Source organism: Homo sapiens, chromosome 5 (assembly GCF_000001405.40).
Source record: "Homo sapiens chromosome 5, GRCh38.p14 Primary Assembly".
In the NCBI taxonomy this organism is placed as follows: Eukaryota; Metazoa; Chordata; class Mammalia; order Primates; family Hominidae; genus Homo; species Homo sapiens.
The window spans coordinates 142293307-143442279 of NC_000005.10; the positions used below are offsets into that span (position 1 = coordinate 142293307).

At 42.6% G+C, this 1148973-nt stretch overlaps 5 protein-coding genes, 10 long non-coding RNA genes, 1 other non-coding gene and 2 pseudogenes across 108 annotated transcripts, besides 107 other annotated features; 7 read left to right on the forward strand and 11 right to left on the reverse strand.

Moving 5' to 3' along the window:
• Positions 17124-31715, reverse strand: SPRY4 (sprouty RTK signaling antagonist 4). Of its 6 annotated transcripts, none has more exons than NM_030964.5 (3): positions 31538-31715; positions 26438-26488; positions 17124-21849 (listed from the first exon to the last, which is right to left on the reverse strand). In NM_030964.5, exons 2-3 carry the CDS (start codon positions 26457-26459, stop codon positions 20903-20905), a joined length of 969 nt encoding a protein of 322 aa, NP_112226.2. In that variant the 5' UTR covers positions 26460-26488; positions 31538-31715; the 3' UTR covers positions 17124-20902. The 6 variants fall into 6 exon arrangements, with proteins under 6 accessions (NP_112226.2, XP_011535987.1, NP_001280218.1 ...); XM_011537685.4 differs by lacking the exon at positions 31538-31715 and adding an exon at positions 30584-30941; NM_001293289.3 differs by lacking the exon at positions 31538-31715 and adding an exon at positions 30584-30941 and having other exon boundaries at positions 26427-26488.
• Positions 17612-18113: an enhancer, noted in NCBI's record as "H3K4me1 hESC enhancer chr5:141690483-141690984 (GRCh37/hg19 assembly coordinates)". NCBI's record gives its function as "activates a minimal SCP1, AML or CMV promoter by ChIP-STARR-seq in primed H9 embryonic stem cells {active_cell/tissue: H9 hESC(primed)}" and the evidence as "EXISTENCE:reporter gene assay evidence [ECO:0000049][PMID:30033119]".
• SPRY4-IT1 (SPRY4 intronic transcript 1) lies at positions 24314-25016 on the reverse strand. The gene has a single exon (NR_131221.1). It is a non-coding gene; the product is annotated as an SPRY4 intronic transcript 1 (long non-coding RNA).
• Positions 26286-27030: an enhancer, noted in NCBI's record as "NANOG hESC enhancer chr5:141699157-141699901 (GRCh37/hg19 assembly coordinates)". NCBI's record gives its function as "activates a minimal SCP1, AML or CMV promoter by ChIP-STARR-seq in primed H9 embryonic stem cells {active_cell/tissue: H9 hESC(primed)}" and the evidence as "EXISTENCE:reporter gene assay evidence [ECO:0000049][PMID:30033119]".
• Positions 29713-30677: an enhancer, noted in NCBI's record as "H3K27ac-H3K4me1 hESC enhancer chr5:141702584-141703548 (GRCh37/hg19 assembly coordinates)". NCBI's record gives its function as "activates a minimal SCP1, AML or CMV promoter by ChIP-STARR-seq in primed H9 embryonic stem cells {active_cell/tissue: H9 hESC(primed)}" and the evidence as "EXISTENCE:reporter gene assay evidence [ECO:0000049][PMID:30033119]".
• Positions 30678-31640: an enhancer, noted in NCBI's record as "H3K27ac-H3K4me1 hESC enhancer chr5:141703549-141704511 (GRCh37/hg19 assembly coordinates)". NCBI's record gives its function as "activates a minimal SCP1, AML or CMV promoter by ChIP-STARR-seq in primed H9 embryonic stem cells {active_cell/tissue: H9 hESC(primed)}" and the evidence as "EXISTENCE:reporter gene assay evidence [ECO:0000049][PMID:30033119]".
• Positions 31122-31181: an enhancer, noted in NCBI's record as "active region_23318". NCBI's record gives its function as "activates an Ori minimal core promoter by ATAC-STARR-seq in GM12878 lymphoblastoid cells {active_cell/tissue: GM12878}" and the evidence as "EXISTENCE:reporter gene assay evidence [ECO:0000049][PMID:35858748]".
• SPRY4-AS1 (SPRY4 antisense RNA 1) lies at positions 31987-170748 on the forward strand. The gene is made up of 4 exons (NR_120664.1): positions 31987-32064; positions 52110-52179; positions 59920-60277; positions 170664-170748. It is a non-coding gene; the product is annotated as an SPRY4 antisense RNA 1 (long non-coding RNA).
• Positions 38148-38647: an enhancer, noted in NCBI's record as "H3K4me1 hESC enhancer chr5:141711019-141711518 (GRCh37/hg19 assembly coordinates)". NCBI's record gives its function as "activates a minimal SCP1, AML or CMV promoter by ChIP-STARR-seq in naive H9 embryonic stem cells {active_cell/tissue: H9 hESC(naive)}" and the evidence as "EXISTENCE:reporter gene assay evidence [ECO:0000049][PMID:30033119]".
• Positions 48973-50172: an enhancer, noted in NCBI's record as "CDK7 strongly-dependent group 2 enhancer chr5:141721844-141723043 (GRCh37/hg19 assembly coordinates)". NCBI's record gives its function as "activates an origin of replication core promoter dependent on BRD2, BRD4, P300/CBP, MED14 and CDK7 cofactors, with strong dependence on CDK7, by STARR-seq in HCT116 cells {active_cell/tissue: HCT116}" and the evidence as "EXISTENCE:reporter gene assay evidence [ECO:0000049][PMID:35650434]".
• Positions 61754-62555: an enhancer, noted in NCBI's record as "H3K27ac-H3K4me1 hESC enhancer chr5:141734625-141735426 (GRCh37/hg19 assembly coordinates)". NCBI's record gives its function as "activates a minimal SCP1, AML or CMV promoter by ChIP-STARR-seq in primed H9 embryonic stem cells {active_cell/tissue: H9 hESC(primed)}" and the evidence as "EXISTENCE:reporter gene assay evidence [ECO:0000049][PMID:30033119]".
• Positions 62556-63357: an enhancer, noted in NCBI's record as "H3K27ac-H3K4me1 hESC enhancer chr5:141735427-141736228 (GRCh37/hg19 assembly coordinates)". NCBI's record gives its function as "activates a minimal SCP1, AML or CMV promoter by ChIP-STARR-seq in naive H9 embryonic stem cells {active_cell/tissue: H9 hESC(naive)}" and the evidence as "EXISTENCE:reporter gene assay evidence [ECO:0000049][PMID:30033119]".
• Positions 63395-64044: a silencer, noted in NCBI's record as "silent region_16471". NCBI's record gives its function as "represses an Ori minimal core promoter by ATAC-STARR-seq in GM12878 lymphoblastoid cells {active_cell/tissue: GM12878}" and the evidence as "EXISTENCE:reporter gene assay evidence [ECO:0000049][PMID:35858748]".
• Positions 67538-67776: a silencer, noted in NCBI's record as "fragment chr5:141740409-141740647 (GRCh37/hg19 assembly coordinates)". NCBI's record gives its function as "represses an EF-1alpha promoter that drives an FKBP-Casp9 reporter gene in an ReSE screen in HepG2 liver carcinoma cells {active_cell/tissue: HepG2}" and the evidence as "EXISTENCE:reporter gene assay evidence [ECO:0000049][PMID:32094911]".
• Positions 69498-69792: an enhancer, noted in NCBI's record as "tiled region #738; HepG2 Activating DNase unmatched - State 5:Enh, and K562 Activating DNase unmatched - State 5:Enh". NCBI's record gives its function as "activates a minimal TATA promoter and a strong SV40 promoter by Sharpr-MPRA in HepG2 and K562 cells {active_cell/tissue: HepG2 | K562}" and the evidence as "EXISTENCE:reporter gene assay evidence [ECO:0000049][PMID:27701403]".
• Positions 69498-70301: a biological region, named in NCBI's record as "Sharpr-MPRA regulatory region 738".
• Positions 69582-70301: an enhancer, noted in NCBI's record as "OCT4-NANOG-H3K27ac hESC enhancer chr5:141742453-141743172 (GRCh37/hg19 assembly coordinates)". NCBI's record gives its function as "activates a minimal SCP1, AML or CMV promoter by ChIP-STARR-seq in primed H9 embryonic stem cells {active_cell/tissue: H9 hESC(primed)}" and the evidence as "EXISTENCE:reporter gene assay evidence [ECO:0000049][PMID:30033119]".
• Positions 70302-71023: an enhancer, noted in NCBI's record as "H3K27ac-H3K4me1 hESC enhancer chr5:141743173-141743894 (GRCh37/hg19 assembly coordinates)". NCBI's record gives its function as "activates a minimal SCP1, AML or CMV promoter by ChIP-STARR-seq in primed H9 embryonic stem cells {active_cell/tissue: H9 hESC(primed)}" and the evidence as "EXISTENCE:reporter gene assay evidence [ECO:0000049][PMID:30033119]".
• Positions 71261-71310: an enhancer, noted in NCBI's record as "active region_23319". NCBI's record gives its function as "activates an Ori minimal core promoter by ATAC-STARR-seq in GM12878 lymphoblastoid cells {active_cell/tissue: GM12878}" and the evidence as "EXISTENCE:reporter gene assay evidence [ECO:0000049][PMID:35858748]".
• Positions 95300-95801: an enhancer, noted in NCBI's record as "H3K27ac hESC enhancer chr5:141768171-141768672 (GRCh37/hg19 assembly coordinates)". NCBI's record gives its function as "activates a minimal SCP1, AML or CMV promoter by ChIP-STARR-seq in naive H9 embryonic stem cells {active_cell/tissue: H9 hESC(naive)}" and the evidence as "EXISTENCE:reporter gene assay evidence [ECO:0000049][PMID:30033119]".
• Positions 98684-99363: an enhancer, noted in NCBI's record as "H3K4me1 hESC enhancer chr5:141771555-141772234 (GRCh37/hg19 assembly coordinates)". NCBI's record gives its function as "activates a minimal SCP1, AML or CMV promoter by ChIP-STARR-seq in primed H9 embryonic stem cells {active_cell/tissue: H9 hESC(primed)}" and the evidence as "EXISTENCE:reporter gene assay evidence [ECO:0000049][PMID:30033119]".
• Positions 103938-104232: a silencer, noted in NCBI's record as "tiled region #12170; HepG2 Repressive non-DNase unmatched - State 7:EnhWF". NCBI's record gives its function as "represses a minimal TATA promoter and a strong SV40 promoter by Sharpr-MPRA in HepG2 cells {active_cell/tissue: HepG2}" and the evidence as "EXISTENCE:reporter gene assay evidence [ECO:0000049][PMID:27701403]".
• Positions 178998-179292: an enhancer, noted in NCBI's record as "tiled region #9292; HepG2 Activating DNase unmatched - State 8:EnhW". NCBI's record gives its function as "activates a minimal TATA promoter and a strong SV40 promoter by Sharpr-MPRA in HepG2 cells {active_cell/tissue: HepG2}" and the evidence as "EXISTENCE:reporter gene assay evidence [ECO:0000049][PMID:27701403]".
• Positions 181194-181762: an enhancer, noted in NCBI's record as "OCT4-NANOG-H3K27ac-H3K4me1 hESC enhancer chr5:141854065-141854633 (GRCh37/hg19 assembly coordinates)". NCBI's record gives its function as "activates a minimal SCP1, AML or CMV promoter by ChIP-STARR-seq in naive H9 embryonic stem cells {active_cell/tissue: H9 hESC(naive)}" and the evidence as "EXISTENCE:reporter gene assay evidence [ECO:0000049][PMID:30033119]".
• Positions 181763-182330: an enhancer, noted in NCBI's record as "OCT4-NANOG-H3K27ac hESC enhancer chr5:141854634-141855201 (GRCh37/hg19 assembly coordinates)". NCBI's record gives its function as "activates a minimal SCP1, AML or CMV promoter by ChIP-STARR-seq in primed H9 embryonic stem cells {active_cell/tissue: H9 hESC(primed)}" and the evidence as "EXISTENCE:reporter gene assay evidence [ECO:0000049][PMID:30033119]".
• Positions 182885-183395: an enhancer, noted in NCBI's record as "H3K27ac hESC enhancer chr5:141855756-141856266 (GRCh37/hg19 assembly coordinates)". NCBI's record gives its function as "activates a minimal SCP1, AML or CMV promoter by ChIP-STARR-seq in naive H9 embryonic stem cells {active_cell/tissue: H9 hESC(naive)}" and the evidence as "EXISTENCE:reporter gene assay evidence [ECO:0000049][PMID:30033119]".
• Positions 229804-230305: an enhancer, noted in NCBI's record as "H3K27ac hESC enhancer chr5:141902675-141903176 (GRCh37/hg19 assembly coordinates)". NCBI's record gives its function as "activates a minimal SCP1, AML or CMV promoter by ChIP-STARR-seq in primed H9 embryonic stem cells {active_cell/tissue: H9 hESC(primed)}" and the evidence as "EXISTENCE:reporter gene assay evidence [ECO:0000049][PMID:30033119]".
• Positions 257184-259405: an enhancer, noted in NCBI's record as "VISTA enhancer hs1640". NCBI's record gives its function as "enhancer in: tail[5/7]" and the evidence as "EXISTENCE:transgenic organism evidence [ECO:0001131][PMID:17130149]".
• Positions 257742-258388: an enhancer, noted in NCBI's record as "OCT4-NANOG-H3K27ac-H3K4me1 hESC enhancer chr5:141930613-141931259 (GRCh37/hg19 assembly coordinates)". NCBI's record gives its function as "activates a minimal SCP1, AML or CMV promoter by ChIP-STARR-seq in naive H9 embryonic stem cells {active_cell/tissue: H9 hESC(naive)}" and the evidence as "EXISTENCE:reporter gene assay evidence [ECO:0000049][PMID:30033119]".
• On the forward strand, positions 273394-273776 carry RPS12P10 (ribosomal protein S12 pseudogene 10; annotated as a pseudogene).
• FGF1 (fibroblast growth factor 1) lies at positions 298872-404764 on the reverse strand. Of its 27 annotated transcripts, none has more exons than NM_001354953.2 (6): positions 404607-404715; positions 404316-404406; positions 392651-392782; positions 320653-320855; positions 307396-307499; positions 298872-302178 (listed from the first exon to the last, which is right to left on the reverse strand). In NM_001354953.2, the coding sequence occupies exons 4-6, from the start codon at positions 320819-320821 to the stop codon at positions 301984-301986; spliced, it is 468 nt and encodes a 155-aa protein (NP_001341882.1). In that variant the 5' UTR covers positions 320822-320855; positions 392651-392782; positions 404316-404406; positions 404607-404715; the 3' UTR covers positions 298872-301983. The 27 variants fall into 27 exon arrangements, with proteins under 27 accessions (NP_001341882.1, NP_001341886.1, NP_001341880.1 ...); NM_001354957.2 differs by lacking the exon at positions 392651-392782 and adding an exon at positions 398194-398323 and having other exon boundaries at positions 298872-302175; NM_001354951.2 differs by having other exon boundaries at positions 404316-404409.
• Positions 327991-329015: a promoter, noted in NCBI's record as "-985 to +40 promoter". NCBI's record gives the evidence for it as "EXISTENCE:reporter gene assay evidence [ECO:0000049][PMID:10849427]".
• Positions 328030-328101: a nucleotide motif, noted in NCBI's record as "nucleotide motif; homopurine stretch". NCBI's record gives its function as "may form a structure sensitive to single-strand nuclease cleavage" and the evidence as "COORDINATES:motif similarity evidence [ECO:0000028][PMID:7533902]".
• Positions 332863-332999, reverse strand: LOC124901195 (small nucleolar RNA SNORA36 family). Its single transcript, XR_007059154.1, has one exon. It is a non-coding gene; the product is annotated as a small nucleolar RNA SNORA36 family (small nucleolar RNA).
• Positions 350830-351174: a promoter, noted in NCBI's record as "-264 to +81 promoter". NCBI's record gives the evidence for it as "EXISTENCE:reporter gene assay evidence [ECO:0000049][PMID:9719443]".
• Positions 351299-352498: an enhancer, noted in NCBI's record as "CDK7 strongly-dependent group 2 enhancer chr5:142024170-142025369 (GRCh37/hg19 assembly coordinates)". NCBI's record gives its function as "activates an origin of replication core promoter dependent on BRD2, BRD4, P300/CBP, MED14 and CDK7 cofactors, with strong dependence on CDK7, by STARR-seq in HCT116 cells {active_cell/tissue: HCT116}" and the evidence as "EXISTENCE:reporter gene assay evidence [ECO:0000049][PMID:35650434]".
• Positions 362438-362732: an enhancer, noted in NCBI's record as "tiled region #3450; HepG2 Activating DNase matched - State 12:CtcfO, and K562 Activating DNase unmatched - State 12:CtcfO". NCBI's record gives its function as "activates a minimal TATA promoter and a strong SV40 promoter by Sharpr-MPRA in HepG2 and K562 cells {active_cell/tissue: HepG2 | K562}" and the evidence as "EXISTENCE:reporter gene assay evidence [ECO:0000049][PMID:27701403]".
• Positions 362601-362650: a silencer, noted in NCBI's record as "silent region_16472". NCBI's record gives its function as "represses an Ori minimal core promoter by ATAC-STARR-seq in GM12878 lymphoblastoid cells {active_cell/tissue: GM12878}" and the evidence as "EXISTENCE:reporter gene assay evidence [ECO:0000049][PMID:35858748]".
• Positions 366637-367137: an enhancer, noted in NCBI's record as "H3K4me1 hESC enhancer chr5:142039508-142040008 (GRCh37/hg19 assembly coordinates)". NCBI's record gives its function as "activates a minimal SCP1, AML or CMV promoter by ChIP-STARR-seq in naive H9 embryonic stem cells {active_cell/tissue: H9 hESC(naive)}" and the evidence as "EXISTENCE:reporter gene assay evidence [ECO:0000049][PMID:30033119]".
• Positions 367138-367638: an enhancer, noted in NCBI's record as "H3K4me1 hESC enhancer chr5:142040009-142040509 (GRCh37/hg19 assembly coordinates)". NCBI's record gives its function as "activates a minimal SCP1, AML or CMV promoter by ChIP-STARR-seq in naive H9 embryonic stem cells {active_cell/tissue: H9 hESC(naive)}" and the evidence as "EXISTENCE:reporter gene assay evidence [ECO:0000049][PMID:30033119]".
• Positions 374132-374640: an enhancer, noted in NCBI's record as "H3K4me1 hESC enhancer chr5:142047003-142047511 (GRCh37/hg19 assembly coordinates)". NCBI's record gives its function as "activates a minimal SCP1, AML or CMV promoter by ChIP-STARR-seq in naive H9 embryonic stem cells {active_cell/tissue: H9 hESC(naive)}" and the evidence as "EXISTENCE:reporter gene assay evidence [ECO:0000049][PMID:30033119]".
• Positions 374641-375148: an enhancer, noted in NCBI's record as "H3K4me1 hESC enhancer chr5:142047512-142048019 (GRCh37/hg19 assembly coordinates)". NCBI's record gives its function as "activates a minimal SCP1, AML or CMV promoter by ChIP-STARR-seq in naive H9 embryonic stem cells {active_cell/tissue: H9 hESC(naive)}" and the evidence as "EXISTENCE:reporter gene assay evidence [ECO:0000049][PMID:30033119]".
• Positions 376376-376875: an enhancer, noted in NCBI's record as "H3K4me1 hESC enhancer chr5:142049247-142049746 (GRCh37/hg19 assembly coordinates)". NCBI's record gives its function as "activates a minimal SCP1, AML or CMV promoter by ChIP-STARR-seq in primed H9 embryonic stem cells {active_cell/tissue: H9 hESC(primed)}" and the evidence as "EXISTENCE:reporter gene assay evidence [ECO:0000049][PMID:30033119]".
• Positions 379489-380009: an enhancer, noted in NCBI's record as "NANOG hESC enhancer chr5:142052360-142052880 (GRCh37/hg19 assembly coordinates)". NCBI's record gives its function as "activates a minimal SCP1, AML or CMV promoter by ChIP-STARR-seq in naive and primed H9 embryonic stem cells {active_cell/tissue: H9 hESC(naive and primed)}" and the evidence as "EXISTENCE:reporter gene assay evidence [ECO:0000049][PMID:30033119]".
• Positions 391258-392127: an enhancer, noted in NCBI's record as "NANOG-H3K27ac hESC enhancer chr5:142064129-142064998 (GRCh37/hg19 assembly coordinates)". NCBI's record gives its function as "activates a minimal SCP1, AML or CMV promoter by ChIP-STARR-seq in naive H9 embryonic stem cells {active_cell/tissue: H9 hESC(naive)}" and the evidence as "EXISTENCE:reporter gene assay evidence [ECO:0000049][PMID:30033119]".
• Positions 392730-393300: a promoter, noted in NCBI's record as "-540 to +31 promoter". NCBI's record gives its function as "drives expression in the brain" and the evidence as "EXISTENCE:transgenic organism evidence [ECO:0001131][PMID:11175337]".
• Positions 392730-393593: a promoter, noted in NCBI's record as "-891 to +31 NcoI/DraIII promoter". NCBI's record gives the evidence for it as "EXISTENCE:reporter gene assay evidence [ECO:0000049][PMID:7713933]".
• Positions 393227-393244: a protein binding site, noted in NCBI's record as "-484 to -467". NCBI's record gives the evidence for it as "EXISTENCE:protein binding evidence [ECO:0000024][PMID:20189986, PMID:22415835]".
• Positions 393227-393252: an enhancer, noted in NCBI's record as "RR-2; -492 to -467". NCBI's record gives the evidence for it as "EXISTENCE:reporter gene assay evidence [ECO:0000049][PMID:9054460]".
• Positions 393227-393252: a protein binding site, noted in NCBI's record as "-492 to -467". NCBI's record gives the evidence for it as "EXISTENCE:protein binding evidence [ECO:0000024][PMID:9668116]".
• Positions 405887-405936: a silencer, noted in NCBI's record as "silent region_16473". NCBI's record gives its function as "represses an Ori minimal core promoter by ATAC-STARR-seq in GM12878 lymphoblastoid cells {active_cell/tissue: GM12878}" and the evidence as "EXISTENCE:reporter gene assay evidence [ECO:0000049][PMID:35858748]".
• Positions 419896-420095: a silencer, noted in NCBI's record as "silent region_16474". NCBI's record gives its function as "represses an Ori minimal core promoter by ATAC-STARR-seq in GM12878 lymphoblastoid cells {active_cell/tissue: GM12878}" and the evidence as "EXISTENCE:reporter gene assay evidence [ECO:0000049][PMID:35858748]".
• Positions 452294-467687, forward strand: LINC01844 (long intergenic non-protein coding RNA 1844). The gene is made up of 4 exons (NR_110558.1): positions 452294-452412; positions 463428-463524; positions 464521-464628; positions 465780-467687. It is a non-coding gene; the product is annotated as a long intergenic non-protein coding RNA 1844 (long non-coding RNA).
• Positions 476875-477284: a silencer, noted in NCBI's record as "silent region_16475". NCBI's record gives its function as "represses an Ori minimal core promoter by ATAC-STARR-seq in GM12878 lymphoblastoid cells {active_cell/tissue: GM12878}" and the evidence as "EXISTENCE:reporter gene assay evidence [ECO:0000049][PMID:35858748]".
• ARHGAP26 (Rho GTPase activating protein 26) lies at positions 477071-935705 on the forward strand. 41 transcript variants are annotated; one of them, XM_047416985.1, is made up of 24 exons: positions 477071-477609; positions 496124-496275; positions 580094-580189; positions 581804-581865; positions 586068-586139; positions 591992-592093; positions 600932-601042; positions 608629-608733; positions 610234-610363; positions 614398-614498; positions 619893-619987; positions 638741-638819; positions 720774-720810; positions 743890-743955; positions 748510-748584; positions 761133-761220; positions 762722-762780; positions 764336-764441; positions 827682-827841; positions 840661-840799; positions 853925-854075; positions 913892-914167; positions 920691-920782; positions 922881-923522. In XM_047416985.1, the coding sequence occupies exons 3-24, from the start codon at positions 580180-580182 to the stop codon at positions 922973-922975; spliced, it is 2211 nt and encodes a 736-aa protein (XP_047272941.1). In that variant the 5' UTR covers positions 477071-477609; positions 496124-496275; positions 580094-580179; the 3' UTR covers positions 922976-923522. The 41 variants fall into 41 exon arrangements, 38 of the variants coding, with proteins under 38 accessions (XP_047272941.1, NP_055886.1, NP_001129080.1 ...); XR_007058593.1 differs by lacking the exons at positions 477071-477609; positions 496124-496275; positions 922881-923522 and adding exons at positions 477921-478069; positions 915198-915386 and having other exon boundaries at positions 913892-914002; positions 914138-914167; positions 920691-920768; XM_017009248.3 differs by lacking the exons at positions 477071-477609; positions 496124-496275; positions 922881-923522 and adding exons at positions 477921-478069; positions 929052-935705 and having other exon boundaries at positions 913892-914002; positions 914138-914167.
• Positions 477295-477414: a silencer, noted in NCBI's record as "silent region_16476". NCBI's record gives its function as "represses an Ori minimal core promoter by ATAC-STARR-seq in GM12878 lymphoblastoid cells {active_cell/tissue: GM12878}" and the evidence as "EXISTENCE:reporter gene assay evidence [ECO:0000049][PMID:35858748]".
• Positions 477710-478545: an enhancer, noted in NCBI's record as "H3K27ac-H3K4me1 hESC enhancer chr5:142150581-142151416 (GRCh37/hg19 assembly coordinates)". NCBI's record gives its function as "activates a minimal SCP1, AML or CMV promoter by ChIP-STARR-seq in naive H9 embryonic stem cells {active_cell/tissue: H9 hESC(naive)}" and the evidence as "EXISTENCE:reporter gene assay evidence [ECO:0000049][PMID:30033119]".
• Positions 504120-504621: an enhancer, noted in NCBI's record as "NANOG hESC enhancer chr5:142176991-142177492 (GRCh37/hg19 assembly coordinates)". NCBI's record gives its function as "activates a minimal SCP1, AML or CMV promoter by ChIP-STARR-seq in primed H9 embryonic stem cells {active_cell/tissue: H9 hESC(primed)}" and the evidence as "EXISTENCE:reporter gene assay evidence [ECO:0000049][PMID:30033119]".
• Positions 514144-514193: a silencer, noted in NCBI's record as "silent region_16477". NCBI's record gives its function as "represses an Ori minimal core promoter by ATAC-STARR-seq in GM12878 lymphoblastoid cells {active_cell/tissue: GM12878}" and the evidence as "EXISTENCE:reporter gene assay evidence [ECO:0000049][PMID:35858748]".
• On the reverse strand, positions 566298-575604 carry ARHGAP26-AS1 (ARHGAP26 antisense RNA 1). The gene is made up of 6 exons (NR_046680.1): positions 575494-575604; positions 574551-574783; positions 573504-573579; positions 566999-567257; positions 566696-566855; positions 566298-566436 (listed from the first exon to the last, which is right to left on the reverse strand). It is a non-coding gene; the product is annotated as an ARHGAP26 antisense RNA 1 (long non-coding RNA).
• Positions 569493-570109: an enhancer, noted in NCBI's record as "H3K4me1 hESC enhancer chr5:142242364-142242980 (GRCh37/hg19 assembly coordinates)". NCBI's record gives its function as "activates a minimal SCP1, AML or CMV promoter by ChIP-STARR-seq in naive and primed H9 embryonic stem cells {active_cell/tissue: H9 hESC(naive and primed)}" and the evidence as "EXISTENCE:reporter gene assay evidence [ECO:0000049][PMID:30033119]".
• Positions 570110-570726: an enhancer, noted in NCBI's record as "H3K27ac-H3K4me1 hESC enhancer chr5:142242981-142243597 (GRCh37/hg19 assembly coordinates)". NCBI's record gives its function as "activates a minimal SCP1, AML or CMV promoter by ChIP-STARR-seq in primed H9 embryonic stem cells {active_cell/tissue: H9 hESC(primed)}" and the evidence as "EXISTENCE:reporter gene assay evidence [ECO:0000049][PMID:30033119]".
• Positions 570727-571343: an enhancer, noted in NCBI's record as "NANOG-H3K27ac-H3K4me1 hESC enhancer chr5:142243598-142244214 (GRCh37/hg19 assembly coordinates)". NCBI's record gives its function as "activates a minimal SCP1, AML or CMV promoter by ChIP-STARR-seq in primed H9 embryonic stem cells {active_cell/tissue: H9 hESC(primed)}" and the evidence as "EXISTENCE:reporter gene assay evidence [ECO:0000049][PMID:30033119]".
• Positions 573718-574012: a silencer, noted in NCBI's record as "tiled region #7053; HepG2 Repressive DNase unmatched - State 8:EnhW". NCBI's record gives its function as "represses a minimal TATA promoter and a strong SV40 promoter by Sharpr-MPRA in HepG2 cells {active_cell/tissue: HepG2}" and the evidence as "EXISTENCE:reporter gene assay evidence [ECO:0000049][PMID:27701403]".
• Positions 602555-603461: an enhancer, noted in NCBI's record as "OCT4-NANOG-H3K27ac-H3K4me1 hESC enhancer chr5:142275426-142276332 (GRCh37/hg19 assembly coordinates)". NCBI's record gives its function as "activates a minimal SCP1, AML or CMV promoter by ChIP-STARR-seq in primed H9 embryonic stem cells {active_cell/tissue: H9 hESC(primed)}" and the evidence as "EXISTENCE:reporter gene assay evidence [ECO:0000049][PMID:30033119]".
• Positions 622827-622876: an enhancer, noted in NCBI's record as "active region_23320". NCBI's record gives its function as "activates an Ori minimal core promoter by ATAC-STARR-seq in GM12878 lymphoblastoid cells {active_cell/tissue: GM12878}" and the evidence as "EXISTENCE:reporter gene assay evidence [ECO:0000049][PMID:35858748]".
• Positions 623317-623817: an enhancer, noted in NCBI's record as "H3K27ac hESC enhancer chr5:142296188-142296688 (GRCh37/hg19 assembly coordinates)". NCBI's record gives its function as "activates a minimal SCP1, AML or CMV promoter by ChIP-STARR-seq in primed H9 embryonic stem cells {active_cell/tissue: H9 hESC(primed)}" and the evidence as "EXISTENCE:reporter gene assay evidence [ECO:0000049][PMID:30033119]".
• Positions 623818-624318: an enhancer, noted in NCBI's record as "H3K27ac hESC enhancer chr5:142296689-142297189 (GRCh37/hg19 assembly coordinates)". NCBI's record gives its function as "activates a minimal SCP1, AML or CMV promoter by ChIP-STARR-seq in primed H9 embryonic stem cells {active_cell/tissue: H9 hESC(primed)}" and the evidence as "EXISTENCE:reporter gene assay evidence [ECO:0000049][PMID:30033119]".
• On the forward strand, positions 670156-685477 carry LOC107986457 (uncharacterized). The gene is made up of 2 exons (XR_001742909.3): positions 670156-670929; positions 672851-685477. It is a non-coding gene; the product is annotated as an uncharacterized LOC107986457 (long non-coding RNA).
• Positions 688542-689384: an enhancer, noted in NCBI's record as "OCT4-NANOG-H3K27ac-H3K4me1 hESC enhancer chr5:142361413-142362255 (GRCh37/hg19 assembly coordinates)". NCBI's record gives its function as "activates a minimal SCP1, AML or CMV promoter by ChIP-STARR-seq in naive H9 embryonic stem cells {active_cell/tissue: H9 hESC(naive)}" and the evidence as "EXISTENCE:reporter gene assay evidence [ECO:0000049][PMID:30033119]".
• Positions 689385-690226: an enhancer, noted in NCBI's record as "OCT4-NANOG-H3K27ac-H3K4me1 hESC enhancer chr5:142362256-142363097 (GRCh37/hg19 assembly coordinates)". NCBI's record gives its function as "activates a minimal SCP1, AML or CMV promoter by ChIP-STARR-seq in naive H9 embryonic stem cells {active_cell/tissue: H9 hESC(naive)}" and the evidence as "EXISTENCE:reporter gene assay evidence [ECO:0000049][PMID:30033119]".
• Positions 709072-709141: an enhancer, noted in NCBI's record as "active region_23321". NCBI's record gives its function as "activates an Ori minimal core promoter by ATAC-STARR-seq in GM12878 lymphoblastoid cells {active_cell/tissue: GM12878}" and the evidence as "EXISTENCE:reporter gene assay evidence [ECO:0000049][PMID:35858748]".
• Positions 715449-716648: an enhancer, noted in NCBI's record as "P300/CBP strongly-dependent group 1 enhancer chr5:142388320-142389519 (GRCh37/hg19 assembly coordinates)". NCBI's record gives its function as "activates an origin of replication core promoter dependent on BRD2, BRD4, P300/CBP, MED14 and CDK7 cofactors, with strong dependence on P300/CBP, by STARR-seq in HCT116 cells {active_cell/tissue: HCT116}" and the evidence as "EXISTENCE:reporter gene assay evidence [ECO:0000049][PMID:35650434]".
• Positions 726240-726289: an enhancer, noted in NCBI's record as "active region_23322". NCBI's record gives its function as "activates an Ori minimal core promoter by ATAC-STARR-seq in GM12878 lymphoblastoid cells {active_cell/tissue: GM12878}" and the evidence as "EXISTENCE:reporter gene assay evidence [ECO:0000049][PMID:35858748]".
• Positions 726710-726919: an enhancer, noted in NCBI's record as "active region_23323". NCBI's record gives its function as "activates an Ori minimal core promoter by ATAC-STARR-seq in GM12878 lymphoblastoid cells {active_cell/tissue: GM12878}" and the evidence as "EXISTENCE:reporter gene assay evidence [ECO:0000049][PMID:35858748]".
• Positions 728600-728689: an enhancer, noted in NCBI's record as "active region_23324". NCBI's record gives its function as "activates an Ori minimal core promoter by ATAC-STARR-seq in GM12878 lymphoblastoid cells {active_cell/tissue: GM12878}" and the evidence as "EXISTENCE:reporter gene assay evidence [ECO:0000049][PMID:35858748]".
• Positions 743607-744367: an enhancer, noted in NCBI's record as "OCT4-NANOG-H3K27ac hESC enhancer chr5:142416478-142417238 (GRCh37/hg19 assembly coordinates)". NCBI's record gives its function as "activates a minimal SCP1, AML or CMV promoter by ChIP-STARR-seq in naive and primed H9 embryonic stem cells {active_cell/tissue: H9 hESC(naive and primed)}" and the evidence as "EXISTENCE:reporter gene assay evidence [ECO:0000049][PMID:30033119]".
• Positions 760547-764443, reverse strand: LOC124901097 (uncharacterized). Its single transcript, XR_007058979.1, has 2 exons — positions 763746-764443; positions 760547-760807 (listed from the first exon to the last, which is right to left on the reverse strand). It is a non-coding gene; the product is annotated as an uncharacterized LOC124901097 (long non-coding RNA).
• Positions 761166-761215: an enhancer, noted in NCBI's record as "active region_23325". NCBI's record gives its function as "activates an Ori minimal core promoter by ATAC-STARR-seq in GM12878 lymphoblastoid cells {active_cell/tissue: GM12878}" and the evidence as "EXISTENCE:reporter gene assay evidence [ECO:0000049][PMID:35858748]".
• Positions 764126-764185: an enhancer, noted in NCBI's record as "active region_23326". NCBI's record gives its function as "activates an Ori minimal core promoter by ATAC-STARR-seq in GM12878 lymphoblastoid cells {active_cell/tissue: GM12878}" and the evidence as "EXISTENCE:reporter gene assay evidence [ECO:0000049][PMID:35858748]".
• Positions 796784-797375: an enhancer, noted in NCBI's record as "OCT4-NANOG hESC enhancer chr5:142469655-142470246 (GRCh37/hg19 assembly coordinates)". NCBI's record gives its function as "activates a minimal SCP1, AML or CMV promoter by ChIP-STARR-seq in naive H9 embryonic stem cells {active_cell/tissue: H9 hESC(naive)}" and the evidence as "EXISTENCE:reporter gene assay evidence [ECO:0000049][PMID:30033119]".
• Positions 800014-800775: an enhancer, noted in NCBI's record as "OCT4-NANOG-H3K27ac hESC enhancer chr5:142472885-142473646 (GRCh37/hg19 assembly coordinates)". NCBI's record gives its function as "activates a minimal SCP1, AML or CMV promoter by ChIP-STARR-seq in primed H9 embryonic stem cells {active_cell/tissue: H9 hESC(primed)}" and the evidence as "EXISTENCE:reporter gene assay evidence [ECO:0000049][PMID:30033119]".
• Positions 800776-801536: an enhancer, noted in NCBI's record as "OCT4-NANOG-H3K27ac hESC enhancer chr5:142473647-142474407 (GRCh37/hg19 assembly coordinates)". NCBI's record gives its function as "activates a minimal SCP1, AML or CMV promoter by ChIP-STARR-seq in primed H9 embryonic stem cells {active_cell/tissue: H9 hESC(primed)}" and the evidence as "EXISTENCE:reporter gene assay evidence [ECO:0000049][PMID:30033119]".
• Positions 821414-821483: an enhancer, noted in NCBI's record as "active region_23327". NCBI's record gives its function as "activates an Ori minimal core promoter by ATAC-STARR-seq in GM12878 lymphoblastoid cells {active_cell/tissue: GM12878}" and the evidence as "EXISTENCE:reporter gene assay evidence [ECO:0000049][PMID:35858748]".
• LOC124901098 (uncharacterized) lies at positions 829221-832266 on the reverse strand. Its single transcript, XR_007058980.1, has 2 exons — positions 829664-832266; positions 829221-829341 (listed from the first exon to the last, which is right to left on the reverse strand). It is a non-coding gene; the product is annotated as an uncharacterized LOC124901098 (long non-coding RNA).
• Positions 841669-841778: a silencer, noted in NCBI's record as "silent region_16478". NCBI's record gives its function as "represses an Ori minimal core promoter by ATAC-STARR-seq in GM12878 lymphoblastoid cells {active_cell/tissue: GM12878}" and the evidence as "EXISTENCE:reporter gene assay evidence [ECO:0000049][PMID:35858748]".
• Positions 890027-890186: an enhancer, noted in NCBI's record as "active region_23328". NCBI's record gives its function as "activates an Ori minimal core promoter by ATAC-STARR-seq in GM12878 lymphoblastoid cells {active_cell/tissue: GM12878}" and the evidence as "EXISTENCE:reporter gene assay evidence [ECO:0000049][PMID:35858748]".
• Positions 890507-890556: an enhancer, noted in NCBI's record as "active region_23329". NCBI's record gives its function as "activates an Ori minimal core promoter by ATAC-STARR-seq in GM12878 lymphoblastoid cells {active_cell/tissue: GM12878}" and the evidence as "EXISTENCE:reporter gene assay evidence [ECO:0000049][PMID:35858748]".
• ARHGAP26-IT1 (ARHGAP26 intronic transcript 1) lies at positions 899194-900860 on the forward strand. Its single transcript, NR_046816.1, has 2 exons — positions 899194-899326; positions 900606-900860. It is a non-coding gene; the product is annotated as an ARHGAP26 intronic transcript 1 (long non-coding RNA).
• Positions 907536-907695: an enhancer, noted in NCBI's record as "active region_23330". NCBI's record gives its function as "activates an Ori minimal core promoter by ATAC-STARR-seq in GM12878 lymphoblastoid cells {active_cell/tissue: GM12878}" and the evidence as "EXISTENCE:reporter gene assay evidence [ECO:0000049][PMID:35858748]".
• Positions 913181-913290: an enhancer, noted in NCBI's record as "active region_23331". NCBI's record gives its function as "activates an Ori minimal core promoter by ATAC-STARR-seq in GM12878 lymphoblastoid cells {active_cell/tissue: GM12878}" and the evidence as "EXISTENCE:reporter gene assay evidence [ECO:0000049][PMID:35858748]".
• Positions 913711-913820: an enhancer, noted in NCBI's record as "active region_23332". NCBI's record gives its function as "activates an Ori minimal core promoter by ATAC-STARR-seq in GM12878 lymphoblastoid cells {active_cell/tissue: GM12878}" and the evidence as "EXISTENCE:reporter gene assay evidence [ECO:0000049][PMID:35858748]".
• Positions 913930-914429: an enhancer, noted in NCBI's record as "H3K4me1 hESC enhancer chr5:142586801-142587300 (GRCh37/hg19 assembly coordinates)". NCBI's record gives its function as "activates a minimal SCP1, AML or CMV promoter by ChIP-STARR-seq in primed H9 embryonic stem cells {active_cell/tissue: H9 hESC(primed)}" and the evidence as "EXISTENCE:reporter gene assay evidence [ECO:0000049][PMID:30033119]".
• Positions 920478-920527: an enhancer, noted in NCBI's record as "active region_23333". NCBI's record gives its function as "activates an Ori minimal core promoter by ATAC-STARR-seq in GM12878 lymphoblastoid cells {active_cell/tissue: GM12878}" and the evidence as "EXISTENCE:reporter gene assay evidence [ECO:0000049][PMID:35858748]".
• Positions 921107-921655: an enhancer, noted in NCBI's record as "H3K4me1 hESC enhancer chr5:142593978-142594526 (GRCh37/hg19 assembly coordinates)". NCBI's record gives its function as "activates a minimal SCP1, AML or CMV promoter by ChIP-STARR-seq in naive H9 embryonic stem cells {active_cell/tissue: H9 hESC(naive)}" and the evidence as "EXISTENCE:reporter gene assay evidence [ECO:0000049][PMID:30033119]".
• LOC124901099 (uncharacterized) lies at positions 921131-928117 on the reverse strand. Its single transcript, XR_007058981.1, has 2 exons — positions 924458-928117; positions 921131-921293 (listed from the first exon to the last, which is right to left on the reverse strand). It is a non-coding gene; the product is annotated as an uncharacterized LOC124901099 (long non-coding RNA).
• Positions 921656-922204: an enhancer, noted in NCBI's record as "H3K4me1 hESC enhancer chr5:142594527-142595075 (GRCh37/hg19 assembly coordinates)". NCBI's record gives its function as "activates a minimal SCP1, AML or CMV promoter by ChIP-STARR-seq in naive H9 embryonic stem cells {active_cell/tissue: H9 hESC(naive)}" and the evidence as "EXISTENCE:reporter gene assay evidence [ECO:0000049][PMID:30033119]".
• Positions 923781-923880: a silencer, noted in NCBI's record as "silent region_16479". NCBI's record gives its function as "represses an Ori minimal core promoter by ATAC-STARR-seq in GM12878 lymphoblastoid cells {active_cell/tissue: GM12878}" and the evidence as "EXISTENCE:reporter gene assay evidence [ECO:0000049][PMID:35858748]".
• Positions 924421-924520: an enhancer, noted in NCBI's record as "active region_23334". NCBI's record gives its function as "activates an Ori minimal core promoter by ATAC-STARR-seq in GM12878 lymphoblastoid cells {active_cell/tissue: GM12878}" and the evidence as "EXISTENCE:reporter gene assay evidence [ECO:0000049][PMID:35858748]".
• Positions 936263-936322: an enhancer, noted in NCBI's record as "active region_23335". NCBI's record gives its function as "activates an Ori minimal core promoter by ATAC-STARR-seq in GM12878 lymphoblastoid cells {active_cell/tissue: GM12878}" and the evidence as "EXISTENCE:reporter gene assay evidence [ECO:0000049][PMID:35858748]".
• On the reverse strand, positions 948576-951776 carry LOC124901100 (uncharacterized). Its single transcript, XR_007058982.1, has 2 exons — positions 949691-951776; positions 948576-948706 (listed from the first exon to the last, which is right to left on the reverse strand). It is a non-coding gene; the product is annotated as an uncharacterized LOC124901100 (long non-coding RNA).
• On the reverse strand, positions 984625-1142206 carry NR3C1 (nuclear receptor subfamily 3 group C member 1). Of its 22 annotated transcripts, NM_001364183.2 has the most exons (10): positions 1141226-1141503; positions 1140413-1140511; positions 1106350-1107546; positions 1020693-1020862; positions 1016791-1016907; positions 1007179-1007457; positions 1005362-1005506; positions 1002154-1002284; positions 989262-989419; positions 984628-988735 (listed from the first exon to the last, which is right to left on the reverse strand). In NM_001364183.2, the coding sequence occupies exons 3-10, from the start codon at positions 1107531-1107533 to the stop codon at positions 988583-988585; spliced, it is 2337 nt and encodes a 778-aa protein (NP_001351112.1). In that variant the 5' UTR covers positions 1107534-1107546; positions 1140413-1140511; positions 1141226-1141503; the 3' UTR covers positions 984628-988582. The 22 variants fall into 15 exon arrangements, 21 of the variants coding, with proteins under 21 accessions (NP_001018085.1, NP_001018084.1, NP_001018087.1 ...); NM_000176.3 differs by lacking the exons at positions 1140413-1140511; positions 1141226-1141503 and adding an exon at positions 1109905-1110380 and having other exon boundaries at positions 1020696-1020862; NM_001018075.1 differs by lacking the exons at positions 1140413-1140511; positions 1141226-1141503 and adding an exon at positions 1141995-1142206 and having other exon boundaries at positions 984625-988735; positions 1020696-1020862.
• Positions 1026289-1040484, forward strand: RPL7P21 (ribosomal protein L7 pseudogene 21; annotated as a pseudogene).
• Positions 1041665-1041734: an enhancer, noted in NCBI's record as "active region_23336". NCBI's record gives its function as "activates an Ori minimal core promoter by ATAC-STARR-seq in GM12878 lymphoblastoid cells {active_cell/tissue: GM12878}" and the evidence as "EXISTENCE:reporter gene assay evidence [ECO:0000049][PMID:35858748]".
• Positions 1056166-1056225: an enhancer, noted in NCBI's record as "active region_23337". NCBI's record gives its function as "activates an Ori minimal core promoter by ATAC-STARR-seq in GM12878 lymphoblastoid cells {active_cell/tissue: GM12878}" and the evidence as "EXISTENCE:reporter gene assay evidence [ECO:0000049][PMID:35858748]".
• Positions 1057510-1057609: an enhancer, noted in NCBI's record as "active region_23338". NCBI's record gives its function as "activates an Ori minimal core promoter by ATAC-STARR-seq in GM12878 lymphoblastoid cells {active_cell/tissue: GM12878}" and the evidence as "EXISTENCE:reporter gene assay evidence [ECO:0000049][PMID:35858748]".
• Positions 1057680-1057739: an enhancer, noted in NCBI's record as "active region_23339". NCBI's record gives its function as "activates an Ori minimal core promoter by ATAC-STARR-seq in GM12878 lymphoblastoid cells {active_cell/tissue: GM12878}" and the evidence as "EXISTENCE:reporter gene assay evidence [ECO:0000049][PMID:35858748]".
• Positions 1059512-1059581: an enhancer, noted in NCBI's record as "active region_23340". NCBI's record gives its function as "activates an Ori minimal core promoter by ATAC-STARR-seq in GM12878 lymphoblastoid cells {active_cell/tissue: GM12878}" and the evidence as "EXISTENCE:reporter gene assay evidence [ECO:0000049][PMID:35858748]".
• Positions 1060792-1060871: an enhancer, noted in NCBI's record as "active region_23341". NCBI's record gives its function as "activates an Ori minimal core promoter by ATAC-STARR-seq in GM12878 lymphoblastoid cells {active_cell/tissue: GM12878}" and the evidence as "EXISTENCE:reporter gene assay evidence [ECO:0000049][PMID:35858748]".
• Positions 1105729-1105798: a silencer, noted in NCBI's record as "silent region_16480". NCBI's record gives its function as "represses an Ori minimal core promoter by ATAC-STARR-seq in GM12878 lymphoblastoid cells {active_cell/tissue: GM12878}" and the evidence as "EXISTENCE:reporter gene assay evidence [ECO:0000049][PMID:35858748]".
• Positions 1107237-1107356: an enhancer, noted in NCBI's record as "active region_23342". NCBI's record gives its function as "activates an Ori minimal core promoter by ATAC-STARR-seq in GM12878 lymphoblastoid cells {active_cell/tissue: GM12878}" and the evidence as "EXISTENCE:reporter gene assay evidence [ECO:0000049][PMID:35858748]".
• Positions 1109376-1109475: a silencer, noted in NCBI's record as "silent region_16481". NCBI's record gives its function as "represses an Ori minimal core promoter by ATAC-STARR-seq in GM12878 lymphoblastoid cells {active_cell/tissue: GM12878}" and the evidence as "EXISTENCE:reporter gene assay evidence [ECO:0000049][PMID:35858748]".
• Positions 1109686-1109765: a silencer, noted in NCBI's record as "silent region_16482". NCBI's record gives its function as "represses an Ori minimal core promoter by ATAC-STARR-seq in GM12878 lymphoblastoid cells {active_cell/tissue: GM12878}" and the evidence as "EXISTENCE:reporter gene assay evidence [ECO:0000049][PMID:35858748]".
• Positions 1110006-1111275: a silencer, noted in NCBI's record as "silent region_16483". NCBI's record gives its function as "represses an Ori minimal core promoter by ATAC-STARR-seq in GM12878 lymphoblastoid cells {active_cell/tissue: GM12878}" and the evidence as "EXISTENCE:reporter gene assay evidence [ECO:0000049][PMID:35858748]".
• Positions 1111281-1112048: an enhancer, noted in NCBI's record as "H3K27ac-H3K4me1 hESC enhancer chr5:142784152-142784919 (GRCh37/hg19 assembly coordinates)". NCBI's record gives its function as "activates a minimal SCP1, AML or CMV promoter by ChIP-STARR-seq in primed H9 embryonic stem cells {active_cell/tissue: H9 hESC(primed)}" and the evidence as "EXISTENCE:reporter gene assay evidence [ECO:0000049][PMID:30033119]".
• Positions 1111326-1111395: an enhancer, noted in NCBI's record as "active region_23343". NCBI's record gives its function as "activates an Ori minimal core promoter by ATAC-STARR-seq in GM12878 lymphoblastoid cells {active_cell/tissue: GM12878}" and the evidence as "EXISTENCE:reporter gene assay evidence [ECO:0000049][PMID:35858748]".
• On the reverse strand, positions 1111360-1115255 carry LOC128966704 (uncharacterized). The gene is made up of 2 exons (XM_054328421.1): positions 1112028-1115255; positions 1111360-1111610 (listed from the first exon to the last, which is right to left on the reverse strand). The coding sequence occupies exons 1-2, from the start codon at positions 1112333-1112335 to the stop codon at positions 1111580-1111582; spliced, it is 339 nt and encodes a 112-aa protein (XP_054184396.1). The 5' UTR covers positions 1112336-1115255; the 3' UTR covers positions 1111360-1111579.
• Positions 1111436-1111575: an enhancer, noted in NCBI's record as "active region_23344". NCBI's record gives its function as "activates an Ori minimal core promoter by ATAC-STARR-seq in GM12878 lymphoblastoid cells {active_cell/tissue: GM12878}" and the evidence as "EXISTENCE:reporter gene assay evidence [ECO:0000049][PMID:35858748]".
• Positions 1111976-1112215: an enhancer, noted in NCBI's record as "active region_23345". NCBI's record gives its function as "activates an Ori minimal core promoter by ATAC-STARR-seq in GM12878 lymphoblastoid cells {active_cell/tissue: GM12878}" and the evidence as "EXISTENCE:reporter gene assay evidence [ECO:0000049][PMID:35858748]".
• Positions 1111976-1112815: a biological region, named in NCBI's record as "H3K27ac-H3K4me1 hESC enhancer GRCh37_chr5:142784920-142785686".
• Positions 1112049-1112815: an enhancer, noted in NCBI's record as "H3K27ac-H3K4me1 hESC enhancer chr5:142784920-142785686 (GRCh37/hg19 assembly coordinates)". NCBI's record gives its function as "activates a minimal SCP1, AML or CMV promoter by ChIP-STARR-seq in primed H9 embryonic stem cells {active_cell/tissue: H9 hESC(primed)}" and the evidence as "EXISTENCE:reporter gene assay evidence [ECO:0000049][PMID:30033119]".
• Positions 1112536-1112585: an enhancer, noted in NCBI's record as "active region_23346". NCBI's record gives its function as "activates an Ori minimal core promoter by ATAC-STARR-seq in GM12878 lymphoblastoid cells {active_cell/tissue: GM12878}" and the evidence as "EXISTENCE:reporter gene assay evidence [ECO:0000049][PMID:35858748]".
• Positions 1133743-1133812: an enhancer, noted in NCBI's record as "active region_23347". NCBI's record gives its function as "activates an Ori minimal core promoter by ATAC-STARR-seq in GM12878 lymphoblastoid cells {active_cell/tissue: GM12878}" and the evidence as "EXISTENCE:reporter gene assay evidence [ECO:0000049][PMID:35858748]".
• Positions 1141423-1141472: a silencer, noted in NCBI's record as "silent region_16484". NCBI's record gives its function as "represses an Ori minimal core promoter by ATAC-STARR-seq in GM12878 lymphoblastoid cells {active_cell/tissue: GM12878}" and the evidence as "EXISTENCE:reporter gene assay evidence [ECO:0000049][PMID:35858748]".
• Positions 1141953-1142152: an enhancer, noted in NCBI's record as "active region_23348". NCBI's record gives its function as "activates an Ori minimal core promoter by ATAC-STARR-seq in GM12878 lymphoblastoid cells {active_cell/tissue: GM12878}" and the evidence as "EXISTENCE:reporter gene assay evidence [ECO:0000049][PMID:35858748]".

Here is a 1148973-nt window from a genome sequence, read left to right on the forward strand (position 1 = left end):
GTCTTTACTAAAAATACAAAAATTAGCCAGGCGTGGTGGTGAGTGCCTGTAATCCCAGCTACTCAGGAGGCTGAGGCAGGAGAATCGCTTGAACCTGAGAAGTGGAGGTTGCAGTGAGCCAAGATCATGCCACTGCACTCCGGCCTGGGTGACAGTGCCAGACTCTGTCTCAAAAAGGAAAAAAAAAAATAGATAAGGCCTTTCTGAGGAGGTAGCAACTAAACAAAGACCTGAATGAAGTGAAGGAGTGGCGAGCCATGCAAATATGTGGCCAAAGAGCTTTCCAGACCAAAGGATCAGCACATCCAAAGGCCGGGAGACAGAACATGCTGGTGTGATGGAAGGACCCTGAGGAAGGCCATGTGGCAGGAAGGAAGTGAGTAAGAGGTAGGGTGGGTGGAAGAGATACAGTCAGGGACAGGTCACTTGGAGCCCATGGGCCACTACGTGGACTTTAGACACTGTTTTAAAGGAAAAGAGAAGCCTGGGGATGTGGGGGAGAGGGGGTTGAGCGGAGGAGTAACTTCTGATTTTGTGCTAGGTGTTAGGTATGGCTCCAGCCTCCCAGCGCCACCCAATCTAATGAGAGATGACTGTTATGCTTTGTTTTGAGACAGAGTTTCGCTCTTGTTGCCCAGGCTGGAGTGCAATGGCACAATCTGGGCTCACTGCAAACTCCACCACCTGGGTTCAAGCGATTCTCCTGCCTCAGCCTCCTGAGTAGCTGGGATTATAAGCATGTGCCACCACCCCTGGCTAATTTTTTATTTTATTTTATTTTTTAGTAGAGATGGGGTTTCTCCATGTTGGTCAGGCTGGTCTTGAACTCCTGACCTCATGTGATCCTCCCGCCTTGGCCTCCCAAAGTGCTGGGATTACAGGCGTAAGCCACCCCGCCCAGCCAGAGGAGATGACTGTTAAACAACCAGTGTGGTAAGTGAAACAATAGACAAATCAGAATGCTAGGACTTCCTATGCCAGGCACTCTTGGAAGGCTGTGACTTCTTTTATGTCATTTTCACAAGTGTCTCATGAGGGGGGTACCATTACTCTCTCCCCTGTTCAGATGCAGAGACTGAAGAGCAGAGGGGTGAAGTAGCCCAAGGCCACCCTGCTGGTAAACGCTCCCAGCTGATTCCCTCGGGGAGGCAGGGGGAGACCTGTTTAGAGATAATCCAGAGAGAGAATGGTGGCTTGGAGGATGGTGGCAGATGTGGAGATGGTGAGAACTGATAGGATTCTGGATCTGTTTTGGCAGAGGTGGTGAGAACAGATCCAATCATTTGAATGTACACCTTTAATTTTCAATACACGGCCGGGCACGGTGGCTCATGCCTGTAATCCCAGCACTTTGGGAGGCCGAGGTGGGCAGATCACGAGGTCAGGAGATCGAGACCATCCTGGCTAACACGGTGAAACCCCATCTCTACTAAAAACACAAAAAATTAGCCGGGCGTGGCGGCGGGCCCCTGTAGTCCCAGCTACTCGGGAGGCTGAGGCAGGAGAATGGCGTGAACCCGGGAGGTGGAGCGTGCCGTGAGCCGAGATCGTGCCACCGTACTCCAGCCTGGGCAACAGAGCGAGACTCTGTCTCAAAAAAAAAAAAAAAAAAAAAATTTTCAATACGATTTTGCTGCTGGATCAGATGTACGGTAGGAAATAAAGAAAGAAGCCAAGAATGAGCCCAAGATTTTTGGCCTGAGCTACCAGGTAAATTGAATCTTAGATGAGGAAAGCTGTAGGAAAAGCAGGCTGGGAGAGAAACCGAGACTTCGGCTCGGTTAAAACGCGTAAAAATACGCGTTTACGGAATGAATGAAAGCAGCCGCCGAATGCTGGGCACCCACCCTTCTCACGCTCTTTCATCGCAGTGGAGGGACATCTGCGGTTAAAATGGTTGAAAAGTGCTTTTTAGTCAAGTCTTTCTCACACACACGCCTCACCCCCACCCCTGGGTTCCAGAGAGAGAGGCCCATAGCTGTGTGACCTTCTCACTTTGTTTTTACACCTTTAACTTTGTTTTGGCAGCTTTGACCTGAAGGCAGCAGTTCCAACCCGGTTTGTATTCCTGGGTCAAGGAGAGGCTTCCTGCCTGGAACTCTTCCCCTGGCTCCCCTTGAAACCCCCATCCCTGGGCTTTTCTTTGTATGTAGATCACGGTCCTGTAGTCCCTGGCAAAGGCAGAGGTGGGTTGGGGGCCTGCAGGGCTGGGAAGTGTGAAGTTTCTCCGCTGTTAGAGGAAGCCCGGGTGATTCAGTGAGCTGGGCGCTATCTTTAGGAAGGAAAACATCACGTAGCGGGGGATCTCTATCCGGGCCATTTGTCTGCCTGCTCCCTCCCCAGGGAGGTCTTCCCAGAGGCCTGGCAGCCCCTTCCTGCTCTTGCTTAAGCCGTGTGACAGGCGTCTTTAGTTCTGAATAACTCTAGACCTGTAGATCCAGTTCATCCCCGTCTTGTGTTATTTGAGCAATTCTTGCAGATTTTTCTTTGGTCTCTTTTTTACGGTGTGCATGTGCATGTAAGGACTAAGTCCGGGAAGCCTGCTAGGTAAAACCACAGTGGAGGCTCAGACCCCCAAATTTCAAACCAGGTTTCAGCTCAAACATCACCTTCTAAGAGAGGCCTTCCCTGACCACTACCTGCATCATTTGCTACCTTGTTACCGGACTTAATTTCCCTGCAGCATTTTTTACTCTTTAAAATTATCCTGACCATCTATTTCTTACGTACCTGCTTCTTGTCTGCCTCCTTCACTCTAGAATGTATGCACCCTCCATGATGGTCTTGCTCCTTACATAGCCTGAGCCCAGGCCTGTGCCTGGTACATACTGGGCCCTCAGTCAAGGTTAGTTGACCTGGTTGACCTTGACCTGGTTGACCAGCTGTAAGGCCCTCGGGGAAGGCCAGTTAGCAGGCACTACCTCTGCTCTTGTTTGGATCTCTGCTAACTATAAGAGGATCTGAGTTATAATTTTTCCTTTTTCAGCTGTGGAGCTTCCCTGACCCTTTATCAGCAGGCAGTGGGGACTCTGGGGAGCTTTATCAACTCTATGCAAGAGAGAAAGCCACTTTTGTCCCTCCTTTTCCCCTCGAGAGCTTCTCATATCATCTCAGCCTCTGCCTTCCTGTGTCTCTCTAGATCTGTGCTCTCAATTTGTCCCCACCCCACATATCACTGTGGTTCTCCCCGTCTGCCCTCCGTTTCTCTATTTCTGTCTCCCTCTTCTCCTCCTTCTCCCTCAGCTCTATGTTTTCTTTCCTTTATTGAGTTCTTACCTCATGGTAAATGCTATACACAGACTCTCACTGACCTCTGACAAGAGTCCGTGTGAGAGAGGTCATTATTACCCCCATTTTCCAGATGGGGAAACTGAGACGTGGGGAGGCTCCTTTAGTGTCAAAGCAGTGCTTGCAGGTTGTTGGGTTTTTTCTTATCCCAAGGTCAGAGAAACTTGGGGAAGTCAGAGCTAGAAGGTGAGAGACAGCTATAAACTGCCTCCACCAGGTCATCTGTGTCATCTGCTAACTTCAGCAGATCCTTTTTGGGGAAGAGGTGGTAAGGCAGATGGAAATAAAGCTTTCTTCTTATTCAGTCTACCAGAAATATGAGCTCTTCAAACTTTAACATGGAGGCAGAAGGGCCAGGATGAATCAGGTTAAACCATGATCTCCCAGACTGCATTTTCAAGAGACGTGTGGGGCAGCCTTGGAAATAGCTACTCCCCAGCTCGCCTGGCCTGGATAAGTTATTGTTAAAGAGTAAAGGGAAATGATCCTAATGGATTCCGCTTCCGGCCTCCCCCACGGAGTGGGCTGGTAACCGTTATTTACAAGGCTGCCTTATTCATGGCCACTGAAGCTAGGAGAGGCAGGATGGAGACAGAATCCAACAAATGGTTTATTTATATCTACATCCCAGACCTCAAAAGGAAAATTCCCATACTTAGACATTCCTAGATGGCCTGCGACACAGGATATTTAAAGTAACAATGGGCCAAATTCTTGCTTACATTTTTGGCAGGGCTCCAGTCTGAAAGTCCACAAGAGAAAGACTTGGGCTGTATAACATGGAGGGAGGGGGGACTGTTTCTAATTTGAGACCTGTTTAAGATCTGACTTCCCCCTCCTTCCTGGAGTTACAAGGAAAATATGATTTTGATTTTAGAGACAACATTCCATGTGATCCACTTTGGAAGATTTTAGAAGTTGAAGCTCTGTGCCCTCCCCCTTGCCTTTGAGAAAAAGGGGGTTGTTAAAAGAACTAATAGAACACACTTTGAAAAACCCTAGAACTCCTCTTCCATTTCTTCTACCTGTGTCAGGGGTTGGCGAGGGGAATAGCCACTACCTATGGGCAGTCTAGTAGCCAAACCCTCTGAATGCTGCAGATGACCATATAGAGCTGAATATGGTTGTCTACAAAATAGTCATTGAGCCATTTAAAACATGTCTTTGTGACATTAGTTCCAAGGAAAATCTCAGGAAGGGTTTTTAATGGTGACTTATTAGCCTGGGCAACATAGCAATGTAAAAAATCAATTAAAAAAAAATTAGGGCCAAGCATGGTGGCTCACGCCTGTAGTCCCAGCTACTCGGGAGGCTGAGACAGGTGAATCGCTTGAACCTGGGAGGCAGAGGTTCTGGTGAGCCAAGATCACGCCATTGCACTCCAGCCTGGGCAACAGAGCAAGACTCCATCTCAAAAAAAAAAAAAAAATTAGCCAGGTGTGGTGGCAGGTACCTGTAATCACAGCTACTTGGGAGGCTGAGGCAGGAGAATCGATTGAACCCAGGAGGTGGAGGTTGCAGTGAGCCAAGACTGCACCACTGCACTCCAGCCTGGGCAACAGAGCAAGACTCCATCTCAAAAAAAAAAAAAAAAAATTAGCCGGGTGTGGTGTCACACACCTGTATTCCTAGCTACTCCGGAGGCTGAGGTGAGAGGACTGTTTGAGCTCAGGAGTTTGAGGCTGCAGTGAGCTATGATTGTGCCACTGCACCCCAACCTGGTGACAGAGTGAGACCCTGTCTCTAAAAAACAACAACAAAAAATAGTGACTTATTGTACTTATAGTCAAGGTGAATTTTTTCCCAATAACTTTATTGAGGTATGATTGACATATAAAAAGCTGTGCATATTTAATATATACAATTCAATGAGTTATGACCTTCCCAACCCTATGATAATTCTAAACACCAGCCTTGTAAAGAAATAGAAAAATGTACTAGCTCTGTAAGTTAGGAAGCCTTTGGCTGCCAGTCATAAACCAGCTCACCCAGCGTGGCGGCTCATGCCTGTAATACCAGCACTTTGGGAAGCTGAGGTGGGTGGATCACCTGAGGTCGAAAGTTTGAGACCAGCCTGACTAACATGGAGAAACCCCATCTCTACTAAAAATACAAAATTAGTCGGGCGTGATCGTGTGCATCTGTAATCCCAGCTACTTGGGAGGCTGAGGCAGGAGAATTGCTTAAACCCAGGAGGCAGAGGTTGCGGTGAGCCGAGATCGCCCCATTGCACTCCAGCCTGGGGCAACAAGTGCAAAACTCCATCTCAAAAAAAAACAAAATAAAACAAAGAAACTTCCCAGAAGTCCCCCTAGATTTCCCCTCACCTCCCATCGGCCTGCACTGCATCACATGCCAACACCTGGTACAGTCACATTTGATAAGACTCCTCTGGGTTTTACAGCTGGAGACGTGAATAGGGTTATTCTTCCCTGAGTCACATGGGAAGGGGGTGAACTCCAGAACAAACGTGGGGCAGCAATAAAAAATGAAGGATAGCTATCAACCAAGGTGTCTGCCACAGTGGCTGTGATCAAAAAAATGTGGAAGCAATGTAAATGTCTATCAGTGGGGGAGGGGTTCATTCATTAAAAGAAAAGAAAAAAGTACTGATAGTCAATATAGTGATAACCAATATGGATAACTAGGTAGTGTCTAGAACCTGCAGATAGAGCAGTGAATAAAACTGCCTTTGATTCAGTGGTTCACGCCTGTAATCCCAGAATTTTGGGAGGCCGAGGTGGGCGGATCATTTGAGGTCAGGAGTTCTAAGCCAGCCTGGCCACAATGGTGAAACCCCGTCTCTACTAAAAATACAAAAATTAGCTGGGCGTGGTGGTGGGCGCCTGTAATCCTAGCTACTCAGGAGGCTGAGGCAGGAGAATCGCTTGAACCCAGGAGGCAGAGGTTGCAGTGAGCAGATGCCAGCCTGGGTGACAGAGCAAGACACCATCTCAAAAATAAATAAATAAATAAAAAATAAGCAAATAAAAATAAAACTGCCTTTGAAGGGGAAAAGACAGATAGCAAATAAAGTAATGAGCACATGTGTGATATAATTGCAAATTGAAATAAGGACAGCAAAGGAAAAGACAGCAAAGGAAATAAGGACAGCAAAGAGAATATCAGGGCAGCCCAGGAAGGCCTTCTTACCTTCCTGAGGGTAAGAAGGAGTGAGCCGTGGGTAAGGGAGTGGAGGACTATGGAGTATTCCTGGCAGCAGCAAGAGCTTCTGAAGCAGGAAGGGCTCAGAAGCAGGAAAGGGCTGCTTAGCTTCTTGAGAGAGTTATAGGAGGTGTGGGAAGGGGCACAAGATAAGGGTGGGAGAGGATGGAGGTAGCCAGGGCTAGATTAGGTAGGGTCTTACAGGCTTCAGTAAGAAGTCTGACTTTATTCCTAAAACCAATGAGAAGGAACTGAAGTTTATTGTTTATTTATTTATTATTATTATTATTTATTTGAGATGGAGTCTTGCTCTGTCGCCCAGGCTGGAGTGCAATGGTACAATCTCTGGTCACTGCAACCTCTGTCTCCTGAGTTCGAGCGATTCTCCTGCTTCAGCCTCCCGAGTAACTGAGATTACAAGTGTGCACCACCATGCCCAGCTAATTTTTGTATTTTTAGTAGAGACGGGGTTTCGCCATGTTGTCCAGGCTGGTCTCGAACTCCTGACCTCAAGCAATCCGCCAGTCTCAGCCTCCCAAAGTGTGGGGATTATAGGCGTGAGCCACCGCACTTGGCCTGTTTGTTTTTAATTATTTTTAAACCCTTTTTATTTTGGAATAATTTTTGATTTACAGAAGAGTTGCAAAGATGGTACAGAGAATTGCCCTATATTTTTCAGCCAGCTTTCCCTAATTTTAATATCTTACAAAACCATGGTACATTTATCTAAATCAGAAATTAACATTGGCACAATCCTGTCTAGATTTTATTCAGATTTTACCAGTTTTTCAACTACTGGCCTTTCTCTGTTCCAGGATCCAGTCCAGGAAAACATTTACTTATCATGTTTTTCCCAGTCTGTGACAATTTGTCCGTCTTTCCTTGTTTTTCAGGACCTGGACACTTTTGAACAGTACTGGTGAGGTATTTTGTAGACGGTCCCTCAATTTGGGTTTGTTGGATGTTTTCTCATGATTAGGTTAAAATTATGAATCTTGGGAAAGAATACCAGAGGTGAAGTGTCCCTCTCACCACATGATATCAGGGGTATCTGATAACATGACTTCTTATTTTTGAGGCAGGGTCTCGCTCCATTGCCCAGGCTGGAGTGCACTGGCACCATCATGGCTCACCGCAAGCTCCAACTCCATGGCTCAAGGGATCCTCCCACCTCAGGCTCGCAAGTAGATGGGATACAGGCGTGCGTCACCATGCCTGGTTAATTTTTTTGGCATTTTTTGTAGAGACAGAGTTTCACCATGTTGCCCAGGCTGTTTCGAACTCCTGGACTCAAGCAGTCCGTCCACCTCAGCCTCCCAAAGTGCTAGGATTACAGGCGTGAGCCACTGGGCCTGGCCAATATGACTTATTACTGGTGATGTTTAACCTTCTTCACCAGGTTAAGGTGGCATCTGTCAGGTTGTAAAGTTGCTATTTTTCCTTTTCATACTCTGTTCTTTGGAAGTGGGTTACTAAGTCCAGCCTACACTCAAGGGGAGGGAGAAACTAGAGGGTTTTAAGAAGGGGAGTGACAAGAAAGAACTGGATAAATAAATGATGGTCACTGTGTAATACTCCAAGTTGTGCAGATGTGAAGCTTACAGCCCAGTCAAAACTGTGGATTTTAAAGGCAATATCCTTTTATGTCTCCTCCTGTTTATTTTCTTGGTTATCTTTAAGGTGAATCCCACACCATCTAGGATTTTGCCCTAATTCAGAGATATAGCACTTGGCAGGTCTTCTGAGGCAAAGGGAACGTCCTGTGCCCCTCAGTGCCTCACAGCCTGCCCTGTGTCTGCCCCTTCCCCCTGACCCCACTTCATGCAGGGACCCAACAAGTCTCCTGTTTTTGCTCACTGGCCTCCTGGGCAGGGCAAGCAGAGGGTGTGGCTAGTGTGGTCCGGGTGTGGCTAGTGTGGTCCAGGTGAGGTTTGTGGCTGGGTGTGAGAGCAGAGCCTGTCACAGGAGGCGGTAGAAAGAGGAGGTGATAAGACCATAAAATGAACGACAACACAATACCAGCTATTATAAAAGACAAGGTGGAGCTAGAGGTGTGGAAGGATATCCATGTGTAATGTTACACAATACACAGAAAAAAGCATTTTGCAGAACGGCTTGGTGCAGTATGATCCCATGTATGGTTTTAAAGATAGAAGGGCAATGCCTAGCACATAGTAGACGCTCACTATTTGTTAAATGAATCAATGCATGGTATATACCAAAGTGTTACACTAAAGCTGGGAATACGGTGGGGAGAGTTTTATTTTTCCTGCTGTTTTCCTTTTTGCAATAGTCATGTTATTTTAACATGACATTACTGATCCTTAATGTATCTGTCTGGTGGCCATACATGCTTTAGAAGGGCCAGGAGAACCACATGGCATAAATTCCTACAGTGGCCTCCTTTTTATTCTTCTTAAAGGTATTCATCACAGGCAAGTGACAAAGGGAGCTAAGGGGTGGGAATCTACCAGGTTCAGTTTTGGAAACTACGGGTTTTGAAGACCTTTTACAGCCCATGAGTGATTCTACAATGCAGTCAAGGCTTCCGGCTCAGGCCTCTCCCCCTATACACCAACCGTCCCCATAATTGGTAACCACAAGACACCCTGCTGATGCCTCTTCCCAGTGTCCATGGGTGGGTGGCTGGGTAGAAAAGCAAGGGTCTAGGGTCAGGCCTACACAACCTTGGGCATATGGTTTCATCTTCTAGATCCTCAGTTTCTTCATCTGTAAAACTGGGGTTATAAAAGTACTAATGCAGCCGGGTGCAGTGGCTCATGCCTGTAATCCCAACACTTTGAGAAGCTGAGGCAGGTGGATCACTTGAGGTCAGGAGCTCAAGACCAGCCTGTGCAACATGGTGAAACCCTGTCTCTACTAAAAATTCAAAAATTGGCCGGGCACGGTGTTTCACGCCTGTAATCCCAGCACTTTGGGAGGCCAAGGTGGGCAGATCATGAGTCCAGGAGATCAAGATCATCCCGGCCAACATGGGGAAACCCTGTCTCTACTAAAAATTAGCTGGGTGTGGTGGTGCGCGCCTGTAGTCTCAGCTACTCGGGAGGCTGAGGCGGGAGAATTGCTTGAACCCGGGATGGAGAGGTTGTAGGGAGCTGAGATCACACCACTGCACTCCAGCCTGGGTGACAGAGCAAGACTCTGTCTCAAAAAAAAAAAAAAAAAAAAGGACAGAAAGCACTTTGTTGGTTCACATTGTACTCAGCACCCTGGCACATGGCAAATACTTAAATGTCAGCCATACAAGTTGGAAGCTGGTACTATATCGCTATCATTATGGCTATGCAGTGGAAACACTGCTACATAATCGTAGCAATTTTTTTTTGAGACAGGGTCTCCCTGTCACCCAGGCTGGAATGCAGTGGCACGATCTTGGCTCACTGCAGCCTCAACCTCCCCAGGCTCAAGTGATCCTCCCACTTCAGCCTCCCACAGTGCTGGGATTACAGGTGTGAAACACTGTGCCTGGTCCTAGCCATAGCTATAGGACAGAAATAAAGTTTAAGGCTACATGTCCAACTCTCTTTTGACTGTCCTCTCAGTTTATTATTCATTAATTAATACCTTTAATGAATACATTTAATGAGCATCTGCCACTCCTATGCCAGATGCTGTACTGGAAGCTTCCCAAAAGATGTGAGGTATATTGAAATTACTGGTCCCCCACTCTCACGGCAGTGGGTGAGACCTGGGGAGGACAGAGCCCCTGGATATCAGTGTCCCTGGAAGTTAACTTGTTGGTTTACCTCAGTGGACAACCCAAATATCACGTTTATGTGGATTGTGAAGAAGGCCGGGAAGCACTAGAGTCGTGGACAAAAGAGGCCAAGTTGTCTGCTCTCATCGAGCTTATCCCCCAGTGGGGAACAGACAGGCTGCGAACAAGTCAGCAAATCACCGTTCACTGTAGGAGTGGTGGCAAAGAATCAGATGCAGAACAGGGAGAATCAGGGTATGGCCAAGTGGGAGTGTTACTGATACATCATTAAGGGTGATGTCACTTTTGTAGAATTTTTTTTTTGGAGACGCTATAGATTGGTTCATAAAACCACAATTTCCTAGAGAGATAGAAAACCTGGCTGCTGTTCTTGGCTTTGCAACTAAGCTTCTGTGGGACCTTGGGCAAGCCGCTTGTCTCCTCTCAGGGTCTCACATCTCCATCCACAGAACAGAAGTAGGTGGATTAAACCAGTGATTGAACCCTCACATTTTGGGGAGGCCACTTACCTCTCTGAGAATCTGGAAAGCGTCCCTCAGAAAAAAAGCACACACAAACACACAGAACTTTATCTATAATATCAAAAGGTTCACCAACAGTCCTCCCTCTTTAACCCCCAATGCCTCAACACACAGACAAATTCTGGGCTAGGAACCACTGGCCTCTACAACCTCAGTCCTTTCTGGGATGATGACTCTGGAAACTGCATCTGAGTCACAGGCTTGCGGGGTGGGCATCCTTAGGAAGCCACCAGACGGGGGTTGGGACATTATGATGGTTTGACTTAAAGTGCCCAAGGAGGCCAGTCAGACCTGACGCCAGCCAGCATCAAGCGCGGAGAGTCCAGCGGGTAGCAGAAATGAGAAAATAGGCGAGGCGTAAGAGACATCAAGGTGCAAACACAATGATTGATGGCAACGGGCACCCAGCCCAGGGGAACTGGGCAGTGGCACTTAACTGGGAGAGCTGCTGAAGGAGACTGAAGGGCTGTGCCTGGTTTGGGAAGGGAAGCTGCCCTTCTGCTCTAGCCCATCGCTGCCTTAGGGAATGGGGGCCCAGCAGGGCAGCTCTCGGTATTTTTCAAGAAAAGTTTTCATCGTAATTTGAAACCTCTTAATTTCTGAATGATGACAACCAACAGTTTTTGAAACACTGTGGGCCAAAAGCTTGTGACTTCCTGCCTACGTGGTCCAGACTGCCAGGCTGAAGATGAAGAAACTGAGGCTAAGAGGAGAGGAGAGGCGAGTTCTTCTATTCTCTGCTCTCCAGTCTTTCAGATATTAACAACAGTTGTCAGTGCTGGGCTGAGTGCTGTGCAAAGTCACAATCTAATCTTCCAACTACTATTAGAAGGGCAGCCACTTTCCCAAGATCACAGCTAATGAGGGCGGCAGAGCAGTGGCCCACGCAGCGGGCTGTAAGGCTCTGTGCGCTCTTCCCCACCATGTTGTTCTAAGAGGAGTGGCCCGTGGAAGGAGCAGTCACTTCTCAGAGAGCACCAAGGCCCATGCCAGGCACACTCTGGGAACTGGCCCTGGCTAGATGGACACTAGTTCTTGAATCCTGTTAGAGGTGCATCTTAGAGTGCTTTAGTAATCCAGGGCTGGCCAGGGAAATGGTCAAGGCGTGGCCTGGCAGGGTTGAGTGGAGCACTATTTGTAACATGGGGTTCCCCAACTCCTACCCCCTCCACTGCACCCCAGCTGCTTTGGCTCTCTGGTCCTGCCCCATCCATCTGACTCCAAGGCTGGCACAGGAGGAATGTGTCTTTGCCCCTGGAAGAGCAGGAGTGGCCTGCACCCCTCTGTCTCTGTGTAATACATCTTTTCCACAAAGCCACCAGATGCTGACTTTTTTTTTTTTTTTTTTTGAGATAGGGTCTTACTCTGTTGCCCAGGCTGGAGTGCAGTGGTATGATCTCTGCTCACTCAGCCTCTGCCTCCCAGGTTCAAGCGATTCTCCCACCTCAGCCTCCTCAGTAGTTGGGATTACTATTGGTGCCAACTATTATTAGAAGGGCAGTCACTCTCCCAAGATCACAGCTAGTGAAGGTAGCAGAGTGGTGACTCAAGCAGCGGTCTGTACCTGCCACCATGCCCGGCTAATTTTTGTATTTTTAGTGGAAACAGAGTTTCACCATGTTGACCAGGCTGGTCTCGAACTCCTGACCTCAAGTGATCTGTCTGCCTCGGCCTCCCAAAGTGCTGGGATTACAGGTGTGAGCCACCATGCCCAGCCAGACCCTGACTTTTTGAATTATCTGAAGCAATTTACAGCCCCCTCTCTTCTCTGTAAGATTATTGCCCCTTCCCCAAATAGTCTCTGGCCATCACAGCCCAAATTATTCTTTCTGTTGTAGAAGAAATCAGGAAAGCTGGCCAAAAGCAATGTCGTGTGGTAATAGAAGATCCTTCCTGAGATCAGTTTGAGAACAGCGTTGTTGTGGTTCAGTGGTTAGACCTGGGCTCAAGTCCTATCTTGATTAGTCTATGTGTTATTTGTTGAAACAAACTACATATTCTATCAACTTCTATAGAAGCACAAGTGGGAAGGAAGCCTCTTTCTGGGGACACAGGAAAGCAACCCAGGGCAGGTGCGAATTGAATTGATCTCAAAGAGGGGGCCTTAGCGAGCAGTGCACTGACTTTGGAGGCATATCCTCGGGTTAAAATTCCAGGTCTACCACTTATCAGCTGTGTGGCCTTGGGCAAGTGACTTTATCTCTCCGACCTTTGGTTTTCTCCTCTATACAATGGGGTTGATTATATCAACCTAATTTGACTGTTTTCAAGATTGTAAATGATGGTCGGGCGGGGTGGCTCACCCTGTAATTCCAGCTACTCAGGAGGCTGAGGCAGAAGAATTGAGTCTGGGAGGCAGAGATTGCAGTGAGCTGAGATCATGCCACTCACTGTACTCCAGCCTGAGTGACAGAATGAGACTCCATCTCTCTCTCTCTCTCTCTCTCTGTCTCTCTATGTATATAAATGATAATGCATCTGTACTCAGAAGTGATAATTACTGTAATGATTATTTTATAAGGCCACTTGGCCACTGTTACCTGAGGGCTTATTAATATTATAGAAGCAATCTAACTGCTGATTCTAATTAGAACATCACCCAGGTGGGGTACAGTGTCTCACAGCTGTAATCCTAATACTCTAGGAGGCCAAAGAGGGAGGACTGCTTGAGGCCAGGAGTTCGAGAACAGCGGTTCAAGACCAGCCTGGGCAACATAAGACCCCTGTCTCTCCAAAAAAAAAAAAAAATTAGCTAGGTATGGTGGCACATGTCTGTAGTCCCAGCTACTCAGGGGCTGAGGTGAGCGGTTCCCCTGAGCCAAGGAAGTAGAGGCTGCGGTAAGCTAAGATCATGCCACTGCACTCCAGCCTGGATGACAGTGAGATCCTGCCTCAAAAAAAAAAAAAAAACAAAAAAACACCAAAAAACAAACAAACAAAAAAACACATTACCTAGAGCTCCATTGTCTTCTTCTGTAGATCATGGTGTTTTTTGTTTTTTTTTTTTTTTGGTTCAGAGTCCCAAGTCACCCCCTCCACCATGCCCAGTGGGAGGGAAGCCAATCGAGAGAAATTTACCTGAGTCTCTTCAGTTACAGGAAAGAAAAGGGCAGGCCTAAGGGAGGAGAAGGTGGGAGAGGAAGGGAACAGGAAGGGTTCCAACCTTTGCAACAGTTAAATGTTAATATAGGTGTCAGCATAGGAAGTGTCTTCTAATGATAGAAGGAACAGAGGGAGTTTTTCAATCATCTCCTGCTTAACACATACAGATGTATTCATAATTATCCCTTGCCTCAGGCCTCAAGGCCCAGGTGGGCTCCAGAAGGCCTGTGTTCCTGCCAGACAAGAGTCCTTAAAGAACATCATGTAGACAATTGGAATGCCATTTATCGTGCAAAACACAATAAAACCCCAAACTCTCTTCCTGTCTCACAGACCCATAAATTATGAAAATTATACCTGCCCTAGGCCATGGACATATTGTTTTATTAAAGTTCCGATGAATAAACTTAAGGCTCTTAAAAATGTCCTCTTGGCTTTCATCTGGCACACACCTCCAGCATGGAGCTGGCCGCCTGGGTTCATTTGATTGGTTCACAAACCTACTTTGGAAAGTGGAGCTCACTTCAAGTTGCAGGTTCAGCAAGTGGGAAAGGCTGTCTGGAGAGCTGTAGGAGGGAGCCAGGGACTCCTGGCCAGATGACGAGGCTGCCTGGGGGGTTCTCTTGTCACCAGCGGCTGCCCCTCTCTCCAGATCGTTCCTTTTTATTGGGATGAGCGTCAGGCTTGGTGCCTTCATAGGAGCTGTTTGGTTATGGGTGTGGAGAAGGCTGAATTCTGCTTCTTTCTCCTTAATTTTAAATTTGTTCACGGGGGAGCCTTTGATCTACTCCATTTTGGGCTTCTTCCTTCTTCCCCAAATGCTAAATCCTTCAGTTGATGTTTTTACCCTCTACCTCTCCATCACATACTGGGTGCGGGACAACTTCTCTGAGCCTCAGTGTCTGCATCTCTAAGAGGGAAAGAATAGCGTCTGCCATGGATGTTCAGTACCTGGAGAAAAGAAGCCATTCAATAAATGATGGCCGTTATTACTACTCCAACGCCATTTGATAACTGGGAACCAAAGGCATGGGGCCAGAGGGATAAAGATAAGAGGGGCACATGTGGAACTTTTTCTCTGGATACTGCTTGGCTCCTGTTTCCCCAAGAGCATTTGGGTGCCTGAGACGTTCAGCACTCAAACCCTTGTATAGATTTTTGTCATTGTTTTTAATCTCCAAGCACTAGAAATTGTTAAAGTAGAACCAGGGGTAGGCCTGCCCCATGTGCCCACCCATAAGGAAACCCAAGACTGAATCAAAGTGTGGTGTACACGAACTGGGACTGAGCCAATTAAAAAGACGATTATCTCTAAGTGCCAGTGACTTACCTTGTCAGTGAAGCAGGACTTGGAGCATTACCTAACCTTGGTCCACACTGCAGGAATGGGACAGGCCACATGGTCTGGCCACAGAGCGGGAGGTCAGGGCCTATCTTTATTCTAAAAGTTCTAGAGCAGACAAGCCCACATTGAAGAACATCCTTTGTGTCTTCTTGGGCAGTGTCTGGGGATCCTGGCAAGCATTTGGATGTCTCTTAAGAGGAACTCAAGGTTTGGATTTCACAAAGGATCCTGGGAGGCCATAATTGGTAACCCCTAGAAAAACCAAGAACCAGACCCACAGTTCCTGATCTGTCTCTACCACTCCCCTTTCTTCCCCCATCCCTCACTATTGGTTATTTCCCCCCAATTATTGGTAATAGAAAAAAAAAAAACTATTGATTTCTGGAAAACGAGGTACGTGCTCACATGTTCAAAATAAAGTCCAACTTTCATCCTGATTGGCATATGAATAAAAGGTCATTAAAAAGTTCCCATAGTGGGCTGGGCGCGGTGGCTCACGCCTGTAATCCCAGCACTTTGAGAGGCCGAGGCAGGCGGATCACCTGAGGTCAGGAGTTCGAGACCAGCCTGGCCAACATGGTAAACCTCGTCTCTACTAAAAACACAAAAATTAGCCAGGCATGGTGGCGTGTGCTTGTAGTCCCAGCTACTTGGGAGGTTGAGGCCAGAGAATCGCTTAGAACCTGGGCGGTGGAGGTTGCAGTGAGCTGAAATTGCGCCACTGCACTCCAGCCTGGGCAGCAAGAGTGAAACTCCATCTCACAAAAAGGCTGGGTGTGGTGGCTCATGTCTGTAATCCCAGCACTTTGGGAGGCTGAGGTGGGTGGATCACGAGATCAGGAGTTCAAGACCAGCCTAGCCGACATGGTGAAGCCCCGTCTCTACTAAAAATACAAAAATTAGCTGGGCATGCTGGCACGCACCTGTAATCTCAGCTACTCGGGAGGCACAAGAATTGCTTGAACCTGGGAGGTGGAAGGTTGCAGTGAGCCAAGATTGTGCCACCGCACTCCGGCCTGGGCAACAGAGCAAAACTCTGTCTTGGAAAAATAAAAAAGTTCCCATAGCTATGTAAATTGAGAAGTGGCTGGGTCTAAAGTTTGAGTGCCCTGGTCAGGGGTGGGGGTACGAGGGAATCAGAAGCAAGATGCTGGCCAGGCGCGGTGGCTCACACCTGTAATCCCAGCATTTTGGGAGGCAGAGGCGGGCAGATCACTTGAACTCAGGAGTTTGACACCAGCCTGGCCAACATGGTGAAACCCTGTCTCTATTAAAAATACAGAAAATTAGCCGGGCATGGTGGTGCGTGCCTATAATCCCAGCTACTCAGTAGGCCGAAACAGGAGAATCGCTTGAACACAGGAGGTGGAGGTTGCAGTGAGTGAGATCGCTCCACTGCACTCCAGCCTGGGATGCTGTCTCAAACAAAACAAAACAAAAAACAGAAGGAAGGTACATTAGAAGGTCATGAAATGGATGGAAGGCTTTCGAGGCTAAAAGGACTAGTTTTGTGCAATATGCACCAATCCTGTGAAAATACGGAAATGACCAAGGGCTTTTCTATTTAGTTCCTTGAAGCATGTATGTTGTGTGTTCATGTGTGTGAAAACCTGCTTTGGGGGCAATCGGGACATAAAGGGAGAGGAATGGACAGGTCAGATGACACTTTTCCCCCTCTACCTCTTCCCAGTTTTGGAGCTTTGCTGTCCATCTGCAGCACACTCCAGTTTAGGGGACAGCTTTCCCAGGAAGGAGGCTCTAGCAGCTCCTTGCAGTATTCCGCTTCATAATGAAGAGCAGCTTTCCTCCGATGGTTCTACGGTCGTCCTAGAGCTGGGAGAAGGGATTGCCCAGCCCAGGAAGCCCTATCTTCTCTTCCCCTTTCAGTGGCTGCTTATTCTCAAACTTGAGGCCTTGCTGGCTGAAGAGGTCAGGGAAGTAAACACACAAACACACCAGAAACGGCAGTCCCGTGTATATTTAACAATATATATTTATATATATTTTCTAAATCAGTACATTCAGTTTTTAACTTGTTTTTTTCTTCACAAACAGAAGAACTCTTACAATAGTAGACTTTCTAAAATAAATACTATTAAAATAGAGCTTCAAAATAAATATTCTATACAAAGAAAACCTGTGGCAACTTTGTGGTGGGGTGGAAATGGGCTACAGTGAGGGGGAAATGAAGTTGGGATGTGGCGGGGTGGGAGCCTCGAGCTTTTCTGTTTGTAACATGAAACCAAGCTGTGGGACAGTAAGAAGAGAAAGCAAGGCAAGACACTGCACGCAGTTACCCACAGCAGAAAATGGCAACGCAAGATTCATCATCGACTGTCACAGTAAGCAGAGGGGGCACAAAAATGCTTGTCAAAGGCATGAACCAGAAGGCTAGTGAGGCTCGCAGGATGCCCTAGTGAATCGTACAGTGTAGAGCTGTGCTGCCCACGCCCGCCAGACACTTCCTGGGACAGCACAGAAGGAGAACAGGATGCTTCAAGGTGACAGTCATCCGGGTTCTGGTGCAGATCAACTTTCCACGTGTGCCATCTTGGACAAGTCATTATCTAGCTGGGCCTCACTCGAGGTATGATGGCGACTGACAGGCTCCACAAGGCTGAAAAGAACTAGCCATGTCTTCCATCTCAGCTCTGAGGGGGTGCGTACCAAAGGACCAAAGGAAGGGATTGGTCTTCACCCCCTTCCTGCTCAGGAAAGCCTTAGTTGTGCCCAATCTTTTCTCTGGGAGGGCTTTGCTACCCAAGACCCAGTTCCCAGGGTGCTCGCGGAAGCGCTGTCCTTCATTAACACGGGCAGCCAGAGCCCCCTAGAAGCGTCCTGGATCCCAGGTGCCCCTCGAGTTAAGACAGAACCCCCACCTACCCCAGGTTTACCAGGGGCGGGAACTAACCAGCACTTTTCAAAAAAGGTCAAGCCGAGGCATCGTCCAGCCAAACAGGCCATTGGTGACAGGAAACACACTCAGCCAGAAGCAGCTACACATGTGTGTTGTGTCTCTGAGTGCTGGGTCCCTCAGTGGCTCTCGACTGGCCCCAGAGCCGGGGAGGGTCCACAGGCAAGCCAGTTTATCCTTCTGTTTGTTGTTGTTGTTGTTGTTGTTGTTGTTGTTTTAATTTTTGCCAAGAAGCTGAGAAAAACAATGCTGAGGGATTGCTACACAACCAAGCTGGGAGAACCAAGGATGGTTCCTTCGCTCCTTTCCCATGACCACTGAGCACACGAGGCACTGAGGTGGACTCTTAGAGAGCACTCTGCAGACATCCATCAAGCAGGTTGAAAGCAAACCAAGAAGAACAAGCTAGAACAGGGGCAGGGGGAAAAAAGGAAAAAGCAAACCAAAACCCAGAAAAATCCGTGTTTACAAGTATGTACACAAAAAGTCAGGGTTCAGGAGGCCGTTTGCCAGGAAATAGGGTCTTTGTCGGTAGACAGTCAGTGTGGGGTAGGGGTGTGTGTGTGTGTGTGTGTGTGTGTATACACAGCTTATGTAAATCGACTCTCCACAGAACGGGTGTGTAGACCACCAAGATCACCAAAGTGCAACTTGCCACTGGGTCAAGTTTCCCATGGAGACAATTTGAGGGAGGGGCCCTGGGAAGTTCTGAGGCCTCGCAGAAAGCGTGCAGATGTGCACTATCAATTTTGGGGCCCCCTCATCTGAGGAAAACCATCTCCAGTCCCTTCAGTACACTTCTGATACATTCAATTCATATAAGTGGTTGGCTGAATGTGTGTTTTTTTCTACCACTCCTTCTGAAATGTTCAAGAACATCCATACATCCGTCACAACTGTGGCAAGGGTAGCTACACGAATCAGCCTTGGAAAATGCAGATGCAATATTTCACATTCGCCTTTTACAAGCTAGCAAATGTTACATAAATAAAGCCGAAAATAATATGACCCTCCCTTCCTCCAATCAATAAATACCTATGGTTACAATCAACTTACTCTAAATCATAAGATGTTACTACTAGTCTTCAAGAAGGAAAAAATAAGTCCTTGAGAAGCATTAGGTGCCTATCATAGCTACCTACCTCGCTGCCTCCTTCCCGGAGGCACCTCTGTTCCTATACAGAACAAACTGGAAATGCTACGGACGCTCTGCCTCATGCACTTCCAGTTTCACCTGGGGTAGCTCTTCTGACTCAGGCCATGCCCTCTCATTAGAGGGGAAAACAAAATACCACACAAAGCAAGAACCCCACACAAAAGCTGGGGAGGAAGGACCAGATACACTACAGCTTTTGCATGCAACAAGTACCTACCCACTGGACGTGCTGCACCTTCTGAGTCCTTTAGCACCTTGAGAGAAAGAGTTGCTACGTCTTTGAGGGCTGTCGGGAGAGGGTGGTGTGGCTGTGCACAGAAGCAGGGCTCAAACCCAGTGGCCCCTGGAAAAACCTTTCCCCTACCCTCTCCCCAGCTCTTCCAAGCTCTTCCGACTCCCCTGCTGGGGCTTCCTAACACTAAAATAGACTCTTTTTTCATCATCTCTCTATTTACATTAAAGATACAGACACATCACTATACACAAAAGGCTATGACAGTGAGCAGCAGAATCAGAAGAGAAGAAACCCAAACCCAGCCTGGCTCAGCGGTCATTCTGCCAATGGGAGGTGCTGCCTCTCTTCTTTGCTGTTAAAATCCTCTTGTTGATAGGGAGGGAAATTGTGTTCCTTGAGGTTGCTCGCCCCCAGATTTTGAAATCAGCCCTTCCTGGGGGTGGCCAAAAGGAAACAAGTTGTTTTATTATTATTTTTTAAAACACCGTTAGCATCCGGTTTAATTATTCTATAAAAACATAATGACTGGATCCAGAGACCACAGCCTCAGACTCATTGGCAAAATGATATTTGGTCTCGCATTTGCCGCCCTGGCTTCCTCTACCCATATAAAGTTTCTGGAAGGGATCTGAGTAGAGAGAACCCAGGACACGTAGTGGGCAGGCGAGTCTGTGACTCAGTAAGAACCGAAGGACGGTGTGGTGAGCAGAACACCCCCGAGAGTTAGTTGATGCAGTTGGAAGGGAGAAGTGCACTGAGCAGTGGCTCCTAAATCCATCCTGTGGCTCCGGGGAGGCAGAAGGAGGAACGAGGCTTGGACTCACTGGCCGTCCTCTGTTCTCAGTGGCTCCCAAGTATATACAATAGGAACTGCTAGGGTGTTCTACACCTTCCCCAAGACATCAGGGACAAAGTGGGGTGGAGTGAGATGGGGAAGGAGAAGAAGGTATAGAAGACTCCAAGGGTCTTCTTTAAAGGTACCCTGGTACTCAGTTAACAATTCCTCCCAGGCAGCTAGCTCCTGTGAGAGCCAAAGACAATGGAAAAGAGGAAGGGGGGGGGGGCGGAGGGAGGGAGGGAGAAGGAGGGGCTGGGAAGGCATTCAAGCAGCTGCAGTTTCCGGATATGTGTCCACATCTGTGTTCTGTCTTCTGAAAAAGAAAAATTTCCCCCCAAACCACACCCTGCCCCTGCATTGTCTGTTTGACACAAAGTTTCAGGACCCTGAAAAAAAGCCCCAAAGTGCTTCTTCATCACCTTGGGGAATACAGGGTACGTGGTGGTGGTCTCTGTATTTTCCGAAGCTGGGGGTAGGGAGTGGGCAGACTAGCAAGGTCAGCCTCAGGAGGCTAAAACCTCTGACCTTGCTGCAGTCTTCTTAGATGTCAGAAGAGAACCAGGTTTCCAGGCAGAGCACTGGGGCTTCGACACAAACTGTCAGAAAGGCTTGTCGGGCCTGCTGGTCTTGGCATCCCCGCTGGCTGCTTTGCAGATGACGCTGTTCGTGTGCTTGCAGCGGCAACCAGGGCGGCGCAGACGGTCGTAGCCACGCTGGGCCAGCTTCACGCAGCCGGTGGCAGGCAGGTAGCAGAGCAGGCAGGGCAGCACCACGGAGAGAGCACCCATGAAGGACCAGCGGGCGCAGCAGTTGGAGCGGGAGCAGGAGCAGGGGTGGTCAGCGCAGGAGCCCTCATCGTCCTCATTCGTGCAGTGGTAGAAGATGCCCTGCACCAAACACATGCACGTGCCATAGTTGACCAGAGTCTGGGCTGAGCACAGGCACTCCTGGTTGCAGACCCAGCAGGAAGGCAACGTCCGGGGGGATGCACACTCCTTGCATTTACACTTCCCACAGGCCTCGCACAGCAAGAAGTGCTTGTCCAGCTCGGGTGGGACCGCCGGGCCCTTGAGGTCCAGCGGCTGGCAGTGGACCACCTTGGGCTGGATGCGCACAGCCCTTGGTGAGGCCTGGTCAGCCACGGGTGGTGGTGCCATGTGGTCTAAGAGCCGTTGGTCAGAGGATGTGCTGCTGCTGCTGCTCACAGAGCTGGGGCGCCCGCTGAAGGAGATCCAATGGTGGGTGACATCCTGGTCACAGCGGGCGGGCGTCGGGGCCAGCTCTGGGGCCCCGCCCCGGGTCCGCTTTGGGCCGGTGGTCAGGGCCAGGCTAGGGTTGTCTATGTAGTCATTCTCCACATGGCTGGTCTTCACCTGGTCAATGGGTAGGATGGTGAGTGGGTGCTGGAGCCGGCTGTGGGACATCCGGCTGTCAAGAAGGGGCTGGACCATGACTGAGTTGGGAGTCAAGGGGGCGCTCTGTGGGATCGGGGGCTCCATGGGGCTGGAGGTCCTGGACTGTACGGAGAAACAGGCTTCTAGGGGCCCTGGGGGTGGGGTGGGGAAAAGGAAGAGAGAATGGATTCCAGGCATCAGTATGTGGCCTGCCAATACCTCACCCCCCATCAGGTCCTTGGGAGCCGCCCAATTGACATAGGAACTAAAATCCCTCTGTGGACTTTCCAGTGACTCCCCAAGCTTAAGATGATTAATAATGACAAGAAGTCAGTGGTGGAAATAATACTACTGAGCACTTAAGATGGAGGTACTCTCCTAAGCACCATATGCATTAAGTCATTGACTTCATGATAAGCCTAAAACGTAACTACTATTATCCCCCTTTTCTATTTAGAGAAAAGACATGTTGAAATTAATTTGTCCAAAGTCACACAAAACTATCCAAAACTATCAGTAGCAGGACTCAAACCTGGGCAGCCTGAGTTCATTCTCTTAGTCACTGTGAAACATGCTCCTTATTTAAGACACATAGCTCAGTGGATGTAAACACAGGCTCTGGAACAACACTCAAATTTGACTCTCACTTTGGTCTAGCAATATTGCTATGAATGAGTTCTTTCATCTCTATGCCTTAGATTTTGGTTTTGTCATCTGTAAAATGGGCTCTTGCAAGGATTAAATGAGAAAATACTATCTATTACCTAGCATATTACCTGGCACGCAGCAACAATTTATCGCTACCCCAGGGAATAAGTTTAGATCTCCTGAGCACTTACAAGCACTGCCTGCCAAGCACTGTGCCAGGCACTGGGGACAATGTGGTGAACTCAACAGACAGCTCTGGGTGCTCCCATGGAGTTTATCAGCTGGATAAACAAGCCCTTTATTTCAGATATTCACAAGAGAAGGGCTGTATCTGATGCCTGCACATCCAGGATATTAACTTATTACTACCACTTCTTAAGAGCAGCAACCTGCAGTGGCTAATAATCCCTGGGTATGTGAGCTTCTGACAACTTGGATGGGAAATCCTCTCGAGGGGCACTCACATCACCCATTTCCAAGTGCTGAGCTGAACATTCAGCCTAAATGCTATTTACTAGAGTAGCTAAGCCAACCCTGGATCAGTTTCTAATTTCACCGAGAGAGTGCAATTTTAAGTTGGAATCCAGCCAGAGATTCAACTGCAGTGCCTGACACGGAACCCCAGGAAGTCACTTAAATCAAAGAGCGGAAACTGCTTGGTTCAAATTTAGAAAGTGCACATTGTTTTCTATTAGAAGTGCCATTTCCTTGCCTGCTGACCTTTACATTTGGAATTCTGCTGGAGATCAATTTAAAGAAATAGCAGCAGAAGGCCAAGACCTCTGCTCAAGGGGATACAATTTGGAATCCAAGGGAAAGATTACACTCTGGGAAGATTCCACCCCAATCTTAAGAACCCCAGGGAATGGGGAGGGAGGGTAAAAGAGAAAGATAAGTCTTTAAAACAAAACCAAAAAAAGGCCATTGCATTAATGTATTATGGGGTGGGGTTTTAGTAAATGCTTTTGCATTTACTAAATTTGCATCAAGATGCTAACGATGTTCTAATTAGGAGAGCTGATCCTGCCCCTCTGCTGTTAGGTTTATCTAGAACCTGTCTAAAATAAAAAGCTAGCTCTAGATAAAAGTTTATGAAGGGGATAAAAAGGGGGCTATCCACGGGGCTCCAGTATGTATATCACTTACACTGCTAAATCCAAAAAGCATCCAGTCTTTTCTGCGAGGTTCAATGCTCAGTCAACTGATATTTCCCATTCACGCAGGGCATCAACTATTGGCTTTGCTCCCATGGCCCTGCCTACTTAAAAGGATGCTGGTATTTCTTTACACGCCTTGTTTTTCCTGTCTTGGAGAAAGCCTACCTAGTGGCAGTGCCTGCCCCCATGTTCTCTTCGGATGAAACCATAGCATCACCTTTGAATTGGCGATTTCCTTGTGGCAGAGTTTACCTTAAGTGTCTGGCAGGTCTGCCACCAAAGAGTAGCCACTTGCCAAAGCAGCCTCCCCTGGAGATCCTGTGGTCAGGGCTGGAGAGAGGGAATGCAAGTAAGCATCTATGGAGAGGAGTTTTTCCAAGGATCAGGCTGATGACAACGTAGGAATTCCAGGGAATGCTACCTCAGCCTGCCCACTTATTCTCAATAGGTGTTCCAAAGCCTTGCTTCTAGAATAAATGAGTTTGGGGCAAGAGGCCAGGGTTAGGAGCCCAAGGTCCAGCACTGAGGACGCTGCCTGGAGGAAAGGGTGTGGCTTGGCCTAAGAATTAAAAATGCCACGGATAAGATTCTCCAGCACCAGCCAGAACCCTCACCCCCGGACAATGATAACATGAGTCCCTTGTTCCAGAAACCGATGTCAGGAATATTCAGGGTCCTGCCAACACAATGTAGGCAGCAGTTTGAAGCTTCTATTGCCCCATATAGTTGGGTTTTGTCTCTCAGGACCAGGATTGGGTCTGGTCATGCTGTGGAAGAAAGTAAAAGACTCCCTTTCCTTAAGCAGATTCACTTTTTTTTTTTTTTTTCATTTGTGAGGTTCTTTAAAAACAGCCCATGTCCTACAGATAAAGCAAAAGAAATGGGCAATGCTCAGAAATTTTAATAGGCCTTGGAATCAGAAAGCAGATTCCCCAATTCATGGAAAAGTCCCACCAGGAAGCCAGGATGGGAGCAGCCGCTGCAGGCAATGGGGATGTTGGCATTCACAGGCTCCCATAACCCTCCAGAGGCAGCTGTCAACATCTGGGCCTGCAGTTGAGGCCAGACATGGGGATGGGAGCTTGGCCCACGATGACTTGGCTCTCTGGGGACGATGCAGCATCCGATGGCTCCACTGGGCATATTCTAAAATGTATCTTCCCTATTATAACCCCGATGTAGTAGGATTCCTTTCAACCACCAGCTCAGCAAAAACCAAATCAGAGTTCCACTGCTGGCCTCACCCCTCACCAGCAGGGACCCTCCAAGAGCCTCTGCTGAATTTATGTGGCTGACAAAGGAAAACAATTTTCTGAGCTGCCTATTTAAGAACCCCTCAGCACAGCTAAATGATGTCTCAAAAAAAAAAAGAAAGAAAAAAAGAAAAGAAAGAAGGCCTGGCGCAGTGGCTCATGCCTGTAATCTCAGCCTTTTGGGAGGCCAAGGTAGGCAGATCACTTGAGGTCAGGAGTTCAAGACCAGCCTGACCAACAGGATGAAACCCCCATCTCTACTAAAAATACAAAAATTAGCCAGGCATGGTGGCAGGTGCCTGTAATCCCAGTTACTTGGGAGGCTGAGGCAGGAGAGTCACTTGAACCCAGGAGGCGGAGGTTGCTGTGAGCCAATATCGCACCACTGCACTCTAGCCTGAGTGACAGAGCAAGACTGAGTCTCAAGAAAAAAAAAAAGAAAGAAAGAAAAAGAAAAAACAACTCTCAGTTGATTTGGTAGATCAATCTCTACTCACTGAGAAACACCCACCCTCCACTCTGAGCAATGCTGACAATCTTAAGTGCAATTTAATATGTGCTCCCTGCTTCCCCTGCAAGGTAGTAAGAGATTTATAATATAAATAAGAGAGAGGAGGTTTTGCCTCATTTAAGCAGTTTGGAAGAGACTGATGGCCAATTTGGAAGACACTGGACAGAGAAACAAACCCAGCACTCCACTTAGCCAAAGAAGCACCTCTATCAAGTTTAGGTGGTACTCTTACGAACTGGCAAGAGGGAAGGGACTTTTACCTCCACTCAACCTTCTAATAATAATAAATAATAATTATGGAAGCGGCTAATATTTACGAAACATTTCTTGGTGCCAGGCTCCGTGCTAAGCCCTCAGTGATTTATTTTCTCACCATAAATCAAGTCATTTAATCCTCACCATACTTCAAGAGAGAACCCATTTTACAGAGGAGGAAATGGAAGCACAAAGGGTCATAGAGCTAGCAAGTGACCAGAGCAGGATTTGAACCAAGACAGCAGAGGCTTCAGAGGCTGAAATATTAACCTCTCAGCCCTGACTTACAAAAGCCCTCCATAACCTCTGGGAATTTATGGAAAGGCATGAAAGTGCCATCACTTTCACAACCATGGACTCCTCCAGCCCTCACGGAACATCATTAGAACATCCTGGGGCTCTGCAATGCAACCAACAGGGAAGGAAAGCCAGATGGGGCTTACATCAGCCTGAACCCCAGGGAGGGGAATTTTCAATGTGGAGAGTGAAGGCTGTGGGGGTTTGTAATCTCTCTCATTCAAGGAAGGCTCAGAGTTCAAGTGCTCTTCACTCCAGTTCAGTGTTACATGCCATCCCCCGTCTTAAAAGTGGTTTCATTTTTAGTTTTCTTATAGTTGAATGGATTTCACTTGTAGGAGTTTATTACAAACCAGTCCCCAAAAGGAAACCCTGGGGTGGAAAGGAATCTCTACTCCTCCCCACCTATCAAGTTGAACTTAAGGGTCCCTAGGGTACCTTCATTGATGGGGTCCCTGGCCCAGGTCTGTGAGGAAGGGAGGGAGCCAGGGCACAGAGAGTCCTAGAATACTGAATCAGCAGGATATCAAAATCCCCAGAACACGCGCAACACTGTATTTGCTGCTTGGCGGGTCTGGGAGCCCAGAACCAGCCAGTCTGACACTCACTGCATTTGTACCTGTGGGGAGGGGGCTGAGCATCAGGCTGCAAACCGCTCAATACAGGCTGGCTGAAAAGAATCAAGAGGCATGTTAAATGTCCGCACAATTGAGCAGGATGCCTAATCCCACCCACCCACACCCTCCCCTTGACTTACCCTAGGGAGGTGAGTTGGGAAATATTGGGAAAACCTGACAGTTGTACTTTGAAAGCTACAGGTCAGCTAATGACAAACTGGCAAGAGGCTGTGAATGAATGGGTAGTTTAAGCACTGCCCCATTCAGTCTCAGCGGGTTCTTTCAGTGAAGGCTGTTTAACCCTTTAAACAACTCAGAATAAAGGTCTCTAGGCTGCCAGAGAGCCTGCCCACCACTATTGCTTGGTTCTTTGTGACACTATTCCAGTTTAGCTAATTAAGCTACAACCAAATAATGACTTATTGCTTTAAAAGGACTTTAAAAAGAGGGGGAGGGATGCTGAGGGAAGCAGAGGACTTGCCCCTCCCTATACCCTGCAAAGAAAGACAATCTCTGCTGAGAATGGCCCCAGTGGAAGAATAAAGCATTTGGGCAGCTGGATTTGTCTATGAATCTTTCTTCCTTCCCCCACCTCCCTACCCCCAGCACCAGCACTAAGAAGCTCACCTCTGGCCACAATCTGTCAGAGATCACAAAAAAAAAACGGTTGTTTTTCATCACTTCATCCCACCACATTACCGATTCCCAACCCTCTTCTCTTCTCTCTTTCACAGCCAATCAGCTGAGCTCCAAAGCCCCAGCACACGGAAGGGTGGGAATCTTGCTGGACTTTGGGCTTTGGGCTATTTAATCAGCTTCGAGTTTCTGCTTCACTGTATTACCGCCTTAATTGTCTGCTCAGATTCCCATAAAGAAGGATTAGAAGCCAAGAGTCAGTAAAGAAGGAGTCAGAAGGAGCCTGTTAACCACTGGCATAGTTTGGGAACTACTGGCCAAGTCCAGGTCTGGGTGGGACCAGAACCCTAGACTCCTAGGGCAGGGCTTCCTCCCACAGACACTAAGATCTTATTATTTGTCTTCTTACCCTCCACCAAGAAATGAACTTACAATAATAGATTTTAGCTTACTCCTGGGACAGGAGCAGGAAATGACTTCCCCTTCCCCCAACCAAAAAAAGACTACTGACAAGGGAAACCACTCTTCTGCAAGTGGCCACCTGCCCCGAAGGGCCCCTTCCCTTCTCCGCCAGATCCAGCACATCTGTGCTCCCTCCCCTGTGCCCTTGCTTCCTTCACTGACTGGGGCCTGTCCTTGGAAAGAACAATCATGATCACAGCTGAACTGTGGAGCCTCTTAAGCCCAGCCACATGTCCCGGATACATTCCCCAGCCTTGTCAGCTGTCCGGATCTGCAGGGTGGCCCCAGACCCCGAGAGCCAAGAATACCCTCCCTCTTACATCACGCAACACCCCACACCTCCTGTGCAGGAAAGGGGCACCCTTAAAACTAGGCCCTCCTCCTAGGAGCCCAATAATAACCATGAGCATGGCCCTAGTCCTGGCCGCTCACTAGCAGCTCTGCTGGCCTCTGTCCCCTTGGGAAGAGTTTATTTTCTCTACTGTGCAGATGGGGAAGCTAAGGCCATGCTTAGCAGGTTTGCCTAGTCACACATCTGCTCTGTTCTAGCCCCTGGCTTGGTCTGGAAGGGACAATACAGCTTTCTGAAAGTTGTTCACCTACCCCTGGCTCTTTTGAAAGAGCAAAAACATATTCTAATGAGTCACTGCTTTCTCCTTTCAGGGAGATAAGGTCGGCCCTGAGATAGAACCTTCTCCACTCTAGCCATTTCCCTTCCTTAAAAACTCTGTCATGTCTACATTCAAAACCCCAAATTTTCAACTTTGTCTCCAAATTCAGAGGCCTGGGCGAGAATCCTTAGCCAGGTTGTCATCACAAGGGAACTGCCACCTAAGTAGAGGCCAGATGACAAACACTGTGGATTTAGAACCAAATGGAACACTATGATTCTCCAAGAAACACTGGACTTTTCTGAATAAAGAGGGAGGGCTCCTTCCTAGGCCTCCTTTGCACCAACACCCAGGCCCTCATCAACAGGATAGCCCAAGGACAGAAAAACACACTGTGGGGGCACAAATCTTGGAGCTAGAAGATGTCAAACAACAAGACATTCAGCCCTGTAAACTGGAATCCCCACATATGGTCCCAAAGTATTAAATCCCAGAGCAACACAGCTCAAGGGTCACTTCTGTAAGTATTAATGGGTTTTATTCCTCTCTTAACTTTTATATCACTGATTTTCAAATTTGGCACTGAAAGGCTGCTTTCATTTATTATTCACGAAAGTCAGCCAAACCTCTGGTTTACCAAAGTTGGGGCTGGGGTCATGGGTGGGTGCGAACTGGGCAGGACAGATTTCCAAAGAGCCACATCTCTCCGCCAATTCTGGGAGGATGCAGATAAAAATGACATATGAGGCCGGGCGTGGTGGCTCACGCCTGTAATCCCAGGGGAGGCAGAGGCCGGCGGATCATGAGCTTAGGAGTTCGAGACCAGCCTAGCCAACATGGTGAAACCCTGTCTCTACTAAAAATACAAAAATTAGCTGGGTGTGGTGGCACACACCTGTAATTCCAGCTACTTGGGAGGCTGAGGCAGGAGCATCATTTGAACCTGGGAGGCGGAGGTTGCAGTGAGCCAAGATCGCGCAACTGCACTCCAGCCTGGGTCACAGAGCAAGACTCGTCTCAAGAAAAAAAAAAAATATATATATATATATATAAATGAAAACGACATCCGTAAGCTCCAAATGTCCACCTGTCCACAGCCTCTGCCCTACTATGTGTTCTGTCTCCTCCCACCAGCCCCCAACTAAAGCTTCAGTGAGATGAGGCCATTTCAGAGGGTGATCTGGAAAAGGTCATGGAGCTGGGCAGGAGGGCTAAGGGCAAGAGGGCATTTACACTCCACTGAAAGGGAGTGACTCCTGATAACCAACAGATGCCTTTAAAGTCTGCTCACTGTAACTGACCAATATTTGTCCATGAAGATTTCAGAAATCTGCTACTAAAATCCCCACCCTACACCCGTACTGGCCACATGGCGTGGTTGGTAAGTGTGTGTGCTGTTCACCACATTAGGATTTGCTGGAGCCTCGCAGCACGTGAGAACCCTCCCAAGAGATGGGAAAGAGGAAATGTGATTTCACACTGGACATCTCCACTAGTTCTTTCCCACCCTTCTGGGAGACAGAGAGGGAGAGAGAAAGAGAAATCTTTAACTGCAGCCCTGCCTCTCCTAGCTCTCCTGACACCCGCCCTAAAAAAAAAAAAAAAAAGGCTGAAAATTTCAGAGATGTTTATGCTCCATTTGTGTGAAGATCTGGAGAACTCCAAACATTGTGAAATCCACCAGTGCAATATTGGGTAGGGCCTCAGGCCAGACTGAGCTCATTAAGAGATTGATAAACCCGCAGTTCCCAACTTCTCTGAGCCTTATACCTTCCAGCTTTGAATCCCGAGAGACTTGTCAGGGAGGTTAGTGCCTCGGTCAGCTACAGACACAGACGAGTGCTTGCTCCCGCCCCTCTGCAAGTTCTTTGGCCTCCAGTGTGTCTGGCCTCTCCCAAAACTGGAGAGAATCACGCCACTGATTTGGAGGCAGGAAAGAAGGGGATGCCACTAGGTTTGGGCACCCCACTGTACACTCTTCTTTCCAGCACTAACCGCGCTGGGGGGTACGGAAGCCTTGCTGCGCCAGAAGGCGGCCTCCTGCCCTCACAGAGGCCTTGGCAATATGGATGCCCCTCCAGCAGCTGGTGAAAGAGGCAGCCAGCAGCTCCCTACTCTGCCTACCATCTAGCCCCTCCAGCCCATTTCGCCTCTCTTGCCCATCCTTCAGCCCTATAAGCCACGCAACCATTTTCTGTCTCCCCTGCCTCTCCTGCCCACAACCCCCTGCCCCCAATCAAGGAGAATTGAGAAACCGTCTTCTTGCACAAGAGCAGCTACTGTCTAAATGCTTTTTGATCGTCTGCATGGAGGGGGAACTGGGCACAGCCCTGGACCCAGTGATGGAGCCAAGCTCTAGCTGCCCTGGCTAGCCAAACCCGCCCTCACCCAGCTCACTGTCCCCGGGGTCTTGGCGATTCAGAATTTGTCAGAACATACCGTCTCTATCCTCTTCTCTGTGATGTCAAGCCTGGTACCACCAAGAAGGAAGGAGGGAAAGCAGGAGCCTTATCTCTCCTACATTCGCAACCTCTTCCTCCAGCTCCCACACGCCTGGTGTTATGTAAACGCACCTTCAACCCCCACCGCAGCCCTAGCGCGGCCTGGGGGCTCCGGGGCCTGGCACAGCTCGGTGCCCGAGGATAGGGAGGTACAGGGTGGCCGAGGAGCCTCAGGCCTTACAGAGGCCAGGCAAGAAAAAGTCAACTGCAAGGCAGTTGCATAGCATAAAATGCGGCAGCGGAGCAAAGGTCAGACGGCGAGGAACCGCCTCGCCAAGGAGAGGGAGTAGGAATGCCCAGTCCTGAGCCAGCCCCTCGCTGACCATCGAGGGAGAGGCAGAAGGGGAGGGAATTCAGTCCGTCACGGCTCCGAAGAGAAAGAAAAAATCTACGTCGAGCATAGGCCGCTACGGCGGGCTGGGAGATACACGGCAAAGCTGGCACCGTGGGCACCGAGCTGGGAGGTGGGCGAGCCGCCCAGAGCGAGGGCGCCCCCCGACCCAAACGGTGGCTCCTGACCAAGCCCAGAGACGCCCGTTCCAGCGTTCGAGGCGGATGGTGGCAGGAGAAGGAAAGAGGCCAGGCCAGAGGCAAACTCCCGGGACACGCACGGGGCTTCCCGAGTCTCAGAGGGCGGGGAAGCCGGGCTTGGCAATGCCCAGGGGTCGGAAACGGCGGTGCCAGGCTGTGAACACCCCCGGCGCCGTGCCGGCCGGGCCGAGGGCGTCAGGGAGCTGCGGCGCACCGCAGCGACTCAAGGAGGCGCAGGCTGAGGGAAGGAACACTGAGGCGCGCCTAGAAATAGCGCACCATTTGCCCCAGCCCAAGGGGGGAGTCGCGTCGCGGCTCAGAGAGGGGCAGTTTCAGATCTCCAAACCAGCCATGGACTTACTTTGAGGAGCTGCAGGGTCACAAGCATCGCCCCACGTCTGTGTAAATCCTGAAGCCGGGGCAGGTTAGCCGCCGCTGTACTCGCAGACGCCGGTCGGAGGAACCGGCAAGGCTCCCTGCGCTCCACAGCGCCAGCTCCGCGCTGTCAGCTCAGCTCGCTACCTCCGCGGCGATGTTGCAACCACTGCCTGGGAAAATGGCTTTTTTATGAATGGGAGGGAAGGGAGCGCCAGTGCGCACGCGTGCCGTTCGCGATTCTATGAATGGGTGGGCACAACAGACCCTGAGCGCGCATGCGCTCCGCTCCTTTTTTTATGAATGGGGGGCGGGAAAAGATCTTAACCCGTGATTGCTGGGACTGGCTCAAGCTCCACCAGGAGCCGTCGTTCTTTTACAAAGAGGGGTGGAGGTTCCAGTGGAGGCTGTTGTTGCCTTTTTTTTTTTTTTTTTAATGAATGGAGGGCGGCGGCGACTGCTGCAGCTGGGCCAGCTGCGCGGGCTGCACCCCCTCCCAGCCTGCGAGAGGAGGTAAAGGCCACCTTCACGCCACTGCGGGCCTGGGCAGGAACCGTCAGTGTCGCTGGGGGGTGGGGGACGCTGCGGCCTCCGGATCCCGGGTTGAGAGCAGGGTGGTGGAGGGCACACCTAGATCTGGGGATCTCTGCCCCCCGCAGGCAGTCAAAAGGGGGGGCGGGAGGACCCCTACTGGGGGCCTTCTCTTGCTCTAGACCAGAGACGCCAGGCGGGAGGGGTCTTGAAGCTGCGTTTACCAAAAATTAGGAAAATGTCCATCATTCATATCAAAGGGTGGGGTGAGGATTGGTGAGTGAATCTGGTTCTTTTTCCTGAGGCTGAATCTCTCGTGAGTGCTGGCCGCCCCTCCCCCCATTTCTTGGGTGTAGACAGTGACTGGGCCCAGGCCTCTTCCGGCTCCAGTACCCCCCGGGGCGATTCTGGCAACTCAGCCAGAGGAAGCCTGGCCCTCGCCTCCCAGCGTTCCCCCCGCCCCCCGCCCCAGTGCAATGTCCGCAGTGCCCGGGCGTCTGCCCGCTCTCTGTCGCCCTAGCTAGGTGTCCTTTCTCTGTCCCAGTCGGTTTCCCAGCCCTCACAGGACGCTGGCCTGAGGAGCCTCGGTCCACCGAAGGCCCACGGCCCTTCGCTGTTGTAGGCGCCTTTCCCCAATATCCCCCACCTCTCACCGGCCTCCCCTCCGGGGAAGTGGGAGCGGCCGAGAACTGGCCAGGTGGATGGGTGGAGCCGGCTGCGCCGAGGATGCTGCCGGGGTGGCCTCAGGATTAAATAACAACGGGGCTCTTGAGCCGCAGAGGAAATGGAAATGGCTGGGGATCCTTTCTTCGCTGTTAATGATGGTGGCGTTGGGGGGCGGGGGTGAGGATCAGCTCAAGCCGGTGAAAAGAAAAGCCCCCGCCATTAGGCCTGACTCCAGGAAGGCGGGGAGCCCTCGCAGCAGGCCCTGCTCCTCCCTGGAACGGAGGAGCCTGTAGCCTCCGGGAAGTCCGGGGCGGGGGGTGGCTTTGATGCGTGGATAAGAGCAGAGTCTGGGCCAGGGCTTGGCCCTGAGTCCCTTGTAAGGTCTGTCTTGCCGCTGTTCTGGCCGCACGGGGAGATTGTGTGGCAGTCTTTTTCTTCCTACGCCACTATAGGATTGTGCTTGGCTGTTGTCAGAGGAACCAATGAAAGGCTCCCAGCCCAGGGCTGAGGTCTGGCCTAGGGCTGGGGCTGGGACTCTAGAGGCAGGCAGCCCAAGGTCACCGAGTCCTAGCCTAAAATGCCTTCTCACCATTCGGCTCACCCCTCCGTGTACTTACCCAGCTCCTGAGGGCAGAGCAGACTCTCCCCTAGGGAACCTCAGCCTTCCTTTCAGGGGCGAGACCTTTCTCTAAGACCAAGAGAACTCTTCGCCAGAAAAATGGGTACAGTTGTCCAGGACTTCCTTTTAAGGCTGTTGAAGTTCAGTATCGCCCTCTCTGTCAGCTGTAGAAACTGAGGCCAAGGGTCCTGCACCGGGTATATGGAAGAGCTGGTAAATTGTAGCACTTATTTTCTAGGTCTTTGCAACCTGGCTTTACTTTGCTACCAACCCTTCTCAGCATCACAGACCTAAAAACCTGTTTCTCGCATGTCATTTAAGCATTTTAAACAATGAAAGTTGAAGCAGTAATTTTCCAGCTGGTGCTCACCCATGGCCCTTGCTGAAACAGTCAGAAGGATGGGAATAAATAAATCTTAAATCTATGGCAGAAAAGGAGGATTGGAGGAGCCGCGGGGAGGGGGGTTGCTATCCTGTTTTCTTTATTAGAGAAACTCAGGAGACAGACAGGATTACATTTCATAGTCTTTCTCAGCTTCCCTGAAAGAGAATGCGAGGAGACCCCAGCCTGTGGTGGGGAGAAGGAGGAGCTCCCAGTCTTGAGCTGGGAGGGGCCTCTGATGCTTAAGTACAGCGAGATTCAGAGCGTCTAGAAGGGCTCTGGAGGTCATATTCTGGTTGTGCTTGGAACCTAAGCTGAGGAATGGTTTGGAGCAGCAGTTATGAAAAATTCATTCATTCATTCATTCATTCATTCACTCATTCACTCATTCATTGATCGATTCTGTAGTGGGGCCTGCCCTGACTCTGGAGACTCAGTGGTGAGGGACAGACAGCCCTCCCTGCCCTTGTGAAGCTCACAGTCTTTTGAAAAGACAGACAGACAGGCTGCAACATGAGGTTCTAAGTGCTAGGAGGGAAATGAGCTTTCTCTGGGGTATGTTGCTTGCCGGGGAGGTGGGGGATGGTGGAAGGAGCTGATTCTGATTTGGTCATCAGGGAATGTCTCTGAGAGGGCGGCTTCTAGTTGTGAGTTGAGACCCAAAGACTGAGAAGTGAATCTGAGGGAGGACTGGAGAAACATCTCAGGCAGAGGGAGCATGGGTGGAGGCCGTGTGTGGGAAAAGCCTGGCATATTAGAGGCACTGACAGAAGGCCTCTGTGGCCACAGCTTTATGAGCAAGTTTGAAGTGAGCCTGGTGAGGAATTCAGATGTCATCCCATTAAGGATTTTAAGCAAGGTCTGACACATTCTGATTTGTGTTTTAAACCTCTCCAGCAGCCCTGGGGCCACAGTTTAGGGGGTGAGGGGACAGAACGAAAGGTGGTTGGGGAATGCAGAGCATTTGCTCCATTGCAGGGTGAAGACATCATGTTCCTTCTTTAGGATTGGGTGGCCGGTAGGTCTGTGCTGGATTTGTTTTTCTGCTTCATCTGACTCTGTTCATTCCAAAGCTACTCGATGTCTTCCCCAGGTATAACTTTCCTGCTAGAGGCACATCCTAACAACCTTGCATTCCTGCCAGGGCTAATGACAATCTTTTACCCTGATTCCAATAAAAACAGCGTCACTCCCACCAGATTGTGGCCAGGGGAGTAGAGTAGGTTCAGTTTTGAGCTTTGTTCTTTTATTAATCTCCTAGGCTTGCTAGGACCTGGAGTTAGTGGGATTGAGGAGAGGCAGGAATTCCAATTCAATGACAGTCACTTCTGGAGCACTTACTGTATGCCAGTTGTATGTGCAGCATGTTTTCATATGTAAAATTGTTTCAAAAAGCTGGGTCTTTGGCTGGGTGCGGTGGCTCACGCCTGTAATCCCAGCACTTTGGGAGGCTGAGGTGGGTGGATCACAAGGTCAGGAGTTCAAGACCAGCCTGGCCAAGATGGTGAAACCCCGTCTGTACTAAAAATACAAAAAAATTAGCCGGGCGTGGCGGCATGCGCCTGTAATCCCAGCTACTCCAGAGGCTGAGACGGAGAATTGCTTAAACCTGGAGGGGCGGAGCTTGCAGTGAGCCGGGATCGCGCCACTGCACTCCAGCCTGGGTGACAGAGCGAGACTCCGTCTAAAAAAAAAAAAAAAAAATGGGTCTTGATTGTGTCACCCCTCTTTTGCAGACCAGAAGTGCAAGGCTCCATTTTAAAATTTTATTTATTCCACAAAAAATTGTTTTTTTGCGTGCTATTTTTGTGACACACTTCTTATGTTTCAGGCATAGTGCCAGCTGTTAACAGTTATAGTGAGAAAAGGGACAGACACAATTTTTGCTCTTATAGGGCTTATAGACAGTGGTGATGCCACAGGGAGGGCATGGAGAGGTGAGGATGGCATGTGTTTTCTTCCTACAATCTCCATCAGAACCCCCATTCGTTTCTGTGTTCAGTTGACATTTCTCAACCTTAGTAAGTATTATGCAATGGAAGCAAAGGCCCCCCTACCCAAACAGATTATTTCCTTCCACCTGTGTAGAAATTCTGGACTCCTACCATTTATAGTCAAGTTCGGGAGATAGACATTAAACAAATAGTTGATCAAAGAATCACTTAATTACAGTTAACATCAGCAGTGCATACAAAGTACAGAGAGCAGAGGAGGGGGGCACAGCCTGAGGCCCTCAAGAAGGTTCCCCAGAACTCAGATCTGCAGAATTCAGACTCAGCCAGGCTGAGCTCAGTGGTAGAAGGCCCAGAACCAGGAAAGAGCCTTGGGGACCCTAGTCCTTTGAGGAAGAGACGATGTGTCAGAACAAGAGGTTAGAACTCTGGCCTGGCACTACCTCCTAAGCTTTCCGGTTCAGCGTTTCAGCTGTTTCAGCTTTGGGCTGGACAGCTTGAAAGACAGATGGACAGACACTGCCTACAGATTGCTAGGGTTAAATCCTGCCCTTACATGCTCCATAGTCTCAGACAAGTTATTCAAACTTTATGTGCCTCAGTTTCCCCCTCTATAAAATGAAAACTGATAGTAGTACTTACCACAAAGGGTTGAGCGGAACTTGAATGGGGTATTGAACATAAGGCACTTAGAACAGTGCCCAAGCCAGGCTCGCCTGTAATCCCAGTGCTTTGGGAGGCAGGAGGATCACCTGAGCCAAGGAGTTCAAGACCAGTCTGGGCAGCATAAGGAGACACCCCCATCTCTACAGAAAGAAAAAAAAAAAAAAAGCTGGGTGTAGTGGTACACGTCTGTGGTCCCAGCTACTTAGGAGGCTAAGGTGGGAGGATAGCTTGAGCCAGGGAGGTTGGGGCTGCAGTAAGCCGTGATTGAGCTAATACATATTAGATAATTATTCAACATATGCAACTGTTTTGTTGCAAAGAATTAGTTAGAATTTCAACAGAAGCTCATTTATCTGGGTGCATCAAGAACTCAGAAAAACAATCTAAAAATTTTTTTAAAGTCTTTATTAATAAAAAGTTAAAACAATTATACTGCAGTTGTCATCAATGTTTTAACTAGAACAGTTTTTGCAGGACAAAAGCATTTTGAGGCCGGGCACGATGGCTCACGCCTGTAATCTCAACATTCTGGGAGGCTGAGGCTGGCAGATTGCCTGAGTCCAGGAGTTCAAAAACAGCCTGGGCAACATGGTGAACCCCTGTCTCTACTAAAAATACAAAAAATTAGTCAGGCATGGTGGCGCGTGCCTGTAGTCCCAGCTACTTGGGAAGTGGAGGTGGGAGAATCACCTGAGCTCGGGAAGTCTAGGCTGCAATGAGCCAAAATGGCACCATTGTACCCCAGCCTGGGTGACAGAGTGAGATCCTGTCTCAAAAAAAAAAAAATGTGTTTTTAATTGTGTGGTTGGCTACCTTAAATGGTTGACCAAAGGGTTGATTTTAACCAAGATCAACCCTTGTTTGAAGAGTTTCAGTGGTAACAGGTAGTGTGATATAAGGCTGAATGTGTATGCTGTTGGTTCTCTTGAATCTGTATGGCGGGGGGGGGGACATGTTAAGCACTTGGTGACTTGGCATAATTCTTAATCTCTTCAGGCCTTGACTGTAGGAAGGGAATATACATAGCATCTACTTAGAGGGTTGCTGTAAGCACTAAATGGCATGATGCTTTTCAAGTAACTTAGCCCAGAGCCAGGTGCGTAGCTATTTTTGTGGTCTTCTAGTTGTTTTGTGTAACAGGGAGATGTTAAAGATTTTAACTTGGCTATGGTAACACAGGTCACTAGTTTCCTTTTCCCTGCCCTTCTTCCAAGACCCTGGTTTTCACTCATGAATTTCTATGGCACAGTTCAAATTTGCGTTTGTTGAAATTCACATTTAAATGCAAGCACACTGTCCATTTCAGATGTGAGAGCTAAATCCAGAACAGCCATTGTGAGCAGTGAATATGAAGAATAAAAAAACAAAAAAAAACACAACCCCACCAGTGGCCAGGAGTAACCTCCTTAGTCCTTGCTTGCAAATCACAGAAATTCCCTGGTAACCTTGAACACTCAGATGTGACAGTGGTTGACAAGCTCTGGCTTTGGGAACTCCATAAACGGACTTGGCCCAGGGTACTGCCACTTAGTTTGTTTAGAGATCTTAGGCAAGTTACTGATCACTTAGAGCCTCAATCTTATTTATGTAATGGGCATGATGATTCCAACTCCATAGGGTGGTTCAGTAAACACCTCATAAGTGTCTGTGTCCTTTATATAAAAGAATGGGACCCTCAGGAGAAGCACAGGGATAAGGAATGCCCACCTGGACTCATCTGGATCAGTGACTTTTTGGAGGCCTGATCTTGGCTTTCACACTGCATGGGAGGGATGGCGGCTGGGCCTGTCTTTCTGACTTGACATTTGTGCTTTGGGCCACCTTTACTACTCTGGCCTCCATTCATGCCACTTCATTTGGTCATTCATTCATTCAACCAGTATTTAAGCCCCTTCTAGATACCAGGCAGCATGCTAGACCCCAAGGACACAACAATGAATGAGTTAGAGGAATCCCTTGCTCTCAAATAGCTTAGTCTAATGAGGGGAGCATATAAAATTTAAACATCCACTGGGCGCGGTGGCTCACGCTTGTAATCCCAGCACTTTGGGAGGCCAAGGTGGGCGGATCACCTGAGGTCGGGAGTTTGAGACCAGCCTGACCATCCCTTGAGACACGACTCATGGGATGAATCTCAGTTTGTGTAGTGATTAAGCGCACAAGTCTTGGAGTCAGCTTGGCCTGGGTTAGATTCTCTCTCATCTCCTCTACCTATCTACTACCTCTGTGACTTCAGGCAAGTCACCTAATGTCACTAAGCTTCAGGTCCTTTATCTATCAAATAGTGTAAATACGGGAGCACTCATCTCATTGGGTCTTCCACCCATTCCTTTATTTGAGAAATGTTTATGGAATGCCTACTGGGCTCTGTTTCGGGCACTGAGAATTCAGAAGTGAACAAGACAGATAAGGCTTTGCTCTCGTGGAACGTACATTCTAGTTAGGGGAGAGGGATGGTAGTTAAACAAATAATTAAGATCATTTCAGATAGTGATACATGCTCTGGAGGTATCAGGGGGCTGTGGTCAAGCAAGGAGGTGAGGGTGGTAGGGAAATCAGGCAGGTGATGCCTGAGCTGAGACTCAAATGAAGGAACAGCGCTTTACACAGAAGGGCTAGCTGGTGCAAGGGCCTGAGGCAGAAACAAGCGTGGTGTATGTGAGGAGCAGAAGGAAGGTTGATTTTGTTGGAGCTAAGTAGCCAAGGGAGAGGGCTGTTTGAGAAAGGCAGTAGAAATAGGCAGAGCCAGGTCATAGGGCCTTGAAGGCCGTGGTTAATAGTTTGCATTTTAAGATCGATGAAGAATCACTGAATGGTTTTCAGCAGGGGACCAATATGAGCTGATTTCCACAAAGATTTAAAAGAGATTTTATATATATAAAATCAATAACTTAGCACAGAGCCTGGCACAGAGTGATGTTCAGTATATGTTAGTTGCTGCTACTGTTATTATTATTGTTATTATTTTTTTTTTTTTGAGACTGAGTCTTGCTCTGTCACCCAGGCTGGAGTGCAGTCACTATAACACCTCTGCCTCCCTGGTTCAAGCAATTCTCCCACCTCAGCCTCCCGAGTAGCTGGGACTACAGGCGCGTGCCACCACACACGCCCAGCTAATTTTTTGTATTTTTAGTTGAGACGAGGGTTTCACCATGTTAGCCAGGATGGTCTCGATCTCCTGACCTCGTGATCTGCCCACCTCGGCCTCCTAAAGTGCTGGGATTACAGGTGTGAGCCACCGTGCCCGGCCTACTGTTATTATTGTTATTATCGATGCCCTTAAAGAGCCTAAAAATCTTCATCCTCCTTAAGGATAGGAAGCCAAGGCATAGTTATTACCATCCACGTGTAAAGTCAATCAAATCAGAGAACAGGATGCAGATTTTGTTAATCAAAGGAAATGCTTTTGGTCCTTTTCCCAAGTGTGAATTTTAAAGCAGAGGGTTTTCTCTATGATTAGCAATCATCTGGAACCAACTAAACTCCTTCAGCCCCACTTTGCCAAAATGTCTGGAACTCAGTCACTTAGGTGCCATTGCCTATGGCCCCAGCCACCATTTAGGACCCTTGGAAAGGCTCCTGATTGATTGTTCAATCCAGCTGCCTTCGCTCTGGGTCTGACGGGCCCAGATGGGGAGAGGCTCCCTATCCTCCACCTTGAGTGCCCACCAGGTTTGCTGGGATACCTGGCCAATCTGCCATCGCTGACTTGGAGGTTCTCCCACAATGTTCATGTCATTAAAAGCCCAGGGGCTGTTTTGATGTTTCAGAGAGGCCCTTGAAGGAAGCTGCCTTGAATTCTCTCTGACCCAGAGAAATGGAAAGTGAGTAATATGTGAATGGGCTGGGCACAGTGGCTCACACCTGCAATCCCAGAACTTTGTGAGGCCTAGGTGGGAAGATCGCTTAAGCCCAGGGGTTCAAAACCAGCCTGGACAACATAGCAAGACCTTGTTTCTACAAAATAAATTTAAATTTAAAAATATATATGTGAATGAATGATTGCAAGCTGTGTAATGAAACTGGGATAAGCTTCTTGGGGTATATAGTATTTGTTTCTGGACAAAGTGCTTTACACCTGGTGAGGATTTTTCATTCCTTCATTCATCAGTATTTACTGAGCTTCTGCTAGGTGCCAGCCACTGTATAGCAGTTAGCAAAAAGGCTGCCATTCTCACCCTCATGGAGCTTCCAATCTAGTGGGACGTACACGCATCAAATAACTGCACAAGTATGGTCAGGTGTAGTGGTTCACACCTCTAACCCTAGCACTTTGGGACCAGCCTGGGCAACATAGCAAGACCCCATCTCTACAAAAAATTAAAAAATTAGCCAGGTGTGGTGGTGTGTGCCTGTAGTCCCACCTACTTGGGAGGCTGAAGCAGGAGGATCCCTTGAGCCCAGGAGTTCATGGCTGCAGGGAACCATGATTGTACTACTGCACTCCAGCCTGGGTGACAGAGCAAGACCTTGTCTCTAAAAAAAAAGAAAAATTAATTGCATAAATATAAGTAGAAAATGACAACAGCAATAAGTCTTCTGCAGGAGAGGCAGTAATGTTCTAAAGGTATATAATGAAGACAGAGTTTGGAAAAGTTTCTCTAGTAAGCGACATTTCAGCTCAGAGCTAAAAGATCAGTGGTATTAAGTGGGGTTTGGAAGGTGGAGTGAGAAATATTGCAGGCAGAAGACAGCATATGCAAAGGTCTTGAGGCTAGAGGGATCACAGTGAATCCAAGGAAATGCAAAAAGACCAGTGTGACTACGGGGATGAAAATGAGGTGGACCCTGGTCCCACGAAGAGCTAGAAATATGGGGGACAGGGCCCATGCTGAGGACAGATCACAAAAGGCTTTGGAGGCTCTCTCAAGGATCTGCACTTTTATGCTTCTTGAGGACAATGGGTTACTATTAAAGGATTTGAAGCCATGGATATGTGTGTAAGTATTTGTGTTAGGGGGTGACAAGATCTAATTTGCATTTTGAAAAGCTCATTCTGGCCACAGAGTGAAGAATGACTTGCAAGGACCACAATGGGTTCTGGTAACTGCCCATCCCCACACTGCCCCTTCAGTTCTAGGAGTGACAGTGGAACCCTGTTGTTCCTGGTTCCAGGGTGCTGCACCATCCCTGTAGTTTCCCTACACTCTGCAAAGTATGTCTATTATGTTTGTAAATAGTTTCTTTATCAAATGACCTCTCCTCAAATGAACAAATTTGTTCTGCTTGACTTTATGGAGAAATTATATAGGCTGGAAAAAAACAGGAGGAAAGTTTAGCAGTCACTTACCCTAACTCCTTTGTTTTGCTTGTGATACACATGTATTGCTGGATTTTGTTTCCTAGCAAGTTGGACAAGCTTTGTCTTTTCTCTATTTTCGCTACAGTGGATAAGCTTCTTGGGGTATATAGTGGAGTACATTTCAGATTGCTTGCGTTAATATGAGTATTGAAAATTATTAAATTAGTCAGATTTCCTTCTATCTTATTCTCTTCTCTTTGTCCTGGTTTTATTCTTGTGTTTCTTTCTACTTTCCTGTCTTCTTATGGATTGGGCTTTTTTTTTTTTTTTAACCATCTCTTTTTTTCCCATTGATTGCCTAGTAAGTTACAGTCTCTCCATCTCTTCTTTTAGTGGATCCTCTAGATATTTAAAAAGTTAATCACAGGCCGGGCGTGGTGGTGGCTCACACCTGTAATCCCAGCACTTTAAGAGGCCGAGGTGGGTAGATCACCTGAGGTCAGGAGTTCGAGACCAGCCTGGCCAACCTGGTGAAACCCTGTTTCTACTAAAAATACAAAAATTAGCCGGGCGTGGTGGCAGGCACCTGTAGTCCCAGCTACTCGGAAGGCTGAGGCAGGAAAATCACTTGAACCTGGGAGGCGGAGGTTGCAGTGAGCCCAGATCATGCCACTGCGCTTCAGCCTGGGTGACAAGAGTAAGACCCTGTCTGAAAAAAAAAAAAAAAAAAAAAAAAAGTTAATCACAGTTTCTATCCTCCTAAAGAATACAAGGACCTGGCCAGGTGCGGTGGCTCATGCCTGTAATCCCAGCACTTTGGGAGGCCAAGGAGGGTAGATCACCTGAAGTCAGGAGTTTAAGACCAGCCTGGCCAACATGCTGAAACCCCATCTCTACTAAAAATACAAAAATTAGCTGGGTGTGGTGGCGCGTCCTGTAATCACAGCTACTTGGGAAGCTGAGGCAGGAGAATGGCTTGAGCCCAGGAAGTGGAGGTTGCAGTGAGCAGAGATCGCACCACTGCACTCCATCCTGAGTGACAGAGCGAGACTCCATCCCCCACAAAAACAAAACAAAACAAATAAAACCTGAATACAAGACTCTTAAATTGCATTAACTTCAATCTCTGCCCTCTCCCTTTACCTCAACACATATACACGTTTATATTCTGTAGTCCGGTGTTTTCATTCTTTTTTTTCTTCCCTTAGGCCAGATTAGACAGTATTATTGTTTCTTTATACAGTCAAATGTTGCTCACATTGACCCACAGAACTACCAATCTCTTTTTTCACTGTTCCTTGTTATAAGACCATATGTCTAAGATAGACTTCCTTCTGCCTGAAATTCATTCTTTAGAATTTCCTTTAGTAAGAGTCTGTTGGTAGTAAATTCTGTTAGTTTTTATTGGGTTGAAAATGACTTTATTTCATCTTCATATTTGAATTCTTGAATAGAATTCTTGGTTGCTAGTTGTTTTGCTGCAGCACAATGAGGAAAATACCATTCTGCTGAATTCCAGCTTCCGTTGTGCCTACTAAGAAGTATGCAGTGAGTCTAATTGTATCTTTTTAAAAATTGATCTGGGCTGGGCACGGTGGCTCACACCTGTAATCCCAGCACTTTGGGAGGCTGAGGTAGGAGGATTGCTTGGGTCCAGGAGTTTGAGACCAGCCTGGACGACATGGCGAAACCCCATCTCTACAAAAAATAAGAAAATTAGACTGGGCGTGGTGGCCAAGGCCTGTAATCCCAGCACTTTGGGAGGCCGAGGTGGGCAGATCACGAGGTCAGGAGATCGAGACCCTCCTGGCTAACACGGTGAAACCCCGTCTCTACTAAAAATACAAAAAAATTAGCCGGGCATGGTGGTGGGTGCCTGTAGTCCCAGCTACTTGGGAGGCTGAGGCAGGAGAATGGCGTGAACCTGGGAGGCAGAGCTTGCAGTGAGCCGAGCGCCACTGCAGTCTAGCCTGGGCAACAGAGCAAGACTCCGTCTCAACAACAACAACAACAAAAAGCCGGCTTGTGGTGGCTCTTGCCTGTAGTCTCAGGTACTCAGGAGGCTGAGGCAGAAAGGATCGCTTGAGCCCAGGAGGCGGAGGTTGCAGTAAGCTGAGATCACGCCACCACACTCTAGCCTGGGTGACAGAGTGAGACTCCATCTCAAAAAAATAAAATAAAAATTAAAATTGATCTGGGCTAGGCACAGTGGCACACGGCTGTAATTCTAGCACTTTGGGAGGTGAAGGCAGGATTGCTTGAGCCTAGGAGTTCCAGAACAGCCTGGGCAGCATAGCAAGACCCTGTTTCTACAAAAAGTAAAAATTGGCCGGGCGCAGTGGCTCACGCCTGTAATCCCAGCACTTTGGGAGGCCAAGGTGGGCAGATCACGAGGTCAGGAGATCGAGACCATCCTGGCTAACATGGTGAAACCCCGTCTCTACTAAAAATACAAAAAACAATTAGCCGGGCGCCGTTGCAGGCACCTGTAGTCCCAGGTACTCGGGAGGCTGAGGCAGGAGAATGGCTGAACCCGGGAGGCGGAGCTTGCAGTGAGCCGAGATCGCGCCACTGCACTCCAGCCTGGGCGACAGAGCGAGACTCCATTTCAAAAAATAAATTTAAAAAATAAAAAATGAATGAATAAATAAATAAATAAAATAAAAATTGACTGGGCATAGTGGGATGCATCTGTGGTCCCAACTACTCAAGAGGCTGAGGTGGGCCAGGCACGGTGGCTCACGCCTGTAATCCCAGAACATTGGCAGGCTGAGTTGGGTGGATCACCTGAGGTCAGGAGTTCGAGACCAGCCTGGCTAACATGGTGAAACCCCATCTCTACTAAAAATATAAAAATTAGCTGGGCATGGTGGTGGGTGCCTGTAATCCCAGCTACTCAGGAGGCTGAAGCAGGAGAATCACTTGAACCCGGGAGGCAGAGGTCGCAGTGAGCTGAGATCATGCCAGTGTACTCCAGCCTGGACAATAGAACCAGACTCTGTCCAAAAAAAAAAGAAAAAAGAGGCTGAGGTGGGAGGATTCCTTGAGCCCAGGAGTTTGAGGCTGCAGTGAACTGTGATCCCATCACTGCAGTCCAGCCTGAGGGACAAAGCAAGATCTTTTTTTTTTTTTTTGTATTTTTAGTAGAGACGGGGTTTCACTGTGTTCGCCAGGATGGTCTCGATCTCCTGACCTCGTGATCCTCCCGCCTCTGCCTCCCAAAGTGCTGGGATTACAGGCGTGAGCCACCGCGCCCGGCCAAAGCAAGATCTTATCTAAAAAAAAACAAAGAAAACAAAAGTGATATGTATTTGTCCCAGGCCCTCTGCTGTTTCACTGTAATATATCTAGATGTGAACTTTTTTTTCTTTATCCTGGACCCCTGGAATTTCTGGACCCAGAGTTTGGTGTTTTACAACAATTTGTAAAAATTCTCAAGGCCATAACTAGTGTGAACCTAGGGCGCAAAATTTAAGGATGTGCTCATTATGGAGCGTGTGTAAATATAAGCCTGGCCCTGAGAGTGAGTGTCTACATTAAATTTTGTAGTCTACACATATCACTTACCTCACTCTAGTCTCTGTCCTATTCTATATAAATACTTCCTCTTCCTTGTTCTTTTCTTTATTAAATACAAATATGTATTGGAACTCTCGTTTTATCTTCCAATGTCACATATGTTGCTCTTTGTATTTTTTTAATCTCTTTGTGTCTCTGGGTCACATTCTAGATTTCTGCAGATCCATCTTCCAGTAAATGAATTCGGCCTTTAACAGTGTTTAGGCTGGGCCTGGTGGCTCACCCTGTAATCCCAGCACTTTGGGAAGCTGAGGCAGAAGGATTGCTTGAACCCAGGAGTTCAAGACCAGCTTGAGCAACATAGCGAGACCCCCATCTCTACAAAAAATTAAAAAATTAACTGGTCATGGTGGCATGCACCTGTGGTTCCAGCTACTCAGGAGGCTGAGATGGGAGGATTGCTTGAGCCTGGGAGGTAAGGCTGCAGCGAGCCATGGTCACACCACTGCACTCCAGCCTGGGCAACAACAGAGTAAGACCTTGTCTCAAAAAAACAAAAACAAAAAGTGTTTAGTCTGTTAATCTGCCATTTAAACCATGCTAGGTTTTTTTGTTTTGTTTTGTTTTTTCCAAATTGGCTTAGTTATTTTACAGCCTTTTGCTCCTGGCTCATGTATTTAAGCCTCACATTTACTTCTTGAAATATAGTAAATATACCTATTTATATTCTGTGCTTGATCATTTCTATATCTCTTATTTTTGTGGGTCTGATGATGCTGTCTATTGTTTTTGTTGGTTCTCGCTCATGGTGCCTTATTTCCTGTGTGTTTTGTGATTTTAACTTTAGGCTCAAGTTTCTTGAAACTTTATGGGCATTTCTTTGAGGTATGGGCTGAAATCAGTGATCTTGACTCACCACAACCTCCACCTTCCGGGTTCACCAGATTCACGTGCCTCAGCCTCCTGAGTAGCTGTGATTACAGGGGTGTGCCACCACGCCTGACTAATTTTCTTTTTTTTTTTTTTGAGACAGATTCTTGCTCCATCACCCAGGCTAGAGGGCAATGGCATAATTTCGGCTCACTGCAACCTCTGCTTCCCAAGTTCAAGCGATTCTCCTGCCTCAGCCTAAGTAGCTGGGATTATAGGCATGTGCCATCACGCCCAGCTAATTTTTGTATTTTTAGTAAAGACGGGATTTCAACATGTTGTCCAGGCTGTCTCAAACTCCTGACCTCGTGATCCACCTGCCTCAGCCTCCCAAAGTGCTGGGATTACAGGCATGACCCATTGTAATTTTTGTATTTTTAGTAGAGACAGGGTTTCACCACGTTGGCCAGGCTGGTCTTGAACTCCTGACCTCAAGTGATCCGCCCACCTTGGCCTATATTTACTTTTAACAGCTATATTTACTGGGGTTTATTCCTATTAGGAACTCCTACTAGCCACAGTGGCTCACACCTGTAGTCCCAGCACTTTGGGAAGCCTGAGGCAGGAGGATTGCTTGAGCCCAGTACGTCACGACCAGCCTGGGCAGCAGAGCTCCTTGTGCAAGAAACTTTGTCTCCTGTCCCCCTCACCTGCTGTGTTAATCAAAATGGAAGCTTCAAGTCATCAAGTTGTAGCAGACATCCTCAATCTAAAGCTGTCTTGTGCACTCACTTATGTTTCAGAATTCCCTTTTTCATTTCTTTTGTTGGTCTCTGAATATTCCTTACTTTTCTGCCAGTTCAGCAATGCATTTTTGAAAAAAAAAAAAGAGAGAGAGATTTCATTCAATGTTTGTCTGTGTTTTTTTTTTTATTCGGAAGGCCATCTGATAGTATGGCTACCATACTATCAGAAACTGAACAAATTCCTTTACATTTTTGCAGAGAGAAAGAGGAGTAGAATGATGTAGTATAAGAGTTTTGAGGCCGGGCATGGTGGCTCACGCCTGTAATCCCAGCACTTTGGGAGGCCAAGGCAGGCAGATCACCTGAGGTCAGGAGTTCAAGACCAGCCTGCCAACAGGGAGAAACCTCGTCCTTACTAAAAATACAAAAATTAGCTGGGCGTGGTGGCACGTGCCTGTAATCCCAGCTAATTGGGAGGCTGAGGCAGGAGAATCGCTTGAACCTGGGAGGCGGAGGTTGCAGTGAGCTGAGATCATTTCACTGTACTTCAGCCTGGACGACAGAGTGAGACTTTGTCTCAAAAAAAAAAAAAAAAAAAAATTTTGAGGCTAGACCATACTGGGTTCAAATCCACATTTAATACTAGGGCTGCCATAACAAAGTACCACAGGCTGGGTGGTTTAAACAACAGAAATGTATTTTCTCTCAATTCTGGAGGCAAGAAGTCTGAGATGAAGGTGTTGACAGGATTGGTGTCTTCTGAGACTGCACTTCTTGGCCTGGGGGTGGCTGTCTTCTCCTTGTGTCTTCACGTGGACTCCCCTTGCTCTGTGTTGTAATTTTCTCTTGCTACTATTAGGACACTAATCATATTGGGTTAGGGCTCACCCTGGTGACCTCATTTTATCATAGTTACTTCTTTAAAGATCTATCTCCAAATATGGTCCTATTCTGAGTTGGTAGCGGCTAGAACTTCAACATATTAATTGGGTGGAATGCAGTTCAGCTCATAACAGGAGACAAGAAGCAGAAACTGAGAGGGGAGTGCGGAGGATGATAAAAAAGGGGATCCCGCAGTGGCTTACACCTGTAATCCCAGCACTTTGGGAGGCTGAGGTGGGCGGATCATGAGGTCAGGAGTTCAAGACCAGCCTGGCCAACATAGTGAAACCCCGTCTCTACTGAAAATACAAAAAATTACCCGGGCGTGGTGGCGGGCGCCTGTAATCCCAGCTGCTCAGGAGGCTGAGGCAGGAGAATTGCTTCAACTAGGGAGGCAGAGGTTGCGGTGAGCCGAGATCACGCCGTTGCCCTCCAGCCTGGGTGACAGTGCGAGACTCTGTCTCAAAAAAAAAAAAAAAAAAAAAAGTGGGAGTCCCCCAGAGAAACTGAAGGAGGAGAAAGGTGCTAGGAGAGGGATATCAAGTGTTTAGTGTTGTAGAGAGGTTGTGAGGGGTAAGAATGGAGGAAAGAGGGGCTTAGCAATGAGCACTCCCTGAGGATTACCTACGAGGAAGCCCTCCCAGCAGAGGCAGAGGCCAAGCCAGCGTGGTGAGGAGCACAGGGGAAGCCGAAGTCGAAGTGGGAGATACTCTGTAGAGGTTCACTGAGTGAATACAATGCACTTCTGTTCCTCACTCCTCTAATATTCCATGGCTCTGGGACTTGGTTTCTCCTTAGAAACTCTGAGGTAAAGGCTGCATTCTAGGACCCTGACCCTGAACTTACTATTCATCATATGCAACTGGGTCTTGAGGATGAGCCAGGAAGAATAGAATATGTTTTCTCCTGGGAAGCCAGAGAGAGAGAGAGAGAGGGAAAAGAAGGGGGAGAAGGAGGAGGAGGAGGAGGAGGAGGAGGGAGGCAAAGAAGAAAGAACTGAGAGAAAAACAAACCAAACCACATTGTCACTAATCTGCCACAGCCATAAAGAAAAGAATGGGGTGACATAGGAAGTTAGAGAGGCCTTGGGGGCCATTTTGCAATTTTCCTGTCTGCCCTCCAGAAAGAAAGAGGTTGTTTATTCAGTCACTTATTTTAAAAAAAAATTCTAATTAAGCACCTACTCTAAGTTGGATGCTAGGCTAGGCCAGAGGGAAACGTCAGTGAAGCAAATATCAAATATTTATTGACTGCTTATGTAACACCATGTCCTGTGCTAAGCACTTGGTGTACATCCTGCTCTCAAGGACAGTCTAAGACGGGGGCTGTTGGTGTGGCTTTTATACCAACGGGGAAATGGGCTAACTGAAGCTTAGGATGGTTCGGAAACTCACTGCAGGTCACAGAGTGATCAGTAAGCCAGTTGGACACAGCCCAGGGGCACCTTTTCCAGCTCTGTCTTCACCCAGGCCCCTAAGGCTTCTCCCAGGGCACAGTCAGTGGCTGCTTGGAGTTGTGGATGAGTCAGGACGAGCTGGGGATAAGCAGTCCCAGTTCCTGCCTGCCCATCCCGTCCTTGGCCTGAGAAAGGACAGGCACTGAGGACGGATGTGGGCCGGGACAATAGTGCCAAGTCACTGCTGATGAGAGGCCTGTGTTCACCTCCTCCCAGCCACCGCCTGAAGTCCATTTCAGCTACTGTCGTTGCTGTCACACACACCCGTCCCAGCACCACTGAAAACACCTGGGATTGTGTCTCAGGAACCAAAAATGGCGTTTCCTTCCTCCTCTGGGGTTTCCTCAAGGGTACTTGAGAGCACAACCGCTTTCTGAAATTCGATTCCCAAATGCCCAGGATTTCCCCTGTGGTTCCAGAGAAAGGGAGATATGTGGCTTCTGTGAACACCTATTGAGTGGGATCACAAGGAAGCATCCCGTGACCTTTCTTCTATTTTGAGATGAGGACGTAGGTGGCTGTGCTGCTGACCAGTGAGTGAGTCAGTGGGCCCAGGGACTGAACATTGTGTATAGGTGGAGAACTTGGGAGGCAGAACCACATTTAAAGAAATGCTTCTGGTCATTCTGGTCTAATTTGGCAATCAAATAATTTTAAAACTGAAGGAGTCCACAGAGATTTGTATACAAGAATGTTTATCGTAATGTTTTAGTAGTAACAACCTAAGTGTCCACCTGTAGGGGACGGAGGAGATCAACAATGGCTGATCTCTACAAAGGAAAGCTATGTTGTCATTAAGCAGTGTGTGGTGGATCTATTAGGTGTGGATACAAAAAGGTGTTCAAGACTGTTAAGAGAACAAAGCAAGACACAGAACAGTGCATATGTGTATATGCAGAAGTGTGTATATGCTTCTGTGTAGCCATGGGTGATTTCCGGAAATGCCCATGAGAAACTGCTAACTTGAATTGGCTTACTTTCAGAGTAGGAATGGGGGTTTGGGTGGGGAGTGAGACATTTACTCTTCACTTTACACTCTTCTGTACTTTTACATTTTTTAAAGTAATGAGCATCTATTGCTTTTATAATACAATGATAATAATAAAGTAGAAGAAAGAAAGGTTTAAGAAGGCTCACAAACCAAAGGTACCAAAACAATTCAGCATAGCATCCAGGAGTGCTGGGGGCAGGAGGAATGATGAAGTGGGGTCGGAGATGAACTTGCATGTTGGAAACTGTCCGTAGCCACTGCTTGCAGAGCTATACTTTGAACAATCAAGGTTGGTCACAGAGGCAGGGACTGGCAGGAAATCACTATTTGCAAGGCTGATCAGTGACAGAAAGAATAAAACAAAGTCAAGGCCAAAGTTCAGCTCCAAAAACAGGGATTGAATTGTCTATTAAAATAATAGCCAAGGCCGGGCACTGTGGCTCATGCCTGTAACCCCAGCACTTTGGGAGGCCAAGGTGGATGGATCGCCTGAGGTCAGGAGTTTAAAGCTGGGGAGATCTGCTGGAGGTGTGAGAATCTCCAGGTGTGTGATCTTGGCTCACTGCAACTTCCACCTCCTGGGTTCAAGTGATACTCCTGACTCAGCCTCCCAAGTAGCTGGGACTACAGGTGTGCGCCACCACGCCCAGCTAATTTTTGTATTTTTAGTAGATATGGGGTTTCACCATGTTGGCCAGGATGGTCTCGATCTCCTGACCTCGTGATATGCCCACCTCAGCCTCCCAAAGTGCTGGGATTATAGGCGTGAGCCACCACAACTGGCTGATGAATTCAATTTTCATTCCAAACCCCCTTTCTTCCCAAGATGGTAAAGACTAGAACAAGAATTCGTAAGAACTCTTTCTATGCTCCTAATATCAAAGTGACTTTTTCCCCCTAAAGCAATCCTATTCTCTGCCCTAAAGTCTGGAGCATGCACCAACTGGTAAGGGCATTTGTCAAACATTTTATTATAGATTGTATCTTTTAATAAAAAATACTATTGTGACCATTAATCTATTTATTTGTTCTATAAATATTTATTGAGTGGCACTATGGCTGTGAATTTTCAGCTGTCGTGCTCACAATTGAGTGGAGGACACAGACAAGTTAACAGGTGGTAATGATATGACAAATGAGCATATGAAGAGGATAAGCACCAGGTGTTGTGCGATCTCCTTGGAGGCATATCCACCTAGCCTTGGAAGGAGAGGTGACAGGAAGGGAAGTTTCCCTGATAAGAATAATGAAGTGTTAGCTACACCGGTATAAGGGTGAGGATGGGGATATGTGTTCAATTGCGGGGGGAAAAAAACCCTTCTAGTTTAAAGACCTGGACACTGGAGAAGCCTAGGCTTATCGAGGAACAGAGGAGGTGGTGTCAAGGAACAATTTATAATTTAGAGGCTGGGAATGGTAGGGGAGAGTGGGAAATAAAGAGTGGTTGATTAATGGGGACAAGTATATACTTGGAAGAAATAAGACTTGGTGTTCAATAGATCAGTAGGATGACTATAGCTAACATCAACCAATTGTACATTTCAAAATAGCTGGAAGAAAATAATCAAATGTTCTAAGCAAAAAGAAAATATCAGTATTTAAGATGATGGATATCCCAATTACCCTGACCTGATTATATGAATACATGAAATTATCACATGTACCCTGAAAATATGTACATTTATTAATGTAGCAACAACAAAAAAATGAAGCTAAAAAAAAAAAAATCTAGAATTTTATACCTAGCAAAACTATCCATCAGAATATGAAAACAGGCAGGGTGCAGTGGCTCACATCTGTAATCTCAGCACTTTGGGAGGCCAAGACGGGCAGATCACCTGAGGTCAGGAGTTTGAGACCAGCCTAGCCAACATGGTGAAACCCCCGTCTCCACTAAAAATACAAAAATTAGCCAGGTGTGGTGATGCGTCCTTATAATCCCAGCTACTCGGAAGGCTGAGGCAGGAGAATTGCTTGAACCCTGGGGGGTGGGGGTTGCAGTGAGCTGATACTTACTTCTGTGTATCTCTTTCCAGGAAGCTAGTAGAAGATTTGTACCAACAAAACCAAGGAGTAAACAACTTGAGAATAACTGCATGAGCTCAGGTAGGCAGGGGCTGGATCAAAAGTGTTGTATAGGCATAGTAAGGAGTTTGAACTCCATTAAATGCCAAAATTACTTAAAGTCATAATAGAATGATATTCTAGGCCAGGCGTGATGACTCACACCTGTAATCCCAGCACTTTGGGAGGCTGAGGTGGGCAGATCACCTGAGGTCAGCAGGTCGAGACTAGCCTGGCCAACATGGAGAAACCCCATCTCTACTAAAAATACAAAATTAGCCAGGCGTGGTGACGCATGCCTGTAATCCCAACTATTTGGGAGGCTGAGGCAGGAGAATTGCTTGAACCCGGGAGGCAGAGGTTGCAGTGAGCCGAGATCGTGCCACTGCACTCTTGCACTCTAGCCTGGGCAACAAGAGCGAAACTCAGTCTCAAAAAAAAAAGAATGATATTCTAAAATTGTGATTTGTTTCCTAGGACCCCTTTTGAGCAACATTGTGATTGGCTTCAACCGGAAACAATAGTTTTAATCTCGTTTTCATATTTTGCATTCCTTTAAAACGCTTCTGCTGCTTTTTTAAAAGTCTAGAAGCCACTATACTAGAAAGACCTTGAAATGTGTATAACACTAGTTAAACAGCCTTCTGCAATTTGGCAGGGCCCCCAGAAAATCCTGGGATCAAGAGGTTATAGGAATTTTAAGGTCTATGTAAGTGGTCATAGGTTTATGGAAGTTCCTGGAGCAATACACTGTGGGAGGGGTATGATAGGGAGGTGAAATTCTTACTGAATTTCAGCAAGACTCTATTGGTCATTCTTCCTTCAGGAGCAAAAGTGATCCCTAGAACATTTCTACTAGAACAGCTCTGCTTACCACTTAATTGCTAAAGCTGCTTTTGACTTTCCAGACTGCCAGCAAATACATTTTAGAAATGCAAAATGAGGTGGGGGAAAGACAATATGGCCAACGTTCTTCTTCTGCAAAATGCTGCCACAGCTGGAATAAGGCAATATCTGTATAAATGTGTGTGTGTGTGCATGTCTGTGTGTGTGTGTGTGTGTGTGTGTCTGTGTGTGTGTTCAGTGGGCTCAGAAGAAATTTATGGGTATGTTATATTCTAGCAAATCAGGGTTGAAGCCAGAGCAGGGATCCAGGTGTTCCCTAAATCTGAAGCCAAAGAAACTTTTTATTTATGGTTTCAGCAGACAGACATTTTCTTTCCAAAATCTGCGTTGTAATCTGTATCTACAAGGGTAAAAGATCTGCACACAAACCAAGCCCTATGTTATGATGTTCACTGGTTTTCCTGGCCAAAAAGAGGGCATTCTCCAGTTCCCCATCAGCTGGGAGAAATCCTTTCCCCACCCTCTCCTGAACAAGTGCTTTCCCTCCCCACTAAGCAAGTGAATTTTAAATACTACTCTAAAGTTGTTGGCTGGTGACCCGGAAAATTCCTTTTGCTTTGTTATGCTGTTAATGGTCCATCAGTTTAAACCTCATATCCCCAGAAAGTTTCCTTCTCTTAACTAGATTGGAGAAGGAGGACGAAGTTTAAAAAAAAAAAAAAAGAATTGCTGTTTCAAAAGGCTTGGGGAAGATTCAAAGGTGGTGTTGGGAAAATTGGATATCCATATGCAGAAAAATGAATGAAAAATGAAACTAGACCCCTATCTTTCACCATACACAAAAATAGATTCAAACTGGATTAAAAACTTAAATGTAAGACCTGAAATTATGAAACTACTAGAAGAAAACAGGGAAAATGCTTCAGATCTGGGCAAAGATTTTATGGGTAAGACCTCAAAAGCACAGGCAACAAAAGCAAAAAGAGGCAAATGGGATCATATCAAACTAAAAAGGTTCTGTACAGCAAGGGAAGCAGTCATGAGTAAAGAGGTAATCTGCAGAATGAGAGAAAATATCTGCAAACTATTCATCTGACAAAGGGTTAGTATCCAGAATATACGAAGTACCTAATAACGAACCAAATAATCAGATTAAAAATGGGCTCATGATCTGAATACACATTTCTCAAAAGAAGACAGACAAATGGCTCATGCCTGTAATAATCCCAGTACTTTGGGAGACTGAGGCAGGCGGATCACCTCAGGTCAGGAGTTCAAGACCAGCCTGGCCAACATGGCGAAACCCCGTCTCCACTAAAAATACAAAAATTAGCCAGCTGTGGTGGTATGTACCTGTAATCCCAGTTACTTGTGAGGCTGAGAGAGAGAATCACTTAAACCCAGGAGGTAGTGGCGCCAAGATTGCGCCATTGCCCTCCAGCCTGTGCGACAAAGCAAGCCTCCGTGTCAAAAAGGCCGGGCACGGTGGCTCACACCTGTAATCCCAGCACTTTGGGAGGCCAAGGCAGGCAGATCGCAAGGTCAGGAGATCAAGACCATCCTGGCCAAGATGGTGAAACCCCATCTCTACTAAAAAATACAAAAAATTAGCCAGGCGTGCATGGTGGCATGCACCTATAGTCCCAGCTACTCGGGAGGCTGAGGCAGGAGAATTGCCTGAACCCAGGAGTTGGTGGCTGCAGTGAGCTGAGATCATGCCACCGCAGTCTAGCCTGGCCATAGAGTGAGACTGTCTCAAGAAAAAAATAATAATAATAAAGAAAAAATGCTCAACATCACTAATCATCAGGGAAATGCAAATTAAAACCACAATGAAAGCTGGGCTTGGTGGCTCATGCCCGTAATTCCAGAACTTTGGGAAGCTGAGGTGAGTGGATCACCTGGGGTCAGGGGTTCAAGACCAGCCTGGCCAACGTGGCGAAATCCTGTCTCTATTAAAAATGCTAAAAATACAAAAATTACCAGGCATGGTGGCAGGCGCCTCTAATCCCAGCTACTTGGGAGGTTGAGGCAAGGAGAATTGCTTGAATCTGGGAGGCGGAGGTTGCAGTGGGCCAAGATCTTGCCACTGCACTCTATCCTGGGTGACAGAGCGAGACTCCGTCTCAAAAAAATAAAACCACAATGAAGTATCTTCTCTTCCAGTTCAAGTGACTATTATCAAAAAGACAAAAAACAACAAATGCTAGCGAGGGTGAGTAGAAAAGGGAATTCTTATAAACAATTGGCAGGAATGTAAACTGGTATAGCCATCATAGAGAATGATATGGAGGTTCCTTAAAAAACTACAAATAGAATTACCATGTGATCCAGCAATCTCACTGCAGTATTAATCCAAAGAAAAGGAAATCAGTACGTCAAAAAGGCATCTGTACTCCTATGTTAATTGCAGCACTATTCATAAGAGCTAAGATATGGAATCAGGCTGGGCGTGGTGGCTCACACCTGTAATCCCAGCACTTTGAGAGGCTGAGGCAGGCGGATCACAAGGTCAGGAGATCGAGACCATCCTGGCTAACAAGGTGAAACTCCGTCTCTATTAAAAACACAAAAAATTAGCCGGGCGCAGTGGCGGGCACCTATAGTCCCAGCTACTCGGGAGGCTGAGGCAGGAGAATGGCGTGAACCCGGAAGGCAGAGCTTGCAGTGAGCCCAGATGGCGCCACTGCACTCCAGCCTGGGCGCAAGAGCGAGACTCCAACTCAAAAAAAAAAAAAGATATGATATGGAATCAACCTAAGTGTCCATCAAGGAATGAATGGATAAACAAAATGTGCTATAAATAAACAATGGAATACTATTCAGCCATAAAAAAAGAATGAAATCCTGTCATTTGTGGCAACATGGATAAGCTTGTAGGACATTATGTTAAGTGAAATAAGCCAGGCACAGAAATATCAATACCACATGTTCTCATTCATATGTGGGAGGTAAAAAAGTTGACTTCATACAAGCGTTGAGTAGAAGAGTGGTTCTTAGAAGCTGGGAAGGGTAATGGGTAAAGGGAATAGAGAAAGGTTGGTTAATGGATAAAAAAATTACAGTTAGGCTGGGTGTGGTGGCTCACGCCTATAATTCCAGTACTTTGTGAGGCCGAGGTGGGTGGATCACTTGAGGTCAGGAGTTCAAGACCAACCTGACCAAAATGGTGAAACTCCTTCTCTACTAAAAATACAAAAATTAGCTGGGCACTGTGATGGACGCCTGTAATCCCACCTACTCAGGAGGCTGAGGCAGGAGAATTGCTTGAACCTGGCAGGTGGAGGTTGCAGCGAGTTGAGATTATGCCACTGCACTCCAACCTGGGTGACAGAGTGAGACTCTGTCTCAAAAAAAAAAAAAAAAAAAAATTACAGCTAGATGGGAGGAACAAGTCCTAGTGTTCTGTAGCACTGTAGGGTGAGAACAGTTAACAATTACTTATTATATATTTTCAAATAGCCAGAAGAGACAATTTTGGATGTTCCCAATACAAAGAAATGATAAATGTTTGAGGTGATGAATATGCTAATTACCCTGATTTGATTATTACACATTGTTTACATGTATCAATATATCACACTGTATCTATAAATATGTATAATTATTATGTCAATTAAAAATAAAATTGAAAAATGCAGTGAAGGAAATGGTTCTGTAACTACTGATGCAGAAATATTTATATTAAACAAAACACATTGCAAATTAAATTTATTACAAAGCACAAAATAACTTTCAAACTCTTTGATTTGCCAAGTTTTCATAAGACTAGAACTTGGAATTCTGAATTGCAGTCTCAATAAGACAACTCTATTTTGTCATAGAAAAAGTAATTGAAACAAGAATAGATAAAGAATAACAGCTTAGCTTTTTAACAGCTTAGTTCTTTCATCTTTGTTTGAATACAAAGGCCAAGGAAAAGAGTCTATGTGTTATTTTCAGGAAAATTTTCTGTATAAATTATTGTTATTGAAGCACTAATTTTCTATTTTATGGTCAGGTTGCATGCCTTGGAAAGGATGTAGTATATGATGAAATTGCCCAAATCATTTGAATGATAATAAAAGTTAAAAAAATAAAGGTGACTAGGCTCCAGATGAATGGAAGGAAAGAATTTCATCTATTTCAATCTGTACAGTGGCTAGCACTAGGGCATATGTAAGTAGGTAAAAAGGGCCTTATTAAATGATTTTAGATAAAGGTGATAATTTTTTTTTTTTTTTTTTTTTTTGAGACAGAGTCTCGCTCTGTCACCCAGGCTGGAGTGCAGTGGTGTGATCTGGGCTCACTGCAAGCTCCGCCTCCCGGATTCACGCCATTCTCCTGCCTCAGCCTCCAGCGTAGCTGGGACTACAGGTGCCCGCCATCACGCCCGTCTAATTTTTTGCATTTTTAGTAGAGATGGGGTTTCACCTTGTTAGCCAGAGTGGTCTCGATCTCCTGACCTTGTGATCCACCCACCTCGGCCTCCCAAAGTGCTGGGATTACAGGCGTGAGCCACTGCGCCCGGCCTGAAGGCGATAATTTTTTAATGAAGTAATTGATCAACCATGTAGGATTTTGGTAGACACAGGTCTTCTGGAGGACCTGTCATTCTGGAGGCCAAGATTCAGATTTCGATTTGAGATGTGTAAACTAGTAGGTATGTCAGTGTTGATGAGCCACTTAACTCAGTCACCTTCCTTATTCTTATTTGTAAGGTACAGTTTACCACCTTCTTGGATCTTGTTGTTGTTAGTTACATACCACTTACCGTGTGTGCCAGGTTCAGAGCTAAGGGCTTTTCCTGTATTAGCTAATTTAATTCTCACCAACACCTCTGTAAGGTAAGTACTATTATTATAATATATTACATATTATAATGTTATATATTATATATTATATAATCTCATTATATAATATATAATTATGTCATATTATATATTAATATATTAATTATATATTTTATATAATTATATAATTTATATAATTATATATTATATTTATATTAATTACACATTAATATAATATACAATTAATGTTATATTAATTACACATTAATATACTATACAATTAATGTTATATTAATTACACATTAATATATTATACAATTAATGTTATATTAATTACACATTAATATACTATACAATTAATGTTATATTAATTACATATTAATATACTATACAATTAATGTTATATTAATTACATATTAATATACTATACAATAATGTTATATTAATTACATATTAATATACTATACAATTAATGTTATATTAATTACATATTAATATACTATACAATTAATGTTATATTAATTACATATTAATATACTATATAATTGTTATATTAATTACATATTAATATACCATATAATTGTTATATTAATTACATATTAATATACCATATAATTAATGTTATATTAATTACATATTAATATACCATATAATTAATGTTATATTAATTACATATTAATATACCATATAATTAATGTTATATTAATTACATATTAATATACCATATAATTGTTATATTAATTACATATTAATATACTATATAATTAATGTTATATTAATTACATATAATTAATGTTATATTAATTACATATAATTAATGTTATATTAATTACATATAATTAATGTTATATTAATTACATATAATTAATGTTATATTAATTACATATAATTAATGTTATATTAATTACATATTAAAACAGTATATAATTAATGTTATATTAATTACATATTAATATACTATATAATTAATGTTATATTAATTACATATTAATATACTATATAATTAATGTTATATTAATTACATATTAATATACTATATAATTAATGTTATATTAATTACATATTAATATACTATATAATTAATGTTATATTAATTACATATTAAAACAGTATATAATTAATGTTATATTAATTACATATTGATACAGTATATAATTAATGTTATATTAATTACATATTGATACAATATATAATTAATGTTATATTAATTACATATTGATACAATATATAATTAATGTTATATTAATTACATATTGATACAATATATAATTAATGTTATATTAATTACATATTGATACAATATATGTTATATATAATTATATATTAATATAATATATAACATAATAATATAACATATATTATATAGTATATTATTATATTATATACTCTCTCTCTCTCTCTCTCTCTCTCTCTATATATATATATATACTTTTTTTTTTGAGACAGAATCTTGCTCTGTCACCCAGGCTGGAGTGCAGTGGTGTGATCTCAGCTCACTGCAACCTCTGCCTTCTGGGTTTGAGCGATTCTCCCGCCTCAGCCTCCCAAGTAGCTGGTGCCCGCCATCATGCCCGGCTATTTTTTGTATTTTTAGTAGAGACAGGGTTTCGCCACGTTGGCCAGGCTGGTCTCCAACTCCTGACCTCAGGTGATCTGCCCGCCTTGGCCTCCCAAAATGCTGGGATTACAGCCATGAGCTACTGTGCCCGGTCTGTATTATGTTTATATATAGAATATTATAATTATACATTTACATTATATAAATATTATCTATATTATATAAATATTACATATTATATAAGTAATATTATTCCCATTTCAGAGAAGAGGAAACTGAGGCTTAAAAAGTTAGTGAAGCTAGAAATCCCACGTGGGTTTTCTGTCTCCTTAGCTCATGCTCTGAACCATGCCATTATTCTGTTTATAAACAGCAAAGATCTAAAAAAACATAAATAAAAGGAAGCACAGAGTGGCCAAACAATTCCACCCTAGAGCATGACATTTCACCTTCTGCCAGTTGCTCAGGTCATATGTTTGCTGAGTTATCAGCTCCTAATTGGAGGGAACAGTTCTGCACATAATGTTGTAGGCAGACCTCCTACCCCTAGGCTTTCAGATTTTTGCAATAAGGTCTTTACCACAAAGCACTATTGTTTTTCTTCAGGGCTTGGACTGTCAGATTCCATTTCTAAGCTTCCAGAAGAGCGACACATAGACACTGGGGAAGTCAGAGCCTTTGAACTCCAATGCCATCCCCGTCACCCACCTCCACCACCAGCACCACCACCGAATGGCACTTTGGACAATTTTTCCCTCTCATGTGACTTTTGTCATTTCTTACGTCAGTTGGAGCCAGCACCTCTCAAATCCATCTTCTAAAACCCAGAAAATTGTGTGTAACACATGATGACTGAAAGGGAGTAGGCTGACCAGTTAAGAGCCTGCCACTGGAATGGAAGGCTGTGGGAAGGTGAGGGGACGGTGGACATCAACCGGGAAGAGCTGAAAGATGGCGTTACCAGGTATCTACCCTGCTACCCTGCATAGAATTCCCAAGACCCAGGGTGGGTTTTTATGCTTCCCCGTTTAATATTTATTTTTATTATTTGTCAGTAGAAGTGTCTTTATCTTAAAAAATTAATACATTATTGTTGTCACCAATTTAAATAATATGGAGATGAATAGAAAGTAAAAGTATAGATTTACACTACACACACCCCTTTACGACCCTCCCTCATGCCTCTGCCCAGCCATCACTCCTAACCCTAACCCTTTGGAGTCTATCCTTCCAGATGGTTCTGGGTGTGTGTGTGTGTGTGTGTGTGTGTGTGTGTGTGTGTGTGTGTGTGTCGTTTACAAAAATATCAGTGAGAGGACTCTATTCTGCACCTTGTATATTACAAGCATCTTTCTGGTCTATCAGCTCTCTTATTATTAACAGCAGCACAGTGCCACACTGTAGGAATGCATCATCTTCCTTTTCTTCTTATCTTTGGTTTCTCAGATCTTTTACTTTCCTGGGGAACCTGTCCCAGCTCATGCTTATACTCTCCCTGGGTCCTCCCTCAGGGAACTGCACAAATGGGAAGGTGGTCAAAGGTGAAAAGGGCATGGGGTGGGCCCTAGAAGGGAGAGTGAGGAGGGTGGGGGAGTGTATCCTATCCTGGTTATTACTGGGGTACACAGGGAGTTCCTTTTCCTCCTCACCTTGCCAAATGTTTCCTCTGTCTGGCCAAGGCATACCTTTAACAATTTATGGGAATCATCTCTGAAAACGACCGAGAGGATTAGCACCAAGAAACATAAAAGTCTGTTTTCTTTGAGTTACAATCTCTCTTTTAAGACCTGAACTCTGGGCATCTAGGCCAGTCCGCTGCCTCTGTCCAAGATGTATGAGCAACCTGGGCTTATAGCACCCCATGCTCTTCTCTGGGTAGCTACTCTGCCTTATTAACAACCCCATTAGGTAGAAATTTGTTCCTTGCCACTGGAATGGCATTTCAGCTTACAGGATACAGACAAGACCACTTAATACCTGTGTGCCCTTGACCATATTTTGTGTCATCCCTGTACCCAGTTTCCTCATCTGTAAATAGGAATAATAATAATATCTAAGTTGGTAAGGTTTTTCTTTGTAACTTAAATTAGATAAAATACATATGTAGCTTACTTAGGGTATTATATAGCAGCTGCTAAGCACTCAATGAACGTGGATGATTATGCCCTGAATTGAAATAGCTCTTCCTGCACTTTATTTTTATTTATTTTTTTGAGACAGAGTCTCCCTCTGTCGCCCAGGCTGGAGTGCAGGGGCACGATCTCGGCTCACTGCAACCTCCGCCTCCCAGGTTCAAACAATTCTCCTGCCTCAGCCTCCCAAGTAGGTGAGATTACAGGCGCCTGCCACCATGCCTGGCTAAACTTTTTTTTGTATTTTTAGTAGATACAGGGTTTCACCATGTTGGCCAGGCTGGTTGGCCAGGCTGGTTTCAAACTCCTGACCTCAGGTGATCTGCCCATCTTGGCCTCCCAAAGTGCTAGGATTACAGGTGTGAGCCAGCGCGCCTGGCCTTCTTACTGCACTTTATTTTATTTTATTTTATTTTATTTTGAGATGGAGTCTTGCTCTGTCACCAGGCTGGAGTGCAGTGGCGCGATCTCGGCTCACTGCAACCTCTGCCTCCTGGGTTCAAGGGATTCCACTGCCTCAGCCTCCCAAGTAGCTGGGACTACAGGCGGTGCCACCACGCCCGGCTAATTTTTTGTATTTTAGTAGAGACGGAGTTTCGCCATGTTGGCCAGGAGATGGTCTCCATCTCCTGACCTCATGATCTGCCTGCCTCGGCCTCCCAAAGTGCTGGGATTAACAGGCGTGAGCCACTGCGCCCAGCCACCTTACTGCATTTTAAACCCAAACTTTAAATATCATCTAGGTCAGTGGCTCTTTTTTTTTTTTTTTTGAAACAGAGTTTTGCTCTTGTTGCCCAGGCTGCAACGCAATGGCGCCATCTCAGCTCACCGCAACCTCCACCTGCCGGGTTCAAGTGATTCTCCAGCCTCAGCCTCCTGAGCAGCTGGGATTACAGGTGCACGCCACCACGCCCGGCTAATTTTGTATTTTTAGTAGAGACGGGGTTTCTCCATGTTGGTCAGGCTGGTCTCAAACTCCTGACCTCAACTGATCCGCCCGCCTCGGCCTCCCAAAGTGCTGGGATTACAGGCGTGAGCCACCGCGCCCGGCCCTAAGTCAGTGGCTCTTAACCCTGGTTGTACACTAAACTCACTTTTGAAGTCTTACAGAAATGCCAGTGCCTAGGCCCCATTACCAAAGATCCTCATTCCCTTTGTCTGAGGTGGGGTCAGGGGTGTCAGTGTTTTTGAAAGCCTCCCTGGGAATTCTCATTTGCACCTAGGTTGAGAAGTACTGTATCTAGTTCAGTGTCTCATTTTCCTTATAGGAAGCTGTGAGGCCGAGAGATGAAAGGAAAGGCTCAGGCGATATAGCAAGAGCAGAAGGACCCAAGCCCCTTATCAAGGCTTGTATTCAAGGGGAAAATGCAGCCCTGGGGCTGCCCTTCACTCGGTCTTTGGGATGAGACTTCTGAGCTCTTTCCTGATAATAATGTTTGGACCTTTCCAACCCAGTTCTTCCTAGCACCCTTGCCTTTTCATCCTTGGATGCCTCAGGTCAGACCCCTCAGAGAGGTGTCCCTACAGAAAGCCGCTGTTCTAGAATGTGACCCATTAAAAAACTCATAGCACTTGTAGATGTGAAATAATCCTGTTCATTCATTTTTGAGAATCTAAGCCCCCTGTGGGCAGGAACCGTATCTGTGTTGTTCCTGCGGTGCGGGGGCTTAGAGTAGTGACCAGCACTTAGTAAAACATACTCATTAAATGACTGAATGAACGAAATCCCAGGAGGCCAGTTGAGTAGTTTTTTTTTTTTTTTTTTTTTTTCCTGGTCCCGACCATCTGATTCTCATTACTTCTACAGCTCGGGAAGTCTCTGCTTTGGCATTTTATAAACCTCCTGTGCGTACGTCGACATTTTAACCATAAATCCAGAGTTTTGGGACTGCAAAACTCGAGGCCAGGGGATTGGGGGAGGGGGATAACTACCCGGAGGTCCGAAGCCCGGCGGAGCTGCCCTGGGGTTGGGGGGAGGGACGGGAACCCTCGGGAGGACGCCCCTCCGCCCCCTGCCCACCCCCTCGGCGGGACATGGCCCCGGGCCGGGACGTCCTTCAGATTGGTGCGCCGCCGCCGCGGCCGTCTCCTCCCGTCGGGCGGGGTGGGGGGTGGTGAGGGACGCGATCCAGGTCGTGGCCTGGCGGCGGCTCCGGCCACAGCCCCCGCATTCCGGCCGCGCGCCCCCGGAGGTGACGCCTTGAGGAAGCTGTATTTTTTTGGGGGGGAGCCGCAGGGAACCGTTGGGAGAGGGGCCCTGTGTGTGTCCCTTTAAGAGCCGGAGCGCTGCCTCCGCCTCGCAGGCGCCCGGAGCCTCACAAAAGAACAGGATGTTGTTGATTTGTCACCAAACCACAGAGAGGAAATGATTGTAAATTTCCTTTAAACATCCCCACCGCGCTCCGGCCGCCCCCGCTTCCGCCTCCTCCGCCCCCGCCCGGTTCGGCACAGCGGGGCCTCAGCGCTCCCGCGGGGCGCCTGCTCCCCGGCCGGGCCACGGGCCGAGCGGCTCCTGGGCGCCTGCGGGAGGAGCCCCCGGCCCGGCCGCTGCCCCAGCTCGCGTTCCAGTTGCTTTTTCTACAGTTGCAGCGGAGGAAGGTCCTGGGCTTTTGTGTGAGCCCGCGCGCCGCCCTTCTCTCCGGGAGCGAATGGGAACCGCGCGCGGGGAGCTCCGTGCTGTGTCTAGGGAGCGCCTTAGCGCGCCATCCCCGTTTAGCCTCGCAGCTTCCCTGTAGAGGCAACAACCGTTATCTCCTTCGTTAGGGTCTGGAGGGAAACTGAGGCCCAGGTTAGTTACGTGAGCCGAAAGTCACCAGCTCTTGGAACGCTTTGGGGGCTCTTGGAACACACCATGCAGGTTTAGGTCACCCCAGACCTTATATTTGTGAATCAGTGAGCGACCGGAACATTCTAGAATCCCCAAGTCATCAAAAGTGGCAATTTACATTGCGAAGTCCAAAGCAATGATTGCCAAGTCCAAGTTTTTTCGTGGGGGAACGTCCCTCACCACTTCCAGCCGGGCATCCACTTTTCAGAAGCTGTTTGGGTCTCAGTTTCTACTTTCACTCCATTTGCTTGTAAGATTTCAGGAAGCCTCTGGTGGAGTAAGTGTTTGCTCCCAACCTGTGGCCCATGTTGGAGTGGTGTGGTCTGTGGTCTAGGAAAGGGCTGCCTTTGCTGTACAGAGTGTTCTTTTGGAGCAAGTAATGCTTATTCCGGCATAGGCTGCACTGGGCTTCTTGAACTAAAAGCAGCAGCTAATGTCCTAGACACCGCTGAACAGAATTCTCTCATTTCATCCTTTGACCAGCCCCAGGAGGTAGAGGTTGCTTTTCTCTTTAAACAGTTGAGGAAGCAGGTTCAGAGAGGCTGAGGAACCGGACCAGCTTGCACATTGTAAGTGGAAGACAAAAGACTCATTTAGTTACCACATTCTGATTACTGGTGATGTCTCTCTTTAATACTTTGTCTTATTACTCGCTTGCGGAGACAGGTGGTGAAGAGAATACAGGATATTTTTGTTGGGTCTTGTTACCTCAACTTCCAGGGAGCTCTGGGCCGGACTCCACTTTCTGGGAATAGAGTTAGGTGGCCAGTGCTCTCAGACTGGAATCTTCCCTTTGCCAGCCTTATGAGAGGTCCTGAGTGGCTTGGGGACTGAGGTGGAGTTCTTTTCACTCTACTTGAATAGGAAAATGGGCTCCTTTAAACGATTACCTGGAGTTGGATTTCTAAGGCTGAATAGCCCCAGTCCAATGCAAGCCCTTCTATTCAGATTTCTCAGCTCTAGGGGGCAATGGTAAGAGCTGGTGAGATGTATGGAGGGTTGACTTTGAATATTAAACGTGCGGTTCCTAACAGCTAATGTTTTCGTGTGCCTGCTATGTGCCATGCACTGTGCCAGGTGCTGTGCACGTGTTTTCTCATTTGATCCTAAGCCACGAAAAGTTGGTACCCAGAGAGGTCGTGCACCTAGAAATGATGGAGCAGGGGTTGGCATTTTTCTCCACAGAATCCCCTGTGTCTGTGCAAGAGGTCATCCAGGCACCCCAGAAATGAGACCACAGTTGCTTGCCTTCAATCATTTAGAAAGCCAAGAGGGTCCTTGGTGCGGGTGGATTTTGAGAGAGAAAGACAGTGGCCTTTGGCTCCTTTGTGCTGCAGCTGTCTGCAGTTCCTCAACTCTGAGGACATTTGTTGATGGATTTCCAGAGCGGACTTCTGTGTCTCCACCTGTCCTTTTTGCTTTTATAGAATGCCAGTCACTGGGACATCCACATCCTGACACTTGGGAGGGTGAACCATCTCCTTGTTTCCATTCCTCAGATGAGGAGCACAGGGCACCAACCTGCTAAGTTGTTGTGGGCACTGAATGGGCTGACTTGAGGCAGAGCAAAGCCACTGAAGTCAGGGTCCCTAGTCCCCGCCACTCAGTTCTGGGGAAGCTGGAACCATAGGGCAGGTCATCTGATGCCACCTGGTCTGAGTTTCCTGGCCTGTGAAGAACTTTGGTCTAGGTGGTCTATGAGGGCCCTTCCAACCATTATAGAAAAAATAGCTTCTATTTACTGGTCCCGTTAATAATATTTATTAAACATCCATTACATGCCAGGCACTACTGTTACAGGCGTTGGAAATACAGTGGTCAACACAAGTTCTGCCTTCTTGGAATTTAGGTGAAGATGCCCGAATAAAATAATTTTATATATATGTAAGTGTATGTATATGTGTATATGTCTATACATATATATGTGTACAGTCGTAGGCTGCATAATGATGGTTCAGTTAATGATGGACTGCAGATAACGGCGGTGGTCCATAAGATTATAATAGAGCTGAGAAATTTCTGTTGCCTAGTGAGATCATAGCTATCCTAATGTCTTAGCTTAGTGCAGTGCATTACCTTTTCTATGTTTAGATACACAAGTGTTTATCACTGTGTTACAGTTGCCTACAGTATTCAGTACAGTACCATGCTGTACAGGTTTGTAGCCTAGTAGCAATAGGCTGTACTGTATAGCCTAGGTGTGTAGTAGGCTATACCATCTAGGTTTAAGTAAGTACACTCTAGCTCTACGATGTTCGCATAACGATGAAATCGCCTAACGAAGCATTTCTCAGAACATTTCTCAGAACTTACCCCAGTCGTTAGGCGACACGTGAATGTATGTGTATATATGTAAAATGTCAAGGAGTACTTTGTTATGGACAAAAATGAAGCATGTAAGGGGAAATGCAGTGTGTGTGATGGGAGGGCTACTATTTTATTTAGGGTGAGGAAGGCTCACTGATAAGGTAGAAGGGAAGGAGTGAACCAGGCAGCTTCCTGGGAGAAGCTTACTGTAGGTATTTGAAATGGCAGAGATAAAGACTGGAGATGGGACTGTGTTGCATAGCACTTGCTGTGTGTTGAGCACTGTGCTAAGTGCTTTGTAGTCTTATATGTTTAATCCTGCTTATCACTGTTTTGTTTTCTTTGAAGTGTGAGACTCAGGTTAAATGATTTACCCAAGGCCACACAGCTAGTATGTAGCGAAGGTGATATTCAAATGCTAGTTTTAATCATCATGCTGCTTCCCACTAGGGACTCTCCTTTTTGAGCTGGACCTGGCATTTCATTCATGACCTGGTTCTTTTGATTTCTTGGGGATTAAACAGCAACAGTGGCCAAGGTGACACCTGGCAACTGAGTTGCATGGTTGACAACAGCTTAGGGCCTGAAGTTCCTTTTTGTGAGTGGAGGAAGGTGATAAGTTTAATACTGGAAAACCCCATGTTGTGTTTATGGCAGAAGGGGGGAGAAACACCTTTGGATTATTGTAAACAAGAGAAACGGGAGAACGGGGTAGCCTGAATCCCTCTGTCTCCCCCTCCTTTGTTTTAATTTCCCTAAGATAGTCCCAGCACAGCATGTTGTATTATACAGCGATAATTAAAACACTTGGATTTGTGAACTGAGATTTATAGGGCAAACAGGAGCCAGAGGAGAAAACGACAGTCATCTCTTTTATTTGCAGGCAGATATCCAAATTGCCACTTGCTTGCTTTTTCTTCCCGACACTATCACCTACTCTGCTTAATTAGATCCTTTCTTTTCCATATCATTTCCAACTGCCCGCTCTCCCTGCTGCACTGCAGTTTGTGAAGCCACACACTGAACACTTTCCCACAGCCCAGGGAAGATGTGAGTCAGAAACGCAGCAGCAAACAAGAGCGGAGGAGGGCACCTTTGCATCGATCGATCGGGCTGTCCCGCCTGCCTGTCCATCAGCCTCAGGGAGCAGGGACGGGAGGAACCTAACCGAGGGATAAGATGAGAAAGTGCTAGACATTTTCCAGCCTTCCTAAGACAGTTTTCTACTGAGTGCCCATTTGTTGTGGGGAGTGGAGAGGAGAATGAATTCCCCAAACAGCAGGCCACCCCCAAATCACATTGCAGTATCAAATAATATTTTGCTATGTTCAAAACTGTCATTCTAAACTTGAAACAGGGAGGGATGGGGGGCAGTTATGGGGACTGAGATGAAGAAAATGCTGTCAAATTTAGAATCTAGTAGAAAGGACAGTCAAAAATAGCTAATGAGAATTTTTGGCTAAATTAATTTGTTTTGGGCAAAATATTTATTGAATACCTTGAGTATTTGCTGATACTATGTGTCAGACATTGTTTTAGGCACTGAGGGGATACAGCAGTGGCCAAACACCAAGAAATCCCTGCCCACATTGATTTACATTCTACCTGGGTAAAGGAGGGTTGTGACTGTTAATTTCTTACCAAAGAGCATAGAAACTATGCAGAAAAATGAAGTGAAGGGGCCAGGCATGGTGGGCTCCCACCTGTAATCCCAGCACTTTGGGTGGCCGAGGCGGGTGGATCACTTGGGGTCAGGAGTTCGAGACCAGCCTGACCAACATGGTGAAACCATGTCTCTAGTAAATAAAAAAAAATTATCTGGGCATGGTGGCGCATGCCTGTAATCCCAGCTACTTAGGAGGCTGAGGCAGAAGAATTGCTTGAACCCAGGAGGTGGAGGTTGCAGTGAGCCAAGATTGCACCATTGCACTCCAGCCAGGGCAACAGAGCGAAACTCCATCTCAAAAAATAAAATAAAATAAAGCAGAGAAAGTGGCTAGGGAGTAGTACCGGGATTTGTAATTTTAAAACAAAGTGAAGACAGTACAGTGTGTAGATTGACAGACCCGATCTTGAATCTGGGCTTTGACACCTGCCAGCTGTGTGTGACCTTTGAGTTTCTGTAATCAACCAGTCTGAAACTTAATTTTTCTTATTTGCAAAGTGGGTCTAGTAATAAGGGGTTACATGAGTAAAACTATATATATACATATATATATATACGTGTATATATATGTATATATATATGTATATGTGTATATATATATAAATAATTTTTTTTCTTTTTGAGACAGAGTCTCACTCTGTCACCCAAGCTGGAGTGCACTAGCGCGATCTTGGCCCACTGCAGCCTCCACCTCCCAGATTCAAGCGATTCTCCTGCCTCAGCCTCTTGAGTAGCTGGGATTACAGGCATGCGCCACCAGGCTCGGCTAGTTTTTGTATTTTTAGTAGAGACGGGGTTTCATCATGTTGGCCAGGCTGGTCTCAAACTCCTGACCTCAGGTGATCTGCCTGCCTCTGCCTCCCAAAGTGCTGGGATTACCGTCATGAGCCACTGCGCCCTGCCAGAGCAAAACAATATAAATTTACATATTCAATCAGGGTTTCATTAATGTTAGCTGATATTAACTAAGTGCTTATAATATAGGGTGATGGGGGAGCCGAAGGAGGAGTGACCCATCGCATTTGGAAAACGGGTTATTGTCCCTGTCAGCTGTCTTTTTTCCAGTAATCCTAGTTCGACCATACACCAAGAAGGCAGCAGGAGTGCAGGAGAACTCTTGCAGCCAGGATTAAGGTTGGGAAGGATTTAGATCCTGGTTTGGTGTGTGGGACATAGGCTGAAGTTAGAGTAATTGTCAGTATTTTAGATTCTGTTTCAAAAATTATTTTCTACAAGCTTTGTGTTCAGCCATATAGTTCACAACAAGCCTGGTGGGGAGGCTGGGGCTGTCCACTTGACAAACGGGAAAACAGGCACAGGATGTGAGTGCCTGGCCAAGGTCACCTCTAGTCTCCAGAGGAGATCTCCTGCCGGCCCAGTGATGAGTCATGCTGGAGTGTTGCTCCCGGGGTGAAATCACAAAGGAAGGCAGGCTTGGATTTATTGCAGGCAGCAAGGGGAAGTTTCCTGTTCTTGAGAAATCTCAGAAACAGTAACTCCTCCACCTGAAGGGCCTTACTGAGTAGCCCCCAAACCCACACAGGTACAGGGCCTGGTTTAGGGTGAGGGAGAGGCCTTTGGCCTGTGCAGAGGATAAGCAGTAAACAGTAGAAAGAAAAAAGAAGGGGCTGGGCACGGTGGCTCACACCTGTAATCTCAGCACTTTGGGAGGCTGAGGCGGGCGGATCATGAGGTCAGGAGATCAAGATCATCCTGGCTAACACGGTGAAACCCCGTCCCTACTAAAAATACAAAAAAAAAATTAGCCGGGCGTGGTGGCGGGCGCCTGTAGTCCCAGCTATTCAGGAGGCTGAGGCAGGAGAATGGCGTGAACCCGGGAGGCGGAGCTAGCAGTGAGCCGAGATCAGGCCACTGCAGTCCAGCCTGGGAGACAGCGAGACTCCGCCTCAAAAAAAAAAAAAAAAAAGAAAAGAGGAAACTTGTAGTGGAGAGCTTGGGCTGTAGGCCCAATGGACCTTGGTTTGCTGATTCTGCCCCTTACTGGCTTGGGCAAGTCCTATAACCCTTTCTGAGTCTCAATTTCTTCATTGGTTAAATGGGATCATCACAGTGCCTGACAGGTTTAATGAGAGAGTGAAATAACGTATGTTCAGGTTGCTTGATCCTAGGAGTTCAAGACCAGCCTGGACAACATAGAGAGATCCCTGTCTCTACAAAAAATACAAAAATCAGCTGGGTGTGGTTGTGTGTGCATGTAGTCCTAGCTAATCAGGAAGCCGAGGCAGGAGGATGGCTTGAGCCAGGGAGGTCATGGCTGCAGTGAACTGTGATGCCACTGTACTCCAGCCTGGGCAACAGTGCGAGACCCTGTCTTAAAAAAAAAAAAAGATATGTGCCAGGTATTCAGCACCGTGCCTTGCACGCAGCAAACCCTTATAACATTGGTTGTTATTTATGGAGAGGAAAAGGATAAAGGGGTGGGAAGGCAAGAGAAGAGGGCTTAGGGTACTCTGCCCTCTAATGCTGGACCATTCAGATGAGGTCCTGATGAAGCTCTGTCCACCTGAAGCTTTTATTTTTATTTATTTATTTTGAGACAGGGTCTCGCTCTGTCACCCAGGCTAGAGAGCAGTGGCATGATCTTGGCCCACTGCAACTTCCACCTCCCATGCTGAAGCGATTCTCCCACCTCGGCCTCCTAAGTAGCCGGGACTACGGGCACGCATCATCATGCCCAGCTAATTTTTCTATTTTTAGTAGAGACAGTGTTTCATCATGTTGCTCAGGTTGGTCTCAAACTCCTAGGCTCAAGCAATCCACCAGCCTCGGCCTCCCAAAGTGCTGGGATTATAGGCGTGAGCCAGCACACCTGCCTTGTCTGGAAGCTTTTAGAGTCACTCACACAGGAAATGCCGTCTTGGCTCTCCAGGGGTTCATGCTGGATCCAGCAGAGCAGGACCAGACAAACACCCGACATCTTCCCGTTTTCACTCACCCTCCCTGGCATCATGGTTCAGTGGTCACGGTGGGCCTGGGAGGGCCCCCCTTGGTTCCCCCTGTTTCCCTTACCTTAACCTTTGCCTCTCTGACTGAGACCCATTATGCCTCCTGTCTCTGTTGACTCCATATAATGAAAATAATTGAGCCTGTCTCCACCGATAACTGTCTCGAAACAAGCCCCGCCCCGGTCATCTGCCTCTGACTGAACACACCCCGCCCACTGCACAGGGCCTGCCGTAGCCTGCTTCCAGAACCCAAGCAGGGAGAACCCGTAGGCGAGGTGCACGTTTCACAGTGAATGAAGGAACTGGGGCTGACACCCTGGTGGACAGCCCTGTGGTTTGCTGAAGGGTGTCTAATGGTTCTGAGACTAAGGTTCAAAATCTCTGAAAGCGCCTCTAAACAAAACGTTAATTACGGTGTTTTTGCATTTCGACTTTGCCCTTCATCCTCAGCCTTCCTTCCTCGATGCTTCCTGCCCTGGTTTTGTGTGGAAGATTCCTTTTTTTTTTTTTTTTTGAGATGGAGTCTTGCTATGTCACCCAGGCTAGAGGGCAGTGGCACGATCTCGGCTCAGTGCAACCTCTGCCTCCTGGGTTAAAGCAATTTCCCTGCCTCAGCCTCTCGAGTAGCTGGGATTACAGGTGCCTGCCACCACGCCTGGCTAATTTTTGTATTTTTAGTGGAGACGGGGTTTCACCATCTTGGCCAGGCTGGTCCCGAACTCCTGACCTTGTGATCCACCTGCCTCGGCCTCCCAAAGTGCTGGGATTACAGGTGTGAGCCACCGCGCCCGGCCTTTATGGAAGATTTCCTTAAGAAAACAGGTAATAGGCAGGGCTAAAGAGTTGCATGCGCTTGGGGAGGAGAAGCTACAGAGGCTCATAATTTCTGATTTCTGTGTAAATTGTCCCAAGAGCTGACCTCATACTTGTAAGCACAGCACCTCCCAGGATGAGTGAGAAGGGCAGGGTTGTCAATTAGAGGAAACTTATTTAATTGTATAACTCTAGTTCAAAGCCCTCATTTATGTTTGTATACTTTGTTGAGATATTGTAACAACCTTAGATGAAAAAATTGAAATTCTTATAATGTTTCAGTGTCTTAAATGACCCTGCCCATTTGCCTGGGGTCTCTTCTCGTCTTTATCCCTGCTCCTACACACATCTGCACATGGTGTGAGTTCTTTCACCATGGGCCTGGGTTGTGCTAAAACCTTTTACATATTTTTCACCGAATCCTTGCAATAACTCTAGAAGGGAGGAATTATTATCCCAATTACTCTGTTGGAGAAGCGGAGGCTCTGAGGGGTCCTATAGTCACAGTTGGCAGAGCTGGGATTCAAACCCAGGTCTGATTCCATCCAAAACCTGCCAACTTTGTGGTCAGTATGATTTTGTCTGTGTTTTTCACTCAGTATTGTATTATAGATATTTTCCTTTATAGTTTTCGTACTTATTGTTTAAAATGAGAGCACAGAATTCCGTGAACCATTATTTGTGTAACCATTTTCTCCTCCTGGGCATTTGCACTGTCCTCGGTTTGTCACAGTTATGGACAATGCTCTAACGCACATTATGCTTAAGGCTTTTCTCCTCCCCTCTTGCCCCTCTCCTCAACCCACATGTTGGGTGACTTATTCACCTAAGTTTCTGATTCCCCTCCGGGGAGTTGCTTAAATATAGAAGGGAAGGCAGAGCCGCTCAGTGGTTCAGAGCACAGTCTTTACAGTCAGACAAAGCTTGGTTTGAAAATCAGTTCTGCTACTTCCTGGCAATATGAACTTATGCAAGTTACTTAACCTCTCTTTTGTCTCAGTTTCTTTTTCTGTAAAATGGGGATAATGTCTGTCTCACAGGATATGTTGTGAGGATTATATGAGATGACACATGCAAAGAACTTGGGGCCAGCGTATTAAATACATATTAGGCACTTGGTACTTAGAAATTGCTGGACTTGATCCACAGATGTGTTTAATTTGGTCTCCATAGTGTGAAGTTTTAAAAAATTAAATGGCCAGCACTTAAAAATTGGCAGTTTTGGCCAGGCACTGTGGCTCATGCCTGTAATCCCAGCACTTTGGGAGGCCAAGGCAGGCAGATCATGAGGTCAGGGGATCGAGACCATCCTGGCTAACATGGTGAAACCCTGTCTCTACTAAAAATACAAAAAATTAGCTGGGCGTGGTGGCGGGCGGCTGTAGTCCCAGCTACTCAGGAGGCTGAGGCAGGAGAATCACGTGAACCCGGGAGGCAGAGGTTGCAGTGAGCCAATATCGCGGCACTGCACTCCAGCCTGGGCGACAGAGCAAGACTCCATCTCAAAAAAAAAAAAAAAAAAAAAAAATCTCTAGACTCTCTTGAAACATCAGAATGTCTGGAAACATTGCACCTGCATCTTCACGTGGTTGGATAGGCTGGAGCTGAGCAGCAGCTGCCCCCTTTAGATGTGGCATGAACTACCAGGTCTTTTTTTTTTTTTTTTTTTTTTTTTTGAGACAGAGTCTTACTCTGTTGCCCAGGCTAGAGTACAGTGGTGTGGTCTCAGCTCACTGCAACCTCTCCCTCCGGGTTCAAGCGATTCTCCTGCCTCAGCCTCCTGAGTAGCTAGGAATACAGGCGTGTGCCACCACACCTGGCTAATTTTTGTATTTTTAGTAGAGATGGGGTTTCACCATATTGGCCAGGCTGGTCTCGAACTCCTGACCTTGTGATCCGCCTGCCTCGGCCTCCCAAAGTGCTGGGATTATAGGCATGAGTCACCACGCCCGGCCAACTCCCAGGTCTTTTATCTTAGGCTGGGTTACCCAAGGGCAGACCCTGAAACAGCAGAAGCTGACAAGGGAGTGAGGGAATTGGGACTGGAAAGGGGAAGAAACCAAGCAAAGGTGCAATTTCATGCAAAGGCCCTTGGAGGGTAGCTTCAGCCTGAGCCTACAGGGAACTCCAGAGTTGTCTTGGCCTGAGGCAAGGTCATTGGCTAAGGTCTACTGACTACCTGGTAGTGGTAGTAAAGGGACACAGCATAGGAGGTCTAAGGTTTGGGCTGTTGGAATTACACTGATGTTCAGAGGGGCTGACAACTGGCAGAGGGTTCTGGGTGAGGCACCGACAGTATCGGCTACATGTCATTCATTCATTTTTGCATCAGACACTTGAGTTTGCAACCCCTGCACTACTTGGTCATTATTATATGTGTGCAAATTGGGTCACAGCTGGGTCAGAGTGGCAGCAGTTCTCTGCTTGGCTAAAGGTGGGAGGGAAGGAACAACTCTCTTGCAGTGGACAGGAAAGGTGTTTTTATCTCTGTTTTCCAGATAAGGAAACTGAGTCTCAGGGAGGTCAAGAGACATGCCAAAGCACAGCTTGGAAGTGGTAAGGTGAAGAACAGAGTGCTGGTGTTCTGCTTCCTGGTTTGTCTCTCTCCCTCTGGTTTATGTCATCCAGCCCATTTCTCCCTGTACCTGGAGATGCTCCCTAAGCAAACTTTTCTGTGCAGATGCAGATTGAATACAGATGTTACAATAGGGTTAGTCCCACATAGCTGAACTCTTTCTAAAGAAAGACAGAATCGTTTGCAGAGAAAACCAGAGCTTGTTTCCTAAAAACTTCCCTGGTAGAGGGTGGGTTTTTGTCTTTTTGGCCCAAGACAGAGATGGTGGATGAAGCTTCTCCTTCAAATCTTCAAGATTTAAAGAAATTGCTCCGCCTCTTTGCCTGGAGGAATGCCGTGCTGCTCAAAACACACTTTTGGACACGGCACATTTTTCTGTCACAGTGGAAAGACCTGACTCCCTCAAAAGGGTGTTTGCAAAAAGCATCGCGTTCTCAGAATGACAAAACAGTTTTAAAAGAAAAAAACATTGTGTCAGCCCTGCAGCTTATCAATATAAAATGAAGACTAAGATTCATTTATGTGAATGGATCATTTTTTGGGGGAGGGAGTTGTTAAAAATTCATATATCTTGGCTAATGGAACCACTTCCATATCCACAATGAAAAAAATTAAAAAGGAGGCTTATAAAACCTTTCCTGGAACAACCAGAAAAGGAGTGAGTCCCTGAAAATACAAATTGGTGGTGTTATCTTTGCATATTTGCAAAATTCTTTGAACTTCTGAATAGTCTGTTGTGGACCTAGTCTGCTGTTACTTTGACACAGGGTCTTGCTCTGTTGCCCAGGATGCAGTGCAGTGGCGTGATCCTAGCTCACTATAGTCTCAAATTCCTGAGGTCAAGCACTGCTTCCACCTCTGCCTCCCAGGTAGGTAGAATTACAAGCATGTCACCACACCTGGCTAATTTTTTTTTTTTTTCTTTTTGAGTAAGTGTCTCACACTGTTGCCTAGGCTGGAGTGCAGTGGTGTGATCTTGGCTCACTGCAACCTCTGCCTCCTGGGTTCAAATGATTCTCGTGCCTCAGTCTCCCAGTAGCTGGGACTACAGGCGTGCACCACCATGCCTGGCTAATTTTGGTATTTTTAGTAGAGATGGGGTTTCGCATGTTGGCACAGGCTGGTCTCGAACTCCTGTGCCTGGCCCTAGTTATTTTTATATTAACAGTAATGACCAAGCTCTGAGAGGTTCCTTAATATTAGTAGCAAAGGTAGGATTCAAATGCAGGTCTGGATGACCCATAACACATATCGTTTTGCACTACTCGGTTTGCCTTAAATTAGCCCCTTCTTTGGAATAAAGCACCCTGTTAAGAAGACAAGTTGAAGGCCGGGCGTGGTGGTTCATGCCTATAATCCCAGCACTTTGGGAGGCCGAGGCAGGCAGATCACGAGGTCAGGAGTTCAAGACCAGCCTGGCCAACATAGTGAAACCCCGTCTCTACTAAAAATACAAAAATTAGCCAGGCATGGTGGCGCATGCCTGTAGTCCCAGCTACTTGGGAGGCTGAGGCAGTACAATAGCTTGAACCTGGGAGACGCAGGTTCTGGTGAGCCGAGATGGCGCCACTGCACTCCAGCCTAGGCAACAAGATCAAAACGCCATTTCAAAAAAAAAAGAAAAAAAAAGGCACCTTGAATGTCACATTTGTCCTCTTCAAGGTACTTGCTATCTAAGGTGGGGGTGGAGAATCCTTTATTTTACAGAAACAGTGATTAGTTCTTAAGCCTTACTTCATAGATAAGGAAACTGTGAATCAAAGAGGTCAAGTGGGGCAGGCGCGGTGGCTCACGCCTGTAATCCCAGCACTTTGGGAGGCCGAGGCAGGAGGATCACGAGGTCAGGAGATTGAGACCGTCCTGGCTAACACGGTGAAACCTCGTCTCTACTAAAAAATACAAAAAATTAGCTGGGTGTGGTGGTGGGCACCTGTAGTCCTAAGTAGCTTACTTGGGAGGCTGAGGCAGGAGTATGGTGTGAACCCGGGAGGCGGAGCTTGCAGTGAGCCGAGATTGTGCCACTGCACTCCAGCCTGGGTGACGGAGCGAAGACTCTGTCTCAAAAAAAAAAAAAAAAAAAGAGGTCAAGTGATGTGTTCAAGGTCACAGCTATGAAGTGACAAGACCTTTTTTTTTTTTGAGATAGGGTCTTGCTCTGTCACCCAGGCTGGAGTGCAGTAGCGTGATCCCCGTTCGCTGTAGCCAGCGTCAAGCTCCCAGGCTTAAGCAATCCTCCCATCTTAGCCTCCCCAGTAGTTGAGACTACAGGCACTTATCACTGTGCACCACTAATTAAAATTTTTTTTTTTTATTTAGAGATGGGGTCTATCAATGTTACCCAGGCTGGTCTCAAATTCTTGGCTTTGTGATCCTCCCACATCAGCCTCCCAAAGTGCTGGGATTACAGGCATGAACCACCACGCCCGGCCTTCACATATTTTACTTACTTCCCACTTCCCTCCTTACCTCCCTTCCCTCTTAATTTCTGGCTGGTCAGTGAGCCCAGTAGGGCTATCCTGCTGCAATCACATCTGCAGTGACAGCGTTTCCCTGCTTCACACTCTGGGCTCCCTGGTGACTGTCCTGCTATGTACGAAGTTCATTGGAGGTGCACACATTAAGGGTGAAAAAATGCTGGGACCTCCTAACATACAGGGGAGGTGGGCTAGTGAGGCCACTCTGTATTTGGGCTTTAGAGTCACCCAGCCTGGGTGTTAATCCTGGCCTGTGCCACATTGGCAGTGTGACCAAAGGTATGTTATTTAATATATCTGTGCCTCTGATTCTGTATTTGCAAAATGGGGATGAGACCAGTACTTACCTCGTAGAGATGCAGGAAGTTTTAGAAGCATTAGTTCATGACAGCCCTGGCACTGATAAGTGTTAGGGACTATTATCCAAAACAAACACAAAACATTAGGTCCTACCTTGTTAGTTTTAGAGTTAATTGATTTAATTAACTGACAATAAAAACAACTAATAATAACAATAGCTAACATGTGCCTGGCATAGTGCCAAGTACCTTTAATTATTAACTTGTTTAAAAATCTGAAGGTACAAGAGGGATATGTCTCCCTCCTACCCTGTATTATTTAGGGTTCTACAGAGAAACAGAACCAATAAGATATAGAGAGAGGCTGGGTTTGGTGGCTCACACCTGTAATCCCAGCACTTTGGGAGGCTGAGACGGGCAGATCACCTGAGGTCAAGAGTTCGAGATGATCCTGGCCAACATGGTGAAATCCCATCTCTACAAAAATTAGCCGGGCATGGTGGTGCACATCTGTAGTCCCAGCTACTCGGGAGGCTGAGGCAGGAGAATGGCTTGAACCCAGGAGGCAGAGGTTGTAGTGAGCCGAGATCACACCACTGTGGTTTAGCCTGGGTGACAGAGTGAGACTTTGTCTCAAAAAAAAAAATATGCATAGAAAGAAATTTATTATGAGGGATTGGTTCATGACATGGAAGCGGAGAAGTCCCACATTCTGCCATCTGTAAGCCGGAGAATCAGGAAAGCCGGTGGTGGAGTTCCTTTCCAAGACCAAAGGCTGGAGGAACACAGAGCAATGGTGTAAGTCCCAGTCTAAGTCTGAAGACCCCAAAACCAGGAGTGCAGATGTCTAAGGGCAGGAGAAGATGGATGTCACAGCTCCAGAAGAGAGAATTAACTCGTCCTCTGCGTTTTTATTCCATGCAGGTCCTCAACAGATTGGAGGATGCCAGTCCACCCTAGTGAGGGTGATCTTTACTCAGTCTACTGATTCAAATGCTGATGTTGGCCCCAGTACAGTGGCTCACACCTGTAATCCCAGCAATTTGGGAGGCTGAGGCGGGCGAATCGCTTGAGCCCAGGAGGTTGAGACCAGCCTGGGCAACATGGCGAAACCTCATTTTTACAAAAAATACAAAAATTAGCCAGGCGTGCTGGCGCATGCCTGTATTCCCAGCTACTCAGGAGGCTGAGGTGGGAGGATCAGTTGAGGCCGGGAAGTAAAGGCTGCGATGAGCTGTGATTGCACCACTGCATTCCGGCCTGGGTGACAGAGTGAGACCCTGTCTCAAAAAAAAAAAAAAAAAAAAAAAGCTAATGTTTTCTAGAAACACAGACACACCCAGAAAGTATTTTGCCAGCTATCTGGGCATCCCTTATCCCAGTCAAATTGACACATAAAATTAACCATCACGCCCCCATGGTTTCCTCCATGGAAGCAGCCATTATTACCAATACTCTGCGTATCTTTTCAGATATCTTCTGTGCAGACGATTATTTAAATATCTTTCTACCCCTTCAGCTTTAAATGTAAGGAAACGGGCTCAGAGAAGTCATATAGTGAATTGTAATAATAGCTCCTATTCTGTGTGTGAGGCTCTGCCCTGGGCACTGTGTGATTTTGAATCCTGGCTACAACCATGCAGCATGAGACTTATTGTGTAGAATAGATGCTCCAGGCCTCAGTTTGCCTCAGTGGGTTGACTGAGGATTAAATGAAATAATCCATGTAGAGGGGCTTCTCAGATCCTGGCACATCATAACTGCTGAGTAGGTGATGACTGCAGGGGAGGGGAGGATCCGAGGTTTTTTTTTTTTTTTTTTTTTTTGAGACGGAGTCTCGCTGTGTTGCCCAGGCTGATGCACTTAGATCCTCGGCCGGGTGCGGTGGCTCAAGCCTGTAATCCCAGCACTTTGGGAGGCCGAGGCGGGCTTATCATGAGGTCAGGAGATCGAGACCATCCTGGCTAACACAGTGAAACCCCATTTCTACTAAAAATATAAAAAATTAGCCGGGCTTGGTGGCGGGAGCCTGTAGTCCCAGCTACTCGAGAGGCTGAGGCAGGAGAATGGCGTGAACCCTGGAGGCAGAGGTTGCAGTGAGCCGAGATGACGCCACTGCACTGGGCGACAGAGCGAGACTCCGTCTCAAAAAAAAAAAAAATACTAGGAATGTAAGTGAATATTTATTTCAAGTGAGAAACAGAGCTCTAACAATTTACACATTTTATCTTTTTTTTTTCTTTTTAAAAGTTTTTTTTTTTTTTGGCTGGGACCGGTGGCTCATGCTTGTAATTCTAGCACTTTGGGAGGCCGAGGCAGGCAGATCAACTGAGGTCAGGAGTTCAAGATGAGCCTGGCCAACATGGTGAGACCCTGCCTCTACTAAAAATGCAAAACTTAGCCAGGTGTGGTTGTGTACACCTGTAATTCCAGCTACTTGAGAGGCTGAGGCAGGAGAATCATTTGAACCTGGGAGGCGGAGTTTGCCATGAGCAGAGATTACACCATTGCACTCTGGCCTGGGCGACAAGAGACTGTCTCAAAAAACAAAATTTTTTTTTTTTTCTTTTGTAGAAATGGAACCTTGCTATATTGCCTGGGTTGGTCTCAAACTACTGGGCTCAAGCATTCCTCCCACCTCAGCTTCCCAAAGTGTCCGGGCCAGTTTACACATTTTAAAAGCCAACAAATACCTCAAACACTACACACTCCAGAAGAATAATAGGACATTTTTTCTTAATTTACTGCCTGACACACTTCTGTAGCACTTTTTATTCCTATATTATCCAGCTTCATACTCTTTGATCACTTCTTCATATGATAATGATTTTCTAAAATAATTTTCTGTAGAGCGAATAAAAGATAATTCAGTCTTTTCTCTAGCATGGGTGATCAAAATTTGCTTTTAGTTATTGATAGTCTAGACGCAAAAAATAAAGACATTCATAGACACAAACACTGTCTGTAGTATTACTACGTGTTTGTGTCTCTCAGAGGAATTTTAGTAAATTCAGTTTTGTGTTATTCCCACCAAAAATGAAAAAAGAATCTAAGGTGGGCCAGGCGTGGTGGCTCACGCTTGTAATCCCAGCACTTTGGGAGGCTGAGGCAGGTGGATCATGAGGTCAGGAGATCGAGACCATCCTGGCTAACACGGTGAAACCCCGTCTCTACTAAAAATACAAAAAATTAGCCGGGCGTGGTGGTAGGCACCTATAGTCCCAGCTACTCAGGAGGCTGAGGCAGGAGAATGGCGTGAACCCGGGAGGCGGAGGTTGCAGTGAGCCGAGATCGTGCCACTGCACTCCAGCCTGGGCGACGGTGCGAGAGTCTGTCTCAAAAAAAAAAAAAAAAGAATATGAGGTGCATTACAATTAAATGCACGTGTTAATAGAGTGTATTTCTTTTTTATTGTTATTATTTATTGAGGCAGAGTCAGGCTGGTCTTGCACTCCTGACCCCAAGTATTCCATCCACCTCGGCTTCCCAAAGTGCTGGGATGACAGGTGTGAGCCACCAAGCCTGGCCTAGTGGAGTATATTTCTGACAGACGAGAACTTCCATTTTGATTGACTCTTCACCTATTTTTCATGTCTAATAACGGGAAGCATTTTTCACAGGCGAGCATCTAACTATATACATTTTAAACCTTCCTTCTTCCCCACCACATCCTTCAGGATTGGGCCCTGTAGGATGTGTTCATATGGTGATACAACTTCTGATGAGGTGTCAGGACCTTGGTGGGGGGTACTTGCTACTGGAGTTTTACTGGGAGCTGTTCCTACCCTGGGAGGGTTAGCAATACTCAGCTTAATGATCTGCTAAACTCAATGTACCAGCGACTCAACTCCCATGTGCGTGCATCCCTGAATGCCCGTGGCCACTCTTAACGTCACACAACAGGAAGGGAGAAGGGGCAGAAGGGAGACTGGAGTGGAGAGAGATGGAGGTCTTTCCACTTGTGGTTAAAAGACTTGATGCTGGCAAATGTTAGAGAAACCAAAGACCATCCGATGGATGCTTTTCTTTCCGGGCCCTTTGCAAGACCTTGGAAGGGGCTGATCCAAGCAGGGATCCTGAAGCTTCAGCTGTGTTAGCCTCACGGTGGACCTGGTTAGTTATCACTTATATTCATGGTTCAGGGCAGTGTCATTTGAGAGCGAGCCGTGGAGCCCACTCAGGAGCTGCAGGCCTCGCTGGCATGTTAACATGCTCCATAAACCTTGGTTCCTCAGCAGGAAGCATGACACTATTAATAGTCTCCACCTCACTGGGAATATAAAGTCCACGAGGGCAGGCACTGGTCTGCTTATTGCTGTGTCCTTGGTGTATAGAACCCATGGGCCGCACTGAACATATGGTATGCTAGGTGTTGGGTGGCTACCCCCAAACTCTCAGAGAAAAGGAAACTGAGGCACAATGAGCTTACATACCTTCACTTGAAGCCAGACGTGTCCAGCTCCAAATTCCTTTTCCTGTACAACATGCTGCCCCTAGTCAACTGGATGGAGATCCGGGGTCTCGGCCTCCTTTCCTTCCTGCATATTCTCCCATGCAAACTGAACAAGCAGGGGAAACTTAGCCCACCTCTGAGTTCCTGAGATCATCATCTGAGTTATTCTCTCCCTTATGGATCTGAGAAGGAGTCCCTGGGATTTGTTCTGATCCATGGAATACATTGTTCTAGAGACTCTTTGGACTCCAACCTGAGTCCCTGGGAATGATGTGAGGTAGGAGATGTGGAAGAACAAAAATGAATGGTTTTGAGCCATAAAATAGTGAGCCTGAAAAACGAGTTTGGAAGATGAATGGCTTTGGGGCTTCTGGAACTTAGCAGGGGCTATCCTGGGAATTACTGACATTTCTGCCTCAGACCTCTGGGAGGCCACTGGTAAACCAGAGGCCACCCCCCTCCCTTCACAGGTCCATTGGATTCGAAGGGGTCCTCACACGAAGCAGGAAGTCACCCTGTATCTCAGAACTGTGGAGATCTCAGTCCGTGGTCATCTTGTCATACATGACATGGCAGGAGCCATGGTCCAGGGAACCAGGTGGCTGCCAACTTGCAGAACAGGCGACAAAACCCCAGCCTGGACCCCCAGACCATGCACTTCTCCCTTTGCCCTGCTTCTCCTCTGCCTGGTACAGGTTTCCAGCCAAGCTCTGCACCGGCTTCTATGTCTGTTTGTTTTCCTTAGAAGCTTCCTATAGAAAGCACCAGGTAAGGCTGAAGATGCTCACTTCCCCCTGTTGTTTAACAACGCAACTGGGATTTTGCAGCCTCTGCTTCCAGCCTAATTCTCCATTGAGCCCTGGGATAATATTTACACACAAATGCTGGCTCTAATCTCCACCCAGGAAAACACTAGCTGCTATTGAAAATCTTTTCACCCGTGATAGAAAGCAGAGCGGCCAGGCCTCACGCAGGCACCCTCGAGCTTCTCTGGAGAGTGTTAGGGAACAGCAAGTGTGTTTTATTTATATTTTTTTAAAGTCATCCCAGGGCTGTGTCCAGGCAACTGAGGGCCTGTCAAAGAACCGAATGTCTAATTCCCTTTAGAAAAAACAAAGGGATTAGGTGTCCCTGGGACTTTAACAAATGCATTGTTGGTGGTTTTGATTTAGGTTTCATTTAGGGAAGGCAAGTGCAGAAACGAGGATGCCAAAGATCCAGGCTACCAGTGTTGCGAAGATGCCTGGAGACAGGCATGCATAAAATGTTGGCGGGGATGTAAATTAGTGCAGCCTTTTGGAGGGAAATTTGGCAACATCTTTCATAAAAAATGAGCGTGACCTTTGATGCAGTAATTTCATGCTTTGTAAACTACACTACGTTAATAGTTGCACGTGTATACAAAAACCTATGTTAAAAAATGCTCACTGCAGTGACAAATAGGAAATCACCATGAATCTATCAGTAGGGGCCTGGTTTGATAAATTATATTTTATCCACAGAGTGGACTACTACATGGCCAGTAAAGAAAAGAACAAGGTGGGGCCGTGTGCGGTGGCTCAAGCCTGTAATCCCAGCCCTTTGGGAGGCCGAGACGGCGGATCACGAGATCAGGAGATGGAGACCATCTTGGCTAACATGGTGAAACCCCATCTCTACTGAAAATACAAATTAGCCGGGTGTGGTGGCGGGCGCCTGTAGTCCCAGCTACTCGGGAGGCTGAGGCAGGAGAAGCGTGAACCCAGGAGGCGGAGGTTGCAGTGAGCCAAGATGACACCACTGCACTCCAGCCTGGGTGACAGAGCGAGACTCCGTCTCAAAAAAAAAAAAAAAAAGAACAAGGTAGATTATAACAATGGCCAACATACATATAGCACTTACTGTGTACACACTAGTCTGAAAGTTCTATGTATTTTAGAATATCTGCACATTTATAATATTAACTCATTTGATTTTCTCAACAATTATCTGGTTACTATTACTAGAATTTTTTTAAATCAGGAAAGAGATGTTAAGTAACTTGTCTAAAGTCACATAGCTGGCGAGTCGGGGAGCTGGGCTTCAAGTCATCTGGCCTCAGGGTCTGGGTCAATAACCACTACCCAAATGCCTGTATGTACAGGCATGGAAAGATGCTTTTGACATATGATTAAGTGGAAAATTCAAGTAGCAGAGAAGTAGGAGCTTATCTTTTTCAGGTAAAAAGAAGCTGCATGTGTGCATGCCTACGTGAATATATTTTATATATTTGTAATAGTAAAGGTTCTGGAAAAATACGTGTTCAATCAGCAATTCTCAACCAGGAAGGGAGGTGAGATGGGCTACATAAAGAGGATTTTGGCTGGGGGCAGTGGCTCATGCCTGTAATCCCAATACTTTGGTAGGCCGAGGCAGGCTTGAGCCCAGGAGTTCCAGACCAGCCTGGGCAACATATTAAGACCCCATCTATAAAAGAAAAAAATTTTTGGCTGGGCGCAGTGCCTCACACCTGTAATCCCAGCACTTTGGGAGGCCGAGGCGGGCAGATCATGAGGTCAGGAGATCGAGACCATCCTGGCTAACACGGTGAAACCCTGTCTCTACTAAAAATACAAAAAATTAGCCAGGCTTGGTGGTGGGCACTTGTAGTCCCAGCTACTCGGGAGGCTGAGGCAGGACAATGGCGTGAACCCGGGAGGCGGAGCTTGCAGTGAGCTGAGCTTGTGCCACTGCACTCCAGTCTGGGTGACAGAGCGAGACTCCATCTCAAAAAAAAAAATAATAATAATAAATAATAAATAAAATAAGTGCAGTGGCACAATCTTGGCTCGCTGCAACCTCCATCTCTGGGGCTCAAGCAATCCTCTCATCCCAGTCTCCTGAATAACTGGGACTGCAGGTGCAAGCCACCACCCCTAGCTAGTTTTCATATTTTTGGTAGAGACGGGCTTTTGCCATGTTGCTCAGGCTGGCCTCGAACTCCTGGGCTCAAAGTGATCTACCTGCCTCAGCCTACCAAAATGCTGGGATTACAGGTGTGGGCTACTGCTTCCCGCCAAATTTCTTTTTTTTTTTTTTTGAGATGGAGTCTCGCTGTGTCACCAGGCTGCAGTGGTGTGATCTTGACTCACCAAAACGTCCGCCTCCGAGGTTTAAGCGATTCTCCTGCCTCAGCCTCTCAAGTAGCTGGGATTACAGGCATGCGCCACCACACCCTGCTAATTTTGTATTTTTAGTAGGGACGGGGTTTCACCATGTTGGTCAGGCTGGTCTCGAACTTCTGACCTCATGTGATCTGCCCGCCTTGGCCTCCCAAAGTGCTGGGATTACAGGGGTGAGCAATCATGCCCAACCATTTGGTTTTCTTTTCTAAATGGTCCTTTCAAAAGAAGACTTCCTGTTAATCGTGGGCTCAGAGTGACACTTTTGATTAACACCAAAGTAAGAGATGTGGAGCCAAGCCTAATAAGTCTTGCAATAAATTGGATGAAGGTAGACCAATTAATTGTTGTTCTGATTGGCTGAAGGGATCCTGAGATAATGACTCTTGTCCTCATTACCCTCTAGTCTTGCCTTCTCCTGGAAGCTTTGGCCCAGATGTTGGAAGAGTAATGTTGATTTTCTTGACATACAGCCCCTCCACATTCCATCTTCACTCCCATGCCCCCCTGCATTTAATGTGTTCATTTAATGCATTATTGCACCTCATGTAAATACCCCTGGTACTTTACTTGGGCTGTTGTTTAAACCACTGTCCCTTCAGGGTCATCCAGTAAAAACCGGACTCAGGCTGCCTTCCATTTGCAGGCACTTTACAATCTCCTAATCTTGTTCCCATTCATTATTTTGGTTAACGGGGTGGAGCCTTGTCACTTTAATGCAGGTTGTGCAATATCTCTTTCAAAGTAAAACTAAGCAGGGTCTTAGGAGAGGGTCTGATGAGGACAATGAGGGTTATCAAAATTTTAATCCCCATTTTTAAACCCCAGTGTTTAAACCTTGCTTTGTGAAGTGTAACCTATCACAGTGAATATAGAAAAATGACATAACAGCTTCTACTTACTGTGTCAGGTCAAAAAGCACCCAAAGTTTCCATGTGTTTTCTCAGTTTTGTTCTTGCAGCAAGTTTAGGGGGTACTTTTTTTTTAAATCTCCCATTATCTCCATAAGGAAGCCGAGGCTCCAGGAGACTAGGTAATGTCCTCAACAATACACGTGTGGAAAGTGGAAAATGGATTTCTCAACCAGGTTTGTGTATCTGTCTGCAATTCCCAGTGCTGAGCCTCTCAATGGATGAAATAATTGAGAAAAGAAAAAAAGTGTAACTCAAAAACCACCCCCCTAATAGATAGTAGTACTCATATACCATCTCCCTAACATACTGTTAGCAATTTAGGTTTATTTCCTTTGTGTTATGTATCTAAACAAAATGAAATTTAAAAAAACAACTTGGTAACTAGAGGATATGTAAAATGTTTATATCCTGTTTTGATTTTTTTTTGTCCTACTAACATTGTCATCGTAACCATCTTCCTTATTGCTTCGTGTCATCATTTTAAATGGTTGCACTCTATTTAGAGAGTGGTGGCCTTGGGGGAGAGATTCCTAGATGTGGAAATTGGTAGGTCCAAGAGTATAAATGTTTTTATGGTTTTTGATACACATTGCTAAATTGCTTTCTAAAAGATCTATTTTAATTTGCACTTCAATCAACAATTTTGAGAGTGTCATTTTCATCACATTCTTGCTGGCATTAGTTATTGTTAGAAAACGAAACCAAGGCCGGGTGTGGTGGCTCACGCCCGTAATCCCAGCACTTTGGGAGGCCAAGGTAGGTGGATCACGAGGTCTCAAGATCGAGACCATCCTGGCCAACATGGTGAAACCCCGTCTGTACTAAAAATACAAAGAAAATTAGCCAGGCGTGGTGGTGTGCCTGTAGTCCCAGCTCCTCGGGAGGCTGAGGCAGGAGGATGGGTTAAACCCGGGAGGCATAAATTGCAGTGAGCTGAGATGGCGCCACCACACTCCAGCCTGGGCGACAGAGCAAGACTCCGTCTTAAAAAAAAAAGAAAAAGAAAACAAGGCCAGGCATGGTGGCTCTGGCCTGTAATCTCAGCTCTTTGGGAAGCCAAGGTGGGTAGATCACTTGAGCTCAGCAGTTCGAGACCAGCCTGGGCAACATGGTAAAACCCTGTCTCTACAAAAAAATACAAAAATTAGCCAGACATGGTGGCACGTGCTTATAGGCCCAATTACTCTGGAGGGCTGAGGTGAGAGGATCATTTGAGCCTGGGAGGTGGAGACTGCAGTGAGCCACGATCACACCACTGCACTCCAGCCTGGGCAACAGAGCAAGACCATGTCTCAAAAAGAAAATGAAAACAAGAAAAAGTCCTAATATCTACCAAATTGTTCACAGTAGTTAGTGTCGAGAGTGGGCTGGGGCTGGTGAAGTGAGGAGGTGTCTATTTTCTTTTCTTTTCTTTTTTTTTTTTTTTTTTTTTGAGACAGAGTCTTACTCTGTCACCCGGGCTGGAGTGCAGTGGCATGATCTCCGCTCACTGCACCCTCCACCTCCAAGGTTCAAGTGATTCTCCTGCCTCAGCCTCCCGAGTATGTGGGATTACAGGTGCGTGCTACCACGCCCAGCTAATTTTTGTATTTTTTTAGTAGAGACAGGGTTTCACCATGTTGGCCAGGATGGTCTGGATCTCCTGACCTCGTGATATGCCCGCCTTGGCCTCCCAAAGTGCTGGGATTATAGGTGTGAGCCACCGTGCCCAGCCAGGTGTCTATTTTCTCCTGTATCTAATGTGGTATTATTAAAAATATTTTATTATAGGCACATATTACTTTTGTGTTTTTTATATATATACGTATATATATACACTTTTTTTTTTTTTTTGAGACGGAGTCTCGCTCTGTCGCCCAGGCTGGAGTGCAGTGGCGCCATCTCGGCTCACTGCAAGCTCCGCCTCCTGGGTTCACGCCATTCTCCTGCCTCAGCCTCCTGAGTAGCTGGGACTACAGGCGCCTGCCACCACGCCCGGCTAATTTTTTGTATTTTTAGTAGAGATGGGGTTTCACCATGTTAGCCAGGATGGTCTCGATCTCCTGACCTCGTGATCCACCCGTCTCGGCCTCCCAAAGTGCTGGGATTACAGGCATGAGACACCGTGCCCGGCCTGTCATATATATTTTAAACTTTATTTTGAAATAATTTGTCTCATAGAAAAGTTGCAAAAATAATGCAAAGAATTCCCTGTATACCCTTTGTAACACATATTTTTTTGTTTTGTTTTGTTTGTTTGTTGAGATGGAGTCTTGCTCTGTCACCAGGCTGGAGTACAGCGGCGCCATCTCGGCTCACTGCAACCTCTGCCTCCTGGGTTCAAGTGATCCTCCTGCCTCACCCTCCCAAGTAGCTGGGACTACATGCCCGCGCCACCATGCCTAGCTAATTTTTTGTATTTTTAGTAGAGACGGGGTTTCACCATGTTGGCCAGGATGGTCTTGATCTCTTGACCTCGTGATCTGTCCACTTCAGCCTCCCAAAGTGCTGGGATTACAGGAGTGAGCCACCGCACCCAGGCTGTGATACATATGTTTTTTTGAGATGGAGTCTCGCTCTGTCGCCCAGGCTGGAGTGCAGTGGCGCAATCTCTGCTCACTGCAAGCTCCACCTCCCGGGTTCACGCCATTCTCGTCCCTCAGCCTCTGGAGTAGCTGGGACTACAAGTGCCCACCACCACGCCCAGCTAATTTTTTGTATTTTTAGTAGAGACAGGGTTTCACCGTGTTAGCCAGGATGGTCTCGATTTCCTGACCTCGTGATCCACCCGCCTCGCCTCCCAAAGTGCTGGGATTACAGGCGTGAGCCACCATGCCCAGCCACTTATTTTTAAATATAAAGTAATTAAAATAAATGTTTTCTAAATGTCAGTCCTTACATCAACTTGTAAGTTGAGATTTCTTCATAGGTAGGCTAGGGCTCAACAGCAACTTGGGGAAATGCTTATTAAAAATGTAAACTCTTAGGCCTGAGCAAGACATCGAATCAGAATGTTTGGGGGTGAGCTTGGAAAATCTTTCAGTAGCCCTTCTCCTGCCCTCTGAGGCCCATCAGGGGCTGAGAACCAGTGTCAGACAGGTTCCTCTTTATTTCCTCCAGCAATATTGTGGCTTCTTCACCTTGAGAGCCCTCCAGTGTGCAAGGGTTTGGAAAAGTGAGTGAAATCTGAGCATCTTTGTTGTGACTTTTCCCACTTGGTGCTGCTACTGCTCTGCTCCAGCCAAGCTGTCTGTAATTTGTTTTCACAAGAGCCTGCTCTCTCCCTCAAACTAGAAAAGACCCCTCCACAGGAGGCCAGGTCCGGAACGCAGGTTTAGGTGGTGTAGGCCCTTCTCACCCTCACCCCTTCTGTCCTGAGTGTTCCAGGTGGATGCCAAGGAGGTGGAGGAGGCTTCCCTGTCTCCTGGCTCTCCTGGAGGAGCAACTGTGAGGCCCCGAGATGGGGAGGGAGCCCAGATTCTGGCTTTTGGTCTTCCTGCTGTTTCTTTTGTCTGATGCTGGTGCATTTCCATGGACAGTTTATTTCCCTTGGACACTGTGGGCTTGGTTTTTCCATGAGTGTGTGACGCTGTGGTCATTCACCAGGCCCTGTTGGTGGTCTCGGTGGGGGCCACAAGGCTCAGATCTCACCTGCCCCTTTTCCTACCTCCTCCACTCTTTGCTCAGCCATCAACATTCCTTTCTGTCCCAGAAGTGTTCTTTCCAAAATGCAGATCTGCCCATGTCCCCTAATGACGTCACTTATTGACTTCGCTATGGAAAAGGAGCGATGGGGAATGTGGCCGGAAGGACAGCAGAGAGCCAGACTGTGGAGACCTTTGAATTCCAGAGGAACAAAAGTATTTTGGGTGGCTCACACCTGTAATCCCAGCACTTTGGGAGACCAAGGCGGGCAGATCACCTGAGGTCAGGAGCTTGAGACCAGCCTGACCAACATGGTAGAACCCCATCTCTATTAAAAATACAAAATTAGCCAGGCAGGGTGGGGGGTGCCTATAATCCCAGCTGCTTGGAGGCTGAGGCAGGAGAATCGCTTGAACCCGGGAGGCAGAGGTTGCAGTGAGCCAAGATTGCACCAGTGCACTCCAGCCTGGGCAACAGAGTGAGACTTGGTCTCAAAAAAAAAAAAAAAAAAAAAAAGACCGGGCGCAGTGGTGGCTCACGCCTGTAATCCCAGCACTTTGGGAGGCCGAGGCAGGCGGATCACGAGGTCAGGAGATCAAGACCATCCTGGCTAACACGGTGAAACCCCGGCTCTACTAAAAATACAAAAAATTAGCTGGGCGTGGTGGCGGGTGCCTGTAGTCCCAGCTACTTGGGAGGCTGAGGCAGGAGAATGGTGTGAACCCGGAAGGCAGAGGTTGCAGTGAGTCCACATCATGCCACAGCACTCCAGCCTGGGCGACAGAGCAAGACTCCGTCTCAAAAAAAAAAAGTGTCTTATATAAAAATATATACATAAAATATAAAAATAGGCGGGGCACAGTGTCTCACACCTGTAATCCTAGCACTTTGGGAGGCCAAGGCGGGCAGATTGCCTGAGCTCAGGAGTTTGAGACCAGCCTGGGCAACACAATGAAACCCCATCTCTACTAAAATACGAAAAATCATCCGGGCATGGCGGCGGGCGCCTGTAGTCCCAGCTACTCAGGAGGCTGAGGCAGGAGAATCGCTTGAACCTGGGAGGCAGAAGTTGCAGTGAGCCGAGATCGCGCTACTGCACTCCAGCTTGGGTGACAGGGCGAGACTCCGTCTCCAAAAAAAAAAATATGTATACACACACACACACACACACACACAATATACAAAAAATATACTGTTTTATGTATAAACATACATAAAATATACATATACATGAAAACATACATATCAATATACATAAGTATATTATGGACTAATACAGGCAATTTGGAAAAAAAGAAAGTAGAAAGTAGGGGGAAAAAAGTTGCTAGTCGTTCTGCTAGCCAAGTAAAGCTGCTGGCTGCATTTGGGTGTGGTCGTGTGCAGGATAAGGGCACAGGCCCTGAATCAGGTGAGTCTGGGTTCAGATGCCTTCCTTCTTCCTTATTAGCTGTAGGCAACCATCGGGCAGCTTAATTATCCTCTGGGTGCTTCAGTTTTCTCATTGGTGAAGTAAGGATAAAAAAAAGTTCCTAATGTGTAGGCTTGCCTTGAAGATGAAATGAGGTAAGTATGGAAAGCAGTTAGCTGGCTGCTTCCTAAGTGTTAGTTCTGTTTAATCTTGTTCATTTCCTTTCAGTCCTTTTACTCTAAAGAGGGGTGTGTGTGTTTGGTTTGTTTTCACATAGTTGTGATCACATTGTCTATATAATTTTATTTACTGCTTGCTTAGCATAACATCTGTAGCCAAGCATTTTCCATGTTATTTTCAACTCCTCATAAACATGCATCTTAATAGTTGCATAATAATCCGATGGATGGATATATCATAGTTTAACCATTTCCTTATTGTTGGCCATAGGAATTGTTCCAGGTTTTCATTGTTACAGAAAACTCAAGGCATGACTGGGCATGGTGGCTCACGCCTGTAGTCCCAGCGCTTTGGGAGGCCAAGGCGGGTAGATCACTTGAGTAGATCAGGAGTTTGAGACCAGCCTGGTAAACATGGCAAAACCCTGCCCCGTCTCTACTAAAAATACAAAAATTAGCCAGGCCTGGTTGCAGGTGCCTGTAATCCCAGCTACACAGGAGGCTGAGACAGGAGAATCGCTTGGACCTGGGAAGCGGAGGTTGCAGTGAACCAAGATCAAGCCACTGCACTCCAGCCTGGGCGACAGAGTGAAACTCCATCTCAAAAAAAGAAAACTATAGGCATGAACACCTTTATGTGTCAGATATCACCAGCAAAACCAGCCCCACTTTTCCCAGCCTGTTAGAACAAGTTCCTTGAGAAAAATTCTTAGAAAGGATGTTACAAAGTCAAATTATATGAATATTTATCAAGATTTGTGACTTATCCTGCCAAATTCATTCCTGTAAAGTGAGTTCCCACTTCTATTTCCAAGACAGTGGATGAGACTGTGGCTGAGGGATGTGGATTTTGTTCTGCAGTGCTGCTGGTGAGGGCATGAGACCAGGGTTTTGATGGATTCATCCAGCAGCCATTGGGTGGGTGGCTGGGCAGAGTCGGCGTTAGGAGGCTCTCAGCGGTGACTTAACTATCTGCAAACCTGGCCCCATCCCCATGATGACTAGAGCTCCCATCCGTAGGAGAGGGAGGCCCTGTGGTCACAGTGTCACATTCCTTTTCAGTCCAGCATAAGCACTTTCACATTGTTTTTTCCCTCCGTGATTCAAATGACAAGAACTCTTCATCTTTAGGGATCACAGTATAAGACAGTGAATAAGTTCATGAGCCTTGGTGTTATCCTGCCTGGATTGGGATCTCAACTCTACTATTTATTAGCTGTGTGATTCTGGACCTCAGTTTCTCAATCTGAGACATGGTACTCACCTCCTAGGATTAAATTAAACAGGTATTTTATACACAACATAATAAGTGCTGAATGCTTCTTAGATCTTCTTATCTATCTCCCTCTTTCTAAATGAAAGCGCCTGGTTGAAAGAAACTAATTGAACCTCTGTATTCACCACTTTCCTCCTCTTGAAAATGCAACAAGGGAAGCTGTATAAAGAAACAATACTGGGCCAGGCGCGGTGGCTCACGCCTGTAATCCCAGCATTTTGGGAGGCCAAGGCGGGTGGATCACCTGAGGTCAGGAGTTCAAGACCAGCCTGACCAACATGGCAAAACCTCATCTCTACTAAAAATACAAAATTAGCCAGGGGTGGTGGCACATGCCTGTAATCCCAGCTACTGGGGAAGCTGAAGCAGGAGAATTGCTTGAACCCAGGAGGCAGAAGTTGCAGTGAGCCGAGATCGCGTCATCGCATTCCAGCCTGGGCAACAAAGAGCGAAACTCCATCTCAAAAAAAAAAAAAAAAGGAAAAAGAAACAATACCAGAAAGCCCATCTCTACATTGCTAGGCAACCTTTCCAAGGTGTGTACCCACCCTGAAACCATGGGGATGAAGGGAAGGAGGTTGGGAGGCTACAGTGGTGCATGACCAATCATCTCGGGACATGGTACTGTCAGTGCTAAGACTGGGACAGTCCCTGGCAAACCAGGAGTGTTAGTCACCCTGGCATGGTGAGAGTGGGTGAAGGATCTGGTAAAGTTGTCCAAGGGTGGGAGAACAAGACTCTGGAGCATTTGAGAAGGGTTTGCTTTTCCTTTAATTATTGTTTGGCAAATCCCCTTGAAGCTCATTTCACCTGCAACTTCTGGGAATGAATTGGCTGCCAAAAATAAGACCCACGTGGGGTGGGGGCAGGGGGGTAATTAAGTGCCTCCCAGGAAGCAGGGGCAAGGATACTTCAATATCTTCCAGATTCCTAGAGTGTGAATGATGTGAGCTTGCCTTGGGGTGAAGGCTGCTGGAGTCAGCTCTTTCCGATCCTGGCTAGTTTTCTGCTCCTAATAAAGGCTTCTTTCATGGCTGGGCAAGAGGAAGACTCAGATGGCCCTCCGTGGACAAGGGTTGGTTCCCGAATCTGTCCCAGGTAACTTCTTGTTCCTCTGGGTCTCTGTGTGTAATATCCCCAGAGACAGAGGCCAAGAGAGGGGAAAGTGACTACACTTACACTGCAGGCCAGCGGAGGGGGTGGTCAATAGCTGGTACTTCCTCTTCCAGCTCTTTTAAAGCATTTTAAAATTGGATTAGTGTTTCAACAAACACTTGAAGGTTTGCTTTCCTCGGAGAGGCCCGAAGGGCTGAGGAAGAGCCTTCATCTGTTTACTTTTTCTTTATGTGGAAATCTACTTGGGCTGTTTCTACAACTAGCTTGCCCCTCTCCCTTGGTGCCCCCTCCACCAGGTAAACCTCACCCCCTAACTTCCAGGCAGGTCTGCATTCACCCTCAGGGCCCTGGCCCACCATGGCTTTCTGGGTTGGCTGAATCCTCGTGCCCTCCAGGAGCACTTTGGAGCAGCAGGGCTCAGGCAGCTCTCTCTGACCTGTGCCAGCCTTGAAAGTTTTCCTGGAATGAAGAAGTGAGCTGACAGTGGACAGTCCTGTGTACTTCATCTGCTTCTTGCAGGGAAACCAACAGAAGCGGTCTCTTTCCTCCTGTGGGTAGAGAAAGCCAGGAAGATGGGGCAAAGCCTTGGGAAAACAGGTGGCTCTCAGCCCCACCAGAGCTCTTTGTCCTCATCCTTTTTATTTAAGCCCCTGCTTGGAGCCAGGCAGTGTGTGTGTGTGAGAGAGTTGTGCAAACAGATATGTGCATGGATGTATGTACAGAGGAAAAAAAGACTGGGGCAGGGCATTGTGGAGCTCTGAAAGGGAAGGAGGGCAGGCGGTCAAAGTAGACTTCTATGTTTTATTCTGTGTATTAGTATATTATATATGAACACATTTAAAGTACATATTGAATAATAAGAGAATTATCCTCTGAGATCCATGTGATCACTGTTAACTGAAGTACAGGGTCAAGCCTTGGAAGATTCAGGAATGACTTCCCAGAGGAGGTGGCGGGCAAACAGAGATCACAGGATAAGTGGAGGTAGCTGGATTCATTTTATAGACATTTGTTGAGTGTCTGTTGTGTGTCAGATACTATTTTTTTTTTTATTTTTTTTGAGATGGAGTCTCGCTCTGTCTCCCAGGCTGGAGTGCAGTGGCATGATCTTGGCTCACTGCAACTGCCGCCTCCCGGGTTCAACTGAGGCAGGAGTGCCTCAGCCTCCCGAGTAGCTGGAACTACAGGTGTGTACCACCACGCCCAGCTAATTTTTGTATTTTTAGTAGAGACGGGGTTTCACTGTACTGGTCAGACTGGTCTTGAACTGACCTTGTGATCTGCCTGCCTCGGCCTCCCAAAGTGCTGGGATTACAGGCGTGAGCCACTATGCCCAGCCCCAGATACTATTTTAGAAGCAAAGGATCTAGCAGAGAATAAACACATAAAGATCTTGCCATTGTGGAACTTACAGTCCAGTGGAGGGAGAAAGATGAACAAAAAGATCATATGATGTCAGGTGGTATTAAAGAAGAATTAACACTTATGGTAAGGAAGACTTTATTCAAGACTATTGCAACAGGAGTTGACTTTTTTTCTTTTTTTTTTCTTTGAGATGGAGTCTCTGTCACCCAGGCTGGAGTGCAGTGGTGCGATCTCGGCTCACTGCACCCTCTGCCTCCCAGGTTCAACCGATTCTCCTGCCTCAGCCTCCTGAGTTGCTGGGATTACAGGCACATACCACCACACCTGGCTAATTTTTGTATTTTTAGTAGAGATAGGGTTTCACCATGGTGGTCAGGCTGGTCTTGAACTCCTGACTGACCTCAGGTCATCCACCCTCCTCATCCTCCCAAAGTGCTGAGATTACAGGCATGAGCCATTGCACCCGGCCTAGGAGTTAACTTTTGCAATAGAGGAAGGAGGTTGAGTTCATCACTGAATCCAGCAAAGACCTAGTTGGGCATTTATAATCAGAGTGAGGGGGTCATTGGGTGGAAAATCACTAAGAGAAGACACGAAGGGTAGGGGAACTCTTGCTAAACCAACTCAACAGGATTCTGTGGAAGGCAGGCCAAGGACTTACACATTAAAAGTGGGGGATGAGGAACTTGGTCAGATATTGAGGGTGGGGGAATGACTCAGCTGAATTATTTGCTAAAGGCAGGCCACATGAAGAAGAGGATCTAGAGGAGCCTGTCTAAAGTTTGGTCAAGGAGAGAGTCTTTGTTGGTGCTGTGAAGCAAATGAAGCAGCTGTGGGATAGTGAGGCTACAGAGTGACAGGTTAGGCCCTTTTTTTGTTTTTGAGATGGGTGTCTTCTTCTGTTGCCTGAGCTGTGGTGCAATGGCTTGATCATAGCTCACTGCAGCCTCGAACTCCTGGGCCCAAGCAATCCTCCTGCTTCAGCCTCCTTACTAGCAGGGACAACAGGCACCTGTCATTGTGTTTGGCTCATAGGGGTGCTTTTTAAATTTAATTTAGTTTTATTTTTGAGGTGAAGTGTTCACTGTGTAGCGACACGATCTCGGCCCACTGCAATCTCCGTCTCCCAGGTTCAATCAATTCTCCTGCCTCAGCATTCTGAGTAGCTGGGATTACAGCCGTCCTCCACCACGCCTCACTAATTTTTGTATTTTTAATAGAGACAGGGTTTCACTATGTTGGCCAGGCTGGTCTTGAACTCCTGACCTCAAGTGATCCACCCGCCTTGGCCTCCCAAAGTGTTGGGATTACAGGCGTGAGCCACCGCACCCGGCCTGCAGTGCTTTTTAATACTCAGTGTTAGCAAGGTCTTTAGGGCTGAAATCTGGATCATGTGTCAGAGCCAGACTTTCAAATGGCCCCCCTAGAGGGTGTGTTCTGGGTAAAGGAAACAGCCTGTACAAAGGCCCTGAGGGGTGTGTTCAGTGTGTTTGAGCAACAGTGAGGAGGAGGGGGTTTGTAGGGGAAGAGTGATAGGAAATAAGGTTGAAGAGGGTGGGGTGAGAGTAGATCATGCAGGCCTTATAGGATGTGATAAAAAAGGATGAGAAAGAAAGCTGGGAGGAAGGATAATTTGGATTTAGGGTAAGGGACAGCGTTGCTCATCTACAGGACCACAAGGGGTTCTGTGCTGCAGGGGCATAAGAAGGAGCATGTGCCATGTGGGGAATGCAGGGAAGCAGGGCAGAGGGACGTAGGAGAGGAAGATTAAGAGCCAAGGGGGAGGGGCAGGCAGGCAGGTCCTTTTCCATCTTTTCAGTCAGGGTTTCTCAATCATTTTAATGAGAGCCTCAGCCCTTGCGTAAAAATCAAGCAATAAAGGGAGGAATGCCTCTCTGTTTAACTTGAAGGAGAGCTACAGAAGATGGAAAAGAGGGTTAGTTGAAATAAAGTTGGAGCTGATCTCGCTTGGCTGGCTGCCCTTTCTATAAATATCGCCCTCCCAGTCCTGGAAATGCAGCAGTTAGGGTCCTTGTGAGCTACTGAGGAACATCCTTCCTGTTCAAATGCCCAGGACTTGGCTGCCTGTGCACTTCCATATGCAAAGTGCCTAGAAGCTGGGGAGAGGGAGAGTGCAGGGTCAAAAGTGGGGAATTCTGAGCCCACTCCTTTTACCCCCTGGGGGTGGCCTCACTTCCTCTGGGGGCTCTGACAGCTCTCTGGCCTGTCTTCAGCTTAGAAATCTGCAAAAGTCATTGGCCAGGCTCAGGAGAACTAATCCTTTGTGCCAGAGGTATGGTGGTATGGTGGGGAGCTAGCTCCTCGCTGGTGCTGAGCCCTGCTGCCCCTGGGGTTTTACTGGGAGAGAGGGAGAGGGTGGAGGGGCTAGTGTAATTCGGCAATTTGTGAGTTAAAAAGCAGATGAGAACCCACAGAGTAACGAGACATTCTTCTCTTTGCATGCAAGATTCTGCTGAATGTTGGAAGAGGAAGGAATATTTTTCTTGCTTTTCAGACATGACATCCTGTGAGGGGAAGATTTGGAACAGATGGGGGCCAGGGGAGCCTCACTGTATTTGCTTGTTTCACCACCACCTCCTCCCTCCCACAACCAGAAATGTCTTTTTCTTCCCGCCTAGGGAAGTTAATGTAAAGGCAGGTAGGGGGGATGTCCTGTAGATTAGGAAAGTAAGTTATCAGGGGTCAGGGAAAAATAATCCATTAGGTTTCCAGAAAGAATCCACTTTTCATTGCAGTCTCCTTCTAGGTCCAAAGATAGACAACTAACTCAAAATTGTATCTTCGCTTTAATCACTGCTCTGGTGATATTTGCATTAATGAAAGAGAAAAGAAAGCATCCCCAACAGATGGAAAAGGCGGCTCTCTGACTAGTGAAAGGTAAGGAATTTTTCTGAAATCTTGGGTGCACAATGTGGGAAAAACAAAATTGGTAATGTCTCATGGGATCAGCGCAGGCATCTGCACAGTTTTCACTCCGACTTCTGTCTGTCAGATTGACTGCATTAGAGAAGACCGTAAATGTGGTGATGGAAGTGGGCTGTGACACACTTGACTGGCTGTAGCAGTGTTCCTGGTAGAGCCACATTCCCAGCACAGCTGTGGGTAGCTGGGCAGCTAGTATGATGTTAGTCCCCAAATCACAGCCGATTCTTTCTGCTGTCAAATATACAGCCCCTGAGCCCCCTTCCCCTGAACCTGGAAGGGGGTTCTGCTGGTGAAGTCAGATGGCCTTGTTAGCCAGGGTGGGCCAGTCTAACTGCCTGTTGCATCTTGTCTGTTCCCCAAAGACAGCTTGGCTTGATGTGATGTGAAAAGGATGGGGCAGAAGGAGAAGGGGACAGATTCTGTGCTTTCCTTCTGTCGTTCTTTTTTGGCTGGTGGGAGCCTGTGTTGTTTTTCTCTTCCTTCGTAGGAGGGGATTTTGAGTTCTGGGGTCTGGCTGAGGAGACACGTGCCAGAGTGTCTGGCCCTTTTGGGTCAGGCTGCCTGACTCTGGCACACAGTTCTGGAAGGATGTCCTGGAGAGCTGGTTTACTGAGGCAACAGCTGCAAGCTAACTAGGGAAAGAGAAGAGGAAAGTACTAGGTTGCTGTGTGCTCAGGATCCCCGGTTGAGATATGGAGAATTATGTCTGGGGAACAAAACCTAACAGGCTGTCCTCATCACATGAGATATGTTCCCAGGCTGGAGTGCAGTGGCGTGATCTTGGCTCACTGCAGCCTCTACTTCCTGGGCTCAGGAGATCCTCCCACCTCAGCCTCCCAAGTAACTGGGACTACAGGCACGTGGCACACCCCATGCTTGGTTCTTTCTTTCCTTTCTTTTCCTTCTTTTCCTCCCTTCCCTCCCTTCCCTTTCCTTCCCTTTCTTTCCCTTTCCTTCCCTTTCCTTCTCTCCTTCCTTCCCTCCTTCCTTCCCTCCTTCCTTCCTTCCTTCCTTCCTTCCTTCCTTCCTTCCTTCCTTCCTTCCTTCCTTCCTTCCTTCCTTCCTTCCTTCCCCAGGCTGGAGGCTGGAGTGCAGTGGCACAATCTTGGCTCACCGCTGAGATCAAGCAGTTCTCCTGCCTCAGCCCCCTGAATAGCTGGGACTACAGTTGTGCACCACCGTGCTTGGCTGATTTCTTTTTGGTATTTTTAGAGATGGGGTTTCACTATGTTGGCCAGGCTGGTCTCAGAACACCTGACCTCAAGTGATCCACCCACCTTGGCCTCCCAAAGTGCTGGGATTACAGGTGTGAGCCACTACGACCGGCTGTCTGGCTTTTTTTTTTTTTCTGTATTTTTACTAAAAATGGAGGGGGCGGGGTTTGCCGTGTTGCCCAGGCAGGTCTCGAACTCCTGGGCTCAAGTGATCCACCTGCCTCAGCCTACCAAAGTGCTAGGATTGCAGGCGTGGGTCACTGCACTCGGCCAAGGAAAGACATAGTTGAAAAATCACTTGCTGGCCAAGCACGGTGGCTCATGCCTGTAATCCCTGTACTTTGGGAGGCTCAGGCAAGTGGATCACCCGAGGTTGGGAGTTTGAGACCAGCCTGACCAAAATGGTGAAACCTTTCCTCTACTAAAAATAGAAAATTAGCTGGGCATGGTGGCAGGCGCCTGTAACCCCAGCTACTTAGGAGGCTGAGGCAGGAGAATCGCTTAAACCCGGGAGGCAGAGGTTGCAGTGAGCTGAGATTGCACCATTGCACTCCAGCCTGGGCAACAAGAGTAAAACTCCATCTCAAAAAAAAAAAAAAAAAAAGGTCTCTTGCTAACAGAGTAATGTGGCCTGTGTGCCTAGCTAGGATGAGATTTCCCATCTTGATTCTTTACTCTTCTAACAACTAGACAATGTAAACTTGATACATTTAGTGGGAGCTCTAGGCTCTCCCTCTCTTCTCTGTTGTTACAGTTCCCATAGGCATGTTATCTGCCCATTGGAAAGGACGATGGAAAAACAAAAAACCTGTCCTGGACCCTGCAGTTAGGACTTCAGGGGACACATGAGTGAATATAAATAATACAGGTCCGCTCCCATAGAACCCAAATGTAAATATAAGAACATTTAACTCGTAGTGGACTTTCTAGGGTCAGGCAAGGATATAAGCAACAGACATAATTAGTTAATTCAAGAAATATTAATTGAACCCTCACTATTTGCTAGTCCCCATGGATACAGTGAAGAATGGACAGACACAGCCCCACCTTTCTGGACCTGTGGTCTTGTGCTGTGTATGCAGACTTGTAGACAGGCTTTTGCGATACACTCTGTGAGAGGTGCTGAGATACAGGACATAAGAAGAGTTGTGGGCTTTTATGGAGTGGGGGGAATCGGGAAGACCTGCCCAGAGGAAGTGATGTTGAAGTTAATCCACGAATAAGCAGAGTTGACATTGAATGTTTATGCTTAGTTGACCTGCTACAGGCCTTTGGTCCTGGTATAATTTTTATTTGCACCATCTTTTACTCTGAAAAGTGCCTGGTTTGGATGGTGAGCTCTTTGGTGCCCTAACTATGTGCCAGGCATTGCTCCAGGAGCCCCATCATAAGAATAGCCCTGGCTCATAGTGAGTGAGTAAAACTGAGCTGTTTGCCAGTCACATGATTTATGTCATTCAGTCCTGAGCTGGGCCCTATTTTATTAGTTAGGGATGCTTTGGGCTGCAAATAAGGGGAAACTCTGTGAACAGCAGCTTTAATCAGACTGGTGTTTATTTTATTTTATTTTATTTTTTGAGGCGGAGTCTCACTTTGTCCCCCAGGCTGGAGTGCAGTGGCGCGATCTTGGCTTGCTGAAACCTCCGCCTCCCAGGTTCAAGCGATTCTCCTGCCTCAGCCTCCCAAGTAGCTGGGACTACAGGTGCGTGTCACCATGCCCAGCTAATGACAGGGTTTTACTATGTTGGCCAAGATGGTCTCGATCTCTTTTTTTTTTTTTTTTTTTTTTTTTTTTGAGATGGAGTTTTGCTTTTGTTGCCCAGGCTGGAGTGCAATGGCATGATCTCAGCTCACCGCACCCTCCACCTCCACCTCCCCCTCCCCCTCCCAGGTTCAAGCGATTCTCCTGCCTCAGCCTTCCCAAATAGCTGGGATTATAGGCATGTGCCACCAAGCTCCGCTAATTTTGCATTTTTAGTAGAGATGGGGTTTCTCTGTGTGGATCAGGCTGGTCTGGAACTCCTGACCTCAGGTGATCCGCCCACCTTGGCCTCCCAAAGTGCTGGGATTACAGGTGTGAGCCACCGCGCCCGGCCAAAGGACTGCTGCCTCCTCCTCAGGGAATCGAACCCCAGTCTCCCGCGTGACAGGCGGGGATACTCACCACTATACTGATGAGGACGACAGTCTTGATCTCTTGATGTCGTGATCTTCCCGCTTCGGCCTCCCAGAGTGCTGGGATTGCAGGCATGAGCCACCGCACCCAGCCTCCAAATTACCTTTTTAAACAAGCTTTTTCTTATAAAATGTTCACTGTAATCTATTAAAAGTAAAAGGCAAAATACAAGTTAATGTTAACGTTTTGATCAAAATTATTTCAAAACTAAAGAAATAACATTTTGAAAATTTAATCTTAGTTTTACTTCAATGAGATATTTAATACCTGAAATTCCAGTGCTTAATGTCCATTTAATTTCCAAAGAAAAGAATTGGCATTGGCTGGTGCAGTGGCTCGTACCTGTGATCCTAGCATTTTGGGAGGCAGAGGCAGGCAGACTGCTTGAGCTAGGAGATCAGCCTGGGCAACGTGGTGAAACCCTGACTCTAACAAAAATACAAAACTTAATCGGGCATGGTGGTGAGCGCCTGTAGTCGCAGCTACTTGGGAGGCTGAGGTGGGAGGATCACTTGAGTCCAGCAAAAAAAAAAAAAAAAAATCGGTGTTATTGGTATTATGCATCCTTCAAGTTTTATTTTATAAATATATTTCCCATATCTATGTGAGATAATGTATCTGCATTTATGATACATATGTATGCAATGTGATATAATTTTGCAAAATATCCCTCTGCCACCATGTGCAACTGGTGCTAATTTAGTAGCACTGATTTGTGAGTCCTCTGGAACCATGAATAGGAACAGAAGCAAAAAAATGGATATTCAGTTCTCCTGAATATCCTATTCATGCTCCTATTCATTTTGCAAGAATGTATTGCATTTGTGCTGAGAGGAAGGATTTGACAAGCTAATTTGTCTTTTCTTTTCCCTAAGTGCTCTACCACTCCAATCCTTCCCACACTCCACTGCAGCATTGGTCTCTGGTGTTGGCAGTGGCATAATCCACAAACCTTCTTATTTAGACACAGTTACCTTTTGTTTTGAGGGGACAGGGGAAGAGGTGTGAAGTGTTTCTCTGGGGCCTGACTGGTGTTAGGTGTTACTTGTGCTAGGTGTTACTTGTGACAACATCATGCCGTGTGACCCTCGATGACAGAGGTGCCCACGTGTTGTTTAACTTTTACGCATGTGTTTGAAATAGGTGGGACCCTGAAGCACAGGGCCCAGGGCAGGGGCCTCTCTTGTCTGGTTCTAAGGGCAGTACTCTTGTTTTCCAGAAACCCTCAGTAGGCTTCCTTTTACATTTCATTAGATAGAATTAATCACTGCCAGAAAGAAGGTAAATTTCTGTAACTTCCTTCTGCCAATCATGAGTCATTCTCTGGGATGAGCACATGGTCTCTGGACAAAATTGGGGTTCTGTTAGTGAGGAAGAAGAAATGGCTGGACAGTCAACCAGTGATATCTCCACAATTATTATTCCCATTTTTTTGAAGGGGAAATTGAAGCTTAGAATGGTTAAGGTTGTATACCTGGAAGTGGTGGAACTGTGGTTTGAACCAAGGAAGGTTGGCTAAGGAATCTAACTTAACCACTCTACTTGCTGTTTCCCATGGCTGAGGAGCAGGAGTTAGCTGTACTGGAGTTTGAGAAAATCCCAGGCAGAGGAAATAGCATGTGCTGCAGCCCAGAGAAGCAAGGGGTGGCATGGTCTCACTGCAGATTGAGAGATGCCGAGTGACTCAAGTCTGTTGTGTGAGGGGAGTGCTGGGAGATGAGGCTGGAGAGGGTGTGCATCTGGGGCTGCTGAGTGGAGATGGGAGGGGACAAGATTGGGAATGGCATGGGCTGGAAGACTGTTGAAAGATTTTACTAGGGAAGAGATCCAGGTAACCTGAAATAGGAGAGGCAGAAGGGAAGGCATGCAATCAAGAGAGATTTAGAAAGCAGAATTGGGATTTGATGATATGAAGGTGGAGGAGAATCACCTGAGTTTATGGCTTGGAAATGGGTTACCATTCAGAAACAGAAGGCAGTGTTACCAGTGGAAGGTCTTGACCATGAGTTGTCCAGGTTCTTGGCATTTTGAACAAAGAATTGGACAACACACACAAAGCAATGAAAGAATGAAGCAATGAAAGCACAGATTTATTGAAATGCAAGTACACTCCACAGAGTGGGAGTGGGCTGGAGCAAGCCCTGGTTACAGAATTTTCTGGGGTTTAAATACTCTCTAGAGGTTTCCCATCGGTTACTTGGCTACAACCTATGTCAATGAAGACTTGGTCCATGACCAGTCTGTTTGGTTGTGGGAGGTGACCAATTAGAGGCTGAAGTGAAGTTACAGAGTTACAACCTATGCAAATGAAGACTTGGCCAGGGACCAGTCTGATTGGTTGTGGGAGGGGACCAATCAGAGGTGCTTTCCATTTTTCATTTGCAATGCAGAAAGGGGGTGGGGTTGCAAAAGGAGTAGCCTCTGATCCTTTTGTTACTTGGGCGTAGAGAGGTAAGATTTTCCTTTTGATTCAGTTCTAGGAAGTCAGCACAAATCAGCCTTAGGTTCCCTACCTTCAGACCCTATTCTCCTGCCTTAACAGTACCAGGTGAGGGCATAGGGGAGAAGGAGTCCACTTTTTATTTTTTGAGTCTCATTTTGGACATGTTGAGTTCAAGGACATAGAGTGGAGCTGTCCTGTAAACATTAGAGTCTGAAACTCAGGAGAGACATCTGGACTAGAGAGAAATGTGGGCTGCTTCAACACGTAGAACCCCTGGGTTCCATGGTGGGTGAGAGTGTGTAACACATGAAAAGAGAGTCTAGGACAGAGCCGTGTTTAAGGAAAGGAGGCCCACAGAGGAAACCGAGAAGACATGCCTCACATAGAAGAAGCCAGGAGAATTTGGTGACACTAACACTGAGGAAAGGGAGTTTTAAGCAGGAAAGAAAGATAAGGCCTGAGAAGTACCACAAAGGTCATTGATGATGACAGCAAGAGTGTGACAGCCAGATAACAGAAGGTTGATGGGAATGTAGCTCCTTCATTCAAGATATTAAATATGAAGGGAAGGGTATGTGAGGATCCAGGAAAGCTTTTTTTTTAAAAAAAACAAAACAAAACAAAACAAAAACCATGCAGGAAGATTGGAGCATGTTAAATTGCTTCTGAGAGGTAGACTTCTGGTAGAACAGAAGTTGAAGATAGAGACGAGGTGGGTAGTGGAAAGTGTGAGGACCTGAGAAGGTGGGGAAGAGTATGGGATCCTGACTCAGATAGAAAGAGGACTCCCATTGGAACAGGTAGAGTAGAGACCAGGAGAATGGGTGGGACTGGGACATTGAGGAACTTCCTTTAAGATGGTTTGTTTCCTATATAAAGTAGCTGCAAGAGAGGGAGTGGTGGGTCAGATGTTTAGGGAAGTTGAATTGCAATTGTCTCCTGTAAGGACAGGAGAGCTGAGTGGGGAGCAGGGCTGGCTTCATGAGTGGGCAGCTTGAGCAGTCGCACGGGTCCCTACACTTAAAAGGGCTTCTTGCTTTGTATAATGCTCTGGCATCACTGTCTTGAAATTGTTAATGATTTTTGAACACAGGCCGCTTCATTTTCATATTTGTTTTGAGTGTAAGTGTGTCCCATGCAATATCTGGGACATACTGAGATTAACAGTTACTCACAGCTGGGCACGGTAGCTCACGCCCGTAATCCCAGCACTTTGGGAGGCCAAGGTGGGTGGATCCCCTGAGGTCAGGAGTTTGAGACCAGCCTGGCCAACATAGCGAAACCCCATCTCTACTAAAAATACAAAAAAATAGCTGGGCGTGGTGGCGGGCGCCTGTAATCCCAGCTACTCAGGAGGCTGAGGCAGGAGAATCGCTTGAACCCAGGACACAGAGGCTGCAGTGAGCTGAAATCGTGCCATTGCACTTCAGCCTGGGCAACAAGAGCAAAACTCAGTTTCAAACAAACAAACCAATTACTCTTTATCTGGAATTCCAATTCGGTATCCTGTATTTTATCTGGCAACCCTAACTGGGCGCTACAAATTATGTAGCTGGTGCTGCTGGGAAGACAGGAGAATTGCAAAGTGGTGTCACAGGCCCTGGGGAGGTTTCCTCTGTGAAGTATCTGAGAGTGGGGAAGTGATGGGTGTAGAGATTGGACTTGTGGCTCTAAGTTGTGGGGCTGTGGAATGGTCTCCAGCAGGGCCAGCCACCTGAATGTCTAGACAGTGCAGGAAAGGCAGGTGGCTTAGAATATCTGGGTTGTCTCCAGATATCTCACTTGGGTGAGACCGAAAGCCCTTACCTTGGTTGGTGAGGCCCTGCCGTCCCTCTCACCCTTGCATATAGCAGCCCGCTGCTCTGCTGGCTCTTCTGCAAACACCCTTTGCTCCCTTAGTCTCAGGGCCTCTGCTCTGGCGGTTCTCTCTGCCTGGAATGTTCTTCCTGTAGTATCCCCAAGGCTCATGCCCCTTGTTCCCCCTGGGAACCTGAGAGGCCTTCCCTGATTACTTTATTACTTCCTGCTCCATCTTTCTTTATGTCACTTCCCACCTCCTGACATATTATATATGTGTATTTTCTGTCTCTTTCCATTAAAATGAAAGTACTGTGAGAATGAGAGGTTGGTCTTGCTCACTGTTGTTGAACTGATATGTAAAATAATGATACATGGGCCAGGCAAAGTGGCTCACACCTATAACCACCACTTTGGGAGGCCGAGTTAGGTGGATCACCTGAGGTCAGGAGTTCAAGACCAGCCTGGGCAACATGGTGAAACCCCATCTCTACTAAAAATACAAAAATTAGCCAGGGGTGGTGGTGGGTGCCTGTAATCCCAGATACTTGGGAGGCTAAAGCAGAGAATTGCTTGAACCCAGGAGACGGAGGTTGCAGTGAGCTGAGATCACGCCACTGGACTCCAGCCTGGGCAACAGAGCGAGACACCGTCTCAAAAAAAAAAATTAGTTGGGCATGGTGATGTGTGCCTGTAGAACCAGCTACTCGGGAGGATTGCTGGAGCCCAGGAGTTGGAGGCTGCAGTGAGCTACGATTGTGCCACTGCACTCCAGCCTGGGTGACAGACTGAGACTCTGCCTCTTAGAAAATTAAAAAAAAAACAAAAAACAACAACAACAAAAAAATTATTACCTAGATTTTGGTAGTAGTATTTGGGCATTTCTAGTGAATGTTAGCTAATAACTCACTTTGCCTGGGTGACAGAGTAACCCAGCCCTGTGGCATCACTCATGCTTACCACTGCCAATGAATGTCTGTGCCAAAAATCAGATTTGATCTTAAAGCAGGAGAGATTTGTTTAGGTGGAAATCCGTTTTTGGTTTCCTTTCCATTATCGCTCATTCCGTCTGGGAAGAGAACACCTTTTCTTGTGGAGTTGGATGGGGCTGACCTTTGCCCTGTGTCCTTAAGAGTAGGCAGGTGGTCTGAGTCAGTTGAGTCCTTCCTGGTACTTCTCTGCCAGAGTTGTTGGGGAAGATGGTCTATTTCTGCTGGACCTGGTAGGATGTGAATGTGAGGCTGTTGATTAATATCCTGCTCACTAAGTGGAGAAAGGGCAGGGAGAGCTGATGTTTGAGGCCTTAGATCCAGCCACTCCCTAGTGACATGAGCTAATGAATTCTTTTTTTTTTTTTTAACTTATGCCAGATTGACTTTAGTTTCTGTCACTCACAGCTGAGCAAGCTCTGACCCATACATGTTATGTTGCTCAGGCTGTAATGCAGTGGCTATTCATAGACATGATCAGATCATAGTGCACTGCAGCCTTGAACTCCGGGGCTCAAGCAATCCTCTTGTCTCAGCCTCTCAAGTAGCTGGGACTATAGGCACACGTCACTGCACCCAGCCCACACAATTTCGATTGAAAAATTAGAACAACTTGACCTGTGAGATAATAGTAGAAGATTAGACAGTTAACTGAATTAATGAGTTGTGAGAGGAGCTTCTCCTGATTTCCCTGATTCTTTTTATTATGGGAGTGGGAGCAGGGGCAGAGGGTAGAGATGGGGATGAATGAAGGAGACTAAAGTGAGCCCACAGGTGTGGCCTTTGCCAGATGGCGGTGGGGATGCTGGGGCCCCAGTTCCTTCCCAGCTGTGGCTCGCTGGCAATGGCTGAGGAGCCTGGGGTCAGCAGGCAGCTGGATTGGAGAGAGCTCTCCACTGTAAGCCAGCTCCGGGCTCCTGTCCTGTTTCTGTGTCTGCCTTGGGGCACATCTTCAATTTCCTGAGCCCTTGCTTTCCATTTCCTAAAGTGGGAGCGCTGACAGCGCCCTGCCGACCTCCGAGTTTGTGAGAGAGCCTCCCAGGAGCTGATGAGAATCTCTGAAACCATCGTGAGAACTATCAGGACTCTATAGCTGTAAGGTCGTTTGTCTCTCTCATTTGATTGAAGGCTGGGCTAGACAAGTGCTAGGAAGACCCTCAGGACTTGGGCTGGGATCTGACCTTCATGAATTGCAGACTATAGACCTTAGGTAAAAAGTGGGCAAGAAGAGGCCGGGCGCGGTGGCTCACGCCTGTAATCCCAGCACTTTGGGAGGCGAGGCGGGCGGATCACGAGGTCAGGAGATGAAGACCATCCTGGCTAACGCAGTGAAACCCCGTCTCTACTAAAAATACAAAAAATTAGCCGAGCATGGTGGCGGGCGCCTGTAGTCCCAGCTACTCCAGAGGCTGAGGCAGGAGAATGGCGTGAACCCGGGAGGCGGAGCTTGCAGTGAGCTGAGATCACACCACTGCACTCCAGCCTGGGCGACAGAGCGAGACTCTGTCTCTAAAAAAAAAAAAAAAAGTGGGCAAGAGGAAGCCTAAAATGTATGGCCCATGGCCTGAAAGTTCTCAGGGGTCATGGATGAGGATGTGAAAGAAGTTTGCTGGGCAGGGCAGTCTCTGGCCTGGGGCAGGTTTCTGGCTGGAGTAGTTAATTCAGTGCCTTTTACTTGTTAGAAAGACAGAAAGATACTTTTTCCCCTCTTTCTTTTAAAAAGTAATAGGGTTTTCTGAATACAAAAGAGTCACATATCTATTTAAGAATTTTGGGCTGGGCACCGTGGCTCACGCATATAATCCCAGCACTTTGGGAGGCAGAGGTGGGTAGATCTCCCAGGAGTTCCAGACCAGCCCAGGCAACATGGCGAAACCCCCTCTCTACAGCAAATACAGAAATTCGCTGTGCATGGTGGCACACGCCTGTAGTCCCAGCTACTCGGGAGGCTAAGACCAGAAGATGACTTGAGCCCAGGAGGTCAAGGCTGCAGTGAGCTGTGTTCACACCACTGCACTCCAGCCTGTGTGACAGAGCGAGACCCTGTCTCAAACAAAAAAAGAACTTTGAAAATAAAAAGACGTGTAAGGAAATCAAAACCACTCATGATTATCCAACTCTCATAAATAACACTGGTAATATTTTTGTCTATCTCCTGGTATTTACTTCATTGTGCCTATGTGTCATGTATATGAGAGATGGCTTACAAAATTTGATATGTACAGCTTCAGAATCTGTTTTGTACATAATGTAAACATCTTCCTGTATCTTTAGATTTTTCTTACAGCCTGATTTTTAGTTGTTATGTAACAGTTTTAACTGTTCTGCCATATATAATATATTCCTTTTATTGGATAGAAGACTTTCCAATTTTTTAGCATTATAAAATCATATTGTGGTTAAATCTTTACAGATAAATCTTTGTGCATGTGGAATTACAGGGTCGAATGGGATGTCCATGTAAGAATTTTTGTATGCTCTAATTGACCTAAAGAAATGCTAATTTGCCTTCCTATTGTTGTGTGAGGGGGCATAATGATTCTCTGAATCCTGGCCCTTGCTGGGTATTATTGGATTTTTAGGACTTCGCCAAATGCTAGATGGGAGAAGCTTTGCTTTTTTTAATTTTTTTTTTATACAGGTCTTGCTCTGTCGCCTAGGCTGGAGGGCAGTGGTACAATAATAGCTCACTGCAGCTTTGAACTCCTGGGCTCAAGCTATCCTCCTGCCTCAGCCTCCTGAGTAGCTGGGACTGCAGGCATGCCACTATGTCTGGCTAAATTTTTATTTTTGTAGAGACGGGGCCTCACTATGTTGCCCAGGCTGGTTTCGAACTTCTGGTCTTGAGCAATCCTCCCACTTCGGCTTCCCAAAGTGTCGGCATTACAGGTGTGAGGCACCATGCCTGGCCTTGTTTTTATTTTATTATGCCTTTTTTTCTGGTTCCCAGTAAGGTCATTTTTTTCCCCCATATAATTAATAGCTATTTTTATGTTTTTGTGAATTGATTTACGTATCCTTTATTCATTTTCCTATTGGGGTGCTTGTATTTTTCTTACTGATTTATGCAGACTCTGTAATAAAAATATTAACCCTTTGTGGGGATCAATACATTTTTAATAGTGTGATGAAATATTTTAATAATGGATCAAAGCAGAAGGCTTGATTCCAGGGGAAAAATTTTTTAAGCTACCCGCCTCTTTCCCTACACATAAATCCAGAGATAAGTAGTATCTTAGTACTTAAACATGTCTTAAAGCATGGACAGGCTCCCTTCCTTCCTTCCTTCCTTCCTTCCTTCCTTCCTTCCTTCCTTCCTTCCTTCCTTCCTTCCTCTCTTCTTCTCTCTCCTCCTTTCTGTCCTCATTTCTCTCCTCCTTTCTCTTTCTCTCCTTCTTCCTCTTTCTCTCCTCTCTTTCTTTCTTTCTCCCTCTCTTTCTCTCTTTCTCTCTCTTCCTCTTTTTCTCTCTTTCTGTTTCTCTCTCTCTCCCTCTCTCTTTCTCTCTCTCTCTTTCTTTATTTTTTTTATTTTTTATTTTTTTGATGGAGTCTCGCTCTGTCTCCCAGGCTGGAGTGCAGTAGCACGATCTCTGCTCACTGCAACCTCCATCTCCCAGCTTCAAGCTATTCTCCTGCCTCAGCCTCCCGAGTAGCTGGGATTACAGACGTGTGCCACCACGCCTGACTAATTTGTGTATTTTTAGTAGAGATGGGGTTTTGTCACATTAGCCAGGCTGGCCTCAAACTCCTGACCTCAGGTGATCCGCCTGCATCGGCCTCCCAAAGTGTTGGGATTACAGGCGTGAGCCACCGTGCCTGGCCATTACCTTTGTTTCATGGGTGAGTTAGTCTGGCAACTAGACTAGGGCAACCCACCCACCCCACCCCTAGAGCTGGTCACAGGCACAGCTGAGCTTGAACTTGGGCTTCACACGTGTGTTTACACGCACCACTTGTCATTGCCTGTGACTTTCCTGTCCCTGCTCCTCCTCTTTCAAACACTCCCTGGAGCCATTTAGTGCCTAGATGATGCGTGTTTTTATACCAGCCACTCTACTCGAAAGCAAAATCTGTTTGAAAGCTGTGTTACAGGTTTTTCCAGAACTTCCAGTTTTTAAGAATCTCTTCCCCTTGCTGCAGCTTCCTTTGTACCATGCAGCCACTGGCTCCAAAGGGACCTTCTACCAGGGAATTTGATTACTTGGATAGAGCCCTTCTGTCGACCACTGACCTCAGGGCTAGCTCCCCAAAACGTCGCCTTCTCTACGCTCGTTTCTGCAAAGTAGCAACAGGTCAGTTAGGATGTGGATTTTCTTGCTCTCTCAAAGGTTCTTTTATTTAAATATGTTCATACATTTTTCTCCTACCGCTCTCTTTCCTGAAAGAATGAAGTTAGAGGATTAGGTTGCTAAGTTTAGCTCTTGCTGACGCACTGGCCTCTCACTAGCAGTCTCCTCGTGTCTCAGTGTTTCTTTAAGCCTCGCTTTTTTGCTGGTAGACGCACACCATCACATCCTACATAATATTTAGCTCTGAGGCGTTTCCAGATGGGAAGTGCGTTTCTGTATTTTCATAGCCGTGTTCTCTACGTGAATGGACTGGCGTGAAGCTGGGGGCTGACGGCTGGCAGGGCAGGTAGGGAGGCTGGCAGCGGCCTGAGAGAGGTGAAGATCCCCGGGGTGGTGGCGGGGAAAGCAATGCAGTCCTTGTCAGATGTTTGCTTGCTGTGAGGAGAGGGAGATGGCTATGAGAGGAGATCTGGGGATGGTATTTGACTGGGATATGAATGGAGCATTTTCAGGCAGGGGAGGCCCTCCTACTTGAAGCAAGCCTGAGTGTTGTTAAAGAAAAAAATTATTCTGGCACTTGTAAAAATGGTAAGGAAGACTTTAGTCAGGAGTCTTGCAACAGGGTTATTGCAATAGGGGAGAGAGATGGGGCTCAACTCTAAATGCAGCAAGACAGTTGAGGATTTACAGCTAAGAAACAGAGAAGAGGGGGTCAGTGGATGGAAAGTTACTAAGAGGAGACATCAAGGGAACGGGATTCTCACTAAACAGACCTAAAAGGACTCTTGCTAAGGGCAGGCCAAGGACTTACACACCCAAGGTAGGGGATGAAGCGCTTTATCAGGCATCAAGGGTAGGGGACTCCCTAAACTGAATTTGCAGGATTCTTGCTAAGACTGGGCTCTGCAGGCCTGGCAAGGACAGGAGGGACACAGAAGGCCAACGTTCAGAAGAAGGCTCAGAAGAGCCTAACTAAAGTTTGGTCAAAGAAAGGGTTTTTGTCAGTGCTTCCTCTCGTTCAAGGAAAGAAAAATTCTTCTTTTCTCTGAGTAATATAGGTCAATTTTTTGTTCGGTCGCCTTTTGTTCATTAAGGACCAGCTTGAATGTCTGTTGGGGCCTGGCGGTAGAGGATACTTGATGGACAACCATCAGGCATTTAAACGAGGGAGATTCATGGTCTGCTGTGGTGATGGGTCCTTTGAAGTTTATGTCAAGTCACCCAGCTTGCAAGCCTAGTTTAGATCTTGGGGGGAAGATCAGCTATAAGACAGCCTAGAGTTGCAATGAGGATTTGGGCAGTCAGCCTTTAGCTCTCAGTGACATCAGGAGGGTGGGAGAAAACGTAAAAAGTAGAAAAATTGAGAAGTTGGTAAGAACTGATGAAATGTGCAGAATGGCAAATCCAGTCCAATTCACAGTAGGTAACAAAGTAAACAGTAAAATGTAATTTATCAAGAGGTGAAAAAAGCTCAAAGGCAATGAACGGGACTAGAATTCGATAATCTGCAAGGATGTGCTATAGTTTTCTATTGAAATACAAACAAGCACTGGTCCCTGGATGGGCGTGTTGAAATGTCAGCATGGAGGGTGGCCTGGTGTTAGACAGGTCTCGGTTCAAATCCCATCACCTTGCCGGAGATGCTGGGCAGATTGGTTGCTCTCCTAGTGTCTGTTTCTTTAGCTGTGAGACATAATGAAAGCTAACATTTATTATTTCTCATGTGCCAGGCACTGCCATAAGCATTTCACATGCTTTACCTCGTTTAATCCTCACAACTTAGTGAAGCAGGTTAATCATCATCTCCATTTCGCAGAAGAGTAAACTGAGGCTTTAATATATCCTATAATATGTCCACAGATGTTGCTAACCTGCAAGTAGAGATTGAAGCTCATGTACTTAAAATGAGTTTGGCACTTTTCAGGTACCTGATAAATGTAAAACATTTTTTTCCTCCAAAGTATATGTGGGAAAACTGAAGCTATAGAGTGTGCCTGAGCCCAGCCAGATTCAGTAGGCGGGGCTCTCCCCCAAAAAGGGAAAATCCTGAGACACTCATCAGTGGAGGGATGGAGCCTACTGTGAGGGTTCTGGCAGAGCCCCTGCGTTTTGTCCTCTGGGGGCAGCTCTCCTGGGAGTTGGAGAGAGGCTTTGACCCAGCCTTTGCTGGCCACTGGGCAGGACCTAGCTGGGAGCAAGTGCCAGGGCCAGCAGAGGCTTGTCCAGAGATGACTCTCGCTGGCTGTGCTGTGTTTGCTGTGTGCCTGGTAGGCACGCATCTCAGTTATTCTCACATCTCTGCAGTAGGTATCCTTCACCTTCCCATGCAGATGGAATTGAAGCTCCAAGAGGGTAACCAACCGCCCAGACACATTTGAAGTAGTGAGGCAGGGATTTGAGCCCAGGTCTGGTCCCTGAGCCCATGCTCTCTGTTCTGCTGTGCACCTTGGGTGATCAGGGAAGCAGACCCAAGCTAGGGAAGAAGTCATGTGGGCAGGGCTGAGGCACTGGAACAGAGTGGGTAACGCAGGATCTTGGGAATCTGACACACTGGGGTTCAAATCCTGGCTCTGCCACTTCGTAGCTCTGTGAGCTTGGAAGTGACTTAATTTCTCTGATCCTTGGGTCCCCATCTATAAAAGAGGAGAGCCATAACTACCCAGAGAGTGTAAGGATGACATGAGAATGTATATAGAGCCTTGGCATGGGCCCTGGGGTGTGATGAGCATTCAGTAAATGCTGGCTGCTGTGGGCACATGGGAATTGCTGGGCACTTTCTCATCCACTTGATCTCCTTGGCTCTTAGGGAAGGCAGACGCTGGACGGCAGGTCTCTCAGACACAGGAGAGACCCTTAGCTTTATTTATCCACCCTGGGATGTATCCCTGGGAGCTGTGTATCAAAATTATAGCCACTGAAGGTTGGAAGGACAAAGGGGAGGCTAGGCCTGGATATAGCATCTTTACAGTGGTCCAACTTCCCTCTTGCTGGTGATGTCCAAAGAGAAAGGCCAGCACAGCGGCTCAGATGGGCGTAGCGGGACTGCCTGGAGGAGCCTATGCAGTGGGCTTGGGCAGGGTCCAGAGTTACTGGTGGCGGGGGTGGACGCTGTCAGTGTCTCCCCCAGACTCCACTGAACCTTTTATATCAGGTGCCCTAGAGTAGCACCTGTTTACCTAGACCTGCCTTCCAGAGACACTGTCTCCCCACCTTGTGAGCTCCTGGCTGCCATGACCTCCGCACTTGCCCTGAGAGGCTGTGAGGATGAAATGCTGATGTACATGAAGCTCTTAGCCTAATACTTCACATTCAGCGAGCGCCCACCTTCTGACTGTGGCCATTAATTTGTGGATTCAAGTAATGTTTTAGGTTGAGAGGTCATAGTTATGAAGAAAACAGTCCCCACCCTCATGGAGGTCACACGCTAGTAGGGAAGATGGATGAGAAACATGTAAGCAAGTAGATTTGATTGTAATATTGGAGTGAAGAACAGTAAAGCAGGGAGAGGGAACAAAGACATCGTTGGTGTGGCTGGGAAGGAAGGCTTTTATTGGGAGATAACAAGTGAGCAGAGACCCTGGGGATATGGAGGTGCCAATCATGAGAATGTTGGGGGAGGCCAGGTGCGGTGGCTCATGCCTGTAATCCCAGCACTTTGGGAGGCCGAGGCGGGTGGATCACTTGAGGTCAGGAGTTCGAGACCAGCCTGGCCAACATGGTGAAACCCTGTTTCTACTAAAAATACAAAAATTAGCCAGGTGTGGTGGTATGCCTGTAATCCCAGCTACTGGGGAGACTGAGGCAGGAGAATCACTTGAACCCAGGAGGCAGAGGCTGCAGTGAGCGGATATCATACCACTGCACTCCAGCCTGGGCGACAGAGCAGGACTCTATCTAGACAGACAGACAGGTAGGTAGATAGAATTAATGTTGGGGAGCATCCCAGCAGAGCCTCCAGGTGGGACTGAATCTGGTACAACAAGACAGAGAGGAGGGATAACTAGGAAATGAAGCCAGGGTGGAGGCTACCAGGTCACATAGGACCTTATTGTTTTCAACAATCATTATTTCTAGATGTCGCTGGGCAGGATCAGCTGTTCCTTCTCTTGTGCTATTCTGCGTGGTATGCACACAGCCATTGTAGCAAGTCACCCTTTGTTAGGACTGTGTATTTTACCACCACACTGGGAGCTCTGGAGGCCAGGGACTATGGCTGTTTTGCATATACCCAGCACCTAGCATGGGAACTGTTTATCGAAATTATAGCCACTGAAGGTTGGAAGGACGAGGGGGCAACCAGGCCTGGGTATGGTATCCTTAGAGTGGTCCAACTTCCCTCTTCCTGGTGATGTCCAAAGAGGAAGGAGCATGGAGTCTGTGCTTCACACATTTAAAGATAATGAATCTTAGTGGCAATGGATGCTGTCTATTGGGGGTTTCTGTGTGCTATCCACAGCAGTTAGCATTTTATATTTCATTGTCTCATTGAATCAATACAATAGGCTTGGCCCCAAAGTGTCATCTCCATTTTACGGATGAAGAAATAAGCTGTAGAGGCCGTCCCATGCCCCAAGCACACACAGCTAGGAACTTGCTGAGCTGAGATTTGAAGCCAGGACTCTAAGGACCACACTTTCAACTCTGACCAAGCTGGAAGGTCGACTGCCTCCGGCAGGGGCTTGGCCCAGGCCTGCCCTTCCAAGGGCTGTGGTGTTTACTGCCGAGGGTTTTGGCATCCTTCGGCCTTCTTGGTCCCTCAGGGGTCACCTTGCACCCCAGCCTTCCCTGTAGTATCCCACGGAGCCTGAGGGGCTGTCCCTCAGACTTCCTCACAGCTTTGTAATCCACAAATGGAAAAGTGGCACTTAAAATGAATTTATTCAGGTGGGAGCTGTGTAAGACATGAAAATAAGGCTTTTGAGCTCCTCCACATAAACTTGAGTGTAAATGAAAAGCTTTTTATTTGGTTTCTGAGCCAGACTTTGAGAAGCCAGTGGTCCGTGCGGTCTGGAAGCGCATGTTATGGGCGCTGGGTCGGAACAGGGGCCACTTTGAATGGCAAGGAGGGAGAATCGCTCCAGCGAAGCTGGAACGGCCAAGAAGCTGGGATGTCAATAAACACAGGCAGGACACAGAAAGCCTTTTCCGAAGAGATGGAAGGCGGGGAAGCGAAGGAAAGGCAGTGCCTCACTCCCGGTGCATTTGAGAAGGAAAATGCTTGAGGTAACCCGTGTTGGCAGCTTTTATAGCTTCCTCTCGATAATGTGCTGGGCAGACCCTGAACAGGCTGGTGTTTTATTTTCGTGTAACGAAGCCGAGTGGACCAGGGGCAGCTCTCCAGCAATGGCTGGCCTGGGGCTGTGCTCACGGAGAGAGGCAGGGCTACCTGAGACCTGGGGCAGGGGCCAGCCTCCTGCCTGCTGGGCAAACTGTGGGGAAGGCGGGGACCAGGATTTCTGACTTCCTCTGGATGATGTTTGGTTTGTCACAATCCTTAGACGTAAGGCCCCTTTATGTCCAGTGCCAGTGAGGGAGGTGGCAGGCAGCCGTGGGAAGGCAACTGCTCTGAGAAGGAGGGCACAGGTCCACGCTGTCTAAATGTTACTGGTTGTGAACTACACAGGAACCTTAGCATGGGGAACCCACAGAAAGGTCTTTGTGCCCTTTGCTGCCTTTTGCCAAGGTACTTTCTGTGACTAGATTTACCTTGCATTTATATTCTCTTCTCTTTGGTAATATGTACATATGTGTGTGAGGTATATTTGGACCTGGGATTATGTGTGTGGTTAAAAATATACATCAGTACGTTAGTGACCTGCATAGGTGCATTAAGCAATGTATTTTGAGAGCCATGGGCTGGAAGGAAACACCCAACTAGCTACTTTGAGACACTAGCAAAGCCCAAAGTAATTCTGTTAGATGAGCGTATGAGCTACTGTTTTATATGTTTGTTACAGATTTTTTCTTCCTGTTTTCTCCTGGATATTATGTGAAAACAATGTATGTATTTAAACAAAATTTTAAATTTCAATCTTAAGAATTTCAGGGTTGGTTTGTTTGTTTGCTTTGAGATGGAGTCTCATTCTGTCACCCAGGCTGGAGTGCAGTGGTGCGATCTCGGCTCACTGAAACCTTTGCCTCCCAGGTTCAAGTGATTCTCCTGCCTCAGCCTCCCAAGTAGCTGGGACTACAGGCGCGCTCCATCACGCCCAACTAATTTTTTGTATTTTTAGTAGAGATGGGGTTCCACTGTGTTAGCCAGGCTGGTCTTGATCTCCTGACCTTGTGATCCGCCTGCCTTGGCCTCCCAAAGTGCTGGAATTACAGTCGTGAGCCACCGCACCCAGCAAATTTCAGGGTTTTTTTCAACCCATGTTTATTTTGAAAAATTGAAAATATCAGGAAAAATAAGAAGATAAAAGTCTTCTGCAATGCTATCATTCAAATAATTGCTGCTGTTCTTTAGGTATTTGTATGCTCTTCCAGACATGTTCCTAATGAGTATATATTAATGTAAAATAAAATATCAATGGCGAACATTTGAGTGTTACCATTTGCCAGCATTTTGCATGTAGGGACTCACTTCATCCTCAACAATTCAATGATTGGTTTTATTATTAAACTCATTGTACAGATGAGAAAGCCGAAGCCCAGAATGATTACCTTTCTTAAGATCACATAGGTAAGTAGCCAAGCCAGGATTTGAACACAGGCAGTCTGGTTCCAGAGCCTGTGCTCTTAAGGCACTTGCTATACTAACTTGCAAAAGAATTCGGAGAATACTATCCATACCAATTTGTAACCCGTTGTTTTTCCCACTCAAAATATTATGAACTCCCTTCCATGCCAATAACCTTATATCTAGAACATCATTTAAAATGGCTCCGTTGTGATGCATACATCCCCAAAATGCAATGCTGCAATGCTGTTTCCCTTTGTGGCTGTTTTGGGTAATAATAACAATTAAACTTAAAAATAGCAAATATTGAGGTTCTGTGTCTGGTGCTGTCCTAAGACCTGTTTACATCTCATCTAATTTAATCCTTGTGATAACTCAGGCTTCTTACAGGGGAAGAAGTTAGGGAAGAACAGGAAGAAATTTGCCATGACATCTTCCTTACATAAAACCTCAAGGTTAGATTTTTGACATCGTCTTCAAATAAAATTATATATGTAATAATGTTTTTGTGTATTTGTTAATTTTTTTAAACTTCTTATTTGGAAATAATTTGACTCACAGGAAGCTGCAAAAATAGTACAGAGAATTCCCGTGTTCCCTTCACCCAGCTTCCCCCAATGATATCTTAAATAACTAGTATGCATCAAAACCAGGAAATCGACATTAGCGTTTCCTGTTAGCTCAGGTTGTATATTTGTTACTAATTTTTTTTTTTTTTTGAGATGGAGTTTCGCTCTTGTTGCCCAGGCTGGAGTGCAATGGTGCTATCTCAGCTCACTGCAACCTCCGCCTCCCCGGTTCAAGCAATTCTCCTGCCACAGCCTCCCAAGTAGCTGGGATTATAGGCACCCATCAACACGCCTGGCTAATTTTTTGTATTTTTAGTAGAGATGGGGGTTTTCATCATGTTGGTCAGGCTGGTCTCGAACTCCTGACCTCAGGAGATCTGCCTGCCTTGGTCATCCAAAGTGCTGAGATTACAGGTGTGAGCCACCATGCCTGGCCTAAAATTTTTCTTTAAACACTTAAAATACGTCACACTATGATAATCTAACTTTTCTGTTCTTTGTTGTGAAGTATACAGGAGCCTCTAAGTGGAAGTGGCTCAGGGCTCTCTCCTGGCCTTTGAGAGGTTAACACTATTATTTGCTCCATTCAACCAGCAAGGGATTGGAGGTCTAGGGAGGCTGTCACTTGCACAAGGTCACACAGCTGTAGTAAACTTCTGAGTTTGGACTTAGCCCCTCTGCTTCTAAAATCCCCTCTCTGAACCTCATACTCTCCAGCATCTCTTCTAGTTTTTTGCTGTTCTTTGCTACTCAGGCTGAGGCCCCGAATATAAGTAGATGTGTGTTAATAAGTGTCTGTGCATGCATGTACATATACACAGACATTTCCCCTGCTCTCTAGAGTCCCTTCTCCCAGACTGGAGAATGCTGAACTGAAGAGGACCTCAGGTATTGAGCACATAATCCTGACTCCTTATTAAACGGGATGGGAGGATCAGGCCAGCTTGGGGACCATCTGCTGTGTCCTGTGTGGCCTATCCCCAAGGGCTCTGGGCCATATTCTCCTGTAAATCCTCTGCCTTATTCTCATGGTTGCCTCTCCCCAACTCTCCTCCAGTTGCCCCTTTTGCCCAACTTCCAGCCACCTGGCTCTGCATGCTGTCAGTTCCATGCTTGGGTGGCAGTGGGTTTAGCCTGAGATGCCTGGACTTCACTCTCGCATTGCTTCTGTTATCCTCCAGCCTCTGTGCCCCATGGCCAGTGACTGAGACACGAGAAAAGGAGAAAAAGCCACATGTATAGGAAAGACCTAGGAGAAGAAATTTCTCTAAAGTCCCCTCTAGAGGAAAAGATATTTTTACCTCCACCCCAGTCACTCCCTCTCTTTTGTTGCCTTCTCTTCCCCTTTTATTCATAGCTGTAGGTGCCAGCCCAATCCACTTTTGTAACCCAAAAAGCAGACAAAGGCCTCTGCCCTTGCCTTCCCAGACACAGTCATGGTCTCATGATCTGCCAACCTAAGCAGGGCTGGCATGTGGGATTTAAGTAGCTCTGTCCAAGCTTTTACAGGAGTCTGCGCTTGGAATTGTCAGAGTGCAGAGCAGTGTTGTTCTAGATCCCTACCACCCACTTCAGAAAAACCAGATGTGCCTGCCACTCTAGGTTGACCTGACAGTTGTTTGCACGTGTGTGCATGTGTATGAGAGCAACTGACAGCGTATGTGCGTACCTAGTGGCCTGTGTGGGCCTCCTGAACATAGAACTAAGCACTCGCTTGCTGAGCCCTGTGGCTGCTTTTGGTAGAAAAGTGACCCCAGGGCCAGGAGCTGCACCTGGTAGAGACCAGGGTGGGAGATTGATGAGTTTGCAGGAGTGCTGCCTGGAAGGTCTGGGAGCGCTGGTCTGTGAGCTAAGCAGGGGTTGCTAAGCAGCATCGCCACCCCTAACCTCATGGCACGCTGGCTCCTGCCCTTGCCATCCTCTGAAGCAGGTAGTAGGGCTACATTTCCTAACAGGAAGCCCGTCAGGCTGAGAGAAGGGGAAAGAGAGAGGAGTAACTTGCTTTCCCCCTTGGACCTGAACTTCCTTAGCTCCTCAAAGCTTGGTCTGCTGTTGAGATCTCTGGTGTGCAGGGGTGAACAGCTACCCTCCCTAAACATGTGGTGGGTTATAGAGAGAACATTCCAGGACTACAGGTGACAGTCAGGTGCCTGCCAGAGAGGGGCTTTCCAAAGGACAGCTAAGTAAGGGAAATCCTATCTACCTTGTGAGTATATCTGGACTCTTTGCATTTGTCACCACTTCTGTTACCACTACCTTGGCCCAAGCCACCATTATCTTTTGCCTAGATTATTGCGGTCAGTTCCTAACTGCTTCTACTGCTGACCTGCCATTCTCAACATGGCAGTCAGAATGATCCTTCTAAAGTATTATCAAGCCAGGCACTGTAGCTCATGCCTCTAATCTCAGCACTGTTGGAAGGCCAAGGTGGGAAAATAGCTTGAACACAAAAATTTAAGACCAGCCCGAACAACATAGCGAGACCCTGTCTGTAAAAAAACTTTAAAAAAATAATCTAGGTGTGGTGGCACATGCCTGTAGTCGTAGCTACTTGGGAGGCTGAGGTGGGAGGCTTGAGCCGGGGAGGTTGAGGTTGCAGTGAGCCATGATTGCACCACTGAACTCCAGCTTGGGTGACAGAGTGAGAACCTGTCTCAAAAAAAAAAAAAAAAAAAAAAAGGATCAGTAGGTCCCGTCACTCTGCTCAAAATCCTTCAATGGCTGCACATGCCACTCAGAATAAAAGCCAGAGTCTTTAAAACGGCCTTATGAAGCTCGGCCTAAACTGGCCTGTTGCTGCTTTGACCTCACGTCCTGTCACCTGCCCTTTGCTCATTCTATTTCAGTTGTACTGCCCTCCTTGTTGTTGCTACAACATTCTAGACTTGTTACCTAGAATAATTTATTTGTTGTTCCCTTTGCCTAGAATACTTTCTCCCCTGCTACCTACAAGCCTTACTTTTACCTCTATATTAGGTCTTTGTTAAAGTGTCTCCACTCCATCTAAATTTTCATTCCTTTCACTACATTCCTTATCCCGCTCCCCTTCATTGCTTTCCTCCCGACCTCTTGTTGCCATCTGACTTACTAGTATTTTGCTTTTTTATGTTGTGGTTTCTGTTTAAAATGTAAGCTCCATGGAGGCAGGGATATTTGTTTATCTTCTTTACCGCTGTATCCCTGGCATTTAGGACAGTACCCTGTGCATAGGAGAGGCTAAGACATATTTTCAAATGAATAATAAATAAGTCCATATTGGTGAATCATTTAAGATTCAATTTAGAAATAATGAACCTTCAAATCCATGAACATGGTAAACCTCTACACTTGGCTAGATCTTTATTAATCTTTTAGCCATAGTTTGTAGTTTTCAGTGTACAAGCTATGCATATTTCTGTTAAACTTATAGATAAGTATTTTAAGTTTTTAAAAATGCTATCACAAATGGTATTTTAAATTTCACATTCCAGTTGTTTATTGCTGATCTGTAGAAATGCAGTTTACTGTTGCATATTATTTTGACTTTGTATTCTGCAACTTTGCTAAATTTACTTATTAGTTCTGGTAATTTTTTGGTAGATTCCATAGGATTTTCTACATATACAATAATGTAGTCTCCAAATGAGGAGTTTGACTTTTCTTCTAATTTTTATGATTTTTATTTCCTTCTGTGGTTTTATTTCCCTGGCCTGGAATCTAGTACAATGTTGAATAGAAGTGGTGAGAGTGGACATTTTTGCCTTATTCCTATATATAGGCAAGTGCTTTCTCTCTCTCTCATCTGTCTCTATTTCTCTCTCTCTGCGTGTGTGTGTGTGTGTGTGTGTCCATTACTCTTTAGCAAATTTACAGTTGCCTGCACTTACCTAAGCCAAGCTCACAAAGGTTTTTCTCCTATGTTTTTTTTCTAAAAGTGTGATAATCTTAAGTTTTATATTTGGGTCTATGATCCATCTCCAGGAGGCATTTTGGACACTGATGAGGGCATTGTTGTTTGTCAAAGTGACAGGGGAGGGGTTTAACCAGCAATGGATTGGCAGGAATGCTAGATGTACAAGAAATACACCCACCATAACAAAAAGCCTCATGACTCATATGACCATCAAATGTCCTACCAAACATTTATATAGGCAAAATGTTTATAATTATATAGATATCTATTTAGCTTTCATTTCAAAATACCAAAAATTTTAAGGAAGATTTTGACAATATTAATAGAGTCTTTCCTTTCTTCTCTTAAATCCAAAGTTTTTCCTTAAAAGCTCCTATTTCATTATGTCTTTTAGTATATTTGTGCCTGTGAATTTACATATTGAATTAGATATTTTATTATAAACTCATTTCCTTTCACTTCTTTATAATTCAATTATGGCATTAAATTAATTTTTTATCGTGTGTAGCTGGTTATATATTAGCAACATGATGAGATTAAAAACATTGAGCTGAGTGAAAAAAGATTGGAATGACATCTATAAAATACCACTTATTAAAATATTAGCATTTTATAATTAAAAGTTTTGGAAACCTACATACATATTAACTATACACATCTTACAAGAACACGTAGGGAAAGATGCACATTACACACATTAGGATAGCTGCCTGAGGGAAGAAGAAAATGGGAGTAGGGAATGAGTTAGAACAGGAGATAATGACATCACAGGAGAGCAGCCTTGCTCAGCCCATCAAGGAGTAGACTTCATCCCCTGCCCTGGAGCTCGGTTAAAAAAGAAAATATTTTGGCTAGGCACGGTGGCTCACTCCTGTAATCCCAGCACTTTGGGAGGCTGAGGCGGGTGGATCACGAGGTCAGGAGATCGAGACCATCCTGGCTAACAGTGAAACCCCGTGTCTACTAAAAAATACAAAAAATTAGTCGGGCGTGGTGGTGGGCGCCTGTAGTCCCAGCTACTTGGGAGGCTGAGGCAGGAGAATGACGTGAACCTGGGAGGCGGAGCTTGCAGTGAGCTGAGATCGCGCCACTGCACTCCAGCCCGGGTGACAGAGCGAGACTCTGCCTCAAAAAAAAAAAAAAAAGTGTGTGTACATATATGTATTTTTAAATATTATTAAATTTAATTATATATTTTATATAAAATATAATTTTATACAATATAATATATATTTTATATAAAATATAATTTTATACAATATAATATATATTTTATATAAAATATAATTTTATACAATATAATATATATTTTATATAAAATATAATTTTATATAATATAATATATATTTTATATATATATAAAATTGCTGTAGTCCTAGCAACTTGGGAGGGTGAGGTGGGGGAAAAATGGCTTAAGCCTGGGAAGTCAAGTCTGCAATGAGTTGTGATTGTGCCACTGCACTCTAGCCCGAGTGACAGAGCGAGACCCTGTCTCAAAAAAATAATAGTAATAAATAAAGTTACATACCTAGGAAGGTGAAAGCAGCAGGCAGCCTCATAGGCAGGGCAGGAGGAGGAGGACCTAGGCATTGCTCTGCAACACTCCCAATATCACCAAGGGGCAGAGCAAGAGAAAAGCGAGCAAACAGACTTGTATATAAGTATTCATAGCAGCTTTGTCATAGCCAAGACCCATAAACAACACAAATGTCCACTTGCGGATGAATGGGTAAACAAATTGTGATATATCCAAAATGCCCCAGGGTGGTATTTCCCCTCCGAGAACCCAAAATCCAAATTTCTTTTGAAAATTATTTTATTTTTATTTTTATTTTTTTGAGATGGAGTTTCTCTCTTATTGCCCAGGCCGGAGTGCAATGGCGTGATCTTGGCTCACCGAAACCTCCACTTCCCTGGTTCAAGTGATTCTCCTTCCTCATACTCCCAAGTAGCTGAGATTACAGGCATGTGCCACCACACCCAGCTAATTTTGTTTTTTTAGTAGAGACAGGGTTTCACCATGTTGGTCAGGCTTGTCTTGAACTCTTGACCTCAGGTGATCTGCCTGCCTCGGCCTCCCAAAGTGCTGGGATTACAGGTGTGAGCCACTGTGCCCGGCCTTTTTTTTTTTTTCTTTTTTCTTTTTTTTTTTTTTCTGAGACGGAGTCTCGCTGTATTGTGGAGGCCAGAGTGCGGTGGCACGATCTTGGCTAACTACAACCACTGCCTCCTGGGTTCAAGCGATTCTCCTGCCTCAGCCTCACAAGTAGCTGGGATTACAGGTGTGCCCCACCATGCCCGGCTAATTTTTGTATTTTTAGTAGAGATTGGGTTTTGACATGTTGGCCAGGCTGGTCTTGAACTCCTGACTTCAAGTGGTCTACCTGCCTCGGCCACCCAAAGTGCTGGAATTGCACCTGTGAGCCACTGCACCTGGCCTTCTTCATAGATTTTTTTTTTTTGAGACGGAGTTTCATTCTTGTTGCCCAGGCTACAGTGCAATGGTGTAATCTGGGCTCACTGCAACCTCTGCCCCCCTGGGTTCAAGTGATTCTCCTGTCTCAGCCTCCTGAGTAGCTGGGATTACAGGCACCTGCCACTACGCCTGGCTAATTTTTGGTATTTTTAGTAGAGACAGGGTTTCACCATGTGGGCCAGGCTAGTCTCGAACTCCTGATCGTGATCCACCCACTTCCACCTCCCAAAGTGCTGGCATTACAGGCATGAACCACTGTGCCTGGCCAGATTTTTAAGTGTATGATATGGTATTGCTATCTATAGGTACAGTGTGATACAGCAGATCTCTAGGACTTAATCTTGCATAATTGAAACTTTATACTGTACCCATTGATTAGCGACTACAAATTTCCCTTTTGCCCCAGCCCCTGGTAACCCCATTCTCCTCTGATTCCATGAGTTCAGCAATTTTAGATCTCTCCTATAAATAGAATCATGCAGTATTTGTCCTTCTCTGACGGGCTTATTTCACTTGGCACAGTGTCCTTCAAGTTCATCCATGTTGTCATGTATTGCAGGGTTTTCTTCTCTTTTTAAGGCTGAATAGTATTCTGTTATATGTATATACCACATTTTAAAAATCATTCATCTTTGGATGACATTTAGGTTGTTTCCAAATCTTACCTATTGTGAATAAGTGCTGTAATGAACATGGAGTGCAGTTAGCTCTTTCACATCCTAATTTTAATTATTTTAAATAAATAACCAGAAGTGGGATTGCTGGATCATGTAGTAGTCCTATTTTTAATTTTTTAAGGAATTTCCGTACTTTTTTCCATAGTAGTTCCACCATTTTGTACTCTTACTAATAGTGTACCAAGGTTCCAATTTCTCCACATCCTCATCAATGCTTGTTGTCTTTTACAATTTATTTTTGTTTTCTTAAATAATAGCCATCCTGACAGGCTTTTAGTAGTATCTCATTGTGGTTTCATTTTGCATTTCCCTGATGATTAGTGATGTTGAGCATGTTTTCATACACCTGTTGGCCATTCATATGTTTCCTTTGGCAAAACATCTATTTGAGTCCTTTGCCCCCTTTTTTTTTTTTTTTTTGTAGAGATGGGGTCTTGCAATGTTGCACAGGCTGGTCTTGTGTATATACATTTATGTTGACCTTTTATTCCTCGTAGTAACCTTATGAAATAGATACTAATTATTATCTATTTTTAGATGAGGAAAATGGGACATGAAGAGGTTAAATAGGTTGTTAAAAATCACATGCAGGTAAATGGCAGAACTGAGGTTTATAAACCTAGATGGTCTGGTTTTGGAGTTCCTGCTCCTAACTGTTGCACCATATTGCCTCCCAACGTTTAAAAATTAGGAGCTTTCAGCTGGGCGCAGTGGCTCATGCCTGTAATCCCAGCACTTTGGGAGACTGAGGCGGGTGGATCACCTGAGGTCAGGAGTTTGAAACCAGCCTGAACAACATGGTGAAACCCTGTCTCTACTAAAAATACAAAAATTAGCTGGCTGTTGTGGCATCTGCCTGTAATCCCAGCTATAAAAGAGACTGAGGCAGGAGAATTGCTTGAACCCAGGAGGCGGAGGTTGCAGGAAGCTGAGATCGCACCATTTGCACTCCAGCCTGGGCAACAAGAGCGAAACTCCATCTCAAAAATAAATAAATAAATAAAAATTAGGAGATTTCCTGTCAAACCGTGGAGAGCTGGCTTCTCTTGAAAAATCAGAAAAAGAGAGGACACTGGGCCATATCCCCTGAGGTCACAATTGGCTCGTGCTGCATCAGGCCAGTCCCTTAGCGAGGTGGTGTTCTCTGGCTCACCCCCAGCCCCACCAGTCCCCCACTTCCCTGACTCTGAGTTCCTGTTCACTTGACCCAGTTCCTACACTCGTTTGTACCAACAGACACTTTAGTCTTCAACCCCTGGGTTAAGGTTGTATGATAATATTTATAGATATGAATATTTATACAAAGAATATTTATGCAAGCACCAGGCACTTTTGTTCTGAGAGAGGAAGTGTTTTCTTCCCCATTTTATGTGTGAGTAACTGAAGCATGGTGAGGGCCCGTACTCGCATGAGTAACAGAGACAGGGTTTGAACTGTGCAGTGCTTTCAGCTGTATTATCTCCCCTTCCTTTGTGGTCTGGGGGTTCCTGCATCCTGTTAAAGATTCTAGGCTGGGCGTGGTGGTTCACACCTGTAATCCCAGCACTTTGGGAGGCCGAGGTGGGCAGATCACCTGAGGTCAGGAGTTCAAGACCAGCCTGGCCACATAGTGAAACCCCATCTCTACTAAAAATGCGAAACTAAGCTGAGCATGGTGGTGTGCACCTGTAATCCCAGCTACTCGGGAGGCTGAGGCAGGAGAATCACTTGAAACTGGGAGCAGAGGTTGCAGTTAGCCGAGAGTGCACCACTGCACTCCAGCCTGGGGAACAGAGTGAGACTCTGTCTCAAAAAAAAAAAAAAAAAAAAAGATTCTAGGGGTAAAGTTGATCATTAGAGCAGATGAAATTTCGGTACTGAAGGAACCACATGTGAAGAAGCCGTACGAACAGCTCACTTCTGTTTTTGTCTATGCACTGAGTAGATTCTAGCCTTAGAGAGCATAGTCAGCTCTCTAGAACTATTTATTGAATGAAAAATAGACCAGGAAGAGTCACCTGTTGAGAGTCTCATAAAGAGGAGAGAAATCTGACAAAATTTCAAACAGCGAATCAGTACCTAGTAGAAATTAAAAAATTTTATTTACTGAATTTTTTTTAATAACTGGAGGAAATGCCCTGTTTGTTTTTTTTTTCTAGCTAGTATTAAGGATTTTTTGTTTTTGTAAGAAAATGATACAATTCTGGCCCATTTCTCAAGCAAGTTTATTTTAAAATTCCCACAATTCTCTTTAAGTGTTTTGGGAGTTGGAGCAAGTGATAACAAAAGCAGCTGAGAAATGAGGCTTTGGCCTGGTTATTGTCTAACCAGGTGGGTTGAGGTCCCTGAACTTTAAGAAGCTTTTGTGCTTCCAGCTGTACCAGGGGGATTAGTGGCTTAGTCCTACCTCATGGGAGCACATTTTATTGTTACTTCTCATAGAGCTGAAACCATAATGTTATGGTTTTTTATACAGCACCATCTGCTTCAGGCTCTCGACATGCTTAGAGTGTTTCCCCTCACTCCCCCTTCAAGTTTCTCCCTCCACATAAGTTCAGTATCTGGAAGAGTGAATTCACTTTGGGCATAGCAACAGATGTGCATGGTAATATGTAAAATGCAGTCGGTTAGTTACCAATCAGTCATGTGGTCATCAAATGTTTAATGCAGACAAGGCAGTGTGCTAGACTGCTGTGATGGAAACAAAGTTAAGTAAAATGTGGTTTTTGCTTTACGGGACCTAGTGGGGGCATATTATACAAAGACATACAAAAGGTTTAATAGCTGTAGGAAATAAAAAAGTTAATGAACATAAGTAGAAGAGAGTATATGCAGCTCATCATTAATTTCCAAATGAAGGCTGCAGTTGTTAAGTGCTATAGGAAGTCAGTGTTCTCTTTGATAAAGTTCCTTCTTGAGAAGCAAAGTCCAGAATGAATGTGCACAATGCAATTAGAGGGACACTTTGACAGGAACAAAGCTGCTTGTGTAAATGCAAGGTCTCTCTTCAGCATGGTCCGGAAATTCATTCTGTAACAAAGAACTGTAATTCCAAGTCAATGACACCTTCTAAATCCTCTCAGACTATGCCCAAAATTATAGAGAAGGAATGGCGAGTCAATTCCGTTCAGTCAGAACTGGATAGCTGTGTACTTTGCTCAAATGCCTGGGATCTAATGGAGATGGGACAGCAGCCAGGAGATAAAGCAAGTCAATACAGGCCTGGGAGAACTCTGATGCTGGAGCAGATAATGAGGAAGGGGCCAGGATTTGAAAGCGTGACCTCTAAGTCTTCCTGTGTAATGAACGGAATATAATGGAGGGCTGAGATCTGAGACCCTAGTGCACCTGTGTCTGTGGCTACCTGGTCAACAGCCTGGCTTTATCCCTAGATAACTTGGATGAGTGCTGTGGGAACTTGACAACCTTCAGGCTACCATTACTGCTTACTGAAAAGAGTAGAAGGCAAGAAATTTCCTCTAAAGGAAATAGGTGTGGGGCTTCGTGGTTAAGAACTTGAACTTTCATGTCAGGACCTAGCTTCCCCACTCACCAGCTGTGTGGCCTTGAGCAAGTCACTTACCCTTTCTGAGTCTCAGATTTATCACCTGAAAAATGGGAGAAAAAATGATATTACCTACCCTGTTGTGTTATTGTAAGGGTTAAGTAAGACAAGGGATTCAAAAGGCACTTAGCAGTGTATATGGCTCATGTGAGATCACAATAAATTATATGTTATTGTTATTAAAGATGATGAGGCAGGAGGATTGCTTGAGGCTAGGAGTTAGAGACCAACCTGGGCCCTCAGCTAAAAAAAAAAAAAAAAAAAAAAAAAAAATTAGCTGGGTGTGGCAGTACATACCTGTAAGTCCTAGCTAGTGGGGAGACTGAGGTGGAAGGATCCCTTGAGCCCAGGAGTTTGAGGTTACACTGAGCTAAGATTGCACTGCTGCACTCTAGCCTGGGCAACAGAGCAAGACCCTATTCCTCAAAAAAAAAAAAAAAAAAGAGTCATGAGGATAAATATTTTTAAATTACTATTTCCTTGTAGAAGTTCAGGAACTGGCTTAGAGACAAAGCAGGAATTATTCCACTCTTCCCCTAGGTTCTCCATGAGCAACCTTTGAGAAGATAGCTAACTCATGTTAGTGTTATAGTAACTCATGGTAGAGGGTGGGATGAGGTTTTATAGCAGGGCCCTCACTTCTAAAATCCAAACTTACATAAAGCTAAAAGGGCAGCTCTCTGAAGGCATAGGTGCAAGACTGCTGCTGAGGGACCAGAATATTTTTATTTCTCTCCCCTTAGAAAATCTTAGAGCAGTGCTTCTTAAGCTCTGACATGCAGATGAGTCAGAGCTTAAGAAGCACTGCTCTAAGACATGAACCTGAGATTCTGCACTTCTAACAAGCTCCCAGATGATGCCAATGCTACTGGCCCTCAGACTACATTTTAAGTAGCAAAGTCCTAAAAGGCCTTGGGTCATTTAGTCTAGTGGCATGACTGAACCCTCTCTATGACTTTCCTGAAAATGCTAATTCAGTTTTTTATTGAAAACCTGCAGTGATGACAAGCTCCCTACATGCCAGGCAGCCTTTTCTGTTTCCAGATGGCAGGCATGATAGGAAGTCTTTTTACTGAGCCGATGCTCACCTCCATATGACACCCATCCATTGGTTCTGGTTTATGACTTTGGCAAGGGGTGGGCGTTACACAGGTGATGCCTAATCCCGAGGCTCTGAACGCTGGTTTTGGTCTTCTACGGGGGTTGTCTGTGGATGGGCTTTGGCAGTGGTGGTGGAGGGGCAGCAATCCCCTAAAAATGTTTGTAGAATTTGGTTTCCATGTACAATTCCCTGCGGAGAGTTCCCATAGCTTTCAACAGTTTTTCAAGAGAGTCTGTTGGCTGTAGAAGATTAAAAAGCATTGGATTCCTCATGGAATGCCATATCCCTCACAGATCTTCTGTTTGGAAGGCTAGACCTTCTCAAGTTTTTGGATCTCTTGTTTATCTGAGTCTCTCTTTTTTTTTTTTTTTTTTGAGACGGAGTCTCGCACTGTCACCTGGGCTGGAATGCAGTGGCACGATCTCGGCTCACTGCAACCTCCGCCTCCTGGGTTCAAGCAATTCTCCTGCCTCAGCCTCCCAAGTAGCTGGGATTATAGGTGCCCACCACCATGCCCAGCTAATTTTTTGTATTTTTAGTAGAGATGGGGTTTCATTATATTGGCCAGGCTGGTCTCAAACTCCTTACCTCATGATCCACCCGCCACCTCGGCTTCCCAAAGTGCTGGGATTACAGGCGTGAGCCATCGCGCCTGGCCCTGAGTCTCTTTTATTTATTTATTTTTACATAAGTCTCCATGGAACATGGTTTCAGGGATCCTCGTAATCCTGATAGTTTTTCCTAGTATGTCTGTATCCCTCTAATTTTGGTACCCAGAATCATGTACAAGCTAAAAAGCCACCTGACCAGCAGGAAGGGTAAGCTGTCTGTCTTTCATTTGACCCGAGGCTTCTTTCAGTTCTTCCTAAAAGTGTAATATCTGCTTTGGAAACCTTGGTACACTTAATAGTGCTGTCAGTTTGGAATGTTTATGTTGCAGATTAAAAAAAAAATTTAAACAGAATTCGTTGGTGTATTTACAGGGCTGGGGGCAGCAGGGTAGCAGTGTCTTCAGGTGAGACTTAATCCAAAGGCTCAGATTCCTTTATCAAAGATCCAGCTTTCTTTTTCCTTCTTTCTTTTTGAGACAGGGTCTCACTCCATCACCCAATCACCCAGGCTGGAGTGCAGTAGCAAAATCTTGGCTCACTGCAGTCTCCATCTCCCAGGCTCAAGTGATCCTCCTGCTTCAGCCTCCCGAGTAGCTGGGACTACGGGTACATGCTACCATGCTTGGCTAATGTTCTTGATTTTTTTTTTTTTTAAGAGTTAAAGTCTCATTACATTGCCCGGGGTGGTCTAGATCTCCTGAGCTCAAGCGATCTGCCCACCTTGGCCCCCAAAATGCTGGGATTATAGGTGTGAGCCACCGCGCCTGGCTGCCAGCTTTTTGTTCTCTCTCTCTCCACAGTCACCAGAGTCCTGAGTCTTTTTCACATGTACTACATTGAGTCTTTTTCACATGTACTACATGAGTCTTTTTCACATGTACTATCTTCCACCATCCTGGATGGTTTGTGTGGTTTCTGGACTATGTATGCGGGATCTGTTCCTGTTATTTATTTCTATAAAGTATCTTGTTAGTCCATTGTCCTGATTATACCATCTCCCCTCTCAGACTCCCTGCCTAGTTTAGGGTCATCTTCAAATCTGATCAGCATGCCAGCAAATTAATGATGTTGAACCAGACAGGGTCAAAGACAGAGCCAACGACATGCCCCTCAGTTACTCCTGCCAGGGTTGGTGTCACATCTCCTTTGAACATGGATGAGCATTTCTCAAAGCATATTCCTTTTTTTTTTTTTCAATATCCTCTCTTGAGGTCACCTTTGGCAGGCTATTGATTGATTGATTGAGACATGGTCTTGCTATATTGACCAGGCTGGCCTTGATCCTCCTGCTTCAGCCTGAGTAACTGGGACTACAGGCACTGGCCACGACACCTGGTTCAAAGCATATTCTGAAGAATACCAGCCTGAAGGATACTCAATAACAGAGCCCTGTGAGCAACACTGGAGACTCAGAAGGGTGAGGAAGGAGAAAAGGGTGGATAGTGAGAAATTACTTAATGGGTACGACATCCATTATTTGGGTGATGGATACACTAAAGCTCAGACTTAACCACTACACAATATATCCATGTAACAACATTGCACTCGTACCTCTTAAATTTATACAAAACAACCCCAAACCAACCAGAGCCCTGTAATCAAATATGTTTAGATAGTGCTGTCTACCGTAATCCCTTCTGGAAGGCTCATGATGCTTATGAGCATATCACAAACTCTGAGAAGAAGTTGTTAGATGTAATTTTCCAAACGTAACTGACCATGAGGCTCTCCCCTTCCCTGCCATGATAACCTGTATATAAATGTTGTAGAGAGCACAGTCTGAGCAGTGCTCATGTGGATATTCCACCCGTTAACATTCCATTTAGTTGTGTTATCATCTGATTTCCTCTGTCATTAACCACAAGGGTGAAGTGACAGATGACATAAAGTGCCTTGCTGAAAACTGGTGTATCTTGCCAGCCTATCACCGATTCAGAAGGGAGTCTGTCTTCAGTTGGACACGATGCACCTGTTGCTGCTCTCATCCTAAGTCTGCCAGGTTGGCAGATTTAGGCACCCTGGCTGGGTACTTTTCAGGTGTTCTGTTAAGAGCAAAACCCAGACAGGCCTGGAGGCTCTCAGGAAAACCCAAAGCCAGGGAGTGGCCTATCATCAACCACAGTGGTCATAGTAACTGAAATTTAATAATAGTCCACAGTTATTGAATTTTTACTTTGTGCCAGGCCCATAATACATACTTCCTCTCCAAATCCTCACAAGAACCAGATGAGATGGGCAATACGACATCCTTACTTTATAAATGAGGAGCCTGACGCATGCAGAGCTTAGAGAGGTTACTCAAAGGGATACAGCTAACAACAAATGGAGCCAACTGTCAAACTCAAGTTTGACTCACTCTGTAGTCCATGTGTTCATCAGATTCACTCTGTTTTTTTTTTTTTTTTCACAATCGCACAATCATCAGGCATTTATTAAATGTCAGCTTTGGGTCTGGCTCAGTATTTGGTGAAATTGAAGACACGACAAAATATTAATAGACACAAGGAATTGACACTTTATTTGGAGGAACTTTTGTAGTTCAACGGAGAGAATACTTAGCAAGCAAATAGAAGTGAGTGCATGAAAACAGAGTGCCAAATGCCACATAAGTGGCACAGGATATGCTTCCGTGGCCTGCTCAGACCTCAACGGCCAGATCTCTACGGCTTGCTTTTAGAAATCCACTTGCCTATGGATGCCTCACTCCCAGTCTTCCGCTTTGTCCATTCTCACAAATTCCCCTGTTTGTCTTTGTCTTCCCCTTGTGTGACCTCCGCTTGTCCCCAGGGGAAACCACTAACCTCTTGGCTCCTCAGTTCTCGGTCTGTGGTGAACTCCCCGCTGACATCCACAGCGCTTGGAGGTGACCTAGTTTGAGTGAAACGCTGGCTTTTCAGTTATATATCCAGTAGGCTGAGCTGGCAGCTTGTCAGCAGGCTCATGTCACCTAATGACTGTGTCAATTCCCTCCTTGCCTAGCTTCCTGCGAGTAAATATCCTCAGGATGCTCTTGGAATCCAGAAGGTGTAGGAAGCCTGTGAGGTGGCCAAAGAGAAAACAGGAAAAAGAAAGGGGGAGAGAAGCAGAGAGGGCCTGCTCCTCCCTGCCAAAGTCAAAAAGAACGCACACCAGGGAAGAAAATGCTCTAAAACAGAGAGAGAAACTTGTGATGAGGTATCTCCCTATAGAACAGTTTTGCTCGAAAGGACATTTGTTTTTAAACAAAAAAATTTTTTTTGGCCTAGTCCGAGCTCTCATTTCCCCCCTCACGCCATTCCTTCCTGTTTGGCGCTTTTCAAGTGGTATTACTTCTCATCCACAATAGTGACCTGCTGGGAGTCATAGCGGAGACATTTCCTCTCCTGTGGCTCTAGTTGTATTTTTAATCATCGACCTCCCCCCTCTTTCTTTCCCCTCTGGTTTTCTTCATAAACATTTTCTTAAGGCTGGGCAGCAAAGCCTCAGGTGTACCCATCACGTCCCTCAAAGCTTAGCTGTGTTTGGGGTTGATTTTTTTTATCCCCTCTCCAGGGGCTGCGGCATCCAGCATTCTGCACCATGACCTCCCTTTTGCCCAGTGAGCTACAGCCTTGAGTTTGGATGGTGCATACTCAGCGGTTTGGCTCTTGCAGTCGAGGGGAATAGTAATTCTGTGAGCTCATTCCCAGGGGAGCTACTCTCAAGATTCTAGGCCCTTCCAGCCCCGTTGGAGTTGGGTTAAAGGTTTCAAGTGGCGGTAGAGACGCTTGCCTGTCCAGCCTTGCCTGGGGCCACACAAGGTCATCTTGGGAGACTGGTCAGCTCCATGGTCCCCTCCAAAGACTTAAGAAGGCAATGTTTAAGTTGCACAAACCACCAGGACAGATGAATTGGTTAAGAGTTCTCTGTCATTTTCTCCAAACAGGTATTAATAAAACCATGGATTCATAATCCTGAAGTTTAGCCTCAAATTTTTCCACCAGAATACTGCTACTTTTACTGAATGTATATCTCCCAGTGTTGAGAAGCAATTCTTCCCTCTCTTTAGTCCTTCCTTTGATCAGTTCATTTGTTCACTCATTCATCCATCCATCTGTATGTTCAGTCGATAAACATTTGTTGAGCAGTTCATGGCCACGCACTGGGTAAACACAACAAACAAGGCCCTGCCCTTTTGCGGTTTATGGTCCATGGGAAGAGACCGCCAAGATGTAAAACAGGAACATGTGGCCATCCACTGGGAACCCGCTATGGAGGGAATGGTGAGGATGCTGTAGTAGAGAAGCAGAATGGGGAGGCCCATCTGAACTCAGACACAAAGGATGTGAAGGAGCTGACAGGTGGGGAGCTGGTAGGTCTACTGAACATTCCCTGCAGACGGTCAGCAGGTATGCACATATATGGCGGGGGGTGGGGGCAGGCTGTTAGGTACAAAACTTTAGCAGTCTTAATCCAATAGGACCCTTGGGGGAAGAATGTCACCATATCAACTACTCAACTTTTGAATGCCAGGGCCCGCCCATGGCAGACAAGAAAAAGATCCACAGCATCTGCCCCTATTCTGCGTACCCACCTGGCCCCACCAAGTTTTATATCCTTGACTGAGTCTGTGATGAACTGTCGGCAGATGTTCATGTGCTGTCTCTTCAGTCAGGTCTGTAATCTCTTGGCAAGCCCATTCTGTCACTCTCTCAGTTCCTGCTGTTGATCCATTCAAGGGAGTGGTTTCCTGAATCCTATCACAGTTTTATGGTACTTGGAGCCCAAAGTTATAACAAATGTTTGCATGATATATAATATGTTCCTTACAATATGCTCACTTATCTATATTAAAAGGTATTAACCACCATTCATAGCAAATGGAACTATGGCTCCAAGAGGATAAATAACCTACGGAGCTCCAGGCTGGTGAAGGAGAGGAGCTGGGAATCACTCCTGCGTTTTCTGGCTGTTAAGTGACTTTCTCACCAATTTGAGTTGCAATTACTGTCATGGATACCAGTTGGGTACAGTTTCTGTTTGGAGTCTTCTTGGGAAGGGATAGAACAGTCAAGAAACTGCCCCACTATCAAACCCACGGAATCCAAAGAATTTGCATCCACAAATCTCCTGCCTCTCATGAAGCCCATTCTGCTTGTCCCACCCTGGTGAGACTTTAAAGCTGATCCCTGAGCTGAAATGACCGGATGGAGTGAGCATTATGTATTATGTTGTTATTTAATAAAGGGTGTGTTGTTCCCTACTTGGCAGTGGGGCCAAGTCGCTGTTCTAGCAGGTGGTGGGTAACTGAACCCAAGCCCCCTGATCTTCTCTCAGGAACTCCCTGGTCAAGCCTTTGATATCAGAACAAGAGGAGAAAACAGTGACATAGGACACTTCCTGTCCCAAAGGGGATGTGACACAGGACACCTGAAACAACAGGCAGAAGAAAAGTTTCACTGGAGCCGCTTCGGAGAGCTGCCTTCAGCCTGCCCGCCATGAGCCATCTCAGATTTGGGAAGAGTGGGACTGGGCCAGCTGTTTCCATGTTTAGCTCAGTGGATTAGCTTTTGTCCTCTATGGGTTAGGCACTGACATTCCAGCTCCCGCCACTTCAGAGGGTGTGACGCAGTGATGGAGATGCACAAGCAGGCAATAAAAACTAGTATAATGAGGTTCAAGTTTTAATAGAGAAAGTAGAGCCCAGGTGCCTAGACTATCCTGGAGGTCAGGGAAGGCTTCCTGGAGGAAGAGGAGTCTAGGCTGGGTCTTGAAGGATGAATAGAATTTGACCACATACAGTTAGTTGCACAGGCTCCAAAGGTCTTAAAAGAAAAATGAAAGCTTAGGCTTAAGAAATCTGACAAATTTAAGAAATTGAAACTTTAATGCCAGGTTTGTTTCCCTCTGCCCCCACCTCCACACCTTCCGCATCCGCCTATGCCCCAAGTCTCTAGCTCCTCCCTGTTGCTAGAGGCATGGCTCACATTGTGTGGGGCATGTGGAAAGGGCTGATATGTGGTTGGTTGTCTTGGGGCTAGATGTATGCAAATGAGACTTTTATCTTTAGAATCTTGGAAGCAAGAGTCCCAGATTAAAATCACCCAACATGTTTTTGATTTTTTTTTTTTTAATCTGGTTCATATCCAACCAGCAATTCACTTCAGGGCTGTGAAAGTTAACTGTTTGAGACTGTCACAAATTCCAAGTGCATTGTTTTATGCGACAGAGATGAAAAAGATATGGGAGTTTGGATATTTTGGTCATAATCTCAACTCTGCCAGAGACTTTTGTTTTTTAGAGACAAGGCCTTGCTCTGTTGCCCAGGCTGGAGTGCAGTGGTGTGATCATAGCTCACTGCAGCCTCAAACTCCTGGGTCCAAGTGACCCTCTGCCTCAGCCTCCTGAGTAGCTAGGACTACAGGTGCACAACCTTACACTTGACTAGTTTTTTTGTTTTTTGTTTTTTGTTTTGAGACAGAGTGTCACTCTGTCACCCAGGCTGGAGTGCAATGGCACTGTCTTGGCTCACTGCAACCTCTGCCTCCTGGGTTCAAGCGATTCTCCTTGCCTCAGCCTCCCAAGTAGCTGGGATTACAGGCACCCGCCACCATGCCCGGCTAATATTTGTATTTTTAGTAGAGACAGGGTTTTACTATGTTGGCCAGGCTGGTCTCCAACCCTGACTTCCGGTCATCTGCCCGCCCTGGCTTCCCAAAGTGCTGGGATTACAGGCATGAGCCACCACGCCTGGCCACTTGACTAGTTTTTTTTACTTTTTTTTTTTTCTGTGGAGATGGGGGTCTTGCGTTGTTGGCCAGGCTGGTTTTGAATTCCTAGGCTCAAGCAATCCTCCCGCCTCAGCCTCCCAAAGTGCTGAGAGTACAGGTGTGAGCCACTATGCCTGGGCAAGACTATTCTTATGATCTTGGATGACTCATGTCACTTCAACCAAAAAAGAGAACAAAATCTCTGACATTTATCCATCTATTACGTTTGTTTGTTTGTTTGTTTTTAGAGTTTGACTCTTGTTGCCCAGGTGGGAGTGCAGTGGCGTGATCTCTGCTCACTGCAACCTCTGCCATCCAGGTTCTAGTGATTCTCCTGCCTCAGCTTCGGAGTAGTTGGGATTACAGGCGTGAGCCACTACACCCGGCTAATTTTGTATTTTTCAGTAGAGATGGGGTTTCACCATATTGGTCAAACTGGTCTCGAACTCCTGACCTCAGGTAATCCACCTGCCTCAGCCTCTCAAAGTGTTGGGATTACAGGTGTGAGCTACCGTGCTATTATTTAATAATAATAATATCTATTTTATTCCCCCATTTTTTCACTTTGAAATATTAAAAACTATAGAAAAATTGTAAGAATAAAAGAATGCTATATGTGGGTGTATATATACAAGTATGTATATTTTTGCTGAGCCATTTGAAAGTAAGTTGCAGGTATCGTCACATTTCCCTCCTACAGTACTTCTGCATGCATCTCTGCGTTCTCATAACAGTGGAATTCTCAAACTTGGAAAATGTATTATGGATGTAATACTCTTCTTTAAAATTTCCCTTATTGTCTCCATCATGTTCCTTTTCTGTTGTTTGTTTTTATTTCTGACCCAGGCCAATCAAGGATACATATTGCATTAAATTGTCATGTCTCTTTGGTGTGCTTTAATCAAGAATGATTCCCCAGCCTTTTTTTCTCCCATGAGTTGACATTTTTGAGGAGTCCAGGACAGTCATTTTGCAGATGACCCGGCTGGTTTGTTCAACAGTTAGCAGCAGTTGAATACCTCCCACGTGCTGGGCACTGTGCTGGTGATAGGAGAACATCTGAATCAAGGCAGGTGGGGTTGTTTTCCTTTTGCTGCTCACAGTCTAGTGGGAGAGCCTGAGGATAAATAAGTTACAGAAAAGTGAAAAATACTGGGAGAGACTGAAGAGCATTCCCGCCTAGGCATGCATCTGCTCTAAAGATAAATAGGGCCCGAGACAGGCCAGCCTCGGTGCTCACACCTGTAATCCCAGCACTTTGGGAGGCTGAGGTGGGTGGATCACGAGGTCAAGAGATTGGGACCATCCTGGCCAACATGGTGAAACTCCATCTCTACTAAAAATACAAAAATTAGCTAGGCATGGTGGCGCACGCCTGTAGTCCCAGCTACTCGGGAGGCTGAGGCAGGAGAATCACTTGAACCCAGGAGGTGGAGGTTGCAATGAGCCAAGATGGCACTACTGCATTCCAGCCTGGCAACACAGCAAGACTCCGTCTCAAAGAAATAGGGCCCGAGACAAGAAAAGATGAAGTGGAAAATCATGGGGTGCTTTGAAGAAAGGTCTGTCTCTGAGATGGTGATATTTAAGTTGGCGTCTGGGGTGACAGTGGTGGCAGTGGCATTCCAGGCAGGGGAAACAGCATGTGCACAGGCCTGGAGGCTGGAAGTGTTTGGCCTGGTTGAGGCACTGAGCAACAGCCAGTTTGACTGCAGCATGGTGAGCAGGAGGCGGGAGGTAGGAGAGGAGGTTGATGCCGTGGGCAGGGGTTAGACCATGGTGTGGTGGCTTTTCGATCTAATTTTAGGTGCAATGAGAAGCCCTTGGAGAGTTGATAAAGTGGACCCCATGAACTGAGGCATGCTTTAAAAAGATTACCAGCCTCTGTTTGAAGCACCCCTGAAGCCATTTGCTGGGTTGGAATGAAATTTCTTCCACAAATTCAAGAGGATGGATAAATTCAAAGTGGTGTTTGTGAGAATTTAGAGCTATCAGAAAAGGTGGTTTAAAACTCCTGACTTATGTTTGTTATTTGAAATTATACCTGGGTAATTTCTGAGGCATGGACTTGGCTTGGCTTTCCAGAGAGGTGGGTGGGGACATCTCTTGTTCTCTCGTCTTGTCTGGTTTGTCCCCTTCATCAGTGACATCATCACACCCTAGAAACCACACAGTAGTCCCATTGCCTCCCCGGCAGTTTTTAATTTGGACTTCGGCTGGTGTCTCTGGGGAATCCTGCCACCCCTGGCTGAGGAGTGTGTGCCTCCCACCTGCTCTCCCCAGGCGCCCCTTCCGCAGAGCCCACCCACCTTTGCTTCATGGTCCTTCAAGCCGACCACACTGGAACTAAACCAACGCTTAAGAGGAAACAGATTAGCAGGCGCGGTGAGGCCCCTGCCTGTTCCTGGGCAGGCCCCATGCAGCTAGAGGCGTACACGGTGCCTGTGCTCGTTGGCCTCCTGCCTGGGCTCACCCGGCCAGAGTCTGGGGAGGGTGGCCGCCAGGTGTGTAAGGGCCACAAAGATGCTGGCAGTCTGCCTGAAGCTTCGGAATCAGAGACCGAGAGGAAAGACTCCCAGTTTGCAGAAGAACATCTCCAGGGTTTATTGCACTGAAGTTAGAGTTACCTTAACCTGTCTGCTGCAGCTTTATGCTGGTTGATGTGTATTTAATTCACAAACTTGTGTTAATTTCCTCTGCTTTTTTGTCCTCCACAAAGTGTGTCCTTGTCACTGTTCTTCTCATACACGCATTCATCCTGACCTTACTGAGGGCTTCCTGTGTTGAGAGCTGGGTGAGGTCACTGAAGAAAGTGTTCAACCCAGAGTCTGCAGTGGAGGGAACAGCCATGATGCCATGCTGCAGGTGTGGAGATGCTTATCAGATACTTCCTTGCCTGCGGCCTGGCCCCTGCAGCCCACACTCAGCTGCAGGAGCTCTCTCAGGTCCTGGAGCACACCATGCTCCCTGCTTCCTTAGGGTCTTGGCATTTGCTGTTCCCTCTGCTAGAATGCTCTTCCTGTGCCACCTCCTTCACCTAGCCAACTGCTACCCTTCTCTGCCCACCCTGGCAATGCCTGATAACCTTGTCATCTGCATACATAGGACCGTGTCTCTTTCCTTCAGACTACACAGCTCCATTTGGAATAATGTGTGTACGAATGTGTGTGATTATTTGATTCCTGTTTGTCTCCCCTACTTGGGTGTAAACTTTGTAAGGGATGGGAAGATGTCTGTGGTTGCTCATCACATAACCCCAGTGTACCCTAGGCCTAACTCTTTAGTGGTAGAGGGTTCTCTAGAGAACGGCTAGTTACTGATGGAATCTCAGGAAGTGTGTGCACGGTGGGTGGCTTCTGTGAAGTCGGGAAGTCAAGGCTTGCTCTCCCCTGGGCAGAATCCAGTACGATGAAATGAGAGAGAGATGGAATGCAGAGCACTCGAGAGCGTTTGGAGATACTGGGTGTTTTCTGGCATCCTAAACAGCAAGGACCCAGGATACCCACCCACTTGCCTTCAGAGCAGACTACAAGGAATCTTCCTGTTCATTTTCCTGACTGTCTCCCCATATCCCCATTCTCCATATTGAGTTTTTCTGGAAAGAAGCAAGGGGTGTGTTTCATTTTTCTGTTCTGTGCCAAACCTCAACTAGGGAGAGGAAGTTCTGTAATCAGATTTTTCCCTTCTGGGCTCCTTTGTTAGGATGTTGCCCTGAAAGAATGTCTCGTTTCACTGGAGATCTCAGCCAGCCTCAGCATGAGCCCTGTTCCACTTGGGTTGTATTTACTTCCAAATGGTGTGAGACAAATGCACTTCTGTGTCCCCACTTCCCTGGGATGTCCTGCTGTACAACCTTCTGAATTAAAACTTAGGATCTGTGTGGCAGTGGGTGAGTAACTCAGGAGCTGGGTGGGGACACGGTGGTTGCAGTGTGGAGGAAGAGACTATTCTTGTGTGGTCCCAAACTGTGACCCAGGCATTAATATTCAACTAGCCTGGCTCCTCTGCCTTCTGATAAGATCAAATAACAGCAGCATGTGGTCAGAGACTCAAATGCCTACAAAGCCTGGGAAAGTGGAGCACCCCATTAGTTGAAAAACTGTACTCTCCAGTTAACCCTAGTCCCCACCACTCCCAATTGTCCCCAAGACAAAAATGACCACTGGTTTTGAAGAGCAGACTTCTTCGCTGGCCACACGTCTTAGTTTCCATTTTGGTTGTTGGATATTTGGGGATAGGGACTATGGTGAACTAGAAAGCTTGTGCCCCTCTAAGAGGACAGCTACTTCTCAACTCCAGGTAATTGTTGCCACATGAAAATATGGGCCCAATGTCACCAGATAATCTGTTTCTTAAAGAGAAGCCAGATAGCTGGATTTGTTTTTATTTTTACAATTTTTACATTTCTTGTAGAGACAGAATCTTGGTACATTGCCTAGGCTGGTCTTGAACTCCTGGGCTCAAGCGATTCTCCCACTTTGGCCTCCTAAAGTGCTGGGATTACAGGTGTGAGCCACTGGGCCCAGCCAGATATCTGGATTTGTATGAAAAATCTTCTAATTTTTAAACGTTGGGAACAAACACATGTTTTAAGGCTGGGTGCGGTGGCTTATGCCTGTAATCCTAGCACTTTGGGAGGCCGAGGCTGGCGGATCACCTGAGGTCAGGAGTTCGAGACTAGCCTGGCCAACATGGTGAAACACTGTCTTTACTAAAAATACAAAAATTAGGCTTGGTGGTGGGCACCTGTAATGCCAGCTACTTGGGAGGCTGAGGCAGGAGAATCGCTTAAACCCAGGAGACAGAGGTTGCGGTGAGCCCAGATTGTGCCACTGCACTCTAGCTTGGGCGACAGAGTGAGACTCCGTCTCAAAACAAACAAAAACCCCAAATACATGTTTTTAAACAAATTTGTGCTGGGCATGGTGGTGCACACCTATAATTCCAGCTACCCAGGAAAGAATTCAAGGGCAAGCCAGAGGTAGAAGAAAACAGCTTTATTGAAGAGGCAGTGTTATAGCTCCAACAGTGTTACTGCCCCATGACAGCTCCTGCAGAGCAGGGCTACCTCACAGGCAAAGAGCAGCAGCTCAGAGCAGTTTTGCAATAACATTTATACTCACCTTTAATAACATGCAGATTAAAGGGCGGTTTATGCAGAAAATTCTAGGGAAGAGGTAGTAACTTTTGGGTCATCGGGTCATTTCCATAGAAAGGGGTGGTAACTCCCAGGTGTTGCCACGGCACACCAGGGGGTGTGTCTGATTGGAAAGCTGCTTCCACCCAGGCCCTGTTTTTGCTAGTTCTCAGTCTGGTCCGGTGTCTGAGCCCCACCTCTGGAGTCAAGTCCTGCCTCCTACCTCACTATGACTGTACCACTGAACTCCAGCCTAGGCCACAGAGGGAGACCCAGTCTTTAAAAAAAAAAAAAACCATACACACACACATATATATATAGCATATGTCAAATGCAACTTGCGTGTGGGTTTTGCTTTGTTCAAAAGTTGTCAGCCGTCTGTTGGCCAGTGTGGGGTGGGTCATCTGAAAGCAGCCACTTCTTTAGATGGCAGTACATGAGCAAGTGGGTGTAAATGGAGAAAAATAGAAGCCCAAAGAACAGCTGCAGGGAAGCTGCACAGGCTGGTCCAGGGAAGTAAGCCTTGGTCCAGAGAGGCCTGGATTTGTACTCCAGCTCTTCCTTGCACGAGGGTGTGAAGGGCCTGATCACTCCACTTCACCCAGCCCCAGCTTCCCACTATGTGATATAAGATGAGTGGCATTTGTTTCACGGAGCACATCAGGGTGCCCAGCGCAGGGCTCAGGAGCTGTTACTCCAGCAGGCCTCACCTTTAACAAGCTCTAATGAAACTTTTTTGCTGTTTTTTTTTTTTCTTTCGTGACAAAGTTTCGCTCTTCTTGCCCAGGTTGGAGTGCACTGGGGCGATCTCAGCTCACCGCAACCTCCACCTCCCAGGTTCAAGAGATTCTCCTGCCTCAGCCTCCCTAGTAGCTGGGATTACAGGCATGTGCCACCACGCCCGGCTAATTTTGTATTTTTTAGTAGAGACAGGGTTTCTCCATATTGGTCAGGCTGGTCTCGAACTCCCGACCTCAGGTGATCCACCCGCCTCAGCCTCCCAAAGTGCTGGGATTACAGGCGTGAGCCGCTCTGCCCCGCCATTTTGCTGGTTTTTAAATAGCTCCATGTCCCCAGTCCCCAGCTGGGACTCAGCTTTCTCCCTTGACCCCTAGGCATTCCTGGGGTTCTGACCCACCTCTCTCTGCTATCTCTCTTGAATTCCTTCTCACCTCTATTTTTCCTTGCTGCTCGCTCCTGTCATAGTCATTACCTCTACCTGGATGTGGTCATTGTTTCCACACCACCAGTGCTGCTTCCCCTCAAAGCGCTTCACATGTGTCTCCAGTCCCACCTTCCTGAAGTGCAGCTCTGCTTGTGGCAGTGTTCAGACCCCTCCAGCCTATTGGTTGAGCTTCCCTAGCCCTGCTGTTACGAGCTTCCGCTTGACCAGCCTCCATCCCTTTCTCCATTTTCTCCCTTGCCAACCTCTCCCTACCCAGCTGCTGTTACTCTCTGCCTTACTCCCCTCACCTAGCGTACCCCAGCCCTTCAGCTTTCTGTCACTTCCTCCAATTTGCCATTGTCTTTCTACAGTCTGTGCAATTGTTCCTCCTGATACTTGGCACGGTGATGTCTCCTGTGTTCCCCCAGCTAACCTTCATTTGTGTCTTGGGGGGTCTGTCTCAGATAAACTTCTTTCTTACCTGCTCTCATTACACCCTAAACTCCTTCGCTCTTATCCCTAGAATTATTTGTGTATAAACTTGTCCATCTCTGTCTTCCCTATTAGACCAAAGTTCTGGAGAGGCAGTGCCATGTCTGGTTGTTCTGTGCATCTCACATTTATGGAATGAATATAGACTCTCCTTCCACCTCTTTATATACCTCTTCCTGGAGAGAAATGGAACTGCCTGCTATTCCCTGCACACACCTCAGAGTCCTTGAATGCATGAATTCTGCCATTGTCTGCCTAGGTTTAAAGCCTCCCTCTACCCATTCCTGGCTGTACTGCATTGGATGGGTCACTTTACCTCTCTGGGTCTTAATTTCTTCAGCTGTAAAATGGGACTGATAAGAGTGCCTGTCTCATAGAATGCCTGTCCTGCCTCATGGTGGCTGTGTAATGCTGGGCCACTGAACCTCCCTGAGCTTGGTTTTCTTGTCAGTGCGATGTGGATGTTGATGATGATACTATATCATCCCCATTGTGTTGGGGATTAAAGAAGTACAGAAACGCACCGGAAGTGCATGGCCCGATGCCTGGTGCAGAGCGTAGGCTTGTTAAGTGCTTATTGCTGTTATGATTGTTATTAGTCTAGTAGTGGCTCTGGCACAAATCAGAGAGACCTGTGTTTGTGGTTATGCTTTAGGGCCATCTGTGGGGAGGTGTGTTAGATCCTCCTGGGTGCATCCTGTGCTGACCTTTACATTGCTTAGTGGTGAGGGAAGAGAAGAGACTGATTAAACAGAAAGACCCCACCCCCTCTCCAGTCTAATCCTTCTTTTGCTTGGCTCAAGTACTTCATTATTGGGTCTGTTTTTTGTTTTTTTGTAGTTTATTTATCTATTTGTTTTATTTTTTTGCCTAGGAAATAAAGAATTAGCAAGATAATCTGTTTTGTGTGACTGGTGCAGCCTCCGGTTATATATCGCTTCCTCAGGGAAGCCTTCCCTGACCACCTCAACTGAGGGTATATCCCCAGTCACTCTCCATCTCAACACCCACTTTATTTCTTTCATAGGATTTTTCCTAATTGATGACTTTATGGTCTATCCTGTCTCCTAGACTGTAAGTTCCATGAGGTCATAGACTTTGCACTGCTCGCTGGGAGGAAAACTGGAAGGGAAGGAAGGAAAGAAAACCTTTTAGGGGTCCTTGAATATGCTTTAAAAGTCTAAGATTTTAATCTGCTGTTGACTCTGACTTGGGAATTGAAACTATTAAGAGACACAGGGGCCGGGCTTGGTGGCACATGCCTGTCATCCCAGCACTTTGGGAGGCCGAGGCAGGTGGATTGCTTGAGCTCAGGAGGTCGAGATGAGCCTGCACAACCTAGCGAGACCTCATCTCTACAAAAAAAAAAAAAAAAAAAAAAAATTAGCCAGGCGTGGTGGTGTGTATCTGTAGTCCCAGCTATTTAGGAGACTAATGAGAGATGGGAGGATCGCTTGAACCCGGGAGGTAGAGGTTGCAGTGAGTTGAGATTGTGCCACTGCACTCAATCTGGGTCACAGAGCCACACCCTGTCTCAGAAAAAAAAAAAAAGAAGAAGAAGAAGAAAAAGAAACAGAGGAAGGCAGCTCTATTGGTGTCACTGTAGTTTAACTCAGTTGCTGGTGGATTCTTTTAATTTCACACAGATGTTTCTTCTGAGTGTAGCTTGTTAATCTCTAGGGAAGATGCCAAGCCTTCTCACCCCATTCCAGCTGAGGAGGCTATTCTCCTTGGTCAGCTGGTGCCCACGCGAAGCCTCCTGGCCCAGCTGCACCCAGATCCTCTCTGATCATAGGGTTGGAATAGAACAGGTAGTACAAATAATAGCAGCTAACTCTCATCTGTAGAACTTTTCCTGTGTGCTTGGTGCTTTACACAGATTATTTCATTGAATTCCCACAGTAACTCAATGAGGTAAGTACTCTTATCTGATGGAAGAGCAAGGTGAGGCTTGAGGAGCATAAGTTATTAGCCTAAAACAATAAAACTTGTAAAGATCAGGGCCAATGTTGGAACCATGTCATCTGTTTTAAAAGCTACTGCTGTGCTGCCGAGCTGCTGAAGACTTTCGATCATTGAATTTTGGCTTTGGGATGTGTTGTGGGCAGGCAGAGGAGGAGCAGGGGAAGGAAATGTTGCAGATTTATTTTCCTAATTTTGCTTGGCTTCAGCTAATATTAAAATTATTTTGAGCACTCCACTGACAAAGGCGGAAGAGAGAATCCAATTTGATATTAAATATTTGCAATGGAAAATTTGCAGAGTCTTTTTGAATAGAAGATATTTCCGAGTAATTCCCATGGGACTAATTCGGCCAGTTGTTCCCTTCTGCAGCATGCTTCCTGTGGTTGCTTCACTGTTCTCAGAAATGGACATTCCTGACTTTGAAGTCCTGGGGTTATGCTGGGCTAGATGCTGAACTGTGCCTTGGTTTCCCTGGCAATGTATGAATAAAGGGGAGAGGGTTACGAACTGCACTTGTCTGAGTTATAATTCTGTGATCTATGACAATTGCATTAAACCAGGCGTCTTTAGCCGGGTGTGGGCTTTATCATAATAGTAATATTCATAGTAGCTGATGCTGACTGAGCGTTTGCTTGTGTGCTACATAGGACACTGAGACCTTTATATGCCCCCACTGTTTTCATCCTAACAATGACTTTGTTGTGAAGGTCCCATTAACCCTATTTTATAGACTAAGAAACTGGGGATCAGAGAGGTTAAGTTCTGAGCCCAGTTGGCAAGTGTCAGCTGGGACAAGAAGCCAGGATTGTTTGACTCAAAAATCCCATGCCCTAAACTAGTGTGCTGTGTGCCAGAACCATCTTTGAAGGTGTTTTTATTTTATTTTTTCCCCTGAGATGGAGTCTCGCTCTGTCGCCCAGGCTGGAGTGCAGTGGCACAGTCTCGGCTCACTGCAACCTCCACCTCCCAGGTTCAAATAATTCTCCTGCCTCAGCTTCCTGAGTAGCTGGGACCATAGGTGCGTGCCACCATGCCAGGCTAATTTTTGTATTTTTAGTAGAGATGGGGTTTCACCATGTTAGCCAGGCCGGTCTTGAACTCTTGACCTCAGGTGATTCGCCCATCTCAGCCTCCCAAAGTGCTGGAATTACAAGCATGACCCACTGTGCCCAGCCCATCTTTGAAGCCTTAACTGCTTGATGGAAGAGCTGATCCCTTCCAGACCAGTTGCCATGGTGAGCTAGAATTCCTGGCACAGAGTGTGGATATCCTCCTTGTTGGACTTGGTTGCCCTGTCACCTACTGCATTACCACAGATGATTTCCATCTGGCATATAGCCAGACAGATAAGGGAAGAGGGTCTTTCCTCACTGTAAGTTTCAAGGCCCATGCTGTAAGGCCATCAGATGAAGACATCCTTGAGCCTCTGAAGCAGCACTGTCCATTTCCTCATTGCAGTCATGTAGTTTGAATCAATGACAGTTCTACCAAAGTCTAGTTTCTCACTAGGTGAACATCTGGAATGTAAACTCCAGGAGGATGGAGACCTTGCAAATTGTGTTCACAGCTGCATTTCCAGTGCTCAGAGTAGCACCTAGCATGTCACAGGCTCAGCACACATTTGTTGAATCTTTAATCCTGACGGGTCTGCCGCTAGCACTACCAGTTTGTCTTCCTCTGAGCTGGACCATCTCATGCTGTTCTTTGTGCATATAATGCTGTTCCCTCTGTGCAACATGCTGTTCCCTACCCTGCCTGCTTAGTACCCTCTCCCCTTCAGGTCTCAGCCTAAATGTCACCTCTTTAGATGGGCTTTCCTGATCTCCATATAGGCTGTCCCCTATGTCCAAATAGCGTGTCTGTGTTAAATGGTCTCATAACACACTGTACTTTTCCTTCAAGGCATGTGTCTCAATTTATAATTATACTTACGTGAATAGAACTGTTTTACATGTGACCTCTCCTTAAACTTTTAGTTCCATGAGGGCAGAGATCCTATTTTGCTCACTCTTATCCTCCTAGGGCTTAGTAGATGCTCACTAAACATTTGTGAGCAAATGAGTTCTCCACTTTCCCCACCAACACCAACATCCCCCAGAGTGATAGATTCTAATGCATTTAGTATTTACAACTGGATGAAGCCTTTTCTCCCCATCTCTGACCCTCACAACCACTTCCTTGGCACTAATCAGACTCCCTGCTTCACAGACGGAAGGGATTTATTTTCCCTTTGGATCTGCCATAACTCAGGTTCAGGGAAGGCTGTGATCTGCCCTCACTGCAGCTACCTAGCCCCAGGCCCAGGGAGCCAGGGCTGCTGTTTTTAGAGCACCTGAGTAACTTCAAGTTCTCGAGAGTCATCTATAAAAAGTCTTAGTCTTCAACCCTTTATTCTGTGGATAAGGTGAAAAGAGTGGTGCCTCTGCAGACTGCCTCCCTCCTTAGCACACACTCTGCCTTTTGTTCCTTCTCCCTGCTTATGATGTCTTGTTAGCACTGAAATGAATGGATCTTTCACCAGGGAAAATGGGGGAGGTTGGAAACATCAAAACCGGTAATGCTTTTTATCAGGTAGGAGCCAGAGGAGGAGGGAGGCGTGTGAGCAAAGCGTGTCTCAGGCTGTGAACTGTCGCTGGGCGCTGGCACCCTTGGCCTTTTAGAGTCGCCACTCTGTAGGATAAGACAGACGTGCAGAGAGGCCAGAGGTTTCTGCGTGGCTCCCTCTGGTCTCGCTCCTTGCTTCTTTCCCCTTTCTCCTTCTTGACATATGCAGCTCAGACTCCTCCTCACTTGGCCCTTCCTCGTCAGTATTGGCTTTCAGCTCTCCTGGCCCGACATCCTGTGGACGCTGCAGTTCAGACAAATAGCAAGATCATCAAAGAGAGGCGCATGAATGAAAAACTGCTTTATGACATGCCTTCAAAGTGTCTTTTTAGAAGTTCAAAGGATGTGGAGAGGAGGCAGGGGAATCAAAGAAGATGGGGGAGAGCAATGAACTCTCCAAGGAATCATTAGGTTTTTCATTGTATATTTTCTATGACGCTTGTGATGTAAAAATCAAAAGTATTCCCAGCCCTGAAGGGTTCTCAGTGAATAGATCTGATGCAAAGAAGGAAACAACACACCTTGCTGTGGAAGGCTCTACCCTGGCATTCTGAGTCCCCCATTTTGTATCTGCAGTTCCTGTTTGGACCTCATTCGAATACTTTGATCAGGGAAGACTGTCCAGAGATGGAGATTGAATGCTGTTTATGTGGTTCGATGCAAATGAATAATTTAGTCTGTGCAGATATTCCCCATTACCTCTTCCATTTAAAGACGAGCTAGGGTCCGGCTGTAGCGACGGATATGCAGAGCTTAGAAAAGATCTGGCATAGATCATACAATTCAGATACTTTTTTTTTTTTTTTTTTTGAGATGGAGTCTCACTCTGTCACCCGGGCTGGAGTGCAGTGCTGTGATCTTGGCTCACTGCAATCTCTGCCTCCCGGGTTCAAGTGATTCTCTCCTGCCTCAGCCTCCTGAGTAGCTGGGATTGCAGGTGTGCGCCACCACGCCCAGCTAATTTTTGTATTTTTGGTAGAGACAGGGTTTCACCATGTTGGCCAGGCTGGTCTTGAACTCCTGACCTCAGGTGATCAACCCGCCTCAGCCTCCCACAGTGCTGGGATCACAGGCATGAGCCACCACACCCAGCCTGATCCCAGAGACTTCTTTTCTGACACACAGGAGAACCAAGATTTGGCTTGTGGCTGGAGTTGGTCCTGATTGATATGCTGGTGGGAATATCATTGATATTTTCATGCAGGAATGCCTTATGCCCAATCCACCCAGAAGGTTTTGGCAGCTAACACAGTGCCTGGCACATAGAGGGTGCTTGAATGAAATGAATGAATGACCAAACAAATGAACAACTTCGTTTTTGTAACCCTAGAGTAGACTCTTTCTTGGGGATTCTCCTTGGGCCAGTCAGGCCCAGAATACAAGGATATGAGATGAGATCTGAATGACTGCATTAGTTAAATCTGCAAGGGATTTCAAGGCAAGGGACGTATACACCAACTCAAACTGGGTTGAGGCTGAAGGAATTTTGCTGGAATACTATTATTGAAAATGCCAACCTAGTATTTGATAGCATGCTAGGGTGACCATAGTCAATAATAATTTAATGGCATAATTCATTTGAAAATAACTAAAATTATACAATTGGATTGTTTGTAACAAAGGAAAATGCTTGAGGAGGTGGATACCCCATTTTCCATGATGTGATTATTGCACATTGCATGCCTGTATCAAAACATCACATGTACTCCATAAGTATATACACTTACTATGTACCCACAAAAATTTTTTGAAAAAGAAAACTCCAGGGGTAGACTTGACCTCTGCCTCGGCTGGTTTAAGGGGCTCCAGTGATTCCTGAGGGCTCTGTCTTACTCTCTGCATCTCTCCACTCTGCTTCTCTGTGCTTTAGCTCTCTGTTTTCAGGTAGACTCTCCTCTGGGGGTGCCAAGGCAAAGGAAGTATTTGATGGTTAAGAACACAGCCGGCTGGGCACAGTGGCTCACGCCTATAATCCCAGCACTTTGGGAGGCCGAGGTGGGCAGATCACAAGGTCAGGAGATTGAGACCATGCTGGCTAACATGGTGAAACCCCGTCTCTACTAAAAATACAAAAAAATTAACCGGGCGTGGTGGCAGGCGCCTGTAGTCCCAGCTACTCAGGAGGCTGAGGCAGGAGAATAGCGTGAACCCGGGAGGTGGAGCTTGCAGTGAGCCGAGATCACGCCACTGCACTCCAGCCTGGGCGACAGAGCGAGTCTCTGTCTCAAAAAAAAAAAAAAAAAAAAAAAAAGAACACAGCCTCTGGAGTCCAAAACAGCCTCAGTTTAAATTCCCAGTCTGTCACTTGCTAGCTGTACAAACTTAAGTCAACATTTCTGTGTCTCACTGTCCTGGTATGTACCTTAGAAATGATGATAGTCATAGCTAAATTTTATTGAGCATTTGCTGGGTGCCTGATGGTCTTCCAAGTGCTTTACATATAAGACCTTACTAACCTTCACAACAACCCATGGAGTAGGTACTATTATTAGCCCCATTTCATAGATGAAGTAAACTGAGGCACAAAATGTTTAAATATTGCCTGTTACACAGCTAGTACCTATGGAGCGAGAGTTTAAACCCAGGCAATCTGATTCCAGAGCCAGTACTATTGACCTCCAAACTATGCCACCTCATGTAATAGAACTTACAACTTTTGGAGTTGATGTGGGAATTAAATGAGATAATGTTGATATATATAAAGACACTTGAGGCAGTTCTTAGCACATGAGGTGTATTCAAACTCATCAAGAGAAAAAAAGCTGCCAGTAACTTCTGACCTATATTCTGTGCTCTCAGTAACATGAGCAGAGAAAAGCAATTCTTCCTAAGAGATCCTCAGAATTCTCGGAACTGGGTCTTGTTGACTCTCTTTGGGTCCCATATCTGTTGCTGAACCAGTCATTACGGCTAACAGATGTCAGTGTTCCACTGAGCCAGGCTGGTTCATGGGCCCACCCTGAAGCTGAGGGTAGTGTTGGCACCACCTGAGCCACCTCAACTAAAAAGTGAAGGAGGGTTGTTTCTTTGGAGCAAAAAAAAAAAAAAAAAAAAAAAAAAAAGGTAGCATTACTAGAGGTAGAGAAACAAGAAGTCCTCTATATCATGCATTGACACTAGCAAAAGAGGCTGTCTGGATTTCTTGGGGAAAAGACACATTGTAGCTGATGAACTGAACAGAGAGGGTGGCCAGAGGCCCTTCCACTAAGTCCTGTTGAATCCTCCAGCATAGAGTAGGGAGGAAAGAGGGTTGGAGGGGTTTGGCAAGAATCACCATCTTTTTATTTATTTTTATTTTTTTAAATTTTAAGTTCCAGGATACTTGTGCAGGACATGCAGATTTGTTATATAGGTAAATGTGTGCCATGGTAGTTTGCTGCACCTATCAACCCATCACTTAGGTATTTAGCCCCCCATGCATTACCTATTTATCCTGATACTGCCCCCTCTGCCCCTGCTCCCACCACAGGCCCCAGGGTGTGTTTTTTCCCTCCCTGTGTCCGTGTGTTCTCATTGTTCAGCTCCCACTTATAAGTGAGAACATGTGGAAGAAGCACCATCTTTAAGGCTCAACCTGCTATGTCACTAGGGGCAGCATTCAGAGAGGTCGTCAGGAAGTCCATGGTCAGTTCATTGAATCTGCAGGAGGGTAAATAGGACATAATTACCCAAATGGCATGTGGGCAGGCCCCAGGCCATCCTGCAAGAAGTGCTGGGTAAGCATCTGCAACCACTAATGATGCCCCTCAAGGCCCTGGTGCTGCTCAGAGGTGGCGCCGCCAGCCCTGAAGCCCCTATTCCCATGCTCCTGGGTGAGTCAGGCTGTGTTGAAGGAGGGCCCCACCTGATTCACCAGTCCCACTTCCTTTACTTCCTGGTGGTCCCCACCCACACAGCCACCACACCCAGAGCAGCACTGACCAGTAGGACCAAAATTAGCTTCTGAGGCATAATGGGAAAACTTGGTCCAAGATCGGGTGGGCGATGGGTAAATTACAAAGGGACCCCGGGTTAAAGATATCAGCTCACCAGTTTCCACTTAAATCCCTACCACCTTCCACTTACTGGGGCCATTTGTTGCTGGAGTAGGCATAAGGAGACATTTCCTTTCGTGCCAAGTTTAAGCAGCTAACTCCTGTCAAGCATCTAAGGGTTAGTTCAGAAATGAGAGTGTACAATGGCACCAGCACCATAAAAATAACTGGATGGTTGTATTAATCTGTTCTTGGATTGCTATAAAGAACTACCCGAGACTTAATTTATAAAGAAAACTACCTGAGACTTAATTTATAAAGAAAACTACCTGAGACTTAATTTATAAAGAAAAGAAGTTTAATTGCCTTACGGTTCCACAGGCTCTATAGGAAGCATGGCTAGGGAGGCCTCAGGAAACTTACAGTCATGGTGGAAGGCAAAGGGGAAGCAGGCATGTCTGTCCTACATGGCTGGTGCAGGAGGAAGACAAGGGAGAGGTGCTACACATTTTTAAACAACCAAATCTCATGAGAACTCACTATCACAAGAACAAGGGAAAAATCCACCCCCGTGATCCAGTCACTTCCTACCAGGCCCCTCCTCCAACACTGGGGATTACAATTTGACCTGAGATTTGGGTGGAGACACAAATCCAAACCATATCAATAGTAGAGACTCAGCTGCTGTTTCACAACTACTTGTTTACTAGTGTGTGTGTTGGGAGTGAGGGTTCTAGTCGTTCCGGATATTATTTCTCAGGCTCATTTTTCTAAAGATGACTTCTACTTTACCCTGCCTTATCACATTCCATTCACTGATGACCTTGCTTAGTAATCAGTAAAAAATGAGACCAGCAACATCACAGCTTTCTCTCTCTCAGTTCTTCACTGAGACCCCAGAACCAACTCCTCCTGCAAACTCTGGGAACTTCATCCACAATATTTCCTTCTCTCTCCCTCCTGTTTCATCAGTCTGTGTTTTCTAACTCCTTCCTCTAAATCTATACTAAAATGACCCATCCTAAAAATAATCACCTTCCCACAACTTTCCACTCTCCTTGTAACTATCCGTACCCTTCCTCTCTACCAAATGTCTTTTTTTGTTGTTGTTTTAAGCGAAAGCATGTTTATTAGGAAAGCAAAGAAATAAAGAATGGCTACTCCATATGCAGAGCAGCAACTTGGGCTGCTGGACTAATGGTGCTTATAATTATTTCTTGATTTTTATGCTAAAAAAGGGTGGATTATTCATGAGTTTTCTGGGAAAGGGGTTGGGCAATTCCTGGAACTGAGGGTTCTTCCCCTTTTAAAACCATATAGGGTAACTTCCTGACATTGCTATGGCGTTTGTAAACTGTCATGGCTCTAGTGGGAGTGTCTCTTAGCATGCTAATACATTATAATTAGCATATAATGAGCAGTGAGGACGACCAGAGGTCACTGTTTTTGCCTCCTTGGTTTTGGTGCCCGCCACCAAATATCTTGAAAGATGTTTGCCTGCTATCTCCACTGCTCAACTCCAGTTACAGTCTGGTTTCTGCTTCTACCATGGCACTGAAATTGCCCTGCCAGGCTTATAGCAAGCAACTCTGAACTCTCCAGATGTTTTGAGAGTTTCATCCCTATCAGTGAAAACAAATTGAGTATGTGCCTCAACATATGAATATTTATTTATAAATTATATACATATGCTAATGTATAGATATTGTGTCTACTATGAAATATAAACCAAAATAAATACTTTAAGAGATGATTTAATTATAGAAGTTTGAATATTTTCCCTAGTGGATTGTCTTCTGCCTGCCTCTTTGGTCTACTTACCGATTTCAGTATATTTATTTTTTTGTCAGCTTTATTGAGACATAATTTAATGTGGTAAAATCAATTTTAAGTATACAGTTCAACGAGTTTAGACAAATGTATAAAGTCTTATAACCACTACCCCAATCATAATATAGAACATTCCAACACCTCCAAAAGATCCCTCTTTTATTTTCAGTGAATTCCTTACCTCTTCCCCGACCCCTAGCAACCAGCAACCTGCTTTTTAATCACTATAATTTGCATTTTCTAGAATTTCATATAAATTAAATCACACAGTAAGTAGTTTTTTTGTATCTGGCATCTTTCACTTACCATGATGCTTTTGAGATTCATTCACGCTGCTGCATGTGTGGGTAGTTTTTTCATTTTTATGGCTCAGTAATTATCTGTTGTATGAAGATGCTATAATATGTTTACTCATTTACCTGTTGAAGGACAGGAATTTATGACTAAAGCTGCTATGAGCATTGACATATAAATATTTGTGTAGATATGCGTTTTTATTTCTCTTAGGTAAATACCTAGGAGTGGGATTTCTAAGTCATATGGTAAGTATATGTTTAACTTTATCAGAAACTGCCAAACTGTTTTGTAAAGTGCCTGAAAAATTGCATCCTCATCTGCATCTATGAAAGTTCCATTTCCTCCCATATCCTCACCAACACTTAATATTGCCAGTCTTTTACATTTTAGCCATTGAGGGGGATATGTAGTGCTATATACAAAGCTGATTACTGCAGCCTTATAAGAATTTTTGAAATAATCCTTTAATTTTTTTTAAAAATCAAAATTGTTTAGACCTCTCTCCTTTTTTTTTTTTTTTTGAGACAGAGTCTCACTCTAACACCTGGGCTGGAGTACAGTGGTATGATGTTGGCTCACTGCAACCTCTACCTCCCAGGTTCAAGTGATTCTCTTGCCTCAGCCTCCCGAGTAGCTAGGCACACACCACCACAACAAGCTAATTTTTGCGTTTTTAGTAGAGACGGGGTTTCCCCAGGTTGGCCAGGCTGGTCTCGAACTCCTGAACTCAAGTGATCCACCAGCCTCGGCCTCCCAAAGTGCTGGGATTACAGCCATGAGCCGCTGCACCCAGCCCCCTACTTTTTAATATAAATATCTAAATCTGCCATCTTGCTACTTGTTTTCTATTTGTCCCATCTGTGTTTTGTTGTTCCTTTTTTCTTTTTCTGCATTCTTTTAGATTAAGTGCTTTAATATTATTTCTTAGCAACTTTATTGAGGAATAATTTACATACCATAAAATTCTTCCATCTTAAATATACAATTTGGCCAGGTGCCGTGGCTCACACTTGTAATCCCAGCACTTTGGGAAGCTGAAGTGGGAGGATTGCTTGAGGCCAGGAGTTCAAGGCCAGCCTGGGCAACATAGTGAGACCCCTGTCTCTACAAAAAAAAAATTTTTTTAATTAGCCAGGCATGGTGATGTGTGCCTGTGGTCCTAGCTACTTGGGAGGCTGAGGTGGGAGGATCGCCTGAGCCCAGGAGGTTGAGGCTGCAGTGAGCCAAGATTGTACCACTGCACTGCAGCCTGGGAAACAGAGCGAGACCCTGTCTCTAAAATATATATATACATACACACACATTTTTTTTTCTGAAAAAACTTTTTTCACCCCTTGTTTAGCATATAATCAATAAATATAACTATCCTTAGTCCAGTAGCCCAAGTTGCTGCTCTGCATATGAAGTAGCCATTTTTTATTCCTTTGCTTTCCTGATAAACTGGCTTTCACTTAAAAATTAAAAAAAAAAAGACATTTGGTGGAGAAGAAGGGTATGGATAGCTACAGGGAGAGTGGAAAGTTGAGGGAAGGTGATTATTTTTAGGATGGGTCATTTTAGTATAGGTTTAGAGGAAGGAGTGAGAAAACACAGACTGATGAAACAGGAGGGAGAGAGAAGGAAATATTGTGGATGAAGTTCCCAGAGTTTGCAGGAGGAGTTGGTTCTGGGGTCTCAGTGAAGATTTAAAAAGTAGTGGCAAAAACCACGATTACTTTTGCACCAACCAAATATATAAATCATTATATATTTATAATGTGTGTATAAATGCAGATGTGCTGTTCATTATATATTTATAATGATTTATATATAAATAATTAAATTACACACTTCATGATTTTTAGTAAATTTACAAAATTGTGCGACGATCACAATCATCCAGTTTTAGAATATTTCTGTCACCCCAAAAAGATCCCTCATGCCCATTTGTAGTCAATATGATTATATTTTATCTCCTTTATTGGTTTAATTAGCTATACCTCGTTTTTTGTTTTAGAGGTTCTTTTGAGGTTTACAGTGTACATCCTGAACTTGGTGTAGTCTGTCTTCAAGTAATATGTCATTTAACGTTTGTCATAAGAACCTTGCAACAGTATATTTCCACCTCTTCTCCTTCCTAGCCTTTGTGCTCTTCTTGCCACTCATTTTATTTTTATTTCTACATGTGCTATAAACCCCTCAAAACATTGTTGCTATTTTCCCTTTGAACAGTCAAATCTCAAGGTTTGTTTTTGTTTTGTTTTGTTTTTTGAGACGGAGTCTCGCTATGTCACCAGGCTGGAGTGCAGTGGCGCAATCTCGGCTCACTGCAACCTGTGCCTCCCAGGTTCAAACGATTCTCCTTTCTCAGCCTTCTGAATAGCTGGGACTACAGGCACATGCCACCACACCTGGCTAATTTTTGTATTTTTAGTAGAGATGGGGTTTCACCATGTTGGTCAGGATGGTCTTGATCTCTTGACCTCATGATCCTCCCACCTTGGCCTCCTAAAGTGCTGGGATTACAGGCCACCACCCAAGATTTTTAAAAGGGAGAAGAAAAGATATTTTATATTTGCCGACCTATTTTTCATTTCTAGCACTCTTCATTCCTTTGTGTAGATCCAGATTTCCATTTGGTATCATAGCCTTCTGCCTGAAAGACTTCCTTTAACATTTCTAATAGTGGTGGTCTGTTGGTGATGAATTCTTCCTATGTTTAAAATGTCTTATTTCACTTCTGGTTTTAAAAAATACTTTTGCTGGGTCTAGGTTAACCTTTTTTTTTTTTTTTTTCCTTTCAGTACTTTAAAGATACCACTGTCTTCTGAGTTGTATTGGTTATGACAAGGAGTCTACTGTCAATCTTTATTTCTCTTTGTTTTTTTTTCTACTTTAAAAATTTTCTCTTTATCAATAGTTATAAGCAATGTGATTATCATATGCCTTGGTGTAGTCTTCTTTATGTTTCTTCTGTTTGAGATTTGTTAAGCTTATTGCACCTGTGGGTTTCTAGTTTTCCTTAAATTTGGAAGAATTTTGGCTATTACTTCTTCAGATATATTTCTTGCCCCTTATTCCTGTCCTGTTTCTCATGCTCCAATTATATTAGCCTGCTTGACGTTGTCCCACAGCTCACAGATGTGCTGTTCATTTTTTTTAGTTTTTTTTTTCTGTCAGTGTTTTTACTGACAGATGATTTCAATTCATTAACCTTTTTTTTTCTGCAGTATCTAATGTCTTAATCTCATCCAGTTTATTTTACATCTCAGACATTCTATTTTTCATCTCTGGAAGTTTGATTCATAACCTTTTTTTGCCTTCCATGTCTCTCCTTAACACGCTCATGCTTTCCTTTAATTTTCTTGAACGTACATAATTAGAATGCTGTTTTAATGTTTTCATATACTAATTGTGTCATCTGTGGCATCTCGGGGTCTATTCCTCAATAGGGGGTATGTTTTCCTACTTTTTGCATGCCTGTCAACTTTTGATTGGATGCTAAATATTGTGAAGTCTACATTGTGGAGTGCTGGGGTGCTTTGCATTTCCATAAACATTGTTGGACTTTGTTCTGGGATGCAGCGGGATACAGCTGTGTTGCTTGGAATTAATCTGATCTTTGAGTCTAGCTTTTCAGCTTTGTGAGGGTGAGTCTAGAACAGAACTTAGTCCAAGTCTGGAGCTGACAAACTATGGCCCACAGACAAGCTGCCAGTATTGGTAAATAAGATTTTATTGGAACACAGCTGCACCCATTTGTTTGCCTATTGTCTAGGGCTGCTTTTATACTTCAGCAGCAGAATTGGGTTGCTGCAGCAGCAGTGGCTGTTATGAACCATAAGCCTAAAAAAATTTGTATCTGGTCCTTTAAGAAAAAGGTTGCCTGGCCGAGCTTGGTGGCCCATGCCTGTAATCCCAGCACTTTGGGAGGCCAAGGCAGGTGGATCACTTGGGGTCAGGAGTTTGAGACCAGCCTTACCAACATGCAAAACCCTGTCTCTACTGAAAACACAAAAATTAGCCAGGCATGGTGGTGCGTACCTGTAAACCCAGCTGCTCTGGAGGCTGAGGCAGGAGAATCGCATGAACCTGGGAGGTGGAGGTTGCAGTGAGCCAAGATCCTGCCACTGCACTCCAACCTGGGGGACAGAGCGAGACTCCATCTCAAAAAAGAAAAAGGGTTACCAATTTCTCATCTAAGGTAACTTGGGCTCAATATTGAAGAAGTGTTCTCCTGAGGACTCTACTTGATGCTCCGTGTATTAGAAGGTCTTTCCCCTTTGATTGGTTGGAACATGAACTACTCTTGGCCATGTCTTAGCTTTGGGGATTATTCCACCTACTTTATTCCTCCCTGCACTATGGCCTGGAAACTCTATCCAGACAGTGAGCTGGGGCGCTCTCAGGGCTCACCTAATTTGTTTTCTTTTCTCAGGGGATCATTTGTCTTGTGCTTTGTCTAAAAACTTGTCCAATGTCTAAAAACTGTTGTTTCATAAATTGCGTGTGCTTTTCTAGTTATTTAAGGTAGGAGAATAAATCACCCTCTGTTATTCCATTATGGCTGAAAGCTAACATTCCTCACCTTTTTTTTTTTTTTTTTTAACTTTTTGTCCTCTTCTGATTACAAAAGTGGTATGTGTTCCTAACCTACTGGCTTCTCTGCCACAGTGGATCTGATTGGCCACCCCAGCTTTTTGCAGTTACTCCACATTTTTTTTTGAGACAGAGTCTGGCTCTGTCACCCAAGGCTGGAGTGCAATGGCACAATCTTAGCTCAATGCAACCTTCGCCTCCCGGGTTCAAGCGATTCTCCTGCCTCAACCTCCCAAGTAGCTGCTACAGGTGCAGGCCACCATGCACCACTGATTTTTGTATTTTTTAGTAGAGACAGGGTTTCACCACATTGGCCAGGCTGGTCTCGAAATCCTGACCTCAGGTGATCTCCCCGCCTTGGCCTCCCAAAGTGCTCGGGTTACCGGTGTGAGCCACTGCGCCCGGCTACTTTTATGATATCTCTTCCATCTGCAATCTCTTTATTTTATCTGTTCTTTGTTGGTTTTGTCCTTTTTATCTGCCTTAAATATTAGGATATCAGGTAGTAATAATCCCAGTTTCTCACCATTCCTCCATTCTCCTATAGCTTCAACCTCCATGTGGATGGGGATCCCTAGGGATTTAAAGTATACTTTTCAGTTGTTCAGTCCTAAATTGAAATCTCGGTTGTACTATTTGTTATGACATGGGCAGACTCAGGTTTTCTGGAGTTGAGAATAATCTAACATTTTTGTGCTCTTAATACATACCTGGGCTGGGCACAGTGGCTCACACCTGTAATCCTAGCAATTTGGGGGGCCGAGGCGGGGGATCACCTGAGGTCAGGAGTTCGAGACCAGCCTGGCCAACATGGTGAAACCCCGTCTCTACTAAAAATATAAAAAATCAGTGGGGTGTGGTGGCAGATGCCTGTAATCCAAGCTACTCAGGAGGCTGAGGCAGGAGAAGCATTTGAACCCGGGAGGCAGAGGTTGCAGTGAGTCAGGATGGTGCCATTGCACTCCAGCTTGGGCAACAAGAGTGAAACTCTGTCTCAAAAACAAAAAACAAACAAAAAAAGCCATACCTGATGATGGGCTCTATACATCACACATATCTCTAATCCTCCACAGCAACTCTGTGAGGGAGGTACTTTTGTTGTTCCTAGTTTATAATGGAGAAAACTGAGATTCAAATAAGTTAGGTTACGTGGCTCAGGTGGACAAGCTAGAATTTGGACCCAGGATTTTCTGATGAGACCGGGCTGACCAGCTGTCCTTTCTCCCTAAGATCTTCTTGATCTGATCTTCTGTCTTGGCACTGAAAAGTCCTGCTTGCTGGGAAACCCCTCAGTCCTGGAAAAACTGGGGTAGTTCACCAGCGCAGTAAATTGCCCTGTTCTGCCGGGATCGCTTCCCTATATCCACTTCATACTTTGTACAATTTAAACTCTAAATGCATGTTGAGCAGTTTGTATGGTGCCTGACACACAGTAAACGCTTAAAAGTGCAAGCTGTTATTACTGTTCCTGTTTCTAACCCTTCTGAATATAAGTGGTGAACATTTGTTAGTCTTTCTGATGACCCAATATCTGAACATTATTCTATGTGTTGGGAATCTTGCACCTTATGGGACTGAACGCACTTCCCACTCCAGAGTAATCCTTCCCATACTGGCAGCGAGAATGCAGGCATGTGGCTCAGGCCCCACCTGTCAGAAGCCCGTGCTCTGATCCCGATTAGAATCGGGGCCCACACAGATCTCTCCTGGTGAGGATGACAGTGGCAGGATTCTGGAAGCAGAGCCCAAGCCAGGGCTGTGAGCTAGAGTCAGTTTCCAGCGGTATCAACAAGGGGCTCCTCACTGGCTGAGGTCCGGAATGAATTCGATGTTTGCTCCTGGCTGTAAAGGGGCCAACCTTGGTTCTCTGGCTGTTCTGGAAATTACAAGAATTGCCAGATATCCTCTAGTAATTTCCTCTTGTGCTTGAATTAGCCTGAGTTGCTTTCATTTCTCTACAACCAAGTGCACTGATGGATACATATACCATCTGGATATTGTGGGCACTTCAAACTTAATGCATCCCAAATAGAATTCATTGCCTTTCCTCAGAGACTGCCATCTCTCGTATTCTTGGTCACAAGCACAGGTCCTCAGCATTTGCTGGATTTGTGAAATTAAAAACTATAGTCACCTTCAACTCCTCCTTCCTAAACCTCCAGCTCTCAGCATTTATCAAGAAAGGGTCGACCCCTTCTGGGTTTCCCTCTCTGTCTTCTCTGCTGTTGCTTTCACCCAGGCCCTCTTGCCTTGAACGTGGCACAGCCTCGGATCTGGTCATCTTTTTGCCATTCTTCTGCAGAGATGAAGAGCAGGAAACAGAGAAGGTCCAGCGTCACTTGTGAGGGCCAAAGATGAGGACAAAATAGAAAAGAAAAGGAGGTGGATGAGGGTGGATTCAAACTGGAGAAATTAATGCTTGGGATGGAAGAGAAGAAAAATCTTTTTAAAGGGGAAAGAGTGAAAAATACAGCTGATCGGCTGGGCATGGTTGCTCATGCCTGTAATCCCAGCACTTTGGGAGGCCGAGGCGGGTAGATCACCTGAGATCATGAGTTCAAGACCAGCCTGGCCAACATGGTGAAACACCATGTCTACTAAAAATACAAACAAATTAGCCAGGGGTGGTGGCGGGTGCCTGTAATCCCAGCTACTCGGGAGGCTGAGGCAGGAGAATCGTTTGAATGTGGGAGGCAGAGCTTGCAGTGAGCCAAGATTGCACCACTGCACTCCAGTCTGGGCGACAGAGCCAGACTCCATCTCAAAAAAAAAAAAAAAAAAAAAACAAAAACAGCTGATCCTCTTTATTCACAGAGGCCATATTTGCACATTCACCTACTTGTTAACATTTACCTGTAACTCCAAAAATCCATATTTGTAGCGCTTTTGTGTTCATTTGTGGACATCATGGGACCAGAACAAAATTTGAGTCACTCAGTTCACATGGTCCCAGCTGAGTTGGAACAAGACACTCTGCCTTCACTTTTCAGCCCTCATACTGTGGTCAAGTGTCCTCTTAGTATTCTGCGTGTGCTGTGTTTTTCACGTTTTTGTGCTTTTTGTTAGCGATTTTGTTGTTCATTTTTTATTTTTATTTTCAAAATTTTTTGAGACAGGGTCTTGCTTTTTTGTCCAGGCTGATGTGAAATGCAGTGGTGTGATCGTAGCTCACTGTAACCTTGAATTCCTGGCCTCAACAATCCTCCTGCCTCAGCCTCCCACAGTGCTGGGACTACAGGTGCACACCACCACTCCTGGCCTTGATTTTGCTGTTTAAATGGCCCCCAGGCATTGTGCTGTCTAGTGTTCCCAAGCTCCAGAAGGCTGTGATGTGCCTTGCAAAGAAAATACATGTGTTAGATAAGCTTTGTTCAGGCTTGAGTTTTAGTGCTGCTGGCTGAGTTCAGTGTTAATGAATAAAAATATGTATTGAGTGAGTTGTCTTTAAACAGAAACATACATAAAGCACATCGATGTATTGATCAGTTGACAAAAAATGTTGATCCGTTTGGCTAGAGGCTTTAAGAAACCTCCTTCTGTATTTCCCTTGGGAGAAATGGTTTAATATTTGCCAATGCAGTGTTTGCAGTCACTTTATGGAACATAACTACTGCGAGTTATAAGAATTGACTGTGTACTGGTGCTCATATTCAGCCCTTTGATCCTTAATATGCTTGATTTGGAAAAGGGGAAGTGGTTCATTGCACCCTCAAGTTAACACTTCTGAGAAATGTATCAGTCAGAAGTCAAGCAGAGAAGCAACACCAGTAGGAGATACATGTTTTAATAAACGTATGACAAGGAATTGGCTTACATAATTGTGGGGCTTGGCTAAGTAAGCCTGAAACCCACAGGGCATACTATCAGGAAGGAAGAATCACATGGGCATTGCTGAAGCTTGTCCACAGGCAGCCAAATAGGGAAAATCCAGTGAAGGAAAAGCAATTGTGGATCCACCTGCTGTTGGAATCTCTTTTACCAGGAAAAGCTCAATCCCTTTTAATGGCTCACCTGATTGAGTTGGGCCCATCGAATATCATCTCCCTAGATTAGAGTCAACTGATTAGGGCCTTTAATCACATCTATAAAATCCCTTCACAGCAGCACCTAGGTTAGGGTTTGATTGAATAACTAGGAGAAGGTGTGTGTCACAAAAAGGTTGATGCCCATGTATTTAGCCACATAGACACATCTAAAGATCATTGCAATGATGTATCAAATGTAGATTTTAGGCTGGATGTGGTAGCTCACAACTGTAATCCCAGCACTTTGGGAGGCCAAGGTGTGAGGATTGCTTGAGCCCAGGAGTTCAGGACAATCCTAAGCAACATAGTGAAACCCTGTCTCTCTAAAAAATACAAAAATTAGTCAAGTGTGGTGGCATGTGCCTGTAGTCCCAGCTACTTGGAAGGCTGAGGTGGGAGGATGATCAAGCCTGGGAGGTTGAGGCTGCAGTGAGCTGTGATCATGCCACTGCACTCTAGCCTTGGCAACATAGCAAGACCCTGTCTCAAAAAACAATGTAGGTTTTAATGCAAGTTATTTTGTTTCTATAACTTGGAATGATGAGTTCTGCACAAGTAAAGTCACATGATTTCACTTGGCTGTCTTCTTATCAACTGAGGTTTCCTTACTTCTCCCTTCTTTCCTAGGACCAGGCACCATTCCGAGTTTCTTCTATAAACCAGGTACTCTGACCATCCTCATTTTACAAGTGGAGACACTGGAGCATTGGAAAGTTAACTATCTCTACTAAGTTATGAAGCCAGGATTTTAATCCAGGTAGTCTAGGGCCAGAGCCTGTGTTCTTAACCTTCATGCTATGCTGAGTCTCAATATGACATGAAGCAAGTCATTTCTATCAAGACCCTTTCATGTTTTAGGTAGGCAGGTCTGTATGAGAAGCACATGAGAACTCGTGCGGTTCTTGGTTGTCTGGTAGCACAGCGGGGCATATACTCTTGTTAAAGACATTAGTCTGTCTTTCAATACTGGAATCTTGGGCTCTACTCCAAGAACCCCAGTCTGTCTGACCCTTTTCTTAGACCATATACCACCTAAAGTCCCTTGAATTATTTAAAACTTGAAGTCATACAGATTCCCCACTTGCCCCACACTCATGCCTTCTTCCACAAAGTCACACAGATTTGTGTTCTGAGGCTTTAATTAACTCTCCTGACCAGGTTAGACCTTCCCAAAGAACTTTATTATTTGGTTCTGCTCCATCCCCCATTAATTTATTCATGCATTCATGTATTCACGTATGCAAGCAACCCAATGTTTGAGCATTTACTATGTGCCAGGTACATGCTAGGTACTGGGGATATAGTCATTAATAGGATAGACAGCTCTCAGCACCTTGAAAGTGGTTATAGTCCCGTGTCCCAGAGAAAAAGTCTGGGGAGTAGGATCACCTGCTGATATGGTTTGGATTTATGTCGCTGCCCAAATCTCGTCGAATTGTAACTACCAGTGTTGGAGGAGGGGTTTGATGGGAGGTGGTTTGATCATGGGGGTAGATTTCCCCCTTGCTTTTCTCATGATAGTAAGTTCTCATGAGATCTGGCTATTTAAAAGTGTGTAGCACCTCCCCCTTCACCTTCTTCCTCCTTCTCCAACCATGTAAGACGTGCCTGCTTCCCCTCCACTTTCTGCCATGATTGTAAGTTTCCAGAGGCCTCCGTAGCCATGCTTCTCATACAGCCTATGGAACTGTGAGTCAGTTGAACCTCTTTTCTTTATAAATTACCCAGTCTCAGATACTTCTTTACAGAAATGCAAGAATGGACTAATACACCTGTCAAACAGGAAAGCAGGCCCACAATGCCTTGCATGCTGCATTTCTTCCTGATTTGGCAGATATTTGCAAAAGTGTGTGTTTTCCCCTATACAGGTGAATGTGTTAAAATAATTTTACATCAGTAAAAGCCCCTCTTCATCAGCCTCCTTGTTTTTTTCCTCCCCTCCCCTTTCCACTGTCACAGGGATCCTTGGGGGGTCTCTTCGCCAGCCAGAAACCTCTGTGGCCAGTGGTGCCATCTGCCTGAGTATTACTTGCACCCACTGGGTTCATTCTGTCTACTCGGTGTGGCAGGCAGGGCTTGGCTCACGCTAATGGGCTGGATCCACACCTGCCAAGGGTGAGCCAGGTGCAGAGCAGTGAGGGGTGTGTGGGTGAGCAAGTGCGGGGTCTGGCCACTGTGCACAGCCAGGCACATTGGCTGCTGTGGCAAGGCAGGCACCTACAGGCACCAACATAGGTGTTGGCTCTGTGCAAGGCTGTGGCTGGACCAGATGTACTGCATGCAGCTTCTGCTATGGGCACCTGTGTCTTGATGAGGGGAACGTGGTGGCACCCAGAAGCTTGTAAACACCAGGAACCACAGAACCCCAAAGAGGGCGTCACAGTCCTCGCTTGGGAAACTCTAAGTCTGGGCTCCCCTAAGGGCTGCAGCTCTTTTCTCCTCGTCATCTACAATGTGGTGAGCAGGGGGCGTGTTCCAGCCCTATTTGTGTTACAACTCTTTCAGTCCTGTCATTTGGCAGGTCCCGAGTTCTTGTCCCATGTCCAGTAAGAGTGAGGTATACATACAACTGGAGAGTGAGCATGGCAGAGAGGAGCTTCACTGAGCAGCAGAACAGTTTTCAGGAGACCTGAAATGGGAAGCTCCCATCCGCAGGCGGGTCATCTTGACAAGTGTACAGCTCTCAGTGGAGGGGAGACCTGCAGAGGGTAGCTCCTCTCTGCAGGTTGGGGGGCATCCTGACAAGTTCATTCAGCTCTCTGCTGAGAGGAGACCCACAGTGGGTAGCTCCTCTCTGCAGACAGGTCCTCCTGACTTCTGTCAAAGTCTGGTTGAGTTTGGGGTTTTTATGGGCTTCAGAAGGGAGGAAGTGCATGCTGATTGGTCCTTGGGCAGCCATGAGCAGGCCTGGAAAAAGCACTGTAAGTTCTCACTTGAGTCTGCAGAACTGGCAGCCCGGCCCCCAGGCCATCCCTGGCCTGAAGGTGGGGTTTCACTGGGGACCCACCTTTTTTTGGCTGGGAACCTGTCTGCCTCCTGCTGCTGTCCATGGTGCCCAGGCTGTTCATGCTGATGGGTGCCTGCAGGCCCTCACACCTTGCTCAGCCTCCCTCCTGTGCTTATCAGCACCCAAAGTCCAGAGGAGGCTGAGGAAACAGGAGGCTGGTGTGTCAGCACTACCCTAAGTGTCCTGGGTTGTGACAGTGCCTGGGCATGGCCTCAGCTTCACTCTGAAATTGGTGCAGGTGCTGAGAGTGAGGAGAGGCTAGGCAGTGGGAGGAGGTGCTTCTGAGCCTGCAGGGGAAAGGAGCCTTCTCAGGCCCCCAAAAGTGCAGAGATGCCCAGGTCCACAGCTGTGGCTGGGTGGCTGCAGCTGCACCTGGGAGGGTGGGGCTCCCACCCCTCCAACTCGGAAGGGTTGGAGCTTCTGCCTGTTTCTGGCTTCCACCAGCTCTGTGAAGTGCACAGCCCTGGCTGCATCTCCCCCACTGCAGCCAGTGTCATGGCAGTGGCTGCTCCAGACAGGCCACTGCTGCTCTCACCACTCTCTACTCCATCAAACTTTATTCATTTAGTGTATACCTTTCCAGATCTTTCTTCCATGCATTTATAAACAAATATGAATATATCTTGTTTGAAAAGAATTTATAATGGTATACAATATTCCATAAATGCTAATTGGTGGATGGAATCATTTTCACATGTGTTTCTCTCCAGTTTGCTTGCTTCCTTCCCTGATTTCTGTACCTTTTCCAAGTAGAGTGGCTAGGCAGATAAGGAGAGTAATGTCTCTGAATTCCTGTTGTTTCCCATCAGCCATGTTGACTAGATGTGGCCATAAGAGTTTGCTGTGTTAGTCAACTCAGGCTGCCATAACAAAACATTATAGGTTGGGTGGCTAAAAGAATAGAATTTTATTTCTCATGGTTCTGAAGCCTGGGAAGTCCAGCATGGTCAGTTTCTGGTGAGGGCTCTCTTCCTGGCTTGCAGACAGCCACCTTCTTGCTGTGTCCTCACATGGTGGAGAAAGAGAGAGTTCAATCTCTCTCTCTTTTTTTTATAAAGATCCCAGTCCTATTCAGTTAGGACCTCATCCTTATGGTTTCATTTAACTTCAGTTACCTCTTAAAGACCCTATCACCTAATAGTCATTTTGGGGGTTAGGACTTCAACATGTGGATTTTGGGGAGACACGACTCAGTCCATAGCATTGTCCATGATGTCTGTGCATGCCTCAGGGCAACCATATACATAGCTGGGCTGCTCCAGTACACCTAGCTCAGGGCTCTGCCCCCAGTGGGCACTCTTTAGGTTTGTTGACACATGCGCTTCTTAGATTAGAACTGCTCCTTGCCCTGTGTCTTGAGATAAGCTGAGGGCATCCCAATGGCCTCCATCCCTAGCATTCCATTTGAATTAGTGGAAATTTCAGCTACCACTTTGTGAATGGTTCCAGGTGTGCAGGCATGGGGAGACCAAGATAGCTGGAAAGCCAAGCTTAAATGTTAAATCAAGCTTGGGGTGGAGGGCAGTTATCATCACCTAAGGATCTAGGAATAGGGAATAGTACCATCATGGGATGACTCAGGCCTGTTAAAAACAGGGGGATAGGCCTATGTCTTGATGAATCAAGTGGCATGCCAAAGCCAGTTAATTAACCTCACACTTCAGCTCAAATCTTGGTTAGTTTTAAAGGCTCAGAAGGACAAAGAAGCATATAGAAAAGGATATGGAGTCCCCACGGAGTTACTGAGAAGAGAGAACTGTTCACTGGGAGATTTGAGGGCCAATTAAGGCGATTTCAAAGAAGAAAACTGTCAAGTGGCCACACAGGATTCTGTCGTGGGGATTCTGAGTCACTAGGATGCTGTGAGACATGTTTCTGTAGTGGTTTAGATGCTAGGATGAGAGTGTGAAGCAGGGCTTTGGGGTAGATGGAATTGGAGGATGTTTGTAGAAGTATTGGGAGGGAAATGAGCTCCTGGCTTGATATGGCATGAATACTTGCAAGACACGTCAAATATGAAGACTGCATATATTATCTAGAAATGAAATGTCATTCTGTCAAATGAAATGACAGAACCATATGGCAAGTGGGACGGCACAGGTAGATCTGCAAAAACCAGAAGGTTGGTTGAGAGTAGGCAGAGGACCAAGACTGTGAGGCTAGTAACCTGCTCTCATTGTGGGGTGACTTCTGTCAGCCATGAATGTGGACAGTTGTTCAGCTTGAGAAATTCATATTTGGTAGCTACACTGTGGAAAATCACTGTGCATCATCAGGCAGTGAGGAAAGAAGGTACCAGAATGGTTATAATCCTAGACCTTGTAATCAGACAACCTCCAGGACTTTCTGAAGGCTAGTTATAATTTCTCCAAGCCTCAGTTTCCTTATCTGTAAAGGTGGATAAAAATAGTACTGATATGGTTTGGCTGTGTCCCCACCCAAATCTCATCTTGGGCCAATACAAGTACCTACCTGTTAGGGCTTTCAAAAGGACTAAATGAGGCCAGGTGCACTGACTCACACCTATAATCCCAGCACTTTGGGAGGCTGAGACAGGAGGATGGCTTGAGCCCAGGAGTTCAAGACTAGCCTGGGCAACATAAAAGACCTTGTCTCTACAAAAAATAAAAAAATTGACCTGGCACAGTGTCATGTGCCTCTGGTCCCAGCTACTTGGGAGGCTCAGGTGGGAGAATCATCTGAGTTCAGGAGGTTGAGGCTGCAGTGAGCTATGATCACACCACTGCACTGCAGCCTGGGTGATGGTGAGGCCCTGTCTTAAAAAAAAAAAGACTAAATGAAGAAATGCCTGGAAAGGGCTTAGATCATGGTAAGTGCTTATTAAATGTTAGTTATAATTATCACAGTTAAGCAATATAATTTGTGTCCTTATAAGGAAGAACATTCAGTTTCTCATGTCAGAATAGACAGTGAAGAAGGAAATAAACAGAACACAGGTGCACTTAAATGGATTTTGACCAAAATCTTGCAGAAGAGAGCCTAGGAGAGTTTTCAAGCTATGTTAGAAGTGTTTATCAATTCAGAAGCGAGATTGAGTGACATGGGTCTGGGAAGGTTGAAAGGGAGGAAAAAAAAGAAAATGAATTTTATATCCCTGTTATCTTGACTGTCAGTAGCCTGTGTAAAGCACCCATTGTGTGCAGTGTGCCCCATTAGATATATAGGATTGCACAGATATAGATGAGCTGACCTCTCCTCACATGGAGTTGACCATACATGTTGTCATGATCAGTAAAACAAGTGTAGTAATGATATAAGAACTAAACACAGCAAATGGGCAGGATCACAAATCTAGCACAGGCCTGACTGTATCCAGCTGAAGGCACATCACCTCAGGGACTTCATACATCTCTCTGATAAGTTGCATACCCGCTTCTTGTACTGTGCTTTTCTAGATGCTCTAGGAAATTCGCAGCCTTATCCCTGATTTTAGTGTTGTTTTGGAAGGTAACTGGGGAGCCTATTTAGGAAGCTTTGATGATAGTCCAGGTAATAGGAGATAAGCCCAAATGGGGACAGTGGGATTGGAGAACAGAGAGCAGGTGCAGAAGCTGGTGATATTACATTGGTAAATATCAGTAGGACCCAGCAAGAATGAGGGATAAAGGGGCACGTGCTGCAGTTCTAGCCTGGGTGACCACAGAGTCCTATTCGCAGAGCTTGGGAGACACTGGAGGAATTTGGACCAGTGGTTCTCATGTTCTATAGTGTTTAGGAGTCAACTTTGGAGATTGTTAATGCAGATTCCTAGGATCCACCGCAGGCCTACCGAATCTGAATCTCTAAAGTAGACCTGGAAATCTGCCTTTTTAGCAGGAACCCCAGAGGATTCTGATGCAGGTGGTCTGCAGATCACGCCTTGAAAAATGCTGGTCTAGAGAAAATAAACATCTTAGCTTTGGTCCTCCAGAAAGCAGAGTCGGAGGCAAGGACCCTGGTGCTAAAACTTCATCTGGGAGGTGAAATCGCAGGGTGAGGGTGTGTGGGGCACAGGGAGAGACAACGGGATACATGAATTTCTTTCATTTTCTTTTTTTTCTGCTGGCTATCATTTCCAAATAAGCCATGAAGGATCAAGCAGGTCACTCAGCATGCAGGGCTCTTCCAGACAATTTACTGGAGGAATCCGGCCTTAGCATAGCGGGAGAAAGAAGGAAACAGGAATCCAGCTCTTTCCCACTCTGCCCCTGCTCCTGTTTCTCATTGGTAAAGCACTCTTTGGGGGCTCAGGGTTGTATCACCCATCCTCTCAGTGGCCTCTCAGGAAGCTGGACCTCAGACCATTAGGGGTAGAGGGGCAACCAGGACAGATGGGATCCTGGCCTAGAGAGAAAGGAAGAAGGAAGCAGCGGAGGGTGTCTGAGAAGGTACACAGACTTGTTTCCAAAGAGAGTAAAGAAGTGACGCTGGGAAAGGTAGATTTTTTTTTTTCAGTTCTGTAAGTAATTACAGTTTTGAAGTTGAATAAGAAAGTAGGGAACTTGTCTAAATAGAGTTATATTAACAATGGGAATAAGAAAGGAAGCCTAGAATTTGTACCCATCATACATTTTCTTTAAATTTTTCTTTATTTGTATTCCTTTCTTCAGAACAACTTCCAGTAAAAGAAGGCACTGAGGTTTAAGTGCTACGTGGGAGCAGTTGCCGATTTTTGCAATGGGAGGCTGCATAGATTCAAGGTATCACTTGTTTATTTTATATCCTGAATTAACTTTCCACCTTCCCAGTCCAAAGTTCTAACAAAAGATTTCACTTGGACTAGAGAGCAAATGATTTTGTGACTCTCATCCAAAATCCCACAGCTTTTTCTCTGAAGACCTGTAAGTTCCTAAGACACTCTAAAAGGAATATAAAAATAATAATTGTAATTCTTAAGGAGTGCCAATTACATACTGGATTCCAGAGAGTAATAACTTTGCTTAAGGTTTACGTGAAGCTTTCCCTCTGTGTGTTACCAGAACTTGGCTAACATTATATGCTGGCAAATGGCATTAATCTGTCACAGAAATAGGGGGAATTTAGTCACAGGAAGTTTAAATAACTGATCATGTCCTACAAGGCATTGCCAAGAAATGGACAATTAGATTTACTTTCCACTACCATCCTGAACCATGTAAAAATATCTTGGGTGGCTGCGAGATCTGATTCTAGGAAGAAATATCCCTTGGCTCTCGTAAAGATGTTGATAACTCAGTTGTGAGAAATTGATTTTAGCGGGTGTGTGTGTGTGTGTGTATGCATGTTTGCTTGGGGACAGGGTGTAAAAAAAAATAGCTGTTTTTAATGCAGTCGAACTATGTGTGAGGATAGGTTAGAGGATGGGTGACGACGGATAGGTGATTCAGGGTTTCAGTAGAAGTTAAAGGATGGAGAAGTGAACAACGTGTAGATTCTTTTTTTTTTTTGAGATGGAGTCTCGCTCTGTCGCCCAGGCTGGAGTGCAGTGGTGCAATCTCGGCTCACTGCAAGCTCCACCTCCCAGGTTCATGCCATTCTCCTGCCTCAGCCTCCTGAGTAGCTGGAACTACAGGCGCCCACCACCACGCTCGGCTAATTTTTTGTATTTTTAGTAGAGACGGGGTTTCACCATGTTAGTCAGGATGTTTGCGATCTCCTGACCTCGTGATCTGCCCGCCTCGGCCTCCCAAAGTGCTGGGATTATAGGCGTGAGCCACCGTGCCCGGCCAACAATGTGTAGATTCTTAAGTGCCCATAGGTAATGTGGAATCAAGAAGTAAAGAAAAGTTTTGAGCAAAAAAGGAAAGGGCAAAATAGAGAATAGAAAGAAATGAGAAGGTAGTGTCAAGCAAAGAAACGGAAGGAGAGACAAACTGCTGTAGGAGGTGAAAGTAATCCACTCAGGGAATTATTGGAAGAGATACATGCCTTGTAAAAAGAAAAGCAGGCCCGGCGTGGTGGCTCACATCTTAATCCCAGCACTTTGGGAGGCCAAGGTGGGTGGATCACCTGAGGTCAGAAGTTCGAGATCAGCCTGGCCAACATAGTGAAAACCCGTCTCTACTAAAAATACAAAAATTAGCCAGGCATGGTGGCATGCGCCTGTAATCCCAGTTACTCAGGAGGCTGAGGCATGAGAATTGCTAGAACCCAGGAGGCAGAGGTTGCAGTGAGCTGAGATCTCAGCACTGAGCTCCAGCCTGGGTGACAGAGTGAGATGCTGTAAAAAAAAAAAAAAAAAAAAAAAAATGCTGTTTACTAGCTGCATGTTTGAGAGAGAGGTTGGTTATTGGTGACTGGGTCTGTAATGTTTAGTCAAAAAGGTTTTATTGAGCAACAGCCTCATACAAGGCATTGAGGCAGCAAGGGGAAGAAGAATTTGCCTCTTGCTTACTATGTGCTGTCCTTCCTCCCTGGACCTCCAGGTACATACCCACTTAGAGAAAGAAAGTCAGCAATGGTGGTTGAACAGGATGTGTTGTCTCCAAGGTCTCTTCCACCTCTATAATTCTTTGACTCTGGCCGAGGTCTCCATGGCTCCACAGAGGCTTTAGCAAGTGTGTTCTTGGTAGGCTGGATCTCTGTTAGATTGAATAGTTGTTGTTTTAACTTCTGCCTCCTGATCTTATTGCTACCAGATAGGATGATTTTAGTTGCAAATGGACAGAAAACCTAACTGAAGCCAGCTTAAGCATAAAAGGAATTCATTGGCTTACAATACTGAAAGGTCGTGAGTGGATTCATTCAGCAATAGCTTAATCCTGGACCTCAGATGCTATTCCAGTGCTTTTTGTGTGTGCGTGTGTGTGTGTGTGTCTCTCTCTCTCTCCCCCCCCTTCCCGTGGGTTGTCTCCATTTTCAGGTCTGCTCCTTCCTATGGCAGCAAGATGACTGCCACACCTCCAGTCATCACCTTTCAATCCCCAAATTGCACAGAAAAACATAGCTACCCAAGTGTGAGCTCCCACACACGTCCTGAGCGTCATGCTGATTGTACTGGTTCAGGGCAAACACTCATCCTTGAATCAGACACTGTGGCCAGAGGGATTAAATTGATCAGTACTGGGCCACATGCTCCTCCCTGGAGCCCGAGGTATAGCCCTGCCTGAGCCTTGAGCACTGGGGAGTTTGGGATGACATAACTAGGAGACAGGGAAATGGATTCTGGGGAGCCAAAAATTAATACTGGGCTACCCCAGGCTCTGTGAAACCTGGGAAGAGACATGAGGTTCTGATCCAAAAAACAACAGGAAAAGGCCAGAGGGGCAAGAAAGAATCCTGATCCAGAGATGACCCCAGGATTGAATGACAGGTCCAGAGTGGCAGCTCACTGCCCACTCAGGCTGCCCTTTGTTCCGGGCACTGAATCAGGGATTTTGGATGACCCTGGTACATAGTTACTTCCAGGAGATTACGGAGGGGGGGAAATACTCCACTTCCTGTTTAGGATTACACTCTCAACCCTCCCCTCCCACGCAAGCCATATGTTCATTCTAAGCCGCAGCTTCCAGCCAAAAAAGCCCTTTGTGTTTTCTTGGCAAAACTGGAGCCCAGTAATTAAAGTCCATATGCAAAGCTGCTCCCTCCAGCCCACACCAAGTTCTTTTAATTAGTATGTAATTGGTCAGAGAGGTACTATCAAATAGCTCCCAGTTTGGCCGGCTGGAAATGCAGTGTTTGAAAAGTCCCAGACCAGAGAGGGATAATAAATGCTTTAAGTCCCATCTGTTGGAATGATTTGTTTAAGGTATAAATCGCTGTTCTGTTACTATTTTTAACAATTCTGCTTGTAGCATTTCTTCAAATATGGTAACAACTACCAGAGTATTTATTGGAGGTAGGAGTATGAGTAAATGAACTAGAAGAAGGCTGAGCAAATCCATGTTTTCCCTTCAAAGAAATTCATATAATGCAGTGGAGGTGGGGAGACAAAGAGGTGAGTTGGGCATTTGGTTAACTATTTGTGGTTTTCACAATGAAGAGCTCCTATCGCCCATTAACCTTGCTCCAAACACACCATGTGTGAGAGAGTCTGTGGTGATGTGAAGAAAGACTTTGAATGCACCTTGGTAGACAAGGGTCAGCAGTTGCAGAGAAGCAAAAGGAACAAGCAGGAAAGTGGACACTCCATTGCCCCTAGAAGCCATGGCAATCTAGAGTGAAGCTGGAGTAAGGTTTGAGAAGCAACGGTCTAGGGCAGGGGTCCCCAAACCCTGGGCTGCAGACCCTGTTAGGAACCGGGCAAACAGCAGAAAATGAGCAGTGGGCAGGTGAACATTACCACCTGTGCCCTGCCTCAGTCAGTTCAGTGGTGGCATTAGATTCTTGTGAGAGCGAAACCCTGTTGTGAACTGCGCATGTGAGGGATCTAGGTTTTGTGCTCCTTATGAGAATCTAATGCCTGATGATCTGTCACTGTCTCCCATCACCCCCAGGTGGAACCATCTAGTTGCAGGAAAACAAGCTCAGGGCTCCTGTTGATTCTATATTATGGTGAGTTGTATAATTATTTCATTAATATGTTACAATGTAATAATGATAGAAATAAAGTGCTCAATAAATGTAACGCACTTGAATCATCTCAAAACCATCCCCCCAACCCCCTGGACCTTGGAAAAATTGTCTTTTGCAAAACCGGCCCTTGGTGCCAAAAAGGTTGGGGACCACTGGTTTGGGGATCTTTAAAATTCCTTCCAGCTCTGACAGCGCAGGTCAATATTGATGCTATTGATGCTATTCTTTTTTTTTTTTTTTTGAGACGGAATCTCACTCTCTCACCCAGGCTGGAATGAAGTGGTGTGATCTCAGCTCACTGCAAGCTCTGCCTCCCGGGTTCATGCCATCCTCCTGCCTCAGCCTCCCGAGTAGCTGGGACTACAGGTGCCCACCACCACACCTGGCTAATTTTTTGTATTTTTAGTAGAGATGGGGTTTTGCCATGTTAGCCAGGATGGTCTCGATCTCCTGACCTTGTGATCTGCCAGCCTTGGCCTCCCAAAGTGCTGGGATTACAGGCGTGAGCCACCGCGCCTGGCCTATTATTCTTATAGTCGTAGTGATAATATAATAACAGTGCCACCATCATCATCGCGGCTGCCAGCTTTTACTGCATGCTCACTATGTGTCCGGCACTATGCTCAGTGTTTTACATGGATTGTCTCATCTGAGCTTCACAGCCAACTCTGAGGTTGCTACTATTGCTCTGCCTGTTTCATAGATGAGGACACTGACAGGTTTACTAACTTGCTCAAGGTCACCACATAGTAAGTGGCAGAGCTGGTGTGTGACCCCCCCGGCCATCTGACTCGAAGCCTGCGTTCTTACCCACCACGCTTGCCACCTTCTGCCCAGCATCGCGGAGTACCTGGGTTTTGCTTGATGAAAACGCCATGGAATCAGGAAGCTGGTGGAAGGAACGTGGCTGAGCCCCTTCCAGGTTCTTTTTGTTCAGTTAGCCCCTTGGGCAAACCTGTAGGAAAAAACTTATATTTCAGAACAAAAAATTTCAAACTCATAGAAACAGCAGAAAAGCATTTGCCAGGGGCTGGGTGGGGGGCAGAGGATATGGGGAGATGTTGGTCAAAGGGTACAAACTTTCAGTCCTAGGATGAACAGATTTGGAGGCACTGATGTACAGCCTGATATGACTATAGTTAATCATACTGTATTATATATTTGAAATGTGCTGAGAGTAAACCTTAAACCTCATAAAAAAAAAACAGGTGATGGATATGTTAATTAATTTGGGGTAATCAATTTACAATATTTACATCTATCAAATCATTACATTATACTATTTTAATATATACAATTTTTTTTTTTTGAGACAGAGGTTCACTCTTGTTGCCCAGGCTGGAGTGCAATGGCGTGATCTCGGCTCACCGCAACCTCCACCTCCCAGGTTCAAGTGATTCTCCTGCCTCAGCCTCCCTAATAGCTGGGATTACAGGCATGTGCCACCACGCCTGGCTAATTTTGTATTTTCTTTAGTAGAGACAGGGTTTCTCCATGTTGGTCAGGCTGGTCTCGAACTCCCGACCTCAGGTGATCCGCCTGCCTTGGCCTCCCAAAGTGCTGGGATTACAGGCATGAGCCACTGTGCCCAGCCTAAATATATACAATTTTAACAGTTACACCTCAATAAAGCTGAAAAAGATAAAAATAAAACCAAAAAAATGAGGTTTAGAAGCATAGACGGCTATGTGACATGGTTCTCTAGGAGAACGAGTCGGAGGTCCGTCTCAGCACCTTAACTTCCCAGCTGGCCACTTCTAGGTGTGGAATTGAGGAAGTGTTGCCACAGCCCACAGGTGCAGGTGAGAATGTGCGCCTGTGTTGAGGAGGCTGGGGGAGGTGGATGGAGCATTCGGCTCCACGGCCTTGGATGCGCAGACTTGTGGGGCCTTTCTCACTCTGCTTTTGTGTGGCCAGACCCCTAAGCACTGGACTCCTGTTCCCTCCAGGGACCTCTCTCCTGCTGTCTCCTCACTCTCTGCTTCTGAGAGTAAGAGATGGGGCCTATTTTTGCTCTGTCTGCCCTCCTTCCCAGGAGGCTGAGAAATAACTTGGACTGAGGCCTGCCCCATTGAAGAAGGCCTGACAGTTCTTTTTTTGCCCACTTGTCATGTTGTCTGTCTGTTCATTCATTCCCATTCATTCTCTCCAGGGTCCACCCTTACCCTCCTCTGGCTGGAGAGGACTGGGAGAGTGGCCTAGGTTTACTCCGTTCTAGGCATTGGGTCCGTCGCCCCATTTGTCTTGCTTGTTCTTCTTGCTGGTGTGTTGTGGTGGCTGGCTCTGGGTGGAGGCACAGATTTGGGTCTGGGGGTGGGCATTCAAGAAAACCCCTTGGGGCACTCAAGCCTCGCTAGCTCCAGTGAGGGAGCTCGCAAGCCAGCCAGTGTTGCTGGGGTTCTACTCAGAGCCAGAGGCCAACCAGCCAATAATAAGGTGTTACTTTGCCTTGCTCTGTCCTCCTTGCACCCCTTTCCCTTGGGGCCTCATGGGGAAGGGTGGCTGATTTGTGGTAGGATTTGGGTTTTCTGTGTCCTGGCCAGTCCCTTCATGATGCCCTGTTACTCTCACTCCTGCAGACTCTGTGTGCCTATGAGTGATGAGCAAACTTTGTTAGGTGAGTGGGGTCCAGATGGAAAATGATGGGAAAAACCATGCTAATGTCATGATGCATTGAACAGGAAAGCCACTGATGGAGATGAAAGCATTTGTGTAAAGTAGCCTGGAAGCCTGGAAAGGGAGGGGAACTGTGGGAATTGACGGGAAAGGGAAGTCAGAAGGCCTGGCTTCTAGATGGAAGTCCTGTTTGAAGGGAAAATTAGTGATGCTTAAAATACTATGTTTAACATAAATTAAAGGGGATTTTGACTAGAATCTGGAGTAAATCTTATTTGTCTGACACTTAAATCCTTGCTTCTAGAATGCCCTCTCCTTGCAAAATAACAGTATTTCAGGTTTTGGTTACAATGCTGTATGAATAGATCTTGGTTTAGAAGGGCAATTGATCAGCCCCATGTGAGAGTTATTTACAGTACCTTTCCTTTTAGTAACATCTGAAACAAAGGTTGGTTTTTTAAAAAGTCTTTGTAGCATTCCTGACAAAACTTAAGAGACTTGCCTGATGGCACCGCTACATGCAGTTTGGTTTGTAATCTAGGGACAGTTCCAGCATGCAGAGATTCAGAGTGGGTTTCTTTGTGGTTTGTCTGCACCTGCCGGAGATCTGGTGCACCTATTAAACTTACAAGGCAGCTATTAGCCACCAACTGACACCAAGATTATAGGTTAAACTCTGAATTGGTTTAAACGGTGTCATCTGTCCACCAGGGCAGAGAGCAAGGTGGGGGGCATGTGTTTGGCAAATGGTAGGAAGTCACTCCAGCCTGGGGAGGAAAGTCTGATTATTAGCAACGGTAACACACAAAGAGGAGCGGGGTTGGGGTGGGCTTGTTGGAAAAGCCTTGAACCTGGAGTCAGAGAGACCCAAGTGTTGAATCCTGATTGTGTAACTCTGGTAAGCCTCAGTTTGTCATCTTGAAAATGGGAATGATAGGCCGGGCACGGTGGCTCACGCCTGTAATCCCAGCACTTTGGGAGGCCAAGGAGGGCAGATCATGAGGTCCGGAGATTGAGACCATCCTGGCTAACACAGTGAGACCCCGTCTCTACTAAAAATAGAAAAAAATTAGCCGGGCGTGGTGGCGGGCGCCTGTAGTCTCAGCTACTTGGGAGGCTGAGGCAGGAGAATGGCGTGAACCCAGGAGGCAGAGCTTGCAGTGAGCTGAGATCGCGCCACTGCACTCCAGCCTGGGTGACAGAGCGAGACTCCATTTCAAAAAAAAGAAAAAAGAAAGAAAATGAGAATGATAATACCTGATTTACAAAACAGAATTCAATGAATTTGAATTCACACAATTCTTGCTGACGTTCACACAATTCTTGCTGACACATTCACACAATTCTTGTGACATTCACACAATTCTTGCTGACATTCTTGCTGAATTGTGACATTCACACAATTCTTGCTGACACAGTACCTCACACCTGTAATCCCAGCACTTTGGGAGATTGAGGCAGGTGGATCTCCTGAGGCCAGGAGTTCAAAACCAGCCTGGCCAACATGGCAAAACCTCATCTCTACTAAAAATACAAAAATCAGCTGGGCGTGGTGGTGCATGTCTGTAATCCCAGCTACTCGGGAGGCTGAGGCACAAGAATCGCTTGAACCTGGGAGGCGGAGGTTGCAATGAGCTGAGATCGTGCCACTGCATTCCAGCCTGGGTGATAGAGCAAGATTCTGTCTTAAAAAACAAAACAAAACAAAACAAAACAAAAAACAAAAAAAAAGCTACACCGAGCTGCCTTAGTAGAAAAATAGCAGCAGCAGCATTGAAAAGAGAATTTTGTACAAGTCTCCAGCCTGCTGAATAGGGTAATTGAGAGAAAAGTTAAGCGTGCAGCTCTGGAGTCACACAGACTTGGATTCAAGTCTTGGCTGTGATACTTACATATGCTCAGGGTGTGCGACCTAGGGTGACCTCTCTGAGCCACAGTGTCCTCATTAGGATCATGGTAACATACATATCTATAGAGTCATGAAGAGTAAATGACACTACAATACAGTGCTGGGCTCACAGCTCCGGAAATGCTCATAGGCTCCGGAAATGCTCAGTCACCTTCTCTGTTAGTCACCTTGTTCCATCAAGCAGCATTTTTTCCTCTTGCATCACCACTACTTACTCTAAACTGGATTTTACCCTGAGTAGGGTAAAATTTTTCCCCTCTTCCTACAAGTACCCCCAGAAGCTTCCTACAAGCATGCCCCAGACTTTACTAATTGCAGGCCACCTGCCCAATTTCTGCCACCATTGCCTGCCTCCTCCATTGTTATTTAATATTTCTTCAAATTAACTTTTTAATACTTAAATGCATTTAAAGAAAACTTCACATCACTATTATAAGCAAATAGCGAATAGATCTTTAAATAGAATGTCTATGAATCACCTAAAATCCTCATATGTGCTCTCAGACACATCCACGTTATACTTGGGGAAATACTGGTCTGGTCCTTTACTCTTTAAAGTGTGGTCTCTGGACCGCAGCCTCAGCATGCCTGAGAATTGTTAGAAATGCAGTATCTCAGACCCCATCCCATACCTCCTGAATGAGAATCTGCATTTTTAGAAGATCCCCAATGATGGACATACTTTTTTGGGGGGAATTTATTACATTTTTTATTGAAGTGACATTCATATGCACACTTTTAAAGTTTGAGAAGCAGTAGTCTAGGGGATCTTTAAAATCCCTTCCAACTCTGGTGTGTGCCTATAGCCCAGTGACTTGTAACTCTGGAGCAGAAGGATTGCTTGAACCCAGGAGTTTGAGGCCAGACTGGGCAACATAGCAAGACCCTGTCTCTGAAAAAAAAATTCTTCTAGTTCTAACAACAAAGGTCAACTATTGATATTACTCTCTCTCTTTCTGAAATCCAGATCCATATTTCCAACTGACATATTCTACTTCAGGCCTAAACCTTGCCTTTCCCCACCTCCTCATCCTTGTAACCTTAGAAGCATCCATCATTAACTCCTTCCTCCCTGTTCCCTGACATCAGTTCTTGCCAAGGATGCCCAACCCTGTCTCCATCAGCCTCTCTCTGTCCATTCCTATAGCTCCAATTGCACTTCCAGTCCCTTACATCTTAGTGCCTGGGCTGTCACCCTCTCCTTCATTCTCTTTCCTCCAACTCTTGACAGCTCTGTATTCTTTTTTTTTTTTTTTTGAGATGGCAGAGTCTCACTCTGTCTCCCAGGCTGGAGTGCAGTGGTGCGATCTCAGCTCACTGCAACCTCTGCCTCTTGGGTTCAGGCAATTCTCCTGCCTCAGCCTCCCAAGTAGCTAGGACTACAGGTGCCCGCCACCATGCCCAGCTAGTTTTTTTTTTTTTTTTTGAGATGGAGTCTCGCTCTGTTGCCCAGGCTGGAGTGCAGTGGCATGATCTTGGCTCACTGCAAGCTCCGCCTCCCAGGCTGGAGTGCAATGGCATGATCTTGGCTCACTGCAAGTCCCGCCTCCCAGGTTCACGCCATTCTCCCGCCTCAGCTTCCCGAGTAGCTGGGACTGTAGGTGCCCACCACCACGCCTGGCTAATTTTTTGGTATTTTTAGTAGAGACGGGGTTTCACCATGTTAGCCATGATGGTCTCCACCTCCTGACCTGGTGTTCTACCCGTCTCGGCCTCCCAAAGTGCTGGGATTAGAGGTGTGAGCCACCCCGCCAGGCCACATCCAGCTAATTTTTTGTATTTTTAGTAGAGACTGGGTTTCACCGTGTTAGCCAGGATGGTCTCGATCTCCTGACCTCATGATCCGCCTACCTCGGTCTCCCAAAGTGTTGGGATTACAGGCGTGAGCCACCGCGCCCGGCCCAGACAGCTCTGTATTCTTAAGGCAGCGTTGATCGTCTCAGTCCACTGCTCAGTTACCTTTAGTAATTCCCTATTATCTACCACATAGTAGCCAGGCTCCTTGGTCTGTCACTTAAGGCTCTCCACTAAGTGACTGATTGTGAGCTCTCACCTGCATATACCCTGAGCTGTAGATAAGTCAGAGGAGCTATTGCTTTATGTATGCAAAGCTTTCCTGCCCCTGCATCCTTGACTAAGGATTTCTCATTTCTGAAATGCATTTTTCTCCAACCTCCCTATTTGCTATCTCCATCTCTGAAAACTCTTAACAGCCTGAGAACCCTGCTCACATTTCACCCCCTCCCTGAAGCCTTCTGTGGCTCCCCAACTGCATAGCTGTCCTTACACGTCATAGCATGATGATGATCTCTGCCCAGAGGCAGTTACATTAGTACAAACCTTAACTCTTCAATTCTGTGTAGCAGGTGCCACTCCCAGTGCCACAGAGTCAATTTAATTTTCTTATAACTAAGTTTCTTTTCTGAGCTCCCCTTCTGCTTGTGAATATACCATCCCATTCCCCACCCTACTCCCTTTGCCTCAGGGCAGCATCTATATTCTAGAGGATTAGGGCCAAGGCAAGATGGGATCTCTTGCCTTGTGTCATCTGTCTATTTACTAGAATGCATGTCATCCTGTCCAGTCCTTAGTCACAGGGACTGGACAGTATGCTTCTTTGTCCCTTGTTTCCCTCTGCAAGACCTCGTTAGGTCCTGCAACTCTGCTCTTCCTGCATTGTCATCTCCCTTAGGCCCATGGGACCCTTCTTCTGCCCCACACCATGCTGGGGGCAAGGGAACTCTGCATGGTTGCCTAGCACCCGGATGCCTTAATGCAGCCCTGCCTCTCTGAGGTCTTGACAGTTCCCCTAGGGATGGGTCACCTCAGCTCTCAGAGCTTCCAAACCTGTCTGGAATTTTTTGCTGTTTCCCCCTCCCTTGGAGTTCATCCTGTTTGGAGGTTGGTTGGGAGACTTTAATCTCCTGTGGGGTCAGGAAGCCTTGTTCTTACATTATCATGTATTTTCCCCCAAAGTGTTAATTACCAGAGTCCATTCCATTCCCAACAGGGTGTAGTCTTTGAAGCTCAAAAGAAATTTTCTTCCTGCTTGTCATCCATTCCTTCCCTAAGGCAAGAAACACAAAATAGTCCTGCTGACTGAATAGGGCAAGGGCCATGGAAACCCGGAGAAAAATTCAGCATTAACGTTATAAAATATTCTCCTGCTCCATGATTTGTAAACCGCTTGAGGACAGGGAACTTGATTTCATTCATCTTAATATTTCCCTAGGGCAACTGACATAGTTCCTTGCACAGAAAAGGCATTAAATACACATTTTTCAGGCATAAGAATAAATGATGGAGTGTGTTTTAAATTCTGTATTATTAGCATCTAATTTATGATTTTTCATCTCACCGATATTAACAGCTGTCCATCTTTCTATAATGTGATGTTAAAATATGAATAGAAAAAAGTTAACCTAGTGATTGGACTGACTGGATAAAATCACATAAATGGGAATAAAGATATGTAACACATTCCTTTATTTACACAGCCTATATGTTAAGGACTTTCTCTTGCAGGAGGCATTGAGAGATAGCTGTGGATGAAAGATTCAAGGCCCCTGGCAGGGTTGTAGGGAGACAGATAATTAACACATGTTCAAATAAATAGGATATTTTTAGATATAGACAAGTGCTATGAAGAAATTCTTACAAGAAATGTAAAACTGCACAGAAGGAAAGGTACACAGGGCTCTGATACAGTAAAACAGAGATACCTGGGAGGAATTCTTGTGCTGAAATCTAAAAGAGGAGTAGGAATAACCAGGCGGAGGAGACAGTGAAGACGAGGGTGAGGAGGGGCAGAGCATTTCAGGCAGAGAGAATAGCCCTGTGGCAGGAAGAAGCACCTCCCGGCCCTCATGGAGCTCACAGCCAGTTGGTAGAGGGAACGTTCTCTGTGGCAGCACTACCATGGCACACTAATTGGTTTGTTTAATTTCTGCCCGTTATTTCTTTAGGAGCTTGTATCTTGCTAAATATAATTTGTGCCTTTTTTAAAAAAATGACAGCGTGTTCTTGGTGTATGCTGTTTTATGGAATAATGCACTCCTAGTGAGAATATCACTGGTCGGTGAAATAATTCATGAGAGTGAGATGGACAGGGCTAACACAGGTATAGTGTGTTGATTGCATTAGTCTGTTGATTGACTTAGACTTATAACCTCTGACATGGTCTTGGGAAAACTCAGTGTTTGCAAATGCCAGAGTGAGGCTGCATGGGGGACATGGGTAAGATTTGAGCTGTATATTAGTTAATGTAACCCTAGCTGCTACTAACGTATTTTGGTGGCTTAATACATACATGTTTATTTCTCACTGGATGTTCTAATCAGCAGGTGGTTCTCCTCTAAGCGGTGGTTCAAGCTCACAGCTTCCTTCCATCTTATGGCTCCACCATTGTCAGCGTGTCTCTTCCAAGACCATGCAGAAGGGTAAAGGGCATGGTAGATTATGCATGAGAGGTTTTAGTGGGCCAGGCCTGGAAGTGACACTCATCACTTCTGCCCATATATCTCTGGCCCGAACTCAGTCACATGGCTGCAGCTTACTGCAAGGAAGATGGGAAATACAGTCTAGTGATGGGCCCAAGAAAAAGTAGAGACTGCTTTAATGAAGCATGAACATCCCTTCTGCAGTTTAATCCTGACACCCCTTCTACTTGGGTTCATTTTCTTCTATGGCCTCTGTCTATTTCCTTAAAAAATAAAAAAAGCCACATTTGGAAAGTAAGTATGTTCATATATGGCATAAATAAATGGTACTCCCCAAAATTGCTCATACTTTTACTTTTCTTTCTTCTGTTCATTCATTCATTCTTTTTTTTTTGAGACGGAGTCTTGTTCTGTTGCCCAGGCTGGAGTGCAGTGGCACGATCTTGGCTCACTGCAAACTCCACCTCCCAGGTTCATGCCATTCTCCTGCCTCAGCCTCCCGAGTAGCTGGGACTACAGGCACCTGCCACCACACCCGGCTAAATTTTTGTATTTTTAGTAGAGACGGGGTTTCACCATGTTAGCCAGGATGGTCTCGATCTCCTGACCTCATGACCTGCCCGCCTCGGCCTCCCAAAGTGCTGGGATTACAGGTGTGAGCCACTGCGCCCGGCCAAGAGTCAGGAATTTTTATTAATTTTTTTTTCTGAGATGGAGTCTCACTCTGTCACCCAGGCTGGAGTGCAGTGGTGCGCTCTTGGCTCACTGCACCCTCTGCCTCTCAGGTTCAGGGATTCTCCTGCCTCAGCCTCCCGAGTAGCTGGGATTACAGGCACATGCTCGTACGCCTGGCTAATTTTTGTATTTTTAGTAGAGATGTGGTTTTGCCATGTTGGCCACACTGGTGTGGGACTCCTGACCTCAAGTGATCCGCCTGCTTCAGCCTCCCAAAGTGCTGGGATTATAGGCGTGAGTCATGGTGCCAGTGAATTTCTATTAATTTTGATTATTATTTTATAAGTTTGAATATAACCAACTCACCTTTCATATATTTATAAGTCTAAAAAAGTCAATGGACAATGTATAATTTGGAAATCACTTATTTCCATTTGGAGGGGGATCTCAGGGGGATATAGTTAGCTTTGGAGAACATAAGATCATTTGGTTTTAGAGGTCACCTTATCCTGATCGCATGAAAGGAAAGGATGGAATTCAAGCTTTTTATGACCTAAACCCTCAATGTCTGTCTCTATCCTTAGTAAGAAATGGGGAAGGGGAACAATAACGGGAGCATTATTGAGAGCTGTTAATTTACTGCTTGATTATACAGGGCTATGAAATATGAAAGACATTGGGGACTGTGAGCATGGTTCCCCTAAATGCCCCGTTGCCCACAGGGAACCAGCCCAGGGACTGGGTTGGCTTCAGAAGACTGGACAGGTGGCTTGGTAATTAAAACCTTTCCCTTCTAACTGCAGGCCTTGTTTTGCCAGGAATCTGAGGTGAAGAAAATGTTCTGGTTATATGCCTCTACCAGCTGCTTTGAAAGCTTCCTCACAGCTGTCTTCAAACCACAGCAGACAGCCACATCTCTACTTTCAAAATCTTGGGGGCTTAGTGTTATTTGAGATGGGATAAGCAGACATGGAGGTGAGGGAAGATTTATTCCTGAACTCAAATGTTCTGAGCCCTTTTGAAGAATCAAACAGCACAGAAGAAAGTCTGGCATGCACATGTTTCCTCCTTGTATCAGCTCTATGCGATGGAGGCTATTAGTCTTTGTTTCATGGATGAGACCACTGAGGCACAGAGGATTTAAGTAACTTGATCAAGATCATGCAGTTGAGTGTCAGAGTCAGGACTCAAATCCAGTCCGCCTTGACCCCAAGTTCAGGCTTTGGTAATCTCCACTCTTAAGAATGTTCAAAATTTAACTCTCAGTTTTTCTCCAAATACGGGCTCTACCCTCAGTTTTCCTCCATCTCAGTTTGTAGCCATTCAGCCTTCCAATTGCTCAGGCCAAAAACCCTGGCATCATCTTTGAGGTGTTTCTTTCTCTCATGCCCAAAGTAGAATTTATCAGGAAACCCAACTAATTGTATCGTCAAAATATATCAGGAATTTGACCACATCTCACCATTTCCAATGCTATCACCTTTGCCAATGCTCCTGTCTCTTGCATGGGTTTCTGTAATAGTCTTGACACTGATCTCTGCTTCTTGCCTTACAATCCTCCAGTCTCTTCTCGTCACACCAGAGAGATCCAGGTTAGTAAGCAGCTCTACTCTGCAAGATCGTTGTGGGACTGAAACTCCTTCCATCCTATTGTTCACCTTTCTTAGGTTTCTGTGCCCACCAGTATGGTCAGAGCTGGTACAGCTCCAAGTCTGCATTCAGCCCACAAAAATGGGAGCAAGAGAGGAAATCCTGGGAAGCAATTTCCTTTTAAGCAAGTGATGTAAAATTTGCATGCATCATTTCTACTCACATTTTACTGGCAAGTGTGTGGTCACATGGCCAACCTAGCTGCAAGGGAGTCTGTGGATGGAATGCTGTATTCTCAAACCCCCACAAAGAGGAGCACTGTGCCACAGAGTCCCAGAGGGCCAAGGGGGTAGACCAGTTGTAGAGCTGCTCAGGAGCCAGGGTGAGTGTTGATGATAGCTGAACCTAAAGAGGAGGCAGTGGAAGTGGGGAGAGCCAGGCAGGTTTGGGATGTATTTTGGAGGTAGAGTTGACCCAATATAAAATGGGGTGGGCATAGAGACTGAGGAGAAGCAGGAATTAAGGATGATTCCCAGCTATTTCTGCCTTGAGAGAGAGGGTGGTATCATTTTCTGAGGGAGCAGTCATACCTGTCTCTGGAGCAGCCACCGTGGACTAGTGCATGAGCCACCTCTTAGGGGGTCCATCTTGTGTCACAGTGGAGGCAACCATGGAGGTTGGAATGGCCCAGAGGTAGAGTCTGAGGGGTAGTCTGCCTGATCCATCAAATGTATTTTGTCTTAAAATGCTTCAAAGGAAGAGGGGGGCAGGTCAGCCTCTTCTTGGTGCATTGATAGACGAATGTGCTGGGCAGTGTGGAGGTTGAATAAAAAAGACCAGGCACCCTAGAAACCATACTGCATGTGGTTGAAGCCCCTGTTGGGTCTGGATAGCTGTTTGGGGGTTGAGAGAAGGGAGGGGCTGGGTAAAGTCCCCTACATTTCAACACCTGGGTCAGAGGGGTCATGTTCCCAGCACCTTGGTGCCCTTGACCTTGAGGGCTTCCAAGTGTTTTTCGGTCTCTTGTTTGTCTGGGTTGGAGCATGTAATAGGGAACTGTGTTTGCTATTAGAGTAGTTGAGAGGCTGAGGGTCTGGAAGGATGAATAATAACTCACACAGCAGGGCAGTTACAAGAGGAAGTAAGGAAAAGGGGGTTGTGGTAGGCTCAGAGGTTGGACACACCTCACTTTGAGCCTGGAATGAGCCCAGCTACTGCTGTCCCCTATGAGAACGTGCCTGGAACACTGTCAGGTTCTAAAAATGTTAGCTAGTTTAAAAATGCTGCTTAATAGTAGTTTCCAGGTCTCTCAGGATTTTGCCATGTAACTTTTTTTTTAACCTCTCTATTTTACAATGGAGAACTTAATTAAGGTTAGGGAATTAGTACAAAGCACCATGGTAAGTAAGGAGAACCAGGATTTGAACACTTGCTCATAAATACTCTGATGTTCAATTCATATCCTGGGTCTTCTAGTGTCTAGAGGGTTAAGTGTTGACAGGACCTGGGTAGCTCATAGTGTCCTTTAGGGAAAGAGCTCCAAGGCATGGGATTGCAGCATGGGTTTGATTTCAACTCCACCTTCACTGGCTTCTGGGACCCAGAGCCTCCAGTCACTTGTGTAGCCTCCTGGAGTCTGTTTCTTCTTCCTTAAAAGGGGAAGTAACCATTTTCCTGCTACCTTTGGGTATTGTTGGAAGAATTCCATGAAATGGCACCCACAAAGGCACTTGGATGTTGGTCAGCCACAGATCTCATAGAAGTGACCAAAATATGGACATGGGGACCCAAATGCCTGGGCTTAGGCTAAACCTGTGGATGCTGTTTGTGAGTAGGGAAATGTGGTTAGCTGTTGGAAAACCCAAGTTGTGTTCATGGTAAACGGGGGAAAAAAAAAAAAAAGAACTTTAGATAAGTGCCAAGATGAAAAGTGAGGAAAAGTCTTAATTTCCCTCTGAAGATTGATGTGTTATTGAGGGGTGACCAGAACTCCTAGATCAGTGGATTTGTCTATATAGCCATGATCTCTCCTGATTGTCCTCATACCTGGGACATGTAGGAATCATCATTTTCCTCATACCATAGATGAGGCAAAGGCAGAGCTGGACCTGCAAATGCTGTGGCATCCTCAGTCTAAGGCCTCCCTCGCAGGCTTCCTGGCTAAGGAACCTCTGTCTCACCAGTTCCTCCAGCACGGATCAGGCTTAGGGGACTCACCTACTGGCAGCAAGACCCTGAGCCGTGAACAGAATGCTAAATTATCAGTGGAAGGATGGAGAAACCATGATAATTGTTCTGGGAGTCTCAATTTCAAAATCCAGTAACTGAATCAGTCTTAGCAAGCCTGAAATCAAAGCAAGAAGCTAGGGAGTCTTTGTGGGATATTTTATCTAACCTGTCTGGATGAAGACCATTTGAGCTTCCACTTTGTCATTTATCTTCCAACAGACCAAAACTCTCCAGCCCATCAGATATAGGGCCTCCTGGGTAAGCTCTGACACGTTCTTCTTACCCAGTTCTCCCTTTTTGGCATCTGCCTTTGAGTCACCAAAAACTTCTATCTTTGCAACTCCTCCTCCTCACATGGTATGACAGTTTCTGAGGCCAGACCTTCCGTGCCATTAGCTGAATTGAAATCAATGTCTTCCTTTTGAGCTGAATTGAAATCAATGTCTTCCTTTCGAGTTTTTTTGAGTCTAGGAGCCTTTAGGATGTACCCTTGTCACATGAGCCATGCACTTAGGCATCAATGCTTATGTGGTAAGTTTCTGGAGGAAAATGTTCATTCAGCTAACTACATTTCTTTTACGCTGGTCCCTTTTAGCTTCCACACCAGCATAAGGCATCTTCTAATCTCCAAATTCTAGGTTATGTCCTCTTTGGGAATGCCCTCTCCTCCGCACTGAATATATTTATTTCAATCCGGTGAATATTTGTTGAGGGCCTCTCATGTATATGACACTGTGGTGGCCACTGTAGGCTTAGCAAGATTAGAATAATGTTTTGGTTAAAGGGTACAGGCTTTGGAATCCGACCTGGGTTTGCGTTCTAGCTCCATCACTTATTGGCTGAATCAAGTTACTGACTTCAGTTTCACCCTCTGTAAAATTGGGATAATAGTACTTACCTCAATAGATTTTTTTGTGAGGATTAAATAACGAAATGTATATGAAGTGCTTAGCTCAGCGGTTGTACATAAGTGCTTAGTGAAAATAAGCCAAACTTAAAAATACAGACAATGCTCTGCACATCCCCAAACACATGTGTATGGAGTTCCCTCCACAGGCCAGACTTGTTCTAGGTGCTGCAGATCCACAGTGGTGAAATCAGAGTATGTTTGTGTCCTCATCAAGCTCAAAGTCTAGTGGGGGGGTGTAAATAGTAAGCAAGTAGACTCACAAGTATAATGTCAAACAGTGAAAAGTGCTTTGAAGAAAAATAATGTGGAGTAAGAGGACAGAATGACAGGGGTAGGTGGAGTGGGGGTCTTGCTTCTCATGCTTGCCCCTTAACCTAGAGCCTTTGTATCTGCCGTGTCCTCTTCCTGGAGGTTTCCCACTTCCCCATACCCTCAGGGATTGCTTTCACTTCTTTCAGGTGTCTGCTTCTATATCACCACCTCCAATGGGCACACCTAATCTAAACAATTACACACAAACTCAAAATATGTAAAGAGATGCCATTCCTGCCTTTGAAGTTTATAGTTCAGCAAAATTGATAAATGACTCCATGCTCAGATTAAGGTAATTGACTTATTTATTTATTTATTTATTTATTTATTTAGAGATGGAGTCTCACTCTGTCTCCCAGGCTGGAATGCAGTGGCGTGATCTCGGCTCACTGCTACCTCCACTTCCCAGGTTCAAGCAATTCTCATGCCTCAGCCTCCCAAGTAGCTGGGATTACAGGCGCCTGCCACCACACCTATCTGATTTTTGTATTTTTAGTAGAGACAGGGTTTTGCCATGTTGGCCAGGCTGGTCTCGAACTCCTGACCTCAAGTGATCTGTCTGCCTCGGCCTCCCAAAGTGCTAGGATTACAGGCATGAGCCACCGTGCCCAGCCTGTAATTGCCTTATGAGAAGTACAAATAAAATTCAGTGAAGGGAATCGGGAAATGTGATATTTTAAAAATGGTACTTAAGATGTTGCTTGGTATAAAAAGACCAGGGACTTTGGAATCAGAGCAACTGGGTTCAAATCCCATCTCTGCCCTTCACTACCCTGGGGATCGTAGGAGTCACTCAGTAACACAAAGATAAGAAAGCTACCCCCAGGGGCTGCTGTGTTATGTGAGAAACACTTTAAGCCCCCAGTGCCTGTGGTAGTACCAGAGGTCGGCTCTCAATGGCACCCCTTTCCATAAATCCGTATTGTTAATTGTAGCGTTTGGTTTTGGTTTTCATCAACATTCTACTCTCACAATGTGGTATTGTCTTGGGATGGTCTATCTGGGCATCTGGCTCTGCCAGGAGAAGATGAGTTTCTTGAGGACATGGACTGCCGTGTCCCCAGCGTGGGTGGCCATGCCTGTCGTGCAGGGGACTGTTGATCAATGATAATGGGTGCATGCATCTAGCAGAGACACAACTGTTCTGTACGGGCAGGAACCCCAAGGGATGGTCTGTTCTGTTCTCCGTCTCTGCACCTCAATACCCCAAAATTGTTTCTGACAGATGGATGTTTAGCATGTTCTTGAAGGAAGAAGCGTCTGTGCCCCCTCTAGGGAAATGCACGCTGGGTTTAACCGCATAATTCAAAACAGGTGAAATGATGCCGGCATACCCACCTCTTCTAGCCTGGATTCTGTTTTAATGCCCTAGCTTTTACAGGAATAAAAGAGTATTGATTTTTCCACTGCAAGGGCTGTAGCCAGATTTGTTATTATTTTTAAATCAGAGATACTTTTTAAAACATGGAAATTTTTATGTTAGCTAAATCCTAGTTATCCCAGGAATGCCTAATGTCAAATAGTAGCCTTTCCTGGCATATTTCTCCTCCTGCATTTTTTAAAAAGAGCTTTCTGTTTGTTTGTTTCTTTTTGCCTCATAGCAGCTCTGCCATTAAATACATAAGACACAAAAGAGAGACAATCTAAATAATTATCCTTAGGAAATTTTATTAAGATACGGGTGGGAAGAGGGGGCACAGAGGCCACTGCCTCCTTGCGAGCTCAGATGCTCACCGATGTTGCTGTGTATCACCCCTCGCTTCTGCTCGCCCTGTATCAAAACATAGTTTAGGGAAAAGGTCACTGTGAATTTAGAGATGACATCTGGAATTGTATGTCAAGAAGCTTGAGTGTGTTGTGAGTGCTCTTCTGGTGGGCAGTTCCCTACTCCTCAGGGTTCCTCCCCTGGATCACAGAATGTGGACCACCAAGACACCCATGCTCTGGGGTCTCTGGCAGCCCTGTAATGCTGCAGCCACAAACCATGAGGGGCTTCTCTTCTTTTATCTTCTTTGTCATAATCAAAACCTTGACCTGTGACAGTGAGCTGCCAGGGGACTCCATTGCCTTGGAGTCTCCCTGGCTCCCCAGGATAGAAAGCTTCATCAGAAAAGAAATGCCCACTGAAAGTTGCTATGGCAGATGTCCCCCGTAAAAGAAACCTGAAGACCTTGAATAAAGGTGGCACCCAAGTGCCTACTCTGTTTAAAGAATGTGTGCAGCATCCAGCAAACAGGAATGCATGCTCATTTTCTTTATGTGGATTGGTGTTAACGGTTGGGTGACATGCTGGGGCTTTGATGACACCACTTGCATCTGTGAGTTGATGGGGCATCTGCAAGAGTGGAGTTAAGTTTAGTCCATCTTGGTTATGGTGGATGCTTCTGGAGTGAGTTAAGCACAGGAAAAGGGGCGGAACACTCACCCAAACCAGGATGTGTACCAGAGAGGGCTCCATTGTCTACAGCTCTCAAGGCTGTGTGTGATGCTGTGACTGCCTCCCCTCCCAGAGCTTCCTGCCTCCCAGGAAGAATGATCATTCCACTGTGCCTGCACATTCCTTCCCCTCTGCTGATAGGAACTTAGCCTCCAAGGGTTTGAAAACCAGCCTCCAGGGCTTGCTCTGCTCTTTACCCATTGCTGCTTATAAGTCAGGACCTGTGAGTGATAAACCTCTCCACCCCAGCCTTCACACCAAATGGAAAAAGATGGGCACCTTGGAGTATTCCTTTGAAAGATTACTGATTTCTCCACCCCACCACCACCTCCATCATGAAAGGTCCATCGATAGCCATCAGATTTCTGAACACACTCAGGTTTAGTGTCCCCTGCTATGCACCAGCCTTGGAGGCCTGGACACCCCTCCTGTTATTGGTGGATCCAGCCAGTGGTGCCTGACTCTTTTGCTCCTCACCTCCACCACCTCCTCTTGGACTTGGTTCTGTTGTTCATCCCTGTGTGGTACATGTCTATGGCCTTTCTTTCACCAGTGGCTTATTTCTCCCATTAAGATGTCCAAGTCTCACTGATCCTTAAAAGGGACCATCCCATGGCCCCATATCCTCTCTAGCCTCCACCCCAACTTTCTTTTCTCTTTCTCACCCAAGTAGTCTATGTGAACTCTGTCCACTTAACTCTCATCCTCTACCCAACTCATCGCTCTCTGGCTTCTTCCCTCACCATGCGAGGGAGCAACGCTCCCTGTGGCACCCACAGCTCATCTCCCCAGTGCTGTGTCTCCTTTGGCTCCTCCTGTCTTTGGACCTCCCTGCTGCACCTGGCCCAGGTGGGCACTGCCTCCAGCTTCAAACTCTCCTCTCTTAGCTTTTGAGACTTCAAGCTTTCTTGCTTCTGCCCCAATTTATTTGACCATTTCTTTCTCTTCTATATGAATTTCTCTTCTATTTCTAAAAACTTGATGGCCCCAGGGATACTTCCCTGACTGCTTCTCATTCTACTTCATCTCTGGGCAATGGCACCCACAGTCAGGGCTTCTGCTGCCACCTAAATGCCGGTGACTCCAAGATGTATATCTGCAGCTCAGACCTCTTCCCCATCAGAGGTGTCAGATGGAAATGTCCTCAGGGGCCAAGCAGGTAAAGAAAATGAATGAAACTGACTGTGAGTGTGGCAGACCAGAGAGCTGCTGGTTTTAGCCAAAGTGGGTGGCTGCTGCTGGGCTCCAGCCAACTCTTGATGCATAGGAATTCAGAGCCAGTGTCACCAGATTTTCCAATTTTCCCACAGAAGCTAGAAATACATAATCCTATTTGGAATCTCTCAAAGAGTAAATGTTGGTTCAATTTTTTTTTTAACATCTTTCTGAACCAAAGCCCATCCGAGAACTAGATCTGACTATGGACCACCACCCTGGGATCATGGTTTGCACTCCACTGACTGTTCAATGTCTTATTCCAGTGCCCATGGGCACTTCAAATTGAGCCTGCCCCAGACCATCTCTTCCCCAAACCCACCTCTCCTCCCCACCGTGTACCTTATCTCAGTTAGCAAACTTCCTTCTAACCTGCTCACCCAAGCTGGAAATATGGATGAGGGTGTCCTTTCCTTCCTCCTTTCCCTCCTCCTCCCACATTCACTAAACTCTACCAACATAACTTGCTAAATAAATCTTACCTATTCTTACTTCCCCATCCCTTACCACCATTATTGTAGCTTGGGCTGCTAGCATCTGTTGCCTGGCCCAGTAGCCTTTCAAGAGTTTTGACTGATGATTCATAGCAGTTGACTCTCACCATGTGTAAATTATGCTAAGCCAGACATGTAAACTTATCCCCTGACAATGATTGATTTTGGAATGGGGTGTGTGACCCAATCGGGGCCAGTGAGATGGGAGGGAGGGTTTGCTGGGAAGCTTCTGGAAAAGTTATCTTGCTAAGAAAGAGATACATAAAATAGGCCAGGCATGGTGGCTCACGCCTATAATTCCAGCACTTTGGGAAGCCGAGGTGGGTGGATCACTTGAGGTCAGGAGTTCAAGAACAGCCTGGCCAATATGGTGAAACCCCATCTCTACTAAAAATACAAAAATTAGCCAGGCATGGTGGTGTGCACTTGTAGTCCCAGTTTCTCAGGAGGCTAAGGCAGGAGTATTGCTTGAGCCCGAGAGGAGGAGGTTGTAGTGAGCCGAGAGCATGCCACTGCATTCCAGCCTGGGCAATGGGAGTGAACCCTGTCTCAAAAAAAAAAAAAAAAAAAAAAAAAAAGATACATAGAAGAGATGGCTCCCTTCTGTCTATGGTCATCACTGTGCCTGGATGCCTGGATGTCACCCTGGGAACTGCTGCAGCCATCTCTTGAAGATGAGAAAAGGCAGCCTGTAGGCAGAGCCAGCCACAGAGAGAAGTGGAGTGATGAGAAGGAGAGCGGTAGGGAAACTGGGTCCGTGGTGATGTTGTTGAGCCACTGAATAAGTCTTCCGTGTTGTTTGTCATCTCAGAGCTTCCAGCTATACCAGATAATACGTCCCTTGATAAATTCAGCCAATTTCAGTCAGAGTTTTGTGTTTAAGGAAGCCAAAGGCATCTTGGCTGGTACCCCTGTCTCCTGCCTCCAGGCCTGTGCTCCATCACTCCACGTGACATCTGACTGCCAGGGTGGTCCCTCAGGATGCTAATCTGATGGCATTGCCTCCTGCTCATGGCTCCTGTTGCCCATAGGATAAAGCCCCAGGACCTTGGCAGAATATACAAAGACCTCCATGACCAGGCCCCCTGCCTCCACAGCCAAACCAGTTCTCACTCCTTAATGCAAACCTTATGCTCACTGTAGTCTGCCCTGCTTGCAGTTCCCTACATACATCAATGACACTGTTTAACTCTTTCATTCATTTGACAAATCCACACAAGTGCAGACTCTGTGCCAGGAGCAGTTCCATGTGTGGGGATACAGAAGGGAACAATCCGGATGAAGTCCCTGCCTTCACTGATGTACCGGCTACTGCTCCAAGTCCTCTGCTGTCACCATACCCTCTCCCTAGAGTGCCTTCCCCTCTGTCTTGATCTGACAAATGCCTTCTTTTTTCAGTGCAGTGTTTAGCCCTTGAAATAGCTTTACATATAGGTTGAGTATCCTTCATCCAAAATGCTTGGGAACAGAAGATTTTCAGATTTTGGAATATTTGCATTATACTGGTTAAACATCCCAAATACAAAAATCCAAAATCCAAAATGGTCCAATGAGCATTTTCTTTGAGCATCATGTTGGCCCTCAAAAAGTTTTGGACTTTGGAGCATTTCAGATTTGGGGTGCTCAACCTGTATGTGTATTTCAAGTTGTTTACCAAATTTTTTATATTTTATTATATTTTATTTTATTTTATTTTATTTTAGGAGATGGAGTCTTGCTCTGTTGCCCAGGCTGGAGGGCAAATGGCGTGATCTCAGCTCACTGCAACCTCCGCTTCCCAGGTTCAAGTGATTCTTCCACCTTAGACTCTTGAGTAGCTGGAATTACAGGTGTGCACCACCATGTCTGGCTAATTTTTGTATTTTTAGTAGTATTTTAGTTTCGCCATGTTGGTCAGGCTGGTCTCGAAGTCCTGACCTCAGGTGATCCACCTGCCTCAGCCTCCCAAAGTGCTAGGATTACAGGGTGAGCCACCACGTCCGGCCCAAATGTTTTATTTTGAAAAACTTCAAACACAAAGAATTGTACCATGAAATATTCATGTATCTTCACGTAGATTCACTGATTAACATTTTGCCATATTCTCTCCTCACCCCTGCTGTATGTATGTGCGCGCGCGCGCACACACACACACACACACACACACACACACACACACACACAGGAAAACAAATGTTTTTCAGAACTCTTTGAAAGGAACCTATAGATATCATGACTCCTCACACATAAATAGTTCAGCACGTGTTCCCTAAGGCTAAGAATGCTCTTGGCCGGGCGCGGTGGCTCACGCCTGTAATCCCAGCACTTTGGGAGGCCGAGGCGGGTGGATCACGAGGTCAGGAGATCGCGAACATCCTAGCTAACACGGTGAAACCCTGTCTCTACTAAAAATGCAAAAAATTAGCCGGGCGTGGTGGCGGGCGCCTGTAGTCCCAGCTACTCGGGAGGCTGAGGCAGGAGAATGGCGTGAACCTGGGAGGCGGAGTTTACAGTGAGCCGAGATCGCACCACTGCACTCCAGCCTGGGCGACAGAGTGAGACTCCGTCTCAAAAAAAAGAAAAAAAAAAAAAAAAAAAAGAATGCTCTCTGGGAGCCTGAGGCAGGAGGATCTCTTGGTCCAGGAGTTTGAGGTTGTACTGCGCTGTGATCCTGTGATCGCGCCTATGAATAGCGACTGCTTTCCAGCCAGGGAAACTAAAAACAACAACGAAAATGCTCTCCTATATAACCACAATGCCATTATGCTCAAGAATTTTAAAATCAATATAATAATATTTAATATGCAGTCTGTATTCAACTTTCCTCAATTATCAGAAATATGTTTATGGATTTTTTTTTTTTTTCCCTACCAGGATCTTCTGAGCTAAGTTCTCATCTCCTTCTGGGGGCCTTCCTTAAACTCCTTCTGGCACTCACTGCTTCATGCTTCCAGAAAGCCATGTGCAGGTGGCTGTCATGGTCTCAGCCTCTCTTGTTACATGTGTCCACCCCTGTTTATATTGAGTCCCATGCTATGCTCACCTCCGTGTTCTCAGTGCCTGGTGCAGTGTGCGGCACATAGTAGGGACTCAGTACTTTTTGGTTGAGTGGATGATCAAGTAAGTGGCAGAATTAGAGACAAAACCCATGGCCTCATAGCTATTTTCTTGATTCCATATTTAACTGCTTTTTGCAGACAGTGATTGTTAATAATGTAAGAGCGGAAAGTCCTATCTGCCAAATGGTGAGAAGAGAGAGGTAATCTAGAAAGATAATTGTGAACAATGGAAAGAACCAACAATTAATGATGTTCAAGGTCATGCCCTTATAGAAGCATAACCCAGATCTCTGAGAACATCCATACAGGCAAAACCCTGCCTTCTAACAGTTGTTGCAAAGCCTCCGTCGTATTTGCAGTCATATCTTATAAACAGAATCCAGGACTCCTTCCAAGTGAAATGACTGCAAACCCCACATCTACCTAGAGCCACACTTTCTCCCAAAATGAACTTGTTAGCCCTCCAGGATGGGCTGATAAAACCAGGGAAAGTGTCTCTTAGCTTGGATGCATCATTTCTTCCCTCTTCAGTTCTAACTTTAAGTCTGGAGTTGGCTCTGATTTTTTTAAGTATATAACAGCTGAAACCATAATTAATATTTGGATCCAGGGACTCCAAATGTGAACCCAAAGAACATTTCCATTTTACTGGTGACTATTCCCTAACCAAGAAGAATGTGGAGGCAGGATCAAGGTCAGCCAAGTTATTCAGAAAGAGGCTGGCCATTTGTGGGAAGCGACCACTTGCTATGTTTTTTGGAGGACTCACTTTTTCTTTCCTAACTGGCCACAGTGTATGTTGCTTGGTCTCTTAAGACCCCTAGGTTCACTAGGAAAGTTCTTTCCAGCAACCACAGGGACCAGTCTAAAGGCCAAATAACCTGTCCATCTCACACTGTGCTGTGCACAGCTCAGACATCTATTAAGAGCCAGGCATTGTGGATACAAAGGTAAATAAGCCACAGCCTCTAGGAACTCATCATCTATGGGGGTAGGCAGACACACATAGTCCTCCACTTTATGGAAAATGCAGTGGGAGAGACAGGCGTGGACACTACAGAAAGGGTACCAGTCCAACTTGGGGAGGGCAAGTCAAGGAAGGCCTGGCTGGGGAAAGTGGGCACGGACTAGACAGGAATGAGGTAAGCAAGTTGGAGGGCTGTCTAGACAAGGGACATGGAAAGAGGCAATTATGGATATAGTCATCATCCTGATGAATGTGGGGACAAAGTGGACATTCACTATATGTTAAGATGATGCATGAAGAGTTCCATTTTTTTTTTAATCACATTATGCTGACAACAGAAGGCCAAAGACTATCTCCGAGTGGACATGGAAAGTCTTTGCCTCCCTGACACTGGGTGATCCTTTAATGTTATTCCCACTAAGGGTTAAAGGTTGAAGACAACCCCCACCCCCCACAGAAAAATTCAGTGAAGGTAATTATACCACCATCTATTTAGCTGCTAAAGAATTTACCATTCAAGGAGATGGGACCCTGCCTCACCAGAGGCGTTTAACAGGCCAGCGCTATCACATTACCCAGATTGTATAAAGAGTATGAATGATTTCCGCTCACAGACCTCTAATGGAGGTATCTCTTTACAAAGCCCCTACTTCAGGCCAGCTGAATGCCTCAGCAGTGCCTCCGAAATCCCGCGGTCCTAATCCCTTTAGCAACAAAGATCTGTTTCTTTGCTTAGCATGAAGTAGGCCTCAGAGGCCTGTGTGTGTCTTCGCCTGTAGGCCAGAAGCCTCCTGTTTACAATTTCCCTATTCCTGTTTTTAATGTTGTTCTGAGAGCAGCCACAAAGGGCTAGTTTTGTCCAGCAGGAACAAGGGAGCTATTAGAGAGAGAGGGAGGAAGGAAGGAAGGGGGATCGCAGGGAGGACTCCTCGAGGGATTAGCAGACACAGCTGTTCCCGAAGGGAGAGGAGCTTTAGGCTGTTTATAATTTCCGTCACATTTACATGTTTTAATATTTTATTTCCTTATTTTTTTTTTTCTGATCAGTTTCCTATCCACCATGTAAAGCGAGCATCTTGTGGCCATATTGACAGACTCAGAGTACCTGTTTCAAATGTTTGGGTCAGATGCTGCTTTTCCCTTCAGTGCTGTGCAGCTCTGGTGTGTCGGCCTCCAGCTTTTCCTGGGGTCACAGACCTCGCGACCACCAGGTGCCCAAGGAAATCAGTCGTTGAGGCGAACGGCTTCACTTCTTGTCCCATTTGTGTGTGTGGCTGGAATTCTCTAGCCTGAATGATTCATTTAGACTCCATAGACCACCACCTGTATTCACAGAGTCTCAGACCGACTTTTAAGATGCATTTCATTTTTGTCTCAAGGTTACATATCTAACCAGTGTGTTATAAAGGGTATTGGCCACAGGTAGAGAATGTATCATATTCCATATTTCTAAAATGGCTTATGGCAATTGCTTTAAGAGAATTATCCATGATTTCATCCTAAAGCAAACAAGTTTCCATTTGTGTCACCTTGTATTTCTTGTCTATGTACATACTCAGTGTTTGCATTTTACAATAAAACCAAAGATAGAATTTTAGTCTTAATTTTCCATAATATTATGGCATGCATATTATCCAAGAAAATTTGTTTCCAAAACAAAAAATTCCAAAAATTTCTATCCAAGAAAATTTGTTTCTCTTTTTTTAAAAACACCTCCTCCCTCCTCCTCTTACTCTCTTCCCTGTTACAAATATTCGCAGTGGGTTGTACATCCCTCCACATCTAGCTCTGTGCTCAAATAATCGTATAAAAGCTTTTTAAAATCTTGGATTGGAGGAATCATTATTTTATTAAAATGGAATTATATGTTATCTATTTCCCTGCATGTTTCCTTACTTAATATACAGAGGAAAATGCCTTTAATATAATATTTTTAAGCTGACATGGTGTATGCAGGGTCACCTTGCCTGAGAGCACCCTTTGGTTAAAGTTGCAGATGCCTATGTATATGGCAGTTTCATTTGTGCTCTGTTTTTCTTAAGTTTTACTTTTTCCTGGGGAAATTTAGTCAAGAAATAAATGACTTTCTCAAATGTCCAGTCGGCCCATTGCTGACCCTATGGGCTCTCATTGCCTTGGGGTAAGTTTCCAGACTTGAGCATCTTTTAGATCTGGCTGACATGCTACTACTGTTACAGAAAAGTTCCTCACGATAGTCTCAAAAGTTAAGTATATGCGGTTTCCTTTTGCAGGGGCCTGGGATGTGAGCTAATCTTTAAGTAAAAGAGAGAAGGGACAGTGATTAACATTCTCCAAACTCACCGAGGGACAGCTGTTCCAAACCCTTCCTTCCTGCTCAAAGTAGTTTTCAAGAGGAACCTAAGAAAAAAAAATTTTTTTTTAAAGAAGAATATGGAGTTCTTCCAAGATTGCTCAATTTTCTTTCTCTAAAGTAAAATAGTTCAAACCACGTGCCAATCCAAATGCACTTTCTGTATTCGGCCCCACTGGAAATGTGGACCATAAGATAAGATGCACAGCTTCTGGAATATTGTTTTTCAGATCTGGCCAGGAAAAAAAAAGCCACAATTTCAGCTGCTTTGATTTCCCCTCATGCTTTTTAAAGACAAATGCAAAGGATATTTCAGGGAACATGAGCTTCTGTGAGCCCCTGTCATCTCACTGCCCCATTGAATAGCTTTCTTTGGCAGGATTACAGATCTGAGGTGGTGATTATTGTTTTGGTGATAACATGCATTTTGAGGGGACCATTTTCTGATGCAAAAACTTTTTTTTTTTTTTTCACCCAGGCTGGAGTGCAGTGACATGATCTCAGCTCACTGCAACCTCCGCCTCCCGGGTTCAAGTGATTCTCCTTCCTCAGCCTCCCGAGTAGCTGGGATTACAGGCATGTGCCACCAGGCCCAGCTAATTTTTGTATTTTTGGTAGAGAAGGGGGTTTCACTAGTTGGCCAGGCTAGTCTTAAACTCCTGACCTCAGGTGATCCACCTGCCTTGGCCTCCCAATGTGTTGGGATTACAGGCGTGAGCCACTGCGCCCAGTGAGAAAAGGTTTTAAAGATGTCTTTGCATTCCAAGTATAAATTAAAGGTTCTGTGAATTTTACTAAATGCTTTTATTAAAAAATCTAGAATTACCCAATATACACATAACCTTTAGGTTTTGAATGTGATTGTTTCGTTAGCCCATGCCAAGGACATGCCCTTAACAGACGAACTATCTTCCTTCATCTGAAAATGGGGATTCTTTGATGCAAAGTGGTGCACGTATGGGGCCACGATATAGGGCAGGATCTCTGTGTAGCCATCCAAGGCAGCAAAATCAATACTGACCGTCAGTGGGTGGCAGACACCACAGTGCCAGCATCTTACATTCATCAAGACTATGTTAATGAAAATGCAGATGGGAGAATGCGTCAGACCCTTTTCTGGCTTTAGAGTGTGTATCAATTTAACTAACTCCATATACATGATCAAATTATAGGTGAAGAAAACAGAAGATGAAATTTGTCCCTTTTCCTTTTGCCCAATATACAATCTAAAAAATTAACCAAAAGGGCAAAAAGGAAACTTGGTAACATGTTAGTTTTTTTCAAAATTGATTTATTGATTTTTTTTTTTTTGAGACTGGTTCACTCTGTCGCCCAGGATGGAGGCACAATCATGGCTCACTGTGGCCCTGACCTCTTGGGCTCAAGCAGTCCTCCTGCCTCAGCCTCTCTAGCAACTGAGACCACAGGCTCATGCAACCACACCCGGCTAACTTTTAAATTTTCTGTAGAGATGGGGTCGCACTATGTTGCCCAGGATGGTCTCGAGTGATCCTCACACCTTGGCCTCCCAAAGTACTGGGATTATAGGCATAAGCTACCATGCTGAGCCAGGATTTATTTATTTTTTACAGTAAAAACTGCCTTTTCCAGGAAATAATAAAAAACATAATACAGAGTCAAGGAGAGTAAAAACGAAAGTCAAACCCCCCAGATTATATTCCCCAGTAACTACTATTTATGTGAGGTATTAAAATTAAGGAGAAGTACAAACATGCTCTCGTGGCCTAAGTAAAGACCAGCTCTAAATGATGCCAGTTCAATCAATTGAAAATAAAAAAATTCATCCTGAAACAATTTTTTTTTCATGTGATTATCCGGACAGCAGGGAACCAAGAAGAGTATTGGGATGGGGGCAGGAGGATGAAGGGAGGGCTGAGCTTCCAGGAACCCTGCTTTACAGAGCAGTTCTGGTTTTTTTATTTTTTCTTTTTTTGAGATGGAGTCTCACTCTGTTGCCCAGGCTGGAGCGCAGTGGCGCAATTTCAGCTCACTGCAACCTCCGCCTCCTGGGTTCAAGAAATTCTCCTGCCTCAGCCTCCCGAGCAGCTGGGACAACAAGCGCCTGCCACCACACCGGCTCACTGCGCCCGGCTCATTTTTGTATTTTTAGTAGAGACGTGGTTTCACCATGTCCAGGCTGGTCTTGAACTCCTGACGTCAGGTGATCCACCTGCCGCAGCCTCCCAAAGTGCTGGGACTATATGCGTGAGCCACCACACTTGACCTGCTACACTACTTTTAATGCTGCTTCGACTAATAGTATTTAGGCCTTATGTGGGCAAAGTCACAGTTATGGCTATGGATTGATTTTTTAAAAGGTGCATGCTTAGAATCGTCCAGATTTCAAATCTTCCAGGGGTTGGAAGTGATTGGAAATGTTTTCTCATGTTGAGTATTAAGAGAAAAAAAAACAACTCCAAATGCCCTACCATCTGTCTATATTACAAATTGCCCAGAGCTATGAGAATAGTTTTCTGTAGGAAAAATCGTGGTGGCTTATACACATAAAATGTGAACTTGCAGTTGCTGACAAATGCTGCTAGACCACAATCATGGTCCACCAAATTACATTTGTGGAGTGAGAGAATCAGAGGTCTTCCTTCCTATTATTGATTGTTCCCCATGTCTCATTCTGATAAAACATTCTTTCCTTGGATTTTAACCAGTGACATGGTGCAGAATTAGATCCACATGTGTTGATTTTTCCGTTCTATTTTTTCCCTTGGAGTCTGAAGAACGTCAGTCCTGGAATGCATGCATCAACCCTTTAGAGAATATTTTCTATGAACAAATACTCTAGCCTTTGTAACTACAAGTGCTGAAGTTACAGTAAAATATCATCATAATCCCTATTTTCATTTGCTTCTAACTTTCCAATAAGGTATCCTTTGGGTTGAAACTTTCCATGCTTCATTTCATCTCAAAGGTGAATTTATTTTGGAAAGTTCACACTAATTTAATTCAGGGACTTGGAAGGGATGTGAGAATAAAAATATACCTTCTTCTGCTCTGCAAACAAATGTAAGACTTCGGTCATAGATAACTCCAGAGTAGCCAAGCAGTGGAACAATAAACAGGTCTCCGAAAATCTGTTGAAGTAAAGCAGGTTGAAGTGATTAACCACAGATTTCTTGCACGCACTGAACAGCCTGTAGTGCCTTGAGGCTCTCTGGACTCTTCTGAAGGACCATGGCCAAAATGGGGAATCTGGGGGCCTGGGTGGGAGAGATGAGAGATTTAATTTGGGTCAGGGCAAACTACCGTATGGTCCACAAAGTTTTAAAACACACTGATTATTGTCAAAGGCTCTTCTTTTAAAAGAGGAGCTGATTGAAATGCCATAGAGACTAAGTTACTCAAGCCTGTGACATGATGTCTATGAATATAAGGCCAGAGTCCCTAGGACATTGAAATAGAATGGTCTAGAACAAGGTTTCTCAACTTCAGCACTACTGATATTTTGAGCCAGATAATTATTTGTTGGAGGTGGTGGCGGCGGTGGCGATTGTGTTGGTTGTGGTAATGGTGGTGGCAGTGGCGGCAGTGGTGGCAGCAGTGGCTTCAGTGTCCTGTCGGAGGTCTAGCAGCATCCTGGTCTCGACCTACTAGATGCCAGTAGCAATCCTCCCCCTCAACCCCCTAGCTCAAGTCATAACAATAAAAAATGCCACTGGGCATTATCAAATGCTTTTTTGGGGGTAGGAATAGCACCCAGCTAAAAACAGATAGTGAAACTTAAGAGTTTAAACCCATCTGAGCAAGGCATTTACAATAGAATGGAATCCGTGCAGTAGAAAACCTGACTTTTTTTTTTCTTTTTCTTTCTTTCTTTCTTTTTTTTTTTTTGAGACAGTCTAGTTCTCTCACCCACGCTGGAGTGCAGTGGCATGATCTCAGCTCACTGCAACCTCTGCCTCCCAGGCTCACCATGTTGGTCAGGCTGGTCTTGAACTCCTGACCTCCAGTGATCCACCCACCTCGGCCTCCCAAAGTGCTGGGATTACAGGCATGAGCCACTGTTCCCAGCCAAAAACCTGACATTTCTAATAAAGGCTTCTTAAAAACTAGAATCAGCATTGCAAAGAAGTGGCCCTCCCATCCAAAACCTGTCCTCCCCTGAGTTACACCTGGCACAAAGCAGATTCAAGCAGGTTTCAGACTCTAGAGCCCTGTCTCTTAGCCTCTGTGCCATTACACTCTGCCTGTACAACTGTATAAAGCCTTCCTTACCATTATTAAAAGGAAAGGTTTAAAAATACGTCTTTAGTAACCCAACAAATACTTATTAAATATGATAGGGCCCCATACTATACATTGTGTAAGACAATAATGATCACAATGTAATCCCTCCCCACAGTTGTGGCGCATAGTCAGAAGACTTAGAACATAACAGAACAGTGCAAAATGTGAAATGTACCTAAAACAAAAGTACAATCCAAGGACAACTGAAGTAAAAAGACTGTAGAGAACTTTTAACCTGGAGTAGGAGAAAATCAAACATGCAAATTCCCTGGAGAGATGAACACTGTCCTGTCTCCTATGAGACCACACTGTGTGGCAGGCACCGTCCTAGGCACAAGGGATAACAGTCTAATGAGGGTGGCAGATGTGAATCAGATGATCACACAGATTTTGGTGAGAGGTGCTAAATTTGAAAGGGACATGGTATGATGACTGTGAAAATGATTGAACTTTCTTTCCCCCTCCCCCTCCCCTCTTTCGACAGCGTCTTGCTCTATTGCCCAGGCTGGAGTGCAGTGGTGCAATCTCAGCTCACTGCACCCTCCGCCTCCCAGGTTCAAACCATTCTCCTGCCTCAGCCTCCCAAATAGCTGGGATTACAGGCGTGTACCACCACGCCTGGCTAATTTTTGTATTTTTAATAAAGAAGGGGTTCCACCATGTCGGCCAGGTTGGTCTTGAACTCCTGACCTCAAGTGATCCTCCTGCCTTGGCCTCCCAAAGTGCTGGGATTACAGGTGTGAGCCACCACGCCCGGCCTGGACTAACTTTAGATGAGTGGTCAGGGACATGATGGCTGACCTGAGTGCTGAAGGATAAGTAGGCGTTTGCCAGGTGAAGGAAGTAGGTATATACATGAATGTGTGTGTGTGTGCATTGTGGGAGTGGGAAGAATGAGGATATTTGAGGTAGTGAGATCAGCATGTGCCAAGGTCCTGAGGTTGAAGAGAACATAGGGCAGAGAGGCAACAGGAATCCAGTGAGACCAAGGCAGTGAGGGGGAGTAGAGACGAGAGCCTGCAGGGCCATATACGCTATGGTAACAATGTTAGTCTTTATTGAAATAGCAGTGGGACATCATTAAAGCATTTCAGGGAGATGAGTGACATCATCTGATTTGAGTTTTCAAAAGATCCTTCTGGCCGCAATGTGGAGAATGGATTAAAAGGGGCCAGAGTGGGCTGGGGCCTCTGTGGTTGTTCAGATGAGAAACCATGTAGCACAGAGGCCCATGCACGAGTTTGCTTTTGTTCTTTTTCATGGAAAGATCTTGCCTTTTTATAAGAAAAAAAAAAAAATGAGAAGACTCCAAAGGAGTCCTCTGTTGAGCTGGATGGTTCCATACCTCTGTCCCAGCTTCTGGCAGGTGCCAACAATGCTTGGGATTTCTTGGCTGGTGGATAACATTGCTCTGAGCTCTGCCTCTGTTTGCACACATTGTTCTCCTCTCTGTGCGTATTTGTATCTCTCTGTCTCTTTTCTTTTCTTTCTTTTTTTTTTTTTTTTGAGATAGAGTCTCGCTCTGTCTGGCCCAGGCTGGAGTGCAGTGGTGCCAATCTTGGCTTACTGCAGTTTCTGCCTCCCGGGTTCAAGTGATTCTCCTGTCTCAGCCTCCCAAGTAGCTGGAACTACAGGCATCTGCCACCACACCTGGCTAATTTTGTATTTTTGGTAGAGACGGGGTTTCACCATGTTGGCCAGGCTGGTCTCGGACTCCTGACCTCAGGTGATCCACCCGCCTCGGCCTCCCAAATTGCTGGGATTACAGGCGTGAGCCACCGTGCACAGCCTCTCTGTCTCTTTTCTTAAAGGACACAGGTCACTGGAGTTAGGGCCCACTCCAATCCAGTATAACTTCATTTTAATTTAACAAATTACATCTGCAAGACCCTATTTTCAGGTAAGGTCATATTCTGAGGTTTCTTGTGTATAAGTGGAATACAATGATTCAACTTAGTACACAGCCCATCCTGACAGTGTCAGGACATTGGGTATAGACTTATTTCAACCAGAAGAGATCTGCAAAGAACTCCATTCAAGAAAAGCATCCTGAAGTTAACATCATCAACTGGAACTGAGTGGCCTCTCTCTCTAGGCAGGCAGGGACCCTCTGGTTATCATGTAGCCTGCTTTGTTCATTTATATTATCTGGCTGGCTCCCATAGACATTTGAGTTTGTGACCCCAGGTTTGCAGTAAAAGTGAACAATATTATAATGTGGGAACAACTGGAGGCTGCCGGGGAGTGTGTGACAGGGGGACCGAATTTAGTAAAGGTTGCGGAATGGGTGAATGGCTCTATTTGAAGGCTGTAGTGCAGTTGTTCTGGCAACTTAATCTCTGGAAGACCACAGATGATGTCTATTATATCCCTATGCACCAGCTATGACCTTGGAAACAGGCCATCCTGACAGCATGTCAAGGAAGTTGTTATAGGGAATTATTTCAGCCAGAAGAGATCTCTGCAAAGCAATCTGTTCCAGCCTACTGTGTCATGGAGTAGTCCCCACGTCCCCAATTTTTTTGCTGGAAATGCAGCGGCAGCCAGCGTGAAGCCTACACCTGTCATGAGCTAATGTTTGATTCCTGCCAAAGTTTGCACTTGGGTTCCATTACCAGGGTAGAGAGTCCTTCCAGGGAAGCGTGTTAATGTTTAACCCTTTACCCACAAATTCTGTCTGTCTCCCGGAGAAACCTACCACTTGCCAAACCACTACCATGCCCTTTGGAATTTTGCTTTTGCTTTTTAACATTTTTTGGTTTTGCAAGCAGACTAGAGAAAGGAAAATTAATAGAAACTGGGCTTCACATGCAAGGTCCATAGGCCGTTTTGAAAAGTCAAGGAAGAGTGAAGCTCATCCTTGGCCAGGAGAATATGCATTGGCAGAAATGATATAAAGCCTGATATAGGAAGCAAACCTGTTAGTGTGTTAAATGTCTCCTTTCTTGCCAGCTGCAGCCTGAGCAGGACCTATGGATGCATGGTTGGGAGGTTAGCAAATCCAAGCCTCAGAATAACAATCCTATTGCTGTGTCTAGCAAGGGGCGGGAAGCCTTTTTCAGATGGAGATTTGCATTTCACTGTGTATGTCCCTACTATGAGAGTTGGGGGTGGTCTTAGTGGGGAAGACCACTCCACATTCATTCCTAGCCTTTGTAGACTTGAGAATGCTCTCATCAGGTCAGGGTTGGAGTCAATGAAGTGGAGCTAAGTGGTACAGAGGCTAATGGTTATCTTAATATTTGTCAAGGAATTGCTGAGTGCCTGGGAGAATGAGAGGGCTGGGGCTCAGGCTAAGAGTTGGGAAAGCAGAACTGGCGGTGGAAAAGCACTTGGGACTAAGACATGATTATGTGGAGTATTAGGGAATGAAGAAACTCTGGAGTAGGAGGCTCTGTGTTGAGAGAAGAGATGTTTACAGAACTGGGCCTGCACATAGTAGGCCCTCAGGAAATATTTGTTGAATGAAGAGTGAATGATGAATAGAGAAATTGTCAGCTGTCAAGTTGAGGTTCCTGGAGCCGAGAAGAGTTACTTTGTTTTATTTTGTTTCTTTTATGTATGTTGGGGGAGAAGTCCCATTGCTAGGAAAGACATATCCAATTTATTTAAACATCTTAAAATTATTTCTAATTGTATAAGTGATACATAAATACATCGTTCTTATAAACAAAATCAGAAAATGTCAAGTAAGACTGAGGTCCTTCACCACTAGTCCGAATCCCAGGGCCCTTTCCTCATACTCTCCAGAGAATCTGAGGTTTTCCATTTGTGCTTAGCCTTGAAGACCTTGATGAGCCTTTACAAGTATATTCATGGCTATTTAAACATGTTATTTTGTTTATTGGTGAGAAATGATTATGTAAATCATATGGTAAGTAGTAGTCTGCCACTTGCTTTTGTCACTCAACAGAAGTGACCTAGATCCCTCTCCATATTAGTCCCTATATGTCTTCCTCATTCTAACTGCAGCATAAATGTTCCGTGGATTGACTCTACAGGTTGAGTATCCCTTATCTGAAATGTTTGGGAACAGAAGTGTTTTGGATTTGAGATTTGTATTATTTGCATTCTACTTACCAGTTCAGCATCCTAAATCTGAAATCCAAGATGCTTCAGTGAACATTTGCTTTGAGCATCTTTTTGGTGCTCAAAAACTTTTGGATTTTAGAGCATTTTGGATTTTAGATTTTCAGATGAGAGATGCTCAACCTGCACCACAGTTTGTAGAGCCATCCCCTATGGATGGACATTTAGATTGTTTCCAGCTTTATGCCATGACAAATAATGGTATGAAGAACATCCCCATACATGCCTCCTTGTCAGGTACATGAATTTAATTTCATTAATTACTCATCGGAGGTAAGGCTGGCATCCTGAGATGCCTGGCACCCCCTAATAGTTTTAAACTTTGACATTGGATGTTACAGAGAAGGGGTAAAAGAAGAGAACTGACAAGAAAAAGATGGCTACCCCAAGGCCAGGATCTTTAGAGAAAAATAATCTGACCCTTTGCCTGCCAAGGTTCTCTAGATGACATGTGCAACATAGTTGTTTGCTTGTATGTGCTTGTATATATCTGTATTTGTATGGGGAAGTTGTGTGTGTGTGTTTGTATGCATGCTGTGGTCTGAGTGCGTCCCCCAAAATTCATGTTTAAACTTAATCCCCAATGCAACAGTATTAAGAGGTGGGGCCTTTAGGAGGTGATTAGACCAACAGACCTCATGAATGGATTAGTGCCTTATAAAAGGCTTGAGGGGATGAGTTCGCCCCTTTATCCCTTTTGCCACGTGAGCACACAGAGTTTGTGCCCTCTGGAGGATGCAGCAAGAAGGCACCATCTTGGAAGCAGAGAGCAGCCCTCTCTAGATACTAAACCTGCTGGTGCCTTGATCTTGGGCTTCCCAGCCTCCAGAACTGGGAAAAATAAATTTCTACTGTAAATTACACAGTGTGTGAGTTTTTATTTTTTACAATAGCACAAATGGAATAAGACAATATATAACCAGCAAACCCAAATCTTCTTGTTTGTTATCACTACATATGTTGTCAGGGATGTTCTGGTCATAAGCAGGGGAAGTTCCTGATGGCCTTTGACACCTTCATTTGATACGGGATTAGTTTTGCATTCCATCTAGGCAGAGGTTGGAGCTTCCCTCGATAGGATCTAACCCACTCACTCTATTGAATGAGAAAGACTGATTCTGTTTTAGATACAGAAGGAGTAAGTTCTCTTTGGTGATCTCTTGTCAGTCTAAGGCATTCTGATTTTCTATATAGTTTACCAAATTGTCTTAGCCTCTTTGGTGGCCTGTGCAGCCCAACAAGTCTGCAAATCATTTGTGGATCAGGTTAATAATCTCATCACTAACATCCTCATAATCTTTAAAGCATTCTGTAACACGTATGATCCTTGTAGATAACAAGTGGGTATATTGCCATTTCTTTTGTGTATGTGTGCTAACTGCATAGCCCTGATCTGTGGAGCTTGGTGCTAAAGAAACAGGGTAAAGAGGTTATTGGCAATGGCAATATTTTCTTTTCACTAGGTCTTTCAAAAGATTAGCATAAGTGGCCGGGTGCAGTGGCTCTCACGCCTGTAATCCCAGCACTTTGGGAGGCCAAGGCAGGTGGATCACGAGGTCAGGAGATCAAGACCATCCTGGCCAACATGGTGAAACCCTGTGTCTATTAAAAATACAAAAATTAGCCAGGCGTGGTGGTGTGCACCTGTAGTTCCAGCTACTTAGGAGGCTGAGGCAGGAGAATTGCTTGAACCTGGGAGGTGGAGGTAGCAGTGAGCCAAGATTGCGCCACTGCACTCCAGCCTGGGTGACAGAGCGAGACTCTGTCTCAAAAAAAAAAAAAAAAAAAAAAAAAAAAAAAAAAAATTTAGCACAAGTGCAGATTTGGCTGTTCTGTTATTAATGAAAATTCTTCAATGATCACTTCTAACCATACCATTTAACATCTTCAAAGATGACACCAAAGAACAGGTTATTATCAGTTTTTCCATCTTTAATCATCTTCGATGTACTTCTCTTAAGCAACAGTTTACTGCAACGAAACTTTGAGTTCCAGAGGGACCCTTTAATACCCCTCTATATTTTTACCTGCCTTTCATATTCCTGTCCAGGCCCAGGAAACTTCAATGAGAGGCCTGCTCAGCACTGTCACTAAATAAATCAATGTTTTTTTCCATTGGAATTCAGTGAATCATCTATCTATGCACTTGTAAATTTCCTACCTCGTATGCTGAAATCTCCCCAAATTATGAAAAAATATTTATGCCATGGAATCTGGCTTGGCTTAGGTATATAGGAAGGTGAAGCTTTCAAACCTTTTCACCTGTTTTCCTTTGTTGCACCTCAAGACACCCTTGGTAAATCACTCTGTGCTGGCTAATATAAGGCTCTGGAGTAATAGTCATCAGTTTGAAGTCTGGCTTCATCACTTATCAGCTGAGTTTGTCATTTAAAATTTTAAACAACAGGTTTATCACCTGTAAAATGCTAATAATGATTGTGTCTACATTGTAAGTATATTGTGAGGATTAATGAAGCAATATGTATAAAATATGCCAGGCATATTGTAAAAGCTAAAACAGGAGGATGGAAATGATGAAGAGTATTGTGGGGAAATCACCAGACAGGAAGCTGAAAGCAGAGGTTGGAGGCGGGCATAGTGTGATGGTTAATATTGAGTGTCAACTTGATTGGATTGAAGGATGCAAAGTATTGTTCCTGGGTCTGTCTATGAGGGTATTGCCAAAGGAGATTAACATTTGAGTCAATGGACTGGGAAATATAGACCCACCTTCAATCTGGGTGGGCACTATCTAATCAGTTGCCAGAGCGGCCAGAATAAAAAGCAGGCAGCAGAACATGGAAAGACTAGACTGGCTGAGTCTTCTGGCCTCCATCTTTCTCCTGTGCTGGATGCTTCCTGCCCTCGAACGTTGGACTCCAAGTTCTTCAGCTTTGAGACTCTTGAACCTTCGACCACAGACTGAAGGCTGCACTGTCCGCTTCCCTACTTTTGAGGTTTTGAGACTCGGACAGGCTTCCTTGCTCCTCAGCTTGCAGACGGCCTATTGTGGGACCTCACCTTGTGATCATGTGAGTCAATACTCCTTAATAAACTCCCCTTTATATATACATCTATCCTATTAGTTCTGTCCCTCTAGAGAGCCCTGACTAATACACATAGCATGGGTGGAAAACAATGGTTAGTTTCCCTCTTCCCCAATTTTGCATAGCTGTGTTCTTCTTACATGCCTGCAAGTGATGAGAGCCCCACTGTGTCCATCTTCTTATGCCTTTAGGGTTTTTTTTCTGTTTTTTGTTTTTGAGATAGAATCACACTCTGCCACCCATGCTGAAGTGCAGTGGCTGAATCTCGGCTCACTTCAACCTCTGCCTCCTGGGTTCAAGCAATTCTCCTGCCTCACCCTCCATAGAAGCTGGGATTACAGGTACATGCCACCACGCCTGGCTAATTTTTGTATTTTTAGTAGAAACAGGGTTTCATCATGTTGGCCAGGCTGGTCTTGAACTCCTGACCTCAGATGATCCACCTGCCTCGGCCTCCCAAAATGCTGGGATTACAGGCATGAGCCACCACGCCTGGCCCGCCTTTAGGTTGTTTTGTAGAAAGTTTCAATGCCAAGACCTACAATAGGTAAGATTTTCTGTAAACCCAAAATTCCCTTTATAAATTGGAGGGAACACATACCGAACCCCTGTCCCATCCCTTGTTTCTGCTGAAAAACTGCATGTTCTTGTTTTACGGGATCTTCCTGGGTGTGTTTCAATAGAACAGATTCAAGAGTCCACCCACTGGTCATTCACTGAAGTTAGAAAGGTTGGTATTGATGACAGATCACAGAGATGACCAACTAAGGCAGTTAAAAAATGATTGCAGAGGCTGGGCGCGGTGGCTCACACCTATAATCCCAGCACTTTGGGAGGCCGAGGTGGGCGGATCACCTGAGGTCCGGAGTTTGAGACCAGCCTGACCAACATGGAGAAACCCCATCTCTACTAAAAATACAAAATTAGCCAGGTATGGTGGCACATGCCTGTAATTCCATCTACTCCGGAGGCTGAGGCAGGAGAATGGCTTGAACCCAGGAGGCGGAGGCTGCTGTGAGCCGAGATCGCGCCATTGCACTCCAGCCTGGGCAACAAGAGCGAAATTCCATCTAAAAAAAAAAAATTGCAGAACTCAAGACCTGTGAAGTCTCTGATTTAGCCTGAGTCACTAAAAATGGCAGCCTCAGTCTTTGGAGGGTTTTCTTATTGTTTGTATCAGCTGCTGAGGATATTCCGAGAAATCACTTTACATCAATCAAGAGAATAGAAAGAGGGTGAAAATGTCTCCCTGAAAAAGGCATTTCTCCAGCCCACCCCACCCTGGCCCAAATATTTGATGACTCTCAGAGCCAAGATAATCTGTTGGTAGATTTCAAGCTAACCTGATGTGGTCCACAGTGAGCAGTATTGAGGTTGAATGATTTCCTGTCTCTTTTTCAATTTTCATCTTCAGCCTTGGCACAAGCACCTGAAAACCCATGGAAACTATTGTACAGTGCTAATGCTTTTCAAAATTTTTGAGTTTTTTGTTTGTTTGTTTTCTTGATCCAACATCCTAATCCTGTAGGCAGGGTCTGGAGGCGGGGGTACAGACACATATTGAATACCACCGTGGGACACAGTTTGAAGACCAGTGTGATAGGTTGCTGTAACCCAAATCCAAATGATCAGAAATATGATAACAGCTGACTGTAGGACCAAAGGGTTCTATCCCAAGGTGAACTTGCTGTACAGCTTGACTGATGGCATGCACAGTTTTTCACCTCATAGAAAATAAGTTGTGTCTTGCCAAGCAGTAGAATTTGTTAATGGTTATCAGACAGAGTTTCCTTCTGGTGCATTCCCCCCTTAAGGTGAGTCAGCGGAGCTGAAACCACATTGTTGGCCTCTCCCAAACCTTCCATGGTGGGGACTGTGTGCTTCCCTTTTCTTTGGAGATCTTTTCCCCTGTTCATCTGTAGAACTAAAATACATGCAAAACTTGCACAAGGAATTTGTTTCATTCTCCTTTGAAAGCTTCTGGTGGTTGAAAAGATGCAGGGAAGGAGGATGTTGAAGGGTCAAGGATGCTGTTGTGGAAAAGAGAAACAGACCATGAACCTGGGAAAGGACAGCGAAGGAATCCTGAACCATGCAATGCTGGAGGAGAGCAGGAGGAAGGGTCCTGCTCTCTTTCCTACTGGGATGTCACAGAAAGATGAAAATCAACTGGGAAACCTCAGGAAGGAGTTCCCCTTCAGAGAAGGAAATTGCTTCTCAGCTCACAGAGGCACTGATAAAATACATCAGTGTCTATTCAAAACACAGCTGAATTTCTAGTCTGCATTGCCTGAAGCCAGATATTGGGGGCAATAGGTGGTCCAGAATGTAATTCAGAGCCACTATGTTTACTTTTACATGGAATGTGTTAATGTGAAGAAAGGATGAGCAAAATCATCTCATGACCATCCAAAAGCTATTGCTGCTTCTCTCTGCCTGTGGTCCCCTTTGAGTGAATCATAATCGTGGCAGGCTCAGGAGAAACCCCTACCCATGAGGGAGAAGTCCCTGGCCGAGTGGTGCATCTCTCCTGCCAGCAGTTAACTTACAATTCAAATGGTTACACCCTTGGCACAGAGTCAAGCAGACTGCCTTCTTATTCACATTGAGTGAGGATGGCTACGCTCTATATGTCACAATCAAATAACTCAATAAGGATGATGGATGGAACAAATAATTATTGACAAACTTAATACATGTGTTTACGTATTCCTCCCAAAAGAAATAGCCTATGAGAATGATAGGTTCTGCTTGTGATCATTAGCGTATAGTTTAATTTCCTCAAATATATTTATCTTAGAAGTTCTACATTTCATAAAAGAAAACCGAACACATCTTTTTATGAACTGATGTGAGCATTTGGAGTTACAGGAACACTTTTACATATGTGAGCGTTTCTTGCTACGGCCATTTTCAGTGTGAGCTGTGTCTTGTGTATCTTTCACAAAGAACACAGTGCCTGAGGTGAAAATTGTAATGGATGGAGGGAGAGAGAAAGAAGGAAGGGAAGTTTCCATCATTAACAAGAGACAGAAGAGTGTTTTTTAGACTCTAGAGGGCATGTGAATCCCCAACAGAGCTACTTCAGAAAGGTAGATTCTCGAGCCCCACTCCCAAGAAATTTTGATTCAGCGATGGATATTGTCAACAAGTTCCCCCGGTTTTTCCGATACAGGTAGCCCGCAGGCCTCACACTGAAAAATGTTGTCATAGGAACTGTGACTATGACTAATCAGTTTTACCCTGTGGAGCATGAAGGTGGGTGTATTAGTCTCTGTCAATGTTTTCCAGAGTTATAGTCGCCTCTCTCTATAGAGAAGGAGAGTTGTTTACAGAATTATGCAGACTGCTGGTGAGGGGACAAACCGATTCACCATTTCTGCTTTCAGCCGGACTCAGAGTTGTAGTTGCTGAAATGTCAGTATCTATTATTCCTCAGGGACCTGATGACTACAGAGCTGACGACTACAGACCTGACATTTTCCTTTTCTCGAGGTTCTTAGCTTTCTTTCAGATTCAAGCCAACCACGCCACATGACTTTCTTGAGGGAACAAGAAAATCTAGTATATCATAAATATTAACTTTTCAGAAGTCTCCACTGCCAGAGCGTGTTAGGCAGCTTATTCAAGGTGCCGATGTTATTGTGCTATCTGCCCCATGCTCAGCTCTTTTCTGTAATTCATATTTCTTCCAAAGTGGACTCTGCCACTGACTGACTGGATTCCTTTCCAGACGTTTCGATCTCCTTCCTGTCTGACATTTCTTGGCTCTCAACCCCCCACATCAAGTTGTATGTGGCCGCTGTCGTACAGCTAGATTAGATGATGTTTACTTTGTTCTGCAGGAGTGTTTGTCAGGGTTTTATGTAAGATTAAAGAAATCTCCGTAAGTTAAGACACCGTGCGCCGGGCTGCCTTCCATGCACTGGCCTTTGGCAGTCGCAAAAGATCTTTTACCCTGTACCATCTTTGGCTGCTTGACCGAAGCAAATGCCTATTGCTTTTGGCTTTTTTATGTTTGTTGCTGTTAGAGAACTCAGCAGAAACCTCCAGATAAACGCTTTAGTTGTCCAGGTAGGAAACCAAAGTGGACCCTGGGCAGTTTTATTTGGAGACCTCTTCTGCTTTTGTGATTGTGTGTGTGCTGGTGGTACTGGAATACAGGTCTCTGGGTTGGAGAGCTTGTGTTCCGGATGCTGGCAATTTGATGTGAATGTGCTAGGGGAAGTCTGTATAGATTATCTTATTGGAAAGGCCAGATGGCAGCAAGCTCTAGAGTTCTAAGTCCCACTTTGCTCAAAGGTGCCTGAGGAATAGCAGCCTACTGACAGCTTGAAGTATGGTGCACTGGATAATTGGCTTCCTCATTTAGTAATTTGTCTGCTTTCTTTCCTCTTCCTCTGCTTCCTCTCTTCTTGTAAACTGATAGCCTCCTGCCTCTTCAATAGACTGATAAAGAGTCCCTGAGCAGCAGCTAAAGGGAGGGGGTGGCCAGAGCCCCAGGTGGAGAGAGTCATTTGGAAAACTGACACAGAAAATTACCATCCTTCTTTTCTGCTTTTCCTCTGCTTCGGTATCTCGATTTTAGTCTCTCCCTTTCATTTTCCTGTTATCTTCCATCACTGTCCCTTGCCACTTCATCTTATATATATATTTTTCTTTTATGGAAAAGAAAATTTCTTTGCTATTTTGTCTCTTTCTTTCTACTTTTTTCATCTTTCCCTTTTTTTTCTTTTATCCCCCTCATTCTGTTCCCTTTGCCTTCTTTGCTTTTGCAATTGTTCTAGTTAAAACTTAATTCAAAACAGGAAATTGCATCACATTTATTCAGGTTAAATTACCTTTTCCTTTTTTCATGTTTTTCTCTCCAAGGAAGAAAAAAAAATTGAAAAGCACATTTCCGGCTCCTTCTGGCACCTCCATCCCCTCAAATGTGTTTATCTTTAGGTGTTGGAAGTCTCAGGACACAACATTTCTGCTTCATTGAAAGTGCAGATGCACCCTCAGAGCTTTTACCCTTGGACCTGGAGAATGACGTCTGCTTTCACTTAATAAGTCATTTTGTTCTCCAGGTGGAATTCAGATTATTCCGTGGCAAATTTAGGAGAAGACCTGCCCCTGGTGCTGGAAGAGTTGGGTCAGATGCCTTAGCCTGTTTGCAGTCTGGAGGGTTGACATTGAAGTTCACCAGCTCCTCAAAATGCCCCCAGATGTTGAGCCATCCTGACAACAGAGGTAGAAGAAGGTCTCTGCCTCTGCCTTGTGGTAGACCAGTTGACTCCCCGGTCACCTACTGTTCCTTCTACCATCATAAGGCAGCCTGAGTGAACACCACTGACAAGGGACCTTGTTCAGAGGTAGGGGGACAGCTGCTGCATTCCACTACTCATCCCCATTTTTTTTTCTTATAGTTTACAGAGGCTGCCTGGGCCAGTGGCTCCCATTTTGTTTTAGAGAGCAGAGAATGGACCCTGGAGTCAGGATACTCCAGTTCAAATCCCACCTCTACCAACTGTGCTGTGACCTTAGGCAAATCACTCTGCCTCTCTGAACCTCAGTTCCCACCTGAGCTTCATGAGGAACTTTTGGCTGTTTTGTTCATAGCTGTATCCCCAGCATCTATCATACCTGACACATAGGAGGTGTTCAATTAAATACATTCCAGGGATGAATGTAGTGGTTAAGAACAAGGACTTCATGCCAGATTGCCTGAGTTCAAATTCCAGCTTGCCACTTACTAAGTATGTGAACGCGGGCAAGTCACTTCATCTGCTGGGCTCAATTTCTTCATCTGGGAAGACATAAACGATTGGCATTGATGTCCGAAGCCTACCGTAACAGATTACCACTGACTTGGTAGCTTAAAACAATAGGAATGTATTCTCTCAGTGGCGAAGGGCAGAAGTCCAAAATCAAGGTGTTAACAGAGCCATGCCCGCTCTGAAGGCTCTAGGGGAGAATCCCCTCTTGCCTCTTCTAGCTTCTGGTGGCACCAGGTGGTCATTGGCTGTGGCAGCATCACTCCAGCCTCTGCCTAGTTCTTCACTTGGCCTTTTCTTCTTCTCTGTGTCTTCTCCTCTTCCATCTCCTATAAAGACATTTGTCACTGGGTTTAGGACATGCCCCAATAATCCAAGTTAATTTCATCTTGAGATCTTAACTTAATTATACCCACAGATATCCTTTTTCCAAATAAAGTCCCATCTACGAGTTCTAGGGGTTAGGATGTGGTCATGTCTTTTTAGGGACCACCATTCAACCCACTACAGGGTTGCCGTGTTGATCAGTTGAGCTAATATATATCAAATGCTTAGTTAGGACAGTGCCTTGCATGCAGTAAGAGCAAATTAAGTGCTTTTTAAATTTTATCTTCAATTTTTTAATTTTTTTTTTTTTAAGAGATAGGGTTTTGCAATGTTGTCTAGGCTGGACTCAAACTTCTGGGCTCAAGGGATCCTCCTGCCTCAGTCTCCTGAGTAGCTGGGACTATAGGTGTGAGCCACTGCACCTAGATTAGTGCTTTTTCAGATCTTACAATAATCCTATAATAAAAGCTGAGACAGAAGTTGTAAATTACTACAGTGTCTGGCACATGGTAAGTGCTCAGGGGATGTTAGTTATTAATTTAACAATTTTGGACCAAAGGCCTACTGTGTGTCAGGTATTCTGTTCTAAGTGCCAGGAATGCAGTAATAATAAATAATAAGTAATTAATAATAATAAAGGACAAAGAACACCAAAAAGGCTTTCCCCTTGCCTGTGCTTACATTCCAGTGTTTTTGTGAATACAATTCTCACCAGCCCCACCATCATCATAAATGCCAGCCTTGTAATACCAAGCTACCCAAACAAGATGCTGAAGAATGAGTTTCCTATGTGGAAGGGGTCAATGAAGACAGCCCATAGTCAAACCAAATTTCTGCTTGTGGTTTCAAAAGGATGAAAGATCCATTTTAGCTTTAGTAAAACAGGGTTCAAAGGTCTGGAGTTTGGTTTACTAGGGAGTTTTTTTGTTTTGTTTTGTTTTGTTTTGTTTCCAATTTGTTGAGATTTGGTAGACAAGCAAGGGGCATCAGTCTTGTCTGAAAGTTCTGTCAGCTCATGGTCTGGAGGTGGTGCCCAGGCTGCTGGTGGGGAAGGGCCCAGTGGAGGCAGGGCTGTTGGGGATGAGGCTGAGAGGCCTATGGGCAGAGGGCCACAGGGTGCATTAACCTCAGAGAGCAGCAATGCTGGTCCCTGTTGCTGTGACAACAGCAGACCGCGCCAGGAGACCCAGAGGATGAATTAAATGGAAGGAAATTGCTGGTGCCCTCAGAAGAAAAAAGAAATTAAAGCAAGCTTCTCAGGAATCTGTGGATGTTGCTGTGACCTCCACTCGTGTTGAACATGTCAGCAAGGAACATTCTTGGCGATGGGGTTGGGAGGACCTGCCTTGCCCACAGGATGTCCTTCGGAAAAAGAAGATTGATTGCACAAATCACAGACGCTAACTTTCCCTGGCTGGCCCTGGAACAAGAAACCCCCCTCCACAGTGAGTGCCAGGCTGTGCTCAGCAATGGCAGGATGGCCCATTTTATCTTCCAGCTTATCCCACATCTGTTGAGTTTGCCCCGATGGGACATGGTGACCTGGAAACTCACACAGAGCTCAGTTTCGGGATGGATCGTATAGAAAATAAACACATGGGATAAATACAGCACAGGGCAGGAAGAAATGGTTTTAAAGTTACCAGGAGAACTGCGGGTGAGGTCAGGTTCAGAAATGGGACTGATTTCGGAGGCCCTTAGTACTGACATCACTCAAATTGCTCAACAGAGACCTCCAAGTGGAGCAGTGGCTTTTGGAGTTTGCCCAGCTCTATGTGTGCTACCAGGCAGAAGTGCTCTGACCTAGTTTTCTTTCTTTCTTTTTTTTTTTAAAGAAAATTTTACTGCTTGTTGTGAGGCCTCCAACAGGGCACTGAACTCGAGTAGATTTTTTTTTTTCTTACTATTTTACATGTCAGGTTCCACATCTCTCTCACAGAGACGTGCCGGCCTCCAAATGGGCTGCCTGGCGACAGGACCAAAGTGAGAGCCTGGGCATGGCGTCAGCCTCTGTCCTTTTGCTCCCTCAGCTCAGGCTGCATCCCAAGGCACTGGGATTCTGTGTTTAGGGCTCTGCCCTGCTGAGAAAGAGAGAAAATGGCCTTTTGAGGGATTGAACCAGAGGGCAGCCTGCAATACAACCTCCTGGTAATTGAATCGTGAGTCCTCAAGCCCTCGCTGCAAATACGCCAGCAGCTCTCCTTTGCATTTAGAATAGCATCCAGACTCTTCATCATGGTCTCTGAGGCCCTGCCTGACCTGGTTCCTGCCTACTTCCCCGCCCTCGCCCTCCAGCACTTTGCCTTCCTCCTGCCTTTCCAGCCACAGGCATGCTCTTTCTGTTCTTCAAGTTCCCCAGGCTCATTTCCTCCCCAGGATCTTTGCACGTGGTCCTGACCTCTGCTTGGACAGCTCTGACCCCAGATTCCCATGTGTTGACTCCTCATCTGATTTGCACTCAGACATCACTTTCTCAAACAAACCTAGGCCACCACCTTGTGCAAAATGGCCCTGCCGCCCATGGGTCACTACTGGTCACAGCCCTGTGCTTGCTTTCCTTCTTGGCATTTATTGCTATCTGAGGTCATCTTATTCAGTTATTTGTTTACTCCTTTGTCGTAGCCCCCCATCCTACCCCCCAGTGTAAGCTCCGTGAAAACAATGAGTCTGTAATTCTTGTTCAACATTCTTATCCCAATCTCTAAAACAGTGCCTGGCTTATGGTGGGTACTTAATAAATATTTGTTAAGTGAATGACTGCTTACCAAGAGAGTGACCTTTCCAAAATCTTGCCAGGAGAAGAAGGATTGAAAATCCTCAAGGAATGAGTTTCCCTTGGCCCAATAAGCCCGATTTTAAAGGATACAGGCTGTCTCCACAGAGATGCTCTTGCCCAAAGTCTCAGTTAATTGAATCTGATAATCACTGTTTGGGGTTGGAGTGTACCTGTTAGGACAGTTTCTGCTACAAGAAACAGAAAACCCGATTAAAACTCACTTAAATAGTTAGGACATTCACTAGATCACTTAACAGGAAATCCTAGGGTAGGGCTCTTCCAGGGTCAGTGAATTCAGTGGCTAATGATAGTATCAAGGATTCGAGTTCTTTCGATCTGTCCATTCTGCCATTCTCTATCTATAGCTGTTTCTCTTAGGTTTGTCCTCTCATGTCACAGGATGACTGCATTAACCAAGGGTATCATCTCAATAGTCAAAAAGACCAGAAGAGGGAATGAGCCTCTTTTCCTTTTTAAGAGCAAAATGAGTTTCTTAGCAGACTTTCCTTCCTGTCCCCTTGGCCAGAGTTGTAACACATACTTATTCCTAAAACACTCACTGGCAAGCGGAATCCTCCTCTATTTGGCTTTGACTAATAACAGTTCATCTCCTGGGATGAGAGAGGGGCCTAACTTCCCCCAACACACCTAGCCTCCAGATACATGCGTCAGTTGGAAGCTGTTAGGTTGACATCTACAAGCTCTACTATAAAATGAAAGGCCTTCTGACTATAGCGCTTTTTAGAGCACAGATCACCCTGTTAGCAGGTGATGGACTTGGAGAAATCCTTAGACACCCAATTAAGTAAACTTTAAGGCCACATTAACAAAAGCAGAGTGTCATAGGAAAGTGGAGAAAATGGGATAAAAATAGAAGTAAAAGGGGAAAGAGGAAGTATGAAGTATTCATGGTCCGTGATGATAGAACTTCATCTAAAAGAATTAAGTGTCGCATAGCTTCTTTGTTCATTGACCTCAGTTGTCCTCTATTTATTGGGGCTGTGTTGTTAAGTTTAAACAATGCTCACTGAACATCTACTTCATACTAGATTCTGGTCCAGAATTTTGTTTTCCCAAGCAGCGTTTCACTCAATCATGTCTGTTATTCATTCTCAAAAATTTCTAGAAAAGGAGATGCTGTCATTAACCTTATAGCCCTTAGTCTGTGACTTCAAGGAAGACTTTTTGCCTCGGAAATACCTAAGAGAAGAGTAAACCCTTTGGGTCTCTGCATACAATTTCTCTGGAGACCAATCTTTGACAGCCTATGGCCTGACCAAATGTATTTTCTCAGGATATCACAAGGGATACTTTAGTTTTCAGTATTTAACACTAATGAGATATTCTCATCTCTTTGTTTTCTTTGGTGCTATTTTCATGGCAGATTTATTAAGAAAAAGTACAACCACATTATCTCCTGGCTGCTGAAAACATTTGGTATCAATATAGCATTCTACCTTTGTTATGATCGGTATCTCCATTCCTCTATGAGTAAATACTACTACTCATATTTTGCTTTAACCAAATCCTATAGGAGTTAGTCCTCATAAAAATATTTTTATTCCTGCTTCCCACCATCTTTCTTTGAAAAGACTGGTGACCTAAACTATTCCCCCTCTTTCCATGCATCACAGTGAGAAGCAGCTCACTGTGCACTGGTATCAACTTGCCTCAGTCTGGTGAGACAGAACACCCGTACATACAATGAGTTACACAGAGTGGGTTTATTACTTTTGGATAGGCAGCAAGGGACAGCAGAAGCCTAGGATTCAGGGTGAGACAGTCCCCCAAGGCTCAGGAAAACTGTCCGGGGCAGTTGGGGTCTCAACTGCACATGCCCCACTTGGATAATAGCTGAGGGACCCCAGAAAACAGCTCACCCTGGTTTCATACACAGAGGTCACATGATTCACTGGTATAAAGCATTGAAGGACATCCTGTTTCTAAGTGGGGACTGGAACAGAGCCTGGCTGTTCTAGCCAGCTCACTCTTATCTCAGAATGTTGAATTCTCAGCCCATCCTACAGTTATTCATGAGAACTACAAGTGAGAAAAGGGAGAGAACCGGGTCAGTCCAAGGACACCTGGAAAACTGTCCTACACCCAGGACTGTAATGGACTATGTCAGTCTTACCTAATAACAACTTTGTTATTTTTTTTTATTTTTGTTCATTTTTGTTTTTATTGTTTAATTATTAAATACTTCAGCCTACACAAACAATACAACAGACATCCATTTACTCATCACTCACATTAACAACTGTGTTAACATTTTGTCATATTCACTTCAGATCTTTATTTATTTATTTATTTATTTTATTATTATTACACTTTAAGTTTTAGGGTACATGTGCACAATGTGCAGGTTTGTTACATATGTATACATGCGCCATGTTGGTGTGCTGCACCCATCAACTAGTCATTTAGCATTAGGTATATCTCCTAATGCTATCCCTCCCCCCTCCCCCTACCCCACAACAGTCCCCAGAGTGTGATGTTCCACTTCCTGTGTCCATGTGTTCTCATTGTTCAATTACCACCTATGAGTGAGAACGTGCAGTGTTTGGTTTTTTGTCCTTGCAGCACTATTCACAATAGCGAAGACTTGGAACCAATCCAAATGTCCAACAACGATAGACTGGATTAAGAAAATGTGGCACATATACACCATGGAATACTATGCAGCCATAAAAAAATGAAGAGTTCATGTCCTTTGTAGGGACATGGATGAAACTGGAAATCCTCTTTCTCAGATCTTTATTTTTTAAGGCAAGAAACATTATAGCTAAAGTCCTTTCCTCCATCCCCAGAATAAACCGTTAACTGAAAGTTGATGTGTGATATGATTTGGATCTACGTCCCCACCCAAATTTTATGTGGAACTGTAATCCCCACATGTTGAAGGTGGGACCTGGTGGGAGGTGATTGGATCATGGGGGTGGATTTCCCCCTTGCTGTTCTCGTGATAGTGAGTTCTCATGAGATCTGATGGTTTAAAAGTGTGTGGTACTTCCCCCACCTTCCTCCTCTGCCATGGAAAGATGTGCTTACTTCCCCTTCACCTTCTGCCATGAATGCAAGTTTCCTGAGGCCTCCTAACCAGGCTTTCTGTTAAGCCTACAAAACTGTGAGTCAATTAAACCTCTTTTCTTCATAAATTACCCAGTCATAGGTAGTTCTTTATAGCAGTGTGAGAACAGACCAACACAGAAAATTGGTACCGGGAAAGTGGGACATTGCTATAAAGATACCTGAAAATGTGGAAGTGACTTTGGAACTGGGTAATGGGCAGAGGTTGGAACAGTTTGGAGGGCTCAGAAGAAGACAGGAAGATGTGGGAAAGTTTGGAACTTCCTAGAGACTTGTTGAATGGTTTTGACCAAAATGCTGATAGTGATATGGACAATGATGTCCAGGCTGAGGTGGTCTCAGATGGAAATGAGGAGCTTGTTTGGAACTGCAATAAAGGTCACTCTTGCTATGCTTTAGCAAAGAGACCGGTGGCATTTTGCCCCTGCCCTAGAGATCTGTGGAACTTTGAACGTGAGAGAGATAGTTTAGGGTATCTGGCAGAAGAAATTTCTAAGCAGCAAAGCATTCCAGAAGTGTCCTGGCTGCTCCTAACAGTGTACAGTCATATGTGTTCACAAAGAGTTGATCTGAAATTGGAACTTAGATTTAAAAAAGAAACAGAGCAGAAAAGTTTGGAAAATTTGCAGCCTGGCCATGTGGTAGAAAAGCAAATCCCATTTTCTGGGGAGAAATTCAAGGCTGCCGTAGAAATTTGCATAAGTAAAGAGGACCCAAATGTTAATAGCCAAGATAATAGAGGAAATGTCTCCAGGGCATGTCAGAGACTTTCACAGCAGCCCCTCTTATCACAGGCCCAGAGGCCTAGGAGGGAAAAGTGGTTTCATGGGCCAGGCCCAGGGCCCAGCTGCTCTGTGCAGCCTTGAGACATGGCACCCTGCATCCCAGTCACTCCAGCTCCAGCTATGGCTAAAAGGGGCCAAGGTATGGCTCAGGCTAAGGCATCAGAGGCTACAGGCCCCAAGCCTTGGCAGCTTCCATGTGGTGGTGGGCCTGCCAGTGTGCAGAAGGCAAGAGTTGAGATTTGGGGACCTCCACCTAGATTTCAGAGGATGTATGGAAAGGCCTGGATGTCCAAGCAGAAGTGTGCTACAGGGCAGATCCCTCTGGAGAACCTCTACTAGAGCAATGTGGAGGAGAGGAAATGTGGGGTTAGGGTACCCACACAGAGTCCCCACTGGGGCACTGCCTATAGGAGCTGTGAGAGGAGGGCCATCGTCCTCCAGATCCCAGAGTGGTAGATCTACCCACAGATTGCTCCGTGCACCTGGAAAAGCTGCAGGCACTCAATGCCAGCCTATGAAAGCAGCTTGAGGGGCTGTACCCTGCAGAGCCACAGGTGGAGAGCTGCCCAAGGCCTTGGGAACCCATCCTTTGCATCAGTGTGGCTTGAATGTGAGACATGGAGTCAAAGGAGATCATTTTGGAGCTTTAAGAGTTAATGACTGCCCTGCTGGGTTTCAGACTTGCATGGGGCCTGTAGCCCTTTTGTTTTGGCCAATTTCTCCCTTTTGGAATAGGAGCATTTACCCCATGCCTGTACCCCTATTATATCTTGGAAGTAACTAACTAGTTTTTCATTTTACAGGCTAGTAGGGGGAAGGGAATTACTTTGTCTCAGATAGACTTTGGACTTGGACTTTTGGGTTAATGCTGGAATGAGTTAAAACTTTGGGGGACTGTTAGGAAGACATAATTGTGTTTTGAAATGTGAGAAGGGCATGAGCTAAGAGGAGCCAGGGTGGAATGATATGGTTTGGCTTCCTGTTAAGCCTTTCAAACTATGAGCCAATTAAACCTCTTTTCTTCATAAATTACCGAGTCTCAGGTATTTCTTTATAGCAGTGTGGGAACAGACTAATACAATGTGCATAATTTGCATCCATGCTTTGTACTGTTTATTACATGTGATTGTTCACATAATAATATATAATACTATTTGTATTTTAACCAATTTACTTAAATGATATTGTTCTGTATATATGCTTTTGAAACATGCTTTTCTTTGGACATTATGTTTTGTAGACTTATCCATGTTAATTCAATATACTTATTTCATTTTAACTGCTGTAAGTAATTAGCTATATGAATATAGCACAGTTTGTCTATTTACTACTCTATTGATGGATATGTTGGCCTTTTACAATTTTTTTATAATTATAAACATTGGCAAAATGAACATATTTACATACATTCCTTGTGCACATAGATGAAATTTTCTTCATTATGTATCTAGAAGTTGATGGGTCATGGAATATGTGCATTTTAAAATTAACTAGAGGTTAAGAAATGGCTCTGTAAACTCATTAAATGAATTAACAATATCATTAGCAATGTAGAAGCACTACCATTTCTTAACCTTCTTGCAAACTGTTAACATTATTAGATTTTAAATCTGATCTAATATATGTGAAGATAGTATCTAACTTTTAAAATTTGCATTTGCTGGTTTGCTGGATTGTTAGTGAGACTGAGCATCTTTTCATTTGTTTATTGGACATTTGGGTTTTCTTCTTAGTGAATTGCCAGCTTTTATATCCTTTGTCCAAGTCTGTAGTATTAGGTTATATATTTCCTGATTTGTAGGAGTTCTTTAGTAAGTATGGATGGCAATTATCTATCAGAGTTGTGTGTTTCAAATATCTTCTTCCAGTTATTTGCATTTCTTTTATATTTTGAGTCATTTATTGTAAAGACTTCTAAAATTTTCATGTAGCTGAATTAATCATTTGTTTATACTTTGTGGGGTTTTTTTGTTTTGTTTTTTGTTTTTTGAGATGGAGTCTTACTCTGTTGCCCAGGCTGGAGTGCAGTGGCACAGTCTCAGCTCACTGCAACCTCTGCCTCCCAGGTTCAAGCAATTCTCCTGCTTCAGCCTCCCGAGTAGCTGGGACTACAGGTGCATGCCACCATGCCTGGCTAATTTTTTATATTTTAGCAGAGACTGGGTTTCACCACGTTGCCCAGGCTGGTCCCAAACTTCTGAGCTCAGACAATCTGCCCGCCTCAGCCTCCCAAAGTGCGGGGATTACAGGCCCATCGTATACTATGTGTTTTTTGTAGCTTGTGGTCCTTCTCTACCACAATATGAAAAATTCTTTTTTTTTCTTCTAAAGATAAAGGATTGCTGATTTTTAACAGGCAGATTTTTCATTCATCTAGAGTTGAATTTTGTGTATGGTATGAGGTGGGAATCAAGTTTTTATTTTTCCTCATGGATAGCCAGTGGTCCTGGCCTCGTGTTTTGAACAATTTCACCTTTACTATGTATCTTTAATAGGTGTTGTGCGGTAACCTTGGCCTATCTGAAAATATGGATGAAGGAAATGTATTTGTTTTATTCCAGGAGGCTTGACACTATAGTGTTAGTGATTTTCCAACTCCCAGGCACTTAAAAATTACTAGAGGAGCATGTTGAACATGCAGATTCCCAGGACCCACCACAGGTCACTCAGTCTGAACTTACCGGGTGGGGAGTCCAAGCACCTGTATTTTTAAAAATTTCACTAGGTTTGGGGGAACAGGTGGTGTTTAGTTACATGGATAAGTACTCCCACCCTTCCCCTTGAGTGTCCAAAGTTCATTGTATCCTTCTTATGCCTTTGTGTCCTCATAGCTTAGCTCCCACTTATAAGTGAGAACATACAATGTTTGGTTTTCTATTCCTGAATTACTTCACTTAGAATAATGGTCTCCATCTCCATCCAGGTTGCTGCAAATGCCATTATTCCATTCTTTTTTATGGCTGAGTAGTATTCCATGGGGTGTGTGTGTGTGTGTGTGTGTGTGTACCACATTTTGTCCACTAGTCGATTGATGGGCATTTGGACTGGTTCCATATTTTTGCAATTGCAAATTATCAAGCATCTGTATTTTTAACATACATGAGTTTGGTGCAAATCACCTATAAATTACACTGAGAAACCTTCCTCTTAACAGCAGAAAATACTTTTCCCTTCTCCATATTTTACATCTTCCAGGAGACACAGCTTAAAATATTATGCTCTTTCTCTCTCTCTTTTTTTTTTTTTTTTTGGAGATGGAGTCTCGCTCTGTTGCCAGACTGGAGTGCAGTGGCACCATCTTGGCTTATTGCAACCTCTGGCTCCCGGGTTCAAGCAATTCTCCTGCCTCAGCCTCCTGAGTAGCTGGGACTACAGGCACATGCCACCACACCGGCTAATTTTTGTATTTTTAGTAGAGACGGGGTTTCACCATGTTGGCCAGGATGGTCTCAATCTCATGACCTCATGATCCACCTGCCTCGGACTCCCAAAGTGCTAGGATTGTATGTGTGAGCCACCACGCCTGGCCGTGCTCTCTTTTACACGCACGTTCTTATAGTCATATGCGAAAGGATAACCCCTAACTCACTCCTTTAATGAGAATAGGAAGAATCTCAATCCTAAATTTTCTGTGATTGCTGTGGACCCTTTAATTCTCCTAAGCCAGATAATATTAATTAGGCCGGTAAAAAATGAACAACAGGGAGTCCAGAGAGCCACAGTACATATGCCAGTGTTCTGCTCAATTTGACCATCCATCAGGAATATTTCATGCTGTTATCCCCTCTCTGTACAACTTTGCTGTTTCATGCCTAATCTGTGCTCTTCATTCTGGTTGGAGACCTCAAAGAAGTTTTACAACTTGGAAGAAGACCATGTAAACAATAATAATTCACCCATAAGCACTTACCCTTGGTAGTGGTTTTCATTCCAGCAGGAATGAGCCACAGGGGCCGGCCTGTGTGGCCGATGATCTAAGCCCTTTCCTGGGATACCTAAACTCCTCTTTACCATGGGGCCAGGCAGCCTTTTGTGTTTCAAAAGCAGGAAGATTGAGTTTCTCATACTTGCATGTATGTGTGTGTAAGGGGCAATGTGGATGAGTTGCTGATGGTCACAAAGGTTTGTCTGCTCATTGTGAATGTTAAAGAACCCCGAAAAGGGATGTTTCTTAATGCAAGAGCACATTTGCTCCATTTCCTGGCACAGGGTTTAAAACTAGATAAAAACTCAAAAGCCTCACCTGGAATATTTATTTTTTGACTTGTAAGAGAGGGCCTATTTTCTCTTTTTCACTTTGAAGTATATGATTAGTTTGATACTGCGATGGTTCTGACTGTCAAGAGAGCACGTCAAATATATGCAAATCATTACAAAACATCTATTCTCCTTGTTGCTTTATTTTCAGGCAAATTTCAGACCCCAAAATGAGAACAATGGAATAATGCCTCTCAGTATAATTTCTAGAAACCAAAGATTATCACTCTCAGAGCTCTTCCTTTGACTTGAGATGGGAAATCTGATCCTTTCCGTTGATGAGGATTGTCCTGTCTTTTAATAGGTTTCAGGGGAGATTAAATTTCCATTTTTTGTCTTTGTTTTGAGTATTACTAGCTCAGATAAGCAAGGCAGAGGGGCAGAGAGTGACTCGTGTGCACAAATATGACCCGTTGTTGGGAAACCGGTAGGAAATCCTAGGAAAAGGGTAATCTTTCTAACAGGTGCATTTCTCTTTGACTTATCTGAGTCTCTCTTGGGAAATGCTTTGCTGTGTGTTTGCCTGGTGTCGACAACACTGAGTCCACCTCCCTAGCCACAGATAAAATAGAGTTGTTCATTATTAACCTCTCAGACTTTGCACGGACACCTGCTTATGCAATTTAGCGATCCTTGGTGGCTGGAAACCCTTGGAGGTGCGGACTGTCTTCACATCTGCCAGGCAAACTGAGTGCCTGGCTTGGGTCACCTGTATTCATAGTTTTCCAATGCTGAGGTAGATTTTAAAGTGGTTACAGTATATATTACCTACAGTTATATGTACTGAGCAGTCATTGAGTACAAGATTGGAAAGTCAGATATGGTATTAATGAAGTCTAGAAGACAGGCAAATATTTGGCTGGGATCTGTATTTATTATCTATCGCATTAAAAAGAAGCAGAACCAAGACTTAAAACTTAGGTATGTGTGATACTAAAGTCTGTATTCTTATCATTAAACTATATTGTTCCCCTTGGGATTCTAGGAAAGTCCTGTATAATTCATAATCAAAAGGACTGACTGACCATATCACCAAGAGAAAATACCCTTATTTTTATATATGTAGCTTTTGCTACATATATAAAAGATTAAAAATATACATGGGATGTTAAATGTAGAATCACTGAAATCAGTGACCATAAGTGCCTGTTCATAATCAGATAACAGTGGGATTTTGTTCTCATTGATAACTACATAATCTGTTTTTATCTGTTTTAAAAATAGCAAAATATAATTAGCTGGGTGTGGTAGCAGGTGCCTGTAGTCCCAGCTACTCGGGAGGCTGAGGCGGGAGAATGGCGTGAATCTGGGAGGCGGAGCTTGCAGTGAGCCGAGATCGTGTCACTGCACTCCAGCCTGGGCAACAGAGTGAGACTCCGTCTCAAAAAAAAAAAAAAAAAAAGCAAAATATATCCTTTCCCCCTCTTTGGGAACATACGAAGTAAGAAAAGGAAAGCCAAGAATAGGCAGGCTGCATTTGGATACAGTTATGTTCATACAGTCAAGACATAGTGGATTTTCCTTATTAGTATATAAACATGTTCTTGTAACTCCAACATTAAGCAAAGAAAACTTTCCTTGACCTAGATCCTCCTTCAGCCACTGCCCCTTTCTTTCCCCATTCACAGTGTAACTTCCATAAATACTCTCCATGGTCACCATCTTGACTCCCCACTGCCTTTCGTTTTCTCCTCAACCCACTCCATGTGGGCTTTTGACCCTCATTCACCCCTCACACACTGCCAAATCTGTTGTTTATTTGTTTGTTTGAGATAAGGTCTGTCTGTCACCCAGGCTGCTGTGCAGTGGTGCAATCACGGCTCACTGCAACTTCTGCCTCCTGGGCTCAAATGATCCTCCCACCTCAGCTTCCCGAGAAGTTGGAACCACAGGTGTGTGCCACCACTGCTGGTGAATTTTTTTTTTTTTTTTTTTTTGAGTCTCGCTCTCGCCCAAGCTGTAGTACAGTGGCGCCATCTCCGCTCACTGCAAGCTCCACCTCCTGGGTTCACGCCATTCTCCAGCCTCAGCCTCCCGAGTAGCTGGGACTACAGGCACCCGCTACCATGCCCGGCTAATTTTTTTGTATTTTTAGTAGAGACGGGGTTTCACCATGTTAGCCAGGATGGTCTCGATCTCCCGACCTCGTGATCCGCCTGCCTCGGCCTCCCAAAATGCTGGGATTACAGGCGTGAGCCACCGCGCCCGGCCTGCTGGTGAATTTTTGTATTTTTTTGTAGCGATGGGATTTTACCATGTTGCCCACACTGGTCTCAAAGTCCTGAGCTCAAGTCATCTGCCCGCCTCGGCCTCCCAAAGTGCTGGGATTACAGGCATGAGCCACCACGCCCAACCCCACACTGCTAAATCTAAAGGTTATTCTATATCTCATTTTTCTCAAATTCACAGCAGCATTCAGTTGACTTATCATTTCTTATTAAAGCATTTTTTTTTTTTTCTTGGAGGCTTTTCTCCTATCTTACTTGAAACTTCTACATTTTCTTTTGCTTTTTTTTCTTTTATTCAACTTTCAAATTTTGGCAAGTCCAAGAGCTTGTTCCTGAGACCACTTTTTTTCATCTTCACTTCCCTCAAGTAAGCTCATCTAATCCCATTTTGTTGTATACCACATATAAGCTAAAGCTCCCAATCTATACCTTTCACTCCAACCTCTGCTTTGAACTTCAGAGTCAAATATCTGGCCACGTACTTGCCATTTCTTCTTAAATATCTAATAGGAACCCTAAACTTAATATGTCTTATTACAGCCTACTGTCAACTTGCTTCTTCCTAAATTTTCTCCATTTCATTAAAAGACACCATTATCCACCTAAGTGCTCAGGAGTCATCCTAGGAGTCATCCCTAGGAGTCATCCTAGAGTTGTTCCTTCAGTCACTACATCTAATCCTTTAGCAGATACTGTTGACTTTACCTTTACATTTGAATCTGTCCACTTCTCTTCCTTCCTCCTGTTCCTACCGTAGTACAAGCTACCACCAACTTTCTTCTGGACTATTGCAATGGCCTCATCATTGGTTTCCGTGTTTCTCCCATTGATCCCTGCTACAATACATTCTCCCACATAGCAGCCAAAATTATCTCTTTAAAAAGTAAATAGGCCGGGCATGGTGGCTCATGCCTGTAATCCCAGCACTTTGGGAGGCCAGGGCAGGTGGATCACCCGAGGTCAGGAGTTCGAGACCAGCCTGGCCAACATGGTGAAACCCTGTCTCTACTAAAAATAATAATAATAAATAGAAGATCAAGAGAGATATGACAAAATGGTTCAGTCCATTACCGAGTAATTATAAATATTCATGCTCCTGATAATAGAACTTCGAAATATATGAAGCAAAAATAGAATTAAAGGGAGAAATAGACATAGCCAGATTTATTATTAGAAAACTTAACATTACTCTCTCAGCAACTGACAGAACTAGACAAAAATAGAAATAAAACCACATAAGATATGAATAACATCATCAACCATTTTGATGTAATTGATATTTATGCAACTGCAGAATGCACATTTTTCAAGTGCATATGGTACATTCATTAAGATAAATGGTATCTAAGCCAGAAAATAAATCTCAATAAATATATGAGGACTAAAGTTATACAGACTTTATTTTCTAACTACGGTGGAATCGAATAAGAAATTGGAAACATATCTAGAAAAACTCCAAGTATTGGGCCAGACGCGGTGGCTCACGCCTGTAATCCCAGCACTTTGGGAGGCTGAGGCGGGCAGATTACGAGGTCAGGAGATTGAGACCATCCTGGTTAACACAGTGAAACCCCGTCTCTACTAAAAAATAGGAAAAATTAGCTGGGCGTGGGGGGCGGGCGCCTGTAGTCACAGCTACTCAGGAGGCTGAGGCAGGAGAATGGCGTGAACCCGGGAGGCGGAGCTTGCAGTGAGCCGAGATCCCGCCACTGCACTCCAGCCTGGGCGACAGTGAGACTCCGTCTCAAAAAAAAAAATAACAATAATAATAATAAAGAAAAACTCTAAGTATTTGAAAAACAACACGTTTCTTATTGGCTTCTTCTATTCATCTGGGGCTCAGTGAAGCTTTCCATGACCACCAAGGTAAGGGAAAGTTGCCGGTGAAGTCCCGCTGTATCACTCTGCTGTACTTTGTTGTTGTACTATTCACAGATATTTTTTCTTTAGCCATTGTTTTAATGGTTTTCCCACTAACATGTGAGTTCTGAGGGGTAGGGACCTTGCCTTTATTATTCACTGCTAAAATGGTAGCTGAAACACAGTAAATGCTCAATAGCATTTCATTGAATGAATGAAGAGTGAATATGAATCCTCCACATTCCATCATAAGCTCATCTGGATGGTGATAATGAGAATGATGATAAGATCACTACCATAAAAATAATACTCTGCTGGTGTTGTTATTGCTCAGGCACTTTAAGTGCCTTATCTCATTTAGTCCTCACAATTGCCTGTGCAGTAGATCCTTCTGTTATCCCCGTTTTACAGAGGGAGAAGCTAAGATACAAGGAGGTGAAGTAGCCGATGCCATTTGGGTAGTAAAGAGTGAGCCAGGATTCAAATTCAGGTTGTCTAATTCCAGAACACTTGTTTTGAGTAACCGGTAGTGAATTCATGATGGGAGAAAGGAGGCTGGTGGTTATATATGCGTATTTGTAAGTGAGCCAGCATAAGCTCTGTCTAGTCTTAGAATCAAGGCTCTGGTCCTCTCTCTTGAAGCCACAACTGACTTTTAACTAAAAATATGGAAGAATCTCCTCAGTGTTAAGGTCAGTATTTTGTTTCTGTGGCATCAGTCCTGATAATGGCAGCATTTTAAACCAGTGGAGAAAGGATAGATTAGTCAATAAATGGTGTTGACAAACTAATATTTGGAAAAATAAAATTAGATTTTTACTTTACGTAATAAATATAAACAAATTCTAAAAGAATTAAGGATTTAAATTTGAAACATGAAACCATACACAAATATATTAGGAAAGAATATAGGTGAATATTGGCCAGGCTCGGTGGCTTATGCCTGTAATTCCAGCACTTTGGGAAGCCAAGGCAGGCAGATCATCTGAGGTCGGGAGTTTGAGACCCACCTGGCCAACATGGTGAAATCCCGTCTCTACTAAAAATACAAAAATTAGGCCGGGCGCGGTGGCTCACGCCTGTAATCTCAGCACTTTGGAAGGCCAAGATGGGCAGATCACGAGGTCAGGAGATCGAGACCATCCTGGCTAACATGGTGAAACCCTGTCTCTACTAAAAATACAAAAAAAAAAAAAAAAAAAAAAAATACAAAAATTAGCCGGGTGCGGTGGTGCATGCCTGTAATCCCAGCTACTGGGGAGGCTGAGGCAGGAGAATCACTTGAACCTGGAGGCAGAGGTTGCAGTAAGCTGAAATCATACCACTGCACTCCAGCCTGGGCAATAGAAAATGTCTCAAAAAATATATATATTTATATATATAACATATGTATGTGAATATTTAAGCTTGGATGGGAATGGCATTTCTAAGTGTGTTAGTATGTCCTAGCTGAATCTGAATCAGGAATTTGGGTGCCTTTTGGTGATCTGGTGAGCCAGCATAGACAGTGCAAGGTAGGATCTGGAGGGTTAGGAAGTAATTCCTTCACCTGTGTTTGGTTCAGCCCTTTCTCATTGCCTTTTGCAGCTGTTCCAGCCTTCCCTGGACTCAGCAGATGATTCATCCTAATGTCCAGAAGAAAAATAGACCAGGGTTTTAAAGTATAAAATAATAAATCTCATCATTTATCCTTCTCATGGTTTTCAGAGAAAGTAGTGTTCATCTTCTTGACCTAAGCCAATCCTTCTACAAGTACTTTAACATGTATTAATTTACAGTGAGAAATATTACTATGAAATACACAGGAATGCTCACATTAGCTCTTCAATGCATTCTCTCCCTGAAAGACAGTAATATGGGAAGCCAAATGATGACCTAAAGGTTTCCTTGTGGGCAAGGACCTATCCAAGCCAAGGGTGTGAATGGGACGCTCTTAATGCCTGGGGCAGAGTGTGACAGGCTCAGGATCTAAGACTGCTACAGGGGTTGTGTCCACCAGGACCTAGAGAAACACTCTACTGACTGGTGTTAACCAGTTTAAAAGAAAAATAATGGTTTGTTTCACAAAATCAATATATGTACATTGTTGAACCATTAGATAAGGAACATGAATTAATATAAATAACATTCATAATGCTTTATTTCAAAATATGCCATGGCAAATACCTTGTATATCCTTTCTAGGCAAATGCCGTATATACCTTTTCTAGCCTTTTTCTCTGCACATCTGTTAAACTGCTTAATCCCCTTCTAATTTGTTTCCTCCCCAAAAAGATGATTACCCTTATGAAAAATCACTCTAGGTAAACTGCCCGTATTGTTTGCCTCTCTAGCAGAGTTCAGCTTCTTATTTCAGCTTCTCTAACCATAAACAGTATGAGAAGACCTCTCTAGCTATAATTGTTTCACTTTTTCACTTCCTGCTTTTCAGAATTATTTCTTTGTAAAAACCCTTTGTATTGTAAACAAACAAAAAGCCAGAAACAGAAAATCTTACAAAACAAATATACAGTTTAATGAATTATTCTAAGGCAAACCCTTCCCAGGTCCACAAACATAACTGAGCTGCCTCCTCCAGAAGGTCCACCCTGGGCTCTGTCCAATCCTACTCCTTCCTTCCCCCAGAAAGTTCCTGCTGGCCCGACTTTAATCACTTCCTCATAGTTTAGAAAATAGTTTTATCACCCAAATATGTATTCCTATATACTACAGCTTGGTCTTTCCCTCTTAAAACAATTTCTTAAAAGATTCTTTAACAGATTTCTCACCATTCTTTTCTTTTCCTTAGAATTTATCTGTTGAGGCCAGGCACAGTGGCTCACGCCTGTAATCCCAGCACTTTGAGAGGCCAAGGCAAGGGGATCACCTGAGGCCAAGAGTTAGAGACCAGCCTGGCCAACATGGTGAAACCCCGTCTCTATTAAAATTACAAAAAATTAGCTGAGCATGGTGGCGGGTACCTGTAATCCTAGCTACTTGGGAGGCTGAGGCAGGAGAATTGCTTTAACCCCGGAGGCGGAGGCTGCAGTGAGCTGAGATTGCCCCTCTGCACTCCAGCCTGGGCAACAAGAGCGAAACTGCGTCTCAAAAAAAAAGAATTTATCTGTTGAAAAATTAGAGGTACTCAACCCGTAGAGTTGCCCACGGTCTGGAATTGGTCCATTTCGATCCCATGGTGCACTTCAGCGTGTTTGCCTATGTCCTTTTTATTTCCTGCAAATTGGCAACTGATTCAGAGGCTTGATCAGACTTATGGCTGATCCCTTGGGCAAGACTATAAATGGTACTGCATTTCTTCATCAGGTGGCACATCAAGTTTGCTTGTCTCTTTTTTTTTGTAATGTTAGTAGCTGTTGGTGCACATTGCCTCAGTCTTTTTGTTTGTTTGTTTGTTTGTTTTTTTGAGACGGAGTCTCACTCTGTTGCCCAGGCTAGAGCGCAGTGGTGCGATCTCAGCTCATTGCCAGCTCCGCCTCCTGGGTTCACACTTTACTCCTGCCTCAGCCTCCTGTGTAGCTGGGACTACAGGCGCCCGCCACCACGCCCGGCTGATTTTTTGTATTTTTAGTAGAGACGGGGTTTCACTGTGTTAGCCAGGATGGTCTCGATCTCCTGACCTCTTAATCCGCCCGCCTCGGCCTCCCAAAGTGCTGGGATTACAGGTGTGAGCCACCGCACCTGGCCGCCTCAGTCTTAATTCATTGGGGTTATAGGCTGCTGATGATTCTAGTTCTTTTTTCTCATTCATTCACTGGAATACTTTTTATTATAAAGAGGTGCTGTGCCTCATCTAATATTTGCTTACACAGTGGCACAATTCATATAGGAAAGGCAGAATAAATGCTTTCTCTTTATTCATCAAGTTTTTTCTTTTTTTCTTTTTTTTTTTGGAAACAGAGTCTGGCACTGTCGCCCAGGCTGGAGTGTAATGGCATGATCTCAGCTCACTGCAACCTCTGCCTCCCAGGTTGAAGTGATTCTCCTGCCTCAGCCTCCCGAGTAGCTGGGATTACAGGCGCCTGCCACCACGCCTGGCTAATTTTTTGTATTTTTAGTAGAGATGGGGTTTCACCATGTTGGCCAGGCTGGTCTCGAACTCCTGACCTCATGATCCACCCGCCTCAACCTCTCAAAGTGCTGGGATTACAGGCATGAGCCACCATGTCTGGCCTATACATCAATTTTTAAGATAATGAATTGATTCCCTGTCATCATCAAAAACTGACTTAAAAAAAAAACAAAACAAAACTATGAACTCATGGAGGTGTCTCATCATTAGGGAGGTGAGTCAGGTTGTTCAACAAGACCAAGGCTGTGGAGTCAGCCAGTGTTACTTCCTCTACATTCCATTGTTGAAAGCAAGTCCAGACACAAAGAGTGGAAGGATAGACTCCAGCTTTTGATGTAAGGAGCTGCAGAGTATTTGCCACCATTATTTAATCTGTAATATCTAGTTTTGCTGTAAATGCTTCCATGCTTTTTTGGTTTTCTGTTTCAGTGTGAGAATTCGAAGAGATTCAAAGACTATATCACCACCATGGTCTTGCCAGAATCTGCCCTCTGAGTCATTTCTTAATCTACTGATTATCTGTAGAACCAGCCTTATATAAACAAGGAAGCATCTAGCAGGTGAGGTGGCCACAACTTCTGCTCCTGATCCTCATGCGTGGCAGGCTTTGCCTCCATACTACTTGCATTACCTTGTAGACCTCCACGAAAGCCTCGAGTCCTTGTGCTTTCAGGCCCAGAAGGCCTTCTGGGTGCTCAAATGGTCCCTTCCATGCTCATTGTGCTAGGGCCACACTATGTTCCTAACAGAACTGTCCCTACTTCATGGGCACTCAGATCTGGTCCCTGGGGCCAGAAGCCTCTTACCATAACCTGTGTCCATTTCAGTCAATATCTACCATTAACTCCTTCCTGCCACCTCACCTCCTGAAGGCCTGTTTACCTGCAGACAAATAAAATCCCAAACTATATATTTGCTCCCAACCCACACTGGCTGTACGAGCCTGCCCAGTTCCAAACAGAGCCAAACTCTGAGTCCCAGTTCAGGCTCAACTGGGACATCCTAATACACGTAGAAAAACCATCCCCATCCAAGATCATATTACTATTTCCCTATATACTTTTCTGATAGCTTCATATATTATTTCATGTCATTGATTTACATTTAAACCCTAATCCATTTGGAATTTGTCTTAGTGTATTATAAGAAGTAAGAATCTAAGTTTTCCTCTAAATGAGTTGTCAGATATATTTAGACTGCTTGTTGACTAAACTGTCTTCCCCAACTGATTTGAAATCATATCCCTATTTCATTTACTGAATGCTTAGACACACACACAGTGTACTCTCTCTCTCACACACACACACACACGCACACATACACACACTTGTGTCCACCTCTGCAGCTCTCACTGTGACGTGGGCTCTGAACTTCTGAGCCTCCCGATGGCTGCCCCCAAGCACCACGTGTCACGCCATTACCCTTGCCACAAAATGGATTATGCATGTTACTCTTGTGAAGATAAGTCTCTCTGATTAGAGAAGACTGATCATATACCTTCACTCCATCTTCAAGGAAGGCCAGGAATGTGGGGCAGCAGCTTCTCTGAGAAGTAGGACTTAATGAGGTAAGTAAGCAATGTCCCAGACTTGGAAACACCCAGAAGTTACTTACACTTAAAAGGACAGCTGTCCAGCAGATACATTTATTACATGGGCTTTAGGAAGTCAGCTGGACCTTATCATACAAGTGTGTGTCTTAAAGCTGAGAGACCTCTCTGAATCCAGACCTTGAATTAATAGTCACTAACACTCACTCCATGCCAGGCCTTGTGCTAAGCTCTTTACACACATTTTCCATTAGACCTCACAACAATCTTATGAAGTGTCTACTGTCATCTCCAGTATGTATTATTATCCCCATCTCACAACTGAGGAAACCAAGGCACAGAGAGGAAGTATCATGTTCTATATCATTCAGGTAGTAAGCAATAGGCATGGACTTGAACCCAGTGGGCTGCGCATCGTTCTGCCTTTGACAAAGCCGTTTATTGTGTTGAAGACCAAATCCTGGTGCTGGGACACCACTACACTTTCCTCAGTTCAGAACTCAGTTCTGATGCCAAAACCAAAGAGAATTTTACAGGAAAATAAGGTCAACCAGATTTGAAAGAATCATCATGCATAGTTCTCTTAATGTTTTCTGAGATGAACGGGTTTCAGTACAAGGATGTTTTATTATCTTTGTTAAAATGGAAGTGTTGTCCAGGCGCGATGGCTCATGCCTGTAATCCCGGCACTTTGGGAGGCCGAGGTGGGCGGATCACCTGAGGTCAGGAGTTGAAGACCAGCCTGGCCAACATGGTGAAACCCCGTCTCTACTAAAAATACAAAAATTAGCCAGGTGTGGTGGACATCTGTAATCCCAGCTACTCTGGAGGCTGAGGCAGGAGAATCACCTGAACCCAGGAGGCGGAGCTTGCAGTGAGCCAAGATTACGCCACTGCACTCCAGCCTGGGTGACAGAGTGAGAGCCCGTCTCAAAAAAAAAAAAAAAAAAGGAAGTGTTGAACATTCTTGTTGGTTTTGTCCTTCTTTACCCTGTTATACTGGGAATTGTGTCCCGAAGGAATAATGTCACATGAACTTAGTTCCCAGGCCCCAACTTCAGGGTCACTGTAGAGTTCTGGAAACCTTTGTAGAACAGTTCCTGTTCTCACCCCTTCATATGCATTCTTTCAGTTTTTCCAGACAGAATCAGCGGCCAATTTGGAGACACAAATACTTAAAACAATCCCACTTCCTACCTTGCCATAAATACATGAGCATAAGCTCTGGTTGTGAAATTCAATGCTTATTTGGCTCAAGGTTAAATTGTAAAGGAGCTTTAAGGGCCCCATTTAGGATGGAGATAAATGCACAAATGAAAATGCACATAACTCGGGGAACACACGCAATTAATGATGGCCACTGGAATACCCTGCCTCCTTGGGCCAGCAGCTCTCCTGTTTTGGAACTGCTTAGATAAAATTGGCGGGAGCCAGGAAGGAGGGGACGCTGTTGCTTCAGTGCAAGATGACAACTGAAACCAGGAGGGAAGTAAGTGGGAGGAGAGGCTAGAGCAGAGGGCCATAATTTCATTATGAATTCCTGCCTATTCTGAGCAATTGTCCCCAAATCTGTCATTGAAAGTGCAGTTTCCTCTATGAAAACTGTCTTTCCAAGAACCTTGGGAAAGATTATGAGAACAGGAAGTAGGGTATCCAATTCTTGTTGGTAATGAACTTTATTCTGTATTTGTTATTTATGAATTCTGTGTGCTGTTCAGTCTTGTCTGGTAATAAAGTTAGTATTACTTTTTATTCCTTCATTTGTCCAGCAGACACCTGCTGATGGCTCACTGTGTGCCAAGTGCTGTGCTGGGCACCAGGCATATTGAACGGGTCCTGGTTACTGCCCTCTGGTGCTTACGCTCCATCAAGAGAAGTAGACAGGAAGCATCTAATCACAGACAGAAGTTTCATACTTATCAGGGTGATGTGTGCTATCAAGAGTCAAAGGATGTGATGAGAGCAGGCAACAGAAGTGACATTTGAGCTGAAACTAAGGACAAATAGGAGAAAAGTCGGCAAAAAGATAAGGGAGAGAGAAATAGGGAAAAAAAGCGATCAAATGCCAGAAATGGGGCTGAAAAGATGTAGAAGTGGTTTCTAAGCATGGGTTTATCATCTCTTTTCTCATCTTTGCATCAACTACATGAGTTTTTCCAAGCGTGGTCTGTGAGTCTCTTGCATCAGAATTCCCTGGAAGTACAGTCAGTCCTCTGTGTCCACCAGTTCTGCATCTGCAGATTCAACCCACTGTGGATAGAAAATATTGGAGGCTGGGTACAGTGGCTCATGCCTATAACCCCAGCACTTTGGGAGGCCGAGGTGGGTGGATTACTTGAGGTCAGGAGTTTGAGACCAGCCTGGCCAAGATGGTGAAACCCTGTCTGTACTAAAAAATACAAAAATTAGCTGGGCATGGTGGCGCACGTCTGTAAATCCCAGCTACTCAGGAGACTGAGGCAGGAGAATCACTTGAACCTGGGAGACGAAGGTTGCTGTGAGCCAAGATCGTGCCATTGCACTCTAGCCTGGGCAACAAGAGCAAGACTCTATCTCAAAAAAAGAAAAAGAAAATATTCGGAAAAAAACCCAAAACAATAAAAGTATATATAATAATAATAAGTACAAGTAAAAAATGGTGTAACTATTTATATATCATTACCATTGTATTAAGTATTATGAGTAATCTAGAGATGATGTATATGGGAGGATGTGCCTAAGTTATATGCAAATACTAAGCCATTTTACACAAGGGACTTTGAGCATCCTCAGATTTTGGTATCTGGGGTCCTGGAACTAATCCCCCACGGATACCAAGGCACTGCTGTATGTTAAAAAATCAGGGCTGGGTGCGGTGGCTCACACCTGTAATCCCAGCATTTTGGGAGGCCGAAGCAGGTGGATCATTTGAGGTCAGGAGTTCCAGACCACCCTGACCAACATGGTGAAACCCCATCTCTACTAAAAAAATACAAAATTAGCCGGGTGTGGTGGCACACACCTGTAATCCCAGCTACTTGGGAGGCTGAGGCAGGAGAATTGCTTGAACCCAGGAGGCGGGGGTTGCAGTGAGCCGAGATCACGCCATTGCACTCCAGCCTGGGCAACAAGAGCGAAACTCCATCTCAAAAAAAAAAAAAGAAAAAATTCAGATTCCTGGGCTCCACACCAGGCCACTAAATCACAATCTCTAAGAGTAGGACCCAATAATCTGCACTTTAAACTCAGCCCACACCCCTCCGCTTAGGTAATTATTTTACATACTCAGTTTGATTTGAGAGCCACTTCTTGTATTAGAGATTTATAATTTCTGCCAAGACTACTGTTTATGTAATACCATTTGATCCCCACAGTAACCTTATATGGAATACAGGTATAGGATATATCATCATTCCACTCTTACAGATGATGTAGCTGAGGCCTGGAAAAGTGAAGGGATTTACTCATTCATGTGCCTTCTGCCCTCCTCACACCAGCAGGCTCTGCCTCTAAGTTAGATTATAAAATAATCCCACTCACTTTACAAATATGATGTCATATACCCAGGCATAGTTAGCTTGAAGGCATACTTCTATTTCCTTTACAGTGTTTGTTTTTGGCATAATATTACCTAGTAGTTCAGCAGGTTTAAAGTCAGAAAGACCTGGAATTGAGTCCCAGTTCCGCCATTTACGAGCTGTGTGACCTTGTGACCTTGAATAGGGTACTCACCTCTCTGTACTTCAGTTATTTCATTTGTCAAATAAGGATGAATAATAATGCCTACATCACTGAGTTGTTACAGAGACTAAGTACTGCATGCAAATACCATGTACAGAGTTTTTTGAGCACTTGGTAAATACTAAAAAAAATTGGCAACTATTTTACCTATAACATTTAGGACACATTGAAGATGTAGTAAGTGTTACTTACTAATTGAAACCCAGATAAGTATCACAAGAGAGGTTACACATGGAAGGCTTAAATAAATGCTATAAGTCATTCAGGCAAAGACATGTAAGAAAACCCAGTATCAAACCCAGTATCAATGAGCACATCTAGTATCCTGATTTTGGTATCTAAATACCATTTCTCACAAAGCCAAGCTAGGCCTCCTTGGAGAAATATTGATTTAAGGTCTGAAGAAGGGAAAGTACAAAGTGAGTCTGAAACATTTTGTGGCCAAGTGCTGTGTCTGACACCTGTAGTCCCAGCACTTTGGGAGGCTGAGGCAGGTGGATCACTTGATTCCAGAAGTTCGAGACCAGCCTCAGCAACATGGTGAAACCCCATCTCTATAAAAAATACAAATATCAGCCCCATGTGGTGGTGTGTGCCTATAGTCCTAGCTACTTGGGAGGTTGAGGTAGGAGGATCTCTTGAGCACGGGAGGCTGATGTTGCAGTAAGCCAAGACCACACCACTGCACTCCAGCCTGGGTGACAGAGGGAGACCCCATCTCAAACAAACAAACATCTTATTGTGCCACTGTGATATTGTGAAACAAATATATATTCAGTCATGCATTACTTAGCAAGGGGGATACATTTTGAGAAATGCATCACTAGGTGATTTTGTCATTGTGCAAACCTCATGGAATGTACTTACACAAACCTAAATGGTGTAGCCTACTGCACACTTAGGCTATATAGTATACAGATAGACTTTTACTCCTAGGCTACAAACCTGTACAGCATGTACTGTACTGAATACTGTAGGAAATTGTAACATCAGATATTTGCGTATCTAAATATATCTAAACATAGAAAAGGTACAGTAAAAATGTAAAAGACTTTTAAAAGTGGTTTGCCTGTATAGGGCAGTTCCATTACAATCTTATAAGACCATCTTTGTATATGTGGCCCATTGCTGACTAAAAGTCACTGTGTGGCACATGACTATATACATTTATGTGTATATTTTTGTTTTCATGTACAGTTCCTGACTCGTGGCTTCTAAAACCCTTGTAATTTTCTAAGTGATGAGAGCAATTGGTATACCTTTTGTTAAAATATTTCGCCCTTTGTCTTGGGCTTCTGAAACAGGTGCAAGGTGAAAGTTGTGTCTTTGGTTGTACATAACAAGCCTCTTTCGACTACAGTGAACTTATTTTAATGATGTGATTTTTGGAAAGTCCCTAGATATCCACGGCATGGGGGCTGGTTGCCAGGGGAATCAACCATGTAATTATAGGGTCCAGTTATCCAGCCTCCTCCACCTTTGGGAACGGGAGAGGGGCTGAAGGTTGGTCACCAGTGGCCAGTGGTTTGATCAATCATGCCTATGTAATGAAGCCTCCATAAAAACCCAAGTAAGACTGGGTTCCTGCAGCTTCCAGGTTGGTTAACAAGAATGCATTCAAGTGCGGGCAGGGTTGTGCACCCCAGCTCCACAGGGAGGGAAGCTGCTACACTTGGGATCCTTCCAAACCTCACCTTATGTCTCTTTTCTTCTGGCTATTCATTTATATCCTTTAAAAATACTTTGTAATAAAGAGGTAAATGGAAGTAACTTGTTTTTTTGAGTTCTGTGAGGTACTCTTGCAAATTAATTGGACCCAAGAAGGGGGTTGTGGGAACACCAATTTATAGCTGATTGCTCAGAAGTACAGGTCCCAACCTGGCGTTTGTGACTGGCATCTGAAGTAGGGGGCAGTCTTGTGGGACTGAACCCTTAACCTGTGGGATCTGGCCATCTCTTCAGGCAGAGTGTGTCAGAATTTTTTATTTTTTATTTATTTTTATTATTTATTTATTTATTTATTTTTTGAGATGGAGTCTTGCTCTGTCGCCAGGCTGGAGTGCAGTGGCACAATCCCGGCTCACTGCAACCTCTGCCTCCCGGGTTCAAGCGATTCTCCTGCCTCAGCCTCCCGAGTAGCTGGGATTACAGGCGTGCACCACTATGCCCAGCTAATTTTTGTACTTTTAATAGAGACGGGGTTTCACCATGTTGGCCAGGATGGTCTTGATCTCTTGACCTTGTGATCTGCCTGCCTCGGCCTCCCAAAGTGCTGGGATTACAGGCGTGAGCCACCGCGCCCGGCCAAGAGTGTGTCAGAATTGAATTGAGTTCAAGGATACCCAGAATATCCAGGTGTCTGCTGGAGAATTGCTTGGCGTATAGGAAAAAGCCACCTCCACACATCTGGTGTCAGAAGCGAAGTGTTTGACTGTGTAAGAGAGTAAGACACTCTCTCCTTTGTTTTTTCCCATCTTTAGACACATAAAGCAAAGAAATACTTAAAGACTGATGGGAACACATCAGAAAAGATAGATGAGCTAACTCAAAGTGGATCCCATTTCCCAAATTTGGGACAAATGATGTTGATTATAATGCATTAAGTTGAAAAAAAAAACTATGAGTTCACAGTGGAGATTAAAAAGATGGTGGCTCACGCCTGTAATCCCAGCACTTTGGGAGGCTAAGGAGGGCAGATCACGAGGCCAGGAGATCGAGACCATCCTAACATGGTGAAACCCCGTCTCTACTAAGAATACAAAAAATTAGCTGGGCATGGTGGCGGGTGCCTGTAGTCCCAGCTACTCGGGAGGCTGAGGCAGGAAAATGGCATGAACTGGGAGGTAGAGCTTGCAGTAAGCCAAGATCACGCCACTGCACTCCAGCCTGGGTGACAGAGTGAGACTCTGCCTCAAAAAAAAAAAAAAAAAAAAAAAAGATGGGATGGAGCAGGGAAAGCATTTTTTTTTTTTTTTTACAAAATGCCCATGTCTGTATATAGAAGGAATTATAGAGTCAGAAAAGCCAGAAAATTGCTATTTTGTAACACCATTATAATAAGGGATTCAGGTAACAATCATAGTTGGGTGTTAAAGCCATTGGTTAAAGGTTGTTGGGAAACAAGATATTCACGTGGTCTTAAATATTACTTAATTTCACTTATTTTAATATTATACAAAGAGAAAAGTGTATCTTTCTGATAGGGAGATCTGGTAAATACCATCTAACCAAATAACCAAATTTAGCATCACCTATCATCGGACAGACTGACATGACGTGTCTTCTGATGTGATGCAACAGGAAGTATGCAACCTCACCCATGCAGTAGTGTTGCCAAAATTGTCTAATCTGAGTCAAATAATGGAAACAATCAGACAAATCCAGAAAGACATCCTTCAAAACATCTGACTGGTACTCTTCAAAACTTTTACTGTTGTAAAATGGGAAGAATGTTCTAGGATCTAAATCTAGATTAACATTCTAGAATTAATGTTGTAGCATTTGGATTAAAGGAAACTAGTGACTGGCAACTAAATGCAGTGTATAGTCCTTGATTGGGTCCTGGCTTTTAAAAACAAGTATAGCACAATTTAAATGTCTACCCACTATCAAATAGATAAAATATAGATGAACCCTGAAAACATTATACTAAGGGAAAGAAGCCAGACACGGACACATATTCTGTGAGTCCATTTCTATGAGATTTCCATAATAGGCAAATCCACAGAGACAGATTAGTGTTTGTCAGGAGCTGCAGGGAGGTGAAGAATAGGGAATGACTGCTAATGGGTGCAGGATTTTTTTCTAGGTGGATGAAAATGTTCTAGAATTAGATAGTAGTGATAGTTGTGTAACCTGTGACTGTTCTAAAAACCTGAGTTGTACCCTTGAAAAGGGTGAATTTTATATGTGAATTATATCTCAATTTTATAAAAATATCTGAAATTTTAAAATCAGAGACAAAGTTTAAAAGGCTATAACGGGGCCGGGCGCGGTGGCTCACGCCTGTAATCCCAGCACTTTGGGAGTCCGAGATGCATGGATCACAAGGTCAAGAGATCCAGACCATCCTGGCCAACATGGTGAAATCCTGTCTCTACTAAAAATACAAACATTAGCCGGGCGTGGTGGCGTGCACCTGTAGTCCCAGCTACTCGGGAGGCTGAGGCAGGATAATCGCTTGAATCCGGGAGGCAGAGGTTGCAGTGAGCTGAAGTCGCACAACTGCACTCCAGCCTGGCGACAGAGTGAGACTCTGTCTCAAAAAAAAACAAAAACAAAAAAACCCTATAATGGACATTGGGACAATTGGGGAAATTTGAATGAGCTGTCTATTAGGTAATTTTTTTTCAATGTTAAATGTCTTGTATGTTCTACCTTTTAGGAAATATTTAGGGATCATTGTGCTTCACTTTCAAATGTATCAGAAAAAATTATTGGGAGAAAGCAAATGTGGTAATATTGTAATACAGTTGAACCTTGAATAACAGGTGTTTGAACTGCTATGGTCCAGTTATGCTTGGAATTTACTTCCACTTCTGACATCCCTGAGACAGCAAGACAACCCCTCTTTTCCCCTCCTCCCCTCCCTCCTCCCCTCCTCCCCTTCCTGCTTCCCCCCTTCCCTCCCTGCTTCGCCCTCTCCCCTCCTTGCTTCCCCCTCCCCTCCTTCCCTCCCTGCTTCCCCCTTCCATCCTCCTCCCCTCCCTGCTTTCCCCTTCCCTCCTCCCCTCCCTTCTCCCCCTCCTTCCTCCCTCCCTCCTCCTTCTCCTCTTCTTCCCTCCTCTTCTTCCTTTTCTGCCTACTAAATGTGAAGACCTTTATGATGACCTTTGTGATGATCCTTTTCCACTTAATGAATAGTAAATATATTTTCTCTTCCTTATGATTTTCTTAACATTTTCTATTTTCTAGCTTACTTTATTGTAAAAATACCACATATAATACATTTAACCTACAAAATATGTGTTAATCAACTGTTTATGTGATTGGTAAGACTTCCAGCCCACAGTAGGCTCTTAGTAGTTAAGTTCTGGGGGAGACAAAAGTTATACTCCATTTTCGGCTGTGTGGGGGTCTTAACCCCCATGTTGCTCAAAGTTGAACTGCAGTTGGTGATTTAGGTAAAATGCATATAGGAGTTCATTGTATTATTCTTTTAGTTTTTTTGTAGCTTAAGCTTTTCAAAATAAAAAGATGGGGGTTGGTGAGACCACTTACTGAGTGTCTATGGCAAACCAGATAGGAGGTTGTAGATTCCTGTGGATTGTGACAGGGATATTAGGAATATTAAGGCATATCTCTACCTCCTTTTTGAGTGAATCCTCAATGGAGAGTGAATTGTATGCTTCCGTTCAAAATTTTCTCTTGGTTCTACCAGCATCAGAGACAGAAAGTTAGGCTGTTTGTCTTTTGGAAAAGTCATTCTGTGCTTGCACTTCCTAGGTATAGTGGGTGTCCTTAATCACGTTGTCTGATTTAATAGCATTGGGGGTCTTAAAAATCTTCCAAATAACTAGTGTTAACTTTATTAATGAAATTGAAAGGGTGATGAGATGCAAGTTGGTCGGGGGTGGGGGTGGTGAAGGTCTAAGAACAACAAAGAAGAAGAGGTGGGCCATGGGCCCCTTTAGTGGGGAAAGCAAATGGTCAAGGCTAAGAACCCAAAGCTTGGCTGTTGAGTTTGGGTAATAAACGGGAAGTGAGGCAAGCCAGTGCCCCAACCCCATCTGCAGGCTCTAAGTAGTAAAATGAATCCATGGGAGCGTCTCTGTTCAGGCCCCAGGTGCTCCTGGCTAGTGGTTAGGAAGCGGGTAAATTGGTGTCTCCTATTGTCCCACCTATTCACAGTTACCCCTCTTAACCACGGAATCATTGTCATCTGTTCAGCCATTTTTCTGTTATTTGATATTTGTTCTTTTTGCCTCAAGGAGGCTAGGAGAGTGCCCTATAGAGCTGAACTAAATAGCATGTACATTTGGACAGAGACTCAGGGTCTCACTTGGGAGCGGGGGCTGGGGGTATGGAAGTGGCTGAGCAGCAGCAGCAGCGACATAAGGAAGTTTTTGTGAGGCTGACTAGGGAGGGTGGGGAAGACTGGATTTCTGGTTCACCCCGACCACTGGTGCTTTCTGTTTTTAAAACAGACGTGCTTCATCCTTCCCAGAGCAGGGGCCAAAGATGGGAACTCGAAATGCAAAGTCCCAGCCGGGGAAATTAAGCTGCAAGAGCTCAACGCCTGAAAAATATTGACTGTTTCTTTTTTTAAGCTAATATTCCAAATTTCTTATGAAAGTCAACTTAGACATCCAGGACACAGGAAACAAGGCAAGAGGCCGCAGCCAGCTGCCTCAGAGGACCCGGGACACTTTCTTAATAACATCCAGATGGTTCCACAGGAATTGCTAACATCTTGAAAAAAAAAAAATCAGCTGTGGGAGAAATCGAGATTCAAGTGGTTTAGGAAGGACAGCCTGGAGGAGACTCCCAAGGGACTGAGAGTGGGTCTGAAATAGAAACCTCTCTGGTGGGATGACTGCTTCCTACAGCAAGGCTGGAGAGGACTGGGTGTAAAAATCCAGGGCTTCTCTTGGAGACTTAGGGTTGGCAAGGAGCCTTGACAGAACTGGCCTCCTAGTCATGTTAATCCATTCACTAGCCTGGGGTTGCAATAACTTTTTACATTATTTTTTCTGTTACATTTACTTCACAATCTACTGTATCTGTTAGGTTCTGCAGGCACAGGGCTCAGGGCCAACAGGTTTTTGAGGGCCTATAGCAATATTTAGCCCTGAAAAAATGTTACATAGATAGTATATATAAAATCCTATATATGATATGCATCTATATAGACAGCAAAATATATTTATTTATTTTTTATTGATTTATTTTTTTGAGACAGAGTCTCGCTCTGTCGTCCAGGCTAGAGTGCAGTGGCACGATGTCAGTTCACTACAACCTCTGCCTCCCAGGTTCAAGCGATTCTCCTGCCTCAGCCTCCTGAGTAGCTGGGATTACAGGCACCTGCCATCACGCCCAGCTAATTTTTTTGTATTTTAGTAGAGATGGGATTTCGCCATGTTGGCCAGGCTGGTCTTGAACTCCTGACCTCAAGTGATTCAACTGCCTCGGCCTCCCAAAGTGCTGGGATTATAGGCGTGAGCCACTGGGCCCAGACTTAGACAGCAAAATATAAATATATTTTCCAACAAATGAAAGAACCCCACCCCCCAAATTTAGTGGATTAAATGCCTATAATAGCTAACCGATTGTATCAACTCCATCAGTTCTTAAGTTTAGTATTCGTTAAAAGCTTTATTTCATTTGGAAACAATCTGTATGTTAGATTTTCTCATTTCTGAGGAATTGTTTCAACATCACCTCCTTGGAGCCCAATAATTTTAAAAGCAAAATTTTTGAATCCTTCCATAGTTATGCTGCATGCTGTGGAATGAAGAGGCTGCGGCTCACCAAGGCTCACAAAGACCTTACCACGATCCCGGGTGTTCAGAAGAGGTGTGTGTTTCTTCCTTCCTCCCTCTCGTCACAGTTGCTGTCCCCCAAGGAAGAGGAAATGACTTGCTTGTGGAATCCGTTTGCAAGCAAATCACTTATTTGGAACCAAAAATGGGGGAGAAGGAAGTAGGAGCCATAGACTCAGGGCTTGATCAGGATTCCGCAAGCCTTAGAGTTTTCCACTCCCCACAACATACCTCTCACCTGGGCCATTTAGAGGCATCTCCTGCCTCCCACTCTGTCTCTGCCTGAGGTCTACACTCCGCGCCCCCCCACCACCCCCCAGCCCGACCCCCACTTTAACAGGATTCAACTCCTTTGTCTGACTGTGACCACAGGTGATGAGAGCTGGGAGGGCGAGTTGGTTGGCCTTTCTTGCAGCTCCCACATTCTAAATCAGGAAGCATGCAGGAGTGGAGAATGAACAGCAAGAATATACACAGCCTGGAACTTCCAGTCTGAAATGTCTAGGGCATTTAGTATGAAAAATCTGTTCATAACTGAAAAAAGAAAACACCTAATGCAGGAACCAGAATTTTCTGCAACAAGCAACATTACCAAAAAAAGACCAGCCAAGAGGGCTTGCCAGAATTGGCTATAGAGCGTTATACCAGGTAAACTCGTCAGATGGAACCATGTCTTTCCTTTGGGAGAACACTGACATTTAGGCTTTGGCTTCTTGAGATTCTGCTGGAGGACTTTTCAGAGGAATGCAATGACTCCTTCCTTCCTCCCTGAACTGAAATCCGGGCTATTACAATTCCAAATGGACACAGAGTCCTGCCAAGTTTATAGGAAATTGGAATGACAGCTTGGGTTCCCACCACTAGGGATAGCAGAAGCTGAATGCTCAGAGAATAAGTAACATTTCCCTGGTGATTCCCAGTGTGTCTATTTTTATTTTAAGGAGTTCTGTGTTTTCATTCAGTTTTGTGAATGGAGGAATCCATATGGAATTTTCACCAACTCTACTAAAATAAAAGCATGTAACTTTTCAGCAGTGTACTGAAATATCCACAAAGATTCAAGGTTAGGTTGGAAAGAATTCCAGACATTCACTTTTGAAGACCTGTGAAAAATCTGCTAACTTCTAATGGGTACCTTCTGGGCATATGACAAAGGACAATATCAGTTGCTAAATCCATCCATGTACAAGAGATATTGTCTTCAACAAAGCACAGCTCATCATTTAATAGAAGTTACAAAGTAGTTACTCTAAGATAAGCAGCTTGTTTTAATAAATATCAAGTATGAATATTTATATATTTTATTGAAAGTGCAGGATTTTGGGGGTGGAATGGGAAAAAGAGACTGATAAGTCCCATGCATAAAACAGGTATATTTTTACTGGTAATTTCCAGTAAGTTTTCTTGAACATGTATATTATTCACGACTATTTGAAATTATCTTGTTTGTTCATTTGTTTGTTTACTGATGGTGTGATTCCCAGCTTCTTCAGTGTCCACCTCCACCTCTTTATTTCCTCTCTAACATAAGCTGCACAAAACAGGGAGCTTATCTATCTTGACTCTCTACCTCCAGACCTAGAAGAGTGCCCGAAACATGGTTCTAAGTAAATGATTTTCTCCCCTCTTCATCCAACCGACAAAAATTTCCTCCTCCTCTTTCCTTATTTTTTTAAAAGGTTAGTAATGAAAAAAGACATTATACATATTCATACAGGTGACTGGGATTTTTGTTACAGTTGTTACTGTTTGTCTTGTCTTATGGTACACGTTAATTGGACAATGTGCCCACATTATTCATGTAAAAAATATGTGTCTTCTCTGTACCCAGCACTGTTCTCAGAAGGAAAAATCCTGTATCCATGGAACTTACATTCCAGTGGAGAGAGACAGACAGTAAAACATAAATATATATTTTGTCAAGTGGGGATAAGTGCTATGAAGAAAAGTAAAGCTGGATTTTAAAGGGGTGGTCAGGGAAGCTTTCTGATAAGGGGCCATCCTTATCAGAAATGAGAGCTTAGGAAGCTAAGCTTGCTGATAGCTGGCGGAAATGCTGCCTGGGTAGCATCATGTGCACAGCTTAAAGCCGGACACATGCTTACCTCCTTTGTGGAGTAGCAGGGAGGCTGGAGCAGAGTTAGCCACAGGAGCGGGTGTAGGAGGTGCCATGGGAGAGCTGCGGCAAGTCACAGAGGGCTTGGGGGCCTGGGCAGACTGTGGCTTCTACTCTGTATGACATGGGGAGGCCCCTCGAGGGTCTAGAACCAATGGGCACCATGACGTGGCTTAGGTTCTAAAAGGCTTCCTCTGGCTGCTGTGTGGCAAAAAGAATGGGATGGGTGGCTTGGCAAGAGGGGAGGAACGAGACCAAGTAGGAGGCTTTGTAGTAATCCAGGTGAGAGGGATGGCAACCCAGACTAGTGGAAGTGATGAGAGATGGTCAGATTTTGAATATGCTTTGAAGGCAGGGCCAGTGAGATTTGCTGATGATTTGAAAGTGGGACATGAGAGTGGGAGCCAGGGATAGTTTTGAGGCTGTCAAGCTGAGCACTTTGCAGAATGATTTCCTGGCCATTTAGCGAGATGGAAAAGCAGGCTTGAGGAGAACTCAAGGGTTGACTTTGGGTATAGGTTTTAGAAGCTTTGTTGAGCCTGTAGGGAGAGGCCAAGTAGGCAGTCTCACGTAGGAGGGTGAAGTCCTAGCTTGAGACCTTCACTGGCATGGTGACCACTGAGCCCTGACAAGCCAAGGGCCCAAGAGGATGGGGCCAAACATGGGGCCAGTGTCAGCTGACACGGATGCCAAACCTGCATGATCACAGTCCTCAAGTCTGGAACAATTCTCCTACATAGTTACCAGGGAAATCTACCAGGGTTGAAATTCCACCCCTCTGAGTAATTCAGGGGCCTTATTTAGTCTGTTGTCTTCATGCTAATGTTCTTTTCCTTTATCTCTATACCCTTATGCTATTTATTGATCAAAGAACCATAAAGTTACTTGTTTTTAACAAGACAGAATACCACAGCATGGAGGTTTCACTTTAGGATTTAAACATTTTGGCTTTTTACTGCTAACTAATGGGCCTGCAGGCTAGGAAACATAAAAGGACCCTCATTTGTATTCCTAGTGAATAACCATCCTGTGTCTGGGAAAGCCTGGCAGTAAATGACAGGTAAGGCTGGGGCAGGGAAGCTTCAGGTCCCTTCTTTGCAGAGGCCTAATGGACCACCAGTCCCTAGACTGATTGATGTCAGGCAAGAACGTCCAGGGAGTCTGCCACTGTCTGCTCCAAAACAGGATTTAGTCCTTCCTAACCTTGGGAATTTCTGAAGCCCCAATTCCTTTATGACTGTTTACTATCCTTAGTCCCCTGGGATCTAGTATAATCAGCTGGTGGATTCCTTTTTCCTTAAACCTAAGTCTGAAGCCCCATGGGCCTTTCCCATAGCATAAATAACATTCTATTCCTGTACATATTGCCTCATTCACAGGAAGTAGTCTCTAAATTACATCACAGGCCAGTTCTACTGTATTCCATTGACGTTTATTATGGAACCATTGTAGGAATGACATGGTTCCTGTCTCCAAAAGCTAGCTAGCATATCCTATCCATTATGTTCAAGATTCTGGAGCGGGTGGCAGAAATGGGAGAAACACAGGTGACTGAAATCCCAGGATGTCTCATCATCCTCTCTAGGTTGTAGCAAATCTTTTCTCCAAATATTTCCCTAAGTTCATAGGGGTGAGTGTATGACAAAGCATGATAACTTAGCTATGCCGTTGGCTGACATGATGGAATGCTAAACACATTTATCTTTGGAAAGTAGATTAGAGGGGAAAAAAGTGGGTTATATCAGTGTTGCAGAAAACCACTAGTCATCTCCCAGTATCTACCCTTCTCTTCTTCTGTGGTGATAACATTAAAGCCCCAATTTTAAGCTGGGCATATGGCCACTTGGGATTAAGACTATATTTCCCAAATTCCCTTGCAGCTAGGTAGGCCATAAGACTGAGTTCTGGCCAGTGTGAGTAGGTTAAAGTGTCTAGGGGCAGCTCTTAGAAACCCACTTAAGAGGCATTGTGTATACACACTTTCCCCTTCTTCTTCATGCCTGCCTTTGTCCTGCTGTCTGAAATGCAAATACTGCCATCTTGGTTGAGTCCATGGATGATGAAACAAGAGAGAAGGAACAGCCCGCCATGCACTGACTGTCGTCAAGGCTTCTTATATGATAGAGAATAAACTTTTATTTATTGGAGGGTTTCTGTTCCTCACAGCTGAACCTAATCTCAATTCAACTAGCTAAATATTCCTCCAATTAGAGTGCTTAGCGACAGGCTCCACAGTATCATTCTCAGCTGCTGAGAACAATGTGCCCATTCCTGCCGAGTCATGGAATCTTTACTCCAAGAGATGGTAATATATCATCAAGATCATTCTAAAAGCTTAATGCAGTGAGCATCACTTAATACCTGAATACCAAAAAGTGAAAATAATGGTTTCATGTCTAATGGGACTTGAGTTCACATGTCCCCTCAGCCACAGGGACTTGTGCTGGCAGACACCACTGTCCTCTGCTTTGGTATTTCTATCACTTGGACTCTAGATATAGGTGAATAAAGCCAACATGGTTTGTTGTTTTTTTTTTTGAGATGGAGTCTCGCTCTGTCGCCCAGGCTGGAGGGCAGTGGCGTGATCTCAGCTCACTACAAGCTCCGCCTCCCGGGTTCACGCGATTCTCCTACCTCAGCCTCCCGAGTAGCTGGGACCACAGGCGCCCGCCACCACACCGAGATAATTTTTTTGTATTTTTAGGAGAGATGGGGTTTCACCGTGTTAGCCAGGATGGTCTCGATCTCCTGACATTGTGATCCACCCATCTCGGCCTCCCAAGGTGCTGGGATTACAGGCGTGAGCCACCACGCCCGGCCAAAGCCAACATGGTTTCTAAAGACAGATGAGAGAAGTACCTACCATTTCCTGAGGCTGGCTTTACCAAGGACGTAACACGTGTAAATTATTCAAACAATACAGAAATGTATAGTAAAACGTGCCCCATATCCCATGACCCCTTATCTAAAAGTCATGATGTTAAAAGCTTTCAGGATATCCTTCTAGATATTTTCCATGTATGTAGAGCCCTTCCTTTTAAAAAGCACACATATACACACATATATATAAACATAAATGGGATTGTACTGCACACACTGTAATATACTTTGCTTTTACATTTAATCATAGTTCTAAACATCTGTCCAAAACAGCATATATATACATCGACTTCTGACTGCATAGAATTCCATTGTACAGTAGATGTACCGTAATTTATTTCACCAATTTCCTGTTAATAGACATTTGTTTCCAGAGTCTTGCTCTGGAAGTCTGGACAAAGATTGCTGCAACGGATTCCTTTGCACATCTATCTATGTACCAATACATTGGTAGACGTGATTCATAGAATTGGAGTTGCTAGGTTAAATCGTATGTTAAATATCTAAGTAGTGCTCCCTGCAGTTACGTTCCCAGCAACTGTGCCAAAGCTGCTTTTTAAACTCAGATGGAAACCACAATTGGACATTAACTTTATTTCTTATTCACTTATTACTTTTGTTATCTGGGTTTCTGTTCAGAGAAAGAATGACGTCTGACTTTTGTTCAAAAGACAAATGAGAAGCAGGTGAGTGATCTGCTTCAGTATAATGCTTTCTTTTGTTTAAAGTGCATTATGGGCAAAAGTTCTGTCTTATTGCTGAAAAGATGCTAGTGATTATTCTTATTCAAGAATTCAAGATATAGGCAAACAGGAGGTCAAGGCTGCAGTGAGCTGTGATTGCATCACTGCACTCCAGCCTGGGCAACAGAGCGTGACGCTGTCAAAAAAAAAAAAAGATAGAGGCATATTAAGCTCTCAAGAAATGATGGAACTAGCAGAAAATCATTGGAGAGGCAGAATAGGGAATGCCACCAGGAATATAAAACCTGGTCTTCTAGATCCCAGGCTACAGAGGGGTTATTTCACCACAAATACAAAATGACTTTGAAAATAGAATTATATTCTAAATAGAATATAGGTAATAGAAAGATACCTTATTTAAAGACTGGAAGAAGATCCACATTTAGGGCTCATCAATATACTGTGATCTCTGACCACCCAACCCTATACTTGACACTTCCCCTCTCTTCTCAGAATCTTTTAAAAGCAGTCTCAGAGTATATGCAGCAGTAGTAGTGGTGATGATGGAGATAATGGAGTTTTTTTGTTTGTTTGTTTTTTCTTTATCCCCAATATCCAGCGAGCTGCTTGGATAAATGCTTAAAACAAGATGAAAATCTTTGTCCTGGATCTGTACATCCGTGTACTCTTTTTGCATCTGCTCTGCTGATATTTTCATGCTCCCTTGACACCTGCCTGCTATTTTAGAAGAGGTCTTTGTATCAAAGGAGGGGTAGGGGAGTCGGGCATTTCCTCTGCACTAGCGAAAGGGCTGCGGGGGAGCCTGAGCCCCAGCCTCACTTCAGGTGGCAGAGGCCTTGCTGCTGGTCTTTCTTGGAGAGGCTGTCTTAGAAGTAGGTAGCACCCTCTCCTGGGCTAAATGCAAACGATCTCTGTGTGTCCTGAAATCATCTGGGATAATAGCAGGCATCTCCTTTTCTCTGGCAAGCTCTGCCCCATCACTGCCCCCTCCTGGCCCCTTCTATTTTTTTTTTATTTGAATGCCACACTGGACCATTTACAAGTCCAAATGAGTCAGATTGGAGATTCTAAGTAAGACTGGTTAGGGAGCAGGAACTTATTTGAGTACTCACCGTGTGCAGGGCAGGGATGTGAATATAAAATGAAATAAAAGCTTGGAGTCAGTATAGATAGAGAATATGAAGACTGAATGACTAAATGTTTATAAAATGCTATTTAAACAATTCCCAACATGCTAGAGGAACTCTGCATATGGTAGAAATCGTATAGCGGTGAGGTGATGTGTGCGACCTGGCAGTCTCTTCATGAAATGGCAGACCCTGAGAAAGGAGTTGTCCAAAGGAGGAGGGTAGAGCCTTAGCTTGCGAAGTCTCTGGAAAGAGATACACTGGAAGTTTCTTTTATTGAACAATTTAACAGAAAACTGCAAAATTCAAACTTTCAGGACTCTCCTACCACCACCTTCTACCCTCTTGTCTTTTCTTCACCAGTCATTTGTTTTTCTCAATGACATTTGCAGAAAATGAAGACATTTTAATGATACCTTCTCCTTTCTACTCAGCATTCTGGTTTCTGCTTCATCTGAACATTTACCCTAATACTTCATCGAACTCCATCTACATGCTACATACTGATGACCATGGCTATTGTTCATTTTATCCCATAAGTCAAAGATTGTGTCTGTTTTGCTTGTTCAATTGTCAGTGTAACAATAATGAAAAATAATGGTAATAACTGTCACTTAGTGAGTTTTTACCTGAAGCCAAGCACATAATCATTTACCATTCTTTCAACTGATGCTCACAGTTACCTGATGGGATAAGAGCTTTATTATCCCAGTTTTTACAGATGAGAAAATTAAGGTTCAAAGCTATTCAGTAACTTGCCCAAGTTACAGAGATGGGACCTGAGCTTGGAAGTCTAGCTCTAAAGACCTTGTTCCTGTCCACTGTGAATATTGTTCTGCTTAGTATTCACAAGTAATAGATGAACGTTCAGGAATTCAGTGACTAAGGAAATAATCATGTTTCCAGGTATAGTTCGTTGCATAAAAATTAATGTGACTTGAGACATCACAGAACTGAGCTAGGAGGGAAGTATAGCATTTCCAGTGTCTTCAGAGCAGTTTGTTAATAGAAGAGGTGTTGAGAGCTGGGTTGGCTTATTCCTAACAGAGCACAGAGCACTGACCTCCAGGGACACAGCCAAGACTTACTGAATACTTACTATGTTCCAGGCAGTGGGCTCAAAGCCCAGCGTGTTTTTCTATTTAATCCTCACAACAACCTCACCTTACAGAGGAGGCTCAGAAAGGTGAAGCAACTTGCCCAAGGTCATCCAGCTAGTGGTTGGTGGAGTCAGGACACTTCATTGCTCTGCTGGACTCCTCTCAGGTGCCCCTGGGGGAACTTCAGATTGTCTTATAGGCCCCAGCTTCCCAAAGGATGCCCTCTGAATGGAGGGAGGAAGTTAGAGGGAGGATCAGGGTCTACCAGGAGGCTGCCAAAGGTGTGCTCTGGGAAATGCTCCTGGTCTGGAGGGTTTGAGGGAGCATGTCTGCTCTAGGAAAATCCAAATGGGCTTAGAAGAATCATGTCAAGGCCCAGGATAAGACTGCAAATATGTTTGGAATCTAAGCCTGTAAAACCTGTAAAATGTGCCCTCTAGTTATCTTTGTGTTTTTTTGTTTTGTTTTGTTTTGTTTTGTTTTTTTGAGACAAGATCTCACTCTGTCGCCCAGGCTGGAGTGCGGTGGGGCAATCATGGCTCACTGAAGTCTCAACCTCCCAGGTTCAAGTGATCCTCCTGCTTAAGCCTCCCAAGTAGCTGGGACTACAGGCACTGTGTCCAGCTATTTTCGTTGTTGTTGTTATTGTTTTGTAGAGACAGGGTCTTGCTATGTTGCCCAAACTCCTGGACTCAAGTAATCCGTCCACCTTATCCTTCCAAAGTGCTGGGGTCACAGGCATGAGCCACCACTGCAGGCATAAGGCCTCTAGAAGGCCTAAGGCTTCTTAAGAAGTCAGAATGTGTCTTATAATTTTATAGTACCTAACTTTGCTGGCCACACCATAGGTACTTAATAGATACGAAGGAACAAGTGAATGAATCAATGAATGACAAGGAGAAGGCAGCCTATGTGTGGGTAGCAGTCTGCTTAGGAACCCTTTCCTCCAGATACACGTATAAAGTAATGGTTCTGGTTGCTCTTATGAAAAGTTTGTGAAATATGTTTTCAAGTTGGATTTGAGTGTGGGGCTCTGGAGACAGTGCCTGGGTTCAAATTCTTGCTCTGCCATCCCTAGTGATTGTCTGTGGCAAGTCAGTGAACCTATCCAGGCCCCTTGCTGTGAGCTGCAGGTGAAGCACCTGGCTAGAGGAAGCGCTTGGTAAATCCCAGCTATGCTAATCACAGTACCAAAGCCCAGTCCAGCTGGAGGCAGTGCATCCGCCGTGGTTTACAAAGGCACCAGGGAATTGTTTCCCTCAGCATGTGAGCGTAAAATTCTCAGTCCCAAGTTGAACCCAAATGTGCAGGAACAAACACCTGGCCCCAAATATAATTTCCTCCCGCAGCTCATTGCAGCCCCGAGGAAATCACCGGGGGAGGGCTCGGGAGTGCGGCGCGGCAGCCCCATAATTTCCAGGGCCCTTCTCCTACACTGACACGTAATTGTCAGATTGTTTTATGAGAGCAGCTTCCTGCCCGCTTCCTGCCTGGCTTCCAAATGTGCTCATTCCCGAGGAAGCCTCACTTCTCCTTCTCGCCCTTAATCGCTCCTTTCCTGCCCGCCCCAGCCCCCAGGCTGGGCGATTTCCTAAATCACTCGGAATTGGCTTCCAGCGCCGGCGCCCCGGGTGGGCTCCCGGAGCGCGCGGGCCTGTGACCCGGAGGTCAGAGATGCCTCCGTCCTGTTTGATGTCTTGCCCTGGGGGCCTTCCCTCGCCCACCCCCTTTCCCCTCCCCTCCGGAGCTGATTTGGCTCCTGAAGTCAGGGAGAGATAATTCCCTGATCTGTTGCTCTTTGCTCTCCCTCCTGGGCTGGAGAGCAGGAGCCCTGCCTGGGTCCTCAGCCCACTCCCCTTCCCCACCCAAATGGGGCAATTCCAAATATTCCACCCTGAAGGAACTCCTTTCCTTAGGACCATTTCCCTGTCTCTCCAAAAGCCAACTGTTAGGAGGAAGTGATAAGCCCTAACGCTTTTAGCTTAATTTTCCCCATTTGAAGAATTTCCGAGGAAGCATCATGGGGCTTTTTATATCTTAACTGTGTATTTTTTTATTACTAAAGAAATATGCAATCACGGTAAAAAATTTCAAACAGATCGTTTCCAGACGGAACCACAGTTAACAGTATTTTGCGTATCCTTCCAGAAGTGTTCCATACACATACAAGCATATAAAAGTATATATATGTTTTTTCTTTGCTTTACACAAATGGGAGCATATTGGACATCTTGTTCTACAACTTGCTTTTTTTTATTTAGCACATTTTGGATGTTTTCCATTTCAATAAATCTAGCTTTATTCATTAAAAAAATTGTTACATCGGGAGGCTAAGGCAGGAGAATCGCTTGAACCCGAGAGGTGGAGGTTGCAGTGAGCCAAGATCGGGCCATTGCACTCCAGCCTGGGTAACAAGAGCAAAACTCTGTCTCAAAAAAAAAAAAAAAAGTTCGTGCCAGTGAAAACTCCAGTAAAAGTGTGTGGTTGCACGTACCATCACAAACACACATACAATCAAACTTTTTAACAGTCCTAAAAGAAATTTTAGTATTATTTAACTATTTAGGGGTGGGCTTCTAACCTTATTCCCAAATAATGACTGATTATTTTCTGTGATTCTCAGCTCATGAAAATTTGACCATTTTTCTATTATTTATCTGCATCTTACTGATTTGAAGATCTCTTCATCTAAATAGGAAAATAATGCTTTTCTATCATAGATTTTATCCGTAGTTCTCAACTTTATCATTTGTCATTTAGGCTTGTTTATGATATATTTTTCACAAATATTTTAAAAATTATTTATTATAGTAGTGAATTTATCAATTCTTTCGTTTTTTGCTTCTGGACATGCTTAGAAACCCTTCCATAAGCCAAGTGTGGTAGTTCATGCACCTGTAATCCCAGCACTTTGGGAGGCTGAGGTGGGAGTACTGCATGAGTCCAGGAGTTCGAGACCAACCTGGGCAACATAGTGAGACCTCATCTCCACAAAAATAAACTTTAAAAAATTAGCCAGGCATGGTGTTATGCACCTATGATCCCAGCTACTTGGGAGGCTGAGGTGGGAGGATTGCTTGAGCCCAGGAATTTGAGGCTGTGGTGAGCTGTGATTGTGCCACTGCACTCCAGCCTGGGCAACAGACTGAGACCTCAACTTAAGAAAGGAAGGAAGAAAGAAAAAGAGAAAAGAAAGAGAAAAGAAGCCTACCTATAAACTAAGCATTTTTGAAAAATAACTCATGTTTTCCTTTGTATTTTTCACATTTAAATCTTTAAAATGTTGAGGGGAAAATAAATCATATAATACAGGTCAGACATTATTTCCCACCTCCCTTATCAGGTATTCTCATGCTATTCATTAACTAATGTGTCCTTTCTTGGCAGTTTTAAAAAATAAAATGTCTTCATATAAGGAAAACACTTATTGTTTCATAATGATAGCTTTCCCAATATGTGAAGCTCTTTAGAGAAGAAAATAATTTGATCCTTAGCAGCTTTAAAGATGATGAGACCCATCTTCCAGAAAAAACAGGTTCATTGCTTATATTTGACTAGTCTTAGTGAAATGAGTGGCCCATAAGATGGATTCTCAGTGGCTGTTTTCCCCTCATTCATTAGGCAAGCCCTCATTGCTACTGTGTAAAGTGGTCTATGGCATCACAGGAATGACCATGTCTAATTTTTGCCCTCAGGAAGTATATAATCAAACAGGAAAATGTCAGACCTTTATTTTCTGGAGGGGTCTGGCTGCACGTGCGTACGTGTGTGTGTTTGTGTGTGTTTACTGTGGGTTCCTAGGGCTTTGAAAATGTAAAGAAAGGAGATTCAGATTCGTTTAGTTGATTATTTCAGGAAATACACTGTTGAATAGTTGAAAGTTGGAATAGAACATCGGAAAGTATTGTAAGGAACATGCATTTTAGAAATGCATACTCTGTGTGAATATTCCTGTTTATTTTCATTTGTCAAAGAAGCAAAGTCCTTTTTGGGTACAGACCCCTCAGATTTAGAATTTCAGAGTCGGGAGATAGGAAGGAGACTAACTTGTTAGTTATTCCTGTATGTTGCTTATCATACCCATTTTACTGAATGAAAACTCCATGTCTTACCCACAGGTATTATTACCAAGTAGCAGAGGTACAATTGCATGCAGCTTTCTCAACTCAAGAGTTGTGGTGGACATTTTTAGTTGCCTACCCAGTAGCTACTCCCCCAACCCTTTCCTGGCTAAGAAAATTGATTTTGTATGAGGTGAGAGTGCCCAGCCTGAGGCAAGAATGCCACTGAATTCCCTTCCTAAATCACCCTTTTATAGACTCTCTTTTGCAGCTAGGGGACTGTATTAGTTTGCTAGGGCTGTTACAACAAAATCCCAGATTGAGTGGCTTAAGCAACACAAATTTATTTTCTGGGTTCTGGAGTCTAGAAGTCCAAGATCAAGGTGTCAGCAGGGTTGGTTTCTCATGAGGCTCTCTTTCTGGCTTGCAAATGGCTGTTTTCTTGCTACGTGCTCACATGGTCTTTCCTCTGTGTGTGCATGTCCCTGGTGTCTCTTTGTGTGTCCAAATTTCCTCTTTTTTTTTTTTTTTTTTAAGACAGAGTTTCACTCTTGTCACCCAGGCTGGAGAGCAGTGGCATGATCTCGGCTGACTATAACCTCCGCCTCCTGAGTTTAAGTGATTTTCCTGCCTCAGCCTCTCAAGTAGCTGGGATTATAGGTGCCTGCCACCACACCTGGCTAATTTTTGTATTTTTAGTAAAGATGGGATTTTACCATGTTGGCCAGGCTGTTTTCGAACTCCTGACCTCAAGTGATCCACCCGCTTCATCCTCTCAAAGTGCTGGGATTACAGGCATGTGCTGCCATGCCTGGCCCCAAATTTCCTCTTCTAACAAGGATGCCAGCGAGATTGGATTCGGGCCCACCCTACTGGCTCCATTTTAACCTTTTTAATGGCTCTATCTCCAAACGGATTCACATTCTGAGATACTAGAGATTAGAGTTGATAAATTTATGGGGGACACCATTCAGACCATAACAGGGACCAAATCTAGTCTGGCCATTGAGACCTAAGGAGAAATCTACTGGGTGCTACTGGGCTGGATTTCCTTCTCAGATCAGTAGGCCCTTGTGAAGAGAAGACTTTTGTCTCCCTGCCTGGCTCTCCTGCTTGGGACACTGACACCTGGAGCTGTGGCAGCTATCTTGTACTCATGAATTGAAAAGTATAAACACAAAAACCCTTTATGCCAGGTGTGGTTAAGCTGAAGAATGAATGGAAAGACCTGCAACCTTCACAAAATTGTTGAGTTGTTGAATGAATCTTCAGATCATGCATTTCCAGACTTCTTGTTAAGTAACAAATAAAAGCCTTTATAGGAGTTCTGTTCTTGTTTATTAGGTTTTCTGTTATAGCAGCTGAAAAACATGTCTAACTAATATGCAACTTCATTGTTTCTTCACTGAACTATACTGACTCCAGGGAGATCATGGCTGATCTGTCTTGTGTTAATTTTAAAACACTAGGGCCAGGTGTGGTGGCTCTTACCTGTAATCCCAGCACTTTGGGAGGCTGAGATGGGAGGATCACTTGAGGCGAGGAGTTTGAGATCAGCCTGGGCAACATAGCAAGCAAGACCTTGTCTCTACAAAATAACAAATAATTAGCTGGGTGTGGTGGCATATGCCTGTAGTCCCAGCTACTTGGGAGGCTGAGGTGGGAGGATCTCTTGAGCCCAGGAGGTCGATCGAGGCTGCAGTGAGCTATGATCATGCCACTGCACTGCAGTCTGAGTGACAAAGTGAGAACCGGTCTCAATAAATAAATAAATAGGAAAAAGAAAAACACTGGGATGCTAGTTAAACTTCTCCAGCTTCCCTCAACTGTTAAGGACCATCAGCCAAGAATTCACCCTAAACCTTCCTGAGCCCTTTTACCTTTTTATGTTCCTGCCAACTCCCCAGGTAGAGAGTTTCAGGAGCTTACTTCCTACTAAGTGTGGCTTTTGTTTCCTTCTAAAATTATTCCTATAAAGTTCTCAGAACTATCGGGGTTCTCATAGTCCAGGATTTGATGGACAAATCTACATTCTGTCTATGCACAAACTCTGATTTTTATGGACCTTAAACTTACCTCTCCATACTCTGAACATTAGAACAAGAGGCTGGGTGTACCAGAAGGGATTTGATTTTCATTCTAGAGCCTTCTCTGCAGTTTTACTTTTCCATTATTACTTTTATTATTTGTATGTACTTGTATCATTTGTACAATGAGTACAAATTGCGATAACCTGTAAGGTAGAGGAGGGAGGAAAAACAGAGCCCATCAGTCTTCCTTTTTCGAAGTAAGTGCCCTGAGAGTTTTCCTGCTTCATTCGATGTTATTTTGTCTCTTTGAGTTAACTTTCAAGAATGTATTTCCTCCATCTTGTAAAGGGAGAAATGGTAGAATGGTAGGTGCTAGGGTGGTGGCAAGTGAGAAACAATCTTTGGAGTTACTCTCTCTAGGTCTGAATTCGGCCTCAGCCTCCTTACCAGCTCTATGACCTTGGGCCCTACCCAGCCTCTCTAGGCTTCAGTTCCCTCATGTAAGACATGGAGATGTAATTAGTGCCCATGTCATAGAGTTGTTGAGAGGTCTCAATATCTAATGGTAGGCCAGTGTGTGGCTCAGAGCCTAGCCTATTATAAACACTTGCTGAGTATCTATTGCTATTAGATTTTTATGCTGTGGCATCATCATAGACTTTATTTTTTCATATTTATAATTTTTTTTTTTTTTTGAGACAGAGTCTCACTCTGTCACCAGGTGGACTGTAGTAACGCAATCTCGGCTCACTGCAACCTCTGCCTCCTGGGTTCAAACAATTCTTCTGCCCCAGCCTCCCTAGTAGCTGGGATTACAGGCACCCGCCACCACGCCTAGCTAATTTTTTTGTATTTTTAGTAGAGACAGGTTTCACCATGTTGGCCAGGATGGTCTCGATCTTTTGACCTCGTGATCCGCCCGCCTTGGCCTCCCAAAGTGCTGGGATTACAGGCGTGAGCCACCGCACTCAGCCTCATATTTGCATTTTTTGCTTTATATTTTGGCATAATTTTAGGGTCAAAGAAATAGTACGAAGAGGGTACACAGAATTTTCATATACTGCCGACTCAGTTTCCCCCATTGTTAACATTTTACATTGCCATGGTACATTTGTCAAAACTAAGAAACCAAGAGACATTGGTACATTACTATGAACTAAACTCTAGGATGCAGTCCGGGGTACATTGCACTTAGCTGTCGTGTCTCCCCAGGCTCCTCTGTTCTGAGAGTTGCCTAGTTTTCCCCTATTTTTCATGACCTTAACAGTCTTAAGAAGTGAGTCCTGGACTCTTGAGTAGAAGCCAAAAAATCCACGCTACTTCCCCCGGACCAAATCTTTTCTGTTCCAGAGACTTCTGAGCCCACAGAAAAGAGCAGAGAACATTAGTCAAAGGAAATGAACTGTGTCTTTTTTTTTTTTTTTTTTTTTTGAGACAGAGTTTCGCTCTTGTTGCCCAGGCTGGAGTGCAATGGCGCAATCTTGGCTCACTGCAACCTCCGCCTCCCGGGTTCAAGCGATTCTCCTGCCTCAGCCTCCCGAGTAGCTGGGACTACAGGCATGCATCACCATGCCCCGCTGATTTTGTATTTTTTTTTAGTAGAGACGGGGTTTCTCCACGTTGGTCAGGCTGGTCTCAAACTCGCGACTTAAGGTGATCCGCCCACTTTTGCCTCCCAAAGTGTTGGGATTACAGGCGTGAGCCACCACGCCTGTCCTGAACTGTGTTTTCTAAATAATAAACCCTCTAAACAACTCTGTGGCATGGATACTAATTTCATCCCCATGTCTTAGATGAGAGAACTAAAACTGAGAGAGGTTAAGGTAGTTTCCCCTCTGAGGGTGTACTCTGTCTTTGGAGGACACCCTTTTAGATGACTCCATTCGCAAATGGAACTTGTCCAAGGAGGATAATGTGAGGACCAAGGGAGAGTTCTCATTGGCCCTCCAAAGTCTCGCTGAAAAATCACCTTGTGAAAAGCAGGTTAATTGGAGAAAAGACATACAAATGTACTTAACACGTATATACAAGAGCCTTCAGAATGAAGATACAATGACACAGGGGAAATTGTCTATTTTTATGGTTAGGTTCAACAAATTACAGGCAGTTGGGTAGAAATATGATTGGACCAAACAGGTATGCTGTAATGCTAATAGACTAAGTGGGGAACCCCAGCCAGGCCTATCTGTCTAGATTGTTGTGGGCCTCTCTGAACTTGTATTCCTTCCTTCTGGGTGTGAAGCAGGACCTTTTCTGGAATCTGGGTCTTTTGGCCTGCAGTCAAACAAGGTAGGTCAGACCTTTTTTTTTTTTTTTTTTTTTTTTAAGAGACAGAGTCTCGCTCTGTTGCCCAGGCTGGAGTGCAGTGGCACGATCTAGGCTCACTGCAAGCTCCACCTCCTGGGTTCACGCCATTCTCCTGACTCAGCCTCCCAAGTAGCTGGGACCACAGGCGCCTGCCACCACTCCCGGCTAATTTTTTTTTTTTTTTTTTTTTTTTTTTTTTTTAGTAGAGATGGGGTTTCACTGTGTTAGCCAGGATGTTCTCGATCTCCTGACCGCATGATCCGCCCACCTTGGCCTCCCAAAGTGCTGGGATTACAGGCATGAGCCACCACGCCTGGCCTTTTTTTTTTTCTTTTTTTTTTTTTGAGATGGAATCTTACTCTGTCACACAGGCTGGAGTGCAGTGGTGCGATCTTAGCTCACTGCAACCTCTGCCTCCTGGGTTCAAACAATTGTCCTGACTCAGCCTCCAGAGTAGCTGGGATTATAGGTGTATGCCACCATGCCCAGCTAATTTTTGTATTTTCAGTAGAGACGGGGTTTCGCCATGTTGGCCAGGCTAGTCTCAAGCTCCTGACCTCAAGCCTCCACCCGCCTCAGCCTCCCAAAGTGCTGGGATTACAGGTGTGAGCCACTGCACCAGGCCAGAACATTTCTTTTTAATGGCCAGTTTTTGACACAGAAAGGCAGAGTAAAAGTTAGCCTAATATTTTTAGGTTTTATGGCTGGGTTTGGGGAAAACGGATTTTGGTTTTTACGACCCACTTTGGGGAAGAGGGATCCTAGTTTCCATGCCTTACCCCAGGGAGAATGGGACTGAGAGACAGGAAGGCAGGGAAGGTCAGAGAAATACTTTTGCTTCTGAGGCTGTTTCTTGGGTCTTCATTTTGGGATCTTGTTTTCTGAGCCCCAACAATGGAATGGGGATTTATGGGCAAAGTAGAATGTCCTGGGGAAACTTGGATGTATTTGTGGTAAGCCTGGAGACGGCTGACTCTTGCTTCTCATTTCTGTTGGGCACTGGAGGACATCAGAAGCTCTCCTGGTCAACCTTCATCAGGAACACCCCTCCTCGGACCATGTTGGATAGCCCTATGATTACCCCTTCAAGGGATATGGTCCATAGCCCTACGGTTACCCCTTCGAGTTCCAGGTGTATGCAGGGACGGGAGGAGAATGCATCACTAAATGAAGAAGAAAGTCTTCAGTTAAACTGATCCACAGTTGTACACTAATACCTTCAGGGGCTTCAGACTTGTCCATTCATGGTCAAGTTCAGACAGCCCCGAAGGACATCTGAGGCCCATTAAGTCCAGATTTACATTCTTCTCCAACAAATGGCAGTACTTCAGAAAGTTTGTTTATTTAATTTAAAGTACAATTAAAAAAAAAATGTAGCCCCTAGAGTACAGGAGTTTATGGGATTTAGTGCCCCTCTTTCTGGGGTAGAATAAACAAAACAGGGCGAGGGCAAATCCTATAGGGTTCTTCCTCTCTTCCCATGGATGCCTAGTCTTTTTTTTTGTTTATAATATTGTTTGTGAAACTTACATGTGGGAAGGAAAAAAGATTGTTTTGTTTTCTCTTGAGCAGAGTTGTTTGTGTTCATATATCGGAAGCTGATTAGTTTTGGAAAACCTAATTTCTTATCACTTTTCAACTGACTTTATTCCTCCTACTTCAAGTTGCAAATTTAATTTTACTGACCATAATATGTGAAGTTTGGGGAAAAATCTTGGATGTGGTGGAACTAAAGAATCTAAAACTGTTCTTTGTGCAAATGTCGAGGGAGGGGGCCAGAGGGCTGTTCCTGAACAGTTCTCCTCCTTAAGGCTTCGTTTAGCCTGCAGGGTTGACTGATCCTAGCAGAGCTTTTAAGCTCTTTGCCACTTTGGGGTGGAGTGGGGATCAAGATAGAGGGCATGGCCAAGGACAGCTGGGAAGACTAGTCAGAGGAGAAGAGAGATGACCTATAAATAACAAATTATGATTACAGTTTTCTAAAAAGATGCAGGTCTTAGTATTAAACTTCTTGAAATGCTGCACAACTGTCAGTCATTGATGTGAAAAATTTATAGAAAAAGTCAATGCTTGGCTGGGTACGGTGGCTCACGCCAGTAATCCCAGCACTTTGGGAGGCCGAGGCAGGCAGATCACCTGAGGTCGGGAGTTTGAGACAAGCCTGACCACCATGGTGAAACCCCGTCTCTACTAAAAATACAAAAAATTAGCCGGGTGTGGTGGCGCATGCCCGTAATCCCAGCTACTTGGGAGGCTGAGGCAGGAGAATCGCTTGAACCCGGGAGGCGGAGGTTGTGGTGAGCTGAGATATCACGCCATTGCACTCCAGCCTGGCAGCCTGGGCGACAAGAGTGAAACTCTGTCAAAAAAAAAAAAAAAAAAGTCAATGCTTGACTAAAGATCTTTTTTTTTTCTTTCAACATATTCATAGGTCAACTTCAATATGAACAATTTTTCAAGGATTATCAGACTCTGGGTTATACTAGAGTTACATGGCATTAAATATTGATAGAAATAAGTGGGCCCTGGTAGAAGTTTGGGTTTGTTTTTTGTTGCCGTTAGAGTCATGGTTATGGAATTTGGTTTTCCTGGAACCAAAAGTTCTTTGTTAAAATGCACATCCCTAACAGATACTAATTCTCATTGAAAGTTATTCTTGGGAATACATGGAGAAGTGTCTAGTTCTCATTTCAGGGGAGAGAGACCCAGATTGAGAGCCTTGTCGTGAAGTCCTATAGTTAAGGGTCCTGAAGGATGAGCCCTGGTAGCTCTTGGAATAAACAGTCTCAGGGCAGGCGAGGTGTGCAGAGTTCATGCCAGGCCCTGGTGTAAAAGTGGTCAGCATGGAGATGTCCAACACTGACTGTTACTTCTCACACAGTCTTGTTTTCATGCTGCTTCCTCTAAGGTCTTTCATCCTGATTCTAACGCCCATCATGACCACATGCTATCTCTAAGAGTCACGGAAAGGCACCACTTTTAAGAGAATGTGCCATGGGAGAGCAAGGGTGGCTCCACATCCTACCGCACTCTTGGTTTGAGTCTGTTTCCGTAATGAGCCTGTTTCATGAGTCAAGAATATTCCATTAACCAAATGGATGCAGCTGCCAACAAGAATGTTCCAAAGAAAATAAATGAAAACGTGTCTACTTTGCACTGTTTTGATGGGCAACTTCTTTTTTAAATCCTGGTGCCTGATCTGTCTCTTCTCAGGTTGTAGTTTATTAGAAAAAAAACTTATACTGAGACGCCTAGGAATGTTCTCCTGCAGTGATAACTCACAGCTCAAATTTTACAGTGCTTTACACTCCTCTCTCCTCAGTGCTCAAGGCGCTGCCTGGTAAGAAGCTAAACATTTAAGGAGGCACATTAACTCTTTGGAGCCATTGGCTTGCAAATCTAAACACTGAATGCAATCTCAAGACAATATTATTTTTATTTAAAAATATCTATTGAGATGACCTCCTATAAATGCTCTTTTATCATTGTAAGTGACAAGTCCATGTCAAGTGAATTTGAAAAGTGAAGAGAACTCTAGTAACATCGAATGACCAATGTCAGTCTTTTCCTCCACATTAGCAAATGTGGAGTTCTTTTGGTAAAAACTGAGGACTTGGCCTGTCATAAGTCTGACTTTCAGCTGGCCCGTCTGTTCTGGGCCTCACAGACCAAAATCAAGGTGTTGGTAGGACCAAGTTCCTTTTCTGGAGGCTCAGAGGAAGAATCCACTTCCAAGCTCATTCAGCCCGTTGGCAGAATTCAGTTCCTTGTGGCTGCGGGACTGAGGCCCCCATTTATTGGCTGGCTGTCTTCTGGGAGCTGTGCTTAGCTCTTCATGGCTTCTCATGAGAAAGCCTTGCCAAGAAAAACAACAGGCTGTTAGAACCTGAAGAAAGGACCTTAACCCTTGTAAGCCTTGATGCCTGAGCCCTTGGAAGCCATCTAGGGCCATCAGGCACATGGATTTTTGATGCACTGTCTCTTCTGGTTAGTTACTGGGTATTCAGGGTTCTCATAGTTTGGGTTAATTGTTTTCTGCTGTTTTCACCATTGCCCCCTTTCCCAAGACTCCTCTCTGACAACTTGCCGAGAATCCTTGGTGTAGGAAATAAGTTTCCATCTGGGTGACTAGAGCTCGTTGGGCCAACTCCACTGAATACTGTGGCCTTTTAAGGATTAGGGCCCCCATTAGACAAGCTTGGTTTCAGACTTTTTAGAAAAAAATCAATTTTGGCCAGGCGCGGTGGCTCACACCTGTAATCCCAGCACTCTGGGAGGCCGAGGTGGGTGGATCACGAGGTCAGGAGATCAAAACCATCCTGGCTAACACGGTGAAACCTTGTCTCTACTAAAAATACAAAAAATTAGCCAGGTGTTGTGGTGGGTGCCTGTAATCCCAGCTACTCAGGAGGCTGAGGCAGGAGAATCGCTTGAACCCGGGAGGCGGAGGTTGCAGTGAGCCAAGATTGTGCCACTGCACTCCAGCCTGGGTGACAGAGTGAGACTCTGTCTCAAAAAAAAAAAAAAAAAAAAAAAAAATCAATTTTATTGAGCTGTAGTTTAGTACCATAAAATGCACCCATTTAAAGTTCCATAATGATGTGATTTGAAAAAGTTATACATCCAGGCCAGGTGCGGTGGCTCACGCCTGTAATCCCAGCACTTGGGGAGGCCAAGGCAGGTTGATCACGAGGTCAGGAGCTCGAGACCAGCCTAACCAACATGATGAAACCCCATGTCTACTAAAAATACAAAAATTAGCTGGGTGTGGTGGCACACGCCTGTAATCCCAGCTACTCGGGAAGCTGAGGCAGGAAAATCGCTTGAACCCGGGAGGCAGACATTGTAGTGAGCCAAGATCTCACCACTGCACTCCAGCCTGGGTGACAACAGAGGGAGACTCCCTCTCAAAAAAAAAAAAAAAAAAAAAAAAAAAGAAAAAGTTATATATCCAGGACAACCACCATGATCAAGATGTGCATTTCCATTACCCCCAAAAGTTTCCTTGGGCCCCCTCCCTGTCAGTCCTCACTGCCCATTTCTTCCCATCGTTACCCCCCAGCAATCACTGAACTGCTGTCATTTGATTTGTCTTTTCTACATTTTGATATAAATGGAGTCATATATATCTATATGTCTATGTCTATACACACATATTTTTTTGTCTGATTTCTTTTACTCCATGTAATTTTTTTTTTTTTTTTTTTGAGAGGAGTCTCCCTCTGTTGTCACCCAGGCTGGAGTGCAGTGGTGAGATCTTGGCTCACTACAATGTCTGCCTCCCGGGTTCAAGCGATTTTCCTGCCTCAGCCTCCCGAGTAGCTGGGATTACAGGTGTGTGCCACCGCACCCAGCTAATTTTTGTATTTTTAGTAGAGATGGGGTTTCATCATGTTGGTTAGGCTGGTCTTGAGCTCCTGGCCTCAAGTGATCCACCCGCCTTGACCTCCCAAAGTGCTGGGATTACAGGTGTGAGCCACCGTGCCTGGCCAATGTAATGTTTTTGAGTTTCATCCATGTTGTTATAGGGATCAGTAGTTGGTTACTCTTTATTGCTGAGTAGTTTTCTGTTATGTGAATATATCACAACTATCCTTTTTCTTTATTTCTAGAATAAATTTGCTAATGTTTTGTTAGGGATTTTTGCATCTATGTTCATAAAGGATATTGGTTTGTAGTTTTCTTTTAATGTCTTTGTCTGGTTTTGGTATCAGGGTAATACTGGCCACATAAGTTGAGTTGGGAAGTACTTTGGGTATTTATTTCCAGGTGGTTTTTCTTGGCCATCTGTTGGGCACTACTGCCCCGAGAGGCCCAGAGATGTCCTTCAAAGAGCTTTTTGTAGGTCCACGGAGGGTGTAGAAGCCCCTGGCACTGCTCTCAATGTTTTGTGGCTTAGCAGCTGTTCGCCGTTCCTGTTCGGTGTATGGTGTGCCAATAGGGTGCAGACATCCAAACACTGTACACGGAAACTCCAAAACCCTGACCTTCTATTGCAGCCACCCTCTCAAATCTGGCTGCTTCTGCTTTTTTGGCACAAGACAGTGGCCTCCATCCTTCCCTCTGGGATGATCCAATGAAACCCCCCTAAACTAAAAAATGTAGTTTACTTTTTTTGTGTGTGTGTGATGGAGTCTTGCTCTGTCACCCAGACTGGAGTGCAGTGGTGCGATCTCAGCTCACTGCAACCTCTGTCACCCGGGTTCAAGTGATTCTCCTGCCTCAGCCTCCCGAGTAGCTGGGACTACAGGCGCATGCCACCATGCCCAGCTAAATTTTTGTGTTTTTAGTAGAGACGGGGTTTCACCATGTTAGCCAGGATGGTCTTGATTTCCTGACCTCATGATCCGCCCGCCTCTGCCTCCCAGAGTGCTGGGATTACAGGCGTGAGCCACCACTCCCCGCCAAAATGTAGTTTACTTCTAAGAGAAGGGGTGACGGAGAGGGAAGGGAAGGAGAGAGGTTGGTGAGAGGGATAGGGTGCTCAGATCTTTAAAAACGAATTCAGACCTTGCCTGAGAGTGGAATGGGGAAAGGAGACAATTTCATGTTCCCCGGTAAGTGCCCAGAAGCAGTAGTTCAAGAAAAAAAGTTAGGTTTTGCCTTAAACACCCTCTGTAAGGCAAACCCAGGAAATTTTAGATCCATATGTAAACTTCTAGAAAAGGAATCTTACACAACATATAATGTCCTCCTCAACCATTTATCTTTTACAAATGTGGAGACTGTCCCTTATCTCCACCCATTACAGATAGCCAAAGATGCTTGAAAACCACTATTTTATGAGGTTTTGGGGGCCTCAGGCAAATAAAATTCCTGCTGATCTAGGCTGATTCCCCAGGTATCCTGAGTTGGCATGCAGATCGGGCTCTAGGAGTTCTGGCTCGGAAAATCAGGACAAAGAACACATTATAATGACTTCCAGCCTGGGATGGAGTCTACTGCATCATGCACGGTAAACTCCCATGATCTTCAAGGGCCTTTATTGCTGGTGTTTTGGGCTAAACATTACAGCAAGAACAACCATCATCAACACATAGGCTCTAATTTGTATTGTGTGAGCTTGTGTCTGTGTACACACATATACAACTATTGTTATTATATGATTAAGGCATTAGTACATTGAAGGTGGACTGTTCCAACATTTGGAGAGCCCACTTCCCTATGTTGTTTGGGAGAGTCACCATAGATTTCCAAGGGGCTGGAACAAGTTACTTGAGCCACGGTCATTTACACAGACCTGAGGATGTCAGTCCCCATTACTAGATAACCTCACTGTAAACCAGGTATGTTGCTTAGATGGGAAACTGGAACTGAGTGGAAGGTTTACAAAGAAAAAGGGTCTGCGCCAGGAGCAGTGGCTCGTGCTTATAATTCCAGCACTTTGGGAGGCTGAGGCGGGTGGATCACTTGCGGTCAGGAGTTCGAGACTAACCTGGCCAACACTGTGAAACTCCGTCTCTACTAAAAATACAAAAATTAGCTGGGCATGGTGATGGGCACCTGTAATCCCAGCTACTCGGGAGGCTGAGGCAGGAGAATCGCTTGAACCCGGGAGGTGGAGGTTGCAGTGAGCCGAGATTACGCCATTGCACTCCAGCCTGGGAGACAAGAGTGAAACTCCATCTCAAAAAAACAAAAAGGGTCTGGTTTGTTAGAGGAGCTGGGGTTTGACCTTGAATACAGCAAGATATTTGGATAAATAAGGAGCCAAGGAAACAAGGCGGTGATGGGAGACTGTGTAGTAGGGAGACAAGTGGGGGTACCCCTCAGGGTGGAGGGACGCAGTCAAGACCTTGTTTGAGTGGCTGCTTGAGTGACCTTGAGAGAATGAAAAGGACCTAAGACAGGCTGTGAAGTCACCAAGTTCAGGTTCAGCCTCTGCCACAAAATAGTTTTGTGTCCTTGGGCCCATCACTTACTCTCTCGGGACCTTAGTCTCCCCGTTTATAAAAAGATAGAGGTTGGTGATTGCTTGTTCCCTGCTGCTGCTGCTGCTGAATCATGTGAAGGCTCAGGTGTGGCCTTGATTTGGCTTCAGTCGTGACCCACCGCCAAGGCCCAGGAAGCCACTGCTGCAGGAAGTGTCCTGGACGTTAACACTGCTTTACAAGAAGTGCTGACCGCCCTCATGCATGATGGCCCAGCATAAGGATTTACAAAGCTGTCAGAGCCTTAGATGAGAGCCAAGCCCATCTCTGTGAGCCTGCATGATGAGCCCACCTCTGTCAAATCAGGGGAGGCCCTTTGTGCTGAACTCCAGGTCAATAGACTTAAGGGAGGGTGATGACAGAAGAAGCCAAGGGGACAGGTAGGTGGTCCCTGTGAAATTGACAGAGAGGGAAGACCCTGTACAGCGGTCAGTTGTGTTGTGTCATAGTTAAGAACTGTGGCAAAGAATCTCAGGTGGAGGATGTTATTGAAGAGTACTTCAAATGCAGAAATGAACAAACAAGCTGGGGGTGGTGGCTCATGCCTGTAATCCCAGCACTTTGGGAGGCCGAGGCGGGTGGATCACGAAGTCAGGAGATCGAGACCATCCTGGCTAACACGGTGAAACCCCGTCTCTACTAAAAAATACAAAAAATTAGTCGGGCGTGGTGGGGGCGCCTGTAGTCCCAGCTACTCGGTAGGCTGAGGCAGGAGAATGGCGTGAACCCGGGAGGCGGAGCTGGCAGTGAGCCGAGATCACGCCACTGCACTCTAGCCTGGGCGACAGAGTGAGACTGCATCTCAAAAAAAAAAAAAAAAAAAAAAAAGAGAGAATCCATTGTTTGGTTTCTTGATTTCTTATTTTGATTGAAAAAACGGGCTCTGTAACTTCCTTCTTGTAGGGAACCAACAAAGGAAGACAGGCTGGTACTGGTGGGTCAGTGAGAGCATCACAGATTCAGGTCCAGTTTTGGGTCTTGTCCCACCACTTGGGGCTATCTCCTTCAAGTATCACCAATTTTTCACCAGGAATGAGATAGAGTAAGAGTCATGGTTGCTTGAATACAACCTAGTTTCTTCCTCTCATTTCCATGATACTGGAGTCAAAAACATAGAAATATCGGTTTCGTTGTGTGAATATTGTTGTGTTTCAGTTCACCAGTCACAGAAAATAAATGGACATGGTTGCAGTTTGAACTACATCCCTGAGGTTTACTTATGTATTTAAAACATAAGTTTAGTTTTGCAGTCGAGTAAAAAAAGGAATACTTGGGCTAAGTTCAAAATTCACAAAAAGTACTTTTGGTTCACAGTATGGGTCAAACCCCTAGCTATTTATTCTTAGCTGTCTGTTTCAGAGAGAAGTTGAGAGAACATCTTCCCCTTTACTAGAAAGGCCTATGAAAAATGAGTTACTTAATATTCCTCCTCTATTTTCCTCTGGGTAAAGGTGCATATTCCTAAATTTAGTAGAGTTTAAGTAGATCTTCCTCCCCTTTTCACATCCTTCCTGTTTTGTTCATGATCTGGGGGATTGGGGGAAGTATTTTTTTTAAGTAGTGTTGCTGTTTCTCTTTCTGCTTGAGCATTAAGGATAGATCCTATGTAGTAATTCCTGAGCATCCTGCCCTCAACAGACGACCAGTGATGAGGTTAATGAGGTGTTGGAAGATGGCAAAACCAATTCTAGTGTTAGGCTTTCCAGCTTTTTAATTAGGAGTCCTGATGAATGGCTTGCTTGTAAAATACTCTTTCACTGGGTGACACCCCCACCCAGACAGGAGAGATGAGGAAGCGCATGGTGAGATAAAACAGGGCAGTCAGTCCTCTGCTTTCTCCCAAGTTTGTCCAGCTCACATCCAGGGCCTGTAGCTGTCTGTAGCTGCCATAAATAATGTCCCAGGGCCTTCCAGAGGCTTCCAAAGGCCAGAGCTGCCAGTGCAGCGTGAATTATCACGGAAATATGAGATAGCTGGGAGCTTTCTCTCGGCATTTTTCTTCTGCAGACCGCTGGGCTGGATCCAGGGTCTCCCACAGTTTTTTGTGTGTGTTTGTTAGATGGAGCCTATATGGGCTGTTGTGGACCTGGGTACTTCCAGGTACTCACAGTCATGAAACCAGAAGGTTTTCAGGGGCTATCCTTATTAAACAACCCAGGAGGCTTGCACTTTGAGAACATGCCAGTGTTGCACCTCAGAGGAAGGGTTCCGAGCACTGCCCTCATTGTGCCGTGATTGACGTGTGTTCCAGTATTTTCCAGGACTCTGTGGACATTATCACTGGGACACAGCCACGTTTCTTTTTCTCAAGTGAAAGAAGTTTTGTCCAGGAAAGACGTCAAGGCTGAAAAGACAAACAGTGTGACTATATGTGGGTGGATGAGGTGCAGGGAAAGAATCTCTTCTAGGAATAGAAATATAAACCCTTTACTGTAATTTTACAAGTTGTATTTCCCCCCAGACTGATCTTTGGACAATTTTAAGAGATTAAGAAACCCACAGATACTATACTCAATATCTGGGTGACGGATTCATTTGTACTCCAAATGTCAGCATCATGCGATACACCTTTGTAACATGTCTGTACATGTACCCCTTGATTCTAAAATAAAAGTAGAAAAAAGAAACAGGAAATCAGAGTTGTAAGAGCAGTGATAGCAATTGGTGCCATTTCTCCTTCTACCCCACTTTTAAAAAATAACTTGGCTGGGCACAGTGGCTCACGCCTCTAATCCCAGCACTTTGGGAGGCTGAGGGGGGCAGATCACCTGAGGTCAGGAGTTCGTGACCAGCCTGGCCAACATGGTGAAACCCCGTCTCTACTAAAAATACAAAAATTAGCCTGGCGTGGTGGCATGCACCTATAATCTCAGCTACTTTGAGGCAGGAGAATTGCTCGAACCCAGGAGGTGGAGGTTGCAGTGAGCTGAGGTCGCGCCACTGCACTTCAGCCTGGGTGACAGTGCGAGACTCCATCTCAAAAAAGAAAAAAAAACTTGATTTTTAAAAAATTTGGTGACTCATTCTATGAATTTTAACATTTGTATAGATTCTTGTCACCACCACCATAATCAGGGTTCAGGACAGTTCCATCACCCACCCCCACTAAGCTCCCTTGTGCTGTCTCTTTATAAGCATACGCTTCCCTGACCCCTAACCCCTGCCAACCACTCATCAGTTCTCTATCCCTATAGTTTTGTCTTCTTGAGAATGTCATATACATGGAATCCTACAGCATGTCACCTTTTTGAGATGGGCGTCTGTGACTCACCAAAATGCCTTTGGGATCAATCCAAGTTGTTGTGTATATCAATAGTTGGTTCCATTTTATTTCAACATATGGATGTACCACCATTTGTTTATTCGTTCACTTGTTGAAGGACATTTGAGTTGTTTCCAGTGATTCAAGTCCTTTATTTTTTTTTAGATTGTGCTGAAACATATAACATATAATTTTCCCCTTTAGCTATCTTGAAACGTACAAATCAGTACCTGGTATTAATTACGTTCACACTGTTGTGCAATCATCACTACTATCTGTTTCCAAAACGTTTCCATCACCCCACATAGAAACTGTGTAACCATTAAGCAATAACTCTCCATTTGCCCCAGCTTCTGGCAATTCTGATCTACTTTTTATCTCTATGAATTTGCCTATTCTAGATATTCTCATATAAATGGAATCATACAATACTTGGCCCTTCGGGTCTGGGTTTTTTCACTTAGCATAGCGTTTTTAAGGTTCATCCATATTGTAGCACGTAACAATGCTTCATTCCTTTTTATGGCTGAGTACTAGTCCATTACATGTATATAACACATTTTCTTTCTTTTTTTTTTTTTTTGAGACGGAGTCTCGCTCTGTCACCCAGGCTGGAGTGCAGTGGCGCGATCTTGGCTCACTGCAACCTCTGCATCCCGGGTTCACACCATTCTCCTGCCTCAGCCTCCCGAGTAGCTGGGACTACAGGCGCCTGCCACCTCGCCGGGCTAATTTTTTTTGTATTTTTAGTAGAGACGGGGTTTCACCGTGTTGGCCATGATGGTCTCCATCTCCTGACCTTGTGATCCGCCCGCCTCGGCCTCCCAAAGTGCTGGGATTATAGGCGTGAGCCACCGCGCCCGGCCTAACACATTTTCTTTATCCACTCATGTTGGGGACACTTGGGTTATTTATACTGTTTGGTTATTGTGAATAATGTTGCTATTCACATTGGCATACAAGTAGTTGTTTGTGTCTGTGCTTTTAAATTTTTTTTTTTTTTTGAGATAGGATGTCACTCTGTCGCCCCAGCTAGAGTGCAGTGGCATGATCTCAGTTCACTGCAGCCTCAACCTCCCCAGCTGAAGTGATTCTTTCACCTTAGCCTCCAGAGTACAGGCACACACCACCACACTTGGCAAATTTTTTTTTTTGATATTTTTTTTTTAGAAATGGGTTTTCACCATGTTGCCTAGGCTGGTCTTGAATTCCTGGGCTCAAGTGATCCACCCGCCCCGGCTTCCCAAAATGCTGGGATTACAGGTGTAAGCCACTGTGCCTGGACTCTTTTTTTTTTTTTTTTTTTTTGAGACAGGGTCTGGCTCTGTCACCCACGCTGTAGTGCAGTAATATGATCTTGGCTCACTGCACCCTCAGCTTCCTGGGCTTACCTGCTTTTGATTCTTTTGCCACTCCTACTTTTTAATTTAAATTGGCAGGAGAAGGAAGATTTTAGTTCTAAGAATCTGATACTTTGTATGAATCTAGTAATTGTTCTTTGTATTTCGTAAGCTTAAAGGATTTTAGGAATTCTACCAGCTTTTTTGCCATTAATGTCTCTTGTGTCCTGAGAGGATGAAGATGGTAGTCAGAATTTGGTTATGGGAAAAGGGGACTCGTGGAAGTGGCCCAGGGCCCATTGGGGGAGCCAGCCTCTGTTTGCGTGCCCTGGCTCAGGTTGTGGTGTAATCGTTTGCTTGGGTCTGGAAGTAGTCTTTGATAGCATCTCATGTGATTGACTTTGTCTGGCCCTTGCTTCATTTCTCCACAGGGTTTGCGAGGCCATTAGAAGACTTAAGGAGATAGGGGCCAAAAGTACCATGTGGGAAGAAGCTTTCACACTCTGCAGGATCTGCTTTTATTTGTAAGATGTGTCTGAACCTACCCAGACTTAGAGCTCAGCTAATTCCGCACTCATTTAGATTGATTGGTAGTAGGGCCAGTCTGAACTGTAAAATGTTTGAGAAATAGATTATGATTACCTTCAAGGATGCACCTTTGTGACAAAGAACTTAATAGGCTTTCTTTAATTAAGAGATAGCTATAATTTATATTTAAGTAGCTTCATTTGTATACGGTAGGGGCTAAAGTCATTAAAAAGCAATGGTATTTTTAAGTAGTGCAGTTTCTCTTCCAATGTTGCTAGTTGGCCTATTAAATTTCCCCTGATAAACATTGTAAAGATAGGAGTTCAGTCTAGCCTTTCTTATCATGAATTGCCACCCCATAGAGACTAAAAAGTATAAGGTTATCGCTCTGTACAGCTAGGATTGCCCTCTTTGTTGACTGGATATGTAGCAGAGTTTTGTTGTTTTTTTTGCGTGCATAAGCATTCTTTTGACCCTAGAGTGTAACAAACCCTCCCCTTTACCAGTCCTCTGCTGTAGCCTTCCGCCAAGCCTAATATTCTCACCCCAAGAGATTCTTTTGGCTTAAAACCCTTCTTTCCAGGAAGTTGTTAAATCTAACAGAGAAAGAGAGAGAGAGAACCAGACTCCGTATATACATTGTTAAGTGTCAGAGAGTTCTAGGAGGGGTGTGTGTGTGGTGTGGGGGGGTGGGAGGGATGAGTGTGTATGTGTGTGTGTGTCTATGTATGTTTCTGTTTTCTTTTGAATGGATGAAAGGACTGTAAATCTATTCTGGATCACCTGGATGATCACTCGGGGACTGTTGACCACACTCTTTCAGTTCCCAAGTTTGCATGGAAGTTGATGCTCACACAGGGACCAAGGGAAGGCTAATACTACCCCATCCCAAGGTATACTGAAGAGAAGACAGAGTGGGAAAACTAAGTCATCAATGGCCCACACTAACTAAGGCATTCCACACTCAAAAAAGCCTGGTAGTTGATACCTTATTCATTGCTGGTGAAGGTGAACACAGAGCCAGCTTTGTAGGTCCTAAGTTCATTAGGATTTTTTCCTTGAATAATCTTTTGGTATTACATTTTGGGGTCTCATTAAATTGATTAACCTTTCAAAATAATGGAACAGAGGTTAACATGGGTTTACCATTAAAAAGGAGTAATTACAACAATGATAATAATAACTTATGAAGCCCTTTGTGTGTCCTGGGCACAGGGCTAAATGCTTTCCTTGTATTGTTGCATTGAATCTTCACAACTTCCCCATGAGTAAGCATTCTTACCATATCCACTTTACAGGAAAGCAGATAGAAACTAAGAGTTTCAGTCGCTTACCCGAATCACACAGTGGGATTTAAACCCAGGCAGTCTGACTCCAGACCCATCATTCTAAGCCACTGTGCTGGCCTCCCACAGTGAAACAGAAAGCATAAAACTATATTGCAGGATTCTAGATTCTAACAATCTGGTATTTTGTCTGTGGAAACAGCTCAAGTGTCCATCAACAGATAAATGGATGGTGCATTCTGTCACATTTATGTCAATGTTTTGGATTTTATTGGCACCGTAACTTTGTTTTTAATTTATAAATAAATCACATATATATTTACACATTTGTTTGGGTTTAATAGTTGTTTACTATTAAACAACTTTATAGTTTAAAGAACTATAAGCATATGAGGTTTATACCTAGTTTTATATATTTGTGCATATTTTAGTAATATTATAATAAAAGTGGCTTAGGTCAACACTGGCAGGCCACAGTAGTATGTCATTAACACCCTGAACACATTAACACTGTTTACTTTAAATAAAATCCCTTAATAGCCTAAGAGACTGAACCTATTTTGATGGCTGAGAATGAAGAGGTCATGAGAAGGTTCAAAACAGAAGTTCAGAAGTGGATCTGCAGTTGGTTACGAGGCACCAGACGGGCGGGTTGATGGTTATTTTCTCTCAGCTTTTTGAAGACCAGATTCTGCTCTCTCCTGGCCACTGTCGTCGTGTTGAGAAGTCTGCTGCCACTGTAAATGCCACTGTGGAGGACATCATTCTTTCCTCCAGCTATTTTTTTTTTTTTTTTTTTGAGACAGAGTTTCACTCTTGTTGCCCAGGCTGGAGTGCAAAGGCGTGATCTCAGCTCATCGCAACCTCCGCCTCCTAGGTTCAAGCGATTCTCCTGCCTCAGCCTCCCTGGGATTACAGGCATACTCCACCACGCCCCACTAATTTTGTATTTTTAGTAGAGACGGGGTGTCACCATGTTGGTCAGGGTGGTCTCGATCTCCCGATCTCAGGTGATCTGCCTGCCTTGGCCTCCCAAGGTGCTGGGATTACAGGTGTAAGCCACCACTCCTGGGTCTTCGAGCTATTTTTAAGATATTCTCTGTAGCATTCTTCATGCTCACAAAGGTATTCCTAAATGTGGATATGGTTTTATTTGTACTGAAGGGGACTCCATGTTTTTCCTGAACCTCAGGATTCTTGTGTTTCCTCAAAACTGGAAAATCATTGGTGATAATCTCTCCACACACCATCTCACCACATTTCCACGCTTCTGTCCTACAGGAACTCCTCCTCTCATTCTATTTTTCATGCCTCTGCCCTGCTCATTTATCTCACCACATGGCATTCTGGTTAATTTCTGCAAATCTATTTTTCTGTTTTCTGTATTCTCTTCAGATGTGTTCAATATATTTAACCCATACATTAGGATTTTTTTTTTTTTTTTTTGAGATGGAGTCTTGCTCTGTCGCCCAGGCTGGAGTGCAGTGGCTCCATCTCCGCTTACTGCAAGCTCCGCCTCCCGGGTTCACGCCATTCTCCTGCCTCAGCCTCCCAAGTAGGGGAAATAATTTTTTTGTATTTTCAGTAGAGACGGGGTTTCACCGTGTTAGCCAGGATAGTCTCGATCTCCTGATCTCGTGATCCACCTGCCTCGGCCTCCCAAAGTGCTGGGATTACAGGCGTGAGCCGCCGTGCCCGGCCACATAAGGATTTTTTTAATGGAGGGGGGACGTTTATGTCATCATTTACTTTTTAAAACAACTTTATCGAGATTGAATTTATGTACAATAATGCATACCTATTTATATTTATTAATATTTATTTTAAGTTCAAAATCATCACATTTATTGCTCCTTTAATTTCCCAAGTTTTCTTTTTTTAACTTTTATTTTAGGTTTGAGGGTACCTGTGAAGGTTTGTTACATAGGTAAACTCGTGTCATGGGGGTTTGTTGTACAGATTATTTCATCACCCAGGTATTAAGCCTCGTACCCAATAAGTATTGTTTCTGTTCCTCTCCTTCCTTCCATCCTCAAGTAAACCTCAGTGTCTGTTGTTTCTTCCTTTATAAGTTCTCATCATTTAGCTCCCACTTACAAGTGAGAATGTGGTATTTGGCTTTCTGTTCCTGTGTTAGTTTGCTGAGGATAATGGCCTCCAGCTCCATCCATGTTCCCACAAAAGACTGGTCTCATTCTTTCTTATGGCTGCATAAAAAAGTACATGTGGTACATATACACCATGGAATACATGGTGTATTCCATGGTGTATATGTACCACATGTTCTTTAGTTTGTCATTGATGGACATTTAGTTTGATTTCATGTCTTTGCTATTGTTAATAGGAGCACATCTATTTAAATTGTACAATTGGATACATTTTGATGAATGTATATACCCATGAAATCACCACCACACTCAAAATACAGAACATTTCTATCAACCCTAAAACTTTCCTTATGACCCTTTGGGAAATTTTCAATAATTATTTCTTCAGATATTTTTTCTATTCCCTCCTCTCTCCTCTTCCTCTGGAATTACAATCATATGTATACTGAACATCTGGATATTGCTCCCCCAGGTCTCTAAGGTTCTCTCCATTTTTCTTCAATCTTCATTTTTTTCTGTTGTTTGGGTGTGGCATTCTGTTGCATTATCTTCATGTTCCTTGATTCTTCCTTCTGCCATTCCCAATATTCAGTTAAGCCTATCTAGTGAACTTTTAAAATGTCAGATTTTGTACTTTTCAGCTCTAGAATTTCCCCCTTTTTTATTTTATATGTGTTTTAGTTTTAATTTCTCCACTGAGAGTTCCAAGCTGTTCATTCAATGTATACCACATTTTCCTTTGATTCTTCGAACATATTTATAATAACTTGTTTAAAGATTTTTGTCTGCTAAATGCAACATCTGGAGCCACTCAGAATCAGTTTCTATTGGCTGCCTTTTTCTCTGAGTGTAGAGTGCACTTTAATGTTTCTTTGCATGTATAGTAATTTCTGGTTGAAAGTTGGGCCTTAAGGCCAGGTGCGGTGGTTCATGCCTTTGATCCCAGCACTTTGGGAGGCCAAGATGGGCGGATCACAAGGTCAGGAGATCGAGACCACCCTGGCTAACACGGTGAAACCCTGTCTCTACTAAAAATACAAAAACAAAATTAGCCAGGCATGGTGGTGGGTGCCTGTAGTCCCAGCTACTCGGGAGGCTGAGGCAGGAGAATGGTGTGAATCCAGGAGATGGAGCTTGCAGTGAGCCGAGATCCTGCCACTGCACTCCAGCCTTGGCGACAGAGCGGCCATCTCAAAAAAAAAAAAAAGAAAGAAAGAAAGAAAGTTGGGCCTTATGGATAATACATTATGGCAACTCTAGATTCTGTTGTATTCTTCTGAGGACTACTGAGTTTTTGTTCTAGTAGGCAGCTGACTTGTTTAGTCTCCAACCACAAACTTTGTCCCCCTGTGATACACAGCAGCCAATATCTCTCTTCTCATGGCTTCCTATTGCTGCTTTTCTGCCTGCCCCTTTGGGGGTTTTCCCTGTTTCTGTGTAATTTGGTAGTTAGCCAAGGATTTCAGCAGAGATGGAAGTCACCTTCTTTGTGCACTTTCTTGCTTATAGGTGCTCCCTCTCCCTGATTTGTAGCTATTTGGCCGATTTTAGGCTGTCTCTGTCATTTCAAGGCTGCAAGATTCAATTTTCTGCCACCTGCATTGTGCATGGTTAGGAAATGTACCAAGTCTGTTTGTTTGTTTGTTTGTTTTTAAAAGGCAACACATTCACATTGCTCTGTATTCAAGGGGAGATTTCTCTCTGGTTTCTGTCTCCTTTTTCACCAGGTTCCTTAGGGTCTTTTACCACATATGTGTAGTTTAGCTTTTGGCCACAGACCTGGACAGAGTTTATACTCAGAGTTTTATACTTCTTCAGTGGTTTTTCTGCTGCCAGTACTTTTCCTGTAGACTTCTAGCTACTCTTCAGCCTTGAACTCCTATCTGTGGAACCTTTAGCTAGTAAGGCTGTGGTTTTCCATGGCTGTTTTTCACAGCCCTAGCTGTGAGGGTTGGGCATCACCCTCGGGTGAGGAAGATATAATCTTGAAATTCCTAGTCCTTCCTGTGGCAGTTTTTAAGATTAAAGTCTCCTGCTTCTATCTGCTTTTGGATTCTCTCCAGGGTCTTTAAATAGTTCTTCTTAAAAAAAGTTGTTTGTTGTTTTTTTTTTCCCCCTAAACCTGTTTTTATCATTGTTATCGGTGGGAACATTTCAAAACCACTTCAATCCTCTGCCATTTCTGGAAGTTTCTGCCTATTGGGTTTTTAATTTCAATGTCTCCATTTTTCATTTGAAGTTTTATTTAGTTACTTTCTGAATTAAATCTGCTAGTGTTTATGATAGCCTTTTTATTTCTCAATTTTAAGTCCTTTTTAAAAAATGTATTGGATCATTTTAAAGATGCTTATTTTATGGCCTGTATCCAGTCAGTGTCCTGAAGCTCTTGAATCTTCAGTATCTGAAGCTCTTGCATGTTCAGAAGTGCCTTTTGGTGTGTCTGCTGACTCTCTTTTAACTTTTTGTAAGTAATTTTTGAATTATGAGCTATTGATCGGGGTGCAGTAAACATGGAAACATCAAGCATCTTGATTTAGGGCTTTAGATCTACAGAGAGGCTTTTCTTTGCTGTCACCTGGTGTTCCAGGAATATCGCGGACCTCTTTCTTATGTTTATTTCTAAGGCTAAGGGTTCCTAGACCAAGCAGGTATAACTTTGTAACCCAAATCGTCTTGAGGACAGGCTCATGATTATAAAGTCTTGGAGAACTTTCTTCTTCATGGCACAGGGTTGAAGAGAGCCACATCCTCAGGCCAATGAATAGGCTATTTTTTTTGATCCATCCCTTCTCTGACTAGAGTGTAGTTCTTCAAAACTCCTGGTTAGGAGATGTCTCAATTGTGGTTCCTGCCTACCTTCAGCTCAAGACCTTGTTTCCTACCTGTTCCTGCTTCCTGAGGAGTGTAAAAAACTCATCTACTTGACTAATGAACCCCCAATACTGCCCACTTACTGCTATGATTTTTTAATTTTCCTTTTTGATTTGACTCTCTACTTTGGGAATTTTAAAACAGAAGTAAAAAGAATAGTGTAATAAACACTCATACGCCCACTGCTTAACAACTTACATTAGAGTTTTCCAGAGAACCAGAACCAATAGGGGGTGTGTGTATGTGTGTGTGTGTGTGTGTGTCTGTGTGTATGAGATAGTTAGATATTTATTTTAAGCAATTGGCTTGCATGATTGTGGAGGCTGGCAAGTCCATTGTACCTGCAGGGTATGATGGCACGCTGAAAACTCAAGTAAGAGCATGGTAGTACTTGCCTGTAGTCCCAGCTACTTAGGAATATGGGGTGGGTGGATCCCTTGAGGCCAGGAATTTGAGGTTGCAGTGAGCTATGATCATGCCACTGCACTCCAGCCGGGACACAAAGTGTGAGACTCTCATCTCAAAATAAATAAGGAAAAAAATACCTAAAGGAAGAGCTGATGTTGTAGTTTGAGTGTGAAAGCTGTCTGCTGGCATAATTCTTTCCTCCTCAAGGGAGGTCAGTCTTTTTCCTATTCAGGCCTTCAGCTGATTGGATGAGGCCCACCCACGTTATGGAGGAGAATCTGCTTTACTCAAAGTCTAATTAAATGTTAACCTTACATAGAAGATATCTTTACAGAAGTATCTAGAATAATACTTGACCAAATATTGGGGGACTGCAGCCTAGACACATTGACACATAAAATTAACCACTATACAAATTAATAATAATTCCCTAATATCCTTCAATAAATCCTTAATAATTTTTAAATATCATTTAATGCCCATTTCATATTCACATTCCTCCAATTTTTTCAAAATTGTCTTTCATAGTTGTATTTTGCAAATCAAGTTCCAGTCAAAGACTAAGCATTTATTTAATTATTACGTCTTTTAATTCTTCCTTAATTTAAAACAAGTAGAAGAAATCTTCCAGAGAATATGACAAAAAACACCAAAAGATGGAAAATAAGAGAGAGATAGAAAAAAAAGAACATTAAAGGATCAAATCAGGAAGTCAAGCTTCTACTAACAGTAAAGCCGGGTTGGCGGGGGATGCTTAATAAATGGATAGGAGACAATTATCTAAGAAATTTCACCAGAGAATTTCCTAGAACCAAAGGACATACGTTTCTAGATTGGAAGGGCCCACCGCAAACTCAACACAGTGAATAAAAAGATCCACACTAAGACTCATTATTAAAACATTTCAAATACTGATGCAAAGAAGATACTGAAAACTTCCAGAGGAAAAGAAGGCATGCCATGTAATTGATCAGAAATCAGAATGACATCACACTTTTTCATTTCAATACTCTTAGGGGACAAGAGAACAATGCCTTCATGTTTATGAGGGAGAATAATTTCCAACTGAAATTTCCATACCCAGCCAGACTGTCACAGAAATAAAAGGTTAGAATGAAGACATTTTCAGCACAAAGCCCCTTTAAAAAGGGACTTTCCATGTACCATTTATAAAAAAGCTACTGGAGGATATTCTAAAAGATGGGTAGGTGGGTGAAGAATAAATCAAGAAAGAAGATTCTGTGGGATCCTAGAAAAGCCAGTTTAAAACAGGAGGGAGTTATAAGGAATCCCAGGAAAATCATGGAGGGAAGCCACAGGGTGACTGCTCTGCAGAAGGCCCCAAGAACAGCCTCACGAATTGGAGAAAGAGATTGGAGGGCTTCAGAACGGATATTGCAATGAAAAATTGAAGTGATAAGCAATGTAGTTGACTGTACTGAGAGGCTTTTTAGAGTTTTACCAGAAAGTTTGGGGCTGAATTAATGACTTTTTATTTTTTTTTTTGAGAGGGAGTCTCGCTCTGTCGCCCATGCTGGAGTACAGTGGCGCGATCTCAGCTCACTGCAACCTCCACCTGCCGGGTTCAAGCAGTTCTCCTGCCTCAGCCTCCTGAGTAGCTGGGACTACAGGCGCCTGCTACCACTCCCAGCTAATTTTTTGAATTTTCAGTAGAGACAGAGTTTCACCGTGTTAGCCAGGATGGTCTCAATCTCCTGACGGTGTGATCCGCCAGCCTTGGCCTCCCAAAGTGCTGGGATTACAGGTGTGAGCCACCGCACCTGACTTGAGCTAATGATAAGTAGGTTGAAAATGGAGGAAATAAAAACCAGACACTGATGTAAGAAAAGACACGTAATCATCTGTGTGGTCTTTATGCAACTAACAGTTACATAGTTTTACTAATGTAAACATTGAATGTTGATCTAACCAACAGTGTGCTGTGGCTACATAGGGAGGGTGCAAATGGCACTGGGATGCAGTAGAGTCTATGTATACATCTGGCTGGCGGATAGGGCAAAAAGCTAAATCCTTATTTCCCATAATGAAGCAAATAGACACTGTTTAATATTGAAAAAAAGATCAGGAAATGCAATATCAACATGACGTTTAGAAATACAAAGTTATCAAAAGAAATATCTAGAGGAAATGAAAGTAGTTGCCTCTGGGGAGCAGGAAGTGGGTGCAATGGGAGGGGAAGCTGCTGTTTTTTGTTATAAACCCTATAGTATCGTATGACTTTTTAAACTATGGATCTGCAATCATTTGATAATATTTTAAAATAAAAAATTTAAAATTCATTAATTTCAGATTTTGTTTGTTTGTTTTGCGATAGGATCTCACTCTGTCGCCCAGGCTGGAGTGCAGTAGTGCGATCCCAGCCCACTGCAGCCTCAACCTCCCAGGCTCAACAGATCCTCCTACCTTAGCCTCCCAAGTAGCTGGCAATATAGGCGTGTGCCACCACACCTGGCTAATTTTTGTATTTTTTGTAGAGAGGGGATTTCGCCATATTGCCCAGGCTGGTCTCAAACTCCTGGGCTCCTGGGCTCAAGCAATCCACCTCGCAAAGTGCTGGAATTACAGGCACAAGCCACCACGCCCACCCTTATTTCAGATTTTTAAATACTCTTAGTAATTTACTGTGGCACACATCACCATGCAGTATAACATCATCATGTTGGTGAAGTTCTAAGTCACCATCACCTTCTTCAGTGCAGGATAGTCTACCTCCTAAATTTTCATTGTTCAGTACAGTAGCCACTAGCCATGCATTGCTATTTCAATTTAAATTAATTAAATTTACATAAAATTCAAATTTTAATTCTTCAGTCACACAATTCACATTTCCAAGTGCTCAAGAGTCACATGTGGCTAATGACTACCATACTGCACAGCACAGATATCATTTCCATCATTATAGAAAATTCTGTGGACAGCACTACCCTAAATTGTTCTCAGATTCATCCCTTATTCCCAGCATGCTGCCATTCTCTCTGATGCAGTATGGAGTAGTGATGGAAGATGTGGACCCCGGAGTCAGAATACATGATCTCAAGTATGGGTGTCATCACTTACTTGCTGTGTGAGTTTGGGTATATCATATATCCTCTTGGTGCTTCAGTTTCCCCATCTATAAGATGAAGATATAAACAGCATCATCACCTCCTGAGGGTTGTAAGGGTAGACTGTGATAATGCATTTATATGAAGTGCTTAGCACCATGCCTGGCCCATGGGAAACACCCAGTAAAGGTTGCCTGCTGCAATTACTCTTCCTCCTCTTCCTCCGCCTCCTCCTCCTCCTCTCCAACCCCCCATATCCTGTCAGCCACTTCTGAGCTCTCATGCAGCCCTGAAGGACAGTTCCCAATCAAACTCAAAGCTTCCCACCTCAAAGCCCACCTGTCTGTCTTTCTCTCCCCAAGGACTTCCTTGAGTGCTCCAGGAGCTTGTCATTCCAGAGACAGAGCAGCCCAGAAGTCCTGGGATTTACACCTCTAGTAGAAACCCTCAACCAGAGAAGGATGGAAGTCAATGGGTAAGTACCCCAGCTTCCCTTTTTGGGCAATTCTTAGGTGTTTCATCCATAATTCCTCAGAGTGCCCCCACTGGAATTAAGGCCAGTTTTCTACAGCAGTGACCTGCTCAGGGATATGCCTTTTGTTGGCCCTTCTCCCTTCCATGTCTGACTTTCTCCTCCCTCAACTTGTACTTCTTGGGCTTTCCTCTCAACCTGCACCCAAGTCATGGTCTCAGGGTCTGTTTTTGGGGGACCCACGCCAAGACTATTATTATCATCGTCATTGTCATCATCATCATTGTCAATTCATTTTCTTTCTTTCTTTTTTTTTTTTTTTTTTTTTTTGAGACAGAGTCTTGTTCTTTTGCCCAGGCTGGAGTGCAGTGGCGTGATCTCAGCTCACTGCAACCTCTGCCTCCTGGGTTCAAGTGATTCTCATGCCTCAGCCTCCTGAGTAGCTGGGATTACAGGCATATGCCACCACGCCCAGATAATTTTTGTATTTTTGGTAGAGATGGGGTTTCACCGTGTTGGCCAGGCTGGTCTCAAACTTCTGGCCTCAAGTGATTCTCCTGCCTCGGCCTCCCAAAGTGCTGGGATTACAGGCGTGAGTCACTGCACCCGGCCAATTTATTTTCTCCTTTTCTCAACACCAAGCTCCTGCAGGAGCCTCCTGGCTGATTTTCCCATCTTCTTTTCCATACTACAGCTAGAGCTATCTCAGTTTCATCAAAATGTCAAGTTATGACTTACCTGCTTAAAATCTCCACTGGTTCCTTCTTGCCTAAAGGCAGAGTGGAAGCTTAGTCCTGCAATAAAGAACCTTCCCAAATTCCCCAGATTTGTGAAGTAAGTTTCCTACTTTACAGGCTTCACCTCTGGCAAGTTGTGCTGCTCAACATCCTTTAAACCTGGTGTTCTTGTGCTTGTGCCCAAACCCGTGCTGTCTCCTCTGACTGGAGTCATAATAATAGCAGTAATAGTAGATACTCATGGACCACTTTCCCTGTGCCTCACAGTGTTTCTGTGCAATCTGCATGGCTTAGTTCACTGAATCCTCCTGCCAACTGTGTGAAGAAGCTTATGCTATTCTCTCTGTATTAGAGATAGGGAGACCAAGTCTTAGGGAAATCACAAATACAGTATTGGCATCAGAGGACTCCAGAGCTTGTGCCCTCTACTTGGCAGGAAAGTGACATCACACACACAGTTAACTCACAGGAAAGAAACTTACTCAGGAGAGAGAAAAGAAAAAGTCACAGTTAATAGTATGGGTGATCTGCTCATCCTTCTACTCCTTGCATTTGTGCTCCGGGCAGTGAGAGGGGAGGTGGGAGTCTGCTGTTACCCCAGTTTTCTGGGCCTCTCATACCAGGAGCACTTCTTGGCCAAGGGTGATTATGGTGCTTAATTATTCACTATATTCATAGGATGTAGCCCCCAAACACATGTCAGTGACTTCCTCTGGTGCTCAGCTGAAGAAGCAGTGATCTGTAATCTGTTTCCATGTGGGAGAAAGGAACGGCCATGTTGGATTTGCCCAAGGATGGTACATGCATTTCCCTGCAGGCTTGTCGGGGGTGACTTTGACCACTTGTGGCTCCCTTTCATGCGTGACTCTCTGGTATCTAATCCACGAGTGAGGTGAGACTCCATGGTCCTGCTTCCCTTTCCTACTTCCCCACCTGGTAGACACCTGCTGTCTTAGTCTGTCTAGGCTGCTGTAAAAAAAGAAAACCCACAGACTGAATAGCTTGTAAACAACAGAAATTTATTGTTCACGATTCTGGAAGCTGGGAAGCTCGAGATCAAGGCACCGGCAGATTTGGTGTCTGGCAAGGGCCCACTTTCTGGTTCGTAGAAAGCGGTTCATGGCTCCTTTTGGCTATGTCCTCACAGTGGAAGAGACAAGGCAGTTCCATCAGGCCTCTTTTATAAGGGCACTAATTCCATTGACCAATCACCTCCCAAAGGTCCCACCTCCCACCACTATCACTCTGGTGATTTGGTTTCAACACATGAATTTTGGGGACATGCAGACATACAAACCATAGTGCCTGCTTGTCTCTTCTGATAGAACTGAAACGTTACTCATCTGGGAAGTCTTCCCTAACTCCCCTGGGAAGAATTTTTCCTCCTACCTGTGTTCTGGTAGCATCCAGTCCATGTTCCTCTTAGTGCTCTCCTGTTACATTCTAATGATTTGTTCGTATATCACATTCTCCAGCCAAGTTGTGAGTGTGAAGCTCTCAATAGTGTCGGTTTTTTGTTCTCTGGATTCTTTGGTGTCTATTACAATCCCTTCTTCCATACCAGGAATTCAGAAACTACTTTATTGTTTGGTTGTCAGGAAGGCGGATCTCCATGCCTTTTAAACTTTTATTTATTTATTTTTTCTGAGATTTTCCGAGACAGTCTCACTCTGTCATCCAGGCTGTAGTGCAGTGGCACGATCTCAGCTCACTGCAACCTCTGCCTCCCAGGTTCAGGTGATTCTTGTGCCTCAGCCTCCCGAATAGCTGGGATTACAGGCATGCGCCACCATGTCTGGCTAATTTTTGTGTTTTCAGTAGAGATGGGGTTTCTCCATGTTAGCCAGGCTGGTCTCGAACTCCTGACCTCAAATGATCCACCTGCCTCGGCCTCCCTAAGTGCTGGGATTACAGATGTCAGCCACCGTGGCTCACATGGTGAGGCATGGCACCCAGCCCCATGCCTTTTAGAAAAAGGAATGAGATCAATTCAGAGTGGTTATTATAAAGAATCAGTCATGTTTCTTATAGAACCTGGAATACCAAAAATATTCTGTCTCTATTCACTTGATTTCCCTTTGGTTTCTTTGTTCTTTCCATGGGATCACTATTTGACCTTAGGACTCTAAGGTCACATTCTGAAAAGTAATGTGAGCTGTTGAGTTTTCCTCCTTAGATCTATAAAAACATATGTATGTTGTCTATTTTCATACCCAGATTAAGACATTGCCTCCAGCCAGCCAATTTCCCTTCTCCTGTCCCTGAATCATGAAACTGGCACCATCTCTGAAAAGTTTCCAAGCTGTCTTTCTGTTTTTGTAGCTTGTGAAAGATGTGGTTTTTGGTTGTGTGATTCTTTTTAAGCTGCCTCATTTGTTTTTGGACTGAATAGTAGCATAGCTACCCAAACTTGGACAGAAACATCAAATTCAGAATCTCTGGAAGTACAGCAATAAGAAGCTAATTACTTCATGTTTTCAGTATGAATGAGACTCAGATACAGAACAGAATCACTGCTTCCCTGTTCTAACTCGCACCTCAGCTATGCTGGCAAACCTTGTTTTTCCTTTTGGGTTTAAGGGAATATGCTGGGAATAAAAAGCATTTTCCTCTACTCCACCTGCTGAATGGAATGAATAAAAGCCTCCATGAAAGATCTAAGTATTTAGCAAATACAACTTCAGCTTCCAAAGTTTCACGTCTGAAATACATTTCAGAGTTTCATATTTGATTCTAGACCAGAAACGTGCATGCTGATACTGATTATTTGTATCCTTTGGCAGAGGGTCTAGGGAAGTGTTATAATTCAGCTGTGTGGGGAGAGAGGATGATCGCGTATATGTGGCTTCTATGTGGTTGTCTGCAGATGGTGGAGAATGAAGTCCACCAGCTTCCCTCTTCTATCACTAGCTTCTACCTCCCTGGCTGGCCTCCCTTCATACCATGCCCTGCCGCCCCTTGCTTTCTATACTTGAGCCTCGCTGGCATCATTCTTCTTCCTGCCACAGGGCCTTGGCACATGCTGCTGCTGCTATCTGGAGTGTTCTTCACAAGCCTTGCCATATCTCTTTAACTAGTCAACTCTTACTCTTCCTTCAGATATCAGCTCACTTACTGGGGGAAGCTCTTAAGTGAAATGAAGTGAAATCCCCTTCTTAAATGGTCCAAGGACACTGGATACTTCTTTGCAAGCAGCTGTGACAGTTGCAGTTTTACATTTCTCTGTGTGATTCCTTGGGTAAATTACTTGCTAAAGTGTGGTATCTGTATGATGGGAGAGATGATATGTGGATGTCCTTTTATGATGTTAAAGTTATATGTTTATTTTAATGTGTATTAGAAGAAATATCTATATAGTACTACTAGTAATGAATACTTACACTTTTATGAGTATTTTTGCATAAAGTGGGCCTTAAAGTAGATAAAACAATCCGTCTTACATAAATTATATGAATTAGAAGTACCATAATCAGACAATAGGTATATATGGCAAAAATTTTGGAAGTAGTATGCAAATGATTGAAATTTGAAAAATGAGGTGTTCATCAATATCTGTCTCCCTTTATGAGAGTGTAAGCTCCAGGAAAGAGGTTTACTGTGCACCCTTGCACCCACCAGACCGAGTGCATATTTAGGTCTTAAGAAATATTTGTTGAAAGAATGGACAAGCGATTGAATGAAAAACCTAGTGACTTAACCAGTGCCCCTCCCAAGTAACATTAGGACAGGTGATTAGAAAGAAGGTTAAGGTTTTATTGAGGATCATCCATATAGATTGCAGACAGGGGATAGGCTGGAACTTTGTAGAATGCCTATACTCATTTTGATGACTAGAGCAAGAAAAACGATATGATATGACCCTTGAACTAGCTGAAGAGAGCTATGGTATCTTTTAAATCTTCCCATAACTAAACAAGTCTCGTTTCTTTAGTTGTTTTTTGTTTGTTTGTTTTGTATATGTTTTTCTGGCCCTTTACTAGTCATCCGTTATTCTCCACATAATTTTGTTTTAAAATTTATAAAAGTTTATTTAATATGCAGCATCTAGAATGAGATACCATAGTCCATATGTGGACTGACCAGCTGAAACTACAATAGGGAAATTATCATCATCTGGGTCTTATTAAACTTGGAGTCAATTAAGATTCTCATCTTTTTCATACGCACTGCTGTGGAACAAGATCTCTCCAAATATGGATTCATGAAATTGATCATTCGGAACCTAAATGGAGGCTCTAAAAGGTTATTTTTAGTCCTATCTTATTATATAATATATAGGATATTTATTATAAAAATAATGGCACGTTTATTTAATCCTTATTATATGCTAGATATTTTGTTAAAAATACTTGCATGCCTCCCTCTCAATCTTCCCAACAACTCTGTGAGGTTGATACTATTTGTATCCTCATTTTACAGAGGAGGAAATGGAGGCACAGACAGATTAAGTAATTTGCCCAAAGTTACAAAGTCAGTAAGTGGAGGAGTCAAGATTCCAACTCTGGCTGTCTGACTTCAAAGCTATCTTCTTCTGTATCTGTATCTCACGTTGATTTGTGTTAATTTAAATTAGGGAATGACTTAACAATATGTAAAGATAGTACCTTGAACATACCTAGTGTTCTTCTGAGAATCTCAGAAGGCTTAGAAAGATAGCATTTTTTTTAAAGGAAATAAAGCCAAAAAGATTAGCACTTTCTCCACCACTATAAGCTTTTTCAGAGAAAGGACCACCTTTTTTCATCTTTGAATACTCTGTATCTAGCAGAGTATCTAAATCATGTTTATGACAGTTACCAGTTTATTGCTTTTCTGCTCCAAATCTACTCTTTGCATCGTTTTGCTACAGTGAAGCGGAACCCTGAAAACATTTCTATACGAGCTGATATGAAGTAATGTTTGTCAGTAGAGGGCGCTGGGGAGACACTATCAGAAGAAGGGGCATTTCTTTGGGGTTCTTGTGCTTTTCTTCTTGCTCCTGTGTTTCTTCTTGCTCCTATGGTGCACACCTTTTGGTGAGTTTTACTGGCACCCCAGCAAGTTGCTTCCAGAGAGTTTCACCAGCATTCTAGTGGGAATGAAGCACCTCGGTGAAATTCTTCACCATCCAGTGGGCCATGGCCACATCTCGAATGCAGCCTGAATCTCATCTTCACAGGGTGTCCTCTTTCAAGTGAGTTCCTTCCTTGAGTACTCTCCTCAGCTTTGAAGATAGTAGTTGCTCTCTACACCTGCTATTCCAATGTTCTTTAGAGATCTCCTTACCCTTCTTAGTAGTTAATCCCTTTTACTAGTTAACAATTCTTTCCATTAAAATATCCCCCCTGTTCAAATGATTTGTCTGGTTTCTGTCTCCTGACTGGACCCTGACTAATATAGACAATAAATGGTTAATGGATGGGCTGGGCATAGTGGCTCACACCTGTAATCCCAGCACTTTGGGAGGCTGAGGCGGGCAGATCACTTGAGGTCAGGAGTTCGAGACCAGCCTGGGCAACATGGCAAATCCCTGACTAAAAATACAAAAATTAGCCGGGCGTGGTGATACTCGCCTGTAGTCCCAGCTACTCAGGAGGCCGAGGCAGGAGAATCACTTGAACTCAGGAGGCGGAGGTTGCAGTGAGCCGAGATCATGCCATTGCCCTCTAGCCTGGGTGACAGAGTGAAGTTTTTTGAAGTGAAGTTTCTCAGAGTTATACATTTTCTCTCTCTCTCTCTCGTTCGTTTCTTCCTTCCTTTCCTTCTTCCTTTTCCTTCCTTCCTTTCTTTCCTTTTTTCTTTCTTTTCTTTTTTTTCTTTCTTTCATTTCTTTCTCCCTCCCCCTCCCTCTTCTCTCTTCTCTCTCTCCCTGCCCTGCCCTGCCCTACCCTGCCCTGCCCTGCCCTACCCTGCCCTTTTCTTTCTTTCTCTCTTTTTCTCTCTTTCTTTCGTCTTGCTCTGTTGCCCAGGCTGGAGTGCAGTGGCATGATCTCAGCTCACTGCAACCTCCACCTCCTGGGTTCAAGCAATTCTTATACGTTTTCAAGCAATCTATAAAACCTACCTCTTTTTGACTGGGCACTGTGGTTCACACCTGTAATCCCAGCAGTTTGGGAGGCCAAGGCGGGCGGATCATGAGGTCAGGAGATCGAGACCATCCTGGCTAACATGGTGAAACCCCGTCTCTACCACAAATACAAAAATTAGCCGGGCGTGGTGGCGGGTGCCTGTAGTCCCAGCTACTCGGGAGGCTGAGGCAGGAGAATCACTTGAACCTGGGTGGTGGAGGTTGCAGTGAGCCGAGATTGCACCACTGCACTCCAGCCTGGGTGACAGAGTGAGACTCTGTCTCAAAAAAAAAAACAACAAAAACCAAAAACCTACCTCTTTTTCACCTCAATTAAATATACAGCAGATTTCAGTAGCACCAAGGATATAGAAACATATTTCCCTCTCGTGTGCTCTCTCTGCACAACCATCTTGGATTTGCAATTTTGTCCCATATTAGTAGAAACAATCTGCCCAGTCTTAAAACTTGTACCATTTCCTGGGTCAATAGCACTGTCCCTACTGCAGGTGTTCTATTTTGAGAATGCAATAGATTTTACTATTCATTTCCACAGGAAGTTGCTAAACTCTTAATACAGTTGATATTCCCAGGCTCTGAACAGTCTTGTTTTTCTAAACCATGCAAAACAAGGTAGTATATAATACGTTCCTATAACTTATTTTGGAGAATAAGGCATGTTAGAAAATAATCCAACATCTTACTCTTATGTATCTATGGGTCAGACTAAAAAAAATTATTTCCTAAGAAAACATGAAATGTGAAAATCACAGTGAAGTGTGTCTCTGTGACAATTCGCACAAATTGACTATTTACATCTCTATCCCCAAACACTTTGGCCAAGTGAACCAAATCCTTAAATTGAACACAGTTCCAAACAGGGAATGCCCAACCTTTCATTAAGGCTGATAGAAAAGCACATCAAGGACATGTGAGGTTTTCCTTGTTTATGTAATAAAACAGACACCAATGTTTAGCTGCTGAATGTGTAAATATAGCCTGCGTGACAGTGGGGAGCTAAGAAGGAAGGAAGCAATTTGGGAAATACCTCCTTCCCACATCACAAACATTCTCAGAACCATCAGAAGACCCCAAAGCAAGGTCCTACAGTATGTGCATTTTATAAAGCAAACCCACCCTCTGGCTTCAGGCTGTGTGTGACCTGGTTTCTCTTTTTAATTTTATAACTAGGGTGGAAAGCTAACAGTGTAGTATGTCATGGTCAATATGTCAACCGCAAAGTGGGTCCAATGTTGCAGAAAGATTCCAATAGTCATTTAGTACATTTCCCTTGTTACTTGAGAGAATGGTAGTTCAATCACTAGGGTCTGGAGTCCCTAGTGTCAGATCCCCAAGCCTAAAGCTCTGAGTTCTCTGAGTGGATTTTAGTGTACATTTATATACAATGGCAAAAGGAGTTTTTTCTGGGGGGTGGAGGACAGCTTTGGGGAGTGGATTCGAAGGAGGGGGTGCCACTTTTTAATAGCCATTATTTCAATTTTAACGGTCATCAAACAAATCATCCCTAGTCATTTTGAAATGGAGAACATACAAGTCTTGCTGCTCAGTTGGGCTTAAATATTTCCACATTGTCACTACTGCTTCTAAAAATATTTTTTGTTAATTTGTGAAAGTGTAGTTGACAGCACATTTTTGTCTGATGTGCTACTACTACCATACTAGCTAATATAACAACCCAAAAGTGCTTAGGATTGGAGATTCCTCCTCTCTTCCCACCCCATGATAAATGGGACATCACTCAGATAAATATGAAAAGTGAAGACTATATTTATATTTTTCTCTTTGTGGTCAAGTTCACTGACAGGAGGTCCATTCTCAGCCACCCACACCCCACCAAATATTTAAGACATAGAATTACTTTGTTTAGTTGGTTCAGCCAAGATGGAAAATGCAGATCCCTGTATAAGCTGCATACCAGGAACAATGGTGTTTAGCTTATGACTGAGCCAGGAATGGCACACTTTTTAAAAGGTAGATAAGAGGTGAGAGAGGATCATTTCCAGAAAGTGATGGGAGCTGGGGAAGATGCATAGAGGCCCCAGGTTATAGCCTTTTCTTGGTTCAATCTGCTTTTTATGTTTTTATTAGATATGGTTAAGAACTAGGAATTGGTGAGGGGTTGGGGAGGCAACAGAGAGGAATGAAGTGAAGACTGTGGGAGTTAGGGAGGGAATGACTTCAAGACCCAACGTGATGAGAATTCCAAAGGAGGGGGAGGGGGGGTCAAAGTCTCCAGGGCTTCCAAGAGCAGAAAAATCTGCTAGACCAGCCTTGGAGGCAGCAGTGGGCGCCCATGGAATCTGTTCCATTACATTCATTTTGCATGATTAGCAGCAAACCAGGCTAAAAGAATTAACAGAGCCTTCAAAACAGATGGTTCCTGGGTAACAGGATGTCCTCTTGTCTTGTTTACTCAAGAACAAACTGCGTCTTTGAAAACACTAAAGTCATAACACAAGATCCTCATTGGGTCTCGCCATCTTTGGGAAGAACAGTTGCTTTAAGTCAGTGTTTTTCAAACTGCGGTTGTGACCCATGAATGTTGTCAACCAAGTTAAATGCTGTTTGACTAGTGTGTTTTAGTGGAATGTAACTGAAGAATCAAAGTGCCCCTCATCTAGTTTTGCGAAATTTTTGTTTCAGTGGTGTGTATGTATAACAGTATGTATGTGCCAGTTTGTAATGGAAAATTAGTTCTTATGGTGGAGCAAGATCCAAAAAGTAGAAAAATATTGCTTTAGGCAACTTTAGAAGGAAAAGAAAGGATTGACTGTGGTATACCAATATTGTGGTATGTAATTAGCAGAGTGAGCACACTCTCCCCACCTTTTTCCTTAGACGATGCGTGTGCATCTGTGTGTGTGCCTGTGTGTGTGATTCTGCATGATGTACTAGGCAGCAGCGTACTTCCTCCTAAGAATAAGATGTCATAAGATCCAGAGGTTTATTTAAGGAAACACTGCTTAAAATGATAATTTAGAAAATCTGAGAAGCAAATCTATAGCTCCACACCAGGGCTCTTAAGATGAAGAGATCCACCCTCTTGCCATTGACTTAAAATTGTAAATAAGTCCTTAAATGTTTTTTTTTTTTTTCAGGCCATATCATATCTTTGCCTAAGCACGAGCCAGTCACCTCAACAATAGTAGCATAATTTTACATGGTTTATGTTAAGAAGAAAAAGTTTCACCTGAGTTATTTATGGTGCCTGGCTCCTCAGGAGGCGAATTTCCTGTATATGTATATTACCCTAACAGAAATGTAGAAAATCACCCATACTGCCTTCTGTTTCCAAACACATTGAAAAATGTTTCTACCTTCGCATTCCCTGTTAGCCTTTAAAGTCTGACATCTGGTAACAAGGTAAGTATCGAAAACTAAGCAGCCACACCTCAGGGATGCTGGGGAGGTCCTTTGATAGAAAGATGAGGCAGCAGGATGCTCAGAAACTCAGAGACATTATCACCTATTATTGGAACATTTATTAATATTTGTAAGGTGCAGACTATGATACACAAAAAGACAGTGATGTGAAATAACAGGCATCTTCATCAGAGGTCTGCTTTGCAGCCTGTGAGTTTAGTTGTCAGCAGTACACTCAAGGCTGAGGACTTGGCGCCTTGGGTTCCTTTGCCTCTGACACAAAGCAAGGACCTTCAGTACTAGCTGATGCTCCAATCAGTTTTTTGTTCATACACACTGTTGGCCATTGTGAATCTTTCTTATCATGCCTTCCAAGGAAACCAATACCTACCTCCACCACCATCACATTGCAAACGACCAAAAGCACATATGTTCATGATGCTTTGTTCAGAGCTGGCCCGAAAATGAATCCATATGAGAGTCACGTGACAGGAGCTGGCTATGAGACTTACTTAAGACAGCAATGGGAATGTCCCCAGGTTAATAAACTAGAGCATGTTCAAAACAGAGCAGGGAACTACCAACCTCTTCCTTCTAAGAAGATCTGACAGGCTCTTTGGCTGATTTGAAAGCAGTCCCCCTGAAGCTGACCCGGTTCTAAAGTTGAAAATGCTAAGTTTACCTTGCCATGTCCTCTGACATTTTGATAGGGGTTTATTTTATGCTGGGGTTGCTGATTCTTCCAAAATCTGGGTTTCTGGGATTTGCTTTATTCAGCAGGAACCTACAAAGTCTGTGTTTATTCTTGACTGAAAGAATTGAATCCACAGCATCTTTCATCATAAATATAATGCCCTGGGAGAAGATACAGCAGCAAACCAGACAGACAAGGTCCCCAGTATCCAGTACAGTGCCTAGCACACAGTAGGCACCTTAATAGTCATTGAACAGATATATGAATGATATCTGGGCTGAGATGGTCGAGGTCACATTGGTGTTTTTACTACAATGCTTTGCATCTCCGAAATCACAGACTTCCATTTCACAAGTTAGCAATGGTATTTAATTTTCCTTGGCCAATGTTATGCTTGAGTTTGATTCATACAATAAAAAGTATGGACCATTATAATTATCTTAGATTTCCTCTCTGGGTATCTTTTTCTGGCCAAATCTTCATACTAAAGAGACGTTAAGCCACACTGCATTTTCTCTAACTTGCCTGCAAAGATTTACTAAAATAAAACAGATTGATCTTATCCAAGTAACAAAAACAAAAAAGTTATGAAATTATTTTGCTGCACAAATCTAAAATACTATTATTAACCATAATGTCAGCTTACTTAGGTCAATTCTTCAATTGCACTATTGCTTTGAACTTTCACAAACTGTCATTTTCCTTCCATTCTAAATATGACAGTTCAGTTACTAAGGAATTGTTTTTAGTTAACAATTACTTCAATTTCATATGAAACAGGAGCTAACACTCTCATCAATTTTTATTCACAATTACCATTGCTTAAGAGTTCCTACTTTCAAAAGAAAATTTGTAATAGCACAGTGGAAAACAAAAATCTCATTTTATAGGTAAATAAGTATCAGATAAGTGAGTAGCTTATACATTGTATCCTATTACTATCATTCTCAGTGCCTGAATACTAATCAGTTTAACTGCTTTCAAGCTATATATTTTTAAATGCAATTAAAACATACAGTCTCACAGTAAATTTCAATGACTTATTAAAGGCCTTTACATGGCATCAGTATCATATGTTAGAGATGAATGGTGTTTCTAATTTGCTAGCCACCTGGGTCAAGTTTAAGCAGGAAGTGTATTTATACAAGTAATGGTAATACAAATGGTCTCCTGGGAAAAGCTGTTGGTAAGGGTTTAACATTTTTGAAGTATGTTTTTGTATATCTTCGAAATGGGCATTTTATAGGCATTGGGCCAAAGCCTCTTAAAATCATGCTCCTTAGTACAGGCATAACTATTGTCAGTGCTGCCTGAATGCTCAGGTAGACTCATGAGGTGTGCATTTTTAAGGGTTAGTTGAGGTCAGGTGAGGTTCGGGGCGTCGAACCACCTTCATTTGAATAACTCTTTAGGACCAGGACCCTGCTCCTTAATGTATGGCGGGTAAGGCAGCAGTATTGTCAGCACCTGCACCTGGGGGGGACCTGATGGAACTGCAGAAACTCTGCCCCCAACCCACTGAATCAGAATCTCCATTCAAACCAGGTCCCCAGATGATCTGCAAGCACTTCAGTGTTGGAGAAGCACTGGGCTAGGACCCCAAAGCCTCTGCTTACCAGGGGCCAAGCACAATGTGTGGCATTACTTTCTTTTTCCTTCTCCTTCTGAAATCATCCTCTTTTTATGGTATCCCCTCAGCCAGTTTCCCTTTCTTTCTCTGCACTCCCACACTCAGTCCCCAGATCCACATGAATTTCCCAGCTCTGATATCCTTGCTTGTTATCAGGAAACCACTTCTAGTGCTCTCCACCTGAAGTCACCCAGGGCTCTCTGCTGCTGAGTAACCTTGGGAAGGTCAAGGCGTGGTAATGACTCCCAAGGATTTATTCTGCCTTCCTGCGGCTGGGCCTCCCTTTCTTCATTTATTCTACATGGAGATGCCATCCTTCTAAGTTACCCACCAAAATCCAATCTCTCTTTTCCATTTTAAATGCCTCTGTTCTGAAGGGGGGATTTCTTTGTCCCTGTTTCTGGTCATGGAATGCTGCCTTCCTAACCTGGCATGAAGCTTCTTTGCTAATATTTGCAGGGCACAGGAAGGACAAAAGGGAGCCATGCCAGATGTTTGGGGGAATCACAGATAGGGTTTACTCAGTAGAGGGAAATAGTGTGCAGTTACTAATGTCCCACTTAGCCGACCCCTTAACACACTTCATTTAGCCCCACTTTTGCATGGAGGGACTCAGCCTGCAAGAGGCAATTGGAGATCCAAACCCAGACCCAGACTGGCCAGCCAGTTGACTCCTAGAAGCAATTTGGTCCCTCTGTTCTAAACTGTGCAGGGGTAAAAGGCTCTGCAAAGAAGTGAACTGGGCATTTAGAAGCAAGTTGCTTACAAATTCAGGCTCTGTGGGCTGGGGGTTAGCGCAGCCAATGGTCAAGGGAACATTTTTGGGTCAACCAGGTGAGGACCCCTCGAAACTTCTCTGGAGTGGTCAACACCCAGAACAGATCTCTTTAATCAGAAGAGACTGGCAGGGGGAGAAACAAGATTGCTTTCTGGCCATAGTGAGTCCGAGGACCGCGTTTGCAGCTCCCATTCTTCTTGAGGCCAACAAACCAATTCTTCTCTGCATGCTTCTTGGATATATAGGTGTTGTAATGGTTCTCCTCCAGCCTTTCCAGGAACAAACATTCCTCATTTGGTGTCTGCTAAAAAGATAAAACCAAAAGAGAGTAGGACAATCAGTGAGTAGTTTCACATGGGGGTCCCCATTTACTAGCTGTGTGACATTGGGCAAAATACTAAAGCTCTCCATGCCTCAGTCTCCTTTTCAGGAAAATTGGGGTCATGGTGGAACTTATTTCACAGGGTAGTCATAAGGACTTAGAACAGCACCGGGCACTAAAGAGCTGTCAATATGCATTTGCTATTATTGTAAACTTCCTTTCCATTTAAAATCCATTGTAAAGTAATTAAGATGCTACTGATAAGAGCACTTCTAAGAGTCCTCAGGACTCTAGAATCTCCCACTGGGGACATTCTGCTCGACTGTAAGTACCTTGAGGGCAGGGCTGGATCTTTCATCTCTGTAGTGGCCTGGCACACAGGCCTGACCATGGAAAAACATTCCAAATAGGTAAAAACCAGACTGTGATGTAGTGGGTTGTTGTTGTTGCTGTTGTTTTAACTTGAAGGCTAGACTTAAAGAATAAACAAAAAGCTGCTAAAATGCCTTTTATCCTGGTGATTTTCACTAACGTCAGGATTTTACCTGAGTATTGTTATGAAGATATGCTTGTGCAAAATTTATCCTAAGCATGAAACATATCCTAGAATGTAGATTTTTTAAAATGAAAATAGCTTTATTTTTTGCTACTTATAAAAAGAATCTTATAAATAGATGCTACTTGTGGTCAGGCACAGTGGCTCATGCCTGTAATCACAACACTTTGGGAGGCTGAGGCAGGAGGATTGCTTGAGCCCAGGAGTTTGAGGCCAGTCTGGGCAACATAGCAAGACCCATTCTCTACAATTTTTTTTTTAATTAGCTAGGTGCCATGGTGTGTGCCTGTAATCACAACACTTTGGGAGGCTGAGGCAGGAGGATTGCTTGAGCCCAGGAATTTGAGGCCAGTCTGGGCAACATAGCAAGACCCATTCTCTACAATTTTTTTTTTTTTAATTAGCTAGGTGCCATGGTGTGTGCCTGTAATTACAACACTTTGGGAGGCTGAGGCAGGAGGATTGCTTGAGCCCAGGAATTTGAGGCCAGTCTGGGCAACATAGCAAGACCCATTCTCTACAATTTTTTTTTTTTAATTAGCTAGGTGCCATGGTGTGTGCCTGTCCTCCTAGCTACTTAGGAGGCTGAGGTAGGAGGATTGCTCGACCCCAGGAGTTTGAGGCTGTAGTGAGCTATGATTGTACCACTGCACTCTAGTCTGGGTGACAGAGCAAGAACCTGTCTCTAAAGAGTAATAAAAATGCTACTTATAAGAAGAATTGTACTTTTAAAAATATACCTTTACTTTGTAAAAAGAAAAAACTATCCCAAAACCCACCACCCAGATATAGGCAACTGTTAATCACTGATAAACATCCTGCCTTACATCTCTTTATGTACATACAGACTAGATAAGGCTATATGGATATAGACTTATGATATCATCAAAATGTCATGTTTTATTTGATGTTTTAAAAATGAACAACAAACCTATGAAAACATTCAATACTGCTAACGAGAAAAATGCAAATTAAAAATTATTTATCATATGTTAGCTATCCTATGTGCAAAGATAAAAAAAAATTTGTGCAAAGATAAAAAACCATTTGCAAGACTTAGAATGTGGGAACTAGGCACTGCCATGCACAGTTGGCGAGAAAAATTAGTGGAAACTTTCTGAAGACAATTTAGCAATATGTATCAAAATTTACAAGATGTATTACCTTTGACTCAGCAATTTCACTTCTAGGAATCTACCCCTAGGAGATGGTTGAGTAAGTGTACAACTGTATTTTTGAGGATGGTCTCTGAACCAATGGTTATAGGGGCAAGCGATTAGGAGTAACCTATATGTCCATGGAAAGGTGATTGGTTAAGTGGGTAAAAGAATATCCGTACAGTAGAACCCAGTGCAGCTGTACATTTATTAAGTTGAAAATCAGCCACAACGTATTAAAGAGTGCAGTTACTTGAAAAAAATCCAGCAACCACTATTTTGCTTACTTGTAGTCAATCTGTTGGTGGAAGGGGAACTCAGTTTTTGAACTTTCTATTCGTCAAGATCTTAGAATATATTTATTACATTTGGGTCTAAAACAGGTATATTAAAACACTTATGCTGGAACTGAGACATCTGACTTTGCTTTGCCTTTTTCAAGTCGTGTGACCCCTGCAGTCTCTCTTCACCCACAGTGGTTGGTGATTCCCTGTCTGGCGGTTTCCAATTATATTGTTCATTGTTCTCTATGTGTGAGCATGTTTGTTTCTTTAGATTATAAACCCTAGTGAGGAAGGAGATGGAATCTTGTTGGTCTTCTCTCCATCCCCCAGACACAGAGCCTTGCAAATAATAGGTGCTCACCAGCTAAGTAATGCATTTAATTTGATTCTTGAGATAATATAAAGCAGTCAGTAAAGTCAGCCTTTCTTAGTAAGGAACTGTGTAACAGGAAGTATCCTGCTTCTTATTCATTCATAATCTAGTGAAATGACAACAGGGTGAGACACTTTAGATCATATTGGAACAAGATGAGATATAAATATAATATTTTATTGGATGACTCTGCTGCCTCTAGAGGAACTTGGTGCAGACATTCGTGTTTGATGCATGTTGTTGGGGGTAGAAGGAGGTAGACAGCTTGGACCTATGTGGGTTGCCCACTCCCTTGTAGGGAGGACTCATGCCTGACACCTCATAGTGGGCATCAGGCCTGTGTTCTGTGACGAAGGTGAGGATGGCCACATTCCCCACCTGATGTCTCTATTATACTGGAGGAGTTGACACACACAAAATAGCTGAGTCACAGGCTGAGTCAGCAGGCCAGATCAGCGGTGCTCCGTCCCTCCACCAGGATTTGTTAGCACTCATTATGCACTTGGTACAATGCTGAAGACATGTGGCTTAACTATTGATTCATGTCTATTGTTTAAATTGTCTTCTTTTTTATATTTGGCATGTTTCCCCTCCCACCCTAAATTACATAGGTGACATATACTTACTGTAAAAAAAAAATTGGAAAATACAGGAAGTTATTCACATATTATAAAATCACCCATTCTCCACCCCCAGAGATAACTATATCAGTATTTTGATATATAGCCTTTCAAACTTAAAAAAAATATACATATCCTTTCCACACACACAAGTTTGAATCAGGATGGATTAGTGCCTAAATTTTATGAAGAGCATGAAGCAGAGCTTTGAGATATCTTAGAACTTCTCTTTATCAATGGGGAAAATGCAAACATTCTTAGGCGTAATATACTAAGATCATATTTCAGGTGAATTGTAGTGATGGCCACGGCTATGGTGGGAGAAGGGGGTGCCTGGAGCCTATCGGAAATTAGATTCTGGGAGTTCTCCCTCAATATTTTTATATAAGTGAAAGCAGGTTACAATAAACGTCAAAATTTATTTAAAGAGGGAAAAGCCATAAAACTGTGGCATAACCTAAGACACAGTGAGGGTGAGGGGCTTCTAAGCTGATGACTTGTCTTACAGCCACCACTGGTCTGTGACGTGCCAGCCACTCTGATGGGCGCATTCTGTGTGTTGCACCACTGAACCCATGTACGCTCTGTGTGAGGCGGTTATGATCCATGACTGTCCTCATTTTAGACAAAGCTCAGAGTGGGTAAGTGACTTGCCAGAGTGGCAGAGGCGTGAGATTCAATCATGAGTCTGAGACTAAGCGATTGACTGATGGATTGATTTTACTACCACTTGGAAGAACTACCTTAAAAAAATCCCCTACTGCCAAACCCCTTAAAGCCGTCCCAGGTGATCTGTACTGAGCACATAGCATTTTAGAGGTTACCTATTACGCTGATGATTTAATCTCCTGATCCCTAGTGGGCAGTGAGAGGAAACGAAGCTGTGTTCACATTGGGACCCTTGGCTGAGATGACAACTTCAAGAGAGGGTTTCTGTGCCCTCTGTCACTTGGCAATTCGATGTAAGTTGAAGCTCCAGACTAAAATTCCCCCTACTGACTGTCTTTTTGAAGACATCTTCATAAAAGGGAGGAAAGGGGTGTGGATTGGGCTAGGAATTACAGCCAAGCCTTAGTTTATCAACTGTTAGGATACAGAGGAGGGAACATTAAAATCTAGAAATAACTTCAAAACCCGCAGTCATTGGTTTAAGCTGTCTCTCCAGTTAACTCCTGTCACAGAGATACCAATAGGGGCAAAATCACATTGCCTCTATTTCTATTCCTTTCCCATAAAGACCTATCTATACATGGTCAAACCTGTATAAAGCACTAGCTATGATAGGGAAAGGGCAGGGAACATGGAGGATTTTAGCTACTGAAGAAACAATTAGACTATGCCTCTCCATTGCAGCTCATTCATCCTCACACCCTTTCAGTACCTAACATGGCACTTAGACACAGGAGACATTTGATAAATGTTGAATTAAGTTATTAAGCTTTCTATCCTTTTAGGTGATCCTTTCAGAATAAAAGGGGCTATTTTCAAAGTTTTGTGCATGACATATAAACTATGAAAGCCCAGGCTCTGCCATTTGTGTAAAAAGCAATAAGAGACACACCTATAGCACGTAGTACCTAGGTACTCAAGAAACATTTTTGGGCTGTGTGTGGTGGCCTATAATCCCAGCACTTTGGAAGGCTGAGGCCGCTCGAGCCCAGGAGTTTGAGACCAGCCTCAGCAACATAGTGAGACCTTGTCTCTACAAAAAATAAAAACATTAGCTGGGCATGGTGGTATTCATCTGTGGTCCCAGCTACTCAGGGGGCTGAGGGGGGAGGATTTCTTGAGCCCAGGAGTTCGAGGCTTCAGTGAGTCATGATTGTGCCACTGCACTCCAGCCTGGGCGACAGAGCCAGACCCTGTCTCAAAGTGAAAAAAAGAAAGAAAAACATTTTTGGAATGAATGAATGAATGAATGGAATGGGATTAGATATTCTAAAATGAGTGATTGAAGAGTTACCAAAACATCAATCAATCTTTACTCTGTGTTTATATGATAATACATTTGAGAGTTTTGAGAGAATACTACAAGAAACTCTTTTATGTTTGTGCCTAAAATAAAGCAGAGTGAGGGTGGGAATCCTTCTGGAAAAAATAACAAACAGAGACTAATTGTTGCTTTATAGTTTGCCTCACTCCATGTAACAAGATTTCTGGAAACCTCAAACCTTGGCCACGTCTGGAAGCATGTCAGCTTCATACTTACTGAGCCGTATAAAAGCCCGTCGGTGTCCATGGCCAAGTACTGGCCAGTCTCGGTACTCTTTATATACACCTCCCCCACGCTTTCCGCACTGAGCTGCAGCTGAACTGGAATAAAAATAACACGAGCAAAAGTAAATAAACACTACGCTTTTGCCGATAGGACCCGGCAGCCAGGACAGTTGGCCATGGAAAATTCTGCTCATTCATTTCACGGAGCCCTCAGGGATGAGCCTCAGATTAATCAAAACATAGAAATACAGTCCCTTTTTCTTTGCCTTCCAAAGAAAGCTGTCCATTGGGAATTACGTCCTTGGGAAAGGAAGGAGAGACAACGGCCGGCTCACCTACCTGTCCACCCTGTTGGTTACAAAATGACCCTGAGTGCACCTTCACGGTGCCTCGCTCCTTTCTTTCTGTCACTTGTAGGAAAATAATCACAGGAGGAAATGGCACTCACTCCCCCGGGCTCCCTCATCCCTGCAATCTTGGGATGCCATAGAGTAGGATCTGGCCAGCCTGCATGTGTTCTGCTTTCATTATCAACCTGCACAGGGGTGCCTTTTAATTGTCTGGGCCTTCTAGTCATGGGAGAGATTCCTGTCCGCAGATCGTTATTTTATAAAATCTGAGATTGCTGTTTTCCCTGAGACAGAAGAGGTTCCCAGGGAGTTAGGACTGGTTGCCACATATGAAACTCGGGGAACTCCCTCACAATGAAGTTTCCGTCAATCCCTCAGCCTCTATGGCAACCCACCTGGGGTAGAGGCAGAGGGGAGATCACCAGCTTCTGATGGGGGGAGAATGAAGCCGTTACCTGGAAATGCAGTGATGAGAACAGTGGTTCTCAACTGGGGGTGATTTTGCTCCAAAGGGGACATTTGGCAATCTCTGAAGACAGTTTCTGTTGTCACAGCTAGGGGGGGCGGGTGCTACTGGCATCTAGTGGGTAGAGGCCAGAGATGCTGCTAACATCCTACAATGCACAGGGCAGCCCCCAACAGCAAAGAATTTTCCAGCCCAAAAGTCAGCAGCGTCCAGGTTGAGAAACCTGGAGATGGAGGGAAAGGACTATGAGTTACAGAGTCACACTCTCCTCATTCACACTGATTGACACTCCCAAGGTGCTGGACACTTAATTGGAATCCAATGTCCATTTGATAATTATTAACTTGTTTATTCACCCTAGGGTGCCCTCTTGAGAAAGGTGCTTTGATAATTCACATTTGGGAATTGGAATTAATTCTAGACTCTTCGGGATAATTTATTTGGTCACTAGACCGTCACAACCATCATTACAACTAGGAGTGAAATCTAGACCAGGAACCAGTGGCTGCCCAATAGTTAGTTCCCTAGGAGGATGAGGGGGCATCTCTGAGGTTCATCTTGGCAGAGGCCAAGGGGCAGGAGAGGCTGGAACACACAGAGCTTTGGTTGGTAGATCTCGACCCCTCATTGCCTTTTCTTTGTGTTCTTTTCTTTTTTTTTTTTTCTTTTGAGACGGAGTCTTGTTCTGTTGCCCAGGCTGAAGTGCAGTGGCGCGATCTCGGCTCACTGCAAGCTCTGCCTCCCGGGTTCAAGCAATTCTCCTGCCTCATCCTCCCCAGTAGCTGGGATTACAGGCATGCACCACCATGCCCGGCTAATTTTGGTATTTTTAGTAGAGATGGGGTTTCACCATGTTGGCCAGGCTGGTCTCGAATTCCTGACCTTATGCTCTGCCTGCCTCAGCCTCCCAAAGTGCTGGGATTACAGGTGTGAGCCACTGCGCCTGGCCTGTTTTCATTTTTAATTTAATTTCTTTGAATAGGAAATATACTTCCATTTTCCCAAACAGCAGAGGAGATAGTGAAAAGCTTCGTTCTGGAGTGCACATCTCCTGGGGGGATGCAGAAACAAGGAAACCCCTCCTAGACACCTTGTGTGTGTATCCTTTCTAGAGAGCTTGTGTGCGTATATTGCAAAAGACATACTATCTCATACTAATGGTAATGTACTGAGCACACAGTTCTGCACCTTGCTTTTTTTTTTGCTTAACAACTAATTGTAGATCTTTCTACATCAGGATGGAAAGAGTAAACTTCTTTCTTCTTGCTGATTGAATTGTGTTCCATTATGTAGCTATACCATAATTGTTTAACCATTTCTCTGTTAATATGCCTGTATTTTCTTATTTCTCTTTGCCTTCCTTATCTCCTGATTCACCCCCAGGATGATTCATAGTTTCATCACCTTTACCTAAGATGCAATTCTCCCTTCCTTGGAAGTCTTTGCTATAGAGACTCAGGACTTCCTCTAGCTTCCAGTGGCAACTGGAGTTTATTTAATTCACAGGAAGGAACTGGAAGCCACTGATGCACTTTCTCACGGGTCCTCCTAGGAATGGTTAGCTCTGAGAGTGTAGCCGTGAGGGAACAGGCCTATGGGCCTCCACTGTAAGCTGGGCCCTGCTCTCTCGAGCCTTCAGTCACACCACTTGCTCGCTCTTTCTGCTCCTATTAAACTTCAAACTTTCCCTGTTTTCCTGGGATCTTTGCACATGCTATAGCCTTCTCTCTGGGACATTCTTCCTCCAGATATTCACAAGGTCCTTCTCCTCCAGGCCTCAGCCTAAATATCCTAAAAGAGGCCCTCCCCAGAGTGTGTGACACTCTGCGCACGGGGTCCTTTCATCCCCACCCCATTCTCCCTGCCAATACCACCCTCCCCCACATCCTCTTCCTCCTCTGCCCCTTGTTTCTTTCATGGCACTTAGTACAACATGCAATGATTTTATTATCTAGGGAGCTACTGATCTATTTCTGCCTCCTCAGGAAAGTGTACACTCTGAGAGGAAGGGCAGAGATCTTGTCCTGTTCCCTCTGGGGTCCTCAGCACCTCCTACAGTGCCCTGCACACAGGGGGCAGTCTACATTATTTGGTGAATGAATGGTGTTGGGCTAATATTGGCAGAGATGATTCTCCTGGCCCATTATCAATAAGCTGTGCACTTTGAATTATGTCTCCAATAACTCTCTGAGGGGGGCAGTAAGATGGGACCACGTGGAGAGTTGTAAGGCTCAAGGCTGGGCTCTGAGCTGAGTGATCTTGGCTAGGCTGCATAGCCTCTTAGACACAGTCTCTTTTTCAGTAAAATGAGGGGTATTTGCGCTCAGTCTCCATAAAGTTATTTCTCAGTCTAACAGTCTATGGAGCAAGTAGATACATGGAATGCCAATAGAATATTCTTTGGCAATAAAAAGGAACAGAGTTCTGAGGCATGCCACAACACAGATGAGTCTGGAAACAGTGCTGAGTGGGAAGAAAGCATCACAAAGGACCATGTGTTTTATGTTTCCATTTAAATGAAATGTCCAGAATAGGCAAATCCATAAAGACAGCAAGTAGATTCAGGGTATCCAGGGCCAGGGTGGGTGGAGATGGGGGAATTATGGTTAAAAGGCATGGGGCTTCTTTTGGAAAATATTCTAAAATGGATTGTGGTGTTGGTTGCACAACTCTGTTAAGTTGTAAGAAAATCCATTGCATTGTACAACTTAAATAGGTGAATTGTATGGTATGTGTGTTATCTCAATAAAGCTGGTTTTTTTTTAAATGGTTATCAGACTTTATGGTTTTCAGAGAACCTTCACATATACTTTTGTGTCAATTTCTCAGCATAATCCTATATGTTTAAGAGAGATCAAAGGAAGGGGCTAACTTTTATTGATCACCTACAATGTGCCAGGCACCATGCTAGTTTCTATCTTGATATAAACAGTATAAAATTAAAGAGTGTGGGCTCCAGAACACAACTGCATGAACTCAAGTTCTGCTTGGCTGCCTATTAGCTGTGTGATCATCGGGCAAAGTATTTGCCTCTGTTTCCTTATCTATAGTGGGAGTTGTTGTAAGGGCTAATGCATGGAAAGTGGCCAGTACTCGTATGACTGTTTCCTCTGTGCTTTTGTGGCCTTTTCTCCTCGAAGTGTTCCCTGGAGGAAGGTGGTGCTTGCTCTGTCCTTTGGTGAAGAGCTGAAGTTTGGTGAGAGTGTGTTTTATGCAATGTTATACTTCTAAGAAGGGGAAAAATCATGACCAGACCCCAGGTCGAGTACTCCAAGTATCCTACTTTTTCCTGTCTTTCACACAATCTCTTGGGCTCCAATTATGGGAATGGATTGATCCAAATCCAGCGATACTCTCCTGCTTGGACCCTCTTGTGTTCAAGATCACACATGGACAAGATGGTGGGTGGCCATCCAGGATCCCATCTGTAGCCATGGAATGGAGTGAGGTTAGTTGCCTGGGACTCTTTTCAACCTATCGCCCATATATGTAGATATTTAGTCAAACACATTATAGGTGCGACAGAAACCCCAAAGGGGAGGTCTTTTTAGGTAATCAAGGAAGTTTTTTTTGTTTGTTTGTTTCTTTTTTCTTTCTTTTGAGATGGAGTCTCACTCTGTTGCCCAGGCTGGAGTGCTGTGGTGTGATCTCAGCTCACTGCAACCTCCACCTCCCAGTTCAAGCGATTCTCCTGTCTCAGCTTCCCAGGTAGCTGGGATTACAGGCACGCACCATCATGCCTGGCTAGTTTTTTTTTTTTTTTTTTTGTATTTTTAGTAGAGACAGGGTTTCATCATGTTGGCCAGGATGGTCTTAAACTCCTGACTTCAGGCGATCCACCCCCCTCGGCCTCCCAAAATGCCGGGATTACAGGCATGAGCCACCGTGCCCAGCCAATCAAAGAAGATTTTTAAAAAGCTTTTCATTTCCTATGCATTTCTGTTTTGCTGCCTTCAATAGCACCCACTTGTCTGGCCATGGGGCTGAATAGGGTTGGCTTTGCCATCTGTGGAGTTCCATCATGGCCATGAAGAGGCCTCATAGAGGTAAACAAGAGCCAGAGGCCTGCTTAGCACATGACTTCAGCCCTCAGCCATGAGTCCCGACACCAGGTTTGTTGTGCCGGTGAGAGTTCGTCTCAAAAGTTTCCTCTGTAAATATTATTTCTCCAGGATGTCCAAGTTTCATAGCTCATTTTCACTAGATTTCTTTCTGGCTAAGTTTCCTAAACATATATCCTTCTGCAAGTAGGGCTGGCAGGAAGGAGCAACACCCAGGCTGAGCGGCTTGTGTAGCTGGCTTGGTGTCCAGCTCTCTAGTGTGACTTCATTCCAGTTTTCCAGACCTACATCCTCTTGCAGCTGCTGCTGAGGACAGGCAAGGAAGGAGAGAGCATGAGAAAGTGGGGCCTTGGGAAGAGAGGGAGGGGCTGGCCACACAGCAGCAGCTTTTTCCTCGGGTAGCAGCTCAGGGTTGGGGGACAGAAAACCATTCAGTCAACACATATTCATCTACTAGGTGCTGGGACTTACGCTCAGCGCCAGCCATGGTCCCTGCACTTGGGGCTTCTGCATGATTAGGGATACAGACAAATGAACCTGGGAGTGATACAGCAACACAATAACAAAAGCTGCAATTGTTTTTGAGCTAAAAGCAAACAAAAGCACAAAATCTGCAACATTCTTTCTCTCTCTGTGTGTGTGTGTGTGTGTGTGTGTGTATGTAGTTTTTTTTTTTAATCCCCTTTCAAAGAAAGGTAGAATATAACATACAGTGAAAAAAACTAAATTGCAATGGGAGAATATAGTAAATCCTTGATGAAAATCATATTAAAAAACACAATGCATTCAGGAGGCCGAGGCAGGTAGATCACGAGGTCAGAAGATCAAGACCAGCCTGGCCAACAGGGTGAAACCCCGTCTCTACTAAAAATACAAAAAAAAAAAAATTAGCCAGATGTGTTGGTGGGCGCCTGTAATCCCAGCTACTCGGGAGGCTGAGGCGAGAGAATTGCTTGAACCCGGGAGAAGGAGGTTGCAGTGAGCCGAGATCGTGCCACTGCACTCCAGCCTGGCGGCAGAGCGAGATTCCATCTCAAGAAAAGAAAAGAAAAAGAACACAATACGTGTGTAGCTCATGAATACATCTATAGTAAAATATAAAACTGTGCACCAGATACTGACCAGATTCATACAAGTAGCTGCTTTGGGAAGGATAAGAGGAACTAAGACTGGGAGAGGAATTGAGGAAATGTTTCCTTCATCCTAACTCTATTTCTTTATAAACAGTTCTGAGGTAAGAACAGCCAGCTGGTGACACTGGAGGACTCTGAGTGATAGGATTCCTAGTGTTTGCTGGTGTTTAGTCTATATCTAGTGCATAGTTTTCTATTTTACTACGTATGCATGAACTATGCATATTGTTTTGTGTATTTTACAAAATTTTCATCAGGGATTTGCTATGATCTCCCCTGATTCTCCTTCATACATTTTAGGATGGTAGCTGATGTGTTAAAGCTCCGTTCATAGTCAATGGGACACTTAGAGCTGGCCAAGACTCCCACTTTTTGTTCCTCGTGACCCCTGAGATGTTTTATGACCCAGCTTAGGTTTGAGTCCATGTTGCATCTAGACCAGAGCATAGGCACTTATAAAAGGTGGGTCTTCTTGGGGGCAGACAGGGACCCAGGAGAAATGGGGAGGCAGGACGGGTGGATGAGGCACCTCTAAAGCTCTAACTTCTCTGTCCACTCCCTTTTTCAATACCCCCCGACCAGGTTAGCGCACAGAGCAAATGAGGAGCAAGCACTCTTCTTTATCCCATACGGGGATCTAGGAGTTGCTATCTATGAACAGGAAGGTCAGTGTCTCTCAAGTATCCCAGGGATGAAGGGGCAAGTACTTTTTGAAAAACAAGATACGTCCATGGTCTGTAGGGTACTTCATTTTCCCCTTCTGAAATGGGGACATTAACAATTAATTTAGCTGAAGAAATGGAAAGCAACTTTTAAAAAGGTACTCTAACGATAGAAATTTCTTGGAGAAATTCAAACTCAGATAAAGCATTGTAAAAATGTACGGGAAGAGGGCTGGAAGTGTTTACTTGGTGGATTTGTGACTGTATGTGCCCGCAATAGAATCCAGAGTCCTGCTCCTTTACTAAGAATGAGTTAAGAAGTGTTGGTTTGAAAACAGCCTATTTGTCAGAACTACATGTCAATGAAACTGAAATGTGCAAACTCACCTTTGTGGGTCATGGTCTTCCTTGTCCCATGCTCATTATTTAAACTGCTTCACGAGTCCCTGCATACCTGGGAAACCTACATAAAGGGGAGCCCAGAGCTTTTGCATGGCTGTGCTAGCCCGCAACTCACTGTTCACACCTTTTGTCTGAGGAACTAAGTTTGTAGCTTTGGTTTTCTCCTCTGCTCCCCAAAGCCTTCCATTAGGTCTTAGCAGTAGTTTGTTCACAGTAAGAATAGCAATCCCTTACTTTCCAAAGGTAGAAAAAAGGAAAAAGGGTTATGATCCTGCCAGTGCCAAGAGAAGTCAACTTTGAGGTCTTGCACCCTGTTTCTGAGCCCCAAGCTATCCTAGCATCTTCCTGTCCCATCCCAGGCAAATGTAACGATAAGACCACAACTGGTGCATTCAATGAGGAAAATGCCTGGAGAGAGAGGTTCTGCTTCTGTAGCATGTCTGTCTGTGGCCTCTAAGCCTGCTTTCCGCCTCTGCTCTCCAAAGAGAGGCCAAGAGAGATTATGTGCCTGGTTTATTCTGGGTTGGAGACTTCCCGTCCTTTGCCGTGTTTACCCAAAGTGAGGTCAGCCTCATTCAGAAATTGGTGCGGTTGTTTTATGTCAGTGACATTTATAATTAAAATGTAGCCACAAGCCGGGATTGGTAAAACATTAGAGAAAGACAGAGAAGGGGAAAAATCGAATTTGGGGGAAAATAATTCCAGTGGTAAAAAATATATATATATGCATATACATATATATAAATATATATACACATCTATATATATATATATATATATATATATATATATATATATATACACACACACACACATATATGTAAATATATATGAAAAAAAAAACCTTATCTTAAAAGGTGTCTGCTTCTTTAAGGTCTGAAAAAGTTGTCTGGAAAATTTTGATACAGTCCAGAGACTGAATGACATATATATATACACACACACATATATATCATATATATATAGTATATATACACATATATATCATATATATATAGTATATGTGATATATTATGTGTGTGTGTGTGTGTGTATTTTAAAGTTTATGTATAAAAATCCTCTATGTAATCAGATGAGGGTTGTGGGGAGGAGGGCAAGGAGTCCTTCCCATCACATATGACCGAGGTGAGAGAACCCTGTCGCGGAGTACATTCCTGCCTGGAGACCTCCCCTTCTCTCTGACTTCTGGCAGTGGGGTCCAGCTCTCCCCATCGTGGTCATTTGAAAAACTGTTTTGACTTCGGGTCTATGTTGGTGGGGAATAAAGTGCCTTAACTGCTAGGTGCTGAGTGATCCCAACCAGAAAATAGAAGTCTGGACTCCCCTAAAGCAACAGGGCAGGAGGCATTTCATGAAGAGGAATCTGCCCTTTAGAAAGGGCTGCAAGGTAGGATTGTTTTGACCAGTGAACTCTGCTAGCGCCTTTAGGATGTGGCTTGATTTATAAATATTTGATTGGCACGCACTTTGCTTAAGAACATTTCCATTTGTGCAGTGAGTGGTGCCGGTAATTCTGCTCCCCACGTAGTCTCTTGCGTGCTTGGGGAGCTGAGGAGTTGTGGGTGTGGCAGGCAGCTGAAGGTTTGGAATGCTTGTGAGGAAATTATTCTCTAATTATTGTTGCAGTTATTAATCCCATTGAGGGATAAGTCATGGTCCCCCTTCACCTGAGAGGAAACTCCCCAGAAAGATCAGAGTCAATCACAGAGCAGACTTGCCCTGCCAGAGGAGTGAGATGGGGCGGGGCTTGCTGCACCTGTGTCTGGGCACATTATGCCTCTGTGTCAGGCCTCAGGGGCTTCAACCCAGATAGTCCCAGAGAAGCTGGGACAAAGAGTCACCCTCAGTTCTGCGAGCAAGCATAGCATTCACTTAATCTAACAGACTTGAAAGGTCAGCTGGTTAGGTGAGGAAGGCTCAGGAATCCCGGAAGAATGATGATCAATACCATTTTTTTTGAGCACTTATGTGCCTAGCAGTGTGCTAAACACTCTTACAAACATTATCACATTAAAACTCCTACGTTCCTATGAGTGGGTGCTGTTGTCATTCTTGTTTTTAAAACAAGGAAACTGAGGCACATTGAGAAGTAACTGTCCCAGGATGATACAACTGGTGAACAGCAGTGTTGGGACCCGACCTACACCCATCTGATCCATAACACAGATGTGTTTATTGAATCAGTTTGTGGGGCGGAACCACTGTCATGATGTTGGTGTCGGATGGTTGTGGGATACAGAAGGAGCCTTAATCCTGGAAGCAGAAGATGTGGTTGGTGCCAAGCCCTCCCAGTTAGGAGCTGGTCACGCCTGTCAACTGCAGTGTTCTTAGAGTGATAATAATTAGTAACTTCTCAAGGTTGTGGTTAGGTAGAAGTGAAGGAGTTCAGCATAATGCCTAGCACATATCAGGGCTCATAGATGTTTATTGAATATATTGTTGACTTTGAATTTAGCTGCCACCAATACAATTCAGTCACTTATCAAATTAATGTTTACTGGACATTTTACCAAGTGGCAGGCAATGTGCTAGACACAAAATTTGTAGTGTTGAGCAATGAGAGACAAAGTCCTTGTCCTCTAGGAGTCCAGTAGGAGGGAAAACCATTAAATAATCGCACAAATAAATGGAGAATTATAACCCTGAGGACAGCTGCATGGTACGTGAGACACTCCTCAATGCTTGTGTCCAAAATGGAACTGGCCATCTTCCCCTGGACCTGATCTTCTTCCAGGACCTCCCCCTCTCATGGTGACACCACTTATGTGTCCCCCTGAGCTGAAGCTTAGGGGACAACATGAACCTTCTCACAAACTGTGCCCATCAGCCCTGGAATCTATGCAGCACTCCCTGGCTGATTCTGCCTGGCCTTCCTAGCATGGCAGCGTAACCAATGTTCACAGTCCATATTGGTAATTGCCTGCAGCAGCGATCTAAGGAATGGAAATGGGACAAACCAAAACCACCTTCTCTGCAGGCTAGAAGTCCACCAGTAGAGACATTTTACTCAGGTCTCTATTAGAACAGCCCACACACAAGCATCTGCCCTAGGGTTATACCACTATAAGGAAGGTTAGGTACTTGGAAACTCATTCTCCTAGAGGTAGGAAGAAGATACATTTGCCCAGGAATGATCAATGACTTGGGGACAAAGAGAAGCCGTGAAAGGAGTTATTTCTGCCTTGTAGAGCTCAAAGGCATACGGTTCTATCTTGTGTGATTTGTTTAAATTTTTCGATTGGCTTTTAGAAACGCTCTTTCTGAAGGAAGTCTTAACGTGTGACTCTGTCACTTCAGTCTCTAATTATGCTCAAACTAGTGATCAAGGAATCAAAAATATCTCCTTGCCAGGCCGTGTGGATCACATTTAGTCAGGGAGCATCCGTCTCATGCCTGGCCGAGGCAATTCTGTTTCTGAATAACCCTTGAAACTCAGAAGGGCTCTGGCAGTACCACCACTGGGCAGAAGAGGGCAACAGAACCACATTCAGGGAGTACATCCGTGCCCAGGACTCCTCTCACCTGCAGAACCCTAGTAAATAGAAGTTTCGCCCTTGTGAGGCACACTGGGCAATGCTGCCATTCCCATTCCACAGGTGAGGAAACTGAGTCTCAGCGAGACTAAATGATTTTCCTGAAAATTATCTGGGAACACTAGAGACACTTCAATTTCTAGTCAGGAAAGGACTGGAAGCGTCCCAGGGCTGGGGGGCTTGAAGCTTCTTTCGCAGAGTTTGCAAACAGAAAGAATGCATAATGGCAAGAACGTTAATTGTCCAGGGCTGCTCCAGGTAGAAAGGGGCAGAGTAGGCTTGAACTCGAGCCTGCTGACTCTTCAGTGGAATATCCAGTTCCAGTACTGACAGGTACACGGATGGGCTTCTGGCCACCCACCCCACTTACTCTGATCTCTGTCCTCTTGGTCCTTGTTCTTAGTTCCAGAGTAAGCAAATAATAGGCCCACACAACAACTCCGAGTGTTGGCAGAGAGATGCTGAATCTAAGCCTGCATCTAGCCCCTTGACTTTCCTGGGTGGCAGTACTGTTAAAAAGAGGAGTCTGGAAGGTCCTTCAATACGACCCTGTGTTACCATATGCTAGGCTGATTATATGGAAAGCTTGATGATGATAACTGCAATATGAACCAACACGTGCTGTGCTGTTCCTCTGTGCCAGCCACTGTGCCAAGAACTCTCACTATATTATCTCATTTAACCCTCCCAAGAAACCTGTGAGGCAAGGAATATTAGTATTCTTTTTGTACAAATGAGAAAAGTGAGGGTGAAAGGTGCAGTTGCCCAAGTTCACTTGGAAAATAATCTGGCATTCCTTGAATGCAGAAATCCTCACCTGCACTCCCAGGGCTACGTTGTGCTGCTTTCTAGGGGCTCCTGACATCTTAAGTCAGGCGGCCAAATCCACTGTGGACTCCAGAAGTTGTGCCAGTGTTACACACCCAGAGTGCAGTCTGTTGTGCTAATGATGGAATGGCAACAGTTAAGCCATTTTCCATTGCTACAGAAATTCCAGTATTGGAGCCTTTTTTTACTCCAGAAGTCAAGGTTTCCAGAAGAGCTAGCTTAACCCCAAGGAACATATCATGAAGTTTGTCTTTCCTCTTGGGTTCTGAGGACCGGAGAGCATTCCCTACTTTTTCAGAAAATTGGTTAAGACGTATTAGGAACACTTAAAACCCAGAGGAATTAAAGCTTGTTCGTGTTGTGTGGGGCAGATCACGTGAGTTGTGTATCATGCCTGACACAATGGACTACAATCTAAGTTTGCTAATTTGCAGTGAATATTGCTTATGTATGCTATTTAACAAACTAGAGTCTTTTTTTTTTGCCTCATTCTGACACCTGTTTTTCACTGAGTATAAGACATTCAGCAAGCCCATTTGAAGATAAGCCATCAAAACAAAGCCCAAAAGAGCTAATTCTGCAGCTGCAAGCCCCAGCCTCAGCCTTCCTGCTCCTCATCTCCAGGGTCTGTGCAGTGGGTGGGGAGGAAGGAACAACGTCACCTCGTGTAAACGCCAGCATCCATCCCCATTACCTGTGCATCTGAGGGTACAGCGTGAGCACCAGCGAAGTGGTCATTTGTTCTTAGAGCCTGCAACCTCTGGTGCATGGTCCATGAATAATTAAGACCACCTGATGTATAAACCATCATGTCAAAGTGAGTGTTTTGCATTGCATTTTGAAGCCAGTCCTACAGAAACTTCCTTCCTGCCTGTCTTCTTCTATGTCTCCTGATTTTCCTTCTCTTGATTTGTGGCAAGTTTGACTCTTGAGATTGCTGACCCTCTAAGCAGGGACTGGATCTGACTTTAGGCTTCTTTGTAACCTCTGATGCTGCAGTGGGACTCAGGGAATCTCAGATAACATCACGATAGGACCTGGACACCTAATATCAAACATACACACCAATGCCAGAAGTACCAAAGCAGAAGGAAGAGATTTTTTTATACTTAGATAGTCAAGAAGATTCTTTTCTCTAGAGTCATACCTTCATTTGTCAACACCTCTGAGAACCGGGCTGCCAGGAAGTCCTGGAAGAGATATTCAGCATTTGGCGCTAGTCGCTCCTACTCTCCAGTTTCTATAAGGTCTGGAGAATGACTTTACCACTGCTGGTTACCACAGCCACATCTGCGTGATACGCAGAGGGAAAGCTGCATAATTTATGATGTGTAAGACTACGATTATGAACTGGGATTTCACAAATCAAGCCCAGTGGAAACATAACCAGGAGAGTCAGTTGACTTGAAACGGAGCCCACATCTCTGTGCAGGATTTACCACCATGCCTGTCTGGTTCATCCCATCATGAAGCGTGCAGGCCCCTGACTAGCCTTCGGGGCCAGATCTTTCACTAGTTACAGAAACCTGGGAAAACATACAGCAATTGAGCACCGGCAGCCCGTTCTGTTGGGTCAGCAGAGAGTGCTTTAAAAAACTTGAAATAGGACACGTTTGGGTAAGTGGTGGCCCCCACAAGTCCCTATTTTCTAAACCCAGACATTTTACGCATTTATGTGACTCCACCTCTGAATGTGTCATGCCTGAATAGAACCTTGGAGAAGCAAGTACCTGTACTTAAATGTGCACCTTCCTCCCACCTTGACTACAGAAGATGTCAGAAAGGGAAGGGGGGTGCCATAGAGATGGGCTTACTGTGCTGGTCGCTCCTGTCCCTTGTCCCATCCACTGTGCCATCCGGAAGGATCCTCAGGAAGTGGCCCCCGTTGCTACAGTAGAGGAGTTTGGGCTTCTTGTAATTCCCTGGAGGCAGATTAAACTTCTCGGTCAGGGCTGTGAAGGTGGTGATTTCCCCTTCAGCCATGGCTCAGCAGCTGCTGCTTGTGGCGCTTTCAAGACTGTAAGAAATTGAACAAACCTGTAGTCGGTTCTTCCAGCAAAGGCACAAAATGCACTTTGAAGAGAGGAAGGACAGCTCCAGGGCACAGGGTTCCCGGGTAGTGAGTAAGCACAGCCTGCCCAGGTGATGCCCGCAGTCCGCGGGCCTGTGAGGTGGCTGGTGGTTAAGGAAGGATGGTCCCAGGCCTGGGAGGGGTTTCCAGGGCATTTTTCTCTCTTCCCAATTGGACACAGCTTTGGACCAAACTGCATTTTTTAGAACTTCAAATTTAATCATCTGACCATGGGGAAAAGAATCATGTTTTGGTCCCTCCTTCTGGTCCACACACATCCTCAAATTAAACACCAAAGTTGCACTAAAATAACACCTAGGGTCTGGCTGAAACCCACAAAAGCTGAGAGGCCAGGACCAAGGTTCTGCCCTCCACCCTCACGTTGCGTTGGTGAGGTACCGCGAAGCAGATAGCACAGATGGCCTGGACGTTCGGGACCTGCAGCCAAAGGCACAGGAGGCCTTTCAGGGACACAACAGGGAAAGTAAAGGGTTAGTATGTTAAGGGAAGCTTCTGGATTTGCTGGGGGAAACAGAACTGGAACCAGGGAAAAAGGCACAGAGTGGGAGTAAGTGGGGTTTTTAAAGGGCAAATACCATATCAAAGGAAATGTTATGAGACAGATCATTATGAAGGCTATGCCTGGTTCCTGCCCATTCTGCAGCTTTCCACATAGCTTCATGTGGCACAGAGAAGGTGGGTCTGTCCCTTGCACGCAGGCTGTTTTCATCCTAGCTATTTTCTAATGTGAGATAGAACACAGAAACCACCATATTATATATAATATACCTTTAACATTATATGTAGCCACTACATACAAACTTATATTATTAATGTGAAAATGCATCACTTACACCTCAAAGGATTAAAAAACAAAACCAATGAGCATTAGAATTGGTTAAAACATATACTTGCCCCACCATTTAGGAGAAGGAAGTGCTGGTGACTCTAAAAACTGAAAAGAAAGAGGCCAAAAAGAGACCAGGAAACTAACGTGTGAACTGCACTTTTTTTTTTTTCTCCTGAGACGGAGTCTCTGTAGCCCAGGATGGAGTGCAGTAGCACGATCTCAGCTCACTGCAACCTTGGCCTCCCGGGTCCCAGTTCAAGCAATTCTCCTGCCTTAGCCTCCCAAGTAGCTGAGATTACAGGAATGCGCCACCACACCAGGCTAATTTTTATATTTTTAGTAGAGATGGGGTTTCACCATGTTGGCCAGGCTGGTCTTGAACTCATGACCTCGTGATCCGCCTGCCTCGGCCTCCCAAAGTGCTGGGATTACAGGCGTAAGCCACCGCGCCCGGCCTGGGAGCTGTACTTTGTAAGTGTGAGTAGTGAATGTGATCATCAATACATATTGATTATCAAGTGGTCTTAGAATAAAAATCATCACCCTCATCATTAACGTATTTTGGGCTACAGGTTATCTCAAGTAATCTCACCATAATCCCTTGAAGTGGACACTAATATTATCATCATTTTTAATAAAACCAAAGCTTACAGATGTTCAGTGACCTGCCCAAGGGCAACAGCTAGTAAGCGATGGAGCTGAATCGCAAAAGGAGTCTGGGAACAGAAAGCCCCAATTTGCCCTTGATCACCATGAAAAGGTTTAGTGACTTTATCCACACTAGTCTTTTTATGAGGAGTGGGGTTTTTACCCATTGCCTGACATGTACATCTGCCACCATTAACTTGTCATTCATATATTTATTTGTGACCCAAAGGTTGGCTAGTCTCCACCAACAGCCTCTCCTTTTGCCCCCATGCCATCTGTGAAACAGGACTCCATGCATCTCCACCTTCTCCAGGAGAAGCCCACCCCAGCAGCTTCGTGAGCATCATGGAAGACCAGCAGCTACCCTGCCTTCCCTGCACTAACCATCCATCAGTGCCTGTAGCAGCTGTGCGGAGCTGCTCTCATAGGAGATGGTTCCATCATAAATCAAGACACCAATTACAATAATTTGTCCTTATGACTTTAAAATGAGGGCTCATGTTGGAAGCCTCCATCTGTTTTCTCTGCTCCTGGCATTTTAATGTTTCTGGTACATTTTTCCCACTCTGCCACCACATGGGCCAGCCATTGTCCCTGGTTTCAACTAGTGTTGGAGGTGCCTCCAAGAATCCCAAAGAGAATTTCGCAAATACCATATAAACTATATTTAAAGTCAGATCATCCCAAATGTCCCCTCCATCCCATATGGTGAAACTTCGATTAATTCTTTTCACATAATACAGCAACAGACAGAAAATAAATATAATACCACATATATGTAATTTTATTTATGTCAATTTCACAGAGAGGATTGCAGAGTTTACCTTGCATAGTACAATCTCTCTCCATCCTCACTGTCTCTTCCAAACCTTACTTTCTTATCCATAAGCCTCTAAGTCCTTCTGTGTCCACCTCTGGCTCTCTTACTCTCTGTCCCTCTGTCTCTTCCTGTCTCTCCACTCACTCCTCTCTCCACCCAGCCTCTCACTCTAACTCCTCACTCCACTCCCTTCTGGATCCACTTCTAATGTAAAGCAATTTAGCTCTTCCCAGTGTGGATATCTTTATCCCTCACCTCTCTATTAGCACTCAACCATCACCAGATTCCCCTTCCTTAAAATACAACTAAGAGGTAATGATTTTTTTCTTTCATTTATTTTTTCCAAGCACTTCCTAAGTTATGTACTTCATTTGGTACAGGAGACAATAATTATATACCAGTGGTTGCCACTTAACTGCACAAATAGTCATTTGTATTGTCAATCTTAGGTGGGCCGAATTTTGTTTCTCCTTGTCTCTGGACTTCCTCCAGTGTAGGTCCCATTTGCCTCTGATTGTGGGGCAATTTCATTTTAAGAATGGCCTTTCAGGCCAGGTGTGGTGGCTCATGCCTGCAATCCTAGCACTTTGGGAGGCCGAGGTGGGTGGATCACCTGAGGTCAAGCGTTCAAGACCAGTCTGGCCAACATGGCAAAAACCCATCTCTACTAAAAATACAAAAATTAGCCAGGTCTGGTGGTGCATGCCTGTAGTCCCAGCTACTCGGGAGGCTGAGGCAGGAGAATGGCATGAACCTGGGAGACGACAGTTGCAGTGAGCCAAGATTGCGCCGTTGCACCCCAGCCTGGGCGACAGAGCGAGACTCTGTCTCAAAAAAAAAAAGAATGGCTTTTCTTCTAGATTCTAGACCATGTGTGTATGAGCCATGCAGCCCAGACTTCATCACTGTGGAGTTTTCACTGGCTAAATAACCTCAGCCAGAGCCCAGCAGGTCCTCAGGGGCCCCTCCCTCCTGACCACAGTGTACCTGCAGTCATACAAGGCCACAACTCTGCTCTCTGCCTGATCCCCTCAGTGAGAGGGAGCATCATGAGGGTGCCTATACTGATGTCAGATGGCTCCCCAAACCCTTCAGATCCACAACTGAAAACCTGAAGGAGACATGTAGGCTTCTGAAAATAAGCCTGGAGTCAACATGAAACTGACAGACCATGGTAACTGAGATTGATGACTCAGCTGAAACATATAAAAAATGAAATCCCTTTTTGTTGCTAAAGGAAACCCCAGGGGCATGAAAAGCCCTTATTTTAAACTTTATTTGTAATTTACCTATAGTTTGAGCGGTAGTTGGTCCAAAGTTCCTTGCCAATCCACTATTTGTTAAAGGGTAGAAATAAAGGAAGTATATGGCGTGATAAAACCATAAGGCAGCAACGTTAGCAGGTCCTTGGAGATTTACACAAATTGCTTTAATAAATGAATCCATTAACTAAGTGAAATCAGGCATTAAGTGTAAGGAAATTTATAAGCTCTGCTTCTTGTTACTATTTTCTTTTTAGTGGCTGTCAGAGGAGGGGATTGTCTGTGTTGTGCTGGGAAATGGAGAAGATCAAGCCCAGCGAACTCCGTGTCACCATTGTGCACGAAGCCTAGCCCTTTGAGATTTGGGGTACGGGTGAGATTTTAGGAAATCCAGATGATTTTTTTGATTTATCAGTGACACCCAGGTTAGAGGAACACCAAGCCTATTGGAACATCTGTGTTAAGGCTGACATACTTTGTCAGCTGTGGCCTCTGGAAGGGAACCTGAACTCTGACACATGAACAGGATGTGGATAGTAAGCAACCACTTTGGCTCTGGGAACCCGGGCGAGTCATTCACTCCTTCTGAGATGTTTCCTCTAATAATTCTCATCCTGCCTCTCACACAGTTGTCTAAAGGATTAAATGGGTACAATATTGATACAGCGCTTGAAAAATTGGACCTGACCTATAGGAGATAATAGTAACTGGTTATGTTGAACTCGTTGGAGCCTGGTGTGATCTAAGTCAGCTGTGATTAAATGCTTAATTTAAAATAATTTTTTAATTGGTTTGAAAATAGAAGTTTTTCATTCCCATATTTGGCAGAAATTAGCTAAGCTCCTCCCCCTGTGCTGTAAGCCACAAACATAGCAGAGAAGATGAAAGGCACAAAGGTAAGCCATGGTTATGTAAGAAAAAATCCTGGTCTGCATTTCAGACTCAGTTCTCAGCTTATCAACAGTTAATATAGTGACAGTTACTATATAGTTATTACAGTTATTTGCGAGGCCCATTATATCTAGGAGACATTTGTGCCCAGCTTGGCCCTGGAAACTAAGCTGGAAGGAAAGACTGTGATGTGTTAAGAATCAAAGGAAGGCAAACACTGACATTTATTTTTTAGTTGTTTTGTTTTTTTTTTTTTTTTTTTTTTTGAGACGGAGTCCCGCTCTTTAGCCCAGGCCGGATTGCAGTGGCACAATCTCGGCTCACTGCAAGCTCCGCCTCCCAGGTTCACGCCATTCTCCTGCCTCAGCCTCCTGAGTAGCTGGGACTACAGGCGCCTGCCACCGCGCCCGGCTAATTTTTTGTATTTTTAGTAGAGACGGGGTTTCACCGTGTTAGCCAAGATGGTCTCGATCTCCTGACCTCGTGATCCACCCGCCTCAGCCTCCCAAAGTGCTGGGATTACAGGCGTGAGCCACCACGCCCAGCCTTTAGTTTTGTTTTTAATCCCTGTCACTGTGTAAGCAATGTGGAATACCCATGAAGGAGGATATTTTGCAGAGTATATAAAGCCACTGAAGGTAGATGTGTAGACAGACACCTGCTAAGGTGATAATTGGATGTATCCTCAAACCCAGCATATACAAAACAGGCCTTGGCTTTGGTTCCAAATATGCTCTAAGTCCTTGCTGCCTGTGGCTATGAATGGCATCACCCAAAATCTTAATTCTTCCTTAGAGATATTAACTAAATTTTGTTAAGTCAAATATACATGTTAAATGTTAAAGGTAACTACTAAAAGAAAAGAAATAGAATGTATTTAGTCCAAGCGGCAACTGGTAGGCGTAAGGGGGATAAGGTGGAATAAATAAAACTGTGCTTATCTTCGTGACCAGCCTGACGAACATGGAGAAACCCCGTCTCTACTAAAAATACAAAATTAGCCGGGCATGGTGGCGCATGCCTGTAATCCCAGCTACTCAGGAGGCTGAGGCAGGAGAATCGCTTGAACCCGGGAGGCGGAGGTTGTGATGAGCTGAGATTGTGGCATTGCACTCCAGCCTGAGCAACAACAGCGAAACTCCGTCTCAAGAAAAACCAAAAAACGAAAAAAAAACAAAACCCTGTGCTATTCCAAAATAATCTAGAAAAAGAAAAAAAGAAAATAAAGTAAAAAAATTGCTCAGAATTAGGTGGCCAAAATAAATCCAAATATATGTATAATCACAATAAATGTAAATGTGCTAAATTTACTAGCTACTGTTTTTTTTTTAACTCCATCTGCACTCTGATTACAAGAGACACATTTAAAACATAATGACATAGAGAGGTTAAAAGCAAAAGAATGAAAAATAGATACCAGACAAATGTTAACAAAAAAATTGAAAACTCGGCTGGGCGCGGTGGCTCACGCCTGTAATCCCACCACTTTGGGAGGCCGAGGTGGGCGGATCACGAGGTAAGGAGATCGAGACCATCCTGGCTAACACAGTGAAACCCTGTCTCTACTAAAAATACAAAAAAATTAGCTGGGCATGGTGGTGGGCGCCTGTAGTCCCAGCTGCTGGGGAGGCTGAGGGAGGAAAATGGTGTGAACCCAGGAGGCGGAGCTTGCAGTGAGCTGAGATCGCGCCACTGCACTCCAGCCTGGGTGACAGAGCAAGACTCCGTCTCAAAAAAAAAAATTGAAAACTCGTGTGGCTATATTAATATCAGATAAAGTAGGTCTAAGGCAAAAAGAATGACTAAAGATAAAAGGGATTGCCACATAATAAGTGGATTAATTCAACAGAAAGATATACAAATTCCAAACATGTATATATCTAATGACATAGCCTCAAAATACATAAAACAAAAATTGACAAATATGTAAAGAGAAAGTGACAACTCCGCAATTATGGTGGGAGATTTTATAATACATTTCTGTCATAAATGATAGAGCAAACAGACACCAAATATTAATATGTAGAAGATTGAAATACACAACTAGTAAACTTAATTGATGAGTGTATAAAAGAACCTTGTACCCAACAATGAAGTGAACATCATTCTTATCAAAGATACATGGAGCATTTACGAAAATTGACCATGTACCAGGTCATAAGGCAAGACAACCCAAATAGAAAAATTTGTTTCATTCAGACTATTCTTTGGGCAGAATAGAAATCACTCCCACCTGTTCAGTTGGTGAAAATGCCCTTTCAGTTTTACCTTTTTAGTGTCTCCTAAAGCCATCCTCTTTTCTCCAGCCTCACTTCTGTTGCCTTAGCACAGACCCAGCACCTGTCTCACCTGGGCTGCTGCAGCAGGTCCCACCTTTCCAGCACTGCCTTCTTTCAATCCACTGTCAATTCTGCTGCTAGTGACCATTCTAACTCATCACTCCCCTGCTGTAGATCTTTGACTGGGTCATTGATTTCCCGTTGTCTTTCCAGATAAAACCCAGACTCCTGCCATGACCTGTGAGGCTCTCATCATTTGACCCCTTCTTAACCCTGTGACTTTTTCTCTTATTGGCCTCTTTTTATAGTCCCCCTACACCCTCATACTCACCCAGGTCTTAGCCCAAACATTGTGCTGCTGCCAACAGTATTTTTTCTCTCTCTCTTTTTCTCTTTCTCTTTCTCCCTCCCTCCCTTCCTCCCTCCTTCCCTCCTTTCCTCCACCCTTTCACCATGGTCTGACTAAGTCACACTCACCCTTCAAAAATTTAGCTGGATATTTCGGATATTTCCTCCTCGAGCAAGCCTTATTTGGACACATCCCCCAACCCTAACCTCCCTACTCTTTCTTAAAATTCACATATACCAGTTTAGGTGGGTTCATTCCCCTGTGCTCTCCCAACAGCAGACAGCATTTCCTTTACTTCACTGCAGCGCTGGGTGTAATTCCCATCTATATCCCCCTGCCTAAACTCTTCAGTGATTTCCCATTGCTCTGGGACAAAAACAAAAGCCTTGCTGTGGCCTGCAGGACTCTGGGAGGTTCAGCCCTTACTCCCCCTCTGCCTCATTTCCCATCACGTCTCCCTCCAAACTTGCCTTCCATTTTCTGATTCCCCCCACCCTAGGACCTTTGCCCATGCTGTTCCCTCTGGAGTGATGTTCCTCTCTTTCTCTCTACCCTACTCCCCTGGTTAACTCCTAATTTTTCTTCAAATTTTAGTTCAACTCTCAATTCCTCATGAAAGCCTTTCCTGTCTTCCCTGAACTGAGTCAGGTTCCTCCAGTTCTCATAGGACCATTTAACATTTCTTCATGGCTCTTACTACCAGTGTTTAATTACACATTCACTCTTGTGATTATTTAATGTCTCTTTTCATGACTGGACTGTCAGCTCCATGATAGTACAAACCAATTGGTCTTGCTCACAATGGTATCCCAGTGCCTAGCAAAATGCCTGACACCTGATGGGCATTTGATAAACATCTGTTGAATGGGCAAATGAATGTAATTTAACTACGTTTACTTCACTGACTCCTTCATTAGTCTCTGAGACCCTGGGACAGAAACTATGCCTTTTCTTTCTGTATCTAGCATTGAGCAAATACCTATGCATTATTAGTGTCCTGTGAATTCTTGTTGATTGAAGGGCCAGTCCTTTCTCAGGAGCCTCTTGTGGAACATCTTATCAGACTACCTAATTAGCAGGTGATGTCCTATAGGTATTGACAAAGAAGCTAAGCCAAGAGTCTAAATGTATTTTAATTGGGTTCAAATTAGGCCAGAATACCCTACCTTTGGTTAAAGGCAGGCTCAAACCCTGTCCTCATCTTGTAATAAATACTTCCTTATTTCTTTAAAGAAAATACTATGGAAACTAAGGATCTCAGAAAGGAAGTGATCAGCTCCTTTAGTCTCAAGTCTGAACTTATCTAACCAAGAAAAATATTTGTAGGGCCTGGAAAAAACATCCAGGCTTTTTTTATTTCTGCCACAGCGTGTTAGGCTGGCAGGGCCCCACCTTCCACTCCCTGGTGAAGGAAAGTTTGCCGAAGAAAGGGAGGCAGTGTGTTCTTTGCTTTCTATTTCTTTTGCTCCATGTTCCATGGTCTGTACTGGGTCTGAGGTAGGAGTGTAGCCATGGCTGATTGGCCTGGGCTAGCATCTCAGCATGCTGCCCCCAAACCAGTTCTGTTCCATGAGCTGAAATCTCATCTTCCGTGGTTGACAGTAAACTGTGGACTTGACTATGGGATGGACTTGACAATGGTGTGCAGGAGACAGCTCCCAGAAGCTCATGAAAGCCAATTATTAAATATTCAGGAATTTTACTATTATTAAACCATTAATATCTTGAAATCAACCCTGGTGAGAGTATTTATATCATAGAAATTGGCAAATGCCAGGGCTTTTAAAATTCTCCTTTTTTTTCCCCTCTGATAGCTGGTTTACCCAGCATACTGCTAAACTTGGGTTTGAATCCTGGTTGGACACTCACTAGTAAATGACTCATTCTCACAGTGCCCCAGTTTCCTCATCTGCAAAATGGGGCTGCATAACAGTAGCTACTGAACAGAGTCACTGTAATCTCAGCACTTGAGAACTTGTAAGCATTCGATAGATATTAGCTTGACTATCACCAGCTGTGTACCCTTTTGACACTTTTTTTTTTTTTTTGAGACAGAGTCTCGTTCTGTCGCCCAGGCTGAAGTGCAGTGGTGCGATCTCTGCTCACTGCAACCTCCACCTCCCGGGTTCAAGTGATTTCTCCAGCCTCAGCCTCCCAAGTAGCTGGGATTATAGGCACATACCACCACGTCCAACTAATTTTTGCATTCTTTTAGTAGAGACGGGGTTTCTACCATGTTGGCCAGGCTGGTCTCAAACTCCTGACCTCAGGTGATCCACCTGCCTCAGCCTCCCAGAGTGCTGGGATTACAGGCATGAGCCACAGTGCCTGGCCCCTTTTGTCACTTTTACAAATCATCTGGTATTGATTTAGGATTGAACAAGCTTGATTTTTCATATTTAGAAATATTTTGTGTCATTTCATTAAAAAAATTTTTTTTTTTTTTTGAGATAGGGTCTTGCTCTGTCACCCAGGCTGGAGTGCAGAGTGCAGTGTACACTCATGCTCACTGTAGCCTCAAATTCCTGGGCTCAAGCGATCCTCCCACCTCAGCCTCCCAAGTAGCTGAGACTACAGGCATAGGCCACCATGCCTGGTTAACTTTTTTTTGTTTGATTGTTTGAGACAGAGTTTCGCTCTTGTTGCCCAGGCTGGAGTGCAATGGCACAATCTTGGCTCACTGCAACCTCCGCCTCCTGGTTTCAAGCAATTCTCCTGCCTCAGCCTCCCGAGTAGCTGGGAATACAGGCACCCGCTACCATACCTGGCTAATTTTTGTATTTTTAGTAGAGACGGGGTTTCACCACGTTGGCCAGGCTGGTCTCGAACTCTGGACCTCAGGTGATCCACCTGCCTCAGCCTCCCAAAGGGCTGGGATTACAGGCGTGAGCCACCATGCCCGGCTGTCTGGCTAACTTTTAAAATTCTTTTTTGTAGAGATGGGGTCTCACTGTGTTACCCAGGCTGGTCTTAAACTTCTAGGCTCAAGCAATCCTCCCACCTTGGCTTCACAAAGTGCTGGGATTACAGGCATAAGCCATCACGCCTGGCCCATTTAGTAATATTTTAGGAGTATTCGAAAAATACCATGTTCTAAGTGATAGGTTAGAACTTTCCATTGTCATTTATAAGCACTGATGCACTGCTCTCATTTGCTTAGGTGCTCAACATGACGTGCTAGTGATGAATTTTCAGTATATTTCATGGGTCTACATGTGTTACTGTTCAGGATGACAGAGAATGTGCTTAATAGTCTTTCTCTTCTGCTCTTTAATTTAGGATACTTTTAATTCTAAAGACTCCCCAAGTCACTGAGAATAAACTGTCCCCTGGTTTCTAGAATCAAATATTATTTGAGGGAGATCAAGATGTCACATACTCTAGAAGTCAACAACTTCTACTCAGTGCCTGCCATGGGCAGAATGCTGTAGACATCCTGGAAATTTAAAAAAGAAAAGAAAGAAAAAGAAAGACCTGAGATCCCTAATCCACAATTCTGAAATTCAAAAAGCTCTGAAAGCTAGAAGTTCTTTCATAACAGACTGTGGCAAAACCTAGCCCAAACTGTCCTGAGACTTAAAGTCTATTTGTTCTGCATTGTGTTAATAATACTTATATAATCTGGTACAGTTACTAATGTGTTTGATTCTAGGGTAGTGTCCCAGACACCACTGGAGTTGTTCCATAATATACAACATATGCACCATACTACCTCGCTAAAATTACCCAAATTCTAGATTCTGAAACATATCTAGCCCAAGGCTTTTCAAATAAGGGATTATGGGTTGGTAGTAGAAATCAGTTGCTGCCTTTAAGGAGTTTACAGTCTAGCCACACCAGACTCATCAAGCCATGTTTCAGATAAGAGGGACATAGATGCTTGCATCTAGTGTAACTGGCAGGAAGTGGGGCTGTTATCTAATCCAGCTGTGTCACCAAACAGCTCAGTCCCAGCCCCAGCTTGCACACTTCATAACGAAGAGAGAGAACTACAAGCGGACACACACACACACACACACACACACACACACACACACGTGTCCTGTAGTATCCTTTATTTCTTCCCTTGATTCTGTATGTTTTTTCCCTGCAGTCTGGCTTATTCATCCACAAAACACTCCCCCTCATAGAGCATCATTCAGTTGGAGGTCAGGAATTCTTTTAAGTGCTTAGAGAAAACAGTATCCACTCCAGAAGGAAAAACAGAGTGCTCCCTGGTGCAATGGTGTGCTCTGCCGGCCCCCATTCTGTCTGAACTTTAATGGTACACCACGGTCCAAACCATCCGGCCGGCCCTGGGCCATCCTGAAGACCTGCACACATCTTAAATGGAAATATCCTTCCTGCAGACGGACACATTAAAGCCCCAGGGCTTCACGCCAAATGCAAAGTGATTCTGCAGGGGCTCTGGCAGCCCTTCGCCACCTCCTTTAGCCTTCTCTTACTGATGTGTCTCCAAAAATCTTTTGAATCTGTTGTTGTGCAAGTTACAATTTCCAGAACCAGCCTGGCAAGGACATTCCTTTCTCGAAATCAGCCAACATTCCAGCTTATAGGAAGATGGTCTGTTGGCTGCATCTTTTTTTTCTTTCCCCTTGACCTAGAAAATTTAGCTTCTCCAGATGCAGTCTTTTGAAGTATGTGTTTGTTATCTCTTTAGAAATGCTGAGGGCTTGCCCTACCATTTGTTACTCAATAGCCGACTCTGGACCTATCCGTAAATAATAAAATATGTCCACAAATAATAATATAATGACCCTTCTTGAACATTTACTGTATGCCAGATATGGTTCTAAGCACATTACATTAATTAATCCTCAAATTCTGTTAGGAAAGTATTTTTGTTTTTGTTTTTGTTTTTGGCTAGGAAGGAAATGAATAGAATAGTATTCTCTGTGCAATCACCTACCCTAGCCTGTTTTAATGCCCCAACATTCCAAAGTTTAATTAACAGAAAAGGGAAGCTGTCCTCGACTGAACTCAAGGCATTGTCTGAGTTCCCCCATTTGGCAGCTAAGGAAGTGAGGCTCAGAAAGTTTATGTCACTTTTCTAAGATCATACCACTAAATATTAAAAGTAATGGCAAAAGCGCAATTACTTTTGCACCAACCTAAAACGTGTTGGAGCTGAGATCTGAAGGTAGGGTTTGCTGACTCCAGAGTCCACTATTTTCATTGCTGAATAAATGTGGATAAGAGAATAAAATGCCCCTTGAACTGAGTGACCCTTGAGCTTCTCTATTCTTTTTACTCTACCAGCCCCCGGAACGTGTACAGCCCATTCGTTCATGTTCTAAAGGAGATATCTGTTTTTATTGAATGGAACTTTGCAAGTTCCTCCCCTGATGGCCTGTCCTCTTCACCGGGGTGCAGCGTCCCACCATCAGCACTTTCCTGATTGTCACTCCTGTGCCTCCTTTAGGTGACCCTGCAGCCTGTGAGACCATCTTGGCCCTTGTCAGGGCAGCCATTTGCCATTGCAGATGAAGGGTGGGGGAGAGGCCAGAGACTCCTTCAGACTGTGTTGGAAATGTCATGAAAATGGAAATTCTCACAACCTGAGAGTCATAGACCTGGATTTGGGTTTCTGCTGTGTCATTAAGTTCTTGCAAACCAGGCAAGTCATGTAACCTTTCTGGTCCCCAGTTGTCTTCTCTGTAAAATGAAGCTGTTAAGAGCTCTGATCTCATCACGTTGCCATGAGAAAGGAATAGGACAAGGTCCAGGAGGGAGCTTGCATATAATGAGTGCTAGGAAATGTCAGCTATCATTATCCTTGTTAATATGAACCTGTGTTTAGTGGGTTGATTTTCTGAACTTTGATAGCAGTTGGGGTTTCACGGAGCATTTGGGATGAATAAACAAGCATCTCTGGATAGCTGTTGTGTAGACACTATATGAGGTACTTCATAATCATTTTGTATTTGCTGTTCCTCTATCATATGGGCTAGATGAACACCTCTCCTTCTTCTCCAGCCAAGAGAAGTGTGATGCAGAGAGAATGGACAGCTTACCAAAGCAAATCTGTGGCTTAGTCAATAATAAAACCCTCAGTCCCGAAATACCAGTTTATAATGTCATCCCCATTTCCAAGGGGCCCAGCCTCCCTCAAAACATTAAAAAATAAAAAGGACAAAACTCACATTTCTACTAGACAGACAATATCCCGGCATCTCTGGAAGAACAGTTAGCAATCCCAGCATGCGGGTTTGTGTATTAAGGTGCTTGGATATGAAGAAGGAATGTCAACCCTGTGGAGCTCATTTCATATGTCAGACTCCATTCTGGATCTTGAAAGGGGGCCATGGAGGCCCCAGCATGCCCCAAGCACCACGCAGGAAGCAGGCAGGGGAGCAGGGCCCAGGATATGCAAAGCGACCCAGTTGGTATCACAGCCAAAGGGCAGGAAGAAAACAGTCACTTGCCCCAGTGCTAGCCTTCAAGGGCCAAGTTTTTGCAGAGCCTACACTAGGACAATGTAAAACTTGTTTCTTTTTGCATTTTTTCTTTTTAAGGATGTGGTCTATTTCTAGAGGTTCCATGTACTTGCCAGCTCCCTTTGATCCCACATAAACAGTCCAAAAGGAACCATTCTCCCATTTGCACTGTTTGCTCCCTGTTTCAGCACCACCGATGGCTCTCATGGTCCTGTGACCACATCATTAGTATTCTACACCTGGCTCCACTCACAACCCAGCTGTTGGCAGGCAAAGGAGTCCTCCTTTATGGGAAGGAGATGATGCAAGAGAACATCACCAAAGGCCCCAGGACATGACTGGTGTCTGATAAGGGAGGAAAAGGCTTGGAGGTGAGTTAAAATCTTGAATCCAAGAAGCTATACTAAGAGATAAGTCTGCCTTGGTATCTAGCATCTTCAGGAAGGTGCACATTGCAGTCAAGATGTCATTTATCAGGGCTGGGCGTGGTGGCTCACACCTGTAATCCCAGCATGTTGAGAGGCCGAGGCAGGCAGATCACGAGGTTGGGAGTTTGAGACCAGCCTGACCAACATGATGAAACCCCGTCTCTACTAAAAATACAAAAAATTAGCCGGGCGTGATGGCACATGCCTGTAATCCCAGCTACTCAGGAGGTTGAGGTAAGAGAATCACTTGAACCCAGGAGGCAGAGGTTGCAGTGAGCCGAGATCGCACCATTGTACTCCAGCCTGGGTGAAAGAGCAAGACTCCGTCTCAAAATCATGAGGCTAGAGATAGTTGCCAATAACTATGTCAGTAAACTCATCCGTCAAACATGGCCTCTCAAGGGAGTTTTCTTTAACTTTGGCAGGTAGCTCAAAACATGGTTTGCTTTTATCCCTTCAACTCCTCATGGTTTTTCTCCTTGTTTCTTTTTTTCTAACTGACCTTTCAAAGCCATTTATATCCTTCATGTCCACTGCCCCCTGTCATGTTTAGAGATTAAAGAATCACTATGTTGGGCGGGGTTGTTTGAAAAATGGAGAATTTTGAATTTATTGGCCTTTGAAAGCAGATTAGGCAACAAGAGGTAAGGAGGAACGTCAGAGTGACTTCTTGCTTCTCGGAGCTGCCATCTTTTCGCACATAATTCCTCTTCACATTCAAGATCCTGCATTCCTTGGCTCCTTCTTGGCATTGTCAGGTTCAGTGGGCTCTTATGAAGTTTGATAAATCTAGATGTTTAGATAGGCCCCTGGGGTGGGGAAGACAGAAGGCAGAACTTTTCCTAGTGTTTCACGATATTGTACTCTTGAACCCTCAGTGGTGAGAGCAACTTTTCTACAGATCTGTTCCAACCTTTCCAGTTACTAGATTGTAAAATTTTATACAATGTAGGAAGTTTGATAGGCTTGATTTGCAAAAATTATTTTTCTGTGTGTAACAGGTTCTTGCTCTGTTCCCCAGGCTTTAGTGCAGTGGCACGAATACAGCTCACTGTAGCCTCAAACTCCTGGGCTCAATCGATCCTCTTGCCTCAGCCTCCTGAGTAGCTCAGACTACAGGCACGCACCACCACGACCAGCTAATTTAAAAATATATATATTTTTAGTAGAGACAAGGTCTCGCTATGTTGCCCCGGCTGGTCTTCAACTCCTGGGCTTAAGCAGTCCTTCCACCCTGGCCTTCCAAATTTCAGGGATTATAGGCATGAGCCACTGCGCTGGGCTGCAAAAATTTTCATTAACACATAACATTTCCAGGCAGAGCATTTGCCTCCAAATCTAATTGCGTTAGGCCCAGCCTATCTAAGGAAGCCCTCCTGACTTCCTTGTCCTCTATCTCAGACTGAAACATGTTTCTTTCATGACAATTATGATAATTTAGGATTGTGTTTACTTTTTTGTTTACTTGTTATTGTCTGTCTCACTCCACACAACTGTATATGCACACTAATGTAAACCTCGTAGGGGCCCATTTCAAATTTGTTTTGCTCACATTATCACTGTTACTCATCCTGTCTTTATTATTATTATTTAATATTTTGCTATATTTAATATTTTGTTAATCACAGATATTTTTGCATTAAATTGGATTTTTGAAAAATACTGCATTAAAATATGATATTATATATACATATATATTATATATATATATATATATTTTTTTTTTTTCTTTGAGATAGAGTCTCGCTCTGTTGGCCAGGCTGGAGTGCAGTGGCATGATCTCGGCTCACTGTAAGCCCCGCCTGCCGGGTTCAAGTGATTCTCCTGCCTCAGCTTTCTGAGTAGCTGAGATTACAGGCGTCCGCCACCACTCCCAGCTAATTTTTGTATTTTTAGTAGAGACGGGGTCTCACCATGTTAGCCAGGATGGTCTCGATCTCCTGATCTCGTGATCTGCCCACCTCGGCCTCCCAAAGTGCTGGGATTACAGGCGTGAGCCACCATGCCTGGCTTAAAATATGATTTATCTTGAGTGCTTGAGTACATTTTTACCCAAAGCAAGTGCCTCCCACACCTCACCCTAGTCCCAGCTGTGTTAGCTGGCTGACTTCTCTGAGGTCTGCTAATCGAGCCCTTGGACTGCCATGAGGGGTTATCACGTTAAGTACTTATTACCAACCCCACTGTCCACAGCAGGTCCAATTCACGAGCAGCTCCTATCTTACCTTCTGAAATAGCCCCATCTTTTGCTCTTGGCCCCCTCCCATCACTTTTACACATAGAGCCAGAGAGATCTTTTAAAGTTTATATCAGATTGGCTACTCCCTAGCTTAAAACCTGTCATGGCTTTCCATTTCCATAAAGTAAAATCCAAACCCTTACCATGGCCTATGAGACCCTGTATGGTCTGGCCTCACCTACGGCTCCTCCCTCCCTTTGCCCCTCTATTCCAGCCACTGCATGTACCCTTGGGTCCTTGAGCCCACTATGATCTCCTCCATATGGCTGCCTTCCTACAAATTGGTCCCTCTGCAGCAGTGCCCTTCCCTAACAGTTTCCCATGGGCTGCCTCCCATGCCCCTTTCAGAGGGCAGCTAAAGTACCACCACCTCAGAGGTCTTCCCTGGTCTCCCCAGCTAAGGTAAGTTCCTTCTCTACCTCCATGATTCTCTTTTGCAGCCTCTTGTTCTCTTTCTTCCAACATTCACCATCATCTGTAATTAATTATATATCCATCCATGCGTTTTCTTGTTTGACATCTTTTTCCCACGCTGGACTGTAAGCTGCTGGAGGACAGAAGCCATGTTTATTCAACACCTTCTGCGCAGCCCTCAAACGATGGCCAGCACAGAGGAATTGCTCAGATATTTATTGAGTAAATGAGGGAGGGAGGGAACAAATGAACAGATAAATTTCAGCTTGTAGAATCTTGACCTAAGGACTCTGCTACGCACTAAGGGACTTCAGTGTCCCATTCTGCTCTTTGTTGTGATGAACTTTGCTCTTCTAAAGCAAGTGTTTTTCCCCTAGATTATTTTTATAGAAAAAAGTGAAGCAAATATAGAGATAATTATTGATTCTTGCTCATCAAGTCCCTGTTCCCTATCACCAACATCCTCCTGAGAGCCTGCTGCAGAATTCCTGGGAACCACAGGAAATACGTCCACTAACCACTTGAAAAACACTTATAAAAATAGACCGGACTTGACCTTCTTCCTGTGGAAGGGCCTTTTTCCTCAGGGCAAACATTGCAAAGAAATTTTGTCTCTTCTTAGGAACCTCTCTTTCCAATCACTTTCCCAGCAGGATTTATCTGGACGTTCTCAGAATCCTGTTCTGAAATTATTTCCCCACTGGCTGGGTCATCACTTGAGCAAATTGCTTATTTATTATTTCCATGCTATTGTTTTTATATTAAAGTGATAAGATAGAAATCAAGACCTGGGGGAACTATTGGGATATTTCACAGTAGGGGTAGCTTTATCCTCACCAGGGGTTAACACCCGTTGCCTCAGACTTCAATACAGGTGCACTGCCTTCCTTACTTTGATCATTATCCTCTCAACTCATTCCTTACTTTTAAATTTTATTTAAATTAGCTTTTTTTTTTTTTTTTTTTTTTGAGACGGAGTCTTGCTGTGTTGCCCAGGCTGGAGTGCAGTGGCGCAATCTCGGCTCACTGCAAGCTCCGCCTCCTGGGTTCAAGCGATTCTCCTGCCTCAGCCTCCCCATTAGCTGGGACTACAGGCGTGTGCCACCATGCCCAGCTAATTTTCTTGTATTTTTAGTAGAGATGGAGTTTCGCCATGTTGGCTGGTCTTGAACTCCTGACCTCAGGTGATCCACCCGCCTTGGCCTCCCAAAGTGCTGTGATTACAAGCACGAGCCACCACGCCCGGCCTAATTTTCTTATTTAAAGCAAGCTTTATCTCCCTGGTGTAACTGCAAAAATTTCCTATAAATAGAAGGCAGTGATAAAGATCAATACAATGAAGCACAGCAATGGCATTGACTTCTGCTTAGATGCTGCCTCCTGTCTGCTGGGCTCTTTTGGTTATAAAGAGAGAAGAGCAGTTCTTCTAGGGAAGTTGAAAACATAATTGTCCCAAGCCAAGGTTTTCTCCTTGAGTAACCAAAATGACTAAGGAGACTTAAAGATGGGGGCTTCTTTTCTCTCTGCAGTGTTGTTCAAAGATACTTCTCAGTACCACTCAGAATTTCTCTTATCAACAGGGGCACATGTACCATACTTTTGGGAAACAAAGAAATAATATTTAAGGTCTGTTGCTTTGGTGTTTTATCAATTCAACAAAGCAGGGGACATCAGTCCACTTACAAACCCTTAACCATAAGGGGATGATATAAAAATTAGAAAATACAGATAAACAATAAAAAGTTTTAAGAGATTGTCCATGATCATATCTGCCAGAGATGCCTTCTGTTAACTTTTCTGTTCATAGAGATGTAAGCATCTTACAAAGCAGAATCATATATAGTGAACTGTTTTATAACCTGCTCTTTTATGATCTGACTTTACTCAATACATTAGGAATTTCCCCCTCATTAATAAACAGAAACCTACACCTTCATTTGTAATGGTTGCATACAGATGGTTCATTTGTAATGGTTGCACCTTCACTTGTAATGGTTGTAATGGTTGTAATGGTTGCACAGGAGTCCACAATAGGAACATGCAAAACTGTGTCAACTAACCTTTTATTGTTGGACATTTAGGTTGTTTACTTTTTTTTTTTTTTTTTAGACGGAGTCTTGCTGTGTCGCCAGGCTGGAGTACAGTGGCACAATCTCGGCTCACTGCAACCTCCACCTCCCAAATTCAAGTAATTCTCCTGCCTCAGCCTCCTGAGTAGCTGGGACCACAGGCGCCCGCCACCACACCCGGCTAATTTTTTTGATTTTTAGTAGAGACGGGGTTTCACCATCTTGGCCAAGAAGGTCTCAATCTCTTGACCTCGTGATCCACCTGCTTCGGCCTCCCAAAGTACTGGGATAGGTTGTTTACTCTTTATCACTATTATAAGCAAAACTGCTGTAGTCATCTTTGCCAACTATCCCATTACTTCCTTGGGAAGAATTTATGGAAATGGAATTACTGGGGGAAAGCACATGCATTTTATTAAGGCTTTTACTCAGACATTTCCGAATGTGTGTACCTTTTACAGGCTTGAGTTCCATTTTTATTCCTTGACTTCTCTCTACTTCCTTTCTGATGTATATGTCTGCTCTTTAAGGTAGAAGAGAAATTAATGTGAAAGTTTTAGATCTGCTGACTTTGGTGTCAAAATCTCCTTGTAAAAAAGAGGCTTGCTTCCTTTGCCTAAACTTCCTCTGAAGACATACAGTAGCATTCATGGAATTTCCCTGCACCCATTTTTGTGCACGTGCCCTACCTGAGGGATGCTCTTCCAGCAGTGTGGGCCTGTGACTCTTGCCGGAGTCCAGTGTGCCCCAGGCTCACGGGGAGCAGAATGCCCACTGCAGCATTGGCTGAAAGCAGCTTTGGACTTGCCTTTTGCCTTTGACTCTTTGGGGCCCAATTTACTGCTTTGCTATACCACCATTAGAGGTGTCTCAGCTCCGACCTCTGTTCGAAGCTCATCCCCTGACTTCTGACCTCTCCTCCACTCCTGGCATCTGTTCAAAGCTCAGCTCCTCCATGAATCTCCAGGCACTAATGACTCTGTTGAATCAAGACCTCCCTCGGCTGGGCGTGGTGGCTCACGCCTGTAATCCACGTACTTTGGGAGGCCGAGACGGGCGGATCACGAGGTCAGGAGATCGAGATCATCCTGGCTAACACGGTGAAACCCTGTCTCTACTAAAAATACCAAAAAAAAAAAAAAGTAGCTGGACGTGGTGGCGGGCGCCTGTAGTCCCAGCTACTCGGGAGGCTGAGGCAGGAGAATGGCGTGAATCCGGGAGGCGGAGCTTGCAGTGAGCCGAGATCGTGCCACTGCACTCCAGCCTGGGTGACAGAGCGAGACTCCATCTCAAGAAAAAAAAAAAAAAAAAACTCCCTCTAGTGAAATCACCTCTCTAAAGTTTTATGTGTGCTCCTTTTATCCACTGTGACCACATCTCCCACTTATTAAATGCAGGGCTTTTGTGCCTGGCACAGAGCATAGTGTATTGAAGTAATACTTGCTGAAATAAGAATCCAGCCAGTCTCCCAGATTGAAGTGAGGCTTGGCACAGCCAAGTTAAAAATGGCAGACGGTTGTGAATTCTTGCTCACTTAGCATTCCAAACGGTATCCTTGTATTTAAAATAAGAGACAGCCTAGATTCAGGGTAAGAACCATGGCTGGAATTCAGACCCCTTGCCACTAAGCAGATGTGTGACTATAGGCCAGTTGCTAGCCGCTCTGAGTCTGGTTCCTCATCTGAATAGTACTTACTCATAGAGTTGCAAAGATCAAATTTGATAATAACGTGTAGAGGGAATAGTCCAGTACGCAGCATATGATAAGCTTACCACAAATAGTATTATTAATGTCTTTCATCCTTTGGGAGTTCACAAAATAATGAAGCCTCCCTCCTCAGTTTGGACTGCAGAGCTCCTGGCTCCTACACTTTTGTGGATAATGGTACTGTTTGACTTTCTCTAAAAATCTGCTGACTGTGCCTTTCCATGGAGAAGAGAAAATAGTTGCTTTGGTTATTGCTTTTTTTTTCTTTTTTTTTTTTCCACGACTCCTTGTAACAAAGTAACAAACAGTCAGGCTGAGTAATTAGCCAGAACAGGATAAGTCTCACCAGATGTCCCCAGGTCGATTGCTCGTTGTTGCACAAAGCTGTATAATTTGGAGTACTTCTTTTGATTTTCTTGTACCTTTTCCACTTAATTTAAGTATCGGAAAGGCAGGGGCTGAATGTCTTAAGGGAGACTTACACTATAATGGTTGATACTAGACTCCAGAGTCCGGGAGACCTGGCTCCCCCTGTGGCTCTGCACTAACTTGCTGGGTGACTTTGGGTAAGTCACTCCACTCCCTTGTGCCTCAATTTTCTTCAGTTTTCTTGTCCACAGAATGGGGATGATAACAGTACCTCGTAGGGTGTTGGGGAGGATTAAATGAGATAATGCATGTAAAACACCTGGCACATACTAAGGTCTCAGTAAATGTGAGTTACCGTCATCTTCATCTTGCTCAAATCCACCGCCATCATCACCTTTCTATTGTACCTGGCACAGGCCCTTCCCTATGGGAGCAGCTCAGTCAGTGTCGACTTAAGTGAATAAAATGAATAGAATATGCCCCCCCGCCCCTTCCACAGAAGGTGAAATCAACAATCTTCATTTTTCTGCATGTCCGAAGTCAAGCTTATGGTGCTTTATTTTAAATGAGGTTTGCAGCGCCTGACGCTGGAATTCCCAGTTACAGACCTGAGCTTCTTACCCAAGCTGCATCTTGTGTTACAAGGCACAGGACATACCATGGCACTCCCACCCTGAGCTTTCTTCCCCAAAGTAGGGCCCACCTGCCTGGGAATCACATAGGTTCCCCCAACAAAGGGTTCTGACTTGCTGGGCTGAGTCGGGGCTGGCACCCACATGTTCAACAAGATTCCACAGAGGATTCTGATGTGAGACTCCCTAGTCTGGGTGATATTTTTTCTACATCAAGATAGAAGAAAGCAGTGCAGCCTAGAAAGGAAGGGAAGGCTTGATTATTTTTCTCTTTTTAGCAAAGCCACTGAAATATGTCCAAATCTACTCTTGTTTTATTTAAAAGCGGTGGCCCTGGGGACACTGCCCATTTTGATATGTTTATTTTTTTCTATTTCTTTCCATTACTTGTATTTCCTTTATTGAATTACTGTTTGTTGCTGCTGGTGGGAAGAAAATAAAACAGAGGGTGAGGCAACATAAGTGAAGACTCCCCCTCCTTCTTGCTCTGTTTTGCTGTGTGAGGCTGGAGCCGGATTTTCTGCTTCTGCAGTGAGACGGGAGGCACGGGCCACTAGCAGGTACACCAATGCATCTGCACCTTATCTGATTTGCTCCACAGTTCTGCTTTGCTGACCATGATGGTGCCTGGTGGAAAGGCCCAGCTTTCTCTGAACTGAGCCAGAAACCGGATCTCAAAAACTGGGACCTAATCACAACACACAAGCCCATAATATGATGACATCAGGCCTTTAGGGTGAGGAAGGGAGGTGGCTCAGGATTACCATGAGGTCCTGTTACATTTCAGTTTGTCTCTGCCTCTTATTTTATTTGGTAAAATTGTTCCCAGCTGTTTAACAATCGGAGGACTCATTCATTCACTTGTCACATATTCAGTGAGTACCTACTATGTGCCAGACATAAGGAATATTGTGAATAACAAGGCAGGCACAGAGAGGCTCTCTTGAAGTTTGAATTCTGGTGGGGAAGACCTTTCCCCATGCAAGCGATTTTGAATGAACTGAGTATTATAGTGGCAAAGTCCAGGTTGCCCTGAGAGCCAGGTAATAAGCAATCTATAGGACCTGGGAGACTTCGGAAGACTTCTTAGAGGAAGGGGTATTTCTATTACTAGTGAGTAGAGAGAGGGAGGTTGCAGGTAAATGTGCAGAGGTCATGAGTCCAGAAAGAGCAAGTTTTACTTGGGGGAACTGAACAGAGTCCATTATGGATGAGGGGAGAAGGCTGTGGCTGGGGAAGCTGGCAGGGCCAGGCTACACAGGGTCCTGTAGGCACCTGTCTGAAGAACTGTGGGAAACTATGGAATACTCAGGCTGGGATGTGATGTTATCAGATTTGCATTTTTAAAATGTCATTCTGGCTGCTGAGTGACTAATTGGAGGAAAGGCAAGGAAATCAGCTGCAATTGCCCAAGTAAGAGGTCTTGGGACCTCAGATCAAGTGGTATATGTGGGTATGGGCTAAATGCTGTGTCCACTGCTCACAGCTTTCCAGCCAGGACACCTTGAGTATGTCAGCCCAGCGGCCCTCTCTGGGAGAGACAGTGGCATTTAGCCAGCGCACGGTACTGGCAGATGAACTAAACTCGAATTTTAAAATCCCAACACCAAAGATACAAGGAATATAATTTCCAAACAAGATGTGCTGCTTTGAGAATGTGGAGGTCATTGACCTCCAGAGGCAGATTTGGAAGTGAAGAACCACGGCGTTTTTGTTTTTTTTTTTTTGAGACAGAGTCTTGCTCTGTCGCCCAGGCTGGAGTGCAGTGGCTCGATCTCAGCTCACTGCAAGCTCCGCCTCCTGGATTCACACCATTCTCCTGCCTCAGCCTCCCGAGTAGCTGGGACTACAGGTGCCTGCCACCACACTCAGCTAATTTTTTTGTATTTTTGTAGAGACAGGGTTTCACCATGTTAGCCACGATGGTCTCAATCTCCTGACTTCGTGATCTGCCTGCCTCGGCCTCCCAGAGTGCTGGGATTACAGGTGTGAGCCACCATGCCCAGCCACCATGGCATCTTAATAGTTGACAAACAGTGCTGGGAGCCAGAGCTCCCTCATTGCCTGCCATGCAGCCTGGGCATCCAGGACTGTCGTCCCTGCTCTTCTGCACCCTGCCTTGGACTCACCAGATGACTGGACACATTGTCTCTCCCTTGGTGTGAGTATGATCTCAAGAACCCAATTGACAAGTCATGCTACTGTAGTTTATAACATCTACAAAACAGTGCCATTTGTGAGGGAGGTTTAAGGGCAGGACAGAGCCTGGAGGGGAAAGGGTGGACCAGCTGGCTCTCAAGTTGCCTTCTGGTCTTATGACTCTGTGGGGCTTGGTGATGCTAGAGGAGAAAGCTGAGACCATCTGTGGGGGCTTCATTCACCTACTCAGCAAATGGTCATTAAGAATCTACTATGTTCTGGCTGCATCCTCAGACAGCGAACAAAGCATGGCAGTGAACAAAGCCGGCAGAGCTTTCATTCCAGTCATTTCCTGAGGACAGCTGGTGACCCACTCTGCCCCCAAGCTCTCCTGGTCTTTGTACTGAGTAAAGACAGATGGCCTGAGAGTTCCCCAGCTTTGAACCATCAGTGGCCTCAAACAAGAGTGAACTCCTTTTAGTTCTCACATGTGCCATGCTTACTCTCACCTTGAGCCTTTGAACTTGCTTTTCCGTTGGCATGGACCTCTCTTTGCCAACAATGCCACCACCTCCACCTGCTACGACCCCCAGGATATTCCTTCTTCTCCCTCAGACTTCACCCCGGAGGCCTCGCACTAGTTATTTGAGTGTTTCCTCTGACTTTGCTCCATAGGGCAGAACCCCTATCTTGCTCAGCTTTTTATCCCATGTCTAGCATAAGCCTGGCACATAATATGTGCTTAATAAATATGTGTTGACTCACACAAAGTACAAAGATCAACTCAAAATGAATTGAAGTCTCACATGTAAGACCAGAGTTTGTAAATCTGCTAGAAGAAAACATAGGGGAAAGCTTCTTGATGCAGGTCTGGGTAATCATTTTTTGGATATGATTCCAAAAGCACAGACAACAAAAGCAAAAATAGTTCAATGGAATTGCATCAAACTAAAACGTTTCTGGGCAGCAAAGAAAACAGAGTGAAGAGAAAACCTATGCAATGGGAGAAAATATTTGCAAACACATCTGATAAGGTGTTAATATCCAGAATATATAAGGAACCCAAACAACTCAACAGTAAGAAAGCAATCCCATTAAAAATGGGTAAATGACCTGAACAGATAATTCTCAAAAGAAGACATACAAATGGCCAGCAGGTACAGGTAAAAATGCTCAACATTGCTAATCATTAGGGAAACACAAATTAAAACCACAATGAGATACCACCTCATGCATGTTAGAATAGCTAATATCAAAAAGACAAAAGATAACAAGTATTGGTGAGGATGTGGAGAAAGGGAAACCCTAATACACTATTGTGGAAATAAAAATTGGTACAGCCATTATGGAAAACAGTATAGAGGTTCCTCAAAAAAATAAAAATAGCACTACCACATGATCCAGCAATCCTACTATTGGGTATATATTCAAAGGAATTGCAATCAGTATCTCAAATAGATATCTGCACTCCTGTGTGCATTGCTACATTATTCACAATAGCCAAGATATGGAATCAACCTAAGTGTCCATTTACAGATGAAATGGACACTTCATTTCATCTGTATCACACATGAAATCTGTAACACATTTCTTCTAAAGAAAATGTGGTATATACAGACAATGGAATACTATTAATCCATAAAAAGAGGAAAATCCTGTCATTTATGACAACATGGATGAACCTAGAGGACATTATGCTAAGTGAAATAAACCAGACACAGAAAGACAAATACCACATGATCTCACTTATATGTGGAATCTAAAAAAAGTCAAACTCATTGAAGTAGAGAGTAGAATGGTGGTTGCCAGGAGCTGGGGAGAGGTGACTGGAAATGAGATGTTGGTTAAAGGGTACAAGGTTTCAGTTAGACGAAATGAATAGGTTCTAGAGATCTATCGTACAGCATGGTGACTATAGTCAGTAATGTGTGGTATACTTGAAGATTGCCAAGAGGGTAGATCTGACATGTTTTCACCACACACACACAAAACGATAATGTTGCGAGGTGATGGATATGTTAACCAGCTTGATCATAGTAATCATTTCACAATGGACACATAGATCAAAACATCACATCATATTCCCTAAATATGTGCAACTTTTATTTGTCAATAATACCTTAATAAAGCTGGAAAAAAATAGTTGTTGAGAGAAAGGATGGTGGGAGGGATAAATGATGATCTGTCCCATCCAGTGTTGCATATCAGTTTACCTGAAAAGATGCATGCTGGCTCAAGTCTCTTCACAAACCAAAGTCTGTTAAACTCTGCTAATTTGTCAGTTGCCATACTGAACCCAAGTATGAGTATTTTTGATTAAGTCACTTTGGAATGAATCATATGTATTTTCTAAAACCCTGGACCCCTCTTCACAAAAACAAACCAGAGAGAGGAAGAAACTCGAGAAGAAGAGACTGAATTAGACTATTATTCATTAATTCGTTCAACAAATATGTATTAAATACTGTGATTTATCAGGCACTGGGAACACAGGGGTAAACAAGAAAAGCAAAGACCCTGCTTTCCTTGTCAATTTTTATTCCTATAGGGGGAGGTATTAAATTTTTAAAAGTGAACAGCTAAGAAAATCTAAAATGGTGCTAATTCCCGTATCTCCTGGTAGAAAGGAGCCCACGGGGGCTGGAAGGGGAGAGTGCACCAGGAGGTGGAGTATGGTGGGGGGGGGGGTCTCTCTGAGAAGCGGCATTGGAGCTGAGGCCTTTGCCAGGTGGGGTCAGGGTTGTGCACAGAGCCACATGCACCTAAGCCTGTCTTGTGGGCTTGTGATGCGCATGAGCAGGGAGATGGCCTGTCTCAGAGAAGAAACAGCAGGATGCGGTACCTTCTTCCAGCTGTTATCCAAGAATAGGCAAGAGACTCGAAATAATCCACCAATTGAGGGGTAGGGCACAAGAGTTAATACAATCTTTTTAAAGTCAAATGCTTCTCAGAGAACCAATGCTGCCTCCATCTGAACCTGTCCTCATCCCCACCAAACCAAAAGTCATTTCCTCCTGTGACATCCTGTGCATATTGGCTGTGGCTGTTTGTGGCAGTCACTGTATCCTACCCTGCAATTAGAGCTATTTGCATCCTCCGTTTGGCCTCCCTTGGGAATCTTCAACTCCTCGAAGGCAGGGATTGGATCTTGTGCACTCCCTTCCCCCACAGACATAGACTCTCTCCATATACTTAGTAGATGCTCGGTGAATATCTGTTGGTGTTTATTCAGTTGAATACTAGGATTTCTGGATAACACTTTGGAGACATACATATTACAAAAGGAGAAGAGTTTTGATTGCAGGGAAGGGAAAGATAATTTGGGCGTATAGAGATCCCACACTTAGGTGGTTCTTCTAATGGAGAATGTTGAATGCTTTGAGACTTTCCAGTGGAGATTGGCCAGGATAACAAAAGAAGTTGTGAGGGCCACAAAAAGAAGATCGGGCAATGAGGACTAACTGCCTATTTTGCTGTTTTGGTCTTAGTGGTTAAAAAGCCATTGAGAATTATTTTGCGTGCTTCCTCCAACTCTTGGTCCTTGTTTGATCTGAGATTTCTGCTGTCTGGTTAGCTGGTTGATTTAGGGTTCACTTAGGGTTTCTTTTCTTCTTGTGTTTGTCATTTCCTTTTTCTGTGGGGGTTAATTTTCTATATATTCAGAATGTTTTTGTCTTGAATAATCTAAATATATACAGCTAGAATGTATTTTTTATTTAATTAGTATTTTTGAAGTATTTTCACTTTAAGCTGAAATTCATTTTAAATGGAACTTGACATCAATAATGAAAATGAAAAACCAGTATCACTTGCCACAGATGGTCATTGTAAAGGTAAATTTGTTGTAAAAACATATTGTAATGAATTGAATCTAATTTATTTGTACTATATTATTGAGTACTTTGTTATCTCATGATTTATTATAGCAGCACCACCGTATAAACAGTGTTATTTCCATTTTTACAGATGATAAAACTGAGATCTTGAGAAATTAACTCCCAGGGCTAAGAGGTATTTTAGGCATCCGAATAATTATTCAATTTCGGTTTACAAATGGAATACGTAAAGAGAATCTTATGATTCCATTTTTACAGATGATAAAACTGAGATCTTGAGAAATTAGGTCACTCCCAGGGCTAAGAGGTATTTCAGGCATCTGAATTATTATTCAGTTTCGGTTTACAAATGGAATATGTAAAGAGAATCTTATGAATTTCATGGAGCTGAAAAATGGATCTGAAGGTGGCACTGGAGATGATTAACCTCTCAAATAGACACATAAATTAACTGGTTACTTTTGTAAGTAAAAAGAAAATCAAATGAAGCATGGGAAAACAAAGCAGAAAAGCAAGAGTTAAGAGAACCCTCTTCTAGGAGGAGCACAATAGGGCATCCACCACTGTCAGAGAAGCCAGCTGACCCTTGGCTTCCTGGGTCACCAGATGGGTGCTGTCAGCAGTGACCTTACCTCCAGGACCAGGAATGGCCCAGGAAGAAAAGGTTACATGGAGACAGGAAGGGAAGAGAAGAACTAGGAGCTTTGGTTCCCTCTTGGCTGTCACTTATGAAGTACACTCAAGTTCATTTTCCTTGTCCCCTTGGCCTGGGGGTAATGTCCTGATCAAGGCCTGAGGGGATAGTTCTGTGGGGCCTTTTCAGGGTCAGAAAACTCACATGCCAGCAACTTTGTTTGCATCAGCAAACCCACCTGCATCATGCAAGCACTTGACTGGCCACTGACTCCCAACACAAAGCAGATATCAAGATATGAAGAGGGAACACACAGGGCTTCTGAACTGGTAGGGCTTTGTCTTGATGATCTGGGTAAAGGACAAGAATGGGTGGCATACGGTATGCCAAGAGTGAACAACAGCAGCCACCAAATAGATCTGGCTTTGTGCTGGCTTGAGCCACGTGGGCTCCCAGAGGAGACGCTCACTGAGGTCTGTGAAGGCCTTGCTGCACACCTGCCTGAGAGAGCCAAAGAGCTGTGTGTGTTGGACTGTGGCTTTTTGAAATATGTTTGGCTGGGAGATGGGAAGACCTGGGATCCTGTAGACCAGTGAAGGGGAGGTGGGATCAGGACAGACTCCACTTGGAGCTGAGTCCTAGAAACTGCTCTTCTGTTTTTTTTGTGTACACAACATCAATGAATGCCATGCATAGCCTAGAGTATGGAATAAATCTCTCCTAATAAATATATGGTTGCCTGATTAGGTTAGTCATTATGCTAAACATTTGTTTAGGCAATGCTTACCAGCTAGAAATATTAACAAATAAGGAAAAACCAAGTTTTTCTTAAAGAACTAGGCACTTTCACATACACTATATCCAACGCACCCCAGGAGGCTCCATGGCTTCTGCCTCCTCATTTGAAGAAACCAGCTTGTACTGCCTATCAACAGATTTGCAAAATTGAATGTTGTGATATAATTCTCCCTTGAGGAAAGGGCTAAATCAAGGTCATAACAATTATCGAAGATATAAAGAACTGTAATTTAAAAGACAGTATCACCATATATGCATCAGAAAAAGAGACTACAAATTACACACACACACACACACACATACCCCAAAATATGACAAAAGCCATTCCTGGGTGCTAACAGTAAAGATGATTTTTGTTTTCTTCTTTATGTTTTTCTATTTTTTCCTAATTTTCTACAAGGAGCATGTATTATTTGTATAATCAGAGAAATTATTATTCTGACAAAATCAATTTTAAAATGCTATATATACCTCTTGCTGCAACCTAGGAGGCAATACCCTGAGTTACTGGCTAAAGTTCCTCACTCAAGTCTCCCTCTAGGAAAATAGGGCTTTTCCATTTTGGATTCTATTTGAAAATTTCTCAGTAGGGACCAACAGCTGACCTTAAGTTTCAAAATTGTACCCATGAGAGAGGTGACCGCTAAGGAATCAGGCTTCCTTCCGATCGCTTATTATGCACAGAACATTCTTCTTCATCTGGCCCTCACTTTTTCATGTTTTCTGTCAACAGACTCTTAGTTATAGTAAAACAGATCTACATTTGCATACCAGCTCCACAATTTGCTAACCATGGGATCTTAGCCAAGTCATTTAAAATCCTTGTGCCTCAGTCTGTTCATCTAAACTGATAGGTTTATTATGAGTATGAAATGAAATAATGCATGTAAGCTCATGTTAGCGCAAGCAATAAAAGTTGGCTATTATCATTATCCTATTGGCTTCCCCCAAACATCTTTTCCAATTCTCATGCAGAGAACATTTTCCCGACTTAGCTAGGCTCTGTAATCTCAAGGCTTGTAGTGAGAACTGTGGCCTTCCAGAATGTCCCCAGGAGCCCTAAAACAAAAAAGGAAAGCCTTAAAACATGCTTACCTGCTGGCCCGTGGCTGGCTTCCCTGCAGAAGTGGCAAAGCCCTTCTTTGAGCAGTGAACTCACTCACTAAGGAATCCCCCAAGAGTCTGGCCAGCCGGCCCCACTGCCTGGTTGCCTCACTGAGTTGGTGCTCTCTTTAAGCTGTTCCTTTTGTTTTCTCTGACTCAGAATATCTTAGGTCATTTTGAGACAGCCTTCTCCTCCACACCTTCCCTAATTCTACCTGCTGTTCTGGAAATTTGTCATCATTTTTGACGGCCCGGCATCTGAATCCCCACCCCATGTATTTGAAAGTTACACCCGCCCCCTCATTCCCCACCACACACATACACACGTACATCTTGGTCTGGCTGGACCATTCCTGCAGTGTGATTTGGGGCCACCACACCTTCCCAGTGACTCTGGGAGCAACCCCAGGTTCTCTGAACTCTCCTTCTAGAGTCAATTTTGGTTGCTTACAATTAAGAAACCAAGCCAGCTCCTCCTCATCCTTCATACCTACCTTAGTATAAATCCTCTGGCTGTTGGTTTCCAAAACTCCCTGAGCATGCATGTCATATGATTTAGCATATTCTGTTATGATATTTTACTATAATTGTCTGTTTATCCCCACACCCCCAGACTGTTAGCTCCCTGAGGACAAGGACTAAAGCTGTTTAGCTTGTGATAGTCTCTCCATCATGGGCAGAGTGCATGGCACATAGTAGACCCTCAGCAAATGCCAAATGAATGAACAAGCAACAAAACCTTAGCACACATGAGAGGACCAGAAACAAGCACGGTAGCTCCACTTGGAGAACCAGTTAACTCGCCAGCTTTCTGATATTCTGGCACCACTCCTAGTCGGATTCCAGGGGAAATCAGATTTCTTTTAGGCTTTGGCAAGGAAGAAGATCTTCCAGCAGCATCCTGAGTGGGAGGGTGCATTGTGGGCAGCGTCTTGAAATGGGTGAGTAATCCCCCAGGCAGCTCTTAGCTTTAAACCCTGGCTTGTAATGCAGTCATCTCCTGAAGCTCCCAGCTTAAAATGGAAAGTGGCATTACTCATGGTGAAGGGCAGGCAATAAAAAAACATTTAGGTGGGGCCAGCACAATGGAGTGAGTATTCCCTGATGGCGGATGAGAACGTCTCCACTCTGAGCACTCACAGCCCTGGCAGACGGCTCAGTCATAGCAGGGCTTTTGAGCTACACCTCCGAGTTAGCTCATCACACGGCACCTCACTCTTTGGGGTGCTGGGAGACATCGCATTCCTCAGCCTACAGCAGGCGTGGTGGGAAGAAATGCCCCTGAGTCAATATTGGAAGGTGGTAGAAGGAGTGGATGAGAACCTGGGCTTTGGCATCCAACTGACCTGGGTTCCAATCCCAGCTCTTCTAGTTACTAGCTCTGTGACTCCAAGCAAGCCCTCTAACCTCTCTGATCCTCAAGTTCCTCATCTGTAAAATGAGTAAAATAATAGTACCTACTACAGAGGCATTGGGATAAGTAAGAAAGACTATCCCTACAAATCCTTATCACAATGCCTGGCATGTAATCAACATTCAGTAGGGTGACAGCTGCTGTCATTGACAGAGTTGTTCTTTTACCACCTTCCTCCAACGGCCTCCATTACTCCTCCATCCTTTCTGTTTTATTTCTGTGTTAATCTCACTCAGCTTCCACACCCTTACTTCCTCCAGAAGTCATCCTTTACCTCTGATATTCTCCTGAGCTCAGGCCACAGCCCAACCTCCCTCCACAGTCACTGCTCATTTCTATCTTGTCTTTCTCTCCCTTACTTTGTTTTTTTGTTTTTTTTGTTTGTTTGTTTTAGACGGAGTCTTGCTTTGTCGCCTAGGCTGAAGCGCAGTGGTGCGATCTTGGCTCATTGCAAGCTCTGCCTCCCGCGTTCAAGTCATTCTCCTGCCTCAGCTTCCCAAGTAGCTGGGACTACAGGCGCCTGCCACCACACCCGGCTAATTTTTTTGTATTTGTAGTAGAGATGGGGTTTCAGTGTGTTAGCCAGGATGGTCTCGATCTCCTGACCTCGTGATCCGCCTGCCTCGGCCTCCCAAAGTGCTGGGATTACAGGCGTGAGCCACCGCACCTGGCCTTTTTTTTTTTTTTTTTTTTTTTTTGGAGACAGAGTTTCACTCTGTCACCCAGGCTGGAGTGCAGTGGTGCAATTTCAGCTCACTGCAACCTCTGCTGCCTCAGCCTCCGAAGTAGCTGGGATTACAGGTGCCTGCCACCGTGCCCAGCTAATTTTTTTTTGAGAGGAGACTTGCTCTGTCCCCCAGACTGGAGTGCAGTGGCGCGCAATCTCGGCTCACTGCAAATTCCACCTCCTAGGTTCAAGCAATTTTCCTGCCTCAGCCTCCCGAGTAGCTGGGATTACAGGCCTGTGCCACCACGCCCGGCTACTTTTTGTGTTTTTAGTAGAGGCGGGGTTTCGCCATGTTGGTCAGGCTAGTCTCAAACGCCTGACCTCATGCTCTGCCCGCCTTGGCCTCCCAAAGTGCTGGGATTACAGGCGTGAGCCACTGCGCCTGGCCCCGGCTAATTTTTTATAGTTTTTAGTAGAGACGAGGTTTCACCATCTTGGCCTGGCTGGTCTTGAACTCCTGACCTCGTGATCTACCTGCCTTGGCCTCCCAAAGTGCTAGGATTACAGGTGTGAGCCACTGCGCCCGGCCTTTTCTCTCCTTTTCTATGTGTCTGTGAACCTGTGTGCTAAGACCTCACCACCTGATGTCTGACCCTGTCATCGTTTCTTCCCCACTTCAGAATCTGGGACCTGGCCCACTGTGAAGCAAAATGTATTAGGATAAATCAATCGGAGTTGAAGGAAGCCTCATGGACAGATTGGGCATAAGGTCATAAAACGATCAGGGCTCAACACCAGTTTTCAGCACCCAATACCAGTTTCCAGGGCCCCAGTATAATGTACACGCACCCACAGAAAGAAAAGTGGTGAAGAGAGGGAGGGGAAGGGTGGCAGAGTATGCAACCTCCAAATAAGCCAATTTGGCATATCGATTATTTTTAGTTGAAGACAATTGAGAAGAAGCAGATAAGGCTCTCTGCCATTTCTCATTTGCTTAAAAGCAGAGCATAAATTTGTGAAGTTGCCCCCTCACCACCAGGAAAGACTGAAGTTAACCACTGGAACAAACCTTACCAACTAGCCCTCCTCTCTGTTCATTTCTCCCATATGTTTACTTTCAAAATTTGCTGCTCTAGAAACTTGAAGTCCTTTTCCTTTGTCTTGTCACTTCTCTAAAAATCTTTCGCCCTTCTGTTGAGCTGCTATATAAACCCAAGTTCTCACCACCGCGTTGAGGTAGTCAGTACTGCGTGCTCCCATGTGCACACACAATGCACATGTTCATAAACTTGTAGTTCTCCTCTTAATTTGTCTTTTGTCAGTCTAATTTAAAGGGCCTCACCAATGGGCCTAAGATGGTAGACCACTCCACTCCTACCTGTTTAGATGGGACCCAAATCTAAATACTAAATTCATTTATGTTTCATATACACTTTATATACCTAGTCTGAAGGTAGTTTTATACAATACTTATAATAATTTTATGCATGAAACAAAGTTTTGACTGCATTTTGACTTTGACCTGTCACATGAGGTCAGGTGTAGAATATTCCACATGTGGCATCATGTCAGTGCTTAAAAATTTTGGATTTTGGGTTGGGCACGGTGGGTGGGATCAAGCCTGTAATCCCAGCACTTTGGGAGACTGAGGTGGGCAGATCACTTGAGGTCAGGAGTTCGAGACTAGCCTGGCCAACATGGTGAAACTCCATCTATACTAAAAGTACAAAAGATTAGCTGGGCGTGGTGGTGCGCACCTGTAATCCCAGCTACTTGCGAGGCTGAAGCAGGAGAATCACTTGAACCCAGGAGGTGGAGGTTGCAGTGAGCCTAGATCGTGCCACTGCATTCCAGTCTGGGTGACAGAGTGAGACTCTATCTCAAAACAACAACAACAACAACAAAACTTGGATTTTGGAGCATTTTGGACTTAACGATTTTTTGGATCAAAGATTCTCAGCTTGTACTGTGTTCACACCAAGAGAACAAGTGTCTTCACACACACGTATGTTTATTGCAGCACTGTTCACAATAGCAAAGACTTGGAACCAACCCAATATCCACCAGTGATAGACTGGATAAAAAAAAATGTGGCACATATACACCATGGAATACTATGCAGCCATAAAAAAGGATGAGTTCATGTCCTTTGCAGGGACATGGATGAAGCTGGAAACCATCATTCTCAGCAAACTAGCACAAGAACAGAAAACCAAACACTGCATGTTCTCACTCATAAGTGGGAGTTGAACAATGAGAACACATGGACACAGGGAGGGGATCATCACACACTGGGGCCTGTCGGGGGTTGGGGGGCTAGGGGAGGGATAGCATTAGGAGAAATACCTAATGTAGATGACAGGTTGATGGGTGCAGCAAACCACCATGGCATGTGTATACCTATGTAACAAACCTGCATGTTCTGTACATGTATCCCAGAACTTAAAGTATAATAATAAAAAAAAAGTGATTTGTCCCCCACCAACCAAAAAAAAAAAAAAAAAAAAAAAAGAACAAGTGTCTTGAGGAGGAATGGAGAGAAGCTTTTCTCAAATGAGAGACCTGAGAATGTTTGTCACTGGAGAATAAGCCTGCAGGGAAAGGGACTGAACGGTTTGAAGATGGGGAGAGAATTTAATCGATAGGACCAGGCCCTGGAAGAGGTCGGAGAGAATCAGATGAAGAATATGGATGAGATGTATGTGCTTATTAATGCATGGGCAGGCCTAGACCTAGACAGATCCAGGAAAACAATAGCAGGACGGCCGAGAGAGGAAACAAGGCGACCAGGGGCGAAGGGACTACTTTTATTTTTAATTTAAGAAAAACAAAAAGGAAAATAAGAAACACCTGTGTGCACTTTACTCTGATTTAACAAATGTTCATGTTTTCTGGAATTTACCTCAGATCTTTATTTATATAAAAGAAATAAAATGTTAGAAAGTTGTGATCGCTCTTGATTCCCTTTTTCATAACATTTCTATCCCCCTTCCTTGAGGCAACTGCTCTGATGAATTGTGTGTGTGTGACACACATCAACAGCTTGCTCCAGATGGATGGTTCTGCAATTTGCCTTCATTTGTTCAATATTATTTCTGGGATTATTCACTTTCATACATTATTTATATTTATTATCACTACTATAAGTACATTCTCATCTTGCAAATAGCCTACCTTGCATTTATGTATAATCTCTAGGGGTGGACATTGTTTTTTTTTTTTGAGACGGAGTCTCGCTTTGTCGCCCAGGCTGGAGTGCAGTGGCGCGATCTCTGCTCACTGCAAGCTCTGCCTCCCGGGTTCACGCCATTCTCCTGCCTCAGCCTCCTGAGTAGCTGGGACTACAGGTGCCTGCCACCACGCCCGGCTAATTTTTTTGTATTTTTAGTAGAGATGGGGTTTCTCCATGTTAGCCAGGATGGTCTCAATCTCCTGACCTCATGATCCGCCCACCTCAGCCTCCCAAAGTGCTGGGATTACAGGTGTGAGCCACCACGCCCGGCCGGACATTTTGTTTTTAATTTTTCACTATTACCAAAACTGCTGCCATGATCATCTTTATCCATGGGGAGAGATGCTTTTTACTGTCTACTCTTTTAAACTTTCTGACTTTTGTTTTACCGTATACACTTTTAACAGTTCTCTTAAGTAAGAAAAAAACAATTTTCTTTAAAAACCCACAGATTGGTGTTTGCCAAAGTATGACCCAAGGAACAACAAAATCAGAATTACATGAGACATTTGATCACATCTTGGCCTTTTGGCTAAGATCAAGTGTAGTCCATGGGACATTTGTTTTTAAAATGCAGATTCCTGGGCCCCACCTCAGCTCTAGTGAATCAGAATCTTCATGGGTCAGGCCTGGGAATCTACATTGCAATAAACATCCCCAGGTGATTTTTAGGCATCTTCCAGTTTGGGAGGCACTGGATAGACAGATGTTTCCTCTGAGAAGGAGAAGGGGAAAGTGGAGTAAGGGCGTGCAGGGGGAGGGATGGAGATGACATTGACTGACTGCTCTTCTATGCCAGGCACCATGCTAGGGCGTGACATTTGTGTTACTCATTCTCCTTTAAAGAAGAGAGAGGGAATCCATGACATTTATCAAGATAACATTGCAAAAGGTTCAGAAAGACAGTCAAGGTGAACATGGTAGTTTAAAACGAGGTCTGTGAATTCTGATAACCTGGCCTCACCACTCACTTAGTGGCTGTGTGCCCTTGGGAAGTTATGTAGCCTCTCTGAGCTTCAGTTTCCTCATCGGCAGAAGGGTAGTAATTACAGTACTTACCTCCTAGGAATTTTAAGAAGATCAAATGATTTAAGGCTTCAGTAACCTGCTTAACCCAGAACCTAAACTTCTTAAGTGGCCAATAAATGATGATGGCAGGGAGAATGATGCTCATGACTGTTATTGTTTGACCCCTTTATAATCAATGCATATACACTTTATATGTGTGTGTGTGTATATATACACACACACACACACTATGTATACTGTGGTCTCATTATTTGAAACTATAGCAGTAGTTAAAGTAGCTGGATATTGCTGTAGTATTAATTGATAGAAATCCGAAACATGCAGTCCCCATTACTCTATTATTCTCACAGGAAAATACGAGCAACAGTCTTAAGCAGCTGGTTCCAGAAATGCATTCAGGAGGGACATGGAGATTTCCTATGGTGGGGTGGGGAGCAAGTCAGAAGGGTGAACATTTTAAAATTTAAGTAAAAATATATAGTTTAACACTCATACTCATTCCTAGCGTGCACACAGCCCAAATCAACACCCACTGAGAGCCAAGTGTGTTAATGGGAGGGTGGTGCAAACGCAGCTTCAATGTCTCCTCCCTATTCGTGCTTTTGCTCAGAGAGAGGTGAAGGAAGGCGGCTGCGAGGGCTGGGGATCCTGCCTGAGTACCGAGAAGGGTGCAGTGATAACCCAGGGGCACCTGGTATCTTTCCTCCCTGGGTCTCCACCTCCTTCTTTTGGGTAACCTTCATCACCCACGGGAGCCTGAACCCACCACGACTTGCCTAGGAAAGTGGGCAAGACCCCTGGCTCTGAGTTCAGATTTGAATCTCATCTCTGCCTCTTAGGAGCTGGGTTGCTTAACCTTTTTACCTTTTTATTTGAAATTCATAGTCTTTATTGTTTGAGTAGTTTCAGGTTCCAGCAAAACCGAGCAGAAAGGACAGAGAATTCCTCTTCCCCAGTCCCACCCCTAAACAGCACTCCCCACCAACCACACTGGTCCATTTGTTACAATCAATGAAGCTATGTGACACATCATTATCACCCAGGGTCCATAGTTTATTTTAGGGTTCACTCTTGTGTTATACCTTCTATGGGTTTTGACAAGTGTATAGTGACGTATATCTACCATTATCGTTTCCTACAGTGTAGTTTCACTGTCTTAAAAATCCTTCATGTTCTACCAATCCATCCTTCCCTCCCTCCTAACTCCTGAAAACCACTGATATTTTTACTGCCTCCATAGTTTTGCCTTTTCCAGAATGTCTTATAGTGGACATCATGCAGAACATAGTCTTTTCAGATTGTCTTCTTTCATTTAGTAATATGCCTTTAAAATTCCTCCATATATTTTTTGTGTCTTGGTAGCTCATTTTTTTTTTTTTTTGTGCTGAATAATATTCCACCATGTGGACACTTAACCTCTTTCCAGCCTCAAATTTCTGGGCTGTAGTACAGGGGTAATAGGTGGCCTAATCTGAGAGAATTTGTAATAACGATAAACATGAACGTTTATTAAGTGCTTCGTACCATGCGCTCTATTAAATGCCTCTTTCTGCACTGCCTCACATAGTCCTTTCTGAACGCTGCAATGGAGGAATTATTAGCACTTCCATTTTCCAGACAAAGAGACTCAGACCCAGAGAAGTTAAATAATTGCTCAGGGCCACATGTCCAGGAAGGAATGGGTCTGGGATTTGAACCCAGACATTCTGAAGCCAGGTCTTATTATTTGGGCTATAACCTCCTGGGAAGGTTCTTAACAGTGTTTGCACATAGTAAAAACATGTTGCCAAATGGTGCTTCTTCTTGTTAACGTTTTTGAAGTAGAGCCATTTAAATTGTAAGGTCGTAGTTCTTCTCTAATGGCTGAGGATGAAGAAACACAAGAGGCGCTGGGACATTCAGAAGTCACCTAGTGCTATGGGGCAGGTGAGTTTTAGAACTGGACCTAGAAGCCTTGGGTGATGGAGGCTCTGCACTGCTCTGAAGAGAGCGCTGATTCATTACTTACTAGGCCCTTCCTGTGTAGGTCATCCCATTCAAGGCCCCTCACAAGGACCCTGTGAGCTAATTACCCTGAAGACCCCCTTTAGGAAACAGAAGGGCCCAGGAGCCCCATGGTGTTCTTTGCAGTCCCCTTGAATCTTCTCCCCACATTGCCTGTGCCCACCCCAGGCCACTACTCTCCATCTCAGCCCTGGGCCCACACGTGCAGCCTGGCACACATCACAGCACAGAAGCAGCCCAGTAGTGCTTGCGTCTGTCTGGGTCTGGCTGGAGGAGTGGGTGCCTCGGCGGTGGCCGCAGCCCTTCCTCATCACCTCGTCATAGTGCACACGTGTGTCCACGCCAGGCCCCGGGCGGGCAGGCTCATGCTGGGCACATCTGCTCACTCACTCCCTGTCCCCTCCACTTCCTTCTGCCCTGGATTTCCAGACAGAGTCAAAAATGGGTTCACATCAAATAAGATTTGTTTTCTTTCAGTGTCACTTTCCATTTATAGACAGCCTTCTCTTGGGAGGCTCCATCCTCCTTCCTCTGTCTCGTTTTCTTCCCTGGGTATTTGGGGATAAACTCTTGGTGGCTGTTTTGAGCCCTGTGGTCGGCAGCCCAGCCAGTCATTCATGCAGAGCGTCTCCAGAAAGCCAGCGGTTACCTTTACAGGAGTTTATGCTCATTTCTGTGGCCTCTGAGACCTCTGTGGAGCTGTGCCCACATATCGAGTGTGAATTGTTAAAAAGACACATCCGACCTGAGCCAGCAGGGTCCTCCTCCACCAGCTCAACCTGGCGAGGATGACGAGGGGGATAATTACAACAGTCACGGCAGCCGGTAGTTGCGGCACCCTCCTCTAAGTGCCTTACAAAAATGGACTCACTTATTCCTATGAGGTAGGTGCTGTTCTGATTCCTTCAGGCAGAAGAGGAAAGGAGCACATAGAAGTGAAGGCTGTGGTCCACCAGATGCTACATGGGGTCCAGCCCTGCTGACCTCTCCAGCCCGGCCTCCCAGTCTCCCCTTCTAGCTTTGTGCATTCGCCATACCAGCCTTGATTTGGCCCCTGGGATACGTCACGTGCCTTCCTGCCACAGTTCCTTTGCACACACTCTCCTCACTGCCTGGACCACTGTTCACTGCCCCCTACAGCGAATTAACCCTGACCCATCTTTCAGATCTCAGCTGTGACTTCTTCAGGGATGTCCTCCTCTACCCCTCAGCTCTCATTGTGCTGCCTGCCTGTCTTCTACGACACCGGTTGGGGCTTAAATTCTACTTTTATTTTTGTATTTTCTGATTAAGTCAGGCTCTCCCTCCAGACCATGAGGGCAGAGGCTTGAAAGTTCCACCTTGGGCCTGGTGCCGTGGCTCACGCCTGTAATCTCAGCACTTTGGGAGGCTGAGGTGGGTGGATCACAAGTTCAAAAGATCAAGACCAGCCTGGCCAACATGGTGAAACCTCATCTCTACTAAAAATACAAAAATTAGCTGGGCGTGGTGGCGTGCACCTGTAGTCCCGGCTACTCGGGAGGCTGAGGCTGGATAATTGCTTGAACCTGGGAGGCAGAGGTTGCAGTGAGCCAAGATCATGCCACTGCACTCTAGCCTGGCAACAGAGCGAGACTCTGTCTCAAAAAAGAAAAGTTCCACCTTGTATGTAATTCTAACATCTCATTTACCATGCTGGACTGACATGATCTGTTTATTCATCTATCTCATCTTTTGGTCTGTGAATTTCCTGAGGGCAGCATCCAGGTCTTTTTCTAACACAGTGCTCAGCTCAATAAATATCTGGAGAGTTAAAATGCATTTAAGTGAACAGCATAATTTGGGAAAGGGCACATGAAATTTGGGGACTTTTGATGCAGCAAGCTCACAAAATACAATCCTTTTGTACCACCTTCTTGGAACTCAATGATTTTAGAGAGAACGTTAGCTTTAAGAAGGCAAGTTCACTTATAATGAACTGCTCGATAGTTCATTGAACTTTGGATAGTAGAAAGATTCTTACTTTTCCCAAAGAAATATCAAGCTGTGGTTATAAAGCCAAGATAAGTGAGGAAGAAAGGATGTCTGCCCCTTCGAGGTTCATCTGAAGTTTTAGCAAAAGTGGGGCATAAATAACTAGTGGAATCTTGGACATTGTGTTGCGATTTGATACCTTCCAGCCCTTGGCCTTGTGTCCTTTCCTTATCTGTCTTGGATGACATTGCCTGGCTCTTCCACCAGGGCTGCCATCTGCTGTCTTCGACTCCATGAATGTTGTGGCCTCGTTGGAAGGAAACACTCCCTCTTTAGGGTTGGCTCCTTCCAGGGGCCAATCTCCCTTTGCCTGGCGAGTGGGCCCCAGGCATTCACACGGGACTGAGAGAGAGAAAGAGGGAGAAGGGGCTTCTCTTCTACCTGCAGGAGGAGCAGGCAGGGGAGAGCAGAGGGCTGCAGGCCTGTGGCTCACCCAGCAGGGTTGATGAAGATAGAGCCAGGTAACCGCAGGCTCCCACATCCAAACAGGGCCGGGCCTCAGCTCTGGCCCACCCCAGCTCCAAGGAAAACAGTCAGTTCTTTGGAAAAACTGTTTTCGTTTATGCTGCTTCCTCCTTCCTATCATAACAGATTACAAGCATGTTCCCTGGAGGACCGAATGGTGCCTTTCAAGAAGTTAGGAAGGAGCCATTGCTGAGTTGAGAGGATTAACTTGGTTCAACGTGGTAATAGCAGCACAGGATAGATTAACTGGGAATTTGAAAGAACATGATGGAGGCTTCGGTAACCCTTTATGACGCTTGTAAAATTCCAAGCATTTTGCAATATTAACACTGCCTAGGTATCACACATAATAAGTGAAGCGGCCCTTCCCTCATCTCGTCCACCATTGAGACCTGCTCCCAGCACACTCCCCACCACACCATAGGTACTCAGCAAATAGTTGTTAAATGAATACAAGAACTATGAGGCTGACCTAAGGTTCTGACAGCTTTCCAGAGTGGACAGAAAACGTCAATCTCAGCCATACTTTGCTCACAGGCATTGGGTAATGACACATAGACCTGCTTGCTGTTCTCCTTTGGCTTCTAGATCTAGTTCTTGCTTATCCAAAATTACTAATTCCCGACAGTTAACAAACGTAACTGCAATCCCAATAGCTTAACTCAGATCTAAGAAGGGTGTTTTTAAAAACTAGTCATCAAGAAATCCTTCTTACAGAGGAGGCAGAGCCCAGAGTAACTTGAAAATATTGCACAAATATTGAGAAAGAACATCTTGGGGTTTCAGTGGCCACAGCAGAAGAAGCTGAAGGATGTGCTGATATTGGAACGGGAGAGCCAGAGCAGCTTTCCAAACACTGAAAACCCGACTTATCCTGTGGGCGGGAGCCAGGCTGGTGCAGGGGAGCCCGCAGCCAGAAGAGGGCGCTCCGAGCTCAGTGTGCTGGCCGCGCTGGTGAGATCAGAGGACCCTTGCAAAGAGACTGTTTACACTTCAGCTTTGTTTTTCCTGAGTGTTTTTGCGTTCTCTGCAAGAGTGAGGGAGGGTTTTCCTCACTCTGTGCCAAAGAATGATCTGAAAATATAATTAAACTGATGACTTCACATATTAAATACCAAGTCCTAGGAATATAATTGTTTTTAAAATTTCTAATGGACTTAAGTCTTTGATCTCCCTGAAATCTGTGAACAAATTTCCCACATCATAACTCTTTTAACACATCTAAATGTGCCCTCAGGAACCAGTATCTTCTTCCAATATTGACTCTAGCCATAGAAAATGGATGGTTAAACCGAGAAGAGCAGACTGTTACCTCTCTGAGAGTTATTTCTACCTGGTCCATCTTATCAGGTTAATAAGTGTTACTATGTATAAATATAGTAACCCACAATATCTTGATTAAAAAAAAAGCTGTTATTCAGTTGGGATACTTTAAAGCCTTGTTTTCCATTTACATGCCTCCTTGGAAATCTATCTTCTTCCCCACATTTTTCATTCCCAGTCCATAAGGGAAGAGCAGACCAATCCAAGAAGCCCTTCAAGGAAAACAGCATACTTATGTGTAGACCCCGTGACTGACAACTCCAGCATTAAGAATTTGTCCTATAGAAGGACTCACACAAGTGCCCAAACATCAATGCATGAAATTCACTGCAGTGCTGTTTGTAATAGTGAAAATTTGGAAACAATGTTGCTTCAGAATGGAGTGATAAAATAAGTTATGGGTCTAAGCAAATAGCAGGCAGCCATAAGAAAAAGAGCACTAGACACACATGTACACATATGAGTGGGGAAAAGGAAGCCTCAGGACAATATATCCAGAATTATCCCATGGCTTAATTTAAAAATCATATATCTATGTGTAGACACATAGATAGAAAACTGAAAAAATGATTACCCCTGGGGAGTGGGATGGGGTGGCTGAGGAGGAACTCACATTTTATTTTGTTACTGCAGGTATTTTTTTTTATTTTTATTTTTATCTTTTTTGGGACAGAGTTTCGCTTTTGTTGCCCAGGCTGGAGTGCAATGGCGAGATCTTGGCTCACTGCAACCTCCACCTCCCAGGTTCAAGCGATTCTCCTGCCTCAGCCTCCTGAGTAGCTGGGATTATAGGCATGTGCCACCACGCCCAGCTAATTTTGTATTTTTAGTAGAGATGGGGTTTCACCATATTGGCCAGGCTGGTCTTGAACTCCTGACCTCAGGTGATCCACCTGTCTCAGCCTCCCAAAGTGTTGGGATTACAGGTGTGAGCCACCGCACCCAGGCCTACTGCAGGTATTTTCTAATGTAAAGGAAAAAACAACAACTTTTCAAGAGGGCAAGGATGCTGTCCACTGAATCTTTCCCTTCAGCCCCCAAACTTGCTAAGTTCTCTCTCCCTGGAGAATCTTGCCCATCCACCTGCTCCCGCCCCGTTCTCTGCTTCTCTGCACAGCCCAGCTTTCTGAAGGATGTCAGCACCCCCCCAACACCTCTCAGGCATCCCCAGCCCTCTGCAGTACCCCATCTAGCCCACCCCTCCACCAAAACAACCTTGGAAAAGCTTGTCCATGGTCTCCTCCCACACCTGATTGCGGTGGCCTGAGGCCGTGTGGTCAGCTGTGAATGTTGTTCTTTTTTGACTTGACTTTTACTGATTCAGAGATTCCTGCTATCTGGGTTCCCTTTAACCCCCAGGAGACCTGGTCCACCACACTCGCCATGCTGCTGGCTGCTGGCTGCGGCTGCGGCCGAGTGTCTGCCCAAGACTGGGTCTCTACCACATTCTCTGCTGGACTCTCAGCCCAGTGGGCAGCGGAACTTTCCAACCCACTCTGGACAATTCTTGCCCCTCTGGTTTCAATAATAACGCTGGTGTCTGGGTCTTCTTTCTCCTTCTCTTGCTTAGTATCTTGCCCTGGCTTCTCTGCCTTTCACCACCTTTTGGAGTGTGGTGTCCTCAGGGGCCTGTCCTAGGTGGTTCTGTCTTAAATGCATATATGCTCTCTGGGAGTGCTGGTCTGCCTCACATTCTACCCAGGACTCCCAAATCCTGCCCTGTGCCTCCACCCTGGTCTTTGCATTCAAAGCTCCCATCACCTCCAAGAAATCTTCCAGGACATTCTGCAGATAACAGCCCACGGTGGACGTCTTGCATTCTCCTTCTTCCATTGCCTTTGCTTAATTAATGACAGTGCAGTGGTTACAAAATAGCCCAAGCCACTTAATATGCCCTAGTCATATTCCCTTTCCCTCACTCCCACAGGCATCTCCAAATGATTCTACCTAAATATTTCTTAAATATTCCTTCCATCAGTGTCTCAGGTCAGGCCAGCAAATTCTCAAGCCTTATCCATGGCAATTGCTTCTAGTTTTTCTCTCTGTAGCTTATTCCCCTTACCTCATTCACAACATGGCCATCCTTGGCTTCCCATTCACAGATCTGTTCATGCCTTGCCCCTGATCACATTTCCTGTTATTTCTCACTGCCTAAAGGCCAAAGGCCAAACTTCTTAGCATGGCATTCAAGGCTCTTGACTATCTGGTTGCAACTTTTTTTCATTCAATCAACAAACTAAGCACCCAGGATGTGTCATGCCTTGGAGATACCTTTGTGAATAAGAGAGTGTGGCTCATGCCCTTATGGGACCACATTGTAGTGGGGCTTCACAGGCAGCAGACACACACACGCACACACTCACGAGTTAAAGGACAAAGAAAGAAAAATTGTCAGTTGTGTTTTGGAGGATATTTCCTTCGGTATCAAGGAACTGAGGTAGAAAAATAGAGTAAGACCGACTAGCAAGACTCCTTGAAGAGGTGACATTTAAGTTGAGATTTGAAGGAAGAGAAAGTATAGGCTGCGGAGAGTTGCCGTCCTGGTACCTGTGTGCATGGTGCTCTGGGGATGCTTCTGCCGTGATCATGAACTCTTCCAGGGGAGGAACTGCCAGGTCACTTGAGTCCCCAGTGCCTGGCATGTGGTAGGCTCAGTAATTGTGAGAAGAAAACCTGGATGGATAGGCAAGCGGAAGCATGCACTCTGAGATGAGCTGGGTATAATGTCTTTGGAGAACAATTACATAACCAACAATGCTGAAGCCTTGCATTTGCTGGTGTTGGCGTGTGTTGGGGGAAGAATGTCTGAAATGAGCTCTCATTCAGGTTCTTTATCACTTTGGTTCCATGGTCGCCATCCTTGTTATAGTGAAACAGGCATGTATTTTTTTTTTTACAAATAAAAGATAATAATTTTTTTTGTATTTTTCTTTGATAAAATGCTTCACCAGATCTTGCGTCAGTTTTTTTTTTTTTTTTGAGACAGGGTCTCGCTCTGTCGCCAGGCTGGAGTGCAGTGGCGTGATCTCAGCTCACTACAACCTCTGCCTCCCGGGTTCAAGCGATTCTCCTGCCTCAGCCTCCCGAGTAGCTGGGATTACAGGCACCCACCACCACACCCAGCTAATTTTTGTATTTTTAGTAGAGACAGGGTTTCACCATGTTGGCCAGGATGGTCTCAATCTCTTGACCTCGTATTCCACCCACTTCAGCCTCCCAAAGTATTACAGGTGTGAGCCACTGCGCCCAGCCCTTGCATCAGTTTTAAGGGGGAACTTTGAAGCAGAATGATGAAAGGCAGTGTCAGCGGTGGTTAAGTGCCCAGCACAGGCAGTTACATCACTGAATTCAAATGCTGCCTGACAGCAGATCCCAGGAAACCACTCAGGCTTCATAGCTTTATCTATAAAATGTGAATAACAAAATCTTTCAGAGAGTTGCTGGCGGGAGGATTCAGTGACACATGTGAAGAGTTAGCCCAGAGCCTGGAACACAGCTGAGGGGTGCCATTGTTGTGGGAGTGATGTTTCTCAGCCTGGCCCATCCAAATGTCTCCAAATGCTTCTGAGAGAGTCACGGCCAAAGATGACAGGGAACATGCCCTTTGGTCTGTTTCTCTAGTCGAAGGGGAGAAATTCTCTTGCTCAGATCAGAAGCTCTTTGACTCCAGAGCAGGCCTCTGAAAGTGGCCACTGCCACAGCAACACTAATGGGACTGCATCTCTGGTCTTGCAGGCCCTGCGTCAGGCGATTTCACTGCTGAGCTGACCGGTCCATAAACAGGCCATGGGCAGTGTCACACGTTTTCTCACACAACATGACTGTGGTTTCTCTTAATTTGTCTCTTCTCTGGGCTTCTTCCCGAGGCCTCAACTGTGCGGCAGCTGAAAACCATCTTCACGCTCATCCGGGGTGAGAATTAAACAGTCCTGTTAGTAAAGCTCTGTCCTTCAGCTCCTCTGTCTTTAGCCGCCCTCCCTGCGGCATGGTTTTAGGAGGAGTGGGAGCCACTCAGCCTCTGACTGGAAGGGAAGAGTTGGCCCCCGGCACAGGGTCTCCAGCATGGAGCCTTCAGCCTGCCCTGTGGCTGCCCACCCTTTGGCCTTCATGACTCAAGTTGGGGCCGCTGGTCTCTCTTGGCTGGGTCAGGGCCCAGGGCGGCTCCTTGGCTGGCCAGCTCTTGTTGGCTGTGGGTTTCTCCTTCCCTGCCCAGGAGGTCTGCCCCCGCTCTGCTGCAGGGTCACCCCACAATGGCCTCTGGCTCTCGTCTCAGCATCTATATCACGCAGGAGCAGCAGAAATCTGGAGTGTAACGCACACCCACTCGCCTTCTGATCACACCCATTCAGCCTCTCAAACTCTGCAGGCCTCCCCATGCTGCAGGGCTGCCCTGCCTTCCGTGTTCTCCTCAGCTCATCAGCAAGTTTTTAATGCCAAAGACACACACTCCATATCTTCTTTTCTAACCCCATACCCCATAGCCCAGTGACAGACAGGCATCCCCTACCATGGTAAAAGAAATCCCACAGTCTATCTGCCAGGCCTAGCCCCTGCTATGTTACAATGGAGTGAAAGCCATTTTGCAAATCTTTCCACAAATCTTGGTGGTTGAGCCAGCTGTCTTCTTTATTCTGTGTTCCTCCTTCCTTCTCTGGCTCCAGGCAACAGGACTCCTGGCCCAGGCTCTGAGAAGAGAGGCTCCAAATGGAACATGGTTTAAAGGCAGGATATGTGGTAAGAGGGGGAAAATGCATTGCTTCATATCTGCAAAATATTATCCATCATACACCATTCCTCTTGCAGGCTTGCCATAGCTAATAGAAGCCTTGTCCTTCAAGGTACTTTTCTTTGCTCCACTCTTACATTCATTCAACAAATATTATTGAGCACCTGTGACATGCAGGCATTGTGCTGGACACCAGATCAATAGCTGCCTCACAAACATGATGCAGATGTTCTCATCTCCACCTGAAAAGATGCTCAACCCCATTTGCCACCAGGGAAATGCAAATCAAAAGCGCAATATCACTTCACACCCACTAGGCTGGCTTTCATCAAAAAGGCACCCAATAACAAGTGTTGGTGAGGATATGGGGAAATTGGAACCCTCATACACTGCTGGTGGGAATGTAAAATGGTGCAGCCACTTTGGAAAACAGTCCCTCAAGTAATTAAGCATAGCGTTACCATATGACCCAACAATCCAGCACCTAAGTATGCAACTAAGAGAAATGAAAACATATTCATGCAAAAAAGAGTACATTAATTTTCATAGCAGAGTTACTCATAAAGCCAAAAATGGAAAGCAACAAATGATGAGTGGATAAGCAAAAGGTAGCATATCCATGCAAAACATTCAACCATAAAAAGGAATGCAGTACTGATACATGCTACAATGTGGATGAACCTTGAACACATTATATTAAGTTTAAAAAGCCAGTCACAAAAGACCACATATTGGCCGGGCGCGGTGGCTCACTATCCCAGCACTTTGGGAGGCCAAGGCGGGCAGATCACGAGGTCAGGAGATTGAGACCATCCTGGCTAACACGATGAAACCCCGTCTCTACTAAAAATACAAAAAATTAGCAGGGCATGGTGGCGGTTGCCTGTAGTCTCAGCTACTTGGGAGGCTGAGGCAGGAGAATGGCGTGAACCTAGGGGGTGGAGGTTGCAGTGAGCCGAGATTACACTGCACTCCAGCCTGGGCGACAGAGCAAGACTGCGTCTCAAAAAAAACAAAAAACAAAAAACACACAGACAAAAAAAAACCCACATATTGTACGATTCCATTTACATGAAATGTCTGGAATAAGCAAATATCTAGAGACAGAACGTAGATTAGTGGTGTGCCCGGGGCTGAGGGAGGGGGAAGCGGGGAATGACTGCTGATTCATATGTGTCCTGAGATTAGATAGTGGCAGTAGTTGCATGACACTGTGAATATACGAAAAGCCATTGAACTATACACTTTGAACGGACGAACTGTATAATTGTGAATTATATCTCAAGCCGTTAAAAATGTTCTCACCTCGTTCACTAATAGTGTCTCTTTTTTCCCAATTTCTTAGCTCTCTTGGAGCAAATGTGAATTCAACTTTCTGTAATTTTGAGACTTTCTCCAACATGCTTATTAGAGTTCAATATTAGGTGGACACCAATTCAATGATTTTTGAATGGTCATTTTCCATTAGAAGATAAACTTCAAGAGGGGAAGGATTTTTGTTGATGTTGTCACTATTATACCCACCATGCTTAACACAAGGCTTGACACACAGTCGGGTCTCAATAAATATTTGTTGAATGAATGGATACCTACATGAGCTTACTTTGTAAATGGACACAAAAGCCCAGTGATGACTGCTGGTCATTCATTCATTCATTCAGCACATATTTTCTGCAGCCTCCTCTGTGTATGGAGTGCGTGAATGAAACAGACATCTCTTTGCCCTGGGGGAACTTAGAACAAAGGAAACCTGTAGGTAGCACTTTTCATACTTTGATTAAATACTGAAAATAAATAAATCTAACATCCAGTAAAGGTTTAGAGTATTAAAATTGTAATTTTTTTTTTGAGACAGCATCTCACTCCCTCACCAGGCTGGAGTGCAGTGGCACAATCTCAGCTCATTATAGCCTCGACCTCCTGCACTCAAGCAACCCTCCCACCTCAGCCTCCCAAGCAGCTGGAAGCACAGGCACGTGCCACTAGGCCCAGATACATTTTTTTGTAGTTGTAGAGATGGGGTCTTGCCGTGTTGCCCAGGCTGGTCTGGAACTCCTGGGCTTAAACAATCCACCTGCCTCAGTCTCCCAAAGTGCTGGGATTACAGGCGTGCACAACTGTGCCTGGCATACAAAATGTTTTAAAGTTCTTCTCAGCAGGGCTTTGAAAGAAAGTTAGGCTGAGTTGAGACAGCCATACAAAGAAAAAGATTCCGAAGGACAGAGGATAGGTGAGAAGCAGGTTAATCAGGAAAGAAAAAAAAAAAAAAGAAAAAAGATAATGAGCTTTTCCAGCAGAACGATTTTACCAGTTAGGAAGGCTTTTCAAGTTGTGATATTAATTTCTTGTTGAAGTAGGAAGTAAAATCAGAAAAGGAGAAAGTGCCAAGTCCTAGCCCTCATCTCCAGTGACAGGGAAGTCTTTGAGAAGATGGGAAAGTATGACTCAGTGGCTTGGAGGAGAGAGAACAAGGGTGTTTTAAAGAGATGGGGAAGATCTAATTTAAGTACAACTGCCTTCTTCACTATGGAAACTTATTGGAAAGATAGCCAAGAGGTCGAGACAGAAGGCAAGAAGATACTCCGTGATGACCCGAGTTGAGAAACCAAGAGAAGCCAGCTTATACGTACACAGCCCACAGCGGAGGAGGGAGGTCTTGGGGTCAAAAATCAAAGCAAGGAAACTTGTCCAGTTGACTTTTTTTTCCACACAGACAACCTCTTCGTTCCACCTCTCTCGCCCCAGATTTCCATCTTAACATGCAGGAATTCTAGAAAACCATTAGCGATTTGATGTGAACAGAGCTAGGAAGTGGTTAAGACATGAATAAGGCTTTCGAAGAGGCAGGGTGAGGCTGAAGAGTTAAGACACTTGGAGAGATGAGAGAAGGCAAGGAAGATGTGGGAAGAATAAAGTTCAGCGTCAGGGATGATGCTTCCAAATCTGGCGCAAATCACAAGTGGAGCTCGGGAAAAGAAAGAGATGGGCCCAAGAAAGAGCCTATACCATGGAGGCTTATGAACTAGGAAATCAATGGCCAGAGCTGCTGCTAGGGTCCTGCTGAAGGGGTCACCTGGCCTCACAACCAGCACCCCTAAAGTCCAGGGGGAGTGAGCAGTTCCAAGTGAGCCCAAGCACAGATGAGCCCCAGGGGGAGGAAGGAGGCAAAGTGTTCTTTTTTCCTGCAGTTAGATGCTCCATTGTGTTTTCTGTTTGCCAAGCTGGCTGCCCACCTGAAGGAACAAATAACAAAGGCGCCCCCCACCTCCCAGGCAGCGTGCACTGATGGGTCAGGCAAGGCAGGGATTTGGGCCCAGGAAGTTGCCAAGGACAGATCTAGGCTCTGCGGCTCCCTAGCGCCGTGTCACTGGCTATGGGCACGGACGCCACTGCTCTAAGCCCTGTATTCTCTGCAAATGTAGTGGTGATACAAAAGGGCTGTCTTTGGGACGAATTAGATCGTGGAGGCAACGCTCCTAGCATGGTATGGCGCTTGTAATATTTTATCAAGCCTCAGATGCACATATTTTCAGTATTTGAACGTCTCTAAAATCAGGCCGTGCAACATTCTTTTTCTTCATGGTACATGAAGTGACGGTCTAACTTCCAATTTACTGTATCTTAGATCTGATAAAATATGGAAGTAGCCATCCAGTAAGTGGCAGTGGGGTGTTTTGTGATTGCTCTGCTTGTGTTTCATTCATGACACCGTCGATGTCCAGGGATTTCCTCTTCTAAGCTGGTTGAGTCTTTTTCCTGGTGGATGGGAGCCTGGGCTCTGGAGTCAGCCCAGCTGAGGACAAGTCTTGACTCCGCTGCTAACAGCAGTAAGATGTGGGCGAGGTGACGTCACCTCTCTGAACCTCAGTTTCCTCTTTTCTATAATGGAGATTACAGTATTACCTAAACTCATAGGGTTATTTTGAGGATAAAATGAGGTAAAGTTACGTAAGGTGCTTAACACAGTGCTGCATTGTATAAATGTTAATGAGGATGATAAAAACAAATTATTAAACAGTAACATTGAAAAACAGTAACATTGCCTTATGTAACAGTATTACATTTTATAAAAAGTGTTATTTGTGCTGCAATCTCAGCTGCTCTGAAGGCTGAAGTGGAGGATTGCTTGAGCCCAGGAGTTTGAGATCAGCCTGGGCAACATAGCAAGACTTCATCTCAAAAAATAAAAAACAAAACTCACAAACTTTACTTTAGAAAAATATTCCTGAGATACCTTGGGAACCTCAAGACAACACAAGTGCTCTATCTCACCTCACACCCCTCACCCCTGCCCCTCGTCCACCCCCTTGCCCTTCCATCCTCCGTTCTGGGTGGGGCTTTCCATCTCCCCCTGTCCCACTCCCCTCCTCAGGACTTTGGCCCCTTCTGGAAACATTACTTTAGAGCTGTTTACCTTGGAAAAAGTACTGGCTCACTCCTCCTTGGAAAAGGTCGCCACAGGTTCTGGCTGGGATTTTCTCAAGCAATGAATGACCCAGGACCTCCCCCCAACAAGGCTTCTCTGTCTCTTCATCTTCCTGTCTCCTCTCCCACCCTGGCTCACTGCATCCAGCTAGCTGCCTCTGTCCTCCCGGAATTCCCTCAACACTCAGTGACCTCAATATGTTCTCCTCAAAGCCTCTCATCTCTACCCATTGAGTCCTGTCTACCAATAAAGCTTCATGCTTTTAACGTTAATAGCTCACACACTTAGAGCCTCCCCATATCTTCAGAAACCCATGGTCCTTCCCACTGAAGGTTCTACAGTGATCCTAAGAGGATCACAGGTACGTAGCTCTCCTCTTCAAGCACAACCAATAAGCTTTTCCTTTGGGGAGGCTGGAGAGGCCCACAGGTAGTCAAGCGTTGCCTGTTCTTTTCTCGATCCCCAGTCTTTCTCATCATCTCATGAGCACTCAAGATGGAGCTAATGACTTCCCCCTAGGTTGGCTCTCTGGCAAACCCTTCTTTTTTCAAGGTGAGACCCCCTGCTCCTACAGCCTGCCTTTGATAACTGGCCTGCTCCACCACCCAGGGTCAGGAAAACCCAGACTTTTGCCTGCCACTTTGACTGCCAGTGGAATTGCATCATAACACAAGCTACTCTAGTATGGCACTTGCTGAAAAGTTCTCAGACTTGATTGAACTTTACCCAGTGCTCACCCTTAAGGTCTTGTTATATTAGGGTGAAATCTGTATCAGCATCATGGCCCTCGCGAAAAAGGACTTTTCCCTGGTTTCATAACCCCACCAGAATGACTCTAATGGTCTAAGGAGCATGTAATACACACACACACACACACACACACACACACACACACACACAATCTTAGCTTTTTAAAACTTGTTTCTGCTCCTTTAAATTTCTTAAAGACATGATACAATGTACTGGATAGGATGGGGTGTAAGATTTCATGAAATCCAGCAGCAGTGTGGTGTCGTTGAGTCAGAGTCTAGAAAGCACAGTGTGTTAGACAAGAATCCCAACATTTACTTATTCATCAGTCTGTCCATTCACCAGTCTGTGTATCCTCTGACATGTTCCCCACAAAAAAAACCGTAGCATTTCAGCCAGGATATGGAGGACAAAGTGGCATATAAAGATGTCTACATTATAACAAGAGAAGCCAAACTCAAGCCAAGTAAAGAAATGGAGCAAGAGGCCTGGTATACCAGTTCACGCCTACAATCCCAGTACTTTGGGAGGCCAAGGCAGGAGGATCACTGAAAGCCAGGATTTTGAGAGCAGCCTGGGCAACACGGCAACACTTTATCTCTACATTTTTTTTTTAATTAGGCAGGTGTGTTGGTGAGTGCTTATAGTCTCAGCTACTCAGGAGGCTGAGGTGGGAAGATCTCTTGAGCCCAGAAGTTTGAGGCTGCAGTGAGCTGTGATAGTGCCACTGCAGTGAGGCCTTGTCTCAAAAAACAAAAACAAAAACAAAAACAAAAATGAAGAAAGAAAGAGACAGAAAAAAAAAAGAAAGAAAGAAAAACAGAAAAGAAGCCGGGCACAGTGGCTCACACCTGTAATCCCAGCACTTTGGGAGGCCAAGGCAGGCGCATCACAAGTTCAGGAGTTCGAGATCAGCCTGGCCAATATGGTAAAACCCCGTCTCTACTAAAAATACAAAAATTAGCTGGGCAACGGTGGTGACGGGAGCCTTTAGTCCCAGCTACTCGGAAGGCTGAGGCAGGAGAATTGCTTGAACCTGGGAGACAGAGGTTGCAGTGAGCTGAGATCATGCCACTGTACTCCAGCCTGGGCAACAGAGCGAGACTCGGTCTCAAGAAAAAAGAGAAAGAAACAGGCCGGGCGCGGTGGCTCACGCCTGTAATCCCAGCACTTTGGGAGGCCGAGGTGGGCGGGTCATGAGGTCAGGAGATCGAGACCATCCTGGCTAACTCGGTGAAACCCCGTCTCTACTAAAAATACAAAAAATTAGCTGGGCGCGGTGGCGGGCGCCTGTAGTCCCAGCTACTTGGGAGGCTGAGGCAGGAGAAAGGTGTGAACCTGGGAGGCGGAGCTTGCAGTGAGCTGAGATCGGGCCACTGCACTCCAGCCTGGGGGACAGAGCGAGACTCCGTCTCAAAAAAAAAAAAAAAAAAAGAAAGAAATACAGCAAGGAAAAATCGCCGGCTTTTAGTCCCTCGCAGGCTGATGGGGAGAGAGAAAGGGAAGATGACAGGAGCGGCTGTCCTCCCACTACCAAATGTCCCATGCTAAATATGCTGAAGGCCTCGGCGGGCTCTGAAAATTCCGAACTCTGGACTCTGTTCCTCCAGGCTCCCTGGGGCTACTTCCAGCCTCATCCACATGCTGTCTTGTTCATGCCCTGGAAAGGAATGGAGGAAGCGCCCTGGCTAGCCTGACGGTGACTGTCTTCCCTTTCTCAACCTTCCCATCCTGACTGTCCCCTCTGGCCTCGCTCCCACTGACTTGGGATGCCACAGCGGTCTTGCAGTCCAAGAGCCTTCCTGCCCGCCAGCCCACCCCTGCTCACAAAGGCAGACCTGTCTGGAGCTGAGCAGGCAGGCCCCTGGGGGAGGGCCTGGGCTCCACGCCACTCCCTTTCTTTAAGAAAAGGGACAGGTTCAGTCCAGTGAGGGAGGGAGAAGGAATTTCCCTTGTTAAATGTCTCCTCCCAGGCTCAGGCAGAGGCCATGGTAGCTGGGTGCAAGGAAAGTTCTTTGCTTCAGGCACCTGGTCCAACAGGGCTGTGTGACTTGGCACATCACCATCCAAATTAAATCAGACTCAATCAATTTGCATTCAACATACTGTCATCTAATCCTTTGCACAGTCAAAAACGTTTAGTTTCCCTTTGAAAACTGTGACTTCCATTTCCTAGGTAAAAGGTGTAGGAGAAAATGTGGTCGCTAAAGCTCCCGCATTCGTGATGTTTATGTGACCGTGACTTGTCACATGACCTTGGGGAGGCTGCTCTTGTCTTCACTGTCCCATCCTCTTGACACCCCTCCCTGCCCCGGCCCCAGTAAGGACTTATATACAAGGAACTCACCCAGACACAGTTAGGTAATAAAGGTGAAGTCATGGTCAAGGGCATGGGTTTTGAAGTGAAGCTTCCTGAACTTAAGTCCAGAAAGTCAATTCATCTCTCTGAGCTTCCTTTATAAAAGGAGGCCAGTGATATACCTACCTCACGTGTTTGTCAAAAGGTTGCAACAAGATAGTGCAAGGGAAGCACCTAGCACATTGCCTCATATAAATAAAATATGCATTCTAACATCTCATAATTTTAGCTATTATTTTTGTTGTGATTATTCAGGATGAATGAGATAAGCTTCCTGTCCTTGAAAGAAGGTGAGAAGCTAAGTCATAAATACCATGACAAGCTATGATAAGTGCTGTGAAGGTTGTGCCAAGGGCTGGGGGGATGGATGGAGGGCTGAAGAGGAAGGGGTCAGGAGGACTTTCTGGAAGATGTGGCATCTCAGCAGGAAGGACAAACAGGTTTTACATATGTGGGCATGGAATAAAGGAATCACTTGAACAGAGGCCCAGGGGTGGGCAAGTAGAGGGCATCTTCGCCCAGCATGCATGGCTGATGCCGCTGAGCGGGGGGTTTTCAGGGACACACAGGGTTAGTGCAAGCTAGCTTGGAGTCAGATCATAGAGGACCTTGAATGATGCTGTTCCAAAGCATTTAGACTTTTTTCTGCAAGCAAATGAAAGTGGAGCCAGTGGAGACTTTGGAGAAGGGAATTTGGAAATTCTTCTGGAAAATTGTTGGTTACTGGTAGGGGGCTGGGCAGAGCAGAGGCCACGGGGCACAGTATCCTCTATTTCCATCTCTGAAAAGCTCATCAGCCCTCAAGTCTTCTTGACTAGACTACAAGCCAGTCGAGGACAGAAGCATGAGCTTCCTTCTCACGATTATGTCCCCAGCACAGCCCCTGGGGCTCAATAAATGGCTGTTGAATTGAAATAGACAAAAGATCCTAAACTTGAGCCATGAGAGTGGAAGGGAGAGATGGCTCCAAAGACACTCCAGGAGAAGAATGAAGAGGATTCTGCAAAGGAGTAATCAGAGGTGACTCGGGCATAGAGGGACCGGAAGGATGAATGGAGAGGCTATTTACTGAGAGAATGGACGCAGCCAGGAGCAGCCCATCTGGCAGGACGACTGCTGCACTCGCTGTGGGGCGTGTCGCGGCTGAGGTGAACAGAGTCATCCATCTGCTGACTGGCAGGCAGTGGACGCGAGCTCTGGAGAGAACCCAGAATATGAGGCAGGCACAGGAGAAGCAGAGCAGAGGGGAAAGATGAGATCTGCAAGGAAGAACAGCCTGGAGCCTGAAGAGCGAAGCAGACAGCGGCAGCCACCCTGGGGGTCACTCCACACTCTGAGATCCCCAGTGCAGCCGGTTACCACAGAGGAGCAACCCCAGGATCCTGGGGAGAAGAGGCACAGTCAGGAGGAGAGCCAAGAAGTACAGGATCACAGCCTTCAAGGGAGAAGTCAGCTGGTCTGCACTGCCCGAAGCTACAAAGAGGTTAACCAGAGTGGAAAGTGGGTGCCGGAGCCTCGGGATTGATCTCCTGCCCCACAGCTTTGCTGTTCCCGTCACTTCTGCACACTGGCACTGAGGTCATGCTTCTCAAGAAAGATCTGCATGTGCCAACCATTGGCTCAGAAACCTTCCCTTGTTTCCTACTTCCCAGCTAGGAAGGCCAAAGTCCTTGGCCAAGTGACCTCAAATCTGGTGTGAAAAGCCTCACCTTCCACTACGTCCTTCCACATCCCAGCAATCTGAGCTGCTCCCTCTCCCCTGTTGCACACCAAGAACTTCCATGCCTTCCTATGTTGGTTCTTGCTGTTCCCTCAGCTAGGAAGGCCATTTTGCTCAATGTTCTGCTAATTAAAACTCTCCTCATCCTTCAAGGCCTATGTCAAATGCTACCTCCACTGCAAAGCCTTCCTTGGTCTCTCCAGTCAGTAGGGTCCTTCCTTCAAGGACCCACGGTGTGGTGCTTTGCCTAGTCATTACTTCATTCTTTCTACAATTGAGTTGTTGGCCCCCATCCACTCACACATGACAGCATGAGAGCAGAGAACATGTTTTATCTTTGAATCTCCCATGGTATAGATTCTTACATGCAGAAGGCACTCAACCAACGCCAGCAAAGCATATGAAGAAATTAGGAAAAAAACCCCACAAAAACCTGACAGCAGTAGATGCTACCACTTCCAATCATTTATTTGGAAATTACGATGTGCCTCACAGTTATTTGGACTTCAGGGGTTTTGCCCTGCAATTAATGTCTCGGCCCGATGTTGGGTTGCCTTACAATCACATGTGTTATCTGTGATCTCTAGGGCCATTTCGGTTTTGAGAGCACACTATTGCACATACACTAAGATGTTTCTGAGTATTTCCCATAGTTAGACAAAAATGGAAAAACTTGGCCCAGCCTTCAGAAGCGCTTTATCACATGTGCTGCCTATGACAGTGGTTTAGGGAAATCTCTACACAATTCCACCAGGATCATAAACACATTTCCTGAGCTATGAATTAAGAGGAAAAAGTTTCTCAACATGCAACACAAACTCAAAAAGCAGCTGTTCATTTAACCATCTATCATCTTCTTTTGACCCTTTGAACAGGCTCTGACAGTATTTAGATTACATGAACATACTGTTTTATTCCTCAATAGCTTGCTGTTTGTAAGGAAAACATATATTCAAGAAATATATTCAACATGGTTCAGGAGAACCTTCTATGTATGTGTCAGTGGAGTGTCTGTGTTAACAAATGATGTCCAGTATATGAATCAGGTTAGTTCTTCTTTGGTCTGTGTTTTAGGGGTAAGACGTCTTCTGTATTGTTATATAAAACTGAGAGCAACTTAGGATTGATCTAAACAGTCCTGCTTTATTTCTTTTTCTTTTGCCTGCTTTGTTTTTGCTTTAAGACAGACAATCGTAAAACACAGCTGCTACATAGAAAGGAAGGCTACATTCCTCTTGCAGCTGTGAGCAACAGAATTATTCAAATGTTTTCTAATCCAATAAACCTGGTTCTTCGTAAGGAAGAGAAAAAGAGCTAATTGTCTTTAACACTTAAGACTTTAACACTCCCCTCCTTCAAAAAATTAGGGGAAAGGGAAATATGGTCAGAGGGTATTTTGAGTGATTTCTAAATTCATTTTTCTTGGATCCTGCAGAGTAGGATGGGAGGGAGTTTTCGAAACCACTGGACTTGTGAAGAAACGCTTCTTCTAGCTTCATAACGATAGCAATGAACACGTTCTGCACATTTGTTTCATTCCAGGCAGAGTGCTCGGGAGACCTTTACCTGTTTTACCTGATTACATCCTCTGAGGTATGTGCCATTTATACCTGGGGAAACTGAGGCTCAGAAAAATGACCTTGTCTGTGGTCACACAGCTGGTAAGGGGTAGGAATGGAATTTAAACCCAGTTGTCTAACTTCAGGGCCCACATTTCAGCCACAACTGAGGTTTTTCCTAACCTAACCCCATTGTGGTGGAATTGCACAAAAAACATACTTGAGAGGTGAGTAATGTCATCATTCCATTACATACAAGTTAAAAGACTATGCAGTATGATACCTTTTTTGCTATGCACACACATATATGTGCATAAATAGATAGGTAGATAAAGAGACAGACACAGACATAAACAGGAAAAAACTGAAAAGGCATAAATCAATGTTACCAATATTTTAACAGTGATTACCACTGGATGATGAATAAATTTTAATCTTAAAATTCCTGAAATTTTCTATTTCCTATAATGAGATCTATTACTTTAGCTATTCAAAAATAATGTTAGAGTAACATATACTCATTAACTGAACAATTTAATTAAACAAATAGATGTTGAGCATCCACTCCACCAAGTACCAGGCACTGTATATTCAAAACAATAAAAAAAACTACATGAAATACACAGCAAATTACTCACATCCCTGCTCTGCTAACGTTTTGGATGCTCTCCTTCAGGTCTTTTTCTGTACAGTTTTTTTTTTTTTTTTTTTTTTGAAACCAAGTCTCACTCTGTCGCCCAGGCTGGAATGCAATGGTGTGATCTCGGCTCACTGCAACTTCCGCTTCCCAGGTTCAAGCCATTCTCCTGCCTCAACCTCCCAAGTAGCTGGGATTACAGGCACGCACCACCATGCCTGGCTAATTTTTGTATTTTTAGTAGAGATGGGGTTTCACCCTGTTGGCCAGGCTCGTCTCGAACTCCTGATCTCAGGTGGTCTTCCTGCCTCGGCCTCCCAATGTGCTGGGATTACAGATGTGAGCCACCGCCCCCTGCCTTCTATGCAGTTTTTAAATTAACTAGCAACCAAGGCAGATAGTCAAGCCCTGGTTTATAGTTAGGAGTTTGACCAGCTTCCGGACCTGACCCTCTGCTCCTACCGTGAGACTTCACATCACTTCTCTCTAAGCTTCAGTTCCATCATCAGTGAAAAGGATTAAGAGGGGGACTTACCTCATCAGTGATTAAGTGAGTTAATGTAAGTAAAGTGCCTTGAAGCAAACAACAGATAATAGCTATTGTTATTATTATTCGATGCAGAATCTCTGCATTGTGGTACTGTTGTTTTCCATCTCCTTTCTTCTGAAGAGCAGTAACACAATAGTGTTTTTCTTGGAGAGCACGGAAAACTGTTCAGGCTATTCAGGCATCTAAAGTCACCTTTGAGTTTTGCAGGTGAGTGGCATCACTCAGTCAAGGCAAATTCTATCAGAGTTGAGAATTTGGGCCTTTTCTCATCTTTTATTCTTAGTTGATCCAAAAATTCCTCAGGAATAGTGGAGTTGGTCCATTTGGTCTCCTATCTCAGCCAATGATACAAAGAACAGAGATAGCTACCATGGTATAAAGAGAGAGGAGTATTTACACACCATTCAGAAAATCAAAGAGGCAGATGTTGGACAAAGATCTTCCTTGTGTTTGGAAACGTAATAAATATGACCAGTTACAAGCAATAGGCTATCTAAACTCTATTGCTTATACAATTCTATGACTTCAGGCCTTGGTGTTCTGTTCTGCCTGATGATTGTGGGATATGGTTCTATGAGCTCTTTAGAAGGAAGATGTTTGGTATCAAGCTAATTTCTGGAAGAACCAGCCTGACTCTTTTGTGGTCCTGCTCCACTCCAGCCTCAGCCACCATTATCTCTTTTCTACATGACTCGGTAGCCCCCTAAATCATGTCCCTGCCTTTCCTTCACCCCACTTAGGGTGATTAGGGTCAGTTCTCCACTCAGGGGTCCACCTTCTTTATAGGAGAATATCAATCTTCAGCGAGGGTCTTAAAATGTCAATCATTGCCTGACCCCTGCTACATCCAACACGCCCAGTGACTTTCCACTGCACTCAGAACAAAGCCCCAAACTTTTTGCATGGCTCCAGGGCCCTGCATGAGGTCTTTGCATGCCTCACCAGCCTCATTTTGACTACTTTCCTCCAGAACCCTGGCCTCTGTGGCATTTTAGCACACACCAAGCTCATGCCCACCACAGGCCCTCCCACCTGTTCTCCCTCCCTGAGGAACAGTCCTCACCCTGCTTCATGTGTGCCTGGTGCCCCTTGTTCTACTGGCCACCACTTCTATGTCACCTGCTCAGAGAGGCTCCCCTCCCCTCCCAATGTATAATAGCTTTCCCTGTCCTGGTGCCTTGTTTGTTCTCTTTGGAGAAGACATCTTATCACAATCCCTGTTGACTTGGTTTATTTCTTTGTTGGCCTACTTTTTCGTGTGTTATGCTCTATCTGTCACCCACTCCTCTGCCCCATCAGAATGTCAGTGGCTCAAGAGCATGGATCGTATCTGCTCTTGTGTTGTTCTACCTCTGGGGAGGGCCCACCTGGGGTAGGTGCTCCCTAAATATGAAAGGAAGGGAGGCAGGGAGGGAGAAAGTCCCTGGAGAGGGGGACACCTTTCCAAGGCAGCCCCATTTCCTGTGAATGTAGGTGGTATCCCTGCTCAACCCTAGTGTTACTGTGCAAGTTAAAAATAAAACCCTTGGGTAGAGTGAGAAGCCTTTAAAGAGGCTGGGGGAGAGATAATGAGAAACATGAGCCAGCCAACGCAGGTCCAGCAGGATGTGGGACCGGCCAGGAAGCAATGGGATCTTGGCTCCGGAAAAACACTGACTTTGGGGCTGCAATAGTCTGACCAATGCACGACTCCCGATTAGTCACCAGAAGCCTCTCTCTGGATCTGCAGTGTATGAAAAGACTTTAAAGTGGCCAATTCAGGATATGCTTCCATCCTAGAGCAAGACGTGGTTAGAGGTTTCTAAAGAGATATTCTTTATAATTCTTAGAACAAGGGACTCCACACCCCTCCTCTGCCTGCCACGGGTCAGAATAAGAGGGAGAGGCCTGGAGGGAACGAGAAGCCATAAGGCCTTCCTTGGCTCACCCTCCCTCTGACCTCCCCTAGGGCCCATCCAGCGTGGGAGCCGAACCTCCCACCACAGTAGGGCTGCAGCCAGGGATCCCAAGGTGAAGCCGCCCTCCAAAGGCTTGGCTTGGTTCAGGGGCGGCGTGAGGTGGGGAGGGTCAGGTCAATGGGTCGTTAGAAACAACCCGGCCATCGCCTTGGAAACGCTCCCCCCTGCGCCGCATGCATCTGGATCCACCCTGAACCAGCTGTGTATTAAACCCTCAGACCTCAGTGGGAGGTGGGGAAGCCTTAGGGAGGGTCATAGTGGGACAGGAAGAGGTCCACCTTCTGTACAGGAGAAAATCTTCAGGCCTTAATGAGAGGCCTAACGACCCAGGGGAGCAGCAAGTGAAAATCCATATTCTGGCCTCCCTTGGTGAAAGGATGGGCTGAGGGGAGTGTGGGGGCTGCCAGCATCCCCTCCTCCAGACTGCGACCTGGACCCCTTCCCAGAATCCATCTCTCTGTGCTGGTGCGGAAGCCAAGTGATGTGCTCATGGTCACCTGGTGCAAGGGAATATTCTCAGACCTCGAAAACATTGATCACCACTGGGTTTTTCCATATCCACAGCTATGAGGCAGTCAGGAGGACCACAAAAGAAGGGGAAGAGAATTAGCAAGAATCAAGAGAGACAGCTATGCTGAGAGCTTTACATGCCACCTTGAATTTAACCTCCACCACCGTCCGTCCGCTGAGACAGGAGCTCTTACAGATAAGGCAACTAAAATGTAAACAGGACCTGTTCCCCACCCAAGGTCACCCAACAAGGGAGGGTGGAGCATCGGGCAGCCAAAATGCAAAATGGCTGTGCAATTTACCACCTATAATAGCCTGTCCTTTTATCTCTGCAGTCACTGTCCAAATGATTTGAACTCAAAGCTCAGTGCCAGGGGACATTGAGCAGAATTTTCAAAACGTACATATATTGAGGAACTGAACACCCCCTGGCTGGTTGGGAACCCCAAAGCCTTTTTGTGCATTGAGCGAAAGGGATCTATTGAAGTCAACTCTTCTTTAATCATTTTTTGGGAACATCTACAGCTTAAAACTTCGGAACAAGTAGCCTGTGTCTGCCCTGGGCGTAACCTCTTTAAGGAGGCTATTTCTTTCTCGGCTAGTTCTAGGCTCCTGACATGAGGATTTCAAGTGCTTAAAAGGCACAGGATAATAATCTTCCCCTGGAAGAAAAAAGGCCGACAAAGGAACAGCAGGGAAACAGGTGACCTGCATGTCCTAGTACCATTTTTTGAATTCAAGTACATTCTCATGAAGACTTCCAAAAAACCTTTGCCAGAAAATTTGCCAGCCGCAACAATCATTCATATCTTATTGAGCAAATACTAGGTGCTGTGCATTGCGTGCTAAAACATTTTAGGCACTCTACGTGGATTCTCTCCCTACATTCTTACACCAATCCTATGAGATAGGAACAAGTTACACTGATGCAGTGCTGGCATGTAGTATAGACTTTAGATATATTAACTCACATCTTCCTGTCAACAACCCTAGGACAGAACCGCTGCTATTATCTCTATTTTATGGAATCAAAGAGGTTGTGTAACTTGACCAGGGTCACGCAGCTATTGAACGTCAGATCCAGAATTCACACCCAGACAGTCCCATTCCAGGGTTCATGCTTTGACCAACATGCTACCCTACCAGAGTGCCACAGGCTGTGGCTCTGAAATAGGGAAAGGTTAATGAGAGATGGGTCAGAACTGTCAGAAGTATTCCTGTCTTCTTCTGTGTGAGCTAGCTTTCCAAGGAGCTTAGGGCTCTGCTTCACATGCCTTCAGCTAAGACATCCCAGGACCAGCCTGGGAGAATGGCAGTGAGCTTTGTGTGGCCAACTGAGTGAAGATTTCATCCTTGGAAATAACTCTCAATTGAAAGAAACCATTCTGAAGTCACCCTGCATCTCTGCCATTTAGAAAGATCCCCATTTTTACTTCAAAACAAAAACAAAAAACAAAACAACAACAACAACAACAACAAATCAAGGCTCAAGGAGGAATGTTTTACTCCTATAACTTAAATACCACCTTATCACCAAAGGCAATGCAGCCAACTGCAAAAAGCCTGGACTGGCCCGGGCAGCAGCTCTCTTCTCCTCTGGGCTGCGAACTTGCTCTGCGTAGACTCCAGGGAGCGACTCTGGAGCATTCATTCTCAACTTTCCTTTAGTTGCTGTTTCTTAATTCTGATAGATATTCTGACGAAGGATAAGAAGAGTCTCATTTTCTAGAAGCTCTTTATGTCCTTAAAGGTATTGGTTCAGCACTTTGCACACATTGATTAATCAATGCAAACTGCTTCCACTATTCCCATCAGACTGATGGGGAAGGCAGAGATGAGCTACATTGTCTGTCTCCATGGGTGCAAGGGCTGGAACATGCTGGATCCATGTCTCCCTTCTGGGTGCCTGACATCACTTGTTTGTCTTTGATGCCCATCAGCCAAAAGAAGTTATTCATCTCTAAGCATGAATAATACCACTAGGGTGGATTTTTCCAGGCTTCCGAAGTGAGTTCTCTGCAGAGATGACACTAAGCCGACTAAGCCAGAGCAGCTGACACATAGCATAGGGTCCTGGGAACTGCAAGAGGCCAGCCCACCTGAGTTAGGGTGAGAGGCTCTTGATGCAAAAGTCTCAGCTTTACTTTCCAGGCCCCTTTCCAGAGCTATAAGGGACAACAGAGGGTAGAAGGTCCCATTGCTGTCCTGAGTCTTGGCTTTAACACTCCCAACATTTAGTGATTCACTCAGTCATTCATTAGACTGATATTTGAGCACCTACCCTGTGGCACGGCTCTGTCCTATTCACTGGGGATATAGCAGGGAGCAAAACAGACAAGGTCTTATTCCTGCCTTCATAAGGCTTACATTCTAAGGGAGAGAATGGGTAATAGAAAGTTTTTTTAAAAATTGACAAGAAAATTACGAATTGAGGTAAGCGGCATGAAGGAAAAATAAGTCAGAGGGGAGAAACAGGGAAAACTTTTGGAGGAACTGACAAGAGAGGCAGGGCCTGAAGGATGGAAAGAGGCCTGCTACCTGAAGAACTGGGGGGAAAGCATCCCAGGCAGATGAAACAGCAGTTGCAAAGTCTGAGAGTCAGGAAAGGGCCTAGAACAGCAGAGGAGCAGACAGGAGGCCAGGGCTGGATGGGTTGGTGTGATGTCGGATGGGTAAGAGTCAGATGGATCTTACCCCCCAAGAGGCCTCCTGTCTACTTTCTCACCTTCCTGAAAATCACCACTCTCCCTTACAGTATGCTTCAGGAACTCATCATTGCTAAGCCAAATCCAGTCCCTCTGCTCAAACTGAAGAGAAGGGAATTATTTTTGTGGCAGACGGGGTATGTGGTAAAGGCATGGCATTCGGTTTTATATGCAGACTTTTTACATACGGATCATGCCAACAACAGCTGAGAAGCTCCCCAGTGATGGATGTGTTTGCCTCGGAATGGAGTCATTCAGGCACCTGCAAGGCTGCAAACACCAACCTGGGACTCTCCCTCACCCGCAGCACCCACCTTGCTGCTTCTTGGTGACATCATGAAAAAGGCAAATTGGGCTTCGGGTACTCTGCACTCCTCCTTTCAGCGCCCTCTGCCCCTTTCCAGGCTTGTCTCCACCCATTCTCTCCCCCAGTGCTCTCATGGGCTCTGCCTGGACTAATCTCTGCCATTCGCCACAGTCCCTGATGAATAAATCACCTTCTGAATGCACGCCTGCTCCTGCAACTTCAGGCAAAGTACAGGCAGGCAAAAGAGAGGCTAGATTTATAAGACCTTTCTGTGTCCTTCAAATGATGCCAAAGAAGGGGCTGCCTAGTCCACTGCAGTCTGAGCCTGGCCCGGCTGCCTAGCTTACTAATTAGCTGTACTGACAGGAGAGTCCCTATTCAGACCCTTCCCAGTGGAGCCATTGCAAATTCCTAGAGCATACTCTGTTGAGGAAGGACTATGGCTAAAACACTTTGAGGAGTGGCCTGGAACTTCACTCCCTAATGGCCAGGCACCCAACCTTGGGTGTGTGAGCTCAGAAAGCCTGACGTCTCTCTCCAGGGCTGACCCACTGCTAAAACTTGCCATCTGCCCTTCTAGCCCATCGTTCCCTTCGTTGAAATGAGAGACTGCCCTACATAGGATCACTTTCTCCCCTGGCTTTCTAGGGCTCACAGCTTAAGGAACTAAATCCTCAGTATGGCCGCACAGTCTGACCCCGCCTGCTTCTTGGGTTCTGGCTCTCCCCTTCATCCCTGCACTCAGCCACACTGGCCTTCCTCCCGCTCCTTGGTGATGCCAGGCTTCCTCACACCAGGCAACCTTTGTGCATGCTCCTCTCCCTGCCACCTGAAATATTCTGCCCTCACCAGTTGAAATCTGCTGATCCGTCAGACCTCAACCCAAGCCTCACCTCCTCATGGAAGCTTTCCAGGACCCCCTGTTGGGGTCAAGTTCCCCTGCCATGTGGTTTTTCAGGACCACTCGGTAGAATTGCTGCTTGATTGATGTCTATACCCCCATCTAGCCTCTAACTTTCATGAAGGTGGGGGCTCTTGTCCTCAGGCACTGCTGTAGCCCAGTGTCTCACATGCCCTCTGGCACACAGGAGGCATCCATGCTGAGCTGAATGAACCTGACATGGCCCTCAGTAGGCCCATCCCAATCCCCTCTCCCTTTCCTCTTTTCCTCCAGCCTCCCTTCTCTTATTTACATTTGCTTCCTTCCTCCCTCTTCACTCTTTCTGTTCATTCCTTCTTCCCTCTTGGGCCTTGGGCCTACTTGTTGCTCCCAATTTGCCAAACCTTTGCAGCATGTGTAGGCCTTCAACCAGATCACCCCAGAGCCATGGCCTAGCGGGGGAACCTAGGAATCTGGCTTTCTACGGGGTTAGTCTGTTATGGTTGCCATAACAAGCACCATAGGCTGGGTGGCTGAAACAACAGAAACAAGAAACTTATTCTCTTACAGTGTTGAAGGCTGGAAGTCCAAGATCAAGGTGTCAGCAGGGTTGGTTCCTTCTGAGGCTATGAAAGAAGGACTTGTTCCAAGCCTCTCTCCTTGGCTAGTAGATGGCCATCTTCTTCCTATGTCCACTCACTTTGTCTTCTCTCTATGCATGACACCAGTTATAGTGGAGTAGGACCCACCCTAATGATTTCATTGTAACTTGATTATCTCTGTAAAGACCCTATCTCCAAAATAAGGTTGCATTCTCGGGCAATAGGGGATAGGGGGTGAATTTCATCTTATGAATTTGGGGGTGGACACAACTCAACCCTAACACCTACCACCACATGTCCATTGCCACAACTGTCTTCGACTCATTGAATGAAATAAAAATAAGGAAACACCAGACACGTCTTCTGAAGAAAGGACACAGGAGTCTGGGAATGGGATGGGCATGACAGGAATGGCAACTGGAGAAAGACACCCCACTGAAGAATGAGAAAGGAGCGTGGTACTGACAGGAGCTAAAACTACTCTCATTGAATGGCCTAGCAGTTAGTTACACATCTAGGCTCTGGTAAGCTGCTAGTTCTGAGTTCAAATCCCCACTCAGTCACTTACTACCAGTGAGGTTTTTCCCTTGCTCATAAAATGTGGGTAAAATAGTAATACCTCACTTATGGGATTGTTGTGAAGATTAAATGAGAGACTAGCCCAAGCATAGGGCTTCACAGTGTACCCAGCACATAATAACTCAATATGTACCAAATGTGCTGTTATTGTTATCATAATAGGGGTGGTCTCACCAGGTATTTCAGGAAGAAGTGATGACAAAGAAGAGGGTAATTGCCATGACTGAGTCCACACAACTCTGTGTTCCCTCTCATAGTCACAACGAGAAAGGAAGCCGAGCAACAGCCAGACCTGATCTTCTTTAATTGTGCTCTGTGGACCAAAGGCAACAGAATTACCTAGGCCCCACCCAGAAAATGCAGAATCCTGGGTCCCTTATGAAGCCACCGAATCAAAATTGTGGGGAGCAACCAGGAACCTGATTTTTAAACAAGTTCCCCTGTGATTCTTATGCACATTAAAATTTGAAAACCCCTGGACAAAGCCACAGTTCCTGGAGGAGCAGAGATGAGTCATGTCCATGAGTAATACCCCATGTTGACACAGCCCTGGTGCAAGGTAGGCACGCCCCTCACACCTGTTCTCATCACCAACATTCCTTGGACAAGGTCAGGAGACGGTCTTGAGCAATTTGGTATAAAACAAATCTCTGTAAGTCACATTTTAAATATAATATTTAGAGGGATTGCATTGGCAAATCAAATTGTTTTCATTATTGTAAATTGTACTGTGCTCAGATACTTACCCAATCTTGACTTCAAATTTAGCTCAACATGACCTCTGGCCTTAGGCTTGAGGATTGTAAGGCCCCCTGGCCCAGCACGCTTGCTGTGCTTGGGGCTCTGTTGTTAGCACTCTGTTTATTTTGTTCTTGGGCACCGTCCACTACCTGGTCAGAAAAACCTTAGCCCCACTGTTCCCCAGTGCCTGTGTTCATGTCTTGCCCCAAAGACCCAATCCCAGAGGCTATGGGTCCTCAAGGTTGAGATTCTACCTATGGCCCAAGCTAAGGTCCTGCCATCTCTTAGCAGAATTTCCAAATCCTGGCCTACTTTCTAGGGTCTTCCAATATCATCTGGTGCTGAATTCCTATCACCAAGCTCCATGTGCCTCTCAGGACACCTCTCATAATCCCCCCAAACCATATACAGCCTATCAGTGAGGAGCACAGGCTCGCTGGACAGCCTAGGTATGAAGCTTGGCTCTGCCACTTGGTGGCTGTGTGACCTTAGCCAAACACCCCACCCAACAAGCCTCAATTCCTGCATCTATAACAGCCCCTACTATTATATGCAGCGTTGTCATGAGTATTGAGTGAGGTGATACACTTACAGCCAAGCACAGTGCTTGGGCACAGCAAGGGCTCAATAAATGTTGGGGACCGGTCCAAAAGCTGTTCCATGTCTGAGTGCGCGTACATGTGAACAAAGCTCCATGCCAAAGCAAATGTGTCTCCAAGCTACCCTAGCAGTGGCACCAGGGGTCACTTATAGAGTGTCACTTTGGGCTTTGGAACAAATGGACTTGTAAGCAGCCTTTTCTCCTCTATTTTTTTTTTTTTTTTTGAGACAGAGTTTCACTTTTGTCACCCAGGCTGGAGCGCAATGGCGCGATCTCGGCTCGCTGCAAACTCTGCCTCCCAGGTTCAAGTGATTCTCCTGCCTCAGCCTCCCAAGTAGATGGGATTACTGGTGTGTGCCATTATGCCAGGTAATTTTGTATTTTTAGTAGACATGGGGTTTCACCGTGTTGGCCAGGCTGGTCTTGAACTCCTGACCTCAGGTGATCCACCCGCCTTGGCCTCCCAAAGTGCTGGGATTACAGGCATGAGCCATCGCACCTGGCCAAAGCAGCCTTTTTAGAATTCACCTTTGAATAATAATAATAATAATAGCAAATACATGGTACTCACTATGAGCTAGACCCTGTGCTGATAAGGGCATTACTCATTTGATTCCTTCCATAACAAGGCTGGTACTTTATTACCCCCACTTTACAGATGAGGAAACCAAGGGCCAAAGTCACAGGACTAATAAGTGGCAGAATTTGGATCCCAGGCAGCCCAGCTACAGAATCTATGTACTTAGCTAATGTGTTATGCTCCCTCTCGTAAGTAGTATAATTTAATTATTAAAAAGGAAAGGGGAAAACAACGAAAAAGTTAAAGACAGAGAAATGTTTTAAGCAGTTAGCATTGGCACCAGGATTCTTGCAAGTGAACTCAAGAAGCTCACTTCTGGCTGGGTTTAAACCATGGTGTATTTAATAATCAAAATAATTGCTATTCCTTCCCTCCCCTTTTCTCTCCCTGTAGGCCACTGGCCCAGATGCTTGTTCTTGTTCCTGTACCTTGGACTCCTTTGCTTATCTTTCCGCTGAGTTGGACACGCTAGCCCAGGCCCATTCTCTGTTACCTGCCCACCCAATCAGTCCCCTTCCTTCTCTGTGGTTGTTTGGGCTGGATCCAGTCATATCTCAAGATGGGGACGCCTTGCTGGTACTTGAACATTTGTTGATTAGTGAACCCTTTCTTCAGAAAAAGTACTCTCACCCACATGTATAGATGTTAGATTTACCTAAAGCATGGTATGCCTGTGGCACAAACAACTTCAGATTATTTTTCCAGCAACCTAAATCAAGGGATACTGCATTAGCCATGCACTGCTTATTTAATGAGGTGGAAATGGGTGTGTCCACTCTGCACAATACCTAACCCCTGGGAGCTAGCATACAGGCTGACAGTGTCAGAGGCGTTCGAACCAGAGCAACTCCATCTTGAGTGAGGGCTGGGAAAATGAGGCTGGGACCTGCTGGGCTGCATTCCCAGAAAATTAGGCATTCCTAGACTCCAGATATTTATGGTTAAGGGAATAGATTGATAATGTTTACTACACAGACTCAGACTTGGGAGTCTCCAGGTAGCCCGATATTTTGAGAACAAATGCATTCCTAATTTTGCTTTAAAGATAATATGGATTCTTGCAAAATATAGTAATTAAGAAAATTAGGCCAGGTGCAGTGGCTCACACCTGTAATCCTAGCACTTTGGGAGGCCGGTTGGATCACCTGACATTGGGAGTTAGAGACCAGCCTTAGCAACATGGAGAAACCCCGTCTCTAATAAAAATACAAAATTAGCCGGGCATGGTGCCGCACACCTGTAATCCCAGCTACTTGGGAGGCTGAGGCAGGAGAATTGCTTGAACCCGGGAGGCGGAGGTTGCAGTGAGCCGAGATTGTGCCATTGCATTCCAGCCTGAGCAACAAGAGTGAAACTCTGTCTCAAAAAAAAAAAAAAAAAAAAAAGGAAAAGAAAATTAATCCTTTATCCTTTATCACAAACCCTTGTAGCAGAGCACATCTCCCCATGATCTTTTTAAAATCCTATATATACGAGCATGGTACCTAGGATGGATGTGTTCCTCCTCTTACTTTTGGGAACACCCTACTCTGTCAGTGGAGCAGCTGTGCTTTCACCACTTTACTTTCTTAATAAAAAGAAAGTGCTTTTGCTTTGCACTGCGGACTCGCCCTGACTTCTTTCTTGCTTGAGATCCAAGAACCCTCTCTTGGGGTCTGGATCTCTTTCCTGTAACAGCAGTCCCAAGATCCTAATAGTTTATGTGTAGTTCACAGAATGCATGTCACCTAAGTGAGTGGCTGCACTGTCCCAAGATGAGATGTCCCTTCAATGTAGATACGGCATATGGATGTCCGCCCACCATCTCCACTGAATGTTATCATCATGGCTGGTGCTACTCACCTGTAAAGTCAAACCACTTAACCAGATATGGCTTCCTTGATCCTTTGCAGAACTAGTCAAGTCATATGTAAACAGCAGATTTGAGAGAGAATTTAAAAGAAACTCATTGTGTTTTCTCTTAAAGTTTTGCATACTAAGTTTGCTTTGGATTACATACTTCATTTGCAAACCCATTTATTCACACTAACAAAGGCAGGGGCAACAGAAGAAAGTCTCTCTGAGTCCCTCTGCCAACAGCAAATTGTTGATCTTGCCTTCAGATCAACATCTCAAGAGGGGACTTTCCTCGGAAGCCCTCAAAGACCAACACAAAGAAAACAAAGGAAAAGGGAATTTGCGACTGTGAATCAGAGTCTCCACCAAAATCCTCAGTCATCCACACTGACAAACAGCTCCAGTAAACTGCTGGCCACCCTTCACTAGACATCACTTCCCAAAGCGAGGCCCACTCCTTTCAGCCCTGATGCCACTGCTGCTGGCTCACTGTTACACAGAGCTGGTGGAGGGGCAGCCTGGCTCGCCCTCAGCCGGGATGCTCAAGTCCTCCCACTGGGTCGGGGAGCTAACTCGTAAACAATCGCATCCCTGTAGAGAATGAAAGGAAAAGTGCCAGTCACCAGTGCAGAAAGGAGGGAGGCAAGCGGGGGTGGTGGGGTGGTGGGTGGATGTAACATAGCTAGAGAATAATGGAGTGTTTGAATTCTGCTGAGGCAGAGTGAGCCCTTGGGCCTCCCTTGGGTCTCTGAAAAGTGCGTACTTGATTAAATGCCTGAAATTTCCATCTCAGTATCTGGAGGGCTGCATTTCTGAAGTGCTCCTCTGCAGCAGCCTTGCATACCTTTGGCATGTAATTGTGATGTGGGTGTGGATAGTGTATGTGCCAGAGACTCTGTCCATTCTGACTCCTTCTTTCCTAGTGCCCATCGGAGGGGTACTGAAACGAGGATGTGATATTCCAAGATCAGAAAGGAAGGAAAGAAGTAATCCGAGTGACCATGGGGCCATGGGAATACCACCCTACCAAAACCCTGAGCTGACACACCCAGATAATCCTAAACTTCAGCCTGACTTCTATATCAAAAGGTTAATAAAATCTAAGCTGCCCACCATGTGGACAGCTTTTCCAAGGCAGCTGAATATCCAGGCTTCCCAAGAGAGAGCTAGTGTGACACAGCACGATAATGCTAGCCACACTCACCACAGCCAGACTCACCGCAGCTTTCTGCTTCTGCCGAACCTCAAGGGCTGCATCCAGCACTTTAGTAAATGAGAAATGCCTGCCCCCTCCAGCCCTGATTCAGGGCCAGTGTCAGGCGGGCACTGGAGGAATGGAGATAATGTGGCGGCATGGTGCATTCATATTTTTGCAGTCTCTAAACTAGAAGTACTATTTTTACATGTCTGTGACATCAGCATGCCCTTCCCCCAGAGCAGTCTGCACCATGGTTTAAACCCAGCCAAAGGTGAGCTTCTTGAGATTCACTTGCAGGAGTCCTGGTTCCAGTGCTATCTGCTTGAAACATTTTCTTTCTTCTCCAAGTAGCATTACATTTGCACTTGGACACACACACAAAACACACACACACACACACACACACACACACAACCTCAGCTATAACCTGCTCTGTTTCCCAGATCAGATGCCCTGATTCTTACCTAAAGAGCTTGTAGGCCGAGGGCTGTACCTCTCTCCACACTCGCTCAGTGCTGTCCCAGGGGAAGCAGAATCCACTTGGTGTCTTCTTCTCAGAGTAGCCCGGCTCTCTGAACCTCCAGGCTACTGCAGCTCTGAGTGGGGAGAGGGACGGGCCGTGGCATGCACATCAGGTTGCTGGCCTGCCTCCAGATACCATGCCACAGAGCTGGCTACCCGTCCCTAGGGCTCTGTGGGAAATCGAGGTGGGGGGGGTGTAGGCTGGGGGAGCCAAGAATGTCAGCCTCTAGGTCTATCTCCGGTCCTTGTTTATCAGTAGAGGGGACCTGCCTTTAGACAACCGCCCACTCCCACACCACCCGCAGGGATGCACACAGCTCTAAGCAACCCCTACTCTGGACAGCCAGCAGCAGGCCCAGGAACACAGAGCCATTGGCCAGCCAGGAGGGAGGTAGAGACAGAAGACGGTGGCAGCAGCTACCCTGGGTGTTATTTTAACGTGGTTTGTCTTGGGGCAAATGTGTGAGCCGAATGGACTTCTGGCCCGTCTGAGCAGAATCCTGTTTATTTTGAGGCCTGAGTTGCCAGGGAAACAGCAGGTCGTGGCTCGGAGACTCTCCTCTGGAGTCAGAAGGCTGCTGGATGAAAGGGAGGCCTTTTCTGTTCTGTCATCTGGCATCCCTGCATGGGGTGTAGGTGTCTGTGTGTGGCAACGTGTATGTGTGCGTGTGTGTGTCTGTCTGTGCCATCCCCAGAGCCAAGCCCTACAAATGGCATTTTACGAAGTCAATCGAGGCAAAAGCCATCCAGGTTGGGACTGGCGAGGGGCTGCAGAGGTGGCAGCTCTGTCCTCCCTCTCCACTGTTCAAGCCTGTCCCCGTTGGATGAGGTGAATCCTCAGGTGAGCTCAACTTCAGGGGTGGGAAATTCTTCAATGGGCCATGGACATCCTCTTTAGACTTCTGGCCAGGACAGGGTAAGGAAGGGAGGGAGCTGTCTGGACAAATAACTCTTTGGCTAGAAGGTGGGGAATAAGGTGGACTGAAAGGATATGGATCAAGAGCTGTCTTTGAAGAAACCAAATGAAAACATGATTAATAGTTTCCAATAATTGAAGAGTCGCTCCTGCTTATGCAGGCGTTTGAGCCCAGAAGGCATGAGTGTGTGTGTGTGTGTGTGTGCACGCATGCACTCCCATGTATGTACACAAGCCTGCTCACCTGATGATTCAGGTAGAGAGGTACAGATCGACCTGTCAGAACTAGAAATATGCTCTCCAGTCTCTACCTCCTCTGGGTAGTTGCTTAGGTGTAGAGAGGATGGAGTTGCAGTTTGTTCCCCACACTCCCCACAGAGCATGGGGGTGTGGGGAAGCCATCCATGTGCCTTCTGAAGGGATGAGCCTTGGAGAAGGAGCTCGTGTCCTGTACTAAAGAGCTAGAGGCTCAATCATCACAGAACTCCAATCACGGATAAGCAGCAGCTCCCAAAAGGGACTTGAATATACAGAAAATGTTGATTTCTTGAGACCCTATTAATTGGAACCCTCATGAACTACCACTTCTACACCTGCAAAGGATACTGATAATTTGCTTTAAAACATAATAATCTTCCTGAGTATCTGCAAGTTTCCAAAGGGCCTTCTGAATCCTTAAAGAAAATATTTTGGACAATGGTTTTCCAAGTATTAAAGAATCATTATGCTAGATGTAGTATGCATGTTAACCCTTTTTAACTACGTGAAATGATAGACTTGAAAGTTAGAAAATACCCTAAAAATCCTAAGGACAGAGATGCAGACTCAGAGACTCACTCAGGTGGTACCCTTAGTTAAAGTCCTCATTGTGACTAAAACCAGGTCTCCCTGCTTTAGGTTAACCCCGTGTTAACCTGCCTGCACTGTGTGGTTGGCCATTGTTGGGCAATTCAGCCCAAGGGCTCCAGATTCCCCCCCTCCTAGTGGAAATTAATGAGACTTTCCTACTCATATCTTCCCTGCAAACTCACAGGATTATCATGACAATCAAATGTGTCCAAGTGTGTTCGAGCACCTTGAACGCAGGGAATGCAAATGCAAGTCATTATTTTATTTTATTTCTCCATTATGTCCAGTTGTGAAACCCTGTTTAAACACACACACTCACACACACATACACACACAGCTTTTAGGCAAATATAATCCCTAGCTACTGACATATGCTAATTTATCTACTGCATATTGGGTGTTTGGCAATATTACTGTCCAAATACTGGGAAATAATCCTCAGTTAAGGTATTTACTGTAATATAATTCCCGCCAATGTGGAAATTTTTTAAAATTTCATTATAATATCCTTCAATTTCTACATTTATTTGAACTTCTGTTACTATCTAGATTTACCTTTTAAATAACATATATTGAGATTTTTCCCAGTCTGGAGACATGATCATGTGAATGCTTTTCAGCCCCACTGTTATTTAGAGTAGGAAGGGACTTTGCAATGACCTAGTCGAAAAGTCTGGTCTCAGAATAGCCCTCCAGCTCTGTGCCTGGAAATAGTCAGTGGAAATAATAGCCGTCGAAGCTGCTTATTAAGCATCCACAATATGCTAGATCGTATGCAGAACATGTAACAGAAATCATGTCTTCCTCCAAAGCTCTTACACCACTTTAAAAGCCATTTCTGCCCTGATAAAACCTTGTAGGAGAGGCTGCTAGTACTGCAGAGGGGTCCCTGGAGAAAGGAAGAAAATTACAGGTTTGGAGGACCAAAAAAAATTCTAGTAGGTTTATCCACAGAGACGTGGGCTTGCCCCGGAGTCATCCACATCTAAAATGTTGTGGCTCTTGCCAGAGGTGAGATTTTTCCTTTCGCATCCTAACAGATGGACTCAATGCAGAGCACTTAGGCAGCTGCTATTACAGAAAGTGGCTCTACACCTCTCCTAAGAGCTTTAGAAGGGCAACAAAGGTAGAATGTGGTGGTTCTGTGGTTTTACTTATTTTGTGCTCAGTGTCTCTGAAAATCAGACATATAACTATCACATTTTAACTGTACCAGCATGAAAGAAGCAGAGCATTATTGAATCAACAGGGTTCAAAATGCCCCCAATATATACATTTTTTTTCTCTCCAGGCAGAACATAAGCCCTGGTGTCTTGTCCTTGATTCTTGAGAATGACATTCAATATTTGCCTTAAAAATTCCCCTTCATTCATCCTGTTTACACAAATGATACAGTTATGTGAAACACACACCAGACACATTGCATTTTCTTTCTAATCTCATTTGACCGTGTTCAGGCACAACAAATCTTAATCAGCTGACGGGAGAAATTGGATGCTGCATGCCACTCTCTCCCTCCAGCAACACATTTCCCTCTGTTTATGCCCAATGAGGCAGTTAGATGAAGGGTGTCCTGGTCTCATGGTGAAGCAAGCGCCACGATGACAGAGGGCAATGGGAAATGCAGCAGACATTCATGGGAAATTGTATTCGTTGCTCAAGGAGACCAGCCAGCCACAAACATCACCAGAACTGCAGGACAGAAGCTGAGTCCAATGACCCTCAAGAAGGAAGGTGCCTCACCCTGATCCCACTGAAATCCAATCATATGCGCTTGCCCGCCGCTGGTTAGCCTGATTCTTCAGCAACTTCAGGGGAGGATGCTTGGGAAGGGTCCTACCCATGAGAGCTGGGTTTCCTCTCCTCTAATATTGATTGTCTGTCGCCTATTCTACTGTGTTTTCCTCGATCCTAGTTTTTTTTTTTTTTTTTTTTCTGAGACAAGAGTCTCGCTCTGTCGCCCAGGCTGGAGTGGAGTGGCGCGATCTCGGCTCATGGAAGCTCCGCCTCCCGAGTTCACGCCATTCTCCTGCCTCAGCCTCCGGAGTAGCTGGGACTACAGGCGCCCGCTACCACGCCTGGCCAGTTTTTTGTATTTTGTTCAGTAGAGACAGGGTTTCACCGTGTTAGCCAGAATGGTCTCGATCTCCTGATCTCGTGATCTGCCCACCTCGGCCTCCCAAAGTGCTGGGATTACAGGCGTGAGCCACCGCGCCCGGCCCCTCAATCCTAGTTTTTTAATTTTAAAATATTTTACCTTGGCCGGGCACGGTGGCTCACGCCTGTAATCCCAGCACTTTGGGAGGCTGAGGCGGGCGGATCAAGAGGTCAGGAGATCGAGACCATCCTGGCTAACACGGTGAAACCCCGTCTCTACTAAAAATACAAAAAATTAGCCGGGCGTGGTGGCGGGCGCCTGTAGTCCCAGCTACTCGGGAGGCTGAGGCAGGAGAATGGCGTGAACCCGGTGAACCCGGCGAACCCGGGAGGCGGAGCTTGCAGTGAGCCGAGATCGCGCCACTGCGCTCCAGCCTGGGTGACAGAGTGAGACTCCGTCTGGGGAAAAAATAAAAAATAAAAAAAAATTTTACCTTTACTTAAAACGAACACTCTGTGCACATGATAACACTGCACTAAGAGGTATAAAACGACACTCATTAACCCTCTTTTCTCCAAAGATAACCACTATTCACTTTGAATGTATGGATCCTTTCAGGAAAGAAAACTGTCTTTGTACCCTGAATATGTGTATGCTAAAAACACACATTACTGTGCACAATGTCCTGCGTAATTGTTTGTTTTTCACTTAATAATAGATGTTTGCACATTGGTCTAGTTCATCCAAGCACCAAATTTCTTGCCTGGAGTATTGGGGTATCTTCCTAATTGGCCTCCCTGCTCTACCCTAACCCTCTACAGTTCATTTCAGAAGGAACCTGCTAAAAGGTAAATCAGACCATGTACGTATTTGTTCAGACCTGTCCAGGGCCTTTCCCTTGCACTAGGAACAAAAGCCAAGCTCACTACCACCACCTGCCTCTGCAAGTTCTCCCCCAACATACTCATTGCTCACCGTGCTCCAGTCACCTGCTCCTCATAACGGGCCAGGCTTGGTCCTAGCTCAGGGCCTTTGTACTTCCCATTCCCTCTGCCCAGAATTATGCATTTATTTTCTGCCTCTAGGTTATTTGCCTGGCTGGCTCTTTCCTGTTATTCTTGTCTCAGCTCAGGCCACCTGCAGCCTGACCACCCGTTCTAAATCAGCCCCTTATCACTGTCTTTTTACATCTCCCACTTTCTTTTTCCTCATACTACTTACTACTTTCTCAAAATTATTGTATTCATAAAATGTTTACTTAGGCTGGGCGTGGTGGCTCATGCCTATAATCCCAGCACTTTGGGAGGCCGACGCGGGTGGATCACCTGAGGTTAGGAGTTCGAGACTAGCCTGGCCAACATGGTGAAACCCCGTCTCTACTAAAAATTACAAAAATTAGCCAGGCATGTTGGCTGGCGTCTGTAACCCCAGCTACTCAGGAGGCTGAGGCAGGAGAATCACTTGAACCCGGGAGGTGGAGGTTGCAGTGAGCCGAGATAGTGTCACTGCACTCCAGCCTGGGTGATAGAGTGAGACTCTGTCTCAAATAAAATAAAATAAAATAAAATAAAATAAAATAAAATAAAATAAAATAAAATAAAATAAATAAAATATTTACTTACTTGTTCTGTCTCCCCTACCACATACACTGGAATACAAATTCCACAAGGAGAGCAGGACTTTGTCTTCTCACTGTTATATACTCAGTACCGAGACCAGTGGTTCTCAAGCTCGAGTGTGCACTGGAATCACCTGGAGGATTTGTTAAAACACAGATTGCTGGGCTCCAACCTCAGAGTTTCTAATTCAGTAGATCTGGGGTGGGCCTACTGAAATAGAGTTTATATTTCTAATAAGTTTCTAACTGCTGCTACTGCTCCTGGTCCAGGGACTGCATTTTGAGAGCTACCAGTCTTGACGATGCCTGGCATATAGTGGGTGTTGCATATACATTTATTACATGAATGCATGAGCCTGCACATAGGATCTGCCACCTTCTTTGTAATGGCAGTTTTGTTTTCAGTTTATCATTTATTTATATTTATGGGACTATAGGCTGTGAACCTTGCCTCCTCAAAGTCTTTGTGACAGGAAGGCCCCAAGTTTTGTCAGCTAAAATTGTGCACTATCTCCATTGATTTGTCAATTGATGATTAAAAACCTAAAGTTTAGGCCAGGTGCAGTAGCTCATGCCTGTAATCCCAGCACTTTGAGAGGCTGAAGCAGGCAGATTGCTTGAGTCCAGGAGTTCAAGACCAGCCTGGGCAACATGATGAAACCCCTTCTCTACCAAAAAAAACCCCACAAAAATTAGCTGGGTGTGGTGGCATGTGCCTGTGGTCACAGCTACTTGGGAGGCTGAGGTGAGAGGATTGCTTGAGCCCAGAAGGCGCAGGTTGCAGTGAGCTGAGATCACGCCACTGCACTCCAGCCTGGATGACAGAGAAAGACCCTGTCTCAAAAAGAATAGCAGCAACAACAAACTAAAGCTTTATAGACCCAAGAGGAACCATTGAGAGACTTCTCATTCTTTGCCTCAGCAGAACATCAAACCAAAAGATGGTGCAACTCTCACTTGACATGTGACAGAGAACAGAGTGATCTCTCAGGCCTCCCCTGTAATGATTTAACAACTATCCTGTTGGTTTAGATTGGGTCTTGGTATATTGGAGTGTATGCAACATAACCCCAAGCAGGTTATGAAATATAGAAAGCCTACTGGTTTTCCTGAGTCACAAAACCTCTTGAAAATCTTGACAAGATCTATAGCTCTATTCCCCAGGACACACACACACACACGCACACACGCACACACACACACACACGCACAGACACACACACACACACAGTTTTACATTTAATTTCAGGAAGTTACAAGATGCCCCAGGCACACTTTAACCCCAAATTAAGAACTTCTGGTTTAATAATTGTCTAGCTATTTGGCAAAAACAAACAAACAAACAAACAAACAAACAAACAAACCCAATCTGGATCCCCAGTTTCTTATTTAAATTCCTGATGAATCCGAGGTTTAAGTGTAAAGAGACAAGCCTTAGAGGAAAACATTAGTTAATAAGATTTATAATCTTAGAATGGGAAACACTTTTGGAAGCATGATTTAAAACCCAGAAGTGAAAATAAAGTAGTGAGACTGATTCTAAAAAATCTAAAATGTCTGTCCAGGAAAGAGGAAAAAAACTCTCCTGGTTTAGACTCTAAGGAGAAATTAATTGATCCTATCTTTTCCATCTATCTTCTTCTCAGTGGAATTGTGTGAGTGACCTATGGCCAGGCTCTATGGGACAAGACAAGCTTCTCAGAGCTTACAGGGTGAGATCACATCCTTTGGCAAAGCCCTGTCGCGGGGTTAATTATTTCAATAGCAGTGGTTTGGGTTTTTTAAATTATTTATTTTTATTTTTTTATTTTTTGAGACAGAGTCTCACTCTGTCGCCCAGGCTGGAGTGCAGTGGAGTGATCTTGGCTCACTGCAACCTCCACCTCCCAGGATTCAAGCTATTCTCCTGCCTCAGCCTCCCGAGTAGCTGGGATTACAGGCGTGCGCCACCACACCCGGCTAATTTTTGTATTTTTAGTAGAGACAGGGTTTCACCATATTGGCCAGGCTGGTTTGGGTTTTTAAATGACTTTATTGAGATATACTTCACATACTCTGAAGTTCACCCATTTAAAATGTACAATTAAGTGGTTTTGGTATATTTACAAAGTTGTGCGGCCATCACAACTATAATTTTAGAATATTTTTGTCACCCCCCAAAGAAACCCCATATCCATTAGCAGTTCATTCCCCATTCCTCCCTCCTGCCAGGCCTAAGCAACCACTCATCTACTTTCTGTCTCTATAGATTTTCCTGTTCTGGCCGTTTCATATAAATGGAATCAAACAACATGAGCATTTTTCCTTTAGTGTGATGTCCTCAAGGTTCTTCTGTATTGGAGAACATATCAACATTTCTTTCCTTTTTATTGCTGAATAATATTTCATTGCATGGATACACCACATTTTATTTCTCTGTTCATCAGCTGATGAACATTTGGGGTGTTTCTTCTGTTTGGCTATTATTATACTGTTGTTATTCATGGGCAAGTTTTTGTGTGAACATGTGTTCATTTCTCTTGGGTCTAGCAGTGTTTTTTTTTTCTCTTAAAGATTTACCCGAAGAATTTATCTATATCTCTATCTATCTATAATCTATCTATCTATCTATCTATCTATCTATCTATCTATCTATCTATCTATGTCTATCTGCCTCTCTGTATATATGTATTCCCCCCCACCCTGCCCACCATCATAACCTCATGGAGAACCAAGCAGATTTGGGTTCTAAAGACCTCAGATCTCTTACATTCCTGGCCTGGGACCTTCTGTGCAAAGGTCACGACTCACTCTCACTATGCCTCAGTTGTGCTATCAATGGAAGGAAGGTGAGAACACCAGCTCTTTCACACTGCCACAGGATATTGTAAAGATAAAGAAAATGACGTAAATCAATAGGATCTGCTCTTTCCAAGATATGAAGCCATATGAATAGGCCAGTGTGCATCAAAGAAACAAGATACACTTGAACCAAAAGTTTTGCCAGCACAAAGATGACTGCATCAGCCGAGTCCAGTGGCTTGATGTGGGGGCACAGATGGTACAAGAAATCACCATCTCAAGATTTTGGTGTTCTTTGAGATCAGAATTTGGTTGCCTTCCAAATCCTGCCAAACACCCTGAGGGAGGACCCCAGCTTGGTCACCCTGGTGGCGGGTAGGAGAAAGGGCAGGGCCATAATGTACTGACCGGCAGCCCAAGGGGCAAGCTTAAATTCTAAAGCCTACCCTCTAGCCAACATTTCCCGCAAAGACCACCCTACCCCCGTTTAATTAAAAAGCACCCTACTCTCTGCAGAGTCCCAGAGACACCTCTTTTTGTGAAATCCCTGACATTCCTGTAGGCTCTGGGGCAGGGGAGTGACCCCTCACCCCTGGGTAGAATCTAATAAGAACTTCCCAGTAGAGGTACTGGGCACCCAGGTGGCAGAAGAGGGGTCTAAAATACATGTACTTCTTCCTGCTCTCTGACCCATCACCTGTGCCCTTTGCTCTTTAAACTCAGGCAGCAGGAAATTCTACTGATAGGTGTGTAAATGATTAGTGGAATAGGAAATGAGAAGGTGGCATCCTGGGTTATAGTCTGCACATCACCACTTACTAGATGTATAATTTAGGATAAGTAACTCATTTCTTTGAGACTTGGTTTACCCATCTGCTAAATGGGATAATAGCAGTACTTGCCTCGTAGGGTCATTGTGAGGATTACCTGAGATGATGCCTGTAGGGACTCCAGCATACCATCTGTGTTTGCTATAGTTATTATATTACTTCTAAAGTCAGAATTAAAGACCTCAAGGCTGGGCGCAGTGGCTTATGCCTGTAATCCCAGCACTTTGGGAAGCCGAGGTGGGGGTGGATCACCTGAGGTCAGGAGGTCAGTTCGAGACCAGCCTGGCCAACATGGCAAAATCCTGTCTCTACTAAAAATACAAAAATTAGCTGGGTGTGGTGGTGGATGCCTGTAATCCCAGCTACTTAGGAGGCTGAGGCAAAAGAATCGCTTGAACCTGGGAGGCGGAGGTTGCAGTGAGCCAAGATCTCACCATTGCACTCCAACCTGGGTGACAGAGCAAGACTCTGTATCAAAAAGAAAAAAAAAAAAAGAAAGAAAAAGAAAAAAGAATTAACGACCCCAAGTAATCCATCCATTCTCCCTAATCTATTTAGGAAGACTCATTTTCTATTGGTCAATTAACTGGATGCACTTAATCAAGCACCTAGTATCTATTAGCTACCACAGAGAGGGCTTGGGAATGAAACTTAATTTTCCCGCAAGAATGGAGAATTCAAGCTGTGAGAGAAACTAAGATACATGAAGTTCTTAAAGAACATATAAACAGTAAACTGCAATCCTGACAGTCAATGCCATTCTGATTCAGAGAGGGGAGACAGCAGGAAAGTCTGGAAGGGCCAGATAAGGCCTCAGAGGGGAGACAGCACCAAGGTGGGCCCTCACAAGTCAAGATGAGTTCACAGCAGAAGAGGAGAGGGAGACAGAACTGGGCAAGGGTGGGTGAGGGAGAAGGGAGACCCATGTGAGCATGGGCAATTTGGGAGCCCAGGTGGGTCTGGGCCTGGTGCATGGTCTGGGAGCTAAGCCACAGACAAGCATCCTGCTGTCTTTCCTACTCTCAAGGATCTCTAGGAATAACATGCCATGGAGTCTTTTAGTCACCTTTTCCACTAATAATTATCCTTCCTATGAGAACTTCTGTCACTAATACATTTTTATGGCATGTAAGAGGGAGGAGCTGCTATCAGATGAGCTTTGAGTCAATCTAGACCATTGCAAAAAAGCAACATAGAGTGGCAACCATTGACTTCGGCCACCCTGCATCTAGCCCCCTTTGTCCTGGGATGAGAACTCTGATCATTTCTGGGGAAACACCCCTTCATTGCTTTCAGTCCATGCAGTTTTGGGGATGGGAATGACTCCATGCCCATGGCAAGGATGGGTACAGTACCCACATTCGTTCTATGAGATTGACCCTGAGATTCTAGCTAGAACTAGAAAGGGAAGCACCTGTTCTTGTACGGTGCTGTGCTAGTAGGATGTCAGCTGGGAGGTGCTGCAGCCATGTGGCCTTCACAATGGGCAGGTCTTCCTGGAAACAGAAGGACGCAGGGGAGGCAAAGCCAAGATATGGAAAGACAGCTTCATGATGCCATCATCTAGGCCCCTGGATCTCATGATACCAAAACCTTGCTTTTTCAGGCACATGAGTTAATAAAAAAATCCTCTTTTTGCCTAAATCTCTTCAAACTGGGTTTCAGTCCATGGTTACTAAATGAATCCTGACTTATTCAAGTAATGACCTTGTTCCTACCAGAATTTTGTTGGTTGCTTCTTAGCATGGGTATTTGTAGTCCATAGCCCAGGGGCAGACTACATCCAGGATAACAGTTTGTGTGTGGAAGTGATAGTGGCGTCTATCCATATCCCTAAATGGATATAGGTACATGTTCTATGAGGAGGCATTATAGGGGAGACCGAGGCTGCAAAATCTGTTTCTCCTCTTTGTCTCTGAAGTCTGTGTACAGAGCAATTTTCCCCAAACCCCTGATTTTATTCCTCTTGTTTTCAACCAGAGAAAGGAACTCTTGAATCTGTTAAGTATGTTTTGCAGGGCTCTAAGAAATCAGGAAGAGATGGGGAAGGGAGGTGATGGGGAAAAAGAGGCTCTGCATGTCTCATTTTTGTTTTTTCCTTTTTGCCAACGACAAAGAATCAGCTGGCATCCTTTTATTTTCTATTTCATTCAGTGCTTTTTAAAATGAAGCATTAAGTCTACTGTAATGGGATTTGTCTAATGATTTCCTGGTAAACGTCTTCTTGGATCTCAGCAAAGATAATTCACTTAGTAGGAACCATTTCCTGCTTCCCCACTAAGAACCAGACCTACCCAGTTCTTTCTGGGAGTGAATTGGCCTTTGAATGAGAGAAGGCAGTACAGGAATATTTCACTCTAGCATTCATCACATAGACTCAAGCTTGCCACAGACCCAGATCAGGGAGGAGAACAGGAAGGCGGGGGTGAGGGAGAACGTTCACGCTGAGCACAACATGAAGCCAAGCAGAAAGTCTGTAGCAATCTGAGCCCTTTGCAGAAACAGATGCACTCACCTCTTTGCCTTGGCTCTGGGGTGCTTTCTTTCTGGGGCAGTGACAGCTTCTGCAATGTCCACACTGTTCTACCAGGACAGCTGCAGGCAGGCTGCTGCAGGAGGAAGGGAGTTCCCATTCACCATCAGAAGGGAGTGTCCTCCCAGAAAAGGAGGCGATGCCCTGATTCCCCTGGAGCGAAGGCTGTTGGATCCACTTGTCCTCTCTCTCCTGCTCCCTTTCTGGTATGAATGGAGCTCAGAGAAACCCCATGAGAAGAACTGAGTGAAACCACACACCATACCCACCCACCTGTTAGTAGGTTGGCCTCCTAGCCTTGGGGATCCTGGAGAGGAAGGCTGCCGAGTGGGTCATGAGGCACTTGGGCCCCTACAAGTGCAGCTGACACTGGTATGCCCACAGAAAGGCTAAGGACAAGCACTGTATATTTATTTCTCCCCCTCTCATGTGATCTTATTTTTGGACTGGACACAAAAGCTATTTGGGGGCTGGACAGCTGCCAGGTGAAAGGACAATGATCTCATCCGAATTCTCTCCATGCCTCTCTCTGCACTAGTCCCTGTTACCTTTCCCAATATGAGGCAGAAGGGAGCGGGTTTTGCTCTGAGCCTTACTTTCAGTACATCCAAGCAATGTGTCCAACTTATCATTTTTCTTCAATTAGCTGATTGCTACCTTTTGAGGTTTCACAGAGGATCAACGTAATGAACGAAGTCCTTACTTTTATGTCTGAGGCAGGTGAGTATTTCTGAGTCTGGTGGTCGTGTCACACAGTCATCATACACACTATTTTAGATGCAAAGATCCTCTTTTCAACACCAGGATGGGAGCCCCGACCCTGAAAGGCAGATGTGGGCAACGCCACAGAGCTAGGCTCTCAATGTGTTGATTCTGCCTTCTGCCCTGGCTGTTTCTGCCTCTGGCTCCTAGGCTTGTAAAACTTACAACATTGAGACAGTTTGATTTTTCACCTCTGATCCTTCCTCTTCAGACATGAATGGAAAGTTTTGAAAATGTCATGCCTGGCAAGATGCCAATTCAATATCGTCCTCTTCACCATTATCACTGTTATTTACTGGGCTCTTTCTTGCTGAATGCCCTTCATTTGAGGAGTACTTCTGCATTCTTGTATTTAATCCTCACAACACCGCTGCCAGGAGGGTAAGATTGCTCCTATTTGATATCCAGGGAAGCTGAGGTTTGGAAAGGCTCCTCACCTAAGCTTTGGAGAGGGTAGAGTGGGATGGGAACTCCCGACTGTCTGAGCTCTTGGCCACTTTGCCCTACCGTCTCCTGAAGATGTGAATCGTTGACATTTCACTGTTGTTTTCACTTCATAAGAGGGAAAACAAAACCCTTAGGGTTGATTCAGACCCACAACTTCAATCCTTGATTTCTGTTCCAAATCCAGTTATTGAAGGGGAGAGAAAATAAGGTTTTCACCTGTTTACAGTCCCAGGCCCTGGTTCTAGGTACAGGATGGAGTCTCTGGCCACCATTCTCGTTGGAGCCATTTTCCTGTGAATAATTCGTTGTGCAAACACACACACCAGAGAGGACTGGGCTGGGCCGCCCAGGCCGGGTTCCCACTGTATCCAAGCTGGACTGCACTTTCCACTACCCTGAGAAAGAGACAGAGAGATTGAACCAACAGCTTGTCCAACACTGCCCTCTGCAGGTCACTGGGCTGCATTACCCCAGATGGGAGTCTGCAAGGCTTTCCAAAGAGGAGGGCCACACCAAGGATTATTTTTAGACAATCAGTTAGTTCTCCATTTCTGCAGCTACTCTTTCCTAAACCTGGTTTGCCTGAGCACGTGTCTGTGTTCATAACCCTTCCCCTACTGTATGAAAGGAAATCATACCTGTCAGTCTTCACAAATCTTAATAAGGTGCCATTGCCCCAAGTATAAAAATATCAAAGTCCCCAAACTAGGAACTTCCTTTAATACTTTAATTCAGTCTTTTTTAATGATTAATTAGGCATTTTTTAATTCAACAACTTTGCTTTTCCTTCCTTGAATATTGAGGGACAGAACTGTGGAAGCAAATCAAAGAGAATATTAGAAATAATAACAGATTAATAGGTACACTTGAAGAATGATGCCACAGTTTAATTTTTTTTTTTTTTTTTGAGACAGAGTCTCGCTCTGTTGCCCAGGCTGGAGTGCAATGGTGCAATGTTGGCTCACTGCAACCTCTGCCTCCTGAGTTCAAGAGATTATCTTGCCTCAGCCTCCTGGGTAGCTGGGATTACAGGCACCTGCCACCACGCCTGGCTAATTTTTGTGTTTTTAGTAGAGATGGGGTTTCATCAGTTTGAGGCTGGTCTCAAACTCCTGATCTCAGGTGATCCACACACCTTGGCTTCCCAAAGTGCTGGGATTACAGGCATGAGCCACCGCACCTGGCCCACAGTTTAATTTTTAAATTCCAGCTTTATAATATATTAGAAATTATGCTCTTGAAACCATATAAACTTAATGATGAAAATTAACATAAATGTTTAAATGTGGGTATATGTAACATTGTTTTTCAAAATTGTTTTAGAAGGTACAAGAACAATTTGTGAAGTCTGCTGTACCCTTGGGCTGGCTATTGCTGACTGATATTAGGTTGCCATCTATCCATCCATTCATCCAGCCATTCCTCAAATACCCATTGAGCACCTACTGTGTGCCAGGCCTTGTTTTAGGCACTAGATATAAAAATAGTGAGCAAAAAATGGCATGTTCCATGGCAAATTCTTAGTGATGGCCTCCTCTAGGAAGCTCAGGGAGGGAAACAGATTATGGATACACTTTTAATAATTAATTCAATAAATGTAAGAATTCAACAGTGATAAGCACTACTAAGTGTTCTGTGCGGGAAACGTGTGAGGGGAGAAGAAAAGGCACACACAATACTTTTGAATCCCATATAACTAGCAATGCAGATATAATAAGCAAATGATATAATAAGCAAATTGCAATGGGAAAGGGAGAAGAAAAAAAAATATATATATATATATTTATACCACCAGACTATGGAGGATTCATCACCAGGCCAGGAAGCAATAGCCTGGACTCCAGAGTCAGCCACTCATCTGTGCACAGACGAGGAGAGGTCTGTGAAGCTTCGGCACAGTCTGGGACTCTAGCTCTTTTGTAACGAGTTGTTTGGCATGAGGTCCAGTCACGAGGGCCCTTCGCAACTGGGCTCAAGGAACACAAAAAGGTCAACTTGTTTTTGTGATTGTCTGTTATTTTTCAATAACTAATGTATAGGAATAGATTGAAATGGAGATTTCTCCGAAACTGTGCTGGATGAATGCCTCAAGGGGTTCACACAACCTGTTCCGGGAGTTGGTGACCATTGTTTGTGTCCACGTTCAATTGAGTTCAAATTTAATATTTTTTTCCTCCACACCAAGGAGAGGTATTTGGTAATTAGAGAATGAATAATGGAGATTAACAATGTATAATGAAGATTATTATACATTATAATCCTCATGTATATATACATGAGTTGATGGGGGAGGCATCAGGGAAGGTAGCCCTGGAGAAACGAAATCCAAACCAAAAATAAGGTATCCAAGAATCTCTATGAAAAAACTGTGAAGACCCAGGAAAAAAAGGCCTCTATAACATGAGAGGATCAGGGAGAAGTAGGATCAACGTTTTTAGAGTTAGTTGGGGTTTTGTTTGTTTGTTTTGTTTGAGTTGGAGTCTCACTCTGTCGCCCAGGCTGGAGTGTGGTGGTGCGATCTTGGCTCACTGCAACCTCCACCTCCTGGGTCCAAGCAATTCTCCTGCCTCAGCCTTCCCCAGTAGCTGGGATTACAGGCCTGGCACACAGTGGGTGCTCAATAGGTATTTGAGGAATAGGTGGATAAATGGATGGATAGATGGCTGGGATTACAGGTGCCACCATGCCCAGATCATTTTTTTTGTATTTTTAATAGAGACGGGGTTTCTCTATGTTGGCCAGGTTGGTCTCGAACTCCTGACCTCAAATGATCCGCTGGCCTCAGCCTCCCAAAGTGCTGGGATTACAGGCATGAGCCACCGTGCCCAGCCTAGAGTTAGCTGTTTTCATAAAGGGCCTTTGCCCTTACGCAACTTCAACCCGTATTAAAAATCAGTGGTTCTCAATCAGGAGCGATTTTTCCCCAGGGGATATTTAGCAGTTTCTGCAGACATTGTTAGTTGTTGCATCTGGGGTTGTTCTAGTGGCATCTAGTGAGTAGAGGTCAGGGATGGTGGTAAACTTTCTACAATGCTCAGGACAGCTCCCCATAACAAAGAATTACCTGGCCCTAACAGTCCATAGTGCTGGGGTTGAAAAATCCTATCATAAATGGGGGCAGGGCAGGCCTGACAAGTGTCTATAGTGGTTGTGGATTCACTTGTTTATGCATTCATGCATTCAGCAAATACTTATTGAGTGCCCACTATGTTTTAAACACCATTCTGGGCATAGTTGAAGCCCACCTGTCACCCATTAACCAAAAATAACCATCTCAAATAGCTAGCCTGGTTGTGTTCCTTTGTTACTCAGCTTAACATTTTTACCATTAGAATGGTGACAAAGCTGGTCTTATTGCCTGAAGAAAGAAGATATTGAAATGCATGGATATTATTTGCAAGGATGGTCACTGAAGAATTGTTTGCAATTGTGGAAACAACCTAAGTGTCAACAGAATGGTTGCCTAACTGTGATACAGTGGTACTATGGCATACTAAGCTGCCAATGAAAAAGAAAGGCAAATCTCTTTGTGGTAACATGGAAAACAACCATGGAGATATTATCAGCTGGAATTTTTTTTCAGAATTGCAGGTAGAATATGATTGATGAGATGTGTGTTTTTTTAAATTGGTGTGTATGTGTGTGTGTGTTTGCATGTGCATGCAATTGCTGGAGAAATTCTCACCAAATTCTTTTTTTTTTTTTTTTTTTTTAATAAAAAGCAGAGTCTTGCTCTGTCGCCCAGGCTGGAGTGCCGTGGCGTGATCTTGGCTCACTGCAAGCTCCGCCTCCTGGGTTCATGCCATTCTCCTGCCTCAGCCTCCTGAGTAGCTGGGATTACAGGCACCCACCATCACACCTGGCTAATTTTTTGTATTTTTAGTAGAGATGGGGTTTCACTGTGTTAGCCAGGATGCTCTCGATCTCCTGACCTCGTGATCTGCCCTCCTTGGCCTCCCAAAGTGCTGGGATTACAGGCGTGAGCCACCGCACCTGGCCCTCACCAAATTCTTAATAATGGCTACCTCTAGAGAATGAGAAACAAAAACAAAAACTGTAATGTGTTCATTGGTAGTAGCTCTTTACCTAATTCCACCCTTTCATACTGATCAGCTTCTTCCTGGTTCATCTCCATTGTTATCAGTAGTCAAGTCAGTCACCAACTTCTGGAGATCCTTCAACTTGTAGGACAATATCCAATATTTACTGTTAAATCCATGTCCCTTTAAAACTTGCCCTCTAGCCAATCTTCATAAGCTCTTCTTGGGAGCTGCTTTCTCTGCCTCAGCCACAATTTCTGTGCCCATCTCCCTGGAACTTAAGCCAGTGAACTCACCAGGACTGTATCACACCATATTCTTTCAAAACAGGCTCACCTCTGTGCCTGGAAAACAGCCCATCTTTTTTTCTATGTGTATTAGTAGAAAAAAAGGTGAAATGACTGTGATCATGAATAATCCCCACCTCTCAGTGGCTTAAAATAACAAAGGCTCCTTTCTCACTCACAGTTGGGCACGTCTGTCCATTTGCAGGTGGGTTGGGAAGCTCCATTCTGTATCACCCTCGCTCAAGGACCTGGACTGAAGGATTTCTGCTTTCAAGAAGAAAAAAAAAAATAGAAGACATGTTTACTAATACACTGGTAATTATTTCTATTCATATTTTATTGGCCAAAGCGAGTCATATGGGTATACAACATAAAATGAGGTGCAGAATTTCAATCCTATCATTTGCTTGGAAGGTGGAGAGTCATATTTGGAGAACATGAGTTCTATAATTGTTGGATGTAACAGTCTATACATGTCCACTAAGTCAAGTTTGCTAATCGTGTTTAAATAATCTATATCCTTACTCATGTATCTGTTCACTTCTTGCAGTTTTGTCAATCTTAGTTTTATATTTTTGAAGCTATATTATGTGTACAAGTTTTATAATCATTGTACTTTCTCATGAGTTAAACTTTTTATCATTATGATAATGCTTTTTGCCTTAAAGTCTACTTTGTCTAATATTAATATAGATAACATTAATTTTTGTTAATATTTATATTTTTCCACTTTTTAATTTCAACATTATAATACAAATGTTTTAGGTATGTTTCTTATAAACAGTATGCAGATTGTTATCCAATTCAATCTTTGATTTTTAATTGAACTATTTAATTTATTTACATTTAATGTAATTACTGATATATTTGAATTTAAATATACCGTCTTCTTAAGTGTTTTCAATTGTCTCACATGCTCTCTGTTCTCTTTATCCTCACTTTTTGCCTGCTTTTGGAAAATATTGTTTTTGCCTCCATTGTTTTGGAAGTTACATATCTTTTTAGTAGTCTTTTAGAGTTTATCCTATAGATCACAGTATGGGTCTCTGAGTTAGCAAAGGCTAATAATGTTAATTGGCACTTTCATTTTCTTCCATAATAGTACAAGGACCTTAGAACGTTTCAATTCATTTACTTCCTCTCCTGATTTGTATGCACTTTTAATATTTTTAATTTTTTAAATCTTCAGCACTGTGTTACATTGTTTCATACGGTATAATTCATTTAGACTTCCTCAAATGGACCTTCGTGCTGGACCTCATTTCTTTCTGCATCTATATAACCTATCATCCTTAATCATCTTCCTTCTGCTTAAAGAACATCCTTTAGTATTTGATGCTGGTAAAGAATCCTGAAAATGTCTTAATTTCACTTTTATTATTGAAGGCTATTTTCACTGGACATAGAATTCTAATGTTGACAGTTATTTTATTTCAGCACTTGAAAGACATTTAAATTCCACTAATTTCTAGTTTCCATTGTTTCTATCAAGAGGTAAGCTAACAGTCTATTACATTTTTTCAAGTAATGACAGCTGCTTGTAATTTTTTTTTCCCTTTGTCTTTGGTTTTCATCTGTCTTATTGTGATGTACCTAGGTGTGGCTTTTAAAAATTTCTCCTGCTTGCAGCTCCCAGGGCTTCTGAGATTTGTGGCTTGTTGTCTTTAATCAATTTTGGGAATTTTTCAACTATTTTCTCTTCAAATATTGATGCTGCACCATTCTCTTTCTCTTCTCCTTCTGAAATTTTAATTCTCATTTTATCTCCATATCTCTTACTCTCTGTAGCATTGCTATCCTTTTGTCTCTCCATGTTTCGTCATGATGTTGTCTTCTAACCTACTTTCCAGTTCATCAATTTTCCCTACAGCTGTGTATAATTTTTTGTTAAACCAAGTAAAGAGTATCCACTGAGCTCTTTGCTTTTGTTAGTATATATTTTAAATTCTAAATTGTTCACTGGTTATTTTTTACAACTTTTTCATCCTTTTTTAAAGTTTTCAGTTCTCTGCCAAATTTGTTGATACTGTCTTTTATCTCCGTATGTGTAGTAAACATAATTAATTTAAAGTCCGTATCTGATAAATCCATTAACTGGAGTTCTGTGGTATTGTTTCTATTGTAGTTGTTTCTACTGGATCTCATGTTTTCTTATTTCTTTATGGGCCTGGTTATTCTCTTGTGTGCTAAAATTGTATATGAAAAATTGTTGGTTGAAGTAAAGTAAAACTTATTGTGTTATATTCCTCCTGAGAGTACAGTCATCCCTCAGTATCCACAGCAGGATTGGTTCCAGGACCTACTGCAGATACCAAAATCCATGCAGATTTCATTTCCACAATCAACCCTGTGGAATCCATGGATATAAAACGTCGACCCTCCATATATAAGTGAGTTTGGCATCCTGCAACTACTGTCTTTTATATTTATGTTTGGTTGCAGATGCAGAATTCACCAAAGCCTAATCCAGAGCAAGGCCCTAACTCTTCAATTCTATGAAGGCTAAGAGAGCTGAGGAAGCTGTAGAAGAAAAACTGCAAGCTAGCAGGGGTTGGTTTATGAAGTTTAAGGAAATAAACCATTCCGTAACATAAAAGTGTAAGATAAAGCAGCAAGTGCTGATGTAGAAGCTGCAGCAAATTATTCAGAAGATCTAGCTGAGATCATGGATGGCGGTGGTTACACTAAACAACAGAGTTCCAGGGTAGACAAACAGCCTTCTATTGGAATAAGATGCCATCTAGGACTTTCATAGCTAGAGAAGAGTGGGCTGACTATATTTATTTTAAAAATCCATGTATAGGCTGGGCGCAGTGGCTCACGCCTGTAATCCCAGCAGCACTTTAGGAGGCTGAGGCAGGTGGGTCACCTGAGGTCAGGAGTTTGAGACCAGCCTGGCCAACATGGTGAAACCCTGTCTCTACTAAAACTAAAAAAATTAGCTGGCATGGTGGCAGGCACCTGTAATCCCAGCTACTCAGGAGGCTGAGGCAGGAGAATTGCTTGAACCTGGGAGGCGGAGGTTGTAGTAAGCCGAGATCGCGCCATTGCACTCCAGCCTGGATGACAAGAGCGAAATTCTGTCCAAAAAAAAAAAAAAAATCCATGTATAAATGAGCCATACAGTTCAAACCCATGTTGTTCAAGGGTCAACTGTATTTATATTTGCTTTTGCAAGATACCTGGGGATGTGAGGACCTGGGATCACCTTTATCCAATTTGAAGAATTAAGCTAATTGGATCTCAGCTGAGGCCCCACAAAATCTCATCTACTTCCATCCAAGTCATCCTGTCTTTTCTCTTTTTTAAATTTTTTTGGAGGTGGGGTCTCACTGTGCTGCCCAGGCTGGACAACATAGGTCCAGTGGCACAAACATAGGTCACTGCAGCCTTGCACTCTTGGGCTGAAGGGATCTTCCCAAGTAGCTGGGGCTACAAGCACATGCCACCATGCTACCATGCTGCGCTAATTTTTTCATTCAGTCTTAAGATGAAGACTTTCAGGGTCCTAGCCTGCTATGGGGAGTTATATGTCTACCCTCTCCTTTGGTGAGCACCGGATTCCAACTTGTGTTTATGTGGCCACACAAAGCTGCCCAGGTGCTGCTTAGTCTCTTCAGTTCTTTTTTTTTTTTTGAGAGGGAGTCTCACTCTGCACTGTGTCGCCCGTGCTGGAGTGCAGTGGCATGATCTCGGCTCACTGCAACGTCTGCCTCATAGGTTCAAGCTCCTCCGCCTCCTGGGAGCCTGGGTGATTCTCCTGCCTCAGCCTCCCGAGTAGCTGAGATTATAGGCACCCGCCACCACACCCAGCTAATTTTTCTTTTGTATTTTAATAGAGATGGGGTTTCACCATGTTGGTCAGGCTGGTCTCAAACCCTAACCTCAAATGATCCACCTGCCTTGGCCTCCCAATGTGCTGGGATTACAGGTGTGAGCCACCACACCCGGCCATCTCTCCAGTTCTTTGTTGTCGTTTCCAGAAGCAGCAAATGTCCCAAGGGGAAAAGAGGCCCAGTTATTGGGCTTGCCTCCTTGAATACCCATCTTTCTCCAGCTCTTCATTGGTGATTCTTCATTATCTTTTTAAGTCTGATGTTTTCAAGCACATTTTATTTTAATTTTTTCCCACTTTTCTAATTGTTCTCAGCAGGACAGTAGGTCTGAATTTAGTCTGCTATTACCAGATGGTAGGAAATAGACAGGTATGCTTCATTTTGTCATAGTTTGCTTTACTACACTGCAGATATTATATTTTTTACAAATTGGAGGTTCGTGGTAACCCTGCATTGAAGAAGCCTTTAGGTGCCATTTTTCCAACAGCATGTGCTCACTTTTTGTTTCTGGGTCATATTTTGATAATTCTCATAATATCTCAGACTTTTTCATTATTATTATATTTGTTATGGTAATCTATGATCAGTGATCTTTGAGATTACTCTTGTAATCATTTTGGGGTGCCATAAACTGTGCTCATATAAGATGGTGAAGTTCATTGATAAATGTTGTGTGTTCTGACTTCTCCACCAATCAGCCATTTCCCATCTTTTACATTCTTTTCAGTCCTCCTTATTCCCTGAGACACAACAATATTGAAATTAGACTAATCAATAACCCTACAATGTCCTCTAAGTGTTCAAGTGAAAGCAAGGGTGGCACATCCCACACTTTAAATCGAAAGCTAAAAATGATTAAGCTCAGTGAGGAATGCATGAGGAAAAGCCAAGAGAGGCCAAAATAGAGGGCTTTTGTGCCAAACAGGTAGCCAAGTTGTGAATGGAAAGGAAAAGTTCTTGAAGGAAATTAAAAGCACTACTCCAGTGAACACACAAATGATAAGAGAGTAAAACAGCCTTATTGCTGATATGGAGAAAGTTTGAGTGGTCTGGATAGAAGATCAAACCAGCAACAACATTCCTTTAAGTTAAAGCCTAATCCAGAGCAAGGCCCTAACTCGCTTCAATTCAATGAAGGCTGAGAGAGGTAAGGAAGCTACAGAAGAAAAATTAGAAGCTAGCAGAGGTTGGTTCATGAAATTTAAGGACATAAACCATTTCCACAACATAAAGTGCAAGGTGAAGCAGCAAGCGCTCATGTAGAAGCTGCAGCAAGTTATCCAGAAAATCTAGCTAAGATTATGGATGGTGGTGGCTACACTAAACAATAGAATTTCAATGTAGACAAAACATCTATCAGAATAAGATGCCATCTAAGACTTTCATAGCTAAAGAGGAGAAAGCAATGCCTGGCTTCAACGCTTCAAGGGACAGGCTGACTGTCTTATTAGGGGCTAATGCAACTGGTGGCTTTAAGCTGAAGCCAATTGCTCATTTTCCATACAGAAAATCTTTGGACCCTTACAAATTATGCTAAACCCAGGCCAGACACAGTGGCTCATGCCTGTAATTCTAGCACTTTGGGAGGTCGAGGCAGGCAGATCACTTGAGCTCAGGAGTTCGAGACTGGCCTGGGCAACAGGGTGAAACCCCATCTCTACAAAAAAATACAAAAACTAGCCAGGTGTGGTGAAGTGTGCCTGCAGTCCCAGCTACTCAGGAGGGTGAGGCAGGAGAATTTCTTGAGCCTGGAGGCTGAGGTTGCCGTGAGTCAAGATCACGCCATTGCACTCCAGCCTGGGTGACAGGAGTGAAACCCTGTCTCAAAACAAAGAATTGTGCTAAATCTATTCTGCCTGTGCTCTATAAATGAAATAACAAAGCCTGAATGACAGCACATCTGTTTATGGCATGTTTACTGAATATTTTAAGCCTACCGTTGAGACTTACTCCTCCAGGGAAAAAAAGGGATTCCTTTCAAAATATTACTTCTTGTTGGCAAATGCATCTAGTAACTCAAAAGCTCTGACAGAGATGTACAAGGAGAGTAATATTTTCATGCTTTTAACACAACATCCATTCTGCAGTCCATGGATCAAGAAGTCATTTCAACTTTCAAGTCCTATTACTTAAGAAATGCATTTTTTAAGGCTATAGTTGTCATAGATAGTGATTTCTCTGATGGATCTGGGCAAAATCAATTGAAAACCCTCTGCAAAGAATTTACCATTTTAGATGCCCTTAAGTACATTCACGATTCATGGGAGGAGGTCAGAATATCAACATTAGCAGGAGTTTGGAAGAAGTTGATTCTAACCCTCACGGATGACTTAGAGGAGTTCAAGACTTCACTAGAGGAAGTCACTGCGGAGGTGCTGGAAACAGAAAACTAGAATTAGAAGTGGAGCCTGAAAATGTGCCTGAATTGCTTCAATCTTGTAACGGTTAATACTGAGTGTTCACTTGATTGGATTGAAGGATGCAAAGTATTGTTCCTGGGTGTGTCTGTGTGAGCTTCCCTAGTTTTGAGGTTTTGGGACTTGGACTGGTTTCCTTGCTCCTCAGGTTGCAGATGGCCTATTGTGGCACTTCGCCTTGTGATCATGTGAGTCAGTACTCCTTAATAAACTCCCGTTCATTTATACATCTATCCTATAAGTTCTGCCTCTCTAGAGAACCCTAATACAAATTTCATGATAAAACTTGAACGAAAGAGGAGCTGCTTCTTATGGATGAGCAAAGAAAGTGATTTCTTGAGATGGACTCTACTCCTAGTAGAGATGCTGTGAACATTGTTGAAATGACAATAAAGGATTTAGAATATTCCGTAAACTTAGTTAATACAGAAGCAGCAGCATTTGAGAGGACTGACTCCACTTTTGAAAGAAGTTCTACTGTTATTAAATGCTACCAAATATGGTACAGAGAAATATTTTGTGAAAGGAAGAGTCCATTGACATGGCAAGCTTCATTACTGTCATATTTTAATAACTTGCCACAGCTACCTCAAACTTCAGCAACCACCAGTCTGATCAGTCAGTAACCATCAATATCGAGGCAAGACCTTCCACCAGGAAAAAGATTATAACTCACTGAAGGCTCAGACGATCATTACTATTTTTTTAGCAGCAAAGTATTTTTAATTGAGGTATGTACATTTTTAGACATAATGCTCTTGCACACTTACTAGACTACAGCATACTGTCAACATAACTTTTATAGGCACTGGGAACCAAAAATTTGTATGATTCACTTTGTTGCAATACTTGCCTTACTGCGGCAGTCTGGAACCAAACCCACAATATCTCCAAGGTCCACCTGCAAATGCAGGCAGTGGGCCAGGTATACATGCATACATATGCCTTATGTGAGGGGTGGGCACTGAGGTTAACTAGAAAGCATGAGCCTATTTTTGCCTTGTGGTAATAAGGGCCTCATATTGCCAAATTTTTCCATTTTTTTCAAAAGAAGTAGGAAAGGAAATGCAGGCTTTTAAAATGTGAAATCCCAATTTTCAATTGTTGGTTCAAAAAAAACTTAAATCTCAACTAGCCAAATAAAATGCATCTGGGGTCCACACCCAGCTACCCTATAGGATACTAATTTAAAATATCTGGACTATAGTCTATATTGATGAGAGAAGTGGGGTGAAACTTGGCATTCCCTTGCCATTAACTTCTAGCCTCCCAGTAGTCCAGGCTGCCTTGAATAAACACCAGACCATCATACAAAACAGAGTTTTTATCTTATTTATTTATTTATGAGTTGGGTGTCTTGCTGCATTACTCAGGATGGAGTGCAGTGGCACAATCATAGTTCACTGAGGCCACGAACTGCTGTGCTCAAGTGATCCTCTCACCTCAGCCTCCTGAGTAGCTGGGACTACAGGTGTATGCCACCACATAAGGCTAATTTTAATTTGTTTTTGAGAGACAGAGTCTTGCTATGTTGCCCAGGCTGGTCTTAAACTCCTGGCCTCAAGCAATCTTTCCACCTTGGCCTCTGAAAGTACTAGGATTATAGAAGTGAGCCGCTATGCTTGACCAAAACACAGTTTTTAAATCAATTTATGTCTTTACTGAAATCTCTTAAAGATGCCAAAGGGTGGGGTTTGGGTTCCATTCATAACACCAACATTTCTGAAGAATCCTCTTCTCTTGTCTCTTTCTCAAGTCCTCCTCATGACATCTGTGTTAGTCCGTTCTCACACTGCTATGAAGGACTGCCTGAGACTGGGTAATTTATAAAAGAAAGAGGTTTTAATTGACTCACAGTTCCACAGGGGTGGGAAGGCCTCAGGCGGAAGGGGAAGCAACCACATCCTTCTTCACATAGCGGCAGGAAGGAGAAGTGCCAAGCAAAGGGGAAAAGCCTTTCATAAACCCATCAGGTCTCATGAGAACTCAAGAAGAGCATGGGGATATGTGGAGGAAAAGTTAAATCTTAAATTTGAACTCAATTGAATGTGGACACAAACAATGGTCACCAAGTCCCAGAACAGGTTGCATGAGCCCCTTGAGGCGTTCATCCAGACGGTTTTGGAGAAATCTGTTCCTGTATGTTAGTTATTGAAAAACAACAAACAATCATAAAAACAAGTTGACCTTTTTGTGTTCCTTGAGTCCAGTCATGAAGGGCCCTCGTGACTGGGCCTCATGCCAAATAAGTCGTTACAAAAAGAACTAGGGTCCCATACCACGCCAAAGCTTCATGAGACCTCTCCTCATCTGTGCATGGATGAGCGGTCAACTCTGGAGCCCAGGCTGTTGCTTCCCTGTCTGGTGATGAATCCTCTATAGTCTGGTAAGTGTAGTGGCCGACTCTGGAGCCCAGGCTGTTGCTTCTGGTCTGGTGATGAATCCTCCATCGTCTGGTGAGTGTGTGTGTATATATATATAGTCTATATTGATGGGAGAAGTGGGGTGAAAGTTGGCATGCCCTTGCCATTAACTTCTAGCCTCCCAGTAGTCCAGGCTATATATATATATCTTCTCCCTTTTCCCCTTCCCATTGCAATTTGCTTGTATCATTTGCTTATTATATCTGCATTGCCATTTACATGGGATAAAGGTTGTTTACCCTTGAAGGTATTGCATGTGTGTCTTTTCTTTTCCCTTTGTGCATCTCCCTCATAGAAAAGAGTAACCGCCCCCATGATTCAATTGCCTACCACTGGGTCCCTCCCACAACACGTGGGGATTATAGGAACTACAATTCAAGATGAGATTTGGGTGGGGACACAGCCAAACCATATCAACAGCCCAGCAGCTACTTCAGTCCTCCTTAATTTATCTCTTGAATTCTCCCAAACCCAGCTCATCCCTGGCTTGTTTCTCTTATTCTTTCTCTCGCCTTCTGATCCATTCTGCTTTCGTTAGTATGTAACTCCCTGCCTTCTCTTAGGTAGACCCATCAACCCATCCTACCCATGGTACTGCACAATTCAGAATCCTTTCCCAAATTTTCCCTTATTATGCACAAGAAATACTCCAGGGCCAGGTGCAATGGCTCACGCCTGTAATCCCAGAACTTTGGAAGGCTGAGGCAGGAGGATCGCTTGAGCCCAAGAGTTCAAGGCTGTAGTTAGTGATGTTGGTGCCACTGCACTCCAGCCTAGGCAACACAACAAGACACTATCTCAATTAAAAGAAAAAAAAAGAAAAAAGAAAAAGAAATACTCCAGAACTTGGCTAGTGAAGACTAATTCCTCCTTCACAGGAAGGAAGTGGGGGCAGGGGAAAATGATGCTGTAAATACTCTAAAATATGTATTTTTTCCTGTCCCATCAGCTATGCCATCTGGGATGGGGTGACGCCTGGATGAGATGTCATTTTAAAGGACATTTCTGGGACATGCTGGCATCAAGGCAAGTTTTCAGGTGGCTGCCATTTCCTTGTCATTTACCTTCTATGGACAGGACAGAGTCTCCACCCAAACCACCACCCTCCCACAAAAGCGGGAAGGAGAAGCCAGAAGGGAGAGAAATCAGACTTTTCCTGATTTGTCTAATAATAGAAAGTTGGCAGAGCACGTCACAGAATAGAAAGTATTTGATAAAAACAGCATCTGTTCAGCTTGGGACTCGAGCCGGAGCTGCATGGAAATTTAATTTATTCCTTCCTCGAGTATTCCCATTAGAGTATCACAATTCTGTCTTTCTCATTAATGAGAGAAGTTGAAAACGTTGCTTCCTGTGACCAAAATGGCTTTCTTTCCCACGGGCTGATGGCAGAGGAGGCGACAGCGCAGCTGAGCGAGCGGCCAGCAGGGGGCGCGGCCCTGCCGTCCTCACACCCACCCCGGACACGGAGACGCGGGGCGAGCGGGGCGCCCCTTACACAGCCTGCGAGGGGAGACCCAGGAGGTTTTCCAAACAAGAGGCTTTGCTGACTCTAGGGGCCTAAGAATAACCACTGTGTAGTATCCTGACTGCCGGCGGCCTCAGTAAAAGTGGTAGACAGAGGCTTCCCTGTCGCTCAAGGAGCTCCCAGGGCTTTCTAGGCTTCCCGTTCTCCTCCTGTTTCCCAGGACCCACCAGAGTGCCCCCTGCAGGTCAGGACGGGAACCGACACCTGGCCTTTGTCAAAACGCATTCCAGCGCCCAGTGAATTACTGTCCTCACGCCTGTCACCTCTCCATCTCCGGCTCCTCGCTGCTCTGGCTCCTTAAAGTCCTGCTCTGGGCAAAGTGGCCTTAACAGGAAATCAAAGCTGAGTCAAACTAATAATAGTTTGGCTATTGATCAGGCAGCCCCTTTAAATCACCCGGTGTTTTGTTTAATTGCAGAAAAATACACATAACATAAAATTTTCCATTTTAAATGTACAGTTAGTTTAGTGGTGTTAAGTGCATTCACATTCTTGTGCAACCATCCCCACCATCCATTTCCGGGGCTCTTTTCATCCTCCCAGGCTTAAACTCCACACTCATTAGACAAAAACTCCCCATTCCTCTTCCCCCAGACCTGGAAGCCACCATTCTGCTTTCTGCCTCTGAATTTGACTACTCTATGTACCTCTTATAAATGGGATCATATTGTATTTGTCCTTCTGTGGCTGGCTTGGTTCACTTAGCATAGTGTCCTCAAGGTTTACCCATGTTGTAGTGTGTGTCAGAATTGCCTTCCTTTTAGGGGTGAATAATATTCCACTGTATGTATATACCACATTTTATTTGTCCATTCATCTGTCAATGGCCACCAGGATTGCTTTCACCTTTTTGGCCATTGTGAATAATGTTGCAATGAGCATGGGTGTCCTTTTCGAGATTGTTTTGACCTGTTGGTATTTTAACAGGACTCTTTAGGAAGGTAATCCCAATGGAATAGTTCAAGGTCCGAAGAAAGCTGATGGGAACTATTTTAGGAAGAAACAGATTTAATGTCCCTTGCACCAAACCATATCACCTACATAGGGGGCTGCCCTAGGATATATGTTCTGATATCATGCATTTTGTATTTCCTCACTGAAAAGGATAAGAAGTTGTGCCCAGTGGAGGGAAAATGTTTCTGACTCAAACAACTTCCAAGCCACTTGGCTCTCGGAATCTTTGATAGCCGTAGATTGTTAGGCAGTGACAGTGGGAAGCCAGAGAGTGATGCAGACACGAGCAGGCTTTGGTGTCAGACCCGGCGAACATTTCTCCTGACATGAGCTTCAAATATCTTCATGAGCGGATTCTTTGGGGGTCCTTGCTGATTCAGCTTCTATCCGCCCCTCTATGCTTTCCTGTGCCTTCAGCTCTTAGTTTTTCCCCCATCAGCATTGCAATATGCTCAAGAAGTTAACAAAACAAATTAACACAGAGAAAGCACAACCCTCCCTTAAGCCCTGCCTCCCTTCAGTTCCCATCCTTCCTGTCTCTCTCCTGCTGTGGCCTGTAGCCTGTCTTCTTGAAGGAATCATTTTCACTTGCCACTTCCATATCCCCACTCCCATTCACTCTTGAACCCGGTGCTCTCCTGGCACTGGATTCTGAGGGTTTCTGATGTGACATCTTGGTTCAAGCTTCTGATGGGAAGTCAGCCCCCTGTTCAAGTCAAAAGCCCTGCATCCTGAGAAGTCCTGGCACCTTGCTTCAGAGACAGTTCCTAGAATACCAGAAGATATATATATATATGTGTATATATATGTGTATATATATACACACACACACATATATATGTATACATATATGTGTATACATATATGTGTATACATATATACACATATATATGTGTGTGTGTGTATATATATATATACACATAAATATATACATATATATATACACACACACACACATATATATACTTCCTCATCAAAAGAAGGCCTAACAAGAACTTTTGTAAATCATCTTTCCTGGCAATGGAGTATAGAGGTTAGGGGACCAACTGTATCATCATCCACAGCTTGATATGACCCCCAGCTCTGCCAGTTGCTAGCTGGGTGACTTTGGGCAAGTTACTTAAGTTCTCTGCACCTTCTTACCCTGCCTCTAACATGACGATCGCCCCAGCACCTACCTCATAGGCCTATTAGGATAAATAAATAATGCATGTCAAGAGCTGAGCACAGGGCATGGCTCACAGGAAGCATTTCATAAGGGTTAACTCGTGACTACTTTTTATTGGCATAATACTTAAAGGTTGACCTTAGTAATTAAGTCTATCTTGATTTTCATACCTGTAAAATTTGAGTGAACAAATGTGGTAAGACTAAAGGGTTTACTGCAAATTTTCTAGAGAATAATTGGTTCCCTAAGTGATCAGAAACATTTGCTAAGGATAACATGAGGAACGACAGGGAGAAACATCACATAGGGCTAATGAAAAGGCAGAATCTCTGAATGGAGATGAATACTCCTAGATATTGTGAGATAAACCAAAAAGCGGGAGAGTGTGATTGAACTTGTGCATCAGTGATTAGCGTTGGATAGGATTAGCATGCATAAACACAGACTTTTTGGAAAACAGCCCCTTGAAAAGCTATCAGAACTAAAATATGATAATAGTCAACACAGTCTGGCCACCAGATGAGGTATTCTGCTGTTTGATAAATTTTATAAAACTGCAGACCTTATTTTAAACTATGTGGAACTATTCCAAGGACTGATTGCAGAGTACATGAATAGGTATGTGAGTCTGATAAAATAGCTGAAATAAGGACAGGATTGGAAGGACATTGAAGTAAAATTGGCACGTGTTGTTCCACATCTAAAGGCTGGAAGCCATTTGGGCAGAGGCAGAATCTGGGCTCAGAGTCTAGCCCTGCAGGACCCAGTGTGGCAGCTGCGTGTCTCTGGAGCACTGGAGAGGGGGCTACTGCAAATTAAGATCTGCTGTAAAGGTAAGATACACACTAATTACAAAAACAAGAATGTAAAATATATCAGAGATTTAAAAAATATTGATTATATACTAAAAAGCGTCAGCACAGTAACTCACACGTACTAAGCACTCAGGATATGTAGTCTATTTTTTCTGTTGTTGTTTAAACCCAAAGAGCTGAGAGTTTATTATATGTCAGTGTCCTAGGTAAGACAATACTTGAAGATACCCTCACAGTCTGCCAAATGGAAGAGGAAAACATTCCCGCTTTTTAGAGAGGTGGTTCTCAAATGGGAGAATTTTGCCTCCCAGGGCCATCTGGTGATGTCTGAGACACATTTAACTATCGAAACCTGGGGGAAGTGGCTGCTACTGGCATCAAGTAGGTGGAGGCCAGGGATACTGCTAAAATCCTACAGTGTACAGGACAAACTACCCCCACAACAAAGAATTGCCACGTCAAAATGTCAATCGGACCCAGGTTGAGACATCCTGAATTAGTGGCTCTTGATCACTTACAGATGTGACTGATTAATAATCAAGCTCAGCGAGTGTGTGGTAGAAGGAGGATTACAAATGTTATCCAAAGAGGCATCTCCTGGCCAGCAGCCTTGGCGTCACCCAGAATTTACTAGAAGAGCAAATTCTCAGGCCTACCCCAATCCTACTGAGTCAGATCTCTGGGGGTGAAGCCCCTATATCTACATTTTCACAAGCCTTCCAGGTGATTCTAATACAAGCCAAACTTCTGAGAAGCGCCGCTCCACTGCCCCTGTGTCCTAGTTACCAACTCCTGCTCATTCCGGGCTGAGCAGTAGGTGGCAGTGAATCGCAGAACGGTATTTGGACGGCTGCTAAATGCTGAGAAGGGGCTGGCTTGCACCAGATTGGTTGGTGATGGAGCTGGTGACAATTGCTCCAGTGTTCTTACACTAGCCCACAGTTCATGATGCCAGCTTTCTCATCTCAGGAAAGTTCAGGGAACAAATCCAAACATGGTTCAAAGTCATTCTAAGGTCTCTTCTTAGTCACATGGTGTTTCCAAGGCTTTGAAATTGTTTACTTCTAACTCATGTTTTCAAAGTTGTATCCTTCAACAGAGAATTCTGTGAGTATCTGGGTTTGGACTATTCTCCTAAGACACCTTCCCACCCTATAAAATCCCAAAGTCATGAGTACAAATCATTTCTGCCATCCTTGGACACCTTTTGGGCAAAGTATTTGACCCATCTCATGCTGAATGGACCCTTGGCCCCTCCTCTGCAATGGACCAGATCCGGTGAATGGTGAACATCCTGTTTCCCTGGATCTTTTGTCAGGCAGATAAAATTCAATGTTTGGCAAACTTTGTTAAGGCTGAGAGTGAGGTCACTGCAGTTCAGGTTATTTTCTATCTGGGCCACAAGAGGACACCCTCCACTCAGCCATGAGCATCTATAGTCTCCATAAAGCTCCGAAGTGGGTTGAGTGATGTGCTGGATTATGAAGAGGGGACAGTCACCTGCTAGAGAGGGAGGGGATGTCACTTTCCTTCTGTAGAGTGGTGGGATGAAGTGGCTTTGGATCAGACCTCAGCCCTGAACTCTAGAGCTGGGTTGCTCGAAGTGTGGCTCCCCGACCAACCGTATCCCCGTCAACTGGGAAGTTGTTAGAAAAGCACATTCTGGGGTCCTAGCCCAGACCTGCTGAATCCGAAGCTCTGGGGGTGGAGCCCAGCAATCTCTGGTTTAACAAGACCCCTCCCCTCCCAGGTGATTTCCATGTGAGCTCTCGCTCGAGAACTGCTATTCTCTCCTCCAGAGCATCTTCCTGGTTATTCTCTGGGACGCAAAACCATGGTGGTATCTGATCTCATCACACTTCTGCCAGGAGGTGAAATCGAAGAGGCTACATTCTTGATGCTCAGTGTCTTCTTCAGGTCATTTGCCTGAGGACACCTGGGGATACTGAGGTCAGTCATTCTGCATGAACGTGTGCAGTCCCTGGGCTCAGCCCTGGGCCGAAGGCTCTGAGGGATGTAAGGGTCACTAAATAATAATTTGTCAGCCCTCACAGAGCTTCCAGTCCTCCATGAAATGCAGGGTTGCCGCCTGAAAACAGACCAAAGGGGGCACACGACATGGTTCTGACAGCATGGGTAAATACAAGGAAGCTGGGAGCCGTGCAATGCTGCACACGTCCCCTCCCCGGCTTCATCTCCCATTCCCTCCCACCCAGCTGCTGTTGCAGGGCCCCCTGCCTTCTTTTTCACTCTCAACAGCACACCCTCAGTTTGCCCTTGTTTTCATTTCCTTTTCCCCTTACCTCCCATACCTCTTTTCCAATCTCTCCCCCTCCCGTTCTGGTTTTGTTGTAAATCACAAAATTTCAGGAACAGGCCCAGCAAGGACAGAAGCCCCAAGGGGCAGGGGAAAAGGAGAGAAACTGCATAGATAAGAACAGGCTTCTTCTCAGAGTAAAGACTAAGAAGACACAGCCGTACTGTAATAGTAGTTACCCTTGTCCGAAGGGCAGTGCAAGCCTGGAAAAGGGAGACCACCCGTGGGCTAGGGAGTGGGGAAGAAGCTCATTAGGGTGTCTGGACACGAGCTAAACCTTCACAGGGCACGGGGACTTGGGAAAGCAGAGGGGACGGAGAGGCCATGCCAGCCCCATAGCAGGGAGGAGCTGGGGTGGGAGGGGGGCCGGGGGCAGCCTGGTGGGGAGGGAGGATGGATGGGGAGTCATAGGAAGTGAGGCAAGATGGGCTCCCAGATGGAGGAGGGAGCAGTTAAAGTCTGAGTTTTATGATAGATGTACCAAAGAGGTGTGATAGGTTCTGAGCAGAGGAAAACTGTGTATATTGTTATTGTGAAGACATCTTCTCTTCCTGAGGTCACAAACTCAAATGCCTATAGCATGAAGCAGGCCAGGTAAGAAGCTGGAGGGCCTGGAGGGGTCGCGTGAGCTGGAGAGCACGTGTCCACCCTGAAGTGGGCAGTGATACACAAATCCCGACAATTATTACCGGGGGCAAGTAGAAGCTGAGTTGCGAAGTCATCCAGTTTTTCGACAGAAATTGGATGTCTGGATTTCTTTCTCATAATGTAAAATTTCTTCATTTTTAAATAGGCAGCTCATTGAAAATTTAAAAAAATCTGTACACCTTTGGGTGGTAACTTCTGACCTGCATTTTAAAAAATTGGACCTGAGGGTTTGTACCATACTCTTAATCAAAAATATTATGACCATTGTTTCTTCTTAGTTTCCTCCCTCACCCCTTTCTAGTAAATCCATTTATTATGAACAAAAAATATGATAACATCCAAACATGAACAACGTACTGTTTTCAACACTGCACACGAATTATCTCATCCTCATACAACCCTGTAAGATTATCTACTCCCACTCTATAGATGAGAGAACTGAGGTACAGAGAGGGAAAACAACTTGCTCCAAATCTCACTAGTTTTAAGTGGGGGAGCCAAGACCGAAGCCCAGGTGGTCAGACTACAGGGTCGTGAGTTCAGCCTGTGTGTTATATCCTTCCCTATATTCTTTGGTGACCATATTTCAGTTGTGTTTTTCCCTCTTCCAAGTATGAGTGACATTTGTGAGGTTGTATTTTCCTTCTTGTGTTAAAATATTAGGTTCACTGTCTTTATTGCCCGTGCCCTGGTGCCTGAGGCCTGTGAGTCAGCTGTGCTCAGTCTAGCAAGCATCCATGGAGGACCCGCCGTGCGCCATGCATCGTGCTGGTGCCAGCTGTCCCATTTCATGAAACTCCATTTTAATAAAAGATACTGACAGATAGAAACCAAAAATTTCAACCTAATATGGGATGTTATGTTGAGACAAAGGCATCTTTGGTATGCACTGCGATCATATAATGGAGTCATAAATGTGGAGGAGGGGTGGGTCAGGGAAGACTTCCTGGGAGAAACGTCCTGGGGGCTAAGTCTCAAAGAACTCTGAGGAACACCAGGTTCAAGAGGCCAGGCATTAGAAGTCAGAGGGGTGCAGGGAAGGTCAGCAGAGTGGCGATAAGGCAGGAGGAAGGAGCCTGGGATGGTAGGGTTGAGCCTACCTGAGACAGCTGATGGATAGGAGGAAGGGACCAGTCAGAGGGGCTGGGGAATCATGACCTGACATTGTGTGTGTTGATTCAGTGTCTACACGCTCAGTGTCAGGCCATGGGGAAGACCCCACAGAGAGGGTAAGGCTTGTTGTTGAAGTGGATGGATGAGAGGCTCTACCCCTCATTATTTGTGGGGCCTTAGGCAGGCTGCTTTGCCTCTGGGAAGCTGAGTTTCCTCACCTGTGAAATGAACTCAAACTTATTCAGCTTAGTGAGTACTGAATAAGAAGATGCTGGTGCCAAGTCTAGCACAATGCCTGACCCCAGCAATCATTCAGACAATGTTTGCGATTACTATCATTTCTGACACTTAGTAAATGTTTACTGAAGGAGTGAAAGGGAGCAATGGCTTAGGTGACCCCAGCGGCACCCAATGCAGTTGGGAGATCAGATCATCAGCTAAGCTTAAGCCTGGCCCATGATTTCCACTTGTCTTACGAGGACTGGGAAATAAGGGTTACATTAGTTTGAGGGAGACTTCAGCTTTAATATAAATTCCAAGTGACGCCATCCAGTCCACCGGAGAAGCAGCCTGCCTCAACAGGCAAGTCTGACCACAGAGACTGCAGCTGAATCAGCCGTAACTCGGAGCTGAGGCTGATAATTTTCTGAGGCTTGTCTGCACGCCTGTGAATCTTGCGTTCCTGTAGGTTACATCATTCTGTCCAGGTGCAGACAGTCCTGCTGATGGAACACTCCCCGGCAGCTGCAGCAACCTGGCACCTGGCATGGAGGAGTCCATCTGGTGGTGATATGCAGCCACTCAGGACTCATGCCAGCCACGCCGGCTCCTGGATGACAGGCAGATATGGCTGCGGCTGCCTTGCTTACTCCCAAATAGCACAGAGCAGGACAGTCTTCCAGCCAGGTGGGTAGTTCCAGGAGGCCACATTCACCTTGGAGATTCCTACCATACTCAGGAAAAGAAAGAAAAGCTGCGTACAGTTCTTACAATCATGCTTGTCATTTCTGTAGTCCTTTTTGTTTAAGGATCTCAGCTGCTGGGGCACGTGCAAGTTTTCCTTCAGTTTCTGTGCCAGCAATAATGTGCCTTGATTTTCGGGCAGTTATAAGTGGCCAGAGAGAAAGGGGACCTTAAAAGTGTAAGCCTGGCTTATTTTTTCTGGAATGAGCTTTCTGCAGCAGTGGGTCCCAAACTCAGCACTGTGCTGGGCTTTTCTGGAGGAATATGACACACACAGGGCTGCCAATTCTGATTCAGTAGGTGTGTGGCCAGCCCCAAACACCTGCATTATTAACCAGCTCACGGGGTGGTCCCCTGACCGGCTGCCTCCAATCCCCTGAGGTACTTGTTAAAAATGCAGGTCCCTTGGCCATACCCCAGACCCACTATATAGACAGCTCTATCTAGGGTGTGGATGGATGGAGTTTCACTCTTGTCACCCAGGCTGGAGTGCAATGGCATGTTCTCGGCTCACCACAACCTCTGCCTCCCGGGTTCAAGCGATTCTCCTGCCTCAGCCTCCAGAGTAGCTGGGATTTCAGGCGCCTGCCACCATGCCTGGCTAATTTTTTTGTATTTTTAGTAGAAACGGGGTTTCACCACATTGGCCAGGCTGGTCTTGAACTCCTGACCTCATGATCCACCCGCCTCGGCCTCCCAAAATGTTGAGATTACAGGCGTGAGCCACCGCACCTGGCCAATGGCTTCCTTTTTAACAGGTGCATTTTGCCACAGGTCCCTCAGCGGCTCTTGAACACAGTCAAGTTTTAGAGCTGCTGCCGTATGTGATTCTGATGCACCGTATTTGACTACTACTCCAGAACAATTATGCTTGAATTTCTGTCTTGCAGACCCTAGATTTTTTTTCCCTGACTCAACTAGACTGTCCTCAGCAGCTGAGAGAAGTGTTGTTGGCCAACATAACACAAAAGAGGCAAAGAAAGTAGAAAAGTGATGTAATCTGAAGCCATGTGGAGTCTGAGGCCAAGAAATTGGATGGAAAAACACCAGGGATCCTCACCTTGACTATGACCCAGCTTTGAGAGTTGAAACGGAGTGTCTGAAGACACTGCGCAGTTCTTTGGCGAACGGGCTAGTTGGAGTTAGCAACCTTCTGCTTGGAGAAGCTTCTGCCACTGCTTGTAGGTTTGCTTGGCTTTTGTACTTTTTTTTTTTTTTGAGACAGTCTTGCTCTGTCACACAGGCTGGAGTGCAGTGGTGCCATCTCAGCTCACTGCAACCTCTGCCTCCCAGGTTCAAGCAATCCTCCAGCCTCAGCCTCCCAAGTAGCTATGACTACAGGTATGCACCACTATGCCCAGCTAATTTTTGTACTTTTAGTAGAGACAGGGTTTTGCCATGCTGGCCAGTCTGGTCTCGAACTCCTGGCCTCAAGTGATCCGCCTGCCTTGGCCTCCCAAAGTGCTGGGATTACAGGCGTGAGCCACTGTGCCTGGCTGGCGTTTGTACTCTTCTGGGCAGTCTTGGGGCAGGGACTGTGTGAGCAGAGAGTTTGGAAACTTGGATCCCAAAGGTCAGAGGCAGGGTCTGACCTCCAAGGGAGAGGAGAAGCACAGTCTGTGGATCTGGGAAGTGTTTCAGGACAGGCTTTGCTGCCAGTCCCCAGGAGCCTTCCTCCCCTGCGGGGAGCCAGTACAGAGGCATTCTCCAGGAACCCAGCTGGCCAGACAATGCCACTCTGTTCCTGAGTTTGCTGGCACCTAGGCGGTTAACCCAGAAGCCGCCTCTGTGCCCTTTAGGGCAGGCAAGTTTTAAAGCTCTCCTTTCAACTTTGGGCCAACAACATCTCACAGGGTAAGAAGATGCACTTTCCTCCCCCAAGGCGCTGTTTTTCAGTATTCTTTGACCATGAGGTCCTCAAGAGTGTATCTTTTCTTCTTTTCTTCCTCTGCAGCTGATGATCCCTGGGAGAATTTTTTTCTTTTCTTTTCTTTTTTTTTTTTAGAGATAGGGTCTTTCTCTGTCACCCAGACTGGAGTGCAGTGGCTCAGGCATAGCTTACTGTAGCCTTGAATTCCTGGGTTCAAGCAATCCTCCCACCTCAGTCCCCTAAGCAGCTAGGATTACAAGCAAAAGCCACCATACTCGGCCCCTGGGAGAATTTCTACATCTTCAGAAGAATTCTCCCAGGAACTCTTGAGATGAGAATAACCCATGTCCACTCAGCACTGTGAGCCAGGAACATGCAAAGTGTCTTTCTCCTACTCCATGGTGGCCAGAGATCAAACAGCCATTCCTGAAGGCCAGACACTGGAGACATTTAAAAAAAACCTGTTTTAAAATTTATTTTATTATATTCCATAACATGTCAAAATTTAAGACAGCTTTAGGCCGGAGGGCTCACGCCTGTGATCCCAGCACTTTGGGAGGCTGAGATGGGTGGATTGCTTGAGCCTAGGAGTTCGAGACCAGCCTGGACAACATGGCAAAACCTCGCCTCTACAAAAAGCAAAAAAATTAGCTAGGCGTGGTGGCACGTGCCTGTAGACCCAGCTACCTGAGAAGCTGAGGTGGGGTGGAAGGCTCGCTTGAGTCCAGGAGGTCAAGGCTGTAGTGAGCTGTGGTCATGCCACTGCACTCCAGCCTTGGTGACAGAGTGAGACCCTGTCTCCAAAGACAGCTTTAAAATTGCATACAGTATATCTCAAGAAGAGGAATAACAACAAAGAGAAATAAAGGAAGGGGAACCAATGAAACTAGGTAGAGGTTGATGCATGAACTCCTGGCACACTTACTAAAGACAGTACACCGATTTGTGTTTTTTTTGTTTGTTTGTTTGTTTGTTTGTTTGTTTTGAGACAGAGTCTCGCTCTGTCATCCAGGCTAGAGTGCAGTGGCGTGATCTTAGCTCACTGTAACTTCTGCCTCCTGGGTTCAAGCGATTCTCCTGCCTTAGCCTCCTATGTAGCTGGGACTACAGGAACATGGCACCACGCCCAGCTAGTTTTTGTATTTTTAGTAGAGACAGGGTTTCGCCATGTTATCCAGGCTGGCCTCAAACTCTTGACCTCAGGTGATCTGCGTGCCTCAGCCTCCCAAAGTGCTAGGATTACAGGTGTGAGCCACCACACCCAGCTGGTTCTAAGCTTTTTAGCAAGGAAGAAGTGGTCAGGCTTAAAGATAACCCAAATGACGTCAATTCCTTTACCCTTTCCTTTATTATTTTTTAAATCTATCATTTTTTGAGCTTCTACTATGTGCCAGGCACTGTCCGAGGCATGGAGGATACAGCCGCAGTCAAAATGAAGCCCCTGTCTCTGTGTAGCTGACTCTCCAAGTGGGAGAGGGAAACAACATGCAAGTAAGCAATGCCATACATGATAATCATATGTCAGGCGGTGCTAAATGCTAAATGAAAATGACCACAGCATGCCTAAGGATGGAAAGTAACTGGGAAGAGGTGTGGCCATTTTAGACTGGGGCACTATGGAAGCCCCCCAGGGACGGGCATTCGGGCAGCAACCTAAAGATGGAGGCGGGGAGCTGCACCGATGTGTGGGAGAAGAGTGTCAGGCAGAGGACAGTGTGTGCAAAAGCCACAGAGCGTGACAGTCATGGGTGTCTGTGGAACTCCCAAAAGACAGCGTGGCCCAAGCACAGTAAAAGGGGAGACCCGGAAGGGGTAGGAAGTTCACAGCACCCTGGGGATTTGTGCAACATGGCGGCCCTGGGGAGGAGATGAGGTCAGGAGGAGAAGGCAACTCCCCAGGCCATGGCCTTAGGGCAGGGAGGCAATATGATTTCAAGAGACCACTCTGGCCACTGTGTAGAAAACAGGGAGTCAGCAGGGGCGGGGCATTAGTTTGCTGGGGCTGCCATAATAAAATGCCACAGGCTGAGTGGCTTCAACAACAAAGTTATTTTCTTACAGTTGTGGAGGCCAGACGTTCAAGTAAGATCAAGAGGTTGGCAGGTTACTTTATGCTGAAGTCTCTTTCCTTGGCTGGCTGCCACCACCTTCTCACTATGTCCTCACAGGGTCTCTCTGTGTGCACACATCCCTGGTGTCTGGGTGTCCAAATTTCCACCTCTTATGAGGGCATCAGTCAGATTGGATTAGGACCCACCCTAATGACTCATTTTAACTTAATCACATCTTCAAAGCCCTTATCCCCCAATACAGTCCCATTCTGAGCTACTGAGGGTTAAAGCTTCAACACATGAATTGGAGGGGACACAGTTCGACCTGTAACAGGGCAATGACAGAATCAGGGAGACCAGTTACGAGGCTAATGCCATGATCCAGGCAAGAGATGATGGTAGCTTGGACCAGAGTGATAGGTGTGAAAGTGTGAGAAGTGGTCAGATTCTGCAAATATCTTACAGGTGGGATAGGATTCATTGATAGAATGGATGTAGAGTGTGAAGAAGGAGGGGAGACAAGGATGGCTACAGTTTTTTTTTTTTTTTTTTTTGTCATGAGCAACTGGAAGCATGGAGTTGACATTTATTGAGATGGGAAAACTATGAGAGGAGCAAATTTGGAGGGGAATGCTGAGATCAAGGAGTTTAGGTTGGGAACTCCTTGTAAGTTTGACATACCTGTTAGGCATCCAGGTGGAAATACCAAATAGCCAGGAGGAGATAACCAACATTCAATTTAGGAGAGAGGTCAGGGTTGACTGACATCATTATTTTTTTCTCATTCCTATGGTTTCTTTTTTTAATATAGAAATTTTGTTGAGAAATAATTCACGTACCATAAATTTTTCTTTCTAAAATGTACAGAGTGGTAGGTTTCAGTATATTCACAGGATGGATGGTGCAACAATCACCACTATCTAATTTCAGAACATTTCATCACCCCAAAAAGGAATCCCATACCCATTAGTCATTCCCCAGTCCTCTCTCCCCTTAAGCCCTTGACACCATGAAATTGCTTTCTCCCCTACTGATTTGCCTATTATGAACATTTTATAAAAATGGAATCATAAAATATGTGGCCTTTTGTTTCTGGCTTCTTTCACTGTGCATAATGTTTTCAAGGTACACTTATGAGTATCAGTGCTTCATTCCTTTTTATCGTTGAATAATATTCTATTGTATAGACTAGCCATGTTTAGTTTGTCCATTCATCAGTCAATGGGCATTTGGGTTGTTTCCACTTTGGGCTGTTATGAATAATGTTGCTATGCACATTCATGTATAAGTTTTTGTGTGAACATGTGTTTTCAGTTCTCTTGGGTATACTTAGAAGCGGAATGCTGAGTCATAGGATAACTTTATTTTTAACATTTTCAGGAACTGCCAAACTGTTTTCTAAAACAGCTGTACATTTTACATTCTCACCAGGAATGTATGAAACTTCCAATTTCTCCAGATATTCAGCAATCCTTGTTATTGTCTGTCTTTTTTTATTATAGCCATCCTAGTGAGGGTGAAGTGGTATCTCACTGTGATTTTGATTTGCATTTCTCTGATGACTAATGATATTGAATATTTTTCATGTGCTTATTGGCCACTTTTATATCTGCTTTGGAAAAAATGTCTATTCAAATTTGTTGCCTATTTTTTTCACTGGGCTGTTTATCTTTTTATTGTTGAACTGAGAAGTTCTTTATATACTCTGGGTATAAGTCCCTGTCTGATATATGACTCACAAATATTTTGTCCTATTCTGTGGATTTTCTTTTCCCTTTCTTAATCATCCTTGGAAGCATAAGAATTTTTCATTTTGATGACCCGACATACAAATTTGAGAGTCATCAGCATATAAATGTTATTTTAAGCCACAAGACTCCACAAGATCCACTGGAAAGTTAGCTTAATAAGAAATAGAAGTGGGCCAGGAGCAGTGGCTCACGTCTGTAATCCCAGCCTTTGGGAGGCTGAGGTGGGTGGATCATTTGAGGTCAGGAGTTTGAGAGCAGCCTGGCCAACATGGTGAAACCGCATCTCTACTAAAAATACAAAAATTAGCCGGATGTGGTGGTGGATGCCTGTAGTCCCAGCTACTTGGGAGGCTGAGGCAGGAGAATCGCTTGAAACAAGGAGGTGGAGGTTGCAGTAAGCCAAGATTGCACCACTGTACTCCAACCTGGGCAACAGAGCAAGACTCTGTCTCAAAAAAAAAAAAAAAAAAAAAAAGAAAGAAAAGAAAAGAAAAAGGAATAGAAGTGTCCAAGGACTGAGTCCAAGAATGCCCACCATCCAGAGATCCAAGACATGAAAAGAAACCAACTAAGAGGACTGAGGACTCCACTCTCACTTCCTCTTTTCTCTGAGTTTTGGAGTGCCCATTCCTTTCCAGAGTAGCAACAGAAAATTAAAAACTCATGTTTGTTTTTTAGGAATTGCAATTCCAACCCTCTCTTTCAATTCTCACCTTCAAGGCCATGCAGGTTCCAAGGGCTTTGCCCGTTCTGATGAGGAGTGCTAGCATGTCAATTCAGGCCCCAAGATGGCATTAAAACCACCAGAGATTTATTGGATTTCCTGGCCTTGAAAGATAAGGGGGAAAGGGAGCAGCAGTGGTCAGCAAGAGCCTTCAGACTGCATTGTAGCTTTGATGTCTCTGAAAGGAGAGGGAGAAGAAAGGAGGGCTGGGTAGGAAGAGCTTCAGGCTGTAGAGCGGTTCTGAGAACATCTTGTCAAGCCCAACTGGGGTCCCAGCACAAAGCTTGCCCACAAAGTTGTCCATGCTGGCCAGAAATGGCTTGGCTCTAGTACTTCTGCCAAACTATCATTGGCTGGGAACAGCTTAGGGAGAATGCTGCCCTAGCATGAACACTGCGGTCGATCTCAAAGATACCGAATCTGGAGGCCGTCTGCTAACTGCAATCCTTCCAGCAGGTTCTTTCTTGAAGCAAGACCTGAGTGCTGCATTCCTATGGCTTCCACAGTCCATCTCTAGTCCTCACAGACCCGCTTCTCCATATAAACTCAGGAAGCAGCTCCTCTGGAGTTTTCATGAGTTTCTCTTCCTGGTGGGGAAATTAGAAGGAGATGAAAACTGACTACAGCTTCTGTAGCTTCAGTAGATGCAGCTTCTCAGTGCTGCAGGTGATGCTGATCCCCTCCCTCTTGCTAGCCATTTAAAATTCCCCTCACCCTGTTATCACCCCTGCAGGTCTTTATGGCTTACCTGGTGATGTGACTTAAACCCTCATTCTTGAGGAGGCTGAGTCTCAGCCTTCTCAACTGGGGTTGCTGTACCTATCTACATGTCACCTGGGTTCCACATGCATGCCCTCATACTTCCATTGTGTACGGGCAGCCCTGTATGCTTTTGCTGATCAGGATCAATTACCTCTGCCAAGATGGCAACTCCTTGCCTATTGGCTCCTAGACACACAGTCCAAAGTTCCCTGGCAGCAGCCATAGCTTGTAGTTCAGTGGGACCCTTGCTGTGTCCTCTGGCAAGAGTGCACCCTTTCTGAGAACCATGACCTCCAACCCTGCAGAGCCTAGAGTTGTGGGGACAGGAAATACCAAGTCTCTCAATGGGTCATTAGGAGTAGTGGTAAGTGGGGACACTCCTGCTTCCATTCCTTGGTTTCCTGATCAATGTATTCATCCTACTGGGGACACAGTGACATTGAGATCTCTGATTTAATGCCTATGACAGATCCTGATGCATGGCACCCATCCTTCAGCTGTGCCTGTAGAAAGCGATTTCCACACACTGCAAGGCCCACTGCATCTAGATGGTGTGCTTCTGGGTGATATGACCAGTGGATCCCATGTTAATGGGCCCACATCTGCACTTCTTTTGCTGTGAAGGGACCCCTGGTTAGATGCTGTGTTGGGTAGGACAACAACTGTGGATCATTTATTCCTTAAGCCCCTGAATAGTGGTGCTGACTAAGGCTTTGTCAAAGGGAAAGGCAAATCCATATCCTGAACAATTCCTTCTATGAGGTTGAACTAATAGCCCTTCCAAGGCAGAAAGAGCTCAATGTTGCCAATTTGTCACCAAGTAGCCAGCTGGTTTCTTTCAGGAATAATGCTACTTTGGGGGCTATATTAGTTTCCTGGGGCTGCCATAACAAAGTAGCACAGACTGGGTGGCTTAAAAAACAGAAACTTATGTCTCACAGTTCTGGAGGCTAGAAGTCCAAGATGAAGGTATGGCAAGTTTCACAGGGCCATGGAGGAAGTATCTGTTCTAGGCTTCTCCCCTTGGCTTGTAGACGGGTATCTTCTCCTTGTGTCTTCACGTTATCTTCTCTTTGTATGTGTCTGTGTCCAATTTTTCTTATAAGGACTCTAGTCATGTTCGATTACAGCCAACCCTAATGACCTGATTTTAACTTAATGCCCTTTAAAGACCCCATCTCCAAATGCGGTCACATTCTGAAGTACTAGGGGTTAGGACTTCAACGTATGAATTTTGGGGGGGGAACTATACAGCCCTAGCAGAGATAGATCACTTTGCCATTGGGTGCAAAGTGATCATGTATCTGAAACTGCCTATTATGAGCTGGTTTTGTTGGATCAAGTCATAAGCTGGGTGAGCCCAGCAGCACCACATTGTAAGATGGAAATGATACATTTGGAATCAAGCTGCATGAACAGGTAGTCCAGACCCCAGGTCACCTGTCACAGTTGCACAAGTGTTTCTCCCCTAACTGGTACCTATGCCATGGATCTCAGGACTGGTCTATGTTGCTTCCAAGTTGAACACTCAAAGGTAGCAGTAGCTAGATCAGCCACAGTAGGTGGGGATCCATGTTGTTTGGCCCATACATGTATGGGCACCCTCTCTGCTACCAAGGCCACTCCATGCCTGTGCCCACCATGCACATGACATCAGCCTGCTGAATTACTTGTCTACTTGGTTGTTGAGTACCTCTTCCATGGTGGATGCTTTCTGGCAGGCATTAAAATGTGATACAAAAATCCTCACTTTGTACCCATTCCCATATGTGTCTGCTCCAGACCTCCTTGTCTCCCAGACCCCTAATCTGATGAGCAGGCCATTGGCCTCTGCCCATAAATCTCTATAGTCTCACCTCAAATCACACAAAATAGGTGAGCACATGCACCACTTTCTGCTCCATCCATTGGGAAAATTTTCCATCTCCATCCACTGTGTTTCAAGACGACTCCTGAATGTAGCTGGAGTCCAGCTGCCATACCCTTTTGCGTTTCACCTGTCTAACAACCCAAGCCATTTATAAATCAAGCTAGGGCTTCTTTCTCCTCCTCCAGCCCATGGCACACGTTTACCTATGTAACAAACCTGAACATCCTGCACAAGTACCCTTGAACTTAAAAGTTGGGGAATAAAAAGAACTCCCAACATGGCATAGGTACCAGTTGGGGAAGAAACACTTGTGCAACTGTGACAGGTGAACTGGGGTCTTAACTACCTGTTCATGCAGCTTGATTATAAATGTATCATTTCCATCTTACAATGTGGTGCTGCTGGGCTCACCCAGCTTATGACTTGATCCAACAAAACCAGCTCATAATAGGCAGTTTCAGATACATGATCACTTTGTACCCAATGGCCAAGTGATCTATCTCTGCTAGGGCCCAGGAACACATTATGAGTTGTTTCTCCAGTGGCAGATACTTGTCTGCTGTGGATGGCATGGCCTTGCTCTGGAATCCCGGGACTTCAACATTAGTCTTTCACTGGGGCTTACAGCAATGTTTCTTTTATCTTAGAGGGGATATTCTGTTAAGCCCCTGAACACTGGACCCCTACAAACTTTACTAAAGTGGCGGGTCCCTGAATCTTCACAGCATCCATCTCGCACACTGAGGGTACACTTGTCTCACCTAGGCTTCCAGTGTTTAGCCACCTCTTGCTCATCCTGTTGGATCAGCATGACACCATCAATCAGCGTAATGCATTGGTGTGATGTTCTGTGGGGTGTCTGGTTAGTTCAGGTCTTTAGGACCATATCATGACAGAGGGCAGAGAGTTAAGAGAGCACAGAGGCAAAATTATCAATAAATGTTGCCAGTTTCATGATAAAGTGAATTGTTTTGGATCCTCTTTTCTAATCAGAATAGAAAATAACACATTTACTGGATCAATGGCCACATATCTTATATGTACTTTAGGGCTTATTAATCCCCTCTAGCAGAAATCCCACCTCCAGCACAGCAGCTATGATAAGGGCTATGACTTGGTTGAGCTTGCAGTAGTCTGCAGTCATTCTCCGGGATCCATCTGTTCCCTGCAGTGTCTGACTAGCAAATTAAATAAAGATATGAGAAGGACCATCAGCAATGCATCCCTTAGGTTTTTAATGGTGATGCTAATTGTCTCCATCCTTCTAGGACATAGTATTTTTTATTTACTCTCTTAGCCAGGAAGGAGCAGGTAGCTTCAGAGGATTCCACTTGACCGTCTCTACTACCATCATTCTTACCTCACAGGCCGAGGAGCCAATGTGGATGCCATACCAACTGCTAAGCTTGTCAATCCCAGTTTCACACTCAGGGACTGGGGAAATGATCATATTGTGGTTTAACAGATCCAGGAGACCTTCCATGAACTAGATTTTAGCCATGAGTACATTCATATCCTAATATTTGTAAGCCCCCTCTTTAACAAGGGGACTGTGCGCATCCTTTGGGTCTCTGGGCATCAACGTCACTTCAGATCTATCTAGAAGTGTTTTAAATATCTGGGTATCCCCTTTTCTTAGTGTACAATAACCTAAGTAAATATTCTAGTATATACCTCCCATAGCCTTTCCAGATCCTTTCTTTTAAGGACTAATTCACCCCTTCAGTCAACTGGTTCTGGATCTGAAAACTGACACTGGTTCAGGAACTGAGTAAGAGTCCAGATTTATTTATTTGTTTATTGAGATAGAGTGTTGCTCTGTCACCCAGGCTGGAGTGCAGTCGCAGGATCTTGGCTCACTGCAGCCTCTGCCTCCTGGGTTCAAGTGATTCTCCTGCCTCAGCCTCCCGAGTAGCTGGGATTACGGATGCATGCCACCACGCCCGGCTAATTTTTTATATTTTTGGTAGAGATAGGATTTAGCCATGTTGGCCAGGCCAGTCTTGAACTCCTGACCTCAGGTGATCTGCCCACCTCGGTCTCCCAAAGTGCTGGGATTACAGGCGTGAGCCACCGCGCCCGGCCCCATGACTTCATATTGGGGTAATTTCCCTCAGTCTCCTGCTCCTTCAGTCTTGCTTTTTTTGGGGATTGGGGGAATTATAGAGGTTAAGCATCACCTTGTAGGCTGCCCATCTATCTTGCTCCTAGGAGTGCCACGCTCTATCAGTCACTGCCACAACTCCATGAAGCTCTTTTAGCTGCCGCTTCAAACTTGCCAGTCATTATGGTAAAAGCTGCCAGAGCTGGCTTCTGATGCCTAATGTACCTGGCCTCTGTTACTTGAGAATGAGGAGACATCCCTGTGGATACTAACCAGCCCAGCCCTGTGACCACCTCTCTGGCCTGGAGAGGAGAATTACCACTGGACCTCTTCATGGTGATGGTACCCCTGATAGCCTTGGTTGATGGTGTGTGCTCTGAGGCCTCTCATAGAGCATGATCCTCTGGCCTCACATAATGTATCCATTCCAGCTTTCTCACTTCCTTCAACTTCTTTATTTCTTTCTCTACTATCTTTCAGGGGCAAATCAGGCATTCCTATGTTGTTCAGCATGGACCATTACTTTCTCTGGGCTTCTAGGAACTATTGAATTTGTCATTGATTGCTGTGCTAAGTTATTGTTTTCCATAACTTAGTGGCTTAAAACAACAAACATACATTATCTCAGAGTTTCTGTGGGTCAGATTGGGAGTGGTTTAGCTGGATGGTTCTGGCTCAGGGACTCATGAGGTTGTAGTCAAGGTGTCAGTCAAGGCATCATCTGAAGCTTTGATTGGGGCTGTAGGGTCTACTTCCAATAAGGCACGCTCACATGGCTGGCAGTTGGTGCTGGCTGTCAGCTGGGATGCCTCAGTTCTCCATGTGGCCTCCCAACCTCCAGGACCTCTCTTCTCCATGTGGCTTCTCCAGAAAGGTAGCCTGGACTTCTTTACTTGGTGGCTGGGCTAAATAAAGAGGCTAAAGAGAAAGAGAGCATACACCTAAAATTTCAACCAATATAATCATGGAAATGACATCCTGTCACTTCTGCTGTATTCTAGTTATTAGAAATGAATCCACAAGTTCAGCCTACATTCAGTGGGAAGGGATTAAACAAGGGCATGAATATTAGGAAGCGAGGTCATTGAGACCATTATGTTTGAGGCTGCCTACCATAGCTACCTAACAGCAAATTTGCCCCCAGCTCTGGGGATCTTTAACCAGGTGTTAAATCCCATGGCCCAAGAAAGTGCCCCCAAGTCAATGAATTCTTGCTTATTCAGTCCTATATTATTACTCCTTGATCAAGAACTCTCAAATCTAACCCTTGAGATCCTTCCCTTTCTCCTCTTGATTCATGCTAGCTCATTCTTATTAATCATTGTATAGTCTCTTCTCTCCCTTATCAGGCTCAGCACATCCTGAAATGTAATCCTAGGTATTGGAAAGTGAAGGCAGTTCCTGAGGGACCAGAGAACCTGTGCTTTGTAGGGGAGAGGTCTCTAGCATCAGTCAGCATGGGGAAGTACTAACTTGGGTTACCTCTGCAATCTCTACGGTGCAGAACCACCTCATGGAGGTGTGGATGAGGAGGTTCATCCCCTTGGATATTACTAATAAGAAGCCCAGAGCATCCATCTAGATGTCCCCATATGGTAGGGGCCAGGTTTTCCAATTAGGATCTTGACTTTAGTAAAACAGACTAGTCTAGGCTGAGCATTTGAATGCCTTTGGAACTCTACACCTCTAACAATCAAGTCCTGCAGCTGTTTCTCAGCTCTGTTAGCCCTTCCACTACAGGAAATAAGGGCCTCTTGGCAAACTTCCAAATAAGCCCTCTGGTTTTCACACTTAGCCTTTAACTGTTTGTATAACTGTTTGTTAAAGAACCTCAGTTTCAGCCGGTGGAGGTGGCTCACGCCTGTAATCCCAGCACTTTGGGAGGCCAAGGCAGGCAGATCATGAGGTCAGGAGATTGAGACCAGGCTGGCCAACATGGTGAAACCCCATCTCTACTAAAAATACAAAAATTAGCTGGGCATGGTGGCGCATGCCTATAGTCCCAGCTACTCAGGAGGCTGAGGCATGAGAATTGCTTGAATCCGGGAGGCAGAGCTTGCAGTGAGCAGAGATTGCGCCACTGCACTCCAGCCTGGTGACAGAGTGAGACTCCATCTCAAAAAACAAAACAGAACAAAACAAAAACAAAAACAAAAACCTCCCTCTGGTGGGCTTCAAGAAAATTTAGCAAAAAACAGCGAACTCTTCTGTCCCTGTAGACACTGCCTCCCTGAATATCTTTCAAGTGTCTGATTTGTCCCACCTGCAAGGCTGTTCCCTTCCACCAGTATGCATCCCCAGGCTACCACCAGCACAGCTTCAGCAATTAGGCTGCCACCTTGTGCCAGGGACTCTCTGTGCCCCACAGTCTACTTAGGATGGTGTCCTCTTTGCCTCCCTAGTAGTGAGTGAGGCAGTTCCCAAGCCCTATCATTCTGTCTGTTTTCTCCAACCATTCCTGTGCTAGTTGGGGTCCTCTAAGAAACAGATGCCAAGGGCGATGATGCGCAAGAGATTTATCTGCAGAAAGGAGAAGGAGCAAGATTAGACAGGGAGAGCCTTCAGACTGCTCTGCAGAACTGGTATCTGGTTAAGGAGACTGGGAAGAGGATTCATTAGGAAGAATTTCAGACTCTGGTGCAGTTCTAAGAAAGTTTCAGCCAAGCTAATGGAGAGTGCTCAAGCCATGGTTAGAGGGGCCTGCACTAGAACCCCGCCATGTTTCGTCATTGGCTGGGAGCAGCTCTAGGAAGCAGAGCCTGGGCATAAACAACGAGGCAGGTCCAGAGTGGCTATCAGTCAACTACACACCCCACCCCTCCCCAGCTCCTTAGGGGAGGATATCTGAACAGACTTTTCTTGGTCTTCCAGTGTGCAAGTGCCCAATTGCTGAGAACTCCAACTTCCCTGCTCACTGAGCCTGGTGAGAATGTGCAAATATCCTGAGTCACCAATCGTCTGAGTCTGAGGCCCCCTCTGTCCTGGAAGTGCAGCCAAATACCCCTTCTGGGCCTCCCCTTACATGCCCCACACTGGCCCTGGGCACGGGCCTGGTCTCAGGAATGAAAACTGATAGGGCATGGAATTGCCGCAAGGCAGGCAGAGAGAGGGTGGGGCATATGGTGCACTTTCTGTGAGCCTCATCTAAGATTTACTGGTCAGACTTGAAAAATCTGAGACACTGAAGGTCCCAACAGCCAAATGGGTTCCTCAGGGTTAAGTCCGAAGCAAGAGACTTACATTGTAATTTGAGGGGATCACAGCTGTGTTCCTGCCCTGTGTTTGTAGCCTCAACTTCCACCCTCGGAGTCATTCCTTTATCTAGAACACAATCTTCTCTAGACTCCTATTTTTAAATGATGTTCCTCACCCCCCTCCCAATCCTGCCCTCACTTCTCAAGAACGAGATGATGAAATTGCAAATCCTCCCATATGAACTCATTTTCCTGGTCCTTTCCTCAATCCCAGGAATAACCCTGGGTAGGAGGAATGCACCAGGGGGTGCTTACAAGGGGAAGAGCAGATGGGAAGGCAAGCGATCTACTGCAAAATAGGCTGCTCTTCCCCACCAGGAGGGAGCAGTTGATTACACATTTTTTTCTGCGTGGTATTTGGCCATGTTACCTGTTAGTACTCTAGGAAGAGATCTTTGTGTCTTTGAGGTAGGAAAACAACACTTAATGTCATGCAATGGGTAGACCAAGAAATGGATAAAATCAGGCAATGTCTGTGTCCCCTTGCTGCCTCCAGCAGGTGCTGGAGAGAGGGGAGAACGTCAGAGTCGGCTTAGCCTACCTGCACGCTTTTGTCTTGAACCTCTTGAGGGTGAAAACCATCCCAGTTCCAAACTGGAGGGGAGCAATACACCCTTCTCTCACCCTGCAGCTTTGTGGGACAGAACATTGTGCTCAACCTGGAGAGCAGACGGCTGTGATTGTTCTCTTTGCAGGCAGGCAGCCCTTGCTTGTTCCCAGCTACAGGACAAAGCCGATGCAGGAAGAGCTAGTCTGGGGATTGGCTTTTGACCAGGAGTTCTTCACAAACGTTACAGGCAGAGTGGGGAAAAGTAGAGGTACGGGTCTCAAGGGGATTGGCCTCCAAGGCCTCCAAAGTGGAGCCCCCCACTACTGCCTCTCACCCTGTGTGGACCTGGAGATCTAGTAATCAAGCATCTCTGGGCCTCAGCTACCAACTCTGATAGATGATAGATAGATAGATAGATGGATGATAGATAGCTCCTCTCTCATAGCATTGTTTTAAGATTTAAGGGGGTAAGTTGTGGAGTGCCCAGTCCAGGCCTGGCATTCTAAGTTCTTATCAATGAAAGCTGCTGTAAGTGTAGTATTCCTGGGCTGGGTATTGAGCAGCAGATGTGTACTCTTTCCCAAGCTCAAAGGTGTCTGAAATGTCCCATGACTTCATTACTTTTAAAAAATGATATGAAGTCCAACTCCCAGCCCCTGTTCTATCAGGCTTCAGGAAACTCCATCTCAGTTATTATTACAAACCCTCCACCCTCCAGGTTTCCCAGGCTGCGCAGACACTGGGGGCTCCACTATAGTTGACTCAGGGGACTAGTGCATGGGCCTTGTCCAGGCTCACCTTGTCGGGTGAGCACCTGAAACCTGAACTTCTGTGCCTCTCAGGGTGCAGGACTCTCATACCTGGCTCCCATGCCTGGTGTCTGCCTTCCTTAGCCCACGTTGAAGCTCTCTGTTCCTCCTCCATTTGCAACTCCCCAGATCCCACATGACCTCAGGGATCTATAAGGAGGTATCTCTAGGACCCATCGTTCACCAACCTGCAGATCTCCCACTGCTTGAAGAAATCCTGTTCCTCCTCTTCTCAACCAAACACAGTAAGGCCCCGCATGCTCCAATCCCCGGGGCCCCAAGCATCTGCTCCTTAGCTTGGTAAGATCTTCACGAAAGAGAGAATGACAAGCTGGCTTCAGACAACTTCTGCTTTTAGCTCTGAATCACAAACTCCCCCAAGGCAGGAAGGTGCTGGGGTGGGAGTAGTAAGAGAGTGAAATATACATTTATTTATTTACTTATTTATTCAAACATCTCTTCTATGTGGCAGGTACCATTCTAGTTCCCGAGGTTCATTAGTGAATAAGTTCTCTCTCTCCAGAGGCTCACTTCCTAGCAGGGGGAGTCAGGTGATAAGTGTATAAACATACAAGGCAATTTTGCCTAAAGTGCTATAAAGAGAAGTTTTAAAAAGTAATCCAGGAGAAAATGGGGTGGGAGAATTAACATTTGGTTGGGTGGTTGAGGGCGGTCTCTTTAAGGAGGTGATGTCTGACTGGAGACTCTGCTGCTAGGAAACCAGCCATGCAGATATCTGGGCAGGAATGTCCAGGTGGAGGGATCAGCCCCCACAGTGGGAATGAGCTTGGCCTGTTGTAGAATCATGAGCAAGGTGGTGGTGCAAGATGAGGCCAGAGAAGTCGCTGGAGGCCAGACCATGACCTTTAAATTGTTAGGATTTTATTTTAAATCCACTAGGAAGCCCACAGGATTTGAAGCAGAGTAGTAACATAATCTGATACTTTTTTTCTTTTTCTTTTTTTTTTTGAGACTTGCTCACTCTGTCACCCAGGCTGGAGTGCAGTGGTGTGATCTTGGCTCACTGCAGCCTCGACCTCCTAGGCTCAAGCCATTCTCCCACCTCGGCCTCCTGAGTAGCTGGGAATAGAAGCATGCACTACCACGCCCTGCTAATTTTTGTAGTTTTTGTAGAGATGGGGTTTAGCCGTGTTGCCCAGGTTGGTCTAGAACTCCTGGGCCCAAGCTATCCTCCTGCCTTGGCCTCCTACAGTGCTAGGATTAGAGGCATGAGCCACCGTGCCCCAACCAATATATATATATTTTTTAATATCAATAGGTTTTTGGGGAACGGTGATGTTTGGTTATATAAGTCAGTTCTTTAGTGGTGATTTGTGAGATTTTGATGCACCCATCACCCGAGCAGTATACACTGAACCCAATTTGTAGTCTTTTATCCCTCACCCCTGTCCCACCCTTTCCCCTGAGTCCCCAAAGTCCACTGTATCATTCTTATGCCTTTGCATCCTTATAGCTTAGCTCCCACTTATGAGTAAGAACATATGATGTTTGGTTTCCCATTCCTGAGTTACTTCACTTAGAATAATGCTCTCCAATTCCATCCAGGTTGCTGTGAATGCCATTATTTTGTTCCTTTTTATGGCTGAGTAGTACTTGATGGTGTATATATACCACAATTTCTTTATCCACTTGTTGATTGATGGGCATTTGGGCTGGTTCCATATTTTTGCAATTGCAAATTGTGCTGCCATAAACATGTGCGTGCAAGTATCTTTTCTGTATAATGACTACTTTTCCTCTGGGTAGATACCCAGTAGTGGGATTGCTGGATTAAATGGTAGCTCTACTTTGAGTTCTTTAAGGAATCTCCACACTGTTTTCCACAGTGATTGTACTAATTTACATTCCCATCAGCAGTGTAAAAGTGTTCCCTGTTCACTGCATCCATGCCAACATCATTATTTTTTGAGTTTTTGATTTTGGCCATTCTTGCAGAGATAAGGTGCTGATATGTATTTTTTTTTAAAGTAACTTTGGCTGGTAGGCAGAGAATGGTTTGTGCCGGGGCAAAAGTGGAAGCAGGAGACCTTTGAGAAGCCTCACCATAGCACAGGGGAGACCGTGGCGCCTGTACTACAGTGGGAACAATGCCATTATCCCACCACAGTATACCACCATGGATGTTATTATTTTAATAGTCACACTACTAGATTACCAGCAAAAGCAGTATGGCCTCCTTTATCACTTCTAGTGGGCATTTTAATTACATTCTTTCTTATTTCTCTTTTTGTTTAGGAATGAACATATGCAGTTTCCTACTAAGTTATTTTAAATCTTATTCTCTGTCACCATAAAATTAAATTGTATTTCTGAGAAGTATATTCTTATGATGAGTTCTTTATCTTTCATGTTTTCCATTCCCATTTGGTGTTTCAGAACCTCATGATTAGCCAGCTAGTTCTTCTCCTTATGATGGTTAATTTTACGGGTCAACTTGACTAGGCTAAGGGATGCCCAAATCGCTGGTAAAACATTATTTCTGTGTGTCTGTGAAGGTGTTTCTGGAAGAGACAAGCATTTGAATCAGTAGACTGAGTAAAACAAACTGCCCTCCCCAATGTGGGCAGGAACCATCCAGTCTGTTGAGGGTGCGGCTAGAACAAAAAATCAGAGGAAGGGCTAATTTTCTCTCTCTCCTCTTGAGCTGGGATATCCATCATCTCCTGTCCTCAGACATCAGAGCTCCTGGTTCTTGAGGCTTCAAAATCCAGGACTTATACCAGCAGCACCTACACCTCCCTACCTCCCTTCCTATGCCCTAACCCCAACGTAGACCTCTGACCTTGGACAGGGAGTTACGCTATGAGTTCCCGTGTTTCTCAGGCCTGCGGACCAGACTGAATTACACCACCAGCTTTCCTGGTCCTGCAGTTTACAGACTGCTTATCATAGAACCTCTCACCCTCCATAATCCCCATCATGAGCCAATTCCCAATGTAAATCTCCTTTATATCTCTATGAATCCTTTTTGTTCTGTTTCTCTGGAGAACCCTGACTAATATCCCCTTCCTCTTTCTTCTTTTATCTTCTAGTGAGGATTGGATTTGGTCGACTTCTGTCTTCATTTTTGAGCCAATTCCTCTTCATAACCTTTGCTGTTCTTCACAAAGAAGGCCATCAAAGGCTAAATAAAGATTTCTATCATAAAAATCAGTCATATTTAGTCATAATCATGTGTATCTTAAGCACTTACCATGTGTTAGGCACGAAGCTAAAAGTTTGTCTCATTTAATTCTCAAAATGAAATGGATATTTCTATTATCCCATTTTACAGAAGAAGAAAAGCTCTGGGAAACTAAGCACACTTCCTAAGGTCTTATGCTAGAGTGAGTGGCAGAGCCAGCTTTCAGGGCCAAGTGTCTGATTCCGAGGTACACTCTTGATTAGCCACCTCATCTATCATTGGCCCAGGGGATGGTTTTTCCAGGCTCGACTAGCCCAGTTTGAAAACAGAAGGACATGGAGCTATGTGAGCATAGACCATAGTTGCATTCTTTGCACCTACAGGAAGTAAACAACATGCCAATCCAAGTCCTAATGCAAATAAGAGCCTATTTGTTTTCTGAGTCAATCCTTCAGGTATTATCTGTAACAGATCTGTGGCTCCTCTGGTTAGACTGGGCCTTGATTGAATGTGATGTTGCCGTCAGTCTAGATTTGTGCTTACATATGTGACTGGTCCCCAGATGCCATACAACACTTAAATGCAGCCCAGTAATGGTTCCTGACCACCGCACCTCCACTCCAAGAACACATAGCTGATGCAGCTGCCGAGCTATTTCCTAGCCTAATTACTTTCTTTATTTTCATGCCTGGCCATTGTTAATGACATTTGGCCATCAAGCACACAGTAAATAGAATTAGGATGTATTGGAAAAATATGACTTCTGTACAGAAAGTTGAGAATCCAGAAATTGCCATCTGGATTTTATGTCTTCTTGCACAATAAGACAGCCTCTCAAGGCAGCACATTTTGGGAGTAGCTTGGCAACATTCAGCAGCAGCTTGATTCCTCTTTCTTTATCCTGCCTGCTCCCAGATGCTGAGTCCTGCTCTGTAGCTTGAGTGGAGCAGGAGATGGGTCCGTGGAGGAAAAACCTAAGGCTGTGTCTTCCTTGTTCTCTGGCTCTGACCACTGCCAGTCCAGCACAGTTCTGTCTACGCTCATGCTGCCATGCTGCTGCTTTTCCCTCTGAAGTTTTAATGAAATTGTCCTAGTAAGTCTGACCCTCATATTCTGCATAGAGCACCCTTTATTGTTTCATGTATTTTTGAAGGCTAGTAGAGCTTCCTAAGGAAGGCAGGTCAGGAGATGGTAAACCAAAGCTCTCACTAAATGCTAGCCGTTACTACTACTGCTACTGGTAAAAACCTCAATGTGGGGTTCGTCCTTTCTCTGCCTCTTACATCTTCCTTGATGCCTAGAAGAGTGCTGGGTACACAATAGATATTCTTTCATAGATACTTGGTGGCCTGGCTTTATGCTTCCATTTCACTACCTATAAAATATCCATCAGTGTTTTCCAAGCTTCCATCATTTCCCCATTACCTTTGCATATTGATTACTATCTGTACAATTATTTTTTCAGTATACTTTTTATTTTATTTTATTTTTTTAGACAGAGTCTCACTTTTTCACCCAGGCTGGAGTGCAGTGGCACCATCTCAGCTCACTGCAACATCCGCCTCCCAGGTTCAAGTGATTCTCCTGCTTCTGCCTCCTGAGTAGCCAGGATTACAAGCATATGCCACCACGCCCAGCTAATTTTTGTATTTTTAGTAGAGTCGGGGTTTCACTATATTGGCCAGGCTGGTCTTGAAGACCACTTGATCTCAAGTGGTCCGCCCACCTTGGCTGGGAATCCCAAAGTGCTGGGATTACAGGCATGAGCTGCCATGCCCAGCCTTTCTTCAATATACTTTAAATCAATTGATGCTCTTTTAAAAAATTGATTCCTTTTGCAATCTATATATTTCATCACTACCACAAACTGGAAACCAGCACCTTGTGCATTAGGTGGAAGGGAATGTTGAAACTTAATTTTTAACTATTAAAAAAAATGTGTCCTTGTATTATCTAAAAACGTCTATGTCCCCTGTGAAATAGGACATTGAAGTCTGAGCTTTGCTTGAAGGGGGCGGTGGTCAGGGCTGTCAGCGCGCATCAGATCTTACTGCTTCATTGTGCTCTGGACACATCTAATTGCCAGTATCTGCATCTCTGTGCATGAGGGATTTTCTGGGAACCATAGAAGGCCCGTCTGCCCTGGCCTGTAGGCTGCCAGAGAATTAACACCCTAAGAGTAGCTGATGGCTGATGGGAATTGGTAGATAAGTACCCCAGCTCCCCATGCCTCTTGTGGGATACTATTCCCCAGAGTGTCCCTGTGGGGTTGGACTCTTGTCACTTACTGTAGTAGCTGGCTGAATAACACATCCTTTTTTGGCTGTCTTCCTTTCCTCTATCACCTCCCCAACCCATAAGCAGTGTCCCTACACTTCCCAAATGAAAGGCTTGCACTTGAATCATTGTTTCCAGGTCTGCTTCTGGGAGAGTCCAAACCAAGTCAGGGGCTGCTTGCAAATCAGGGGTCAGTGGTCATTTTTATACTCACCAGCTAAGGTTTGCATGATGTGTGCTTTGTACAACTGTGCGTTGACTATGCCAATTTATCAAATGATAAGTGGGAACAGATGCAACCACACTTTGACAAATATTTCATCCAGGTAGCATTTTCCCTACAAAAGAAATGATTTGAAAATATTTTTCCAGAAAAAAATTTTAAAACAAAATCTAAATGGTTTCCAATAGTAATGGCTCTTTCCAACACACACAAGTAAATATGAGCTATTTTTTATTTGGATAATGTTTTGTTTGGATAATGTCCTCCAGTGAAAGAAAGTCAATGTGCTTCAAGCCTGGGAGATATTAAGCCGAAAGCTTGGTTATAAATGCAAATAAAGCTGGGTGCAGTGGCTCATGCCTATAATCTCAACACTTTGGGAGGCCAAGGTAGGCAGATCGCCTGAGCCCAGGCATTCAAGACCAGCTTGGGCAATATGGCAAAACCCCATCTCTACAAAATAATAATAATAATACTTAATAATAATAATTTTAAAAATTAGCTGAGCATGGTGGCGTATGCTTGTAGTCCCAGCCACTTAGGAAGCTGAGGTGGGAGGATTCCTTGAGTCCAGGAGTTCGAGGCTACGGTGAGCTATGATTGCACCACTACACTCCAGCCTGCGTCACAGAGTGAGACTCTGTGTTTAAAAAAAAAAAGAAGAAAAGAAAGAGAGGAGAATGGGTCCTGGATAGGCAGCTAACAACTCTGTCACAGAATAAGGGTCAAGGAAAATTCTTTTGAGGAAGTGACATCTAAACTAAGACTTAAAAATAAAGTAGAGTTACCTATGCTAACAGTGGGAGAGGCATTCCGGGAAGAGGGAAGAGCAATACATGAAGGAGGGAAAGGAGGGGAGGAGAAGAGAGTGCAGCTTCCCAGTTGTGCGTCCCATACTAAGCAGCATGAGATGATTCTGGCCCCTTCCTGGCTTCCCATAGAGAGGCACAAGGACTGCTGTCAAATAATAAAAGAATGCCAAGCAGGAATATTAAGTGACTGTTCTCAGAAAGAGAAGATTATGTATCACCGTTTCTCCATGACTCATCCCTTCCCACATATCTTCAATTTTGAGCATTTAGTCCTTTTTCCACTGGAAGTATGAAATGGTGGTCCCTCTTCCTGCCAAACTCCCCATCAGCTTTGTTTTGGACATTGGCAAAAAGAAATCCTGTTTCCTGTCTTTTGTTTCCTGGCTGTAGCCTCTGGTTCCACCCCCTTCTCGGTCTCACAGTGTCTATTTCCGCCTCAGGCCCCAGAGTTTCTAACAAACCCGTAGATCAGTTTTCTCTTCCATAGTTACTAGTTACACAGAATTATCAAAGAGGAAAATAACTTTTCTTCATCCCAGGGTTTTTTTTCTCCTTGGATCACTTTGTTTAGTTTTTTTCTTAGGTTAAGTTCCCAGGCTCTCCTCTGCAAAGGCAGGAAGAAATTAGCAGGTGTTGGGGGCCCAGTTCTCCCCGGGAACATACTGGAGCCCTACTGGTGTCAGACCAGAAATGATGTAATCAAGTCACTGGCAACAGAATGAAGACAAGGAAAACTCCAGGGTTTATATCTTGGGTGTGGAGATTGAGATATAATATATGGCCAGGAGGGGGAATAAGGCGGGCCTCCTTGCAAAGAACAGTTTTTGAGTTTGCATAATTTTTCCCACTTCTAGGCTGGTTGACCTTAAGCAAGTTACTTGACCACTTTAAGGTTTGGTTTTTTGATCTGTAAAAAAGGAAATCACAGTACCTACCGATGATGTATCTATCCACTTGACTGGGCTAAGGCATGCCCAAATAGCTGGCAGCACATTATTTCTGGGTGTGTCTGTTAGGATATTTCTGGAAGAGATCAGCATTTACATCAGTAGACTGAGGAAAGAAGATTCACCCTCATCAATGTGGGCAGGCATCGTCCAATCTGAATAGAACGACAGGGCAGAGGAAGGGTGAATTTGTTCTCTGCTGAAACTGGGACATCCATCTTCTCCTGCCCTTGGACATTAATGCTTTTGATTCTCAGGCTTTTGGACTCTGACACTGACACCAGCAAGCATCTTCACCCTCCAGCTTCTCTGGCCTTGGGCCTCATACTCTGAGTTACACTATGAGCTCCTGCTCCCATTTCTCAGGCCTTTAAACTCAGACTGAATTATAGCACCAGCTTTCCTGGTTCTCCAGCTTGCAGACATCATACTGTAGAACTTCTCATCCTCCGTAACTGCATGAGCCAATTCTATAATAAATCTCCTAATGTATCTCTATATATATCCTATTGGGTCTGTTTCTCTGGAGAACTCTAATAATATACTACCTAATCAAATTGTTGCGAGGATTAAATAAAATGATATATGTCATAGTGCCAAATAACAAGCCCTCAACAAATGGCCATTATCTTTATTACTAGTGGGATTTAGATCATGTGCTTCTTACTAAAATAATAAATAATATTTATTGTTTGTTTCAGCTATGAAAAGAAAACATTTGGAAGATCACTGATTCCTTCATGGAGAGGCTGGCTTGGGAATAGATGACGTGTCAAAGATTGACATCAACCTTGAGTGCTTATTTGTGGACTTGAGATACAGATAAAAAAAAAAAAAAAAAAACCTCCCTAGAGTGAGGGCTACTTGGGATACATGCTATATCCCAAGGAGTTCTCAGTTTGAGGTCAGCCCCAGCTCTACAACTCACCAGGAGAGTGCGCGAGGATGAGGGAGAGACAGCCTGCTCTGGTTCTCTTCAAGGTGACAATGACACCTGTTGACAGATGAGAATTCCAGCCAGGAATACAGATTTAGGAATCATGTTTCTCACTCTCATGATGACATAGAAGAGATGCGTCTGAATCTTTCTGCCAGTGTGTTAAAGTTATTCTGATATTGACTGTAGTTCTGAGCTTTGTCTCTATCCCACCAAACCACTAACTTCTGGAAATTACTTGTAGACCAAGATGGGAGGACTCCGTGTGTGGCTCCGTGAGTATGTCTGTTACACATATCAACTGCATTTATATATATTCTATATCTTGTTAGGAAAGGCTAGGCTATGCTGCAGAAACGAATAGCCCTAAAATCTCAGTGGCTTAAATGACATAAAGTTATTTTGCTTACGCTGCATGTCCAGATCAATACGAGCTGCCCCTGGCAAAGAGAAGGGGGACACAGAAAGTTGTATTCTGATACTTATAAACTACTGCCCATATTCCAATAGCTCAAACAGATCCTTAGCCACACCTAACATTAGGAAAGAGTTCTCTCGTCAGTGTTAGAATTTTTCTAATTCAAATGGATCTACCTGTGGTCAGTGGGATCTAACTGACATCTTGAACCTTTGAAATTATCTGGCTTGAAGCTGTCGAGTACTGACCAGTGATCTAGTGAAAACAAGACAGGATGGGGATTTTAAAATGCCTGCTAAGAATCTCTTTTAAGAAAAGAGTGATATTTCATCTGCTCACTATGTTCAAAATTAAACCTGTTTCATGCTTTATATTTAAGTCTTAAAATAGATACAGAAAGTTTGGACAATAGAACAGTCAAGATGCAATAGCAATGCTGATTTTTAAAATAAATGGTTAAAATAATCTTTGTAAGAATAATAGAATTACAGTGTTTTGAATTTTTCCAAGGCAGAGATCAGGACAGATGTTTCATTTGTATGCCTGTATCACTTCATTGCCTTAGTTCAGATTAATTTTGCTTATAATTTGGAAGTTGATAAACTAATCCACTTAGTTGAAGGTTGACTTCAGATCACAACTGCCAGTTAAAACACCATGAACACACTGGACTTTTCAACTGTTTTGAATGAAATGTGCAAGTGAAGCCAGCAGAAATATCACTGTAAGTCACTATTTACTGACTGCCTCGCATGTGCCTGACACTGGTTTAAGCACATTAAACACATTATCATTTACCATCTTCCCAGCAAGAGACAAGGCTGCTAAGGCTTTGAGAGCTACCATGTTCTGTTCAAGGTCACGTGGCTGATACATGTCAAAGCCAAAGCCTAATCTCAGGTTTATCTGAATCCAAAGGTCAAATTGGATTAATTCACTGCTATTGAACTGAATAGCAGTGACTTAATGAGACTGACTCCACTGAGGGAACCTCACAGATTTGGAGGAAGATTTTGACTGTATATGTGCTTATTTGACTGTTTTCCATTCGAGGAACTGAGACACGAAAAGAGTTCACTCAAGGATAAGTTGTGAGTCTTATGTCAACCAGAAATTATCTCTAGTTATTATTTCTGAAAGTGATAAAATAACATTATGTTCCAAGTCCTTGATGGAGAGCTTGATCCCTGGATTTGAGCTCTTTGAGAGCTTACTGGCCCTGGGAAAAGTATAACTGGTACTTGAGCCTTTTAGCTTATACTTCTCAGTCAGATTTTTTGAAACTTCTGTTCCTCATAAACTCAAGCCAAAGCATGACTATGCATAGAACATGCAACAGCTCTTCAGGAAGGGAAATTGCTGCCCAGGATTCCAAATTTGAAATCATGCAATGCTATTTAAAGGCTTGGCCAAACTTCAAAGTTGGTTGAATTCACTAGGGGTAACCTGGAATTTCTGTTTCCCAGAAAGGGATTTCTTGACATTTTCTCCTAACCTTGTGATGGTCCCTTATTCTGAGGACCCTATAGGATATTCACTGATTCTATAAGCATTTTTTGAGAACCTCCTCTGTGCTAGGCATGTGCTGGTAATATTGTGGTAGACAGAACATAGTGTTTGCCCTTAAGGAGCTTATAGTCTAGTCAGGAATATAGAACATGACATGGGCAATGAGTTCAGTTGTCTTTTTTTTTTTGAGCTACAATGCCACATTTAATATTCTTTCCAGTGATGCCTTGGACTAAGCAGGTACTTTCAATTTAAGGCAATGGGTCACAGTGTAAGGAAGACTTGGGGACAGATAGGGACACACAGGTAAGTGATTGGTCATGTTGCACATTAGCCCTATTACTTAACCTCACTGAGCTTCAAGTTTCCCCTCTGTAAAATGGGAATAATAATACTGGCTTTGAAGGGCACTGTAAGGATTAAATGAGGTAATACGTGTCAAACATCTATCATCGTGCCTGGTTCACAGCAAGTGCTCATAACTGTTAACACAGCCAATAAAGGTGAGAAATAGTGAGGATGTCAGTAACAATAAGAAAGAGTAAAAACTGTAACAATGAGATGGGGGTAGAAATAAAATATAGGCTGATGAGAGAAAAGGGTTCAATCACTGAAGCTATTTTCTCTGCAAGTCACCCCTTAAAATGTGTATTCGGATGCAATTTCCAGCCTTTAAAAAAATACATAAAGAGTCAACTTTTTATTAAATTTGTATGTAAAGGGCAGATATAGCTGAATGGGAGCTGGTTTAAACTGAGCCCAAACTTTTTTCCTTTTTCTTTTTTCTCTTGTCCTTTCCTTCCCTGGGTCCAGAACAATAAGCTTTGTTTAGAGGAAGAGTATTTACCCAAGGCCTGTTTCCACTTAAGATATTTCAGCAGGACAGTGAATAACCTCTTACACTATTGAGAAATTTTCACTGTCTGGAATTACTGGAACAAAGATGTCATTATTAAAACAAACTTTTGACCTTCTATAGAACGGTCACTTTAGCTACAAGAGAATCATTCACAATGGCTTTATAAGAATGGAAGCTATGACATCATTATTATATACAACACTCTATCAAAGATCTTGATTGTGAGAATCAGTTAGAATTCTTTGGTGGCAAGCAACAGAACTAACTCTGGCTCACTTAGGCAAAAGAAACAATTTATTCCAAGGCTATCAGGGTTGCTTACAGATCTGAGGGAAAGGCTGAAAAACCAGGTTTCTGAGAGCACAAGAACCAGGGCAACAGCTTAGGAAGCAGAAACTAACAGATTTTTGGGGTCACCCGTACCAGATGAATCAACTTCATTTATTTTGTCTCTGCTTCAGCTCTCTCAGTATTTAATTTCCTGGGAGAGAAAATCTGGTTGGCCAAACTTGGGTCTTGGGCCCAGGGGGCAGCCAGAGGGCAGCAGAGCACCTTGATTGACAGTCCTACAAAGCCTTCCTCCAGTCAGTGAGGGGCAGGTAGTTCCTTGAGGAAACTGAGGCTTGGCCACCCAAAGTGGGACTAGATCATGGGAAGATATCAATACTTTCATACTACGCAAGCTTCTAGGGCAGAGATATCATGGAGGAATCATCACTTTACTTAAAGGGACAACTGAGGAACTGAATTAAAGTAGTTTGCCCAGGAGCCACAGGTAGTGGCAGAAAGGAAATGTTCTGACTCCTACCAGCCAAATGGGAATTTCCCTTATTCCATCCAGTTGGCTAAAGCAGTGGTTCAGAGACTTGGCAGTGCATCAGAATTACCTGTGGAGCTTGCTAAAAATAGAGAAGCTAGGTTTGGCATAGGGCTGGGGCATCTGTATTTTTAATAAGCTTCTTGTGTGATTCTGCTTACAACCAACTTGGAGGCCCACTACATCATCAAATTTCCATAGGATCTGATATAGGAAAAGAACATTGCAGAAATAAAAATGGGATAAGGTATGATACAGTTTGAATATTTGTCCCCACCAAATCTCATGTTGAAATGTGATCCCCCAATGTTGGAAGTAGGGCCTAGTGGGAAGTGTTTGGGTCACAGAGGCAAATCTCTCATGAATGGCTTGGTGCCCTCCTTGCCATAATGAGTGAGTTCTTACTCTATTAGTTCATGCGAGAGCTGGTTGTTTAAAAAGCCTGGCGCCTCTCCTCCATCTCGCCTGCTTCCTCTCTCACCATATGACTCATCTTCTCTCCTTTCACCTTCCTCCATGAGTAAAAGCTTCCTAAAGTCCTGACCAGAAACAAATGCTGGTGCCATGCTTTTTGTACAGCCTGCAGAACCATGAGCCAAATATACTTTTCTTTATAAAGTACCCAGTCTTGGGTATTCCTTTATAGCAATGCAAAATGGATGAATTTAGTAATTTTAGGGGAAAGGTTTGGGTTTGTTGACAACATTTTTTGAGGTCCAATTTGTGTTAGCTGATTTCATGGTTTGAGGTTTGAGGGAATGTGAGGACAGGGAGAGGTCTTTCCCTATTTGTGACAAGCCTGCACCAAGTGGATCAGGCAGGTTAGGCTGTTTCCTAGAAAGCATCTACCGTTGAGCATACTAAGCATTGAGCATATTAAGCATTGAGCAAGGAGCAAGGCTGGGACCCCTCTTGGGTAGTCCTGACTATCTACAGTATTAAAGGGGGAGGATCAGATTATACGGGTAGTGTACCCAAGTGCCAAGATCTAGAATACAAAAAAGGGTTGGGAAATAGGCCTGAGCTGGCACAAACAGGAAAAGATCTGTTACCTTTATCTTGTTTCCTCACAGCTGATGAAGACAGGCTAATGCTAAGTCTCTTAACCAACCTGGAGGATGGAGAAGATGGGAGAGTGCTATTCTTCTTCTAGGAAGCTGCATTCCTCAACTCTTTACCTGGGTACTCCTATCCACCCTTCAGGTCCTTGTTTAAATATTACCTCCTCAGAGAGGCCTTCCTAACACCCTCTTCCCCCAGCTCAATCTAAACTAGGGTCCTTGCTGTTCTTTCTGTGGTCATCTGGTCTTTCCCAGAGCCAGATTCATGGACATGCAATATGTACAGTCATTCTGCACTTAGAAGGACTCCATGCTTGGTTTAATGCTCTGCTGTCACCATCCTGAAGTTCTTAATACTTTTTGAACCAGGGGTCCTCCATTTTCATTTTTCACTGGGTTCTGCAGATTATATAGCTGGTCCTGTTCTTTCCCTTTCTTGAACTTAGCACCTTTAATTGCTATTAATTTAGGTGTTAATAGTCCTAACATCTAGCTCCATGCCTCCCACTGTCATACAGGCTTGATAAACGTTGCTTAACCTTTTCAAATTATGGTTATTTGACTACTTTTGATTTACAAAAAAGCATATTCATATGATTAAACCTAAACTATTCTGGATGAATGAATAGATGAATGAATGAATGATGGAAGGAAGAAAGATACTTTGGACAAGTGCATTGTTGACCCAATATCCGCTCACCTACTTCCTTTCTAATAGAACTTAATTATGATCAGGTGTCCATCCCTTCCCCAGTGACTCAGGGGAGGTGACCCAATTCCCAATTCCAAGGTAGATCCTGATTAGCCTACATTTTCTTTTTCTTAAAAATAGTCTTCTCTCTCTGGACGTTGTCAGGTTTGAATCTGACTCCCAGGACTGCTAAAGTCATCTTGCTATCGGTCTAACAATTAAACCAACCAAAGCGAAAAGTAGCGCCAAGGAAATTGCATAAAAGCGGTAGCAATATGCATAAATAAAAGCAGTATTCTAGATGGCCCTTGCTGTACCCTGAGCTTCTTATTATGTGAGATAATAGGGTTTCTGTATTGTTTCTTCTAGTTGTCTATTGCTATAAAACAGTTACCACAACATGGAGTGGCTTAAAATAGCATCCATGTTATTAAATTTCATAATTTTGTAGGCCAGGAAGCCAGGAAGGACTTACTTAGGTAATTCTTCTATTCCATGTACCATTGACTGAGGTCCCTTAGTGATATTCAGCTGGCTGATGGACTGGTCTTTAGAGTCCACATATTTGGCACCTTGGCAATGCTGGCTGGAAGTGCAGGCTCAGCTGGGACATTTAACCAGAACACACATACATGACCTCTTCAACATGGCCATCTCAAGGTACTCAGACTTCTTCCCCAGGGTGAAGGGCTTCCAGAGAGAGTATTCCAAGAGACAGGAAGTAGAAGCCTTCAGTCTCTTAAGGCCAGAGCCTGGACTGGCACAGCATCACGTCTGTCATATTCTGTGGGTCAGAGCAGTCACAAATTCCATTGAGATGCAAGGGGAGAGGACATAGTTTACCTCTTGATGGGAAAATTATCACTTTATGGCTATTTTAATGCTTCACATTATTTAAGTCAATTGGACACTGATTTTCTGTTATTTATAGGCTAAAGAATTCAAGAATTCCTGAGGAATTCAAGGAACTCAAGGTTCTCTCAAGCTTGGGAAGATATTTCTTCCTGTTCCCCTAAAACAGAAGTCTGTACACTTTTTCTGCAAAGGGCTACATAGTAAATATTTCAGGCTTTACAGGCCACTTGGTCTCTTTTGAAACCACTCAACTCTGCCAATGAGGCATGAAAAACAGCCATGGAAAATAAATAAATGAATGAGTATGGTTACGTTCCAATAAAAATTTTCTTTATGGTCACTGAAATTTGAATTTCACGTAATTTTCACATGTCACAAATTGTTTTGTTTTTCATCCATTTAGAAATGTAAAAATCATTCTTAGCTGTGGGCTGTCCAAAAAAAAAAAAAAATGCAGGCCAGGTCCCTCTGTTATTTCTTGGGCTGTATTTTACCAACCCCTACTCTAATATATCAAGCCAGCTTCAGGCTCAGGACTTTGCATGTGCTGCCTCCTGGAATGCTGTTCTGGGTGGGTCTCCATGTGGTTTGTACATTCTCTTCATTGGGTTTTATCTCAAATATTACCGCTTCAGGATAGTCTTCTCTGATCACTCTATCTAAAATAGTACGCTTACTCTGAAACACATTATCTCCTTGTATTTTCTTTTCTTTTCCTTTTTTTTGAGACAGAGTCTCACCCTGTTTTCCAGGCTGGAGTGCAGAGACACAATCACAGCTCACTGCAACCTCCGCCTCCCGGGTTCAAGTGATTCTCCTGCCTCAGCCTCCTGACTAGCTGGGATTACAGGCACCTGCCATTATGCCTGGCTAATTTTTGTATTTTTAGTAGAGATGGGGTTTCACCATGTTGGCCAGGCTGGTCTTGAACTCCTGACCTCAGGTCATCCACCCGCCTCAGCCTCCCAAAGTGCTGGGATTACAGGCATGAGGCACTGTGCCCGGCCTCTCCTTGTATTTTCTTGATAGCATGTCTAACTGTCAGAAATTTTGCTCGTTTATTTATTTACATATTTGCTGCTTTTTCTCCACCCTCACTAGATTCTAATCTGAATGAAGCAGGGATCATGTCTGTCTTATCTACTTCTGTGAACACATTATCTAGCACGGTGCCTGGCATGTAATAGATGCTCAAGTAAATATTGGTTGAATCAATAATGGTTACAATTCAATTCACTAGAGCTTGAGAAGAACATAAAAGGCTACTCCATTTATACTGATTGAATGAGAGAAAGATAATAAAAGCAGAGGAAGGAGATCAAGTCATCACCTTTACTCAGAGAAGCTTTTGTCCCTCTGTTATTTCTGTGTGTTTCAGGGAAAGCTGAAGGAAAAATTCTTCTCCTCTTATATAATTTTGAAGATAGCTATTTTTCTCTCTTGGCAGATATGAATGACTTATCGTGCCTGTCCAGAGTCAGGGAAAGGAGAAACAATCTTATTTGAGAAGGGAGGATATCACTGCAGTGGTTGTGAAATCGTGTTTGGAAGCTAGATTGCTCTAGACCACTAAGGTATGATTTCACAGAAATTCCCAAGATCCCTGCAGGGGAAATAACAAAGGTCCTGGGTGGCATGGCAACAATAGAGATGACAGAATTGGGAATAATATCAGGCTAAACCTGTCCTGGGAGGCAGGGAGGAAAAGCAGCAGCAAGTACAACATTTGGGACAGAGAGCTTGAGCTTGAACAGAATGTACCGGTGCTGTTGGGTGGCAGCCAGGCCCAACAATTTAGCATTGGGCTTTCTAAGCCTGGGGACAGAAGTGGCTTCCATCCAGTCCTGCCTCTACTTACTAAAACAAACAGATTGGCAAAGGAGAAAGAGACTGTTCTAGGTGAATATAATAAACAGGAAGTGTCCATGGGAAACAGTGAGGTCCATAGCTTAGGCTGTGAGTTCAGTGAATTCAGCTTAGGAACCGAGCACTGACACAAATCACAAAGTAGTGGAGAGTGGGCCTGATATAGAAGGTAACAAGGGGCTGACCTGAAAATGTTGAGCACAGTGTGGAAGGCACAATAGGCTAGCTGGGAAGAAGCATGAACTTGGACACTTGAGTCCCTGTTGGTAGATGAGGCAGAGAAAATAGAGATCAAATGATGTCTATAACCTGGACTTACTGGTTGCAAGCAGTGGAAAAGCTAAAAAAAAAAAATTGACCAAATCTTAAAAAGGGCACTTATAGGCTCACATATTTGAGGAGTATGGCAATATGCTAGCTTTAGGGATGGTCAGAGACAGGATCTCGAAGACTGTCTTCAGTCCTTGGTCTCTCTCTCTTTCTTCATCTCTCAGCTCATCTTTCCTCTGTGTTTGCTTCATTCTGAGTCTTTCCCCATGATGCCCAGTGTGCTATGGCAGCAGTGGTCCACATCAGCTCTAGGTGTATATCCATCCAGCTTCAAGTTCAGCTAAGATTACTTTTGGCCTGGTTGTTCTAACAAGTCCAAGAATTCTATCTCATTGCCTCTGACTGGGTCATAAGCTCGTTCCTGAGCCAGTCACTGGGCCCATGGGTTTGCAGTGTTTCATTGGTCATCTCTGGGCTGCATGCCCTCGCCTGAAGCCCAGTGGACTCAGCTTTACGAAAATCACTTGGACTAGGAATCAGAGAGAAGTGGTTCTTCAAGAAAAACTTGGTACTATTTATACCAGAATTGGGTATGGATGCTGGATAGGCAAAAACAAATCAAATTAAAACAAATGAAAAATAGATGTTTGCAACCAGTAATCATCACACTCACATAGAATTGACCAGAAGCCACAATCTCTCTCATCAGTACATGAATATAATTCTAAATGTTATAACCCAATCTTAGACTTTCAGTTGTTTTTATACTGACAAACTGCATGCTCTGGTTTAAATTAGCTTCAGGGAGTTAATACCAAGAATAGAAAATAATCATCATAAATGAGGAAAAAAGTATCCGCAATTATTTAAAACAAAAATGCACAATAGCATAAACTTGGAATTAAAATTGGTAACTAGAAATGCAACTACCTATTGCTCAAATAACCCTTGAATTAGAAGATTAGAAAGCTCTAGAAAAAAGAAATGTTTATATTTTCCATCTAGAGACCTACTTAACTCTTATTTATTTATTTATTTATGGCAGAGTCTTGCTTTGTCACCCAGGCTGGAGTGCAGTGGCATGATCTCGGCTCACTGTAACCTCTGCCTCCTGGATTCAAGCGATTCTCCTGCCTCAGCCTCCCAAGCAGCTGGGACTACAGGTGTGCACCACCACGCCCAGCTAATTTTTGTACTTTTAGTAGAGATGGGGTTTCACCATATTGGCCAGGCTGGTCTGAAACTCCTGACCTCATGATCCACCCGCCTCGGCTTCCCAAAGTGCTGGGATTACAGGCGTGAGCCACTGCGTCTGGCCTCTTTTTTTATTTTTTATTTTTATTTTGAGATAGGGCCTCACTGTGTTGCCCAGGCTGGAGTGCAGTAATGCAATCATGGCTCACTGCAGCCTTGACCTCCCTAGGCTCAGGTGATCCTCCCACCTCAGTCTCCTGAGTAGCTGGGACTACAGGCATGTTCCACCATGCCTGGCTAATTTTTGTATTTTTTGTAGAGACAGGGCTTCACCATGTTGCCCAGGGTGGTCTCAAACTCCTGGGCTTAAGTAATCTGCCTGCCCTGGCCCTCCAAAGTGCTGGGATTACAGGCATGAGCTACCACACCCGGCCTTCATTTTCAATTTAGGATTAATTCATGAAGAAATGTTAACATGGGAGAATGCTCAGATTTTACAAGCCCTTATGATACCTGATGAAGTGTGGTGGTGTCCTTGGCTCCTATGCCTATCTCACTTTATCCCCATGACACCACCTTTCTGACCACTCCCTTTCTGCCTCCTTTACCCACCCCTGAAGCATTGTGTTTCTGGAGGTTCATCTTTGGTTTCCAGCTCTTCTCTTTTTATATGCTCTTGCAGAGTAACTCTTCCTTTACTCTTTTCAACAGGCACCCACTGAGAGCCTCCTTTGTCCCAGGTACTGGGCCAACCATCCTCATAGGTTAACTCCTGAATATCCGTGTGCCAATGATACCCAACTCTCTAAAGTCTAGACTCTCCCTCCAAATTCACACTTGGAAATTCATATAGAGTTCCTTTATAGGTAGTTTTTGAATGGACAAATAGAATGCTTCTCCCTTAGTGATTCAAGTTTAGTGTACCTAAAAATGAAATCCTCTTCCTTCCTGATTCTATCAGTATTTGTATTAATACTTGGTAATACCCTCTAGGATTGAAACTTCAGGATTGTCCTTGCCTCCTCCCTCTAGTCTCCCTAACATAAAGTCCCACTGATTTTTGACTCAGTATTTCTAAATCTGGCCTCTTATCCCCCATCTTCACTCCTCCTTCCCTAATTCAGACCTGTATCACCTTTTATTTAAATGCTGGTCTCCCTCCCTCCAAGCGTATCCATGTATCAATCACATTCCCCTGCTTCAGTGGCTCTCTATTGCCTATTACACTCTTTAATATGCTAAATAAAGTTCTCTGTATCCTGCCCTCTGCTCCGCTTCCAGCTTTACCTCTAGAGTGACCTGCCTTAAATGTCTGTAGTTTTCTGCACACCTTACACAGATTCATGCCACTGTGGCTTTGTGCATGCTCTACCCTCTGTCTGGAATATATCTCACCCCAAGAGTTAATTGAGGTACAGTTCCTCTAGAGTGCCTTGTTGGCACTCTTCAGGCTGAGCTGAGTGCCCTTGCATTGGCTCCCATAGCACACTGGGCATCCTTCTCTCATTGCACTGTGAAGTTCAGGTCCTCTGGCTGTCACTCAGACTCCCTTGTGAGTTCCTTGAAGGTGTGGGCATGTCTCGTTCATCCTTGGCTCCCCAGTGCCTAGTCCAGCACCCGAAGCATAGTAAGATTTCAATAAATGTCTGGTGAGTAAAATAACAGTTATCATTGTAGATCTATGTTTCTTCTTAAGTGCTTATGATTCTTCTTATAATTATAGGTCTGTGTCTCCTCTTGGTCTTCACAGCTCTCTTCATGTGACAAAGAAACTTCCTAAAATACTAAAAGCTAAAGGAGATTGTTATCTAAGCTTGAGATGGAAGGTTGCCAGCGGAAACTTGGAGGTAATCTAATTTGCATTTTCTGGGCCAAAGGATTAATTCTAGAGGCCAAAACGAATGCTACAGAACCTAAAATACATACTAGTTTGATACAATGGATTAGAAGAGTGACTAACAAAAAAATAAGATCCTATTTCTCTAGTTTAAACCATTTATTTACTTATAGTCAGTTTTTCTAAGCCTTATCTGGAATTGTCAAACTAATATTTTCTAAATTAATTTTAAATCCATATGGAAAGTCAACTAGTCTTTGTACTGCATTCTGAGTATAAAATGAACAAGCACAGTATTCACCCTGCAGAAGGCATTCAGCAAATGGTTATTGACTTTACATTTTCCTATTGAAATATACAGAATATTTCACCAAAACACTATTATTCATTAATTCATTCAATAAATTTTTTGAGTACTTGTTATGTGTGAGGCACTGTTCTAGGCCCAGGGGATATAGCACTGAAAAAAGGACTTTTCTGTCTAAAAGAGCACACTCCCACTCTCTTACCCTGCTGTCATGGGGTTTTCATTCTATTGTGAAGAAAATAACAATAAATCATGCAAAAAGTATACATCACCAACAACCACGATAAGGATTGTGGCGAAAAATAAAACAGGGTGAGTGTGTGTGTGTGTGTGTGTGTGTGTGTGTGTGTTATTTTGGATGGGGAAGGTAGGGGAAGCCTATCTGAAAAGATGATATTGGAATAGAGACTTGAAGGAAGAAAAATAATGTCATGTTGATATCTATGAAAAAAGAATTATAGGCAGAGAAAACAGCAAGTGTAAAGGCCTTGAGGGAAGAGAGTAGGTATGCCTTGTTTGAAGAATGTCAAGAAGGCCAGGTAGCTGGGACAGAGTGGGCAGAGGGAGAAGGGCAGGACACGAGCTGAGAAGAGTATCTGTGGGTCAGATCGTGGTTTCGTTTTTACTCTGGTAAGATGGAAACCACTGGAAGGTTGTGATCAGAGGTGTGACATGCTATCTTCTATGTTCACTCTAAAGGATCACAGCCAGTCGCCTGGGATTGACCACAGGGAGTGGCAGAGGCAGAAAGCAAAAGACCAGTTGCAATTATCCAGGTAAAAGATGGAGGCTGTTGCAATAATCCAGGTAAAGAATGTTTGGTGGCTTGAACCAGGGTGGTAGCAGAATAGGTGGAAAAGTAGTCAGACAATAGGTATCTGTTGGAGGCTCAGTCAAAAAGATTTGCTGATGACTGGGTATGAATTGTGAGGGGGGAAAATGGTGGCTCTAAGATTTTGTCTTGAGCAACTACAAGGATGGGTTTAGTGGGGTTTGGGGAGAAAAATCAAGATTTCGGAGGTGAGAGGGAGAGATTTTAATTCTGGTCTCTCTTTAAATTTGAGATGCCTATTCAGATATACAAGTAGAATGTTGAGCAATCAATTGTGTACACCTGTATGAGTTCAGGAGCGAGGTCAAATCTGGGCTAGATGTTGGAAGTTGTTAGTGTGCTGACGGTGTTAAAAGCTACGGAGTATTCAAAGTTGGGGTCACCTAGGAGGTGTGTTTGGATAGAGATTTGAGAACTGGCCTGGAGTATTCTAATGTCTAGAGATTGGGAAAATAAGGAAGAATCAGAAAAGGAAACTGAGAAAGAGGGATCAGTGAGCTAGAAGCAGATCCAAGAGAAAGTGAGTGGGTGGAGACCCAGAGGCCAAGTGAAGAAAGATTGTTAGGCCTGAAGTAAGAAACAACCCGCCAAGTTCCCGTTTACCCCAGGTCTCAGCGGATGGTGTACTTCCACATCTATATGTGTGTAAAAATGTTTTTTCTTTATTCTTTTTGGCCTGGGGTTACCCAACTGCCATGTATTCCCTTTGTTCCTTCCCCTGGAAACTCTGAGTCTATGTGGTCCAAGACTTCAGTACTGGGCCTGTGTGGTTATGAGCTCATACTTCTCTTTTCCTCTTATAACAGCTATAAGATCAGTTCACCTTTTGTTTACAGTTCTAAGGAGAATTTGAAGCACTGAGCATATGCCAGGGTTGTCCATTCATAAAATCACTCATTTATTCATTTGCTGTGTAGTTACTGGGAATTTGCAATGTGCAGGCACTGTTCTAGAAGCTGATGATATAGCCATGAAGCAGATAGACCCAACATGAGATCTGCCAACAGGGAACTGACATTCTAGTGAACTAAGAGGGAATTACTTTCAATCGGGAGGGCAGGGAAGTATCTCTGAAGGGCTAGATTCTGCTGTCTCCAAAGTAACCAATTCATCTGTTCCTTTTTAGAATCCTGAATTGAGCCTGTGTTCCCAGTTCCTAGAAACCCTCAAGGTTATTGGTTTCCTCCTCGCTTAATAGACCAGTGGAAGAAATCTACCTCCAGTTCTATCTTCACATGAGCAACTGTTTACAGTTTACAATATTACTCTGAAAATCAGTTCTTTTCAAGTTTTATCTAACACCCACCAGAAGAAACAGAAGATTATGAAAATGGAATTTGTCAAAGTTCCTCTCCCAACAATATGATATTTAATTTTGCTAACATTTTTTTTTGAACACTTACTATATTGCAGACAATGGTCTAAGTAAAGCATTTTATGTGCATCCTATCATGTCATCATCACACAGCCCTGTGAGGTAGATACTATTATTATTAACCACATTTCACATTCAAAAAAACTGAGGCTTAGAGAGACTAAGTAAATTGTCCAAGGTCACACAGCCATGAAGTGGCAGAGCTGTGGTTAAAACCTATGTCTGTCTGATGTTTAAGATTTTGCTGTTAGCATTACTTTGAAATGACAATATGAGGGCATTTTATGTATTTTTTTTGCCCCAATATGATCTGCAGAAACTATGTATTTTAAGTACTACATTTCTTTTATTTACCAAATTATTGTCAGATAAGAAACCGAAATAAAAGTTTACAGGGTCTAGGATTCCTCCATAATGAATGAACTTTGGGGTATTTCAGTGACAAATTGGCTTTAACGCGATCAAATTCCATCCTACAATGAAAGTGTGTTAGTTTGTGGTTTCAAGTTTAAAAACAGCACTGTATTGTCTTCCAGAAATATATAAATAGAAATTCAAGAAGTATTTCAATGAATACAGATAAAATTAGTTTTGTTAGAACATCAAATATGTGGGTTTCATTTCTTAGCTCAGTTTAGAAACTGTAATTTCAATTTTTTTTAGCAGCTGTGGTAAATTTTGAGATTTGAAATTTCATATAATATAAATCCTCATTTATTGAGCATTTAAATTATATGCCCAACAATTTACTGTGTACATTACTTCACTTGTTCTTAACTATAACTCTACAAAATATTATTGTCCTTGATTTATAGATGAAGATATTGAGACTCAGTTAAGTAACTTGCTTGAAATTCAAAAACGTTAACTGTGGAAGGCAGTATTTGAACCCAGTGTTCAAAACCCCATGCTCTTTTTATTATATGACCTTATTTCCTATTCAGTCTTCAGAAGATATATTGTCTTATTAGATTATTCTCGTTCTCTAAATAAGTGACCTTGGGCAACTATCTTTTTCCCTGGTATTTTCCCCTGCCTTTAAAACAATGTGATCAAACTGGAAGTTTTTCACGATCTCTCTTAGCCCTAAAGCTCCTTGGTTCTGTAATTCCACCAATAGCCCATTTCAAAAATAATTCTACAGTAATCAGTGGGACTCCTGTTTTTCCCATCTTTTTTTTTTTTGAAACAGAAAATTGAAACTTTTAAATTAGTTTAGTAAATACATCTACTAGTTTTTTTCTTTTATAGTCATGGTTATATTATTTGGTCCTTCTTAGTTGCAACATGTTTCCTTGCTGTCAATTTATAATACCTCTCATCAACAATAGCCTGAAGAAATAGATTTGAATTGCTTTCCCTAATTTATAGCTGGAAAACTAGGCTACGCTGGTATCTTAAATTGACTTTCCTGAGGTCACGGGCACTCAGTGCCAAGAGGAGTTGGTACCTACGCATTTGAAATTTCTGGATTTCTGGTCTTACTCTGTACTTAGTCACTCTTTTCTTTCATTTGGCCCTATGGTGGGCAAACTACAGCCTACAGGCCAATTCCAGCCTACCATCTGTTTTTGTATGGTCCATGAACTAAGAATGGTTATCACATTTTAAAATGGTGGGAAAAAAAGACTATTTTGTGACATAAAAATTATATGAAATCCAAATTTCAGTGTCTATAAATTTTGTTGGAATATAGTTACCACACTCATTCTTTTATGCACTGTTTTTGGCTGGTTTTCTGCCTCAACAGCAGAGTTGAGTAGGTGCAACCAAGACTGTATGGCCTACAAAGCCTAAAAGTTTGTTATAGAAAAGTTTGCTGACCAACTCTATTGGTTGCTTAGTATTGCTAGGCACTCTGCAAGTCACAGGGAACACAGCAAACTAGACACATGACTGCCTTGGGCTTAAGAAGAGGTTTCTAAACTTTTGAATAAAAAACAAAACAAACAACAAACAAAGTTGGAGGGACATAAAACTTCCAAATATTAATTTTGCCAGTGGGGTTTGTTTGTTTTTTTGTTTGAGATGGAGTCTTGCTCTGTCACCCAGGCTGGAGTGCAATGGCGCGATCTCGGCTCACTGCAACCTCTGCTTCCTGGGTTCGAGCAATTTTCTTGTCTCAGCTTCCAGAGTAGCTGGGATTACAGGCACCCGCCACCACGCTTGGCTAATTTTTTTGTATTTTTAGCAGAGACGGGTCTGGTCTCGAACTCCCGACCTCAGGTGATTCGCCCAGCTCCTGGGCGTGAGCCCCAGTGGGTATTTCTTAAAAACACAGCTACTATTTTCACTCATCATTTTATTTAAAAAAGGAGTATGTTAATACAAAAAAGTATATTAATGCCAAATTTGTAGGAAGAACATAATCTCAAAAAGCACTCTTTCAAATGGAATATATTAAGCTTCATGAAAAACTTTACATGGTCATTGTTTTTCTCATTTCATTATGGATCAAAGTAAACTTTCTAGACTGGCCTATATCATCAGACCAGCTTTGGGAAGCACAGGAGTAGTTCACATTGTTACTTTTCAGGCAAAACAATCTTTAAAAATGTTTAGTCTTTATAGTGATAGAATGCTTTAGTTTGAGAATTTAACTGCTAGTAGCTTTTTTTTTTTTTTTTTTTTTTGAGATGGAGTCTCGCTCTGTATCCCAAGCTGGAGTGCAGTGGCGCGATCTCGGCTCACTGCAACTTCAGCCTCCCGGGTTCACGCTATTCTCCTGCCTCAGTCTCCCAAGTAGCTGGGACTACAGGCGCCCACCACCACGCCCGGCTAATTTTTTGTATTTTTAGTAGAGATGGGGTTTTACCATGTTAGCCAGGATGGTCTCGATCTCCTGACCTCGTGATCCACCTGCTTCAGCCTCCCAAAGTGTTGGGATTACGGGTGTGAGCCACTGCGCCCGGCCAACAGCTACTAACTTTTTAAAGTCAAAAATAGAAATATAGTGATGGGAAATTCCAGAAAAGAAATACAAAGGAAAATGGGGAAGTAAAGAAATCTGCCAATATTCACTCTCCCCTAACAGACATTGTATCCCATTCGCCCTGTGTTTAGATGGAGGATAATCCATTTTAGCATTGATTTTTCATCCTGGCTTCTCCATAGATGAAAAGAAGATCAGAATACTTTATCTATTGAAATATTGCCCTCTTCACTGCCACTAAGCCACCTTCAACAAACACATGCACTCACTAAAAACCACAGCATCATCTCAAAACCGGAGCCATCAAAAGAAATGTGAATTCCCATGGATGAAAAGCCCATCCATCAATAAGGATTCGAAGTTGGGAAGTGATAGTTTCCCACTTGCTTTAGAAAGTTTGCTAATGCTTCATGACAGACTTCCTATTTTGCAATAACTAAAATGACAGAAGACTAGAAATTATCGCTTTATCTTATATGTCCTTATTCCTGCAGTCTATGTTAGTGTTTATGTCCTAAATGCATTTTTTTTTTTTTTTTTTTGAGGCGGAGTCTCACTCTGTCACCCAGGCTGGAGTGCAGTGGCGTGATTCCGGCTCATTGCAACCTCCGCCTCCCAAGTTCAAGCAATTCTCCTGCCTCAGCCTCCTGAGTAGCTGGGATTACAGGCATGCGCCACCACGCCCAGCTAATTTTGTATTTTTAATAGAGAGGGGATTTCACTATCTTAGCCAGGCTGATCTCAAACTCCCGATCTCAAGTAATCCACCTGCCTCAGCCTCCCAAAGTGCTGGGATTACAGGCGTGAGCCACCACACCCTCCTAAATGCATTTTATAGAACACTATGCATAGGATGTAATGTTTGGGGGAAAAACAGGATTCTGTGCTCAAAGAACTACGAGAAATACTTGGTTAAGCAAAATCTCAAGGATTACTTAACACAGGATTTCTCAGGATCTATAATATGCTATTGTCCATTTAAAGCATATACTCATGTATAAGATTCAGAGGCAAGAAAGAGAGCAAGGCACATAGGAATGCTTGAGTTTAGGTTACTGAAGTGAACTAATTTATTTGGTCATTTTAGCACCAACAATTATAGAAGAATAGGCCAATTATTTTTATTGACCCAGATAATTCTGGGTCTCTGTTGAAATTGTCTTTGATAGTTTTCTGGTTTCATATCAGCTTTTGAACAGTTTATTTTTATCAATAGAGTGTCCTTTTGCTTAAATACTTTTCCTCATTTAATACATATTCCTGCCCTGTAAATGCAGATATCATCTTTTAATGTTTAAGAAATCATCCTTAAAACTATGATTTTCTAATGTGAAAACTGCCTAAGAACCATGGATTAATGCAGCTGCTGAAAATCCAAGAGGAGGTGAAACAATAGGTTTTATAATTAATGCATTATATCAACTAGAGTAGTTTTGACTTTGAGTAACAGGAAACCCCATTAATGTAGCTTAAACAAATAGGTTGTTTTTTCCCTCTTTATGTGATGAGTAGTTGGGAGGTGGGTACTCTGGAGATGGGTATTGTGGCTCGTGGGTGTCACCAAGCTACCTGGCTCCCTCTGTTTTCCCATCCAGCCATCCTTAGCATGTGATATTCATCTTCATGACTGCAAGATGGCTGCTGCTGCTCCATGCATTGCATCCACATTCAAGACAAAAAGAATAGGGAAATGAAGTAAGCAGAAGGTGTGTGTCAGCAGTTGTCTCTTTATTAAAAAAACAACAAGAACAAAAAAACACACAAACCTTTCCAAAGCCCCAGCCAATACACTTCCAAGTGTATCTCAGTGGTCAGAAAAGTGGCACATGGCCACCACCAGCTGTGTGAAAACCTAAGAAATTAAATTCTTTAGTTGGGCACATTGGGGTTCTGCTAGAAACGTAACCTAAGTCTGGAGCTAGACTACCTTTTGAGAATCTCAGCTCTGCCACTCATTAGTTATATGATTTTAGGTGATTCATTTCACTTGCCTCCCCTGTAAAGGGAGATAAGATAATAATAGGGTTGCTAAGTATTAATTGAGTTAATATTTTTAAAGTGTTTAGAACTGTATCTGGTATACAGTAAATGTTATATAAGCACTTTCAATAAATGAGTAAGGTAAAGAGTGAATATTAGGTAGAAAAGTGGCAAGCATGAAATAAATCATGAAAACTGAAAATAAAAGTATTGCTAACATGTAAAACTTGTGTAGAACAAATGCTATGAGTTTCACTAATTTCTTGAGCCAAAGAATGTTAAATAGGTGCTGCTACCTCCCTTAAAGAACTATGAGCCAGTGGCTTTATGAGGATAGATTATTCTTTTTTCTTTAAGGAAACTGAGAATTTTATGTCTGTTTCAATCAACTGCTTCTACATAAATTGTAGGGCCTGTGATTTAAAGCTAAAGCAAATTAGAGGCTTGTATAATTATTGACATATTTGGGACATACCAGCAACAAGCCCTGGAAAACCACATACAGCTCATAAGGAGCGATAATGAAATCGCTCCTCTGTCATTCATATGTGATCTCATTCAAGTTTTAGGTGTTAGGCTATTATTATTTAACAATGTTTTTAGACATATAAAATGTATTTCTATAGATATTTTATATGGATGTAGTTATTTAAGCCAGATAGATTTGAATTCTAAGTCTAGCTCTATCAGTAACTACATTAGGCATCTTACTTCTCTAAGCTTTAGTTTCCTTACCTGTAAAATGGGGATGGTAGCAGCATCTAATTCTCAGGATTGTAGTAAACATTAAATAAAGAAATGTAATAGAGTGCTTAGCACAGATCCCGTTACATAGCAAAAGCTTAATAAATATCAGCATCACTGCCATCATCATTATTTTATTATTATTATTATTTTTGAGACAGAGTCTCATTTTGTTGCCCAGGCTGGAGTGCAGTGGTGCGATATTGGCTCACTGCAACCTCTGCCTCCCAGGTTCAAGCGATTCTCCTGCCTCAGCCTTCCGAGTAGCTGGGATTACAGACGCGTGCCACTACGCCCAGACAATTTTTTGTATTTTTAGTAGAGACGGGTTTTCACCATGTTAGCCAGGATAGTCTCGATCTCCTGACCTCGTGATCCACCCTCCTTGGCCTCCCACAGTGCTGGGATTACAAGCATGAGCCACCGCGCCAGGCCCATCATCATTATTTTTTAAAATCAACCTTTAATGAGGTTTACACACAATAAAACGCACCCATGAGTTTTGACAAATGCAATGCCTGTGTAACTACCACCCTAACTGAGATATAGAACATTTACATCAACCTTAAATTGTTATTTTAAAATAGGAAAACTGGTATCTTGTCTAGTAATAATAAAAAGGAGAAGTCACTGTGCAGCACAAAATATGGCATCAACCATAAAAAAGCATGAATAAGTGCTAACTAGAATTATGGGGCCATGAGAATGTGGCAGGAGGCGCATTCATTGTGAGGGAGTTGGGGACAGGTCAAATGCACTATACATTATTGCTTCTGCCTGTGCAGCAGTGATCCCCGTTTTCCCTGTTAAATGCGCTGTGCTTGTCCTTTAGTGGAACAACTTCACCCCAGTACTTTACGTTTTTGGAGTGGGGCTGTTTTATCCTTGACTCCAGTCTTGTCATTTCTATTGGAATTCTTAGAAAACTCTCTTCCTGCTAATATTGCTGGGCGTAATTTGGAGAAGCTGAGAGAGTCACTGAGACTGAAGCCACCACAGACAAAGGTCAGCTTGGGGATGGAGAGAGAAACCTGTGCTGTTATCATCTTCTAGATCCCCAGAGGCTGCCTTGAAGCTGGATCTACCCCTGAACTTCTCAGTTACATAAGGACCCATGAATGCTTCATCACGGATCAGATCTGTTCACAAGCTGGTGTTCAGGAACCAATGTGTGACTGGTCCATGCCCACTTCTGATTATATGGACTCAGAGACAATGTACATGGGAGTGCTTTGCCAGTGGTAAAGTTTCTACAAATGGGAGGTAATTGCATGGCAGGTGTAAAGTTATTTGGACCATTGAGGCCAGAAAAAATGTAGATTTAAAATATACTGATACTGAAAGCAGAACTGTTTGAACTAATTGCTAATTTTAAGGAATTCAGACATTCATCCAAAGGATTTAGGCCAAATGTTGCCTAAATTGTTTCTCTATTTCATATGAAAGTGATTTCTGCGGCTTAACTGTTCTCTTCTATTTATGTGCATGGCCATAACTGATGTTGTCACATGAGTCCTGTTTCTTTCTTATTAAACATGTGTCCGGCTCATTGATGTTCAGCACCTTTGAAGTTCCAATTGCTGTTCTAAGCTGGGGTTGCTGCATTGAATAATACAAAATCTCTACCCTTATGAGCAGATTTTCTGGGAAGAGAAAGACAACTGCACCCTCCATGCGCCAGTTTCTGTACTGCTGCATTCTTCTTTTTTTTTGAGACAGTCTCACTCTGTCACCCAGGCTGGAGTGCAGTGGTGCGATCTCGGCTCACTGCAACCTCTGCCTCCCAAGTTCAAGCGATTCTCCAGTCTCAGCCTCCCAAGTAGCTGGGACTACAGGCATTCACCACCACACCCGGCTAATTTTTTTACTTTTAGTAGAGACGGGGTTTCACCATGTTGGGCAGCCTGGTCTCGAACTCCTGACCTCAAGTAATCTGCCTGCCTAGGCCTCCCAAAGTGCTGGGATTACAGGCTTGGGCCACCACACCCAGCCTGTACTGCTGCATTCTGATTCTCTCTTTCTAGTAATACTGCTGAAAGTGTGGGAGGTTTTTTGTGGAAATTCCATATTAAATTTATGAGAAATTTACACATTATTCACATATTTACATATTTGTCTGTGAATGGGCATATTAAGTTATATGTTTGTGCCACATAGAATTATTAATATTATCTCGGTAAGCTGGTTCAAGTTACAACTCTGGGCCTCAATTTCTTATCTGAAAAAATGGGAACTATCATAGTACCAGTCTCACCCTGTAGGGATTATATGCATGTAAATAATTTTTTTGTTTGTTTTTTGAGACAGAGTCTCTCTCCGTCACCCAGGCTGGAGTGCAGTGGCACGACCTCAGCTCACTGCAAACTCTGCCTCCTGGGCTCAAGCAATTCTTGTGTCTCAGCTTCCTGAGTAGCTGGGATTAAAGGCGTGTGCCACTATGCCAGCTATAAATGCATGTAAATAATTTACCATAGTGCCTGGCATAAACTGAGAGCTTAACAAATGATAGCTGATATATTATTGTTGTTATTATTAATACATATATATTATTTTACACACATTTGCCTACTATTCCTCAATGGGATAAAACAAATAATTGTGGATCACATTTTATTTCATTCATTTAGCATGTATTGAATGTTACCATTTATGCTGGGCCCACTGTGGCAGATTATGTTTTTCAGAAATAGCTACTATAATATCTCCCATTCTTGTCATTCCCCCATCAAGAGGTACAGTCTAATCTCCTTCCTTTGAAGCTGGGTGGGCTTATGAGTTGCTTGTAGCCAATGAAGGTGGTAGAAGTATGTGGCTTCCAAGTGATTCAGGGCAGGCAAGGCCCAAAATTGCAGCTTAGCCCAGGAGGCTTCTTGGCTTTGCCCAGAAAAGAATTCAAGGGCAAGCCAGTGGTAAGAGAAAGCAACTTTCATTGAATCAGTGCTGCTCCTTGTGGAACAGGGCTATCCCATAGGGAGTGTGCTCAGGATGGGCAGTGTACAGGGCTGTTGGCAGCTGTACCTATACCTACCTTTAATTATATGCTAATTAAGAGGTGGGTTATTTAGAACTTTCTGGAAAGGAGGCAGGGAGTTTCCAGAACCATATAAGGTAACTTCCAGGCCATTGCCATGGCCTGTTGCAATGGCATTTGTAAACTGTCATGGCAATGGTGGGAGTGTCTCTATGCTAATGAGCAGTGAGGGCAACTAAAAGTGTCTTTTTTCCTTGCCTGCTGGTTTCTGCTGGCTGCTTCACTGAATCCCGTTTGGAATGAATCCTGGTTTGATCAGTGGGGTTGTGATTGGAAAACAAGTCCTGCAGGCCTCTCACCTCACAAGGCTAGGTCATAAAAGGTGATGCACCTTTCTCCTTGTGAGCTGTATATGTTCACACTGGAGCCTTAAGGCTGCCATACTGGGAGGAAGCCTAAACTGGGCCACAGAGAAAGGCCATATGGAGAAGCCCTGAGTCTACCTGAAAAGTGGGATGCCCAGCTAACCATCCACTCCTCCAGCTCCTGTCACCATCCAACTGCAATCACATGAGAGACCTCAAGCCTTTGGCTTCCCTAAATTTCTAACCCACAGAGATTGTGAGAGAAAATAAAATGATTGCTGTTGTCTTAAACCATTAACTTTTGGTATCATTTATTCTGTATTAATAGATAACCAGAACACCTACCTTTAGGTGCTCAAGATAAAGCATTAAACAGATTTACTTTCATAGGGTTTCCATTCTAGATCTTTCTCATCTTTGGCAAGTGAAGAACAATTGTTTTTGGGTTGTAATTATCTATCAGATAGCTGTCTGGACCTGCTATCAAGTCTAAATTTGTAGATACACCTATCAAAGAGATCACATTCACTTATTTATACATTTACTTATTTATTTTACAATTTTTTGTAGAGATGGGGGGGGTCTCGCTGTGTTGCCCAAGATGGTCTTGAACTCTTGACCCCAAGCAATCCTCTCACCTGGCCTCCAAAAGTTATGGATTACAGGTGTGAGCCACCATGCTCCATTTATGAATTTAATACATTAATTGCTTTCTTAATATAGATGGGACACCTCTGACCCCTCCTGAGTGAAAAATCCATGTTCCCAAGCACCCAGGCCTTCTATCCTATCACAAGGCATGGTTATCGCTTGTTTGCTTCCATCTCACCTAATACCACCAGCAGCTAAATTCATTCTGTTATTCATCTTTGTATTCTTACCATCTAGGCTAGTGCCTGCACATAGCAGACCTATTTAAAAAACAAACCAACCCAAACAAACATGAAGCCCCCACGTAGCTGAAGGAGGGCTGCTGGTTCCTAGACATAGAGATAATTTATTCAAGGACAGTCCCTATCCTCCAGGAGTTAACAATTCAGCACTAGACACCCTGTGGGACCCAGCCTGACAAGTGCAACGAGTGAGATGCCAGAATTGAGTCCTGCGGTCGAACAGAGGGACTACAGGGCAACGCACTGGGCGTGGGAGGTGGAGATGGCTCTGGGAAAGGATCCATTCATTTATTCTACATTTATCAATCACCGTAGCACACACAGCACATAGTAAGTGCTCAATATCTGTTATTAAATGCCAGCCACTGTGCTAGGTGCCAGGATGCAACAGCGGACAAGAAAATTGCAGGGGCACTTGCCCTCGTGGGGCTTACCGTGTAGCGAAGGATGACAGGCAGTAGACTGTCATCTTATTATGTAAAATTGTGCTAGATGCAGAGCAGGAAAATAACAGGCGGCTGAAATTCTAGTAATGATGTGAGCTCCTTCGGCTGAGGGGAACCGTGGGCGGGTTCTGAGCAGGAGTGGCCGTGAGGGGGACGGACCGTAGGGGGCGGGAAGACTGCAGGCAAGAGCTGGTAATTTTAAGATGCAAATAACATTTTTCTGCCTGACTGGAAGAGGAGCGTTTGGTCGCTCGGGATTCTCCCGGAGCAGGGGGCTGTATTTTGAGTGTAAAATCGGTTGCCCCGCAGTGCAGGGCAGGCGGTGGTGAACTGCAGCCCTAGTCCCCAGGTTTTTCATGCTTGGCACATCGAGGCTCTTCGGCCCCCAGGACCAGCAGACTCGCCATGCGTGGCTCGGATTCGGGCTGGAGCAGGCGGGCAAGGTAGCGGGGGCGGGTGCACAGCAACGCTCACCCCTAGGTTTCGGGGTCTGCAACGCTGGGAGGGCAAGAGGAGGCGGAGTTTGCGCTGCGGACCTAGGCGTTGGCGAGGGCCACGCCCCCAGCCGCAGACCCTGCCTCCAGGCCCCTTTGATTGGATCAAGACCGCGGAAGGGCCGGGCGTCCTCGGGCGGCCTGAGGGTCGGGCAGGGGAGGGTGCGCTGATTGGCCCGGCGGGGATTAAGTCATCGCTAGCAGGTTCGAGCGGCCCAGACACCGGCGGGGCGGCCGAGGCTGCTGTGAGAGGGCGCTCGAGGCTGCCGAGAGCTAGCTAGCGAAGGAGGCGGGGAGGCGGCGTCTGCACTCGCTCGCCCGCTCGCTCGCTTCCCGGCGCCGCTGCGGGTCCGCGCTGCGTTTCCTGCTCGCGATCCGCTCCGTTGCCCGCGCCCGGAACAGCAGCACCTCGGCCGGGTCCGAGCTCGGTTCGGGAGTCTTGCGCGCCGGCGGACACCGCGCGCGGAGTGAGCCAGCGCCACACCTGTGGAGCCGGCGGCCGTCGGGGGAGCCGGCCGGGGTCCCGCCGCGTGAGTGCTCTGGGCGGCGGGCGGCCCGGGCCCCGGCGGAGGCGCGCCCCCCGGCTGGGCGCCGCGCGCACCATGGGGCTCCCAGCGCTCGAGTTCAGCGACTGCTGCCTCGATAGTCCGCACTTCCGAGAGACGCTCAAGTCGCACGAAGCAGAGCTGGACAAGACCAACAAATTCATCAAGGAGCTCATCAAGGACGGGAAGTCACTCATAAGCGCGCTCAAGAGTGAGTGTCCCGAGCCCCTCGGGGACGCGGCTCCGGGGCGGGAGGAACTGGGAGGTGGCGCTTAGCCCGGGTTGCCCGCGCGTCTGCCGGGTTTCTGCTCCCGGTACACTGGGGGACGGGTGTCGACGCCTCCGAGGCAGGAAGGATACGTAAAGCGGGCGAACCAGCAACCATCAGATGAAGAGAGAGACCCGTCGCTCCGCCTTTTGCGTTCAGGGATGGTCGGGAGGTGACCCAGCGCGGGTGGTGCTCTGGGGCAGCGCGGGTGGGCGTGGGCGTGCGCGGCACGCAGGTGTCCCAGCAGTGGGGCCAGAGTGCCGAGCGCGCCGCAGCCAGCGGGCAGATCCCATCGTGTCCACAGCTCCAGCTCCCTTAGGGGCAGAGTTGCTCAGCCTTGAGTGCCCAACCGTGAGAATGGAGCGTGCCCTGCCGAGGGGGCGCTGCCTCCCCTTGGGAAAAGGTGGGTTGTGACTGCTTCGCTCCCTGTACGCAGCTCCAGCCTAGTCAGGCCGCCGGGTTCCCTGGGTGGAATGCTTGGTTAGCTTGCGATTCCTTGGAGTATTGGCAGCCAGTAATCTCTAAATCTGGAATCAGTACGTGCGCAGGTTCTGATTCTTGTGTTTAGCAGAAGGTGATAGGGGTGGGAGTAGAGAATCAGAGTGTTCCTTTACTCTAAACTGTGGGCGAGGGTTTAAAAATAGAATGTACATATCCCAACTCTCTCCCTCTCCTGCTCCCAAGCTCTCCTTTTTACCTCTTCCGTTATCCTTGTAAAGGTCTGAGAAGGAATATCCATAATTCTCAGAAAGAAGTTCAAACGTATTTCAAAGATTCTTGGACCTTTTGTAAAACCATTTTTGCGTTTTTTCCTTTTGGTACAAGGGGAGAGATGCAATTTTGCATTCTGCTTCACTTTTGCAGAGCCAGAGAGTTTCTTTTTCTGGCCAAATAAGCGTGCTCTAGGGATGAGTGCTTTGGATTGTGAGAACGTTTTTGGTGCCTTTTCAGTCTCCCCATTTAAAAATAGCTCAGTCCATCTTTTAGTTTTAAGAATCAGGAACCACATGAAGGCAGATAGTGGAATTGTCTCTGACTCTGTTACTGTATCTGTTTCTGTGATGGATTTCTTAGTAGGTGATACCTTTCAGCTAAGAAATCTTGCCTTAGCAGAGTAGAGTCGTAGCTGTGGGAATTGTTCCCAGGCCTCTTTAAAGGGCACTTACAAAAGTCAGGTGCCTGAGATGTCATTTTGTCAGCTTGTTGCTTCTAAAAATGAAGAGAGAGACAATGGAATGCCAGGGCAGCCCAAAGTGCCAATCTTTTGGGATGAAATGAACACAGGACTGTGATGTGATGAGGCTTCTTAGAGGCAGATTCTTAGGCTGTGCCTTACCTGAAACATATGAACAGACCCTTCCTTTGTCAATAATCAAGGCCATTCTTGGTTTAGGGGATGGGGGTCCCTGGTTTGGAGTAAGTTAGGGGCCCACTTACAGGTTGGGCCCAGGAATTTTGATTGAACCTCAGGCTGGCTTTAGTGAGTTCTCTGCTTCACTCAGCAAACTTTTGGTGTGATTGTGGTGTACTGGGTACTGCACTGGGCACTAAGGGTGTAGGAGTGAATATTTTGCTGCTCCTGTGCTTACAGAGGTGTACTTCATTCCAGGCACTGCTTCACATATAATTATCTCATGTGCTTAGATTCATTCTGCAAATGAGAAAACAGAGACTGGGGGAAGCATTACCTCTGAGTCACACAGCTCTAGCAGCAGGACCAGAGCTTTTGAATCCACCTGGTTTGAGCCAGAGATGGAGTCCCTGCCAGTGCAGAGCTCTTGACTTCTGCCCCATCTCACTTGCCCGGAATGGAACCTCTTGCACCAAGCCCTAGAATTTGGACTTGTGTTTTCTATTTTGGCATTGAATCTGAGGAGGGTGCGTTTGGGTGACTGGCAGTTTTCCTACCACTAGTTTTTGGGGGCAAGAATTCTTTGGTAGGAAGAAACATTGCAGTGATAGAGTTGAAGTGTTATTTAAGCTGTCTAATGGAATGGATCAGCCCTGTAATCTGGAGGAAAGACTGATGGGGATCTCGGTGTTCTGTTCTCTCTACGTCCAGCTCTGCTAATGTATTCTACCACTACTAACTACTACTTGATCAGGTCAGGTGACCTCTAAAAATAGAGGGTGGAGTCAACCATTGTGTCCTGGATTTCAGACATTCCGATATCATGAGATGCTTGCTGCGTGGTATACTACTATATTAATGTTTGTGTATTATTTTTCTTCAGTCATGTTTATTATATCTATAAACAGAAGTGTTTTCCCAGTACAACTTAAACATAAATACATAATTATATAAACACTGGGTTTAGATAATCTATGTTCTCTTATAGCTCTAAACTTTTGTGGCTTTATTTTATAGCCATATTTTATTTTATTTTACAGTTATTTTATAACTAGTATTTCTAGCTCTTTGGATTTAACTTGGTTTTGAGTGTTAATCATAGGCAATAAAACTGTCCTCTAGGGATTGCCAAAGTTCAGGTAGATCATTGTTACTATTACTTCCACTTTATGAATGAGATGCTGGCAATGGAGATGCAAATTCTTTATAGATCTAGATCCCGTAAAGGAGAAACATGCAGCAGGTGCTTGATTAAGTGAAAACATTGCCAGTTGTTTTTTAGACTCCGAGCCCTGGGTAGCAAAGACCAGCTAAGATTTTGTATTATCCTCTGAAGTTTTGGAGTTCTTTCTCCATCACGGGCTTTGAAGGCTAGAGGGACAGATGAGAGTGGCTGAATATGTCTTGGCTTTGTAAAGCAGCAGAGTTTCTTTTGGGGGTAGCACTGAATGATTATCAGTGATTGTCTTTTCACTGAGTAATATAGCATTGAACAGAGAGGCCAAAAACCTGTTCTTGGTGTGATTCAGTAAGGTAAGTAAGTGGTTCATCCTCTTTGCCTTTCAAAGCAAGAGTAAAAAGGTCAGCACTGAGTTACATGCTTTAAAGCCTGTCACCCTTTTGTACTTGTTAGAATTAAACGTGGGCATTTTGCAATACATAAGCGCTTCTTGAATGGCATAAACTCTCAAAGGATGTTCGATGCCAACCTGCTTTGTTTAGGAGTAATTATGTTACTCAGAAAATCCTAATGGAACAAATGGATGTGGAGTTGGGTAGCAAAATATTTTCCCCAGATCCTTTGCTTTGCTTCAGTACCTTGTGAATAAAGAAAATCAAAGGCATTTCCTAATTATTTGTAAATGGTAGTAATTGACATTTTGAATATTACTCATACAAACATAAATGACAGCAAATTAAATTCAAACAAATTTTTATAGTTTTTATATAACATTGGCTGAAAAACATCCCTTCATTTTACTCCATTCTGTGTTCTTAGTTGGACTGAAAAAATTTGCATCCAGTCTGTAGTTCTCAATTCATTGACTTTGGCTTAAACCCTCCTTCCCTGCACTTAAATCATTAATGGACTTTTTTTTTTTTTTAAGAGCAGTTTTAGATTCACAGAAAAATTGAGTGGGAAGTGTAGAAAGTTCCCACATAGCGCCTCATACCTGTCCCTTCCAGTTGCCCCTATTTCTAACATCCTGCATTAGCATAGTACAGTTGTTATAGTTGATGAACCAATATCAATATAACATTATTAACTAAAGTCCATAATTTACATTAGGGCTCACTCTTTGTGTTGTACATTCTGTGGATTTTGACAAATGTATAATGACATATAAACACCATCATAGTAACATACAGAATACTTTCACTACCCTAAAAATCCTATGTGCTCCACCTATTCATCCCTCCCTCCCCACTAACCCCGGGCAACCACTAATCTTTTTACTGTCTCTCTAGTTTTACCTTTTCCAGAATGTCATGTAGTTGGAATTAAACAGTATGTGGCCTTTGCAGATTGGCTTTTTTTCACTTAGCAATGTGTACTGAAGGTTCTTTCATGTCCTCTTATGGCTGGGTAGCTCATTTCTTTTTATTGCTGAATAATATTCTGTTATCTAGATGTGCCATAGTTTATCCTTTCATCTATTGAAGGACATTTTGGTCGTTTCCAAGTTTTATCAATTATGAATAGAGCCGATATAAACATTTGCGTGCAGTTTATATGTGGAAATAAGTTTTTAACTCATTTGGGTAAATACCAAGGAGTATAATTGTTAGATTATATAGTAATGTATATATATATAAAATAAAATAGTACGTGTAGTTTTTTTTAAGAACTGTCAAACCGGCTTTCAAACTGATTATACTGTTTTGCATTCTCACCAGCAATGAATGAGAGTTCCTGTTGCTCTACATTCTGCTCAGCACTTGGTTTTGTCTGTGTTTTGGATTTTGACCATCCTACTAGGTGTGTAGTGGTATCTCATTTTAAAAAATTTAGCTATTTCCTTATGACATATGATGTTTGGCATCTTTTCATATTGCTTTCTTGCCATCTGCATATCTTCTTTGGTGAGGGGTCTTCAGATCTTTTGCCCATTTTTATTTGGGTTATTTCTCTTTGTCGAGGTTTGTTTGTTGTAAAATATACATAACACAACGGTTACCACTTTAGTCATTTTTAAGTATATAATGCAGTGGTTTTCAGCATGTTCACCATGTTGTATAATTACTATCTCTTTCGAGAACATTTTCATAATCTCAAACTGGAACTCTGTTCCCATTAAACAATAACTCCCCACTTTCCCCTCCCCCAACCCTAGTAACCTCTATTCTGCTGTCTGTATGAATTTACCTATTCTGTGTACTTCTTATGAGTGGAATTATACAATATTTGTCATAAATATCTGGCTTATTTCACTTAGCAAAATATTTTCAAGGTTCATCCATGTTAATAGCATGTGTTAGGATTTCATTTCTCTTCATGGCTAAATATCTTATTGTTGAGTTTTAATTATCAACAGCTGTCATTAGGAAAGACTATTCTTTCTCTTTTAAAGTCATAAAAATGTATTTTTTTCTTTCCATTTCGTTTCCCTTCAGTATGATCACTAACACTTGGAATTGACATACCAATTGATCATGGTTGTCTCTCACAAGAACACTATATTTATATTTATTCCTTTCAAAGCAGTTACTTGCTTCAGGTCAGCATGTTTTTGGGGGAATTTTTCATAAAAGGTTAATTGAATTATAATTTACATTCCATAAAATTCACCTTTTAAGATTTTATTTTTTATTGTTTTTATTATTTGTGGAGATGGGGGTCTCACTTTGTTGTTGCCCAGGCTGGTCTCGAACTCCTGGTCTCAGGTGATCCTCCCGTCTTGGCCTCCCAAAGTGCTGCGATTACAGGCATGAACCACGGCTCCTAGCCACTCACTTTTCTTAAGTGTATAATTCAGTGGTTTGTAGTTACAGAGTTATGCAACCATCATCCTAGTCCTGTTTTAGAACATTTTTAGCACCCCGAAAAGCTTTCTCATGCTCATTTGCAGGCACTGCATTTTTGCCTGAAGCCTCATACAACCACTGATCTACTACTTTCTGTCTCTATAGATTTCTCTTCCCTGAAAAATTAAGCTAAATGGAATCATATAATATGTAGTCTTATGCATCTGGCTTCTTTCACTAAGCATGCTGTGTTTGAGGCTCATCGTGTTGTAGCATGTATCAGTAGTTTGTTCCTTTTTATTGCTAGAAAATATTCCATTTTGTAAACCATAAGTTGTTTATCCATTCACCAGCTGATGATTTGGGTCATTTCCAGTTTTTTGCTCTTATGAATAATGCTGCTATGAATGTTTGCATACGTGTCTTCATGTGTATATATGTTTTCACTTCTAATTTCATTTTTTACCTAGGAGTAGAATTTTGCTGGGTTGTATGGTAAATTTATGTTTAAGTTTAATTTAAACTTGTGTTTATTTAAAAAAACCTACCATACTGTTTTCCATAACAGAAGCACCGTTTCACATTCCCACCAACAATGTATGAGGATTCTGATTTCTCCACATCCTCGCCAATACTTGTTGTTGTCTTTCTTTTTGATTGTAGCCACTCTAGTGGGTGTGAAGTGGTATCTCGTTGTGGTTTTAATTTGCATTATCCTGGTGACCAATGAGGATGAGCACCTTTTCATGTGTTTGTTGGCCATTGGTGCGTCATCTTTGCTGAAATGTCTATTCAGATCTTTTTTTTCCTTTACTTTGTCTCATAAAACTTTTGATGATTAAGTGAACAGCACTTAGTATATTTTCTCCATTTGCCCTCTTTTGGGGACTATTTGTTTCCATGTGCTTCAACCTTAGATGTATTTAACTGATCAGTTTCAGGATCTCAGGAATTAGGAAGTGGTTCTTATGAGGCTGTGGTTCAGATTTCTGCTCTTGTTAGGCCAGTGGGCATCGCTCTGGGCAGATGCCACACAGGCTGGACTTCCTAATTCTGGCCTGCATAAGCTAATGATCCAAGCCCTCTCAATGGACAAAATGAGAACCGGCCAAGGAAGAACTGTTATCACCATTGAGCTACTGGGGAAAGCAAGTTGTAAAGGGGACTTTGTTATCCTGTCAAGGTCATTGCATTTCTAAAAATTAGCCAGTGGAGGAATACTAACCTAGCAGTCAAAGTAGTTTTTCTAGATTTAAGTTTCTGAGTGAGCCTCGTTTTACCTTTTAAAATTATAACCCCTTCTGTTTCAAATTATATATTTTTTGCCATCAGAAGAAGAGTTTCGTTCAGGAAATACGGAGACCCTGCTCTGCCTTTACCATGTCCTCCAGAGCCCTAGACTAGAGTAATGGCTTTTTGGATGGAGGTAACCAATGTAGGAGTCATTAGCGGGGAGATTGAGTGGGATGTTTGGGGGCCAGTGGCGCGGCCAGTTGTGACTGTAGCAGAGTGAAGGCGAATGCACAAAGAGATAGGCCAGGGCAAGGTCATAGGGATCTTGAATTCTAGAAAGGACTTAGAGTTTTATTCTAAGTGTGATGGGCAGCCATGGAAGGCTGTGCCATGATCGTACTCATACTTTAAAAAGATTATGTAGGCAGCTGTGTAGAGACCAAGCGTAGTGGAGCAACAATGGAGGCAAGATGACCAGTAAGGAAGCTGTTGTAATAGTTGAGGTGAGAGATGATGGCACCGTGGGCTAGGGTGACAGCATCACAGATGGTGGTCAGAGGCTGGGTATTTTTGGAAGTAGAGCCCACAGGATTTGCTGCACAGCATATGGGCTATGAGAGAAAAGAAAGAAGTCTAGAATGATTCAGATATTTTTGGCCTGAGCAGTTATGTGAATGATGGTACTATTTGCTAAAATAGTTTGCTTGGGAAGGATTAGGTTTAGGGGTAAAATTAACAATATGAATGAATGACCTAATCTTATAATGCAAAGACAAAATATTATGACATGGATAGTTCCTGAATACATTCTCATGCAAGCATCAAAGAGTATAGACGTATACAGTGTAAAAGCACCCCCTTTTCCTAGCTAACAATCATTGTTAGCAGTTTGGTATGCATTTTTTCTTGTCCTTTTTCTGCGTGTTTTTTTCATAAATGGGATTATACTATAAGGATTATTTTGTGTTTTGCTTTTCGAGTTGATCATTTGTCTTGAAGACCTTCCATGTCAGTACATGCATGTAGTGCATTCTTTTTAATGACTGCAGAGAGCTTTATGTGGATATGCCATAGTTGGTATTTACTCAGTTTCCTGTTGAAGGATATTTGGATTGTCTCTGTTGTTCACTATTAGAAGGCGTGCTGCAGTGATTATTTGCACACCTGCTTTTGTGTGTGGATTCCAGCATTTCCCTGAGATGGATTCCTTCAAGTGGAATGGTTGCTGGCTCCAGTTTTTACAAGCCCTTTGACATCTGTTGTTTAGGTCCTTTGCATCCTTGTAGCCGGTTGATAATTTGGTGCTCCTTTGAGTATGTTAGATTGTTTCTGAAGCTTAATCTTTTGGTTAAATCAGAAGCATCCTTAACAGACCCTTCTGTTAGACACTGACACTGATTTTAAAACAACCAAGGGATAGAAAAAAAAAAAAAACTTAGTGTGTGTGTATGTGTGCCAGGGAAAGAGAGATGACAATTAATTGGATGTGTCCCTATTAGCCCTGGAACTGCTTGATATGCTTTCTGAGTGGCATGTTCTTATAGGTCAGATGGGAGATGGGATGGGGCTTTGCCCATATCTAAGAGTCTATTCTAACCTCCAGGCTCAGGGACTAGGAAGGAAATCATGTTTATTTAGGGTGAGAACAACAGCATTAGCAGCCAGAGGAATTTTTACAAATTATAGTGACTGGGGTTTACACATTTTTGTAGCACCTCAGAATGGAGAGAGAGGAAATGGTAAGGAAAACAGCTTGGCAGTGTGGGCCACGAGCTGTCATGGCATGTTTGTGTCTGGCTCATTTCACCTTGATTGGAAGGCACAGAATGCTGCCCTGGGTAAGCTGGAGACTGGGCAGTTTCCTGCTATATTTAGAAAGAGGAGATTCCTGGGGTTAGGGTGGTGTGTGTGTGTGTGTGTGTGTTTTCTTTGCCAGATAGACAAAGGTTTGAGGGGTTTGTGAATTCCACACCAAACTGTTAACTAGCTGGTTTCTCTGGGCCAAGCCAGTAGCTACTCTTTGACTCTTGCTGCTGCCACACAGCAAAAGCTCAAAAAACTCCTATTTTATATGGTTTGAAAAGATACCGCTGGTAAGTTTCAAAACTCATCTGATCTTGCTGTCACATCTGCTTTTAAGTTTACTGCAGGCTAATTTGAACACTTTGAAAATATGAACTGCCTCCTCCTCTGAGACTTCAGATAGATCTCCAAGCTGACTGAGTTGAACTTTGGCTGTTTCTGTGCCAAGGAGACTGTCAAACAGATAGGACCAAAGCCTTAGCAAATTCCTGACTGCGTATCTCGTTATCACACTTGTGGGTCAGGGGTAGACAATGAATATTAGTCGAACAAATAAAATAAGGCATTTTTACTTTAACTCATAGCTATGTTTCTTTTTAAAAGGGTTGCCTAAATAGGTAATACCTATAAGTTGTTCATAATTCAAAAGAGACAAAAGAGAATGTGAATATCCCTCCAATGCTTCCTGTCTCCTGATCCCCACTTCTTCCTCTGGAGGCATTTTATTGGTTTCTTTGGTATTTTTCAGATGTAATTTATGCATGTGCCAACAAATACACATACACATTGTGCCATATGTGCTGTTTTACCCTTTGCTTTTAATATATTAGATATTATTCTACATTGGTACATAGAGAGCTCACTCATTGTTAGATTGCATTGTATTCTATTGTATGAATTAAATATAGTGTATGTAACCATTCCCCTAATAATAAACATTTAGATTATTTCCAACCTTTCACCATTGCAAGTAATGTTGTTGTGAACATCCTGGCACCTCTGGCATGAGGCACATGAGTGACAAATTCCTAGAAATGAAACTGCTGGACCAAAGGGTATGTACATTTTTCATTTTAATAAGTATTTCATAACAGTGTTTCTGAAAAGTTCTAAGTGAACTGAATTTGATAAACCATGATTTTAGAGTAGGAAGGAAACTCACCATTTTAGACAGTTTATTACAGAATGGTCTCTGTAAATAAAACAATACTTAGAATTTTCTCCATTTTCCCCTTTCCAGTTTGTGTGTATTGTTAATTCTGGGATTAAAAGCCACAGCAAAAATCATTCCCTAAACTGAGACAGCTGTACCTAGAAATCAGTTGAATGTAGGATCCCAGAGACCTTGTTTGTGTTCCTAGTGATGGTGCTGTTGAGTTTTTATCTTTGTGCGGTGCGTGTAACATTCAGGAGATTCGGCAGGTTTGTTGAAGGAGGGCAGTCTTCTGCCTTCTGTGACCGGAGACCGTGACTCTGGTCTAGGGGACACGTTGCCTATCATAGAAGCTTCCCGGTGGGCACTGGAATTCCTGGGAGCTGGTGAGGGAGTCGGGAGTTTTGCATGACATCTCTCTCTGGCAGCTTCTCCTGCAGAGCTTAGCACTTTTCCCTGATAGAGGACAGGATCATGCCACATGTCCTCTGCCATCTCTGTTCCAGCTCCTGTTGATGTAGAAGGCTACATTGGCCAGGTTCCTGGCATGAAGCAGGCACAGTCCTTGTCTCCTAGATGCTCACTGTTTTGAGAGGAGGCAGGGAAACAGGCAGCCCACAGCACAAAGGGGAGATTGCTAGCAGTTTAAAAGGGCCTCTGGGGGAGGGAGCAGAGGCCTGTGGGAAAGGCAACTGAAGGCTTATCGAGCCCAAGGGGGCAGTGTGGTCACTAATGATCAGTCATGTGAAGGGTACCTCTGTTATTTTTGCCCCACCTCACCACCCTTTATTTACTTTGAAAAAAGTCTACTCATTACAAAATACATTTATTTCAAAAAGGAGCTTTTGAACCTGCATTCAGAAATTGCAAGTTTGATATGGTTAACTTTTTTTTTCTAAATATCTTCAAATAATTATTAAATCATAATCATTACATTGAAAAGTATTTGTCATTGTATTGCCTAAAATAATCCCATATTTCACCAGTGTTATGAGAGTCATTCTCTTCTTAACACTGTCCCAAGGCAGAAGTATGTGAGAGAATGGACACCATCTGCCCATCACACCTGGGGGAAAAGGGAGGGGAGCAATGCACTCCTTAGGCTTGGGTGCAGGTGTCTGGGGCAGGAGGCTGTGTGCCAGGGAATACAGTCTGCTGAAAATCTGTTTTACTCAGTGGGATCACAATTTGAATATTCAAATAAACACTGATAAGTTATAGAGTGGAATGCAGAATTCATGGCTTTTTTTTGAGATGGAGTCTCTCTCTGTTGCCCAGGCTGGAGTGCAGTGGTATTATCTTGGCTCACTGCAACCTCCGCCTCCCGGGTTCAAGTGATTCTCCTGCCTCAGCCTCCTGAGTAGCTGGGACTACAGGTGCGTGCCACCATGCCCGGCTAATTTTTTGTATTTTTTTTTAGTAGAGATGGGGTTTCACCGTGTTACTCAGGATGGTCTCAATCTCCTGACTTCGTGATCTGCCCGCCTTGGCCTCCCAGAGTGCTGGGATTACAGGCATGAGCCACTGCGCCTGGCCGATTCATGGTGTTTTTGAGAGTAGATGATCAGGTGTGGATGAAGAGAACACATAGTCAGCAGCATAGTGCCTGAGGAAGGGATGACAGAGGAGTTAGGGGCATCTCCAGAGTTTCCTTCTTAGGCCTTGGGAGGATGGCTGAACTGCATACAGGAGAGGAATCGTGGTGTGTGATGGGGGATACAGAGTGAAGTAAGGTTTGTCCTTGCTGAGTTCCTGCAGGGCATGCAGGTGGAGACACCCACAAGGCTGTGGGAAGCACAAGTCTGGAACTCTGGAGGAAGATGAGGGCTACAGGTATAGGTTTGGCTCTCTCCAGGTGGTATTTGAGGCCCTGGGAGTGACTGAATCTATAAGAGTGAGACCCACGCAGGGGTCCTTAGCCTCTGCTGTCCATTGAAATCACCTGAGGAGCTCAGGACTCACCTTCAGAGATTCTGATATAATTTGGCTGGGTTGCAGTCTGGGCATGGGACATTTTAAAAACTCCCCAGGTGATTCTAATGTGCAGCAAGGGTGAAGAACGCCTGGCATGGAGTGAGAGAAGAGAGTGGAAGCTGAAACCATAGGGAGCATCCACATTTAGCAGGTGGGTAGCAGAGAGTTGGAGAGGCTTTGATGACTTGATGTTTCATCCTGGCCAGTTTAGGTGAGGACTGTTTGGAGGCCTTTGGATTTGACCTTTGGAGATGAAACTGGAGAAAACAGCATAAGTGCAAGGGAGGATAATAAATATCTATTATACCTTACAATATTATTGTGAGGAGCAGCTGAGATAATTGTAGATATTATGCTTAGCAGTGTAAGCAGGCCTGTGGTAAGTGACCTGTTATTGGAATCTGCCTTTAGAGTGTCCTTGTAAGATAGTGGTTCTTAAAAGTGAAGGTGTACAAGAATTCCCCTAACTGCAGATTCTCTGGCTTTACCCAAGGAAATGCTGATGCATGAGCTCTAGGCAGGTCTGGAAACCCGAATTTCCTATACCCCCGCCCCCACTCCCTTCCATCTCACCCCAAGTGATTTGCATGGTGGGAGTCCTTGGACCACACATTAGGTCTAAATAGGTCAGCAGAGATTCTGCATAAATCTGGTCCCCAAATCCTGTTCTTCCTTAATGTGCACAGCTGTGCTCTCCAGCCTCGTGGGCACATCTCAGATATCTGGAGGGTGTTTGCATTACTGCAGGCCTAGGAATGATGCAGGAGGGTTTCAGAAGCGTAAAAGTTCTAGCAGCTTGAGAACATGTCAGCCAGTGTGGCTCCACGCCTGGGATCCAGTTGTTCCGTGAGCTTGGCCTGTGAGCGGGAACCCTTCAGCAGCATTGCCAGCGGATGTGGGGGAGCTCCTGAAAGGAAACTTTTGCTCCTGGGCAATCACAGGGAAACTGTATTCCCACAGTGAGTCTTGGGTGCTCTTGTCAGGGTTAAAGTCATTTGGGGTCAGAGCCTGTAATTATGTTTCACATTTTTTTTTTCTTTAAAAACATTCAGGAAGCATAATGAGCTGGTTGAGCTGTTGCACAGCAAGGGGAACTCAGGATCTGGGGAGAGGAGGAGAGAGACTGGGTGATGGCTCTGGAGCTGAGATGCCTTAAACCCAGAGAGAGCTGATCTCCCCCTTCTACCTGGAGGTGCCCCTGGGCAACTCATTTCTGGCAAATACTGCTGTCTCTGTTCTGATCTCAGCTGGTTCTCACCCTTTTAAAGCAGGGCTGGATGACTGGGCAGACCACAGCTGCTGCTGGTGTGATCCCAGGGTGTCACCACCAGGAAATTAGTGCTGCTTTCACTCTGCTATTTGCTTCTTAAGAAAATCTGTGGGTTGCTCTTCCAAAAATAAGGTTTTCTTGCATTTGTATCTGACTAGTGCACTGAAATGTTTGACACAGACTTTACCGTGGGCGACTTACCCAGCAGATCATCAGCCACACCACCCCTGCTGTGGACAATATGTCATTGTGGAGGCCAGGGCAGGCACTGGAGGCGAGTGCCTCAGCATCCGTAGGCTTCGGCATCCAGATGCTCCTGCTGCATCTGTGTCTGCTGGCCAGGACTTGCCACAATCTGCCGGCCTTCTGACCGAAGCTGCCCAGAGCTCAGTGTGCAAGGTCAGCAGACTACCATGCTGCCAGCTCTGTTTAGAGCAGCAAGATGGGTTTCTCTCTGGAAAGAAAGCCTGTTTCCTCTTACGTAGCCAGCATGCTTGTAATCGGTTCCCCAGCAGGGAAGCTCTGCTCCATTGCATAGGAAATTGGAGTGGAACTGATAGCTTTTGGCCTCTGTGTCTTTTGGGATATAACTTTGGCTTGCTTCTCATCTCCCCCACCTCTCCTGGCCAGCTTAACTTCATACCATACTGCAAGGAAAAGACACAGCCCAGTGGGGCTTGCTTGGGATTTTGTGCTTGAAACCGTACGTAATTTGTACATGAAGATGATCACCAGTTGAAGATAACTTAAATTTTGCTTGTTTTCCTAAGGAGTCTAATCCTTACTGCCCCTAAACTGAGTCTCTTTAAGAAAGACAATTTGTTTTTTGATGGTTAAGCAAGAAACTTGTAAAATGTCAAACTGGAGAAGGATGACTCATATCTCTTAATGTGCCGTCTCAATCAGCCATATTACTGAGCTCCCCAAATGGGCAGCATGGGGGTAGGCGATGGTAGGCAGAGACCATGGACGATGTTTTTTAAAAACAGCTTTTTTGAGATACAATTCACACGACACAATTTACCCATTTGCAGCATACAATTCAATGGCTTTTAGTATATGCACAGGATTTTGCATTCATCTTCACGATTAATATTAGCATATTTTCATCATTCCCCCAAAGCAATCCTGTAGTCCTTAGCTAATATCTGCCATTCTTTCCATCCCTACCTCTCATCCCTAGGCAACCACTTCCTTAGGATTTTTTTTTTTTTTTTTTTTTGAGATGGAGTCTTGCTCTGTTGTCCAGGCTGGAGTGCAGTGGCGCGATCTCGGCTCACTGCAAGCTCCGCCTCCCTCCTGAGTTCATGCCATTCTCTTGCCTCAGCCTCCCAAGTAGCTGGGTCTACAGGCGCCCACCACCATGCCCGGCTAATTTTTTGTATTTTTAGTAGAGACAGGGTTTCACTGTGTTAGCCAGGATGGTGTCGATCTCCTGATCTCGTGATCCGCCCACCTCGGCCTCCCAAAGTGCCGGGATTCCTTAGGATTTTTAACTCATGTCTCCAAGTGTGGCACTCTCCTATCTGCTTCGTCTCTTGATCTTGTGAAGCCACATACCCTTTTCCTTCAGTGCATCCAAACAATTTGCAGCTCCTCAGAATGCTGCAGTTCCAACACCAGGATGTTCCGACCTGGCACTGTTCTTGCTCTTCACACATTCTTGTCCTCTGACAGATTTACTAGTGCAACCTGACTAATGCACACTCACTGCCGAGGGGGCCTTTAGGCCTCTGGTTTCACACTTCTTTTGTCTTGTCTGTCCCTTGGTGTTGATCTTGCTTTAGAGAGAGTAATTGGAACGAGAGCGTGTTATTTCTGCTTGAGAATGGGTACCCCAAATCCAGTAGGTAGATGCATTCCTTCATTTCTACAGAGGAAAAAAATTGCCAGTACTATCCTGATTTGGCTGGTTGCACTTCAGGGTTTCAGCTTTAACCATTTTAGGGACTATTGACAAAAGTAAACTTTTTATATGCTGAAATGGTGATGTTTGGGGGTGTCAGTGGTCTTAACAGGAAAGCCCTTCTTCTTCACTAGCAACCTTGCATTGTTCTAGGAAATTCCAGTCCAAATGTAGAAAGCGTGTTTTCTACCATCTGTATGTTTTCTCTTTCTCTCATTTGCTTTCCTCCCTTCTTTTTCTTTCCCTTCACCTTTCCCCACACACCCCCATCATTTGTTCACTGTGTCTGGCCTTCTACCATCTCTCTCTTGCCTTGCCAAAGGACCAGGGAGGTGACTGATCCCTGGTATTTTTTTTTTTTTTTAAATAGACAGAGTCTTGTCTTGTCACCCAGTGTGGTAGTACAGTCATAGCTCACTGTACCCTCAGACTTCTGGGCACAAGCAATCCTCCCACCTCAGCCTCCCAAGTAGCCAGAACTACTGGCTTTTGCCACTATGCCTGGCTAATTAAAAAACATTTTTTTTTTTTTTTGTAGCGATGGGGGTCTCAGTGTGTTGCCCAGCTGGTCTAGAACTCCTGGCCTCAAGTGATCCTCCTGCCTTGGCCTCCCAAAGTGCTGGGATTACAGGTGTAAGCCATGGTGTTTGGCCCTAATACATTTTTTAAAAAGTTAATTTCTTTAAGAGTTGGGGTCTTCCTTTATCACCCAGGCTGGAATGCAGTGGTGTGATCATAGCTCACTGCAGCCTCGGACTCCTGGACTCAAGTGTTCCTCCCACCTCATTTTCCTGAGTAGCTGGGACTAGAGGAGCATGCTACCATGCTCAGCTAAGTTTAAAAAAGTGTTTTTAGAGATAGGATCTTGCTGTGTTGCTCAGGCTGGTCTCAAATTCCTGGCCTCAAATGATCTTCCCACCTTAGCCTCCTGAGTAGCTGGGATTCATCCCTGATATCTCAGTTATGGAGAAAACAAAGCCTTTGGTAAATGGAAATGACGTGAAACAGATTTCTGGAGTTCTAGAATTTTTTTTTTTTTTTTTTTTTTTTTGAGATGGAGTCTTGCTCTATGCAGTGGCATGATCTTGGCTCACTGCAACCTCCGCCTCCCGGGCTGAAGCAATTCTCCTGCCTCAGCCTCCCGAGTAGCTGGGATTATAGGCACATGCTACCACAGCCGGCTAATTTTTGTATTTTTAGTAGAGACGGGGTTTCACCATGTTGGCCAGGCTGGTCTTGAACTCCTGACCTCGTGATCTGCCCGCCTTGGCCTCCCAAAGTGCTGAGATTACAGGCATGAGCCACTGCGTCCGGCTTGGATTTCTATAATTATAGCTAAAATGACTCTCAGCTTTGAGGTGACTAAGACATTCTGGTTCTAGAGAACTCTTAGTCGGACTGTGAGTGGTCTCATCTAGGTGAACAGCACTGTCTAGGGCTCCCTTTCCTGTTATACTTCCTGTGTTACATTTCAGAGTGAGAGGATGTGCTCAGAACCAGGGTGGGCACAGAACTTCTGGCTCACTGCTTAGCCGTTCTGATGGGTAACATTTAGTGGCTTATTTTCTACCTCTCTAATGGGACCTGATGACAGTGTCAAGTGTCTCATTTTTATCATTGGGGTGGGAGAGTGCCATTAAAATGGTCTTTAACAAAGTAGGTCAATAATTTATATTTCAAGAAGGGAAATTTGGGGACATGGAATGAGAGCATGTTATTTGGGTTAGTTGAACAGCTCCAGAAATAATTACGTATTTTTAATGCCTATTAGGGACCTAGAAACCTATTTGGGGAGGTCAGGAAACTGGGTATGAGATCTGAGTCTTTGCAGGTGCTCGATCTAGAATCTCCAGGGAGAATGTATTTTGGACATAAACAATGAGACGTGGATAAGATGGATGGCTTACATCTCCCTCCCTTGGACAGCCAAGCCCACAGCTGACAAAGCCACTGACAAAGCCAGCAACACCAAAGGAGCAGGCTGACCCTTCTGCCTTCTCCTGACTTTCTGTCTACATAGGTTAGTCATTAAAAGGAAAAAAAGCAATCCAAAAACCTGTATTTTTTCTTAGATAACATGATTATATAGACAATACATGTTCATTAGAGAAAATTTAGAAATTACAGATGGATAAAATAAAATGCAAATTATGCCTATAGTACTGATTAGAGATTGTCATTTTGGTTTTATAGTCTTTTCAACAGTTCATGATCATCCCTATGTATCATTAACTACTCTCTAAGATGGTTTTTGGTGGCTACATAATACTCCAAGTATATTGTGTGAAGACTTTTTGAACTGGTGACCTATTTTTGGATGGTTAGGTTGTATCTCTCTCTCTTTTGTCCATGATTATTAACCAATTCTTTTTTTTTTTTTTTTAAGATGGAGTCTTACTCTATTGCCCAGGCTGGAGTACAGTGGCATGTGGCATGATCTCGGCTCACTGCAACCTCTGCCTTCCAGGTTGAAGTGATTCTCGTGCCTCAGCCTCCCCAGTAGCTAGGATTACAGGCACGTGCCACCATGCCCAGCTTATTTTTGTATTTTTAGTAGAGATGGGGTTTCACCATGTTGGCCAGGCTGGTCTCGGACTCCTGACCTCAAGTGATCCACCCACCTTGGCCTCCCAAAGTGCTGGGATTACAGGCACGAGACACCGCGCCCGGCCAATTAATCAGTTCTTTTAAAACCAGCTCCCATTTCTCTGCTTGCTTCCCGACTCCCACCCCATTTTTTTGTTGCTGGTTTAGCAGAACCTTGGGGACAAAGAGAAGATACATTACCAGAGTGTCACAGAATAACAAATTTCATATGTTGAAAGCATGATTTAAATTTATTTGAACCATACTAATAGTACAGTTGACCATCTGTATCTGTGGGTTCCTCATCTGGGGATTCAACCAACCACAGATCAAGAATATTGGGTTGGGAAAAGAGCATCATTACTGAACATGTTCAGATGTTTTTTCCTTGCCATTATTCCCTTAACAATACAGTACAACAACTGTTACAGAGCTATTACCTTGTATTAGGTATTATAAGTAATCTTGAGATGATTTAAAATATGTGGGAGGATGTGCTTAGGTTATATGCAAATACTATGCCATTTCATATCAGGGACTTGAGCATCCATAGATATTGGTATCTGTTGGGAGTCCTGGAACCAATGCCCCACAGATACTAAGGGACAACTGCAGTAGAATATCTCCACCATTTAAGTGTTTTCTGTGAGTCAGATGCTTTTGTTAAGTGTTTTATAAAGTTTATTTCATTGAACCTTCACAACAGTCTTAATGAGGTATGTACTGCTCTATTCATTTATAGACTAGCAACGGAAGCATAGAGAGATTAAGTGTCTTAGACAACTAAAAAGTGCTGTTGTCAGAATTTGAACCTTGATCTAATGCCAACCCTTTTGCGTGGAACTATTGTTATACTGCTGACTATAAATTGTTAGCCCAGCCCTTAAATCTTCTGTTTTCTCATTTACAAAATGGAGACACAAGTGCTTACTTGGGAGCATTGGAAGAGTTAAATGGGGTAGCACGTGCAAAGCAGCAGACACAAAAATGTAGCAGCTATTGCTACTCTAATCACTCATTATTTTCACCTTTTGTGAGATAGTAATAGTATAGACATTTAAACAAATTGTCTCTCTGCTGTCTCTACATCTGAATCTCTGGCTTGCTCAGTGGAGATAAATCTTCATAATTATCTCTGGAAATTAGAGTAGACCTTGTACTCTGGCCAGTATTATATTGAATTTAATCCAGATGTCTTCGTTTTAATCTATCTAGTCACAAGATTCTGCAATCTTTTCTGGACTGTTTGGGAGGCTGAGTTATCAAAAATCATTATAAAAGCAACAACATCACATGAGAGCCCCTCCCATCCCAACCCATCTCACTACCCAGAGGTGATTACTTAAGAGTACTTCTTTGAGTCTAATGTAAGTATCTGTTGTAGTACTTAACAAAAAGTTGCCTTATTTATATAATTGTTTGTGTTAAGGACTGATCTCCATTCGCTGGTCATGAATTATTTCCGTTCTCAGCACTAGAAGTTTACATTTCCTTGCACCCCCACCCATACACACTCCTGCCACTTAGCAGACTCGAACACTTGGGCGGTTCTGGGGTAAACAACAGCACAAGACACTCCAAAACATATCTAGACTGGGTTATGATGGGATCTAGGACAAGGGAACCCTTCTTTCCTTATGTATCCAGGACCAGGGCACTCTTTCTTAATCTCTGCTGTATTTCTGAAGTCATTTTAGTTATAACAACCCACATAAGAAGCCGATTGCCCTAGAAAGGAATCTAGAACTGGGGACTGGTAGAATTTTTTTTGAATACAAATCAAGATAAGGTCTTTATTAATCCAGTCAACAAATGTTTATTGTACTCTAGCTGTATGGTAGGCATTGTTGTAGTGTTGAGGGGTTAGCTTTGAACAAGATTAAATTCCAGCCTTATGGAGCTTTTGTTTTTGTGGGCAGACAAACAAGTAAACAAGTGAGCAGGATGCTAGTGGATAGTGTAAAGTACCATGATGGAAATGAGATAACACTGAGTGATGGATGGTAGAGGGTAGAGGCAACTTTAGATTATGTAGTCCGAGAACACTTCTCTGAGGGGCTGAATGACCTTCCATTCTGGGCCTATAGTTGGTGACCACAGTGTTGAAAATTGTAAGGCATCCCTTTATTAAAGGAAAGACTCTGCTGGATAGTATTTTTTCCCATCGTATTTCTCCTGTTTTTGTAGGCAGAATGATATTCTTACTCATTGGAATCATGACCACCTGGAACCTTAGTGATCTTGGTAAGATAGAATCCATTTCTTACATGGCAGGCAGACCAATATTTTAGAAGTCATAAACCTTATTCCACTCTTTCTCATCCAGAATTTCCCAGTGGCTTCCCATGCCATTCGTCATACAGTTCGGACACCTTACCATGGTTCATGCGGCCTTGTATGATCAGGCGTCTGCCTACCTTGCCTAATGCCTCTCTGACCTTCCTCTTTCTACCTCACTGTGTTTAAGCTTGGCTGACCTCAGATTCCTCTGATGCTCTGAGCACTTTCCCGCCACCTTCTCTTACTGTTCCTCTGGAATGCCTTTGCTACAGGTTTTTATGTCATCAGCCTTTCATCCTTCAAGTCTCAGCCAAAGGTCCTCTCAGAGAGTCCTCCTCTGACCACCTGACCTAAAGTCTCAGGTAGCTGTCCCATCCTTCCCCTTCTATCTCATTACCCCGTTTAGTAGTCTTTATGGTACTTCTCACCCTCTAAACTCCCCGCTGCATGTTGAATAAATGATGTCGAATGTTCCTTTAAAGGGCCCTTCTCAACCACTTGACTTTTTTCTAGAAGCAACTCTAAGTGTTGATGGCCTCAAGCATCAAGCATCTCTTGGTTCTCCTTAGGGTTTATTTTGCTTTAAAGTTTTTTTTTTTTTTTGAGACAGAGTCTCGCTCTGTTGCCAGGCTGGAGTGTAGTGGCACGATCTCGGCTTACTGCAACCTCCACCTCCCAGGTTCAAGCGATTCTCCTGCCTCAGCCTTTTGTCTTGGATAAACCAGGTGTAACTGCTCTGATAGGGTGGCATCTGGCTTCCTTTGGGGTAGCCCAAGAAATGATGAGTTAAAAGAAGCAAGAATCAGAACTAAGTGTAGATTAATGCTGTCACCAGCCTCCATCTCCTCTCCCATTCTTTTGCCAGTGTGCTCATTCTGTTTCTCTCTTAGGTCTCTATTGCTTTACTTTTATCAGGTAGGGGAAAGGGGAGAGAAATTGAATGTTTCTAAATATCTTTCATAAGTAGCACTATGCAGGAAGGCCAGGTCTGCTTGGCTGGGCCAGTTGACTTTCGGTGAATTGATGTGTTTCCTAATCTTCACACCTAGAAGAAATGGACTGATGGCTGACTCTTAAATTGACAAAGCCGTTTGTTTGTGTATATGAAACTGCTTTAAAAAGAGAGATTTTGAATATTAGAGTATATATTCTCCTCCCTACCCCTCGCATTTAAAAGGTGTTAAGTTGGCTGGGCATGGTAGCTCATACCTGTAATCCCAGCACTTTGGGAGGCCAAGGCGGGTGGATCACCTGAGGTCAGGAGTTTGTAACCAGCCTGACCAACATGGTGAAACCCCGTCTCTACTAAAAACACAAAAATTAGCCAGGCATGGTGGCACGCGCCTGTAGTTCCAGCTATCTGGGAGGCTGAGGGACGAGAATCGCTTGAACCCGGGAGGCGGAGGTTGCAGTGAGCCGAGATCACAACAAGAGCAAAACCCGTCTCAAAAAAAAAAAAAAAAAAAAAGGTGTTAAGTTTTGACAAATCAGTTTAGTTATAGTAGCACAAATGGGAAGGTATACTTTATAAGCCTCCTAATCAATTACAAAAGAGTCATTTTTCACTTTCCTTTAAAATTAAAAAGAAGTTTCTCTTTGTCCATATTTCAGGCCTCTCATACATTGTTTGCTGACAGCGTTTCTGTGTTGGAACCACATCTCTTGTTCTTCCAGTAGATACCCTCAGGGCATAGTTTCTGCACAAAATTTATCTGAAATCTTTAGTGACCTTTTGCAGGATTTAATATCAGTTCATTTGGATAGTTCCACATGCATAAATGGGCCTTAACAGGAATTTAGCAAACAAAAGATAGTGCCTCCCATACACCTTCTTATTTTTTAGGCTTGCTAAGTAAAATTTAAGCAGAAGAGACTGTCTCTGTCTTTCTCTTGGGCTCCGTTTCTGTGTTTTTTGTGGAACACTACCATTCTTAGGTAGAGTGGGTAGGGAGAGAGAAGGAACAGCATCACCTCTTCTCTATTTTTGCTCACACAGATGCCCTGTTTGGCGACATCTAAGCACTAGAGACTTATTGACCCACATTTTTTTTCCTCCTTCTCCTCCAGGGTACTGACCGTGCAGGGATCTAGTACCACAGTTACTTCTAAAATGTGTTGCCAAATGTAGAAATCTCTATCCCCATTGACTTCTCAGTTGGAAATTAGTTCATGACCTAGAGACTGAGAGCACCCCGGCTGTGCTTTCAGAGCAGGAGTCCTTGGATGTAGCTGTGGAATGAGCAGCGTTGGAGGATTTGAAAAAATCCTGGACCTGAAACGTAAGCTGGCCTGTGTTTCCCTGATGTGCCCTATGCCTTTTATTGTGCTGATTTCTACTATCTTAATAAATAGTAACATTAAAGTTCTTTCTGTGTTCAAAACCTTTTCCTTGTTTTCCTATCAAACTGTTTTTGAAAGCCTATTTCATCTATTTTGAGCAACACTGATAACTGATGTTCATCGAAGGCAGAAAGGTTGGAGGAACTTTGGCCAGTGTGGGGCAGACAGAAACCCATGGGTATTCCCCCTAGGCATCAGGGGCTTTGTCAGCTGCATTCTGCCAGCTTTGTAGAACAGCATGAATCCACTCCTGCCCTCGAGTAGTGGGACCGCAAACAGTACATGGTGCATGACCTGGAGGCCTGACATTCGTTCCTCTGCCTGTCCACTGGAATGACCAGGCTGAGGCTGGTCGCCAAGCAACCCTGGACCTAAAAGAAGCAGGAGAATTTGCCCACTGATTGTTATATCCCTTTGCTTTTTTTTTTTTTTTTTTTTTTAATCTATCTTTCTTTAGAGGCTTGAGGGGTCGTAGCTTTGGTAGGAGGTGATGAAGCATGCTAGTTTGAAATACTGATGGTGAGTCTTAGTGTTTTAGTCTCACTGGTCCCAGCTCTAATCTGATCACTTGGTGTTAAATTAGGAGGCCTTAATGTCTCTCTGAGAGCCCCAGAGAGATGGAATAGATGGGGAAAAGAGAGTTGAACCCCTTCAGGTCTCAGTATGGACATGGAGTATTGGTGAGGAGCTTTGCTGACAGTGAAGGCAGTGCTAGTTATCACCATTCTCTCAGTTGGTTTTATTTATTTATTTTTTCTTTTTCTTTTTTTCGAGACAGAGTCTCACTCTGTCACCCAAGCTGGAGTGCAGTGGCATGATCTCGGCTCACTGCAACCTCCACCTCCCGAGTTTAAGTGATTCTTGTGCCTCAGCTTCTCGAGTAGCTGGGATTACAGATGTGCGCCACCATGCCTAGCTAATTTTTGTATTTTAAGTAGATACGGGGTTTCTCCATGTTGGCCAGGCTGGTCTTGAACTCCTGGCCTCAAGCGATCTGCCTGCTTCGACCTCTCAGTGTTGGGATTACAGGCATGAGCCACCATGCCCAGCCTCAGTTGGTTTTAATAAGTTACATTTGTAGAGGCGGTGCTTTCTTCTGGCCACACCAAACGGTATTTTCCATGGTGAGGGAGAGAAGAACCAATCCAAGCGGCTTAAACAGAAAGGGAATTTGTTGTGGTACATCTCTGGAAAGCCCAGTGATGTTCTAACTGAAGACCTGCCAGACTCTCGTGACTCCAAAGGATATCAGCAGGCCCTGGTCTCTGCATCTCTCAACTCCACTCTTCTCTAGGCTGGCGCCATTCTCAGGCAGTCTTTTCCTTCACATTGGTGGGATGACTTGGCCAAGATTTTGAAGGGAAGCCCTCAGCATGGTTCTCATTGGCTCTTTGTTGAAGCCTGTGCTCATCCTTGAGATAATCCCTGAAGCCGACCTGACCCAGCCCCAGAGTAGAGTTGACAGTGGGTAAAATAAGTGTTCTGAAAGTCAGGGAGGGATGATTTCCCAGAGGAATACTGGGGTGCTATAAATACAGAAGGAGGGGGGACAGAGGCCAAGGCAACGCAGTTACTCCACACTGGCATAAGTAAATTGAGCACGGTCATCTGTGGAAGAGAAAGGGCCCTGCCTTCCAGATATAGCATGGTTGTTACCCACATTTGAAAATTACTTTGGGCGATCAGGCTGTGGTTTAATAAAGTAACCCTGGACATTCAAATTTGTAGGGGGAAAAATGAGATACTTTTAGTATTTTAGTATTAGGCACCACCAGGATTGGGCAGACTGTGAGCAGCCTAAGAATAGTGTTTGGGAGTTAAGTGCCTAGAGAGTAGGGAACAGGGATGTCAGGCAGATAGGAGGGAGAGAGGGGACTGCCCCTGTTGGGACAGATGATAAGAAATGAAAACAAAATGATGTATGAGAACTATTAAGTAATGCCACAGAGTTCTGTAATACCCCGGCCAATGATTGACTGCCCTGTAGCCCAGCCAGTACGAGAGCTAGTTCTTTATCTTCCAGAGTCTCTTTCTCTTTATGATATTTACATTTTGGGAAATAAACTATAACTAATAGAGCTTGTTGTGAATCTGTTGATGTCTCGTATAATGGATTAGACTACAAAGGTGGGCAAGCTTTTTCTGTAAAGGGCCAGTTAGTAAATTTTTTAGGCTTTGTGCGCCACATAGTGTCTCTGTCATATCTTCTTCTTCTTTTTTTTTAAAAAAATTTATAGCCCTTTAATAATGTAAAAACCATTCCTAACTCACAGGTCATACAAACACAAGGCAACAGCCACATTTTGCCTACCCCCAGAATGGGTTTTGGAGTCAGATAGACCTGGGTTCCAGTCCTGGTTGTTGCCCATTGACTGTATGGGCATTTTAATCTCTCAGAAACTCAGTTGCCTCAGTTTTCTCATCTGTAAAGTGAGGCTGATGAAAGTGACCACCTCGTAGGGTTATTGTGAGGATTGCTCAGAAAGTGTTGGCTCTTTGGAATGATATTGTTGACTCTTTACCACCGCACAGCATGCTCTAGGGAAGAAGAGGCCAAGCTCTAATGGTCTTTGTAATCTCAGTTGTTCTTCCTCTTTTGGTGCCTCCTTTTTCTCTGTTCTGGGCAACTCTTCATCAGGTTTTGGGAACTTGGTGCCAATCTCAGTTTCATTTCTGGTGTGTTCAGGAAGTGACCCACATTTTAATCCATATTTGACAGTAACCAAAATAAATTGGCTTGGTTCATTATCCAAGTGTAGAATATGTACTTGTTTTGCTTCCAGCCCCAAATTCCCTCCGTATCCACTTTTTCATTACATTACAATTTATCGCCTATCAAGGCCTCTTATTAAAGCCAGGAGGATAATTTTTTCCAGTTTGAAAAGAGAGAATGTTAGAATTGTGGAGTTTTGTTTGTTGAACTTGGTAGATGGATGTCACCAGGTTTGGAAAAGGGGCTGAATTTATCCCCAGAATCTCAGCCCTATTACCTACCACTTTGTACAGGTAAGTTATGATGGAATGGATAGAAATCATGTGACCTCTCAAATCCCCAGGATCCTGAAAGTATCTGCCCTCTTTAAGACTTTCTCAAATGTCATCTCAGCAAATTCTACCCTGACAGCCTCCCCCATCCCACTTCTCTGCTCTACTTTTTTCTATAGTACTTATCTTGTTTTAACATGCTGTATAATTTACTTTGTTTACTAAGGTGTTTTTCTGTGTGTGTGTGTGTGTGTGTGTGTGTGTGTGTGTGTTACGTCTCTCCTACTAGAATGAAAACTCCACAAGGGCAAAGATGTTTGCCATTGTTCATTTCTGTATAACCAGTGCTTAGGATGGCATCTGCTGTATGGACAAATATTTGTGGAATTAATGAATGAATGCTTTGATTCTTATATTGGAATGTTTGCTACATCCTATTCTCTCTGGCCAAAGAAGACATAAGACTTGGGTTTAAATATTGACTCTGCCACAAATTGCCTCTGTCTTTGAGCAAATTATTTAATCTCTTAGGACCGTAGTTCTCTTATCTTTAAAATAAGGGGTTAGAGTAAATGATTGCTAAAGTTCCTACTAGTTCTGTAGTTCTGTGATTATAATCGCTGGTTAAAAGAGATGATGTACTGCTATTAAAATTCCCACATATATTTCCTAAAAACAGTTTGAATTTCATTGGTGGGCAAAGTGAATCAAGAGTTTCAGAAAAAAGTCTTTGGAGGCACCTTCTGCTTTCACTAAAACAGTTCTCAAGTATTACAGTGTAGTTGCTTTCAAGAACGTTTCTGCTAGCCCTTTTAGGATAAAGTTCAGACGTCTTGATAGGGCTTTCTGAGCCCTGTGGACTCTGGCCCCTGCCAGCTCCTCCAGCCTCACATTGCCTATGTGTATAAGCTCTCTGCTCCAGTCCTGAATCTGTTTTGATTTTTTCTAATGGATAATGGGTTTCCCAGCATCAGTCCACTGAATATTTCTGTTCCTTCTGCCTGGTGTCTCTGGTACCATCCCTGTCCTCCTTTGTTTGGCCAGTGCCTACTGGTTGTTTAGGTCTCAACACACAGAGGGTGTGGACTTAGGGAGGGATTGCCAATGGGGTTCCGTTTCCACTGGGAAGCTCACTAGCTATAGCGTGGTGTCAGAAACTGACTAGCCTGGTTGGCTATATCATCTGTGCAATAAGAATCCAAAAGTTGTTGGAATTAGATTGCAGAAGGTTTAGGTGACACAGTGAAGAGTCTTTGTTCAGTGGACACTGGGAAGTCACTGTAAGTTTTTTGAGTAGCATAGTGACATAATCAAAGCTTTGTGAACTAAATAGCCCGGATATACCTCTAAGAGCATTGTATCATTTCTCTGATCCCTAAAACATCCTTTGGGAGATAAATGCTAGGGTTCCTGTTTTGTAAATGGGGAAAAGCTAGGACACTTAATGATTAAAGGACTGATTTTCAGCATCATAGGAAAGCAGTTGATTGAGCCAGTGTTTTTATAATTAGATAGAATTGTGATCTGTGGGATTGATGAATGTTGCAAGTAGTTTTGTTCATTTTTCAAGTGGGCAACAAGATGAATATTTGAGTGTTGAGAAGCTGTCCCTCAAAGGTGACTGACTCAAGGATTTGTCAGGAAGCTTTGGCAGAGACTTGGATTCTGCTTAGGAGATAAGTGATGCTTTTGGGGGTGGTCACAGGGTGATTTTTTGTATCATAGCTGTCTGTGCTCACCCTACGTGGTTGCTTTTGTTGTGTTGACTTGGCAAGATCAAAGAACAGGTGGATGCTGATTTCCCCTTCTGGCTAGTTTAGGAATTGAGAGTTCTCTCACAGCAACCCTCGTCTGTGATTCCATTCTATTTAAACCTTAAGGCAGGTATTTCGGTTTTGCAGCTTCATTGACAAACTGTTTAAAGCTGAGTTTGAAAAGGCAAGTCTTTGGTGGTATGATTGATAATCTCCAAAGACCAGTTGCCACTCTGTTGGGGGAGTGCTTTTCAAACTTTAATGTGCATCCAGATTGCCTGGGGACCTTGTTAAAATGCAGGTTCTGAGGTGGGGCTTGACATTCTGCATTTCTTACAAGCTCCAGTTGATGTTCATGCTGCTGAGTTGCCTGTGCTAGACCAAGTTTCCCTTTACCTGACCCTTCTTCTTTTCCGCTATGTCCCAGCCTTTCTCTTTCTTGATGTCTTGGACAGTGGTCCCCATTTAGGGGCTACTAGCATTTGCCAGGTGGACTCATTGATTAGCTTGCGGCTACCACTATAGCCAGGGTGGTCTTTTCAAAATGAAAATCTGATCACATATGCCACTTCAGTGCTTAAAACCCTTTAGTTGTCTCCCATTGCTCTTAAAATGACCCCCTTATTGTGGTCTGTCTTCCTTTGCCTCTCCACTCTCATCTTACACCATCTCTGCATCTTCCGGCAACAGGACCCTTTTTCTGCTCCCTTTGATGCTCATGTGCCTCCTCTATCACAAGGCTGTGGTACATGCAGTGCCCTCTGATGCAGCATTCCTCCGCTTCCCTTCACCTCTTCCTCCTTTTATGTCTCAGCTCAAATGCCACTGCCTCTGGAAGCCACCTGGTTTCCCAGTCTAGTGACCTTCTGTCATTGGTAGGCTTCTTTGGTGTATAGCTGGGACCAGCATCAGAGAAACAGGCTTGGTTGGGGCATGGTGGGATATTGTGCTCTGACTGTGCTCTCAAATGGAGTATTGTGTAGCATTTTAGGAAGTTGTAGATTGCCTAAGAGCTGTCTTTCAAAAGCCACTCTGCCTGGAAGGGTGGTGATGGTGCAAGTACACTTTGTGGTATGTAGCGAGAAGAGGAAGAGCAAAGAGTTTCCGCCCAGGACCTATCATGCCATCTAAAGCTGGGTTTGTGTCTATGTATGCACTTGGTGAACAGTTATATATCCCTCCCCTCTTCCCCATGCTTCTCCTTTTTCTACTGGTCTTGTCATTTTATAAATGCAGGAACTATATACCCTCAGGGAAGGAATTGACTAGTTCAGGGCTGTGGGATATATGGCTGACCTGAGAAAAGAATGCAGCTCTCATTGCAGCATGGAGCCCCTTCATCCACCAGGCCAAGCTGGTCTGGCATTTGAGTGGTAACCTTGAAGGCCCAGTAGCTGCCTGGCAGCTTTCCTGGGCATGGAAACAGCCCTGTTTAGGTGATGCTGTTCCTTCCCAATCTGGTATACCTCGAAGAGATAATGTGTTCCACATTAAACCTAACAGACATCGCTAATTTGGTCACCTTTTCTGCTTTTACTCTTACTGTAAGAGTAAAGTAATGCTGCAGGTATTCACTCTTATAGCGGTGAATGGTATTAGGAGTAACAACTGTGGTGGGTTTTTTTTTTGGAGGCATATTGTAATGTATCTTTATTTTCTTTAGAGATATGTGTTTCTGCATTTTGGTTCTTTCTTACATTCGTTACAACTCAGACTATAAGATCCCCTTAGATGCTAAGCTCCAGAAGGATAGGGTTCATGGCTATATCCTGAGTAGTTTGCGTGGTGCCTGGCACACAGTAGCCATTCTACAAATGCTTGTCAAGACGAATGTCTTAATTTGTAATATGGTGAGAAGTTTACCCTCCATCTTTCAACAGTCCCAAGAGTGGATGCTTTGAGGCTGAGAGTATTTGTACCTGTGAATTCCTCAGCAGGATTTATTCCTTGAGCTGTAGGAATGACATGTACCTTAGTTCGTTTTGTGCTGCTCTAACAGAATACCACAGATTGGGTAACTTATAACCAACAGAAATTTATTGGCTCAAAATTCTGGAGGCTGGGAAGTCCAAGATTGAGGGCCCAGCATCTGGTGAGGAGGGGTCTGCTTTCTGTGTCATCCCATGTTGGAAGGGCAAAGAGAGGATGAGAGAGGCAAAAGGGAGCAAACCCATCTGTTTATAAGGAACCCATTCCTGTGATAATAAACTCACTCCCATGATTACAGCATTGATTCATTCATGAGGGCGGAGCCCCCATGGCCTCATCACCTCTTAAAGGTCCCCACCTCTTTGTACTGTTAGAGTGGCAACTACATTTCAAACATGAGTTTTGGAAGGGACATTAAAACTGTAGCAAAATGTAATTGACTTCACAGCTGCTTATTCACATGCTTGAGTCACTGGCCTGATGTAGTGGGACACACAGTGTTAAACGAACACTTTTGACTCATTGGTACAAATTTAAGTTGGTACCTTCTTATCCTTGAATGCAGGCTCTGAGAGAGCCATACTTCCCATTGTCTGGCACAATGATCTAGAAAGAAATACCTGCGTAATAAGTAACTATAAAAAATCCAGACTAAGTTTCTAATGATGAATAAAATTTGCACTACCTGAAAGGCTTAAAGATTGAGCCTTTAAAGGGGAACTAGGGAGGGCTCTAGAGACATGCAGCTTATTCGCTTCTGTTCTTTAGTGACTCATTGGAGTCCTTCCTCCCCCTCTCTCTGTCTCTGTCTGTCTCTGTCTCTCTCTCTCAAACTGCCATCAGAAGGCTGAGGTCTTTTTCTTTGTCTTTTTTTTTTTTTTTCTGAGATGGAGTTTCACTGTTGTCACCCAGGATGGAGTGCAATAGCGTGATCTCGGCTTACTGCAACCTCCGGGTTCAAACAATTCTCCTGCCTCAGCCTCCCGAGTAGCTGGGATTACAGGCACCTGCCACCACGCTCAGCTAATTTTTGTATTTTTAGCAGAGTCGGGGTTTCACCATGTTGGTCAGGCTGGTCTCTAACTCCTGACCTCAGGTGATCCACCCACTCAGCCTCCCAAAGTGCTGGGATTACAGGCGTGAGCCACTGTGCTCAGCCTCAAGGTCTTTTATCTAATTCCATTATTTGTGCTTTGTTAATAGACCTGCTTATGGTGTCAGTTCAGTAGTTTCCCGGCTTTCCACAACTATTCTCGTGAACCTGGCAGCACGTTCTCTTGTGCTCACGTGTGATTTGATCCCCATAGCTAGAAGGTGCCTGCAAACTGGAAGGTCTTAGAATCAGGGTGGGAGGAAAGCGGAGGCCGTGGCAGAGAGAGATCAAAATGATGCCAGGTTCATTTTTTGTTCCAGTCTAAGAAGGTATCTAAACCTCCACATTGTATGACTCCTGTTCCTCCCTGATGGGGAACATCAGGTCACAGATGGGGCTCTGGGCAAGAGTGTGTGTGTTTGCCTGTACAATTCAGTCATCAGCTTACTGCAGGTGCCGTTTCCTGTTCTTGAGGCATCTTTAACTGCATGATGGTGGCTATGTGGTTTTAGTTGGTTGGAGCACAGGTCTGATTGCTTTTTCTTTCTTTTTAACATTTTTTCTGGGCATAGCTTTGACTCTTTCCTCTGGGTTTGAGCTGTGGAATTGCTGTAGGAGCTTTTTGCATTGTGTTTTACACATCTAGTTCTCCCTCCTGTCATCTTGAAGTTCACATCTGTGCTATTCTAGTGCTGCACTGTGGGATAATAAGAGTTATAGTCATAGCGAATAGAAATTGATGACGCCCTATGTGCCAGACCTTAAAATCTTGTATGTACTGTCATTCAGTCATCAGAACTTTATAATGTATAGTGTCACTGTTGTGCCACCATCTCTTTTTTTTTTAGATGAGGAAAGACATGAGATCCATGGGAAAGACACTGGATGCCCCTTTTTGGTAAATACGGACAAACATAAAAACCCCAATCATCTTTTTGAGAAAAAGAGTGGGTACCTTGTCTGAATCCCTGGCATATTTTCAAGGCTGCCTGCTAAGGTGTAAGATTTAGTAGAGGGTTTTTTTTTTTTTTAACTGTTACCAAGGAGATGGATTGCCTTCCAAAGGCAAATATGATGATGAAGAATTCCCACCCCTCCCCCAGCCCCCGCCTTTGGCTGCTCTTGTGTTCAAAGAATGTCACTGTACCCAACTGTTTTCCTTGCAAGGAATAGGGACGAAAGTACCTTGTCTTAAACTTTTGTGGTTAGAGAAGCCCACAGCCCTTAGGGAAACATTGCATTTTTAAAAAATGACTTTAAATCCGTGCTGTTGATACTTATGTCTAATGCCAGTCATTGGTCTGGGATCTGTGTGCAGAGTTGCCTTCTGTCTGGTGAGACTGGAGTGGGTGCGGGTCAGATTCCGTAACCTCGTGGAGAGAGGATAAAAACTAGATTGAAAGAAGAACATCAGAGGGGATCTGTTCCCTCTTAAATCCCTGGAAGCTCCAGAGGCCGTGAGAGTTGAGATGAGAGAAACTATTCTGTGGTACCTTTTATATGAATGAGGTATTTGTTTACAACAATATCCAGATAATTTTCTTTTTACAGTAATGGCTACAATTTTGCCCCATCCTGTTATCATTGGTGATGAAGGCTATAAACAGATGTGTGGAAGTTGATGTTTTTCAGATTTCGTTTTCATTTTATTCTGAGCATTCTTTAACAGAGCTGTACCCAGTTAGCAGGATTTACCTTGTTTAAAGTTTGGTCTCCTTTTATTTTTCTGGTCCTTAATTTTAGTGGAGAGGTCCATGCGAAGTCAATTTGCTGAGATCTGCCAGTAGATGGAGGAAAGAAAAAGTACAGTAAGTCCTCACTTAACATTGTCGGTAGGTTCTTGGAAACTGTGGCTTTAAGTAAAATGGATTCTTGAATAATGTCATTTTGTTCAACGTAGTTTTTATTGTAATGTTGAGGACAAAAAAATTGGTTTTGTTATGTGTTGTTTTACTTAAAGTTGCAGTTTCCAAGAACCTATCGACGATGTTAAGCGGGGATTCCATGTAATTGTAATCGTCAGTTGAAGTGGCTCTGGAGTGTTTTTGGGATTGAAGTTTTATTGATGAAAAAGTAGGCATTGGCAAATTTTTTTTTTTAACAGCTGTATTGAAATACAATGCACATACTAGGGCACTGGAAATTTAGAATTAGCTCAGGGACACTAGAGTAGACAGTAGACCAAGTCTGGGACTCTGATGAGAGGCCCATTGACATTATTTGTTTGTTTAAATTAGGAGGCCCAAACCTGAGTTAGATTTCATCCTCTCCAAACCTCAGTTTCCTCACCTGTAAAGTAGAGAAAATAATACTTGGGCCTACCCCATAGGGCTCATTCAAGGATTCAGTAAGCCTCTAGTCCATATTAAGTGTTTTGGGGCCATGCAGGGCCAACTGAAGTTCCAGTGTGTAGTGGCGGGGAGATACCCCTTAATCCAGCCTCATGCGCAGACTGTCATAAAGTATGGGAACCTTATCTTTCTGGTCTGCATAGTTTCTTCTGGTGAAAGAATGGTTAATTGAACTGAAAGTACATTGTGTCTTGTGTTTGGGAAATAAAATAGTGATCTGAGATGCCAATTAAATCTAGTGTTGCCAGATAAAATATGGGACACCCAGTAAAATTTGAACTTCAGATAAATAATGAAAAATTTTCAGAATAAATATGTCCCAATATAATTGTAGTTTACCTTAAATTTAACTAGTTGTTCTGCATTTTTATTGGTGAAGTCTGGCACCTCTAATTTTGTCTCATTGTTTCCCCATTTGGAATCTTTTGGCTGCCTTTATGATAGCTGAAAATGAGTTGAGGAATTTCAAATAGGATGCAGAGGTATGATTTTATTTGCATCTGCCCCATAGCTCCTGTCCTTTGTTGTTGCTAATAGAAACCTGGCCTTTCACGAAAGGTCCCGTCATCTATTAAAACACTGGTTGCATAGCAGCCAAACATTTTTGTTGAGAAATAAGCCGGACGGAAATCTCTGTGATGACACTTCCTTCAACCTCACGCTATTGCCGAACATGCGACAAGGAGGATGTTGGGAATGGAATCATAAGAATCCTCCTGCAGCACGTCAGCAGTTCACCCTGGAGCAGTTAGAGGTCAGCAGGCAGGGACTCTGGTGGCATCTGGGGATGTGTTCTTGGGCTTTAATAGCAGGTAGGAAGCCTTATCTGTGGAGGAGTCCAGCAGTGAACATCCCATTCTGCATGCCAAGGGAACGCACAAATAGGCAACATACAAAAACAAAAGAAGTCAAAGGCCTGGTCCTTGATCACTGAGGAGTGTATAGTTCCAGAGAGGGATAGGACCAGCAGGTATTTACACAACACTTCCTTTGTGACTTTGTATCAGCACTGGTAGGTGCTTTCCACGCACTGTCATAGTAATCCTTAACAGCAGCCCTGTGAACAAGATCCTGTTATTATTCCCATTTTCCACATGAGGAGACTGAAGCTTAGGCTGTGGGATGGAGCCTGCAGCCGTAAAGTCAGCCTGACCTAAAAGTTCCTGTTCTGTCTCTACTCCTTATCAAATATTGCAAGTATAGGTTGAATCATATGAAATTGCCAGTATGTAACAATTTTGACCTACAAAAAACGACAGTTTTATATGGTTCAACTTCATCCAAAGAACGAGACCCAATATTATATACACACACATATATATATTACAAATAACTTGCTATTCCGTAACTATTACACATAACTTGCCGAGGCTGACTAGGGTGAATGAAATATGTGGACCTAGTTTTGGTCTAACCAGGGATGCTTCTGGGAAGCTAGTTTTCATTCATTCACTCACCCACTCACTCATTGGCTCACTCACTGAATGGAAACTTACTGAATTCTTCCAAGCATATTATTAAGCATAGGTTTGAACAGATTTTATTTTTTATTTTTATTTTTTTGAGACCGAGTCTCACTGTGTTGCCCAGGCTGGAGTGCAATGGTGTGATCTCGGCCCACTGCAACCTCTGCCTCCTGGGTTCAAGCAATTCTCGTGCCTCAGCCTCCCGAGTAGCTGGGAATACAGGCATGTGCCACCACACCCAGCTAATTTTTGTATTTTTAGTAGAGACGGGGTTTCACCATGTTGCCTAGGCTGGTCTCAAACTCCTGACCTCAGGTGATCCACCTGCCTTGGCTTCCCGAAGTTCTGGGATTACAGGCATGAGCCACCATGCCCGGGCTGAACAGATTTTTTTTTTTAAACTTTTTATTCAGAAAAATTTCCTTCCTGCTCATTTGTAGTGAATTCTGCTCTCACCATCATGCAACCACTAATCTGTGTTTTGTATGTGGGCCATTTCTGGCCATCTTGTATGAATGGAATCATTCAACGTATGATTGTTTGTGTCTTGCTTCTTTCACTTAGCATAATGTTTTTCGGGTCCATTCATGTTGAAGCATGTGTCACGAGCTTATTCCTTTTTATTGCTGAATAGTAGTCCATCATGTGGCTATACCACATTTTCTTTTTCTTTTTCTTTTTTTCCTTTCTTTTCTTTTTTTTTTTTTTGAGATGGAGTTTCACCCTTTTCGCCAGGCTGGAGTGCAGTGGCGCAATCTCGGCTCACTGCAACCTCCGCCTCTCGGGTTCAAGCAGTTCTCCTGCTTCAGCCTCCCAAGTAGCTGGGATTACAAGCATGTGCCACCACACCTGGCTAATTTTGTATTTTTGGTAGATGTGCGGTTTTGCCATGTTGGTCAGGCTGTTCTCGAAGTCCTGACCGCAGGTGAACCACCCGTCTTTGCCTCCCAAAGTGCTGGGATTACAGGTGTGACCCACCACGCCTGGCCCACATTTAGTTTTTCTATTCTCCAGTTCATAGACATTTGGATCATTTTTACTTTTTGGCTATTATGTATGTTGCTACTATGAAATTTTTGTACAAGTTTTTGTGTGGATGTATCATTTCTCTTGGGTAGGTAACTAGGAGTGGAATTGCTAGGTCATGTGGTAAGTTTGTATTTTACTTTTAGCAGGTTTTTGAGGAGGGAGAGCGAAAAATGAGTTTATATGAAGGCCCAAAAGTGTGACTGAGGTTTGGAATAGCTAATGAGGCAGCTGTAACCTGGAATGAAGTACCAGAACCCAGAAAGATGAGCTGGACAGATTTTAGTAGGAAGGTTAAAGGTGCTCTGGAGTTAGCCAGTGATCCTGCTGCCTCTCCTTCTCTATGAAGCCAGTGTTCCTTTCTTTGCATATTTGGTAGGGTGGGTAAAAGGCTCCTCTTTCTGTTGCTGATTTTGGACCAGGAATGTCATTTTTTAACCTTCCAGTGGCAATAGTCCTTAACCCGGAAGTAGCAATGCTCCCCCTTCTAGAGCATCAATTCCCTAATGTGGAAATCCAGTCCCACAGTTTTCTCTGAGAAAAATGTGGACAGTGTAATATAATGGGTTATTCATAAGCCTAAATTTATATAATGCAAAGGTGTGTGTCTTATTCTTGGAGTGTATCTTTCTTACTGTTTTGGAATAATGAAGACTTTTTGTTGTTGTTGTCGGAGACAGAGTCTTGCTGTTTTGCCCAGGCTGGAATGCAAGGCACAAAGACGGCTCACTGGAGCCTTGACCTTCTGAGCTCAAGTGATCCTCCTGCTTCAGCCTCCCAAGGAGCTGGGACCACGGGCATGTGCCACCAGGCCCATGTATTTTTTTATTTTTATTTTTTGTAGAAACGGAATCTCACTATGTTGCTCAGGCTGGTCTTGAACTTTTGGGCTCAAGCAATCCTCCTGCCTGGGATTACAGTGCTGGGATTACAGGCCTGAGCCATTGTGCTGGCCATGACAACTTTTTAATTCAGTGATGTTAATATATGTTTTTTAACGGTTGTACATGGCATAATAAGTTATAGGCAATGAAATGTGTGTGTGTGTGTGTGTGTGTGTGTGTGTGTGTTTAGTTTAAGTTGGTTGTTGAAATTCCCAAATCTGGGGACTACTTCTCCAAAGAAAGTTTTGGGAAGGCATTAGTTAACATCTTTGTATTTTGCCTTCTTCCGTATTTTCTTACATTATTGTGTAGTGTGGGCATCTAGAGTGATGCCTGGACGACATCACAGTGAAAGATTAGTGCAACGAAGAAAAGACAATCCCAGTTATGTACCCCCCCACTACTTAGACATCTAACTCTGTGTTAATATATGCAGTTGATGGGCACATGTCATCTTAAATCCTTTTGGTAGTACAAAGAAGCCAGAACTAAGTTTAGTTTGGATTTCTTACGCATATTTGGAACTAACCAGCAGTTGACTCATTTCAGGATAAGCAGTTGTTTTCTATGGATATTCTGCTGAGGTTGGAGGCTCTGCACCAACTGTATGTGGTGAGGGCTTTGATATAGAACAGCAGCACTGGATCCAAAGTGTGAAGGGAGCCCTCAGGCTTGCTATACTGTGCCCGTCCTCAAGGTTGGGGCTAGGGAGAGGGATTTTTCTGTAACATGATCCTACAGTACACATAGCCACATTCTCCAGTTAATAATGACAACCGTGATAATGGTTGAAATTAATCACAGTGAAATTAAGGCATGAAATTAATAACAGTGAATGCATTGAGCCAACATCATGCTAAATGCTTTCAGGCATGATGCAATTTGATCCTAGCAACAGTTGTGTTAGACAGGTATGGTTATTCCTTTTTTGTGAGAAGCAACTTAGGGGCAGTAGTGTTTGGTAAATTGCACACTTACCTTGCCACTGACTGAATGAGAGATGTAGAGCCCATTGCCAGAAGGGGCCAAGCCAGGGTTCAAACCTAACCTGTTCTTTTAAAACCATGAGCCTCTCAGATCAGCAGTTTCTACACCAGATTGTATTCCCAGAGGCCCAGCGCTTCAGTTCAGCTGTGCTGCTGAGGTCTTGTGTGTGAAAAGGGAACTGGGAATGGATTCTGCAGGCCATGCTTAGCAAAACCTCCCTGAGGCAGCCCACGGCTCTGGTGTATCCAGCACACTTTATTGCTGCCCCTCTGTCTACAGACGGCTCTATTGATTCAGCCTTGGGAAGTCTTTGCCCCCTGCCCTCTTCACCCTTTTTGTTGATACATTCCCAGAATGTTCAAGTTCACACCCATGTTGCAACCCTGGCTCCTAAGCCTGAGGACAGGATGTGAGTGCCTGCCCTGGTGCTCATGGGTATCAGCGGGACAGAGATTTGTGCTGAGCTGCGTGCTGCTGGCTTCCCCCTTGCCTGTCCTTGGGAACTGGGGACTTTACCCGCTGTCTTTATGCAGTTCTTACAGGCCATATTTTAATGCTGTGTCATCTCTTAGAAAGATGGGTTGAAAAGGATAAACTGGAAGCTTCTATTCATTTCTCTTTTATTTTTAAGAATGTTGTATTTTGGCAGGGTGTGGTGGCTCACGCCTGTAATCCCAGCACTTTGGGAGGCCGAGGCGGGCGGATCACGAGGTCAGGAGATCGAAACCATCCTGGCTAATACGGTGAAACCCCGTTTCTACTAAAAATACAAAAAATTAGCCAGGCGTGGTAGTGGGTGCCTGTAGTCCCAGCTACTCGGGAGGCTGAGGCGGGAGAATGGCATGAACCCGGGAGGCAGAGCTTGCAGCGAGCTGAGATCACACCACTGCACTCCAGCCTGGGCAACAGAGTGAGACATTGTCTCGGAAAAAAAAAAAAAAAAAAAAAAAAAAAAAAAAAAAAAAAATGTTGTATTTTAGGAGAACATTGATCCGAAAGGTGATTTGCATGTCTTTTCTGCTTGTTAAACTCAGCATAGTTTGAGGTGGGGAAATCCCAATCATCTAATTGGTGTCAAATTTTGTTTAGTAGTAATTTCTGCATTCCCTTTTCTTTCCTTTCCTCCTCTCCTCTTTTTTTTTTCTCATCAGTTTAACATTTGCCATAGTTTATGCTTAGCAACCTGTGAGATACGGCTAGTGTCACTCACTTTTGGTAACACGGAGTCACCAAGGTACAGAATAACTAAGTGGGGTATGCAGGGTCTGGCCAGAAATACAATCTTTTGATTGCTAGCCCAGCTGCTTTCCTTGTTATCACTTTGTGGAGCAGGCTGGACATTGACAATGAGTTCTGAGACTGAGTGGAATGGGAGACCCCTCCCAGCTGGTGGTCGAGCTGCCTAGAGCATGGTCCATCTGTTTGGGACTAGGGTTGAGCTCCAAGATGGACCAATCAACCCCACCAAGAAAGAAACCCCTTCTATCACCGCGGAGTGTACCATAGCTCCTGTCAGCCGCTCTGGAAGTTTTTGCCACCAGAAGAGAGATGCAGAGCATCTTTTCTTACCACAGCTGAACTGAGAACATATGTTTCATCCATATATGGCACCTTACTTATTAAGCTTGTGTCCTTGTCCTTTCTAATACTCTGGCACCTTGCCCATCAGATGGCTGCCCCTTTTTATAAGATAAGTGCCTGTATGGCTGGCTGTTCTGATTTTAAGTCATGAGCTTTGACTTTTATCAGAAATTTACAGCTTGGTTTTCAAAGGACTTAGTTGAGTGCAACTGCATGAAATGGTAGTGTTAAATTTTATACTGTAGAAATGTTGAAATGGAACTCTATAAAATGTGCGTTTTCAGTGTCTTTTTTGAATGGTTTTATTTGTGTGTTTTATCAGTCTTAGACATTTTTATTACTCAAGTAATCTGTTCATTGTAGAATGATTAGAAAATACAGATAAGCAAAGAGAGAGAGGAAAAGAAAAGAAAAAAATATAGGTCTACTGTAAATAAAAGTTCCCCAAGAGAGAAGCCAGGATGTGAAGGACTTTGAGCTTCTTAGAAGAAGGGGTCAGATCAGCTGGTGCAATTCTGCATTCCCAGCAGCACTCTGTTCTTCCTGTTTTGGACACTAGCAATCAAGACAGAAGTTGGGGTGTCTGAATATGTCCTGGAGAAAGTCAAGATGGCTTTTGGTTTGCTGCCCCAGGCAGTGAGTCCCGGTGGTTCAGGGGCCAAAAGTCCTGCAGTTAATCCACCACCTGCAAGGGATGGCTGTGAAAAGAGAAAAATAGTCCTCCTTTGGAGTCCCATTATTTATACAGTTGCTAGCTTTCAAGCAGATAGAGAGAAAATAATCTTACAGTCATGCTTTCCCTCCTCTTAACTTCTGCCAGTCCTGCTGGAGCCATCCACTCCTTCATTCATCTGTCCATCCATCCATCCATCCAATCACTCATTCATTCATTCATCCACTTAGTGGCTCACTTCATTCATCCATTCAATACCAATTTACTGTGTACCTGCTGAGCACTAAACACTGTTGCATTTGGTTCTGGGAATACAGCATGAATAAGATAAGGCCCTTCTCTCATGGATCTTACATTGGACTGGTGCAGGTTTTAGTATCATTGCTTCCCTTTCAGCCTTACCTTTCTACAGCTGTGGATAAGATGCCATGAATTTGCGAGTAAAAGTGTTTATCTCTCCCTGGAGCAGACTAGACCCCTAGGCTCTGTCCTAGAGCACAACTCACCCTTAGCTGCCCTGCAACCTGATCATCTCCAACAGGGAAGGTGAAGAGAAGGCAGTATTTGGCTGATGAATTCTTCTCAAAATGATACTTTAGTTTTGTCTGGGAGGGGCAGGGGAACAGATCACAGAGGGAGGGGTTCTTGGCTTTATCAGAGAAAGAAGGCCTCATTGTGTGTTGTTGTTGGAACAGGTCCCAGAGACCTCAGTACAATTCTTTGGACAGGGCTGAGCTAAGCTACCATGTATACAATAATAGTCGAAAGAATAGTGTGGAATTTAGGGTAGTATCAAAGAGAGCTCTGTGTTACAGCTGTCTTCAGGCAGAGGGCATGACTTCAGCCCCAGGTCAAGTCCTGTTGTTAACTTCATAATATTTTAATGAACATGCCTTTTTGTGTCTGTTCCTCTCCCCTCTCCCCCATCTCTTTCTTTTTTGTGTGTGTAGTCATTTATTAAGGGATTTTGATAGAAAATTTAAAACTTAATCTCTGTAAACTCTTCCTTTTGAACTATGGCATACCTGAGTGGACAGGCAAGTTGCAGGGATGGGGACATTTGACACAGAGAACTTAGGAAGTTCCAGGAAACCAGTATTTCTGAAACTGTAGTCAATTCTGTTTTGATTTTTTGCTACATTGATGTAATACCTATTTCATTGTTGACCTAATATTGTTCTTTAAGTGGGAGTGCTTGTTCTTTTTGAAGGGACACTCTTCGTTTAATAAAGAACAAGTATAATTCGCCCAAAATAGTAAGTAACCATAAGCGTTGATATGTAAACTCTAGTGTTTGTGTCCTACATAAAGCGATTTGTGGTATGCAAGGACATATACATACCACATTTTGGGAAGTTCTGTTGTAGATTGTACCAGCTGTATTCACCATATTCTTGGAGAGTCAGATGAATAAATCTACCCGCTTCCAGTCCTTTCCTCCCATCTCCCTCTCCCACACTAAAGTGAATTGTGGGGCATGACACAAGTTGGAGAGAGGCCCCAGGGAGTGTTCCAGGACTGAGGGAAAGGAGGATTTGTGGCTACTCTGTGCCCTGCCAATGGAAGTAAAAATAGACCTACCTCCTGGGGTTATTGTTAAGTTTCAGTGAGCCAGTGCATACGGACTTTGCTTATTAGCACAATGCCTGGCCTTCCACTTTTCCTGATCATCTATAGGCACTGGCCCCTTGAATAACTTCACTCTGTATGCTGGGTATACAGTAATATTGCCAGCGCTGAAGCAGAAGATGCAGACACTGTGAAATGTGCTGTGGTCAACCAAGCTGTCCACATGCCAGGAGATTTATTTCCCATCTCTTCAGCAAGCTCTCTCCATCCTGGGTGGCATAGAGTAGAAGCTGAGAGTGTGGGCTCTGGACGCCGACAGCATGGCTTCCAATCCTGGCCTGTCCGTCACGTGTAGTTGGTAAGTACCTTATCTTTTTCATGTATTCAACAAAAAAACACTGTGTGCCTGCTGTGGGCCAGCCACTGTTCTAGGCTCTAAGGATTTGCTAGTGAACAATCTGAGGGACAGAATCATGCCTTTGCGGAGCTTATATTCTGGCCTTATTTTAGTCTCTTAAATGGAAGTAATAATAGACTTACCTCCTGGGGTTATTGTTAAGTTTAAGTGAGCCAATGCATACAGAGCCTGCTTATTAGCACAATGCCTGGCGTGCAGCTATTACTTAATAAATGCTAGCTTTTCACTTATGATACTCTTGTGCGCAGCCTTGCACCAGGCTTAGAACCCATTTTCATCATTCCGTTCCTGCTCTGGCTTCAGTAGCACCCAACTGAAATATTCTCTCCTTATTTCTTGGCCTCTAAGTAATTCTTGAAACCTCCCAGCTCTAGGAACCTCTTATGGCTTGCAGCCTCCTCACCTAATCATAGCACTCGAAGAACTCCTGGTCACCTCCTGAAATAAGCTTACTCATCACCTAGCTGCTGTGATGAGTTGGCATTCTCATCTCCTGGATGACGTTTTTTGGAAAGGATCTTTTGTGAAAGGCTCCCCCTCCCCACCCCGTCTACTGCCTTTTCCCCCCAGTGCTTCCTCTTCGCTTCCTGTAGTATGAGGGTTGTTCGGGCAGACATCCTGACCTTGCAGTTGCTGTAAGGATCTTTTTAACCCAGTTCTTTACAGGAAAACTCACTGTAGCATGGTTGGTCTAATACAGAGGTATTTTTTCATATTTTTAGAGCTGGGGTCTCACTCTTTTGCCCAGGCTAGAGTGTAGTGGTGCAGTCATGGCTCACTGCATCCTTAAACTTCTAGGCTCAAGCAATCTTCCTCTTTTTTTTTTTTGACAGAGGAGTGTAGTGGCGTAATCTTGGCTCAGTGCAACCTCTGCCTCCTTGGGTTCAAGCAATTCTCGTGCCTCAGCCACCCGAGTAGCTGGGATTACAGGTGTGCGCCACCATGCCCGGCTAATTTTTGTATTTTTAGTAGAGGTGGGGTTTTGCCATGTTGGCCAGGCTGGTCTCGAACTCCTAGCCTCAAGTGATCCTCCTGCCTCGGCCTCCCAAAGTCCTGGAATTATGGGCATGAGCCACCACGCGCAGCTTCAATCCTCCCTCTTCTGCCTCCCAAGTATCTGGGACTATAGGCACATGCTATCATGTCCAGCTAATTAAAAAAAATTTTTTTAGCGATGGGGTCTTGCTATGTTGCCCATGTTGGTCTTAAACTCCTGGGCTCAAGCAGTCCTCCTGCCTCAGCCTCCTGAGTCTTTGGAGTTGAGGGCATAAGCCACCGTGTCTGGCTCCTAAAACAGGGGTATTGATGCTGGGCCTTAGCAATCAATTATCTGTGGGAGGGCTTGACTGCATGTTAATTCTATATAATTTCTTTTTCTTTTTTTTTCTTTCTTTTTTTTTTTTTTGAGAAGGAGTCTCACTCTGTTGCCCAGGCTGGAGTGCAGTGGCGCGATCTCGGCTCACTGCAAGCTCCGCCTCCTGGGTTCACGCCATTCTCCTGCCTTAGCCTCCTGAGTAGCTGGGACTGTAGGTGCCGGCTACCATGCCCGGCTAACTTTTTTTGTAGTTTTTTAGTAGAGATGGGGTTTCACCGTGTTAACCAGGATGGTCTTGATCTCCTGACCTCGTGATCCACCCGCCTTGGCCTCCCAGAGTGCGGGGATTACAGGCGTGAGCCACCAAATTCTATATAATTTCTAAAAAGAAAAATTCTACCTATCCTCTCTGTGTAATTGACATAAGATTTTGTCCTGGGTTCCCAGCCTCTGAAAGGCAATACCAGGTCAGTCTCCATTGACTTCAGCACTCAGTGGCCTGATAGGACTTTTGTGCTCGGCCGTGCCACATGGCTGACTGTTTCAGAAGGAAACCAGACTGCTCTGCCCTTCAAAGAGTGGGAGGGAACTGGGTGACAGGGGTGACTTGGACAGTGTGTGTATTAATCTTCTAGGGCTACCATAACAAGGTCCCACAGACAGGGCAGTTTCAATAACAAAACTTGGTGTTCTCATAATTCTGGAGGCTAGAAGTCAGATCAAGGTTTTGGCAGGGCTGTTTTCTTCCCAGGTCTCTCTTTTTGGCTTGTCTTCTCCCAGTATCTTCACACGGTCTTTTCTCTGCTGTGCCTGTGTCCTAATCTTCTTTTCTTATAAGGTCACCATATTGTATTAGGGCCTGCCCTAATGACCTCATTTGCCTTAATTACCTCTTTAAAGACTCTATTTCCAAATACAGTCCCATTCTGAGGTACTGTGAATGAGGACTTCAACATAGGAATTTTAGGGGCCTCAATTCAGCCCTTGACAGTGTGGTTCAGGAATGCAGTTCCAAAATACACTCATGTTACCTAAGCCTTGAGTTCCTCAGGTGGGCCTCTGAGGGCCAGCAGGGAAGACAAGGTCAGCCAGCTTTAGGCTTGGGTGTGGACTTGGTGGCCACCATTACTAGTTTAATAAGATCTTACTGGTGGCTTAGGCAAGTTGGCTGTTCCTCAGGAGGGTTGGCCAGGCCTGAAGTAGGTGGACAGTGTTATCCACAAGTAGGTAAGCTTTGCTTATTAACCCTTGTGTCTTGGCTACTTTCAGACAGGAGTTGAGAAAGAGGAGTAGGAATAGTTTGGGGAAGAATTTGTTGATAGTAAAAGTGTGATATTGTCCTTCAGACAAGACTCAGAACTTTGTCAAGAGTTGGGAACACCATGGCTAGAGCCTTCCGGTAATCTGCAACTTCCCTGTTCTTCCTGTTAGATGTGCTGTAAACAGCGACTGCCTACAAGAGAGGTTTGGAATCTGTTGACTTTGGCTGGGATGTAGCCTAAGGAGATTCATCGGTTTCCAATTCCTGTTCTCTCAGGATATTAAGTATTGCCATGAACTGGAAAATTTTTCTTTATTAAAATTGGAGGAAGAGTTGGAGTGTTTTGAAAGAGACCTGGAACAGGAAGGGAGCTGACATGAGAAGTTCCACTGCATTGCTTCAGAGATGATTTTTATCTTTTTTGTGTTGCCGGTGCTCAGTGGCTTAAATCTTCAGTACAACAAGGTGAGATAAACAAGTAAATAAGATTCTGGAAGTACTGACATGGTAGCTAGCTTGTGAGGCAGTGTAGTATGGTGACTAAGTGTACAGGCTCCGGAGTCCCACTAACCCGCATTCAGAACCTAGCTCTACTGCTCATCACCTGTGTGACCTTGAGCCAATTATTTAACCTCTCTGGGCTTCAGTTTCCCTATCTGTAAGATGGTAATGATGTTGGTACTTACCACACTGGTTGTTGTGACAATCAGATGAGATAATGCGTTAGTGCCTGTAGACAATGCTCAATAGTTATTAGCCAGTTATTAGCCTCTGCTCTTGTTATCAATGTAGGATGATTGAGAGGCTGTTTCCCTAGTCAGTTGGCTGGCTCCTGACTCAGGGATAGAGCAACATCATATTACTTACGGAATTACATGATTTTTATCTTTTAGAGACAGAGTCTTGCTCTGTCACCCAGGCTGGAGTGGGGTGGCATGATCTCGGCTCACTGCAACCTCTGCCTCCCGGGTTCAAGGGATTCCCCTGCCTCAGCCTCCCAAGTAGCTGGGATTACAGACCAGCGCTGCTACACCTGGCTAATTTTTGTATTTTTAGTAGAGATATGGTTTCACCATGTTGGCCAGTGTATTTTTAGTAGAGATATGGTTTCACCATGTTGGCCAGGCTGGTCTCAAACTCCTGACCTTAGGTGATCTGCATGCCTCGGCCTTCCAAAGTGCTGGGATTACCGGTGTGAACCACCATGCCTGGCCAGAATTACATAATTTTTATGCTTGCTTTTCTATTTCTATTTTAGCTATGAGAACTCACTTTAGTCTTTTTTAGAGAACAGCAGTTACACTGAAGGAGGACATTTCTTTTAAATGGAAAAGAGTATTTTTTAAGTTATATTTTGTGTTTTGTTATAAATCTAAGGTTGGTTAGTTTTATTGGTTAAAAAAGTTTGCTAAGTGATGAGGGTCATGGATTCTTATTCACTGCACACATTTATTGAGATGTCCCTGCCACCTTCTAGCACCTTCCCCTGCTTCCTTTGCAGTCTCCAACCACACTGGCTGTCAGCCCTGGTCCACCACAGGGCCTTTGCACAGGCTGTCCCCAGGACCTGGAGCACTTTTGCCACTTCCCCTTCTCACCACTTTCAGACTCATTCGAGCCTCACTTTCCCCGGCTAGCCTTCCTGGTCCATCTGTGCTACTGCTGCTCTTTTCTTCTTATTTTTTTGAGACCAGGTCTCACTCTATCACCCAGGTTGGAGTACAGTGGTACAATCATGGCTCACTGCAGCCTCAACCTCCTGGGCTCAAGTGATTCTCCCACCTTAGTCTCCTGAGTAGCTGGGACCACAGACATGCACCACCATGCTTATTGTTTTTTTTTTTTTAATTTTTGTAGAGATGAGGTCCCGATATGTTGCCTAGGCTGTCTCAAACTCCTGGGCTGAAGCCGTCCACCCGCCTGGGCCTTCCAGTGTATTGGGATTACAGGTGTGAACCATGGTGTCCAGCCCCTCTGTGCTTCTGTAGGACTCTGATTCTTTCCCTTCTACAGCATAGAGATATTGCTAACTGTACACTCATTTGGGTACAATTTGATTGAAGTTTGGCTCATCATTAGATGGAAAGCCCATGAGGGTAGGAACCATGTCTTTTTTTGTTTACCATCATATACTGAGCAGCTGAGAGCAACTTGGTGCATGATCGACACTGGATAAATATGTGTTGATGAGTGAATGGATATCATTTTGATGTAAAGAGTGTTAGGTACAGTGAAGGCTGCAGCGATAAAGCCTGCTCAATCTCTTCCCCTAAGGAGCATCTGGTATCATAGAGAACACAATTAAATAGTGCCATAGGAGGAGTACATGAGTGAAGCCACAATTCACAGGAGGATAGTCACTCTCCATTAGTGGAGAAGCAAAGGCATCTTGTAGGAGATGCCATGTGCGCCCTGGGCCTTGGAGAAAGAGGAGTTGAGTCAGAAGAAATAGGAAGAAGAGACACATGAGATGGAAAGAACTGTGTGAGCAAAGGCTTGTGAAGTGCAGTGTGGCTTCAGGGAATGGGAGTCACATGGTTTGGCTGGAGCCCAGCTGCCTTGCAGGGAAGCAGTGGGTGGTAAGTTGGAATGTATGTCACAGCCACATTGTGGCAGGCCTTCAGTGCCAGGCAAGTCATTTGGGGTTGGTTCGGAGGAAAAGATAGGGGGAAGGTGTGATCAGTCCTTGAGCAGAGGGTTAGTGTGATCAGCACTGTGCTCAAGAAGATAGTGTCCAGTGTGGTTTGCATGGAGTGTGGAGGCAGGAGCAGCGGGAGGGGGAGCAGGTAGGAGACAGAGTGTGGGAAGAAGAGGGCTTACGGAGAAACCTACAAGTGGGCTGTGTAGTGAGGAGAGAGAGCACGTGGATGGGGCTTGATCACTGACTAGATGCAGGAGCCAGGGCAGAGGGAGGGGACAGAGAGGGTGATGGGATTTTGCATCTTGGGCTTCTGAGACTTTAATGATTCTTTTAAATTAAGGAACTGGAAAACACTCAGCATGGTCCTGGAAGTGTGGGAAGTTCAGTAAATGTTAGTTCTCTCCCCAGTGCCAGAAATCAGGAACTCAGGCAGAGAAGCAGATGGGAGGGGAGGGGGAAGGTGGAGGTGCTGGCACTGTATTCAGGTGATGAGACCCAGCAGCTGGCTGGAAAGAGCAGGAGCAGAGTTGGCAAGGGACAGTGGCGAGTGCCACCTTCACAGAGTCATTGTTGAAAACAAGGGAGAGAGAAGAGGCTTGGGTAGAACCAGGGAACCATTCCCCTTTCAGGGTAAGAGGAGGAAAAGTGAGAGGCAAGTGCAGAACAGTCAGAGATAAAGGGGAAAGGCACTGAGAGGATGGTGCCTTGCAGTCCCGGGTTCATAAGACAGGTCTTCCTGCTGTAGAGGTGAAGGATAAGAGGGCTGTTGGTGGCCTGTGGGTGGGATTGGGTCTGGGGTCGGGCCTCGATTTCAGCCTGCCATCTTTGTTACTCACGTTCCCTGACCACAGACCTAATCCCCATCCCTGGGTGGCCATGTAGTAAGTGCCCACCTCTCATGAGGTGGTGTGGACACATCAGCTCAACTTCAGTGCTGGCCTCAGTGACTTGCCAGGAGCAGTCATTACATCTGTGCTCGCCAAATTGCACTGTTTGCCCCTGCTGCAGTGATGGTGGAGAGTGGTTGTATCAGCATTATTTTTATAGGACCAGCCATACTAATGTTGAAAAGCTCAGGAGACTTACTTAAAATTCCTGGACAGAACCTGAAATCTACTTGGAGTTTGGGGAATCAGAGTTTTAGTTGTGATTCATTTGTGAACTTTGACAGCTTTGTTGTCTTCTCTGAGCTTTAGGTTTTGGAAATGAGATATGAGTTATAGGGTGTCAGAACAGGTTCTGGGCTTGTATTTAAGGTTCTGCTTTCTCTTTCTTAGCATGTCATCCAGTCCTAACACCAGGAATGTAGTTTCTGTTCCAGTATTTGTTAGGAGTTGGGACAGCTTGGGTATTGGCAGGCTTCCTTGGTTCTGCCTGGCCTGGAAGTGTATCTTTCCTTCCACCGTGCCATGTGGGACCACAAAGGAGAATGCCATGTACCAATTATTGTAAAAAAAAAAAAAAAGTCACTCTGGTTTAACCCTCTGTGATCTGGGACCAAGCCAGGCTCCACTGGGCCTTGTTCTGGCCAGCCAAGCCATGCCCCGGTCAGGTGGCACAGCCTCTCCCCCAGCCTCTTACCTCTGCACACCCTTGTTTCTTGGTGCTGTGCCCATAGGTGTGGCATTGCTGGCTGGGGTCAGGGACTGACGGCACAGGAGACAGGGCTGCTGGAGGGAGGACCTTTTGGTGGCTGCACCGTCTGCTGTCACTCTGACAGTAGGTCTACTTGGGGTCTCTGTCCTGTCCTTTAATATCATTTAAAAAAGCAAGGTAGTGAGATGGCTCAGACTCTGGAGTTTGGATCCTTTATTTATTAGCTATATCACCTTGGAGATCACTTAATATTTCTGAGTCTTCATTTCCTCATGTATAAAATGAGGAAAATGACATTACCACCTTCATGGGGCTCTCAAGAAAAACAAAATGAGGTAACAATTGTAAAGAGCCCGATTCACATGCTAACATACACAGTAACTGTAAGCTGTGTTTGTCGTCATTGTTTCCCCACTATCAGCAGGAGGGAAGAGCTCCAGGTACCCTCCTGTTTGCTCCTTCTTGTGGCACCTCTCACCTGGAGTAATGTGGAGGGGACCCACATTAGAATGCCCCTTCCCTGACCCTATGATAAGGTTCAAGCCCTACCCTCTTTTGGGGTATATCTGGGAAGGGTGCTCACCCAGCTTCTAGCCTTCCTTCAACTCCACCTGGACATTGGAGCCAGAGCTGTGCAGCACAGTGAGTCTTAGGGGTGATTTGGTTGCAAGGAGAAACTGCCTGCTCAGACCAGCTAAAGAGAAGTTTATTGCTAGGTTACTGGGATGTCCCTGTGCCTACTTTTTCTCTAGGGCAGCTGGTGTCTCCTCTTACTTGCCTCTATGGACTGGTTTTCTGCCTCAGGAGGTCACCCTAGTCCAAGTCGAAAACATTCCTCAGTTTGCTTGTCTAACGTCAATTAACAAGTTCCTCTGTGCCCTAATTACAAATTCCCCTGAAGAAAAGCAGATTGGCCCCAGTAGGTCAGAGGTCAACCATGGTCCTTGCAGTGGGGAGTCTGGGCTGTGGGTGGGTGGGCATGTTTCATCTCACTGATGGGGTAGACAGGTCACAAAAAGGACACCTGGACAAGTCAGTCACACCCACAGGTGACATAATTTTCTGGCCTTCTGGCAGGAGGGAAAGCCCTCTCCTCCCATAGCCTGCTCTGCCAGGCATGTGCAGACTGAGGCTGTTAGGTCTTCTGGAGTTTGCCAGAATAGACAGCCTTCTGCATCACAGGCCATGCATGCCTCATAAAATCCTCACATGGTTCCAGATCTCTGGATTACACAAACTGATGTTACCTGAACAGGAAGAGTAGTCATATATAGGTGATAGGGGAGATGATTTTAGGTGTACAGTGACACAATGTTTTATACTGATAATTATATGCTGTATTTGGAAAACTTATAACTAAGGATCAAACCCACAATTTCACAATCATTACATAGAAAATTTACTTTCATTATAGATGTAAGTAATAATGAGTTTCTTATAAAAATTTACATAGTATGGACTTGATTTTTTTTTTAAAGTGAAGGTGGGATAATTGAATGATGAAAGTTAAGAAGCCCTGACTGGTGTTGCATACACCAGGGTTCTTACCTGTGAACCTGTGGGAAGACTTCAGGAGGCCTGTGAAGCCCTTGAAGTTGTAGACAACATTTTGGATTTACTTACCGGTCTGCCGTTGTTTGTGGAGGAGGGAGAGTGAGTCATCGCTTGGTTTAGAAATTTAGTGTTGGAACTTTCTGGGGGTTATTTATTAAAGGTTCCAATTTCCTTCCCCAGAGATTTTGATGTAGCAGTGGAAATGGAATCCACGAATGTGCATTTCACATGCATTTAGATGAGGAGTGCAGGTGGTTCTCAGACCTCACATTGAGGAACACTGCTTATCAAGAGTTTCAGGAGACCCCAACGTTGAGAATTCAGTTCTGAGCCATCCCAACTTCTTAGGATTGTTGTGCGGTGGTTAAAACTTTCTTGTTAAGAGTTTTTGAGATCTTTGGACGAAAGGTTTCTGGATAAATTTATATCACAAATTAGTAAGGGTTTCATAGTAAGGTGGCTTTCTTTTCCCTGATCAGTCATTTTGTGGTTGGGTTTGATCTTTTTAGTCCAAGATGCTTAAAAAAACAAAAAAACAAACAAAAAAAACCCACCTAAGGCTCATATTGAACATTGCCATCCTGGAGCTGAAGGCGGTAGAATAACTTCAATTCAGTGTTAGAGAGAGACAATCACAAGTGTTTGTGAGCGGCTACGATGGCCTCCAGCATGGTTCTCAAACAGCAGGGGTGTATCTGTGCAGCAGTGGGATGGGCAGAGCTGGACCTTGCCCTAGACATGCAGAGCAGCAGTTACACTCTTCCATTTAGAAAACAAAAGCCTTTTCTTTTGAATGGATCTTGATCTTTGCATGTTCATAAAGGCCATAATAATAAAACATAAGAATGAAACATTTTTAAGCAATTGCAATGTGTCAGGCACATCACGTATGCATTTTCTTATTTTTCCCGGAACATTATGAAGTGGAGTCTATTCTTGATTGCATTTCATAGACAAGGAAACTCAGACTTCAAGGGTAACTAGGTAGGACAGCCAAGATGACTAGCCTTCTGTCCCTCCACCTCCGCTAGAAATCAAATTACCCGGGAAGGCAATGCCAGGTAGTGGTGGGATTAAGTAGCTTTTGCTCTGCTTAGAGCAGACAGGATGCCAGGAATGAGGACTCCTTGAGGTGGAACTCAAGTGGAAGATGAGTAAACTATATCTTAGAGCTATATTACAGAGCTTCTTGGTATTCTGTTTTTATTTTCCTTTTATTATCCCCTATCTTTAAGGCATCTTAACTATGTTTCTGTGGACCAAGAGAAGAGCGGGTGAATTACTCACACATGGGCCAAAGTGATCAAAGGAGTGCATCTCTCTATTCCACCCCAAGCTAGTTTGGTGTTGGCAGCAGTTGGCAGGCTTCCTAAGGTAGAGTGGTTTTTTTTTTTTTTTTTTTTTTTTTTTAAACTTGGCATTTCAAGGACTGCCTTACAGAGGTGGGAGGTTCTTTTGATGGCCCATAGTAGAGTTTGGAAATTTTGTGTGTGTATTCCCATACCTGCAAGTGCACTCTTACATTTTTCTAGGTGGTAGAGTCCTTGACTTCCATTATAGTCTCAGAGTCATCTGTAACCCTGAAAAGATACCTTACAGCAAGGGGAATGTTTTATTGCTGGGCCATGGCTGGGAATTATCATTCCTGGACCAGCACCATCAACATCGTCTGGGAATTTGTTAGAAATTCAGAATCTTGGGCCCCATCTGGTAGCTGCAGAATTGGAACTGGCATTTTAACAAGATACCCAGGTGATTTATCTACACATTAAAATTTGAGAAACACTTGGACTGAGTAACCCTTCCCATTTGGTGACAATTTCCAGTGCCAACTCTGTGTAGGAGGAATTTTTATTAAGAAAAGCCATCTTTCCTTACAGCTTTGTTTAGAAAGTAGGGTGCCTCTGGTAAGTGTAATAGTTCTCATCTTTGCCCCTTACGTATTGGTGCTCAGCTGCTTATAAATTGAGTCAGATCTAGATAAAGGAATTTTTGTCCTACATAGATTAATTGACATGAGCTGTTAGGTTGGCCATAAAGGGCTGACCCAGCCCTTTGAGGGAAATAAAAAGTTAGAGATGACAAACTATTAACCTGTTAAACATACTCCAATCCCCCATAAAGCTGTTCTTCTAAGAGTTCATTGGTGGGTTTAAGGAAATGATTGCACTGGCTTCTCAACTTGTCATGATTACCTTGGAACAGTCTTTACTGGTCTCTCTTCTTCCTCTTCTTGCCTTTTGCCTAGAATTGACTCACTCTCCATCTTTCTATCACACTAACTGTTTGATGAATCATCAACAGTAGGGCAGTTTAGTCTTAATTTGCTCAGAGTGCTGCCTGATGACTCAGACTCACAGTTAATAAATGCAGCATCTTTAGTTTTGTGATTATATGTTTTCTGGTGACATACATGCTGGGCTCTGTTAATCTCGAAAGGGGAAGGCTATCTTCATTTTGGCATGCTTTGATCTGGCAGCTCCTCCAGTTAATGCTGAACTTTAGCTCACTGTTGAACATTAACTCTCTGTGAGTGTGTTGGCAAGAGATCTGCAGGGTTAAATCTCGGTATAATTCCTAAATAGGAAACAAGTATAATGTGGTACTGGAGATACATACACAAATACACACACATGGTGTTTGTGTACATATTTATCAGATACCATATATATATATAGCTGATATATATGTATATGTATAATATATATACACATATATCTCACCATGTGTGTGTATGCACACACACCATACATATATGTATATTCATGTCACAATTAAAGTCCATTCTAAATTACAGTAAAGCATTCGAATGGTTGGATTGTGTGTGCTTCTTACTGGTCTTCATCTGGAACCTTGGACATTATATTGGTTATATGACAGTCTCTCCAGTGGAGGAGTTGTTGAAGGCTAAACCCCATATTATTCCCTTTATATCCCTAACCTCTAGCCTGGTGCCAGGCACGTGGGAGACCAGTCAGTAAATAGTTGCTGAGTGATGGATGAACCATCTAGGGATCAATAACTGTGCTGGTTTACCAGTGAGCCCTTATTTATTGAAATATGAATGATGTTGATAATAGCAGCTATCATTTATTGTATGCTTACCATCAAATAGGCACTTTAAATACATTTCATTGTATAATTCAATAACCTTATAGGGCAAGGGGCATCACTATTCCCATTTTACAGCTGAGTTTCTTATAAAGTAACTTGGTCAGTGTCATTCAGCTGGTGAAGGTGGAGCTGAGGGTGGAGCTGAGGATTGGACCCTTGGGCCTCTGGCATGGAAGCTCGTGCTAAACACATGAGCATTTAATTCTCTTCAGGTAAGGACACTGACCTGTAGAAAGGGATAGGAAGCAGCAAGCCATGGCTTCTGCATGGCTCCTGTAACATGATCAGTATATGCAGATTACAAATGTTGGCTACCCCAGTGCCTGGTGCTCCTCCCTTCATTCAGTGTGCCCCTCCCTTCTGTGTTTTTTTTTCTTTCTCTTCTTCCCTGCAGAAATAAAGCCACAGACATCTGAATGTGTTCCCACTTCTCCCATTGTCCACCCTAAAGCCTGGCTCTTGGGACTGTGTGACGTTATACACCACTCTTTTTGTTTTTGGAACAAACTCTGTTACTCTGCCGTTTGCTGGTGTTATGGCAAACTAATCTCAAAGCACTGATCATAAGCAAGTACTATAAGAAAAAAAAAATCCTGTTTCCTTCCTCAAGGTGTAGGACCAAGGGTCTGGTTTGAAAAGTATTTTTATTTTTTAGATTTTGCTAAAAATCAGTGTCCTGCTGTCTTACTGAAATATGAATGTCACGGTGTGTGTGTTAACAAGTATTTGATGGCAATAATTGCTTTTGACAGATTATAGCTTGCTGATGGTTATTTAAAGGCAGTCTTTCCTTAGGCTACTTCTGTCTACCACTGCTTTGGGTAAAATGATTTGTTCTCTCATAAGGCCTGTCGTGACAGAATTTTCACTTTTTAAAAGTGGTCGTCTTATTTGTAAAACTGAAAAGATCTTTTCTTTCAGTGGTTTATAGACAAATAACAAAGCAATGGATGAGTACTGTAAAAGTTTGGGGACGACTTCACTTATTTTTGTGTGTTCCAGGGCTGGATGTGACTCATGCACATTTGGGGACCAGCTCCACAATGGGTTTCACACCATAATTTTTTGTTTGTGGAACACTGTATGAGTTTCAGTATGTTGTGTGTATGTGTGTGTGTGTGTACATTTGCTGCAGTTCGCGTTCCCATGCTCTGTGTCTTAACAGCTGTGTCCTGGGATGTTCTTGCAATCCAGGTTCTTGAGGATGTGTTGTTGCTTGCTGAGTGGAGCTCTGCTAGTTGCTCTTGCATTGGGCAAAATCGGAATATTAAAAAATCCCCAAGAGCTAAGCATGGAGTAGGAAGCATAGTTCCTGAGGGTCGTCCCTATCAAACACCACACCCTGGTTCTCTAAGACAGGACAGAGCTGGAAGTGTGTGGTCCCCAAGGCTCAGTACTTACTGGTTTAGCTGACATCCCACAGGCAAGGCTGCAGCCCTAGCATCAGCAGCTGTATAAGCTCCAGAGTGGGTGTCCCGGCAAGAGAGCCAGACAGGTGATTTGTTAAATTATTACCTGTGTGTAGCTTCTTGCCCCTGGTGCCAGGCAGCATGGAGCTCGGCAGGATTAAAAGGAGGTTGATTACACAGCCAGCAAAGGTAGGAGGTGAGACTGCCAGCTGCTACTGTGCTTAACTCTTGAGACACCCACAGAAAATGGTCCCTGCAGCTGTGTCTCTGTGGGACTTAAGAACATATAGGGAATGAGAGATCCAAACACAATGCATTGACAATGATAGGATTTCCTAGGAAGCCTTATTAATGGGCAGGGCACCAAGAGTGCCACGGAAGGGGCTAGGCTTTCAGCAAAATGTGCAGGAACTATGTTTCAGGAGTGGGGGAGAATCTGGCAAATGTTAAATATATATTGAGGATCATCTGTCCTCTGCTACTACAGGCAGAGAAGGGAGAAAATGGGCTCTTAACTCTTATTGGGGCAACCAATGAAAATGGATCAGCAACTCTTTTCATTCATTATAATTATTCAGTGTCTCCTATATGTAAGAACAAGAGGACCCCTCCCCTCTCCTTCAAGCTTGGAAAGTGGGCTGGGATAAGTAGTAGAGGCAGCTGTGGAGCATACTGTTCTCTTGCTGTGCGATCTTGGGCATAATAACAGTGCCTCCTTTACAGGATAGTTGTAAGGATTTAAACCAGGTTATGTATTGAAAGTGCTTACAACAGTACCTAGCACACAGTACATGCTCTATGTTAGTAACAGTAACTTGTTATTGCTACTACTGCCATCCTTATTGAGTAAGCAGGGGTCCTTGTGGAGGAAGAGGGTAGTTGGGAGCCCACTCAGGAGGTGGCCATGAGGGACAGAGGCCCCCTTCCATCCACTGTTGGAGGGGCTGGAGTTCTTGGTGCCCTTCCTGCTCGAGGTGCACATGGGGCTGAGGTTATGGAGATGAGAAGGAGGAGCCTGAAGGCTGGTCTCCTTCCCGTTGTCCAGCCCAGCAGGGGACCTATGTCAGCAGCCTCTCCTTGGGGACTGCCTGAGTGTCGTCACCCTGAGCAGCACAGGCTCCTTGATTTAATTTGTTTCCTGCCCACAAGCCACCTGAAGTTCAAAGGGTTATTATTTTTCTATTGTAATTCCTTAGCGGGACGATACATTCCTTCTGGGACCTGCAGGACTTTTTTTGGAAAGCTAAATTGGCAACACTGACTCAAGGAAAAGGCAAGTAGTTAAGAGCCGATATTCCGAAGCAAGGTATTCTAAAAAGGCTTTTCTGTCCAGTAGAGACTCCAGATCAGAGAGCAGGAAACTTTTCCTGAGCCAGAAAGTATCATTTATAGGTGTCCTTGGCGGAATCCCTCAGAACACAGTTCTCGAATCTGCCTGTAACAATGTTGCCTTTCCCGTGCTGTGTGCTGGCTTGGGAATTGTGGAATTCTGCACATGATGCATCTGGGTATTTAGTTTCTGGTGGCCGAGGAGAGATGATGAGGAAGCAAAGATAGAAGACCTAGATTTTCTTATCGATTTGCTGGTTAACCCAGGGAAAATTACTCTGTGCTTCATTGATAGAATTAGAACATCTTTCTGTCTCACGAGAGTGTTAATGACCAGTCAGACAGTGTTGAATCTGGGAATTATTTTTCAAGGAGGGGGATATGATATGTGATCAAATTGTCTTTTATATATTTAACAGACTAATGAACTGATGCTTCGTCTGTCCATTATTATCAGGGAACGGAGGCTGCTTCCTAGGTCAGATTTCCAGATAACTGGAGATTGTCCATACACTTGTCATGGTAGAGTAAGACTCACATCCGGGGTGGAGGAGGCGCTGTACACAGTTAACTCATTTAACCCCTACCACAATCCCATCATGTTAGGAATTGTCATACTACCCATTTTGCAGAGCAGGAAATTGAAGTTTAAAGAGGGGTAAATAAGTTTAAAGAGGGGTAAATAAGTTGCCCGGTTCATTCAATTATTGGATAGCCATTTATTGAATTTCAACTACGTGCTAGCACGAGGATTATTATCACCACGGTGAGTGGACCAGGCTTGGGTTGTCCGTAGGGGAGTTAGGATTCTTCCCAGGGATGTCTGGCAGGTGACTTGTCGCCACACCATGTTCTCTCTCACAGGATTTTAGTGGTGGGAGGTACAGGGCCTTCTTGAGACCCATGAGGTGGGGTGATTCCCTGTGTCCCTGGCCCCATCACCAGGTGCGATCTAGTTTTCAGCCTTAAAGCCCAGGTCAGTCTGCTGTCCTCTGTGCCTATCTCCACCAAGCCCTCCCACCTGCTACTATTTCAAATGCCAAGACTTGAAAACTTTTAAATACTTGATAAAAACCTGGCCTCCAAGTTAGGCATTTCCCTGCTTTTAAAAACAGAGGAAGCTTGAGCAAAAGCCAACATTTTTCTGGGTGACTCAGACCTGTCATTATGTGCTTCATTGATATAATTTTGAGTCTGTACTTTCAGGTTTTCATTTTCTTTCTTTGTGTCACTTGTCACCTCACCTGTGGCCACTGAGATTGTCACTAAGTGCCTCTCATTTCCTTTGGGTTGGCTGTTTTTCATCTCCTGTGAATGGGGAAACTGAGCTTCTGTTTTTTTTTTTAAATCCTATTTTTTTTCTACCCTATTTTTTTTCTAATGAAAAGCCGGAAGTTGCTTGGTGAGACCTGAGGAATGAGTCAGTGACTGTTAAAGCCACCTCTGGTGTTGGCTGGCCTCCATGGTTGGTTGTGGCATGGCCCTGTGTCCTGTGGTCATGGTCTTACTACAACTGTGGCATCTGCAGGAGGGATTGAGAGCTTGGGCGCAGGAGTCTCCTGAACGTGGGCTCAGGTCCTGGCTCCACTGCATATTAGTTTGGGAGCTGAGTCAGCTTAATGCCTCCAAGCTAAAGTTTTCTTGTCTTGGCACAGAAAGCCCTGCATAAATGATGCCCTTTATTATTAATGGTTGTAGAATTTGTGGTGCTGGTGGTGGAGGTTGAGGTTGGGGCAACATGACCAGTGAGTGTTTAGGTAACTATGTAGAGTGTAGGTTAAGAGCATGGGCTTTAGGGCCAGGATGACCTGGGGTTTAGTCCTTACTGCCTCATTCACCAGCCAGGTGACAGATAATGAAGGGATACTTACAGAGGTCAATGGCGTGGGCTATTGAGTTAATGTGGGAGTCTGTTCCTGGCTCTGCTGCTTACCCTCTGGTGACCCAAGTCTAGAAGCTGCTTTAGGTTTCTCATCTCCAAAATGAGGAAAAAAGGACCTACCTGTCAGGATTGTTGGGGGAATTAGCTTAATGCACATACCCTTAGTGTTTCAAACAGTGTCTGGCACATGTAAATGCTCAATAAACGTCAGCCGTTACTAGCTAATGATTCTCCTGGCATCCGGGAAGTGTAGATACTGCTTTTATTTTTTAAATACTGTTGTTTATGCTGTAGCCCTTTTCAGCACTTCTTCCTGGTCTTTGTTCCCTTGGCTTTTCTTGGTCTTCCAAGTATTGAAGTAGGACTAGTAGATGGTTCATTCTGGGAATAGTTACGCACGCTATTCAGAGGGAATGGATGCTTTGCTTTGTGAGTTTCCCTGGATCAAGTTTCCTCTACAGGTAGGAATTGTTTCCTTATCAGGCCCTCAACCTGGACCTCCCTGGGAGCCGCTGGCAGATTGTATGAAATAACAACAATACTCAGGGGATGAAGTATCTGTTAAAAATTACGAGTGTTGTCCTCTTTGACATCTCCACCCTTTCTTATGGAAAAGATTTTGAGTGCACTGTAGCTGAAAGATTATTCCTGCACTCTGTACGATTCCACTTTTACCCGTGCAGTTTCCCTTCTTTTCTTGGTAGGTTTACAGCATATGCACCACAAAATGAGTCATTATGACTTAAGTTTTTTTTATTTCTTTTAAGCCCAACATGTAGGTGGTAAACTAGGATCTTTCCTGGTCAATTCTAAAATGGTTGGGAAAATGAAATTTAAAAGAAAAACATGGAGAAGGAAATTAACAAGCATACATTATTCTTTTCCCCCTAAGGTTTTTGCCTTCACATGGGGTTGCTTTCATTTTCCTGACAATTAGTTGTAACTAAAATACTGTGTGTCTTTGGAATAATTTAAGAAGAAAGGTTTTGCCCCCATGAGGCATCAACCATGTGCAGGGTACTGGTGATGGACGGTTGCTGTGACTGGGGTAGTCTGGTTTGGCAAGGGCTTGTCATGTAGGGGATTGTCTCTATATTTTGAGGGGTTGGCAACTCTCTCCGCATGCTCAGGGAGAGTTGCCACCTGGCCCATCTGTAGAGTGGCCCAAATCTGGTTTTTGCCTCCTCTAGCAAGACGGGTTTGGTGTGCTAGGTGATTCTGACACACACCAGGTCCCCGCCTTCCTCCAGCAGCCTGACCCTGTCCTCAGTCCAAAGCAGCTAGAAGGCCTGCGTATCTGTTTCACCTGTTAAAGTGTTTCTGTGTGCTCATGATCTTCACTACTGGTGTGTTATTGGAAGTTAGCCACTGTGTTCAAAAGAAAGGCACAGCTTGATTAAATAGGTTAGTAAGTGCTGGTTAGGCATGTGCTTCTGTTGAGTCAGGGAAAGGCTGGTGGTGATAAGGAGAGGAGGCTTTGAGATTTCTGTAACCTTTCTGTCCTCTAGATTTCTGAGGTTGACACTTGGTAAAGGGAGAGAGAATGCTGTATACCATCATATTCTCTGTGCAGGACCCAACCAGGTTGACCAAATGTCCTAGGTCACACCTGCTATCTCAGCATGATTATTAACAGTGCCCCCTTTCTCGAAACCGTCTGTTTGGATCTGGCCACCCCATGTATGTGTCACACAGGTCTCTTTGAAACTTTTGTCAATAGGAATGAACCTCATTTTCCAGTGGCCTTTTCCCCCTTAGTAGATCATGATAAGAGTGAGATCACCTTCTTTTCCACCCAAATTAGCAAGAAAGAACAGTTCTGTGAATAGTTGTTACAATTCTCACCATTAATAACTTCAAAAAGCTAGAGATCTGCAGAGCAGAGGGCACCTCACATCACCATTGTGGAGAGGGTGAGGTGCAGTGTGATATAATTGGTATTTATCTCTGTGGCCTGCTTGCCGCACTGGATTAAAACAAACCAAGAATTTCAAGGCTAATTGGCTAAAATTATATGTGTAATTAGAGAGAGTAGAAAAGCTAAAGGAAATGAACTTACCCAGTGTCACCTGGTCAAGCAGGTAATGGTGAACAAGGAGTGTGTGCCCAGGTGTGTCTGGCTGTCTCCACTGCCCCTTACTGTCCACCATATTGGCCTAATGTTTTCCACTCATGACACTGAGGATGGTGTCATTCTCAGCATGCAGGGGATGAGCTGATTCAGAGCATGGTCATTGTTCCCACTGCTGTCTTCCCACAGCTAGGAAGTGGCAGAGGTTAGGTTTAAGCTCAGGCCTTTATACCATTATTACTTTGGGGAGGGCTAAATGGTGGATGTTTTCGACCTGATGAGAATAGTAGGAAGGGGCAATTGGTGTGAGGAAATATTGGCCCAGGGTGAACCTTTTCAAGTTTATTGGTGTGAGTTAAGTCATTTCCCTAGAATGTTGGCCAAGCCTCAGGAACATAGCACGTGGGGATGTTATTCATGTTCAATAAATGTCAAGTAGCATCCACAGATTTGTGGGTTTGTAAATCCAAATGGAGTGCTATTATTCAGGTTTCTTGCATGCTCAGGATTGCTAGCATTTGTTTTTGAACAGTTCTAATAAAATAGCTCATTACTATCAAGTATGGATTAAATACCTGGCTGAGAAAAGTAAGGTGATTTATATATCTTCTAATTAGTGCAATTGAGAGTGACTATGGCAATGATTAAAAATTATTTTGTGGTGATAATAAGTTGCGGTGGAGGGTAGGAAGGGGAAGTGAAGGATTTTTCCGTTTGTGTTACATTTCCACAGGTTTGGGATGTTTCTGACAGTACGTTATGGCAGTCAGTCTGTTTTTCCATAATTGTGATGACCTCTGAGTGAAGACTTGACTTTTAAAATTAATGATCTGATCAATGCACTCTTTAATTAATATAGCTGTGCAGGTGGATAAAAAATACCGGTCTTCAAAAAATGTTACCGATAGTATCAATTTTCACTGGGGCAAAATGACCAGACTAGCATGGTTTTGTATTTTTTCTCCCAAGCAGTTCTTGTGGGAGAGACAGACAGACAGATACACACACAAAATATGTAGCCTCTGGGAGTCAAGTTCATCTCTTTGCCATTGTAAATACTTTGGCCATTGTGATTAGTCACTCAGCCAGACTGCGCCGTATCCCCCTCTCTCAGTTTGTATCATTTTCCTTGATATCTGATTCCACTTACATGCCTGCTCTCAAATCTCCATAGCTACGTGAAAATATGTATGAGAGGTATGTTTTTTCAGACAGGCAAATATGACCTTGCAGATGAGCTCCTTTCATTATTAAGTTTTACACAAAATGCTCTGAATACAAATTATAATAGCACCTACCCTGTAGGAGTGTTTGTGGGGACTAAAGATGATAATCCATGTGAAATTCCGATCACAATGCCTGGCATGCACATAGGTCCTCAGCCTGTTAGTGTCTGTTTCTTTCTTGCTTTCTGTGGTTCCCTGATTTGCTGTCTCCACCCTGTTGAGTTGGTTCTCTCAGGGATTCCACTGATCACGATGGAGCCAGATCCCAATACTCTGTGCTCAGTCATTTGATATCTCTCTGCCTCGTTCAGGTGCTGAACACTCTGTCCATCCTGGAAACAGTTCTTCTCTGGGTTTTGTGGCACTGTGTTATTCTGATTTTCTCCCACCCCCTGGCCTTTCCTCATCTCCTTTCCTTTGCTCTTTGGTCTCCTTTTTTCTCCTTGTTGTCCACAGAAGACAATCTCTGAGTTTCTGTGCTCAGTTCATTTAGGTTTTATCAGCCGTCTGATTTACGTCTGTGGATGAAATTCAGATGTTCACCCCTGGCTTGATTTCTAGGGTTCCATACATCCATTTCCAACTGCATGCCTAATTACCTCTGCCTTGATGTTGTTTCATGTCAGCTCAGATCCAACATGTCTCAAACGCAAGCCACCCTCCCCTCCCTTCTCCAAAGTATCTCTTCCTCCTCCAAACCCTCCTCCTCCTCCTCCCTCTCCCAACCTGCAGCCCCCACCCTCTGCCACCCATCCCTGGGTCTTTGGATGGTGAAGCCCTTCTCTTACCACCTCCTCCCTTTACCTTAACACTTTGCTGCTTTTTCTATCTCCCATTATCCAGTGGGTAGCAATTTCTCATGGATTCAACCTTGATGATTCCTTCTTGCATTTGCTTTTTCCTTTCTCTCTCTGCTCCTTGCAACATAGCTACCTACATAGCCGCTTGACTGACTCTTGCAATGGCTTCTCACCTCCTGTGTGTCTCTGTTTGCATCAGATTTACTGCCGCCCCATTACTCCTCCTAAAGCACAGGTTTGGCCATATCATATCCACCCCCAAATCTTCCCTTGGCTCCCTGTTGTCTATTATGAAGACATACCAAAACTGTACACATGTCCTTTGGTATACCCTGTCAGTGGACACAAGGGATGCTGTTGTTCAGATGGTCACAGATAATAGTCTATTTTTGATGTCAACTTAGTGGTCCCCTGGTGAGTGAAGTGTTATCTGTTTCCCTCTAATAAATGCTATGGACTGAATTGTGTCCCCTGCCAAAATTTGTATGTTGAAGCCCTAACTCCCAATATAACTACTTGGAGATAGGGCCTATAAAGAGGTAATTAAGTACAGTTAAATGGGGTTATATGGGTGAGGCCCTGATATGATAGGATTAGTGTCCTTATAAAAAGAGACAACCGAGAGCAGGCTCTCTCTCTCTCTCTGCACACATGCACAAAGAAGAGGTCATGTGAGTGTAGAGCCGGAAGGCAAGCCAGGAGGAGAGCCTGCAGCAGGACCTGACCTTGCTGGCACCCTCATCTTGTCTTCCAGCCTCCAGAACTGTGAGAAAATAAAGTTCTTTTTCTTATGGCAGCTCAAGCTGACTAATACAAATAACAAACACTTATTTCAGGTCTTTTGTGTGCCTGGCACAGGACATCTAGGGAAGCGTGGCCCCCTGATGTTATGCAGTTTAGGTAAGTCCCTCTGTCCTTGCCCTGATGTCTTGCAGCTTTTGGTCAAAATGTAAGAGCAAGACACTGTGTTGGGCATTGAGTTTACAAAGATCATGAAGAGCTTATATCTTAGAAGGAAAGAAAGAGAAATGATTCAGTGGGAGTTGAATCTGCTCAGATGCTTAAGACACGGGTATAGCTGAAATGATGAGCTAGGCAAGCAATGTAAGGAATAGATTATAATATTAATTATCTTTCAGCTCAACACAGTTCAGTTTTTTTCTAGTTTTTTACTTAAAAATTTTTTTTGATTATAAAAGAAGTGAAAACTACCTGTATCTGTAGAATATTTGAAAAGTATAATATGGAAAATTTGTAAAGCAGTAGGATGAAATACACTCATAATCTTACCACAGAGAACTTTTATTTCTTTTTTTTTGTTTTTGAGGTGGAGTTTCACTTTTGTTGCCCAGGCTGGAATGCAATGGCATGATCTCTGCTCACTGCAGTTTGCCTCCCAGGTTCAAGCAATTTTCCTGCCTCAGCCTCCCGAGTAGCTGGGACTACAGGCACCCACCACCACACCCGGCTAATTTTTTTTTTTTTTTTTTTTAGTAGAGATGGCATTTCACCATGTTGACCAGGCTGGTCTCAAACTCCTGGCCTCAGGTGATCTGCCTGCCTCAGCCTCCCAAAGTGCTAGGATTACAGGCATGAGCCACTGTGCCTGGCCCTTTTATTCCTTTTTTAAAAAATATTTTTTAAAAAACATGTTCATGTACTTTTAAATGTGTACTGTTTCTGTTTTATGGATATAAGATAATTTTCTTACCTCTTAACTTTAAACATTTAGAGTGTTTCCTTTTTAAGTTTTTTTTAAACTATTTTAAAGAATATGATGGACATTTTTGTATGTACTTTTTTCCCCCATTTAATTTCCTTCAAACAGACTCCTTGAAGTGGAATTACTTGGTCAAAGGGCACAAGCATTTTTAAGGGCTTTGGGGACATCCTACCTACCGCTGATATTTGCGCTCTTTCTGTGTGAGCAAGGGTCATGTTTGGCTTTGGCATTAGGGGCGGAGGCCTGGGGACAGTGAGAGGAGAATGAGATGTGGCCACTACCCCTACAGAGTCTGTGTAATCTACCAAGAGAGGCATACCCAGAAGTGTGGGAGCTGTGAGGACCTTTTACTTTGTAAGTAATTTACCTCGTCTTTCTGAAACAACACAAAAATTTCAAACTACCACTTGGAAATATCTTGACCTTGGCGTTGGTAAATTTTCTGGGATTTCGGGGCCATCTTTAGACTCATAAGTGGGACAGTCATGCTTTTGGCAAGAAAGAAACATACTCATATTTAATAAGCCATGTTCAGTTTTAAACTAGATTTGTGTATGTTATATCGGGGTGCTTCTTGAGGAAATTTTGATTAGTGGACAAAAAATTATGAGCATGATAATTTATTTCCTTAGCCACATACCCCTATTTCTCAAAGAGATTTGCCAAGAAAGGCTTATTTTAAACTATTTAAATGTAAGCTTAGCATGTATCCAGAAAAGTACACAGCTCAGAAATGCAGAGCTTGATAAATTATCACACAGTGAATACACTTATGTAATGGCAACCCAGGCCAAGCAATAAAAATGATTAGCATCCTGGAAAGCTCCATCTCATCTCTAGCCTTTCCCTCTTCTCCTAGAGCAACCATTCTTCCTGAGTTCCAGCAACTTGGATTTTGCCTCCTGTTGAGTTTAAGAAAAGTTTTTAATCATTTTGGAAACTTATTTTAAAAATTAAATTCAAAAGCCCTAGCTAATCTACCTGTATCCTTTATCTATTATGGTATAACAAATCTTCCCAAGCCTTTGAGACCAAAGATGACAATAGTGTTTATTTCTTGTGACTCAGTGGATTGACTGGGTGGTTCTGTTGTCCTCTTCTGGGCTCACTTGTGCAGCTACATTCAGGGCGGGGACCACAGGGCCCCTCCCCATGTAGTCTTTCATCCTGGGCATCTACATGCTCTGGCAGCTTCAGGGCAGCTTTCCAAAAGGACAAAGGTGGAAGCTCCGGGCCTCTTGAGGCCTAGGCTTTGGAATTTGCATGGCCTCACTTCTGCCACATTCTGTTGGCCAAAACAAGTCACAAGGGATCCAACTGTATCACAGAATCCAGAGAGTGGAGAAACTGCCTCCAACTCTGAATGGGAGGAATGGCAAAGTCACGTTGCAAAGGAACATGCATTAAAGGTGCGTGGCCATTAGCAATCTACCATATCACCCAAAGAGTGCTATGATCCTGTGTAGACCAAGTTTATTGTTAATACAGAGCTCTATAATACTGAGACTCTGTTCCACCTGGTTCACGTGTGAACACTGTCAGTTGACAGAGCCAGGATGCCTGGGGCTAGTAGGGGATGTATTGTCTCCATCTGATAGAAGAGGATTAGATCAGAAATAGGAGAGCTTTTAAGGATTGCTTTTCTTTGGTAAATCAAGTTTGATCTGTACTAAATCATTTTCTTTTTCTTGATGTTTCTTTCATTGTTTGAAATAGCCTCTGTTTATCTCATGAAGTGATTTGAAGTTAATGCTTTAACAACATGAAAACATTTCTGGACTTGGAATGGCTGTTCTTCAAAGCACATTTGTACCTTAACCCATCAGAGATAGAATTTATGGTATAGAGATGTCTTCTTTTTCTTCTGGTTCTAGATACCCCGTGTAAGAGAGTATTCAGGTGGCCCCATTCATTTAACTCCTGGGTCTTGCAATCTTTATCAAAGTGAAATAGTCAAGGTAATATCAAGTCTATTTGATACAAGAAGAGTCTCTGATTCATCAAAAACATCCAACTGACATATTACCCAGATAGATGCTTATAGGGTGGTTAAGTCTCACAATTTCTTTGACTTGTCTTTTACCCAGGTGTCTTTTCAAAATGGAGGGAAATGGTGTTTTGGATTTGATTTGGTGATTTCGTGATTTGGTAATGATAATAGCAAGGAGTGGATCCTTTTTATTGAGCATTTTCTATGTTCATGGAGTTCCCTGAGCTTAGTACTTTTCACACATTGTCTCACAGGGTTTGTGGGGAATGAAATTAGGTAACCCATGGTTAGCACATGATACATAATAAAAACCCAATAGTGGTTAGCCACCAACACCAAGAGATGGATAATAATAATTTTCATTTAATTTAGCTCTTACAGTGATCTCAATTAGATTCTATTTGTGTTATTAACTTGTACAATCAAATCATCACAAAACCCTCTAAGATTAGTTTTAGTATTACACCCATTTTATATATTAGGAAATTCAGGTACGCAGAGTTGAAGCAATTCACAGAGTTAGTAAATGGCAGAGCCAGGATTTAAACCCAGGCCAGGGCATCTGAATCCAGGGCATTGGTACCCTTTCTTGGTTCTTGGGAATGGAATCTTCACGTACATTGACTTGGTGTCTGGATTCTTGGAGAGCAAAAGTAAGATATCATCAACCCACTTCCCTCCTCTAATGTTTAATTCTGGGTCCAGGCATCCTGGGCAGGGGCTCTGAACTGGTGATGCCAAGTTGCTGCTTCACTCAGTTAATGATCTCTCTGGGGTTTTGGCTTTTCACTTAATCTGTGGTTCATTCTTCCCCTCTGAAGAGAGGAGCTGGCTTCCTTAAAGCCTGACAGCTTTTTTCCCCGGTGATGAACCAGTCATATAAATCATTTACAACTTACTCTTTAAAGAGATGTTCCTTTTTCCCAATGCCAGAATTCAAGATACTCTGTAAGGCAGGAGCTCAAAGCCCTTTACCTGGGCTAATTAGACCACCTATGCTAATTAGACCACCTCTTCTCATTTCTCTGTTTGAGGCTTCAAGTAAGAAGAAGTCTCCCATGCACTCAGTCTGAAGTAATTTCCATAGTTTTCCTTGGCATCACTGAGTATTTTGAGACATCTCGAGGCCTGTGTTTTCACAGAAGTTGTCTCCGGGTTACTTAGAAGAGTAAGGATTGGAATAGAATTGCAGGGTACCCCAGTTTTAGTCTCCCCATGGAGTAGTTCAAAGGAGTTTGAAATTGCAAATATAAATAAGACTTTATGGTTCATGTTGTTATTGCCACCCTTCCCAATTTAGAAAACCTTTGGATCAGATACCATACTAGGCATTTTACAGGTATTATTTCATGTATTCTTTAAAACAGTTTTATGAGATTGGTATTATCGTACCTACTTTCCAGACATGGAAACTGAAGGACAATTATGTAACTTGCCTCAGGTCAGGTAGGGAGGAAGTAGCCCAGGTGGTACTGAGATCAGAGCTCAGGTTTTTCATATTTCAAATCCTGTTTTTTCCTGGGTGACTTACCCCATTGATGTGTCCTTCAGGCACCCTTTAAATCTCTCGCAGAACGCATTTGGAAACCAAAACGGTTTTTGTCTAAAATTCATTATCTGGAACTTCTGTAGTCAGTACTCTTTCTTCACCTTATCCTCTTTCCATTTTTTCCTCTGAGTTCTTGGGATGAAGTAATGAAGTTTGGAGGCAAGAAGGCCTGGGATTAGGTTCCTTTTAAGTTACTTGGCAAGAGAAAACAAAAGGGTAGACGTCATGAGAAAGTTTCCCATTGTATCTCTAAGCTCAGTGGAGGATACTCTATTGGAAAGTTCTGTTCTTCCCATGAGAGGAATTAAGGAAGGGAAGAAAGATCTTGGCAAAATTCTGTTTTTTTTTTTCACCCTCTCCCTCTGACCAGCCTTAGTGCTTTGTGTTCACTTCTGCTTTCCTCTTCTACCACCCACCCTGGGTTCCTCGTAGTGAACACGTCATTCGAACTTGGTATCTTGTTACTCTCACGTCTCACTTGAGCTTCACTTGGCGATGATAAGAAGGCCTGGTTTTTAGGCTTGCAGTGGCCAGTTGTGCCTGCTTCTCCTGCCTTGTGCCCTGTACTTGCCCTTTGGTACTTTGTGCAGCTGCGGAGCTTAAGGGTGAGCTAGTCCTATCTTTTCCCTGCAGTAGAAGATACTTTTGAATGTGAAATCAGTATTGAGTATTTCGTAAGATCCCTGATTCTTCTTGTTCCTTTTTGGGCATCATGGTTTATGAGATTCTGGATCGTCAGCCTTGGTAGAATAGTTATATATTTATACTCCAGCTCATTCTCTTTTCTTAGGACTAACTCAAACAATACAAAACAGTTTTGCCCCTCACATTGCTTCAGATGAAAGCAGAAGAAAAGAATAGTTATTTATGTACATAATTTCACAGTAATCAGATCTTTCATTTTTCCCTGCAGGGATATTGGCAGATAGCAATCTGAGTGTTTGCAGGTATGACATGTTGAGGGTAGGCTGGGCGCAGTGGCTCATGCCTGTAGTTCTGGCACTTTGAGAAGCCGAGGCAGGTGGATCACCTGAGGTCAGGGGTTCGAGACCAACATGGCCAACATGGTGAAACCCCGTCTACTAAAAATACGAAAATTAGCTGGGCATAGTGGGTGGGCACCTATAATCCCAGCTACTCAGGAGGCTGAGGCAGGAGAATTGCTTGAACCCAGGAGGCAAAGGTTGCAGTGAGCTGAGATCCCACCACTGCACTCCAGCCTGGGCAAGAGAGTGAGACTCCATCTAAAAGAAAAAAAAAAAAAGTTAAGGGTAAAATATTGATTGATTCTGTAGTAATGTTTGTATGGTACCTTAACAAGGAAATAGGTTTTGCATTTTTCTTCCTCCTTATAGCCAAGCTTTCATTGTTCTTACCTTTTGATTGAACAGAGAAATACAAAGGAAGTTAATTTTATAATGAGATGGCCAAAGGCATAATGATATACTAATGCAGGTATGAGGTCAGGTAAACCTGGGATAGAATCTAGGTTTAGCCACGCTTATTGGCTGTGTCACCTCAGACAGGTTGTTGAACTTCTCTGAGTTTTGCTTTTATCATCTTGGACAATAATGCCTACATTTCAAGATGGTTGTGACCATTAAAAATAATTAAATGAATTCGTAAGCATCTTGGAGTGTCCTGTATATAGTGGGGCTTATATATTATTGTTCTTATTTTGTTTGCTACAAATGCACAGAACAAGCTGGTTTGAGGCACTTGTGTCTAGTAGTCATGTTGTGGGATCAACTTTGGAAAAAGAGACAGCTTTGGAATTATCTAGTCTGAAATTTTCATTATACAGACAAGGAAACAGACTCAGAAAAGTTAAGTGACCACGTCAAAGCTGTAGAACTGGATAGGGACAAAGCTGAGACTAGAACTCGTACCACTGACTCTTAGCTTATGGTCTTTTTATGCCATCATGACTTATTTGGTCTAGATATGTATACCAGCATCTCTAGGGCAAGATTTACTAAAATCACCTGGGAAGTAGTAGTGTTGATGTGGTTAAAAAAAGTACCTTCCTGGACTCCGTCCTAGATTAATGACTCAAATCTCTGGAGTATAACCAGGGATCTGCATTTTAACAAACATTTCAGACGATTCTTATGTATTTTATAAGTTTACATTTATTTTGTGATGTAATACAAAATACATTTACAAAGTGAGTTTGAGATGAGTCGTTTGAGTTTACTGGGTTTGAGTCTCTGTTCTTATGCTGTAATTAAGATTTGATTTTCACAGAGTTATCTGAGCACCTTCAGACACTTAAAGAGTGCCTGGCACATAGCAAGCACTTTACAAGTGTTAGTTATAATAACCCCATTTAATTGTTATAACAATCCTTTGAAGGTTTTTTTTTTTATTTCTTTTACAGATATAGGAAGCTAATGTACAGAGCGGTCATATAACTTGCCCAAGGTCATCCAGCTAACAGTTGACAGAGACGATACTTGAACTTCTGTGTGTCTGATGCTGAAACCCATGTGGGATAGTAGATTTTTTTCAATAAATATTGAAAGTTAAAGGATTTTTCTCATTAAAAGAATACCCCTCTGGGTTTGGTTGATATTAGTCTGTTGAGGTAGACCAAAGAGAGACCTCATATAGGTAAAATAATCCCTATTCTGGTTTTCAAAACCAAAAAAGTTCTGGAATGAGGCTTTCCTGAGAGTGAGAAAGCTGGCAAAAACAATTTGTTCGAAAGGGAAAGTTTTTATTTTCATTCTCTGTGCAAATGAAATGGATGGTTAAGGGAGAAAGTGGCAGCTGGCCGAAGAGCTTGACTCAGCTTCTTCAAGTCCAAAGAGCTCAGAGACTGGAGACCTTGGGGAAATTTTGTGTGCTGTCCAGTTTTGTGTTGCGACAGAGAGAGAGAGAGGAGGGGAGGGGAGGGGAGGGGAGGGGAGAGAGAGACTGAGCTAGCCTCTGGAGTTATGCGTATTATTTTCCCCATGTTCTTTTGGTTGAGGCAGTTGCAGTGGTCCAGCTAGGTTCAAGGGAATATAGACCCCACTGCCTGGTGGAGGAGTGCCTGTGTCTCATTAGTCATTAAGAAGAATATGTGGGATGGGATGTATGGGTGTGGCTATCTTTGAGATATAGAATCTGCCACACGTTTTGACTCTACTGTTGCTAAATAGGTTCATTCAAGGACTGGGTAGTTTTTGAGGTCCTTTATCCTCATAGTCAGTGTGATTTATGGATTTGCCGTTGTTAAAAAGGCTAAACTTAAACAGTTTTTGGGTGGAACCTGAACTGTGTTTATTCAGAACTATGTAAATATATGATGGGGAGTGTCTGGCAAAGCCTTACCTCATCATGGAGGAATAATACATTGGTTATTTTTTTCTTTTAGTAGGAAATAAATCCTTAGTCTTTGTCCAGAATCTTAGGCAGTACATAATCACTGTTTTTGTTGTTGTTGTTGTTTTTTGACTATTGTTAAATAGGGCCTAAAATGTCTTAGGGGTTTGTGAACAAGACAGCCAAGGTTCTACTCTTATGAACCTTCAAGTCATGTGGAAAAGACAGACAGTAAACAAGAAAATGTTTAAGAGTTGTGCTTCTAAGGTTCCTAGGTAAATGAATGGGGAGGGCCCATGGCAAGTGGTAGTTGTCATCGTCTTATTTGAGCCTAGTTGGTCAGTAGAGGCATCAGAAAAGCCATGTGAGGAGTTTCACTTAGCCTCTTCTCTGAGGTCCTGGTGTGTGTACTCCACCCAGAAGCTGAGATGAAATTGTCAGGGAACAAACATGGACTTGTTCACAGAATCCTAGAATAAAAGCTAGATTAAGCAACCCTTCCATATCTACTCTGCCAGTTCTTTTTCTTGCCTTCCTCCTCCAAAGAAAGGTTCAGTAGCGGTAATGTAAGAACATAAAAGGAAGTAGTACTTTCACACAGCAGACAGTAAACACATGGAATTTATGTGTTTTCCTTGAGATGGAAAGTGTGAAAAGATGGAGATTTCATAAGTTCATGAAAACTGGATCTATAACAGGTTATTTAGGGAAATTAGTAATATTATGATCTATGTCTCACCATTTAAGGATATCCAGGGACCTCTGCTTGATTTCCTTTCCTCATCTTACCCCACCCATACAATAAAGATTAATTGCCTGGCTTCTTTGTATCAGCCTCGGGGGTCTGGGGATAAAACAGCATTCAGGCTTCCTACCTTCATGTAGGCAGACAAAGAAGAAAGCAATGAGACACAAATCACTGTAAGTCATCAACTAGGAAAGAAACAAATCCTGGGTGATAGGGAAAGACTAATGTCAGATGAAGTGTCAAGATCTGTCCCTGAGGAGGTGGCCACAGGTTTCAAGTCTCACGGTGCTAAGCCCAACACCTAGACTGGAAGATATATTAGGACAAATCCAGGACATCATTGCCGTTACGTTTACGGTGTAATTAAGGAAAGATTGGGTGGGAGCTGAGGATGCAGCGGTTCCTGCAGTGTATTGAATCCTTGGAGCCTTCACATTGAATAAGAATCCTTTACCCTAGCTGGAGGTGACTGTTTAGTCACACTGAGTGCGGGCAACCCTGCAAAGCTCCTCAGCCTCCGAGCCCCAGGTCTGATGGAAACTGTAGATTTCTTGGCTCTGCTGAAAGCTTGTCCCATGAGTGCAAGGGAGCAGGAGATGTCAGAGGCCTGACTTCATCTTGGCTCCTGCTTTTGTTGGAGGGCAGTTGCTAAGCAACGCATCCCTCTGGCTGGAGCAAAGTAGATGGCTGGCGGAAGAGGGTAGAGACAAGGAAAGTAGAGTAGTGCCTGAGTCGTGTGGAAGGATGACTTCTAGGAACAGAAATCCATAGAGAGATTTTTGTTTTCAGAGGGAGGTCCTGTTGCAGAATTTCACATGTTCATTGTGGCTACCTCTCCCCACCTCTCTTGTGAGCTCTGCTCTTGGTTTAGGGGTTCATAGACTTTTGCTTGTTTGGTAAGAGCCATGCAAACCTCCAGGTCTGGTGGTAATTACTGAAGCATGGTGGCCTGGTATATGAGAGTGCATTTTCCCTTGTACAAGCCTTCAAGGGGGAAAGGGCTTTTAAATGGGAACATTTGGTTCAGATTATTTTGATTTGTGTTAATGGGTTGGTTCCAAAGTCATGATTCGCTTTGGGAAATTTAATGGAGAACACTTGCAGGGTGTTATATGTTTGCTTTTTTCAAGTGATATTTCCCCTGCATTCTTCTGTGGTCACCTTTCCTTATTCTTTAGATCCTCCACCAACATTTCAAGAATTTTTTTGTGTTCTGAAGCGGCATGTTTCTTGAAATTGTTCTTGAAAAGAGAGGAGTGTGGAGTTATCTGGGTATGTAGTCTGTGGGACAGAAGGTTTGTGGCCGCTTCTTCCATTCCTTCTACCTGTTAATATCTACCTCACCCATACTTTGTGTCATTTATGCCCCCGTCTTGTGTGCTTCTAAGCATAGCAGAACCTCTGGTTAGTGCAGTTTATTCTTAGGTTCAGCACCCAGCACAAGAAATCTTGTGGAGTAGGATAGAATAGAATAAGTTCATCCCTGTGTGTCGGGAAGGACTAGGAGAAAAACATGCCTAGAGGTCCCACAGGTGAAACCCAATAATTGATCTAAAAGTGCGTAGTAGTAGAGCATGGGATTTAGAAATCTGTCTTGTCACCTATCAGCCCTATGTCTTTGGGCAGGCACTTAACATTTCTGAGGCCAATTTCCCATTTGTAAAATCAGAATGGAAATTCCCTCAACATTTCATTTGGAGGAGGATTATAGGAGGTAATATATGCAATAGGCTTAGAACGTAATTGTTTAATAAATGAATGGCAGCTGTTACTGTGAATAATTGTCTTATGTGTGGAGACTTCAGAGATTATACTAGTGATGGTATATTCTTGTGGGACAAACTCATGAAAATTATCCTCCTTGAAGAATCACATCAGTTAGATCGACTTCTTGTAGGGATGTAGGGGACGTGATTCAAAGGTCCCCCAAACCTTTGTTCCCCCATACCCTGGCTTTTTCTTCTGTTGGCATATCTGGCTCAGAGGTGGACCTACCCCGCCTTTGGCAACTTCTTATACTTATTTTCTGGGTTGCTTTCTATGTCTGGAAAAGCTTGCCATGAATGTTCCCTACCCCCTGTAATCACACTGGAGGTTTCCAAGACCTTTTGGCACCTCAGATGATGTTGGATAGTTGGCTCTGGGACCCAGGCATGCTCCCAAGTCTCTCTGGCTGCTGCTGCTGTTGCTTCCCAAGCATGCAGCTGAGGCAAAGAGTGTGATCACTCCTGGGAGCCAAATTGAGGCCTGTGTCTTTCTGACACTGAGTGGAGTTCAGGGATGCAGGGACATGGGCTCATTGAAGCAACTAATGTAGGGTTCATCCACATAAAGATGATACCTTTGATTGCTAAGGCATGCTGTTTCACTAGATTGTCATGATTACAATGATGCCTACCATTCATTGAGTGCTTACTCCGTGCCAGACATGCCAGGCAAACCCACGTGCTTTGCACATTTTGCCTCCTTTTAATCTCAGTGACATACCTATGGAGTAGTGACGTATAATCCCTGTTTTTCTGCAAGGAAGCTGAGGGTTTTATGGTACCACTACACTTCCTTATGGCGTGTTTTTTTTTGATGATTAAAACATTTCTCAGTATGAGTTGTATGAAGACATGGGGCACGGTGGATATAGTAGAAAAAGCATTGAATTATAAGTCAGGTTCTAACCAATCTCTCATAACCTCTACCTTCTTTCCTTCCACTTTTCCTTTTAGTTTATAAAATCTGGGGCTTGATCTGCAGAAGGTGACACTGTGATATGGTGATGAAGAGCCTGAGCTTTGGCTTCATGCATTCTTAGGGCTGAGTCCTGGCTCTGCCATTTGTTAGTTATGGGGTCTTGGGAAGTGGTGTGCTCCTGAGCCTTGGTTTCCTCATCTAGAGATGATAACTGTCTCCTTCCATTGTTGTGGGGACTAAGTGAGTTAATATATAATAAGATACTTGACAAGTATCATTACATGTGAGCTAAAAGTGAGTTTTTTTTTTTTTTTTTTGAGACAGAGTCTTGCTCTATTCCCCAGGCTAGAGTGTAGTGGCACGATCTCGGCTCACTGCAACCTCCACTTCTGGGTTTGAGCGATTCTCATGCCTCAGCCTCCTGAGTAGCTGGGATTATAGGTACCCACCACCACACCTGGCTGATTTTTGTATTTTTAGTAGAGATGGGGTTTCGCCATATCGACCAGGCTGGTCTCAAACTCCTGACCTCAGGTGATCCGCCTGCCTCGGCCTCCCAGAGTGCTGGGATTACAGGTGTGAGCCACAGTGCCCAGTGCTTTATATTAGTCTTTCTCAGACATTCTTGTTTTCCATGAATGAGTTAGCAGTTTTAAAGCTTTTTTTTTTTTCTTTTTGAGGGTAGTGTCAAAGACTTTGAAATATGATGAAAGTTCAGGACAATTTCCCAAGAAAAAGCCTCTTTACCCAAAATTCATTTTCAATTTCAGAGGGTTCAGGGCCAGGACCTTCTAGAGCTCTTTGAGAACTCCAGAATAAGAACTCTTTTAGGCTGGGCGTAGTGGCTCACGTCTGTAATCCCAGCAGTTTGGGAGGCCAAGGCGGTGGATCACCTGAGGTCAGCAGTTTGAGACCAGCCTGGTCAACATGATGACATCCTGTCAATATAAAAATTAGCCGGGCCTGGTGGTGGGCTCCTATAATCCCAGCTACTTGGGAGGCGGAGGCAAGAGAATCGCTTGAATCTGGGAGGTGGAGGTTGCAGTGAGCCGAGATCACACCACTGCACTACAGCTGGGACAACAGAGTGAGACTGCGTCTCAAAAAAAAAAAAAAAAAGAACTCTTTTAATTGATTGTAGGATGGTAGCCCCCGTTTTGCAGGCTATTCCTCCCCTGCTCTCTGATGCCTGCTGAACTTAACTGAGACCAGCACGTGTGGAGGAGCCCTCTGTGAGGACTGGAGGGATGCACTTCCTTTTCGTCTTCTCCTCCGTTCGCTAGTGAGCAGACTCCTGATTTCTTGGCCTGTGTTGCTGCCCAGAACAAGCACCAGGAATATCCTGAGGAGCTGCAGCTCTTGAGGGAGGCTGCTACGAGAGCAGGGAAAATCAGTCTTTCTCTTCCTCAGTTGGGTTATTTCAGGGATGAGAGGAGAGGGAGCAGCAAAGACTCTGGGATTTTAGGAAGAACCAAGCTACTGTGTGTTGATCGTCTGTTCTGTACCAGGAACTGTGTCTAGGTGGTTTGCATTCATTATTTCTCATCCTTAGAAGAATGCTTCCGGGTGGGTATTTGTTATCACCCTGCTTCACAGATGAGGAAGCTGAGTCTCAGAGCAGTTAAGAATAGCAAATGTCCAAGGTGGGAGTCAGGTCAGCTCTCTGAAATCATGGAGGTCTTCTGTGCCATGCAGTTCCCCTAGATGGAGTCAGGCCTCTGGGGTAAAGGGTGACTTCACGCCCTTTGCTGATAAAGGAAATGCTTTTCCTTCTGGTGGCCAGACATCCGCAGTTACTGTCTTTGTTATGTGCTCTAGGTGGCCTTCTCAGTGCTGAACTGCAGACCCGTGTATTTTTAGAAAAGGAAGAGGCTTCTGTGTGTACTGTTTATGTACAGACACATATCAGCTTCTCAGTACTAAAATCAGCTAAAGCAGCTGAGTGTCAGCTCTGGCTGGTGTCCAGATAACTGGCGGCCCTGTCTTCTGGCTGGCAGGTCCTCACCATGATGGCTTCAGGGACATGACTGACCCCTCACATCTCTCTTCTTGATAGACTAAGCTCTGAGTCCCCACAGAGACCTGCCTCTACTTCCTCCCCAAGCTCAGCTCTTGGCTTGTCAGCAGTTGGTCAGGCTGCATCCTTTTCTTTTTTTCCATTTCCCTGCCTGCATTTTCTCCTTGTTTCCTCACCCACACTTCACTCACATGCCTTTTTTTCCCCTGTGAGACCAATCACGTTTTGATTTTTTTGTTGTTATGGTCAAAGAGGTTTATTTTGTGCACCGCAGTGAAACTGGCTACCTAAGGTATCCATGTGTGAAAGCCACGCATTAGTTTCAAGGGAGGGCAGTGTACTGCAGCGTTTGGGTCTCTGTATCACCATTGTCTGCTCACATTTATAGCTGACTCATGTTGAGTTATATGCCAGACGCTGGCTTTGTGTATTACCTGTTGGGCCACAGTTACCTGTGTGAGGGTGGTTCTGGTATTATCTCACGGGCCTGAGACCTTTCCAAGGTCACATGGCTGGAGTTGTATCCAAGCTCAGAGGGGTGCCGAGGTATATGTGTCGGGTGAGGAGGAGTCACCAGTGCATAGGTGGGAGGGTGGGGCATGCCACCTTTCGTGCCTGTCTCTTGCTCCCAGGGGAATGTCTTTTGGTGTGGCCCAGGTGAGCCAGAATTTCAGGTCTTTTTGAGGATTAGTCTGTTTGACCTTCTTCTCCTCTCTGGCAAAGAGGATTTGGATGGGATTTCCCTTCAGTGGGGATTTTATCTTAGTAAGGGCTGCAGAACTGGGCCTGCTGCTTCTAGGATGTGCTATGTCATTCCTGCTCACTCCTCTGCTGTGACCACCCCTGCCACTTCCCCTTTATACCCCAGAATGAAGACTGCATCTCATAGACATTTGGGAGCAAAAGAGACTTACATTTTGTGCTGTCCTGTGAGAATCTATATATAGGATGTTGAGTAACCACTTGTAAGACACTTTGGTATCTTATTTGAGTAGTTTGGCAGATGTCCTTTAGTCTTGTTTTCTCTTTCTTCATTCATTAATTCAATATGTATTGATTAGTATGCTTAAAGCATACATGTATGTGAATAACTCTCCCTTAAAGGAGGATACCATGGGGGGACAGTGAGATCCAGAACCACTCGGTGTGCTAAGGACTTTTCACGTCTTATCTCAGAACAACCTTATGAGGTGGGTAGGAAACCTAAGAAGGGGTCTGTGAAAAAATGGGTAGCGGGGGGTGATTCATGAAGGGCCCCATGTGGGGCTGCCAGAGTGAGAATCTCAGCTCTGTTGCTTGCTCTCGGTGCACCTTGGGCAAATCACTGTGCCTCTCTCACCTTCTGTTTTCTCATCTGTGAAACGGGGATAACAGTGCCTGTCTCATGGGATTTTGAGAGTCAAATGAAACAATGTTTGTAAATTTCACAGCATTTCTCTGATACACAGTAAGATCTCAATAAAAGGTGGCTATTTTTAAAATTACTATTATTAGGTACTGTTATCTCCTTGTTTTCAATATACAGAACCTGAGCCTTGGGGAAGCTGCCTCAGCTTAGGTCACACAGCGAATACAGCAAAGGATGGAGATGTCTTTTTTTTTTTTGAGACGGAGTTTTGCTCTTGTTGCCCGGGCTGGAGTGCAATGGCGCGATCTCGGCTCACAGCAACCTCTGCCTCCCGGGTTCAAGCCATTCTCCTGCTTCAGCCTCCGGAGTAGCTGGGATTACAGGCATGCGCCACCATGCCTGGCTAATTTTGTATTTTTAGTAGAGACGGGGTTTCTCCATGTTGGTCAGGCTGGTCTCAAACTCCGGACCTCAGGTGATCCGCCCACCTCGGCCTCCCAAAGTGCTGGGATTATAGGCGTGAGCCACCGTGCCCGGCCAGGATGATGATGTCTTAACTGCCATTAGGTGGCACAAATAGAGTGCCACGAAGAGGCTCAAGGGAGAGAAGCAGCACCTGTGTTGTATGGGTGGTGGGCAGTGCTGCAGGTGGACTGGCGTGGGCCTGGGAGGACTCCATGGATGAGATGGCATTTGGAGGTTTGGCCCATCTGGACACCTGGAGGTGGGGAAGTGCAACATTGCTGGTGGAGTGAACATCAGGGAAGATACTCAGGGTTGAGAATTGGGTTGTGTGTGAGCTCAGGCATCCTGATTCAGAGCAGAGGTGGGGCTGTGTAAGCCCATGAGGGCAGGGGCTGGGCTGGGTTAGTTCTGTCCTAGAAGAGTGCCTACCACCTGGGAGGGGCTCCACACACAGTTGTTCAATCCAATTGAATGGCAGTGTCTGAAGGTGGCAAGCTTTAGTTGGTGAAGGGGAGTGATCTGGGAGAAAGGAATTTTGAACTTCAGTTGGAGAAGTTGATTTCTGCCCACAGTGAGACGTGGAATTCTTTCATTTGTATTGCAAAAGGCTAGCTCTCTCAGCCGCCTGGTATTAAACTGTAAGTTGCTCTAGACACTAGTTTTGGTTTTATCTGGACAGTGAATCTGATACTCTCTGAGCTGTTTGGTCAACATTGCTTATGGTAATAGGAGATTACAGGACTGGGTGGCCATCACTCCCCGGGGTCTTTTAAATTTAAGACCACAGAACCTTGAACCAAACAAAAGCTTGTTTGAAGTGAATAGCGTGTGTGGCCCTGTGGTTTTCCCAGTCCCATTTTCCTCCTTTACTCCCTTCCAGTTCTTCCTTGTTTTCTGTGGTCAGATTCTCACCATAGGTGGTTCTCCAGCCTTGGCACATCAGCTGAGTGCAGGCGCTCCTCACTTTGTCTAACATATGTGTTAGAGTAAGGCTGTGTGAACATCATAGTTGTGTAGGTGGCGTGGAAGCTGCCGAGGTGAGCACAGTGTGAAAGAATTTTGCTTATAATGAGTCCTTAGTGAGGCAAAGGATGGCATTAGTTTTGAACATCTGTACCCTAATTCTGTATATGATTCTTTGCATGGTTTTTATATGTTAGGTTTTCCTGTAGCAGTCTACAAAATTGGAAGTTCCTTAAGACAGGGGCCTGCTCCCTCACTATGTAACCTAGCCATGGCTTGTGGGAATTAACCAGTGGGCATCCGATTTATGGGCCAGGCAGCTCTTTCTTTCCCGCCTACTTGGTTTCTTGGCCCTACTAAGTAATGACTGTCAGAGGACAAACATGGGTGTGTTAGAGATCTCAGGAGCAATTGGTTATCTTTGCACTAAATTGGTTTTAAACTAGAGGTAATGATCTGAAATTTACTGGAAGTCTCTTCCATGTTGTTTATTGGTTCCATGGTGATACCATGCCCAACTCTAACTTGATTTTTTATCAAATGTGTTTATTACCCTCTTCTCTGAGCCACAAACAACACTTTAGAAGGGCATAAAGGGATGGGAGTCAAGGTCAGCAGTTTTGACAAATGATTTGAAAGATTGAAACCATCTCAGGATAATTTTCACTAGCTAAAGCAATTCCAGTAGGTTTTCATTGTGAAGTAGGTGTGGACTCTTGTGTTCTCACTCTTGGGTAAGACAGGTTCTCACACCAAAAAGACCCAAGACTTCAGAGCAGGGGAGGCACACCTCTTATCTCTCCCCTCCCAGAGCATTTCCATTTGTATTTGGCTTTTCTTTTAAAAAGACAAATGGTGCTTGAGAAGGTGTGCATACTTTCAAACAGCCGCCGTGAGATTTTGCTAACATTCCTTCTCTGTGTTGAAATTCTCTCCTCCTCCATTGACAGTGTGCTCTCCATGCTTCATTCATCCCCTTCTGAACGTCCCTTCCTTGCTCACCTTCTTTGTCCTGTGGATCTTCTCAAGGTTCCCTTCCTTGTGGGCTTCTCCTCCCCAACCAGAAGGTCTGCCTCTCTTTGTCACTAATCTCTCCAGTCCCTAGCTTCTGCCACCACCCACATGAACATGACTCCTAGACTTCCCTCTGGCAGCCCCAGCCCCTCTCCAGTTCTTTAGTTTCTTGATGTCTGCTGGCATCTCTAATCTGTATGCATTGCTGGTGCCTCAATCCTGCCGTGTTTCTGTCCTCTTTCCTCCAGTCTGCTTCACCTCCCATGCTCCCTGTTTCTGTTAAAAATGCTGTTGCTGTCCCCGTCATCCAGGCACAACCTCTGGACCCACATGTGATGATTTGTTTCACCCAGTTAGTCCCCAAACCCCACGGGTGTTCTTCTGCACACACTCTTCTCACCACGCCAACCACTGCTGGTTCAGACCCTGGCTACCTCTAAACTAGGCCCCAGCCAGAGCCACCTCACTTGGATCTTTCCTTCCCTTCCTCTGTGGAGACAGAGACTCTGCTCTGCTGCCTCCTGCAGCCTCATGCCCTCATTGTGTTCCCTAGGCCTCTTCAGAGCTCTGCCTACCTCTCCTGCTCTGCCTATGGCTTGTCCCCTTCTTTTGGCCCTACTATTTCCCGTGTGTGCAGCCCAGTGTCCTGCCTCTGTGCTTTTGTTTAAATTGTCCCCTCTTCCCATAGGGGTTATTCTCCCCATCTCTCCTTGGTCAATTCCTTTGTGACCAGTTTAACTCCTCCTTCCTTAGAGGAACATCATCCTTTCAGTGGGGGCAGTTTCTCCTCTGACTGAATTCTTATTACAGATGCTCTCTCTCTCTCTCTATGGTGCTTACTGCTTTTTCTTTTTCTTGCAACCAGCATTAAAAACAACAACAACAACAACAAAACACACAAAAAAACAACATTCTGTATTTTTGAAGCATGGTAGAGTTGTTAAGAGTAAATTAGGAGTCAGACCTATACTTGCATACAAACTTTCGAAGTTATTAGCTATATAAGGTGGAAAAGTTTCTTAATATCTCTGAGCCTCAGTCTCTCCGTAAAATAGGTATAATGATGCCTTCCTGATTGAGCTCTTGGGAGGATTGAAGGAGATGGTATAAGTCAATGTCAGACACATAGTAGGTCCTCTATTAGTCCTATTTCTACCTCCTCCCTTCTCATTAGGCTGCTAACTTCTTCAGTCTGCATACATTTTAGTTTTGTATTATGCAGAGCCCTGTGCCTCATATGTAGCAAATAAGGAATAGCTATTAGCTGGATAGCCAATGGATCTGAAAGGACTTTAAAGAGAAAGGATTTTAAGAGAATCACTGGTATAGCCAATGCTTCTACTGTGCAAATGTCTAGCATTAGAGTGGTGGATAAGCTCGATATGCAGTGTCAACCAGGCCACAGGAAGATTTTTGTATCACCTCTGAGACACGAATAGTTTACACTACAGATTAATCAGGATGGATTTAATGATGAAATAATTTAATTGTTTCACAGATGAGTGGATTTTGTATTTTTGTTCCCATGGAAAATACATTTTTTTTTTTTTTTTCCTGAGACAGAGTCTCACTCTGTTGCCCAGGCTGGAGTGCAGTGCATGATCTCGGCTCACTGCAAGCTCTGCCTCACGAGTTAAAGCGATTTTTCTGCCTCAGCCTCCCGAGTAGTTGGGATTACAGATGTGTGCCACCATGCCCGGCTAATTTTTGTATTTTTAGTAGAGACGGGGTTTTTCCATGTTGGCCAGGCTGGTCTTGAACTCCTGACCTCAGGTAACCTGCCTGCCTCGGCCTCCCAAAGTGCTGGGATTACAGGCGTGAGCCGCTGCGCCCAGCCGGAAAATACATTTTTGACATTAGCTAAGATAACATCAGGCATTAGCTTGTTAGCAAACATTATTCTACCATATCCAGGCTTGAGATTGTAATTTTAGTAGTTCAGTTCAGTTGTTTTATTATGAACAGCTTGGCATTTTGCCCCTCATAGGCTCATGCACAAGAACTGAGTTTTACCTCATAATCAGAAGGTAACTCCCAACTATTTATGGATCACTGATGGAACTGGTGTCTCCCTGGCAGCTGTGCAGAATTGGTTATAATCCTTTAGGCCCTATGTGGCCGCCCCCTCCCTCCCGTTTTACACTGGTCTCACCACCCCTGCCCTTTCTCCCACGTGCTGGCCTTTAGTTGCTGTGTTTTCTCCAGCCACATGGTCTTGTGCACCTGGTGCTCTTTCGGCATGGCCTTCTCTTCTCCCTCATCTTTGTCAGGTTGACTTTATTTCTGCCTATTAATTTCACACTTTGTCATACAGAGGTCCAGAGACTTGCCTGAGGTCATAGCAGGTTATTCATGGAGTCTGGCTATTTCCAGGGTTCACTCTACATAGGCACACAGTCCCTCCCCAGTCTTGGAAAGATGATTCATGTTGACCAGAAATTCAGCTGTCCTCTAGCAATAGTTTGGGTTTGCTGACAGTCTCGCTCCTTCCGGAACTTGATAAAATAATGATAAGCACTTGTTCTAGAGGGTTGGATAGGTTTTCTGTGAAGAGGCAAGTAATGCTGTGCAGAGGAATGTTAAAGAGAAAAGAAAGAGTGAGGTATGCAGCCGCCGGCAAAGCATCAGAGAGGTAGTTTGGCCTGCAGGGCCTCTGAGCGGTCAGAGGTAGTTTAGAAGGGACAGATCTCAGGTGGGAGTCATTCAGCCTTTGCAGTGTTGTGGGATGCTCACATATGTTAGTGAGTATTGTTGAGGGGACCTCATTGTCCTCTGGGGACATGGAATTGGCCCTCCTCACAGGCATTGCTGAGTTCTTTACTAGTGCTGGCTAAGGTCAAAGGCATTCTTGGGAAAGCAAGTCAGCATGGCAGGATCAGCAATCTTAAAACCATCCTTCTAACTCTTACAAAATTCAGGGAGACTGTCTTGGAGCAGATTTATTTTATTTTTCCCTAAATGACTAATTATAGCATTCGTGCTATTAATATGGATGCCTATGGCTTGTAACAGTCGGGATTTCTGTTCACATCTCACATGCATTCTCGCATGTTGATGCATTTTGGCTGCTTGCTGCCTGTGGACTGCCAGCAGTTGAATTGGTTTTCCATGATTTGGTCGAGTGTCTTGGAAGGAGACAATGGGAAGGTTCTTTGATCCAGAGGAGGTCTGTGTTTCCCTGGAACTCTGTCATCATGATAACATGATCTCACTCAGTAAGTTGGTGACTTACTTACGTTCTAAAAGACCAACAAAACAGAGTTTACCATGTAGAAGCCTTGTGTGTCGCTCTGCCTGCAGTCAGGGATTCGAGCTGCTGTCTCTGCATGTCCTGTTGAAGCACCATGACATTGAGCCTCTCCTTTGGCACAGAGATATCAGAGTCTCTCTTTTGCAGAGGCCTGCTGCTTTGAAACCTTTGACCTCCCTCATTTCTCAAGCTTGCCTTTATCGAGCTCCAAAGGTGGAGGAAGTACTGATGAGGGGAGGCCAGAGAGTCTACTCAGCAGAGAGCAGTGTCAGCTGATTCTCAGTTTGGCCCAGAAGAAGTACTTAGACTCTGAAGTGGGTTTCTGGGGTGATTGGTGAGAACTTATCTTTATGGTAGCTTAGATTTTATTTTTTAATTTTATTATTATTTTTTGAGACAGGGTCTTCTTTTGTCGCCTAGGCTGGAGTGCACTGTTACCATCTTGGCTCACTGCAACCTCCGCCTCCTGGGCTCAAGTGATCCCCCTACCCCTACCTCTGCCTCCCAAGTAGCGGGGACTGCAGGCATGTGTCACCACATCCAGCTAATTTTTGTATTTTTAATAGAGATGAGGTTTCACCATGTTGGCCGGGCTGGTCTCAAACTCCTGACCTCAAGTGATCCACCTGCCTTGGCCTCCCAACGTGCTAGGATTATAGACGTGAGCCACTATGCCCAGCCTAGCTTAGATTTTGTATTGAGGGTTCTAGAGTCAGGCTTCTGGGTTTTCACCTTGGTTCTATCACTTACTGGCAATTTTCCCTTTTGTAAAAGGGATTTAAACAATAGTATCTACCTTGTAGGGATTTGGGGAGAGTTGAATGAATAATATCTTTGAAAGCACTTGGGGGCTAGCACAGAGTAAGCTTTCAACAAATCGTTGTCTATCATGATGTTGAAAATCCCTCAGAGTAGCCTTGACTCCACGTTCTCAGATGCTGTAGGTCCTTCTCAGTGTGTAGGCAGCACTTACCTTTTCCACTTGAGTCCACACTGGCAGGAGGCTACAAGCTTCCAGAGAGTTGGGTTATGCGTGTTTCTGTTTGTAGTGTAATGGGAAACACTAATGGACAGTACTAGCCCTTAGTAAATGTTTAATAATTACTTGTTGAAGGAACGAATGAAGCTGTGAGCAGGCCAAGAACAACAATGTGGCAGGGTGGTGTGTTTCCTGTAGCTAAGTCAGTTTTGTTAGTTTATGACTACAAGAACCTTCATCATCCTGGAGATCTTGAGAGATCATAAATGAGTAGCAAAATATTGGGGAAATTATTATGTTTTTAAAAGCTTGTCACACAAAAAACTGCATGTGTTTAATGGCACACTTTGATAAACTCTGTTACCTGTATACATTCATGAAGCCACCACCACAATATTGGGAGAATTCTTAATGCCTGTCTCTAAAGTGTTTTATTTCTCTGTTGCTGATAAACCACTTCCACCTTTGCCTTGAATATGGCTCCCTGCCTCATAAGGAAGGTAATGGGAATCTGCTTTGTTCCTCTCCACCATATTCTTTTCTAGCTTGCATCTGCAGTTTTACATTCTTGCCACTGAAATTTTCAGTGTTTATAGTGTGTATTTGTTGAGTGTCTGTCTCCAGTAGGTTGTAGGTTTGGGGAACGTAAGGACTATGTCAGTTTTGTTCAGTGTCTTATTCTCCATGCCTCCCACAGTCCCTGAAATAGGAGGTGCTCAATGAAGAGTTAAAGGATGAATGGGTGAGCCTATTGCCAGAATAAATATATGACACTGTTATAATATATGGCCCTGAGTTGGAAGCAAAGGAAACTTGACTTGTTCTTGGAGATTAAAAGTTATTCTTACCTTCAGCAAAGGAAAATGAAAGGGAAGAAAGGTCTCCTAGGATCTGAATTACTTTAACTTCGTTACTGATATGAGACCGAGTAGACCCTGGAAATGCAGGGAATCTAACATGGCTTAAGCCAGACCCAAAGATGAGGCATGTTGGGGTATTGTGAGACAGCTGTCATTCTGAGACCCAGCTGCTTTGTAGGAGGTTAAATGTTGATGTTGGGACTTTGTATTTTTGTTTCATTGCAAACTGTTTCTCTACTCTACGCTCCCATGGAAGGGGCTTTAACTGGATGTGCTGTTCAAAGGACCCCCCAGTCCCTTTTGTTCTCCTTCAGCTTGTGGTATCCTTCCCTTGCCTCCACATCATATATGACAGTAAAGTGTTTAGAGTCAGCTCTGGGTCCCTCAGAGAAAAGTCTCTCTTAAGGCACTAGATAAAAGAAGAATCACAAAAATAATAATTAAAAATGATACAACCTGGCAGCGGTGTGTGGTTTGCATTTTGGCAAGAGTGAAGTCACCGTTTTAGAACATAAATGCTCTCAGTGGTGGAGAAAGACTGGCAAAACAGCCTTTTAAAACCCCCATTACAGAAAGAAAGGGCAGGGGTGGGAAGACAGAGAGCATATTTGTGTTTGTGAAGCTGTTTTTCTACTAAATGTTTACAGAGGAGGTCGAATACCAGATGCATTTAGGGTTATTGTTTTTTTCAGATACTAGGAGGCTGCTGGTTGGTCTGAGATGAAATGAAGTGGAGGTTTTAGAGGTGCCACTTAAGGAGGCTCTCGTATCTTTTGCACTTTTGAGTTGTGCTTTGTGCACATTTCATCCCAGGTGCTTTGCTCCCTAGATATCCATCCACCCTTCCATCTGCCCATCATTATTGACTGCCTGTTATGCACTAGGCCTATATCCATGCATCTCTCTGTCCAACCATCTGTGTGTCCATCTATCCTGCTGGCTGCCCGTTATGTACTAGACACTATTCCTTCCTTCTATCCATCCTCAGTGTCTTCATCTTCTGTCCATCCAGCATTATTGGTTGCCTATTATGTGTCAGGCACTGTTCTCGGCCCTGGGTACCCTGAGTAGGAAATAATTTAGCTGGGAAGACAGGCTCATGAGCAAGATTGTTTTATTGTTTTCTGGTTTGGATGTGAGGCTACTAATGACTGACTTATATACTCTCACTTGTAATGCCATGAAGGCACAGCCTGTCTACTTTTTACTTACTGTTGTCTCTCCAGTGACTTATTACCAGGAATGTAGGTCCACAATACATAGATTTTTGAATGAATAACAATAAATGAGTGGTCTTTATGGCATAGTCTACTCCTTTAAGAGGTGTATAATCGCGGCTGTGAGAAGTCACACAGCAGACAGACCTCATTTCTGGACCAAGTAATGAAGAGTGAGGGACGTCTCTTTATGTTATTGTGTTCGCCATCTGTTTGCTCCTGTGGACAAAGCTGAAGTGAGCACTGGGCTGTGGGTGGTGTACGAGACTGACCTGGTCCCTGTCTTCTTGGAGCTGCCCATACTGAGCAAGTGTGAAAAGTGTTGGGAGAAACCCAGGAGCTGTGGGCACACAGTGGGGGCCAGCCTGGGCCATGTGCGTGAAGCCACACCTTGAAAGAGGTTCCTGGAGGGCCAGGTGGCAGTCGGTTGGTTGTGTTGGTCAGGGTGGGAGAGGCCTTTCGGGCCAAGGAGGATGTATGAGGGTGCTGATCTGAGGACACCTATCTTGGAAGATCGCTGTTTGGCCAGTGGGAGGGTGACTCTGAAGTGAGGCTGAACAGACCACCCACAGTGTTGAAAGAGCAAGGTTTCCTTTTTTCGTTGTGGCAGAACCCCTAGGTTTTGGTAACAATATGACTTTAAGGCCCAGGCTCCCTAAGGAGGGAGGTGTATTAGCCTCTTTAGGCTGACATCACAAATTACAGCCAGGCCTCTATATCTGTGGGTTCTGCATCCATGAGTTCAGTCAACTGCGGATGGAGAATATTTATTGCATCAGTACTGAACATGTACAGACTTTTTTTTCTTTTTTCTACTCTCAAGCAATACAGTATAACAACGATTTACATAGCATTTACATTGTATTAGGTATTGTAAGTAATCTAGAGATGATTTAAAGTATACAGAAGGATGTTTGTAGGTTATATGCAAATACTATGCCATTTTATATCAGATACTTGAGCATCCATGGATTTTGTTATCTGTGGGGAGTCCTGGAACTAGTCCCCATGGATCCCGAGGGACAACTGTACCATGAACTGGGTGGCATAAAACAACAGAAATGTGTTTTCTCACAGTTCTGGAGGCCAGAAATCTGAAATCAGAGTGTCAACAGGGCCATATTCTTTTGGAAGGCTCTAGGGAAGAATCATTCCTGGCCTCTTCCTGGCTTTCCTTGGTGTTCCTTGGCATGTAGCTGTGTCACTTCAGTTTCTCCCTCCATCTTCACAGGGCCTTCTTCCCTGGGTGTGTGTGTGTGTCCTCACTTCTTCTTACAAGGACACTAGTCATTGGATTTAGGACCCGTCCTAGTCCTATATGACCTCATTTTAACTAGTTACATCTACAAAGACCCCATTTCCAAATAAAGTCACATTCTGAGGTTCCGGGTAGACATCAATTTTGAGGGTACTATCCACTACAGGAGGGGATATTGAAGTGGGTGGACCTGTGCTAGGAGGCTTCCTCCAAGTCTTTTCATTCTTCAAGATTCCTGGGTTGATGGGCACAGTGAGGCTGCTTGGGGGAGGGTGGGCCAGCAGCTGCTAGGATTCCTGTCTCTGCTGAGGGCTCCTGGGTACAAGGTTCTTCTCAGGTGCCCAAGAGAAGCTGTGTGACTGAGAGAGGTGGCCCTGCTCATGCATGCCTCTGGCTCAGGGTCACCTCGTCCCTCCTGCAGCAAGGGAAGCATGTCAGGGTTTCTTTCTCACTGTCCTAGGAGCACCTTGATATAGGAGGAAGTGTCTGTGAATAAATAGCTAAAATAATTAATGACCCTAGCAAACAATGGCTTAGGGTTTTTCCACGGTTCTTCTCTCCTCTGGGAACAGTTTCCTGCTGCTTTCTTGGAGGTGTGTTGCCAGGGACTTTCCGGGTCTTCGGGACATCACTTTCCTTTTCTTTCTTGTTTCTCTGCTTGCTCAGGTTTAGTGCTATTAGCTTCTTCCATTTCTCTGGTATTTAAATATTACCTGCAGTGTCTTTCTGTAACAGTGGTTTTTAAACTTATTGTGCATAGGAATCATCCGGAGAGTTTATTTTAAAAAGGCATACTTTCAGATGTATTTTCCAGAATTTCTGATCCCATAAGTCTGGGGCAGTTGGATTCAGGTGAAATTCAAAAGCCAAATCAAGAAACACGTCTCCAAAGAGAGAGGGAGAGGGAGAGAGAAGGAATGAGAGAGAGAGAGAGAATCTGTGTGTGTGTGTGTGTGTGTGTGTGTGTGTGTGAGAGAGAGAGAGAGAGGGAGTGTGTGTGTGTGTGTGTTGCAGGCATGCTTTCCCTCAAGTGATATACCTGATGTATTAGAAGGGATGGTTTTTGTATTTACCTGATGTTAATTGGCACGGTTTGTCACTAGTTTATTTAAAATTCTGGCCTAGATACACTGTTTAGATACACACATGCAAATTCTTCTTTTATCATTTGCCTAGTGGCAAAGTGGTTTTAAAATAATATCAGTGGTACCTTGAAAACATTATAGGCATCTTGTTGGCTAAGGAAGAAAGTGAGTGGGGAATGGAAATGGGTGTTTTATGGCTTCAAGACTAAGCCTAGGAAATGGTGTTCTGATTGTTTTGTGTGTCGTGAAGGAGTGAGTAATGGGATGGCTGTTTTGTCTACATTTCTGGGACTTAACATTCCCTTTTTAGAAAAAGGGGATTGCAGGGTTTATCATTCTTCTGACCGAACTCTTAAAAAAGGTTACATTCTTATTTGCTTGCTTATTTATTTATTTAGAAACATTATTGGGGGCTTCTGGCGTGCTAGAATTGTGATGACTATCCTTTTATGAACAAAACAGTCACGGCTACTGCCTGCCTGGGGTTTATAATGTCATCGGAGCTGTTCACATTAAACAGTCACCACACTCAAAGAGATTACCAATTGAAGGGATAAGAAAGGGAATTCTGGGGAGCTATGAGAGTGTACCCCTGGGGTGGATAGGGAATGCGAGGAGACTGCTTCCCTGAGGAAGTGACCCTTCATGGAGAATCTAATGGGCTAAGGGGCAGTAACTAGGTGGGGAGACAGGGGAGTGTTTCAGAAAGAGGGCACAGGACAAGTGCTAGGCTTTGTGGCCGGATGGATTGCGGCACCTTTGATTATCTGCAAGTTGGCCAGTGGGGCTGGGTATGGAGTGAGGGCAAGGCCAGTGGGGTGTGCAGACGAGGTAGATTTTGTAGACCTTGGTTGGATTTATTTTGAGTGGGGTGGGAAGAGTTATAATCAGGGAGGGTATGGAAGGGACCATCAACAAGATCAGGTCTGCCTTTTGAATAGGTTGTTCTGGGCAGCTGAGTGACAAATGGACTGGGAAGCATCAGGAGGGAAGCGGGGAGGCCAATTAGGAGTCCAGGCCAGAGATGATGGTGGCATGGACCCAAGTCTTTCTCAGGGTACCAGTTGGAGGAGAGGAGAGCTAATTGAGGTTGTAAAGCAATCCCAGGGTATTCCCGTGCCCAGGACTGGGTACTTAATCTGTGGGGCTCCTTTTCAAAAAGCAGACATAAGTACTGTTAAAAGCATTAAAATAGAAAGCTGTTTTCTTTCTTTTCTGGTTTCTTTCCTGATGTGTGGTGGTATTTTTAATCTGCCCATGTTCTTCTAAAAAGGAAGAATTAAAATTTTAAATTATTAGTATGAACTCTTCTGTTCATCTTTATATTGTACAATGCCAATTTTCAATAAGATCATCTGACTTATATGCAGAATCACTAGAATTATACAATCCATATTTCATAGCTCATATGCATTTATTTCATTCTTCCAAGAACAGTGGAAATGTTGCACAAAATCAGTTTTCATTTTTCTTCTTGATGCATGCACATTTTCCCAGTGTGCTCCACCTTCAGCGTACGATGTGTGAGGAGGGCCTGAAAGGAAAGGAACTATGGGTTGCCCAGTCTGTCTCTGTCCTAGGTTACCATGATCAGTGTCAGTGGTTGGCTTATCCAGGGAAATAACATGAGGAAGAAGGCTATGATAGGGTTCCTGGGCCGTTCATGTTTCTTTGGATGCCATTGTCTCATTGTCATCTTCTTGCATCTGGCAAGTTCTGGTTGAAATGGTAGGTGTAACCCCTCAGGGCTGTCAGCGTTCCCCCTTACTCAGTCGTAGATATAAGACACTTACCTTGCACTTACTTTGAGTCTCACTGAGCTCCCACACATGGTGGGTCCACCAGAATTCTGTGCACTGGGGCCACAAGGAGCCCCAGTGCGCCCGCATGACATCCCGGTTGTTGTTCCTGTCTCCTCTGCGCACACATGCTCCACTGTCGCACTGGATCTCACTTGCAAAACACAAGTTCAAAGATAAAATTATTAAAAATTTCAAGACAGCTACAGCAGAGCATTAAGCCAAGCAGGCCCTTCTGAGCATGGGACCCTGTGCATCTGTACTGGTTGAATGCCCATGAAGCCGCCCTGCCTATACCTTAGGCACTTGGAATTTTCAGCTGCCCTGTGAGCCTGTTTTCTGGATTCACTTGAGTCTGTATGTCAGGTTTAATATTTGCAGGCTCAGAGAAGATTAGCTGGGCAGAGCCTGTATTGGCAGCTCCAGCCTAGGACTGTAGTCCAAGAGTGCTTGGCTCTCCAGCTGCCTCTTCTGTGGGAAGCCTGGTTTCCGGATTGGTTTCTGGGCAGTCAGCACCAGGGCCATTCATCAGCTCCAGGTGCCATGAGCTGGGTTTCTACAAAACAAAGATGTGTTCCCAGTCAGTTGTGTAGGCTTCAGAATAAGGAGACATGATTGAGAACATGTTTTGAAGAAGACTCAGGCTTCAGAATTTGTGATTTTTAAATTGAATTAGGATGTTTCCTCCTCCCACCCCTGCTGTCACCTAGCTTTCTTCTACCACGAGCATTAATTGCCTGCTTTGGGAACATTTGTAAACCCACTGTCATGATTTAGAAGATCCGGCTTGCTCTGTGGAGCTCCACCTTTGTCATCTGGAGGGGTTCCATTACTGGTACTTAGTATTAGATGTTCTGAAGGGTTAGGTGGTATCAGCTCTCAAACTTCAGCATGGATAAGAACTGCCTGGGAAGCCCAGGCTCCTAGGCCTCAGCCCTAGAGATTTTGATTGAGGGTGGGCTCCCTGGAAGGGCTCTTGCAACACCTATTGCAAGCGGTGTTCAGACACGTTTTGAGAAACACTTATCTTTGGCCTCTCTCATTCTGTGGTGGTCTGCAGTGGCAAGGGGTACTCCTTGCTGGAGCATGAGTTCCTGCCTGGACTGGAATCCAGGCTGGAGAGGAGACGGTGCAGAGTGGGGAGGCGGGGAGCCTGGGGATTTCGTGGGCACCTATGAGGAGGGTAAGTGTTTGCCCACTCAGGCTTCCGTTCTTGGTCCCTGGAGCACAGCCTCCCCTGAGGTATAGCAGAAAAGTGACTAATTAAAGAGGGGATAAAAGAAAGTGAAACCAATTTCTGGGAATGTTATTAGGTGTGGCTTTGTTCAGAATGGCTAGGTCCGTTTTTTTTTTTTCTTTTTTCTTCCAGAAACATGAATTTCATCCAGGGGGAGATGAGCGGATTTTTGTTTTTTAACTGAATTTATTCTGATGCTTAGGAGTTGCCACCTTGCTTCCTGTGGTATTAGTGGCAAGGAGTGTCTGAGCTGTGTCCAGGGATCAGGTGGATTCAGTTTTGATCCTAATTATGCTGTGTGGACTGACGGTGAGGAGGGCGAGAGGGAGTCAAAGTGGTAGGGGCCGGGTGGCTTCATTGTCCTTTCATTTTTACGCAGAAACAAATCAGCCTGGCATGTTATTTATTAAATATATATGTAAATGATTCTAATACCTATGGTTTATTGAGTGTTTGCTGCCGGCCAGGCCCTGTGCTAAGCACTTCAGTGCATCATCTCTCTTCTCACAGGAGCCTCAGGAGGCAGGTTTCCCTTTAGTGCCTTTTCACACAGGTGGAAATTGAGTACCTTGTAAATGGGTGAGATGGGATTTTGAACGCTGGGAGTCTGTTAACCACAAATCTAAGCTTATTTGGCTGGATGAAGGCCTCGATTTACCCACCATACCTTGTTTTTCTCTTGATTGCCCTCAAATTCACGTTAGCTGTTGGTAGGAACAGTGCAGGGGTTTCTGATCCTTGTGTATGGCTCCAGGTTCTGCCGTCTGTGACTTTCCGAATTCACAACTGTTGAATGCCAGTGAAACTCTGATTCTTTGGGCTTGGTTATGGGTTGGCTTGTTTGTTGTTCCTTTTTTTCTTTTTGTTCTTTGCTAGAGAAAGCTAGAAAGCTCAGGGATTACAGGGAGGTGACAGGCCTTGGCTTCTCTTTTCCTGCTTTTCAAGTGAGGTTCTTGCTTGCCCAAATTTGTTCAGGGCAAATGTGATTGCATGGACCCTGGAAGAGGCAGGCCTAAGGATGTGGAAAGACAGTAAGTTGTAGAACTTATAGACGTTGAGTTTTCCATTCACAGTTCTAACTCCAGTCAGAAAACCTTGTAACAGAAAGATTTGCATCCTGTGATGACCTGTGGAGAAATTAATTTGGCTGGAAATGTATTATCAGCCCTAATTTGTTATTTTGAAGTTGTCCTCTTTTTCATTTAAAAGTTTTACAATTATTTTGGTAAATATTTCTGCAGACTTTTCTGAGGTAGCAGTATTTTCCTTTTGTAATATGTATGAAGAAAGGCATAGAACAAGGATAAAATGGCAGTCTTTTGATAACTCCCTGGTAGAAGTGGTGGTACTCAGATTTCTAACTGTTTAACCAAGTTCTGGGTTCTGTCTGGGTGCGTGGGCCCTGACTGTGTGAACCTGGAGAGGCAGAGCAGTCCTTCCCAATTTCCTCATCTGCTTGACTTCTCTGGCTCTTTGTCCTGAATTCCATTTATTGGCAAGGCCTTTCTTTTACTTATAAACCTCTTCCAAGAAGGTCTGGCTTTCACTGTAAGTTTACGACGATAAATTTTCAGATGGTACACGTCACCCTCTTAATCTAATTGAGCCAGCACATCATTGTGAAGACATCATTTCATTTGGGGAGTATTAGTTGCTATGGTTATTTGCTGAGACTAACAGAGTCTGTGTTCTCTCAATTGGATTTTTGGAAACTGCTCTTTGAGAATGACATAGAGGTGTGCCTTGCTGTAGGAATATCCAGTATATAACCTCACCATTAAAAATAAAAGGCACAGAAAAGATACTTTGGGAGGGATCTTAGAGCTACGGAAAGGGGTTGGCTCCTTGGTTTTCAAGTGAGGTTTTTTTTTTTTTTTTCTTTTTGAGAAGGAGTCTTGCTCTGTCACACAGGCTGGAGTGCTATGGCACGATCTCGGCTCACTGCAAGCCCCGCCTCCTGGGTTCAAGCGATTCTCCTGCCTCAGCCTCCCGAGTAGCTGTGATTACAGGTGCCCACCACCAAGCCCAGCTAATTTTTGTATTAGCCAGAGACAGGGTTTCACTGTGTTGGCCAGGCTGGTCTTGAACTCCTGACCTCGTGATCCGCCCACCTCGGCCTCCCAGAGTGCTGGGATTACAGGCGTGAGCCACTGCGCCCGGCCTCAAGTGAGTTCTTTTAAGGCCGAGTGTGTCACATAACTCTCCCTAGGTTCACATGTATAGTTGGTGGCTGCACAAGGAGACACGCCATTTCTGGTTCTTTTTCTGGGTTCTTTTCTATTCTGTCTGCAACAGCTTAAGTTCTCTCAAGGAATTTATTCATTCATTCCTCCAATATATATTGAGGTCCTGTATGTTCCAGGCACGTGCTAGGAGAATAAAGAAGCTGTGATCTTCTCTGTCAGGGTCTTGAGTGGGAGTCCAAACCCTTGCCTTGGAGGGTGTGGTGCCTGGATCAGCACCATTGGCTTCACCTGGGAATTAGAAATGTAGACTCTCGGGCTCCCAGGCCTGCTGGATCACATGGGAATTTTGACAAGATCCCAGGTGATTGGGTGCACCTTAAAGCTTGAGTAGCTGTCTCTGCTGCAGAGGAAAAGGCATTCCAGAAACAAAATCTAAGTCTTGAGGCTCAAGCCAGGATCAACCCTCCCAGCCCCACTGCCTCCTATCTGCGCACCTGCTTGGTGTTGAGCAGAACAGAACTGCTGAGGTGTTGAGAGAGAGGAATCCCTGCTCCACCTGCCCCTCCCCACCATTCTTAGACCTCTATCTCCCTCTATCTCCACCCACCAGCCCCTACCGGTTTTTCCAGCCCTAGTCTGACCCAGTGAGTGGGTCTGACTTGTGTGGTCTCCTCTTAATTCACCACCCCCTCCCCTTTCTAGAAACGTGTCTACCTTAGGGGCCAAGCTCAAGTTCCACCTTCTGAGGAAGCCCAGTACTTCAGGCCTGTGAACGCTGTCAGTCTCTTGTGTCTTAAATGTCGTCTTAACACACTCATTCTTTTATCTGTTTCATCTGGGGCTGGCCTGCCTCCCCAGGCAGTGGACAGAAAGGATTTGATGATAGCACTGTTTCCCCGGTGCATTTAAAAGGCACGACTTGAGCTTAATAAACTTCACAAAAAGAAACCCATACTGCTTTGAGTTCGTTTAGTTAAAAATTGGTTTAGTTAAAAAATGGTCCATCCGGGTTTTGCCTTGCCTTTCATCTGCCAGAGGTGAAAGGAAATTGTAAATTTGTAGAAGCATTAGGGGTTTTCTGAGCACTGAAGAAAACCCTTAGGAACTCAGGTGTGTTTTTAGTAGTTCACAAGAATGGGGTTGATCTGGTGACTCAATGAGGCAAAAATTGCTTAATTGTTATGGTAATTAAGATTCTCCTTTGGTTGATTCTCCTTTCTCCAACCTGCTGGTAAACTTCCACTCCACCTCTGCTGTGGGAAGGAAAGCAAGGCAGGGCCGGGGGCATCCCTGTCCTCTCTCTTCCAGAACATGTGTCTTTCCTATTTTGAATTCCCACAACAGCCCTGTGAGGTACATACTGTCCTCACAGTTACATACATGCTTGGAAAGGTTGGGTAATTTGCCAAAGGCCACACAGCTGGGAAGTGAGAGACCGGGATTTAAGCTGATGTTTGCGCAGCCAATGCGCGTCATACGCCTCTGAATTACCTTCCCCTTGCCCCGTGTGTGTGTGATATTTGTACTTGAGCTGCCTGGAATTACCCTCTCTTTTTTGTTCCCTCACTTGATTAGTCCCTCTCAAAATGGGTTTCTTTGTTTTCATTAAGAAATGTCCACAGTCTTCCTTGAGGGAGTTTTTCCTGTGGTGACCTTCTGCTGTCTTATCATGTCTTGGGGCAGCATGTGAATGCAGTTGTTCTAAATACAGTACCTCAGTTCTCTGTGCCAGGGCTGAGCTGGGGCTGGGCTCTTTAGGGGTTGAGTTTTCATCGGAGATCCAATGCTGACTAACTCACTTGACACAGCGGTCATTGATCCAGTAAATGTTTATTAAGCACCTACTATGTGACTTGCACTGTCATTAAGCCAGTCCTTAATTTCTTCATCTAGAAGAGGTCAGGTGCTTTCACTTAACTCTCAATGTTCTTATGAGGAAAAGCCAATACAGCACTTTGGAAATACATATGTATTTGTATACATTATTTGCATACAGTTATGTATAAGTCGTAGTGGGCCCAGAACTTGGAGTTTTCAACACGGAGAAGTTTTTTTTTTTTTTTTTTTTTTTGAATCCCTTATAACTCTTTCCTTATCTCCTGGCTGACCAATGGTCTGTGCACAAATGTCCAAGTTGAGAGGTGTTGCCTGTCATTTAGTTACCTACAGGGAGAATGCCCCTTGGCTGTGGTTGCACATTCTCATAGTGAAGCTTGCTGGAGGAGTTACAGTAGGTGTCTCCAACAAAGTTCTGGGCCAGCTCCTTAGTAAAAGGCTTAATTGTTGTTTAAGTTGATCTTGTTGCTCCTCTGTATAACAATCCAGTTCCCATTTCTTTAAGGGAGTAAGTTCAAATTCCTTAGCTTGGCATACAGGTCCTTCCATGGTTTGATTCTAACCGGTCTTCCCACTCTGACCTCCTGTCCATCTAGTTAAACTTGCTGCTTTTTCTGGGTAGGTTCTGCATTTCGCATCTCCTTGCTCCATGTTTCCACTTCTATAGCATCTTCCCATGACTGCTTCCGCTTCCCTTTTCTACATATCCAAATAGGACTGAACTTTAAGGTTCAGCTCAAACGCTACTCCCTGTTCTTTTTCTTTTTTCTTTTTTTTTTTTTGGAAGCCCCCTCCAATGGCCCTAGCCGGAATAATATCCCACTTGCATTTCTGTAGCCATTTTTGTCTACTCTCTGATTGCCCTAGCACAGTCTACCTTAATTTTGTAGTTTTGCACACACAGATTAGGCCCTTCTAAAAATTGTATTCCCCTTAAGGCACGGAATGTATACATACCATCTTTTCATTTCTTTGAATACATTGATACCAGATTCTCAAATATTTGAGTAAATGAGGCAATATAGTGTAGTAGTTAAGAGTTTTGGAGTCAGAGAGACCAAGTTTCTTACATTACCACTCATTCCCTGCATGATCTTGGGCACGTTATTTAACCTCTCTGAGCCTCAGTTTCCCATCTGCAAAATGGAGGTAATAATATCTACTCAACAGAATGGTTGTGAGGATGGAGGGATTTAAAGTACTTGGTAGGTACAGTATTCAGTAAGTTAATGTATATAATATATTCATAGTTATTTGGATGTAGATTAAGGTGAGTTTGGGTAGCCCAAATTATTTTTAAGGGGTATTTCATCTAAATAGAATTAGAAACCTCATTTTGGAAAGAGGAGCACGTCTTTATTCTACTTGATTTCATTTTAAAAATCAACTCTGAAAATTTCATTAGCCTTAGTGCTCTGGTTGGAAAAACAAATTTTCCAGAATCAGTGCTGGTGATGGCCTCATTTAGGAAATGCTGTTTTAGGGAAATGGCCTCAGGAAAAGCACGCAGATGTATGATCAGAATGCATGTTATGTAACGTACCGTGGCTGATGTGGTCGGTGGGCACATCATCCGCCTGGGGGAGATAAGAGGTTTTCTGAATCTGCTCCAGCCAGATCTGAAAGAATGTGAGAGACACTGTGGTGGTGACTTCATCCCTATACCCCTCCCACTCCATGTCTCAGGCTTGACTTGCTGTATGAGAGCACAGGCCCTCCGAATGTGTTAGAGCACTTCTTCCAATGTGGAAGCCAGGGCCCCTCTCTCAGTTGCTGAGTGTCCACTGGACATTTCTAGGTGGTTATTTGTTCCTCAGTGGGACAGGATCTGTTCTCAGCACTGCCTTTAAGGCTGGCCCTGTCATTTCTCCTTGAGTCTTAGCTGTTGTTTAAATTAGCTGCTTGGTCAAGGTGTTCTCTGATATAGTTGATTGCCACCTAGTGGCCACAGGTAAGACCGTGTGTCACGGAAACGAGAAAAATGCTATGGAGAATTTTGTTTCATTCTAAGATTTGCACAGGGTGTGTGTGTGTGTGTGTGTGTGTGTGTGTGTGTGTGTGTTTTGTTTGTTTTTGCTAGTACAATGCCAGGAGTCTGGGCTGCAGAATGGTATTTACAAGGGACTGTAACTTGCTTTTCTTATAATGAAGCACATCGAACTAGGTTTAAACTGCTACATACAGACTTGGGGAAATGGGGAGTCGTTGGAAATGCCTCTCTCCAAGCACAGTTTCTGATTGGATATGTTCTCAGTTTTCCCAGATACGGGGAGAAAGAAAAGAGCGATCTCTGGGGACTCTTCCTTAAACCATTTTAACTGCAACCTGGGGCTTGTGCTGGGGCTAAGAGAGGACAGTTGGTTGTGGCCAGCAGTTGGGTTGTATGTAGCTCATTTCTCCAGCTTCCTTGGTATAGGTGAGGTTTTATTTTATGCTCCTGCTGGTGGTAGCTCTCCCTCCAGCTCTGTGGGACTCTTCCTCAATGGACAACATGAAGGGAGGTGGTCACATGCTAATAGGAAGCACATTCCCACATATATATCAGGCTCTAGCCAGACTTACATAAGTTGGAGAGTTTGTCCTAACTTACCTGCTTTTTTTTTCACATGTCAAACATTGAGTTGGGAGGTTCACCTCTGATGAAGGCTAATGGACTTATGGAGTGCCCAACTTCCTCTCTCTTTGTTCTTTCTGCAATACCTGCTCTCAGTCAAGCAGTAGAGTGTTGGGCTTTGGGGATAGAGTGGTGAGCATGAAGGGATATGATCCTCATCCTTATAGAATGTACTAGTTGGGGAGGCATTACTTGAAGAGAAGAATTACCTGAACAAATATAAAATTGCTCTGAAGAAAAGATCTATAGTATAGTACTCAGAGAGTGAGAAATAGGGTTGGGTTTGGCCTGATTAGAGAAGTCAGGGAAGGCTTCCTGGAGGAAAGAACTTTTGGGCCAAGGGCTGCAGGCAGAGGTGGCATGTGGTGGCAGGTAGGAGTTGGGCATGCCCCGGGAACTGGCAGAGGCTGGAGCAGCTGGAGCCCAGAGAGGGGTGTGGGGAGGCCAGACCCTGCAGGGCCTCTCAGGCCTTGGGAGGGACTTTCGTCTTCACCTCCAGAGCTCTGGGAAGCCATCACAGGGCTCACTGCTGGTATTGACACAACTGGGTGGAGAACTGATTTGACGGACAAAAGTGGATGTGGGGAGGCCAGAGAGGAGCAGTTGCAGTTATCTGGGCAAATGGAGGTGTTTTGTTTAGGGGTTGCTGATAGTGATGGGAAGGAGTGGGCAGAATTGAGATGTGCTTAGGAGACTTGGGAATGGACATGGCACATGAGGGAGCCTGCTGTGTGAGAGGATGACATGTACTGGTGACTTGTGCGGCAGGGTGAATGGTGGTGCCCTTCGTTACACTGGGGATGCAGGAAGAGGCCCTCGGCTGGCTCTCTGGGGAGAGGGTGGCAGAGGGTGTTTGAGTAGAGAGAGTTTTGTTTTGAGTGTGTTGAGTTTGACCTAGGAATGGGGGTGTGGGCTAAACCTGAAGTCTCTCTGGGGCTCGTGTCCATCCATGTCTCAGCTGTCTGTCATGGGTCCTCTCTGGAGACTCTCAGGTATTCCACCTGTAAGCCAGCTTGTGTTTCCTTGCCCGCTCACATCGTACAACAGGTTTGGAGGGACACTGTGTCCAGCCCTGTCCGAGGCACTCTTTGTGCATTGTGACATGAAGCCATTCATGACTAGTTCCAGAATTATTCCAAATACAAGGTGATGAGGCACAGAGAGTAACTGGCGTCCAGGAAAGGAAGAGATTAACAAGGCCCGGGGACTTTGGTATTCTTGAACTTTAGGCAGCCATGAGGCCAATCCTGTTGCAAGTTCTAACCTCAATGATGGCCTTTCTGAGCTGTAATCACTTTCTTTTCTTTTCTTTTTCTTTTTCTTTTTTCTTTTTTTTTTTTTTTTGAGACAGCGTCTCACACTGTCGCCTAGGCTGGAGTGCAATGGTGCAACCTCGGCTCACTGCAGCCTCAGCCTCCCGGGTTCACGCGATTCTCCTGCCTCAGCCTCCCTGAGTAGCTGGGATTACAGGTGCACACCAGTACACCCGGCTATTTTATTTTATTTTTTTTTGTATTTTTAGTAGAGATGAGGTTTCACTATGTTGGCCAGACTGGTCTCGAACTCCTGACCTCATGATCCACCCGCCTTGGCCTCCCGGAACTGTAATCACTTTCTAAGTCCAAAGGGAAAGATGTGACTGAGCAGCAAAACATTTCAAGGGTAGTTAATACACAATTTTGGTAACTTTGGAGGTCACAAAGGCAATAGATGCACTGAAAATACAGTAGTAAGGTTACCTGAGTCCATGTTTGTGTGTGCACATGTATGTTAAGTTTTACCCAAGGAGAAAAAGGAAATGGCTTGACTTGTGGTATTACTGGTACAACTTGTATAAAATTAAGGTAGATTCTAATTTTTAAAAAATTATGGTAAACCTTCTGTGTTAGTGAAAGTTGGATCTATTTGGGTTAAATTCTCTTAAATCCGGTGCAGATTAATATCTGCTGGCATCTCCAAGAAAAGAAGGGCACTTCCTCTAGTCCCTGAGTGAGCAGGTGGCTCTGGGAGCAGTCTCTCAAGGCCCAAACTTCTAGCTGCTTCCATATTTCTTAGCCATCTGGTCCCCTCACTCAGAGAAGCACAGCCCTACCTACTCTGGAAAGCAGATACTTGGCCTCCCCAGATGCCGGCAGTTATGACTTCCCTCCACTCTGGCCAGCATTCTGCTTTTCTAGCAACAGATGTTTCTGCAAAGTAAATATTATTGACTCTGCTTGGCTCCTTGCTGTGTCTTGCACTGCCTGCACATGAAACAGCAGGGTTATATGAGGAGGGTGCCACGACGCTTGGCATGCACCCAGCACCAGTGCCAGCCTCTTCTCTTTTCTCTCTCCTCTTATTGGAATGTGTGTGTTAGATTCCTGTGTGCATCAGAGGGAAAGCTCTTGAAATAAATCTTTGGGCTGCTCCATATCCAAGGTGAAAATCTACATAAGATACCACCAATCTTACTGGATTGAAATTGGCAAGAAGCAATGGTTTTTAGGTAGAGAGTTCTCTTTTTAGTGTTGTTTTCAATCTCTCAAGTAACATAGAGGGTTTACCTTAATGGGGTGAAGTGGTATGGTGTTCCCACATACTACAAGGATCTCAGTTCACAGGACTTAAGTCACAGGTCCTCTCCTTAGTGGCCTTGCACTCTTAGGTCAGTCCTTTAACTTCTCCGAGCTCCAAACAGTTATTCATGCTTACCTTTCCTGGTTCCTCTTACTGGAGGATTCATATATGAGGAAAGAATAGCCCAGCTATACCTAGAACTGAGTCTTGTGATGTGCAGAGTGCCTATACAGTGTTTCTCACTGGATCCTCCCTGCCTAACCCACGGGCTGACAGCCTCCGTCAGATGAGATAACTGAGACTTTATGACTAACCCAGGGTTGGTTACATATCTGATCTATGTTGGAGCTGGAACTTGAACCCAGGAGCTGTGGGATTGGGGTGGGGGCAAGGGGTTGGGGTTGATCACCCTGTCACCATCACCCCATAGAATGCAAGTGGAGAAGGGAGGTTCTCCAAAACAAGCTTGAGATGCTGTCCCAAAGTCTGGGGAATGGATTCCAAACAAGTAAAAGGACAGGTGTCCACTTTAGCTGTACTGAAAAATTCCTCTATCAAGCCTGAGGTGAGTTCCTTTTTCAGGTCCATTCATCAGGATTCTCGCTCTACCCAGCTTTCCTCATTGGCTTGAAGCCCAATACTGACTCCATACCAGCAGTCATTACCTAATCGTCTATCGGGGGATCGGCCTGTCCTTCAGCTTCATGGGGTCCTCACTGCTTCTCAGGCTTGCACTGTGGCAGGGTGTGCTCTGTGCCAGTGGACAAGGAAATCAGGTCACCTGCTGGTCATAAGCTAACAGGCCCTGCCCTGGTTCAATGGGTGCCCCTGTGCAGAAGCCTCACAAAGGCCCCGTTGTGCATGACCAGCCACTCCCTGATCCTCCTGGCAGCTGCCCTTGGCAGTGCGGCTTTTCAGGTGTGTGCTGGGAGCTTTCCCGAGCCTGGCTTGCATTTCACCTGTTTCCACTTTGTTGAGATGATTGAGTTTCTCTTGCTTATGGGGGAGGCACAGGATTGTCGGGTGGGTAGAAAGGCAAACCTGTGTTACTCTTAGTGCAGACTTTGTGCGTTCTCATCAGGGAACATTCTGACTAAAATGGGAATGTGTATAACCACACCCACATTTGATGCACACACATTTGGAGGCTCTAACAGAACATTGTCTTCCACTCTAAAATATTATTCTTTCCCTTTTTTCTTGTGTCTACCTGTAGCCTCCTCCTGCCTTCCTGCCCACGGTGTTCTGGCTTTTGGGTGCATCTGTTTCCTTCCTGGCTTGCCTTTTGTGATTTGTGTTCTGAGGGATAGCCTCAGCCTGGGCTGGCCATTTTTGTCAGATGCCTGAGTCCCCTGCCAACATCTTTTGACATTTTGGTAAGGACCATTCTGTGAAAGTGACTGAACGAGGGAGAGATCGGAGACTGTTGGCTCCTGTGTTCCCCTTCTCCACCCCAAGTGCCTTCTTTTGGTGTAGAGCAGAGCGCTTTGGACAAACCGCAGCTATCTCGGGACCGTGTCATCACAGCGTGTGGGAGGGCAGTCCAGGAGCAGGAGCTGCAGCTGCTGTCCATGCAGTAGCTTGAGCCCTGGTCCTGAGAACAGCAGCACAGCCCACGCCCAGCTCTTCCACTAGCAGCCATTGCTTGGAAGGAGCACTGGGGATTGGATTTGTATCCAGTGCCCCCACTCCCACCGCCCCCCACATTTATTCAGCATACACTGAGCAGGATGCACTGCCAGGTACACAGAGGAAACAAACCAAAACAAACAGAAAGGTGGAAAACACGATCCCTAACCTCAGGGGACAAATCTGGGAGCTAAGAAAAAGTACTGGGAGTCACGGATGCTTTTATTCTAGTAGCTTATGTTGATCTGTGCAGCCACAGTACACCCCCCCACCACCCATATCTTATTAAAGCCAGGCCTTGTTGCTGGTTCTGCCTCATGTTTCCCTCCCTTGGGCATTTGGACATAATGCCATTTCCCCTTCAATGAGGGAACCATGTATGAGGGTAATTTGAATGATTAGCCTAATCTGCAGGAAGACTGCACATGGAATTAAGTTAAGCACATTTGTCCTCAGCAGCCAGATCTGCCAGTCCACTTAAAGGTACCTTGGTGGTTTCATACCCTTAAGAGATGTTGAAGACTCCGGAAGGATCACTGGCTTTCATTACTATCTTCAGTGAAAGTTTATGATGATGACTTTTTAATGATAAGGGCTCTTGAGAGTTTTTCTTATGGATACTGCGTGTGGCATGTGTTTTTACCCTAATACAAAATGTTGCCGGGGCTTTGTTCTCCTGGTGGTGTTGGATGTGGCCAGCCAGGAAAATTCAGGTGAGCTTTGTCAGGCTGGTGGTCCACTCTGCTCATGAGGAGAGTGGAGAGGGTTGTGAGAACCTGGGCCTCGCCTGTGCTTGAGTCAGAAGAGGAAGGCCAGGTGCTATGGGCAGGGCAGTTCCCAGCCCCTCCTTCCAGCCTTCTCCAGGCTCCCTCCCTAGTGAAAGTTTGTGTTGTGAGTAGGACCTAGGGGAAATTACTGTTGAGTCAGACTTGTGGGGGAAACTGCACTGACTGTGTGGAGGGTCAGTGGCAGAGCAGACCTGCAGGCTGTGGACACTAATGTTGGCTCTGATCCAAGCTTTCTCCCCGACTTCCTTTGGCAAGTGGATTCCCACATGTCAAACGGAGATGACAAGTTGCCTTTAGAAAGTAGAGATAGAACTTAAATTGTTAAAGCCAATATAACAAAAATATTAACTTCTAGAACAAATCAGTGCTTCATATTGTAACCAAGTGTTGACTATTTTGAATTTATATTCTTTTGTGCTTTGAAATGGACTCAGGAACAAATCCGCCTCCTAAGATATTCCTAGAAGGACCAATAAGGGCAGCAAATCAGAAAGCCAGTTTAATTTTAGTAATTCCTGATTTTTCCTGTCTTTTTCTTGCTAGATTTGTCTTCAGCGAAGCGGAAGTTTGCAGATTCCTTAAATGAATTTAAATTTCAGTGCATAGGAGATGCAGAAACAGATGATGAGATGTGTATAGGTAAGTCATAACTGTGCAGAAGATAAAAATGTTCATTGTTTGTCATAGCCTTCAGTGTCCCAGCAGAGCCTTTTCCCTGAGATAGGAAGTCTCTAAGGTTAGTAAACAAAGAAGTCCTTAGTGGAAGTGGAGGGCCAGAGATATGTGAGGATCGGAGCTTGGGGCTACTCTGGTCTTCTCGAGTTTTGGGATTGCCTCACCCTCCAGCATGCAGGAGAGAAAGCTTGAAGTTTTGCAGTGGGACTCTCCTTTCCACCTCCCTTTAGTATTTTTCCGGCTGGTGACATTCTTCCCCTTCAACCATAGTACTAAGAGCTTAGAGCATATGTAGAACACAGGTAGATGAGGGGAAATTTAGATCAGAGGTTGCAAAATAATAGGCTGAGATGAGAACACAGCCCAGTTTTCTTTGGCTCTCATTTTTTAAAATTGAATTACCATATAAATTCAATTTATAATCTAAAATTCCAGTTTTCCAGCTTCTTTGAAAAGTTTGAGAATTTGATCTACTGGCTCCCTCTTCTGACCTGGCAGCAGTTGGCTGAGCTATGCGTCTGCCACTGCCTTCAGATAGGGAGAGGAGCTCCGTATCTGGTTCTCCTGTGCTGTGGACAGGGAGGTCCCCGCCACTCCTGTTTCCTTAAAAAGAGGCTGAGGTGGGTTACTGTTTATCACCACGGTGTGTTGCTTCACTCTTCACCATCACCTGCCTTGGTCTGTAGGCAGCCGTAAGCATGGAGGATTCGCAATGTCAAGACACCTTTCTTTGCCAGGGCCTTGTCATTGCACACTATTCTTCTATAGGCACCTTGGTTGACTCCATTAAATGAGCGAGAATTGAGAAAGTTTTATTGGATTAATTAATTCATCAAATGCTTATTGAGTTCCTGTTGCCATGTAGAACATCAGCATCTGGGGCTGAGTACAGGCAATTGGGAGACAGCTGAGAATGGTGAAAATGTATCCTTGTAACTTGTGAATGTATGGCTGCTTTTCCCAACATGGCTCAAGGGTCTCGAGTATCCTCAGGGCCATTGCACGTAATGCTTATTGCTTTTATGAATAATTTTGGCAAAGACGACTGTTCATGTATGAGCACCATGCTTCGAGCTGCATTCTATTAATGAGTGGCTTGAGGACTCAGGAGGAACCCAAAGAGAAGCCAGAGATGTGGCTTCCAATGCCAGCAGCATTGTTTATTTAGCTCTGGTGCCAAAGAAAAGGCTGGGTTCTGACGCAACGCCATGACAAAGGTTGAGGAGGTCGAATCCAGACAGGAAATCCTTCAACTCCTAAGCGGAACTCTGCCCCTTCCAGCCCGGGGCCTGGAAGCCTGCCAGCATCTCACCAGTCCTGGATACTCTCAGGAACAGGCAGATCTTTTCCTTGAAGAAATCATTCCCTAGCTAGAGTGCCAGGTGGAATTAACCTGCATTTCTGGGTCATCCTTAATGGTTAATGATTAAAAAGATGAAGGGAGCCTTGGGAAGCAATTGACTTTAGGCATCTGTATGTGCCAAGGAATTAAAATCCATAACATAATAGCCAGAGCTGGAAAGGCTCCCCAAGGCCCATGACACTCCTTCCACCTCATGGCCCCTTTCTGTTTTCCAGCAAGATCTTTGCAGGAGTTTGCCACTGTCCTCAGGAATCTTGAAGATGAACGGATACGGATGGTGAGTAGGGCTGGGCTACTCTTGGTCCCAGATAGTATATTCGTGTTGAGGGAGCAAGGGATGGGTATCAGAAGAACTAGATTCAAATCCAGACTCTGCCATTTGAATGTTTTGAGCTCTTCAGCAAGCCTCATCTTTGTAGAGTTTGAAGGCTTTTGTAAATATTAAAGGATTACTCTGGTGGATAACTTTAGAACAACGTAGTTAAATGATGTCCTTCTGAAGATTCATTTTAAGGTCTTTTCATAAGGTGTATGACTTAAGGGTGGATCTTTTGAATTATTTCACTTTTTTGGGCGTCGGATTCTCTACCAGCAGAATGGGAAAGAAGGTGCCCCACTCTGCCCCTCCCCCCATCTTATTGAACCTGATCAAGAGCTCTTTGAGGGCAGGATCACTTCCCTCTTCATTTTTAAGCACCCAACACAGTGCCTGCCAGGTAGGAGGGACCCAGTAAACAGGTACTTTGTAATGAAGGTAACTATAAAAAGCTCTTCAGAGAGGCATTGTCCACATTTAAGAGTCAAATGCTGATCTCCAGGTTCTTAAGAGATATCTTTTGTACTAGAATTTATTGTTCTGGAAGACAGAGAGGGTCTCACTCTGTCACCCAGGCTGGAGTGCAGTGGTACCATCATAGCTCACTACAGCTTCAAACTCCTGGGCTCAAGCGATCCTCCTGCTTCAGCCTCCTGAGTAGCTAGGACTATAGGTGTGCACCACTGTGCCTAGCTAATTTATTTTTGTTTTTTGTAGAGATGAGGTCTTGCTGTGTTACCCAGGCTGATCTCGAACTCCAAACCTTAAGTGATCCTCCTGCCTTGCCTCTCAAAATGCTGGGATTACAGGCATGAGCAACCCTGCCTATAATTTATTCTGATATAGTTCAGCATTAGCAGATAAGAGATTCCACATCTACAGGAAGTTCCTTTGCATTTTTCTCCATATCCCTAAGATATGAGGAATGAAGTCCCCTGCTGACTTGAAGTCCCCTGCTGCCTGTACACTGATTTTCTGCTAGGAGGGCGTGTCTTCAGGCAGCAGTGCTCTAAAGTCCTAGGAAATACTGCATCAATCAACATTTTCTTTTCTTCCCATGCTAACAGTTGGTAGTTCGAACACTATTCACCAAGATGCATTTTCTATTTTAACCCCCATGATGACTCTGGGAAGTGGTATCTATATTATCGCCATTTTTCAGATGAAGATATTGAGGTTTACAGAGGTTAAGTAACTTGTCACAGATCACACAGTTAATAAGTGATACAGTCTGGGTTCAAACCCAAGTCTGCATTATATTAAAAAATATTAAAAAATGTGGGGGCCAGGTGTGGTGGCTCATGCCTGTAATCCCAGCACCTTGGGATGCCGAGGTGAGAGGATCGCTTGAGCCTGGGAGTTCAAGACCAGTCTGGAGGCAACATAGTGAGACCCCATCTCAACAAATTTTTTTTTTTAAGAAGACTGGCATTGTGACGTATGCTTGTAGTCCCAGCTACTTGGGAGGAGGGAGGAGGATCGCTTGTGCCAGGGAGGTCAAGGCTGCAGTGATCTGTGATTGAACCATTGCACTCCAGCCTGGGCAACAGAGCAAGACCCTGTGTCAAAAAAAAAAAAAAAAAAAAAAAAAAGGATTTCTTTAAAACTCCAAACAGAGTAGAAACCTCTTACCTTTTGCCCTACGGAAAGACCACTTTCTCTTGATTGCTCACTGCTGGTGCCTGAACCAGAATCAGAAGGGTGGTGGTGGCAGCAGTGGGGGTTGGTGGTGGGTGGAAGCAAGGGAAAGCTTGTGTGTTTGTGCATGTGCTGGTGCCTAAGAAAGGGAAATGATTCTTTTGAGTCTGATTCTTGGCTGAGTTAGTATTTGGGGGTGGGGGTGTGGCAAGCAAATCACCATGAATACCCTGCAGATTGCTATGGCCTGTGGTAAGGGAACAATGACTGGATTATACTTTTCAGCTTGCCTCTGCAATTTTATTATTAATGTCAGTGAATTGAGTTTCTACTGTCTGCATCTGAGTATCTGGCCGTAGCAAGCCCCTTCTCTACCTCCTTGCCCTGTGACAACTCCATCAGTTCAGTTAAGCTCAGCAAGCAAAGCCGCACCTTCTCTGGGAAGCGTTTCCTGACTTCCTGGGTTATATGGCTACCCTTGGTATTTTCTTAACATCCAGTTCGTGCTTCTGATCCTGTGTTTACCACATTGTGTCCTGATAAACATTGTACCTGTCTGTGCCCTGTAGTAAATATGAGTTCCTCAAGGGCAGAGACTGGGCTTCCATGTCCCCAACATCAGGCAGTGTTGGAACCAAGTGGATGTTACACAGTCGTAGAATCTTAGACTAAGTGGGACCTTATTCCTCACCATCTGCAATTGCTCATTTGACAGATGAGAAAACAGGTCTTATTAAGGCTGATAGCAAGTAGTAGTATGGCTGGGCGAAGGACTTGGGGGTCCTGATTCCCAGGTGAGCAGTTGAGCACTTTCGTTTTATAAGCGACTACTTATGACTGCATTCTCAATCATGGATGTCCACTGGAATAACTTGGGGAGTTTGAAAAATACTGATGTCTGGGACTAAGTCCAGGGATTCTGAGTTAGTTGGAGTGTAGCCTAAACTTAGGGATTTTAAAAGCTTTCCAGGTGATTCTACTGTGTAGTTAAGGTTGAGAATCATTGACTTTAGGGGCTTGGCACACCTTTGTAAGCTTCAGAGACTTGCAGATGGTTTGTGGAGAAGACTTCAGTGAACCAATTAAGTAACATTGAATAACAATAAAAATCACAAAATCAAACAAATTAACACCGCAACACTCTAGTCTTAAATTTCACTCTTCTGAAATAAGTGATCTCCAAATTGAGAAAAAGGCAAATGGGAATAAATTTGGAGACTTGACTTTTTCTGTCCCTTACATTGTTCAGTTAGTTCTTTACTGTGTCCATCTGTGACTTCTGGCATTTACCCGGTTAGTTTCATTGCAGTGGACATGCATGTGGTTTAGGAAAAATAATGCTTTGTTGCAGCGAGATTCCTGGAATAATTAGTTGAGCGAAGAGTGATAAATGAATGACTTAAAAGGAAAAACTGTAAAATATTGTACTGCCTTAGAAAAGACCATAGAATCTTAGCGATGGACAATTCAGCCCACTCGTTTTGCAGATGACGAAATTAGAGCCCAGAGAGGTTAAATGTTTTGCCCATGGTCACACAGTTGGCAGCCAATCAAGAATTAATCCATTCATTCATTTAGTCGTTCAAATATGTTTGAGTGCTGCTTTGTCTCAGCACTCTTCTTTGTTTTGGGGATAGTGGTGGCAAAGTGAGCCTTTACAAGATACTGATGTGTATGTGTGTGTGTGTGCACGCATGTGTGTGTGTGTGTATAAATGTGTAGTGTGTAGTGGTGAACCAGAACACACTTGGTAGGGGAGGGAAGTTGAGTTATGTTGGTAGTCAGGGAAGGCCTCCCTAAAGAGGTGACCTTTAAGCTGAAATCTTAATTACATGAAGGAGCTGTCCCTGTAAGGGTTTGGGAACACAGTGTCTGAAAGAATAGCCAAATGCTACGGCCCTGAGGTGGGACGAGTTTGGTGCGTTTGAGGTGCATTGGAGTGCCAGTAGGTTGGAATGCAGGACCTGAGGGGTGAGCCCTGTGAGATGAAGTTGAGAGGCAGCCAGTAGTCAGGAGGCACAGGTGTCCTGGCTCTAGTCCAGTCCTGTCTTGGTAGAGCAACACAAAATCAAGCTTGGAAGGTTTTTATGCCATCAGATGTCCAGAGGTGTTTCTTTGTTTATTTGTTTTTAACCTAGACTCAGTGTTGATCTACTTTACCCATAACTTGGGTAAATGAATATTTGCAAGAAAATGTCACCGAAGCTTGTAACTTAGACCCCACTCTTTTACCAGTTCCCCTCTGCCCCTTCAGAGGATCGCTTACAGTTTTAGAGTTCCTCATTTTTACTTTTAAATAATCAGTATTAATCATGCATGGGAGGAAGATTATCATGTTTTGAAATGATGACAGTTTTGATTTGACATGCTATTAGTTCGAAGGTTGTAAACAGTTGACATGTACAACACTGCCTCCCCAAATTTTATTTTAAGACATGGGGAGGCATCTCATGCTGGAGCTGCTGTAATTCTTTACTGATACTGCTTTTGTGTCTTCTTTCCCTTACTCTGTTGTTCTTCACCAGATTGAGAATGCCAGCGAGGTGCTCATCACTCCCTTGGAGAAGTTTCGAAAGGAACAGATCGGGGCTGCCAAGGTGAGAATTTTGCAAGCTTTGGTCTGGATTTTAGGGTGAGAGGTCTGGAAAACATAGCACCTTTCTTTAAAACAAAGTCTTCAGAAATGTCTTCAGAAAATCGAAGCCCACCTTCTTCAGAAAATCTTAGGCAGAAAACTCTATAGAGCCCAACTCATCGGTTCTTTACGGGTGACTGAAGTACGACCATCTGAGCCGTCAACCCCGGAGGGGCCATTCTGGTATTTTGTTACCTCATTGTTCTGTGCTTGTTCATAAATCATCCAAAGGTAGAAACCACACCTCATTTGTGTTATTATAATAGATAGCTGTGTGCTTAGACAATTGTCTTTATTGAACAATACATTTGTTTTCGTGGAATTGTATTTTGTGGAGGTCCAGGACTTGCAGCCTAAGCAGGGGTTACAAATTTGTGCCCTGTGGGTACAGGGACTTTCTTTAAAAGGAGGCAGCTGGTACTTAGGTTTAGCTGATTTTTGTTGGGTCTGGAAATGGGCCCTCTCTTGCTGATTCTTTAAATGTTTCAAGACAAACTGAAAAGCCAGTTTTATGTGAAATTTCTTGTTGGCAAATAATTTTAAAATATATATTACCCATTGTGCAGGTCAAAAAATGACATCTGCAGGCCTGCTTCAACCTGGAGATCACCGTTTGTTATCACTGACCTGGAGGGACTGTAGCCTAAGCTTGACTAATTCTAATGTGTTCTTGAGAGACTGCAAAGGGAATCCTGTTCCTTTTTAAAAGGTGGATTCTCCAGGGCTCCTTTGCCCTGTAATAAATCACTAGGAGGGCTGGGCGCAGTGGCTCATGCCTGTAATCCCAGCACTTTGGGAGGCCTAGGTGGGCAGATCACGAGGTCAGGAGTTCGAGACCAGGCTGGCCAATATGGCGAAACCCCGTCTCTACTAAAATAGAAAAATTAGCTGGGCATGGTGGTGGGTGCCTGTAGTTCCCAGCTACTCGGGAGGCTGAGGCAGGAGAATCGCTTGAACCCAGGAGGTGGAGGTTGCAGTGAGCCGAGATCGCGCCACTGACTGCAGCCTGGGCAACAGAGCAAGACTCCATGTCCAAAAAAAAAAAAATCACTAGGAAACTCTAGCTGGTTTGACCTTCGGTAGAGTGTTAGAGGCTACCTGCAGAGAAGATGTTTTCATTGGAATCAATGAAAGCAAAAAGATTTCCAACGTTTTCTTCCTGTTTTTCTGGAACTGTGAGTCAATTCAGCTGCGGTCTCTTACGCCACCTGCAGGGGCTTTTGGGCAACACCACCCTCTTACTTTGTGTGGATTTTGCTTAGTTGCAAAATGAGGTATTCCTCACCCCTACAACACACACACCCCTGAGTGCATCTGCTTTCTGGAAATAGATATGATTAGGGCCTGCAAAAGATGATGTTTAGTCAGGGTCTTTCAGAGGGATGGTTGATTACAGTTTGAAAGAGGGACTGTGGCAAAGACTTTCTCCCAGTTTTAGAGTATTTTCTACTAATTTTAGTTTACACATTTATGAGGAAGTGGGAGCTCACTGGTGCTGTATCAGAGATTAAGGAATGTATAATTTACACAAAGTCTTATTCCACTAAGAATTCATACAGACTGTGAACCAGTCCAGTGATGGCAGTTAATAAGCCGTGAGCGAATGCTCCCTCAGTTCCTGGCAGTGCAGGCCCTGCCCGCAGGGCTCCTCTTGGTGGCCTTGGGGCCTGTGCCTCCCCACTCTTGAACATGCTTGGCAGTGGCTTCCGGGGGTTATGCAGAGCTTGGAGACTGAGGCAGAGCAGAGCTGTTTGTTGAGTCATCTTTTCAGTAGTTACTTCTCCTTCTGAGCACAGATGCCTCTCTCTCTGGCCTCTTCTCTCACTGGCTTGAGGGTTACCATGGTTACCAAGGAGGTGAGGCAAGAGTCTGAGTGAGCTCCCTTTGGGCTTGATACCAGTGATCTTAATGATAGGAGGAGCTACTGTCCCCCGGGGCGGCGGCTGGGGGGTGGTATAGATGGTGACATACTAGAATAAAAGAATTTAAGTAGTCACTCACCAAAGCATGTTTCCCCTCATGCATATTCTATTCTCCTATTCATTAAACCATGAATAATTATTGATTATTAAATAACTTTTGGATGATCACTAAAGAAGAATTGTGATGACATTTGGGTGATGTCTCATCCTTCCCCATTTGTCATTTTTTCCTCCTGGCATGTCCTCCTTTGCATCACTCCACACACACATACATTTATATCATAACATTATGTAAATTTAAGAGACAACAAACAAGCAAACAACAGATCCACTTCTAGGCGACCCAGGGAGCAGTCTCAAGAACATCTCAGAGCCAGCAAGTGCTCTTCAGCTGGTTTGGGTATTGGCCAAGTGGAGGTTCTGAACTCTGTCTGTGCCATGCTAAAATTACTTTTTCCTCCTCCTCCACTCTCTGGTGCTGCTTCGGTTGCCATAACAGCCTGTTGGAGAGTGCACCATGTGAAGGCTGCCAGGGAGGAAGATTCTTGGGCATTCTTATGCTAATGTGCTACTCTGGAGTAGGGCACGACCCCTGGTGCTTGACATAACCATGGCCCTAAGTTTCTATTTCCAAGTTTGAGGAAATTATTTTTTCCTGTATTAGAGGTACATTTGGAATGCTGGACTCTAGAATAAGTATAACAGACATAAGAGAGTAGCGTAGAGAGTGGGTCTACAGCTAGACTGTCTGAATCCAAATCTCACTTCTGCCATTTGCATGTAGACTTGGGGAGGTTACTAAACCTCTTCATGCCTGTTTCCTGATCTCTAAAATGGGGGTAATAATAAAACTTGCCTCGTAGAGTTATTATGAAGAAGAAGTGAGTGAACTCCTATCAAATGCTTAAAACGGTGTCTGTCGTATAGCTACCTGAACATGAGAACAAGGTTGGTCATGTAGTCATTCAATGTTAGTGATTATATTAGATACACACAGTTCATTTGTTTAAAAAATATGTGAGAGCCTGCTCTGTGCCAGCACTGTTCTGTGCCCTGATATTTGGTGGAGAACAAGGCAGGCGTGGTTGCTGTGCTCATGAAGTAGCTGGGGTGAAAGACATCAGACAAAAAGATACAAATAAATGTCTAATTTCCAATTGTAGTAGGTTCTTGGGACGGTTACCTTCATGGCACACAGGACATGGAAAGCAGGTGTGTTCTTGATAAGAAGGAGGCAGGTTTAGGTGATGAGCTCACCACTGTCACCACCATTGCTGACATTTATTGAGCACTTTCCATGTGGTAGGCACCCTGCCAAGCACTGTATGTGGTTTATTTCATTTAACCCTAGAAATCCTTTGAGGAGGGGGTGTTCTTATTTTTATTTTGTTATATGGTCCTTGAGCTGAAAGAAGAAACCCGAGCAATTATCTAATCATCCTCAATTTATAGTTGAGGAAATTGAGTCCTGGAGAGGGATGGTGATTTGTTTCTAGCCAGTCCATATTGAGTTGGGAATAAATTTTAGGATTCTAACTCAATCCTTGACTTAACTACCCCACAGTAGACTCTCTGGAAGGTGAAAACCATCTTGTGTCCTGAGTAATGGACACACTCTCCCATCTTAAGAACATTATCTAAGCTGTAGTACTTTTTTGCTGCAGAGGTCTTATTGCTGTTTTCTCAGGACAGAAACGGCTTCCCTTTCTCCTTATTTTTTTCTCTAACTTTGGGTGTCCTCTTAAACATGGAATGTGGAGGCACAAGTTGCCAGAATGTCCCAGAATGCCAGTGACTCATGTTCCCTGGCCTTTTCTCACCTCTGGCCAGCTGGACTGTCTGGGACCAGGATTCTCCTTTTGGAGTTGCTGATAAGGCTGGTGGGAGCGGATACATGTGAGCAGCATTTGGAGTTGGAGCCCCAGTTCAAAGTTGCTGGTTTCACTAATGGAAAAGAATTGCTTGAGTCAAGTCTCTTGCCTGTACCCTCCTCAAATTTGAAGGAGTAATGTGTCCTCAGGCTTTTTCTTCATTTGCTGCTAAATGTTTAATTGTTCTTGTATGTGAACAGTCTTTTAAGCAAAACTCAGATTCATGGAAATGAGTATGTGTCAGCTAAAATGGATATATGGTTATTCTGCCCACTCTGTGAGCATGTACCAGAGGAGTGGTATTCTGACATAGCGGAGCTTGTTAGGGCTCCGGGTGATGGCTTCTGGCTCCGAGTGTCCTGCCCCAGGGCATTTGCACTTGATGGTTCTGCTCTAGAAGGCTCTACTCTGCTCCTTCTGTATTTCACAGGTAGGTCTCAGCTCACATCTCCCTTCCCCAAATGATGCCTTTCCTGGGTGCCCTATCTACAGAATCTCTGTGACTGCGCCCTGTTTATTTCCTTTGTAGCACTTGCAGCAGTCTATAATTATGCTGATTATTTGTTTACTGGTTAATCATGGTTCTCCTACTAGAACATTTCTACCGTGAGGGTTGGGACCATTTTTGTCTTGTATTTCTGGTGCCTAAAGTAGAGCCTTACACAGAGTGGTTGCTGATTATAAATTTGTTAAAGGAATAAAGAGATGTGTCTGAGCTTCTTTATTTGGCCAGAAAATATTTTTTCTCTTCTAGGCTTTGGAGTTGCAGAAAAACATCCCTATGGGTTCAGGCTCCACATGAGTCAAAAGCAGGAATAATGTACCCAATTAGCAAATTTGATCCCGTTTATCAGCCAAGTGCCAACCTTCTTCCAGCTTCCTTGCCTGCTCTCCCCGTTGGAATGTGGAAGGAAGGCAGACTGCCTGTGACAATCTGTCTCAGCTGTGGTGGAGAACATGGGCTTTGGAGGCACATTGTCCTAGGCTCCAATCCCAGCTCTGTCACTCTCCGTGACTTTTCACAAGTTCACCTCTTTGGGTCCAAGTTTTCTTATCAGTCAAATGGGAGATAGAAATAGAACCACAGTGACCCAATGATTCAGTGGTGGGGAGCAGGGATTAATTATGGTAATTATTTTTCATTTTGAAGACAATAATACGGCTAATAATTTCTTAAAGAGAAGAGAAAAATAACTGTTACCCCATTACCATAACTCAGGTATTTGCCTATAAGTAAATTCCCACCTCATCTTTGTCCATAGGTAGACACACTCTATGTAGGATGCAGCAAGTTTATATAATGCTGTTTTACTTTTCTCTCTAGTTTTCCAATGACTAGTTATGCTTATTGGATGTTCCGTACTTTAATTATGCCAAACGCTATCCTTGGAAGTGATGTTGCTGCTGCTGCTTTTATTTTTCTTTTGCTAGCATAAATGGTGCCGTAGTAAACAAATGTGTGTGAAGATAATATTGTTGTTTTGAATTATTCCTCAGCTTAAAGACCTGCATGTGATATTAAGTGTCAAGAGATATTTAGGCTTACATACCAAGAAGTGTTTTTGGGACAGTATTAAGGCTGGATCTAGCCTTAGTCTAGACTTGTCTCATTCAAGCTGTGAGGATATCTTCCTTCCTTGGTGTTAGCTTCATAGGTACCCCCACTGCTGCTGCTCCCCAGCCCCCAACCCCTGGCTGCCTTCTGGCCTTGAATATCCTTGTGAGTTAGAAAGTAGAAATTTCTGTTTCACAAAGTTCTTAGAGGGGGAATCTTGGCTTTGCCACCATTAGATATTCGTATTTACCTCATTTCTGGTCTTGTCCTGGTTGGTGCCTCTCTGCTAGACACTCAAACTCAGGGGGCTGTTGATGGGTGGCTGCAGGATTTAATGGGCATTACCTGAAAAGTAGGAGCTGAGTCGTCATCTGTGTTCTGAGCAGAAGGATCTTGAGAGATGGAGGCTGCTTTTATTCCTGCAACGTGTTACTCTTTTTCTTTTTCTCTTCTCTTTTTTTGCCAGGAAGCCAAAAAGAAGTATGACAAAGAGACAGAAAAGTATTGTGGCATCTTAGAAAAACACTTGAATTTGTCTTCCAAAAAGAAAGAATCTCAGCTTCAGGAGGTAAGAGACTTTATTAGTATCCTGAATAAAGTGTTCAATTTGTACATGATGCTGTGGATATGTGCTGGTTGCTCTTTGCTAGAAAATCTTAGGGTTAGAAGGGACCTGGGAAGCCAGGAGATTGCTCCTGATCCCTCATCCAGTGCCTGATGCCTGGACTGCCTTTGTGTCCTCCCATCCCACCCCATCCTTTGTAGCCTTCCCGCCTGTCAAGGTGGAAGACACTGCTGGCCGAGATGACCACCTCCTTGTTGGGCTGCCCTGATTGCTAGATGTCTTCATTTCATACTGACATTTCTTTTCCTGTTTCTCTCACCCTTGGCCTTAATTCTGCCCTCTGTTACTTTACCTTTTGACTTCCTGCCTCTTATCAGTGATTTGAAATGTTAGCATCTCAAACACTTTGGTTATCCTTCCTTAATATTGATTTTTTCATTATTTCAACCAGCACTTGACATTAGTTTTCTTTCTTTTTTTATTTTAAAGCAGTGCTTTATTGTCCTGTATATATTTTGTGCTTTGGTAATGTTGTTTCAAGAAAATACATTCTTAAATTTGCGCTTGGTTTTTCTGGGTTTGCATGGTGTCTTTTAAAAAGTAGTTCACTTGGAAAGAAAAATGATGGAGCCATCGCAGCCGTGGAGCTGTGACCATTTTTATTTAGTTCATGAAGATTGGCATGCTAAGGGAGTTTATGCTTCTTGGAGATAGGGAGTTTCCTAGTGGAACCTCAAATTTGGCTTTAAAAATGTCATCTTATTTAACTCAACAGTTTGCTTGACCTCTGTCATATGTTTGCCAAAAGAGGCTACCGTGGCTTCCAGGCCGGCCCTTTTTTTAAAATTTTAATTCTTTTTGAACAGATACCATGCCAGTACTTCTGTTAGGTGAAAGTTCATATGAGGACAGTAGAGTCAGAGGTTGAAAGGTTGAAGTAACTCAGGAGATGGTGGAGTTCAATCCCCTCCCAACCACAATTGGTTACACATCTTGGGATAGGAATGTGGTGTTCTCAGAACTCTTTGCTTTGAAATAAGTATTTAATCCAGTTTTTAGAGTAGTGATAAGGACCATTACTCAACAACAATGACAACTGTAGCAGCAACAAAGGTTTATAATGGACTTTGTAGATCAGTTCTTGGCCAGCCAATAAACAGCATTGACTATTTGGTGTGTGCTTTACAAAGCAGAAAATACTAATTTATCCTTGAAGATCTTGTGCCTGAGTAGGGAAAAAGAAACAAAAGCGGAGGAAGTGCTTCTTGAAGTGGCATAGCTACTCAGGTAAATCTTGTCAAATGTGATTGAAAAACCTAAAAAATAAAAAAAAAAAATCTTATTTTCACGAGATACAAAGGCTATCCCAACTTGACATGAGGATATGGGCACTATCCCACAGACACAGATAATCCATGATAAATTTGGGATTCCATTTAGAATCTGTCTTGGTGCCCTGACTTTTTAGTTATTCTTCTGGCATCACTTGGCATTTAGGATTTGGAAACTAACTTATATTTAAAGAAAAGCTTTTTGGCTGTGCTTCACAGTGACCAGGTCTGCCCAGCTCTCCAGTTTCTAAGCAGGTATAAATTATGGATTAGATGACTATGCATCATTAGTACAGATATTCAGAGTATTCAGAGTTGAGCAGGTGTGTGGTTATTCTAGCACCTACTGAATCTGGGAGGCCCACAGCACAGTTACCCTGTAGGCATGGCATTCTCTGGAACAAAGGTGCTTCTCCACCAGATCCATTCTCTCCGTGGTCAAATATTGCAGACTTGGTCTGGAATGAGTCCAGCATTTTCTTTTAGGGCTGTGAATGTCTTCTGAATTACCACAGTGTAGGGACCAGAACGCTGGGCTGGCAAAGAGGATACCTTGCCTCAAAACCTTCTCTGCTGTGTATTTACTCTGTGACCTAGGGCAAATTACTTAGATTCTCTAAGCTTTATTTCCTTTATTTGTTAAATACTCATGAAATATCTGTCCTACTTATGTTATACATGAGAAGGCAAATATAACTGCTGCTCAAGTATGAAGTATATTTAATATAAAATGTGTAAATATCCTTATGATTGGCCTGTTCCGCTCCATTTTCTGTTCTCAAATTGGATGCCACTATTCCTGACTTTGACAGTTCTGTATTTCAGTGGATGTTTTCCATTATGCTCTTTTATTATAGTCCTTTATGTTCTTGCCTTTGACCTAGTCACACTTTCTAAGTACTTTGAGTGTAAGGATTGGGTTCCAGATCTTGCAGGTTCTGGTCTGTTCAGGTCAGTTCTCAGGCATTGCTTTTTAGTTGTAACTGAACTAAATTAAACTGTATAAAAATCTAACACTAAAGAGGTAAAGAGATCGAGACCATCCTGGCCAACATGGTGAGACCTCGTCTCTACTAAAAATACAAAAATTAGCTGGGCATGGTGGTGGGTGCCTGTAGTCCCAGCTACTCAGGAGGCTGAGGCAGGAGAATTACTTGAACCAGGGAGGCGGAGGTTGCAGTGAGCCACAGTCGCGCCACTGCACTCCAGCCTGGGCGACAGAGTGAGACTCTTTCTCAAAAAAAACCAAAAACCAAACATCAAAAAACAAACAAAAAAAAGAACAGTGATGATATTACTACTGCCACTAACCACATCAATAGCAACTATAATATAGGGAAACATTTGTTGAATGCATATTTATGGCCTGGGTATGGTGTTAAGCACTTTACATGGAATCTTCTGGAATCCTCACCCTAAGAGGTATAGATGTGGTTACTACTCTGTTTTACACATGAGGAAACTGAGGCTCAGATAGGATAAATAGCTTAGTGGTAGCGAGTTAACTCCAGCACTGGCTGTGCAGCCCTTTCCCTTCACCCAGTTTGCTTTTCTACGTCTCTATCTGGGGAGGGATGTTGAGGCTCTCTTGCCTGCTGACCATGTTATTTAGTGCCAGTGTCATGATATAGAATTAGAGAGAGGGAAGGACCTTAGTGATCATCCATTTCAACTTTCTTGAATTACGTTTTATGAGGGAACTGAGTTTCTCGTAGGGGTCAGGTGTTTTGCTCAAGGTGTTCAGCTATGTATTGATCATTTTCTTCACATTTATTAAAAATTCAACTTTTAGGAACATTGTTGAGCACGTGGTACACCTTTGATGAAACCTTCCACTCTGATTATCCAGAGTTGTTCCCTGATTGCAGGGTTCTGCACGGAATGCTTTTAAATTCCAGCCCATCCCTAGATCCCTGGAAGTAGAAACTACAGGGCAGTGATGTGGAATGGCACTGCCATCTAGTGGATGATTTAAACAAATGCATAGTTTTTGAATGGTAAAAAAGCTCGCCTCAAAAACAGTAGTCATTGATTCAACAAATACTCACTGGACGCTTCTGTAAAAGTCTGTCCAGGCACTGGGTGTTTTGTAGAAAGTGAAATGAAGGATCTTCTTTCATGGAAATTACAATCTAGGAGGAAGTCTCTTTTCCAAGAAACGCAGAATGGTTGACGGGTTTAATCAAGCCGGTAGATTTATAGCTTCTCAAGTGGCAGGCAGGGAAACTGTCTTGAGCGGTCTGCAGGGTGGGTTGGGATCCTGGCTTATAATTCCATTGCAGGGGGCCCAAGGATGTGATGGATTCTGTGGCCCACACCATTCTGGGGCATTGGCAAGAGAAGCATAACATTCCGCTTAGGATTTCTTCTTCCTTTTCCTTTGGGAATGCATTGAGTTATGCATTTGTTCTTAGTTCTGGGTCACTGATGGGACATGCCTTTGGTGCTGACTGATGGCCACATGGGGATCAATTCATTCATTCTGCATGCATCTGTTGAACGTTTATTATGGGCCATACACCGTTCTGAGCACTGGAGGAGAAAAATGAAAAAATTAGACGAGGTCTTTGTTCTCATGGACTTTATATTCTAGTAGTCTAGTAGGCCAGGCACGGTGGCTCATGCCTGTAATCCCAGCACTTTGGTAGGCCAAGGCGGGTGGATCACTTGAGGTCAAGAGTTTGAGACCAGCCTGGCCAACAAGGCGAAACCCTGTCTCTAGTGAAAATGCAAAAAAAAAATTAGCTAGATGTGGTGGCACGCGCCTGTAATCCCAGCTACTTGGGAGGCTGAGGCAGGAGAATCACTTGAACCCAGGAGGCGGAGTTTGCAGTGAGCTGAGATCATGCCACTCCACTCCAGCCTGGGCAACAGAGCGAGACTCTGTCTCAAGAAAGGAATAGATAAGAGTTTAAATTGGGAGATGAGACAGAGATTTCCTGGTAACCTATTTAAAATAACATAGTCAATGAAAGCCTCTCCTAAAGAGGTAACATTTAAACTGAGCCCAGAAGGAATGAGCTAATGAAAGGCCAGGACAATCTTCTTCAGGTTGTGAGTGTGTCGCAAAATCACAGTTTTTGGGTTATGCAATAGGGTAGGCTAAAATAGAATGAAAAATACAAGGCCTGGCGCGGTGGCTCATGCCTGGAATCTCAGCACTTTGGGAGGCTGAGGTGGACAGATCACCTGAGGTCTGGAGTTCGAGACCAGCCTGACCAACGTGGAGAAACCCCCATCTCTATTAAAAATACAAAATTGGCCGGGCATGGTGGTGCATGCCTGTAATCCCAGCTACTTGGGAAGGCTGAGGCAGGAGAATATCTTGAACCTGGGAGGCGGAGGTTGCGGTGAGCCGAATTCGCGCCATTGTACTCCAGCCTGGGTAACAAGAGCGAAACTCCGTCTTAAAAAAAAAAAAAAAATATATATATATATATATATATATATATATATATATATATATATATGAAAGTGCATTGCATTTAACCATTATAAATGTGTGTTTATTGAGTCATAATATAAAAAGTATTTCTTACTCTATGTTGAAGTTAAAATGTGTGTTTATCTAGGAGAAGAGGTTTTTGGGCAGAATGAACACCAGGTGAAAAGGTTGTGGGAAAGAAAGCGGTTTGGAGTGTTAGAGGACAGGAAGGAGATCCAGCAGTTACTCATGTCACCATGCTGGAGCATGGTGACAGTGGGTTAGGATGGGAGGAGGTGAGGCTGGAGGGTTGGGCAGATTATTACACAGGGTCTTGCAGACCATGGTAGAGGCCATGAGAAGTCCTTGAAGGGGACCATGAGACCATCTGATTTAGATTTTAAGGAAGATATTCTGGCTCCTGTGTGCAGAGTGGATTGGGGCAGAGGGAGAGAATGAAGACAGAGAGACCAGTTAGGAGAGAAGTGTAGTAGCCCAGAGATGATGTGGCTGGTTTAGGGTAGAGCAGGAAGTGAGACCCCTGTGTTCTGAAGTGCCTGGTGACAGCAACCACCGACATGCACGGGACACTTTCCAGTTTTCAAATGGTTTACATCATTTGGCCCATTTTCTCTTGGAAACACTCTACTCAGAAGCAAGGGCTGATATTATCTCCATCTTCTAAAGAAGATCAATGACTTGAGCAGGTCTCACCAGCTAGGACATTGTAGCATTGGAGCTTGCACTTGGGCAGCTCTCTGATGTGGGAGTCAATTCTGTTTTCCTTATAGGGATTTCCTTCTGGATCCTTCTTCTCTGCCTTTGCAGATTTTCAGAATGATTTCTCCTGTTTTCCCCCTCCACTTGCAGTGTCAGTTGGCAAGCCCAGGCAGAGAGAAGCTTTGAGGTGTGTGGGGTGGTTGGGAGTAGATGCATCTCTCCGTGTAAGCGTGTTGGATTTGCGCTACAAGAAGATCAAAGGCTACAGGAACACATGGGGCTTAGCCGCAGGAGCCCAGTTGGAAGGCGTATCAGCCCAGTTGTCTAAGCAGCCACACGATGCAGGGGGTGGTGGTGGTGAGAAGCAGGACCTTCTGAAACCTGTCTCCAAGTAAAGATTCATCAGTGCTCAGATATCTCCTTTCCCTGATTGGAAGTCTTAGAAAATGCCCCCAGTCTTAGCCTTTCAGATTGGTTTGATCCAGCAGTTACTCAGCAGACTGGCTTTTGAGTATGAGAATGTCCATTGCTGTGGGAGGAAGTTGCTAGCATGAGAGACTTGAATATATTCTTTCGGGGTGTTTTATAACATAATGTGTTTTACCAGAGCTTGTAGTTTTCTCTTAACTTACTTATTTGACTAATGTCTGTTTTCTTTACTATGCTGTAAGTTCTATGAAGGAAGTTTCTTTTTCTCATGATGGTGGAATGGATGGATGATTTGCTAAGCTCTTAAGATGTCAAGTAGCATATTGTATTTGGTATAATGGAAGTAGGGGTCTGTTCCAAGTTTCTTCTGTAGGAATGTTGACAAAGGAACACTGAAAGAAATATGCCTTTGGGAGCTGTGTCTTAGTAAAGGGTGTTATAGAACGGTTTCTGACTGTGTCATTTCTAAGGAAAACAGTGTTTTGTTTCTTACTAGCAGGATATTCATTTATATTAAAAATATATATTCACTTTAGTGTTTTGTCATTGAAATATGCTTTCAGTGTAATTATCTGCTTTGAAGGAATGATTTGACACACATTATGGAAAGGTTTAGAGCTTTATAGTGAGAGTTGAGGTACTTCCCAGCATAGCATCTTGCAACTCCATACGTGGAGTTTCTCCCTGGGTGCCAGATCCCAGATCAGTGGTTCAATTGTACCCGCTCGTGGGCCTGTCCTGGACACACACCTGCACAGAGGGAGAAGTGAAATTGAGAGGGAGTGTTGAAATTTCCCTGCTTGGAGTAAACTGTTGTTCTTATCACAAAGGAAGTATTTGGGACTTCTGTGAACATGGCCCATGGCCTTTTCTGAGATTCCCTGCCCTCTGACAGCTTGTTTTGTGTATTGGAAAGGTCTAGATGAGGATGGCTCTGCAGGAATTTCTTTTTCACTGTAAGAATCTGTCTCCCATGGAACCCAGGTTGTCCCAGGGTATGGGGAGACAGTGGAGACTGGTGGTTTCAGGATGATCCAAGGGCCTTGGGGGCAGATCCACCAGGACAGAAATCCCAGCTCTGCCGTATACTAGCTGTGTCACCTTAGTCAAGTTCCTTAATGGCAATGGATTATATTTTCTTCCTGTATGTTAGAGATACAGATAATATCTCTTTTCTAGGAATTTAGTGAAGATTAAATAATTAAAATTAATGAGGATTAAATAAGGTAATGTATGTACAGCTATGGGCATGATTCCTGGCACAAAGTTAGTGCTTAGGTAACCATTATCATTATTCTTATTTCTGTTTGGTTTGTTGATTACTTTTAACATGTGACATACTATTTGGGCTAATATGACGTCTGTTTGGCTCACCCACTTACCTTTTTTATTGATATGTAATAATCATACATATTTATGGGGCATGTATACTATTTTGATATATGCCTATAATGTGTAATGATCAAATCAAGGTATTTAGGGTATCAGTCACCTCGAACATTTATCATTTCTTTGTGTTGGGAACATTTCATATCTTCTAGATATTATGAAATATACACCGTACATCAGTTAGCCATAGTCATCCTACTGTGTTCTGAAATACTGGAACTTATTCCTTGTATCTCACTGTATTTTTGAACCCATTAAGCAACCTCTCTTCATCCTTCCCACCCCACCCCACCCCCCCGCTTTTTTTTTTTTTTGAGACAGAGTCTCGCTCTGTCACCAGGCTGGAGTGCAGTGGTGTGATCTTGGCTCACTGCAACCTCCGCCTCCTGGGTTCAAGTGATTCTCCTGCCTCAACCTCCCGAGTAGCTACCATATGTGCTACCATGCCCAGCTAATTTTTGTATTTTTAGTAGAGATGGGGTTTCACCATGTTGGCCAGGATTGTCTCGATCTCTTGACCTCGTGATCCGCCCACCTCGGCCTCCCAAAGTGCTGGGATTATAGGCATGAACCACGGCACCTGACTCCCACCCCTTTCTTAGCCTCTGATAACTCTCATTCTACTTTTTACTTCCTTGAGATCCACTTTTTTAGCACCTACATATGAATAAGAAGATGTGATATTTGTTTTTCTGTGCCTTCACTTGACATAATGACCTCCAGTTCCATTCATGTTGCTGCAGATGACAGAATTCCATTCTTTTTCATGGCTGAATAGCAGTCTGTGTGTGTGTATTTATCCATTCATCCATTGAACACTTAGGTTCACTTCATATCTTGGCTGTTGTGAGTAGTGCTGCAATAAACATGGGGGTACAGGTATCCCTTTGATATAGTGATTTCCTTTTCTTTGGATAAATACCAAGTAGTGGGATTGCTGGATTATATGGTAGTACTATTTTTAGCTTTTTGAGAAATCTCCATACTGTTCTCCATAATAGTTGTACTAATTTACATTCCCACCATCAGTTCCCTTTTCTCCCCATCCTTACCAGCATTTGCTATTTTTAATCTTGATCATAGCCATTGTAACTGGCTTGAGATGATATCTCATTTTGATTTTGACTTTCATTTCCCTGATAATTAGTGATGTTGAACGTTTTTTAATATACCCTTTGGCTATTTGTGTGTCTTCTTTTGAGAAATGTCTATTCAGATCTCCTGCCCACTTTTTAATGGTATTATTTGTGGGTTTTTTTTTTTTCTGTTGAGTTGAGTTCCTTGTATACATTTACCTTTTTAAACCAATAATCTCATTAGAAAGCTTTTTTTTTGTTTTAAAAAAATATGTATTTAAGTTGTATAATATGATGTTTCAGTATATTTTTGCATAGTGAAATAGTTACTATAGTTATTCTTCTTCTGTGTAATGCTATTTGATTTGTTTTTGAAAATTATCTCCCGAGATTTTTTTTTTCTGACCTGCTTTCGGAATGCTATCCTTGGGTAGTGACTTGATTTTTCTCTTAAATTCCATCTTGTTTGTAGGCAGACAGCCAAGTGGACCTGGTCCGGCAGCATTTCTATGAAGTATCCCTGGAATATGTCTTCAAGGTGCAGGAAGTCCAAGAGAGAAAGATGTTTGAGTTTGTGGAGCCTGTAAGTAGATATTCAGGGTTTAATGATGTACCCATATATTCATCCCTCATTCTAACTAGTAGTAGATTACAAAATGCTCTAAGTTGTTGATGAAGAGGTTGAGCAGCCCTGACACTGTCCCTTCTGTAAGTATCAGTGCTTTGCGAGCCTGGCTGCCTTGGATTCTTCCCAGCAGCCATTCCTGTACAACACATAGCAATGGAGATAGAGCGTCCAGCAGTCATTCCTTCCTCTGGCTACCCAATGATGTGCCATATGATTTTCAGGTGGACAGAGTGGAAATGGGAGTCCAGAGGGGAGGGGTTCTCTATCTTGCCATGAAATAGTGATTATACCTTAACTTCCCTCCTCTCTCCTACCCTTCTTCTCTTCCTCAAATAATTCAGATGTAGTAGTCACCCAAAGACATAGTACATTTCTCTTTTTACCCTGTGGTTCAAAGCCCCTTCTCACCCCATTCAGGTATTAAAAGATGCTATATAAAGTTTCTCACATGGATTTCCCACATGGATTTGTTATAAACAGAACAGCATAGAGACTCTGCTGAGTGGACCATGATGGAATTTGGACTTGGACACTGTCCCAGTGAACATGAAGATTGCATTGTGGGAAAAAGCCTGACTTTAGTTTAGGCCACACCAGCATGGTTGTGGTTTCATTTGGACATGGTGCCACTCCACTTTGCTGGGTGTGGCACTGGTGTGGAGAATCCACAGCAGGAAGACTTCATGGAAACACCAAAATAGTATATGGACCTCAATTTAAAACTCTCGCAGACCATGGATTTTCCAGCCAAAATGCAGCCTCTGATTTAGACTCAAGCATGGCATCTCTGTACAAATAAGATTCTCTACCTAGATTTAAGAAAGGATAATTTTCTTTTTTCTTTTTTTTTTCTTTGAGACAGCTTCTCGCTCTGTCACCCAGGCTGGAGTGCAATGGTGCAATCTCAGCTCACTGCAGCCTCTGCCTTCTGGGTTCAAGCGATTCTCCTGCCTCAGCCTCCTCAGTAGCTGGGACTACAGGTGCACGCCACCACGCCTGGCTAATTTTTGTATTTTTTAGTAGAGACGGGGTTTCACCATGTTGGCCAGGATGGTCTCGATCTCCTGACCCCGTGATCCGCCCGCCTCGGCCTCCCAAAGTGCTGGGATTACAGGCATGAGCCAGCACGCCCGACCAAGAAAGGAGACTTTTCTTAAGCAAATAAGAATAAAACTGTAAGAAACTGAAAGGAGTGGCCACTCTTTCTAGTAAAGAGCATTGTGTACCCCATGTCTAATTTATAAACTTTTGGGGTGGATTTTTTTAGGCATGTAGACTTGCTGGTAGTTTCATCAAGACTCCAATTGGTGGCCAGGCACAGTGGCTCATGCCTGTAATCCTAGCACTTTGAGAGGCTGAGGCAGGAAGATCACTTGAGACCAAGAGTTTGAGATCAGCCTGGGCAACTGGGCAACATAGTGAGACTCCATCTCTTAAAAACAAAAAAAGATTACAATCGGCTTTGGAACCTTATGTCTACATCTTTTACTATGCTAGAACTATAATTTCTGGATACCACTCCCAGCTACCTCATTTGGCAGATTCCTTAAAGTCGTCAATTACTTCAGTCTCCATATATGAATATTAAAACCTTAGACCTAACTTCCAGCAGTGTGGTTTCAGTCAAGGTCCCAAGTCAAAAATCCCCATCTTTCCACAGGGTCTGTTAGGTGTGAGCAGCTATCTGTCAGATAAAGCAGCCTTATTGATTTTCCTGCTTAAAGCACAAACTGGCCTTTCAAGCAAAGGTTTACTGAAGACTTGCTTCCTGTGGTCAGGGCAGGAATGCAAATGCTGTCACATAGAATTTGCCTTTAGCATTATTTTTATTTGCTTTTGCCAGACTTTCTAGAGAAAAAGAACAGTGCATTTCTAATAATCTTTATATATACTTCGATTAATATTATTCCAAATTTGCTTGCTTTTGATGAGTTTTTTTTGTAATTGGCCCATCCAACTTTTTTGAGGTGAGTGTTTTGTTATCCACTTTGATCTCTCAGTAGGCGTACCTAGTGAGTCAGGTATTTTATCTGTTGGCTTTTGCTGAATGGTATCCACAAAACCTCATACAACAATAGATGTTTACTTCTCACACATCTGTGAGGTTCAGCCAGCTTAGGCTTGGCTCAGCTGGATAGCTTTGCTGATCTAAATGGGTTTTCCTCCTCCTTCTTCTCCTTCTTTTGTCTCTCCTCCCCCTCTTCCTTCCTTCTTTCTTGAGAAAAGAAATCTCTAAAGATTTACCATTCCATTTCCTGGCATCCTGTTGTAGTGTGTCCATGTCTTAGGGAGTTTTCACTTTAAGAAGCAGTAGCATCATGGTTAAGGATTCTAGAGCTAGACTCCCTGAATTTAAATCCCAGCCTAGCCATTTACTAGCTGTGTGTTCTTGGGCAAGTTATTTCTCTGAGCCTTACTTTCCCCATCTGCAGAATGGGGATAGTAATATCACCTACTTTATAAAGTTGTATGAGGATTGACTGAGTGTTTATCCATGTGAGGTGCTTAGAACAGAACCTGATTAGAACCAAATAAAAACTTAGCAATTATTATTTTTTATTTATGAGCAAACGAGTGAAGTACCAATATTAACAGGGCCTACCTGTTTTAATATAAACAGTTTTGGTAGCTTTAAAAGTATGTATTTATTGAATACCGTAGAAAATGCTGAAAACCCAGGTGCTGTGGCTGAGGCATTCACAGCCTCACTGGGGTAAGCAAGATGTGTGTAGTAGAGAGCTAGTCAAGATAGCAAGCAGTTCAGTGACAGCTTGGACAGGATGGATGCTATAGATGTGCCAGAGGGATTTAAAAGTATAACCATCGTAGTGTGCAGATGTTTTTCAGTTCATACAGTGAGAAACCTGGAGAGCTAATGAAAAGAAATTTTCAGTCTCATGTTAGGACAAAGATAGTAATAGGGATTTGCCCAAAGTTAAACTAAATGCTGAGAGGCTGGATATAGGATTCAGATGTTTGGCCTTTGCTTTTCTACAGAAGTTATTGTCTCTGCACATCAGCTTCTAGGCAGGTCAGTGGCTTCAGGAGCTGGGGATGGGGAGAAGGTATTCATACAGTGAAAAAGCTACTGATGAGATCAGTGATTCTCAGTGTTAGACATGCACATTCTCAGGCTTCACTCCAGACCTGAAATTTAAGGGAGGGGCCCAGTAGCCTGTAGTTTAGTAAACCTTCCCCGTGATTCAGCTGCACATTTCAGTTTGAGCCACTGGCCTAGATTATACAAAGGAAGAACATGAAATAACAATTGATGATATTATCTGAAACTGTCGTGTACCGTGCTAAGCGCTTTACCTACAGTATGTCAGTCAAACCTTATAACATCTCTGAGGGTAAGTACTGTTTTTATCCCAATTTTCAGATGAAGAAATTGAAACAAATAAGTTTCTTTACCTGTCCAACATCATATCTAGTAAATAGCAGAGCTGGAAGGGTCTGACTTTTCATCTCCATGAAATAGCATTTGATTGCTTACAGGTGGGAAAGAAACCAGCAAGAAGTCTATTGAACTAAATTGCTGGAGTGGGTATTCATATTTGAGTTGGTTACAGTCAAGGGAATCTTCCAGTCATGTAAGGGACCTCTATGCAAATCGACCGTGTTCATTTGTTTCTTGAAAGTAACTTCAAGTACCAGGATATTATTGACCTTCAGAAAAAGAAACAGTTGTAGTATTCCCAAGGAAGAAAAATCAGACTTCTGGGATCTAAATCAGATCTTTTGGGATATATATGTGTGTATATATATATACACACACACATACACACACACACACACATATATACACACACATACATATACATATATACGTATGTGCATATATATATGTATATGTATGTATATATTTGCACTGGAAGCTTTAATTTTCTTGTCACAGTACTAAATGTTCTTGAGATTTGGATTGCAGATAATGACATATTGACTCCATGAAGGTGAAGCCACATTCCCTCTGTTGCCTGAGTTTTCGTAATTGAAGGTTGGCTAGTGCCCCAGAGAACTCATTCTCCATGTTCATTAGGCCTGCATCCTCCGAGTTTTCCATCCTGAATATTTCTTGGTGCAGTGTCTCTTCCTCTCCTTTCCCTCTGCTTCTGTCCCATTGCAGGCCTTCATTCTTTTCTCTGGACTTTGCATTCTGCCTTGGGCCTCCCCGTTCTCCAGTCTGGCCTGGACCAGAATGCACCTTCTAACACGTCAGTCTGATTCTCTCTCTCTCTCTTTTGCCAAGAAGCTCCTGACAGCACTCCTGTGCTAAGCCCATTACATGGATGATCTGAATTAATCTTCACTGCAACTCTGTGCAATAGTAAAAACCACTGTTATCCTCTTGTCAAAGATGAGTTAAAGGGAGTTATGTGGCTTAGCCCCCTCAGCTTTTCATCACTCTACTAGCTGCCCTTCTCTTTGTTGCCTGTGCGGATGATTCTTGGTAGCTGTATTAGTTTGCTAGGGCTGCTGTAACAAAGTACCACAAATTGGGTGTCTTAGAACAACAGAAATCTGTTGTCTCACAGTTCTAAAGCCTAGAAGTCTGAAGTCAAGGTTTTGGCACCAAGATCCCTCTGAAACCTGCAGTGAAAGGTGACTTCCTTTCCTCCTAGCTTCCCGTGGCTTGTGATCATGTTTGGCATTTCTTGGCTTATAGATGCCTCCCTCCAGTCCTTCATCCTCACATGGCCATGCTTGTCTGTGTGTCCACATTTTCACCTTTCTAAGGACACCAGCTATGGCATCTTTGTAAAAGTACTAGGGCCCACCCTAATGTCCTCATTTAACTTGATTACCCATGTAAAGACCCTATTTCCAAGTGAAATCACCTTCAGAGGTATTAGGACTTCAACATATCTTTTTTTGGGGGACACAATTTAACCCAGTAAAGTAGGTCTGTTCTATGAATGGTGACAATCCAGAGTGATGCAGCCAGCATTAACTTGGGCAATTAGATTTTTGCTTTTTAAAATGAAAAAAATAAATTATGTTGTCAGCTAGGAAGTAGGAATAGGTTTTGCTTATGGTTATTCTTTTAGGATAACAAGGATAGAGAAGGAGGCACAGGGAGGCGGGAAAGATCTTTCCTATGTCAGGCTGTGATGTTGTGGTTGCCCCGTGGACAGCTGACCCCTCTTATTTGATAACCAGGTGGGACTGCAGCAAGCTCTTCCTCCTAGTGTTTGGGTAGAAGCATTTCTTTGAAGCAGACAGCTCCCCCATCTCTGGAGTCCCGTGGGCTTCATCCTGCCCCCTGAGGAGTGGACTTTCATTTCCCACTTTGTAATACTTCAAAGGTTCATATAGTGTTGGGGGTGGGGGAGAGAAAAGGTGCTGGGAGGAGAGAAGCAAGGGGGAAGTGGGCCAAAAATAGCAATATGTTAAGGAGTCATTTCCCATAAAAAAATGGACAATCAAGGCATGAGACTAAAGGAGGAAAAACAAAATAAATATTAGTAACTCCCTGCCTTTGGGGAGCACTTGCGGGTATGCCCAGGTGGCATCTTAGTGAGCTGTTTGAGAATATTTAATTACCCCGAGCAAGAGAGGCTCTGTTTACTATGAGTGAAGGATAAATCATAGTTAATAGGAGGAATGACCTTGGAATTAACTGCTTATCTTCTGCGTTATTCTCAAGTCAGGGGTAGTGTCATGCCTTGGAAAGGCGATGGGGCAGGGCATTTGCAGATAGCAGGGAGAGCAGAGTTAAGAAGAGGCAAAACAGTTTTCACTGTGAATGCTGGGACTCGGTTTGGCAGAGGAGCCTCCTCTCCTCTGTTATTGGAGCCATCTAAAAGGAAAGGTATGGGTCTTCCTCTCAGAAAAGTATTTTGTATAGAATAAGCCCAAAGCCTTCGGCCGTCTTTGAAGAAAAACATTCATTATCAGTCTCTAGTGACTCCATGGGGCTTACCACTCATTCACGGATTTATGTTAGGGGTCTGTATATGGTGCCACTGGATAGTTTTATAGCCAGAGGACCCAGCAATGCCTACTCTCCCACCACCCATGAGAATCTAAGGGGATAGATGGGCCGGGGACAGTGGCAATGGGAAGTTAAGGGCCATATTGTCATAATCTGGGTTTTATCTTCACAGGGCCCAGATCTTTGATTAAACTGGGCTGGCCTGCCCTCTGAGTTTAGGTCCAGTGCTATATACTTTTGTGCTTACTATTCCTGCTGCAAACAAGGTGGGAGAGTAGGGGGAGGGGGGGCGGGATGAGATTCCTTTACCGTCACTTATTATAGCTGCCTCTCAGAAAAGGAGAGTTAGTTAGGTGAAAATAAGTGGGATGGGATTATGTTTAGTAAGTAAAGTAAATTTTTTTTTTACATAATAAGTAATGTTTAACAGGTTAAAAAAAAATCATTTAGGGACTGAAAATCTGAAGACCACAATGTAAAATAAAGCAAATGTGTCTTGGAATAAGGTGGTATGGCAGGTCAGGGAGGTCAGAGTGGACCCCTCAGAAAATGTGGGTCAGCCTTCAGAAGCCGAAGTTAATGGGATAGTCCCCAAATACCATGGAGCTGTGCTTTGTGATAGAGGTGAGGCACTGGTCTTTCCTAAATCTCGTTCGGGCTTTTATTATAATCCTTTCTTCAGGTTGAAGTTTAGAACTGAGGGAAGATGTGTAGAACTTGAGAAGGGGCCAGGAAAGCATAACAACAGTGAGGTTTGGATGTAAGCTCCGAGAGGAAAGACCACAGGAATGCTGTTTGTTTAGTTTGGATAAATGAAGGCTGGTAGGGGCTCAGGGAGGGGACATTAATAGTTTTTAAGTATATGAAGCCGTGTGGTGAGCATTGTGGTGAACAGATGTTTTTACCATTCACTAAAGACAAGACTAAACAATGAAACGGGCTTACCTTTTAGCCTGAGGGATTTAATTGAGAATTTAGGGAAACCACCATAAGTGAAAATGTGGGAATATGGAAATATTTTAATAAAGGAATCCATAGTGTTTACTTTTGAGTAGTTTGGGGAAAGCACGGAAACACACTTCAGTTGGATGATTTTCTTTGATTTGACTTTGCCTGTTAGACTGTAGACTCAGGACACCCCACTTCCTTTTCTGCCTTCCTCTTCTGTGTAATAACCTGATACTACAAATGTACTAGAGGGAAACTGAGTCAGAACCCTGGTCTTTGGTTTCTGAGGAAATGATGTTCTCAGCAGGTGGTGAGGCCCACAGGGCAAGGGCATGGGTGTTGATGCCAAGGAGACCTGGTTTCAAGTTCTGGCTGCCACTTACTGTGTGTTTTGGGGCAAGTTTCTTAACCTCTCTGAACCTGCTTCCTCATTATTAAAATGGGGATAACAGTAGTGCTTAGGTCATGGGATGTTGTGAGTACTCACCCAGGGCATGGAAGGGCATAGTGCCTGGCACACAATTGGTGCTCTTTAAATGTCAGCCATTATTATTCTTTATTTTAGACTTTCAAGCCAGTGTTGGGAGCTCAGATACAGCTACATAATACCTCTTTTCAACCTGGTTATGTGACCTTTGCCTTTCTTCCTTCATTACAGCTGCTGGCCTTCCTGCAAGGACTCTTCACTTTCTATCACCATGGTTACGAACTGGCCAAGGATTTCGGGGACTTCAAGACACAGTTAACCATTAGCATACAGAACGTGAGTGGGCATAGGGACAGGCTTCTTTTATCTGGTTAAGGAAAAACAAAATATGGGCCTGATTGCCCTAGAAACCATCCAGGTGGCTTGGAATGTAGGTGAGGAGGGTGGGTCTTGCTTGGGTTCAGAGGGAAACTAGGGGCAGGCGTTTCTAGAGTGCTTGGTGGTTCTGAGTTAGACCATCATCCTCTTCTCCATTATTTCAAAGCCCTATTTATGTTCTCGGAAGTGCTGCTGCTGGTTATGTTTCAAATTTGTAGCGTCTGTAGCATTGGAGTCAGGATTTCCTTTGGCGGTGGAAATCCCAGCCCAACCCAGCCTCCATTCTATGCATCTAGCTGCCTGACTACATGAGACCGTGTGGAGTGTGTGTTCTGGGAATGGGGGCTGGGGACACATGCTGGCCTCCAGCTCAAAGGATGTTCTCTTGTCCAACTCTTAGGAAGGCTGGCAGGAAATCCAAGTCCGTGCTTCGCTCCCAGTGTGGTCAGCATTCCCAAGGTTTAAACACAGGACCTTTTGGTGCACAGAATCCTGCGTAGGGCTTTTTGGTTAGCAGTCACTGGGGCTTGAGCCCCCTTCTTCACTGTGGGATTGGACCATGTTATTCTTCTTATTTTCTTTGTCTCTAGGTGATCTTGTGTCCATGTGGGTTGTACTGCATGGGTTTTAGAAGCCTGGAGGTTACATAGTAGTCAGTGTTGTCTCAGAGAACAGGAAGTTGCAGAATCTTGGAAAAGGTTTCACAAAGCATGGCTTCCCCTTAGGCCAGGTTTCTCAGAATGCAGGCTCTGAAATCGAGATTGACATGCAGTGGGCTTACTGGAGGTGGGGGCAATGCTGGTGAAAACACCTGTGACAGAGTGAGGGCACCTGGACTCGCAGAGGGGGAAATAGAGCTGTGATGCAGATGCAGCAGAGGTCTCAGTGCAGGGGAGGCTCTGGAGCTGGGATGATCCTTCAAAGTCGCCCTGAATACAAGCAAGGGGGCCAGGCTTTCAACCCCCTTCTGCCTTTCCTCTAGCCTTGTCTAGTCATTGGGTGCAGGCTGACCTTGAGTGAAGGAACTCCCCTTTTAAGGAGGGACTCATCTGTGAGCCATCAGCAAGCAACATTCATGGCAGCTGGAGAAATGAACGCCTAGGTCCTTAAGTCATACAGGCCCCTAGAGCATCTGAATCAGAATCACCTGGGAGGCTTATCGTAAAACACACTTTTTGGCATCCAGAGGTGCTGAATTGATCTGTAGGAGTGAGGGCTGGGCATTTGCATTTTCTATAAGATCCCTAGGTGATTTTGATAGTCACTAGAGTTTGAGAGTCATTCTGGTATAGGACTTTAAGGCCAAAGTATACTTGTCATAAGGGAGTATTTGGCCAGTTCCTGGAAGGTTGAATGTCCTTTATCTCATTTTAGATCTAAGGATTCTATTAGGTTGATCTGGATTGTTAAAACAGATACTTTGTTTCTTTGATTTGAATAAAATTATTTTCATCCTAGACAAGAAATCGCTTTGAAGGCACTAGATCAGAAGTGGAATCACTGATGAAAAAGATGAAGGAGAATCCCCTTGAGCACAAGACCATCAGTCCCTACACCATGGAGGGATACCTCTACGTGCAGGAGAAACGTGAGTGCTTTGACTAGCAACAGCTTGGGATGTACTCAGGCCTCTTACCTAGAAGGTGGAGGATGTATTCAGCAGTGCCTACCTTACTGTAGATACATGCTTGGATAACAAGAACAATTTTATAGTTCACCTTTCCAAAGAGAAAGATGATGTCCACAGAATCTTGTCTACCTTTGTTTTTCTTTATGAATGGGAATTCCTTTGGGAACCTGCAATTCTTTAAGGCTCTGTGGTTGCTCTTCTCTCTCTAATGTTACTCTACTCTTGGGGTTCCTGTACCCCTAGTCCAGCTTTATGTACCATACCCTGAGCATAGCAGCCTTGGAAAGGTCTTACATGCTAGGCCCCTGTTATCTATCAGCAGTGTATCCTTTGGTAGACTTAATACTTGGTGATTCTGTTTTCATTTGACATTGTTTCAGCAAGGCCCAAACAATCATGACTTAGGCCTTTTTCCTCTTCTCCTCAACTCATTTCATTCCAACACTTGAATTTTATGAAAAGTAGGAACAAAGGCTCACTTCAAGAGCCAAGAAGAAGGCTGCATGCGGTGGCTCACGTCTGTAATCCCAGCACTTTTGGAGGCTGAGGTCGGTGGATTGCTTGAGCTCAGGAGTTCAAGACCAGCCTGGGCAACATAGTGAAACCCTGTCTCTACAAAAATACAAAAAGTAGCCAGGTGTGGTGGTGTGCACCTGTGGGCCCAGCTACTTGGGAGGCTGAGGTGGGAGGATTGCTTACCGGAGTGAGCCTGTTGAGGTTTATAAGAGCTCAGGAGGTGGAGGCTGCAGTGAGCTGAGATTGCCACCACTGTACTCCAGCCTGGGTGACAGAGCAAGACCCTGTCTCTTAAAAGAAAAAAAAAAAAGAGCCAAGAATACTCATTGTTCTGCCAGTGATGTCTAGGAAAGGAATGCCAGGTGCTGCTAACATGGACATTTTAGTGATGACTCACAAGTTCATGCCTTATGGCTGGGGAAAGGCTCTGTGATGGGGCCGTGCCGTTTAGGATAGCACATTCAGACTTAATTCGTGTATGCAATGCTAGGAACGAAAGAAAGTGAATGTTTTTTTCTTTAGTGGGTAATTCTTCTCCTAGTCCTTTGGTAGAGAACATTGGTCTTTTCAGATTTTTGCAGGTTTTGTGTTCTTTCATGTCCTGCTCTTCATGTAGAGTTAGGCAGATGTCTTCACTCCTAATAGCTTTCCGATGGGATAGAATAGAAATACTTGGTTTCACTAATTATTCTATTTAGTAATTACTCAAAAATTTGTTTGGACTTAAGTTTCCTGGTAACTGGGGCAGTAGTGGTGTTGGAGTATTGGCTGTGATGAGGATTACATTCCTTATTCTTACAGAGATGAGCCTGTTGAGGTTTATAAGAAATGTAGCTACTTCAGCTGTGTGTTTTGTATATGCCTGAATACAAAGTGATCCCCTCTTTGCCCAGTGAGAAGATCCCTGCAAAAGGTTTTAGGTCTACTTGAAAATATAAATTTTTAGGACTCTAAAAATATAGTTCAAAGTCCACCTATAATACTTAATTTGTTAATATATCATTCACTTACATATATAAAATCAATGTTGTTTTTTTGCACTCTCATGTCACACACTTTTATTCAGACACTTCACATGCTCTTTCAACATTAGTGTGTTGATTATCATGAGGACACTTTTTTGTTCCCTAACACAGTCCAGAGCACATGATGGGGATACAGCACTTTTTTTTTAATTTTAAATTTTTTGTAACTTGTTATTTTGAAATAATTTCAGACATACAGAAAAGTCGCAACAATGGTGTAAGGAACAACCATAAACCCTTTACCCAGTGCATCAATTTTTAACATTTAGCCACAATGATATCATTCCTTCTCTCTCTGTGTGGGTGTGTGAGTATTCACGTGAGTACAACTTGCATACACACACATACACACTTTTTTCTGAGTCATTTGAGAATATGGTTGCATATACCATGCTTCTTCAGTAGTGAGTATTTTCTAAGAATAAAAGATATTCTTTTTATGTAAACACATCTGTTAGGTTGGTGCAAGAGTAATTATGGTTTTTGCCATTAAAAGTAATAGCTAAAATCGCAATTGAACTCTTGCCATTAAAAGTAATGGCTAAAATCGCAATTGAACTCTTGCACCAACCTAATATCAAATTTAACATTGGTGCAATATTTAATCTGAACTACAGTCCGTATTCCAGTTTTGCCAGTTGTATCAATAATGGCCTTCTAAAGCATTTTGTTGTTCTCCAGTACAGAACCTCATACTGCATTTAGTTGTCATGACTTTAGTCTCCTTTAATCTGGAACAGTTCTCCAGCTTTTCTTTGTCTTTCATGACATTGACATTTTTGAACAACACAGTCCAGTTCCTTTATACAGTTTTCTTCAGCATGGGTTTATCTGGTGTTTCTTCATGATTAGATTTGGATTATGCATCTCTGGTCAAATCCTACATAAGAGTTCTTCTCTGGGGCCACATCTGGACACATGTGGTGTCGACCTGCCCCTCAGTGGTGATGTAAATTTTGATCACCCAGTCAAGGTATTGTCTGGTTTCTCCACTATACAGTCACTATTTTCCCCTTGTAACTAATTAGCAATCTGAAGGTAACACCTTAAGATCATGTAAATATCCTTCTCCTTATCACACTTTACCTCCATAGATTTAGCATCCATTGACAATCCTTGCCTGAGCTGATCTTTACTATGATGGTTGCAAAATGGTGACTTCTCAGTTCCACCAACCCCTCCACATTTAATAGTTGCCATTCAGTGTACTTATGTAAGGAAGAGTCCTGCTCCTCTTTCTTCCTCCCTCTCTCCCTTCCTACTGTCTATCCATCCATCCGTCCGTCCGTTATCCATCTTTCCATTGTCAGTTTGGATTTATGGGTTCCTCTTTTGTTCAGGAGGCTATAATTTATAACTGTCCTTATTTATCTTGATGCTCAAGTTGTCCAAGATACAGTGCTTTGGGAATCTTTGTGTTGTTCAATTACTGGAATTTTTTCCCCAGTCTGTAAGAATACACTAAGATGGTTTGTATTTTCATTTGTCCTTGACGGCCCAGTGGAAACATTTACTGTTTTGTTTTTTAAGTTTACTAAATGACATCTAACACTTGCAGTTGGCAGTCATGCCATACCATTGATAATTATTAAACGTCTGCTAATTCTCTTTATGTTTAAACAATTTTTTTTTTTTAACAATTTCTGCTGTGTGATCTCCATAAGCACCTAAAACTAGTATTGGTTGAAGTCCTTTGCAGGCTGACTAATGCCTTCTTCCTTTAATAGTGCTTTGTTTTCAAGTAATTGGCTAAGCACTGAGTAAAATCAGAGACTTGGCCAGAATACGACTGCATGGCACCTCCCTCTTGAGGTGACATACTAATCTTGAGGGACATAGTCCTTAGAGGTTACATGTGGGCATTGACAGTCACTTCCACTCTGCATCTCTGGTGTCTCTGAGCTCTCCTTGTCTGCTTTTCAGATCTTCTTGAGTTCTGCTAAAGTAAGTTAGGGGTTTGGAAGTAGGTCAGAACCCCTGATGTCTGTGCACAGAGTCACAGAGCAGCTGTGTGGGAAGCATGATGTCATCGCAACAGATGGGAATGGTCACAAGCGCTTGGAGGAGGCTTTCTGCGTTCTCTCCTCAATCATCTTACTCCTGTCAGTGAAGAGAGTGGAAACTTCAGTTGGGGCTTGATGATGGGAACGGGGATTAGTTTCCCCAGGGAACCTTTACTTCCGTTGTATTTTAAGACCCACTGGATGTAGCATCAATGGGAAACAGTCTTCTTTGGTCCCTGGGGGAAATCCCGGGGTTGGTTTCATTTGAGCCTGTGGGATCAGATTTCTGTCTATTCATTCTAGCTAGTGTGGAGAATATATTACTTCTAACATAGTTTAAGGGTAGGGTAGATGAGCATTATGAATTATGGGTTGTGGTTTTTCCAGCTCATGATGTATAGCATACAGTGGAATGTATAGATATTTTATGGGAAATATTACCTTTCAGGTCACTTTGGAACTTCTTGGGTGAAGCACTACTGTACATATCAACGGGATTCCAAACAAATCACCATGGTACCATTTGACCAAAAGTCAGGAGGAAAAGGGGTGAGTTCATTTTTAAAATTTGATGTTTGATTTGCTTGGCTAACATATAATGATTATAATGCATGTATAAAGTAACACCTCCAGTGTTATATTTATGTTTCATCATAAATTTAAAATTAATAATTTAAAAAATTTTTATATAGTAGTTCAGGAAGCCTAAGAGGCTGAAGAATCGCTAAAATAAGATGATTACTCTTAGCTCTAACTTACGTTAGGAACTGCAGTTAAGAAATATTTTTGTATTTCACATATATACAATATCAAGCGTATCAAATATTTTTATATGCTGAAAATTATTGAATAACCTCATCCTGTGAAACTGATTCAGTCCCACTCCCACTTGATACCTGGAGAGCTGCCAGTGGCAACATAGATGTCCTGGTTACCTATTGCTGTGTAACAAGTCACCCCAAAACTTAGCAACATTTAAAACAACAGCAATCATTTTAGTATTTCTCATTGTTTCTGTGGGTCACGAATTCAGGGGGCATTTGGATGGGTGGTTCAGGCTTGAGGTTTCTCATAAAGTACTAAGCAGACAGTAGCTAGAGCTAGAACAAGGAGGGTCTGAAGCAGCTCAAGCTGGCCAGATACAGCTGTCATCCTCTCTCCTGTATCCTTTTCTTCCCTTTTCCCTCTTTCTCTGCATACTCCCAGGGCCTCGCCATTTGGTCTCTCTGTATTAGCAAGTTTGGGCTTCCTCACAGCATGGTGGCCTCAGGGCAGCAAAAGGTTTTAGGAGTGAATGTTCTAGAAACTAAAGTAGACACTGCATTGCCTTTTCATGACTTAATCTCAGAAGTCATAGAGCCTTACTTTTACCTTATCTATTGGTTAAAATGGTCACAATAGCCCTCTCAGTTTCAGTGGGGGAGGAGGTAGACCCTGCCTCTCCATGGGAGGGGCATCAAAGTCTCATTGTAGGAAAAGCACGTGGCATAGAAGGTGATATGTAGCTATCTTTGGAAGAGACAGTTGGGCACATATGGCTCCCTGGTGTCCCCGCCATTGGGCAGCTCCTTGAATGCTCCTAGTTCTTCCCTCCTCCTGGCTGTTGCCTCTCGCCTCCTGCCTGCTTGTGAGTCTCCTCTGAGTGTTCCCACAGCAGGCCACATGCATTTCTATGGAGGTGACCTGTCTTTTCTCTTTGCTCCTATGCTTTATTTTCTTCCTTTGATATTCTACATTTCATTATGATAGCCCTAGCTTTGATTTTTTTCTTTTTTAATCTATTGCTTGGGAGGTTTTGGTTTTCCAGGATTTGAGATTTGGTCTCTTCCAATAACTCTGGAAAATTCTCACCAATTATCCCTTTGAGTTTCGCCTCCTTCCCATTCTATTGTCTCCCTCTGGAGATATTTAAATGTTTTTAATACAAATATTTACATGTTTTATCTGTTTGAGTCTCTGGACTGTATTCTGAATAATTTCTCTTACTCTGTCTTCAGCTTAAATAGTTTTTCATTTGTGTCTAACCTGTCGATAAACTAGTCCTCTACAAGCATTCCACTTCGGTCCTCTCTGCAGTACATTTTTATGCAACATGTTGAGTTTGCGTGTGTGTGGGCATTATAGAGTAGGGGTTAAAAGCGCTGGCTTTGCTCTCAGTCTGCCTGGGCCAGTGCTGTTAGGTGCTGTTGTCATTACTGTTAGGTACTCAGCCATGTTGTGCTCCTTGTTCTCTTCCACTTCCAGTTTTTCTTCCTGGCTTTCTTTTACTTAAGCCATGATAGAGAAGTTTATCAGCATCTCTGTTCCTTCCCTGAATCAAAGCAATAACAAAGCCCTTTTTATGTTTCTTGGCAGGGGCAGGATTGATTTATAAATAATCTCAGGAAAACAGACATTAAAATGTCATAACAGAGAAATTACATTTAGGAGGAATATTAAAAACCTACATTATTAGGTGTCCCCTAGTTTTCATGAAATGGAAACAGAGTTGTGCCTGCTTTCCTTGGATTGAGCCTTAGTCCCTTCCCAATTCTTAGTCCTTCTAGAAATCAGCTTCACCAAATTGTTCTCTCACACAGTCTGTTTTTGGGCCTTTTATCTTGGGCTTTCTCAGACTTTTAATGAAGAACTCTTTTGTATTTTCTCTATTCCTTTCTTATCACACTTGAAAGTGAAGGGTAGAAACCAATTATAGTGGATGTTTGGTTCTCCAGAGACTTCAGAGAGTTACTAGAAAGCATGTCATTGGGTAGTGAAGAGGTTTATGTGAATTAGTATATAAAAATTTTTTGGAACAAATCCTGACACATAATGGGTGCTATATTAGGACCTTGATATTATAAGAGTTAATTTTCCTAGTAATTCCTTACATTTAAATTATGTTTTATATTTTTCTGCAACCTTTTATTTATATTACCCTGTTTGATCCAGTTTTCCTCCTTTTACAAAGGAGGACATTGAGGTTAGGAGAGAGTATGATTTCTAAGGTCATTTAACAAGTTACAGAGCTGGTGCTCAAACGCTCTTTCCACAGTCTGAATCTCCTGATTCTGAACTCATTATACTTCCCATGACGTCACTATTTCCTCAGCTTTAGGGTGAAGGAAATATGAGGACTGGCTGTCTAGAGGTGATGTCTTCTCGATTGTGTAGAGGAATCATGTGATGTTGTTGTATATATTTTTTAAAAATAGAGACCGAGGCCGGATGTGGTGGCTCACGCCTGTTAATCCCAGCACTTGGGAGGCTGAGGCAGGTGGATCACCTGAGGTCAGGAGTTCAAGACCAGCCTGGGCAACATGGTGAAACCCCATCTCTAATGAAAATACAAAAATTAGCCGGGTGCAGTGGCGCATGCCTGTAATCCCAGCTATTTGGGAGGCTGAGGCAGGAGAATCGCTTGAGCCTGGGAGGTGGAGGTTACAGTGACCCAAGATGGCGCCATTGCATTCCAGCCTGGGCGACAGTGCGAGACTCCATCTCAAAAAAAGAAAAAAAGAAGAAATAGAGATGAGTCTCACTATGTTGCCCAGGCTGGCCTCAAACTCCTGGTCACCTTGGCCTCCAAAGTACTGGGATTACCAGTGTTTTCTACTATGCTTGGCCTGCATACATGTTTGAACAGAGCTCTCCTAGGAGCTAGAGGTAGATAGAACATAGATAAATAGATAACATAAATATCTTTTAACCTAGATAATTGGGTGTTTTCTTTTCCTAACATGCTCTTTCTCCACCTGTTAGGTTCCCTCACTGTCCTTTTCATTTGGATTATTTTCCTTTAAAAGTACCCACTGTTCTCATAGCTTCAGATCTGGAGTTGTGAGCAGATTTGCCACATCCTCCTGGAGACCAGACCCTGTGTGTGACGGAAGAATTTCCCTGCATCCTACACTCTGACCTGAGGCACCTCTGCAGATCTGGAGCAGCCCAAAACCGATCCTATCCCTTCTTTTGATTGAAACCCTTCTTTATTTTCCTGCTGCTCTCAGGATACAAACGAGAATCCTACATGGTCTTGCCTCTGTCACTCCTCAAAGTCTTCTTCTTTCTACTTTCCCTCACTCTGGGCTTCTAGCCACACCAGCTGCCCTGCTGTTTCTCCAAGCCTATGTGGACCCTGACCCCAGGGCCTGTCCACCTGCTCCATTCCCTCCTCCTTATTTTATTTCCTATGAATTCTTTCAGTTTCAGCTCAAGAAAGCTTTTCCTAACCTTCCTGACCAGGTCAGATCTCCTTAACTTTGGCTTTTTAAAAACAGAATTTTTCATGGTTATAACTTTTCATTTACTTGTTTAAGTGATATCCACGTCCCCCACTTTTTAAAGCAATCAATAGTTGAACAGACCATCTTTATAGATTTTTGCTGATATGGTATGGTCATCCTTGGAACAGAATATTAATCTTCCTCCTCTTTCTGCATGTATTTGGTGATCCTTTATATATCCCTATTCCCTCCCATTTCTCTGGGACACCTCATGTAATCTTTCAAAGTGGAAGCTGGTCCATAGCCATTAAATCAGATTTATAGTTAGACATCAGCAAAGTCAGAATCTCTTATGTTTGGGTGTTTGCACTCAGATATTTTACAGACTAGAGAAAGAGCAGTTCTGTCTGAGAAATTAATCTTTGCTATTCAGTGGAAGACAATAGGTATAAGGCCTGTGAATATAAACTGTCTCCTCCTAGGCCTTCTGTGTTTTGTTTGCTCTTCTGATATTAGTGGGTGGTTAAATTTTACCTTATGTAGCCACACTTTCTGTTATTTCAACAAACTGGGCAAGCTTGCTAATTTCCCCTGTTAGTTTAGATAAAAAAGATTGACAGAGGCAGGAGAAACAGAAACCCTAACAAATTCCTAAGTGACAGTAAGAAGAAATCAGGGACAGCAACTTCTGTGTTTCTGGGCAATAAACTAGTGCTATGAGATGAAATTGTCACATTCAGTTGAACAATGGAATACTACTCAACAATAAAGAGAAATAAGCCCTTGATATGCACAACAATGTGGATGAATAGCAAAGCAATTACGTTAAGTGAAAAAAGCCAGACAAAAAGAGCACATACTGTGTAGTTCCATTTATATAAAATTATAGACTATGCAAACTAATCAATAGTTACAGAAAGCAGATTCAGCGATTGCTTGGGGATGTACTAGGAGGAGGGATGGATTGCCAGGGGATACAAGGAAACTTTTGGGGATGATGGAATTGTTTGCTGGCTTGGTTGTGGTGTTGGTTTCATGGATGTATATGACATCAAAATCTATAAGTTGTACAGTTCAACATGTACAGCTTATACCTTAATCATATGTCAGTAAAGTTGTTAAAATGTATTTATTGAGGAGCTACTCTTTTCTAGGATCCAGTTGGGCCCAGGAGACAAAAGTAAGCAAAATTTGACCCAGTCTCTGTTCTCAGGGTCCTGTGGTCTAATGGAGAGAGAGACATTATTGTATTCATCACCTATATCAATGCGCAGTTTCAGCTATGGTCAGTGCTGTGATGGAGGGAGATGTACATGGTGCTTTGTGAACACGTTCTGGGGATATTTGTTCTGATCCAGGAAGATTTTTTTGGAGAAGTGATGACCAACCCAAGATCATAGAAGCTCAGAGTTAGGAGGAGACCATCTTCTTCTACTCTTATCAAACCTGCAAATTAAAACAATGTCAACACTCGTTTATCTACCATGGACAGATGCGGTGCCATCATGATCCACCCGTACTAAAGATGTTTGGGTCCAAGTCTAACATGGTATACGAATGTAAGCTGCATGAGGCTTTGTCCTGGAAAGGTTTATAGTCACCCTTCCACTGCCCATGGTCATGAGCACTCAGATTTGAGAAGATGAAATGATTGCTCCTGTTTACATGTCATGTATGTCCTGGGAGGAGTAGAGCTCCCATTCTGGCCTCATCTTGATAGTCTGTGTGTTCCCACTAGGGAGAAGATGAATCAGTTATCCTCAAATCCTGCACACGGCGGAAAACAGACTCCATTGAGAAGAGGTTTTGCTTTGATGTGGAAGCAGTAGACAGGTGAGTAGCTAGCATGCTTTTCTCAGGAGCAAATAGAGCTGAATTTCTATATCTTACTTTTTCTTTCCAGTCAAACCTTTTCTGCTTTTTTCCCCTTCTCCCCCTCCCTCCTTCCTTTCCTTCTCCCCCTGCCTCCTTCCTTTCCTTCTCCATCCATTCATCTATGTCCAGGGTGCTGGATCCAGGCTATTGCTGATTTGCGAGAATCATTAGAACCTCCCTATCTTTTGGGTTCAGCACTGAATCACTGGCTTGGTTTTGTTTTACTTTAATATTAGTGCTTTCATGCTCAGAAATGTGTGTTATATCTCCAGGAGATTGAGTAGTAGACTTTTAAAGAAAAGTATTTAGCATGATTGTATCAGCTATTTGAATTTTTTTTAACTGAAAAAGTTAGTATAATGATTCGAAAGGCATTGAAATGGAAGAAATTTTTCTCAAATAAAAAAACAGCTTTTAGTTACATTTCACCTACCAGTGTGTGTGCGTGCCCAGGAAAGACACCAAACCACTCGTGAAATCACAATTTTTTGGAGAGAGAGCCGTGTGTTGTATTCCTCGAGATTTATAGAGTCTCTCATTAAGTTGTACCATTTCGTGGTGTTAAGCTAGTTTGACAACATTCCAATTCTTTGAGACACTTTACTTGGCAACAGGTTAATTTTTTCAATGAAACCCACGTGTTAAGCTTATTTGAGCTGCCTGTTCAAGATCAGGAATGCTAGCACCAAGATCCTTAAATCTCAGCATGATACTCCGTATAATGCCATTTAATCTCTTCCTTTTATTAAAAAAACATTATACCATTTCATCAAGCCAGTACTCACCCCTCCCTGGGAAGTTCATCTGTGGCCACCTTTCCCTGGCTCTATGGCATCCTGAGACTGAGTACTGCCTGGGGTTGCACTGCCTTCTTCTGGCAGGTGTCTACTCTGCACTGCAGGCTGCTGGGGCTGCTGGAGGCTGTTAGGCCTCCCATGGAGACAGCGTGCCCCCTTAGCCTTTATCAGAAATTCGTGGAAACTAACTGCATCTCTTAAGCAATTTAGTCATTACATCTTTGGCTGTCAAGCCAGACAACCTGGGTTCAAATTTTGACTTTGCTGCTTAGTAGCCATGTGACTTTGAGCAAATTACTTAATCTTTTGGAACCTTGATTTTCTCACCTGGAAAATGAAGTTCCCAGGATGGTTATAAGGATTCAAGGAAATAATGCATGTAAAATGCTTGGCAGAGGGGCAGATAATAAGTGCTCAACAAGTATTAGCTGTTACTCTTTTTTGCTAATAGCTTATCCTGCGTGCTCCTCAGACTTGGTATTTCACTTCTAAACACAGAGAGGTACATATCCTTTACTGTGTGTAGAGGTGTGAGAGGGGAAGGTAAAGAAGAATAGCATGGGTGTGGGGTCGGAGGATAGCTTGAACTGGGGTAGCAAAGGGGAATTGCAAACAGCCTTCCCCAAACCAAATTTTGTTATTACTGGTTTTAAACAAAACCTAAACCTTGGTGCTTTAAGCATCTCCCTTCTCTTTTCTAAGCATGTGATTGAAGGGAATTCATATTATTGGCATCCTTGAAGGAGGTTCAGAAGATCTGTTTGCATGGAAGTACAGCCACCTGTGATGCTCATCAAATGCACAGTTCCTAGAGATAACCGTCTGCTGCAGAGCTGCTTTGAAGAGGGCATGCTTTGTGTTGCAGCTCTCTGTCAGATTGGAAACAAGCCCAAATTTGCTTTCTGAAGCTGAATTATTTTTGTGTTTTCATCTTCAGAAGTTTCCCGAGAAGTTGCGGAGAGTGGCTTTTTAGGCGATTAAAGCTCACTGTGGCACCTCCATCTTATTTCCACCCTTGCCAGCACTTCCTAGCACCTTCCCTCCTTTATGACTCCCACAACAGCTGTGCATGTCCCAATCATAAGCAAAGAGCGAATGTGTCACATTCAGCATACTGAGTGGGCTTGCGAGTCGATTGCTCCTGAGTTTCTGTCCCTGGTTCCCTCTGCATGGCGTGGAGAGATTTCAGTCATGGTTCAGTTGAGGGGGCTGAATCTCCTCTTTTTTTTTTTTTTTTCTTTTTTGAGATGGAGTCTTGCTCTGTCACCCAGGCTGGAGTGCAGTAGCATGATCTCGGCTCACTGCAACCTCTGCCTCCCGGGTTCAAGTGATTCTCTTGCCTCAGCCTACCGAGTAGCTGGGACTACAGGCACTCGCCACCATGTCCGGCTAATTTTTTGTATTTTTAGTGGAGACGGAATTTCACCGTGTTGGCTAGGCTGGTCCTGAACTCCTGACCTCAAGTGATCCACCCACCTTGGCCTCCCAAAGTGCTGGGATTACAGGCATGAGCCGCCACGCCTGGCCTGAATCTCCTCTTAATGAACAGGAGGTAAGTAGACCGTCCTAGGAAACACCTCCTCTCAGTTTTCTATATAGATCCCAAAGATTAGGTTACAATACAGCAGGATTTTCCTCCTTTCTCCTTTTTTGACCCCAGTGCCTTTCTGTTTTTTTTCCCTCAATATTTAGAAGGGAGTCCGGGTAGAGAAGGAAAAGGCATTTTCATGCGCTGGGTAGCTGCATCCCTGGGAACTCTGCCCGGAATCCTTTTCTCTCAAAGACTCCTGTACTTTCCTTTTTCACCAATGTCCTTTAGCGAGGAGGTGATTGCTGCTAGATGCCCTGCTGTCCTGCCTTCCACAGGTTCCCCAGCTCCACCTGCTGGACCAGAGAGGCAGAGGATCAAAATGCAAGTTTAGCACCTAGGAAATGTGGAAGTGAAAGAGGGGATGGTTATATTTAATCGCATAAGGGTTTAAGGTACTCCTGGAGTATGTTAACTGGAGAATACACAAACATTTATGTAGTGACTAGAAATGTTTTATTCTATCAAGATACAAATACATGTTGAAGTGTGAAGTATGTGACTTAGAATATGGGATATTGTGGATTTTTAAGATTGAATACATTTATCCTTTATACTTAATGCTGATATATCATGTTATTTTGTAACAAAAGCTGTATCCTTTAGGAGGTGATATCCTAGGAGGTCAATATTGTGAGTTGATTACCGTACATCAACGTATTTTACTGTGGTGAAAACCACGTGCACTCAGTTACAGATTCCTGGTGCTTGTCCCACACCCACACAGTTCGACTTTCTGGGACTGAGACCCTGAAATCCATATTTTCAAGCTTTTTAGTTGTCCTTTATTCTTACTACTACTTGGTATGTTAAATACAATGTGTTTCACAATACAGTTTCATCAGAACACATGAAAACATTTTCCTAATTTGAAAAATCACAACAAGCAACTACAGCAAAACAAAACAAAAAAAAATTCAGGCTCCTCTACTAAGGAGCTGAATGCTTACCTGTATGGAGGAGGAGAATGTAACTACTAGGAAAGGTGATTTCTGGTCTCTGAGACAGATTACTTGACCAGGCAAAAGGCAAAAACAACCACCACAATAAAACCCCTGCCTTTTTAAAGGATGTGAAAATGGAGGAGGAGTGAGGCAACTGGTAGTATCAGAGCATTTCCTATAAGCTGAACACTTTCATCCTTGTGTTGTGTCATCCTCACTACAACCCAGGGGGGTAGGTCCTCCATTATTCCCATACTGCTGAGGAATCTGCAGTGTAGGGTGGTGAGGCCGTTTACTCAGGGCTAAGGTGGGATTTGAACTGAGGTTCTCAGGAGCCTGTTCCAGGGCACATTGGTGCCTCAAGACTTTGGAATTTTTTTTTTTTTTTTTTTTTAGATGGAGTCTTGCTCTGTTGCCCAGGCCGGAGTGCAGTGGCACGATCTCAGCTCACTGCAGCCTCTGCCTCCTGGGTTCAAGCAATTCTCCTGCCTCAGCCTCCTGAGCAGCTGGGATTACAGGCATGCACCACCATGCCCAGCTAATTTTGTATTTTTAGTAGAGATGCGGTTTCGCCATGTTGACCAGGCTGGTCTTGAACTACTGACCTCAGGTGATCCACCTGCCTCGGCCTCTCAAAGTGCTGGGATTACAGGCGTGAGCCACCACACCTGGCCTAAACTTCAGATATTTTAGAAACATTTTCCAGTGATGAGCTCAGAGCTGTTGGTGGTTGCATTTCAGAGACACCGCAGTGTCCAGTTTTCAGGCTGTGAAATCTGGGAAGTGCTATTGGCACCCTGTCAGTTGCATTTGGCATTGTAAACTACAATGAAACTGTACAATATAAAGTACAATGAACTGAAGCAGCAAATTTGCCTCTCTTCTTATATCTACTCCTCTGTGACCTTCAGAAAGTCCTCCCGTGACTAAATTAAAAGAAGCAATGCAGATAGAGCACAGTGACAGGCACATGGCACTGAATAGGTGTTCCATGAATGGTTTTTTGGTTTCTGTACACCTTTTCTTCCATCTTTTATTTATTTGTTTAGAGGTGGGTGGGGTCTCCTCATGTTGCCTAGGCTGGAGTTGAACTCCTGGGCTCAAGCAATCTTCCCACCTCAGCTCTCGAGTAGTTGAGAAGATAGGTACACCACTGTCACTGTCCCTAGCTCCACCTTTTATTTTTAAGGTGACACTCTTTTTTTTTTTAATCCAGGACAGCTAGCATGAGTAGGAGATATCCTAGCAGTAGTATCACTTGTCAGCTAATTGTTTTCATTGTATCACAATACATTGCTGTCAGTTTGTTAATCCTCAAATCCCTGACACATAAGTCCTACAGAAAACTGTTGTCATTCTTTGAACAACGAATGAACTGAAAATCAAATTAAGTGTTAATCCAGGCCAATGGGATTTAGATCTATGGTTCTTGAACTTTATGTTTCAAGGATCCATTTTATTTTATTTTATATTTTATTTTATTTTATTTATTTTATTTTTGAGACAGAGTCTTGCTCTGTCACCCAGGCTGGAGTGCAGTGGTGTGATCTTGGCTCACTGCACCATCTGCCTCCCGGGTTCAAGCGATTCTCCTACCTCATCCTCCTGAGTAGCTGGGACCACAGGCATGCACCACCCCGTCTGGCTAATTTTTCTATTTGTAGTAGAGATGGGGTTTCACCATGTTGGCCAGGCTGGTATCAATCTCCTGACCTCAGGTGATCCGCCTGCCTCGGCCTCCCGAAGTGCTGGGATTACAGGTGTGAGCCACCGTGCCCGGCCGAGGATCCTTTTTAAAACCAAATACATTTCTAGAAATCTACTTTTAATTCTTATATATCTAAGTTGTTTTACCTTTGATATCTAAAAAGTAGACCTATACTCTCATCTCTGTGTCCACACCCTTTTGTATTGGCTTCTACATGATTTCAGAGGTCACATCTCCTCTAATTTCTTTTCTCTAGTGCCTTCCTTTTTTTCAGAACTAGTTTTTGGGGTGGGGGGGATGTTCAAACCTGAACTACTGAGGACCCTAGGATTACATGGAGCAAATGTTTCACAGACTAATGTTAGCTCTTCATATCTCTGCTTTCCCTCAAAAAGATTTCATTGTTCCTAACATCAAAAAGCTAAAGTTAGTAGAAATTCTTTGTATTTCTTCAATCTCAAACCGAAAACTTGCTTGGATCAAGGTATCATGTCAGTCCAATCAATATAATGATTCTTTGAAGGTTCCTTCTGATTTCTTTTGAAATTCAGTTTAAAGACTCTAGCATTAATAATATGATATGGCTTTAAATAAATGTAACTTGTAGTAGTTGTGTGGTATGGCCACAACATGCTCCAAAGGATAATTTTAAAAAATTTCCTAGCAGATACTAGTTATAGATTAAATTGTGTCCCTGCCAAAATCATATGCTGAAGTCCTAATCCCCAGTATCTGAAAATGTTGCCTTATTTGGAGATTACTTGATAGAGATAATCAAGTTAAAATGACGTCATTAGGGTGGGCCTTAATGCGATATTACCATTGTCCTTGTAAAAAGGGGAAATTTGGACCCAGAGATGGACATGTACACGAGAAGATACCGTGTTAACATGAAGGCAGAAGTCGAGGTGATGCACCTACAAGCCAATGAACACCAAAGGTTGGCAGCAGAGCACCAGAAGCTAGAGGAGAGGCATGGAGCAGATTCTTCCTCACAGACCTCAGGAGGAACCCTTGATCTTGAACTTTTAGCCTCTAGACCTGTGAAGCAATAAATTTCTGTTGATTAAGCCAGCCAGTTTGTGGCACTTTGTTACGGCAGCCCCAGGAAATGAACGCAGTTTGAATAGGGAGGGCCTTTCTCAATGAAGCAGCACTCATGCACCCAGCAGCCTTTAAATGGATAACTCAACACCTACTGCTTGAACAATCCCATTGCCAAGGAACCCCACTTCACAAAGCAGCCCATTCACATAAATTACCTTCTTCCTTTCTTTTCTTTTATTTTTTTACATGATTATAGCCTAAGCTTTCATTAGCTTTTTAAAAATCACCCTTTTTTGGCCTAGCGTGATGACTCATGCCTGTAATCCCAGCATTTTGGGAGGCCGAGGCAAGTGGATCATTTGAGCTCAGGAGTTCAAGACCAGCCTGGCCAACATGGCAAGACCCTGTCTTTACTAAAAATATAGAAAAAAATTAGCCGAGCATGGTGGTGGGCACCTGTAATTCCAGCTATTCAGGAGGCTGAGGCAGAAGAATTTGCTTGAACCCAGGAGATGGAGGTTGCAGTGAGCTGAGATCGCGCCACCACACTCCAGCCTGGGTGACAGAGGGAGACTCCATCTCAGTAAAATAAAATAAAAATCACTTTTTTTATTCTTTAATGAAGCAGCATTCTTGGGTGCTTTTGTATTACTTTGCCATAGCACCAAGCATTTGAAGGTTTATAATTTATATTGGTTAATTGAATAAAGACTAGATTGATCATTACAAAATGTGTCAACTCTTTGAGAGGATTTAGTGTAAAATTTCTGGGTTAAAAAATGGGACATGATTTCAAAGCAGCCATTAGTGGTAGCAGGATGTGAATCGGTAGTACTTGCTTATGTCTGTGTTCTGTCACTTTGAATAATTCACTCCGTCATGCAGTGTCTTAAGGAAATTCATGAGCAAATATAGGGAAAATATTTGTTTAGGCTAAAGAATCATGGTACTAGTCATTTGCCAGCATCCCTGGATTTGTTTATTTTCAAGAAATTTCTCACAGATGTAAGTGACACGTGGATATTTTCTCTCAGGTGTTTTCCAGGAGGGCCTAGTAAACCATGTGAAAAATAATAAAACTTTTTCTGATTCCCTGAATCAATAAAGTCTCTTGAGGGGCAGTGTTTACACTGGGGAAGGGAAATGATTACTTTTTTCTGGGGTTAGCTGACTCTCACCAATGTCCATACATTTGAAAATGCTGTGTGTTAAGTGCCCCTTTCCCAGCATTGGTACTCTCTAGAGGTGGGCAGCAAGGATAGCTTCTTAGAGATGGCAAGGATATTTAGTGCTGGAGTTGTAATAAGGGATAAGGCAAGAATAAACTTATCTTCATGGAGCTTACCTTTGAGTTTGGAATGCTCATATATACTCAAGCAACTAAGGTATAAACACCAGGATGTTGAGTGTTCCAGCAAACCTGGAGGGCCAGAATACTGGGGGGAAAGTAACAAACAAGAGGACTTTACCCTTCCATTCTTACAGGGGACGATGGCATGACTGGAATACGCTGAATTCATTCCCTCCCTCCTTCCTTCCTTATTTTATTGAGCATTACTACATGCTAGAGACTACTGGCAGTGGAGATATAAAGTTTACAAATCTGTAGGACTTTCTTAACAGACCTCATCTGATTTTCTTTCATACCAGTTCCAAAGTCCTTGTTTTGCAAGCTTTCCATGAATAGGTAAAGGGCAGTAGCTCTCCTCTGATCTAGTCCCAACCTAGCATTTCACATCCACTGTCAACTCTATTCTTCTTCTTCCCAGGTAACCTGCATTTGCACAGTAATAAGCTTTTCTTTGTATTGGTTGGTTGGGTGTTTAATTAGGTATGTTTTATATACCTCTGTTCAATTCTAAATATCTGTCTCAGGTGATTTGCTTCCAGAGGCAGAAGAACATTTTATGCAGCTTTTAATACAGTAATATGTGCATATGGCTGTTCAATTTTATTTTTTATGGTGACGTAATTTTGACATGGGTTAATTATTTTCTTTGAGGCCATGGTAAACTATTGTGTAAGAGACTAGAGGAGCTTAATCAAGTTAGTTGCTATTTAAACTAAACTTTTAGCAGGTGCTCACTTAACCTGCATTTGTGTACTGTTAGGGAAGAGACCCAGGAAAACTGAAGATTGGTGAAAGTCAGAATAGTGGAGGCCAGAAAGATTTTTGAAAGATCTGAAGAATCTACTGGAACCCTCAGCACCCTCATTTCAAATATGTTTGTATGGCAGGCTGCATGATGCAGGTAAAAAAGATAAGAGCATTCCTAAATTTGAATTTGGGATCTGTTCCTTACTAGCTGTGTGACTCTGGGTAAGTGGTTTAACCACATCTGTAAGATGGGGTGAATTATCACTACATTGCAGGATTTTTTCTGAAGGTGGAACACACTAATATTCCCCTCTGATGGAGTCCTATGTCTGAAAACATGGCTGTTGAATTTTTTTCTATACCCTAAAACCTGGGGCTTTATTGTTGTGATGGTGAACCTTAGCTTTGGTGGATATTCCTGTGAGCCTGCTTTTTGTCTTAATGGTGCTCCTTTTCCTGTAGTGTCATGAGTTTTCAAGTTATCTATAAGCTGAGAGGAAATACAGGTGCATTCGGGTTATATGTGCAAAGGGCCTGCTAGGGTAAGATTCCATTTTCAAACTGTGTATGTGATAACCTGTTGTTGATACATGCTTCAAATAAAGATAAAGTGTTATGCCCTCTCTTTCCAATTTATGGCCTCAAGAAGAAACTGTATTAATTTTAAATTAAAATAATATTGTTTCTTCTAGCTTGCTAAGAGGTGTGTGTGTATGCATTTGTGTGTTTTTGTGAAATTGTGTGACTGAGATTATGTGTTTTCCAAAAAGGATCATCTTATGTAACAGACTTTGTTTCAACATTCAACCTCTAGATGGCAGTTTTGTGTATGTATTAGTAACTATTAGAAGGTCCAGTTGAAAATCAGCTGTCCTATATACACCTTGTATACATTGACAGAAGAGTGTGTGTGTGTGTGTGTGTGTTTTCTGTAGAAAAAAATAATCATGAGAGTATTATTCCTTAAAGGAAGAAGAGTATCCTAAATGACTCATTCATTCTCTAGAAATTCCTTCCTCCCACCCTTTCATCACAAATCATTCATACCCACTTTCTTGCAAAAACAAACATGCTCAGTTAGTTGGGCCTCTGTTTAAACATTACCCTTTACCTGGCTCTTTGAACTAAAGTGCCAGGCCCTTTGCTTTAGGAATGGCTTATTTAGGATGGTGCAGAAAAGATGAGTGATTTCACTGTCCTGTGTGTGCTGAGAACCTGGCAGTCCTACTTTTCCCTCCTGGTGCAACGTGCCTTTATCTTTTGCAACACATGAATCCATTTTTCCTGGTTTCAGACTTCCCCTCCCTCCCCTTCTCACCCCTTGTTTGAAATAATATTTTATTTTGCCTTCCTGCTGGTTGGATTAGAGTGCTGGTCTCAATGCCATGACATTTCAGGCAGGAAATGGAGTTTTCCTTCCTCAGAGGGTGTTATATGACTCTGACTTCCATGACTTGAGTTGGGAGACGATACCATAGTTTCTGAATTGCTTTTTGGCTGTTCTGTAAAATAAGTTAGTGGAGAAGTTCTTGGAGTCTTAGAATTCATGTAGTTTGAACTTGTCATGGAGTTTTTTTTTTTCTTTTAATTAAATGAGAGCATGCCTGTTTGCTGTTTGATTCTGGTTTAACAAAGAATGGGGTATGGTGGTTAATGGACTTGATTGGGAGGGTGATTGAGGCAACCCTATTTTTACTCTTTAGTCTGCCTGGTGAAATATGGAGTTTTATTGGTTGAATATACCAGTTTATTTACCAATTTCTAAATATAAAATGAGTTTGTCTTTTTAAAATCAAAACCAAAAATGAGCTATTATGTAATTCTGGATAGAAGAAACAGTTCAACCAGTACATTCCACTTATGTACATTTCTGTTGATTGTGAGATAGAATAGTAAAAATGAAAAAAAAATACATGAAACAGAAGCTATATTTTCATAGTTTGTTATCAATAGTAGTAACAGGTATTTGCATTCTCCTTGAGTCTCACTCATCCCATCAGTGAATAATGCCTTGTCCTTGTGCAGTGTGTTAACATTTGCTTGCTTCTATGTCCCTGATACCTAGCATGATGACTGGCACATAATAGGAACTCAGTCAATATCTGTTGCATTTAAGAGCCATGCAATTTAATATGCCAAAGATGTCTTTGGGCTTCCCGATGTTTTACGACTTCAGTCTCTCATAAAAATGTAAGAACTTATCTGATGTGGTTGGTGATACCTACTTTTTAGACTATTATTATTGCTATGATCCTAATTATTTTAGGAACATTCCTCTAAAAATACTAAGGTTGCAGGCTTTAATAGGTTATGATTCATTCATTTATTAGGATCAGATCCTTTTTTTTTTTTTTTTTTTTTTGATACGGAGTCCTGCTCTGTCGCCCAGGCTGGAGTGCAGTGGCGCAATCTCCGCTCACTGCAAGCTCCGCCCCCCGGGTTCGTGCCGTTCTCCTGCCTCAGCCTCCCAAGTAGCTGGGACTACAGGCGCCTGCCACCGCACCTGGCTAATTTTTTTGTATTTTTAGTAGAGACGGGGTTTCACCGTGTTAGCCAGGATGGTCTCGATCTCCTGACCTCGCGATCCACCCGCCTCGGCATCCCAAAGTGCTGAGAGGATCAGATCCTTTCTAAATAATTGATTAGAAGCTACTTCCAAAACCTTCTTAGAGGGTTGACCCTTGCTTCCTCCCTCCCTCCTCTTTCCAACTCTCCTTCCCTCCCTCCCTCCTTCCTTCCTTTCTTCTTCTCCTTAAGATGCTGGTCTTTCTGGATCCCAGGACATGTATGCTACATGCACAGGGGGGCAGTACAACATTGTCATTAAAGCATGGGCTTTGCTTTAGATTCAGGCACACCTGGGTTCAAGTGCAGGCTTTGGCACTTACTAGTGGTGTGACATTATGCAAGTAATTTATGTGAGTCTCAGTCTTTTCACTTTTAAAAGAAGAAATAATGGTAGTGTCTACTTCATACAGTTATTGTGAAGAATGAATGATAATACAAGTAAAGTCCTTAGCACAGTGGTTAGCACATAATAAACACTCAGTAAATCTACCTGTGGTTTGGGGGCTGCCAGTTGCAGCATCTTCTGGTTTCTTACTTCCTCTGTCTCTCACCTGTACCACACCCAGATTATCATGGCATATTATTAATTCTTTCCATGCACAAAGGTCTTGCAGAAGGACCTCAATGGTTTATTACATCAGAGCACGCATAGTAGTGCAGATTCATATGTTCTGTCTCCAAATAGTAGATTACCATTGCCTTCCAGTGATGGCACTGTGTCCTTGAGTATTGGAAGAAAAAGGGAAGTAGCCCAAGTTCCTCCTTTGTGGATGACCTGGAGATACTCTCCTGAGTTTGACTGTAAGGTGAATCAAGAATATAGACAGGCATCCTTCATTGTTGGTCTTAATGCATGAGATGGATGACTTTATAACATGTAATGATGACCTAGGGTGAAGCTCAGATAGATTCAGAGGAAGACACAGACAACAGAAGTTGCAAACTGGTGGTCCACAGACATGCTTGGTTTGGCTTGAATAGTGTTTGAGGCAACAGTTTAAAACTGAAAAAAATCTTTAACTGCTGATCATGCCTTCCCGCATGCCAGCTACCGGTTGAGCTGAATGACAGATATTTCCTTTAGGTGGGGTGTGTGCTCTCTGTTCTGCCGCAGTCCCCACCATGCCCTGTTGCCCACCTCCCCCATGAAGACGAGTGACAGCTTTTTTGCTTTGCACTTGCACTGTTGTTTTTCCCACAGAGGGGAGATAATTCTTTGTTCTTTGTTTCTATCTGAAAGTAAAACTGCAAAAGAAAAAACCAAGAGCAACATAAGACCAAGTCTATTTTCCTTGGATTAAAGAATTTCTTATCCAGTTTCCCTAATTTTTCTTACTTACCGAGTCTCCGTAGACATTTGGGTCTGTAATCTCATAAACAGACATGGAAAAGGTGTCATTCTCCAAGATTATTCTATGTGGCTTTGGCCATATCTTTGTGTAAATGAAGCTCTTCTGAACCCGAACCATTGCATTGTCCAGGAACTGTTAGGAATTCATTTTCCCAGTAGCACTTTAGAAACAAAGGACCACTTCCCTTCCCTGGCACTTGCAAAACTCTTCTTGCAAGTGGATGGCAGCTGATGCTCCATTCCTTATCATTCCCCTTTGTCTCCTAAATAAGCATAAGGGGCAGGTTTCAGACACAGGCTTTGAGATTGTGTGTTCCTGTGGGTGCCTCAGCTCTTCTACTTTGAATTTGACCCTTAAATATACAGTAGTGTGGATGGAAGCTGGGGAATGAACTCTTGCCAACAGAAGATTTATAGTCTTATGAATGAGTAAATTCTAGATCTTTGGAGGTTGATTTAGAAAGAACGGTACTGTTAAATTCTGAGTGTTTTTGTTTCAGTGGGGTGGAGTTAGTAATAGCTTTTCCTTGTCCAATAGGAAGTGGGTAAATTGCCAAACCACTGAGATCACTATTGTTGACTCAGATTCAGGAATAAGATTAGCGTAGGAAAGCTGTCGAGTAACCCTGGAATTGGGGCTGGTTGTGATTCTGTTTGCTCTTGGCTGGTGAGGAGGCTATGAGTTGGTATAGCCAGTGGTCCCAGGATCCTGAATGTGTTGCTAAACCATATACTGCTTTCCATGGGCTGTTTTTAGGGGCCAGGGTTGGAGGAGATATGGTGTTGGGTAGCAACTTGCCCTGTAATAGATGGAGAGCTGTTTTCTCCATGGCTCCTGCAGTGTGAGAGGTGAGGTGCCAGCTTAGAGAAAATTCCAGATCCTCGTTCATGATTCTTAAGCAGATCCAGATTCTTAAGCAGATCCAGATTCTTAAGCAGATATAGCACTAAGGACATATTCAGAGTGAAAAGGAAGTGCTGTATTTTAAGTGGATTCTTAGGGTTGAGCTCTACAGAGGATTTTTAAGTCATTTGCTCCTTCTCTCATCTGGCGGGTGGAGGGAGCTCCTTGGCAGATTTTTTAGAATTTGCCAAAGACCCCTTCTCTGTTCTTATTAGTTATCAGATGTTAATTTTAAAAGGGAGTGGTAGGCCACTTTGTTGCGTTACTCAGGAGGAGAAAGGAAATGGCCATTATGTCAGTGCAGGTGTGTCCCTTCAGCCCTCAGCCCTGTGTGCTTTGTGGTAGAGGCATGAATTTCAGTGCTGTGTATGAGTGTGTTGGGAGTGGGAATCACACATGTCATTAGCACCTGTGGGTTGTTTCTTTTCCCTTTGAAACTATACACACCTGCCCTTCTGCAGCCGTAATTTTAACCTTACCCCATACTTACCATCCTGTTCCTGCTCACCCCACCTCTACCTGCCCCTGTGATTACAACTAATTTTTGGAGCATTCATCGTGTGCCTGACACTTTGAAATGCCGCATACACTTCTCATATAACCTTCCCAGCATGCCCTGAGGTGTAATCCTGGTAACGCTGGGAGACAAGTAATTGAACTGCTCTATGCTACTGTTCTTTAAAACATAGGTAATAAGAGTAGCACAGAATAGTTCAGTTGCTAGTCTGCCGTGGTTATACATCTAGGAAGCACTAGAATCAGGATAACTAGTGAGCCTAAGTTATTGATGAGAAGTCATAGCTCTTGGGTATTTAAAACGATTTTTACTGAGGTGTAATCACAGTAAAATGCATGACTCCAAAGTCTGTATTTTAATAACTTGTTATACACACACAACTGTGTAACCACCCAGATGAAGATATAGAATGTTTCTGTCACTCCAGGAGATACCCTTGTGCCCCTTCTCAGTCACTGCCCATATCTCTTTTCAAAAAAAAAAAAAAAATCACTCTTCTGACTTCTGTTGCCATAGATGAGTTTTGCAAGTATTTGAACATCATAGAAGTGGAGTCACACAGTCACATAATCTTTTGTGTCTGGTCTCTTTCCCTCATCATTATGTCTCTGAGATTCATTCGTGTTGTTGCATTTAGCAGTAGTTGACTCTTTTTTTAAAAAAATTGTTGTATGGTATGCCATTGTTCAAATATACAACAGTTTATCCATTTATCAATGGATATTTATTTGTTGTTGTTTTTGCAATTTTTGGCTATTCTAAATAAAACTGCAGGTATTCCTGAATGCGTCTTTTGGTGGACATATGCACTCATTTCTCTTGAGTATATATGTAGAGGTAGAATTGCTAGGTCATAGGGCAGGTTTATGTTTAGTTCTAGCAGATATTGCCAAAGTAGTTCCATCAACTTATTCTCCCATCAGCAATGTATGAGAGTCCCAGTTACTCTACATTTTTTGCCAGTATTGGTTATTGGTGGCCTTCTAATGCCCTCTATTCAGGAGGGTACTTGTTATATCTCATTGTGGTTTTAATCACATTTCCCTCATAAGTAATCAGTTTGGGCTCTATTTCTTAGCCTTATTGGCCATTTGGATGTCCTCTTTTATGAAGTGCTTATTCAAGTATTTATTGTATTGGGTGGTTCATTTTTTCTTACTCACTTGTAGGCATTCTTTACATATTCTGGATATGATTCTTGCAGGAGATAGATATTACAGATATCTTCTCTCACTCTGGTTTGACTTTTAATTTTTTAAATAAAAGTAATTAAGTAATTAAATTCATCTTTTGATGAGTGTAAGTTCTTCATTTTGGTGAAGTCCAATTTTTCAATATTTTTTCTTTATGATTAGGACTTTTTGTGTGTGTGTGTTTTTTTTTTTTTTTTTAAAACTCATTGCCTTTTCCATCTCTTGAGTATTTTAAGACAGATAAAACATGGAGAACCACTTCTATAGAAAGTAAGCCCCAGTTATTCTGGACGCTATTGAATTCTTGTTTTGGATTAGCTCGTTGCCTAGAGTAGCGTTGTAAGCCCTCATATTTATGAAGCACTTTAGGTTTTTACAGAGCTCTTTATCATTCAATCTCATTTAATCCCGTGCAGGAGCTCACTAAGGTGTTTGCAGAAGTGCATGGCTGATTTTGACACCAGAGGACTTGGGTGGTCAACGTGAGCTCTCTGGGGGCTGCGGTGCCATCACATTTGCCATGGCATTGTGCACAAGAGTTAAGGGTTGGAATGCCTGTGTTCACATCCTGGCTCTATTATCTTGCCAGCTCTGTGATTGTGGACAAGATACTTAACCTCTCTGAGCCTTGGTTTTCTCATCTGCTAAAGGGGAATAATAAGAATATACTTTTCTCATGATGTAGCTGTGAAGAGTGGGTGAATTAATTTATATATAGTGCTTAGCACAGCAACTGGCATATACTGCTGGGTTATAATTATTACTGTTCTTTTATTGTAGAGGGTCTAATAGGCTCACAATTCTTTGTAGAGGTAAAAAGAGCTCTGATATTTACTCCAATTTCTCTTTCATTGTTTTATATGTTCCCTTCCTCATTCCATATTATCCTCCTTCTTTTTTTATTTTGAGACGGAGTCTCGCTCTGTCGCCGGGCTGGAGTGCAGTGGCATGATCTTGGCTCACTGCAGCCTCCGCCTCCAGGGTTCAAGCGATTTTCCTGCGTCAGCCTCCCGAGTAGCTGGGACTACAGGCGTGTGCTACCACGCCCAGCTAATTTTTGTATTTTTTAGTAGAGACAGGGTTTCACTATGTTGGCCAGGATTGTCTGGATCTCTTGACCTCATGGTCCGCCCACCTCGGCCTCCCAGAGTGCTGGGATTGATGTTAGTCACTGCGCCCGGCCTATCCTCCTACTTTTAATCTCTCTCTTCTCTGTCTCCCCTGCCCTGCCCATTTTTTGCTATGAAGAACCACATGCATTTCAAACATGAATTAAATTGACATCCTGTAAGAGAAGGTCTCAAAGTATGTTATTGTATAGGAACTGACATGGAAAGTGGAGGGTCGTTGAGGGTTTTGCTTGTTTTATTTTGTTTTGAGGGATAGTTGTTAGTAGGGACATAAGGAAGGTAAATATGGAAAGAAAGTTATTGTTTTACTCCAGAATAAAGATAGTTCACCCTTTTTATCTTGGTTCTTGGAAATTCACATGCAAGACATGTGAATCCGTCCCCTACCCCACTTCCCCTGTAAAAGGGAACAAGACCACATGTGGAAAAGAACTTGTATTTTGATATTTCTTCTTGGAATGAAAACAAATCCTGTTGACTTTCCTGGTTACCAAGGCCAAGTGGCCCACCCTTCACAGCCTCTGAGGTTGTCGAACTTCCTCTGTGGCTTGGGGTGGAAATCTCACACTGTGTGCCATGAAGTTGATGTAATATATGTGAGCCCCTGAGACCTTGGTATGTAGACAGCTCTTGTGATCTCACTGTTTGCTGGTGAGCCACTAGCAGGAAACGAACTAGAGACATGTTGGCTCCTTGACCTCACTGCAGAAAGGAGGGTAACTTTGCTCTCTAGGGCAGGGGGAACAGGAAGGAAAAGAGTAGGGATGGAGTGGACAGCCCAGGGTGTGGGCCTCAAACTTAACTCTGCATCAAGATCACCTGGGGAGTTGGTTAAAATCCAAGTTCCCAGGCACAGCCCAGTTCAGATTGAGTAGAGTGGGGTTGGGCTGGAATCTCCATGTTAAGGGAATGTCTGATTCTGAAGCAGGTGGTACAGGAGCAGCACCTACAGTAACACTCAAAGACCCAAAACCGGGGACTTGAGAGTTCTGCAATAGACAGTAGCTGCAGAGGCTTTTTGTTTCAAAGCTATTAAGACGTCATACTTGGTCTTTAGAGAAAGGTGGAAGGGTGGAATCAGTTCATTGTGCCCTTAAGCCACAGGGTCAGTTCTGTGGAGCCACCACTGTCAGCAGTCTGCAGATATCCACTGAGTCTGGCACACTGAATGGGCTGATGGTGGGAAGTGGGCACTTGGTTGGGTCTGAGAATGAGAATTTCTGAGAAGAGGAGGGAGAGTCCTGGAAGGTGCTCATGGAGAGAAGAGTTATTCCATCTTCTGAGTCATCTTTGTATTGTGGTGCCAGTCCCAGTGTGACCTTCATGGGAATGACCATCCTCTTGGGATCAGTGTTCCACCATCATCAACACGCCCACTCATCTAGCTGCCCACGCCTCCCACCCACATACAACCCCACTCCCCTTTCTGTCTCTTGCTTGTTTTCTCACTCCCTTCTCTTGCTCGTTTGCATGCTTTCCCTCTGTCTCTCCCGACCCACACGCATTTACACCCTCACACATTCACACCCCTACCCCATGCCCCTTGTATCCTCAACCTGTCTGTATTTACATGCCCACGGCTCTAAATTTTTAAGGGGATGTCAAGGAATGGTTAATGAAAAGAATCAAATGTGACTTTTAAATTATGTTAAACACAAATAGGTTTAGCATATTCATTGGAACTATAGCTATAAGCCAGAAGCAGAGATGATGGGTGGGTGAGAATGACCAGGCTTGGGTGCATATGGGGCCCAGGCTTGTGCTGCTCAGGGTGTTGCTCAGCCTGTGTGGTTTTAATACCATATTGTTGTATGATCATTAGCAGTGTTTGTGTACTCAGACAGGAATCGGACTTTAGTTCTTGCTCAGTGGACCTCTTCCTCCTTTTTAGGCTGTCTCAAATTTTAAAGAGGATGGTTTTAACTAGCAATTCTTAACTTTTTGAGGGTTGCAGTTCTCTTTGAGAATCTGACAGACAATTTGAATTGTTTCTACAGAAAAATCCACATACATTTGAGGGAGAGGAGGAGGTGGTTTGGGGACACTCTGGGATCTATTTTCACCCTAAATGAAGAACTCCTGCTTTAATGGGCATAGAGGGCTTTCAGCCGCTTCTCCCAAGGTCGTTTTTATGGCGCAGTCTCTTTTTCTTGCGGAGTACCATTTGTGATGGGAACTGAACAAAACCCATTTGATATTGTATGCATGTCTTCTGGAGGGCTTGTGCTCAGTTTTAGAGAGCAAGCAGATTTCAGTGAGTGAAATGATCTCATGCATGTAAAGCACTTAGCACCTGACATGATTAAGTATTCATTTTTAAAAAATACTGTGCACATTTAATCATAACTACCAAGATGATGACCACCATAAAACTTCTCCATGTCTGAAGCAGTTTAGAAGCAGTGGACTAGATATTAGGAGACAAGCATGCCTCCAGGTTGGATATTTTCTCCTCTTTTTTTTATCTTGAGTCCAGTAATTCCATTCACTTCCACAAACATTTATTGCATTTCTACCGTGAGTAAAATACTCTGTTAAGCGTTTTGAGGTCTAGAAATGAATAAGATTTCAAGGAATTGAACAACGTCTAAAGGCATCACTTAACTCCTCTACGTCCCTTACCTGTAAAATAGGATCATGTCTTCTGTGTTTCTGCCTCTCTGAGGGAGATGGGCTGACTGAGAGGAATTTGGGCCATCCTTTCTGAGAGTAGAAGGTGGCTTAGTAAAGCCGAGTGTTTTGCCCCTCTTTGTGTTGTTAACCTTAGCAGCCACTGACTCTTTTGAGTGGATGTTTAAGATTTGCCTTCACCAATCTCTCTACATGTGGCACTGGTTTCATATCCATGTCCCTCCTTTCTCTGCAGGCCAGGGGTTATCACCATGCAAGCTTTGTCGGAAGAGGACCGGAGGCTCTGGATGGAAGCCATGGATGGCCGGGAACCTGTAAGTAACAATTCAGGGAAGTAGAGCAAGAATGAAGGCCCTGAGTTGTTTGTTGCTTCCCTAGTGCAGTGATTTTTGCTGCTGTTCTAAAGCCTTGGGTTCTTGAAACCAGTGTACCAGAGGTGGTTTTTTATTCCTAGGTTTATGTTTGTGGATATTGATATTGCTTCTGTATAGATGTAGTTCTTGAGCTTTGGCCTCTCTGTCCTAAGGCATGGCTTCTGCATAGAATTACACCAGAACTCCCATCTTTTATCATTGACTTCTGGTTCAGCCTCCCGTAGTAACTTACCTCCCCTTATAAGCAGCGGGACATTATCAGGATGGATGGAGGGAGGTGAGCCTGGTAATATGATCCCTGCTGCCATTTCAGCGATGCTGGCCTCAGCTGGGTGATGTAATCTTGTAGTTGTTCTGCATCTTGTGACGTGTAAAATCCATAAGAGCCCTGGAATCACTGTAGTCGTCTTATCTTAGTTCCAAGGATCTCAACTCCAGTGTTCAGCAAATCTCAAGGTTGCAGAAATTGTAAGAGTACAGTCTAACTATGTGCCACCAACAAAAGAGAAAAAGAATCTACAATGCCAGAGGGCCAATAATTGATACTTACACAGGTACTGTCCAAAGGGAGGAAATGTGTGCAAGGAAGAAGTAGGCCATGGGCTCCATTGACTATAGAACTCTTTGCGTCAGGCTGGATAATGCCAGCTGATTTGTGTGTGTCTTTCTCAGCTTACCCTGATGAGGTGGTCTGGCAACATAGATTATGTACCTTTCTACTCAGCCATATTTTATACAAACATGGGACGTAGTCAACTAGGCATAAAGAAATAGCTAGTATTGTATGACATTTAATAATATAGAGCAAGATCTCTTAAAGATTTAAATAACTGATGATTTAGGCACAGTTTGCTAAACTATAATTAAGCATTGTTTAATCTTAATTCTTCTCCTGGGCTAAAATATAAGATAGCTCTGATTATCTCTGTATACGTTGTTACCCATAGGAACCCTCAAAACCAGATACACATTTCTACCTTTGAGGCTTTATGGGCACAATAGCTATTTGATGTCAAAGGCCTTTGAAAGAAGCTTCCTAAGTAGGTCTTTCTTTTTGCTAGCATTATCTACCATTTGTTGAGCACATTTTTACATGTTAGGCACAGGACTGAGCACATTACATCTCTTAACCTGTTTATTTCTCTTAGCACTTAATGAAATAAGTGCTGTGATTCCATTTTATAGATAAGTAAACTGAAGCTTAGGGAGGTTAAGTAACTTGCCCCAAGTAGCACAGATAGTAAATGGCTATATTAGTAGGGTACAGGCTAGGTTGCTATTAACAGAGAGACTCTGAAGTACGGTGGCTTATGTAAGATAGATAAGTGTATTTCTCTCTTAGAGCCGAGAAGGGAGGAGTCCATGCCTAGTAGGGTCATTCTGCTATCCTCAGCCCATGGCTTCCCACATTGCTCCAGTCATTGCCATTTTCCAGCCAGAAAATGAGGATGAAAGCATTTCGAAGGACCCAGAAGATGCACATGTCACTTCCATTGGCTCAAACATAATGGTACAGCCATATCTACCTGCAAAGCAGGCTGGGAAACCTAGGCTGTACATAGGCAGTCATGGGCCCTGCCAGGACCCTGGACATGTTATTACTTCAAAGAAGAAGAGGAGAAAGGATACTGTGAATAGTTGGCAGTCTCCATCCTAGTGGCAAAGCTAGAATTTGACCCATGTCTAATCCTAGACATATTTGGTTTTCATCTTTAATGGAGATAAAATTTAAAATTGCCTTCGAAAAATTCTCAGTTCATTTTTACAGTACTTTCACTCACTCCCTTGAATGATTCTTCAACTCATAGGGGAGGAAGTGCCCAGGAAGAACAATCCTGTATGGGATTCTATTCTTGGTATGGGCAAAAAAAAGCCAAATTACAACAACAAAAAAACCCAAACCCACTACTGTCTCTCCCCCTGCCTCCAATAAGCTGGAGTTCTAAAACTGCCTCACCAATTAATTCCATTTTAAGTCTCCCCATCCTCTCTCCCCACCACTTAGATATTTGTTCTCTGTCTGCGTATAATTGGTCTTCTTACTAACCACTTCAGTTTTCCTGTAGATTAACATCTGGCCTCTGCAGATGGAAAGTGTGCTGTTGAAAGAAACATCTTCTTGCTCCAGAATGTACAAATGAAAACAAGTTTAAACACAAAATAATTTTGTTTCTAAACATGATATAAAATTATTTCCTCACAGGAACATATAGCTTGCACTGAAAACCACACTTCTGTGTGCTTTTTAGTTTCCTAAAGAGAGAGATAAATATAGACAAATGATGTCTGTGTAATTGACAGTAATACTAGGCTTAATTTTGTCTCCCATTGCTGAAAGCCTCTAGGGGACATTACTAGAGATATATGTCCAGTAGACAATTAGCAGCTCCAGCTTTAATCACCATCTCCCTAATGAGTTAAATCTGTCCCCGTGGGAGCTTTGGATTTCTCTAGTTAGCTCTTTCTCTAGTCGGTGTTAGTGTCGTTGCCTTATTTCAGGGAGCTGTTATAGTGGCAACTATTTCCTGTTTTATACTTCTATCTCAGTTGTTCTTTGATGGATTATTTGGTGTTGGTGGATTTTTTTTTTTTTTGGAGGGGGTTAATTTTAGTTTCTGTTCTTTTTGTTCTTTCATTGTCCAATAATACCTTAGGATGGTTGGTTGAAAAACAAAGAAAAACTAAATGAGTCCCAAATCAGTTGATTTTGCAACATTTCATTTTTAAATGTTAAATTTAGTTTTAGCATTAAATCATACTTTTTTAATACACAGTCATATCCTAGTCTAAAGAAATGTTGAATGTCTTTATGGTGTCGATGGACATATAATGGAGGAAGAAATTAGAATTGTCTTCCTACAATAAGCATTATGGATTTTATCTACGTAGTAAATTTGAATTATTTTAATTCAAATGTGGGAAACTCAATTCAAACTTGAAGAAAAGCTGGATTTATTGGGTTACATAACTGAAAAATACTGGAGTCTAATAGTCTGTGGCTCATCCGAATCTGGGAACTTACATAATATTTGGAGTTGGTTTCCTCTTTTGTATTGGCTTCATTTTCCAACACGTTCTTTTCAGAGTGGTGAGATGCTTCCTTACTATTCATTCCAAGCTTACATCTTATTATTAAAAACATGGGTCAGTAACCTTTTTCTGTAATGGGCCAGATAGTATTTCAGGCTTTGTGGGCCATGTGGTCGCGATTGCAGCTACTAACTTTGCTGCTGTGGCTAAAAAGCTGCCATGGACAATATGTAAATGAATAGGTATAGCCTTGCTTCAGTAAAACTTTATTATTTACAAAAACAGATGGCTGGCTTGATTTGGGTCATGGGCCATACATAGTTTGTTGATCCCTGATCTGTAAGTCTAGTGGAAAGAGAGCTTTTATGTAATCATTCCAAGAAAGTTCTTTAATTGGATTTTATTGGACTAACTACTTGGTCCAGAGGCTAGGATGGATGAATTGACCAGAACTTACTCATGTGCCCATTGCACTGGAGCTGTATAAATGATGGCAGAAGGTCATCTTCCTCTGAGAGAAAAAGCATTGTTGTATGAGGGAAGGAGGTAGACACTAGTCAAGAAAAGCAGCACAGTTTCTACTTACTCTCAGATGTATGTTCCTTTAAATTTTATGTTCAGAAAACTTCCTCTTTGAAACTTGGCCAAGGGGGGAAATGCCAAGTTTACCGCTAACATCATAATTAGGGTAAAAGACTGAATGCTTTCCCTCTAAGACTAGGAACAAGTTGAGGGTGTTTGCTGTCACCACTCTTACTCAGCAGAGGACTGGAAGTCCTAGTCAGTGCAGTAGGGCAAGAAATTAATATAACAGGCATACAGAGTGGAAAGAAAGGTATACAACTGCCCCCACTTTCAGATAACACAATTGTCTATGTAGAAAATCCCAAGGAACACACACACACACACACACACACACACACACACACACCCCTTCTATAATTAGTAGGTGAGTTCAGCAAGGTCACAGGATACAAGATAGACATATGCACAAAATCAATCATATTTCTGTAGATTAGCCATAATCATATGGTGATCAAAGTCAAAAGTGTAACACCATTGATAGTCAGTCTCCCCAAAAATGAAGTGACTAGGTATAAATCTAATTAAGCATGTAGAGGGCCTGTGTGTTGGAAATTACAAACTGCTGCTGAAAGAAACTAAAGAGGATCTGAGTAAATGGAGAGACATTAATGGGTTGGAAAAATCAACATAGTAAAGATGTCAATTCTCCCCAAAGTGATTATAGGTTTAATGCAATTCCTATTAGAATCACAGCAAGATTTCTTATAGATACAGACAAGCTTGTTCTAAAATTTATATATAAAGGCACAGAAACCAAAATAGATAAAACAATTTTAAAAAAGAAGAATGAATTGGAAGTAGTCTGTCTACCCTATTTTAAGACTTTCTTTTTAGTGACAGTAATCAAGACTGTGGTATTGACAGAGGGATAGACACGTAGATCAATGGAACAGAATAAAGAACCCAGAAATAGACTCACACAAATATGCCCAATTGATTTTTGACAGAGGTGCAAAAGCAGTTCAATGGAGGAAGGATAGTTTTTTTGAGAAATGGTGCTTTTTAGAACTAAACATCCATAGGAAAAAAAAAAAAAGCCTTGACTTAAACCTCATATCTTATACAAAATTTAATTCAGAATGGATGACAGATCTAAATGTAAAATGTAACACTTGAAAACTTTTAGAAGAATGTGTGGAATCTAGGACTAGATGAAGAGTTTTTAGATGCAATGCGGAAAGCATACACAACCCATAAAATAAAAAATGGATAAAATTTTCTTCATCAAAATTAAACGCTTTTGCTTTGTGTGTGAAAGACCCTGGTAAGAGGATGAAAAGGCAGTCTACAGAATGGTAGAAAATATTTGCAAAAACATATATCCGATAAGGGACTTATTTACATCTAGTTCTTTTTTAGATCTAGGATTAAATAAATAAATAAATAAATAAGAACTCTCAAAACTTAACAGCTAAAGAGAAACAGTCCAATTAGAAAAAGGGCAAAAGACACAAGGAGACATTTTACCAAAGAGAATATGGCGAATAAGCACAGGAAAAGATGTTCAATATCATTAGCCATTAGGGAAATGCAATCTAAAACCACTATGAACTATCACCTTCTAGAATGACTAAAATTAAAAGTAGTGAAAATACTGAATGCCGGCAAGGATGCAGAGAAACTGGATCTTCTGTACACTGCTAGCGGGAATGTAAAATGAAACAGCCATGCTGGCAAGTCACTTGGCAGTTTCTAAAACTAAATATTGCTGTTACTCTATGACACAGCAATTGCTCTGGGGCATTTAATCCAGAGAAATGAAAACTGTTCGCACAAAAACCTGTATGCATAAACCTCCCTCATAGCAGCTTTATTCATAATAGCTTGAAACTGGAAGTACTACAGATGTCCTTTAATGGGTGAATGGTTAAACAAACTGGTACATCCATGCAATAGAATACTGTTTGGCAATGGAAAGAAATGAACTATTGGTACACAACAACCGGGTGCATCTTAGGAGCATTATGCTAAATGAAAAAGGCCAGTCTCAAAAAAAAATATACTTTAATTTTGTAACATTTTTGAAGTGACAGTTTTAGAAATGGAGAATGGAATAGTGATATCCAGGGTATACGGACATTGGAAGTAGGAAGCAACTATAAAGGGGGTAGCACAAGCAAGTCCTTCGTGGTGATGGAATAGTTCTGTGTTTTGATCTTGGTGGTTAGTTATATGAAACCATATTAAAGTAGTTATGAGAAACTGCAGCAAAGTATATGTGTATACTTCTGTACAATCCTACATACACACAGATGAACTCATGTCAAAACTGATGGAGTTTGAACAACGAGTATAGTCTAGTTAACAATATTGTCCTAGTGACAATTTTCTGGTTTTGATGCTATGTTATAGTTTTAAAAGATAGTATCATTGGATTATGGGGGGGGAAGTAGGGCAAAAGAGTCACAGGACACTACTATTTTTATAATAGTATGAAATTATAACTTTAAAAAACAACAAAGTTAGCTATTCAGATAGTCAGATAAAGCTTTGAAATGATTCTGCTGGATTTTTTCACTTTCTGTTAAATCTGGGTTGACAAACAATAGGGTCACTGTTGCAACTCCATAAGCTTTTGTTTTACTTTTGTGTGGCCATTGTCTAAGGCTTGGGAACAGATGACTTTTCATATTAAATTGGACACGGAAACCTTAGTTCAGACTGCATAAATACCACAGCTCAGGAAAATTTTAGAGACAGCAGAGTTTCTTTGGCGAGTTTCCAATAACTAAAGTTGTCTCTCCTTTTCTCATTGCATATTGCTGGTAAGCATGTTTGCTAAAAGAAAGTAGAATAGAATTTCTACCAGCCCATCATCATTGCCAACATATACACACCCAACTTGAAGTATTTAATATCCATCTGCTATGGAAAAGATGGCTCAGGAAGCCAGGGGGACTGAGTGATCCACAGCTTCAGGGCTTGCGTAGCCTCTTAAAACTGCATTTCCATATATCCCCTTAGCTGTGATTAGTGGTGTCTTTCTGCAACTGCTTATATCGCCTCCTTATTTTAGATGTATTAGTCCTCCTTCACATTTCAAGGATTCTTTAGTTAAATAAAATATTTCTCCACTTTGAGCTGGTACTTGAATCTCTTTCGACAGCCACAAGTTTTGAAGGTTGGCAGATGCTAGAATTAGGTGGAATTAGATTAAGAAGGTAAGAAACAGATACTTTAGCATCAACAATTGTGTGTAAGTCTGTGTATTAGGAAATCACCACTCTTGTAGGTCAAAAATAGCCAGATATTGGCAATTTCTTATGGCTCCATTCATAGCTGTGGAGCAGGAAGAAGCAAGCCCACACGTAAGTCAATATCATACCCTTATTTATGGAAGAGGGAACACTGCCTAAAAAAGGCTGGTAATTGGTTGATCTCGGATAGATGATTCAGGTCTCTTAGCTTCCAGTTCTGTGCTATTTTTGCGCAACACACAAAAAATTGCTGCTGAATTGTTAGGAAGTCACAGTTGAATGGTATCAACCTTTACTTTTTAAGTAGAGTTACTCTGCTGTGGCTACTGCAGTGGATGAAGGGAAAAGAAGGAAGAGGCTAAGGAAAAACCACTCCTCTAGTAAAAGACAATGTTACTTCCTTCTGCTCACCTCCATTTTAAAGATATCTTCTGTTTTCGTCTTTGTGGACTTTGGGGCTGAACAAAATGTGTCTTCTCTCACCTTTCTCTACCGTGCCCGAGCTCTAACCCCCTAGTCCTTCTAGAACTCCTGGAATAAATGGGCAATTGCATTGCATATGTTCTGCATCTAATATCTGAAAGAGTGAGCTGTGAAAAGTTTTTAAAGGGAAAAGTAAGATTGATTACTGTTAAGATGAGCTCTCAGGATTAGAAGCAGAATGTTATGGTGGTTAAGAATGTGCACTCACACAGCCCAAGTTTAAATCCTACACCACTGCTTATTGGCAGTCTCAAATTGGAAAATGACAGTCTCTCTGAGCAGGTTTCCTCACCTGCAAATTGTGATAATAATAGCCCCTACCTCATAAGAGTGCTTTGTAAGGATCAACCTATATGTAAATGCCTGTACATGGCAAAGTGATCATTTAAAGCTAGTTCTTACTATTGTCTTTTTGGAGAGGAAGATGGATATTGGGATACCTGGGTTCTATTTCTAGCTCTGTTTTTAAATTACTTGATTCACTTAGCTCAAGTCACCTTGTTCCAGTTCACCAGAGTGCAGGGCAGGGACTGCTTTCAATAGTATGGAAAATGTGATTTCGTTTAGCAGTCAGTGTGAACTTTCAGGATATGACTGGAGGAGCAGGAAGTAATCTTTAGCCTCCTTTGCTATGATGCATCCCAGGCCTAGCAGTTCATAATCCTGCTGTATGCTAACCTCAGCTCACCAGTCTGCGGCTGACACTTGCGTTTTCCTTTCTTTGTTAAAATAAGTGATTGAAAGAGTATGGATAGTTAGGAAGGTATGGGGTGAGCTTGCTAGGCTCTAGTGTGACGATGCAGGCCTCAGTCCTTTCTGAGCTTTCTTTTTATTTATTTAATTTTTTTTAACTTTTAGGTTCAGGGGTACATGTGCAGGTTTGTTATGTAGGTAAACTTGTGTCATGGGGTTTTGTTGTACAGATTATTTTGTCACCCAGGTACTAAGCCTAGTACCCAATAATTACTTTTCCTGATCCTCTCCCTCCTCCCGCCCTCCACTGTCAAGTAGGCTCCAGTATGTCCATGTGTTCTCATTTAGCTCCCACTTATAAGTGAGAATATGGGATATCTGGTTTTCTGTTCCTGTGTTAGTTTGCTAAGGATAATGACCTCTAACTCCATCTGCATTCCCCCAAGGGGCATGATCTTATTCTTTTTTTATGGCTGCATAGTATTCCGTGGTGTATATTTACCATATTTTCTTTATCCAGCCTGCTATTGATGGGCATTTAGGTTGATTCCATGCCTTTGCTATTGTGAATAGTGCTGCAGTGAACATATGCATGTATATGTCTTTATGGTTAAAGAATTTGGCCAGGTGCGGTGGCTCATGCCTGTAATCCCAGCACTTTGGGAAGCCGAGGTGGGCAGATAACGAGGTCAGGAGATCGAGACCATCCTGGCTAACACGGTGAAACCTGGTCTCTGCTAAAGATACAAAAATTAGCTGGGCATGGTGGCGGGTGCCTGTAGTCCCAGCTACTCGGGAGGCTGAGGCAGGAGAATGGCATGAACCCAGGAGGCGGAGCTTGCAGTGAGCCGAGATCATGCCACTGCACTCCAGCCTGGGCGACTGAGAGCGACTCCATCTCAAAAAAAAAAAAAAAAAAAAAAAAAAGAATCTATATTCCATTGGGTATATACCCAATGGGATTGCTAGGTCGAATGGTAGTTCTGTTTTAAGTTCTTTGAGGAATCGCATTACTGCTTTCCACAATGGTTGAACTAATTTACACTCCCATCTGCAGTGTAAATTGTGTTCTCTTTTCTCCACAACCTCACTAGCATCTGTTATTTTTTCACTTTTTAGTAATAGCCATTCTGACTGGTATGAGATGGTATCTCATTGTAGTTTTGATTTGTATTTCTCCAGTGATCAGTGATATTGTGAACTTTCTTTTTAATATCACATACTATGAATGGGTGAAGAGTCTGAAAGTGAAATCCCCAGTGTGGTTTCTGTTTCCCCGTCTCCCATGCTCACCCACCCCTGATGGCTAGGAAATTACATTATATGCTTCATATTATTTTGTTTGCGTGTCTTTTCCTCTAACTGAATCAAGAAGCCAGTTGCAAGCTTCATTTTTGTGTCATGTGAGTGCTTTTATTTAGGTGGACTTCATAATAGGTGCATATGATATCACATCAATGCACTGAAGTCTTACATTTAATAATATTCACTTATGTCCTTGTTCTCTTTGGTTAGATTATTCAGAAGAACAATTTCTCATGAAAATTAGGAAATATTTAATTAACCAACCTGAGTTACAAGGTTGGAGAAAAGAGAAAGAGGTCAGTTAAAATTGTTTTATGTTAGAGAGTTGATGAAATTTTCTAAGAAATGGAAATTTTGATAGCCAGAGAATTTTTGCTTGAACTTTATGACTTATATATGTTGGTGGCACTTACTCAGGTCTTAGACATTCTTCTTTCAACATTGAGCAAATATATTTAGATTGTCCAGCAGTCACTTTGATGGGTAGTAAAGATACTAAGATGAGGATCGGTCACATTAACAGAAATTTCTTTTTTTTTTTGCTGTACTTTCCCCATTGCCCAGCACAGTGGCTGGCAGAGTAAGCATTCAGCAAGTATTTGTTAAACAACTAGAGTCAAAACTAAAGGGAAGGGTGGAGGATGACCAAAATTGTTTCTTAGGGAATTGAGTTGCCTTCGTTATCTGAGACCTGAATTCCTTGATTTTATGGTTTATCTTGACACATATTTACTTACTTGTACCAGAATTTAGCTCAGAGATTACATTTTTTGTGCCATGGATACATTTGGCAATCAGGTAAAGCCTTTAGATACTTTCTCAGAATAATGCTTTTACATGTATAAAATAAAATACATGGTTACAAAAGAAAAAATTATATAGAAATATAGTTATCAAAGTATTAAAACATTTATGATACAATAAACATGAAATAAGATATCTGGGCAGGTGTGATAACTTCTGTAAGTGATATTTTGGGCTGTGTGCCTATACAGTAATGCTACATGGATTTCTGCTGGTGACAAAGTCACAAGTACTACTGTGGTGTGTTGCCTGCATTCATATTTGAAGGAAACAATAAATTTAGAAGTTAATGAAAATAAAAAGGTTTTTTGTTCCCACTCTCTAAGTTCATGGACTCCCTGTATCCTCTCTCTAGACCTCACTTCTTCATTTCTTTGCAAATATATTTAGAGACTTTTCCTATGAAGTGCTTAACTCAGCCAGGAATTATACATTGATTAGTGGGACTATTTGATTAATGTCTGTCTGCCTGCTGGATTGTGATTGTGGTGGGTTTTTGTTGTTGTTGTTGTTTTGGAGACAGAGTCTCACTCTGTTGCCCATGCTGGAGTGCAGTGGTAGGATCTCAGCTCACTACAACCTCTGCCTCCCAGGTTCAAGCAATTTTCCTGCCTCAGCCTCTGAGTAGCTGGTATTACAGGCACGTGCCACCACACCTGGCTAATCTTTTGTATTTTTAGGAGAGACGAGGTTTCAACATGTTGGCCAGGCTGGTCTCAAACTCCTGGCCTCAAGTGATCCACCTGCCTTGGCCTCCCAAAGTTCTGGGATTACAGGCGTGAGCCACTGCACCTGTCCTGGATTGTGATCTTGAAGTGATAGGAACACGTGTGTTGTTTTTTTGTTTGTCTTTGGTGGCTTTGGCTCATAGTATCTGGCACAGAGTAAGTGTTCACTAAATATTTGCCAAATCTTTAGATAAACCTAGGGAATATTAAAGTATGGTTGGCTTGGCATGACTTCCTATCTGAGACTGGTTCCTGAAGATTCCCTGCTGTCTTAATCCATTCAGGCTGCTATCACAAAATACTATAAACTGGGTAGTATAGAAATATGTATTTATTTCTTACATTTTTGGAGTCTGGGAAATCCAAGATCAAGGCACCATCAAATTTGGTGTCTAGTTAGGGCCTATTTTCTGATTCATAGATGGCACCTTTTATCTCTGTCCTCACACAGTAGAAGGGCAGGGCAGCTCTCTGGAGCTTCTTTTATGAGGGCACCCATCCCATTCATGAGGGCTCTGCTGTCATGATGTAATCACCCCATAAGGCCCTACTTTCTGTTATCATCACATTAATTATTAGGTTTGCAACACATGAAATTTTTTGGGGGAAGGCACACACATTTAGACCATAATGCCCACCTACCTTTAAGGATATTTAGAAATCCACTGTTCATTATTCTAACTTCTTTATTAATTTATCAGTTCTAAATATAGCACAAAAGCCCCTTTGATTGTCCTTAGCATTTTTTGCAAGCCTCAGATCATTGTTGATTTTATCTTCATACCACTACCTTTATAGGCTTGAGCACCTCTTATTTTAATTTTGATTACATGTACTTCTTTAATCTTTTGCCATTATTTTTGTTTATATTAGCTTAACCTTTGGGGAATAGGATTAGTTGTGAGACTTTTTGAACCTTCTTAATTTGCTTGAATTTTTCATAATGCACGTTAATTTTGTTATTAAACAAAAATCCTACTGGTGGGGGTTCCTGTGAGTCTCATTTATTCTTTACCCATCTAAAGAATGACTTTTTCTTTGTCATTGGCATTAGTTGCAATTATGTAGTCATGCCTGGGTTTGTAGAGCCTCCTATCCTCAGCTCTAATGTGAGGGAGAAGTCCCTCTCTAGAGTTAAAAGTGTAGTGTGATTCCCTCCAGAGCTTCTCCTGTGTGTTTACTCCTATACCTGCACATCTAGAAATAAACCCTTCTGTTGTGTAGCATTTTTGACATAATAATAGCTTTAGTAATAGATTATTAGGCCTTTAGTCTTTTACATTTAGGTTGTTTTCAGCTTTTGATGACATCATTATGAACAACGGCTTGGAAATCCTTGTATGAACTTCACTGTTTACTGTTTTGAACATTTTTCTAGGATACATATCAAGTGGAATTACTAGGTTGAATGGTATGCATATTTAATATTCCAGTAGATATTGCCAATAGATAGCCCCACAAAAAAGCACCAAATTGTGCTCCTTCCAGTCACTTATGAGGGTGCCCATTTTCTCCACACCTTTGCCACTTCTGCATTTGATGAGCCTGTAGGTGTATTTATATGTGTGTGTATCAACCTGAGAGTGGAAAATTGTATCTTGTTTTCATTTGTGTTTCTCAGATTACTAATGAGATTGACAATCTTTTCTCATGTTTATTGGCCGTTTCTATTTATCCTTTTTTATACAAAAATGTATGTAAGATACTTAGAACAGTGTCTGGCACATGATTCATGCCATGCAAAGTAGTAGTATTCCTTGCTTGAGTTTCTGGCCTTGGGATTATACCCATTGTTTTACTCAGTTCTGCTTCTAAAAGCCCAAGGTACAAACCTAAGTTTCGCTTGTGTTCTTTCCTTAACTGATTAGAATTCTCCTGCTTTATCCTGGCTGGTGTATCCTGTTTTCTAGCAGCGCCGCCCCCTCCCCAACCCCATTGCTCAGATTTGGAGCAGTGAGCAACAGAGGGTGTGGCAGCCAAATGTGCACTCCTTACCTCTCACCTGGGCTGTCCTCATTCACCAGGCTGTGTGATTCGACAGGGAACCCACTGATCCTCTGCATCTCTCTGACAACAGCCAGTAACTTGTTGTATTTCCCCCAGTGCTACCAAGTCCTTTCTAACTCCCGAGTAGAAAGTACCCCATCCCATCTCAAGGAGCCACAGGAGCTACCATGTCTAACCAATGCAAGAGTTCTCAGCTTAGAAAAGCTCCCTGAGGGATATGGGTCTCTGCCTGGCTGACGTGTGTGCTCTTTCAGCCTTTCTACCTGTGCTTCTATCTCAGAGAAGAGATGGAAGATGCCTGCCACTCACTATACCTATTCTATTCTAAAGGGCAGTCTCTGTTCTGCCTGCTCTCTTTTTGTTAACGCTACACACAATTTTATATTTTCTGGAAGTTCCTTCCTCCATTTTTGTGGCCTAGGTTAACTACTGCCCAGTCTTCTCTGAGGAGGTTGGTGTGAGGGAGGCTGCAACGTTGAAGGTTTCTATCGCCAGCTGGTTGCTCATTTGATTCAGAATTAAGGCCAAATTAAGAGTTCTCTATTTTGTTTCCTCCATCTGGAAGATGATATTTTGGCAAGTCAAGAATTTATCAGAGGCTTGGTTGTGTGTGTGTGTTTGCATTAGCTCATTAAAAGTTTTTTTTAAACTTTTTATTTTGAAATAATTTCTGACATAAAAATGTTACAAAAATATTACAAAGAATTCCAGAATACTTTCCACCCAGATAACCTAAATGTTAGTGTCTTACATAACACAGTACAATGATCAGACCTGGAAATTAACACTGATACAATATTATTATCTATTTTACAAGTCTTAAATTTTGCCAGTTATCTCACTAATATATATATTTTTCTGGTCCAGTGTCTTTTATCCCAGATCACATATTGCAATTAGTTGTCACATCTCCTCAGTCTCATTTAACCTGGAACAGTTAGAGGCTTGGCTTTTTAAAGGAACATCACCACTAGCTGATGTCCAGATAGTTGAACATCAGGAGAGCATCCTATCTCTGTTCCCATCTTGCAGTGTATCTGGGAACTGTTGTCACTATCCTCCCTTCATCTAGGTAATAATTCATACATTTCCATAATCAAACCACTTAAGTTTCTCTCTCTGCATCTTCTAAAGCCTCTCTGACATATATTCAATCTCAGTTTTGTAGATTTCCTTGTAATACATCTATTGCTTTTGAACATTGTATCTTCTACCCTATCTACTCACATCATATATTCTTCCTTATACAGTTTGTTATCTGTATTGTAGTTGTTGGTTTAAAGACATTTGAGGCCATAATATGATCTTACTAGACATTCCGAGCTGTGACCTCTCACCTCCAGCAACAGCACCAGTTACATTGACCCTCTTTCAGATATTGGGCAGTGATTTGTGGGAGTGGAGATTATGGTTGGATTAGCTTCAATTTTTTTTTTCTTTGTGGGAAATGCAATTTGCAAAAGAAAGTTCTTATAAGAGTGAGACTTTGTTCATTTGAAGAATGATGGAGCTGGCTTTTCTGTCAATTTCTGCAGCTTTTTCTTATTCTCCAAAAACCAGAAAGTGGTAATATTTGTTAGTGATCAAATCAAAGATGATATTTAAAAACACATGTTGACAGGAGGACCTAGAGGCATTATGAGTATTAGAAAGTCTGCAAATTAGGTTGTTTGCTTTGTGGTGAGGTGTGAAACAGGATATGCATTTTTGAAAATGTATCTTTGGATTTGCTGAACTGGGCTCAAATGTGGTCAAATTGAGAGAGCTTATGATGCCAGTTTTACTGCATTCTTTTTAGTTGTGTTCCCCAAAATCCTGCCCCATGACCTTTACCAGAACAAGTAAACACATCCTAAAAACAAAGTTATGTTCTAGTATGGTTTTAAAAGTCTTCCCTTTTGGTTATTTGGAAAATAGTGCAAACGTGCGGTCTAGTGGTTATGGCCAAAGGCAGAGCAAAGGGAGTGCGGCCTTAGCCAGCCCCAGCCAGCTGCCATTGCTCCCACGCTCTGTGTGGTCTTGACCCAATGCCCAGAAAAGCAAGGTTCCCCACTTTCTACCTCTTTATTTTTAAAAGTAAAAAAAAAAAAAAAAAAAAAAAAGAGAGAGAGAGAGATGGGGTGGAGGGAGAAACTGAGCTGAGAGACCTCTCAGGTTAGAAATATGTCCTCTTGCAATTAACCATTGCTAGTTAGTTTTCACTATAAATCTAAAGAGAGCTTTATCTCAGCCAAACTAAGGAAATCATCAACATTCTTGGGGTAAATTGATGTGGACTTTTTGTTTGTTCATTTGGAGGGAGGGAGGGATGGTGGTGCTGCTGCCTAGCATTGAATATACTGGAGTACTTCTTAACTTAATCTCTTCTTATTACTACTTTGCTGAGATGAATGTCATCTTTCTCCTACAGTAGTTGTTGGCTATGCAAGGCATTTTGGATGGATACCAATACCCTTCTTTGGCAATTTCTCTGCCTAGTTCTTACCTCTGTGTGTTGTCATGCCAGGGAGATGTTGACCTGCTGAGGGCAGGGATTGATCCTGTCTGTTATAACCTTAAAATTTTTGTTAGGGTGCTTAGTAGAGTGCTGTGAAACATAATAAGCACCTATTACTCACTGAATTAACTTGGAGGCAATAAATTGAGTGGTTTTCTGTTAACTAGTCTATACTCAAGTTGATTTGTTGAATGTCTTGGGTTTTGTTCATTATTGGGCCACTCTGAATGGAAATCCATGAAGGCGAGGATCTTGACTTTCTTGTTCTTCACTATAATCCCAGAACCTAGAACAGCCCCTGGCCAAGATCGTTGAGTATACTGATTGAGAATCCATGTTCAATAAATATTTATTATTAAACTAGGTGCAGTGGTGTACGCCTGGAATCCCAGCTGCTCGGGAGTGTGAAGCGGGTGGATCACTTGAGCCCAGGAGTTTGAGGCTATAGTGTGCTGTGATTGCACCTGTGAATGGCCACTGCACTCCAGCCTGGGCAACATAATCATACCTTGTGTCTTAAACAAAACATTTTTTTTTGAATGAATGGATTTAAAAAAGAGAACCCAAGAGCATGTTTCCCTTTTCAGACGCGGGCTTTGATGCGGCACTTTAGACGTGGCACTTTCAAGCGATTCAGGATGCCTTTTCCTTTTCTTAGTAATTTTTAGTATATGGCAGAAACCATATACTAAATGTCACACCAGAGAAAGTCTCAGGTCAGAAGGCTTATTAGAGCCCAGGGATCAGGAATTGGTTGGGAAGTTTGTAACACTGTCTCTAGCACCAGCAGTAAAATTAGGATGGGTGTGCATGTGTGTATATATGAATATGTGTGCATATGTGAATATGTATATATATATGAGTATATATGACTATACGTACTTGTGTGTATTAAATATATATATATATAATATGTATTTTAATTTCTTGCCATCTGCTGGCTTTCTTTGAATTTATGAAAAATATATAATTGTGCCCAGAGCTCTGGTTCCTGGTGGTTGTGTTGCCATGTTGTAAAAGCAAGTGTGACCACCAGCATCCCTGTGGCCATGCTGAAGAAGCTACTTATTGATAGTTAACAATTGATTTTAGTCAGCCTTCCATTTCCTGAGACAATTCCTATACTTTCCTTAGCTCTTTTTTTTTTTTAAGAACATTAAAAACAGAGGTTAGAAGGGGATATAAAGCAAGAAAACAAAATAATAATACTTTAAAAATCTTAGGACTTAAAATTGGAGGGAAACATGATTCTGAAATTCAGGCCAGTTTTATTAATTTTGTGTCCATATGGTAAGAGTACATTAAACAGGTCGGGTACGGTGACTCATGCCTATAATCATAGCACTATGGGAGGCCTAGGCGGATGGATCACCTGAGGTCAGGAGTTTGAGACCAGCCTGGACAACATGGTGAAATCCCATCTCTACTAAAAATACAAAAATTAGCCAGGCATGGTGGCGGGTGCCTGTAATCCTAGCTACTTGGGAGACTGAGGCAGGAGAATCGCTTGAACCTGGGGGGCGGAGGTTGCAGTGAGCCAAGACTGCAGCACTTCACTCCAGCCTGGGTGAAAGAGTGAGACTCCGTCTCAAAAAAAAAAAATTGAAGAAAGCACAGAAATGTCCTGCTGAAGTTTTATAGTTGAATTTCCAGAGAGAGAGAGAGAGAGAGAGAGAGAGAGAGAGAGAGAGAGAGAGAGAGAGAGAGGAGAGAGAGAGGAGAGAGAGAGAGAGAGAGAGAGAGTTGAGAATAGTAGCGAGCACTACCGTCCAGTTTTTGTTGCAAAGGATTCAGAGGCCAAGTGATGAATATGTTCCTCTCTATGAACAGGCTCAGGACCCGAGCCATATCACTCACCAGTTCCAGTAAGCCTTCATTTTTGCCACCGTCATCTCTCTAACCCTAAAATCCAGTCATTATGAGTATTGTCCTTTTGCTATTCTTTGGTTGGGGCCAATATTAATGCATCAGAATCAGTGTTTGGAAGTTCAGATCAATTTTACCCAGAAGGTAGGCTGTTTCCTTGGATAGGTATCAGTATTTTTTCTTTGGCTCAAGACTTTTCAGTACAATGTTCTAAACTCCAGCTACCATGTAGTTGACTTTGTCTATTTATTCATCAGAATCAAAGGAGGATTGGTACAAGCAGAGGAAATAGACACAAAGAGCAAGTATGAGGGGCAGAGTGGGAGGGAGGTAGCTGGAATGTGAATGAGCCAACTAATTTGGTGAGCAGGGCTTCTCACTCTAGGATCCATGGATCAATATGGACAGGGGCATAGTGGTCATGTCTGTGAACCCTCTGCAGTGACATACAGGGTGTTGGCATATGGACTTGCTAAGGAGAAAAGTTCATAGCATTTATTAATTTGTCAAAGGGCCCTGTGGCCTACTGCCAATAAATGAAAACTATTGACCAGGTCATTTCATGAGAATAAGTATTTGGAGGAGGTTGCTTTGTTCTTAATATCCAGAAAAGTAATGGCACATTATCTCTCCTGGGCCCACTTGTGAGCTGAAGAGGGCCTTGGAAGGTCTCAGCTGAGTGCATCTTTCTGATGTCTGCCTGCATTTTGATCTTGCCCAGAGATAAAATACAACCTTGTTTCTTTCACAGATGAGTTTATAGAGAGAACAAACTTTTAGGTATGGGTAGGGTGTGTGTGTCTGTGTGTGTAGTGGAGGAGTGAATGGGGAGGGGCAGGACAGGCAGAAAGCTGAAGGCGGAGAGAGAGGGAACCCACATGCATTTGAGGGATGTCTTCAGTCTCATCATGGGGTTTCCATGTTGGATTAAAACTGATTATATTTACTTCATTTTGATTAGTGTATATACTTTCCTTTTTGTGACTGCAACAATTAACAGTTAAACTAGTGGTGGGATTTTTTTTTTTTAAGTTTTTGGGATAGGTTCTAAAAGTTGTACTTGCAAGAAAGAGAAGTAGTATCAATGCTGCATGTTCTTTTTCCTAAACAACTCTATTCATTTCTTTTTCTATTCCTGGTTCACACAAGAAATCCTTAAGGTGATCCTTTTTTTGCTGCATTTATTTTTTGTTTGGTTCCACTATTGTTATCAGAATGTCATGTTTCCTACAGCGACACCCAATTTGAGTTATTGACCCAGAAAGTCAACCTCAAGGTCATAAGAAGTTCTGTGCATCTGCCCTTGTTTTAAACTTATCTTAGGCTGAATTATGATGGATACCTATTTAGATTAGAGAGGGCCCCTCCCAAGTAAATACACAACACAAAGATGACTATATGAGTTATAGAAATAAAGAAAACTGTTCAGGAATGTGGAATGGGTCCCATGGAAGGCTAGCATCTGTCAAGAGAGCCCATCTTGCTTGCAAACCAAGTTACTCCTGTGGTGTGTTTCCTGTGAAGTAGATTCTAGGTTGGTAGATCTTTGAGAAGTGAGAATAAGACCTTTCCCTTTCCCTTTCCCTTCCTCTTTCCCTTTCCCTTCCTCTTTCCCTTTCTCTTTCCCTTTCCCTTTCCCTTTCTCTTTCCCTTTCCCTTTCCCTTCCCCTTCCCCTTCCCCCTCCCCTTCCCTTTCCGAGACAGAGTCTCACTTTGTAGCCCAGGCTGGAGTGCAGTGGTGCGATCTCAGCTCACTGCAACCTCCACCTCCCAGGTTCAAGCGATTCTCCTGCTTCAGCCTCCTGAGCAGCTGAGATTACAGGCATGTACCACCACGCCCAGCAAATTTTTGTGTTTTCAGTAGGGATAGGGTTTCACCATGTTGGCCAGGCTGATCTCCAACTTCTGACCTCAAGTGATCCGCCCGCCTCGACCTCCCAAAGTGCTGGGATTACAGGCATGAGCCACCATACCTGGCCAGACCTTTTCTTAAAATGGTAGTTGTTTTAGGGACCTTTAAGGAAGGCTGGAAATGTAAAAAGAGAAAAGAGGAAGCACCAATATTTATTGCTTATTTAGGCCCTGGTGCCTCTGTGTATTATTTGGAGTAGCAGAAGGAGGATCAGTCTGGGATTTGGGCTGGGGTCTAATCTAGTCAGACTTTAGGCCAGTTAGCTAACTTTCAGGGCTTGATTACTGTCAGGGTGGTAGTATGTCCGTCTTGAGGATCTTATCATCCTTTAAGGGTCCTTCCAGCTCTGAGATGTGAGTCCAGATCTTCTGACTAAATAATCAGCCACAACCTGGCCACTCAGAGTAGAGGAGGGCCCTATCTTAGGGAGTCCCCAGGCTGCTGTGGCTGTTCATTCAGAAAGCTTTTCTGCACCTTCCAGATGGGAGGTGAACAGACCACGAGCGGAATACCTGAGTTGGAGGTATGGCATGTGGATTAGTTTCCTAGAGTTACCATCACAACTTCCACCAACTGGGTGGGTTACAATAACAGAAATGTATTCTCTCAGTATTGGAGGCCAGAAGTCCTGAACCAAGGTGTTGGCAGGGCCATGTTCCCTCCAGGGAAGAATCCTTCCTCACCTCTTCCAGTTTCTGGTTGCTCCATGCATCCCTTGGCTTGTGGCTGTGTCATTTCAGTTTCTGCCTCTATCTTCATGTGACCACTTCTCTTTCGCTGCTCTTCTGTCTCTAGTAAGGACATTTGCCATTGGATTTATGGCCCACTCAGGTAATTCAGGATTATCTTACCTCCAGATCCTTAATTACACTTTTTTTTCCAAATAAGGTCACATTCACAGATTCTGGGGGTGAGGACATGGACCTGTCCTTTTGTGGGCCACCATTCGACCCACTAGAGCAAGGGACTTTTCTTTCTTGGTCTCTGCATTTTATGGGTGTCATATGCCATCTTTGCTGCCAACATTCGGCAGTGCAGTGAAAGATGCCTCTAACTGGGGAGGTTTCTCTTCTGGGAGTGTTGTTTTATTTCTTTTTCTGTTGTCTGAGTCAGAGGTACTCTCATCTGTTTTGGTGTTTGCCTAGAGATGACTTTCTCATTCCCCCTCAACATCCTATGTACCGTAGTGTGTCTGCAAACAGAGGAAAGCCTTGATACCTTGGTGGAGGTGATAGGGTGGAGTGCTGGGGCACTGGTGATAGAAGAGTGCAAAGTTATTTTTAAAAAATGGACCTGACAGTTCTGTGGACCATTTTTTCAGCTATTCAAAGGTACTTATATTTACTCTTTGGGAGATCAGTCATCCCATTACCACTGGCAATTGGGTGTTACTGTATATATTTTTTAGCATCCCAGCTAAAAAATCTTTTCTTTTTTGACAGAGTCTCGCTCTATCACCCAGGCTGGAGTGCAGTGGTGCCATCTCGGCTCACTGCAACCTCCGCCTCCCGGGTTCAAGCAATTCTCTGCCTCAGCCTCCTGAGTAGCTGGGATTACAGGCACCCTCCACTACACCTGGCTAATTTTTTTGTATTTTTAGTAGAGATGGGGTTTCACCATCTTGGCCAGGATGGTCTTGAACTCCTGACCTTGTGATCCTCCCACCTTGGCCTCCCAAAGTGCTGGGATTACAGGCATGAGTCACAGCACCCGGCCCCAACTGTGCTTTTTTGTGTTAAGATGATTGTAGCCACAATGTCATGGAGAGGATATAACTTATAACACCTTGCACTAGCTAGTCCATGTAAGTTGTTCTGTGGTTTAGCTTGACAAAATGAACGCCCACACCAACCAGGATTGTCCTCACTGGATTCCCACTACCGCTCTCATTCTTGACATACAAGGGAAGGTGAGCTGCTCTTCAAAATTTTGAGCCTCTGAAATTTAATTCAGTGAATATTTATTGGGTATAAACTCTGTACCAGCCACTCTATAGGTGCTGAGAGAGTCAACAAGCAAACAGATTGGTCACCTGCACTTATGCCGTAAATAGTTCCCTTTTTCCTTCTCGTGTACCTTTTTCTAGCCCTGTACGGTGCAGTGGTTAGTTATCTTAAACTGAAAAACTTTTCATTTTTAAAACTTTCATGCAAAAAGTCTTTGAGCACTAGATATATACAGATGTGGTCCATCGTAGCTGGAGTCCATTTCTCCTGGGTTTGTAGCTTTCAACAGTCTAGTTCAAGCACCTGCTTGTTTCACCACCTTCTTCCTTTCTAATAGGCTCTTCAAGTCCTGACCCTGGAGAACACTGCCTGTTACGCTGGTTCACTATTTTGGGACTTGCCAAAATTAAGGCAGCCTGTCCTGTATGGACAAGACTGTCCTTTTATTCTTTTTTAATTTAGTGAGGTAAAACTTATGGAGTGCCAACTGACAAGAGACCAACCAAAAGAATTTTACCGTGTCCCCTGTTTTCTTTTAGATGTAGTGACTTGGTATTACCTCTGCCTGAAGGTAGGTCTCTCCACCATCTGCCTGAGATAGGGGCACAGAGCTGTCTCAGTTTGGCACTAAAGAGGACTTCCCACAGAACCTTGGTTGACATCGTCCATTTGGGGTGGGGTGCTAGAACCACACTCTTCAGACTTGGGTCTCTGTTGGTATCTGATCATAATTTTCTTGTCTCCTTTGGACCACCAAGGGACAAGTTTCCCCATTTTAAAATACATGATATATGGCACGCAAGTATGCTGTCTGAGCAAAGGCGTTTTTAAGCGAGAGCTGTACAAATATTATGCGTTCTAACCCCACAGCCCATCTCTGGGAAGGGGCACCCAGACTTTGGGGGCTGTTGTTAAATACCACTAGGCAATCATCAAGATCTGTTTATCTCATTCTTTCCATGAAATATAAGAATGTTAGGCCCCATATATGGGATTTTCCTGAGAATTTTTTGTAATGTTCACTCAATGCAGAGCCCACATCAGGTTATGCTTGCTTTCTCTGCTCCCGTGGTCAGAATTTTATCTGAGCCTACATCTACCCCTTTGGCTTCTCGTAGAGTCCCTTTATTCTTATAATTGAAAATTCCCAAGGCTACCTGTACTCTGTGTTATAAATAAATATGGTTTCTAACAAGTTGATGAATTACACTTCCCACGCAACCTCAACTCTTCTGGAGTCATTCAGTTGGTCCTGTTTTCTCTCCAGCTTTGTTTTCTGTGTCTCTTAAGAACACTCAGGTTCCTTGTTAGTCCACACTCCCTGGCTTCTCATCCAGCATCTCTACACCCTCCCCTCTGGGGATCTTGCCAGTTCCCTCACCCAGATCAGTAACATTTTCAGGTGGCATATTATCTGGCACACAGTAGCATGCAGTACATGTTGTATAAGCATATGAAACTTGACTAGTGTCCAGTGGTGATATGACGTCAACTCAGATGTGTTTCAGGTGTTCTGATGCCCAGCTGACTAGATCTAGCCCTTTGTCCTTATGGAGACACTGCAGTATCTGTCTAAGGGTTTTTCTTTGTTTAGGAATGTGCAGTATACCTTTTACTGAGATATTTGGTGTAGGGCCAGTTCCTGCACTGCTTAAATGTCATTAATTCAAAGGTTTATCATCAATTTAATAATCACTTTTGAGGAGCAAGAGGGAAACATCTCATTAAAGATAAAGAAGGATTATAAAATGCATTCTGGGCTGGGTTCAGTGGCTCACGCCTGTAATCCCAACAGTTTGGGAGGCTGAGGCAGGAGGATCACTTGAGCCCAGCAGTTCAACATAGTGAGACCTGTCTACACACACACACACACACACACACACACACCCCCCATCTCTGCACACACACACATACAAGTTTGGTGTGTTGGCATGTGCCTTACTCTCAGCTACTCCAGAGGCTGAGGTGGGAGGATTGCTTGAGTTCGAGAGGTTGAGGCTGCAGGGGGCCATGATCATTACCACTGCTCTCCAGACTGGGCGACAGAGTGAGACCCTGTCTCAAAAAAAAAATTTTTTTTTAAAGCCCCACAAAACAAAACAAAGAAGATGCATTCTGATTGCAGAAAAAGAGGTGTTTGAGAAACGAGGAAATATGGTACATAGAAATTCCTGGTGATGTGCTGTGATGGGCCTAGAGGACTGAATAGGAAAATTATGTACACAGGAAGTTTTTGATAGGAATGGTATTATCAGAGACCCCTTCAAAAATCCAGTGAATACTGTGGACTCTCTAAGAAATTTGGCACAACACTTATGGGGATTTATGGATCCTCTGAATCTACCCATATCACAAACCTCCCGCCTCAATCATTGTAGAAGAGCATGTCCTTATTTGACACTGTTGGAAAGCTCTCCAAGAAATGACTGAGGAAGAAATTTGTGCTGTTTTCTATCAGGAACCTTGTTTAGATTATTAATACCAAAAAGTTATTTAGGCCTTTAATAGGGAAAATGGAAATAGACAAATGATCGGTTCCAGATGTTAGTCTTGTTGTGGCCTCTTTGGCCAGGGTGCATCTCATGCTGTCTCCATGCATCTCATGCTGTCTCCATGTTGCACTCTCAGAGTGAATCCTTGTGAAGCTTTATGCTTACTTGGCTTTACTCCCTCAGAATGCCAGAATCTTGGCTGCAGCAGTGAGTGGAGTCCAGCCAGCCTGGTATTTCTTTAGAACAATCTCTGGAGGGCTTCTTTTACTTGGGACTCTTAAAGACAACAGGGAATTATCTGAGAATATTCAAAGCCATATTGTGTAATGAAACCAGGCATTGGTATTAAGCATAATTGTGGGCCAAGGCATCCTTGTTTATCTATGTTTTCATTATCTGAGTCCCTGAAGTTATGATTAATCAAAAATATTAACTGATGACTGATCACTAATAAAATTAATCACAGCTCAAATAGCCCTCCCTGCTTGATACTTTGATTTATTTTAGGACATCTTGTCTGTGTCCTGGTCTGTCTCTGAATGACAGATAAATAATCAGAAGCATGCCAGGCACAGTGGCTCATGCCTGTAATCCCAGCACTTTGTGAGGCTGAGATGGGAGGATCACTTGAGCCCAGAAATTCAAGACCAGACTGGACAACACAGCAAGAACTGGTCTCTACTAAAAATTTTAAAAATTAGCCAAGTGTGGTGGTCCATGCCTGTAGTCCCAGCTACTCGGGAAGCTGAGGCGGGAGGATTGCTTGAACCCAGGAGTTCGAGGCTGCAGCGAGCTATGATTGCACCACTCCATTCCAGCCTGGGTGACAGAGAGCCTGTCTCAAACAAAACAAAACAAAATAAAAAAGCAGGGCAAACAGAAATTGTAAATCATTCAAGACATCTGTGACTTTATGAAGTCTATGAACATGGTATTGGAGACTTGTATTAGTCCATTTTTACACTGCTGATAAAGACATAGTTGAGACTGGGCAATTTACAAAAGAAAGAGGTTTAATTGGATTTACAGTTCCACTTGGCTGGGGAAGGCCTCACAATTATGGCGGAGGGTGAAAGGCACTTCTTACATGGTGGTGGCAAGAGAGAATGAGGAGGAAGCAAACGCAGAAACCCCTGATAAACCCATCAGATCTCATGAGACTTACTATCATAAGAATAAGATGGGAAATACCGGCCCTCGTGATTCAATTATCTCCCCCTGGGTCCCTCCCACAACACGTGAGAATTTTGGGACATACAATTCAAGTTGAGATTTGGGTGGAGATACAGCCAAACCATATCAAGACCTCTTGAATTGTGTACGTTGTCATAGACAAAGGAGGAGCTGGCATATTAGAACACTTAATGAAGAGAAAACACAGGAGTTGATGACTTGATGGGCACTTGAAAAGAGTGATTTGAATCAAAAGAATGAGGATGGATTTGGGGAAAATTGATGAGGCTCTCAATTGCTTTTGCAAGAATGATAATCTTTTTGATAGTGCTGTAATAAAGCCAAACTTAAAGGCTATCTTACAGCATTATCATAAAATCTTGTAGAAAAAATTGTATCTCTCATCAGCACTTAGTCTTTGTGATTTCGTACACAGTTGAAATAAGAACATAAATCTTACGTAAATATAAGGTTACCTTATTTTGATTATTATGTTATTTTTCAAAATAAAGTTCCATTTAGCTCTCTGCCTTCCCTCCAAGACCATCATTGGACCATAAGATATTGGTCCTCATGTTAGGGGATTCACTTTGTGGCTCGTCTTTGTACCATTGGTAATAAGACCTTCCTTCCTATACACTACATGTGCATAATAGACAGTAGGTTTGATACAGATTTCTAGATCCTCCTCCCTATGGAGAGTCTCTTACGTAGTTTGATCTAGATTTCCATGCTGCACTGTTTTTATTCTCTGCTACCGTGTGCCAGGAAGCCTCTTCTCGCATTGCAGTGCACACTGCTTTTTATAGAAAGTGCTCCTGCACTCTCTGCCATGACCCAGAGTTCAGCTTAAGTACAGAGAATTTAGCAGTTGAATGGCAAGGAAAACTTCTGCCTATCAAAACACTGCAAACAGCGCTCTCTCTTTTTCTCTCTTACCCCTTCCAGTTCTTCCCACTTTCACGCATTGCGTTTTGCACATGCTCAGGTTCTCAATCTGCAAACGTACTTGAACTGGGCATAAGCCTTTGAGAGATGCTGCAGATAGTTTTTCTAGAGAGATTTTTGTTTCATAATGTTTCAGTTAAGAATGGCATGCAACTTTAACATAACTTGAACACATTTGAAATAACATTTGAAAAAACTGAAAGGACAGATATGAAAAATTTGAACAGAGGCCCCCAAACCTATATGGTCATTTTTGTCAGGGAGCATTTTTTGGGCTTTAAGTCATGTGTTTAGATAAACCATTTCCCTTCCCCCCATTTCTCCTCCCCCTGGTTTGGCACCCAGATTGTGTTTTAAACAAGTTTTAGGATTATGTTAACTCAGCTTTTATGCAAAGATGATCTATGTAAAATGCCTAAATATTTAGTTAATTTCAAGATCGAAAAGCCTCTGAGGTGGTATTGTAACCAGAGCTAAAGATAAATGCACCAATCATATGTTGAATATATTTAAGATTAGTATAAGCAGATTCTGGCCAGGCATAGTGGCTCATGCTTGTAATCCTGACACTTTGGGAGGCCAAGGCAGGGGGATTGCTTGAGTCTTGGAGTTTGAGACCAGCCTGGGCAACATAAGTAGACCCCGTCTTTACAAAATATAAAACAAATTAGCTGGTTGTGGTGGCATGTGCCTGTAGTGCTAGCTACTTGGGAGGCTGAAGCAGGAGATGGCTTGAGCCCAGGAGGTTGAGGCTACAGTGAACTGTGATCGCACCACTGCACTCCAGCCTGAGCTACAGAGCAAGACCCTGTCTTGAAAAACAAAACAGTATAAGTAGATTCCTTTTTCAGCAGCCTTCCTTAACTATTGTGACCTTGAGATACAGGTATGCTAATTAGCTGGGAAAAATGAGTGTCATTAGCAAATTCAACATAGGCCGGGTGCAGTGGCTCATACCTATAATCCCAGAGCTTTGGGAGGCCAGGGCCAGAGGATCACTTGAAGCCAGGAGTTTGAGACCAGCTTGGATGACACAGTGAGACGCTGTCTCTTAAAAAAAAAAAAAAAGAAAAAAAAAAAGAAAGGAAAATATATAGAGGAAAATGTGCATATTTGTTTTTAGTTGTTTTCTAATGTAATAAGGAATTATTAAACTTAGAGACTATCAGAGCTTGAGAAGACCTTAATAGTCATTTTGAGCACTTCTCTCATTTATAGAAAAAAGGCCCAGAGAAAGAAAATTCATTTTTGTGAGTCACACAAGTGGCTGGTAGCACAGTCTGAACCCAGAGCTGCTGGCCCTTAATTTTATGCTCCATTATGTCATGCTATTATGTGGACATTTGTACAGATGATAGAACAAAAGCACATTCATTTATTTTATCATTCTTTGTCAAACTTACTAGACACTCACTTCACCAAGTATATTAGTTTTCTGTCAGTGTAACCAGCCACCACAAAATGATTAGCTTAAAACAACCTCCATTTATGAGCTCATAGTTCTGAAGCTCAGAAATCTGGCATGCTGTGTGTGTGTCCTCTGCTCAGGCTAGAAATCAAGGTGTTGGTTAGCTGTGCTTTCACCTGGACTTGGGGCCCTTTTCCAAACACATGCCTGTGATTGGCAGATTGGGTTTCTTGTGGTTGTAGGACTTGAGTCCACAGATCCTTGCTGGCTGTCAGCCAGGACCCCCTCCCAGCCTCTGGAGGCAGCGCCATGTTCCTCCTCTTGAGGCTCCTCCATGTTCAAGCCAAGGCCAGCATGTTGAATCCACCCTATGCTTCACATCACTCTGACTTCTTTTGCTACCAGCCAGAGAAAACTTCCTGCTTTTAAAGAGCTCATGTGATTCAATTAAGCCCATCTGGATATCTCTGTATTTTAAGGTCTACTGACTTGGGACTTTAATTGTATCTGCAAAACCCCTTCACAGTAGTACCTAGATTAGTGTTTGATTGAATAACCACAGGAGGGAAACCTCAGGGGAGCTATTTTTAGAATTCTGCCAGCCACATCTGACAAGTCTGGTGGCCAAACTTTGGACAAACCCTACCATGTGTGACACTGTTGTGAACCTGGAAATAAAGGTGGGAAAAGGCAACTATATGGGATTGGTCTGTTTTTGTATTCCAAGGGCCCAGTAATAGAAATGGCCTCTAGGCAGCAATGACTATCACAAACCCCATGTGCTTGGTTGAATAGAAAAGACAGAGTCATGGCCTCATGGCCATAGCTGAAGCTGTCTCATCCAAGTAAGACAGCTAGGACAACCTGATACAGCAAGAAGTGTTTGCTGGTAGCAGCAGCAGAAGAAAGTATACTATAAAAGCACAGTGATCTGGGTTTACATACTTCTGTCCTTCCCCTGATGACAGAGCACCAAATAGTAATCATGAGCCTAAATTGACAAAAGAAGTTAAGTTCTATGTACTCAGTCTAAGAGCAGAAAATCTATAAGCAGTTCTCTCTCATCGATGGATTCACTTTCCATAGTTACCTATTAAATTAGCTGCAGTTCACTGCAGTCCCAAAATATTAAATGAAAAATTCCAGAAATAAACAATTCATAAGTTTTTAATTGCACATCATTCTGAGTAGCATGATGAAATCGCCCAGAGCGTGAATCATCCCTTTGTCCAGTGCTGTCTATCCATTAGTCACCTAGTAGCCATCTAGGTTATCAGATCAAACAGCAGATACAGGGTTTAGTACTATCTGAGGTTTCAGGCATCTACTGGCGTCTTGGGAGGTGTCTCTTGTTATGAGGGGAGACTACTGTAATGTGAAAGAAACTCCCATTGAAAAATGGTTTAAAGTTTAGTACCTAAAAAGGCTAAGCTTAATTTATTGAGAAAAGTAGTTCACTTTAGTGGAACCCCAGTGGCTTCTCATTACCTTGAATAAATCCCAGACCTCTGGTGTGATCAGAAAGGCAGCCCCACTGGCCATTTTTCTATGCCCAGCATGCCAAGCTATTTCCCACCTTGGGACTTTTGCTCATGCTGTTCTGCTGGTCTTCAGTGTTCTTCAGTTTTTCACTTGCCTCTTTCCATAGCTCACTCTTTCTTCTTCAGATCTCAACTTATAGGTCACCTTCTCAGAGAGGGCTTTCCTGATTACCTGATTTTATAAAATTACCACTTGCCTCTTCCCCACCTCTAGAAGCTTCTATCAAATCACCTGCTTATCTTCTGTACAGCCTACTATGTTTTCTTGTTTATAATTTTTCTTTCCTTTAGAGTGGCATTCCTTGAATTAGACCTTATCTAACCCACCTTTGTCTCTTCCATGTCTAGATCAGAGCCAGGCACACAGTAGAAAGCCATTGTTTGTTGGAGATTTAAAAAATGGATCCACGCTGGGCACGGTGGCTCATGCCTGTAATCTCAGCACTTTGGGAGGCTGAGGTGGGAGGATTGCTTGAGCCCAGGAGTTCCAGACTAGCCTGGGCAACGTGGTGAAACCCCATCTCTACAAAAAATACAAAAAACTAGCCGGGCATGGTGGTGTGCACCTGCAGTTCCAGCTACGTGGGAAGCTGAGGTGGGAGGATTGATCGAGGTTGGGAGGTGGAGGGTGCATTGAGTTGTGATGGGGCCACTGCACTCTAGCCTGAGTGACAAAACAAGACCCTGTCTCAAAAAAACAAAAGGGGGGTCCAGAGAGTTTAAATGTCCCATTGTCACTAAGGAAAATCATGGCATAATAGGGAGTAGCACTCAGTTTAAGGGAAATATCAGCCTGTCACCTGACCTATGGGTATTACTGGCTATGAATTTGGCAACTGGGATAAGAATGGCTTAATGACTAGCCCTTGTGCAGTTAATCATAGTAAGAGATAAAGTCTATCCTCCTGTGCCCTTGATGTTTTCAGCCATTCTCCCACAAGGAAATATGTTGAAAATATTCAACTTTTAGAATTCTTGTCTTTGTTAAATAAAATTAAATAAATGATCATCTTTTAATGTCCCATTTGAAGTGTTTTTTAGTTCTTCTCACTCTTCATATTTTTCCTGCTTGCAAATTCTCTTTTAAATTTGTTATTTTCATTTTCAGCATCTGTTAGACAAAAATGACGACAGATCCATTTCCTGGTAGAAATTACACATCTTTTGAATGGTGTTCCTAACCCTCAGCATTCCCAGGTTTGTTTAAAATATCACTGACCCTTTGAGATACTGCTGTGTTTGGTACTGAGACTGAGTTAATGAGAAACTTCAAAAGCAAAGCAGGAGAAATGCGAGTGGCGAAAAAATGGACGATGGAATTTTTTCCAAAATAAAACTCTACGCCTGTCTTCTACAGATTATACCAGACATTTCATGCCCTACTGAAATGTAAATGAGGCTTATTTAATTTGGGCAACTCCATGTGAATTTTACCTTGACAAATTTGAAATTGTGCTTTCAGGTTTTTGTTTGTTTTGCCTTTTTTGCATCCTTTAACCTCAGTTCAACTCTCAGCCAGGAGCTGTCTTGAGTAAGCAGCAATTCACTATGTACTCTTTGGGTGGGGCTGCTTTTGGTTTTTAACAAATATGAAAGAATAGGGGAAAATAACAAGAACTGAAAGAGTAGGAAAAGCCAACACCCTTTATGCCCCATTTCTAGATCATTTCATTGTTGAATAATAATATGATAACGGATACAGGGCATCTTTATAGTCTTAATCTTTTCCCAGGTTATAGGCTGCCAACCAGAAATCCACAAGAATTTTCCTTGTTTGACTAACAGGCCTGAATGGTGAAAGGTTTTTTTTTGGTTGTTTACTTGTTTGTTTGTTTTAAATGTCTGGTTGATAAGCTATCTATGTACAAAGCTTTGCTTCTACTTGAGTGTGAGGTAAGTAACCTGAACCCCCAAACAGATGAGCCATGTGAACTGTGGGTAGAACAGAGGGTGGGCACAACTTTTTCCACAATGAGAGGCAGCTTAACTCTTGTTTGTTTTTTTAACTTTTATTTTAAGTTCAGGGGTACATGTGCAGGTTTGTTACCTAGGTAAACTCATGTCATGGGAGTTTGTTATACAGATTATTTTGTCACCCAGGTACTAAGCCTAGTACCCAATAGTTATTTTTTTCCAATCTTCTCCCTTCTCCCACCCTCCACTCTCAAGTAGGCTCCAGTGTCTGTTGTTCCCCTCTGCGTTCATGAGTTCTCATCATTTAGCTCCCACTTGTAAGTGAAAACATGCAGTATTTGTTTTTCTATTTCTGCGTTAGTTTGCTAAGGATAACGACCTCCAGCTCCATCCATCTTCCCACAAAGGGCATAATCTCATTCTTTTTTATGGCTGTGTAGTATTCCATGGTATATATGTATATATATATATATATATATATATATGTGTGTGTGTGTGTGTGTGTGCGCGTGTGTGTGTGTACCACATTTTCTTTAACCTGTCATTGATGGGCATTTAGATTGATTCCGTGACTTTGCTATTGATAATAGTGCTGCAGTGAACATATGTGTGCATGTGCCTTTGTGGTAGAATGATATATATTCTTTTGGGTGTATACCCAGTAATGGGATTGCTGGATCAAATGGTAGTTCTGTTTTTAGCTGTTTGAGGAATTGCCGTACTGCTTTCCACAGTGGTTGAACTAATTTACACTCCCACAATATAAGCATTTTCTTTTCTCCACAACCTTACCAGCATCTCTTATTTTTTTACTTTTTAATATAGGAAGGCTTAACTCTTAATATCTAAACACCGTACTTACAAAACAAATTAGGATTAAAATAACTACATCAAAATTATTACTAAATCTCAGATCTCAGCCTAAATGTCACCTGTGCCTTCTCAGAGAGGTGATTACTCCTGATTACTCTTCTTTATAAAATTAGCACTTTCCCTCTTCCCAACCTCTAGAACCTTCTATCAAATCACCTGCTTATCTTCTGTGCAGCCCACTATGTTTTCTTGTTTATAATTCCTCTCCCTCCTTTAGAATGGCATTCTTTGAATTAGAGGATCTCTGTGCCTATTTTATTAGAATATCTGCAATATTTTTTATAGATCATCAGAAATTTAACAGAGTGGAAAACTGAAAGGTGAAGTGTTCCAAGTCATTAAAGATTAAAAAGTAACCAGAATTCACGAGAAAGCAAAGTTAAGTTATAATGATTTTTTAAATGGACATAAGGATCAATGGGAAATCAAGATAAAGCAAAGCTGAAATTATGGTATTTTGATGGACTTAGTGTCTAGTTTTAAATGTTTTGTTTTGACTGACAGAACTGAAATGCTAGACTGTCTGTTTCTATATAGGATACCTGGCAACTGAAGTAAGACATATGATATTAAAATATAGCCTTTTACCCTGAAGGATATAACAGTTATGTTGAGGAGATGAAGACATAAAAAAGATAAGCATGAAATGTAAGTAGGCTTAATGCAGTTTCCCAAACTTTAGTTTTCTCCCTACCCCGCTTTCAGTTTTGATCATATACCTGTAACATTTGTTCTATTTACTAAATTCTTTTCTTTGATTTGATTCACTTTCTTTATTTACAAAATTTCCTTTTAAAAAAATAAGTGCGTATCCTACTACCTATATCAGTATCACTTGCTGAATAAGGAAACCCTAAAAATAAGTTAAATGGCAACAAAACTATATTGTTAAGTTCTAGCTAGATACTTTGGCTCCTAAAGCCACTGAGCTTATGCCTTGCTTTTCTCTGTTTAAAACACACACACACACACACACACACACACAAAACAACAACAGCAGCAAAAAAAACCGATGTTAAGAACTGTCAAGTCTTGGAGACATGCCAATATCAAGTAGAGACTTCTTTTAGGCTATCTCACCAAGTTTCAAAAAGACTAGGAAGGGAGTATCTTTCTCAGGTCGTGACACACAACCTGACATGCATTTCTGGATCACCTGAAATTATCTCTTGCACGGTAGCCTGTAGGGGCCAGCCTCACAGGGTCGGTGGGCTTCTCCCTGTGTGCGGCGACGAGAGAGTGTAGAAATAAAGACACAAGACTAAGAGATAGAAGAAAAGACAGCTGGGCCCGGGGGACCACTACCACCAATGCGCGGAGACCAGTGGTGGCCCCGAATGTCTGGCTGTGCTGTTATTTATTGGATACAAAGCAAAAGGGGCAGGGTAAAGAGTGTGAGTCATCTCCAATGATAGGTAAGGTCATGTGGGTCACATGTCCACTGGACAAGGGGCCCTTCCCTGCCTGGCAGCCAAGGCAGAGAGGGAGAGGAGACAGAGAGAAAGACAGCTTATGCCATTATTTCTGCATATCAGAGACTTTTAGTACTTTCACTAATTTACTACTGCTATCTAGAAGGCAGAGCCAGGTGTACAGGATGGAACATGAAGGCGGACTAGGGGCATGACCACTTAAGCACAGCATCACAGGGAGACGGTTAGGCCTCCGGATAACTGTGGGCAAGCCTGACTGATGTCAGGCCCTCCACAAGAGGTGGAGGAGCAGAGTCTTCTCTAAACTCCCCCAGGGAAAAGGAGACTCCCTTTCCCGGTCTGCTAAGTAGCGGGTATTGTTCCTTGACACTTTTTGATACCGCTAGACCACGGTCCACCTGGCAACGGGCGTCTTCCCAGACGCTGGCATCACCGCTAGACCAAGGAGCCCTCTGGTGGCCCTGTCCGGGCATAACAGAAGGCTCACACTCTTGTCTTCTGGTCACACCTCACTATGTCCCCTCAGCTCCTATCTCTGTATGGCCTGGTTTTTCCTAGGTTATGATTATAGAGCGAGGATTATTATAATATTGGAATAAAGAGTAATTGCTACAAACTAATGATTAATGATATTCATATATAATCATCTCTAAGATCTACATCTGGTATAACTATTCTTGTCTTATATTTTATTATACTGGAACAGCTCGTGTCCTTGGTCTCTTGCCTCGGCACCTGGGTGGCTTGCCGCCCACAGTAGCCTAGGTGCCATACTTGGGCAATCCAGGCTCAGTAGGATGCTGCCGAGACCTAGCCACAGTGATTTTGTTGGTCTCGTGTACTGGGAGTAGAGGGGAGTTTTTGAAAGTCATCCAGTGTAAATAGTTGGAGCGTTGTGTTTTAAAGGGCCTGTAAAAATTTTTAGTTTAATCTTTAATAGCCGGTTCTAAATAAGCCTTTTGTTTTCTCTCTCCCACTCCTTTTCCCCTTGCATTTTGGGCAGTTTGGTTTCTGTTTTCAGTGGTTTGCTTTGTAGCATGCAGAATGGGAATGATTCTATAAGGTTGGGATGGCAGAGAAAAGAATACAGAAAAGAGTCAAATATTGACACACACACTTCTCTTTCTGTTTGTAAGGTCTCAGCTGAGGAGTCACACATAGGAAAACTCTCCTAATCGCATTTATAACGTACTGTAGGAGAGGGCATGCACACCTACACAGACAGCTCTCAGGTATCTGTATGGATGACTTTTGGCCTATTTGGAATTCCGTGACTAATTTCCTCCTGCTCCCCAATAGGGTTCAACTTTGTATTATTTTTTTTAATTTTCCAGAGTACTTTGACATACCTGATCTCATTTTTTCTACATGCCTTCTGTTGGCCTGTGAAGTGCAATTAAGAAGACAACTATTCTGTAAAAGTATGTGTAAATACTTGGCCTCCTAATTGCAAACAGAATGACTTGGGTTATGCTCAGCATTGTTTCCTTTCATGAGTATGAATAATAAAGTGTTGATTGTAGGTGCATTTAATTGTTAAAACCCTTCAGAACAGCCATATAGCCATGAAAGACTTTGTTGTTTATTTAATAGCTTTTGGTCTAATAATCTCATTGCTGGAAAAATGTATTCCAAGTCTGTAATTGAGAAGAAGAAAGATAAAGATTCTATACAGGAAAATCGTTCATTAATGAGTTATCTTTTTTCAAATGTTTTATTTTACTTTAAGTTCTGGGATACATGTGCAGAACGTGCAGGTTTGTTACATAGGTATACATGTAATGAGTTATCTTTTAAAAGTGTAATAATCTGTGTTTTAGCCAACAGGGCAATAAGTAAACTATGGTATGACAACCCTCTGAATGCTTATACTGCTATTACAACCATAAATACTGAATGCAGAAAAATGCTTAGCCAATAAATGAAAAATATATGAGGATGTATGCATATTATTATCATAACTCTTTGTGTGTATATAGTGCATATTGTACATATGTATATGATACCACACATAGACACACACGCACACTCACACATACGTACAAAAACCCACAGAAGATACAGGAAAATAAAACAGCTGCTGTTAGGATGGCAAATTTTTTTTAAGGTGTTATTCTTAATGTTCTTTTAGTGCTGTAATGTTTTTATTGGAAGTAAGATTCAGGGCAGGGAAAACAGAACGATAAAAATTGACCACATATGTATAAAAACAAGTGCCAGTAAGACAGAGTGAACTCTGGTTGTATAGAGAAGTCAGATATATGTAAATCTTAATAGAGCCATTCAGTGTCAAGCGGTTAGAAGGTGTATGTGGCATCAGTTTAACTTCTGATGGTGTGGTGACCTCCCAGCCTCCGATACCCACCCTAACCTAACCTAGCACCTAGCACAATGCTTGGCTTGTTATTGTCATCACTAACGGATGGATGGAATCAGTGGATGGTTTTCTAAGAACATAAATCCAAATTAGAATTTAAGAGGCCGGGTGCGGTGGCTCACGCCTGTAATCCCAGCACTTTGGGAGGCCGAGGCAGGTGGATCACGAGGTCAGGAGATCGAGACCATCCTGGCTAACATGTTGAAACCCCATCTCTACTAAAAATACATCAGTATTCTATTGATGTGCCAATCTAGGCACTTAGATGATAGAATAATAAGGTAAGATAGGTGGGAAACACTAATTAGAACCAGAAGCATTTAGTTGGGTAAATAGAAGGAAGGAAAGAACCCAGTTTGTTAGAGAACAGAGGATCTGCAAAGCTGGGGAAGTAGCATTCTCTTGGGTATGAAAATAGGAAAGGGTGGTGCACGGATATGAATGATGGCAGCTGGGAGGTGGGTAAACTGATAAAATCAGTGATGAGCAAGAGTTTGCTAGAAGTTCCTGAAGCTTCTGGAGAGGTGGTCCTTGCTACTATTAAAGGCATTGTTCAAAGAAGGGCCAGAAAACCCTTGGATCAGGCTTGTACTCGGAATTGTTTTTAGATGAGTTTCCTTGCTCATAGGTAACAGATCCGGAGCAGCTTTACTTCTTGCTTCTCCTCCTCTTCCTCTTCCTCCTCCTCCTATTCCTCCACCACCATTACCACCACCATCATCATCCCTTTTATTATTAGCTCATTTAATCCTCATAACAACTCTATGAGGTAGGTCGTATTTCCCTCAGTTTACAGTTTTGGAAACTGAGACACAGAGAGATTAAGTATTTTACCTAAATTCACACAGCTAATAAACAGAGATAAAATTTGAACCCAGAGCATCTGGTATGAGAGCCAGTGCTCTTCTCCACTGTTACACTGCACAGTTGCGCCTGGGTAAGCAATGATTATTTCCTTATTAAAAATAAAGACCTATAGCTTCTTAGCCTGTCCTTTCTCAAAAAATTATATTAGGATCTCTGGATTGTTTTTGTATGATATATTTCAAAAAATTTTTAACATACAAATATTAGATATGCTCACTCTCAAAATGCAAATAATATGGAAGTAGTATGAGAATAATTACCCTCATTCCTCCCTTCTAGGGATGACCACAGGTAATTTTTAGTGACTATCTTTTCAGTCCTCTCTGGTTGTGTATATATTTACATGCATAGGATTGCACTTCTTTTGTTATTTTATACATATATCTTTACATACATATGTATTGTGCATATGGATGTACATGTGTTGATGGAATTGTGCTTCACATGTTCTTTTGCTTTTTGTAGTCTTTGTATCATTGTCACTGAGGTCTGGCCATGTTAATGAGTTTAGGTGTATATCACTGGAGCTCTTTGATTTGCCGTTGTGTATCCCTTCCCTGACAAACTGCTGGCACATAATAGATGCTCAACAAATATTTGTTTAATGAATTGTGTTGATTCCATTATCTTATGCCACAATGTTTAAGTAGTCATTTTTTATTTTACTCATTTATTTACTTATTTTCAGACAGGGTCTTACTATGTCACCCAGACTGGAGCGCAGTGGCGCACTCATGGCTCATTGTAGCCTTGACCTCCCAGGCTCAAGTGATCCTCCTGCCTCAGCCTCCCAATTAGCTAGGACCACAGGTGTGCACCACCATACTCAGCTCTTTTTATTATTATTATTATTATTTATAGAGAAGGGGGCTTGCCATGTGGCCCAGGCTTGTCTTGAACTCCTGTGCTCAAGCAATCTGCCCACCTCAGCCTACCAAAGTGCTGGGATAACAGGTATGAGCCACCATGCCTGACCAAGTAGTCATTTTTTAATTGAACGTTTAGTTTGTTTCCTCTTCTCCACTAGTATAAAAAATGCCATTTCCTCATTTCAGGAAGGCTGGCCATTTTGTGATGAGACCTTTATAGTTTGGCAGGCTCTTGGCAGGATGAAGATGAAGCTGTTTTCTCTCCATCTGGCCAGGTATTTGCTGGCTGCCGTTGATCAGTCCCAATGGAGACAGTGACTCTTGGGAAATTATTTCCTCCTACATTAGAGGCCAGATTTAAACAAATAAAGCTTGATTTTATGTTGGCCTGTTCTTTAGAGACTCTTTATCTTTGGTGGGTAGAAGAGCTCCAGTTGGATTATTTGTCTTTTCCATGAATAATGTTCGTTTAACTGAATTAGCAGGGGAAGAGCAATGAAATATTAGAAATGCTTATTGTACCCTTTAGAGTAGTGCTTCTTAACCTTTCTGGAATCTCAGAGCCCTTTTAGAATGGCTCTGGGACTAAGCTGTGGGTCCTCTGCTTAGAGAAGTGCACATGGGTGGTCAGTGTATCACGGCCCCTGAAGATGAGGAGTATGGGTTGAGGACCTCTGTACTTAGGGGAGCTGTTGCCTGTGTTTGCCTTCCCTTCCTGCATAGTCTCTTTGCTCTTTTCCTGTGACAGTGTTTTGGTGACACTGCTCTGGAAACTTCGGTGGCTTGTTGTTGTTGTTGTTCTTGATATTTTTGAGGTTGGGGATGTATGTAAAGAATTAACAAGTGGATTGCATCTTGGTAGGCAGAAAGGAAGAATACAGCATTTTATTTTCTGCCAGTGTGTATAAACAGCCCACACCAGGGACTTTTTGTAGATACTGTTAGTCATGTTAAGCAGATGAACAGGGTGCATATAAAGTGTTTGTTGAACATGAGAGTTGGTTGTAGGAAAATTCCCACTGAGCCCAGTGCTGCACACATATTCAGCACTCGTGAACCAGGCCTTCTGCTAGATTACAGGAATAGAAAGATAATAAATCCCAGTTTCTGCCCTTTAAGGGCTTATGTTCTAGGAGAGGGTAAGGGTCATGAAATGAAATAAATGGAGTAGTTTTATTAGTGAGCCTGGTTTGTTTCCAAAGGCCAGAAACTGGCTCAAGGAAAAAAGAGAATTTTTTGGTTCATGTATCTGAAAATTCCAGAAGTAGCCTTTGACTCTTTCTGTTTTCCTCTCTGTTGGCTTCATCCTTAGGTTACATCTTTGTGTGTGACCCACCAGCCATCCACTTCTGGCGGCTCCAACCTCATATCACCCTTAACAGTCAGCAGTTCTGGCAAGACGACATACTTCTTCCCCTATTGTTCCAATAGAAGTCTTGGAGTTGGGTCACATGCCCATTCCTAAGCCAATCATTGGGGCCAGGAAGAGGGCAGATAGAATATGCTGATTGGCCAGGGTGTAACAGACAGGGGAGCCATCTGGACTGTCATCTGGGGAGGAATGGTTCCCCAAGGGAGAATCAAGGTGTTGTTACCAGAAGTGGGAATGGATGTGGGGCAAGTAGAAACAAGGACCACTACAGCAGTAATCTACTAATAGAAGTTTCTGTAAGATGTGGGTGGACAAGGAAGAGGATGTGACGGTCACTCTAGAAAGGCTTTCTGGAGAAGGCGATGTTTAACCAAGTTTCTAATGAATGAGTCAATGAATCAAAGACTAAAATAGCCATCTTTCAGGACATAGGATTCTTTCATATGAAACTTTTTAAAGTGTGATTGTGTTAGTTTAAATTCTGGTTTCAATCCCATTTTGGTAAAATTTAAGATTCTACAAATTTTTTAGGTGGCATTGGAGGTTTGAGTTTAAGTAAATTTGAAGACTGAGATACAAATTTGAAAATAATTTTTTTTCAGAGATGTCCATTATAATGATACTTAATGTGGTGGGTCTATGTATTTGGTACATATTCTAAGTAGGAGGAAAATAACCGAAGTTATAACTGTTTCTCCTTATCACTGATCATTTGTAAGGGACTATGCTTGGTACAGTACTATAAACCCTTGATTTGTTGGTGGGGCAGAATAACCATGGTTATAAGTAAATAAAACTAGCATGCTTTTGAAGAGAATGAAATTGCAGGAGAAGGAAAGCATCTATATCTTGGAAGGTTCCAGGTGCCTAGAACTTGACAGTAGCCATTAGGAGACTGCTACCCGGTTTCTGGTCAGATGTGTTCTTGTCTCACTGAAGCCCTGGATTAGCTGCTATCTCCTCAGCTGGGGAGGCCCCAGGGTATCACTAATTAGCAGCGCTGCAGGAAGTTTGAGCAAGTTTAATCATATCTTTAAGCGAAGTCTTCTGGTAGTGCTAGACTACTCTTTTCTGTACCTGCTGATTTTTTTTTAGAAACGGAGGCTGATGACACCTTTTGAGTACTTACTGTATACCATTCTTTCTGCCAAAAAAGTCTCGTGTATTGTTTCTTGATCCTATGAAGGTAGACACAATTATCCCTGTTTTGCATTTCAGGAAACCAAAAGCTTAAAGAGGCCATACCCTCAACTTTTTCAATTTAGCACCAAGCTAATCTGAGAGTGCTTGAAGGCTTCTCTGATGAGCCCAGAGAAAGACAAGAGGAAGCTGACATTAAGGATGAGGTTGATTTCATTTCCTATGTGATACACGGAGTTTAAGATACAGTTGTGGGCCAGGCACGGTGGCTCACGCCTATAATCCCAGCATTTTGGGAGGTCGAGGCGGGCAGATCAGTTGAGGTCAGGAGTCCGAGACCAGCCTGGCCAACATGGTGAAACTCCTTCTCTACTAAAAATACAAAAATTAGCTGGGTGTGGTGACACACGCCTGTTATCCCAGCTACTCGGGAGGCTGGGGCAGGAGAATTGCTTGAACCTGCGAGGCGGAGGTTGCAGTGAGCCGAAATTGTGCCACTGCACTCCATCCTGGCTGACAGAGCGAGATTCCATCTAAAAAAAAAAAAAAAGATACAGTTGTGAGGTTTCTTGATGAGGAAGAGCAAGTCAGAAGCAGTGAGGGGTGACTGCTATCTGGCTTTCATCATGGGAAGGCCTGCTCTCCTTCTGATTCCCTTGCCAGGCCATTTAAGATGCTTCTTTGCTCAGAAACCAGTTGCTGTCTGCACATTTTCTTCTAATATTTGAGTGAAAGGAAGTTCATCTGAATAGGGAACTTGGAGCCAACACTAGGGGACTGCCTTAAAAGACTGTTACCTCTTTGAGGGGCCTTTTTTTGTTTTGTTTTTTTAATACAGGCTTAAATTAATCCCAAACCTTTGTATTGTATTCCTTATTTTTAAAAATAACTTTTATTTTGTGTGTTTAAGGCATACAACATGATTGTAAGATACATATATGTAGTAAAGCAGTTACTATAGTGAGACAGATTAACATAGTGATCATCTCACAGTTAACCATTCTCTACCCCCCAAGAACAGCTGTAATCTCATTTAGCAGAAATCCTGAATGCAATACACATTATTAACTGTAGTCTTCCTGTTGTATCTTTAGACTTACTCATCCTATATATTTGCTACGTTGTGTCCTTTGACCTCTACACCTCATCATTTCCTTTCCACTACCCCAAACCTGGTAATCACTATTTTGTTTTCTATCTCTGTAAATTTGACCTTTATTCTTTTTTTTTTCAGATTTTACATATAATTGAGATCATGCAATATTGTTATTATTTTAATTTTTTTCTGTGATGTTTTTAAAATGGTAAATATTTCTGTGTATTGGAAATAAGTTTCTCTAAACAAATTTTTATTTCATTTTATACCATATTTTATTAAATTTTAATTGTTAATAAGGATTGATTTGGGGTTGTTTTAGATTGGTAATTCCCCCTAGTCCAGTTGACTGAGAGTTAACTGCAGGATGAAAATGGACCCTGACAGCTCAGAGTGGGCTAGAACAAATGCCAGAACTACAGGTAAGGGTGTTTGTTGCAGCATTGGTGGAAAAGCTAAGATAGATAGAAGAGATCGTTAAAAAGGCATTGCTCAAAATAGCTTACTAGTATGGGACTGACAATTTCCATTATGTGTATCCATACCGTGGAGTCCTGTGCAGTATTTTCTATGTGATGCAGGTCTGTGTGTCCTTTTAAGAAAAGCACTGTGACAGTAGCGACATCCAAAACTTCTTGAATAATGTGATCTCATTTGAGTAAATAAAAGGATGTTTATGAAGTCTGTGCACATGCTCTTCCTTGTATATAAATAATTTCTAGAGATGATACTCAAAAATCGTTGAAATGTTCGGGGAGCGAGAATAGAGAATTTTAACCTTCCATTTTTAAACTTTTCTGTATAGTTTGATTTTACTCCATGCACAAGTGTTAGTTTTATTTTTAAAATAACAGTCCTAAAAGTAACACTTATTGGTTATGAATGAAAGAGAAATTTCAGTAATAAAACCCAGTTAAGTTCCTTAATTAAAATAAATCCATGGGTGTGGTTTTAGTAGCTAGGTCTGTTACATACCTTAAGACCCAGGACATTTCTTTTCTCTCCCTCCTCCCAGGCTTTATGAAACTATAGTTATTTATTTCATAGATGTTTAAAAGTAGGTCAGCAACACAACCAGAAAAAGACTCTCCGTTGGTTTAGGGGGAGGTGGGTGGGAGGGCGCTAGCAGAGGACATCAGGTTGGCTTCCTTGATCTTCCTCTGCCTTTTTGTGTTTGTTGCTGGTTTCTAACCATTTTCCTCCCTTTTCCCACATACATTTTGAAGATTATTTTAGACTGGGCAGTGCCCTAACATTTTTAGCTTTTGCCTTCTGTATTTTTACAGCATGTTTTTAGAGTCTGTTTATTTTCTTAGTGTCTATTTGATCAGTTCCTTTAAATTTTATATCTAGTGCTTTATTGCTTCATATCCTGCTTGCTTCTGCTATAGTTTAGTGTGCATCTGACTTTGGTCATTCCGTTGCTATCCTGTTCCATTTATCCCTTTTATGTTTGTATTTCAGTTTTTTTTTTTTTAAATATCTGAATAATTCAATGTCTCCAACCCAAATAGCCAGTGAAACTTTTCTCGACCTACCTGGTTACGATGGCTGAAATGATACAAGCAACCATCAGGCAGGAAGGGCTCTGGTTCTCGATGGTGTATTATTGTTCTGACAGCTAAACCCTGGCAGGATGATGCCTACAGGCTCCTAATATGGAGCGCGAATGTTTGGAAATGTTGGAAAATTACAGGCAATGGCCCTCTTTACATGGGCTTTTCATGGGAATAGATGAATTCATATACAAATATTGCTTAATGTTTTATTTTAAGAGGCAGTAACTCTACAAACTGATGAAATGTTTACAACGTGTTTTTTCTGAACATTAACTCATGTAAAGTGTTTGTGGTTCTCATGGCTCCCATCATGGGTGGATGAGGAAGCAGAGCCTCCTCCACATTCAAGCCTTCTGACTGCAGGGCTCCGCTCCCGCCTGAGCTTTTCCTTCCATCCTCGCTTGTCTTCACATCAGTAATACTGAAAGTATTTGGCAAGCTGAGCTTCTAGAAAGTGATACATTTTTGGAAAGATTTTTTCCTCCTCAACTATTTAGCATTGTGAATAGTTTCCCCTTTTGTTCCTTTCGCCCTCTGTCCCTCAGGCCGTGTTATTTTCAAGACCTTCCATTCCATTTTGCTAGCCTCCCTTGTTCCACATCCATACCTCCCTTCTCATACTTTTCATTCCACCTGAAGAGTGGGAAATGGCTTTTTCCATTAATCCTGCCTTGCTTTTCCTGTAAGATCTAGCACCAAACCTCCCTCTTCCCAGAAGTCTTGTCTGACGTGGTACATCCAACTTCAATCGTTTCAAATCTCCATTGGCCCTCCCCTACAGTTCTGAAAGATTCTGTCTTACACATGGGGTGGTCGAGGAGGGGAGGCAGGTTTGTAATGGAAATGATGGTAGACTGAGCAAGGAGATGTAGCATCTGCTTCCCTTGTGCTGCTAAACGGCATGGACTTGGAAAAGCTGCTCACCCCTCCTAGGCCTGTGGTTCTGCAGCTTTAATATAAAAGGGGTAGGACTAGAGAACTGCGTCTACAGTAGTGATTTTCAAATTATGTTTCAAGAATCTTTGGGACTCTACAGTTGCTGAGGTGAAAGAAACCTTTCTCCCAGCTTCTTCCAGAGCTGCCCTGCTTTCATCTTGCTGGTGTACTGGGGTTTCACATTCAATTTTTATCTGTCTGTCTATTTTTGATAAAAGATATTCTGTACTAATAGTTTTAAAACCATCAGATTAAATGACCTGAATGTGGTTATTGTTTCTTACACATAGTTAGCTACTTAATAAATAGTTTTAATTCAACTTAGCTTTGATCATTTAGCAAACTATAAAGATGATCCCTGAAAGTTTAGTCTTAGCTTTGTTCTTTAGATGTTTCTTGTGTGTATCATCTCCCAATCGACAGTCAGTAAACTTCATCATTCCCAGTACCTAAGATTGCAGTGTGTATACTTGTGTATACTTTATTACCCAGCGTCCCTGAGATTACTTAATAAAGGATTTTATAGGATAAAAGTAGCTCCAGTCTTTGTGTCCTGGGTTGCCTGGAGAGTATTAAGAAAACATAATAAAATTGGTTGAGGTGTACCATACATGTATTTATCTTACATGAATTCAACTATAAGCATTCTGCAAATAACAAGAATATAATGTGGCCTCTGAACACCAGTAACTGCTTTGTCTGGTGCTCAGCTGAATAAACCACCGTATGGAGGAAAAACTCTCCGTGGAACTTAGTGACAGGCAGTACAGTACAGTTTAAACAAAGCAAAGTATATTATGCCATATGCCCGGCTTAAGGGCTTTTCACGAGAAATTCTCACTCTATCTGGATTTTGCCTTAAATGTTAGCTGTAGAACCTAACACCCAAGTAAAGATATGGTATCATCATATTCTATTTCACTTCATTGGAAGCTCTTTCCCATGAAGGATTCTGCAGATTTTTAATACATGGTGATGCTTCCATAAAGTACTCCTTTAAAGCATTTGAAATAATCTGTTTGAAATAGGAGTATGAAACCATTTAGAAAGCACCTCTCTAAAGGAAATTAAGTTTATGAAGTGAATAAGTGAACTAATGTCATGCTAGCAGCCTGTGTAGAGGATCTACTGCTTCTGAGGGACAGGGGTTATCGGCTAAAGGAAGGACAGATCTCTTGATCCCTATTTGGCCCTTTTGCTAACCCTGAAAGTAGCCCAAGAGCAAGGCCTCTGAAATGCTAGGACATTTGACCCAATCATTATTACTACATTTTTGTATAGTCTCAATGGAGTCTTTAACATCCATACATAATAGATGTATCCATCCAATATAAATTCAATGAATAAAAGCGCACCTAAGTAAGACTGTGTATTGAAAAATGCAACGTTCATAAGATATCCTGTTGGGAAAAGATATTTTTTTACATGCCAAAAATACAAATTGAGACTTTACTAAACTAGATTGGAAAGACAGTTCTGTAGAGACATCTGGTTCCCTGTAGGTGGAATTTCAACTCTTAAAAGCGAGCATATCAACTTAAATAGTATGTGAACTAGAGAATTTAGATTTTGAACCTGCTGGTTCAAACTTTTCTGTGTTTGCCATCATCCTCAGGTAGGTTCTCCTCATCGTGTCAAAGATAGGCCCTTGGAGACCAGGAGAAGCTCCTGGTCTGTACCCTACCCATTTGCACGCAAGAGTACACCTCTGTGGTAATAGTTCCAGCAAAAGTCCCAGGGCAGGCTCTTTCATTGGCCTGGGCCAGGTTCTGTATTCATCCCTAAAGTGGTCACTGTGACTGAGGCCACTCCTGAGTCATATGCTAGCCCTGGGGTTAGCTCCGCCCAACCACACAGACAGAGCTGAGGGAAGGAGTACACTAAAGGAAAATTGAGAAGTTTTAGTTAGAAAGTGGGGATGGATTCTGGGCTGGCAGAAAGAACAGATGTTCCTCATAATGAGCAATTGCAAGGGCTCATACAAGACAAGTTTCAGAGGGGCTATTGATGGTGTGGGTAAAGAAAATTATATAAAAGTAACACCTCAACCCGCGGTTCTTCCTTGAGATTATGGTTCCTTTTATTTCACAATTTGTGGCATTGCTGGGCCAATAAAGAGAACTTCAAACAGATATTCCACATTCTTTTATTGGCACACAGAGGGCCATCAATTAACCTTATTAAAAAAAAAACAACAGTGGAAGAATCCTGTTTTGAAATCTTGATTTGCTTTAAAAGCACGTAGATGGTTGTTGACAGATTTTTGTTGGTCCTGGGGCTGCCACAGGTCAGCCAGGTGTTTTTTTCCCCCTGCTGGATACGGATCTTTGGACATTTGCCTCCAGTCTTTGCGTTGAACTCAGCAGTTTCCTGGGTGAGGAGGCAACCTTTGTGTGCTCAGCTTCTTCCAAAGCAGCTGTCTCTAGAAGTTGCTAGCCATCTCCTGGTTAAGAAAGAAGATGGAAGGTGGTAGGGAGAGGAAGCAAAAACATTTCACACTGCCTCCCCAAAGACAGATCTGTTATCCTGCCTTGACCACAAAAATTCACGGAGGAAGTCAGTGAGTCAGAGATGCGCCAGGGTGTAAGTTGTCAGCACAGTTCAGCGAGCTCTGGTATCTTGTGTTTCTCTGTTCGTACCACTACTGCTTTCCTTCCTGGCTACATTCACCAGCATGAAGAAACTGGAGCAGCACCTTGAGAGGTTTCATCAGCCCATGGCTGGGATGGTTGACAGATCACTTGCAAAGCCATGGGAAAAGGACCTGGTTCCTCTTGACTCCTCTGACTTATTTTCAGTGATCCGACATCTTGAAAATATTTTCCATTTCACTCCTAGGTTCTTGTAGGCCTTCCCACAATGAGCACATTCAGTCTTAAAAATTTTTTTTCTGCTTTAATTGGCGTGGGGTCGGATCGCTTCTCCTTGGGTCTTAACTGTATTCAGAGGGGCTTAGGGTTTGCCCAAGGCCTCAAAGGCCATGAGTGGTAGGTCATGGTCAAAGCATGTCCTCTTTCCTCAATAGCAGTGTTGGCCTAAATTCATTCTCCACTTCTTCGACTCTCTTTCTCTTGGGTGATGAGGAGGTATGAGATAATGTGTGAGAAATCCTTGGCCATCTTTGGAGTGAGGGGCTCTGTCTATGTACCTGTGTCCCCATCCAGAAAATACATAGCCAGGGTTGGCTGGTGCTGCTCTCATCATTGACATAACCAATCTGAAACTGGAAACCGAAGCACCAGTATAGAATGGTGGCCAAGAGGGTGGTCTGGTTTCAGACAACCTGGGTTGAATTTAGGTCCCATCCCTGACTACTTAGAATAATTTTATGCCCCAGATTCTTACCTGTTAAATGGGGATGATTTTAACACTGACTTCATAGAGTTCTCAGTGCATTTGAATGAGATAATCCATTGAAATCAATTGGCATGATACTTTCCACCTCTTGAACACCCTATAAATGTTATTATTATCTTAATCCTGGAGCTTTATGTCAAGAAAGGAGTTTGCCTTTTTTTTTTTTTTTTTTGTAAAAATTGAAAATTTTCAAGATAAAAAATTGGGGGAAAATATAAAGAAGCATAATGGATGATATAATGGCCAGTCATGTCTCACCAGTCAGCTTCATCAAATCTTGACACTTTACCACATTTATTTTTGAAAAAGGAATTAAAGCATTGCTGATTCATATCCTCTGATAAAGCAATGCTAGGGTAAAGGAAAAAGGAGGCGAAACTGTTTAAAACAAAAGTGACTTAAGACACCTAATGAAATGCAATGTGTGGACTTGGGTTGGGACTTGATTTAACCAAAGCAATTATACAAAGACCTTTTTGAGGCCATTATGGAAATCTCAATGTGGGCTGCCTATCAGATGATATCAAGGAATTATTAATTTTGCTAGGTTTGATAATACCATGGTGAAGATGAAAAAAACGTTATTAGCTTAAAGAAGATAGGAATTTGTAGGAGAGAAGTTTGTCTTTTTAATGTTTCTACTTTCTGCCTCCTTAATAAATAACAGTGTTACCTTGGCAGTTTCATCTGGGCGTTGTTTCTCTCCTCTCTATATCATCCCCCAAGTCTACTGAATTTTGAGGTCCCAGCTGGTGTCAGAGTTTTGCTCTGCAATTGCTTTTTTCTGGCTCAGTCTGTGTGTCCAGTTGGAGTGAGTCTGCTCAGAAAGTGGATTCTTCCACCTTGGGAACCCTGTGCATCCAGAGACTATGGGACATATTCCTTTTGACTCAATGTTTCACTTGGGATCTGGCAAACATAGACGTATCTCTTGAGGGCTAGGAGTGCCACTGATGGGGCCACATTATCAATCCCTGCAGAAGAAAACAGCAGGAACAGGCTGATGGCTTGTGAAATATTTTTCAAATTTCTTCCATACACAATCAAGGAAAAAGGAAAATGCAGAAGTGGAGGCCCCAGCTTCTGTTCTGGCTGTATTGTTTGCCTTCCAGGCAAAGAGAGTATTTGTGTGAGAATTAAGGGAAAGTGTCTCACTGTGAGCCCAATCCCAGAAGGTAATTCCATATGAAGTTTATTCTCTGCAGGCACTGTTGTGGGCGTGCCAGAGGGGAGGGCGGAGTATGGGAGGTGGGCAGACAGCACTTCCTGCCTACTATAAATCCCTGGCCAGCAGCTGGAAACTCCGGAGTGAGGCCTTCAGAGAGGAATGTCACCTGGAGTGGATAATGCTTGTTGTCACTTTCAAGCCAAATTTATAAATATGTGATCACCAACCAGATCAAGATGTAGAACATTTCCAGCATCCCAGAAGGCTCCCTAGTGCACTCAGTCAATACCTTCCTCGCTCCCCTTCTCCCTCCAGGTAACCACTCTTCTGACTTATATTGCCATTGATTAGTTTCCCTGTTCTTGGTGCTTCATGTAAATGGAAACATATACCATCTACTCTTTGTGTGTGGCTCCTTTTATGCAGTATAATACCTGTGAGACTCATCCATGTTTCCATGTAGCAGTAGTTTGTTCTGATTGTTGTAGAAAGCATTTCGTTGTACAGAACATATCACTAATTATTCATTCTTCGATTGAACAATGGATTGTTTGTAAATTTGAGCTATTGTGCATAAAGCCTCTAGGAACCTTTATTTTATTTTATTTTATTTTATTTTATTTTATTTTATTTTATTTTATTTTTGAGATGGAATCTTGCTTAGTTGCCCAGGCTGGAGTGCGGTGGTGCGATCTAGGCTCACTGCAACCTCCGTTTCCTGGGTTTAAGCAATTCTCCTACCTCAGCCTCCTGAGTGGCTGGGATTACAGGTGCCCACCACCACACCCAGCTGATTTTTGCATTTTTAGTAAAGATGGGGTTTCACCATGTTGGCCAGGCTGGTCTCGAACTCCTGACCTCAGGCAATCTGCCTGCCTTGGCCTCCCAAAGTGCTGGGATTACAGGTGTGAGCCACCTCACCCTGTCTGGAATGTTCTTCTACAGGTGTTTTGAGGCCATAAGTACTTATCTCTTGAGTATATTCCTGGGAGTGGGATTGTTGGATCATAAGGGACACAAATCTTTACCTTAGTAAATATTGCCACATAGTCTTGCAAAGAGGTTGTACCCATTTTCATACCCACCAGCAATGTGTGAGGGTTTCAATTGTTCCATGCCCTCACCTATGCTTGGAATTATCCATCTTTTTAGTTGTAACCATTCTAGGGCATGTGTGTATCGTAGTAGTAGTTGTCATTGTCGTTGTAGTGTCACACTTGGTGTTTATTTTCATTTCCTGGGTGAGTAATGATGTTTGGATATCTTTTGAGAAATACCAGTACCATCTTTTGGCCATGTTTTCATTGCAAATGTATCCTTTTTATAAAGGTGATTATGAACATCAAAAGTCATCATGGAAAGAAAAATGCAGATAGAGAGGCTGCATGTGGCAGCAGTATCAGCTGGTTAGTGATAAAGAACATAGGCTTTGCTGCCCGACAGCAGGAGTTCAAGTCCCAACCTTGCTACCCACTAGTATGGTATTAATTCACTTTCTAATCTTATTTCCTAAACCGTAAAATGGGGATAATAACAGTGTCTATCTCACCAGTGTGCTGGGAGGATTCAATGAGACATGCATCCTTAAAATACCTCTCTGTGAAGCAACTTGGGCCACATGAACAGAGCATTAACAACACACAAACACAAAATGTAGTCTAAATGCCCTGGTGGTCTTTCTTGAGCCATGCAGGCACCTTCCTCTGCCTCCCTATATTCAGAAGTGATAAGGCCATGAGCTACCCTCATGATTTGGTTTCCTAAATCTGTAAAGTCTGCTTTATTAGCTAGGGTGCAAGTTAGTATTTGGAACGTTTTTTGAAGCCATGAGTGTGCTCTTGATAGTCATTATTATTATAAGCAGCAGCTTGGCTCCTTTCCTGCAGAGCAGAATTATCTTCAATCAAATGACCTTTCTGTATACTTTCTACTTTAAAGGATTAATTGCGTCTTCCTTCCTGTCTCCCTCTTCACTTCTCCAGAACGCTCAGCCCAAAACCAAACTGGAGTTGCCTTTGTCCCTAAGTGGTGTCGTGGTACCACCACACCCAAAGCCTGGCTCAGAATGAATTCAGCACCCATTCCTTGCTTTTTAAACCTCAAAAGTTCCCGACTCAGTGAAAGGCTTCCATTTTGCTATCCTCTTCTCTGTCTGCATTTTACTCTGTAATTTATTGACATAGAAGAGGCCTCGTGCAGGCTTTCATTGCATTAGTCCACTTGGAAGTCTTTTCTCCAATCCATTTGACCTCAAGCTGCTTTTTTGCTGCTGCTGCATGTAAGCTAGACTGATCCAGCTCACCTTATGCTGCTTTTGAAGGCTGAAAAGCCCTGTGACCAAATGTTTAGCAGGCTGTTCAGACAGTGGACTGATGGTTTGATCTAAGTCCGTTTCCTGCCTTACACACACCTCCCCATCCCCCAAGGCAAAGGTGGAAAACCCAGCAAGTTACATAAGTTGTTGGAGCAGTCCAGATGGCTGGCTGCTAGCCCAGGCAAACTCGCTTTGGAGCACTTGGGGATGCCTGCACTGGCAATGAAACATGGGCTCATTTTTTAATGAGAACAATCATTTTGTTCAGCTGTATGAATCCCAGTAGTGGAGTGAGATCAGGGCTGTGATCCCCTAAACATGGCTGCTGGCTTCCCTCTGGGGCAGGACAGGGGGTGTCTTGTAGTGGGAGGGTGTCTTGTCCTACTGTTTGGACTTTACTAAACAGGAAGGAGCGGGCAGGGCTGCAGAACAGGAATTATACCATTGTACAGCCTGGCAGTCCTGTGGAATTGGCTGAATAGCGGAAGGAAGGAATCTGAAAAGGAAGGGAAGGATCTCACCACCCAGTGTGAGCCAATTCCAGCCTCGCTATTTTATCTGCCCAGTGACTGATCTTAGCCTTTTGTTGTATACCTTTCTTCTTGAGAGGTTTTGAAATGGTATGCATTCCTTAGCTTTGAGGCACCATGTGGCTGCAGTTAGTCAGACTAGCTCCAAATCACAAGCTTGGATTGTTGAACCTGTTTTTTCTGGAGTGGGAGGAAGATGGACCAGAAATTGATGTGAGGCCCTGGGATCTTCAGTCCAGGTGGCCATGGGTATGGCTTACAGGATGGTCATCTCTAGGTCTGACTTTCCCTGTGTGTTGTCCTGATGTGACCAGGAAGCAGCTGTCCAAGTTGCCTGTCCACCTCTGATAGCACATGCAGCCTTGCATCTGGGGTTGGTGGTTATTTCGTGCAGGTGACCTGAGAGCTGCCTGGGATTGCTGTGCTTGCCCAGCCCGCCACAAGGGGTTGCCCTTTGTTGGCTGGTGGTGTGGAGGAGGACAGGTCCCCTGACTGCCGGCTACTCCAGTGCATCTGAAATGGAGACACCTGTATGTCTGTGATCTCTGAGCCTTATCTTCCCTTGCTACCCCACGGTGAATTAGACCTAAAGATGCTATGCTGGTTCGTTGTTTTTTTTTGAGATGGAGTCTCACTCTGTCACCTGACTGGAGTACAGTGGCGCAATCTCTGCTCATTGCAACCTCCACCTCCCGGGTTCAAGCGACCCTCCTGCCTCAGCCTTGTGAGTATCTGGAACTACAGGCATGTGCCACCACACCTGGCTAATTTTGTATTACTAGTAGAGACAGGTTTACACCATGTTGGCCAGGCTGGTCTTGAACTCCTGACCTCAAGTGATCTGCCCTCCTCGGCCTCTCAAAGTGCTGGGATTACAGGCGTGAGCCTCCACGACCAGCCTGGTCCTTTGTTTCTATTGTTTTCAAAATGGTCTGAGAAATAGGAAAAATCCCAAAGTCTATAGAACATAGATATAAAGGTACAGAAAAGAGAATGCAGATTTTCACGCATTTTTACATCGAAAAAATAAACTATATTTTTTGACTGAAAGAATAACATAGAGTAACAAACAGTAGAAAATGTGGAAAATAACTAAAAAGATGAAGAGGAAAATGAATATCACTCATCTTAGAAAACAGTGGTTAATTTATGATATTTGTGTTTTCAACTCTTTTCTATCATTATGTGTTTATATATATCTAGACACACATCTATTCATATATAAACAAAACATGCATCCCTTTCCAGGTATTGTACTTTAAGTAGGATTTTCATTTAATTTTTTATATTTTCTCATGTCTGTCAGTTTAGCAGTGAGTTTTGCTGCAAACAATTGAAAATCCAACAAACAATGGCTTAAAGTAAGTTTTAGGCATTAATATATATGATAGGCCACATGGGACAAATAGGGTGGCTCTGTGAAGCCATTAAAGACCCAGCTTCATTGTGTCTTTTTACTCCTCCTTAGAGTGAGGAGGATCCTTTAGGATGTAGGCTTTTGTCTTCCTTGTAGGCTGCTGCACCTCCTGGCCTCACATCTGTGGTTCAGGCAGGGAGAAGGAAGGCAGGAAGAGGAAGGAGTGGTGTCTATGTCAGCAAAACAAAGGTTTGCCAGAAATCGCCTGTATATATCCACTTATGTCTCATTGACCAGAACTGTGTCATATTCCTAAGAGGAGTGTGTGTTTTCAGCTGGGTAAAATCTTGCTCCCACATATCAAGGGTCTGATTAAGGAAGAAAAGGAAACAGACATTGTACAGTCCATTAGCAGTAGCTGTCACACTTGTTTCTAAATACTATTCTACAACCAGAAGTGTTGAGTGACTTAGAAACTCCTTTGATGAAAGAAGAAATAATATTAAGAAAATTGTGAACACTTTCCTCAGAGAAGTATATAATTTGTAACATTTTGTATATAAGAAACAGATCTGTGCATTCATCTCTCAGTGGGCTGCTATACATGATTCTTTTCTTAGCGTAATGCATAGAAGTAGATTTGCTTGATGAACATATACAGTCACACACCATATAAAGATGTTTCAGTCAATGACAGACCACACATACCACTGTGGTCCCATAAGATTATAATGGAGCTAAAAAATTCCTATCTCTTAGTGCTGTTGTAGCCGTCATATTACTGCAACACATCATTCATGTGTTTGTGGTGATGCTGGTGTAAACAAACCTACCATGCTCTCAGTCATACAAAAGTAGAGCACATGCAATACTTGATAATAAATGACTGTGTTACTAGTTTATGTATTTACTACAGTCTGCTTTTTATTGTTATTTTAAAGTGTACCCCTTCTACTTATTAAAAAAAAAAGCGGTCAGACAGCCTTAAACAAGACCTTCAGGCGGTATTCCAGAAGAATGCATTGTTATCATAGACGACAGCTCTATGTGTGTTACTGCTCCTGAAGACCTTACAGTGGGACAAGATGTGGAGGTGGAAGACAGTGATGTGGATGATCCTGACCCTGTGTAGGCCTAGGCTAATGTTTGTGTTTGCGTCTTGGTTTTTTAACAAAAATAGCTTAAAAAGGAAAATAATAATAATAAATACAAAAAAAACTTGTTGAATAAGGAAAAAATACTTTTGTACAGCTGTACAATGTGTTTGTGTTTTAAGCTAAATGTTATTACAAGAATCAAAAAGTTAAAAAAAATTAAAAAGGTTGTAAAGTTACAGTAAACTAAGGTTAATTTATTATTGAAGAAGAACACTTTAAATAACTTTAGTGTAGCCTAAGTGTACAGTGTTTATAAAGTCTACAGTATTGTGCAGTAATATCTTAGGCCTTCATGTTCACCCACTAATCACTCATTGACTCTCCCAGAGCAACTTCCAGTCCTGTAAGCTCCATTCATGGTAAGCACTTTATACAGGAATACCACTTTTTATCTTTTTTTTTTTAATTTAAGTTCTAGGGTACATGTGCACAACGTGCAGGTTTGTTACATATGTATACATGTGCCATGTTGGTGTGCTGCACCCATTAACTTGTCATTTACATTAGGTATATCTCCTAATGCTATCCCTCCCCCCTCCCCCCCACCCTACAACAGGCCCTGGTGTGTGATGTTCCTCACCCTGTGTCCAAGTGTTCTCATTGTTCAATTCCCACCTATGAGTGAGAACATGCAGTGTTTGGTTTTCTGTCCTTGCGATAGTTTGCTGAGAATGATTGTTTCCAGCTTCATCCATGTCCCTACAAAGGACACCAACTCATCCTTTTTTATGGCTGCATAGTATTCCATGGTGTATATGTGCCACATTTTTTAAATCCAGTCTATCATTGATGGGCATTTGGGTTGGTTCCAAGTCTTTGTTATTGTGAATAGTGCCGCAATAAACATACGTGTGTATGTGTTTTTATAGCAGCATGATTTATAATTCCTTTGGTATATACCCAGTAATGGGATGGCTGGGTCAAATGGTATTTCTAGTTCTAGATCCTTGAGGAATTGCCACACTGTCTTCCACAATAGTTGAACTAGTTTACAGTCCCACCAACAGCGTAAAAGTGTTCCTATTTCTCCACATCCTCTGCAGCACCTGTTGTTTCCTGACTTTTTAATGATCGCCATTCTAACTGGTGTGAGATGGTATCTCATTGTGGTTTTGATTTGCATTTCTCTGATGGCCAGTGATGATGAGCATTTTTTCATGTGTCTGTTGGCTGCATAAATGTCTTCTTTTGAGAAGTGTCTGTTCATATTCTTTGCCCACTTTTTGATGGGGTTGTTTGATTTTTTTCTTGTAAATTTGTTTAAGTTCTTTGTAGATTCTGGATATTAGCCCTTTGTCAGATGGGTAGATTGTAAAAGTTCTCTCCCATTCTGTAGGTTGCCTGCTCACTCTTATGATAGTTCTCTTTTGCTGTGCAGAAGCTCTTTAATTAGATCCCATTTGTCAATTTTGGCTTTTGTTGCTATTGCTTTTGGTGTTTTAGTCATGAAATCCTTGCCCATGCCTATGTCCTGAATGGTATTGGCTAGGTTTTCTTCTAGGGTTTTTATGGATTTAGGTCCAACATTTAAGTCTTTAATCCATCTTGAATTAATGTTTGTATAAGGTGTAAGGAAGGGATCCAGTTTCAGCTTTCTATATATGGCTAGCCAGTTTTCCCAGCACCATTTATTAAATAGGGAATCCTTTCCCCATTGCTTGTTTTTCTCAGGTTTGTCAAAGATCAGATGGTTGTAGATGTGTGGTATTATTTCTGAGGGCTCTGTTCTGTTCAATTGGTCTGTATCTCTGTTTTGGTACCAGTACCATGCTGTTTGGTTACTGTAGCTTTGTGGTATAGTTTGAAATCAGGTAGTGTGATGCCTCAAGCTTTGTTCTTTTGGCTTAGGATTGTTTTGGCAATGCGGCTCTTTTTTGGTTCCATATGAACTTTAGGGTAGTTTTTTCCAATTCTGTGAAGAAAGTCATTGGTGGGGATGGCATTGAATCTGTAAATTACCTTGGGCGGTATGGCCATTTTCACGATATTGATTCTTCCTATCCATGAGCATAGAATGTTCTTCCATTTGTTTGTGTCCTCTTTTATTTCGTTGAGCAGTGGTTTGTAGTTCTCCTTGAAGAGGTCCTTCACGTCCCTTGTAAGTTGGATTCCTAGGTATTTTATTCTCTTTGAAGCAATTGTGAATGGGAGTTCACTCATGATTTGGCTCTCTGTTTGCCTGTTATTGGTGTATAGGAATGCTTGTGATTTTTGCACATTGATTTTGTATCCTGAGACTTTGCTGAAGTTGCTTATCAGCTTAAGGAGATTTTGGGCTGAGAGGATGGGGTTTTCTAAATATACAATCATGTCATCTGCAAACAGGGACAATTTGACTTCCTCTTTTCCTAATTCAATACCTTTTATTTCTTTCTCCTGCCTGATTGCCCTGGCCAGAACTTCCAACACTATGTTGAATAGGAGTGGTGAGAGAGGGCATCCCTGTCTTGTGCCAGTTTTCAAAGGGAATGCTTCCAGTTTTTGCCCATTCAGTATGATATTGGCTGTGGGTTTGTCATAAATAGCTCTTATTATTTTGAGATATGTCCCATCAATACCTAGTTTATTGAGAGTTTTTAGCATGAAGAGCTGTTGAATTTTGTCAAAGGCCTTTTCTGTATCTATTGAGATAATCATGTGGTTTTTGTCTTTGGTTCTGTTTATATGCTGGATTACATTTATTGATTTGTGTGTATTGAACCAGCCTTGCATCCCAGGGATGAAGCCCACTTGATCGTGGTAGATAAGCTTTTTGATGTGCTGCTGGATTCGGTTTGCCAGTATTTTATTGAGGATTTTAGCATTGATATTCATCAGGGATATTGGCCTAAAATACTTTTTTGTATGTGTCTCTGCCAGGCTTTGGTATCAGGATGATGCTGGCCTCATAAAATGAGTTAGGGAGGATTCCCTCTTTTTCTATTGATTGGAATGGTTTCAGAAGGAATGGTACCACCTCCTCTTTGTACCTCTGGTAGAATTTGGCTGTGAATCCGTCTGATCCTGGACGTTTTTTGGTTGGTAGGCTATTATTGCCTCAATTTCAGAGCCTGTTATTGGTCTATTCAGGGATTCAACTTCTTCCTGGTTTAGTCTTGGGAGGGTGTATGTGTCGTGGAATTTATCCATTTCTTCTAGATTTTCTAGTTTATTTGCATAGAGGTGTTTATAGTATTCTCTGATGGTAGTTTGTATTTCTGTGGGATTGGTGGTGATATCCCCTTTATCATTTTTTATTGTTTCTAGTTTATTCTTCTCTCTTTTCTTCTTTATTAGTCTTGCTAGTGGTCTATCAAGTTTTTTGATCTTTTCAAAAAACTAGCTGCTGGATTCATTGATTTTTTGAAGGGTTTTTTGTGTCTCTGTCTCCTCCAGTTCTGCTCTGATCTTAGTTATTTCTTGCCTTCTGCTAGCTTTTGAATGTGTTTGCTTTTGCTTCTCTAGTTCTTTTAATTATGATGTTAGGGTGTCAATTTTAGATCTTTCCTTCTTTCTCTTGTGGGCGTTTAGTGCTATAAGTTTCACTCTACACACAGCTTTAAATGTGTCCCAGAGATTCTGGTATGTTGTGTCTTTGTTCTCATTGGTTTCAAAGAACATCTTTATTTCTGCTTTCATTTCGTTATGTACCCAGTAGTCATTCAGGAGCAGGTTGTTCAGTTTCCCTGTAGTTGAGCGGTTTTGAGTGAGTTTCTTAATCCTGAGTTCTAGTTTGATTGCATTGTGGTCTGAGAGACAGTTTGTTATCATTTCTGTTCTTTTACATTTGCTGAGGAGTGCTTTACTTCCAACTATGTGGTTAATTTTGGAATAAGTGTCGTCTGGTGCTGAGAAGAATGTATATTCTGTTGATTTGGGGTGGAGAATTCTGTAAATGTCTTTTAGGTCTGCTTGGTGCAGAGCTGAGTTCAATTCCTGGATATCCTTTTTAACTTTCTGCCTCGTTGATCTGTCTAATGTTGACAGTGGTGTGTTAAATTCTCCCATTATTATTGTGTGGGAGTGTAAGTCTCTTTGTAGGTCTCTAAGGACTTGCTTTATGAATCTGGTTGCTCCTGTATTGGGTGCATATATATTTAGGATAATTAGCTCTTCTTGTTGAATTGATCCCTTTACCATTATGTAATGGCCTTCTTTGTCTCTTTTGATCTTTGTTGGTTTAAAGTCTGTTTTATCAGAGACTAGGATTGCAACTCCTGCTTTTTTTTGTTTTCCATTTGCTTGGTAGATCTTCCTCCATCCCTTTATTTTGAGCCTATGTGATGGGTCTCCTGAATACAGCACACTGATGGGTCTTGACTCTTTATCCAGTTTGCAAGTCTGTGTCTTTTAATTGGAGCATTTAGCCCATTTACATTTAAGGTTAATATTGTTATGCATGAATTTGATCCTATCATGATGATGTTAGCTGGTTATTTTGCTCGTTAGTTGATACAGTTTCTTCCTAGCATCAATGGTCTTTACAATTTGGCATGTTTTTGCAGTGGCTGGTATTGTTGCTTCCTTCAGGAGCTCTTGTAGGGCAGGCCTGGTGGTGACAAAATCTCTCAGCATTTGCTTGTCTGTAAAAGATTTTATTTCTCCTTCACTTATGAAGCTTAGTTTGGCTGGATATGAAATTCTGGGTTGAAAATTCTTTTCTTTAAGAATGTTGAATATTGGCCCCCACTCTTCTGACTTGTAGAGTTTCTGCCGAGAGATCCGCTGTTAGTCTGACGGGCTTCCCTTTGTGGATAACCCGACCTTTCTCTCTGGCTGCCCTTAGCATTTTTTCCTTCATTTCAGCTTTGGTGAATCTGACAATTATGTGTCTTGGAGTCGCTTTTCTCGAGCAGTATCTTTGTGGCTTTCTCTGTATTTCCTGAATTTGAATGTTGGCCTGCCTTTCTAGGTTGGGGAAGTTCTCCTGGATAATATCCTGCAGAGTGTTTTCCAGCTTGGTTCCATTCTCCCCATCACTTTCAGGTACACCAATCAGATGTAGATTTGGTCTTTTCACATAGTCCCACATTTCTTGGAGGATTTGTTCGTTTCTTTTTACTCTTTTTTCTCTAAACTTCTCTTCTCGCTTCATTTCATTCATTTGATCTTCAATCACTGATACCCTTTCTTCCACTTGATCAAATCGGCTACTGAAGCTTGTGATTGCGTCATGTAGTTCTTGTGCCGTGGTTTTCAGCTCCATCCGGTCATTTAAGGTCTTCTCTACACAGTTTATTCTAGTTAGCTATTTGTCTAATCTTTTTTCAAGGTTTTTAGCTTCTTTGTGATGGGTTCGAGCATCCTCCTTTAACTCAGAGAAGTTTATTCTTACCGATCATCTCAAGCCTTCTTCTCTCAACTTGTCAAAGTCATTCTCCGTCTAGCTTTGTTCCACTGCTGGTGAGGAGCTGCATTCCTTGGGAGGAGAAGAGATGCTCTGATTTTTAGAATTTTCAGCTTTTCTGCTCTGGTTTCTCCCCATCTTTGTGGTTTTATCTACTTTTGGTCTTTGATGATGGTGACGTACAGATGGGGTTTTGGTGTGGATGTCCTTTCTGTTTGTTAGTTTTCCTTCTAACAGTTAGGACTCTCAGCTGCAGGTCTGTTGGGGTTCGCTGGAGGTCCACTCCAGACCCTGTTTGCCTGAGTATCACCAGTGGAGGCTGCAGAACAGCAAATATTGCAGAACAGCAAATGTTGCTTCCTGATCCTTCCTCTGGAAGCTTCATCTCAGAGGGGCATCTGGCTGTATCAGTTGTCAGTCGGCCCCTACTGAGTGGTGTCTCCCAGTTAGGCTACTCGGGGGTCAGGGACCCACTTGAGGAGGCAGTCTGTCCATTCTCAGATCTCAAACTCCGTGTTGGGAGAACCACTACTCTCTTCAAAGCTGTCAGATAGGGATGTTTAAGTCTGCAGAAGTTTCTGCTGCCTTTTTTTCAGCTATTCCCTGCCCCCAGAGGTGGAGTCTACAAAGGCAGGCAGGCATCCTTGTGCTGCGGTGGGCTCCACCCAGTTCGAGCTTCCTGGCCGCTTTGTTTACCTACTCAAGCCTCAGCAAAGGTGGATGCCCCTCCCCCAGCCTTGCTGCCGCCTTGCAGTTCGATCTCAGACTGCTGTGCTAGTGGTGAGCAAGGCTCCGTGGGCGTGGGACCCTCTGAGCCATGTGCAGGATATAATCTCCTGGTGTGCCGTTTGCTAAGACCTTTGGAAAAGCGCAGTATTAGGGTGGGAGTGTCTCGATTTTCCAGGTACCATCTGTCACAGCTTCCCTTGGCCAGGAAAGGGAATTCCCTGTCCCCTTGCACTTCCCAGGTAAGGTGATGCCTTGCCCTGCTTAGGCTCACACTCCATGGGCTGCACCCACTGTCCAACAAGCCCCACTGAGATGAACCCACTACCTCAGCTGGAAATGCCGAAATCACCTGTCTTCTGCGTCACTCACACTGGGAGCTGTAGACTGGAGCTGTTCCTATTTGGCCATCTTGGAACCTCCCCCACTTTTTATCTTTATACCATATTTTTACTGTACGTTTTCTATGTTTAGATATGTTTAGATACAGAAATACTATTGTGTGTCAGTTGCCTACAGTATTCAGTATGGTAACATGCTGTATAGGTTTATCTCCTAGGAACAATAGGCTACACCATATAGCCTAGTTGTGTAGTAGGCTATACCATCTAGGTTTGTGTAAGTGCACTCTATGATGTTTGTAGGGCAACAAAATTGCCTAACAACGCATTTCTCAGAACATATCCCTGTCATTAAGTGAGGCATGACTGTATATTTATCTTTGAAGCTTGCTCTTCATGAAGACTGTGCCAATTTATACTTCCATGAGTTGCATATGGGAATATCCATTTCCCTGAGCCTACATCTATACTAGTTGCTACCAAAGTTTAAGAAAATTCTTAACTTTTTCAAAAAGTAAAACATATTATCATTGTTATAATTAGGACTTTTTTTTGTTTTTGAATATTCCCTATGGTTATTGAATTCTTTTTCTCCTTTTGCAATTAGTTTATCCTTTGTACATTTTTTTTCTTTTGGTGTATTCACCTTTGAGTGTTAATTACTCTTTCTGTATTAAGGCTGTGAGATACTTTATGCATCCTATCTTTGTTTGAATGGATTCCCATAATAAGATAAATATTTACCTGAGATTTGTTTTGGCATCAAGATGTAAGGTGAAGACCAACCTTGATTTTATTCCTCCAAATGATTTTTATTATCTTAACACTATTGAATAATTAACTATTTCACAACTGATTCGAAAGGCTCCAAGATGATTTAAGAAGTGCAGCAGTGATTTTTTATTTATTTATTTTATTTTATTTTTTATTTTTTTTTTTGAGAGGGAGTCTTGCCCTGTCACCTAGGCTGGAGTGCAGTGGCGTAATCTCTGCTCACTGCAACCTCCTGGGTTCACGTCATTCTCCCGCCTCAGCCTCCCAAGTAGCTGGGACTACAGGTACCCGCCACCATGCCCGGCTAATTTTTTGTATATTTAGTAGAGAAGGGGTTTCACCATGTTAGCCAGGATGGTCTCGATCTCCTGACCTCGTGATCCGCCTGCCTCGCCTCCCAAAGTGCTAGCATTACAGGCATGAGTCACCACGCCTGGCCAGTAGTGATTTTTTAAAGCACATAGGGTATGCAAAGATCAGCTGCCATACAGAGACCATATGAATTGTCATCCAAGACATTGTTATTTTCATAGCTGACACTGCTGGGTTCTGTGCCTCGCCTGATGCGGACTGCTTAACCTTCTTGGGGTGAGCACAACTGTAAGTGAGCAATTTAATACTTAAAATGCTGCTAGACAGATGGCAATTTACTCTTTCCATATTTGAAGAGCTTCCTGAGTCCTAAGTTCTTTATTTTTATTTTTATTTTTTTTGAGATGGAGTCTCACTCTTTCGCCCAGGCTGGAGTGCAGTGGCGGGATCTCGGCTCACTGCAACCTCCACCTCCCAGGTTCAAGCAATTCTCCTGCCTCAGCTTCCTGAGTAGCTGGGTTACAGGTGCCCACCACCATGCCCGGGTAATTTTTGTGTGGTTTTTTTTTTTTTTTTTTTTTTGAGACGGAGTCTCGCTCTGTCGCCCAGGCCGGACTGCGGACTGCAGTGGCGCAATCTCGGCTCACTGCAAGCTCCGCTTCCCGGGTTCACGCCATTCTCCTGCCTCAGCCTCCCGAGTAGCTGGGACTACAGGCGCCCGCCACCGCGCCCGGCTAATTTTTTGTATTTTTAGTAGAGATGGGGTTTCACCTTGTTAGCCAGGATGGTCTCGATCTCCTGACCTCATGATCCACCTGCCTCGGCCTCCCAAAGTGCTGGGATTGCAGGTGTGAGCCACCACGCCCGGCCCAATTTTTGTGTTTTTAATAAAGATGGGGTTTCACCATGTTGGCCAGGCTGGTCTCGAATTCCTGACCTCAGGTGATCCACCTACCTTGGCTTCCCAAAGTGCTGGGATTATAGGTGTGAGCCACCATGCCCAGCCCTAAATTCATTTTTAATTACAAACTAGATTGTTGATTTTTTTTCTTTTTTTTGAGACAGGGCCTCGCTCTGTCACCCAGACTGGAGTGCCATGGCATCATGATCACAGCACATTGCAGCCCCAACCTCTTGGGGTCAAGCTATCCTACTGCTTCAGCCTTCCTCCTAAGTAGCTAGGACTACAGGTGCATGCCATCATGCCCAGCTAATTTCTTTTTCTTTTCTTTTCTTTTCTTTTCTTTTTTTAAGTAGAGGCTAGGACTCCTTATGTTGCCCAGATCAGTCTCAAATTCCTGGGCGCATGTGATCCTCCCACCTCACTTCCCAAAGTGCTGGGATTATAGGCAAGAGCCACTTTTTGAAGTTAATGTTAACTGAATCTAAGATGTGCATTGACAACATTTTAGATGGCCTTGGTTCCTCATGTCATTCAACCAGTATTTATTAAATGCCTGCTATGTGCAAGGCCCTCTGGTCTACCAGGATAAATTTGTCACCTTGCATTTCAGAGTGAAAAACATCAGTGTGAGGTGTGAACATAGTGCTATTGAAATAGAACAGATGATTTTAGACTGAGGGAGTTGAAGGCAGCTTCATAGAGGAGCACGTATAGGTAGGGCATTGAAGGATGTTCACGGGCAGAGATGCATAGAAGGGCTTCCTTGGCAAGAAATATGGCAACACAGATTCTTAGAAATCATGGGACAGATGAGGAAACAGCTAGTAGTTGCATGTAGATGGTCATGAGGTTTGGGAAGGGAAAGTAGAAAAGTAAGGTAGGAAATGTTGGGGCCAGCTTATCAGAGGCCTCATGTAGAAATCTGGACATTATGCTGTTAAGGGGTGACGCAACCATAAAGGATTTGAGCAGAAGTGATTTCAGAGCTGTGGCCACATGAAGGGTATGCAGTTTTTGGGAAGGCAGAGAGTAACCATTGTGAAGGCATTCCAAGCAGGAGGTGCTGAACTCCCAGATGGGACTGTTGGGACTGAAGAGAAAGATACAATCATGCTGGAAGCAGAATCCAGTTATTGTCACCTGATTAGATATGGGAGTGAAAAGACAGGACTTAGGACAGATCTTAGGTCTAGCCACTGAGATAAAAGTGATGCCATTAACCAAGATAATGATTATTGGCTGCTGTTTACTGAGCATTTACTCTGTGCCATGCATAGTGCCAGCTGCTCTGCTGCTGCTACCTTCTACTTTATGTGGTATGCTCTCCATTTTATAGATGGGGTAATGAGGCACAGAGAAATGTCACAATGAGAAAATAACAGTTGCTAGATGAAAATAGGTTTGACAAAAACAAACAATGGGGGAAGGATTCCCTATTTAATAAATGGTGTTGGGAAAACTGGCTAGCCATATGGAGAAAACTGAAACTTACACCTTATACAAAAATTAACTCCAGATGGATTAAAGACTTAAACGTAAGACCTAAGACAATAAAAACCCTAGAAGAAAACCTAGGCAACACCATTCAGGACATAGGCATGGGCAAAGACTTCATGACTAAAACACCAAAAACAATTGCAACAAAAAGCAAAATTGGCAAATGGGATCTAATTAAACTAAAGAGCTCCTGCACAGCAAAAGAAACTATCACTAGCGTGAACAGGCAACCTACAGAAAGGGAGAAAATGTTTGCAATCTATCCATCTGACAAAGGGCTAATACCTAGAATCTACAAGGAACTTAAACAAATTTACAAGAAAAAAACAACCCCATCAAAAAGTGGATGAAGGATATGGACACTTTTCAAAAGAAGACAAAATTTATGCTGCCAACAAACATATATAAAAAAAGCTCATCATCACTGGTCATTAGAGAAATGCAAATCAAAACCACAGTGAGATACCATCTCATGCCAGTTAGAATGGCAATCATTAAAAAGTCAGGAAATAACAGATGCCGGAAAGGATGTGGAGAAATAGGAACGCTTTTACACTGTTGGTGGGAGTGTAAATTAGTTCAACCGTTGTGGAAGACAGTGTGGTGATTCTTCAAGGATCTAGAACCAGAAATACCATTTGACCCAGCAATCCCATTACTGGGTGTATATCCAAAGGATTACAAATCATTCTACTATAAAGACACATGCACACATATGTTTATTGAGGCACTATTCACAATAACAAAGACTTGGAACCAATCCAAATGCTCATCAATGATAGACTGGATGAAGAAAATATGGCACATATACACCATGGAATACTATGCAGCCATAAAAAAGAATGCATTCATGTCCTTTGTAGGGACATGGTTGAAGCTGGAAACTATCATTCTCAGCAAAGTAACACAGGAACAGAAAACCAAACACTGCATGTTCTCACTTATAAGTTGTGTTCTCACAACTCCCACTCCCATAAGTGGGAGCTGAACAATGAGAACACATGGGCACAGGGAGGGAACATAACATACCGGGGCCTACTGGGGGGTGGGGAGCAAGTGGAGGGATAGCATTAGGAGAAATACCTAATGTAGGTGACGGGTTGACGGGTGCAGCAAACCGACATGGCACATGTATACCTATGTAACAAACCTGCACTTTCTGCACATGTATCCCAGAACTTAAAGTATAATAAAAAATGAAAATAGGTTTGTGGCTGGGTGCAGTGGCTCACACCTGTAATCCCAGCACTTTGAAAGGCCGAGGTGGGCAGATCACCTGTCAGAAGTTTGAGACCAGCCTGATTAACATGGTGAAACTCTGTCTCTACTAAAAATACACAAAAATTAGCTGGGTTTGGTGGCATGTGCCTGTAATCCCAGCTACTTAGGAGGCTGAGGCAGGAGAATTGCTTGAACCTGGGAGGTGGAGGTTGCAGTGAGCCAAGATCACGCCACTGCACTCCAACCTGGGTGACAGAGCAAGACTCTGTCTTGAAAATTAAAAAAAGAAGAAAATAGGTTTTTGTGTGCATATGTGTGTATGTGTTTCTGTTCAATGGCCTTGCTGTCACCTAACTAAAAGCAAGTACTAATTTAGTGGCTTGTTCACAGGTTTTAAGGTGTTACCCCTCCTATTGTCTTGAGAAACCCTTCTTGGTGGTTGTAGGAAGGATAGGTGCTAGATTTGAGGTTAGGGGAAATTCCTAGATGAAGATGGCCAGCAAACAGTTAGAAATGGAGGTCTGCTCCAAAGAAAACTGGAGGGAGGTTGGGGTTGCAGATTTAGAGGTGGGGCACCATCTGCATGGAGGCATTGTTGCAGCTATGGGAATGGATGAAATTTCTAATTGTGGCTTATAGAAAGAGAGAGAGAGAGATGAGTAAAGAGGTCCAAGGAGGAGCTTAGGGAATTTTTAGAGTAGGCTATGGAACTCTCATAATGTACTGCTGGTGGGAGTCTTAATTAGTACAACCATTCAAAACCTAGTAAAGTTGAATATATACATATCCTACAACAGACTGTTGAAACTACTGAACTCTATTGTAGCACAAAAACAGCTATGGACAAGTAAGTGAATGAGCATAGCTGTTTTCCAAAAAACTTTATATATATGCATTTACATATATTCATATATGTATATTGTATGTGCATGTATATATATATACACACACGTATATATCCTCATTATTCATGGATTCCATATTTGTGAATTCATCTACTCACCAAAATTTATTTGTAACCCTAAAGTCAATACTTGCAGAGTTTTCACAATCATTTGTAGGCATGGGTAGAGTGGTGAAACATTTTGATCATCCACTGTGCATGTTCACTGATGGTGTTGCACAGGCCCTACTCTACCTTCTTGTTTCAGCTGTCATACTGTAAACAAATATCATTTTCCTTTTTCTTTTCTTGAGGGGTTGGTGGGGACAGGGTTTTGCTCTGTCACCCAGGCTGGAGGGCAGTGGCTCCATCATAGCTCATTGCAGCCTCGATCCCTTGGGCTCAAGTGATCCTCCTGCCTCAGCCTCCCAGGTAGCTGGGACTACAGGTGCATGCCACCCATGCCTGGCTGATTTTTTTTTTTTTTTTTTTTTAGTAGAGACAAGGTCTCACCATGTTGCCCAGGCTGGTCTCAAACTCCTGATCCCAAGCAGTCCTCCTGCCTTGCCTCCTGAAGTGCTGGGATTAGAGGTGGGAGATACTGCACCTAGCCCAATAAATGCCCTTTTCACACTCCATTTAGTGCTACTTTTTTTTTTTTTCATTTTGTGGTTTCTTTTGGTGATTTTGCTAAAGTGGTCCCCAGATGTAATGCTGATATCGTGTCTAAGTGAAAGAAGTTTATGATGTGCCTTGTGGCATAATATGAAAATACTTGTGAGATGAACTTTGTTCAAGCATAAATTATAATGCAGATGGATATGAGCTCAGTGAAAACAATTCAGCAGCAGAAATTGAATAAGGTGATGTCTTTGGACAGAAATACACATAAAATAGGATTATATATTGATTGGTTGATGAAAATGGAACCAGAAGCTTGCAGGAACCTAACTGTGTTTCTCCTAGAAGCAATGGTTTAGTGTTTGCTAACTCAGTGTTTGTTGCTGTGTTATAAAATGTAACTCCTGCAAATAACAAAAATTGACTCTATATGTATGTGTGTATATATGCACTTATATAGATTTCATATTTATATTTATGATTGTATTTGTATATTTATATATTCCTTTTATGTTAAGATTAGTACAGGGCAGAGGAACCTGTGGAGAGCTGTGGAGCAGGGCTGAGTAGTAGGGCCAAGGAGAGGTGGACATTTAAAGGACACAGGTGGTCAGCTATATCAAGCACGATAGGAAAGGACCCAGAAGCAGCCTTTGGATTTGTGCGTTCATCTGTCATGCTCTCAAGACAGACATGCCCTAATCTCTCCCATCCTCCACTCTGGGGAGGGGACCCTACTGGGCTTAGTCCACTTGGTTGCCTTGGCTGCTGGCTGTGTTTGTAAATGTATGTTGGTTGCTCAGGTCCGGTGTGCTTTTGTTCTCTCTAAAGAAGAAGCAAGAGAGGCTTGGCTAGGCACTGTGAGCTTTTGATGTGAACATACTAACAACCTGTTTCATCCAGGTCAACTTTAAACCACATTGTTCAGTGAGCATTGTTCAGTGAGCTGTGATCGAGCCACTGCCCTACAGCCTGGGTGACAGAGCAAGACCCTGTTTCCCCACCCCCTAAAAAAAGAACAAAAAAAAAGAAAAAGGAAAAGAACATTTGTTTACAGTATGAGAACTGAAACAAGAAGGCAGAATATGGCCTGTGCAACACGAGACGGTGAGCTAGTCTGATCAGCAGCTTTCCAACCTGCTGTCCCTTTCCTTTCCAGTTCCTACTCCCTCCAACATTTGCAGGACCTTATTCCTAGTCAACTGTCAGCAGATCCCAATTTTGCTGTTTGCTGGTAAGATTTGAGATGTTACCATCCTAATGTATATATGAAATTATTAAAGTGCATAGAGAGCCCTTCAGGACCTAAAGGGGTTCATTCATGATGGTGAAATATTAAAAATTATAGGGACTAAGAGTATGGCATTTCAAAGCTGGTTTGTTTCAGGCCCCCCTTTTGATGCCTTAGGAAATTAAGATACAGAGAGACGAAGAGGTTTGATCCGGGTCCCACAGTAAGGCAGTGACTGATTAGGGCCACTATACTTGTTAGCTCCCAGGGCTCCCTGCCCATTCAAATCATAGCTTATAGATGGCCATGTAGTTAGGTGAGTCCCCTGAAAATTAGCCTCGAGCATATAGATCTTTACAATGCTCAGCACACTTACCTGCTTGTCCTTTTAGCTGAGGGGGTAGGAGGCAGATCTCAGTTTTATTAATATAGTGAGGGTTCCCAAAGGATATATGAATCAATTTTATAATATGAGAACTGTTTTGGGGGAAGGAGAAAGAGGAGAGTGAGGCGGGTTAAGGCTACTTTTTCCTAAATTTGTATTTAAAACCAGTGAGTTTCAAATCTAGGTTATGACTCAGAAGCACCTCTAAATAATGTTTATAAACTAGGCTAACTAGGGGGATTAATTCAAGGTGAATTTTTCTTTCTGGCTGCTGTGGGGGTTAAAAAAATATCAAGGTAGGTTATAAACATAAAATCTAAAACTATAAAGCCTTCAGAAGAAAACATAGGACAAAATCTATGCGATCTGGGATTGGCAAAAGTTATGTAATAGGACATAGAAAGTGATAGCCCTACAAAAACATGAAAAAAAATTGACTTGATTTAAATTAAAAGCTAGTGCTTATCAAAAGACACCATTAAGAAATCAACTGGCAAGCTGTAGAATAAGAGGACATATTCGCAAACCATATATCTGACAAAGGACATATCCAGAATGTATAGAGAACCCATAAAACTCAGTAATAAAAAGAAGAACCTAACTAAAAGACAGAAAAAAGACTTGAAGAAACGCCGGACAAAAGATGGCCCAATACATACATGAAAAAGTATACATCATGGATCATCAGAAAAATGCAGTTTGAGACTATAATAAGATACTGCTACGCATACCCATTAGAACAGCTAAAAGTAGAAGATTGACAACACAATGAAAAGATTGGCAAGTGCTGGTGAGGATGTGAAGCAACCCAAACTCTCATACATTATTGGTGGGGGTGTAAGTAAAATGGCACAACTACTGTCGACAAAGGCTTGGAAGTTTTCTGTTTAATAACAAAAAACTCTACTGTAGAATCCAGCAGTTCCACTCCTAGGTATTTACCTAAGAGAAGTGAAAACACATGTCTTCAAAAAGATTTGTACAAAAACCTTTGGACCAGCTTTATGATAGCTACAGACAGGGAACCACCTAGGTGTCCATCAACAGAGGAATTGATAAAACTATGGTATATTCAAACATTAAATTTCAACTCAGAAGTAAAAAGGACTAAAGGTATTGGTTCACACCACAACATGGATGAATATTAAAAATTTTATGCTGAGTGCAATCCCATTACTGGGTATATACCAAAAGGATTATAAATCATATAAATCATTCTATAAAGACACATGTACACGTATGTTTATTGCAGCACTATTTACAATAGCAAAGACTTGGAACCAATTCAAATGCTCATCAATGATAGGCTGGATAAAGAAAATGGGGCACATATACACCATGGAATACTATGCAGCCATAAAAAAGAATGAGGTCATGTCCTTTGCAGGGACATGGATAAAGCTGGAAGCCATCATTCTCAGCAGACTAACATAGGAACAAAAAACCAAATACTACATGTTCTCACTCATAAGTGGGAGTTGAACAGTGAGAACACATGGACACAGGGAGGGGAACATCACACACCAGGGCCTGTTGGGGGATGGGAGGCAAGGGGAGGGAGAGCATTAGGACAAATACCTAATGCATGCAGGGCTTAAAATCTAGATGATGGGTGGATAGGTGCAGCAAACTAACATGGCACATGTATACCTATGTAACAAACCTGCATGTTCTGCACATGTATCCCAGAACTTAAAAAAAAAAATTTATGCTGAGTGAAACAGAGTAGCTATAAAAGAATATATATGATGTAAGTCTGTTTGTATAGTGATCTAGAATAAGCAAAACTAATTGGGGGTGCAAAACAGAACAGTGGTTGCCAGTGCATGGGGTGTGTGAGGGGTGGGAGTAAGATGGAAGGAGGTCTGAGGGAACTATCTGAGCTGATGTTTCTATCTTGATAGAGGTTTAGCTTACATGGGTATATGAAATTGTCACAATTCATGATTGGCATGCTTAAGAATTATGTATTTTATTGTATGTACATTTTACATTTAAAAATGGACAAATATTGAACTTTAGATGATATGTGTTCTGAAATGTTTAAAAGTGCTGATATCTGCAACTCCTCTTAAAATTTATTAAAAAGCAAGATGGACTGATGGATGATAGAAAGATGGCTAGATATGTGATAAGGCAAATATAGCAAAATATGAACAACTGTAGAATGGAGGTGATGGGTATATGCATGTTTACTGTCTCTTCTTTCATCTTTTCTGTATGTTTGAGAATTTTTATAAGGGTATGTGGATTGGGAGTAAATGTGCTGTTCTGGCTGGCCTAAGTCACACTATTCCTGGAGTCGGAAGTGGAGTGGATTCTGCCTGTGATGGAGGTGGGGGACCCACACAGAGTGCAGAATTCTAGAATCTACAGTTCCATTTTAGAAACCTCATTCTGCTCCTTGGGAGTTGTGGGAGAATACTGAGATTCTCCATGTGATCACAGTGCTGGGGATACCCTTTACTGCCAGCTCAAAGCAACAGAATAAAAGAGTGAATATTCTCAGAATCTCTTGTTGCATGCATACGAGTTGGCATCAAGATTATTTTTGGATTTGGGGTAGGAAACTCAGCTTCGAGTCATAGATCTAGAAATGCAGTCCTCTGAACTGACAGCTGTTTGTGGCAAGGGAAGAAGTCACCTTTCCCTGTGTCTGTGTTGGATAACATAACATTCACCTTCTGCCTCTCCAAGGGGCATTGTGGGGATGAAGGCGATCATGAACGTGCTTTGAGTTTGTCTGACTGCATCAGCCTCGAGTTGCAATGAAGACAGCTATGCATGCCACTGCCCGGAACCTCCTGGAAGAAGGGACTGGAGGTTGAAAGGAGCTGCATAGTGCTGTGACTCACTCTCTGCCCGTTGTTTCTCCTGGGCTGGGACCCACTTGGGCAGCAGAAGAGCCTTATGAGCTCCTACTTTGGTGTGCTGCATACCATCCCGAGGAATTTCTCATATGCAGTTTTCTAAAGCACAAAAGAGCAAGGTTCTCTCTTCTGCTAACAGAGCTGTATAACTATTTCCAAAAACACTGGGTTGGGGGTTGGGGGTTGGGGGTTGGGGAGGGGAGCACATAAAGACATTCTCTGTTTAGTATTTCAGTTTCTTTTGGGAGGATGGGAGGTGGTCTCTCCTCTCACCATGAAAACGGCATGCTGACAGATGAGTGGGTTCACATCCACTTTTTAATGTTGCATCAGCCTGAAGCCAGGAAGTGCTAGAGCCGTAAGACTCCTCACACTGTGACCTGGCCACATCCTACATACATGTCAGCTTGCACGCCATCTACTTAACTGTCATGCACTTGATAGCAAATGAGCTTTTGCCCTTTCTGCTGCCTTTAAAAATTTCCTGAAACACTTTTCTGACTTGTACATTACTTAGATTTCTTTCTTCCTCTTTTGCATCCAGTTTTTGTTTATGTTGGCTGTGACTCCAATCTTCGGTTGAAAGCTAGGGAAGTTGCTTATAAAGGTTTTCAGGATTGCTGAATATGAAATGCAAGGAAATTGCATAACATTGCAGCATTTCCTCCTCTTGTTGCTTGCTTGTTACCCAAAATACAGTAGTTCCTTCTAGAAGCTTGAAGAAATTTGGCAGATCCTACCCTCTGATGGTCTATTGTGGTCTAGAGAGTCAGTGTTATCCTGATTTGAGGTTGAATTTTTCTTAAGGTCAAACAACAAAGCTTCCTGAATTATAACTATGGCAACAGTGTTTATGTAACACACAAATCAAAGTCACGGGGTAGCGGAGGAGAAGCACCCACAACAATCAGTGTTAATAATCCCAGAACAGTTAGCCTGTGCCTAATTCACCAGAACCAAAAACAAGTTAAAATAAATGGCCTACTCCTTCACTGGTTATTGGGGTGTGACCTACCACCTACATGCTCCAGGAGGAGCTGTTTCACCTTTTCTCTTGAAACTATATCAGCTTAATTTGAAATTTCTCACAGAGAACTGCGGTAAGTGCCAGTGACACTCAAAATGTGAAAGCATTGCCATAAGGATAATTTGCTCATCAAGGTCATCATGACCTGCCTCTGACCTGCAGAGAAAGACCCAGACGAAGGAATGCGCATCCTTAAGCCCCTTGTCCTTTAATGAGGAATAATTTCTTGGACACTGAATATATGCAAACATTTAGATGCCGCATAGATCACTTCCCCTAAACCCTGCCCCATAGAAATGTAAAATTAACCTTGATTGGAGATTGGAAATGATAAGAATGAAAAATTTTATTTGGAAGTATTAAATTCTGTAGAATATAGACTGTAGGAGCAGTAAGAGATCAAAGAAACGAGAGATTAAGGTTGTCTGCAGCCATCAAGTAAGTTAGGAAATATTTGTGGAGTAAGGAAAAGGGAAATAACGTTTTTGAGCACCTCCAGTCCCTGTGATAACTATTTTAAATTCTGTTAATACTCTCATAAGTATTATTACTTAGCTCTACTTTGCAATGAGAAAGCAGACTCGGAAATGTTGAATGATTATCTAAGGGCGCATAGTTCAAAAGTGGTAGAACCAGGTGACAAAATAAAAACTTCATCCAGATTAAATTTAAAGGAGTTTAATTGAGCTATGAACAATTTGCGAATTGGGCAGCCCCCAGAATCACCACACATTCAGAGAGACTCCAGGGATGCCTCGTGGTCAGAACAAATTTATAGACAAAAAAAAAAAAAAAAAAAAAGGAAAGTGACGTACGGAAATCAGAAGTAAGGTACAAAAACAACTGGATTGGTTACAGCTTGGTGTTTGCCTTATTTGAACATAGTTTGAACACTCATCAGTGTATAAGTGGTTGAGGTATGGCTGCTGGGATTGGCCAAGACTCAGCTGTTGTTATAGGTAAATTTTCCTAAGTTAGGTTTTCAACCTTGTCTACCTATTAAGTTAGGTTACAGTTAGTCCACAAGGACTCAGATATAGGAGCATGGAGTCCTTCTCAGGCCATATTTAGTTTGCTTTAACACAGACCTTAATGCCAAGTTTCCAAAGCCACAGCATGCTCCATCCACCACTTGACTCAACTTCATCCAAATCCATTTCTCCCTGTTTTGGAATCTGTCCAGGGCCTATACCAGTGAAAGGGTTAGGCTGACAATGATTAAACCCCAAATGCAGCGAAATTAATCAGCCCAGGAATGCCCGGGATGCCTTCTAGACAGAAGGGGGCTTAGGTCTGTGTGTAAGAGGATGCTGGGTCAGCCTCCTGCTTTAGTGGACCATGAAGAGCTCCTGTCAGTCATTTATGTTCGGCTGAAATCTGCCTTCCTGGGGACTCCACCCTGACCTTCATCTCTGTTCAGCACAATAAGATTTCCCCTTTGTCACATCACTGCCCTTTGAGAATCTGAAGACTGGTATTGTGATGTTTTGAAGCCTTCTCTTCTCCAACCAACACTGTGGTTTAGGGAAACACATCTTGCAGAGCAAGTGAGCAGAGCCAGAGGGTGGAGCCAACAAGAACCAGGATATAGCCAATGTCAAGGTCTAGGTGAGAAGGCAAAAACAATCTGACCTTGGGCAATAGAAGAAGAAGTGGGGATGAGGAATAGGTTCAAGACATATGAAAGTAATAGAAGTGATACAACTAGGAACTGATTGGATATGTGAGGTAGAAGGAATGGGAAATTCAAGGATGACAGCACAGTTTCTCGTTCAACTTTGTTGCACATTTTTCTCCTTCACTCTAGAGTTCCCTATAAAGCACAAGTAGGCTTTTCTGTCATGCACTTAAAAAAAAAATTACCACAACCCTTGTCTGTGAGCAACAGAAACACAACTAAAAAATAAAAAGTATGTTATTGATATACTATAGAAAGAGCAGGGATGAGCTTCTGATATGTTAAGATAAAAGGGCTCAAATGATACCATCAGAATCCCATGTCCCTTCATTCATGGCCCTGCATTTCTTTGTTTGACCTTTTCTGCTCAAGGCTTTGCCTGTGTGGTAGCCGAAGTTGGCCTCAAAAGCTTCAGGTATGCATCCTGTTTTCCTAGCAACACAAGGCCTCATTTCCCATAGTTGTAATAAAAAATGAGTGAGTGTCATCGGCTGAGTTTGGCTTGGGCCAATCATATGTGCAGTAGGATGCATAGTCTGGATCACATGCAACAAACCTGAAGATGGAGTTGGGATCAGCCCCACCCAAACCATATGAACTTGCCTTGGCAGGGAGGTGGCTCCCCAAGGAAAATGAGGGTGGTATCCCTGGAAAAAGAGGTGCATGGATGTTGAACAGTAGTATTCACGGGTGTCCAGAGCACTTTTTTCCCCCAATGTTACTGAGGAATAATACTAAGAGATAAGTTGCTTATATCCACAAGGTACAAAGCAACAGGCAATGCTTGAACTAATGGAAAAGAAAGTTTATTTTTCTATTCATCATCATTGTTGTAATCATGTTTTGAACAGCAAGCAGCAGTTTTTATTCACCAGCAAGAACGCTTCCGGGGCTGTTAAAAGACTCTGTCTTTTGGATGGCTGTAGGAGCACAGCCATTTGGTCACTTTTTATTGGGCCATTTTCTAAGAGACTGCCTAGTCTTGAGATGCCTCTGATTGTGTAGGGGAAGGGACTCGGCACCAACAGGTACAGAACCCCTTTCTTAGCCCTTATTTCAGAACTCCCCAGTGGTACCATAGGCTTCAAAACTATTAGAAGCATTCGTTGTCACCTGGTGGATGTAGAGCTAACACACAGGGGTGGAACATAGAAAATAAATGGCTATGTGAGGGATTTTGATAGCCTTGAGTTAAGCCAAATAAGATAAATCTGTATCCTGTTTTCTCTTAGGAAGGCCTGAATTGTCTGTTTCCACTCCCTTGTAAGAAAGATTCATAGAGAATTTGCCAGGTGTTGGGGAGAACAAAGCGGTCACCTGGACACCTGAGCACACATCTAGCTTTCCTTTTCTGTCTGGCCAATGCATTGTCCTCACCAACTCCACCTTTAGTGTTTTTTCTTTTTTTTTTTTTTTTTTTTTTAATTGCAGTTTCTCTCTTATGCTCTCTATTTATCCAATCAGTACTTTCTGAGTGGCTGGCTATGTGCTAGTTACTGAACCCCCTTTATGTATAATTCTACAGGGTAAGAGCAAGGTCTTGACATTGGTTCAGGAATCGGTCTTTGGGAAGTGCCATCAACTATATTTTTATTGGTTTCACATTTGAGGGAGCCTCCCTAAGACAGCAAGTACAACAGTGGTAGCAGTGGAAAGGGAAAGCCTGGCAGAGTATTGTCAGCTGAGAAACAGAAAAGTAGCAACAGCCATCTTATTTTTGCTCCACTGAGCACATTTCACCACTCAGACCATGGTGATGAGAGTCACATTTCTGATGGGAGGAGGAGGAAGAACCAATAGCTGGCTCCCTGGCTCTGACCCCTTGAGTTGAGACACATCCTTATTTACTCCAGGCTATTCATGCTTCAGATTCAAACAATTCCTTCCCAAAAGCTTTTCCAAGTGTGGCCTGTGGCCCATGGGTGAAAAGAGAAGTCCTGATCTAGAAAAATCATGTCCATTCATGGGTGGCATTCCACAGACTAAGGGTGTCTTACAGTAACTTCTCAGGGGTGTTATTAAAAGTTCCTAAGCCTGGGCACAGTGGCTCATGCCTGTAATCCTAGCACTTTGGGAGGCCGAGGCGGGTGGATTGCCTGAGCTCAGGAGTTCGGTGAAACCCCATCTCTACTAAAATACAAAAAATTAGCCAGGTGTGGCCTGTAGTCCCAGCTGCTCAGGAGACAGGTGAATCGCTTGAACCCAGGAGGCAGAAGTTGCAGTGAGCCGAGATCGCACCACTGCACTCCAGCCTGGTTGACAGCAAGACTCTGTCTCCGAAAAAAAAAAAAAAAAAAAAAAGTTCCTAAATTTAGCCTGTATTAGTGTTTGCCGAGCATTCTAATGTGTTCAACTGAGAAATCTGCCACAGAGTCTTTGGCAACCCTGGCCAGTTCTCTCTGTATGTGCTGATAGGTTTTAGGAGGGTTGTTTTTTGGGCATCCTAAAATGTCTCAAGCTGGTTGTGGTTTTTAATTACTGCCACACTTGTATTAATTGGAAGTTTGTAGAATTCCTGTTATGCTTAAATTGGGTGGAAATTTTGTTATTACATAATGGTTGCATTGTTGCCATTTTAATTACTGCTTAGCCTCTTTTGAGTTCTTTGTTAATTGGCAGGCTGTTTTTCCTCTGGAAAGCAGGACTGGGTGGAGAAGTTGTATGAAGTTGTGGCTGAGTACAGACTCTACTGTGCTCTGCCTAAATCGAATCCTGGCTCTGTAATTTGCTAGTATGTAACCTTTGGAAAGTTAATTAACCCATATGATGCTATGAAATAGAGGCAGGTGTAGTACCCCATAGGCTTGAGGATGAAATAAAATCATTCGTTTAAACGCTTAGTATGGTGTTTGGCACATAATTGATAGTGAAAAAGTGGTTGGTGGCAGGTGGCTATTTTTATGTTTGATTGCTGTTTTAAAAAAGATTAAGAACCATTGATTTAAACGTTGACCTTAGATTGTCTCCTTTCCTTTCCCTTCATCTCTTAATTAGTTTCAGTTGGTTATATTACATTGCCAACAAGACCAATGCCACAGGGTCCCTCAAATGACATTTCCCATCCTTAGCCATTTATCCCATAGGGGATACATTTCCATCACCAGAAGAGGCTTTTTGTTTTGTTTTTTTAAACACAAAGTGGGAAGAGAAGGAAGGAGGAAAATGACAGTGATGAAGATGAAAGTTAATCCTTATAGAATGTTCAATAGGCCATAGAATTTACATTCAGTGCTGTGTTGAATATTGTATATCTATGATTCCATTTAATTATTACAACAATCCTAAGTGGTGGAGAGTGTTACTATCCCCCTTTTTCAGATGGCAAGACTGAGGTCTAGGGATGATAACTGATGTGCATGTTAGCCAATAAACAGTAAAGTTGGACTTTGAACCTAAGCAGTAGATTACTACAAATCTGTCGCCACTGACAGACACAATTCAAAAGAGCAAGCTGTTTTGATTCTAGTGATGGTGGACCCACTTTGTCATGCAGAGGAGATGAGATGATATTCGATGGTGTAGAACCAGCCTGTTGTTTTAAGATGTTGACACATTGCCTTATTCAGTGTGTCTCCACATTGGTACATCAGGGGAACAGCCAGGTGGGAGGAGACTTGGAGAAAACCTCAGGGGATCATAGAGTTTGGATGTGCATTTGGGTAAAGATGGTGCAGTTTAGAGAGGAGCATCAGTTTTAAACAAATTTCCTTATGAACCTATTTCCCCAGCATCTTTATTTTGTCCAGATTTTGATCCAAAGTGTGGTATGGCTAAGCTCTAATGCAGCTGTGTGTGAAAGGGAAAAGTTAGATTGTTTTGTCAAATTTTTGCTTTACTTATGTCTTTAATATCTACATTTGAAAAACAAGCCTCTCTGTTTTCTCAGTATGGCTTGGATAATGGTAATAAAGGTACTCATAGAAAAATTCTGGGAATCCAGATGACTCTGTGTATTCTCTGTTAATTCTGTAGGGACATGTAAACTGAACTGGCTCAGCAGTGAACAGAATTTATTGCAAAATCACATCTTGGTGCAGAGGAAGCATATGAAGGCTTTCCTCGCCCTCCTTTGATTTATTAAATTGTACTTTCATTGCAGCTTCTGGGTAAGGACTCAGAATTGCAGTGCCCTGTGATTTGTATCAAAGAGCTACTCTCCCCCCCTGGTGTTTATCGTCAGGATCGAACCCTGTGGTTCAGAGAGAATATGAAGTGTTACTTCTATACTAGATGCCAGCTGGTTGCATGGGTTGGTGGTAAATACTCCAGGCTAGAATCAGAAGGCTGTTCCCAGTTTCATTTTCTTTCTGACTCAGGGCAAGTTCTTCCTTCCGGTGATTCACCTGCCCAGCTGCCCACAACATCTCACCTTTATCATCGTCAGCATCATCATCGTCGTCATTGTCATCATCGTCATCACAATGACTTATTGATCATGTGGTTAGTGGTTAAGTGCTTGGGCTCTGGAGACAGACCGTGGGAGTTCCTGTCTGGACTCTGCCCATTTCCAGCTGTCTGACCTTGGCCATGTGACCTAACTTCTCTAATGCCTCAGTTTTCTCATCTCTGTGAAAGGAATAATTAGGCTGGTATGAGAACCGAATAAGACAATGCACACAGAATGCTTGGCATGATGTCTGGCACATGGCAGGGGTTTTGTCATCATCATCATTATTAATTTCTATCTGTCATAATTATTCTTTAATGATTCTTAGATGGACCGTGATAAGATAAAGTAAACACATGTAATTTCTCTTCTTCAGAAGCATATACTTGAAAATAGATACTTGTTGGCACGGATCTTTAACAAATCTTCATATACAATGGTCAGTAGAAACTAGACTATACCTACATCAAAGTATAGAAACCCAAAGGAGATAATGTTCCCAAGTTTTAGAGTACTCAGATAGAGCTTAGCTTCAGTTGGGTTGTTGAAGGTGCATTAACTGTTTCAGTCTTCTGAGGAGCCACAGATCAGGCATTTAGTGCCCCTTGTCCGCTTGGGTTGCTCCTGGAGAGTTGAGTTCTATTGTATTAAGGTAGATGCTCTCAAGAGGCTTACCTGAAAGCATATAAATTTGAGATTGCTAATCATAAGACAAAGCTATGGTCAAAGTGATCTTTCAGGACATTGCTCTTGCCTCTGAACCTCAGTCTGATGCTAGTGGGCAACTGTGAGATCTGTAGAAGAAGGATAGCCCAGAGCAGACTGACCATTTCTAAAGGGTGAATTGCATGCTCTTTGCTTCTGTCAGTATAGAAGGTATTTATGAACCATAATACCAACCACTGGAGTGACTTGGTAGTGATATACATTTGCCACTGCCTAGAAAGGTAAAAGGGTATTGGAACATCCTTTTAGAGGCAAGATAGAATAGTACACCACTGACCAGCTCTGTGTCCTTAGACAAACTGTGTAACCACTCTGGGTCTCAGGTTCCATATCTCTAAAATGTGAATAATACTAGACCTCATCCATATGGTGGTTGCAAGGATTAGATGTTGCCATGTGTGGTGCTTGGTAAGTGCTAGGTAAACAAAACCATTCCTGCTTAGTGCTGTGACTGAGCCACCATCTGGTTGCTTCCCCACCCTGGGCCTTCTTTGTTGGGCCCTGTAGTCACAAAGTCCTGGTAAGCAGGATTTGTTAGCTTCATTTCAAAACTCATTCTCTTTGGCTCATTAACCCAAACCAGACAGAGATTAACAGCCTGGCCTCAGAGGAGCAGGTGAGTACATGTTTCTGGTGCCTTTGACTCATTGATTATCCTTCTCCAATTCAGGGAATGCTTGGGTGTTCCAGGAAGGGGTCTCCCGAGACCCAGGAAACCTTGAAAGAGAGTAATTTGGCACAAATTCATCTCCTAATGAAGGAGGGCTGGAAGTCCTGCATTTTACTATTCCTTCTGGATTTTGCCAGCTATAAATAGAAGCAAGGTTCCCTTGGATAGAATGTTTGAATTTACTAGGAGAAATGCAGGGATCAAGGATGGCTGAAGAAAAATACTTGCCAAAGTGTGGTCTTCTCTTCTGCACTTCCCTTGCCCAACTTTCCAAGGTTAGTGAATGCCGGTCAGCATGGATTGCTGGTCTTAGCTATTACACTGTGACCCATTTCACTCACAGGTCACAAGGCTCTGCAGGATCGGATTGCTGCCCCTCTGCCCTATCCTTATCTCCTACCCCTCTCTGCATTGCACTGATTGCTAATCACACTGGCCTTCTTCCTTCAAATGCAATGACTTTTCACCTTCCAAGGACCTGTACTTTCTGTTGGCACTAGCCCCCACGTCTTCCCAAGGAGGTACCCCTCATCATTCAGGCCTGGCGCAAACGTCATCTCTTCCGAGAGGCATTTCCTCGCCTAAAGTCCACAATAAACCCCCGCTTTTTTTTTTTTTTTTTTTTTACTTTCTCCAATGTACTTATCAATATTTGAAGTAATCATAAATGTGCATCTGTTTATTTCTGTTTTCTTCAGTAATTGGAAAGTTTTATGAGAGCAGAGATTACAGATGTCTAGTTCATCTGTATCCCCAGCACCTGGAACGTTGCCTGACCATTATAAGCACACAGTAAATATTTGTTAAATACATGGATAAGTAAACGAATTGCAAGCAACATGGGAAATTATTATTTAGGAGGTCTTCAAACTTTTCAAAGCCGCTATGCCCTTCCTCAATAGCCACATGAGTAAAATGGATAAAAGCCAAGGGAGGGGTCATTTGGTCTTAGCTTCTCTCCAACCCCTTTGTTTGTGCAGGTGCTGTGTGGCTCAATTTGGAAACCATGATCTAGCTCAAGTTCATTTATATAGATGATAAAGATGCTGCTGAGGGAGAGTGGGCCACTGTGTTTCCTCTTTTAAGTAGAAATTACACAACCTCTATGTCAGCCTCCACCTAGACTTCGTGGTGACTTTTGCCCTCCCCTCAAATTCCATGAATGTTAAGCATTTCTTTTCTCAGTAGTAGAGTCCAAAGCGCTTGCATTGTGTTGTGCTGTTTCAGTATATTTCTTTGGCACAGTCTCATTTGATGTTCACATCAGCTCTGGCTGAGTTAGTCAGAAAAACCTATCATCGCCCACATTTTATAGATGAAGAAATTAAAGTTCAGCAAGATGAAGTTACCAATGGGGAAGCCCAGGCCAGGATCAAAATCTTTTGACTCCTTATCTCTAGAGCGTTTAGGTATATGCATTGATGCCTTTTCATTCATTAGACAATCCTCTTTAAGTACAGAAACCTGTTCTCTTTATACTCATCTTTCTGACCTTTAATAAGTGGCCTGGTAGCTTTAGTTTTCTTTAGAAAATTAATAATAAAATGGGATGATTTGTTATATTTAGAGCTTGATAATTCAAAGACCTTCTTGGGCGACTCCTTCAGTTTATGGATGAGGCAATAGATGCCCAGAGAGGCTAAGAGACCCAGTGACACAAAGCAGCTGAAGGGCCAAGTGGGACCTCTTGACCAGCCATTCTCCGTCATATTTCTTAAGTGAAAAATCCCTTTCTGGATTTAATGGTTCTTTTCAGAGGTAGTTGCCTTGGTTTCTTTAGGGGTTAAATAAGTGGTTCTCAACTGAGAGTAGCCATTAGAGTCACTGGAGGGATATATTTATATACATACATACATATATATATATATATATATATATTATGATCAGGTTCACCTTATGCCTTTCTATACCTACAGAACCTTAATGACCAAAGAAGGGCTTGGGTTCTATGATTTTTTTTCATTTATTTATTTAAGACGGAGTCTTGCTCTGTTGCCCAGGCTGAAGTGCAGTGGCGTGATCTCGGCTCACTGCAAGCTCGACCTCCTGGGTTCATGCCATTCTCCTGCCTCAGCCTCCCAAGTAGCTGGGACTACAGGCGCCCGCCACCATGCCTGGCTAATTTTTTGTGTTTTTTAGTAGAGACGGAGTTTCACCATGTTAGCCAGGATGGTCTCGATCTCCTGACCTCATGATCCACCCGCCTGGGCCTCCCAAAGTGCTGGGATTCCAGGCATGAGCCACTGTGCCTGGCCGATTTTTTTCTTTTCTAAAGTAGAGGTTTCATCTTGTTTAATTATGACAGCATATCAGAGATGGGCAAACTGTGATCCAAAGACTGAATCCAGCCCACCACCTTCTTTTGTAGAGCCCATAAGCCAAGCATCATATTTACAAACAAATATCTATAATTGACTTTATAAGGAATACTAACTTTGAGTACCAATTAAGCTAAATATCAACCTCTCTTAAAAAAAACTTATTCTTCTGATTAGTAGGCTTGCATTTCAGAAAATCATACTCAAATATTATTAGTTTTTAAATTTTGTCAAAAAATGTATGAAAATTTACTTTCTATCTTGTTGTAGAAGTACCTACATAATGTCATTGATTTTGCCTCTTGGCCCACAAAGCATAAAATGTTAATGTCTGACCCGTTGCAGGAAAAACTTGCTGACCCTTGCAATATGTCATTGTCTCTTTTATATTGGGCATTTTCTTTTTCTTTATTGGGGTACTTTCCCTTTTTGTGATTTACATTATTTAAGGGGTTTCTATGGAAAATATATATTCTCCTTATAACATTCAAATTTCTAGAAGTATGTAGAGTAAAAAGTAACAGTTCCCACTCCCCGGTATTAACAGTCAACAGTTTTTGATGTAAAGGTCCTGACTTTGCCACTAACTAGCTGTGAGACATTAGTTAACCCCTCTAGGCTTCATATTCTCCATCTGTGAAACAGTGATAATAACAGCTCCTGCCCAACAGAATTGTCATGTTGATGATTTCAGATCATTCATGTGAAATGCTTAGCACATTGCCTGGTGCGCAGTTCATGCTTAATGATTTGTAACTAATTTTAATTTTTTTCTCTTTTCTATTTATGTACGCATATACATTTACTTGCTTTCTTAAAAAGAGGGAATTTTTTTTTACACAATAAAGTTGCACAGATGATTCTGATGCACACACACTTAAGAACAGCTAAAGTAAATACTGAGAAGTAGATAATTATTGAATGGGTTCATGTTTGGGAGCCAGAAATTACCTTCCACTTCATGGTGCAAACTAGGGAAAGTGAGGAAGATAATGGTTTTCTACAGTGAACCTATAGGGTGGCATAAAATGCACATAAGTGAATTTTTATTTTTATTTTCCAGGTCTACAACTCGAACAAAGACAGCCAGAGTGAAGGGAGTAAGTACGATGCTTGGGTAACCTTCTACAGCCAGGGTTGGGAGTAGGCTTTGAGAAGTTGCTACTCCAGGTGTGAACCACCAGGCGGTGCTGTGGGCGTGTTGGGTTGGCTCCAGTTCCCGAGTGCAGTGGGACATGCCTCCACCCCAACTTTCCGCCAGTGACTCCAGAGGGACGGTAAGTGAGCCTGGCTGGCAAGGCTGTAGTGTAGTGACACCTTGCATTGAAATAATGGGTCACACTTTACAAAGCATTCTCGTGTACATTATCTCCTTTAATCGTAGGTCTTAAGACTATAGCTCGTCACCACTTAAAAGTTACTTAATACAACAATACTCAACTCCTGGAGAGCCTTATCCTGTGGGAAAGCCAAAGTTGCTGTTGCCTCCAGCACGGTCTCGCTCAAAGGACTGGAGAGGCAATAACTATGTTAGGTGATTTCTTAGTAACTGTTTTCTTTGTGGTCTCTTGTGGGAGGAAAGAATGGAGATGAATTCTATGGTAATATTCCTCTCTAATGGAAGTGTCCCTGGGCAGCCTCTGTAGACTGTAGTGCATTTGCCCTGCTGCTGCCTGTAAGCACTCTGGTTAATCATGATTTCCAAGGGTACCTGTAACCTTGTAAAGGCAATGGGATTAAAATGAACCTGCAACTGGTAGAATGTTTGGGCTGATTATCTCCTTGGTGTATAGGAGAAAAAACAAAATCCTTCCAGGTTGCTGCAAGAGTACAAAGGAAATCCTGTCACCTTGCTTTGTAAAATCCACTTGAGAAAAAATTTAAAGGTTGCCCTACTGTGAATTCCAGTTGTGTTAGGAAAATCAGTAGAACAGTGCCTCTCCATGTGGACCAAAGGATGAAGTTGTTTTTTTGTGAAAGCCATTACAGGACAGAGATTTTTCCCCCCCTTTCTTTCTCTTCAAAATATAATTTTTTACCCAGGAGTTTTGTATGAAATATTAAATAATTTGGAATGCCTGCTGTGGGTAGGTTGAGAGGCCTTTATGAGATGAAAAAAAAATGTTCCCCTCCACCTCCAAAAAAAATAAAATGAGCAAGGGAAAAATTTCAAGTAAATATGCAAGGAAACAAAGAAGTAATTCCACCCTACCCCACCCTTAATTAGGTAAGATTGTTTTAGAACACTTGAAGTCAACTCTGACTAACTGAGGCAAAAACAACAGTAACAATAATGAAGGAATATGTAAGGCTGTATGGTAGCTCATAGTAAGGTCAGAGGAGCTGAAAAGCTAGGCTTGAGAATAGATGAGTTCTGGAGACCTAGGAACCCGGTGAGAAAGGGTCTTCTGGATAATACGACAAAGCTCTAAACTGTTTGTAGTCCTTGCCTCACCTTTCTGAACATTGAGATTTCCAGGCAACAAGTTGGTCTAATTTGGGTCCACCCAGGGAAAAACTGTACATTTTGATTGAGAGTTTCAAGACTGCTGCAAAAAATGGGAACAGAGTAGTTTCCCAGAGGGAAATCAGGGAAGCCATCAGGACCAGAGGGGATGGATGCCAAGCAGGCTACACTAACAGATACTCACACCTGGCCCTGCCTGGGACACATTGCCTCCATAATAAAGGACCCAAGAGTGGTGGGGTGGGGGAGGAGAGGCACGTGAATGGAGACCTCCCCCTACACCAGCCAGAAGTTTACTTTTAACTTGTGACCTTATGAACCTACATCTCTCTACTTGGGATAAATCCCAATAGATTTGAAGGACAACCATGGTTCTAGTGGTGGGCATCCCAACTGGTTCTGACATTTCTTAAGGCATTTCGAGGATATGCTTTGGAATCCTTAAAAAAGTGACCACCCTCTAACTCCCCAATGGCTTATCCTAAAGAAATCATTAGAGTGCAAAGATAGTTTGTACAACAAATAAATTTGTTGGGGCGTTGGTGATAATAGCAAAGAATGAGAGACAATCTAAATACCAAATAGGGAGTTGGCTAAATAAATTAAGGAGTAATACACAGCCTTTAGAAAGAACCAGAGAGGGCTGGATCTATTTGCAGAAATTGTGCTGATAGTTTGTTAATGATTGAAATTTTAAAAAAATTAGGCTATAGAACAACATACATAATAACATGCATTACTTGACCTCCCTCAAGAAAAGAATAAGACAAACAGTTTTATTTTGGAAAATATAAGCAGTTGTGACATTTTGCTTTTTGCACCTCATTATTCACAGAGCAAAGAGAGTTGCTTGCCTTGGGTGTCTAATGATTCTTCAGTCATTACCCTTTCATCTAGCACACAGGAGGTAAAAAGATGGGTTAAAAAAATTGGTCACTTTTGCCAGCACGGTGGCTCACGCCTGTAATCCCAGCACTTTGGGAGGCCGAGGCGGGCGGATCACAAGGTCAGGAGTTAGAGACCAGCCTGGCCAACATGGTGAAACCCTGTCTCTGCTAAAAATACAAAAATTAGCCAGGCATGGTGGCACACGCCTGTAATGCCAGCTACTCAGGAAGCTGAGGCAGGAGAATCGCTTGAACCTGAGAGGCAGAGGTTGCAGTGAGCCAAGATCGTGCTATTGCACTCCATCCTGGGCAATAGACTGAGACTCTGTCTCAAAAAAAAAAAAAAAAAAATTGGCCACTTTTTCAGGAGTCATTTAAATAGGAATTGTTTTTTTAGGGTATTGATTGATTTCTAAGCTGGCAAACCAGTGTGATGGTCTGGTTTAGTGCTTCCTCACCCTTTTTTGAGTTTGGACCCTTTCCCACATGGTACAGGTTCTTAGCTTCCCCTCCTTGGTGGGGTTGTTTTACTGTATCTCTTGATTGCAGTAATTTACAATTTAATGCAAACCCCCCATAAGGCTCATCTACCACAGGTGGCGCTAATGCTCTGGGTCTTGATTGTTCTGCAACACTCCTTCTGTTTATGACACAATCTAAACTCTTTTAAAGATATGAAGCCAATCTGATATGAATTTAAGAGTGAGACACTGCTCTTCTTAACCAGATTCCAAATGTCTAGAGTCCAAATTCCAAATGTCCGGCATTTTCTTTTCTAGGAAATGTTTTGGTGGGAATTTCAATGCAAACATTTTATCAGAGAGCCAGAATGTTCTGAAGGAGCAGTTAACAAAAGGGAATTTCTGAATTCGTTTGCTTTCATCTCGAAGTTTCTCTCAGGGCATACGGTGCCTGTGGAGTATAAGACAGGGCCATAAGTAATGTCTGTCAGCTGCTGGTATTTTCCAAATGACCCAGTTGCCAGGGAGAGGATGGCAGCTGATAAATATATGTACATTTCTTTGCAGAGCCTTTTCTTCTCCTCTTCTCTATGCTCTGTTTGGATCTCAGGTTTAGAGAGATGAATTCATCACACTCCCCTGTTCATGGCACATTATCAGCACAGGTTTCTTGATTCATTCATTCTTTCGTTTCATTTTATTTATTCATCCATTCCCTTTTAGTTCTTTTTTCTAAAATGTGTGTCTTTTATCTTCCTGTGTTCTTGATAAATGGTGTGTGTTAATAAATGGTTCTGGGTCTTGTTTTATTTCTTACTTTGTGCCCTCATCATTGTGTCAGGAGCCATTCGTATTCCTCTGTGTCCTTTTATGCTGTGGCTTCTGATTACTGCATAATTTGTGGTACACAGCACTTTGTATCTGTTTTTGTAGAGATGTACTCCATCTTCTCATGCCTCCAACTCCTCATCAGTACTCACACCACCACAATGGACATCTTTGTACATATCTTCCTGTGTGAGAATTCCTCTGGGATACACCCACCCAAAGCATTGCTGGACAAAGGCTATGCATATACTTAGTTTAAGCACTCTCTTGTATTGTTCTCCAGAGTGGTCGATCCGCAGTCCCACCAACCCTACATGCAAATTTCTCCATTCCTGCCAACTCTCACCAGTATTCAGCTCTCTAATTTTTTGCCAGTCTGATAGGTGTAAAATGATAGTTCATTGTTGTTTTAATTTGCATTTCTCTGGTAATTAATGAATTTGAGCATCTATTCATAGGCCTGTTAGTTTACTGGGTTTCCTCTTCTGTTAATTGCCTATTCATGTCCTTTGCCCATTTTTCTATTTCAGTTACCATCTTTTCTTTTTGATATGTAAAAAGTTCCTACTGATTCTAGATACTAATCCCTTGTTAGATTTAGCCAGTTTAAATATGTTCTCATCTTGTCATCTGTCTGTTAATACGTGGTATCCTTCTTTGACTATAAATCCTTCAAAGCCCTTTTATATATTCAAATCATCTCTTTTTTGCTTTCTTGTTTATGATTTTCAAGTTGTGTTTTGGAGAAGGCCTTTATGACCCATGTCACAAAGATGTGTACCTATGTTTTCTTTTATTGGCTTTATGAGTGTGTCTTGCACATTTAAGTTTCTAATCTAGCTGATTTCCACCACTGTATGAGATGTTCCATGAAGATCCATTCTTATTTTTATCCTTGGGAAGAGTTAGTTTTCCTATCAACATCTACTAAGCTATCCATTCTTCCCTCGATTGATTTGTAGTGCCAGTGTTCTTGCATTTTAGGTTTGCATATTTTAGTTCTGTCTCTGAGCCCTTTATTCAGGTTTTTTGTGTAGCTGTTTTTGTCCCAATACCTCTCTGTTTTTAATAATAACTTTGAGGCAACTCTTAATATCTAGTTATATAAGTCTCCTCTATTTATTCTCCCTTTTGAGGTTTGACTTGGGTATTTATGAGTCTTTATCCTTCTGTATAAATTCTATAATAAGTTTAAGAAGTTTCCCCTAAAATAAAATTTTTCTTTGCGAGTGCATTGAATCATACAGGTTATTTGGAGAAAGTTGACACCTTTGTAATATTAAGTCATGTCTTCCAAGGGTTTTGAATGTCTTTCCATTTATTCAGACCACCAGTGTTTTTTATTAGGATTTTATTTTTCTGCCTAGAGATCGTGTGTGCTCCTGGTCAAGTTAATCCCTAAATACTAAATTTAAAAACCAATATTTTATTTTGCCAGCCCTGCTACCCATGGGGACCCTTCCTGGATTTGCTTCTAGAATGTCAGGAATCTATATCAGTGACACCAGATTCTCTAATTTGTCAAACTCTTACCTAGTAGAGAAGGGAAGGGGAAAAAGGGAGTATTGGTAATAAAGAAGAAGAAAGTATGATATTGTTTCTTCTTAAGCTTTTTTTTTTGAGGAAGTGGTCACTGCCAGTGTCAGTCACCTAGTTATCTGATACTTGTCATTGATTCGTCCCTTTCATTATTACAAAGAACAAGACTTCCCTGGGCAAGAACCATTTCTCCCATCTCACCCGCTGCAGCCCCGTTTGCTGTATCTCTCGATGTCTTTTTGTCTTTTTGCTGTTCCCTACCTTTGGGTACAAGGTAGGGAATATCTTTAGGGAGTTATAAAATTTACTCCCCAAAGACTATGAGAATTGGTTCATTTTTCTTTGTAATGAGTCCAGGTTGGAAGCAGGATGAGAGGCCTGTTCTCAGCTCAGGCTGCTATTGTCCTGCCGTCCCACCTGAGGGAAGGTTAGAAAGCCGAGAACTTGTCAGAGAGAACACACCAGTCCAGTGCAAGGGAGTAAGAGAAGGGCAGGCTCTTACAGTGTGAGTTGGTCTTTTCCAAGTTTGATGTTTTAAATAACAAATGTCACTGCCTACTTAACTCTAAAAAGATTAGCTTGTTTACAAGAATGCTGCCCTCCCACTGTTTCTCCAGCTGCTTGAAGGCTGAAGTCTGACAGATTGAGGCAGAGAGGGCTCAGTCTCCTAATCTTGACTTTATAGTGCCACTTTCCTCAATGTGGGTATTAACTCAGATTCCATAGGTTAATCGGGTTATGTTGAAAGGAATATGCTGAAGTTGCTGCAGGCATGCCTTCTCATGCATGTCAGGACCTGGCTTAACACTGGCCATCTGGCTTTTCAGAATGCCATTTTGTAGTTCACTCCACTTCTCACTCTTGTTCAACATTTTCCTGTTACTCCCACCTGGATCTTGTGCCGGATGAAACTGCAGGAGTCCAGGCTTCCTGTAGCTCTTCCTTCAGTGAATGCCTCTAGAAGTTCTTGGACTCCTGGCCTCACGTGATCCTTCCATCTTGGCCTCCCAAAGTGCTGGGATTATAGGCATGAGCCACCACGCCCAGCCTTCTGGGAGTTCTTAAGGGCAGGTGGCACTGAGATATATGAGTACCGAGAGGTAAGGACACTCATAACTAGAACACACATCTGTCTCTACCTTTAAAGCTCATGTGATCTGCTGTGGAGGTTCAGACCACAGGGGAACAATAGACAGATGGCCCAATTACATCGTGTGGGTGTATGTCATATTCAAACCATCTACAGAAGTACCCAGGGTGCAGACTACATGCCCAGAGCTCATGGATTTGAGAGTGAGCTACACTTGAAAAATGGAAATTTCCTCCCTTCTCTCCTCCCCAGAAGAAGAAAAAATATAACACTTCCTCCTCTTTGCATCCAAGTCCTAGTCCTTTCTTTCCTTGTGGTTTGTTTTTAATCTAGTGCTCTAGTGCTTTTTTTTTTTTTTTTTTTTTTTTGAGATGGAGTCTTGCTCTGTTGCCCAGGCTGGAGTGCAGTGGCATGATCTCCGCTCACTGCAAGCTCCCCCTCCCGGGTTCACGCCATTCTCCTGCCTCAGCCTCCCAAGTAGCTGGGACTACAGGCACCCGCCCTCACGCCCGGCTAATTTTTTTGTAGTTTTTAGTAGAGACAGGGTTTCACCGTGTTAGCCAGGATGGTCTCGATCTGCTGACCTCATGATCCGCCCATCTCGGCCTCCCAAAGTGCTGGGATTACAGGCGTGAGCCACTGCACCTGGCCTAATCTAGTGCTTTTATAAGAATCCTTTATATTTGAATAAAAATGCTGAAGAACCCACTGCAGTTTGCCAATTTGTCATTCACACTGGGAGGTGGGGAGAAGAGCAGTGATTGAAGAAGGAAATATGAACTCATTGTAGAATATTACAGAAATACAGCAAAATGATTTTGAAACATTCAGTCAAAAATCATTGGTAATATTATTCCCAGAGATACTTCCTTCTTGCCTTTTTTAAATGATGTCTTGTATGTATTTTGTCAATGTCAGTATGAATTTTAATTTAACTGGCATTATGTTGAATATGCTTGTTGTATTCTGCTTTAAAAATTACAGACATTTTCTGATGTCATGAAATGTTTAGAAGTATCACCTGTCATGGTTGTTTAATATTCTGTCATTGGACTATATCTTAATTTGTTGAATCATTTATCATTGTTAGACTAATGCTCTTTCCAGGTTTTTGGTATTACAAATAACATTGGCCTATGTTATTCATAATAGCTTCAAAAGTTATTAATTTCATCAGTTATTGGCCTTGTACATCAGCCTTTGTACGTATCTCAGATCATTCTCTTTGGGTAGATTCCGCCACGTGGATTAGAGAGAGGGTTTGCATGGAGGAGTAATGTGTGGCTGGTGTAGAATAGCATCCTGGGTGTAGAACTTTGGACAGGTGGTGCGCCTCTCTAAGCTTCCATTTCCTCTTCTGTAAAATGGGGATAATAATACCCCTGCTTCATAAACTCATTGTAAGAATGAAAGTTCAGCACATTAGTATCTGCACATTAGTTGGTAAGTGCCTAATTACTCTTGGTTATTACTCTTATCATCTGGCCAGGCCAGTTACTCCCACAACAAAAGGAAAAACCCACTGGAAAGGAAAAGCCAGCTGGATTGGTAACACTGCTCTTGAAGGGAGGAAGACAACCTGCTACTGTTTCTCAGTCTTGGTGCTTTATGAGTGTTCATTCATTTAATCCTCGTTACTGTATTTCTCAAAGTGGGGTGTGCACACCACTGGTGGTACACTAGGTCATTTGAGAGAGTATATTTTAAATTACCATCTAGACTTCTGTATTTATTTTGATGTGTATTGTGGGGGAACATAAGTTCTCTGAAATCCCCTGATTTTATTTTGTTTTATTTCATTTATTTTTTTGAGACCCCTGTCACCCAGGCTGGAGTGCAGTGGTGTGATCACGGCTCACTGCAACCTCCGCCTCCTGGGCTCAGGTGATTCTCCTGCCTCAACCTCCCTAGTAGCTGGGATTACAGGTGCCTGCTACCACACCTGGCTAATTTTTTTTATTTTTAGTAGAGATGGGGTTTCACCATGTTGGCCAGGCTGGTCTCGGACTCCTGACCTCAGGTGATCCGCCTGCCTCGGCCTCCCAAAGTGTTGGGATTACAGGCATGAGCCACTGCGCCTGGCCAATCCCCTGATTTTACAAATGTTATTGCTTAGCACAGGGGTCCACTTTTTTTAGTAAAGGGCCAGATAGTAAATATTTTTATTTTTATAGGAGTATTCAACTCCGCTATGGTAGTGTGAAAGCAGTCACAGACAATATGGAAATGAGCAGGTGTGGGTGTTTTCCAGTAAAACTTTGTTTTACAAAACAGGCAATGGTGAATTTGGCCCAGGGACTGTAGTTTATTAACCCTTGGCTTAACACAAGGCTAAGTTTTTAAAATTAGTCTAAATGGGATGGCATGAGGTTTTGAGAGGGAGCATGAAAGTGTCACACGATGGGCTGCCATTTGTACAAATGCTGTTCACAGCAACTGAGTTTCCAAAGGAGCTCACAGGCTTAAAGAGGTCAAGGGAGCACAGTTGAGAAGTAGTGAAGCTCATACTCAAACCCTAGCCTGCCTCATTGCCAGGGTCATTTTTTTCCTGCAACACTTCATATGCTTGAAATCTTTGATCCATTCTGCCATCCTGTTCATATGTGGTCCACCCATGGGGGCTGGAAGGAATTTCATCATCAGACTCCAACATCTAACCCCTCTAGTTCTTTGTGGCTGAGGGGCCATCCCATATTCCTTCTTAGTGCACCACCTCATTAGAGCCCTCAGTGGTTCCTCAAACACCTGTGCACAGTGCTGGGTGCACAAGGGTCACGCATTTCACTGACTGGCTTCCCCAGGGTCAGACCCTTAGTGTGGCCCACCACTCTCCCACAGGGATTTGGCAACACAACATAATGCTTTATATGTTGTTTCTGTACATCCACTCATCCTTCTTTAGGCCGTCATTCAGAGCAAACTCCCTGATGGCGTTTTATTCAGGTTTGCCTTGTTTTATGAGGACAAGATTGAGGACCAGGAGAGGAGATGGGGAGGGACATCATTACCATTGCTCTGTTTCCTATTGTTGTGCCTCTGACTGTACATTTCCTTCATCTCTGTTCCTCAGCCTCCCTTGATCTGTAAAACAGAAAAGGAGATTTAGGCTTGAAAACTGTAGGGAAAGCCTTGATGGGATCGCCTGGGCCACTATTTTTAAAAGACATCTAAAGCCTTCAGCCATTACCAAAAATCCACCGTCTCATGAAAGCAGCAGAGGGCAGAAAAGAGGATTTGTTTTTCTTTTGCTTCTAGTCACCTTTGGCCTTTTGCTGTTAGAACACCCACAGTTGAGAGGCAGGAGGAGGCAGCCACCGGTAACCAGGATCCTTTTGGGATCAGAACCATCCAGAGGCTGCCAGGCCTCTGCTGGTCGGTGGCTTATAAATAGAACATTTCCCCTTTTAAACCTGAGAAGGGTGGAAGGCATTAATGGGCACAGTGGCCTGGCCGCCTATGCACTGGCCCACGAGGCAGTCAGCTGAGTGCAGCATCCCCTCCAGCTTTCTCTCCAGGCCTGCCAGGTCTGAGCTGATAGAGGACAGACACTCTGCCTCCCTCCCTTGCCTGCGTTCCTTCCTGCCCTCCTCCCCACACCCTTTTTCTTTCCCCTTTCTCCTCTCTCCTGTGCATGCAGTTTCCGTGGCCACCACTTTCATCTTCTGAGCCGCAGTCAGGCGAGGTGGTATAATTCTAGCTCTCCCTAGGTGCTGACTTTCTACACCTCACTTTTCATTATGAGTTGCCTGTGCAACACAGTTGCTGTGGTGCATTGAGCTTGAATTACATTTAGTTGAGCTGTAATACCCCAGCTCTAGAATAGCCCTGGCTCGGAGGGCAGGGGGCTGGAGAGAGAAGAAGGGGCAGGAACAGCTTGTTTTTGCAGATATTTTATTATTTGAGTTCCCAGCTATTTTGTTTGATGAGACCCTGGCCCCCAAAGCTATGACTGGTGGTGGTACTCCTTGGACTTGCATGGATAATCAGAAGCCTTTCTGCTTGTCCTAAAAGACACTTGACAAATCTACCCTCTCTCTCAGCTAGCTTTAGACTGGCAGATGCAGCCAGTGTATGCCTCTGCCATGGCCTAATATTCCCCTTTCCCTCAGTGATGTGGGCTCTGTACTGACAGCAGGCTGCAGCCTGAGCAGGTGTGAGCCACCCGTTGCCATCCCAGTTTGGGCTTCAGCCAAGAGACAGTGAGCAGGTCCCTGGCTACATCTTTAACCCCTAAAGCCCAGTGCAAGGGGTTATTGAGACAGAGACTAAAATATTTCCCCCACTGCCACCGAGTACAGGCTTCCAGTTATTGTGGTTAATGTTTATTGAGTACATACTGGGGAGTGGGCAACATGTTCACTGCTTGATATACGTTATGTCATTTGATCCTCCTAAGAACCCTATGAGCTAGATACTATTATTGACCCCATTTACAGATGTGAAAACTGAGACTTCATTCTGAGGGCAAACTTGGTCACTCCCTGCACTGATCAGAGTTGTCAGAGCCTGCAGCTCACAATCGGCATGTAAGATTGAGCAGAGGGTAGAGTAGTGCTTAGAAGTGTTAGCTCTGGAGTATTCCACACGTGGTTTGAAATCCCAGCCTCAAGAATTACTGAGTGTGTGATTTTGAGAAATTAATTTCTCCAAGCCTCAGTTTCTTTGTCTGAAGGTGGGAATAGTTTTAATAATTAAATCTTTGGTTTTTTTGGAAGAATAAATGAGATTAGGATGGACATCCTTTGCTCAATGGTGCCTGGTATTATCGGCAATGATTAAATGTTGCGCTTTATTCTTATTACCAATAATGTCATCATTATCCAAAGCCAGAGCCCGTTTATATAAAAACGTGGCACTGTACAGTCTCTTTAAAGTTCCTCCGGGCATTGCCTTATTTGATTTTCACAACACCTGCATCTTATATGTGAGGGGAATGGGTCAGAGAGGTGAAGTATGCCCAGCTTACACAAGCAGTTTGTGGAGACACCAGGGCTCAAATCTTAGGCCTTTGATTCTGAATGCCCTCTCTTTCCCTGCCCTTCGCTGCCTCAGAGTTTGTTGTGACCAACAAATTGTTCTTAAAGCATTTCGAGGTAAGAAGACAGATAGGTAAAGGCAGGAAAGTGACCTTGATGGGCAGAGGCAGTTGGTTCTCTGTTTGAAACACTTCCACCCTCAGAAAGCTGATGATGATCTCTTTCGGTTGAGAAATCAGTGCAAAACCACCGGGCCTTAAGGCAGAAGGGAATTGAGGCCACTGTGTAATTCATTCTCAGAATGTCCAGATCCCCATGTAGGAGACAAATGGTCCTGATTAAGCTGGTCAGTGTTACTGCAGTGTGCATTAAGCCTTGCTCTTTTGCTGCTATTCTGATTTGGAATTTTAAGGTGGACTAGGAGATTGCAGAAGTAGAAACCCACAAAGAAACACTCCTTCCATCCCAGGCAGATGTATAGTCCTCAGCCTGTGCTGTGCAAGAACCTACGTGCTGTCACCCTGGATGCCTGTCTTTTGCCAAGAATTGGAACACTCTTTAGAACCTCCCCTGACTGTGGCTGAGAGCTGGTAGGTTTATTCCCATCCAGGCAGATTTTTGTTTCTGTTCCTGCTACCTATTTTACTTTACTCTATGTCTCTTTCAGCTTATTTTTCTGTGTGTTTGTTTTCAAGAAACAATGAAAAAAAAATAGATGCCTTTGTATCTGGTAGGCTAGGGAAGAAAAGTCTGACTAGCAGTATTCTTGCTTTGAGGTCAGGGTATGAATGAGATCTCTGTCAAACCTGTTTGTCTCATGCTTCCCACTGCAGGGGCCTGAACTCTAGAAGGTACCAATATATGCAGCCACCTGTCACTATTCAAGGCTCCTGGAATGTGGAGACTTTTGGCCTGTCGGCTCCTTGTGTTTTCAGCTGGTGAAAACATGGATTGTATTTATTCTTTCAGGACATATTTATTGAGATTAGTCATGAACAGGGCAGATTGTCTCTGCTCTCATGGAGCATATACAATGAAAAGAAATTGACAACAAAGAGTAAGCAAGTAGATAAAGGTATAATTTCTGGTAGAGATGAGTATTCTGCAAAAATAAGGGCTGGTGGATAGAGGATAAGGGAGAAGGGAGTGATTTTAGATACCTGGAGCAGGAAAGGTCTCTCTAAAGAGGTGACATTTGAGAAGAAATCTGAACAAAGGGAGGGAGGGAAGCGTGTCAGGAGTGGGTAGATGAGTGTTATTGATGGAGTGACCAACATGTGCAGAGGCCCTGAGGTGACGTGAGCTACTTGTGTTCTAGGAATATCAGGAAGAACAGTGGTGCCCGGATGGGAGGAGGCCCTGGGGGTGAGTGGTCAGGTAGGCTGGGGCTAGACCATGTGGGGCCAGGAGATAAGACTGCATTCTTAGTGTGAAGAGAAGTCACTGGAGAGTTGTGATCAGGTGCATGACATGAGCTGATGTATGTTTTTAAAAGATGACTCTGGCTGCTGGTGGGGAATAAACCGTAGTGGGGTGGGTGGGGGTGGGGGGTGGGGGCAAAATTGAAGCAGCTGGGAGACTGCTGCAGGCAGTCCAGGCAAAGGATGATGGCAGCTTGGATCAAGGTATTAGCAATGGATATGGTGAAGAGTAGTTAGATTCTGGATACGGTTTTAAGTTATTAGTGACAGGATTGGTTAATGGATTGGATGTGGTGTGTGAATTGGATATAGGGTGTGAGAGAAAGCAAAGATCAAGGATGATGTTACTGGAACAGAATATCTTACAGGTAGAATATGGTCCTCTCCCATCTCATTCTTTCAGCCAGGTTGAACATAGTGCATGTTTGGGGACACATTAGGACTTGAGCTCCCCAATTTATTATTTCTGTCACCTTCATGATTTTTTGTGTTTTTTTTTTTTTTGAGATGGAGTCTTACCCTGTCACCCAGGCTAGAATGCAGTGGTACAATCTTGGCTCACTGCTACCTTTACCTTCCTGGTTCAAGTGATTATCGTGCCTCAGCCTCCCAAGTAGCTGGTATTACAGGCACCTGCCACCATGCCTAGCTAATTTTTTTTTCTTTTTTTTTTTTTTTAGTAGAGACAGGATTTCATCATGTTGGCCAGGTTGGTCTCGAATTCCTGACCTCAAGTGATCCACCTGCCTCGGCCTCCCAAAGTGCTGGGATTCTGGGTATGAGCCACTGCACCTGGCTGACTTTTTAAATATATACATATACTACTTTTATTATTAATTTGCTTACTGGTTTTAAACCAATTCATCCATTTTTTACCTCAGTTTATTTAAAAAAGAAATATATTTTGCTATGTGTGATAAATCAGTAGATTTCTAATATTCATTAAAATAAAAGTATAACTGAGAAATGTTTGTGAACCTCTTGGAATCATCCCATATGCCAAAGTGGAACAATCCAGCATTCCATATTAAGATGCATAGCACTGGCAAATAGTTGTTGTCCAGCAGGGAATGTGGTATAGATACTGGCAATTGACTAAATTAAGTCATTTTTGTTTGTTTTTGGTGGTAATAATCTTAATTGCTTAGTATATAGTACAGTGTTTTTCCAAGTGGGGTTCTCGCATGTACTGATGCATAATTGCCGGGAGAGGGCCCAGAATCTGCATTTCTACAAGTGCACTCTTGTTCACTGGAGTTGAGAGCCGCTACTGGAATAGAAATGGTAGGATCCACAGAACCTGATCCACAGCCCCCAGTTCCTTTCTGACTGTCTCTAGCAGAAAGCAAAGAGTAGAAGAGGATGAGCCCAAGAGTCAGACTGAGTTAAATAAAATCTTGGTTCCACTACTCACTGATGCTATAATCTTACAGAAATTCCTTAACCTGACTGAGCGTAGGTTTCCTATCTACAAAATACGGATGATGATGATGATGATGATGATGATAAGAAAATGATGCACCTAACTGTGTAGCTCAGAGCAATGTAGTCTGTGCTCAGTAAGTGTTAGCCACGGTTATCATTGCTGTTGTTACCACTTAACGTGAGTCTGGCTTTCCTCATCATAAAAACTTAGCAGAGATATTGGGAAAATCAAATAAACTATAGTTTATTAATTTATTTTATAAACTGTAATGTATTATCCCTCATTACACTCATTAGTGTGAAAACACAGTAGTTATGAGTAAGAAGAGTAGCAAGACTTACCCTATGGGGTTATCATAAAGATAACATGAACTTGAATATGAAAAGTATTTCATCAACTGGAAGATTTCATTCAAATATTAGGATATAGTAACATTCTAATATTGGTAATACTAGGTAATATTGGTCATGATCATGTATTGAATACCAAGTAAATCCCAGTTGCTATACATTTCATTTGACCCTCGTAGCATCCTGTTGAGTTATCCCCATTATACAAGCGAGGAAGGTGAGCCTCAAAAAGGTGAAGCTAAGGTCATATCCAGCCAGAGGTAGCTGAGGCAGGGTTCTAATCCAGGTCTGTCTGGCTTTATAGCTCATTCAGTTTCCACTACCTACAATTCTGTCTGTGTGACTTTAGTTAATATTAAAGTTAGTTCACATTCCCTGAACATACCAGCCAGGGGGCAGAGAATAGTCTGGTGTAGGGATGGTGCATGGGGGTCCCTGGAGTGCTGATCTGGGATTAAAAATTGGCTGTGGGTAACCTCCACAATAGAGAATGCACACCCAGATAATTAAGAACCAGTTGGCCACCTTTCCTGGGCCCCACTGAAGCTTCTGAGAGCTGCTATCATGAGGACAGCTTTCCAGGGGCCACAGCCCAGGGAGCCCTGGCAACCCTGGGGCTTCACATGATTAGGGGAAAACAGGCAAGCCCTTCTAGTCTTCCCTCTGTGTGTGTGAAAATTGGAAATTATTCTTCAGGTGGAATTTATGTTCATTTCAATGTGGGTGGTTTTCTCAATGGCTTTTAAGGGTGTTGAAATTGATTAAATTCAGAATGAGGGAGGCCAACCAGGCTCTATAAAGAGCAAATCACATTGGAAAATTGCATAAATTTCTGTGGTGAGAACATGCCCCTGAAGTGGCCTGCTCACAGCAACTCGACAATTTCCTGTATCCATCCATCCATCCATGTTAGAAATCCTTTACTTCTCAGTTTTTTTTTTTTTTTTTTTTTTTTTTTTTTGAGGCAGGCTCTCACTCTGTTGCTCAGGCTGCAGTGCAGTGGCATGATCATAGCCCATTGTAACCTCAACCTCGTGGGCTCAAGCCATCATCCTGCCTCAGCTTCTTGAGTAGCTAGGGCCACAGGTTCACACCACCATGCCCAGCAAATTTTTTTTTAACCTTTTTGTAGAGATGAGGTTTCACCATGTTGCCCAGGTTGGTCTCAAACCCCTGGCTTCAGGCGATCTTCTCGCCTCATCCTCCCAAAGTGCTGAGATTACAGTTGAGAGCCAGGGTGCTCAACCTCAATCCTCTTGTTTTTATGCATAACCTACAGTGCTTCCAGCAAATTCCATTTCTCCCACAAAAAAGGTTTGGTTTGTTTTTTTCTTTTTAATCAAAGGAGAATTGACTAAATTTCCTGGGGAAAAAATTCAGACTAGGAAAAACTTGTTGAATACCAGCTTTAGGGACAGTAACCCTTTCTAGTTCATGTTGAGGCTAATTCAGTAGATTAGCTCCTCTCCTTTGGATGAGGATTTCCCTCCCCAGGGTTTGGTTAGAATTCCAGGGATGCAGGCATGGGGTCGTTTGGGGGCATGTCCTAGTGTGCTGTTTTTATAGACTATATATATGTGTCCATCAGTCAACTTATAGTATGGAAAGTTTTCTTCTATTCAAATTGGGCGATTTGGCCACTTCTTGCCAAATTTCTTGGTTTTCTGAATACTGAAGGTTGGAGTTGAGCAACTGCAGGTCAGTGATTTTCAGAAGAGGGGCTCTTGAGCCTGAGGAATCAGGTCTCACGGGTAGCATGATGGTCTAGCGGAGAATACTTGTGTTTTCCAGGGGCTCTCTTGACCCTCAGGCCTCAGGCCCCTCTTGACCCTCATTTAGATGGCCGAGTTAGTGTAATATGGAGAAGCCCTCCTCTCAGCCCCAGCTTCACACCACATGCAGCTCAATGATGATAATGCCTTGATGGACAAAATGCAGGAGGTCTAAAAGTGTCCAGGAAAACCTAAATTTGCTTTTGTCTCCTATGTTTCATGGCTTAGCTTGTGCCACTTTTGTTCTTCCTTTTTCTTGGGCCCATTCTTGGGCTTCGCTGCTAGGTGGCATGCCTGTATTGATACAGGAAGGAAGGAAGTGGTTAGATCAGCCTATTCATTTCTTTATTTAACCTTTATATCATCACAAAAAAAATGAGAAAGTGGAGGACCAAAAGGTTAAAAGAACTCATCTACTCTCAGAGGGTTTATATCAGTTGAAATTGAAAGGTCATTTTGACACACTGCCCCTCGGCAACTCTCTCTACCATTCATTCACTAATTTACCTATTCACGTATCCAAAATGAAAAATGACACGTGCATGCACACACTTCCAATTCATATCCATTGCTATAGTTGATGGTGAAAGATAGAGCTGTAGTAGCCAGTGAAGTAAATATACCTGGACCATTGCCCTCATGAATAAGTATTCTAGTTTGGTAGACATTTTTCACAGAATCACACATATCAGTGTAAACTTGCAGTGGTGCATCATAGTCTGAAAGAAAGGTTGATGGTCCTGTATCTGAGTGCACAATGGGGGCTTTAACCTAGGTGGGAACGTCTGAGTGAGTTTCTTGAGGAAAGGACACTTGAGGGTAATGTGAGTTGGGAGCCAAAGGCTCCCGTGCGAAATCCACAGTCTGTGCTGGGGAGAAAGCATGGTTAGTTGAATGTTCTTGAAAGACAGCCAGTGTGGCTAGGTGCTCAGAGCTGGCACAGTGGCCCCTGAAGAAGCTGGAGGGCCAGGCAGGGCCCCGTCACACACAGCTTTGTGAGCAAGTAAGGATTGGGGTTATTCTCCCAAGGGCAGCAAGGTGCTGCAGGGAGGTGATATGCTCTGATTTTGTCAAGACCATAGGGGCTGCAATGCAGAGGGCAGACAGGAACAAGAAGAATAAGAAGACCAGCCAGGAGGTTAATGCAGTCATCCTGGCAACAGATGATTGAGGTAGGGACCAGGATGGTGATGATGATGATGAAGAAATTGGACAAAATTGAGAGGCATTAGAAGAGACAATTGAGGGACTTGGTGATAATTTGGAATGGGAGGTAAGAAGTGGTGCCAAGGGTGATACTTGTGATTTTGTTATAATTTTCCGACCACCTACACACCTCTTTTTTTTTTTTTTTTAATAGCTGGGAGGAGCCAGTGAAAAGTATCTCAGATGAGGTCCCAGAAGCTTCAGGACATGGCGTTGACCTTATGGTTGTATAGCAGTGGCAGTTATGCTAAAATCCATGTCTGTCTCCCTGGCCCACCAACCTCCTCCTTTTATTTATTTTTATTTTTTGAGACAGTCTTGCCCAGGCTGGAGTGCAGTGGTGCAGTCTCGGCTTACTGCAGTCTCTGCCTCTTGGGTTCAAGCGATTCAAGCCTCCTCCTTTTAGATAAGAAAATCATTTGATTGTACCTTAGAGTTGTTCTTTTAATCCTTTTGCAGTAAGACAGCTAGTCTCTGGATGTAACCTGCCTCCAGCCTCCCGGGGTTCATATCCTAGGCATGATAGCCCAAGGCATCCTCTTCCCACGTCTGTGGTTTTCCCTAAGATTCTTCAAGGTTACTGAGCATAAACCCACCTCTCCTGTGTTCACGTGTTCTCTAGAGAACTTTGAGAAAATCGACTTTGCTACCCTAGCATGCTGCTTTCTCTGAAAGGAGACAAAGCAACAAGGCTTCAAAAGTTGAAATGAAAGTTAAGAGGATGGCACATTTCTAACCTGGGAGGCCAACCTGGATATTTGGTGCAAGCTCTGCCAGCATTCATGATGAGACAACTGTTTGGGCTGCCTCGTGTGTACACTGAGCAGAGCTGAACCTGAGGCTGAGGGAGGGAAGTAAACCAGCCGAAGCCTCAACTGCAGGATGGTGGATGTTGGCCCTGGGAGACACAGGTCCTGCGACAACTCATCACAAGTCAAATTAAGGGACTAATGCAAGCCTAGTAGATATTTAATGAGAGATTATTGCTGGAGATTATAGGGATACAGAAATTGCTAATAAATCCCTGACCTTTTCTGAGCCTTGGCTCAGTGAAAGAGCTGAATCACCTGCTTGAGGGGATTAAGGACAGCCGCCTCCATCTGGCGAGCCACTCAGACTTTTTCTGTCGTTAGCAAACGCAGCTTGGTGGTGATAGTGTTCTAAACCTTTTAGTGGGAATTTGCTTTTCAGACTAGGAGATCTCAATTAACTTAGATTATATCCCTACTGGGCAGAGATTAGGACTAATGATCTGGTTATGTGTGCACTGTAGTCCCTATCACATTATGGTACTTGGTCCATGATAAATAATAAAACCGTTGTTAATTATTAGTAATCTAATCAGCAGGAAACTCAAGTTGATGAGAGTGGAAATCAAGCTCTTTGTGTGTGTGCATGCATGCACATGTGTGTGTGTGAAAAAGAAGAGACAAAGAGAGATGGGGGTCCCCAGGCAGTGGGCAATGTGATAATTTACACTAGTTCCAGTTTAGAGGTTTAGAGCAGTGGTTGATAACCTGTATTTCTTGAATTCCTTGTTGGAGAAACAGTTGTTTGAAAGAGATTCCATTTCTTAACACAGTGTTATCTGTTTATAGGCTGTAAATAATTATCATCAATATGCAATTTTAATACATTAGAGGCTAACAGAGTTATCTTGAGCTCATAATGTTTGACTTTGCAATATGTAAATATCGTATCCATTTGAACTTAGACAACTAAGATAAACTGAGAAATACTGGATTACACATGTCATATGTAAGACCTTTATGTGTAACATCTGTGTAAGACTTAATTCCAAGAAAAGGAGTTTGCTGGTTTCAAACAAATTGGAGAATCTCTAACGCTGGGAAAACCAAAGGAGGAACATTTACTCAGATTGAATGTGGAGGTTTTGCTTTGCCATTTACCAAAAGAAGTAATTGTAGTAGTGGGTAAAATTTTGATTATTTTCTGGATGTATTTGGAAGCGTCCATTTTATTCTTTTCCAGTAAATATTACTTACCTAGAAAAGGATGCACTTCCTACAGTGCCACACACACAAAAAAAGGTTCAATGACTGATTTGCCTCTAGAGGGTTATGTCCACTAATTGGGCTGATGGCTTTACATGCATGTATCTTCTGACCACTGGGGTCATCACTGTCAGATGCTAGGTTCTTTTCAATTTTTCAAAACTTTTATCGATGTTCAGAGGGTAAAGAAATAGCCTTTGTCTAGGGCAGAAGTTCGTCAATGCCTAGAATAAGACCATGTTCACAAGCCTACTCTTGAAACATCCTAGTTCAGAATCAATGTCTGCAGCTCCCCGTAGCACTGTGTAAAATGGCAATTTTTTCTCTCCCAGACTTCTTTGATTCTCATTGCTATGAAAAGATGATCTTAAGCACCTCTCAAAAGAAGAACTAAAAGGCTTCACCTGACTATTGAATCGTAGTTATAAACATTTTGGGAAACTCCTTTAGCACAAAACGTAATTCCCCGTCTGACAAATGCTTTCCAGTAGGCTCTATTGTGACTACTGTATAAAGGAATGAAAATCCTCCCTGCACATGAAAAGATTCCCAACATTATTAGTCATTAGGGAAATACAAGTCAAAACCACAATGAGATACCTCTTGACACCCACTAGGATGGCTATAATAAAAAAGACAATAACAAATGTTGGCAAGGATTAGGAGAAATTGGAACCCTCGTACATTGCGGGTAGGAATGAAAACTGGTGCAGCTGCTTAGAAAACAGTTTGGCAATTCCTCAAAAAGTTAAGCACGGTGTCATTCTGTGACCCAGCGATGCCACTCCTAGGTGTATACTCAAAAGAAATGAAAATACCAGTTCACACAGAGACTTGTACACAGATGTTCATAGTAACATTATTCACAACAGCCAAAAAGTGGAAATGGCCCAAATATCTATCAGCCGATGAATGGATAAATAAAATGTGATATATCTGGACCGTGGAATATTATTTAACCATAAAAATAAGTGAAGTACTGATGCTACAACATGGCTAGGGCTTGAAAACATTATGTTAAGTAAAAGGAGCTAGACATAAAAGACCGCATCGTGTATGATTCCCATTTATGTGAGGTGTTCACAATAGGCAAATCCATAGAAAAGGAATTCTTCCCACAGCTGGGGGAAGGGAAGACATGGCTAATGTGTATGGGTTTTTGGGGTAGGGAGGAGGGCAAAAATGTTCTGGAGTTAGATAATAGTGATTAATACACAGCTTTGTAAATACTCTAGAAATTGCTGAATTGTATAGTTAAAATGGGTAAACTTATGGTATATGAAGTATATACCAAGAAAGCTGTTATTTAAAAAAAAAAAATTCCTCCCCTGGATTCCAACAGGTATTTGGCCTCTGTATTATAGGTTGTTATTAAATTTGAAAAATGCCTGCCGCATGAGTTGAGTTTTATTTGGAAGAATTATTTTAATTGGGCTTTCAGCCTGTAATCAGAATCTTGAGATGCCATAATTTGCAGAGCAAATACTTTATTTATACTGGGAAAAACAAGGGATTGGGTTAATAGGCTCCTTACCATTTTAAGGGAATAAAAAGAATGGTTTGTATAGCAAGTAATCTCCAGGGAGAAAAACATTGTTTTTCTGTTTCTTTTCTGGTACTTTACTTACTATCCTAGAGGCTGAGTGTGTTTGTAATAAGCATCACTAAGCAATAAGTATGTATGTAAGTATAGGAACTATTAATATTTCAGTTTGGGAAGAGTTGTTTTAGGAATTAGCATTCCTTTTTAGTTTGATTTTGGGAATTCTTGGTGATTAAAAAATGTTTTAAAATCTTCAGCACAATTCACAATTGCAGAAACGTGGAACCAGCCCAAATGCCTATCAGTCAACAAGTGGATAAAGAAACTTTGGTGTATATATATGATGGATTACTACTGAGCTATAAAAAGGAATGATTAATGGCATTTGCTGCTACCTGGATGAGACTGGAGACTATTATTCTAAGTGAAGTAACTCAGGAATGGAAAACCAAACATTGTATGTTCTCACTCATAAGTGGGAGCTAAGCTATGAGGATGCGAAGGCACAAGAATGACACAATGGACTTTGGGGACGTGGGGGAAAGGATGGGAAGGGGGTGAGGGATAAAAGCCTACAAATAGGGTGCTGTGTATACTGCTTGGGTGATAGGTGCATGAAAATCTCACAAGTCACCACTAAGGAACTTATCCATGTAGGCCAGGTGCGGTGGCTCACGCCTGTAATCCCAGCATTTTGGGAGGCCGAGGCGGGTAGATCACCTGAGGTCAGGAGTTGAAGACCAGCCTGGCCAACATGGTGAAACTCTGTCTCTACTAAAAATACAAAACTTAGCCAGATGTGGTGGTGGGTGCCTGTAATCCCAGCTACTAGAGAAGCTGAGGCAGGAGACTCGCTTGAACCCAGGAGGCGAAGGTTGCAGTGAGCCAAGATCATGCCACTGCACTCCAGCTTGAGCGACAGAGTAAGACCTTGTCTCAAAAAAAAAAAAAAAAAAAAAAAGAAGAACTTACCCATGTAACCAAACACCACCTGTTCTCCAATAACCTATGGAAATAAAAAAATAAAATGTTCATTTTATCTAAGTTTACCCATATACGCTAAGAATTAAAGAAAGATTCAGTTTGGATTAGATCCAAGGTGAGTTCAGGTTCTGCTCACTTCTCAAATATTACAAGTTTATTACTTTCCCTGAGATGACCGCAAATCATCTATAAATACTTGCTTTTCTACTTTCTGCCATTTTCTTTTCCACTCTGACCATTAAGTGGTAGAATGCCTTGTCCACTGTCCTAAGAAGGTCAAAGATGAACCCATTCTTAAAGATTATCACCGGGTAACCAAAACATGGGGGTGAATTTTAGGGAATTTCCAGCCTTGTTGTCAGGTTAGAAGTTTCCAGCCTTGTGTGGTTCTCTGCTGTGGAAGAAGTTGCTGCTGTTGATCATTTATTTTCTGGGTGAGAATCCTGTCACCACTTGCTCATTTCCCCCTAGAGGATGGCCCCACTGCCTTCATGCTGCTTCCTTTGGTAGTGTCTTTGTTCTTGGCTCTTTTAATTTTCCTCTGAATCATTTTTCTTCTTTTATTCTTTGTTCTATTTTTCCTTTCTTCTAGTCACCTGAGCAGGATTATACTTAACTCAGGGACACGTTTAAGGCAGTTTGATGGTATGGGCTCTAGAGCAAGTCTCCATGTATTGGCTCTGCATCTTTGGTCAAGATACTTAGTTTTACCAAGCCTCAGTTTCTTCATCTGTAATATGGGCTAGTGATAATGTCAACCTGGAGGACTTACTGAGATCAAGTGAGAAAATCTATTTTAAGCACTTACCCAACATTTATAGACCACTTAATTTGTGCTTTTTGAAGGAGACCGCAATTAGTTCTACAGCTTCTGTTAATAGCAGAGCAATGTAAAGGTACCTGTCACCTTATGCTGCAGTTTCTTCACCTGTAAATTGAAGATAATTTTACAGGTTACTACAGCTTGAGGTTACTATGAGAACTAAATGAGATACTACATGCAAAGCACTTAAAACCATACCTAGCATATGGAAAGCTCTCAATCAATGCCAGCTATTATTATTATTATTATGTTATTCCTGTACTGTTATTGGGAAAAACTAAAAGGATATGTGACCACAGCATGCGATTGATTCATCCTGGTTTGGTTAAGCCCTATCCTGAGGTTGATTTCCATGGCTAGCAACTTGACTGTCCTTCTCTTGCTCTTTCAGCTGCGCAGTTGGACAGCATTGGCTTCAGCATAATCAGGAAATGCATCCATGCTGTGGAAACCAGAGGTAAAGTAGTTTAACAGATGGCATTGTTCTCATAGAAGGTCACGCATCTGGTGAGGAGTCAGACCTGCTACCTGCTGTTTCCTGACTTTAAGTGACTCATTAGCTCCCCAAGTGCCATTGTCAGTGGATTTCCACAAGTCTTGTTGGTCTCAAGCAGGAGGTCCTAACTGATTTTGTGTCACCAACTTCTTTGGCTGATCAGAAGAATGTGTTAAATATCTAAAATACGTATGATTATAGAAACCAGTTACTGAAATTCGATTTTTAAAATATTAAAAAACACAGGGTATCATGATATATGTGTTTCTTTGTTAACACTTTATAAGTGATAGTGGTGGGTCTGATAACTGACATAATTTGGGAGCAGTGATATTTCAAGATATCCATAATAATTGTAATGTGTTATGAAAATATCTGTGATTTCTGACCAAGTTGCAGGTACCGCTAATGCTCCTGTAATTTGTTGCTTACATCCATAAAGGAAGGAAATGCTTAATGTCAGTTATAGGTTAGTGAAGATAAAGATGTAATTGTTTTCCTGTCTAAGTTCACAGACACCCTAAATTTTCTCTGGCAGACATCTTGGGGTCTGTGAACCCAAGATGCTCTGGGGAGCTAGTCCCTGGGGACCACCCAGGTAGAGAAAAGGGGTCAGGCCCATGTTCACACTGATCTTTCCCAGGTCTGTGGGAGCAGGACATTAAGATCAAGGAGGCTGGTTCATCCTGATGGTCTCCATCCCTTCTTCAGAGACAGCCACAAAGGAGATTCCTCAGTCCCAGCAGTTTGAAGCTTTGAGTTTGCTGGTCTGTTGTACCGCTGAGAAAAGCTATTAACCATCTTTCCACTGGATTTGATTTGAACCGTTGTCAGAGATGTGAATCTTATTTACTCACAGCCTCTCAGCCTACCAGCCCTTTTTAAGTAGTGGAAAGAAATTCTCTCTTTTAAAGCAGGATTCATAACTTGCCAGTTGAGAAATATACACTTTTTTTTCCATAAGGACTGTGAGGCATTAAGTAGAGGGAAGAGAGAGAATTTAAAAACCTACCCTTATGTATACTGTCAAAAGATATTTTTTCCAAAACAGTTGTAATGTATGGAAACATTTTTTAAAATGTTCAGTTATTTCCCCTGTACCTCTCTTAAATAAAGAATTAAGGCATCTTGTAAAGGTATGTAAGATATATCCAGAGAATATAAAGTAGAAGTAGGTGACATTTCTGGGAATTGGTCTTGAGGAAATAAGGATATGGGCCAGATTGAGCCATAAGGATGTTTACACCGTGGTGATGTTAAGGTACAAAATCAGAAACGGGCCAAATGTCTCAAAAATGGGTTAAATCAACAGTGGTACATCTGTGTAGTAAAAAACTGTGAATCACTGACAATGCAATGGAAATACATTTTTTGACATACGGCCTTTTTTTTTTTTTTTTTTTTTTTTTTTTTTGAGACAGAGTCTCTTTCTGTCCCCAGGCTGGAGTGCAGTAATGCAGTCTCGGTTCACTGCAAACTCCAACTCCCTGGTTCAAGGGATTCTTCTGCCTCAGCCTCCTGAGTAGCTGGGATTACGGGCACACACCACCACGTCCAGCTAATTTTTGTATTTTTAATAGAGATGGGGTTTCACCATGTTGGCCAGGATGGTCTCGATCTCCTGATCTTGTGATCCACCCACCTCGGTCTCCCAAAGTGCTGGGATTACAGACATATGGCATTTTAAAAATTATTTATAATACGTGAAAAATGCAAGTTACAAAGCAGCTGCTCAGTATGAGCCCGTTCTGGGAGCAGTGGGGAGAGGAGTGGTCATATTGCACAGGTTTCATTGTGTTCTCAGTGGCTGTCTGCTGATTTTTACTGTTTCCCTTTGACTCATCTATTTACCTTAACTGTAGTTTCTAAGTTTTTTTGAAGTGTTCATTACTAAGGTAATTTTTCTTTTTTCTTTTTCTTTGGAGGGGACAGAGTCTTGCTCTGTTGCTTAGGCTGGAGTGCAGTGGCTCAATCTCTACTCACTGCAACCTTGGCCTCACAGGTTCAAGCGATTCTCCTACCTCAGCCTCCTGAGTAACTGGCATTACAGGCGCCTGCCACCATGCCCAGCTAATTTTTGTACTTTTAGTAGAGATGGTTTTACCACATTGGCCAGGCTGGTCTTCAACTCCTGACCTCAAGTGATCTGCCCACCTTGGCCTCCCCAAAGTGCTGGGATTACAGGCATGAGCCACTGTGCACGGTCTAACTTTCAACAGGAGTTTTAATTTTTTTTTTTAAATTTAAAAGAAAAGACCGAGAATAAAATGTACAGAGTTTAAAGGTAGAGGCACAAAAATGGAGCCAAAAGCGAGTCTAAAAAAAAAAAATCTCTTTCCCCAGTAAAGTTCATATACTTGCTTGAGCTGGGCCACCTATTCGTCTCTCAGTCTTCAGCAGCCAAAATCAAGAGAGAAACCTAATCATTTAAAACTGTTCACAGAGTCTGTAGTAAATGCAAACTGGTAGCTCAGGAGGACAACTTTTTCTGATGTAAAACTACAAAATAAATACAATAAGTAGGAGAAGAAGAGGTGTACAAGTTCCTCTTCCCCCTCTAAAATGAAAATGGAAATGATGTATTTTAACTTCTACGAAAGTCTTCATTGAGCACAAAGAAGAAATAAGGACAGTATGAGTTAGGTGCCATTTTAGCGTAAATAGTTGAAAAAAGTGGGTATCTCCCGATTGCAGTGTGTGTATGTGCATACGTATTTATGGTGATCAGAGATGAACAGACTTCCCATACTCTCTGGGATTTGACAATTGTCCAGTGGGAGGTGGGATTGTGTAAAGTCCCGGGAAAGCACAAGGATAGAAGAAGTAGAGACACTTAAGACTTTTCAAGCCCACAAGCTGACATGTTACTGAATCAAGTTTCTGCCACTGAGTAACTTGGGACCCATCACTTAGTTTTTGAAGTTTTTGACCAGGGACTCCTAGTCCGTGAATCATGCAGAATGATGTACATGATTTTACAGGTCCTTTTTAGCTGTAAAATTCTATCATTCCAGACCACTTCTTTTTATTCATTAGTTCCATGTCTACATAGGTCTTGTTGAAAGTACTGCAGAATTGGTCCTTTCCTGAGTTTCTTTTGGAAGATTGTGTTTTGGCCCCCAAGTATTTTATACTGGCCTTGATGGAGTATAATCTCGTGTTTTGTTTATTATCATGTACCATATACTGATCCAGGGACTGAGGATGTAATGGTGAACAGGACACAATTACTGTTTACATTCTATTGAGAATGTAACAGAAAAAACAAGTAAATAATCAAATAACAAACATAATTTCAGATATTGTTAACTGCTATAAAGAAAGAAAACAGGGTAAGGGAATGACCAGTAATGTTGATTGTGGATTGCATTAGATTGAAGCGGTTGCATTTAAGCTGAGATCTGAATGATGAAAAGCTCTGGGAGAAGAGCAGTCCAGGTAGAGGAAACAGCTGGAGCAAAGGCTATGAGGTGGGGCCATGAGCTTGGCATGTTGAGGTGACAGGAAGGCCAGTGTGTGGAGCAGAATGCATGTGGTCAATGATGCAATCAGAGGTAGTCAGTGCTCGATAGTATAGGCCTTATAGGCCATTGTAAGTAGTTTTGATTATGGTCTAAGTGCAATGGGAAGCTATTGGAGGGTTTTAAGAGAAGAGGTGATATGAACTAATTTGCACTTTAGACAGTTCACTTTGGCTACTGGTTGAAGAATGGACATCAGAGGAATAAAATAGGAAGCTGGAGCTCTATTACTTGAGAGGGGTCAGATATGATGGGCCTGGAACTAATAGGAGAAAAATCATTTCAAGTCACCTGGTCTAAATTGCCTTCTTTTGTAAATGGTACAGTGGTGATCTAATCCATGTATTTAAATGAACAGAAACACTGCAGTGGATTAGTTTTTGATTTTTTGTTTAGATGTTTAATTTAAAAGTAAACCCTTACTAGTCTAATTGTACAGTTCCTTGGGTTGAAATAAAGGTGGTCTTTTTTGATAAAGAATATTTGTATTATAAATGAATGGATCTTCTAATTTCTCAGTCTTGGCTAACATTCCTTAAAATTAAAAACATTCTTACACCTCCGTATTTTCATTTTTTGTGTAAAAATAGATTATAAAGTGTCTTTTTCTGTTGTATGAATTTTTAATGTCATTTTTGGCATTTTAATTTTAAAAATTGGTTAAATATGACATATTTAAAAGTGTACATTTTGCATCTTTTAGAACTCTTCAGATGCTGCCTTTGGCAAGAGAAAGGAAAGCTTCTTTCGCCGCTGATGACTGAACTAACATGAGGGCTGAAGTGTGCAGCACATCCGTGAAATCCTAGACAGCTGTACCAAATCCCACTCGTTTGCTAAGAGCTGAGCTGAGTGACAGGGGACTTTAATTAGAGCAGCTTTTAGGAGGACTGAGAAAATGAAAAAAAAAAAAAAAAAAAGTGCATTTGGCTGGATTGGCCTGACTTGTGTTCTGACGTGCCTCTAATTAAATCATCACTGTTTCTTTCCTCAGGGATCAACGAGCAAGGGCTGTATCGAATTGTGGGTGTCAACTCCAGAGTGCAGAAGTTGCTGAGTGTCCTGATGGGTGAGTGCCGCAGTGGCTCTGCTAGGCAGGTCCCTGGATGGGGGGCCCACTCTGAAAAGTCACCAGGTCTGTGAGTAGATACAGCCTGTGGCAAAGGAATCGGGGTGTCCGTGAGCTGTCACCTAGAAGTCATCTGCCCCATCGGTCAGTTGTCATGGCTTCAGACACTGCTGGGAAAGGTTCTGAGTAGGACTGGACAAAATAAAAAATGCCAGGGCCCAGACACCACACCCTCTCTGTCTGTAGGCTCAGTGCTCTGGTCCAAGTGGCACTCAGTCACTCATGTGACCACCACACCCTACTCTGTCTTTAATAGCTTATGACTCCCTCCGTTCTCTTTTGGGACAGGTATTTAGTGGGACACACCCAATGCCCAAGGAAAGGCATCATTCTGGGCTCCAGAGGACCTCAGAGTTCATGTTCCTGATACTGAGCAGGTGTCATGTAACTCTCAGATAAAATATATATAACCAGAGAAATCTTCTGATCCTCTTTGCTTCTAGATTTCAACCGAATACCTGTCACTTGAGCAGCAGAACCTCCTTTGCCACTGGCTGATATAAATACAAAGCAGTGTCTCCAAATGTGCAGTATTTGAATCAAAAGCCCATGAGTCCATGAGCCAAATTTGCTTAGGCTGCAGATTTCCTGTATTTTTAGATATGAGTGCAGCCAGCCTCCATGAATCACATGGACCTAAATGGCAAACAGATCAGGTTTCACAGAGGCTGTTATTCCTCCCCATGGAAGCCCTGGCTTGTAGAGAGGGACTATCACTTGGGGTACGCAGCTCAGTGTTTTGGACAGGGACAGTTCTTGTGTTAGTATTTGTAATTTCTTTTGCCATCCCACTTTCTGAAAATAGCTTTCTTGTGTAAAGAAATCTCTTCTCTCATGTTGGCCAGAATGACTGTCTTCACCTCTTTTTGAGAGAGTCATTCACTTCTTGTAGCCAAAACCCTATTGTATTGCTAGTTAGAGTGAGATCTGTTGTTTAAAACTATGATTATTTGCGAGGTACTCTAGCAACGAGTATCTGGGTTTTTTTTGGTTAAGATTTGAAATATGGTTAGTTTTTGTAAAAATTAAACTTTTCATTTTGAGATAATTGTAGATTTACATTCGGTTGTAAGAAATAATATAGAGATCCTGTGTACCACTTACTCAGTCTCCTCTAAAGGTAACATCTTGCAAAACACAATTTTAATATCACAACCAAAATATTGGCATTAATTTAGTCAAGATGCAGAACACTTCCATCACTAAAAGGATTCCTTGTGATGTTGTACAAGCACATACCTCACTTCCCACCTTGCACCCTGTGCCTAACCCCTGGCGATCAGCAATCTGTTCTCTATTTCTATAATTTTGTCATTTCAAGATTATTATTTAAATGGAATTATACAATACAGAACCTTTTGGGATTGGCATTGTTTTTCAATCAGTGTAATTTTCTCAAGATTTATTTTTGCTGTTCCATGTATTAATAGTTCTTTTTTATTGCTGAGTAATATTCCATTGTATGGATGTACTGCACTTTGTCGAACCATTCATTTATTGAAGGGCACCTGAGTTGTTTCCAGTTTGGGGCAATTATGATAAAGCTTCTATAAATTTTCATATATAGTTTCTGTGTGAGCATATATTTGTTCCTCTGGGATAAATGTCCGAGTGTGCAAATTGCTGGGTTGTATGGCGATAGGGTCAATTTTTGAGAATTTCTAATATAAGGAAGAATTAAGAGTCTAATAGGTGTCAATCCTTAGTTTTTCATTTCTGACCAGAGCTGCAAACATTTGTGGGGTGTCTGCTGCTTAGAACAGATGTCAGGTGCTAGAGATTAAATTTTAGAAAGAGCTGTTCCTTTTCTGTAAGGAGTCCTGATAGGGTGAAATATGTGTGTATATGAAAGCTGTAATGTAAAGTATGATATTCATGCTTAATCTGTGCTGGGTCTAGAAGATTGAGTAGTGTAGTGAAGGAGAGAGTAGAAGAATAATTCCAATTCATGAAGTATTCTGAACAAAGGGTCTATGGTGGCTACAGCAAAGGGTATTGATTCTATGATTATTATTTTAATATTTCTGAAAGACTTAACTTGAGGCTGGGACAGGAGAGTTTTAAAGCTGAATAGCTAAGGTGGTCTTTTTTGTTGAGGAACTTGAATACTGAGCCAAGGTGTTTGGGGTTTTTTCTATAGGAAGTAAGAAACTATTAAAAGTTCTCAATAGTGGGATTATATCCATTATAATGCTTTTGCACACAAAAGTGTCAAGAAGACAATTCAGAATAGTTTACAAGGAAAAAAAAAGCATCTATTTGCTCATATAACTGGTAAATCCAAGACAGAAGCATGGCAGAGTCAGGGATGCCAATGATGTCTTTACTTTTGCTAGATCCTTTGCCCCTTCCTTCTTCTGGCTTCTCATGTTCTCTGACCTCTTCTGGGCTTGGTGTGGCTTTGTTCTCTGTGGGAGTGTCCCAGACAGGTTCAGCCTCTGCAGTCCTTGGAGCCTGTGGTCACTGAGAAGAAAGTGCCTTTCTTGACCATGTTGGCAGAAGGCTCCAGCGAGGACTTTGCTTGGTCAGTATGGGGCCATTCACATGATTCGTTTCTCAATCTCAGACCAGTCACATGGCCCATGGCAGATGGCCTGGATCCTGTGCGTATGTTGGGGGATGTGGGGGATGGGGTGGACAGTTGGGGTGGGGACGGGGTTAGTCCCTGAAACCCAGTGGACTGAGCAGGATTATTGATAGGAAGATGGAGAAGTGCTTTCCTGAAATAATGGCTGCTGTTAGCTTTTTTAAAAAAGTATATCTAATACAGATGTAACAATATCAGATTCTAGCATTAGGAGCATATTGTTGGCTCCAATTTGGAGCATGTGTTTGATTATGGAAAGACATGGAGGAGGAAGTTGGTTGTAATAGATCAGGCAAGGCAAACCCTATCAAAGACTGAACTAAATAGGTGCTCTGAAGTCAGGAAAAAAGGACACACTCATAGTGAGTATACAGAGAGAATCAACAGGACTTTTAACCAACTTGATATGGGGGAACAGAAGGGGCAGAGAGATTTCAAAGATGACAGATTATTATGTAAGATGACACTAATGAAAAGAAATATGACATTTTAGACTGGTTTGCTAATCTAAAAAAGAAGCACTTTAGCTCAGTTGTGTTAAGCAAAAGAGTGGTTATGAAAGGATCTTGTTTTTATCACTTTTCTTAGTGGCCTTCACACAAGATATTTGTCTTGTTCTCTTCCTTGATTTTCCTGGGGATAGAGAAAATAATCATGAACATTTGAGAAATGTCATGAAAAAGTAATAACTAGCAGCTGAAAGTCACGAGGGCAGCTGCCTCTGCCAGGAGGACATTACAGACAGACTGGAATCTAATCTGAGATCCAACCAGAGCTGCAAGATGACCACAGTGTAACATCTAATTGAAAGTTGAGAATGATATCCATGATTCTCCCTACGAGTTAAATAAGTTTGAATCTCTCAATTACGGAATCACCAGGGCTCTAGACCCCTTTGAAGGGGGAGCTTCATCTTCTCTTTTGTGAACATGCCCACAACTTCATCAATTCTTGGTACTGGTAGTGTCTGGGCTAGCCAAGAGTATAAAATAAACATGGCACCTGTGCTCCAAAACCTTCCCCTGAGATGGCTGGGCCGAGTGAACCTTTCATTAACTATTTCTTTATTATACATTCATTGGATGCTTATTATGTGCCAGGTACTGTGTAAGATTTGGTTTATCTGTCCAAGGCTCTCAAAAGTGGAGTAGTATGTTTTGGTTATGGAAAATATGGCTGGTCAGGTGCGGTGGCTCATGCCTATAATCCCAGCCCTTTGGGAGGCCGAGGCAGGTGGATCACCTGAGGTCAGGAGGTCGAGAGCAGCCAGGCCAACATGGTGAAACCCCATCTCTACTGAAAATACAAAAATTAGGCTGGGTGTGGTGGCTCACACCTGTAATCCCAGCACTTTGGGAGGTCAAGGTGAGCGATCACCTGAAGTCAGGAGTTCGAGACCAGCCTCGCCAAATAGTGAAACCCTTTCTCTACTAAAAATACAAAAAAATTAGTCAGGTGTGGTGGTGCACACCTGTAATCCCAGCTACTTGGGAGGCTGAGGCAGGAGAACTGCTTGAACCCGGGAGGCGGAGGTTGCAGTGAGCCAGGACTGCGTCATTGCACTCCAGCCTGGGCAACAAGAACGAAACTCCATCCCCAAAAATAAAAAATACAAAAATTAGCCGGGTGTGGTGGTGTGCACCTATAGCCCTGCTACTCAGGAGGCTGAGGCAGGAGAATCCCTTGAACCCAGGAAGCGGAGGTTGCAGTGAGCCAAGATCACACCACTGAACTCCAGCCTGAATGACAGAGCAAGACTCAGTCTCAAAAAAAAAGGCTGAGAATTAAGCAAAACCAGAGACTTTTTTTGAATTACTTCGAGTTTATTTTTTTGTACTCTTAATACATTGGAGGACTTTGGGTTGGAAGAGGAATATGAGAGCCAGTGCTTTGAGAATGTCTTCTTTGTACTGATCAGGATTCCTTAAGAAAGCTTGCTAAAATTCCTCATAGCAAGTGCAGTGTGGCTTTGTACTAGTGTCCTACCAAGAGCTACCCTTGATCCCTTCCTCCTAGCAACAGAAGTCATTAGTCTTTAGAGAGTGAAAAGGACTCTCAAAGACTTGCAGATTCCTAGAAATAGAATGCCTTCTGTGTGTCTGGGGGTTTTCCCCCCTGAATATTAAGTAAAGATAAATCTTTCCAAATTTTAGCCCAACTTTTTTATCTATACTATTTAATATGTAAATCAGCTATATACTTGTTCAGTGTATGTCTATCTCTCTTCCTGTCTCTCCGTACATATTTTAAATAAATTTTTTCCTGATGAAAAGTTATGAGTGGTCATTGTGAAAATTTGGAGGAATACAAAAAGTAGAAGAAAATAACAGTTCTATATACTAGAGTTAACCTTTATTAACTGTTTTGTCATATGACATCAAAATGTTATATTATTACCTGTTAAATTTAGTATAGTATAGTATACTAAAACAGTATGTTTACAAAATTGAACTCACTGTGCAGATATTACAGGTTTTATTCATGTAACACTATAGAGTGTCTATTGTCACATGTCATTCAAGTTCTTCTAGAGTGTGATTTTCTCAGGCACATATTGCACAGATGCTCTATAACTTTTTAATCAGTCCCCTGTTCTTGGATACATGGGCTAATTGCAATTCTTCATCATTCTAGAAAGCACTCAGGTAAATATCCCCATAGAGGCAGGACAGAGGGTAAACATCCCCATTGAGGCAGCAGAGACTAAGAGCATGCATTTTGAGATTAGACAAGTTACAGTTCCACCGCTTATTTCTTTCACTTAGACAAATGATTCACACTGGTCTAGTCATCTATTTCTGCATCTGTAATAATGGCTCCTGCCTCCATAGTAATGTGAGGATGGAATGAAAAGATGCTTGTGGGTTGCTGAGTCCAGAGCCTTCACATGTTAAATATAAAATGTTAGCTGTTATAATTTTTATATGCATCTCTAATTATTTCCTCAGGACTTATTTTAAGATGTTGAATTGCTGGGTCAAGGTATGTACGTGTTTTCAAGGCTCTTAAATGATATTCCCAAGTGTGTAGTTAGCAAAGTCTGAGGGAGACTATGCTACACCCCACATCTTTGCCATGCTGTGTATTACTGTTTTGCATATAAATTATTAACATTTTTAAATGTATCTTTTTAAATTTAATTTTGCATTTCTGTAATTTTGGGTGAGGTTAGACTGTTTACATATTTATTGCTGATTTATACTACTTTTGTTGAATTGCCTATTTGTATTCTTAGCCTATTTTTCTATTGGTATGTTCTTCTTTTTCTTAAAAAAATTTTTTTTGTTTTATTTTTATTATTATTATTATTCCGCTCTGTTGCCCAGGCTGGAGTGCAGTGGCTAAGTGTTGGCTCACTGCAGTGGCTAAGTGTTGCAGTGAGGTAGGAACCTCCTACCTCCCAGGTTCCAGTGATTCTCATGCTTCAGCCTCCTGAGTAGCTGGGATTATAGGTGCATGCCCCCACACCAGGCTAACTTTTGTATCTTTTTAGTAGAGTCAAGGTTTCACCATGTTGGCCAGGCTAGTCTTGGACTCCTGACCTCAAGTGATCCACCCACCTTGGCCTCCCAAAGTGCTGGGATTATAAGGCGTGAGCCACCGCACCTGGCAGTGTGTTCCTCTTTTGATTACAAGACCTTTTTAGATCTATAGACTATATTTTCAATATGTTTTGTAAGATTATTATTTGTCTTAAACTTTATGGTGCATTTGTTTTTGTTGTCTTATGACTATTTTATTGAGATGGGGTCTCACTCTTTCACCCACGCTGGAATGCAGTGGCATTATATTGGCTCACTGCAACCTCCACCTCCTAGGTTCAAGTGATTTTTGTGCCTCAGCTACCTGAGTAGTTGGGACTACAGGTGTGCACCACCATGCCCAGCTAATTTTTGTATTTTTAGTAGAGACGGGGTTTCATCATGTTGCCCAGGCTGGTCTCAAACTCTTAAGCTCAAGAGATCTGCCCACCTTGGCCTCCCAAAGTGCTGGAATTACAGGTGTGAGCCACCATGACTGGCCTATTTTAAATTTTTATGATGTCCAGTCTGTTATCTTTTTTCTAAACGAATTATGCCATAGAAGACCTTCCCCAGGCCAGGTGCAGTGGCTCACACCTGTAATCCCAGCACTTTGGGAGGCCGAGGAGGGCGGATCACAAGGTCAGGAGTTCGAGACCAGCTTGGCCAACATGGTGAAACCCCATCTCTACTAAAAATACAAAAATTAGCCAGGCGTGGTGGTGCACATCTGTAGTCCCAGCTACTCAGGAGGCTGAGGCAGGAGAATCGCTTGAACGTGGGAGGTGGAGGTTGCAGTGAGCTGAGTCGTGCCATTGCACTCCAGCCTGGGTAACAGAATGAGACTCCATCTCAAAAAAGAAAAAAAAAAAAAAAAACCTTACCCAATCTAGAATGACAAAAACCTTAATTTTCCTTAAAATCTGTCATGCAAAGTGGAAACTCTTCTTTTTCCTCTAATACTTATCCACTTGACCAGTATCCATATAATGAGTCATCTTACCCCTTTCCACTACTTTTATATATCACCATGTAATCATTCTTTTATACATATTGGGGGCCACTGAAGGAGTTTTTATACATATTTTTCTAAAGACAAACAAATCTCTTTACTGTATGTTTTTCTGTAATTCTCAATCTTTTAAACACACCAACATTTTTCACCTTTTTAATGCTTAATTTTTCTCCTGATTCTTTATATTCTAGCAAAAATTCTCAAACTTGTCCTCCATCTCAGTATTACTCATTTAAAATTGTTGGGTTGATTGTGATTATTATTTTGCTGTTTATAATGCAGATTTTAACTTTTTGTAATGGATTTTCCAATGTCTTTATTATCTTTACTTATTTAAATCCTTTTATTTCTACTTTTCAGGTATAATCTTTATTATTTCAGTCTGCTACTTGTTTTATTTTGTTGTCTTGGTTCCTGGCATCCATATTTTTAGGATTTTACTTATATGACAGAGCTGGTGTTTTCTGAATTATTTTTCAGAGTGCTTTGGTCTCTGTATTTTTTGCCAACAAATATTTTATAGGATTTTTTATCTTCTGTTTAATCAAACCTTTGCTTTTAAGCTCACTGTGGATAGATTCTCCTTGTTCTGCTATTTTCCTGATTCCTGTTAGAATCATTATCTTACCTGATGATTGGAGGGGTATTGTACATAATTTGAGCCAACTTTCTGGTATTCTTAAAGCTTTCATTTAGTGAACCTATAAGCCTGCATTGATTTTTCCTGGTTTTGGTATTTGGTCATGGTCCTGGGAGAAGCCGGATTTACTCCTGGATAATCTGAAGCATGCTGTGGTTCTTCCCTTATGACTCTCATGTTTCTTCTACGGCTCTCCTTCTGATTCACTTGCCTTGATATAAGAGGACCCCCCTCCACTTCTGCTCTGTAGTCTGATTTCATTGCCTGGATTATAATCTTATGACAGCTCTGGGTGCCCCAGAAAGTAGCCCCCAAAAGTGTGTTTGCTGGAGTGGGGTTGGGGGGTTGCAGCATGGCCTTTCCCCCACACCCCTGGGTGGCTTGGGCTATGTTGTTGGTGGGCAGAGGGCCACCACCTATCACATTGTTTCCCCAGCTGGATTTTCCTCAGGCCTTCATCTAAGCTTTGCCTAGTGGATATCCTGGTGGCAGGAGAATGTTGACTGAGAGCCTAATTTTCTGTGCTGTTAAAAATTTGTGTCCCTTTTTTGTGTGTTTTTACCATGATGATAAAGGACTGCAAATTCAGCATCACTGTTTTTCTCGTCCTGTAACCTTTTTTGTTCTTCTTCTTCTTTTTTTTTTTTTAAACCACATTTAAAGCAAACTTAGTAAAACAGAGAACACAATGAAGGTATTATACAGCAGTGCTGTAAAGCACGGAATTATAGTAGCATGCTTCACCCACTTACCGCCGATCCAGCCATGAACTATCCTTCCTTACTCTGGGACCTTGAATGTCTGCATTTCTTTTTTTATGCCCCTTATTTCCCATACCTTTTCACAGAGTGGCATAAATAAAAGCAATCAATGACTTCTTTCTGAAGAAATCAAAATGCTTTATGATGATTTCTAAGACCTAAAGGCTTACATAGGATTAAGTGGAAACAGCCCAGACTTTGAAGACTGGAGCCTACTGGAGTAGGGGAACCATGAGAAGAGCAAATGTCCAATTTTGTCTACCAGTGAAGGGTAGCAGACAAAAGATGACAGGACCAGAAGATGATAGACTACTTGGATAGAGGATTGATCATTCTGGGAGCTAGCAATACGGCTACTAATCACAATCCTGAGTCCCCAAAGAAGAAACACAGAGATGGAAGCTCACCTCCTCTGCTCCAGCCACCATCACCTTTGCCTGTTGGGATGCTTCAGGCAGGCTCTCCTAAGACTGGGTCTTGAGCCAGTAAGAGCTTTTGGATCTCAAAACAGAAGGGACTGTTAGAGATAGGAAATGCACATAAAAAGCTGGCATTAGCAGTTGCCTCTACCTTTTCATGTATATCTGTTTTTTTTTCTTTGAATTCTTAACATGTGCGTGTATTACTTTCTCACTTAAAGAGAGAAAAAGATTAATTTGCATACACTATAATGTGTTATTAGGAAATTCAAGAGTACATAGGTAACTTTCCTAATAATTTCCTCCAAAATATCCTTCATTTTGTCTGCAACACAGTAATAGACTAGATGGCCCTTGGGACTGATCCAAGTGTGACATTTCTAAGACGTTCTCCGCTTATAACCACTGCTTCCAGTCTGTGTCTTCTGATTTTCTGAATTCATGTGATAGTAGGTTCAGGAGGAAATAACATTCATTCTGCTTTCCCCACATGATGCCTTTTGTACATTGGATTGCTCCTCTAGTTTAGATCTGTTTTACTAAGCAGCAGTGGTCAAGGGACATGGTGGAGAGAAGTGTACTGAGTTCTAAAGAAGAGTGTAAATGACGTCTCTGTGGCATATTCAGATGCCATCAGGAAGCTTTTGTAAGTGAGGGGAGCATCAGGAGGGAGGTGTGGAAATCAGCAGCACTTTCTGAAAATGGTGTAGCTTGGGAGGCTGTATTCAACTTAGCTTGGATTTTAAATGAATTAAAATGGATGTGCTCAAGTTATGAGCCTTGCCTCATCAGTGCTATAAAAAGCCCTTTAGCCGGGCTGTAATTTGACTCTCCTCTCTAATGTTACGCAATATTCCTATGGTTACAGAGCCCGAATAAGTGGAAGCTAATCATTAGTTTGCTAAATGTGGTTCATGCAACAGTTCACAACTCCCAGACTTGCCAACTGCTGCTTGTTCAGTTTCATGTTCACTCTTCTTGGGTAGAAGTTGGTTTCTTCTTTAGAAAAATGTACAGTAACATTTGTCTCACATCCAGGAACCATGCAGGATGGCAGCTCTCCACGTGTCTTAGGATGGGGAGGGAAAGAGGTCATGCAAAGCAGAGGTTTTTGATACATACTCTTCTGCAGGAAAAAGCCATTCAGGGAGTGCAAGATGGCAAAGACACAAATTAAAGTGGCAGACATTTTGGATACTGGGAAAATCACATTTTGTGAACTTTTCAGAAATTTGCTGTGATAGAACTCTATGGAATTTACTGTTCTGTAGCCCCAGAAATAAAATTATGCTCTTGGGCCAGGCGCGGTGGCTCATGCCTGTAATCCCAGCACTTTAGGAGGCCGAGGCGGGCGGATCTCGAGGTCAGGAGTTCAAGACCAGCCTGGCCAATATGGTGAAACCCCATTTCTACTAAAAATACAAAAATTAGCTGGGCATGGTGGCACATGCCTGTAATCCCAGCTACTTGGGAGGCTGAGGCAGGAGAATCGCTTGAACCCAGGAGGTGGAGGTTGCAGTGAGCCAAGACTGCGCCACTGCACTCCAGCCTGGTGACAGAGTGAGACTCTGTCTGAAAAAAAAAAAGAAAAAAAAATTATGCTCTTTAGGTTTTTCCTTGTTTGTTTCATGTGACAGGAAAGACTTCATTTTATTGCTCAGTGTCACCTGCAAACATCATACAGGTACTGTGCCTTTGAGAGCCACATGTTTCTGAGCTGGGGACCCTTTCCTCTCTCATAACCCAGTATGTGTCAGGGGAACACACGGAGAGCAGTAGATACCAGCTGGATTTGTGCCCCTACCTGGTGATGATAGGCTAAATCCTGAAGCCATTCATGAGTATTTGGCCTCTTTCTATTTGGATGAAAGTGGTTTCTTTCCCAGGAAATAGAAAATGTCTTCTGCCCACCTCTGACTTATTTTTTTTCCAGCTGAAAGGCTGTTGGTCCTGCAGGAGGAACAGCTTTCTTCATTGATGTCCCAGAATTATTCTTGGAGACTCTTCAGAAAGATGCAGTCTGGTGGCTGCCTCCCTTTACCTGGTGCATCATTTAGATCTCTTTGCATTGTAAAAAGACGGAAATCCTGACCTCACCTGGCTTAAGGGGAAAAAGGAATTTACTGGCTCATATGATAAGAAGGAGAGGCAAATACAAGGGTTCAGGATCCACCATTTCTGCTTATCTTGTCTCTGGGTTGTCGGACTTTCAGGCTCTGTGTGGTGGCACCTGGCAGTTACATAACCTCCTAGTGCAAGCCCAGCAAACAGCAAATATCTGTTCGTGAGTCCTGGAGAGTTACTCTGATTGGGCAGGCTTAGGTCTTGGGCCATCCCTCATCCAGGCACTGAGTCCAGAGAGTTGATATACTTTTGGCCAGTCTGTCCTGAATCTCATTCTCCACCCCTGGAAAAAGTAAGAAAAGGGTTGCTCTCCAACTCAAAATGAGGTGCTATGCAGAAAAAAAAAGGACTGGGAGCTGGTGGCAAAGAACTAGTCTTTAGCCAGTATGAGGGAGCTGGATTCTCCCTCCTGTGCACTGAAAAAGACTCTGTGACCCTCCCACCAGTATGTGTATGACCTGGCCTGCCTCACCAGGGACAGGATGGGGATCTGTGAAGCAATTACACTCCCCAACCTCTGCCTCTTCTTCTCACCTCCTTGTGTGCTACTCAGGAAGATTATAAGAATTATCTCTCCTGTTCTTTTATCATACATGCTTGTTTAAAATATACTGATTTGTTTAAAAGTCCATGCAAGAAGAGACAAAAGAAATTGTCAGAGCTGATATGGTGGTTCTCATTGCACATTTGAGCTTAAAGCAATTTTTTTAAAAATACAAAAGTAATGGAATAAAATCATACCACAGTCCACCACTTTAACCCAACCACTAATTTAGAGTATTTCCTTTCAGCCTTGTTCATATAAAAAGTTCATAGAAAAAGTTTCTCATAGACATATCTTGTTTTTTTTTATTTGACATTATATAATGCAGGCATTTTCCATGTTGCTTTACAGTCATCGTTGTCATATAAATCGGCGAGGTAATATTCCATCAGGTAGACATACGGTAATTCACTTAATCATTCTTCTATCGTTGGACATTTAGGTTGTCTCCTTTTTTTGTTGTTTTTTCTGCTTTTGCAAAGAAGAGTGTGTGCTGAACGTTTCTGGGGTCTGTAACTTTTCTCGTGCCTTATCTTATTTTCTGAGGATAGACTGTGAGAAATGAGATTACTGGTTCAAAGGGTATAAACGTTTTTAAGACTTTGATACATATTACCAAATTGCTTCTCAAAACTCTTGCATTTGTCTCTCCTGCTGCCAGCAGGATAGGAGAGGATCAGTTTCACTGCATTCTTGCCAGCAAGAGATATTGGAATTTTTAGACATTTTCCTAATTTAATAGGTAAAAAAAATACTTGTCATTTTTGTTTTACTTTGCATTTCTCTAGTTACTAGCAAGATTGGATGCCTTTATGTGTGCTTATTTATTAGTTCCATTTTATGCTGTGCTTTATGTATTGTCTTTTCTTCATTTTAGACCCCAAGACTGCTTCTGAGACAGAAACAGATATCTGTGCTGAATGGGAGATAAAGACCATCACTAGTGCTCTGAAGACCTACCTAAGGTAGGGACTTTCCATTTGCAAGGCAGAGTGCCAGCTAGTTATCATGCAATCAGGAAGAAAGCAGTTTTATTTTCAGACTCCGGAGAGCTGTCGGGTGGGTGTTTGAGATGTGGAAACAGCTTCTGTGTGGGTGCGTTTAGCTCAGCTGGTCAAACCAATCGTAAATCATCCATAGTTGATGGGTTGCCTTTGTGCAGTGACACCCTGAGTGATTTAGGAAACTTTGTTCTATATGAGAAGTATTGTGATAATTAGCCATGAACAGAACCTAAAATGGGGTCTTCCCCGAAGTCCCTGAATAATCTGTTAAGAACACAAGGAATCATGAATCATCTTCTGTTAAGAATGCATGATTACATACCTCATGTATTTTGATAGTTTCATACTTTACACAGAGTACATTGCTGACAATGGTTCTTAAAAATGAGAACTTAATGGAACTCCTTTTTGACTCCTTCCCTTACACTGGACAATATTATTTCTCTGCAGAGACTATTTTCCTTGTATCATTTATATATGATACTACTGTACCCTCTCTATGCCTCCTTTCATTATTAAAGGTTGGGTTATTGACCAGCTGCCTGCATCTTAGTTTCATGAATAGACCAAAATATTTATGCTGGACTTGAAGGACAGGAATACCATAGTTCTTACCAAAAAAGGTGGGACCTAGTCTTAAAAGGAGAGGGGAATGGTCATCAGAAATAGCATAAGTCTCTGTGCAGATTTTTTGAAGATGGAATTGGCTGGAAAGCAAAGGAAGGAGGCCACAGAAAAGGAATTGCTGATGTAGATTTTATTGGCTATTGGGTAATTAGAGTCAAGAGTAAGATATAATGTAAGTGTTAACTAAAACTAGGAGTCGAATTAAGGGACCCAATGAGAATAAAATCTGAGCCAAGAATAATGTATAGTCCTATTGAGAAGTTTCTTATTTGAACTATCAGGAAAAAACCCTCAAGTTTATGGTTAAACATACTCATACCCCAGCAGGTAAAATTTGTTTATATCATACCTAATGTTAGGGGTTCTAGCATTCTGGAGCAATACTCCATAGTGAATTCACCACCACAACACCTACAAAAATCTTTTATAGTGTTTCTAGATGAATTGATTCTAACAACAAGCCGCTGGGAAGATCAAGACTTGCAAATATGTAGTTAGTTGCCTGTTTCTCAGACACATCTTAAAATGCTGTTGTTGATAGATGAGTCACTGACTGAAAAGGAAATCTCTTAGTTTGTGTTAGACTCTTGCATTAGCACTATTTTAGTGTTGACAATGAAACATAGTTGTGTCTATTCATTTAAGAAAGAGAGAGAATAAACATTTTGGGTGAAATCTCAGAACGCTTGCAATAGGGAAACTACATTGTTATTGTTTCCCTGTGATCTTTGTCTTCGAGAAATGTATTACAGTTTGTCAGTCTCTAGGCTGCTATTTAGAGAGAATATGATTATTCTTATTATTAAGCTGACTAGCCTATCTCCTTTTCCTCCAGAATGCTTCCAGGACCACTCATGATGTACCAGTTTCAAAGAAGTTTCATCAAAGCAGCAAGTAAGTCTTTTTTGTCTCAGTTTTAAGGGGAAGAGAATAGATTTTTCTATTTCAAAGAAGAGTCAGTATCCCAAAATAAATATTACCTAACCCTTCGTATTCTGCACATAAACTGGCCACATAACATACTCATGAGATTCTAACACGGAATAAAAAGGAAACAAATAGGGATTGCTAAGGGCCTTTCTACCACATTGAATTTACAGCAGAGGACAGAAACTTCAGAAGTCTTTTTTTTTTTTTTTTTTTTTTTTGAGGGGAGGAGGATGTTGGAGGGATAGAGAAAAACAAGTTTGCCTTTCTAGTTTTGATTATTGGAGTTCTAACTTCTTAGGTTTTTTCCAGCCTTTGAGTAGCATTTTGCAGAATGAATCAGACATTGCACATTACCTAAATTGAGCATTGGAAATGTTTCCCTGAATATGACACCATTTATATAACTTCACAGTCCTCTTTTCCATTATGTCTTCCATTTACAGCTTCTGATCATTCTTCAACTACATCATCCAGGTCCTGGTGTCATATTACTGGTATTAAAATACATAGGGATTAGGTGCAAGCTACTCTAAGTATACTGGAATCTCTGGCTACATGGGTCAGGCCTCTTGTAAAGGGGCAGAAAGATTCTCTATCAGATTTAAATCCAGCATGAATCTTCACAGTATTATTATGTCGATAACTTGTGTCTCTCCCGGGTTCCTTTCAGCCTTTAGAATTTATTTACTCTGGTAGCTACTACTGGCCTAATTTAGTAGTACCTAATGTTCTGGTGTCCTTATCTACTCATAGTTGTCCCCTTAAAACAGGAAGGAGAAAGCCAGGAGCGAAGATGGTGTTTATGTCATTTCTTTCTAGAGAAATTACAAACCCATAGCAACCATTCTCTACTTAAACCTCACATCAGTTCTATAAATAGGTGTGATGAGTACCATCAGTCTATTTGCCAGAGTAACAAAGCCACTTACCTTGGTTCAACCAAGAGAATGTGACAAGCCATGATTTAGGTTACAAGTTGGCAGAAAGACTTGAATATTTTATCTGCCATTTCTTTCTTTCTAGCAGGCTGGTTGTCATATGTGACTTGAGGATACTGGACATTTCCTTTGATATCTTTGATGCTGTCTCAAGGTGTTATTTTGATATTTGAAACCCTTGCAATGTTGTTCATGTAAGATTTGTTTATCACTTTACAAGTGCATAAAGTTCCTTACTTCCTTGAAATGAAGTCTTCCCTCTAGGGAGCCAGCTACTCCTGAGTTTGTTCTCAGGAGCAGCTCTGGGTGTGCAGTTGACTGGCTCCATTTCATCACATCATCATCTTGGCTTTGATTTTTTGATGACAATTTTTTTGGCAACCCTGTTCCAGAAAGCACCATTAAAAGGACTTCCAGATCTAGTCATGCTGGCCACGCAGTATGCACACAAGACAGGATTGTAAATCTTTGAGAAATCCTTGGGCTGTTAGTGCTCATCCTTTGGTTTCCCTTAATTTTTCAACCTTAAAGTTGTTTAGCTGTGACACTGATAAGATATTACCTCCCTCCTTCCTTTGCAGAACTGGAGAACCAGGAGTCTCGGGTCTCTGAAATCCACAGCCTTGTTCATCGGCTCCCAGAGAAAAATCGGCAGATGTTACAGCTGCTCATGAACCACTTGGCAAAGTAGGTTTAAGACCAATTACTAGCCTTTTTCTTACCCCTGAAAGTTCTTATCTTAGCAGTGAAGCTGGTCTCAGTTCTGCTTTTGTTTCTCTCTCCCACTATTGCATCAGGTATGCTGGAGGCTTAGGAAAGAAATGTGTGAAATGTTCATTGCAGTGGAGAACAGCAGCAAATGCCAGATGGCCTTCCCAGAGGATGCTGGGGAAGTGCTCATGCAACCAGGCCACCAAGCAGAGTTTTCAGGGGGATTTTACCTATGGTGATCAAGGGCAAATTGGAGTGTGTTGTCCATGATACCAGGTCACCACACAGAATTTTGTGGGATTATATGTTCTTATGCTCATCAAGAACAAACAAAAATATGTTGTGGGTTTACAGAATTTGGGTTTTTAGTAAAGAGGACTGGATTCTAGAGCTGACTCTGTTATTAACCTGCTGCTTAACCAGCCCTGAACAAACTGCTGAACTTTCTATTCCTTAGTTTCCCCATCTGTCTAATATGGATAATAGACTCCCCTTTTTCTACAAGGATCATTGATTTTTGAAGTTACATGCATTAAAGCCTTTGAAGAAGTATAAAGAATAAAGGAATTATTTTTGGCAAATACTCACTTGTCCTCTGAGATAATCAAAGCATTCAGTAGGGACCTGATTTTCTTGGAATGGTTTTGAATATTTGTGTATTTACTGTTCCTTGACCCTTTCACAAATGGCATTGCTGACTTCCCGTGCTGCATTCATCACTACTTGTGTGTGTGTTCTAACCTTCCGTTGACTTTGATGGTATGTTCTTGATTGCAGACTGGAGCACAAGAAAAGAATGAGAGCATAACAGTTAACCTAAATTATTAAACCCTACATTCTATTGAACTGATGTGTTATAAATTTGGCCCTTATAGTCCATACTTTGCTATGCCATTAGGGTATTTCTTGGGGATAAGTTGATATTCTTCTGAGGGAGATTGTAATGGTTAGTTTTCATCTTTCTGTCAAGCACTTGATATTGCCTTTGGGAAAAAGAGTGATATATATCATGAAGATTTCCACCATTTCCTCATTTCCATCAAGAAGCCAAGAGTGTCTTGTGTGTTATTGGGAAGGAATTCGGCAAAGCCACAGTTGCTCCATTATTGACCAACTTTTTTTCTTGGCTTTCCATATCAGAGCTGCTTGTTCAGGAGTACTTAGGAAGAATAGCAGATAACATGCAAGTTTACAGGAGAATGCCCTAAAGGTGTCAAAGAATCCCGATGAAGCATGTTTAAAATAATGGGAACTGGGCTTTAAAAAGTAACTCCAGATGCTCTGAGATGACAGTTGAGTACCAGTTCCACACAACCTAGAGTCAGGCGTTTGTTAAGCAGAGAAGCTGGTTTAGATCTTAGTTGCAAAACTTTGCACACTTGAAGGACAAACACCAAGACATAGAAGGTTCCAGGTGCACCCTCCAGCCTAGCATGTGTGGGGATGCTCATGACTGCTTCATGGCCATCGGGTCTGAAAGAGGCCTTCAGGCCTGCAGAGAGCAGCTGGAGAAGGGTTAGGAACCATCTGAAAGCCATGGGCCTTTTCAAGCTGTGCAGTTGGAAGGAGAGCTTAACTGAACTGAGAGAGACCAAAAGTGAAGGGTGACCCAGCAGAGCCAGTGTTGCGTTTTTCCTACTTTTAAATTTCCTTTAGGATTGTTAGGATTCTTTAAAGAAGAAGAAAAAAGGATTTAAAAAACAAAACCAAACCCTTAAGGTAGATCTTGAACAGTTGAACTTGTTCATCTCCTGGTTGGATGACTCACTTTCTCCTCCTTTTCCCACCCTTTCCCCCTCCAGTCCCATTACATTCAGTCCATCCTTGTTACTAACCTAAGAGTTGTAAACTGGAATTTGCAAATCACAGTTGTGACCTTGACACATTTTTGTTTTTTTGGCCTTCTAACCAATTTAAGGCAATTTTATTTTTGGAGTTGTTTACTTCATAGCATTTCTTGATCATTGTCTTATCTGTGAAACTTGAGAATGATTTTCTGTGGTTTTATGGCATGTTTTGATCATTTAATTATCAAGAAATCTACCTGTAGACAAGCTCTCATGCTGTAATGTGAGTTGGTTAGAGCTAGTATTAGACTATAGCGGACTCAAATTCTTAGCGTGCTGTGTTCTTGTCTCTCGAGCCTCTATATTTAAAATGTCCCTGTGGAGAAGGATATGAATGAGCAGTGTTGAATCCAGTAAAGAGTATTTATTTAGGTCTGAAAAAATTCTTTGGCATCCAGAGGAGTTCTAAGATTCCACTTAAACTTTATATTCTCATTTACAGCACTGTCCTTATTTTAAAATCAAGCAGTAAGGGAAAGTTAACTTGGGACAAGAGGTTTGTCTGATTCCAGTTTTCTCAGGTTTAGACTTACCCTAGGCTATGCCTGAGCTATTGTTCCTCTGGGCTACTTACTTAATGGTCAGCTTCCTTCCTAAGTTTTGGTTTCAGGGCTGATTCTGCTGGAAAACTGGTGTTTACTTCTCTTATTACTTACTGTTTGCCTTGTGCATCTCAGAATTCTGGTTCAAAGGCAAGCATTTTGTATTGTATATTTTTTAAAGTACTCTTTTGAAACATTTTCCAAAACTGATTTCCCTTAGCCACAGAGGGAGATTTAAGGCATTTTATATTTAATCCCAGCTAAAAATTCATTCAGAGGGGAAAAAAAGTATTGGGTGGGGGGAAGGATAAAAACTCCAAACCTCTAAAGCAAATGATTACCAGGGTACATCCAAATCACAGAGATGTTGGATTTGTTTCAGACCTCAGAGGGAACATAAAAATTATAGGCAACCATGCACATATTTTTGTAGTTTCAGCTTAAATCTACTATGATAATTAGATGTTTTCTGTTTGGATCTTGGAATCTAGTATACAGTCTGGAGTCATGTGCCTCAAAGCATGGTTAGAATAACCCGGGGCGCTTGTTTACATTGACATTTCTGGGCTCTGTGGGTCTACTCAGTCAGGCTCGCTGCCTGGGAATCTGCATTTCTGATTTATTTTGCAGGTAATTATTATGTGAACAGTGATCTAAGAACCACTGGCCCAGAGAATGGGCCATATGCAAGGATTTTCTAGGACAGAGAAAAATGATATTGAGAGGAATATGGATTGGGATGTAGGCGAATATTAGAATTAGAAAGAAGAAGCTCAAAGCAGTGAGTTCAAAAGGGAGATTTTATTGTCGTGATTAAATTAGCTTTTAAAAATCCAGTTTTGACTTTCCAAGTCTTTGCAATTTGACTTTGTGTTGAGTTTTCAACAAATGTTTTTGTTTTAAAATCATGCAAAAGGCATTTTTACTTTTGCGTGATTTAGTTTTGCATGATTTACTTTTGCAAGAAAAAAATCATTCCCAGATAGCTGTGGATCCTTGTGCCAATTTTTCTACCTCTTTGAGCCTCAGTTTTCTTTCTCTTCCAATTGTATAATTCTGTTATTTTTATCAGGTGGAGCAGGACACGAGAAAAGTATCCCACTCTTATAATCATAGAGGAAATAAGAGTAGATGAGTAATAAAGACTAATTTCATGGTAATTTCCTAATGTTTACATATTATGACTCCAAGTATGTTGTATATCCCCACACATACCATTCGTAGTGGCTCATTGTAGATTTATTACCGTGTATGCAGTGAGGAAGGATTTCAAAGAACTCTTCATACATCAGGAGTAGATATTAAAAATACCTTTTCACAGCTGGTTTTCCCAAAATACTTATTGAGAAACAAACCTGAGTCTTTTTCCTTTTTTGGAGCAACTGTTCCTTTGTTGCAGGGGCATTGGAGAGGCAGAGCACTGTCTTGCTTCCCCAGAGAGATATGGTATCATTTAGGATGCTTTGAGCTGCAAGAAACAGAAAATCCAATTGAAAATGGCTTAAACAATAAGGAGATCTGTTGTGTCATGACACAGAATCTGTCCTGAGAGTTGGTTAGTTTCTCAGCTCATGAAGGACTCAGGTTATTTTCATGTTCCTGCTCAGCCAGCGTCTTGTGTTGGCTAGCTCCTCGCAGAGTCCCAGCATACTTTATTGTGTCCTTGCATGTTAGTGCTTGTCCAGAAGCAGAAAAGGCATTATTTCTTCTCTGAGTCCCTTTTTAAGGGCTAGGATGATACTTTTCCCAGACATCTTCCAGCACACTTTATGTCACATCTCATTGGTCCAGAGCAGTCATTGAGGACCACCATGATTATTTTCCACCCAACAAGATTTATCTGAGCCACTTGTGGGAGGATTGGATATCAGAATAAAGGCAGAGCTTTGACAGAATAAAGACAGCCCACGGTGTCTACAGCAAGTAGTCTTGGTAAATCACATTCAACAGAGAGTATTAAGTCTATTGCATGGTGTGCTAACACAATCAAGATATATAGGACAAAAAAGACCAATTTTTGTAGGAGAGATGAGTACATCTGCAGTGTGGGCACATAGGCACTAAATTATAAGATTTTAGCTGGTGGGAGGTAAGAGAGGGTAATGAAGAGGGCAAAATTGACTTTACTCCATTGCCTCTTGCTGATTCCCTATGTGTTCTTTTCATTACCCAATTGTCTAATGTTTATTTTGATCATCTGTTATATGTTGTGACTTTCCAAAATGGACAAAATTCTGTAGATCACTGGGATTATAAAGGAATATTGTGGGGAAAATGCTTGGCATACAAGTGAGACCTTATCAAAATATGTAGACTCTGTTGGCAGAATTATCAAGAATTAAGCATGTTGTAGCTTGGGTTTTTTTTTTTTTTTTTTTGGTTCCTGTGACTTGAGTCTGAGTACTTCCAGGCATCTCTGCAAATCAAAAAGGGATGTATTCATATTTCTTTAATGATCTAGAAACAGTGAATTGGGTTCATATACAAATGCTTGTGGTTATAAAAAAAAGTCTTGCCAGGCATTGGCACCAAGGAGGATGAGCCCTAGTGGTTCAGTAGCATTCCTTGAAGTTCTTAAGAAGGGTTCAAAATAAAAGAAAGTGAACATTAATACTTAACATAAGCACATTTTAGATACTCTAATATTCCCTCTTTTTCCATCCCAAATCTAGAAGATAAGATTTAACTTACCAATGAGCTGTTAAACATGAGAAGTGCTAGTTATTCATTTGCCATCAAGACTAGTCCAAATAAAATAGCCGTAGAATTTTACAAAACACATTTAAAGAAAACAGTATGTTGTGATGATGGCTTAGATGGAAAGCTCCTGTGAGTTTCTCTGGCTGCCTTCCCTCAGCCATACACCCTGGCTCCGGAACCTTTGTTCTCTCTAGTAACCACTGAACACCGCAGTGCTGCCAGTGCAGGATTGCTTGGCCGCTGGGCCACTGGTGGTATGGCCTGATACCCCCACGCAGCCACATTGACCCCATTCTCCAGTCCTATCGGGCTTTTCCCTCACTGACTCCCACCGGGAACTCAGAGTTCTAGTGATTTTAACCCTTTTCTATCTCTTGAATCTGTCTACTTTTCTCTGTCTCCATCAGTACTCCTGTAGTCCAAGCTGCCATTGTGTCTTTCCCACGCTGCTTGCGAAGGCCTCCTCCCTATTGCTCTGGCTGGTGGAGCTCTGGCTCCTCTCCAGTCCACAGAGTGCATGTTGTGCTTCCAGGGAACTTTGAAAACTGCAAATCTCAGCATGTGATTCCCCTGCTTAAAAAAACTTCAAAGGCAGCTTCCCCATTGCTCTTAAGATAAAACCCTGGAAATGGCCTCCAAAGCCCTGTCTGGACCAGACGTTTTTGGAATTTGCAGTTTCATCTTGTGTCTGTTTCTCATGATCACCATCCTGTTCCTACTGCATGGCACACAATAGACGCTCATGAATATTTGTTGGGCAAATGCATGAAGAGTCTCTTGACCGCTTCTCAAATACCCACCTCCCTGCTCCATCCTTTTACCTTTTGCAATTCATTTTCTCCTGTCTGGAATGGCCCCTCCCCAGCCTCTGCCTGCCAAAGGCTACCTCATTCTTCTAGCTTCAGCTCAAATGTCAATGTCACTGCCAACAAGAATCCTTCCTGCCACAAGTGCCCTCTTGCTTTCCTGAGCTCCCACAGCCTTTGCTTGTTCGTCTCTTTTAGCATGTATCACATTCCACCTGGTGGGACAGTTTGCCCAGGTATGTATCTCTCCCTCCTGTGACATCTTAAGCTCTCAGGGGATGGGCAGTCTGTCTCCCTTGTCTTTGTTTCTTACCTAGAAGTTACAAACGAAGCCCATGGCCAGAGCAGCCCACACATGTGTTTGGTGGTGGTGGTATCCTACACATTACTGTTTTGAAACTTTGAACAGGTTTCCAACATCTTTAAAGGGGGCGATTTTACTTGAAAAATTCGTATCTCACCACTGACAATTGGCTGGAGCTGAGTAGAAGCCACACCCTATCCCCCAGGGTGTGCCTTCTCCAGTTTGCCTTAGTTCCTAACAGTCCCTGTTGTCTCTTGCTCCCGGCCTACTTCATTCAGGTCTCCTACCTGCCTGGCCGTGTTGTAGGCATTTGGGTTTTCAATCCTTGCCTACCTATTGGCTTATGCCAAAAGAGGAGCTCGATGTTTGGTGAATCACATAAATGAGCAAGCAGAAATGGGCTAAGGGAGTTACTTCCTTGACTGGCTCTTTTTTTTTTTTTTTCTCCTGGAAGATTTATTATTTCTGATAGATGGGAGGTCCATGAAAGAAGTGAGTGATACCGCTTCCTGGCCTATTTATGGGTATGGGGCAGGAAGAAGAGTGCATTTTTTTTAAGACTAAGAATGGGATTCTCAAAGGACCTTCTCCAGCTATTTTTGGCAGAGTCAAAGGAAAATCTATTTAAAGGGACATTGCACAGAGCACAACGACATATTTTAAAGCAAACAGACAACTTAGCACTTTAAATTAATGGAAATGGAAAGGAAGAAATCAGAGCTCAACATTATTTAGCCTCACCGCCAGACCTTTGCTTACTTTCAACCCAAGAATTTGTCTGTTCTGTGGCTTTGTAGCCTTTAGAGATAGGAGAGAGAAAGATATCAGTTCAGTTTAAATTTTTTGCCTTAAAAAACCCAACAACATTTCTGAATTCAAGGAACTAAATCTTTCACATCACATGTAACGCCCATTCTGAAAGGGGAAATGCTTGACTTCAAGCTGTTAATGTTCAGCAGTCTTAGAGCTCCTTTGATTTGGGTCTCTTGTTTGTTTTGAGTTGTTCCACTTATGTTTGGATTTATTTTCTCAATAAATTTCCTGTTTTCTGATTCATCTCTTCCTTTTCTGAGTCCATGGAATCCCCTCCCAAATTAAGGGAGGAGTGGGAGGAAGACACTCTGTTTTTCTTACTTGGTGCCGCCTTTAATTTTGGGAGTATTATAAAAGTGAGAGAGTATCAGCAAACATGAACATGACTCAGTTTCTTCCTTGCTAATCCTAGCAGAGCTTAGATTTCTTATACATTGGCCTTGGGAGCGTGTTCTTCATGAAATGCCTCTCTTTTTGGCTGAGTGGTGGTGGATAAATTGATTCGCTCACACTGTTTTGGGCACTGGAGTCCTCTCTTGCTGCATCCTCTTTGAATTGCATCATGAGTGTTATCTGCGATACTTATGTTCTTACATTGACTGGTTACTCACCAGCTCTTCAGAACAATTGTGGCTGAAACGTGGCAGCTGGCAGACTTCTACGTATATGAAGTTAATCCATGGGGCATAAGAGCACAGTGGTGAAGAGAGAACATTCTGTAGCCAAACTGCCTGATTTTGATCTCATCTCTTATGTAACCTTGCATGTGAATTATTTCTCTCTGCCTGAGTTTCCTAATCTGAAAAAGATGATAATAATTGTATCAGAAAGTTTTAACTTCGCACATCAGGTTTTCTTGGCTTCTCCTGTTTGTATTGCAGCCACCACTGAGATGACCACTTCTGTGTGGGCTCCGCTGCCCTTCCTGCAAGTGCAGCCTGGTAGCCTGGAGCCTCATGCCTGCGTTTCTTACCTCCCACCCTAGGGAGGCATGACACAAAATGGCATTCACACACGGATACGCTGGGACAAGGGGAAGTTAAAAAACTCTGAGGGGAAAACCTTTGGCCAGTGGGAGAAGGGAGCTGAGTATCTCAGAAGCAATTGTTCAACAGCCTCTTTGAAGATGGTCTCAAGAGATTGAGCAATTGTGTTAGTGCTTGAACCAGGTGGGGTCTAGCTTCTCTTCTCCGCCTCATTCCCCCAAGAATCCCCTGGTAAAGTAGTGTCAGGTAAGCCTTTATGTACAGTCATGCGCCACATAACAACGTGTCTATCAACGATGAACCACATATATGACAGTGGTCCCTTAAGATTATATCATGTTTTTACTCTATAGTTTCTATGTTTAGCTATGTTTAGATGCACAAGTACTTCCCATTGTGTCACAGTTGCCTACAGTGTTCAGTACAAACATGCTGTGTGGGTTTGTAGCCGAGGAGCAATAGGCTATACCACAGAGCCTAGGTGTGCAGCAGGCTCGACCATCTATCTGGGTTTGTGCAAATGCACTCTATGATGTTCACACAGCAATGAAATTGCCTAATGACATATTTCTCAGCATATCTCCATTGTTAAGCGATGCGTGACTATACTTCAAGTCTCTTCTTTCTGGAAAACCTAAAGTAATACAGTAATAGTGCCCACCCTTTTAGAGTTGTGCAGATTAAATTAATCTACACAAAGTTCTTAGAAGAGTGCCTGGCACATAATACACCTTCCATAAATGTTAATTTCTACAATCTGTTGGAGAAATCCGGGAACGGGAGAAAGAAGATGATAGAGCTGGTTTTAGGGTATGGGAAATTGGGGCAGTTGTTGAAACCAAAATAAGTCATTCTTGCTGACTAGATGGGGCTTTCTTCATAGTTTTGTTATTGGCAAGCAAAACCCTGAGGGCTGGATGCTGAAAACATAGCACACACAGCTCTTGTCCACTTGGGAGATTTCTGTGTGTGCATGTGTTTATTTTTGCCTTGCTTGTGTTTGCTTAGCAGTTTGTGTGCATTTGGCCCAAAGGGCTGAGCATCTCTCCCTTCCTAGCAGAAGATGAGCCAGCACAGGGGCAGCTGGGAGAAAGAGCTGTTCATATCTGGTTTCAGGTCCTACCTTATTGCAAGTCTCACACTTCCCTGTGAATATCAGGGCTCTTCGTGATTCAAATGCTCTGTGGGGTGGTGCACCTGTTTGAAGGAACAAGCCACGTAGGGCTGATTTCCATGGAGGTTACCTCCCCCTCCCCCTCCTCTGCCCCTCCCCCTCCCGCTTCTGCTTCTTGGTGTCGCAAGGCTGATTTCATCTCCGATGCAGCTGTCTTTGCTAGAGTTTAATAACTCTTAATTTCCTGGAGGGGGATGGCGCGTTATATCATGAAGACTCATCTTTGTCTGCGTGGTCTGGAAATTTCCACTCATCTTTGTGATCTTTGAGATGTTTCCCTTTGTGGGGGAGTCTGACTTTCCTTCTGTTTTACTCAGTTTGACTGCCCTCTCAGATGTCATTCCCAGATTAAACATGACCATCCACTGTGAAAACGGCCCTCTTGACCTTCCAGTTTCCCCCTGGGAGCAGTCTTCACATGGATTTCCTTTCCCGAGTTACTGAAATCTGTATTGAAGTATTAATCTATACTCTAAAGAAGGTCATGCCTATATTCAGCTTCATTCTGTTTTGGTAGATATTTTTTCACTTTTGCAGTTTCAGTCCAAGAAAGGGCTTGAACAAAAGTTCAGGGGGTTTGAATTTTGGTATCAGTCTTTTCTGCTTCCACACATACACAGGAAAGTTTTTCTTCCAGCAGTTTAGCATCCTGATTTATTTCGTGTTTCCAATTTGGTATTATAAGTCACTATTCTTGATTCTCTTCAGTAGGCGGTAAAGGAACACAAAATGTTGGGTCTTGTTGGTGTATTGCAAGCAGGTCTTGCTATGTACTTGGAGATGCCTAGAATTGGGTAGAATAGGGTCACTATTTTATTAAAGTCAGATATTCCATGAGAAAATGGGGCACCCTAGGCCTCAAAAATCAGTTTGTATATTAGTTCTTTGGCTGTAAGCAACAGATGTCAACTGTGGTTAATTTAAAACATAAAAACAGGGTCCAAGAGCAGTGGCTCATGCCTGTAATTCCAGCACTTGGGGAGGCCAAAGCAGGCAGATCACTTGAGGCCGGGAGTTCGAGACCAGCCTGGCCAACATGGTGAAACCCCATCTCTACTAAAAATACAAAAATTACCTGGGTGTGGTGGCATTTGCCTGTAGTCCCAGCTACTTGGGAGGCTGAGGTACGAGAATCGCTTGAGCCCAGGGAGGCAGAGGTTGCAGTGAGCCAAGACCATGCCACTACACTTCAGCCTGGGTGAGAGAGCAACACCTTGTCTCAAGAAATAAAATAAAAAATAAAAGGAATAAAATTTATTGAAAGGCTCCTGGGTCAATCACGTAATGGAAAGTAGAATTGAACCATCAGACATCGCAAAGCAACCTCAAGGGCGCTTGTGGTACCTGGCATCCTACTACATTTCTCTAGGCCATTTCTTCTCTTCTAGATGATCATCTCAGATGTTGCTTTTCATTCCACAGAGAAAATAGATACAATCAGAAGAGAACTTCTGCAAGCTACCACCACAATATCCACACCTGTGCCTATGTTTCTGCCATCTCTCCTGTGCGACAGGGGAACCCAGTGCTCCTACCTAAAGGCATTCCCTTTCCTGGGACACTAGAGCCGATTGACTCCCCGTTGGATCTGTAAGGACTTGGGTGCTTGAGTAGTTTCTCCCTCTTTCTTCTACGCCATTAACTTTTCTGTCTCTACTAAATCTTTCCCATCAGCACATAAGCATGTTGTAATTTATGCAATCCTTTGAAACATGAGAAAGGAAAAAGCAACAACTACAAAGAATCTTTCTCAATCCCATATCCCCTTTTAGGTACTATCCCATTTTTCTGTGCTTTTCCCAGAAGAACTCAAATAGTTGTCTGTGCTTGCTGTTCCCAAATCCTCTCTTCCCACTCATTCTTTCTTGAACCTCAGGCTTTTTATGCACACTAGTCCACTGAAATGCCTCATTATCAGTATTGCTGATGACCTCATGTTGCTGAATCAATTTCAGTGTTCCCTTCCTTAATTGCTCTGAAGGATTTAACACAGATTCCCACTCTCTCCTCCTTGATAAGCTTTCTTCACTTGGCTTCCAGGACACCATACTCTCCTGGTTTTCCTCCTGCCTCCTTGACTTCTGCTTCTCAGTCCTGTTTGCTATGCCCCAGGACTCTGTCCTTCAGGCCTCAGACCTCATCTCCCCTCCTGCCATCCTCTCTCCTTCCCAATGAGGTCTTCCTCGATTGTTTTAAGATTGCAGTCTCCAGCTCCTTCACTCCCTACCTACTAGAATTGCTTAATTTTTTCCCATAACCATGTCAGTATCTAATATACTATATATTTGATTTGTTTACTCGTTGTTTTCTTCTCCCCGAAATGTAAGCTCCACGAGGTTGGCAATTGCTGTCTGCTCTACACTACTGTATCCTTAGCAACTAGATCAGTGCCTGCACTGCTCAATAAATATTTGTTGAATAAGTGAATGAGTGGAAAATATCCAGGTAACTCATGGGTAGCCCTTTTCAAGCACTACCTTTATGATGTCTCAGTTCCAACTACCTTTGTCCCCTTGTGAATCTGCTGCAGGTTAACATTCCTAGTAAAAAGAGTTATAATGGTCTCTCCTGGGTAAGGTCCCCACATCTGTACTAAGGCGGTAGTTGGGGACTCACCTGTCTTTCTTGATAGGACCACATGTAATGGGAGAAAGACATCCAACTGGAAATTTTCCAAGGAAAAATTGGATGCCATCATTCAAAAGATGCCAAACAAGTAAAAATGTCAGCTGTTTATAGGAGTTGTGCTTGCTGAAATTCAGTTTTTTGCCTTAGAGAATTCCTGTTTTATATTAGAAGTTTCAGGTCTTGTTACAAATTTTAACTCTGTGATGGATCTTGTAAGTGCCTCAATAGCCCTATTATGCATCATTATGTGGAAGATAAGACCATCATCATAATAAATACAAAACAGCAAACAGCATTCAGATATTTTCCTAATACTTGGTTACACAGCTTGGTTCCCCAGAAGCCTGATTCTGTTTTTTTGGGAGCTAGCACTTCCCAAAGGCCTGGGCTCCCTTCACAGCATGTCTTCAGATGTCCCCTGGGCCCAGAATTGTCTCCAGTGGTGTTTGGTGGAGTGCCGATGGTAGCTTCTTGGTTCACCAGTCCTCAGAATCCAGCACATTTAAACCTGTTTTTTTTAAGTCACCAGGCAAATGTGGGGGGGTTCCCATGTCAAATATGTCTCTCAGGCTAGGTGGTTAGTCAGGTTTTCTTGTTCTCTGTATTAAAAGATAATCTTGCCATTTTGCTACTTTAAGAACTACATTTCCCTTCATAATAGAACTGCCACTTAAACTGCTTTGCATGCTACCTAGTTATGAGCTTCCCTTCCAAATGTTGTCTGTCCTACAAGGTCATTCTCCCCAGCCCTAACCAGATTGTTAATGAAGCAAAGAACACTGGCAAACATGTAGATTATCCCTTCTTTGTTATGTTATTAATATATAGTGACTCTTGACATAAATAGGCACATACCTACGCATAAATTTAACTAAGACGATTGAAAACTTCTACAAGAGAAACTACAAAACACTGATGACAGAAATTGAAGAGAATACAAACAAATGGAAAGACACCCCATGCTCATGGATCAGAAAAATTTATATTGTTAACAGGACAGCACTACCCAAAGCAATCTACAGATTCAGTGCAATCCCTATCGAAATACCAAGGACAGGCCAGGTGAAGGGGCTTATGCCTATAATCCCAGCACTTTGGGAGGCCGAGATGGATGGATCACCTGAGGTCAGGAGTTCCAGACCGGCCTGGCTAATATGGTGAAGCTCCATTTCTACTAAAAATACAAAAATTAGCCGGGCATGGTGGTGTGCACCTGTAGTCCCAGCTACTCTTGGGAGGCTGAGGCAGGAGAATCACTTAAACTGGGGACGCGGAGGTTGCAGTGAGCCAAGATTGTGCCACTGCACTCCAGCCTGGGTGACAGATCTTGACACTATCGCAGAAAAAAAAACAACAAAAAAACAGGGACATTCTTCACAAACATAGAAATAAAAAGTCCTAAAACTTATATGGGACCACAAAAGACCGTGAATAGCAAAAGCAGTCCTAAGAAAGAACAAAGCTAGTGGTATCACACTACCCAACCTCAAAATATACTACAAAGCTGTAGTAACCAAAGCGGCATGGTACTGGCATAAAAGCAGGCCTATAGACCAATGGAACAGAATAGAGAACCCCTAAATTAATCTGAATAGCAAAAGCAGTCCTGAGAAAGAACAAAGCTAGAGGTATCACACTACCTGACCTCAAAATATACTACGAAGCTGTAGTAACCAAAGCAGCATGGTACTGGCATAAAAGCAGGCCCATAGACCAATGGAACAGAATAGAGAATCCATAAATGAATCTACACATCTCCAGCCAGTTTATTTTTGACAAAGGTGCCAAGAATACTTACTGGGGAAAGGATAATCTCTTCAATAAATGGTACTGGGAAAACTGGATAATCCACATGCAGAAGAATGAAGGTAGACCACCACCTCTCACTCTGTACAAAAATCAACTCAAAATGGATCAAAGTCCTCAATGTAGGACCCAAAACAATGAAACTACTAGAAGAAAACACAGGGGAAATGCTTCAGGACATTTTTCTGGGAAAAGATTTTATGAATAAGACCTTAAAAGCACAGTCAGTAGAAGCAAAAATAAATGTGGCCCAGGAGTGGTGGCTCATGCCTGTAATCCCAGCACTTTGGGAGGCTGAGGCGGGCAGATTGCCTGAGGTCAGAGGTTCGAGACCAGTCTGGCCAACATGGTGAAACCCCATCTCTACTACAAAAAAATTAGCCAGGCGTGGTGGCATGCGCCTGTAATCCCCAGCCACTTGGGAGGCTGAGGCAGGGGAATTGCTTGAACCAGGGAGGGGGAGGTTGCAGTGAGCTGAGATTGCTCCACTGCACTCCAGCCTGGGCAACAGAACGAGACTCCATCTCAAAAAACAAACAAACAAACAAAAATTTGATGTCAAAGTCCCATTGTTAAAAGTCTTTTACACAACAAAGAAAACAATAGAATGAAAAGAACACCTACAGAATGGGAGAAAATGTTTGCAAACTACTTATCTGATCTATTATATACAAGGAACTCAAACATCTCAACAGGAAAAAAAAAAATCCCAATACAAAATGGGCAAGTGATCTGAACAGGTATTTCTCAAAAGAAGACAGATGGCCTGCAAATATATGAAAACATGTTCAATGTCACTAATCATCAGGGAAATGAAAATTAAAACCACAGTGAGGTATCATCTCTAGGATGACTATTATCAGAAAGGCAAAAAAATAAATGCTGGAGAGAATGGGGAGAAAAGGGAGGTCTTATACACTATTGGTGGGAATGTTTTCCATAGTACAGCCACTGTGGAAAGCAGTATGGAGGTTTCTTTAAAAACTGAAAATACAACAACATGATCCAGCAGTCCCACTACTGGAAACTATTCCAAAGGAAAGGAAATCATTACATTGAAGAGACATCTGCACACTAATGTTTCTTGCACCACTATTCATGATAACCAAAATATGGTACCAACCTATGTGTCCAGCAGCAGATGAATGGATAATATGTGGCATGTGTATATACACAATGGAATACTATTCAGCCATAAGAAAGAATGAAATCCTGTCATTTGCAGCAACATGGATGGAACTGAAGAACATTATACTAAGTGAAGAAACAAAGTTAAATACTGCATATTCTCACTCATGTGGAAACTAAAAAAGGTCGATCTCATAGAAGTAAAAAGTAGAAGAGAATACATAGAAGTAAAAAGTGAAAAAAGAAGTTACTAGAGACTGGTAAGAGTAGGGGAAAGGGAGGATAGGGAAGGATTTGTTAAAGATACAAAATTACAGCTAGATAGGAGAAATATAGTCTAGTATTTTATACTACTCTAGGATGACTATAAATAGTTTCAAACAGCCAGTAGGAGGATGTTGAACATTAACAATGAATGTTTGAGGTGATGCATTTGCTGATTACCCTGGTCTGATCACCATACATTATGTGTAGCAGAACATCACTATGTACCCCATGAATATGTACAATTATAATTTGTCCATTAAAAAAATAAAATTTAAAGAAGAAATTGTTTTAGTAATAGTTAAATCTGATCTTAGCTGAAACTTAAGGCAAACCTTTTACAAATATCTTGGTGCTTTTTGCTCCTTCTAATTTAGTTCCTCCTTAGGTGATGAGGGGAATCCAACTGAATTCCTAATAAACTAATCCATAAAGGACCCAGAATAGTGCCTCATTTTTTAAAAAAGTTTAAAGGTAAGTTCCAAAGCAAAAATTGTAAGTTACATGCCAGTAACTTTGGCATGTAAGGAGGCTGTCCTTGTATCCCTGTGTTCTTTGGGATTTGACAGCTTGTTGAAAACTATACTCTCTAGTGTTATTGATAAAGTTGGGAGCATCTCTGATTAAGCTGGCTCAGACTGAGCCAGACTGAGGTAAAGGAATGGGTCAGCCCAGCTGGCATCATTCATTTTGCCATGTATTAATATATTAAGTAATTGCTATGGAAAAGGCACTGACTTATCTATGAGGCTAATTATTTATTTCCCTATTGGCGGTAGGGGAGAGCATTGGCCCAGCAGGCAAGAGGTTCTAATCCTGGTTTTTACTAACTCTTTTTATGTATGATCTTAGGCTAATGTACCAGGCCTTCAGTTTCTTCATCTACAAAATGAAAGGGATTACTTTTGTATTTAAAAAGTATGTACACACACTGCAGTCAAGGAAAACTGTCTAGAAGGGTAGCCATCAGTATCTTAACTTGGGTTTTCTTCTCCTGGCTTCTTTATTTTTGAATTTTTATGAAATAACTGTGTGTGCTATTTAAAAAGTTGTAATTATTTTTTAATGAGAGGAGCAGACTCTGTGACTCTGAGCTCCCGTTAACTTCGAAGACATCTATGATTTTATACAGCAGGACTGGGTAGGACAGGACAGTCAATCCTTGGTTATTCGGAAACAGAATCCCTTTTGTCTGCTTTTGCTCCCTGACTTTTGTCTGCTTTTTGCTCATTTGCATTTTTACTGGAGAGTAGGCAGCAGAGAGAAAGAATACATTTTAGCAATGTAGAAATGGTGGTAAAACTTTTTATCTTAAAAAGGTTTTTGTGGATTTTTTTTCATTTTAACTAGTATTGCTAATGACTTTTAAGTACACCAATTTTTTTTCTGACTTCCTTAGACATTAATTAGTTAATTAGTGACCTTTCCTGTTATATAGAACTGGTTTAAAATAAAAGAAAAATAATAATAACAAACTGTATTATTTTGTGTGTGTGTTTCTGCATTGTTTTTGTCCTACTTACAGGTACTGTAAGGATCCACTGACTTTTCGTCCATTATAGAACTTTCTCTTCTCTTTTACTTCTCCTTCATCTATTTCAGTCTGTCTGGTATCCTGGCCTTTTTCCATTAATCTCTCTGCCCAGGTCTGCTAGAGAAGGGGTTGGAACACTCCATTGCTGGTTCTTGTATGACCTATAAGCTAATAATTTTTCTTAACATTTTAAAATAATTGAGAAAAAAATGCAAAGAAGAGTAATACTTCATGACACATGAACATTATATGAAAGTCAGATCTCAGTGTTCATAAAGTTTTATTGGAACAGAGCCATGCTCATTTATTTATGTGTTACCTATGGCAGCCTTCGAGCTAGGATGGCAGGTTGAGAAGTTGCAAGAGAACCACATGGCCTGTAAAAGCTAAATATTTACTCTCTGGTCCTTTAGAGAAGGTCTGCCAGAACTCCTATACTTGAGATTCCTTTTCCATTGGATGTCTCAGACCTAAGACATGTTTGGACTTGCTAACTCATTCAGCAGCTGTTATATCACATGCCTACAGCATGCCAGACACACTGCTAGACACAGGTATCCAAAGATGGACATGACACCTTCTCTGTTAGGAGGGAGGAGCTCACAGCCTAGAGGGTAGCATGGGCCTGTCCACAGGTGAACTACACTCCAGCTCTGTGTGCTGGTGCCAAGGTGTGAGATAGGTGCTGGGGAAACTCAGGAGGAGGACTGTGACTGCCTGGGAGGTGGGAAGAGAAGTGGGTTATCATTAGATAATGGATAGCAAAGGCTAGATAGCCTAAAGCTGCATGTTTTCTGTGCTGGTTACTTTTTAATTATAACTCTAGAATTGTTCCATTAAAGTTAATTGTTACCTAGAACAAGAGTTGTCATAATTTTAACAAGTGTGCCTTTAACATTTCAATTGCACATTAAAAATATTCCTCTATTATAGGGTCAACATTTTACAGAGCTATGTAAGTAAATATTATGTATAGTGATTTTAGTTTCTTATCAAAATATAAATATAAATATATATAAATATAATTTTATTAAAAATATGTATAAATTTATTTTAACAGTTGCTATTGGCAAAGGGGAATAGACTTTTAGGTCAAAATAGCAATTTTCATTTGCTTTTAAGTTTTTGAGTTTTTAAAAAAATGTTTCTCAGAACATTTAACAAAGGCTTAACTATATACCATAGTAGGGACGTTTGGTTTTTGTATAAAAAGGAGATCACTGGGCCTCACTCAAGATTTCCTGAATTATAATGGTGGGGATAGGCATGACATGCAGGGATTTCTATTTTTAATAAACTCCCAAGTGATTTCTATTTACACTAAAGTTTGGGAACTACTGCTAAGGACAATATTGATTAAATGTGCATTTTTAAAATTGTTATTAACTTTTTAATAGTTATGTTTTTGTTTTTGAGGCAAGGCCTTGCTCTGTCACCCAGGCTGGAGTGCAGTGGCGTGATCTGAGCTAACTACAACCTCTGCCTCCCGGGCTCCAGAGATCCTCCCACCTCAGCCTTCCAAGTAGCTGGGACTACAGGAGCACGCCACCAGGCCCAGCTAATTTTTGTATTTTTTGTAGAGATGGGGTTTTACCATGTTGCCCAGGCTAGTTTTGAACTCCTGGGCTCAAACAGTCCACCCACCTCATCCTTCCAGAGTGCTGGGATTATAGGCATGAGCCACTGTGCCTGGCCTTGTTTTTGTTTTTGTTTTGAAACAAGCTCTCACTCTGTCACCCAGGCTGGAATACAGTGGCACAATTACAGGTTGCTGCAGCCTGGACCTCCTGGGCTAAGGTGATCCTTACCCTCCCAAGTAACTAGGACTACAGGTGTGCGCCACCAGACCTGGCTAATTTTTTTTTTTTTTTTTTTTTGAAAAGCCAGTCTCATTATGTTGCCCAGGCTGGTCTCGAACTCCTGGCCTCAAACTATCCTCCCACCTCAGCCTCTCAAAATGCTGGGACTACAAGAATGAGCCCCCATGCTCAAGCTTTTCTGTCATCTCTGTCAGCCCCTGAAGTATACTGCACTTTTTAAAATTCTCTAAGACAATGTAAAGGAATCCTGATTGTCCAAAATGTGCACAGTCTCCCTCTTCTCCCTTTTTTTATTTTGAAATAGAGCAAAATGCACAAAAAATAATTTGGAGCATACATACTTGTATGTTTTGCTATAATCTTTCATGTATATATTTATATGTGTGGGCATATTTATATAACAGCTAACATTTGTCAGTTTGTTCCTTATCCCCAAATGTTAACATTGGCATCCTCTTTTGGCACACCCTGTTCAGTTCCCTTTGCTCTCCAGTGGAAAGCATTAACATGAATTTTAGCATATACCCTTTTGAACTATGTTTTGATACTTTAAAAGGGATTATTTTGTGTGTCCAAATATAGACGTCTGGTATTTGTATATGTGTTGTAATTTTCATAAATGCTATCAGGGTATACTCTAATTTTTCAGCTTGGGGTTTTCATTCAATTTTATTTTTTTGAGGTAAAAACTAGTTCATCTCTTTAAATGCTGTGTAAATATGCCACACGTTATTTATCCCTTTCCTCGTATTCCTAAGTGCACTGATAGGTGCTTAGAGTTGTTTCTAAAGTTTTTAACATTATAAGCAATGCTGCAGTGAACATCCTTGCAAACATCCTTTTGCACATGTGTGAGTTTTAGTAAGATGCATACCTACCTAGGAATGGAATTGCATAGTTTTTCTAGATAGTGCCACATTATTCTCTGTCATGACTGAATTGGCTTATATGCCTGATAGACTTTTCATTTTGGATCGATGGCTAGATATGGATACAGAATACTTCAGATGGCACTTAATGTGTCCCAGGCGGTGCTCTAAGTTCTGTGAATGCCTCAGGTATGTGGGCGCCAGTATTTCCCATTTACCATGAACTGTAAAAGAGTGGAGCAGGTTAGCTAAGCTACAGGTCTTGGAGTGGAGGCTGGTGGAATTGTGTTCCAGGCCAAGAATTGGAACAGCTTGGCTGAAGACCTGGAATATCAGGGAAGAAAAAGAACCCAGGAACTGAAGGATTAAATATCTTCATAGGATTACAGATGGGCTGATGTTGAACCACCCAGAGAGATCTGACATAGAAAACCCCAGCACCGGTTCTTCTCATTGTCCTCACTGGGGCTTTGGCAGGTCCTGCTTATGATAAAATGCAAAGGCTCTTAACCCTCTGCCACAAGCCTCCCTAAAAAGGGCTCTACCACCTCAGAAGCCAAGCAGCAGCAGACAGAACTCATAAAAGGCTCACCGTAGATGACTAGGACTAGGGCTCCTGGCTTAAGCAGGTCACCGTGGCTATGGGGTGCCACCATTTCTGGCTTGCACAGATGACAGGGCGCTGCCAGCGTCTTTGTGGAAAGTCTCTCTTGAGGATGGGTCTGAAATGTCTGACTGTTGTGAGCAATTTCTAAAAGTAAACTGTGCAATCAAAGAGAAGTCTGTCTTTCTGACCTTGGGTCTGCATAGCTATTCGGACCACCTAGAGGGTTCGAAGGCCAAGAGTAGGGTGGGGCTGTAGCTGTTGGTGCCTAGGCTCTTCTTTTCTGGGATGCAGACTGAGCATATCTCCCCTCCCCCAACCCTGGTTTCCAGGAATCTCCTTAAGCCCCTGATTGCCTCTCACCTTTGCTGCCAGCCTCTAAAGGCCAGTTCATCTCTGCATGCCCTCTCCTATATTCTACCACCATTGAAATGAACAAACTATTGTATTTTCTCACCTTCTGTGAGTGGACAGGAAGAAGGGAGGGAGGAAGCTAGCAGGCTAGTCAACCAAGAAAGAAAAACCTTAACAAAGTTTAGGTTCCTGCATTACCCAGCCAATCATGTTACGCTAACTCAATAAAAAATGAAGTTTCATTGCAGGGAAAGTAAGTCAGGACACCAAAATGATGTGTTAGCAGGGCTGGGCCTAGGGCGAGGCAGAAGAGACACCTGGGTGCAAAATTGAAGGAGGCAATAACCTGCAACCATCCCGAGAGTGAGTGAGGGCCTCTTTAAATGTGGCCTGGGTGTGTCTCCTGTCTAACTCTAGTCCTGCCCCTGCTGGATTTCAATTCGGATTTTGGTTTTTTATTTTGGTCAGTATCCAGACCTGAGTGTGTCCGTTTTATTCCCTCGGCTGTGGACACTGATGGACCGTGCTAGAGAAGAGATTGATTCAGTCTGCTTTTAGTTTGCCATCTCAGACTACATCTGGAATTTTATAGCAGTTGGGCGGGGTGGGGGAGGTTTTCAGATAATAGTATTTTGTTTCAGAGAAAACTTTTCAGGAATGTGTCTTGCTGGTAAGCAGAGACAATTGACAATTGCTTCTCTCCTATTAACATCAATAATTTAAACCTGTCCTAGAACTTAAATTATAATTGAGGCAAGAGGCAGATATTCAGACATATTCATTGAAAGCTGGCCTGTGTCCAACTGTGGTGAAATAAGACAGGTGGGTTTGATTGGCCTAAGAGGTGGAAAAATCAACTTTAGAGACTTTCTTAGCATCTGAGCTCTTTGGGTTCTTAAATACTTTCTTGATGGCTGACTGGTGAAACCGGTGGTTATGGTAGCATCACTAAACATACATGGCATTTTTATTTCAAGAAACCAAACTTCCAGACATGCACCTGATATCTTGATTGTGCTCTGCAAATGCAGAGTAATTTCCAGCTGGATCAGTAAAGGATAATATTGGCTGTGGGAAAAGTGCTAGGATTATTACTTTATCTTATCATGTGTTTAACTTTTCCTTTGTTTTCACATAACTAGTCTGCAGAAGGCCTGTCTCTCCCTCCTTTAACTTGTGCTCTCTTGGGAGTGCTTACAAGCTTTGTCATGTCTGAGTGCAAAGTCAGTTTGGAAATGGTAGAGGGATGGGAGGGCACAAAGGATCTATAGAGTTGGGCAACCAAACAAGTTAGGTGGAGGAAGCCTATGAAACATTATTTTTCTCAGACATCTACTGTGAAGTAAGCGCTTTCTCCTTTGGAGACTGCTAGAGCAGAAACCTCCCCATTTTTCTCCTTCTCTGTTTCCAGCGTCCTCTATGTGTCTATAAACACCTTTGCTACCAGGCTACGATTCTTTGGTCTTTGTAGTCGGCACGGGAGAAAGGCAGGCAGGGAGATCACCCAGGAAGCTCCCTTTGCCTTTTCAGAGTTAACGGTGCTGTGCAGCTGATTTGATTATTACATTTAACTGAAAAAACCTGCAGGGTGTGCCAGACACGGGACAACCAGCCTGGTATTGTCGGCCCCATACAAACCCTTCTCACTGTCAGACCGGATTAAACGAACATGTTTTTAAATATATTTACCTTGTTCAGGTCTTGGAGCAAGCACTTGCTTCATCTCAATGACTCCTTGGGATATTGTTATGTGTACATTGGACCTATTTTACCTGTGGACTCGTTTCCCTATAGCCTTAGCATGGTAACATTGGTGGAAATTGATCCAGTGGTGCAGCGTGCCTAGGGAAAGTGAGCTTGTTTGACAGAAGCTTTGCAGGGCCTAGGGAGAATCTAGAGATAGATGAGATGCAGGATTCTCCTGGTGCCCAAAGCCTAGGCTCATGTTGCCTCACATGGTCTTCTCCCTCTTTAAAAGACCAAGCCAGCTGTCACATAGCTCCAGAGCATCTGGATGGGGAGGATATACTGGGGAGCCTCAGGAGTATGACCTACCTCTGGATAGTGGGGGACCTTACACTATTCAAACACAAGTTCAGATGGCCATTCTAGTAGGTGAGTCCTGGTCACTCTTTTGCCTATAAGATGGGAGCTGACCTTTATATGTAGGACTGCTAGGAGCCTTTCACTTATTCATTCTTCAAATATGGGGATGCCTATTATATACCAAGTGCTATTCTAGGCATGGGGATATAGCAGTGCCCAAGACAGAGTCCCTGCTGTCTTAGAGCTTAAAGTTAAATTGAGGCAAGATGCAGATATTTGCACATATTCATTGAGTACCTACTCCGGATTTACGACCTGTGAATACAGTGGTAAATTTTTTTAAAAAATAGAAGTATAGACTAAATCCATTATAAAGATAATTTCAGGTGGTGGTAAGTGCCCTCAGGTAAGAGTAAGCCCAAGTATTGAGGATGGACAAGGAGCTGTGTTAGGCCAAGTGGTCAGGGAAGGCTCTCTGAGGAGGTAGCATTTAAGCCATGACCTGAATGAAGTGAGAGAGCAAAGCCCTGTGAAGAGGTAGAGGAAGGTTCCTCCAGGAAGAGGGAACAGCAAGTGCAAAAACCCTGGGAAAGGCACCTGCTTGGTGTGGAAACACCCTGGGCGTGGTCACGGAACAGTAAGATCTGTGTGGTACAAGCTGAGTTTGCAGAGCTAAGCAGGGGCCAGATGAAGTGGTAGCTTGGGGACCTCAGGAAGAAGTTTGAATTCTGTTCTAATTGTAATGGGGAGCCACTGGAGGGTTCTGAGGGTGTGAATGGCACAATCTGTGGTGAGGGTGTTTCTTTTCCCAAGGACACCCAGTTGCTCTATGGCAAATGAGCTGAACAGGAGCTAGTGTGGTGTTGGGGAGGCTGAAGCAGTAGTGCAGATGAAAGACACTGGGGCCTGGACTAGGGTAGTAGTGGTGGAAATGCTGAACAGTGGGCACATTTGGGATATATTTTTAAAGATAAGGCCAACAGGATTAACCAATGAGCTAGATGTGATATGTGTAGGGAAGGGGGATAAAGGATGACTCCTGGGTTTTTGGCCTTCACTGGGGGAGAAACGGAGGTCTTGTCTTGTTTTATTGTTGTGGTGGAGTGGGTGGGTGTTGGGGTAAAGACACCAAAAGTTCTACTGAGAGCTCTCAGCATACAGATTATTCTTTCTTGTATATCAACCACAGGACTGATGAGATCACTGAGGGCAGGTCTGTGGATAGAGGAGGAGAGGAGCCAGGACAGAGTCCTGGGGCTCTACAGCATTTAGAAGTGGGAAGAGGAGGGTCTGGCAGTGAAGATGGGAAGGAACAGCCTGGGATCAGAGCAGAGCCTTTGGCTGTATTCTAGTCAGGACTCACACCATAGAGAATAAAATAAAATCAAACTCTGGAAGACTAAGCACGCTGTTTGGGGAATATATTACTTGGTTGCTTTAAGACAATGACCTATGTTTTCCATTGATGTAATTGGAAATGGCACAGTTTTGAAGAGTGGAAGTCCTGGAGTCAAACAGACCTGAGTTCAAATTCCATTTATAGCACTTACCAGCTGGGGGACCTCCAGAAAATTACCTACCATCCGAAGACGGTGAAAACAGAGGTGTCCTTGTTTATAAAATGGGAAGAATAATAGGATCCATCTCAGAGTCAGTGTTGTCAAGATTGAGTTGATGCATGCAAAGTGCATATCCAGTTTCTGGCATGGAGTAAGGGCTTAAAAATGGTAGCTTTTGCTGGGAGCAGTGGCTCACGCCTGTAATCCCAGCACTCTGGGAGGCCGAGGCCGGCGGATCACAAGGTCAGGAGTTCGAGACCATCCTGCCGAACACAGTGAAACCCCGTCTCTACTAAAAATACAAAAAAATTAGCCGGGCGTGGTGGTGGGTGTAGTCCCAGCTACTCGGGAGGCTGAGGCAGAAGAATGGCATGAACCCGGGAGGTGGAGCTTGCAGTGAGCCGAGATCGCGCCACTGCGCTCCAGCCTGGGTAACAGAGGGAGACTCCATCTCAAAAAAAAAAAAAAAAAAAAAAAAATGGTAGCTTTTGTCTGAGTAACTCTTTCTCTGGATCTGTTGCTGGGGACGTTTGAGAGTTTGGAATACTGTATTTTCTACTTTGCATTTTTGGGTCTTGCTTTGCTATTTATAACTTCTGTTTAGTATCTGTTGCTGGCTCTTAGCATAGTGATAATGCCGTGATTGCTTCAGCCTTGACACTTGTCCCACCCCCCAAGACAATAATTATGTCACCCTGGAGGTGTTAGGAAAAATTCTTCTAGGATGAATGAATTGAGCATTCTCTCTGGACTGTCACAAAAATATGGAGTTGTGTTTACTGTTCCCATCCAGAAAGAAATGCTCTCATCACTATCTGTCCCTGCTCAGAAGTCATGAGGAATAACAATTTATGCCCAAGAATTTATGAGGAACATAAAAAATAATAAAATTAGTTTGAATTTGTTGAAAACCTGTTATATGTCAGGTGCTTTAGATATCTGGTATCTACTATCATTGCAGAAGTCCCCAAAAGCAAAAATTGGGATTTTTAATTTACAGAGGAGAACACTGAGATTCAAAGTTACATACCTTGCCCAAAGTCACACTGCTACCAAGTTTCAAAGTCAAGAATTGTATTCATGTTTCTGGCTGAGTCTTGAGCCTATTTTGTTCTCACTATACTGTAGCCGCACATAAGCGTAATTACAGATCTGAAACCAAGAAGATGGGAGTTGTATATAGCTCACTTTAGACATACCTCTCCTTCTAAAGTATTTTATTTCTCTTTGAATTTCATAAAATAAGATTATTCATTTTCAAATCACAAAAGCCTAACTGATGTTTTCCCATGGCTTCTGTTTAAAAGAGTTTTCCTTTTCTACAGAACGTCACGGGTTTTTGAGTTTAAAAATGAAGGGAAGAGGTTGATGTAGCTCATTTTTATTTTGGTATTCATAGCTAAATATCATATTCTTTAAGCAAAGATTGTCACTGTAGAGTGACATTTTGCATTTTGCTGGACCATATCGATGAGTTAGAGCTACCAAGAATCTCAGCCGAGTATAATACAGCAGTCGAAGGCAGTCTCTATGTATCTTGGGGAAGCTAGAGCTGGAGACTTTTTCTTCGTCTTCTTCCTTTTTCTTTTTCCCATTAGTCACAGGTGTCATTGTTTCCTAGCTATGAGCTAGTTTACATTATTAGGCCACGGATCACTTCCTCTGGAAACTGGTTTACCATGCAGATATGATCCTAAAATTCCGGCTGTATTTCTGCTCAAGCATACATCGCAGTAACCGGCCTAATGATCAGTTTTACTCCTGCCAAATTTATCTTTGTCTCGTTTTCTCCCCCTTTGCTCCACTCAGGCATACCTTGTGAGATGAGAGAGCAAGTCTTATGTCTCTTAATATCTCCAGCATCCATTCTGTTGACCACATCATAAGAGCACAGTAAATATTTTTTGAGTGGAGAAGAATTTCCTGTTTAAGCTTTTTTACTTCTTTTTGTTGTTGTTTGGAGACAGAGTTTCGCTCTTTTTGCCCAGGCTGAAGTGCAGGGACACAATCTTGGCTCAATGCAATCTCCGCCTCCTGGGTTCAAGCGATGCTCCTGCCTCAGCCTTCCAAGTAGCTGTGATTACAGGCACCTGCCACTACACCCGGCTAATTTTTGCATTTTTAGTAGAGATAGGGTTTCACCATGTTGCCCAGGCTGGTCTCAAACTCCTGAACTCAGGTGATCCATCCACCTCTGCCTCCCAAAATGCTGGGATTATAGGCATGAGCCACTGCACCCAGCTGCTTTTTTATTTCTTAACTCCGATTCAATATATCTTTCTCCCATCTTATATCTCAGACTTATCCCTCTAATAAGAAAACCTTGAGATACTTCATTTGCAAAGGTTGAGTTTCAAGTCATTATATTACGTGTCATAAAAATTAAGGCATGATTTTAGAGCAAACAGTGTTCTTCAAGATAAGAGGAGACACTCTTTAGTTCTTTCCACTTTAAAGCATCTGCAGGCTCTCGCCGTCCACGTCATTGACTTTTATATGATGCCACCAGCTCATCCGGATGCATTCAAAGTGTGGTCAAAACTATAATTGAGTGGGAATTTAACAACCTTCAAAAGACTCTGCCTTAATGACCCGACTGTAGGGGACAGATTAATTTTCAGTAAGATTTGGGATCATAACTGTGGTCACAGTATTCCCTGCCATTAAAACTTAATCCTAGTTTAAAAAATTAAAAAATAAGTTTTTCACTATATGCTATTAAAATAGAAAAAAGAGAACAAGAACCAGACAGATTTAGCTGTCTGTGCCCAGCCATGAGCTCTAGATTCTCATCACTCTGTGCTGATTGATTGGCAATGGCTCATAGAAATGAATTTGGAATGCATGGAAAAGCTGCTCACCCTCTTTTTGTTCCCTTGAGCGGAATGCATGGGGTGCTTATGGGAAATCTGGCAGAAGAGCAGGGGAAGGTTTATGGCCTGAGTTTCCACAGATTTGGAGGGAGGCGTGTTTTTAACCAAAAGGGAGCCCTGCCCTTTTTACTGCCCTACTTACAGGGAACTCTGCCCTCTCCAGCGTGGCATACAAAGACATCTTGTGATCTGGACACTGCTTCCTCTCCAGCCTCGCCTGTCTCCACTCCATGCCAAAGGCTCGCTGCTTTGGGAATAACCAGCTGCTTGTAGGGCACACAGTCACACCTCTTTGCCTTTGCTTATGCCAACATCTCCGTTAGAAATACTTTCTCCGCTGGGCGCGGTGGCTCATGCCTATAATCCCCACACTTTGGTGAGGCCGAGGTGGAAAGATCACGTGGTCAGGAGATGGAGACCATCCTGGCCAACGTGGTGAAACTCCGTCTCTACTAAAAATACAAAAATTAGCTGGGCGTGGTGGCGCGTGCCTGTAATCCCAGCTACTCAGGATGCTGAGGCAGGAAAATTGCTTGAACCAGGGAGACGGAGGTTACAGTGAGCCGAGATCGCGCCACTGCACTCCAGCCTGGGCAACAGAGCAAGACTCCATCTCAAAAAAAAAAAAAAAAAAAAAAAGAAACGCTTTCTGCACGGGTAGAGTTTCCTCTCCCTCACCCCATGCGTTGTGCGAATTGTGGTCCCGGCCCCGGAAACTCTTGATTCGCTTGTTTTTCTTCCTCTCTGTTAGAGGACAAGCTTCTTGATGATAGGCCCCAGTGTCTATCACATCATTTGTCCCACTCGGCCTGGCCTGCAGTAGGTGCTTCATAGAACATCCTCTGGTGGCAGATAGTAGGGGAGACATTCACCAGTTAGTCTCATATACATATGTGATGAAAAACAGAGGCAGAGCATAGGGTCTCTAATTTGGGGATAGGGGAGGTGGGTAATGTAAAGAAATTGAGAAATTAGTTGAGAAAAAAGAGGGGGACAAGAGGGAAGAGAGTTCCAGTTAATGGCATGTGTGAAGGCAAGCAGTGTCACAGGAGTACAGAGAGGAAAAGGTCAAGGTACAGATTAGCTTAGGAGAACGCGACAGAGGCAATAATGTAACTGCATATGATGATGAATTTTTAAGCCAGATAATTAGTCTGAGTTTTATAACTAGGCAGGCAACACTGAAAGTCAGAGCTGACTCTATTCATGCTGTCCCTGTCCCAGACTTTGAGGATAGCGGCAGCAGATGCAGAGCGCTCCACAGCATTGGTTCAGTTAAACCAAGTGTTTATCCATCTGGTTGGATTTGAGTGAGTGCCAAAAGTTAGCTGAGGATTCCCAGCCCTGAAGTGGCTGTGGGTACGAGGAAGGAAACAAACCTCCTTAACCGAAAGAATGTCCTGAATTTCAAACTCATTGGAAACCATCTTGGTTGCTCAGATTGTCTTACTTTTTAAAAAATGGTTTCTTATAATATTTAAATAGTTTTAGCTACATTTTCCCTATTATGCAAGGAAAGGTTTGACTTCCTAAGGCTGATAGATTTCCCATTAATAATTTTTTTCACAAAGAAACAAGGCAAAACCCTTGTTTTTATCCTAGTCTTTGACTGTCAGAGCTGGCCTTTCAGGGTTCCTTATGGTATCTGCTAATGGTGGCTTCTATCACCTGTAAAAGAACAGGAGTTGATCAGATCTTGTCATCAGATATGATGATAAGAAAAATGTTGGAAGAATGTTTTTCTCTCCAGAGTATCTGGAAAAAGAATTATTCCAGATGGCTATATTAAGTTGCATATAGCCATTCAAGGAACTAGAAAACTTCCAGTCCCCTCTGGCATTACTAAAATGACACAAACCCATTGTTGATCATTTTTCTAGAATTTTGACTGTGGGGGAAATAAACTTGGGCCTCCATCTTTATTTTTAGAGTCTTATACAAGCAACTTTTGCCAGCACACTTGGTTGGGTTCCTGAAGAGATGAGAAAGTAAGAAGTTGCTTCAACGAGCCATAAATTGGGAAATAAACTTGGGACTCCATCTTTATTTTTAGTGTATCATGTAAGCAAGTTTTGCCAGCATACTTGTTTGGGTCCCTGAATAGATGAGAAAGTAAGAAATGACTTCAAGGAGCCATAAATTCTAATCCTGGGTTCCTTTCACCTTGGACATTCTAGTCTGAAGAGTGAAATGCTCACTGCTCTAGGGTTTATTAGCTGGAGATTGAGCCAGTCTGCCTTGTATTAGTCAAGATGTTTTCTGTCTTTCTTAGCACTTAAGGCTGCTGGTGAGATGCTTTGGCTATAAATTTTCTTGTCCAGCCTAAGTCCACATCTTGAGTCTTCCCTCTCGCTCAGGGGTCTTATTACTACAGAACTAACTTTAGTTGATATGGAGGGGGGCCACTGGACATGACTGGTTCTTCCAGCACTCAGATATCCATGAATGTCTGCAGCCACATTAAAGTTTTGGATCCTCCCCGCCTACCCCCTACCTCCACTGTCTCAAATATTTATTGATATCGCCCATTTGGTGCAGCTCCCGCAATTCAGTCTGCTGAGTTTTACGAGCTTGCTAGATCATGTTCCAAAAAGATTCCCAAGCACTAAAGTGTTTGCCAGGGTCCTTGGCATTGTGACTCATGTGTGTTATCAGGGGCCTCAAATATACTATGCCTTAAGATTTGTGCAGAATTCAGAGTGTAGTCACTACCTCTTTAGAGTCCAGACTTCTCTGCTAATGAGGACCTGCTGAGGCATCAAGACATTAAATATGATTCCTTACATGCATTCAAATTAAGGTGTTGTAAGCCTCCCCTGTTTTCTCACACTGTGGGAAGCCAGAGCTGTTGCCACTTGTGCTATAAGAACTTGGTTCTTTCATTGGAATTAAAGGAATTTGCCCTTCAGCAACTATAAAAGGATGAGTATCTAACTGTTGTGTTTGTTTGGAAAGCAGTTTAGTGCCAGACAGGCATGCCTAATAGAGTTCAGGAGACTGCAGTCCCTCCTAACCCTTTTGTTTACTCATGGCCAAATTTAGTATATGCCAGCCCCTAACATCTGGCACTGTGCTCCCCATACCCTCTCCATTGCAGCCATAGTAGCCTTCGAGTTCTTCAGACATGCTCTCCTCCTCTGACCCTAGGGCTTTTGTCTGTTACCTATGCCAGAATACTCCTCCTCATCTAATTAACCCTGGCCCATTCTTTTTTTTTTTTTTTTTTTTTTTTTTGAGACGGAGTTTTGCTCTTGTTGCCCAGGCTGGAGTGCAATGGTGCGATCTCGGCTCACCGTCCACAACCTCCGCCTCCCAGGTTCAAGTGATTCTTCTGCCTCAGCCTCCCGAGTAGCTGGGATTACAGGCATGTGCCACCACGCCTGGCTAATTTTGTATTTTTAGTAGAGACGGGGTTTCTCCATGTTGGTCAGGCTGGTCTCGAACTCCTGACCTCAGGTGATACACCCGCCTCGGCCTCCCAAAGTGCTGGGATTACAGGCATGAGCCACCACGCCTGGCCTATCCTGGCCCATTCTTTAGAAGAGTGAGTCCTTCTCAAACATGAATCACCTGGGAAGCTTGTTAAAATGCAGGTTCTTCATTAGGGCTGGAAGGGTCCTGGGATGTGGCACTTCTAAAAGGTCTCACATAAAGCTGGTGCTACTGTTCCTCACGGAATCCTTCCCTAGTCTTCAGTTAAGTCAAAAGTTCCCCATTTTATGTGCTTCTGAGATTATATATCTGTCCTTCATAGGGCATTCTTCACAATTGCATATTTCCTTTTACTTGTGCCATTTTCTGATTAATGTTCATCATTTACACTAAACTGTAAGCCCTATGTGTGCAGTGACCACCTGTGATCTTTGCTCACGCTTTTGTTTTCAGAACTTGTTATAGTGGGACATATACGGTTGTACTATATATGTACTAGGATATACAGGTGAGTAGATGATGGTTGTATTGGCTGTTGACAGAATGGTTAAATATATTGTTCTGAGATGCCATGATGATCATAAAACTCAGGGGTTTGGACCAAATTGTTAAAAAAAAAAAGTGGTTATGTCTTTATTATTTTCAAGGTAAGGACCTCCTATAACATTTAAATTTCATGTGAAGCAGAAAGAACCCAAGATAATCTGAGACTGAAAAAAACTCATGATAATGCTGTAAATAAAGTTTCGGTGCCGCAAAAGGAATAGCACTCGAATATAAAATTTTCTTTATAATTCTCAGCAAGGCAAGTTACTTCTATAGAAGGCTGCGACCTTACAGATGGAGCAGCGGTGAGCGCACACTTTGGCAAGGGAGGGGAAGGGGTTTTTATCCCTGACATATGTGATCCCTGCCGCTGTGTCGTTCCCCTATTGGCTAGGGTTAGACTGTACAAGCTAAACAAATTCCGATTGGCTAATTTAAAGAGAGTGACGGGGTGAGTGGTTTGGCGGGAAAAATGGTTATGACAGAGCAGATAATCGGAATGAGTCAGGGGGTAGCAGGTAATGGGAATGAGTCAGGGTGGAGCAGGTAATTGGAATGAGTTAGGGTGGAGTAGGTAATCGGAATGAGTCAGGGTGGAGCAGGTAATTGAAAAAGGTTGCTTTACGAGGAAGTTAAGTTTAAAAGTAGAAGGCAAATAATTGAACATACTGACGTACTGATTCTTTGAAAATAAATTTAAAACTTATATCTAACAATCCCTCCTCTTGCATTTCCTTACAGCTTTCTTTTTAAACTTTTTAACGTGTCTTGGCTTAGTTGTTTTGCTGGATTTTCCAAAAGAAGAAGCTTCTCTGGATAAGGTGGAGGATAGTTAAGGGAGGTTTTAGTAAGTGCCATTTTTATGAGCCTCTGCACCAACCCACGGATGCATAGTGTGACACAGCACCCGACAAGAATAAGTACACCCATTATGGCTGCGAGGGAAGTAAGAATTGAGGCTATTATTCTTTTCCATTTACCGAACTACTTTCTATTCATGCTGTAAAGGGGTCATTTACCCCTGAGTTGTTGGCTAACTCATTGGACAGAGCAGTCAGACCTTGTAATGCCTTTGTTATACTTCCATCAGGGGTGGTGGTGTTTTGGGATGAAGGTACAACACTGAGTTTTAATCACGATACAAACTCTTCCTCTTTTTGCTACTATCATGTCTAAGGCTATCCTGTTTTCCCAAGCCATCTGGCTAGTGGCCCCTAATTGCTTAGCTATTCCTTTAACAACATCTCTAGTGTAGTTAGTAAATCACTGTTGGTTGTAATAGATCTAGTTTATCCAATCTACATTTTTATTAATTTTCACTCACCAAAATATTGACTCAAATTCTGCAGCTATTTTATTTCGGGCTTGAAATTGTTCTGGTATTCCCCATGGGACTCTAATTGTGTCTAAATAGACGTAAGAGTTGAAAGACCCATAAGGGCCTTCTCTCGCTTCACGATGTCTTATTTTTTTCTTTTTCTGGTTGATGAAATGCCAGGGTGAAAGGGATAGCCAATTGGACTAAAGCATAAGTGCCACTCCAGTTATTCGGCAGAGTGTCCAGTAAAGGTCCACCACAATACCACCACACATCCGTTTGGGGATGAACAAGGGCTGACTGATTGATGAGCTCTTGAAAATTCTTAAGCTCACTGCATCCTTTCAGGTCTCCAAGGAACACTAAGTTTCCTCCCTGTCGTGAACTTAGTGTTGGGAGACGGAAGCTGGATGGCCCTTGGGGGCTGACCCGCAGGGTGCCGGACTTCGGGATATAGCAGAGAGAGAGCGTGGCATGACTTGTTACTCCAGGCTGTAGAATCCTGGGAAAGAGCTACCATGCAGCCCATGCCCGGTTGACTGGAGGACCACCCTAGTGGAAAGGGGACAGTCTGGGCCTCTGGCCTGCTGTGCGCACAAGCATAACAATTGCTTTTGTTTAACGTGTGAATGGAATATTTGATCCATTCCAACCAGGCATTTGCATCTTGGTATCCTGTCTTAATTGCCAAAGTTTGTTTTAAGTCTTTAACTTCTACGATAGCTATCTCAGTCGTGTCATTAGATGGAGAAGGAGCAATTGTTCCCTTGTGAGAAGTTTTGGAAGAAGGCTTAGAGGAAGGTGCAGGTGGCGGGGGATCAAAGAAACGCATTTCAAATAATCTAATAGGGTCTGTCCCTGAAACCTCAGCCCCCATAGAAGAAGGGAACTGGCTTAGAAAAGGGGGAGAACTTGAGGGTTTGAGATAATAACCTGTGTAGAATTACACTGGGTTAGCTGATGGGGGAGGGCTGTCCCTCTAGTAAAATGAATGTATGGTTTTAGGAAATTGCAAAAACCTGTTGGCAATTCATTCTTGCTCTTTAGTGGTCCGCAGAACATTGGACCAACTACATCATAAAAGCTTTACATTGGGGAGCAAGACTCCTGGTTGATACTGGGGTCTTTATCGAAATCTCCCCAGATTAAATGGTCCCAATTCACTAATGCCCAGTCTTAGGAGACTCAGGAGGGACAGAGGTACTTTTCTGAAGTAGAGAGCTGTCTTTGACTTGGTCAGTCCCCACAGGGTATAACAAGACAAGCATTAAATGCAATAGTTTGAGGCAAAATTGACTTGGTTATGTTAATAACTAGATGGTCAGCAATAGAGCGAGTAAAGAAAAAAGAGTAATAGAATAGATGAATGAAAGTTAAATTTCTTAGCTTTAGTTTGGTAGGGTTTTCCCCTGGGACTATGGCCCACGACTCTGGAGGGGGCGGCGCTTTCTTGACTCGGGTGTGATGAGTCCATCCGCTTTCCGCTGTATGAACAGCAGTCTCAGTGGTTAGCAGCACAAGGTAGGGTCCTTCCCAGGCTGGCTTGAGTTTTCCTTCTTTCCACCCTTTGATGAGAACATGATCCTCAGGCTGGTGCTATTTACCAGAAATTCTAGGGTTGGTACCTGTGCTAAAAGACTTAGTTTTGCGGGAAAGGAAAGTGGAAGATAAACCAAGTATATAATTTCTAAGAAACTGATCTTTTGTTTTAAATGTGGGGACATCAGCAGTGGACTTTATAGTCCTTGGTACCTTTTTACTGAGAAATTTCCTTTAGCACCTATTTTTATTAGTTTCTAGACCAAAGAAAGCCAAACACCATTTTATATTTGACAGTGCTTCCTGTATGACTTTTATACCAGATAAACTAAATTTCACCTTTATATTAATGTGTTATTAATGTTAAACTCAATTTTAATTAAACCTTGTTGACATAGTTATCCAATTTTAACATCTGACCATAAGGTAAGATTTTTATAGACTCTTTTTAACCTTTTATAATTTTTGTTAAAGAGCAGGTTAGTGCTTTAAGAAAGACCTGTTGTGCTTTTATTTTAATATCCAGTTCACGGAAAAACTGGATACCACTTTAACTTTAGCCAATATGTTTACACACGGAATTTCCTTTACAATGAATGTTTCAAAACTTGCTTAAACCTTTAAAACAAAATATATATTTTTAACCTTTTAATGTAGGTAGAAATCCACATTCTTATGCCTCCTTATAATCCTTTTACCAAAGTTTTATTTTACTTTCCTTATACACCTTGCACATAAACTGTTTCTTCAATAGTTTTACATTCAGGAGGCCTAATTACTTTTAAATTATACAATATTTCTTGCATAAATTCCCTTTTATAACTTTTTTTCATGACTTTTACAGACAATTCTTCGACATGCCTCAACTTTCTGACTTGTTGCAAACATCCCTTTGTTTTTTTTTTTGTTTTTTTTTTTTTGAGATGGAGTCTCCCTCTCGCCCAGGCTGGAGTGCAGTGGCACGATCTCGGCTCACTGCAAGCTCCGCCTCCCAGGTTCACGCCATTCTCCTGCCTCGGCCTCCTGAGCAGCTGGGACTACAGGCACCCGCTACCATGCCTGGCTAATTTTATTGTATTTTTAGTAGAGACAGGGTTTCACCATGTTAGCCAGGATGGTCTCGATCTCCTGACCTCGTGATCCGCCCACCTCGGCCTCCCAAAGTGCTGGGATTACAGGCGTGAGCCACTGCACCCGGCCACATCCCGTTCTTTAAACAACCAGTTAATTTATTTTAGGATAAGAATTCACCATATAACATTCCTTTTTACATAAATTCTCCCCCCCCCACCTTTTTTTTTCTCAAAAATGATAACCATGCTTTTCCAAAGTGAACTTCCTTCACGTAGGTGGACTAGACTGTCTAAGGCCACAAGATTAGAAGTTAGGATAATACATGTTACACTGTTAACTTTTAGCAAACTTTACTTTTGTTGAAAACCTTTTAAGTTTGGGATTTCAATTATTCTTTGCTATTAATAAGACCTCGTTCAGTCCATATTAACTTAGAATTGGTATAGATGGCTCTTTCCTGATTCAGTAAGCACTTTAAGGCTTGACTGAGTGCAAACAGCTCCCACGTCTGAGCAGACCAATTATTAGGCAATTTTCCTAACTCTGCTTCTTCAAGAGTTTCCTTATCACTTACTGAATACCCACTGTGTCTTTTTCCCTCAATCACCGGGGAGGAACCATCTATCGTCCTGTCCTGAAGGGAGTTCCTCCTAGGTCTGCTCGGACCTTTGTATGGTAATTAAGATTTAGATCCCCTGTTAGGAAACCTGCTGGGTTAAGGGAATTTTTAGTGGTTAATGTTAAATCATCTTTTTCTAACAGAATAGCTTTATATGTTAAGGTTCTTGAGTCACTAAGCTACCTTTTTGCTTTTTTTTTTTTTGGACTTAGGGTAGTTCTGATCTGATGAGGTGTGCTCACAATGAGGTTTCCTCTAAAAGTCTTTTTAGACTTTCTGCTTTCTTCTGTTAGCAAAGCAGTTGCCGCTACAGGTTGAATGCATTTGGGCCATCTGCGGGTTACTAGGTTAAAGATTTTTGATAGGAAGGCTACTGGTTGTCAGTGGCCTCAGTGCTTTCGGGCCTTGTTTACACTGACAACAAGGTGGTATTGGAGTGTTATAGGGTCAGGAGAAGACCTTCAATTATCAATTATAGGTTTTAAATTTACCCTGGATTTTAAAGGAATAGGGTACACTGTTTTCTCTTTACTATTTCTATCTCTCTCTCTTTCTTTCTCTCTTTGACTTTCTGTCTCTTTCTCTCTTTGACTCCCTCTTTGTGTCTCTCTTTCTCTCTCTCTGCCTCACTCTTTCTCTCTGTCTTTGACTCCATCTTTGTCTCCTCCTCTCTCTCTCTGCCTCTTTCTCTCTTTCTTTCCTCTCTCTCTCTCTTTCCCCCTTTCTCCTCTCTGCTAGTCTTTCCCTGCCTCTGCCAACCACTTATGCTACTGTTCTCCCCTCTCCTTCCCCTTCCCCTAGGGGAGGGACCAGCGGGAGTGGAGCTACTCTTTCTTCCTCTGAGAAGAAAGGAAAGGGGGGTTCTGAATATTTTTCTTACTACCAGAGATTTTTGTGAGGTTCAACCCCACACCATGGGGATTTCTCACCTCTTTTAGAGGTTCAACTCCCACTTCATGGGGATTACTCGCCTCTTTTTGAGGTTCAACGCACCCCATGGGGATTTCTCACCTCTTGTTGAAGTTCAACGCCCCCCCATGGGGATTTCTCCCCTGTTTTTGAGATTCAGCTCCCACCTCCTCATGGGGACTTCTCACCTCTTTTTAACCTCCAAGACATCCCGACTAAGGAATACTTCACCACCACTCCCCCGCCCCCGCGGCTTTCTTTCCCTAATCCCGACTAAGGAATGCTTTACCGCCCCTGCGGTTTCTTTCTCCTTAGTATGTCCTAACCAAGGAATGCTTTGCTGCGTGGTGTCTTTTTCCTTAGTCCGGACCACCAAGGAAATACCTTACTGCCTCCCGTGGCATCTCCTTCCTTGGTCTGTGCACAGAGTCGTTGCCACAGTATGTGAGGATCCTTTAAGCTAGGTTGCTGGTCAGTTTCTTTTTTCCCTCGCGTTGCTGAGAGCTCAGGTTATTCCTCGCACTGGGTGGGTCTTGATTTCTCACCCCTGAGGCTGCCACAAGGGGGTGGGGTGCACCTCCTCACGAAAGAGAACCAGAGACCGCCCCCAGAGGGGAACGTAATCCCAGAGCAGCCCCTAATTGTTATATGTAAAGTTTCAGTGCCACAAAAGGAATAGCACTTGAATATAAAATTTTCTTTTTAATTCTCAGCAAGGCATGGTACCTCTGTATAGAAGGATGTGCCCTTACAGATGGAACAATGGTGAGCACACACTTGGACAAGGGAGGGGAAAGCCTTCTTATCCCTGACACGTGTGGCCCCTGCTGCTATGTCATTCCCCTATTGGCTAGGGTTAGACAGCACAGGCTAAACTAATTCCAATTGGCTAATTTAAAGAGAGTGATGGGGTGAGTGGTTTGGGGGGAAAATGGCTATGACAGAGCAGGTAATCAGAATGAGTCAGGGTGGAGCAGGTAATGGGAATGAGTCGGGGTGGAGCAGGTAATCGGAATGAGTCAGGGTGGAGTAGGTAATCAAAAAAGGTTGCTTTAAGAGGAAGTTAAGTTTAAAAGTAGAAGGCAAAGAATTGAACATACTGACATACTGATTATTTGAAAAGAAATTTAGAATTTATATCTAACAATAAATAGACTCATGTCTCTTGGTTTTAATTCTGTGAAAGGAAATTGTACCATATCACCTGGACTTTTGACTTATGGGTTCTAAGATAATATATTCTTACATATATACATTCATTTTAGATATATTCATATATTCATTATATATTACTATATAATATATATGTATAAAAACATATATACACAGTCACATACAATTTTTTTATTGAGGTGAAATTCACTTAACATAAATTAGCCATTTTAAAGTATACAATTCAATGGGATTTAGTACATTGACAGTATTATGCAACCATTCCCTCTAAGTCAAAACATTTTCATCACTCCCAAATGAAACCCTGTTCAAGATACTATATTCTTAACTCAGCAGTTCTAAACCTTTTTGTCTCAGCACCTCTTTACGCTCTTAAAATTTATTAAGGACTTCAACAGCCTTTGTCTATGTGGATTCTATCTGTTTATGTTTTACAGTATTGGAAATTAAAACTAAAACAATTTTAAAGCTTTATTTATGAATTTATTAAATGACATTTTACATTTTTGTAAATCTCCTTAATGTCTGACTTAATGGAAGATGACTGGATAAATCATATCTTCTTTTTTTCTCAGGCTGGAGTGTTGTGCTGCAATCTTGGCTCACTGCAACCTCCACCTCCCAGCTGGGTTCAAGCAGTTGTCATGCCTCAGCCTCCTGGGTAGCAGGGATTACAGGCACCCGCCACCATGCCCAGCTAATTTTTGTATTTTTGGTAGAGATGGGGTTTCACCATGTTGGCCAGGCTGTCTCAAACTCCTGACCTCAGGTGATCCACCTGCCTCAGCCTCCCAAAGTGCTGGGATTATAGGCATGAGCCACTGCTCCAGGCCTCATATCTTCTTCTTCACTCAATCTATTGTCATACAAAAATCAGTCCTAGCATATGCATATAGTCGGAAAAGGAAGAAATATTTTTAGTAGCCTTTTCAGATAATTTTGGATATTCTTTTTTTAAAACTCTACCAACATTCAACAAGTGGTAATTTTTTAAAAAAATTATTACAATGTGAAAAAATAAAATCATGTTAGTGAATTGTTCACATGCAGTTACATTAAGATCTATTGACCTACCTTGTACTTTGAGTGGATCTTTTACTTATGCATGATTTTTTCTTAGCCTACATTGCTCATTTAGAAAATATTAGTAAACTGCGTTATGCAGATCTTCCAATGCAAACATATTACATCATATAACATCAAAAAATTACATTTGTTAATATCACCACTTATTTTAAAAAGTCATTAAATATTGGGAAGTTGTCATGCTCGTGGTGCAGATCCAGATTTTCTAAAATTATGACGTTTTCTTGAAAGCATAAATTTTATCATTGCAACAAATATTACTGTTTTCCTTAAAGTAGACACTCACTTGGTTCATTTCTGAGAAAGTGTCTGCCAAATACCCAAGTGTCAGTAACCATATTTTGTCTGTCAGTTATTCTTTTACGTTTACATGGTGTTTCATGAAAAAAGAGGTTCAGCTTGCAACTCAGTCGCACAACTGCTTTCCCTCAAGTCAACTTCAGTATGCAGCAGAGGTGCTTTATGCACCTTTCCTCCTTCGTTATTATATAAAAGGTGTGCTAAAGGGTCAGGATTAAATAAAATTAATAATTTTGCTCATTTATCAAGTAAAGCTAGGCTTTTTTTTTTTTTAATCTGTGAGTGTGTAGCAGTGAAGAATACAATGACTATTGGTATAACTTGGTACCACTGTCTAGATTCATGCGAAGCATCACAGTTCAACTTATCTTTTTTTTGCATCTCATGGAACCCCTGAAGGGTGTTGGAAACCTCCCCGTAGTTAATGGACCAACAGAGAACCACTGTCCTAAAGAAAATAAAAATCACAAAATAGCTTTGTATGGCCTAGAGAACATAATATCCTCATTCTAGCCACCTCTTAAAAGAAGCATGTCTGGGCCGGGTGCGGTGGCTCACGCCTGTAATCCCAGCACTTTGGGAGGCCAAGGCAGATGGATCACATGTATCTCCATTTTCTGGACTCAAATACAGACCATGCGCGGTGGCTCATGCGTGTAATCACAGCTCTTTGGGAGACCAATGCGGGAGGATCTTTTAAGGTCAGGAGTTTGAGACCAGCCTGGCCGACATGGCGAAACCCCGTCTCTACTAAAAATACAAAAATTAGCTGGGCATGGTGGTGCGTGCCTGTAATCTGGGGTGGGGCAGGGGAGGCGGCTGAGGCAGGAGGACCGCTTGAACCTGGGACGTGGAGGTTGCAGTGAGCCGAGATTGTACCACTGTACTCTGCACTCCAGCCTGGGCAACAGAGAGAGACTCCGTCTCAAAAAAAAGAAAAAAAAAAAAAAAAAAAAAAAGAGCATATCTGACTGTAAAGTACAAATCAGAGGGAAATTCCCTGTGAGTACATTCAGGTAACTTTACCTAATTCTATAGAAGTCGTCATTTACCTTCCTGAGAATTTGACAAATTCTGTTGAAGCAGAGCTAATGTGAAAATTGCCTTATGCAATGGCCGGGCGCGGTGGCTCACGCCTGTAATCCCAGCACTTTGGGAGGTCGAGGCGGGTGGATCATGAGGTCAAGAGATTGAGACCACCCTGGCTAACACGGTGAAACCCCGTCTCTACTAAAAATACAAAAAAAATTAGCTGGATGTGGTGGCAGGCACCTTTAGTCCCAGCTACTCGGGAGGCTGAGGCAGGAGAATGGCATGAACCTGGGAGGCGGAGCTTGCAGTGAGCCAAGATTGCGCCACTGCATGCCAGCCTGGGTGACAGAACGAGACTCCAACTCAAAAAAAAAAAAAAAAGAAAATTACCCCACGCAACCTACTGATGTCTAAGATTTTTTAATTCAGATGTCTCTGACATATTTCATTTGGTGACAACGTTCAGTGGGACATATTTTGTATTGGTTGTAAAAGTCTGGAGGTTTTTTTAATGAATTATTTGTAGAATTCCAATTTTTAAAAAGTTGTAGTTCTGCCTTGGAATCTTCTCAGAATTCCATACAGTTTTTACTATACAGAAGAACTCTTCCTTTATAATAGCGCTGCCTCAATTTTGTTCTACTTGAGAACCTAATTAAATAATTTGGAGTTTCAAGCTTAGAATTCTCATTTTAAGCCTCCTTTAAATTCTTGTTCTACAGCTGTGCTTGACATATTTGACCATAAGTTCTAATGTTAGGGTTCAGACCATGTATTCTTCTTTAATATTTACATTGGATAGCATAACTGTTAAATGGTATTTTAAAAAGCCAATTCCTTCTAAGCATACAATTCCGCAATGTCATTTTAACAATAACGTAGGTGATTTTTTTAATTTTTAAATTAAATTTTGTTATATTTTGTACAAGTATGTTACTCTTAATGGTGAATTCAAGTTTGACTTAAAACCAGTTCTTGGGAATAATTAGTATGGGAAGTTTAATTGACAGTAAGGTCAGCATGAAACAACAGATTGATCAATCTACCCTCAAAAGCTAGTGTAATTTTAATCTACATTAGCTGAATTATTTTATCTAGAAAAGAGAAAGACCAATTCTTTATAATATTATCAACAGTGGGTAGACATGATAGGAAAACAATATTCAGCCCATAATATTGCAAAGAGAAAAAAACATGAAGATTGGACTTGAATCATGGATCTGTTCTTTCTTAGCTAGGTGACAACCTTGCTAAGTATTCAATTCCTCCGAGCCTCAGTTTTTTCATCTTTCAAATTGGAGTAATAACTTCTCCCTCATAGAAAATGAATTTAATAGTATAACACATATTAAGAAATTAACACATTGCCTTAAACTTGATGAACATTCAATAAATAGGGTTAGTGTTAAAGTATAACTTTAAAAATATTTTTTAAACATGACTTTGTGAAAGTATAGTATAGAATAAACACGTCAAAGGTCTATGAGGCTACCAGTAGAAATAGAAAGTGGCTTCAAAAGAGGACAGCAGAGGCTTGTTTATATGTCCAATGAAAGACACAATGCTGAAAAAAGGTCACAAAGTTTGATTTAAAACTGGTTAATGTTCTGTAGGGCAATAAAACCTCAACTTTTGAGATTATCTTTTCTGCTGGACAGAAGTTATTTGCATCTCTACCAGACAAAAATAATTTGCAAACATACCAATTTTAACTTAGTTTGATATCTATCTTTGCAGAAGCTGAGTCTTCATTCATAGTAAATAGCGTAAGTTAAGCAAAACTTACATATCCCTAAAAAATTATATTCCCAGAAAGTAAGGACCTAAGCTGACAACATAGCTGCCCTGGGCAGGTGGGGGGCACAGGTAGAGGAATATAGAATTGCCAGTGTTGGTTAACTTGGATTTCAAAACCATGTGAGAATGAGGGTGAGACATGGGGACCACTTGTGGGGTGGAAGAAGTTGGAACTGAGACCCTACCTTAATCAGGGATCCTTGACAGGCCTCACCATCATTGAAAGGATGGACGAGATAAAAAATCTACTTTCTAGCACAGGGATTCAATAGGGAATTTATTTTTCTATCTCAGCCTGGCATCTGTAAGGAAATTTGTAACCACATTCAAATTCATTTTCGCAGTGTCACTCAGTGATACCTCTTGTATACTCACTCTGTGTGCACTTAACCTGTGTTATTTAGGATTTCCATAAGTGAAGTTCCTCTGCTGATAAGTCCAAAATTATAAACACACAAGGAAGTAACCCACCATTAGCTAGAGTGGTGGCAATAGCGGGAAGCAATGTGGGGGAATATCAAAACCCAAGAACTTCAAGAATAAAATCATAATAGAAAAATTCCATTGAGACCATAAAATAGTTATGTTTCAAAAATAAAAACAATAATAAGGGATTAAAACCAAAAGAACAGGCATATTTGAAAGAACCAACTAGAAGGTACAGAAATTTTTAAATATTGTTGAAATTAAAAACATAGCTGATGCAATAAATATCAGACTAACCAAAGTAGATGCAAGACTGAGCAAACAGGAAAATAACTTCAGACAATTTGCCAGAATGCAGTCCAGGGAAATAATGAAATAGAAAACACTTGAAGATACATGAAAGGCAGTATGAGAAGGTCCAAAATATGGCTATGGGAGCTCCAGGTGAGACTAGAGCAAATGGGAAGAGGTCATATTTGAAGAGAATGGCTGAGAATTTTCTAAAATTGAGAGACGTGAAATATCAGGTTCAGTATCACAGCCACTTCTGAAAAGAAAAATAAAGGTAAATAAGTCCACACAAATACTCATCCTAGAGAAGCTGCAGAATACTTCTTGTATACACAAAGGGAAAATCCATAAAGAACAACCCTTGAATAATAAATAAGAGCCAAACAGCCATGGCCTACATTGTGTGGGAAATAGCGAAGGAACATCCAGTCACTAGCCTTATCCTTGGCACCATAAATCCTGGTAACACTAGCAAGTTAAATGATGCAGACTTTCTTCTCTGCTGTGAAAGTAGTTTTACACCAACATCCCGTAGATGTGGGATTTACAACTGGACATTGTTTCTTGTACTTACGGTATCACCTCTGATTTTCAGCTTAATCACCTCCCATGGTGTGAATTTGGGAAGCGTAGCTTCCTTTCTTCCAGTTTTAGGTTTTGGACATAAAACCCAGGTAGTCACTGCTTGGCAGTCTCCTTAGGGACTCTGCTGGCTTTGTGGGCAGGAAATGAAGTCTGTTTACCTTAGGCATGCACTTGATTTTCATAAGGTGCTCCTTTGCTTCTCCTTTCTAGTATGAATGGGTACATGTATCTCCATTTTCTGGACTCAAATAGAGGCCATGCACGGTGGCTCATGCCTGTAATCCCAGCTCTTTGGGAGGCCAATGCGGGAGGATCACTTAAGGTCAAGAGTTCGCGACCAGCCTGGCCAACATGGCGAAACCCTGTCTCTACTAAAAAAATTGAAAAACTAGCTGAGTGTGGTGACGTGTGCCTGTAATCTCAGCTACCTGGGAGGCTGAAGCAGGAGAATGGCTTGAACCTGGGAGGCGGAGGTTGCAGTGAACAAACATTGTGTCACTACACTCCAGCCTGGGCAACAAAGCAAGACTCTATCTCAAAAAACAAACAAACAAACAAAAAACCAAAGAGTTCTGAAGCCATTCTTCACTTGAGAAGCATCACTGAGAATGCGTCATATGCCAGAACACCTCTCTCTTGGATCATTGCAAGAGAGTTAGGAAGGAATGAGAATGAGTCTGGCAGGAAGGATGCATTTTTAGAGATGAGGGCAAAACAGAAAATTACTCTGGTTCGAGTGTGTCATTTCTCTTTCTCATAATTTTTTGTTTCACTTTCAGTGCTGGGGACCAACAGGTCTCTTGATGTAGGGTTGTGGCCCCATACACCTTCTATTTCTGCTCAGGGAGTGGGCCTTAAATGTGTCTTTCCTGGGCCTTCATACAGTCCTCACTCTTTCCTTTGGTTTTTATTAACAAAAGGTGATTGTTTTCTTAGCTCTTTGGGGGTGACTCCTTCTCATCAGGTGTCACCATTTCTGATTTTTTTCCCTCTCCTTTCCTTAACATCCAACCAGGCAGTGCTTTGGTGTTTGTCAGATATAATGCTCTTCAGGTAATATCTTTCTTTAATTACTTTTCCCTTCTTTTTTTTTTTTAATTTCCCTGAAACAGACACACACACTGTTGCCTTGAACAATTGCTTCCTACCTCCCTCTCTCTGGGAACTGGATTAATTTTTTTGTCATTGCTTAATGGAAATGTCGACATTTCAATTTCTGCTGCATGTTCTACACAAAATTTAACTGGACAAGATAGGGAGAGAAGCTGGAGAAGGGAAAGTTCGTCATATGACATAAAAGCTTTTTTTTTTTTTTTCTTCCATAATGGCTTAGAGTGTGCCTTCCTTAAAAAGGGGGAAGCAGCTACTATGGCAACAGGTTCTATTTTCCTTAGGGGCTGTGGTGGCGCTGATAGAACTGGAGTCTGGAGAACATGAAACAATAGCCAGGAGCCCCAGGAGCCTGCAGCATGTTTTTTTTGTAGTAATTACTAGCCTTTTCCATGATTCAAAACTATGTGGTAAGTGGAACTGGGTAGGTTGGTGGTGGTTTTGTTTCTGAGTGATATAGACAGCAGGACCGTGAGTAAGGGACCCTCTCTACATCTCACAGAGAACCCGTACAGTGCGCGCCTGGCTGGGGAGACTGCTCTGCTCCAGCCCAGATATCCCTCCCTCTTCTCTTCACTTCCTGCCTTCCAGGCCTGGGGCTCCCTCCTGATAAACTTCAGTCTGTTCCACTAGCAAGTACCAGAGTGTGAGTCTCCCCTGGCAGGTCTTCCTAGAAATGCCACCTCCATTTCTTTCAGAGGTTTCCCTTCATTAAAGACCTCAGTGTCGGCCCCAAACATGCAGAAAAGGGGTGCTTGTTTGACTCTCCTAGAACAAGTTCTTATCAGAGGCAATCTTTTTCCTCCCCTAACTCAGAATGCTGATCCTCATAAAGCTTGAGCAACAGTGCTTGGTTCTGCTAATCACTGCTGGACCCATGCCGGTCACACAATTAAAAGTTGGCGTTTGGGACTTTGTGGCCTGGTTACACCCCTGTGCCTGTTGCGTCGCCCATCCGGGCTCTAGGGAGACAGAGACTCTTTCATTGCACAGCTCATGAAATACCAGAGGAGAAAGCTTGCTTTCTTACCAAAGCATTCTTCACTAATAACGTTCTCTGCATATACTCCAATCCTGCCTCTTTGAAACTTCTGTTTAAATTAGTTCTCCTCCTCCTTCTCCTTATCATTGTGCTTTGTACAGCCCTTGATAATTTTCAGTACTTTTTTCACCTCCCTTGCTTGCTTTGTCCTTACAGCATCCCAGTGCCTCTATGAAATAGACCAGGGAAGAGGCAGCACAATCCATTTTTGGTCTCTGTGGTAGCCACAAACGTTTATATAATGCCTCCCAAGTGCCATGGTGGAGTCTGGTGGAGTCTGCCCAGCTTCACAGGGGGGATCTGACATCTCCCAACTATTTTTCTTCCCCATGAAAATTTGTGAAAGATATATGGATTATAAACACAAGGATACCTTAATAGGTGTAGAGCTTTATTAAATTTTTAAAATGTAGAACTAAGGTGCCATCCTTGCCTGGTATGTCGTCTTCTTTACCTGTTCTTTTGATTTGCTTTGCTGCAGACTAATTGTGCCTGGGACCTTAAAAGTCACTGGATCAGTAGACATGGGAAAAAGTTCAATATCATTACTCTTCAAAGAAATGAAACTTTTAAAAGTCAGGAAACAACAGATGCTGGAGAGGATGTGGAGAAATAGGAACGATTTTACACTGTTGGTGGGAGTGTAAATTAGTTCAACCATTGTGGAAGACAGTGTGGCAATTCTTCAAGGATCCAGAGCTAGAAATACCATCTGACCCAGCAATCCCATTACTGGGTATATACCCAAAGGATTATAAATCATTCTACTGTAAAGACACATGCACACGTATGTTTATTGCAGCACTGTTCACAATAGCAAAGACTTGGAACCAACCCAAATGCCCATGAATGTTAGACTGGATAAAAAAAAAAATGTGGCACATATACACCATGGAATACTATGAAGCCATAAAAAAGAATAAGTTCATGTCCTTTGCAGGGACATGGATGAAGCTGGAAACCATTCTCAGCAAACTAAGAGAAGGAACAGAAAACCAAACACTGCATGTTCTCACTCGTAAGTGGGAGTTGAACAGTGAGAACATATGGGCACAGGGAGGGGCACAGCATACACCGGGACCTAACAGGGGGTAGGGGGAAGAGGAGGATAACCTTGGGAGAAATACCTAATGTAGATGACGGGTTGATGGGTGCAGCAAACGACCATGGCACATGTATACCTATGTAACCAGCACATTCTGCACGTGTATCCCAGAACTTAAAGTATAATAAAAATATATATATATACACACAATGGAATATTATTCAACCTTAGAAAAGGAGATCCTGCTATTTGTTACAACATGGATAGACCTAGAGAAAAAAAAAAAGAGAGAAATGAAACTTAAGATAAAAGCTTTCAAAATAGCAATACCTTATTTTGGTGCTAGTGAAAGCACCAAAAGGAAAAATAAAGGTCCTAGGGAAATGGGCATATTAAAATTTTCTAGGTGGGAATGTAAATTGACATAGATCTCATGGGTGACAGTTTGGTAATATCTATTAAAAATATTTATGCTGGCTAGGCACAGTGACTCACGCCTGTAATCCCAGCACTCTGGGAAGCCGAAGCAGGTGGATCATTTGAGGTCAGGAGTTTGAGACCAGCCTGACCAACATGGTGAAACCCCATCTCTACTAAAAATACAAAAATTACCCTGCAGGTAGTGGCACGCACCTGTAATCCCAGCTACCTGGGAGACAGAGGCAGGAGAATCGCTTGAGCCTGGGAGGCTGAGGTTGCAGTGAGCCGAGATCACACCACTGCACTCCAGTCTGGGCGAGAGAGTGAGAACCTGTCTCAAAAAAACAAAACAAAACAAAAAAAGTATGCCCTTTCATCCAGAAATTCTATTTCTATGAATTTATTCTAGGGAAAGAAAGATATATGCACATATTTGTGTACATAGAGATTCACTGCAATATTAGTGGAAACAATAAAATATTGGAAACAATCTGACTGTCCAATAACGGGAGATTTCTAAATTATCGAATACCCATACAGTGAAACACTGTGCCACCATAACAATGTTGAGTGAGACAATGAATGGTACTTGAAAAGTTCATAGTAATGCAGTAAAAAACAAGTTATAAAACTAGGTGTCTGCAGTATGATTCCAACTTGATTTGAAATATGAGTGTGTGTGTGTCTGAAAAAAACATGGAATGTGACACGTATACCTTAAAACATTGAATAACATTTAGTTATTTCTGGATGGTAGAATCACTGGTGATTTTTATTTTCTTTGTGCTTTGTATCAGTTATTCCACAGTAAATACTTTCATTTATCAGAAAATAAAAGAGAAAACATGTATCTTTTTTTCCCCCTAACGATAGCACTGAAAGAAAGAGTAAAGGGTAAGCTATTTAAAAATAGGCCTAATCGGCTGGGTGTGGTGGCTCATGCCTATAATCCCAGCACTTTGGGAGGCCAAGGTGGGCGGATCACCTGAGGTCGGGAGTTTGAGACCAGCTTGACCAACATGGAGAAACCCTGTCTCTACTAAAAATACAAAAAATTAGCTAGGCATGGTGGCACATGATTGTAATCCTAGCTACTCAGGAGGCTGAGGCAGGAGAATCGCTTGAACCCGGGAGGCGGAGGTTGTGTGAGCCAAGATTGCGCCATTGCACTCCAGCCTGGGCAACAAGAGCGAAGCTCCATCTCAAAAATAAATAAATAAATAAATAAATAAATAAATAAATAAATAAATATAAAAATAGGTCTAACCTAAAGACCAAACTGACATTAGCTAATGTCATTACATGATTCTGTCTTAACGAAGATAGAAGCATTTTATTGCGTAAGTTTTCTTCTGTGTGTGGGAATCATATGTGGGTGTATATATGTTTAAGGGGTATGCATCCGGGTAGACGTTTGTGTGTGGACATGTGTGTACAGGTATATAAGTACATGTGTCATAGCCTTGGTACAGGTCTCATAGCCTTGCAGCACTGTGTTCCTGGCGGGAGTGGCATCTGTCTGCATGTCTGAAAATGCCACGTGTGCATTCTGCTGATCACCAAGGTTCGTGGCTGTAGGCATCCTCTCTTCAGTGCGTCAGAAGTCTGAAGAACATGTAGCTGCACCGGGGCGTTATGGGAAAGTAACGTGTAGGATTTATTAACTCATTTCTTGAAGCCACTCACTGTTTGTTTTTAAGTACCAATTTTTATTTTCCATTGCCAAATAGAGAAGAGACTTTTTTTGGTGAGTACAAGTATGAGTGATTTTTTTTTTTGGTCATTTTTATAATGAACTATTTGAATCCTGACTTTTCGCAGAGTAGCAGGACTCCCTGAACTGTGTTTCTTCCTCTCCCCACAAGTTTACCAAGCCCAAAGGGTCTTTTTAAAGGGTGACTTTTTCTTTTGTTGTTTGTCTTGTTTCCCACCCTTACTTAATGATTACTTAGCTCTTTATATAATCCAGCTAAATGCTGGTACATAGCAACAGGATTGTGGTGTGGCTTTCTCCTTGATGTAAATTTCTGGAAGATGGCCTTCTGTATGGAAGACTGAGCAGTGGGATCTATTAGTGACATGTTTTTGGGAGGAGCTGCTTCCTAAATGGGTTGAGGCTGCAGAGATGGGCAGGAGGAGCAGCCAGAAGCCACAGGGTGTTCGCATCATTGTGCGGGTAACCACATGGTGGCAACGATTGCACAGCTTCCAGTTGTACTTAGCAGCTGTTGACACAGACTTCAGAATTCCCATGGAAAAGGAAGTGAACTCCTTTGGAATACAATGCATTGGGCTTTTTTTTTTTTTTTTTTTTTTTTGAGGTGATGTCTCAATCTGTCACCCAGGCTAGAGTGCAGTGGTGCAACGTCAGCTCATGGCAACCTCCGCCTCCCGGGTTCAGGCGATTCTCCTGCCTCAGCCTCCCGAGTAGCTGGGACTACAGGCACGTGGCACCACGCCCAGCTAATTTTTGTATTTTTAGTAGAGACAGGGTTTCTCCATGTTGGTCAGGCTGCTCTCGAACTCCTGACCTCAGGTGATCCACCCACCTCGGCCTTCCAAAGTGCTGGGATTACAGGCATGAGCCACTGCACCCAGCCTGGGCTTCATTTTAAAGCGGTCTCAGGCAGGCATTGCTGATGCTTGTGGTTGAAGATACAACTTATTATTGCCTAGGTGTATGAGGGTGTGATTTGTTGTCTGCCTCTAGGCTGTAGACTTCTGGACTGCACTGTTTGATTAATGGGCTCAGCTCACAGGTCTCTTCCCTAGAGAGGCCTTCCTGGCCTACCTAAGTTGGTCCTCTTAGGTTTTGTCATATACCTCTGTTTGATTTCTTCATGGCACTTCTGTAATCTGACATTTTTACTGATGTATCTGTGTGTTATTTGCCGTCGGAATGAAAGCAGGGATCTTGTCAGTCTCGTTCACTTCTTTATCCCAGTGCCCAGAAGGGTGCATGGCATCTCATAGGTGTTCAGTCGGTATTGGGTGTGAGCATACTTGGTGTGTTTAGGAACAGACAGAAGGCCAGGGTAGTTAGAGCTCTGTGAATAAGAGCATGGTGGTATGACATGAGGTTGGAGGGGTCAGTAGGCAGGGGCTGGATCGTATAGGCCACGATGAGGTGTTTAGATTTGCTCAAGGATCTGGTATTCATTAAGTGGTTTCATCTCTGTAGATTTATATACTCTCCAGATTGGTCTGCTAAAGTCAGTTACTGATGGCTTTTCTGCTGGGAATTGTGCATCATTCTGTCCTTGAAGTGCCACTGTAGCCTACACTGTATTTCTCCCCCTATCTCAGCTGCCATCAGCTTGGCCTTCTTCACCCACCTTTTCTGTTGAGCCAGGCAAAGCAAGATGACAGCAACTAAGATGTCAGGCTGTGATGCCTGCACAATAGAAAGCATTTTAGAACTTTGTCATTAAACACTTTGACTTCCCCTTTGAAAAATATCTGTTTAGGTTTGGGCTTTGTGAGTGACTCTTGCTGAGAGTGTGAATGTTGGGTGGATCAGGGACCCAGATCTCGACTTCACTCTGAATCGTTCGGTGTCTTTGTTACCAGACACGATCTGCTCTTCTCTGCCTAATGATAGTTGGTTTGCTCACCTTGGATCTCTGGTTTCTGTTGTCAACCCTGTATTTTAAAATTTGCTTTCATGGTAGCAGAATTCAATGAGTTTCCAGCTTTGTGCCACCTTTGAGGAGGATAAATCAGGTTTTGCTTTGCATGTGTTGAAGTAAGAACTTTATTGGCTTCATTCCCTGACAAATCTATTTTTGTGATTAAGGCAATAAATATAACAGAAGGGTTTGTGTGTTCACTCTAATCCTCACATGTACCACTATATATAAACACTGTTATTTTGTATGGATGAATAAATAAGAGGAACTGTTGTATCCCTTAGGCTTGAACTTACATTGAAATTTTAGGAGATAATGATTTAGTGCAGCAAGGAGCTAGGAGGTGTTGCCACAGAGTTTCAGGAGGAGAGGGATATAAAGGTGTAATCAATTCAGATTGTTTCTAACTTTTATGGATTGTGAAGATTTGTATTCCTTTTTCAGTGGATTCCATTCATTAGCGTTAGACATGTAAACATATGGAATGTGGATGTACTATACCAGTAATTTTCATGGATGTTAGAGCTCTAGGATGTTTTTCACCTTTTACCGTATGAATTGACCTCCAGAACTTTCCCATGGGGTCTCAGCTCTTGTACATGAAGAGCATAAACTTTTCTGGACACCATACATTACTGTTTTTTTTCTGTCTTCTAATCAAATATCCAAACATAATCTAAAAGTACCGTGACAGGACATATAGGTTTGTCAATTCCAGTCACTTTGGTAGACTGGCCCTTGAAATAAAGCTAACGTTTTCAACTTCAGCCTCCCAGTGTTTTTTCAGACTTATGGCAGGGAATGTAATTTTCTGTTTGCTTTTTGGGGTGAAAGTACATTCCATTTCAAAAATATGCCAGTCACATGAGTTATTTCCCTCATTTAAAAAATCCCCACAAAAGGAGATAGGTTACCTAGGGTGGGTATTTCATGAGTGTATGCTTCTTTATCAGTCTGTCCATCTCTCTGTAACATTTCCCATGAACCCTTCTGTGGATTTGGAATCTTAGTCCTTCCAGAAAGGATTATGGTCATGTCCATAGAAGCTGCAATGAGATTTACATCTCTTGGGAAGTGACAAGCTCTCAGCGCAAGCTCTCAGCGCTGGGTCCCAGAGCCACTGTTCCTGTTGGAGCTAAGCCACATGGCTAAGGGCCAGTCCCTTAACCTTTGATTTAGCTCCTTTTGTCCCTGTCCTTTCATCTGTAAAATGGTGCTAGTAATGTGGATCTGGTTTCAGAAGACTGCTGTTTATTTTAACTAATTAAAGATTGTTACAATGGTGAAATTCAATGGACTCTACAAATATTAATATTGGTGCTGATCATGGGTGGCTATTAGCTGGGTAGCAGGTAACTCGCACCTAGAAGCTCTTACCTGCTCTACGCCCCAGTTCAGGTTTGGCTAAGATTCTGTTCTTCCACCAGGCTTCCCAGTAGAGGTCTCCAGCACAATGACCAAGAGGAAAATGGGCAACAACTGCAGAAACCTATGAGGTTAACACAGATATATAGGCGCAAAGGCACAGGGCCTGACACATTTTAATTAAATATGAACAGTACTGTAATCTGGTTTGTACATGTCTTGAATTCTCTTATTGGGTTTTATGCTAGCTTGTAAAGTTCTTATCTCTTTTTGGTTTTTGTTTGTTTTTGTTTTTGTATTTTTTTTTTTAGACAGCGTCTTGCTCTCACCCAGGCTGGAGTGCAGTGGTGCGATCTCAGCTCACTGCAACCTCCATCTCCTGGGTTCAAGCCATTCTTCTGCCTCAGCTTCCCGAGTAGCTGGGACTACAGGCACACCACATTTTGTATTTTTAGTAGAGATGGGGTTTTGCCATGTTGGCCAGGCTGGTCTCAAACTCCTGGCCTCAAATGATCTGCCCACCTGAGCCTCCCAAAATGCTGGGATTACAGGTGCAAGCCGCCACACCCGGCCATATCTCTCTCTCTTTGAATGTTAAGCAACCTATGGAATTTCAGCATTTAGGTCTTAGTTGAGACCTTTCCGAGTCTACAGAGAGGATGACTAATACTGTTACCCCTCTGATCAGAATTTTCTAATTGCTTTTCATCTCACTCAGTCAAGAACAAAGCTTTTACAGTGGCCTGCAAAGTTTTCCAGGATTTGCCACCCTCAAGTCCATTATGTCTCTGACTTTTCCTGATACTTGCCCTCTTGCTCTCTGGGCTCCAGGTACACTGGCATTACCAGCATGCCACCCAGGTACTTACCCCGAGGTGTTTGTACCTGCTGTTTCCTCTGCCTGTAGCTCCCTTCCCAGATGTCCTCATGGCTTGGCAAGACATGCCTTCTCCATGAGATGTCCTTGACCACCAGTCTAAAGCTACAAACATTTCCTCTATACTCCCCATCCCTTTCATGCTGGCTGTTTCATCATAGCACCATATATTTTCTTTGCTTATCGCCTGTCCTACTCCAAAAGAATGTAAGCTTCTCTAAGGCAGGAAACTGGAGGAGTCTGTCTTGTTCACCAGTATATCTCCAGCACTTAAAGCAGTCCCTGGCACACAAGGGGTGCTAAAAAATAGTTGGTAATTGAAAAATAGATGTTGCAGTTTTGGCCTTTGTGCTGGGTCACCTTGCACTTTCTTCGTTGGGTAGAAAGTCCCAAAGCAATGTCTCCATGGCTTGCTTGACTTTGGGACAATGTTAGCTTAAAGGTAGTAGGTTGTGTGGTTGAAGGAAATGTCAGTAACAACAGGAACCGGCATTTGCAGCACTTGGTAACACCAGACTGGCATACACATGTGCAACTTTTAAACCTCCTCTATTTACCCTCTGGCATCTTTTTCTAGATGTGAGAACTAATCAATAAATCAATGATAATGAATGTGGAAGCATTTTATAAACTATAAAATGCTTTGCAAATGTTAATTACATTGGACTTTAGAATGAATTGTTATGTAATTTAAAATAGTTAAGTAATTTTCCAGGAAGAAAGGCTTTCTGAGTCAGCTTCTCTGCACGTCTTTTTATATGTGAATGCTGCTCTTCCCCATCTGCACCCTGTGGACTGGGACCAAGAATACAGCTACTAGCTGAAGCCTAAACTGTCCAGGATGAGATAGGTGAAAGCTAATCAGTTAACCCCTGGATCTAAGGAATGTGTTTTCCCTGTGCATGAGACTTCTCAAATCCCAGGTAGCTGAGACAATGTAGGGCAAATAAAATGCAGGTTGGCCTATTTAATCTCTAAATGACTAATTTTGGAAAACTAGGCAGCTTACAGCAAAAGTATCATTCTTCTTGGGTTCTAGTAATTCCCATGACCCAGATTAGTTTATTTACCAGTAGAGAAGCTTAGAGATTTTATACTGTTGGTGGACATAGATGACCCTAATATTCTTGTTTGCTTTCAAATTATCCTTGTAAAAATAATCAGGTTCTTCTTTGACCCATGATCTCCTTAAGGTTAGGCCATGTAGAAAAGAAGAGAAGCAAATGAGATAAAATAACAGGATATGTATTGTATCTCTCCCTCTGTCTGTCAGTCTCTCTCTCTCTCTGCCTCATACTAGAGCATTTAAGAGCAGTAGATTTGAAATCAGACTGCAGACTTTTTGGTCTCAAATTCTAGATATGTGACCTTAGACAGATTTCTGAATTTGTCTGAGCTCCAGCCTCTCCATTTGGGATATTAATGGAATTTCCCTCCTAGGGTTATTTTAAAGATCACATGAGATAATTGAGGGAGTGGTTATCCCTGGCTCACAGTAAGTTCTCAGCTCATGTTAGTTGCTGTTACTGTTGATGGAAATCCTAGTAATAATAAAAGACAGGCAGGAAATAAAGGAATTTCAGAAATGGATAAAGAAAAGGAGAGATAGGAGACACTGTCTTAGAGAGCTATTAAATGTACTGAAAGGATCCTGGTATAGTAGTGTGAGCTCATGCTATATTATACAATGCATATTAGGTAATGCATGTAATAATTATTAGACCTCGTAAATATTTTTTTGGCTGTTATACCTTCCAGATTGTCCAGGGAGAGACGCCTAGTGCATTATATGCTGTCTGTGTCAGGATGAGCTGCTGTGGCCAACCACGTCCCCCAACTGCCCCCAGCTTGGCAAAGGCTCTAAGACAGCAGTAGGTGACGTGTTTAACCCAGGTACCTAGTGCAGCTGAGCCTTGACACACTTAGAAGAAGGTGGCCTCCCACAGCATCCATGTGTTCCTTTGTTTTCCATTCAACACATGATACGCAAACTGCTAGGCACTGGCGTGTGGCAGTGAGGGAGGCTGATGACATACCTGTCCTCTTGGAGCTCTGCTAAGTAGGGGAGACAGAAAATGTCAATTCCATGAATGGTGGTATATTTATAATTCAGTAAGTACCAGAAAAGAGAATTGAAGAATTAGAATTATAGTAAGGGACCTGACCTAGAGTGAGGTGTCCAGAAAGACCACTTTGAGGAAGAGTGGCAAGGAGGACAGAGCCAAGTCAAGAGGGAGAGGGGCTACAGAGTGGCCCAGGAATGGGGATCAGCATTAGGAAGGAAGGAACTGAGGCCCAAAGAAAATTTTAGCTCAGAGGTGGGAGAGTACAGGGACTGGGTAGAGGAGGGCCTTGAGAGGTCAGCTGGATCCTGTAGGTCCTTTGCCAAGGGTTTTCTTTAAGAAAATATATTTTTGTTGTTACTGTAAAATACATATAATGTAAACTTTACTACCTTGACTATTTTTAAGTGTACAGTTCAGTGGTGGTGTATAGTCACCAACACCATCCATCTCCATAACTAATCTTGTAAAACCGAAGCTCTGTATCCATTAAACAAAAGCTCCCGATTCCCCTTTCATCTGGCCCCTGGCAACCATCTTTCTACTTTTCAACTCTGTGAATTTGACTACTTTAAGTACCTCATATCAGTAGAATCATACAACATTTGTCTGTCTGTGACTGGCTTATGTCACCTAACACAATATCCCCAAGATTCATCCATGTCATAGTATATGCTAGAATTCCCTTCCTGTTTAAGGCTGAATAATACTATATTGTTTGTACGTAACACATTTTGCTTATCTGTTCATCCATCAGTAGACATTTGGGTTGCTTCTGCATTTTAACTATTGTGAATAATACTACAATAAAAATGGGTGTACAAATACTTCTTTGAGATCCCATTTTCAATTATTTTACACATATACCCAGAAGTGAAATTGCTGGATCAATGGTAATTCTGAGTCTAATTTTTTGAGGAGCTACCATACTGGATGCTAAAGAGTTTCAACTTGAAATTTAGAACAGTCAGAAGCCTTTGGTAGATTTTAAATAGGGAATGGAGTTGAATTAGAGAAGATGAGTGGAAATAGAGCTAGTTACACCCTCAGATTTTAGAATACCTCTGCGTTAGATTGCAAGCTATATGCAAAGAGGTATCTTGTCTTTTTTTAAGACAAATCCTTTTTCCTTTTCTCTAAACAATTTTCAGTACCAAGTGGGCCTCTGTTAGTGGAGGTTAAAGTGGACCTAAGTAATACTGAGCAGTACTTAACATCTCAGCAGCCTTCTTTACCCATCTGAAATGTAGCCATGTGTTTCCCCAGAAGCAGAGAACACTTTGCTAGTTATTCACAGAGCTTTGACATCCTTGAATGAAAGCAGTACAGCCTGGATGAATGCATATATGGCCATAATTATCTCCTTTTTGGACTACAGAACCCATTTTGGCTATTTTTCCCTCCTTTTTAAAATTTCTCCTCCTCTCTCAATCTTACAGGGCTCACTCTTTCATTATTAGGAACCGGCTCTGACTGTGCCAGCCAGCTATAAATGGAATGCCATCATATTTAAGGGTAGTTCATCATTTTCATAGTTTTGTCAAGTGTGCAGCCATTTTCCGCTGCAAGAAAGAGGAAGAAACAGTGTTTAGTCCAGTATCACTCCCACAGGCATAAATGCTCTTTCTCTCTTTTGTTTTTACTTCTTCCAATTTAGTGATTTGTGAAGTGAATGAGGGAGAGGCCCTCTTTTTCCTATTATAACCACTGATTTTTCCCCTACGGTGACTTCATTTTGGGTTGAATTTTCTGAGGAAGAAGAATGCCTTTTTAGCGTAGGTTGGACTTGCCCTGGTGGTGTGGGAGCAGGAGAGAGCTGGGGTTGGGAGTATGGACTCTGCAGACTTCATTCCCCTCCTGACTTTGCCCGTCGTTAGCTGTGTAACCTCGAGCCAATTACTTACCTTCTCAGTGCTTCTCTTTCCTCATTTGTAAAGTGGTAGTGACAGTGGTACCTGCCTGCCTCAAAGGGTTCTCCTGTTAGGAGACACTGTGTAGAAGTACCCACCATAAGCATTCAATTAATTATTTCAGGCTTCCTGTCTGGCTTCTCACTAGATAACCATTCCCAGGAAGATGTTAAATGTGTTTGGTGAGCCAGGCCTCAGTCAGTACACAGAACGATGTATCTGACACCCTCATTCTGGTGCCACCATTGGGGCAGTCCTGCAAGCTGTGTTCATGGCCCTGACGGGTGTTCTCGACAGAGGCCTCCTCAGCGCTGTTTGGAGCAGTCCTGCCTCACCGAGTCCAGGTAGTATTCAGGCAACACAGAGTCTGACTTGGTAGAAAACATGCAGTGAGTGGCAGTGAGGATTCCCCCCGCCATCCTCTGTTATATACTAAGGATAGATTTAAGGCTGGTGAAAAGAACCAAATTAACAGCCCTGGAAACTAAACTTGTCTGGTTAGCCACAAAAAAGTGTTGTTCCAGCAGCTTCATTTCCAGCTAATCCTCTTCAGCCCTAGAGCTTGGAGCTTCTCTGAGAGGGTAGTAGAGAGAAGGGTGATATTGACTGCAGCTTAGTTACCCACCCACTTACCTATAATACTTTCAGAATTGGTCATCTCAGGCCTACCCCAGCACCTGCCTGTGTTCTGCAGAAGATGCATTCCAAGGTCATGATCCAGCCCCTAGTCCTAAGGTATTTGTGAACAGGGGAGCAGCTGGTGTAGAAATGTCCCATGGGATTGACCGTGACGTATCTCTTAGAGGAAAAAGCTTGGTATGGCCTCCAATGGTCAGTGGAGTGCTCAGAACTGTTCTTTGTAGGGTGGTGGGCTTTGTATGGTGGGGGAGAACTTGCTGGGCAGGCTAGGGGCATGATGTTGTTGGTGTCATGAAGGCAGAGTGAGTTTGGTGGCTTTGCTTTGGCTCCATGTGAGGCTCTCAGCCTGTTGTGCCAGAAGTACTTATAGGGAAGTGATAGAAAATAAGTACTATAGCCAGGTGTAGTGGCTTATGCCTGTAATTCCAGCACTTTGGGAGGCTGAGGCAGGTGGATCACCTGAGGTCAGGAGTTCGAGAGGAGCCTGGCCAATATGATGAAACCCCGTCTCTGCTAAAAATACAAAAGTTAGCCAGGCATGGTGGTATGCACCTGTAATCCCAGCTACTCCGGAGGCTGAGGTGGGAGAATTGCTTGAACCCAGGAGGCGGAGGTTGCAGTGAGCCAAGATCACGCCATTGCACTCCAGCCTGCACGACAAGAGTGAAACTTAATCTCAAAAACAACAACAACAACAAAAAACGAAAGAAAGAAAAGACGTACTATTATGATTTGGGGTTTTCTATAGATTCAAAGTATTTCATATTTTTTTTTTACACCAAAGAATGAAAAGAGGAGAAATACAAATAGGTAGGGTACAGAAGTCTTTGAAACATAAGTGGAGAAGATGCAACCTCTTGCCCCAAGCAGAAGCAGGCCACTAGGGGTTCCTGGGCAGGATACCAAGCGAAACTACCAACTAACAGTGTGGCTTTAAATTGGCAGTTGCTGCTACTGCTACCACTTTCATCAGCACTACCTCGACAGCCACCATGACAAGAGCAGATGTCATTTATTAAGCCATTATTTCATGCTAAGGGATTTACTTGCAGAATCATACTTAATCAGCCTTTCAAGTTTACAAGCTACAAGCTACATATTATTGCTCCCATTTTATATGTGAGGAAACAGGTTTAGAGAGGCCAGGTGACTTGCCTGCTGCCATCCAGCTGTTAATGTCTGTCTTATTCCAACTACTGTGCTATGATCTCCCTTAGCTTTATTGTCCAAATTTGCAAATTGGAGAGAATATTTGCACTTTATACCTCTATAGCAGTATTTCTCAAATAGTAGTTCACGGCATATAAGTGGCTCATGAAAACAATTTATTGGATAAAAATAGAATCGACAGGATAAGATGGGAATAGAAATATCAGAGTGTGTCATACTTACTATTCCTGAAAACTTTTGTTTCTGATATAGTGTGGGGGTGTGTGCCTGTCTGTTTATGTATGTGTGTATTGCTTGGTAAAATATACTTCCTACCTTGGGTCATTGTCAGAAAGTTTGAGCGCTACTATTATAGAGTTATTATATAGGTCAGATAAATGTAAAAAGTTGTTGTAGAGCTTTTTTAAAAAGTCTAAAATGCTCTGTAAGCCTAAGTTCCTGTTTAATATTGGAAGGTGAAGCAAACAAGGAAGGGATGGTGGATAAGTGGGATGAGCTGTTGCTCCACCCATCCAACCCATGGTACATTGTGAATCTGTCACTACATTGTATCCAGTGGAGCCAGTACTCCTCTTTGACATTTTTCAACATAACACTCTAGGCCTCAAGATGAAACTTATCTCCAAACCCTACAATAAGCTTATGTATTGTTGGAATACTTTAGGACCAGTCTGGTGTTTTAAAGTACTGCTTAGCACTTATAGAGCTCTGGCTCTCATTTAAACTCTAGGAAAACAGATGTGATCCCTATGACAGCCTGGGGGTCTCTGCCTTACAAGCCCTACAAGGGTTGGCTACTGCTATTCCCATCATAATGCTCCCTCTGCCACCATCCCCACCACCATCTTTATCTGGAAGTGATTTACCTCCTTCTGCCTCTCAAAGGACATCAGACCAAAACAGAGTCTCCATCTATTTCCTCTTAAAGCAAAGGTGGCAAGAGGCCCCTCTGCCAAGGCCATTTTCATGGAACATGCTCTTTCCTCATTGAATCCAGTTCATGCGGGAACTGCCTGAAACATGGGGTACCTATACCTCCCTACCCCCAACAACTGCCCTGAAGTCATGCCCCTCGGGAGATCCACTGCTTCTCAGTGGATGCAGCCATTCTGATGATCACAGAAGAAACTGGATCTCTCCCAAGTGAATATCACATGCAAAACTGTTTCTCTGCAGCAGCCAAAGGAAGCCTGTAGAATTGGCAGTTCTTTCAAAAGACGCCACAGCAGAGTAGTCCACGTGGATGTAGGGATCTGAAAAGCATGTGTCAAAGACTCCTTCACTGCAACATGAAGTGTACAAGAAGCTTCTCTGTGTAGATTTTAAGTCAAGACTCAACATGACATTCTGAGCCATGTGAGGAGGAACTCAGACAGCTCAATTTGACAAAAGAGCAGGTTCTCTGTGTTTTATAGACCTTGCTAATGAACGAGTCCCGTGGCCTCTGCTGGACCGGCTCCGCAGTGCTCTGCCAGCCTGTTTCCCATGCATCTGTAAATTCATCGAGCTATAATGGATGGCTGGTGCCTGCAGAGGCTGACGTCTAGGCCTTTCTGTCCGGGATACATAGAGATCTCAAGCCATTAATAATTCATTCTGGAGTAATGAACATAGCTGTACCAAGTTGTGAGCAGTAATAATCAAGTGATGGATCAATTTATTACTTCAGTGTGCCGAAAGATAATGGTCATTAATAATGAAAGGTGTAACTCTTCCCACCCAAAAAAAAGTTTCCTAAGACTTAGATCAATGTGTCTTTTAAGTTCTAAAATAACATGGATCATTAAAAGGGAAATGAATTATGCTGGGTAACCTCAAGCTTATTTATATTCAGAGTTGCTAATCCAGAATTAATATACCTTTTTTCCAAATGCCTTTGGGCACTGGGGCCTGCAAATCAGAGTAATTATTACTCATTAATTAAGTCTAAGAAATGGAACATAGCTGAAGACTTTGATAAGGGAGGTTGGGATAGTTGAGATACATTCCCCAAAAATCATTTGAAGTTTAATGAGTAAGTAGCTGGGTTGGGAATAATTGTTTTAGGCCTACTCAGAAACTCTCCTCATCTTTTATTGCCTTAGTGAAAGCTCATTGTGCACCTCCTGTGCCAAGCAGTGTGCTTAGCACTGGTGCTACCAAATAAAATACCATACTTCCTCTTCTCAGGCCTTGGTAGGGATGACAACACTGTGTAATAAATGCAGGAGCAGGCCAACACTTCTGCCTTCACTGGGTATAGAGGATTGGAGAAAGGTGAAAGGAAAGTACAGAAAGGAATGGGCCATTTGAGCTGAGCCTTGCATATTAACAGTTTGCCAAGCAAAGAAAGCAGCAGAAGAACATTTCAGGCAGAGGAATGATATGGACAAAGGCAGAGAGGTGTGGAAGTGGAATGAGAGTGAAAAGTGAATTAGTATGATAATTACCACATATCCCATGCATTCTCACATTTAATCTGTACAACATTCACATGAAGTAGGTATGTTATTCACCCAACTTCTTCTTTTTTTTGAAGATGAGGAACCCAAAGCTTAGAAAGATTGAGTCACTCTGCCCAGACACCCAGAGCTGGGAGGTGGCACAGGCAGGCCTAGTGGTGATTTGAGGAAAGGTATGCTGTTTTATAAGAGTTCAGTCTTTGTGTTAAAAATAGTCGGGCAGGCCAGGCACAGTGGCTCACGCCTATAATTCCAGCACTTTGGGAGGCCAAGCTGGGAGAATCACTTGAGACCAGGAGTTCAAGACCAGCCTAGGCAACATAGCAAGACTCTGTCTCTACGGAAAAATTTAAAAACTAGCCAGGTGTGGTGGCGCATGCCTGTAGTCCTAGCTACTCAGGAGGCTGAGGCAGAAAGCTCTCTTGAGCCCAGGAGTGTGAGGGTGCAGTGATCTATGATCATGCCACTGCACTCCAGCCTGGATGACAGAGAAAGGCCTTGATCACACACCGGGGACTGTTGTGGGGTGGGGAGAGGGGGGAGGGATAGCATTAGGAGATACACCTAATGCTAAATGACGAGTTAATGGGTGCAGCACACCAGCATGGCACATGTATACATATGTAACAAACCTGCACATTGTGCACATGTACCCTAAAACTTAAAAGTATAATAATAAAAAAAAAAAAAGAAAGAAGAAAGAAAAACAGTGGGGCCCACTACAGGTTTACAGTCGTCATTATCAGAACAATTAAACAATAAAAGCACTGCTAAACATTCACATGTGCCATGCCATTGTGTTCTCCCCAGGGGAGGTGTGAGAGCTGAGTTTTAGGTGGAACTGCTGATAGCAGGGAGGATAAAGCTGAAATTAGAGGTTCTTGGGTCAGGAACCCTAGTTAGGAGGCTGTTACTTTAGTCAGATGTAGTGTGGAGAAGCCTGACGGGGAAAAATGATCATCATCCAAACCGTGTATTTTTATATTGGTCTACAATTTGAAGGTACTTTCATAAAAAAATAGCTTGTTGATTCACTTGCACACGGGACTTTTGTGACAAGAGGCTAAGTTTAATGACTTAGCTCTTTTGGGAGGGGAAGTATAAGGACATAGAATTTCCTTGCCACACAGAGGAGCTGATGTTGAAAGTAGTGATGTTAAAAGCAGCTTGTAAATATGCATACTTGCTGATTGACTGAGGCACAGAACCGAAGTCTCTCCCCCTTGCCAGGTCAGAATTTGACCATCTGCATTAACTTTGTCAAACTGGAAATGTGATGTAATTCTGGGTAGAATGGAAAACATAAGTAAAACCAGGAGACTCAGCAAGAACTAAGAAAATGTTTGTAAAATATTCTTTATGTGGACCAGAAACAGGCCACTCTCCCTGCTGCAGGTGTTGCTTAGCAATCAAAAAGCAAATCCTCTTTCTAACTGGGCTGTGCCACAGTTAAAGTTTCATAAACCTAACCATGCTCTGCCCACCTTTAGAGGAGGAAGTTAAACTCAGCCCTAAAAAAATTATAGAAAAGTACACATCTGCTAATAAAATTGGTTGATATGGTATTTCAATAAAGGCTCAGTTTAAAAACCAGCGCTTAAGGCAGTATAATCTCTTTTCTTCCTTAAAAAAAAAAAAAGTGGACCAGAGAAACAGTGAGAAACACTGCAGGCATTTATAGAATTGTGTGAAAAAATACTCCATATAAATAGCACTAAATGCTAGGGAGGTAGGTCTGTGCAAACTGCCTATCTCTACCCAATTTGTCTCTAGTTTCAAGTTAGTAATGAATAGCTTCCTTCTTGTAACAGGTGATTTAGGGAAGCTCTTGATATTGTCTCAACAAAACTGAATGGCATTAACTTTTAACTTATTTGTTGCCAAGTAGATGATTTATATGTTTTTATACATGGGGCCAGCAAGTGAACAATCGAGTTTTATAGCTAGGTCCTGGTGGCCTGGGTATGGAGTTCAGATACATCTTTTGAGTAGTTGTTTATTCAAAAATATGCCTACGTCTTTAGCAAATTACTCACAGGGTCAGCGACTGTTGACCCTGTGTGTTTGTTAGACTTTGAGTGTAAGTGACAATATAAACACAGCCATATAGATGAATATACACTAGTGCATTTTTATTTCTGTTTATGCCCTGTTTCACTTAATGTGAGCCATATGTTTAATCTGATCGGCCTTTAATACTTTACATCTAAAGTGCTGAATTTCCTTACTTGGTTTTAAATATCCAGATCTGCCCATTTAAAAAATTATGTCTATTTAATGCTTATGTTTGCAAATGTATTAAAGCCATCAAGAGGTTTTACATTTGCCATGGAGAAAAATGCTAACGATTGCAGTTTAAGCAGCTGCCAAGTACATAAATTGTAATTAAGAGGGATTAGCAGTTACCTGGACTTGCAAAACAGGGATTCAGATGTTCAAAGGTTAGTAATTTGGCAGATAGTTGCTTTGGTTGGTTGGTTGTTCTAGGCAAAATGGAAATGATAAAGCGTGTCATATCCTGAAATAGCAAAATAGCCTGGATGCTGAAGATTTCTGAAATGTGGTAGATTTTCTGACTCCTGTGGCATCTGACGATGACCCAAGTTCTGGCTCCTACAGATGAGGAGTCTATAAATAGGAAGATAGGAAGGATACAGGGTGGTTGGTATCTCTGTGTACACGATTTGTCTCATTGGTACCTTTTCTTTTCCTTCCTCCCAGTGTTGCTAACAACCACAAGCAGAATTTGATGACGGTGGCAAACCTTGGTGTGGTGTTTGGACCCACTCTGCTGAGGCCTCAGGAAGAAACAGTAGCAGCCATCATGGACATCAAATTTCAGAACATTGTCATTGAGATCCTAATAGAAAACCACGAAAAGGTAATATGTAATTGATCACTTGCAGTGAAGAATGTACCTGGGGGGAAGCTGCATTGGAATTGACCTTCAGAGTTGGCTCAGATTTGCATTGCTAATCACTCTTACACTGTCATGACGATGAAGTTGCTGGTGGTGGTAGTGATGGTGGTGATGATAATGTAAGGTTGGTGGTAAAGGTGTCAACCGTGGTAGTTACAATGACAACAGCCATGGTTATGGTGGTGGCAGTGGTGGGTAAAATTGATTGAGCATTATGTGCCAGGAACTGTGTTAAATACTTTATATGTATATTGTTATTTTATCCTCACAACAATTCAATGAAGGAAGTACTCTTATGAACCTCATTTTGGAAACATGCTTTGCCCATTTCTTACTTGATTGTTTTCTTATGAATTTATGAGTTTTTTAAATTTTAGGGATATTAAACTTTCTTCATTTGTGTTGCAAATATTTTGACCTATAGTTTGTCTTTCAGTTTTATAAATGGTGTTGTATTTTTTGTACCGTTTGTGTGCGCGTGTCTTTATGGTCTGTCTTTTCTTTTGGGGAATTGGGGTTCCTAGTCTTTCTTTCGAAGGTTTTCCTCATCCCCCAATTTGAAGAATATTAACGCAGAGCTGCCCTTGTAAAACTGGGGAGGGGACATAAAGCTGCAGTCCTCTCACCCACTTCATTGCTCTTATGAGCAAATCCATATGAAGCTTCTCAGAACTTGTGCAGGGTTCCCTAAAGCACCATTTGGCAGCAACAAATCTGGAATCTAATAAAAAATGCTGTTTCTCTTAAATAAAAACTTTGCCTAGAATGGCAAATTAATCATGCACAATAAATCCAGAATCTGACCATGCCTCACCACGTACACTGATAATGTTGTAAGCCACCACTACCTCTTGTCTGACTTTTTACAAGAGCCTCCTAATTTGTTTCTTTCTTGTACCCTTGGCCTGACAATTCTGATACCAGCCACCAGAATGAGATTTTTTTTAATGTTAAGCCAGATGGTATCAGTTTTCTCCTAAGAATTATCCAGTGGCTTCCCATTTCATACATTTGCCCACATAGTCTCTGTCCTTTTACTGTTACTACCTGATCTCGTCTCCTGCATCTCTCCTATAGCCATCTTGTTTCTGCCTTGCTGTTTCTTGGACACCACAGGCACATTCCTACTTCAAGGCCTTCGCAGTTGCTGTTCCCAGTGGTTGGAACACTGTTCTTCCATAAAACCACATGGCATACTTCTCCCTTCCTTCAAGTGTACTAAGTGAAGCCTACCTAGATCTCTCTGTTTAAAATTATAATCCCAACTTCCTGCATTCCCTTTTCCTTTTATTCCACTTAGTCTGTTTTCATATCAAAAGACAAAATCACAACAAGTTTAGTTTAAAGATGTTAATTGACTTTTATTTGCGATTCTAGAATTGGGCAACACCTCATTCTGTAAAATAGAATGAATATTCCAGGAGCTGAGCAGAGGAGGTTGGCTTTATAGACAGAAAAGGGCTAAAGAAGAGAACAAAAAGCAGATTAATTGTTTTGAAGTTACTTTCCTTGTAAAAGTTAAAGCAGAGGGGACTTCCTTCAGTGCTGACTAAAACTGGCCTGTTTGGGGATTTGCCTGTTATCTCTCCCCTCATTTATTGGAAGGTCAGACAAACAACTTATTTTTGGCTTGATGGCATAGAACTTCAGCAGAAGTAACTGCATTTTGATTTGGTCTCTTGAGCCTAGGGCAGGAGCTCAGTCCAAACCAGTGGCCTCCTATCAATTTTATTTAACACATAGGACTTCACAAATTATAGGGCATGTAATAAAATTTACTTACTGATTAGATCCATTGGCTTTCTGACCTCTTCAAGCATGTGTGCTTCAGGAAAGCAGGGACGTTGTGTTTTGTTCCTCAGTAGGCACTAGTACATTGGTTTTGGGTGAATGTGACAGCCAGCCTCCAAAATGGCTCCCAGTGATCCTGTCCACCAGTGTTCATTCCCTTGTGTAGCCCCCTCCACCTCTGAATAGAGCTAGCCTATGTGATCAATAGAATATTGCCAAAGTCATGGTATTTGACTTCTGAGAACAGAACATGTACATTACTCTGGGAAGGTCATCCTTCATATTCATAGGGTTTGTCGTCTTTGTGAGAGCAATTGGAATAAGCCATCTTGACTCCTTTTTCACTGTAGCTTCAGGCCTAGCCTGGTATGAAGTAAGGAGATGCTCCCTCAGTCTTTTTTGGAAGTCTGTGGTGTTCAACTCACAGCAATTCTAAGCATCCGTGGCTGTGCTCTGGCCTCTGGCTTTCTGGAGATAACACTTTGTATAAACTCCCTGCCAATAGAACTTAACTTTAACCATCAAATCCAGAGCAATTTTATGTCCTCAGAAGGATGTTGTCGGAGACTTACTCTTTAAAATCCACAATGTTGGCCAGGCACAGTGGTTCACACCCGTAATCCCAGTGTTTTGGGAGGCTAAGGTGGGAGGATCATTTGAAGCCAAGAGTTTGAAACCAGCCTGGGCAAAATAGCAAGACCCCCATCTCTACAAAAAATAAAAATGAAAAATCAGCTGGATATGGTGGCACATGCCTAAAGCCCTAGCTATGGGAGGCTGAGGTGGGAGGATCACTTGAGCCCAGGAGTTCAAGGTTACAGTGAGCTATGATTGCACCACTGCACTCCAACCTGGGTGACAGTGAGATCCTGCATCTAAAATAAATAAATAAAATGTTTTAGAACATAAAACTTCATAGTATTTAAGGTCTTAGTTAATACTTACCAACCATTTCCTTAGACTTGGCTTTAATTTTCTGTAATAGAAACACACACACACACACACAAACACACAATGTCTAGGGGTGACTCTTCTTCTGTCTAGTCTTAGTGTCAAAAGTTAGACAAAATCCTGAAACCCTATTTGAAGAAATGCTTTCCAGCAGCACCTTTTCATGTGAAACAAGTTTGCTTGAAACAAGCCCTACTACAGGGCTAAAGTATATACCCCCCATAGCGACTAGCACAGTATTCTCTCATGTTGTTAACATCTTATATAAGGTATTTACTTTGTGCTTCGGAATAATCATTAGGAGGGCTCTAGGAATAAATGGAACATAGCACTGAAAAGAAGGTGTGGAAACCTAGGCATCTAGCCATTGGAGCCACTCCATTGACGGAGAGACGAAGAGAGCCATGAGATGTTTTAATTTTCTATTGCTATATAGCAAATCATCTCCAAACCTAGTGACTTAAAATAGCAATTATTTTATTACTCTCAATTCTGTGAGTCAGAAATTTGAGAAGGGCTTATGTGTGCCCCTTGTGGTATCAGCTGGGTTGGTTTGACTGGGACTGGAGGGTCCAAGGTGGCCTCACTCCACACAGCTGGGACTTTGGTACTAGGTGTTGACCAGAATGCCTTGATCCTCTGCCACAAGACCCCCCTCTTTCCAGGTGCTGTCCCATCATTCAGGAGTCCAGCCCCAAGTTCCAAGAGGGCAAACACAGAAGCAGCAAGGGCTGTTAAGGCTTAGGCCTGGAGCAAAGTATCATTTCTGTCACATTCTGTTGGCCAAAGCAAGTCACAAGTCCAGCCAGATTCAAGGCAGGGGGAGCTAGATGCCACCTCTGGGTGGGAGGAGCAGTGTGTGCACACAGGCGTGGGAGGATTGTTGACCGTTATCTCTGCAGGGGATCTATGGTACCCAGCAAGTTTGCATTTAGTTCCCTTTAGGAATGACTCTGCTTTCTTATCAGTGGTTTGTGCTGAGCATGGGTAGCAACCCAGTGTTTTTATGGAGAGTGCTTTTCCGCCTCCTCTCTGCATTGCCATTTTTTATTCAACCAGGAGCCTCAGGCATCTGGTGGTAGTGACAATTTCAGCCCTTAAATGCCCTTTGTGAGCCTTGGTATGGAGAACCAACTCATAAATATCTAAAATTGGAAAAACATTTTTAAGATTGGCATTAAAGAAAAAGGAAAGAGAAGTGGGTAATTCAGTTTCTTTAACCTGGTAAAACACCTCTTTTTCAATAGAAGGTAAGAGACCTCTGTGTTCTAACTAGCTAAGGCATACAATCTTTTCTCTCTTTGCCTACCTGTCTTTCTGTTGTTTTCCAAGGGTTAACATTAGACATTCAGCTGAGGGTTAATAGTGAACATGATCTCCTTTATTTTGTCACTCACACCCACACATCCTCAAGATAGTACCTGCAAGTCTAGAAACACCCTCTCCCCCCAACCCAGAGAATCCATCTATATCTTCCTCCTGGGAGCCATAGTGATGTGTTTCACACACAACTTGTGTTTGGTCAGATAGAGTGCACTAACGACATGCTTACCCTGTCACAATGGTCCAGAACTTCTGTCCTCCACCTCTCTCACGGACCTGGGAGGGAAGCAGTGTTTGGCACAATTCTGGGAAATAAATATCCTAGATTAGGAGGAGACAGAGAGGAAAACAGCTAGGAGATATGATATTATGTTTGGGGGCTCATGGAAATTTTTCTTTTTCCATGTTGGTAATACATACTGATTGTTTACTCAATTAAAATTAATGAATCCTTTAAATGAATACAGTCCAGAAATAATAATGATGATAGTAATAGCTAACTTTTACTTACAGCTTATTGTTTACAAGATATTGTGCTAAGCAGCTTTATATCCATCATTCAATTTTCACAGCAACCCTATAAAATTGATATTTTTAGCTCTGTTTTTACAAATTATAAGCCTGAAGTGCAGACACTTTAAGAAGCAGCTGATTAGGAGAGGAACAGGGGTTGAACTTAGTACTACTCTCAGAACCCAAGCTATTAAAATCTACTCTAGTTAATCTCTTTTCAGTGCAGTAAGCATTTTATTGAATATCTACCATTAGCCAAAGATAAGTAAAATAGGTCCTTCATTTTTCAAGGCACTCCCATTTTATCAAGATAGAACTAACTATAATACAGTGTGCTAAATGACCTCCAGTAAGATGAATAAAGTGTTATGGCATCACTGAGGATAAATAATTTAATTCTACTGGCATTGGGCTCTGACAGATCAATGGAAGTTTTCTAGGCAGAGAAAGAGTAGAGATAGGAGGGACAGCCACTCAGAGGAGCAGCATTAATCAAGTTGTTTGTATTAAAATGGCATGGTTGTGAAAGACTGTGGGTTGTTAGCAAGTAGTGGGTGATGATGCCAGAGAGTTGGATTCAGTCCATTTGCTAAGGGTCCTGAAAACTATAGGAAAAGGTTTTGAACTGACTTCTGAAAACTGGGAGCTCTCAGAAGTTTCCAAGTGGAGGCTAAAATGATTATGTCAGCACTTTAGAAAGACATCCTTGGAAGCTGAACCAAATAGTACTTTGATTGCTGACATCAAAATCACACATTAAACAAATAACACAATAGAGTTAACCATACTGTTCTAAACTTGCAGCTCAGATAGTGTCACCTTTGACCTACAGGCTTTGCTTGGAGGTTAGAGAGAGATTCTTAATTTGTTTCTTTTTGCCAGACTTCCTAAGGGGAAATACTAGCTCATAGCATCATTTCCTATTAGTGACTCCTTACCGTGGACTCTCCTTGAATTATATGAGAACTAAAGAGTAGATTTGATGGTGTAGCTCTTTTTAGCTACAGTCAAGTTTCTGAGTTGAAAGCTCAGATGGCAAAGATTTTGGCTCTTCCCACGCTATGTTAAGGTAGCAGTCAGTTATGCAAAATTACCATTTCCGTATGAACAGAATCTTTTCTCCAAACTCACACCTTATCACACTGAGTCTTAAAACATAAAGTAGGCAAAAACTTAAGGTTATGGTTAAAGCAACCAATATTTTTATGCTTCCAGCTAAGATTTTCAAACAAAATATTGAATGCTGTCATGGTCCAAGATCTCAAAGCCCAGAAATTATATTTATTACAAGGTTTTCCCTTTACTTAGTGTTTTAAACGCTTACTTGCTAATGACTATGACAATTTTAGATGTTTAAGAAGGACAACCATATCAAGAAAACAAACTGCTTGCTTTTCATAGTTTTGGTTCAACATGAAATTTCAGGCTACTTAGTGTATGTGTGTGTGTGTCCCCTTGCTATTAAATTCCAACACATAATAGTAGGATTGCACTTGTTCTGTAACAATCCATGCTGTGTCTTGTGGCTGTGGCACTCGAAACGGTTTCTGTACATGGAGCAGGATATGTGTGTGTTCATGTGTTATGTACCACAGGCTTTTGCCAGCATTGCCTCTTTTGATGCCTATTAATGTTTGACAAAATAAGTTATAATAATTCCTTCCCTAGTCCATCAGTTAGCTTTGGAAGAGGTGGGAGTGTTGATCATTGAGCTGTTAATTCTCAGAAATCCCCAAAGATCGGTGCCCCTTTTTAATGTGTTAACTTTCAACCTCAGATGTCAAGGAGAGGAGCTAGCAATCATGGATGACCCCCACTTAACACCTGGACTAAGCACTAAATCCTAAGCAACCTCGCATTCCCAATAAAATGCTAGTGACTTACAATGTAGTTAGCTCAATTTGAGTTGATTTGGGCCACCAATCTGCCTTGATCTGCTTTTACCAAAATATTGGTGACATTGAAATCCATTGGACTAGTTCTGGACTTTGTGCACAAAATGTACATTAGTTAATATAGTTGGTTTGGCAACTGACAGGTGTTTAGAAGTCGCATTTTATTTCTTTGATATTTCAAACAGTTGTTGATATGCAAAATTAATAAAAAGGTATGACTGGATGCTTCACTATGTTGAAATAGTCATTGGTACTCTTGCCTGCTCAGGAAGCTAATCTTGTCCTGTGGTCATGGCTTTTGTAATTTGTTCATCAATTTTTATTTTTAAATTTTTTGTTGACTTCCCTTCCAATGGTTCTTGCTTGTACTCTTTTTGTTCCTCTCCTTGTTAGGGTTCAGAAGCAAGCTAGATTTACTTGGGTGTTGAGCTAGAATGCTTCTGCCACAGGGCTATTTTCTTTTTTTAGTGACAAGTGCTGTGTAAGATACTCTTCATTAATGTGATAAGGTAGGTTGTGCATTTGAACACATATATTCCCCCCAATAAATCCCAGATAAACCAATAATTGTTTGAATTGTGAAGCTCCTTTAATATTACTCAAATAAAGGTGGAGATTGTTGTTGTATTTTAATCTATCCATCTTTGTCAGCAAAGAGAACAGGAAATAGAATCTTTCTGGAGATATGGAAAATCACAGCTCTCCATGGATTACCCAAGCTGTCTATATATACCCTCAGTTACTAATGTAATTGGTTCCTTTTGAGAGATTTTTAATACAACTACCCAAACTACTTTCTAAATTGTTGATCCCTCTGCCAAAATGCTGATATCAACAGGACATAGGACTTCCAACTGTCCTTAAAAAACCTCTGCAGTTACAGCCTCTGAATTTGGCTTCTTAACAGTTACAATACATAAGCCCTGCTAAGACTTGCCTGGCTTCCACTGTGAAGGTGCTGGGTTTATGGCTTCTCTGAGAGCACCACGCAGTCCTCGGTCCCATTGTCTGTCATGAGAAGGAGTGAGCTGTGCTCAACTGTTGTAGGTCTACTTTCCTAATGCGTCAAACAAACCAATCCCACATTACTAGGGACCCTGGTACATTTGTGTCTCGAGAAAATGCTCAGTCTCATTTCTCGTATAAACCTTTCTGTTTTGCTTTGTAATCCCCAGGCCTCTGCTGTTGATTTATTGTCTCAGAGCTACTTTGCAGTTGTAGACTAGGAGCTCTTCGTCATGACCTAATTTCCCTCCCATAAAAATCACAGCACATAATAAAGAGTACACCACACACATTACAGGGAGACTCCTAATCCTTTTAAATTGCAGGCGCATGTGACAGATGGGATTGAAGAAGGTCTAAAAATGTGTATGTGACATGGATAAGAACAGATTCCACAAGTGTCAATGCTCTGCAATGTCAAGATGGGCCAGAGGGGGAATCAGTGAAATTTAAATTTTGTAGACAGTGCAAGGGAATAAGAACAGGAAATTCTGTCATTGCTGTAAACAGTTAAGATCAATGTTTTGCAAAGAACAGTAATTATATTTACACTTATAAATTAAATCCTCATGTCCTGACTGCAAATAATCCATTGTTGAATCTCCAGTTATTTCCCTTCTTGTGTGTCTCCTTTTTTATTGACTACAGTAATATCTTTTGAACACTGAATGTCAAACTGTATTAGGCGTGTCAGTCCTCACCACAGTCCTGGGACTTTTTACAGATAAGGTCTCTGAAGGTCAGAGAGTTACATAATTTGCCCAAGGTCACAGCGCTAGTAAGTGACTAAAATCAGATCCGCCAGACTCCAAAACTTATGTCTTCCCATTTTGTCCTCTGTCTCTCAAATTAATAGTAGCTATAAAGACCACAAGTGCTTAAGACCCAGACAGTCAAGCCATCTAGGTCCCAGTCCAGCTGCACTCCTTATCTATGTGACCTTGGACAAATCAGTGAATCTCAAGGAGTCTCAGTTTTCTCATCTCAAGAGGGCAAGAATAATAGTACCTCCCTTACATGGTTATTGTGAGTAAAATAATCCATGTAGATAATCCATGTAAATAACTGAGCATGATAAGTGCTCAAATTCTGTTTTTATTGTCATTTATACCACCACCATCTCATGCCTACTCTTTGCCACATACTGCACTGAGCATTTTATGTGCATTGTCTTTTCAGTAGCTCTGCAAGGCAGGTATTAGATCCTTGCTTGCACAAGGGAAACAGACTCAGAAGGGTTAATTATCTTGACTGAGATTACATAGCTAGTAGGTAGCAAAGTCAGGATTTGAACCCTACTCTGTCTAGCTCCAAAGCCTGTTTGCTTTGTACCTGTATGATGATCTTAAGTTCCTTTCCTGTATTTGATGTGATGATATGGCAGTGATGTCAGCGTCAGTGATGGTGAGGTCCGTGTAGCTGTAGGTGTTGCTGCCCACTGAATGAGAAGCAGAACCAAGATCAGCCCAGGTTTGTCTGACTGCAGAGGCCAAACCATCCCTGACCACTGTGACTTGCAGCTTAAGGCGAAACAGTAGCTTGGTATTTATGGATCTGCTAATTCCACTTACAGGAAGCTTGAAATTGGGGATACTTAGAAGAGTTACCCAGAGTTATATTTTTGTTTTACAATTTTATTCCCCAATAGCTTCCAGAAGGCTTACAGTCTTCCTTACTTTTATCTCTAAGACATTCCTGACTAAGTCGGAATTACTTTGTGAGTTTGGACAGTATTAACAGGGCACTTGGGGCAGAAAATAAATCTCCCCCTTTTGTGTTAATTTGGAAAGTCTCTGTGAAATGAGTAGATTGTTCCAGCCACATGGTAGAGCTCCATAAATCCATGGCTCATAGGTTATATGAGCTCCTGCTTCCGTCATTCAGCAGGGTTGTTTGCACAGTGATTCTTCTCTACAGACTGAAGAAAACTTCATTTGATTCTCTTGAAATCATCCCTTCCAAAATGAAATAGGATTGGAATAACCAACAAAGTTGTGAATAATTCAGATTCTCATTAGAATCCCAACTCGAGCCTTTAGCATAGAGGCAAACCCGTGGCCAGACAGTCAGCAGGCTTTAAACAATTTGCATGTGTTCAAGTGTCAGAGTTAAATAAACAACAGTCACTTGGGGAATGATTTTCCAGAGTCATTAATGAAAGTTTGTGTCGTCTGCCCTGACTTGATCTAATTTGCAAAAGCACCCTGTACCTTGGAAGAATGTGTAATAGTAATTATGATAATCACATGTCTGGCACTGGACATTTTGCAGTGTGCTTCCTTGCACATTATCTCATTTGATCCTGAGAATAGCCCTATCAGCGGTCTTCAGGAGCCTGGTCCTGGCTCACAATGAGACCCAGGGAACTGACCCTTGGGACTATGGCTCTTGCCCATGGCAAAAATCTCCTTGTAGAGCTGATTCTCTTATGCTTGAATAACTTAATTATTTTAGAGGAAACAGCTGATGAGCAGAGTGAACTTCTCCCTTGTTTGTTACCATGTCTCTTCCTGCTCTGCTGTATATAAATATTGTCTTGGAAGCAATTTTTCACGCATCTGTCTAAAGCCATGGTCCTTCCTCACCAGTTACTCTTTTTTGTTTCTCCAGCATTTACTACAGTTCTCAGGAAATAGTAAAAGCTCACATTTTTGTTGACAGTTGAAATTGAAGTCCATGTTATTTTTGCTCCCATTGTAATTGGGTAAGGGTCTCATTTTCAGTAACTCATTAGAAAAAAAAGAGACAAAATTTGGAGGCCAGAGGCAAAGCAGGATGAGAGGGAAAATAATGAGAACCAGGCCTATCGCTAACTCTGAATTCATTTTCAAATGCTCTTAGCTAGGGATTGCTGAAGGTGCTGTAACTGAGGCCAGAGGCAGAAAGGTACTAGAAGACACTGTTAGGTTGAAACACATCCTTGTATGTTTGGGACACCAGCTTTTGTAGTGAAGATTGCCTGGAGATTAGCCAAATGAATGGCTGCTGCAGCCCTGGGACTTCACTCCTGGTCACTCTCCTGCTTAGCTGTGTGGCATTGTAAGATAGTCATCCAACTTGCTATGCTGTTGGCCTCCAGCTTAGAGATGCATCATGGGATGCATCTGCCTAGCATAGTGCCTGGTAGGTGCAAAACTCATACATAGTAGCCATTTTTAAATGTCAATGATAATGGTACACAGTGAGGTTGTCACCAGGGGATGGCCAAAATAAACAGTAGGGAGAAAGCTTCTTAGAGGTTGCAGTCCTTGAGCTTTTCTTTCTATTATAGAGGCTCAGTAAGAGACTAGAGATGTTTATAGCACTGGTAAACTTGTTTTTTGGGGTTCCAGCTGCTCGGGAAGTTAGGAGTTTTTTCTTGCTTTTACTTGGTTTCCTTCTCTTCTTATTCCCTTGCCCCAGTTGAACTCAGCTACGTGTAGTGATTCAGTTTATCTTGTTGAAAATTTTCAGTCCTCTAGGGAAGATATGATACTGCTGTTTTCAGACAGCTGTGTTTCGGAGTGAGACTGATTTAACCAGCTGGCTGGCATCATTGGAGCCCGAGGACCCGCCAACCCATGGAGAGCAGCTGTTTGGGCTGAAATTCTCATAATTCTTATGATTTTGTTTCCTACACATCGGCTTTTGAGTTCTGTTTTTAAATGCACACAGAAAAGGAGAGAGGACCATGAGAAAGACTGATGTGTCTAGGGCCACTCATGGGTGAAAGGTGGCCCTAGACACATCAGAGACTGTTAGGAAGGAGAAAACTCAGGAGGGAGGAGACCAACTTCAAAGAATAAGAGATGGTAATGAGTGGATCCATAAATTTTGATTTTTCAATATATAGTGGGGGTGTTATGCAGCCATTAAGAATCATGTCTGAAGATTTTTTTAATGAATGAGGAAATACTGTATAATGTTAGATGAAATTATATGATACAAACAGAATAAAGAATATAATTTCAATGATGAAAAGTGTGTGTTAACATTAACTGGAATAATTCATACAAAGCATTTAACTTAGTGCCTGGTGTGGCAAGGACTCAGTAAACCATAGCTACAGGAGGGCAGACTCTCTAACCACAGAACGTGTTTGCCTCCTTCACTGTTAGACCCATAGTGCCTACTATAAAAGAGATGCTTAAAAGGTGTGTGTTGATTGAATGAATGAGCATCAGTATTATTGTATCCATTTAAAAAGGAATCTGGGGTAAAAAAAAAAAAAAAAACTGTTATCTTCTGAAATTGTATCTACAATTGTGGCTACTGAACCTCCCTGAGCCTTAGTTCTTCATTATAAAATGCTGAGGACATTACCTGTTGCTCAGGATTGCTGAGAACTGAGTGAGCTACATGAAAAGTACACAGTGTGACGACTGGTACCTAAGGGAGTCTGCAATAAGTGGTGGCTACTATAATCATGGTAAGCACCATATAAGTATTAGCTATTATAATTATTAAAGTCTGCCATACTTTTATCTGTAGAAATAAAGATGAGAGTTGTCATGATTTCTATCATTTTCTTCTCATTTTTTAGCATGAACTTTTAGAAGAATAAAAGCCCCTCCTCCAAAAAAAAAGCTTATAAATAAATAAAACCTAAATGCTAACAGTGGTTATCTCTAGGTGGTAAAATCGGGATAATTTTTTGTTTTCTTCTTGAGACTTTTCTGCATTTTTCAAATTGTCCATAGTACGTGTGTGGGTGTGTGTGTGTTACTTTTATCAAGATAAACGAGGAAAAGCTCAGCATCACAGATAACACGGAGCTGCTGAACTAGAAAAGGATGCTGCAGCTGAGGACAATTGATGAGGATTGGGAAATGGTGCCCTGCCCTGGGACCCTTTGTGAAATGTTATTTAAATACATGTTTCACAGTTTAAGAAAGTTGTGAAGTAATTGTTAAGAACTTAGAACCAATGGAGAAAAATAAAGGAATTTTTGATTCATTGGTTCTGGACAAAGGTAGTCAAAAAACTTCAAGTGCTGTTAACAGACAGTGGCTTCTATTGAGCACAGCTGCTTTCTTTTTCCCTGGAGAGAACAATAAAAAGACGCTTAGTGGAAATTGTGGCAGAAGAGGTTAGAAATGGAAGTGGGTGGTTATCAAACTCTGGGATAAGCTTCCAAACAAGAATGTTTAATGCCATTTCCTAGAAAAGTTTAAAATGAAGTCTTGAACAACTGCCAGTGGTCTTCTCGGATCTTTTCTTGCTAATTCCAAGACACTGCCAAGCTTTCCGTTGTACTGCTTCAGGCCTGTTTTCTTCCCAGTCCACAGATGTGAGTAACCTTGTTGTGAAACTTCGTTTGCAGATATTTAACACCGTGCCCGATATGCCTCTCACCAATGCCCAGCTGCACCTGTCTCGGAAGAAGAGCAGTGACTCCAAGCCCCCGTCCTGCAGCGAGAGGCCCCTGACGCTCTTCCACACCGTTCAGTCAACAGAGAAACGTGAGTCTTTGCTGCATAGGGCCAGCGTGGCATTCAGGGACATCCCATGCTACCTGCACGGCTCAGGGTGGACACTTCCAGCTTTTCTCTGTGTGCTACTGGCTTTTTGTGTCCTTGAAGACTGTATCATTGTGCCCTCCCAAGTGCCTTTGCTGAGTAACCCTGATAGGACAGGAAGCAATATTATTGAGAATGAAAGAGAAGGGCTGCCATTGAGGATTCTCTTTCCAGATCACCTGTGGACAAACAGCTGAGTCTCTTTTCCTCCTGCTCCTACACAATAAGAGCTGAGCTCAGGCACTGCTTCTTAAGCTCCCCTTTTGTTAGCAATTCCCATAGATCCAGTGTCCTTTCCTTTTCTCGGTTGTAATGAAATACCCATTAGTGTGAGTCACATGCCCTACTAGAATGTGACTCTGTGAGGGTGGGACCTTGTACGGCTTGATCTTTTACTCCACCTTTCATGGTGCCTGGCATGGAGTCGACACCTAAAAATATTTGAAATTCATTAGTGAATTAATTAGGGAACAATACCTTACTTGTTCCAAATACCAGTGTGTTATCACCACAATTATATCACATCCGTTTTTCATCTCAGGATTTCTGAGTTCTTTGCAATGATCAGGTACTGACCCCTAAAATATACAGTATTGTTTCAGCCTTTGCTCTAAGAGAGCCTCCATTTGCTCATCTGTAAAATAGGGATAATAGGACCCACTCATAGGAAGTTATGCGAATTAAATGAAATTATGCATTTCAGCATCTGGCATAAGGCCTGGGACATGGCAAGGGCCAATTACTGAGAGCAGCTACTACCATTATTGGTTACCGTTTAATCACACACAGATAACCAAGGATGGTTCATTCATGCAGCTGACGTTTACACGACACCTACCAGGGACTGGGAATATAAGCATGGGACCTTGGCTTTAAGGAGTTCAAAACTGAGTAAGGAAGGTAGACAAGTGACTACAAATGTGAGTCAGCATCACAGCTGCTTCATTAGAGATATACACATTGAGAGAGGTAGCAGAACACAGTGGTTAAACACACTCTGGCCCCAGGTCGTCTGGGTGTGATTCTGCCTCTGCTGCTCATCAGCAGTGAGTGGCTTGGGAAGTTACCTAATATCTCAGGGCCCCATTCTCCTTTTCTGCAAAATAGGGTTGATGCTTTCTATTTCATGGGGTTGTTCTGAGGATTAAGGCCCTTCAAATGTTGCCAGGAGCAGAGTCAGTGCTCAGTAAATGCTGGGTGGTAATGGCACAGGTATTGCCATCATCATCATTATTATAACTCGTTTCTGTGAGGTACAGTAAAGGGACAGAGGCAGGACAGTGAGCTACTTTGCCTTGAAGAGGAGAGGCTTCATATCTGGATTGGTATCTTTCTTTTTGTCACCAAAAAGGTGCTTATTTAATCCCCTTGTATTTCTAAAGTAGTGGCCTTCCTTACCATAACTTCTAAAAGCAAACCTTCCCCATCCCAAAACCCTTACTGCACTTCAAGATGTCATTGAATCTCATCATGTGGCTGTACCTTGGTATATTTAGCATCATTCGGGTTGTTTCAAATATTTTGCTTTTATAAGTAAAGCTACTATTAACATCCTTGTAACTAAATCTGCTCTTTTTTCATGAACATTTCTTTAGATAAATTCTTAGAATAATTTCTAGGTCAACAGATATACAACGTTTCAGGACTTTGACCCTGTCCTGGGATTGGCTTTCCTTCTAACAGTAGCCTGTGTTCCTTTTAAATATCTGGCTGGGGTCATTCTCACTGTGGTCTGCACGTGGCCTGGGCCCCTGCGAGTGTACCAGGGAACACTTGGAACAGAACTGGCCTCACTCACACCTGCTGAATGAATGAGGCATCAGGCTATGGGGTAATGTGCTTCTCAGGTTTCCAGGACAGCCACGGTCACCTAATGTTTTGTACTTATCAGTGTACGGTGTAGATTAGGAGAGGCTAGACAGTATTGGTAAATTCCCTAAGCTTAAAATAGTGCTGGGTATGTGGTTAGAATGAAGCAGAAGCAGCTTTGGAATAGGCTTTAAAGCATTCTCTGGGAGCTCATAAGAATGAAGATGGAGATCAGGAGAAAATCAGCTAGATCTTTGTCCAAGATTAATTTTATCACACAAGGCAGAGGATGAAAGTTAAGGATGTGTGAAAGCAGGTCTGTCTCAGCTGCAGAGCAAGCTGCTCTGTCCATGTCTGCAGATGGTAGACAGGGGATGCAAAAGGAGAAGACAGTGAACAATAGGGCCTTTCTCTAAATGTTAGGAAATGCTCCCTGGAAACATGACCGGAGCATACAGATATGCTCAGATATTTGTAGGGAGCCTAACTTTCCCTCCTTTCTCAGAGAATAAACATTTTAACTGCAAGTCTGTGTGTTCTTTAACTGCAATTTATATGGGTGTCTGTGTGTATATATTGGTTTGTTTTAGAGACCCCTTTTTTTCTGCGAAGCTAGCATACTATCCAAACCGGCATGGAAGGCACCCTGTGGGGGGGCAGTGGGAGAGTTGACTGGGGAAGACTGAGCTAGGAGCTGGAAGGTTCTGCTGGGACCTGCTCCCTCCCAGGTTGTAATCCAGCCACCCGTCACTGTCGGGTGAGCAGATGATAATGCACTGTGAAGTTTTCACACACTTCACCTTTCTCTTTGTCTGGTCTATGGACAAAGACAGAAAACTTTATCCTAGCACTTTGCTGAATTTACTGTTTGGCATTAAAGTACAGGTAACGATTATGCAAATGTAATAATTTGTGAAAAAAGGTATATATTTCCATATAACAGTGATTTCAGTTTGAGGCCTCCTGACACACCTAGCTCAGTGCTTCCCAAATGCCAGTCATGTACATAACCCCTCATTCACCATTTGTGCCACAGCCACATAGCTCATGCACTGTGACTTATTTAATATACTTCTTTAAGTTAACCTTAAAGCAACTCACTTCTTTCCCTGGCTTCATCCTGATACATAAGACCTCTAAGAACACGACTTCAATGGTCTCACTGTATTATTCTCTAATATATGTTAAAATAAACATGTAACCATTAAGATGGAAAGTGGTCATCCATATCCCACCTTAGAATTATTTTGTGTCCCACTTGTGGAATGCATATCACTGTTTGGAATCCACAAACTGGCTTTTAATTTTGACTGACTTCCATCCTTCCTCTTAATTTAAGTATAGAAACTCAAGTTCCTTTCCTCCACTCAACTAGAATTGGGTTCAGATATTGTCAGTGGGCTGTGGACACTTGCCGTTCATGTCAGTTTCCTGCTGTGCCCTTTCAGTTCATAGTGACACCTGTCCTGGTTTGATGCGACCTTACCTTTCTTCAGGTTCTTGCCACAGAGCAGATACCTGGTTGGAGGGATATGCTGTGAGGGCACACATGCACCCATAGGCACATGCACATGCGCACTCCCGCATACCTCTCCTCTACCTTCACACTTGCCCTGCGATCATTTTCAGAACCTCATTTCTTTTGATAAGTCTGTCCACCTGATCCCTTTTGAGTCCAGTCATTCTCCTTTTTCTCTTCATTGATGCACTTGCAAGTTAATGTTTATTTGGCATTCCATTTGTCAGTCCTCTCTCCAGTCCGCAGTTGAAATGCTTAGTGGGGTTGAGGCTTCCAGAGTAGCTCACTTAGGTATTTCCCTCAAAGAGACTCCAGGTGCTGTTGGCAGCATACATTTTTCTCCCAGCCTCTCTGCAGTGTCCTTACTCTGTGCAAAAGTTGGAGCCCACTGTTTGCTCTTAGAGGTGAATCTTGGCCTTGGATTGTCATTTGCCTCTTCCTTCCCAGAGAAGAAGCTCCTCAGGCTCAGGCCTCTGCCTTTGCACCTGCACTTCAGGCTCATGGTCTGGGATATTAGAATATGCTCATAGATGTGTGTCTTATTTGCCAGAAGGGGTTTTTCCTACAGTGTGAGTAGACCAGTTGTGTGCCCAGGTCCCTGCCTGCGACTCTCTCTCTTTAATCTATGGGTATTAGTATAGTCTTCTCTAGGTGGTTTTGTGTTTTGTTTTGTTTTGTTTTCCTTTTCCTAAACGTAAAGCTGTGGTCTATTCTCAGAATGAGGAGCTTGATGGTTTCTCATGCTCTGTGCTGGGCAGGGACTTAGGTCAGTTATAAGACAGCAAGTCGCTCCTCATATCATAGGCAATGTGTGATGGAAATGGGGCTAGGAGTGAAATGGGAGCAGCCTCTGAGATGAAAACTTTGTGGACAAGAGGAAAGGGAATGATGGGGAAATGCAGGATTTAGAAAGCATCGTAGCAACAAATACAAACCATCAGGAAACCACTGAATATTTTAGTGAGGAAGGAGCTAGATATCAAAGTTATCTGTAGACAGTCAAGGAAGGTTTTCTGAAAGGAAGAGTTTTGAGAAAGATACAAAATGATATGAAGGGTCCCATTCTGGCCCAATAGATAGGAACGGTGGTCTGTGATGGGAGAGTCTCTCTGTGAGTAGCAGTGGGCAGCTCTTGTCTGTAGAACTGCGGAGAGAACTGTAGAAAGGTGATTTAGCCAAACTGAACCTGGAAGACGTTTTCCCTAGAAATTGATTTTTTTCTTGTCTGTGTTTAATATCTATGACTATATAACTTACCAGGTGGTTTCTTGTGTTGGACATTGTGCACCACAACAGCCCAACTAATCTTTAAAATTATATGACACAGGTACTGTCCCTGTTTTACAGTCGAAAGGAAATAAAATTTACATTAAATAGTGTACGCTCAGGGTTACACGGCAACAACGTAGATTTGAACCCTGTCATTCTACCTCAAAGTGACACTGTTAACCAGTCGTTATTTTGCTTTCAAATTGTGGGATGGTTCCCCAGGAGATGCATTCTTTTAGGGTTAGCTGTTGTGACCTAGTCCGCGAACTCTTCCTTATCTCCAAGGGAAAATGTTTCCAGTTCCACTTAAGAACCTGGAGTTCAAAGTTTCATTCAGCTGGGCATCTGCCGGTAAAATGCTGAGGGGCTGGGGTGGAAGTACAAATGGATACATTTGGTAAAGAACTTTCAGGCCAAACTAAATTTGAACCTCATCTAATAATAACAATAAAAATAAAAATAATTATAGCTCTACTTATGTGCCTACTAACCTCATTATCTCGTGTCATCCCCACAATTGATGATAATCCTGTGAGGTAGGTTCTTATATCCACATTTTACAGACAAGTAAACTGAGGTCAAGAGGTTAAGCAGTTACACTGTCAGCAAATGGCAGAGAAGGGATTTGTACCCAGGTAGTCTTCTAGTCTTCCTTCCCTATACTTTGTTATCTCCAAAAGGGTACCTTTGTCAGTTCTTGAGCTACAGAAGTGAAAACCTTGCTAGCCTGAGTTACAGAAGCAATGAAAACCATCTGTTCCAGCTTCCAGGGCTACATGGGGGCAGTTGAACCATATTGAATGGGTACCTCAATGTGCGTCCTGGCAGGCTGCAGCCACGTGACAGTCTCCCCTCCAAATCTAGCACCAACTACACAGAGAGCGATATGTGTTGAATGGTAGCTTTAATATGCTCGGCCAAGCCACTCACGCTCATTTGCGATCACCTTCGAACAGATGGAACGAGGTTTTTCAACTGTGCTCCCAGATGAATGGCAGCAAAGGAGATTACTCTTTAATCTCCAAGTTTCCACACAGATACACCATCCAGCAGAGACTGTACTGGTACATCTAGGTGAAAGGTACTGACACACACGCTGTGCTTTTTCTGGACGACTGTAGAAGGGGGAGCCAGAAGGATTGAAGGGAGCCAGCAACAAGGTCTTGTACCTTATAGATTTCTTCCAAGGGTTTGCAAAGTGACACTTAGGATTTATTCTGTCCCAAATTTTTAGCATTTATACCAAGATGTTGAAATGCGTTTCTTGGAACAGTGGTTCATAGACTTGAGTGTGCATTTGAATCTTGTAGGGAGCTTGTTAAAAATACAGATGCTTGGTCTCCTACCCAGGATATTCTGAGTCAGGAGGTCTTGGCTGGGGCTCAAGCATCTATATTTTTAAAGCACCCTAGTGATACTGATGCTAACTCAATTTAGAGAAGTACTGGCTTGGGAAGGTGGGGACAGTCAGGGTGGCTTGTCTTCTGTCATTAGCAGAACATCTCTTTGAATCACTGTTGGAGTTTGGAGCACCCTGGCATGGTGGTTGAAAGTGGAGGCTCTGCAGTCAGACTGAGATGTTTTAATGTCATCTCTATCACCTACCACTCTGAGACCTGGAGTACGTTACTTTCCTTTTCTGAGCCTCCATTTTCTCATCTGTAAAATCTATCACTAATAATAGCTTCCTTGGAGGGTAATTGCCATGATTAAGTGAGCCAGTATATATAAAGTACTTGACATTGGGCCTAGACCATAGTAAGCACCTAATAAATGTTAGCTACAATTATGATGATTATCATCACGCTGTAGTTGTATCTTACAACTGACTAAGGAAATATCCTTCCCTTTGGAGCCTGCAGATTCCAAAAGAGAGGCCCATATGTGAGGGAAATGCAGATTCCCCCCGGCCCCTGAGACAGCCTGTCTGAGGCTTGAGTGCAAAAACATCAGCAGCCTAGGACACATTGTACAGTGTCGGTGGGGGTGGGGGTGGGGGCAGGAGTGGATTCTTGGGCCTTGTTTTACATGGATCATGTTAACTAGCTGCTGAGATTATAGCTCTGAATAATTTTTTTAGTTCCGTTAATTCATCCTAGACCCTCTCCCAGACAGGCCCAGTGAGAGGTTGAGAATTCAGCTTATATATTTCTCATGTGTGTCTTCCTTGTTGAAAAATGACTGGGAATTCATACTATTCAAAGGCTTACGTAATGCCTTTCTCTGAGCAGTCAAAGCTGTAGCATGTGCCCTTTCTCAGGTTGCCTTTGCAGATCCCGGGTGCCCTGGGCACACCTGTTTGCTTTGGCAGATGACATGTTTATTCACATGGATTCCTGTTGTCACACGGGCTGCAGAAGGTGTGTAATGTGTTTCTTGGGTTAACTATGTGTAATTACTACACGTGACTGAAAACCACGTTGATAATGTGGCTATTAAAAAATGATGCTGTGGAAAGCTGGTGGCAGGAAAAAAGTTCCAGCTAGACCCATTAAATGAAAACAAGCCATTCTAGGCGCATACTTTTGGCACTATCACCAAGTGAACAAAGCAGATACCATTAAGTATGATGTGAGTCTGCTTCGTTAAAAAAGTACATGTCTGTGTGTGTGTATATGTATATATTCCTCTGTGTAGCAGATCGATTGGACATTTACACACCAAAATGAATACAACTGGAGCGTGGCCCATACGGGATATCTGTGTGCAGATGCAAATGCTTTTCTAGACTTTCTAAATTGGAGAGAAATGCATATTTCTTATATATTCACTTGGTTTTAAGTTATTAAAAACAAAACTCCCTAATTGCACCTTTCATGTACTATCTCAAACCCATTTTGCTGTGAGTCATGGTATAAAAGTAGGTGTGTAGTTTCCTTCTAATGAGCAAGAATATAAGCCGTCTGTACGTGGACTCCCTCAGATCCCAGTCAACTGTAAGTTAACGGGAAACCAACTTTTCCTAAAAGCAAGTCTCACATAGAAAAGAGGGCTGTCTTGTGAGTAATACAGTGTCCATTTAACTCTGATCATTCAACCCCCTAGTCAACATTCATCAGAGGCCCATTCCTCCTTTGCGGTTTCTGAAATGGTGTTTTAGGGCCAGTCTTCCTCATTGTGCCTCCACGTCTCTTTCCTGTGGATCAGTGCAATCCCAGGCCACCCACAGTGACTTCCCCATTCTCTCATGAAATTCAGTTTTATTGGCATTTTTTCCCTTTGCAAAGAAAAGGGTTATTACAGGTGCTGCAGGGAGTCAGTCTGTCCACACAGAACCAAAATCAGAAGTCGTTTTGCTGAAGATAATCTGTCAAAGGTTTTAATATCATCTTTCATGTACTATGATCAAAACAACAGATTGACTCTACTTTTCACTTTTTTTTTTTTTTTTTTTTTTGAGACAGTCTTGCTCTGTCGCCTAGGCTGTGGAGTGCAGTGGCACGATCTTGGCTCACTGCAACCTTCGCCTCCCGGGTTCAAGTGATTCTCCCGCCTTAGCCTCCTGAGTAGCTGGGACTGCATGCGCCCGCCACCACGCCCAGCTAAATTTTGTACTTTTAGTAGAGATGGGGTTTCACCATACTGGCCAGGCTGCTAGTCTCGAACTCCTGACCTTGTGATCCACCTGCCTCGGCCTCCCAAAGTGCTGGGATTACAAGCATGAGCCACTGCGCCCGGCCTACTTTTCAACTCAATGTATAGAGTCTATCATCACCCAAACTCCTTTTTAAGATTTTTTTAAAAAAAAAACATTGTCCAAACTGTTTTTATATACCCAAACATATTACGCAGACTGCTTTTTAAGTTTGTTTTTATCATAGGGACTGAGGCTGCTGGGTCAGCCTGAAATGAGACCACCTCAGATTTTAGTGTGGCTTGGCATGTCACTATTATCAGGAACAAGAGCTACAGGGGGTAAAAATTGCTTCAGAAAGTCTGATTCCAAGCTTCCCATGTACTTGGGTATTTCCCAGAGATGGTAAACTCAGAAATTGCTGTGCACTCATCACTTTTTATTGCAAAATTCATTAAGCTGCTGTGCTATTATCATCCCATCTTGTCAAGATGATACATTACAGACTTCATTGCAAAACTTTAACAAGTAGGAGAAAGTACACCTCTCTCCTGACCACAGCACAGGAAAGCCTCTGGGTATTTTGTGTTTGCCTTCCTATTTTTTTTAATATAAATCTCCTTGTCTTTGTAAAACTTCGCTCTGTCTGGTAACTCCCTTTTCTCCTTGTTTGATCATGTGGAGAGTCTGTTCCCTCCTTTTGGCTCTATGAGGCATCCTGAGATGCTGTTAAAGAACAGTCCTCTTGCCTCTTCTTTTTGCCCTCTACTCTTAGGCACCATGGAAAGTTGGGATATTAGCCTGTATTCTGACAGAGTCCCATGCATGGGGGGAAACCTCCCGCAAATGTTTCGTATTTACCCTCCAGCTCTGTGTATTCAGTGAGCCAGACCTGTTCGGGCCTGCCAAGACGTGTGAATTTGGCTTGGCTCTGTGAGTGCTTTCCTGGCCTCGCCTCTGGGTTCTGTGATAAACAGAGCTCCTGCCTCCCCTGTGTGATGGGGTTGCCATTAGAGTGGGTCGGAGTCACTTGGTAAATATGGAAAGTGAAGTCGCTTAGCTCCCAGATTTCCATGGCAACCCCCAGAACAAGTACAATATCACCAAAATTATTCTGCGGCTTTCCTTTTTTAGTTGCAGTGATTTGGTTGCATACTCATGTTTTTCCGTTCCTGATTTGTACAAAAAACAAAAACTCTGCCCACTGTCATCAGTACTTTGGTTTCAAGGACATTTATGGTCCCTGTCTAAAGCACCTGAAAAATTCAGTCACGCAAAACTACCCCTTTCTGTTCCAGCAGCATAAATTTTTGACTGTGTATTATTCCCTTATATTTAATATTTATCTTATAACCATTCACGGAGCCTTAGTGTCAGTGACCCATGGGCTAGGCACCAGGAATGGATGGCTAATGGTGACCTCACCTGCCACGTTAATGGATGCTGTATGGCCAGACAGCATGTCCCTGCCCTCGGGTAGTTTGCATCCTTAAGGACCAAGTTCACATGCAGTTTGTCACTCCTTATAGAACATATGTTTGTGAAAGCACTGCCAATGCATGCTTACCATTATTTGGGGATTTATTTTATCATGTTCTTGTTGCTGAGGTCTTGTTTTCTGTGATTGATACAAAGACAGATTCCTGTTGACAAACATGTTTGAGGCGGGCAAGCATTCTCACTGACTTCAACCAGTTTAGGCATACTCCTGAGTTGTGGGCATTCTTTCCTTTTTGACATGGTCCTCTGTGATCTTGTTGACTTGACTCATAACTAGCTGTTTTTCTTTTGAAGCCCACTAGCCTATAATTTTTTTCCTTCAGCAACATAATTGCCATCAGTCCTTCTTATACCTTCTATGAGGATACCAGAGCTGGATTGAATCATCAGTGACTCAGGGAAGTCTAGCTATGTTATTTGAAGGATTTGCTTAATTTTAATTTTTATTTTTTAAAGTGTCTTCTAGGCTGCCTGTTCTTGTGCGCTTCTGTCAGGAGCAGTACTCATTTGCCTAGCTGATGAAAAACTTTCCTGTTTCGAGTGACATTACGGGATCATTTTTTCTTTATTATTATTATTATTTTTTAAAGGAGGCAGAGTCTTGCTCTGTCACCTAGGCTGGAGTGCTTTGGCACCATCATACCTCACCACAGCCTTGAACTCCCAGGCTGAAGCAGTTCTCCTGCCTCAGCCTCCCAAGTACATGGGACCACAGGTGTGTACCACCAGGCCTGGCTAATTTTTAACTTTTTTTGTAGAGATGGGGGTCTCACTGTGTTTACCAGGTTGATCTCAAACTCTTGGCCTCAAGTGATCCTCCCACCTTGGCCTCTGAAGGCGATGGGATTACAGGCATGAACCACTATGCTTGGCTCATTTTCTCCTTATTTCCTAATTGACTCCAAATGCTGTAAAATTTGTCTTGGTATAGTTTGCTATAACCACTAAAACATTTGATTGGCTGTTGGTCTTATTCTCTACTCTTTCCCTGGAATAATCCTCACCTGCCTACTTACCGTCAGTAAAGATTGTCAGCCTTTTGGCTTTGATCTTCTACCTAGATGTTCTCAGTCTCATTATGTGTTGTCTACAGATGATGAGACCTTTCTTCTACAAAACTGTAGTCGTTTTATAGTCAGGGAATGCCAGGTTTCTGGGTTTTCTTGTCATATGGCCCAGCAAGGGATACCAATAAAGAGTCAGCCTTTCAAGATGCATATTTGGCCCTCTTGGCTGTAAAACTATGAAGCCTTATGATACATTTTTATACCCTCCTTTACTAATGGATAGTAAGGGAGAAAAATAATCTCCTGGTAACATTTTAGAAAGACGAATATACTTTTAGCAAGATATTGTTTTTAGTTTGTAGAATGATAATCCTCTCCTGGAAAAGTAAATATAATCACAGGAGAAATGTGAGCAATAGTTATGCTCTTCTGTTCCCTAAGAATTCTGAGAATTATGCCATGCAAACTTAGCCCTTTAAGCTTCTCAAACTAAAGTTAATACAACTGTTTTTCTTCCTGTCCTGTGAAGCAGTAAATGTCTCCAGTTGAAGCCCAGGGAACCGTCCTCACTCTCTCTCTTTATATGGTAGCCTCCAGTTCCTCATGGTCTTTCGGGCATCTTTGTATGCGTGTCTTGTGAAAAGGAAAATTTTACTGATACTGATTCATACTGATAAATGGCACATCCAATCTCTCAATGATCCCCTTATTATGTAATCTTAGCGTTGTTTTTCTTTCTGGTAGGAAGTTCCCATTTACAGGCCCTGTTAGTCCTCCTACATCTTGGCTCAGTGTAACTCTTTTGGTTTCTCTTTGTTGTCGTTTCTGTTCAAAAACGAAGCTCTTAAAATATGAACAGTTTTAAATCTCAGGCATCAATTCAATCTACTTTTTCCAAATCTACTTTGAGTACAGTAGTCAGGAGCTAGCCTCACAGGGTTTTTCTCTCTCCTGTGGGGCTTTATCTAGGGCATTAAGGATTTGCTAAGATATCAGGGGTATTGGGGTGAATGTGTATGTATTTAACGTGAGGCTTACTCTAGAATCACTTTGTAAGCATACTTTATTTTTACATACATGACTCGTGCAAAGGGAAAAGTATTTTTATGACACATCACCCTCTTAATTGCCTAAAGAGACCTGAGTTCAAATATTGGCCTTTAAATTATCATACCAGTGACTCTAGACTGTACTCTGAGGGATATATTGTAACATACCCCTGACTCGCTGCAAAAAGGTCCAGGATTAGCCTAGATATGATGTTTAAGTGAATTAATTTTCAGAAATATCAGTTGATTTTAATATGGTATATCTGTAATAAATAGGGGACAAGAATCACATTCCACATCTATAATATTTTGCTACAGTAATGGTGGATGCTGGTACCATTTAGCTAAATTATCTCCAAAATTTGTGTTTTCCATTTATGATTCCAAGTTTTTAAAGATGGGAAGAACATAAAGTTCTGTTCTTTGAGCAGTGTTCTGAAGTTTACAAGATACATTCCTGCCTATGATCCCACTTGATCCTCATGACAGTTCCACAAGCTGTGAAAGGCAGTTCTTGTTCTCCCCATTTTATAGATTGTTAACCAGGAATCCAAGATCAAGTAGAAATTGCCTGAGGCCACATAGCCAGTCAGGGCTTGAAGAGAACTCAGGTTTTCTGTCTCTTGGCTTGGCAGTATTCTCCAAGCATGAATATGACTGCTGGGACTATGGACTCAAGTGTTTTGTTGTTGTTTATAGGCAAACCATTCTGCAGCCCATTACAGAGCGATTTATCAAAGAATTCACTTGAAGTCAAACACCAAGTACATGGAGCTAGAGGCAACACAGAAAGATGTGTCTGAGAAAGGGTCAGGAATTTAGACTGGTGGAGTCGTAAGGACATTGGTGGCTAAATAGTAGATCTTCTCTGGTGAGGCTCTATGGAATTGGAGGTGGGACATGGCCTGATCAATTAGAGCAATATTAGAGGCAGGAGTTTTAGAATAAAAGGTGAGTGTCACAGAAGCCAAGGGGATCTGGGTGAATGTGAGGGGTCTGTGGAGGCTTTTCTCTACTCTGGCAATCTGCCAGTCAAAAGAAGATGCAATTTATGGTGCCATAGTAGGGCCACTCTTAGAAAAAATCCTGGCTTATATTAAAGGGGAGATATATCCTGTTATGACGAGGAAAGGGGTTTGCTTTAAAATTTCGAGTCACCTGTTCCCCCTTGACTCTTCCTTTCCCACTTTTAATTCTTAACCTTTTCTATGTTGTTTCTTAAGCTTCCCTGGGATCAGAGATCTTGATCCAGTCTTATTCTTTATACATTTTTGTGCATGTAGCAATAGACTGTCCCTATGCAATAATATTAATATGGGACTTGTGGCTTTTCCCCCCCAGAGGAACAAAGGAACAGCATCATCAACTCCAGTTTGGAATCTGTCTCATCAAATCCAAACAGCATCCTTAATTCCAGCAGCAGCTTACAGCCCAACATGAACTCCAGTGACCCAGACCTGGCTGTGGTCAAACCCACCCGGCCCAACTCACTGTAAGTATGATGTCCAGCTGCCTACCCCACAAGGGCTTTGGTCAGCCATTCCACCTAGAATTTGCTGTCTGGCTCCATCTGACTTTGGACCATTATCCCCTGAACATTATTTAAACCTCCTCCCTAAACTGGGAGCTCAGCTGGCTTGTTGTGGGTTTTTAAAGCATCATCATCTCAGAGGGAGTCGTTATTCTTAACATACTGCTTCTTAGCCTTGGTGATTTTTGATTTACTGTCCTGCTGAGATGGCTTTGGTGATAGCTATTGCCTGTGCTGGCTGCTAGGCATGAAAAGCAATTTCTGTAAGTTTTACAAACGTCCAGGGACTGTAGCAGCTCTGTGGCCGAGTTTGTTTCACTCATCTATGTTGTCTCGGTTTCCCTCCCCACTGACTATGTTGGAAATGTTCAATGCCAACTCCATGTCCACTTCCATAAGGAAGAGCCCCCAGGAGCCCTTTGTGTCTTCACATCCTCAAACCTTAGCATGACTATGACTTCTTGACAGAGACTATGAAAGAGAAGAACCCTTTTTGCTTTATTTTTCAGCATTGAGCACCCATAGTCAGGACAATTAGTTTGGGGGCTGGTTGTCTAGCCCTCCACAGAAACTAGGTCTACTCTGCTAGGATCAGAAAGTTCTCCCTCATGGTTTCAACCCCACATTGCTTCACATGCTTCCTTAGACTACCCCATAAATCTTGTCAACTAGCGCCTTTGCAGAAAGAATGTGAGGCCATGACCGGAACAGTTGGACTCTCAGGCTACAGTTATGTAAGACTCAGGAAAAACAGATGATTTTCCCATTCTCTAAGTGAAAATACATTGAGGTTCAGCCACAGACTGTCTTCAGGGCAGTTGTTTCACGTGGGGAGACGCTAGCATGGCGGTGAGATGCTAGGATGTCGGTAACCTTTTCCTGCTCCTCCACATGCCATAGTTTCATGACAGCACCCTGCCATTCAATTGCTGTGAGATATTTACAAATCTGCAAAATGAGTCTGATAATTTCTGCCTTAGAAGACACTAAGGGCTATTAAATGCTTGGGAGGAGAGATGACTCCAAATGGACTTAAGAGGTACATAATAAAAATGTGACTATACTGTAGGATGAAATCTGAAACTGAGAATATAAGATCTTTTTAGTTGTTGGCAGCTTTAAATCATACTGATGTTCAGGAAGTTTAATTATTTGCCTGTTGAGTGGTAAATCACATGTTCCTTCACCAAGAAGTGGACCAGTGCCTCAGGACCTCAAAATAATTGAATTTGTTTGGCTTATGGGCAGTGAGTCTCTTCCGGTTCTCCATGGCTGGGCTTGCCTAGGGAGCCTCCCTGCCTTGAGGTTTGACCTTCTCAGGTTCTCCTATACCCACTTTCCTAGACTTTAGGGAGATTCTATTTTCTTTACTTGTTTTTTTCTTCAGTTGGTTTAATTTTCTGTACCTAGCAGTTGCTGAAGTGATTCCTTGCTCTGTATGAGCAAGGTTGAATTTCTAGCCCAAGTTGCTTAACATCCCCTGATTTTAGCCAGCCGCTACCAACTAGTGGTCTGTAATTTTCTTTTCAGTGGCTGGTAACTGTGGGCCCCTGAGTCACTGCTGAGTACAGTGTGTACAAAGAGGTTGCTTAAGCAGCTAAGTGGAAAAGGGGAGGTGTGTCTTTTAAACAGGTCCTGAGGAGAAGGCTTGGGATTTTTTGTTTTTTAGGTGTCTAGATACGATTTATTTTCATAACATCCTGGGAATCGCTCTGCCCACTTCACACCACCCAGAGGGACTGTTGCCTGCCTGGTACAGATCTGGGGGGCTTTCCTGGGGAAGGGAGGGTGATAACAGGAACGGTTCTAATTGTCTCTGGAGGAGAATTAGAAAAAGAAGTGTGGGTGTGCCTCCAACAAGACCACTGTCCTTCCAAGCTGAGTGAGTCGCTGATTGATACCTTTGGGTCTTGAGGTCAGGGAAGGTTGTTCCTGAGGTAGAAGCAGTACCAGCATCAGCCCTGATACCAGCGTCTGCCATGGCCCTGAGTGAGAGCCATGTCAAAGTCCCCCATAAGCTCTGCAGGCAGGCTCGCAGCCACTTCTCAAACCCCAGGCAGTGAGGTGATTTTCCTGGGATCCTGTCTCCCTGATATTTTCTGCCTGGGATTTGCTGGTGTGGATCATGCATGGCTGTTAGGCAGTCCTAACAAATGGACCCACAGTACTTTCCCTGAGCAATTTGATTCTGAGAAATCTGTCGGCACACAGACGTGCCACGGTAACAATCACCTGAGACGACTTGGGTCTCAGCCTCAGGTGTGGACCCTTTTGTTCCCTCCATCGTTGTTGAGTTGGAAGTGTCCAGAGATCCTCCAGTGGGAACACTTAATGATGCAGATGAAAATAAAGAACAAAGGTGGGCTGGGAGGATTACCATTAACTTGACTATTAATTATGCATGAGGTAGGGAACCAGTCACCAGGAAGCTATCTGTTCTTTTTATTTCACTCCTTTATTTCACTATTTTTCATAATGACTGGGATATCATTATGACCAGAGAGAAATCATAGTGAAAGAAACATGTTTGTTACTCATAATACAGTGGTACCTCTGATAATACATTTTGCTGTATTACTAATCTTTCCTAATTCTCCAAGGACATCAGGGCCCTCTTATTTACATGAATGTAATGCTAAATCAGGCATCAAAATTAGAGAGGCCATCATTCTACCTGTGCCAGGGCAAGGCTGCTGGGTTTAAATCTTTGGCAGGTCCTCAGCTTGACTCCTGAAGTAGCCATCTCTCCTGAAGAACAAAGGACAATTGGTAAGTCAGGACCAAAGTCCAGCTAGTCTGAAATTGTTAGCAACTGTGGCTGAACCTATTTTATGCCCAGACCCATGCATGCCAAGCTACCTGGGGTAAACCGGAATAAGAGGGTTCCTGTCTTCCCCAAGAGTTCACAGTCTAGCTAAGAAAGAAAGGCAGTGGCATATGGCAGTGCTAATGGGGACTTACAAGTCATAATGTGTTCAGAGTTCAACCACTGTCAACTGAATATGTGGTGAGTGCACACACTAGGTCGAAGTAGTGGAAAAGGTCGGGTAGATGGAGTGTGAGGTGGGCATTAGGAAAAACTTAGGTGGATGGATGAAGAGCATTCCAGGTAAGAAGGATGAAGGAGGCAGAGATTATCCAGGATGGATAAATGCATTCTGCAGACATGTGTATTAGGGGAGGAGGGAGCTGGAATTCCTCTGGTACCACTACCACCAAAAAAAGACTTGAACAAACCTTTAAAATCAGGAGTCTTCACATAAAATTCAGATTTCATGCTGGAACAACTGGACATCCATATACACAAAAATGAATCTAGATACAGACATTATACCTTTCACAGAAATTGATTCCAAATGGACCATAGGTCTAAATGTAAAATGCAAAACTGTAAAACCTCTAGAAGATAACATAGGAGAAAACCTAGGTGGCCTTGGGTATAATTATGACTTTTTAGATACAACGTTAAAAGTATAATCTGTGAGATAAAAACTTAAGTTGGACTGTGTTTAAACTAAAAACTTCTGCTCTGTGAAAGACACTCAAGAGAATGAAAAGACAAGCCACACACTAGGAGAAAATATTTGCAAAACACATATCTGATAAAGGACCAGTATCCAAAATATACAGAGAACTCTTAAAATTCAATAATAAGTAAACAAAGAACCCAATTAAAATATGAGCAAAAAATATGAACAGATACCTCATCAAAAAGGACATACAGGTGTCAAGTAAGCATATAAAAATATGATTCACGTCTTATGTCTTCAGGGAAATACAAATAAAAACAACAGTGAGATACCACTACACACCTCTGAGAATGGCCAAAATTCCAGAACACTGACAACATCAAATGCTGGCTAGGATGTGGAGCAGTGGGAACTCTCACTCATTACTGGTGGGAATACAAAGTGATACAGCCATTTTTAGAAGACAGTTTGGTGGTTTTTCACAAAACCAAACATATTCTAAGCATACAATCCAGCAATCATGTTCTTTGGTATTTACCCAAATGAGTTGAAATTTATGTCTACACAAAAACCTGCACATGGATTTTGTTAGAAGCTTTATTTATAATTGCCAAAACTTGGGAAGCAACCAAGATGTCTATCAGTATGTGAAAATGGATAAACAAACTATGGTGCACGCAGACAATGCTATATTATTCAATGATTTTAAAAAGTGAACTCTCCAGCCATGAAAAGACATGGAGGAACTTTTAATGCATATTGCTGAGTAAAAGAAGTCAGTCTGGCGGGGTGCAGTGGCTCACACCTGTAATCCCAGCACTTTGGGAGGCCAAGGCAGGCAGATCGCTTGAGGTCAGGAGTTTGAGACCAGCCTGGACAACATGGTGAAACCCCATCTCTACTAAAAATGCAAAAAAATTAGCTGGGCATGATGGTGTGAGCCTGTAGTCCCAGGCTCAGGAGGCTGAGGCAGGAGAATGGGTTGAACCTGGGAGGCAGAGGTTGCAGTGAGCTGAGATCGTGCCACCGCACTCCAGCCTGGGCTACCGAGCAAGACTCCATCTCAAAAAAAAGAAATCAATCTGAGAAGACTACAGTATGATATGATACCAACTATATGGCTTTCTGGAACATGCAAAATTATGGAATCAATAAGAAGATCAGTGATTGCCAGGGATTCTGGGGAGAGGAAGAGGGATGAATATTTGGAGCACAGGGTATTTTTTTCGCGGTGAGACTATTCTGTATGATGCTGGAATGGGATATACACAAGACATTATGCATTTGTCAAAACCCATAGAACACAAAGACTGAATGCTAATGTAAACTATGACCTTTAATAATAATGAACCAATATAAATATTGGTTCATGAGTTGTAACCAGTGTATCGCGTTAATGCAAGATGTTAATAATTAAGGAAACTCAGAATGTAGAAATAGAGAGGGTATGTGTAAAACTTTCATGCAATTTTTCTGTAAACCCAAAACTGCTCTAAAAAATAGAGTCTATTAACACATCTTTTTAAATCCAGATTTCCAGCTTCTTTTGAAGTGTCAGAAGAGTTGGTTACACTAAACCTATGTGAAACTTGGGAGCAGATGATACTCTCTGGTCTCTATAATCTCACAGCTGGCCTGCTTCACTTTTATACCTAATGCCTGTAGGCCCATAGTAGATTAAAAATGGCCATAGAATCTTTGCAACCCCTCCCATTAAGAGCTGGAGCCCTTGAATCTAGGCTGACCTTTACCCTTTGACTTATTTTGGCCAATAGAATGTGGAGGAAGTGACATCATGTGCCTTCCCAGGCCCAGGCCACAATGCCTCACAGCTTTCTCTCTCATTCTCTTGGAACCCAGTCACCATGTAAAGAAGCCTGTTGTAGCCTCCTTAAAGATGACGGATTACTGGAGAGAGAAGCCCAGCTATCTCTCTCAGCGCAGCTCAGCATTGGGACCACCAGTCAGTTGAATGCAGCCACCTGGGTTAGTCAGGCAAGACCAGCCAAAGCTTCCCAGACAACCTATAGATTCATGATAAATATCACATTGTGATTATTGGAACCCAGTGAGTTTAGGGTGGTTTAATATGCAGTGATAGTAAACTGACACAAGTCCTGTGAGTTTGTGACCGCGGAGTCATGGGCAGCTGTCTTGGGATGGGGCTGAGCTGTCTGCATGAATAGAAAGGTATGGAAGAGTCTCACTATAGTATAGTGCAGCATGGAGACTAGCCTCTCGGTTTTCAGAATCTTCTTGGAAAGAAAACAACTTGTAACTGAGATTCTAAGAAATTTGGGAAACAAAATTTATGGCTAATGGCTGAGGCAAACAAGAAAGGTGGCTCAAATATTGGAATGGAAAGCAGGAAACCCTAGGTTTTAGTTCTGGCATCGACATTGCCTGGCTGATGATACTGGTCTCTGGACCTGAGCATGCCCACTACCACCATCTTCCACTGTCTCTGGTGGAAGAAATGGGGCTGATCCACCTCCAAGGATGAGGGTCGTTCAATGGGTGCTTACTGAGGGCTGCAGAAATAAATCATTCTCTCCTTCCACAGTGACCAGTGGGGCATCATGCCAACTCCTTTCTGGGAGAGAGTGATTTTAAAGGAGGAAGTAAACAAATGCTGAGAAAGAAGTCAGGGAATGCCCCACCAGGGACATAACATGCTGCAGTAATTTCCCCAAATTAGAAACTACTAGGTAAATGCCTTCTTTAGACCACAAAGATTGAAAGATTGAAAGAAAGCTAGGAGGGCTGGGATGATTACTGCAATGATGGAACCCAACCTTGGAGTTCTCTCTGCCTAAGTGGTCCCCACCCCTAAAAAATAACTAACTGCTCAGTAGCCTCATAAATAAAACTAATTTTTCTCGTCCTTCTGTCTTAACACACACGCTCATGCATTTCCAAGTTATTTCTGGTGACCTAAAAGACGCACGCATGCCAAACGCCTGCAGATTCTGCCAGAGTCAACCTTCTTCTCCTGTCTTAGTGGCCAGAGAACAGTCCCTGGAATTCAAAGGATAAACAAGGCCTGCGTCCAGACAGAGTTGTTTCTCTGAAACATTGCTGGCTTCTTCTGAGTTTGATTCAGCTGTTCTCTGATGAAATTCAGGGAAAACTTGCCTTCAGAGATATCTCTCAAATTTTACTAATCTTCCACTTTAGTTGGTCAACATTCATTCCACAAATGTCAATTGAACTCCTACTGTGGGCCTGGTGGTGGTCTGAGTGCTGAAGATACAGTGATTTAAAAATATTAAAAAAAAAAAAAGAGTTTCTGCTTTCATGGATTTTATATTCTAGTGGAGACAGGAGATAAATCAGTGTTTAACACAGTATGTCACACAGTATATTGAGAAGTCCCAGGGAGAAAACTAATGGAGAACCAAGGAGATAGGGATTTGGAGGAGAAGGAGGCAAGTGACTTTAGCTCTCTGTACCTCAGTTTTCTCATCTGTAAAATAGTGTGATCATAACCTCCTCAAATAGGTGGCATGAAAATTAAGATCATCTTTTACTTACGTATTTTAGTACTGTGTATGGCAATTAATAGTATTATTTTGGAGGGCTCCCCCCACAAACTGTCCTTACTTTTTCTCCAGTCCCTCAGCCATGGTATGTATTTTTCCTGTGCAGAGAAATGTCCCAGGCTGTCCCACTCACCTTCCCCCACCAGCCTCCTACCTTGAATCTGAGACTGGAGCTATAACTCAGTCCAGGCTTTAAGTGATCAGTGAAGAGGAGGAAGGAACTTCTGCTGTAGAGGCAGGTGCTACCCCTCCTTAAAGCAAGACCAGCTAGGGTAGACACGCCACACCCTGTTCCTGAAAGATTTGGAAACCTCTGAATCCCACAGGGTACCTGATAATTGTGTGCATAGCTGTTATTTATTGAGACCAAATGAATGGCAAAATGAATAATATGCATTAGACAAGTGATAATTCATAGCATTTTTTTTTTTAAAAAGCAATTTTACCATCCCCATGCTATTTTATGCCAAAGGGTTACACCCAAACAGGCTGCTATGCTTTTACTAGAATTGTCTCTATTTGTCATCCTTTGGAATGTGGGGCTTTGAAAGAGGAAGTTTTCCTCTGTGGCTGGATCAACTTTTTGTGGAGAAGGATCTTTCCTTTTAGATGGAGAATTCTGTTTCTCACCCACCTCCAAGCAGAAAAGATCTCTTCAGACCGATTTGCCTGAAAAGTTGGTGACATTCCCCACCTTTGGAAATAACCTGAACGCCTCATTGTTTTCAAAAGGATTCATTTGCCCCTCCTTGCTCCCCACAGTGCCCTTGGGGATTCCAGCTTACTTACTCGTTCATTGTTGTTTCTTGGACATGCCAGATACCCTCCCTCTGTCACCTCAGGCTCCTGGGCTGTGGAGGCCACAGCTCTGCCCTGTAACTAGGCCACGTTTCCTTGACATTTTCAGTTTGTTACTGGTGTGACCCATTTTCTGAGTGGCTTCATGTCCACTTTTCTCTTTCCCTAAGCAAGATCTCACTCATCAATCGGGAGCCCAGCTGGGCTTCCCTTGGTTGAGGGTGGAAATTCCTGCCTTCATCCAATTTTTATGAGATAAATGTGTTGGTTATTAGTGGTGGTTCTTCTTTTTTAAAATATAAAAATTGCTTGAGACAGACCTCACACTTGGTGACCCAGCAGGGTTTCTTTCCCAAGCACCAGGGACCCATCGGTGGCACTTGGATCTCTACAGCCTGTCAGCAGAGGGGGTATGGGAGGAGGTAAGGGCAGAGCGCCGTTTGAATGCCTAGCCACATCCCTGTTTTCCAGCAGAGTGGAAATCACAAATGGAAAAATGTTTTCCTTTACACATATTGTTCTGTTCTTTTCTCCTGTACAAGCTAAAATCATATAAAGGGTCTGTATTTTTTCTATAAACTTATAAATCTTGCTAAATAACCTAAAACAGTTTCCAAAAATTGCCCTGACATACACAGTACATGCTTAAAGCTTTGGAGTTTAATTAAAGGTATGAATGACTGAATTTCATTTTGAATTTAGCTGCCCTCAAATGCCTTATGACACTGTATTTTATTTGTGTAAGTGTTAGGCATTTTAAATCTCAAATTTTTGGTAGAATATTTGGGAAGGAAATAGGCTTAAGATTTCGCATGGCTTTTTCAACATTGTTATGCCTGTGAGGGAACTTTGAAGGAAATCTAAAGTGTTATTTTTCTTATTTAGGATTAGATTAGAATTGTTTCTACCTCTGTGTATTTAATCTGAGGGATCTTATTCGTAGATTCAGATTCTAAATTGGGTAAATTAAAAGTACATTAGAGTTCAAGTACTGCTTTTGAAACCTTTTTTAGTCAATCTGGAAAGCAGATGCTTACTTAGCTAGGAAAGCATTCCTAGTTGGAAACAGCCTTAGAATCTTGTTTTTAACTCCTTCTCTGCATTAGGGATCTGGAAAGCCAGGCAGGATCAACCATAGGCTTCATTTGGTCTCTGTTACACTGGTCTTCCAAGGCAGACCCTTAGCTCTGTGCACTGGTTCTCAGAGTGTGGTCCTGGGACCAGCATCATTGGTGTTACCTGGGAGCCTGTTAGATCTACAGAATCTCAGGCCTCACCCTAGACCTATAGGATCAGCATATTCTGGAAGGAGGGCCCTGCAATCTGTGTTTTACCAAACCCTGCAGATGATTCTGATACATGCTCAAGTCTGAGAGCCATAGTGCATAGTGATCTAGTGCGTTAAGCTCATGGACTTCCACCAGAATAAAATCAGGACTTACCTCAGTGTAAAGCTCTCAGGGCCAAGCCTGTGTCATCACCAGCACCCTATGATTGTCTGTGCAGTGATGACAGTACTGGGGCTTAACTGAGCTCTGCCCGTGGCCTTTGGGATCAGTCACAGCTTATATAGCTGAGGAGGGATGGGTTTGCTTTTCACAGGAACCTATTAGCTCACCAGGGCTGCACTTTCCATCTCCCCCCAAAAGCCCAGTCAGCTGCTTCGCAAATGCGTGCCTGTTGGTTACAAATCAAGACAGGGTGGGTGCATCAATTAATCAAGCCAGTAGATGTTTTTATTGTTTATCTATTGTGTGTGTAACATGAAAAGATCAAGATGCTGGTATTGACAGAAAAATAGCTCTCAGGCTATGTGATACTGAAGGTGATGGATGAGCATCGGCGTGGACAGATTAGAGATGTCTAAATCAGCATTTCCCAAACTGGTACAGGAAGGGAAGGGGGCAAGAGCTGCTTTGGACTAAGTTCAACACATTCTTTCTTTTTTTTTTTTTTTTTTTCTCGAGACAGAGTCTCACTCTGTCATCCAGGCTGGAGGTCAGTGGTGTAATCTTAGCCCACTGCAACCTCCACATCCTGGGTTCAAGCAATTCTCCCACCTCAGCCTCCCAAGTAGCTGGGACTACAGGTGCACACCTCCACATCCAGCTAATTTTTATATGTTTTGGCAGAGACAGCGTTTCACCATGTTGGCCAGGCTGGTCTTGAACTCCTGACCTCAAGTGATCCACCTGCCTCAGCCTCCCAAAATGCTGGGACTACAGGCGTGAGCCACCATGCCTGGCCAGTTCAACAAATTATTGACTAGAGAACTTCTGAGCCTTTAATATGTCCATCTTGAAGGGGCATCTCTTACGCTACATTTCCTAAATACGTTGACCATAGTACATGATTTCTACAGCACTTCTCTTAAGCCTCTTGAAAGAGCATTCCATGGTTTGGGAAATGCTATTCTAAATCGACATTCTACTTTTGAGGGGGGAAAATGTATTTCTCATAATGGATGGCATTACTATGGTAGAGATCCTTTCAGAGAACAGAGATTTTGTTTATATATAAGTGTATGGCCACAAATAGCTTTCCGAAGACTGAAATGGGTTATAGGGTTATATCACGTGAAAAGCATTGGTAAGCTTTAGAATCTGGGGCAGGGCAAAGCCTGTGTGGCCTGATTGTGGATCTACCAGGGTCAAGCCTCAGCTCTGCCATTTCCTAACTGTGTAAACTTGGGAAAGTTATTTGCTATCTCTAAGCTAAACCTCTTCAGTGAAATGGTAGCAATAATAATAATACCTACTTTCAAGGTTATAAGATAATGCCTTCCTAACACTTAGTAAATGGCCTCGTTCAGAGTATCAATCAATAAAACCAATCAATAAAAATTGGTTTCTACTATTATTTTTATTCCTTCTTCTTATTTGCTCTCAGACTGCTCCCCCTACCAATGAACAAACCCCTAGTGTTGATTTCTTTCCGTGGTGGCAGTGGATGGACACTCAATGTTTACTTTTGTTTATTTGTTTGATCCTGATGTAACATAAAGCAACCCAGATTAAAAACATTGATATAATTTTAAAAAGGAATTAAAATACCCCAAATTAAATTAACTATAAATAATAAAATACACTGAAATCAATAGAAGTGCTCCTCTTCCAAGACAGGCATCGAACTGTTTACACAAAGAGCGTTGGTCAAAGCCCCCTACCCTATTGTTCCTCCGTTGGGTGGAGCCAACTGGAAACTACGCTGATTAGGCTAGAAACTAATTGCAATCTCAACTCTCCACTGGGGAAGAATTTAGCCTCAGGAATTCCTCTCCAGCCTAGGACTCTGTGTTGATTTGACTGTCATTATGGCAAAAGGGAAAAGAGCTTCTGAAAAAAAAATTATCTGGAAATGTAGCATCTTAGTCATTCACTGCATTTGCACTATCAAATTCTCTTCTAATATCTATCACCTTCCTTCACAAGGAAGCAGTGGAGTTCTCACTAAGACATTGCTTTAATGTTCCTTCTAATATTCTTTATGAAGTAAAGGCAGCTGGTGATGGGGCTATTCCCTGGCTGTTGTCAAAAATACTCAGAAAAGGGATAAAATAGCTGCATTACAGACTACCCTATTACCTCTTGTTGCCCTATACAGGAGAAGCCTTGTCTTCAGGGAAAACCAAGATGTTATTGTCCACAAACAAACAAACAAACAAAGGCAAAGGTGTTCATTCAAGGTTGATGTATTAGGATCCTAAGAAGAAACTTTGGTGCATTCAAAATAACATAACTCAAGGAGGGTTTATTAACAAAAGAGTTGGTGCCGAGGAATCACAAGAGATAGTAGAGTAAGCCAGGGCTAGCAGCTGCTGCCCAGTCACCACCCTTAGCTGAGAGAACATGAGAGGAAAGTGGTACAGGAACCCAGAAGGATATATGAGTTGGTGTCTTGACAGGAGCAGTGACCTTCAGTCAAGGGACACAGCCAGACCTTTCAGAAATGGAATAAATGCCTTGGCCGTCTCCTTCCCCCTGCTAGTCTAAAGAGCTCCCCATTGGTGAACCCAACAGGAAGCCCGAGGTTGCAAAAGCCCTGTTGAAGAAATCCATGCTGGTTAGATCCCAGAGAAGAGATCAGGGTAAAGATTGTGTCTGGAGAGGCAAATTAATGATGTCCAAAGAGTGGAAACAGCAGGAATAGCTATCAATAAAGGACGGCCTAAATAAATAGTAGAGTTGAGTACTATCCAGTACAACAGAGGAATTAGGTAGTTCTGTATGTGCTGGTCTAGAGCTGCCTTCAAAGGCACATTAAAGGGGGAAAAAATGGTGCAGGACAGTGTGCAGCTGTGACTCTCAGTCCAGATGGCACATCAGCACCACATGGGGAGCCTAAAATAAAAATTACCAACATCTAGGCCCCTTCCCTGGAGCCTCAGAGTTAACTGATCTGATGTAGGGTCTGAGTGGTGGTATGTTTCTGAAGCCTCCCAAGTGATTTTGATATGCATCTAGATTTGAAAACCATCAGTGTACATTATATGATACTATTTTATATAAGAATCCAGGGATATAGACACAGGATTTATAGACACACATGGGTGGGTGTAATATCTGTAATATTTCTGGGAAGATACAGGGGAATGAATCTGTGTGGTTTTCCCTGAAGGAGGCAGATGGGATGGTGATCTGTGGCGGAAGGAACACTGCCTTTTCATTTTAACACTACCCTCTTGTGGTATGGGATTTTTTTTTTTTTTACATGTGTGTGCATTGATTGTTTAGCTTCAAAAACTCAGAAATACATTTGCTTGGTTTTGAAATGACCATTCATTCATTCTCTTAAAGCTTTGGAACATGTCTTAGTGAGAAAAGATTTTTCTTTTTTTTTTTTTTTTTGAGACGGAGTCTCGCTCTGTCACCCAGGCTGGAGTGCAGTGGTGCAATCTCGGCTCACTGCAAGCTCTGCCTCCTGGGTTCACACCATTCTCCTGCCTCAGCCTCCTGAATAGCTGGGACTACAGGTGCCCGCCACCACACCTTGCTAATTTTTTTTATTTTTAGTAGAGATGGAGTTTCACCGTGTTAGCCAGGATGGTCTCAATCTCCTGACCTCACGATCCACCTGCCTCAGCCTCCCAAAGTGCTGGGATTACAGGCATGAGCCACCATGCCTGGCCAAGATTTTTCTTTTTAACCTTAAACTTTTTTGTGTTACCTCAATAGCTAGGAGTCTAAATGAGATGCTATTTGACAGAAGAGTAAGGCCTTTACCAAGAAGTTGTTGCTTTTGGTGGTTTTTTTTTCTTTCTTTTTTTTTCTTTTTAGACAGGGTCTCACTCTGTTTCCCAGGCTGAGTTCAGTGGTGCAATCACAGCTCACTGCAGCCTCAACCTCTTAGGCTCAAGCGATCCTTCCACCTTAGCTCCTGAGTAGCTGGATAGTCCCAGGCATGTGCCACCATACCCAGCTAATTTTTTATTTTTTGTAGAGATGGGGTCTTGCTATGTCGCCCAGGCTAGTCCCCTGGATGCAAGAGATCCTCCCACCTCGGCATCCCAAAGTGCTGGGATTACAGGTGTGAGTCATTGTGCCTGGCCTGGTATATTTTAAGTGAAAATGAAATTAAGGCCATTGGTCATTGAATCATTCCATCAATGGCCAAATGGCTCCCTCTCTCCAGGCTGGCCTCGCCCAGGGCTCTGTGTCAGTGTAGTAAGTGGTAACTGTTGGCACAGCAGAAGAAATCACATATGGAGTTAACTGAGCTCTCGCTCAGGAAGCTGAGTAGAACCAGTTAGACCCCAGCCTCTGGGCTATTTCAGATTTTTTTTTTTTTTTTTTTTTTTGAGATGGAGTCTCTTACCTTGTTGCTCAGGCTGGAGTGCAGTGGAGCGATCTCAATTCACTGCAACCTCCACCTCCTAGTTTCAAGTGATTCTCATGCCTCAGCCTCATGAGTAGCTGGGATTACAGGCACGCAGCACCACACCTGGCTAACTGTTGTATTTTTAGCAGAGACGGGGTTTTACCGTGTTGGCCAGACTGGTTTCAAACTCCTGACCTCAGGTGATCCACCCGTCTTGGCCTCCCAAAGTGCAGGGATTACAGGCATGAGCCACTGCACCCGGCCTCAGATTTCCTATTAAAATTAGGGAGCCCTAACTTAAGAAACCAGAAAGTCAATGTTAACATTGAGCAGCTACTCATGAACTCCTCCTCCAGCCCCCAACCAACATTGTGAAATGTAAGTAGTTCAATTATGTTGAGCTATATATAGTTCTTTCACCTGATCTTCATCTGTCATTCTCCATCTGCTATCTACCCAATTTCCTTTGAAAGCTCCATTTTAAAGCAGAATATATAATGGAAAAACCTTAACTCCTGACCTTTATGGAGATATACTAGAGTTACTCAATAATAATTAGCAGTTGCCCTGGTAAGCTCAGACTTACTGCTTAAATCACCCATATTTGTCACCATCCCCTGCCTGTAGGACAATAAGATCACCTGCTTTGTGCTAATGAAAATTGGGACATTTTAGTAATTTTATAATCCTTTTCAGCTTCTGTTGTAAGGGTAGAAGTGATATTGTTTGTGATTATGCTAAAAAGAGGCTTTTTGTTTTGTTTTGTAGTTACCAAAGCAGTGAGATAGAAATCATTCTGGGTTTCGAGCAAATTGGAAAGCCCTGTTCAGTCTATTTTGTTTACCACTGTATTGAAAACCTTCAAAAACTTAAGTAGGTGAAACTTGCAGACTAGAATTTAAGGATGATGGCCCTGAGATAGAAAAGGAGAATGAAATTGGCAAGTCTGTCATCATATCAGACGTCACAGACAAAGATGAGTAAAGCCCACTAACTCCAGCACTTTGACTTGCGCAATGCTGCTGGAAGGTTGGTAAATCCAAAGCTGAAGCACAAGAGAGATTTCTTCAAATGAATGTGTTGGCTTCTGCTCTGTCTCGGGGGAAGCCTGCATCCCCTCTGTAGCATCCATATACTGTGCCTTACAGCATAGACCTCATGGTAGCATGGTAGGAGCTCCATATAACTCTGCTTCTTCTGGAGGAGAAACAGACACTCTACTCCCAAACACACACATACACACACACACACACACACACACACACGCAATCCCCTTTCCCATTTTTCCCTTGATCCTTTGCGTGGAAGTAGAATTAGAGGAAATATGTCCTTAGTCATCCCATGACAGCACTTAAAATGTTCAGTTGTCACAGTGAAAATAAACTGGCAAGAAATCAGAAATCAAGAAGTGGAGTCATGGGAATCCTGGACATGCTAATCCAATAGAGACAAGATCTACATGTTAGTGATGGCCATGGCCAAGGTAATCATCCCAGACAGCAGTCAGACTCTGCATTATCCCAAGAGAAGACTACAAACATTTCATTTCATATGAGGAAATAAACACCCACCAATTGCCCTTACTGCCCGCTTTCCCCTTCAGCCTCAGTGGAACGCAAACTTATTTTCATCTAATGTTTCCCTTTGGAGTATGGCACCAACTGTTGAATATTTGCTACTGTAGCCTAACTGCTCTCTGGAGCACTCACTAATATCAGCATCCAGAATCGGCCAGCTCTGACAGACAGTCCCTTCCCAGTCAGTGAGCAAACACGCATTGAATGCTTAGTGTTTAAGACACTATTCCAGGGTACAGTGGCCCACACCTGTAATCTCAGCACTTCAGAAAGATCACTTGAGCCCAGGAATTTAAGACCAGCCTGGACAACATGACATACCATCTCTATTAAAAAAAAAAAGTTAGCTGAGTGTGGTGGTATGCGCCTGTGGTCCCATCTACTTGGGAGGCTGAGGGGAGGATTGTTTGAGTTCAAAAGGTCAAGGCTGCCATGAGCTGTGATTGCACCACTGCACTCCAGCCTGGGTGACACAGTAAGACCTCATCTTAAAAAGAAAAAGAAAAAGACACTATTCGAGGCACTGTGAAAAAGACTAAAATATACTCTCCTTGCTGCTGCTCAGATGAGGGAGATCAGATCTACGTATGTGGGGGAGCATTGCTGCCAATGCAAGATACATTTTAAGTGGTAAGTGAGCAGTTGGGTCATTTACTCAAAAATATTTATGGTTGAATGAAGGATCTTGGCAATTGTAGGCAGGGTTTCCAATAATTTCCCTAGTTCGTTTTCTAGATCTGCCTTGAAGTGTATAATTTCCTCATCTGCCTTGGTCTTATTGCTGTGAGTTGGGTAGAAGGAGTTCTAGGTTTGTTTGTTTGTTTGTTTGTTTGTTTGTTTTTTTAAGATGGAGTCTTGCTCTGTTGCCCAGGCTCGAGTGCAATGGTGCGATCTTGGCTCACTGCAACCTTTGCCTCCTGGGTTCAAGCGACTCTTCTGCCTCAGCCTCCCAAGTAGCTGGGATTACAGGGGTGCACCACCACACCCAGCTAATTTTTGTATTTTCAGTAGAGACGGGGTTTCACCATGTTGGCCAGGCTGGTCTCGAACTCCTGACCTCTGGTGATCCATCCACCTCGGTCTCCCAAAGTGCTGGGATTACAGGCATGAGCCACCATGCCTGGCCAGAGTTCTAGTTTTATGATCCATCTTTTTTCTCTTGTTCTCCAGGAGGCTTCCTACCTCTCAGACCCTACCAAGCTATGTCCCCAATTTTTTGTTTTTTTCCCACTGAGACCTCTATGGCTCTAATGTTTTAGATTTCAAGAAAACTTAAAATTTGGACTATAAGAATGACATAGAAAGGAAAAAATATCACAAAGAATGAAAAGCTGCAATTTGATCATTTGCATGTGTTGCATTTTTGAAGTCCTCCCCACCCCATTGCAACAAGAGACTTTATCTTTAGGTTGTATTTGTTCTTTTTTTTTTTTTTCTCCCAAACATCTAGCAGTTTACTAATATTTGTAGTGGGCAAAAATTTGTAACAATTTCTTATATAATGCAGTATATCAAATATCCTATTAAAATAAAATTTAGTTCATATCTTGAAGGATTATTTTCTGACCTTATATGGAAAAGGAAAGTTTTGAGAATGAGTAGTTCTTTAAACCCTGAATCAATGTAACCAGGAAAAAATAAGTGAAGAGAGACTGTGCCTTGCCATGGGTCAGGGGAAGTTTTACTATCAAATTTTCATGCAATACCCAAATCTCTGTATAGGTATGAGGGCTCTCTTTTCTGTTTCTTTGTCTATAAGGAAATTCTAAATTAAATTTCCTCTTCCTTACAAGCCAGTTATTAAGTTATTAAGTTCTGCCTTTAATTTCAGCTTGAATCAATTAGGTTAGATGCCCACAAGCAAGTGCCCTGGTTCATCATTTCAAAGAATGAGACTCTTTTTGCTGTATTTTTCTTTGCATCCATGGCTGATTTTTCTACCCTTCTACTAGCAGCTCTTCTTCCGCCTCCAGGAGTTTATTCTTTTCACTAGTATGCCAACTCCAGTGGCATTACAAAGGGAGGGTTAATAAAACCTGTGTTGAGTTGGTATTTTGACTATAGCTAGCTCTGAATTGGAGCATAGAGAGCGCTGTTAGCCATAACCTGAGTGTTCCTGATGAAACTCAGAGCCAGCTTTCTGCCTTAGTCATCATTTTTGGTTCACTTTGTGTAAGCAAGTTCCCAGTGTAACCCACTGGCCTTGGCACACCTCAGGAAGAATTAGGTCTCTATGTACAAAAATGTTCGACAGAAACCTAAGACCCTCATCTAGAATCTGAATATATAATCAGTGTGTCGGGCCTCAAAAGAGAAGAGCAATGTGATTTCATGTAGAACCCTATTTGTATGCTGCCACAGCCCTATGCTTTGCTTTACTTCGGATTCATATAGAAATCCAAGAATTTGTAGTAAGTAAGAGAAAGAAAACACCATCTCTGCTCAGCTGAGCTGGCCCGTGTGCCGAACTAGGAAGATGGCTCTTTTCCTCTGGAGAGGATATGATCTTTTCAAGGTTGCTTTTTACACATCACCATGGGGCTGGCCTGGTTGCATGCTGAAGCTGTGAAACCTGAGTGTGTATCTGTGCAAAGCTGGGGTCGAATCAGGGCCCCTAGGGGCCCTGCACTGGTTTTGTTGAGTGGAACATACAGGTTGGGGTTTTTGGAGGCTGGGTGGGGAAGAGGGAGGAGAGATGAGGGTGTTGTCAGTGAGGGAGGAACTTTGGGGAACAGAAATATCTAAAAGGAAGTTTAATGGACTTTCTTGTACACGGTGCATAATGTGAATCCTCGTCCATGTCACCTCATGCGGGCTTCGGTAAGAACCACTCCCTCATTCTTCAGTCTTCCACAGTATTAAGAGCTTGGGTTCTGGGGGCAGATTTACTGAAGAGTTCACATCCCAACTTTATTAGTTGTTTTACAATGATCACTTCCTTTTTAAAATTTATTTTAGATTCAGGAAGTACATGTGTAGGTTTGTTACGTGGGTATATTGTGTGATGTTATGAGGACTGGGCTTCTAATGTACCCATCACCCAATAATGAACGTTGTACCCAATGGGTAATTCTTTAGTCATCACCCCACCGACCCTCCCCACTTTTGGAATCCCCAGTGTCTGTCATTTCTATCTTTATGTGCATGATGTGTATTATTTATTCCCTGCTTATAAGTGAAAACATGTAGTGTTTGATTTTCTATTTCTGAGTACGACGAACAGTTCCTTGCCCTCTATAAGCCTCATCTGTTAAATGGAAACAGTAGTAGTATCTACCTCCTAGGGTTGTTAGGATGAAATGAAATAGTTCATGTAGAGCACTTTGCATGGCTTCTGGCTCATAATCAGGGCTCAGTAAAAGTTACCTGCCGTAATTATGGTCATCGTTGCTCTTTTAACAGGCACTGGGGATTTGGAATGTGTTTGGAGGGTTGTACTGAGGTGCAGAGTCCTGCTTCGTGATGGGCACAAGGTGAGAAGGGAGGCTGCCCTCTGGGTTCCAGTCATATCTCAATTAAAGAATAACACACGCCCTTCCCCTAACTCATCTAGAACAACCCCATGTACGTAGCTGGCAGTGAACACAAAAGCTCTCTGAGTAGCCGGAAGAGCCCACAATTTCATCAGCTCTCTAGACCTGTTGGACACCCTCAGATCAGGGTGACTGAGGGAGTGTGGGCAGGAAGCCCAGACCAGGAATCCAGGAGAGGCTGCTTAGGGCTTTGGGGTCCAGGCAGAGCAGGAACTATAAGGAGGTGGAGCCACTTGGAGGAAGGCGAGGACCAGAATGGAGTGGAGTGGCTCTTTTGGCTCCACATGACCACCATTTAGCTACTTGGTGTGTTGGCCTCTCTACATCCAGTTGCTGCTTCTCAGTGCTCCCCTCTGGCTTATTCTTTCCCACCATTCTGTGCCTGGGCTTTACTCTCCCTCACAGCTTCTGCTTCCTTTTAGCTTTGGATTGCCATGACCCCTGACAGCCCCAGTGCTTTCATAGCCTCATTCTCCTTAGAATTTCACCTGCTGCTTTGCTAAATTCTCTGCCATCCAGCCCTGAGGGAAAGCATCTATGGACTGGAGACCTTGAGGCAGGGGATTCTACAGTTTAATCATCTGTAGCCACAGTGAACTGGGTTACCAACCTTTCAGCAGGAACTGAAGGTAGAGCACGTTCGAAGACTGCCAAGTCCAGGACATACCTTTTGCAGACAATTACAACAAACTTGGCTCCTTGGCTTTCTGCCATCCAGTATTTTGGGAGTAACAGTCATACCACAAAAGGTGGTTACATTCACAGAATAGAAAGTTAATAATTGCTGATGAGGCAAAGTCCAGAAGAACTTTTTCTGAAGTCATAAAAGCTGTAATAATACAAAGGTCTGGATAAAGAACTAGCTACCCTTCAAATCCAGCAGCAGCTTCTTTGGTCACAACTGTATAACAGCACAAGACAGTATTGATTTTTATAATTTTCTCACCTCAAGTAAATTGCATTTGATATATTCTGTCTTTGAAGGTAGAAAAATGTGTGCCGTGTTTTAGAAAGGTTTCCTTTGGTTCACCTGGCACGGTGGCCCATGCTTGTAATGTCAGCATGTTCGGAGGCCAAGGTGGGTGGATCACTTGAGGTCAAGAGTTTGAGACCAGCCTGGCCAGCATTGTTGAAACCTCATCTCTACTTTAAAAAAAAAAAAAAAAAAAAAAAAATTAGCTGGGCCTGATGGCATGCGCCTGTAATCCCAGCTACTCGGGAGGCTGAGACATGAGAATCACTTGAACCCGGGGGGGAAGAGGTTACAGTGAGCTGAGATCACACCACTGCACTCCAGCCTGCATGACAGAGCAAGACTCCATCTCAAAAAAAAAAAAAAAAAAAAAAAAAAAAAAAAAAAAGAAATCCATTGTTTGTAATAAGAATAGGGGCGCTCAAATGATTACATTTCATTTGTTTGTAGAGTTGTTCATCAATGATGTAGATTGTGTATCACAATTCCTTAAGACCTAGAGATGGTAATAGTATGGGGGCAAGCGCATGACTAAGCCAGGCCAACCATAATATTTTCATGGATTTTTTTGTTTTGTTTTAACTGGTGCTGGGTTAAGAATTTGTCTTGCCTACCAGAATATCCAGCAGCCGTGTTCTCCATCACATATAGAAAGTTCAGCTGCAGCCATTCCAATGTGCAAAGAGAAACTGACAAGAGATAGTGGAAGCATTTTTTGAGCTTTTTTTTAACTCTCTCTGCCATTCAACAGATTTTTCTGAATGTCTTCAATATGTAAACACATTAAAGATGAGTTACAGGGGATCGTGCCCTTCACGATGAGAAATAACAGAAACATAAAGTACTTGTATTGAATGGTCTAGGTGCTACAGGATAAAGTGCTGCTGGAATTCCTAGGCAAGAGAGATGACTTTGAACTGGGATGATCAAGGAAGGCTTTGTGATCAAATTGGCACTTGAACATGCATCTTGAGGATAGGTTGGATTTAGACAGCAAACAGTGGGAAAAGGCTCAGAGGCAAGATCATACAGGGCACATGTGGGGAGCTGCTCATAGTTAACTTTGAACATATGCTTCTCATCTGTAATATTACAATTGTTTTGTTTTCTTGTGTCAATATGCTTTTTACCTCTTCAGACACTAAAGCTGGGGAAGCCTAGTAATGTTGTCTTCCCATTCCAGAATTCCATGCTAGCTGGCTCCTGATGCAACATCTTTTGTCAATTTATTTCATGTAATTGACTTGCCTGAGACGTTCCCTATTTTCATCACAGCTTTGCTTCATAGTCAAATAGACCTCACCATCTGGAACTCTTTTTTTTTTTTTTTTTTTTTTTTTTTTTTTGCTCAAATTTTCTTCCACAAAGGGCCTGTTTTGGTTTCTGAGTGTCACACAAGATCTTACGACATTCTGCATCATCCTCTTTGCTTTGAGTTTTATAATGTTAAAAAGCCAACAAAATAGGTTCAAAAATAAGCTGTATTCCTCTTCTGTGTTGCAACCCAAGACTAAGCACATCAGACAAATTCTGACACCTTCAGCTTTTAGCAAAGGCTGTTTGGTTGCCTTGGAGTTAGGCTATATCTCTAGGAGATTAGCTCTAGGCTCTGAGAGGGTAAAGCAACTCAGAAACAATCAGGATAGACCAGATTCATGGTGGGATTAATAAGGAGAGGATATAGATAGTGATCACGTAGACTTACAGAAAATGCCTGCTTATTTTTACTCCTTACACAGAGTTGTTTTGTTTAGCCTTCACTTACTATGCTAAACCTGCTAAAGTACATGTGGTATTTATTTTCATTTGGATGGGTAGCATCCCTTCTCTTTCTCAAACTGTAAGTGAACTATGGAAACTGCATCCCAGACATTCAGTGGTGATAGTCTGACACATTGTCACAGAGCACCATGCACTACTAAAGTGACTGTTGGGGCCTTTGCTTTTGCAATGTTTGCATTTCTCTCAATCCAGGGCCTCTCTGGGCTCTAACAGGAGCTATTCCTGTCTTCCTCACATGTTTCTGAAAACTGAACACTGGTGTAAATTTCCCTAATGTGACATCTTTTACATGTACAGACAGTTCTATTCAAGACCCTGTATGTCAGCTTGAGCAGATTTACCCATCAGTGTTCTTGGTTGCAAGTAACAGAAAACCTAGCCCAAATAAGTTAGGCTAAAATGGAACTTACTGGTTTTCCATTGTGCAGGAACATTTGTATTCAGGCATGGCTGGGTCCAGGGGCACAGGTGTTGCCATCAGAACCCAGCTCTTGCCAGCTCTCATTTCAGCTTTCCTCTTTGCTGACTCTCCTTAGATAAGCTCTTTCCTTTTGATTGCAGGGTGGTTACCACCAGCTGGACTTACCTTCTTAAAAAGCCCAAGCCCAGCAGAAAAGAAAGAGAGAGCCTCTTTTTCTCAGCAGTTTGAAATACAGGCTGAGCCTAATTTCTGTTGGTCCACATTGAGTCCCATCCCCATCCCTTAACCAATCTTTGTGGCCAGGGGTATAAGTGAGCCTCTGTGGGGCTGGGCCTGAATCACCTGTTCACCCTTGACTGGGTGGGAGGGGAGAACAACACCCAAGGCACACGGACTCTGCGGATGGAGAAGGGGTGGTCCTCAGAGAAGAGACAGCCACAGATGTCACTACACTGGACCTTTCTTATGGGGACTTCGTGAAGGATTTGGTGACTTTACACTCCAGGATCCAAATTTGTACTGCTTTCTTTCCCCTCAATAGTGTTTTATATGATCTCTGAAAATATCCCCTTTTTTCAGTCCAAAGGCTTCTTGCATAATTTATTTTATTCCTAGTTGACTGACTGCCTCCTTTAAGAAAAACGTATTTTATAGTTTTTTAAAAATGAAGAAAATGTTATCTTCCTACTTAGCCCTGGACACAGTTGATTCATTTAAAAAACAAATTTCTGGGAAAAGGCTTTCATTATCAGTGCCCATTACAGGTTATTAGAGAACAAATGGCAAACACCGGTGTGCTGGGGCTGGCCTCCATTCATTTTAATGACAGTGTTGTGGAGAGTGCATCTTAGAATGTGACTAAGCAGAAGGAAAAGAATCTGAAAAGGACTGGCCCCTTGTCTTCTGTGAGAGCCATGAACATGCAAAAACAGTGGCTCAGCAGCTCTGAGAGCTCCTCAGACACAGGCCACTGGGTGGTGGCATCTTTTGGTGGCCTGCCAGAAACAGTGGGGCAGCCAGCATCCACCTCACGAGCTTTGCAAAAGTCTCCAACTTGTTGTGACATTGTCCAAAACCTATGAGTTTGGATAAGAACTGTTTCTTCTGCCAGGAATCACATTGAGCGGCTGGAAAATTCCACCTCAGTTTGATCTTCCAGTGCCTGGTTCATATCCTGAGAACAAATTTTGTTCTCAAAGGTTGAAATGAAGTCTCCATGAGCTATGGTGATGATAATGGTGGTAATGACAATGATAATTCACATTAAGGAAGCCCCAGTGTCCCAGGCATTTTACATGTGTGTACTTATTTAATCAACATAATGCCGGAGGTACTGTTGTACTCCACATTTTGCACATGAGGCATAGAGAGATTACCTAACTTACCTGAGGGTAGAGGTGGGATTTGAACCCAGGTGGTCAGGTTCTAGTACTGCCCCACCCACAACCACTATGCTTAGTTGCTTCTGCGGGCAATGGTTGGGTATTGGCAAGCTACAGAAGCTGGGTGTGTTGGGAAAGAGACTGAAGCAGCCCAGTCATGTTTCTTCTTTTTCTTGCCCTCCATTCTCTGGTATCGTTCAAGTATCAGATGCTGGGGGAGTTTGGGGAGACAACAAGAGCATGGGAGAATAGGAAGCAGAGAATGAGTACCTAAAAACAGAGGTCAGCGGGCCAGAGTTTAAGAGAAAAAGAGAGGGGAAAAAAGAGCAGGAAATCCTTGAAAGGAGCTATAATAAAGGACAGAGAATATAAAGGATAAAAATGGATTCCAAGGAGGAAAAAGAATGGGAGGAATGTTTATTGACCATCTGCTGTTGCCAGGCACTAGCCTAGGGCTTTTCCATATGTTATCTAATCTTAGAACCCAGTTAGATGAACAACCACTATCAATATTCCCATTTTACAGATGGGGAAACTGGGTTTCAGGGGGATAAAGTGACTTCCCCAAGGTCACAGAAAGCAGCAGTTTGAGCTGAGGCCTGTGTGACCCCCAGCCAACAAGTCATCCATCGTCTTGAGGGCTAGTCCCTCATTCCTGGCCATGGTTTGTAGCCCTAGATGAGAGCCGCACTTGAGATCTTGAGATTTGACAGATACTTGGAGATCATACTCCAAGGAATATGGCCATTCCTTTGCTGGGAGGCAGTTGCTGTGTACTTGCATCACAAGGAGGAGAGGGGAGGGGAGAGGAATAAAGTTTTATGGGACACCTCCTTACTTCCCAAGTTTCAAACTTTTATCAAGCCAACTCTTTAAACTTTAAATATGTTGCCAGAGGTGCTGTCACTTCCTTAAGCATTCCATAACTCTCCAATCTCAGGTAAGCTATTTTTTTCCCATACTTGTGAGATTTCCTCCTACATTTGCCCATTTCTGCCATTAAAAACAAAACTAAAAACTTTCCCTCAAAAGCTGACCATCTGCTTGTCACTACGCTTTCTTCCAAATTGAAGAGGTGGTAGCAGGATGTTTGCAAGCCCAGTATTTATCTCTGGCGTAGGCACAATCCCAGCATCTACTGATTACATTTCCCATTTACTGTTAGGTTTGCGATTTGGGATTTGAACTTCCTCTGCATTTTTTTTTGTTTCCTTCCTTTTATTTCTTAGAATCCAGGTCTAATTGTCCCCTTAAGGGTTAGACTGGTTTCAATAGATTTATTAAGTGATGACTTTACAGTGTGGGTGTTATGTCCATCTCAAAATCTGTGCAGGCAACCATCACATACATGCTTGTCCCCTATTGCCAGCTAAAACTGAGGCAGCATTTTCAAGAATGCCAAGCCTTTACTAAGTGCAGGCATTTGTTTGTTATTTCAAGTCTTTGTATGCTGACAAATTCTGTACATGCATGCGTGTGTTTAGAGCACAGTTGGGTGACATGTGCCAGGTATCTGGTGGCAACTGTCCTCTGAGCATGGTTGATAACCAAATAAAATCCAGGAATGTGAGGCTTGTTACTCTTTAAAAAAAAAAATACATGTACAGTTGAGTAAAATGAGAATAAAAAATAAGATTAACAAAGGCTGAGAGAGGAAGAGAGTAATTCATCATAAAACTGTCCTGAGCCACCTAGCAGCCACGACAAAGAAGGGAAAAAATATAATGGGATGTATAGTTCAATTGTCTGTTCAAAAAAAGCATGCCAGTTCATCAAGAGCTACAAGTTATAATATTAATTTGTCATGTGAATCTCTATATTAATGATTTTGAATAGCTCAATAGATAATATCTTCCAAAGCAGTTTCATGCAAAAAATAAATGAGGCCCTCTATATAGGGCTGTTACTCCCATTGGTTTTGATTAAATACAGAGTCTGATATTAAGCTGAAGTATTGAAAGGTTGTTTTTACTATGGTGCAACAAGGAGAACAACCTGGAGAAAGCATGTTTGCTGGTGATCGGCCTGGTAACAGAATGATAGGTGGAAGGCAGGATCCCTCTTAGAGGATCCCAGTTATCTTGGCCATGCTTTTGATAGGAGCTACATGACATGTATTCTAAATTGAGGTCTGTGGGAATATAAATACCCGAAGGGCAGATACCCATGTTGTTGGTTGAAAGAAGATGCCAGAGGCATAGATCATGTTTTATTGAGGCTGACTGGAATTCTTGTCTCCATAGGGTTCATGCGAGTTCAGCAAGCAGTTACCATGTCTACGGCATGCCAGGATACTGTTGGGAAGGTAGTATTCCGTGTACGTGAGACCTGCACCCAGGTTTCTTTAAGGTAGCCTGGCAGTGCTGTGACAGAGACAGACTCAGGATGCAGTGGGACCCAGGGGAGGGACACTGAGCCTCACCCTCTGGGCTGCATCTTGGTAAGTGAGTAAAAGTTACCCATGGGAAGATGGGGGACATTGCAAGCAAATGGAACTGTGCAAGCACAAACAAGGAGAAAATAAATATGGAGTGCCCTCGAACTCTTTGGCCTCAACTGATCCTCCCACCTCGGCCTCCCAAAGCACTAGGATTACGAGCATGAGCCACTGCACCCGGCTCATGCTGCATGCCTGAGAAGTAACAAACCATTCTGCAGGGTGTGCAGGAGCCACGAGGGCCTAGAGGGAGTGGAGTCAGGAGAGCGGAAAATCACCACAGGCCAGAATTTTCAAGAGACGTATTTTTAGGCAGGTCCAAGATGTTTCTCCAAAAACGAAGTGGCTTTGCATTGTTTTATTAGTAAGAGTCAACATTTCCGAATTCAGGCACTTCGCTTCGCAATTTACATAGGCATTGTTTTTCTTAATCCTCACAGTCACTTCTGACAGGTGGGTATTGTTTTCCCATTTTTGCCGGTAGCAGCCTCAGAAAGGTTAAGTAACTTGCCCAAAGTCCACAAAATCTAACTGCAGAGACTTCCCCACCTCACCATTTGGGAGCTTTTTTGTCCAAAGACTATGAATGTCCTAAATCAGAGCCCAAGTAGAATTGGAGTTCTGAGTCATGCTGTGTGGAAGGGAGAGGTGACCTTGACCTAGACTGCACCCTAGGCTTCCCTATACCTAAAAAATTTACCCTGAAGATGATTTTTCTTTGGTGAAGGCTGTTAGACATTGAGGCTGGTCTGCCCACAAAGATGAATTTGGTTTTGGCAAAACTAAGTAGCTCCTCTTCCCAAGATTCAGTTGCTGTTTGAGGGCAGCATCAAAACAGAGAAGTGTTGTATCTTCCTGTGTGTAAAGCAGGAAGGGTGACATCTGTTTCTTCCAATAGCCTCTCCATGTTGTTTAGAAATCAGTATTTCTTAAAAGGAGGATGGCAGCAGGTAGAACAAAATGTCAATATTCATTCAGTGCCTCTTCTGTTTTATCCAGCTCAGAGATTCTGTCCCATGCAAAATAAAAGATAGGTAACAATCTATTGTTCAGTGTTAAGGATCCGGTTGGGTATGTTGTTGTACATCTCCACAATGGCATGCTACATAGCCACTAAGAAAGAACGAGGAGGCAACTTTTCGTGTAATGATGGAGCAATCTCCAGGAGATACTGTTAAGGAAAACAGTCAGGATTCAGAACAATGTGAATAACTGGTGGTCATTTGTTTTTAAAGGGAAGGGGAGTGTGAAATCACACACACACATCCACCCACACCAGCTTGCAAGTTCATTTAGTATCTCTGGAGAAAATATGAGAAACTCATACTAATGGTTACTTCTGGAGAGGGAAGGAAGAGTTATTTTTCCTGTCTACCCTTTTATACTGATACCCTTTTATACTGTCTGGAAATTTTATCAACTGATATAATAGCCATTCCAAGCAATAGATTAATGTAAAAATTAAAGAGAGAAAATGCCCCATCCCCTAAACAAGTTGAAACATATTCATATAATTTATTTGTAGATATATACCTCTATCCCATGGTTGTGAATTAGCCGTCATATGAGTATTTTAAATTTGTAGTCTATAAGCAGGCAACTTTTTAGCAATATGGGATTACATAGGATCATAGGTAATTGGAACCCTCAGCCAAATACTTGCTGATACACTACCTCTGAGTTTCTAAACAAGTGAGCAAGAAAGTCCTGTATTGAACTTCTAAGCCTCATACCTGTCAGGGACTGATAAGTACACATGGGCAGGTTCTTTGATATGTTTCCAAGTCCATTATCAGAGATAAGGAAGCTTAAGTGTAAATCTGTGATTTAACTACATTTCAAATTTGATGTGGAGCTACAGGAAGGATGCCAGAGAGAACCTGTGTGCTCCGAATACATCTGTTGCTCTAGCTCTTTAAAAGACTTTCTTTTCCCCACATAAAAGGAGCCCAAATGTTCTCTCTGCTATATAAGGCTATTTAACTGACCTAAGGGCTAACTCTTACTTTTTGGTGCTTCACAGATGACTAAGTGGTGGTATTATTTTAACCAGTAAAAATTCAGAAATCTAGGGTCAGGCTTGCAGCTGGCAGAACTTGTAAACAGTTAATGATTGAAAGGACTAATCAGCATCTTGAAAGGCAGCTCATGAGAAGCATAAGCAAAATGCTTAGGGGTGCCTGCAGATAGAGGACTGTGGCACTCTGTGGTGACAGTGAAGGAAAATGTGTTTGATGTCATCTTGTCACAGAGAAAGGCTATCTGTCAGACCTCAACTTAGCATGAGTTTTTCTTTTGTAAGTATGTAAGATATTTTCAGAAATGTTTTAGAAAAAAGATTGTTTTTTAAACCAAATTTTCAGTGTCTACTCGAAAAAAATGGTACACTTTTTTTTTTAATGAAGAATGTTGGATACCAAAATGTAAGAGATTTCTAATAAACAGCCCTTCTCAGTTGGTACAGACTTCAACACCTGGTCTAGAAGTTTTATACTATTGGGCATATGTGGGGTGTGGGAATTATTGTTTGTTTAGTATTTTTGCAAAAGCAGGCTTGGGTTTCTTTCTGATTCTTATTTAGGTTTGAGAGAGAACTGCCATAAGAAGGTTTTTGTTTTTAGCCAATTTTGACTTTTTCCCTTAATTTTTAAATTTCCTCATCTGAAATATGGCACAATAGGCCAGGCACAGTGGCTCACGCCTGTAATCCCAGCACTTTGGGAGGGTGAGGCAGGTGGATCAACTGAGGTCAGGAGTTCGAGACCAGCCTGGCAAACATGGTGAAACCCCTTCTCTACTAAAAATACAAAAATTAGCCGGGCGTGGTGGTGTGCCCCTGTAATCCCAGCTACTCAGGAGGCCGAGGCATGGGAATCACTTGAACCCAGGAGGTGGAGGTTTCAGTGAGCTGAGATGGCACCACTGCACTCCAGCCTGGGTGACAGAGTGAGACTGTGTCTCAAATAAGTAAATAAATAAATAAATAAATGAAATATGACACGTGACAATGAAACAGAATTGTCTTTATGAGATTTATGTCTTCTCTTAGCCAGAGATTAGCCAAGCATTTGTTCCTTAAAAATGAAAAGTCATGATGCCTGTGTAGTGAGCCATCTGCTGCTCAGCAGACTGCATAAGAGACTTGCCAGCCACTTCTGCTTTTATATTTATGAACTGACGTTCACTTCTTAGATGGTAGGAATTAATCCAGTGGGACTCTACTTTGAAAGTAAGTTTCTTATGGGAATTTACCTGCAGGCTTGGCAGGCGAACCCTTTGGGCAGAATAGTGACTCCCAAGCACCATGGCATGTTTGTTTTCGAGAGTTTTTGTGTCCCTCCTCTGGTTCTTCTTCCTGGGAGCACCACCTCCATGCTCATATGCATTGACATAGAAGTCCTTTCACCACTGAATGTAAAGAGCCAGCCTAAAAATGAGAAATTAATTTACCTTCGCCCCAGGGTAGCTTAGAGACAGCTTTTAAATTTTGATGTTAAAAAGCACTTGGAAAGACAGTTCATTTTGGAGCCTGCGGAAGGAATTACTTTAGTTAAGGGCTTAACGTAAACCTAAGTAGCAGACCATTAGGCAGAGGTCTACATTTGGCATTGAAACTTAAATTTCAATACTATAATGAAAATTTCCACCATAAAAGAGACTCGGGTGTCTGATTTTCATCGTTATGCAATTTTCAGCTCATAATCTCAGAATCCGTAAATGCCTTTAGGATCTAATTTGCAAAGAGAATTACGTATTGCAAGGAGCCATGTAAAGTATATAACTAGTTCTGTGGAAAGCAAAGCTGTGAGTGACATCTAATTAGGCTACAATATCAATGTGCTTTGGCTCTGGCACTCATCTGTCATTACTTTGAACAAGCCATTTGACCTTTATATTATATGTAGGGACCATACCTCTTCATTTGCCTGTTAGTTCTGTTGCCCTGGTATAAATTTAATTGCGCCTTTCTGCTTCAATGTGCTGGTTTGGGTGATAAGTTATATGATCACTCACTATATACAATCTAGAATAAATGATAACACTTCATCATATTAGTTTCCCAAGTGTCTTTTTCACTAAGTTGATCATCTGTGGACCAAGGACCATCTAGTTGGCCTCTCAGAATAGTGTTTGGCTTTTGTTTGCTACATAGTGCTTGTCAAATGAAGGAATCAGCTTCTCAGGCTGCATCACGAGCCTGTAGGATTTGGATCCGTGAAATGTATGTGAGATCACCAAGCATAATGCTCCCCAGTGAAAACAGGACTCATCGAATGCCAAGACGCTCAGTCATGGTTGATTACCAGACCACAGAAAACCTGGCAGAGCTGGCACGTCAGTAGCAGACACGTACATGTATTTGATATGCATGCTCACCCATAGCTGCCTTGGAGACAAGGTGCTGTCGGCAGACCAGAAGTTGGGAAAAATTTCTGATAGGCTTAGGATCTGGCTGGCACTGCTGTCAGGAATAACAATAATACTACAAAATATATTTATAGTGCTTTTCAGTTTTCAGAGCCACTTGAAACAGTTTGCAGAGTGTTTCATTTGATTTTGGCACTAACCCAAATCATAGCACTTGGCATACTGTACTATAGTTGCCCATTTTCTTCTCTGATTCCTGCTCTAAGCTGTAACGTAGGTCAGGCCCACACCTGTTTCTTGTTCACTATTGTTTCCCCAGCACTTGAGGGTGCTCTTTCCAGGTGTGTGATAAATACGGATGGAAAGCATGATGAGTGCAGGGCAACTACTATCTCCTACATTTTCTAAATGAGGGACACTGAGGCTCAGAGGGCATAAGTGGCCTGTTCAAGTCTGTGTGGCAGTCCTTTTTTTTTTTTTTTTTTTTTTTTTTTTTTGAGACAGCATCTCACTCTGTCACCTGGGCTGGAGTGCAGTGGTGTAATCTCTGTTCACTACAACCTCCGCTTCCCAGGCTCAAATGATTCTCCTGCCTCAGCCTCCCAAGTAGCTGGGATTATAGGTGCATGCCACCATGCCCGGCTAATTTTTGTATTTTCAGTAGAGATGGGATTTCACTATGTTGGCCAGGCTGGTCTCAAACTCCTGACCTCAAGTGATCTGCCCACCTCAGCCTCCCAAAGTGCTGAGATTACAGGCGTGAGCCACCGTGCCCAGCCTGTGTGGCAGTCTTAACCTGTAAGCTCCTGTTCAAGCCTGGACCTTTGGATTCAAAGTTCAGTGCTCTTTCTGTTGAATCAGTACCCAGAAGAAGGAGCATTGTGTTCATTGTATGAGGGTGACAACTTTGCAAGAAACATAGAAAGATGGGAGACTGCAGTTCCTTCCACATGGGATTTGCTTCCCCTACCTACACTTGCTAACATCTGCTGTTTCTTTTAGGATCCACTGAGTCCTCCTCCAGGGAGCCTTCCCTGCTGCCCTGCCCCTTGACTGGCTTAGGTGCCACTATTCAGCGCTACTACAATAGCTGGTGCTCATTTCTGTCGTTGTACTTAACAACAGCTGCTGCTGCCCATGGGGGCTCCCTTGGTGCCAGACACTGAGCTGAGAGCTTCACATTTCCTCACGATTGCCCCAGGAGGGAGGCTGTTCATACTTCGTTTTTCAAGTGGGAAACTGAGGTTCAGGAAAGTCATCTAACTTGTACAAGGTCACCCAGCTTGTAAGTGGTTGACCTAGAAATCATCTGACTCTAGGCTGCTGAGCCCACCACACCCCACTTAACTATATGATTTTTTTTTTTTTCCAAGGAGTCTCACTCTATCACCCAGGGTGGAGTGCAGTGATGCAATCTGGGCTCACTGCAACTTCCGCCTCCCGGGTTCAAGCGATTCTCCTGCTTCAGCCTCCCAAGTAGCTGGGATTACAGGCACCTGCCACCACACCTGGCTAATTTTTATATTTTTAGTAGAGACCCGGTTTCACCATGTTGGCCAGGCTGCTCTTGAACTCCTGACCTTAGCGATCCACCTGCCTCAGCCTCCCAAAGTGTTGGGATTACAGGCGTGAGCCACCGCGCCCAGCCATTTATCATGTATCATGATAAATACATGATTATCAGACATTAATATACCAGCTTTCCCCCACTGGACTGCACACTCCTCAAGGGCTGGCATGAGGGCTTATTCCTCTTCAGCATCTAGTACCTTTCCTGGCACCAAGGCAGCACTTACTAAATACTTGTTGGGTGTACGAGCAAGAGAGGCAGCGAAGAGAGCTGTGGGAGCCCAAGTGAAAACAGGGACTGCATCAACTTCTTGGACCAGCCTGGGATCTCCTGGGTTGCGTTGCTTTTTGTGACTGACTTTCTGCTCTGCTGGCTGTGATCACTGCTCCTGCACATTGCCCTTGCTGCTCAGAACAGACACTGTGAGCTATGCCTGTAGGCTTTTGGCCCTGGGGCATCTTCCCCACACCTGGGGCTTGGCTCCCTGGGAGAGAAGGAGAGTTCTTAGCTGCAAGCCACTGGGTGGCCACTCCAGAAGACATCTGGAAGGAGGACTCTCCAGAGGGTTTCTTGGGCCTTTTCTTGTCTGAAGTAATTTGCTCCCTTTTATTTCCCATTTAAAAAATCTGGAGTTATTTCCAATGTTTGGTAATTCCACACTTCATTTGTTATTGTGGGGAAAGTCCTGTGCTGAATTTTTTTCATCCCTACTCTTAAAACTAAATATAGGAATGCCTCATGTCAGCCTGCATTTTGTCCCCACTCAACCCACTGACACTGCCTCTCACCAAGGTTACCATGACCTCCCTGTCAAACCTCATGACCCCTTTCACGCCTTGTTTTACTTGATTTCTGGCAACAATGGTCATTGTCAAGAGCCCTGTTGGTTTAAAACCCTCAATTTGCTTTTGTCTTTGGTGGCACCACACTCTTGAAGTTTTCTGGACATCTCTCTGTCTCAAAGGAGCCTCCTTTGAAGGCTCCTTTCCCCTTAAGAGTTCTTATTTCAGAGAGTCAGGTTTTAAATTCTCTCTCTTTTTTTTGTTTTGTTTTGAGATGGAGTTGCACTCTGTTGCCCAGGCTGGAGTGCAGTGGTGCGATCTTGGCTCACTGCAACCTCCGCCTCCTGGGTTCAAGCGATTCCCCTGCCTCAGCCTCCCAAGGGGCTGGGACTACAGGTGCACACCACCACACCCAGCTAATTTTTGTATTTTTAGTAGAGACGGGGTTTCACCATGTTGGCCAGGATGGTCTCGATCTCTTGACCTCGTGATCTGCCCACCTCAGCCTCCCAAAGTGCTGGGATTACAGGCATAAGCCACCTTAAATTCTCTTCTTAACTCCAGTTGATCTTGTCCCTTTCTGTAGTTCCATTTATCAGCAACATATCTGTGTTGGTGCATTTTGTCACTGCTATAAAGAAATACCTGAGACTGGGTGCTTTATAAAGGAAAGAGGTTTAATTGACTTACAGTTCCGCATGGCTGGGGAGGCCTCAGGAAACTTACAATCATGGCAGAACGAGAAGAGACATGTCTTATATGGCGGCAGGCTAGAGAAGTGTTAGGAGCGAAGAGGGAAGAGTCCCTTATAAAACCATCAGATCTCATGAGAACTCACTATCACGGAGCATTCACCCCCATGATCCAGTCTCCTCCCACCAGTCTCTCCCTAGACATGTGGGAATTACAATTCAAGATGAGATTTAGATGAGGACGCAGCCAAACCATATCAATGCCAAAAACCATATCCCAGATCTCCTACCTGTTCTTTAGGCCCATCTACCCAAATGTCTGCCAAGCCAGTTGACTGTTACACATGAATGGTTCCCCTTCCTCCCCTGCACCCACACCTGTGTGTCTCCCTGTTTCCATGAATTCCATCTGGTGCATGGAAACCTGGCCAGCTTCCTTTACTCATCACTGACTTCTCAACAATGATCAAGACCTGTTGATTCTGTTCTCACAGCAGCCTACCAGTCACCATCCCCACTGCCACCACCTCAGCCCAAGCCTTGGCCATCTGGCCTTCCTGACCCTTTTTACTGGCTCATTCTCTACTCTGAAACCTGTGGGATTGTTCTACCATGCAAGCTTGAACACAGCACTCTCCTGCATAAGAGTCTTTGATGGCCCCATGGATACTATATACTCCTTAATCCTTTTATTAACTGGGAGGCCTGGGTGACCTACTCTGGCTTGCCATTGCAGCGTCTGTTTACACTCTTTACTTTGACCTTACTGTACTTGTTGCACTTCTGCAACCTTGCCCTGTTTCCTCTCATCTCTGGGGAACACTGTGTTCTTAAACATCACTTCCTTCAGAAAGCCTTTCCTGCTTCCCCCTCCTTACACCTTCCTCCTCCATGCTCCCTAAACTTGATGGGAGAACTCTCGCGTGTTAGGGAAGCATCATCCCCAGTGGGGCACTTATCAGTGTGTTGTCATCACCTGGTTATTTGTCTCATTCTCTGTGGGCCATACCTGTCTTCCCAGTTGTATCTCCTCAGTGCCAAGCACAGTGGCTGGAACAGAGTGACAAACATTTATTTATACGTGACATGAATGAGTAAACAAATGAATTACACCGGAATAGATTTCTGGACAATTCATTTTGCAAAAAGAGGAACTTTAGCTCCGCACTTTGGAGATGCCAGTGTCTTTGAGATGTTAAGGACTTTTTGTTTTGTTTTTGTTTTTTAATTCTTTAACTATGTTACAGGTTTAGCAATGCCTCCGATTCAGGAATTTGTTTAAAACCCCCCAGTGGCTTAGAGCTGCACATAGAATAAAATCTAAACTGTTTCTCATGGTCTACATGGTCAGCCATTGTTTACCTGACTTAACTAACCTCTCCGACTTCCCCTGACACGGCTGCCTCCCTGGCTTGTACGCTCCTGTGCTTATTCTTGTCCCCGTACAAAGCACATCCATTCTCGCTGTGAGGCCTTAGCAGCACCTGCTCCTGCTGCCTCAGAAGGTTCTTCCCTGATCCTTACATGCTATAGCCTGCCCTGACCCTTCTGTCCCCACACCCATCACTGTCTACCACATCACTCTGTGTTATTTCCCTAATAGTAGTAAGAGTTGACAACTCTTACTACTCTTACTACTGTTAACTCATCTCAGCTACTATTCTGGAGGAACACAAAGCACTCGGCTTTGGTGCTAACCCACTGGGAGTTGGCCTTATCTTGAACAGTTGCAAAACTCATCCACAGTTCATCATCTGCTGAAGAGTGGCTTGCAGATGATGAACTGGGAAACTCCATAGGTTTCCCTCTGAAATGTTCTTGCCCGGTATTTCACTCGTTTGTCTCTCCTCATGACACTAAGCTCCATGAGAGTAAGGCCTGTCCTGTCTTGTGTATCACAGGATTCTCAGCACTTAGGACAAGACCTGGCTCTGATGCTTCCTAAATATTTGTTAAGTGAATCCGTTTTAGTTTAAAAAAACAATAAAACTTGGTTTGTTGATAAGCTATGAACTCCTTTACCCAAACCCTGTCATTAACATGGAAGATGCACAAGATCATTTATTGTCTACTCTAGCTAATTGGCCTAGGAGATAATTCACATAACAATTGATTTTTATATACTCATAGCCCTGAAATTTCCTGGCTATAAAGACAAATCCCTTGCTCTATGTGTGTGGTGGCCTGGCCATGCCAGTTCTCTTAAGTAAACAGTCACTCTGTCGTTATCCACCCAATTCTCAAAATCAAGCCCCATGTAAATAGTCATCTCCATAAATCCTGTCAAGAAAATTAATTTTTAGGGTACAGTCATTGGTTTTATTGTAGTCCTCCTAATCCTGTGTGACATAGATCCTTTGGAAAGTTGGTGCTACCAGTTGGGAAGTGCCCCAGCAGGCCCCGTGGTTGTCTGGCTTTGTTGACTGTCTGAATGCAACACGTTGACAATGGGTTAGCTGCTTTGGTTTTAGGGTTATTCTCCTTATGCCTCATGCAAATGAAAAGTGGCAAAAAAAAAAAAAAAAAAGAAAAAAAAACCTCATTTCCTTTCCTAGATAAGGCCTGTAGGGGAATTTCGGCTGTTCTTGGTGGCAGTATAATCTCACAAAAGATGTATAAACACAGTGCTTTGCCAAATATTTACAGAGCTGAGGGGCAAGAGGTGGGTTGGCATAGGGCCAGATTAAAATGTCCTGGAAGGTTTTCTGTGATTCCTCAGAATGCCAAATTCATATACATGGTCTCCTCACCTGTGAAATGGGGCTAATGGTAGGACCTGCCTGCTGATCTTATCGTGGGGATTGAGGAGATAATGAGAGCCGTGTGCTCCGTGACCTGCCTGGTAATAAGCCTTCAGTAAATGTTAACTCTTAGTACTATTAGCTCATCTCAGCTACTATTCTGGAAGAACACAAAGCTCACAGCTTTGGTGCTAACCCACCGGGAGTTGGCCTTATCCTGAACAGTTGCAAAACTCACCCACAGTCCATCCTGTGCCGGGGAGCAGCTTGCAGGCAACTCATTTCTTGAGCTCTTCCCTGCCCACACGTACTGTGAGTTGCCAAGAAAGCAGCAGCTGCATTCACCAGTGGAAATTCCCCCGGGGCCTCCTCGGACGCCACCCCTACCTCTGGTTATGGGCGAAGGCGTACCAGGGGAATGGCTTCCTCCACCAACTCCTTAGTGTCTGATGTAGGTCTCTGACTACCAGTGTGAGTCCTGTGGCTCCTCAGCAGTGTCTCTGCGCCTGTCTCTGTCGTGCTCCTAAGCAGGCAGAGATGCTGGTGGAGAATATAGTAGAAGGGACTTGGGGAAGGACTCCATTTTCTTAAGTTTCAGTAGAAGTTTGGATAACCTGTAGTTTTTAAAGATTGATGCTCCTGCCTTCTTTCCTCTCCTCATGGTAACCAAATGGTTTGAAGTTCCCTTTGCCCCTGTTCAGAAACTCTGACCCTTGAATAAAGGGGTAAAGTATTTAGATTCTGAAAGTTTCATGGGGGAAAGGGGTTAAGGGAAAGCAGTGTATGTGTGCAAATGCTGACAGTCTGAATATTACATTATCTATTTCAACAAATAAACCTTGGACCAGATCAGGCTATCCAATACAGAGACAACATTGATCTTTCAGGAGGGATCTGCCAAGTCTGAAATGCCAGCTGTCCCTTCCTGCCCATTAGGGGGTAGAGAATGCCTCTTTTGGACTAGCTGAAATACTCATTACAAATATTCAGGCCTCCCCCTAACCTGAATTAATGTATTATTGCTTATCCTTTTGTCTCTCCCGTAAAAACATGTATAAGGAGCATTCCCTGGTGATTCCCTGAGGGTTATGGAGGGACATTTTACCTGCCAGAGTGTCTCCAGCATCACAGCTGGAGGTGCCGTGGGTGGGGGTCTGTGTGCCTGTGTGTGTGCAGCATGTGTGTATCTACTATATAAAAGCTCATTCATTCCCTTGCTATAATTCAGTGTTCAGACTCAGCTTGCTGACTGATGGACTGGGGGAAGCCAGTAATTCTTAATTCAGGAGAAGAGGCTAAGGGAGAACAAATCTACCCTCCTGTCTCTCATCGGCCCCCTTGTTCTGAAACACTGCAGTGGTTCAGAGAAGTCCCCTCTTAGAGCTTTCATTTCTTTTGGAGGGATGGTTTGAACCTAGACTGGATCTGCCCCATTTTTGCCTTAGCAAGTCTTGATGAGTTCATTGGACAGAGGCAACAAAATCCATATACTCAAGAGACTGAAAAAGGGGAGAGGAGGGAAGGAACGTGTGTGAGGCCAAATTGCCCCACTGGGGGTGGGATTATAAAGGAGTGCGACCTTTCTGGCAATACGTGTTGTAAGCCTTATGATGGGCTTATATTTTGACTCAGCCACTGCACCCCTAGTATTTATCAGAAGGAATTAATGAGAGGTCTATGCAACAGTGAGTGGATTTTTACCCCTGTATTATTTACTATAGTAAGAGAAATAATTTAAATGTCCAACAATACTGATGGTTGGGTAGTTTTCACACAGCCATGAACTACAATGCAACTACTGAAAATTATATTGCTGATAACTGTTTATTAATATGGGGATATTACATAACAAAACTACTTTGTTGAAGAAAACAGAGTGAAAAAGTATGTAAATTATGGTGTCATTTTAATGCACAAGATGAAATATGTATGGATACATATATACACAAAGAAAGGTTCTAAAATAGTCACTAATGTGTTAACTGTGGTACCTGGAGTAGGAGTACTGATAAGATTGGTTTGGTTTTGTCTTTTGCCTGTTGTTTTTTAACAATAAGTATGAAGTCTTTTTATAGCTAGAAACAACAAAGTTTCTTTCTGTATTAAGAAAAAATTTCTGCATTAAAAATATATGTTATGGGGCATCCCTCCTTTTTTTCTTTTACCAAAAACGAAGTAGAAAGAAAGTAAGCTGGCTCTGAATATTTGAATTAAGCAGAGCCCTGGAGTCCTCCTTGTTTATTTTTGCTTTTCCAAAAGCAAATTTTTCCAAAAGCAAAAAATGGCTGCACACACCCTAAGGCTATTTATTTCCTTCCTTAACTCCACTACTTTATCCGGTTCAGCAAGTATCAATCCTTGCCATTCTGTCAAGAGAGCACTTTCTGTTTACCAGACACGGTGCCCACCTCTTGATGTATGTTAACTCCTGCAGTCCACACAAACACCCTTTAGGGTAACTTTTACCCTCGTTTTCAAAAGAGGGGAGTGAGGCAGAGTTGTCACAAGGCTGGCGAGCAGAGGAGTGAAGCTTCCCAGCCACACTCTGCCTGCACTACCCCTCCCTTGCTTTCCCACTTGACCTTGCATCCCCGGTGGGAAGTTTCTCACTGAATGTCCTCTAGGCCTGTCTTCCTAAAGGAGCCATCCTATTTAAAGAGCCAGGATTTAGCTTCTCTGCAGAGATGAGGGCAGGGAGAGAAGTAAGAAGTTAAGAGGCCATGGCTCAGAAGGAAAAGGAGGGAGGAAAGCTATTGCAATGGCCCACCTGCCACCCTCAAGAAAGCCATTCTCAGAAGCCTAACATTCAAGGATCCAGTCCAGCCTACCTTGTCCAGCTTAGGAATGGGAACTGTTTGTCACTCACCTTGTGGAATATTATAATATCACCTTGTAGAGTATTATAATAAGAATGAGCAGTGCCATCTCTGGCAGCATTTGTATGAAACGTTATGTCATGCTGCTTTTAAGAACATGGAGTCCAAGGATAAAGCCAACCCCAAGGAGGAAGTAATGCCCTGTGACTCTGTCCCTTTCCCCCAACCCTGTCCCCACTCCATCTCCACATGGGGCTCCTAAGAAGCCATCCACAGCAGTGCCTAGGGACTCAGACTCCTCACTATGCCACCATCAGTATGAGTGTGGACTGGGAGGTACTGATTCTTCCCCATCTTCCCAGGCCTATTTGCTACAACATCAAGCCTCTCTTTGATAACACCAGCTTTTCTTTGAGCAAACCAATGGAGAAACAGACATCTCCTGTTTTCCTGCCCTGAAAGAAGAGTCTGGGGCTTACTGAAGTTTCATAAATGAGCCAGAGCTCAGGATTGACACCTCCATGTGAACATGAAATTTTGAGCTTTGGGCACAGGTAATTTGATACCTGTGGACCTATTTGCCACTGGTAATACAACCTGAGCACCTATGAACTTGTCTGTGAACATTTTCCATTGGGGAGCTTTGCTGTGCAGACACAGTGACAGGGCTGTGCTAAGACAGGAAGTAATCCTAGAATGAAAGCTCTAGAACCTGAGATGTAGTACTTTTTCTCTCTTTCCATTTGGTTGCATGATGATGCAATTCTGTCTTCATTTTCACTTCTGTGTGGATCAGTGCCTTAGGATTTAGAGATGGTACAAATACCAAGTCCTTAAATCTACTCTTCATTTTAAAATAAAAGCAGCATTTTTTCAGGACAAGCCAAGCATATTCTAATTATAACAGCTACCATTTAGTAAACACTATATGCCAGGCTTTAATATACTAAGTATATTGTATATATTATCTCCTTTAATTATCACCAATCCTATGAGGTGTAAGTATTATTAATGATCCCCATTTTGCAGGCAAAGAAAATGAGGGACACAGAGGTTAAGTTGCCCAGGGTGACACAGCTAATAAGTGGCAGAGCCAGTAATTGAAGGCTATCTGACCCTAAACTCCTGCACTTAACTGTTAATTCAGTATTCTTAAGAATATTGTTTTCTTTTAGAAATCTGCTTATCAAGTATGACAAGTTTTCTCTGAAAACAGATAACCCATGAAACTATTGAGAAGCTTCCAAGCCATTTTTTCCTCTTTTCTATTTAATGTGTATTTATGAGATCATGGAATGGCATTTCACCTGTTTCAACAGCTTCTAGGGCAATTCAAGCAAATTTTCTGGAAGTCTGCTTGGTTTGTGTCAGGCATTTCCTGGTCCCTTGTGTCTGCCGGGCTTGTGGAGGAGGCGTGTGGAAGCTTTTTTCTGAGCCATCCGCCCTGTGGAAGCCACACAGGCAAGGCCAGAGGAGAACAGTGGCACAGGCATTCAGAAAAGCCCAGTTTCCCGACGTCAGTTTGCCTGAGGTCAGGCGGAGCACCAGCACTTTCTGGCTCTTAGAAAATGACTCAACCCCTCCAACCTGCAGCTTACCCCTATGCAAAATCAGGGCTGCCCTTGCAGGACTGTTGGGACGAGTCAGTGACAGGGGAGTGTCCAGCCCTACCTGGCATGTCATAAGTGCACTCTATCCATTGGGAGCTGTTATTTTAGAAGCAGGACTTCGTGTTGTTGCTATGTCTTGCCTCAGCAGAGAGAAACATTTTGCTCTTGACACTGATTGTCCCTTCTCAGCTGTAAGGAGGCCACAGCCCCCTTGATTTTGAACCCAAAAATGGAAAATGAGAGCATTCCATCTCACAGGACACTTTCGCAAACTACACCAGCCCAGTCTGATCCCTCCCTTCTCAGAATCCCTACAGTTCTTTTGACCAAATCTCAGATTAGCACTAAAAGTTTATTAATTCAGTGGATAAGAAGCTTACACATATTTCCAGAGCCAAAAAGAATAATAAAATCCATGCAAACAAATAAAAGGTTTTAGAGGAACAAAGTAATCACAACAGTGTTTTGCTACTAAGTACAATACGTGGGGGCATTCACACTTCCCAGTCATTTCCAGAGCTGACCTAGAACACAATAGGAACCAAGATCAGTGGTTCCCATCTCTGGTTGCTCATCAGAACCACAAGGCCAGAGCAGGAATAGTATTTTGAAGATATAGCTTCTTAGGCCCCAACCCTGCCATAGTCATTCAATTTCTTGCTAATGTTAGGACTTGCCATTTTGTAAAGTACATTTGATTTTCTTTCATTTTTGTAATTTTGTCATTTGTAATAGTCCTTCCCGGAGGGGAGTCTCCCTTCCTTCCTATAGTTTTCTGGGAGAATGACAGAAAATTTGAGTATATATAGTAGAGTACCATTTTGTCATGATAAGGCTGGGTGACAATGTTGGAAGAAGGAAGAGCTGACAGAGACATGCTGTGGGGTTTTGGGGATGACATTGTGGAAAGTTTACCCTCACTAACATTTCAGGTAGGTATATTTGAAAGTGTAGACTGATGATTTCTGAAGGGAACTGAATGAGCTTGTACCACTGTGACCATGAATACCGTTGCAAGTGAATTAACATAAATATACTGACAAAAAGTGAGTAGAACTTTAGAACTGTTACATCTCAGGTAGTGAAAGTGAGGGTAACCTAGAAAAAGGAGGTGTAATAACTGTAGTATCAAACAGTGTGTTGCATCCTGCAAATAGCTAGAGATGTGGCAGGTTACACAGAAGAAGAGAAGTCCCTGGGCTGTTTGTTTGGGGCTTGTGTAGTTCCCCGTTTCCAAAATGGAACAAGCGACATACTCTTTTAAGGGTGCACAGAGACTTCATTGAAAAGGCAAGCATTTGTTTCCCTAAACAGAATGACTTTTTAGCTTTACCAAGAAACAATTTCTTGCAGGAAAAGTATGTTTTGCTGTTATCAGCTACTACTGGGAATTCTGCTACAGACAGGCCAATGTTTACCACTGATCTTCTTTCCACAGTTCTTTCAAAATAGGACCCTTTCCATTAAGTTCACATAGTATTCTGGGAAAAGTCTCTGTGATTAAGCAAAGAGACTGTGAAGGAGCTTAGGCAGAAATGGGGGTTAGCTTTGTTTTAATCCTAAATGTTTAACCATAAAAAAGATGCACTTGGGCTTAAGACAGTGAGCCCTCAGCAGTCTACTTTGTTGAGATCTCGGCTCAGATGTCACCCAAAAGAAGTTGCCCTAGCCACAGAATCCAAATTACACCCACACACCCTCCCCACCCAGGCACCTGCTTTCACACTGCCTTGATTTTAGTTGATTTCATAGCTCTTAATACCACCTAAAATTATCTTCTTTGGTTGTTTACGAGTTTATTTTCTGCTTTACACACTCATAAGTAGTATTTCCTAAATTTTTTCCATTAGGATAATAATTAAAATATTATCAAAAAGCATGTACTTCCAATAAGTGTTTGTTTTTATTTACTTAATTATAAAGTGTATACCTGCCTTAGTAATTGCTATATTACACACATTAGAAAACATAAAAAATATAAATGTTATAAGAATCAGATATTTAAAATGCCAATAGGAGCTTTGATATTTTTCTCCTCCACCAGCCTGTGTTCTCGCCCACCCTACCTTGAAGCCTACTGAACTTGAATGTAAGCTGCCTGAGAGCAGAGGGCTTGCTTGGCTTGTTACCTGCTGTGTTTCCAGTGCCTACAACTGTGCCTAGCATGTACTAGGTGCTAAGTAAATATTTGATTATTAAATATTTATTGTTGAGTAGTAAACAAGGCTAAGGCACAATTCACTCTTCCAGGCTCCTAATAGCTAAGGTTTTACTACATCTTTGGAGGACAGAAGGAGGGGGGGGAAAAAAAAAAAAAGACCTGGTTTCTGGGGTTCAGAATGCCTTCCTAATACAATATGTGCTGAATAAGGATTTACTGTAATGATTCAAATCCTTCACCAAAGAGGTAATTACAGCTTCCTTGGTAAGAGCAGAGCTCAGGCAGACAGACAGGTGGTTTCTAGTTTCTCTTATAACAGATGGCACAAATGGACCAGCTTCTGAAGCTTTTTGAGGAAATTTGCTCATAAACAGTTTTAAATATTTTTCTTTTATATCTTCCAACACATGCTTCTTAAAGTAAAAATGCTTCAGTAGATTGCAGGCAAGGGCACATATTATGAATAGTGCTGCACGGGGCAGGGTGCTTGCAGTTTGCCTGAGTAGCAGATGCAGCATGTCAGGAACATAAGAGGGAGGCTCTGTGCGCCATGGTGGCTAGATATACATTGAATTTTCGAAGTGCTTAAGGAAAAAACAAAGCTGTCCACCAAGAATTTTATGATCAGCAAAACTATTCTTCTCAAATGAAAGTGAAATAAAGATATTCCCAGACAATTTCTAGAAGAAAGCATAGGAGAAAATGTGTAGGTTAGGCAAATACTTAGATTTAACATCAAAAGCACAATTTAAAAAGAAAAAAATTAACAAATTGAACTTGACCAAAATTAAAAATGTTTGCCCTTCAAAAGACACCACTGAAAAAATGAGAGGACAAGCCACACACTGGGAAAATATATTTGCAAATATTATCACTAATAAAGAACTTGTATCCAGAATCTATGCAGAAATCTTACTACTCAATAAGAACATGGTGTCCATAGAATGGAATAGAATTCAGTAATAAACATGAATTGACTACTTATACACGCCAGAACATGGGTGAACTTCAGAAAACATGCTAAATGAAATGTCAGACACAAAAGACCACACAATATGCAATTCCACTTTTGTGAAATATCTAGAAAAGGCAGATCTCTAGAGTTAGAATGCAGATCAGTGGTTGCCTGTGGCTGAGCATGGGAGCAGGGCTTAACTGCAAATGGCAGGAAGGACCTTTTTGGGGTGATGGTGGCATTATAAAACTGAATATGGATGATGCTTGCACAGCTCCATCAGTATTCTAAAAGTTGTACACTTAAGTAAGGCAGATAAATTTCATGGTATATAAATTATACCTCAATAAAGCTGTTTTAAACTCTCCCAGGAGTACAAAGCATTCCTTAAATGTTGATAACTGTTGTTGTTTTTATTATTCTGTAGGTAGTGTAGACAAATGATACCAAAATTAAGAGAGAAACATTAAATGACTGTGTACACCTTGCTTGAGTGGACAAATATGCTTTTCATTCATTAAATTGGCTCTTCCAAATAATTAAGTAGATCTTGGGAAAATATATGCCACACTTTTACAAGAGGGTATAAAAGGATTAGTGGCCGAGAACAGAAATTTCCAAAATGTGAGCTGTGTGACACTGAGATAGCTGAAATAGCTTTAAGTGGTGCTTGGGTGAACTTTATTCTATATACTAATAATAATGAGATATTATTTGCAATGGGCTAAAGTAGACATTTGTTAAAGAGATCAATCTAAAGAAAATATTAAGAAAATATGTATTAAAATTACATGTGATACACAGATGTGACAAACGTCATGAAGGTGGGACACTCATGACTGAGTTTGGGCGCCACCACCCAGTAGCCAGGAGCAAGAACAATGCCAGTGGGTGGCTGAGAATGAATACTGAAACACAGGCATTCATCCAAGTTTATGCCCAATGTGCCTGTCTCCCTCCCAACCAGAAATGAAATGTCTGAATGTCCCCTTCCATCGTATTTGTCAGGCCTGTCTTAGGCAAGCCGACAAGTGGCCATATGTGGAGCTGTCGTGACAACACCAGAATGAGAGCTGTACCGTTTTATGACATCAGATAATTCTGACTCAGAAATGTCTGCCTTCCCTGTCTGCCAGCAGTCTTACCCTTGGTTTCTGGTAGATCCATTTCCATTCTTTTAACTATTTACTTGATCCTGTGGAGTCTTTCTTAAAAATACAGTCTTTAGATATTGTCAGTTCTAAGCATTCACAGTGTGCAAGAGATAAAAGAGGGATAAGACAACTGCAATTCAATGTAGCATCAAGACGGGAAGAAAAACACAGCCCTTGAAGATTCCAAGGAGAAAGATCTAACTCACTGGAGAAAGATCAAACTCATCGTGATATCAAAGAAGCCTGAGGAAGGAGGTCGCATTTGAAATGGGCTTTGAGTGGCGGATGAGCAGTGGTTACAGGAAAGGGAAAGGCATTTCAGATGGGAACAGCAGCACCAGCAGGAACATGGAGGTGCAAAAGGTTAAAGCATACTCATGGCACAAGTAAAGCCATTTGTTTAGAACAGGGGTAGGCAAACCAAGGCCCACAGGCCACATCCAGCCAGGTGCCTGCTTGCTCTATGGCTTGTGAGAAAAGAGTGTTTTTCCATTGTTACATTTTAAATGGTTATATAAGTAGCTAAATAATATTCTCAGTTTTGCCTCTTGGCCTGCAATGTCTAAACTATTTACTTTATGGCCCCTTAAGAAAAAGTTTGCTGACTTGGAGACCCCTGGGGACTTTGAAGGCAAGTAATGAGTACTGAGAGGGGAGTTGGGGCTCTATTGTGAAACGCCTTGGAATGAGGAAACCCAGCTAGCTTAAGGGAAAAAAATGGAAGTCATAAGCTGACATTTTGGGAAGTCTCATGGTGGATCTAACCCTCAGCACATTTGGATTTAAGAGCCCAAATTATCATTTTGCTTGGCTCTTCTTCCCTCTTTTTTTTTCATGTTAACTTCATTTGCAGACAGATGTTGGCCATGTAACATGAAAAAAGATCTCTGGTCACCCTAAGCCAATACATTTTATTGTTGGATCCAGAAAGAAGAGCATTCATATGCAGTAGGCGCTCCTCATCTACGGTTTTGCTTTCCTTGGCTTCAGTTACTTATGGTCAATGACTGTCTGAAAATATTAAATGAAAAATTATAAAAACAAATAATTTGTAAGTTTTAAACTTCATAGCATTCCAAGTAGCATGATGAAGTCTTGCTCCCCACATGATGAAGTCCTGCTCCCCGGGACAGGAATCATCCCTTTGCCACACTGTGGACACTGGCCACCCTTTAGTTGTTTAGTAGCTACCTCAGTTATCAGATTGACTCCAGGTATTACAGTGCTTATTTTCTTTTCTTTTTTTTTTTTTTTTTTTTTTTTTGAGGCAGAGTCTCGCTCTGTCACCCAGGCTGGAGTGCAGTGGCACGATCTCGGCTCACTGCAACCTCCGCCTCCCAGGTTCAAGCGATTCTCCTGCCTTAGCCTCTTGAATAGCTGCGATCACAGGTATACAGCCACCAAACCTGGCTAATTTTTGTATTTTTAGTAAAGGTGGGGTTTCACCATGTTGGCCAGGCTGGTCTCGAACTCCTGAGCTCGGGTGATCTACCCACCTTGGCCTACCACAAGTGCTGGGATTACAGGCGTGAGCCACCATGCCCCGGCCTACAGTGCTTATGTTCAAGTAACCCTTACTTTACTTAACAGTGGCCCCAAAGTCCAAGAGTGGTAATGCTGGCAATTTGCATATGCTAAAGAGAAGCCGTAAAGTGCTTCCTGTAAGTGAAAAGGTGAAAGTTACTGACTTAAGGAAGGGAAAATATATGCTGAGGCTGCTACGGTTTATGGTACAGTAAGATATTTTGAGACATTACATTCACATAATTTTCATTATATTGTTATAATTGTTTTATCATTGTAGTTGTTCATCTCTTATTATGCTTAAATGTATAAATTAAACTTTACCATAGATATATACATATAAAAAACATAGTATATACATAGTTTGGTACTATCCACGGTTTCAGGCATCCACTGGGCATCTTGGAACATAACCACCGAGGATAAGGGGGCACTACTTTGTTAGACTCCACAGATGAACAAGGGTCAGTTGTCCACACTGACCACTGTGGCCAGCCTGGATCACATGCCTGCCCTGCAGTGAAATCAGCAGGACACTGGACTCACCTGGGTCACTTAGGATGGAAAAGAACTTCTCCAAGTGAACCAGAAGAAGGGGAATGCAAAAATTCTAGAATAAACTGTAACTACATATTCCAGTCTGCCAGAGTAAGGAATTTATTCTACATTCGTTAAGTAATGAGAAATTTATGAGCAGGAAAATGCTCTTCATTCAACAACATTCAACAAATATTTATTAAGCTATGTCTTTAGCAGGTGTTTGTACTTACAGTGCACAGTAGGATGGACTGGAATGGTAAAAGGTAAAGAAAACAGGCTGGAGATTCTTATAATAGTCTAGGTGAGAAGGCCTTATCCTATGAGCAATGGGGAAGCATTGAAGTGTTTTAAGCAGAGAAATGATGTAATCATCAGATTTGAATTTCGAAATGTTCACCAAGAATAGTTCTCTTAAGTTAAGCATTTATGTATGAAACCTTTTTGCACTATAAGTTTGCTTAGTAACTTGTAGATTATCCAGAGTAAATTTGGATCCACCTCAGATTTGGAAAAAAAAAAAAATTTTGTGAGATCAGAATTGTGTTTTGCCATGTCCATTTTTCATTGACTTCTCTGTGGATATTTGGTTTTGAAGGACAAGAACTAGAAGAGAATATAAAAATGATTTTCCTTCAATTTGTTTTTATTCACAGATGGTGAAACTCTTTTTCTCCAGCGGAAAGGGTGATTTTGCTGGAAAATCATTTAAAGTTTTTTCCAGTCAAGTCAATAAGCTCCTCAGAACCAAATGAACAAGGGGTAAAAATCACCATGAGGCTTAGTAAGATTACATTCCTCCATGGCAGCCTGCGCCAGCCATTGTGGAGGGCCAGCGGGAACACAGGGAGAGTGTCAGGTTTGTGAATGGTCACGCTGAAGGAGCAGGGCCAGGTGTGGAAGATATAAATGGAGTAGAGAAGAAGCTTGAACAGATTAAAATCAGATCAGAGACAATTTTCCACATGTTTAGACTACTAAATAAGCACCAGAATTAGAGGGAAGGCTGCTACTCGCTTGGAGGGAAAGAAAGAGACTTGGAGACTTTTAGCCTTTTCATCAAAGTTCATCTCTCTTTCTCTCTCTGTCTCATCTGCCTTTCATGGTATCCGGACCAAGGTTCGTGCATTTGCAAGAGTTTAACTTAATCATCCTGGACATTGTCCTTGCAGAAGTGCTGCTTCTATTGCTGAAAAGTCCTGAACATAGTGAAATATTATAGTAGGCTCCTTACTCAAGGAATCTCCTCTCCAGGGTTACCTGTAAGCTGAAATGCCTTGGGCCACTGCTGCTAATTTTAGTTACTCCTTTGTTTTCAGCAGTGGACATTTAGATTCTTATTAAATCTTTTTCCTCCCCCTAGTCCAAACAGGAAATATTCCCTGAAAGTAGACCATACAGGAAAGTATGCCAGAGAGCCAATGCCCCTCAGCCTGTGTTGTTAACATGTTGTGCAGCTTACTCAGAATGCTACATCAGAGACATCCTCCTTGACGTCCCCCTACCCCAGGTAAAAGGAAGAGACCATTGATTTACTGTAATAAGTTTCCCAAAATAAAAAAGTCTCTAAAAGAGTCAACATAATTTCTCAGTGCAGTAGGCAGAGAAACAGTACAAGTTGGGAGCTGCCAACTGTATTATGCAACCTAAACCGTGGATTGGTGCAACAAAGGCTGAACTATCATTTTGCCTCTATTAAACATCCTTCTTCTATGGAGTAAAAGTTGTAGTTTGGGTGGCTGGGGAGACTTTTTTTTTTTTGTAATATTTATTAAGTTGTGGTTATAAAAGTAACATGTTAATTGCAAAAATATGTTTTAAAAGCACAAAAACTTTGCGTATGGGAACAAGGGATATAGGGGAATTCTGTACTTTCTGCTCAATTTTGCTGTGAACCTCAAGCGACTCTAAAAAAATAAAGCTATTTAAAAGTTACCTTTAATCTCATCACCCAGGGAATGCTACTAATATGTTAAGGTACTTACTGTTCATATGTTTTAAGATAGGCTTGAACGTGTATTAAAAAGTACATGAAATATAAATGTACGTCTTAACAAATTATTATTTAGCAAACACCCCCTAAATAATACTAAATTATTATTTAGTAACCACCCCCTCACCCCCCACTGGTTAAGAACTGCAGCCTTGCTGGTGTCCACATCTCTTGCTTTCTCCTCCCCCATCACAGTCCTCTTCTTCCCCACAAGGGCTCTAATCTCATGTTTATGGCAATCAATTAGTTTTTATTTATATTTTAACCTCATAAATACAGTCCATTCTTGTTTTTCGCGGTAGTCATGTTCTATAAAGTCACTGCAAACACGGAATTACTGAATACTAAGCCATTGCATGGAGGGGAAATACAGAGTGAGCTTCCTGTAAGCCCCTGGTCACAACATTTTCATCACCTGATCAGTACACCACCCTGTTTTATATGTATTTCTGCCTAAAGTCACCTCATTTAATATTATTGTTGATTTATTAACATTGAACTTAGGACCAGCAGCACTGTTAACTCATGCCTGGAGCTCATCTAACACACACATTTTCTCTATAAGGCACATTACAACCTTCTTGTGCTTAGGAACATTTGACAGTGCTTCAGCTGTATGCTTAGGGGCCATTTTAAATGGCAAAATCACCATTGAAGAGCATGAAAATGTGGTACTAGGTAGACCTCAAACAGACACTTGTTTACAGTATGAGAGCTGAAACAAGAAGGCAGAGCTTTGCCTTGTTTGACCTCAGCTGGGAATGTGCCGTTGGGCGACTCAAGGTTTTTGCTGCTCTGCACATGTCCTCGGATGACCTCAACAGCACCCCAGATGTTGATTTTGAGGTTACAGATACATTTTAGTAAGTAGGTGAATTTGCAAATAAGGAATATGGAAATAATGAGGATAGACTGTATATATCCCTAAATGCAACATTTTATTGTTTTGAGTTCAACTTCATTTGCTCAACCACATTTAAGTCATTTATGTTGCTGTAGTTCATTTTCATTGCTGTAGAGTGCACCATTGTATTAATACACAAAAATTATTTTTTTATTCCACTTTTTCTAAAATTTTGAATTTCCATTTTCTGCTTTTACAAATAATTTGCTCTACACATTCTAATACATGTCTTCCAGTGTACACATAACACACCTTTCTCTGGGGTGTATGTCTAGCAATGGAACTACTGGGTCCAAGGGAATGGTATCTTCACCTTTGCTAGATAATGCTACACTATTTTTGAAAATGATTGTAGCAATTTACACCCCTCCTGCAGCAAAATATGAGTTACAGATGAGAATGAGATGTACCTCATTCTCATAAACCTCTGGTATTTCCAGCATTTTGATGTTAGCTATTTAGTCATTCTGGTGGGTGTGCAGTAACATCTCACTGTGGTTTTAATCTGCATTTCCTGCAGCACAGAAAGGTTGAGTGCCTTTTCTTTTGGATTTTCTCTTTTAACATCCCTATTCAGGTTTCTTGCCCATTTCCCACTTGGTTGTGTTTTACTCACCAGTAAGAAATCTTTACATAGTCTGGTTATAAACCCTTTGTTCATTTTTATGTTGTAGGCTGCCTTTTTACCCTTTTAATATTGTTTTTGATATGCCCTCTCTATGCCCTACTGGATAAATTCCAACCCCTGTTTGGGAACCTTCAGTTTCTGGAATTATTTCTTCTAAAATCTTTATTGTTTGCCTTTGGCATTTAGGTCTATAATCCATCTGGAACACATTTGTTATGTATGGTGTGAGGTAGGGGATTCTGTCATTTTTTTCCATATAGATATCCAGTTAGTCTAGCACCGTGTATAAAAGAGCACTTTCCACTAGTAGCATAAAATCGTATAGGCCCATGATAAATTCCTAACAGTATAAATAAAAAAGTGAATGTCTAGTCCATATCTGTACATCCAGTTCCCCACTCTCAACCCCCTGAGGCAGTCATAGTTTCTTGCTTACAGATTTTAAGAATCATGTTTAAACATCTCTAGCATTTAAACAGTGGCTTTAGATTATACCCCAGAACAACGAAAGATTGGATGTAGTAGCACTATTGCGTCCCTTTTATTTGTATGTTACTTGAGTGAATTTGTTTTGGCAAGCACAATATCTTCATTATGTGGAGAAAGGCAATTGTACCATACTCAATTTAAGAGTTATATGCCTAGTAAGGAAGTATTGGGATTTCTTAGCAACTATTCAGATCTTTTGAGATAGCAATTGTTACCATATGAACACTTTATAATGCCCCCAAAATGCTTTAGTGTTTTCTTACAAATAAATTCACATATTGTGAAATTTTTTAGTTGAGAGAAATTTTTATTCTAGGCAGTTCTGTTGTGCCTGAAATGCGGTATTGGAAAAGATTGAGAGGCTACACTTAGGTTCAACAGGAAAGAATATTAAGGTCAATAAGTATTGTGAGCCACGGTGCACAATAGAAGCATTCTGCCCATTTAACCTTTCTGACCCTTTCCCTTGAGGTTTTTCTGTACAATGAGCAATTGAACTAGGACTGTTGTCCAGATGTCTTTGTTTCCAATCTGGAATTTTTCCCTCTACCTCATATTTCTGTATTATTCAGTGAGAAAAGATTCGGATTATTGACTTGGGGAACATTAAGGATGATGTATGCGCTATTCCAAAATCTTGAATTTTGTTTAAATCATAGAATTACTTACCATTCCTACTCACCCCATCTAAGTTTAAAGTTTATTTAAAACTTCAGAAATTATTTTATTTGTGTAAATAATTTCAACTTTTAGATTCAGGGAGTACATGTACAGGTTTGTTCCATGGGTATATTGTGTGATGCTGAGGTTTGGGGTACAAATGATCCCATCTCCCAGGTGGTGGCCACAGTACCCAATAGTTTAAGAATTATTTTTTAAAGCTAGAAAACAGAACCGCTGCATTGTAAACTAGTCAAGCTATTTTTAAAGTAAATTATTGAAGAAGTATTTTAAAATGCATTTCCCTATTATTGTTAAGACCTTAAGGGGATTTCACTAGTTTCATTAAAATAAGAAACCGAACTCTGTCATTGTTTAAATAAAAATGCATGTTAAATTATATTAGATGAGGGGAAATAATCTGTGCAAAGACATCTGCACATGAGTAGTAGAAAAGAACACGAAACAGTCAAGCTCAGGGACTTGTGGATTTTTTCTGCTCATAAAGTTGTGAAGTACATACTGAAAATCCAGGAGGTTAGGACTTATATAGGATTTCTTTGTTGTAAAAGCTTGAGTGGACACACATAAGGAATATATGTCTTCAGATTTTCAACAGATAAAAACTGGTTTTGTGTCATTTGGTCTGGTTCACCAGTAGCCAATTTACCACTGTTCCTTTTGGCTCTATTTTCTTGGCTAAAGTTTGATTTCCCTTTACCTTAAGTCAAGCCAGAAAGGGATATTTTCCAAGGAAGAAGAATTCAATGAAATGGGATTAGATTAGATAGGACATTTTAGATTTTCATGGAATTTTCTTCTCTTTTTCATCATAGGGGCAAAATCAAAGCCGCCCCCTGTTAGTTTAATAGCACCATCACCACCTAACAGTCTAACCTGGAAGGGGAACTGACAGCATAAAGACCAGCCCTGGGCCGGTGATCCGAGGCTCAGCCCAGGCCTGAGACATATCACTGGGGACCTGGACTGCAGATCATGGGCCACTGCCTGGCAGAGACGTGCAAATGCCAATTTTGCTGCTTCTCCAAAGTCTGACACTGTGGAGACTCTTAGTGCAAGACTCTCAGGCCCTTCCTTGTGTGCCTTATCCCTCTGACTTCATCCTTGTTTTGAAAGTCCTACACTAAGCTACAAATCCACTACTTTCTTTTCCTCTGGGAGCAGCCATACCTTTCAACTAGGGGGTCTCACATCTCCAGGTTGTGGATATCTGTCTCTTTATCCATCAGCCTGTCTCCTTCCCCACACAACCCTCTTGTCAAAATGCCCTTTGGAAAATTAAACATTGCTTCCACGTGGAAACAGAACACAGGAAGGGAATTGTATTCATTCGTACATCACTGAAAAGACCAGGAAAGCAAAGAGTCCAGGGTAACCTCTGAACACTGAAAAAATGTTCATCTAATTTTTTTCTAATGATCATGCTCAATGTTGGTGGGGTAATGGTGAGAAGGAATTGTCAGTGTTGGTGGAAATGCACAGCAGTAGAACCTTTCTGGAAAGCTATTTGGCACGGTATATCAACACCTTTAAAAGAAACTCCTAGCCTTTGACCCACTAATTTTACTTTCAGGAATTTATGCTAAGGAAACAATTGAGACACTGGCAGGGATTCTCTACAAAGATGTGAGTTGCAATGCTATTTATAATAGCTAAAGGGGGATAGGAGTCTGAATATACACAATAAGAAAATGGTTACAGAAATCAGAGTATACCATACAATAGAACAGCCTGTAGCCATTTTAAAAATATGTTATCAAAGGCTATATAATTGCATTGGAAAATGCCTTATTAAGGGAAAAAAAGGAGGGTATTAACTACATGTGTAGTATAATTCTCCAAAAAAAAGCGAGGAGAAATATGCCAAAGTGTTAACAGTGATTATCAGTGGCATAAATTATGTATGGTTGTATTTCTTTTCTTCTTGGTTTTTGGTATTTTCCAATTTTCTACAAGGCCGTCAGTAATTTTCATTATTAGAATTTTGAAAGATTAACTTTCTTCTTCGTGGTCAGCTTACTCCTCCAGTTACAGAACCTCTCATCTTATAGCAGCTCTACTACTGTGGTGTGGAGATCAGAGAGGGTCTGCCACATCCCTTGTCAGACTGGGAGCCTGCCTGGGCAGCCCTGCCACAGTATGGCAGGCATGCCCTGGCTGGTCCAGCAGATGTTCCATCATTCAAGTGAGTCACCACAGAAGGGTGTCAAGCTGATGATATTGCTACACACTGTACTTGAACTATCAGCCACAACCCATTATGCTGCCAAGCCTTTTAGCCTTATCTTCCTAAACCGTTATTCTTTCACTGTCCAGTGAATTTCAGAGACTGACTGGGACTGTCTGACTCCTTTTGAGGACACTGTGGGCCAGCAAACTAAAGTGGATGTAAGCCTACCAGTTGAATCCAAACCAGACCAGCAAATGTTCCTTGCATGCTACAGTGTATGCTGTGTTGTTGCTGTCATTGGGCCTAGATGTGGGGGCCTGGCAGGACCCCAGGAATATTTAGGGGCACTGGGCATTCAGCTTAATACACCCATCTGGACTCTGAGGGTTGTAGGAATGCCTTTAGCAGTCATCTGCTAAAATTGTAGTTATAAAATCATTTTCTCCTCTTTTAATTGTTTGTTATCCTTGGCTTCATTAGTGGGAAAGGGGTTGCAAATTTGATATTGGAGGTTTCAGAGCCAGGAGTGAAATTGACCATTTTGAAATTTGTCTGTTTTGTTTTGGGTTTGGTGAGGGGCAGGAGGGAGCAAGATTTTTATTTTGTTTATTTATGTATTTATTTTTGTCTGCCGTTGTCATTTTTAAGTAACCTACAGCCAGACACTTCTGTAGTGAAAGGAGAATTTAAGATTCTACAAAGAGTCTTGGGCCATAATAACCATCCCTGTGCGTCTTATATCTCACATATGTGTTCTATGAGTATGAGAACACATAGTCATACACCCTTAGTTTTGCATCAGAACTAAAATACAATGTACTCTCTATTTCTTGTCTGTTTACAGTCCTTCTGTTGCGACATGCATCTTTGCAGTACATAAAATGTGCAGTAGTATTGTTGATAGGATTATTGCCATGACTCTAAAGTACAAATAAACAAAAGGCATAATTCCTTTAGTCATTTAAAAAATCACAGAAGTGAAGAGTGCTGTAGATGTCTGTTAGGTCCGCTTGGTCCAGTGCTGAGTTCAAGTCCTGAATATCCTTGTTAATTTTCTATCTTGATCTGTCTAATATCTCAGTGGGGTGGTAAAGTCTCCCACTATTATTGTGTGGTAGTATAAGTCTCTTTGTAAGTCTCTAAGAACTTGCTTTATGAATCTGGGTGCTCCTGTATTAGGTACATATATATTTAGGATAGTTAGCTCTTCCTGTTGCATTAAGTTAGCTCTTCTTTTTGCATTGATCCCTTTACCATTATTTAATGCACTTCTTTGTCTTTTTTCATCTTTGTTGGTTTTAAGTGTTTTATCAGAGACTAGGATTGCAACCCCTGCTTTTTTTTTTTTCCATTTGCTTGGTAAATTGAAGTGAACTGCCATTCACAATTGCTACAAAGAGAATAAAATACCTAGGAATACAACTTACAAGGGATATGAAGGACCTCTTCAAGGAAAACTACAGACCACTGCTCGAGGAAATAAGACAAGGACACAAACAAATGGAAAAACATTCCATGTTCATGGATAGGAAGAATCAGTATCATGAAAATAGCCATAAAATAGCCATACTGCCCAAAGTAATTGATAGATTCAATGCTATCCCCATCAAGCTACCACTGACTTCCTTCACAGAATTAGAAAAAACTACTTTAAATTTCATATGGAACCAAAAAAGAGCCCGTATAGCCAAGACAATCCTAAGCAAAAAAACAAAGCTGGAGGGAACATGCTACCTGGATTCAAACTATATTACAAGGCTCCAGAAACCAAAACAGCATGGTACTGGTACCAAAACAGATATATAGATCAATGGAACAGAACAGAGGCCTCAGAAATGACGCCACACATCTACAACCATCTGATCTCTGACAAACCTGATAAAAACAAGCAATGGGGAAAGGATTTCCTATTTAATAAATGCTGTTGGGAAAATTGGCTAGCCATATGCAGAAAACTGAAACTGGACCCCTTCCTTACATTTTATACAAAAATTAGCTCAAGATGGATTAAAGACTTAAATGTAAGACCTAAAGCCGTAAAAACTCTAGAAGAAAACCTAGGCAATACCATTCAGGACATTGGCATGGTCAAAGACTTCATGACTAAAACACCAAAAGCAATGGCAACAAAAGCCAAGATTGACAAATGTGATCTAATTAAACTAAAAAGCTTCTGCACAGCAGAAGAAACTATCATCAGAGTGAACAGGCAACCTACAGAATGGGAGAAAATTTTTGCAATCTATCTGACAAAGGGCTAATATCCAGAATCTACAAGGAACTTAAACAAATTTACAAGAAAAAAAAACAACCCCATCAAAAAGTGGGTGAAGGATATGAACAGATACTTCTCAAAAGAAGACATTTATGTGGCAAACAAACATATAAAAAAAACACTCATCATCACTGGTCATTAGAGAAATGCAAATCAAAACCACAGTGAGATACCATCTCATGCCAGTTAGAATGGCAATCATTAAAAAGTCAGGAAACAACACATGCTGGAGAGGATGTGGAGAAACAGGAATGCTTTTACACTGTTGCTGGGGTTGTAAATTGGTTCAACCATTGTGGAAGACAGTGTGGCGATTTTTCAAGGATCTAGAGCCAGACATACCATTTGACCCAGCAATCCCACTACTGTGTATACACCCAAAGGATTATAAATCATTCTACTATAAAGACACATGCACACGTATGTTTATTGCAGCACTGTTCACAATAGCAAAGACTTGGAACCAACCCAAATGCCCATCAGTGATAGACTGGATAAAGAAAATGTGGCACATATACACCATGGAATACTATGCAGCCATAAAAAAGGATGACTTCATGTCCTTTGCAGGGACATGGATGAAGCTGGAAACCATCATTCTCAGCAAACTAACACAGGAACAGAAAACCAAACACCGCATGTTCTCACTCATAAGTGGGAGTTAGTGAGAACACATGGACACAGGGAGGGGAACATCACACACCGGGGCCTGTCAGGGGGTAGGGGGCTAGGGGAGGGATAGCATTAGGAGAAATACCTAATGTAGATGATGGGTTGATGGGTGCAGCAAACCATCATGGCACGTGTATATCTATGTAACAAACCTGCACATTCTGCACATGTATCCCAGAACTTAAAGTATAATTAAAAAAAAAAAAATCACAGAAGTACTATGGAGTATGCATTTTATTATTATACCAATTCAAACATAGTGGTAATAAATGTTAAAATGCAGTCACTTTATACCAAATGTTACTGCTATGGCTAAAACATAAACAAATGAAATTCTGAAATTCTGTTGTTAAAAATTGCATTTGAGGCCAGGCATGGTGGCTCATGCCTGTAATTCCAGCACTTTGGGAGGCCAAGGTGGGTGGAACACCTGAGGTCAGGAGTTCAAGACCAGCCTGACCAACATGGTGAAACCCTGTCTCTACTAAAAATACAAAAAATTAGCCAGGCATGGTGGGGGGGATCTATAATCCCAGCTACTTGGGAGGCTGAGGTAGGAGAATCGCTTGAACCCAAGAGGCAGAGGTTGCAGTGAGCCAAGATTGTGCCATTGCACTCCAGCCTGGGCGACAAGAGCAAAACTCCGTCTCCAGAAGAAAAAATTGCAGTTGATACTACGGTAATTGACATGGGGATTGAGGAGTAAGTTATTATAATAGTTACGAATATCCTGCATTCCAGCCGCACCCCCAGATAATTTCAGCCGTGTAGTTCTGGCCAAAAACCACTTAGATATCTGAGGATGTGAAAAACATTTAGAACCCACATTGTGTTCACAGAATATGTTCCAAACTATGCCATTAGCCAAAGGCATAATTCTTGGTACAGATGGAATAGGAAGCTGGAGGTGTTTCCTACTTATTAAAGTCATTTAAAAAAAAAAAAGTTGGAAGGACTTTTTAATTGTCCTGTGGTAACCACTGACCAAAAGAACAGATTGGTACAAGCCCCTGGGTCTGGGCTGTTCTCTTGAACCTCCAAATTGTCCCTGGTTCTGCTTGGGTTCCTGGGCTGGGCTGTGGTTTGAAAGTTGTTGCCAGGCCTTGCCTACTAGGTCATTGTCTGGTGGGGCAGGGTTGTGTTGAGAGGACTGAGAAAGTGAGGCCTCTCTGACTAGCAGCAACTGTGGAAGAAAATGGAGACTGCACAGTAGAGAGGAGTTGACACTTTTCCTAGGACTCAAGACAGAGTCAAGGGGGAGCCAGGTATTAAGCTAGTACTAGCTTAGCCCTCAACTGATGGATCTTACTGTCTTACATTACTGTTGTTTTTAAATCTGTCGCTTCTTGTCAAATATATTTTAAGCTCTTGAAGTCAAGGGACCTTGGCAAATATCATTTATTGTATTGAACATACTGAGTGCTCAATGACTAGTTTTTGCTGGATTAAGAAAAAAAAGCTTTAAAGAGTCATACTCTTTACATTTTATTTCTTCTCTTATATGAATGCCATCTGCTATATGAATCCGCCAGACCGAACACTGGAGGCAGGATTGGGGATTTTGTTGGAATTTAGAATATGTTGAGTCTTATTGTGATTCTCTATCACTGTATTGTCATTTTCCCTTGCAAATAGGGTAGGTATCTAAAGGAAACACATGAATCAGTGGTTAAGAAGAATTCTAATGCTATGACTGAGTCTGTAAAGAAGCTTGGCACAGGCTAGAGGAACAGGGCAAGTCCTGCTATGTCAGAGGGAGTACGCTGGCTGCAGGAGCCCTGGGCTTAGAATCAGCAGATGAGGTTTGAACCTCAGCCCTGTTACTTATAGGCTGGGTATCCTTAGAGAAGCCTCAGCTTAGCCCAGGTTTCCACATCTGTGAAATGGGAATTATAGCAGTACTTGTTTGTGGGCTTGTTGCGTGGGTAAATGAGACTCATTAATTTACTCAGTAATGATTTGTTAAATATAGTACCTACAGACACTGGATATTTTAGACACTGGATATACAGCAGTAAGCAAAACAAAAGCCTCTGCCTCATGGAATTTATGTTCTAAAAATATACGTAATGGAATTTAATAAAGTGTTTATCAGTCACATTAGTTTGAGCCTCTCTGATGAACTCACACTGTGGTTTTTGCTGTTATTTGTCTATAGGTGTTACAACAGTAAGTAATTAGGGCTATTATTGGGTCTCATGTTTGAATTGGTATAACCCTAGGGAAGTCCCAGTAAGTAGGACATTTGTGTGTGCCTGCTAAATTGCAGTACGCTTAGAAAGTCTGTTCCCCTTGAACCGGATTTCTGTCATTTTTGCCCCCATGAAGGGCTTGTTTCAAATAGTTCAGCAGTCCGCTGAGATTCAGGAGTGGCAAGTGGTGGTGTGGCTGAACTGGTTTCTCTCTGTCATTGGTGTTTGCACTATTTGTGATGTATGATTTCACAGAGTTGTGAAGGTGCTTGTGTCATTTGTGGAAATAAGTCAAAGGGCTAACACAACCAATTAAAATCCACAAGCCACGTTTCAGTGAGTAATTTCAACCTTTCCTCTCCAAACTTTTGATTAGCTACCCGTCAAGGAACAAAATGAACAAATTGAAGGTTTCAGTTCGTTTTTTTCATTGCCTTCCCTCTGGGGCTTTTTCTTTGAGTATCGTAATGCCCAAATTCCACGAAAGGAGAAAGGGCAAGCCCAGGCAGCAAACCTCAGAGGAACCGCATTCTGCTGGTAATTGCATGCCGTCTCCCAAGAGGTGTATCTGTATTCACCTCCATCGGCTATCACCTTCTTCATGCAGTACTTCAGATCTCCAGTGGCACACAGCCCATCTAGTTAAAAATGCAAACAGGAGATTATTTTCTCACCGAATGGCCTTTGTGGCCCAGAAGAAAAAAAACATGGTCATTTCTGCTGAGACGTAACCTGAAAAACACTCCCACAAGAGTGGAAGCTGAAGGCTCGCTATAAGCTAGCCCTGCCTCAGAACAAGGCTGGTGATAGCACGTGGGTGTGGGAACTCATGTGCGTGGGCTCAGGGCATTTGTCGCCAATGTACATGATCGAAGAAGCTTCTATCACCTGAAAAGCAGTTGTTCTGCAGGGCAAAGCCTGTTTATACTCCGAGGAATTACAGAACAGACGTTTACTTGGACGTGGAGATTTGGTCTGGAGGAATGTGACATGGCCCTGACAGCACATCCCTGGGTTTCGGTGCTCCTCTGCTCTGCCCAGCTTTCCGTCATCTGGCCTCCCATGACCTCCTGTGCTCCCATTGTGGTTTCCCTGTGTGCTGACAAGTTTTCTGGTTGTTATGTCTTGCAGCCCCCCGAATCCAAGCCCAACTTCACCCCTCTCGCCATCTTGGCCCATGTTCTCGGCGCCATCCAGCCCTATGCCCACCTCATCCACGTCCAGCGACTCATCCCCCGTCAGGTCTGTTGCAGGGTTTGTTTGGTTTTCTGTTGCTGCCGTTGTTCTCTCATTGGCTCGGTCCTCTCTTCATGCAGTGTTCAGCCTCCTCGTCAACTTTGTTCCCTGCCATCCAAACCTGCACTTGCTTTTTGACAGGCCAGAAGAAGCGGTACATGAAGACTCCAGGTAAAATCTCGGATGATGACCAATCTGTTCCCGTTTATCCAAAGCTGGCCAGGGACAACAGGGGGCTGCCCCTGCTCTCCTGTGGTTCCATCCTAAGAGACCAGAGCTAAAAGGGACCATTTGCATGAATCAGCATGGCATTTTTCACACCCTTTTCAACCCTGACTCAAGTTTCTGAATTAACCTCTCTGGTGCCTAGAGTTAGGGGAAGGAGCACCTCCTGAACCAGACTCTGGTTTTGATGGCTCTCTCAATTTCATGTGCTCTCTGCACTTTGGTGTAAGATAACATAAGAGGAAACAGTGTTGGGACATGTGCCAACCTTTTCTTTTCTCATGTTTATCAGGCAGCGTCAGGCAATATTTATTTGTGGGGTTGGGCCCCTGGCCCTAAGCACTGACACCCAGTCACTTAGACCAGATCCACTGGGGGAGAGACGTCGAACATAGAATAAAAGCTTGAGAGACGAAGCGATTTCTCTTAAATTGCTCACGGCTTATGCCTCGTTGTCCCCCATATACTCCCGAAACCATCCATGCTCCCAGCCTGCTTCTGTCTCTGTGTGTCATGAAGCCTGAGCTGTCCTGGGAACAGGCACTACCTCTCTCTGAGGGAGAGCAGCTTGACCTAGTTCCTCTTCTCAGGGCCATGCTGTAGTTTTCCCTGCTTTTGTGACTTCCGCACTTAAGTTTTTTGCTCTTGTGCTCTTTGGGAAAAAAAAAGAGCTCTTTACAACCGGGAAAAGAACGAATAGGGATCCTGCAGAATTCCTATGCTGTGGAGCTCCTAAACGTGCTTCTCTCTCAAGCTTAGTCTCAGCTTTCAGACAACCAAATTGTAGAGCCCAGTTATAAGCATCAGAAGCGTTTTGGGCTTTGGGAGTATTTTCCCTTCTGTCTTTTTCTCCAAAGGGTGGATCCAGCAGAGAGGCTTAAATAATTTATGAAGCCGAGTTTCACTTTTAGAAGAAAAGAAAACCCCATGCTATTTATATATATACAGATACATATATTACTTTATTCCCCACTAGGCACTTACACATCTATCATTTCATTCTATCCTCGTGTGAGAATGAGAAGAGAAATGGCCTGAACCCTACTGTGGAAAAAGAAAACTAAAACACAGGGAGGTGACTTGGACACAATGCTATGACTAAATGAGAGCCAATCCAGAATTCAGGACTTCTCCCCCTCAGCTCAGCACTCTTTCCTCCAAACACGTGGGTAACCCCAACTTTGAGTTTCCGTGCAGCTCCCAGCCCAGAGCCTGACTTGCTCTTTTAGGTTTTATACAGCTTTCTACCTGGCTTTGTCCTGGATGATGGGAAGGAGATTTTCAGTAATTCTTTTTTTTCTCACTCTATAAATAAGGGAAATTTTCAGATCATGTCTTCCTGACATTCTAGTGATTTCCTAATCATTTCTTGGACATCTTCTGGGCACTTTGGGAGACATCAACTTTCTAAGATACCAGAAATAGCATAGATTATTCTCATTAGATCATGAGGACCTGAACCAGAGGAAACTAAGTGACCACAGACAAGTCAGCTTCCAAAATGCCTCACTTACTCATTAGAGAAACTTGGGCTTTAGGAAAATGTAATTCCTTCATTTTTATCAAAATGGAGTAAAAATCTTCAAAATATTGGCCCTTTGGACAAAATGGGTTAAGAGACTCAAGAGAGTGAAATCACTCAGCTAAAATCCTAAAATGTCCTCTCTGCCTTGATGGTACTCACTTTTTTGTGACTCTGAGATTTGGGGCCCTGTTTCTTGTCAAGTATCTCTACCTCTTCACTCGTTTTCATCTCCCCAAATATTTCCAGACTGTTTTTCCTTCCTACTTCTTCCTACCTCCCAAAGTATTTCCAGATTGACAGAGGGCAATGGCAATAGAATCTGCCATTCTGTTGCCATCTTGTGTGTCTGGGGTCACAGTTACTCAGTACCTCCTCCCCTGGCCATTGTTAGAATAGCACTATTTGGACACCCTTTAGGAAGCTGCCCTCTTGAAATAGTCAAGGCAGGCCGGGCACAGTGGTTCACAGCTGTAATCCCAGCACTTTGGGAGGCCAAGGTGGGGAGATCACCCGAGGTGAGGAGTTCAAGACCAGCCTGGACAACGTGACAAAACCCCATCTCTACTAAAAATACAAAAATTAGCCAGGCATGGTGGTGGGCGCCTGTAATCCCAGCTACTCAGGAGGCTAAGGCAGGAGGATTGCTTGAACCTGGGAGGCAAAGTTTGCAGTGAGCCAAGATCGTGCCATTGCATTCCAGTCTGGGTGACAGAGCTAGACTCCATCTCAAAAAAAAAAAAAATAGTCAAGGCAGAGTTGGACTAAATGTGTGTGCCCAGATGAGCACAGACAGCAACACTGCTGAGGAGCTAGCCCATCAGAGGAACAGAGAGGGCCGAAACCTGTACACTGTAGTGTATAGCAAAGAGGTGGTGGTATACACCCATTATTCAGGTCCACTGGGGCCTCCCTCAAATCCACTTCCAGAGCATGAAGCTTCAGATTTCCTTCCCTGAGCAAAGCCTTTATAAGTAAATATTGAATTAGATCTAATCAGTGGTCCCATGAACTTCTGAATGATGTCTCCTCTGGAAATTGCTTACTGTCTGAATTAGTCTGTTTTCATGCTGCTGATAAAAACATACCCGAGACTGGGAAGAAAAAGACGTTTAACGGACTTGCAGTTCCACGTGGCTGGGGAGGCCTCACAATCCTGGCAGAAGGCAAGGAGGAGGAAGTCACGTCTTTCATGGATGGCGGCAGGCAAAAAGAGAGTTTGTGCAGGGAAACTCCCGTTTTTTAAAATCATCAGATCTCGTGAGACCCATTCAGTATTATGAGAACAGTACAGGAAAGACCGTCCCCAGTGATTCAATCATCTCCCACCGAGTCTCTCCCACAACACGGGAATGATGGGAGCTACAAGATGAGATTCAGGTGGGGACACAGAGCCAAACCATATCACTGTCCCCTCTTCAAACCATTTATAGACCTTGTTTGTTCAAAGTCAGGAATGAAGATGCCTTTTGCAGCACAGTAGAGAAAGGGTGCTGGAGACACATTCCCTCCGTATTTCCCTTTTCTTTCACTTGCTCACCCCTCCCCCAAAAAAGCCGATAGCCCCAAACCCGTAACTTGCATTTGCCCAGGGGTCCCTGGAAATTATGCCTAAATGATCAACCCCTTTCCACCTGCCAGTCTAGCTGGTCCCACCTCCCTGTAGTGCCATATGATGGCGAATGGGTCATCATTTTGCAAGGTTTGCAAGGGCATTTGAGGGAAACTCCTGTGAGTGCTTTCCAGGCCTTGTGCCATGCTCAGAGGTGAAAATTAAAAGGGAACTAGCAGGAGGATCCCAACTTGTTCATGCCCTTAAAGGCCCAGCTGAGGTCTGAAGGGCACTGTTGACAGGAGCAGCCGAAAACTACCCCAGGCCCTCTGTATCCAGTTTTGAGATATACTGTGGAGAATAGGAAGCCAAAGAACCAATGATGCCTGGTGGAGATTTTTTATTTTATTTTTTTATCAGAGCCAAAGCCTACAAATACAATCTCTCTGCCAACAGGATTTGTCTGTTTTGGTAGGAACCCTACCTAAAGCAAACTGCTTAAGACCTTTCAGAAGGAGTTATGGGACACTTGACTTGTTGGGCTGACAAGCTTTTAAGAAGATAAGACTTTTTGGGTAGGGTTGCCAGATTTAGCAAATAAAATAAAAATACAGCAGACCCAGTTAAATTTGGATGGTAGATAAACAACAAAAATTTTTTCATATATGTATGTCCCATGCAATATTTGGGACATAACGTATACTAAAGAAATATTTATTGTTTATTCTGCCATCCAAATCTAACTAGGTGTCCTGTATTTTATCTGGCAACCCTACCCATTCCTATTCCTTGGGCAACAGGAATGGCCCCCTTTAAAAGCACCTCTTCTGTCATTTCTCCCATTTTTGTGCCTATCCTAAAGCAGTAGAGGGAGATCTCAAGGGAAAAGCCCTCCCATAGACTGTCAGTTGCCTATCAACTTGAGAAAAAAACAAGGCCCTTTCTTGGCTTGCTTATTTATTTATTTACCTACTTACTTTTTTTTTTTTTTTGAGCCAGGGTCTCACTTGACTAGAGTGCAGTGGTGCAATCTCAGCTCACTGCGGCTCCCACCTCCTGGGCTCAAGCAATCCTCCTGCCTCAGCCTCCCAAGTAACCTGGACTCCACACGTGTCCCATCATGCCTGGCTAATTTTTTTTATTTTTTTGTAGAGATGGAGGTCTCTACAGTCTGGTCTTAAATTCCTGGGCTCAAGCAATCCTCCCACCTCCCAAAGTGCTAGGATTACAGGCATGTGCCACAGTGCCTAGTTTGTTATTTTTTAACGTACTATGTTATTGCCACTTCATTATTCAATTTCACAAACCTAATATCAATGGAATGTTACTCCTTTTGAATGATAATCTTGGGCACCTGGACCACTCCCTTTTATTTCTGGCTGCCAAATACCCCTGCTGGTTTTCCAGCTTGCCCCTGTTTTGTCCCATTATCCTTGTTTAGTGAGGTTAATAAATAATGTTTGTGAAAATCCAGTCAGAGGAGCCTTTCCTCAGATGCTGTTTCCCTTACTTTTAGTCCCCCTTCCCTGGTCTCTTTGCTTTTTACCCACCTGCTCTGCCCTGTCCTCAAGAGGCAGAAATACTGCCTCAAAACCTGGTCTCTGAGACCCTGGCTAATGTGAACTGGATTCTCCTTTCACCTTCAATGTCAGTGTCATAACAGGCTCCATTTGCCTGTCAGTATAGTCTTTTATCTGTTTTAGCACTTTTCACAGCCAAGTCACTCCTCCTGTCTGCTTCCCAGCCTCTCAAGAAAAAAAAAAAAAAAAAATGCCTCTTATATTCCTCCCTGGAAAGTTGCACATAGGATGTTTGGTCCTTGCTGGCCAATACATAGACTCGGTTTCTTTGGCTCACAGGCAGTGCCCCTTGTCCTGAACTTTATTCTGTCATCATAATTAGCCAGGAAGAGCTGTTTTCCTGTTGGAGCTGGTGAATACTAAGGACTCTTCTTTCCTTTGTTCCCAGGGGTCCCACTTCATTTTCCCCCACTTTCCCAATGTTTTCCCACCTGGCCATCATCTCTTGGCTCCTAGAAAACCAGAGGGAACAACAGTAAACTATGGCCCAGCAATAAATTCGAGATAACCATTTACTCTGATCACTCTGCACGATGGAGACCATGTGGCTCACAAAGCCTGAAATATTTACCACCCGGCCCTTTGCAGAGAAAGTTTGCCACCTTCTGCTCTAGAACAGTGGTTCTCAACCCTCACTGCACGTTGGAATTACTTGGAGAGCTTTTTTAAAATACTGATGCCTGGCCGGGCGCGGTGGCTCACGCCTGTAATCCCAGCACTTTGGGAGGCTGAGGCAGGCGGATCACGAGGTCAGGAGATTGAGACCATCCTGGCTAACACGGTGAAACCCTGTCTCTACTAAAAATACAATAAATTAGCCAGGCTTGGTAGCAGGCGCCTGTAGTCCCAGCTACTCGGGAGGCTGAGGCAGGAGAATGGCGTGAACCCAGGAGGCGGAGCTTGCAGTGAGCCGAGATCGCACCACTGCACTCCAGCCTGGGCGACAGAGCAAGACTCCGTCTAAACAAACAAACAAAAACTACTGATGCCTGTATAATATCTGCATATCTGGGTAGAACCTAGACATCTGCATTTTCTAAATGCTCCCCAGGTGTTTCGGATGCACAGTGAGAGTGATTGTAAACATTCAACGGACATGAGAAAAGCAAAAACAAACCAAAAAAAATGCCTCATGTCCCCTCTCCCTTCTTCCTCCTCCCCACACTCCCCATACAGGTGCACGTGTGTGCTCATGCACACACATGTGTAATTGCCCTCATGCACCTTGTCTATTCCCTCCCCTGGGGGTTGGAGAGCTCCAGCTCTGGAATCCTGTCTCACCAGCAAGACCCAGTCTAGTAAGAAATCAGGAACATCTGGGAGAGCTCATGTCCGCCCGTGGCCTGGAACTGAAACTTGGCTTTGCTGGAATTTCTTCTTTTTGACTCACTGAGCATTGCCAGCTTTCAACAGGTTCTGTTGGGAGTGTGTTCCCCAGAGCAGCTTGGAACTTCTTTCCTGCCCCTGCTTCCCTCCCTTCCCCCAAGGCACTCCTGCTCCAAAAATGGGGCCCAGCCTGCCCTCCCGCTGTTTGGCTGTTGTAACTCCCAGGTAAAGTTTTAACATGGCACAAGGTGACCCCACAAAAAGTGTAGTTTCTTGAAGCTTATGGCTTTTCTCTGAATATTTCTCATTTTTCTCCTGTGATCTTTGCAGCTTTCCCACCTCATGTCTTGCCATCTGGCTGCCTTGCCAGGCACTTCCCACGAGAGGGGACTAGGTAGCTTACAGGGAAAGGGAAGAAGAGAGATGAAATGTCTGGGGCTTTCTAAGGGTTTTTTCAAAAATGTTAAATAAACTCCTGTTTTCACACAGCACACCGTTCCGGAAGGCAAAAGCCTTGTATGCCTGCAAAGCTGAACATGACTCAGAACTTTCGTTCACAGCAGGCACGGTCTTCGATAACGGTGAGTTTCTCATCCCCTCACAAAGATATGGGCGGGGGGCGGGGGCAAGGGGAGCACATAAATAACTGGCATTTTCAAAGCTCCTCCCGAGGGAAAATCTCAATACAATGGGTAAGAAAAAAAGTGTGTGTGCGTCTGTGTGTGTTGGTTTCTGTGTCTTTTCCCAAAATAAAATAGCAGCAGCAGGACTTCCGGAGACATTGTGAAGAGTGGACTAGTGTAATCAGCTCCATGTTGAGTTGTTACCACTGTAAATGAGATTGTGCCTGCAAAAGACCCAGCCCAGGACCTGGAAGTGGCTTTAAGAGATCATACACATCACATGTTTAAAATGGTACTCAACATGTATTAAGCATTCACTAAATTAATATTTTTATTATTAAAACCATCATCATCATTGTATCCATCTTCGAAAAAGGCCCTGATGCTCTCATAGTTCACAGTGACAGTTTTTCCTCACTTTTGTCTGGGCAGTGGGTGCTGCACCTGATTCCGTGGGTCCTGGCTGCATCTGTAAACACATTCCAGGCCAGAGCAGAGATGAGTTCCTGGGGACCAGCCCTTGACTGTAGTCACGTCCACAGGGGCTGCCATTGTGTGTGCCCAGCCCCTGCATTCAGCATAGCAGAGATATCCATCAGGTACAGGTAGACAAAAGGGGGAACAAGGCACAGAACATGAGGGTCTCTCCCAGGTCACACTCAACCCTTGGCCTTCTGGGTCAGCAGGAGTGGGAGGGATTACCCCAGAACTGCATGTGGGCGTCTGAGTCTGCATTCCCTTTTATCGTTCTCAAAGCCTCAAGCACTGTCCTTAAGCCTTTGCTCCATTAACTTTCATCTAGGCCCTTTATAAATCAAAATGCACGAACAGCCAGCCCAGCCACCTCTCCTGTCCACAGCTGGTGCTTGCAGGCCCCAGCAGACTGCAGGTGCAGTGGGTCTGCTGAAGGCTGTCCAAAGCCATTTCACTGGTGAGTGTCCCCCACACAGGCCCAGGCGGCGGAGTCCTGGCCCTGCCGTAACATGACACGGCCCTTGCAGAAGACAAACCAGAATGGGCTGCGTTGCTTGGGCTTCTGCCCCCCTGCTTTGTCAGCAAGGAAGGGGCTTCTGCCTATAGAAGAGCAGGATTTGAGAGATTCCTACATTGACAGGTGAATCCAGGGCTTAAAGGTCTGTCCTCTAAGTCCCAATTCACTGCTCATATGGGCAGGGGATCATCATGTTTCTAACAACCATTCCCTCTGACAACACAAAGGACTCCTGATCTCAGGGGCAGAATTGTTTTAAACTATCAAAAGTTATGTATATGCTTCTGTCTTCTTTTTGATTCCTTTTGGTGAGTGCAGCCTTCTTCCATTTTTTAACGGTTTATTAAGATAGCCATACAACATACAATTTACCCATTTAAAATGTACAATTCAATGGTTTTTAGTATATTCAGAGTTGTGCAACCATTGCCACTATATAATTCCAGAATATTTTCATCACCCCCAAAAGAAACCCCATACCTTTTAGCAGTCATGCCCCACTTACCACAACCCATTTCCATCCAGCCCAAGGCAACCACTCTTCTACTTTGTCTCTCTAGATTTGCCTGCTCCGGACATTTCATACAAATGGAATTATATAGTATGTGATCTTTGAAACTGGATTCTTTAGTTTGCATAATGTTTTCAAGGTTCATCCACATTGTAGCATGTCAGAACCTTCTTCCTTTTTATGTGCGATGGTATGGATATAGCACATTTTATGTAAGCTTATTCATCAGTAGATGGGCACGTTGTTTCCTCTTTTTGGCTGCTTGAATAATGCTGCTGTGAACATGTGTGTAGGTTTTTGTGAGGGCGTAGGTTTCCAGTTCTCTTGGGGATATACCTAGGAGTGGGATTGCAGGGTCATATTAATTCCGTGTTTAAGTGTTTGAGGAAATGCCGAACTGTTTCACAAAGAAGTTGCACCATTTTACCATTTTATGTTCCTACCTTCTTTCATTTTTAAGTCTTTCTGCAGTAGCTTAAATAGTTAAGCATAAAGGGGGAAAAAGGAAGAGAAGCCTGGATGATTGTTAACTGCCAAGTCCTTTTTTTCCCCAGCAGAGTGTCCTTCAGCTTCCACAGCCATCTTCACTGCCACACCGAAGCTCCGGGCACCTCCACCTCTCACCTGGGCACTTCCACTGGCCGCCTGACACATCTTCTCACATCTGCTCTTGCTGCCATAACCCCCTCTTTACAGAGCAGCGAGAGTGATCTTTGAAAAACGGAAATGGCATTAAAGCCCTTCAGTGGCCTCCCATTGCTCTGAGAATTACTTACAAGGCCCTCCAGGGCCCAGTTCCTGCCCCTCTGACCTCACGCCCTCACTTGACATACTACAGCCTCATGCCTTCTTCATGTTCTCAAGCAAGGTCGGCAAACTATGACCTGCCCGTCAAATCCAACCTGCCACCTGTCACCTAACAATTCTGTAACTGCTCCCACATACAACATGGTCGTCATCATAAATCCTATAGGTATTGTTGAGAGCAGGAGGAAAGTTTGGTTGAGTGAGTGAGAGACCTTACCCAAGCCTTCCTGTGGTCTCTAGGAGTCATGGCAGAGTTCGCTGACACTGGTCTGCTTTTAACCAGCCTTGCCAGTGACCTTTCAAATTCCCTGAGGAGCAAAAGGCCAAATTGAACCTGAAAGAAAACACCTCTCAGTGTTGACTGAGTTGCAGTAGAAAATGGACCTGACAAAACGTTAGTACACTTTCTCAATTGGGTTAGCTCAAAATATGTTATTAGGTCTTTTTTCCAGAGGAAAATGCTTACACAGACCCTCTTCCTCCCCACTCCTTCACCTCTACAGGAGAAAATGAGGCATTACAGAACACTATTATTCTGTCAGGCGGTGGGTGGGGTGGGGGGTCTTTTTCCTTGTTCCATTTCTTGTTAGTTTACTGCTGGGGATATGAGGTAAAGGCTGTTTAATTTGTATGCTGTGTAGTTGTCAGATTAAATGATCAAACCAATCAGAAAGTGCACGTGTGTGTGTGTATGTGTGTCTTTTTGTGTGTTTCAGGATTAAGAAGAATGAATAAGGAAGAGGAAAAGGGAGGGGCCCGTGGAGGGGAAAGTCTGTTGTTTCGTAATGATTAATCTTGAAGCCTTTGGATTCCAGGGGCCCCTACTGTGACTCTGGAGTGGCTGCTGCTGTCAGCTCATGGGCTTTGTGCAGTGGGAAATGGATGTGCAATACGTGCAATACCTAGAAATAATTCCAGTGTCATCCCTGGCCAATCTACTGGGAAACTGTCCATTTCAACAAGAGCACCTCAGACAGTAACTGGAAAGAGAAATAGCTCATATTCTCAGGAACGTTAGTCATCTTGAAGCAGCATGATTCGTGATACCTGGAAAATGCACATGGCAGTCACTAAAATTGGGTTCTAGGGATACTTTTAATAAGATTTGAGAGGAGCTGGATCCATTCATTCCCATGGTACCTAACACAGCACCACTACACAGCAGGCCTGTCCCAAATTTCCTTTGCTGCTGGAGAACATCCTCATGGGGGAGCCCCCAAGCTGCCTAGGAAATGGGTTAACAGGAGGGCACTCAGGGATCTCCTTCAGTTTCTCCAGCCATCTTCGCTGCCACGCCCAAGCCCAGGCCACCTTCACCTCTCACCTGGGCGCTTCCACTGGCCGCCTGACACATCTTGTCACTGGCTTCCACTCTTGCTCCCAGAACCCCTTCTTCACATAGCAGCAAGAGTCATCTTTGAAAATGAAAATCACATCATGTTATTTCCTGCTTAAAATCTATCAGTGGCCTCCCACTGCTCTGAGAATGACTTACAAGGCCCCTAGGGCCTAGTTCCTACCCCTCTGACCTCCTCTCACCCTCACTTGACATACTGCAGCTTTGCAGGCCTTCTTTATGTTCTCAAGTAAGGTCAGCAAACTATGACCTGCCAGTCAAATCCAACCCGCCACCTGTTTTTGTAAATAAAGCTTTACTGGAACACAGACACTCATGCCTTTGTGTCTGCGTGTTATCTGTGGCACTACAGTGGCAGAGTTAAGGAGAGAGACACTCTCACTATGAGGCCCTTTAAGAAATAGATGCACACCACTGTTCTAAAATCATGCCCAGCTTTTTCCCGTCACAGGGCCGTTGTACTTGCACTACCCACTGCTCTAGTCTTTCTCTCTCCTTTTACCACTACCTAAAATTATATGCTTGCTTATTGCTTGATTGTCCTGCCGAGCAAAATCTGGTCTGCTTGTTCTGTGCTATGTGCAAGGACCTAGCATGGTGTCTAGCACGTGGTAGGTGCTCAGTAAACATTTGTTAAATGAGTGAATGTACTTTAATTACCCAGGGGTCTGCACCTCTTTTAGTTAAGACTTCTTTTGGGGACAGTCAGCCATTAGAGACCTTAGTCACACACTTGCTCCCTGTCCATGGTGAGTGAAGGAGGGCAGAAGACATGAGTTGTGTACACAGGGATGTATGGTGTACATGGGTAGAGCCGAGAGAAAGTGGTTGGCAGGAAGCTCACCCATGTCCCCAGCAGCTTATATTTAGTATATGCTGTTGAGCTGAAGAGCCACTCAGGCAGCTTGTGGCAACACCTTTTGTGTTTGTATAGCATGTTGGACACTGGTGCAGTTCAGTGTTGCACATTGGCGCCATTCAGCCCAACAAGCACTTAGCATCTTTGATGTTCAGAGCATTGGGCTAGGCAACAGCAGTAGTAGTTAAGGTGACAGACTCTGGGATCAGATGTCTTGGTCTCTGATTCATTTTCATTGTCTACCAGCTATTAATATTTAATTTTGGCCAAGATGCTTAACTTTTCACAGCCACAGTTTTTCATCAGTAAAGTGAGGATAATAGCAGAACCAACTCCATAGTCATTCTGAAGATGAAAGGAGGAAACTCAGGTGTGAAGTGCGTATTCGCAAAGGGTCTGCCACCTGGCATGTGCTCAACATGTTATCATCCTTATCAGCATGGGTCACACCCTCTGGTTAAATAGAGGCCTGATACAGTGGGAAGGGAGTTGGTCTCTGGAGTCAAACAAGCTGGGTTCAAATTTTGGTTCCAGTATTATGACCATGCACAAATTATTTTACCTCTCTGAGCCTTAATTTTCTCATCTGCAAAATACAGATAATAATAATACAAGCTGGGATCCTGAGGATCAAATGAATCAACATGTCTAAAACTCCAAGCACACAGCAGCTTCATAACATATCTAAGTGTTAGCTTGTATCATTATAATTCACGAGGCAGAAGGGAGTTACTGAAGGTTGTGGAGCCAGGAAGTGCTATAATCCAAACCAAAACGCACTGAAAAACTAGATAGAGAAGCAAAGCTTAGCACGTTTGAACAGCATATAAATAGGACCCATGAATACTATGTGGAATGTACTATGAGCATTTTAGGTGTCTGGAGGAGGAGGGAGCAGGTAGAAGGGATTCCATGGTAGTATTTACAAAGGAAGTGGGGCTTCAGCTAAGCCTTTACATGGAAACAGAAGACAGCAGAAAGAAAGGGGGCACTGGTGCTGCCTCCCTCCTCTATTAGTAAATGACAATTTGCATTTTATCTCAGAGGCATTTGGGCACAGAAAAGTTATAGCTCCTAACTTCCTGTGAGCTAGTGAAAATACAGGTTCCTGTGTCCCATTCCCAGAGATTCTGCTTTAATTGATTTGCCATGGGGCCCAGGAATGTGCAGTTTGAATAAGCATCCTGAGGGTTCCGAAGCACATGGTCTGGCACATGCTTTCGTATAAATCCTGGCTTGAAGCCTCAGTGAGTCAGCAGTCCAACCCAAAGGCTGTGTTATCTCCTGCCATCTCCTGTGACCTACCTTTTGGCCTCCAGTTTGGAGGGCCTCTCTTGTCCCCTCTAATTCTTCCCTTAGCCCTCAAATTGCATTGTAAATGTTTTCACCCCAGTACCTGTGCTGTGGGTGAACAGCTAGCCAGGAAAAGGAGAAAGGTCTGAAGGAGATGGACTCAGTGCATCCAGTAGAGTAATAACTCAACTTGGAGCTTGGCTATAAAGCGGGAGGGCCTGGTTTTTGTTTTTTTGTTTTGTCAGTCTGGCTGCTTTATTCTTTCTACGTTTTTATTTTGGAGAATGGGTTTGATTTGTTAATTTTATTCTAAACATTTGATTTTTCCTGAAGCTTAGGTGGGTGGTAAGGGCCATCTGGTTTTACTAGGTCGCTACTAGGAGGGGGTCTTGCTGAGCAGTCCCGATCCAGGGTCTCCTACTGACTAGCCTGTACTGAGCATTTGCTCTGTGCCTGGCTCTGTGCCGAGTGCTTTATCCACACCAGCTCCTTTCATATTTGCAAGAACCCAGTAAAGGGAAGAGGGTCTTGTTGTCACCAGTATGAAGTGCAGAAACTGAAGTGATCTTGGAAGCTTTGGTTGGATGGATGGGCAGAGGGCAGGGGTATATGGGTGTTCTTTAAGAGTGGCATGGGAGAGCTTTGGTCATTGGAGAGGCCAGGTTGCTTTTAAGTTGTGTCTTCTTCCAAGGCACTTCTCTCCCAGACTGTCTCTTGTGTGGGTTGTCATGAACCCAAAGTATCCTTGCTGTTTATTCCTGAAGCTTAGTGATCTGAAATTGGCCAACTTTGGAGGCCAACTAATAGATGTTTAACCTTGTCTTTTCCTAAGGAGGCACTCAAGGTGTACCCAAAGTTGACTGACACTGATCTTCTGGAAGCCTCAAGGCTGATTCTTTTGCTGCCTCCCATTTGTCTCCTTTGGTTTCTGTTCTTGCGTCTTTCCCTACAAACTGAAACTAGAATTCTGTAGCAGTGTCGGAGCGGAAATGCTTTTCTAAAACAAGCTCAGGAAGTCATTTAATTAGCCCAGGAAGGGAATAGGGGAAAATCTATTCTCTCCAAATAATCTTGGAAAATTGGAGTTTTCCTAACACATTAAGAGTAAATGTCCTGCCTCACTGCAGAGTGATCTGTACATCTTCAGTTGACAAGCATGAACATCCCCCACCTCTTAGTCCCATGATTCCTTCTCTCTTCCTTCCTGCTATTGACTACTGTGCAGACTCAGCTGGATTTTAGATAATCTTTATAATATCACAATGGTTTCCATGGAGATGGATCATGATGTCACAAAAGTAGATATATATTCTTTGGATACTGAAAAATCAAAGGGCAATAGAGGGAGGAAGAGAAGAATTTTCAAACTGGTATATAGAGGAGGGGGAAATCTAGAGAACAGGAAAGAAAACTAAGAAAGGGTGTGAGTGAAACAGAGAAATGGCTATTCAAAGGCTATTCAAAATGACAGCAACCAAAAAAAAAAAAAAAAAAAACCCCAGAAAATTTGCAAGGAAATTAGAAGCAGGGGGTAAGGATTTGAAGGAAAGTAAGATGATGACAAGAAGCTGGATTGATTGATTGAGACAGGGTCTTGCTCTGTCGCCCAGGCTGGAGTGCAGTGGTGCAATCACGGCTCACTGCAGCCTCGACCTGCTGAGCCCAAGCGATCCTCCCGCTTCGGCACTCCCCCTCCTCCAAGTAGCTGGGACTACAGACACGCTCCATCAAACCTAGGTAGTTTTTGTATATTTTGTAGAGACAAGGTTTTGCCATGTTGCCCAGGCTGTTCTTAAACTCCTGGGCTAAAGCAATTCACCTGCCTCAGCCTCCCAAGGTACTGGCATTACAGGCGTGAACCACCAGGCCCAGCCTCTAGAAGCTGGATATCTTTAAAGAGTAGTTCTTAGCAGTCTTCCATGGGCACTGCACTGAGTACATAGTTGATACTGGGCAGGTGGGTGGGTGGATGGATGGAAGGAAGGAAGGAAGGAAGGAAGGATGGAAGGATGGATACATGTATGGATGGACCAGGACAACTGTTGCCCTCTAACAAGAGTAGGAATCTGTCACTTCTTTGTAGTTTAAACCAGGAGCTTCAGAAAATCCGTGAAACCCCTAAAATTGTACACAAAATTTTGTATGTCTGTGTCTGTTTCCTTTTTCATTGTAAAGAAAGTTCAGGACAGCTTTCATCAGAAGGCTTATATTCCACAAAAGGTTCAGAACCTTTGGTTTAAACTTCTAGAATGATGTAACTTAATAAGTGATTGTACTCATTGTCCAAGCTTCCTTCATACACACACACACACACACACACACACACACACACACACCCCACACACACATCTGCCGCCTGCTCTATCTGTAATGCCATCTCTTCTCGCTTTCTCTCCCCTTCCTGTACAGTTCACCCATCTCAGGAGCCTGGCTGGTTGGAGGGGACTCTGAACGGAAAGACTGGCCTCATCCCTGAGAATTACGTGGAGTTCCTCTAACCGTGGGCCCCAGCAGAACTGCTGAGCTTTACATGGTATCCATGACAACTGCTGATTCCAGTGTCGAGGCCATTTCTCTTTGCCACTGAGAAATGCAGCGTGACTGACTCTGTTGCTACCTGTCAACATGAATGTTTCTGTGAGCTCTGGTGTCACTCATCTCCATGATCATCTCAGCCAACATGCATCAGTACTGCAAGAAAAGAAGTCAATCAGCAGAGGAGAGCATTTGATAACTAAGAGGAAGACTTGCAAAGCCGTTTTCTCATGAGTACCCTGAATAGGGGGCACTCATTTTGTTTCAACGGTCCAAACGCCCAACCTTCAGAAAGAGGAAGTCAGATAGAAATAGTCCCTGAGAGCACACTGTGTAGCTAAGCCTGCTGGGGCTGGGTGAAGAAATTGGCGCTGAGATCCAGGCTGGATCCATTGCTTTTGTTTACAATAGGCACTCTCTCTACCCCACCTCTCAGTACTTGAGACTTAAAGTGCTACAGGCAGCTGGATCTGTTTGCATGCAGGATGAAGAGGGTTAAAACACTGTTTATATAAGATCCAATCTCTCACCATCTCTAAAGCAGCCGTTGGCCTGTCATCAGTGAGATACAATCCAGTCTTCTCATGCACGGGAACACACACACCCTGCGTTTCTCCCTCCCAGGCTAGGAACCTCTCTGCCACCAAGGGCTGCCATCCATCGCCTAGTAACCACGGCAACCCAACCTACTCTAAAACCAAACCAAAAAAATAAAATAACACATCCTCTTTGCATGACACATTTTTTTTCTCCCCTTTTTGGTACACTTTTTTTGAATGGTTTTCTAACAACTTGAAGCACAGGATCAAGGAATTAGGGTGGTCTACTTGAGGCAGATGGGATAGTAGCTGGGAACTGTTCCCTTTCTGATTAATTTCAGCAGCATCGGAATATATTTGGAGCACACCCTAGTAACCTCTTGAGATTAAATTACATAGTCTTAATATTTCTGTTCCTCCATGCAACTGATGTTTGTTTTTTAAAGGGTAAGATGCTGCCTCCCAATGGGTGATGCCATCTGACTGGTTTCCCCATGTCCTCCCATTCACCCATCTCTGCTCCCACCCTTGCCTGCCTCTAACCCACCACTGGCCAGCCCCCTTGCCCTACTCTGGGCTGCTGAACACTGGTGCTGTGGTGGTTTTCAAGGTTAATTCCTAGGCTAACCGTATGGCCTATAGTTTAAAAGCACATCTATGTTCACTGCCACTCTGAAAAAGGGAATTATTTCTCAGTCTTTCAAGGCTTGAGACTAATATAGGCCATTGTGATTCAGGAAGAAACCCAAGGTTGGAGGGTGGGATGAGTACCCTCTGAAAAAGGGAATTTGCTGGTGAAAAGAGGCTGGATCTTGTGGAAGACTGTCTTGGATGGGGAAGTACTACCTGGAGATTTCAAATTCACTTGGCCTGCAAACAACAGAGTTATCCGTATCTTCCACATGTGAATGTCATTGCAAGGGTGACTCTAGACAAACTACAAACCGATGGACCGTCAAGCTCCCCAGGAGCCCCTTGGATGGCAGCGTTGCTTCAGAGTGTTTCCTGTTTCTGGAATTCCTTGTTAGGGAACTTTAAAGAAGAAAAGAAAAACTTGAATTGTGTTGAATTACTGTATCTTTTACTTTTTTTTTTTTGAAAAGATAAACTTGTAAATAGAGTGATTTGAAATACTATATGGCAAAGTTTTATATTTGATATTCTTTAAGTTAGTTGCTCACACACTTAGGCTTTGATTGCTGAAGAAGTATGTTTAAGAGGGAGAGAGGGGAGGCAAAGCTGAAGAGAGTCAAGGTCACTGTCCCCGCTTCGGCCTGAAGGAAAGAGAAGACATTTCTATGGCCTTGCTCTCTGCTGTCCTGTTGGTGGGCACGACACATCAGTGGTGTTCAGTCTTTATGTGTTTTTAAGCATCCCTTGGGCTTTGGATTTGGAGATGGGAAGAGCATCTCCAGGCAATGAGTTTTTCAAAGAATGCCTACTTAGTAGTAAGATGAAGCTCAGGATTTAAATAAGTGGGGTCAGGCATTCGAGTTTTTGTCTTTCTTCTCAGGTGTATTTCTTGGTACCCCCAAGATATCAGGCCAGAAAGAGATGAGTCAGTTGCTGTGCTCTTTACTTCTTTTTCTCCACATCTTCTGAGGCTTTAGAAATGTGGACAAGCTAGTTTTCAAATTTTGTGTGCGTCTGTAAGTTCTTAAAGAACCAGCTTCTTAGAATGTTCAGTTCTCAATGTGCTGCTGCTTTCCCTTCTCCTAAACATTTTAAAACTCTTCCCTTTCACCTCCAATTCCCGTGATCCCAAAAGAAGAGGAAGACTCCAGGAGGGGTATAGATTGTGCCGTCATAGCTTTACAGGTGGTTTTAAAGTTAACAGGGGTTTGTCATGGTGATTCACTACTCAGTTTATCAGCTCAAGGATTATACAGCTCTTTTCCGGGAACTCACCCAGGAGCAAGCGAGACACTACCATTGAATCAGGGAATGAGAATTAAGAATGGACAGGACCAAGACAGAACTCAAGAAAGCCACTGGGGAAAACTCGAGAAGAAAGGGAGTATACTAGTAGGTTAGATCTGTGAACCTGAGGACAAGAAGACCTTGGGAAATGGAGGCCTCAGGGGATGTGCATTCACATACTATTACGCTTCTCAAAGAGAGACCAACATCATGCTTTTAACACATTTGATGAGGTTTTTTATTTGTGTTTTTGTTTGTTTTTTGAGATGGAGTCTCACTCTGTGGCCCAGGCTGGAGTGCAGTGGCGCAATCTTGGCTCACTGCAACCTCCACCTCCCAGGTTCAAGTGATTCTCCTGTCTCAGCCTCCCAAGTAGCTGGGACTACAGGCATGAGCCATCACACCCAGCTAGTTTTTTGTATTTTTAGTAAAGATGGGGTTTTGCCATGTTTGCCAGGCTGATCTCGAACTCCTGACCTCAAGTGATCTGCCCACTTCAGACCCCCAAAGTGCTGGGATTCCAGGTGTGAGCCGCTGCGGCCGACCACATTTGATGTTTGAAGTTGTAATCTGTCCCATCATAAACTTACCTGGAGCTCATGTGGAGGAACAGAAGGCCAAGATCCTTGCTTTGGGGGTGCCTCACGAAGCATCCCTGTAGACATTTGGCCCCAGCTTCACTGCTTGGAAGCATGTCCCTCCCTCTTGAGTTGGCTCTGATTTGAAATCGGGAGAAACAGAGCTGCTGCCAATGGGATCTTTTAGGTAACTCCCTCCCTAGCTTCCGTGTGTCTGTGCAGTGCCCATGAGCTGCTGCCAATGGGATCTTTCAGGTACCCCCTCCCCAGCTTCCCTGTGGCTGTGCGGTGCCCTTGACAGATGGCTTCTCTGTTTCCCTTTGCCCAGCCAGGCTCCCCTCCTTCCTATTAGCTACAAAACTGGATAAACTTCAGAATATGAGCCAATGAGTAGGAAGGAACTTGAAGACTAAAGATTTTACTCTCTCCCCTATCCATGCCCCCTACCTCTGACTCTCTCTGTGTGAACAGGAAACTTTAGGGCAGATGAGGAGAATGAATTGGTTATCAGAGTGGAAGACCATGGCCCAGGATCCCTGAGCTTTCCCAGTAGCCTCCAGTTTCCTTTGTAAGACCCAGGGATCACTTAGCCATAGCCTGAATCTTTTAGGGGTATTAAGGTCAGCCTCTCACTCTTCCTTCAGGTTACTAACAAAATTTCGTAGCTAAAGAATGCCATGGCCGGGTGCAGTGGCTCACGCCTATAATCCCAGCACTTTGGGAGGCCGAGGCGGGCGGATCACGAGGTCAGGAGATTGAGACCATCCTGGCTACGACGGTGAAACCCCGTCTCTACTAAAAATACAAAAAATTAGCCGGGTGTGGTGGCGGGCGCCTGTAGTCCCAGCTACTCTGGAGGCTGAGGCAGGAGAATGGCATGAACCCAGGAGGCAGAGATTGCAGTGAGCCAAGATCACGCCCCTGCACTCCAGCCTGGGTGACAGAGCCAGACTCCGTCTCAAAGGAAAAAAAAAAAAAAAAAAAAAGAATGCCATGCCAGGAGAAGACAGCTGGTTTCAAATCCCTGCCCCCAGGCAAGTAAAACCCTGACTTGCTCAAGACAGAAGATCTTTTCTCCTGTTTTTCAAAATAAACATATATAGGGATGGACCCTGTGCATTGTGGCCTGCCTTGGTGTCCTAGAATTGGAGCCAGTCTTTAGCTTAATGTCTGAAGTATTTATACGGCCAATATGTGTTTTCTTATGTCAGACCACACTGTCTTTTTGAATATCAGTTCATTTCCTCTCACCGAGTGCTTTTCGGTGAGAGGCAAAGAGAAAGAATGAACAATCAAGTATTGACAGACTGGCATTAGCAGGACAGAGCCATACTAGTGACAAGGGCATCCCAAGGCACTTGCCCAGAGCTGCAGAGTTGTGTGTGCCATACCTGCGGCTCAAAGGGAAGGCCTTCTATCCCCTGAGTTTCTATCAGCTGAAAATGGCAACTGCTGTCTCAGTAAAAGCTCTGTCTTGACTGCAGAGGCTCCAAAAGCATTCACAGTTGAGGGGGAGAAAGACAGAAAGAAGAAGCCAAAGATAACCTGATCCCTGCCTGTCTGTTGGCACCTGTCATCCTCTGGCTTCTGCTCCCAAAAGCAAGTCTGGATGACTGAGTTTTGTGGACATGGCACTCCCGGAGACAGCAGTGGCCACCATGGCACCCAGAGTTTGCCCAAGTACTGAATGTTTTGTGAGCAACCATGTTCCCCAAGTAGGTAGCCAGCGCTGCAGAAACCAAACAGCCTCTTAGCTACCTGACTTTAAAAGGAATGACCTAGGTGTTCTGCCAAAGGAGTTATCTATCATCTCTGGCAAACTTGACAATCATCACTTACCTCGACAACCCTGCCCCACATCACTTTATAAAGTCAGCAGGATGTCTTCTCACCCACCCTGTGCTGGTGTCTAACAAATTTATCTTGTCATGCTCAAATGTGTTTGGCAGCCACACCGATCGGCTGGGTGCTGAACCGCCTCTCTGTAATTGTAGCATCAAAATGACAACAGCAGCAGAGCAGCGAATCTTGCACAGCCCCACAGCATGCCTGAGACAAGACTCCAACAAGTAATAATTAGCTTTTTTTCTCCTGCCGCCTACAGTACCTGTCTAACTAAAGAGCTTCCCAAAGTGGAGGGAAAGGCCATAGAATCCAGGTGTCATTCAGAGCCAGTCCTTGCTGAAATGTGGTCTTCCAGTGGAAGCACCTGTATTATTGAGAGGAAAAAGTGTTGGATGCAAAGTAACACCAGGACTAGAGAGAAAGAGAAAGGTGAACCATCCTAAGGAGCTTTGGATACTTTTTTAGAAGGATAAATATTATGCTTACTGAGGAGAAAAAAAAAAGCGATCACAGAAAAATTTCACAGCTAATATTTTTACAAAAGTTGTGCCAGACATTACAGAGTGAAAACGTCTCTCAAGGTGGAATGCTTTAGAGAGCAAAGGCTTAGCATAGACCTAGACCCTTGTGTGGGTATGACATGACATGACATGTCCATGTCAAAATTCACTTTAGTCAGAACCAGAGTATTGATAAACAAAATGTCAGTTACCTGGAGCAGTCCTGGAGAGGTTAAGACATTCTATACTGTTCTACGTCAACCATTTCTACAAAGTTGTCCAGACACCTAAAAGCAGCTTTCTTGGTTATCCAGATGCCAGAATCAACCTTGTATCTGACAATGCACATCTGTTGATTCTAAAGTATATTTATGTGTGTGTGTATGTGTGTGTATACAGCACATATTTACATCTATGAAGACATAGACACTTACAGAGACCCACATGAGCTGGCACTTTCTGAGCCTTTACAGCCTTTAAGACTCGGAGGTTGAGAATTAGAGACACAAGAGAGGCTGTGGATGGCCTATTAAAATGATTAAAGATGTAAATTCAGTGCCATTTTAAAACTGTTCATATTTATCAAACAATTACTGTCTACAGCTACATTTTTTGTTAACTTACTTAAAGTCATGTCGCAAGAAAGATCAAACCCATGAATGCTTAGTAGCTAAGGCTAGTGTTCAAAAGCACTCTAAAAGACATTTTGTCCACATTTTGGAAAAGAAAATATTTGCATGTTTAATTCATAATTTAGGCTATCTTTGAGTATACTGTAAAGTGCTGTGTGATATAATATCAATAAAGTACTTATTAAATGGCACTTTAATGTTTTCTTTTAAAATAACGCACTGTTCTAAACTTCAGTATTGACTATTGACTCGTGCATAGAATCCAATGCTGTAATTAGAAAGTAATCTGTGACTAGAATAGACCTTTGTCCCTGTTAGTAGCCCTGTTGCCATGTTCAGGCTTTTAAAAAATGCTTTTGTGTCACCAAATATATCTATAAAGAAAACAAAATTTCTGTTCAGAGGCCTCTGAAACTTGGCTTTCTTACATGTGGTTGGTTTATGTGACAATCCCTATGAAATGAGTGGACGTATGATTTTTGAATTAAATGACTTTTCCATTTGGTGGTATTTTCTTGAGTTTCTGATAGAGTTTGACTCAATACATGCTTTAATATGTCTTCAAATAAGCATATATACATGATGATCAAAGGTCACAAGTCTCGGCTCCTGCGGTTTTTGGTGACAACCACCGTGCTTATTTCTGATGAGCTCTGAGAAGCTTTGCTTTCCATTTAGGAAGAGGTCAGATGCTAGGAAACTTGAGAATTTGCTCCTCAGGCATATTAAACAATTGAGCCCGAAGAGTCATAGTCCACTTCACATTTCTAACGTTCTTCTCTTAGAATACATATTGTTTTATTCTTCCTAAATTTGACTTTCTAATCACCTATTTTCTGAAACCTCATGAACACAAGGATGGAATCATCAGAGCCAGAACACAGGCAATGCCCCCAGCACAGCTGGTTTGTAAGTCTGTTGTTTAGAGCTTGTTGCATGCTGTCCCAGGCCAAGCCAGATCACTGAGTCTTCGCATTCATCATGTCCCTTCCAGATACATTCTGAGTGGCAGCCTGGGACCCAGGCTTCCAGTGAGCTCCCAGCTTCTGCCACAAGCACAGAGGACTCCCTGATGGGCTCAGTGGAGGCGGCATGGGGAAGCCAGCGCTCTGGGGACTGAGGATGAGGCTTCTGGCTTCAGATGCTTGCCCTGGGAGGGGAGGAAGGGATGTGAAGCTCCCTTGGTCCTGGTTCTAAGGGGAGGGGGGCTATTTAAATGCGTGGGTCACATGTGAGCTGTCTGCTTGTCCTCATTTGCCACTTCGGGCACTCGTTTACCCCTGTGAACAGCACAGGCTGGCAGCAGCTGCTGCCCTCACTGAGTTGACAGCCTCCTCTGGAAAACTCCCCCAGCACCCAAAGCGTCCCACATGTGTGGGTCATCCTGTAACTAGGCGAGGCTTTCTGAGTATGGTGTACATCTATGTCTGATCCTTCATGGAGAGAATGAAATACGTGGTGTGTATTTTATCTTTGTCCTTGGCCTTTCCAATAGATTTCCCAATCACTTCAACTTTCATGCCTTCCTAGCAGAAGGTTTTAATTTTGTTTTGCTTTTAACAGCCACTCAGAGCAGAGCGCAAACTGTCACGTCCTGTGGTTTTGCTTGGTGTTTTTCACTCAGTTCTGACTGCATGATTAGTCCTAAGAGCACCTGGGTTAGAAGTGGATTTGATTGACAGTTGAAATTAGGTAAATGTTAGAGAGTGAGTGTGATGAGAGATTTTCTCAGACCCCAAACACGCTTGCTCATGAGAATTAAGTCATGGCTCTAATTTCTTATTTTCTCAGTTCTTTCCCAACCTCCACTCAGATACCACACTTCTCTCCTACCTGAATGTGTCAGTGTCATTGGCTTGCCCTGCTTTTAATAGCACCAAGCTAAGCTGCCACTAATTAACTATGCGGGGTTAGTCAGTGTTGGCTGACTGCAGCCTGCACAGCAGCCAAGGGAGGCTCTAACCTCCATGGTAACTGCTCGGGGTGGGTGAGGTTTGTCACATGGAGGAGCTTTGCATAACCATCCGCAGGGAAGGGGCATGCCCATGCCGGGATGCATCCTTCAGAAAGCCACCCTGCGGTACCCAGTCAACATCAGACAGTGAGGACCAAAGCCAGAAGGTTTTAAGTTGAAATGATCAACACGGAGACCCTCTGTATCCCACAGCACTTAGCAACTCCTGTCGCACTGTAAATCTGTCACGTCTCTTACGTCATTGGCTCCATGAAGCCTGCTGCAACTTCCTATTAGCTGAAAGCCAGGTAGCTTTGATGCCTTCCCCAGGCCAACCAGCAAATTAGTAAAAACGTGAGTCCATGGGTTCTTTCTTTAGGTGCCAAATCACATCTTACCCTCCAGGTCTTGTGCCCACCGTAAACTTGAAATATTTGTTCTGACACTGTGGCTGGATGTCCTTTTGGGATTTGTGGGTGGGGGTAGATTATTGGAAAGAATTATTAACTGTTTTTCTACCTTTTCTGAATCTTCGTGACAAAGAAAAGGAGTAGTCATGCTTGCCTCACCTGTGATGAGCAAGTTGAAATTATGGCCGTAGAGGATGGCCATCTTTCTGTTACACCTTTTCTCCTATCACACCATTTTTCTCCCTCATGTACTTTCTACCTATAATTAATTCATGATTTGTCATCAAATGTTTGAGGCCCATCTTGCTCTTAATAAACAGCTCAGTTAGGACAGAGACCAGGTCTTGTTCATCTCTGCCCAGTACCCAGCCCAGGGCTGGCATGCAGCAGGTGCTCATAGCCCCTGGGTGGGCTGACCAAGGGGAAAAAAAGTGGGGAAAGCACTGCACTAGAAGGCAGTTCCTCCTCCCTGTTTTACTCTACAGTTATAGTTGGAAGAAAGAAATTGCATGTTATTACACTTGGGTACTTGAACACAGGGTAACTTTGTGACCCTTGGCAAAACGCACCATTTGCTCACATACTGGGATTGGAGCTTGTGGGAGGAAGACCTCCCACCCTCCACTCAGGCACACACAGCCACATTCTTTCCCAGCCTCCTTGGCTGGTGCTGGGCACAAGAAACCATCTGGAGAAGCAGCTGACCAAGAGCCCGAGACCCTGTGCTGTCATCTGGGTTACTTAGGGGTTGTTTCATGAACCTTATGTGAAAAGGGCCTGCCTTCAAGCAAAACCACATCAGAATCACCCCCAAACATAAAAGAAGTATTCCTTTGTAAAGTCCCTTCACGGAAATTCCACACTGTCCCACAGGAGTTTGGTCTGATATCTAACACTCTCACTGAGGGAATTCTTTGGGTCTGACTGAAGTTTCCCATGTGGCAGCTTAAGTCCATTTCCGTTCTGTTTTTCCTTACAGTGGGGAGTAACTGGCCATGGCCCATTGAGAGCAATCACCCTCGATTTTTTATGTTTCCATTCAGCCATCAGTTATTGACCACCTCTTCCATGCCGGAGCTGCTACAACCAGGAAGTGTAAGACATGATCTCTGTCTTCAGGGAACTCAAAATTGGCTTCTGCCATAGGGAAATATACAAGGAACAGCGTTTGCCATGTGGTATGACCATACTAGCAGTGTGTGGCAGGTAGTGCAGTGCGATGAGGAAGAGGCATCCTTCCTACTGGGAAATAGGAACCAGAGAAAGTTTCACGGAAGAGGTGGCATTCAAGATGGACCTTGAAAGATAGAGAAGAGTTTCCCACTTAGGCAAATGGAGACATGTCCCAAGCAGAAGGACAGCAAGGATCAAGAATGAAGGGGGGAGAGAGAGAAATGGGGAAGGTGGGAGTGGGGAGAAAGAGCAGAGAGAGAGAGGTGGCTGGGTGGTTAGGTATGATTTCAATGTGACTGAAACATGAGGAGTCAGGGCTTTCTGGAGAATTGAAAACTCTAGTCACCCTTACCCACCCCGCCTGTTAGCCTTTAGGCTCTGTTTTCTCTCAATGACTGACAATATTAGCTAACATTTAACTAGGTACCTAACGCTGTACTATATTAATCACTGAATCCCCAAGACATTTGAATGAAGTTCTATAATCATCTATAATTATAGATGAGAAAACTGAGGATCAGGGAGGTCACACAAGCCAGGTGGCGGTGAACCTAAAGTTCAAACACAGGTCTCTCTGCTTCTACAGCCCATATGACTTTTTTTTTTTTTTTGGAGATGGAGTCTCAGTCTGTTGCCCAGGCTAGAGTGCAGTGGTGTGATTCCAGCTCACTGCAGCCTCCACCTCCTCGATTCCAGCAATTCTCCTGCCTCAGCCTCCTGAGTAGTTGGCATTACAGGTGCAAGCCACCATGCCCAGCTAATTTTTGTATTTTATTTATTTATTTATTTATTTATTTTCAGTAGAGACAGTGTTTCACCATGTTGGCCAGGCTGGTCTCGAACTCCTGACCTCAGGCAATCTGCCTGCCTCAGCCTCCCAATGTGCTGGGACCATATGACCTTTTAAAACTTCCAAATTTATTTATAGATACACACACATAATTTTACATAAATGCATAATCACATCACACGTGATCACTTTAAAATTTCGTGGCAGTTTTTCCTTCTGGTTTTGATTTGGTTCTTCCATCCCCCACATCAGCCTCCTCCCTTTGCAGAACCCATGTTGACAACCTCATTTTGCCCTTCTCAGCAGTGAGCCCTTCAGAAAGCACAATCTCTGGCACACACTCAGCTTTGGTTTTCCAGTGGCAGGAATAAGAGCAGGAAATGTTTGGATTAAAAATTTTCTTTCCTTCTAGGAGCCCTCTGCTTACTCATCTTGGGTGAATAGTTCCCCATTTCTTGAGCTCTGTGCAGATACTCCTCATTCCCTGGGCAGCCCCGGGGACTCCAGCTGCAAGTGTTGGCCAGTCACTTCATCTTTGGGGATGTGGCATGGAGGCAGCCCCCACAGAGGGCCCAGCCGTGCTTTGCTGGCTGGAAATATGTAATGTGAAATTTTTAAAAAATTTAACAATGTGAGGCCGGACACGGTGGCTCACGACTGTAATCCCAGCACTTTGGGAGGCTGAGGCGGGCGGATCACGAGGTCAGGAGATGGAGACCATCCTGACTAACATGGTGAAACCCCGTCTCTACTAAAAATACAAAGAATTAGCCGGGCGTGGTGGCAGGTGCCTATAGTCCCAGCTACTTGGGAGGCTGAGGCCGGAGAATGGTGTGAACCCAGGAGGCAGAGCTTGCAGTGAGCCGAGATTGCGCCACTGCGCTCCAGCCTGGGCAACAGACCCAGACTCCATCTCAAAAAAAAAAAAAAAAAAAAAAAAAACTTAACGATGTGAAAATGGCTCCTTTCTCCACCCCGATCCAGCTGCCGACAACAGACCTTCAGGCTCTATGGGATTGCCAGGGAAATCCCATGAGCGTGTGTCTTCTTCTGGGAGAACCAGTGTGTTTCTAACCCGATCTTCTAATGCTTAAAAATAGATCATTTTCATGGCATTTGAACCCCCTCTTGAGCCTAATGAGATTTAAAGAAGTCAGAGCTAGCAGAGAGAGCACGAAGACTCAAAGCAGATGATGGGTGAGTATCTGTAGGGCACAGGAATAGTGGGAGTCAACTAAGGTGGGCTTACTGAGCAAGACTCTCACTCAAGTCTCCTACACTCCCTGAAGGGGGCTAAACTGTTGCATGTTAAGAGGCCAGTGATGAAGTCTGTCTCATTGATGGAGCACTTCCATGTTATGGGCATTGTACTAATTGCTCTACATTAGTCTCATTTAATTCTCAAATCAGCTCATGAAATAGGTGCTGTTGTTACCCTATTTTGTAGATGAAGAAGCCAAACATTAGATTGGGCAACTTGTTCAAAGTCACAGAGTTAATAAATAACAGAGCAGAGAATCAACCCCAGTGGGCTGACACTAGAGCTTAACGCTTAACTCCCATACTCTTGACGCTCTTAATTCCCGTACTATTCTCACTCTGGGAACGATCTCAGAAGCTCCACTCCCCAAACGTCCTTCACTTCTTTCACCCCAAGGGAATATCTTTTGTTTTGTCTGCTTGGCATCCAGTACCCATCTTTCTGGTAACAGCACCTCTGTTTTCCTTTGGGGAGCCACCCTGCCTCTCCCCTCACCTTGGGTTCCATGGGTTTGGGTGAGCTGGCATCAACCCGTGATCCAACCGTGAACCTGTGACCCTGCTCTGGCCTATGAGATCATCACATCTACCCAGCCAAAGTGATTGATTGATTCAGGAATGGGCACAGGGCCTAGTTAAGTCCCCAGTGCCAGGGCTTTGTCCTGGGGAATGGTATACAGGACACAGCAGAGGAATTCATCCTATCGGGAAAGAATAGTAAGTGCTCTTTCCCCCAGCCTCGATGTCTCCTCAGCATGAACACTGTCTGCCACTTGTCTTCGTTTAGAGGCCCAGTATAAAGGCTCCTATACTTTATGTTGACTATTTACTGAGATTTTAATAGGGTACCTCTCAGAAAAGTTGTTTCAGATAGCAAGCAGAAGATGTGAAATATTCATTACAATATAAAATGGACAAACAGTGTCCCACTTTGATCAATCCTGGAATGATTTCACTAAAAGAAAAATCTAGGCCAGGTGCTGTGGCTCATGCCTGTAATCCCAACACTTTGGGAGGCTGAGGTGGGAGTACTGCTTGAGCTTAAGTGTTTGAGACCAGCCTGGGCAAGATGGTGAGACCTCCATCTCTGCAAAAAAATGTAAAAATTAGCCGAGCACAGTGGCACATGCCTGTAGTCCCAGCTTCTTGAGAAGCTGAGGCAGGAGTATCCCTTGAGCCCAGGAAGTCGAGGATACAGTGAGCCGTGATCATGTCATTGCACTCCAGCTAAGCTACAAAGTGAGACAGTCTAAAAAAAAATTAAGAAAAACAGAAAGAAAAGACTTTATGCCTTCCTCCACTCTGGAAGCAAAGCTTATTTTTAAAATACTGACTCTCGTTCTCCATTCTGGGCCAGGAAAAGCCATGACTGGATCTCATAAGAATAGGGAGGAATTGTGTCATACAGAGGCCTCTGCAAATACTTTCCCAACCACAGTTGATTCAAGTCGTCACTTGATGATTTGGCCCATCCCAGGGGTGCATCAGTGTTGAGACATTTCACCCTGGAGTTCTTACAAAGGACCCCTCAGTCAGTTGTAATAAAGAATGGCAATAAATCATGCCCAGATCATGACATGGAATTGGATGGCATAAAGTGCTCCTCAGTTCAGAAAGATGTTCACACACCTTGGAGGCCGCACCCAAACCTGTTCAACCATCCCACAAGCATGAGTCTGAGACACTCTGGGGGCACCCAGTTCAGACCTTCACCTTCACTGAGGTGGGACAGCTTCGTTGGAGGCCCTGAAAGGGGTTAGGTATGTCTAATCTCAGATACCCTGCTGCTGCTCTTCCTCCATGCCGTGCTCACATTTTTCTTGTTTCAAGGACTGCCAGATAAAGGGATTCCAAATCTTTTTTCTTTTCCTTTTTTTCTTTCTTTTTTTTTTTTTTTTGATACAAAGTCTCGCGCTGTTGCTCAGGCTGGAATCTCGGCTCACTGCAACCTCCGCCTCCCAGGTCCCAGTTCAAGCAATTCTCCCACCTCAGCCTCCTAAGGAGCTGGAATTACAGGCACGCACCACCACACCCGACTAATTTTTGTATTTTTAGTAGAGATGGGATTTCACCATGTTGGTTAGGCTGGTCTCGAACTCCTGATCTCGTGATCCATCCGCCTCGGCCTCCCAAAGTGCTGGGATTACAGGCGTGAGCCACCGCTCCCAGCCAGGGATTCCAAATCTTGCAGGAACACCTTCACTGGCAAGGAGGGCACTCCTGGCCCACAAGAGATAATACATTCACTTAAGTACAGCACTTCAAAATGTTCAAGGGATTTTTTTCTGCTCCAAATTTTGATCATGGCACACCTCTGATCAAAAAATTTCAGAAGCTCCTTGTGGCCTGGAAAGGAAGGAAGGAGGGAACAAAAGAGGGAAAAAAAGAGAGAGAGAGAATCCTTGCTCCTTAGCATAGCATTCAAGGTTTTTCCAAGTATGGCCCCAACCTCTTCTCCAATGCCCCTGCATGCAACTCATGTCCCAGAAGCACCGACTCTTCATCATATTACAACCGCCTGAAGCAACATCCATCTATCCATTCCTTCATTCTATTATTTATTGGGTCCTTACTTGTATCCACACCCAAGGCTAGGAACTGTCTCCCACTTGTGTTCCTGAGGTTCACATGCCCTCCACTTCTCCCACCACAAGGAAATATCTGTTGTTTTTGCCTGTGTAGCATCCGTTACTCTTTCTTCTGGTAACAGCATCTGTTTTCCTTCACGGAGGTCCCCCCCTACCCCTCAGATCCCATGGGTTTAGGTGGCAACAATGATTTATTTATGAACCCAGTCTGGCCTATGAGATCATCAAGTCCACTGAACTAGAGTGATTGGTTGATTCAGGAATGAACCTAAGATCTAATTAAGTCCAGGGAGAATCAACATTCTAGATTTTTTAGAGAGGTAGTGGTGAGAGACTTGGTCTGCTAGATTTGGAGCCATGAGGACTGCTGGTGGCTATCTTGTCCCCTCAATGAAGGAGGCTGCCTGAGATCTGGGTGGCTTAAGAGCAGTGCTGAGAGAGACAAAGAATAGCAGCACCCATGCCATTGGGCCAGATGCACCTGAGCTTTTCCACTACATCAGCCAATAAATTCTCATTTTGCTCAAAGCAATCTGAATTGGGTTCTTTCACTTACAATAGAAATCCTCAGCTCTAGATAAACTCAAGGGTGATTTCTGCACCAGCCCTCTGTCCCACTTGATTGTCTGCTCCTCTGTGAGGAGACAGAGAACCTGACATCAAGTGTGATTCTATGGGATCTTGAGGTAATCGCTCCTCTTCTTTGAGTATCAGTTTACTCATCTTTAAAATGGACATAAGAACACTTCCCTTCTAAGGCTGTATGGATTAAATGACATCTATTAATGTGCTTTATAAAGTTCATTGCCCTCAAGTCAATAATATAGTATCACAATATGGATTGTTTTTTTCAATTTGTGGAAGGAGTTGGCAATGTCTTGATGTTTCCTAAATTGTTGCAGAGCCATTACTGCATTCAGCCTGCCAGTCTTGGGAGTCACCTGGGGCTCTATGGGTTCTGCCCATTACCACTGTAAAGGAGAACCCTACATATCAGGTGTCATCCATTTCTCCCCACTTGTTTCCCTGGCCATGGCCGAAAGGACTAGACACGAGTAGACACCTGATGGGGTCCGGATCTGTGTCCCTGCCCAAATTTCACATTGAACTGTAATCCCCAGTGTTGGAGGAGGGGCCTCGTGGGAGGCAGTTAGATCCTGGGTGTGGAATTGGAGGAGGGGCCTCGTGGGAGGCGGTTAGATCCTGGGTGTGGAATTGGAGGAGGGGCCTCGTGGGAGGCGGTTAGATCCTGGGTGTGGAATTCTCATGAATGGTTTAGCATCGTTCCCCCTTGGTCTGTACAGCGAATGAGTTCTCAGGAGATCTGGTTGTTTAAAAACATGTAGCACCTCCCATCTCTCTCTCTTCTCCTGTTCTGGCCTTGTCAGATGTGCCTGCTTCTCCCTCAACTTCTGCCATGATAGAAAGTTTCCTAAGGCCTCCCTAGCAGCCATCATGCTTCCTATACAGCCTGTGGAACCTTGAGCTAATTAAACCTCTTTTCTTTATAAATTACTCAGTCTCAGGTATTCATTTACAGCAGTGCAAGAATTAATACAACACCCAAGCCAGAGGCCATCAAAATGCCAGTGGTCTGGCTTAAACACATGATGCAGGCCAATCAGATTTTTGCTCCTGTGAGTTTGACCTTTGAGGGAAGCTGTCCTTAGAGATGGGTGCATGAGATGAGAGCTCCTGATATCCAGCTAGGACTGGTGGTCATGTTGCACTGGGTACAAGTTTAAGACACAAAGAGGCCTATCTGCAGAGGCAAGAGATTGGTGCACAAAGAAAAGACCAGAACCAGAGAAAGCAAAAAGCTGCCTCAGTCCTGAACAGCTTTCTATTTTCCTAGAAGGACTGTGTTCTGTGCTCTGTTTTAGGATCCCAGATGATCCCTGTATCCTTACAATTAACACCTCATAGTATTTGGGTGAATTTGAGTGACTTCTCTTCCTTACAACCAGAAAGCCCTGTAGTAGTCTGTTCTCACGTTGCTAATAAAGACTTACCCAAGACTGGGTAATTTACAAAGGAAAGAGGTTTAATGGTTTTACAAAAGAAAGAGGTTTCATGGTTTAACTCACAGTTCCACATGGCTGGGGAGGCCTCACAATCATGGCAGAAGGCAACAAGGAGCAAGTCATGTCTTACATGGACAGTGGCAGGCAAAAAGAGAATTTGTGTGGGGAACTCCTCTTTATAAAATCATCAGATCCCATGAGACTTATTCCCTATCATGAGAATAGTATGGGAAAGACCCAATCCCATGATCCAATTACCTCCCACTGGGACCCTCCCATGACATGTGGGAATTGCGGGAGCCACAATTCAAGATGAAGTTTGGGTGGGGACACAGCCAAACCATATCAAGCCCTCTCTAGAGCCATAATAGGTCCCAAATGGCAATGGGGAAAGCCAGAGGTTCTGGCAGCCCAAGGTCAGGTAGAGAAACAGTTTTCAGCTTCTGGGCTTTTTACCCTCAGTCTGGAGCTCCAGAACTGGGGTGCCCACCCTGAGGTTTCACACCAGGAGAGAGAAGGAGTGTGGATATTGTGCCCCCTCCCTTTCCTGCTAGGGTTGGGAAAAACAGGTTTAGAAACTTGCAGGAGTTGGGCTGGCCACTAATTTCCACAAACTACCTTAATGTCTTATTGTTATTAACATTAGCCATTGCTCTTAAAACACACACACACAGCAAGGATGTTGCAGGGAGAGCCAAATAGAAATGACAACTTCTTACTCCCTCAGCCTACTTTAAGCTCTTTCCTTTGGTAATACCTGGAATGGTTTTCAATTAAGGGCAAACCTGAGGGCCCTGAGGACTGTGAACAATCTCAAGCCCTCTGCCACATTGCTCCTCTCAAATGCCAGGGGAAAAAGGTTGAAAATCTTGAGAGGCAGGGACGGTGATTTTCTTTCCTTGGAGGCCTAAGCTGACCATGTGGCACTGGCCCCATTCATCCGCTGTGCGGCAGAGTAAGTTCTGCTTCTCTGCCCCATCCCTGTGGTAGCCCCAGCTGAAGCTGATGAATCTTATACTTAGAGTCCCTGGTGTGCTGGAACTGGCTCATCTCAGGTCACCAGAGCCAGCTTGAAACTGGCTATGGTGGGAGTTATTTATACCACCAAAATCAGCAAGTGCTACAAATCAGCCCTCCACCACCACCCCCACCCCCACCCCCGCCCCCGCCCCAGCCCGTTTTTAAACACCTCCTAGCACACCACTGCTTAGTCTACTTGGGTGTTAATATGATAGATGACACCTGAACTTGGCTCCATACAGCCTAGACTGGTTTCCACCTAAGTGAGGGTGGGCATGTGGGAACGGGGGTGGGGTGGGTGTAGAACTAGAGAGGTGCAGAGTCACCTTTCCCAAGAGCAGGCAGTACTCTGCCCTGTGAATCAACAGCTGGGTTTTGTTTATTTGCACTGGTTTTCACCAGATCTAGAAAAAGGAGTTTGTTCCCCACCTCCCTCAAACAAGCTTCTTAAAACTTGCTTAGAGCTGCCAAGACCTCTGTACAAGTCCTGTGCATCAGAGTACTTAGGCAGTGATGCCTTCCCTCTGCTGCTCCATTTGCTGCAGGAGGGAGGTGGGAGCTCCGTGAGACGGAAGCCACCACAAGTTCATTCTCCAAGGTCAGTGGAACTGTCACTAACCATTCCAGGTCTGGTTGCCTCACTTGGGGAACCACAGAATTACTCTTTCCATTGGTAACTGCTGAGGGCAAGAGGCCCAGAGGTTGGCATTGCCAGTATACAGCCAGCTGTGAGACCCCAGGAACCAGGCTTGGTCAGAGGCCCCACCACCTCCGAGCTCACTTAGTGACTGACTTTTAGCGTCCTCTGGGAAGCTTACTGAAACCAAAGATCCTGACTTGGTGTACATGGGATGAGGCCCCAAATTCTGCAGTGTGTGTGTGTGTGTGTGTGATGAGATCTCACTATGTTGTCTGTGCTGGCCTTGACCATATTCTGTGTTTTTGATGACACTTGGGATGATTATGAGGCTGGTGACCCTCAAAACTCATTTTAGGGTCAAATCCAGACATGACTGATGCTTTAATAGACACATTTCTTTTTTTATTAAATATTAAGCTTTTCTGGGTTCTGTGTATGCTGTTGTTAGCAACTTTCCTTGTGCCACAGATGTATGAATAAGAAGCTTCTTCACTGTGTCTTGATTAACATAAGCATAATATGGAAAAATCCATATTTAGGTAGATCATAAATTGGTAGCTATATGATGAAAGACCTCACCAAACTTTTCCTTTAAATACTGGAATGAACTCACTTACTTTAAAAGATTAGATTTTCAGTAACCCAATTGCCAGAAACTATTTCAAGCACGCAGGGATTCTGACAGGATCTAAATCGACACACCTTCCTAACTTTAGTGCTGATTAGAGTCAGGGAGGCTTTTGGCCAAAGCAGAAATCACTACAAATACAGGCTGTCAGTGACAAAGCCACGGTTTCTCCTTCACCTCCTCTGTCCTGAATAGATTTGAGTAAGTGGCAAAAAAGAATATAGGCTTAAGTATCCCATCTGCAAAAGAAAAATATCTTAAAGGGGCAATGTGTTCTGGAAAAAATCATGGGATTTCGAGTGGGCCTTTGAATTCTCATCATAGCTTTTCTGACAGGTTATTTATCCTGTCTGAGTCTTTCTCATTTTAAAATGGCGCAGGGAGGTGCCGGGCGCGGTAGCTCACACCTGTAATCCCAACACTTTGGGAAGCCAAGGCAGGTGGATCACTTGAGGTCAGGAGTTTGAGGCCAGCCTAACCAACATGGTGAAACCCCATCTCTAGTAAAAAATATGAAAAAATTAGCCAGCTGTAGTGGCGCACATCCGTAATCCCAGCTACTCATGTGGCTGAGGCAGGAGAACCACTTGAACCTGGGAGGCGGAAGTTGCAGTGAGCCCAGATCGCACCACTGCACTCCAGTCTGGGCAACAGAGGGAGACTCAGTCTCAAAAAAAAAAAAAAAAAAAAAAAAAAAGGTGTGTGGCAGGGGAGAGGAGATAATTCCTGTGTGGCAGAAACATCAAGAGGGATCCCCACCTCATAGAGTTGTTTTGAGAATTGAATGATTTAAATTTGATCGCTAATGAATTAAATGAAATAATTGTGTCTGGCAAACATTTGGGACAATTGAGTATCAAAATACATACATTAAAGAATTCCAACAGACATGAGTGATGCTTTAATGACACATATCTTTTTTTATTAAGTATTGAGGTTTTCTGAATAAGAATTCATGAGTCCATGCTGATATAAATAAGTAAGGCATACAAGAAAGTTCTTCCTTATGGTTGAAAGCCAATTAATAACTGTAGAAGGAATGACAGAATTAGAATATCACCATTTGGCAACCATAATAATAAGTATATGAGTCATCAAGAATTATCAATGAATGATTCACATAGGATATTTACACAGTTTCAAAGTATCTCCTCACAAGAGACTTATTAATCACAAGGGATAAAACAGTAGCTGTACGGTAGAGAAACCTAACAGACACCAACTTTAAATGGGTCTAACTGACAGCATGTCCCTCCTATGAGGCATTGAGAAGAACTGAAAAAATCCTGGAAAAAAAAAAACCCCATATAACCTGAATCTCACCATAAGAAAGATAGACCCAATTGAGGGGCATTCTACAAGATAACTGGGCTGTTCACTTCAAATATGTCAACGCCATGAAATAAAAAGATTCAGGAACTATTCTAGATGTCCGTGGACATGACAAGCAAATGCAACACGTAACTGGGTTTTCTTTGGCTAGAAAGGACATTATAGGAACAATTGGCAAAATCTGAGGAAGGATTATAGACTAGATAATTGTGTTCCATCAATGTTAACATTGTGATTTAGATAATTGTACTGTGGTTTTGAGAGGCAGAATTTTTAGGCAGGCTTTTAGGAAATGTACATAACTATTTAAGGGAATAGGGCATCAGGTCTCCAATTCACTCTTAAATGGTAAAAGAAAAAATTTAAAGGGAGATAGATGATAGATAAGGCAAATGTAGTAAAATGCTAACTTTTGGGGTATCTGGGTAAAGATTGTCCAGGAATTCTTCACTGTTTTAGCAACTTTTTTGTAGGTCCGATGTTATGTTTTAAAAAAGTATTCAGTACATACTGAGACCTGCTGTTTTATCTTAATGATGATAATAGAACATTGAGTCTATTGTAAGGAGTTTAGAAGCCAAAAAGAAAGCAAATACAAAACCAACACAGGGATTTGCTAGAGGGAAGTTTGGGGTTTTATAGTGCAAAATGTAACTGGCCACCAACCTTCCCTCATTCACCTTGATTTAGGTCCTCTTGGTGGCTCTGGTCCCAGGACTAGGGGCTGAGGTGGAAGGTGTGATCTTATAGGAAGCGCAGGCTTTATGAAGCATGTCCTGTGTGAAGCAGAAGCCAGTGTGCTTCACTCTGATGTTGTTTCTTAGGCTCATGCCTGGAAGGTACTGCAGGATACCGGATACTGGGTCTACCTTCCAGCCCCAGAGGACACTGTAAAAAGCCATCTCGGGCTAAAGGTTTCATCTTGGCCCTGTTTCTGTCTATTTGGAGGACATAAATATAAGAGAGTACTTTTGGCGGTACAAAGTGCCATCCACATGTGTCAGTCACATACACGTGCTGGTGGAGCCTGTGGCTAAGAGGGCAGCCTCTGGAGTCAGACAGGCTGCTTCCAAATCCCAGATATGCCACTTACCCGGTAGGCGATTTGAGGGAGATCATTTAACCTGTCTGCCCTCCACTTTCTGCATCCATAAAATGGGGATAATAACTGTAATATAGAGCAAACTAATAGGATTGGTGTTCAGTAAATGAAACAGTGCAAATGGCAGAGGCTTTATGTTCATGCATCCCAAAGTATCTTCAAGTGTAAAATAATTCTATTATGCTATCCTGAAATTACCTAGAATCAGAGCAATTGTATTAAAATTTGCTGTAACTTGTCTCATTCTCCTTGACCTGTCCTGGCCAGCCTATCTTCTGATGGCACAAATCACCAATTGCTTTTATTGTCGATTTTCTCTTGGTGCCAGTTCCTACTGGGCTTCTGGGGTGGGGCCTGGCTCCTCTCCTACCTCAAGATTCTAATTTGCTAGGAACCTTGGGACTCCTGAGATTTCTGTGCTTCTGCAGGAATTTATCCTGCTTGAGAAGCTCACCTGGAAAACGTGCGGCTGAAGATGGAAATTCAACGTTAGGCCCCAGAGCTGTGGAAGGTGTTTTCAGTTTGGCCTTCTTGCCAGGCACACTTGAGCCTGCACAAATTCTGTTCCCCACGCAGAGACAGGGAAAGAAAGCTGCCTTGCTGTTAGGACTGTAAGACTACACCCAGGATCTCAGAACAGCACTTCCCCCACCAATCTGTCCACGGTGGCCTTAGCCAAACCCGAGGAATGAAGGCTTAACGGGAATGTGTCATAAGAAAAATATTCCATTAGAGTTTTCTCTCCCAGATTCCACGCCCACATTTCTGCCTGCCTGTTGGACATCTCCAGTTAGATGACCCACAGGCACGTCCTTACCAAAACAACATGCCCAAAACGACACTTCACTCTCTCTTCCTGTCTTGGGTAGTGTCACAAGCCAACTGAAAAGCCTGGAAATCCTCCTCCCACATCTCACCCCTCCTGTTAGGAGGTCCTTTCCATTGCAAATACCAAATGGCTCAGATTCGATTCTTCCTCTTCGTGCCGCACATATTGACGTTCAGGGCTTCAAGATCTCTCGCCTGGACTATTTCAGCAGCCTCCTAACAGTCTCTCTTCTCCCAGCTCCCGCCTCTGGCTCCTCTGCATGTTAAGAGCAAAGTCGCCCCAAAGCAGGAAATGGGATTACTCTCCTATCGTGATGAAGCCTGTGTTGCCTCTCCCAGTGACTCAGGGATGGAGTGTGGACTCTTGAGTTGCCATGTAAGGGCCCAGCCCATTTCCCCAGCTTCATCTCGCCATGAACACCCCTCCCTCCAGAATCCCAAGCTGCTCACGGGTTCCCTAACTCCTCCTTAGGCATTTGCTGGTGAGCCTTTGAACAAAATCTTCCCTCGGTCTGGACCTTCTCTTCTCCCCCTTTTTTAACCTGGAAGATTCCTACTTACCCTTCAAATTCAGCTGAAAAGTCACCTTCTCAGGAAAGGAAGTCTCCCTATGCCCTCTTCTTTCCTCCCAGAGCAAGTTTTCAGTGCCTTTTGCATCATAATCTATTAGTTCATCTTGTGGTTGTTGGTTTATATATTTACACTAAATGCTTTTCAAGATCAGGGATTCTGCCCTGTTCACTTCTGTACTCCCAGGTGGACATGGTGTTTCTTCAGGAAAGAGTGCTTGGGTGGGTGTGTATATAATGCACCAACAATGCCACAGAGCAGCCCTGATATGGTTTGGCCATGTCCCAACCCAAATCTCATCTTGAATTGTAGCTCCCATAATCCATCCCCACATGTTGTGGGAAGGACCTGGTGGGAAGTAAGTGAATCATGGCGGCAGGTTTTTCCCATGTTGTTCTTGTGATCGTGAATACATTTCACAAGATCTGATGGTTTTATAAATGGGAGTTCCCCCACACATGCTCTCTTGCCTGAAGCCATGTAAGATGTGCCTTTGCTCCTTCTTCACCTTCTGCCATCATTGTGAGGCCTCCCCAGCCATGTGAAACTATAAGTGCATTAAACCTCTTTTTCCTTATAAATTACCCAGTCTCTGGTATGTCTGTATTAGCAGTGTGAGAACGGACTAATACAAGCCCTGTACACTAGAAGCACTGCCCTTTGCTGTAGCTTCATAATTCTGCCTAAGTACTAGAAGGTTGATGCTATGAAAGGTGGCATTCAAGGCTCCAAATTCACCTTTATCTCAAACTTCTTTCAATAGAACTTGTCTCCTTTCTTTACCTGCCTTCTTATCCCCTTTCTCAGCAAATCTCTGAAAGGATGTCTCTCAGCCATAAAAAAAAACATTGTATTGTGTATTTGCTGGCTACAGAAATTTACTTTCCTGTGGAATCAGAGAGAGAACTGATCTTGTTAAAAGGCTCTAGCTATAATCCCTTAGAGAGAGGATCCACTGAGTAGAAAACTGTCAACAGTATAAAACGCTGACACTTTAGGTGTCTATTTCCACACCCAGCCATGTTTACGTATGATATTTAGAACCAGGATTCAACTGACCCTGGCACTCAACAACCTTCGTTCTAATTTCTTCCACGTTGAGTTTTGTTCCAAGTTTCTGACCGTTTCTACTCTGGAAGGTGGCCAGGGTCCTGGGGTGGCCACGGTCATGCCAAGTCTCAGTGCCCCCTCCGCTTCAGGGGCTTAGACCGCCACTTGGAATGCGTGCATTCTGGCAGGTGCGGTGCATGCAGGGGTCAGACCCCTATGGTTTGATGAGATAAGAGCCTCCTGCACAGAATCTCATTTTTTCTCCATCTGCACCGCCATTTGGGCCTCGGGCCTCATGACTCACACAGTGGCTATCCATCTGCCCATTTACTCCAGAAAGAGAAAAGGACTTCTTTGCACACAGTGAGTCATCGTATCACATTTCAGAGCCACCTGCCTGACTCATAGACTATAGCAGAGCTCTGTAATAACGGGGCTCCCTATTGCATGAAGATGAATATTACTTGCATATGACCCTTTACACCCCCAAACCAACTTGATATTCCCACCCTGAGCCAATAATGGGATAGGTCAGGGTTGGCAGATTTTTGTCCTCCTGTTCTTGAGTCCCCTCCCTGCACCTTGAAGACATGCTAATTGATGGATGAGCTTTCCTGTGCTGAGGCCAGCAGAGGCCTCAGCATCAGAGTTAAGACAACACTCCCAGCGGCAGCCCTTCACAATTGGTCAGACTTGGTTCCAGAGGTTAAACCATATTGATATGCTAAGGTTAGATTGGGAAGACAGGACTGTTTTCAGGGTGGGCACTGTGGTCTCCAGAAGGCTACCCTTCTTTTCTTATATAGTTAATTATTTGAATCAGGAATACAGAGGGAGGTAACATACACACAGGGTACGAAACTCAAAAGGTATGCAAGAGTATGTAGTGAAAATTCTCTTTCCCATCTCAGTTCCTCAGTTCTCCTCCTAAAAGTAACCAATATCATCAGGCTTTTTAAAATTTTTTTTATTTTTATTTTTTTTAATTGAGACAGAGTCTCACTCTGTTGCTGAGGCTGGAGTGCAGTGGTGCCATCTTGGCTCACTGCAACCTCTGCCTCCTGGATTCAAGTGATTCTTCTGCCTCAGCCTCTCGAGTAGCTGGGACTACAGGCGCATGCCACCATACCTGGCTAATTTTTGTATTTTTAGTAGAGACAGGGTTTCACCATGTTCGCCTTGCTGGTCTCGAACTCCTGGCCTCAAGTGATCTGCCTGCCTCAGCCTCCCAAAGTGCTGGGATTACAGACATGAGCCACCATGCCTGACCAGGCTTTTTAAAATGTGTATTTTTTTCCATATCTTATATTGACAGATACACACAAATATACACAAAAATATTTTGTGTGTGTGTATACATAAGTGTATGGATGTATCTATAGATAGATAGATAGATAGATAGATAGATAGATAGATAGATGATGACTGATTGATAGATAGATAGTAGGTGGGTAGGTGGATGGATGGATGGATGGTTAGATGGTTGGATGGATGGATATATAGATAGTAGGTGGGTGGGTGGATGGATGGATGGTTAGATGGCTGGATGGATGGATGGTTAGATGGCTGGATGGATGGATGGATAGATAGTAGGTGGGTGGATGGATGGATGGTTAGATGGTTGCATGGATGGATGGTTGGATGGATGGATGGATGGACAGATTGATAGTAGGTGGGTGGTGGCTAGATGGATGGATGGTTAGATGGTTGGCTAGATAGACAGTAGGTGGGTGGATGGATGGATGGATGGATAGTAGGTGGGTAGGTAGATGGATAGCTAGATAGTAGGTGGATGGGTGGATGGATGGATGGATGGTTAGATGGTTGGATGGATGGATGGATGGATGGATGGATGGATAGACAGTAGGTGGTCGGGTGGGCAGATGGATGGATGGTTAGATGGTTGGATAGATGGATAGATAGGTAGCAGGTAGGTGGGTGGATGGATGAATGGATGGTTAGATGGTTGGTTGGGTGGACACATAGATAGATAGATAGATATGCTATATTAGTTTCTAGGGTTGCTGTAACAGTGTGCCACAAACTGGAAATTTATTATCTCACAGCTCTGAAAGCTGGAAGTCTGAGATCCAGGTGTGGGCTGAGTAGGTTTCTTCTGAAGATTGTGAGGGAGAATTTATTCCATGCCTTTCTCCTAGCTCCTGGTGGTTTTCTATCAATCTTTGCCAGTTCCTTGGCTTGTAGAAGCATCACCTTGATCTCTGTCTTCATATTCATAAGGCGTTCTCCCTGTGTACCTGTCTGTCCAAATTTTCCCTTTTTATTCAGCACACCAGTCTTATTGGATTAGGGTTCAACCTAATGACCCTATTTTAACTTGATTATCTCTTTAAACACCCTATCTCCAAAGAAAATCACAGTTGGAGGTACTAGGGGTTAAGATCTCAACATTTGAATTTTGGGAAGGGCACAATTCAACCCATATACCACAGGCATCTAAGTATATGCTAATTTTTACACAAACGCTAACCCATTCTCAACACTATTCTGTGTCTTGCTTTTTTTCATTTTAATATTCTTGAAGATTTTTCTACATCAATACATAGAGACCTGCCTGCCTCATACTTTTTAATGGCTGTGTAAAACTGCAGTGAATCACATGGGAGTAAAATTATTTACTTTCATGGTGAGGGATACTTAAGCTCCGTTCTAACTTTTGTTATTACAATAAAGTTTCAATGAATGCCCTTGAACATATCAGTTCATACTTTACGTGAAGCACAGCTGTAACATATTAAAAATGGAATTGTTTGTTTATACGGTAAGTGTATTTTGATTTCAATATCTACATAAACTGTTCTTACTCAGAGAGAGGACAGAGATGAGTTTATCAGATTAGCTAACAGCCACCATGGGTCTATTTCAGGTTAAAATTCAGGACTAGGAATGGTTCATAGAAGGAAGGAGGGGGATCTTTTTAAATTGACACTCATGAGCCCCCCAGTTTGAAATGACGCCCTTGAGTTGTGCCACCAAAAAGTATTTCTCTGTGTCTGCTGCAAGACCACATCTTCACTACAGAGCCCATGGACTGAAACTGTGTCCAGAGATTCTAGAACCTTCCTGAGGCTTGAGCACAGTGTTTGGAGCAGCACTGGTAGGTGGAGAGGAGAGAGAGGAGTGAGGGACTTGGAGGGTAGAGGGTGGTGCCCCAAACACAAAAGAAGAGATGTTCCGACTAATGCGAGGCCTACTGTGCATGTCATTTCCCTTCTTGTTCTCTCTGGTTCCCTTTCTAGGAGAATGTCTGTTCAGCTTCTGTTGAACCAAACCTCCAGGTTGATTTTGGCCAGGAATCCCCACTGGGGATTCCTGGTGGAGGGCTGTGAACTTGCTGAGGATATGAAGATATCTGAAGTCAATCAATCAGATTGCAACATGACACTTTTTATCTTTTTAACCTAACTGCCAGCTGGAAACTTGGAAATCCTCCCTCAGTTTTTGCTTATTATGGGAGACTGACTCATGGACATTAACTTGCTTCCAGCCCTTTCTAGCCCTACCCTCCCTGACTCAGCATTTTAGTATCACAAAGAAGTCCAGAAGTCATGTCCTTGGTGACTGTTGAAGCTGAAGCACAAAGAAGTGAAGTGACTGACCCAACTATCTATAACCAGGAGCAGCAGAGCCTGGGTTACACATCCATTCACCCATAGGTGCATGCATGAGACTCATTCAACACACACTTATTAGCATCTACCAGGTTCCAGGCGATATGCTAACTCCTGGGGCTACAGAGTTATAATTAAGATAGACCCTCTTCCTGCTCTGTTAACACTCATGGTCCTGTAGAGAAGATAGTCATGAAAGGAATTATTTGCATTTGTAAAATGTGCACAAATAAAGAAATTAACAAAAATGAAAGATGTGAGAGCTGTGAAGGAGATATTCATGGTGCCATGAGAGTGTGGGGGGTGGGTCAGAGACTGCTCCAAAGGGGAGCTGCATTTCAGCTGTGACCTAAAGATGTCTCCATCCATGAAGAGGCTTATTGCTGAGGTGCCCTCTTCCCTTGGACCAGAAAAGTAGGACAAAAAACCATTCCTCTCACTGACCACTCCAGACTTAAACAATGAATGAGAAAATTCCCTGGCAAGACAGGTAGCTAGCCATGTCCTGCTGAAGAAGCCTAATAGAGGGACTTTCCTGGCCCAGGAATAGTTTGGAAGATTCTTTATAAATGACTAAAGGACTATTCACTGCAAGTTCTAGCTTTCCTGCCTCTTCTCTGGACGGGGAGTTAGAACACCTTGCCTCTACTTCATTGTTAAAAAAGAAAGCTTCTAGCTCATCAGGCGTATCTAATGCTTCCTACCTGGCAATGAGGGGCCTGCTGGCCTCCACCCCAACCAGGGCAAGGGCAGCTGTGGAGGGGATTTCTTTTTTAACTGTGCTCTTGAGCCTGGCCTTCCTTAGACCCTGTTTTGTACCAGCAATAATTAAGTAATTGATGTATTCCTAGTTTGAAGACACAAGCTCAGGCCTGGGACCCAGCATGTCTGGAGCTGAGCCCAGGCATCACCAGCTCAGTGACCCAGCAAGTATCACTCGGGCCTTCCTTACTGGATCCTATGACTGTGAAAATGTGGGAAAGGAACTTATCTGTGGTTCATGAACACTGAAGAGAGAACCACTGTCTTCATTTCACTCTAGCACCATATGAAGTTGATATAATGATCTCCATTTTACAGATGAGAAAACAGAAGCATGGAGTTTTTGCCCAGAGTCACAAAGTCTGTAACTGATAGAGCTCAGATTTGAACCTGTATCTTTCAGATACTGGACCTTGCTTATAAACAGGCATCTAAGGCCAGGTGGTCAACAGAAAATAGACCTTATAACACAGTACAGGACTTTCTTCCCTCTCCACCCTTTCCTTCTTGTCCCAGGTAACTTACTTCAGCAGTTCATTACCTAGCAAGACAAAAATAATGAATATGGGCAGAAATGGGGGAGGCTGGCCTTTCTGTTTGCTTTACAACTAACCAAGGGGAAGGGCAACTCTGGGGAAAGATGTTTTGGGGGGATGGGAAATACAGTGGGGATTTGATTGTTTCCCAGTCATCTAACTTTGTGACAGAGGAGGGGCAGGTTTAGAATCTTATCCCTCATCAACACATGTGAACCTGTAACTGCCGGTGGGCCCCTCTCTCAACTGTCTCAGGAGCAGTCCCTGTAGCTTCTCCATCACAAAAGCCCCTCTGGGAGGCCAGATCATAAGATGGTGTGTGCCAGTGTGAGGTGCCACCTGGCATTTGGTGAGGTTTCTACTTCTCCAACCCCACTACTCAGTTGTGTTTAAAACAAGGACCCAGGCAAGTGCCAGTATCTTTGCATAAAAATAGGCCAGTCCTTTGAAACTGATGGCAGTTGCCAAATTTTTGAGCATGAAAGCAGTAGATGAGAAAGTTCCCTACCCATACCCACATCCAGTGGATAGCAAAAGCCCTAGGAGCAGAAATGCGCCAGGCCCACAAAGGGTTTCTGTTGAGTCTTGGTCATCTGTTTCACAGGTTCCCAGGCACTATGCTTCTCATTCTTACTGCATTGTGGACAAGTGCAAGTTAGACCTTGGTCAAATATATTCCCTCCTTCGAGTTTCGGTTTCTCACTGATAAGATGAAGTGATTGAATTAGTCTGTCTGAGATCATATGGATTCAAAATCTAAAGTTCCTCTTCCTTCTACTGCATTTGTCAGACCAAGGCAGAGTTGGGGAATGGTAGGGACAGGGCGGGAGGAGAGAGTGGGAGCAGTGTGTCCTGGGCTGGCAGTAAGGAGGTGTGTTGTCTATACAGAATTTAAACAGATAAAATCAACTAAAGGCTGGTGTCCTTCTTATTACGAGCTGGTGATTCTAAACAAGGTTATGATAAAACACTCCTCCCTGCAGGGTGGACTGATGATGCAGGGTATAATGATGAGCATACCACCCTGCTCTTGGTATGCTACTTACTGATACTCTTTGGTTGCCAGTGAAAGAAACACAACTCAGAATGGCTTCAATGAAAAGGATTTTATTGGTCCACATAAGTGAAAAGACCAGACATAATTGTGCTCAGACAGGGCTGTTTGCAGGTGCTCCATGATATCCTCAGGGATCTCCCTCTCTTCATCTCTTAGCCTCAGCCTTTCCCCTGACTGTACTAGCATCGCTCCCAGCAGCTCCAGGCCTGCACCCTATCAGCTAAGCTACCTCAGTGAGTCTCACTGACCCAAAACTTTCAGCAAAAGTTTTGGGCTTTCCCCTGGACCAGCTCGAGTCTCATGACCGTCCCTGATTTAATGAGATGGAATATGCTGACTAATCTGCCTCCTCATAGAGCAGGTCATCACATATATACTAAGAATGGTTGGTGGTTGGGGGGGGGGTCATTTCTCCAAAGGAATATCGAGGTGGTATTGCTAGAAGAAGGGAGGATGGATGCTCAATCACCAAAGCAATACTGTCTATCATATTCCTGCCTCAAAGATGAGCTCAAATGATCTCCCTGGCTTGGAATCCTCCATCCACATTTTCCCGTTTCTTCCTTCCAGTGCTGAAGATCCCACCTCCTACTCCCATGAAGGCTTCCAGATTCCTGCCGCTTATCTTCAGTTCTTTTTCCTTTCAACTCCAAAGAATTGTCATGCATACCTGTCATTCTGATAGTTAACTATTAATAAGATCAACTGCTAGTTTGTTGTCCATTATGAAGTTAATACATGTCTATTTTAGGGAAAAATAGAGAAGTAAAAAGAAGAAACAAAAATATCATCTGTGGCCCCTCCATTACATGGAAACTAGAAAGAAGAAATTAAAACCACTAGGTTTCTTCTATGCATAATTTTTTTCTATTTTTAAAAGTATAACATAGGCCCTTTATATAACATATATATATATATATATATATATATATACATTTATGCATATACACAAATCAACTCAATGAATTTTTGCAAACTGAACACATCCATATCACCAGCACCTAGAATTAAGAAACATAACAGTATCAGCATTCCACAAGCCCCTCCTTCTTGCTCTTTCCAATCAATACCCCTCCTGTAGGGTAACCAACATCCTAATTTCTAACACCTTAGATTAGTCCTGCCTGCTTTTGAACTTTATATAAATCATACATTGAAAAAACATAGTTGAGATCATTGTTCACTGGGTTTTGTTGTTGTTGTTGTTGTTTTGTTTTGTTTTGTTTTGTTTTTTGAGACACAGTCTCAGTTGCCCAGGCTGGAGTGCAGTGGCACAATCTTGGGTCACTGCAACCGCCCGGTTCAAACAATTCTCCCACCTCAGCCACCCCAGTAGCTGGGATTACAGGCATGTGTCACCACACCTGGCAAGTTTTTATATTTTTAGTAGAGATAGGGTTTGGACATGTTGGCCAGGCTGGTCTCCTGGCCTCAAGTGATCCGTCTGCCTTGACCTCCCAAAGTGCTGGGATTACAGGCATGAGCCACCGTGCCCCGCCTGCTTGTTTTATTTAAAATGATGGTGTGAATCTTTTCTATTTTATTTATTTATTTATTGTTTAGGAGCAGAGGTTTAATAGGCAGAAGAGAAGAGAAACAGAAACGAGAAACAACTCTCTCTATAGAGAGCAAGGGGTCTCCCAGTGGAAAAGACCAGCCGTCAGCAGATGTGCTGGATTTTATAGTCAGGTTTGAGGAGGTGGTATCTTATTTACATAGGGTAAAACTTCCCGCACATTGCATACACAGAGAGGATAAGAGATATGGCAGTCATGGACAGGAAAGGAGGAAATTACCATAGGAAAGTTGGAGATTCTGTTGCCGTCATCCCATTGGGCGGTCGGAAGCTGGGGTCAGTCCAGAAGCCTCTGGATAAACCTGGGGGTAGTCCCAGCCAGAAATCCTCAGTTGCCCCAGGACTTCTTCCAACCCCAAGTGATGGCTAAATCCTCCGTGAAAGGAAGCTGGTTCAAACATGGCCAACATGCCCAGCAACACATGGGTGCTGGGGGATTCTCCATGTTCTCCCCAGAAAGCCTGTCCCCCGAGTCTTGTAAGGCTGGCAGCCATGCTAATCGTTTTTAAATGGCTGAAGGGGGCCCAGCATTTGGCTTGATTTGGTTCTAAAATGGGGGCCGAGAGCCTTGAAATGAAAGGACAGAGCTGGCGCTGGGTGCAGTGGCTCACACCTGTAATCCCAGCACTTTGAGTGGCCACGGTGGGTGGATCACGAGGTGAAGAGATCGAGACCAGCCTGGCCAACATGGTGAAACCCCGTCTCTACTAAAAATACAAAAATTAGTTAGGCGTGGTGGTGCATGCCTGTAGTCCCAGCTGCTCGGGAGGCTGAGGAGGGAGAATTGCTTGACTCTAGAAGGCAGAGGTTGCAGTGAGTCGAGATTGCGCCACTGCACGCCAGCCTGGGCGACAAGAGCGAAACTCCATCTCAAAAAATAACACAATAACAAAAAAAAAAAAAAAAAAAAAAAAAGAAAAAGAAAAAGAAAAAGAAAGGACAGAGTTGGAGTCTGCTCTTCTACTCACCATTTTGATGAATATTCTATCTTGGTATCCCGGATGAGGTCCCCAATATGAAGGGGCTACGTTGTCTGGGGTATATACCCTGGGGTTCGTTGTCTCACACCAGGAAAATTTAGGACACAGACACACACGAGGAGTTTAGGAGCAGAGGTTTAACAGGCAGAAGAGAAGAGACAGAGAAATGAGAAACAGCTCTCTCTGTAAGAGAGAGAGGGGTCCCCAAGCGGAAAATATCCTATTTTCTTTTCTTTTCTCTTTTCTTTTCTTTTCTTTTCTTTTTTCTTTTCTTTTCTTTCTTTTTTTTAGACAGTCGCCAGGCTGGAGTCAGTGGCACGATCTCTGCTCACTGCAATCTCCGCCTCCCGGGTTCAAGTGATTCTCCTGCCTCAGCCTCTTGAGTAGCTGGGAGTACAGGCGGGTGCCACCACGCCCACTCTCAGGCATGAGCTAAAGCTGCAGTCCACAGGTGGAATTTCTTCAAAAAAACTTCGGTTCTACTTGTCAGGCCTTTCAAATTATTGAATCAGGCCCACCAAGAATTATCTAGGATAATTTCCTTTACGTAAAGCCAACTGATTATGTTAATAGATGTTAATCACATCTGCAAAATGCCTTCACAGCCACACCCAGAATAGTGTACGATTGAATAACCGGGGATTGTAGCCTAGCCAAATTGACACACGAAACTGCCCATCACAATTATTCCAATAACGTTTGGTTTATTAAAAGAGCCATTCTTTCCTCCATTTCTCTGCTGTTGCTGCCTTCAACATTAACCATGTACATTATCTTAGTCTGGATATCTGTTTCTAGGATCTCCACTGGCCCATTCAACTATCCTCTCCCAATACCAGAGTTTATCAATCATTTTATCTTTTATAGTAAGTCTAAACATGTGGGAGAGTCCTTCCGTGCAATCTTAATATTTTCAAATATATTGTATAAGCTATTTTGAAGAATAATATGCATATTCTCATGTATTATATACTGATTTTGACACATGAGAGGACATTACCATTTTAACATGGCTATCAGGCTGACTCATTTTTATGTGATCCTTGGATTTAAACTTCTATTATCATTATTATGCATACATTAGAAATTTTTTCTTAGTCTTTGAAAAAATTGAGATCTGGGCATATATATTTGCATATGTAACATTGTACAAGCATGTATACTACTATGGCACATATGTACCTCACTTAATTAAATAATAGTTAAATTCTAGGCAAGATTAAATCCCGCTGCTCAGTGTATGTTCTCTTGACAGTTTATCTTAGAATGATATTTGGTAGCTGGGTGCAGTGGCTCACGCCTGTAATCTCAGTACTTTGGGACGCTGAGATGGGCTGGTCACTTGAGGCCAGGAGTTTGAGACTGGCCTGGCCAACATGGCGAAACCCTGTCTCTACTAGAAATACAAAAATTAGCCAGGCATAATGGTGTGCACCTGCAGTCCCAGCTACTTAGAGGCTGAGGCATGAGAACTGCTTGAACTCGAGAGGTAGAGGTTGCACTGAGTTGAGATCGCACCACTGTACTCCAGCCTGGGTGACAGAGTGAGACATTGTCTCAAAAAAAAAAAAAAAAGCATGAGATTCAGTAAAGTTATTAAAACTAATGAATATTTAGCAGTGGCGGTAATATTATTATTGTAATTTCAGTTTATAATTGAGATGCTTTGTTTCTGTTTTTTATATTTGTGATAAGGAATGTAAACAGTAAGATATTCATTCATTCATACTAATTTGCTAAATTCTTGGTGATTTTATGACTCAGTATTTAAAATAATTTTTCATTTCTTTAAAGTCAACCTTTAAATCATTTTCTGTTATCCATCTTTTAAGTTTCTAAGCCATTTTAATAGAAGAGTAGCTTAAGATTGTGAAGTAAACTGGTGAAGAAAAACTATTACCACTTGCAGACACTTATCTGTGTACATCAAGATTATTTTTGATAAATTGGATCCTGAAGTTTATATGGAATATAAACTATCAGACCTAACTTATAATTTAGAATTTTCTGAGCTCACTAAAACATAAATATAAATTTGAACATAATGTATACTAATAAAATGCTAATCAAATAGTCTTTATTTTGTATTATATATGTATCATATAAGACTTTGAAAAAAAATCTGCTGCTAAAATCATTATACAGCTACTGTATTAGTAAAACTAGTATTACTGAAGTGGATAAGATCCATATACACTAGTTTATTATTGTTTTCAAATAACCTAAGAAATACCCAATCATTGCGTAAAAATTAGGAAATTGTAAAGGATTAAAACCTCTAGAGAGATTCTATCATTCAGAAATAAACATTATTAACGTTGTCAGGTATTTCCTTCCAGATACTTAGTGCATGTGTACGTGTGTGTGTGTGTGTGTGTGTGTGTGTGTGTATGAAGACATTATAACATGGTGGTTAAAATCATGGGCTCTGGATCCAGTCTTTTTGGGTTTGAATCACAATTTTGCCACTTACCAGGTTTGCGATCTTAGGAAAGTTCACTTTTCAATGCCTTGTTTTCTTCACCCATAAAATGGGGATTATAAAAGTACCTATTTCAAGGGGTGTTGTGAGCATTAAATGTAAAGCACTATTCTGAGTAGTCCCTGAAACATAATAAATGTTCTATAAAATTAGTGATTATATATTATATAATGTATGTATAGACCTACATAGAAAAAAATTGTTCATATATATACACATATATATACACATACATATATATACACACACACACACTGTGGTCATATGTAGGCTAGATTTTTTTCATTGCTTTCATAAAAATCAGTTTTATTGAAGTATAATTTACATGTGATATGATGTACCCATTTTAAGCAAACAGTTTAATGAGTTTGAAAAATATATACACTCCTGTAACTACTGCAGTCACAATCAGGATATAAGGCATTTCTGTCATCCTCCCAAATTCCCTCCTACATAGTGTCCCAGTCAACATCTATCTACCCTTAACCCCTGGCCCTAGGCAACCACTGATCTCCTTTCTGTGACTGTAGATTAGTTTGCCTTTTTTAGGATTCCAAATAAATAGAATCATACAAAGTGTGCTCTTTCGTGTCTGTTTTCTTTCAACAGTTTTTGAGATTCTTCCGTGTTGTTGCATGTACCACTCTTTTTTATCACAGCAGTATTTCATTTTATGAATACACTATAATTTCCTTATCTATACACTGTTAGTGAACACTTAGTTGTTCTCAATTTTTGACTACTATGAAAAAAGCTGCTATGAACATTTTATGTATAAGCCTTTGTGGGGACATATGCTTCAGTTTTCTTAAATATAGATATTTTAAACAGAGAAACCTAGTAGTAACTTGCCTTGTTGGAGAGTGGGGTGAGCCAAATTCAGGAGTCCAGAGGGGCATTGTCACAGAAAAGGACCGGGTCCCAAAGTGCCACATCTGTCTTTGATGAGAATGGCTTGCCTACTGTAGCCCCATCAGCAAAGAAGACTGTTTTAATGGTTGTCATTCCATTTATTGTACTCTACATTTTGAGTCAGAGAAAAGGTGTCTTTTCTATTTTTACATGCAGTTTACATGAAACTAAAGCTGATTCAGGATGGATTTTTATGGACGATAGCAATGGCTAACATTTTTAAACATTCAGGATGCTGACCATTTCCCATGTTTTACTATTGAATTCTCATAACAACATTGTGAAGTAGGAACTGTTGTTTCCCCAATTAGAAAACCCGAGGCCTGGAGAAGTTAGGCAACTTACCCAAGATTATATGCCTAGTAAATGGTAGAGTCAGCATTGGAACACATTTAAACCAAGGTCTTTCCTCCCCTCCTCTCCCCTCCCCCTCCCCCTCCCCCTCTCTTTTCTTTTCTTTCCTTCCTTCCTTCCTTCCTTTCTTCCTTTCTTTCTTTCTTTCTTTCTTTCTTTCTTTCTTTCTTTCTTTCTTTCTTTCTTTCTTTCTTTCTTTTCTTTCTTCTCTCTGGTTCTCTTTTTCTTGTTTTTAAGTTGTCTCACTCTGTCACCCAGGCTGGAGTGCGGTGGCACTATCTCAGCTCACTGTAACCTCTGCCTCCCGGTACTAAAGCAATCCTCCCACCTCTGCTTCCCGAGTAGCTTGGACCACAGGCGTGCACCACTATGCCTGGCTAATTTTTTTGTATTTTTTATAGAGACAGAGTTTCGCCGTGTTGCCCAGGCTAGTCTCGAACTCCTGAGCTCAAGTGATCTGCCTGCCTCTGCCTCCCAAAGTGCTGGGTTTACAGGCGTGAGCTACCGCCCTCAGCCCTTATCCTATGCTCTTAACCACAAATTACACTCCACATAGTTCCTGACTCATACTACTTGCTAGGTAATATTAATGGCGGTCTATGCTTAATTGCTGATAGCTTTCTGATGAAGTCATTTTGGGTAGATTCATCCTGCTCTATCTTTAATTGTGTTGAACTAAAATCAAAAGCAGGTATTTTCCCCCCTGCCCGGTCCCCACAGGCAAATTCTTCTAAAAGAGCACAGATTATATTGTTGATCCAGCCATTCATCATTTTCATCCATGTCGTCATCAGATATTTACTGAATGCTTTGTAGTAGACACTGTGATTGAATCTAAAATATCCTTTCTACCTCTAGAGAATTAGGATTTTTAGCCAATGATGATAAATCTGCTCTCCCTTGTCACAGATTGGTTGAGGGGTGGGCCGACCCTAGCCTGTTTGGGCCAATGAGAGGTGAGTACAGGGCTGTCAGGATCTTCTGGGAAGAAGCCCTACCTCCACCGCCCTCAAGCTGGTCTCTCCATCTTGCAGCCCGAGGGAGGCCTGATGTGGCGTGAGGCTGTGGTCTGCAGAGTGGAAGGCTCCAAGAACCTGGTTTGGAGTCTCACCTTCTGTGTCTCCAGTTAATACGAGGTACAGCTTTCCTTTTTTTCATTGCTTAGGCTGATTTGAGTGGAGTTTCTAGCACTTGCAGCCCAGTTTCAGAGATTCCTCCACGGTAAGTACCTGCCCAGGTGCCTCAGGGCGTCTCTCTCACCCTGGAGAGGCAGGTGCTCGGCAGCACCTGGGCCTGCTCGGTTATGGCTCTTGACAGGCACTCCTATTACCCATCTCCCGTGCTTGAATGTAGGCTCCCTGTGGACAAGGACACCTCCCAATTCATTTTGGGATCCCCAGGGCCAACCTCGCAGGATGCATGTGGTGGACAACTGCTGTAGATGAAGGGAACCGTTATGGGGGGTTGTGTGTGCGTTTCCTCTGAAAGAACTGAAGGTTCAGGGAGGGGATTTACATGTTTGCGTATCTACTCTCTGTGCCAGGTGTTTTACACATACGTAAATTCATTTCTTCCTTGTAGCAATCCCAAGAGCCAGCCACAGCAGCAATTCCATGTTTTATAGATAAAGAGCCTGAAGCTTTCATCTAGAGATGAAATAACACTTATTTAAGGTCCCACAACTAGTAAATGTGCTAGGAAATGCTTAAGAATAGAGCTTGAAAAAGCCCTTTAATGATTCTCTCTCTCTACAATTTTTGTAAGTATATCTATGTAAGATAGATGGGTAACATTTTCTTCAATTCTGGTTTATAGTGGCTTAGGGTCATTATTTCAGATATTGGTTTTCATCAATTAATTAAATTTTTTGATTAGCACAAAATTTCCCCCAGACTTTACTGAGGTATAATTGACAAAATTGTATATATTTAAGTTGTGCAACATGATGCTTTGATATATATATATATATAGTGAAATGATTACCACAATCGAGTTAGTGAATACATCCATCACTTCACAAAGTTACCTTTTTTTGTGTGGTAAAAAAGTAACTTTCTGATCTTTCTTGGCAGATTTCAAGTATACAATACAGCATAATTAGTTGTAGTCACCATGTTGTACATTGGATTGCCAGAACGTATCCATCTTATAGCTGACGGTGTGTATCCCTTCACCAGCACCTCCTGTTTCCCCTACGTCCTAGCCCCAGGAAACACCATTCTACTCTCTGTTTCTATGAGTCTGACTTTTTTTAGATCTCATAGATAAGTGTGACTATGTGGTATTTGTCTTTCTGTTCCTGGCTTATTTAGCATAATGTCCTCCAAGTTCATCCATGTTGTTGCAAATGACAGGATTTCTTTCTTTTTTATGACTGAATAGTATCCCATTGTGTGTGTGTGTGTGTGTGTGTGTGTGTGTATATATGTATTTCTTTTTTATGACTGAATAGTATCCCATTGTGTGTGTGTGTGTGTGTGCACACACACAAATGGGCAAAGAAATGTAGAGTGTATCCCACACAATGGGATACTAGTCAGTCATAAAAAAGAAAGAAATACACACACACACACACACACACACACACACACACACTACATTTCTTTGTCCATTTATCTGTCCAAAGACACTTAGATTGTTTCCCTGTCTTGGCAATTGTGAGTAATGCTGCAGTGAACATGGGAGTGCAGATGTCTCTTTGAGATACTGATTTTGTTTCCTTGAGGTGTATATCCAGAAGTGGGGCTGCTGGATCATATGGTAGTTCTATTTTCAATTTTTTGAGGAATCTCCCATAGCATTTCCTATAATGGCTGTACTCATCAAACATTAAGAGATATTATAGATATCTTGTAATTAGATGCTAATCAGTGTACTGAGTTCTGAGTGTACATGAGCAATACAAAAGTAGGCCTTGGCTTTCAAGCACACACATCTATGGTGTCACGAACTTGGCTTGAGTGTGTGTTGACCCTTACAGCCCCTGCTAACATCCTAGAATTTTGGATTTGGAGTGTAAACAGTAAAGTTGCACTCATTTTCTTTAAAGATAGAATGCTAAAAACTATTATCAGTGGATTTTAGTGTTCTGGTTAGTTGGCCCTTTGTTGATCTTCATTATAATTGAGATTTTTCAGCTTTTTTCCAGACAATTGAACATCATTGATGATGTTAATTACTGTCTTTGAGGCAGATTTCGGCCCACATACCCATAATTGGCAGGGCAAACAAAGAATCCTTTTAGGATTATATTTAATGCAGTGCTTTATTCCCATGTTATAGATACAGAGCAGAATCTCTTATAAAACACCTCACTCTCCAGAAACTTCAGTATGTTCTAGATAAATTTGTACTCAGGGTACAAAGTAATGCTGAGACGTTTTCCCTGTGCTCCTAAAGGCCAAAAGATGGATCTGGCTAGAGCAAGGAGTGCTTGTGAAAAATGTTTTGTTCAGCTCTGTACTGTATATTTTTTGATAAACTGTTTTTTTAAAATGAATTCTTGGGACACATCAACTATGAAAGAGGTTGCAGCACATCCAGCCTTTCACCTGAGTCCCTGGCAGTTTTGTATATGAGAGGTGGTATATTAGCTTTCTGGTTCCTGTTTGCAATTTGATAGTGCGTTTTTTGGACTCTTTGCCACAAAGAGGTATGTAATCTGTGGCCTACTGTATTTGAGTAGGAAGCAGCTAAACTGTTCATGGCCCCCGGTCACAAAGATGATGCCATGTTTGATCTGTTCCATCACCCTGCTCTGACACACTGTATTTTTAAAACTTGAGATATGATTCACCCTTTCAAAGTGTAATTCAGTGGTTTTTAGTATATTCACAAAGTTGCGCAACCATCACCATCATCTAATTCCGGAACATTTTCATCACTTGAAAAAGAAACCTTGTACCCATTGCCAGTCACTCCCCATTCCGCTGCTTCCCTTTGCTTTTGGTAGCCACTAATCTACTTTCTCTCCTATGGATCTGCCTATTTTGAACACCTCATATAAATGGAATCACACATTATGTGGTCTTTTGTGACTGATTTTTTCTATTTAGCAATGTTTTCAAGGATCATCCGTGTCGTTGCATTTAATAGTACCTTATTCTTATTCATGGCTAAATAATATTCTATTGTATGCAGAGGCCACATTTTATTTATCCATTCATCAATTGATGAACATTTGGGTTGTTTTCACCTTTGACTATTGTGACTACAGTAATTCCCCCTCTATTTATGGGGGATACATCCCAAGACCCCCAGTGGATTCCTGAAACTGCAGATAGTACCAAACCCCATTGTGATAGTCTGTCTGGTAACCAAGATGGCTACTAACTGACTAATGGGTGAGTAGTGTATGTATAGCATGGATACACTGGACAAAGGGATGACTCATGTCCTGGACAGGACAGTGGGATTTCATCATGCTACTCAGAATGGTGCATGATGTCAAACTTTCAAATTGTTTATTTCTGGAATTTTAATATTTTCAGACTCTGTGGGTAACTGAAACTGTGAAAAGTGAAACCACAGATGAGGGGGACTACTGCAGTGCTGTTATGAACATTCATGCACAAGTTTTTGTGTGATTATATGTTTTCAGTTCTCTTGGGTATATATCTAGGAGTGGATTGCTGGATTATATGGTAACTCTGTGTTTAACTTTTTGAGGAAATGTTTTCTATGGTGGATGTACCATTTATATTCCCAGTAATGTATAGGGGTTCCAGTTTCTTAGTATTCTTGCCAATACTTGTTATCGTTCATCTTTTTACTTATAAATTTCCTAGTGGATGGTGACCCACTATATTTTGCTGGAAGAAATGTATAATCATCATATTTTCACATTTTCAGCCTTAAAGGCCTATTCAATACAAAAATAATCATTTTCTCTAAATCTTTATCTTTTACCTATTGAAGGCTATCATTGGAATAATTCAGTTATGTTATTTACTTGAACTTATAGGCTAATCATTGAAAATTCTTAATTATGACTTGAACTTTTGCCAGCTCTGAGGTGGATTTTATTGAAAATTTCAACCACATCTAAAAAAACTCATTATTTAGATGAAATTTAAAAATTATTTTAAATCACTTGACTATGTTCCCTTGCCCCAGACTATTTCCAGTGCCTCAGACAGTTAAATAATGTTATTGAAACAACTACAAACACAAGATTTTCAAAGTCATTACTAAACATTGCAGAAGAAATATTTGCTTCCTTGCTTTATAAGTCACCGTGGCCAGTGCCTTTGAAGATATTTTCAAATTGTTTACTGGCATTGTGCATTAAACTCTTTCTTCAGAGTAGGCTCTGTGAGCCAGAAAAATAGTAACCTTTTTCTTTGTTAATACTAAAATTTATGTTGACCGTATGATTCACAAACTTTTGACATTATGTTATCTCCTTGTGGTGGTTACATTATCCCTTTGAAGACAGATATTAATATTCTTCTTGTATATATGAAAAATATACTCAGAAAGATTAACAATTGCCCAAGGATTCACAACTAATAAGTTGCTCATGTAGGCTTTCGATTTCATTTCTCTTGATTTTTTTCCCTCACAGCTGTGAACCCCGTATATCTGAGACAGGTCTCAGTTAATTTAGAAAGATTTTTTTGCCAAGGCCTGTCATGACACAGCCTCAGCAGGTCCTGACCACATATGCCCAAGGTGGTCAGAATACAGTTTGGTTTTATACATTTTAGGGAGACATGAGACATCGATAAACACATGTAAGATGAACATTGGTTCAGTCTGGAAAAGGTGGGACAACTCCAAGTGGGGAGGGGGCTTCCAGGTCATAGGTAGATAAGAGACAAATGGTTGCATTCTTTTGAGTTTCTGATTAGCCTCTCCAAAGGAGGCAATCAGATATGCATTTATCTCTGTGAGCAGAGAGATGACTGATTAGAATGAGAGGCAGGTTTGCCCTAAGCAGTTCCCAGCTTGACTTTTCCCTTTAGCTTAGTGATTTTGGGGCCCCAATATTTATTTTCCTTTCTCACAGAACTCTCTTCTAAATGTAGAATGTTCTCTTAACAAATATAAAAATGATGATATTAATACAATTCTCAATAGTTGCTCTTACTGCTTTAGTGATATGAGAAAACAAAAATTTAACTTAAAGTCTCAGTAACATCTGCATTTACAAGTCTCTGGTCTACCAAAACACCCATTCACTTAGAATAGTGCTAGGCCCTGGAGAAACAGCTGGGTCAAGACATGGCCCTGGCTGGGTGTTGTGGCTCACACCTAGCACTTTCGGAGGCTGAGGTGGGTGGATTGCTTGAGCCCAGGAGTTCAAGACCAGCCTGGGCAATTAAACCTTGTCTCTACAAAAATTAGCTGTGAGTGGTGGCATGCACCTGTAGTCCCAGCTACTTGGGAGGCAGAGGCAGGAGGATCATTTGAGCCCAGGAGGTGGAGGTTGCAGTGAGCTGAAATTGTGCTATGGCACTCCAGCCTGGGTGACAGAGTGAGACCCTGCCTCAAAAAAAAAAAAAAAGTATATGGCCCTGTTGGTGAGAAGATCTCACTTTAGGGAGTGTAGACAAATCAATTGACTGTAATGTGTGTGCTGGATGCTGTAAAAGAGATGTGTCTTGTGGTATACAGGGGAGGGGATGGGCCCTGGAAAAGCCTTCCCTAAGATGATGTGTATGAAAGAACCAGATCAGAGAATGGCAGTTCAGGTAGAGGTAGCTCTATGAGCTGAATGGTATGGAGGACCAGAGGAGATGTCGACTGGAAATTTCAAGTGGTCTCAATGATGCAAACTTGGGGTGTATTTGCATATATTGAGTTAAAAGTTTGTGTTGGGGAAGATGGAACAGAAAATAGGCCTAAAGAGGTAAGTTAAGACTAATTTGAGAAGGGCCTTGCCAAATGTCTTTGGTTTTCTATTCAATCTATGGAAAAGCATCAGAGGCTTTTGAATGGGAGACCTGCATGATCAGATCTGATTTAGAAAGAAAATGGAAAGCGGTGGTGAGGATGGTTTGTGGTGCAGTGAGAAAACAATCAGGACAATCAGTTGAAGGTTTTTGCTGTGACTCAGGTGAGGAATAATAAGGACCTGTATGGCAGAGCTAGTGGTACTTTAAAAAAAAGACAGGTATTCCAGGTTTTTTAGTTGGCAAGTAGAATTTTCATATGTTAGTGATGGTCACAGTTTGTAACCTGAGAATGTTTATTTGAGCTATTTTCTAGTTCTTAATGTTCTTTACTAAAGAAGGACATCTAAGTCTGTGACTTACTGATTTTTTTCTAAAGGCAGTATTTGTTGGCTCACGGAAGTTGCAGATTGCCTTACAGAGAACTCTGATTCTGCAAGTTTGAGGGTTTTTTGCATTTGTTTTTAAACTTCAAATTTATTGAGACCTAATTTACATACAGTAAAATTCACCCTATTTAGTGTAGAGTTCACAGTTTTGACAAACATATATCGTCAAGTATGTAACTACCACCACAATCAAGGTATCAACCTATAAAGTTCTTTCCTGTGCCTTTGTAGTCAGCTGCCTCCTCTAACCCCCAGCACCTGGCAACCACTGATGTGATTTCTGTTCCTATGGATTTGCCCTTATTTACATAATATCACATAGATGGAATCATACAGTATGAAACCTTTTGTGTCTGACTTCTTTCACTTAGCATAGTACTTATGAGATTCATTCATGTTAATGCATGTACCAATTATTCACGTTGACTGCTGAGTAGTATTTCCTTGTAGGAATATACCACAAATTATTTATCTTTTCATTTGTTGATGGATGTTTTTATTGTGTCCACTTTTTAACTGTTGTAAGTAAAGCTGCTGTGAACATTCATGTACAAATGAACACATCTTTACATGGACATATAATACTTTTGGGTTAGTACCTAGAGGTTGAAAGTCTAGATTATATGGGAGATGTATATTTAACTTTTTACGAAACCACCATACTGTTTGTCATAGCAGTTGTACCATTGTAGATTCTCATCAGTAGTGTATCAGAGTTCCCCTTCCTCCACATCTTCACCAACACTTGGTATGGTCAGTCTTTTAAATTTAGCGTTGTAATAGGTACATAGTGATATCTCATTGGGTTTAGTTTGTATTTCTCTAATGACTAATAATGATCATCTTTTTATGTGTCTATTCTCTATCTGCATTTCTTCTTGGTGAAGAATCTATTTAAATATTTTGCCCATTTTTGTGGGGTGAGGATTTTTTTTTCTTATTTTTGAGCTTTGAGAGTTCTTTACATATTCCAGACACACAAGGTTTTTTTTTTTTTTTTTAAATCAGGTTTATGCTTTGCAAAGATTTTTCTCACAATTTTTGGCTTGTCTTTTCATTCCCATAAAATTGTCTTTTGAAGAGTAGATATTTTAAATTTTGATGAAGTCCAGTTTATCAATTTTTTAAATGAATTATGTTTTTAGGGTCATGTCTAAGCAATTTTTGCCTAACCCAAGGTCACAAAGATTTTCTCCATTGGTTTATTCACCAGTTTTATAGTTTTAGATTTTACATTCACGTCTTTTTTCCATTTTGAGTTAATTTTTGTATATGATGTGACCTATGGATCCAAGTTCATTTTTAAAAACATACTTAGCTAATTCTCACAGCACATTTGGTTAAAAAAAGGTTATTCTTTATTGCATTGCCTTTTTAAAGGCTATTTTTTAAAGAGAGGTTTTAGGTTCACAGCAAAATTAAGAAGAAGGTACAGAGATTTCCCGTATACTCCCTGCCCCCCAAATCTGTAGCTTCTCCATTATCGTCTCACCATGAGAGAGATAGATTTATTGCAACTCATGAACGTATATTGATACATCATTATCACCCAAAGTCCATAATTTACGTTAGGGTTCATTCTCGGTATTGGACATTCTTTATGTTTAGACAAATGTATGATGGCATGTATCCAACACTGTAGTATCATAGAGTATTTTCACTGCCCTAAAAATTATCTGTGCCCTGTACATTTATCCCTCCCTCCCATCTAACCCCTGGCAACTGTTGATTTTTTTTTTTTTTTTTTTTAGCTGTCATCATAGTTTTGCCTTTTATGGAGTTATATAGTTGGAATCATACAAGGATGTAGCCTTTTCAGATTGGCTTCTTTCACTTACTAATGTACATTTAAGGTTCCTCTGTGTGTTTTCATGGCTTGATAGTTCATTTCTTTTTAGTGCTGAATAGTATTCCATTGTCTGGATATACCACAGTTTATCCGTTCACCTACTGAGTGACATCTTGGTTGCTTCCGAGTTTTATCAATTATGAATAATGCTGCCATAAACACCCCTGTAGATGTTTTTGTGTGGACATAAGTTTTCAACTCTTTTGGGTATATACCAAGGGATGCAATTGCTAGACCATATGGTAAAAGTATGTTTAATTTTATAAGAAACCACCAAAGTGCCTTACAAGATGGCTGTCCCATTTTGCATTCCCTCTAGCAGTGAATGAAAGTTTGTTTTGTTCCACATCCTTGTCAGCATTTGGTGTTGTCAGTGTTCTGGATTTTGGCCATTCTAATGGGTGGGTAGTGTTTGCTCGTTATTGTGATTTTCACTTCCCTGATGACATATAATGTGGAACATCTTTTCATTTGCATATTTGCCATATATCTTCTTTGGTGAGATGCCTGTTTAAGGTCTGTGGCCCATATTTTAGTTAGGTTGTTTGTTTTCTTACTGTTGAGTTTTAAGAGTTCTTTCTGGGTTTTGGATAACAGCCTTTTATCAGATATGTCTTTTTCAGCTATTTTCTTCCAGTCATTGGCTTGTCTTTTCATTCTCTTGACATTGTCTTTTGCAGAGCAGAAGTTTTCAATTTTAATGAAGTCCAGCTTATCAATTCTTTCTTTCATGGATTGTGCCTTTGGTATTTGTATCTTCTGGAATTTCTCCTATATTATCTTCTAGGAGTTTTATACTTTTGCATTTTACACTTCGGTTTATTAATGTTGAATTAATTTTTGTGAAGGGCATAGGGTCTATGTCTAGATTCATTTTTTGCATGTGATGGCCAGTTCCAGTGCCAGTTGAAAATTCTTTGCTCCATTGAATTGCCTTTGTTCCTTTTTCAAAGACCAGTTGACTATATTTACACAGGTCTATTTATGGGCTTTCTATTCTGTTCCATTGACTATTTGTCTATTGCTAATACCACACTATTTTTATTACTGTAACTTCATGGTAAGTCCTGAATTCAGGTAGTGTCAGTCTTCCAACTTTGCTGTTCTCCTTCAATATTGTGTTGTCTATTTTGGGTCTTTTCCCTCTCCATATAAACTTTAGAATTGGTTCGTTGATATCCACAACATAACATTTCTGGGATTTTGATTGGGATTGCATTGAATCCATAGTTCAAATTGGGAAGAACTGCTATCTTGACAATACTGAGTCTTCCTATCCATGAGCATGGAATATCTTTCCATTAATTTAGTTCTTTTTTGATTTCTTTCATCAGAGTTTTGTAATTTTAATTGTACCGATCTTGTACTTTTTTGTTAGATTTATACCTAAGTATGTTATTTTTGGAGGTGCTAATGTCAATGGGGTTGTGTTTTTAATTTATAATTCCACTTGTTTATTATTGGTGTATAGATGAGTGATTAACTTTCATATATTTACTTTGTATCCTGCAACCTTACTGTAAGTGATTTTTAGTTCCAGGAGTTCTTTTGTCAGTTCTTTCAGATTTTCTACATAGACAATCATGCCATCTGTGAACAAAGACAATTTTATTTCTTCCTTTCTAATCAGTATATATATATATATATTTTAAATCTTACTGCAAATTAGCTGGGAATTCAAGCACAGTGTTGAAAAGGAGTGGTGAAAGGCAACATCCTGGCCTTGTTCTTGATCTTAGTGGGAAAGCTGCTTGTTTCTCACCATTAAGTATAATGCTAGCTATAGGTTTTTTGGTACATATGTAATTTTTTTAATCAAGTAGAGGAAGTTCTCCTCTACTCCTAGTTTACTAAGAGGTTTATCATAGATGGATGTTGTATTTTTTTTTCAAGTACTTTTTCTGCATCTGTTGATAGGATCATGTACTTTTCTTCCTTAGCCTGGATTACATTAATTGTTTTTTGAATGTTGAAACTTGCATGCTTGGGGTAAACCTCACTTGGTTGTAGTATATAATTCTTTTTTGGATTTGATTTGCTAATATTTTTTGAGGATTTTTACATCTGTGTTTATGAGGGATATTTGTAGTTTTCTTTTCTTGTGCTATCTTTGTCTGGTTTTGGTACTGGGGTTATGCTGGCCTCATAGAATGAGTTAGGCAGTATTTCCTCTACTTCTGTCTTCTGAAAGAGATTGAGAGACTTGGTATAATTTCTCAACCTCAAGTGTTTGGTAGAATTCACTAGTGAACCCTTCTGGGCTTGGTGTTCTCTGCTTTGGAAGGTTATTAATTATTGGAAGGTTATTAATTATTGATTCATCTATTTTTTCTTGTGTGAATTTTGGCAGATTTTTGTCCTTCAAGAAATTTGTTCGTTTTGTCTAGGTTATAAACTTTGTGGGCATGGAGTTGTTCACAGTATTCCTGATAATCCTTTCAGTGTCTCTGGGATCTGTAGTGATGTCCCCTCTTTCATTTCTGATATTGGTAATTTGTGCCCTCTCTCTTTTTTCTCCCTTAGCTTGGCTACAGCCTTATAGATTTTATTGAACTTTTAAAAGAAACAGCTTTTGGCGTCATTGATTTTTTTTTCTATTAATTTTCTGTTTTTGATTTTATTCATTATCCTCTAATTTTTATTATTGCTCTACTTTTGCTTACTTTGTATTTAATTTGCTCTTTTACTGATTTCCTAATGTGGAAGCTTAGATGATTGATTTTAGGGCTTTTTTTATTCTTTTCTAATATATGTATTCAGTGCTCTAAATTTCCATCTAAGTGCTACTTTCATTGCATCCCACACATTTTAATAAATTGGGTTTTCGTTTTCATCCAGCCCAAAGTACTTTTATTTTATTTTTTGAGAAATGGCCTCACTCTGTCACCCAGGGTTGAGTGCAGTGGCATGATCACGGCTCACTGCAGTCTTGACCTCCCAGGCTTGGGTGATCCTCCCACCTCAGCCTCCCGAGTAGTTGCGACTATAGGAACGTGTCACTGTGCCCAGCTAATTTTTGTATTTTTTGTAGAGGCTGTGTTTCACCATGTTGCCCAGCTGATCTTAAACTCCTGAGGTCAAGCCATCAGCCCGCCTCTGTCTCCCAAAGTTCTGGGATTACAGGTGTGAGCCACCACACCCAGCCTCAAACTATTTTTAAATTTCTTTTGAGATGTCTTCTTTGACCCATGAGTTACTTATTAATAGAAGTATGTTGTTTAATCTCTGTGTATTTTGAAATTTCCAGTTATCTTTGTTATTGATTTCTAATTTAATTCTACTATGGTCTGAGAGCATACCTTATATGATTTCTCTTCTCTTAAATTTGTTAAGGTATGCTTTATGGCTCAGAATGTGGTCTGTCTTTGGTGAATGTCCCATCTGAGCATAAGACAAATGAATTGCCTTTGTGCTTTTATAAAAAATCATTTGTTTTTGTACATTTATATGTGGGTTTACATCTGGACTTTCTATTCTGTTCCATTGATCTATTTGTCTGCCTTTATGCAGTACCACACTGTTGTGATTACTATAATAATTTTTGGAATCAGATAGTGTTAGTCCTTTAACTTTGTTCTTTGAATCATAGATATTTTGGTTGTCTTAAGTCCATTTCATTTCCATGTGAATTTTAGAATATACATGTCAATTTCTACATAAACCTGCTGGAATTTTTATTGTGATTACACTGAATCTATGTGTTAATTTGAGGACAATTGACATCTTAATAATACAGTTTCAGCATCCCAAGCTTGAAATCCTAAATACTCCAAAATCCAAAACTTCTTGAGCACCAACATGTTGCTCAAATGAAGTGCTCTTTCTAGAGCATTTTGGATTTCAGATATTCAGATTTGGGATGTTCAACTACTCAGTATAAAGCAGATATTCCAAAATCCTAAAAAATTTGAAATCCAAAACATTTCTGATCCCAAGCATTTTGGATAAGGAATACTCAACCTGTATTAAGTCTTTGAACATATCCATCTCTCCATGTATTTAAATCTTGAACTTTCCTCAGCAATATTTTGTAGTAGAGGTTTTTAGCATTTTGTCAGATGATTTGTCTCTTAAATATGTCATAATTTTGAAGCTATTATAAGTGGTATTTTTAAAAATACTAATTACTGGTTAATTGCTAGTATGTAGAAATAAAATTAATTTTTATGTTGATTGGTATCTCAGGCATCAGAAAACTTTTCCTGTAATGGATCAGGTAGTAAATATTTTAGGCTTTGCGGGCCATATGGTCTCTGTTGCAACTACTTAACTCTCCTTTTACAGTATGAAACCAGCATAGACAATATGTTAATGAATGAGTATCTATGTTTCAAAACATTTTATTTACAGAAACAGAAAGTGGGTTGGGTTTGGCTGTAAGTCGTAGTTTGCCAAACTCTGTTGTTGTATCCTGCAACCTTGCTAAGCTTGTTAGTCCTAGTAGCTTTTTAAAAAGTAATAATTTATTGAAGTGAAACTCACCTAACATAAATGTAACCATTTTAAAGTGATAAATTTAGTGGCATTTAGTATATTCACAGTGTTGTACAGTCACCACCTTTGTCTGGTTCCAAAACATTTCCATCACTCCAAAGTAAAACCCCTTACCCATTAGCAGTTTCCCCCCGTCCCATTCCCTTCTTCCCCCAGCCCCTGACAACTAGCAATCTACATTCTGTATCTATAGGCTTATATATTCTATATATGTCATATAAATGGAATCACACTATATGTGACTTTTTGCATCTGGCTGCTTTTACTACGCTTAATACTTTGGAGCTTCACTCGTGTTGTAGCATAAATCAGTACTTCATTCCTTTTTATGGCTGAATATTTCATTTTTATATATACTATGATTTGTTTATCTGCCATTCCTTGATGGAGACATTTGGACTGTTTTCACCTTTTGGTTGTTGTGAATAATGCTGCTATGAACGTGTCTACATGTGTTTGCTTGAGTACCTGTTTTCATTCTTGTGGGTATATACCTAGGGGTGGAATTGTGGGATCATATGGTAATTCTGCATTTAACTTTCTTTTTTCTTTCTCGAGACAGGGTCTCACCGTCACCCAGGCTGGAGTGTGATGGTGTGACTATGGCTAACTGCAGCCTCAGCCTCCTAGGCTCAAGTGATGTTTCCACCTCAGCCTCCCAAGTAGCTAGGAAAACAGGCATGTGCCATTATACCCAGTTATTTTTTAAAAAAAAAAATTGTTGTGGAGATGGGGTCCCACTGTGTTGCCCAGGCTGGTCGTGAACTTCTGGCCTCAAGCAGTCCTCCTGCCTTGGCCTCCCAAAATGCAGAGATTACAGGCATGAGCTACCACGCCCAGCCTTTTTGAAGTCTAGTAGTGTTTTTTAATTTTTAAAGATCACATCAGAATTTCTAAACAGATGATCACGTCATCTGTTAGTAAAGAGTTTTACTTCTTTGGTGATCTGGATGCCTTTTATCTCTCTTTCTTGCCTGATGGCATTGGCTGGAGACACCAGTAAAATAGTGTATGAAAGTGGTGAGAGCAGACCATGTTTTGCTACTGTTCTTAAGAGGAAAGTATCCATGAAGTATGTATAATGCTGGAAGATAATTTTTTTGTGTGTGATGCCCTTTATTAGGTTGAGGAGGTTCCTTCTATTTCTAGTTTGCTGATCTTTTTTTTTTTTTTAATTCAGAGTGTATGTTAGATTTTGTCAAATGGTTTGTCTGGCATCTTAATCACATGGATTTTTTCTTTTCCACTATTGTGAATTGCATTGGTTGATTTGTAAATGCTAAGTCAAACCTATATTCCTGAGATAATCCTTTGGTCATGATGTATCTTCCTTTAATATATTATTATATTCTATTTGCTAAGATTTTGGTTAGAACTTTTACATTTATGTTCATGAGGGATATTAGTGTGCAGTTTTCTTATATTTTGTCTAATTTTGTTATCAGAATAATGAAGACCTCATGGAATTAGTTGAGAAGTATTCCCCCCGCTTCAGCTTTTTTGGAAGTTTCTGTAGAATTGGCAAATAACAGAACAGCCTCCCTCAGCCTTATGCATAGCTTTGATTAATTAAGAAATGCAGGGTTGGAAATTTGTGTGCAGTTACTGTGTTCATACTGCTCTTCATCATTTGCCTCACTTCTATACATTTTTGGGGACAGCATTAAAAAATTCCCCTTCTCTTAGATTTTCATGAGGACTTAAAAAACAGCTAACGTGTATTGAATGCTTGCTATATGGTAGGAGTTGAGCTAAGCAGCTACATATATTTTTCAGATGTAGAAACAGATATAAAGTGATTATGGAATTTTCTCAAAATCACAGACTTAGTAAATAAAGAAGCAAGGCTTGAACCCAGATTTGTTTATTCCGAAGTTGTAAGACCACTAAGGTCTTAACAGTTATTAACACTTAGAATTCATACAAGACATGAGTAGTCATGTATATGCTGTGAGTTTTTTTACTTGTCATGTTGGTGATCTCTTTGTACATGGTTGCCCTCTCTGGGGATGGGTAGAACATATGACTAATTAAACATTACAGGGGCATCCATTAATATTAAACGAGTAAGGCTTTGTGCTGCTGAACTCCAGCTCATCCTTTAACATGTAGCACAATGAAGACATCTTCTGACAGGCTTTCCAAAAAAAATAGCTGCACTTGTTTTAGTGCATTCAAAGTGCATTTAGTGCATTTGTACCTGCTTTTGATACAACTGAATGGCAATTACACATTTGCTTGGCTGCCTCTATTTTTAATACGTATTTATTGAGATTTAATTTATATACCATATAAAATCCACCCATTTTAAGTGTAGCATTTATTAAATGTACAGAATTGCACAACCATTACTACAGTCTAGTTTTAGAACATTTCCATCACCCCCAAAAGTACCCTCATGTGCCCATTTGCACTTAAACCCTAATATTATCCCTAGCCATAGGAAACCACTGATGTGCTTTCTTTCTCTATATAGATTTGCCTTTTTTGAACGTTTCATGTAAGTGAAATAATATATGGTCCTTTTGTGTCTGGATTCTTTTACTTAGCATGATTTTGAGGTTCGTCACTTTTTTTTTTTTTTTTTGAGACGAAGTCTCACTCTGCTGCCACAGGCTGGAGTGCTATGACACGATCTTGGCTCACTGCAACTGCCACCTCCCTGGTTCAAGCAATTCTTCCACCTCAGCCTCCCGAGTAGCTGGGACTACAGGCGAGCGCTACCACACTCAGCTAATATATATATATATTTTTGAGATGAAGTTTCGCTCTTTTTGTCCAGGCTGGTGTGCAATGACGCTATCTCGGCTCACCACAACCTCTGCCTCCCGGGTTCAAGCAATTCTCCTGCTTCAGCCTCCCAAGTAGCTGGGATTACAGGCATGCGCCACCCGGCTAATTTTGTATTTTTAGTAGAGACAGGGTTTCTCCATGTTGTTCAGGCTGGTCTCAAACTCCCGACCTCAGGTGATCCACCCGCCTTGTCCTCCCAAAGTGCTGGGATTACAGGCGTGAGCCACCGTGCCCGGCCAATTTTTTTGTATTTTTCATAGAGACAGGGTTTCACCATGTTGGCCAGACTGGTATCGAACTCCTGACCTCAAGTGATCCACCTGCCTTGGCCTTCCAAAGTGCTGGAATTACAGATATGAACCACCGTGCCCAGCCACATTTTGTGTGCCACATTTTGTTTATCTGTACATTGGTTGATGGATATTTGAATTGTTTCCACTTTTTGACTATTAAGAATAATGCTGCTAAGAATATTTGCATGCAAGTCATTTGTGTGGACACGTTTTCATCTCTTCTGAGTAGATACATAGGAGTAGAATTGCTTAGTCATTTGCCTTTCATCTTTAATTCCTTGAGGGCAGGAACCTCTCCTTGGAGTCTTAGTATTGCCTTAGTGGTCTTTGAATTGCTTCATCTAGCATGCTTGCCACATAGTAGGTCTTGAAATTGATCAGGTGGTGTTTGTGACATATTCTCCTGTTTTGTGAGCCTTTGCTTGCTTTTATGCACACTGTCCCCCTTTCTTGCCATATTGAAAGAGTTTCATTTTTATCTTGATTCTTTGCAATCCTAGTGAACAACTGTAGAGGTTTTGGATGACCTAGATTTTTATTTCTAGCAAAACCCCATGTATATACTCAGTACTTTTAAGACAATGCAACTTTAACAAAAATAGAAAAACGTGTGCCTTATTTACATTATATACACATTATTACCCTATTGAATATTTTTGGTGAGGGTACATAAGGTGAACAGAATATAAATTGTCTCTTACTCAAGTGGGTAGAGTGAAGAAAGTCTTTTGAGTGTCTGATATGGTCTGCACAAACTCTTTTGTTCTGAGACTTACATGTTTGTAACCAAGTGAAGTAAAAATACTTCCCTAACAAAGTACTGCCCCATTTTAACTAGGAAACAGGAAGCCTAAATAAGAGGGAGGATGGGGTTATTTCACCAGAAAGAAAGTGCTATGAAGTTACCAATACTGTTAAGAACGACTTAAGTTAAAAGAGATTAGTTGAAATTCTAAAAAAAAAAAAAAAAAAAAAAAATCACCTTATGTAAAAGCCTCAGTATTTTCAACTTTTTTTCTACACCCAAAGTCTGGCTCTTTACCTGCAAAACTAGGAGCAAATTTTAACTTGCACTATAGTTCTCATTTATAAACAACTTTCTTCCTTGGTTTGACTGTACCCTATATGCTCCATATCACTTGAAGAAATGTTTGATTTTTCTGTGGGCATTAGTGAGACAGGCTCCCTGTTGTATATTAGACAAACCAAAGGGCATTCTGTAATCTGTGGGCAACTAGTATTTTCCACCATCAACCACCCCAGGGTACAGGACACGTTTTTAAGAGAAGGAAATACAATAGTGCCCGCCTTATCTGCGGTTTCACTTTCCGTGGTCTCAGTTACCCTCAGTATAGTACGATTTTTTGAGAGCTCACATTCACATAACTTTTATTACAGTATATTGTTGTAATTGAGTTATTGTTAATCTCTTGCTGCATCTAATTTGTAAATTAACTTTATCATAGGTATGTAATATAGGAAAAAACATGCAGTTCAGTACTATCTATGTTTCAGGCATCCATTGGGAGTCTTGGAACATATCCTCCGTAGATAAGCGGGGACTAATGTATCATTGTTAAATTTCTAAGTCAAAATTGATACGGTAGCAAAAGGGATTAGATTAAATGAGGACATGTCAAAAGGCCAGACACATAATGATCAATATGGGTTCATTCGCCCTAGTTAGCTCATATTAGTAATTTCTCAATAGTGGTTTTTAAAACTATGGATTCTGGAGCTAGCTTTGTGACTGTAGGCAAGTTACTCAATTCTTTAAGCCACAGTTTCCTGATATAAATGCAATGAGGATAATAGCACTGCTTTACAGTAGTACTTTAGAGGGGTACTATGATTAAATGAAATAATATATTGAATTATCATTGTGCGTGGCACATAGTAAGTGCTCAGTAAAGCATTAGTTTAATTTAAAACAGAAAAACATAACCAGTTCCCTGAGAGGCTCATAGGCCAGAGACATGCTCTTTGACATCTGATAGATGAATGGCCTCATTAGAGGCTTTCCATTCAAATTTCAATAACATGGGAGCTAGGGGCTATGAATCAGTGCTTAAATTCTGAGCCTGTTTACTTTCTTACAGAGTTTACTTCCTTATAAAATGGAAACGAGAATAATCTGCCTCATTATTTTCATGTCATTAATTCATTCAGTGAGGCTTGTTAAAAATGTATGTGAAGGTGTTCTACAGAAATGTAAGGTTACTACTTAAAGTGAATGGTACAGCCATAATGTGTATACACATTGATGCCGTATCTGGTATCTCTGCATTATACCTGAAGACACTGGGAAAGGTTTGTTATACACTTTTCCAATCACATACTCTGATTGAGGGTAGCAATAGTATTTTTCTTATTCACATTGTATCTTCAATATTATATAGTAGGCAGGTAGCAAATACTTGGTGCACATGATGATGGATAAGGCAAATTTGGCTTTTAAATCACAATGCTTTTTTTCTTAGTGATGGAGATCTCTTGTGGAAAAAAAGGTACTCAGAGAAGTTTGTTAGGTCATCCAGTTCCTGGATATGGCCTGAACATCAAATGTTTTGGAAAATACCGAATGGATTGTATAGAATAGCTGACTTCCACTACCCTGCCCGACCTTTCTATTCTATGTGCAATACTGCTATGATATTTATATTAAATGTTTATTCCTTTTCTTGAAGAGTTGATTTTAAAATAAGCTAAGAATTTTGACTAGATAACATTAGCTTACATAAAATGTCATCTTTTGTGATAAAGACATACATTTGAAGCAGCCTCAGGAGTGAATTTCTCCTTCCCTTAGTACCCTTTGCAGTAATTGGCACACAACCATTTGAGGCATGGATGGGATAATCTTCAGGTCTTTGGCACCAGGGTTAAGCTTATTTTGAATCTATGCCATATTAGCAGGCGAACATTGCCACACTGACATTTAAATGCCCACCATATTATCTTAAGGTTCCTGAAGCAGGGGTAACTCTACTTTCAGTAAACAAAAATCAGATTGGACAATCGGAACTGTACAAGTTCTACAAAAGCATGTTGGAGTCACATAATGAAAAAGCAGATTTTTTTATTATGATGTTTCTCCATATTTGGCATTGCTGTAAATGGCTAACATTTACTGCCAATTCGGTACAAATGTGTGGTTTGGTAATACCAGAACAGCAAATTTAAATGAAAAAATAAAAGTTAAACATTTCCACACAAGGTTTTACAGTCTGACATTTCACTGCGTAGGTAAAAAGACACTTTTTTTTTAACTACAGATTATTATTCAGCATGAATAAAAAACTACAACTTTTATTTTTAAACAGGAGTCACTGGTTTTAATTTTTACACATTTTAAAATTACTGTGATAAAAAATAATGAAAAAGCTTCTTAATAATGCCATACACAGTATAATATAGATTTGTCCCCATTATATAGCATTTAATATACAAAATAGAATATTGACACACTTGAATCTATATGTAGTTAAGCAAGTTATTTGAGGAGGGTATTTTCATACAGCCTTTCATCAGAAAATAAAATCCTTTCAGACATTTTCTAGAGAGAAGCAAATCCTTTCCTGAAAACCTGGTCACTAATCCTGGGTGGACCAGGTTGCTTGAAAATAGTCTGGGAAATTACGAAACTCCACCCAAAGGGTTTAAAGTGTCCTCCTTACACTTTTATTTCCCTTCTGACACTAAAACCAGACACACACACACAAAAACACATTCACCTACAGCTACAGTCAGGGAGTGACCAGCCAAGATGGAAATCTCACTGAAGGCTACCATGGTTCTGGAAGTTTGACAGATCAATGTATTGTATAACAATATTTTTCATTCCATGGTGATGTAGTTTTCAGGGTTTTTAAAAGGGAACTAAAATTATGAGACTTAGGTGAAACTGGAATTGCTCCCTGCCTCTGAATTCTGAAGGGAGCGTGGCTTTCCTTCATGGCATGCCCAGAGCTCATCCCATGCTAATTATCCAGCACTTCATAGACACAAATCATGTTAGTTTTCCTTTTGGGGTGGCCAAGGTTTCCTCCCATAGTTTTAGGCATTTGGATATATATACCCCAAAAGTGTTATGTCCTAAGTGCCTCAGTTCTGCTTGTATAGTATCCCACAGAATACCTACAAACACTAAAAATACTTTTCAGGATTTGTTGTGAGTAACCAACTCTCACTGAAGTTACTACAAACTTCAACAGTTTGGGTTGGGATGGCCAGATAACACATACATAGGAAATAAATCTGCTTTCAAACAGCACCACCATATAGCACTTAAATCCACAATTAAACATAATTAAGATGACTTTCTTTTCCCCCACGTATCCTAAAAGGGCACAGCTTCTTTTCCCATTTAATGAAAAGCCTCCTATAGTTGTCGATGAGCATCAGTTGACTTATTATTGACAACGAAGTGCACATAATCTTCTTTTTCTCATTGAGTTCTATTTTTTGAGCGCCAAGATTGTTGGGATGAAAATCAGATTAATGTGTGAGATGTGCTTTCTGGTTTTAACCACATAACATTCTATAAAGGAATGATAATCTACGTTTTAGAAGCTCTTTTTGAAACTTAACACTGTCATTGATAAGAATATTCAAGCAGTTTTCTTAGGCACCAAAAATTTATCCAGCCGGGTTACACACCATCTTAAAATATTACATTCCCTTTTAGAGAGCATTCAAAAAGCAAATGATTGTTTTTTTATTAAATAATTTCTCCAAAATACTGAAAATAACAAATAACATTCAAAAAGCATTCAAAGAAAACAAAAACATGTCCTCATTTTATTTGGAAATAAACTCTTGTTGTAGGATAGAAAGGAATTAGTGTATTATTGGCAACCTATGAGATTCTGCACTATTTACATATTGCTGGTACCTCTATGCAAACTATTGCCAAACTTCTGAAGCTTCTGTTGTCATTCAACTGCTGGGGGAGGGCTGTATGTGAAAGTAACCCGCTATTAGATGGTGCCTTTAAGGATGTAAGCACCACCTTCCTGTCTCCTGTTTACATACTTTACATACTTTAGTGCAAGGGGAGATTGAGTAAACTAAACCTGCGCTGACAGACTCACTGTTGGAATGAGAAGGGTGGTCAGAATGGGAGGCAGAGGATAACTTCCTCTGTAATCTCACTGGGTCAGAGCCTCAGCAACCTTCACTGCACACAGGACCAGTCTCCATCTCCCTCTTCCCCTAGAGCAAACTGTTTGGTTTCTGAGACCATCGCTGCCTGTATGAATGCATGTACAAACTATAAATCATATAGGTTATCCATCAGCATTTCTTTGACCCCTACAAAAAATATATAACATGTCATGATAAAACAATCTCATCTAAAAATCATTCTTATTTTACACTATACAAGCTATTTTACAATCATTTTAATAAATTGCATGTAAAGCTGCAGTAGCCCTTCCCTTCCCAGATTAGTGAATACCAATATGATATATATCTGAAACTATAACTAAATATAAAAATATATTAGAAGTTCCATATTTTTAATATTAGATTTTCAGTTTTCTATTACACAAATAATTTGGCCACCTTGAATAGAAATCAAATTTCTTGTGGCTTAGTAAATATGTTAAGTTTTGAGTTTACAGAAAGTTGGTAAGGTGCACACAGAAAGGGCTACTACAGCTTCTATTTTGTTTAAAATAATTTTCAACAGTGAAGAAATTCACAGGACTTGTGTTAAACTCTATGGCACACATTAGGGATGTGTAGTTTTACAAACATGGATGTCTGACATACAGTTCTAAATCACAAAAATCAGTAGCTGAGCTTTCCTGTACCATCAGGAAAGATTAACCAATTGGTGACAGATGGGAATGTGAAAATGGGTGTCTAGCCATTTTTGCCATATTAGAGATTTAGTTTTTGGGTAAAGTTTAGTGAGAGGAATTACTTTGTCTGATTAAAAGTCTCTCAGCTGTGTTACAGCTGGTTATCTGGAATCACAACTTTTAAGAAGTTATACAAACTACTTCAAAAGGTCCTGAAAGACAAATAGTTTACCAGCTTTCTTGCCATATAGCCATTGCAAAAATAGGGCGTTAGGTACAGACAGGGCCTCTTGGTAGTTATTTTTTAAATTAGTCTTTTGCAACCATCATCCACAGTTTACCCAGCAGGTCACTGGACTAGGTGCTCTATACCAGTTAGGACTGTTAATTTGCACAACCTATATAATTCTCCACTGAAGCAGATATATACAAAATATGAGCTTTTTTTTTTTTTTTTTTGACAAGAATACTGGAGATTTGAGTCAATTTTTGTGGTCTTCTGATAGCTAAGTGCCATCAGGTTAGAAGCACCAACCCATTTTCACACAGATGATTGATTAATGTTTAGAGTTTATTTGGGAAAGCTACGAACTAGCTGCCCATCTTAAACAGCTGTACAATAACTTGAATAAAAAATTATGTAAGAAAAAATGAGCAAGCGTAGTTCACTAAATATAAAGGAAATTGTTAAAACCAGACAGTAATAGCTATAAAAGGCACAACTTCCCTTTTCTGATATACACTTGTAAACTTTTTTTCAGGTTTCCATGCATAAATCAAAAATGCTATCCTAACTATACAGGGGGGGGATACACCAACAGAAAGTCTAGAAAATTTCATCCAGCCAACTGTGAAAAAAAGTATGAAGAGAAAGTTCATCACACAGACTTTGGGCACTGGTGGTTTAGGTGCCATCCTTCTTTGACTGTGGAGATTACGTCCACATATTAAGGTTTCTAATTTCTGGGATATATTAACTAATAAATTTCACCATCTACTCTCCCATCACTGAAAAGTGATGACGACTCAACTGCTTCTGTTGCCAAGTCTTGGCCCTCTATAAACCACATGTAGTGCGTATTTAAAACAAAACAACAGATGAAAACAATAAAAAATAAAACAACAAAACCTCTACAGGACAAACTGATAGTTTATACAATAAAAGCTATTAATTCGACTTTCTTTAAGGCAACCATTCTTATTAAGGCAGTCACTTTTGATGAAACAGAAGTTTTTTGATATTTCCATTTGAATATTTTGGTATCTGATTGGTGATGATTTCAGCTAACATCTCGGGGAATTCAATACTCATGGTCTTATCCAAAAATGTTTGGAAGCAATAGTTAAGGAGATTTTCAACCACCTGCAAGAGAAGATATGGTAATGATCAGGCTTCCAAATTGGTCAGTGGGAACATCTCATGTTTGTTGTCCTCTATTTTGAAAAAATTATCTGGCCTAGAATATACCAATCTCACTGGAATTCCCCAGATGAAAAATAAGCACTTCCGTACAAAACACATTTTATATTTCTTTGATTGTATGTAGAATTATATAGAATTATTTCATGAATCACTGTAGTACCATAATATATGAAGGGTGCATTATTCTAATTTAATGGATTAATCATACTTTTTAAAAACAGTATTACTAAATTCTGTAATAACATGGTGATTTTATATACACATGACTAGGTGAAAGGATATTTCATAATTGGCCTTAGGAAAAATGTCTACAAAACTGAAGTTCATAAGTTGAACTCAAGCTATCACCAACATCCACAAACTGGGGGCGGGGGTGGGGGCGCTGCTGGTATATAATTATATTCACTAATCAAAACATACTTTGTCCCAGAAAACTCTTATATTTGGCTTTATGTTTGACACTTACTTCATGCATAGAATCCAAGAGTTTTGTCAGTTGATAAAACCGCTGCCAGTTCTGGCTGGAGTTTCCTTCCCTCTTGACAATGGCTTTTCCTAGCTCTTTGATGTAGGTCATTCTAATTTCATCAAATAGCTCTTGGCTCTTCAGACCGTCCTTAGGAACTAAAAGGTTAAGATGAAGTCAGTTAAAGGATTTTCTTTTTCTTTTCTTTTCTTTTTTTTTTTTTTTTGAGATAGATAGGGTCTCACTGTGTCATCCAGGCTGGAGTGCAGTGGCATAATCATAGCTCACTGGAGCCTTGACCTCCTTGGCTCAAGTGATCCTCCCACCTCAGCCTCCTGAGTAGCTAGGACTGTAGGCACAAGCCACCATGTCTGAGTGGCATAATCATAGCTCACTGGAGCCTTGACCTCCTTGGCTCAAGTGATCCTCCCACCTCAGCCTCCTGAGTAGCTAGGACACAAGCCACTGTGTCTGGCTAAATTTTTTTGTAGAGACAGGATCTCCCTATGTTGCCCAGGCTGGTCTTAAACTCCTGGGCTCAAGCAATCCTCCTGCCTCGGCCTCCCAAAGTGCCAGGATTACAGGTGTGAGCCACCATTCCCAGCCAGATTTCTTGCTATAACTTTTTATACATGCAAGATGGGCATTTAACATTGTTTATGTACTCTTACTGCACTCTAAAATATAAGCATTTTCTTAGGATTATTAATTAAACTACAGCCAAGAGAAAATGCAGGATAACAAAGAATTGGAGGACTTAACCTTGAGTAAATCACTTGATTTCTCATCTATAAAATGGAAGTGGTGATGATACACCTTCTCCTCCTTAGCTCACAAAGCTATTTGGAGGACCAAATGAAATAATACAGTGATTTTTAGTTAACTTTGTCTGCCATTCTGCACTTGAGTTTAATTCTAGTACTGAGATAGATAGAAGGCTTCAACAACAGTGTTTATTCCAGCAATTATATCTTGGAATATCTGTGATATCACCAGTTAATTATAACTTTAAAATCGGCATGCAATACTTTTTTTAATGTAGCTAATAGATATGTCTTAGTAGGGAGCAAATATCTGTCCTTCCTTATGTACATGGATTCTGGTTAGTGAAACTAGTATAAAAGTTTTGGGGGGATACATTACTCTTCAGAAAATGGTACTAATAAGGACAAGGAACAGAGGGTTAATCATGGTTTCACTTAATCCTGTGGAGATTAGGACTTTTGTAGAGTGCTACATTTTTCACAGTGTGCTCCTGGGAACACTGATTCTGTGTTAACTATAGTTAGAGCGAGACAAAGGATTTGGTGGTCAAAGTTTGAGAAAAGCTAAATGTTTAATACATATTAGGCAGACTTCTGAATTTCAGTACTTCTTGGAGATATAACTGTGCACTCTCCAGAGAGGGGAAATGCATTATTTCCCAAACTGAAACTTCACTGCTGCTGACATTTTTAGAAGATGCTGGTATAGAGGAAAAGCTATGGATTTAGGAGCTTCTAGAAGTCTTATTATTATTATTTTTTTCCCGAGACAGAGTCTTGCTGTGTTGCCTAGGCTGGAGTGCATTGGCATGATCTCAGCTCACTGCCACTTCCGCCTCCCAGGTTCAAGCAATTCCGCTCACCTTGGCCTCCCAAAGTGCTGGGATTTCAGGCAGTAAGTCACCATGCCCAGCCGAGTAGTCTTATTTCTTACTTGCCATGTGGACTTGAATATAACCTCCTTGAGCATCTTTCCTGCTCTTTTTCATTGGATTATGATTAGAATTAGACTAATGAATATGTATGAAAATGTTTGATTCCATAAAGCATTACAAGACATCAGTATTAACATGAAAATGAAGACCGCTTAATCAGGAGTGATAACGGCATTCTATATTAACAATGGGTTAATTTTACACATTACTATACTACAGAAAATCTAATTATTGCAAAATTGTAAAACAGCGATGGCTTATAGTTTTTTTCCCTGCCGTATAGTTTTTTTCCCTGCCGGTTAGTCCTAATTCTAAAAATAACTATGGTGAAGCCCAATTCAATATGCATATAAAAGAATTTCATCCATCTTAAATTTTTTTTTAATGTTTTAATATTGAAATCACTAACATTACTTCCTCTTTTGGCTGCAGGAAGTAAGTACAGCCTGGAATTCCCCTCCTACTGGAAAACTGGACAACAAGCAATACATGATTATGATCCCTAGGAAAAGAGAAACAAATACGGTAAGCCATACCTAGCCCAGGAGTAAGAAATCTTAATTCTAAACCTTTGTGCTTGAAAGTAATTATCATACTGCAGTGAAGGGAAAGGGAACCCAGGGTCTAGCAATCTTGCTGGGTTGAGGAGAAAGAGATTGAAGTTTGGGGAGGCTAAAGCAGCTTTAATTTATGGGTCAGACTACTGGAAACGAAGGAGGTACACAAAGAAAGGCCTCCAGAAATCTGTACAATTTATGGGTCAGACTACTGGAAACGAAGGAGGTACACAAAGAAAGGCCTCCAGAAATCTGTACAATTTATGGGTCAGACTACTGGAAACGAAGGAGGTACACAAAGAAAGGCCTCCAGAAATCTGTACAGTCTTCGGCTGAATAAAAATTTGTGCATACTTAGGGTGAAATCCCTTGAGGCCATAGAGGAAAGAAAGATCTAATTAAATATGCCGGGCATTCAGTAGAGACCTAGGGGCCACATCTCAGAAGCAAGGCTAAATTAGTCCCAGAAAAAAGGCTACATAGATCAGTGGTTCTCAAAAGGGAGGGGGAGATTTTGCCTCCAAGGGGATATTTGGCAATGTCAGAGATATAGCAGACAAATCTAACATTATAAACACCTTTGTCTCAGAATCAATAAGAATAAACAAGACTTAAATTTGACTGACATTTCTGAAACAGTCTACCCAAGAACTTGCATTCTTTTCAAGTATACACAGAACATTAATCTAGAACATAAAACAAGTCTGAATACATTTAGGAGGATTAAGTCATACAATGAATGCTGTCTGACAAAAATGAGATTAAAATAGAAGTCAGTAACAAACATATCTGGAGAAAAACCCAAATGTTTAGAATTTGACATTTAATAAGCTATAGATTAAATAAGGCATCATGATTAAATAAGGTATCATAAAATTAAAAATCTCTAGTACTGAAAACACAGCATATCAAAATGTGTGGGATGCAATGAAGACAGTGCTTAGAAAATTTACAGCATTAAAAGCTTTGATTAGAAAAGAAAGGTCTCAATTAATTATATATGCTTCTACCCTAAACACAAGAAAAATGGAAAGGATAAAGAGTAGAAACGAATAACTAAGAACATGCATAAACAACAACAAAATCAAGACCAAGCTGGTTCTATGAAAACATTGGTAAAACTGAAAAACTTTTAGCCAGACTGATTAAAAAAAAAAAAAAAAAGCAAGAATATATTAAATACCAATGTCGGGAATGAAAGGGAATAACACTAGAGATACTGGAGCCATTAGAAGGATATTATGGGAATATTATGAATAACTTAACTTTATACCAATAAATTCAACATTTGAAGGAAACAGTTAAATTCCTTCAAAGATGTAAACCAACAAAGCTCACTCAAGAATAAACATATTATCAGTAAACATTTGATGAACTTGTACTTGAAAACCTTTCTACAAAAAAGGCTCCAAACAAACCAAGACAGCTTCACTGCTGAGTTTTACCAAACGTTTAAGAAAGAAATAATACCATATTATCATAACACCAAAGCTATAGAATATATCCCTCATGGATTTAGATGCAAAAATACCAAAATTTTAGTACAATGAATTCAGCTATATGTAAAAAGGATACTATATCATAACCAAATAGGATTTATCCCCGGAATGAAAGGCTAGTCAATTACTCAGAAATTAAACAGTATATTATACCATTATACCATATTAGTGACTAAAAACGAAAAATATATGATCTTGAGGCACAAAAGCATATGATAAAAGTTTTTTTTGCTATTATGAATAATGCTGCTATGAACATGGGCAGTCATTAAATGCATGGCAAGTCACAAGGGTCAACTACATACTCTCTAGGATAGCGATAATAAAAAAACCATACCAAGCTCTGGCAAGGATGTAGACAAAGTTGTAGGATCTAGAACAACTAGACAGAAAATCAGCAAAGATACAGAAAACTTGAATTAGTCTATCAATCAACTTGACCTAACTGACGTTCATAAAACTCTACTTAACAAGAGCACAGTAAGTTTTTTTTCAAGCACTCATGGAACACTCAGGATAGACCATATGCAAGTGCCTAAAAAAGTCTCAGAAGACTTATTGGAGTCATTCAATATTAGAGTCCTTCAATGTACCTCCTACCTCAGTGGAATTAAATTAGAAATGAATAGGAAGAGATATGGAAAATCCCCAAATATATAAAAATTAAGCAATACACATGGGTCAATGAAAAAAATCATGAAGGACATTAGAAAATGAAATGAATGAAAATATACAAAAAATGTATAGCTTTAAACATCTATATAAGAAAATAAGGTCTTCAACTAACAATGGAAGCTTCTACCTTAAACTAGAAAAAGAGGAACAAATTAAATGAAAAGCAAGCAGAAAAGAAGAAATAATAATCAATGACATAGGAAACAAAAAGAGAAAATCAATGAAACTAAAAATTTCAATGAAACTAAAAATTGGTTCTTTGTAAAGACCAACAAAATTGATAAATTTTTAACTAGACTGACCATGAAAAAAAGATGATCAGGCACAAATTATGAAAATCTATAATGGAGGGGACACCTCTATGGATCCTACAAAACTTAAAGGATTACAAACAACTTTATGCCCAAGTTAGACAACTCAGACAAAATGGCTCATTTCATAGAAACACACAAATTACAAAACTATGTCAAGGAAAAATATAAATTCTGAATAGATCTATATAACAAATAAGCAAATAATTAAAAATCTTCCCTGAAAGAAAACACAGACCCAGATGGCTTCACTGGTAACATGTATCAAATATTTAAAGAATAAATAAGATCAATACTCTATAAACTCTTTAAGAAAACAGAAAATACTTCTCAACTCATTTTAAGAGGCTAGTACTACCCTGGTAGCAAAGCCAGAAAAAGATATCACAAGAAAAGAAAGTTGTAGATCAGCATCCTTCATAAAGAGAGATATAAAAATGATCAGCAAAATATTAGCAAACCAAATTCAAAATATATATGGAAAAGATTATATACCATGATCTAGTCAGAAAACTAGATCTTAAACCATTTCAAGCCATTTTCCTGATTTTGCAAATAAATTTGTATTAGAACACAAGCATTCACATACTGTATATAGCTGCTTTCCTGTTATAGCTGTAGAATTGAGAAATTGCAACAGGGACTATATGGCCTACAAAGACAAATATGTACTGTGAGTCTCTTTACAGAAGACTATTTGTGGAACTATACTCTGCTCAGTAGTATTTTAGTAGTATTTTTGGAAAGAGGATTTGATGGTCTCCCCACTCCTCCAAAGCTGGAATTCCTATTCTTTCTCAACAACTGGAATTTTTTTTTTTTTTTTTGGAGACGGAGCCTCACTCTGTTGCCCAGGCTGGAGTACAGTGGCACAATCTCGGCTTACTGCAACCTCTGCCTCCCAGATTCAAGCGATTCTCCTGCCTCAGCCTCCTGAGTAGCTGGGACTACAGGCATGTGCCACCACGCCTGGCTAATTTTTTTGTATTTTTAGTAGAGACAGGGTTTCACCATGTTGGTCAGGCTGGTCTCGAACTCCTGACTTGATGATCTGCCCACCTCGGCCTCCCAACGTGCTGGAATTACAGGCGTGAGCCATAGCGCCCGGCCAGAAATTGGAAATTTAAGATGTTAATTATTTTCAAATGGATCTATAGATTCAAGGCTATCCTAATAAAAATTCTATCAGACTGTGTTTTTGAGACAGAGTCTCACTCTGTTGCCCAGGCTAGAGTGCACTGGCATGATCATGGCTCACTGCAGCCTTGACCTCCCTCCTCAGCCTCCTGGGTAGCTGGGACTACAGGCACAAGCTACCATGCCTGGCTAATTTTTTCTATTTTGTGTAGTGACAGGGTTTCGACATTTTGCCCAGGCTGGTCTCAAACTCCTGGGCTTAAGCGATCTGCCTGCCTTGGCCTCTCAAAGTGGTGGAATTACAGGCATGAACTACCACACCCAGCCCCAAAAGACTTTTTGGTAGAGATTGTCAAGCTAATTAAAAAATACGTGGAAGACCAGGCACAGTGGCTCATGCCTGTAATCCCAGCACTTTGGGAGGCCGAGGTGGGTGGATCACCTGAGGTCAGGGTTTGAGACCAGCCTGGCCAACATGGCGAAACCCCGTCTCTACTAAAAATACAAAAATTAGCCAAGCATGATGGTGGGTGCCTGCAATCCCACTGCTGGGGAGGCTGAGGCTGCGATGAGCCAAGATCATGCCACTGCACTCCAGCCTGGGCAACAATAGTGAGACTCCATCTCAAAAAAAAAAAAAAAAAAGGAAGTGGAAATGCAAGGAAACTAGAATATCCAAAACAACAGTTTGGAAAAGAACAACAGATTTGGAGAATTCATATTACCAAATTTCAAGATTTACTGTAATGCAACAGTAATCAAGACAGGGTGTTATCAATATGAATATAGGCATACAGATCATTGGGTAAGAAATACAGATCGTTGGGTAAGAAAAAGAGTCTGAAAGTAGACCCACACATATACAAACAACTGATTTTCTACAAAATTGCCAAGTAACTCAATAGGGAAAAGAGAGTCAAGTTCTGGAGCAACCAGATATGGATTTTGGGGAAGAAAATGAACCTTGTCCCTTACCTTGCATCATATACTTAAGCATGTGAGCTGAAACTACAGAATTTCTATAAGAAAACAAATAGTAGAAAATCTTTTTAACCCTGGATTAAGCAAAACTTTCTTAGTAAACAAAGACACGAAGCTTTCTTCAAAATTATACACTTTTGCTCATCTCTACATTTTTTTAAGAAAACTGTAAATGTAATCCACTTAAAGAAAACATGCAAAACATATATTTAACAAAGGGCCACATTGAGAATATTTGAACAATTCTTAAAACCCAGTTAAAAAATGGGCAAAAGATTAAAAGAGGCACAATACCAAATAAGAAATATAGGTGGCCAATAAGCCCATGAAAAGATGCTTAATATTTTTAATCATCAGTATACCTACGATGAAAGAGGCTGACAGTACCAAGTACTGAGGAGGATATAGAATGGATCTTAAGAAGTCTCATACATTTCTGGTAAATGTTAACAATTGCGGAAAAGTTTGGCAATTTTAAAAATAAATTTAAACACACACTCAACCTATGTCCCAGTGATCTCACACCTCAGTATTGACCCAAGAGAGATGAAATGTACATCCATATCCTTATTTTTTTGTCTGCTTAATTTGTAAGAAAGGTATAGTAAAATCTCATTATTTTTACTAGATTTATCTAAGTATTCTTGTTCTATGAATTTTTGTATTATGTAATTTGAAACTATATATTTACAATTATTTTTCCTGAACAAATGCTTTAAGGAGTATTTTGCCTTAACATCTATTTTGCTTGGTAATAATGTAGCTCCTTCGGTTTTGTTTTGGTCAATATAGGGGCCAGCAAACTTTGGCCTATGGGCCAAATCCTACTTGCAGCCTGTATTTGTAAATAAAGTTTTATTGGAACACAGCCATGCCTGTTCTATTTGAGTACCGTCAATGACTATGTTCCTGCCACAAGGGCAGAGTTTAGTAGCTGTGACAGAGACTGTGCAAAGCTAACAACATTTACCATCTGGCCCTTTACAGAAAAAGTTGGCCATGTCTTGGGTTATACTATGCAAAGTAGATCCTTTTACTTCAGCCTTTCAATATCTTTATTCAGATATAGCTTTTTTTAAATAGCATAAATTTGGATTATTTCTAAAATCCTGTCAGATTAGCTTGGAGCATTCAGTCCATCTCTACATTTATTTTATTTTTGAGACAGTGTCCCTCTGTCACCCAGTTTGGAGAAGAGTGGCACGATCTTGGCTCACTGCAACCTCCATCTCCCAGGTTCAAATGATTCTTGTGCCTCAGCCTCCCGAGTAGCTAGGATAACAGGCATGCACCACCACACCCGGCTTTTTATAGTTTTAGTAGAGTCGGGGTTTCGCCATGTTGGTCAGGCTGGTCTCGAACTCCTGACCTCAAGTGATCTGCCCACAGCCTCCCAAAGTGCTGGGATTATAGGTGTGAGCCACTACACCTGGCCCCATCTCTATATTTAATGAAACTAAACTACTGATGTGTTTGAATTTAGCTGTACTAATGTACCTTATCTGTTACTTCCTGTTATCATGCCCTTGTTTATGCATTTTTTTCTCCCTCCTCTCATGTCTTTCATTCTTTTGGATTGTTTTTCTTAGGTATTCTCTTCCCCCAATGGTTTGGTACTTTGCATACCCTGCATACCCTATTTCTAGTTGTCATCCTTGAAACTTACTTTAGTTCTACTTTTTAGCCCTCAAGGAAATTGTTACTGTTGTTATTTTATATACATAGTAAATGTCAGTTTAAATGTATCTATATTATTTACCACTTTTGTTATTCTTCAGTCCTTCTTAAAGATGGGATTACTTTTATTATTTTTTTTCTAAGATGGAGTCTCCCTCTGTCACTAGGCTGGAGTGCAGTGGTGCTATCTTGGCTCTCTGCAACCTCTACGTCCCAGGTTCAAGTGATTCTCCTGCCTCAGCCTCCTGAGTAGCTGGGACTACAGGCGCGCACCACCACCCCCAGCTAAGTTTTGTATTTCTAGTAGAGATGGGGTTTTACCACGTAAGCCAGGATGGTCTTGATCTCTTGACTCTGTGATCTGCCTGCCTCAGCCTCCCAAAGTGTTGGGATTACCGGTGTGAGCCACCACGCCTGGCTGGGATATATCCTCTAATAATTTTTTAGTGAGCATCTGGTGGCAAACTTTATTTTCACCTCCTAGTTAAAAAAATAGCTGATTGGTGTACTTAGAGCATTCAAATTTAAAGTAATTACTGATACAGCTGGATTAATGTCTACTATGTTTATATTGCATTTGAGTTTGGGGGAATTTCCTTTGACCTATCTATCTTCAAGCTCACTGACTCTTTGCTTGGCTGTGCTCAGTCTACTGATGAGCCCATCAACATCATTCTGCATTTCCTTACAGCATTCCTTAGCATTTATTTTTAGAGTTTCCATCTCTCTGCGTACATCACTTCTTGCATGTTGTCTACTTTTTTCCATTGGAGCCTTTAACCTACTAATCATAGGTATTGTAAATTCCCTATCTGATAATTGAAATATTTGTGTCATATCTGAGGACTGCTTCTGATGCTTGTTTTGTCTCTTCAGACCGTGGGTTTTTCTTGCCTTTTAGCATGCCTTGTAGTTTTTTTGCTGAAAGCTGGACATGATTGATATATCAAAACTGAAGTAATTAGACTTTTAGTGTGAGGTTTCATGCTAATCTGGCTAGGAGCTGGGCTGTATTTAATGTTTGCCATAATTGTAGGTACTGGAGGCTTCAGTTTCCTCTAGTTTCCTTGTTTTTATTTACTTTTTCTTCTGTTGTTTTTGGGTTTCCTAAGAGCTCCTTAAACAGCTTGTGTCTTGCAGCTCTCTCAGTTGTAATCCACTGTTATTTTATCCTGGAGCCCTGTTTATATGGTGGTAAGGTGTTGGGGAGGGGGAGGGGAATTGTTTTTTAATCTTTATGATTAAATCTCAGTTTTTTTTAGTGGGTCTGAATCCCTGGGCTGTGACTTTCAGAAATGAGACAAGAAGGCTAAGGAAGGGCTAGAATCCTCTATTTGCCTTTCCCCCAGGTCACATAAGGGCCTGTTGAATTAGTTTTCCTTACAGGGCAGGCCTTTTGTTGTGAACACTCTGCTACGTATTTCCAAATTTTACCTTCCCTCTACTCCTACCAGAAAAAGGAGGGAATTTTTCTTGCATCTTCACCATAAGAACCTTGTGGAGTTTCTGGAAGTTAGAAATTTTGTGGGGTAAACCCAAGAAATTGCAGGAAACCCCCACTAAGACTGGGTCCCTGGGAGTTTTTAACTCTGAAGCTAGTCCTCACTCAGCCTCCAGCAATTCATCAAAATTGCCATAGTCTTCCTGGCTTCAGTGGCATCTTTTCCCAAATTGCCATAGTCTTCCTGGCTTCAGTGGCATCTTTTCCCAGTAAGCTGATCTTGGCTGTTTCTCTGTATTTGTCTATTCTTCTAGATTTTGAAGTGGTGGTTTGTCCTATGACCTCCATTCTCTGAGGGATCTAAGAAAAGTCATTGCTTTTCCAGTTTCTATAGCTTTGTTGCCATTTTCCTGTTGTGATTTTCAGTACCTACAGATTTCCCTTGTGGTTTATATACACAAACATATACACAATCATTAAAAACAATTGTATTCTTCTGCTTTTAGATCCATCCACTGCCTTTTCAACTGCATTTATATTTCCATCCCTTGTTTTTAAACTTACTAAATATACAGAACCAGTCCAAATGCCCATCAATCAACGAGTGGATAAAGAAAATGTGGTATATATATACCATGGAATACTACTCAGCCACAAAAAGGAACAAAATAATGGCATTTGCAGCAACCTGGATGGAACTGGAAACCATTATTGTAAGTGAAGTAACCCAGGAATGGGAAACCAAATATTGCATGTTCTCACTTCTAAGTGGGAGCTAAACTATGAAGATGCAAAGGCATGAGAATGATATTATGGACTTTGTGGACTAGGGTTGGGGAGGGGATGAGGGATGAAAGACTACACATTGGGTACAGTGTACACTGCTCGGGTGATGGGTGCACCAAAATCCCAGAAATCACCACTAAAGAACTTATTCATGTAACCTACCACTACCTGTTCCCCAAAAACCTATTGAAATCATTTTAAAAAAGATTATAAACTTAAAAAAACCCCAACTTACTAAACTTACTAATTTACCAGGTTCTACAAATGCCGTCAAAGAGCAAGTTGGCTTGAGTTCCACTTATCTCTGTAGGTTCCTGCCTTCACTTAGTTCTTAATTTTTTTAGTCTAGCATTTTTGGTGGGAGGTTATATACCTATTCCAGTAGTCTATCATAGTAGAAGTCTATATCTTAAGGTATATATTTCCATCCTTATGATTCTATTATTTTTTAACAAGAAGAACTCGTGATATTATTTACAATGAAAAAAATCATATAGCTCAATTAGTCTGGGATGTATACAATTGAAACCATTCTTTTTTTTTTTTTTTTAAACAAGTAAAGTTGTTAGTATCCAGGCACTGAATTATACCTTCATGGTATCAATCAAAGCTATGATCAGAATTTTATGTAACTGCTTAATCACTTCTTTAACAAGTGTACCGCTACAGGTAACATTAAACGTCTCTAGCAATGATCTTTATCGGGTTCTCTTGCCTTGACTGAAATATTATTAATACTTCTTATATCCATTAACATAAAATAACTTTTTGTTGAGCAAAAATAGTGTGAAAACATTAAGATGAATGTGCGCTTTGGAAATGTTTAAATAGATATGAAATGATTAAATAAAATCACAGTCTTGTGCAACATCCATAGCTTACAGTTATTTGGCAACTATGAAACCACAGTTACTAATGGAATTAAGACTTTTTAAAAAATTGCAAATGTACTTATTTGTATATGAAAGAGGTATTCAGCTATTAACTCAGTATTTAATAAACATTGATATGTAATTTTTACTTGAAATGGCCTAAGGTTTATAATACCAACTAGTTCATAGAGCTTTTTTTAAAAAAGACTTTTTTTAGAGCAGTTTTAAGTTCACAGCAAAATTGGGAGGAAGGTACAGAGATTTTTCATATACCTCCTGTCCCACACATCATCACCCAAAGTCCATAGTTGAGGGTTCACTCTTGGTGGTGGACATTCTTTGGGTTTGGATAAATGTATAATGACATGTTTCCACCATTGTAGTATCATACGAAGTATTTTCACTGCCCTAAAAATCCTCTGTGCTCTGCACATTTATCCCTCCCTTCCTTCTAAACCCTGGCAACCGCTGATTTTTTTTTGCTGTCTTCACAGTTTTGCCTTTTATGGAATGTTATATAGTTAGAATCACACAGTATGTAGCCCTTTCAGATTAGCTTTTTTCACTTAGTAATATGCATTTAACGTCCCTCCATGTGTTTTCATGGCTTGACAGCTTATTTCTTTTTAGTCCTCAATAGTATTCCATCATCTGGATGTATCATAGTTTATCACTTCACCTACTGAAGGACATCTTTGTCTTTGCTAGCTAAAAAGTAATCTCACAGAAGTTCGTTTTATAAACTCTTGTTGCCATTTTCTAGATAATGAATCTCTGACAATCCAGCTCCCATGCTATGTTAACCAATCCCCAATAGTAATTAAGCACACCTTTTCTAGGATGCGCCTTTTTCTCCCATAATTTCTCATACATGCTAATACTCATTAGGAAACTAAAATTTTTAACCAAATAACAGTGTAGTGGACAAAATCACTGTAGTTAGCTTTCTTTTTCCATGTCTTCCCATGATCAAAGATCAAAGGAAGGAAGGAGAAAAAAGTCTACACAGATTCTTATCAACAGAGATCCCTATGCAGCTCATATACCTCTCTGTTTCTGCCATACCTATTTGTCTTATTAATCTTGGTGTCACTTACTGTGCCTTTCTAATATTTTACATTCATAAAAATCATCTGACTAGTAGGAAATAATAGTAGACTTGGTATAATTATTAGTACTATGTATATAAATTAACCTTTGTTTCTAGGCCTTCATATTTCATGCTTTTGACATAAGGTGAAAAGGTGTTCTACCAACCTGAAGAGAGAAGCAGTAAGGTTTTCATACAGAGATACTCTTCATAAGATACCTGAAGCCTGTGTAACTCAGAGGAAACATACAGCATGTGTTTACATTGGTCGTACATGCAGGGTAGAGTCATTCTCTGCCTGTGAAAGATAAATAGCAGGGTATTAGTTAGAAATACTGCTACTTCCCCCCAAAAAGCACATTTTTGTTTTGTTTTGCAAAACTATGAACTCATAAAGAAAAACAACTACTGCAATAATATTATTGCTAATTCCCTATAAAATCAGAATTTTGGAGAACTTTCCTTAAACTTCCTGCATCTTGGCTGTTTAAATAGACTAATGAATAATCTAATGTAACAGTGGAGATATTATTTTCTATCATGCATGCCATGTATTATTTTATTATTTAATTAAAGTGTTAGAATTCTTATAGAACTTATTACTAGTTGCTCATTTAAATCAAGGTTTATCATTTGAATACGGTCAATTAGACGACAGTTTTAGGTCCTACACACTTGATTTTTAAAGGTAAATTTTTTCACAGCAGTCCATCCTAAAGACAAAAATGTGTGACACTGTTCACAGTTATGCAGAGGGCGAGACCTAGAACTTGATTCTAGACTTCTGATGCTCAAAATCTGCCTCTGACAGGCATATGCCTTAATATTCTTTAAACTAAAGGTACTAAACCAATTCTTGCTTATGATTCTGAAGTCATTACATACCTATGATTTTCAAATAGGTCTCTAAAGTTTCCTGACTTGTGAAATGACACTAAGAGCCTGAAACTGGGCCCAGTTCACAGCTTTTAAAATGCTTCAAGATTTTTTTTTTTTTTTAAGTTTCTGACAGAAAGTCGTCTTGGACTTAACAACAGAAAGGTTATTATTTTTCTCTACTGAATATGTGGTTTATTCCTTTATATAAAATAAATTAGACATGACTTATATGCTGCCAAAGTGATCAGAGGCTCTTCAAATTTAAAATCTGCTCTTACCGAAGAGGCACCTCCCTAGTCCTTAATAGTAGGTAAAGCACTCCTTTTCTGGGAGGCACCTTTTTTTCCTTTAGTTTCTTGTACATGGTTATACTCATATAACTGAAAATTTCAACAAAGTTATAGTGTAGTAGAATAAGTAAAAACTCATTCTTGTTGGCTGTAAAAACAACAACAATTTTTTTTTCCCCCACAACGTTCTGACCTAAGGGCAACCATGAGAGACTGTTTGACAGCTCTATAGAGGGTCAGAACTTGAATGCATACTTTCTGATATGCAATATCTGCCTGTCACAGACACCAGAGCAGTATGGAAACATAGTGGGCTAAGAAAAAAGGGTGGAGGGCTGGGTGCGGTGGCTCACACCTGTAATCCCAGCACTTTGGGAGGCCAAAGTGGGTGGATCACTTGAGGTCAGGAGTTCAAGACCAGCCTGGCCAATATGGCAAAACCCCGTCTCTACTAAAAATACAAAAAATTAGCCAAGTGTGGTGGAGTGCGCCTGTAATCCCAGCTATTCGGGAGGCTGAGGCAGAGAATCACTTGAACCCTGGAGGCAGAGGTTGCCATGAGCCAAGATCACACCACTGCACTTGAGCCTGGGTGACAGAGTAAGACTCGTCTCAAAAAAAAAAAAAAAAAAAAAGAAAAGAAAAAGGTGGAGGACTGCCCATCTTTTAGGCAGCAGCATGAGAACACAAGAATAGGAAGTACATATCCCTTAATGAAAATGAAACTAATGTAAATCTGTTGAGGAAAAAAAATTATAAATCCCACTTTATGTAAGGAATGTATGTGGCATGATTAGATTTTGCTGTGACTGCTTAAAGCTAAATCTGAATGCCCTAATAATAAAAACCCTAAATTAGGTTAGTTTTATAAACCAGGATAAGTTGGTGTTTCATACAAATCTGTTTATGCTTTTAATTCCACTTAAATGCCTTCAAATTACATATTAGAAAGTGACTAAAAAACAAATACTGCCAACATGGTATTTTTTAAACAGCATGGTAGGATTATGATGAGTAATAATGTCTTCAGTTTCCCCAGAAACTAAATATATTTACCAGTTAATTTAAAATTGGATCCAACTACCTAATCTTGTTACATTGTGATGCAGTAGTTTGAACAGTCCTCTTTTTGGCAATAAAAGTCAAGGTGACTTCTGTTTTCTATACAAACAGAAATCTCCTTCATTTTTTATTCTTCTTAGACCAGGGGTATGTGTGTGTGAACTCCCTGTTTACATTGTACTAATAGCAATAAGCTAGGGGTACGAAAAGTAGTAATACAAGGTAGAAAGTGAGAGTAACTAGGATGTGACTTCTCTGCTGTGTATCTGGTGATGTGAACACCAAGAGTCTAAGAGTATGCTGGAAAGGATGGATGGGAATGAAGAGTGTGTGAAGGAAAACAATGGGAGAGGAAGTGAGGTCAGATTCTGGAAAGTCTGAAATCATGCAGAATATGTACTGGAGGGTCAGTGGGAAGATACTGAAGACAATCTGTGTACTGGGGAGATATGTGATGCAGTCAGACTGTGCTTGAGGAAGCAAACATTAGCCAACATGATGAACGTTACACTGGAGGGAGAAAACGAGTGAGGAAACAACTGCAATGAGGTAAGGGGAAATGGACACCTGAAGTATTTCGCAGACACAGGAATAAGCTTAGAGGATAAGAGAATAGCTGATTTATAAAATCTTAAAGGCTTGGTCTTCTCTCAGTTAAACAAAACAAATTTGTTCCCATATTCTTAAACCACAGACACTGGGTGAGCCTTGCCATGCAAAGAGATACCTCTTGTGTCTGGGTCCATATGTCCCACCCCATCAGCCTAGATATCCTCATCTACAATTGTCCCCACTGAATCCACATGAGTTTTACCATGCTCCTTTTTCTTTCTGGAATAGGGTTATGTAAATGATATCACAGTAAGATTCCTTGTTGCTTGCGACAGACTTTACTAACCTCAGATATGCTGTTAAATATCCTCAAACATGTCCTGGGACAGTAATAATGCCACATGTACATTTGCTTTACATTACACTTGTCCTGCCCCAAGCACTCATAACTCTATTTCCAGTTTGCCTAGATCCTAGATACCTAGTAGGATTGTTTCAGTCCTGAATTATCACAATAGCAGTCAATCAGGAAAACATCAGCTGGTTAAAGATACCCTATGAATACAGGGAAAATGACACACATACAACTTACTCATTAATAATCAGATCAGGAGCAAAACACAGCAGGTTTGCACTTGATTGTCTATATGATCTCCACCCCAGAGCAAATGCCATAAGAAACATCCAGGAGTACTGCAGTAGGGTCATTTGGTCATCCAGGTGTAAGTTCCTGAAACCTGAATTAAGAGAAATAAAGGTATGAGGCAACACTCTTCAGAAGATCATCTCTGTGGGAATTGCCAAGGAGCAATGAGATCAATTAGCCCTGTCAAAACAAGGGCACCCCTAACAGAAAATGGAAATTAAATACTAGGTAGACACAGTTTTCTTCTGTCATCTGACACTTTAAGACTCACAAACCCTCTTGTGTTTTTTTTTTTTTTTTTTTTTTTAATTGAGACAAAGTCTTGCTCTGTCACCCAGGCTGGAGTGCAATGGTGCCATCTCGGCTCACTGCAACCTCCGCCTCCCGGGTTCAAGTGATTCTCAGTGCCAGCCTCCCAAGTAGCTAGGAATACAGATTCATACCACCATGCCCGGCTAATTTTTGTAATTTTAGTAGAGATGGGGTTTTGCTATGCTGGCCAGGCTGGTCTCGAACTCCTGACCTCAACTGATCCACCCACCTGGGCTTCCCAAAGTGCTGGGATTACAGGCGTGAGCCATCGCACCCAGCCCCCTAGGTGCTTTTTAATAGCTTTTAATGTAAAAAAAAAAAAAAAAAGCCAGTTTTGTCACCTCTGTCTGCTTAAGTAAACATGAACTAAATAGTAAAATAGCCAAAATTCTTGGCTTGGCGGTTACCAGTGACCGGGAAAGATAGTGGTGATGGGGATGAAGCGGGAATGGTTGACGGGTGCAAAAATACAGTTAGAAGAAATAAGTTTTAGTGTTCAGTAGCACAACAGGATGACTATAGTTAACAATAATTTACTTTATATTTCAAAATAGCTAAAAGAGAAGATTTGGAATGTTCCCCAAACAAATGTTTGAGGTGATGGATATCCCAGTTACTCTGATTTGATCCTTACACGTTGTATGCTTTTATTAAATTATTACATGTACCCCCTAAATATAAATATGTACAGTAAATATGTACAACTATTATGTATTGATTTTAAAAAACAGAAAAGAATCTTGGCTTGAGGTATTAATCAATGAGTTAAGCAAAACATTTGCCCTGCTATTCACACCTCTTTCCCCCTTAATAAAACAAGGATGACAGGAGGTCAGGTTACTTTCTTGCTCTCTCCCTAACTATTTGCGTGAACACAGGCTTGTCAATTCCCTGTCTTTAAAGTCAGAGCTGACACTAACATTGACCTCTGCCATTCCACACCAAATTCCAATAGGGTAACTTTTATTTAAAATTATCTTTAAAATTACATTCAATGTGTAGCATTTCATTTAGTGAAGGGTTAAAATCATTCTACTTTAGTACAAATTTTGACAATCAACATACTTGATGTTTACCAATCTTACAAACAACCTGATTTTTAAAAGTGGCACAATGAAGGAAAACAAATGGAATTAACTAAAAACATTTTCTTTCCCCAAACTTCAGTGTAAAAGGAGTTTTGAGTGAGTCTTGTAACTTGAATTCTGATATTACATCATCCTATGTGAAATTACCATCCTGTGCATAATGATTTGAAAAGCAGGGAGTAATGTAAATGTTTTATTATAAACTCCCTATCACCTGTATTCACCTGACTCTCCCCTTCATAGTCCCCAGAACTAAGAGAAACAAGATAAGCCATGGGCTCACGATGATATAAAAGCCAAAGTGTTTTTGCTGAAGAAAACACAAAGGTTTATATAGTTGCTCTTTTATGTTTTGCATCTTACCTGGTATTGCCTTTGCCCATTTCACTGCTGCAATCACTTGCCGCCCTCCTAACATGTTGAGCGTAGTCATGATCCTCCAAGTTGAGTCTGGAACAGAGCTATCATATCCTGCATATAACACTTCAGGTTCAATAACCTCCAACAGTGACACCAGGGTAGGGGTGAGTTGTGGTAACGTTGCAGGAACTATTGTTTTGTTACCAGGATTTTCAGAGGTTTCTTGTGAGACTCCTGTAGTGGCCTGCTGAATTCCTTTTATTTTTTTCTTTGTTTTTCGAGCTGTGGGTATTTAAACAAATACATAGAAATGAACTGTAATGGGAAGGTCTGCGCTACACAGTTTATTCAAGAAGTATTTTTACTTTCTAAAACTATTAAGATGGGAGAAATATTTTATTTAGCAATTATGATAAAGTGACATGGAAAAGGAGAAAAAACTTTTTTTTTTCTGAAAGCAAAAGATCCAGAGGAACCTATTCCCAATTAATTTTGCCTACAAATAGGCCAGAAACTTCATTAGAGTTATTCCTTATACAAAGTATTATAACGGTATGTTAAAACAATCTGAGTAAATAACTTTTGTAAATTCTTCTATAAATTATTTTTTTATCTCACTTTCACTCTAAATGCAACAATTTCATTGGTTATATAAGGCAAATTACTCTTACTATAAACTGAAAAAAAAATCTAAGCTTGGAGTAACGGATTACAAACTGTGGTTTAAGATTAATCTAAATCATGGTAGTATATATAATGAAGAGAATTACACTATTTACACTTGTTCAAAGCCACTTATAAAGATAGGAAGATGACAGCAGATTACATGCTAAAAATAGTATTAGTTCTACCAGTAGAAAAAATTCACTTTTCACCTTTACATAGGTACTAACATAAATACTGCGTGGGACTAAAAACATTTGGGAAGATGAAATGAAAAACTTTACATTACATAAATTATAAGTGGGAAATTTCCCTTTTATAAGGAAGATTTATATTGATTACTCTATAAACCTAAAGCAGCCATTTTCATATTATATATAAATTATCTTTTACCTTGACTTGGTATGGAACCATCTACTCAAACTACAACATGGATCCTGTAGACTTTTTAGTAGACTTATTCATACTCCTGAAGTTATTTTAGTGACTAAATAAATAAGAATTACATTGTTCTCTCAGAGGGAAAGTACTCAGAATTCCAGGGAAAGGCAAGAAATGTAATTTATATCACGAAGAAATGTACTTGTCTAAATTATTAGGGATGCAAACCATTTTGCAAAGGGAAGAGTAAATGTAAATCACCTTTAAAAATCATTTTTAGATCCTCTGTCCTTAAAATGACACACCATATAGTCTATGGAGGACAGATATGGTGGTGGGAACGATATCTCAATGTACAATGTTAGAATAGAATGGTTCCATTCTTATTGTGTTCTATACTAAATGGGGTAACTGAGAATTGCAAAAATTTTTATTAATAGTTCAAAATAGAAACAGAATCATGATAGAACCATGCTAATTAGTTTACCATGCTCTCTTGGAGGCACAGTATGATATAGGACTAAAGGGCAGAAACCTGAAATCAGCATATTTGGATTTAAGTCCTGGTTCTGCCATGTTGTAGCTGGATATCTGTGCAAGTTACTCCCTGACTCTTCATTTCCCCTTCTGTAAAATGAGGACAATATTAGTCCCTACCTCATAGGGTTGTTGTGAGAATTAAATATGTAAAATGCTTAGAACAGTTCCTGGCATATATTATAGTAAGTACCACATAACAACTATCATTACCTCAACTTGCAGGAGAACATGTTTTTAGAATATTTTAAATTTGGATATCACAACTTAATAGAGGAGTGATAAAATTTTAAAAAGGAAAGACACCAATACATAAAGAAACTCTTTAAACAACCAGAAGTATCTCAGTGAAATCTTGATCCAAAATCATAAAATGTACTTTTGTTGACAATGTAAAAGAGAACACACATGTGCCAAATCAATACACTGAAACAGTACTTTGACAGCCTCAATTAGTCATAACTTTAAATGGTTTGGAATGCATATTTCTTTACTCCACATTAGAACAAGGAAGAAAGAGTAACAAGCTGGAGGATTAAAAAAAAACATTTTCTATGACTCAGTTTGTAATTAATTTCTCACTACTTATATATAGTTCTAAATGAGAAAACTGATGTTTTTCAATACAGCTCAGAAAGTACAATTGAACCCAACTGTGCTGTACTGACTAGAGCAAGAAATAATACTAATTAATTTTTCAAAATATCTTCAGGAAGGAGTTAACTGAACTGAATCATTTAGTTAAGCAATCACTATTTTAAAGCAACTTAGTTAATACAACTTTATATAAATTCCTGACCCATTGGAGCATATAGTTGATTAGCAGTCAATACAGGAGCTCCACAGAAGTGTTCATGAGTCTGTGGTAACACTACTTCCTTCTTAATGAAAGTAGAGAAATCTTAATTAGCTTAAAACCTAGTTTATAAAAGTTGGTTACTTGAAAGGATAAACAAGATTGATAGACCACTAGCAAGATTAACAAAGAAAAAAAGAGTGAAGACCCAAATAAGCACAATAAAAAATGTAAAAGATGACATTACAAGAGATTCCACAGAAGTGAAAAAGATCTTCACACTATTACAAGCACCTCTATGCACACAAAGTAGACAATCTAGAGGAAATGGATAAATTGGAACAAAGGCTTTAAAAAATCTAGGGTTTATGTGTGTGTGTATGTGGGTGGGGGGGCGGGTGGAGTTTACTATGAAAGTATCATTTTTGTTTTCAGCTGACCCCCGTATATATAAAGCCATTATTTGGAGTAAGTATGTATGTGGAAATGGAAACACACAACCTGCCTAGATTGAACCAGGAAGAAACTGAAATTCTGAACAGACCAATAACGAGTTCTGAAATTGAATCAATAATAAAAAACCTACCAATTAAAAAAAGCCCTTGACCAGATGGATTCACAGCCAAATTCTACCAGATGTACAAAGAAGAGCTGGTACTAATCCTACTAAAACTATTCTAAAAAAGCAATCTAGAAAGAGGGCCTCATCCCTAACTTATTCTACAAGGGAAACATCATTCTAATACCAAAACCTGGTAGAGAAACAACAACAACAACAAAACTACAGGCCAATATCCCTGATGAACACAGATACAAAAATCTTCAACAAAACACTAGCAAACTGAATCCAGCTGCACATCAAAAAGTTAATTCACCACAATCAAGTAGGCTTTATTTCTGGGATGCAAGGCTCGTTCAACATATGCAAATCAATAAATGTGATTCACCACATAACAAAAAAAATAATGATCATCTCAATAGATGCAGAAAAAGTTGCGATAAAATCCAGCATCTCTTCATGATAAAAACCTTCACCAAACTAGGTATTGAAGGAACATACCTCAAAGTAATAAAGAGCCCTGTATGACAAACCAACAGCCAACATCATACCAAATGGGCAAAAGCTGGAAGCATTCCCCTTAATGCAATAAGACAAGGATGCCCAATGTCACCATTCCAATTTAACATAGTACTGGAAATCCTAGTCAGAACAATCAGGTAAGAGAAAGAGATAAAAGGCTTCCAAATAGGAAAATAAATAATCAAACGATCTCTTTTCACTTATGATTCTATACCTAGAAAACCCTGAAGACTCTGTCAAAAGGCTCCTGGAGCTGATAAACAACTTTGGTAAAGGTTCAGGATTTAAAATCAATGTACAAAAATCAGTAGCATTTCTATACACCAGTAATGTTCAAGCTGAGAGCCAAATCAAGAATGCAATCCCATTTGTAACAGTCACAAAAAGAGTAAAATACCTAGGAATGCATCTAAGTTAGTTTAAAATTTTTACAAGGAGAACTACAAAACACTGCTGAAAGAAATCAAAGATGACACAAACAAATGGAATAACATTCCATGCTCATGGACTGGTAGAATCAGTATAGTTAAAATGGTCATACTACCCAAAGCAATTTATAGATTCAACACTATTCCTATCAAACTACAATGTCATTTTTCACAGAATTAGCAAAAAGCATTCTAAAATTCCTATGGAACCAAAAAATGCCCCAAATAGCCAAAGCAATCCTAAGCAAAAAGAACAAAGTTGGCAACATCACATTACCCCAAATCAAACTATACTACAGGCTATAGTAACCGAAACAGCATGGTACTGGTAAAAAAAAACCACACACAATGGTACAGAATAGAGTCCAGAAATAAAGACACACACCTACAGCCATGTAATCTACACAAAGTTGATAAAAATAAGCCATAGGGAAAAGACTCCCTATTCCATTAATGGTGCTGGGATAACTGGCTATCCATGTGCAGAAGAATGAAACTGGACCCCTACCTACTGCCATATAAAAATTAGTAAGGTGGATTAAAGATGTAAATGTAAGACCTCAAACTATGAAAATCCTAGAAGAAAACCTAGGAAATAACCTTCTCGACATTGGCCTTGGGAAAGAATTTATGACTAATCCCCAAAAGAAACTGCAACAAAAACAAAAATTGACAATGGGACCTAACTAAAGAGTTTCTGCAAATCAAGAGAAACTATCACAATCTACAGAATGGGAGAAAATATTTGCAAACTATGCATCTGACAAAGCCCTAATATCCAGAGTTTATATGGAACTTAAATTAACAAGCAAAAACAACCCCATTAAAAATGGGCAAAGGACATGAACAGACACTTCTCAAAAAAAGACATACGTGTGGCCAACAAACATATGGAAAAATGCTGATTGTTAATCATCAGAGAAATGCAAGTCAAAACCACAATGACACCACTGTGGAAAGAAGTTTGGAGATTCTTCAAAGAATTAAGAGTTTAACTACCATTCAACCTAGCAATCCTATTGCTGGGAATATACCCAAAGAAAAATAAATCATTCTATCAAAAAGACACATGTACCCATATGTTCACTGCAGCATGGTTTGCAATAGCAAAGACATGGAACCAACCCAGGTGCCCATCAACAGTGGACTGGATAAAGAAAATGTGGTATTTATATGCCATGGAATACTATGTGGCCACAAAAAGAATGAAATCACGTCCTTTGCAGCAACATGGATGTAGCAGGCGGCCAGTATCCTACATGAACTAATGCAGAAAAACAAATACCATGTTCTCATTTATAAATGGGAGCTAAACATTGAGTACACATAGACATAAAGATGGGAACAGACACTGGGAAATACAAGAGGGGGGATAGAGGAAGGGAGGCACAGGTTAAAAAGCACCTGTTAGGTACTGTGCTTACTTCCTAGATGAAAGGTTCAATCATACTCCAAACACCGGCATCACACAATGTATCTTAGTAACAAACCTGTACATGTACCCCTAGAATCTAAAATAAAAGTTGAAAATAAGAGAGAAACTACTAGATTGGGTTTTTGAACTTAAAAAAATTAGTTTCAGTAATATTTGGTTATAAATCTGACAATGCCACAAGACTAAGCTTCATTTGACTGTTTATACTAAAAATAAAGCCATACTTTGGATTGATTACAATATATCTTAAAATGAAGTGAATAAAAACATTTAGTTTCAAGAGAAAAACAAGCAAGTTTTTTAAAAAAAAACATTTAGGATCACCATTAAAAATCTTATCTGTTCTTAAATGCTAGGCCCTTTAAGCAGTGAAGGCCACTCCCTTAAAATAAATCTTGAGATTTACTTGGTATGGGGCAAGAGTATAAAAATACACCACTTGGAGTCCTAAGTTACATTTATGGAGAGACTTGGGCAAAGTTATTCTGGGGCTATCATCGAAACTGCTTGGCTTAGGGGAAGCACTCTGATGAACAAGAGAATATTTCTGAAGGTTGTTAAAAAAAAAGTGTGAAACACATGGCTCATCTGTATTGTAAGTGTTAGGGTCTGCCAAAGATTCCTGGCATACGTACATACCAGGCCAAATAAAGATTTTATGTATACTGAGGTTAGTTCAATACAAAAATGATAGTTTTACAGTGAAACCACACACACAAACCCTAAGAACTTTTTTAAGCCTTTCTTTCAATTCATCTACAAGTAGAATTGGATCATTTATATGATATGTGCCACACGGTACATATCATAGTAGGAAATAACAAATCAGAATTTTCTTCCACTATGTAGTATAAAAATGGATATAAAGTAAATCATGGCCCTATTCAAAGGTGTTTTTAATAATCAGGGTCCAAAAAGTAGAAGAATGTATATCAAAGACTAACATGTAGTAGTTTTCAACAAATGCCAATTTCTACACTAACTGGATACGTTATACTGACTATAAAAGCATATAATTGGTTATTTTTAATACAATATTTTGAGAAACTGCAGCCTAAATTGTATGCTTAAATTTTTTTTTTTTTTTTTTTTTTTTTTTTTTTTTTTTTTTTGAGACGGAGTCTCGCTCTGTCGCCCAGGCTGGAGTGCAGTGGCGCGATCTTGGCTCACTGCAAGCTCCAACTCCTGGGCTGATGCCATTCTCCTGCCTCAGCCTCCCGAGTAGCTGGGACTACAGGCGCCCGCCACCACGCCTGGCTAATTTTTTGTATTTTTAGTAGAGACGGGGTTTCACCGTGTTAGCCAGGATAGTCTCGATCTCCTGACCTCGTGATCCACCTGCCTAGGCCTCCCAAAGTGCTGGGATTACAGGCATGAGCCACCGCGCCCAACCGTATGCTTAAATTTTATTCATGTAAGAAAAATTTCTGATGTCCAACAAAAGATTCAACTGGAAATGGCAGTGATGGTATAATTAATAGAAAAATCAGATGTCAGTCACTGCCTGGGGTCGTCTTCTAGTACAGTAAGGGCAAAGGGCACTGCAATTGCTATTAAACTGTAAGAAGGAGGAAAAAATGGACAGATTTCGTAGCCTAGTCCATCAAAATCATTACTTTGTAGTTGATATATCTTTTTTCTTTTGATGAAAGAAGGCCCTCATAGTTTGGATAGGGAGAAATTGCCCAGAAAAACATTATATACTTAAAACTCCAAAGATCTTAAACTTTATATGTATTCAGAAAAGCACCTAAAAATGTTACTGGGTAAGCAACCACAATATATTAGAGATACGACAGAATTTTATTTGGGTTTGTCCTTTGAGCTTCATTCAAAACCTATTTCGAAATATAAAATAGGTAAAATGAAAAAATGAAGATTAGAGATAATTGGGACCGGAGAAAATAAACCAAAGGGCACTAAAAACTCAAGTGTCTTAATACATATTTAAATGGTCAAAGTATATTACATACATAGGAGATTAGAGAGCAGCAAGATGAAACTGGGTAAAATCTGGGCAGAGATCTGGTATCTAAGAAAGTGGGGAATACTGTTTTTATAACAAAAATAAACTACCCTTGTGGAACTGAAAGCAAACTTCTGTGTGCATTTTTTAGTTAATCTCTACAGTTTTTATAACATTTACAAGAAAGTGGGCAGCTATCATTTTATGTAAATCAATGTTTAACATGCTGACACTCTGCAGTTAAGTTTAAATAGCCTGGTCAAACGTAGATAGAGTTGTGTGTGTGGTTTGGGGAATTAGACTCTTCATAGTCATACCCATAAATCTATTTTCTATTTAACAAGATGTCTACACACAGTGTGTGCTAGATAGCACCAACAATTAGTCTCTCCTATCAAAAGAACCACATAGGTCAGTTGCAGTGGCTCACACCTGTAATACCAGCACTTTGGGAGGCCACGTTGGGAGGATCACTTAAGGCCAGGAGTTAGACACCAGCCTGGGAACATAGCAAGACCCCTTTGTCTCTACAAAAAATTAAAACAAAAATTAAAAAAAAATCAGCTGGGCATGGTAGTGTACATCCGTAGCCCTACTGGGTGGGAAGATGGCTTGAGTCTAGGAGTTCAAGGCTGCAGTGAGCCATGTTCATGTCACTGCACTCCAGCCTGGGTGACAAGAGTTAGACTCTGTCTCTAAAATAATAATAATCATCATAATCATAAAAGGAACCACATGGTTTCCATTCTCTCTCAGTACTGCCATCTCTTATCTGGAGGACTGCCATATTCACTTAATTGGTCTCTCCATGTAAGATTAGTCTTTGTAAAATACAAATCTGATCATGTCTCTGCCCTTATTTTTCATCTATCTAATTCCTACTCAGCTTATAGATTTAAAATTCAATGTTACTTCTTCCTTGACTTCCAAGACAGAATTAGGTGACCTTCCTCTTGTTCCTGTGGCCCTATGCCCTCTATGGTGTGCCATGCTATTTTGTGACTGACTCTGCAACCTAACTAGCAGATAAACTACTTGAATACAGGCACTATTTTATTCATTTTATACCTAGTGACTGCCTTGTTGGTGCATATTTGTTGAATAAAAGTGCTAATTTCACAATAAATACTAAGCATATGTGTTATGAGATCACCACTACCTTCACAGAACTTGCAATTTCAACCACAGCAGAATTCCAAACTTTTTTCAGAGGAAAATTTTTTAATGCTGAGATCAGTGTTAATTATACAACTTGTTATATAAACAGGGATATGAAACTCTAACTTATAACTAGTTTCAGGTTTCTTTTTTTTTTTTTTTTTCCAAGACGGAGTCTTGCTCTGTCGCCAAGCTGGAGTACAGTGGTGTGATCTCGGCTCACTGCAACCTCTGCCTCCCGGGTTCAAGTGATTCTCCTGCCTCAGCCTCCTGAGTAGCTGGGACTACAGGTGACACCACCACGCTCCGCTAATTTTTGTGTTTTTAGCAGAGACAGGGTTTCACCATGTTAGCCAGGATGATCTTGATCTCTTGACCTCGTGATCCGCCTGCCTTGGTCTCCCAAAGTGCGGGGAGACCAAGAAACTTTCTCAGAAACTTCTCACTGTTGTGTGCATTCAGGTCATGGAGTTGAACGTTTCTTTTGATTGAGCAGTTTTTCAAACACTCATTTTATAGAATCTGCAAGTGGATATTTGGAGCGCTTTGAGGCCTACGGTGGAAAAGGTAATATCTTCACATAAAAACTAGACAGAAGGATTCTCACAAACTTCGGGGATTACAGGCGTGAGCCACTGCACCCGGCCCAGGTTTCTTCTTTACTTGAAAACCAAAACAAAACCCATCCAGTTCTTCCTTGAGGTTTTTTTTTTCCCACCACCCCCCGCTTGAAGATCTGTAATAAAACACAGATCTCCAAGTAAAAGGTATGCTTTTAAAAGGCAAACAGAAAAATGGACATGTAAATATGTCTGATACAGAAACATTTCCAACCCTAGGGAATAGTTTTGAGGCTGAAAAAAGGAGTAAGAATAATAAAGTTGCTGCATGTTGTGTAAGTTTCATTATTACATAATTTCCTTTCTTTGTATATAGTCTGGCTGTACTGAATTCAGTGTGTGTAAGAAGAACTGGTGGATAAACAAACAATATGACATATTCATGAAAAAAATTTCCCATTTTTATTGGGCAGTAACATTATGCTAGTCAAGCATATATATACTGAACTGACTACATTAATTACATCTGCTTACGTGTATCTTCAAAAGTAAAATGATAAATTTTTATAAGCTACAGAGACAAACAATTGCTTTCAGATATTTATATTACCTTCCAGGTTCATTCCAGCCTGAAGACATTTTCGATAGCGGCATGCTGGGCAGTTTTTTCTTCGAATTTTATCGATGATGCAATCATTCCTTCCAGCACATAGGTAATTGTGCTGTCCTATATGGAATAAAAGGCACTATTAAAGTTTCACAGGTCTTCAAACATATTTTATAAGGACAGCCTCTGTCTTTGTTTCCGGTGGAATATAACCAAGACACCCACAGGTATTGCCTTGAGGGAATGTTCTTGCCTACATTGCCATTATGAGGTCGAGAGGTCAAAAACAACAAAAAGAGTCTCCCTTTTTCTGTTCAACAAACTGAAAACAGTGCAATAAAAAACCTTATTGCAGTATTCACATATAAAAAAAGTACACAAATCAGTGAACCATTTAATAAATTTTTACAAACCAAGAACCTTTATGTAATCAGCTCTCAGATCAAGAAACAGAACAGTACCCCAACAGGCCCCCTTTCTGCCCAATTCCAGCCAGTACCCACCAAGGGTAACTACTTTTTTGATAAACTGTGTTTTACACAGTTTGATAGATTATGTTTTTTTATTTTTATTTTTTTGAGATGGAGTCTCGCTCTGTCGCCCAGGCTGGGAGTGTAGTAGTGTAGTGGCATGACCTCACTGCAACCTCTGCCTCCCAGGTTCAAGCAATTCTCCTGGCTCAGACTCCCGAGTAGCTGGGATTACAGGTGCACGCCACCACGCCTGGCTAATTTTTATATTTTTAGTAGAGACAGGGTTTCACCATGTTGGCTAGGATTGTCTCGATCTCAGGACCTCGTGATCCACCCGCCTCGGCCTCCCGATGTGCTGGGATTACAGGCATGAGCCACCACGCCCAGCCAATAGATTGTGTTTTAAACAAATAATAGTTTGGGGTAGATGGTTAACTGTATCAGGTTCAATTCTTTGTAAAGAATAGGCCACAAAATTGACCACTAGACTATAATTCACCTTTGTTCAGAGCTGCTCTCCAATGCCAAATATCTGTACCAGCTGTTTCAATTTCTTTTTGTACTCTATAAATATCCTAGCTTCTTTACTTGGACAGAAAATGGAAGCACTAACCCAATTCTATCCCCTATAAATCAAAAGTACGATCAACAGATACATCTATTGATGAAGTGGTTATAATACAAAAAAGTTATACCCTATAAGGAATCTCTAAATCACTGTCCTACAGTTACTGGAAGAAAAAAAGAAAAAAAATCACCCACTGCTAAAAATGAAAAATTCCAAAGTTTTGTTTATATCCAACTGAAATGTCAGGATGTGCACATTACGCCAATCTTGATTTCTTTATCCCAGGTATGTCTTGTGCACAGCTAAGACTCTGAGCTATAGGATCAGAGGCAATGTACCTTCATAAGTTAAAAATAGCCCTTTGTGGTTATTAGCATGAAGTTGGACAAGTCTATCTATCTGTTCCTTATCTATAAAATGAGGAGTTTTAACTAGTATTCACTATTTCATAACACATGGCCACGTACAACTAATAGTCATTTCCTGTCAATCCATTCATTCATTCCTTGACTCATTTATTTATTTATTTTTAGACAAGTTCTTGCTACGTTGCCTAGGCTGGAGTACAGTGGTGTGTCATAGCTCTTTGCAGCCTGAATCTCCTGCTTTAGCTTCCTGAGTAGCTGAGACTACAGGTGCGATGCCTGGATAACGTTTTTTTTTTTTTTTTTTTTCCTGTAGAGACGGGGTCTCGTTATGTTGCTCAGGCTGGTCTCAAACTCCAGGCCTCAAGCAATCCTCCCATCTTGGCCTCCCAAATTGCTGGGATAATAGGTGTGAGCCACAGTGCACAGCCCATTTTCCTTGAGCCACAGTGCCCAGCCCATTTTCCTGTCAACCCTTCTGATAAGACAATGAGATATCTTATTTTGGAGTTCCTGTGTCTTCTACTACTTGGTAAATTCCCTTTCTAACTAATAGAAAGATGAGTCTTCAAGTCAGCTGAAATTTTGTGACTTTGTTTTGTTTATATGGTATTCATTTTTGTGGTTAAAGTCTATTTTTGGCAAATAATTCTGGTTTTCTATTTATGGTGGGTGTGGTAGCCAGCCTCCCAAGATGGCCCCCAGTGATCTCTGCCTCCTTGAATGCATGGTCTTGTGCAGTCCCTTTCCGTCCTTTACCAAGATTGGTCTGTGTGGCCAATAAAATATGGCAGAAGTGATGGCATGTTACATGTGAAATCAGATAATAAAAGACAATAGTTCTGCTGCATTGATCACATACTCTCTTGGATCATTTGTTATGGGGGATGTAAATTATAATGCTACTCACGTTACTCCACAGAGACCACAAGGATGCCAGCTTTGGCTAGTGTAGTAGTCCCACCTATTGATTAGAGTCAAAAGTAAAGCCCACCCCTGCCTAGTGTAAAGCTCTGAATAAAGTGCAACAACTTGCTGATACCCATATTATACTATGCCAATTTTGAGGGATAATCTATAATTCTAGCAGGTATTAAGAATGGAGTGCTAAGTGTAAGATATTTTCAATTCACAATGGGTTTATCTGGAGGCAACCCCATTGTAAGTCGAGGAGCCATACTGAATGCGTATCACTTTCCCACCATCATAAAAGTTGAAAAATCGTTAAGTCAGGGACTGTCCGTATTATTATTATCACTGCATTTATATCGTGGAAATACTTAAGCAGTTAAGAAAGTGAGGAGTAAAGTGAGGACACGAAGACGCTTCTGTCTTCTGCGTATGTGTTAAGTAACATCCACTTTATTAGGAGCAATGCACAAAGCAGGGCTGGGCTTTACTTTTGACTCTAATCAATAGGTGGGACTACTACACTGGCCAAAGCTGCCATCCTTGTAATCTTTGTGGTGTAATATGAGTAATTTTATAATTTGCTAATGTATTAAAAAGTAAAACAAAAGAAAATGACTCATCTAACTCTCATGGATATGCAAACACAACATGAGACAAATAATAATAATCCTCATACAGTGAATGAATAATTGTTTCTTTAAAAAATTAATATAATCAGAGCTTTAGGCCAAGCTACTTTCAAACTGCTTTAGAAATAACTAAATTATATGACAATTTTTTTCCTAGAGGAGTCACTGGTAGTATTAGGACATTTTAGACTCTCTTCTAATAAATTTGCTATGGAATGAATTTCTCATTCTTTAGGGAGATAATGCTGTTGCCCTGTCAGCAGTCTGAATCCATAACAAAGTAAGATTTGTGTTAATACAACATTTATATAGTGAAATCAGTTTCTCTAAAATACCTTTCCTGACCTCCTCAGGCCGAGTTTCTCTCTCCCTCATCTATATTATAATCTCTGTACCTTGTCATTGTTAACTCATCTTTCACTTCAGTGGAGTGTGACTTCCCAGAGGGTAAGGATCAGGTCTTATTGGTATTTATACCACTTAGCACAGTGCCCTGGCTTAATAGAAAAAAAAAATGAATAAGAAATGAAATGAATATCTTTTTTTTTTCCTGTCACAGTTCTCACTGTGACTCATTTTTGCCAGGCCAGTAAAGTTGGTGACTTTGAAACCTATTAGCTTATGGAAGTTAAAGCCCATGTTTCTAATACAATGAACATTATGTTATGCCCAAACTTAACACCATCATTTCATATGATAGCACTTTCTTATAGTGTTACCTTATGCTCCCTGACCAAACTCCCAGACATCAACTTGTACTTTTCTATTTTATTCTAGATCTTTTTGTATTGTTGTTTTAAATACTTTCCTGCCCATTAGAGGACCTAGGAGCCACCCTCCTCTCCCCTCTTAACTGATATTTAGCCTTTCATGGGCTTTGCATATAATGGAAATTTCAAAATCCACCCTGAGAAATGAAAACCAAGTAGAGGAAAAATAAACTCTTCAAAACACACACTACCTTCCACTGCTCTTTTGAAGAAAACTTTACAGCTTCCACAAGTTAAGACTCCATAATGACATCCTGAAGCTTCATCAGAGCACACCAGGCAGAGTTTGGGAGGTGGTCCTGTTGTTGCTGTTGAGGAGCTGGATGGAGGAGAGCTTACATCTGGTCTCATGCTGGGGCTAAAGAAGGGGAAGAACAGTGTTATGATTTAACTGTCAAAGGAATATCAAAATACAGTTCTCTTAGCTTCTCACTTCATAGTCAGAATGCTCACAGTGAACTCTGGCTTCAAGTGCTAGCAGGCACTAAAATATCCTAGCTAAATATATTCAAATCATGTTATATTCTTCTTTAAACAAAATTAAGAATGAGGTCATTTCTTTTGAAGTGTCTCCAAAATAGAATGGTGTGGTTCTGGTTCACTTCTTCTTCTTTTTTTTTTTTTTTTTAGATGCTTAGGATTTATTTTTATAATCACGTTTATTAAGGTGTCACATACAGTAACATTTACTGTTTTCTAAGTCTATAATTTATGGTTTTTGTTAAATGAATATTCATGTAACTACTATCACAATCAGGAGAGAGGATATTTCCATCATCCCAAAAAGATGCCTCCTATGCCTTTAATTGCTTAGGCCATAATTTTTTTCCTAATTTTAAGATCTTATACAGGCATCTTTTAAAATTCAATCAAGTGTCATTACAATTCTACCCATGTTTCCTACTAGAGTCAAAATTTTTTTACAATCTTAAAGTTTTTGTCCCATGTCTCTAATTCCTAATGTCATCTTGGCTGAAACCACAATTTCATATGACTCAGAGAAGACTGATCCAGAAACATTTTCTATAACCTTCCTGTCTGGCTTGCAGTAAGATTGGACAAAGCACTAGGCTTTCAAAAGTGAGTTCCATTCTGCCCACTCCACTCTATGACTGTTTGGCTTGAAGAAGAAGACAGAAATGTGAATCTGCTTCTCTTACTAGGTCTCTAACATTTTTCATAGTCTCACCACAAAGAGTGCAGGTCTAGTGATTATTAGCTGTTTAAAAGATAATTTGTTGTTTTAAAAATTTTCAATCTCAAAAAAAATTGGAAAGAATTGTACAATGGATATATACTTTTCACCAATATTCACCAAGTCTTAACATTTTGCCACATTTAATGATAAAGATATATTTTTATAAACCAATGAAACAGTGATCTTTCTATTACTGGAGGAAAAATTAATTATTGCATTTCATATTACATGACACAATGGTTTTCAATGTTGTATTTTCCTAAGGAATTTTCCTCTTACGTGCTGACTTTAGAACCAAAACTGTATTATGCAGCTAAAATGATTTTGTAGCCTTCTGCTTGTAATTAGAGACTGCCCATTCCATTTTTGGTTGTGTTCTTAAGCAAATCTTCAAAAACATGGATGCTGGCAACCTGTTGATTCTGGAATTCTACATATTAAAGTCCGTTTTGCTTATCATCTATACAAGTTCATAAATATACTAGTACCTCTCTCTAAACTTTTCTTAATTTGCCTTTTCTCTAAAAAAGATGGAACTTAGAAATAAACTTAAATTGGGTGTTCGTTGTCTCTGTTATTCTTTATTATCTCTTGCTTTTATTTATTTCAGCCAATAACAGTAGTAAGTCTCAATTACAAATATGTTTAAACTAATTCACAGAGCAAAGTAACTTAAAATTTTTTTCTAGTTATCAATCTGGTTAGAAATTACATTTATCAAGTAATGTAGTTTGTTGCTAATGTTCCGTTTAGGAATAAAAGTTAAAAGGTAATAATAATGGAATGACAATTTCTTTTATAAATGTTACCTTAAGTAATTAAGCCAGTAAATCCAAACGATCGCCCTAAATTCTATCTTCAAATGAAGCTTCCTGAATCTTGCCAACTGCCTGCTTACCTAACAGGCTTAGTCAATAGGACAGCATTCCCACCACCCTAATTCTGGGAAAAGGCCCCAGGGTTTCACATTGTTCTCTGAACACTGTTAAGAAGAATTTGTAGATGCTTCCGTATTACAAGGCATTCATTCCCTGCTAGATTTGGGCGAGTGGACTGACTACACGTCGAAAGCCTGTAACAGAATAACCTGAAATGACTCTGCTGTAGGTCCGGCACAGGCCACCCCTGATTAATGGAAACTTGTGACTAATGTAGAGGAGCTGCTTTGGGCCAGAGTTTTCCAGAGAAGTAGGAAGGTCCTGGAACAGTGAATGGTGCGACAATGTGTTGGGGAAGCAAAAACTCCTCTGGCTTCTATTCTGAAGATACTCCTATTCTTGCTCAGCCAGTCTCTGTCACCTGACATCTATTTTTAGGGACCAAACAGTTGTTTGTATATTAGTTTACAGAAAACGAGTGCATTGTTTAAAGGTTAGGACAGTATTCTGTAATGTTTACCCCATTAATTATATATACACACATATGCATATATAGTATGTATTTATATTTTAAATAATAGTTTGTAGTACTTCGTAGTTTTAGCTCTCAATAACCCTGTGAAAATGACATCATCACCCCTGGATGCGGTCATACGGGCCGTGGCAGGTGGTTCATCAGGGAGCCTATCTACGGTGAAGCTGACATATTTTAGATCCCAGCTGTACCACTTCACAGCTTCTGTTACCTTGGGTAGGTATCTACTACTTTGACCCCTGAGTTTCCTCATCAGTAAACTGGGAAGGATATCACCTGTGTGTGTGTTGTGAAAATAAGGTAACACATAGAAAATCTACTACAAGTTCCTGCTTCTAGCAGGCACTCAATACATGTTCCTTTTTCTTTTTCAGGAACACTGAAGATTTTATGAGTAAGTATTATATAAATGGAAGGTAGTATTAAGTCTAAATCCTAGGACCGTATTCCCAAATTCTTAGATATTACAATGTATGCAAAACATGTTCAGGCCACTCAACTGTAAGCTACAGATGACAAGGGAAAGTAAAAATGAACAAATGGATTGATAGTACAGTAGCTGAAAATTTGGAACCTCAATCAGGCTTTTGGCATCCCTTCAGGCAGTCGTTCTGGGCTACATCAGATAAGAACTGAGTACATGGAAAGCTGCCAGATGTACCATAGACATCGGTGAAAAAAGCCAATTTTTGTCATACAAATAGGAGGAGTAAGATAGCCTATAATGAACACCATTGGAAAAAATGGATGAATGCTAAATGGTATTCAGTTGCAAGTTTGATATTGTTAAAAGGGCTAGGGTACAACAAAATGGTTAGAACTCAAGAGAAAACCATATGGAATTGACATCTTTTATTAAGGATACATGGCAGAAGGAACCAAAAGTATACCATAGTAAGAGTGCATATTTCACCCCCTTTGAATGGGAAAGCTAAAATATCCTGGTCTTAAGGGCATCATTATCTGTAATAGTTATTGATTGCTCAATGTGTGTTCACTCACAGCTGTGCCAAACATTCTGAGAATGTTAAGAAGTTCCATTATGAACTATTGCTAGGGTGCTTGCTTTTAAGTGAGGAACCCTTGGAACAAAATGCCTTGTTCCAGGTGAATACCTGAATGCTGGTGGTTCCCAATCAGAATGGCAAATGTAGTAGAAACCGAATAATTCCTGAGGCTGAGTTTATGTTAGAGTTCAGAGAGAGAAAACCATGCATAAAGCTAGATATGTCTACTTAGTTTTGTTGCAAGCAAAGCAATTGCTACAAGGAGGATTATGGGTGAAAGTCATGGATGGATTATGAGTTAATCACACACCTAGAGAAGCATGTAAAATGTGCAGGTAAATTACACCCATTCATTCAGGCAGACGTTTCCTGGCACCTGAATGAAAGGCAAGCACTGTGAGGATCCAGTATCATGCTACAAATGATAACGAACCTTGAAACTCTGGTCTAGGATGGAGTACCAGAATATTTTGTAGCCGCCTCTTGTGTCTCAGTACTATTACGAAGAGAATCAGCTTTACATACAGACAAATCTGGGTTCAAATCCTAGTTCCAGTGCTCTAATAGCTGTGACAGTGGCTAGCTGACTTAACTTCTTTGAGTCCATTCCCTTATTAGTGCCATTTTAGGGGGTTTGTGTGGATTATATATATTAGAGTTATATAAAGCATTGTTACATACTTGGTGATCATCACACAATAGGTCTCTACCCTACCCCCAAGGATTACCTTCTTCCTTTCTGGAGGATCTTAGGGAAAGAGAAGTGCTACAGTCTTCCCCATGAGCCTGTAGAAGGTTAATGGTCCTCCAGAAACTTAAGTTCAGGTAATTATAGATTGCCTTTTCTGATTACTACACCAAAATTGGACAATTTCGTTTTTTAAAGGTTTTAGTATTGCAATGTGGAATCCAAAACTGTTATCAATGAACTTTTGATTGTTACATTGAAATATGTCAGTCTATCTTGCACTTTGAATGTATCTTTTACCCATGCATGATTTTGTATTATCATGCATTAGTCATCTGGAAAATACTGGTTCACTGAGTTATGCAGATCTTTCAAATGTTGACATAGTTCATTATGTAATATAAAAGAGTCACATTTGTCAAGCTCACAGTGGCAGATACAAGTCTTCAAAAATTCTGATTTTTGCTTGAAACCTATATTTTATCAATTGGCAACAAATACTTTAAGTTGTTTTCCTTAAAGTGCTAAGTTTACTTCAGTCATTTTTGGGAAAACATCGCCAAATACCCAAGGCTGAAAACCAGAGTTTATCTCTCATGGTACTCCATGAAAAAAAGTAGGTTAACTCACAGTTTAATCTTATACACTTTTCTTTGAGACAACTATCAAATGCTATATGCGATATAAGTGGATTATGCACCTTCTCATTTTGTCACACTGACATGAGAAAGACCACATGTATTTAAGGGTTGAAATTTAATGTAATTAATAATTTTTTTGCTTCTTCAAAGATTTTAAGTGCATGACAGTGAATACAGTAACTACTGTATACTAAGATGCCAACAGTTTTACTCATCTTTGCTTTTGTACCATTATTGCAAATGCTGACATAATGAAATGGCAAATAAAGTACGTGTTACTGTGAAAATAGTCTGCCCTTTAAGGGGAGACTCCCAGGGCCCCATGGACCACACTGGAAGAATTGTTGTTATGGAGACTAGTAAGGTAAAGATTCTAAACCAGATAGGCTACAATTCATAACCTAATTCTACAATGTAATAGCTTGGTGACCTTTTAATCTTTCTCAATCTCAATTGCCCTATTGCTAATAGGAATGGTAATGTACCTGACAAAAGGATACAGTATCGCTTACTAAATTAGAGGCTTCCCTGACAGAGAAAGGGGCAGAGTTGGTAAACTATTACCCAAATGACATGATTGGCTTAGTCTTCAATTTAAGTGAATTAATCAGCAATTTTTCAGTGTAATGCAAGAAATCTATTTGGGAGAAAAAAAACAAAGATATTATCACCTCAGAAAGCAAGTGTTAATATGGAAAAAAATTCCAGAAATACAGCTGCTATAACTGGATTAATTTTTTACAACTACCAATAGAATATTCCCATTGGCTTGTCAGTTTTTGTCCAAACACCGTAACACAGTAGTTCTCAACAGAGAGCAATTTTGCTCTCTAGGAGACATTTGGCAGTGTCTGAAAACACTTTTGGTTATCACGGTTGGGGAAATGCTATTGGCATCTAAGTGAGAAGAGGCGAGGGATGCTGCTAACCAGCCTACAAGGCACAGGACAGCCCCCACCACAAAGAAGTATCCAGCTTCAAATGTCAATAATGCTGAGGATGAGAAAACCTGGCCATAAAGCTTTAAGCAACATAAAGTGGAAAAGAAAAAAAAAAAGGGACCAGAAACATTTTAAAACCTAAACTATGCTTAAAAATGCAACAACTGCACTACTGAAGCAGCCCTAAACAGTCCATTCAAGACAAGTCCAAAAAGAGATTCAAAACAGAACTGAAGCCAAGCCATGGACTATACGGCTTAGTTATCAAGTACAGGATTGGCTTGAGCCAGTAATTTCTTTTTCCCTCTAGCGCTAGCACTAAAAGGTAGTTTTTACACATTAAAGTCACCTGCACTTTTCTTATCTTTGTTCATTAGGAAAAATGTAAATACTCAGCTGCACACACCAGGTGATTATATTTTCTGACTGCCCATTTATCTCTGCATTAGCTAAAGAATTACTGATTTGTTTGATAATAAGCTATGGAATAGTTTTCAAATCAAATAGAAAAATGCTTTAGGGGAAACCTTTCACAATATTTCTGTTAAATGGTTTTAGCAGAACACATTTTATCTTATTTAACAAGCCAAAGAAAGACTGATTATTCTCTTTGCTTTGCATTTATTGAGAGAGGTTTGCATTGGTTTCAACTTTAGGTTCTTATTAAGATAGTTCATCCAAACTCTGCATCATTTATATTCACTCCTCTTGGGGAGAGGGTTACAGCAACAAAACCTATACATTAATAGATCAAGAGAATGTTCAGTAAAGGATTTTTCAGACCTCTAAGACACCAGTGGCCTACTACTCAGTGTCTCTGGGCTTGGTTTCCCTGTCTGTAAAACGAAGGTCTTGATTTAATTAACTCCAAATAAGCTGGCCATATCTTGCAAGATGGGTTTGGGGATGGAAAAGTGGAGAGGAAAACACTTGGATCTGTAAAGGGTTTCTTAGGTCCTGTGTATTTATTTGTAGAGAGAATATAATCATGTTATCTATGCTACTTAAAGTCTAATCTGTCTCACAGAAATAATGTATTTCTTTCTCATTGGAAGAATTAATCCAGTTTGGTCACTGTGTTTGGGTAACTTACTTCCTAACAGCTGTATCCTTCTTTGCTCTTCAAACCAAGTGTCAAAGATGGAGAAAAACAGAATAAGTCTTGAGACCCCAAGCACTCCCTTCTCAGGCTGTGTGTTATCAGTTCTGTTTGCTCAGGCTTGCATTAGGGGATGCGAGTTTTAAGCAGAAGCAATAATAGTACATTGAATGGTAAACAGAATACCAAGAACCAGTATGGTAAGAAGAAAGACTAAAAACTTTTTGATCGCATAGTTATTTCTAGAATGAAGACCGGATTTTGTTCCCACCTTATGGTTCCTCACACATAAGAGCATACAAGGATAATAGATGGTTCATAATTCAGAATTAGGAACATGATGTCTTCAGAGAAGGCAAGAACATGTTGGAGACAATAGTGCAGTTATTGACTTTTTCCAACAAGGTATCTCGAGCATCTTTGAAATGCCATTTGTGTTCACCTCAAATACAACAGTAACTTATTTCTAAATATTTTATTCGATTCTTAAAGAGAGATTTGAATTTCTCTCACTATATTTAGTAACCCAGACTTACATGCAGAGATTTTGCCAATTCTAACCCATCTTCCACATCCTATTTATTACTCCCTGTAACACTATGTCAGGACCTATTCCTTCCCATCCACTCTGACCGCTGCCATTCTAATGCATGCCTTCTCTCACCTCTTGCTTTAACCACTGCAATGGTTGATACTAAGTAGTCCTTCTGGCACTGGCTTCTCTTTCCATTCTATCCCCCACACACTGCTAAAACTCTTTTCTCAACATGATTAAAAATCTGAAGGGCTCCTCCACTGTTTATAGTACAAGCTCAGTATGGTCCATAATTTGGTCTTTTTATTTTTCCAGTCATATGTCTTATCACTCCCCTACATAATCCATGTAGTTTCTTTATCACTACAGGGATCCTGGATTCTACAAATATTTATCAAGTACCTATGATAGGAGTAGCTTTTGCTAAGATCTGTTTTCCCTGCCTGAAGTGTCCACCATGGTATTCCTGATCCATGACAGCTTCTAGACTTCCTAAAACACTGCCATATAGCACTTTGCACAGATGATCCTATGTTACCTTTTGATGTATATGTATCCTGTTTCTATCAATAATCTCTTTTAGGTAGGGCCCATGTCTTGGGTCTCTCCATATCGCCAGCATCTTGTACAAAGTTCAGTATATGTTCACTTATTTTTCTTATTTATACTTTCTATCTTTATCTGTTTTGCAAAAGAACTCTGAGACAGCTAACATGGTAAATATTTATGAGATTATAATCAGAATACAGGTATAACCTCACCATTACTTGGCACTATTATGCAAGCTCTTTCTTTGTATAGATTATCTCATTTAATCCTCTCCACAGACCTAAGAGGTGGGTACTATTTTCAGCATTTACAGATGAAGAAACAAGATTTAGAAAAGTTGAGTTGCCTAAAGTGATCTAAGTAACTAGTAAAGTCAGGGTTCAAACCCAGGTCTTTCTGACACCAACATCAGTGTTCTTAAGCAATCTTCTTCATTTTCCACTATGATAAAGTGTCAGAACTGAGAAGCTGAGGTATATCCAGGCCTTCAACTTGAGAAATAACACTTTCTACTTTGTAGGCTGAAGTTTGATGTCTTGATGACATAATGCAAAAAAGGTGGCAATTTTTTTTCTGTGCCTGCCTCCAATCATGACCTGCAAATGAAGATTTTTGCCCAAATAGGGATTGCCAGACTAGGTCAAATAGGTAAAAACATTTGTCTTAAAACTGTGTGACGATCTGTGTCATTTGACCAAATTTTCAAATGTTCCTCAAACTAACAGATATCTCATATTGCATAATTAGCAGTTCCTAAATCCTAAAAAGACATTTATAAAAACAAATGGAAATGCAGAACAGTTGTGTCTATATTCATATCAATATAAAGGAAGGAAAAGGAACCCTCAGAACCAATCTCAACCTGATTTAAAGCCACATTACCCCTTTCCTTCCCTCAAAGGCAAAGGCTTAATTCTTTAATTCTTAGATTCTCACATTAACTTGAGAACTTTTTGGTTTCTCTGTCATGCCAGTATACTAGACAAGTTTCTTTTGCTATCTGGATTTCCCTCAGGTTTTGATGCTGCTGCTCTCACTTCACACTCAGGTCCCTACATATCCACTGAAACAATTTAAAGGAATAATCTTAGGTACAGGACTCCCCACTTATCTGTGGTTTCACTTTTGACAGTTTCAGGTACCTGCAGTCAACCACAGTTTGAAAACATTAAGTGGAAAATTCCAGAAATAATTAATAAGTTTTAAATTCTGTGCAATTCTGAGTAATGAAATCTTATGCCCTGGAACGTGAATCATCCCTTTGTCCAGCATATCCACACTGGAGACGCTCCCTGCCGGTTAGTCCCTTACTAGCCATCTGTATTAGTTGTTTTCACACTGCTGATAAAGATATACCTAAAACTGGGAAGAAAAAGAGGTTTAATTGGACTTACAGTTCCACATGGCTGGGGAAGCCTCAGAATCATGGCAGGAGGTGAAAGGTACTTCTTACATGGTGGTGGCAAGAGAAAAATGAGGAAGAGGCAAAAGTTTTGGAAACCCCTGATAAACCCATGAGATCTCGTCAGTCTTATTCACTATCATGAGAATAGCACAGGAAAGACCAGCCCCCATGATTCAATTACTGCACCCCCACCCCCGGGTCCCTCCCACAACACATGGGAATTCTGGGACATACAATTCAAGTTGAGATTAGGGTGGGGACACAGCCAAACCATATCATTCCACCCCTGGCCCCTCCAAATCTCATGTCCTCACATTTCAAAACCAATCATGCCTTCCCAATAGTCCCCCAAAGTCTTAGCTTATTTCAGTATTAACCCAGAAGTCCACAGTCCAAAGTCTCATCTGAGACAAGGCTAGTAAGTCTCTTCTGCCTATGAGCCTATAAAATCAAAAGCAAGCTAGTTACTTCCAGATACAAGGGCCGGAGGGATGGGGGGCAGGGGGTAGGGGGGTGTCACAGGTTAAATACAGCTGTTCCAAATGGGAGAAATTGGCCAAAACAAAGGGGTTACGGGGCCCATGCAAGTCTGAAATCCAGTGAGTTAGTCAAATTTTAAAGCCCCAAAATGATCTCCTTTGACTCCAGGTCTCATATCCAGGTCATGCTGATGCAAAAGATGGATTCCCATGGTCTTGGGCAGCTCCGCCCCTGTGACTTTGCAGCCTACCTCCCGGCTGCTTTCACAGGCTGGCATTGAGTGTCTGTGGCTTTTCCAGGTACATGGTGCAAGTTGTTGGTGGATCTACCATTCTGGGGTCTGGAGGATGACGGCTCTCTTCCCACAGCTCCACTGGGCAGTGCCCCAGTAGGGATTCTGTGTGAGGGCTCCAATCCCACATTTCCCTTCTGCACTGCCCTAGCAAAGGTTCTCCATGACAGCCCTGCCCTGCAGTAATACTTCTGCCTGGGCATCTAGGTGTTTCCATACGTCTTCTAAAATCTAGGCAGAGGTTCCCAAACCTCAATTCTTGACTTCTGTGTACCCACAGGCTCAGCACCATGTGGAAGCTGCCAAGGCTTGGGGCCTCCACCCTCTGAAGTCACAGCCTGAGCTCTATATTGGCTCCTTTCAGCCACAGCTGGAGCAGCTGGGACACAGGGCACAAAGTCCCTAGCCTACACATAGCATGAGGACCGTGGGCCTGGCCCACGAAACCACTTTTTCCTCCTGGGTCTCTGGGCCTGTGATGGGAAGGGCTGCTGTGAAGGTCTCTGACATGGCCATGGAGACATTTTCCCCATGGTCTTGGGGATTAACATTAGGCTCCTTGCTACTTATGCAAATATCTGCAGCCAGCTTTAATTTCTTCTCAAAAAATGGGTTTCTCTTTTCAACTGCATTGTCAGGCTGCAAATTTTCTGAAGTTTTATGCTGTTTCCCTTTTAAAACAGAATGCTTTTAACAGCACCGAAGTCACCTTTTGAGTGCTTTGCTGCTTAGAAATTTCTTCCACCAGATACCCTAAATCATCTCTCTCAAGTTCAAAGTTCCACAAATCTCTAGGGCAGAGGCAAAATGCTGCCAGTCTTTTTGCTAAAACATAACATAGTAACCTTTGCTCCAGTTCCCAAAAAGTTCCTAATATCCATCTGAGACCACCTCAGCCTGGATCTTATTGTTCATATCACTATCAGCATGTTGGTCAAAGCCATTCAACATGTCTCTAGGAGGTTCCTAACTTTCCCACATTTTCCCGTCTTCTTCTGAGTCCTCCAAAGTTCCAAAGTCGCTTCCACATTTTTGGGTATCTTTTCAGCAACACCCACTCTACTGGTACCAATTTACTGTATTAGTCCATTTTCATGCTTGTGATAAAGACACACCCAAAACTGGGAACAAAAAGAGGTTTAATTGGACTTAGAGTTCCACAGGGCTGGGGAGGCCTCAGAATCATGGCGGGAGGCAAAAGGTACTTCTTACATGGTGGTGGCAAAAGAAAAATGAGGAAGAGGCAAAAGGGGAAACCCCTGATAAACCCATCAGATCATGTGAGACTTATTAACTATCACGAGAATAGCAAGGGAAAGACCAGACCCTGTGATTCAATTAGCTCCCCCTGGGTCCCTCCCACAACACATAGGAATTCTGGGAGATACAATTCACGTTGAGATTCTGGTGAGGACACAGCCAAACCGCATCACTATCTCTGTTACCAGTTGGACTGCCACAGTATCACAGTGCTTGTGTTCAAGTAACCCTTATTTTACTTAATGGTGGCCCTAAAGCACAAGAATAGTGATGCTGGAATATTGTTACAATTGTTTTATTTTATTATTAGTTACTATTACTCTTTTACTCTTCCTAATTAGTAGGTTAAACATTAACCATAGGTATGTATGTATAGGAAAAACAATATACATATAGGATTTGGGATTATCTGTGGTCTGTGGTTTCAAGCATACACTAGGGGTTTTGGAACCTATCCTCCATGAATAAGGGGTGGGGGCTGCTATATTTAGTAAATAATGAAAACATTGGTAACCTTACCCCTAGAAGATCAAGGAGGAAAGAAATAGTTTTTAAAATTATATAAAAGTTATATAGCAGACATCTGCAATACAGCCAGTTAGATAAAAAATTTAAGACTGAAAAAAGTTTTCAGTAGGTGAAACAAAATATCTCTTTCACAATAATAATCATACTGGAAACTACTGACTTGTAATTCTGTGTGTCAAGCTGCATGCCTAGGTACAGTACACAAATAAATTATCTCAAATAATTTTTACTGAGTCCATTTTACAGATAAGAATACAAAAATTGGGCCTTTTATTTGCCCAAAGTCGCATTATAAGGCAACACCTGGATCTGAATTCAGCTCTGCCTAATTCCAAAATCTATGCACCTCATAACCTTGTGACTGTTGCCTGGCAGGGGCCTGCAGAGTAGCATCCATTAAGCTTGACAGAGTTTTTTAAGATTATGTGGGTCACTTAACAGACAGTCTTAAGGTAAGGTTAAACATCAAAGTTAATTTCTGTTTTCTATCTATCCTGCCCCTTCTATCCTTCATATCACAATGGAGCACAAATTATAATTAAGAGATACAAAAGCATTCAGTCACTTCCATTTTTTTCTTTAGATACTTACTATATTAAGTCTTAAATGAACATATTGGCATTCCAAATTATTAAGATAATGTCATGCTGGTCATTGAAATGCTAAATTAACATGAAGACTACATTTCAAAAATACAAAAGTATAAATAGGAGTGTTTTGTATATTCATACCACGATTTTTGCCCTTAGAGGAACTCTGAAGTACATTGTTATATGTCTGACTAATGTATTCAACCCTGGAATTTTTGGGGAAGCATTTGTTTTTTTCTGAAATATACTGTCCCACTAAAGTATCAAATTGGGCATACATGATGACATGAAAAGCATTTCCCAAACCATAGTTAATTTAAGTAAAATGAACTTAATATTATACAGCCTTAACTAGAAATGAGATGTCTTGCCACACTACCAGTTCTGTCAATAGAAGTTGAGTGAATAGATTTATATCTATTAACTAGAAAAAAGTATAGGCATAAATTAACATGTCATCTGATGTGAGCAGATTGAGAAAGCCAACAAATTTCTAGTTATTCAATTTAAAGGACACTGAAGTACCACAATGTATACATTCAATTTGACTACATAATAATAGCTGCTATTTACTTAGCACTTCTTCATCTACATATTCTGTAATCTTCATTACTATCCTGTATTAGTCCATTCTGACACTGCTATAAAGATACTATCTGAGACTGGGTAATTTATACGGAAAGGAGGTTTAATTGACTCACAGTTCTGCATGGCTGGGGAGGCCTCAGGAAACTTATGATCATGGTGGAAGGGGCAGGGGAAGCAAGACACGTCTCACCTGGCAGCAGGAGAGAGAAAGAGCACAAGGGAAACTGCCACATTTAAACCATCAACTCTCCTGAGAACTCCCTATCACAAGAACAGCATGGAAAAAACCCCCCCATGATCCAACTGCCTCCCACCAGGTCCCTCCCCCAAAACATGCGGGTTACAATTCAAGATTAGATTTGGGTGGGGACACAGAGCCAAACCATATTATTTTGCACTTGCTCCCTCTCAAATCCCATGTCTTTTTACATTTTAAAACCAATTATGCCTTCACAACAGTCCCCCAAAGTCTTATTACAGCATTAACTCAAAAGTCCAAGACCAAAGTCTCATCTGAGACATGGCAAGTCCCTTCCACGTATGAGCCTATAAAATCAAAAGCAAGTTAGTTACTTCCAAGATACAATGAGGGAACAGGCATTGGGTAAATGTTCCTGTTCCAAATGGGAGAAACTGGTCAAACCAAGGGCCACAGGCCCCATGAAATCTGAAACCCAGCTGGGCAGCCCTTAAATCTAAAAGCTCCAAAATCTCCTTTGACTCCATGTCTCACATTCAGGGCACACTGAAGTAAGGGGTGGGCTTTCATACCCTTGGGCAGCTCCGCCCCTGTGGCTCAGCAGGGTACCCCTGTGGCTTTCACAGGCTGGCATTCTGTGGCTTTTCCAGACGTATACTGCAAACTGTCGGTGAATCTACCTTTCTGGGGCCTGGAGGACAGAGGCCCTCTTCTCACAGCTCCACTAGGTAGTGCCCCAGTGGGGACTCTGTATGAGGGATCCAACCCCATATTTCCCTTCCGCATTGCCCTAGCAGAGGTTCTCCATGAAGGCTCTGCCTCCATGGCAGACTTCTGCCTGGACATCCAGGCGTTTCTATACATCCTCTTAAATATAGGCACAGGTTCCCAAACCTCAACTCTTGTCTTCTGCGCACCTGCAGGCCCAACACCACGTGAAAGCTGCCAAAGCTTGGGGCTTGCACCCTCTGAAGCAATGGTGCGAGCTGTAACTTGGCCCCTTACAGCCACAGCTGGAGCTGGAGCATCAGGGATGCAGGGCACCATGTCGTGAGGCTGTACAGAGCAGCAAGGCCCTGAGCAGGAAACCATTTTTCCCTCCTAGTTCTCAGGCCTGTGATGGGAGGGGCTGCCCCGAAGATCTCTGCCATGCCCTGGAGACATTTTCTCCATTGTCTTGGTTATTAACATTTGGCTCCTTGTTACTTATTACTTATTACTTTTTACTTATTATTACTTATTACTCCTTGTTACTTATTCAGATTTCTGCAGCTGGCTTGAATTCCTCCCCAGAAAATGGGGTTTTCTTTTCTACTACATGGTCAGGCTGCAAATTTTCCAAACCTTTATGTTCTGCTTCACTTCTAAACCTAAGTTCCAATTTCAGACCATATCTTCGTGAATGCACATGACTGAACGCTTTCAGAATCAGCCAAGTCACCACTAGGATGCTTTGCTGCTTAGAAATTTTCTTCTGCCAAATACCCTAAATCATCTCAAAGTTCATCAGTTCTCTAGGGCAGGGGTAAAATGCTGCCAGTCTTTTTGCTAAAGCATAGCAAAAATAACCTTTGCTCCAGTTCCCAATAAGTTCCTCATCTCTGGGACCATTTCAGCCTGGACTTCATTGTCCACGTCACTATCAGCATTTTGGTCAAAAGTATTCAAAACAAGTCTCTAGGACGTTCCAAACTTTCCTATATCTTCCAGTTTTCTTCTGAGCCCTCCAAACTGTTCTAACCACTGCCTGTTACCCAGTTCCAAAGTCACTTCCGCATTTTCAGATTATCTTTATAGCAGTACCCAACCCTGCCAGTACCAATTCTCTGTATTAGTCAGTTTTTACACTACTATAAAGAATATCTGAGACTGGGTAATTTATAAGGGAGGTTTAATTTACTCATAGTTCTGCATAGCTGGGGAGGCCTCAAGAAACATACAATCATGGCAGAAGGCAAAGAGGAAGCAAGGAAAGTCTTACATGGTGGCAGGAGAGAGAGAAAGCACAGGGGAAACTGCCATATTTAAACCATCAGATGTTTTGCGATCTCCCACACTATCACGAGAACAGCATGGAGGAAATCACTTCCATGATCCAAACACCTCACACCAGGTCCCTCCCTCAATATATGGGGATTACAATTCAAGATAAGATTTGGGTGGGGACACAGAGCCAAACCATATCACATCCTGAAAGTAGGTATCTCTAATCCCATTTGACAGATGCAGAAACTAGGACTCAGAAATGTTAGAGAATTGGTCCCAGAACACTATATTATACATTTATTAAGAGGCAAAATCTAAATTTGCATTCAAGATTCCAAGTCTACTGCTGCTTTATTTTTTTGCACATGCCAATAGTAAAAGCTTGGTTTTCAAACTGTATCACAGATTAAGATAGATTAAATTAGAACAATATTATAATAATTAGAGGATGTTAGAACTCCTCTATTTCACAGAAATAAAGGTTAAATGATACCCAAAGTAACAGGTATCATAGGTAAGAAATTAACACCTTTTTTTAAATACCAATACTCATGTATTATTCCTTTACCCTGCATTCTCCAGATACAGATAAAAGGGCTGACTACATTTTTTTTAAATATGTGAATTGTTCTAAAATTCAATACTTTTCTACATTCTGGTGAGATCCTCTTGGTAAATTATATAATTAAATATCAGTCAAAACATACTAAAAAATGTATTGTGGTGCTGCATATAATGTATATGTACTCTGATTTTCACATATTTGTCTACATATACATTTGTCAATTCACAATAACAGAGTGATGTGCCAAGTAAACTATCGTGTAGTTTCACTTTTGAAAATTTAACAATAGAATATAAGTTTTGTTTTTCACAGTCTAAGTAAGTATAGGTTACTGTGGTTCATTTTAGAACATTCATTAGAAAAGTAACGTGTCTCTTCTAAAATGCTATTTGCTAACATTTTAGAAACTGTATGTTAAATAAAGAAGAAACATTTAAAGCAAGTGATGATGTAATTTTTGTTTTAAAATTTTAGGGATATTCTGCACAATGTAAAAATTTCAAGGGCACACTTAGCACTTTTTTTGAGAAAGAATAAATGGTAGCTACTGTTGTAGTGGGAGATGTGCAATGTGGAAGCTTTAAAATTGATAAACATTTATAAGCAAAATAATAGTAAATAATATTTTCCTTTTTTCTAAAATAATCGTCAGATTTACAAGTGAAATCAATACTGTATTCTCTCAAACTTGTTTTAAAAGCTTTGTCAGAGTTTGTATCTTCATAAAAGTATTGCAAAAATTAATTTTAACAAACCAAATCCCTCTTGAAAAGAATCAAAAGGAATAAGAATGTGAATGTCAGCCATAAGAAAGCATTTTTAAAACTGTGTTTTCATATAAGCAGTTCTGCATGCAGGAAACAGAAACTGCTGAGTACCACTGCAGATTGGACACTGCTGTTAACAGCTCCAAAGTCTAAGAGAAGTGGAATCTCTGAAAATAAAAGTCATTACTTAAAATTTTAATTACCAACATAATTTTTAGAGTTGTCACTTTCAACAAAATCATCCCTGAAAAAACTTCACAAGTAAAAATAGTTAAATACAACAACAAAGAATTGCAGGGGATAGAAAGAATCGATATTGTTAAAATCGCCATACTGCCCAAAGCAATTAGCGGGTTCAGTGCTATTGCTCTCAAAATACCAATGACATTCATCACAGAATTAGAAAAAAACTATTTTAAAATTCATATAGAATCAAAAAAGGGCACAAATAGCCAAAGCAATCCTAAGCCAAAAGAACAAAGCTGGAGGCACCGTATTACCCGACTTCAAACTACTACAAGGCTAAAGTAACCAAAACAGCATGGTATTGGTACAAAACAGACACATAGACCAATGCAACAGAATAGAGCCCAGAAATAAGACCACACACTTAAAACCATCCAATCTTCAACAAAGTCAACAAAAACAAGTAATGGGGAAAGGACTCCCTATTCAATAAATGGTGCTGGGATACCATCTCACACCAGTCAGAACAGCTATTATTAAAAAGTCAGAAAATAATAGATCCTGGTGAGGTTGCAGAGAAAGGGAAATGCTTATACACTCCTGGTGGAAGTGTAAATTAATCCAGCCATTGTGGAAAGCAGTTTGATGATTTCTCAAAGAACTTAAAACAGAACTACCATTCGACCCAGCAATCCCATCACTGGGTATATACCCAGAGGAATATAAATGATTCTACCATAAAGACGCATGCATGTGTATGTTCACTGCAGTACTACTCACAATAGCAAAGACATAGAATCAACCTAAAAGCCCATCAACAGAAGACTGCATAAAGAAAATGTGGTACATATACACCATGGAATTCTACACAGCGATAAAAAGAATGAAATCATGTCCTTTGCGGCAACATGGATGGAGCTGGCAGCCATTATCCTAAGCAAACTAACACAGGAATAGAAAACCAAATACCACATGTTCTTCTCAGTTATAACTAGGAACTAAACATTGAGTACACAGGGACACAAAGAAGGGAAGGACAGACACTGGGGCCTACTTGAGGGTGGGAAGAGAATGAAGACTAAAAACCTATCCATCAAGTACTGTGTTTATTTCCTGGGTGATGAAATAATCTGTACAGCAAACCCCTGTGGCACAAAATTTGCCTATATAACAAACCTGCACATGTACCTCTGAACCTAAAATAAAAGTTTAACAAAAAAGAATTGCAGGGTTTTTTGGGGAGTGGGCAGGGGAGAAAAGGAACCAATAAAACAATGATTATGACAAAACCTTTATCCATAGTTTAAAATTAGAACACAAAACATCTAACCACCTGCCAAAACATGAATCACAAAATTGATATTTTAAGGACAAGTCATTAATTTGTAGCATAAATAGCTGACAACCTTAGACTAAATGTGTCATTGCTGATAAATGATTCACATCTTCAATACTGAAAGCTGACAAGCATTCAGAACATTAAAACAATATATCACAACACAGACTGTTAAATATTAGGTGGACAGTCAGTGCATGAGTTTAGCTGTACCAGGATTATTTTAAGAAAGTTCGGGCACTTTGAGTGTTTTTTTTTTTTTTTAATCCATAACTTTCTGTAAGAACCACACTGTGGATCATAACATCTGAGCTATAAGGATTAAGAGTGTAACTGGGGCCCGTTGGGTGGGGGGGCGGGACAGCATTAGGAAAAATAGCTAACGCATGCCGGGCTTAATACCTGATGAGTTGATAGGTACAGCAAACCACCATGGCCACATGTTTACCTATGTAACCTGCACATCCTGCACATGTACCCTGGAACTTAAAATAAAAATTATAATTAAAAAAAGAATTGAGTAGCTGCACCACTAGAAAGATGGCAGTAGCAAGACAGAAGAAAGGAAAAGGGCTCAGGTTTAAGCGACTGGAATCATTCCTACATGATTCCTGGCGGCAGAAACGTGACAAGGTGCGTCTCAGACGACTAGAAGTGAAACCTCATGCCTTGGAATTGCCAGATAAACATTCCTTGGCCTTTGTTGTACGCATCGAAAGGATTGATGGCGTGAGTTTACGGGTGCAGAGAACCACTGCAAGACTTCGCCTAAAGAAAATTTTTAGTGGTATCTTTGTAAAAGTTACCCCCTAGAATCTAAAAATGCTGCATATAGTGGAACCTTATGTGACCTGGGGATTTCCAAATCTGAAGTCTGTCCGAGAACTCATTTTGAAACGTGGACAAGCCAAGGTCAAGAATAAGACCATCCCTCTGACAGACAACACAGTGATTGAGGAGCACCTGGGGAAGTTTGGCTTCATTTGCTTGGAAGACCTCATTCATGAAATTGCCTTCCCAGGGAAGCATTTCCAGGAGATCTCATGGTTCTTGCGCCCTTTCCACCTCTCAGTGGCCCATCATGCTACCAAAAATAGAGTGGGCTTCCTCAAGGAGATGGGCACACCTGGCTATCGGGGTGAACGCATCAATCAGCTCATCCGTCAGCTGAACTAGACCCAGGTGAGGCAGGGCTGAAAACTGCCCTTGGGCTGACTTTTGATAGGCCATGCCTTGCCACTTTACAAGTTCTTTTTGCATTTACTAGTATTTAAGAGTAACCTTGAGATTGGGAGGAAAGAGGAGGCTGGTACAAATAGATGGAGACCTGCTGGGATCAGTGAATGCCTGATTAGGACATGGGGCTATGCATAGCCTAAGAGTTATAGGCTTAAAGATGTCGAGTAACTAAAAACTGTATTGCTGGCCGGGCGCGGTGGCTCACGCCTGTAATCCCAGCACTTTGGGAGGCCAAGGCGGGCAGACCATGAGGTCAGGAGATTGAGACCATCCTGGCCAACATGGTGAAACCCTGTCTCTACTAAAAATACAAAAATGAGCTGGGTGTGGTGGCACGTGCCTGTAGTCCCAGCTACTCGAGAGGCTAAGGCAGGAAAATCGCTTGAACCCAGGAGGCAGAGACTGCAGTGAGCCAAGATTGCGCCAGTGCACTCCAGCTGGGCGACAGAGCGAGACTCCATCTCAAAAAACAAACAAACAAACAAACAAACAAACAAAAAACTATTGCTGCAGTCATTCAGATGGAAATGGGGAAAGAATAATATTAATAACTGATTTCAAAAAGGACTTGAAGATGTGAATCATCTATTTTGCTGAAGAAATCTTAACTTTTTGAAATTACTTTTTATTGCTGTTGTCATACTCTTAGGTGACAAACTGCGGTAAATTTTTTATCAGTGAAGTGGAAGCATGCGTTTTGTTGTTTTGGGAATTTTTATCAAGTATCTTCAGAGAAGATTATTTCCTGCTTTATCTTCAAAAACTGGAAAGGAAGGGTCAAAGAAAAGACAGTAGCTGGCCGGTCGTGGTGGCTCATGCCTGTAATCCCAACACTTTGGGAGGCTGAGGCAGGCAGATCACCTGAGGTTGGGAGTTCGAGACCAGCCTGACCAACATGGAGAAATGCCATCTCTACTAAAAATACAAAAATTAGCCGGGCATGGTGGCACGTGCCTGTAATCCCAGCTACTCAGGAGGCTGAGGCAGGAGAATCGCTTGAACCTGGGAGGTGGAAGTTGCAGTGAGCTGAGATCACGCCATTGCACTCCAGCCTGGGCAACAAGCGAAACTCTGTCTCAAAAAAAAAGAAAAGACAGTAGCTTATGTTCATGTCAAGCACCTCTCATCACAGTCTAGTTCCAAGGAAAAATTCCAGCGTTTTCTACATTGGGTGCTGTGTCATCTGAAATCGGCACATTCCATGGAGGAAGGAGTCCTGCTTTGTTGCATGTATCCTAGGGTTTAATGTTGGTAAATGAGTCACTCTAGCATTTGTAGAAGGCTCCCTGAGACTCCTACAGCAGTCGACCAAGCCCAAGGACATAATTGAATCTGGAGAGTCCTGGGGCCTTGTTTTGATAAAGACTTGAAATACACATAGGAAGAAAGGCATAAAAATAAATGTTCACTTGTCTCTGCTGTGAAAAAAAAAAAAAAGAATTAAGAGTACAGAGAGCAATAGAAAGAGGGAGATCTTTTAAATTACATTGGAAGCAGTAAGTTTTCTTAGTTAGCCTGAGGAGGAACTCTGTCCCTGTCCCTGCCTCCCAAAAGGGAGCAAAAGGGTATAAATAGTTTATAAGAAGCATCCACTTGAAAGTTTAATTTTTCTCACAGTGCGAAAAAGAATAAAATAATACCAGAAAAGGTTATTATGATTTCTGAAATGTAGCATAAAGCCAAAACCTGAAAAGAAGAAGAAACACTGAATTAGACAAGGGTATGCAATAGAGAACATGAGGGGTTCACACCTTCTTGACACTGCAGGGAGTAGCTGAAATGACTGGTTGACGCTATTTGTGGGTCTTGGTTTGAATAGGAGGCAATTTGATTCTCTCCCTACTAGCATCAAGAAATCACATCATACACAGTACAGTGGTACATGCCGAGGCCCTTCCAGTTGTAGGCTGGCCCCATTTTTCATTCATGTGGGAAAGGAAAACTGAATAAACTCAATACAGCTATGATCCCCACACTGAGGAAAACTCTCTGTAACCATAAAGCCCAACTCATGTTTTTACATCTAATCCGTAGTCTACTCTAAGATTATTGTTGTAAATTCATCTGCTCTAAGATTACTGCTGTAAATTCATTTAGAATTACATAGCTAGATAGAATGAAAAGGTAATTTGTCAAATGAAGCTAAATTGGAAGATACTTTTACATTATAAAAACTATAACTATTTAGACAATTTAGAAAACAGCAAAAAGTTTAAATTAGAAAATAAAGTCGCCATTCTTTTGACAGAAAACCAGCAAACACTTCCATATATAGCCTGCATCTTTTAAAAAAACTGCATCTATTTATTTTGGGGATAACAATATAAATGGCTAATTTGCACCTTGCTTTTTATGTGTGGTACTATTCATCTGTATACTTCACATTTTGATAAAACTCCTATGTCAATAGATATTTTACATGATTCTTTAGTAGTTGTAAAGTATTTGGCTGTAACTTCCATTCTCCCGTTATTGGTCATTCTTTGGTTTTTCACTATTATAAATACCACTGTACACACCTTTGCAAATGTCTGATTATTTCCCTAAGTTAAATTCCTAGAAGGGACTGGAAAGCCGATGGACAACTTTAGGGTTTATCACATGGATCCTTAAACTGCCTCTCCTTACCTGCTCCAGGAAAAGTAGGCAAAACATGGACACATGTATTTCCCCATATTCGCTTCTAACAGAAAACAAATCTGGTGAACTGGCTATTGATAAAATTTGCCTATTTCTCTGTTGGGGTGTTTGTCTTCTCTTGATTAGTAAGAATGTTTTGGATGTTAAGTACTTAAACACTTAGTCCATTGAGGACATAGCTATAAAGCTCTCATTTTGAATCAAAATTTCAAATATTTCAAGTATGATGATATAATCTGTGATGTTCAGAGCCCTGGCTGTTGTTCACATGATAATTCCTTTAGCCATATCTCTGTTTGAAGTGTATGTGAGCTTGAAAATAAAATGACCAGTCAAATGTAGTTCTGGTTAAAGATGGTATATTTAACACATGCTTTTATTTCAGCTCCCTCTCAAACCCAGTATATGTTTTTAAAAGCATACACCTCTAAGAATAAAGAGAAGAGACAATACCAGCAACAGTTCACAAGACAGAAAGCAGATGGACAAGGATTGTTGGCTTCCTAAGATCTGTTAAGTCACCAGTGGGGAAAGCTAAGAAGCAACCTAATTATTATGAAAAAAAATTCTGAAAGGCTCAAAAACTGGGGGTAAAGGTAGGGGTTCAAAATCAGGAAGACTGGTTCAAAGTCTGTTTAAGAACATTTACAGGTTTCTTTTTATAGAAATGGTAGGTCAGACTATGAGTGCCAACCTGCCTGCCAAAAACCAAAGTGCTAGATAAAAAATATTTTTAAAAAATATCCAGGCCAGGCGCGGTAGCTCATGCCTGTAATCCCAGCACTTTGGGAGGCTAAAGCAGGCAGATCACTTGACGTGAGGAGTTCAAGTGAGGAGTTCAAGTCCAGCCTGTCAACATGGCGAAACCCTGTTTCTATTAAATACAAAAATTAGCGGGTATGGTGGCATACCTGTAATCCTAGCTACTCGGGTTGCTGAGACAGGGAAAAGCTTGAACCCAGGAGGTGGAGGCTGCAGTGAGCCAAGACTGTGCCGCTGCACTCCAGCCTGGGTGACAGAGTGAGACCCTGTCTCAAAAAATACATACATACATATACATATATATATATACACACACGCACATGTGTGCGCACACACACATATATATCTCCTTAAAAGCACCATCAAGCTGACAAAATGATAAAGAATTAGGCTAAATCTAAAGGAAAGCATCCCAAGTTACTTGTGCTCAGAGAATAACAGATTTAGGCAAATTTGGATTTCAACTAAAAGGACAGAAAACTAGAAAAATGGACAAAAAAACTTATACTTTACAATACAGGAACTCCAAATGGCCAATAAACATATGAAAAGTTACTCAGCTTAATTAGTAATCAGGGAAATGCAAATTAAAACGACAATAAAATAACTTACATACCCATCAGACTGACAAAAATTAAACATTTGACAATAAGATGTGTCCTGAGTTTAAGGATGTAATCATTTTGGAAGACAGTTTGGTATTATCCAGTAAAGTCAAAGACAAGAATGTCCTATGATGTAGCAACTCCATCAATAGATATGTATTCAAAAAGAAATTTATACTTGTAAATAAATTAATGTGCATATACAGTAAAATGTGTAAGAATGTTGGCAGCAGCATTTTTTTGGTTAAATAAAAACTACAAACTAGTCAAATGTTCATAATAGTGGAATGATTTATAAACATCCATATATCTTATCTCTGAGGATATAATTCTATACAGCAATGAATAAACGACAGCTGTACACTACAACATGAATGAATCCTACAATGTTGAATGAAAAAAGCAAGATGCAAAATGACATATATAATATTCTATTCACATAAAATTCATATACATATGATATTCTATTAACATGGAATTCAAAATATACAAACTGAGTTATATTGTTTAAGGATGTTTATATAGGTAGTAAGAAAAACAAGAAAACAACGATCACATTTGTCAGGGCAGTGGTTACCTCTGGGGAGGAGGAACAAAATAGGATTTGTAAACTTATATGGTCATACTGGAGGCCTCCAAGGTATTGGCAATATTCTATTTCTTGCCCTGGTTGGTAATTACACACTGCTAGCTTTATTATTATTATTTTTCATTAAATTGTATGTATGGTCATGCACGACATAAATTTCAGTCAATGATGGACAGCATTTATAGTGATGGTCCCATAAAATTATAATGGAGCTGAAAAAGTCCTATCACTTAGCTGCAGCTGTGCATTGTAATACAACACCATGCTTATGTTTGTGGTGATGCTGGTATAAACAAACCTACCGTGCTACCAGTTATAGAAAAGTACAGCAAATACAACTGTGTACAGTACATAATACTCGATAATGATAATAAATGACTATGTTGGTGGTTTATGTATTTACTGTATTATACTTTTTTCATTATTTTAGAGTGTACTTCTTGTCCTTTTTTTTTTTTGTTAACTGTCAAACACTCTCAGCCAGGTCTTTCAGTAGGTATATCAGAAAAAGGCACTGTTATCACAGAAAACGACAGCTCTGTGTTTGTTATTGCCCCTGAAGGCCTTCCAGTGGGATAACATGTGAAGGTTGAACACTGATGACACTGACTTTGTATAGGCCTAGGTTAATGTGTGTGTTTGTGTATTAGTTTTTAGTAACAGTTTTAAAAATAAAAACATCTTAAAAATGGAAAAAAGCTTACAGAAGAAGGACATAAAATTTTCTTTACAGCTGTACAATGTGTGTGTTTTAAGCTAAGTGTTACTAAAAAGGAGTCAAAATGTTAAAAAAATTAAAAGTTTACAAAGTAAAAAAGTTACAGTAGGCTAAGGTTAATTTATTATTGAAGAAAATTTTTCTATAAATTTAGTGTAGCCTAAGTCTACAGAGTTTACACTACAGTAGACTTCATATAATAAATGTCCTAGGCCTTCACATTCACTCACTACTCAATGACTCACAGCAACTTCCAATCCTGGAAGCCCTATTCACAGTAAGCACCTATACAGGTGTACTATTTTTTTCCTCTTTTATATTGTATTTTTATTGTACCTTTTCTATGTTTAGATACATAAATACTTACCGATGTATTAGAGGTGCCTGCAGTGTTCAGTACAGTAACATGCTGTAAGTTTGTGGCCTGGAAGCAACAGCTATACCATATGGTCCAGGTGTACTGTAGGACATACCATTCAGATTTGTGTAAGTTCACTCTATGATGTCTGCACAATGATGACATCGCCTAATGATGCATTTCTCAGAACCTATCTCTGTTGTTAAGCAATACATGACTGCATATTTGTTTTGTTCATTCTCATGTACATATGCTTGTTTCACAGTAAAAAAAAATGTAACTCAAAATAAAAAATAGAAAAAGAAACAGATAGCATGACCTCCCCTACTCCAGTCTTTGATGATTTCTTACCTTTTGTTGTCTACATTTTCTCTTTCTAGAACTCCTAAGCTGGTTCTCTAATTCTCTTATCTTCTCCCCTATTTTACATTGCTGTCTTTTTGCTCTTATTTCTGGGATATTTTCTTACTTTTATCTTTCAATCCTTCAACTGAGCTTTTCATTTATGTTATCATCCTTTTAACTTTCAAGAGTTTAGTTTTATTCTCTGAATGTTCCCTTTTTCAAAATCCTTTAATTTGATAAATGCATTATTTTTCTTATTTCTGAGGATATAAGTAATAGGTTTGAGGGAAGTTTCCTTATCCAAGATGACTGCTCTGTTGTTTGTTCTGATCTCTGTCCTGAAGCTAGAAGCTCTCCCCTTCCTTTCACCCTATCCTTCTCCTCCTTCCTTCTAGGCTGAGGGTTGGTGGGGCTCCGGACTAAAGGATTCCAGACACAGCTGAGAGTAGAAATATCTTAAAAACAAAAGGAAGTTTAAGTGAGCCATTACATACCAAATTATTAATGGCATTCATTCAGTTGAAGAACACAGAGAAAAAGAAGAATGAAGAAAAATTAACAGAACTTCATGGACCTGAGAGACAGTATCAAATGGCCTTACATATGAATGGAGTCCCAGAAGGGGAAGACAATGAAAATTCAAGAGAAAGATAATGAAGACATAATGACTAGAATTAGTTAATTTAGCATGGTCACAGGACACAATATTTTTAAAACATTCTATATATGCGACAAACAATTGGAAAATAAAATTTATATTAATATAATTTAATAACTAGCAAAACACATATACACAATAGATATGGGACAAAAGATGTGCAAGAGCTTTACAGGAAAAATGAGAAAATATTGCTGAAAGGAACTAAAGATCTGAAAATATTGTTGAAATAAACTAAATATCTGACTAAATGGAGAGATATACAGTGTTCCTGGATTGGAAGACTCAATATAGACTCAATCCCCAAATTGAAGTCTCTTATACCCAAATTGATTTAATTTCAATGCAATACCAATCATAATCCCAGCAGGCTTTTTTTGTGTGTGTATAGAAATTGACAGGCTGACTCTAAAATTTATAGGGAATACAAAGGACCTGGAAGAACCTTAGACTTTGGCCCTGCCTTCTGGGGAAGGGTTAGTTATCTCTTTAAAGATGATTTTTTTTTTTTTTTTTTTTTTTTGAGACAGAGTCTCGCTCTGTCGCCCAGGCTGGAGTCCAATGGCACAATCTTGGCTCACTGCAACCTCCGCCTCCTGGGTTGAAGAGATTCCCCTGCCTCAGCCTCCCGAGTAGCTGGGATTACAGGTGCGCGCCACCACGCCCAGCTATTTTTTGTATTTTTAGTAGAGACAGGGTTTCACCATGTTGGCCAGGCTGGTCTTGAACTCCTGACCTCGTGATCCGCCCGGCTTGGCCTCCCAAAGTGCTGGGGTTACAGACATGGGCCACCACACCCGGCCAAAAGGCGATATTTTTTAAAACACATCAATTGATTTACCAAATATATATTTTTAAACTTTTAGGCTTGGGGATACATGTGAGGGTTCGTTAAATAGGTAAACACATGTCACGGGGGCTTGTTGTACATATTATTTCATCACCCAGATATTAGGCCCAGTACCCAATAGTTGTATCTTTTCTGCTCCTCTCCCTCCTCCCACCCTCAGTACCAGGAATTAAATATGAATAATGAAGGTAGCTCAGCCAATAAAACTGAATCAGTTCTTCAGTCTGTGGGCAAACACAAAATTCTTCTTTCAGAGGTTTGATAAGCTGTTGTAGTTTCGAAATGATCCAAATAATAACTTACATGACTTGATTTATTAAGAAGCCTGAAATATATTAAACAAATCACAGCTCCAAAGAATGAACAATAGGATAATGGAATGTTAAAGGAAAACAAACCAATTTAAAGGAAATTTCCATCTGCAAAAGGCTTAGTAGGATCTGCTAACTCAGAATCAGGAGTGTTCTTTAATTTATGAGGTTCTCATTTCAGTACTTTAAAAAATTAACGGTAAATGGCCCCATGGCTTATAGCAAAAGGAGACATTCTATTTAAGCAAAGTTATTAGAACAATGGTGATTGTGAGAAGAGCTGAAAACAAAAGTCAGTCACTCAGCAACTAGAATGCCAGAAAGAAAAAAGAAAAGACAAAAATAGAAATACATCTACCACTGGTCCTTTCAGGACATCTGGATACATGGCTCATAACTACCCCAAGTAACATCCCTTTCAAACACAAGAAGAGAAGTCTTCTAACTGCCAAAACTGTTCTAACAGAACATGTGTATCATATCCTAATTAGTATTAGCATATTTTTTGACCACCAGAAAGTTGAAAGTGAAATGATGTTATTTAATATAAACCTGTTCTTAAATAATACTTCTCCTAAGAATATTTTTTAGTTATTAAAATAGAATTTTGGGGAAAGAAAAGACCCACTTCAAATACTCTGTGGTCAAATATAAAATTATAATTTACAACAGATAATATATTCAAATGCCCTCAAATTTTATTATGAATTGAACTGAAATATTAGTACTATGGGCTTAACATCAATAATTTTATAGCAAAGAAAATACAGAGAGGGAGGAGGGGCAAAATGAATGTCTTTTTATCACATGTCCTGACTCACTTCTACTGGTGCTTGTCCAGGATGATGCAATTATTGAATCATAAGCTGTTCCACTGATGCCATGTTCAAAATGACAAGTCTCAGTCTCTCAGACTTTCAACAAGAATCTACGACAGCCACAGTCAAAACAGTATGAATAACAAAAAGGTGCCATGCAGGTGTTTCACAGAAAAAAAAAAACCAAGAAACTATTACATTTTAAGAATTAAAATTTCTTTCCTTCTGGTTACTTCGTTTAGTCTGTTCATTTTTTATGATCATACTATAATGACGGAGGCTAACTCTTGCTTAGTACGTGGCAGGCACTATGCCAAATCATCTACAGGAATTATCTTGGTTATTTTAATCTTGGCAACATCTCTGAGAATGGGTTCTATTAATATCCCCACTTAAGGGATAAGGAAACTGAGGCTTAGAAGGTCTACTGTCCAAGGTCACCAAGGTGGTGGCTCTGTGAGAACTGGAATCTAGATTCTCAGACCTCCAGGGGAGGAGTTTACTCAATGCATTCTGTTGTTGCTCTCCATATTGATGACATATCAATGACATTTATTATGGAAAAACATTTGCTGAATCAATTTAAGAGAAGTTGGAAATGTCAGTAAAAACCTTCATAGCAGTATGAGAATATGTTTCCAAAAACCAGGAGAAGGAGATGCCCCAAAATGTTTTAAGAAGGAATCAGAAAGTCCTGAGCAAGGAAGCATCGAAAAATGATCGAGTTCCTAGCCAGGAGCCAGGAAATGTGCTTTGTAATTGGAATTATAACTGCCCTGAGTAAAACAGATTGTGTTTTCATGAAGCTTCAACAGCTCATTGTAGGAGACATACAAGGAAAAGGCCAGTTAAAATACACTGTGATTCATGCCGCCATGTGAGAATATCAAAGGACCTTTAGACATAGAGAGGTGTCAGAGAAGTCTTCTGATTTGCTACGAGCTGGAAAGGTAAGTAGAGAGGGAAGTCGAGGAAGAGAAGACAGTCATGTGTGAAGTTTCCTGGCACCCAGAGTATAGCTCTTTTAGGGGAACCCAAAGACAACAGAAGATGACAAAAAAATATACTAAATAACACTAGAAAACACTGTCCAACCAAGGTTCTAAGTGATCTGAAAGTCACAGGTTAAATTTCATAAGGACAAATATAAGATAGCATCTAGGGAATGGAAAGTGACAAGCACAATGGTCATACTGCCTTTTCATATTTAGAATGGCACAGTATTCTAGTGCAATGCAGAGCCCAGAACTAGGAAATGGGCAACTACTGGGATTCCAGATATCTTTCTATCACCAACTCACAGGGTGACAATCAACAGCTCTTTCAGCTTCCCTGGGTTTCGGCTCCCTCTTTGGTAACTCATGGATAAAGCTAATTGTCTAGCAGGAGGCAGGTTGCTTGACCTGATAGTCTCCTCGGGACTTTCTAAAATCAATGACTCTCTAACTCAGATACATGATGGCTAACAACCAGGGATGAACAACAATACTATCTTAATGAGAACCACTAATAGAAATTAACACTATGTGTGAGGTAGGTACTATTATTATCCCCATTATATAGACAAAGAAAAATGCAAACTCAGAGAAGTTAAATTATCTGCACAATTTCATATAACTAGCCATTAGTGGAGTCAGAGTTCTCTTTCAGGCATCCCAGCTACAGAGTCCATATCCCTAACCATCAGAATATGCCATATGCTTCCTCTTTCTTACAAGTTGCAATATTCCCAGTATTGTTACTCTGTGTGTATTTATGATACGTAACTTTTTAATCTTCATAATATTCTTGGAAGGTGTTATTCCCATTCAGAGATGAAATCAAAACCTTGAGAGTTCCTACAGGGATTTAGTTGTGGCACTGGGCCTAGATTTTATCATGACCTCTATCACTATGCTCTTTCAAATACAGCAAATTATAGAGATTAAATAAACCAGCATCATAGATAAATGAACTGCAAATCTCATTCACTCAATTTTTTGTCATCAATTAATTTATAAAAAGAATATTAGTATTAACAAAAGATATTTTACTTTTATAAATCAGTCACTGTCAGCTATTTTTTTTTCTAAATTGTAGAATTTTACTAATTATGTTCCTTTTGGACTGTATAAGATGTAGCACCTTTAAGTTATTTAACTATGACATAGTGCTTAGAATTTAAACATTTTTAAACATTATATTTTGCTATGGCTCATTTGGAAAATCTAAGCTTTAAAAAGACTAAGACAAATTAGGTAAGAGAGAAAAAGTAGACTCCCAACAATTTTTCATACCCATATCGTACAAAAGTTTGCTTTTCTAATATTATAAAGCCAATTCTTAAATTTTATTTCAGCATGTCCTGATAGTACACAGGTGAAACCAAACAACCACCACATCAAAATAATAGCAAAGACAACAACTAATACTAATTAGTTATTATGGTCTAAGTACTTTATTAATTCTAATTCTTACAAAAACCTTATGCATTATTACTAGCCCCATTTTATGAATGAGGACATTTAAGCTCAGAAAGGGTTGCTAACTTTCCCAAAGAAAGTCACACAACTAGAAAATAGCCATACGGCAGGTCTTTGAATAATGTTTTGTTCAACATTGTTTTAACGTTGATGAGAAAAAAAAAATGATGCTGACTGGGCGCGGTAGCTCACGCCTGTAATCCCATCACTTTGGGAGGCCAAGGCGGGTGGATCACCTGAGGTCAGGAGTTCCAGACCAGCTTGGCCAACATGGTGAAACCTTGTCTCTACTAAAAATACAAAAATTAGCCAGGTGTGGTGGCGGGCGCCTGTAATCCCAGCTACTTGGGAGGCTGAGGCAGGAGAAACTCTTGAACCCGGGAGGTGGAGGTTGTAGTGAGCTGAGATCACACCACTGCACTGCAATCCAGCCTGGGTGACAGAGTGAGACTCCATGCCCCACCCTCACCCCCCACAAAAAAAAGAAAAAAAACTGATGCCTGCCCAGCTCTGTCCAGGGCCACTGTCTGTGTAGAGTTGGCTCGTTCTTCCCATGTCTGTGTAGTTTTTCTCCAGATACTTCGCTTTCCTCCCACATCCCGAAGCTGTGTGTGATACGGTAACTGGCATGTCTGAAGGGTCCCAGTTTGAGTGTGAGTGTGCATTTGAGTGCACCCTACAATGGGGTGGCGTCCTGTCTATAGGGTCAGTTGCTCTGAGCTATGAGTATAAGCTGCAGGCCCCCTGGACCCTGAACTGGAATGAACACATTGGAAAATGAATGAATACAAATTATTATTATTGTTTTTTGAGACAGAGTCTAGCTCTGTCACCAGGCCGGAGTGCAGGGGCACAATCTCGGCTTACTGCAACCTCCACCTCCCAGGTTCAAGCAATTCTCCTGCCTCAGCCTCCCAAATAGCTGGGATTACAGGTGTGTACCACCACACCTGGCTAATTTTTGTATTTTTAGTAGAGATGGGGATTCCCCATGTTGGTCAGGCTGGTGTTGAACTCCTGACCTCCAGTGACCCGCCTGCCTTGGCCTCCCAAAGTGCCGGGATTACAGACGTGAGCCACTGTGCCTGGCCTACAAATTAATATAAAATGAAAATTCATAAAGTCTGCGATAATCATTCAAATGCATGACAATAAACAGTGCAGTTTAAAAATGCTCAGCAAGCCTGCCCTAATTATTATTTCTGAGCTATGTGGTGACAGGGGGTGCTTCTTACAATTTTCACTTTGCAAATATTTATTCCTTGATTTCATCCACCATCACTATGATCACTATCACTCACTGGTTCACCAAAAATTGGGTAAATAATTATTTTTTGTTTTTATTATTCTTAAATGTATATATATAGCTCACATTTATTTCAGTGGTTAATATTATAAGTGTTTTGGGTCTTTATTTAGAAGTTTAGTGATGTTTTTGTGACCAGAAATATGCCACAGGAACTTAACTCTTGTTTATATCAATTAGCCTGTGGTAAAATTGGTTTCATTAGAGGTTGTTTTGCTTAAGGTCACAGTTTCCAAGAACCTACTGATGATGTTAAGTGAGAGCTTACTGTATGTGGATCCCAAATAAGTAGACCATTCCAGATGGCAGGCTCTTCACCATTATGCTAAACATACAATGTTATGACTTTCATAAACAGCAGATTATTATGAGGCATACACTGCATGCTGTCAGACTCCTAAATCTAGGTTATCAAAGTAAGTTACTGACAAGTTAGAGATAATCAGCAAGCAATTGAGATGATATCTACTTGCTCAAGTGAGATATCTGCTGTGGTCAACCCAGGGGCTGTGTCAGGGTCATTGTGCCTCTTCTTCTCCTCCTTCGTAACAGGCTTAGAATTCCATGGTATCTGCCACTTAACATACAGCACAATCTCCTAATCTGTTCTAGCCTAGGTCCTAGGATCTCAAACCTTCAGTCCACACAGAGTGGTCTCCAGAAGAGGAGATGTAACAGAAGAGGAAAACAGATTTCTATCTAGCCTTTTAACAAAGTCAGTATCAGTTTGGCCTGAACATAGTTTATGATTTTTTCATTTTTCATTGATACTTTATTTTGACAAAGGTATAGGGGCCTTGAAAATATATAGGAAATTAGACTTTTGTGTTACTGTAAAATTTATAAATCTAACAAATCAAAATTTCCCAAATTTGGTTGACGTCGTGATTACAAGGAGATCGCCACCAAAATAATGTTTATATCCTAGTTGTGACTAAAATGAAATATTCCTAAAATATGTTAACAAAGTATAGCAGCAAAATTGAAACAACTGTAAACTTCAAAAACTTAACACAACTATACTTTAAATGTCTTTTTACACATTAGCTGTCTTAAAAACTAAAAACGTAGCATGCCATTGTTCAATTTAGGATATTTTCTTTATGAGCAGAAAACAAGAGAATCACAAAATCAAATAAGATTCTTTTATAATTTAAGATTGCTTGGCAGAAATAGTGAATGGTATAAGGCTAATGAAAATCGACTTCTGATGCTACCAAAGCAGCAACATGTGTGCTCAGTGCTTTCTGATTTACAACACAGGCTTTAGTACACAGCACTGTAAAGGAAATCCCTTTTCAGAGAGGGTGAAGCTCTTTTTAATGAGCACTTTCCTCCCTGCCTGTCTCTCTTTTCTAGAATGTTTATATAGTACAAGAAATGTATATTTGACATAGAAAATGTCAAATGTTCAAATATTCAGAATTCTTTTGCAATTATTGCAGTTTATTCAAATTGTCTTACCAAACTAAAAAGTAGAGACTAAATTTCAAAATCTTCTCATCTGTTACAAAAGGGAAGAATATAGTCTGTAACATTTTTATAAGTTGCAGTCATTAATATTTGTAAGAACTGAAATTGGCATTTCCTCCTTCTATGTGAAACACACACAGACACACACACACACGAATAAAAAGAAAAACTTGCACTTGAAAACAGACTTTAACCCAGTGCTGCTATTTCTAGGCCTCAACTCTAATGTTAGTTATTTTTTTACAGGGCATCACACTAGTAAAGAATTAAAGGCCCCCTTCCTCTGTAAATCCCACTTAAAGTACATGTTATTTCTAATGTCTATTCAAAGGGATAGAGAGTGACTTTCTGGGAAATCCATTTTACCATTATAGAACTGGAGATTGCCAAGGGCTAACTTAAGTGTTAATTTTTGCTACACAAGAATTTCGGCCTGAAAAACCTACTTCCTTCCCCAGTAAAGACTATAAAATCACATTCTCATTGTAGAAATTTAGATCAAACACCAAGGGATAAGTATCATTTGTGTGAAATGACATTGATGTTTTCAGGCAGGTAACAGCTCTACCAAAATATATGCTGCTAAAATGCAGCTTTTATGCAACCTTCAAAAACCAATAGCTTTGTTTTGTAGAGGATAAAGTCTAAATTTCTTCAGTTAGCAAATATAGCTCTCCACATTCTGTGCCCAGTCTGCCTTTCCAAAACGGGCTCTCATTTTTTTAAGTACACATTCCAGTGTCAGCTTTCAATCTCTGTTCCCCAGTGAGGCCATCTGAGTTTGTTCATTTGGTGTCTTTTTGGTTTGAGGACTACACCCTCAAAATACAGGCAGCTTGACAGAGTAAACCTGCCTATGATTCTTCAGTATTCATCTCAGCTCTCTGGGCCTCCAAGGTTTCTTGAGCATTCTAGCCCACAGTTGTGATGGTGGATTACCTGTTGATTTTGTCTCACAGCATCAGCTCGTGTTTCCGGTAGCATACTTTGGAGCTTCAATTACAAAATTTGAAATGTGACTTCAGATAAAACTACTGAAAATGCCCAATGAAACTATAAACTACAACACTCAGTGAATGGGGCAGGTTATAAGGTGTTACAATAGTACTTTAAAAAACTGATTTAATGATCAGACTAACATAGTTGATTCTAACTACTTGTAGATTCCACATCTGCAAGTTTACACATTTGCTACATTTTATTTGTAACCCCCAAATCCACACTTGCTTTCCTATCGATTCGTGGATAAGCACAGAATAGCAAAAAATTTGAGTCGACTGATATGCATGTTCCCAGCTGAAGTCAAACGAAGTGACACGCCACCTTCTTGTTTTAGCTCTCAAACTGTAAACAAGTGTCCTTTTCATGGTAAATTTAGTGGCACATTTTTTGAGTTTTGTGCTTTTTGTTGGGAATTTTGCTGTTTAAAATGGCCTCTATGCATAGTCCTGAAGTACTACCTAGAGTTCCCATGTACGAGAAGACTATGATGTACCTTACGAAGAAAGTACATGTATCATAAGTTTTGATCAGACATGATTTATAGTGCTGTTAGCCATGAGTTCAATGTTAATGAATCAACAATATATATTAAGTATGGTATCTTTAAATAGAAACACACATGAAACAAGGGCACAACTTAAAATTTTCCCATAAATATAGAAAGAGAATAGGTCTTACTGTATTTGTAAATATTTTTCCCTACAAATGCTCCTTGTATTATTGACAAAGGAAAACATCTGAATAATTTTTCTCTCCATGCATGCCAACCTGGTGAAATTTTACACAAATTCTTAATTATTGTTGCATTACATGTGGTAAAACTGAAGTGGAGGGAGGATCAGAGAGAGAAGCCTCTTCTACAGATTTCTCTCTTCTTAGTCCTCCAAGTTCCTGAGAAAGGATGAGGGGGGTCAAAGATGATCCTACTGTCTTTTTGTGGCGATTGTTAAACAGTGGTAGTATATTCTTTCTTAGTTGCTTTGCTTTACCAAAATGCAGGTTTCCCCAAGGATATCATTTTCCTTACAACACTATCTGATGATGGCTGTTCCTTCTCTAACTGCTTCTACCTGAGAGATTCAAGGTTAAGAAGGGTTAGCATCCCCTTCTTCACTGGACAATTGCCTACTCTCTTCATGATGACTCATCATTTCATGTTTGAGATCTATGAGTGGAACAGGCTCATATTTCTATCCCCTAATCCTTCTTACTATAATCTATCTTCTTAGAAGACTTTACCCCTTCTGTTTTGGAATCTGGCTCTCTTCCTCTCCAACTCTGCCATGCATCAGTATCCACTGTTATCAGATAGTGGACTCTATCCACACCCAGGCCTTGGGTTTTTGCTTCAGTTATAGTGGTTTAAAACACAGTATTTCCTAAAACAAACTCTTCTTCTAGGTTTTAACCTGCTGCTTTCCTGCAGCTTTCATAGCCTTGTTTCCTAGTCTTGAAACTTACCCTCTTCCTGTTCTCTTTCTCATTTCTTCATACATCTAACAAATATTTTGAGAGCTTATCATATACTAGGCACTGGGGTATACCACAGTGAAAAACACAAACATGAACCTTTGCTCTCCCAAAACTTTTAGACTAGCAGGAGCTGTAGAGACGAGTACACAGTAGTTGTAATACAATGAGGCAAATGCTAGGATAGGGGACACACCTGGTGCGGTGATGGTACTGAAGAGGGATATCTAACCCAAACGTGGGAGATCAAGAATGGGCCTGCATGACAATGTGATATTCAGCTGGATTTTGGAGGAAGAGGAGAAGTGAAAAGGAGATGAAGGTTAGACGTGAGGTGAAGTATAGGGAACAGCATTATGCAAAGACACAGAGCCAAGAAAGAGGGAAGTAAAGGCAGTTTAGAAAGGTTATACAATAAAAAGCTCACCAAATCATAAAAGACCCTGTAAGCCATGGTAAACCCTTAGACTGTACTCAGGACAGTGAGAACCCTAGGGTGTTCTAAAGAGGGGACTAATCTGATCACATGTTTATGTTTGAAAGCTCTAGCTGCAGTATAGAATATAGATTGAAGATGACAAGGGAGCCAGTCAAGATGATGATGCAGTCATCCAGCTACAAAATTATGGTAGCCTGGCTTAAGGTAGGAGCAGTTAAGAATATAAGTAGAAGGGTTTGCGAGGTATTTATTTAGTCCAATCTATGAGGCCTAATGACTGAAATTATGTGCACAGAGAGGGGAAAAGGGTAGTTAGGGATTATGTCCAGATTTCTGCTTTGGGGTTGATAGCACCATATATTTCCTGAGATAGGGACTACAGGAGAAAGAGGAAGCAGGCCTTAGAATAAGTCAATGAATTATTCTGGACATGTTGTGTTTGAGAGACCTATAACTCATCCAAGAAAAGATACCCAGTTAGATAGTTGGAAATATGGGTCAGGAGGCAAAGAGATACATCTGAGCTGGAGATACAGTAGATATGGCTGTCCTTTGCATAAGGACAAATGGTAACTGAAGCAACAGAAAAGGATGGGATCACTTAGAGAAGGAGAAAATGAGAAGAGGGCCTAGCACAAAGCTCTGAGAAACTCTGAAAGAAGAACTTGCCAAGAGGCTAGAGAAGTAGAAGGAGGAAAACTAGAAACAGAATTGTGTCACAGAAACCACTGGCAGATGCCTTTACAAACAGGATCCTGGTGTCTAGCACAGGGCTGGTGCCAACAGTAGGTTACTGGAAAGTGCCCACTGAATTTAAGGACAAGCAGGTCACTGATAACCTTGGAAAGGTCAATGTGAATGGAGTGGAAGCAGAAAACCAGTGATTCTGTAAGGTCAATGAATTGCCTCATACTTTCCAAATGACTCCCACATCTATCCTTTTATTTCCTTCCCTACTGCTACCACTCCAGTTAATGCTTTTACTACTTCTTGCCAGACCTTTAGTAATGACTCATATAACTGCCTTCGTATGTAGTCTCTCTTCGAGAACTGTCTCCCCAAACAAAACAAAGCAACATACAGCTCATCCTATGTACAACTGCCAGAGTAATATTTCTAAGGTACAGCTTAGAACAAGTCAATCCTGGCTTAAAAACATAATGGTTCTCTACTGCCTTCAGAGTAAAACCCAAACCTCTTAGCATGATGTTCAAAGCCTTCCATTATTTGGTCCCAATCTAACTGTCCAGCCATATCGCCCACATTCCAAACACCTATCTTTATAAAAAAATGCTGACTTTAAAAAAATTAAAGCCATTCAAAGAGTCAGGATTATAGACATACAGACAAGAATAATTTTCCTCTTTTGTTGAGGAAAAAAAGATGTGTCCAGGGCTCTCTTCATTTATTCACCAAAATGAACAAACAGCATCTGACAGAACAGAACTGTCATAAAACACAGACAATTGTCCCTTTTGTGTTGTGGCATGAAACACATGGCTTACAGAGAAAAAAAATGGTGTTTTAGCATTTAATAACACATTTGATCAATATTAATCTGTTACAGAAAACATTTCTACTCTATTATTAGCTAACTTATTTTATATTCTCAGCTAAGTAAAATGACAAAAAATTTATAAAGATATAACTTTCTTTATAAAGGTTCTCCCCAGCAATCCTGTAGAAGCTATCCGATGGTTCCTAATTGAAAGATGGTAGTTTTTACATACTTCACTAACCTAGCAAGTGTGATAGCTTTGCACCTATACTACAAGCTAGTTGGGAAATAATTATATAGGTAAAAAGCCATTTTAGGCTTTCAGACCAATTTTAATCCAAACAGATGAGAGAGACCTATAACAAATTTAAGAGAAGATGTTCTAAAGATGACCTAATAATAGATGAAGAGAGTTTTGTTATATAATTTTAGGGGTAGCTTAATCCCTTCACAACATTCCTAGTCATTTAACTTTTCTGGGGTGGCTTTCTAATATTTTATACAATCACACACATGCACAAACACACACATGCATGCACACACAATGCGGTATGCTGATGACAAAATATGCTTAGCAAAAACTTTGTCCTTCTATAATTTGGTCTGCTTGTCTTGGTACTACATTGTAATATGGGGTAAGTGGTTGTAAAGTGATCCTAGGATTGATCATAAGAAGATTACTGTGTACTTTATAAATTCTATATCCCAAAGAAATAACAGCTATTAAAAGTATTCTTACTGAGATTGGTATAATGAGTTTTCATATTATGAACTGCAAGAATTGGCTATCTCAGACATATTTTCTTGGTTTATATCCTTCCCTAATTATAATTTATCATGTTCTTCAGTTAGAGAAAAACATTTTCATCCATATTACTGAACTCTCAACATATTCTACGTTTTTTTTATATGCTGGGTTTTTTACTTGCAAAATAATATTAATACAGGCATACCTCTGAGATATTTCAGGTTCGGTTCTAGACCACAATAAAGTGAATATTGCAACAAAGCAAGTCAGACGAATTTTTTGGTTTCCCACTACATATAAAAGTTATATTTATACTATACTGTAGTCTATTAAGTGTGCAATAGCATTGTGTCTTTAAAAATGTATTTACCTTAATCTTAAAATATTGCTTAAAAATGCTAACAATCATTTGAACTTTCAGTGAGTTGTAATCTTTTTCCTTGTGGAGGGTCTTGCTTCAGTGTTGATGCCTGCTGACTGATCAGAGAGGTGGTTGCTGAAGGTGGGGTGGCTGTGGCAATTTCTTAAAGTAGACAACAATGAAGTTTCACTTTTCTTTTCATAAAAGATTTCTTTGTAGCACGAGATGCTGTTTGATAGCATTTTACCCACAGTAGAAACTCTTTCAAAACTGGAATGAATCCACTCAAACCATGCTGCTGCTTTACCAATTAAGTTTATGTAATACTCTAAATCCTTTGTTGTTATTTCAACAAGGTTCACAGAATCTTCACCAGGAGTAGATTCCATCTCAAGAAAAAAATTTATTTGCTCATTTGTCCATAAGAAGCAACTCCTCATCCATTCACGTTTTCTCATGAGATTGCAGCAATTCCGTCACATTTTCGGGCTCCACTTCTAATTCTAGTTCTCTTGCTGTTTCTACCACATCTGCAGTGACTTCCTAAACTGAAGTGTTGAACCCCTCAAATTCATCTATAACTGTTGGAATCAACTTCTTTCAAACTGCTACTAATGTTGATCCTTTGACCTCCTCCTGCGAATCACAAATTCTTAATAGCATCTAGAATGGCCAATCCTTTTCAGAAGGTTTTTGATTTACTTTGCCCAGGTCCACCAGAGCAATCACTGTCTATAGCAGCTATAGCCTTACAAAATGTACTGATTTGAAACTTGAAATCACTCCCTGATTCATGGGCTACAAATGGATGATGTGTTGGCAGGCATGAGAACAACATCCATCTTGTTGTACAATTCCATTAGAGCTCTTGGGTGAGCCCAGGTGCACTGTCAATGAACAGCAATATTTTGAAAGTAATCATTTTTTTCTGAGCAGTTGAACAGGTCTTTACAGTGGCCTTAAAATATTCAGTGAAGCATACTATAAACAGATGTGCTGTCATCCAGGCTTTGTTGTTTCATTTCTAGAGTACAAGCAGAGTAGATTAAGCATAAGTCTTAAGGGTCTTCGGATTTTTGGAGTGGTAAATGAGACCTGGCTTCAACTTAAAGTCACCAACTACATTAGCCCCTAACAAGAATGTCAGCCTGTCCTCTGAAGCCAGACATTGACTCCTTTCTAGCTATGAAAGTCCTAGATGGCATCTTCTTCCAACAAAAGGCTTTTTCATCTACATGGAAAATCTATTATTTAGTAATCTTAGCTAGATCTTCTACATAACTTGCTGCAGTTTCTGTATCAGCACTTGCTGCTTCACCTTACACTTTTATGTTACAGCGCTGGCTTCTTTCCCTAAACCTCATCAACCGACCTCTGCTAGCTTCCAATTTTTCTTCTGCAGCTTTCTCACCTCTCACAGCCTTCATAGAATTGAAGAGAGTTAAGCTTTGGCTTAAAGGAATGTTGTGAATGGTTTGATCTTCTGTCCAGACCACTAAAACTTTCTTCGTATCAGCAAGAAGGCTGTTTCACTTTCTGATCATTCACATGTTTGCTGGAGTAGCACTAGTTATTTCCTTCAAGAGCTTTTCCTTTGCATTCACAATTTAGCTGTTTAGTACAAGAGTCCTTGCTTTTGGCCTGTCTTGGCTTTTGATGTGCCTTCCTCACTAAGTTTAGCCACTTCTAGCTTTTTATTTAAAGTGAGAGACATGCAACTCTTTCACTTCAACACTTAGAGGCCACTGTAGGGTTATTAATTAGCTTAATTTTAATATTATTGTCTCTCAGGGATTTGAGAGTCCCAGGAAGAGGGAGACAGACAGGGAATGGCCAGTTGGAAGAGCAGTCAGATCATGCGCAATATTTATCAATTAAGTACGGTGCCTTATACAGGTGAGGTTTATGGTGCCTGAAAACAATTAAAATAGTAACATCAGGCTGGCACGGTAATCCCAGCACTTTGGGAGGCCAAGGTGAGCGGATCACCTGAGGTCAGGAGTTCGAGACCAGCCTGGCCAACATGGGGAATCCCCATCTCTACTAAAAATACAAAAATTAGCCAGGCGTGGTGGCACACGCCTGTAGGCCCGGCTACTGGGGAGGCTGAGGCAGGAGGATTGCTTGAACCTGGGAGGCAGAGGTTGCTGTGAGCCAAGATTGAACCACTGCACTCCAGCCTGGGTGACAGAGCAAAAGTCCGTCTCAAAAAAAAAAAAAAAAAGAAAAAATCAAAGATCACTGATCACTGGTCGTAACAGATACAAAAATGATGAAAAAGTTTGATATATTGAGAGAATTACCAAAATGTGACACAGAGACACAAAATGAGCACAAGCTGTTGGAAAAATGGCACTGACAGACTCGCTTAATATAGGGTTGCCACAAACCTTCAATTTGTAAGTGAAACAAAACAAAATAAACACGCAATATTTGGGAAGTACAATAAAACAAGGTATGCTTATATCTAAATATGACAGAATACCCCTATAATGGCCACAGCTATTATGTTATCAATTGTTCTTAGAAGCAATACCAGAAACATTTGGAGGGCTTTACTAAAATTCAGATACCCAACCCCAAAATTCTAATTTAGGAAATCTGGTATACAGCCTTGGAATTTGCCAGGTGATTCTTACTTGATACTTAGCCACTTGGGCTGAGGTGGGAGGACAGTCTGAGCCCAGGAGTTCAAGAATACAGTGAGCTAGGATCATGCCACTGTGCTCCAGCCTGGGTGACAGAGCAAGACCCTGTCTTTAAAAAATAATAAATAAATAAATAAATACATCTAATGGGGGAAAAACTCCAAAACTCTTGGTTTCTAAATATCATATAACATTTTCCCCCCAAATAGTGATGGTCAGTAAATTAAATACATTGAAAGTAGGGCAGAGAAACTCCCAAATGTGATCCTAAATAAATCAACATAAGGAGCAAGCCAATTTGAGAAATTCCGTTTAACTATAAAACCACCCTTTAAAAACTTCTCATTATCATGTTAAAGGTATTCAGATTCAATGAAACAGTACTAATAACTTCCAGGCCATTCCTAAAAGATCTTATAAGCCCTAAAAGACCTTATGAAATACTTAATAATTAGTACAGTTGTGCCTTTAATGTTTAAAAGAGGCAGAGACAAACAAGTTAAAAGGCATTTTCCTAACCCTGACTGTGAGTCACAAGCTTGATGCTGCCTGAAGCCAACTGGCATGGTGCCCATTTACAGTAAGTTGTTTACTCCCTGTCTACCAATCACACCACAGAGAAGGAATGCCTAGAGACATAGAGTGTCTTTTCAAGATAGATCAACAGAGAAAGAGGAATTTATAAGTTTATTAAATTGTTACAGATACTGTTTTTAATATTGCTCCAAAATATTCCAATCCACTTTCCATAATCTCAGCATTTTTAAACCAAATAACTAGCCCTCAATAGACAAACTTACAGTAATAGTTTATCAGTGGAATGGGTAGTATCCTCTCATCAGTTTAAATATCTTTTAAATAAAATTTTTAAAGGACACAATATCGATCTTAAAATGGATTTGAACTTAAGCCAATTAGACTGAAGTTGATTTAAATTGTTTTAAATAACCAATTTTTAGCATAAAGACTGAGAGCTTAATATTAATATTAATATTAAGAAATGGAGCATCCAGAGAAATAGAAAATAGAAAAAATGAACCCTGATTATCAAGAGAAAAATGGGTGGGAAGTATCTGTCTAGTATATCAACAATTTCACTTAATTCCCAAGCCCAAATAGCAGAGCAAATCACTCCAGTAACAATATTTAATACTTTCTTTGGACCCTCAGAGCTAGTCTGGACTGTCCCTTTCCTCCACTGCCCTGTTTTTAGTACATTATGCCCAATAATTTTGGAGTTTTGGTTCCTGCAATCTTTTGATCCTATAGTGATATTTCTGCTGCTGCTTCTTTTACTTTTCTGTTTCTCACAATTTGTATTTCTCAAAAAAAAAAACACACGCAAATGTTGTCACATTATTAAATTACTAAATTATCCTATACTTCTTTATAAACATATACTTTTTGCTGAAAAAGCTCAGTGCTAATGATCATCAGATGTACGTTACTTTTCCTTTTAAGAGCCCAAATGAGAAAGAATATACACACAGAATACTAGGATTAGTTTACAGGTCAGAGTACACACGTTATTTCTAAGATCTTACTAGGTGCAAGATTTAAGTTAGACTTCAGTCAATAGGTAAATAAATAAAATCAAATTCTATCTTTGTCCCAATAGTTAGTACCTGGAAAGGTGCTGGATTCATGACCTTGGAAATTGTATAGTTTATAAACAGAATTTCGAAATAATGCTGAGGCAGCAGTGGTACTTCCTCACCTCTTCAGTGCTTGTATTTTAAATCCAAAGGGCTAAAAAAGCATCAACTGTAAATAGGTTGAAAGTTACATATTTATAACGTATTGCTAGTGTATTTGCCACAGGAAAGCAAGTTTGTCAACATGGTAAATAGCTTGAAAAAAGATTATGCACAAAGAAAATTCAAATTTAGATTGATACTTTAATAATTACAGGGAAAGTTACATTTTTTAGATAAATTTCTAGCTTCCACTTTCTCTTTAAATTTTAACCAATGGGAAAAAGAAGAACAAAAAACACCACTTTGTCAATTTAACAAAACTATATATGGTATACAAAATTGAGCATAGCAACATGAGAAAGCTGAAATTGGAGAAAATCAAAAAATACACGTTTTACCTAATAAGTGAAAAATAATTCTACAAACATTTAAAAAGAATTCTGTAATCCTCAGTGTGCAGCTGCATTGGCAAAAGGCAATTTAAACCCACCTCATGAACTACAAACAGGGGAATGCCATGCTCCCTTTCTCTTGCTCTCCTTCAGTTTCCACACTTAAAAAATTTCCTAGAGCCACGTAGATTCCTAGATTCCACACTCACTTTTTCTTTTTATGTTGTGCAAGGTAGTATCTCCAAAATAGAATTTCTAACACTCAATAAAAAAGAAAATTCTGTGCAAACATTTTAGTTGTCTTCACTGAAAAATACATATCTTCATAACTGCATTGTAATTTGTCTATTTTAAGGTGGTATAGTTACTAGAAGTTCATAGGCCATTCCGAAAGTCTCCCTTCATCTTCTCTTATTACTCCTCACCTTCTCTTATATATTTTAGACTTCCAGAACTAAAACTAGTTCTTTTGGTTAATAACTAACGTAAAACCCTGAGATAACAAAAAAACGTAAGCACTTGAGTGAACGAATAAATACTAAATACTTGATCAAGCCAAACGATAGTTCTTTCATCTGAAAACAGAAAAGTTAAGATGCCTTGATCGTTAAGTTATTGTGTACTACTGAATAGGAAGTTTATGTTCTGTAAAGCGGGTAAGGATTTGGGTAGATTTCTCTTCCCATCCTCTCTTGCCAGCAGCACTTCCCGTTCACCACCCCAATAAATTAAACATTTACTATATACAGAACTCCCCACCTAAGATGTTTTTTCTTAATCATTCAGTGAGACCCATGTTAGCTCAGCAGTGGACATAAGAGGACATGAGAAAGGAAGAAAGGCTCTGGGACAACTTCTACATTAAAAGCAAGTTTTCCACAGGAGTAACGTATTTAATTCTGAAGAGGGATAGCCTTATAATGTTCATTTTGATCATGAATCATGAATATGATAGCATCCTTTGAACACTTTTGCCATTATAACCATCTAATATCTGGTACCATTAAATATTTGTGGAGAGAATTATATTGTGTAAATATTAGCAAAGAATTCCAAACATAAGAGCCTCCTCTTTGCCTTTAGTTTTAATCAGTCTTAATCCATTCTTGCTAAAACAAGAGTTTCCAAACCCTTAGCAAAATATTTTCTTTTAAAAAATTAAATCTTGGCCGGGCGCGGTGGCTCACGCCTGTAATCCCAGCACTTTGGGAGGCTGAGGCAGGCGGATCACCTGAGGTCAGGAGTTCGAGACCAGCCTGACCAACATGGAGAAACCCCGTCTCTACTAAAATTCAAAATTAGCCGGGCATGGTGGCACATGCCTGTAATCCCAGCTACTTGGGAGGCTGAGCCAGGAGAATCACTTAAACCCGGGAGGCAGAGGTTGTGGTGAGCCGAGATCACACCATTGCACTCCAGCCCCGTGAACAAGAGCAAAACTCCATTTCAAAAAAAAAAAAAATTAAATCTTATGCAGAACCTCCAATACGTAAGACAGATAAAAGTTGCTATTTTACTGCTAAAGCTTCCTTTGTACATTCAAATTTATAATATTAATCTGCATAGGAAGCAATCAGTAAGATCAATGAAGATGTTTTGATAAAACCAATACAACTGAAATGGAAGTTATAAACAATAGTTATGTCAGGGTTATCATCAAAGTTTGGATTTAAACAGTTTGAAAGCCACTACCCTAAAACCTCACTGTGTCCCCATTAACAGCTCCAAGCCTCATTTCCAAACCCCTGTGAAACTTTCTCCCCGTATAAAAATAAAGCCCAAACTTTAACAAGGCTCACCAAAATCTAGACTGTAACATATGTCTCACCAGTTTCTTGTAGGAACTATCTTCCAGTCAGTATGGCTTTCTCAGTGTTCCTCAATATACCAAGTTCAGCCATTCATTCTAACAAATACATACTTGAGTGCCTACAATGAGTCTCTAGATTTTTGCTTATTCTGCCTATTATTGTCTTGGACTCTTCCTCAACCATCCTCAACAAAAGTTCTCTCTTATTTCCCAAAGTACTCAGTCCTTCTGCCACTCATGAATCCTGAAGTGTTTGCTTTTACAAGCTGTTTAAATGATAAACAGCCATATGGTATAGCGTCAAGGCTGCTAATAAATGTACTAAAATACACAATTCTGTCTTCGATTTGGATTTTTAAAAATCAAGTTTTTAGCTGGATGCGGTGGCTCACACCTGTAATCCCCAGCACTTTGGAAGGCTGAGACAGACAGATCACCTGAGGCCAGGAGTTCGAGACCAGCCTGCCCAACATGGAGAAACCCCATCTCTACTAAAAATACAAAAATTAGCTGGGCATGGTGGCAGGCACCTGTAATCCCAGCTACTCGGCAGGCTGAGGCAGGAGAATCACTTGAACCCAGGAGGCAGAGGTTGCAGTGAGCTGAGATCACCCTCCTGCACCATAGCCTGGGCCACAGAACGAGACTCCGTCTCAAAAATAAAATAAATAAATAAATAAAATAAATCAAGTTTTTATTTCTACTGGAAGGAGAAAAAACCCATTTCTGAATTTCAAAAGTGAAGACTTGAAACCCATGTACTATTTATAGGAAATGCATGTGCAAATGTGTACAGTTTAAGTGGTATTTGTGGTTTGTTTACTCTGTTGAGTACTTTAAAATTTTAAAGTCACAGTTTGGCACACAGAAAAGCTACTTGGTTGTCAAAAAAAGCCACATTTTACACACACATGATTAAAGAATAATTATCTAAAATGTTTTTCATAGCACAGTATTTGATCAAAAGTTTCAAACATATTAAATGCATGAGTTCCACTCTACTAATATTTGTAAACTTAATAAAAGTACTTCTAGTGGCTTGTATACAATTCAGTTTTAAACTATGTTTACATTTTTCTGTGACTTTCTGTGCTATCAAGCTTTTCTAAATTTATAAATGACTGCCTTTTTTTAGAGAGGACTTGAGACAGCTTTAAAAAACAGGTAAAATTCAAGATGGCAATTTAAAAGAGAGTGAAAAGTTTATCAATTACATTTCTACAGGAGTAGCTAATTGGATCACTGTTAAATTATTTAGAAACACAAAATATTTAGGATAGTATCAGACTTTTATCTTTGTTTGCTGATTAACTTAAGCCTAATCTAAAATTTTCTATTGCTACATCAAGGGAACAATTTCAACATGACAATAGAAGAATACAGGTCTTTAAACACCTAACCTTGATGCCACAAATAGTACTAGGCTTTGTCTTACCTATAACACTTAATAAAGCATTAAGGACACTGTTCCACCTAATGATGTTTCCGGGGTTTCTGGTATCTCATTAGGGACTCATCTAATATGACTGATATATCAACAGTAAGCAGAGTGACCTCCAAGTTAGATACATGTAAATACACAGCCAAGTTCTAATGTAAATTTCCTCTGCTATAAACTGATAGCTACACTGCAGGGTACCAGGTTTTATCTTGAGTCTATCCAGTGAAAAATAGAAACAAGCACACAAAAATCACAACATATTAAATACAATTTCAAACAAATAAGCTATCCTATAGAAGAACAGGAATGAGATAAAATGATCTACTGCAGGACAATTCTGAATTAAGCATTCTCCTGTCAACAACTAGAGAGTCTACTGGGTATTTAGTTTGAAAACAGTTCAAACTGTTTTTCTTAACTTAGGCAACAGCTTTCTTTTTTGATTGTTAGATTAAGCTAGCTTATTCAGTATAAGTAGGAAGCATGGCTGAATGACTAAAGACAAAATAGGTAGCAGCAACACTGGCATTAACTTCATTAGATTGAAACCTTGGTCTGGATTACAGCATAAACTGAAAATTGTTAAATTTTAATAAAATTAAAAAAGGAAATAAAAAATTAATTGCCAGAAGCTTTAACCAACATTCTTAACACTAGTATCAGTGCCTTAATTTTTCTACTTTCCATTGATTTCTCTAAAATAAAATTAAAATGCAATATAAGTGGCATTCAAGGTAATTTTTTAAACCTTAGAACTCCTTCTTCAAAGGAAAGCTTCTCTAGAAATAAGATGTGTAATGCAAGCCGGGTGGATTTCTCTACTTGCACCCAACTCTCTGAGCTACCTCTATAACCCCTGATAGTTCTTCTGAGTAGTTAGGAAAACACTAATAAACAATTGCTCAAACACTGCCTTATAGATAAAGATCGCTCTACTACTGAAGCTGTTGCCTGGTGGACAGTACTACCAGGCACTGACTTGAAATATTTGTCAGCTGCTGTAAGAAATTCCTAGATGTCCCACGAATAACAGTTTGATGGAGGGGGCATCAATGTAATTTCCAAACAATTGGAAACTTGCACACAAAAAGTTCATTTGTTCCAAAGTTGAACTTATGACAATTGAGGACCACCAGTATGCTAGACAATGTACAGGAATCATTAGATTCTAAAGTTTAGATAAATGGTAAAACAGCTTGAAAGACCTCTAGTATTGAATTTTGGTCAATACGAATTCATTTCCAAAATCAAAGGGGAGTAACAGTATTTTTAATTATTGGCTAGCCTTGAGAGAGACAACATTTGGGTTTTACAAAAAGTGCTTTTAAAACAATGTCAGCAAAACTGGTGGAAAAAAGAACTCAAGTTCTACATATCCATAAAAGCAAATAAAAAGGGCAAAAACTGTCAAACTGAACTTTTTCGGAACCTGAAAATTAATCAACGGCTTGAAGCAGCCCAGGGAATTTTTACTGAAAAACAAAAACAACCCTCTTCCCCAGCTTATTCTTGGTAAGAACAGCAAACTCTGTGGTGTTTTACCCAGTCCCCATCTATCCCTTGATTCCTAGCTTAGCAGTAGCCATGAAAATAACAGTCCACATTCCACATTCCTGGTATGAAAGACAGCAGAATGGACCTCTTTCATGAAGACTTGTTTTTTTTTTTTTTTGTTGAGACGGAGTCTTGCTCTGTCACCCAGGCTGGAGTGCAGTAGTGTGATCTCGGCTCACGGCAAGCTCCACCTCCTGGGTTCATTCCATTCTCCTGCCTCAGCCTCCCGAGTAGCTGGGACTACAGGCGCCCGCCACCACAGCCACCTATTTTTTCGTATTTTTTAGTAGAGACAGGGTTTCACCGTGTTAGCCAGGATGGTCTCAATCTCCTGACCTTGTGATCCACCTGCCTCAGCCTCCCAAAGTGCCGGGATTACAGGTGTGAGCCACTGTATCCAGCCAAAGACTTGTAATTAATTATTTGGTTTACCTGTCTGGTGACTCCATGGAAGACCACCTCAAAAGGATTGTCTTTATTTTGCCTAACTTAGAACTGGCTTAGTGCTTCCCTGGGGCACATGACGGGTGGAGGAGTTGAAAACATTTATGCTAATCTCTTAATTTGCTGCTGCCTGACAGATAACTGTTGAAGAAAACAACACACTAGTCTAAAGATTGAGAGGAAAAGCTGGGGAGTCTGTAAGGGCTTTGAAAGGGTCCAACATACTCCTGGAAATCTAGAGGGCCACATGCATGAGTAGGGCTGTGTATATGCTCAGGAAAGATGGAGTAGGCTCCAAACTCTCACCACCTGTTGACCTTAATGCTCTGCAGAAGCTGGTAGTAAAGGCTAAGGCAGGGTTGTAAACTCCCTGGGTAAGAGTTCAAGGCCTGCCCTAATGCATACACAGAGGCCATGGGCAAAGACTGGAAGATATTTTGCTTCTAGGCATTTAATGAAATCTCTGTTAATTATTAGGTGACCACTAAACTAACAAACAGAGACTTCAGGGTGCCCACAATCTTCAAAGAATATAAAATTTACAGAATTAGCCATGAAAAGTCACTAAACAAACATCTACAATACTCACCAACAACAAATACTGGGGAGGGGAGACAGTCTGACTGCCAGAGTTGTTACACTATAATATTCAAAATGTCCAGTTAACAACAACAATTACAAGGTATACAAAGAAACGAAGTACACAGGAAAAGAAAGAAAGAAAACAGAAACTATGCCTGAGGAAGCCCAGATACTAGACTTCATAGACAAAGACTTAAAATCATTGCGTGAACCCAGGAGGTGGAGCTTGCAGTGAGCTGAGATCGTGCCACTGCACTCCAGCCTGGGTGACAGAGCGAGACTCCATCTCCAAAAAAATAAAAAAAAAAAGACTTAAAATCAGCTATTTTAAATATATTCAGTGACATAAACTATGTCTAAAGAACTAAAGGAAAGTATAAAACAGTATCTCATTAAACTGAGAATAATATAAAGATAGCAATGATAAAACTGAACCAAAGAGAAATTTTGAAGTAGAATAACTGAAATGAAAAATTCTCTAGAAAAAAATTCATCTCACAGATGTCACTTGGAGAAGAGAAAATCCATGAACTCGAAGATAGGTCAAATTGAGATCATCCAGTCTGAGGAAGTGAAAGAAAAAAGAATGGGGAGGAAAAAACTGGACAGAGTCTCAGAGACTTCTGGGACACCACCAAACAAAGCAACACACAAATAATCAGAGTGACAGAAGGAGCGGAAAGGGGCAAAAAGATTATTTAAAAAAAAAATAGTGGCAAAAGAACTTGACACATCTGATGAAATACATCTACAAAGCTCAACAAACTCCAAGTAGAACAGACTAATAAAGTACACACCTAAATGCATCACAATCAAACTACCAAAAGCTAAAGGCAAAGAATGAATCTTGAAAGCAGCACGACAAGCAAGTCATTACAAACAAGTGATCCTCAATAAGATTAACAGTTGATTCCTTATCAGAAACCATGGAGGTCAGAAGACAGTACGATGACATATTCATAATGCTGAAAGAATTACATGTCAACCAAGAATTCTGTATCCTGCCAACACTATCCTTCAAAAATGAAGGATAAATTAACACATTCCCAGATAACAAAAACTGTGAGAGTCCATCATTAGCATATCTCCAACACATGCTAAAAGGAGTCTTTCAGGTTGAAACAAAAGGACACTCACAATAACCCTACTTTGCCTTTAGAAATACAACATCAGGAAAGGGAATTACATAAGTAAACATACAAGACAGTAAAAATGCATCTTTTGTTTATATCTCCTTTTCTCCGTATCGGATTCTAAAGACAACTACTAAGCAATATTTTTAAATCTACATTGATAAACACACAGTGTAGAAAGATGAAAATCTATGACAATAACAGCACAGAGTGGAAGCAGAAGAGGTATACAGAGGCAAAGTTTTTATACACTGTTGAAGTTGAGTTGATATTAATCTAAATTAGATTTTTTTTTTCCTTCATTTCTTTGGGCTAGTTTTGCCCTGGTACCCAGGCTGGAGTGCAGTGGTGTGATCAAAGTTCACTGCAGCCTCAACCTCCTGGGCTCAAGCTATCCTCCCAACTCAGCCTCTCAAGCATCTGGGACTACAGGCACACACCACCATGCCTGGCTAATTTTTGTATTTTTTTGTAGAGACAGTATCTCAGTAAGTTGCCCAGGCTGGTCTTGAACTCCTGGACTCAAGCTATCCTCCTGCCTCAGTCTCCCAAAGTGCTGGGATTACAGGCATGAGCCACTGTGCCCAACCTAGGCTGTTAAAATGACAATAAAATCTCCGTGGCAACCACTAAGAAAATAACTAAAAACATACAACAAAAGAAATGACAAAGAAATTAAAATCGTTACACTAGAAAATATGTAATACAAAAGAAAGAAGGTAGTAATGGAAGAATTTAAGAACAAGAGACACAAAATAAAGGAAACAAATGGCAAAATATCAGAAGTAATCTTCCTCATCAATAATTACATTAAATGTCAATGGTTTAAACTCCCCAAATAAAAAGCAAAGATTGGCAGATCCAATTGCTATCTACAGAGATTCACCTTAGACTCAAGAACACAAATAGAAAGTAAAAGAAGAAAATATTCCATGCAAACAGTAAACAAAAGAAAGCTGAAGTGGCTATACTAATATAGACAAATAGACTTAAGATAAAAATTGTTCTTATAGGGCACTGTATAATGATAAAAGAATCAATCTATCAAGAAGATATAATAATCATAAACTTACTTGTACCTAACAATAGAATTTCAAAATATATAAAGCAAAAAGTGACAGAACTGAAGAAAACAATAAACAATTCAGCAATATTAGTTGGAGATTTCAATATCCTACTTCCAATAGACAGAACAACTAGATAGAAATCTGCAAGGAAACAGATTTGAACAGAACTATGTACCAACACACCTGTCAAACACTCTACCCAACAAAAGCAGAATACACATTCTTCTCAAGTGTACATGAAACATCCTCCAGGATAGACAATGTATTAGGTCATAAGACAAGCCAAATAAATTTTAAAAGATAGAAATCATACAAAGTATGTTCTCGGACCAGAATGGAATGACACTGAGAATTAACAAAGAAGGAAATCTGGAAAGTTCACAGGTATGTGGAAATCAACAAGTTCCTAAATAATAAACGGGTTAGAGGGGGAAGAAATCACAATGGAAATCAGAAGACTATACCTTGAGACAAATGAAAACAAAAATACAACATACCAAATCTTAAGGGATGCAGTGAAAGCATATACATTTCTGAGAAGGAAATTCATAGCAGTACATGACCACCTTACAAAGAAGTAAGAATTCAAATCAGGAACTTAATTATCCACCTTAAGAGACTAGAAAAAGAAGAACTAAGTCCAAAGCAAGCATAAGGAAGAAAATAATAAAGACCAGTGTAGAAATAAGTGAAATAGAGAAGAGAAAAACAATAGAGTAGGTCAACAAAAATAACCAAAGCTGGGTTGGGCACGGTAGCTCACACCTGTAATCCCAGCACTTTGGGAGGCCAAGGCAGGCAGATCACCTGAGGTCAGGAGTTCGAGACCAGCCTGCCCAACATGGTGAAACCCCGTCTCTACTAAAAATATAAAAAATTAGCCAGGCGTGGTGGTGGGCGCTTGTAATCCCAGCTACTTGGCAAGCTGAGGCAGGAGAATCTCTTGAACCCGGGAAGCGGAGGCTGCAATGAGCCGAGATTGCACCACTGCACTCTAGACTGGGTGACAAGATGGAAATTCTGCCTCAAAAAAAAAAAAAAAGCTGTTCCCCTGAAAACGGACAAAACTTTACTTTAGCTAGACTGACCAAGAAAAAAAAGGAGAGAAGACTCTTAAATTACCAGAATCCGAAATGAAAGAGTGAACATTATGACTGACCTTACAGCAAAAAAATAAGATTATAAAGGAATACTATGAATAATTATACACTAACCAATTAGATAACTACATGAAATGAACAAATTCCTCAACCAACTGTCAAAAATGACTCAAGGAGAAAAAAATCTGAATGGACTTATAACAAACAAGTAAAGACATTAAGTTAGTAATCAAAAAACTTCCAAAGAAGACCCCAGATGGCTTCACTAGTGAATTTTACCAAATGTTTAAAGAACAATTACCAACAATCCTTCTTCTCAAAGTCTCCCCCAAAACAGAGGGAACACTTAGTAAACTATACAGCTTACTATACTTACTGGTCAGCTACAACAGACCAATATCCCTTATAAATATAAATGCAAGCATCCTCAACAAAATACTGGCAAACTGAATCTACAAGTATATAAAAAGGATTATAAACCATAACCAAGTGAGATGAAACCCAAGAACACAGGGTTTGTTTGACATATGAAAATCAATTAATGTGATAAACCATAAAAGACCAGAAAAACACACAAAAATCTCAATAGCTGCAGAAAAAGCATTTGACAAAATCTAATGCCCTTTCCTGATTAAAACAATCAAAAAGAAAACACTCAACAAACTAGGAACAGAAAGGAACATTCTCAATCTGATAAAGGACAACTATGAAAACCCCACAACAACACACTTAAACTGAAAGGTTTCCCCACAAGATGAAGACCAACACAAAGATGCTCATTCTCACCACTGCTATTCAACACTGCACTGGAGGTTCTAGCTAGGGCAACTAGGCAAGAAAAAGAAGTAAAAAATGTCCAGATTGAAAGGGAAGAAGTAAAATTATCTCTAATTGCAGATGACATGATCTTATATATAGAAATCCTAAATCTATTAAATACTCTATTATGCTAATCAATGATTTCAGCTAGGTTGCAGGATACAAAAATCAACACACAAAAATCAGTTGCATTACTAATCAGTAGCAATGAACAATCTTAAAGTGAAATTAAGAAAACAAATTCATAAAAGCATCAAAACCCAAAATATTCAAGAATAAATTTAATCGAAGTACAAGACTTTTATATTGAAAACTACAAAATATTAATGAAAGAAACTAAATATCTACAGAAATGGAAAGAAGTCTTGTATTCATGGGTTGGAAGACCTACTAATTGTTATGATGGCAATATTCCCCAAACTGATCTACAGGTTCAATGCAATCCCTATCTGAACTTCAATTGCCTCTTTTTTTCTTCCAGAAATGGAGAGTTGATTTAAAATTCATATGAGTTTGCAACGAACACGGAATATAGGCAAAGTAATCTTAAAAAAGAACAAAGTTGGAAGACTCACATTTCCCAATTTCAAAACTTTGTACAAAGATGTAATAATCAAAACAGTGTGGTACTGGCATAAGATTAGACATACAGACTCATAGAATTGTGAGTCCAGGAATAAGCCTATATATTTATGGTCAGTTGATTTCAACAAGGTATCAAGACCATTCAATGGGGAAAGAATAATCTTTTCAACAAATGGTGCTGGGACAACTAGGTATCATTACACAAAAGAATAAGTTAGAGCCCTACTTCACACCATATACACAAATTAATTCAAAATGGATCAAAGGCCTAAATGTAAGAGCTAAAACTATAATTCTTAGATGAAAACATAGGTGAAAATCAGTTTGACCTTAGATCAGGCAACTTTTTAAAGATACAGTGCCAAAAACAAAGAATTAAAAAATAAATTGGACTTCATAAAAATTAAAAACTTGTGAGTCAAATGACACTATCAAGAAGTGAAAAGATGGCCTTTTAAATGGGAGAAATTGTCCTCAAATTATATATTTCATAAGGGTCTAGTGTTTAGAATATATCTGCATATATACATACACATATATTCTAGATACACACACACACACACACACACACACACACACACCGACAACTCAACAATAAAAAGACAACCTAATTTTAAAATGGGCAAAGAATGTTAAAGACATTTCTTCAAAGAAAATACACAAATGTCCAAAAAGCAGATGAAAAGATGTTCAACATCGTTAGTCATTTGGGAGACACAAATAAAAAACACAATGAGATACCCATACCCAATAGGATGGTGTCTTAGTCTGTGTTCTGTTGGTATAACTGAATACGTGAGACTGTGTAATTTATTAAAAAAAAGAAATGGATTTCTTACATTTCTGGAGGCTGGGAAGTCCAAGGTCAAGGGGCCACAGCTGATGAAGAACTTCTTGCTGCTGGAGGACTCTCTGCAGAGTCCCAAGGTGACACAGGGCAGCAATCACATAGTGAGAAGGCTGAGCTTACTAGATTAGTTCTCTTCCTCTTCTTATAAAGCCACTAGTCCCAATCCAGTGATAACCCATTAGTACATTAACTCATGAATGGATTAGCCTATTCATGAGGGCAGACCTCTGATGACCCAAGCACTTCTTAAAGGCCTCACATCTCAATACTGCCACATTGGGGATTATGTTCCAACATGAGTTTTGGAGGGGACAAACATTCGAACCACAGCAGTTGGCTAATAAGAAAAGACAGTTAATAAATATAGGCAAGGACAGAGAAATTGGAATTCTTATACATTGCTGATGGGAGTGTAAAATGATACAGCCACTGTAGAAAAATGTTTGGCAGTTCCTCAAAAGGTAACACATAGAGTTATCATATGATCCAGTAATTCTACTCCTAGGTATCCACACAAGAGAAATAAAGATATATGTCTACACAGAAACTTGTATATGAATGTTCTTAACAGCATTATTTATAATAGCCAAAGAATGGACACAACCTAAAAGACCATCAGCTAAGGAGTGGATAGACAAAATATGGTAGTATATCCACATAACAGAATATTACTCAGCCATAAAAAGAAAATGAAGTGCTGTTACATGCTACAATATGGATGAACCTTGAAAACATGTTAAGTGAAATAAGCCAGGTACAAGAAGCCACATATATATGATTCTATTTATACGAAATGTCCAGAATAGGCAAATCCATAGAGACAGAAAGTAACATTTGTGATTGTCAGGGATGTTGCTAACTATCCTGCAACACACAGAACAGCCCTGACAGCAAAGAATTATCCAATCAAAAATGTCAATAGTCCAGAGGTTGAGAAACTGTTCTACGGTGAAGTTTAATCTATTAAAAAGCAAAAAAGAATCAATCATGAGAAAATAAATTAATATCATTCTGTTCCAAACTTACTAGAGCACTAAGTCCTCATTCATTTTGACAATATCAGATCAAAAGGTGAAGGAGTATTCAGTTATCAGTCTCAAGTTTAAAGTGCACCTTGGAGTTCACCTATTTTAAGATGTCTTCAAAATCTTGCAATCTTCAAGTTTTTTCTTTTTAAATGAACCCAGCTAAGAATTCATAGAAGAGCAGATTAAATTGGAATCTGGCTCTTTCCAGTCCTTTAGTTTAAGATATTATGATACTGAAGCAGTTCAGTGGATCTTTATAATAATAGTCCCTCCAATCCCTTTGCCCATGCTGCCCTGCAAAGATGGTTTCCTGCTACCTATTCAAAAATAAGATTCTCAAGTAGCTCAGAAACACATTGAGGGATGCTATCAATGTATTATGATTGCTCTCTTTAGCTGACTTTATAGCACCTTGGAATAGCAGCCAGGAACCAAGGACAAGATGGTACCCCTTGCATACACTCCAGACAGAAGTAACCTACTTTTTGTTTATTTAGGACCTGAAAAATGTTAACTTCAAAGAATAATGCATATCGTCAGCATTCTTCTCAAATTCATTAATTATAAATATGTCCTTATTGTTTAGCCAACTTTACTTAGAGGGGATACATCAATTTTGCAAATGTATCTTCTACAGCAGAATAACTTGTATTTTTTAAACTGCATATTTACAGAAGAGAGTCATGAGACATGAAGCCAACATATTAAGGGCACCGGCTACAGACTTGTACATTGTAGAATACCACACCGGTCCTCCCAGACTTTAGCAAGGTCGGCATTTAGCTGAAGCTGTATTGGTCTGGCTTCAGCCTATTACTGTTTCTACTCCTATTCAAACACCTACTTATTTGAGCAGCTTCATGATAGATGAAGAAACACAAAAATTCCCACTTGGAAATTTTTAATGACTCAATATTTCAATCAAATAGCAACTGAGGAAAAGAAAGTTTAAAGGAAGAGAAATTAGGTCTGTATAAAAGCAAGATATCAGGAACCTATAAGTGGTTGGAAGCTTCGCATCTGAGAGTGATGGCAATCTGATCCTAGAGATCTATCAATTTAGCATAAAGTTGTTAAAATCTGTCCTTTAAATTTTCATGGATTATCTAGACCATAGCCAAGTCAAGTATCTGTGTAAGGTATGGAGGACATTAATAAAAGTATAGAAATATACTAAATGTTTTCTATGTGTCTTTCTTTGATATTTAAATAAGTCCTTAATTAACCAAAGACCAGAAAAGGGGGAAATTTTGTTTTAGATTAGATTGTGGTCCTTAAAAATAAAATGTTTGCTTTTGTCATTATATGTACATCTTCTATAATATTAGGTGGCTCCCTGAAGGTTATCAAATTAGTAATACCATAATTACCAAAATAAAACATGTTTATCTTGAAAAAAATTCACAACTTTGAAAATTCCTTTAATTCCAACATTTCTATTCCATTCTGAAAAGACTGCTCTTGCTTTTGACTTACAGCTAAAGCAGATTTTTACTACATAGTCTAGCACCTTATTATAAATCATTTTGGTCTCTTCATATTTCATATCATTCTTTTCTGTTGCTCCAGCAGACTGTAAACTCCTGGCTTTTTCTTTCCAGTCCTTGCTAAGACGTAAGAGTGCTGAAGGCAGGGGATCAATGCTTGCTGACAGACATTGTCCACAGTAGAAACTGCAGCCATGGTGATCAGGAGGCAAAAAAGTATAAAGCAAAAAAACCGTGGGCTTGGCGAGAAGAGCCTTGGGGTCCCACCCCATCCCTGTCTCTTACCAGATGGGTATCATTGGCCAATATGTTTCATCTCTCTTACCTTTTATATCTTTATCAATAAAGCAGTGGTAGATGATACCTTTCTTTCAGAGTTATTGTTAAATGGGATCACAAATGTGAACGTTCTGTAAATACTAAGAGTTCTGTGTGACTATAATTTATCATTATCTATGCCACTATTGCTAAGGTAAAATACTAATCACATTTTTCTTCTTTCTCAAACAACTGTTTACCTATACTCAAACTGCTGAACTAATCTTCTCCAACCTCTTCCCCATCTCTGTTCCTTAGTGTTCATTTAACACTAAAAGAGTAGTCTCCCCTTATACTCAGGAGACCCCCAATGGATGCCTGAAATCACAGGTAGTACCAAACACTATATATACTTACCTTAAATGCCTTTTTCCTTTTAACTAAGCACTTATCATACACATTGGCTGCAAACTTTTGCAGTCTGAGATATGACAGCAAAACCAGCACGCATTTCTTTTTCATTCTTCACAATTTCATGTATAAAAGATTCATTCTTATCATAGATCTTAGCAGTCTCAGCATATGATTTCTTTTCTTTATATATAAGTCTAGAATTTTCATCTTTCACTTAAGGGAAGCAATTTACAGCTTCTCTTTGACATATCTGAATTGCCAGGATCACCACTCCTGCACTTTGGGGCCACTATGAAGTAAAATAAGGATTACTTGAAGCCAAGTGTTGTAATACTAGAAGAGTCAATCTGATAACCTGGATGGCTACCAAGTGACTAAGGGGCAGGCAGCACCTACAGCATGGAGATGCTGAACAAAGGAATGATTCACATCCCAGGTGGGATGGGTGGGAAGCATAAAATTTAAAACTCTTCGATTCTTTATTTCTGTAATTTTTCACTTAATATTTTCAGAACACAGTTGACTGCGGGTAACTGAAACCTTGGAAAGCAAAACTGCAGATAAGGCGGACTACTGCATAAATTTTGAAATCCTTTGCAAGGGTTCCCTGTGTTTTATCACAGCTGGTCACCATCTGGCCTATCAAACATAAGCCCTTAAACCTTGTTGCAACTTTTAACATAAAAGTTGGGGAGGCTAAAACTGACCCACAACAAGTGTCCCTTGTACAGTACAATCGTTTAGAAACTTTTTACTGCCATTCTGTTCAACAATCACAATTATTGCTCTGACTTCTAAACTACACATGCATAATTTAACATACTTATTTTATTCAGTACCAGAAAAGCTCCAGAATACCAAAAAAAGTTTTCCTTTTAGGAACTTTGCAACCAATGTTTATTCCAAGTCGTAATCTCAATGTCTGCATTAAAACAAAACAAGCAAAAAATAAAAACAAAAACAAAAAACTGCCTTGACTTCTAAATATTTTTTATAAAAATTATTAAATGGCACCAAGAAAAACTAAACATAAATATTTCACACCCACCATACTGCCACAAATGTAAAAGACTAGCACTAGTAAAAGTTGATGAGAACACTTCTAACGCTCCTTGGAAACAATTTGGCATTACCTAGCAGAAGTTGTAGATGTGTATGCCTTGTGATCTAGTTATTCAATTTCTAGGTATAATTCCCTTGGGGAAAAAAAAACTCTTATAAATGTGTTTCAGGAGACATTTTCACAGCAGCGTTGTTCAAAACAGCAAAACTCTGGAAACAATCCAAGTGTCCACTAACAGGGGAACAGAGAAATGTATGTACTGTATTCATTAAAAGGCTTAACAAAGATCTCTATAAAAAAGCTTCAGCTTACATGGATGAATCTTACAAACAATGTTGAGTTAAAAAAACAAGTTATAAAGACTACATTTATCGGGGGGTGGGGGGCTAGGGGAGGGATAGCATTAGGAGAAATACCCAGTGTAAATGACGAGTTGATGGGTGCAGCAAACCAACATGGCGCATGTATACCTACGTAACAAACCTGCACGTTGTGCACATGTACCCTAGAACTTAAAGTATAATATAAAAAAAAAAGACTACATTTAATGTGATTCCACAACATAAAGTTAAAACATATGAAACTAAATAATGTATTATTTAGGGATATGTAGATAGGTAGTAAAATCATAAAACAAAGCAAAATAATGCAAAAAATACAAAATTTACTAGTATAGTCCTGCAGATGGGAAGGGAGGGGGATGTGACTGGGAAAGGGCATCCAGCGAGCACCAAAGGGAATAGCAATGAGCTGTTCCTTAAGTTGGGTGGTAGGTACAAAGAGGTGTTTATTATTTCTTACACACATATATTTTCCTATGTGTATGAAATAAAAAAAATTTAAAAAATATGATGCCTATGGTATGACACAAAAAATGTGTTAAGATAAGCTCCTAACTTCAGTTACTCTTTCTGTCCTTCAACAACTGTCTTATTTTGCCATTTTATTGATATATAAAGTATTATGCTACTACCTTCATTGTTTTTTCAGGATGATCATTATCCAATATTTATATTCCCCAGATTTTAAATTGTTAAAAATTTGCCTCAGCTCCAGATTGGCTTGGGGAATGTTTTACAGTGGAGCAAATGAAAACAAGGGCTTAAAAACATAGTGAGTAAAGGGCCGGGTGTGGTGGCTCACGCCTGTAATCCCAGCACTTTGGGAGGCCGAGGCGGGTGGATCACGAGGTCAGGAGATCGGGACCATCCTGGCTAACACAGTGAAACCCCGACTCTACTAAAAATACAAAAAATTAGCCGGGCGCGGTGGCAGGCCCTGTAGTCCCAGCTACATGGGAGGCTGAGGCAGGAGAATGGCGTGAACCAGGGAGGCGGAGCTTGCAGTGAGCCAAGATCATGCCACTGCACTCCAGCCTGGGCGACAGAGCGAGACTCTGTCTCAAAAAAAAAAAAAACATAGTGAGTAAAAAAGACATGATCAGGTGGGTGATCATCCAAATTTTCTAGAGAGTTTTTAGTAACTCTGATTCTTGGGTTCTGCCACTATACTTTTAAATGGGGGCGAGGGCAGGGAGGAGAGACAGTATACAGAAATCTATTTTATGAGCCCAAATGACAAGGGCTTCAAAGCACAGTGAGTCAAAAAAAACAGTGAGTCAAAAAGACACTAGATTCAACACTTCACCTTGCCAGGCTCCAGGCTGACATACGCTCAGCAGCTGTACTTGAACACAGCTTCCACAAAATCCTTCGGAGGTCCTCATTCTTTAAATGCCCAGGATACGTTTTTAAGAGAAGTAATTTGTATGCACACATACATGCACTCACATGTATTTTACTTGGGCCTTCATACTCTACTGATTTTCTAGAGACTCCATCTTATAACTTGGGATGATTACCATGAAGTGATGAAAACCACAAATCTCATCAGTAAAGGGATGCTGGCATGCAGGCAGACACTAGATTCAACACATCACCTTGCCAGACTCTAGGCAGACATCAGGTCAGCAGCTATATTTGAACACAGCTTCTCCAAAATCCTTCCTGGGACCTCACTCTTTCGGCTGAGAAAGTCTAGTCATGCCACCTATTTTTAAATGGAAGTTTTCGGGAATTTTATGCAGAACAAATTACTGAAAGCTACTCATAGAGATGACATAAAACTTCTAAAAGAAAAATGTAAAAAAACCATGATTTAATGCTTCTGAAAATACTTAAGACAATTTCAAAACCTTTCCTAAGATTTAAACCTAAAAAAAAATCTGAAATAGCCAAGGGGAAAATATATGTACACTCGTACAAAGATACACACACAAAGATACATACACAGATACACACTGCAACACTATAGTAGCTACAAAAGAGTCAAAATTCTTTTAATAGGGGCCTAGTTAAATATATTATGGTATACCCATATGGCTATTAGAAAGAATGAGGTAGATTTGTTTGGACACGGAAAGATGTCTGTGATACATTTTTAAGAGACATAATTCGTATGTACGCATATCACACACATTCATGCTGCTCACATCTATTTTACAAATTAGATTGTTACTAAAAATTTTTAATACAAATTATGCACTTTTATTTACAAGTAAGTTGTCCACTTCCAGAAAGTATAAAAAATATGAAAAGTAACCAAAAGATTAGTAACCATGCTAACAGCAGAGAGCCACTTGACAATTTCTGTAAGAAATCTACTTCCCTGAAGACTGTTTACACTACTGGAAAAATTGATCAAAGAGGAACATAAGGGTTAATGTATAAAGTAACTTTTTTAAAAACTAGGGGAAAATCTTTATTTCAAAATAATCATGTTACATTCTGAACAGTATCTGGATGAGTATTTGGGAGAATACAAAACACAGGACAGGGTCTGGCATTTCAAAAATTTTCATGAACCACTTCTATTTAAACTAATATGCTAACAGGCATAATGCTCTACATTATATTTTCATGAATTCTCAATGTTATTTAGCTTTCAAGGGAGGCTCCCTGAAATTAGATCTATGCCAATGAGAATTTTTCTAAAGCAAAATAAGGAAAATTTTTACCCATCAGAAAGCTGAAAGATGTGGAGAAAAAAAAAAAGTTGGCATACACCTTGCATAATCACAATAAGCCAAAAAAGTTTGTATTTCACACAAGGGTAGTGGGAGAAATACATTGATGAGATGATACAATGGAAGGAGACTGGACCATAGCTTTTTGCTGTCTCACAAATGCAGTTGGAACCAAAGATTGTTACAGCGGGAAAGAACTGTGGATAAATTCTCATGTGAGGACACAGACACCTAAGCAGGGCTAGGACATTCAGAGCACCTCTTTACTTCTTGCACATGATTCTTTCCATGACACCTAGTGCCCTTCTCCATCTAGAGCTACCTCTATATGTCCACGTTCCTTCTCTCTAAGCTCATGATAGACCTCAGGAGAAAGTCAGGTAGGCCTGCTGCTTTTGGCTTTATTATAATGTAACTAGTACATGGACTATTTGGCTATTGTGGGATTCTCCTCATGTTATCAGGGTTCCAGCTTGCATAATCACCTCCTTGGCAACAGAATTTATTGGCATATTTGTTGTCCTTCTTAGTGCAGTGGTTCTAAATGTAGGTGATCATCCAAAATTTTTAGGGACTTTCAAAAACTCAGACTCTTGGGTTCTGACCCTGTAACTCTTAAATGGGGGTAAGAGCAGGGAGGGAAGATGATGTACAGAAATCCGTATTTTTCTTACTGCATTCCAGGTGTAGCTGTGTACCACTAGTTTTTAATACTACTTTTGACTGATTCACCATCTGTGACTTAAGGGTATCAGGGTTTGGATAAGGTGCGGTGGAGGACTGGAGATTTAGAATGAATGATGGAGGAGGGAGGAAAAACAAGGCAGCTACTGCTCTATGGGAGAGACAGATAGGACTGGTTTCCTGTGTATGTGAAGTAGGTGCTGTGATCTCGGTTACACTGGGAAGGCTCTTTTGTCTCAAAGTATCTCTCATCAGCTTTTTATTAATGCCTGAAATTCCATCCTTATGATTTCATTCCTTCAAGTTATGTCATTTGTTAAATAGAAATACCCCTTACTCCTCAGTATTCCACTGTAACCTTTCCCTAATGAAGCATAAATTCATTCACTTCTTTTTAACAATCCACTAAAACAAAGCAGGTTTAGGAGGGCACTGTATTCCTTGATTTGGCAGACAGGAAGGGGATGCCATTCCCCTCCCCCCACACAAAAAAAGGCCATGACTCAATATGATGGCTTTTGCAACTTGCCTCAGGCTAGCCTTAGGGCATTACCTATGGAGCTGCTGCATGCCAGGATGATACTTGACCCAGAGGAGATGTGAATTTGCATAAGGAAGAATCATCTGATGATGCTCTGGGCTATACCTTCGCCCACACTAGCTCTACCATTCTCTGACCTCCTGGTATATTCTTCAGCACCTGCTACAGTTAATTGTTTCTTAATTATTTCATGTGTCTGCATCATGTCTCTCTAGCCAGATACAGGCTCCTTTGAGGTCAGAAAAAACACATGATTTATCTTTCCTCCCTATGAGCACGCAGTGCAGCGCTGAAAAGGTACAAGGTCCTTAGTAAGACCTTCACTGATACACCCTATCAGCAGGCAATATAGGGAGAAACATTTTTATGGCTATCTCTTTATGATCCTCTCATTTCTGAACACTGAACTCGACCTGCCTCTTAAGTTTCTCTTCTCTCCAAGTAACTGTCTTTCCCAAATTAAGAGTCTTTCTTTACTAGTCCATTTTTGTAGGTTTTGCAAAAATGTATTGATATGAAATTAGCATTAATCATTTGGGAAAATATCCTTGGATCCCAAATATGTCTGAGGGAGCTGAAGTTTCCGTTGATTTATGGTTGAAAGTAGTCTTTGTAAAGGATGAAATTGGGGGCCAGGTGCAGTGGCTCACACTTGTAATCCCAGCATTTTGGAAGGCTGAGACCAGAGCATCAACTGAGGCCAGGAATGTGAGACCAGCCTGGGCAACAGAGCACTACCCTGTCTCTACAAAAGATTTAAAAAATTAGCCAAGGATGGTGGTGCACACCTATAGTCCAAGCTACTTGGGAGGCTGAGGTGGGAGGATTGCTTGAGCCCAGGAGTTCAAGGCTGCAGTGATCCAAGTTTGCCCCATTGCACTCCAGCCTGGGTAACAGAGTGAGACCCTGTCTCTTAAAAAAATAAATAATACAAAATGAATTGGGAAATGTCAATCAAAACAGCGAAGACTGCAATCCATAAAGGCTGGCAGTTCAACTTAAAAACAAAAAAAACTAAGGGCTTCTATGCCAAATGCCTTTACTCTCTACACTAAATTTCACCCTTAATAAAAAATTACACCCAAATGTTACCTTCTTTTCTTCTAAGAAAAGAAGCTTACATGAAAGGTAGCTATGGTGCGGAAAAATTCAGACTTGCTTGTGTTCACAAATAGATAATGCCAGAGGTGGTGGTCTCAGTTTCCAGTTCTTTGAGAACACTTACCTGGTACCTCTCCTAAAAGAGGCATTAACTCTAGTCAACATCTCTGACTGTCTGAATTCTGAGATATCTGGCCCTTTGTATAAATTAAATTAATCTAGTTTTACTGTGTGTGTGTTTCATCTTTTCTATTACTACTAGTTGGATGAATTTAGGTGTTTAGTCCTCATCCAATATGACAACTATGTTTAACACAAGAAATTTATGTGATTTTATTTCTATATGGCCCTTTTAATTTTTTAAAAGCAGTCATCTTTCAATTGTTAATGTGGAATGATACTGTTCTTTTTCCTATCTTATGTAAAACCTGATTTATAGGAGTGATAATTGCCACATATAGTATTAAGGCACCCAGTGTGTATAGGATGGACTACAATTCTTTAAAAAAAAAATCTAGACTGGGACTGTGTCTAATGTTACACCTCTCAACCCATGAATCACAGGGAATCCTACCCCAAGGAGACTTTTGGATTTGTATCTCTTAACTCTGAGCCTCAACCATTCTTTTCTTACAGGAAAATACCCCCAGTGAGTGGTCACTTTATTGGGGCCACAATTAGTCAAATATTTCTCTTCCTTTCCCTAACACACTTTCTCTTCCTTTTTAATTCAAGGAAGACACTGAGTCTTACACCTTGAATGGAGTGTGGGAGCCAGGTTTGCAATAATAAAAGCAGTTACATAAGTGCTTTGCATTTACCTAGCCCTTTCTTTAAAATACATAAAGAATCTGAGGTTCAGGTGAATCAATCATTACTGAATGCCTATCAGGAAGATTAACTTCTGCAGGATTGCAGAAATAAGTGATGGAGCTGGAATCTGAACCTTTGTTAGTCTCTAAATTCCAAGATTTTATCCTTCTGTCACAATGATTCTGCCTTTCCACCAGAGGCAAGGTTCATGAACAATTCGGATATCACAGAAGGATCAGAATTTTAAATACACCTGATTCCTACAACTACTGTGACAAATCGCAAAAAAATAAAAATAAAAAAACACCTCTCCCTACAGTCACACTCCTTTGCAGTGTAATTGCAGCTCCTCCACCCACTTGAATCTAGACTAGCCCCGTGATTTGCTTTGACCAATAGAATGTGGTAGAAATATAGTTGTTCCAAGCCTAGGTCTTAAAGAGTTTTGCATGGTTCTGCTGGTTCTTTTGTAACTCTAATGCTACTGTGTGAAAAAGTTAAGGGCAGCCTACTTTCACCATTCATTGCTACAGCCAACCAGCCAACTGACAGCAGATACGCTGAATGTGCCCAGCTGAGATAAGTTCAGCTTGGCCAGATCAGCAGAACTGCCCACCTCATTTGTAGACTCATGAAGAATAATAAATGGTTGTTATTTTAAAGCCACTAAATTTTAAAAGCAGTCAGCTCTAAACTGTTAATATGGAAGGATACTATTCTTCTTGGAAAGATACTGTTCTTTTTCCTATCTTATGTAATATCTCATTTACAGGAGTGATAATTGCCAAATCTAAGTGGGAAGGCACCCAGTATGTTTGTTATAGAGCAAATACTAACAGATACAACAAACATAGCTACTTTGAGCAAGCAGAGAAAACAAAAGATTGCTTATAAAGCTTATAAAAGAGGGCCCCGATATGCAAAAGCTTGATATTAAGACAAATATTTAACAAATCCTTAATTATTTGACTTAAATTTGCAAAGTAAGACTGAAAAATAAGACCTGATCCATTCAAGAATTTGCTAGGTGCTTTGGTGTAATAAATCTACTTATAAACATCAGTAATTGTGTATTTGAAAATCTACATTAAGAAAGTAAAGTCCTTTACACTGTGGGATTTAATTCACACTGAATCATACAAAAACCATTTTTTTTTAAAGTCTTTATTTGAAGAGGCAGAACCTTAGTATTATGACGTTCAAAGTGTTAGTATTCTCTTTAAGAAGAAGCCAAAGTAACTGGAGAAAAAAAGCAATGAAGTTATTTCTAAAACCCCAAGAATTTCTCAAGACATGAAAGGCTTGCTCTTCTTCAGACAGTTTTATTCTAATTTACCTTAACCCCAAGTTCCTCAGAGGTTCAAGTAGTTGATGAGTGACTGAGAGAGGAACTTGTGTGGATTATAGGGCAGGGGGGTGGGAGAAGAGAGCCAAATAGGAAGCATATGCATCACATATGCATTTTTCAGCTCCTCTTCAAGCTTATGGCCGAAATATAAATCTGATAATGGTACCACAAGTTAAAGTATCCACTTCCTAACTATAATCAATTAGTTTGAAAGTTATGCCATCTGCAACAAACTGACAGCTAGTATCATACTGAATGGGGAAAAACTGAAAGCCTTTCTTCTAAGATCTACAACAAGACAAGAGTGCCCACTGTTATTCAACTGGAAGTACTGGAAGACCTACCTAGAGTAATCAGACAAGAGAAAGATATAAAGGGAATCCAAAATGGAATGGAAGAAGTCAAATTATTCTTGTTTGCAGACTGTATGATCTTATTGGAAAAGCCTAAAGACTCCACCAAAAAAATATTAGAACAGATAAATTCAGTACAGTTACAGGATACAAAATCAACATACAAAAATCTGTGGCATTTCTAGATGCCAACAGAGGACAATCTAAAAAAGAAATCAGAAAGTAATCTCATTTACAATAGCTACAGATAAAATAAAACACCTAGGAATAAACTCAACGAAAGAAGTGAAAGAGCTCTACAATGAAAACAATAAAACACTGAGGAAAAATATTGAAGAGGACACACAAAAAAAGAAAGATAGTCCATGCTCATGGATTGGAAGAATCAATATTGTTAAAATGTCCATACTACCCAAAGCAATCTACAGATTCAATGCAATCTTTATTAATAAATATCAATGACATTCTTCACAGAAATAGAAAAAAAAAATCATAGGATTTATATGGAACCACAAAAGCCCCGGAATAGCCAAAGCCATCCTGAACAAAAAAAATAAAACTGGAGGAATTACATTATCTGACTTCAAATTATGCTACAAAACTATAATAACCCAAACAACATAGTTCTAGCATAAAAACAGATACACAGACCTAGAGAACCCAGAAACAAATTCATACACCTACAGTGAACTCATTTTCAGCAAAGGTGCCAAGAACATACACTAGGGAAAGGACAGTCTCTTCAATAAATGGTGCTGGGAAAACTGGATATCCATAGGCAGAATGAAACTAGACCCCTATCTCTCACCACATATAAAAATCAAATAAAAATGGACTAAAGCCCTAAATCTAAGACCTGAAACTAGGATACTAAAAGAAAACATTTGGGAAGCTCTCCAGGACACTGGTATGGGCAAAGATTTCTTTAGTAATACCTCAAATGCACAGGCAACCAATGCAAAAATGGACAAATGGGATCACATCAAGCTAAAAAACTTCTGCACAGCAACGGAAACAACAAAGAAGCAACCCACAAAATGGAAGAAAATATTTGCAAGCTACCCATCTGAGAAGGGATTAATAACTAGAATATATAAAGAGTTCAGACAACAGGAAAAAATCAAACAATCCAACTTAAAAAATGGACAAAAGATCTGAATAGACATTTCTCAAAAGACATACAAATGGCCAACAGGTGTATGAAGAAATGTTCAACATCCTTAATCATCAGAGAAATGCAAATCAAAACTACAATGAGATATCTCACCCCAGTCAATTATATATCACCCCCACAATTGCATGCTTGCATTAAAACATGACCTGTACCCCATAAATATATATGCCTACTATATACCCATAAAAATTAAAAATAAATTTTAAAAATAAAACTGAAATAAAGTTAAGATCATAATGAAGCCAGTTTGAGATCAATTAATGAAAAAGGCTTATCTTATGAACAGCGTGTAGTATGGCACAACAGACAGAGTTCTCAAGTAAAAACCTTTGGCATTAAGGAGTTGTCTAATCTTAAAACACATCACTAAAAATAACTTCAGGAGTGCTTTTTAAGTGCCAGACACTGTGCTATGCAGTTTACATGCATCACTTTGTTGTGCCCATTTTAAAAGTGAGGAAACAGAGTTTACAGGGTTATGAATTTGGTCAAGTTCACACAGTTGTTAGTCAGATTCATACCCAGGGAATCTGAAGAGTCCTAATTCTTACTCACAATACTGGACCTAGTTTCCTCATATGAAGTGAGATCTGGATATCAAAACTAGCTCCATTTGGAATTCTATGATTCTTTGACAATGACGGGAGCATACTTCTTCGTGGTTTGTGTACTGGGTACAGGGATGAAGACTGGCACCTTTCACTAAAAACAAATGTCCCTGGGGTGTATGCTGACATGAATCCCTATATCTAATCCTTTCCTCGTATATGCAAATACAGAAATGGTGAGGCTAGTTTGGGAAACAAGTCTACTGCCCACAGTCATCCTGGTCAGTTCACTACCTCTCAGGTAAGGTCTGCCTGTCTTTGGGCTTTCTCTTCAATTCCTGGCAGAGCAGGCACTAAGTAAATGCTGAATGAACGGAAAAATATTCCACAGTTTCTGCTGGAAAGAGCCTGAAATTGGATGGCATTTTAGAATGTGTCCTACAAATGTCTTGAATGTAACACCCATAAACCATAAGCTTCAGAAAGGCAGAAACAACTAAAGCTTTGTCCACTGTTGTATCCTCTGCAGTTTGAACTGTGCCTCACATATAGTAACTGCTCAATAAAAGTGCTGTTCTTATTATTGTTACTAGATTCTTACAGTTCCAGTTTTCCCTAAGAGAAAGTAAAATATATGTATTAAAGGCAAGGCCATGCTATTTGCTTCCTCTGTGGTTCTTTGTTCAAACAGCCCTACCTAAATTGAGTACCTTAAGTGCTAGGTGTTATAGTGAAAACGTTCCTTGTCCTTAAGGAGACTGGATTTACTTGGAGATAAATTAGAAATATATAAACAGTATTAATTCAACAAACATTTACTGGGTACCTACTATGTGCTAATGACTAATTTAGGTAGAAAGAACTGTGTGGTCTGTGGCTGCCAGAGGATACCATCAGATGAGGTGGGGGGCTATGGCCTGGACTACATAAAGGAAAGCATACAAAATAAGTGGCACTAAATTGGTCTTGAACATTACACATATTGTTAAAAGCAGAGAGAAGGAGCCTGAATTCTAGACTGCAACAGTCCTCAGCTATGTTATATGGCACACTGGTATGTTGTTATCAATTTAGGACTCATGGCAAGGAATTTGTTAGTAATAATGATTTATGTATTTTTATTATAAAGAAAAGTATAAACACTGCCAGGGGGAACTGTGACTTGCCATAATCCTCGAAAAAAGTAATTTGGAAATATCTGTTAAAATTTTAAATACACATACCCCTGACTCAGGAACCCAACTTTGGGGAAATCTATTGTATTATTCCGTTTTCACACTGCAATAAAGAACTACCTGTGTCTGGATAATTTATGAAGAACAGAGACTTAATTGACTTACAGTTCCACAGGCTTCAAAGGAAGCATGACTGAGAGGCCTCAGGAAACTTAGAATCCTGGTGGAAGTTGAAGGAGAAGCAAGCACATGTTCACATGGCAGAGGAGGAGACAGAGAGAGAAGGGGGAAGTGCCACACACTTTCAAACAACCAGGTCTCATGAGAACTCACGATCATGAGAACAACAAGAGGGAAGTCCACCCTTGTGATTCAGTCACCTCCCACTAGGCCCCTCCCCTGACATGTGGGGATTACAAGTGATTGAGATTTGGGTGGGGACACACAGCCAAGCCATATTATTCTGCCCCCGGCCCCTCCTAAATCTCATGTTCTTACATTTCAAAACACAATCTTGCATTCTCAATAGTCCCCGGAAGTCTTAACTCCTTCCAGCATTAACTCAAAAGTCCAAGTACAAAGTCTTCTTGGGTCAAGGCAAGTCCACTCTGCTTATGAGACTGTAAAATCAAAAACTAGTTACTTCCAAGAAAAAATTGGGATACAGGCATTGGGTAAATTCCCCCATTCCAAACTAGAGAAATTGGTTAAGACAAAGAGGCTACAGGCCCCATGCATGTCCAAAAACCTGCAGGACAGTCATTAAATCTTAAAAATCCAAAATGATCTCCTTTGACTCCACGTCTCATGTCCAAGCCACGCTGACACAAGGGGTGAGCTCCCAAGGCCTTGGACAGCTCTGCCCTGGTGGCTCTGCTGGGTACAGACCCTGCAGCTGCTTTCACAGGCTAGCATTGAGTGCCTACAGCTTTTCCAGGCACATGGTGAAAGCTGTCAGTGGATCTACCACTCTGGAGTCTGGAGGATGGTATCCCTCTTCTCACGGCTCCACTAGGCAGTGCCCCAGTGGGGTCTCTGTGTGGGGGCTCTAACCCCATGTATCTCCTCTGCACTGCCCTAGCAGAGGATCTCCATGAGGGCTCTGCCCCTGCAGAATGCATGGACATCCAGGCATTTCCATACATCCTGAAATCAAGGCAGAGGCTTTCAAGCCTCAACTCTTGCCTTCTGCACACCCATAGGCCCAACACCACATGAAGGCTGCCAAGGTTTGAGGCTTACCCCCTCTGAAGCAACAGCCCAAGATTATCTCCTGGCCCCTTTTAGCCACAGCTGGAGCTAGAGCAGCTGGGATGCAGGGCACCATGTCCTGAGGCTGCAGAGAGCAGCGCAACCCTGGGCCTGGCCCACGAAACCATTTTTTCCTCCTAGACCTCCAGGCCTGTGATAGGAAGGGCTGCCATGAAGGTCTCTGACATGCCCTGGAAACATTTTCCCTATTCTACTGGCTATTAACATTAGGCTACTCTTCATCTATGCATATTTCTGCAGCTCACTTGAATTGCTCCCCAGAAAATAGGTTTTTCTTTTCTACCACAAGGTCAGGCTGCAAATTTTCCAAACTTTTATGCTCTGCTTCTCTTTTAAACCTAAGTTCCAACTTCAGACCATCTCTTTGTGAACACATATGACTGTATGTTGTTAGGAGCAGCCAGGCCACATATTGAATGCTTTGCTACTTAGAAATTTCTTCTGCCACGAACTCTAAATCATCTCTCTCAAGTTCAAAGATCCACAGATCTCTAGGGCAGGGGCAAAATGCTGTCAGTCTATTTGCTAAAGCAAAGCAAAAGTGAACTTTGCTCCAGTTCCCAATAAGTGCCTCATCTCCACCTGAGACCACCTCAGCCTGGACTTTATTGTCCATATAACTATCAGCATTTTGGTCAAAACCATTCAACATGTCTCTAGGAAGTTCCAAACATTCCCTCATCTTCCTGTCTTCTTCTGAGTCCTCCAAACTGTTGCAACCTCTGCCCATTATCCAGTTACAAAGTTGCTTCCGCATTTTCATGTATCTTTATAGCAATGCCCCACTGTCCTGGTACCAAGTTTCTGTACTAGTCCATTTTCACAGTGCTATAAAGAACTAACTGAGACTGGGTAACTTACAAAGAAAAGAGGTTCAACTGACTCATAGTTCCACAGGCTTAACAGGAAGCATTACTGGGAGGCCTCAGGAAACTTACACTCACAGTGGAAGGCAAAGAAACCATGTTTTCACATGGCAGAGCAGGAGAGACAGTGAGTGAAGAGGGAAGTGCCATACATTTTCAAGCAACCAGATCTCATGAGAACTCACTATCATGAGAACAGCAGAGGAGAAGTCTGCCTCCAGGATTCAATCACCTTTCACCAGGCCCCTCCCCTGATATGTGAGGATTATAATTCAAGATGAGATTTGGGTGGGGATACAGAGCCAAACCATAGCATTTATATTTAGAAAAAAAGTTGCTATTTGTAAAGGGTACATAGAAAAGGGTGTTTATTAGAAACTTGCTTGTAGTGGCAAAAATCACGAAACCACATGAATAGAATATTGTCTATTTAAAAGAATGGGATCCGCATCTGTTAACCTGGAAGGATGTTCAGGGTGTACTTGTTAGGTGAGAAAAGCAAGCTGCAGACAAAGGGGTATAAGATAATCCCATTCTTTTATTTAAAGGCAAGCAACCCAGAAAATCTCATATGTGTCTGTTTATGCTTATGTAATTACAGAGAAATGTGGAGGATAAGGGGAGATGTGCAGGAAGAAAGAGGAAAGAAAGAAATAGGAAAGGAGACGTGATGGAAATAAGCTTATTAACATTTTGGGGTATAATTTTACTGATGGAATGAACACACTATTTCTGTAAATTCTGAAGGGGCATTTGCAAAAAGAAGAACAAATTTTAAAAGGAGTCAATTATAAGACTATCCCTATAATGCTCACTTACACTCAGATATGCTTTCTTGGATAACAGACTGTGTATAACCCAAATCCTCCAAAGGTTATGGAGAGTTCATGTGGCTACCCACCATCTATCATCGTGCATATGGGCTGTGGTACAAAGAAGGAGAACCACTATGCTATGAGCAACAAAACCACAGACATTTTTTGATCAGGGGAATAATACTGAAAGTGGTGTTCTAGGAAGATTAATCTGGCAGTAGACTGCAGAATGAATTAAGAAGGGAGAGGAGAAAACTAGAGAAACAATTAGGAGACTATTGATAAGAGTAATAAGAGTTTGAACTAGGGTGTGGCCAGTTTTTTCCTGTTGTGTTGGCTTCTCAGGGAACAGAAACTTAATTCCCTTCTGGCTTCCAGCCTTTCTACCTTACTCTTAACTGAATCTCAGGGTCTTTGTGGTCTCAGAAGTATGTTTCTTATTATCTGCTTTAATTACATCTAAATTTCAAATTTAAGTCTCCTTTTTAAAAAAATTATAAACGAAATCACTAGTTATATTGTGCCATTTAAGATTTCCCTAATTTATCTGGCTTTGATTTTTGGGAATGTTCCCATGTTTTAAAGACTGGTTTCAAGAACAATAATCACTCATATATTTATGTTATTCTATTCTGTCTCTTCTATGCTAGTTAATGTGACAACTACCCTCTCCCTGCCACATTTTAAGATTGTTGTCTCCTAATTCTTCAGCTATTCATTTATTTTGTGGCTGCTCTCTTTGGTTGCCTTCTAGAGCCCTGTCCTTGTCCCTCCCCTCTTTTTTCCTGAACATTAGAGCAGTTCATTCTTAAATGACCTCATCTGATTTTCTTGCTATGGCTAACACCTACTTAACTTGCATTTTCTCTTTTCTGCGACTGTCATTGCCATATTAGGTTGAACTCTCCTATAACTCTTAGTAGAAGAGATGAACTTATCCTACCAACCTCCTGACTGTTATATACTATAGACAGAATAAGTCAAATCTAAAATATAAATAAGCTGAAGAAAGATATTTTGAAAATTCAGGCAAAAATAAAACACCCCTCCTCTCTTAAGGTACTCAGTGATTACACACACACTTATCTGAAAAATGAGGAAACCGATTTCTTGCCTGACCTTCTAGGTAAGTCAGTACAAACATATACATTAGACTCATCTGCTTAAATAATCTCAATTCTTATAAAAGTGAAAAGCATAAAGCTTCTGCTACAAAAGTTCCTATATTGACAATTTACTATGTTACTGCCTTGAGCAAGCTTTTAACAAACCACCAAAGGAAAAAACCCTCTAACCCTTCATTTACAAACATTGGCTACTCTAATTTTTCAATGGTAAACAGACCAGAGTTATTCTAAGAAATTATGAAAAGCAATCCATTTCGAAGTCTTAAAGCAAATTTAGAGACTGTCAATTGAAAATACATCTTCTTTATGTATACTCTCTGTATTCATATACACCTGTCAGTCTTAAGGCTTATTTCTATCTGGGGAAGATAACCTGGGCTATCATCTCTCTCTCAGTGATATTCACTATCTGCTGACATTTTCCTCACTCGAGAAAGATTAGAAATATAATCCATTCCTATATATCTTTTTGGTTTATATGTTAAATTTTGTTTATTTAGGTATTCAACATGTATTTGTAGAGGTCTTACTATGTGCTAGACACTATTCTAGACGCTGGCATACAGGAGTAAGCAAGGCAGACAGTATCACTGCTCTCATGGAGCTTACATTGTAGCAGGTGAGCAGATAAGACACAAATAGATGATGTCAAGAAGAAGGAAAGACTGTGAAAGATTCTACTATTTCAGATAGAGCAGTCAGAGATCTCTTTTACAGAGCTGACATTTAAATGAGAGAGTAAACCATGTGGGTATCTGGGGAAAGAACATTTCAGGTAAATTTTCCTCAGATTTGGGCTTATACACTGGGGAGCCCAGAAAGAGGATTATTTCTCCTAGACAATAAGGATATTCTTAAGTGACTAGAAGAAAAAAATATCTTGCAACTAGGGTACACAAACTGAGGTTATGGTGAAAGTCATGTTTTCTCCTTGTCTTGTATCATGTGATATTTGATGACAACATGCATGCACATAATACTTTCATCCATTAGTTGCTGAAGTCTCCTGTTGGCTCATTCCTATGTACTCAGTCCTCATCTAGTCAACTAATTCTTTCCATCTTTTCTTTCATTTGTTTCAGACTCCTTGTTGCCCCTTTTCTTATTCCAAATAGTTGAATCAAATCTTGTTTCCCATTCATTCATGCACTTTCCTCCATGAAGTTTCAGTTATGTCTTCCCAGGAAGGAGTTTGAGATCTTTCAAGCTCACATTTCAAAAAGCAAACTGAGGGAGGGGGAGGCAGGGATGACTATCATCAGAGTGCTCTCCATGCTGCTGGGGATATTCATCTTCTTCATCTCCATATGCCCAGTGTCTAGCTTGATAAATGCTTGCTGCTGCCAAGTGCAATTAGAAGGACCTTGGAGATCATCTAGTTAACCTCCCACTCTACCTACCACCAGAATTCTTGGCCTAGAACATGTCTTTGTAGTTCTTTAGTTCTTCCACTTACGAACATAATAACGTAGCTAGGTTGCTTATTGATTTCCCAGTGTCCATAGAGAAACACTGAGGCATACAAAAATCAAATTTAGCCAGGCACCAGAATTGAAGTTTAGAATTTTCATTTTCTTTCTTAATAGTTTTATAACTTTTCCTTCTGGCTTCCTTATTTACTGTTTTCTTGTTTAAACATGTCTGTGGGACCCCCAAAGCACTGTACAGCTCTGTTAAATATCATTATCAATTAAAAGGTCACTCATCCCTAAAATACTGAATTAGAAATTACTTCACCAATTTGTCTTTCCTTTAAAAACATTTCTTGATTAAAAATGTAGTGCCCATCCACAGACTGCACTAACACCAGCCCATGATATGTGTTTAGTGATGAGAAGCATTTGCTACCTAATAGAAAATCTACCAGCCTCCCAGCTGACAGAACAAAGTAAGAGGTTCAAGGCAAATAAAGCAGTGCAGAGAAAACCTGTTAGCAGTAAAACATTACCTGCCATGCTAGGATGGCTCTTCCTTCCCATTTCTTAGCTCTGAAAACTTATAAATCATCTTTTGGGGAGAAAGAACAAATATCCAAGAAAACAGTTTGCTTTTAGTACAATTCTAAAAAATCTAAAGTTCTTAAGCAGGCTGTTGTCACAAAGAAATTCTAAGAACTTCGGCACTAACAGAATAGTTACAAAATGAATATCCTATTTTTGACACCACTACACATGTCTTCATCATTTCAAAGATTAGGATCCATTTTAACCTAGCATTTTTTGAACAGTAAACATGACTAAATTTAGCAAATAGTAGTAACAAAATTCATTTAGTTTTTAAAAGTACTATCAGTAATCGCAGAGGTTTTTTTCAGGTTGTGAGGAATAAAAGTCAAAAATATATTAATTTTATATTGTAGCTATAACTCAAACTATTTTATGAGTATAAATAACTTCAGTATACTTGAGTTGTTCTTGCTATACTGATAATCAGATACTTAATTCCCTGATACACTAAGGGAAATGTGTATGAATGAGAAATTAAACTGTTTGGGAGACTGTTGTAGGAATTCACATTATGTTTACTTTATATCTGCTATTGCCAAATTCAAGTCCAAGCCAAAAGCAGACCTACCTTACTTAAACATAAAATAAACACTTATTTAAAAAATCAGGCTTAGAGGTGAATAGTCTCTATTACTTCATTACTATGCCAAGAAGAGGGAATATATAAACTGTTATCATAAAGTTCCTTAATAACTTCAAGAAAACACAAATCAGAACTTAACCACTAAGCATCACCCATTTCAGAATAGTCACCCTGGGAAGCTATTCACTTATTCCAGGCATATTCAAAACAGAATTAAACATTTTCTGTAGAAATATCTATGTGGGCTCTTTTAAAAACCCTCAAAGAAAATAAATGTTATCATTCGAGAGAGGATTAAATTTCTAAATATCTGGCAATACTCATATGATTTGGAGTCACACAAATAAAGCTAAGGGATAAATACATTTTCTTTGAGCAAGAACAGTTAGGTGTTACTATAGTGCAATGAGTCCGATTTTCTTTTATGGCTTACAAGGTGGTTCTGAAGGCAGTTTCAAAGAGGAGCAATATACATAGCCTCCTAAGGTGGAAACTTAGAACATTTATTTTGGGTTTTCTGTTTTAAAAAAAAAACTCAATCTATTTTATAGCCATACACTTTGTCCTTAATAAACCCAGCTGAATTCCAGATGACAAATTTCACATAATGTTCTGATTAAAATTTTTTTAAGTTTCCATCTAAGAAAGCTGCCTACAAACTTAGGTTCTACATCGGTATGTTTACCAATTTAAACTGCCGTTTAATAATTCTATGCTTTCCTCTGCTTTTATAACTTTGGTTTAATAGATCAAATTTGTTTAACTGAAGTTTTTTTCAACCATTTGATCAATAAAGAAAACAAGTCAGTGCAGTCAAGTTTCACAATCCTCCCAACTTTATGCAGTTAGGATAAATTTTGGTATTCAATATACTCAAGAGCTTTTTCAGACAGCTTCAATAAATGTAATAAATGTAAAAAAATTTTAAACCTGAAAATTTCATTCCCATTTTCAGGCAAATTAAGGTTTCCAATGACAAAGAATCTTTGCATACTTGATTATATAAAAATATCAGAATAGGAAATACCAGAAAGAGAATACTCTAGCATTTATTAATAAAAATATAACAATGTGGTTGGAGTTATCACTATGGCTATTATGTAGATGGCATACTTAATATCCCTCAACAAAATCCACTGAAAACTTTGTCGAAGGCGCTTTCAAAAAATAATAAAACTGAAAAAAAAAATCATTGTGAAGATACTACGTTGGCATTTGAAGGCTTTAAAATACAGCAGTCTTTATGAAACTGCGATCCATGACCCTTCAGGGATTGCACATAGCAGACCCTAAAAGATTCTTGATTATAGGCAATACCTACACCACAGTCACAGATGTCATAACGTACTTAGCCAATGAGAGTCATGCTGGTTTAAGCTAAGTGGACTTGGCAGAGCTTTAAAAATTCCACCTTGCATTTTTATAATGCTTTTTAATTTTCTTTTCTTTTTTTTTTCTTTTTTTTGAGACGGAGACTCGCTCTGTCGCCCAGGCTGGAGTGCAGTGGTGCAACCTCGGCTCACTGCAAGCTCCGCCTCCCAGGTTCACACCATTCTCCTGCCTCAGGCTCCCGAGTAGCTGGGACTACAGGCACCAGCCACCATGCCCGGCTAATTTTCTGTATTTTTAGTAGAGACAGGGTTTCACCGTGTTAGCCAGGATGGTCTCAATCTCCTGACCTCATGATCTGCCCGCCTCGGCCTCCCAAAGTGCTGGGATTACAGGCGTGAGCCACCGCGCCTGGCCTAATGCTTTTTAATTTTCAAAGTAAACGTACATGCACAAATCCTGTCAGGTAAAAACCCTCTCACTATTTTACAGAAATTGAAACTGTGACAAAAAGCAGTAAGTGACTTTACAAATATATGCAGGAGAGCAGAGGCCTGATCCTTTATATTTTATTTAAAGATTCGCTGTTGACAAAAATTATTAAAGATACATGAGGAACTAACATACCCAATATTAAATATTTCCCTTCAGATAAGTGTTAAGGTTTCCTGGTTTTTTTTTTCTTTTTCTCTTTAAATGCCTTTAGTTTTCACATCTGTAAAATTAAGGTAAATAACAGCTGCCTTCTGTGCTTCATGGATATTGACAGAATTGAGACTTAATACAGTAACTAGAATAAAAACTTTCACAGAGTTGAGATTTAAATGAGATGAATGCATGCAAAGTGCTTAGCATAGTGCTGTCACATAATTGGTGCTTAATCATTATTAGGTAAAAAAAAATTAACAAAATGAATAGAGAAGAATACAGACACTGTATATTTTAAAAATCTAAATGAGTCAAAAGTAACTCTTATAAAATATGTGGCTAGTCTGTATTATGTCAATCAACTATTTGTTCCAGATGTCTAGAAGAGACCCAGATAATTAAAGAAGCCTACCAGGGAACTTAGATAACTAAGAATTGAGATATTCAAACTGGCAACACCGCTCATTAAGTGTTTTGTGATCTTTACCTCAACACTTTCTATGGATCTCAATTTCTCATTCGAAAAAATTAGGGGGTAGAATTAGGGAAACTCTCAAGTTCTTTTAAGTTCTAATCTAAAATAACTGTAACGAACATAGAAAACAAGCTCTGAGAACCCAAGAGCCCCACCTCTCGGGTGCTAACAGCAGCAATAGTTTATTTTTATATATCACCAACTACATTATTTTAAATCCTTATCTTATAAAAACACCAAATCTGCATTCACATCTATTTGTCTTACATTCGATAATCTATAAAGAAAATGTCAAAGAACCAACTTTGTTATACCATTCCCTACCCTAATTACTTCCCTCATCAAATTGACGGGTTAAAAGGATTGTGGAATTTTAGAAACACACACACAGGTGTTTTGAAAACAATTCAAACACAGTTGTAAAGAAAGTATTTTTGACTCCAAAGTACCTAGTTGGAGGCCATGGACTGTCTCCCTTAGCATTAGAAACTAGGTCTTTGGACTTTTAGTTGAGTATTTTTCTTCTGTTTCTACTACTGAATATCTAAATCAAATTCTTTGGAAGGGATGGTTAAAAAAATAAAAAAGCAAAATCTGCAATTTAAATAGTCTTAAAATTAAGGAAGCTCTTATCCTCAATAATTATAAAAGAAAACATTAAAACGATAACATAAAGTAAAACAGTGTCCATAACAAACTGGTAGAGCTTTAGTGTTCAGCATGTGACAATCATAAGGTCATAAGTCACAGCACTGCCCCAACCAGCATGAAATAATAAATCATGTAGTGAATTGTATCATTTCATAATAGCTTTCAAAATTTGGCTATCAAATATACTTTCATAATAGCCACAGCTAAATATTATGGACAGTTATGAAATCAACTAGAATAAAGGCTAATTTTATTGTAAAAAGAAATAGTAAGTTAACACTTTTTGCAACAAACTATGTCTTAAACACTGCATACTTATTGAACTCTCAAATTATTAGTTACAAAAATAAAAATTCAAGGTAAGATAATGCGTAAACATTTACAACTAATCATATCATTAAAACTTTTTTCCCCTTATATATATTTTTGGTGCCCTACAGTGAGAATGAAAAAAAAATTATAAAACAACAGGTACTTTCACTGAACTTGCTGCATTATAGACAGGATTAATGTTGTTGAAACTTGCTAAAAAGAAAAAATATTTAAAAGCACTCGAAATTAATACTTGGGTTACTCTGAAAAAGCATGTTTAAGCATGCAGCTCTATTGGGATGTAATTAATATTTAAATTGGACAAGTGATAAAATTCGGGGATAACACACTTTCATTCAAAATACTGAATTTAAGGAATGTATTGCAATATAAATGGTTTAAGTGACTGTCTAGCACTTGCAGAACCCCATAATTTATTCTGCATATTATGAAAAATTAATTTTCTCAATATTCCAGCAGAAAAATACATAACCCATAGAAATATATTACCAAAGAAAAGGGTTGCTCTCCAGTCAGTTGACAATGGCTGTAAAAGGGCACTATGATATATGAAATGATTATATCAACATTAAGACATTAGGTCGACTACATTCAAGTCATTAGATTTTCATTTATTAAACAGCAGCTTAAATAAAAATGAGAAAAATATGAACTTAATCTTAGCTAAAATAATCTTCAAGTAAAATGTGCATTTTATCCTTTTTTGATAATAAAGCATAGTAAGAAACAACATAACTCAAAAATTAGTATTATATAGCCATGGTCAGTTTTAGATTTCTACCTGAAATAAAAGAAATTAAATTGTAATTCTGATTGATGCATTCCCTTGTACCTATAGTCCTAAATTTTTCTTTTCTTAAACCTCTAATTCATGACAGTTGATCCAAACTGTTAGTTTTCAGAACTGATCTGGATATTCCTAAACTTATCTATAGCATCCCACATCTCTGTTGCTCCTCCCTCTTCACCCTCCACCCCCAATTAATTCATGAACTCCACTGGAAATTCTGTATTTAGAGACATTTACAACAGTATTGAGCACTAAGGAAAGCAACCTGTCACAATTAGGTGTCTGGGGGTTAAAACCACTGTCTACAAATAATTTTGAACTGCAATAAAATTCTATTTCTTTCTTAATATGTAAAATGAACAAAAATCACCATCACAAGTCACACCCTAATCTAGTTTAGCATAGAAATGATCACACATAATTCAACAGGGAAAGGAACACTTAGTAGACCTTTTCTTTTTTAAAATTGAAATTCTCAATAGGAATATTTTATTTACTTGAAAAATACAAAACCCAAGTATTAATAGAATATGCCAGAAGAAAATAAGAGCAGTCGGCTCTCTGAAGCTGCAGAAATAAGGACAGCATGGGCTTTTAAAAATCCTTTCTAAAGGTCAATATGTAATGGATTTTTTTTTGTAGTTATAGCTTAATTCAACAAAATTTTCTTGAAAACTCTTTATGCAACAGGAATCATCAATGTATATTTTCCATGACTCAGAAATATGAAAACAAGTGCCCATTAATCTGGCAAATACCTGTAAATATTGCATTACACAATTACTCTTGATGAAAATATTACCAGGATGTCCTCAGAAGGGTAAATGCTATTCAGCACAAACCTATTTTGCTTATTTAATTTGCCCACCTAAGTACTAGTACACAATGAGAACCCACTGCTCATTAAAATTAGGAATAATCATTAAAGTAAAAAAGAATGTGCTTTAAGAACTAAGCCTAAGCCTCAGACCTTGTCTAAGCTTAATGTAAATTAAGATTTCCTGGGCTGTTTCAGTCACCTGCAGGCCAGAGTAGACTAAGATTTATGTAACTAACCAATTAATGCAGATGTTCCGACTTTCACATTAGGCAGTCACATTAAAGTAAACCCTTTTGATCCAATCTTTCCTTCACTAAATCTCAAAAGGCCCCTAAAGTGATCTCTACCCACATATCCATTTCACTATTAATACAATTTGCATTTAACCTACATTTATGCAAGGTATATTTCAGAATAAGTCTTTCATAAAATGTATAAACATTAAATAAGTAGCAAAAGTGGTCAGACTAAAATACATGTAACACAAATAGACAAGACCAAAATAACATATGAATTATGTTACCAATTATAAAAATACAAGGGGACTAGCCATAGAAACATCGTAAGTAATTTCAATAAAATCTGACCACATGCTAGTCACATATTTCTGCATTAGTCATTTCACACTAAAATGACACACCTGAATACACAGTGTGTTTTAAAAACTTTTTTTACTAATCATGTAGCCATAACAAGTTACAGATTTAAAAAATAAGATTCTCATCATAAAGCTAAAAATAAGTGAAAATATATTTAAAAAGAAATCTCCTTTAACATTCAGAAATCACTTTACATAAATGAGTACCAGAAATATTAAGCTTAAAAAACACTGAAACACCCATTGCCAGAATCTTTAGAAGGAAAAGAAAAAGAAAAAAGGTAGGAAGTAAAGAAAGTATCCATGGGGGTGAGGGTAAATCACAGTCAAAACAAATCTCTTCTCTTCGTATTTCCTCTTTTTCTGAGAAAACATTCAACATGATGTTAGCAGAATTTGCTTCATTCATTCTGTATTTGTACAGGTCTTCAATTTCATTACTTTTATAAAACCAGATACAGATGCGATTACTAATGAGACATTAAAATCTACATAAATTTTAGTAGCTTCATTAAGTGCCAATCATCACTTAATTTTAGACTCTGCCGAAAACTGAATTTACAAGTTCATCCTACATCATTCATTCTCTCCAATAATCCCTCCCTTCAGGATACGAACAATTTTTTAACACTAAAATTTCAACATAATCCCAATAAAAGCTCTAATACCACCTAAAACCATTTCTGTTCTCTACCTCTGTCATTAATGCTTAAATGAAACAAGGCTGAAAATCAAATAATGCAGAAATGTGCCTTCGTCAATAAGTTTATGCTAAATGTACTGAACTTCAGTATTTTTAAAAGCATATTAAGTTAGAATGACTAGTTTGTTTTACTTAAAGAATAGATTTTGAGAATAAGGTTTCTCTTGTTTTACTATAAATGAACTTAGAAAATGCTTTACTAAGCTCAATCATAATATTCATAATTTTACAATTTTATGTGATAATTCAATGTTGTGGTGGAAGGAAGGAATTGCCTCTTCCCACCCCCAGAGAATAAAGTGAGGATTTTTTTTTAAGTATTCTGATAAAAACAATTTTAGGTGGCATTTTAAAAAGTCAAATTGCAATTTATAACTTTTTTTAATTTAAAAGGAATTCAAGTTATTAGTGGCATTTAATATTTTTCTTCGTAAAGTCAGAAGGTCAGTATTCAAGTTGTGGTCTCAATGTGTTGATTATTTGCTGATCACTCAGGGTCACTGGTCATAGCAAATGTTTGGCTACAGTCATGTAACATATAGAGAAGAGAAAGCAACTAATTTTAGCTATATCAGGGCTGTTGTTTGGAAACAATAGACTAATTCAATGATGGTTTAAAAGAAACACTGTTTCAATTTATTTGGATGAAGCTTTGTTTTGGGTAATCATAGTTCCCAGTGCTAAGTTAATGCCATAAGGTATAAAATCTTCAAATATTAACAAAATACCCTGTATAAAGTATTATACCTTCTTGTTAGGACACAGACTACTGATTATATTTCCCAATCACAGATTGGCATAAAAATAATAATTTCATTTGATATTAAAGAACTTCTAAAGAGCCGCATCATCATTGCCTTGCCTACTACCTCCATAAGGTTATGGGACCCAAATTAAAAATACGTAAAGATACTTTATGTCATGAAGTACTATAAAAGTTAAAGCATTAAAATCACCTTTAGTGATTTAAGAGTAACTATGTTCATCTACTTATACTCTATATCCCAGATTTTATAGGGTTTAAAAGTTCATAGCAAATGGAAAATAAGTTTTGTCCCTTGCCTTTTCTTTATAGTAAGGAAAATGAAAACCATGCCATGATGATTATCAGGGCAAAATCCATTAATAATCCCCAAGAGTTTCCTAAGATGTTTTATTTTTCTTTGTATAATTACATGTTTTATAAATCAATTTAAGAGTTTCCTACAGATAGCTTAGTCAAATCAACCGTACTTAACTCTTTTAAGAAAACCAAGTATGCGAATTCTATTGCCAAAAATTTGCAATTGAAAATTTTAAAACACAGCATGTCTTTTAGCATTTAAAACACAACAGCTTATGCAATAATAAAGATCTCAAATCTCCTTACTGAAAAGATTTTAAACCTTCAACTCAGGTTGAAGTAGTGTTCTTCTAAATAAAGGATAATTATTTAAACAATAGATTAGGAGGTAGTTCACATTAAGACATGTAAGAACCAAGGTTTTTTGGTTTTTTTTTTTTTTTTTTTGACAACTAAGCCTTTTAGAAGAACAGAACATAGCCTAAATCTAATTCTAAATTATTTCCCTAACAAGAAAAGCTTCTTAAGTACAGAGGAAAGAAAAGAGACATCCTCCAGGTTAGGATAGCTTTCACAGAAAAAGGATTTTCAAAAATCTGAATAACTAGTTAATGGGAACGATGAATATCACTAACATTTAAGAAAAAACTTCAATAGTTACATACAAATAAATCACTGTCTACCATGTCTTCTTTTAAAAAAACCCGCTGATTAATCAATCTTGTGTCACTACAATCCACATTTTTATATTTTCCTTCACAACTAAAATGGATATAAAACCTAGCATTTATCTGAATTGGGGATGAGGTTACGGGGTAGAGAAATTCACCCCTACCAACACGTATATCTACATTTAGAACTTTTTTCTGATAATTCCATTTTCTGACCTTTTTGGGTCAGACAAAAATATCAGTATGCTTATAAACGACTGAGTAAAAAAAAGAGAAAAATCAAACGAAAGCTGAAAATTGAAGCTTAACAATTTTGGCCATCAGTTATCTACTTGAGAACTTGCAGGAACATTTGAACGTAAAATTTTGTTTTGCACCATGTTGACACCAATTCCTCTCTTAAAGAGATTGATCAGCAGACATAACTTGTCTACTTTATGGCAAGAACCCTGTGAGCAAGACCTGTGTCTAATACTATGGTCTGGTACACTGTTCACTGCATTGCTTTAGCAACTTCAAAACTCAAATTCTTTAACAGAAGATTCAGTTTGAAGAATAGGGCTCTTTGTTAGTACTTCTGCTTTTAACTCTTTAATCTCAAGCTAACACTTAACGAATTTACAAATAAGGCAGCACAACTTTTGACTATGTAAGTAAGGGTATCATTTATTGTAATATAAGAACATATTCTAAAACAGCTGAATGACCATGCACAACACAATATGATATTATGAGACATTATACTCTCCTGAATTTATATAATTTTTCGTTAAGATATCTGTTAATGAGCAACATTATTTTAAAAATGTTAAATAAAATCCTCACCGTTGGCCAATGGGATACTGAAAACCACTATTTAAGGAAAAAACCTGAAATGGTTACGTACAGATGTCACTTAGGTTGTCTACCTTTCCTACTTTCAAAAGGCCACTTAAACTTATTCATATAAAAAAGCACATGAATCTTTAGAGAACACATATAAATCAATGAAGATTTACATCTATTAATCTACCTTAAATGTACCATTCTTAAGAAACAGAAAAACACTGATCTTACCTTGAATAGCCATTAGAAAAAACTGTTCGACCAGGGAAGTTCAGAGTCCCCAGAGAAGTCAAGTTGTCATCTCCAGATCCTTGGCACCTATTCCAATTTTCGGAACCAACGGGAATTGGTGGAATGACATTAAAAATAGGCTTCTGATCCTGCTGTTGAGAAAGGGATGCTGTATTCATGTCATAGTGGTACATCTGTCCTCCAGAGGTACTCACACCATGAACAGAAATGGCAGACATTTTATTACCAATTATATTTGCTCCAGGAAAGCTTGCCTGACAGTAAACTGTGCCCAGTTTCTCTTGCTTAATTACCCCAGGGGTGCAGAGTTCGATGAAATCTTCTTTTTCTGTTTTCACTTGGGGCAGTGTTACATTACTGGGGCTTGACAAAACCAGATCTCCATTATCCTTAATTTTGGGTTTAGTGTCCGGTAAAATGAGAGGCTTGCAGTCCTCATTCGAGTTTCCTTCCAAAAGGAATGAATCGTCTTCTCCCGCCAGAGGAGAAAGCAAACAGTTTTCATCTATCAACAGGTCTGATCTCCAAGGACTCTCATTCGTCTCTTTACCTGGGGACCCAGAAGAAAACTCCAAATCCTGCAAAATGTCAAAGGTGCTTTGGTCTGTGGTATACAATTTCACATTGCCACCGTTGGTGCCAGTCTGGCCCTTCAAATGTTGCTGTTCTGAAGATACATCAGAGTGAGTTTTTGGAAACTCCTTCTCTGTGGGGGCAGCAGACACAGCAGTGGATGCTGAACTCTTGGGGTTCTCTGGAACACTGGTCGACCTATTGAGGTTTGCAATGCTTTCTTCCAAAAGCTTTAAGTCTGTTTCCCCCGAGGAAAGGCTGATTTGGCCCTGCTGTGGGAATCCCAGGTCATTTCCCATCACTTTTGTTTCTGTCTCTCCCATATACAGTCCCATTGAGAGTGAAACTGCTTTGGACAGATCTGGCTGCTGCGCATTGCTTACTGAGCCTTTTGGAAAATCAACCAAAAGTCTTCGCTGCTTGGAGTCTGATTGAGAAGCGACAGCCAGTGAGGGTGAAGACGCAGAAACCTTCACAGTAGCTCCTCCTCTTAGGGTTTTATAGAAGTCCATCACATCTCCCCTCTCCTGAGCAAGCACACTGCTGGGGTTTTCTTCTCTACCAGGAGTTAATGATTCTTTGGAGTCCATCAGTGAATATCAACTACAAAACAAAAAACAAAAACGGGGGGAAAACATCATAAGCTCTAAAGTCACATTATCTTCCTGATCCGATTAGTAAGAGGCAGCTTGTTAAATGAACCTTTTAGTTAACTCCGAATCAAATTCTTTGTTACCAGAAGAGTAGTTTCTATCTTCCAGAATAAAAAGCCATGTCCCCTGCTCCCATTCAGCATGCCACATTTAAAAGTACAATGCAATCCATTTGCACAGCTGAGGGCAAAAGTGTATCGAACTAAGCTTGGCTATTCATCCTGCCGCTCACTGAACGTGTAGCTTTGTTAATCACAGACATTATAATTCATTACATCTGATTATTCTGAAGGTTCAAGTTGATGTCAAAGTATTTAATTTCAAAAAAAGGAAGTGTGATCATTAAAATTCCTACCTCTTTTCAATCACGGCTGTTTGCTTTTCTGAGAACCAATACATATAACATTTGATAAATACTATGCTAGAATTCTCAATCCCTAATTACTTCCAAATTTCCCTCCTACCAGCTAGTCACACATCCAAACCTTTGAGTACAACCAACTGGTGAACCATGCACGTTTTCTTTGAAAAATAAACAATGCTGATCTGCTTATCTTCCGACAGGCTGGGAAAAGGCTTTTTAACCCATACTTCTGACTGGATGTGCCTACCTCCAAATTTTGGATATATGAAATGAGATACACTTTATATAGGCCAACTAAAATTTAGATTTTAAAGAGCAGAAGAGAAGGTGTAGTAGTTTCTCACTACGTTGTTAGCTTACATAACTTAAATATAGCTGACCCTTATCATAACTCACAAAAACATCTAGATTAAGCTACATTTGTTTACATTGCTTGAGATCCTCAATATGAAATGCTATTACATCTCTAAGTTCTTTCCTTTCCAAACAAATATCGAAGTACTGAAAAATGGAAAAACACAGAACCGTAAAATCACATTCATATAAATTCAGGTACAACTGTATCCAGTAAAATGTTCAAAATAATTTTCTCTGCCTTCACCTATCCAAACCTTCACCTATCCCAATTCTCAGCCTATTCTCAAGAGAGTAAGACTGTTAGTATATCGTTAATCAGGGTGTTTTAAGAGATGGGCTAAGACGGAGAAGCGCATTTGGGACACTATAGTCAAATCCCGTCCAATAAAAGGTAACTTTTCCTATGCGATGACGTTAGGCAGCATAAATGTCACTGGCCCTCACTGAAAAGTGAATATGAAGGTAGAGAGAGGGGTGTGGACTTGCCACTACAAATCTTGAGGGTAAACTGCTTATCTCCCCACCTCTCTGCCCCGTTTATCTGAGGCGATAACGATCTCTAAACACGAGGTATCGAATGGAGCCCAATGAATTTCCATGCCGCTTTTTTGACAGCTGCCTTCAAACCCGAAACCAAAACAATATTTCCTAAAACGAAAACGCTCCCTCAAGCGACATTATCCCCCAGTTTAAGTTGCAAATAACCCAGCCACATTAATTGGCCCTAATGAACCATGCCAGAGGGTCTTAAGTGGTATTACAAGGTTGCAATTATCAAGTCTGCAACCCCAAACGTCAAACTAGCACTTGTAAAAATCGCAGCACAAAACCATTACGGTTACAGGGGGTCTTTTTCTAAAAGGGGCCACTTAGAAACCTCAGGCGCGAATTAACAACAAACGCTAAAGAGCAAGCCCTTGCGGGGCGGGGGTGGAGAAGAGAAAAAAGTGCGAGGTTAAAAGAGAAGTACGTCCAGACCTGTTGAGTTCTCTCTCCGACACGCCCACTTCTAACAGATAACGCCGGCCCCGGCCGCAGTCTCCAAGTTGCGGGCTGTCAGCCCCCCGCGTGTGCACCCTCACGCGCCCCGCACGCCCTCCTCAAGCCAGGCGCCGCCGGGGCCTCCCCGGAGCCCGGGCTCGCGCTCGGGCGCGCCGGGGTGGCGTGCAAATATTCGGGCGAGTAAAATTCAGACGCGGCTTAGCGTTCACCACGAAAACGGGTGTCGGGCGACCCCCTTGGAGGGAAAGGGGACACTAGGGGGAGAAAAGAGGCCAGGATTCCCGCGAGGAATGAGAGGCTCGAAGCCCCCGGCAGTTCGACAGGGCTCCGCTCGCCGTCCGAGGTCAGGTTCCTCCCCCTCGGCCCGGCCAGGGGACGCCTGCGGAGGGAGAGGAAGAGGCCAGCGCTGTCACCCGCGCGCTGCCCTTTCGTCACCGTCGCCCGGCCCTTGCCAGCCCCCCACCCCCACTCCCCGAGGCTAATAAAAGTTTGTAGGCTCCCGCGGCGGCCCCCGAGTTGTCTCCGGTCCCAGCGGCACCTCGGGGGAGCGAGCGCGCCCCGGCCCCCTCCCGCCTCGCTTCTTACCTCTGGCAGAGGAGCCGCTCGCCCGCCACCGTCCGCAGTTCCCGCCGCAGCCGAGATAAACAACTTAGCTTGTGAACGCAGAAGGAGCAGGAGGGAAATATATTTTTTTTTTCTAAAAAAAGGAAGTAAACAGCCGCCCCTTTCTCCATGGGTGGGGGGAGAGCCCCTATTTAAGAAAGTCTCCCATTGCCCAGCTGACAAGCCAGCCCTCCGCCCCGCGCCGGGCTCCGCGGGTCGAGGTTCCGGGCGCGCGTGCCCCGTCCCGGTCCCAGCTGCTTCGGCCGCTCCGGCTGCGGCGTCTCCTTCCACCCACAGAATCCGTCCCCGACGGGCAGGCGGTGACTCGGGCTCCCGTCACAGACACGAGCTCGCAAAATGGAGGAGGCGGCGGCGGAGGGAAGAGAGCGCGGACACGCGAAAGGGCAGCCCGGCCTGGGCGAGCGAGCGGGACCGAGCGGGGAGCGGGTGGAGGCGGCGCCACGGCGCGCACACACTCGCACACACGCGCTCCCACTCCACCCCCGGCCGCTCCCCGCCCGAGGGGCCGCGCGGCGGCCGCGGGGAACGATGCAACCTGTTGGTGACGCTTGGCAACTGCAGGGGCGCCCGCGGTCCCTGCCCCCACGCCCTCCGCGCGGGCCCCGCCACCCCGGCCCCGACGGCGCCTGCACGCCCGCGTCCCCTGGCGTGGCCGCCCCGCCCGGTGCGCCGCGCTTCGCCCCCCGCCCCCAACTCCCCAGGAAAAAGGGTGGCGGCGGCAGCGGCGGGGGCCGACCTGGTCTCTCTGGGGCGGCGTTAAGAGGGCCACCGAGTTTCTCCAGTTTCTTTTCTCGCTACCTCCTTCCCGCCCCCGCCCAGCTCCGCGGCTCCAGACCCACTCGGGAGCTCGCTCTGCCCCTTGGCGGCAAGCGCCGCCAGTGCCCCTGCGGGTGACAGCGGGCGGGCCACAAGAGCCGGGGCGCCTCCCGCGGCTGAGCTGCGTGAGTGGCCCGCGCCGCCGCCGCCGGGCCGAGTTGCGTGAAGTGTGTCACTTCGAAAGGGGCTACGGGGTTGCACGGAAACGGTGCCGCAGCGTCTCGGCCGCGCTCGGGGCCGGGCGGCCTGACACGCCCTCTGGGGAGGCTTCAGGGAAGGGACGGGATAGCGGGGGTCGGCGCATACGTACTTTGGGCCCGGGGGGAGTCGCGTGCCGGCAGGTCCCCCACCACCGCATCATCTGGGCGGCCGGGTCTTCAGCTGCCGCCGCCGCGCTCTCGCACTGGGAGAGAAGTTGCAAAGCAGAACCCACCCTCCCCCGCGCCCCGACCGTCCCCCACCCTCTTCCCCGAGTCTGCGAGGCGGCGGCGGCGGCAGAAGGAGGCGCCGCCTGCCAAGTTCAACCCCCACCCCTCCCGCCCAATGTGCTCACACTCGAAGGAAGTTGCACGCCAAATGCAAAACCTCCAGCGAGCTGGATTTCTTTGCACTTTTTTTTTATTATTATGATTAAGGAAAGCAGGGGGCGGCAGGCTTAAAAGCAAGTTGCAGGCGAAATAGTAAGTTGCTGGCGAAATATAGCCCCCCTTCCGAAACTCCTGACCTCTTCTTCCACCCCGGCCAGGGCCCGCGTCCAAGTTCCCGGTGCAGGCCCCACCCCCGAATCTTGACATTTGCTGCCCTCGACTCTGTGCGTTGCTCACCCTATCACGTTCATAGGACCCCTGCCCCTACAAATAAAACAAAATACAGGCAGCTTTAAAATGCCAGCGTTCAACTCCCTACAGATGTTCCTGTTAGGAGCTTCCCCCTCAGTCCAAGGGGAAGGGAACTCGTGGTCCGTCCTGAGAAAGGAGAGGGCCGTGGGGCGAGGGGTGCCCGTGCGGGAAGCCCCCGCCCCAGCTCCCTTCCCCAGCTCGCCGCGTCGGGAAGGCTTGGACGATGCCGGGACCGAGCCTCCTACCTTGTGCGGCACAGATTATGATTTTTGTGACTCTGGGAAAGGTTGTGCTGTGTGGGTTTAGGGTTTGGGGAGGTAACTTTTGCGCCCCCACAGGTGACATCGCTTGCCAGCTCCTGACACGGGCGGGGGCTGCCGCAGCTCCACCTAATCCTGCTCGGGCGCTCGGCCACAGCCACTCTCTCACCTCCCGCCGCGCTCAGACTGACGGCGGCTCCCCCTGCTCTGACATCTTGAAGACGATTGGGGAAGCGCGTCCCGGAAGCCGCCCGCCGCCATCTTGGTAGGGTACAGTGTCGCCAGCCCGTCCCCGCGGCCACCATCTTGGCAAAGGTTCGCGATCGCGGGTAGCCTAAGCCGTCCTTCCTTGGTTCTCAAGGGTAAACGGTTCCCTGTGCATTGTCTGATGTGAAAGGAAAGAAGTAGGCTTTCAGCAAGCCTCTTGTCCGGAGACGATCTACGGGGGCCGCCTCCAGAGGATTCTGGAGCCGCCATCTTGGCAAAGGAAGAGATACTCGCCACCTCGGAAAAGAAGAGGGAACCAACCGTATGCCAACGTAGAACCCTCAGCCAGAAGAATTTTTATGAAGGGCGCTGAGCAACTCCATGTTAACAAAACCCCCTTCTGGACCCAGAAGGCAGACTCCGCTTCTCCTGTCCCTTGGCACAAGTCAACTAGAAGGAGGCCCTTGCTTTGGATGCTCATCTGTGAGGCTATGAGAACACTGCTTGACCTAGTTGCCCGTTTTTCCAATTTCTGAGCCTCAAGCACTAGAATGAGATGTCTTTCGTTAATTTGGCCCCTAAACTACCAACAGTTTCATGGGAAACAAATCAAGACCCAACCCTACAATAATGTTTTACACGTTTTAAAAGTGAGTTAAATAGCCCATGCTAATAATTATCCTTGTACACTGCTTAAAATGATTAAGAATTCTATTTATATATACATGTATGTATACATATGTATACACATATATATTATATACATATATATGTATATAATTAAGGGGACAATACAGTTGTCTAATAGAACACATCTCCCCATGCCATTAGCCTGTCTCACTGCTGAATCTCTGCTCTAAGAATCCACCTCATCGCTCATACATGCTCAAATCCTTAGTGGTAGGTACTCTGCTTAAATAATTTATGATTTCACAAGAGTTCCCAATTATTCTCCCTTCATTTTTTTTTCTCTGCAGATCTTAATGGGGAAGAATACGTAGTTTTAAATATGCCATTGAAAACGTTTTTAATTGAGCAAAAAAAAAAAAAAACTTATCCTAATTTCTCTCTTCAGCAATCTAAATGTGCCTGTTAATTTTTTAATTTGATAGCAAAAAAATTCTCATTCTTTAGTCTTTCACATTCATTTGGAAGCATGCATGAACTATAAGTTAACCCCTCTTTTTCAGAGTAATACAAATAGTTATGATTTGTGGCTAACATTTATTGATCCCCACTCTTCTGCTGCCCACTTTTGCTGACAACAATTAAATGAGATAGGTATTGTTATTCGATTTTTCAATATGAGGACAACAGGCTTACAGAGGTTGATGCTTGTCTAAGTTCACATGGCTCCTATGCATTAAGAGAGGAATTAGACAATATTAAAGTGGTTTTCCTCACTGATCTCAATCATTAACATGAAGTAGTATATCAATTCTGATAGACTACTTACAATATGTGCTTACGGAATTTAATTGAAGAGATGAACTCCAGTGTGCCAGAAAGGACGTGAGATTTAGCATTATAATAATAACACAATTCTAACGAAAGTCAACATTTATTGCGCATCTGCTGTCTGACAGACACTATTGAAAGTGTTTTATGCACAGTATCCTAAGTCTTTAGGTATGGCATTTACTAATCTGTAACCCTGGGAACTTATAATTACTACAAGAAATAGGATGAATCCCTATCTGAGTGGGAAGGTATTTGATTGTCTTAGAAGCAGAGGTGGAAATGAAGGTGATGTATTCAGACTCAGTCAAGGCAAGGACCTGATCTATCTTGTCATAGCTTTATGTCCCACTCCTGGAACACAGCCCACTACATAGCAGGCACCCAACAAATACATTACAGGGTTATAATAACATTGAGTCAACTAGTTAACTAGATGTAAAATCACTTTTACTGGGTTATTGTTGTGGCCAAATGGGTTAATAAAAAGTGTACAGATAACCCTCAAGATCCTCATTTTTATTGTTTTGTGTTTAAACATCTGAGTGCTCCCCCCACTTTTTTTTAAAATAAACTAGATTAGATTCTTGATTGTATGTTCTTATAGTATTCTGCATACTTTGTTAGCACATTACAATGATAGTTCATTATTTGTGCCCTCATTTGTTATTTCTCTGTATCACCCACCAGAACATAAGTTCTGCAAAGGCAGGGACTGTGTCTGTTTGTTCACCCCTGTATCACTAGTGCATAGTTGGTGCTCAGTGGGTGTTGGTTAAATGAATGAATGAAGATAATATATGGTCTTAGAGACTATGTCCTAAGGCCAATAAAACCTTAAGCCTGACTAATAACCAAACCACTTGATACATTGATTTCAGAAACTGATATATTACCCAAGTGAGTTCTCCCATTCTCTTCATGTTTTGTCATCTCCATTCCCACTAAAATAATCCAAGCTGTACTGCCAGATTACCCCTCCAAAACATCAACTAAATCAGGCTGTGCTCCTTCTCAAGTATATACAATAACTCTTGATTCTAGTGCTACACAGATCCCAACTCCCAGTATGGTATTTAAGATCATCACCTTTACCTACCCCTTTGTAGAAAGTGAAGCCTTCTAGTGGATGTGATTGAACTGGAGTTTAATTTAAAAATTAGTTAAAAGAAGGAAATAATTTTAAGAAAGATAACTTGCAAACTTTAAACTTTTGAAACTTTTGAAACCTAAAACCTGTGATTGAACATTTATTTTCTAATCTTTTGATGAAGGTCTAAAGCTTTTATGAGCCCACTGACTGGAGTTCCATGTCTTCTTTAGTGTGTGTATAAACTATACCTGTAATGCATTGATATAGTGTAGCAGTTAAAAGCCAGACTATAAAGGCCAAATACAGTCTCCACCACTAAAAGGAATGTAACCTTGGGCAGGCTAACTCTCTGTGCCTTTTTCCATCATCTGTAAAATGGGGATAATAATAGTACTGATTTATAAAGATTAAACCAGTTTGATATATGTGAAGTGCTTAGACGAATTCCTGGGTCATAGGAAGTATTTGCTCATCATTAGCAATTATTATTCATCTGTAGAATTACTATTTTCCCCCTTTTTTTTAAACAAAGTAGAACAAGAAATTAAAGATACACATTCAGTATCCATGACCTGAAATGCTTAATACTGAAAGTGTTTTAGATTTTGGATTTTTTTTTTTCTGATTTTGGAATATTTGCATTATAATGAGATATCTCGGCCATGGGACCCAAGTCTAAATAGGAAATTCATTTTTTGTTTCATATACACCTTATAGCCTGAAGATAATTTTATACAATATTTAAAATAATTTGGGGCATGAAGCAAAGTTTGTGGTAAGTACTTCCATGTAGGATTTTTCATTTGTGGTATCATAACAATGCTCAAAAAGTTTTGGATTTTGGAGCACTTCAAAATTCAGATTTTCAAGTTAGGGATGTTCAATGTGTACTTTTAGAATAATTTTCGTGCAGATTTCTAAATTTTTATGATTCCTCACTCCTGCCCCCACACCAGTCTTTTAAAATTGTCTTACATCCACCTTACTTGACGCAACTGTAAGTCAAGGAAGGCTATAGGGCATCTTTCCATTTAGATTTTATAGAACAATTTTTTACACTCATTTCATCATTTTACTTAATATTTAATCAAATTAAGTAAGTACAGTAATAAGCAACAAATGGCATAAACATGTTTGGGAAGCAAAAGCACCAGGAACTGTTGGTAGCTCAACTGGTGGGAGCAGAATCGTGTGAAGTGCAGAAGTGACCATGGTTCCAGTGTTCAGCGCACCCTGGGCATCAATCCATTGTTTTCCAGGGAGACTGGAGAACTGGATCAGTTGAGATCGATATTGAGTAGTGTCTGTTACACGATTCTGTTAAAGAAAGGACATAAGACACCACATTCATTCCCATGTCTCCTGTTGTTTATCACATATATTTCCTCTTACATAAGCATACTTCTTTGTGACTTATTTTCCTATAGTCCGTGATTCTTTGTCATGGCTTCAGTTTCCATTTATTCTTTTTTTCTGTACTCTCTCACTTTAAATGTGTGATGTTAAATATAAATGGGAACCATGTATACGTGTATTGTGTACATGTGTATTGTGTATTTTGAACATGTTAAGCCCACACAAACAGCTTTTATTGGTGGTTAGAACTTACTTTAAAAAATTATTCCTGCAGCTATCATAGCTATTATTTGTCTCTTTAAAATAATATCTTGACTTTGGAAAATACTTCTATTCCTATTTAACTTTATAAGGTAAGAGGTTCAAGGGAACCCAGCTGAGCTTTGAATGAGCCATCTCTGTCTGCTTCAATATTTGTATTTTATGCCAGACATGCCTATTATAAACAATTCACACTAGTACAGCAAGTTCTTAATCATAATGAACTCCACTTTGGTATTCCTCGTTGTAATTAGAATTAACATTCCCGCCTGGACTGGGAAATGCTAAATTATTACTAGCTTTCCTGCTGTTTTGCTGTCTTTCATGATGCTTTCAATGATTTCATCATAAGCAACCTAAAATATCACAATTTGTGCTCATATGCGTGAAATGCCCAATGGGTGTCCTGGTTGACTTTATTCTTTATGCTGGCAGAACTTAGTTTAAGCAATACCTGATTCAAGGATGAGGCAGCTATCAGCAGATAAATGAGATAAATGTTGCCATAAGCAGGAACTCAATGTTTTTAATGTTTGGAGGCATTAGAGCAAGCACACTGAATAATTGCAACAAGTATTACGTACTTTGTTTTTTCATTTGTGGCATTTGTGGCTCCTCATATGTCATTAGCTTTCTTCCTTTCTTGATTTAATCTCCTTTTCTCTCCCATGTTCCTTTGGTAAAGAGTGTTTCAATCTGCCCCGCTGCTATGTGGAATCTTTCAGCTCATTTGAGAACCTGCATTTCCATTTTGGTTCTTATATCTTCTTATTAGAGCACACAGGGTTTTGTTTTGTTTTTAAGCTAACTTAGAAATAGTGGGGTTGAGATGAAAACATTCTTGGTATAGGGATCCCTTAACAAGATAAGAAGATACTTCATATCAAACTCCAAAGTGCTACAAAGGACATTTGTCACCATTGAAAAAAAAATTGTTTTGAGATCAGTATTTGTCAATTAAATTTTCTCTATCCTCTTGTTGAATTTTCAATACAAGACCTGGTTTTTAGACCCTATTCTGCCATTTACTTACTTGAATGAGCCTGGGGTAGGCATTTGATTTTTCTCAGCCTTGTTTTTCAATCTGTAAAGGAAGGATAATGATATCTACCCCACCTATCACACAGGAAGTAATGTAGGCCTTACATGGGATCATGTGTTCAAACGTTTTTAAACACTAAGCTTTATTTGGAAAACTTAGAGGAGCTTATGGAATTTTTGCACTATCACTTCACCACAACAAAAATGAAAATTATCATTGTCTCTTTTCACTTATTTCCCAGGGAATCAGTGCAATGGGCAGTCTGGAATTTTAGGCAGGGGAGTGATAATTCAGTAGTGCACCGGAAACAATTGTACCAGCTTGCAAGCACTGACTGTTAAATTTTCAGAGATTTTGTAAGTTGGTTGTTAATCACAGTCATTATTAAAAACCAAATTATTTATAAACTCACAATCAAATATTTTAACAACAAAAATAAATGCTGAAGACTTTACTGCCTAATTATTTTACTCCATTTTACTATTATCTATGTTCTTAAAGTTATTTCTGTCTGTTCTGTATAAGAACATACCATACGATGGTATGATGCAGCGTATCCCTTCCTAACGCTGCATTCAGAAATGTTATTTTGGTAGTTTGAAATCAACCATGGTGGAGTACCTATACTATAGAAATTGGGAAACATGACAAACCAGAGCTTGATTTGTTTTGTTGATTGTCTAGACTGACAGAGTAGAAGAAATTTTAATAATGAAGATTGAACTTAAAAGTGCCTTAGTTTGTGAACACAAAAACTTGAGGAAATATTTTTCTAGTACTTGAAAGCTATTATCAGCAAAAGAAGTCACTTCTGTCATTAATGAACGAGTTTAGTTCCAACATCCATTTTTGTTGCTTCACTTTTATCTCGCTCATTAATGTAAAAATATCAACCAACATTCATGTTGGGACTTCAGTACCATGAATGACTTCTTTGCTGATTGGATATTAATCAGATATTTATTTGTGGTCTGATTTTGCCAAACGTGTTTGAATTTTAGCTGTAGGTTGGCTATGGACACAAATATTCTGCAAAAATCACTGAAATGGTTCTGTGAAAATCACATGGCCATATAGAATTTACTATTAAGAGTGTTATATTTTTTCTTGCTTTTTGTAAATTATGTGATACATATATGTAAAAATTATAAAACACATAGATACTCTGTTCCCCTCAGGAGCTGTTAAACATTTACTAACACACTAATGGACATAATCTAATTTACTATTTGAAAAGCTCGTTCTGCTTGCGATGTGGAGTATGAGTTGTAGGGGCTAAGGGAGAAAGCAGGGAGAGCAGTGAGGAGACAGGCACATTGGCCCAAGGAAAGATGACGAAGTTTGTATTGGTTGCAATGGCAGGGGAGCTGGGGAGCTATGGTTGGACAGGAGAGGTATTTTGAAGGCCAAAGGTAAGCAAAGCAGTCATCCAGCAGCTCTATGAAAGAGATGGACTTCCAGGAACTTTTTATGCTAAGAGAAGACCTTCTGGTGAAGAGTAAGCAGGCTTAGTTGAATGGGGTGAGTGCATAGAAAGCTGTGCCAGAGAAAAGGAGTCAGGGAGGGTTGTAGTAGGAAGTAGGAGATGTTGGCAGTTCTAGGATTTCAAGGTAAATATCTTTATATCAGATGGAGAAAGTTAGGCTGGATTGTTAGTCAAATGTCGAATTGCCTCAAAGTGCAGGGGGGGAGGGGGGAGGGGAAGCCCCAAATACCAGTAACATGTTGCAACTGGAACTCACATACTAAGCTACTCATCTAGTAATTTCATTGATTTTTGCCCACATGGAGGGGTTATTTGTTCATCTCCATGCCTTGAGCCTATCCCAATTTATAGTAGATTTTTTTTTCTCACATTTGGCAATTTTAATTATAAAACTCTCACACTGAATCACCCTGTGTTACACATATATTGCTGTCCCCTTTCATGCTTCTCACTTCTTCATTCCTATTTTTCTTTGCTATGCCATAAAGAAGGACCCTACCAAAAGCCACCCTATTGTCTTGCCTATTAGTTATCAGAAAACTTCTGGCAACCACAGTTTTCCCCACTTTCCCTGCTTCCTCCATTATAACCTACAATCTATATTCCACATTACAGGTTTTTTTGTTTGGGTTTTAACATTTTTCAAGAGAAGTTATTACATTTTATGGAGTTTAAAAAATAGTAAATGTTTTGCAAAAGAAAGAATCATGTCTCCACATTCACCCACCCTTTCAACCCTAATGACCAGAAGAAGGAAAGATTCTCAGCTATACAGCTACCAATGACTAACACTTTGAGGATTCAGTTTGGATATGTTGTTTACTTTGGTCTTCTGATGATTAGCTATTTTAGGCATGGTTTCAATCAATCAGGGAATGTTTATTAATAGAAGAGACTTTCTTAATTAATATTCTCTCCATTCATTCCTTCAACAAAAGAGAATTCCTTCAACAAAATACAATTCCTTCAACAAAATAGCAACTATTATATGTTAGGCCCCAGTATAAGGCTGCAGGGATATCAAAATGATAACAATCTCTTCTCTGGAGGAAATGGAGACAGATACGGTTACAAGTCATTATAGAACAATGCAGACTTACAGAAATGTGTTAGATGCATAGGGCACTTCATAAGCTTCAAGAAGTCATCTGGTGTTTAAGGTTAGGAAAATGGGTGTGGATATGGAGATGGTGGTCACGGAGGGTTTCCTAGAGGTTAGCAGGACTGACTTGAATTATGAAGGGTTTTCTTCAAGTTATTTGTTTTTTTTTTCTCTTGAAGATAATACTTCTAATGGAAGCTTGTAGACAACATTCATTAGGTCATTTTTTGGTGCATTTATAAGAAACCCCACTGTTAAAAACAGAGTTTTTTGATTCACTGAAAAGTCCAGGGGAAGTTTAATTTCAGGAGGCATGACTGGATTCAGGGGCTCAAATGAAGTCCAAAGGGCTTAAATTTTATCCCTTAGCTTCATTTTCCTGTTTTGTTTTGTTTTGTTTTCTGGAAAGATTATCTCCACCTCTCCACCTGGTGGCCTGTGGCACCTGGATTTAACACATCCTGCCAGGTTAGTAACTTCAGTGGAAAGAGTTCTTTTCCCATAATTTTAGTAGTTGTTCCTGGGAGGGGTTTCACTGGTCTAGTTGGTTCAAATGCTTATCCCTGGACCAATAACTATGACCAAGGGATGTCAGGAATGTGTACTATGATGGGCAAAGCCTAGCTCAAGTGCCCACCACTGACACCTAAGAATGGGGTACAAATGAAAGAGAGAGAAGAGGAGGTGCTTCTCCAAATAATTGGAGATTTTAAATTTAAATAGGAGAAAAGGGATTTCTGGGCATGCAGAAAAAAACCCAGATGTCCATGACAATAGCTTTTTATCAAAATATTAACAGTGACATAAACATCATATTTTACATTTTAAGAGAATAGACATGACTTAAAATGTTTGTCAGCAATGGAAAGAACCCTGAAAATTAAGTATAGTTGTTACAAGTTTTATTGGTTTCACTTCCTGCCTTTAATAGAATGTGGGTTTGTACTTTGAAATTTCAAATGTTACACAAATGAATTGATGATTGCTTTGCAGAAATAGTATCTCCACTTAATTGGGCCTTTTTTGGGTGATGAAGTGATGTTTACAACTTTTAAGCTAGTTTTATCGTCTTCCACTGAAGGAGTTTGTCTCACTTGAATATGATTCCAACAATATGATGGGTATAGGCGGCTGCAGTGAGCCTCTGTCTGCTTATTTTGCTCCTTCTGTCTTGACAAGCTGAATGTCACGCAAATGTCTCAAGCCTCTGCACTGGGCAGGCAGGAAGCCAGAACCAGTAATAGAAGCAGTAGGCACTCTGTGAATACTTGCTGATTAATTTTAGCTCCATAGGCCTGATGGGTTTTCCATCCCTATAATTACCATCAGCAAATAGTTATTGAATGATGTCCAGCATATTTTTATTTCCCTTTTCTTGATCCTGATTTTCATTTTCTATTTTACCTCTCTGTGATTTTATCACGTGTGTTTCTGTTCATCAGACTAACAGAGCCTCCTGTGATTAGTTTATAATCACTCAGTTTTATTTCTACCTATGAGATATCTTTATCTGTCTGTCTAAATTTGTCTTTGTTATGACCCAGTTCAAGTTCTTTCTGGAATTAGGGAAAGGATGAAGTGTGAAAAAAAAGGAATTAAATAGTTCGGTTATTGAATGGCTATTTTGTGCTTGATGCTATATTAGTACATTTCCACATTTGCTTTACAAGTTAGTCTTTCTTATTAGAAGTAATGCTTAACAAGCCTACAAGTACTGACTGGGCTCACTTTATAGAGAAAATGGAGAGCAGTGAAGGGTGAGGAGGTTATGAGTTATGGATATGACAAATGGGGAAAGATCTTACAGAAGAGAGATTGGGGCCATCCAAGAAAAATCGTTATCTTTGTGTAGACGGCATTAGAAGGATGAAAAATAACTTTAGATATTACTTATGCCTTTAAGAAAAAAACTTCAAAAGATGCTAGAAAATAACACATACTTATTGTAAAAATCCAAACATACAGAAGGTAGAAATGTATAAAGGTAAAAACTTCCTCACACAATCCCATTTTGCAGATGTAACTATTTTTTTCTTTTTATATTTTGATGGCAACAAATTTGTAATTATTTTTGAGTTTTTATGTATATTCCAGATCCCCCACCCCATTATTCCCCTCTTTAAAAACTTTTATTATGTGAAATAGAAAGTAGAATTGTGACTATCAGAGGCTGGGAAGGGCAGGGGGAAGGGGAGGATGGGGAGAGATTAGTTAACGATTACAAAATTACAGCTAGATAAGAGGAATGAGTTCTGATGTTCTGCAGTACCATAAGGTAAATGTGATTAACTATAATTTATTGTATATTTTCAAATCCTTTTTGTCTATACATGGATGCATGCATGCATATATGTTTTTTAAAAACAAAAATGAGATTTTACTACATGTATTTTTCAACCTTTATTCATCAAATGTTATTGGACATCTTTTCATCTTTTCAATATTTTCAGGTAATAGTAGCATAGTATACCATTGTTTTAACCTTTCCTTATTGAAGTATATGTAAATTGTTTTCAATTTTTCACTATTGCAAGCCATGCTGCAATGAATATTTTTGTATCTAGATCTTTCTGCTATTGTACAATTATTATAGAATTGAAATTTCTCAGGCAAATGTGATTTGCAACAATTATCAAGCACCCAAAAGTGCTACATTATTGGGCTCATTTTAAAAATGCTTGTCCACTACAGCTCATTTTCTACTTTCATCTTCCTTTAGACATTCTAGAAAAAATCAATTAGAGCAGTAGTCATGGATGGCTATGCAGGACAGGCTACTAGCTGGAGACCCCTCATGTTTTGCTATTGATACAGTTTTGCTGAATCCATCCTTATGTTAAATGCATTAACAATTTAAGAGGATTGGTTTACATATGAACTGGGAAGGGATTATTCAGGGATACCATAATGCTTGATGGCTGCCTCCATCCTACCAGGGACCCTGATCTGCCCTGTTGTGGCCACATGGTAGATAGGTACTGTTTTACTTGCCAAGTATCCCCTCTCCACATATGATACTAGGACCTAACATTTCCTTTGGAAAACTATCCTTTCCCTAACTTTGGTCCATGCGCTTATGGTGGTATTAACCCATCTGTAACTCTGCATGGGCCAGGTCTGGTAATATCAGAGATAGGCACATGACAGGGACAGATACACCTTAATTCTTGGCTTTCTGGGACTACTTGGAAACTTGTCTTGTTTCTCAACAGGAATAGCTAAGCTGATACGATGCAAGCTTGGAGCAGCTGTGGTCTACCACTTAGAGACTCCATTGGATTGAGGTTTGCAAAAAAAAAAAGCAAAGAGATCTGGAAATAGATTCCCAATTATATAATATGAATGTCTAGATCCTAAGGTGAGGGCTGCTCCTAGACTTGACTATTACACACTTCAATACATTATTCCCCCTCCTTCTCTTCCTCCTCCTTCCTCTTCAGCCAGCTGGAGTTAGCTAACACTTGCATCAGAAAGGGTCCTGACATCAGAAGTAAAGGTCTAAAACATGGGGGTGTTGCTCCTTCTGGAAGAGACAGGGAGGTTAAGGTTACCAGACATGGAGGATGACCCCAAAAGAAAAGGGGAGCCCAAAAGAGAAGCCAGTTGAATGTCTAAAAATAAACTTTACCTGCTTCACAAGTTTGGCTCGAGTTTCCTTTTAATGATTAACTAGATGAGATGGTCAAACTCCTTCTTTATTTAAAATACACAAACATAAATAAGAATATCAGTCTTCAGTTAATTCACCTATTCTGGTTACATCTGCCTCAGGTTTCTATTTTTTTTATTAATACATAAATTGCTTTTCTATTTTAGGCTGTGTTTAAAAAGAGAGAGAGAGAGAAACCTGGTAATCCTCTAAGAAATGTCTTACGTAGTTTTTCTTTAGGGCCTAAATTATTACTCTACTTTCCATATTGATCCAGCCTTTTGTTTTATTGTTTTGTTTATAGTAGATTTGGTAATATATTAACAGTACCTATAAATATGATCTAGTGGAATTATGTATTAAAATATTTTAATATCTTCTTAGCATTTGCGATCTTGAAACTGAAACTTGATAGCTGAAGAAAAAGTTCCATTAAGATGAAAAATCAATCCCTTAGTGGAATTAAATCCACAATGCTTATATAAAACATTGCTTCTGTCTTATTTACATAAACTTTATACTTCTCTCTCTCATCAGTGGCAGGGGAATATGGAGTGGGATGTCATTAGTTGGATTCAATAGACATTTATTTACTTATTAGGAGCTTGAAATAGACTTGAGACTCTACCTCCTAGTAGACACATGTCTTTAGCAAGTTACTTAACTTTTCTGAATGTTAGTTTCCTTATCTGAAAAGTAAGGTTAATAATATTATCTGCCTCAGGAGGTTCTTATACAGATTAAAAAAGATATTCTCTGTAAAGCATTTAGCATGGTCTCTGACATTTAATTAATGCATGGTAAAGTAACTTATTATTACGCTTTCAGAAAGTGAGATAGCCCTGTAGGCACACCCCAAGCAGAAAGTACACGCCCATACACAATACACTAACTTCCTTCAAACGAAGCCCCTTTTCTCCTTACATCATGGATTGTGAAGGGAGCACCTGTCCAATAAAAGAAAGATTCTGTAAAAGAAATCCAGGCACTGGCTGGAAATTTTCACTATATGATTTATCAGGCCTCTCCCAGCTTTGAGGTCCTATAATTCTATAAACCACACAAGTTTACATATCACTGTGGGATTTGATCCTTATGAAACCCAAGAGAACCATAGGTTTTCCACATCCAGCTGAGCATGCTCAAATAAAGACAGACATTTAAAAGCATAGACATTGATCACGTGCTCTTTAACCAGCAAAATACTACAGCCAAAAGAAACAGAAGCACAGAGAAATAAAATGATTTGTTTGAAGTCTCATTGATTTGCCAAGAAACCAGACTGAATGTGCAAGCTTTCCTAATTCCTAGTTGGGTTCTCCACACACTAAACATAGTGATATATAATCTTCAGTTGTCAATATTTACCTTTTATGAGTTTATTGCTTGTCATGTGTTAACTCATAAAGCCATTTATTTACTTATATCAGTGCCATCAAAAACCCTTTAATTTCACAATCACAGTTTGTGTAACGTAGCAGACAAAGCACTGGGCTGGGACAAGGGACTGGGTTTTGGTTTTGGCTTTGTCCCCCTTTCTTCCTGCCCTCAACTGCATGATTTGGGCAAGTTACTTTTCCCCTTTTGGACTGTTTGCCTTTTTCTGCTTAAGTATCTGGACTTTCCCTTCCCTTCTTTCTCAACCCACACAGAAGTAATTATGTTTCTTTCATTATCTCTAACTGCAAAGTTTTTACTAGACAGCCCATATTTACTGGTCATCTGCTGAATGCCTCTGTGCAGTGAGCTGGAGATAGAGGTAAATAAGGTATGGCCCCTGCCCTCAGGGCTTTCCCAGTTAAGAGGGCACAGGGTGTGAAGGGGCACAGGTCAGAAGGTGAAGGCAGGGGTCAGGGAAGGCTCCTGGAGGAGGCAGAATGAGACTTAAAGGGTAAACAGTTGGTGCTGGGTGGCAGGCAGGTAGACATAAGCTCCAGTGATGACACAGATTATGCTGAAAGGAAGAATAGTGTTAACAGAACTGGCTTGGACGAGGGCAGAACTAGAAAGAATCCAGACTCTGACACTCCAAGTTGTGTGACCTTGACCTAGTTACCTCTGTTTCCTCATCTACTAAGTAGGCATAATGATCGGGTTTCCTCTTAAGGCTGTTGTCACAATTCAATGAGATTACATTTGCTAATTTTAGTGCAGTATTTGGCATTACTATAGGTCAAATATCCCTAATCCCAAATTCTGAAATCGGAAATGCTCCAAAATCCAAAGCTTTTTGAGTGCTATCATGATGCTCAAAGGAAATGCTCATTGGAACATTTCAGATTTTGGATTTTTGGATTAGGGATGCTCTACCTGTATGTATTCTGCAAATATTTCAAAATCTGAAAATATCTGAAATCCAAAACCCTTCCTGTCGGAAGCATTTTGGATAAGGGATATTCAATCTATATTACTACCAATTTATTTTCACCAACAACATGCTGTTATACCTGTTCTCTTGTCCCCTCTTTCTCTTCCAAGGACACGGGCATATTCATACCCTGCTATCAAATATATTTTGTTTATAAATATTTTCAGTAACACACTGAAATACTTATTTGAAGCACTATGATAAAAGAAATGTGGCATTCCATGCAATACTTTGGGGAGTATCGGGGAACCTGCCCCGATAGTCACATAGGTTCTTTTCTATTTTCCCTAAGCGTCAGCCAGTTTGAGAAATAAAGGGACAGAGTTCAAAAGAGAGAAATTTTAAAGCTGGGCGTCTGGGGGAGACATCACATGTTGGTAGGTTCCGTGATGCCCCACAAGCCGCAAAACCAGCAAGTTTTTATTAGGGACTTTCAAAAGGGGAGGGAATGTACGAATAGGTGTGGGTCACAGAGATCACGCGCTTCACAAGGTAATAGAATATCACAAGGCAAATGGAGGCAGGGCGAAATCACAGGACCACAGGACGGGGGCGAAATTAAAATTGCTAACAAAGTTTTGGGCACCATTGTCTTTGATAACATCTTATCAGGAGACAGGGTTTGAGAGCAACTGGTCTGACCAAAATATATTAGGCAGGAATTTCCTCTTCCTAATAAGCCTGGGAGCGCTATGGGAGACTGGGGTTTATTTCATCCCTACAGTTTCAACCATAGAAGACAGCCACACCCAAGGGGGCCATTTCAGAGACCCACCCTCAGGGGCATATTCTCTTTCTCAGGGATGTTCCTTGCTGAGAAAAAGAATTCAGCAATATTTCTCCCATTTGCTTTTGAAAGAAGAGAAATATGGCTCTGTTCCCCCTGGCTCACCGGCGGTCAGAGTTTAAGGTTATCTCTCTTATTACCTGAACAATTGCTGTTATCCTGTTCTTTTTTCAAGGTGCCCAGATTTCATATTGTTCAAACACACATGCTCTACAATTTGTGCAGTTAACACAATTATCACAGGGTCCTGAGGCAACATACATCCTCCTCAGTTTAGGAGATGACAGGATTAAGAGATTAAAGTAAAGACAGGTATAGGAAATCACAAGGGTATTGATTGGGGAAGTGATAAGTGTCCATGAAATCTTCACAATTTGTGTTTAGAGATTGCAGTGAAGACAGGCATAGGAAATTATAGAAGTATTAATTTGGGGAACTAATAAATGTCCATGAAATCTTCACAATCCACGTTCTTCTGCCATGGCTTCAGCTGGTCCCTCCGTTTGGGGTCCCTGACTTCCCGCAACAGGGGAGATCATAGACATGCTATTAATTATAATGGTTTTCCCTAGAACACTAGTTTTCAACTGGGTGATTTTGGCCCTAGGGGATATTTGGAAATTCCTGGAGACATTTTTGGTTGTCACAGATGGAAAGGGAGAATCTTATTGGCATCTAGTGGGTAGAAGCCAGGGATCCTGCTAAACATCCTGCAATGCATAGCACAGCCCCCCACAACAAAGAATTACCCGGCCCAAAATGTCAATAGTGCCGAGGCTGAGAAACCCTGCCCTAGATGTAACCCAGTCACTGCTTCTTTTCAACAATCATTGGGAAACACGGTAAAACCATGTTTCTTAAGATCCTAAATTCAGCTGCAAAAGTGTATCCTTTGGATATTTTACACATTTTAACATCTCCTTTGAAAACAAAGTCCTTCAGAGAACCTGGTGGAATCATTCCAACTTTTTTTGCTACAAAGATAATGGAAATTATTTTATTTTATCATTTTTCTCCTATATGTATAATTCAGGACAAATTCTTCTTTTTTTATGTGGTAATTTTAATGAAATTCACCAAAAAAGATACTTGATTAACCCTAGTTTGGGAGTCTTTTCCAGAGCAGAGAAAATTCTGGAAACTTGCAACAGTGTGGGCTTTTCTCCACCATCACGGGGGATACAAATGGCTAGCTACCAATGATGGCTCCTGTAGCCTCTGGAGGAGAGTGCTAAGTGTCACCTTTGAGTTCCCATAGTCTTCCTAACACTCCTGCCAAAGTGGGGCCAACAACAGGGGGCTCAGAAGGGCTTGCATGTTTTTACTATCCTTCATCCCTTATTTTCTTTCTTCTAGAAGCAACATAGTGATTAAGAGTGTGGGCTCCGGGTTTGAATCTGGTTCTGCTGCTTGTTAGCTACAGTGACCTTGATAAACTCCTTAACCTCTGTGTGCTTCAGAGTCCTTCCCTGTAAAATGGGGGGAAACAATAGTACCTACCTCACAGGATTGTTATGAGGACTAAGTGAGTTCTCATGGGTAGAGCACTTAAAACATAGCCTGGCACATGGGTGTGGAGGCTCACACCTGTAATCCCAGCACTTTGTGAGGCTGAGGTGGGCACATCACTTGAGGTCTGGAATTGAAGATCAGCCTGGCCAACATAGCAAAACCCCATCTCTACTAAACGTGCCTGTAATTTCAGCCACTTGGGAGGCTGAGGCAGGAGAATCACTTGACCCCAGGAGGCAGAAGTTGCAGTGAGCCAAGCTCACACCACTGCACTCCAGCCTGGGTGACAGAGTGAGACTCTATCTCAAAAAAAAAAGGACATAGCCTGGCACATAATAAGCAGCAAATAAATGTGAGTTGTTTCTCTTACTTTTTATTCTTACTTGCTTTTGTGGACACACTGAAGTAGGCTTTAGGTATGATATGGACGTGGTGGAAGTTACATGTCATTGCAGAGTATGGAACACAGTCACAGCCAGGGCCAGCTGGGGCCAAGGTAGGGAGTGGCTGAAGTGGTGTTCACTGCTTCATCAGGTCTGCCTCTTTTTTAGCCTAGCAATATCTTGTGTTTTCCCTTCTCCATGATCTTTACTAATACCCAGTTTTCTCTTACTTTCCCTGGCTTTTCCTCCCAAGTATGACATCTCACCAAGCTCTCCCCATCTTTACCTTCCATAGAGTTTTATTTGGCTATTTCTTGAAGCATTGATTTTCATCTGAGTTGCCCATCAGATCATTTGGGAATTTGTTTAAAGTATAGATATCTGGGCTCTGCCTCCCAACGATCATCCCAAGTATCTTGATTTTAGTGTTTATTTGAGAGACAGTATGGCATAGTATTTAAGAACATGACCAAAGAGCCAGGCTGCCTAGGCTACGGGTTCGTTGTATGACCTTGAGAAAATTATTTAACTCTCTGTTTCTCACTGTTCTTATCTGTAAAATGGGGGTGCTATGTTCTGAATGTCTGTGTCCTTTCCAAATTCCTGTTGAAATCCTAACCCCATGGTGATGGCATTAGGAGGTGGAACCTTTGGGAGGTGATTTGGTCATGAGGGCAGAGCCCTCATGAATGGGATTAGTGCCCATATAAAAGAGGCCTCAGGGAGCTTCTTTACCCCTTCCCACCATGTGAGGACAAAGCAAGAAGAGAAGATGGCTGTCCATTTGTAAACCAGGAAGCAGGTCCTCACCAGATAACAGTTCTGTCAGTGCCTTGATCATGGACTTCCCAGTCACTAGAACTAAGAGAAATAAATTTCTATTGTTTATAACCCACGCAGTCTATGGGATTCTGTTATAGCATCCTGAACAAACTGAAAGTAAGAGTGCTTATCTCATAAGGTTGTAAGAATAAATGAGATGCCCCTTAAAACAGTGCCTGGAATGACTTTTGTCTTTCTTGTTCATTTTCCCTTCTCTCTTACTTTCTCACCTGGCCTTTCTTTCTTCATTACTTTCTTCTCTCCCTCCAACACATATATATTGTTTTATTCTAGTGGTTTCATACTTGCAGGCCTTCGATTTAGGTTTTTAATCCAATTTGATTTGATTTTTGTATATGGCAAGAGATGACATTGGTCTGGCCAAATATTTTTTGAATAAGACATCAAAAGCACAGTCAACCAGTGCAAAAGTGGACAAATGAGATCACCTCAAGCTAAAAGGCTTCTGCACAGCAAAGGAAACCATCAACAAAGTGAAGAGACAACTCACAGAATGGAATAAAATATCTGGAAGCTACCTATCTGATAAGGGATTAATAAACAGAATATATAAGTTGTGTAAACAACTCAATAGGAAAAAATAATTTGATTTAAAAATGGTCAAAAGATCTGAATAGATGACATACGAATGGCCAAAAATACTCAACATCCTTAATCATCAGAGAAATATAAGTCTAAACTACAATGAGATATCATCTCATCCCAGTGAAAATTGCTTCTATCAAAAAGACAGGGAATTACGGATGCTCTCAAAAGTGTGGAGAAAGGGGAACCCTCATACACTGTTGGTGGGAACGTAAATTAGTACAGCCACTATGGAGAACAGTATGAAGGTTCCTAAAAACAACAACAACAACAAAATAGAGCTACCATATTACCCAGCAATCCCACTGCTGGACATATACCCAAAAGAAAGAAAATCAGTATATCGAAGAGATATCTGCACTCCCATGTTTACCGCAGCACTATTCACAATAGCCAAGGTATGGAATCAACCTAAGTGTCCACCAACAGATGAATAAAGAAAATGTTGTACATATACACAATGAAATGTTATTCAGCCATAAAAAAGAATGAAATTATGTCTCTTTCATCAACATGGATGGAACTGGAGGACATTATGCAAGAGAAATAAGCCAGGCACAGAAAGACAAATATCACATTTCTTGCTCATATGTGGGAACTCAGAGAGAGAAAGAATAGAATGATGGTTACTAGGGTCTGGGAAGGGTAGTGGGGAGGGGGGATAAAGAGGGGGTGTTTAACCGCATATTCTCACTCGTAGGTGGGAATTGAACAATGAGAACACATGGACACAGGAAGGGGAACATCACACTCTGGGGACTGTTGTGGGGTGTGGGGAGGGGGGAGGGATAGCATTGGGAGATATACCTAATGCTAGATGACGAGTTAATGGGTGCAGCGCACCACCATGGCACATGTATACATATGTAACTAACCTGCACATTGTGCACATGTACCCTAAAACTTATAGTATAATAATAATAAATAAAATAAAAAATAAAAAAGAGGGGTGTTTAATGGATACGAAAATGCAGTCAGATATGAGGAATAAGATCTAGTGTTCAGTAGACAACAGGGTGACTACAGTTAACAAAAATTTATTGTATATTTCAAAATAACTAAGAGTGGAATTGCAATGCTTCTAACACAAATACATTACAAATGCTTGAGGTGACGGATATCCCAGTTACCCTGATTTGATCATTATATGGTGTATGCTTGTATCAAAATGTCACATGTACCCTTTACATATCTGTAACTCTTATGTATCCATAATAATTAAAAATAAAAACTTTTTAAAAGAAAAAAAACCCCTATATACTTATGGTCTTAAGCATGGCTTTGGGACCCAGCAATGAATTAGATGTAATTCTAGCCTTATATGGCATTATAGTCTAATTAGTGGAAAATAGACACATAAACAAATAAAGATATGTATGTGTACAATGTATGAATGAGAGAGTTACTGATTTTCTTAGAAAAGAGAAGGGAGAGATGAAAGGCTCCAAAGGGGAAATGAACATGGCATTGAGTGTTAGAATAGAGATGAAATCAATCCATTCCATGCAACAAACATTTTCAAAAGCACCTACTACATACCAAGCACAGGTCTCAGTGCCTTTCTGAAATTGTCCTCCTTTAGAGAGTGGCAGCTTCATTTTTAACTTGATGTTTTAAAAAAATACTTAACTCAAAATAGCAAAACAATCTATAAAAAAAGGCAAAGTTCGAGGACTCACAAAACGTACTACTACTTACATACTACAAAGCTGCAGTAATCAAGACAGTGTAGTACTGGCATGAGGATAGGCATTCAGATCAGTCGGGTAGAATTGAGAGTCCAGAAACCCATATGCCTACAGTCAACTGATTTTTTACAAGAATACCAAGACCATTCAATGAGGAAAGAATCACCTATTCAACAAATAGCATTGGGACAACTGGATAGCTACATGCAAAAGAATATTTAAAAAATTAACTCAAAATGGATTAAAAACTTAAATGTAAAAGCTAAAATTATAAAACTTAGAAGAAAGCATGTATGTACATCAGAATCTCGGATTAGTCAATGGTTTGTTAGTTACAATACCAAAAGCACAAGAAAAAAATAGTCAAACTGGACTTCATCACAATGAAAAACTATTCTGCTTCAAAAGACGTTGTGAAGAAAATAAAAAGACAACCCACAGAATGGTTGAAATTGTAGACAACGTACAGAAATGGTAGAATTTGCAAGTCATATATCCAGTAAAGGTCTAGATCTAGAATATATAAAGAACTTTTATATTTCAACAATAAAAAGACAACCAACATTTCAAAAAAAGGCAAATGACCTGATAGTTCTCTAAAGAAGATGTGCAACTAGCCAATAAGCACATAAAAGATGCACAATATCATTATTCATTACAGAAATGCAAATTGAAAATACAGGAGATATCACTTCATACCCACTAGGACAGCAATAATTGTTTTTTAAAAAAAGGAAAATAAATGTTGGTGAAGATGTGGAGAAAGTGGAACTCTCATACATTGCCAGCGAAATTATAAAATGGTTCAGACACTGTGGAAAACATATTGGCAGTTTTCTCAAAAAGGTAAACATAGAGTTACTATATGACCCAGCAATTCAACTCCTAGGAATTTACCCAGGAGAAATAACATGTCTGCCCAAAAACTTGTACATGAACGTTCATAACAACATTATTCATAATAGCTAATAAGTGGCAACAGCCTAAGTGATCAGCTCATGAGTGGATAAACAAATATGGTAGATTCAGAGGACAAAATGTTATTCAGCCATAACAGGAAATGAAGTGTGGATCGATGCATGCTATAACATGGAGAAACCTTTAATACAGTATGTTGAGTGGAAGGTGCCAGACACAAAAGACTACATATTGTGTGATTCCATTTATATGCAATGTTCATGGTAGGCAAATCCATAGAGACAGAGAAATAATTAATTAGTGGTCGCCAGGGGGCTAGGGAAAAGGGAATTGGGAGTGACTACTAATAGAACCAGAGTTTATTGTTGGTGTGATGGATATGCTTTGAAATTTGATAGCGGGGATGGTTGTACAAAATTAAGAACATACTCAAACTCACTGAATTGTACTTTTTAAAATGGTAAAGTTTATGTCATGTGAATTACATGTCAATAGTCATAACAAAAATTATTAACCAACATATGCTCCCTATTTTCTTTGGAATGTTGATACATTGATACAAATCAGCTAAAATAATAAAGCACGAGTTATGCCATTAATATTCGTTTTACAAAAACACGTGTTTTGCATTCTAGTCGAAAAGTTAAAGTTTATTCAGATTATGATCAGGAGTAGGCAGAGGCCAAGGGAAGGCCAAGCTTAAAGGACTTAGTTGTCAAGACTCCTTTGACTAATTTTTAAACTCCCACATGATAATTCATCTGCTCAGCAAAGCTTCGCTTTGAAAAAACAATTTTTATTAAAACGTTACGGTACAAAAATTAGTGGGTCAAATCCTGTCTCATAGGTACAAATTAGTCATTTTGAAATATGTACGAATTCTTGTGATGCACAGAACAGCTGTTTGGCTGATGCTGACCTGTGAGGCTCTGATGTGCTACTGCAGCCTTTCAGTGTGTCTCCTGGTGAAGAGGGCACCAACAGTATCTGCTCCCTTTTTCTTAAATGTGCTTTTACGAAGTTTATCCCTTGGGAGGACCACCCATGTGAGTGGATGTCAGATTTGCTCATAAGTCCATAAATCATACAGACTTAACCTTGTTTATTAAAGCAGGTCTTTTTCTTCATTTCTGTTCCTTTTGAAGAGTTCAAAAGCTAAAACACTAGCCCCAATGAACTCCCCATCACATCTTAGCAAGCCTAATATTTCTAATTCTAGAGGAAGAACCCCAGTCTGCACTATAAGTAAGAAATAGCATTTTCATTATTTTGTGTGACAAACTGTGTTCTTACTGACCATTTCACTCCAGATATAGCTTAGTATTTTTTTTTCATAGAGATTTCAGGAAACGATAGCATAGTTTTTTAATAGTGAAAATATAAATACAGATTCTGAAGCAGTCTGTGGTCTTAGTATGTGGGAATGATTAGTCATATTGGGGACTGCCCTGATAGTAGGGTGGGCTGGGGGAATTACCCTGAGAGGTTAATTATGAAATTCATATAAAATGGATGAAAAGTCACCTTAATGGATAGAATGACAAATAAGGCAAGAAGAAGAGGGGAAAGATAGTTGGCAAAACAAACCTCAGCAGTGCCTCTTCCAGCACCATCTAGGAAATTATAGGATTTGGGAATTCCCATCCTAGTGGGAAGGCCGTAGCCAGTGTTGTAAACAAACATGGAGGACCTGCTAGCAATACCGTTCTTCTGCAAGATGGCTGCATCAGGCCCCATTAACCTGATAACATTAAAATCAGATTTTTCTGCCTTCTTTTCCCCCATGGATTCAATGTCCACTAGCAACCTTCTGAACATGTCTCCTATGAGACACTATGTTGTAGTGGCTAGGTATCCACACTCTGGTTTACACTGTGTGGGTTCAAATCTCATCTCTACCACTCACTAGCATTGTGATCTTATAAGTTTAGAACCTCTGACTTTATCTATAAGAGGGTTTTAACCACAATTCCTACCGATAGACTTGTGAGGTCATCATGGAAAATGCTTGACACTGTGCCTGGCACAATGTTATTGTTAATAAATGCTAACCATTATGGTCATTGTTATTCTAATATAAGTATGTCTATGAAAATAGAATGGGCTTCTCACATGTGGCAATTATGTTTTTCATTAAAAATTACTAAAATGGGCTTTTTGACTTAATATGTTAATCACCTGAACTTAGTGTAAGTCTTATAGGACTTACAAGAAAAGAGGACTTACAGGCGAATAGATTCAGGTTTCTGATCCTGCCAAGCCAAGGTCATGGCAAATCCACCAAGGCCACAAAAATGCCATCTTGTGAAGCCCCTTGGGGTCTGCCTCCTGGTCTTTCCCTGAAAATGCCATCTCATTCAGGAGCTTGCTTTCAATTTCCTTAAGAGGAGATTCTACAGAGGAAGTAACAAAATGGGATCAATGGTTCACATGGTGAGTGAATGTTGAAATACTGATCTGCTGAGGACTGAGCTTCTGTAATTCAGGTCATACCCTTTTCTAAAACCCTTCAAAGGCTTCCCTTCTGCTTTTAGGATAAAATCCAAACTTTGTGCTAGAGTTCCACAAGGTCTTTCCTCCCTGACTCCTTCTGCCTTTCCAACCACGTTCTACAATTCTCTCTTGCCTTACCATGCTCTAGTTCAGGGGCTGGCAAACTATAGGAAAGTTTGGTAACATTTTATTGGAACACAGCACATCCCTTTGTTTAAGTATTGCCTATGGCTGCTTTCACACTGCAATGGCAGGCTTGGGTGGTTGAGACAGACACATATGGCTCCACTGTAATTGTATGGTAACATTTAACTGTACAGGACTTGGGAAGTTAGGTCTAGCTGTGAGTCCAAGAAAAGGAAATGATTTTGTTCATCAGCCAACAATTTTTGCTATAAAAGCAAAGCAATGTGAGTGGGGGCCCTAAAAATCCCCACTGTTTTCGCCATTCTGACTACCACCCACTCCCCACCAAAGGTCCCTGGGGCACACCCTGCAGACCTTATTACTTTAGGGCACACATTTTGAAAAGGGCTGACTTTGCTAATTTGACTTGGCATTTTGATTAAAGTTACTTTCATATTTTGATTAAAGTTATAACTGCATGATACAGGCATACTCTTATCACCAGTGCTTTAAGAACATGAAACGGGAAGCTGATGACTTCTAAACCATTTCACATTGAGTCTAAATTCACTGCTTAATAATAAATAACAATGATAATAATAGTAACAGATGTGTACCACTCACATATACCACCATCTTATCTCATCCTCACTTATGGTAAGTGCTTCTGTTATTCATTTTATAGATGAGGAAACTAAGGAGAAGAGAAGTTAAGTAACTTGCCCAGGTTACACAATAGGAAGTAATGAATAATGGATCCAGGATTTAAAGCCAGTAGTCTGACCACTGAGCACAATTAATTAATTTTAACTACAAAATCTCACCATATGGTTAAATGAATACCTCATTCTTGTGTAGTAGTTTACAGTTACAAATTGGTGAGTATCTTCATTTTCCATATTAGAAACAAAGGCATGAAAATGTTAAGAGATTTGGCAAGGTTATGTAGCCATTTTTCAGGCAAAAGAATATTAGGAACTTGGTCTTTGGATTCTCCCGCTCACAAACAAAATCTAAACTTGAACTGTATGCAACTATCTCTGCTATGGCAGTCATGCACCTAGAACCTGGTGGGCACTAAATCAGAATAAACTATCTGGATGGCATTTTAGCTACAACATATCCAAAATAAAAAGAGCCAAATATTTATAAAGAAAATGAGAGGCAATGTAACAACAATAAAAGTTGGAAATGACCTTAATATTAACTAGTAGAAGAATGGTTAAATTAATTATATTGCATCCATAAGATGATGCCATCAAAAATCATGGTTTTTGGTCTGGTGCGGTGGCTTATGCCTGTAATTCCAGCACTTTGGGAGGCCGAGGTGGGCAGATCACCTGAGGTCAGGAGTTCAAGACCAGCCTGGCCAACATGGTGAAACCCCATCTCTACTAAAAATACAAAAAAATTAGATGGGCATGGTGGCAGGGGCCTGTAATCCCTGTTACTCGGGAGGCTGAGGCAGGAGAATTGCTTGAGCCTGGGAGGTGGAGGTTGCAGTAAGCCAAGATTGCACCACTGCACTCCAGCCTGGGTGAGAGAGTGAGACTCCATCTCCAAAAAAAAAAAAGAAAAGAAAAGAAAAAGAAAAAGAACAAAAAATCATGGTTTTCTAATAATATGGGGGAATGCTCACAATAAAAATAATAAGCATATATGTTTGTGTATATATAAAAATACATATACACACATACATATTAACTTTATTTTAAAATATCTTTATGAATTTCATGCTTTTATATTAGATTATGTTTTCAAACTCTATTAATGTGTACTGAATAACTTCACAGGAATTGTATTAAAATATTTACCATGGATATCTCTGGATGTGAGATGATGGTAGATTTTCTTCTACATATTTTTCTGTACTTTTTTACTTTCTCCAGTGAAGATATATTACTTTTATGAGTAGGAAAGTTTCACGGTACGTGTTGTTATATAGACTGAATGTTTGTGTCTCCCCAAAATTCATACGTTGAAATCCTAACCCCCAATATGATGGTATTAGGAGGTAGGGCCTTTGTAAGTAATTAGGTCATGAAGGTGGAGCCCTATGAATGGGATTAGTGCCCTTATGAAAGAGTCTCGGAAGAGCTCTCTCACCCTTTCAGCCTCTTGAGGACAGTGAGAAGACAGCGGGCTATGAACTAGGATGCAGGCCTTTACCAGACACTGGATCTGTCAGTGCCTTGATCTTGGACTTCACAGCCTCCAGACTGTGAGAAATAAATGTTTGTTGTTTAAGCCACCAAATCTATGGTATTTTTACTGTAGCATCCTGAGCACACTAAGACACATGTTATTTTAAGGAAAGATGCTAATACCCTGCCCTTCACAGCCTGCCTCCTCAGCAAGTTCCCACCGTGTTTAGGGGTGTTGAGCCTTCACTGCAACCACTAAAAACACAGTCCCACATTATAAGTAATTCTGCTTAGGAACTTCCAGTTGACCATCAGTACCAAATAAACGTATCTTGAATTCAGTCATCTATATAAATGTTGTTTATGTAGAGATGTGGGAGGAGAGAGGAGAAGGTTATGATCTCTTTGTGGTTTCATGGGATGTACTGTTTGGTCCCTTTCTGGGGCCACAGGGGTACAGGTTCAGACATGGTTTAGGATACCAGGGTTCCGGGACTGGGTAAGAAATGTGGCTCAGGAGCTTCTGGGGAGAGAGATGGGCCACACCCTTCCCCAGTGCATTCATTTTTCAATAGGGCTTAGGAACTTTCAGAGAAAGGACTGAAATCCTGCCCACCAATGCACTGCAAACCTATGTCTGAGAAAGTAGGGTGTTCCCAGATGGAGAACAGATTATAGAGAAGAACAAGTGCTTCCACTGAAGAACTAAACTGGCACTACAATTCCAATAAGAAAAATTGGTGTTATGCATGTTCTCACTCATAAGTGGGAGTTGAACAATGAGAACATGTGGACACAGGGAGGGGAACATCACATACCCGGGCCTGTCAGGGGGTGGGGGGTAAGGGGAGGGAGAGCATCAGGACAAATACCTAATGCATGCGAGGCTTAAAACCTAGGTGGTGGGTTGATAGGTGCAGCAAGCCACCATGGCACATGCATACCTGTGTAACAAACCGGCACGTTCTGCACATGTATCCCAGAACTTAAAGTAAAATAAAATAAAATAAAATAGAAAAAGAAAAGTTGGTGTTAGCAGAGAGTGGGGGTTATAGGTAGTTTCCCAGCTGACATCAAAACTTGCCTGTACACAGCCACCCTAGGGGCACTTTTGTAGCCTTGGAGAAAGGTGCAGTGGGTTGATTTGGAAGAATAATAACTCTGTAAAAGGTAGTAACACTATGGTTTAATCAGCTTTGCAGTGGGGCCCCTGGATGAGTGGACTATAACAATTACTACAGCAATTACATCCTCTGGCTTTGAATGACATTTATATGGGTTTGGGAACAGAGATGACTCTCCCTGAGGGGGTGGTGGTAGCTGCAAAGCTGACAGGAGCGGAGTTTCAACCTTGGTGGGGGTGGAGGAGCAGAATATGTGTACGACTATCAGGGTTGGTGGTAAAAACTGCCTTGCTTGGCTCAGCATGTCTCCAGTGAGGAAGCCCTGTCATGAGCCACTAGAATACCTGGGACTGGGTGCATCTACAGTGCCAGCCTAGCTGAATGTAGCACCAAGTGTGTTCATCTCACTTTGCTGAGTGGGAGGTGACACTGGACCAGTGATCTGGATCGCTGAATTATACATTTAAAATATGTAATGCGCTAGGTTAAAAGTGCTATAAAGAAATAAGGTCATAACAAGGTAGTAAGGCATCTAGCATATATTCCAAATTCACAAACATTGGTCCTGCAGGATTTCCAGGTGATGGTGACTGTGGTGGCAACGGGGATGGGGACAGATTTCTAGTCCTGAGGGGCATCTTTGTGGAAACATCAGAGCCTTGGTCCATGGATTCCTGCCATAGTGGGGACAGAAGTGAACTATTTCTGGCTGCACGTCAGCACCCTTAGGCATTTCCAGAAATATTTAGGGGAAAGACACTCTTTAAAAGGCTGAGGTAAAGCAGGGACACTCAAAATTGGTGAAGTGTGAGATGCTCGGGATGAGTTTGTTTAAACAAAGTAAGCCAAAGGGGCTATTAAAGCGTACGGTTCCCCATGAATTCAATGTTTTTCTTTAAGCAACTCAACTTCTGTGGCTACTTGTTACAGCTATTTCAAGGAGCTGCCCTTGGAAGCCTTCATTTTTATGAGGTGTAAGAAAAACCATGACTCAGGTAAATCTGTCAACATTTTCCCATAGAAAGTTTATCTTTAGAGGCTCCTCCCACCGGGATCCTCTCCATCTGTCCACAGCCTACTGAGTAACCCACCGACTATTGCGTTCTCTGCCCCACGTTCATTCGTTCCTTTTCCCTATTCAAACTTCAACTAGCTCTAATGGCAGAAAAGTGATCTGATATATAACGTCACCTAAAAGGACAAATGACTGACAGTAGCTCGATTTAGTTTCCATTTTAAAGGAGGATGTTTGGAGTCCACAATGCCTTAATGGAAAGGAATTGGGCTAATTGTGTAATTCTTTCAACAAGGCAGGCCATTGGTGGGAGGCTTTTGGGCAGGGGAGCTTCCTGGAATCTGTTAATGATATACCCCAAAGGCAACTCAACTGACTCATGAAGTTAACTCTGATGGTGCTGATGATGTTACTAAGAAGCCCTAAGCCTGTGCTGCCTAAAGTTCACAGAGTTTTATTTAACATATTCTTTTGAGCTAGGCAGAGAAGAAATGACCATCTCTCATTAACAGCAAGGATACTGAGGACTGGAGATCACCCTCATTTGCCCAAGTGTCTCAGCTAGTAGCTGATGGAAACAGCACTAAATATATATATATATAATTTATTTATTTAAATTATATATATATATAATTTATTTATTTAAATTATATATATATATATATATTTAATTTCATCTTGTGTGGGCAAATAAAGGCAGAATGTCCAAGACAAGGTTGTTTACCTTGGCTGTTATTGGCACCTTGGAATAATATTAAGCTGTAAGGGGCTTAAGATCAGCTAAATTACCTGATCTGTAAGCCTCTCTCTTTTTCTCATCCCCCATGTCCAATCCTCCAGCAACTCCTGCAGGCTTAACATTCAAAATAAACACTTTCCACCATTCCACTGCTCCCCTCCATCTGAGGCCTTACCTCTCTCATGTAGATGGTTATGGCAGCTTCCTGACTGCTCTCCTTCCTTCCACACTTGCCCATCTACAGTTAATTCTTCACACACCAGCCAGAGGGATCCTGTTCAAACCTAAGGCAGGTCAGGGCGGTCCTTTGCTTGGAACCTTCAGCAGTTCCTCCCTGCAGGCAGAGTCAAAGCCCAGTCTGCACCTGGCTCCTGGCTGCCTTGATGGCCTCAGCTCCAGTTCTCTTTGCTCCAGTCAGACTGTCTTTCCTTTTCCTCAAACTTGCCACACACCTTCCTACCTCAGGGCCTTTCTACTGGCTATTTCCGCCCTGCCCCTTGAGTCTTCCAGATATTCACATAACTGGCCTCTTTACTTTATTCAGACCCCTGATCAAATGTCATCTCCTCAGAGAAGCCCCTCCGCCACTATCACTCTTCTAGCCTCTCATTGTGTTTTAGCTCTCCTTATAGCACTTTTTACCTAACACATTATATATATTTTAAAACGCGTTGTCTCGTTCTCCTTTCTAGTTGGAAGCTCCATGTCAGTTTTGTTTTGTTCCCTGCTGTATCTTCATTGCCTACAATAGCACTTGGCACATACTTGCTGAATAAATGAAACTGAGAAACTCAGAGCAAACTATTTCTTTTTAGATAAAGCCCACAAAAATGTTTTCTTCCTGTTCAGTTTAAACTATCCAGCACACAACATCAGCCTTGTGATTGTCTTTTTTTCTGATGCTCTGACCTCTGAGTGACCTTTAACAAGTAACTTTGTTAGAACTCACTTTACCCAGCTATAGAATGGGAATAAAAATATAACCTACCTTCCTTCTCAGACACTTTAATGAAGCAAAGTCTTCTTTGTTCTTTGAGGAAAGGAGCCAGGCAGATGAAAATTCCTGTTATTAAGGTACAACTAAAGCCCGAGGAGGGTAGGAGCTGCATTTTGTTCCTCCCCATTCTCGCACAGAGAAGGCACTCATTAAGTGCTTATCAAAGTTAATATCTGTGGCACACAAACTGCACCTGCCTCTGCAGCAGTCGTCACAGAAGCTGGCCCCTTTCCTGGGCTAACTGCTCTGAGAGCACCAGAATGAAATCTGACTTAGATATGACGCAGATTCCTTTTTTCAGAAGAAGCCAGCTACACAACTCTTGATGAACAAATAGCTACCAACGATGAGCACAAACCAGAGAATTTCAGAAGTGAAGAAAATTTCAGATCAGAAGATCCTGTCTCTCGGGTATAACTTTTTTTTTTTTGGAGAGAAATACAGTGACTCTCCTAATTATGGTGAATTTCCTAGTTCAGCTCAGAGCCACTGATTCAGCAGATATTCCCCCAGGCAGATCCTAATGGAAACCAACATGTGAGGTCTGATGCTGGGAATTTTATCATGCTCAACAAGGATTTGAAAACTAAATGAATGCGTGCATATTCACACTAAGCAATTTTCCTCCCTGCCTTCACCACTTTCCCTTTTTTCTTCTCTTACCCTCTTTCTGTTTCTATTCCTTCCCCACTCATGCCCCAGTGCTTCCGTTGGACACATGCGCATTTTACGGTCCTGCAGGGCTTGAAAGATTTCTGACCTTCTAAGGTCCAGTGATTTGGTATCAGAAGATCTAAGTTTTCTCCTTCTCTCTGCCATTTAAAGAAGCGTGTTGCAATTTCCCCAGCAGAAGTGAAAGTGATTCGCCTCTACTCAAATGTCTGCATAGGCACAAGAATGAGGGCGAGAGGGAGCAAGAGAAGAGGAAGAGGTACCTTTTGAATGGGGTGAAAGCAAACCCTTACATAACCTGACCACACAATAGGAGGAAATGAAAACTTGGGTTCAAGGGCAATTTTGTCATTGGTTATTAGTCTGTGTCATCAAGCAGGTGCCAGAAAAACAAATTTTATTTTGATTTTAGGCATTCATTTTAACAACTGGATTTTCCTAATTTCTCATTCCCAAGGAGGATCTATGCAAGAATGCACAATTTATAGTTAATTTGGAGATGAATAAAATATTAACATACCTTTTGTTCCCCCTAAAACATAATACCTAAATTAGTGTGATGCCTTGGTTACCATCCTACATATGTATTTGGATTGTAAATGAGCTCAGTTTTAAGCACATTTGTAACAGTGGAACAAGTGAGGCTTGTATTACATGGCCAAATTGATATTAATGATGGTGGCCTCGAGAACGGATTCCATCCCAAGACATCTGATCTGCAGACAGTTGAGCATTCACAGCAGTTTTGACTTTATTGACTTCATTGGCCCCAGTCAGAAGGTTTTCATCTAGTGCATTCAGTTACCCTGATTTCTAATTACAATAGAATCTTTCAAATAGATTTGTTTCCAGAGAGCTTGCTTGAGATAGATTAAATGGCAGAAGTTGCAAAGGATGTCATTGTTTTACATAAAAGATCTGTGGAAATTACGCCTAGAAACTTGTTGCCTTTTTATTTTAAAAGCTGCTATATACAAAATAACAGTCAGGGTCAAATAGTTACCACTGTGACAACAATCATTTATGGTACGTTTGCAATTGTTCTAAAAAGTTAATATGGAAAAGTTACCAGAATTAAGTGGTGATGTTTTACTTAAGAAGTAGAAAAGATTTACAATTCATTATGGATGTAAAAAGAAATGGACTCTAAGAAACTTGTTACTGTAGTTGTTGAAAGAATATTGTCAAAGTGTTTATCCATATTAAGTGGCTCCATAGAACGTAGTTCCTTTAGATTTTAGTGTTAGCTTCTATAAAACTGCTGGTTTGTTTTAATCTTTTGGAAACCATAGGTGTTTTTTTTTAATACCAGTGATCATATTTTCCTTTGTGCTTTTGTTGGTAGGAAGCTCAGAGCCCAATTTACAATCTCTAATGACTCCTATTGAACTTTATATTTGCACTTCTTTTAGTTTCTTTTTTTTAGGGTGGGAATAGGGTTTTATTAATTTTTCCCTGGATTTATTTGCTTCACAATATTTCTCTTCACTTTGATTCAACTGTTTCTTTTCTCTTTTTCTATGATATATGTTCTTAAAAGCTGGCATGAAGTGAAATGGAGCATATCTGGTCTCAAAGTGACAAATTTAACACATCCAAAATCATCACCCTAGTGTGACTATTTATCCCATCTTACTATCGTTTTAGAACAATGCATTTAGAATGCTGTCCTCCTTCTTGAAGTTTTAAAAATCATTTAATTCTTCTCTGAATTAGTGTACACTAACGTTTACATCTTAATCTTTTATATTTTGTTTGTTTTTATCCTTTGCTTCAAAAGAAATTAATGTGCACTGTGACCTTAGTTTCCATTAGTCATCAACTTGGGGACTAACATGACTGCCTCACTGTCAGTGAGTATCTTTTTCTGATAGTTCCAGGAGGGGTGATTAATCTCACCTGATTCATCATGTTCTTTTACTCTGTCTGCCCAGTGACTATGGCCTTGCATTTCCTTGCATTTATTTCTTTACCATCTAATTCAACTTAATTATTTATTGTTTGACCATTTTGCATTCTCTTTCTTCCTGTCTCTTGCACAGAACTCGCCATTCCTTCTCTGTTTCCATTCAGCCTCCTTTGCTGGTTCCTCATCTCCCCTACATCATAATGCTGGAGTGCCTTAGGGCTAAGTCCTTGGGTCTCTTCTCTTACCTGCAAATACTCTTACCTTGGTTGGTTTGTTTAACCCAATGGCTTTAAATCAAATTTCTACACTGAAGACCGAAATTTATGTCAGCAACTTGGATGTCTCTTCCGAACTCCAGACTCACATACGCAACAGCCTACTCATCATGTCCAGGTGGATATTTAGTAGGCATCTCAAAGTTATTCAAAACTGAACTTCTGGTCCCTACTCATAACAAACAACTGTGTTTTTCCTGCAGCCTTCTCCTATTCACTTTAGAGCAATTCCAACTCTATCCTTTCAATTGCTTAGGACTTCGAAAGTCTAGGAATCATCCTGAGTCCTCATGTTCTCGCACACCTCATATCCAGGCCATTGATCCAATCCTGTGATTTCTAGCTTCAAGATATATCCATCTCTATCCTATATTTGCTTGGCTGCTAGCAGCATGACCCCAGCCACTGTCATCTCTTGCCTGGGTTAGCAACAGCCTCTTTTAGTCCTGGCCCTGTTCCTGCCCTTGCCCTGGAATGCGCTCTTCTCCACCCAGCAGCCAATGGGGTCATGTGAAAATGCATCCCCAGTAGAAAAGAAAAACCTTTTCACCTCACTCACACTTAAAGCCACAGTCCTTACAACGGCCTTCCCAGCCCTACAAGATCTGGACCCCAGCCTCTCTGAGCCTCCTCCTCACTCATCATGCTTCAGCCACTGTCCTCTCCCTGGCCTCTCCCAGCCACATGCCTCTCCCCAGGCAGGGTCACTCTGTTTGCACACATCCCTCAGCTGCCCTTACTCCTTATCTCTTTCAGGTTTTTGCTCAAGCCTTCTCTCATCAGAGACTCTTCTGGTCAAATATCTGATCATCCTACTGAAAATTAAGGCTCCTTTTCTAGCCCCACCCTGTCTATCCCCGTTCTTGTTTTATTTTTCTCTGTAGCACTTATTACCATTTCAGATACCATATATTATTATACTTATTTGTTGTCTATCTCCACCCTCTTCTTCCAGAGTATAAACTCCATGTGGCTAGGGTTTTTTGTTTGTTTGTTTTTGTTTTTTAGACAGAGTCTCACCCTGTCACCCACGCTGGAGTGCAATGGCACGATCTCAGCGCATCGCACCTCCTGCCTCCCGGGTTCAAGCGATTCTCCTGCCTCAGCCTCCCGAGTAGCTGGGACTACAGGTGTCCACCACCATGCCTGGCCAAGTTTTGTATTTTTAGTAGAGACGGGGTTTCACCATGTTGGCCAGGTTGGTCTCAAACTCCTGACCTCATGATCTGCCCACCTTGGCCTCCCAAAGTGTTAGGATTACAGGTGTAAGCCACTGTGCCCGGCCGACGGCAGGGTTTTTATTTGTGTTGTTTATGTGGTCTGCTGAACACCTAGAACAGTCCCTGATGTGTAGGTAGCTCAAACAATATTTATTGAATGAATGGATGAAACCAAATACTCTGGCCTCGTTGGCACTAATTCTAAACCATTAAGCTAATGAAACAGAGTGCCATCCAAAATAAATTAATAGAATAAAGCAAGTCCCCATTATCAAAGCAAAATAGATAATTAAAAATTAAAGCAATAACTAGTTAATTAGGGCAAAGGGATTTTTTTATAACTGTGTTATAGGATCATATAGGACCGTGGGACTGAGAGAAAACCTGAGCTCTCACTCAGTCCTGCCTCCTAACTGCAAGACCGAGAGGGCACACTCCAACCATGTCAAAGAGGATCTTTTCCGTGTTAAGGGTATTTGGAGAAATACTCTGGTTTTTCAGTTATTCATATATTTTCTTTTTAATGTTCAACCACTCACCATCTGCTTCCCTTCTTAGAAAAGTCATATCTCTACCTTAAATAACACCGAAAAGAAAGGCCAACTGCGAGTACATGCAAACTCCTACTTCTCTTTGACTATCTGGCCCCAGATAGGAATGGAAAAAATACCATGTTCCTCAGGTGTCTAATATCAAAACAATGGCAACTCTATTAAAGGTACTGAAAACTTTAGCATTTTCCTAAGTTATCCTGAGTAATTTCCTTTTAAATACATTTTTTCTATTATAAGTTAAAACTTTTACTTTTTTAAAAAAGTAGAGGGCTGGGGCCGGGCGCAGTGGCTCACGCCTGTAATCCCAGCACTTTGGGAGGCCGAGGCAGTCAGATCACGAGGTCAGGAGATCGAGACCATCCTGGCTAACATGATGAAACCCCGTCTCTACTAAAAATACAAAAAATTAGCCCGGCCTGGTGGCGGGCGCCTGTAGTCCCAGCTACTTAGGAGGCTGAGGGAGGAGAATGGCGTGAACCCGGGAGGTGGAGCTTGCAGTGAGCCGAGAACCCGCTACTGCCCTCCAGCCTGGGCAACAGAGCGAGACTCTGTCCCAAAAACAAAACGAAACAAAACAAAACAAAAACAGTAGAGGGCTGGGTGTGGTGGCTCACGCCTGTAATCTCAGCACTTTGGGAGGTTGAGGCAGGCAGATCACTTGAGGTCAGGAGTTCAAGACCAGCCTAGCCAACATGGTGAAAACCTGTCCCTAGTAAAGATACAAAAAGTGAGCCAGGTGTGGTGGCTATAATCCCAGATACTCAGGAGGCTGAGGCACAAGAATCGCTTGAACCTGGGAGGCAGAGGTTGCAGTGAGCCAAGATTGCATCACTGCACTTCAGCCTGAGCGACAGAACAAGACTCTGTATCAAAAAATAAAATAAAATAAAATAAAATAAGGAAGAAACTGCTAGCTCATCTTTTAAAAGTATGTATACTGTAAGTCAAATTCTGTTATGGGAATGTGCTACAGTTTTTTAAAATCTCATAGGGTAAGATTTTCTGGTCAAGGGGAAGGTCTATTTTTTGCTAATATATTTTTATGTTAGATATTGCTTGAAATCGATTTAAAACACTGGCAAGTTTCCAATGAAACAAAAAACTTGCAGCATGAGAGAAGGTAGGCTAGACTGGAAGTTAAGAGACCTGGCTGGAATCTGGTTCCCATTATGTGATGAAACTGCTGTGTGAGCTTCAGGCAAGTTCCATCTTTCTGGCCTTGAATTGAGCTGTAGAACGAGAGCCTTAGATGTAAAGGAACTATGTATTCTCTTTCATCCCTAGGATTTATGATTCTTTGTATAGTTGAAATGAATTTAGTCTGAAGTTTTAAATTTTGATTTTCTCTCTTCTTCTTTCCCTTTTTCCTTCTTCCTTATCTCCTTCCTTCCATCCTTCCATCATTATTTATATTTTGCTTCTCTATTTCTTTTTCCTTTCTATTCTTTCTCCTTTTCTCCTCACCTTTCCTTTGTCTTTCAATTACTTTCTTACCTACTTCTTTATCTTTTTACTTGTCCCTTTTCCTTCCTTTTCCTTTTATTTTTTTCTTTCCTTTTCTCTTCATTTTTCCTTTCTACCTTCTTTCCAGCTTTCTTTCTTTCTTCTCTGTCATTCTTTTTCTCAGCAGCAAATCACTTGACATTTCAACAAATCCACAAAGTAGCAGTAGTTTTATGGGCTGGTATTAACACCTATTATGACCAGCCAGGCATTGCAAACTGATGTGAGTGCCGATAGGCCCGCTTTTAGGCCATGCATGGAAAGTAGCCAAATCTGCACATGGCTATTATTTAATGATGCCCAGAGTCAAACAGGAAGCCTTCTGCAAATTGCCTCACAAATTATACAGTGGCTCCCTGCCTGCTTGTTATTGGCATGAAATAGATTTGTAAAACCAGCTTCTGACATCCAAATTATTTCCCTGTCTTTTACACACACACACACACACACACACACACACTCAAAGCTACCCTTCTAACATAAAAATTAAAAATATATTTAGATAGGAAATGTCATAGTCAAAGAAAGCATAAGCAAAAAACTTGAGAAAATATTTACAATATAATGACAATCACAAGGTCTGATTTCCAAAATATGCAAAATGTTATTATAAATTATTAATGCATATAATTTCAATATAAAGTGGGCAAAATTTATGAATAGATAATTCACACAGAAGGAAATAAAAATGTCCAGCAAACATAATATTCTCAACCTCAATAATGAAAGAAACTCAGTTTGAAAGGGTCATTTTTTTGAAAGAAAAATTTGTTGTTTTAACAAAGTATAATGCTTCAAACTGGCCTGAAGAATAATATTGGTGTATATTTTCTCTTCCGTAGCTTTTAATCTTACCATGCACACTTTCAAAGTGACTAAAAATACTTTCTCCCAATAAACAATTTTGCCCAATAATATCCATCCCCTCCCTGAGCCCAGTTCTCTTAAAACTCTAGGTTGTAAAGAAATTGGGGAGTATTTTTTCTGAGTAATAGCCTATGCAAGCCAAATTCTTTTTTTTTCTTTTAAGAGACAAGGTCTCATTCTGTTGCTCAGGCTGGAGTGCAGTAGTGCTATCACAGCTCATTGCAGCCTCAAACTCCTGGGCTCAAGGGATGCTCTCATCTCACCCTCCTGAGTAACTGGGACTACAGGCACATGCCACCATGCCTGGTGAATTTATTTTGTTTTATCTTTTGTAGAGATGGGGCCTTACTTGTTGCCTAGGCTGGTCTGAAATTCCTGGCCTGAAGTGATCCCCTCAGCTTGCCCTCCCAAAGCCCTGTGATTATAGGCATGAGCCACTACACCTAGCCTTGTAAGCCAAATTCTGTCAGACTGGGTCACCAATTATTCTTCTTTTTCCCTCATCCCTACTAAAATGCTCAGAGTATTAGATATCATCATCCTTATTTAAATATTTGTTATAAAACTGGAAAGGGTTGGACCACCTTGGAAACTTTTTTCACTTTTATCTCTTGCTTAATCAGTATAATAGAAAGCTAAGAGAACAGGATTTGGAGTCAAACTGAACCTAGCCTTAATCTTAGCTCTGGTATTTAGTATTGTGTTTCCTTGGGTAAGTTCCTTATTCTCTTGGAGCTCA

Bases quoted from the DNA above. Each gene is read 5' to 3' on its own strand.
- SPRY4 (NM_030964.5), bottom strand. From the start codon at position 26,459: ATGCTCAGCCCCCTCCCCACAG. The intron at 21,850-26,437 runs GTACAAATGCAG...CCCCACCCCCAG, and splicing joins GCTCAGCCCCCTCCCCACAG to GGCCCCTAGAAGCCTGTTTC.
- LOC128966704 (XM_054328421.1), bottom strand. From the start codon at position 1,112,335: ATGGCGGCTCCAGAATCCTCTGGAGGCGGCCCCCGTAGATCGTCTCCG. The intron at 1,111,611-1,112,027 runs GTGAGAGAGTGG...TTTTATTTGTAG, and splicing joins CAGTCTGAGCGCGGCGGGAG to GGGCAGGGGTCCTATGAACG.
- NR3C1 (NM_001364183.2), bottom strand. From the start codon at position 1,107,533: ATGGACTCCAAAGAATCATTAACTCCTGGTAGAGAAGAAAACCCCAGC. The intron at 1,020,863-1,106,349 runs GTAAGATCAGTG...CCCCTTCTTTAG, and splicing joins TTTTCTAATGGCTATTCAAG to CCCCAGCATGAGACCAGATG. The intron at 1,005,507-1,007,178 runs GTAAGATGCAAA...CTCTTAATTCAG, and splicing joins ATGGGCAAAGGCAATACCAG to GTTTCAGGAACTTACACCTG.
- FGF1 (NM_001257205.1), bottom strand. From the start codon at position 320,821: ATGGCTGAAGGGGAAATCACCACCTTCACAGCCCTGACCGAGAAGTTT. The intron at 307,500-320,652 runs GTAAGCCCATCT...TTTTTATTCCAG, and splicing joins GGACAGGAGCGACCAGCACA to TTCAGCTGCAGCTCAGTGCG. The intron at 302,179-307,395 runs GTAAGTATGAAG...TTATCTTTTTAG, and splicing joins ACGGGCTTTTATACGGCTCA to CAGACACCAAATGAGGAATG.
- ARHGAP26 (XM_047416970.1), top strand. From the start codon at position 477,456: ATGGGGCTCCCAGCGCTCGAGTTCAGCGACTGCTGCCTCGATAGTCCG. The intron at 586,140-591,991 runs GTGAGAATTTTG...TTTTTTTGCCAG, and splicing joins AACAGATCGGGGCTGCCAAG to GAAGCCAAAAAGAAGTATGA. The intron at 638,820-720,773 runs GTAAGTAACAAT...TTTATTTTCCAG, and splicing joins CCATGGATGGCCGGGAACCT to GTCTACAACTCGAACAAAGA.